The sequence below is a fragment of the Ursus arctos genome, unplaced genomic scaffold (assembly GCF_023065955.2).
Source record: "Ursus arctos isolate Adak ecotype North America unplaced genomic scaffold, UrsArc2.0 scaffold_37, whole genome shotgun sequence".
Taxonomy (NCBI): Eukaryota; Metazoa; Chordata; class Mammalia; order Carnivora; family Ursidae; genus Ursus; species Ursus arctos.
Window position 1 is genome coordinate 27,746,963 of NW_026623053.1, and position 1,153,433 is coordinate 28,900,395.

A 1,153,433-nucleotide genomic window follows, 5' to 3' on the forward strand; every position below is an offset into this window, starting at 1 on the left:
GACAGGCGCATTTACAGACACTGGTAGAATTATTATCTTCCTTCCTGACCATAGTTTTACTTCGGTAGCATCATTGAATAACAAGTGTTCTCCAGCTTTGTCTGTAGGGGGCCAAACAGTCAATATTTCCAGCAGTGTGGGCTATATGGTCTTTGTTGCAACTGCTCAACTCCGACCACTCAACCCTGTGGCTGTGGGGTGAAAGCAGCCCTAGTCAACACTTAATCGAATTAAGGTGGCTGTGTGCCAGTAAAACTTCATGAACAGGTGATGAAATTTGAATTCTTCTCGTTTCCACCAGTCTCAAAACAGCATTCTTCTTTTGATTTTTTTCAACTATTTAAAAATGTAAAACCGTCCTTAGCTTGTGGGGCGTACAAAAACAGACGGCAGACTGACCTTGGCCCCCAGGCCGTAGTTTGCTGGAAGACGTTTTAGAAAATCCCCAATGAAAAAAATATATATATTTCTATTAAATACATACAACCCCCCCCCCCCCCGCCATTCTTGTGGATAACCGTCTTTGCTGGAGGTTAAATGGAAAAGGAAACCCCCACAAAGCATCAATCAATATATTATGTCACAGCAGCATCAACACTATGGACCAGAAGTCCATTTATACAGCGAATAAGATACAGAGTTCGGTTGTACTGCCGAAACAACGCGATCCCAAGCGGAAAGAAATCAGCAGGTGGCGGGGTTCCGAAGCCGAGGCACCGCCCTCGCTGCTCAGACCGAGCATCCCTAACTGGCGACGCCAGCCGGGGCCGGGCTTCCCGGGCGGGCTGCGGGACGGCGCAGACGCACTCGGTCCGCCTTCCCACCAATCTCGACCCTCGACGCGCTCCGTTCGTGCGTGGAGGAGCCCGGCGGGAGGAGAGGCCGCTCCGCGCCCAGCGGCGGGAGTCGGCGACCGCGCGGATGGCGGACTCGCAGCCGTTCTGCGTGGCGGAGGAGCGCAGCGGCCACTGCGCCGTGGTGGACGGAAACTTCCTCTACGTGTGGGGGGGCTACGTGGTAAGGGGAAGAGGCGGGACGGGGCGGACTCGCGCCGGGAGCCCGCCCGGCCTCTCGGCCCGAGCGGACGCCGAGCGCCCGCCCACAGCCGGCCCGAGGCGGGGGCCGGTCCGCGGCCCGGGCCCGGCGCCCCCGGCGCCCCCCGCGCCCGCCCGCCCCTCCGCCGTCGGCCGCTGTCCCAGCCGCGCCAGGGCTTGACGCCGCCCCGCCGTTGCTTCCACTCTGAAAGCCTTCAGACCCGCGTGCCGGGCTCTTCCCACTCCGGCCCCCGACCCCCGCCGCTGTCCAGTAACCCCCGGTCTGACCGACACTAGGTCCGTCTCTGCGCGATTAATCCTCTCTAAATGGTTGCGCAGACTTAAAGGCACGCCGAGGACGCCTTGCTGTGTCAGTGTGTCAATATTTCCTTATTGCTGCAGCGCGATTCGGAATATTGAAATCACGGAAGCATTTGAATATTTCTAAGCGATTTCTTAGTGGCAGTCCTTTATCATTGGGTAATTACGAAGTTTTTTTCGAGTCTCAAAATAGAGGCATATGAGCAACAATATACTAAAAATTGCTTAAATGCTTATTACAGTGGAGGTTTGAACGTGTGTATTTGTTTTTTTTTTCTATAATCATAGGATTATAGAACCAAGGATTCTAAAGCCGGAAGACAGTTCAGGAATATATGCCAACCCTTTCAGTTTACAGGTTTAAAAAAAAAAAAAAAAGAGCAAGCCATCTGGAAGTTCTCTTGGAAGTAGAGCCTACATTTTCTGACTGTCTCGATACTATTATGTGACAGATGTAACATGACTGAATCACTCACTGAAATAAAGTACATACTATTTCTGTTAAATGATTCTCAGATCCAAGTCGGTTTTTGTTGTTTTGTTTGTGTGTTTATTTTTAATTTGGTGCAGTATCAGGACGGGAAAATTAGAACTAACCTTTGAGTGCCTACTATACCTGGCATGTGCTAGGAACTTTCATATCCCTAATCTTATATAATCTTTTCGATACCCTGTAAGGTAAGTAATAGCCCCATTAAAAATAAGGATGATGAGTCAATGAGAATGAATAATGGCCATTTGACCTCAAAGGCAGGAGATTCCAACCTAGGTATATTGGATTTCCAAAGGCTATTTTTTCTGTGATAAACTAACATAAATTAGAGGACCCTGCTTTCTAAATGTCTAATATTTCCACCATTTGTGCTTTATAGAAAAAGAGCCTAGATAGATGGTTTTATGCAGAAAAAAATACTTTTGTTTTTGAGCTCTGCCACTTGAAGCTGTAGAGGTGTCAAATTTCCTCTGCTATATTGATTCTTGGTGTTATAAAAGTTAAGTGAAAAAATCTCATTTAAAATAGTAATCTGCTCTATCTTGGATCTGATGACAGTGTGCATTTCTTTTGGGCCTACAAATGAAATGTCTGAATATTTTTATCTCATTTTAATCTCGAAAATCGTGTAATTGGTAAGATTGCAGGGGTCGAGGCGGCAGTCAGTGAATAGACTCTGTGTTGATCCAATGAGGAGAGTGCTGTAAGAACTGCTCTGAAAAGTGCTGCACAGCTTTAGCTAGCTCTGCTACAGGCATACCTTGGAAATTGCAGGTTTGGCTCCAGACCACTACGATAAAGGAGGTCACGTGAATTTTTTGGTTTCCCAGTGCATATAAAAGTTCCATTTACATTATACTGTAGTCTATTAAATGTGCAATGGCATGATGTCTAAAAAATGTACATACCCTAATTTAAAAATTCTTTATTGCTAAAAAAAATGCTAACCATCATCTGAGCTTTCAGCAGGTCATAATCTTTTTGCTGGTGGAGGGTCTTGCCTTGATGTTGCTGGTTGCTGACTGATCAGGGTGGTGGTTGCTGAAGGTTGAGTGGCTGTGGCAACTTCTTCAAGTAAGACAGTGATGAAGTTTCCATCATTGATTGACTCTTGCTTTCACTAATGATTTCTTTGTAGCATATGATGCTGTTTGATAGCATTTTACCAACAGTAGAACTTCTTTCAAAACTGGAGTCAATACTCAAACTGTGCTGCTGCCTTACTAAGAGTAGAAAGTATCATATTCTAAATCTTTTGTTGTCATTTCCACCATCTTCACAGTCTCTTCACCAGGAGTGGAGTCCATCTCAAGAAACCACTTTCTTTGTTCATGCATAAGAAACAACTCCTCATCCGATCAAGTTTTATCCTGAGATTGCAGCAACACAGTCACCTCTTTAGGCTCCGCTTCTAATTCTAATTCTCTTTTTATTTCTACCACATCAGCAGTTCCTTCCTCCACTGAAGTCTTGACCCTTCAGTTTGTAAAAAACACAGTATCTGTGAGGCGCAGTGAAGTGAGTGCGATAAAACAAGGTGTGCCTGTACTTTTTAAATTCCAGGGCTTATCAGCAGCTAAAACATGTCTAAGGCATGAGTGGAAGGAAAGAAAATGGGAGGCAAAAAAGAAGACACAGGATATCATGAGAAAAAGTAGAATCCTTCCGTTTTATTCAGATCCTCTGAACAGAAGATAGCTAAAAGGCCTTGGAATCTGGAGGTAATCCAGTAGTCAGTAGTTAAGAATAATGATCAAATAATTCCAGATTGTATGTTCTAATTACAGTTTTCTTCCTTATTAACAAAAAACAATGTGTGTTAAAATTCACATATACCCTAAAGCTTGAACTGCCTACAGATAACTGTCGAGATTACTCATGTTGTCAGACATAGTCTTTAGGACATTGCATCTGAAAACAACTCTGCCTCTCTCTAGAGGTAAGAGTGGAAGTGCTGAAAAAAGTAAGCGGCACATTTTAATTGGTGCCAGAATATCCTTTTGCTCCTACTTCTTCCATATCCTTTCAGTATTACTGAACTTCATGCAAACTTCAGTACTGCTGTGACGAACACTGAAAAGTTCTGAGTAGTTTTCCCAAATTTTGGAGGAAAAGCACAGGGGTTTAGCATATTTGTAGGTGGTATGCTTTCCCCTTAGGGCTTAGTAATATGAACAGTTTTATTTCCATAACACAATTGATGTTAATACTTTTTGCCCTGAACTTTTCCTTATACAAAATATCTGCATAAATATGCTTAACTACATATTTCTGTTTGAGATATGGACTTAAAGGGAAAAAGGATCAATTTAGAATGTGTTTGAAAAGAATCAAGATGGGAGGCTTACAGTGCCAGATATTAAAACATATCACAATACTATAATAGTTAAATCAGTGCTCCTGATGCAAGATGAGATAACATGATGGAATGGAAAAGAAATTACATAAACAGCCAAGCATACCAAACTACTTTATATTTAAAAGGTAACATTTTAATTCTGGAAAAACAATTACTCATTTGATAAATGGCCTGGACTAGCTAGAGGAAATGATAGTGAAGCCTGAGAATTGAAGAGTTAAATGTAGGAAAATTAGGCTATAGCATATCAGAAGAAAATATGTGACTCTTTTAAAATCTTAAGTTGGAGAAAAGAAAAATAAATTGGGTAAAACTATGAAGGAAAAGGTTGGTGGATAAAACTTCAAAAAAAGTTTAAAAATATGCTTTTAAACACCATAAAGTGAGAAAGCAAATGACAAACTGGGGAAAATATTTGCAACATATATGATAGACAAAAATAAAGATTAATATCTGTACAAATGAAAGTTAGTATCTCCATTGAAAAATGACCACGGGATATGTACAAGCAACTTACACAAGAAGAAATATAATATGAATCAAAGAAAACCAACCAAGATTTTTCTTCCTTAATTTGCAAATATTAAAAAGAATTTTTGAGAAGAGCATGGGGAAATGAATTAGTCCTGTAATGGGAGCACAAAGTTGTATAATCTTTTTTAAGGAGAAGTTCGGTGATGTGTATCAAAAGCCTTAAGTGTGTATTCTCTTTAACCTAATTGTTCTGCTTTATATATTCATAGGCGGTCACATAGGCCATCCATGTTATGTGGAAGACCTTTATTCTTTTCAGATGCCCAAAATTTGAACTTCCTTTCTCTATTGTAGTATCGACCATTAAGTGAGTCTTGTAGGGGTATTTGTTGTAGTTGTCTAACTACCTCCTACCCACCTCCACAGAATGCAAATTCTATAAAAATAGAGGTTTTGTTCCCTGTTGTATCCCCAGTATCTAGAATTGGGTAGAGATTATAGGAGGCAATCTATAAAAAGAGGCTGAGTGCTGCGTACTCATTTTCCCAGCCTCCCTTGCAGCTAGGTTGTGGGCAAGTGGCTTGGACTCGGTTAGACAAATCTAGGCTAGATTTGCACTTGGAGTAAAGATGTAAAAGTGAGGACCTGAAGAGGATTCTTACCCAGCAATACAATCTGTAGGAAGATCGAGGTCCCTGACATAAAAGGCAGCGCTACAAACCAGCATGTCGCTGCCCAGTGACAGCAGTGGTTAGCTCACCAGTCCTGTTCCTTGTTCTCCCTCATGGAGCTCAGAGGCTGGTTCTCCAGCTTCCTTGACGATTTTGAGTGACTTCATATTCACTTCTGAAAATTATATTTCCTTAATTTAAAAGTTAAAACGTATGTACGAAAAAGATATGTAAAATAAGTATCATTTAAGTTAAACAGATTTAACTTCCAGATTGAGAAATCGACTAGAACCAGTACCTTAGAAGCTTTCTGTCTTTCACTGATTACAATGCTCCTCCCACCCCACAGGGTACCAGCATCTTGATTTCTAGTTAATCACTCTTTTCTTTATAGTTTTTGCCACATGTGTGTCTATGTGTAAACAATATATTATTTGGTTTTGGAATCCTAGCATACGTTTTCTTTTGTGACTTAATTCTTTTAGTAAATGTATGTGTTTTAGAGTCACACATTGCTTGTATTCAGCTGGAGGGGCCCTTGCTGCATGGCTGTACCTGTTTTGACTTGATGTCCATTCTGATTAGTCAGTTTCTGTGCTGCCTGGTTATTAAATATTTTGAAAGTCATCCCTGGATTCACTCATCTCATTTATGTCCTGTATAATATTCTGTTGTGTGAATTTACCGCAATTTATTCCGCTATTGTTGACTATTTGAATGTTTCTATTTTTTTTTGGTAGTTAAGCAGTGCTCCACTGAGTATTCGTACAACCCGTCTCCTGTTGTACGAGTACGAGAGCATGTGCACTCTCTGAGCACATACCAAGGAACGGTCATTTGGTATTCAGGTCTCCAAATTTACTTGGAAATGTCACTGTTCCCAAAATATTTGTATCAATTTACACTCCTGTCCGCCTCCTCCTTGCTCCACAGCCTTGACAACATTTGGTCCCATCTGGCCTGAAATATTTTGCCAATCCAGTGAGTGTGACATATTTCATTGTGTTTTTGTTTGCTCTTCCATGATTACTAATAAAGTTAAGTGTTTTTTTCCTATGAACTATTATAAACTATTTTTGTTTCCTCTTCTGTAAAAGTGCCAGTTCATGTCATTTGCTCATTTGTCTATTGGGTTACTTGTTTTTTCAAAGTAACTGATTTATAGGAATTCTTTAAGTATATAGTTGTATGAATTGAATATGTCTTCTCAGTTTGTAGCTTGTCTTTGTGCTTTCTTGATGATTGTCTTTTGTTCAACAGAAGTTCTTCATTTTAATATAATTTCAGTCTTTAATGCTTTGTGCTCTCTACATCTTGAATCTTCCACAATATGGAGGTCATAAAATTTTCTATATTGTTTTCTAAACAATTTTCAGTTTTATCTTCCCTGTTTCAACGTTTTTTTAATCTGAATTTTTGCTTAATTGGTTTAAGATAGGGATCCAGTTTCATTATTTTTTCTGTATGGATAAACAGTTGTCCTTGTGTCATATATTAAATAGTCCCCCCCTTTCCCTGCTAACATGCAAACACAGTCTATCACACATCAAGTTTTCATGTATGTGTGATCTGTTTCTAGGTTCTTTATTATGTTCAGTCGGTCTCTCTATTCTTCTGACGGAACCACATTATGTAAATTACAGTAGCTTTATTAGAAGTTTAAACGTTTAAATGTTAAATTAGAAGTTTAGGGGCGCCTGGGTGGCACAGTGTTTAAAGCGTCTGCCTTTGGCTCAGGGCGTGATCCCGGCGTTGCGGGATCGAGCCCCACATCAGGCTCTTCCTCTATGAGCCTGCTTCTTCCTCTCCCACTCCCCCTGCTTGTGTTCCCTCTCTCGCTGCCTGTCTCTCTCTCTGTCAAATAAATAAATAAAATCTTCTTTGGGTATTTTGGTTTTTTAGAGCCTTTTGTGCTTTTGTAATTTTCTTTACTATTTTTATTTTGTAGTGAAATACGTAAAACTTATAATTTGCCATTTTAACCATAGTTTAGTATACAAGTCAGTGGCATTAGTTACGTTCACAATGTTGTACAATGTTACCACTGTCTAGTTCCAAAACTGTTCATTTCTCCAAACGAAAACTCTATATCCATTTTGCAATCACCCATACTCCTTTCCTCAGTCCCTGGTAACTTCTAATCTTTTCGTCTTTATGAATTTGCCTTTTTCTAGATATTCCAAATAATTGGAATAATACAGTATTTGTCTTTCTGAGTTTGGTTTATTTTACTTACCACAATGTTTTCAAGGTTCATCTGTGTTATAGTATATGTCAGAACCACATTCCTTTGTATGGCTGAATAAGATACATTGTACATCTATAGGCATTTTGCTTATCCATTCATCTGTTGACGGGATACTTGGGTTGTTGCCATCTTTTGTGTACTGTGAATAGTGCTGCTATGAAATTGGTGTACAAATATCTAAGCCCCTATTTTCAATTCTTTTGACTACCCGGGAGTTGAAATGCTGGGTCGTATGGTTATTCTACGTTTAACTCTTAGAGGAACTGTGTAATCGTTTTCCACAGTGCTTCCTCATCTGTACAAACTTTAGTGAGATTGTCAGATAAAGTACCCCATTGGGATTTTATGTTACTGTATTCAATCATTAGATCGTTTGAGGGTGACAGACATGTTATGAAATTGAGTCTTCTCCTCCAATTATATAGTCTATCTCTCTATTCAGGATTTTTTAAATGTCTTTTGATTAAGATTTACAGTGTTTTCATAAGGATCTTGTACATCTTTTGTTGTACTTATTTCTTCTTTGTATTTTTTATTTCTATTGTTAATTTTTTAAAAACTGAATTTCCTGATTGTTGCTGGTGTTTCAAAATACAGATTGACTTTGAATACTTTTGATTCCGGCAAGCTTTTTAAATTTACATTAATTCTCATACTTTATCTGTTAATTTTCTTTTTATTTTCTATGTAGATAGTCATGTAATCTACAAGTAATGACAGGTTTTTTTTTCCATTCAAATCTTCTTTCTTTTTTTTTTTTTTTTTTCAAATCTTATTTCTTTAATTTTCTTTACTGCACTGGTGGACCCAAAGTACAATGTTGAGTAGAAGCTGTTTTTTCTCTTGTTCCTAATCTCAGAAAGAGTTTTCAACTATTAACCATTAAGTTTGATGTTAGTATTTTGTTTGTTTGTAGATAACCTTTTTCAAATTGAGGAAGTTTTCTTGCATCTGATTTCTGATGAATGGCTGTTGAATTTTGGAAAGTGATTTTTCTGCATCATACTGAGATAATCATATTTTTTCTTAAATTTTTTCTTAATTTTTTCTTAATTTTTAGTCTCTTAACAGGATAATTTATAGTAATAGTATTATGCTAAATCAATATTGCATTTTCTAGATTAAATGTAAGTTAGTATATTATTTTTTTAATACATTACTGGATCCTATTTGCTAATTATTGAGAGGGTTTTTTACATCTGTGTTTATAAGTGGATTGGGTATTGTTCCTTTTATTTTCTGGGATGGTTTTTGTAAGATTGAATTAATTATCCTTTTGAATGTTTGGAAGACCTCATCTGTAAAGCCATCTGGTACTTACTTTGTAGGGGAGGTTTTAAATCTCTGATTCAATCTATTTAAGGCTATGGATTGTTCAGATTTTCCATTTTTTTCTTGAGTCAAGTTTGGTAATGTTCCCTCACCCACCAGCCCCAGGAGTCTATCCATTTCATTTAGGTTTTAAAATTTCTTGGGATAAATCTAAGTTGTTCACAGTACCCTCTGTTTAATCTCTGTAGTAGTTATAGGTATGTCTTTTTTTTCCCTTCCTAAAATCATTTAATGGCAACTTCCTTTCTTTCCTTTTTGAATAATTTTCCCAGAGGCTTATCAGCTTTCTGAAACATCAGCTTTTGGTTTACTTGATCTTCTCTGTTGTGTTTTTTTATTTCATTTATGTCTGCTTTTTATTTCCTCCTACTTTCTATGGGTTTATTATGTTGTTATTTCTTGAACTTCTGGAGTTGGATGCTTAACTCATTCTTCTTGAGACTTTTAATTTTTTTAAGTGTGTAAGGCTATACATTTTCTCCTAAATACCTCTTTAACTTCTTCCTCATTTTGATAAGCATAGTTTGTTATTTTACAATCCCAGTATTTTATACTTTCCACTATTATTTCTTACTTGACCCATATGTTGTTTGATATATTTTAAATTTCTATGTTATTTTTATAGTTAGGTGTCTGTTATTAATTCTAACTTAATTGTGTTATACTCATAACTCATATACATATACTCATATACACATAATTGTGTTATAAATGTGTGGTTTAAGTCTGTTGCCAGTCCTTTGGAATATGTTGAGGCTTGCTTTAAGGACTAGCATGTGATCAGTTTTCAAAAATATACCTTAGTTCTTTTTTTTTCTTTTAAAGATTTTATTTATTTATTAGAGAGTGTGCGTGAGCATAGAGGGGAGAGCACGCAGAGGCAGAGGGAGAAGCAGGTTCTCCGCCAAGCAGGGAGACTGATGTGGGGCTCCATCCCAGGACCCTGGGATTATGACCTGAACCGAAGGCAGATCCTTAAGTGACTGAGCCACCCAGACACCCCTTTACCTTAGTTCTTATAAAGAATATATATTCTAATGATCAGGTGAAGTGTTTTATACATGTCTATTTTATCAATCTTGCCGATTGTGTTTTTCAAACCTCCTATATCCTTTTTGATTATTTTATTTCCTGTTCTATCAATTACTGTAACAGGTATTAAAACTTCTACTCTGACTGTAGATTTGTTAGTTTCTTCCTGTGGTCCTGTCAGTTTCTACTTTAATGTATTTTAGGTACCTTTTAATGTATATATGACTTTAGAATTATTCTATCTTTCTAGGTAATTGAATATTTTATTATTTTGTAATGATCTTCTTTATCTGAAGTAATATTACTTGCCTTAAAATCTATTTTCTCGATACATCTATGCCAGTGTTCTTTTGGCTAATATTTGCATGGTGTACCTTTTTCTATGTTCTGATGGAAACTTTGTATATCTTTATATTTTAGATAACCTGAAAATAGCTGGCTCTTGTTTCTGTCTAGTCTGACACTCTGTATATTTTATCTGAAGAGTTTAGCCTATTCATACTTAATGTGATTCTGATGTACTATTTTCATCAGTTGTGGGTTTTTTGTGTTGTTTTTTGTGTGTTTTGTTTGTTTTTAGAGAGAAAGAGAGGGGGAGAGCACAAGCTGGGGTGGGGAGGGGCAGAGGGAGCGAGAATCTTAAGCAGACTCCATGCCCAGTGTGGAGCCTGACGTGGGGCTCCATCTTACCACCCTGAGATCCTGACCTTAGCTGAAATCAAGAGTCAGTCACTTAACCAAGTGAGCTACCCAGGCACCCCCATTGTGTTTTATATTTGCCTCTCTCTCTTTCTCTTCCTCCTCCTTCTTAACTTTCTCATTTCAAGGATTGTTTAAGGAGTTTTTTGTTCTCTTTCCATTTTTCTTGTCTTTGTGTAGAAATTATATGATTTATTTCTAACCATATAGTAGCTACTCTATTTCAACATGACTACTTCATAAAGCTCAAAGTTAATAGTTTTCCTTCTTCCCAGAGAATTCAAGTACTTTAGAAAGTTTAAGCTCCAAGCACCTCTTTCCCTAGGTAGTCCTATTCTGTTTATCTTTAAATATATACGTGTGTGTGTGTGTGTGTGTGTGTGTGTGTGTGTATTTTAAGATATTAATTATTTATTTCACAGAACGAGAGCATAAGCAGGGGGAGCAGCAGAGGGAGAGGGAGAAGTGGGACCCTGGAATCATGACCGAGCTGATGGCAGATGCTTAACTGACTGAGCTACCCAGACACCCCTAAAATCTTTTTTTTTTTTTTTTTTACTGGGTATAGAATTATAGGTTGACAGTTACTTTCATTAAACACATTGGCTAATACTTAGTCGTGGTTGTTGCTAATGGGAATTCAGTTATTAGTTGTCATTTGTTTGAAGATGATTTGTTTTTTATCTGGCAGTTTTTAAGAATATATATTTTTCTTTGATGTTCTCTTGTTTTACTGTGATGTGTCTTGGTATGGCTTTCTATTTATTTATGTTTGGAACTTATTAGGACTTCCTAGATCTCAAGGATTGACAATGTTCAACAGTTTTGCAAAATTCTCACCCTTTGTCTCCTCAAATAGTGCCTCTTTCTCATTCTATTATATGCTAATGAAATTCTGATTAGACTAAGTTCTAATCTTTTTCCATGTCTCTTAACTTCTTTTTTATATATATTCCCTCTCTCTGGGCCATATTTCCAGATAAATCAGTTAACTAGTTTTCTTTTTTAGGGTCATTTTGACAGAACAATTTTAGTGTAATGATGGCTCAGAAGCCAGGTTAATCTGGATTGATGAGAAAATGACAGGTGAAACAGCGGAGACATTCACTATAGTTAGTATGGAAGTTTTGTTGTGAAGGGAGCTGAGAAATAGGAAAAGGAGTTAAGAGAGGGTTTGTTTGTTTTAAAGGTGAGTGATATTAAGGCACGTTTGGATATCTCTAGTAATGATCTAGTAGAGAAGGAAGACCTGATGATGTAGAAAAGAATAATTTAGGAATGAAATTTCTCAGAAAGCAAGAAGGAAGTAAGTCCACATTTTTCAATTCTTTGATTCATTTGTGTTTTTGCACCACCCCATTTAAAGATTAGTGAAAGAGATTTTTTTTTAAATTAGGCTGAGATGAGCCTGCCCATCAATTTAGCAAGTATTTTTCACGTATCCATTCACTTAATCAACAAATATTACATTTGCCTTTTATGTGTAGGGCACTGTGCTGGGCTCTGGGAACAGAATTATAAGAAGATAAACAGGACCCATGCACTCCTGAAGCTTATGGGTTAATGGTAGTGGCTGGATGTGGTACAGATGAAGGACTTGGAAGGGGAAGTGTAGTACTGTGGGAGAGCATTTAATAGGCACCTTAATCCTTTACCCTTATTCTGGGACATAGAGAAGCAACATTTAAACTGATTTCCAAAGAATGAGTAGTTAACCAGGCAAGTTCTGGGAGAGCATGCCAAGGAGAGAGAAGAGCACAGACGAAGGCCCTGTTGCAGTGAGGAATTTGCAGAAGTTTAGGAACTGAAAGAAGACTAGAGCACAGTGGATGAAAGGCAAGATGAGCTTCAGAAGTAGAGCAGATGCCGTGTAGGACAAAATCATACGAAGTTTAGACTATCCCGGGAGCAGTGGGGAGCACTGAAGGGAGTTAAGGAGAATAGTGACAGAATCTGTTTTCATAATAGATCTGTTGTAAAGGTGTGTTCGCAAGGCTACTGGAGCCTGACACCATTAAACCTTAGAATCATACAGTTACCACACTCCTTCTTACAATTACTTCTTTACTTATCCATCTAATATGGCTTCCACAACCAGACATGAGTGGAAGTTTCCTCAGAATTAATACAATGATTTTCTGCTTTGTGTGTATGTGAGTGTATGTGTGCGAGAGAGAGAAAGAGAGAGGAAGAGAGAGAGATGGTGGTAGGGGTCAGACACGTGGTAGTCAAGATACTATTTTTTAAAATGTAACAAACCAATGAGAAAATTAACCAGCTGTATTTAGCATGTAAATAATATATGCATCATATAGTCTTAGAAATTCTTAAACTGTTATCTTTTAAAGCTAGCTATTTTTGAATTATTTTATAGACTCTAATAAATTATGGATTTATGTAAGGATTTGTTTTAATCCCTAAGTTTTTAGACTTGATATAAATAAAATTGTTTCTCTATTCTTATTTCTCTTTTCATCATAAGTGTCAGAATGTACTATTCTGTTTATGTTATCAGCTTCTTTAGAGATTATTCAGATTCTGAGTTGTCATTTTGACTAGCTAAATTTATCTTGATCCTTCCAGTCTATATGTAATGAACGCCTGACACTATGCCTTGCCCATAGTAGGCACTCAAAAACTATGCTCAGTAAATCAAGATATCTGACACAGTGCTCTTAATACACCTTATAAAAATTTCCTTCCTTGATTCCTTCCTTTCACCCAAAACATATTGCCCTTTTTTGATATTCCTTTTCTTCCTGGCTTTGTAGTCTTCAGTGTTCTGATCAGAATGTTATTATTTTGCTGTTTTCCCTTACTCAGAATCCCTTTTTTGAGTCTTTCTTGAGACTCATATACTTGCTATTTTGTATTCTAAACCTTTCTTGTCTGCCTACTTTCTCTTAGAAGATGTCTTTTTCCCCCCTTCTTTTTTGATCTATCTTAATTTAAATTGAAAAACCCATCTTGGAACCTGTTTATGATTTTATATTTTGCAGCATCTTAATCGCAGTTTTCCCATTCTGAGGAACTATTTAATTGTTATTGTGTACTTGATAAACATAATTTTGTGTATTCTGTTTTTAGTCTATTGAAGACAATGAAGTATATTTGCCTAATGATGAAATTTGGACCTATGATATTGATAGTGGGTTGTGGTAAGTAATTTTAAATTGCAGAATGTCCAATCTTAATATCTGTCTTAAATATTTTCATAGACTTCAGGGAATTTAAGACCAAACTTAGAACATACTGCAGCATTTATTGTCTCCCTTTCCTTTTCTTTAAATGCTTTATTCTCTCTGGCTTTTTCTTTCCCCTACTCCCTACCTCTCTTTGCTCTTTGTCATTTGCCATTCCTCTCAAGGCTAAGGCTGTCCCAGAAGATTGCTTTGTTCTACCAGTTAACTCCCAATTCTAGTGATAGGTGAAGATTCTGCAATTTTTTTTTTCCAATAGGTTGAAAAATCTTTACCATGGATCTTAGAGTTTTTACAGTATTGGCTACCATTGCATTTCAATTATAATTGTCAGTGACAATTTTCACTGAAAGAGTACTCATGGAGTTCAAAGGGAATTTTAATTTGCCTTTCTGGAAAGTCATGGAATTCCATGTTATTCTTGCTGCAGGACCATGCACCTCATGGAAGGAGAACTCCCTACCTCCATGTCAGGAAGTTGTGGTGCTTGCATTAATGGAAAGCTGTACGTTTTTGGAGGATATGATGACAAAGGATACAGCAATCGAGTAATACTTTCTTTCAATTTAGGAATGCAGCAAAATGTAATATTTAGTGTATCACTTAATCTCACAAGTTTACAAATATTTAAAAAAGATAAAAGCAGAAAATCTGGAGCTTACAAGGTTTTAAAACTAGAGTGAAAGTGCAGCCGTTGTCCCCTCTGTTCTTCCACGTCTTTCTGCTTCGGAGCTGGCTCCATGCTTAGTTGATGTCTATAGGGCAGAGCATGATGGGAGAAGATCCATTTCAGGATGTCTTTTGCTTCTAAAACACAGTCTCATTTTTATTAACTTTACAATGAAAAAATTTACCTTTTAAAGAGAAAAAAGTAGTATTAATGATTCTTGGATCACATATCTTTCAGACACAGACTTAATTTTTAAATGCCCTGTCTGCTAATGGTGTTCTCCTCTTTTAAAAGCTTTATTTTGTTAATTTGCGAACAAGAGATGGAACGTACATTTGGGAAAAAATCACCAGTTTTGAAGGACAGCCACCCACACCACGTGATAAACTCTCTTGCTGGGTATATAAAGACAGGTAATGCAGCAAAATCATCTCATTAACTACGCTTAGGTAAGGGTTATAGCTTGTGGCCAAAGTAGAGAAAACTTGAAAGTCTGGATTTTTTTTCAAGGTATAATTACAAACTGGTTTTGACTCTGTGTGTAATGGCAGTTCTGCATCCTGGATAAGAGCCATGTCATAAAAATAAACAGTGGAAGCAACTATTTGTTTTTTTTTAATAAATTTATTATTTGATTCAACTTTCTGAATAGTTAACACATTCATATGTTTCAAAAATTGAAACCGTATTGAAAAGTTGATAGTGAAAGGTCTGGCTCCTACTCCTAGCCCCATCCACTCTGTTCCCTCCCACCATGCAGAAATAACTATTTCTACTGATATCTTTTCTCTTCTTAGAGTAGTGGTTCCCAAACTTGTCTGCCATTGGAATCACCTGGGGAATCTTTTAAAAATTCCAAAGCCCAGGTGATACCATGCACTAATTAAATGATCATCTCTGGGGTTATGATGTTTTGAAACTCCTCAGGTGTGTCCAAGATACAGACAAGTTTGGAAACCACTGCCATCGGTGTTACGTGACGCAAATAGAAGCAAATGCATAGGAGCGTATGCGTGTACTCCTTTGCTCTCTCTCTTCCTCACACAAACAGCGGTGTAGTCTGTTCGCTCTTCTGCACCCTGCTGCTTCTGTTAGTTAACAGTATACCATGGAGATCTTTCATCTTTCTGTACCCTGAGTGAGAAAGCTGATTTATTTCCTTCCTTCCTTCCTTCCTTCCTCCCTCCCTCCCTCCCTCCCTCCCTCCCTCCCTCCCTCCTTTCCTCCCTCCCTCCCTCCCTTCCTCCCTCCTCCCTTCCTTCCTTCTCTTTCTTTTCTTTTCTTTTTTCTTTTCTTCCTTTCTTTTCATAGCTGCATAGTGTCCCCTCTGAGGATATACCATAGTTTATTTAACCTTTTCCCTGTAAATGAACTAATACTTATTTCAATTCCTTTGCTATTACAAACTATGCTTTAATGACTATCTTTGTGTGTGTGTATGTGTGCATATATACACACACATATATATGATTGCAGATCTATCCATTGGATAAAATGAGATTGCATTTATAATTTTGACAGATGTTTAGTTTGCTAAGGCTATTGTAACAAAGTACCGTAAACTGAGTGGCTTAAACAACAGAAATGTGCTTTCTCGTGTTTCTAGAAACTGGAGGTCCGAGATCAAAGTGTCAGTACGGTTGGCTCCTTCTCTAGGTTTTGAGGAAGAATCTATTCCATGCCTCTCCCCTAACTTATGTGGATTTGCTGGCAATCTTTGATGTTTTTGAGCATGTAGAGGCATCACTCTGATCTCCGCCTTCCTGTTCACATAGCATCTCTTTGTGTATGCTTGTCTGTCTCCAGATTTGTCCTTTATATAAGGACACCAGTCATACTGGTTTAGGGCCTCCCGCGATGACCTCATTTTAACTTGATTGCTTTTGTAAAGAACCTGTCTCCAAATAAGGTCACATGCTGGGATACGGAGATTAGGACTTCAGTATATGGAAGGAGAACACAATTAAACCTATAGCAGTAGATTCTGCCAATTTTTCCTCCACAGAAGTGGGGCCATTCTGCATTCTCAACAATGGAAAGCTTATGTCTCCATAGTCTTGCCAAGAGTTTGCTGGCAAACTCAGATTGATGGTTGTTTGCCAGACTGATAGATGAGAAACGTCTCGGTCTTATTTTCATTTCCACTGAAAAAAAATTGTTTTGTCGGTGTGAATATATTTTCATATGTTTAAGGGCAATTTTTATTTCTTTTTCTCTGTACTGTTTGTGTCCTTTGCTAATTATTTTCCATTTGAGTTTTGCTTTTGTAAACTTGATTTCAAGTTTACAAAAAAAAAAAAGTTTTGCTTTTGTAAACTTGATTTCAAGTTTACAAAAAACACTAATGTGTTTTTGTAACACTAAAGTGTTACAAAAAACACTAATTAGTCTTTGACTATGAAATGATATGAAAATATTTTTTCCAGTTTGTCATTTGTCTTTTGAGTTTGCTTAATAAGTTTTCTGCATGCATTAAACAGGTTTTAAAACTTATTTAGATAAATTTATCAGTAATTTCTTTTTTATCAATAATTTTTTTGGTGGCTTCCTGATCTTGAGTCTTGATTAAAAGGTTACACATTAATTTACCTGTATATTTTCCTCTAGTACTTTTTCATTTTATTTTTTGCATTTTTTAAAATTTAAATTCAGTTAATGTGTTATTTGTTTCACGGGTACAGGGCTGTGATTCTTCAGTCTTATATAATACTCGTTACATTATATAATGCGCATTACAACACATAACCTCCCTGATGTCCATCATCACCCAGTTACCCCATCCTTCCACCCCATCACCTTATTTTTTAGACTTAAATCATAGATTCATGTGGAACTTACTCTGTGAATGGTCATGAGATATGGATCCAGGTTTGTCTTTTTTTGAATGGCTACCTGTCTGTAACTCGGTTATTTCCTTTATCATGTATTCACCTCATTCTCATTGGTATTTGAATCCGAACTTTCTATTCTATTACATTGCTCTCTTAAAGTACAAATACTTCACTAGTGCAGGTATCGAAGCTCTACAGAACATTCTGAGAGGACTACTGTAAACCCCAAGTGTGTGCCTTAAGTAATTGTCACGGAAGGAACACATGTAAGCAAGTAAAGAAACAGAACATCATCAACACTCTAGAGTCCTTCGTTACGTTCACTCATAATCACATGCTCAGCCTCCTTGCTAAAGGAAACCGCTATCCTGACTGTAGCACCCTAAATTAGTTATTGTTTTATTTTTTATATTGGATATGGAATCCCACAGACTTTATCCTTTTACTGAAATCACATTTTTAAGTCATTCATGATGTGGTGTGTACCTAGGGTTTGTTTTCTTTCTTGTATATTACTCTATTAAATGAAATACTACAAAACATTTATTCATTCTACTGTTGGTAGACATTTGGGGTATCTCCCCTTTTTGACCCTTTGCAATAACACAGCTATGGACATTCCTCTGTGTTCTAGTGCATGACGGTGAACGTTGCTTTGGGTGCGTATGTCTGCGTTCTCTCATAGTGTCATCTGATTTCAGCATAGTCCAATTTACCAGTCTTTTCCTTATGATGAGTGTTTTTGTGTCCTTGACTTAATTGATCCCAACTCTACAAAGTATTTTTGGTCCTTTGAAGTTTTTCTTATTCGCATATACGAGAAACTGGAAACAGTGATTGCCCTAGACAGGGAAATTGAGTGATTGACAGTTGGAGAGAGACTTACTTTTTACTACACCTTTTTTTAAGTCATGATAAAATACATAGAACATAAAATTTGCCATTGTAATCATATTTAAGTATCTAATGCAGTGGCATTAATTACATTCACAGCTTTGTGCAACCATCACCATTATTTAGTTCCCAAATTTATCATCACTCCAGAGACTTCTATTCCCATTAAGCAATACTTCTCCATTTCCCCTTCTCCCCAGCCTCTGGTAACTTCTAATCTACTTTCTATCTCCATGAATTTGCCTATTATAGATATTCATAAAAGTGGTATCATTCATATTTGTTCTTTGGTGTCTGCCTTATTTCACTTAAAAAACATTTTCAAAATTCACTAAGTTGTAGTATGTATCAGAACTTCTTCCTTTTTAAGGCTGAATTACATCCCATTATGTGCATTGTATGCGTGTGTTTATCTGTTCCTCTGCTGGTGCACACTGGCTTTGTTTCCACTGTTTGTGGTGAATAATGCTGCTGTGAACATTGGCTTACAAGTATTGTTTGAGTACCTGTTTTCAATTCTTTTGGGTGTATACCTAAGAGTAGAATTTCTGGGTCACACGGTAATTCTATGTTTAATTTTTTGAGGAAGCACCCAACTCTTTTCCACAGTGACTGTGCCATTTGATATTTCCATTGGCAATGTACACGGGTTCTAATTTCTCCACATCCTTTTTGCTCTTTTCTGTTTCTTTCTCTCTCTCTCTTTCTTTCCCCTCCCCCCCCCGCAGCCCCCCACTGGTGGTCCTCCTCCTCCTCCTCCTTCTTCAAAAATAGTAGCTATCCTAGTAGGTGTGAAGTGGTGTTCACTGTGGTTTTGATTTGTATTTCCCCAGGGACTAATGATGTTGACTATTTTTTCATATGCTTATTGGCCATTTGTATATCTTCTTTGGAGAATGTCTATTCAAGTCCTTTCCCATTTTTAAAAATTGGGTTGTCTTTTGTTGTTGAGTTATAGGAGTTCTTATTCTGGATATTAATCTCTTATCAGACACAGGCAGGGGTTTTTTGTTCTAATGTTTTGGGTTGGCTGGTCTCATAGAATGAGTTAGGAAGTGTTGTTTTCATTTTTTTGCGGGGGGGCGGGGAAGACTTTGAGAAGGTTGGTATTAATATTCTGTAAATGTTCGGTATAATTCACCACTGAAGCCATCTGGTTCCGGGCTTGTCTTTCTTGGGAGATTTTTTGATTACTGACTGAATTATATAGGTTTATTCAGTTTTTCTGTTTCTTCATAAGCCATTTTTGATAGTGTCTTTACAGAAATTGTTCTCTTTCATCTAACTTATCCAACCTGTTGGCATAGTTTTTGTAGTATTCTCTTATAATCCTTTTAATTTCTGTAATGTTGATAGTAACGTCCCCTCTGTCATTTCCAGTGTTAGAGCTTTGAGTCTTCTCTTCTTTTTTGTCAACCTAGCCAAAGACTTGGGAATTTCATTGATCTTTTCAAAGAACCAACTTTTGGTTTGTTGTTTTTCTCTATTTTTCTATTCACTGTTTTGCTTATTTCCCTTTTTTTTCATTATTTCCTTCCTCCTGTCATATTTGGGTTTAGATTGCTCTTCTCTTTCTAGTTCCTTAATGTGTACTGTTATGTTATTGATTTGAGATGTTTTTTTTAAATTATAGGCATTTACAGCTATAAAATTTCCTCTGAGCACCACCTTCACTACATACCATAATTTTTGTTTTATTACATTTTCTTTTTGCTTGTTTTATTGTATTTTCATTTTTATTCATTTCTAGGTAATTTTTAATTTCCCTCGTGATTTTTTCTCCACACATTGGTTGAAGTTGTTTTTGTTTTTCTTTCAGTACTTTGAAAATTGTTTTACATTGCTTTTGGCCTCCATTTTTCTGGTGAGAAATTCACTCTCATTCCTGTTTTTGTTCCCTTGTATATGTCTTTATCCTCTGGCTTTTTTTTATCTGGTTTTTTGTTTTGTTTTGTTGTTTTGTTTTTGCTCCTCATTGATTTGATTAAAATATTCCTACTTGTAGTTTCCTTTGTATTTATCCTGCTTGGAGTGTGTGTGCTGAGCTTTTTGCTTTGGTGGGCTTACATCTTTCATCAATTTTAGGAAGCTCTTCGTAATTATCGAGTATTTCTTCTACACGTTATTTTGTCTCTTCTCCTTCTGGGATTCCTGTTATATGACAGTAGACCGTTTCATGTTGCTCCACAGAGCTTGGGCTCCCTGGGTTTTGCCCCCCATCTCTTTTCTTTTCTTTGTTTTAATTTGGGTACTTTTTATTAGCCTTTGACCTATTTTCAAGTTCACTGGTCTTTCCCATTGCTATGTCCAGGCTCCTGTGAAGTCTATTTAATCAATTCTTTATTTCTGACATCGTTTTTCCCATTTTTAGCATTTCTATTTAGCAGTTCTTTCTCATGGTTCCATATCTCTGCTGAAATTGCTCTGTTTTCCCTCTATGTTGTCCCCCTTTTACAAACTGGGTCTGTTAGCATCTTTATCATAGTTATTGTAGATGCCATGTCTGATAATTCCACTATCTAGGCCACTTTGGGGTTAGCTTTTATTGACCCCTCTTTTGATCATAGGTCACTTTTTTTTTTTTTTTTGCCCTTTCATGTATCTTGTAATTTTTTCACCACATTCCAGATGTTCTGTATGAAAGAATAGTAAAGATTAGAAAAAGAATGATATTTATTTCCAGAAAAGGACATGTCCTTCTGTTTTTCTCAGGCTGCTAGAGTGGTAGTTCAGTCAGTCTCATTTGTAGTTGATTTGTGTTTGGGATTGTTGCGACTGTTGGACAATTGGCTTCAAATGTTTTGAGGCAAGATCATAACTTTCCTTTGCTAGGATCCCCTGTTAGAGCACTGCAGATTGTCTAAAGATGTTCAGCTATACTTCACATGTCCCCATCCTCAGAACTGTGGAAGATCTCTCCCTGTTTTATAGCCTCATTGGGAGGTCTTTGGGAGTTCTCTTTGCTCTCCATTCCCACCTTTTGCTTTCTGTACCTTGGGAGATCTTTTTCAGCCCTGTACCTCCTCCCTTGGACTTTTGAGGGCAGCCATCCTGTGTGCTACAACGGCTTGGTATGCCCCTGAGCTATTTCCTTCAGATCTCCTGTCCTGGTCTCAAACTTTAGCGGTTTAAAGCTCATATTGCCTCAGAGATGTTTACTTAGGTCTCTTCTGCTTCCACCTGTTGGTGACTGACGGTGAGCCTTCTGAAGACTACATGAAGGACTTGTTGAGTGGATTCAAATTCCCACTGTGGCTGATTTTCTTAAGATTCTAATTTGCCATGCCAGCCTACAAGCGGCTGTTAAAGTTTTGGGTGACTTTTTTTTACAAACCCCATCTGTCCTGGATTCTTCCTCCTCTTGCAGTCATACCAGGAATGAAAGCCGCCATGCCTGGGTCTCTTCCCTCCTATCGAGAGTTCATTACTTTCTGGAATTAGTTCATATAGATTTCTTTGTTCCCTTCTCTCTTTTGATTTTTTTTTAAACTAGGTTTTTTTAGTTTATTTGGCTAGTTTAGGTTATCAGGGTGAGAGAGATGATCTCTTTCAACTTTCAATGAACAGACTGGAAATAGAATTCTAAAGTGTGTTCTTTTGTATTTGTTTTTCAGATTAATATATTTTGGTGGCTATGGGTGTAGGAGACACAATGAACTCCAAGACTGTTTTGATGTTCATGATGCATCTTGGGTAATCCCTGTTTACGTTTTCCTCTAATTTAGTATCGCTTTAAAGTCTTTAGAAATAATGAGTCCAATCTTTCTCAGTTTAACTTGCCATAATTGACACTATGAAAAAAAAATGTGTTTTCTCGTTTTTGGATTTAGATTCAGTTGGAGGAGTTTCTCTCACCTTCTCTCACCTAGTGGTTTTAGCCTTCATGGCTACTGGGAGAGTAGTTTCTTACTTTATTAATCACTTACACCTGTTTCTGTTAGACAAGTAGCGATTTTAGCACAACTTGGAAAAACTTTGTTCATAGATAACCAGAATGGCTGTTGCTGAAATACACCTCCTTTTAGGTGTATCCACAAGAACTGTTCATATCTCAGGCTGACCTCTGTATGACAGTGAGTAAGTTGATAGTGATACTACCTTTCCTACTTATTCTTACTGCATAGAGAATAAACTGTTACTAATGAAATAAGACATGATATAAAAATGAAACCTTTTAAAAGATAACTTTAAAAACCATTGATCCCAGCACCAACAAACATAATAGCTCTTCAGGTTTACCTTTTACTAGCATATAATATTATTATACATTGTAATGTAAATCTACGGGTACATCCCATGTATATCTTTTTGTATATAGGTATTTAAAAAGATCTCTGTGTTCTTACATGGTTTTTGAGTTTTTAAGATAAAATATCTTTAAAGTTTTGTTACTAATACTCTGGTTTCTCTTCAAATCGTATAAATCTTCCGCCTTTTAAAGTTTTGTTACTTACAGTATTACTGATAATTTTCAGAAATATAAATTCCCATTATTTATATCTATATATTTTTACTCATTTTTTTCTCTCCTAGTACAGTTAGGCTAAGAATCATGCTCTGAGGTTTCTGGTGTACAAGTAGATTTCATTTATATTTTAAAATAAGTAAATCGTTTAGTGTGTTTAACTTGTTTGGCAAGTTCTGATAAAAATGAATGATGTATTTCTGGCATAGAACATAAAACTGACACAGAGCTAAGCTAAAGCAGTAATAGAGGATTTCAACAATGCAGAGATGCTTAATACAGTATAATTGCTAAATGGCTGCCCTGCTGACAATTTTATCTCTTAGAAAACAAAGAAGAGAGTAAGCACAAGTTTGACCCATAAGAACAAATTGCATGATTAAGTACAAGTGATTGGAGCTTTCTGGGAAAAGGAACCATGGTCCCCCAAGGTTCCTAATTGCAAAGATTAGGAATTCTGAGCATGTACTCTAGGAACACAGAATGCAAAATATAAATGTCATTTTGTCCTCTGCAATTCTAAAAGAGACAATTCTTTGTGGGAATTGGAAGATTATCAACAAGTAAAGATGTGACTCACTGCAAGCAATGCTATGAGAAGAAAAGTTTCCAGGTGGTGGCTGCTACTGGTCTGGAGGCCACACTTTGTGAGCCACTGGCGTTTGCATTAGCTTTATGACTATGGTAACATTTGCCTCTATTTTTATAATGGTGTCTATTATTTCACCAGCAAATATGCAATGAAATTTATTACAATAGCCTAAAGATTATAAAAGCTTTGAAGTATTTTAAAAATTCCCGTTTTAGGAAGAACAGATATTCTGGGGCTGGCATAATGATGTTCATGTATTTGATACAAAGACACAGAATTGGTTTCAACCAGAAATTAAAGTAAGTATTGTAAAAAGTTACCTTTGTATTTATATATTCATTGATACTTTAAAAGAATATTTTTTGCTAAGTTATTTGGATTTTAGCAATTGAGTTTATAATCATATAACCCCTTGAGTACCATCACTAATACTCTTTTTTTTTTAATCACCTGTTTTTCTCCAGCTTAGCTAAAGTTTTCTAGAAAAATCTTCCAAAGTGGGTACCATCATCATTCTTTACCCACAAGTGTGATGTCCTGATTTAATGATGGCGCTTTTAAAATGTCCTTTTAGGGCATCTGGGTGGCTCAGTTGGTTAAGCGTCTGCCTTTGGCTCAGGTCATGATCTCGGGGTCCTGGGGTAGAGTCCCTACTCAGCAGGGAGTCTGCTTCTCCCTCTGCCCCTCCCCCCACTCGAGCTCGCTCTCTCTCTCTCAAAAATAAATAAAATCATTTTTTAAAAACATCCTTTTATAATCAAGTCCACAATTTTGAAAAGCCCATATTTCATAAACTCTTGAAATCTACATGCAATTAAACCATGACAAAAATACATTATTATTCTCTTTCATGTGCTGGTGAGCAAACCCAAATTCAAATTAGCTTAAGCCATAATGAATTTTTACGTAGAGGGAAGGTATATTTTGGCGTGGCTCACACAGTGGAAGAGCTGCGGGGACTAGGGCCTCAGGAGCTAGAGCAAGTTACTCAACAGCATCACCACATTTTCATCTTTGTCAGCTTCTCTCTGCTGCTCTTTGTATGCTAGCTTCATTCTGTCTGCTGCAGACCAGCTGGCTCATTTAGGAGGGAATATGGTCCTGGCTGGCCAAGCAGTCCTTTCTATCGGTACTGCATTCTTTCAAGGTCTACAAATTAGTCCCAGAAAAGGACTCTGGCCATATTGGGCAGGTTCCCACTCTTTACGTTAGTTCCTGTTGCCAAGGGGATGACAGGCCTCACATCTCAGTCCTACCCTCGGGGAGCAGAGGATTGTGAGTGATAAGTCACCAGAACTGTGCAGAATGGAGTGCTAAACAGGCGAAACCAAAACTGTCCACTAGTATGCACAAATGACATGCATCCACTTGAATTTTAAGATTTATGTCTTTTGTTAATGAAATAAAAGCATTTTATCTCTGTTCAGATAATTTTGTGTCAGCAAGCAGGCGCCGAGATACAGTGTTGAGGCTGGATCTACTGAAACTCATCCTAGATCTCTTTTGGGGATCTGTAGCCTCTATTTCTTTAGAGAAGAAGCAGGGGTCTGCAGCTCTTGAAGGCATATTCGTAGCATGTGCTCCTGTCAGGGCACCGGGCTGGCCCAGTCAGTGGAACGTGCGACTCTTGTTCTCGGGGTTGTGAGTTCAAGCTCCACATTGGGCTAGAGCCTACTTAAAAAAAAAAAAAAAAAAAAGGAGAATGTGCTCCTGAGGATGAGAGCTGAGGTAGCTTATAATTAGTTCTGTGGACTTCAAGTCTTTCTTGGGCCCTTTCTTTCTTCTTACCTCAGTCTGTAGCCCTCTCCAACATTCTTACATACACTTGACCCTATTTTAGTTCATATTTACCAAGACTTTCACTGTAATTTCTAAGGTGATTTCTTCAAATAAGTTCTTCTATGATTTATATTTTGTCTGAAAGTTCTTCTGGCATGGCTATAGCTGGATGTCTCTTCATTTTTTAAAGACATTCTTAAAGTACTTCATTATTCCCAAATATCAGCATCAAAAGACAAGGCAGCATGGTAGAATGTACCAGTTAATGGTGTCAAAGTTAAAAGAAATTGGATTTGCATTCTAATTACGTCCTAAAAGAGCTGTGTACTTTAGATAAGCCATTTAGTGTGTCATCTATAAAATGGAAAGGTTGAAAGTGTTTTTCCTACATGGGATTTTTTTTTTTTTTTTTTTTTTTTTTTTTTTTTTAAAGACTCCATTCACCCATTCGACAGAGAGACAGCCAGCGGGAGAGGGAACACAAGCAGGGGGAGTGGGAGAGGAAGAAGCAGGCTCACAGCAGAAGAGCCTGATGTGGGGCTCGATCCCAGATCACTGGGATCACGCCCTGAGCCGAAGGCAGACGCTTAACCGCTGTGCCACCCAGGCGCCCCCTACATGGGATTTTTACCCTTTAAAAGCAATATATTAGTAATAGGGATCTTTGGGTTTTTTTCAGTATTTCTAGCAACTTAACATTGTGCTTTATTTAGGCAGTTAGACACACAGATGCCGTTTCTTTGTTTTTGTTTGGAATTACATGAACTCAGTTTATTCAGAAGCTTTAGGAGGCTAATAAATGTGTTTGATAGAAATTTGATATTTGTTTCATAATAAATGTATACATACATTCCAAAATTTCAGATCAGGAATGAGGTAATAATAAAGGTTGTGTTTTGCTGGAAAGGCTGGGAACCACATATCAAAAGATTCTCTGTCACTTATTTAAGTGTTAAATTGGTAATATCTGAATTATCTCTTACCGTGTTAGCTTCAGGACAGTCATGCAAGTAAGCCTGAAAAGTCTAGGAAGTGCCGGTATTGGCCGTAGAGCTTAAATGTTGTGTGCACACACTCGGAGCCAAAGCCCTGAAAATGTGGACAAAGTTCTTTCAGAACTTGGAATGAAATGCATACACTAAGGCACCCACCATGATGAACACATGGAAATTACGCAGAAATTTTTTCCTTTAAGTCTCATTCATTCATCTACTCATTATATTCTCTCTTTACCCACCAATCCAAAACTCTGGAGAAAAGATCTGCTACATTTAGTCAAAGTAAAAGTATAGAAAAGTGTTATTAGTTAATGGCAAGAGTTTTAGTAAGTGATAAAGCACTGTTGGGCTTAAGGCAAGAGGGAAGCTCTCCTTGTGGAATTTGAGACACCAGGAGTTTGGGGGTCAGATGTAATGTTTTAGTCTCTGAGATCATCACTGGGAACTGCTCACTCATCATATGAACTCTGCGGGGGACTGGTGGGGGGGGGAGAGGGAAGGAGGCAGAAAGAGGGAGAGAATCTTTTTAATTTGATTTTTAAATCTTTATATTTCAAGCTGAAATTTACATGAAATTTCATTTTGCTAAATAGTGTCAGGCATTTAAGAAAAACACTTTAAAAAGTAAAGATCAGGGTGAGTACATTTCATTCTTCTTTTTTTTTTTTAAGATTTATTTATTGAGAGAAAGCGAGCGTGCACAGGAGCAAGGGGAGGGGCAGAGGGAGATGGAAATAGAGAATCTCAAGCAGACTCACCGCTGAGCGCCCACGGGAGGCAGGGTTGGATCTCATGACCCTGAGATCAGGACCTGAAGGGAAACCAGGAGTCAGACGCCCAACCGACTGGGCCACCTAGGCGCCCCTAAATTTCATTCTTGAAGAGCAGTGTTTGTCTGTAATCATTATTATTTAGAGTGAACTTTTGCATTAAGGTTCTTATTGAATTACAGGGGTAATGGTGATTTGGTGGTCAGGTGTTTCTCATACTGACCTTAGAGTTGTTTCAAGCCTTGGCACTGTGTTTTCTCATCTCTGCTTGCAGGGTGGAGTTCCACCACAGCCGCGAGCCGCGCACACATGTGCAGTTCTTGGAAATAAGGGCTATATCTTTGGCGGACGTGTTTTGGTTAGTGTTTTAAATGGAAATGGTATTTTTACATGTGATTCTTCTTACAAAAAATTATTTTCTGATTCTGGGGAACAACTGACTATTCAAATTATCTAGATATTAAAATGCTGTTCAGTAATAACTTTTATTTATTTTTCATCCCTTAAACAGTCTATCCATGAGTCATGACAGATGATTTATAAGTCATATTTTAATGAGGAGAATCCTTCACTTCAGTGCATAACCAGAAAAGTTTAATTTCTAAACATCTAAATCCTGTTAGTTTAAACCCATTTCTTCCTTTCCCCCTTGACAAATTAATTGGGTAGCTCTATATTAATTTTAGAACACTTAGCATTGTTTCCCGATTTATAAACTTCTGTTGTTAAGTAAAATGGAGATGGTCTATTTTGAATCTGAACTAATTTTAAAACCAAAATTTTAGCCCATGACAGATGTAAAACACAGATTAATTTAACACACTTCTATTTTAGCAAACTAGGATGAATGATCTGCACTGTCTGAACTTAGATACCTGGACTTGGTCTGGAAGGTAAGTTTGAGATTTAAGTATTTTTTAATTGAAAGGCGTGTGTGTGTGTGTGTGTGTGTGTGTGTGTGCGTGTGTGCGCCTTTGGGACCATAATCCAAATTTGAGTGTCTATAACTGAATTAGTATCTTTTTCCTTCAGATTATATGAAGGAAATATATATCCCTAAGCAAGGAGTATACAGATTTAAATGCAGAGTTTATTCTTTAATTAAACTAAATAAAAGGAGAATGCTAGCAGTTGAAAATTGATTATGTAAAAGTACTGGTTTTGTACTAAGTATTCTTGAGAACTGGTCAGTAGAAGAAATGAAGGAAGAGTTTATTGGGGTCATCACAAGTAAACAGATAACGAAGTAGGTAAAAGTCAGATTTTAATTGTGGTTCAAAATACGTATTTAACAATAGAATAAATCTATTTATCTATCACTTCAGCTGTTCAGGTAATGAGATGGGATCAGAGCTATATATTATTCCAAAATAGAAATACTATTAAAAATGAAACTGTGAAACTGCCAGAAAAAAATGTAGCGGATTGTCTTTAAAATCTTGGTGTGGAGAAAGTTTTTCTAAAGATGGTATAAACCCGGGGCACCTGGGAGGCTCAGTTGGTTGGGTGTCCGCCTTCCAGTTGTGATCTCGGGGTCCTGGGATCAAGCCCTGCGGTGGGCTCCCTGCTCAAAGGGGAGCCTGTTTCTCCCCCTCCTCCTCTTGTGCTCTCTCTCTCAAATAAATAAACAAAATATTTGTTTCATATGGGTTTTTTTTTAAAGATTTTATTTATTTGAGAGAGAGAGCAAAAGAGAGCGTGAACAGTGGGGAGGAGCAGAGAGAGAGGGAGAAGCAGACCCCCCACTGAACAGGGAGCCTGACATGGGGCTCGATCCCAGGACCCCGAGATCATGACCTGGGCCGAAGGCAAATGCTTAACTGACTGAGCCACCCAGTTGCCCTCAAATAAATAAATTAATTAATAAAATCTTAAAAAAGAAAAGAAAACTATATCAAAGTTAAAAGGCAAATTGGAAAATGCAAACAAAAAACAAGCTAGAAGTCATATTTGCAGTGTTTTTTAAAAGATTTTATTTATTTATTAGCGAGAAAGAGCATGAGCAGGGAGAGGGGCAGAGAGAGGAGAAGCAAGCTCCCCGCTGAGCAGGGAGCCCAATGCTTGGCTGGATCCCAGGACCCTGAGATCACCACCTGAGCTAAAAGCAGACACATAACCAACTGAGCCACCTGGGTGCCCCTGCACTATTTTTTTTATTAATTATTAAAAAAAATTTTATTATGTTCAGTTAGCCACTGTCCACAGGAACTTAGAAAATCCATAAGAAAAAGACAAATAATCCAATAGAAAAGTGGACAAAGAACATACATGAGTAACTCATTGGAGAAATACAAATGGGCAAAATTATTTTATTTTTAAAAAGATTTTATTTATTTGAGAGAGAGAGAGAGAGAGAGCATGAGTAGGGGGAGGGGCAGAGGGAGAGGGAGAGGGACAAGCAGACTCCCCACTGAGCAGGGAGCCTAACACAGGGCTTGGTCCCAGGACTCTGAGACCATGACCCAGCCAAGGGCAGACTCTTAACCAACTGAGCCAATCAGGCGCTCCCCAAAATTATTTTAAAAAGATGTTCAACCTTATATACAGTCAAAGAAATGGAACTAAAAATAATTGTTGTGGGGTTTTTTAAAAGATTTTCTTTATTTATTTGAGAGAGAGAGCATGAGCAGAGGAAGGGGGAAGGGGAGAGGCCAGATCCCCGCTGAGCAGGGAACCAGATGCAGGACTCAGTCCTAGGATCCTGGGATCACGACCTGAGCCGAAGGCAGATGCCCAACTGACTGAGCCACTCAGCACCCCTAAAAATAATAATTTTCACTTATCAGATAAAAATAATTACAAATAACCAGTGTGTGCTAGGTTATAATAACACAATTAGTGGGAGTATAAGTTGGTACAGTTTTTCTGGAAGGTAGTTTGGCAATATGTTAAAAATGTAAAATAAAATACGGATATACAAGCCAGGGGTGCCTGGTTGGGTAAGCACCTGCCGTAGGTTCAGGTCATGATGCTGGAGTGCTGGGATGGACCTGGGCGATGTTGGGCTCTCTGCTCTGCGGGGAGCCTGCTTCTCCCTCTCCCTCTGCCTGCTGCTCCCCCTGCTTGTGCTCTCTCTCTCTGTGTCAAATAAATAAATAAAATCTTTAAAAAAAGAGAATAAAACGTAAAATGGAATTTCTACTTTGATCCAGAATTTCTCCAAAGGCAATAGTTGGGCACGCGTGCATGTGCATTTGTATTACATTATTACGAAAGCAAGAACTGGAGGGCAACCCCCGTGTTCACAAGTGGGGATTGTTTAAATCATGGATACATTTGCCCAGTGGGTTACTGTGCTTCCGTTACCAAAAGAAGTTATACTTATAGAAATATTCTACAACATATTAGTTGAACGACAAGGTTACAGAACAGACTCTATGATCCCATTTATGTTTTTTAATAAATATGCTTATATGTATATTAAAACCTAGAAAGATATATACCAAATTATTATTATTTCTTATTATGGGAAGAGAGGATTATAAGAGAACTCTCCTTTTTAAAAATACTTTTGTGAAAAAAATACTTTTGTGGTTGTTGAACATTTTGTAACCAAAATGATTCTTATAGTCAACACAAACCATAAAAATATTTCCATTTTGGAAAAAATAATTATATCTTCCACAAATGGCCCATATTATTCTGGAACATTCCAGAATGTTGGAGAATGGTATCTTCTTACCTCTTAAACTTTTGTACTTACATTTTTATTTTTTTAAGAATAGAACAGTATTTCTTTGAAATCTTTAGAGGTTTATCCTGGATCTGGAATGGCTTGCATACTTTTTTTTTTTTTTTAAGATTTTATTCATTTGAGAGAGAGAGAGGGAGAAGGAGGGAGAGAAGCATCAGTGGGAGGTACAGAGGGAGAGAGAGAGAGAAGCAGACTCTGCTGAGCGGGAAGCCCCTTGCTTCTATTGATATGATCATTTGATTTTTCTGTAGCCTAGTGATATGGTGGGTTCCGTGAGCTGCTTTGTGAATGTTGAACAGCCTTGCATACTGGGGATAAGTCTTACTTTGGTCATGGTGTAATTCTTTTAATTTTTTGGATTTCATTTACTAATATTTTGGTGAGGATTTTTGCATCTATGTTCATGAGCAATATTGGTCTGTCATTTTCTTGTGATGTCTTTTTTTGTTGTTGTTGTTTTGTTTTTTAGATTTTATTTATTTGAGAGAGAGAGTAAGAGAGAGAATGAGCACAAGCCAGGGTTGGGAGGAGGGGCAGAGGGAGAAGCAGACTTCCCGCTGAGCAGGGAGCCCAATGCAGGGCTCAGTCCCAGGACCCTGGGATCATGGCCTGAGCCGAAGGCAGACACTTAACCAACTGAGCCACACAGGCCTACTTTTATTTTATTTTTATTTATTTATCTTAAAGATTTTATTCATTTATTTGACAGAGACAGAGAGAGAGTGCGAGCATGAGGGGGTGGGGAGCAGAGGGAGAGGGAGAAGCAGACTCCCCACTGAGCAGAGACCCTGACGTGGGGCTCTATCCCGGGACTCCAGGACCATGACCTGAGCCCAAGGCAGATGCTTATCACCGACTGAGCCACCCAGGCGCCCCTGCATACTTTTATTTTGAAGCTAGAGTAGCTAGCATTTTCAGGTAAAGAAGCTTTGGGAAATCGTACAGCAAGTAAACCAAAGTAAAAACAACACCCAAATCCCATGATATACTTGAGGAAATCAGTTGAAAATACAAAATTAAACATGGGCCAACAGTAAAAAGTTACAGACATGAAAATAGTTATGTTGAAAAACTGAAGAAGTTCTATGGATTAAACAACAAGAATGATGTGAAGCATGCACTGGAAGTTAACTGGGGATCGACTGTAATTTTCAGTCTGTGTTCTGTGACCAGGTGGAATAGAGGTAAATGGAAAGATTGTTTAAATTCATCTAAGCATTTAAGAATGTTTTTAAAATCTTCATCTTAATGCAGGTGGAGATAGTAAAATCAGCTTCTTTTAAAAGTAGTGAAGGCAGTTTTTCACTTTAATCTGAGATGATTGGAAACCTTTTATTCTGACTAACACCGTAACTAGATTTTTGTTTTTTTCCCCTGGCCACAGGATTCCTGTTAACGGAGAAAACCCCAAACATCGGTCGTGGCATACTTTAACACCAATAGCTGATGATAAACTTTTTCTATTTGGTGGACTAAGTGCAGACAATATTCCATTAAGTAAGTCAATTAAAGTTTAGCCTACAATTATTACCTCATTCTTTTTTCTTAACTGTATTTGATACGTAAGGTGTCTTTCTTTTTTTGTTTTTTAATTTTCTGGTACACCTTTATCCCCAACTGTATGCTTGCGTTAAGAATTAGAAGACCCCGTTGCTTTAGTACCTTTGGCTTTCCATGTTCTCCTGTTTCCTAGGTGTATAGAAAAGGAAGGGTGGTTGAACCTAGATGAATTAAAGCCCCTTTCAACTATAATATTCTGTGATTCTGTGCCTTCCTGAGTTTTGATCCAGATACTTACGCTGTAGGCTGGAATGGGGATTAGAAGAACAGTCTTCCCCAGAAGGCTCTGGAAATATAAGGTGGGAAGGCCAGTTCCCTCTCTTTTTGTTCCAGAACTATAAAGGAAAGTGCTTAGCCAGAATCTTGAAGCTCCTGTCACTGCTGATTCCAGTGGCTCTGGTTTTGTAATACGGGTTGGTTTGTTCCAGCAGTAAAATGTGGCATCAGGATAGACAGATGGCTAAGAGTATCAGCTTCTTAGTTTGGTATGTTACATGTTTTGTTTTCTGAAGAAGTTTTCCATGACTGGAAGGGCTTCCATAGGAAAGCTCATTTCAACAAGCCCGTACAGGATCTGGAAACAACCCCTTATTCTCCGACACCAGTTTACCGAGCGTCAGCTGCGCATCTGGCAGTCCGCTGGCGGCAAACAGGCTCCAGAGGCTGGTCCGAGAACAGGCCTTTCCAGTAGGGGACGTTCCTTACTGCAGATGACTATGCTCCGCCCGTTTGAAGGCTTTTAATGAAAAGAGATTTGGAGCCTCATAAAAAACTAACATCTGTTTGTTTCAGTAGGGGTTGTTCAATATCATGTCTTTTTGAGCTCTAACGTTTTTCATTCCTATTTGCTGTTTTTGGTCATTGACACGTGGGGAAATACACGTCCTACCTCTCAGTCCAGTCAGCGTCCTCCTGTACAGTCAGCTTAACTTCTGGGTATCATAGACGCCAAGAATTATTTTACTTTTGTTGACTGTGATAATGGCATTGTGGTGATAAGATAACGGCATTGTGGTTCTGTAAACAATGTATTTTTTAAAGCGATGTTTACTGAAGTAAACATGGGGAAGATGACAGGAGATCTAGGATTTGCTTTAGAGTAATTGAGCCACGAGAATAACAAAAAAAAGATAAATGGAGCACATGTGACAAAATCTTGATAGTTGTTGAATCTGGGGTATGTGAGGGTTCATTGTCATGGTTACTTTACCTTTGTATATCTCTGAAAATTTTGGGGAGAAAATATGCAAACACACGAAAGATAGTTGCATAAATGTAGCATGATAAATTTGGGGAAAAAATTTAAACGTTATCCCAAAGACCTAATCTTTAATTTCTGAACTGTCATCATTGCAGGTGATGGTTGGATTTATAATGTCATAACAAATGGTTGGAAACAACTTACGCACCTACCTAAAACAAGGCCCAGGTAAGTCTAGAAGTTAATGAATAGTAAGATAGTTAGGAATTTCTGAAGTAAGATAGTTAGGAATTTCTGAAGTATTAAAATATAGCACTGATTTTGTAGTGTTTGCCTTTAAAATTGTAAATCATCCAGAAAGATATTTCAAATAAGCTTGATGTTACCTAAGTAATTTAATTATCATTTTAGTTATGTCTAATTGTTAGAAATGGTCTATTCTGTTTTTATCCACATTTGCGTATTTGAAAACGTTACGTTTTTAGGTAAATGTGTAATCTTGCTTGGTAATATGAAAAAGTAAAGAAATTGAAAGTATCATATAATGTTAATATTTTTAATCAGACAAGAATGGGGTTGGCTTTAGTAGTTATTTGTTTTTGGAAGAGGTTTTTTGCAATTTAATGAGAAAATTACTTTTATGTTGATCAAATAGATGGCAGATTATTATTTTAATTAATGGATATATTCATTAATATGAATTTTTTGAAAAAGAAACATGTTAGTTATTTGTCGTATATTATAGAGTAAAAGTTGTAGAAACAATATATTATTAGACTACAGTTGATCCTTGAACAACACGAGTGTGAATTGCATGGATCCACTTATTACATGGATTTTTTTTTAATAAACACAGTACTATAAATGTATTTTCCATATGAGTTTCTTAATATTTTCTTTTTTAAAATGTGAGTATAGTTGACACACGTTAGCTTCAGGTGTACAACATGGGGATTCAACAACTGTATACATTAACCTCTGCTCGCCACAATTGTAGGTACCACCTGTCACCAGACAGCGCTACCGCAGTGCCATTGACTGTATTCCTGTGCTGTGCCTTTTATTCCCATGACTTACTCATTCATAACTGGAAGCCTGTATCTCCCACTCCCCTTCACCATTTTGCCCGCCCCCCCACTTCCTTTTCCTCTGTCAATCATGTTTGTTCTCTGTATTCATAGATCTGATTTTGCTTCTTATTCATTTGTTTTGTTTTTATAAACATTTTCTCTAGCTTACTTTATTGTAAGAATACAGTACGTGATACATATACAAAATATGTATTAATTGACTTCATGCTATTGGCAAGGCTTCTGGCCAACAGTAGGCTATTAGTACTTAAGTTTTGAGGAGCCAGAAATCATATGTCGATTTTCAACTCTGTGGGGTATCAGTGCCCCCACCCCCGCGTTGTTCAGGGGTCAACTGTACAAAGAAAACCACATTAGTATTGTAATTCTTTTTTTTTTCTAATTTGAGAGAGTAGTATAATAAAAATATATTCGTAGGAAATTCAGAGTCAACATGTTATAATCATTACCATTAGTAATAGATTTTACTTTTTCATACCATGTATTTCAGAATTTTTTTTTGCTATAGGTTATGTATGCAAGTATGAGGTCAACTTACTGGTATGCATTTCAGAAGTTTAATAAGTGGCAATTAAGTAACTTGCTTGAGGAAAAGGCCTGAAAAATTTTGTATATATTTCAGTGTCTATATTAATATCCATAAAACTTTTAGAGTTCATCATAATTATATATGTGATTCTTATATTTTCATGTGTAAAAATTCATTGGAATGTATTATTTTAGCAATTACAATCTTTTGAAATGCATTTTTTAATTTAAAGTGTTTTATATAAAGATCTGGGAGCCTTGCGTTCTAGTCCTTGCTCAGCTACTACTTAGCTTTTTGGCTTTTTGGGAAAGTCACTTAAACTGAGCATTAATTTATTCGTCCCATGAAATGAGGGAGTTGGACTAGGGAAGCTCTCAGTTCTCTTCCAGTTCTTTGATTGTACGAATGCATTAATTTTGGACCAAAGTGGTAGTAAGAATATGTTTAATTTTTAAATTGCTCCTATTTTGTAATTCAATCCTTAATAAGTAATTAGAACAACACAACTATTATTAATAATAATATTAGTTAGATCTGAGCTATGTAAAGAGATTTCTTTCAATTCAGCTGATGTGTCATGTAAATAATATGCTTTATTAGAATGTTTAGGTGATAAGTTTAGAGCAGCTGTGAGAGGACATAAACTATCAGTCTATAGACAAAACATCAGGTTGCAAGCTAGATGTCACCAAAATCAAGGCAGGAAAGGCTTTCCAGTGTTCTTCGATGATGAAGTCCAGGCCAGAGTTCCCCTAAGGCAGATAAGACAGAGGCAGATCTATCTTCAGGTATGAGGTGAGGAGGAGAACAGGTGGGATACAGTTTAGTGTAAGGAGAACATATGTATGTGTATGTATACTAATTTGTTATGAGTGAGAATTTACTTAACATCTAAATACATGTTGTGTAGAATGTTTCAAGTTATAAATTGAAATGTAAATGGCCCAATTCTCCTCTTGTAATCCACAGCAGGGTTTTACCACCCCAGCACTATCGACATTTTGGCCAAATTATTCTTTGTTATTAGGGGTGTCCTGTGCACTGGAGGACGTTTAGCAGTGTCTTTGGCCTTCACGCACTAGAGGCCAGTAGTACTGCCCTCCCCCCCACACCTGGAGTTGTGACAATCAAAAATATTTCAGATATTGTCAAATGTCCTCTGGGGGCAAAATCGGCTCTGGTTGAAACCACCATTTTGCAGCGTAGCGCTCTCTTCTCCAGGTCTCACCTCAGAGCAAGGCTTGGTTGAAAGGCCATCTATCTGGCCCTGTCTAATTGCTGTAGAAGTGGCTGTCAGCAAGGACCCTTTATTTAATGTGTCTGTAGAAGAAGTCCAACAAAGTGTTGACTTCAGAGCCTCAGGTACTTCCCGTTGGATCCCATGACTGTTGCCAAGGTTACACACGGCCTTCTCTCCTGGAAATGAAACACTCTTCGTATTCCATTTCCTTTATCCGATCCCCCTCCCCGAGCCCACACCATAATCTGGGTGTCGATGAAGACTTACTATCAATTTATGTCCTAACATATAAGTTGGAGAATTGGACAGAGTATTTCCTAAAAAAATCTCTTATGACTCAGTTCTGTGCTGGGTCCCGAGTGCAACTGCCATTGAATGTGTGAGTGATTGTTTGAGGAGAGTACTTTATGTGACAAATTGTGCGTGATCCTACTGTTTGCACTTGTGGGCGTTAAGTGGAAAGGGTAAATGTACTGAAAATAAGTTATGTGGTAATAAAATAAGTGAAAATGTGTAATTGGGTGTCTGTTGCTTCAGCAATTTGGGTGCTTCAGCAATAGGATGACTTTCCTATTAAGGAAAGTCATCCAAATTCCCTCAGAGTCAAAGCCAAGGACTTTGTAAAATTCTTAATTTATCTGCTAAAATTGAGAACTTTACATGTGCTTTTTTTCCCTGAGAGAGCTCCCGGAAATACTGAATTTTATCCAACATAAGATTATGTTTAGTGTGAACTTGGAGGTGACTCTGAGCTATCAGACCATTTCCAAAAGAACTTCAGGTGCTCTACTCTTATGAAATAATTTATTTAATCATTGAATAAATTATGGTGGGTTTTTTGGTATTTGCTTTTGTTAAGTAGAGTTGTTGGGCACCCACTCGATGCAGGACACCATATTTCGGCATTTTTAAGGAGAAGCATAAAATTAGATTTCCCAAGTTGCAGTGGTGGGCTGGTAAAGGGTTAACAACTGCTTTCAGGAAAAACAAAACAAAAAAGCCCTAATTTGTAGCATTTGCTGGTTCCACCATGGCCACCTTCAGGCTCCCACTGTGATGGCACTGAACGGGGGTTTGGATAGAGACAGGCAGAATGGGTTTCACCGAGCCCGTAAGCCACTTCCAGCACACCACTGACAAGTTTTGATCTAAGGACCCCACATGTGGACCTTCAGAAGATCCGCACATCAAATAATTAAAGTAGTATATAGAACAGTTTGTCTTCAAATGTAAGTCAGGAGAGGATAAAATGAGCACCTAAGTATGTTCAAAGGTGCTGACCAGGGAGGGTGACAGGGCCGTTGTGTTTGAGTCTTTGGGTACTTCCTGGGGATTTCGAACCTGTGTTTAAGGCCCTGAAAGAATGACTTATCATCTTAAGCATAAGAAATAGGGTGAGCAAAAGCCTACAGATAGATAAGCTTTTTTCTTAGGGGATGCAAATAAATGAACTTGGCTGGATAGAGGTTTCATTGCAGGGGAGCGGCCAAGAGTTAAGAATTATGGGAAAAAGAAATAACTGTTGATCACGCATATGAGGCTAAGAAAAATGGCACAGTTGCTTCCTGACCAGGACATGTCCATGGTTAAAAACATTTGAAAAATGTTACTTATCAGCTAAATGTAGCTGAGAGAGACTAGAGACAGAAAAACGAGGAACACTTCTGGTCTTCTGTGCCCAGAGTGATAAGTAGTGTGACAGCGTAAAGGTGACGGGATGGCCACGTTGGGTTTGTCAGGTGGTAGGGAACAGAGAACAGGAGAGAAAAGTCAAAAATGATGAAAACAGTACATGGCAGATAGTAATCAGAAAATTGGGAAAAGGGTCCATTTCAGCAATAAGATGATCAGTTCCTTTTTAATTAATTTTATTTCACTGATAATATCTATGAGATAAAGAGGCTAGAAGGTTGGGGGATATAAGAGAAAAGAGTTATTAGGGGTCATCCCCTTAATTAACATGACTTAATGAGAGTCTAAAGTTTTAGTGATTCTAGAGGAATCTTCAGAATCTCTTTTAGGATGTGCCAAAGGCTCAAGTTCAATCATGCCCATTTGGAAATAGATCAAATGTGAAGCGTGCAGTTTAAAATTGTTTTATATGCCACATACAGTCTCTTTCTTCATAGTATTTTACTTTGCTTATAATTTTCAATTATAGGTTATGGCATACAGCCTGTTTGGGGAAAGAAAATGAAATAATGGTATTTGGTGGGAGCAAAGATGATTTACTTTCCTTGGATACAGTAAGAAAATTTCATATCTAAATATTTCCTCTGAGTAGTTTTGTTATTCAAACTAAATGGCTATTCAACAAAATTATTGCTATTCCCGCATTGTAAAATATGGAAGAATACAAAATGTTACTCTATAGTGTGATTAATCTTCAGAACGAGTGGCTTTTGTGAAGTATTTCAGAATATTTTGAGTTTACAAATCCAAATAGCTCTATTAACCTCGTTAGTCAAATTATTAAGAAAAGCTTTTAAAGGATGACTCTTCCTTTTCTCTTTGAGTCTCACCATAGTATGAGTGTTTATGATTTTATTAAATTAAAATATTCGCAAGTTATACTTGATATTTCATAAGACTGTATACCGTGTATATGTAACTGACTAAATATAGTAATAAGTACCCATGGAATTTGCAACCTCACTTAATAACTAGAACACCAGTGCTAGCTTCTCCCATCAAGAGGAAAGCATCTCCAAATTTTTAAGTGTGTTTTCTTTTTACTTTATGTGTCTTTTGCCACTGCTTTACCCATTTTATATTTAAGATGAAAGCATTCCAGTTTTAAAATTTGATAAAACTAAGGTCAAAGAAATAAATGAATAGCATTTGGAGAGTATTGTTCTTTCACCCCTTGCACCTTGGGAAATTCAGAGCAAGGTGGCCACACTCGTCCTGTGTTGTGACGGGACGGGAGCGCCCGATGGGTTGCTCTGGTTTGTGTGGGACATCTGGGAACAGCGCGGCTCTGAGTGGCAGAGACAGGGTGCACCGGCCAGAAGCCAGCCCCGTGGGTGCCAGCTCTCTCCCGGACGTCTTTGCAGACATAGTTATCTCCAGAGCTGTGCCTGCCGAGTGGCGAACCCTGAAAGGAGCTGGCCTCTCTCCAGGGGATTCGGTTTACTTTATAGTTTTGAACCCTCCAGTTTAAACGTTACATACATTGAAAGTTTTAGAACTTTCTTTGGTGGAGAATTCAGTGCTTCAACGAAAGATTAAAACCACGACTTTGCATTTAATTAAAAAGCAAATTTTGTGGTTTGTCTTCTTTTTCCTGGCACTAGAAATTGGTAGGATACAGAGTTTCTTATTAAAACAGGAATTCTGATTAAAATCATGAGCATAAATTATGAAATTCTAAAGAATTATTTGAAAGGATTAGGGGCATTTTCTGCTGATTCTTCCACATTAACTTTTAGATAGGAGAATCATATTCAAAAAACCTTCTGGATCTGAGATTTCCAAATGAAGAATTCCCAGGGAATCCTGGCACCATTTGGAAAAGAGAGACAAGATAAAGAGATTTTAAAATAAGAGTCATTTGGAAAAGAAAAGTTCCGCTTAAAAACAAAAAAGCTTGAAAATCACTACTTTTCTCATTTTGAGCTCACTGTTCTATAAGAAAAACATGTATCTGAGTTTTAAATTTGCAATTTTATAGGTTGTGGTTAGGTAAAAACTTGGTCACTGAGAAATGGTAGCAACGTACAGAAAGCTTGTGTGGCTAGCGGGTGTGTGTATGTCTACGTATGGGGGGTGTGTGTGTGTGTGTGAATGACTAGAGGGAGAGAGATTTATTTGCTGCTGTACATAATTTCTTTTACATTTACAAAATAAAAATATTAAATTATTAATGCATTTTTATTCTTTTAAACACCTTGATAATTCTTTTTTTATGTTGATTAGGGCCACTGTAATGATTTATTGATCTTTCAAACACAGCCTTATTCACTACTCAGGTAAGTAAATTCATTATGTATATATATGCATATATTCAAAGGAAGATGAAAGAAATGATCATATCTTAATGTATATATAGCATATATAAATTATATATGCTATTAAGATATCATTTCTTTCATCTTCCTTTTTGGGAAGTGTGATAATTTTTCAAGTAGTTTATGATCTGAATTTAAGAAAATGCTTACATCTTCCTAAAAGTATAATCAAATTTGTAATAGTGAACCATACACCAATGTGATTTTTAAGAATTAAAATATACAGTACAATCATATTTTTATTTTGTGCACAAAATTGCATCTGGTTCATATGGAACATTAAACATACTGTATTTCCTTGATTCTAGGCCTGAAATGTTTCATATTTTAACTTTTCTGAAATTAGAGTGTTTCCGATAATAGACACACATATGTATGCATATAATTTAGTAGAATTTCTCTTTTTTTTTTTAAGCACCAAAGCTGTTATTAAGTTGGTGGCGTGACTTAGAGTGTCTAGCTCATACGCTCTTGCTTTAAAGGAATATATACAAGGTTTAGTGGAAGATTGTGGAAGAAATCCCTGTTTCTGCCTGTGAGGGTCAGGAGGAAGGATTTGAGTGAAGTAGGAGTTGCCCAGTGACCAAGTGTGGGGTTTTTTGTTTGTTTTTTTTTTTAGATTTTATTTATTTATTTGAGAGGGAGAGAGAGTGAAAGAGAAAGAGACAGAGAGAGAAAGCATGAGTAGGGGGAGGGAGAAGGAGAAGCAGACTCCCCGCTGAGCAGGGATCCCAATGCAGGACTTGATCCCAGCACCCTGGGATCATGACCTGAGCAGAAGGCAGACGCTTAACCAACCGAGCCCTCCAGGTGCCCCCCAAGTGTTGTTTCTTATGCAGGGGAATAACATGGGTAAAGGCATGTGCGAGAGAAGCTGACTTGCTAGATGTCGAGGAGTGGTCTGTAACTTCCAGACATTCTGCAACGTGAACCATTTGAAAACCACTGCACCAGCTCTAACTGGACCATCCTAATGTCTTTGTTAACTGCTCCTTCTGTTATTGCAATGGTTCCTTCTGTTACTGCATGTTAGAGTCTCATAGGGAACTTCAAAAAGTATTGAGGCCTGTGTTCCATGCCCACTTGTTATGATTTAATTGGTATGGGGCGTGGCCTGAACTTAAGAATTTTTGGAAAACCCCAACGTAATTCTAATGTGCAGGCAGAGTTTGGAAATTGCTGATGTCATGATTATACTGTCTTGTATTGTTACTTAACTTTTGCTGTGAACATAACTACTTTCCCTAAGTAGATTGCAAGTTCCTTATAGGCAAGGATGAAAAAATCCAGTATTTGAGTGCCTACCATGGGAAGGCACTATGCTATGAAGTGAAAAGTCATGCCCTTTCCCTTACATTGTTAGTAATATAAAGGCAGGCTTTCAAAAACTATAAAAGAAAAATAAAATTTCTTTAAGAGAAACATATACACAGTTAATGAGACTACTGGCAAAGAAGACCCTCCATCCATGTGGTTAAGATGGTGAGGCTTAGGGGAGTCTTTGCAGACCAGGAAGAGTTTGAGACAGTATGCTACAAAGAAGCAGTGCAAGGGTGTTAGTACAAGATATACGAGTATGGTATGTTCTGGAAACTGAATTCTTGAGTGTTCCTAGACATAAGCATGAGGTGGGGAGTTGGACAAGAAATCAGAAACCATATATCATCTGGAGCCTTTGTGTTTCATGCAGATGAGTTTCCATTATCTTGTGGGAGATCAAGAACCAGTGAAAAATCTGGAGCAGAGGGATGAGATGATCACATTTCAAATTAGAAAGCTCCTTTGAGAACAATGTGGATAAGAGATTGGAGGGATACGTGACTGTGTAAAGAAAGTTAATAGAGACTTGCAGTGGTCAAACACAAAGTGTGGGACTGATCTTGAAAGTGGCCATGGAGCTGGAGAAGGGATGGAGGCAGAATGGGCTTGGTAGGAGAAGAAGAGGGAAGAATTAATAATAGTCTATGAAGAAGGAAGTGAATTTGAAGGTGGGATGGCGTAGAAAGATGAATTTGGTTTGGGGCCTTTTGAGCCTGAAGTACTTACGGTATCTTTAATGGAGCTGTTCATTAACTCGTTAAATATATGGAGAGATGTCTGGACTAGACATAAAGAATCATCGGAGGATAGGGGCTTCTGGATGGCTCAGTTGGTTAAGTATCCAGGTCTTGATCTCAGCTCTGGTCTTGATCTCAGGGTTGCGAGTTCAAGCCCCATGTTGGGGCATGGAGCCTACTTAAAAAAAAAAAAATCATGGGGCACCTGGGTGGCTCAGTCAGTTAAGCATCTGCCTTTGGTTCAGGCCATGATCCCAGGGTCCTGGGATCGAGTCCCACCTTGGGCTCCCTGCTCAGATGGGAGCCAGCTTCTCCCTCTGCCTCCCGCTCTGCCTGCTTGAGCTCTCTCTCTCTCTCTGTGTCAAATAAATAAATAAAATCTTAAAACAAAATCATTGTAGTGTAAATGGGCACGTGTTAGCTCTGCCCAAGAAGAGTTTTGAGAGTGAGGATGAAGCCCACAACCAAGCACTAAGAACTCACAACATCTGAGGAGTTAGAGGAAAAGAGGCACAAGAGAATGACCAGGAAGTGAAGGGTGAACCAGGAGATAATGGGACTGCAAAATGGAGGGAGGAAAGCACTGAAGAGGGAGAGACTCCCTAGTGTAAGAGGTCACAGAACATCGGATTGAAAAGTGCCGTGGAGTTTGGCAGTAATCACAAGGGTAATCTCTCGGGAGCAGCACCAGGGCCACAGGAAGGGTGAGGATCCAGCTGACCCTTGCACAGCACCTGTCTGAAGCGCACGGTTCACTTACGCACAGGTGTTTTCTGATAAATCCACGCAGCACTGTAAATGTATTTTCTCTTCCCTAGGATTTTCTTTCTTTTGTTCTTCTTTAAGATTTTATTTATTTATTTGAGAGAGAGAATGAGCGGTGGGAACGGTCAGGGGAAGAGAGGGAGAAGCAGACTCCCCACTGAGCAGGGAGCGGATGCAGGACTCCATCCCAGGACCCTGGGGTCATGACCTGAGTGGAAGGCAGACTCTTAACCCACTGAGCCACCCAGGCGCCCCTTCTCTAGGATTTTCTTTATAACATTTCTTCTTTCCAGTTTGCTTTATTGTAAGAATACAGCATATAATATATAACATACAAAATATATATTAACTGCGTTATCCATAAGGTTTCCAGTTAGCAATAGACTACTAGTAATTAAGCTGGGGGGAGTCCAGAGTTACGTGTGGATTTTCTACTGCATGGAGCCTGGTGCCCAGCCCTTCTGCTGGTGACAGGTGACTGTATCTGTTCCTGTGCTGAGAAGCAGCAGCCAGTTGTTGGAAACGCAAGAAAATGAAGGAAGAATGGTCAGAGCAGGGTCTTAAGAAGGTGGATTTTAGTCCACAAGTACTTGAGTTAGTTGTTGAGGAGAATACTTCAGAATAATGAGGGAAGTAGGAAGTAGGACTATAAAGGTAGAGGAATTGGGGGGGGGGGGGTTGCTGAGGCCAGGGCGCCGGGAAAGTTTTCGTAGGTAGTGAGGTCGTCCGGGAAGGGAGAGGAGAGGTGAGGACAGGCCCTCAGGAGGACCGCGGCCGCAGCTGCTTCCAGAAGGTGCGGACGAGCGCCCTGCGACAGCTCAGCGCTCGGCCCGAGCCCGAGGAGCAGGGAGGCGGCCCGCGCGGGAGGGAGACGGCCGGCGGCGGGGGGGGGGGGCGGTTAGCCGGCGGGGTCGCCGAGGCCGGTGGGGCGGGGCCGCCGAGGCCGGTGGGGCGGGGGCGAGGCTGCCGGCGCGAGTGCGCATGCGGGCGGGGCGGCGTAGGGAGGGCGCTCAAGGCGGAGGGGCCCTCGTGTCCGGAGACCCGGGCAGGGCGCGGGGGGTAAGGGCTGCGCGATCCGACAGGGCTGCGGCCGGGAGGGGGTGCAGGTGCAGGGTTTCGGAGGCGGACCTGCCCTGAGGGAGGTGAGAGAGGCTGGAGCACGTTTCCCCCCGCCCCCCGAGCCCCCAGGGACGGGGGAGAAGGAGCCGGGGCACCGCGGCGACCCCTGCGGGCGGGAGCACGCAGCCCGGGAGCCGCAGGAGCGGCGGGAGCCCGGCGGGGCGGACGGCGCTGGGGGAGAGCCGGGCCGGGGAGGCCACAGCGGGGGTGCCCGGAAGCGCGGGGAGACGAGGGGCAGCGACAGCACGCGCGGAGGGGCTGGTGTTCGAGGTCGGGCCGGGGGCGGACGGCCGGCGCCTCCCCGAGTGCTCCCGCGTGCTCCCGCGTGCTCCCGCGGAGCCGGTTTCCACGCAGCGAAAGCGCAGTGTGAACCGGGCACCCGGCCGGCTCGGACCCGGGGCTGAGCTGGAGCCTCGACTAGAAAGTTAACCCTTGAAGACAGAGGCGTTTCGTGGTGTTGCTGTACGGCGCGTATGCACCACACCCCGCGGTCCACAGCGCGGCCAGAGCCGTCTTTCCTTTGTGCATTCTCATCCCCAGACGTTAGCCTGCCCGTGTGGAGGCGCCGGGGAGCAGCAAGACATGGACAGCGTGTGGGTCCTCATCGCACAGAACTCCTGTGATCTGACGCATTGGTGCGATCATGCCCCACATACATTTAGTTACACATGGTTTTAAAAAGAAGTACCTCTTTTATTTATTCTGATAAAAAATAAGAAATAGGGGCGCCTGGGTGGCTCAGTCAGTTAAGTGCCCGACTCTTGATTTTAGCTCAGGTCATGATCTCAGGATTATAAGATCAAGCCCCGCATTGGACTCTGCGCTGGGCATGTAGCCTGTTTAAGATTCTTTCTCTTCCCGGGGGCCTGGGTGGCTCAGTCGTTAAGCGTCTGCCTTCTGCTGAGGGCGTGATCCCAGAATCCTGGGATCGAGCCCCACATCAGGCTCCTCCGCTGGAAGCCTGCTTCTCCCTCTCCCACTCCCCCTGCTGTGTTCCCTCTCTCGCTGGCTGTCTCTCTCTCTGTCAAATAAATAAAATCTTAAAAAAAAAAAAATAAAATGAAATGAAAAATGTGGATTTAACCATGCTAAGAGGTCATTGGAACCTTAGCGAGAGCAGTATACATAGGGGTGTGTGTGTAAAGGGTCAGATTATGCATCCTGTTTATAATCTGCTTTTAAAACTCATATTGTGGGTATGTTTCATGTAGATATATAATCATTCAGTGATTTATAGATCTCTACTTACGTTTGTAATGGCTATACAGTATTCTATTTCATGGAAGTATACTTACTAGTCTATTAATATATATTTAGGATATCTACAGTTTGGGGCTATTAAAAAAATCATGTGTATAATATTCTTGTATATGCTTTTGGAAAACTTGCCTATCTTCTCAGGAGGAAATTCCTGGAAGGGATGTTGGTGGATCAGGGCATATGCACCTTTTATACTGTGATGAGTCAGTGGCTTCCACTGCCCTTAGACAAACTGCAGATCCCTTACCATGGTGTTGAGGGCCTCCGCCTATCTCTCTACTTCTTTTCTTGCCATGTCCCCTGTCCCCCCACACTCTGCCAGAGCTATATTTGGTTTTTTGGTATTTTTAAAAAAGACTTTATTTATTTATTTATTTATTTATTTATTTATTTATTTATTTGACAGAGATAGAGACAGCCAGCGAGAGAGGGAACACAAGCAGGGGGAATGGGAGAGGAAGAAGCAGGCTCCCAGCGGAGGAGCCTGATGTGGGGCTGGATCCCAGAACGTTGGGATCACGCCCTGAGCCAAAGGCAGATGCTCAATGACTGAGCCACCCAGGCGCCCCTGCCAGAGCTATATTTGAACCTCAATTGCAGTTTCTGTAATCTTATTTCACATTTCTAGGGCTTTGCAAGGTGGTTCGTCCATCATGGAATACTTTCATTTAATTTGTTGAGACCCTCAAGGCCTCAGCTTGGACATCCCATCTGCAAAGTTTCCCTTGCTGCAATGGTCTTGGTTGTGCTTCCTTTCTGAGTCCCCTAGAACCCTGTACCCGGCATGGAAATTTCCTGCTATCCAAGTCACAGCATTGTTTATCTTCACTAAATTGTAATCTCCTTGAAAGCTGAAATAGTGGGGGGCGCCTGGGTGGCTCAGTCAGTTAAGCATCTGCCTTGGGCTCAGGTCAGGATTCCAGGGTCCTGGGATGGAGCCTGCCCCCCCCCCCCCCGCCCAGGGCTCCCTGCTCAGCGGGAAGCCTGCTTCTCTGTCTCCGCTCCTCCCCCCTCCTCCCCCCTTCGTGCCAGCACTCTCTCTGTCTCTCAAATAAATAAAATCTTTTTTAAAAAAGTTGAAACGGGGGTTTTCTCAAAATTGGGTTTTCTCCTCCCAAGTAGTGTACACGAACAGCTATTTGTTGAATCGGTGCAGGAATAGTAACGGTGGAGTCCACCTCCTCGTCTGACTCTTCCCCTCCCCCACCGTGGAAGGGGCGCGGGAGCTACTGTGCGCAGAGAGCAGCAGAGTTAGGGTTACACCGCGTGTGGGATTCGTGTCGTTCGCTTGTACTTCTCCCGTATCTGTGTAGAACGCATTCGCTCTCCTTACTTCGAGTTTTCAGAGTAGAGAGAAAAGGCTTCATGAAAGTCGGGAAGAAGATACAGATATCTAGAGTGTGAGTCCTTATAAACTGACAACTGAGGCTGACTACAGCAGAATCAAACGAATCTATCTTCCAAACTTTTAAAAAAGATTTACTTCCCTTTTTGATTTACAGTTTATCCGTTGAAATAGATGCTTTCTTCATAGTTCTTAAGTTTCTTTTGGTTTTAAAATACAAAATCCTCTTCAAAGTAGCTTAAGATAAAAAGGGAGCCGTATTTGGAAGGACACACTCTCTGGGAGAATCGAAGGGGACAAAGTGAACTCGGGGCCCCCAGAAGGGGGGGGACCTCACGGGGGTCTCTCATGGGCTCTTTCTATATTTCTGATCCATTCATTCGTCTCTTCAGACCTGCTCTCTCTGGGTCAGTGTAAGTCAGGTGTGCCAGTGCAGTGAGCACAGCGCAGGATGGGGAGGACCGATCCATGGCATAAAAATGGATGTTAGATGCTTCATCTTGGGGTGATGGAAGAAAAAGAGAGTTCTCAGAGAAGGTTAAGTGGTTACTGGACTGGAAGGATAAATGAAAAACAATCTGCTATAGACTGACCTGCTTTGAAACTAAGTCTGAATCTTTTCTGCTTAAATAACATTATGCATGCTGTGTGGTAGGTTGTAATTTCTGTTTCCATTGGATTTTGGACAGATACGGCCTCTATACTATAAAAATATGTAATTACGTGGTGTTCTGGAAAGAACGTGTATCCTACCATGTTCCAAACAATACAGAGGAAATACATTATCATGTAAAAATTTTATGATTTTTATGAAGAATACTTACCTATAAATTATAACTTCGGGTTAAAAAACTAATAATTCTGTTATGTTTTATTTACAGGTCATGCCTTGACTGCATTGGCAAAAATGCTATAATTTTAGAAAATCAGATATCTTTATTACCTCCTAAACTTCTGCAACAAGTACTCAAAAAAATAACATTTTGGACTGCAGCTAATCACCGAGAAGAACAAAGAGCCCAAAAAGAAGAAACAGAAAATAAGTATCAGTGGACCACTAGCAAATAAATTGTTATATACCCTATATATTTAATATGTGTAAACATTTTAATCAGACTGTATATTTACCCCCCCCCAAATTGGAGGCTTTATTTAGAAGATAAAATTCGAAACAAAAATGCTACGTTAAAGTGATTACATGTCATGGAATATATGGGAATAAGATGTTAATGGAAGATTAATTTATATTTGTAAACTAATTTCCTAATAAGCTGCAGGAAGAAATATACTTTCTGGAAGTAAGTACAATTGTAAGAGATTTTTAACCTACTGTGTACTCTTTACTGGAAAGTTTATATGAATTTGAGGAGAATGAGAGATTATAACCCAAGGACTGGAGAAATCCCCCGACATAATAATAGATAGATACAAACACTATACATCAACTGTTGGAAAGAATGGATTTTCTCCCGCCACTTTAAAATTACCTACAGCTTCTCATTAAGTAACCAGTTATTTAAAAAACTTCTCCTTGAGTAACTGGTCCATCTGGACACAATGATAAACTCCGCAAACACTGGCGTGTATTCAGTACTGGCCTCTCGCCCTTCAAGCTTACGTAACACAGTCTCTCTTTCAGCATCATAACTTTTCCTCTCCTTTATTTGATTAGCAGAATAAATGTCTTCAATTGTCTTTCCGTTATCCCTAAGTTGTTAGTTTGTCCAAATTTATAGATAGAAAGACCATGTTTTAAAGTAGAGGTTTACTTGTCATCCAGACTTTGAAATACTGAGAAGCAGTAGATTTATTAACTTTTCAGACACACTCAAATATATTTTTGCCTTGGAAGAATGCTCCTAAGGTAGTTTTTGTAAGTAATGAAATGGGATGGTAACCTAGTAATTTGCCTGTATAGAACCCTGCTATTTGGCCCACACCACTCTGAGAGCTGGTCCTCGAGACCCACGATATTGGAAATATGTTCTCTTTCCACTGATCGTCAGTATTGACTGCCTCTGCAGAAACGGACACCGTATTTATCTTTATAGTCCTTAAACTGGTACTTTTGCCATAGCTAAGAAATTACTCATATTTTCAGTCATACCCTTCCAATGAATTACTAATAACAATGAATTATTAAAAAGCTCAGTATATGAAATTATTCTCCATAACACCACCATTCAAGTTATCTCTAAAATTGAAAATGTTAGACTATATTTCTATATTGAAATATATATGTAATTTATAATAATTATAGTAGCTTATAGTAGCTTATTAAATTTTACAGATATATTTTATATCTATATCTATATATACCGTATTTTGGATGTGTAAAGCTTCTATTTATGTATTGAAATACTTTGTGCTTACATTTTATTTATTATACGAACTATATAGATACACTATTTTCCTAGTTTTGTTAGTGTGAACCAGTCATTAGAGTTGATTGTGCAAACTGTTTTAGTGTAAGTTTTCTTTTCCTTCTTTCTTTCTTTCTTTCTTTCTTTCTTTCTTTCTTTCTTTCTTTCTTTCTTTCTTTCTTTTCTTTCCAGCCTGCCTTCCTTCCTTCCTTCCTTCCTTCCTTCCTTCCTTCCTTCCATTTTTAGACTGAATAACAGATTGAGAAAATGATTCTCTCAGGTAATATACATCTTAGACATAATTATTACATGAACTTCTGTTATCAGCGTTTTTAAGGGAAAACATATCAAAACCTATTGGACAGTGATAGATGACAGTGAATGGAATGAACGTCTTTTAAAATGCAGATCATGTGAATTTGAATTCTAGATTATGCAGCTGCCTTCTGTAGCCTTTTAGAGAAGCACTTCTGGTCGCAGTGGTTTACTTAGAATGTTAAAGTTGGATTAGCTCCCTCGCCGCACACTGTCATTTCGGCTTCCGCGGGAATCCATCTGCGGCTTACGAAGCTTTTGACTTAATACCCTGCGCAGCTTCAGGGGCTTGTATGTCTTGAGGTAGGAGCCCCATAGGAGGGGGGGCAGGAAATTCTCTTCTTTACCTTCAAGCTCCAAAAGTCGGCTTCAACCAGACTTGGCTTCTCTGCCGTTCGGAGATGTAGAAATGCTGGGAGCCTGCAAAGCCTGTTCTGAAGAAGCCGAGCAGGATTGATCCCTTACCTCTCACCAGCTGGCGGGTTACTACCCACTTCTGGAACTTCCGTGCCGCCGACCCCCGCAGCATGGAGGGGCCCGAGGCGCCGACAGCCTCCTGGCTTCCCCTCCGAGCTCCCCGCACAGGCTCTCTGTTTGAAACACGACTCTCCAGGGGTCGATAGTCGTTGTTTCCTCAGATGGTTCACAGAACAGGTTTCCAATGTGGTTCTCAAGGAACAGGTGTCCGGCCGTCTGTATTATGGGTTCTCAGGGTGTTCTTCCCGTTGTCAGAATTCTGTTGAGTGTTGGCGTCTTCAGGATGATGTAGTCAATAACACGTCCGAGTTAGGGTACATTTTCCCCCACTAGTATCTTTGTGCACACACCTTTAAAAAATGATGAGCCTTCGGACAGAAGCGTAAAAGTGTTCTTCAGAACTCTGTGCCTGCTGTCTAGGCACGAAGTGATGTTTTCACGAATACTTTTTTATATTGTATGTGTGCGTGTGAGAGAAATAACTAAGATATAATTTTCAGGATAGAATATACTAACAAGTTAAAATTCTTTGACTTCAGAGCATTTCAAAAGAAAAGCAATTTCAAGAAACACATAATGCTCCCTGCCCACCTTGTGCGTGTGCGCGTGCGCGTGCCTGGTTTTTCATTGTATTAATGTGATTATATTGGTATTTCCGGTTTGATGAGGTTATCACACAGTCCAGCTCGTGGAAACAACAAGAACGTTTTCTACCAGCCTGTTACTGCCTGAATGTTTGTGTTCCCCCCCAAATTCGTACATTGAAACTCTGATCCTCAATCAATGTCTTAGTATTTGGAGGTGGGGTATTCGGGAGGTAATTAGGTTTAGATGAGCTCATGGGGGTGATGACCCCATGATGGGATTATCGTCCTTCTAAGAAGAGGCAAAAAACCAGAGCTCACTCGCTCTTTCCCTGCCATGTGAGGAGCCAATGGGAAGGCAGCCATCTGCAAGCCAGGAAGGGGGCCCCCACCTAGAATCCAATCCGCCAGCACCTTGATCTTGGACTTCCCAGTCTCTAGAAGTGGGAGAAATAAACTCTGTTGTTCAAACCATCCAGTCTGTGGTAGTTTGTTACAGCAGCCAGGCTAAGACACGCCTCAAGTCCGCAGTTCACACGAGGGCTCTCTCTTGGTGGTATGCATTCTGCGGGTTTACACAGATGTGTAAAAACAGGTATCTACCATTTTAGTAGCATGTAAAATCGTTTCATTGCCCTGAAAATCCTCTGTGCTCTGTTCATTCATTTCGCCCTCCCCACGAACCCCTGGCAACCCCTGATCTTTTACTCCATAGTTTTGCCTTTTCCATAGGTCACGTAGCTGGAATCATGCAGTGCGTAGCCTTTCCAGGTTGGCATACTTCATAGCAGTAAGCAGCTAAGTTTCCTCTGTATGTCTTCATGGCTTGAAAAGATAGCTCGTTTCTTTTTAGCACTGAATAATATTCCATTGTCTGGATGTACCAGAGTAATTTTGTAAGGATTTTCTACATAGAATAATTATTAGTGAGGACAATCCAGTATGATGTTAGAAAGCAGTTGTGAGAGGAGACATCCTTTCCTTGTTCCTGATGTTAGTAGGAACGCTTTGAGTTTCTCCCCACTAAGTATGATGTGAACTGTAGGTTTTTATAGATCTTCTTTATCAAGTTGAGGAAGGTCCTCTCTATTCCTAGTTGGCTGAGAATTTTTTTTAAAAGTTTTTTTTTTATTTATTTGAGAGAGAGGAGAGCACGAGTGGGGGTGGAGTAGAGGGAGAGGGACAAGCAGACTCCACACAGAACACAGAGCCCATGACCCAAGCTGAAACCAAGAGTCCTACATCCCACCCACTGAACCATCCAGGCACCCCTTGCTGAGAGTTTTTATCCTGAACAGGTGTTAAATAATTTGTCTGCTTCTATTGATACGATCATTTGATTTTTTTCTGTAGCCTAGTGATATGGTGGATTCCATTAGCTGCTTTGTGAATGTCGAACAGCCTTGCAAACGGGGGGTAAGTCTTACTTGGTCATGGTGCATAATTCTTTTTTTAATTTTTGGATTTGATTACTAATACTTTGGTGAGGATTTTTGCATCTATGTTATGACCAACATCGGTCTGTCGTTTTCTTTTCTTGTGAGGTCTTTGGTTTTAATATTAGGGTAATGCTGGCCTCAGAATGAGTTAGGAATGTATTCTCTCTGTTTCTGTCTTATAAAAGAGATTATAGAAAATTGATCTGTTCCTTAAATGGTTGTTAGAATTTACCAGTGAACCCATGTGGGCCTGTTGTTTTCTGTTTTGGCAGGTTATTATTGATTCAATTTCTTTAATAGATTTAGGCTTATTCAGATTGTCTATTTTTTATATGAGTTTTGGCAGATTGTGTCTTTCAAGGAATTGGTCCATTTCATCTAGGTTATCAAATATAGGGGCAGAGTTGTTCATAGTATCTCTTTATTATCCTTTTAATGTTCATGGGATCTGTAGTGCTGTCCCCTGTTTCATTTCTGACATTAGTAATTTGTGTCTTCTCTCTTTTTTCCTTAGTTAGCCTGGCTTAGCGGCTTTTTGATTTTTTTGATCTTTTCAAAGAAACAGCTTTTAGTTTTCTCTGCTTATTTCTTGCTTTCAATTTCATTGATACAGCTCTAAATTTTTATTATTTTTTTTCTGCTGCTTGCATTTAATTTGCTCTTCTTTGGCTTCCTAAGTTGGAAACTTAGATGATTGATTTTAGATCTTTCTTTTCTAATGTATGCATTCAGTGTTATAAATTTCCCTCTAAGCACTGCTTTCACCCATGCTACAAATTTTGATAAATTGTAAACGTACGGGCAGTGACTAGGGAAGGAGTTTCAGGCTATGAAAACTGGAGTCAGGAAAGCCTTTGTTATTGTTCAAAGTGTCCCTTCCAAGTAGTGGTCACAGCGTGAAGACGGGGAAAAGACGGGGTAATAAGGCACACTCCTCCCACCAGACACATCCAAGTAAAGAGGCACCATTGCATGAGGGATTTCAGGTGTATTCCGGCCAACCCTATTTTACAGGTGAGGAATCAAGTTTAGATTCCAAGAATTCTTAATTTTCTTGACCTAATTGAAATGTATCATACAAAATGTAAGACAAATAGTATCCATGTAGGTGAGCAAGATTTGCCATTCTCCCTTAAGGGCTGGGTGGTGATGGCTTCTGAAATACTTCTTGGGTGCAATTTTCCAACCTGGGCGAGGGATGCCGCCCTAAGATCTCTGCTGAGCCAGGGTCGCTCTGCGAGCACCGGGCTGCGGCAGCGGGCGGGAGGGCCCGGCGCCACGCGTCGTGGCCACAGGGAAACAGGGCGTGACCTCCGTCTTGGAGAAACTGAGACCAGAACCTTAGGGAGCAACGTCGCCACCCCTTTTCGGACAGTGAACCCTTAGAGAACGTTCCTCAGTCATACGAGGAGGACTTCTCCGTATAAACATTTCGTTTGCGAGAACGTGGCTACCGTCCTCGCGGCGCCCGCAGCGAAGGGAGGCGCGGAGGTGTCCGAGCTCGGCCACACGGCGCTGCGGGGCCCGGCCGGTCGCGGGCCGGGGCGGCGGCGGGAGGACCCGGCGCTGGGGGCGCTGAGCGGCGGCCGCGCTTCCGGAGCCCGGCGGGCGGCGTCAGCGGAACGGGCGGGTCCGGCCGCGGCGTAAACAAGGGCCGGCGGCGGCGACGGGCGAGCTGGAGGCGGGGCGGCCGGCTGCGAGCGAGCCGCGGCCCCGAGTGGACCCCTGTCCGCCGTGCTCCCGGCGGGGCCCGCCGCCGCCCCGGCCCGCGACCCCGCGACCCCGCGGCGCGGCCCAGAGGCCGGAGAGGCTGTCGTCGCTGAGGAGGGCCGGGCGGGCGCGGGCGGCCAGCGAGCGGCCTGCACGCCGTCCCCTCGCCGCCGCCTTCGGCTCGCCTCTCGCCGCCGCGCGCCGCTTCCTCCTCCTTTGTCTCCTGTCCGTCGCGGGTGTGAGGCCGCTGGTGAGCGCGAGTGCGGCCTCAAGATGGCTGATGGCAACGAGGACGTGCGGGCGGACGACTTGCCGGGGCCGGCCTACGAGGGCTACGAGTCCCTGGAGCTCGCCTGCCCCGCCGAGCGCAGCGGCCACGTAGCCGTGGGCGACGGGCGCCACATGTTCGTCTGGGGCGGCTACAAGGTCAGTGCGCGGCGCGCGGCGGCTCCCCGAGTCCGGGGCGGCGGGCGGGCAGGGCGGCCGCCCGGGGCGCTCCCGCGGCGCGTCTCTGCCCGTCGGTGCATTTCCTCGCGAGCGGGGTCCTCCCCGCCGGTCCCCCGACCCGTCCCGACGCGCCTGGGCTGCTGTCACGCCCGCGCGCCGCCCCCCGCGCGCCCCCCGCTCCCCGCCCGCGGCGCCCTGGGCTCCGGGGAAGTCGGGGCGTTACGGGGAGGGCGCGGCGCGCGACCCCGAGGCGCGCTGTATTTTCAAAGGTTGGGGGTGTAAGAGGGGCGACGTGCGATGTCACTCTTGGCCGTTTCTCGGGCCCGCCGGGGAGCACCGCACCCTCGGGGGCCGGGGTCATTGGGCCCACGGCTGCCGTTGCCCGCGTGTGGGGTGACCGAGGTGCAGGAGGACTGCCCGGAATTCCCGCGGGAGTCGCCTTCTTCAGCCACCTCGCCTGTTCGGGAGCCCAGCTGCACCCGGGCTGTGGCCGTCAGCCTGTTGTTTGAGCACCGCACGGCTGCTTTCCTTTTAGTTTCAGCTGAGAAAGGGTTCACATGTTTCAGAATAAACCCCTATTAAGAAAATGAACGGAAAAGGCTCCCCCAGTAACCAAAACATCCACAGCAGCAGTTGGAACCACCAGGTCAGCTCTGTGACCCCTCATCAAAAGCAACGCGGTGAGTTGCCGCTTTAGAGCCCGCTGCGCTTCTTGCCGCCTCTGGCGGGGGATCCTACCCAGATGCCTCGTGTGCAAAGCCTGTTCCTTAGTTCTCCTGCCCTTTTGCTGTAGAGGTTCCCAGGAACACCTCACATTCTAGAATGGGCGCGCTGCATTTGCTGGGGTGGCGCTGATCCATTCCTACCAAAAATACTCTTTTTAGTCCGTTTTGGTCTTAAAATTGATCTCCCTGCCCCCATTTGCTTGAAATCTGGTCCACTACACCTGTGCCTTTGATGACTTATTTTGACTCTGGTAGTAGAGTTTGGCTTCTGGCACAGTTGACCGGATCATAGCGGAGAACTGCCAAAAAGGCAGATGGAGTAAACTGCTGTGCTGTCTTGATGAATTCATTTAGTTTAAGAAGAGATTTTTGGGTTTTTGTGTGTGTGTGTGTTTTCTTTTTTTGCCAGTCCTAATTAATCTGCAGTGTTTTCTCCTCAGGGTCCATTGAATAGGTGTTTAGAGGAGGGTACTTGGTAGGAGGAAGGGGCAGGTATGTAGAGCCATTATTAAAATGTAAATAATTCCATTGGAGAAGTTAACCCGTTAATCACACTTTGGTCTACACTACTTACTCATAATTCTGTTTGTAAAAATCAGCAGCGTTGAGGGAATGGGACTTGACTTTGGGGAATGGGGGTAGGGTTGTCAGGAAGATTTTTGATGCTGAGTTTTTAGGGCCTGGATGCCTAGGACTTAGGAGGGAGGCACAATCAGTGAAGTAAGTGGGTGATTCCAAAACAGGCTGTCCTCAGTATTTTGGCTAGAACCCCGAGAAGCCTTTGGAGATTGTTTTGAAGGCAATAAACCTTCGCTTCCTACACAGTAGTCTGTTCTCCTCTTTGGGCAAAGCTGGTCTACTCCGGGTCAGCCCGCTATCGTGATTCCAGCCTTCTCTTCCTAAGTGGTGGGATAGAAAGTGTTTATGTGGCCACCTCCTCTGTTGCTGTTTACTACTTATTATACAAGCTTATTGGATCCTGACACCCATTCTCAGTGAACTGCTATTGTTCACCATGTCAATGTTGACATTGTTCAAAAAGTGGCTGGGGAGGTTCAAAGGTTGGGGAGGTCGGGCCTCCACTGCAGTTGCAATGTCAAGGAAAGGAGGGCTGAATCCTGGTTCCACTGTTACTTGCAAGTAACTGTGGGCAGATTACTTACCTCTCTAAAAAACCTATTTTCTTGTACTAACAACTGCTTTCTAGGGTTGTTGAGAGGATTAAATAAAGTAATCCACTGAAAGAACTCAGCTAGTTCTGGCATATGGTAAGCTCATTCTGTTAAGAATTTTTACCTGAGGGGAAATGGAGCAGAACAAGGAACTTAAAATTTTGCATACGGACTTAACTGCACATTTGCAGTTCTGCCCCCTCTGTTTCTTGGTAGAGAATGGCTAGAAAATGACATCACGTGTTAGTGTGGGTCAGGCACTTACACGGTGCACCTGTGTGTAGCGTGTGAGCCATGGCACAGGTAACCTCTGCTGAAGTCCTGCAACGCAAAGTTGGAGAAGGTCTGTTCAGCGTAAAGTGGCCTGGGAGAGCCCCTGGAGACCTCTTAACTGCCTGCGTCCTAAGGGTGGGGTTGTCTAATAAGCAATACCTTGAGTATGTGGCATGGGGCAGGGAGGGCTGTCCATTTGCTAGAAGTGAACTGTAAGCCTTATTTAACTTCTCATAACTCTCATTAGTATCTCAAGATAGATATGAACAAATACACAATAGTGCCTCTTTAGAATACCAATTGTTTTTATATTTGCTATTTGTTATTCTTCTTAGAGTAATCAAGTCAGAGGACTATATGACTTTTATCTGCCTAGAGAAGAGCTCTGGATCTACAACATGGAGACTGGAAGATGGTAACTGGATATTATGAGGGAGGCTGAAAAGTTCAAATAAGATTGCAAATAAAAAGAAACTCGGGGTGTGTTTGGGTGGCTCAGTTAAGCGTCTGACTCTTGGTTTCAGCTCAGGTCAAGATGTCAAGGTCAAGATTGAGCCCCAAGTTGGACTCTGTGTTCAGCAGGGAATATGCTTGAAGATTCTCTCTCCTTTCCCCTGCTCTCTAAAATAAAATGAATCTTAAAATGGGGGGAAAACCCCCCACAACTCTGTAAAGCCCATTCTATTAGAATAAAAACATATTTTTTTTTAAAGATTTTATTTATTTATTTAACAGAGATAGAGCCAGCGAGAGAGGGAACACAGCAGGGGGAGTGGAAGAGGAAGAAGCAGGCTCATAGCGGAGGAGCCTGATGTGGGGCTCGATCCCATAACGCCAGGATCACGCCCTGAGCCGAAGGCAGACGCTTAACCGCTGTGCCACCCAGGTGCCCCAGAATAAAAATATTTTAATTGAAGATCCAAAACTATCTCTATGTCCTAAAAACCATGTTCTGCTAGTTCAGCTTGGCTGCTAAGCTTAGACATATTAGCATCTCTTCAGTAATTTGGTACTTTCATGACCTTTTTTGAAGACACTCTATTGAGGGCTCTATAAAATATCCTTGTAATGTTACAGAAGTAGAGGCTTCAGATCTTGGAATGGAAATACAGTAAAAGCTCCATATATATATTTTTAAGATGTTATATCTTCTGTTACATGGTAAATGAGAAAAGGATTTCTAGATTGTATCTCCTAGAAATAAAGGTGGTATTCTAATGAGCTCTAACATTAAAATTTCAATGCAGATTTCTTTAGTGTTTAAGAAAAAAAAACAACCAACCACTAACCTAAATTTGCCTTCCATACAACTGGGGATATTCTGAGAAGATCTTTTGCCAGTCTTGTAAAAGAGGTGCTCAAGCGAATGTTCTCGCAGAGTTAATGTGGTTCTCAAATGCCGGGTTAGCCGTGGCTGGGATTTACAAAGTAGCCTTCTCCATGGTTTGCTTGGTAAGAACTCTGTGCCCTTTACGTATTTTGCACATTCTAGATCACAGGACTAAGACAGTAGTGGTCCCACCTGATTTAAGAGTTCAACTAAAAAGTGAAGATTATTTCTGTACGTAGCAAATTAGTGTTGATCTGAGTTGTTTGCTCGATTTTTTTTTTTTAGAGAATTGGAAATTTATAATAGTATTCCTTTAATAGGGGAATTCTACAAAATTTTTTAAAACGTCCAGCCCCATAAAGGATTTGTAAAAATAAGCCTACCGAAACTTCAAGCTTAGCTAAAGTGATAAAGTGAGCAGAGGACCTTAACCATTCTATTAATATTCTGAACCGTAGATTTCTTAGGCTTTTTGATTCGGATTCGTTCTTAGGTTCAGAAGACGTGAGGCACGCAGAGCACTCAGAGCAGTGCCGGGCCTGCTAAGTACTGACCGCCTGTAATCCCACATAAGGTCTGAATCATCAGATTCGTCTGAACGGCTAGAAGGTCACTGAATAAAACACTGTTGAATTCATCTGTCAGGAGTGGGACGAAGTTTTCCTTTGGGATTCCCGGCTCACTCGACACTAAAAGCAAAATAGCCACTGGCTGTGTCAACAAAGAGCAGTGAAGCTTGAGCAGCACAGGCCGGTGCGCCCGGCTCCCAGGCCTCCTGTGGCGCTGGAAGAGACCCGGACGCTCGAGCCGGCCTGCCGACTTTGTTTTCCCTTTATTGTGGGGATAGAAGAAAAATGAATGACTTTTACATTTCTTCCCTTTTGCGAAACATTTACATTGTTTTTTTCTGCCCTCAGGAAAAAAATAAACACGGAAGGAGATGTGCCTCCCTCCATGTCCGGAAGCTGTGCTGTGTGCGTGGACCGGGTGCTCTACTTGTTCGGAGGACACCACTCAAGGGGCAACACGAATAAGGTGAGTGTTTCCAAGGGTTATGGTTTAGGGCAACTGTACACTTTCTCAGACACCTTCGGATTTCTAAGGTTAGCCCATCTTTACTCCTGTCCCAGTTTTAAGAATTCATGTACGCGATAATGGTCTGAATGTGCATTTTAGTATTTTGTCTACCAGTCTGTTTATTAGGCCTTTGGTAAAATCAACTTTGGTTGATAATGTGTGTGCAGTAATTTTCTAAGTGGTTTTGCTTTGTGTTCTCTGCAGCTACTCGGTCTTAGAACCCTGGGGTGTTAGATAAATATTAGTAAACCAGGTGAAAACAAGATACAGTCATGAGGGGCAGGGTAAAAACGAGCAGAGCACCGCTCAGCTGTGAGGCTGAATACGGACAACGCTAACATTCCTGTAATATGGCACTCTAAGATACTGTTGTTGACTCTGTCGGTGTTTTTTCCAAATAGGAAAAAGGTAACAGTTGCTCTCTCAAGCCAGTGACACACAAATGTCAGTCAGAAAGGTGCATATGATTTAGGGAGACAGCAACTTAAGCACCTTATAGGCTGAGCACTTGGTTAAACACTGGAGACACAGAGATGAATGATACAGTCCCCCCCTCATATTCTGGAAGGGACACACGTAAGTAGTAGATGATTTCAGCAGCACGTAAGGAGATACACGGAGCCTGGCTCATAGTGTAACAGCTCAGTAAATACTGTTAAATCTGAGAAACAATCCTTGACATTGTGTTTGGAAGGATGGAGGAACAGAATAAGCAAAGTCTTCACCCAAGAGGGTTGAACTGAATCATAACTGGAAGGGGGAGCCACGATACAGATATCCAGGGGCAGAGGTATAAGCAAATAGGTCTTATTCATGGGAATGCCAAGCGGTTTGCTGTGGATGGAGCATATGGCTGACATAGGTTCCAGCTGTACTCCTAGGAGCTCTGGGGCAGAGCTCCAAACAAGTAGAGCTCTGTCACGTCTTTGACAGGCCTTGGGACACCTGTGGGACGAGCATACTGGTGTTGGGCAGGCTCCAGGCCACCCCTCCTGACTCCCATTTTAACAAGCGTAGCTCCACTTCAGTTAGGCCTTTGCTGAAGATTTTGTTTGAAGAAAGGGTTCTGTGCCTGAAAGATTTTGTGAGGCACCGCTTGTAGGCTGTAGCGGAGCCATGTGTTTTTCAGGGCCAAGGCGGAGAGGGAGAACTTTGACCCAACATGAAGCAGCTTGGGAAAGAAGCTGTGGCTTTAGGGCTGGACAGAAAAATGGGAGTAGTTAGTGTACCAAATGGCTGGGGGTTGAGTATTTTAAGTTTGATCGGAAGGAAGCTTAGGAGTCTTAAGAGAAGTAAAAAGATTATATAAAAGCAGATTTATTCAAGCACCTGGATGGGAACCCTTTGAAAGACCAATACTTTATGTAGCAGCAGCTAAGGATAAATCCTAAAAGATTAAGTAGGCACTTAAGATGTGTTTGTTAATTTCAGTTTGAAGGTGAAATTGCTGAGTTGAATTTTTTTGGTAATACCATCTTCATACCCATAAATTAGATCAGTATGACTAAGAGTGCCTATGTAATCAAGGCACAGAATAAAAATCCACACACTTCTATTCCTCCATTAAAAAAAATGAGGCTATTGGGGAAAAAATGAGCTGAACAGGGTGCCTAGTGACTTAGGTAGTTTACATTCTGGCATAAATTCCTTATGTAGAGTCAGACCAGTAACAGTCTGTAGTCACACTTTAAGGAGAACTGAATTCGAGGACATTTCTATTACTGTTACATCACAATAAAATTAAATGCCAACGCTGAATTTCTTGCCCATCACCAAACCTAACTGAAATCATTGCTTCTGACAGTTCTACATGCTGGATTCAAGGTCTACTGACAGAGTATTACAGTGGGAAAGGATTGATTGCCAAGGAATTCCTCCATCATCAAAGGACAAACTTGGTGTCTGGGTATATAAAAACAAGTGAGTTAGCAGCCCCGTAGATTTGAGTTTTTATGTGCAAAGTGGTTTGCCATTCAAGTGTCCTTAGACAATAACCATTGTAACCTTAGAACATACCTTCTAGGGCCCGTATGAGGGTTAAATGAATTAATACATCAAAGTGCTTAACACAGCACCTAATTAGCCATAGTAGCCGTTATTATGTGAATGAGTATTCTATATATGGAAGGGTGCCTTCTCAGTTCGTAGCATGAAAGAAAAACTTCTCATATCTTTCTAACCTGTGGATGTTTGAATTTTTAGTGTGTTTTTTATCAAACAGGTTAATATTTTTTGGAGGTTATGGATATTTACCTGAAGATAAAGTATTGGGAACTTTTGAATTTGATGAAACATCTTTTTGGGTGAGTGAGGTTTCGTATTTGTATATGGCCTTCTTGGTATTTGAAATAATACACGTTTGCTAGTCTTGTTCATTTTGCCTTATTCATAAACCAGGCAAAGCTATATAATTTTACAAACATTTGTGAAATAACTCCGATTCTTATTTTCTGTAGAATTCAAGCCACCCGAGAGGATGGAATGATCATGTACATATTTTAGACACTGAAACATTTATCTGGAGTCAGCCTATCACTACCGTGAGTTACTGAAGAATAATGAATTATTAAAGCAAGGCTCCTTGGAGGAGAAAGGGAGTTGGAGGTGGTAAAAATGGACAGTTCATTCCTGTTTTTCTGGAGAGAGAAGGTTCATTGCTTTCATTATTCTCCAAGGAGTCCATACCTCAGAAAAGTTTAGTGAATATACAGACTAACCCAGCATCCATTATCTAATAGATGTTAAGTGGTATTGTTTGAAACTAAATAACTCCTAAGCACTAGATTGTAATTTAAGTCACTCAAATATTAGATTTCTTTTTCCTCTGACACAGGTGTCATATAATGTACTACCTTTTATTTTAAAAGATAAGAATAAGACAATCATTCTATGAACTACTGCATTAAGTAATACAGCTCACATATAAAATTACAGTGCGTGGTTTTAGTATTGCTGTTGAATAGACATCTGCACGTTAGCTTAAAAGCTCAGGTGTCTTGCATATCCTCATCCCATATCCAGAAAAGATTCTGGTATTTATTTTAAAACATTGCTTTTATGACTTTTACAGGGTAAAGCACCTTCACCTCGTGCTGCCCACGCCTGTGCAACTGTTGGAAACAAAGGCTTTGTGTTTGGAGGCAGATACCGAGTAAGTGTATGAATAGTTTCAATGATTTGCTTTTGAGTCATTCCGAATGATAATTACTTCATTATCCTTTTTCAGGATGCTAGAATGAATGATCTTCACTATCTTAATCTGGATACATGGGAGTGGAATGAATTGTATGTATCACTTTAGAGAATTATTTTTAAAACATTTAATATTTTTTTCTGTTATCAGTATATAACATACTTGCTTAAATTTTCTACAACTGAGAATTTAAATAAATGTGATGATTAGATCCTTAAAGAAATTTTTTAAAATTTCCTGTTCCCGTAACTACCTGGCACACAGCATATGCTCAGTGTTTGTTGAAAAGATCTGAAGTTGACTCTACCTTCTAAGAACGTAGTTAATTCTAAAGCATGCAGGGGCGCCTGGGTGGCACAGCAGTTAAGCGTCTGCCTTCGGCTCAGGGCATGATCCCAGCGTTCTGGGATCGTGCCCCACATCGGGCTCCTCTGCTGGGAGCCTGCTTCTTCCTCTCCCACTCCCCCTGCTTGTGTTCCCTCTCTCGCTGGCTGTCTCTATCTCTGTCAAATAAATAAATAAAATCTTTAAAAAAAAAAGCATGCAGTATTAATACCAAGAGGTTTTTAAATTTAAAGTCTTTTTTCATAATTCTATATGAACTTTAAAAGAAAACTTCTTTACTGTTTCTCTGTATTAAATAGCAGCCGCTTTCAAACACAGATACTGTAACGTAGCTGCTCTTTTCAGAATTCCACAAGGCATATGCCCAGTTGGCCGATCTTGGCACTCACTAACACCAGTTTCTTCAGATCATCTCTTTCTCTTTGGAGGATTTACCACTGATAAACAGCCACTAAGTAAGTCTTTTAAAAATAAATCATTATACATCATTCATATGTGATAATATAAAGAGATGGAAAACATCAGTCTCTCTTAAATATATCAGAGGGCTATAGGGTTGGTTGGAAGGTTTGCTATTAATTTTGATTCCATAACAAACCTGTAATTGTTTTTATACTAGGACATCCACTGATTCTGTCCAGTGCAACACTTAAAAGCCCCACTGGAGGGTTGTAACAAGCAAAGGGCTGCTTGGTTAAGTGCAGAGGGGAAAAAAAAAAGATCTATACTTCCTGTTTGTACTCACAATCTGATTTATTACCTTTCTTGCTAAAGCTGTGCCCTTTAATTATCAGTGTCCTGTTGACAACATATTTCATGGCTGTTCTTTGCTTCAATCAGGTGATGCCTGGACTTACTGCATCAGTAAAAATGAATGGATACAGTTTAATCATCCCTATACTGAAAAACCAAGGTATGAACTATTTAAAAAATAATTCTTATACTGAATAATTGAGGTCCATAAAGACGTACAAGACCGGTATGAGAGAGGAAATTGTGGCTGTGTACCTCATTCTTCTTATTAAAAATCCTAACACTCACTAAGGTTTCATGTCATACCTCTTGAAAGAAAAGAAAACCAATATTATCCTAGTATCGAATGCTTTCTTTTCTGTCCCTGTGCATAAAAAACAAAGCTGGACTTGACTTTTGCTGCTGCTTTTATCATAAAATTGATGTAGTTAAAATTTATAATCAAGCCCTTTTCTCAAGTGTTTTCAACTGATCCTAGGTTTGCCATTTAAAAGAAACGTAACTGGAAAGGAGAGAATTTCAAAACCCTGAAGAATGAATATAGGGAATCAGATTTGCAGTAGCACTAACAGATATTAAATCACATCACCCAAGAGTTCTCTTTGTTAATCTCAGAATTGTTACAAAAACTGCTAAAGGATATGCTGTAGTCACAACTGGTATTCAAAGCACATTTAAATAGGTCAGCCTGCATCTCCCCCCCCAAGCCTCTAATGTAAGTACACTTATGCACAAAGGCTTCATTTGGCACAAAAATTCTTCCCACAGGATGACCAGGCCTGACACCTAGAGTATCTCAGGCGGATGCAGCATCCTTCAGATGTTTTGTGTTAGGAGGACTGGCCCTGCCGTGAAAAGAAGATCGAGAGGGCATATAATATCCACACATCTCCCATAAGAGTTTTATTGCTAACAAAGACCTAGAGAACAGATCATTCAGTTCAAACCCCTCATTGCATAAATTAGGACTGGACCAGAGAGAAAATGATAACATCCAGATAAAACATTTTTTTCTAGCGGTTGCTTCTCAACGTGTTTCTGGTCTGTACTAAAGATCTCTAGTCTTTCTTTCAGCATTCTGTTCTGTAGCATACATCGTCAATTCGGTGTTTGGGTAACTTCAAACTCAAGCTTTTGTTTTAAATATAGATTATGGCATACAGCTTGTGCCAGCGACGAAGGAGAAGTAATCGTTTTTGGTGGGTGCGCCAATAACCTTCTTGTCCATCACAGAGCTGTAAGTATTCTACCCTAAAGGACACTTGATAATATTTCTGAAACCTGTGGAGTACTTACTTTTGAAAATGTTCAAATCTATTTTTCAGGCACACAGTAATGAAATACTTATATTTTCAGTTCAACCAAAATCTCTTGTAAGGTAAGTAACTTTTTACTAGGTACTTCATTTCAATTAATGCCCCTGAAAAACCAGGTATACGGATAACAAGGGCAATAACAAGCCTTCTGTAACTAACCAGTTCCTATGAAAATCTTTATTTTCTTGGGGGGGTTGTTTTTTAATAAGTCTTTAAATTAATGTACTTCCAAACAGTAAAGCAAAATTATTTTTCTCTTGTCCACTTTCAGGCTAAGCTTAGAAGCCGTCATTTGCTTCAAAGAAATGTTAGCCAACTCGTGGAACTGCCTTCCAAAACACTTACTTCACAGTGTTAATCAGAGGTTTGGTAGTAACAACACTTCTGGATCTTAAGGCTTCATAGATCATGCCTCTGATCACCTTGCATGGACAGCAATTCTGTAAACATCAGAGAGTGGTATCGTTTGTATAATTATATGCATTGTTGTAGTTTGCAGCTTTTTGGTTTTAATGTGCATGTGAATGGCCTAGAGAACCTATTTTTGTGTCTAAAGTTTACAATAAATGTATTTAACACCAGTAACTGTGTTCTATTAAAGCAAAAGAAAATACTTGGGCTTTTTACCCCAAGGAATGGTTATTATATTTCCTTTTTGGTAACTTCAGGATATATAGCCGTGGAAACATTACATTATTCTTACCACTATCAAAATGGTAAGGTTATTTTTTTAAATTTTTTTTTTTTAATTGCAAGAGTAATCTGTTGTATTTACAACGCTAGGCTGTATAATTACAAAGTTTTTTTTTTTTTTTACATTCAAATGGAAAAATATTCTCAATAGGACTAAGCTGGTTAAATTCTGGAAGGACCAACAGCTGTTCAGTACTTTGACCTTATTGATGCTTTGGTATAGGGGCGGGGCAAGTGGTCATACTGTCGGTAGCTATGGTCTAATCATTTAATAAGTTTTTTAGCTCATAAAAGAATGGGAATGATGTTATGACTTCTTCGTTCTGTTAGGAGATAGAAGAGGAGGAGCTGGGTCAAGAGTCTTTAGTGATAAGCCTAAAAGTGCACTTATGATATCATAGGTTAAGATACTCTGGAACATGCTGCTAATTACTAGAGGTAGAAAATAAAATGGTATAAAACAGATTACAAGGAAGAAATCAGGATGAAAAGTGAAGTTGTTTAAATGCATGGAAGTGATGAGTACCAATTTTTTTTAGGTGTTACTTCTTAGGCTGAATTATGTGTATTTTAAATCTGGTCTAATATATTTTTTGACAACTAGAAGTAAAGGCAGAAGGTTTCCAACACTTAATCCTACATGTTCAACCCCCCACCCCCACCACACCATCAGAAAACAACTGTGACCGGCCTGCAGTAGATACACTAGATGTTCTAAGGGTGGATGACCAAGTCAGCAGTCTAAGCAGCTGAGCCACTTCACCGTTCGACTTCTGTACAACATGAAATGAAAACTTCTTAGTATTAACCTCCCAAATTTCGAGAAAATGTAGGAGAAAAACTACAGATGTATACAGTTAGCATTTAACTGTCCACAAATATTTTAGGAAATCCTACCGTAGTGTGTGTTTCCTCTCTAAAAAACTGGAAGAAAAAAAAAAGTCCTTTTGGCGAATATAGCAAGGCAATGTTTAGTTCATTTTTAAATGCGGAAGTCTTGTTACATGGTGTTTTCATCTTTGAACTTCCAAAAGGCTATAAAATTGGCTCTTCTCAAATATTTTAGGATTTCATTTCAGCTATTTCCTTTTTACATTCAGAAGATTGGGTGCAGACACTTTGACTTTGCCAGGAATGTTTCTTGATAAATCCGTGTCCTAAAAAAAGAGAATTGCTGAATATCTTCACATTCTATGTGGTCGTCATGTTTATGACAGTTATGTGTCCTCTGCTGTCAAAAGACAGACATTTCCAAAATTTTCTGTGGAAATGATTTTACTTATGTTGCACTGCTTCTAGTAAGACGACAGCATTAGCTACCAAAACAACAGCTGCAGCCTGCATCTACTATGAATAAAGAACTGAAAGTAGAAACTGCTAACATTTTTAACTGTACCACCGAGCTCCAGACTTCAGGAGGAATACTTTACCTTTACACTGCGAAATAAGTCTTTTTCTCTTGCTGTTGCTTCTTTGGAATGCATGAAACTATTCAAGGCTGTTTTTGCAGCTGTAAATAGAAAATAGAAGAATCTACTTCTGTTCGGGGAAGAAACGTTCAAAATCATAATTCAAAAAAATTTTTTAAATACCTTTTCCCTTTTTCTGAACTCCAGGAGTAAGTTTCACTTTGTATCTTTAAAAAGGAATTGCGTGTGTTACTGAACAGAGATTACAAAACCATTCACAAGTCACTATGTGTCAGTGGTTTTGAGTAAACTACAGATGACTTACTTATAGTTTGTCATGGTGGTGTAAGGGGCACATATTGGAATGGCAAACAGTAATACATCTTCAGGATGCGGCTGCCCAGTCAAAGAGTCAAAGAGATTTTCCTAAAAAGGGAGAACAAAAACAATTATAAAATTCTTACCAGTCCTAAAAAAGAAAAGTCTTAATACTCAACATATTTTTATCTTTTTCTGATAGACCTATAGTCTTAAGCTCTGCTTTCTGTTTCTAGCTCCAAAGAGTTTAAGACCAATGGCGTTTATATTCTTTACTACTAAAATCTCTGTATAACATAATGAGCAATGAAAACAATGATTTTCAAAAATAATACTTGTAAATACATTTAAGGAATAAAAAACTTGTTGGATGTTATTTGTTGCAGAAAACTACTGTGGATTAAAGTGATGTATAAAAATGACCACAAATCGATTTAAATTCATTGCCTGGAAATGGGAGTGATACTTTGGCTAGACCAGCACTTCTCGACCAGGGGGATTTTCTAGCGGCACTCCCCTCTCCCACCCTGGCCCACCTGGGGCATTCTGCCTGTTCTTCAGGAAAAATCTCACAGGCTTCTTAGAGTTGCTCTTGGTGGGCTGCCTACGAGATCAGCCATATTTGTTTAGCAACACGAATAAAACCTGGACAAGATGCTTGGTGCTGAAGTAGTTTTTACTTCGTGCCATGGACTTCTCTAAACGCTTTATGGGTATTCTCCAAACACTACTCTCCTGGCAGGGACCAATCGTCCCCACTCTTCAGATGAGGAAACAGAAGCACAAAAAATAATGCTTCAAGGTCGCAGTTATACATAGCACAGTTGGGATTCAAACCCAGAATGTTGGACTCCAGAGCCTATAATCTTGTCTTAGCCTTAGAAGTTGTAATTAGTTAGAAACTGTATATCAAATATTCTGGGAACTAGACTGTAGTCAGAGTGTCACAGTAGGGACCCCAACACAAAGTCATACCTCATTACCCTGCTGGTCCAGGTCTTGTTCTTCCTGCTCCAAACAAAATTATAAAAGTCAGCTATAACTTAAGTTGAAATTCCACATGATTAAAAAACTATGAGGAGAAAAAAAACCCAATAATATAACAAGACTATCACATCTTAACTACAGGTTATGGACCCCAAGACTCTGTTCTGCGGTGTCCCAAAACGGATTTGTGCATCTATTTGAGAGAGCAGTGTCAAAGAGAAAAAGCACTGTTCTCTGAAGTTAAAAAAAAAAAAACACTTTCACATGGAGTGCATGCTAAAATAGTGAAATTAAACGTAAAATGACAATTTAAAATGACAACTAAATTTGATATGTTTGCCAAAGGAAAATGGAGAATCCTGGTGAACAGAACTTTTATTTTTTAGTCTCCGTTCAACAGTTCTAGGATAAAATTTTTCATATATTAAGGTAAGCTTACTTTTGTTTGCTCTTCTTAGATTATCTCCAAATAGGTTTTTTTATGTATAATTCACAACACCTCAATATTTATGAGTCTCTGGTTTACAGAATAAATTACAGATATGAGAACAGTGTAAAAATTTGAGGATCAAAATGAATTGTCACATTATAAAACAGTAACATTGTTCTGGAATCCCTGTAAGCATTATCCACACTGAATAGAACGGACGATTCTAGCCAAAGCTTTAACTGCTATAAATACAAATACCAGCAAAGCCAAATTTTTTCCAATTTTATAAAGTAGTCAATCCTTTGCTCAGGATTTCAAGAAGATATACTTAAAGCTGGGCTTGTTTTCAGTTGACAGAATAATTAGGCAACCATCTTAACTGGATAAATTTCACTTCTCGCTGGTTTTTCAACTAGGGCACTTACTTGGCACTTGAGCTGTACAGGCAGTGGACATTATGTAAGATAACACAGCATATATTCCTACAGAAAAATCTAGAGAAGCGCAAATTTACTTTCTGCTCATCTTCAAGACAATCCGAATTATTTGTCTTATTGTAACTGAGCTCCCACTAGAATCAGATAAAGCCTCTCCATAAAATTATTTTCTAAAGGCTTGTAAAAAACTTATATGAACACGACCATTTTTACACTTACATCCTGGAAATTTAGTCCTTTAGGTTGTATTTCTAAGAGGACTTTCATTAAGAATAAGGTTACCACTTGTCCTGGTTTTAGCACTTATGTGAACCTCGTGTCTCGGGAGCCCCGAGGTGGCTGGTGACCGTCTTGAAGCGAAAGCGCACACACGCAGGAGTGGTAGCCCTACCTTGTCGTCATGCGGGTCATTTGCAGCCAAGTCCTGTAACTCCGGACTTACAGCCTCAAGGGAGGGAGTTTCTTTCTTGATGCTGTCTGAAGCCCTTGGTCCACCTCTAGGTTTCTGGGGCTGTTTCTTCACAGGTTCATCCTTTGTTTTTCCTTTCTTCCCCTTCTTCCCCTTTTCTTCTTTGTTTGAACCTGCAGACTTTAATTCATAGAGGTAAAATAATGTCCTCTCTCTCTCTCTGACAAATAAATAATCTTTTAAAAAGGGGGTGGGGCTGGGTGGCTCAGTCAGTTAAGTGTGTGCCTTCAGCTCAGGTCATGATCCGAGGGTCCTGGGATCAAGTCCTGCATCGGGCTCCCTGCTCAGCAGGGAGCCTGCGTCTCCCTCTGCCTGCTGTTCCCCCTGCTTGTGCATGCTCCCCCCCCGAAAAAAAATCTTAAAAAAAAAATGTTGTATGTTCAATATTGTTTGTACTGAATCCCAGCATAGGATAGGCAGCGGTCTGAATGCCCCTTAAAAAGCAAAAGAAGAGGGCCACTGGGCGGCTCAGTCAGTTAAGCGTCTGCCTTCGGCTCAGATCACGATCCCAGGGTCCTAGGATCCAGCCCCGCACTGGGGTCCCTGCTCGGTGGGAAGTCTGCTTCTCCCTCTGCCTCTGCCTCTGCCTGCTGCTCCCCTGGCTTGCATGCACATTCTCTCTCTCTCAAATGAAATCTAAAAACAAAACAAAAACAAAGAAGAACATGGTTTTGGATGGTACTTACCCCCAGCAACTTCATGATGAGTTCACGTTCTTCTTCATCTTGGTCTTTGTATTTTTCTTTCATTTTTTTCATTTTACTCTACAAAATCAAAAGACTTTAGTTGGAAAAATTCAGCAGTTAAAAAAATGCCAAATGTTTGTAAAGAAAAGGTGCTCTTATTCTGTCAAAAATGCTGAGAAGATACCATTATAATAAGCAGTAGAGAGGCTAAAATGATGGATAAACCATACGCCTCACCCTCAAAGAGTTTACCATCTGGTAGAAGACGACGACACATGTCATGCAACATATTCTAAATGCAAACATTATTTCTAAGGTGATTCAGAGAAAGACTTCTTTCAGCTTTATCAAGAACTATGGGGGACAAGTAGAGTACAACTTGAATGTCTTAAAAGAAGTAAATTTTACAGGGAATACAAGAAAAGCAGGATTGTAAGATAAAGACACGACAGCGGAGTAGTAGCAAGTCCTTGCACTCGGTTGGAGACAGGATCCACAGAGAGAGGAAGAACAGGAGCCAAGGCAGCAAAAGCTAAGCTGGACAAAGGCTCTTAAGACTGAATTTTCTCAACTAAACTGGTGATTCTTTTATGTGGGCTACACATCCAAATTACCTAGTAATTTTTAAAACCATACACCTCTAGGCCTCTCCTAGATTTTTGTCCTTATTAATCTTCGCTGGGGCCCAAATAAAAAATTTATAAATTTTTGAAGATTTCTTTAAGCGGGACACAAAGAACTCCGAACTATAAAAGAAAAGGTTGATAACTGAGACTTCTAAAAGTCTATACTTCTGATTCCCCCTCTACATACAATGAGAGCGTCTATCTAGATGATCTGAAAGGGACACAGAACGGTGATCTCTACGTTCCCTAGAGCCTAACTAACTTTCAGTCAAAGGAAGCCACATAGGATTATTTTCTTTGCCTACATCTTCACTTAAACTTTAAAAAATTAAGAAGAACCAGGGCGCCTGGGTGGCTCAGTCGGTTGGGCACCTGCCTTTGGCTCAGGTCATGATCCCAGGGTCCTGGGACAGAGCCCCACATCGAGCTCCCTGCTCAGCAGGAGGCTGCTTTTCCCTCTCCTCCCAGCTTGTGCTCTCATTTGCTATCTCTGTCACTGTCTCTCTCTCTCAAATAAATAAAAGTAAAATCTTAAAAAAAAAGAACCTCACAACTTCATTTGTGAACCACAGAGTACTAACTTTAACAGTTCACCCCAAAGCTTTATTACCTTCTGTCCTCGTTTCATTGGCTGCACAGCTGGGACATTTTTGCTTGTGTTCTGATGAGTTTCAATGTGTAAAGTATTTTCTTTTTCTTTGTCCTTTACCTCTATCACTTCTAAATCCCCTGAGTCACTTGGAAGCTTTTTCTTCTTCATTTCCCTAAATAGAAATGAAATGGGAACATCTGATTCTTAGTGTCCCAAAATACAGGAAGGGGAACACGTATAATATATAAAAGATCATGGCTTCTGCTTAACTTCATAACCACCAGGCTACAGTATAAAAGTAGGGAAAATACAGCATATAGGAAAAAGCTAAAAACTTTTCTCTCATGGATTTATTCTTTCTGTCATCCAGGCCACACACTGTCACCCTTGACCTATCCTTACTCAGTAGCCTCCACACCTTGATGGCCAGGCACTAGGATTTGTAGTCTGTATCAGCATGGCCTTGGCAGATTTTAGTATTCAATAAAATATGTTGACAGGTTAGCTGAATAAATACACAGATAAAGATATACAGATTAAGGAGGAAGGAGAAACCCTTTATGACATTTTCTATGTGCAATCTCTTCTATTCCCAGTGCCACCACACTAGCCCTGGTCCTCATCACTTCCTACCGAGACCTTTTTTCAGTATTTCCCCCATAAACTGTTCTACATGAACTTCTAGATTAATCTTAAGTGTTTATCTATCTCACGTTCCCATTTAAAATCTTCCAAAATGTTCCTCATATCACTTTCGGGATGAGGTACAAAAATAGCTAGCTTATCATTCTAATCAGTTCTCCACTTTTGATCCAAGTTCACTTTGCCCATCTTATCATCTACCAGTTCACAAACATGAACTTTTTGCCCCTTTCACCTCAGTCTACTTATCAATTCCCCAAAGCACTATGCATATTGCTTCCAAATCGCTGCCCTGCTTTGTTAATGCTAATTCTCCTTGGAATCTTTGACCTTCTTATCTTCCATTTACCTATGGCCTGATATATCTTCAAGGTACACTTCTGATGGTATTCTCAAAATATCTGGACTCACAGCAGTTTCTGGCTCCTGAACTAGTGTATCCCTACCGTATGGCTCTTTTCCTGAATCCAGGACTTAAAAACGCCTTAAAGGCACAAGCTTTATTATATTTTACCTCTTTGTATACTCAGTATTAAGCATAGTGCTGTGTCCTCAGCAAGTGTGTTGAAGCTGTTTAATGATTATCTTTCTCAAACACAAGGGTTTATTATCCATTCCACTCTACAGTCTCTTCCTGGACTGCTTAACTAGCTTTATAGCCTTTTTTACCCGATAGTGATTGTCTCAGCTGTCCCTTTCCTCCTGCCTGCCTGCCTCCCGAGACCTTCTATGTTAAAAAAAAAAAAAAAAAAAAGTCTATTAAACGAAACTTTCCTATTTTCAAGTACTCTTGTTTATTCCTGTCAATATTATCCTAGAACCAGCCTATTTAATGCATATATTTACATAACAAAGGGTCTGTCTCATGTTACTTGACCTATCTCACCGACTGTAGTGACAGATTAGGGGCCTAAAACAGAAAAACCTATTAGAGCTGAATATTAAGAACTAAACAAGGTTTATGCTGAATCTTGGTAATTTTAATAAGGGAGGTCTTTAGAACCTCCAAGTCATCTGTCACAACTGAATTATCAGTAACCAAAAAATATTTACATGCTTTCCAGTTAGATAACACAAATATGTTTACCTTCTTTCCTTGGCTGACAAATGTCTCCGGCTCTGTAATTTACTGTCACTCTATTAAAATTAAAAAAAAAAACAAAAACACAAGCAAATACAAACAATAACATCACTACTATTAATTTTCCAGAAAGTAAAATTAAAAGTAGAAAATGATTCATGAGAAAGACATGATGTTCTTCACAAAACTTTGAAAATAGCTTACCGTATTAGAAGATTCCTCTTTTGAAGCCAATTTCTGGAGGGACCTATGAAAATAAACAGAAAGAGGCATCCACTAGCCTGTAAAAGGCATTCATTTACAAAGTCCACAAACATTCCCGTTATCATACCCTTAAGTACTGGCAATCTACAAATTTTCACATGCTGATAAAATTTTTAAAAATCATATTGCTCACCTCACACTTTTAAATATATTCTTAAATAGCGGATATAAATTGAACACTTACTATGTGCCAGGCACTGCTAGATGCTTTATATACGTATAATCTTCACCAAAACCCTATGAAGGGGGGGTAATATTCCATTTTCACAGAGAAAGAAACTGAAGCTCAGACACAGAGTAACTTGCCCAAGGACATACCCCAAGACTCAATTCTGGCCTGACTGCTAAGCTGTTCTTAACTATTCTAGTGATAACGCTTTTAAAACTATGATATTGTTTACGTGGTGATCAGGAAGACTTTAAAGATTAAAACGCTTAAAATTTTTTATGGAATTGCCTCTCTTACATTATTGGCATTTATACTCATATACGTGTTTCTATTTTGACCTACTTTGGCCACTTTTATGTTTACTGTATTTTTCTACCCTGGGTCCTGGAAATTTCTTTAGAGAAATCTACCCCCCAATCAAATAGTGAAAAGATAGTAAGACTACAGGACAATGGAGGGTAAAACGTCTAAAGTCAACCTTGGTATTATTTCAGAAGGATTAACTCTTCCATCATTGCTAGCTATAAAATAATAGTTTTTAATTACCTTTGGGGTTGAAGGTGGGACAAGTCAATGGTAGTATCAGGATAACTTAATATCTCTTCCCCTTCATCCTTCATTTCACCAACAGGTTCCTGGTCTTTTACTGCATCCTCAGATTCTCCTTCATCTTCAGAGCTTTCTTCCTGAACCAGCTCATCATTTAGCTCATCCCCACCACTCTGAATAGTGATATCCTCCTGGTCAGCCTGAGTCATGAGTTCCACTTCCACAGGGGTTGCATGTGATTCCTCTTTATCTCCTTCACTGCTACTGTCCCCTCCATCTGCAGAATTAGCGTAAGGAAAGTCAGAGCGATACCTACCAGAACAAAGCGAGACGATTACCTCGAAAACTTCAAAAAAGCATTCTGTTGACTCCGTTTCTCTAAAAGATCACCAAAAAAAGCCTGATTACCCCCAAAGGGCACTAAGACAAAAGGATACTTTTGTAACATGAACTGGTTGGAATAAATGCTCTCCAAGATACTTTATAAATTTCTTAGACATTGCAACCATTTCTACAATGAAAACTTGAACTTGTCTTGGTTAGGTATTTCCAAAAAGGAGGACAAGAGAAGTAATTCCATAAATTCTGCTGCTGTTACTGTAACTTGCACATGAGAAGTGAAACGAGATAATACATGTAATATAACTGGCACACAGAAGGGATTCACACTCTTGCAAGAGAAACACTGCTTAGCAGTAATAATACTTCTTAGCTGCCTCCCCTGTAAAAGGAGATGCCATCACCATCTGACAAAGACGGCTGTGAGAATTCCATTAAAAATAATGTAAACAGAGAACTTTGTACAGTGTCGGGAACATGGTGAAAATTTTTTTAAAAATCTTGTAATGCAACAGCAGTCATAAATGAAACAATGCAATACTAGTTCTAAAAAGGAATGACCCTAGGAGAATAACTGTAAAAACAATATAAAGGGTATACTTTCTCTAGTTCTTTTAGGTAGGTGCGTAAATTTATTCCAGCAACCACAGTTGCTTTCCACTTGAAGCAAGTGTATTATTAGATCAAGCCGAATTCTCATGTTTGAAATTACACTTGATATAAACTCAACTTTGTATCACCTCTAATTCTTAAATCCAGAAGTAAATGCTCATTTGTAAATATCTGAGTCTATCTCTGCTGAACATATTTACATTTGACCCATTAAACACTAAAGTTTTACTATGTATGTTTATATAGTATATTAGTTACAGAGCCAATTAAATACTTCATAATTCACTAGAGAAAGTATATTTAACACTTCCAAAAACAAAATTCAGTAAAACTCAATAGCAAGTGTTGTTCTGAAATTTCAATTATCCCAAAGTGGATACGATCCTCTAAGAATTCAGAAGATAAACTAGACGGTAGGAAACACTCTAAGCTACTTTATTAAAATCTGTAAACTACCTAGTTGATCCATTTCTTCTGATATGAGTTCACTTGTGCAACTTGCCAGTGTTTCCATGTCTTCATCCTGCACTCTGACTTTTCGTTCACCCCGATGTCTCCAAACGCAAGACTCATCTACCTATGGAAATAGTTCTTTTTCACTGACAGAACTTTAGGTAAGACTCATGAAAATCAGAAAAAAAAAGAACAAGGAAGCTGAAGAATACCTTAAAGAGGAAACTAAACCCCATCATTAGATATGAGGGAGGAAGGAAATTCTTTTTTCCTATAAAAGACAATAAACATAAATGTTAAAAATCCTTTTTTTCCATTTATGCCTGCAAATTGTCTGACACTGGTGGTGACATTTGTCTTTTTTCTGTTATGAAGGAACATTTCCCATTCACAGAATTTGGCATTCTGTATAGGAACAGGAATTAAGAAAGAAAAAATACGAATACTTGCTCTCATCTTTCAGTTAGTCAAGCCCTGAATAATCAATTTTTAGAAAAAAGGTCATGCTATACATTCTTACTCTTATAACTTAATGTGACATCACATTCTCATCAAGAAAACTACAAATGGAGATGACACGACAAATGCTAAATTTGCCATAGCAGCACAAAATATTCCTTATTTCATAACAGATTTCATATATGAAATCAGAATAGTTTCTGTTTTGAAAATATTATTAGCAATGGTCCTCAAACCTGTCTCCATAATCCACCGACAAGTCATTACCTCTGATCATGAAGCTTCCTGTTGTCAAATATTCTCCAGTTGGTGCTGTTTTAGACACCTGAGGAACACAACACCACATTATACTGCTGTCTTAAGAAATACATTTTAAAATTTTCACTCAATAAGGTCATATTCAAGTAAACAGCACTGTCTCCTAAAAAGTTTATAATTTAGTAAAATTTCTCAATGCTGAAGTGTCTCTTCGAAGACACATATACCTTTGTCAGTAACAAAGAAAAGAAATAATGAAGGATACACTACACCAATAATTTTCAAATGCCACAGATTAGAGCCAGAACTTGTCCAAATGTTTCCTCTGATTTGAGATATTAGGAGAAAAATAAGCACAGTTTAATAAGCTTACATCATAAAGCTGTATTTACTAAAACTGTATTTATTAAATAAAATCCTTTCCTGAGGTACTGTTTTTGGCGTAGTAAAATAACCTTTCATTTTAGGAAAAGATGATCGTAGATTTTTAAAAATATATTCTAATTTGGCAAAATAAGAAGAAAATTGCACAATATTTTAAAATTTTATATTATTGGGGCACCTGGTGGCTCAGTTGGTTAACTGTCTGCCTTCAGCTCTGGTCATGATCCTAGAGTCCTGGGATCGAGTCCCACATCAGGCTCCTTGCTGAGCAAAGAGCCCGCTTCTCCCTCTCCCTTTGCCCCTCCCCTTGCTCATACTTGCTCTCGCTCTCTGTCTCTGTCAAATAAATAAATAAAAATCTTTAAAAATACATAAAATAAAATTTTATATTATCTGTGAAACCCCCAAATGTAAGAGTATCTTTGTCATAGATACTGGAGGGATTAAAAGCACACTAATTTCACCCTTAAAAAAAACCAATTCAATAAAACAATTAAAACCACTTTTATAACACTACTGAGGCAGAAAATATAATCACAGAAGTAATATTAATCTCCTGAAAACACAGTATCACAGCACAGCAGAAAATAATGAATATAAACAGATGTGAAATTAAACTAAGGGAGGATAATAGTATTGAATTCTTTATCTTGCTGCATAGCTTTAGGACCTTGTAAAAGTACATCATTATCAACAGTAATTATTGAAAATGTGAAATAGTGATGTGAAGTCAAATATGGAGTGAAGTATCATCAAGTAAAAAAGCATTTAAGAAGGACAATTACTAAAACCAAGTGAATAAAAAACCACCGGATATAGCTATTTTTCAGGAAGGGCCAAAAGAGAGATCAGAAAATTCCAACAAAGATGAAGAGGAAAAAGATCTTCTAGGTCAGTATGCCAGTCATAACTGGAACATTCGTCATCTTGTGTAACTGCATGAATCATTCACTCCCTTCATTTAGGTGTCTGCTCATACCTTATGTTCCTAGAAAGGCCTTCCCTGACACTTCATGCAAAATGGTAGCCCTTCTCACTCTCTACTGCCTACTCTGCTTTAAAGAAATTTTTACACCACTTGTTACCAGATATTATGTATGTATTTTTCTCCACCATCAAAATGTCAGCTCAATCAAAATAGGCACTTTGTCTTGTTCGCTTCTATACCCTCAAAATTTGGTACACAATAGCTCTTTTTTTATTTTTTGGAAGCCCAACGCGGGGCCTGACCCCACAACCCTGAGATCAAGACCTGAGTTGAGATCAAAAGTCGCTTAACCTACTAAGCCACCCAGATGCTCCAGTGCAACAGCTCTTAAGAAATTAAGAAAAAGGACCACAGCCCTTATTACCTGATGATGGTACACCCACCAAGCACTAGTGATAACTCGTGCATCCCAAGCAGCACTGTAGCAAAGTGCCATTGTGCCTGCTTCAGTCAAGGTCCGAGGGGGAATGGGTTCTCCTGTAATAACAACACTGCAATGCTTCAGTACTCAAGTACAGACTTTCTACACAGCAAGATGTGAAAATTACATGCAGCATGACAGATCTGATCCTCCAACATCTTATATAATGATACCACATTTTAATTTCAATATTATATAAAGTTACTATTTTTTATTAACAATGTATTTACAACATCACTCACCATCAGGGAAATGCAAATCAAAACCATAATGAATTATCACCTCACACCTGTCAGAATGGCTAAAATAAAAAACACAAGAAACAACAAGTGTTGGCGAGGATGTGGAGAAAAAGGAACCCTTGTGCATTGTTGGTGGGAATGCAAACTGGGGCAGCCACTGTGGAAAACAGTATGGAGGTCCCACAAAAAACTAAAAATAGAACTACTCTATGATCCATAATCACACTACTGGTATTTACCCAAAGGATACAAAAACACTAATTCGGAAGAATATATGCACCCCATGTTTCTTGCAGCATTATTTACAATAGTAAAATTATAGGAACAGCCCAAGTTCCATCAGTAGATGAATGGGTAAAGAAGATGTCATGTATATATACACAATGGAATATTACTCAGCCATGAAAAAGAATGAAATCTTGCCATCTGCAACAACATGGATGGACCTAGAGGGTATAATGCTAAGCAAAATAAGCCAGTCAAGAGAAAGACAAATACCATATGATTTCACTCATATTGGAATTTAAGAAACAAAACAAAGGGGAAAAAAAGAAAAGAGACAAACCAAAAAACAGACTCTTAACTATAGAGAACAAACATGATTACCAGAGGGGAGTTGGGTGGAGGGATGGGTGAAATAGGTGAAGAGGATTAAGAGTACACTTATCTTAATGAACACTGAATAATACACAATTGTTGAATCACTAATTGTACACCTGAAACTTATGTAACACTGTATGTTAACTATACTGGCATTAAAGTAAGATAAACATAAACAACAACAAAAATATATTTACAAAGCAGGCTTTTAAGTGGTCTAAGTAAATCAGAGAAGAAATGCCCTCTCACTTATATTAGTAACTCTAACTTCATTCCAGATAGAATAATTTAGAAAAGTCTATTCAAAGTTTTAAGACTTCCAGAATTACTAGAGATCACCTACATCGTCAAAATGAGAAGCATATTAGTAATATATCCCTACAGCTGGATGCCAAGTATGCTTTGTGATATAGTTCACATACCATAAAATTCACCCTTCTAAAGTATATAATCCAGTGGTTTTTAGTATATTCATAAACCTATATAACCATTACCACTAATTCCACTACATTTTCATCATCCTCAAGGAAATCCTATGCCCATTAATAGTCATTCTCCACTTTCCCAGGCCCTGACAACCACAAATATACTCTGTCTCTATGGATTTGCCTATTTTGGAATTTCGTATCAATGGACTCAAACGTGTCTGCCTTCTTTAACTTACCATCATGTGTTCAAGGTTCATCCCTTTTAGAGCAATTACAAGTACCTCCTCTAAGACTGAATAATATTCCATTATATCGATATAACACATCTTCCTTACTCATCAACTGATGAACACGTGGGTTGTTTCCATTTCTTGGCTATTATAAATAATGCTGCTAAGTATATCTGCAAAGAAGTTTAGTGTGGTCATGTCTGTCTACAGAACTAGGAGTGGAACTGCTAGGTCACATGGTAAATTCTACGTTCAACTTTCTGAGGAACTGCCAAACTCTATTTCACAGTAGCTGCGTCCTTTTCAATTCCCACCAGCAGCATATAAGCGTTCCAGTCTCTACATCCTCACCAACACTTGTTTTATTTATTTTTTTCATTGTAACAATTCTACTGGGTGTTAAGTGGTATCTCATTGTGATTTTTATTTGCATTTCCATAACGATGAATGATGCTGAGGATCTTATCATGTGCCTGTTAGCCATTCTTAAATCTTTGGAAAAATAACTATTTGGCCCTTTTGTCGTTTTTAAATTGTTTTTTTTCCTTTCTATTGTTGAGACTTCAGAGTTCTTTGGATACTGGTTCCTTATTGGATAAATGATTTGCCAATATTTTCTCTCATTCTGTGGGTTATCTTTTCAGTGTCTTGATAGCAACCTTGAATTAATACTTTTAAGTCCAATTTACCTGTTTTTCTTTGTTGCTTATGCTTTTGATGTCTTATCTAAGAAATGACTTCCTGATTCATTATGAGATTTATGCCTTATTTTCTTCTAACAGTTTTATAGTCTTAGCTTATAAGTAAAGGTTAAGTATTTGAGTTAATTTTTATAAATGGTGTGAAGCAGGGGTCTTTTATTCTTCTGTACGTGGGTATTAGTAGTCCAAACACCAGTGAAAACATTATTCTACCCCACTGAATGGCTTTCATACATTTGTTCAAAGTCAACAGACTATAAATGAGGAATCTCAATTCTCTTCACTGATCTACTTGTCCATCCTCATACCAATACCTCACTGTCTTTATTACTGTTGCTTTGTAGGAGGTTTTGAAATCAGGAAGTGTCAGTCCTCCAATTTTGTTCATTTTTAAAAATGATTTGGTTGACCTGGGTCCTTTGCATTTCTGTGTGAGTTTTAGGATCAACTTATTCATCTCTGCAAAAAAAAAAAAAAAGGCAGCTGGAATTCTGAAAGGGATTATATCAAATCTACAGATTAATATGGGAAGTACTGCCATCAGAACATTAAGACTTCCAATCCTTACACTAGAAGTCTTCCCATTTATTTAAGTCTTCTTTAATTTCTTTCAATGATGTTTTAGTTTGGGGTGTTTGTCTTGCAATTCTTTTTTTTTTCTTCTTTAAAGATTTTATTCATTTATTTGACAGAGAGAGAGACAGCCAGAGAGAGAGGGAACACAAGCAGGGAGAGTGGGAGAGGAAGATGCAGGCTCCCAGCAGAGGAGCCCAATGCGGGGCTCAATCCCAGAACGCTGGGACCATGCCCTGAGCCGAAGGCAGACGCCCAACAACTAAGCCACCCAGACGCCCCTGTCTTGCATTTCTTTTTGATAAATTTATTCGTAAGTATTTTATTCTTTTTATGCTATTATAAATGAATGTTTTATTAGTTTACTTTAGTACTATTCACTGCGAATATACAGAAATACAACTGACTTGGGGGCACCTATGTGGCTCAGTTGGTTAAACATCTGATTCTTGGTTCTGGCTCAGATCATGATCTCAGATTGTGAGATGGAGCCCTGAGTCGGGCTCCATGCTCAGCAGGAAGTCTGCTTGAAGATTCTCTCATTCTGCCCTTCCCCCCACTCATGTATGCACACACTCTCTCAAATAAATAAATTTAAAAGAAAAGAAATAAAACTGATTTATATATAATGACTATGTATCTCAAACATTCTAAACTTGTTTACTAACTAACAATTTTTGGTGGATTCCTTGAGGTTTTAAATATATAAGATCATGCCATCTGCAAATGGAAATAGTTTTACTTGTTCTTTACCAATGTGGATATTTTTTATTTCTTTTTATTACCTAACGGCATACTTAGAACTTCCATACAAGGTTGAATAGAAATGACAAGAACAGACATTCTTATCTTGTTCCCAAACTTAAGGGAAAAGTTTCCAGTCTTTCACCATTAAGTCTGATGTTAGCTGTGGGTTTTTCATAAATGTTCATTACCAAGTTGAGGAAGTTCCTTCTAGTGTTAGTTTGTTGAGTGTTTCTATCACAAATGGGTGTTGGATTATTGCCAGAGGCTTTTTCTTCATCGACTGAGATGATCATGTGGTTTTTGTCCTTTACTATATTAATACACTGTACTATATTGATTAATTTTCATACATTAAACCAACCTTGCACTCCTGGGATAAATCCCGCTTTGTCATGGTATACAATGCTTTTAATATGCTGCTGGATTCGGCTAATATTTTGTTGAGGATTTTTGTGTCTATTCACAAGCAATATTGGTCTGTAGTTTTCTATTCTTGTGATATCTTTGGTTTTGTTATTAGGGTAATACTGGCCTTATAGAATGAGTTAGGAAGTTTTTCCATCTCTTCTATTTTTTGGAAGAGTTTGTGAAGGATTTGTGTTCAATCCTCTTTAAAAGTCTGGTAGAATTCACCAGTGAAGCTACCTGGGCCTAGAATTTTCTCTGTGAGCATGTTTTTTGTTTTGGGTGTTTTGTTGTTGTTGTTGTTGTTGTTTTAAGATTTATTCATTTATTTGACAGAGACAGAGAGAGCACAAGCAGGGGGAGTGGCAGGCAGAGGGAGAGGGAGAAGCAGGCTCCCCGTTGAGCAGGGAGCCTGATGTGGCGCTTGATCCCAGGCCCCGGAATAATGACCTGCACTGAATGCAGGCACTTAACCAACTGAGCAACTAGGTGCCCCTAAGAATTTTTTTTTAATTCTTTTTTTTTTTTTTTAAGATTTTTTTATTTATTCACTTGAGAGAGAGACAGACAGACAGACAGAGGGCACGAGCAGGGGGAGAGGCAGAGGGAGAGGGAGAAACAGACTCCCTTCTGAGCTGGGAGCCTGATGTGGGGCTTGATCCCAGGACCTGAAGATCATGACTTGAGCCGAAGGCAGATGCATAACCCTCTGAGCCACCCAGGTGCCCCAGGAATTTTTTTTTTTTACTACTATTTCAATCTCTTTACGTGTTATAGGTTTATTTTGATTTTCTATTTCTCCTTGAGTCAGTTTTGGTAGTCTGTGTCTTTCTAGGAATGAGCCTGTCTCATCTAGGCCATTTAATTTGTTGCTATGCAATTGTATGTAGCATGCCCTCACAATCCTTTTTCCCCTCGGCAAATGTAGCTTCCAAAGGTATTCAATAAATGCTTCAGATATAGACTATAGATGTAATTTTTATCACAGTGAAAAGTTCCTTCTTCGGTTAAAGAAGCCACTAATGAGACAACAGAGTTCTGCTATCTAACTGCACATTCAAATAAATAATAAAAAAAAATCTTTAAAAATATATATATAAAATCGTTGTATCTTATTGATGAACTGACCCTTTTATCATTATAAAGTGTCCTTTATCTCTATTAACAATTTTTGTCTTATAGTTATACTAAAAATATTTTAAAGAAAGGAATTAAAGTTCTGAATAATAAAGAGAAATACATTACCTGTTGGATTCTTAATTACACAGCTAGTAGCTCCATGAAGATCAGCATGTACATAAATGTCCCCTTAAAAACAAATGAGAAATAATACTTTAAGTCCTGTTTTTTTTTTTTTTTAAATGGGTTTAATGGGTTCAAAATCCAAAGGGTATAAGAAGGCATAAAAGGAAAAGTCCATTTCCCACACCTAGGAGAGCTCCCACAGGCTTACTTATAGGAAAGCAATGCTAATATGGTAGATTACAAAAATGGGCAGCTCCTCTCTCCCTTGCAACCCACACTTCTTTACTCTGTGACCCCGAAGCCTCTCTTCAAGAGGTGGAGTCACTTCCCCATCCCTCGTATCCGGGCCTGCCCCATGACCTGCCTTGGCAGAATGTGGCAGTTGTGACCAAGTGCCAATTCTTAGCCGAGGCCTTAATAGTCCTTGTGTGCTTCCTCTTTTTCTCTCAAACTTGCTGAATTACCATATAAGCCAATGTAGGCTAGCCTGCTGGAAGGTGAGAGATACATGGAGCAGAGACACCCTAGGAAATGTAAAGGTCCTGAGGACCATGGATGTTTGACATGTATGAAGAGCAGTCAGAAGGCCAGACTAAGGGAAGAACGGTAAGAAATGAGGCTGGAGAAACAGCTAGGAGGCTTTAAGCCACAATGAGGGCTTCAAGTTGTATTCTAAGTATGTGATACCAATGAATAACTGAATGAACAAGTGCAGAAGTGAGATCTCTCCTCTTTCAGGGACAAGGAAAGTGTATGGTTCCTAAAAGGTAAAATGAACAGTCACTGCTAGCCATGACAGTTTGTCTGGGATCTGAAACTCAAAGAAGAGAAAAACTCATACTGCTCCAAGAAAGGCTCAGCCCACAATGAACAGAGCTACAGAAGACAAGAGACCAAGCCCTGAGCACCATGTAATAACCTGATCCCAGCTGCTTCCTTTCCTGGTTTGGGATCTTCAGTGGACATCAGATTGGCTCTGACTACTGATGTCAGATACTCACAATGAGGGTTCAAACACAGTGAGATGGTGGTTATCAGCAAACAAAAATAAATGAGAAGCCTTACACCACAGGGCTTAAGTCCTGTTTCTAAATGTGAAAAAAAAGTTACAAACTTCAGCACTAAAAAATTAAGCCTTTAAATTTTGACATACAATGACTTTGGAGGACTGAAAGCTATTTTATTTTTTTTAAGATTTTATTTATTTATTTATTTGACATAGAGACAGCCAGCGAGAGAGGGAACACAAGCAGGGGGAGTGGGAGAGGAAGAAGCAGGCTCCCAGCGGAGAAGCCTGATGTGGGGCTCGATCCTACAACGCTGGGATCACGCCCTGAGCTGAAGGCAGACGCTTAACGACTGCGCTACCCAGGCGCCCCTGAAAGCTATTTTATTAATGTAGCAAAGAATCAAAAGTCCAATACTACAGATTAGCTCAGCACTACTACTTTATGACTATTCACTTAAAATAAGAATTAAGTGTCAAAGCACATATTCAACAAACCATAAGCCACCAAGATGAAACTCTTTCTACCAATTAAGCCGCTCAAGCAAAGGAGTGTAAGATGAAAATGTATATCTCATACTGAGATAACTGATCCAATTACTTAGGAGAAAATTCTTTAAAATTTTATTCTTACCTGTTGTCAAGTATCTTTTCACAATTATTTCGTTCTGTTGCTGATCTCGTCCACCTATAATTAGATAGTTCTCTGAGCTAATGAACCACAGAAATTTCTCAAACCTATCAAATTGAGAGAAAAAAAGTTAACACTCTTTTCCTTTATAGTCACCTGAATTCACATCCTTTTTGCAAACAAACATAAAACCCAATGAAGCTATCCTACCTTCATATGTTAAGACAAATTGATGGTATAATTTCTTAAAGCATCAAACTGAACTTTATTGAAATTATTGAAATCTTATAATATAAATTGCCTTAGGATATTCTTTAGAAGTAAATTGTTTATTTTTTAAAATTATTTTTATTATTTATTTGACAGCCAGAGACAGCCAGTGAGAGAGGGAACACAAGCAGGGGGAGTGGAAGAGGAAGAAGCCGGCTTCCAGCCGAGGAGCCTGATGTAGGGCTCGATCCTACAACGCTGGGATCACGCCCTGAGCCGAAGGCAGACGCTTAACGACTGAGCCACCCAGGCGCCCCAAATTCTATGTTTTAAAAAAAAGTATGTTCTCTCCTTATCTCGCTCTCATACAAATCCTTCTTAAACTCAAGGATAACACAATAATGAATTACACAAGGGAAAAGCATAAAACATCACATGGTCCCTAGGTTTAGCCTTCTTCTAATAGGGCACTGGCTAGGTTTGGGGCTACTGGTAAGAAAGAAAAGTTTTTCCATTCTGTCTTCAACTGAACGTTTACATATATGCTATTGTTTATACTTTTTTTATAGAGTAAAAATTACCTTTAGAAGTATAAAATTTTAACTTTTCTCTAGAGACAAAATAATTTGGGTTTTCATGATTAATACATACCATCATGATAAAAAGTAGAGTGTATATTTGTATGACGTTTAGAAAATGACATAAAATAGAGATGAACAGAAATATTTCCTATATTACACCTGACTACCAAGATGATAATCTTATGACTTAATCTACAAGTCATATCTACAATAGTCATACAAGTCAATCTACAAGAAGTTTAAAATAAAACTTCTCGTGAAAAATGACAGATTAAGCACAGGCATTAAACTAAACTCCTTTATATCTCCCAATTTTATTCCTGTTTTCTAATCTCATTTTTTATTAATACATATACACAATGCAGAAATTTTTAAAATTAAACAAAAAGGTACAGTGAGAGATCCTGCATCCCTTTCCAGTTCCTATTACCACGACCAAAAAGGAACCCATTGCTATTAGCTCTCTGTGTATCCCCCTCTGGAGTTTCTTTATACATACAAAAGCTAAAATAAAATGCCTATTCCAAACCTTTTCTTTTAGACACAACACAAACTATTCTGAAAATGCTTTTTTTTCCCCCCCACTTAAAAATGTCTTCTTGGGACACCTGGCTGGCTCAATTGGTGGAGCATATGACTCATGATCTCGGAGTTGTGGGTTTGAGCCCCATGTTGCGTGTAGAGATTACTTAAAAATAGTCTTTAAAAAAAAAGTCTTCTTCACTGCTGAACGAATGTACTATACTTACTTAACAGCTGCCCTATTGATGGTAAAGAGGTTTCTAAAACGACATAAACCCCCAAGGATTGAAAATGAGAAACATAAGGATGTATTTTGTAATCATCTTAGTAAAGGAGCATATAACTAAAAGGAAAAAAATTAAAAGGAGGCAAAAAGACAATAAAAAAGAGTAAAGAACAAATGGGACAAATAGAAAGCAAACAGTAAAATGGTTAGATTTCAACCCATATATATCAGAAATTGCATTAAATGTAAATGTAGTCAGTTCTCCACATAAAATGCAGACTGTCAGACTGGAAAATAATATACACACTCCTTTAAAATATAAGGATATAGAAAGGTTGAAATATAATGATGGAAACACTAACCAAAAGAAAGTTGACTTAATTTTAATATCTCACAGAGAAGGGAAAAAAAGTTACAAGTTAAAAGAACATTTGATTACAATTAATAAAAGGCTCAATTCACTGGAAAGGTAACAGCTCTATATTTTTATCACCTCATATATATATAAAGCAAAAAACTAGCAGAAAAGGAGAAACAAACAAATGCACAATTGTGTGATTCTTAACTCTCAGTAATTGAGAAAACAATCATTAAAAAAAGAATTAGTAAAGATGCCAAAGATTTGAACATGATTAATGGATGTGACCTAATTGATATATATATATTTTTAAAGATTTTATTTATTTGACAGAGATAAAGCGAGAGAGGGAACACAAGCAGGGGGAGTGGGAGAGGAAGAAGCAGGCTCCCAGCAGAGCAGGGAGCCCAATGTGGGGCTTGATCCCAGGACCCTGGGATCATGACCTGAGCCGAAGGCAGACGCTTAACGACTGAGGCACCCAGGTGCCCCCCTAACTGATATTTAGAGAAATGCACTCAACAACTATAGAACACTCTTTTCAACTACATATGAAACATTTGTAAATAAAGTAGACCACAAATATGCTGGACCATAAAGCAAGTTTCAATAACAAATGTCAGAGGGTTGAGATAATTCAGAATACCATCTCTGAACATTATGCAAATAAAGTTAGAAATCAGGGGCGCCTGGGTGGCACAGCAGTTAAGCGTCTGCCTTCGGCTCAGGGCATGATCCCGGCGTTATGGGGTCAAGCCCCACATCAGGTTCCTCCGCTATAAGCCTGCTTCTTCCTCTCCCGCTCCCCCTGCTTGTATTCCCTCTCTAGCCGCTGTCTCTATCTCTGTCAAATAAATAAATAAATAAATCTTTAAAAAAAAAAAAAAGAAAGAAAGAAATCAATGGCAAAAAGAGAACCAAAAAAGCTCCACAGGTTTGGAAATTAATAAACATAATTCTAAATAACACATGGGTGAAGAAATGACAATGTAAATTAGAACATATTTTCATGTGAAAGATAATGAAAATATAGCAAAACATTTTAGATATAAAGCCAGGCTTAGAGGGAAATTTACTGCCTGAAATACATATTAGAAAAGAAAAGAGGCTGAGAGAAAATAATAAAATAGACAGCACATATATTATAGAGATCAAGTCAAAACTGGCTTTGTTTTTGTTTTCTTTTTTTAAAAGATCTTATTTATTTAACAGAGAGAGACACAGCCAGCGAAAGAGGGAACACAAGCGGGGGGGTGGGAGCGAAAGAAGCAGGCTCCCGGCGGAGCAGGAAGCCCAATGGGGGGCTCGATCCCAGGACCTTGGGATCACGCCCTGAGCTGAAGGCAGATGCTCAACGACTGAGCCACCCAGGCGCCCCAAAACTGGTTCTTCAAAGATATTAATACAACTGAAAATCCTCTCGTCAGACTAATCAAGAAAAAGAGAAGGCACAATGACAGCTATTATAAATGAAAAGGGAAGGATATTAAAGACCACAGGGATGTTAAAAAGTTAAGTGGAATATTAAAACCTCATGCCAGTACATTCCAAACTTTAGAAATAGACAAAGTCTTAGGAAAATACTACTAACTAAAATTAGACAATCTGAGTAGTACTACAGAATTTGAATCTGTAGTGAAAAAGTTTCCCATAAAGAAAACTTCAAGACTACTCAGCTTCACAGGTGGAATTTTTGTCAAACATCCAAGGACAACTGATGAAGAAACAGTTCCCAGGGGTGCCTGGGTGGCTCAGTCAGTTAAGCATCTGCTTTCGGCTCAGGTCATGATGTCCAGGTCCTGGGATCGAGCCCCACATCCAGCTCTCTGCTCAGCAGGAAGTCTTCGTCTCTCTCTCTCTCTCTCTCTCTGCCACTCCCCACTGTTTGTTCTCTCTCTCTCTCACTCTCTCAAATAAATAAATAAAATCTTAAAAAAAATAAAGGAACACTTTCCAATCTGCTTTCTGAGGTAATGTTACCTTGAGACCAATACCTAAGAAGAACATTATGGGAAATGAAAATTACAAGTCTATCCTATTCATCAACAGAGATGTGAGGAAAAGAAAGGAGAAAGAGAGAAGAAAAATGCAACAGGATTTTGAGAAATGGAAAAATCAGTCAACAAGCGATTGGACTCAAGCTGAAATCGAGGCTGACACTGGAAAAAGCCAAGAAACAAATCATGCAGCCTCTACATTGTATAACCCATAAAAAGCTTAAAATAGCAGTATGAAGTACTGCTAGAAATAGGGTCTAAGATGGGAAACTGGCCAAAAATCTGATCAAGAAGCAGTTACTTCCCTAGATCTTTCCAGCTGTGAACGTGGTAGTAAGCTGCCCCTTCCACATCCTGACAAAAGGCCAGAAGTTAATTCTCTAAAAAGTGTACAAAGAATATCTCTGAATTTGGGGAAAAGTGGCACAGCTGTAAGCACAGATAATGTATGTAAAATAGGGCAATTAAGTAAATGTATGAATTACTGGATACTAAGCCTCCCCAATCTATTCCCACGGGGCTTCCAAAATTACGACAGCCAGGTCTTGACTTTCCAAGCAGGGGAAAAAAATCTTTCCTGAAAAATGAGACAAGCTGAAGAGTCAAAAAGCTAAAGAAATTGAGAGTTCCACACAACACGGCCCACATACATCATTTTATAAGGCCAACCACCCAGAGAGAACTTCTAATGAGCATTTTAATCCTCTACTACAAAATATGAGCAGACAATAATGTGAACAGACAATTCAGGATTACCAGCTATTAACAAAAATCTTTAACAAAAGCTGAAGACAAACCCCGAAACAAAACAAAAACCCCAAACCAAAAAACCTTAAAGAAGACCTGCAAGAAAAGAATACCTTTAAATAAAAGTAATACTATTCTTAGTATAAATAAAGTGAAGCAGGAAGTTTTAAAAAGTAAAAAAAGCCAAAAATAGATTAAAATAAAAACATGATAGGAAGGAATAAAACATTTAAAAATTCAGGGGAAGAACTGAAAGATAAATCTCTCAGAATAGAGAACAAAAAGATAAAGAGCTGAAAAACAGAAAATGCAAGAAAACTGGAGGACCATCCAAGGGGTCCCATATTTAATAAGTAAGACTTCCAGAAGGAAAGAAAAAAAGAAAGAAGACAAACCAAAAAGAAAAACACAATCCAGAGTGCTAAGAAATATTTCAAGAAAATTTCTCAGAACTGAAAGTTTCTAAATTAAAAAGACTCACAAAGTATCCAGCATAATAGATTAAAACATCTTCACCAACTTACATCACTGTGAAATTTTGAAAAACTGAGAGAAAAAAGATCTACAAGTTTACAGAAAGGCAAAAACAAATTTTCAATAAAGTATTAACTATCAAAATAACATCAGACTTTTGAAGATCAAATCTGAAAGTTAACACAATGAACAATGACTTTAAAAGTCTGAAGAAAACATTTCCAAACCAGAGTTCTTTACCCAGCCACACAATTAGGTGTAAGGGCAAAAATGATTTTTTAATATACTGAGGACCTCAAAAACTTTCTATCTTACACACCCCTTCTCATGCAGCCTCTACAGCATATTCCATCAACCAAGAAAAAGGAAGTATGAGATCCAGGACAGAGAATCCAACACAGAGAGGGGTGAAGAGAATTTCCAGGATAAGAATAAAAGAAAAAAATTAAGATGTTAAGAGTAACTGATGTAGAACACAGTAGGTCAAAAAGCTCAGGAGAGACTTCTGCAAGATGATACTGATCGAATCCCAATGTGTCTGAACACACCCGGAAGGGGAAGGTAAATGAAATGACAATTACTATCTTCAGGGAAGGCAAAAAGCTGAGCAAGGAAGGAAAAGAAACATAATGTTATATGACTCAGCTGTGACTACAATTAAAATATTAATATAATATTAATGCTGAATATCAACCGTGGCAAATTATGCTATACCTTTACTGGGAGGCTGAATGGTGTATCTGTGTGTAATGGAGCACAAGTGGAAAGAACAAAATCTTCATCTTACACAGTGGGAAGTCATTAACAGTATAAAACAGAAAAATTAAGAAGCAGCAGTTTCAGCATATTACTAAGAGAAAGGGAGGGATATACCAAAAGTAATCAGCTAAAAAAAACTAAAAATGGTTTCTATAGCAGGGCTACTGGTTTTTGCAACAAGCTTTGTTGAACTTCTTGATTTTTCTAAACAATGCGCATGTATAATTTTAATAAAAACAAAAAACTGTATTTTTAAAAGGTAGAACACTGGGGCGCCTAGGTGGCTCAGTCGTTAAGCGTCTGCCTCCGGCTCAGGGCGTGATCCCAGAGTCCTGGGATCGAGCCCCACATCAGGCTCCTCCACTGGGAGTCTGCTTCTTCCTCTCCCGCTCCCCCTGCTTGTGTTCCCTCTCTCGCTGGCTGTCTCTATCTCTGTCAAATCAACAAATCTTTAAAAAAAAAAAAAAAGGTAGAACACTTACCAATATACTTTTCTTGCTTTCTGAATAGAGGTAACTGTTTGGACTTCTTTTAAGGTTTGCTTTGTTTTCTTTTCTGCTGACTTAAATGCCTATTTATAAGAAGAGAGTTTTTAAATAATTTGTTAAGGACATATTTAAATAATAGCAAGTAAGGGGTGCCTAGGTGGCTCAGTTGGTTAAGATCTGACTCTTGATTTTGGTTTAGGTCATGATCTCAGGGTGGTGAGATCAAGCCCCGCACTGGGCTCGGCACTGAGCATGGAGCTTGCTTGATTCTCTCTCCCACTCTCTCTGTCCCTCTTCCCCCCACCCGCCATGTGCTCAGGAGCATATGTATTCTCTCTCTCTTGCAAAAATAAATAAATAAATAATAATAATAAATTAAAAATAACACCAAGTAAACGATAGAGCAAGAAATCATTTTTAAATGTCTCAAAATGACGCTATCTACACACCTCCCCATACCCACACGAAAGTAATGAAGAAAAGATTTCTGCCTTAAATATTAAAATTTAAGTCAAAGATTTGCTGCATACAAATATTTGCTCAAGACCTACAAATTACAAAAAGTATCATTTGTTTATCAGATACTGCTGAGACACACAAGCGAACAAGACAAAGTTCTCACCCCCACCCCACCAGGGGGTCTAGGAGAAGATACGAATATGAAACACATAATTATTCAAATAACCGTATGTTAAGTGCTTCTAAGGATGCCGTGAGAGTATAACAAGGGAACCTAATTTATAACTGCTGTGGTCAAAGAAGATATTTCTTAGGAAATAGGATTTGGGGTGAAGCCTGAACAGTTAATAGAATTATCAAGGCAAAAATAGGAAGAGCACTGTAAGCAAAAGAAAAGGCCAGCTTGACCAGAAAGTAGTCATCACAAGTTAAGATGTCAAGAAATGAGGTTGAAGAGGCAGATAGAGGGCCAAGTCATGAAGGCCACTCACCTAACAGATATTAATGTTACCATGTTCCAGCCAATATTCTAGGGGCTGGGACAAAGCAATGAACAAAAAAAAGATTCTACTTTCATACAATCTACATTCTAGAGGAATGAGGGAAGACAGATAAACATATGTTGGGAGGGGTGTTTTTTAAGAAGAAAAATAAAGCAAAGAGGGAGGGATTGAGGGTAGCACTATTTTCAGTAAGAGTGGTTAAGACAGGGCTGGCTCTCTGATAAAGTCTCATTTTAGTACCCATGCCAAAGCATGGAGGAATCAAACCATGGAAATGTTGAGGGAAGAACATTCTTAATAGAAAGAGCAGCAAGCACAAACGCCCTGAGAAGGAAGCATGGGTCACTGCTGCAGGAACAGCTAAGATCCCAGGGTAGCTGGAAAGAGTGTAGCAAGAGGAGTCCAGGTGATTAGACGGGAGGGGAACACATCATGTAGGGCCATACAGGGCAGGAGAAGGGCTTTGAACTATTTTGGTTTTGTTGTTGTTTTTTTAAAATTTATTAATTTGAGAGAGAGGGGAAGGGGCAGGGTGGTAGAGCAGAAGGAGAGGGAGAGAGAAACCCAAGCAGACTCCAGGCTGAGTACGGAGCCCAACACGGAGTTCAATCTCACGACCCTGATACCATGACCTGAGCCAAAACCAAGAGTCCGACACTTAACAGACCGCGCCACCCAGGCGCCTATGAAGTAAGATGGGAAGCAACCAGATTTTGAACAGAGAGAAATAACTTCTTTTTTATTTAAAAGGATCACTATGGCTGCTGTGTGAAGAACAGACTGCAGGGGAAAAGGGTAGAAGGAGACCCAGGAAGAGGCTACTGTTACAGTCCATGTGAACAGAGATGATGGGGGCCCAGACTAATGAGTGGTGGCCAGATTCGGGATACACCCTATAGGAAAAGCTACAAGGATATGCTGATGAGGGAATGGATATGGTTTACGAGCAAAGGGTCTAGGATGAGTCCAACATTTTTAACCCAAGTAAAGGGATAAAAGAAGGCACTATTTACTGAGACAGGGAAGGCTGGGAAGGAGGTTTGGGGAAGAAAATAAATACCGGAAATACACATATTTAAAGCAAAATTAAATTTGAAAGATATTTCTGAATTAGAAACCGCATTTAAACATTAGAAATAATTAAGGCCATTAAGTTAAAAACAATTCACATTCACTCTAAGAAATATTAAGTACCTTTTCAGCAGCTTCAACAGTCTTTTGTGTTTTCTTAGCAGCATACCGCTTGTGATCGTAGTATCTAGAAAAATGTATTTCTCTTAATTTTAAGTAAAATCTTTATTCTTTAGCTTTCTATTTACGTTTTATCTAATTTTAGATTCTCAAATCATACAGAACAAGTTTTGTGCGTTATGCAACTTTGTTTTATACGTTCTCTATGAAAAGAAAGTTGTATAATACACAAAATGAGGTTTAAAAGTGTTTTCACCCAAAAGCACATACATACGTATGTACATATATTATCCTTAATATCCTAACTGATTTATTGCACATAATATTTTACCTACAATTCATACTTAAATTTAACACTTACTTTTTGGCATTGGCATATGCTGACAAGCTGAGATCAACATCAACAAGTAATGGCCTATTTTTCTGAGGCTTCTGCAACTGTTTATTCTTTTGCTTTTTCTTTCTTCCTTTTGGTGCTTCGGTTTCATTTTTTTCAACACTGAGGTCACCATCAACATCGTCATCTTCCTCCTCTGATAACAAGTACGGATTTCTATTAAAAATATTCAATAGTATTTCACTAATGTCAATAACATCAGTTCTTTTTAAATTTTTTCCCTCAATGACATTATAAACTGTTTACAATATTTAAATAGGTGCTTTTGGGGGGGGCACCTGGGTGGCACAGTCGGTTAAGTGTCTATCTAACTCTTGGTTTTGGCTCGGGTCGTAATCTCAGGGTTGGGAGATAGAGCCGAGCGTGGAGGTTGCTTAGGACTCTCGCTCTCTCCTTCCCCCCACACGCACTCAGGCACACGCTTGCACACTCTTGCTCTCTAAATAAAATCTTTTTGGAAATTAAATAGCTGCGTTATCTTAATGTAAATTGTTTTTGCCTGTATCTTTGAGAATAAATTTCCAAATAAAAGGGAAAATTTTTTAAATGAAACAGCAAAATAAAAACAAGCATGAACTGCTTAGCTAAGAATCAAACTCACCTTAGTAGCATTGTAACATGATTTGTTTGTAGCTTTAATTCTTTAATTGCATTTGCAACAGGGTCTCCTTGAGCTTGGGCTTCTTTCACAATTAACCCGATTTCTGTCCAATCTATCTGGTTGGCTAAAGCACTTCGAACAACTTGAATGGCTCTGTCAACTATCTGTAGGTTCATTTCTATGAGCTCTCCTTTAAGTTTGTCTATTTCCTTAAGAAATAAACAAAAATGTTTACTATAATGCCAGTTAAAGTTACCATTTTTTTCAGTTTTTAATTCCACTTAGTTAAGACACGGTTTTATATTTAAAGTTACCATTTTTGAAACCTGAAAAAGCTAAACATATACCTGAGCCTGCTGAAGAGCTTCTAATCGGTTTTCATGATCCTTTCGGACGTTATCTAATTTCTTCAATGCTTGTTTTTCCTTTTGTAGGCAAAACAGATTTTTTTAAAAATTAGATTTCTCATGCCTCTTGCACTTTTTCTCTCTTACGTCCTGAAACACTCTCCCACCTCCACTTCAGCCCCCTCAATTGTGTCACCTTGCTAAGATTCCCATAGTCTACCTCCCAGGTCTATCCTACCCCAAAGTGTTTCATGCTCTCAAATTAACTCTCCCGACTACCTACCTCCCATTCCCTATATAGGAAGGTATTTTGATTACAGGTTACACTGTGTCTAATATATGCCCCTAATGCCCTTGCATTATTCAAGAAAGCAGAATTCAAGACACTGTCTTCCTATCAGTTTTGGGGAAATACATTCTTAAAGAACATAAATCACCAAAATAGTTTCTTTTTATTTTATTGCTTTTAGTTTTCTCACCATCATTTCTACAGGGTACTCTTTTTCCTAAAGTAACACCACAAAGACTCAGGGTAGTTAATTTACCTTCTCTATAGTGTTTTATCATACATCATTTACATTTCAAGTTACTGCTTTGGAGCAAACTTTTTCTTTTATTTTTTTTATTTCATTTTATTTGCCAGAGAGAGCACGTTTGGGGGGGGGGGGGGCAGAGGGAGAAGCAGGCTCCCTGCTGAGCAAGGAGCCCGATGTGGAACTTGATCCCAGAACCTTGGGATCATGACCTGAGCCGAAGGCAGACGCTTAGCTGACTGAGCCACCCAGACGTCCTGATTTGGGGCAAATTTTCTAACAGTAGTAATAGCATCACCACTTGATGAATGTTTGATTGCTGGATGTAATATTTTAAAAATCTGAATTGTAAGAAAGGTGACTACAGATAAAAAAAAATTTTTTTTAAAGGGGACGACTGGATGGCTCAGTCCATTAAGTATCTTCTTTCAGCTCAGGTCACGATCCCAGGGTCCTGTGATGGGAGTCCCGCTTTGGGCCCCCTGCTCAGCAGGCAGTTTGCTTCTCCTACTCCCTCTCCCTCTGCCCTCCCCCTGCTTGTGCCCTCTCACTCTCTCTCTGGTAAATAAAATCTTAAAAAAAAAAAAGAACGGTGACTATTAAAAGAGCACAGTGATCACTAAAATATCTCATGGATATTCAATGCACATAAAAACATGCCATTCAACGTTTCCATGAAATATCTGTTTACTAGTTTCTGTGCTGCCACCATGTGGCAGTCAAACTACTGAATTCATTCAACCCACCTGCTTTGAAATTGTGCTGTTAATTTTTTACATGGGGAGGAGGGTACAGGGATTCACATAATTTCAAATTTTTGCACACATATTTCAAGACTGTACCTATTAATATTTTTGAAAAATCAAACCCCTTCGAATCAAGAGTGAGTGTGGCTAATTTCTGAAGCTCTTCTGCTCAATGCTCTAAAAATATGGTCAAATATGCTGGGGAAACAGAGCATATTAAACTTTCCTGTGGAGTTGGAAAGTCCATTTAGAAAAAAACAGTTTAACGATAAACAAATATGATTATTTGTAGAGAAAGGACATTTCCCATTTTTTGGCCTACTTAAAAATCTCCTTGGAACAGTATTCCCTTAACAGCAAAGTTTGAGAAGCTTTGGGTTGCTGTAATAACACAAATTATCCTAGGGAATAAATAACAGTCCTCACCTTCCCACTGTACTTTCCATTTTGGAAAATATCTGATATAGAGATGGAACACATGAGGGAATGTTTTCAACAATGAGACCTCCCAAGGGATCAAGAAACCAAGGGATCAGGGCATTCCCATACTGCTTCTGAAAGGCTGCCCATTCCTATTATGAAAGCATCATCTACACAGCAAACCACATTAAGGCTAGTTGGCTTAATATAAATGTTTTTAGCAATACCATACCTGTTGTAAAGCTTTTAAATCTATTTTCTGACCTTCTATCTTGGAATAAAATTCATCCACAGCCTTGTTAAAAAAAAAAAAAAGATAGTAACTAGTTTAAAAAAAAACATGGTCTCTACTTCGACTTACATACATAGAATTTGAGAGTCCATTTTGTTTTAGAACACTACTCAAAGAACCTGAACAGATTCCCAGTAAAATGTATCATATAGCTAAACAGAATCAAATTAAGTTAAAATCTTTGGTCCTTCATCTTGAAATAAAATGGCAACAAAAATTTTCAATAGTTTTTATTTGTGACTGCATGGATCTTTAATGCCCAGATTCACAGTGATTGTAAACCAAAAATATTTTCAATTTATCAATCAAAGCAAGCTGGTATTAATTTAATAACTCATATTGTGCTAACTGGTCAAAAAAAAAACAACTGGAAAACCCACCTTGTCAAATGATTCAAATTCTATATAGGGACATTGTGAATGTTGAGAAAACAAGAAAGGATGAAATTCCTCATACCTGCAAAACATATTTATTATATCATTCAAGAACATTCATAAACATCCAAAGCAAACTGACTCATGCCTACATGCTTACGTGAATATGTCTTCAGTCGGTTTATCTACTTCCAAGCTTGGTTTTATTTCTCTTTTCTGAATGATGTACCCCTACAAAAATCCAATATTAAAACTCTTTTTCTTCATAGTTAACAAAGATTTACTTTCCACGACTGATACACATTTTATTAATTTAACTTATAAAATCATTCCAGTTTTAAATAATCTGCTGCATTTGTGTATTGATTGTATCAATTCTTAAATGATGTTTCTAGGCTAAGTATTATTAAATAATACTTCTTTTCATATGGACAAGAAAAAATAAGGAAGAAAATGAAAACTAGTGATTTAATAAACTGGTGGGCTTATACATGTGCACTATGTTTTTTCTTTCCATTTTTAGATGTTTTGCAACTTAAAATAACCAAAAGCACTTTACTTCCAGCAGAAAAAGTCTTAGATTCACTTTGTTGGTAGGAAATTTTAATTCATTTAAAAAACTGGGCAGGTATATTTGCACTGAATTGAGGTATAATTAATCAGAACTTTTTCTAAACTTCTGTTATGAAGTTATACTTTGAACAGGGAAGAAAAAGAAGGTATGAGATAATTCAGAGGATGTTTATCTATTAGAGAAATTTAATGGAATGGGTAGCAATCAGAGAGGGAGACAAACCAGGAGAGACTTAACTATGGAAAAGAAAAGGGTTGCGGCGGCGGGGGAGGCGGGGAATAAGGATGACAGGTTTTAAGAAGGGCACCGGGCGTGATGAGCACAGGGTGTTATACGCAACTGATGAATTACTGAACTCTACATCTGAAACTAATGATGTTCTATATGTTGGCTAATTGAATTGAAATTTAAAAATTTTTTTTAAATATAAAAAATTGATGTAAATCACCAATTTTTTAAAAAGTGCTGATAAATTAAAATATGCTTCCCTATCTAAAAATCAACCTAAGAGGGAGCGCCTGGGTGGCACAGCGGTTAAGCATCTGCCTTTGGCTCAGGGCGTGATCCCGGCGTTATGGGATCGAGCCCCACATCAGGCTCTTCCGCTATGAGCCTGCTTCTTCCTCTCCCACTCCCCCTGCTTGTGTTCCCTCTCTCGCTGGCTGTCTCTATCTCTGTCGAATAAATAAATAAAATCTTTTAAAAAATAAAAATAAAAATAAATAAATAAATAAATAAAAATTTAAAAAAATAATAAAAATAAAAATCAACCTAAGAGGATATATTTTCAATCCCTCAACTTTCCTGGTGTACCAATAATGACTTGACCCAATACTTTCTATAAAAGAAACAGAAGAAAAATTATAAACCCAACAGCAATTTAAAAAAAAACAAAAAACCCTTGAGTAAGCATATTACAGATACTGAATTTCCAAATTACAAGAAAAACTTACATGTACTGATCCTTAATGTAAATTCTGAAAATCTAAATAAATAAAACCACAACAATATACAATAAGTCTATGTGGTGCTACCTTTCCACTGAAGTTGGATGTTGTTTTCATATAGTCTTCAGCTTCCTTCAGACAAACAAGTACTTTTTCAATATCTAACAGAAGAAAAATGGAAAAAAAGGAATGCCAATCAAGTGCCAATTAACAACTATTAAACAACCACGTAGAAAACAAAAGTGCTCGTGAAATAATAAAAAATGTTCAAGAAAAGTAGATATAGTTATTTCATGTTTGTAATCAGCACATGTAATTAAGGATGTGTTTTGGCCAGCCTGTGATTCCAATACCTTTTTACTGAATCATTTTTCCCCTCATGATCTTAAAGGTATTTTGTTCAAATACTAAATTCCCATATATTTTTGGGCCTGTTTCTGAATTCTTTGTTTTGTATTTCTTCAAAAACTTAGTTAGGTTCTTAATGTATTTTAATCTATGAAACGGTTATTCTCCATCATTACTATTATTTTCCAGAGTTTTCCTGAATATTCTCACATGCTTTTATTCCACGAGAATATCAGATTTGAAACAAAACACTACAATTGCAAAAACAATACCACCTGTTGGCATTTTGATCAGGACTACATTGAATTAGTATTTTAAATACTAAATCATTCACTGAAAATTTAACTTGCATTTTTAAACATAAAAACATTTACAGCATAAAAATTACTATCCCTAAACCTTAAATTATATATGATCCCATGAGCATCTGCAGATAAATTTGTCAAAGACCAAGTCTTCCATTTCTCTTACATTTCCTCTAATTTTTATTACCCTAATCTGGCAATTTAGTTAGGTTCCCTTAAGTAATTACAAAAGCCTCATTCATCATATAGCTACATTACAGTTCTTACAAAATTAAAATGCATGAATAATGTTATTTCTTTCTTTCTTTCTTTTTTTTAAAGATTTTATTTATTTATTTGACACAGAGAGAGAGACAGCCAGCAAGAGAGGGAACACAAGCAGGGGGAGTGGGAGAGGAAGAAGCAGGCTCCCAGCAGAAGAGCCTGACGTGGGGCTCAATCCCAGAACGCCGGGATCACGCCCTGAGCCGAAGGCAGACGCTTAACGACTGAGCCACGCAGGCGCCCTGAATAATGTTATTTCTAAAAGCACTCCAACTTCCTGGCCAGAAGGTGAATAATTCAACTCCTTCAAGCCTGTACCAGAGATGATCAAGTTTGGTAACCATTTCAAATATTTAGGGCGAGGAAGAGAAAATATTCTAAAGTTGAAAGGTAACAAAGTGCCACATTAGAGGGGTGCCTGGGTGGCTCAGTCGATTGAGCATCCACCTCCAGCTCACGTCATGATCCTGGGGTCCTGGGATCAAGCCTCAGGCTCCCTGCTCAGCGGGTAGTCTGCTTCTGCCTCTGCACCCCCTGCTCCCGGCTTGTGCTCTCTCTCGCTCTGTCCCAAAAAAATAAAATCTTTAAAAAGGATAAAAGTGGGAAGCCTCGGTGGCTCAGTCAAACATCTCCTTTCGGCAGGTCATGATCCCAGGGTCCTTGGACTGAGCCCTCCATTGGGCTCCCTGCTCAGCGGGGGGCCTACTTCTCCCACTGCCCCTCCCCCGTCCGTGCTTTCTCTCTAAAATAAATAAAATCTTAAAAAGAGAAAAAAAAAAAAAAAGGTAAAAGTGCCACATTAGAGTAGGAAGCCAGGAATACCATATGGATAGAACATTCGTAGGTCAAATGTTTTTAAGTTTACAGCTACCTGCTCACTTTTATTATTTTCCCAGAATTAATTTTCATAGTTTTTAAAAAAGGAAATACATGAAAATGGACAAATCTTGTAGCATGCAGGCATACCTTTGCTTTCAAATTTTTCATCCACTTTGACATTGCCAGAGAATCCATTTTCTATAAGACAGTGTTCAATGAGAGCTGGTCCATAGGCTACAAGAGCAGAGGGTAACATTTTTAGTATTTTCTTATAAAATTTAACGTTCAAAATATAATCCAAAATTTATATCCCAATATAAATATCTCCTCAATAATAGTAGCCAGTGAAAATAACAATTTACTTGTTCTGCTTTTTAAGTTTTTTTTATTTTTTTAGTTTACTTATTTTGAAATGCTAATAGAAATAACAATTCAAGTACTTATAAAAATTTGAGACTATAATACAATTATAGAAGTCAGTGCATAAATTATAGAAATTCAATGGAATCGATCCAAGTATAAAGGACACAAATCAGGAATGAAAGATTGTTTTAATATCCAAAAACTGGTTAATGCAATACACCATGTTAACAGAGCAAATTAATAAAAAACCCAAACTTACAAATTCTATGTGTGCTACACTAACAGTTGGAAAGTTGCAGAAGTAACTTTTTAATGCCTTCTAATTTCGTAAGACAGTCCTGAAAACTTTATTTTCTTACAAACATGTCACTGCTCTATTTAGGATTACTCACGAAGTAATGGGTTCAGAACTCTCTTCAGTAGTTCACCCTTAGGTGCACTGGCTATTACTTCAGTCAATCTATGAAAACAAAGTTGACACACCTCTTACTATCTTATATTTAACAACCCTTACAGCACTATTCACATTCACAATACTTTCATATACATCGCACTGCCTGGTCATCACTGTACTCTAAAGTACAAGAGGAGTTAGTTCACTTGGCAGGTTAAGAAAATGACTGTAAAAGTAATTTATCCAAGGATAGTAGGTTCCTGAGCAGCAGACTGGGACCTGAAACCAAATTTTCTATGAAAAATCAATACTTTCTCAACTAAGTCATATTGTTTATTGTCAATGTGCTCATACATGACAGGAAAGTGATGTTTTTATGTAACAGGTAAATGTTTGTAAAACCTGGTGATATATCTTAATACCTGGAATGGCTTTACCTAATTATGCATTTAATAAGAACTCTTAATGATGCTGTGGGCCACTCTGGTCCCCAGATCAGCAGCATCAACATAACCTGAGAACTTGCTAGAAATGTAAATTCCTGGGGCACCTGGGTGGCTCAGTCGTTAAATGTCTGCCTTCAGCTCAGGTCCTGTTCCCAGGGTCCTGGGATCAAGCCCCACATCAGGCTCCCTACTCAGCAGGAAGCCTGCCTCACCCTCTCCCACTCCCCCTGCTTGTGTTCCCTCTCTCACTGTCTCTCTCTCTCTGTGTCAAATAAATAAATAAAATCTTAAAAGAAAAAGAAATGTAAATTCCTGGGGCCTATCCCAGATCCACTGAATCAGGCACTGGAAGCAGGGGCAGCAATCTATGTTTTACTAAGCCCTCCCGGTGAATGTGATGCATGCTACACTTTCAGAACCTCTGCTATAGCTATTAGCCAGCAAAACCTTTCAGCCAGAAGAGTACAATTACAATCAGCACCTTATCCCACAGTACTCCCTTTTCTTAGCTAAACCATTTCCATTTGCACTCTGCCCAAGATAGATATCGGTCTTCTCACAGAATAGCTAGTAGGTCCCCTCCCTTTACCAAGAAATCATAAACATCTGAACTAACACCAGACTTAGATTAAAAAGACATACATTTGCTACTTGCAAATGGGGCTTAATTGCTTATATGCATATTTATGTAGTTCAAGCAGTCCAAATTCAGTTATTGTATGCAAGTAAACAAAGTATTTTCTTATGTGACAGTTCACATTCTGACCTATGGCCTATTTTACCTTCTAAGACATTATGAAATGAGCTTATAAACAAAACATGTTACCTTTCCAAGGTAAGCAAAGGCTCAGCAGCTCTAGCATGATCAACTGGATAGCGCTCACGAACAGCAAATTTAACATCATCTGACTCATCAGTTCGAAATCTCAGGATATTCAAAATTAGGTACTCATAATCTGTAAGAACAATGTTCCCCTGTAATAGAAAATATAATTTACTGCTTTTCCCAAATCATTCTTGAAACTTCTTAAAAAGTGATTTAAAAAATGTAGTCTCTTAAAAACTTAATCAGGGCTACAGAAATGAAGTTACAAACAAAAAACATTTAAGTCGCATCTAAACACTGCTCTTTGCACTTGTACAGCACAGACTGTGAAACAAGATGAGCAAATAAAGGACCCCAAGTTTGAAACATAATGAAGGAATGTACATCAACTTTAAATTCATTGTCTGACGGTTCTACAGAAGTCACTAATGGAAGCAAAATAGTTATCCCCCAGTTCTCGAAACTGCTTCTTACAAAAGACCTACATTAGTACCTGTTTTCATTAACCAAAGGAAATCTGAAAAGGATTTTCACTTTTATGAAAAAAAGGCAAAACACAAAAAAAGCACCCAATGTGTTTTGCAGTGATCTGTTACAGAGTCAGCACATACCCCAAGCAGTGAAAGGTGGCACTGCCGATTCCCCAGAACTACGCTCAGCATCTCAGCATCAAGCCATCATAGCTTTGAACTGTCTGTGAGCATCTGTGCTTTATCTCTACTTATTTTGTGCACCTATTAGTAAGATATGACCTAAAGTATCAGAAAAGCCCGGGGCACCTGGGTGGCTCAGTCAGTAAGCATCTGCCTTCGGCAAAGGTCATGATCCCAGGGTCCTCAGATCAAGCCCTGCATCAGGTTCCCTGCTCACGGGGAGCCTACTTCTCCCTCTCCTCCCTGCTCATGCTCTCATTCTCTTTCAAATAAATAAGTAAAACTTTTTTTTTTAAAGTTGTCTTAAAAAAAAAGAAAGAAGAAAAAAAGAAAAGCCTAACAGAAGTTATTTTTTGGGTCTGGGAATGCTCAAAAATTTTTCCATACAAATTGATGGCAACTGCTTCTTTGCTTTACACTGTTTCAGCTTATAATAGGTTTCATGAGAATGGCTCTACTTTTGGATAGCAGGGGAAACCTGTAGTCAATTAACACCTTGCTGACCACCAGCTGAATTAACTGCTGCCCTTGCCTGCGGCAGGTCTACAAATACTGTGGCTTATTCAGAACAATTGAGAACAGATATTTCAGAGCTAAGTGAAGAGCTATTGGTCTTTTGATAGCAATAGTTACATGGAAAAATGAATAAAGATAGTTATACCCTCTACCCAAGTAATTCCACACTTGTAATGTAGACTAATGTAATAACACAATAAAACCAAAAGCTACGTGCTTAAAGATATTCACTGAAGTTTATTAGCAATAGAAAAAAATGGCAACAACCTAAAGGTAAAAATTAGAGAAATTGCTGAATTATGATATATCAACATAATGAACTATTCAAAAGCTGTTAATTTATGAAAGCTACGTCTTGAAAAAGTAGGAGAATGTTTATAATCTTAAGTAAAAAACAGTAAGACACAAATTCCGTATCCTACAAAGTGGAAAGCAAATATATGGGAAAATGAAAAATATTAAAAAGTTAAGATTAAAAAGACTTTTTATATTTTTTTTATTTTTATTTTTTAAAGATTTTATTTATTTATTCGACAGAGAGAGAGACAGCCAGCGAGAGAGGGAACCCAAGCAGGCGGAGTGGGAGAGGAAGAAGCAGGCTCACAGCGGAGGAGCCTGATGTGGGGCTCGACCCCATAACGCCGGGATCACGCCCTGAGCCGAAGGCAGACGCCCAACCGCTGTGCCACCCAGGCGCCCCAAAAAGACTTTTTAAATTTTAATAATGTTACATAATCTTTTCAATAAAAAAGAGGGGGGAGACTGTCCTGGAAGTGTTTTTTCCTTAAATCAAGGTTTCCCAAAACTCTTCTGTAAAATGGTCCCCCCTACCTTCATAAAAAAAGAATTTTGTGATTAAATTAGTTGGAAATTCTAAATAACAAATCCTTCTCTAGGGGATATACACATCACATTATTATATTAAAGGCACTGATAAGTACTAGAGTTTAACAAAAATTTACCTTACTTTATTCTCAAAGGTCCTCAAACTTTAATGGCTATGGAACCCATATTTCTAGGTACAACTATTAGCTATGGAAAGTGGTATCTAAGAAACATACTTTGGGAAATATTGTGCTTGACTCTGATATACTCAACAAACTACTTTCTGATCTTACTTTCTCCAGAGTCTTTCTTACTAGAACTTTATTATAAATTAATAAACTGACTTTCTTAAATGAATTTGAGATTCCAGACATGAAGGCTGGGAAATCAAACCCTGGTATAGAGAAAGGAAAGAACTATCTTCAAGATCTACTATAAGCATCAACCAGCCTATCTCTCTTAGATATCACAGTGACTACTGAAAACTCCCAAGCACATACTTCCATGTACAAAATCCTTATTTTCTATTTCCAACTCATCAGTAACTGGACCTCTGAAACCTAGCAGTATGCATGCCAACTGCTCAAACCCTTCAAAATATAAAGGCCCTAAATGCAATGGGGTATCCTGGATTGAATAACAGAACAGAAAAGGACATGTACTTGAAAAACTGGTGAAATCTGAAAAGAATTTGCAGTTTAATTAACAGTGATGTGTCAATGTTAATTTCTTGATTTTGACACATGGTCTGTGATTATGTTAAGATGTTAAGAGAAACTAAATGAAGGGCATACAAGAACTTTCTGTATTATCTTTGCAACTTTTCTATATATCTAAACTTATTACAAAATAAAAACGTTGTTTAGATTTTTTAAAATTATAGGAGAGATTACATAAAGTCATCATATGGAAAGAATTTTTATGTATCATCAAGGTCTAAATTAAATTGAAAAAGAAAAGGGGCGCCTGGGTGGCTCAGCTTAAGCGTCCAACTCTTGATTTCAGCTCAGGTCTTGCTCTCAGAGTCATGACACTGACCACTGTGGCTGGCTGGCTCTGGCTCAGCGGGGAGTCTACTTGGGTTTTCTGTCCCTCTGCCCCTCCCCTCCTTCAGCCCAACTCCTGCCTGCGCACGCTCTCAAATAAATAAAACTTAAAAAAACCCACAAAAAACTGAAAAAGAAAAAAAAAATGCAAAGGCCCATACCTGGTATATGATTAAACTTAGAGTGACCAAAACCTAAACATGCCTGCAATTAGTTACATTCTAGAGATTTTTCTCCCCTCCAAATGGAAAAAAAAAAAAAAGTTTTTTTCTTATGGTGGTGGGGAGAGGGAAAGAGCCCATAAATAGGACACCAAACATAACAGTGGTTACCCTGGGACGAGGAAATGATTTGGGCTAGAAGTGGTAAGACCCTCCACTTTAATTCTATGTACTTCTCTATATACCGAAAATGTATTCATGTACTACTTATATAAACATGTTTAATTTAAACGGTAGTCTAGATAATTCCAACCACTGTCCTACTGAGAAATAGAAAAACTGGACAAAATACACAAAGCTTGTCTTTTAAGAAATAAAAAATGTAAGCAAGACAGTAAACATTTACAGGACCGAATCCTAGGAGAAGAAAACTCAGAAAGGTAAGTCCCAAGCTTGGGGCTGATTTTCCCTTAGGATCATATGTCTAACTGTTAAGAAGCAGCTGATAGGCTGAGAAGCTGAGCATAAATTTTGATAGACTTACAGGACAACTAAGGGGAATAAAAACTGGAGTTCAGCGTCCAACTGAAAGATGAGTTGGTGAGGGAGGGATATCCTATAAGTCCAGCTCTGAATAGTGAGTCATAAAGGCTGCATCTCAGGGGATAAGATGAATTGGAAATATACCAGCTTTTCCAGGCCCAGCTTATAATCAATTCAATTTTTGACTGGAGTGAGGCAATCTGGGATTATTTGTGCCATTAGCCACTTGTCAAAAGCAATTATCTCCTCTAGAGGAAGATAACATCATTCCAGATCTCACAATATTAACTACTGTTTTTCCTACTCAATGCCTGGCACACAATACAATAACTAGACATGTGAGGAGATTAAGACAATGTAATTAAAATCAAAAGAAACAACAGACAATAAAAGCAGATACTCAAAGCAATTCCAAATGACTCCAAATGATTCTTGTCTGATACCAATAAAATTAGTGAACTGGAAGACAGGTGAAAGAAAATATGGCTGAACTTCCCAAAACTGATGAAAAAAATCAACTTAGTTCTAGAAGTACTATGAACCCCCAAAAGATAATTTCAAATAAAAACTCAACTAGGTACACCACAGCAAAACTGAAAACTAAACAAGAAGAGAAAAAATTTTACAGCATCCAGATAAAAAGGCCAGATTACCTTCAAAAGAGCTGACATTGATTTCACTTGGTTGACCCAAGACAATATACTATTTTTGTAACTGTAAAAAAGTTATTTAACTAATAAGAAAACCATCTAGATGGTAAAACTGGTTGTAAGAGAAATGAAATAAGTGAAATATTTAGAATGACTCAGAGAGTGACTGTGTAAGATTGCCAATTCAAGGTAGTAAGATAAGACCAACATTTGGGGATATCTTTTCTCTGGACAGATACATTTGAATCTCTACTAGATGCAATTATTTTCATTGTTATTAGGCAAGAATTATTTGTATTGCTATCAGTTTTCTACAAGTTAAAATCTACCTTTATAGAGTTGTTAAAAAAACCTTATCAATAGTAAATAGCAAATCAAAGATACACATCCTCAAAGAAAAAAAATAATCCCCAGGAGTGCCTGCTAGACAGCACTCAGGAGGATACTAAAATGACATTTTGTCCTTTTTGTCTCTTCAAATTTTGGATATCATTTTTTTTTACAGTCCCCTCTCATGATCAGAACATCTAAAATTATTGATGACAAATACACACACACATAAGCTACTCTCATTGCATCTTGGCCTGATTTATTTACGGGTACAGCAAGAAACGTTAATTAACATATATAAATCTCCTTATAGTCAGCAAATCTAGAGCCACAAAGTATGAAGCAATTACTAAAGCCATAATAATTACTGCTGCCTGGAGAATTCATAAGAAATTTGGGATTTTATTTTCAAACATTTGTTATCTCAGAGATTTAAAAATTAGTATTTGCTTCTAATTCAAAGCTATGAAGCCAAACCAAAACAAAGAAACAAAAAAAACCCCACTACTCACTGTGTCTGTGGAATACCTATAAATGTAGGTAAATTCCTCTTTAAAATTACTCAAACCTACAGATGTGACCTTCGTCACTACAAATAGGGTAGGATCTTACATGCCACAAAATAGGTACAAAACCAGTTTCTCAGGAGGGCTTTGCGGACACTGCTTCTGCATATAAAATATAACCTTTGTTCCTTAATGATGAGCTTGTCATCCTACTGAAATGAGACTTATTCTCAACTACGACACCCCAAATTTGACTTTAGTTGCACAATGAATTCGCCTAATTGTATCTTGGTAAAAGGAAGGACAAACTCTTATCAAACCTATATAAATACACACATTGCCATTAACAGTGAAAAAAATCTCAGTAAAAGACATTTGTTCCTAAATTCTAAGGGATCAATAAAAGCAAATTACTATTTAAAAAATATATCACTTCAATTTGCGAATATATCACCTCAATTTGCAGAACTATAAACTACTAAAGATCAAGAGAAAGGTAAAGGGCTTTATCATACACTACTGTAAAACACTCATCATAAAAATAATACCAACAATATTCTGAAAAAAAATTAACCACAATTAGATTCTCTCCAGTTCATTTAGTCCTATATGATTAATTCTGATCATCTTAGACCACAGGTTGGCACTCTATTCTCATACAAGCATCTGCTTCTAGATTATAAAGTAAGTCTCATAAATTCTAATTTGGTCCCCTGATACATTTTGGCATTTGTCTAAGCAATATTGGCTCAGACGATTGAGTCTATTATATAAGAGCAGGGGCCAGCAAACTTTTTCACAAAGCTAACTCTGTAAAAGGCAAGATGGTAAACATTTCAGCATTTGTGGCCACATATGGTCTCAGCTGCATCTTCTTTTCTTTCTTTCTTTTTAAGAGCCCTTTTAAAACATAAAAACCATTCTTAAGCTCACAAGCTTTATAAAAAGGAGCCACAGGCTGTAGTTTACCAACTCCTGTTTAAGAGTATCTGATATGTCCTTTCCAGCAAGTTTCTGAAACTGACTTCTTTGTTGAAGACCCAATATAATGACAAAATTATAGACAGAACAGACTGGTAGTTGTCAGGAGGTAGGGTGGTGGGAGGAAGAGGGGTGGGTGGGGATTACCATAAAGGGGTATCACCAAGAACATCTCTGTGGTAATGGAAAATTCTGTATCTTGACTGCAGTGGTGGTTACAGGAATCCACAAAGGTGGTAAAATGCACAGACCTAGATACACACATTGTACGAATAGAGATATCCTGATTTTGATACTGTACTATAATTATGTAAAATGTAACAACTGAGAGACACTGACCTATCTTTGCAACTTCCTGTGAATCAATAATCATTTCAAAACAAAAAAGTTTTTAAAAAATTTTTAAAAGAGGGTATCATACAAGTTTTAATTGACCACTACCTGAGACCACATACAAAAATCAATTTCAGATGGGCTGCAGCTGCAGTTGCCTGCAGGGGAAGAGGCAGAATGTTCCCAGCCAATGTTTTACAGTACAATAGTATTACACAAATAATTAACAATATAATGATCAATTATCCTTCATCTCATTCCCCAAATTTAACTTACCCTATCATAGAGCTCAATGATTAAGTGATAAGCAGCTTCATCACTTCCAAATTGAAAATCTACAATTCTATCCACACCAAGCTGTTTTGCACTGACCAATCGCCGACTCTTCAAATGTTTTCGACACTAGTGAAAAACAGAAGAAATTATATAAAAAAAATAAATAAACTTCATTTATATAGAAGTCAATTCCTAATCGTTTGATACTGGTTGTAAATAAGTTTCCTCTTTTCATTACCATTAAGAATAACATTTAAAAAGCAGTAAACAAAAGCTTGCAGATGATAATCAAAGGAAAAACAATTTCAGACAACTCTGACTGCTAACTCTGAAACAGTATTTTATACTTTTTTAAGAAGACAATGACAGACCTACAGAGAAATTTATTTTCTTTATACCACTGCTAAATCCCTTTTTCTTACCCTGATACCCTCACTCAAAACCAGAACCTTCTTTTTAAAGCCTCTTTCTAGTCCTGTCTTTTAAGTTTCCCCAATTTCCTTTGTGTTCAAAATTAATTAATGGTTTCCACTAATCTTCCACTTCAAATACAAATCAGAACCATGAGCTTATTGGTATTCTATGTTAGTCCTCTACCTACATCCAATTACTTTCTATTCCCACAAATTTATTAATATAACCCAGACATTTTTCTGGTACTGTCTCCAAAGGTTTTGATCAACCTAGCTCAAATCCAAATGTATTAACTCTCATTCCTTATCAAATCCCACTCTTCCTATCCCTAAGTCACAATGTTCTCTTATTAGGAATTAAAATAAAATTAACATTTTAAAACCCAAATACAAATTACTTGGTAAACACCTATTGCTTTAGATTATAAGCACCATCCTTTAGTACAAATATTTAAGTATAACATAGACGAGAAACAAGACTACTCTGCAGTGCCTAAAAATTGTTTCTAATTTTTGAATTAGAAAGACCCCTTAGTCAAGACCAGTAAGATAGAATGCTTTCAAGACTTAAATTCAAGACGAATTTTACAGAGAAGTTAATATAAAGTCACCTTAAAAAAAAAAAAGAAATACATAATCATTCTTAGAATGCCAACTCTTTGATAACCAAGACTTCTTCCCCAGACCTGATAGCTCAAATTGACTAAAATTCTCATGTACTTATATATTCAGGCAGATGTAATAAGACTTTTCAAACTTCTAACAATCTCCCCTTCCTACATTCAATAGTTCTGATTTACGAGTGGTCTATAATGATTTTTGATTTAAACACTGACCTACATATAAGGCTATTTTTAAATTCCCAGGGGAAAAATCACAATCCTTCCAGAGTCCCCCAGTATTTTTATTCAAGAAAAATAAAGTTAAAATGGAGATAAAAGGCATCCTTGAAAGGAACAGAAATCCACACCATGGAATGGAGAAAAGGGAAGATTATTTATCATGAGTATAGATGGGCATATGGTACATATGTAGTGCTTATTTCCTTTATTTCCCTATTAGCATCTTGGTGAAAACAACTGTCAGTCCCACAAAGCATTAACTGGCATCCCCAAATGTGAACATGAGGAACAATCTCTGTGATTTACCACAAACTGAACATGACTATGCCATACAACAGTAGCTATCTTTATTTTAAATTATGTATAATGTGCTTAACACTTATTGTCTGCTCCATTGGACAGTATCTCTCTATAAATTTAGATTAACATGTATACCTAACTCATAAAATTCTAACTCTTTTTAGAGTGTTCAGCTTCCTATTGGTATAGCCTGATTTGAAGATTTTTACACAATCCCAGTATCATATATCTTATCATCTGTTACATCATCTGTGAAACTAAAATAACTGTTCTTCATATCCACGGATATATTAAACAACTTAAAATATACATTATTCATTTATTTTGAAAAGTGCTATACAAATACCAAGTGTCACCACTATTAAGGACAATTCCCAAAGAACCATTTAAGGTTACTATTAAGTATATTAAACTTTTAAGAGTTTGATAATTTTGTGACAGGCCTTGTGATTTGGGAAACACTTACCTAACTTGTAATCCAAAACAGATTCTAAGTTGCTGGGGATAAGATTCTTCTCTGTAAAGCCTCTAATGAAATAACACAATGCCAAAACAAATAAATTTCTGAAGGAAAGTGAGGAGGAGAGGAAGAAGGAAATTAATACATATGGAGCCCTAATATGTGTCAGGCATTGTGTTAGGTGCTTTACAAGTTACTTCAATTAATCCTCACCAATAACCCCATGAGGGAGGTATTATCCACATTTTACATTTAAAAAAACTAAGTTTCAAGAGGTTAAGGAACTTTTCGGGGTTATAAAAATATTTAGAGGCAAAAATCATTAATTCAAAGTTAGGTATATTTGATTCTAATGTCTTTCCTCTGTGCCACATGATCTTTCAGTATATCTGTTATGTCAACAAATGGATAGGTAACATGTCCACAAATACAGAAAGTCAGTTTTAATAGAAAAAACAAAAGCAAAGAGAGAAGTAAAAAGTAAAAAGATATGATTGGTAACATACTAATGTCACTGAGTATTCCAAAATACAGATTGGTAGCTCAAAAGTAAGCTGCAGAAAACTAGGAAAGGGGGGTAGGGCATACCATAGAAAGACAAGAATAATAGGATATAGGATATGGACTCAGAAATTAGGGAATCATAAAAAGGTGAAAAACTGATGAAAATGAGGCTTTAGAAAAATTAACACTGGTCTAACACAATTGTTTTGATAGCAAGAAGCAGACCGTAATTAAAAGACTTTAAGGGAATGTTATGAAAGCTCAAACTAGAATAGTGACTGTGGGAACAGAAAGATTTGGAGCACAATGGGGTGTGAAGAGTAACAGGGAGAAGTCAATGAACAGCTACTTTATTCATCCCAGTATCTATCAACTACTCTATTTTATCTCTACTTTATTCATAATACTAAAGGAAAACCAAACATTTTAAAACTTAAATCATTAGTGACCAATCTCTGGGACTTAAAATTTAGCTTCAAGTATAACTTAAAGTTTACCTTCATGGCAAAACTAGATGGCATCATATTCTTAGGCCACTCAAATTCTGTTGTGTGAATTCGTATGCCAGATTCAAGTAAAAGTGTAGCTTTAAAGTCTGGTCTGTAGAAGAAAAAAGTTAAATTTTCTTTAGGGCATTTGTCAACGCTAACTCAGTAAGACAGACTAAAAGTGTAAGTAAAAAAAATTAATAATCTCATATTTAATTACCAAAGACAAAACAAGCCTGTAAAATGCTCTTACTTTTGAAGACGAATAAGATAGGTCTTATTATCCACATCATAAACATTGTTTACTCTCATTCCTATTAAGCTGCGGAGAGAAAGGAAACATGTAACATTTGAAATATAAAACTTCACAGAAATTAAAGCGGCAGGTGGAAGCAAAGCCTTTGAAAGAGGGGATCTTCAATTCTAAGGACATGGAGTCAACCAGCGAGCAGAGTCTGAAGGCCATCAGGCATTCAGCCCAAAACTTAATTGTAACTTTTTAAGAACAAAAGTGGTATACCAGCCCTAAGAAAACCATGCAATGCCCTGCGTCCTTGAAATGACCCAATATTTTTAAGGAAACATAGTACAATCTAATCCACTTTATTACAAAAGGGAAAAAGGGTAAACGAAACCCTGGAAAAATGACAAAACTCACAGAGCTGAATAGAAATCAGACTACAATCTGTTACTTGCAGCTAAAACGCCGATACTCCGTCTCCCACAAGTAAGGAGTGTCAAGGAAATCAGGCCTCCAGATTGGAAAACCCTGACGCAAAAGACTACTGTACTGGGGCATCCAGGCTTCCCCCTGGTGTCCCGTGCTGGCTAAACCTTTGCTGCCAGACCTGGGCAACTCAGGCCAACAAGGAGAGCGCTCGGCGAGGGCCCCGCCAATGCCTGACACAAGACCTGGTGAGATAAGCAGCCCGCGAGAGCGGGGTGTGGGGCACGCGGACACTGGGGTCCCCCAGGTGTCCCGAGTGCCACGGGAAAGATGTCACGCGCTCGCCCACCCAGGCCTAGCCAGGTCCGCAGAAGAAGAGCACTGGGGGATTAAGGGGAAACATCGGGCTGGTATTTCTTCCACTTTGGGGCACTGGCCTCTGCCTTTTGCATTCCCCGCACGAGCCTGGTCACCTATCGCTCAGTACCTGGCATTCAGCTCCGCGAGTACGGCGCGGAGGTCAATGGTGCTAAAGCGAGTCTTCATGGCGAGGTCTGAGGGTCGCTACCGCAGTTTCCTCCACTGACGGCCTGACTCAACGCCGCTACTCTTATGCGCAGGCGCAGTTGGCCGAAATCTACGGCCGCGCAGAAGACCCAATATTCCTTGAAGCGAACGTGTTTGCGTCACCTTTCTGAAGATTTGAGTTCTCAAGTCGCCGTCAGCTGGCTTTTCGTTATACCCAAACAATTCGAAATAAATCCAAACTATTCTCTTGAACCTGCATTTCTTCCTGGAAAGCTGAAGGACTAGTCGGCGACCTTTCCCCGTTGTGTTTCGGGACTCAAGCAAGCCTCCCTGGTGACCCCTGCTGGTGGTAAAAATTTATGAGGCGCGTCCTGGGAGGATTTCCCCCAGTGGGCGGTAGGGCGCGGTGTGCCAGAGCCGCGACCGCTTTCCGTTCGGTTACTTGGACGAGGGGAATTTTGAAGTGTAACGAAGCCGAACTGCTTCCCTTGTCTTACAATTACCCTCGATGATAAAGGTGAAGCCACGCTCAAAAAGGAGTTCCTATTTTGATGGGCCCCGCTCTCGGAGGAGTATTTTGCGATATACCGTGGGATTCTCATTGACCCTCGGTCTCGGCATTCCCCTGCCTCAGCGTAGTACCGGGTATACGGTAGGAACTCCATAAACGCTAGGCAACCTGAAGATTCAGGTGTTTCGCTAGATAATCAAAAAGTAAGAATAAGAGAAGATCGCCCCACCATGGGGGGATTCACAGGGTAGTAGAAATCTGTCGTGCAAGAATATGAGTATGCCGCTTTTCGTTGTGTTCGATAGACACATGAGAAGAGAGGGTACTTTAAGGTGGGAACGAACTCAAAAGAGACGGGGTCTCGCTATGTTGCCCAGGCTGGAGTGCAGTGGCTATTCACAGGCGCGATCCCACTACTGATCAGCACGGGAGTTTTGACCTGCTCCGTTTCCGACCTGGGCCGGTTCACCCCTCCTTAGGCAACCTGGTGGTCCCCCGCTCCCGGGAGGTCACCATATTGATGCCGAACTTAGTGCGGACACCCGATCGGCATAGCGCACTACAGCCCAGAACTCCTGGGCTCAAGCGATCCTCCTGCCTCAGCCTCCCGAGTAGCTGGGACTACAGGCGCGCGCCACCGCGCCCGGCGAGGATGCTGAGCTTGGGAGGACTCTCTAGTGTGCCGGCGGCATCGTCAGAATTCCCTCCAGCAGAAGGCGACTCTAAGTTGAAAGGACGCGCTTGGCATTTCAGAAGAGCGGGAATTGTAGATGCTAAGTGGGACTGCGATAGACCACAGGGCACACAGCATTCATCACTGCATGGTAGGACACAGTAAACCGTGCAGAAGAGCTCAACGTGTAAAAGAAACCTTTGGAGAGTCAGGAAAGTGCGGGAGCCAAGCTGTCTGTGGTCCAAACTGCAAAAATAAGACGTCCCGCTGTACATAAACATAATGTACAATTATGCTGGCTCTGAAGGCATTCCCAAAAGATTGCCTAAATATCTTGCATCAAAGCACCTGAGTAAAACTCCACACTGAAAGGGACAACACTCAGGTGTGTTTTTAAAAACAAAAAACTGAAGTACTCACAGCAGCACTCCCACCTTAGGGCACTGGACCAATAAGAAAGGAGAAGGAACACTTAACACAGGGTCCGTCTGCCTATCAACTAACTCATAAGTTCCTTCTGCTTTGTCTGTCAAGGAAAGTGGGCTTCAGAAAGAAAATGCAACAAAATTCCTAAGGGAAGAGGTAGATCAAGATTCAAGATAAGGGTAAAAATTACCAGAGAACTGAATCATTTACTACTGAATTCTATCATTTCTAGTTTTTGAAGTAATTTCTCTACTTTGAGAAAATTCTGAGACAGGGTTATTTGAGGACTTGTGGAAAAAAGAAGCAACAGGGGTGAGGAAATCATCTTCTGATTTTCAAAGAGAAGATAAAAGTAACTATTTGAAACCACAGACAGGTGCTATTAACATTTGGCACAACCAAAAATTTAGAGAAAATTATTAATGGGTGACTTTTGGGCATCTAGAATTATGATTCTCAAAATTTACTGTGCATTCAGTAATTACTGTAGACATAATTAAAGCAAATTCCTGGGCACCACGCCCAGAGTTATTCATTAACTTTGGCTCAAGATATCTGCATTTTTAAAAGATTTTATTTATTAACTTGACAGAGAGAGACAGCCAGCGAGAGAGGGAACACAAGCAGGGGGAGTGGGAGAGGAAGAAGCAGGCTCCCAGCGGAGGAGCCTGATGTGGGACTCAATCCCAGAACGCTGGGATCACGCCCTGAGCTGAAGGCAGACGCTTAATGACTGCGCCACCCAGGCACCCCAAGATATCTGCATTTTGAACTACCAAGATGAAAGGGGCCTCTGGCCTATACTTGAAAGTTGACTGATCTCTAGAAGATGAAGTGGTACTCACTAGGAACCAATGTAGTTTCACTCAAAATAAGATATAATTAATCTTACTTTCTATTCAATTCATGGAAATATTCTATATGTAGTCTTCGAGATTTTTTAAAAATTGAGGCAAATTCACATAACATAAAATTCATCATCTTAACCATTTTAAAATATACACTTCAGTAACTCTTAAAATATTTACAATGTTGTGCAACCATCTCCACTGTCTAGTTCCATAAAATTGGCGTGCATTTGTCATTTAAGACCAATTCACCCACCTTGGAAGTTTCCAGTGGACACACCTTTCACAGCAGCAGTGAGAAATAAATATGTGAGGGAAGCCTCAGCAACCTTAAAGGGCTCTACAGTCACATTTCTCTGTAGGGCCAGAACTTAAAGTGGGAACTGCTGCCACTGAATTGGGAAACCTAAATGCAATGAGAATAATTGGATGGTGAAGTGGCAGGGTCCAAATGGCAGCACTCCATCACCAAAGGTCATTACCATAGTGGGCAGCCGGGTCAAAACAGCAATCGAGCAGTCTGACTCCTGGAGATCTGTGATGCTGGCTCTTGATCATGGTGTTTCTGGAAGAAAAATATATGGGAAGCCTACTAAAGTCTCGCTTGATCTGTATAAGTGGAAGAGTTCTAGCTCAAGAGAACAGAACTCTAACTTAAGTCATAAAAAGAGTTAAAGCCCTTCAATCGATTTCCAGACTGGAGCCAGTTTACAGACCCGGAGGCCCTTGAATGAAAGGGAGACCAGGTCCCCTTGAGGAAGAACCCTAGTACACCTCCAAAAAGTTACACCGTTAATCTTTCTCCCAGTTTTCCCCATAGGGACCCGATGGCCTTTTACTAAGGTAACTGTGCTTTAGGGGAAAGGAAATCGTCAGTAAATCATAAAATTAAAAAAAATCCCTTTTGGGGATTGCTGGACATGGACTCTGACCTGACACTAATTCTAAGAAACCCAAAATGTCACTTTGGTGCACCAGTCAAAGTAGGGGCTTATGGAGGTCAGCTGATAAATGAAGTTTTAGCTTAGATCTGCCTCACAGTAGTCCCAAGGGAGTCTCTAAACCCATCTTTTTTTTTTTTTTTAAGATTTAATTTATTTTAGGGAGAGAGAGAGAGAGGAGGAGGAGAATCAGAGGGGGAAGGAGAGGGACAGGCAGACTCTGCATTGAGTGAGGAGCCCTATGCAGGACTCAATCCTATGACCCTGGAGACCATGACCTGAGCTGAAACCAAGAGCTGGAAGCTTAACGGACTGAGCCACCCATGTGCCCCTCCAAACACATCTTGTGGTTATTTCCCCAATACTGGAATGTATGATTGGAATAGACATACTCAGCAGCTTCAGAATCCCCACACAGATTCTCTAGCCTGTGGAGTGAGGCTATTATGGTGGGAAAGTTGAAGGTACTAAAACAGCTTCTACCTAGGGAAATAATAAATGAAACACAATACCACATTCCTGGAAGGGTTGCAAAGATTAGTGTTACCATGGAGCACCTGGGTGGCTCAGTCGGTTGGGCTACTGACTCTTGGTTTCCACTCAGGTCACGGTCTCATGGGTCATGGGATTGAGCCCTGCATTGGGCTCTGCATTGAGGGCAGAGCCTGCTTGAAGATTCTCTTCCACTGTCCTTCCCCCTGCCCTGCTCTCTCTCTAAAACAAATAAATAAATCTTTTTTAAAAATTAGTGCCACTGTCAAGGACTTGAAAGATGCAGTGGTGGTAATTCCCACCACGTTCCATTGAACTTGCCTATTTGGTCTTTGCAGAAGACAGATGGATCTTGGACAATGACAGTGGATTACTGTAAACTCAACCAAATGGTGACTTCAATTGGAGCTGTTATACCAGACAGTTTTATTGCTTGAGCAAATCAACACACCCCCTCATACCTGATATGCAGCTATTGCTCTAGCAATGTCTTTTTCCCCATCTTTGTTAATAAAGACCACCCAGAGCAGTTTGCTTTCAGCTGGAAAGGGCAGTAATACACTTTCACTGTCTTATTTCAGGGGTATCAATTCTCTAGCCCTATATCATAATTTAGTTCACACGGATTTTGATTGCCTTTCCCTTCCACAAGATATCACACTGGTTTATTACATTGAGGACATTATGCTGACTATACCTAGTAAACTAGAAGTAGAAACTACCGTAGACTTATTGGTAAGACATTCGTGTCAGAGGGAGGAAATAAATCTGACAAAAATTCAGAGACCTATCTCAGTGAAATTTCTAGGGGATCCAGTGATGCGGGATATGTCAGATATCCCTTTTATTGTGAAAAATAAGTTGTTACATACGGTCCCCCTTACAACAAAGAAGAGCCCACCATGCCTACTGGACATTTTTTGGATTTTGGAAACAGCATATTTCTCATTTACATGTGCTACTCAGGTCCATTTACCGAGGGACCCAAAAAGCTGCTAGTTTTGAGATACAATAATGATTCCATTGAACTGGAAGTTTAGACAGCTGCCTAGTCACTTTGGGTTCCTCATACCTCTGAATCAATAGGCCAGGAGGGAATAATTGTGCTTACTGGGGTGATTGGTTCTGACTACCAAGGAGAAATTCGCTACTCCACAATGGAGGTAAGGAAGAGTATGTCTGGAAGATAGTAGATCCCTTAGGGAATATTTTAGCATTACCATGCTCTGAGATTAAAGTCAATAGAGAACCACAACAACCTGATCCAGACAAGAATACTAATGGCTTAGACCCCTCAAGAAGGAAGGTTTGGGTAACTCCACCAGTCAAAGGACCATGACCACCAGCTGAGGTGGAAGAAAGTAGTTATAAATACCAGCTATGACCACAGGGGCACCTGGGTGGCTCAGTAGGTTAAGCGCCTACCTTTGGCTCAGGTCACGATCCCAGGATCCTGGGATCAAGCCCCACATCGGGCTCTCTGCTCAGTGGGAGCCTGCTTCTCCCTCTCCCTGCTGTTCTCCCTGCTTGTACTCTCTCTCTGCCAAATAAAAAAATAAATAAAATCTTAAGAAAAAAATGCCAGCTATGACCACATAACCAGTTACAGAAACAACAACTGTAATTGTCATGAACATTTCCTCCTTATTTTGTGTGTGTATTTTGACATGCATATATCAAGGAAATATCTTGTTTTCTTCCCTTTCTCATCCCTTTTTCATGTAACATAAGATGTAATGACTTTATATTATTTAAGTGTTAATTTTACATCATAGTATTCAAATTATGCGATATCGAGGAGAAGAGCAATGACTTAGCATTCTTCTGGGGGGAAGACAGTGCATTTTTGGGTGTACACAGGATAGTTATATCATGTTACACAGAATTATGACCTTGTTATTGTCTTTACTTAGAAGTTAAGTATGGTTTAAGAAGATGTGTATGAGTATCTAGTTGACAAGGGATGGACTTATGATGGTAAATTTTATGCATCAACTTGACTGGGCCACTGGGCCTGGATATTTGGTCAAACATTTGTATTATTGTAGCTGTTGTTTGTTTGTATAGTGAACTAAACACTTTTTTTCTGAACTAATTTTTTTCCCACTTTTTTTACTGTGGTAAAACACTCTCTATAGAAAATTTACCATGTTAATTATTTTTAAGGGTACTATTTAGTGGTATTAAAATACATTTGTATTAAATACATAATGTTGTAAACCATCACCACCATTCAATGCTATAGCTTTTTGTCCTGTAAATCTGAAATTCTATACTCATTAAACAATAACTCCCAATTTCCACTGTCCCCAGGCCCTAGAAACCTGCAATCTATCATCTTTCAGATTTGACTAATTTAAGTACCTTATATAACTGAAATAATATGGTATTTGTCTTTTTGTGATGGGTTTATTTCACTTAACATAGTGTTCTCAAGTTTTATCCATTCTGTAGCATGTTAGAATTTCCTTCTTTTTTAAGGCTGAATAATATTCCTCTGCATGTATAGACCACATTTTGCTTACCCATTCATCAACTATCAATGGACATTTAAGTTGCTACAACATTTTAGCTGTTGTGAATAATGTTGCTATGAACACGGGTGTGCAAATATCTCTTCAAGACCCTGTTATAAATTCTTTTGAGTATATACCCAGTATATATGCTGGATCATATGGTAGTTCCATTTTTAATTTTTTGAAGAACCACCATACTGTTTTCCACATGGTGATACTGTCTTACATTCCTACCAACAGTGTACAAGTATTCCAACTTCTCTACATTCTCACTAATGCTTCTTATTTTCTGGGTTTTTTTTTCCAATATATATTCACCATTCTAATGGGTGTAAAGTGATATCTTATTGTAGTATTCGTTTCCATCTCCCTAATGATCGATGCTGTTGAGCAGCTGTTCATGTGATTATTGGCCATTTGAATACCTTCTTTGGATAAATGTCTATTCGAGTCCTTTGAAGCAGAAGTTTCCAATTTTCCCCATATATGCAGTTGCTTTTGAATGTCCTAGTCTTGATATCTGGCTCCTAAAAGGGGAAAAAGGAAAAAAAATGAGACAGGAAAAAAAGGGTGCTGATCCTTTTAATCCTCTGGAAGTTAGCTTTGGCTTCCTACGGTGATGGGAGGTGCACCGACAATGCCACCTGCCTCTTTGTCTGCACCTCTGTGACCAGAAGCTGTAATCATCAATCAGAGCATAGATGCTCAATATTTGGAAAACAGGGTCCTTTTACCCGTTCTGGCTGCCAAAAGCTAGGTGCAAGCTGCTTTAAGAGAATGTACACAACTGCTTGCTGTGGGACTCAGAGCAGAAATTGACAAAGGCTAACCATAATTTACCATGCAAGACTTTTCCTGGAAGTTGCAGACATTTAGTAGACTCAGAGTTCCAAAACAGGTACCCCAGACAGGTTCTGCCAATTGTTGTCTGTAATTCTGCGATTATTGTCTAGGTGGAGAGACAGATTCCTGGTGCTTCCTACTCTACCATCTTTCCAGAATTCTCTCTTTCTGAATGAATTCTGTAAAGCCTTTATTCTTTGTTGTTTGTGGCCCCTGGATTCCCTATTCCATTAGAATAATGTGCCACTAATGGTTTGACAGATTTCCTTAAATGATTGAACCAACCAACCAACCAACCATTCAAAGAATTCTCTCTGATTTTGCAGAGTGCCCTATATTGGGGCACTTCAACATTTAGCAGGGCAGTTTATGACTCTGCCTTAGCCTTCATTTCCTTCTTGTTCTAGCCTGAAGGTCAGCCAGAGGTGAGAGCTTAGTCTTCTCAGTTCTCTTCTGAGCATGCATTCTGCCCCAGGCATATGTATGACCTTCTAGATTTCCTGGAATATACAGAACTTTCACAGTCTATATTCCTCCAAGCATCTCTTTCTTCAGCTTCTTTCTTCCTAGCCTTTTAAATCTATTTCTTGCCCTGACTATTATCTCTTGCCCCAGCTGGCAGGAGCTAATACATTTGCCTTTAAATGCTTTCAACAAATATGGCCCATGAAGCCTTCCCAGCCCTGGAAAATCCCCTATGTAGTCAAAACAAAGGCAAACTCTTAAACTGATCCCTTGGGGAGCCACCAGACAGGTCAAAACACACAACTACAATTTTTTGAGAATTATGTCTGTACTGCTTCTTCTGCTGTCAAGCACCTTGCACCAGAAATGTGAACAACAACAACAACAACAAAAAGTAGAGTTAAGAACAAAAAATTATTGTTTTGGAGAGATAGTGTTATTTTATTTTTATTTTTTAAAATATTTTTTAAAAATTTATTTATTTGAGAAAGAGTGAGAGAGAGCATGAGCGGGGCAGAGAGAGGGGGAGAAGCAGAGTCCCCACTGAGCAGGGAACCAGAGGACGAGGGGCTCGATCCCAGGACCCTGGGATCACAACCTGAGCCAAAGGCAAACACTTAGCTGAGTGAGCCCCAACAGTGTTACTTTAAAATCAGTGACATGTCTACGTTAAGCTATTATTATTATGACACTAATATGACTACGTACACGCTCTTGAGAGGGGTGAGACCCTTCAATGTAAACACTAAACGCAGAAACCATAAAGGAGGGCACCTGGGTGGTTCAGTCAGTTGAGTGTCTGCCTTTGGCTCAAGTCATGATCTTGGGGTCCTGGGATCAGGCCCCGCATGAGGCTCCCTGCTCAGCAGGGAGTCTGCTTCTCCCTCTCCCTCTACCCCCCACCCCGCTTGTGAGCTCTCTCACTCCCTCTCTCTCAAACAAATAAATAATCTTTTAAAAAAAGAAACCATTGGGGCGCCTGGGTGGCACAGCGGTTAAGCGTCTGCCTTCAGCTCAGGGCGTGATCCCACCGTTATGGGATCGAGCCTCACATCAGGCTCCTCCGCTATGAGCCTGCTTCTTCCTCTCCCACTCCCCCTGCTTGTGTTCCCTCTCTCGCTGGCTGTCTCTATCTCTGTCGAATAAATAAATAAAATCTTTAAAAAAAAAAAATAAAATAAAAATAAAAATAAAAAAAGAAACCATAAAGGATAAGACTAATAGTTATGAATACATAAAATTTTAAAGTAAAAAATATCACACCATTAACAAAAAGTCTTTAAAAAAAAGTATGGTCAAGTTCATGATATACTGACCTTCTTTCATGGATATTGTGGGAAACTGTAAAGTATAATCAAGTATCAGGTGGGAGGTTGAAATAGAAGTTCTCTAATGGAGGGGCGCCTGGGTGGCACAGTGGTTAAGCGTCTGCCTTCGGCTCAGGGCGTGATCCTGGCGTTCTGGGATCGAGCCCCACATCAGGCTCCTCCGCTGGGAGCCTGCTTCTTCCTCTCCCACTCCCCCTGCTTGTGTTCCCTCTCTCGCTGGCTGTCTCTATCTCTGTCAAATAAATAAATAAAATCTTTAAAAAAAAAAAAAAAAAAAAAGAAGTTCTCTAATGGTATTGAGTAAATGCCAAAGTGCATTTGTAACTGAAAACCATGCCTTAACCCGGGAGAGAGTTTTTGGTATTGGAGATTTCAGGCATGCAGGCAGGCTAATGAATTAAATATGGCTGGCAGAGCATCACGAGAACACTAAAGCACAATTACATGGCTCATTTTTAAAAGATGGTCTCTTCCTCACCCTCAACTAGACCAGAAGCTCCACAAAGGCAAAGATCTTGTTTCTGCTTCTCTACTATAAATATATGATCTGGCAAATATTCTGCACTTAAACTTTTTTTTTTAAATGAGTAGATGAATAGATGTATGAAATTTTAAAATATTATTTTAAATATATATTTTAAATAATATTTTAAATATAATACACACGAAAAATATCAACCCTAAAAGGTTGTTCAACATGAAAAGTTTTTGAAAAAAGTACAAGTATGTTAAAGAAGGCAGTTACTGGAATAATTCCTTTCTGACCTCATGAACTTTTTTCAGGTACAGACTAACCTTGATATATCTCATGTATTTTCATGTGTTTTCTATTGCTACTGTAACAAATTACCACAAATTCAGTGGTTTAAGCACCACACATCTATTATTGTACGATTCTGAAGGTCAGAAGTCCCACATGGGTCAGCAGGGCTGCATTCTTTCTGAAGGTTCTAGGCAAGAATTGGTTTCCTTGCTTTTTCCAACTTCCAGAGGCTGCCCACATTCCTTGCTTGGCGGCTTTGCATGACTCTGATCCCTGCTTTCAGGCTATATATCCTTCTCTGACTCCAACCCTCTTGCCTCCCTCCCTGTCATAAGGATTCTCGTAATTACATTGGGTTCATTGGCATATTCTCCCCATCTCAAGATCCTTAATTTACTCATATCTGTAAAATTCCTTTTACCATGTACAGTAGCAAATCATGGGTTCCACATATTAAGATGTGCACATCTTTGGGGAGGGGTCATTATTCTGCTTACCACACCTCAGTTCCAGAAAGCTGAGAAGTTCTTCTAGAAGTGGTGGAAAAGACTGAAGGGTAATAGAAACTGTAAACCCCAAAGCTAGCAGATGTGGCAACTGAAATGCAATCCTTATAGTCACAGCTAAGTCATTCTGGGCCAAATTCAGGGATCCATGCAGTGAGAAAAAAAAAAAAGAGACATGCCCGGAGTATTTTTCTCCTATTTTCTGGTTGGGGCAGGGTAAAGATTAAAAAAGTAAAAAAGTATTTCCGTATATTTCCATTTTGTGGAAATGTATTGATTGGGAGGTGACTTCTAAATTCTTGAAATGTCCTGAACAATTTGAATAGGGCTTATTCCATGTAATTGTAGAGGGCAGACCCAGAAGCATCAGAGGAAGGTATCTGTTCAATTCAAGGAGGGCTTTTCTGACAGCTATCTTTGTTCAAACAGAATGAATCACCTCAAAGAAATTGAATACAATTAGCTTTATGAAAAGCTTACTACATTGTCCCCGTTCCTTGTCTTTTTACAAGTAAAGTCTGTGTTTAGTGCTTAGTCTTGAAATTCCCAATGGATCATCAGATTAATGTTAAGATCGATGTGAATATTTGATCCACTTCTGCTGGCCCTAAAATGTCTGAATTTAAAAGGAAGTCCTCTAAGATAGTTCTTTCATGAAGGTGAAATCACGATCACAGACAACTGAGAACTTCTGATAATTGGAAACATTCTATTCATACTGTGTTCCTTCATTTCCTTGTAAAAATTAGGCAGAGGCACAAGCCTTGACTTGCTGGGTGCCGCTCGGTGCACGGCGCTGAGGTTTTGCTCTCTGCAGCACAGGGTTCAAGACTCAGCGGCTCACCGGCTGCTCTAAGTTTCCTGCGCTTCGTTCCATCCCTCACGTTGGCTGTTGGCAGCCCAAGAATCAAGGGGGAGACAGGGTGACGGCGTTCTGGCACTCTGGCCCCTCACCTCTGCTCTCACAAAGACGTGGGGGCGCCTCTGTAAGTTTCTTTTTTTTTTTTTCTTTTCCTTTTCTTGTACCTTACAAGGAGGGAGTAGCAGGCAGGGTACCCCGTCGGGCGCTCAGCCGTACGGGTAAACAGGTGGAGTGTGAGGATTTGGGTGAAAGACTGCTGATTTGCCAAATCTTTCGTGTGCAACATTTCAGAGCAAAAACCTTGAGCTAACAGTGGGGAAAGAAGGCAACAGTTCGTGGCTGGAGGTGGGGAGGAAAGGTCCGGAGAAGTCGTGGGAGCAGAGCGGAGAGCCGGACCGCCGTCCGGAGGACCTGGGCCTTCGGGCGCATTTTTCGTAGTGTTGTCCGGCGGCCATCTTCTCCCCCAGGCGGTGAGGAGACGAGCCTCCCCTGCTGGCTGCGAAGGTGATAACAGCCCTTCGCAGAGAAGTTTCGGCGATGTTCCGGTAGGGGTCAGTGATGAGGCGGCTCCGAAACCCCGACTCTCCTAAGTTCTCGGGTCAGCTTTGACCCTAAAGGGGATGCAGAACAGGAGACAAACGTAAAATAGGAGAAGGAGCCAGTAATAGAGACCAGTTACATCTCACTTATTTTCAATGTACATATTAGTAGACTCCCAAATACACACAAAATGGGGGCAAACTTCTGCCGTTTACTCATTAGGAGAAAGGACTCTCAGAAATCCGAATCCGGGGGAGTCAAAAGAGACGGGGTCTCGCTATGTTGCCCAGGCTGGAGTGCAGTGGCTATTCACAGGCGCGATCCCACTACTGATCAGCACGGGAGTTTTGACCTGCTCCGTTTCCGACCTGGGCCGGTTCACCCCTCCTTAGGCAACCTGGTGGTCCCCCGCTCCCGGGAGGTCACCATATTGATGCCGAACTTAGTGCGGACACCCGATCGGCATAGCGCACTACAGCCCAGAACTCCTGGGCTCAAGCGATCCTCCTGCCTCAGCCTCCCGAGTAGCTGGGACTACAGGCGCGCGCCACCGCGCCCGGCGCTCACAGAGCCTGCAAATGAGATACTAGAGGCTGTGCTGTGATGACGTTCCTGGGGGCGGGGCGAAGGCGGGGCTGCGGCTGTCGCGGGAATGGAAACGGCCAGTAGGAGGCGGTCCGGAGGCTGAGGCCGTGTGACGTCATCAGGAACGGCGCGCGGTCGGCTTTGCTGGCCTCCGAGCCGGTGAAGCTGCTTTCACTGTTCCGGCCTCGGCCCTGGGCGTTTTGCTCTGAACACTGTGTTCTTGTACTTAAAACAGGCTCTAGGACGTACTGCAGCTTTTGGGGGAAGTTACTTACGAGGGAACCATCTGTCCCTAAAAGTCTCACTGTCCACAACAAGGAGGTGCCCTTGCTGTACGTAGTAGTATAACACGTCGTGGCAAGGGGGTTGGGGGTCTGCAAAAATGTCGGAGGCCCACTCAGTTTGCATTATTGAAATGAATGAAGTTTGAGGGAGTGGTCTGCTTTCGTAGCCCCCGCATGTTCGTTGCCGGTTGTTGCTGGAAAAAAATTTATGGGTAAATGGGTGCAAAGATTAGGATTTGTCAGCCTGGAGTAGTTTTTGGAACAAGTTTGGGTTAGGAAGGGGTAGGAGGAAGAAGGAAAAAAGGACTTCCAACCATAGTGGATCTGTAACCACCGGACCTTTTATCTGTCCTATCGCACACTTTCCTATTCCTCTCTTCTCCTAGAAGATAGTCCAAACTTCCCCCTCCACCTCCTCCGTTGCATCACAGAACTTTACTCCCTCCTTTATAGATAAATCGAGGCCGTTGGAAAAACTCTATCAAGTCCTTGTTACCCCCTCTAAATTTGCGGTTACATCTTCAAGGAAGGACAACTCTATTGTGGCTTCCTATCTGAAACCCAGTAGGTACAAATGTCTCCATCAATCATTTCCATACCCATCCTCTCTCTTTCACTTGTTTAAAGAGATGCTGAGCTTTCTTCTTAAAGTCTCCTTTGACCTTGCCTCTTTTTCCAAATGAAATGTGTGTTGTTTTCATGGCTGCACTTTTTGAAAGCTTGTTCTACAGTCACTACATTTAGTTCCTAACATTCTGTCTTCAGTCCACAACCCCCCAACCCACTGGAACTATTCTACTAAGGCTCCCATACCTACGTTCCTAACTGGCAGATCTAGGGACCCTCTAGGACTTATGTGACATAATTTATCACCCCCCCCATGTGTATCATTTGTGACCACTGCTTCCTCCCTGAAATTTTCTTTTCCCTGGTTCTTGTTGATAGCCTCTGATAGGTCCTCCCAAGCTTTGCCAGTCTCTCTTCTGCCAATTCTATAAATATTGCTGTTCCTTGTAGTTCCCTTCTAAACCTTCTTTATTTTCTTGCCATGCTTTTCGTGAGTGATCTCATCAATTCTCAAGGCTTTCAAATCAATAGCTCCAATCTGATGCTCTTTCCAGAGCTCCAGATCCACATTTTTAGCAGCCTACTGGGTATCATCTTGAAATCATTCAAAACTTCAAATTAAACTTGTGCAAGCAAACCTAACCATCCTCTGATCCCTACCTCTTAACTTGCCCACCCAGTTTCCTATATTCTCACTTTTTACCAATACAGTTATTTAGTTGGTCACTTCAGAACTCGCTCAGTCATCCTTGACCACTGTTTTCATTCATTTACCACCAGATATTTTGTTCTTGCCTATCCAATGACAGACTCTGTGCTAGATGATAGAGATGTGGTGGTGATGAAAAGACACTGGGGGGAGACAAACAAAACACAGCAGTATATATATGCTCTGATAAGTGCCATGCAGGAAACAAAGTGCTGAGAGAAAAACAAGGATAGCAGGACTGGGAAGGGACATACTTTAGAGAAAGCAATCAGGTAAGCCTCCTTGAGAAGGTGTCATTTGACCTGGGGCCTAAAGAATGAGACATCAGTTAGGGTACTTCAGTTGCCAGCAATAAGGGCTATGTGTAAACTGAAGTGAAGGAACTCCTAAGAAAGAACTCATTGGAAGGAAGTGGGCAAATGTGGCAGAATGGTAGTTGTCCCCTCTGTTCTCACCTTTCACTACACTAATAAATTTTTTTTGAAGATTTTATTTATTTGACAGAGAGCCAGTGAGAGAGGGAACACAAGTAGGGGAGTGGGAGAGGAAGAAGCAGGCTCCCAGCGGAGGAGCCTGACGTGAGGCTCGATCCCAGAAACCTGGGATCACGCCCTGAGCTGAAGGCAGACGCTTAACGACTGAGCCACCCAGGCGCCCCACTACCCTAATGAATTTTTAGTTGGGCAGATGAAGCCCCCCACTTAGAGACAGATGTGACTTGATGTGGGGTCCAAGAGCAAATGGTAAGAAAGAATTCTCAAAACATTTTCGGTGCAAAAATGGTGGTTTTATTAAAGCACGGCGGACAGGACCCGTGGGCAGAAAGAGCTGCAGTGGGATTGTATGGAGCGACTGATGATATACTTTAGGTTGGGGGTGGGTGTAGAGACAAAGGAAGTTTCCAAAAGGATTTTCATATGTTAAAGAAGACTTACAGGATCCTGGAGGCCTAGCTATTGTCAAGCTAAGGTTGCGTTTTGCCACTAACAAAACATTAACCTTAAGATGCTTGGGAGTTCCTGGAGGAATGTCATACTCTGCCTGTCCCAAGTATTTGTCAATGGGCTGCAAGTTGTAAGGCAATTTAGTTTTATCTACATTTCCTTTTGCCCTTATTCTCCAAGTCAGAGACCAATTTCCCAGTTTCTCTAGCAACCAGGTGTGTTCAGGTTCTCACCAATGGAATATGAGTGAAAGAGATAGGTGCAACCTCTGTGTCACTGGCAGAAAAATATATCCTTTGTCCTCTACTTCTGCTCTTTTGCCCTTCCCTAGAGCTAGATGGTGCTAAGGCAAACCCACGGAAGGGCCCCGGCTCTAACTATGCAAATGAAGAAAATATCCTAAGCTACAGCGTCAAGATAAAAAAAGAAACCAGAGTCCATTCATGACTTAATGGAGCCGGCCACCCTGCCAGCCTGGGCCACTCCTATCTCTGGACTGTCACGTGAGAAGTAAGCTTCTATCTTGTTTAAATTACTGTATTGTGTGTGTGTGTGGGGGGGGTCTTTGTTATTGTAACATACTCTGTACTCTAACCTATACAGGAAATTTCACAGAGGAAAACCCTGACTAACCAGAACTCGGAGCAGAAACCAAAAGAGCTATAGGCATCTACAGCTCACCTCAATTGGATGAATCAGACTCGACCTCTTGTAAGAAGAGTCTGATTTTCTAGTTTGAGTCCTGTGTCCTGCTACAATCTCCATAGTCATATCCATTTTTGTCATTATTATGTTGTAAATAAAACTTTTACATTGTTTTTCTCGTTTGTCTCAATACTTTTAGTGGGCGTATAAGCCTCTCAATATTATGCATAGCTCATGGTGATTTAAACTGTACTAATGTCAATTACACTAACCGGCTCTTCATCATTCTTTATCATTTTTTTTCTTTATCTATTCAGCTGTTGATAGATACTTAGGTTGTTTCCATACCTACACTATTGTAAATAATTTTGTAATGAACATGGAAGTACAAATATCTCTTCCAGATAATGGTTTCCTTTCCTTTGGATATACACCCAGAAGTGGGATTGCTGAATCACATAGTACTATTTTGAATTTCTTGAGGAACCTCCATACTGTTTTCCTTAATGGCTGAACCAATTTACATTCCCACCAACAGTGCACATGGGTTCCCTTTTCTCCACATTATGGCCACCATTAATTATCTAGTTTTTTTTAACCTATATGTGCATTTTTTATTTTTTTATTTTTTAAAAAAGATTTTGTTTATTTATTCGACAGAGATTGAGACAGCCAGCGAGAGAGGGAACACAAGCAGGGGGAGTGGGAGAGGAAGAAGCAGGCTCCTAGCGGAGGAGCCTGATTTGGGGCTCGAACCCAGAACGCCGGGATCACGCCCTGAGCCGAAGGCAGACGCTTAACCGCTGTGCCACCCAGGCGCCCCGATGTGTGCATTTTTTAATAGTTTATTTTTATTTAAGTAATCCCTACACCCAAAGTGAGGCTCCAGTTCACCACTCTGAGATCAAGTCCATGCTTTTCGGATTGAGCCAGCCAGGCGCCCTTAAGACTGTTTACTTTTAACAGTTGAATAAACTAGGTCGTGTCTGGCTATATGAGGTTCTGCTTCTTGAAAAGGTAACCTGAATGGCAGTTAATTTTGAGGCGCTTAAACATTAGAATAGATAACACACTCATCCTAGATGGTTATGTCTTAAATCTGTCTGAAAAAAAAAATCCATTCGATGGAGCTCAAGACCTTTATACATTAGTCCTTCTGGAACGTCAAACGAAGGCGAGCATGGGGTCAGACGAAGAGGCTTCCTGCCCAGGTTGGGGAGGAAAGTCTTCAGGGCAAGCTGGGCCCGAGCTTACGTCCTCAGCAGCCATCAGGCAGGAGCAGCGGACAAGCCTGAGGCTGGCGGCGCCGCAGAGGCCCCAAAGGCTAGACCCAGGGAGGGCACCCACGGAGGGGGTCCCATGGGGCAGGAGGAAGGCGGCTCAGAGGTCCCAGAGAGAAAGCAGTGCACGCTGGGGACGGCTGCCTGCCCGCACCGCCCGTCCCCTCGCGCCCGCCCAACGGAGACGAACCTGGGTGGGTGCAGGCGAGGCCACCGGCGGGGGGCGCCCCCGGAAAGGCGGGGCCTGCAGGGGAGGGAGGTGCGCCGCCAGGGGGAGAGGCACCTGGGGAGGGCGACACGCCCGAGGGGGGAGAAGGCGGCGAGAGGCGTGGGGACTCGGGGATGGGAGGCGGGGCCCCTGGAAGACGCGAGCCGGGCCCGGCGAGGGGGAGGCCGGAGCGGCGCTGGGCGCGAGGCCGGCCAAGTTCTCGCCACCACCTGGGTCCGAGCTCGCCGTCCAGCCCCGGCTGCTCCCTCCCACGAAGGCCCCCGCCCCGCCCTTTGACACGCGCCCGTCCGCCGGGCTCCCCGCGGGGGGATCGCTTGTCGCCGCCGGCAGGACTTCCATCACGCTGGGTTCTTTGCATTTCAGAGACGTGCCCTGTGGGCTGACCCTGATTCTCCCACCTTTAATACACGCGCAAGGCATCAATGAGAACTAGGCTTCGACCACACCCTGCAGGGAGCAGGAGCCTTTAACACGGTCAACACGCAAGATCTCACCCACCCAGAAACTCACTTCTTGAGGCAAGTTTTAAAATATCAGAATTATTTACCGTGTCACACAGCTGGGCCTACAAATAGAAGTTAAATTTGGGGGGCTACTTTCTTTAATTTGAATACGTTTTGACTTTCATATGACAGTTCTGCGGGAATATTTTTAACGTTTTAAAACTTAGTAGAACTCCATCAGAGCATGGGTATTTATTACACCGATTCTGTTCTGACGTGGAAAAAATCACATCCCCAAACCAAAACTTCATACATTAAAATCCTGATTTTTAACACTTTACCGCAAATATTGATTCTATCTCTTTACACCAGTGTGGCTTAAAAGCTTTTTGCTGTATTTAATTTATTCCTCTTGAAAGTATTAGAATGTTTCCCTTTCTTCAGATAACGATTAAAAGAGTGCTCCCTTTGTTTGGGGACTCCGTAGACTTAAGCTAATGTCACCTCAGAGCAGCATAATTTGCAAATTGATTTACTTTTTCGTGACTTTCTATTCTCAAGGCTAATTATTTGCCCAGGTTACTATATCGAAACAGCCTGGCTTTTGGTAGCAAAACCAATACTTTAGGTCGTATACAGCTTTCACTGACTAAGGTGAGAGAGGACCAAGATAACATTCTTTGCTTAAATCACTCCCAACCAGCAAATAGTTATTGAACACCTGCTATGTGCTAGGTGTCCTGAAGTGTTAACCATTAGTTAATATTGGGGATAAAGGTTAGTTTTGAGAATAAAAGTGTAAACAGGGAAACAATGATTCTGCTTGACATGAAACAAACAGTCTAATAGATGGGTTTATGTTTATTCACCTTGGACCCTGAGGAAAGGGTATAATTTCTGAGAGGAATGACTGGAAAAGTGTCTAATCTTGCATGACTGCTGGCCCCAAGTATGACTAACATAAAAATTCTATGGTTTTCCCATGTGGAGGGGGTAAGGAGGGTAATATCTTCCCCTAGACTGCCCCATGACCCCCTTATCATGAATGGGTAGAAGAACATTGAGGCCTTCTAAGGTTCAAATGGCAACCTACTTCCACTTTTATTTTGGAAGGGGAAATTTTTAGCTTTTCTCTGTGTGGTTTAGATAACTTTTTAATATTACTTACTGAGATATTTATAATGTAATGGAGCACCTGGCATGCTTGCTAGGGGATACTTTATAAATACATTGTTATCACAATTCACATCATTGATACTTAAAAATATATTGTGTTACACTCTGGTTTCTGTATATGATGATTTACAATTAAAGTGATTCATGGTTTCCTCGGGGGTTGCTTTTAGGGCTAATGTACCCTGAAAATATCTGTTTTTTACAGAGAAAACTGAAGGCACAGGCGGCCTGTGCCTGTTCAAATGAACCCTGTCACTGTACAAAGGCAGAGCTGTAATTCATTTTATGGCATAGCTCATTTCCCAAGAAGGGCCCAGCCTGGCGTGTGGCAAGAAATAAAGAAAAGACAAAACCATTACACATTAGTTGCAATATTCTCTTAATGGAGACAATCTATAGTCCATGATGTATGGATAAACTATATTGCATATTACTAAAAGGGAATTTTGTATAAGCAAGGCAAATATATACAAATACTAAGGTATGATTTAACATTATCAAAACTAATATTAATGCTCTATGCATTAATGTAATCATAATATATACTAGAAGAGTGATTTAACCTATGATAAATTTTATTAAAAATAGTAAGTCCGGGGTCCCACTGGGTGGCTCAGTAAGCTAAGCATCTGCCTTCAGCTCAGGTCACAATCCCAGGGTCCTGGGATGGAGCCCCGCATCAGGCTCCCTGCTCAGCGGGGAGTCTGCTTCTCCCTCTCCCTCTGCCCCTCCCCCTGCTGGTGCTCTCTCTCCTGCGCTCTCTCACAAATAAATAAAGAAAGAAAATCTTCTAAAAAATATTTTAAAAAATAGTAAGTCCCTTTGTGCATTCATTCACTCATTCATGAACCCTACCTTAATTCTATATCATTACCCATTAAGGAAATGCAATCAAAGCCACAATGAGATACCACTTCATACCTACTAGGAATTGCTATAATTTAAAAAAACAAAACAAAAACAGATAATAACAAGTGTTAACAAGAATGTGGGGAAATTGGAACTCTTGTACTTTGCTGGTGGGAATATAATGGTGTGGCTGCTGTAAAAACTGGTTGGCAATTCCTCAAAAAGTTAAACATACAACCACTATATGGTTCAACAATTCCACTCCTAGGTAAATGCCCAAAAGAATAAAAAACTGGGACTCAGTTACTTATATATCAATGTTTGTCACAGTATTATTCACAATAGCCACAAGGTGGAAACAACCCAGGTGCCCATCAAATTAGAACAGGTGGAGAAAATGTGGCATGGAATATTATTCACCCATAAAAAAGGAATGAAGCTCTGACACATGCTACAACACAGATGAGCCTTAAAAACATTATGCTAGGGGCACCTGGGTGGATCAGTTGGTTAAGCATCTTGCCTTTGGCTCAGGTCATGATCTTGCGGTCCTGGGATCAAGCCCCACAACAGCCTCCCTATTCAGGGTTGAGTCTGCGTCTCTCTTTCCCTCAGTCCCTCCCCCTGCTTGTTCTCTCTCTCAAATAAATAAAACCTTTAAAAAGAACAAAAAAACCCATTATGTTAAGTGAAATGAGCCAGACACAAAAGGACAAATACTGTATAACTCCACCTATATGAAATAGCTAGAAAAAGCAAAAACAGAGAGACAGAAAGCAACTTGGGGAAGTTGATTCCTGTTTTTTTAGAGCATTAACCATAAATAGGTGCTGAATTTTGTCAAGTATCTTTTCTGCATTAATAAATGTGATTGTGTGCTTCTTCTTTAGCCTGCTAATACTGGATTACATTGATTTTTCAAGTATTAAGATGGCCTTGCCTCTCTGAAATAAACTCCACCTGGTCATGGTATATGGTACATGATTGGTGTAGGATGAAAAAAAATGTGTATATATATATATATATATATATATATATATATATATATATATAATATAGTTGAATTTTCTCTAACATGGTTTAAAAATTTCATCTTTATAAATGAGGAATATTAGTCTGCAACTTTGTCATTATTTGTACTGCTTTATTTGGTTTTCGTATCAGGGTAATACTACTATTATAAAATGAATTGGAAGTGTTCCCTCCTCTTCTGTTTACTAAAGTTCTTTAAATGTTTGGTAGCATTCTCTAGTGAAATCACCTGAGCCACTGGATTTCTTTTGTAGTTTTAAAATTACACATTCGATTTCCTTAATAATTATAGGGCTACTAAAATGATCTATTTTATATTAAATTAGTTGAGGTAGTTTGTGCTTTTTAAGAATCTGTCTTTCACGTAAGTTGTCAAATGTATGTGTGTAGAGTTGTTTGTAGCATTCCATTATTATAATTTTGTTACCTGCAGGGTCTCTAGTGACAGCTCATGTTTCATTTCTGATATTGGTAATTCGTGTCTTCCTTCTTTGTCAGTCTTGCTAGATAGAGGTGGTCACTTTTTTTTTTTTTTAAGCAGGCTCCACACTGGGCTTGAACTCACGACCCTGAGACCAAAACCTGAGCTGAGATCAAGAGTCAGATACTTAACTGACTGAGCCATCCAGGCACCCCAAGGTTGTCACTTTAATTGATCTTTCCAATGAACCAGCTTCTTTGTTTCATTGATCTTCTCTATTGTTTTTCTGTTCTCAATTTTATTAATTTCTGCTCTTTAATATTTCCTCCTTCTGTTGCTTTGGATTTGTTTTTCTTTTTTGAGCTTTTTGAGATGGTAACTTGGATTATTGATTTGTGACTTTCCCTCTTATTCTAGGGTGTGCATTTTAATGCTATAAATTTCCTTCTCAGCACTGTGTTAGCTGGTCCCCCAAATTTTCATATGTTGCATTTTCATTTTCATTCATTTCAATGTATTTTTCTTTCCCTTGAGACTTGCTCTTTGACTACGGATTACTTGGAAGTGTGTTAGTTTCCAAGCAGGTAGAGATTTTCCTGTTACCTCTCTGTTATAAATTTCCAGTTTGATTCCATTGTCGTTGGGAGAACATACTCAGTATGATTTCATTCTTTAAAAGCTGCTGAGATTTGGGATGCCTGGCTGGCTGAGTTGGAAGAGCATGTGACTCTGGATCTCAAGGGCATGAGTTCGAGCCCCAACTGGGATATAGAGATTACTGAAGTAAATGAAAAAAAAAAAAACTTGAAAAAGTTTTGCTGAATTTTTGTTCTATGGTCCAGGATATGATCTATTTTAGTGTATGCTCCATGGGTACTTCGGTAAGAATGTGTATTCTGTATTGTTAGATGAAATATTCTATAAATGTTGATTATATCCTGTTGGTTGATGCCACCATTGAGTTTTTCTATATCCTTGCTGATTTTGTCTAGTTTGTTCTATAAATTGTCAAGAGAGAGGTATTGAAATCTCCAACTATAATTGTAGATTTACCTATTTTCCCTTCCAGTTCTATCAGTTTTTGCTTCACATATTTATGTTCCTTGGTTATTCTGTTTATATTATAATTGTCTTTAATACATTTCTTCTATACACATTTAGAACCGTATCAGACAGTATTATAAATTTCTGATGCAATCACCAAATGTAACTTAAGAAACTGAAGAAGGAAAATCTATTGCACTTACCTATATTTTTCCTTACTATGTTCCTTCTTTCCTCCTGACGTTCCAAGATTCCTTTTTTTAAAAAAAATTCTTTCCTTTCTGTTTAGAGAACTTCCAACTTCTGTTGGACATTTTCTAGGCTAGGTCTGCTGGTGAGATTCTCTTAGTTCTCCTTCAGCTGAGAATGTCTTGATTTCCCAAAGGATGTTCTACTGGATATAGGATTCTGGGTTGACAGTTTTTTTCTTTCAGCACTTAAAAAATGTTCTTTCCTGTTGGCCTCTCTGTTTTCTGGTAAGAAACCCACTATTTTAAAAAAGATTTTATTAATTTATTTGAGAGAGAGAGTAGAGCAAGAGAGAGAGAGAGAGTACAAGCAGGGGTGAGGGGTTGAGGGAGAGGGAGAAGCAGACTTCTCGCTGAGCAGGGAGCCCAGTGCAGGGCCTGATTCCAGGACCCTGAGATCATGACCTGAGCTGAAGGCAGATGCTTAAGCATCTGAGCCACTCAGGAGCCCCAGAAACCCACTATTGTTTAAATTGGGTTTTTTTTTTCCCCTTGTAGGTAAGGTGTTGTTTTTCTCTGGTTGTTTTCAAGATTTTTTTGTCTTCAGTTTTTAGAAGTTTGACTATAATGTGTTTTGATGTGGGTCTTCTCAGATCAGATTTATCCTATTGGAAGTTCATTCAGCTTTTTAAATATGTAGATTTATGTTTTTTTTGCCAAATTTGGGAAGTGGTTAGCCATTACATCTTAGGGGACTTTTTCAGCCCTTCCCTCTCTCTCCTCTCCTGGGACTCCAATGATATGAACGTTAGAAGTTTTGTTACAGTCCCACAGGTCTCTGAGGCTCTTCTGTTTTTTTCACTCTATTTTCTCTCTGTTGTTCAGATTGGGCAATTTCAATTGCTCTATCTTCCAGTCCACTTTTTCCTCCATCTCTGTCATTCTGCTGTGGAGCCCATCCACTGAGTTTTTTTTTTTATTATATTTTCAGTTCTAAAATTTCCATTTTAAAAAATATCTTCTATATATTTGCTGAGACTTCTTATTTCCTTGCTGAGACTCTTATTTTTTCAGTTGTTTCAAGTGTGTTCACAATTCCTCATTGAAGCAATGTTATGATGGCTGCTGTAAAATCTTTGTCAGACAATTCTAACACCTTGGTCATAGTGGTGTTGGCACTTATTGTTTTTTCTCAGTCTGAGATCTTGGTATGATGAGTGAATTTTGGTTGAGATCTGAAGATTTTGGATATTATAAGACTTTGGATCTTATTTAACTTTCTGTGTTAGCTGGTCTCCTCTAACACCTTTCCAACAGGAAAAGTGGAGCACCACCTAATTACTACCAGGTAGGAGCAGAAGCCTAGGTTCCTTACTCAGCCTTTGTTGACACTCTAAGGGGAGGCTCCTTGTTACTGCTGGGTGGGGGTGGGAGTACTGGCTCCCCACTAGGCCTCCAGTTGGAAGGGGTAGTTATATCTCATTACTGCTCCCCACATGGTTTTCACTAACACCACACCACAAAGGGTGAAGACTGTTGGGGACACGAGGGGCCATGGTGGAAGAAGGGGTAGGCCTCTACTTACATTGAAAACACTGACTCTCCACTAAGCCTCTTCTGATACTATCCCAGCAGAGAGGGGAAGGGGTACCTCTAACTGTCCATGGAGGTGAAAGTCTAGGCTCTCATGTGTTCTCCACTGACACCAAGTGTTTGGGTAGGGCTCATTACCACTTGGTAGGGATGACAGTCCCTATTCCCTGCTCCACCTAGTGAGAGAGAATACCATTAAGAGTCCAGCAAGGGTGGAGGGACACCTGGATGGCTCAGTCAGTTAAGCAGCTGGCTCTTGATTCTGGCTCAGGTCATGATCTCAGGGTCCTGGGATCAAGCCCTGCATCAGGCTCCACACTCAGCAGGGAGTCTGCTTAAGGATTCTCTCTCTCCCTCTCCCAATGCTTGTGTGTGCTCTCTCTCTCTAAAATAAACAAATAAATCTTAAAAAAAAAAAAAAAGAGTCCCACAAGGGTGTAAATCTAAGCTACCCACCCAGCCTTTGCCCATACTGCTGGGGTAGTATCAGGTGAATGTGGGGCCACAACTTTATTTTTGTTGTTTGGCTGGAGTACAGTGGTTATTTTCTCAAAGTTTTCTGTCTTGCTAGGTTGTCCCTTTCCTAATTCTTTGGGTGAAAAGAGAGTATTCATTAGAGGGTTTTTTCTGTTTGTTTGTTGTTTTTCTTGTTGTTGTTTTGTTTTGTTTTGGCATTTCTGACTTCTTAAGCTCCAAGTCTGGGATATATGAGTCAAAGAGAAAACCCAGGGAACTCACTACCATGTCACTCCTTGGTCTCTAGTGCAGCCAGTCTGCTTTCTTCTCTCCATCTGTTAAAGTTTTCTTATTCTTGTATAATATGGAACATCCAGGGTTTTTAGTTGTAGAGAGTGGAACTGGAAAAAGTATGTCTATCCGATTTTCCCCAAAACAGGAGTGTATTGTATTAATTTTTATAATCACCTTCCGGTTAGGGCAAATGATGCTAACTGATAAACTCCTCCAGTGATTCTGTGATGTCTCTTTCTCCTCCCACATTAAGATAACTATTGCTATAATTATAAGGGAATGCATTAAATTATTCTAAGAGCTCTATAAAGCAATTCAAGGATAGGTCAAAAGACCAAGTTACAGACCTGTTTAGAGCTTTTTATATAATGAATTAGACTTATCAATAGCCCAGTCCTTCTGACTCTAATTCTAATGGTGTGGGGCGCCTGGGTAGCTCAGTCGTTAAGCGTCTGCCTTCCGCTCAGGGCGTGATCCCGGCGTTCTGGGATCGAGCCCCACATCAGGCTCCTCTGCTGAGAGCCTGCTTCTTCCTCTCCCACTCCCCCTGCTTGTGTTCCCTCTCTCGCTGGCTGTCTCTATCTCTGTCGAATAAATAAAAATAAAATCTTAAAAAAAAAAAAAGATACAAGATGTCTCATGAAACTCAAATGTTGGTATGCAGACAGACCCCAAGAAGGGCCTGGAACTGTGCAACGGAGCCTAGGAAATAATCTCTGTTTGTCTCTGCTCCTTTCTGTACATCTGTTTTTTCTTTCTTCCTGAAGACTCACTTCTGTCTGCCACACAGTACTCAAAGCAGAGTATGGCTGTGACGTAGTCACTAGTTAGTAGGATATAGATCCATTGGGAAAAGACAGACTCACATAGTCTTCCTTCAGATCTGATCTTAAATTCTCCGGACTGAGAATCTGATTAGCCAATTAGAATAACGAGTGCACCTGTGGTCCAACTGGTAAGACCAGAGATGTATGTGTGGAGGAGTCACATGGATGCCAGGAACCTGCTCCGGTGCTCCGATGGATGGCGGGGGAGGTAGCTGTTTTCAAAGACACCCTAAAAGTGTCAAATACGTTGGGCGACTTGTTCTACTGCTAAAAAAAATTTTTTAACGATTTTATTTATTTATTTTACAGAGAGAGAGAGAGCGCACACAGGCAGATGGAGTGGCAGGCAGAGGGAGAGGGAGAAGCAGGCTCCCCGCTGAGTAGAGAGCCTGATGTGGGGCTCCATCCCAGGACCCTGGGATCATGACCTGAGCCGAAGGCAGGTGCTCAACTGAGCCACCCAGGTGCCCTTAATTCTTTGACATACTGTTCAGGATGTGTCCATATCAAAATTGTTATAAAGTCCCAGGTTAACCTTTTTATATAACCAAGGCTGCTACTGGGTAAGCACATTGAATTCATGACTTACCATGTCAAAAAGATATAATAAGAAGCAGAAAGACCCATGTTTACATTTAAAAATGAAGTCCAACATCAGAAACTACTTTGAAGACTTTCCAGCAATAATCTAGTTAGTTTGGGAAGTCAGCACACAGATAGCTGATCTTCCTTCCACAGTGATGAGAGCACAGGAACTGTTGTCTTAGTTCACCAGAGAGGGTCATGGCACCATAGACTCCAGTTTATGAAACTGTAATATTACCCCTGAAGCCAGATTTTGGCTCGGCAGATTTATGTTATCTATTACTATGGACACAGAACCTAGTACGTGTCTTTCTAAGCCTATTGGAACATAAATCTTTCTTACTTGAAATGGAAACAAACCATAAATTTTGCCCAATTAAGCCATTGTTAAATTGGTTATAGTGTAACATTTACTTAGGATTTTACAACTATTTCCGCACTTATAAATCTTGGACACTGTGCTCAGAACTGTATGTTGGAGTGGGACCTACTCCAGACAATCGTATACTGATAGTCCAAAGGTATTCAACAGCAAAAACTGCTCCCTTGTTTGTTCTTGGTACACATGCTACGTGTGCATAAAACAAAATAAAAAAAGTTTGTGGAGGAGAAGATCTCACATAAATCTGCCTGGTCATGCTTTTCTAAGGACTCTTTCCTTTCCAACCCCAAGCTAGGTTTTTTTTTTTTAAAGATTTTATTTATTTATTCGACAGAGATAGAGACAGCCAGCGAGAGAGGGAACACAAGCAGGGGGAGTGGGAGAGGAAGAAGCAGGCTCACAGCAGAAGAGCCCGATGTGGGGCTCGATCCCAGATCGCCGGGATCATGCCCTGAGCTGAAGGCAGACGCTTAACCGTTGTGCCACCCAGGCGCCCCCCAAGCTAGGTTTTGAATTAGGTTAGGGTATATCAGTTTACAAGATTGCCACACTCTATTTTTCAATACAATTATCTCCTTTTCTCCTTCATTTCTTCCTTTTTTTCTTCCTTCCCATCTTGCTACTTCTTCTTTCCCACTCATTTTTAAATTTATTCATTTATTCTCTTTGAAATAGCATTGTGTGGCATTTAAAATCATTTCATTTATTTGGTTTCTAATCCATAAACAGTTTTAAATTTATTGGCTTACCATCTTTTCTTGAGATTTGGAAGATTAATTCTTTTCTCTGGGTTCTGTAACGTAGGGAGTTCTTCTACCTTGCTTTTATCACCCATTTGGCTGTTAGAAGGATCTCCTTGAGAAGCTGAATCCCCTACCAGCAAGTCAGGAAGTAAGGCAGATCAAAAGCAGAATACAATGCTAGGGGCAAAAAAAAAAAAAAAAAAAAAAAAAAAAAAAAAAAAAAAAAAAAAGTAATATAAAGAGCTAATACTGCATAATGTTTTAAATGAGTAATCTATTTGTTTAGTACCATTGTGACTCATTAATCAGAGGTCAGTATTTTGCTTTCATGCCATTTCCTTTATAGATCTCTAACCATATGAGGAGACAAAAACAAGATAAAGCAAACAACAGAACCTGTAAACTAAGAAATTTAAAGCTGGAACCACTATAAAGACAGAACGAGGTTAATTTTAGCCCTCAGCTGTTTGGTGTCCCTGAACTATCTTCCTGAAGAGCACGCTATCTGCACCAACACACAGCTATGGAGTATGTCATTGTATAATGACGACACATCTGAGGTTGTCTTACTGCTTAATTACAAAGCTTGCAGGATTCAGTTAATTAAGCAGTCTGAATGATTTAGCTTCTCTGTTCTTTAAAAACTAAACCCTTTTTCAGAATATCAATATTTCAGTCTTTGTCAGTTTAGACAGAAATACTAATCTTGTTTTAGCTTAAAAATACTTTTCTGATATCAAAAACCAAATTTCTGACATTATATGCTTCTTTTAACAGCAAATATTATGGTTATCTCCAAGACATGAAATGTTTTCCACTCCAAAAATTATAGTGATTCAAATGGTTGATATAAAAACGATACATTCATGTACTTCTGTGAGAAGGAACATAATTTTAGCAGGTTGGAAATGATTCTAGACTTCTACCTGTCTGACTCCATTTTGAATGACTGCCTAATGGGAAAATTGCTAACATAATCAGATCTTCAGTTTGCACAATGTTGGTTAAAGATTTTACTTTGCATTCTTTAAATTAAAATATGTACCATTCGGGGTCCTTATTTATAATCAAACTGACCATGGTTAACTTGAACTGAAGATAATTTCATCGGAAGTGTATTAGAAGACCCACAGAATTGTCAGGAGGGCTGTAGAGATGGGAGAAAAGGTACTGTTGGGCCTATGCCACAGAACAGTTTGCTGGTGCTTTTTCTATAACACTTGTTGCCATTGGCACTCCTGCCACTAGATATCTGCCACCATCCTGTTGGACTCAGTCACTCTGGGCACTTTTCCCAGCAATTCTGTATTTTGAATCTCTCAAAATTCAAAGCCTGTAGTTGGACATTGATTTATTAATTCGTTGAGCCCAGCTGACTTACCCAAATCCTAGCTACCAGGGAGATAGGAAAAGGAATAGGTCTATTTGCCCACCTTTATCTTTCTTTCTACCTATTTTGGGATTAAGTCAAATAGGAGAGATATTTGCATCTGGGCAGCCAAATGGCAAGTATTAACAGACAAGTTTTAATCCAGAGTTTGCGAGTTTGAGCATCTTATGGTTGCCAAGTAGTCCATCTTATTTTCTTTTCATTGAATGGCACTGACTAGTTGATAGTGGTTCTATTAATAAAAATTCAATAAATTTAGCTATAAGTATAGTATGTTTTTAAAATACCTTTTTACAAGAATCTCAGAAATTTTTACGCCTTTGTCTGACAGGTCTAATGTCTTGGTAAGTTATACCAGTGATTAAGGTATTATTGGACTCTACTATGCAAAAAATTGCATGTGGAGGTATGCATTTGAGAAAGAGGAATAATAAAATAAGTAGAGTTCAGAATTCATAGACTTTTTTATTTTAAAGATTTTATTTATTTGTCAGAGAGAAAGAGAACACAAATAGGGGGAGTGGCGGGCAGAGGGAGAAGGAGGCTTTCTGCTGAGCAAGAAGCCCAATGAGGGACTCAGTACCAGGACCCTGGGATCATGACCTGAGCTGAAGGCAGATGCTTCACCGACTGAGCCATCCTGGCATCCCCAAAATTCATAGACTTCTTAACGTAAAGGGAAGTTAGCAATTAATTCAATGGTTCTCATTTTTAGCTACACATTAGAATCACTCAGGGAGGCCTTAAAAAAAAGAGTGGTGGGTAGAACTTCTACCCTAAATATTTTGACTTACTTGATCTGGGGTGTGGCCCAAGCACTTATGTAATTTTAAAATGCCCCAGGTGATTTTAATGTGCAGCCCGGGCTAAAAGCCATTGATCTAGTCCAGCTTACTGAGTTCACACAACTATTTTGTACAATAGAGGAAAGAACACCAGACTTGAATCAAAAAAAAATCTTAATTTGAACCTCTTTTGTACTATTTTATTGATCTTAAGAAAGTAGCTTATCCTCTCAGTGGCTCGGCTCTTTCAACTGTAAAGGAAAATACTATATATTGCCCTAGTCAACTAAGAGAGATTTCTCCATTGCAGGAATAGAAAAAAATGATGATCAATGAGGATGAATAACTTACCCAAACCTAATTACGAAGTGTTGGGAGTAATTTAAGGATATCATTTGGCTTTTTCTATTCACTTGTGCCACTAGACCATGTTGCCTCAGTGTTTATTTTTATGGTCCGAAGCCCTAACTATTAAACAATTTGCTAAAATATCAACTATAATTAGTTTTTAGTTTTATCATTCCCACTTTAAAAATGAGATGAAATCTTCATACTCAGGCAATAACTGAAGTAATTATTAAGGTTTAGATTGGGATATAACTTATTTTTTATAGTTAAACAGGAAGATCTAGAAAGTGGTTCCTTAGCTGACACAGAAAGAGGCGAGGGAGTGAACTATTATTTTGGTTCCTGGTGTCCCTTTAAGTATTTTAAAATATTTGCATCCATTAAAGTTACCAAGAATTGGGGTGCCTGGGTGGCTCAGTCATTAAGCGTCTGCCTTTGGCTCAGGTCATGATCTCAGGGTCTGGGATGAGCCCTGCTTCTCCCTCTGCCTGCCACTCACCCTGCTTGTGCTCTGTCAAATAAATAAATAAAATCTTAAAAAAAAAAAGTTACCAAGAATACTTACAAATTAAAATTATTTGTTTTCATTGTCTTAATTGGATTTTTTAGTTTTATTTTTGAGAGCCTCAATCTTCACTGTATTATCATCAAAAAATGTTTGCTACTTTTACTACATACACCCTATTGTGCTAGGGACTAAGGATTCAAAAATGAAAAGGACATGAAACCTTTCTTAGAGAGCTTATAAGCTGATAGGTATAATATGAAGGGAGGGCTAATTCTCCTGCCGCAATGTTTTGGATGGAAAAACTTAGAAATTTTTCTAAAGATATACTTTATAATAGCTTCTTGTTTGCTCTTTATTTCTACTGCTACTACGTTTCCTGGGGCTCGAGGCTTTTTTAAACCAGATAGAGCTCAACGCTGGGTAAGTGGACTAAAAGCTCAAAATGAAGCCATAAGCAAGGGATGGTATCTTCCTTAAACAGGTATGTAGTCTGACCATCCCTGCTGTGTGGTCAGAATTGTCCTTAGCACTGCATGGGATAAAAAGAAATATATGGGGGCGCCTGGGTGGCACAGCGGTTAAGCGTCTGCCTTCGGCTCAGGGCGTGATCCCGGCGTTATGGGATCGAGCCCCACATCAGGCTCTTCCGCTATGAGCCTGCTTCTTCCTCTCCCACTCCCCCTGCTTGTGTTCCCTCTCTCGCTGGCTGTCTCTATCTGTCAAATAAATAAATAAAATCTTAAAAAAAAAAAAAAAGAAATATATGACACCGTCATACAGAATAAATGATTAAGAGCTTTAGGAATTCAGAAACGGGGGTAAACAGAATGGGGTGCTATTGTTAAAGACTTGTTCATTTCATTTGAAAAGCAAAAAGTTAAGCCATTTTTTAAGTAAATATTTTTCTTATCACGTGGTATTTTAGTCAGGAATATCACAAGATAATACATGCGGTTGTTCAACAGATTAGAAATTATGGTGTTTTCTAAAAGGGGAGTCTCATTTCTAAGTAAGCTGAAGAAACCTTTTCATTTATAGGCTTTAAATTAAAAAGCAGAGATTAATTTTTCTGTAGCTTTGCAGCTTTCATTTGTGTTTGAAACTTAAAACAGTGAAACAGGGTACACACGGAGAAATGTAATATTTTGTTTCATAAATGCAAATTTTAGTTTATCTGTAAAACATTTCACAGAATGGAAATATTTTTCAAATTTACTATTTTTGAATTATTAACTGTTTCAAGAAGAAATCAAGAAAATGTTTCATCAGTGCTAGGATTTAGTAGCTGCCTAAACTGTTACTTTTTACAGATATTTTGGTTTTATGAAATTCACTTACTTATTTTCTCAACTGCCATGATTATATACAAAGTTAAAATTTTCACTGTCTGTATTTATTTTCTGGCCATTATATTGTTTTATGATTATTACTTAATATAATTTATGGTAGGATGAGCTACTCTAGATATCCAATACCCTACACCCAGATAAAAATAGTATGTCCCTTTCTTCTTTCATTTGGTCTTGTGGTATAAATGGCATTTATTCATTCAAATATTGATGTAACTTCTGATCCCTGCATAATGTCACTGGGGACATTATGTTGACAAAACAAGTCTCTGCCTCTATGAAGCTTGCATTCTGGTGGAATATAAACAGAAGATGGCTTTCAAAAACAAACTTTTTAGCCCTAACACAGGGTCAGTGCCAGGTAGATGCTAGTGCTTCCAGCTGCTACTGTTTTTCATTATATTACTCCTTCCACCAAAAGATAAATCCAAGCCCAGCAGATCAATCTCTCATCTACTTGGAAAAACTGGAATCTGCTCTGAGAAAACTATCACGTTGGAATGCAAAATACCTCTATTTGCCACATATAAAAAATTCCTCCCTCAAGCATAATAAGTACTATGGCCTTTATGAAGTATTTTAAGAAATACTGTAACTAAGATTCCAAGCAACTGTGTGAGGTAGCCAGGGAGATAGCATAATTAGGGGGTTAAGAGGAGGAGCTGCAGATTTATGATTTAATCTCAGTTCTGTGACCCTCAAAAAACAACCTCTTTGTCCCTGAGTTTCCTCATATGTATAATATTAATACTCAAAATTACTTCATATGATTGCTGTGAGGATTAAAAAACATATTTAAAGTATTTAGTACAGTGTTTGCCATAACAAACAATAAATGGTGACTATTTTTTATTAGTGGTATCATTCTTCGTCTGATTTTATAGATAAGGAAAATGAAGTTTAGGAAGGTTGAGGCCAAAGGAGTCACAGCTATAAAACACGCAACACTTTGAACCCTAATCTCCAAAATCCTTCTTTCAGTTTTATGACAGTACGCATTAAGGCAGATGGAAAGTAAATTGGATCATCGTCAGAATATTAATAACTCTAGTAAGTTTATTTCAGCTGAAGCTTATAAGGTCATCACTTAACCTATCTACCACGATCAAATATTCTTATATTATGCAATAGGTATGTTATCATATACGGTTACAGCATCTTCCTTAAAAAATAACAAACCCTATTTCCTGTTTTACCTTCCCCTCGTTCATTTATTTTAAGCTTCGCCTTACTTTAAGTCTAACTTGATCTCTAACCACTTGCTACAAAGAGGTTTCCTAAAGTCTTCCACAAACATTTTGTTATTTACACTGAAACAGAGTACAGAGAGCAAGGTCGGCATTACACTCGGTTAGAACATGAGATAACAAACTTAGCAAGGTTAAATGCCTAGATCCAGGCCACAAAGGTAGTTAGTCTGATTCTAAACCGTATGCTAAGATTATTATCGTCTAGGCTTCTTCAAGGGAAGGGTGGGTGAGACGCTACTGCCCATCACACTAAAGGGAAGTAATACTTAAATACGAAACGTTATCACCTTATACAGTTGAAAACGCGGCAAGGCATGGCAACTCTGGTTAACACTGTCATTTTCAACTAACGTGGACTGGACCTGAAGAGATGTATAAAGACAGGGCTCAAACATTCAAAAGAAGGGTTTCACAGCAAACCCAAGCCTAGTAAAAGCGCCGCACTGCCTGGCAGATTGCACACAAAACACGGGCCTCCCACGTGTCTTTCAGGAAATGCAGAGAACACGAGGGGAAAAGGAGGCCAAGGAGGGGGCTGGGAGAGGTAGAAACAGCACACAGGGCTTTCCCGGGTGATCGAGGACGAGCGAGGGCTGCGGCGGGATGAAGGGCACCCGCGGAGCACCTGGCGGGCACCGACATCTGAGAACAAGTCTGGAAGCAGCATGGGGGAAGCCTTCATCGTGGGAGCGCGCTTCCCGCGGGCCCCACCCTGGGCGCTCCCCAGCGGATTTGCTCCTCGGGCTCGAGCGGGGGTGGAGGAGGCGAGCGCGCGCAAGAGGAATGCAGAAAGTACGCGAGCCGCTACTGTAGCATCAGGTGGGCGCGGGTCAGAGTCCGAGTTTCGCGAGTCTGGGGCCTGGCCGCACCCGCGAGGCCTCCGAGCCGCCGTAGCCCCGCCCCTCGCGCGTGGCGCCGATGACGCTAGGCGCGCGGGCCGCGCTCCTTACAGAGGTCGCTCTCGTCGAACGGTCGGCCTTGCTGCGCCTGCGTGATCGGGAGGGGAAGTGAGGCGGTTTCTTCGGCGCCTTTTCCGGCGGCGGCGGCGGCGGCAGCGGCAGAGCTGGGAGGAGGAGGTGGAGGCCAGAGGGAGCCCGCGCTCAGGGCGGCGGCTGGAGGTAACCTGCTGGGTTGAGCTAGAAAGGCGGGCCGCCTCGGCCTCCGCTCCGCTCTGGTACTCCGCCAGTAACTCCCTTCCTCCTCTGTGTCTCTGCAGGCGGCGCACCGAGTTCCCGCGAGGATCCATGAGCTGACGAGGCGCCGGAGCCGCGCTGAGTCTCGGTGGCCTGGGTCGGTGGTGAGCCCGGTGCTCGTGGGCCGGCGGGCGGGCCGGAGGGCCTCAGTCTCCCGCGGCGGAGCGAAGAGAAGGCGGAGGAGCGGGAGCGGCGGCGGCGCTCGCGCGGCGCTCGCGGGGGGAAGGGCAGTTCCGGGCCGGGCCGCGCCTCAGCAGGGCGGCGGCTCTCGCGGCGCAGACTCAGGGCCCGGCGGCGGCGGCGACCGGAGGGATCAAGTTGTGCGGTCGGCGATGCCCGAGTGAGTGGCGAGCCCGGGCCTCTGCCCCGAGGAGGCACCTCCCACGCAGGCCGCACGGGCGCCCTCGCGGCTGGGAGGCTCCGTTTCGGTTTCGCGGCGGCTGCGGCGTAGTTGGCTGAGGGGACGCGGGACACCTGAATGCCCCCGGCCCCGGCTCCTCCGACGCGATGGGGAAGGTGCTGTCCAAGATCTTCGGGAACAAGGAAATGCGGATCCTCATGTTGGGCCTGGACGCGGCCGGCAAGACGACAATCCTGTACAAGCTGAAGCTGGGCCAGTCGGTGACCACCATTCCCACCGTGGGTTTCAACGTGGAGACGGTGACTTACAAAAACGTCAAGTTCAACGTGTGGGACGTGGGCGGCCAGGACAAGATCCGGCCGCTCTGGCGGCATTACTACACCGGGACCCAGGGTCTGATCTTCGTAGTGGACTGCGCCGACCGCGACCGCATCGACGAGGCCCGCCAGGAGCTGCACCGCATTATCAATGACCGGGAGATGAGGGACGCCATAATCCTCATCTTCGCCAACAAACAGGACCTGCCCGATGCCATGAAACCCCACGAGATCCAGGAGAAACTGGGCCTGACCCGGATTCGGGACAGGAACTGGTATGTGCAGCCCTCCTGTGCCACCTCAGGGGATGGACTCTATGAGGGGCTCACATGGTTAACCTCTAACTACAAATCCTAATGAGCATTCTCCACCTATCCCCCCGGAAGGAGAGGAATCAAAAACCCATTCATAGGATTATCGCCACCATCACCTCTTTGAATTGCCACTTTCTCTTCTTTTGAATTTGAACTCTGGAGTTACTGTTCTACGGTTGGGGGGGCGGGGGCTAGGGGTTTCCTTTTTTTGTTTCTCTTTGTTTTTTCTTTTTTTTCCTCCCTCTTTTTGCTTTGCGTTAGGATGCTCTGATCAGACAATTGACATGAACACAAAGTGCTAAATGCTCTTATTGACTTCCAGCAAATGGGATGGGGGAAATATAGCAGTTTTTGGTAAAGTCTTTATAATAATGGTTTGATTTTTTTATTTCGAGAGAATCTTTTTTGCAATGTATGCTTTTTTCCTTTTTGCCCAGTTTCCTTATCACTTGCTGTAGATGGCTTATTTTGCATTCATGCAGACTATGTTGCAAGTCTGTTTCATCTAGTAAACTGAAAATTATTGCTTAATCAAACTGCCGTTTGTCTTTTATATTTAAGGCCTTTACCCCTCCCTTATGAGTTTTACCTTTAACTTAGTAATTTCAAATGTGACCTTTTATATCTAAGACAAGTATAGTAAACTTAGCCTACAGTGGCAAATAATGAGTAATACCATTGTAATATGTTCCAGTTGCACATCAGTATGTTAAACAGGTAATGTAAGAAGTTCTTTGAAATGTCAGCTTTTAAGTTCTGAAACATACGTCATGCATGAGTAGGGATAAAACTCAAGTTCCTTATTACATAGTTAACTTACACTGCATAAAAAGATGAAAGTGTAACCCGTCAACACAGATTTTTTTCACTGCAAAGTTAGCAACTTTGCTGTGCTTTCCCTCTTTTTTAACTTTAAAAGGAGACTCTTCCCAGAAAATGGAGCAATAATGGTGTATGCCACACACAGATGAGATATCTGTAGATATTTTAAGTGACTTTGGGGCAAAACTGGAATATATACTTTACCACATTTCAAATGTCTAAGACCAGTAGTTTAAAAATTACTAGGATGTTTACTTTGTTCATTAATAAAGCATTTAACAATACAAATTATATACATCTACCTAGTTTGAAAAATACACATTCCTGTTTTTACATTAGAGCAACTGATTAAGCGGAAGATAGAAGTCTTTTGTAGTTGAGTGATCCACATCTCCATTAATCAGAACACTGGAAAAGATGGTTTATAAAAAAGATATTTAATTCTGTTTGTAGGATTAACTCATACAAATAGTAAGTCAGATATCCTGTTGGTTCATTAATACACTATCTCCTTTAAGGAAGGAAATGTGATGAATGAATGATGTGTAGACTTGAGGAATGACAAAGGGGAAGTAGGATGAAGAAAAAGAACCTACAGATGACAATGAATGTAAACTTATTTTTCTTCAAGGGTAAGCAGTGTGCTCACTGGTGATAGCTAGATCCTAGCAAGATTACTTAGCTTGTTAGGACCGGTAACTAGATTATTGAGACCACTATGGTGATACTTTGAACCAAATGCTAATGCTTGATACAGAGTTGTGAGCAGCATCTGGTTCTCATATAGCCTTAAGGATTAATTTTAGAAATCCTCAAGGAATTAAACGTAGGGAATTTAAGAAACGTAGACTGCAAAGGCAGTATACAGGAAAAGGTGGAGTGGGTTTTGTTCATGAGGGTGTCTGAAAACTAAAATGGAGCGGGATATCATGGTACATAGTTGGACAGTATTGGTCCTTCGTGCTTTGGCCATATTGTATAATGGAGCTTTTACCAAAGATGTATGAGAAGCGTAAGGCTATAAAAAGTTAACTATTGAAAGTAAAACTCTTGACACATTTTACTTAAAGCAGATGAGAAAAGGTGCTATGTTGTAGGCTCCTGATGGTGCAGAGGGATTTTCGAATTCAAAATGCAACTAAGGTATAAAGTTCTCAGTTTTGCTTTAGAAGGATCTCTAGAAATGAAGCTGACAGACACATCCGAGAACATTTTAGTTGCTTTTAAAATTCCCAAAGCTCCACCATAAATCTAATTCTTGGTGTTTTAAATGATTGCATTTTAAGGTACATAAACATGGGTTACACAAATATTGATGCTATAGTAACATCTTTAGACAAGACAAGCACAAAGGTATAAATGCCTAAACTGGAGGAAACTTGAAACCCTCATCTTAATTCTTAAATGTAGTATTTCTAACTTGTGACAGACAGATTGATAGGCAGCCGTTTTTTTTGTGTTTTAAAATAACTGGGAGCATAGTTAAAATTTTATAATCAAGTGATTGCTATTGAATGTTGCAGGTGAGATGTGGTTATTTTTAGTTTATTTGAAATGTCTAACTGAAGGGGGGAGGAGGGAAGCAAATATTTGAAATTTGGAAAACCCTAAACTTTTTGGTAAGAAATTGTAATTTTCATTTACATTTTCTTTAAGGATATAAAAGGTTGATAATTGATGTAGTTAAATTGAACCATAACCATTGGTAATCATGGGGCAGGTAATTGGAACCTGCAGAAAAAGTTATGATCTAGGAATTTAAAAAATAAGATCCTGAAGTTGTTTAATTGCATCAATTTCTGTATTTATGTGAATTTATAAACTGCAGTAAGTTTTGAATGAGGTTAATCTTGTCTAATATAAGTAAATGAGTCTGTAGACTGTGATCTCCCCAAACTAAAAAGTACAGTACTTGGAATTGTGTTCTTAATGGTTGTAGTGTTGGTAAAGCACTAATATGCAGAAAATAAAGGAATTACACAGTGCAGTTTCTCACGTTATGTTACTCGTTTGGACTAGATTAAGTGGGACATGTGGTGTGTTGGGCCATGTTATTCTCCAGGGATATATGGTATAAAGTGACTCGATTTGGGAGTCACTTAGCTTTTATAAGAATAAAAAAGAATCAGTTTGGTTCTTATAATGCTGGGTGTACAAGAAGGTTTTTTACTGATTTAGTGCCACCAAACTTAGTCTGATTTTATGATAACTAAGAATTAAGGTTCTAAGCAGTTTGTATTCTACCATTTTTCCAAAATCACACCTTACCATTTTTAGGAGTAGAGAATTGTGTCTCTAAACAATTGGCCAACAGAGTTGTCTTAACCCTTGACAATTGACTTGTAGATTTTAAAGTTTGTCTTCCAAAAACTAGTTGCTTGTCTCATAAGAATGGCAGAATTGTAGCCATTTAGAAAGTAAAATAGTAGATGAAGAATAACTTGTTGGATAAAAGGGTTTTTTAAACAACATTTCCTTTTTTGTAAGCATTCCCCCTTGAATTAGCAATTTCTGTAACTTGATTTTAGAATGTCTTTGTGTGTTCTCTGGTATGATTTGACCCCCATATTAATGTTAATACACTTAGTACTGTGGTTTATTAATAGCTATCAAGTATCAATGTATCAGTGATAGCAGAAGATATTTTACTCTTCAGTAGGTTTTTATGTTTCCATATGTTTGGAAATATAGTAGCTACACTCTGAATGGTGGTGGAGCTTCCTAAACACCCAGTTACATCCCCAGCACCTTGCCAAGTATGTATCAGGGTGTGGCAAGGCAAATCGTGTCTCTTACAGGTAAAAGTTGTAAAACCACGTATAGCAGTTAAAAAGAACTTTTAAGACTGACTAATCACTGAGCAGAACGTATTTGGAGTAGAACATTCGATAGAATCTAGCTTCTTGTTTATATTGAATGGTAAAGACAAAGTAGGAAAGATTACAATATGAGGAAGTTTATAAAAAGGGAATGGTGGGACACGGAGCCACTGAAGAAGAGGGAAAGGAACTTTTCTCTGATTTGCTAAACTTTAAAGTTGCCAAACTAGATTAGTGAGTTTAATGGGCAGGGAATACATGCAAGTGAGATCAAAGAGGCAGAACAAGTCTGGAGAGAGGTTTACGAACGGCAAGTGAAATTTATTATTAAAGAAGCTAAAGTAATGGTAACCTTCCAGGGAATTAGTCTGTAAGAAAAACCGCTCTGTGGAATAGTAAGAAAATGCTGTAATTTGGAACATTTTTTTTTCTTTAAAATGTTTTATGACTACTTGAAATAATTTTAAAAGGAAAGTACTTGCCAGTCTTGTCCTTAAATACTTTCCCACTTGCTACGTTATATCATTTGGATATAGATCTCCTCCATGGTATTTGTTTTGTAACTGCAGGAATAGATTTATTTATTGAGAGCCTGGGTACAAGAGATCCATCAGTGGGGAAAAAAAGAAAAATCTGCCTTCATGGAATTTATGCTGGTGGGGATGGGGGTGCGGGGAATGACGAAGATGAGATAATGAATAAAGATATGGTAGGTGATGTACTGTGTATTATATAGTGTGTTCTATATATAGGGAAACAGGAACGTCTTTAGAGGACTTAAACTGACATTTGAGCAAATACTTGAAGAAAAATACCAGTGGAATTGACATGGTAACAAAAAGATAGTATGTATCGTGTAAAGCAGGGGTGGGGAAATGGCCTAGGGCAAATACGGCTGTGACCTGTTTTTATAGGAAATAAGCTAAGAATGGTTTTTATATTTTTAGAGACTATGAAAATACAAACATGACTATGTGACAAAGAATATTTAGCCTGGAAAGCCTAAAATATTTACTATCTGGCCCTTTATGAAAAAGTTTTTAAAATATTACCAAATATATAGGAAATCCAACAATCCAAAGTAAAAGACCATGGTTAATGAGTCTTATCAAAACTCAAGGAAGCAGTGGCTTTCATACTATTTACCACATGTGAACATTTAGTGATCCTTGAGACTTCTTATTGAGTAGTTTAACCTGGATTTTTTTTCCCTCCTAAATATGTTTAAATGTGTGAAATCAGTAGTTTTTCAAGTTCAACTTTAACATTCTTTAAGATCTTATGAATCATTTCATTAAAATTATTTCCCTTTTTTTATGGTAATTTTACTGGTTTTTGGATAGAAGTTAAATGTGTTTCTCTGTTGAAGTGTCCTTTCCTCCAGATAACCTAGATTAGTTTGGAATAGGTTCAGATAACATCATTGAACTGACTTTTATTCAGTTGGTATTACTGTAATCAAGTCCTGAGTCCAGCATTTTGTATTATGAAACTTATAAGAGGAAGTGTTTTGTTGACTTGGAAACTAACATGTTGCATGATATTTGGTTTCTTGTACTGTTATTCCTCCAAGCAATATAAACTAGGAAATTCACACATGAATTATTTCTTTCATGGAGAGTTGTTCTATACTATTTATATGGTAGAATGTGAGAATCTATAAATATCCTAAAAGAAACTAAACAATAATTTAACAGGAATTATGGAAGTAAGTTTTATGGAGGACATTTACTAATGGACTTTAAAAAATAGAAGTACTTGTAGTTCATAGAAAGATCTATGTGAAACTGGATATTCATGACCATAAAAACTGTTTCCCATTATAGCCAAGTAGACTGACCTGAGAAGGTCATAGCATTGTGAGAGAGGAAAAAGAAAAGAAAAGAACAACAACAACAACAAAAATTGAGAGTTATAGCAGCAGGAATTTAGATCTTCAACATTTATTCTAATTTGGCAAACCAAAGTGCTTTCTCTCCATATCTTTTTCTAAGTCAGTTTGTGAATGAGTCCTAGGTTGGAGTTATGCCTAAAGATAACCAAATTGGGAAACATTCTAAGAATAAGAGAATATAAGAGCGTATTTTGAATGTTTACCATGTGCCAGGCATTGTTTTCACCATTTCATGCATATTCTCTTTATCCTCACAAAAACTTGAGAGAAAAGGCCCCCATTTTATAGTTGAGAAAACTGAGTCTTAGAAAGGTGTATGTTAATAAGTAGCAGAGCCAGACTTCGGACTCGGGGTCATCTGTACCATACTATGAGTAGGGGTTAAGGTGAACTAGTGGTTACCCATGTACTTAATATTTTGTGTGTGTATTGCTTACAAAAAGGTCAGTTTGAGTAATATCCCATAATTTTGTTATTTGATCATCACTCGATTTTGAGACCCTGTATAATTTGAGCCTTCTGTATAGTGGAGAACATGGTATTGGACTCTGAGAATTAGTTTTTTCCGTAAAAATCACATGACTACTTGATTGTGAATTTTACAGATCATTATGAAAAAATAGGAAAAGTTAAAGTTTTCACCAAACTGATTATTTGCATGCTTATTTATAAGAAAAAGTTTTTAGAAAATTCAGTGTGTACAATTTATATTGCGTTTCTACCTGATAAAGTCATAACTACGGGCATTTCAGGTATTGTTTAATAAGTGAATTTCTTGCTTTTTAGCTCCTATTACAGCTCACTTTTTGTAAGTGAGGTTTACTTAACACTATATCCTCCCGTCAGCAAGAACCTGGAGTCTAAGGTCAGCTAGAGGGCTTTGATCATGTACTTTGGTGTTTAAGCCAGGGCTTAAGAGTAAAATTTATAATTTTAGTAAAATGCAAAATGCCTTATTTAAAAATCCTGTTTTGTCAGTAATTTCTATATGAGGCAGAAGCATAAGTCTAGGAAAGACATACACATGAAATGTTCAAAGTCAGTACTCAAGGGCTCTATCAAGTACTTGACAGTGCAAAGAAGTATTATATTGTGGGCTGCAGTGGGCTAGAGAAGCCCAGTAGGAATTGAGTTAGGCCCACAAATTCAGGGGAATTATAGTATTTATTGCGTGCTCATTGTGTGCTAGGCACTGTCCTAAGTGCATTACTTGCATCATCTCACTTAAAATCTGCGTAGAGGTGCATGGGTAGTAATCTACATACAGTATTTGCGAGGCAGAAAAAACACTTGTCTGACTAGGGTTGCCAGATTCAGCAAATAAAAATACAGGGTGCCACGGGTGAAGAAGAGTGGGACACACAGGCTTCCAGTTATGGAATGACTAAGACATGGGGATGAAAAGTGCAGTGTAGGGAATATAGTTAATGATATCATAATAGTGTTGTATGGTGACAGATGGCAGCGACACTTGTGGTGAGCATAGAATAACATACGAAGTTGTCAAATCACTATATTGTACACCTAAAACTAATATAACATTCAATAAAAAAATACACGGTGCCCAGTGAAATTTCGATTTCACAATTTTTAGTGCAAGTATATCTCAAGCAATATCCTAACACTATATATAAAAAATTATTGTTAGGGCGCCTGGGTGGTTCAGTTGATTAGGCGTCTGCCTTTGGCTCAGGTAGTGATCCTAGGGTCCTGGGATCGAGCCCACTATCACGCTCCCTGCTCAGGAGGGAGTCTGCTTCTCCCCCTCCCTCTGCTGCTCCCCCTGCTCGTGCTCTCTCTTTTTCAAAATAAATAAATAAAATCTTTAAAAAATTATTGTTTATCTGAAATTGGAATTTAACTGAGTAGCCTATATCTTATCTGCAATCTTATGTTTGACTTGAGTGTTTGGTGGAGGAGATATGGTTCAAAACAAAAATTGAAAATGAGGTTTTTCGAAGGCCTCAGGAGACAGACCGAGTAGTTTGGATATTTGTGTGTGTGTGATGGGAACCACTGAATCTTTTAAATAGTCATACAGCAGGAGAGAGTCACGATGTTCAAAAATATGAATCTAGTAGTTTTGTATAGAGTCATGGATCAGAGTCATGGATGGATAGAGGCTAGAAGTCCTTTCAAGAGACTTAATAATTCTGGTGAGAAAATGAAGACAAAGTATAGCATAGAGAAAATGAGAAACAAGTGAGATAAAATAAATTGGTGGACATACATTACTTGTGGAAGGAGAAAAAGATTTTGAGGGGTACCTGGTGGCTCAGTCAGTTGGGCTTCCAACTCTTGATTTCAGCTCAGGTCGCTTCACGCTGGGGGTGGAGCCTGCTTGGGAGTCTTTCTCCCTCTCCCTCAGCCCCCTCTCCCTATCTCTAAGAAAAAAAAAAAAAGAGTTAAAGATTTCCCATCCTTAATTCTTATGTAAAAGATAATCACATCATTGATAGAAAGAAACCAGGTTATACAGCAGATTTGAATAGAGACACTTTGATAATTGGGTAAAGTACCTCATCTGTAATCTTGAAAAGAGATTGAATCTGTTAAGCGTACTCTGTTTTGTAACTATTCCGTCTCAGAGCATTTTTATCTAATATAAATGTAATGCAAGTCACATATGTAGTTTCAAATGCTTTAGGAGTCACGTTTTTAAAAGTAAAAACAGGTAAAATCAATTTTAATAATGTTTTATTTAACCCAGTATATCAAATATATTATCTCAACCTCGCCAGTATAAAATAATTAATGATACGTTCCTTATTTCATGCAAAACCTTCAAGATCCTAGTGTACATTTTATACTCAAAGCACATCTCAATTCAGACTAGCCACATTCCAGTGCTCAATAACCATATAAGGGCTGGTGGTTATCATATTGGACAGTTCATTCTTAGAGGATGCTTATTTCTTTTTTTTTTTTTTTAAAGATTTTATTTATTTATTTGACAGAGATAGAGACAGCCAGCGAGAGAGGGAACACAAGCAGGGGGAGTGGGAGAGGAAGAAGCAGGCTCCCAGCGGAGGAGCCTGATGTGGGGCCCGATCCCATAACGCCGGGATCACGCCCTGAGCCGAAGGCAGACGCTTAACCGCTGTGCCACCCAGGTGCCCCTGAGGATGCTTATTTCTAATACCATGCCTACAGTTTCAAAAACTGCACTAGCGGGTTTTGATCTAGTTAGGATCATTGCGATACGATGAACCTTTTAGACTAGGGATGCCCAAACTATGGTCTACGAGCCAAATCTGGCCCACTGCCAGTTTTTGTAAATAAAGTTTTATTGGAACATACCATGGTCATTTATTTGTATATTGTCTATGGCTGCTTTTTCACAGCAACACCAGAGTTAAGTAGTTATAACAGAGACTATATGGCCCCAAAGCATAGAACATTTACAATCTGGCCCTTTATAGAAGTTTGCCAACACCTTTCTAGGTCCCAAACTAAAGTTTCAGGGATAAAACACATACTTTATGCATTTAAATGAGTTTTCAGAAATAGTGTTGAAATAGTTAAAAAGTAATGTATATATTGATCCATTTATTCACCAAGAATTTATTTACTGGGTTCTAGGCACTGTAGTAGGCCCCCCACACAGGAATAAATATATCTCCTAAATCTTCAAGAAGCTCACAGTCCAGTTGAAAATCGAGATGTATATACAGATAATTACAAAGATGTGCTATAACAGATAGTGCATTGAGTGCACACCCGTGAGACACCTTCCTCTGGCTGGGGAATGGGAGGTAGTCAGAGGAATGGAAGGCTTTAGAAGAAGAGCTCCATCTGAAGTGAATTTTATTTTAAGATTTATGTATTTATTTTAGAGAGAGTGCTTGAGCAAGGGGAGGGGCAAAGGGAGAGGGAGAGAATCCTTAAGCAGACTCCTGGCTGAGCGAGGAGCCTGACATCAGGCTTGATCCTAGGACTCCGAGATCATGACCTGAGCCAAAATCAAAAGTCCATCGCTCAACTGACTGAGCCACCCAAGCGCCCCTCAGGTGAATTTTAAAGGATGGATAAGAACTATTGAAGTAAGAGGTGGATGACATTTTAGACAGCAGAACAGTTAGGAGCAAAAGTCAGACGGTGTTCGCACAGCACCACCAGGAATTGACAGCTAGCTTATTACGCTTGGAGCGTAGGTGGACCGGTGTGAGATGAAGATGGAAAGATGGTCAGGGGCTGGATCATGAAGTGGCTTTGTTTTTTAAAGGAACTTTGGATTTTATAATTTGGGTACTGAGAAAACCTTGTGGGATTTTTTAAAGCCAATTTTATTATTATTTATTATTCGAGAGAGAGAGAGCAAACAGTAGCAGAAGGGGCAGAGGGAGAGGGAGAGAGCATCTCAAGCAGACTCCCTGCTGAGTGTGGAGCCCAACATGGGGCTCGATCTCACCACCCTGAGATCACAAAACCAAGAGTTGGATGCTTAAACGACTGCACCACCCAGGCACCCCAAAAACCTTGTGAGACCTTTAGGAACCTTGTGAAACTTACATTTTAGGGAGCTTACCAACTACTGTACATGGATGAATAAAGGTCCTAGGCTGGAAAGCTTTTGTAGATTAGGTAAGAGAACAATGGCCATGACATTGTGGAGTGGAGTGGAGTGGAGAACACATCTGAGAAATACTTGAATGGCATTTTACAAAGTATGTTCTGTAGAACACTGATCACCAAAGATACTCCTTAGGAAAAAGGCTTCCAGACTATTTGGGAAATTTTTCATATTATATCTACATTTGAGCCACAAGTCACCTTAGCATTGGTTTTTAGAAGTCTTGCTTTAACCCCAGCATTTTCCAAACTCATTTGATCACAGAACCCTAATACTTTTTCAAAAACTATTCTATGGAATAAGGATGCCAAGGACTAAAGTTCAGGAAACCTTATTTTAGAGGCAGAATCAGCAAGTTTTGGCCAACTGAAGGAGAGGGGACAATGGGAAAAGTCTGCATGACTGACTACTAATGAGGGTTACATTTATAAAGACATAAATTAGAGGGAAAAGAGCAAGTTTAAAGGGAGGAGGCCCAGTTTTGTCAGCAAATTTTAGGTGTCTATGGCAGGGACATCTACATGGAGATATGCAATAGAGAGGTCAGGAGACGTTTAGTCTACAGATAGAGGTTTACGAGAGAGCTTGTAAATGGTTTTTGAAACCGCAGATGGTAGTGAGATTTCCTGGGAGTGAAAAGAATAAAGGGCAGAGGACGCGACACCTCTCTGGGGAACACTAATGTTTGAGGGGTGGCTAGACCAAGAAGAAATGGGAGAGAATATTAATGATGTCATATCCTACAGGGAGATCAAGAAGGTTGAAGTTCAAAATGAATTCTTTTGAACTGACATTAGAAAGTCATCAGAACTTTCCTTAGGTAAGTTTGAGAGAAGGGGCCAGGAACTAGTTTGCAATGAAAGAGACAGGAGGCAGTAAAGAAGTTGCTAATGCAAATGGTCCAAAAAGCTGGAGATAAAGGGATGATAATAGATGTTAAAGGTGTGATCATCAGGGGGAGATGTGTGCAGACGTCTATAAAAATACTTTATTATGGGGGCGCCTGGGTAGCGCAGTCGTTAAGCGTCTGCCTTCGGCTCAGGGCGTGATCCAGGCGTTCTGGGATCGAGTCCCCACATTGGGCTCCTCCGCTGGGAGCCTGCTTCTTCCTCTCCCACTCCCCCTGCTTGTGCTCCCTCTCTCACTGGCTGTCTCTCTGTCACATAAATAAATAAAATCTTTTTTAAAAAAAAACTAATCTTTATTATAGGAGGGTCATTTAATTTACAAAACATTGTTCAGATAAGTGTGGTAGGTATTGACTGTTGAGGGTGGAGTAGGAAATGAGGAACAGGGGCTCCCTACCACCAATTTCCTAGAGGTAAAGAAAAATTGGAAAAAGAATCCATTTGAAAAATGTGCATCTTAATTCCTTAAAGCTGCTCTTTTTGCATAGTTGGGGTTCTCCTTCTGGAAATGCCTATAACGACCATGTGCAAGTAATTCTAGTTCCACAGCAATTATGGATGTAGACGGTGGCATCCCTATCTCATAAATGTAGAAGGTAAGCCATGGTGGCTATGACTTGTCCAGTAAATCATAGAAGTTAGTGATATAACTTGAGAGTCAAAATTTCTCTGTAGTTATCACTCACATAGTCAGGGAGTGAAATTTAAAAGAATTTCTAACATGGAAGCATCATGCCAATTAACCCCTATTTAACTAAAATATAGAGTTACCAATTTACAATGAAACTTCTCTTAAGATCTGCAAACTGAGGTGTAATACTTTCTGTCACCATCAGTTCTGAACTTTAGATATTTTCTTCCACAATGATTTAGGGCTTGAGGGGAAAAAAATCTACAGGATGACAAAATGAAGTATAGAATTAAACAATAGTACACATTATTAAGTGTGTCTACCAGTGTGCTACTGGCTTTAAATGTAATCCTCACAACAGACTAGCAAAACAGGTGGTTTTCACTCCCATTTTACAGATAAGAAACTTAATGCACAAAAATTTAATTTGTTTATGGTACCACAACTGTTCCATGGGCGAGCCTATATTCAAATCCAAGTCTTACTGACTCCAAAGCAATAGTCTTTAGGGAAGGAGATCCTAATAAACTGAAATAATTTTTTTTTGAACATTGAACCTGGGTCGCCTGAGTGGCTCAGTCGTTGAGGTCTGACTTGTTTTCGGCTGAGGTGCTGATCTCGGGGTTGTGGGATTGAGCCCCACGTGGGCTCTGAGATTTTCTCTCCCTCGCCCTCTGCCCCCCCTCTCACGCGCACGACCACTCTCTCTCTCAAATACATAAATCTTCAAACAAACCGTTGAATCCAGTAAGACACGCTGGCTGTGATCCGACAGACCTGTCTGCCTGGATCCAATTTATCGGGAGTCCTTGTGTGTGCTCCTGGAGACCAAGCAGGCCTTGGAGGCCCAGAGACTCCCTTGTGATGTGTGAGGAAGGTGCTTCCCCCCAGGAGGGAGAGAGTTGGAAATGTTTTGAAACGACTCCTGAACATTCTTCTTCATGCAGACACCAGAACCCGAGGGCCCGGTTGACAAGAAAGGCTGCGGGTCAGGGGTGGGGCATGGGTGTGAGGAGGGGGCGCGTTCCTCCAGCCCTGGGGTAGATGAGTGACCGCGAGGGAGTCTGAACAGACCTCCGTGTGTCCCGACTCGGGATGGTTGGCGCGCTGCCCTTTGAGGGCAGCGGCATCAGGACGCGTGACTGCGAGCCCTTGATCGCCGGCTAGACCTGGTGTTGCTTTCACTCGCAGAGGAAGAGCCAGATACTCCTTTTCTGTTGTGCATTTGGCCAGGAATCATGGGCATGTGTAGACATGCCTCGGTGTGTTTGTGTGTAATTCTCTTAATTTGTCTTTGTCGGCCTGGACTTTGTATTAGGTAAATTCATGAATTTATTCATAAAGAACTCAACCTTTGAGGCATATAAATATTTAAAGAATACATGGAAAAGCAAGGTGAAGCACAGACTTATTTTCAAAGGTTTGTTCAGGGTAGCAGAAAAATACATATTTTAATAAAATCATCTTTGTGCCAGTGACAAGTTAACTATTCATTTTTAAGAGGTGGGGAAAAAAAATCCCTGAATGTTTTCAATAACTTTTAGAAAAATCCCTGTAGCATATATACGTTTGATCCTCTGTTAATTGAATTATGTAAAAGGACTTCAATATCAAAAGTGTATAAAAGCGTATAGAAAAACAGTTTATTTAAAAGATTATGATGTGGTGGTACAGGAAAGCTAGCTTCATAGTAGCAGTGGTTTATTTCCCCCCAGTACTGAATTAAAATTTGAAGGGCGAGAGGAAGGCAAGGCGGTGTTAAAGCCAGGACGTTGAATCATCTAAGGAAATGAGTCAGTGGCTATGAACCATAACTTTCCTTTTTCTGAGGCTTTGACTTTGAGAGTTTAATGTTGAATTATTTTAAAAAATCTTCTTGCTTGCTATCATTAAATTGAAAAAAGATTTTTTTTTTGAAATTTAAAGGTAATTAGTATTTGGGATTCATTCATTCCTTCAACAAATATTTAGTAGATATACAGGGATATTAAAAGCAGTAGTTATATATTTGGCTCAAGTGAGCTAATAGTGATTTTTATTTTTTTTAAGATTTATTTATTCATGAAGCGGGGGAGGGGCAGAGAGAAAGGGAGAGAGAATCTCGAGCACACTCCCTGCTGAGCACAGAGCCCGGAGCTCCACATGGGGCTGGGGGCTCCTCACAAGGCTTGATATCAGGACCCTGAGATCATGACCTGAGCTGAAATCAAGACTCAGACGCTTAGCTGACTGAACTACCCAAGTGCCCTCAACAAACAGTATTCTTAATCAGCTTTTAAAACAAGATTTTTGAGATTAATAACTGGTAACACATTTATGGATTTAATGGGACAAACCTGGGAAGTGGGTAGATATTGACACATCATATTTCTATTTGATATACTTGAGTTTTTCCCTAAGCCATGAATTGTTTCTTAGGAACCTTGAGTGCATAACTGAAATGAACACATTGCATTATGGCTTGTTTTTGAAACCTTAAAACTCTGAACTGTAATTATCAGGTTTGAGAGTAAAGACAGATAGGTATCTCGAAGTAAGCACTAGTGCTATCAAATGGAAACGTTCAGCCTTTTGTGGTTGATTGTTTATGAGTTAAACTTTTTATATGATTGGATTGCATTTTTTATTCTTTCCAACTCATGAATAATAGTTAATTTAAGGTAGTGAATGCATTTCACGTAAGAACCTGGTATTTAGAAAATTACTTGAGGGGGCACCTGGGTGGCACAGCGGTTAAAGTGTCTGCCTTTGGCTCAGGGTGTGATCCTGGCGTTATGGGATCGAGCCCCACATCAGGCTCCTCCGCTAGGAGCCCGCTTCTTTCTCTCCCACTCCCCCTGCTTGTGTTCCCTCTCTCGCTGGCTGTCTCTATCTCTGTTAAATAAATAAATAAAATCTTTAAAAAAAAAAAAAACTACTTGAGGAATCTTAAGTCCTGTTTTTGTCATCAAGATAAACTTGAAATATAGAACAAAACACTACATTTTTATTTATTTATTTTTTTTTACTTTATAAAATAATATGCTAGTGGCATCTTGGAGAAAATATTGAAATAAATGTTAATAGGTACTCTTCTTCTATTATTTGTGGGATATGTCGTTGAATGGAGATTTTAGACTAGCATGACAAAACTTCTAAATTACATCCTGGGTAACTAATCTTCCTAATTAGTAAGTTGGCAGGGCTATTGTTTCCATATGCTTAGACATGTTGATTTTTCTCCTTTCATACCTGCAGTGATATCTAGGCTTCTCTTTTCTTTTTCTCGCTGCCCGTCCCATCCTAATAAAACCTAAAGTATGTTTCCTACTCGTACACTTCAGAGGCCATGTTGTTTTGCTGAGCATCCAAACAGTGAGTTAAGGAACCGTGTGACTTTTGGATTCTGAATTATGGTATTAGTAGTACTGGAGCCATTAGAATCTGGAAACATCCCATGTATGATGTTGTGAATGCCATTCATAACACGGAGGCAAGACTGAAGGTAGAAGAGATCTCCCTTTCCTCAAAGTATCATATAAGACTCTTCTTATCTTTTCACCACATTTTAGTTCCCTGCCTGACGGGGTTGATTTGGGGAAAGAGCCATAGTGCTTCCAGTAAGACAGACTTAGGTTTGGATCCGAGCCCTGCTACTCAATAGGTAAGTGACATTGCAAAATTTATCTCTTTATCTATTTCTTATTTATTTATTTATTTGAAAGAGAGCATGAGCACAAATGGGGGGAGGCAGAGGGAGAAGCAGACTCCCCGCTGAGCAGGGAGCTGATGTGGGGCAGACATTTAAACCAGCTGAGCCACCCCGGTGCCCCTCTCTATCTTTTTTCTTTTCTAAAAACAGGAATGGTAATGTCCACCCTGCTTTGATCACTGAAAGCGGTAATTCAGGAGAAAGTCTCTAGCATGGTAAGCACTCAATAGAAGTCAGTTCTATTCTCTTTTTCCCCTCTAGTTTAATAATTAAAAAAAAAAAGCTAAAGCAGAAATAAAATTCAAGATTTCTGCTAGTATCGATGAAACATTTAAAGATGAAATTATATGACTGGGATTTGTATTAAATAATCTGGGAGTGGGATTACAGATGAAAATCTATACAATTGCAATTGTTCAAGTCAAGTGAATAGGTACATGGGCGTTCATCATTGTATGTTTGAAATTATCCATAATAAAAAGCTGAAAAAAAAAAATCTTTAGGAGCAGTTGGGTGGCTCCATTGGTTAAGTGACCGGCTCTTGATTTCAGCTCAGGTCATGTTCTCAGGGTCCTGCTATGGAGCCCCCGGTCAGGCTCCAAGCTCAGCAGGGAGTCTGCTTGTGGATTCTCTCTCTCCTTCTCCTTCTGCCCCTCCCCCTGCTGTCTCTCTCTCCAAAACAAATAAATAAATCTTTTTTAAAAAGTTCTAAAAATTACACTGTATATAAAATAATATTCAGTGAACAAAGACTTTCTCAAGATGATGAGGAACCATCTATTTGTTGATTATACCTTTTTGAAGATGATGATTGAGAACAGGCATCCCTGATTTATGAATGGTGGTAGTTTTTTCCTCTCAACCACACAAAATGAATAGTTTTTTGACTAAGAAGAAGGAACGTCAACAGGGAAGCCTGAAAAAATCCTGAAGAGGCTTAAATGCTTTTTGTCTAATTATCTGAGTCACTCCTCAGGGTGGAGGTGCTGTGGCGTGGCTCACAGCCAACATAATTTTCAGCTGGAGAAAGAGAGCAGTTAGGTCAAGAAACACAGTAACCAAAATGACTACTGTGATGTGGGAACCAGCTTTATATACTGACATTTTCTCTGTTATCTTAGGATAATAATGGAGATGTACCAGCATTTCTTCTTCTGAACCATATTAATTTTCTAAGAATGAATGTACACTGAGTTACAAACATAACTGAATAAATTCCAGAGAGCAAACAAGTGTGGGCTACTTACTCATAGGCATGTGGCTGTTCTATACAGCACTGAGATGTAGGAGGGACAAAGCATGACTTGCTTGTGTTTAATGATTGATTAAAGGCACATTGATAACTGCAGAAAGCTAAAGATCTACTTTTTAAAAAAATCCCTGCAAGTCTTGTTGGGGTGAATTCTAGAGACTAATGCATTTGCGAAAATCATTCCTGGAAAAAAGAATTGCCATTGATACATTTAAACAATTGGCATCCATAATATAGGAATACAATTAATGTACTCAGTATTTCAATCAAACTGGATGTTCTTGATCATTAATTACTTATTTTTAAAGAACAAAATTAGAGGTCAAGTGTCAATTTAGAGAGAACAGAAACTTTTACTTTCCCGATCTGCATTTATAGAGTAATTAAAGCTTTCCCCAAGGATGTCCTTACCATAACTTGGCATAATAAATTAATATTTAAATAACTTTTCATTGAAGTCTCAATTCAGGAATTATGATCATTCAACAATGACACTCACCTGCAGAATATTATTATGAAGGAGGTATGGGCACCCAAAGGGTTGATTTAGTTCTAATAGGATTGAGGAACAGTGAGGGAAGAAGGAAGAGACCAGGAAGAAAACTAACATTTATTGAAAATTTACTACTGTGGTTACAAAATCTTTTTACATACTTTATTTGTCTTATAAGAACTGCTTGACATTACTTAAAATTAAGAGCAGTTGTTCCAGAATCAGATGGCCTAGTTTCCCATCCTGGTGTGTGAGACCTTGGGCAAAGATTGCATAGGACATAATTATTCTTTTTTTATCTGAAATTTAAATTTAACTGAGTGTCCTTTATTTTATCTGACACCCTTATCACAAGGGATTAAATTAAGGAAATCTTAGAAATTACCTAGAACAGTGCCAGTGCATGTTAAGTGCTCAGTAAATGTTAGTCTTTATTTTTGGAATTATCCCGTCCCATCAGGGATGGAAAACTCAGGTTACATAATCTGCATGTGTTTCATAGATAAAAAGTAGTTTAGATTATAAAATTCTGCAGCCACTTTAGAAAAACAGCTTGACAGTTCCTAAAAATCGTAAACATCGAGTTACCAAATGACCTGGCAACTCACCCAGCCCACGGTCTAGGGGAGCAGATCAAACACGGGAAATAGGGAGAGACCGGACACGGATGGCCGTCTTGGAGGAAGTCTCCCACGGCGTGGAATGGCCGTCCGTCCACATCAGGACAGAGGACTCGGCAGTACCCTCTTCTGAGGGTTTGCTCATCTCTTTTTAGACAGAATGCGGAAGGTTAAAATATAAAAATCTGAAAATTTAGAACTCCCTTTGCCGTTGCAATAAAGGGGAACTAAATGCTTATAGAATAACCAACATATTGCTATTGAAGAACTGAAACTCTCTCTTTAATACAAATTAAGGGTTTAATTGTTGCCTCTCCTCGAGTCTGTGACCTTCAGAGAGAGTAGCTGCTGCAAAGAGCCGTAATTGGTGGGATATATGTGTGACTCCATATCTTTGTGGGCTTTTTATTAGATACCTGTTTGAACTATCAGGTGAATGTTAATTTTTGTGCATAAAGGCTCACACAAATTTATTGGCTATTAGAATATGGTACTGTTTGAAAATATGTGTGAAAATGTGCGTGAAAAAATATATACTGTGTGAAAATATATAATGTATATCGATTTGGAATATCTTCTGCAATAGCAAACAACAAATAAACAAGATAGGCAACTGTAGTCTTGACAATTCGGGGCTTTTTTTCTCCCACAGTTTAAGTCCAGAGGTAGGTGGTCCTGGCCTGGCATAGCCTAGGGATAGAATCAAGGACCCAGGGATCTGTGTTTCACCACCTGTCACCCTTAGTGTGCTGGCTTGTTGATTGATCATCCCATGATGGCTGCTCAGCTCTAGATACCTGTGCCCATTTTAAAAAAAAAGATTTTCTTCAATTGAGAGAGAGTGTGGGAGAGTGAGTGAGCGAGAGCATGAGTGGGGGGTGGGGGACAGAGGAAGAAGCAGACTCCCTGCTGAGCAGCGAGCCCGATTCAGGGTCCATCCCAGGACCCTGGGCTCATGGCCTGAGCCGAAGGCAGAGACTTAACTGACTGAGCCACCCAGGTGCCCCACCTGTGCCCATTTTTAAGGCAGGGAGAAAAAGAAAGCAGCACCACATGACTTCTCCTGGTTCCAAAGGAGGCTCGGAAAAGGGACCCCAAACTTCTCCAACCTCTCTAGTAGCACAGGACAAGGATGAAAAGGGTCGAGAATGGGTTTGGAGTTAGCTTTATTGGAGGTAATCATGGTCAAAAAGTGGACAAATGCTGCTTTAAATGTTCAGCAGGATTTGGATACATTTAGAGGAGGAAATTAAAAATTGGGGGTATGACATGAACCAAGAACTGATTGAAACTGTGGGTTGGTTCACAGCTCACTGAGGAGCCCGGCCCTGTTAGGTGGAGCATAATGTTGAGAAGTGATAGAATTGAGTGTGGGGCTTTGATTGGCTGTAGGACACCACCAAAGGGTTTTGAGCAGGGGAATAATATATGAAGAAGGGGATGAGAACTATTCGCCAATAAGTATTACAGGAAGGTACACTGGAAGGTAAGGACGCCAGAAAATTGCTGTGATGATGCAGTTGTGAAGTGCCCGTTATTAAGACTGGATCACATGTAATCCCAATTTCAACCACTTTTGGCCTGCAACATCATTAGGGTCATTCATGTTTGAAGGGATGGTAGGCTGTCCAAATGGAGAGCTCTGGTACGTAAATGAAGATGGAGGACACGGACTTTCTGAGAGTACAGTATTAAAGAAAAATGTGAGTATCTAGTTAAAAGTAGGTACTTTCCATTCTATATTTCCTGGATGATTTCATTTCCTTTCAAGGCTGAAGCTGTCACTTGCTAATGGCTTTAACCCCCCACATTTATTTCTAGCTCCACACTCTTATATTCAACTGCTCACAGGAGCTCTGCCTTCAGATATTCCAATGGATTCTTCCAATTCATCATGTCAAAATAGGTATCATTTTTCTTCCTTCCCTTTGTTTCATCTCCTTCAAATTTGCCTCATATTTTTTTTGTTTCATTTAGTGATATCAACATCCAACTTGCTGACTATGCTAAAAACTTTGAGTTTGTCTTTGATTGGTCATTCTCTTTACCTCCTCCATCCTTTTGTTCATAGACTTATCAATTTTGCCTCTTGAATCCATCCTTCCTCTCCATCTCCTCTCCTGTCTTTCCTCCCATCTCCTCTCTGTGAAAGTCAGTGCTTATCACTGTATTGACTTTACTCAAGTGTTTTCCTCTGGCTCATGGACAGTGTGATCTTGCGGTGTCCTAGTGTCTTGTACAGCCCTGGCTCAGAGGTGATGCTTAATCCATATTTGTTCAGTGCATTGCCAGAATGTGGATAAGTTGTCCCCAGAAGAAAGACTGGTCAGGGTACCAAAACTCATCCAAGGGGATGCTCATAATTAGCAGATGGAGAAAAACACAACAGGATCAATCAACGAGGTTAGGCAAGAGTCATTCACTTGGCATGTGATGGGACACTGTGCTGGGTGTAAGGAAGCACGCTGCTGTGTTAAGCTAGTGATGTGTGTGTTTTGGCTAAGCTTTGTCTCCTGTCTCCTGGTTACATCCAGTCCAATGGTCTAAAGCGAAACTTTTCTCTGATACTTTGATTTGTAGTTTCTGAACAATCCTTACAAGCACTGTCATATTTTCTTAAAGGTACTCAACCTATAGGTTCTTTTTATTTTTTTAAGATTTTATTTATTTATTTGACAGAGAGACAGCCAGCGAGAGAGGGAACACAAGCAGGGGGAGTGGGAGAGGAAGCAGCAGGCTCCTAGCGGAGCAGGGAGCCTGATGCAGGGCTCGATCCCAGGACCCTGGGATAAGGCCCTCAGCTGAAGGCAGACGCTTAACGACTGAGCCACCCAGGCCCCCCTCAACCTATAGGTTCTTGTACCAAAGTACAAATTAATTTTAATTTGGTGAGGAGACATACAAAGGAAAAATGCCTGAATCTAAAAATCCCAGGCTGAGTTCCTGCCTAGACGCTTGCCAAGTTGACACAGTCCCTTTGTCACGTTTTGAAATTCTACACTTTCTAGGAATGTTATTGCCTATGCTCACCATTGGTTTCCTGACTATGCTCAGCTCCCAAAGAGTGAAAGTGAGTACCAAGCACAATATTCCTTCCCTTCTGTGCTCACTAACCACAGAAGTGATATTATCATATAAAATCTAATTAGAGGCAAAACTAACAACAACTATGCTCCAAATATTGATTTCCAATTATTTATAACCTAGCACTTATACTCCACTGCATACGTTTGTGGTCTGATTGCCCCAAATACCCATTCTGCAGCAACACCCACACTGCTTAGATGAGCCTTCCCTTCCCACCTGTTCTTTAGGTGGTCACTATGTTCGTATATTCCGATCTACGTTTCATTTTTTTACTTCCTATTGGCCTTGACTCCTAGGACTCTCTAAACTATTCCTCTTGGCTTTGTGCAATATTATGTTTGATTATTTCTTAATCTAATTTCCCAAGTCACAGCCTCACCAAACTGCTTCTGCTTTCAATTGCCTATCTTACTGCCGACATCCGCTCTTGATCAAGCTCCAAGCTCCTCACAAGGACCCTGACTTATTTAGCTTATCCAAAGTCACCCACTTGAATTTTTTTCTTAATTTTCTTCATTCTTTTAAAAATTTCCTTAGAATTTTACCTTCTCTCGTCTTTCACTAAGGTTTTAAAATTATGAAAGCGAGGCACGATTTGTATGAAAAATTTGGAAGATGCAAAAACAAATGGGAGGGGAGAGAAAAATAGTTTGTAATTCCATCACCCAAAGAAAACGTCTAACATAGATAATTTCTGTTCTTTTTCAATTTTCCCTTAGCATGAAAATGTATTTCCCCACATCAAAAACTCTTAAATGTAATTTGCAATGGTACCATATGTTCCACTGTCAAGATTACAATGTCATTATTTTCTGTTAGAATATTAACTTAAAAAAAAAGACCACTGACATAATACCAAATTGCTTGCAAAGAGTATTAAACCAATGTATGCCCCAAGAGTAGTATGTGAAAGCCTACCTCTCTGCATTTTGTCCAGTATTGAATGTTATTATGGCTAATTTGATAGGCATATTTTTCTTTTTAAAGAGTATCAAAAGCCCTAAGAAACAACACCAAAGAACTCATATAGCTCATAGAGTCAGATCGTAGGAGTCAAAGGAAACTGTGGAAGCCATTTAGTCCAGTTCCCAGGGGTATCAGGTATGGAGCCAGATGTGTGCCGTATACAGGTATTCGAGATTTTCCGTATCTCTATGATCTCTAAATAAACTCAGCCTTAGCGACTTTTTTAAAAGATTGAGAAAAGTTCCATTATGTTAGCTTCTAGAAGACCTGGTACATCAATAATACTGGTGTCAATACACATTTCATCAGCTAGTTGCCCTCTTTTCACTTTACTAGTTTGGAATTCAGTAGCCTAATGTGTCAAGAGTGTGGGTTGTGGGACATCTTTGCCCCAGAAAAGACCAAGTTAAAAGGTGAAAGATTTATACGATCTGAAGAGAAACCAGAGTATCAGAAAAGACCAAGTTAAGCCAGAACCATTCCAGTTTGTTTCCTTTCTCCCTTTGATTTAGCACATGCCAACCACCAAAGTCAGCAAAGAGAGAAAGATCAGTCAGTTGGGATGGCCGAGGTGCCCACTCACTGGGTCTGGGAGGATATAGACGGTGGAGAAGAGAACCCAGCTGATGATGGTTGAGTAAGGCAGACTCTTTGAGATTCTCCCTCTCCCTCCTCGCCCCTTCCTCCGTCTTCCCCTCTCCCCATGCACTCTCTCTTTCTCTAAAAAATAAATAAAATCTTTAAAAAATTAAATCAATCAAATTTAAACTCCTGTTATGTCTACTGCCAAGAAGAAGAAAAGTAGCTGGTGAAATCCTATTCTTCAAAGCAGGTAGACTTGCCAGAGAAGAACCCTTGGGTGATGGAGAGGTAATGCATAATAAAGAAATCCTTTAAACTGTAGATAGGGCATTGTCTGATTTTAAATATTAAGAAACCCTCACAAACCACAGGTATTTTATTTTCCGTAAATAGGCCTTTGTGTTGCTCACCATAGCCTATGCTCTGGGTTTCGTATCTCAGAAAGATAGTTGATCTTTCTCTCTCTCTCACCCTCCTCTATTGAGTGCTAAAGCAGGCCAAATCCTGCTTATCTAGAGTTTATAATCTAATGAAGGAAGACAGTGAATAAGGAAATGAACAAATGGATATTTTGGAAGAGTGAACCGCTCCCATTGAATGGTCACGGGAAGCCCTTCAGAGGAAAAGAGTTCCAAACATGGAGGAGGAATCAGCCTTGGGAAGATCTGGGAGCAAAGTGTTTAATGAGAACAGGGCAAGAATAAAGATCCTGATGGGTAGAAGAGCCAGTGTGTCTCCATTATACAGCTTTGGGATTGGGTGAGAGATCATTTTTGTTACATTAAGGGAGTATCCATCTACTATTTTAGTGAGAGTTTTTAATAAAAAGATACTGTATTTTTATCAAACCCTTTAATAGCATCCAAAGAGATGACTATATATAAATGTTTCTCCCTAGATCTATTATAGTGAGTTACAGTAATAGATTTCCTTTTTAAAAAAAAGATTTATCTACTTGAGAGAGAGAGCGCGCGGGAGTATGCACAAGTGGGGTAAGAGGGGGCAGAGGGAGGGAGAGAAGCAGACTCCCTGCCGAGTTGGGCTCAACTGACTGAGCCACCCAGACACCCCTCATAAAGAGATACATTTTTTAAAGATTTTACTTATTTATTTGACAGTGAGAGAGAGAGAGAGAGCACAAGCAGAGGGAGCAGCAGAGGGAGAGGGAGAAGCAGGCTCCCCGCTTAGCAGGGAGCCTGATGTGGGGCTCGATCCCAGGACCCTGGGATTATGACCTGAGCTGAAGGCAGACCCTTAACTGACTGAGCCACCTAGGCGCCCCCATAGATTTTCTAACATTAAAACAAACCAGCATTCCTAGAAAGAAACCTACTTGGTGTATTGTTATTTTAATGTGATGTTGGATTCTGTTTGCTGACAGTCAGTAGAGGATTTTTGGCATTGATCCTTAGTGCCATTGGTCTGTAGTGGTCTTTTTGGTGCTATTTATCATATTTTGGTGTCGGTGTTATAGTCATTGATATTATTACAAAATAACATTATTGTAAGTTAATTATTAGTTATGTTTAATATAAATGCTTAATTATTATTATCAATTAGCATACAAAGCAATATTGTTAATAGTAATATTACAAAGAATTTACTTTGTAAATTATTAACAATTAATAATTTCCTTTATTTTCTACACAAAGGAGCAGTTTAAATAGCATCATACATGTCTTTGACAATTTGATTTTGTAGTTCTCAACCTTGACTGTATACTGGAATCACCTGGGGAGCTTAAAAACTACCGATACCTCCCAGAGATGTTAATTTAAAAACATTTTTTTGAAGATTTTATTTATTTATTTGAGACAGAGAGAGAGATAGCAAGAGAGAGCACAGCAGGGGGAGAGGGAGAAGCAGGCTCCCTGCTCAGCAGGGATCATGACTGAGCCTGGGATCACGACCTGAGCCGACGGCAGACCCTTAACCAACTGAGCCGCCCAGGCGCCCCAAGAGACCCATTGGTTTACTAGAACCTCCCAGTGAAGCCGTCTGGGTTGTGTGCTTTTTGAGTGGAAGAGCTGTTTGACCACTTTTTGTTTCTTCTCTATAGTTGATCTGCTTAGATTTTCTGTGTCTTCTTGGGAAGTTCAGTTAAATTATACTCCCTTAGATAAGTATTTGTATCATTAAGATTTTTTACACTTCTTTGAAAGATTGAGAAAAGTCAACTTTCTGAATGTTGTAATTTCTTCTGCGTCTGTGACTAGTTTTCCTTATGTTTCATTTATTTTGCATGTTCAAGAGTTTTCTCTTTTCCCCTTGATTTTTTAGATAAGGCTTATTTGCCTTTTTTTATTTTTAAAGCACCAGCTCTTGGGATTTATTTCTATTTTCTCTCTGTTTTTTAGTTAATGTCTACTTTTATCTTTATTGCTTTATTTTGTTTTCCTTAGAGAAGAAAAAAACAAGGATAAATGAACCTAACATATTGAGTTGTCAGAGCTTAAAGTTTTCATTTTTTCTTTCCTTTTTATGTAGACATAACTATTACCTAAGGCTGTGAGACTCCCTGGGACCACAGTTTTAGCTGTACCCCTAAGATCTGATTTGGAGTGTTTCATTGCTGTTACAGTTCAGATATTTTTTGGTCTAAGTGTTGTCTGTTAAGGATGGTTGTTATGGGGCACCGGGCTGGCTTAGTCAGAAGAGCGTGTGACCCTTGATCTTGTTGGGGTCTCGAGTTTGAGCCCTGTGTTGAAGATCAAGATTACTTAAATAAACTTTATTTATTTTTTTTTTAAGATTTTATTTATTCATTTGACAGAGAGAGAGACAGCCAGTGAGAGAGGGAACACAGGCAGGGCGGGTGGGAGAGGAAGAAGCAGGCTCCCAGTGGAGGAGCCTGATGTGGGGCTCGATCCCAGGACTCTGGGATCACGCCCTGAGCTGAAGGCAGATGCTCAGTGACTGAGCCACCCAGGCGCCCCATAAATAAACTTCAGAAAGGATGGTTGATATTATTCTGAATCGTCTATTTCTTTAGCTGATGTTTATTAATTCTCTACTGGCAACAATGATGAGATTATTTTATTTCCTCTTTATCTCCCTTCCCTTTCTTTTACCACATAATTTTAGCCATATTATCTATTACCCATTTCATATTATAATAAAAAAGTTCTGTTATCTTCTTTGGTAACTGTTAATTATGCCTATATTCGCATTAATTAATTTCTCAGTTTAAAGAAAACGTTTGGTCCCAGGTTAAAAAAAAAGAGAGAGAGAGAGAGAGAAATCAGTATTCTTTAACTTCTTACCTTTTCTTCATTCCCCTCTCAACTTTCTTATTCAAATTGTTTTCACTTTGTCAGAGTTCACGGCCTTTGCACTTGCTTCTGTAACTGTAATTCCATTTTTGCTTTAGTTCAAGTGCAACAATTAAACAGATTCAATGCTCACAGGCAGCTCTCTGCTGTGGGTTTTCCATCTGTCTTGGTTGACTGAAATTTGCCCTCTGATAGTTTCCTCAGAAAGAGCTCATGGGAACAATATTCCCTGAGTGTTTGCATGTTCAAAATTGCTGATTGCCTTCAGCAGTGAATGACAGTTTGGAGTATATATTTTCTCTCTGGGAGAGATTGCTATACTCTCTAACAGTGAATGTCATCGTGGAGAAATCTGAGGCTAATCTCATTTTTCACCTTTCTAAATGACTTGATTCCTCCTCCCCCCTACCCTTCCACCTTGGCTGCCCAAAGCATCTTTATTTTAAAGTAATCTTTTATCTTCAAAGTCCAGTCCACTGTCTACAACTATAGCAAGTCAAGATTTTTGTGCGCTAGGGTATGCCCTTTCAATCTGTGGATTCAATTTGCCTTTTGTTCCAGGAAAGTTTTTTGAAGAATATCTTTAAATGTTTGTTCTCTTCCATTATTGATGCTGTTCTCTTCAGGTCCTCTTATTTTTTGCAAGCTGAAATGCCTACTCTTGCTTTTATATTTATGAATTTCTCCCTGGGCACTTTTGTCTGTATTTACATTTCGTTTTGTAGCTTTTTCTCGTTTCTGAGACCTATGTTCCATACTCTTCTTTTTTTTTTTTAAGATTTTATTTTTAAGTAGTCTCTACAGCCAATGTGGGGCTTGAACTCACATCCCCGAGATCAATGTTCCACAACTGAGCCGGCCAGGCGCCCCCGTACTGTCTTTTCACCCTTGCCCTGCGACCAGTTCTGCATACATCTCTACCACCGGTTTCTTTTTTCTTTTACTTTCACTTCTTTCCTCATCAGCTTCTGTTTCATCTCTTTTAGTCATCTCACCCCCACTTCTCTGAGTTGTTGTTTCTTTGTTTTGTGTCTTTTCTGTGGAAACAATGGCTTTGTTACATTTTTTAAACGTTTAAGACACAATGTGTGTTCAACATTTTCATCTGCTCTGAGGTAACATTTTCATGGTGACTCTTCATCTGCCTTTGTTTTTCTGTTTTTCATTTTTGTCTTTGTGCCTTTGTTGGTTCCTTTTTTATTCCTCATCTCTGAATGAGGAGAGTTTTTCCTAGATTAACTGTATTTATAGGACGTCTGTGTTGTGAAGGGGCCACGGACGCCTTCCACATCAGCAAAAACTTTTCTTTTGACCCAGGATTTTGCATGTGAGACATTTTAGCCTTTTCTTCTCCCCAGCCAACGAAGAGAAGCCGCTACAGAGCTTTTTAGTGTAGTCTCTTTTCTCTCCTCATGAACATGTGACTTTCTGTGAATATGGCTTATTTGTGGGATTCTACTCTAGTCCCACCTCCTCTACTACTCAAAATCAAATCTGGTCCAGGGACACTCATGCTCCAGCCTACCCGTCTGTATTAGAGAGCTAGGGCTGCCTGAACAAAGTACTACAGACCAGGTGACTTCAAACAGAAGTATGTTCTCTCACCATTCTGGGAGCCGGAAGTTCAAAGACAAGGTGTTGATAGGGTTGGTTCCTTCTAGAAGCCCTGAAGGAGAATCTGTCCCATGCCTCTATCCTAGCTCCCGGTGGCTGCTGGCAACCCTGGTGTTTCTTGTCTGGTAAATAAACACATCACTTCAATCTCTGTCTCCAGCTTCACATGGCTTTCTCCTCTCTACCTCCCGTGTCCAGATTTCTACCTTCTTATGAAGACGCGAGTCATTTGATCAAGGGCCACCCTGATCCAGTATGGCCTCATTGTACTCGATTCCATCTGCAAACTCTATTTCCAAACAAGGTCACATTCAGAAGTTCCAGGGGTTAAGACTTCAGCACATCTTTTGAGGGGACACAATTGAACTCATAATACTACCTCGTTCTCATTGTACAAACACAACTATTGACGTTTTTCACCTCAGTATGTGCATCTCAGGCGATAGCTAGCCTTGGGTGCCCTCCCTCAGCTCCCCTCAATGCCTTTGCTCAAACTCCACTGCTTTTGGTATTCTTTCTACCTATTTTGTGGTTAAGAGCCTCACCTGTTCTAAATTTTTTATAGAAGATGGGATTTTTATTCCTGTCCCCATTTTCTTTGTTTGTTGTTGTTGTTGTTGGGTGGTTTCTGAAAAGAGGACGGAAATGCCAATTTTATGTGACATCTTCAAACTGGAAATGCCTTGAGTGTCCCTCATTCTTTAGGAGTCAGCAACACATTGAATTGAACAAGAAAGGAATGTACACTATTTTTAGTACTCATTTCATCAAAATAGGCTTTAGTCTCAGTCTAGCATGACAAGTCTACAATGTTGCCTCATAGATAGGAATTAATAATACTTATGTCAAGACTTAAAAATATTTCATAAGGATCAGATCATATTGAGCTGATATGCAATTGTAGTTATTTTTTAGTTTATGTGACAGTGTTACACTTCTTTAATTATATGATAGCTAATTAGAAAGCTAATATTTATTTTTGTCAGTGTGTAAAAAGTCTGTGTTGTATCTTTAGAACCATATAGTATTGAAAGTTTTTTTAAGGTTTAAATTACTTTTACTCCAGTTGAACCTTTCTAAAAATAAACATTTTAAGAGATCTAAAACTCTCCTGTCGACTTAAGGAACTCGTTTCCAGGAATAGCCATTCACTTCTTATATGTAGAGTACTTTGAAGATACTTAGCTCCAAACTATTCCCGGAATCTGCTGATTTATTGAGATTCATTCTTGTAATACTTTCTACCAAGTCTACTAAATACTTGATTCCATTAAATAGTAATAACAGGCCTGACTTTCTGCGTGTCTCCAAGCTTGTCAATTTTGAATGATTGCCACTTCACACTTCGTGCGATTCTTCTGAATGGCAGAGTCAGCAGTTACGTTCTGCTAGGCGACGGAGGCACTCGACATACAGAACTGCTCAGAATTACAGAACACACAGCGGCTCATTTTAACCATTTGTCTGCTCAGGACGAGGAGAGGCATAATGTAGTCACACAAGTGACCTTTACCATTTTGGATAATAACACTCCTGGCCTACCCTTAACCCAATCACATGAGAACCGGGGTAGCACAGTGTTTAAGGATGTAGACTTGGAGCCCCACAGCCAGGGTTCAGAACTTGGCTCTAAAAGCTGTGTAAACTTGGGCAAGTTTCTTAACCTCTCTGTGCCTCAGTTTCTTCACCTGTAAAATGAAGGTTGGTGTTGGATTCCATGGGTTCACGTGAGTAAAGCACTTTGAACTGTGCCTGGCCCACCTTGAGCACTGTATGAGTGCTAGCTCTCGAGACAAGCATTGGCTATTGTCTTCATTCACTCCCTGGACCCGCGGCCGAACCAGGAGAGTAGCGGCCACTGACTAACTACACTGACAATCACCAGCCTGGTGATTAGTAGGTGTTCAGAAACCACTGTTGAAACAAGTCCCTGACGGGAGGAGTTGTGTGTGAAGGAGGGACACCAAGCTTGAGTCCTCGCCTCAGTATCTGCCAGACAGGAAGTTGCATTCAAGAAGTAAAGCCCCTCAAATCTCCAAGAACGGTGTCTGGTACATGAGTGCTCTGGAGCTGGGGGGGGGGGGGGATCTGAAGAGTTAATGACCCTGCTCAGAGCGGGAGTGTTTAAGCCCCTCATTCCAACTACAGAGAGGGAAGGGTACTGCACTGAACACCAAGGAATGAATAGTTTTGAATGGAAAGAAATCAACTCGTGACTGTAAGCATAGAAAAATTGTTAGCCCAGGAAATAAGCAACCAGATAAGATGAAAGAGATTAAGTAATAAGATTAAGTTACTCTATCCGCTCTGTTCTGTGAATATTTTAACTCTCGTGAGTAAAACCTTTCCCTTTTAGTTTCAAGAACTTATGAATTTTTAACAAAGATCCGGACAAGGTGTTTGGCTTCTGCTTCCATCTGTGTGGAGAAGGCTGAGGTATGGCGGTCAGAACTGTCCGTCTCCTCTATATCCCCAACCCCTCCCACAGACCTCACCTCATGGCTCCTCATGAGAGAGTTCAGTTTTCTTGTGGGAGGACAAAGACTTGTGAAGCTACCTTGGTGCAAGTAAGAGGAGGCCTGGGGATCAGATGGAAAATAAGGGCCCTGTTTGATAGGTCCGGTGGTGCTATGAGAAGAACAAAGGTTTCGCAGTTATAGACTGAGCGTCCAGTCCAGGCTCCAGGATTGACAAGCTGGTGATTTCGGGCAAGTTATTTAACCCTTAAAAAAATAGATTTTATTTATTTATTTATTTATTTATTTATCTATTTTTAAGTGAACTGTACACCCAGTGTGGGGCTTGAACTCAGCACCCTGAAGTCAAGGATCACATGCTCTATTGACTGATCCTGTCAGGTGCCCCTCAAGTTACTTAGCCCTTTTGAACCACATTTTCCCTTTCCGTAAAATGGGGTTAATATTATCTTCTGAGGCTATGGTAAGGGTGCAAGATAATCCCTGTAAAATGATGAGTACAAAGTAGGCCCTCAACTAATGGTGGTTTTTCTCACTATTAACTGAAGACAGAGCACCTGACTTGATCCTATATACGCCAGCTTGGTATTTCTTGTCTCCAGCACTGAGGTGAAAACTAGAAATCCTTTTTTTTAAAAAAAGTAGAGATTCTATTCACGATCTCTATGCATTATAGAATAATGGAATATCTACATTTTTAGAAAATTGTCCGTTACAGTAAATGACTATAGCAACATGGCCTCTTGCTCACAATGAAACAAATGAGTTTTGATGTTAGCCGAGTGGTGGTACAAAGTAAGATTTAGACTCTGTGGGCGGAAACTATCTTCTTCAGGATTCCCGGAAACAGCTGCTCTGGTGTGGGTACACAGGAAGTGCTGAAGAATGCTTGTTAAGTATTTTATTAAAGTGCACTTTATACATATTTATGCCCACATACATTTTTATAACTCATTTCTGTACCTTCGAAAACGAATCTTAAAAGAAAAACATGTAGCCAAGCAGAGCTTTTGCACGGATTACTAAGGCTGGGTTTGAGCATTGATTCATCCTTTCTCATCGTCAGGAACTCCTAGTGCTGAACAAAACAAGCAAGACCGGGTAGGAAAAAGACGGGAAGGAAGTGAACAGTGTGAGCTGTGGTCCTATCAGCGCCTGGATTTCAAGTAAGTTTTATCTACCGATATTTTGATTTAACGAACATATTCCTTTTACACTTTTAAACCCTGATTTTTCCCCTCTAATCACGGACATATGATCATGATGCGTCCCTCCCCCCCAGTACATATACCCCCTTTTACAGCTGCATTCTTGGCTAGGCTGAAGGTGAACTAAACATTAAACAGAACTAAGGACTGAATGCAAGTGTCCTTGCTTTCTCTCCTCTTGAGATTTAAGTACTGATGTGCCAGGTCTGAAACACTGTGCTTCTTGTATATACAAGCTGAACTTACAGCCCATCGTTTTGTCCATAATCTTAACTTTTGATGTCGGTTGAGGATTCCAGAAAATATTATCACACAGATTAGGAGTTTTAAAATCAAAGTTATGTGAGCACATCGTATAGACTTAAATCACCTTTCGTGCTGGTTATCTATTGCTGTGTAACAAATTACCCTAAAATTCAATGGCTTCAAACCACGATAAACAGTTATTATATCATTATCTGTGGGCCAAGAATTTGGGACAAGCTCAGTTCTGGTGGTTCTGGGGTCCTTCAGGGCCTCTCGCGAGGTTGTAGTCAAGGTGGTGGCCATGGCCGCAGACGTCTGGAGGCTTGTCTGGGCCTAGAGGATCTGCTTCCAAAGTGGCTCATTCTCATGGTTGGCGAGTTGGTGCTGGATGTCGGCAGGAAGGCTCAGTTCCTCCCCACGTGCACTTCTCCACAGGGCTGCTTGCGTATCTTCACGCATGACAAGTGGCCTCCTGCAGGTCAACTGAGCAGGGTGGAAGCTGCGATGTCTTTTATGATCTAGCCTCAGAAGTCACATTTCACACAATGGTCTATTGATTACACAAGTCAGACCTATTCACTGGAAGAGGACAACACCAGACAAGCGTTTTCAGAGTCACCTTGGAGGCTGGCTCCTGGAGTTCTGCAAAGTTTCATACACACACACACACACACAAACACACACACACACACAAATCTCTCACTCCTGTGAAGGAGAGGTGGGGTCGAGGGAGGGGGTATGGGGGGGGGGGGAGATTGCCTTCTCTCCTGAGATAATAATTTCCTTAAAAATATTTTTTATTTATTTTAGAGAGATAGAATACAAGGAAGCAGGGGGAGGGGCAGAGGAGGAAGGAGAGAAACCCAAGCCGATTCCACGCTGAGCTTGGAGCCCAATTCGGGGCTCCATCCCATGACCCTCAGATTATGACCTGAGCTGAAACCAAGAGTCGGGTGCTGAACCAACAGAGCCACCCAGGCACCCCTGAGATAATAATTTTTAATTTTTAGCTGATTTTTTTCTATGTGGGGTTTTTTTTCTTAAGATTTTATTTATTTGTCAGAGAGAGAGATACAGAGAGAGAGCACAAGCAGGGGGAGCAGCAAAGGCAGAAGGAGAAACAGGCTCTCCATTGAGCAAGGAGCCTAATGTGGGACTTGATCCCAGGACTCTGGGATCATGACCTGAGCCGAAGGCAGACACTTAACCAGCTGCGCCACCCAGGCATCCCTGGTATGCTTACTTTTGATGAGGATTTTCTCTCCACTTTTTTCACCACCTGCCCCACTCCGTGTACCTATTTCTAAGATGCTCTCCCTACTTTTCTCATTTACATTCTAGTCTACTTGGGTAAAAGTACGGGGTGCTGATGAAGGGACTGAGGTGCCCTTCTCTGAGTAAAACATTTAAATTTCAGGGAATGATTTCTGTGGAATGATATTTAAAACAAAACATTTGCAACTTGTACTAGTGCTTAAAATAAGGATGTACAACTCGTTCATCGCAGAAAGAAACAGAATTCATTATCTATGTAATAAAGACATGTGGGTACCAAGCACTCATGTGACACATTTGAAGTTAGATTATTAGATGTGATTCCTGGCCTCAACGCCACCGTGGACGGAAGAGCCAAGAGGACTTCAGATATTCGTAAAGACGCTTGGACGATTGCATATTCATTAGAAGAATACCTACTTAGTCCCCATGCACGCTTTTCAGTGATTAATGCGGCTCAGGCAGTATGAAGGCGGCCCCCGGGACCACCCGGGACCCGGCTGCAGGGTGAAGGGAGTCCAGGCTGGGTGGGTGAGAGCAGCAACGCCGTGAGTTAACCCAGGGCAGACTCTGAGCTGCTATTTCTGAGTTACTTGTGCAGAGGAACCGCAAAGGGAGCCTCCCTGGGGGCATTTCCAAGAAGGCAAATGCCTGGTCCCTAGGGTGTGGGTGGGGCTAAGGGGTGGTAAGAAAGGCCTCTGAACACAGTCGGTGCAGCTGCTTCGGTCTACCAGCTGTGTGACCTTGAGCGGATGATTTAACCTCTTGAAGTCTTAATACCACTTCTTTAAAATGGGAGATAAAAGTACCTGGCATGTACGGTTATTGTAAGAATAAATGAAAAACGCGTATAAAGTACTTAGCACTCTGCCTGGCATATAATAAGCTTTCAAATATTAGCATTTATTTAAAAACACCTTGGAGCCTCACTTTATTTTCCCCTGGGAGCCCATTTTTAATAGGCAGGACATTTTAAAATAAGGATCCTCTTTTTTTTTTTTTTAAAATAATTAAAACTTCTTGGCTAAAGAGCAGTGTTACAGCATGGATAGGTCTTATGGAAGAGCACATAGGATGTGATTATTGGATAGAAGGTATCCACATATGCATACATTGAAGACCCGGTCTTTGGAAGGTATGCGTTAATATAGGAAGGGTCCCTTTAAGAGTTAGGTTTCGACTTGAGTTTAAAGGGCTGGAGGGGAGAATACGGAAACTTTTTGATAAAGACCACAAGAAGAAGGAAGATAATCATCTAAAAGAGTTAGGCAGAAGCTGGGAAGGGGATGAGGTTAGGTGTTCCTCAGCAGGGAAGCTCTCAGGGAAAGAACCACGTCCTCTACAGCGTAAGCGAAAGGAGGAGTTGATGAGATTACGGAAGTGAAATCCAGGCTAATCTTGCTTGGCTCCAGGCAGGGCTGGATCCAGGGCTCCAATGGTGTGGAACCGGAGGGCCCCTACCTCCACCTGGTAGACAGATTCTCCAAGTGGTGAGCAAGACTCGCTCCTTGAGCGCAGTGACTCAGGAGAAAGCCTTTTCTGAGAACCCAGATTTCAGAGGTCTCTGGCTTGACATGGGTCACGGGTCCAACTCTCTCTCAGTGGCTGTGGTCCTAGAGTGATTGGGGTACACTGGGGAGGGTCGGCTGACTGAACCACATGCATGGGTTCACCACCACCAAGAGGAGTTTTGGTCCCAGCAGACGGGGCAAAGGATGCTGGGTAGGCAAGAGGAACACAGCCAGCCACAGCAGGTGGTGCCGGGCCTGACCTCCCACACCATCTGCCATCACCTCATGGGCCTATACACCTTCTGTTTCGGCTTGACACCAGCCCCCTGAGCCAACAGGACCCCTGAGGTGATGGTGGAGTCCTGTGATCGCATGAGTTCCTGGAGACCCCATCTCACGGCAGATAGCTGGCAAGAGGACCGAATGTAGACGGTTCCTTTGTGCCAAGGGATCTGGAGCTATGACAGGCCTCACTGCGTACAGGGTCAGCAGAGTGAAGCGTGACGGTATTCCCAGCCGGCACTGAATGAATGCCGCCACTTGGGGATCTGGCTGCAGGTCGGGGGGAGCCCGACGCCGGGTGGTCCCAGTGGACGCGCTGACCCGCCGGCGCCAAGTTACCCGGGCAGCTCTCCTTGCCGCGTCCTTCCCGTGGGCCGTGCGCGGGCTGCGGTTCCACAGAACGTTGCTCTTTCTCCCCAGAGAGCAATCTCGCGCACCCTTTCCGAGAACTGCTTATTTGCAGTAGGAACCAGCGCCCGTCCCGCGCCGCTCTGCCCGCGCCGCTCTGCCCGCCTCGAGGACTCTGGGCGAGGACGCACGGGGCTAGGGCGTGCGCCGGAGGCAAGAACGAGCAGAGCTTGCTGGAGCGCTTCAGAAAGCCCTTTCTGCTTCAGATAAGTGGCTAATTAAATTTGGGGTTGGCTGTTGGAAAAGTGCCAGTTATGGAAACGAGCATCTGTTGGTCACACTTTGCTGCAGACGTTTGGCTCCTCGCTAGGGCGCTTTGCAGAGAGAGCGGGGAGCCACTGCTGGCGCGGCGAGAGGGAAACATGGTGGGAGGAGTGATTCATCATATTTACTTTCAGGCGTTCGTCTTGTAACAAGATTAATTCAGTAGGACTCAACTTCCAGAGAAAAATGGACCGTTTATTGTTTCAGATTCAGGCTTAGGCACAGCAGGTGGATTTTCCAAATTGCCTCATCTGACATTTCCTAGAAGTATACGCTCACATTATTCCATTTTTTGGCAACTGTAAAGTTCTATTTGAACATTCTACGAGTCGGTTGGCAGGGCTGGGAATTTCGAGCACTTAACTATCACTCGAGCTTGAGCTTGGTTTTGTCAAGTGATTTTTAACCGTGAGACGGTCCTTTTTTAGATCTGGAAATCATCGCAGAAAATGTAAGTCATTCGCCAAAGGCCACTGAATAATATACAGATTAGAGCTGGGAACTGATGAATATTGATCGGAATCCGGTTCTCTTACATCTCGGAGTCACTTGCAGCAAGTGACTGTAACTCGTGATGCGTAGAACTCTGTTTAGCACATGGAGTCAGTGCAGATTTTTGAGATGCGTCTTCTCCTGGCTTTTCCCCCTGGGACTTTGAGGGCTAGCTTATTGTGATGTCTGCTCTTACCCAAAGTGAGAATGGAAAGCTGTAAATCATACACTCTTCTTCTAGAAGCAAACTTTCCTGCTGTGTTGGGCAGACCCAACAGGCAGATCCACTTTGCCAGCAGTAATACTGCAGTCCAGGTAATGATGTCTTTTGATCTCTTCAATTGCAAATGGTAGGTCTAAGCCAATTAAATCCAAGCAAGTATGATCAGCTAATGACTTCTTAATTGTTAGACATGTCTGATCTTCACCTGTAGTCTCTAAGACATCACTTCAAGTCACTATTTTAATATATTCTGCTGCTCCTTTGGGGTTGCTCTACTCAATAACCCTTTAGGTTATTCTTCATTGTGTTTGCTTGTTTGTTTTATGGCTGTCACAGATCCCCCCCCCCCATATTGCTTGGCATGTGTGTGGTTATTTATGATAACTGTAGTCTTTTCTTGCTTATAGAATTCTGGTATTTGACAATAACTCTTAGCTTGATAAGATGCAGGCGTTTGCTGGGGGTGGGGTTGGCGGTGTAAATTTGAGTTGATGAGTTTGGATTCAGACATGTTTATTTAGGTGCTTTTGGTATGCCTGGCCAGATATAACCATTATGCACTTAGAAATGGTTTGGAATTCAGAAGAGAGTTCAGGGCTAAAGATAGATCTTTGGAATAATCGACTTATAAGTAACATGTGAAACCGTGAGAATAGAAGTAAACATCCAAAAGGAAAAAAAGGCCAGTGTTAGGGGTACTCAGCTGAGGTGTGAATGATGAAGAGAGAGAGGCCAGTGCCTTCGAGGAGACTGGCAGCGAGAAGATGAGGAGGGAACGGATGGTTCTTCAGGATGAAGAGTGTTGATCATTTTCTTAGGGAGAAGAGGAATAGGGGGAAATAGCGGCAGAGGAGAAACTGAGGAGTGAAGAGAATGGGGCTTGTTGAAAGCTTGAGGTTTCAGGATGGTGGCGACAGTATCAGGAAGACCACAGCGGGCCTTGGAGGGGGGCCCGCGTTTCTGCAGCCGGAAGGCTGGAGGTGAGTGAGACTATAAGTTCGGAAGCAGAAAGTAGAGAAATAGAGAGTGATCAGTGTTGGTGCCCTTCCCCTTCTCCATGACGCAGGAGGGGCATCTGGTGAGCACAAAAGGAGCACTGGTGGAGTCTGGAGCATCTTTATAAATTAAAATATGCTATGCACCTAGATTTCTCCAAACTCCTAGATTACATTTCCACCTTGAAACCTGAGTCATTTTCACTTCTTTCTGAGAGCTAAAACATCATGATCAAGGGTCAATAACTTAGACCAGAACCATAGAAGTATGAGGGTCTCCATCGTGGCTTGTAAAACTCATCCTGGGAATTTCTGACCAGCACAAAGCTTGCCTTCAGATGCAGCCTTGTGTGATATGGCAAATCTCTGCAGCGCCATGCAGATCTGAGCTGTAACGATGGATGGCTGAGTAATTTATGCCTTCGCTCACCCGATAAATTGACTCACTCTTTGAGAATGTTAGATCTTCTTTGGAGATAGAGTAAAAACTCCTTGGGGTAGGGAGGTCCTCTGAGAAATGCTAGTGTTCTGAAGTAATAATAGGCTGGAAGGCCTTTAATTATGGGTGAGTGTGACAGCTAAGAAACAGAAAGAAATAAATGTGAGTCATACAAAAGCCTCATTCTGTGACCTTCAGCCCTTGTCAATCATATTTAGGAAAATGAGAAGAACTTCGATATTTTATATTTTGTATAATACTTATAAATGCTATATACATAAGCTTCGCCTCTGATGAAAAATGAGACAATTGTGTCATTTCACTTTCTTCCTCTGTTTTAACATTCTTGCTGCTGCGAGAGGCAGAAGTTTCTTTCTTTTTTTTTTCCCCAAGATTTTATTTATTTATTTGACAGAGATAGAGACAGCCAGTGAGAGAGGGAACACAAGCAGGGGGAGTGGGAGAGGAAGAAGCAGGCTCCCAGCGGAGGAGCCTGACGTGGGGCTCGATCCCAGAACACCGGGATCACGCCCTGAGCGGAAGGCAGACACCTAACGACTGTGCCACCCAGGTATCCCACGGCAGACGTTTCTTTAGCAGGGTGATCAGCCATGAGGGAAGGGACTGGGAGGAGACATAGTCTCCTGTGGCTTATGGGAGCCCTTAGAATTTTAAAATTTGCTCGTTTCTCTTTGGGACTTCTTCCTTTTGCCTCAGGTTTCCCATTTTGGAGCCTAACCTGGAGTCGGCCCAGAGCAGGCTCTCCCCACACATCCACAGAACTCAGCAGAAGCATGCCTGTTCTTGTCCAGGCTTACACACAGCACCTCAGGGATGGGTACAAAGTAGCTTTCCAAAACCTCAGGTATAGCCGCCAGAACCTGTTTCTTCTTGGCCAGTGGCCAACGTTGAGGCCACTGGTGCTGCAGCTCCCAAGGTCCTGCTTACTGGCACAGTCACTTACACACTGGTTGGGGACAGGACAGAGAGGCACAGCCTAGGGGGGACTTTGCTTTTCCTTTGGCCAAGCTAACAGCACAAGACCCTTGAATACGGAGTGAACAAAGTGACAAAGTTAAGGAAAATTAAAACAAGAAGCGTTGAAAAGATTTTGACTTTCATTAAAATTTCCAAACGTTTTCTTTTTTATTTTTTGAAAGACTATTTATTTATTAGAGAGAGAGAGAGAGAGTGCAAGAGCATGAGCGGGAGAAGGGGAGGGGCAGAGGGAGAGAGAGAATCTCTCCAGCATGGAGCCTAACTCAGATCTATCTCATGACCCTGAGAGCGTGGCCTGAGCCAAAACCAAGAGTCGGATGCTTAGCCAACAGAGCCACCTAGGCGCCCCCAAACTCTTCCTTTTTTTGTTAATAAGCACTTATTGCATATTGATCATTTATGGCTTATAAATACTTTCTAAGACTTTGTAACACTCATTGTGGCATAGCTGTAGGTTTGAATGTCCCCGTAGACCTCATCGAGTTTTTCCCTTTTCAGAACATTTGTCTCCTCTGTCCTAGATCCTGATGAACCTCTAGGAAAAAAAGAAGCTGCTTCTGTCAGACACAGATCCTGAGGTTGTGTCAGATGTAAGAGAGGACTCGTTTCCTGGTTCCACCTAGAACACCGGCTCTGTCTGCACACAGTGTCCCTTGCCCAAGGCTGGAGAAGCAGCGAGGAGCCTTCACAGATATGGGAGTGATATATCCCTGGCCATTGTCAGATCCCTTGGACATCCTCCTCCTGTGCACATGAGTGGATCTGGGGATAGTCTGTGAGCATCTTTCTTCCTGTTTTTATAAAGTGTTCTCTGTTTTCTACTGAATCTTCAAACACAGCTTGGGTCTTATCATTGGCTGTATCAAGGATAGTGTTTTCCTGCTTCTGAAGAGCTTAAAAAACAGGGGTGCCTGGGTGGTTCACTCGGTTAAGTGTCTGCCTTCGGCTCAGGTCATGGTCCCAGAGTCCTGGAATCGAGTCCCAATTCAGGCTCCTTGCTCAGCCGGAAGCCTGCTTCTCCCTCTTCCACTCCCCCTGCTTGTGTTCCTCTCTTGCTGTGTCTCTGTCAAATAAATAAATTCTTAAAACAACAACAACAACAACAACAAACCCCGACCATATTTCTGTTTTTCTGAGAATTTAGTTCTTCTATATGTAAGGAGATAAAAACACTTTCTAAAGTCTATAGTACTTTAGTTTATCTTCCGTCTCAGCTTCACCAGGAAGCCAACATGACCAATGTGCTTCAGGGTGGAGGTAAGAGGTGAGAGGTAAAGTAAAAAGATTGTTCTAAACTTAGGTGTCTACCAAGCATTTCAGTCCCTGAGCCTGGGGGACTGCCTCAGTAATCCAAAATCAACAGAAGAAGAAATCCAGGGCCAATGAACAGGGCAAAGTGCATGGCAGGAATCAGGGTCATGAGTTACAAATTGATCTGGGAGTGAAATTATGAGCCTACGTAAAGCTTTCACAGGGCCTGATTCCAGGAAATAAAGGGACTACATTTCTAAGGTAGTTGACTTCAGGCTGAAGCTTTCAGAACTCTGACACCCTTTCGTTTTCCCTAAGTGGTTGGGAACGTGGTGGGCTCTCACCCACATTATTTTCTGCTCTGGAGGGAGTTCCCCATTGCATGTAGTGTGGGGGAGGGGCAGGGGTCTACACTGCATCAAGGGTGATCCCTCTCTCCCTACCGCAAACACCTAGGGTATGGTGCAGGACCTAGGCTCAGACAGTCTCCTCTCTGGGATTTTGAATATCAAGGCAGTGAAGAAAAGATTCAAGGCTAGTCCGGAAGCCACTTGTGACAGTGTCATGCTGTGGACAGCAGTGGGCATGCACACTGTCCTGTGGCACGACCTTGGCTGTGGTCCTTACTGCTCATTATCTCTTGACCTCCAGCCCATTTCCTGAACCTGTTCTCCAGCCCTCCCATCCATCCTGTGAACTATTCAACATCCTTCCCCTACATTCCAGCTTAGATAAAGTTAGGCAGGGCTTACTTCTGTTGCCTGCAACCAAGTGTTAGATTGGGCCATCTTATGTTCCTGTCTTCAAAGAGATGCTCCCTCTGTTCCTATTTGGTCTCTGTCTAGAATGGTCTGGAAGTAAGCCTGCTATACCCCTTCACATAAGAGCAGCTGTATGTAGAGATTTTAAGACCTAGAGTCAAGGGTTTGGGGTATGTTCCCAGAGTGGACACAGCTAACTTAACGTAGAGAAAGATCTTCTCAAGTATGGGCTCTAAATACTCAGTGCTTGCAGGTGTGAATCCCAGGCCACAGATCTCAGAGGCAAGAGATGCTGAGTTTTTTCATGAATTTCACTGAATTTCAACTTCTCATTTTCCTAAGCAATGAGCAGCAAACGTATCCCCAGACAGAGCTGACTTTCTCTAGAGCCGTTTCACCCCAAGAGTCGTTTGGAAGCCCAGGGTCTCAGAGAGACCAGATATGGGGGGAGGCCCTCTGGTCATCAGTCACTGAACTGTATGGGTGACTGCTGACACACACATTTTCCTGGCCGGTGCAGTCCCTTCGATCGTGCTGGTTATGTTTCCTCCCCTGAGGCACTTGAAGCACGGAGACCTTTGGCAAGACTGTTGCCTAGGGTTCTGTCTCCTCAGGGGTGCCGCAAAGCTAAGCCATTGAAGATCTGGTCGCGTCCTTGGGCCCTGGTATGGCGATGGCTCTGGTCCTGGATGCTTGAGGAATGCATAGACCTCTGTCCCTCTCTCTCGTCTCCCAGATGGCTTAGTCTGATGAACATTCCACCTTCTTCATGTTTCCCTTACAGCCCCCCCCCAACCCCAATGTATTAATCAACAGCTTAAGCTTTTGAAAACAACGGCCAGAAGGGAAGCATCTCACAGGCACTGGGCTTTCTGCTCTGCCATAACCTCCTTTGAGACAAGGAAGTACAGAAACTGCTCTTCACTCAGACAGGAGAAGGGAGAGGGGTCACTACAAGGTGTAGGAGGGAAATAAAAAACTCATAGGTTAAAAAAGTCTTGTCAATAACATTTAAAATTAATAAGGGGGAAAATAAAATAGAAGTGCTAGGATGCTATCGGCGGCCAAATAGAAGGGTTAATTGGATTTGTATTTGGTGTCACTATCTTCTGTGATTTCTTAACATTTCATAAGAGATGCAATCGCATTGTGAGCTATTCTGGTATGAATAATGTCACTCCCTCCTTTCCCATTCCAACTTTTTAGCATCAGGAATGAGGAGTGTTTCTTGTCTATGTTCTGTAAACCAAGTCAGCAATTCTAGCTCTAATTAATATGGGACTTCCACTCCAGCTGGAAGCAAATATTTGTGTTACAAGTGAAATAGTGTGTAATCCATTAATCAAGTTTCTTATTGAGTCCCATGTTCCTGCTTCTTTGAGTAGAACCCACTTACTATAGGCTTTCTAATCTGGGCAGTAAGGTGGCTTCGGTGAAGTGTCTCCGCTGGTATTAGAGCCTAGTATTTCACTGATACATTTAAAATAAGCATATGCTAAACATTAATAACGGATATATCATATCCAATAATTCTACTACTGGATATTTACCCAAAGAAAATGAAAACACTAATTTGAAAAGATATGTGTGCCCTTATGTTTACCGCAGCATTATTTACAAGAGCCAAGATACGGAAGCAACCCAAGTGTCCGGCCATAGATGAACGGATAAGGAAAATGAAGATACGATGAAATAGGACACAGCCATAAAAGGGATGAGATCTTGCCATTTGCGACAACATGGACAGACCTAGAGGGTATTATGCTAAGTGAAATAAGTCAGATTGAGACAGACAAATATCATATGTGAGATCTAAAAAAAACCCCAAAACAAAATGGATAAGTGAACAGAAAGCAGAATCAGACCTACATATACAGAGAACAAACTGATGGCTGCTGGAGGGAGGCGGGTGGGAGGATGGGCAAAACGGGTAAAACGGAGAGGGAGATACAGGCTTCCAGTGATGGAATGAATACGTCATAGAAACAGAGCACAGCATGGGGAATATAGTCAACGGTACTGTGATAGCGTTGTAGGGTGACGAACCATGGCTACGCTCGTGGTGAAATAATGTAACGTATAGACAAGTTGAATCACCATGCTGTACATCTGAAAATAATGTAACATTGTATATTAGCTATACTCAAAAATCATAAAAAATAGGGGCGCCTGGGTGGCGCAGTCGTTAAGCATCTGCCTTCGGCTCAGGGCGTGATCTGGGCGTTCTGGGATTGAGCCCCACATCAGGCTCTTCTGCTATGAGCCTGCTTCTTCCTCTCCCACTCCCCCTGCTGTGTTCCCTCTCTCGCTGGCTGTCTCTCTGTCAAGTAAATAAATAAAATCTTGAAAAAAAAATCATAATAAAATAAGCATATGTTAATTAAAAATTCATTGTAGATGCTGACTCCAAGAAGCAAAGAATCCACATTTGGGGGAATTTGCAGGTTTTGTTCACTCCACACAGATGAAGGCTGGATTCTGGTAAAATTGGCAAGTCACTGGAAGAGGGAAGGTCAGATCTTCATAAACCCATAACTGCTTTCTGATGATCATTTACCCAATAACAGTATGTATCAAGTGCCTGTTAGGGGACCCGAGCTGCTATAAAGCAGGGTGTACAGTGGTGAACAAGCCGCGGAGTCCTAGCTCCCCATGGAGCACGCGTTCCTAAGAGGGCTGTAACGGACGTGAGTGAGGAGTCATCTCAGCTGGAGCTGATCTGCCCTCTCTGATCTTCTAGAACTTACACCGCCTACATGATGAAGATACAGCAATTACGAAGGCTTACCTTGAAAATTTGCTACAGGCAGGGGGTTGTTCTAACTCATTTATTCTTCACAGCACCCCTGTGAGGGGGCACTGTTTCCTCTACCCTTTCTACAAAAGAGGGAACTAAGACACAGAGAGGTCAAGAAACTCACCTGGGGTTTCAAAGCTAGTAAGTGATGACTTTGCTTCCTTGAAAGCCAGGAAAGTAAAATTTTTAACAAATTCTGTTTGGGGCAAAAATAAAATACTTAAACTTAAAATAATGTGAATTTTAATATGTCTATTTTTCAATTTTCAGTATTTTTCAACTACATTAATGTCCTGGGACAAAATTAACCGTTAAAAAATACACCGACATATGCAGATGGAGATGCACATTTTTTCTTTTGCCTTGGGCTCCAGTGTGACTTGGCATAGCATTTTTGGAGCCTGGCTGTATTTAAACTTCTGCTATTTTGTGCATCATGAATTTTTAAAATATTGCATTAAAATATTATTTATCTTGATTACAGAGTTTTTTTTGGCATCCTCTTAAATTCTGTGCCCCAGGTGAGTGCCTCACTATAAACCTGGCTTGAGTGGCGGAGCTGGGATTCAAACCAAGGCAATCTGGCTCCAGGTCTGTATTCTTGGCCATTACATTGCTCATGTCCTAGAATTGTTGAGGTGTTTTTTGTTTTTTTGTCGTTTTTTTTTTTGTTTGTTTGTTTGTTTTAAGAGAAGGAGGGTGGAGGAGCAGAGGGAGAAGAAGAGAGAGAATCTTAAGCAGGCTTCACGTCCAGCATGGAGGCTGATGTGGGGGTCGATCCCATGACCCTGAGATCATGACCTGAGCCGAAATTAAGAGTCAGATGCTTAACTGACTGAGCCACCCAGGTGCCCCTGGAATTGTTGATACTTATATCTACATCTATATATCATTGTTTTTTCCAATTAAACTAAAAAATGCCTTGAGGTTATAGGCCATTTATTATGCTGCCTTCTTGTATCCCCGAAGCATCCAGCATGATATCTGTTTGGCACATAATGGTTGGCTAAAAGGGAATCAAGAGAGACTTTTCTAGTGTGCTGAAATTTACCATCATCACCAGCTACTTCGACCACAATTTGCAGTTTTGCTTTAATTTCCCTCTTATATGTTGCATTTTAATTTTATGAAAATAATTCTGAATAACCTATCTCACATAAAGATAATGGATGAATACCTATAAATAAAAACGTTATGAAAATAAAATGCTTTCTTCAAGCCAGTGTTCTCTTTCTGGTGAAACTCTCCACATTTTTTTTGGAAACCTATGGCTTCTGGGGAGAAATCCTAGAAGTTTTAGTTTTGTAAGTGAACAGATCAGCGTGATAAAAAGCAGGTGGAATGTTCATTGACACAACGATCAGCTCTCTGGTTAGAGTCTGGAGCTTCGGAAGTACCACAGTTATGTGATTTATGTTTCCCCACGAGCTGGGAGCTTGCTCATCACCTCCCACACCCGGCTAGGAAATCCGCACCTGTGGGTGCACCCATCTCAGTTTAGTAGTGTCACGCCTGGTTGGTTGTATTTTCCCCAGCACTACTTCTGGGGATGACAGGAGGGGGGAGTATTTTCTCTCCTGCCCCTGAACTACTAGAGATGGGGCTCTTTTAGGAGATAGGATCAACGGTGAAGGCAGCGACTGCTGCACTGTATACCATCAGATACAAGAGAGCTCGCCTGGGGGTGGGAGTCGTGAAGACAAGATAAAGGAAATGAGTAGCACTGGGGAACATTTACAGCAGGTGACTTCTGGGGGGCTCCTCCTGCAGAGCAATGTCATCGTCAAAGGCTCCTAGGGCGCCTGGCTGGCTCTGTTGGTTAAGCGTCTGATTCTTAATTTTGGCTCAGGTCATGATCTCGGGGAGGTGAGACTGAGCCCCAGCCTCGGGCTTTGCTTTGGGCATGGAGCCTGCTTAAGATTCTCTCTCTCTCCTTCTCCTTCTCCTTCTGCTTCTCCCCACACTCTTAAAAAAAATAAAAAAAAATAAAAGAGGTTTCTGTGTCAAAGGTTACCTACCCTTTTCTTGCTGATCCAGTCCTGGGCTGGGCTGAAAAATATACAAATCACTTTGATTTGTTTGTCTGCATGTTAAAATCCTCTGAGCAGGTTTTAGCTCCGCTTGAGTTTTATTTTTGAATATTCTATACTTACTAGTTTATTTACTCATTTTACAAAGGAGAATAAAGCCAGGCAAACTGTCACTTGCTTGAAATTTGGGAATCATATGGACGCTCCCTTATGCTCCTGGGTTTTGCAGGGAATAAAATACTGCACTCAGTCCAACTCCAAAATCATATTATTGTAGGATGCAGTATGAAGCACGCAGCTACTAAAATTTGTGTAAGGTTTGTCTCACTATGAAGAGATGGGGTGTAAGGGACACTGGTTAGAACTGTCAGTTTGCTCAAAAGACAGCTTTGTTGAACATCACCCCATCAGATTCGTACCCTGAAAACACTGCTCCGACCCTGGTTCAAACACAACCTCATGTATTTGAGGGGATGAAGAAACACTCCTGGAGAGCATATTATTTCCTTGGTGCCGTTGTTAGCTACTCTGGGGACGCATCTGTATTCGTCACCCGGACCACTGTAGATAGTCATGGGGTGGCAAAAAGCCTCAGCTTAACCAAGACTCAACTCCACTGTAACTTCTGTTTTCAGAAGCTGAGGAGAGAAAATGGTCAGTTAGGTCCATCCGAGTGAGAGTAAGCTGGTGCGAGACAGTCTCCAAATGTATGAAGGAGAGTAACAAAGCTTAAGGAGGAAAAAACTCGCAATGGGTGAACAGGGCCAGGGCCCAGTGCCTAAGTCCTGGTACTGCCTGTCACCTCTCTGAGTTGTCAGGGAAGGCAGGAAGGGTTGGAAAATAAGGCAGCGAGAACTCCATGTGCGGTAAGCCACACGCAGACAAGGACAGGGCCGAAGTTAATAAGCGTCTACTCCTGTATCGAGGCTGGTTCTGTGTGCAGGGGCAGAGTGCTTGACCTTTAAAGACAATAGGGCTTCACGTTGACAGCTAATCTTAGATTGAGATGTCAAAAGATGAAGTAACAAGCGGGGAGGTCAGGAAGGATATGATTCAGGGCCCATGAATCGAGAGCCGGTCCTGGAGCCAGGTGCTGGCCTCGGGCTGGAGGCAGACTTGAGTAGACACACTGCTACCCTTACGGAGCCGTGATCTCTGCAGGACCGCGTGTGTCGTACCCCAGCCTACCACAGGTTTCCAAGACTGAATGGTGGGAGATAAGTGGCAAGGACACTTTCAGAACCATGTGCCAACACGCACGGAAAGGATAACAAGGAAGGTCTGCAGTCATAGGGCGCCCTTCGCTTCCCGCACTTCGGTGGGATTGCCCACGCTTCCAAACATTGTATGTTAAACATCTCCCATGCCGTGTTTCTGCAATACCTGTCTTGACTTTTCTCCTGCTTTCTGCTCTACCACACATTTGCCTCCCCAGAGAGCTAATTATAAGCCTCTATTTTAGTGCCTCCTTACCACGAAAGCTTGTGTCAAAAGCAGCACATACCTATATAGAAATTTCCAAGGGAGTCATTCCAGAACAGTGATGAAGCCATGCTCCTGGATATGTTCGCCATCCAAGTGGTGGTTTGGGGAAGTTGAAATAGGTTTGGTCAGGTCAGTGCTGGCCAAGTGGACGCCTAGTAAGTGTTTATTGAGAAGAACCATCATGATAACGATGCGACGACCCTGCTGCAAGCCTATCTGGGACGTTTTCTATTTATATGAAGGGGGAGAGGAAGCTCTGCGTTCACCAAGAGCAGAGCTTGGGCCACAGCAGCCTTGTGGGTAAGTTTACCCCTTTGCAGACCCGCAAGGGTTTTCACCAGCCCGTCTCTACCGTAAGAAATCATGTTTCTGATATAACCGTGGCTAGAATGTTTGAATGTTGGGTGTTACAATTTAGATTTTTAACCATAGCCGTTCTGGCTAATGTTACAACCATGTTTTGGTCTTTAGTCTCTGAGCCAGTGCTGAATTGCTGGGATGCTATTCTCACTTCCTCTTCTCCGTTTCAGCGGTAGGAGGTGGAAGGGATGCGGAGGTGGGGGGGTTAGACATGGGGACAGCGTAAGTGTTTATTCACCTACGTCTTGGATTTCGAAGAGGCACTCAGACCTTCCAGAGCGTCTTAGATCGTCTCTTCCAGGTCCAGCGCTCTGCAGAGACGCCCCTCCCCTTCACACAAAACACAAATTCTCTGTTCGGAGCTTGTGCGCACTTTCACGTTTGTAGATGGAAATATTCACAGGACTCACAATCTTCAAAATATCTGCCTTACTGCGGAGCCTTAGTTTCTGTGGATTATGTAAAACCTCGCGTTGCTAACACCCTGCTTCTGTCTTCCTTCCGTCGTGCAGCGGGGTTGAGCGGTATATGACATTGACAGCAGGGGAACGTTTTACCTGCTTGACTTGTTCTTCCGATCTCCTTCGGGTTTCAGCAAATGTGTGCACACTGTGCTGGGCGTGGGAGGCCGTGACTCACCCGGAGAGAGGACGTGGCTGCACGTCCAGGGTGCTGCGGGACGAGGGAGGAACTTCACATTCGGGCTTCGTGCCATTTTGTTCCTTCCCTTGCTCTCTCTCGGGTGTTTGCTTGGCTCCTTGTTCCCAAGGAGAACCAGTCAGTTGAGTATTCAAATATTAAATTAATTCCTCTTTCTGCACAAGTGGCCGAGCCAGTTTCTTACTGGAAACGGAGACCAGTGCCTGAGGAACAATGGGGGTGGGGGGGTCGTGGTGAGGGGGAGAGACTGACTTTAAAAGGCAGAGGAACCTACAGAAAATTGCTTTTCTGTCTAATTACAAGTTTTATGACACGTTTCCATTGTCCATGATCCTTGTGCACGAGGAGACTAAGAAAATGTTGCAGGGAGAGCAACCTGACAGGAATCAGCTTGTGTCAAGAAGCTTCCTTTTTCCTGTTGGCACCATCTGCTGGGCCCATTAGAGCTCCGAGAGGGACGTGACCCCGGCCGGCTGACTCCCACGAGTCACACTTGGCACACAACACCTCTGCCTTTCGCCCTCTTTCAGGCGAAGGGCTTGCCCAGCACTCCAGTGGGCACACGTTGGTGTGACTGAGGGGACTGAGGGGAGTCGCTGGCTGGGGAGAAGCCGCCGCGGTCATGAAGCTGGAAGCTGCCCCCCAGGGCACCCTGGTTCCTCCCCAGGCGGTGACCGTGCTTCCTCCCCTTCAGAGGCCCACCCAGCCCGGGGCCTGTTGCCCTCCTGAGGGCAATTCTGGAGCCCGGGAGCTTGGTGACGTTTCTCTCTTTTTAAAGCCTATTTTGTTGCTAGTTTATCAAGAGTAACACCCCGAGGTGTTCGAATGAGGTATTCTGGGTGATTGGATCCAAATGCAAGTGTATATTGTGGGGAGCGGGGGGAGGGGAGGGACGTTGGCTTAGAAACACACCTTGTAGGACCAGCGGTGCGTCCTACCAAAAATTTGAAGAATAATTAACGCGAATTCGTCTCAAATTCTTCCCAAAAATTGAAGAGGAGGGGACATTGCCTAATTAGTTCTATGGGCCCACATTACCCTCCTACCAACCCCATAAAAAGACACCACAAGGAAAGACAACTGCAGAACAAGGTCTCTTATGAATAGAGATGCAAAATCCTCAACAAAATATTAGCAAATCAAATTCAGCAACATATTGAAAGGATTATGTACAATTACCAGATGGGATTTACTCCCAGAATGCAAAGGTGGTTCAGCATATGAAGATCCATCGATATAATACATCCCACTAATAGAATGAAAGGCAAAAAAACCAGATGGTCATCTCAACTGATGCAGAAAAAGTATCGGATAAAATTCAACACTCAGTAAACTCAAGATTGAAGGAAACGTCCTCAACATAATAAAGGCCATATATATATATATATATTAAAAAAAAAACACCCACCGCGAACACCATATTCAGTAGTGAAAGACTGAAAACTTCTCTCTCAAGATCAGGAGTAAGACAAGCATGTCCACATCTATTCAGCATAACGTTGGAAATGCTAGCCAGCACAACAAGGCAATAGAAAGAAATAAAAGGCATTCAAATTGGAAAGGAAGGAGTAAAATGATCTCTGGTCACAGAGGATACACTTTTATATGTAGAAAATCCTAAGAATCGCACGCGCACAGACACAAAACAGCTCAAGCTAATAAACAAATTCAACAGTTGCAGGGTACAAAATGGCGCACCAGATCAGTCACATTTCCTGCCAGTAGCAATGAAAACTCCCGAGTAGGGGCGCCTGGCTCTCTCAGTTAGTAGAGCAGGAGACCCTTGATTTCAGGGTTGTGAGTTTGAGCCCCACTTTGGGTGTAGAGATTATTTTAAAAAATAAAATCTTAAAAAAAGAAAGAAAACTCTGAAGTGGAAATTAAGAAAATAATTCCATTTACTATGGTATCAAAAAGAATAAAGTACTTAGGAATAAATTTTTAACCCAGGAGGCTAAAGACTCATACACTGAAAATTATAAACCATTGCTGGAATGTATGAAAGAAGCCGTAAATAAATGAAAAGAGAGCCTGTGCTCATGTGTCGGAGGACTTAACGTTAAGATGAATACTACCCAAATTGCTCTACGTAATCAGTGCAATCTCTATCAAAATGCCACTTTTTTTTTTTACAGAATAGAAAAGCCCATTTTAAAATTCATATGGAATTTCGAAGGACTCTCAATAGTCAGAATGATCTTGTAAAAAAAAGAACAAAATTGGAGGTCTCATCCTTCTTGATTCCAAAGCTTACTATAAAGCTACAGTAATCAAAGTAACTCAGTATTGGCGTAAAGACAGACAGTGTAGACTAATGGGACAGAGAGCCTAGAAGCAAATCCTTGCACATAGGGTCAAATGATTTTTGACAAGGGTGCCAAGACCATTCAATGGGGAAAAGGACAATCTTTTTGACAAATGATGCTAGAAAAACTGGACGTCCACATGCAAAGGAATGAAACCGTCTATAAAAATTAACTCAAAATGGATCAAAGACTTAAGAGCTAAAGTGTAAAACTCAAAGAAGAAAACACAGAAATTCTTCATGACGTTGGATTTGATAATGATTTCTCACACATGACACTAGAAGCGCAGGAAAGAAAAGAAAAAAATAAAACAACTGCGCTTCCACAAGATTAAAACCTTTAGTGCACCGAAAAACACTATTAAGAGAGTGAGAAGACAATCCAGAGTGGGAGAAAATATTTGCAAATCATATAGTGATAAGGGATAGCCATCCAGAATACATTAAGAACTCCTCTATCTCAGCAACCAAAACCCAAAACAACCTAATTAAAAAGTAGACAAAGGACTTGAATAGACTTTTCTCCAAAGAAGATATACGTAGAGCCACTAAGCACGTGAAAAGATGCTCAACATCGTTGGTTGTTAGGGAAATGCAATTCAAAACCACAATGAGATATCACTTCACACCCCTTACGACGGCTATTCCAAAAACCAAAACCAACCAAAGAACCCCCACCCTTACCCTGCGCCAAACAGAAAATGACAAGTGTTAATGAAGATGTGAAGAAATTGGAACTCTTGTGAACTGCTGGTGGGAATGTAAAATGGTACAGCTGTTGTGGTAAACAGTTTGGTGTTACCTCAAAGATTAAATATAGAGTTACCGTATGATCTAGCAATTTCACTCCAAAGAATTGAAAGCAGGTACTGAAACTGGTATTTGTACACCAGTGTTCATGGCAGCTTATTCACAATAGCCAAAGGTAGAAAAAACCCATCTGTCCACCAACAGACGAATGGATAAACAAAATGTGGTATATACATACAATGGAATATTATTTAGCCATAAAGGGAATAAAATCCAATATGCATTGTGACATATATGAATCTTGAGAACATTATGCTAAGTGAAGTAAGCCCAACACAAAAGGGCAAATACTGGTCACTCTATTTTTATGAGGTACTTAGAAAGTAGCATAGAGGTTACCAGGAGCTGGGGGGCGGGGAGTGGGGAGTTATTGTTTAATGGGTACATACTTTCTATTTGGAACGATGAAAGAGTCCAGAAATGGATAGTGATGATGATGGCTCCACATTGTGAATGTACTTAATGTTACTGAATTGTACACTTCAAAATGGTTAAAAATCATAAGTTTTATATTATGTATCTTTTACCACAGTAAGGAAAAAATTTTTAATACATATACCAGGGCCTTACTATTAAAGGGTCTGAGAGGCTGATGTAGTAAATATGAGCTGGGAACCTGGAATCTGGATTTTTAAAAAGATTTTATTTATTTATTTGAGAGAGAGAGAATGAGTGAGGGGGAGGGAAAGGAAGAGAGAATCTGAAGCAGACTCCCCACTGAGCGCAGAGCCTGACATGGGGCTCGATCCCACAACCGGGAGATCATGACCTGAGCCAAAACCAAGACTTGGTCACCCAACCAACTGAGCCACCCAGGCGCCCCTAGATTTTTTTTTTTAATGCCTTCCTGTCTTTCACAGGCACAGCCAGGCTTAGAAATTCATGATTTAATATCTGCTTGTTCTTTCCAAGGGTACTGGTGCCAGTCTGTGAGGAGATGTTTGCCAGTCTACGTGCAGTATGTGTGTATTATTCATAAATCTAAGTGTATTAAATTTAAATTTTTTTTAAAGATTTTATTTATTTATTTGACAGAGATAGAGACAGCCAGCGAGAGGGGGAACACAAGCAGGGGGAGTGGGAGAGGAAGAAGCAGGCTCGTAGCAGAAGAGCCTGATGTGGGGCTCGATCCCAGAACGCCGGGATCACGCCCTGAGCCGAAGGCAGACGCTTAACCGCTGTGCCACCCAGGCGCCCCTAAGTGTATTAAATTTAAAGTGCTGCTTTGGAATCTGAGATTGCCATGACCACATTGTTTTGGTGTTAAGGTGTCCACTCATTTATGAAGTGATGGTGACAATAATTCAGGTTGTTTTTTAAAATGCCTGTACTCGGCAAAATAAAAATGAGAACTCCAGGGGTGCCTGGCTGGCTCAGTCAGCAGAGCATGAGACACTTGACCTCCGGGTCCTGAGTTCAAGCCCTAGGTTGGACTGATGGCTACTTAAAAAAAGAAAAGAAAAAGGAAGGGCAATCCCATGTTAGTCTTCTCAAAATTTTTGAGATTTGGATGGCTCATTAAATTCCAAAGTCTGAGAACCTTTGCAACTATTTGAAAATATTATATCAGAGACTGTTCCTGCTATTAACTTACTTGTACAATAAGAAATTGAAAGGATCTCTGCATTTTCCTATTGTTCATAGGATCCTTGAAGAAAAATGGCAGAGCTGAAACCGACAGTATGAAGCTGTTATTTCTTCCGCTGCCTGTTGCACTGCTCTTCCTCAGAGGAGGGACGAGGGAAGTAGAGCTGGGGCCAGGAGAGTACGGAATGGTGTAACTCTTCTGGAGAACATACTGTCAGAAGAAGTTGTCCTGTCCGGGGCGGTGCCTTGAAGGCCCTCCTCACCTTGCTGAGCTTGGGGACTGAGGTAGGACAGGGGCTGAGGAACTCCCATTTCTAGAGGATGCCTTTGCATTCCAGAGGAGGGCAGCTGGCAGCAGGGAGTGCCCAGTCTGTGGGAGCCACGCCTGCCCCACCCGTTAGGCGGATTAGTTAGTTATTGAAAAAGTGCTTTGGAAGCACAAAGGTCTGGAGAGACTCCATGTGCTGTTGCTCGGGCCTGTGTGGGAGCTGGCATTTCTGAGATGCTGAGGCTCTTCTAGGAGCCTGTGGGACAAGAAACAGTTCTTTCCTGTTGTGGTGCAGTCCTTTTAGGGTCTGCCTCAGGATGCAGAGACAGTTCTCGAAAATTCTTACACAGCGCATTCTCTCTCAAGGGAGAAGTTCATTTTGTGGTAGGATTTGTAAGATATCTAGATAAATGAACGACATCAGATTTTAGTTTTGTTTTCATGTTTAAATCTTTTTGTTTCTATTCATGTCATTTATACATAAACAAGATCGTTTAACATGTTCTCTTCTGTGACTTACTTTTTTTTTTTACTTAACAATGCTTGCTGGAGATCTGCGTTAGTAGGATTAGGCTTCCCCGTTTTTTTTTTTTTTAATGGCTACATTCCTTCCAGACTGTATAGCCTTACTACAGTTTCTTAACCTACAGTAGGACACGTAGGTGGTTTGCCGTTTTTCGCCATTACAAACAGTACTACAACAAACATTCTTGTACAAAAATTTGTGTGCTCATGTATAAATATTTCCGAAGGGTGTATTTCTAGAAGTGGAATTTCTGGACCAAAGGGCATGCACATTTCAGTTTTGGTAAATAATACAAAGGTTCTTCCTGAAAATTCTGTTCTAATTTATACAGCTACCATGACACTCATCAACACTGGACATAATCAGTTTTTTAAATAATTGCCCACATCACATGCAGAAAAAGCAATGTCGTTTAAAATTGCACTTCTCTGGTTTACCAGTTAGGTTATGCATCATTTCACATGCCTATTGACTATTCAGGGTTTTTTGAACTTTTTTCTTGAAGTATAAAATTACAGAAAAGGTACCCAAGTCATAAGTGTACTGCTGAATGAATTAACACAAGGTGAACTTAACATAAGCAGTATCCGCCCCCCAGGGCAAGAAATGGAATGTTATTAGACCCCTTCCCACCACCCCAAAAGTAATCACTATCCTGATGTCTAACCCCTATCAATTAGTTGTGCCTGTTCTTGGATTTCATGCAAATGGAATCATAAAACAGGCACTCTCACACCTGGCTTCCTTCATTCAACAGTATGTTTCTGAGCCATTCATGTACTTGCTTATGGCTCTAATATATTCATTTACATTACATATTATATTCCATTATATGAATATACCACAATTTGTTTATTGATGGACACTTGGGTTATTTCCAACTTCTAGCCATTCACGAATGACAATGCTATGAACATTCTTATGCATGTCTTTTAGAATACACGTGCGTACATTTCTGTTGTGTATATATCTAGGAATGAAATTCTGGGGGCACAAGTCATGTTCTTCTATTAGCCTGGCCAATTATATCTGTGAATTTCCTATGATTATTCCTTGCACATTAATTATTGTATGGTTAGTGTTTGTTTTTTTAATGATTTTATTTATTTGAGAGAGAGAGAGAGACAGTGAAAGAGGGAACACAAGCAGGGGGAGTGGGAGAGGGAGAAGCAGACTCTCCGCTCAGCGGGGAGCCCGAGGTGGGGCTCGATCCCTGCATCCCGGGATGATGACCTGAGCCGAAGGCAGACGCCCAGTGACTGAGCCTCCCAAGTGCCCTGCGTGGTTTGTGTTTTATTATTGATTTGTATGTGTTCTATTAATCCTGGATGTTAATTCTGTGTTATTCCATTATAAATATTTTCTCGTGGTTTTTATTTATATTGCTTTTTATTTTACAAAGTTTAAAATTCTTACGCAGTTGAATCTGTACATTTTAAAATGGTTTTTGAGGTTTTTTTTTTTTTAAAGATTTTTTATTTATTTATTTGACAGAGATAGAGACAGCCAGTGAGAGGGGGAACACAAGCAGGGGGAGTGGGAGAGGAAGAAGCAGGCTCATAACGGAGGAGCCTGATGTGGGACTCGATCCCAGAACGCTGGGATCATGCCCTGAGCCGAAGGCAGACACTTAACCGCTGTGCCACCCAGGCGCCCCGGTTTTTGAGTTTTAAATCTTGCTTAGAAAGTCTTTCCCTATCTCAAGATTATAAATATTCTCGTACGTTTCCTTCTAAAAATCATTTTATTTTGATTTTTACACAGGCTTTCAATTGGTCTGAAATTTATTTTTATATTACTTATTATTGTTATTCTTTAAGTAGGCTCTATGCCCAGCATAGAGATCAACACAGGGCTTGAACTCATGACCCTCAGATCAAGACCTGAGCTGAGATCAAGAGTCAACCAACTGAGCCACCGAGATGCCCCAGTCAGTCTGAAATTTTAATCAGTCTGAAATCACCCTTTGTGAGGGCGAGAGACAGAGGCTAATAATTCATCATCTAACACTCAGGGAGATGAATAAAGTTATACCATTTGCTGTCTAGATTTTTTAATAATTTTTTAAAACAGATGATAACATCAAAGAGCTAGGAAACTGTCAAAAATAAATTTATTTATTGCTTTTACTTTGGAATAGTCTCCTCTAAGTGAAGCCTGAGCTAGATTCTAAATGGAGCAAATGTTCTAAATCGATGGTTGCCACCCCAAATGCCAGGCATATACATGGTAAATGACTATTTATTCATTTACTATGTACTTATGGAACTTTAAAGTGGGTTCTCATGGGCTTATGGTCCAATGAGGAAGAAGAAAGACCCCATTCCGGCATCTTCGAGGTAGCCTGACCACACACTGGAGATAGATTCTTGGGTCAGGAAAACCATGGCTGCTTTTTTTTTTTTTTTTCCTCCTAAGGCTCCCTTCCAAATCTGAGTAGACGTCCCCAAATGGATTATGTGCTCCGAGCCCATCTCCAGTATAGACAGAAGCCCACCTCGAACTTTATTGCCACGCTCCAGGGTCAGCTTCTGGTCAGAGACATGACGTCCCCAGCCAAGCTGTCCACTTGATGGAAACAACTTTCTTGGCTGGCTGGGTGATTGGTGTGGGCTCACATCATGGGAGAAGGGTGTCTGAACTCAGCCTGTCCTCCCCACTTCGTCTGAAATGAGCACCAGCCTGTCGTGCCTGTGGGCCGGCAGCGTTCACTGCTCAGTGTGGCATTGTTTAGGCGTGGGCTGCCTCTCCAGGGGCTCGGGGTTCTGCTTGTCCCTCCTCTTTCCTTCTTCCTCGCACATTTTTGGGAAGGCCAGTCACCTGTGACTTCGTGAACATGTTGTAGGCCTGGAGCTTGAGTAGGGAAAGAGAAGCGACATCCCGCTTCGCTCGACAGGGCGCTGGGCTTTAAGCTGGGGGGCTGCACGTGCAGCTGCGAACCCTCTGAGCTGCTTGCTTGGAAATCGCTTTGCTGGCCACGCTCCAGAAATGTCATCAAAAGTGGCCTCGAATCAAGGTTTTTTGCTTGCTTCCTGAGTTTCACAATTCCAGGAGCTGGCTGGTGCCTGTCCTCAAAGCATGGAATTTCTACTGCTTGTAACACATGGTGTGTGTGTGTGTGTGTGTGCACGTGTGCAGCACACACAGGCTTGTCGGCACAGGCGTGTTTTATAGCTAAACCGTTTATGCCTACAGGCAGGGGATGATTAAAGAACACAGCGTATGGCAGAGTTTCTTTGATTTCAAGCATCACACATCTGGATTTGTAGGTTGGTGTCTTTGAAGAGATGCCACGGAGAATCTCGCACGCAAGTGCAACTGACCCACGAGGCACAGGACCTTCCGTCAGAAAGATCTGCGGGTAATTGACTGGGGACAGTTCGGTGCTGTTTTTGGAGGAACAGGTGTATTTGGCCACACACTGGGGGAAGTGAAGACCTGAGCTTTGAGGAAGTCAGGTTTGAGGCCGTCAGAGGCTGTTATTTATATCAGAACGATGTGTATTGAGAGGCGAAGACTTTCATTCCGCCACTCACGGAACTAGTTTAGAGAAGAGGAAGGGCGTGCATTTTGCCTTGTTAAATATCTATTGCACTAAGAGCTTCTGGTGTGGGTCAGAGTCCTGGTAATTCATACCCAGGCTCTGTTGTGGACACAAGGTGCGTACACACTCTCTTCCTCCAGCCTACTTTGTGGATAAAACGGCTCATTTCTGATTGGTTGCTAGAAGTGGGACTTGACTCCTGCCCCCTTTCCCAAGATGTGAGCAGCCTGGTTTGTGTGTTTGAGGGAGTGGAAGGGCCTTGAATCTCTAAGCTCAGAATGAAGACATTAGACCCTAACAGCCAACAAAAACAATACATTAGGAACTCTTGTATTTGCTATTATAATACATGAAGTCTCACATAACTAGCTTCCGTTTTTATATCTTTTGAGTTCTAAAGATTCCCCCCCACACACACACACACCACAAGGCTCTTTGGTTATGGGAAATGAGTGTGTTTGGGGATAAACATGTCAGAATTATTAGGGAGAAACTTGGCAGTGGAACAAACCATGCGATATGCTTGACAAGAATTGAGAAGCAATAACATCTCAGATTTTCTGAGACAGTCTTTAATTTTTGATTCAGAAATATGACCAAGAGGGGTGCCTGGGTGGCTCAGTCGTTAAGCGTCTGCCTTCGGCTCAGGGCGTGATCCTGGAGTTCTGGGATCGAGCCCCACGTCAGGCTCTCCCGCCGGGAGCCTGCTTCTTTCTCTCCCACTCCCCCTGCTTGTGTTCCCTCTCTCACTGGCTGTCTCTCTCTGTTAAATAAATAAATAAAATCTTAAAAAAAAGAAATATGACCAAGAAACCACAGAAAGGGAAGCATCATTGCAGCCTTATTAGGGTCATTAATAGCTAACCTTTCCTAAGGAGCCAACAGAGGATATTTCTTCACAGAAAGATCAGGCATCTACAGGGGCACCTGGGTGGCTCAGTCAGGGAAGCATCTGCCTTTGGCTCAGGTCATGATCCCAGGGTCCTGGGATCAAGTCCCGCATCAGGCTCCCTGCTTGCTGGGGAGTCTGCTTCTCCCTCTGCAGACACCCCCCCCTTCGTGCTTGCTTTCTCTCTCTTTTGCAAAAGTAAATAAAATCTTAAAAAAAAAGAAAGTAAGATCAGGTATCTGTAGAAGGAGAACTTAGTCCCGGAATGGGTGGAAATTGAAAAGAAAAAACTTGCAGGTTTTTGCTCTAAATCAGACCGGGAGACAGATGTCCAAAAAGCAGAGTGCCCAGAATGACCCCAGTAAGGAAGTGGTAGGTGGCGGGAAACAACAGCACGTTTGCATAAGGGTTGAGATTTTTCTGGGCTTGCCTAATCCCAGTCCTTTGGAGTTGGCCTTTTACGAGGGTAAACATTGTTTAATAGCGAGCAAATATTAGTTCACATAATTAAAACCTGTTGAGTGGAACAGGAAACATTCAAAGGGAATCTGCAGGTGCCTGCAAGCAAGGGTGACATTAGAAAGATCTTGGTATGTCGGCTCCTTCTCCCCCAAGGGGAGTGTCCCTGGAATGAAGCCACCAACGACAGGAGAGGAAACAGACGGCTTGTAAAAATAGGAGCAGCGTGGCAAGATTCTGAACTTATTAATAATCTGCTAGCCCTGGGGAGAGTGTAAAAGGCATCTGGAGTATTTGCATTTTTGTTTATTGAGGGGAGAAAGGCACTTCACAACGCTCTCTCCCTCCCTCTCTTTCTCTAATTCATTTAGGACAGGAAATTTCCGAGTTGACTGCCATCTTAGGGGTTGAATGTGTTTTCAGCTTCACTCTGGGTTTCACCACACATGTGAAAGAAAGAGGATTCCAGTAGGACTTAAAAAAGAAAAGCCAGCTTGACTTTCTACAATCCAGTTTTGCATCGTGGATGCGTTTTCTTCCTGGAGGGAGCCATGTGATTTCTCCCCTTCTCACCATCCTGCATTCTTTTCATTCCGAGCCCTGGTCACTTCAGGACAGAAGCCCTCATCCTCAGGCTCTGGGCGATGAATGGGAGGCGTGCCCCACTCTGGTTCTGCCTTAAGTTTCTTCCAAACAAGAGTGGAGACACACGGGTGTGTAACTGAACATAACCCGTGGCAAGATATGATCCCGACCACGAGAGAAAAATAAACAATGTGCTGATGGAGAATTAATCTTATTAGGGAAGATTTATTTGTGGTGACGTTTGAAATGAGCCTGAAAAGCTAGTAGGATTTTGACAGATGGTGAAGAGTGTCACTAGTATTATTATGGTATTGATGTCTAATCATAGCCAAATGGATCTGTGTCTGTTTAGGACATTTGGAGCTTTTGGCCTCTGCACCATGCTCTGCGGGCAGGAATACCCCAGCTCTCCTTCAGAGGGTCACCTTTCTCTCGCTCACTCTCAACCCACGTGGTTTGAATGGGCTGACCCCGCCCCCGGCTCCCCTGGGCACGTGACCCAGACTAGCCAATAAGAACCATATTCTCTCTACCACAGAGATCAGTTCCGGGGTGGGTGTGTGACCCAAGTTGGGCCGGTTCTGGAGATTTTTTTCTGGAACCATTGCCCAAGACGCATCGTCTTTCTGCTGGGATTGTCATACTGGTAGGTAAGAACTTAGGAGCTGCAAGGGACCTGTTTTGTTACCACAGAGAAGAACTCGAGAGATGGAGAGGTTCCTGAGCTCCTGGACAAGTCATGCCTGAAACTCGGCTGGTGGAGGTTTTAGTCCATCAAGCCAGTAAATTCATTCTGTAATAAGCCATTTTGTGTTTTTCCCTTGCAAACAAAAAAAGTCCTAACCACTATAGAAGTTTTAAATAATCTTAAACAAACAAACATAACCTGTGGGGTAGGAGATTTGTGGATTCAGAGAGCACGTTTCTAGCAGAAAGAAATCTTTCTGTTGCTAACATTTTCCAGGTCAGCTTCCTAGATTCCCGTAACGAAGACATTGGAAACTGTATCCTTAAACCCCCTGGTCGGAGGCTTCTCACCAATCTTGCCGACTCCTCTGTGCTGGATATTCTTCCATGAATCAGAACTGAAATATGCAGCCCTCTTGCCACAGAGGAATGAAAACAGTTCATTTGCCTTTTGTATCTCTCTCCAAGCTTTGTTTTTTCGAGGTCACACGTTGTAAGTGAAGAGTCATAATGATAATGCTGTTTGGATTTATGAACAGTTGAACAGACTATTGAGAAAAGACTCGTTAATCATCAGAAGCAAATTCACTGCGGAGGAATTGCAGACAGCGGGACAACTGCCCTGAGCCAACTAATTTTCTGCTTCTTCAGGGAAAACCGTCAGATGTTTGAGTTAAGTGCCACATCTGTGAATCCGAGAAAGAGGATGATTTTTATTGAGTGCTTACTATGTCCTTGGTACTAAGAATGGTGTTGGGCCTATATTCTCTTTTAATTTCATCCGCTGTGCCAGGTAGGTCCTATCCCTGTTTTGTAACGTAGGGGAATGAGGCAGACATTATCAGTGGTTACCCAACATCCATTCTTTCCATGTTTCCTACAGAGACAACTCCAACACGTACTGCTTCTTGTTCAAAGTTCAGCTCTCTGGGCAATTACTGCAGATATTTACCATTTTGCAAACATTTTTTTCATTTCTGCCCCACAGCTGTGGATAGCCATGTGATATGGTTCTGGCCAGTGAGAGTTGAATAGAAGTCTTCTGAGGATTTCTGTAAAAGTGTTGCTTTTCTGATTTGGGCATAGCCCCTTCCTCCTTGTTCTCTCGTTCTCCCGGCTTGGAACGTGGGTATGAGGCAGGTGGTAGAGGAGCCATATTGTGATATCAGGACAACCATGGGGAGGACAGCCTTATTCTGAGGTGGTAGAGCAGGAAGGTAGAAGGAAACTAGGATTTTTCTGACATTGCAAAACCAATGCTTCTGCCCTGGAAGGCCTACTTTCAGACTTGTTATATGAAAAAAAAAAAAAAAAAAAAAAAAAAAAAAAAGAAAGAAAGAAAAAGAAAAAAGAAAAGAAACCATTATTTGGCTAACTCAGTGAAGTTGGGTTTCTGTTACAGACAGCTGAATATATTCCCTGACACAGGGAGACCGAACTAAAGGAGTTTAAGGGACTGACTTGCATTTCCATATAAAGTGATGCCTCAAAGCTGAATAAAACGTAGAGCCCACCCTTAAATAGCTCCAGCCTAGTTTGGAAGGCAGAAACATAAAGGAACAATTGCAATGTAATGTCATTAATGCAATGATAGTGATTTGCCTAGAGTATTATGCGTGCCTAGGAAAAAAAGAAAATGAGACAAAAGTGGAATAAAAGTTAGCCAGGCAGAGGAGAAAAGTGGGAAAAGAGATTATAGCTTGAACAAAGGCATGGAAGTGAGACACAGCAGAGTAGGCACGGAGAGCCACAGGCTGGTCTGCGTTGTTGGAGCATAAAGTATAAGACAGGCAGTGGTGAGCCCTGCAGCAGGGGAGGTGTTTCATTTAGCTAGAGCCTCGACATAGGTCAGCCCCAAAACTTAGTGGCTAAAAACTATAATATTTTATCCTTTCTCATAATTCTACAATCTGAGTGGAGTTCAGCTGGGTGGTTCTTCTGTTCATGGAATATCTGTTGGGGTTGGAACATTCAAGAAAATTTCCTAACTCCCATGTTTGGTGCCTCCGCTGGGATAAATTGAATAGCTGGAACTGGCTGGGCCTCTCTCTCTCTTTCTCCTCCCTCCCTCCTTCTCTCTTCTTTTCTTTCCATTTGAGTAGCTAGGACTTCCTCATAGCATGACAATCTCAGAGTAGTTGGACCTCTTACATGGTTGATGGCTTCCAATTAAGAAGAGGAAGCTGCCGTGCCTTTAAGATCTAGGCTCAGATGTATCAGAACATCCCTTCTACTGCACTTGGTTGATCAAAGCAAGTCACAAGGCCCACCCTGAGTCAGGGGGAAGAAGTAGCTTCTACTTCTTGTCGGGAGGAGCAATAGATGCACTTGCAGGGAGACGTGAATTAACAGTGATAATCTTGGGAGACTGCCTACCCCAGAAGTAAGAAGGGTGCACATGCAGAACTTGTCTGCTTGTCAGGTAGGCTGATACAAACGCCAGACCTGGGGCATATGCCCTGCTTCACATTTGGGATCTGAAAGGAGAATGCCTCTCGGACTGACCTGACCCATCACAGTAAAACAGACCAAGAAATGCGATTAGGCAGAGAAAGTGCTGACATTTGGCTTCTCTGAACCCTCTTCAGTTTCCATGTGGCATGGACAGGACTCAGAGGTTCCCTTATGCTATGGGAGATTGTTGAGTTGAGAGAGAGTTGACTTGAGTCTGCAATGGTGAAGGACCAGGTGAGCCCATAGCAAAGGCTGGGTGGGCCGCTTAGGCCACAGGCTGGAGGGGAGACCAGCAGAGAGCCCTTGGACTCAGAATGGTAGGGAAAGCAGAGCAGGATGACTGAGCCCTGGCTAAGCTGAGAGACCAGAGGAGGAGTTCCCAGCCACCCTGTAGCAGAAACCAGGGAGGATCTGGAAGACATGTCATGGTTTTGAACACCTTGTCTTCTACCCTCTCAACCTCCCGTCATAAGGTCACAAAAGACAGCACCCGTCCCACCGACCTGGATACCACGTTGGAAAGCAACAAGGGGAAGAAAGAACCCGAGAACCTGAGAATGTGCCTGAAGAGACTCTGTATTTAAATGAGCTCTTCATAGCATTTCCTGGACCGTACCAAAATTTACCCAGCAAAAGAGGCTCACAAGGAAGAATAAGTTATAAGGAAATAAAGAAACCATATTAAGTAAACTTACAAAGAGCTAATAGGAGTAATGAGAAATGCAGACAGCAGTGACTTCTGTGGGAGAGGAGGGGGATGTGGGGTTCCACAGGAAGCTTCGGCTGTTCTGGGAAAGTCTTGTCTCTCAAGTCAGGGGATAGGGACATGTGTGCTGCTGTATTCCTTCTTCCTTTTTGTGAGCTTGAAATAGTTCATAATGGAACTTTGTAAAAAGCTGTATTTCTGAATAGAATTGTGAGCCCCTAATGCCAGGCTTAGGTCTTGAATAGGTTATATGGGAATGGGGGTCTAGAAAGAGGCTTGAAATAAGTCAGATTTGCCTGTTAGGAAAATCACCCTGGCTGGATTTGAGGAAGACAAGAGTAGAGAAAGGGAGGAGGCTGCCATGCTAATCCAGTGAGAAGTGACGGTAGCCTGAGCCCCCAGGTGGTGGTGGCTGTCACTTAGGAGTTAAGTTGGTAGGACTTGGTCATTGGCAAGATGGGGTTGGGAGGATGGGCAAGGTTACCCATTTGAGTGAGTCAGTGGATGTGGACCCCCCCCCCACATTGACTGAGATGAGAGAACCCAAATGGGGGGTGTATTTAGTTGGAATGGCAAAGGGTTCGGTCGGGACAGATTGGGTTTGAAGGGCCTGTGGGATGTCCTCGTGGAGGTGACTGGCTTTAGGGTTGGTACATGAGTCTGGGCTGCAGAGAAGAGATCTGGGAAGCCGCAGCATTGATGCAAGTTGGAGCCGTAGAAGTAGATGAGATGCCCTGAGGGAAGGTGAGTTAGGAGAGCAGAAAAGACCCAGGACAGACCAGATGCAGCCTCCCCTCAGCCACTGAAAGATAAGCTTTAGCTGTCCCCAGCTCTGTAGACACCCACTTGCCATCACCACCACTCACCACCATGCCTGCCGTGAGTCCCCCACTCTGGCTTCCCCCTGTGGTGGCCTGTCCCTCCCTGCCCCATTCTCTATTCGCTGTCCAGGTTTGCCTGCCTGCCGGGGGGCTTGCTTTCTTTTCTCTCCAGAATTATTAAAGGGACAGAGAGGAAGGCTTCCCTCCACAACCAGATGAGGTCCTTACCCAGGAAACAGAAGGCCCAGCAACCCCACAGAGCCTGGTGAGACCCCAGATATGGGAGCCTCCTCTGAAGTATGGGCCTCCGTCTCCCAGATCAGATGGCAGCTTTCTCCTAGAGGGTCAGTTCTGTGGAGAACGGCAGAAAATGGGAGGATGACGGCTGCTGATAACAGCTTGGAGACACCGAGGTGTCTTGGCTTCTGTCAGCTTCCTTGGCCACCAGGGGTGCCCAGTCTCCTGCGTGTGCCAGGCCTTTCCTTGCTGATGGTTTCCCCCCATCTCCAGACAGGCCTTTAGGAAGTCCTCTTGCACTGCCACAGAGCCTTCGATTTGAATTTCTAAACACTGGTCTCTGTGGAAACCTCACAGGCCTGAGTAGCCAACACTCGATGGGATTTCTCTCCTCTCCACCCCTTCCTCTTTCGGAGGAGGGATAGAACATCTCCTTCCCGGTGGGTTCGTTGGCAGTAACAGAACACGCAGAAGCTGGTCAGGGCAGTTCGGGTGGACAGCAAGCTTAGGGGAAGTGGGCATAGCAGGGCCTTACAGCCGGCCGGCCCCTCCGTCAGCCTCCCATCTCCCGTTAGTGTTATCATAAATGCAAGACAGTGACCGTCACTCTTTGTCTGTCCTTGTTGACAACCTGGTCATCTTCTCCTCCACCCAGACCTTGGAAATCTCTGTTTTTTTAAAAATTTGGTTTCTGACGTGGAGTTTACATTCCAGGTTGGATAGGGAACTGCTCTAAGCTCTAGAGAAAAAGTGTTTCTGCCCCAAATTGGATTAAGAGAATTTGGGAAAAGCCAAAACAGCAAAACAACAAAGTTGCCCTTCAGGAATACCAGTCTCTCACAACATTTCTCCAAAAGAGTAGATTTCAGTGTATTCGTAGGAATGTTAGAAGGTTTTGGTTTTCTAAAACCAATCCTATAGTCAAAAGTGATACGGCTACAGCATAAGTTAGTTGAGAAAGGAAAGTTTCGTATGGAAAACCTGTTAAGGAATCATTCCAAACCCTTGTGGCGCATCTACTCTGAGAGTTTAGGATTGCTTTTACCTGTACAAACTGTAACCCTCTGGTATAGAATACATGCCGAGAAGAGGAGGGATGTGCAGATTAGCAATCTCCGTTCTCAGGGTCTTCATTGTCGCCCCACCAATGGTCTTCTATTGAACTGTGCAGGGGACAGCTAAAGGCCCTTCGGCTCCTTCCTCTGCCTCCAGACGGACTAGAAGCCACCTCAGATAGCAGGGCAGCTGCTCCCTTTCAAGGACTCCTCTGGAAACCTGCCCACTGCTTTGGATTTTGGTTTCCTTATCTGGAGCATCTCATAATTTTTTTTTAAAGATTTTATTTATTTATTTGAGAGAGAGAGAGAGAGAGAGCACGAACAGGGGGTAGTGGCAGAGGCAGAGGGAGAAGCAGGCTCCTGCTGAGCAGAATGTCCTACACAGGACTCGATCCCAGGACCCCAGGATCATGACCCAAGCCGAAGGCAGATGGCCAACCCTCTGAGCCACCCAGGTGCCCTGAGCATCTGATGATTTTTGGCGTGCCTTCTAGCTCTTAGGACTTTCACTGCCACCACTCTAATTCTGGGCTTGCCCTTCTGGGATGGTAGACCTGCCCCAGACCTTCCATCTGTCCTTATTCTGGGCCAGATGTTAGCAGCCAGCTGATTGGATCAGTAACCTGGGGAAGGGGTGTGCTAGTGGGTTCGATGTGGTACTTATCCCAAGTAATATATTTTCATTTTGATAGGAGTCCCCTGGGTGGAGTTGGGGGTGGGGAGTGTTAAAGAGATTTCCAGGCTTTGGAACCAACTGGGGTCTGTGTGTGTGTGCGTGTGTGTATGTTATGGGAGGAAGAGAAAAGAGAAGGAGGAAGAGGAGGAGGAAGATAGTAGCTGCTATTTATCAATGTAGCAAAAGAACATAGAGAACACCCCTTTTCCCTCCCATCCAGAGACGACTACTGCTACTATCTTGGTATATATCCTCCCAAACACCTCGTGTCATAAACGGGAATGAATACCCTTATCTCTAGCAGTCAAATTGAGACACTTTTATGAAACTCAGAAGTTGCACACATGGTTTCTGTGTGTACCTCTTAATAACAGTCTCCTCGTTCCAGTAATCCTACTTCTAGGAATTTATCCTAAAGAAAAATCTAGAATAATAAGACTAGGGTTAGCTATGGTGTATTGAGTTTTAATTGTGTACCGAGTTTTACACACATTAGTTCCTTTAAGTCTTGCACCAAGCCTGCAAAGCAGATAACACCATCCCTTACCCGAGGCTGGAGAGGTGAAGGACTTTGTCCAGGGCTCTCTGCTAGCCAGCTGGTTTGGAGCTGGGGCTCAGTGTCAGGGAGGGTACTCCAGGAAAAGGCATCATCTCAGAGGTGAGAGTATCCTCTTGTCCCAGAGTCTACTGTCCTCCCCAAATGTTCCAAAGGCCCTGAGTGGGAGGAATGGGATCCCATGTCTTGCCCTCACCTTCACAGCTCCGCGGGGCGGGGGGGTGGGGGGGGGCAGGGGGCGGTGGTAGCAAGTGACAGCGTCCACTGTGCCTCCCACCTGTCTAGTTTCAGCTCTTTGAGAGCTGCTCTTCCACTGAAGACTTCCCTTGCTTTCTCTGACCGATCCTGTTTCTCCTTTCTCTGTTCTATGTCAGAATAGCCCAGAAGAGATTTCTACTGCTTTCCAACTCATCACAGTGGTTCTCAAAATGTGTTCCTGAGATCCCAATCCTCTGGGGAGCTGTGAAAAGTGCAGACCAATAACTCAGATTCTCGGGCGGTGGGGGGGGTGCACGGGACTCTGCATCTCACGGGCGTTTAGTGGCATTGGTAGCACGCTCCAGTGGGAGACCAACGGCACTGGCATTTACGCCCCTTCAGAGCAGGGACTCTGTCGCATGGCCCTTGTGTTCCCTGTGGCTTTAGTGCAGGGCCGTACGGCGGATGGAAGTGGTGAATTCGATGCAGCAGTGTATTTCTTAGGAAGGAAAGGAGAGTAAAGGAGGTGGAAAAGGTGGGATTAAGGCAAGGAATAAAGGAAGAGGGTGTAATGTGAGAGCTTTTGTAGAAGAGTCAAATGAGATGGGAAATCTCAGGGCTGATTTGGGAGGCCTGCTCTTGGGGTCCTTTGAGGACTACAAACAGATATTCAGTCAACATCTTTTCCTTCTTTTTTTTTTAATTCCCACAGATGCATACTTTAGTCCCAGGAATTTTTTTGAAGCCTGAACTTTCAACGCCAGCATGAGTAATTGTGTATAAAGTGGGTCACAAGGAAGTGGTAAGGAATGCAGAGACTATTCTCACTGCTGAATCAGAAATCTCTGTGCTATAGTATGAAATATGCAGGAAGGAAAATAAGCAGATGATAGGAGTGGAAGGAATCCTAAAATAATATTTTCACAAACAAATTCTGGCCCAGCATACGCCTGGAGGATGGGGGTAGGGGAGCTCTGATGATACACACCCCTGAGAATTAAAGAATTGGAATAAAATTGCAGAACTGGAAATCTTTCCAAATGACGTGGACCCCCTGAGGCACATGACCACTCAAGCTGAACAGGCTTCGGCAATGTCGGGGGCGTCTCGGTCGGCTTCATAGCGTAGGCAGACAGGGCTTGGAGAGAGCAAAGACAAACGAAACAAAACCCACAAAAATTTAAAGTCCCGTCTGTTTGCTCTTCCTAAAACAAACAAACCCTACCTTTTTTGATTTAATCTGTGTCGTCAATTTTTTTTTCATTTGGTCAAATGTACACAACATAGAAATTACCATTACGACCATGTTTAAATGTACAATTCAGTGGCATTAATTATATTCACAATGTTGTGCAACCATCACCACTACCTATTTCCAGAACTTTTTCATCATCCCAAACAGAAACTACGTACCCAGTAAACAGTAACTTCCCATTTCCCCATCCTCCAGTCCATGGCAACCATCATTCTACTTTCCGTCTCTATGAATTTGCCTGTTCTAGGTAGGACCTTGTATAAATGCAATAATACAATATCTATTTCTTTAGACAAAAGTAATGCAATAATTGTTGTATTTCACTTAGCACAATGTTTTCAAGGTTCATTCATGTTGTAGCGTGTATCTGAATTTCCTTTTTATGGCTGAATATTATTCTATCGTATGTACAACATTCGGCTTATCCCCTCCTATACTGATGGACAGTTGGCTTGTTTCCACCTTTGGCTACTGTGAATAATGCTGCTATAACCCTGGGGGTGCAGGCATCTGGTTCAGCCCTTATTTTCAATTCTTTGAGTATCTGCCTGGGAGTGGAATGGCTGAACCCTATGGTAATTCTACGTCTAACTCCTGGGGATCCACAAGCTGTTTTCCATAGCGGCTACACGATTTTCCTGTCCCATCAGCAGCACAGGACAGTTCCAGTTTCTCCCCATTCTCACTGACACTCGCTATTCTCCTTAAAAACAAACGAAACAAAAAACAGATGCTAATGGATATAAAATGGTAGCTCATTGTGGTTTTGATAGATTTTTAAACAGAAATCATACCTAAGACCTATATTATAGGTAATTTCACATAGTTTAGGTTTTAAAGGCAATCTGGGAATCATAAAATGTACCAAAAATAATGCTCAGTAATTAGAGTTTGTAATTCATCTTTTTGGGCACAGTATCTTTTTGTTTATCCTATTTTGGTAAATTTCTAAATTGCCCTCCTATATTCTCATCTTGTATATTAGTTCTTTTTTTTTTTTACTTGATACAAGTTTCAAATTTTATCCAGTCTTCCAAAAATAATTTTTGTAGATGACATTAGAGGTATTTTAATCTCTGGCAACAATTGTTACTACTTCTGGTATCTTATTGAACCAGCCTTTGAGCTTGAGTTGATTCTTTTAATTCCATTGTTACGCAGCATTTTGTAGTCATTAGGACAAAGATAAGAAGTTGTTTCTTTGAAGTTGAGCTGTGGTCTTTTCTCAAAACACTTACTCTAGTCACATGATTGATCCAATGTGTTGAAGTACTTGTTAAATCTTAATTTTCTTTGAGCCAACACATTTGACAAAGATAGCATTCGTGAACACTTGGTCAAGAAATACTTGAGACTATGGACTCTGAGAAACAAACTGAGGACTTCAGAGGGGAGGGGGGTGGGGGAATGGGATAGACCGGTGATGGGTAGTAAGAAGGGCACGTACTGCATGGTGCACTGGGTGTTATACGCAACTAATGAATCATCGAGCCTTACATCGGAAACCGGGGATGTACTGTATGGTGACTAACATAATATAATAAAAAATCATTAAAAAAAAAAAGAAATACTTGAGGGCCTACTACGAGCCAGCTGTGGTACTGGGTGCTGGATACACGCTGGTGAGGAGACAGACCTTGTGGCATGCGATAGAAGCTTGAAGAAAGAGTCCTCTTGTTTTTATTGCCTTCTTGACTAATAACCTAAGAGATAACTCATAAAAGTTTAGGGATAAATTTGGCCCAGGACCAAATTGTACTTATTGGATTGATTTGACACATGGCTTTCCCAAAAAGATTTGAGTTAGCTTATAAGAGGTATCATACAATAATGTTAATAGGCAAAGAGGTAGTATCAAGACCAAGAAGAAAGGAGGGTAGTAACATACTAGAGCCCTAAGCTGCACATGTTGGACACAATTGCCATTATGTAATTACTATGTTACTGTGTTTGACACAAGCTCTAGGGATGTGCTTGCATGGGGAAAGAAAATTAACATTGACTTGAACAAGTAGAGCTCATTTATCCCATATTAACAAAAAGCCCGAAATCATGCGACCCAGGGCTAACACGGTAACTCTGTCAGGGACCCAGTTTCTTCATCTTTCTGCTCTGCCATCTGTATGTATGTATGTATGTATGTACATATGCATGTATGTATTTAAGATTTATGAGAGAGCGCACACGAACACGAGTGGGGGGAGGGGCAGACTCCCTGCTGAGCCTGATCCAGGGCTTGATTCCAGGAGCCCGAGATCATGACCTGAGCCAAAGGCAGACGCTTAACCGATTGAGCCACCCAGGCGCCCCACCTGCTCTCCCATCTTCAGATGTACACCTTTGCATTCATGCGTCCTGACCATGATCCCAAAATGGTTTCCGCACCTCAAGACAGGAAAAAGGAGAAGGGCAAGGGGGCCAAGAGCTTTTTATCTTCATCTGGAAATCCAGACAGATCCCAGGAATGCTTGCACACACAGTGGGTTGCCTTACAGAAGAGGAACCCTGCGCTTAGGGACCCCAAAGCTTATATAATAGCAGTAGGCAGGCCTGCCCTTTGTTCTGGAGTGAAACATTATTTCTGTCTCCGCAGGTGCCAAACAAGCCTTCCTTTTGCTCTGGAGAGACAGTATGTCTATTTTCCAAGGTTATATGCCTTTCAAACATGCTTGAGAAGATAGTCTGAAACAAAAGACAGCCAGAGCGGCTGCTTGAAAGATGTACAGAAATGAGAGACCACCGAGAGCGGTCTCCCAACAATCCCTCCTTGGGGACTTCTGCCAGTATGTTACTGGCCGGGAACTGTATCATATGGCCACCTCTACCTGCAAGGGAGGCTATGAATTTGAGTATCTGGGGTTGGGCACATTGCTGCCCTAAATAAAATTGTGGTTTTGTTAGTAAGAAAAGGCAAGCGAGGGATGGAGCTTCACAAAAGCAAGCCAAAAGTTGTGCCCAGGTTTTTATCTGCATGGCCAATGTCTTTCCCCCATTGCTTAACAGATCTTATGACAGTATTTATTGATGCTGCCAGAAATGATTTATACAACGGAGACATAAGAAAACTCCCGGTCAACCACATTTTACAACTCTCAAATAAGCTACTGGTAGTTCAGTGCAGAATTTTAATGTCACAACTGTGTAATATCTAAGTGTACAAGCCCATAATTCCTTAGAATTCTTCCCATTAAAAAAAATCGGTATTAGTTATTTTGACAAGCCATTTTGTGGAGGGTGAGAGTAAAAGTTCGTTTAAGAAAATGTTTATGTCATGAAATTTCCCCCAATCTTTGAGTATCTATTGCTTAAAGAACACATTCTGCTTTGTGAACAGATAGGTGTTTGGTAAGAGGTTTATAAATATACTTTTTCTGGTTTCGTTTATTTTAAGAGGATTTTTTCACCTCATGACAGTCATTTGGGGCTGACAATGTTACCATGGTAACCATGCTCCAAAATGCTGCTTGCCAGTGAATATCGATCCTTAGCACCTCGGCACCGTTCACGACAGCGCTCACTCCCTTACTTGCTTTGCTCAGAGCACATTTCGGTCGAGGAGTCCACACCCGGTGGTGGTTCGGGACTGTCGCAGAAATCGAGGGCGGATTTTTCTCCCAGGAACCAGTCTGAGGATTCCAGTGAGACTCCAGACCCGCCCCTCTCACTGTGGTTCGTCTTTCCACTGTAACAGATGCAGGCGAAGCTTCGTTTCCTCTTCAGCTGCACTGTCTGCGTTTAGCAGCTCCGTCAACGCAACACAGGAGGCGTCGAGGGAAAATTCTGGATGCGAATGGACATGCCTTCCCCAGAGGCAAAGAAGTTTGTCAACTACTTTTCAAGCTCTACTCTATGGTTTTGAAATAAAAATGCTTCTCTCCTGAAAGGGGGGGCGATGTTTTAATCTGGGCGGGGCACTGGGGGCTTAAAGATGGGGCCAAACCAGAGTCCAGGGGTGTCGTGGAGGGGATGGGTCTCAGGGCTGCGGCAGGACAACGGCAGATGGAGTTTGCCCTTCTGCTCCATAAAGCGGCGGGGCGGGGGGGGGCTCCCTTCAGCGAGGTTTCGTGCAGGAGAAAGGGGAGGCTTCTTGGAAGGAGCAGCTTTGAAACTCAATTCTCTTTGCCAAGAACTAATGGACTGTCTTCAACGTGCATGACGATATGTTCAGCACAGTGACCAGAGAAGCCAAAAGAAGCCTCCACAGACCTAATTTGGCATCGGTTTATCTCCACGTGAGAAGATCTGGATGCGCTTATTTTACTCTCCGCTGTAACTAAGAAAAAAACCAAACAGAAACCCTGCGAAGGTTCACTGAGACAGCAGTCGGTCACGAAAAAGGAATTTGAACCAAGATAACGCTAGTTACAGTTTATCCACATGTTCCCGCGGCTGAGCACTGCCAGTTGAACAAACGCGAGTTAGCCTTCCGCCACCACATTCACACTTCACCAAACCAGCAGAGACTTTGTGCAATTCAAAGACTCCTCACACACAGACGCATGTGCACACGCAGACCTCTCTTGCTACCTCAAGGGTACTGACAGAACTAAGGGACTCCAAGGCCAGGTCAAACATTGCACCTTCTGACCATCTTTGCTCTGGGTTTGGAGAGGCCAACGCGTGTTTTATTGAAGTGGAAATCCAGGGAGAAAAAGTAATGGAAAAAATGGCTCCCCTGTTTCTCGTAGCAATAGCTAGCCTTCATGAATGTTCTTTGAGAGGATTTCGTTGACGGCTCGTTAACAGTCCTATCAGGTCAATGTGATTATAATATCCATTTTACAGTTGTGGCAGCCGAGGCACAGAGAAGTTAAGTGACATACCCAACATCACACATTACACCTCCTGTGTAAAATTATGGACACCCCCTCCCCCATCCTCTCTCCCAGCTTCATGGCTCAGGGTCCTCTAAGCAAAATGCTACAGCAGGAACAGGAGAGGAGATCAGGTAGTGGTATCCTGGAGGGGAACACAGAGGGAGGCTCTTCAAGTCAAGGCAAGCACAGTGTCTCCGAGGACAGGGCAATTTCTCCTCCGTGAAGTATTGGTCAATCTTCCCAGCCTCAGAGGCCTGCCCAGGGTTTCTCAGCTGCCAGGGTCACATTGCTCAACTGCCTGTAGGGGTGCCGCAGCCCTGGAAGGAAGCCCAGGCTGTAGGGCTGCCAGGCCCCGCTGGTCTTCTACTCAAAGACAGAGGAGAATGTCATTCCTGGGTAAATGCTCCTTCCAATGACCTTTCTGAGATAAGTCTTGTCTGTTTCAGTGTCTGCCCTCCTCAGTGTATCTGCTCTGACTCCAAAAAGACACGTCCTCTGATAGCCCACCAGGTCCCCTGATGGGCTTGGGTACAGGTGACCGTGTGCTCCTGGGGGTGGGGGTGGTGGAGTCATCCCCACTCTTGGTTTTCTGCAGTGATCCTGGCCTTACTGACAGTCTGTGACGCCCAGGACCGACTGGCTTATCAGCAAAATGCACTTCTTTTTAATTTATGCTGCCTGTTTTCCCTGAAGAGTAAAGCTCTGTCTAATCCAAATAATATATGGAAAATGTTTGTGACTGTGATGTCACTGTCTGTTGTTGGAAATTAAAAAGCAGAGAGGACATATGCCAACAGGATTTCTTTATCTGCCTCTCAATATGGTAGCAGAGCCTCTTAGATCTCAGACCGTTCACCATTATCATTGGCCGTCAAGATGGTGACACCTCTCACCCTAACGCACGCGTTCTCACGGTCATTTGGTTTTAAAACTACATGGATAGTTTCAGGAAAAGGGATGAGTAGATAAAAAAAAATCTTGTTAATTAAAGATTTATTTGAGAGAGAGAGAGAGAGAGCTAGAGCAGGGGGAGGGGCAACGGGAGAGGGAAAGAAGCAGACGCCCTGCTGAGCTTGGAGCCTGACCTAGGGCTTGGCACGGGGCTCGACGCCATGACCCTGAGATCACGACCCCCAAGATCAAGACCCGAGATGAAATCAAGAGTCAGGTACTCAACTGACTGAGCCACCCAGGCGCCCAATTAAATTTTCTGAATCCAGAGTCAAGCCTTCTTGGTTAAACCTATAATATAATAGACTTACAAGGTCTCTTAGGTTTGCTTGTTCCCCCCTCCCCCACAGGAAGATTCCTTTATAATGGTGAGTTTGGTAGCACGCAGTGCTAGACAGGCCTCAGTCACTGATCCACAGAAGGCAGGAAAGCAGCAGTGAGAAGAGCCAACACATTCCGGGACTCATGTCACACTGATCCCCACACCAGGAATGACTGCCACGTGCCTCCCTGAAGCTCCGCCCACCTGCTAGTGCGGTCAAGAACTATGTTGCTTTTGTCATGTTCACTCATTGAAGATAAAATCCACCACGGTGACACAATTTCACCACAAGTCCCTTTCCAGTCGTGCTGGATATAGATATCCCAGCTCTTGAGGAGAAACAAAAGTTCATTTGCCTTCTCTTGCAAGGACCAGAGAGAGAGAAATTTCTCTTAATGATCTGTTGAAATATTTGTATATACTTAAAAAAAAAAAAAGACAACAACTAACAGTCCATTCTCTGCTTGGTTTCCCTCGAATAGTTCTCATGATTTGGGAACCAAGAATTAACACACTTCAAAATAAGCAATAAAAGTTCTAGTGCCAGACTCAGAAGCAGATGGTGGGCTTGCCAGGGTTGGAGGGGGAGAGGACCAGGTGCTCTGCTTAGGGGCAGGGTGCGGCCTTTGGGAGCGCTGAGTGGGCACGCAGACAGAAGCATCCACAAGCAGGACACACTGCCAGGGAAGGCCTGTCTCCTTCCGTGCTCTCCCCAGGTACGGAGGCATCGCATCACCTGCACGAGGAGTTCTCGGGACTAGGACCCTATCCCTCACTCTGCATGCACTCTAGTGACCCGCACGGTACATTGGGTGGTCTCTGACTGAAAAGGGCTGAGGCCAGGAGTTGGGATCTAACCCTGGAGGACCCCAGAAGATTTCCTTCAGGCTCTTCTAAGCAGGAAGTGCCCGGGCGCTCACCTCCCCAAGTAGCTGTGAGGCGTGAAGGGGGAAGGCAAGGACTGGAGAGGCCTAGAAGGCAGATGTGAGTAGAACCACAGTGGCTCTGGACCTGGCTCAGTTTCATGGGTCAGACCTGCTGCCACTGCCCCCTTATCCTTGTGCTGGGGACAACCTATGAGAAGTCTTCAAGCCAGGAGCTTCTGCATGTGATACCCGTGTATCTATATGTTATTTTTACCTGAAACAAATGCAGCAGATTGAGGTTCATTCCCCTTTGCTAGAACCGTTCACTTCCTTGCCCTGAGGACTTCATGCCTTCCAGCCGCACCAGGCGCACCCTGGCCTGTCATCTGCCCCCTCCCCGCACCGTGGGAAAGTGGCCCCAGGAGGAGCAGAGAGAACGCACAGCACCAGAGGTGACTGGAAGGAGGGCGTACCTCGAGGAGACTTCTAGTCTAACTCTGAGAACCTGAGGAATTGTGAAGGACTCAAAGAGGGAGCTGAGGTTCAAGATCACTGGGTTTTGTTGTTGTTTTTAAAGATTTTATTTATTTGAGAGAGAGAGTGAGAGAGATCATGAAGACCGGGAAGGGCAGAGGGAGAAGCAGACTCCCTGCTGAGCAAGAGGCCCGACGTGGGGCTCGATCCCAGGACCCTGAGGTCAACGCCTGAGCCTAAGGCAGGTGCTAAACCGACTGAGCCACCCAGGTGCTCTAAGGTCACTGGGTTTTAACTGCAGTTGAATCAGACTCAGACAGGATGGTCTTAGTCTCCAGAAGGGACAGCCTGGAGGTCATGAGAGCACTCGTCACAGAAGCCCTGTCTGCAGGAAAGCTTGCCGCTGAATCCCTTCTGGCAGTTAGTTCAGCCAGGCCAGCCCGGCCGCAGCCTTCCCCAGACCTAGTGGTACATCAGTGGCTGTCACCATGGCCCCCACCGAATTCAGTACATACTCTCCCACCTTCCAAGGGTGTCCCCCTGTGCCTCAGTAACGTCTCGCTGGCTTCGTAGCAGTTGTCACACATCCCCTCAGGCACTGACCAGGTCTTGAATGAACAGAAGCCCTCTCCACGGTCCCGGCAGTGGTGGGCCCATGGCTAAGCTTAGACACCAGCTGAGCCATGAAGTTCATCCCGTCCAAGAGGCACTAGGCAGCCTGTTGCTGACCTCAGAAATCCACCAGCTGCGGGCACGCAGACACAGTCTCAGTCTGCACCCAGGTATCCCCAGGATCTGGGCTCCCCAACCAGGCTTGCTGGCTAGGACAGATGGCATCACAGTTAGGACATTCGATCACATACCCAGACCAGGCACATTTTTTGAGACCTATCCAGGGGGAGTTGGTGGAAGCAGACGTCCTGGGCCCTCGGCTGGCTTCCTTGCCTTTCTCACAGCAGGCCTGGCAGGTATAAACACGGTTGTCATGCCGGTGGGAGCACCTCAGCGGCCCTGGCTCCATAAAGTACTCCTTTTCTAGGGTTCATGCAGCCCTTACATCCAGCCCCACGGCCGAGGCCCAGGGAGGAGGCTCCAAGGTGCCGGGGAGAAGGGGTGGGGGTGCAAAGCCTGCTGAAGCGGGGAGAAGTCTGGGGGAGGGTTGCGAGTCCTCATTCCCTTGTAGTGAATGGAACCGGAGGCCTCGGAGAAGCCACCCAGCTTCCGGAACGGGTCCCAGATGAGCTTTTCTGGCACCTCGAGGGCTGATCAGAGCCCAGCAGACGCGTGTGCTCAGTGTCCTGGAAAATGACAACAGCAGCGCCTGGCGTGGACAAGGGGACATCCAGGCCACAGCGGGCAGGGTGGCCGTGAGGTCCTTGGGGAAGTACTTCAGATAAGCTGCAGAGGCGCCCCCAAGGCCCTTGAAGGGGTCATGACGCAGCCCGTCTGCACCAGTTCCAAGGACGGCGAGGTCTGAGGTGGCCAGGCCCCGCAGCAGCAGCGGTGTTGTCTGGCTGGGACTCCCTCCACACCTGCGACTTGGGCGCTGTGGCCTGGGTCGTGCCCGCCCACACTCCCACGGTGCAGGGCTCCCGGGCAGGTGAGGTGTTGAAGGCTTCCCAGACATAAAAGGTGTGGTTGAGGTGTGAGACTTTCCATCAGCAGTATTTCCAAAAATGGAAACCACCTTCCAGGGCTGCCCAGGTTTGCAGTCCAGTTTCCCAATAGTCCCCCTTTACTGGCGACTGGAATGTGTCTTCCTTTCTCTCGGCTTGGAGGAAGCCCACAACTTTCCCAGTTGTCATCCTCCTCCTGGTCTCACCCTGTTCTTCCTTCAGTATCCCCTGGACCTTAGCGACGTGGTACACAGGAAGGGGGTGTCGCCCTTTACTACCCTTCCCAGGTGACTCCTCTCTGGTGTCCCCGACACAAGTTAGTTTTACAGGTCTGGTGCCTCCCGGCACCCTCTGCCTCACACCTGGTCCTGGCGAATGCCCCTTGGGGCCCTTGCTGGGGTGGCTAAGGGGTGTGGCCGGGTTGGAGTCCTGTTGGCTCAGGGCTTCTCAGGTGCTCCTGCCACCAATGGTGCTCCTCCTCAGAGAGGAAGCACTGCACGGGGCAGCACTCACCACACCAAAGAGCTTGGTCAGCGCCCCGCCCCCACCCCGCAGGCCTAACGTTCCTGGCTCATCATCGGGCCCTTCTCTGCTGGGGGAGTCTGGGCACTCAGCCTCAGATCGGTAAGGAAACCACCCACCACAGCCATCCCTGCACTTTCCCAGGAGTGAAGACAAAGGCTTTGAGTCCGAAGGCTGCATGGAATTGCCACGGGGTTCTGGACACCTTAAAACAAAACAAGCAAAACCCTTTGTGGTCCTGTTAGAATACTCACAGATGTTCAAATTTTAAATTTTCTGCCTCCAAGACTCCTGTACCAGTAGCAATGTTTATTCAACTTGATGTTTCATCCTCCAGAAGGTAGAGGCAAATAGGGGGTCAAAATGAACTTGAAAGGGTCTTTTATGGCTTCGAGAGATCGGGTTCATGGAGGTGGGCTTATCCGCTGGGTCGCAGCCACAAGGTTTTGATAATGAAAGAGAGTGCTCAGGAGCTTTTCAATATAATCCAAGCTCAGGTCAATATTTCAGGGGGTACCACAGAGCAGCGTGGCGAGGGGGAGGTGGGGCTGGGTGACCGTGCGGCACCGGTGGGGGCAGAGGCTGTCCCTTAGGGCACCGGTGGACCCATCCTCATCCCCATCTCTGCCCCCCTCCACTTCCACTGCCTCCCGGGCTCCTCCCCCCCATTGTCAGTTGGGATCCGCTCCTGGGTTTAGTTTTAAACCAGTGATTCAAAGCACAATTTAGCTGTTCCTCTGAAGACTTCAACTTTAAAAAAAAAAAGAAAAAATCCAATGGGGGATAATTGTTCACATCTGCCTAATGATGTTTCTATGTGAAAAGACAGAATGTAAAATTTTGAGTTACAATAGCTTTCAGTTTATAATTAAAATCAAAAGGGTAAAATTCAAGTGAAAGAACAAGATACTCTTGAAAGGTATTCTTTATGTGAGGACTCAAGGCAACATGTTTTGTTAGCAATATCAGACATTGATTTTTTTTCCTGATTTTTTCTACTTTCGTGCAGGTGAGGTAGGAAGGAGCAGATGTTTTGTGTCTAGCAAGACAATAATTCACTTCATTATGACTACTTGGCCTCACCTTGTTTGTGCTGTTCATTGCGAACAGAGGCCCACAGTGTTGTCGATGGGCCTGAAGTGTACCACATGGAACCAGAGGGCTTTGGGAGAACTGAAAATCATTGCCCTGGTCTCACTCAGTCACCTGTCCCCAGGCAAAATCATACCCTGTCGTCCATGAAGATTCAGAGAGACTCAGCTTTGACTGAGGTGCTGTTGCTGACCACAGTCCTTGTTGCCCTGGGCCCACAAGGCCCTTAGCCATAGGACTGAGAACGCCAATGTTGGCAAGACATTAGAGACCAATGACTGAAGAGCAGGCTTGTGTTGGAAAGAACATAGCTCTAGGGCAGGACTGGTGACTAAAGTAGGGTAGGGGTGAGTGGGGTCTGACTGGGGCATGGTGGAGAAGTCCAAGTGTGCTGTGAGTTCAACTGAAGCCAAGATTCCAATGAAAGACCAATGTGGCCTATTGGTAGACACTAGGTGCTCAATGAATGCTTCTTAACTGGATAAACGGGAAGATGCTGGTCAGAAGGTCCTGGGTGGGGGTGGGCTAGGGAACCAGCTGGGGTTGTTAAGGGTCTGTGGAAAGAGTTATTGCAGCTTGAGCCAGAGAGCTTCCTTGGGGGAGCAGGCACCAAGCTTCAGGAGTGAACACCAAAGTCGGGCTTGTTTAAGCAAGGTGGGGCAGAAACTGCTCCTTGCCGACTCAGTTTCTACTCTCACCTTTTTCCTTAGTAACGCAATGCAGATTTTAATCCGGGTGGCGATGCGCCCAGCTGAATGATACATTCATCTGCCACATTTACAGCTGGGATGGCCATTGAGGTATAAACTTAAGCTGTTGACGGGGCTTCTGTGAAGATTCTTTAAGAGGTACTACTCTACTGACATACTCATTTTTTCCCCATTCTCCCTTTCCCTGTGCCTTCCTGGAATAGGAAGATCAGTGTGATGGCTGGTGCTCTAGCTGCCACATTGGACCATGAAGTGAATGTGAAGATGGAAACCACATGCTAAGAACGGCAGAACAAAAAGAGAGAGAGAACCTGGAACCTTGATGACGTTTGTAGCTCCCATAGCAGCCAGACTCCAGCCTTCTTTTATGTAAGAGAGAAATAAGCTTCTATCTTATTGAAACCACTGTTATTTCTTCATTCACCTGGGACGTCACAAGCCTAGCAATCTTGAGAAGCATTTGAAGAGTGAAAAATTAGGGTTTTTATTTGTTTGGGTTTTTTGGTATATTTATTTAAGTAAGCTGTAAGACAAAGGTGATTTAAAATGACAAAATATAGTCTGTCTCTCTGAACTCAGTCATAAAAAGTAACCAAGGAGTTATGTATATGTATTATTGTGTTATGTATTTATTTGGCTTAAATAAAAACAGGCTTTATTTTCTCATGTAATTGAGAAGTCCGGAGGTCAGGTAGGCTTCAGATAAGGCCCAACATCGTGGCTGGACAGATCAATGAATTCCCAGGGTCTTTGGATGTCAGCGAAGACATCAGTCTCACCTAATGACCACAAGTTTCCTGAAGCTCTTGGCAAAGTCCTCTTGTATCTGGACTGGGTCCCCAGTCCAGAGAATAAGGGCTTCATAACCCAAATAGTTCACTGGGGCTAGGAGAGCTAGGACAATGGAGCCCACTAGATGGTCCACTCAGAGACATGTAACAAGGTTCTTCCTCCCAACAGCATGGTTGGGGAAGTATGGGACCTTGCTGGGAGGGAGAAAAAAAGAAAAAAAAAAAAAGGAATGCATGTGGGGAGACCACCATGTGTCCTGTATCTTTCCTGGCCGTCCTCACCAGCTAGTCTTATTGAAGGAGTGTCATTTAAAGGAGTTTTTAAAAAGGCAAAGGTTTCCGGCTCTCCAATGCATTTCTACTAGCCTGGAAGCCAGTAAAAGGCCTATTGGTTTGAGATAATGCATAGGATTCCCAGACAACCTTTGCTACTCTTACTTTCATTGATTCAGTACTAGATATTTCTTGGGTGCTAGTTATGTGTCGCCCAGTCAGCAGGTGGTACTTGAGAGGATAGGCACATATTAAGCCATCAGGATTGGCGTCACTAGCAGATGTGGGTACCCAGACTCTCTAGGAAAGTCGGCAAGCACGAGGGCCTGGGAAATAGGATAGGTAAGTCTTTCCGGTGATAAGGGAAAAGGACTAGCACGTGGTCATAGGGTGACGCCCAGAAAGAGCCCACCTAGGTAGGGTCCTCGGCAAGGCCCCTGGGTAGGTTGGGGTTCGTGAACCTGAGAAAGGGAGAGTGGGATGGGTGTTCATCTGGGGACTTCAACCTGGTGCCCGTTTCGCGGTCTGACCAGAGCTGGCTTTGTGATTAGGGTTCTGGATCTCCCTGACTAGAAAGTCTCTGGAGGGGAGGATGGTAGAATTAGTGGTTCCGAATGTGGGCTTTGGGAGTGTTTGGGGGGTACGATGCTAGGAAGGGAACATAAATCCCCGAAACACCCAGGAAGAATTTTTCCCAATCCAGCTAGCTTGCTGCTCTCCTGACCATGAACAGCTCTGGGGTTTTCAGTTTATCATGACACAATTCTTTTTTTTTTTTTTTTTCTGCAAAAGTCAGAGAATAAGGGCTTCATAACCCAAATAGTTCACAGTATGGTATTTGTCTCTATTTAAAATCATCTCCCATGGGGTTCAATTAACAATGTACATGTCAAATTATGTCACACCCATTACTTGCTCTAGTTTGGTCGGGCTGGGTCAGGCAGTCCCTGAACTGACGGGAGGCGCGAGCCTCGCAGCCGACAGCTGGGGCGGCAGTGCCCGGGCTGTCCTTGGCCTGAGCTGCGGCAGGGGGTAACATCCCGCTGGCAACTACCAGGCAGCACGACGTGAACGGTCAAGTTCATGACGGCAGTGTTCTGTGATAAAGCCCCCTTTCTCAGAGCTTCACCCCTGGAGACTGTGGGATGTGGGTTTGAATCCCGGCTCCATCATTCAGCAACTAGGTGATCTTGGCAAGTCCTTTAACCTTTCTGAACGTCATTTTCCACACCTGTGAAATGGAAATACTCAGCACACTTCATTCATAGGGCTGTAGTTAAGGATTAAATGAGATAATGTGTGTAAAATATCTGGCAGAATGCCTGACACTTAATGAGAACTCCGTGCTAGCTCCTGGTAGTATTGGATTTTTTTTTTTTATCTTGTTCGGTCCTTCAAAATTGGGGCTCCTCCCAAGATTACCCACAGGAAATATTTCACAAGCTCTCCAGAAACCAAGAGAAGACAGGCAGCCTTTCCTGGAGGACATCCAGGGCAGCCAGAGAAGCCACAATGATATTTGACATCAGAATTATTAAAAATGTGGCAAGAGCAGCCTTGACTTTAAGAGTAGCTCTGTGTGGGTACAGAAAGCTGCTTCTTGTGCCTAGTGGGGATCACAAATGTGTGTGTGGCCATTCAACATTTCTGCAGAGTTCCAAGGAAGCAGACATAAGGGTGCCGGGTCAGTCATTCTCTCCGTTTTAAACAGAGGTAAACCGAGGCACAGAGCAGTCCACGTATACATGTACAGTTCTTTCCTCCGCCTCTCAAAGGACAAGTGAAACTGTGGTAATTATAGAGCTAGAAGCAGAAGCTCCCGCCCAAATGACTTGAGACGGAGGCATCTGGGTCATCAACCACAACGGAAGCTGATATTGTGGAAATTATTTGGGGTTACGTGCACGAAGTCTAAGCTTCTTACCCGCTTCCACATCCAAAATCTCTGGGGTAGTGTGGTGGTCCCACTGTGGGTACATCCAGGAGGTGATGTGTCATAGAAAAAGCCCTGGGTTATAGTCAAGAGACCTGTACTCTGACCCAAGTCCTCCCAAACCAGCTACACGACCTTGGAAAAGTTACTTTACCTCAGATCTTACATCAGAAACGGAAGTGAAGGGTTTGGATGACATCAGTGTTTCCCAAGCCTGACAGCTCATGACTACACACTGTGTGCGTCAGGGGAGGGGTGGTGGGTGGAGCTCTGAAGCCTGGAAATCTGTATTTTGCAAGTGTTCTCGGTGATTCTAAAGAGCAGTCACCATTGGGAAGTCTGGACAGATGCTCTCTGAAGTGCCCTCAGATCCAACATTGTCTGACTCCAAAGCCCCTTTTAGCACATTCCACGTAATTCCACACAGTTCAGGCCAGAGGTGAAAGCCCTTATTGTGAACGCCCATGAGAAAGTCAGTGTGTAGTCCCAGGGAACAGCCACCATGGCAGGGTGTCTGGGCGGGGTGGTGCGTGGGGAACGGTGACCACACACGTTGGGGCTCAAGGTTGCTGCCTGCTTCTGGGCCAGTTGGGTGTTAGAACCTCAACTCCGGCTTGCCAGGGGCCAGCAGTGCTGTGACCTTGACTGTGACCATCCTTGCCTTGCTCCCAAGGGCCTGGGGACTTCTGACCTTTGGGCTGTGGTTTTGAACACCAAATACACCTGTCCTGAGACCGAAAGACACATCAAGCATCCCAACAAGCCTGCCTTGCACCCTTGAGGCTGGCATCCTTCGTGTGAGCTCTGGAAGTCAGTCCTGTGTCTCCAGCTGCCCTACGGTTACAAAAAGTCCCTGTTTTCATGAGAAGCTACGGAATGCTGAGGCTAAAGCTGCCTTTAGCTTTCAAAAGTTTCAATTATGGGTTAATCCTGACAGGGCAGGAGGGGTATGTGTGTGTGTGTGGCGGGGAGGTGCCGAGGCAGGAATAAATCGTGGCTCTCGGGCCTGAATTTGATTCAGGAAATGTGTCTGGACAGCCTCTGGGTGGCAGAGAGTGTAGGGGAGCAGGGGTCCATGGCAGGAGCTTCACGGTGGTACTCAAGCAGGAGGGGGGCTGTCTGGGTGTGTTTGGGGGTTGGGGGAGGGATGGGGGGGAACCTTGCCAGTGGGGTTGGCCATCCCTTGCTCATGCACATTGTTCCCATTCACCAATGATAGTCCAGTGTTGCTGACACTTCTGATTCTTGAAAAGTCAGAGGTCTCCATTTTACCTGAATTCTACTAATTATAAAATACTGAAACAGTTTAGAAATTTCCTCAGACCAAGCGAATCACACCATCTAGCCACAGACTGAGACTCTGAGGAGAGAGCCTGGCCTCAGGGACGGATCTAGGTGTGCTCTAATATTCTGCTCCCAAATGAGCAGAACCCCCCCCCAAAGGAGCTTCTCAAGTGTTCAGAGCTAAATCCACCTCCTACTTGGCAATTCCGTTGTTGGAGGGAAAGAAGGCCCTGGCTTTCTGAAGTTCTAGAAATCCCCTTTCTCTGCTGCAGTAGAACACCGCCCTGGATCTGGAGTCCCCACCTGCCCCCCCCCCCCCCCCCGTCTGCCCTTGCCCAGTACGCCCCAGTAACGGAGCCCACTCCCGGGACAGTATACAGGCTGTTCCATGGTCTCCGTTCCCACGCTAGAAAACATTCAGACCCAAGGAACAGAGGAGAACCTTAGGACATGGACAACCCTGAGCCATCAACTTATTTTTTTCAGAGGTAAATCATTGGTGTACTTTGGTACTCTACCAAAAACAATTTACTCATGACAACATGTCACAGAGGCTGAGCCATGGCTCTAGAATTTCTATGTAGGAAAATCTCAGAGGTAGCATTTTGTTTGGGAGGAATAGCTGAAGGACCGTTGCTAAAGCTACAGTGTATATTAAACTCTTTTTACTTAAATGGCACATGTATTTGAAAAAACAAAACAAAAAAAGCAAAACAAAACAAAAAACAAAGAAAACCCCTAGAGGCCCTGTCACTGTGATTGGTCAGGACACTTGCAAGGGCGACAAGATAGGGAGAGACATCTCCCACTTCTACATGGGGAGGGAAATGGGCAGGATGAAGTCCCAGAACAATCCAGGGGCAACATAAGCCCCACAGCTCAAGAAAATATTCAATTTGGAGGTTGAACATTTTAAGCCTAGTTCCTGAAAGTGTCCTGGATGAAGAGGGTGCATTCTCACCACCAGGCTAAGCCATTCTGGATCAAAACAAACCTGCCCCCTTGGCAAAGGTCAGCGGTAATGTCGGAATGTCCCAGACACCTGCTCCCATGGGCTTCCTGCGCCAGGCAGCCGGCTGGCTCATGCTGACCACCACGTAGCCCTCGCGGCCTGCTGCCCTGGCTCGTTGGCACCAGATGGCCTGGGGGACAGGGACTTCACCCCATTGCTCAGACTGTATCCCAGGGGATCCTGCCCACGGTTCCCTTCGTGGGATCAGCAAACTCAAGGGACATCAGGGAAGGTTTTCCTAGCGTTTACTTGGGAGTAACTTCTTACTCTAGAAGAGTAACATAGAAGGTCATACTCCTCACTTGCCAGGAAGTGGTCGAATTCTGTCACCATAATGCCACTATTCGGTATTATTTCAAGTGATCCATGTATGACCCAGGAGGTTTCAATACTTAAGAACAAGCAAACCACGGACCCTTCACTAAATTGGTGGCTGTCATCACACTTCATAACTGCCTCACGTGCACAGCATTTCCTTCTGGAAAACCCATCATCAGCAACTGGCAAGAAATCACACTCTTCTCATTGAAAATTTCTCTGTTAATAGAAGGATCGACTTTACTTCTTTCCTTTGACTTTTTAAACAGGAGTAACTCAACACTGAAAGGAATGGGATGTTTGTAGTTTTTTCCTCCCCGGGAACAAAACTCTGGTAGGACCCACAGGGGCAGGCCTGCCTGCAGAGCGAGGCACAACTGGTATTTTTTAGTAGGAGTGCATTTGGGGGCCCAGGGGACAAGAAAGTCACCTCTGCAGCAGGGGTGGTCCGCCCGTGTTTTCCTCTGTCCTCAGCCAGCTCCCTGCAGCCCCCCGGGGGTGTGCGCCCCGCTCACCCCCACCTTGTGGCTGCCTCACTCAGGTCCCCACAGCACTTCCTCCTCGGCCAGGAAACCGGCCCAGCAGACGCTCAGCTGAGCAGCTTCAAGGCCCCTGAGGCCTGAGGCGGTGGGGACATTCAGGGCGGGACTGAGGCTTGGGGCCGCTTCACAGGATGCGCAACTTTTGTTTGTTTTAAAGATTTTCTCCATTTATCTCACAGAGAGAGAGAGAGAGAGAGAGAGAGCACAAGCAGGGAGAGAGGCAGGCAGAGGGAGAGGAAAAGCAGGGCTTCCCGCTGAGCAGGGAGCCCGAGATAGGGCTCGAACCCAGGACCCTGGCCTCCTGACCAGAGCCTAAGGCAGACTCCTGAGTGAGGCACCCAGGCGCCCCTTTTTTACTTTTCATTTTGGGTTGGAGCTCTGTCAGAGCTTGGCCTCAAATGCCTTCCTCCTCAGTCCGCAGGTCTCCTGGTCGGCCATGGGGTCGTTCCGCTAGACACAGAGGATAAGAGGACAGGTGAGACACGGGTTTTCGTAGCATCGGTTCCTGGTGACTCGAGATGTAGAGGATATGTGTGCAACTTGTCAACGTGCATGTAGCCTGTTAAAGACCCAAAATTCAACTAAGGAAATTTAAAGATCTCATTGGTTTATTCAACAATTCATGAGTCAGGCAGCATCCCATCCAACAAATAGGGGGGTGCTCTGAGGAGCCGTGCGACAGGAAAGGGGCGGGACAAAGAAGTTATAGGTGAAAGAAAAGAAAGAACTGATTCAGGCAAGGTCACTTTCCCTTAGGGTTAAGGGCAAGGGTCTTGGCAGACACCCTCACTAATGCTGATCAGGAAATCGCACACTGATTGGTTTAAAATCCACTCCTGGGAAAGGCTGGAAATGCGGTAGTGTTAGGTGCTAAGTTTTGGGTTGGGCTTAACATAAGTGATTCCATTTTTGGTCTGTGGTTTCTTTTTTTTTTTTTAAGATTTACTTATCTATTTTAGAGAGAGACAGTGCGAGTGGGGTGGGGGGGAGGAACAGAGGGAGAGGGAGAATCTCAGGCAGACTCCAGACTCCCTGCTCAGCACGCAGCCCGACACGGGGCTTGATCTCACGACCCTGAGATCATGACTGAGCAGAAATCAAGAGTCAGATGCTTAACAGACTGAGCCATCCAGGTGCCCCTGTTTTTATTTTTTTCCCCTGTTGTTTCTTCTTAATAAGCCTAAACACATACAGCCTCTTGAGAACAGAGAGTGACTATAATTTCTTTTAGATAATGATAGTAGTGCAAAAAACACAAATTGCCTAAGAACACTTACTGTTTTCCAGGCAAGACCATGAAAGTCAATGTCAGAAAGTCCCTGCCCTCAAAAGTTTTATAGTTTTATGAAAGACATTCTTACTAACAAGTACAAGTCCAGATTACTCTTGTCTCCTATTAGGGTCCTTAGAAGCAGGGGTAAGCAGTATGGAGCCATGGGCTACATGTGGTCTATACTTTCTTGGAATCAAAGGTCCTCAGACACTGGGAGGGAACATTAATGTTTTTGATTAAAATAACCACAAACCCCTACTGTGGAAGAGCTTGCAAAAATCAGATCGTCCACCCGCCCACTTACAGCCCCTCCTCCACCCGTGAATCCTAGTGGATGGGGGGCTGATCAGGAGCAGCATTGGAGGGCACAGTGGTGGAGAGGCGGGAGGGAGCAGGGCAGCCAGAGCTGGGGGGTGGGGGGAGAGGGCAGAGGCACCGGGGAGGCGCAAGCCCCCACCCAGGGGTGGTATCACAGTGGGGGTCCGAGGGCCCTAGGTTAGAGGGGAAAGCACAGAAATGCTGTTGGGGAGATGGGAAATTTCAGTAACCCTTCATGTTGCAGAAATGGGGGCGAGGCATTCACTAAGAACTTCAGACTTGGAGAAGACCGTCTTTGAAGCAACCAGAGTCCTCTCTGTGCAGGCTTGTCTGCTTTGAAGTTCTCCTCCACCCTCCTGGGGAAGTGGGGAGGCTCTCAAGTGACTGAAGCAGAGAGGTTGCATGGAAGAGAAAGAGCCGAGCAGGCGCCTTCTGTCCCCCAGCACGGCAGCCAGGCAGGAAGGTCTCCTGAGTAACCTCTGGTTTTAGTTGGAAATCTTTGGTCATGTTCCTGTCTACGCAGCAGTGTGGGGAAGTGCGGTTAGATTTCCTCCTTCCTCAGGGTGGACAGGGACGGTGGGGAGGGGGCACGAAGCAATAATGGAGAACTGATTTCATGAAGAAGGTGGAGGTCACACACACGGCTTTAAACTCACAGAAGCATTTCTACCGTGGGGAGAACGAGAGACGACGTTTGCCTACGGAACAGGCCACTGCAGATTCCAGAGGAAGGATCCACCCAGGCCTCCTGACTTGTGCCTTAATTATCCACTTAGTCATTGGTTTACTGTCATCCAAGTTTAATAAGCTAGACTGTGACCTGTGAGCAAAAAAGTTGGCCAGGCTGGGGGAAAAAAAGCGACTCTGGGGCGCCTGGCAGCTGAGGCAGGATCCACAGAGCCCAGCAGCCCTGGGGAAGCGGGGACCACTTTCCCTTTCTCTTCTTCCTTTGCAGCTGTGATCTTGAACACAGGGCCCCCAGGCACCGACCAGGCCAGTTAAACTGGAAAATGTCAAGAACCGGCAGCTTGTAGCTAACTGCTCAGAGGGAAGTCTCACTTGCACAGAGCACCCTTGGAAAGCAGAACGAGCTTCATGAGCCCGGGAGGGTGTGGTGAGGTGCTGGCAGCCTGAAGTCACTGGGCCGCTTCCCCGGGTTTTCACAGGAAGTGGCAGATCCCCCGGGCCCTGGCCCCTTGCCCTTGCCCTGGGAAGAATGAGCACATTTGGGTGGCATCCTCCTGGAAGGGGAATAAGCAGGTTTTTGTCCCCCTGACCTTGGAGCAAAGTCTGAAGCTCCGTGTGCACAGGTCACACTTCCATTTTTAGAAACCCGACCCTTTCGACCTGAATACAGAGCTCTGCGCTTGGCCTGGACGGTCCTGCTCCTAGCTGGGCTCCGCGGACGTTCTGGCTTCCAACTTCCCTCCTGAGCGCCTGGTGGCTGTGCCTCCCGCCATTCTATCTGCCCGGGCTCACGTTTCCAGCACCTCAGCAGAGCTGCCAGGCTTTCTACACAGAGGCTGCCAGGCCCCCAATCCACCCGGCAGCATTTGAATCATTTCATCCACACACACTTCTCCTCCAGCCACCGGGGCTATTTTAGTTTCCCTGAGCCACGCGAGCCCAAGGCGCCTGTCGGCCTGCTCCCTCCCAGAAGCAGGGCGCATCCCCGTGAGCGCTCCGGGAGCCCCACCACACTGGTTTCTTTGTGAGGTCATCTTCACAGTGGCTTCGGGCCCTCTGGCCCCCTTCCTGGTAGCTTCACACATTCTGGTTTGCCAGAGTTCAATTCAGTGAAAACATAAGGGCCTTCTGAGGGCTCCCCCCTCTGCTGCACGTGGCGGACGATACAAGAGTCGCCACAGGGTGCTCTGGGGGATATGGTGTAGCCGAGTTATCCAAGGCGCCCCCCCCCATGTGAGTCCCAAAGAATTCCATTGTCAGATTGGGGAATTTTGATCATTCAAAACACACATTTCTACATTAAAGGATCTGAGAAGGCCTGTCATAAAGAAATTCTGTTCCCCCTTTTCAACCTACCATTTCCCCAGCGCAGCATGATATCAACCATGAAACTCTTCATACCACAACGGCTACGTCTCAAGGAACTAGTTCATGTTTTTTGTAATAGGTTTTAGGAAATGACCCAGCAGTGGTTGTCAACCTAAAGAAGCCCGTCAATCTCAGGAGTATTTGGCTATAGGCGGTGGCATTTGGGTGGTCCCGAAGATGGGAGGTGCTATGGGCATTTGTGGCATGGGGAGCTATAGGGATGCCAACCCCCTGCAGTGCAGCCCAGCCTGTCTTCATCGGCCTAGAACTGTCCTGCCCGGAAGACCCAGAGCGCTCCCCTCCCCACTGAGAAGCAGTGGTTGGACAAGCGCTCAGCATTTTCTTGAAAACCCTCTCTGCAGGTCCAAACACGTCCTTGCTATCTTCTTGGCCTCCAGATTCCTTGCTTCCCCTTATTGGGATGCCTGCATGGTTCCTTCCCGGTCTTCAGTGAGTCTGGTCTGAGTTGGCAGGGACAGAAGCTACCAGAAGGCAGGGTTCCACAGTCCCATCTACTCTGGAGATGACAAAAGGATGTGTTCACGTGGTCCTTGGCGGGCAAAGAGGAAGGCGCGTACCTACCTGAAAGTCCTCTCATCGGGACACCTCCTGTCTCAAGCCGGAGTGAGAACCCCTGGCACTCAGCCAAGGTCAGGTGACCCGAGAAAGACCGTGAGAATGGCGGGCACAGCCCCCCACCCCAGCCTTCCGGGTGAAGCCGCGGAGATCCCGACACCCACAGCCTGCTGCCCCAAATCAAGGGCTTCGCGGCCCGGCTTCTGTCAAAGCAGAAGACGCCCATGGCAACGGGCAGGTGTTGCCTGAAACTGCGGCGTGTGTGTTTACCCCGCGGCTGGGCGGTGTTTTCTGGAGCAGTCAAAACGGTCCTCTCCCAGCCCCGAAGGTTTGCGCGGGAACTGCTTTGGTGCTGTTTCCCCTTCCTCTTTCTCTCTCAGGATTAGTATGGTAAGGGGGTGGGGGTGGGGGGCGGTGGTGGTGCAGGTTTTTATTTGGAAAAGGACTTTTAGGCCAACGTTGTGCCACATGTGAGGTCCAATAGCCCCATTTTATGGATGAGGACACTGAGGTCCAGCGAGATCAGATTTGAAGCCCCGCCGCTGGTGTGCGGCCAACCCCAGTAGAGAACCCTCCTGCCCCACCCCCTGGCCTTGGGCTGCCCCCCTGCACTATTGTTTTCCCTTCTCTAACACCCATTGAAGTACACGGCCTTCAATTTTCCTCTGTTAAGAAGGATTTTTAAAACTTGGCGGCAGGGGGAGGGGGTGAGCAAAAAGGCCTTTCGGTATCAAAGCAATGTCTTAAGCTCACCTGGGGGTCTTCTGGCTCTCTAGGGGAAGGTAACTTTGACTTAGTATTTACTATTAATTGGAGTCCAGGCATGCACAACGCTGTAAAATTAGATGACACTGCGTAGAAACGGTTAAAATGTAAATGACTTTTCTGTTCAGTAGCGATGCAAATGATTTCTATCTGGTAGCAAAAAATAACCCCGAAGGTTACGGCTTTGTGGCCCTTAGGACATTAACCAGCTTCGCATCAGACGTTGCAGCCTTCAGCATTCCTTTGTCTTCTGGGCGCACAACATCTTTATTCTCATATCCTATTTTATTTATTTATTTATCTTTTAAAGATTTTATTTATTTATTCGACAGAGATAGAGACAGCCAGCGAGAGACGGAACACAAGCAGGGGGAGTGGGAGAGGAAGAAGCAGGCTCCCAGCGGAGGAGCCTGATGTGGGGCTCGATCCCATAACGCCGGGATCACGCCCTGAGCCAAAGGCAGACGCTTAACCGCTGTGCCACCCAGGCGCCCCTCTCATATCCTATTTTAAACCAGCTTTGTCACCTTGCAGATTCTCTCCTTCATGGAGTAACTAAAATCATTGGCACATACTCTTCATCTCTTGTCACGGCTTCGTGTTCCCCCTAATCCACTCTCAGCTCGGATACATACTCAACGCCCATTGCTGATTTTCCGACCCAAATGGAGCGTGCACATGACATCAGGGGGACCTGGGGTATGTGCTCACCAACTCTGCAGAGTCAAAGAAATCTCTGATGGTCAAGCACTGGGACTCTCAGAAGTGTACGAACTCCACACACTACTCCCAGCAGTCTGTCCCCATCCTGTCTCCTGTTTTAATCACGACGTGTCTATGATCGGAGGCTGAGGGCTCCGGCCTGCAAGACACCAGCTCTGCTCTCAGCCCCACAGAAGACCTCTGCCCACGCGTGGAGCCACGCCTTGACCTCACCTCGCCGGGCTGGGCACCTGGTCCAAGTAGCAGCCCACTTACTGATTGGTCAGCCAGTGGGGGCTCAGCCCAGCGACACTCATGGAGGTCCTCGCTCTTGGCCAACTTGACAAGGGAAGCCTGGAGGGAGCACTTGGTGGTCAAGGAACCAGATAAGGCAGGCATGTGGGGTCCTGAAGCAGCAGCTTACAGCAGCAGCAATTGCAGTGGCGGAGCACGAAGGCCGAGGACGGACAGAGCCGGCTGTGTGGCTGGCCGGGGGCTGCGTGGCTGGCCGAGGGCTGCGTGGCTGGCCGGGGGCTGCGTGGCTGGCCGGGGGCTGCGTGGCTGGCCGGGGGCTGCGTGGCTGGCCGGGAGCTGCGTGGCTGGCCGGGAGCTGCAGCGCCTGGGTTTGAAAGCTGTGTCTGATCTCGAAAGACCTCTTGGTTCCTGACCTACAGCTGGGACTCGGTCAGGCTCCACACAGGTTCTGTTTCTCCTGTTCCTCCCAATAAGTGAGCCGTGTGGCTTGTCCTGGGTTGTCATTTGACCTGTCCTTTGGTCAATGGCCCTGAGCTTCTTATCTGTGTGAGGCCTTAAAGAAACCGCACAATGCTGCAGGGAACCTAGTCAGTCTCTGCTCCCTCCAGTCGGAGACCTGGACTCATCCTCTCACCTTCTCCAATAACTTCAATAATAGCCTAAGAGTCTATCACCTTTTGTTCAGCCAGCTCTGCCCAGGGACAGGACAGATTTTCTAGGAAAGAGCAAGTGTACTTGGTTAGAGCCGTCCTTCCCTTCTGCCTCCCTCCATTCATTCATGTTTGAGCATTCGTTCATTCTCTCCACAAGCACATCATTGGTTCTAAAACGAATAAGACAACAGTCCTGCTTTGAAAAAGATCACCGTTGCCAGGACGGGGTTAAGGGACCGGGGTCGGAGCAGGAGTGAAGTGAGAGGATGGGAGCTCCCTGCACCCCTGAGGTGGGGGTGAGGAGGGGCACTCCCTCGCTCCATGGCCGGCATTGGCAGGTTTTCTCTCGGCTCTCCCACGAATGCTGGCTTTCGAGCCTCTGGCCTGGAACCACATGTAACCAAAGCCATATGTTCAACTTGGATTAATTAAAAGGAGGCCTCAGCAAATTTCTGGTGCTGCTCCTCGTGCTCTTGCATTATACTATTTTCACACTTGTTGCTGTGTGTGGTTCGTTATATGTGACCCTGCGGCCCAGGCTCTGTTAGTCTGTGAAGTTTAAATGGTGAGAGACTTCTGCTCTTGAATATTAAGAACAAGGATTATTTTTGGTTTATTCCACGAGAACGCATCATGTCTGCTCCAGGCTGGACTGGAGAAGTCCACAGTCCTGATTCTTCTGGGAGAGGACCGTAATCTTCATGGATTTTAAGAAATGGTGTAAGAAAAGGCTGGACTATAAGCTCAGAGTCCTGGTCTTTAGTGCTTAGCACCGAAGTGCAGAAAAAAATTCCCAATCCAGTTTCTAACCACGGGTGTCCAAGCGCCCAAGATGGCAGGGAGACGGGAACAGGAGGCGCTCGTGCTGGGCACGGGCGCCCGAGCTTGCCCCAGCCCCGAGCAGGCCGTGGAGGCCGCAGCACCCTCTGCCCGGACTACAGAGCTTTGCAGAGGCCTCGGGGTGGCTGCTCTGGTCGTTTCCCAACACCGTGCCAGTGACGTGACGACAGATGTGGTCGTTTTTATTTGGGGAAGGGTGGTCCCAGTGATGAAGGGGCCCTGTCCCCTGTGCGAGTCCCCGAAACTGCAGGTCAAAGTCTCAGCCTCCCCCTCTGTGGTACAGGCAAGAGCGCCTGCTCCGTAAGGGGATAGTGACGGGGAATGGGAGGCGCGCCAAGAGCCCACAGAGCTCACTAGTCATATCTGTGGGGTTAATTGGGGGGAAGGGGCCAGAGATTGCCTTTCTGGCCCTCGTATCTGTAAATGGGAACTGGGGCAACTTGCAGCCACAGACAGGACACTCCTGGCTGTGAGGCCTAGTATTTTGCTTGAGATGGGTCATCTAGGCATTTCCCTAAGGCCTCCCATCCTTTTTTGGGGGGTGGGAATGAAAGCATGAGTGCCATGGGATCTACCCACACATGTTATGGGGCCGGAGCTGCGGGAGCTGGGGTTCCCCTTGGGCCTACCCGGTGCAGGCCCCTTATCCCCTCCCCTAGCTCTCTGTCACCCGGCTCTTGTGTCCAGGGAGAGTCAGCCATGATTTCAGAAGAGCTGCTTCTACGAGGTCAGTACTGAGGCCCCTGACCCACAGTACAACTAGAGGCCACTCCCTTACCACCTCCCTTCCCTTACCCTTCTAGCTTTTAGCTTGGAGAACAAGGGACTCCTATCCATACAGGCTCCATCTTTCCTTCCCTTTCTAGGTCTCTCCCATGTGTTTGTCTCTCTAACGATGAACACTGAAATTAGTAAGCCGGGTTTGCCTCCTGGGCAGGACTTATGGAAGCTGGTGCCCCTGGATGTAACAGATGTAAACGCTTTGGCTGCTCGGCACGCCCCGGTTTTTCTTGGAGCGCTGGCCCTCCCCTGTTCACGTGGAGATTCTGGTGGGGGGGCCCCAGCCAGGCTCAGGAGAGACACTAGCGGGGCCTGGCCCGGCCACATCTGTCCTCCCGCCCATCAGCAGTGCATCCAGAGACAGGCCCAGGCTCAAGTCTGTCAAAGAAGAGTCGGTGTCGGGATTTTTGCTCAGACTGTTGTGAACGAGGTTCTGGCTCTCTACAGGGCTTGCTGGGCCCGAACAAGGTGGTCCCGAGGCCCCTGGTGGCCATCTTGCTACTGCTTGGGTGGGGAGAGCAGAGAGATAAACCCAATGACCCTGTGTAGGTCCCTGAACCCCACGGCGTGTGAAGCCCCTGGACTTCCCAGCTGTATGAACTGATACACCATTTTTCCTTAAGTCCATGGATTTGGAATTTAAATTTCAATTTAAAAAGACTTGACTGCTAGCTGGCCAAAGTGTAAACTGATTTCTAGCCATCAAAGATGTGCTTCTCCAGGTAGAGAGAAAAGAGGCAGGAGGAAAAGTGACAGAGAAAGCTGGGTGGAGAGGCTGGAGTCCGGAAAATACAGCCTTACGTTTTCTTGTTACTTATTAAAGACATTCCGCTCCCTCCCTCCCTCCTAACATGTAATCGGTCTCTACTGTGCTTCTCAAAACACACCCTCAGAAAGGAGACTGAAGGACTTGCTCTGGTCACGCAGAATTTGTAGACCATGGTGAGGTTTTCTCCCCAAGGGCCTTTGAGAATCCCTCCGGAGACTATTCTGAACCCCAGCTCCCACCCCAAGCAGATCTGCATCAGCCCTGAGACCTAGATCCCCCCGCCCATGACTTGGAAAACAATTCTTGAAGTAAGTGTTTCACTTACAGAAGCCTTCAAACCGTCAGTGGGACAAGCAGCCCCATGCCTTATCCAGGTGGCAGACAATGAGATTCGGCTTTTGACAACCCCACCATCCACTGCTAAATGGTTTGAACAAGACAGAAATCTGTTTTTCATGTGAATGAAATTTGGACATAGGGTTCATGAAGTTACCCGGACCCAGGACCTCCCTATCTTGCTTCTCACCGTCCCCAGCAGGGGCATCTGCATTCGGATGCCGATTCCCCGTCAGTCCCCCATACCGCTTCCACTTCCATCATTGGGCAGGCATAGAGAGGCCACGAGCAAGGGAGGCTGGAAGGGCCCCCTATACTGTGTATGCCAGCTCAATATTGGATGGGTCCATGCCTAAGAAAGGTAAAATGGAGACTGGGGGACACTAGGAGTCTTTACCGTATGGGTCACCCCGTGACATGCCACAGTGAAACTCCTCCCAGAACAGCCCCAGTGCTGGGGGAGCCGACGAGGGCTGTTGGGGAAAGAATTTATAGTTTACTCCAGACACATCAGTACAGACACCTCCTGTTATAAAAGCCAAGAGAATGACCTGGGGCCATCTGGGGAAGCCTTCGCAATCATTATCCGTCTTTGACATTCAGGGGTCACTGCCCTCAGGGAATAAGGCTTCCAGTCCCATCTCAGTTCCTCAAGGATGGCTGGGCTAACAATGGCATTAGAGCCACAGGAAGCCAGAGAGCAGGCAAAGGAGCCCTGTCCCTACTTGACCCCGTCTCGGCCGAGATCACACAGCAGCAGCTTTCTTAGGGAAAAAACAGAAGTGGGGTGTGTTTCTTGATATATTTCACCACTTGATGTGAAGGGCCCGTTTATGAATAAGCAAACCGTGGGACTCCGTACAAGGTTGCTTGCTCCTAGAGCTCCTTTTGCAGCTCCGGAGAACTGGGGCCACATCGGCAGGACATCCGCGACCATGTGACAGACTGTCTTCAGGGAAGGACCCCAGCCTCCCCACTCACGGCTTAACGTTTGCAAAGCTCTTAGAATGCTGGTTGGCACTTGGTAGGAGCTCAGTAACTATTAGTGGATATGGGCTCGAGTATCCTGGGTGAGAAAAGCACCTATTATTTTGTGAAAGATTACACATCTACTATGTATAAGGGATTGATCTAAGGGCCGTGCAGGGTCACGGAGATGAAAAAGACACCATCCTTGCCCCCAAGGAATTTACAATTCTAACATGGTTTCGAAAGGCTGTTTATTTCATGTCAATTATCAAAACAAAGCAAAAAAATAATCCGGGGAGGTCAGCGTAGTTCACCTGGGCTGGGTCTTGGGGAGTCGCAGGCGGGATACTGGCTTTGGAAATAGCCTTCTGTTTGTTCCTGTCCCTTCCCACGTCCTAGCTGAGCCTCTGCCTCGGTTTACCCCCTCCAAGGTGATAGCAGCAGCATTTGTTTCTTCCCAGCTGCCCCTCTCCCTGGCGCTCTGAGCTGCTGGAAGCAATGATATCTGAATCACGTGGAGCTTCCCGAGAACTGGTTTTACATTAAACCTTTCCTGGGAATGGGGGGTGGGGGGAGTGAAAGAGCTGTCTTTCCAAACTGGCTGTTTTGCTTTGAATTCGTCTTTACATGAGATCCTCCCAGGAAAAATGACGGAGGAGGGGACAGAGGGAAGGATTAAATACCCAGGGGAGAGTAGAACAAGATGGCAGAAGACCTGGGAGATGATGAAAGATTGGAGGGCTGCTGTTTGATCCCTGGACATCCATGTCCTCTGGACACCCTGGGTTGGGCAGCCACTATCCCTACCCCAGGGGCCACTCTCCTCCCCACTGTATGTTTGCGATGGCCTAGATCAATGGGGGCTTCAAAATCACCCACCTTTATGTTACCTTCATTCGGTGACTCATTTTTTTTCATTGTATATTCATTCATGTCTATTGAGTCCCAATAGCAAATGGGGTAAGATTTCCAGATGGCAGCTATCAGGAAGGGTCTGTATTTGCATCAACCTTCTGTACAATTCGTTTCATTTCCCAAGAGTGGTTCTGGACTTGAAAGCAGACGTTGCTCAGAACCTTTTCTGAAAGTCGGGTCTCGAGTTCTCAGGGTGGGGCCCGCTTCTCCCAAGAAGTCTTAAACATCCTTGGCGCAGGGAGCACCCAGCTTTGTGCTCACCCTCACAGGCATTCAAGCCCAGGAGGCTCTCTGCGCAGACCCGGGCTGTCCCCAGGGTAGTCAGAGGCGCCTGGCTGTAACCAACAGCGACTCTTTGTGCAGGTGGGGCGAAGTCACCTGACAGGTCTGAAATGTAACTTCCTCCTCTGAGCCAGGGGAACTGAATCTGAAAGACTAGAAGATGGGTCAAAATGAAGATAAAACTTAAAGGAATAAAAGTTTTGTACTTTGTGATTCAAAGAAAAAAAGATTTTATAAAGGAAGAAGAAATCCCGTCTTGATGGTCTTGTACGTGAAACGGACGTAGAGATTTTCCGTTGCCTGCAAGCTCAGTGTGAACCGAGAGCTGAATTAGTGGCTGGAAACCCAAACGACTTTGCCTGTGCTGGCAGAGTCACGAGTGTCTAGAGAGGGAGGTGGGAGCCCCCTGGGCTTGTCACAGGGCAGGCCACCTCGGAGATGTTCAGGCTTAGCTCTGGGCCCACGCTTGCACGCTGTAACGTCCAGGCAGGATCCCTTGGGAGGACGGTATGAGTGCAGAAACCACACACGAAAAACCAGTGACATTCAGTCTATAAAAACAATTTATGGACGTAACAACTTTCTGCATATAGTTAATAGGTCAGAGGGCCGAGGGAGGCTGGAGAACGGAAGCTTGAGAAGGGCTACGTCATTCTCAGATGGCGGTAGACACCTTCGGACGCGGACCTGCACAGCCTCCAGCCCCTTCACATTTGATTTGCATCTTCCTCCCTCATTTCATTTCCTCCCGCCTCAGAACAGTCCCTCCTCCCTTAGGAGGTTCCCCTCATCCTCTCCTATCTTCCATCTCTAGGACACACCCCGCCAATTACCACCCTTCCAGAATCTTTAATTTTCTCTTCTCCATGGGCTTCTCCCCACAAGCCGGCAACTATGAGGCAGATAATGATTTGGGTACTTATGCGTCAGGTGCACAGAGGTTGACATGCCTTGACTAATCCTCACACCAATCCAGTGAAGCAGGCGAGGTCTTCTCTGTGTAGAGATGAGGAAACGGAGATGTCGAGTGGTGCAGTGACATCCCCAAGCTCACCCAGTCCAGGGACGTCTGTCTCTAATACTCTCAACTGCACTTGCATTCAGGCTGTAAGCACTGCCCTCCCTTTCCAGCCAAATTCCCCCAAAGGAGCCTCTTCTTGTGTCCACTGCTTCCTCTCCCACCTGCCCCTCTGCTGTGGTCTGCTCTCTGCGTTCTCCCTCTGCAGAGGCAGCTCTCCAAAGGGCATCAGTGAGCTGATGGTTTATCCAACAGCCTTTCCTCAGCGGTCACTACCTAGCCCTTCTGTAGCCCCTGGCGTTGCTGGCCACACTCCACTCCCCACCCCCCACATGTGGCGGAGCTCGCCCACTCCCACCACTCACTGCTCATCTTTTCATCCCCATCCAGATCGCTCCTTCCACGTGTCACTAGTCATCTTAAAAGACCTGAGGACTCAGCTGAAGCTGGCGACCAGGGGTCTGTGAGGGAGGACTCCCTGGTGTGCGTCGGGGTGCACAGAACCGAGTGTGCTGGAGGCACCATTCCAATGACCCAGCTGTCCTCATGCTCACACTGGGGGGAGTTATAGGGGAGAAACAAAAGGACCAGGAATGGGGATTGGTATGGTCTCAAAAAGCAGAGAAAGCTGGGAGAGCAGATGGCAGTGCTTAGGGAAGGAGATGGTGAAGTTCAAGGAGAAAGCAGGCTGAGACCCTGGGGGAGGAGGACTGTGATAAACAGCAGAGGAATGTTGCTGGAACGACCGACATCAGGGAATTGAGATTCTAGAGTGTTGGCTGGCTCATCAAATGCCCTAAAATCATGGCAGGAGATGGGTTTAACTTCCCTGACTCCTGCCCGTATCCCATGTGAAGCTGTGTCCTCCCCAGCAGGAGGCCGTATTCCCTTCAGTGTTCTAGTTTGCCGGTGTTCAGCCTTCCTGCCCCAGTTAAACAGGACCACACATCCAGCGCTGTGCTGAGCGGCATGACCCCAGGAGTGCCCCCCGCAAGAAAACCACTCCGCCAGTACGGTGCCCGGGCACCGGGGCACGGACCGAATGAACAGACGACGACTATATTCGTTCCCTGCATGTGTTCCCGCGGTTCCGTTCCGCAGTATTCTGAGCACGCACTGATGTCAGGCTGTCCATGAGGGATTGAGACGGATCAAGAGGGGAGAAGGGGGCAGGGAAACAGCCCTGCCACCCAGGTGCTATTATACTGGCTGATTCTGAATTAGGGCAAAACCTTAGAGGCTTCCAGACAAAACCTTAAGCTCCCTCTTCTGGGCTCAGCATTTGCAAATTTCCTTTAGAACCCCAGAAATGCTTCAGCTTCATAAGAGACCGTCCGAGGATATTTGGCCTGTCTCGAGTGACTAGAGTCCACATGTGTGTGCCTGGGACAGAGCTGCTGCTGGGTCCTCAAGGGAAGACCCTGCAGGCTGTCCCCAAGACAGCTCCTCTGGACTCCCTCTTCCTGTTCCCCAGGAAGTTCCCCCAGGAAGGGGGCAGTTACAGCTAATCCCCTCGGCTTCATCGCTCATCTCATTCAGAAAGGGGTCTTAGGATCTCTTCATTTTCACTTAGAAACAACCCTCATCTCCAAAACTCTTGGAGTAGTTCTCAGAGACCTAGCTCTCGGCGGTTTCCGTGTGCACCGACAAGAACTAGAGCGTACGAGAGGCTTCTCCTATTTCCCAGAAGAGTGCAGGAACAGAGCCTTCCAAGGAGAGCCCAGGTCCCTACCTCCTGCTCCCATGGGCAGGTAGCTGGTTCCCCTTGCTCCCTGAGGCACTGAGGCTTCTGTAGAACAGGGCTGGGGATTTAGCTAGAGAGAAGCATAGACTTGGCCAGCTGCCACCCTGGCTCTGCCCTTGGAGACTTCCAAAAAAGCTTCCCACTCTGTTATTTGCCTGGGCGGCCATTAATGTTCCCACTGTAGGCCCTGGAAACCCAAGCGAAACTGGAACAGCCAAGTGCTGTGGGTTCAGTCGGGGCTGCAGGCCTCTTCAGTCAGCACTCTTCCCCTCTCCCCCTCAAACACAGACACACATACAGCCTGCAGGGAAGAAACCAGAGAAAGCAGCCCAGGACACTGGTGAGGAGCGGACTGGTCACCTGGGAATCCCTCTGTGCAGAGGCCGGCTTTGACATGGGGGTGGAGTCAGGGAATCCAGAAACCCACTGTCCGAGTCCCAGGACTCTGGTTCTATTTAGACTCCTAGGGCCGTCTGCCCCAGATGCAAGCCCCGGCACCAGACCAGCTAGGGTGATAACCAGAACCCTGGGGAAACATTTATTTACACAATATGGTCAGAAATTCGATCTGAGATTTACAGATTGGAAGAGTTACAGATTTATGGCTTCTTTTGAAGGACAAAAGTCAGATACTGCTCGCCTGGACTCTCACGGCAAAACAAAGCACAGTTTAGACAGTGCGTTTCCGACAGGTCTCCGTACCCCCGCTCCCTGCGACAGCCTCACACGGGGCCAGTGCCGTTGACCTTACACTTGCACTGCTGTTCTTCTAGGACAGATTTCTCGATACACTCTTAGCCATCAAAGGTGATTTTTCCCCATTTGACTTACAGATTCCTATTGGCATTTGAATTTGCAAATGCCCTGATCCCAGGCACCTAGAAGAGCCAAGACTGTTCTGATCACAAGGGACAGAAAATAAACCCAAATAAACAAGAATGAAGAGAGGTGTTGGCCGGCTCATGCAGCTGGAAGAGTACCTGGGCAGAAGTGAGGGAGGGAGCGCGGGGCTCAGAGAAGGGCCGTGCAACCCCGCCAGGATGCTCTCTCCTGCTCTCCCATCCTCTGGTCTCGGCTTGTCTTTGCATGTTGCCCTCATTCTCTTTCAGCAGAGATGCCTTGGTCATGTGGTGAGACTCATGGCTATTAGAAGCCCCGATTTAGAAATCCCCGTAGGAAAAAGAGCTTCCTTTCTCCACTTCTGAAAAACCAATCCCAGGAAAGGATGCCAGCCTCACTTGGGTCATAGGCCTTAGAACGGCAGGAGGTCTTCTTTTTAAATCCAATATGTAAGTAGCTTGTCACTGTTCTCAGTAAGTCACAAATATTAGTCTTTTTTTTTTTTTAAAGCCTATGAGTTAGTCCAATTACTACCTACATTGCAAATGCAGAAACCGAGACACAGTAAGTGGGTTTCCCAAGGCCACAGAGCTATTACTTGGCAGAACTAGAATTGGAGCCCTGGCAGTCTGGCCCCAGAGTCCATATTTATACCCCTGTGTGACGGTTGTACCCCCACACTGCGGTTGTGCAGGTTTGCATGACATAACTCTAGGGGAGTGAACCCTGGACCGAAACAGAGCGTGACCTCACAGGGACATGGAGGACAGGGACAATCACTGGCTGTCAGGGTGGCTGGGAGACTAACGCGGGCTCCTATCTGGTAGGTGCGGGGGGTGGGTCCTGTGCCTGACAGCCCCACTGGGCCACGTTTATTGAGGGAGAAGTAGCTCCCCAGCGAAAGCAGCCCAGGCAGACGTGATACGTAGACCATCTCAGGGGCATCCAGGGCCCGCCATGCCTACAGCAGCCGCCTATTGTCCTGCTCCTTGAAGATGTCTAGACATGAAATAGCCCCTGGGAAGGCTATTCTGGCCTATGGACTTTTTTTTTTTTTTTTAAGTTAAGACAGACAGAAGTAGCTCAATGTCAACAATACAAAAAAAGGCTTAAAACTCTCATAATCACTTAACATACCGACCCTCCTGTAATTTTTTTTAAAGATTTTATTTGACAGAGACACACACAACCAGTGAGAGAGGGAACACAAGCAGGGGGAGTGGGAGAGGAAGAAGCAGGCTCCCAGCAGAGCAGGGAGCTGAGAGCCCGATGCGGGGCTTGATCCCTGGACCCTGGGATCATGACCTGAGCCAAAGGCAGACACTTAACAGCCTGAGCCGCCCAAGTGCTACTGAATCTGTTTTTTCATCTGTAAAGTGGGAGATAAGAACCTGGATAGGCCTTAGGATTTGGTGAGATAAGCAGTCTCCGCTCCTGGCACATGGAAGGCTCTAGAAAATGGTAGTCATTAAAGGGCTAATATTCACCCTGGCTCTTGTGGGCAAATTTCATTCAGAAACCTCTGCTCTCACTTGCAACCATATCTAGTGTGTCCCTCTGAGAATTATGCAGACTCTGCCACCTGTCCTAATTTAGCTTTGGTTCCTCAGGATAAAACACAAGACCCACTCCCTGTTAAGGAGCCTCGCAAAGGGCAGTGAGAGGACCGTGTGCTGGGTATGGAGTTGGGGTGAGGGAGGGGGCACTTGGCACAGGGAACTGAAGCAATACCAAGAGCTCTCACGATGAGATGTGGTGATAAATAAGAGGACACAGGAAGGGGGTGGCGGATGGGACTCTGAAAGAGGTAAAACTCTGATCACCGCATTTTGGAGTTAAAGGAAACTTAGAGGATCCAGTTGAATGGTTATTCAATCTTTAAGAAATAAAATCTTGCCCAGAATGGAAATCTGCAAAAGAGATAAAGGCAAAATGAGGGCTTGGGGAGCAGTTACTTTGGCCTCCATGCAGGGCTCCTAGGAACAAAGTTTGAAAACCAGATCTGGGTCAACCCAAGAATGCCACAAATATCCACTCGGCTTGCACTCCCCAAATGAATGACCTCTTTCATGGTCCACCCCCAAACTCAGTGTTTTAGAACAACGATTTTATTTGCCCCTGAGTCTGTGGGTCAGTCATTTGGGCCGAGCTCAGCAGGGGGTCTCCGGGGCAGCTGCAGCAGCTGCGTCCTCCGGAGGCCGGAAGGGGGCCGGACCGGCCAAGATGGCGCACACACCTGGTAGTCAGTGCCAGCTCCTGCTGGGCTGCTCTCCTAGGAGAGCTACTCTGAGACTTTATATGTAGCGCGGAGTTCTAAGAGGGCAGGAGTAGAAGCTGAAAGTTCTCTAGAGGTAGGAGGTAGGAAGTCCCCGAAGATCAGCGTTGCCACATCCTTCTGGTTAAAGCGAGGCACAGAGCAGTCGAGATTCAAATTCAAGGTGTGGAGAAACACTCTTGATGGGAAGAATGTCAAAGACGCATCGAAAAGAGTTGGACAGGAATGGGAGGCATTTTGGTTATTTTTTTTGCAAGCTACCACATCTTGTTTCCTGCAACCTCTTTTCAGTAAGCTCGGCATGTAGCTGGTATACAAAGTTGACAACTTGTAGCACATGTGGGTGAATGTGGCAAACCCTGCGATTACGTAAACCCGCTCATTCATTCTCCACTTCTTTCTTATTTACAGAACTTCAGGTTCCCCCCCACCCCCCCCAGGATGGCCATGTGCCCAGTTACAAATATTCACCTTCCCAGATTTCCTAATAGCTGGAGTGATCAAGTGACACAGTTCTGGCCAATGAATGTCACTGGAAGTCTCCAGGAGAGCTGTTTTCTTGATCAAAGGGAGTAAGCTCCCTGGCATGTGCTTTTTGCATTTTTCCCTTCTCCCTTCCAGTCCCATTCCTTCCTGGACCCCATATGCAACACTTAGGGGTGGAGTAGCCATGTTGAAACCATGAGACTGGTTGAATAGAAACACAGAAGAAGCCTGCTCTCCAATGGCATCATGGGACTTGTTCCCTGATCATGGACTCTCTACTTCTGAGCTTGTTGTCTGAAAAAAATAAAATAAACCCCACTTGGTTAAATCAGTTAGAGCTGTGGTTTCTGCTATTGAAACAGGGAGTGACAGTGAGAGGAGACTGGGAAGGAGGGCAGAAGGCTGACCGTCATGGCCATGACTGTTAGGAAGACACCACAGCTGCTATGCACACTGAAAGGAGTATCTGCCTTTTGCTATGCTCATGTGTTTGTGTTTGGTTGAGCCGGAGCCTAGATATATGTGCTTTAGGTAGAGGGATTAATCTTTGTATATAAGGAAATGCTGTAGTCTTTGCAAAATTTAAAATCAAATTGGAGTCCAGAGTTCAAAAGGCTGAAATAAGTTGAAAGTGAAAATATAAGTTCAATGGTAAGGACTATAAACTGTTGTACTTAGATTAAAAAAAAAAAAAAAGATGTCAGCATGGGAGAGCTTAGCTTCACAGCCTGAGGGTTGGAGTGGACTGCAAAGGCTTAGCATGAGCTCACAGAGCGAGCTGTGAGTGCTGAAAGCTCTGGCTCACCCTCTATGATGATTATCTAGGATCCAGAACGCAGAGAGCAGACGCCCCTCAGCGTCTCCGTGGTAGAGCACTGGGGGTGAGCGTTGTGTCCATCCTAGGACTGACAAATGGAGCCCAGCCAGAGGAAGACCAAGATGCCCTCCAGGATCTGGGAAAGCTTAGCTTGGACGAGAAGACGTGGAGGAGCCTGAAATGATAATAGGTGTAATAAGCCATCTACCACTGTATACAAGCCACACCTGAAACTAAGCAGCTGAAACCAACAGTAACCATTCATTTGCTCAGGATTCTGCAGTCTGAGCTGGAGAGATCGTCTCGGCCCCACGTGGTGCCGTGCTGTGGGCTGGGCTCACAGACACATTTGCAGCCAGCTGGCAGGTGGTCTGGGGCTGGAGGAGCCATGACGGCTTCCCCGGCACATCTGTCACCGCGGCTGGGGGGACTGGAATGGCTGCGGACTGGTTGCAACCCTCCGCTCGATGGGCCCTTCCAGCCTGCACCGCCAAGCGGCTCTCCTCAAGGAGGCTCGCCCAGGCTTCACGGCTTCTCGGGACAGTAAGACCACGAAAGTGGACGCTACAAGTCTCCAGATGGTCGAGACTAGAATTTTTGTCACGTTCTACTGGACCCAGCAAGGCACAAAACCCGCCCAGATACAATGTGGAAAGGGACCACACAAAAGTGACTTCGGGAGTGTGATTCACTGGGGGCTGTTCTGTAGCCATCTTTCAAAATAAATACCTAGTTTTCCTATTGTCTTTATGGTTTACAAAGTATATTTCCTCGCACTATCTTATTTGATCGTTCCAACTACGTTGAGATTATGGAAAGTAGTATGCTGGTAAACCAAAAGGTAAGTCAATAAAAAGCTCTGGTTTATGGCATTTGTCCGTTTCCTTGGTGTAAATACTCCCACCCCGGCTCCTTTTAAGCGAGCAACAGATCACCAAGAGCAGAGGTGAGAGGAGGGACCCTTAGCCACTGGCTCCAACACACCACTGTATACAGTGGGGGCAGTTACTACTTGCAGATGTGGTGATGGGACTCTCTAGAAATCACACACAACCAGTAGTGGCAGATCTGGGACCCAGCCCAGATCCAAACTGTAGGCTCTGGTTAGACCATCACCCTGTCTCACAGGTTTCTTCACACTCTGAAGGGCTGCCGTGGAAGAAGCAACAGTCTAGGCTGCCTCAGAAGCAAAGTAAGAGTTGATGTGAGTAAATGTCAAAGGGACAGATTTCAGTGTAAGAGGGTTGGTGTGAAAATGGATTCTGCCATCAGAGAGCCATCCAAAGATAAGGAGTTGCTCGGTGCCGTGGTGTTGCCCTTTCTAACGTGTCTTTCAGAAGCCCGACCTCTGAAGATTTCTGAACTAGGGGAGAGGTTGAAGGTTGAGCTAGAGAGCCTCTCAGACCCCGTCTAAATCTTAGATTCTGATTGTAAGAATGTTCTGAACTCCCAATCTAGAATCACTTAATATCCTATTGAGACGAGAGAGTGTGAGGGAAGAGAAAAGAGGGGAAGGGAAAGTAGGTGAGTGTTACGTCCTGGGAGGAGCTTGGCCAGAAGAGACTTGGCGGTCCTGGAGGTGGGGGTGGGGTGGGGGGAGAAGAGATATCTCCTAGAATATATTCAGGTTGGAAAATGAGTCTTCAGTAGGGTGGCCCTGGTCCAAGGGACAGAGCCATAGGACTCCTAACATGGAAGCACAGCTTTTAATTTTTTCAGGTCAACTCAAATGACAGAGACAGCCCCCAGACCTTGAGTCTGAAGTGTAAGGATGTTCCCAGGGTAGCAGAATGCAACTATTGATAGCGCCTGGCTCTGGAGATGATGCTTGCTCTCTCATTTCTTTAGTTTTTGCTGAGGATTTAGCATTTAGTTTCTGGCTCAACCAAAACCCACTGCTCCTCCCCCTGGCCCCCACCTTGGCTTGTGGGTCTGGCAGTCTTGGGCACTTCCCCCTCAGCCCTGGGGGCTTCCTGAAGCAGTTAAAGATTCTAGGTTTATAATGAGAACCACAAAACTGGAAACTTTCCCAAAGAAACAGCTCAAAACTTGAGGAACAAATCTCGCCATTTGGGAATAAACACCTGCGATGTTTCCTGGGATGACTCAGGCGTCACCAGCCATGCCAAGAAATTACATGGGTAATCATAAAGCCTGGGAGCTCCCAGGGAATGCCCAAGACCGTTACTGAAGTAGATAACTCGTCTCGGAGAGCAAGTCCTTCAGCTCCAAAACTGTACAAGTCCATGCACCTCTGATTTTGAGGAGTTGCCAGTTCCCTGGGCTAAACCCAAGGAAAGGACGGCAAGTTCAACGAGCCAGCCCGGACCTGCTCCTTCGGCTGACAGCTCCCCTAACTGGGACCAGCCCCACCAGAGACTTTCAAAAATGCTTTCACATCAAGATTCCCAGGTTCCCACTGAGTAACATGTTCCCTGAAGTGCAGTGGGTCCATCACCCATGTGTAGGAGGGTCTGGAATGGCTGGGCAGGACGTGAAATAAGCAGCAACAACCGGGGAAGGCGGGGAGCAATGGTGGTCCCCAAAGCCACTTCCCTGCAGACACTCTGAGAAACCTTTAGACAATAAGGAACCATCATCAAAGTACACACAAACCAGTACCAGCTCTAAAAATCAGGAGAACCCTCTCCCCAGGCTCAGAGTGCCCTCAGTTATTTGTTTTGCTCCTGCACAGAAATCGGTCTGTGAAACAGGGCATCAGCTATTAAATTAGAGCTCCCCATTTCCTCACTCAGCAAGCGGTGGGACTTAGGCATCCATCCTGATCATGGAACTGTGGGGCCTCTGGGCCTGGGGCCCAAAGCCAGCTCAGGGGTCAGGTATTGGGGCTGCTTGAGACCCAAGTTCCTCTCTCTGTCTACCACTTCACCTTCTCCACTCTTCCCCTCACCAGCTTCAAGTCACTACAATCACAGACCACGATGCACTTAAATAGCGCACCTGTTTGCACACCTGACTTTAAAGGAAAGAAAGGCCCAGAGAGGAGGAGCAGAGACGCGGACTTTGGAAGGACCCTCAACTAGTTAATAGAAGAGTTGCTCAGCCAGTTCATACCACTAACCTTTTCAGTACAGGACCCTGTGCCCCACGACACTCTTTCCCAGACAAGGTGTGGTAGCCAGCCTCCAAGATGGCAGTCACGCCCTCACACAGCCCTTTTCCCCACAACGGTGGTCTGTATGACCAATGGAATATAGCAGGTAGGATGGGATGTTACTCCTGAGATTAGGTGATAAAGACTGTAGCTTTTCCCTTGGGCTCTTTCTCTCCCCCTTACTCTGGGAGAAGTCAGCTGTCACAGGCAGGCAGGCTAGGACAGGCTCGCACGGTGGGGACTGAAGTCTCGGGCCAACAACCAGTGACGAGCGAAGGCCTGCTGACAACCACGTGACTGAGCTCCCCAGAACCTTCCCCAGCTGAGCCTTCAGGTGGCCGCAGCCGTGGCCAACAGCTTAACTGCATGAGGGGCCATGAATTGAAAACACGTCTGAGCCACACCTGGGTTCCTAATTCACAGAAACTGAGACAATCAGTGTCTGTTTTAAGCTGCTAGGTTGGAGTAATTGGTTACATGGAGTAGATTAAAAAACACGGGTTTTTTCTTGGCTGTTTTTTTTTTTCCCTTGGAAAGAGAGAGAGCTAGAGAGAAGGAGAGAGAGAAAGGCAAATCCCAGTTTACCGGTCAACAAGACCCTGTCCTACACTATTTTAAGAGATGAAACTGGCAAATCAGGGGGAAAAAAAAAAAAAGCTTCCCTGGAGGCCTGGGGCAAGAGCCTCATTAGTGCAGGATTGTCTTTCCAGGTGTAAGAGAAAGAATCCCCGCACCGGGCTGCTGGAAGGCCCCAGCGCCCTTTACAGGGGTCGTGAGCCTGTGGCTCGTGCAAGTGCGGACCACGTAAGATGCATAAAGTGTCAGCATCACGAAGGTTTGGAACTGGAGTTGCTCTTCGGTGGCTGTTCTGTGACTTAGGAGTATCCCTTAAGTGAAAGGTGATTTCCTGGGATTCTGGCTTCCCCTCTTGGGGCTGGGGTTGCGATGGAGTTTCTGTGGCGTTTTTAAAGGCCTCGTCCTCCCCATCCCTATTCACTCCCACCGCGGACCAGCCCAGCCCTGTCTGCCCCGGAGACACCTCAAGAAAAGCTCTTAGGACGGTGCCGGAGCATAAAGCCTCCCACAAATGCATACACGCCACAATACTGTCGCAAGTGCTCCTTCGGACAGACTTTCTCATTGGAGGGTCCAAAGCCGTAGGGTCCTTATGCAACAGTCTATCCTACGCGCTCCACCCTGTATGCGCAGAACTGAGCTCGGTCTTGTTTTCTATCCAGAAAACCTATAGCTGGAAGCATAACGGGCTTTCCTGTGCCCAGAATTTGTTTCCTAAAATACAGCTAAACTAGGTTAATGCCTTTTTTCTTTTTCCTTTTTTTGCCCTTGAAGTGTAAATTCAGAGCCTCTGGGAAACTTCCTAGCTTCTTTATTTTAAAGATAGAAGAATAGAGCTGTACCTTCCTTTCGGGAGGCAGAGCAGACAAGCCGGAGAGGTGGGCCTGCCTGCGTCTCCCGGGTCGGCCAGCGAGAGCGGGCACCCTTGCCGGGGGCCGGGGGGGGGGGGGGTCGCTGTATTTATTAACGCCAAGTGCATTTGGTGCAGCTGGGGGAGGGCTGCAGGCACTATCAGAGCTATTGTTCGTGAGCCAGCAACCTCGTCTCTCCAGCTGTTCCTTAGTCTCTTAAGAGACAGGAAGTTGAAGAAAATGAAGAAGTTGGGGGCCAGAAGTCAGTTTCGGCCGACAGGAACAATGGGTGCAATTGTGTTTCTCGCGGAGCAGGCACTGCTCTCAAGGAGGATTAAACGAAAGTAGGCGCATGCTGTTACCATCACGAGAATCTCACCATCATGGGAACTTCCGGATGTGCTTTCCCGGAATCTTAGGGTACTGGGAAGACCATTCTGGTAGAAGGGAGATTCTGTAGGAAAAGTCAGAGAGGGGCTAGTTCTTGGGTGACCTCTCCAAGCGAGAAAAAATGCAACTATGCGCTTTCTTCAAAACCAAGGCAGGGGAATGATGCTGCTGGACTAACCTCCTCTTTCTTCTGTCTAGTATCGCTTTCTCTCTTCAACCTGATGTCTGTGTTCCATTTCTCACAACCTGCTACATTTACAGATCAAAAGACACGTTTCTAAAAACTCACTGACCCAACTCCCTCGCCTCTGCTGTTGACTCTCAGGTGTCTGTCTCTAGCCCTGACCCCGTTTCCCAAGTGCCTGCTGGAAACCACTGGCTCAATTTCCCCCCTCCCTTAAGCTCCATGTTTAAAAAGGACATCCTTCTCTCGAAATGGTTCCAACTCTCAACTATGGTAAGCTATTAATAAGGCATAAATTTTATTTATTAAAAAAAATTGGGTGGAGGGACGCCTAGGTGGCTCAGTCATTTAAGCATCTGCCTTTGGCTCAGGTCCCGATCCCAGGGTTCTGGGATCGAGTCCCACCTCAGGCCCTCTGCTCCGTGGGGAGCGAGTTCTCATCAGCTCTTTACTTCCAGCATGCTCTCTCTCCCATTTATTGGATCACACATCTTCCTATCGGTCAGACCAGGGTAGGCTAGGCTGTAATAACAAGTGGCTTCAAAATCTCACACTGAACACAGTAAAGTCTGACTTCTTTACATTATATATTCCTCATGGGTCTGCTCTGGCTCTGCTCCAAGTTGTTGTCATTCTGGGGCCTAAGTGAATGGGCATTCTCTGTTTGAGACCATGTTGTTCTCAGTGCAAACGGAGGAGAGAGCATGGTGAACTGCCCTGCAATCATCAACACTTTTGCCTAGAAATGGCACAGATCCCTTTTACCTTTCATTGGCAAAAGCGTCCCATGCGCAAGTCTGATGTTATCCAGGTAGGGATGTGGAAGCCTTTCGCAGGGAAAGGAAACACGTGATTGACACGAGTCGGCCACAGGACTTGTTCCTGCATTTCAGCTTTCCCCTTCTCCCCATGACTCAAATGCCAGGTGTTGGAGCCCCAGCCATCTCACTGTCCTGCTTACTCTCTCTGGCTCAGTGTGATTCCTCTTTTCCATGACCTTTAGTTGACTTTATAATCAGTAGCCCCCATACTGGATTTGTTTCAGGTGCTTATCTGCCCATGGCCCCTTAGGTGGTCTTGTGATCCCCTCTCCTCGCTGTAGCTTCCTGGATCTTCAGGGATGGCAAGTGACCCAAGGATAGCCCAAATACAGGCTCACAGAAGCCTAGGGCCTGGACCAATCAAATATAGAAAGAACTACCAACAACTACCAAATACAGAAGGAATATACCACCGGAGGGGGGGGGCGGTTGTTAAGGCTGAAACAAGGTCTGGAGGTAGAGTCCAAGCAGGTGGAAACTCTGGTTGAGTAAGCTGAGTTTAGGAGAGAGCAGAAGCTGCAGAAACAGAGGAGGTGGCGTTAGAGACAGGAGCAGGAACACCGTGAGAGGGGACAGAGCCTTCCCTGAGAGTGGCTGGGGGGCTCACCAGTCCTCCTGCCTTCTCACTTCCAATGCCAAGCCCATGGGGCCTTAGATTAAATCCCTCTTTTCTTGAGACAATTGGAGGGGCCTCTGTTTTTATTAACAAATCCTAATTAAAACCACCTGGAGTTTAGAGAAACATCAATCGTCAACTTGCTTCACGTGAGTTTAGTTGGACCCGCCCATTTAGACCAGGCCCCAAAGCGAGGCGCACGTGCGTGTCCTCCAGGAGCCTGCCCTAATGCGGCACAGACTTCGTACACGTCCCATGGATGGCTCGCCATCCACGTCCACGTCCCCTGGCCTCATTGTCATCATCATCGTCTTCTTTGCAGCCAACTCTAGAAAATCAACCCAAAGCATTACTGCTGAACGAATGAGAAAGGAAAGACACATTTCCTTGCCCAGGAAACTGTCTCTATGCCACCTGAGCACAAATTTCTGGAACCTTCACAGTTGACATGCTGTGGACAGTGGGCACAGAGTGAACGTCTCAGAACTGTTGCAGCCCTGTCTCCAAGCCTCTCATTCAGCGCCATCCCCCAGGGGAAATTGCTGGGTCTCAGATTCTGCTTCTTGAAAATGGGGTTGACATCTGGTTATGGTGGGAGGAAAATAGTAAAAGCGGAGAACTATCAGCTGAACAAGAAACGACGCGGACGCTTACTAGCCACGGGTCCTCATTCTGCTTAACAAAATGCCCCGTGTGCTCAAATCAGCCTGATGAGAGGCGGAAAGTGAGAGATGGGGGGAGGCAGCTGCCACAGAGCCCTCAGATAATATTTGTCCCTCTTCCCCCGTCCTCTCTGCCTTCCAAGCTCCCAAATGGAAGGTGAAGTTGGGGGAACGGGGGCAGGAGAGGCCACATACAGCTTTTCCATGGGTGTGTTTGCACACACATGAGAACTGTTCAACACAGAAAGCCTTTCGTTAGGGTCTGACAAGACTCTGCCCCACGTTTCCCCCCAACTAGACATTGATTTTCTTTTTAAAATATTTTATTTATTTATTAGAGCGAGCACACAAGCAGGGACAGAGGGAGAGGGAGAAGCACGTTCCCCGCTGAGCAGGGAGCCTGATGCGGGCTCGATCCCAGAACCCTGGGATCATGACCTGAGCCGCAGGCAGATGCTTAACCGACTGGGCCACCCAGGTGCCCCTAGACATTGATTTTCTGCCAAGACAAGGAAAAACAAACAAACAAACAAATGGTAGAGAGAAAGGTGGACGATAAACAGATGATAGACTCACAGCCGGCCCTGTCCAGGTTTCATCAGCCCTTCCTCCTGGGAAGGGTCCTTGTTTCTCACGATTCCCAGCAGGTGAGCAGAAAAGGCCCTTCTTCTGAAGGATTTGGCCCCACGCAGTATGCCACTGGCTTTCTGCAGGGAGAGAGAGGACCCCCTGAGTTTCTCTGAGAGGAATGACCAAGAGAGACTCCAGCCGTGCTCAAGGTCTTCATATCCCGACGTGAGGCCGCAGGAAATCGTCTGAGACCAGTGGCTGTCCCCAAACTCCTCTGTTGGTTGGCACTGAAGGGACCTTGTATTCGTTTTCTTGGGCTGTCCTAACCAAGCACCACAGACCGGGTGGCTTAAACAACAGAAATTTATTGTCTCATGGTTCTGGAAGATACAAGTCAGATAAAGGGCTGTCGGCAGGGCTGGTTCTGGCTGAGGGCTGTGAGGGGTCATCTCTCCCTTGTCCCTCCTGTAGCTTCTGGAGCTTTGCTGGTGATCTGTGGCATCCGTGGCCTGTAGAAACATCACCCTGTCTCTGCCTTCACATTGACTTGCTGTTCTGTCTGTGTGCCTGTCTCCAAATTTCCCCTCTCTATAAGGATACAAAACATGTTGGATTAGGACTTACCTAATAACTTCTTTTTAACTTGATTCTCTCTGCAAAAACCCTATCTCCAAATAAGGCCACATTCTGAGAGAGTGAGTGGGACTTAGGACTTCAACGTGTGTGGGGGGGGAGGGGGTGTTGGGTTCACCGTTTAACTCACACCTGGTCTCACCTCATCGGGCCCAGCCTGCGAGGTCTGCACTCACCCCACCAGCCTGAGTTTTACAATCAGACACAATGACCTTCCCCCTGTGAATCTTGACCTCTTGGACTCAGCCAGAGGCTGGGGAACCGGCCTGATTAAAGCCCGCCCTGCTTGAAAAGCGCAGGGCAGGGAAGTCCCACTGAAGCGCTCTAATAATTTTTGTGGTTTTTCCAAATTGGTGCACGTGCTCAGCTTTGCCTGCTTCTCCTAACTCTTTAAACCTCTTTGGGAAGGATGGGAGGGAGCCTGGAAGGCTGGCTGCCTCCCCGGATTTTGTGTGGCTCTCTGCAGCAGGACTCCTGTCAGGCAGGCACGAAGGGAAGGTGGCTGGAGCTCAAGAAAGCACCTTTGGGCTGTGAGCTTGTCATTCATGGAGGTGGAAACACCGAGGTCAGGCCTAGCTCCGGTGTGGGAGTTAGGAAAGAGAGGGGGTACAGGCGCGAGGGGAGGACAAGGGGACCGGGGAGGGGATGAAGGGGGCCAGGAAAAGAGATTTGTTATTATTACAGGCTTTTCTATAAACTAAGTAATTTTGCGGGTTGTGCAGATAAATGTTCTCTTCATTAGGCTGAAAGGAAGTTGTGTGTAGCAGCTGGGATTATATTTGGCTTTGTGTAATAGAAAATCTGAAAATAATAGAGGCTTTATAAAGATTGACCTTTATTTCTCCCTTACAGCGAAGAAGCCTGGAGATAGGCAATCCAGGGCTGGTATGGCTGTCTTACGGTCTTCAGGGAACAAGGCTCCACTTAATATACAGTTCCCCCAATCGTAGCATGTCTCCTCATGGTCCCTGATGGCTGCTCAGCTGCCAGCCATCACATCCAGATACCAGGGAGCAGAAAAGAGCCTTCTCAGAGACCCCATCCGTTACTTCAGCCTACATCTCATTGGCCAGGTGGCCATGTAATCTTTTGTGTGGGTAGCTATGTACCTAGCAAAAGCTGGGGATTGGTTATTAGGAAAGGAAGAAAGAATGTTGAGGGGCAAACAGTGGTCTCCACCACCACCCTATATATGAGGGGTATACAGTTACTATCTAAATTCCCAAATTCATCCTCGAAAAAAGAATGTTTCTGAAGCATAAATTCTTTGTCCTGGAGGATCTCGTATCCCACTGGATGTGAACCCAGCCTCAGGCCTCAGCTTCAGCCTCCATTCCCCCGGGGAAACTTCTGCGTCCCTGAGCCTGAAGCAGCCTCCCGTGTCTTACACTCTCGTTGCACCTCGTGCTTCTCCCTCAAAGCTCGTGGCACCCACGTCATTATCGAACTACCTCAAGTTATTCGTGTAAGGACTGCTTTCCTTGCAAACTGGACAGAAAGCCTCGGGAGGGTGGGGACTCTGCCTCGCTCACCGTTATCTCCATAGTTGATGCAAGAGAGGAAACCCTGGCCTTTATTTACCCTTTTAGGTTCTTTCACTGGACCTAAGAAGTAAGCTGACATAATGGACAGAATAACAGGAGAAAAGCACACACATTTTATTTCATATTTTTACATGTATGCATGAGTTTTTAGAAGGAAAATGAGGGCCTGGAAAGCTGTTAGGCCCAAACTCACTGTGGGGAGAAGATAAAGGGGCTGGGGCTAGGGCAGTAAATTGTGGGCCAGTGACTAGGAAATGTGTGGGGGAAACCAGTAAAAGAGAAGTGTTATCTTCAGAGGTTTGTTTGTACAGGACCTTTTCGGCTTCTTCCAGCCTCTGTGAGAGACAGGTGGAGGGCACCTTTCCAGGGGAGATTATGATCTGCTTTTAGGTAAAAAAGAGAACCCTTCCTGGATCTGCTGTTTCTCAAGGGACTTCAGCTCAAAATAATCACTCAAAGTGGCATATTTGGAGGTGGCATGTTCTGAACCCCTTCATAACCTTCAGTAAAAACTCATTAGCTGACGGACTTTGAGTAATCAGAATACTAGAGAAGCCCCAGATTCAAGGCCATTTCCAGGAAGCCTTTTCTTTAACCCACTGGCCTGGCTGAGACAGGGCCGACCTGGATTCTCCGGTGCTGTACCCCCACCAGGATCTGGGCGGCCCGAGTGCCCGCACTGGTGTCTGGGAGGGATGTGGGTTGGGGGTGTCCGACCAGCCTCCTTGAGGACGACTCCCGTGATAAACCCCATTTAACAAAACCAGCTCCAGCCAGAAGCACACCCAGGAAGGCAGGGGAACAGAGAGCACCGTAGGTGAGTTTCAGATCAGAAAACGCAACCGGCCACCCCCTGTTTGGGGAAGAAAAGTAGGTCACCATCCTACGCTCAGTCCAATGGCACCTCCAGGCCCTAAAGGGGAAGGAAGGGCTGTGTGATCTCTGGCGTCACAGGCTGCGGGCAAATTTGGTCACGCTCAGCTTTTGAGAAGGACCTGCCCCACCTCCTGGTCATTCTCAAGACTCCCTAAAAAGGCAGAAAAGATCAGTCCAGGCTTTTAGGTCTTGGATACAGAGTCTTCCTGAAGCCAGCTTTTAAAGAAAGAGTTCATTTCAGCACCACCCAAACCAAAAGGCAGAACCCAGAATCCAGAATGGCTCTCAAACCCTCCATTTTAAACTTGTCCAATTAAAGAAGGAGCATTCTGTGTTCTGGCTTCGGACCACGGGGCTTTAAAGGAGAAAGCACGTCCGTGGGAGCCCTGGGAGAGAGCCCTGATGAGAAGCTCTGCGGACAGGGCTCCCTCCAATTCCCTAGCCCGCGGAGACAGGACACGAAGATTGAGAAACGAAGACTCATCTCCAGTTTGGCCAATAACGCATCATCACCCCCTGCATCCCATCCTTCCACATGCAGCCCTGCGACGTTAGTCATAGCAATCCGGTCCTACTGCAACTGCTTCTCCTGACTGAGAAGCTGGAAGTCATATCCACCCCTGGTGTGATTCGGGGATTTTCTGGGGCAGGACTGATGATGGGGTGCGGGAGTCGTCCCCTTGCGGTTTGCAAGAGCCAATTATTAAATGATCAAAAATGTTGTGAGCCTGTGGTTAAACCATTGGTGGCTGAAATCTGCAGACACTGGCAAATACTACAGATGAGGATTTTCTTTTCCTTTTCTCAGCTGCTCTGGCAGCACGCGCTGCATTGGTCACGAGGCGGGGGCACCCTCAGGGGGCTGGAGGGGGTGACAGGGGAGGACCACGGGTGAGCAGTGCTGAGACTGTTCACATCTTTGTGACGTGATCCCTCTCCACTCGTCATGCATTTCCTTGGGGTCAGTGTTTTCTCCATGGAAACTCCAAGGGTCTCTACATCTGCTTCACTGGGGAGCAGGGGGAAGTTTACGTTCCCTCACCTCTCTGCTGAAAGGCTCCAAGAGCACAGCTTCCAAGAGCAGCAGGCCCATTTTCTTGCAGAAAGAGGAGAGAAGAAAGAGTTGGGGAGGTGCCTTTTGTGGCGACAAGTCAACAGAAAAGCAGATATGGGCAGCCTGATGGTCAAAGGTGGGCTTCCTTCACATCCTCTGATAAAATCGATGAGACCAGTGTGCCCACGGAGGCCCCAGGTGGCATGCCTTGTGTAAGTGGACACTTCTGCTTCAGATGTTATTTTCAGAAGTCACGAAAGGTTGAAAAGGAAACAAATTATGTTCATGAAAAGGATAATAAATGAGAACAGGATTGCTATAGGGAAAAGTTCCTAAACTTTACTGTGCTGGCCAGCCTGGGGAAGTGGGTGGTTGCAGGAGCCGATTTCTAGGATTTTCTCTGAGAAATTTAGACTCTGGAGGTCTAGAGAAGAGACCAAGTATCAGCCACACCCCCTTTTTAAAATATTTGTTTATTTATTTGAGAGAGCGAGCACTTGAGAGCGAGCATGCATAAGCCGGGGGAGGGGAGAGGGAGAGAATCTTAAGCAGGCTCCTCGCTCAGCCCTCGCAGGGCTCAATCCCAGGACCCTGAGATCAAGACCTGAGCTGAAATCAAGAGCTTAACTGACTGAGCCACCCAGGCGTCCCCCAAAATCAGCCTTTTAAGACCTCCACTCCCATCCATTGTTCTGCTGCTGGTGGCCTGAGGACTGCACTCAGAGAAACTGGACGAGAGAGGGTCCTCAGGGGCCATATGTCAATGGTGGACTGATCCGTGGGTGGGACCCTCCTCAGGTCTCAGGCCCTGCTCTGCCTCAGGTCTTCAGGATTCATCCACTGACCCAGCACAGTGCTGGGAATTGTGGGAACAGCATAAAACACAAAAGAGCCTTCTCTTCCAGCCACTGTGCGCGGGGAATGGAATGGAGCCTGGGAAAAGTAGTTCTGAGGCTCTGAGAGGAACATCTGGGTTTCTGTGGTGAAACCAGAGACCTCTAAGACAGGTAGGAACCTCTAAGAGGAGGTTAGTCATCCTGATTTCACGGGGGAAGGATTTTCCCAGTGGAATACTGAGTACTAAGGACAAAGCACTGGATGATTTGGTCAAGTCAGTGTGCCAGGCCTCAGCCTCCAAGCCCCACCACGAGCTGCTCTCCAGCCCTGGGAGAGGCAGACAGAGGCGTGTGGGAAAGTTCTGGCTGGTGCCCTTCATCTGTAGGGAGGTCAGCCCTCCAAACTTCTCTCCCCGCCTTGGCTACCCCACCTGCAGCCACAATGCCCCAGGGCCCCGTGCAGGACAGCCTCCCCATCCGGCCCCCTTCCCGCAGATATCTAGGGATGGCAGTGAATTTTTGTATCTCGGCGTAAGTGCAAGGGGGCCCTTCCCCCATGGGCTCAGGGAACCTTCTGGGAACTATTAAAAGCTGCCAGAAGCTGGTTTTTCTTGTTGGAAGCACCTCTTGAGAGTTTACATTTATAAAGCCCAGCAAAACTCATTCCAAGAACCCAAATTCACTTGCCAAAATGAGGTGAAAGGGAGCCATGGCGTCCCACAGATGGGCTCACTCTGCAGAGAAGCAGTGGTCCCCCCTCTGCCACCCCGCGGAAGACATCCCACCCCCCGTTCAGATGGCCCAGCCCTGCTGGAGGACGTCACCAGACCGAAAAAGAGAAAAGATGCCAGTCTTCACCCTGCCTACTGCACGGCACATCATCCGAGGGGAGCCCTCCTGCAGCCCTTCCTTAACTGCGTTCTTTATACTTGTTTGTAAGCCACTTCCTGTTTCCATTTCTAGATCGTGAACCAAGCTTACAGATTCACTCAGCCAGGGTCCCAGCTAGTATCGTCCCTCAGAGACCATGGCTGTCTCTCAGGAGGAACAGAGGATACAACTTGGAAGGACAAGATATCGGTTCAGTCTTGGGAAAACATAGGAACTTTCCGAGGCTTTTTGGAATGTTTCCTGCCTAGGACCAGAAGGTGGGCATGCCTGGAAAATCTGTGGCTTGTTTGGTTTGCGTTTCTCTGCTGTGCTGATGCCCAGCTCCTTGGAGGGACTGAACAAGGGCACTTTGGGAAGACTTTTTGCAAAGACCTCCCTGGAAACCTTACTTTGCCAAGGGGCCAGGCCTGCCAGACAATCATCAGGCAACAGCTGGTAGTCCCTGAGGAAGACATGAACAAGAAGCCGTTTGAAAACATTATCTTCTAGAAACTAAATTTCAAAACAAGGAAGAAACCACAGCTCATACGTGAGCGGATGTTCAGTAACCTGGGTTCACACGAAGACCGCCAAGAATGGGTTTTGCACAACTCTACCGCCTTCCCTTTATGGTTGGTAAGCAGCTTACTCATCCTGGTTTCATCGGGAAGGATTATTTTGATGGAACATTGAGTGCCAAGGACAAGGTACTAGATGGTTTGGTCAAGGTCAATGTGCCAAGTCAGTATGGGCTGCTATTTTGGCTTCTCAAGTCCATTCTCTGAAATTTTTTTCTGTGAAAATGGATCGTAAGCTGGAACCCACCTGAGATGGCCCAGAAAATGCTGAGCTCCAATCTTTTCCCCACGCCTCTGAATGAGTCCTGCATTCAGGGATGTGTGGGGCCAGGGGCTTGAGGCAGAGTTCCTGGAAAGTTCGCCCATGTTGCAGACTCCTGCACATTACATCTTCCTCCCCAGCAGGGAAGGAAAGGGGAGAGGGAAGAACAGGCCCAGAAAGGCCCAGAAACTCACGCCGGCATAGGAGATAGGAATAAGGGCTGCCCCTGAAAGCAGTCAGGAGTACAGAGCCCTGGCTTTCCAGAGAGTACGGTCCTGAGCTCGGGGAGACATCTCCCAAGAGGGAAACAGATATTCTGAGTCTAGTCGTGCAGAGAAGCGACAATGCCACATGCAGATGTACAGAAACCAGAGCACGAGAAATATCTTCCGTTTAATTACTGAGGGTGTAGGGAAATAGGAATTCTCATACTCCGCTGGTGGGAATACAAACTGGAAAAATGTGGTTGGTTGGCAACTTAGTAATGCACGTTTGAGGCAGAGACAATGCTTTGCATTCACCAAACTCTGTGTCTGCTTCCTGGACACACAGGAGAACTGCATTTCCCACCCACGGTCTCAGTGAGGAGCAGTCATGTGACCGAGTTCCGGACAATTGGAAACTGGGCAGAAGTGATATGAGTCGATTTCAAGCCTGGCCCTAAAACCACCCGTGTAATTCTCCATTCTCTCTTTCCCTCCCTCCTCTCTCTCTCCCTTCCTTCTCCCCCTCCCTCTCTTCACCCTACCCCTCCCTCCCCTCTCAGTTTCTCCTTTCCTCTTGCCTGTCAGCTGCAATCAGAGGATCCACTGAAGAACCCCAAGTCTCTGGCCAATGGAAAGCCGTCATACGAACAAATGCTAGTTCCAGCTGACCGGGTGGGTAGAGCTCCTTCCACGGGCAACTAGATGACCTACATTGAACTGTAATATAAGAGAGAAATAAATCTTTACTGTGTTAAGCCAGTGAGCTTTGGGGGTGTCTGTTATGACATTTAGCCTATCCTGACTAGATGTAATGTCAAAACCCTTAAAAATGTCCAAAAGCTTTGACCTAGCAATTACAGGCTTTGGAACATATCCAAAGGAAATAATTAGGGGCGCCTGGATGGCTCAGTCGATTAAGCATCTGTCTTCGGCTCAGGTCATGATCCCGGGGTCCTGGGATCCAGCCCCGGTCCTGGTCCCTTCGGGCCCCCTGTCCCTTCTCCCTCTGCCCCTCCCCCCACTCTTTCTCACCCCCCCAAATAAATAAATAATTATTTCCTTTGCTTTTTTAAAGATTTTAAGAATAGTCACTACAGTATTGATTATAGTAGCAAAAAAAAGTTGTAAACAACATTCACTTCCAATAATGAGATTCATTAAATAATAATACAACTCTGCAAGGAAACGTTAAACACTTAATATCATTGAAATGTATTCATTGACATGGAAAACTTTCATGATATGTACATAAGAAAGAGCAAGCAACAAGAACAGGGCAGGCAGGCACTATAACCATTTACACACGCATATATGCATAGAAAAAGGTCCGGAAATAGACCACAATAACAGTGATTATTTTTGAAATAAGATCACACAGATGGCTTTTTAAAAAAATATTGCCTCTTTTTTGCAGTTTTATGCTCTTTCTACAATGAACATATATTTCTTGAGTTAAAAAAATATTTTTTTTAAGTCGTCTGCTGGAAATGGATAGGTCTCCTTCAAACTTGAAGGCTGGCCTTGCTCTGAGTAGAATCCAGGTTCCCTGGATACCCGACTGGTCGGGACTGAAGCCCCATCATTCATGAGGTTAAACATCCATTTCATCTCCGTCAGTGGGAGCAGCTCTCAGGCCCTTTGCACAGCACTAGGCTCCACCCAACTGAGAAAATGCCCAGGCTTTAAGGAAGGAAACACCAAGGTTTTCCCAAATTTCCTCAGAAAGGTGATGAGCCTCTGAACTCTCTTCTTTTTGGGTCCTAGTTGGGATGATTTGGGAAAACTGCGGCCACAGATCTCCCTCCCCCGAGACAAGCTGAGGGAGGCAGATTGTGCCCATGCTGTGGGGAGCAGAGCAGGAAATGACACTCTAACTATAGGTCTTTAGTCAGAACCCGGCAGCCTCACCACAAAATAAATTCAAGAGCCCTGAAGCCTTGGGGCCCTGACCTACAAGATCAAAGGGTCTCCTGCAATCTCTCCAAGTGAACTTTGAACAAACAGCAATGTGGCAGGTTTTTGTTTTGACCTTCCAACCACGGGCTCATGCCAGAATTAAGTTGTAACTCCAACTTTTTTTCTTCTGCCAAATTATTCCCTGCCCTTGTCAGCAGACCCTCGCACGGAGAGAATAAGCCACTGAGGTTTCCTGTTGAGGAAGGTTCTCTGTGTTCTGGGAGGGGATCATACGTTAACACAACCCATGCCTAAGTTTTGTGTGTAGTAAGACCAAGCTATTTTAGTTGAACTGAGTGGCTCTTTGGCAAACCACATATCCCCAGAACGCAGACATGTGAGGAAGGGAAGACTTATCTCTGACATGAGATCTTGGTGGTCTGCATCGGGAGAGGGGCTTCCCCCGGAGCAAAAGAAGAGCAAAGCCTGAGGACCTGAGAAGTCCTACAAGAAAACCTTAGCTATTCTTTTCCATCCCTCTTCATGCACAGATTCTTCCTGCCCTTCAAGGCCCAGCGGAAGAGAGACTCACAAAGGCGTCTGTGGGCAAGTTGGCCCACACCAAGGCCTTCTCTCTCTCACCTCCCTTTCTGGTGAAAAGGCTGTGTTGAGCATTACAGCCCCGGTGCTTTGGGCCCTGAGAGAACGTCCTCTGGCCCGGGCAGTCCGATTCACATCAGTGAGTTGGGATTGCTCAGGATTCCCACTTCAAAGGTCTCAGCCCCTTGAAGGCTCCTTTCCCCAGGTGTTGGGAACCCAACAGACAGAAGTAGCTGAGCACAGAGGCGCATTGGAGCTGGAGTGCTGTGTGATCTTGAGCAAGTCACTAGCTCTCTCTGAATTTGTTTCCTCTGTGCCTGATCTTTTCTTTGTAAAACACGTCAAGAGTTGTGAAAATTAGAGAATTCATGTGATGTACTTCACACTAAAAAAAACATAGTGTTTCTGTCTTTAAAAGTGGCCCCCAAATTCTTGGACACACCTCCTGACCAGAGGTCGTGCCCTAAGTCACCTCTCCTTGAATCTGGGCTCTGAAACTGCCTGACCAATAGAATACCGGTAAGGGGGCCACACCAGTTTCGGGCCCCAAGCCTTCAGAACCTGGCAACCTCCATGTCCCGCCTCCCTCTTGAAGCCCAGATACCATACTGTGAGGAGTGTGCCGTGTTCTGGCAGGAAGGCCCAGCTGAGGGATAAGCCGACAGCCAGCACGAAAGTAAAGAAGCTTTTCAGGCGACTCCAGCTGCAGCCACCATCTGACTGTAAGCATGGGAATCAGAGGGCAGGAGCCCTGAGCAAGAACCACCTTGCTAATCCCAGTCACCCCCCAGATGCACGAGCCATGAGAACAAAATGGTTGTGGTTGCTTCGAGTCGCGAAGTTTTCCAGTGAGTTGATACTCAGCGTGGGTCTCAGAAGCCTTTCCCTATTGCTTTAAGGACGACTCACATGGGTCCCAGCGATCCTGGCCCTCACTGGCTGTCCTCCTCGGCAGCTGGATGCCCTCCCTGCCGACGTGCTTGCAGGTGTCTGAAGCCAACTGTTGACCAACTCGAGTGCTCTCCCCAGAGGAAGTGTCTTAGCCCCCATATAAATCAGTGCGTTTCGATAATTGTTCAGGAGACAGTGTCTTGCCCACCTCTGTGACAAGACACTCTCTTAAAATCGTGTGCTGCTTGTTCTGGTCACAATATTTTCCATGGATGTTAGGTCTCATTTTTCCAAAAAGAACGTAAGCTCCTTAAGGGCAGGGACCCTGTTTACATTTTATTTTTTGAGCAAATTGTAATTTTTGAGAAAACAGTGATCACAGCTAATTGGAACCAGTTGAGTCTGTGAAAAGCCTAAGGCCATGATGATATTCAAAAGGGACAGACGGTCAAAAGTGTGCTGGGGAAAGGCCACACGGCCAATAGGAGTCTATAGGCGCCTAAACTCGATAAAAGAAAAAACATGTATGGGGATAAATCATTCTTTTGTTAAAACTGGGTCAAGATGTTTCATATAAATGAAAAGTCTGGGGGTTGGAGGGTTTCAGCTGTTCCAGTTGTTTTAATGTTGTCTCCTTATTGGGTCATTCAAGTAGTTACTGTAGTCTGAGGTGTAAGAACTATTTAACCTGCTCAGGTGATAACTGCAAAAATCTCGACACTTAGGTCTGGGGCTGGATTGCATGAATATTCAGGCCTGAAGGATATTCCGTGGCAGGGTTGGGGGCTTGGGGGCGATGGTTCATGCCCTCTACACAATGGCTCGTCCACAAGCCACTGTCTGGGAGGATGTGACATGATGTCTCCTGCTCCGTGGAACCATCTCCATACCTTCCCCTACTAACTGCCAACCAAGAGGCCTAACGTGCTGGGTCCCCATTCCCTTCCATTGGTCAATCACACACTTCCCCCACTGGGACACCACCACACTGGACCCACCTCCAGGCTGGGTGGTGGTACTTCCTCTGTGCCCCAGGGGCTTTCACTGCTTACTGGTATCCCAGTCATTACTCTGCTGGGCTGTGTCCGTGCGTATCCTCTCTTCGCAACAGACTACGAGCTACTCGAGGGTGTTGACAGTCATGTGTTGTTCTGTTCCTGTTCCCTGGAAGTAGCAGGACCATCCCCCCACACTTAATAAAGTTTTGTGTTTTTTTTAAAAGATTTGTTTATTTGAGGTGGGGTGGGGGAGAGAGGGGCAGAGGGAGAAGGAAAGAAGAGAAAATCCCAAGCAGACTCCCCGCTGAGCAGGGAGCCCAACGTGGGGCTCGATCCCACAACCCTGAGATCATGACCTGAGCCAAAATCAAGAGACGCTTAACCGACTGAGCGACCCAGGTGCCCCTTATAAAGTTCTAAATAAATAAGTGAATGAATGAGGTTTCCATTCTTTCCTTAAAGTTTCAACCAGCACAGACTACTTGTTTTTTCCCCCAAACGCGCCCTATGTTTCCTAGTCTCTGAGAGGCTGCGTTTACTGTGCTTCAGGAAGCTTCCCAGCACACACAACAGAGTAGAAGCAAGATCAGCTGCAACGCTCGTCAGATCCAGTGAAAAAGGAAAATGCCTTGTCACAGTCTCTGTGGAGACCCTACTTCAAAAACCATTAAGAATTTCAAACAGGTGACAGCAGAGCATGAAAGTAAGCACAGGGTCCTTCTAAGTACCAGGTCCCCCGTGGCCGCTGACCTTGCAGATCCAGAAGTGTGAGGAAACCACCTTTCCCTTTCCATGTGGCTTGGGTGGGACTGATGCCACCGCTGCTACCCCAGGGGCAGGTGATCCTGGTCTGGCCAACGAGACCATCACGTCACCCTGGTCACAACTGGCTTAGGGATGGGCATGCGACTCAAGTACAACCAATGAGAACCATACCTCTGCATTTTGCTGCAGAGAAAAGGTACCATTTGCTGGTGCTACTAAGTTGGCAGGAAGTCAGCCTAGAGCCCCTGGGAGTCACTCACCGGGGACATTCTGCCTGAGGGGAAGCTGCTGCTGAAAATCAGAGCTGAGAAGATGGAGCAGGTGGGGGAGACAGTCTTGCCAGCATCATGTAAGTTGCTGGTTGAGCCCACTCTCTGGACTTTCCATTTTTAAAAAATCTGTACAAACCAATACATTTCCTTGGCTTAAGCTACGTGGCCTTGCATTTCAGTCACTTATAATCAAAACAGACCTAAAGGGCTGGAGCTTAATAAATACCTTTCAGTTTGAATAGACCAGCAGGGCTTGAAGGAATCCATTGTTTCCTCCTATCACTTGTCCTTTGCTTGGTTCCGTTTGACTTGAGAATCAGGACAAGAAACAGAATAGTCCAGAGAGACTAACTGTGTAATTGAAATGAGAATGTAATAGTATGTTAAGGACTTACCACTTACTCGTGCTCATTGTTTTGTATGTAGAGGGAGGCAGGGACGAGGAGCATGGGTCTGAAGACTTTTTTTGCTTTGAAAGTTTTTACATTAACATGTTTTACTTTTATAACATGAAAGAATGTAGTTTATTATTTGAAGGATTTGAAAAGGGGCGCCTGGGTGGCTCAGTCGGTTGAGCATCTGCCTTCGGCTCAGGTCATGATCTTGGGGTCCTGGGATCAAGCCCCACATCGGGCTCCTTGCTCAGCGGGGAGTCTGCTTCTCCCTCTGCCCCTCTCCCTCTCCCTCTGTCTCACTCCCTGGCTTGTGCTGTCTCTCGCTCACTCTCTCTCTCAAATAAATAAATAAAATCTTCAAAAAAAATAAAGGATTTGAAAAGATGTAATTCAAGCCAGCTTACCTTTCCGCAGCCTGGTAGGGCACCAGTCCCGTACAGTTCACGCTGACTGCCCTGCCAACCTTTCTTCTAAAGCCAAGTGTGGAGCACACGAGTCCAGGCAAGTCCTGCTCTCCCTCAGCCCAGGACTCAAGCCGCCTCTTCCCCGCCTCTTCCTCCCCTCTCTGCTCAGAACAGCTGTGCCCATCCAGCAGGCCTGCTGGATCTCTACCACCTTGGGCCTAACCATGCCCCACCCGCATCCTTTCACATTTCTTTTTTCTTTTCTTTTCTTTTCTTTCTTTTCTTTTCTTTTCTTTCTTTTCTTTCTCTCTTTCTTTCTAAAAAGATTTTATTTATTTGACAGAGCGAGAGAGCACAAGCAGGGGGAACAGGGGGAACAGTAGAGGCAGAGGGAGAAGCAGTCACCCCGCCGAGCAGGAAACCCAATGAGGGGCTCAATCCCAGGACCCTGAGATCACGACCTGAGCCAAAGGCAGACGCCCAACCATCTGAGCCACCCAGGCGCCCCTCCTTTCACATTTCTTTTGGAGTCCTGAGCAAAGGTCTCAGATTGCTGACCCTCCCTCCAACTGCAAACTTGATCTATCCTTTGGATATGTTGGCAGGAAAATGAAATTTTTGTACCTCCAGGCTGGCCAAAATCTGAAGGCCAGTCGCCTTCCCTCACGATCTCATCCAAGTCAGCCTGCGCTTCTGCCCGCAGTGAGAGCCTCCTCGGTGCTCAGCTGGATTCGGAGAGGGCCCAGCATTGTTCTCTGATGCCCCTAAACTCGTCTCCCCCGACCGCAGCCTTCCGGACAACTCCTTTTCCTTCCTTTGGGTCACCCTCCTTCCTCTGTTCCACTGCAAACCGTCTCTCCATCCTACCCCTGCAGAATCCTCACTGAATCCTTTTCGCCTTGGTTGAAACTAGGTTTTTCCGAGGATGTCACCTTCCCCCGTGGGGCCCTCATAATTCTCAGGTGGAAACTTCCAGTGCCTTTTCCCACTGCTGGTCCTGTCATCATCCTGGAAAAGCTGAATTTTCTTATGGGTGTCTCAGCCAATATCCTACCTCAAGTCTGCTTACTTCCTCCATTTCAGCGATGTTTGTCCTCTACTTCAGCCATGTCCATATCCCACATGTCCTCAAAACTCAGACCTGAAATGTTAAACTCCAACATCCCTAAGCTTATTAAAACAAACAAACAAAAAGCCTCCAGTATCCCACGTTCTAACTTCCATTCCTTGGTTACCTGCATTCACAATGTCAAACATCTCACCGTCATTGCTTTATTCGGACTTCTGGTCAGTGGTCAACTGCATTATACCCAAATTCTCACATCCAACATGTATCTATAGGGTCTATGGGTGCTGCCAGCAAAACTCGAGAAACATCCTCTTCGTGGGAGAATGTTTCAGTTACCCCATGCTGCATACAAACATCCAAGACTTAGTGACTTCAAACAATAAGATTTATTATTATCACCAGCTGTGCGAGGACCCAGGCAGGAGAAAGAGCCAGCACAAAAGAAGGACCATGGGTTAGCAGTGTAGACAAGGACAGAGAGTGCAAGGGCAAACAAGGTCAGATAAGTGGGAACAGCCAGATCAAGAAGCCTGGATGGAGCCTGGCTTGTATTCTCAGAGCAGTCGGTGGAAAGCCGTTGAAGGGTTTTAGCAGAGAAGAGACATAATTCAAGCTACATTATTAAAAGGTCACTGTGGCTGCCCTGTGGGGAACAGGTTGTGAAGTACAAACAGGAACAGCAAGACCAGTGAGGGGCTCCTGCAGGAGCCCAGGGCCAGGGAGATGGTGGCTTGTGTGGCAGTTGGCTGTGGGGAGAAGAATGATGTCATGGTGTGATACTTTGTATGGGATTCCCAGTCACAGAAGACAGAGAATAAGCTAAGTTAGAGTAAGACAAGATGGAGTCACAGTGGCCCATATGAACTCCCATATTGTTTGTCAACAACCAACGTAGGACTTCAAGTGTGCCCCTGTAGATAAGCTGTGTGATGGACAGATAAGTAAAACTTGTCTGGAAACATCTGTGGCAAGACAGGTGAGACCAAGACTGTGCTGATACGGCACAGATCGTTGGGCGTAACCATTGGACCCAAGTAAGCAGACCCTTAGGAGAAGCAGCGGCTCCACGGCCGACCGACCACCCGCACTGCACACGTGGGGGCTGCTCCGGAGGGAGGCTCTGCCCGCACAGAAGGTGACCTGACTGCAGCCCAGGCCAACGCTTGTCCCCGGTCCCTCAGGCCAGACCAGGGCCTGTTTGCCTCCTCCCCAGGTCCTCTTTGGGGTGGCCCGTTAATCCTTCCAACCTTCTTGCGGGACTAACTTGTGTGATCAAGCTATGCAGTAAACCAGGTGATCTGTGAATGGCATGTCGGCGCTGTGTGAACACTTGAAACACCAGGATTCCGGACTCTGCCCGGGCCTGGCCATTCTCCCAGCTTCAGGGGACACGCCTGGGGTTGGGCCATGCACATGCAGGGCACCGGGCCTGTGCCGTCCTGCTCCAGGTCGCCCTCATGCCTGCGTGATCCCTGTCCTCACCAGGGACCCCCGCCCCGCTCTCACAGTTCCCACCCCTCCTTCAAGGCTCCCAAGAGTTTTCCAGAGCCTTCTGAATACCACATCCCTGCATCCAGCATGGCTCCTCTGGGGGGGCTCGCTCGCCGCCCCCCTCGGGCTCATTTCCAGCCCCCGTCTGTTGTATGTTGGTTTGACAGGATTTCGACTCCACTTGTTTGTGACAAAAATGAAATTGTGTTTACGCGTAAAGTAGTTTTGATTAAGAGTGAAGTCAGCTGGGACAGGATGTCATCCTCTCATCTGTTGATAACTCAGTAGCTCCCTGCCAGGCCCCCCACCCCGGGGGCTCATCCTTACAAACCCAGCGAAGCGGCTGCCGGCAAGGGGGCGTCTGACCATAAGTCCCAAGAGTTTGGGAGGACAGACAGGGCGTCCAGTCTGGGCCTGGAGGCTCCCGGCGGATGTAAACAGCTCTCTGAAGACCTTGGGGGCAATGAGCTCCTGCCGGTAAAAGGGTTCGTTTACCGGCAGTGGTAAAAACTGGTGCAGCAACCCCAGAAGGAGATCCTCTTTGAACCGTGCCCGGTTCCCTAGCAACGCGCCCTAGCAACGGGGGACTCTTACTTTGCGCTTCCGGCCGAGCAGCAACTGTATCAAAGGCACACACCTCAACTAACTTTGGACCTTATGCCGTTCCTCTCCCCTTGCTTGGGACAATAGTGTGATTAAGCTACCCTTGGTTTGGAGTATGTTATTTCTTTATTGGCTTATTAAGAGACACGATCCCATATGCTATTGGCTTGTGACATTTCTCCTGGTGAACCTGTGTGAAATAAATTGCTGGCAAAGACAACTCCATCTCTGAGCATTAATTTACATCCCGAAACAAAACACTGTTCCCCACCTGCCCTTTGCTCCAGCCGTATCTAATGATTCCGGGTTCCCTGACAACGTCCTAGTTCATGCACCCATGCCTGGCATGCGCTGTTTCTTCTTCCTAGAATGTTCCTCCTCCACCTCCATCATCCGCCAACTTCTCTTCCTCCTCCTAAGTCTAACAGGGGTCACCTCTTCCCCAAAGCCTTGCCTGAAACCCCAGTTTTATTTAGACGGGCTCAACTGACAGCACCGCAGATGTCCAACACTGTCTGTCTCTTCCAGCTGACTGTGGGTTCCTTAAGGCCTGGAACCTAGCACCGTGCTCTGTAAGGGAAGAAAGTGAGAAACTTATGATGCTATCATGTTTACTGTGATTTGCCCTTGGAGTCTGCAAATGTGCATTACAAGGTCAAATCACCAGGAACACGGGTTTGCTTGATCCCTTTATCAAGTTTCTCCCTTCTCCCAGACTGATTCTGGGCAGCTACATGCATTACTTTAAAAAGACCAAAAAGCCTCCAAGGGATAGAACTTACATTCTTTTGTGCTCAAGATTCTCCAGGAAGGGTCTCTGCACATGCAAAGTATCAACATCATTGCTAATAAGAATATTAGAGAATGAGTACGGAAATGCCTTTTCTGCCTGCAGACAGAGTCTCTGGGAAAATCTGGAAAGCCTCCTACTTGTGGACATGAAGTGCATCGTGATGTTTAATGGTAAATACAGTACAAGCGACTTTGTTTCAAATCTCTACCCAGGTCTGGTCCTTGCACTGAACTTCAGACTCTCCAAGCTGATTGCCCAATGGACTTCCCTACCCAATATCCCTCAAACTTGGTAGGTTTAAAATCGAACTCATCGTTTCTCTTGCTCGGAGTCTTCCAGAAGTTCACCAGTGAGTCACCAATGGATATTTCTTGAGTTCTGCCTCCTCTTCATTCGTATTGCCAGGATCCTGACCCAACTGCTTGGCTTCTCTGGCCTGCACAACCCCATCGGGCCCCTTCCCCCCCTTCCCCGGGGGCCCAGCTCCTAGCTTGGCCTTCCCAGTTCCCAGGGGATCTATCTGAAATGCAAATCTGATCTTGTCTCTCCCCTGTCTGAAACCCTCAAATTGCCCAACACAGGTTGTCAAACCAGTTTGTATCTGAATCACCTTGAGAGCTTCTTAACTTTGCAGATTCTCTAGCCCTTCTCCAGAACCAAAGAATCCAGGGTCTGCTGGGTGGGCCCCCCACCCCCTGCAGGATTCTGAAAGAGCTGAGATGGGCCCAACCTGAGAAACACTGCAAGCCGTGGACTGAATCCAAGCTCTCCTTCACTCACCAGGCCCTTCTCACGTGACCCTTTTCCTCTTAGGGGAGGTCCTACCACCTCTCCACCCTCATCCTCCTCCCGCCACACACCCTGCTCTCCAGGGTACTTTTCCCCTTTGACCTTCGCTTTAGCTTGCCAGGGCCAGGAATATCCTCTCCGAAGACCCCTTTCAATGGGGGTAACTCCGACTCCTTTGTAACTTTGCTACTCAGAGCACCAGCATCACCTGGGAGCTTGTTAGAAAAAGCAGAATCACAGGCCCCACCCCAGCTCTCCAGAATCAGACCCTGGCGATTCCTATACAAGTCGGAGAAGAGCAAGCACATCTTTCTATCTCAGCTCAAAAAGCACATCTTCCAGGAAACCTTCCCAGACTGACACAGACCCGTCAAGTATTCTTCCAGATTAACACTGGGCAGCACGAACACCTCACTGAAACTTTTCACAAGTTGGGACTCCGATCACATGGCCCCGGGCTTTATGCACCTGCTTTATGCAGCCCCATCCTCAAACAGCCAGCAACCAGCTCACTGCTGAACACCCAACGTGTTCTTCACAGGGTGGGAAGAGCAATGGCCTGGGAGCCAGAGGCCTGTTCCCACAAGTGGCTAGGCCACTGACTGCTAATGTCACCCTGGGCCGGCCCCTCTGCCTCTTTGAACCTCCAATTTTTGGTCTATAAAGAACAAATAATAAAGCTTGCCTAGTCTACCTCATTCCTTCCATAAGGTCTTTCGACTGAGCCACGACTATGCCTGGGTGTGATGCGTTCACACATGAACACACATGCGTGTGCGCGTGCGCACACACACACACACACACACACACTCTTAGCCACTTGCTCTCTGTGCTGTTCATCAGACCGAATAAGACAGAGCAAAGCCCGGTCTTTCCGGGCCACCATACAGCTGCTCACGAAGGTCCTGGCAGGTGCTCTCAAGAGCGCCACCGCCACCCAAAAGAGAGGCAAACACCAGGTTCTCATTAGGGCACTTTCCATAGTCATGGTGCAGCTTCTAACTGGGAGCGTGAAGCGTGGTTACATTGGCGAATTTGAAACCCTTCTTGGTCCCAGCTGGGAAAATATTTGTGAGCCTCGGAGGAGGTTAAACAAGTGTGGAGCCCCAGATCTGGTGTGCAAGTCAAAGATCTGGAAACATGGCAGGACAACCTGCTCCCGTCCCTTCGGTTTGGTTTTATTGTACTGATGATCTCAGCTGGCATGATGGATGAAAACACACGGAAGGGAAAACCCTCGGATTCTTTGTCTAGGGATGTAATACATACAAATAAAAGGTCTCGACGGATGAGAGAGATTGAGAGAGAGAGCGAGCGCACAAAGCCATGGGTCAGCTGTCTGCCAGCTGCTGCCGAGACCCAGCCAGAGCTCTGGACGAGGGAGAACTCAATCCCTTGGCATCCATGAGTGTCTAGACTGGAGAGTGTCCTGGGGCAGGCTGGGCATCCGGTACACTGGAATGCTCACTGAGGATCCTGGAGCTGTTAGCATGCACAGAGGGACACTGGCCATCCAGGGAGCCCAACCCAGCAGAACCCCGGGCTTGCCTCAGCAGAAGAGGCAGGGACTATGGGCCCTTGAGCCAGGGTGCTCGCACAAGACAGCTACGGTGTCTTTATTTTAGCTTCTACCTGCTGAGTGGAGGGCTAGAGGATGTTATAAACCGATACAGGCCAGAGAACACAGGTTTCACTTTGGGAATGGTTAGAATTCTTAGGCAGTGGGGTGCCTGGGTGGCTCAGTCGGTTAAACGTCCGACTCGATTTTGGCTCAGGTCATGATCGTGAGGTCGTGAGATCCAGCCCCCTCCCCTCTGCTCAGCACTCAATGTGGGGTCTGCTCGAGATTCTCTCTCTCCCTCTGCCCCTACCCTAACCTCTGCTTGCACGCTCTCTCTTAAAATGAAGAAATAAAATCTTAAAAAAAAAATAACTCTTAGGCAGAAATGAGATTTGAAACCGGTCTGTTTCTCTCCTCCTCCCCCGCCCCCATTTTGTTAGCGAAAATGACGTATGACTCATCAACTGTGTGCCAGGCATAGCACCAGGCACTCGAATTACACTATCTTAGTTTACACGCTCTTTTCACAAAGTTAGAAATGAGGCCCAGGAGCTCACGTGAGTTTTAGAATCTAAAACAGAACCTGGAGCTTCCAACTCCCAACTCCGTACCCCTCACTCCTTGGGTTTTCCCCAAGGGCTCTCAGGAGAGCGCCAGTCAGGAAGGAGCTTCTGCGGTCAAGCGGATTTGGGAGTGTCTGCATCTTGTGTCCCTTCCAGTTTCAGGATGCTAGTAGCTGAACACCGCAGAACGCCCTGGGCCCTGAACAACGAAGAAACAAACCCAAGAGTTAATGCAACAGTTTAACAGCATCAGGGCCTGAGATCACCTTCTCTGAGGCGTTCCTGGCCTTTTCTGCTTCTGATGTGACTGCAGCCCTCCAAGCTCACGTCTCTGCACGATAATGTCCAAAGACAGGAAGACGCAAGTACTCGTACTGTGTGTGTTCTAAAAGTGAGGGAAACCTTTCTAGAAGTGCCCAAGCCTGATTTGCCTGACATCCCACCAGCGGGGCTGCGTCTGGTGCCCACAGCTACAGCGATCCCTGCCAAGGGCAGTGGATCACACTAAGCACTGTGCCTCCCGGTGCAGGGGCGGAGCCCACGAGACGCCCAGGTCATCATAACCGAACAAAATCCAGGTTATCTGAGCAAAGAAGTGGGGCAGGGAATGGTGTTGGGGAAGAAATCCACAGGGTTTTCCGCACCCTTCTTGGAGGTTGATATTGTACATTAGTATATTAAAGGCTCTACATAGTAAAGAAACCCATTTTATGTCTTTGAACCCATTGCTTCCCAAGCTAAGTTTTCCTTGGCGCTCTTAGTAACTTCCCGCAGGTGCCCCGAGAAAAGCAAGATCCCCAAAGCCGCTTGCCCGCAGTGACATGACTGTCCTGAGAGCTCCTGAGCACCGCGCTCCGGCTCGGTGCACACACGGAACACTGAGAACAGCTCAGGAATTTGAAGGAGAGTTTTCTTTGGCTCGGTTAACAGGAAATAAAAGCAGGTTTCTTTTCTCTGCACACTCCTTTTCTCTTTGGCCATTCGAAATTAATAGGTTTTAAGACATTACTTGTCGTTGAATTTCTTTCCACTACCCTTGCCACCGGGGAGGGAGAAAATGATGGCTTTTCAGCGCGGTGAAAGAGGGCGCGACGGTAAGGTCACACCAGGACTGCGTTTCCTCCCATTCTGCGCGAGCGTCAGCATTAGCAAAGCCGGTAAGAATGCTCTCCTGACTCACTGCTTCCCGAGGCCCTTCTCCAAAGCCAACCGCTCCCCAGAAGCCTGGATGGCAGGCAGACTGCCCTCCTGAAGCTCTCAGCTCTGCAAACCCCTCCCTTTCCCTCCTCTTCCCTAACCCTCCCCACCCCGCGCCCCTCTCCCTTTTGCCTTCTCCCTTATTGTTGGACTTTTCTTACCGGTTTACAAAACGGAAAGCGGAAAGCGTGAGGTTTCTTTGACATCGCTATTTGAATGAAAATAGAATCCCAGCTGTAGTCCTCTGCTCTGGAGGACAGCCAGGCCCCTGATCCCTGCAGGTCCTCAGAACGGACTGAAAAGGGGAAAACGGAGTTGGGCAGGCAGGAAGGTCACACTTTGCATGCAAGGTGACCAGGGTTCAGGTTGATTTCACAGATACAACCATTGTTCTTTCCCCTGTTCATCCCTGGGTCCTCCAGTGGTCCCGCCTTTCTTCCCATTCTTATAGGTGTGTTTTGAGAGGCCAAGCCATGCAGGCAGGCATGTTAGGGAAGGACTGGCACCCCCAGCCTTCATAAATTGTCCTACAAGGTGACAGGCTGAGCCCTCGGGGCTAGGATCTGGAGGAAAGACTGGGTGGATAAGGTCCACCTCGCTCAGATGACAGAGAGGAGCTCAGCCCCAGGACAATGCAACCAAGTGCATTTGCAAAACTGAGCTTGCTAGAAGCTGGGTCATAGGCGGGTCTGTGATGGACCCTGCCTGGGCTCTTGCTCTTTGTCCTGTGGTCTTCTCCTCCACTCTGCTGTACGTGTCTTCCTACTCTCTCACTTCAGCCTCCGCCTGATTGAACCTTCCCACTCCCTGGGTTCTTCCTTCCTTGATCTCTTTATCCATCTTTTCTTTTACCCCATGCTCATAAAATGTCTCTCATGCATCTGTTTCTCTCCTACGGCCTCTACCACACCTTAAATCACTATCACCTCTTGCCTGCCATAGACAGCCACATTTTCACTCCTTCATGGTCCAGTCCACCCCCACACCAAAGCCAACGTGATCTAAATGTTAGTCATCTGCTTGACACCCTTTGGTGGTTTCCCACTGGAGGAAGAACAAAACGCAAAGAATAAAAGCTTTGCAGGGCCCACAGATCCCCTGGCATTACCTGGCCCACTACCCTTTCCACCACTGACTGTAATCAGTCATGATGCTGGCCTCCTCTCAGTTCTGAACAGGGTCAGTGTCACCGGCCTGAGACCAGGGAAGCCCTATTGGGCCTTACACTCAGAAGTTGGCGGGGGGTGGGTGGGTGGGTGGGTAGTGGTTGGGCTTTAATACCCTGTGGTCGCCATCTTGAATTTCTTAATAATTATCTTTGAATTTGTGTTTTGCAAGTGAAGCTTGACCAGTCAATGGAGCAGGACACTTACCCTAGGTTTGGAGCCTCGGCTCATCTGTGGCCACACCTCCTGCCACTTTCCAGCTCCCTGGGGTCCCAGGTCCCACCTGGCCTACTTTCCTTTCATTCTCCATGTCCTCTCTACAATCACGGCCACTATCAGGCACATTGGCAGGGGGAGGCCCATATTCTGCTGTCACCTTTCACCCCTGGCGACAGGCTGGGCAGGGCTGTAGGGAGGGTCCGAGTCAGGCACCTGATGGGACTCCTCAGGCAGGGCACCTGGGCTGGAGGCCTCAGAGCACAATGAGTCTCTCACCCAGTCTGGATCTAGGCATCATGCACGTCCTGGGACAGAGGTTGCAATCCTTGGGGGATCCCCCCTCTGCCGTGGGTTGAAGCAGCGAGCCCCCGGGAAGGGGAGAACAACCTTCCCACCCCTGGCTGGGGGCCTGCATTGTCCTTTGTGCTGGCTGTAGCTAATTACACAGCCGGCCCTGGTTGTGAGAGTCTCTGGGCCTCTGCCCAGTCTGCTCTGCCCGTGGTTGGTTCTTTCTCATCCTTCAGGTGTCAGCTCACAGCTCTCCTCCTCAGATCCCTCCCTCGGCCCTGCCCCTCCTGCTCGAAGTAGGTCACACCTGTTATCCCTGCTTGTTTTCTTCATATCGTTCGTCGGGACCCCTAAGAGTGTGTTTGCTCGGCTGCCTGTCGTCTGTCTGCCCAGGACACGTTAAGCTCCATGAAGGCAGGTTGCTTGTCTGTCTTGTTCACAATCACATCAGCCTCACCTAGCACCATCTTTAGTCCAATGTCTGCCAAAAACTATATGCTCAACATAGATTATTCGACATGCTGCATGGTAAAGACGGTTCCTATTTGAAGCAAACACGGCCCAAAACTGCATGGCGGGTCTACAAGTAAACGTTTGTGATTTTGTTCTCCAAACTTTCCTGTATGCTTCAAATGACAACATTTTAAGGAAGTCTTAAAAGAAAACAGAAAGTACCGGGGGGGGGGTGTTTATATACAACTCCTGTAGGTATTATTTTCAACTGGCCACTTTCCTCTCAACAACAAATCTGTGGGGCTCTTTCCACACCAGTCCGCATAGATCCATTCATCATTTTTACATTGTTAAATGCTTTTCCAGAGCGCGTAGCAATGGCCCACCTTATTTAGCTGTTTCCCTGTTCCTAGACAACAGACTATTTAAACAGCCTTTCTGCTGTGATAAGCCAGGCCTCCCTGCACGTGTGTGAGCATTTCTCTGAGCTGGAGAGCAGGACAGGGAGTTCATAGGCCTTGCACATGTTTTAATGTAATGGGTCCAGGCCCTTAAACCACTTGTCTCCTTGGCACAGAGGGACCTCCTGGAAGGCAAGGTAAGCGAGATGTGTGTGGCTCTGAGCCCACTGGCTGACAACCTTTGGTTCCCTTTCCAGCCTCATACGGTTGCTGTTGCCTCTCCCTCCCTCCCTAATCCCTCATGGTCAATATGGGGAAGGTCCTGGTGATTACTTATCTCTAGAAAAAAAATGATCCCCCCCCTCCATGTTTCTGTGCAGAGTCACTTCCTCTTCTCCGTGGGGTGGGATGGGAACAGGAAGGACTTGAAAAAAGCCCTTTGTTTAAAAATAGTAAAGAGTTGTTGCTTGGCACTTTTCCTGATTTTTATTTATTGAAAAATCTGACACTAGCTCCTCTTGAGTTCAGACTGATGATGGAGAGGCACGGAGCCATGCCAGAATCTAGTATGCATTTGCCCAACAAGTCTTCACTGAGCACCTGAGGGGCGGAGGATGGGCATTGATTCATTAGGAGGTCACTGGCCCTAAGATAGAAGGGGGGTCCTGAGAGTCAATGCCTGTGTCGTTGGTGTTACAGACTGAACCTTTGTGTTTTCCCCCAAACTCATGTGGAAGCCCTAATCCCCAGTGTGCTGGTATTGGAGATGGGGTCTCTGGGAGGTAAGTAGGGTCAGATGAAGTCATGGAGTTGGGACCTTCGCCCAGTGAGATGAGTGCCCTTAGAAGAAGAGACTCCAGAGATGTCTCTCTCTCTCTGTGAATGTGTGTGTGTGTGTGTGTTGGGGGGGGGGGTCTGTGTGCACGTACACAAGAAAGCAGCCATCTGCCTGCCAGAAAGAGAGCCCTCGCCAGGAATCTCTCCAGGAACTGAATTGGCCAGCACCTTGATATTGGAATACCAGCCTCTGGAGCTGTGAGAAAACACATTTCTGTTGTTACGGCCACCCAGTTTGTGACATTTTGTCACGGAAGCCCCAGGTAAGACTGCTGCGTCCCTAAAGCTACCATGGGAGGCACTAACCGGTCTGGAGGTATGTCAGTATTTTAGCAGCTGGTACAAGCATGCTGTGGTGTCCTGGCACCGTTCAGGAGCTTACATTCGAGGGAGAGGAGGCAGACAACACAGAAAATAAGCAAAATAGATAGTATGTCAATGGTATTATGTGCTATGGAGAAAAAAAAGGCAGAGGAGAGAATTAGAAAGGCCGTCAGGAGGGAGGTTGCTATTTTTTGTTTCAGGAAGGAGGAAAGAGAAGGAAAATGGCATGTTGTCTATCCTTTAAGGGCACTTTCCAGAAGTTGCCCACTACACTGAAAGCCTGTTCCTCAGAACTTCATCCGCAGCCACACCTTGCTGCAAGGGAAGATGGGAAATGCAGACTTAACTCTGGGGAACCGTGTGCAGCCATGGTGGGTACGCGGGGCTCCATCACCGAAGATGTAGAGAGTGGATACGGGGACCCATCGGCCACGACAGGGCCATTGCACGGTCAGGGGACTGTGTTGTCTATGATGTTCACGGACCTGCTGAGAGAGAGTTCTCCGCGGGTCTCTCACATTTGTGGATGGCCCACGAGCAGGGGACTGGCTGCCATTCTCCCGGACTATCTTTCCAAGGATGTTTCTATGGCAAGTGGTCTTGGAAGACAGACAGTGTCTCCCCATGGAGCACGGTGCAGGCGCGCTGGATGTCCAGGATAATAACGAGAATGGCTCCTTTTGCAGATCGTGTCTCCTCTGCATAAGAGGAGACTTACGGCCCATAACACAATGCTTGGGTTCCCTAAGCACAGGATTCCAAACTGAGAGATACGCTATAAAAATACTACTATCATGAAATAGAGAAAAGGAAAGAACGATATATTCTAAACAGCAAGGGACTAAACAGGACAACGAAATGCCATTTGTCACCTTGATTGGATCCTGAATTGAAAAAGGAGAAAACAACTATAATAATATTATCCAACATATGTCCGTATTCACATTTTCCTTGGAAAAATGGAATGTGGCTATGTATTAGATAATATTATGTCCTTGTTAAATTTCTTGAATGTGATCATGGCATTGTAATTATGTAGGAAAGTGTTCAAACTCTTGGGAGATTCACATCGAAATACTTAGGAGAGAAGGGTCATGATATCAACGACTTATTTTCAAATGGTTCAGGAAAGAATGTGTATGTGTGTAGAGAGCGCACCAATGGGGCTAACTGGCTAACCCTTGGTGAACTGGGGTGAAGAACATATGGGTGTTCACTCACTTATTCTGTAAATTTCTCTGTAGTTTGATCTTTTTAAAACCAACAGGTTGGAAACAATGGGACAGAGTCCTGGTGAGCCTGTGGAAGGTGGGTTGGAGGGAGGCCATGGCTGGACTCGGGGAGGCTGAACTAGGAACTCCATCCATTCCGGAATTCTCTCGCTATCAAGCATCAGCATGGCCTCCTGTCCTACTGCAGACAGACTTTTTCCAGGCAGCAGGGCACGTGGCCATGGGCTCCCACAGGCCTCCCAGCTGGTAACCAGAGAGGAAAGGGGGGGTCCAACTCCCTGCAGCCACTTGAAAAATCCTGGGGAAGGGCTCTGCTGGGCTCAGCCTGGGTCACGGACCCAGCCTGGGTCAGAAAAGGGCAGGGTGCCCAGGACTGGCACGGCTGTGAACTCCAGGCGGGGAGAGGAGACTGGGGGCCTTCATGAGGCAGCGGGGGTCGGTTACACTCGGAGAGCTGGGAGGAGGAGAGGAGAGGAGCAGAGGAAATAAAGATGGTTCGGCATCTGCTAACTACGGTGACTGGGGGAAGGTGAGGCCGTGAACTGAAAGAGAGGATATGAGAAGTTTGGAATGCTCTATTATGCACTTGAAATTGGAAGCTCTGGGGGCCTAGAAGAGCAGAAATTTCGCAGATTGTTGGAAAGACAGCTCTGTAGGTCAGCCGAGCGTTGGCAGGCCCAGCCGCGCCATGAAGGCAGGGGGTGCCAGCTCCAGTACCAGACGGTGGAAGGGGCCGCCTGTCCCGCAGCCTAGCCGCAGAGCCCTCTCCTTGTAAGGAAGCCCCTTGGCGAGAGGGACCCTGACTAATTATGAGGGAGGAGAGGCTGGAAGTCATTAAAGGCCTCTTATCACATTTCTGTTTAACGCCTCAGCATCCAATGACCCAGCAGGGCCGCTCCTGCTTCTTGTTCCAAAGCACTGGGAGTTGTTGGGCAAATATTTGAAGAGCATTTAGATCCTAAACCTGCAACGCCCTGACCCACTCCAGTTACAGAGCCTTCTGCCTCCGTGTAGACGCCCTCTAAATTCTTTGAACCCAGCTACAGCAGGGGCCATGGAGCCACTCAAAGTTCAAATCTGGCTTTCCAGAAGCAGGCCGTGCCAAGGAAGGTGTCCCTGGGGGAAAGAAGGAAAAAGCAGGATCACCTTTCTCTTATCTTTCTCTCCCAAAACAGAGGGCTCCCCTTTCTTTACTCTCATCCTTTTGCCTCCTTATTCTGTGTTTAGGGGAGGTGAGTCTGTGGTTCATCCTTGAGATCCAGCATTAGTCAGACGTGGGTTTGGATTCTAGTTTCTTTATCTACCAAGGGGACTAACAATGCATCTTCCTCATGGGGGTGAGAGGCAGGGAGACAAAGCAGCTTAGGCGCTCGCGGGTGTGAGTGGATGTTAGCCCTCCTCTCCCAGGAGTGTCTGAACAAGGCCACAGGTGGGCACCTCCATCCCTCCCAGGGACATTTCCAGCCTCCAAGCAGGGATGTGCCTCCAATCAACCGCCCCAGGAGGCTGTAGGGAGGGAGGCTGGAGGAGGGAGGCTGGGACTTCACTTGTGTGAACCGCACACCTAAAATAAGGCCAGGCAGAAGACTCTGGGGATTTCCTATAATCTTCGCTGTGAATGTCCTATTTATAAAGCTGAGTCACTGCAAGCCGCTGTTCCGCGGCCACTCAGCGTGTGGGGACAGGCTGCCGCAGGAAACGAGGAGCACACCCAGAGACACAGGCCTCTCCCAGGCTCTCGGGGGAGTCACCCTGGGGCCGGCCGGTGGGCCTGGCTCTGCAGCGCTCAGAAGCACCTTGACAGGCTCAGGGCATTTGTCAGGGCACCGGGCTTACTATCCCTCTTCCCATTGACCCTTGTTCTGGCTTCTTTGCTCCAGAATAGCTTCCTCTGTTTTGAGGTGATAGAGTTACATGGTTTGCTTACAAACAGAGCCAGGCCTGTCTCCCCACTGAGCCCCAAGGGGTCTGGCATCTGAGTGGGATTTGAAGGATCCGTCTGCTTCCCCGCGTGAAGAGACCTGCCTGGATGCCTCTGCTTCTCCCAATCTGTTAAAAGAAGCAAATTCTCCAAGGAGAGTATTCAAGCACTCAGGGCTCTGGCTCCTGGGGGTGCGGAATTCATGAAGGTCAGTAAGGGGGCAAAAGGGGGAGCACAGGTCAGCAAAGAAGAGCTGCATTTAATGTGCTCATCACTCCATCCAGGGCAAGGCCTTGAAGGGGGGGCAGGGAGGGAGTGGCCTCCCCACTTCCTGATTTTACGGCCACTCAGTCAGTGACTGAAACCAGGGTCACCAATCACGGCTGTTAACCAAGGCCCCCCATCCTGCCTCCCACAGCCCCGTCCAATACAGTGCAGGGCACAGGGCAGTCTCTCAGGTGTGCGGAGGTGTTTCCAAACCAAAGCAACCTTAGCCTTCAGCCATGGTTCCTCGTTCAACAAGGCAGACAAGCCGCCCAGTTAAAACATTCTCCACTCCTGCACTTCCCTCAGTAAACTTCTTCTCAGGACCAACCGTAGGGTCCTCAACGTGGCTGGGCCTTGTAGGTCCAGCTGTGACCTGTGGGAGCTCGGGGGATGTAGGGAGTTCAGACCCCGGGAAATTCCCAGGCCACGCGGCTGTGGGCCTTCGGTCCTAGCTGCATGGGGGCAGAGTCGTCGGCAGGGCCTCTGTCTGTTGGTCAGCATGGCTGAGCGGGGCGGGAGGGGGCAGGAGGTGCCCAGGCTTGTCTCCCGCTGCTTGACCTCCTCACCCCCACATTAGGTGACCAACACGTCCCAGGCTTTTTGGTAAAACTGCAGGATGGTGGGTCTCTGGTCCAGCTACTCTTGTGGAACCAGAGAGTCTTCTACCATCTGCAGTCCCTGATACTCCCAAGGCCCCAGATGGACCCCCGATCCTGTCAAAGTCCCTTCAGAAGAGTCCTTCCCTTTCCTCTGTCTTCTGTCTCCTTTCCAAATCCCTCTGTCTTTTGGGTGACATTCCTGCCCCTCCCCTTCCCTGTTACCAGAGAACTTTAGGCCACCTTTTCTCCCACCACAGTGGTGGGGGGCATGACTCTGGAGAGGCCAGGGTCACAGAGGCCCGGCCCTCCTGTCGCGGGGAAGGAGGAAACAGTTTCCACTCCTCCCCGGTGAGTCATCCCCTTTGAAAATCACCACCACTACCTGCCACAGAAGTTAAATGGGGGGTGTTTCTTCCCGCGGCAAAGGAGAAGCAGAGTGTCAACCGAGAAAAAACAAAAAGATTCTCAAACAAATCAGAACTCCTAAGGTTCGGTAAGTCTGCCAGGTACAAGGTCAACCTGCACAAATCGACAGCGTCTCTCCTCACCCACGAGAGCTACTAGAAAATATCCCTGAGAAGACACCATTCACAATAGCAACAAGAACTACAAAACATCTAGGTGTTAACCCAGAATACACAACTTCCATCCAGATTGTTGAAATTCTAATCAAGGAAACAGAAAACGATCTGAATAAATAGAGCACATTCCATGCTTTTGGACGGGATGACCGAATATAGGGTGACCTATCTTGGATGACTCTATAAAAACCTAATTAAATTAACGATTAACTTACAAAGTCAGTGCAATCCCACTCAGCATTCCAGTTGGACTTCTTTTTGAGGAACTTAATAAATAAGTTAATTTTTTAAAAAAGGAGAGTAAAGGGGTGCCTGGGTGGCTCAGTCAGTTTGGGTGTCTGCCTTCAGCTTGGGTCATGATCTCAGGGTCCTGGGATCGAGCCCTGTATTGGGCTCCTTGTTCGTTGGGGAGCCTGCTTCTCCCTCTTCCCCTGCCCCTCCTCCTGCTGGTGCTCTCTCACTCTCAAATAAATAAATAAAATCTTTAAAAAAAAAAAAAAGGAGTGTAAAGAAGGAAGGCTTGCCCCATCCAATCCACTACAAACCAGAGTAAGAACAGCGTGGCGCTGCTCATGAACAGCCCGCTAGACCGGTGGCACGGAACAGAAAGCTCTGTGACACGCCCATGCACTGTATGTGTACAGAAACTGTACGGAAAAACACACCCTCTCTGTGGGTTAGGCCACAAGTTAAGGTTTTGTTGAGACCTTCTGCTCCACCGCTATCACCATAACAAGCATACCCAAGGAATAACAAACTATGTATGTCGAGGTCCCTGTGACTCAAAACGAACTACCTAAAATGGGATCTGTGGCGAGAAGAGCGCTAACGCTCCGCGGCCTAAGCTTCTGGAGCTCTCTCCCGAAGTCAGCAGCCGCCGCGCATCCCTGCCGCACAAGATGTGAGAAACCAAGGCCCAGGGCACGGAGGCAGGTTGGCGCGCAAAGCCACGGGGCGCCCGGGTCCCTACCTGAAAACCGCTGTTAGCAAGTTAGCAAGTGAGAGGATGAGCTCCAACTGCCAGATGAGCCGGGGGGGGGGTGGTGAGTCCGAGGAGGTGGGTCTAGGCTGAGAGAAAAGACAAGGAGTCCACAGAGCAGTTCCGTTCTAAGCACCCGGCAATTTTTACATCTGCTAATTCACACAGATGTTCAGCTCTCCTGAATTCCTAAGAAGCATAAAACACTTGAAGAAAAACATGGCATGAAAATAAAATCTCATGAATTTCATGTCCAGGCTCTTTACCTATCTGTCAGTCAGGTAGTATTTCTACAAATATTTTATTTCTATAAAATAACACCCCTTCCCCTGTTTTTAGGTAGGATTAGTCTAGGTTGTGCTGTAGTAACAAGCTAGCCCCGAATCACAGAGGCTTATGTCTTGATAATCACTGAACCTCAGTAAGAGGTAGAGTGGGTTGGCTATCCTATTGCTTCTGCTTTCATGTGTTGGAAACTTCCATGATAAAAGTTTTTCTAGCTCTGTGGCTTAAAACAACTTGCTCCTCCTGTGTGTCCATCTGGGATCAGCCAGGTTTGTATTCCCACTTTGTCCTCGTGGAGAGAGGCCGACCCATGGGCTTCCACTACCTGAAGCATGGCTGGTGACACGGCAGGGGAAGGACCACAGGAGAGCCCTGTGATGGTTGATAAGGCTTTTGCCTGGAAGTAAAACCTACCATGCTCTTCATATTTCATTGACAGAGCAAGTCACACAGCCACACTTAAATTCAGTGGCTCAGAAAAATATAATCCTACTACACGCTCAGTTGAAGGAGAACAGAAATATTTGGTGAATAGTGCTCATGATTTCCACAGCCCCAAAGAGATGTGAATTTGGAAATTAATTAAAGGCAAAAAGATTTTCTGATATACACCCTCATTTTTCTCAGTGGATTTCACCCCCAAACAGAAAATGCTCAGCTTTTTCACTTAAGATAAAACACTCAAAATTATACCAAGATGGGGAGTTCCACAACGTCAGGGACAGTTTCTCCACCTTTACCTTTCCAATACGGAGCGCACGGTCTTGTCTTTACCAGGTGCTAAAGTAAGATTTGCTGAACTGGGGGCGCCTGGGTGGATCAGTTGGTTAAGCGTCTGACTCTTGGTCTTGGCTCAGGTCATGATCTCAGGGTCATGGAATCGAGCCCCATGTCAGGGTCTGCGCTCAGCATGGACTCTGATTCAGATTCTCTCTACTTTTCCCTCCTGCTCTCTCTCTCAAATAGATAAATAAATAAAATCTTAAAAAAAAAAACGTTTGCTGAACTGAAGAGGTACTGGAGGCAAGCAGGGTGAATTAGCAGGCGTTCTCCTAGAGAACCCATTGCTACTTTTACCAAACTCTGTCTTACGACACTCCCAGGCCGCGTGGGGAATGGGCTGGTGCTTTTCCAGAACACTGGGTTATTAAGGCTGTCCTGGGTGGCCTGTCTTCCTCCGCTGAGAGCCTGAGCTTGAACTTGCCAATGTCAGAAGCTCTAGAAGGGAGCCCCGGGATCAGCCCCAAAGCATACATCTTACGGGTGAGGACAATGAACCCAAGAGAAAGCAATGACTGCTCTCTCTCTCTGCCATATTGTACTGAGCCATGTTATAAATGTGTTCAGCAAAACTAAAATTAACAGAGAGAGAGCGAGAGAAGAGGGAGCACTCTTTAAAAAATATAGGTGATTCTGCCTGCATTTCCCTTTGATGAATGGACATGAATCTGCTATTTCCAGTAGGTCTTGGTTTCTGCCTTCTCACTGCGTAAGGAGTAGCCCGGCTTAGTGTGGCTCCGACACAGCTCCCAGACACAGGCCAGTCCTTCACGTGGGGTTCCACAGAAAGACAATATTCTGTTCCAACACTGCAGGGAAAGCTGGACCTACTGGACTTACTGAGAAATGGGATCATGATCTCCAACATGGCAACTCCTGAGAGGATTTCCAAAGGTCATGTGGACCATCCTTACTGCCTTCAGAACCTACGGCTGGGTAAGAGGAGCTTCTGCTGTCATGGCTGCCAGTGCCAGAGACAAGCTGCCAAGAAAGCACCCGCCCGGAACAGCGCCATGTGTTCAATAACCCCTTGGTGAGCTCCTGCTGGAGCACCTTACTGGCAAGGGAGCGCGCAGAGAGCGAAAACCTGAGCGAAACTGCACATCACTGGACTATAAAAATCATTAAAATATTGAGGAATTTAAAGACTTAATGACCCAGTAAAGATGGAAAATACTCTCAAACGCAGATCTCAGTCATTAAAAATGCATTTTGCATGCCACATTTACCTCTGTGAAAATGGGGGCAAAACACATTTCGGGCAAGATTGCCACAGCTCCCCAAGAGCGGGTTAGAAAAAGCGAGTGCCCAGTGAGGTGCAAGCTCTCAGGCGCTCGGCTGTCCTCCGCGGGGGGTGGCGACTCTGCGGCCGCCTCAAGCTACAGCCAGTTCACCACCCCAGAGACTTCCGAACCGTGCGTGATGCAGAAAGTGAGCGAGATCCCGTCACAGAGAAAGACGCCAAAAAGAGTCTGGCTCGGCGGGAGCAGCCAGAGGTGAGGCAGTAGGACGAACGCATATGGCAAAACACTGAGGGAGCACCTTACCACACAGACCAAATGAGTCTCTTACCAGTGCACGTTTGCGGTTTCTCCGTGCTGGACCGTAGTTTCCGTGTTAGTTTGCTAGGGCTGCTGTGGAAAGTACCAGCGACGGGGCGGGTCCAACAACAACATGCACTTTCCTCCCGGTTCTGGAAGCTAGAAGTCTGCAGTGAAGGTGCTGCCAGGCTCGGTTTCTTCTGAGGCCTCTGTCCTTGGTTACAGGCGGCCACCTTCCCTCTGTCTTCACATCACCCCCTCCCCCCGTGCCTGTCTGTGTCCAAACGTCCTCTTCTTAGGACACACCACCCACACTGGATTCGAGCCCACCCTCATGACCTCACGTGAACTTAATGACCCCTTTAAAGACCCTGGCTCCAAACTGGTCAGACTGTGAGGTGCTGGGGGGTTAGGATTTCAACATATGGATTTGGGGGGGGGACACAATTCAGCCTATAGCAGTCACTAACATGTTATAATACCCCCAAAAGGAGACTATGAGGGGTTTTGTTTTATAGAGAAAATTCGAAGTTTGTGCTGTGTGGAGTGGCTTTCTAAGGTGTCTGATTCAATGAGACTCCCAACTCACAGGCACTCGCATTGGCGTGAAAGCCAGAGAAGGAACGCCAGGGCTGTTAGCCACGGACGGTTCCCTGAACTTGACCGCGCACCGCAAGCACGGACCCGGCCCCCAGCCTCGATGTCCTCATTCGTAAAACAAAGGAATTGAGTCAGTGAGCCCCCTTCTGGGAGCTTCCCCGAGTGGCAGAGACAAGAAACCCCAACGCTACACTTCCCACATTCCTTTACAGCTAGAGTTCTGCAGAAGAATTGGGTGGCTCCAGTAAGATGCACTGGGATGAGATGGGGGGGGCAGAAAGGAAGCAGAGGCCGCCTTTCTGGGGCTGCTCCTGCCGTCCAGACCTGTCCCATCTCACGGAAAGGAAGGGAGGCGGCTGTGGTTAGCGGTCCAGGGTCTGCAGCCAGGCCCAGGTGAGGCGGCGGTGGCAGGGGGACGCCCCAGGAATCCTCCCCAAAGATACACTGGCAAAACACGAAAAACAGGTACAAGCCTGTGTGTCGCGGCTGTAGTGTGCGGGGCTGGCCACGACTCCAACATCCGTCAGAGAAGAACTCCTTAAACCAGCCGTGGTTGAGCCAAACACACACGATAGAATGTTCTGCAGCTCTATAAAGAAATAACGAATATTTCTATACAGAACTAAAGACTACTGCAGTAGAGTAATCTTCAAAAGAGATCGTTAAGTGAAAAAAGCAAAGTAGAGAAAAGGGTATGAAGTATACTACCACTTAGAGAGGGGGGGATAGGTATGTATATTTAAAAGAAATCTCGGAAGAATAAACAAACAAAGAGGTAGCCCTAAACATTTCTTTTTAGTAGTAAGAACAGTGTGACTAAGATGTCAGGTTCCAAACTCTGGGAGTGAAACCAGAAACAAAGGGACAAGTGTGCAGGCCCCGTTCTCCCCACCGGTTCAGACTAGAGAGTCAGGAGGGAACAGATGGTGGGGGAGGGGAGGAATGAGTTTTCTGAACGTCTCCCCTCTACAGCACCTGGGCCAGGTGCTTCAAGGACATCTTCTCCTTTCATCTTCCCCAGGCTGGCTTTCAGGTCGGTATTTTTACTGTCCCCATTTTGCAGATAAGGAAAGGAGAACAAAGAGGAGTTGAACAACTTGATAAATTCAAAAAGCAAGTAGTATCAGAAAATAGTGACACCCCCTTAGGACTCCAGTGTCTGTCTCCTTCCCTCACGCACCCCTAGAGTGGGGTACCAGGCCTGGCTGCAAGGGACGGGCCCCAAGCCTAGCCAGGGCATCTCCCAGCCTCCCACCCCATCCCCATCCGGCCGGGGGACAGGGGAGTGCCTCTCAGCCACTGGCTTTCAATCTGATTGCATATTAAAATCACCGAGGAGCTTTCAGAAATGCTGATGCTCAGGTCCTACCCCCAGAGATTCTGATTTAATAGGTATGGGTTGCAAACTAGACATGGGGTTTGGGGAAGCTTTCCAGGTAATCCTAATGTGTGGCAAAGTTTGAGAACCGCTGTTCTGAGCTCATGCTGTTTCACGTGTAGTCCAGGACCGTTGGCATCACCTGTGAGCATGTGAGACATGAGAACTCGTGGACCCCGCCCCAGACCTACTAAGTCAGAAACTTGTGGGGAGGGAGGAGTGAAGGGAAGGAGACAATGATCTGTATTTTCACCAGCCTTCCACGTGATTCTAACACACCCTAACGGTTCAGAACCACTGCTCTAAGCATCAAGCTAGAGATGGACCATCACACGCTGTGGTTCCCTTTACCAACTGCCACACAACTGCTGTGTTTATTACAAAGGAGGATAAGTTTGATGCCCTCAGGTAATGAGACCGTCCAGGCCACTCCCCCAAGAACAAAACTTTGGGAGACATGGGAGAATGCGTTTGAACGTCACTTGGAATCATCTGGAACCCACTGTAGCTTCGGAGAAGGGGAGTGGCATGATCAACATGTCCCAGAAGCTGCCCAAGGAAGCGTCGAGAGCCCAGGGAGAAGATGGACGGAGCGCGGTGAACCGGCAGGCTGGCAGTCTCTCGCGCCAAGGCTTCTCAGTGTGAATGGGTATTCATTTCCCAGGGCCACTGTACCAAATTACCACAGCCTTCGTGACCCAAAACAACAGAAGTCTGTTCTCTCACAGTTCTGGAGGACAAAAGCCCAGAATCAAGACATCAGGGCTGGTTCCTTCTGGAAGGCCTGAAACTCGAGAATCGGTTCCGTGCTTCTGTCCCAGCTTCTGGTGGCAGCTAACAACCCTTAGAGCCCCTTAGCGCGTGGACACATCACTCCAGATCTCGGCAGCACTTCCCTTCTGTGCCTCAAACTTCCCTCTCCTTTCTTGTAAGACAATCATTAGATGTGGGGCCTACCCTAAATCTAGGATGATCCTAGCTCAAGACCCTTCACTTCATCACGTCGGCAAAGATTCTATTTCCAGATAAGGTCACATTCACAGGCTGCGGGGCAGGGGTGGTGGTGGCGGTAGGGCCGCAGTTCAACCCACGACAGATGGGAAACCATTTCACCCTCGTACAGCTGCCCTCCCTGACGCGGATTCTGAGCAGAGGAATTTCCTGAGGTAACCCAAGGCAAACACGAGGGGCCTGCCATACAGCACTAATGATCGTCTTCACGGAGTTCTGCATCATACAAAGTGCTTTCATGTGTGCTCACTTAAGCCTTGCCACAAAGCTGGGATGTTTTTGTGCTCTTGCATAGGAGGAAACTGAGGCACGGGGAGCCTGGGTGACTTGCCTGAACTCCCAGAACCAACCAGGGGTAGTCCTCCCACTCTGAATGTGCTGCCCCCTTCTGTTGGCACCAGCCACTGTCAGGAGTCATGATTTAACCCCACTGCCTTCGAGAAAGTGGGGGGCAGGGAATCTCTTACCTGAGCCGGTGGTCTAATGGAGACTCAGCAGTGTGCCAGCCAGTTTATCACCAGCGGTTAGGGGAGGAGGTCTGGTCGCTTGTTTCTCGGTTTCCCGTGACCTTTCTCAACTCCAGTTCGACACACATAGAGAGCCTTGTTCATGCCAGGCGCTTGGCCTCTGGGAGGAGCTCAGTACGTGTGGCTGGAATGATTTGGTTTGTTCTGGCCCTCGCTCGGCAGGAAACCCGTCTGAGATACACAGCTGAAAATATTCACCTCTTCGCAGGAGTTCGTCCAGGGGACCTCAGACCCACTCTGCCGAGTAATGACGGCAGAAGCCCCGGGTTCTGACATCAGCCTCCTACTGTCGTCAACTCAGAAACGGATAAAAGCCCGTAACCGAGCAGCCAGGACCCTGGGGTGGGTGTCTAATTCTCCAAGCGGTCTGGTCAGTGATAGGATGTCGGCTTCATCTTTAGGGTCTTTGTTGCTCAGCCCCGAGCCTCGGGTTGGCCTGCTCACTTCAGCCACAGCTGCTGTTGCCCCTTCTAGGAGTCCAGGGACACGTGTGGCTTGAATGGCCTCGGCCTCCCTGCTCAGGACTCCTGCTTCCCTGCTGGTCCCAGCGCTCAGCCCTTGGGTTTCCAGCCACCAGCAGGACTGGCCCGCTATCACTTCAAACTCCAAATACAACATACCAGCCCTATGTTCCCCTTCGGAATAGTTGCCCCTCCTGAACTTCTGCATCTGCTTAGTGGCACCACCTGGAAAACAGACGTCACGGGTCAGCCCTCTGGGCCCCTTTCCTCCAAAGGCAATCCCTTCCCACCAGACGGGAGGTGGGGCACGGAGATGGAGATGGGCCAGTGAGGAGGGGAGCAAACATTTTCGAGCACTCCCCATGATGAGACAGACTGTGTGCCGTAAGCCAACTCACTGATCTCAATAATCCAGCGAAGTGGGGCCGGTATTTCTGTCCTAATTCTACAGGTGAAAACCAGAGGCTCAGGACGGTTCAGGCCACACAGCTGTAAGGCAGAGCAGAATGCAGCCTGTGCTCTCTGCACTCTGGGTCACGCTCAGCCTGATTTATCCCTCCTTTGGTGACTCCCAAGTGCGCGGCTTCTCTCCTGCCTTCGCCAGCTCGGCTCTCGGCCAGCTTTCACCCACTCCCTCCTGACTCGAGGCTCTTCTCTGCACCGACACTTTCCTGCTCTGATTGGCCTGTGTCCAACTGCTTTACCTTTCTTTCTTTCTTTCTTTCTTTTTTTTTTAGAAGGGGGACACTCCCAACTGACTGAGCTACCGAGGTGCCCTGTATTTCTTTCATATTTCCCATGGTGCCTGGTCCTGGACTGGACATGGGGTAGACACTCAGCACATTTTGTTAACAGCAAATGGGCGTGGCACAGCAGGAAATTTATTTTCTGCCATTTAAGAATGATGTTAGATGAGGCTAGCTGTCACCTACTGGTATTTGAGAGGATGTGGAAAAATCATACCAGATCCAAACTTGGTTAGTAATGTGCTTGACTTCTTACCATCCTTGGTCGTGAAGGATGAGGGTGGTATTTACACGAAGCTCACGGCTAACCTACAGCGCTACTGTGGCTGATAGCTTTCATCTCCTCGGCTGACCAGTCTGCAGCCGGTCTGGTCTCTCTACCGCTGTTACAACTTCAGGTGAGGACAGAAAGTCCCACGGCAGCATAACCTACACACAGAACCCTCCAGACTAGGTGGGAGTTTGTGGAGGGTGCACATCAAAGGAATTGCTGTTTTCTCAGGAGACGTGGATGAGCCTGACGCGGGAATGCACGCTGACAGGTACATTTCGGAGGGCAAGGTGGATTTTACAGAGCTGAGCTCCCTATGCTGATCTGATGTAATCAGTAAAGTGTACAAGTTTGAGTCACAGATATTCCCTTTACCAGCCTGGGTGGGGATCAGAAGCACCCCCCACTGGGTGGGGTTACGAGTTAGGAAGTGCCAGTGAGATATGGCAAATATCCCGCACAAGCCACCAGTTGCCAGACGTGAAAACCACACCCAATTTTTCTCCTTTGCCATGAGATTGTCACCGCCAGGGGTCGATCCAGCTGCCACCCTCCCCCTCGCCAGCTCAAAATATCTTGGCAAATGCATCCATTCCACTTCATAGATTCATCATCTGACGCACCTGTTATACTTCACGGCACAGTTGCATTTCGTAAGAGCATCTAGTCAGATAAGAAGGGTGCTGGACTCAGCGTTTATTTTTTATTTTTTTTATTTTTTTTTAAAGATTTTATTTATTTATTTGACAGAGAGAGAGACAGCCAGCGGGAGAGGGAACACAAGCAGGGGGAGTGGGAGAGGAAGAAGCAGGCTCATAGCGGAGGAGCCTGATGTGGGGCTCGATCCCATAACGCCGGGATCACGCCCTGAGCCGAAGGCAGACGCTTAACCGCTGTGCCACCCAGGCGCCCCTGGACTCAGCATTTAAAAGTCCTTCCACTGAGAGCAAGTTGGTGCAACCTCTTTGTGGGATTTGGAAATATTAAAATTTAAATACAAATATCCTCTGACCTCGCAGTTCCACTTCTAGGAAAATTTCCCCACAATAACAAAACCAAGGCAAAACAGAAATACATACATGCGTGGAAATAAAAATTTCAGCATTATCTGTAAGACAACAAGAGGAGACACAGTTACGATGTTCTTTAATATAGATGATAGTTAAATAAATTCTGATACATCCAGACAACGAAACTCTATGAAGTCCCGAGAAAGCAGGAGGTAAATGTTTACGTGATAGTTCTGAATCTAGAATGTGCTACAGGGTATGTTACATGAAAACGAAGGAGTGGAGGAATGGGCACAGTGTGTAGTACGCAGATATCCCGTACATATAAAAAGGGTATCAGAGCGGCGCCGGGGCGGTGCAGTCAGTTAGGCATCCGATTCTTGCTTTTGGCTCAGATGGTGATCTCAGGGTCGTGGGATCGAGCCCTGTGCCGGGCTCTGCGCAGAGTCTGCTTAAGACTGTCTTTCCCTCTTCTCTTTCCCCCTCCCCTGCTCTCTCTCTTTCTCTCTCTCAAACAACTAAATAAATCTTTTTTAAAAAGGGTATCAGAGCAACTATTCATTGATTTAAACTAAATTACCAGCAAGTGCCTCTTCTCCATGCATTCCTCCCTTCTACCAAGTTTACTGTAGATTTCTGAGGGCTCACTGCATAATCTAACTTGTCCTAAGAAGCAATGATACCACCATCTCTGAATCAAAATAGAAAAGAAAAAGGGGACTAAGAAACTAGGTGCCTCTCTATAACCTCAGGGAACACACCAGGCTAGGTTTTCAGGCCCTGCACCCCTTCCTGGTTCTCACTGAACCAACCTGCTCCCTTTAAGCTGATACTGGTGGGTTCTCGGGGGCGGGTTCATGGAAGTGTCTTTTTAAAAAAACTGTAACACTGAGCCTGGTGCTGGCTCCTTACAGCATTTGTGGGCTGAAGAGGAGAGCTGGGTCCTGGTTTTCATCCAGCAGCATAAAGTAAGGGGTGGATACTGGAGATTATAAAAGGTCCCACCTGTGTTTCCAGGGCATTTCCAGACCAGCAGTATGGTAGGGCAGCTGGACTAGGGCATTAGGGCCCATGAGATTCAGCCCCTGCACTTAACCTTGGAATAGTAATTGGATGAAACGGGTACGTTCGTGAGGAATGTCTCAATAGTTCCCAGTCTCGTAAGTTTGGCACGTTGGCTCTTTCAAGGTGGCAGAGCACAGTCGGTAAGGGCAAGACTCTAGCCAGATTCTAAGATTCAGTCCTGGTGATGCCATCTATTAGCTATTTGATCTTGCATAAGTTACTCTTTGGTCTTAGTTTTCTCATCTGTAAAATGGGATAATTCTGGCACCTATCTCCTAAGACTATCATGAAGATTAAACATATAAATACAAGTAAAACACATACCAAGTACTCAATGCTACATCCTTAAAAGCTAACCTGTTTCAGAGAAAGTCCTATTTCTGCCCAGTAAGCATTGAAAGCTTCAGACCCCTCACTGCCTCTCCCCCCTCCAAGCTCCCTGAGGCCATGAATTAAAAGGACAGACATGATCTTTGTCTCCTACGTTCAACAGAGCAGCTTTTCCTAAGCAACGCTGTCTAGTGAGATGCACATTAGTGTAAACTATTCGTTTTATCTCAAAATCATTTCAGAATTCCGTAGTCATTAATTTCAAACCCAGACTTGCCTTTGTGCTTAATTATTGGTTCTCGCAGGACTTGAGCGTGTAGCCCTTTCATTCGTTTACGAGGAGCTGAAGTGCCTGCAGTGGTGGCGGCGGTGGTGGCGGTGTCGGAGCAGACCCAGCAGGGCTCTGGGGTCGCTGTGTTAGCAACTCCGTCGCTGGAGGGTCTGGGCTCCGAGCCGCGGCTTCCTCCTCACGGTGCCCAGAGAGGGAGACAGCTGTGAGATGCCGAGCAAGCCGTCGCCTGTCGGCCCCCGAGTCTTGTCATCTCTAAACAGAGGGGCCGCATTAATCGGGCTAGTGGTTCTTTCCAGTCCAACAGACTCTAAGCAGGTATGAACCCTGTCTCGGCTGGGCTTTTTGCCTCCCCGCTGACCCCAGCGTCGCCAGCGCACACAGTGAAATACTGACCGCTCCCCCTTCCTGGGTGCCACGCGCCAAGTGCGTCACAGGCATCCCTGCGCTTGGTGCAGGGGCAGACCTCGGGGCAGCTGTTCGTTTTGCAGACACCCGGAGAGGCCAAGGTGAAGGCCAAAGTGGGAGCGGGGAACCCGGCCCCTCCCCGCTGCATACCACCCTCTGTGTCTGGATCCAAGGGACGCTCGCGCCCTCCGAGGCAGCCACGTGTGTGGTGAGGGTCCTGGCACCGAGCCGTGGGAGTCCCCTGAGGTTCCGGGTGGGACACGGCAGCAGCACCCTTGCGGTTTCCACTCTTCCACTTGGTTTGGTTTCAGCCGTGCCGGTGTTAGGGAGCCGCGCCCAAGGAGTTCTCCTCGAGCCCTCAAGAGCCCCACAGCAGACAGAGATTCGGCACGTTTGATCCCAAACCTTCGCCCTGTCTCACAAAACTGCACAGCCCTGCACTGTCCCCTCCTGGGGGCTCTGGCGGGCTTGCTTCAGACCCCAGGGCAGGGCCGGGCCGGAGCACCAGGGACCAGACCTCCCTTTGCGCGCCTGCTTCCAACACGGAGTCGAGCCTGAGCCTGACTACCGCCGCTGCGCACGTTGGGAGCCTTTATTTCCCACCCCTGCCTAGAGCACCTCAGTCTGCCAGCCCCTCTCTCTCCCCCACACTCACACGCACTCACACTCATTCTCATTCTCTCTTTGAAGACATTTCACAGCTGAAAATAAACACATCAAAATTAAGACTCTGCCCCATGACAAGAAAGCACATACAAAAGAATTAAAAGCCAGAGTTCTTAAGACCTCAGCCGTTAAGGACCGTCTCTGGAACCATCCTCCTGTTTCACAGGGTGGAGAGCGGCAATACATGGAACTCATCGGAGCCTCAGACATACTCAGAATAAGCAACACACACATTTACTGTGAGCAGCTGCGTTCAGCTGAGCCCCTGGAGGCGTGTGGGAGACGCCTGGCACCCATTCGCTGCTCTGGAAAAGGCTGATAACACCGCACCCAAAGGAGCAAGTGCCCGGCACTGTGGGTGGTGCCCACCAGGCAGCAGCGTCCACACAGGCGGGGCCGGCCTCTCCCTGGGGCTGGGCGCACAGGGCCTCGTCGCCCCCACCACTTGGCCACCGAGGGGCCAGCCACCAACCCTGCACCCTCCTCTCGGGCCTCCAGCCCCCCAGGCTGTGAGGGAGGGCTTCCTGAGCGGCTCCCTCAATCCCTCCGATGAGGCGGTCCATGGGGCCCCAGACTGCAGCCTGCCCGTGGGGCGGGAGAGGGGCAGGACCCAGACTGTCAGCCTGCAGCCCCCTCACCGGCTAGCCCCTCAGGGATGAAAATCCTGCCATTTGCCAAAGGAAAGCACCACTTCGTTTCCCACTGGGCCTTCACTTACGGTGGGGCCTTACCTCTGGATAGCATTGAGCCTTAGAAATACAGAATACCAGTCAGATTTGAATTTCAGATGACAAATAATGTTTCAGTATAAATACGTCCCAAATACCGCACGGGGGCAAACTTAGGCGAAAACATCTTTTGTTATTTATCTGAAATTCAAATATAAGTGTGTGTCCTGTATTTTATCTGGCAGCCATACCTCCCTAGCAGTCTCCCCTCCCTCCAGACCTTCCCAGGGAGTGTTTATTCTAGACACGTGCTCTTAAGCAAAAATTTGTTCAGTTCTGATTCTCCCCGGATTGCTGATGGAAAGCAAAGCCTTCGAGGCACATCTGCGGAATACAATCTCCACGGGTGGGTCTCAGAAATCCAGATCTTATCAAGTTGTTATTTAGGGGATTCTGATGCACGTTTGTACTAGCTACCGTTACTTCTGGCAAATCACCCTCCAGCACAAAGGCTGAAAACCACCGGCGTTTAGTAGCTCAGAGTTCATACGGGTCGAGAACAGGGATGGATTTAGCTCTGTGATTCTGGCTCAGGCTCTCTCGTGACGCTGCGGTCAGCTGCTCAGGCTGCGATCATCTCAAGACTCCACCAGAGCTGGAGAATCACTCCTAGGCCCCCTTGCGTGGCCTTCAGGAGGCTTTAGGTCTCTGCTGGCTATTTAGCTCCTCACATGGTCTCTGACTCTCCCCAGAGCTGGGGGTCTGGGCGGCAGGGAGGGGACGTCCCCAAGACAAATCCCAATGTAGACTACACTCAAAGGAAGAGAATTTCAGAAGAGCATGAAGACCAAGAGGCAGGAATCACTAGGGGCCTTCTTAGGGGCTGTCGACCCGTACGATACTCGAGTCTGAGAATCACTGCTACAGAGGAGTCCTCAGTACACTGCGACCAAGACCACACTTTAAATATGGGAGCAAATGTCTGTCTCTACCGATTTTTCTTTCCTGTTTCTGTCCTTCCTCCACATCCGCCCCTTGGGGATTTGAGGCAACAATGAAGAAGAAACGGGGAAGAAAAAGTAGTCGAAATGACAATTTTAGAATAGAGCAAAATGTTACATTTAAGACGCTTGCAAATATTCTTTGAGTAGAAGTAAATTATATGCAAATCCCATGCATATGTAACTGTCATCCTAAAATTTTACTGCTCAATGTGCTTTCTGAAGAATCTCCTATGAGGACTCTGGTAATATAATAAGTAAGGTGACCAGTTGTCTCAATTTGCCCGGGAGTCTCTCATTTCCTGGAAAATCCTTCAGTCCCAGGCAAAATGGTCTCTCTCTCTTTTTTTCCTTGAAGATTTTATCCATTTATTTGAGAGAGAAAACCAGAGAGAGACAGAGGGAGAGAGTACGAGCGTTGGGGGATGGGGAAGGGGCAGAGGGAGGGGGAGAAGCAGGCTCCCCACAGAGCAGGAAGCCAACCCTGCTGGAGCTAGAGGCGAACGCTGAACCAACGGAGCCACCCAGGCGCCCCAGCTGGTCTCCTTCTTAACAAGGAGCCAACAGGAAACCACGTCAGCCACTCCGCCCGTCTCCACAGACAGAGTGGGTCCGTCCACCTTGTGCTGAAGCAGAGAGAGCATGGGATTTGAGTTAGAATGTGTGCCCTTAGCTGTGGCCTTAAACTCTCTCATTAAGAAGACAGGGATCAGAAATCTGCTTTAGGGAAGCTTAAATATAATGACACCCGTGGGACTGTTCTGTAACCTAGAGCTGCCCTGTGGCTGCTGCTCTTTGGTGCTATTCTGAAAAGAGCCGTCCTAGTGTGAAGGATGGGACCACACCGTTAGCCCTTCACGCTGCTGCGACCAGTCTGACATGCTCTCCTGCAACGGGGCTGGGAAACGTAGCCCACACGACACACCTTAATTTTATTTTAATTTGCAGTTTAGTCCCCCAGCTGATTCACTCCGTCTCCTCTGGAAAACGCTAAGCTACCAAAAAGGACAGTCCTCTCTATTGTATCCTCAATGACAGGTTTCCCAGAAAATCTGTGCGAAGCCTTGATAGAAGAGACGTGATTCATTTTCACAGCTCTGATGGTGTGACTCCCTCCTCTGAGAGAGAAAACCTGTCACCAGCACCGCTCCTTCCTTCACCCTCCACTTCCATTCCTCAAGGTTTGGGAGATTTTTTTTTGTTGGTGAGAAAAGCAGTCATCTGTAAATTGTGTTAAAGTGCTCATCCTCTCTGTTTTTCTTCTGCCTTTACCAGTTCTGGGCAGCCCTCCCCATCTATGTGATGTGAAGTCTCTAACTCAAAATAGACGATGCGACTTTTGAACTGACTCTGTCTTCCCTCGAGGCGGGCTGACTAGCCACAATGGCCTTAATTTGCTTTTTTTGTCCAGCGCTCTCCTCCACTCACCCCTGTACCCTGGTGCCAGAGCTGTAAGTCCCAGGCACGCAACAAAGATGCTGGATCAATTGGGGTGTAAAAGAGAGACCAGGTGGGTCTCATCTGCTCCCTGCCACTTGGCAGCCATATAAAACCGAGGAGAATGAGGTCTGCGTTCCTGGGGCACGGGGCGATGAGATACAAGGGTCGAGCTCTTATCGGAGTGCTTCCTTCGGCACGCTTCGGATGTCTGGCCGGCTGAGTATTCCTGCAGTAGTGTTACTTGCGTTGTTTACTGGAGGAGAATTTCTACTCCCTGACCGTAGCAAGTTTACCTAATAATTATAATAATCTTAATACTGCCACACAACTGTTGCCTTATGATTTCTGTTTTATAGTTTTAACACTTAAAAGGCTGATTTTTGCCCCTGTACCTTAGGCCAGTTTCCAAGGTGTGTCCTTCCCCTGACGTACAAGACGGTGAGATTTCCGTTTATGCAGAAGAAAGCTTTGAGTCTCCACAAAGATTAGAGTGTTACAAAAATCTAGTTTTGAAGTCAGCAGTTCTGCCTCAATAAAACTGATTTTTTAAAAATGAACAATGCTTAAGCAAACCTTAAACAAGTACCATAATTAAGGAGAAGATTATAAACACATTTTCCCTCTGGTTCATTAAGTTGCATGCAAGCTTGTAGTTAATATATAATGAAAACATTACAACTTTATCAAAAGAAATGACAAAAGAAAAAACATGCTCACCTACACCCCCTCCAATCTGATACAATAAAATAAGTTGTTTCATCCCAGCACTTTTCTTCTGAAGGAGGAAAGATGGAGTGAGTAGGGCTCAAGCCTCAGCCCTCTGCCACAGCCCTTCCTCCCTTTCCCAGGGCTTCTGGGGCCTAGGGGTGAAGTTCAGTAACAAGCAAACGCTCTCAGAAAATTCTCGATGGAGCTGGGCAGAGACATTGATGGTGAGATGGTGAGTCTTATTTGTCAGCGTGGCTGGGCCACAGTGCCCATATATTTGGTCAACCACCATTCTGGATGTTTCTGTGAGGATGCTTTTAGGGGAGATTAACATTTAAATTGGTGGACCTTGAGTAGAGCGGATTGCCCTCCTAAACGTGGGTGGGGTTCACCAATCAGAACAAAAGACTGGAGGGCGGCAAAGGAGTCCCTCAACTTCTCACAGCCTTGCTTTCCTCATCTCAAACACGGAAAGCACTTTGAAGCACTGCTACGTAATGTCTGACGTTACACTTAGCATATTTCCTAGTTGGTAGCAACAGCTAACATTGGAGGACTTTGTACATGCCAGGCTCTGTGCTGAGCACATACGTTATTTCATTTAATCCATTCAACAACCCCATCCGGTGAGTAGTAGTATTGTTCCCATTTATAAACGAAGAAACTGAGGTATAGAGAAGTTAATCCACTTGGCACGCAGTGCAGCTGGGACTTAACCTGTCTAGACCTATCAGAACTAGGGAATGCTCTCCCTAACGATTAGCTCTGTGACCATGGCGAGTTATTTAACTGCCTTAAGTTCTGATATTCTTGTCTGTATCATGGGATCCCGATCCCCTAAGCCCATTGTGAGAATTCGGGAATCACCTTTGGGAGGGCAGCTAGCAGCGTGCCCGGTGTGCACTCGAGGAGTGCAACGAGAATTTCTGTGTACACCCCCACGTGCCACCCTGCCAGCCCCTCTGCACAGAGGACAGCCTAATCACGTGTAGAATCGGGAAAGCAGTCCCATCAGCCGTAAATCCATGACCAACCTGCCCCATTTATCAAAATCTCGTTTGAAGAAATAGTCTTCCTGAAAAGAATCAATGAATTTGAACAGATTTATGTCAAGACTTTTAAAATGGTGAATGAATATCTTCTTCTTGAATATATCTGAGATTACCCTGCTCTAAAACTCGAAAATTTTAACAAATAATTCCTTAAAATACTGATGCAATGTATCTTGTATTTTAAAATACAGCCCTAAGATGATTGTGTTGGCGTGCTGGAGCCGCCATAACCAAATACCATGGGCTGGCTGGCTCAAACCGCCGAAATGTATATTCTCACGGTTCTGGAGGCTAGAAGTCCAAGATAAAGGTGTTGGCAGGCTTGGTTTCTTCTGAGGCTCTGCCCTTGGCTTGTAGATGGCCGTCCTCTCCCTGTATCTTCACATCATCTTCCTTCTGCACCCGTCTGTGTCCTAATCTCCTCTTCGTAGAGAGACAGTGACAAGGGGTGAGGATCTACTTCAATGACCTCATTTTAACTTAATTACCTCTCTCAACGCCCCATCTCCAGTCACCTTCTGAGGTATTGGGGGTTAGGGCTTCAACATATGAACTCTGTAGGGGCACAATCCAGCCCGCAATACATATTTATTAACTATATTCACAAGAAAAATATATTCCTCTTTGTTGGACATCTTCAGAATCACTGACTATGCATGAAGCATATATTTATATTCACTGACTATATTTGCGACAAATATATGCATGAATATATTCATACATTGGGTACGCCTTGAAACAAGCGTTGGGAAACTGGTTATTTTGGTAAATTTGACAAGTTGGCCATATGGTAAATTGATACTTTGCTGAACGGTCTGAGAATTAACAATTTGGCCTATTGATCCAGAGCTGATGTAAAGTCTGTGCGGAAAAAAAAGCTACTGGGCCCTCCCCACCCCCCAAGCATATGACGCTGTCATCTGAGAGAGAAAAGCGCCCAAAGCCAGGAGCAGCTGCCGAAACCACGGCAGCACTTAGCTGGCAGGTCACCGGCAAAGGCCTTCTGAGGGAAGAGGGAGGTTGGGCCAGGCGTACTTGGGAACCTGGGGAAGGCCAGGTGGGTGGGGTGCCCCCTGGGGGCTTCAGGATCCTGGGACGTGGGCTGAGGGCAGGGGAGCGAGGGAGAGATGACCCTCGGGATAACTCTGTTTCCCAGCTTTGGTTCTCTCTAGCTTTCCCTTTTCCTGGATCTCCCCCCATCAGGCCACACGGCCATTTCTGTGTCACAGATGCCACTTCTAAGTCCCCCAGTCCATGGGTCCTTACACCATATGTCCCTTCATGTCAGGACCCGTGTCTCCTTTTTGATTCATTTAACAGTGAAAACCCAAGGACATTAGTGGTGAACCCCTTTCCCCTCCACATCCGTGTCCAAATGCAGCCCCATCTTCTTTCCTTCCACTAGTCTACTGAAGGGGTGACCCTCTTCTTTCCAGAATCAATTCGTCTGCCTGTGCTCTGGATCGCGTTCCTTCCATTTGGGACCCTCCTAATCTCACTATGTGCCCCTGGCCCCAGTCACCCCCCAACTCTCCCCTTTCCTCCTTTCCTACCTGCCTTCTCTCAACCCTAATGCTTTCCGCTCCTACCAAACTCTATGAAATATTCTCCAGTCTTGCCTCACTTTTCACTGACGTTTCCCCTCAGGCCCTAGTCACCCAGCTTAGGTGCTCAAGCAAGGGTAGTTGGAGTAATACTGTACCGGATGATGGAATCTTCCTCCAGCAATAAGTGTAAGGGTCATGCAGGATGCGAGACGCTCTTCTTGTCTTCAAGGAGGGGCCGCGGAGTTAGCAAGATACATGAGACAAGAAACGTGACAAAATGTCACCTAAACTACACTGTGAACAAACAGAACAGAATCTTTAAAATGGAGGCGTCTGGAGAGGCCTCTGGGCTAGACCAACACCCTCCTGTTTCCACCCAGCACTTATGTAAATGCGAATCAACAGTCGGAGTAAAGGGCAAGGACCGAAGGGGATCCTCAGCCACCGCGCCCCAACTGGGGGTTTACATAAAATGAAGGTGTTGAGTACTTGGGGTTCTCTCTCTTGTTGAAAAGGGTGGTGTCCTTGGAAGGAGGAAGGCGCCAGTGGACAGACGGGCTCTGAGCCGTGGTCAACGCAGAGCATGAGTCTGCACACATGGCACTTCTCCAGTGTCTGGAGACCTAACGCTGGAACCTGGAGCCAGCTGGCCCCGCTCTCCCTGGTGGCGGGCCACAGCGTCTCCAGCTGTAAAGTGTGGGGTGGTGCTCTGAAGACGGGAGTGCGCAAGGCAATCTCAGAAGGATTCTCTGCACCCTGCACAAGCCCTCCACCACCTTCGGGACCGCCCATCCAGGCAGCCGCAGAACTTCCTCTCTCTGACCAAAGCTGGCAGCTGACAGCAAACACCAGTGGGTCCCTGCAGCTGAGCCCTCCTGTGAGTTTCAGCCCTGGGGAGAGCCCTGCCCGATGAGCCAGGAGCTGAGGGGCCTCGGCACCCCTGCAAGCCCAGTGTCTAATGCCCCGGCCTCCACAGCAGAGCTTCTAATGGGCTAGGAGCTCCCACAAGCCAAAGCAGTGTTGAGAGCCTGCCTTGGACGACCTGCAACCCTAAAGCCTTCCAGGGACAATGACATAAGCCACAGTGTGGAGCTGAGGAGTCCTTTCACTTAATGGGTTGGAGAAGTCAAAGGAAACACATTTGCAAAACCAGGCCAATCCTCAATGCTCCCGTAGTAGTAGTTATAATAATAATAATAATAATAATAATAAGGAGGAGGAGGAGGAGGAGAAGAAGAAGGAAGAAGAGGAGGAGGAGAAGAAGAAGAAGGAGAAGGAAAAGAAGCAGAAGGAGAAGACGAGTAAGTATTTATAAAATGACTGGCATGTGTTGGGCTCTGTCCTACAACACTTAATTCCTTTCAGGAACTGGCTCCTCTCCGTGCCAGCCAGCAGCTCACAACTTGCTGGTATCCCCGGCACCTGCCACAAGGCCTGGCCCTCCGGACACAAATGAGGAGACATGGTGACTCTGTCTCTCCCTATCGCCCGTGAAGAGAAAAAGTGAAGGCGAAGATTGGTAAGATGTGGCCCCAAATCCACCAGGGTCTGCAGGGAAGAAAGCCCGAGAGACCAAGGGGAACGACGTTCACGCCCTGGTGCAGACCTTCAGCTAAATTCACCTGCTCATTCAGAGATGCAGCAGATCCGCAGGCGGCTGCTGTGAGCCGAGCGGAGAAATGCCCCTGTTCATCCCCAAACGGAGGAGGCCTGGCTGCGTAAGGTGGAAGAAGGAGTCCTGCCTTTTGTCAAAGGTGAGCCCCAAACACAGTAACTCACACTTGCAGTCGGCTTTCAAGTGGCCTTTGGCGCTCACAGCCATTTTCCTGTTTGAGCACCTTCAGAACTCTGTGGGGAGACATCATCCCCATCTTACAGATGCAGAAACAAACTCAGACCGAGTGACTTGCCCAAGGACTCCCAGCCTGTCAGCAGTAGGGGAAGGAGTTCAGCCTTCGCCATCCAGCCTTCATCTAGCCCAGGAAGTTTCCACTGAAAGATGCTGAGGCAAATCTTTAATCAGGAGGGGACAGGGCCACCTGAGGGGACTCTGAGTGACCAATCCCCGAATCACAGTCAGTGCTCGGCAGCAAACCCCCCTAGGACCTCGTGGGTCAGCCGGAGAGTGGCTCGAACTCTCCTGTGGCTGGAGAAACTTCTCTGAGGAGACTCGTAAGCTGGAGCCATTTCATCCTCCTCCCGAGCACGGGAGAACGAGGAGGCCAGAGTCCTGGATTCTCTCTTGACAGAATTCCACTCTCCTTGCCAGGTCCTCAAGGAAAGACAGCAAACAATGCCATTCTTTTTGCTCCAGAAAAACGGTGACATTTTCAAGGCTATCTGGCAACGTGTGCCTGTGCTCTAGAGACACTGGTAAGAAAAATGAAGCTGTAGAATTCTGCCAGTCATTTATCAATTAATTACAAACCCACTTAGAGCCTTCACCCTCCCTTATACACACACACCATCATTCTCTCTGCTCACATTACGCAGGTCCGGGCAGAGATCTTTATCTAAATGCAAAACTCTGAATTGCTAAGTGGCCATATTAGCTTGAGTCTTAGGTTAGCCCTGATCACATTAAGCAAGATCACATAAAGTAGCACTTATATCAATTCTGACAGTCCTGAGCCCATCCAGATGCAACCCACCATTTAATCTGGTTTCCCTCTGGTTGCTAATTTAATTCTCCTATAACTGCAGCCAATCATCCGTCAATCATCAAAGCTGTATTTAAAATCAACCTAGGCTCTACTGTGGGAACAGAACGTGAATGCTTGTCTTGGGTCTTTCATAAATTAACCCTTGTGAGACGCAGGGATCATTCTGGAAGCTTTTGAAATGCATGCTTTTATTTTAGATATATTTTTTAAATCGCAGTTTGGTTTTAGGATACTGTATAATCACAACAGAAAAACTTTAGCCATCCCATAAAAGAAATCACAATTTTTAAAACTACCTTAACCAATTTATTGGAATAATGATATGACTATAACTTGTCTTGACAATTGCAAATCTGGTAATATAAAAAAATTAGGCTCATTACAATCTTTTCAAATACTTTGCTCTGGCTAGTTCATCTAAAGTCCAGTGGAATGTGTACTGTATCTCTAACATCTGCACCCCCAAGAGTCAACTCAGCCTTGATGGCAGGACTCCCCTCTGGCATTTCCTGGGAACGGGGAGATTTTATCTGGCATCTCTTTGAGTGGCCCACCCAGTGTAGGGGCTTTCCCTGGTCCTTCCAGCTTTGCCCTATCTGTCCAGTAGGTTCTGCCTGGCCTTTCCAGACCGGTCCCCATGCTGCTACTCCCTTCCTGTGAACCTCCCCAGAGGATAACATGGGCAAGTATGGTTCTACACTGCCCTCTTCACTTTCTGCCACCACCCAGGTGTCACTTTCCTGAAAGCTGTGCAACTAAAGGGAATTACCATTAAAAAGATAAAAATTAAAACTCCACATGAAATGTGGGCTTTTCCTATAATCCAGGAAAAAAAAGCAGCAAAGAAGTTTAACTTTTCTTAGATGACACTTTCCATTTCTAATCTTGCTCTCTGGATCTCAGACCTCACTGCCCAATGACCTCTCCTAATGCACGTTGTAACTGTCCCTCCGCTTTTTAGGTACCCCCTAACCTTGGGGGTTAGTCCAGCCCCAGCATCTACCCTCTCTCCTAAGCAATTCATCTTCTTGACTCCTGAGTTAGTCCCTCTACATAAGAATTCCCGGATGGGGACACAGGTGGAGGCCGGGGCATTTTCTGGGTGCAAAGGTGGTGGACTTGCCTTTTTGTTAACACATGAAATCAAAGTATTGCCCGAAACTATGGGTTTTTGTCTCCTCACGTTTGCTTTCTGACTAGTTTTATGATGTTTACTTTTGTGGTTTGGTAAGTTAAGATTTCCATAGTATGATCAGTAACCAACACTATTCTAGAAAGCTTGTAAGTCAACTGCTAAGATGATTGGGCTGAAAGAACGGACAACATGAAAACTTAAAAAGCAGATCACTTCCTGAGAAAAGTGAAAAGGGTCTTAAGATAGAAGTAGGGTTTGAAGAGCAGAAAAGCTCAAACACTCTACCAGTTAGGACCTGCTTCACTACAGGGAAGAGAAACCCAATCCCAAACCAAAGGTAACTTGGATATCTAACTGCAGAGTCCAGAAAGCGCAGCTGTCTTTATGCGTGGTTGGTTCCAGAGGCTCAAAGCGAATCCCAGTTTCTCTCTTTGCTTCTAGACTCTGCTTTCCTCTGGGCTGACTTTTATTCTTGGGAACTCAAGGCTCATTTCATCATTAGTATTAGCTATCCTAGAAAAGAAGAAGTGGCTCTTATCCGGGAGGGCTCTGTGGGGTTAGCTTGGGTCATGTGACACCCACCCCTCCACTGCAGCCGAGGACATGAAGCGGTTAGGCTGGGTTTGGTTACAGGGCGGGCAGAGGGGTCAGTGCAGTGGGTTCTGAGAAATTTGGTCTTTATCAGACAGTCGGGAGAAGGTCTGATGGAGGACCTAAGTTATTGCTACAATTGCCCACTATATGAAAAGATCATGAGTAAAGACAGGAGCAGTAAAACACACTATATATCCAGAAATACCCACTTTGGCAAGAGAGCAAGAGGCAAGCGACAGGAGTGTACTGGAAAGGATACTGAACGTCCAGCAGGCTCTGGGGATGTGTCCGAGCAGGATGATGGATGGTTCGGAACTCCAGGTTAGGAAAGTGCTCTGCCGTATTTGTTTGCACAGATGTGTGTGGAGACACATGGGAGGTGGGAGACTATGACCGGAGCATAAATGAGAGGTAACGAGGCCCGAACTTGAGGTGATGGCAGTAAAAACAGAAAGGGGAGAAGGACTGTGAGTCCCTCTGATGGGGGATTCTATGACACGCTGGTTTTATGAAGAGGCAGAAGGGATTAAAGATGGTGAGAGAGGGGCGCCTGGGTGGCACAGCGGTTAAGCGTCTGCCTTCGGCTCAGGGCGTGATCCCAGTGTTCTGGGATCGAGCCCCACATCAGGCTCCTCCGCTGGGAGCCTGCTTCTTCCTCTCCCACTCCCCCTGCTGTGTTCCCTCTCTCGCTGGCTGTCTCTATCTCTGTCGAATAAATAAAAATAAAATCTTTAAAAAAAAAAAAAAGATGGTGAGAGAATGGTACCATTAGTAAGATGAGCCAGCAAGGCAGAAGAGTCTAAATGGCAGAATTTTGCTTGAAGTGGACACACTGCTGCTCGAGCAAGCAGAGGAAGATATCGGGCAGGCAGCTAAGAGGCAAGGCCAGAGCTTCAGAGAAGCGTCAAGCCAGAGGCCGAGAGAGGAAGAATCTACAATAAGCTTGTAGTTGAAATCATGAGAACTGCACCATCTATGAAGGAGGGTGAGTAGAGGTGAGCTGTTGAAGGACGGAAGTCTGGGGAATAGTGAGGCAGGCAACAGAGAAGGAACAGGATGATGACTGACAAGGAGCAGCCAGACGCCGGGCAGAAGGAGAAAGTTGAACCTACTGAAGTCAGACAGGAGGGAGTTCCATTCCCAGAGAGAAAAAGAATTAGACCTCCATGTTCAACATTAAGACTTCCAGTGTTGGTTCTTGTCCTCTTTATTTTATATTCTCCTTGTTCCTCTGAACGCACAGTCGAACTAAGTCCGGTGAACAGCCAGGCAGGCTAAAGATCTCCAGCTTTCTGAAAACCAGTATCTATTTCCACCCTGGGCTCGCCTGCATTAATGTGAGACCTAAGCTTCCTAGCATTCGGAACAACATATTCCTTTTTGGGTCTTCTCTCATTTTTATAGAATATGGACCATGTATTAAAATAATTATCCAAGCACCACTGTGCTGCAGACAACAAAACTGTTGACCGGCAAGCAGCATTACTGTGTTGATTTGGGGACAGAGTGACGAAATCTGAACCGGACCCATGAAAGGCAGGCTGGAGATCTTGGTGTCTGAAGAACACAAATAGGAGTTAAAAGACCATCAACATATTTAAATTGAGAACTGCTTGTCCCTGAAGCCAAGGGAGAAGACATTTCCAAGACTTCTCTTTTATCAGTTCCCTTCTTTCCAATTATTCCTTGAATTCTGATATTTCCCAGGATCTTACGTGGAGGTTTTTTTCTATCTATGCATTTGGAGTGATCTATAAGACCTCACCTTTCACTATCCACTCTCTCCTCTCCCTCCAAACCTATATATTTAGCTGCCTATTACGTTATATCTCACCAGGGTTGCAGTATGTGGTTGCTCAGGCTGTGTACTTCAAAAAGTGCCACTGAAAGGGGACACCATTCACATTCCAGATATTATTGTTTTGAAGTTAAGGGGAAAAAATTTAATTATAACTTGACTCCAAACTTGTACAATTTATATACATGACAATTTTCTGGGAGATGGCAGTCGAGTCTCTAGTTGTGATAAATTAATATCACACTTCTCCATAGACACTATTTTAAAGAAAAAGAATCCTATCTGATGTGCACAAGGACGCTATGTGGGTTGTGGGGGCCCTGACTCTACCAGGATGCTCCACGGGCACCTATACCATTTCTTGTTCAGTCTACGTCCATAATGGCTCTCAGATCCATCCCTTCTTGTCCATTCTCACTACTGCTGCCTGAGCTCAGACCCCTACCCCCCCCCCCCAACATCTCTTGGCTGGGCCATTGTTCATGCTTCCTTCTTGATCTCTTGGCTTTATGTTTTGTCCCAGGACTGTCAGAATGATCTTTCTAAAATGATTTGACTCAAATGATTTCCCTGTTTCATATCCTCTCATTGCCTGCAGAATTCAACTTATACTCCTGAACGTGGTATGTAAGACTCTCCATGTCCTTCCCCTGCCCTCCTGCCTACCAGTCACTTGATACACCCTATGTTCCAATGCCACCAAACTACCACATTTGATGCAGCTTGCAGGTGCCTGTCTGAAACACCTGTCAGGTTGTCCACTGCATGCCAATTCATCCTTCAAAAATCAACTCAGCGGTCCCCTCATGCAATCGTCCCTGATCAACCCAGATAGAGTTAACCAGACCCTCCTTTGCACGGCCACTGTAGCTAATTCATACCTTAATTGTTGCACTTTATGGATAAGAGATCAGCTTAAGGGTACAGACTGCATTTTATTGCTTTATTTGCCTCTAGTACCTAAGAGAGTACAAATGTGTATACTGGACACGTAGGGATACCTGTTTCTGTACCTGTTTGTTGACTTAATTGAAAGAGTGAATAAATGTGTTGGATGTTTCAGAGAAGTTATGGAGGGTGGATTTGATAATGGGAGAAGGGAAGAGAACCACTTAAATGTCTTGAGGATCCTTTACACCAGGTGTTATTCTAGACAATTTATACATGGGACCTCAGCTTCAGGTTAAATGTGGAAAAACTAAACACAACAAACCACATTTCATTTGCTGTCCCCTTTAGAGTATTTTAAGGACCCTCCAGTAACTTCTCTGCTGAATTCTGCCCTTGCTCTCTGCAGCACTGGGGTCTTCGTGGCTCCCAGGGGGCTACTTCTCTGTTTTGCTCTGATTGCATTCCCCTGGGAAGTACCAAACCAGTAATGCCTAATATCTTATTAATGCCTTCCAGATTTTTTTATTTTTGGTAAGAGCAACCTCTTACCATGACCTCTTCCTCCTTTCCTGTGATGAAGGTGGAGTCCAAAGAGGAGATGAAAAAGTCAGGTTGGGACATAAAAGTAATTGATAGGCATGCTACAAAACAGAATCCCTCCTTTTTGACAACCGAGGCTTTTGTTTGTTTTCCCCTGGACCATGTGATGTGTTGTGTACTTAGGATGACTTCTTCCACACTTCTCCAGTTTACTGCTCCCGTCTCCACGTATAACCTAGTTTAGCCATCACCACAGTGCTAGCCAGTGCACTGCATTTTCGTTTCACAGAAAGGGGCATTAACATTCAGAGAGGTCAAGTTGCCCAAGGACATACAGGTGGATTAGGTAGTAATCAAGTGAACGATCTTAAGAGAAAAACAGAATGTTCAAGCTTGGGTGCATAACGGGAAGGTGACCGGACACAGATCGGAACTGGGGCTGTCTCCTGGGGCTACCCGGGAATTCTGTTCCTCCAGGCCACACTAAGCCACTACTGTGCTCTCCTCTTCCTTAGGATCTCAGCTTAACAACCAGACAGTAACAGACTGAATGTGGGTGTCATATATATGCCTGAGAGCACAGAGTTTTGGAACAACGAAACTAAAAAAAAAAAAGAATCTTTGTGACAAGATTTAGAAAGAAGATAGCTATTTTAAAAGCACATTTTTGGGGGGTGCCTGGGTGGCTCAGTCAGTTAAGCGCCCTACTCTTGATTTCAGCTCAGGTCATGATCTCGGGGTCATGAGGTCAAGCCCCGAGTCAGGCTCCGCACTGGGCAAGAAGCCTGCTTAAGATTCTCTCCCCCTCCCTTGTCCTTCCCCACCCACCCCCTCTCATAAATAAATAAATAAATACAAAAAAATAAACGCACATTTTTGTACCTACATTCATAAATGTCACAGAAATCCAAAGACACTCTCTGGTTAAACATTTATTATTTGTGAGAATGTAAGACTTCTGTTTCCTGTTGTAAAGTTTTGAGAAACCAGGCCTATGTGAATTATATGCCATGAGATTATTCTTTATACTCATTCTGAATGCAAGTGTAAAGCTTCTCATCTAAGTCTTGGATAAAATGTGCTCTTTGTATTTGGAGCACCCAATATGCAGCTGCACTGTGCGTGCAGTAGCAAGCAGGGTTGGGTTTTTTTTTAAGATTATCTGTTTTAGAGACAGAGAGTGCGAGCACATGTGTGCCAGAGCGGGGAGGGGGAGGGGCAGAGGGAGAGAGAGAGAGAGAATTTCAAGCAGACCCTTCACTAAATGCAGAGTCCCATGGGGGGGGGGGCTCGATCCCACGATCCTGAGACCTCGACCTGAGCCAAAATCAAGAGTTAGACGCTTCACTGGCTGAACCACCCAGGTGCCCCACAAGCGTGTGCTCAGGACACATTCCTAAAGAACAAGGTCAGGTACTGCACGCAGGTACGTGGATGTCTGTGTTGTGTACTCAACCCCAGCAATGACTTATCGAGCGATGATGAGTCACCGTGTGGGCCTGCAACTCACACTGCTAATGCCTGGGTTTCAGTAAATTAACAAATTGGAATAAAAGCTAACTTTAAAAAAATTACCCGGTAGTGTTTAAAAGCACTGATCCATCAAGGGTTTAACAGACTCCAGTAGTACTTCATTAAAGCTAATAACAGGAAGGAAATCTGTTAACTACTCAAACATTAAAGTCTGTAAAATCTACCTCTAGAATAGCTCTTTCCCAAAAGCCTTCAGTTCGCTTGGCAAGGGAGAAATATCAGTTTCAACCTCGTGAATATTAAAAAGTGAGAACTTATTTTTCACCAAGATAATTTAGTGTATCATAGGTAAGGAATAAATGTTTCTAAAAATTAAAGCCAGCTCTTTAGTGTTCATGACAATCTCTTCCATCAATCGAAAATAAAAAAGGCCTTGAAAATTTAATAAATGCAGATAAATCCGTGTGCCTCTTTACACTGGCTGATGAGGAGGCAGCTACAACTCAAGGTTCTCTCGTTCTTGTCTGTTAGCATTACTACCCCCAGGTAGCCCGAGGGTTAGCTACGCTAACCCTACAACCCGTCACATGTATTCATCACGCGTAACATCTGCTTGTGTGGAAGGCGACCGCTGCACAAGTATTTTACAGTCGCCTTGGCGCTTCACAGTTACCACACCCAAACTTTGAACATAGTTGTACACATGCATCAAGTTCCCCCTGGGAAAAGTGACCGGTTGCTATACTTTCATTACCTGCTACCTAACTGGTCTCAGTTTTACAGAGGTAAGAACCACAGAAGAAAGAACTGGCTAAAGGTCCAGGGGGGTAGAATGTTAACCTTGGAGCTCCAGCCAGCAAGCCCAGGCTCCTTTTTTAGAAATGAGTCTCCTGTTTCTATTGGCCTTTGGCACTTCTAATGCCCACGGCACTTACTTTAAAACCATAAAAAGGAATAGGAAACAAATGTTTTTCTTTCACCCCATTTTCTTCCTCTTTCTAAAATTGCTTACTTGTTCAAATAACAGGGGTGTGGAACAGCGTTCTCAACCTCCTCCTACCCCAGGGGCCATTCCTACCATGCTGGGGGAGTGATGTGTACATGGGCCCTACACTCTCAAAGATGCCCAGATTTTGCACTGCAATATAGATAAAAATCAATTTACATTATACATATTTTCCTAGTCCCTACATGTAAAGTAATCCCATCTCTACTATAATCACAACATTTATTGAACACTTACTATGTGCCAGGTACCTAAGTGCATTACATATATTAAACTGATTTAATCCCCATGGCAAACTATTAGGTAGATATTATGATGACCCTCACCTTACATATAAGAAAACAGGCACACACAGTTTAAATAACTTTCTCAAGGTCACAGAGCTAGTAAATGGCAGAACTGGAATTCAAGCCCAGATAATCTGGTCTTTAGGCCTGTGCTCTGACACGTGGTTCTCAGAATGCACATGAGAACAACATTATCATGGAGACAATTTGCTGTAACACATTTTTAAGTCTATAATTTGACAATTATCTTGTTATTAACAGAGATCACATAAAATCTCTCTCACAAATGATGGACTCACTAGACCTTCAAAAAACTCCAACCAATACTTAAGAACCTAAGACAGTGTCTTAAATGATCCCAAGTATGCAACAGCTTTAACCTAACGGGTATACATGGTTTGAGAATTCACTGCCTTCTCATTCAAAATTATGTCAAGTGAAAACTTTGCTTTTCCATTACTTGACTAATTTTCAGTAAAATTTTGTTGCCACAAATGTTTTTCTGTATTAGCTTAAAGGTCTCCATGGTACAACAACTGACTATACTACTTTTACAATGTTTACTATCAACGAAGCAAAAGCTCTTCCAAATCCTGCTGTTCCTTGAGGAAAAGGAGAAAAAGTCAAATACGTGGCCTAAGCCTACAGGACTGTGGTATAACCAAAGACAGAGTTTCAGTCTTTTGACGTAAAAGCTATTTATTACTCTAGTCAGGAAGGTACACTGGTTTGAAAAACTAATCAAAATTAATTAGAAGTTTTAAGCACCTCAAACATAAAATCATGCATTATATAAAAGGTACTTTTAAGGTCAATTTAATTTTCAGAAACTGACCAACTAATTCAGCCTCTCTCAGAAATCAATAGCAGAGAAATAAATGGTCTATGAACTGAAATTTCTGTAGCTTTATGAATAATATTCCGAAATTCAAAAGGCATATCAGAATGCAATGGACAGAAAGATAAATCAAATACAATTTTATAAGAAAAAAATTCAGCTTTACCTGCACTATTGTTATGGTCTGAATGTTTGTGTGTCCTGCCCCACAACCCAGCCCCAAAATCTTATGCTGAAACCCACTCCCCCAATGTGATAGTATTTGGAGGTGGGCATTTGAGAGATGAGTAGGTCCTGAGGGTGAAGCTCTCATAAATGGGATCGATGCCCTATAAGAGACCCCAGGGAGACCCTTTGCTCTTCTGCCATGTGAGGTTACAGTGAGAAGACAGTTGCCTATGAGGAAGTTGGTGCCTCGTACTCCCCAGCCTCTAGAACTGTGAGAAATAAGTTTCTGTTATTTATAAGCCACCCAGTCTATATTTTGTCCTAGCAGCCCAAATATGCTAAGACAACCATGCTATGCTCGAAAGCAACCCGATTAGTTTGATTCTTTAAAATCTAATTTAGTTTGCCTTTAAAATGCAAGTGTGATTCCACTTCAAAATACTCTATTTTAGCAACTTCCTTTTCATAAAATGTTTAAAGACAAGTCAAGCAATGCCATCTACAGGGAAACTTTAGAACAGCAGTCCTATTCCGATAACCCACACTTTTAACAATTAGTCCAGTATTTATAGTCGAAGTTAATACTGCATTTGGCATCATTTAACAAGGAAAGTTACAAGAAAAAGGTAGCTGTGTAAAAAATTCTATTATTCTGGATTAATAATTCTTAAAATAATTAAAAATTACCTAACTTCATTCCCAAGTTCACGAAACGTAAGATTCACAGACCCTCAGTTATGCAATCTCAAAGACTTTTAGTTATAACTGGTGTCCGGGGGAGACTCAAGTCATTGGGGACTAGCCTGTAACAATTTTATTTTTCCAGCTATTGGACTCCCCTTTCCTCTTGAGTAGCATCACCTTTGCCTTCTTGACCAAGTTCTCTAAAATTTTAGGTAAACACTCAATTTCTAAAGCTCAGTCCTGTTTATTTTAAAACCTATTTCATAGATGATTCCACATTGGATTCAAAGCTCTTTCTCTCCTTATGCAGTATAGGCCCACTCTAATCATGGGTGGTTTATTTTAATATTTCTCCTCTTTGCTCTCTTCCCCTTGGGAAATAGATGCTAGGCTTCCTTAACATAGCAGTTCTCAATTTAGGCTAAATACGCAAACCACCTGGAGCCCTTTAACAAAAATCCCATGCCTCTTAATTGAACTGGGACCTGAACACGGCTTTGTTTGCTTTTAACTTTCCAGGTGATTCCATGTGCAGCCGAGTTTGAGAAACACCTCCTTAAACTGGGGCTCCCTAATCGGCTAGAACTGCATTCTGATAACCGGCCTATGGGTTTTGTGGTGCACAGTGGCAAGCCCCCATTCACCTAGAGGCCCAGACGTTCATTCCTGAGCTGTCTCCCCACCTGCCCCCAGCCCTAGCAGTCCCTGGAGATTGGAGTTGGCGGTATTCTGGTTGATCCCCAGTCCATGGCATCACACCTCACTCATCTACTGCACCTGCCTTTGTACTTCTCCATGTTGCTGCACAAGTCCTCTGGCCTCCAACTCCTGTATCAACACTGGCTGGCAGGACCCACCTTTAACACCTCTCCAATTTCATTCCCATGGTCTGAAATAAAAACACAGATGTGCTAATCTGCTGGGTAAATCCAAACAGGTGAGAAAATGCTGGGCTCCCCTTCTTAGAAGTAACCTAAATCTTGAATTTTTCCTTCATGCCTCCCTCCTGTAGTACTACTGAGTGCAGATGTACCCTCTTCCCTCCCTCATGAGAGAGCCCAAAGGACTAGATCCCAGTCCCCAATGCTGCGCTCCTCAGAGACCTCTTCCAGGCCTCCCTGGCTGTCTGTGGAATGGTGGTTCGTGATAGGGGATGTTACTTGAACTGGTAGCCCTCAGTAAGCCCCCGCAGTGCTTGCTGGTCCTAATGACCAGTGGTTCTCTGATCTTACTATGTGGAGACTTGGTACCTTTTTCTTTTTTGAGATTTGGTAACTTTTAATCTCTGCTTTGGCCTTATTCCAAAATAGAAGAAAAAAAAAATCCCATGATTTAATGTTACCATTTACTTAAATCTACAGTCAGTAACTCAGGTCAGTTCTCCAGAACAGATGGCGATAATTGTATGCGAGCGACGTACTGGGATGGTAAATTGAGTGGGAATAGGACAGGGGAGGGAAGGAAGCACACACAAGTAAAGGGTGATTCTGGCAAAGCTGTAGAGGCTGACCTCAACCCAACTCCCCCGGAGAATTTCGGATCGTAAGGTGCACCTATGTGAGGCAAAGGAGCTGGGCTTTCCTATAGGAATGCCAAGGGGCACCTCAGGCCTAAGACCCAGAGGCACTGAATAGTAGAAGTCTAGTGAAAAGAGGAGGAGGGTGAACAGGGATCTGAGAATATAAGCAGATTCCTATAGGTGGTCAATGTCAGACTTATTTTTTTAAGCTGCACGATGTTACGGAATAGGCTAGAAGGTAGTCATCTGTGCCAAGACTTCACTAATGATAACCGGTGCTATCTGTAACTAACAAAGAATCATATATTTAGTTTGCACTGTTTAGTAAACTGCTTAATGAAATGCTAAGAGCGGTATGAACAACGTATTTTGAAAAAGAACAGCAAGACAAACTTTAAAGACCGAAGGAAGCCTGAGGGAAAGAATGGTTCTTTTGACTTGGATCTTTTAACTTCTCTAAATAGGGCTGCTTTTGCTTTTTCTGGAAAGCCTGATTTAGATGTTCATTTTCTTCAAAGCTATTTCTGAAACATTGACAAAATCACAGGATCTCAAAAACAATGTTTATTTTAATACATAAAATGTGCCACCTCGCACCAATGCCTACGAGTACCGGCATTCTATCCAGCTAGTCTTACTCTTCATAACTGGTGTAACTGAAGGCCTCGATCGATCAGTCTGTGAGCAGATGATTATTGTACCATCATAAAACAGAGAATACGCAGAATCAAAATCACTTGGTCAATGTATATAGAACAACATTTGTAGTGATTTAAAGACAGTTCTCTGTTTCATGTAAACAACACTGGTGATTTTCGCCATTTTCCTGGAATATATATGCAAAGAAAAGTGCAAGAGCCACGTAAGTGCACAAGCCTGAAACTGGACTTTTATTCCTACTCCATTCTCAAATGAAAAAAAGTTTTTAAAGATACCTTTTCCCCCCTCCTGATTTCTTACTTTCATTCCTACCAACTCATTACAGTATAATTTACTATCTAACTCATATAGACATGTACGGTGGAAGAAAAGAATAAAACTTTGGCTAATAGAAGTATACAAAACAGTATTTTCAGGTTGTTTTTTTTTAAGTAAAAGAACATTTAAAATACTAAAGCTATCGTAATAATAGCAATGAAGTGGAAGATACATATGATAAAAACCACTGCATAATTACATTAAAATAAAAACCTACTTTTAGATTTACTGATCTTGAAGACAACTAAATTTTATTAGTTGCAACTTAAACAGAATTACATAGTAATAGATATCTCTCTTTAGAAATTGGATCAATTTATCTCTAGTTTCCTGACAATAATGCCAAGTCAACCAAGCCACTTCACTGTTTATTTCTGGCAGACTTTAGGCAAACTTCAACACCTATATTCATTTGAGGAGTGACTGACACACAATTTTCATTTAAGCAGAACTTGATGCTGAGCTACAGGTAAACTAAGTTGGATTTCAGGCCCACTGGCAGGCAGGCAGGCAGGCATCATTTTTCGAATTGCAGGCAGCCCCATGGTGGTTTGTCAGTTATATACTGAATCTCTGTGGACATGCTGGAAAAATCTGTGAACACAATCTTCCCATGCTGTATTCACATGCTCCATTCACATCTTTAGCTTACCCAGGTTGTTAGAGAGCTTGGGTAAGAGGACTAAAGATTTCACGATGGAGATTTCTATAAGGAAAAAAAAATGAAAGCTTTAAAGACTGATTTCTTATAAAAAATTAAGTATTTACTGGGTACTTAATACTAAGCAATATGCTTAATAATGGCTAAATGCAATTCAAATGAACAACCATGCAGAATTTTTAAGAGATGGTTTTTTGCTGATACCTAAAACAAAACAACCAAAGAAAAATCACATATACTAGACATCATCAAAATTAAAAAGCTTTGTGCTTCAAAGGACATACTCTCAAGAAAAAAAAAACAAACACAGAATGGGAGAAAGTATTTGAAAGTCATGTATCTGTTAAGGGTCTAGTATCCAGAATATATAAAGAACTATTACAACTCAACGGTAAGAGGACAACTCAATTTAAAAACAGGCTAAGTATGGGACACCTGGGTGCCTTAGTCGGTTAAGCATCTGCCTTCGGCTCAGGTCATGATCCCAGGGTCCTGGGATCGAGCCCCACATGGGGCTCCCTGCTCAGTGGGGAGTCTGCTTCTCCCTCTCCCACTCCCCCTGCTTGGGTTCCCTCTCTCACTGTCTCTCTCTGACAAATAAATAAAAATCTTAAAAACGAACAAACAAAAAACAGGCTAAGTATTTCTGTAAAGATATACAAATGGCCAGTAAATACATGAAGAGAGACACTCCACATTAGTCATTCAAGAAATGAAAATAAAAACCACAATGAGACACCACTTCACCCCTACCGAGATGACTACCATCAAAAAGATGGACAATGACAAGCGCTGGTGAAGATACGAAGGAATGAGAACCCTGCGCCACTGCTGGTGGGAATGTAAAATGGTACAGCAGCTTTGGAGTACAGTTTGGCCAATTCACTGTTAGTTAAACATGGAGTTCCCATGTGACCTAGCAGTTCTACTCTTAGGTATATACCCAAGAGATTTGAAAACGTAAGTCACAGAAAAATTCTTACATGAATATTCATTGCAGTATTCATTATTGCCAAAAAGTGAAAAACCACTGAAATGCCTAATGACTGATGAATGGATGGATAAGGTGTAGTATATCAAAGAAATATTAAAACTATATTTTACTTCTAAAACTATAAAAAGGAGCCAGATACAAGAAGCCACATAGTGTGTGATTCCACTTCTATGAAATGTTCAGAACAGGCAACTTCACAGACAGAGAACAGACTGGTGGCTGCCAAAGATCAGGGAGAGGTGGGAACAGCAAGTGACTGCTAATGGGTATGGGGTTTCTTTTTGGGGCAATAAAGAATGTTTAGAATTCAAAAGTGGTGACAATTGTGCAACTCTGTGAATATACTAAAAACCACTGAACCTTACATTTTAAAAGGGTGAATTTTATCAATTTTGTAAAAAGAAGTAATTCTTCACACACACACACAAAGCCTTTACATTTAGGAGACAAAATCTTAATGCCTCAAAAAAACCTCTACTTTTAAAACTACACAACAGCTTGAGCTAAAACCAGATTCCTTAAGGCATAAAATATTTTTAAAATTTATCTTTGGATCTCCAGCACTATGTCAAATGAAAGTTAGTAGATCTGAATTACTAATCCCACCGCCTGTCACTTCTTACAGTTCTAATACCTAGCCTTGATCCCCCAACTTACAAGCCATTTGCTTTTGGCTAGAATTCCCATAATCAGAGAACTTCATCATGAACAAATTTAATCAAAGCAAAGATAACAGGAACAAGTAGGACTTACTAAATTAGCACCCTTAATTCATAAATTAGATCATGTCCTTGCCTTATACTAGTCACATATACAAAAGGTGATACAAACAAAATGGATGAAATACAATTCTTCCCCTCTACACACAGCAAACTCTAGGCATACAGAGCAACTTCTATAAAATGTAACTGTTGTAACAGGTAAAGGAAGCAACAAAAAAGGGTAACACACATAAATTCTATTTGAGTGCATTTTTATTTACTGGGCAGATCTACCTTGTTATACTTTAGACTATTTAAAAAAATTTGAATGGTTGGAAAAAGTTCACAAAAGTCAGAACTGGCATTTTTAAATCTCTGAGAGATAAAAGAAATGTACAAATAGCTAAGATATTTGCCTGAGGTAATGCCCAATTACAAAGCTCTATTATTTACAGATGGAAAGGACCTTTATCAAAGTAGCCTGGTTTTTTGTTTTTTTTTTAGAGGAAGAATCCAAGGCCAGGTAGATTAAGTGATCTAAACACTGAGAGCGCCAGTGAGTCGTTAGAACTGTTTCCCCACATCAAAATCAGTCTACACCACACATTAGCTCAGAGACAGTGCCCAGCTAATGAGATCTCCTCAGAGGATAAAGAGGTGGGAATGTATTTACCGATTTTTTCTTTCTGATGTATAAAATATGAATATCCTCGCTTCGATATTCTTCATCATGTTTCTCCAAAGGAATTTTTTCAAAGTCAAAGTCTAGCTGGAGGAGCTATAAATTTAAAAGAGATATACTTCAAAATCAATAATACGAAATTTCCTGTGGCAACAGAAGTCAGAGTGACAGTTAACTTTGGAGGAGTACTGACTGGAAAAGGGCACATGGGAGCCTTGAGGTCCTGAAAATATTCTGCATTTTTATGTAGAGTGGTGATTGCTCGGGTGTATACACATGAAAAACTGAGCCGAGCACCTGATATATGTGTATCTTACATGTGTTTGACTCAATTTAAACTGTTTAACAATATTGAATTTTCAATTACAGTCTCAAAAGTTCATTAACATTCTTTACTTTCAAGAAAAACATGAAAATAAAAAACAATTTTAGCACCTGAGGCAGAGTCACGTATTTACATTCTTATTTAAGCACAGTAGTCCTTTCAGTAGATAAACTGCAGGGCTGTGTAGAGGTACCCTCAAGAGGAGTCACTTGTAATGTAATTGATTTTTGCCCATCAGAAGGGTTTGGAGGACCACTGGGGGAAGACAGGTGAACGATACATGGGGCTCTATGTACCACTTTTGCAACTTTCTGTAAGTCTTTAATTATTTCAAAGTAAAAAGTAAAAAACAAAACAAAACCAAAAAACATTCCAGAAAGTAGACAGGATATCTTGGTCGAAGCTTTCATAAAAATGTAGAGAAAAACACAGACGTAAAAATGTAACACGTATATTTCTGATTCCAAAAGTAATACATTACTATGTTCCCAAAAGCCAGCATCATGTTTAATAAAGAAACATGGAAAACTTTTCTAGAAAAGACAAGGGTGTTACCGTTATTATTTTAGGTTGTTCTGTAGATACTAGATCAACTTATTAGAAAAGAAAAAGAAAAAAAGGATCAGAAAAGATGAAAAAGGTGGGGGAGAAGCTTAGTAGAATGGTGGGCAATGAAGGATAGTCTCCTTGGATTCGCATGAGCAGAATGTGTTCCCCACTCAAAATTACCATAATATATTTGAACACATAGTCACATAAAGCCTCGATGAAGTCACATAAAGCACTACGAAAACAGATCTACTACTTACCTCAAAATATTTTTTCTCAATTTCTGGATTTTTTCCCATTGTTCGTTGTTCGTAACAACATATAATACAAGTCTCAAATCCACTAAGATCTTTTAGAGTTTTCAACAACGGCTCCAAAGACTGTTCAAAAAGGAATATCACTTTTACTTATGATTTTTAAAAATTTACATTTTTACTATAAAAAGGGGGTAGGAGAAGTGGAGAGTAACTATAACTCCCCTCCAATTTATCCATCTTTGAATCAATCAACAAAGTATATGTGGTTAAATTAAAGCTCTGTAGCTAATGACTGGTAAACTCCTCTTCACTAATCAACCGTTGTATTGATTTCAGTTTCCAAGACTCAAATGACTGCATTTTGGAGTTACCATGGGAAAACAAATGAAACTGACCTCACTCTTAAAAAATTAATTTTATTTAATCTATTTTAACTTGGAATTTTACCCACAAAAGTAAGTCCGACCCTAACTTGAGCATAAGGTAGTTCAATGTTTGTTATTTTACAAATGTGATGCCCACAATATTATACAAACTGATATTTTAAAAAATACCATCCTGAATCAATCTTGCCACAGAACAATGAATTCTTTACAATGCAACTTAATTCTCAAAGTCATGGTTAACTTGTTCACTGGAAAGAGCTTAAAAAAATCCGTAGCTTATCTTAACAGATCCAAATGGCAAAATCTTTAAAATATTACAGAAGCCTCTAGTCAAATGCACATAACACTTTTGTCAACATGTTTCACAGGTCTACATGTTTATCACGAGTACATGCATATAGTTCCTGGTAACCTTAATGTTCTTTACTGTGTCATCAACTATAGGACACATATCCTGCCTTCAGAGATGTTAAAAGGTGAAGAAATAAGCACTTTGGAATCCACGAATTATGATACAACTTCTGAAGACAGACACTTCACTCACTGAATACTTACCTCTTCATAGTATATGCAGTCGGCCATCAGTATGTAGTCTGGCGGAGATGGAAAGTCTTCTATTTCTTCCCCCCTTAAAAATGTCAACCAAATATTTTAACTGTTGCTTTAATAATTTAAAACATTGTTCTCTAAACAAGTTCTGGAGGGTTCTCTAAACAAGTTCTGGAAGGTCCCCTTTGTATTAACTATGCTTTTAGTGAAACGCAATTTAAAGCAAACTACAGATCGTTATCTTAAAACAAGCTGAAAGGCCATACAAACCATTTCAGTACCTTGGCTTGAACAGAACCAGTGACAAGATGCTTGTTCATATTAATATTCATCTTCAGCAAGTCTTGCAATTCCTCAAGATCTGTGACCACAACATCAGCCCTACAAAATAACGTCGATTGAGGTGTAGGCACAAGCGTCGTAAACCACGAATCCGGGTTTCCCGAACGAAGCGGCACCCCCTCCTGCCAGCTCTTACCCGAGGGTAGCAGCCATGAGCCCCACGGCCCCAGTGCCGGAGCCCAGCTCCAGCACCGACCGCCGGCTCAGAGCGTGAGCCCCATCGCCGGAAAACCCGGGCGTTTCCAGGTACTTAGAAAGGACAATGGCAGCGTCCCAAACAACGCAGCCCACGCCGCCCGAGCCATACTGCTGCAGTCGTAACACCGTGCCGTCTCGCTTTTCCAAAACTCGAACAAAGTTCCGCAGTGGGTCCTCCGCCGAGGACTCCAGAGGAGCCGCCATCGCTGCCCGGCAACAAGAAGCGGCGCGCGCAGTGACGTCACACCCACACGCACCGCCCCAGGGCCGGCCTGAAGAGGGCCCGGCGCCTCCTAGTGGCGAAGTTGGCGCCACAGCGCGTGCGCAAAGGCACAAAGCTGGGCAGGCAGCATTAGCAGGGCGCGGTCGAGCCCCGGGCCAGCGCTGCCCCGGGGTCGGTCAGCCTCACTCCTCTAAGTTACAAGCCTGGCTTAACAAACAGGTAGCTTAAACCGCTCTTCCAGACAAAGCTGGTATTGTCACCTGCTCTTAAGGCAAACCCCCAGTGTTTTTACCAGGAGACTAATTCACTCGGTAGTTATTGGCTTTAAATCCAGGCAGTTTTCAAGATTCTACCAAGCAGGCTACCCCCCTCCTTACCAAGAGTTTCCTTGCCTGCTAATTTTTCATCTGAATGCATAAAAATGGTTGCTGGAAGCTTGCTGATTGCTGTTTTAACAGTTAAGACAAAGTTATCCTTCTAAAATTTACATCAAATTCTTTGGGATTACGTAATTTAAATAGCACAAAATATTGAAAATAATGTGGGTGTATTTCCGCAGAATTCAACAATCTCTCCCCTTGTTTCTTATAATGAAAACACGTATTTAAAAGTCTTTTAAAAATTAAGACTGGGGTGATTTATTAATCTTGTTAAGAACTCTGATACAAAGCACAGTAAAAGGCCACAGACCAGTAAACAAACAACGTGGCTTTTGGCTACTTCACAACTGCTGCTACAGCACTGTCAGCAAAACGCGCGTTTTCATCACTCTGAACCCAGGAGTCCAAATGGCAAATAAAACTTTTACTCACTTCTCTGAATAAAAAGTTTAATAAAGCTTTAAGTATGTTTGCTGGTTTAAATGTTACCAATCTAAAAAAAAAATTTTTTTTTTACTTTAGTTAACATGAGATTTATAGAGAAAGTTACTAGGTTTTGAGGGCAAGGCAGTTGGTTCCTATGCCATAAGAAATTTTCCTCTGAATTTCTGAGTTAGTAAAGTAGCAGATTGTATTATAGGCCTTGAGTCACTTAAATTTATATAGGTTATTAGCATTATCTTTAAATATACAATATAAACAAAACTGTACATACATGGCATATTAATTAACTTTGTTTTCCAAAACAATAGGCAACTCATTAGCTAAAGACACCATAGTCTGCAAAAACAAAAGGCACATCTGAATGAGATACATGCCCTTTTTCCCTCTATGACTGGGTTAGGTAGTCTCTGTATCCATTTTGACAAAATAATAAACACTTACAGTGCATCCTATTATTTTCATTCTATTTTTCATTTTTGTCTTCAGCAGCAAATTCTGGCATTTAAGACATGGCATTAAAGAGTTTAAGAACAGTGGGTGTTTTTCACAATTCTCCCTAAACATAAAAACTAGAAGTAAAAACTAGAAGATGGTCAAAGAGTTTTAAAAATCAGTAATACCATAACACCCCCTATATCTGTGTAAATTCACTGCCTTAAAAAGGCATCTATTATCCAAATTTGAAAAATTCCACAAATGCACTATCCCCTTTCAGTGCAATCAATGTCACTTTAAACCATATTTTAGCAGAGTCTACAGTGCAAATATAAATTCTTTATACTGGCCTTTTGGCAGCACTGAGGATCCAAGACAAGGCAATGCTACTGATCACCTGAGGATAATGATAAAGGACTTTTGTATTTTTATTTTTCCAATTTTTAAAAGCTTATTTGATCAGTAGCATTTTTGTAAGAGCATTATTTGTAAAAAGTACTAAAATACTATGCCTTTTTTGAATAAATTAAAAAAAAAAAAAACCCTTTACAAATACCATTCCAGTGTCAATGACTACATATGGCTAAGGTCACTGAGGAGTTTCCGCATTTTCTAGCAAAGGCAGTCTGTATGATGGAGGGTGCGAAAGCTCCCGTTTGTAAGTCTTTGGTGGCAGTTTTGGTAGGTGAGGGCTTGAATTCTGCCTTGGTGGAACAGGGGGAGCTTGAGGATGAGCAAGGTTGTTGTGACTGGAACTGAGCACGTAGCATCGACGTGGTACTCTCGGAGAGGGTGTGCTAGGAGGAGTATTTGGCGAGTTTGGACAGGTACTAACATCTCTGAACCAGTCTGGATCTCTGTGAAGATGTCCTAGTGGAGGTGGCTGAAGATTAAACGGACAGTTTATAAAGTGTTCTGGAGGCCGAAGGGGAACTGGTGGAGGGGTATCAGGAAGAGGATCTCTTGGTGGCGGTGGAGGTGGACTGTGCAGAGGCCCATCAAATGCACCAGTAGGAGCAGGAACTCTGGGTTTTACCTTTGGAGGAGGAGGCTGTCTTGGTGGAATAGCAGGGGGGTCATCATCAGATTTCGTGTTTCCCTCAAAAAAAAAAAAAATTAAATTATACCTCCATTCTCCTGAAAAATCTGTTAAGCTTTAAAAGACTGAAAAATTCTTATGTGTTCAGTTAAATCCAGAAGCTCTAAATAGATTAATCTGATTTAATGATCAGATTCATGAGTAAAATACTCCCAGTTTTATTTGGGGCCTAGTTTATTATTTTTATATATGAGATGTTTTCATTGAAATCTTAGAACATAAAGCCTCAGGTTATCTTGCTTTATATACCTTTCAAATATGTATGCATTTTAACTGTAATATGCAAGTCAGTCAAAGGAATACATAGCTTTGTAGACATTAAAGGACATGATGTCAAGGGAACTCAACGTCCAGCTTCTGCTTTCTGGCCATCTACTTCTACTTTCCCCAGTGAGGCTTACCGTGCCGGTTCTCAAGTGTGATCCAGGGACCAGCAGCATCAGCACCAGTAGGGAACTTGTTAAAAAATGCAAATTCCTGGGTCCCACCCTAGACCTACTGAATTAGAAACTCAGCAATCTACTTTTAATAAGCCTCCCAGGTCATTCTGATGCAGCCTACAGTTTGAGAAGTACCGGTTTAAAGTTTGAAGAATGCTTTGAATACTAAAGTTTTCCCCCTTTCTACCAGAAGGAAAACATACTTCTGAGTATCTGTGAATCTGGCTGCCCAGCCTCTTTTTAGAAAAAAATATAAACGAGAATTAAGCAATTATTAAAAGTATTTTTCAAATAAAACAACTGAAGCATTTCAAAACTATAAAGGGTAGCCAAATTATGATTTACAGACTTTTTACAAGAACAAGAACTATCTGAAGATTCACCACTCTGAATGCGCTGGACGAGCTAAGACGGACCCCGTGCTGCCGACTACCTTGCAGTTTGAAGCATCGTCGTCAAACTTTTTTCGAGGAGGAAGTGGAGGAGGAATCAGTGGCTCTTCACTTAGTTTATGTAAACTACCACATGAACTGAAGAAAGATTCTGGGGGTAAAAAAGATTAGTTGAACCACAATTCACAGTGCAATCATAAGATAAGGCTTTATTTCAATCTGTGATCACCTCTGCTACAGCAAATGTCAGACTGTACTGAACCGTTGGTTCAGCTATACTCTCCACTAAACCGCAAGCTTTTTGAGGGCAGTGTGTGTTTACTTGTGTCCCTAAGCACTAGTACAACAGTGGTAATGCCTGGTATGTGGCAGACACTAGAGCTCCCCGAAAACATACAATTTAAATAAGATTAATAATGAGATTCTGCTTCTTGAAAAACCTTTTAAAATCTAAAATAGACAAAACAAACATGTTTGTAGAAACTGTAGTAACTTCCAGAGAAAGGTCATATATAATCAGAGACCTTGTGTTTTTGAAGCAGCTAGTATCAGATACATTTCTACACAGGTAATAAAACCCCCAACTAGGAGACAAAAAGGTAGGGTTGTATTAAATAACCTTTCTCTTTCAAGTTTCTCAGTGATAAAGGACAATGTTATGTAACCACATTAAAGAGAATTTACAAAATAATAAAGCACACAGGGGAAAATTCTATGCCAAACAGACACAGAATAAGAACTCTTTTCATTTATTTTTCTTCATATGATAAAAAGAATACCTGTAGTTATGGACCAACTCTATTTGTTGACCAACACTTGTTATAAAAGCAGTGACCATGTCTTGTTTATCATTACATTAAGACTGGGCTCATAGGAACTAGTTGAGAAAGCTGAGGAGTTTAATTTTAAACATATGGAGTGTGAACTCTTTATGTGATATCCAAGTAGAGATGTCAATATCTTTACTCCATGTAAAAAAACTGCTGTCCTGATCTTGTGACTGTGCAGTCACCTGATGGGTGCTACTAGCTCCGGGTGTCAAAAACAAAGTATGCCTATGGGGTGTCGGCAGATGGTGTGGGAGGTCAGGCAGAGCACTATCTGCTGCAGATATACTCCTTTTGCCTGATCAGCATCGTTGGCCCTGTCTTGGGAGCGAACTACTCTTGGTGATAGTGAATCTATCCCATGTGGTGTAGTCAACCAGTCTGGCCCAGTGTACCCCAACTCCAATCAGAAAAATAACAAGTGTTGGGGATGTGGAGAAAAGGGAACCCTCACGAACTGTTGCTGGGAAGACAAACTGGTGCACCCACTCTGGAAACAATAATGGAGGTTCCTCACAAAATAAAAAAAAATAGAAATACCACGTGTACACACACACACACACACACACACACACACACACACACACACACAGAGGAATATTACTCAGCCACAAAAAAGAATGAGATCTTGTCATTTGCAACAATATGGATGGACATAGAGGGTATGAGGTTAAGTAGTAATAAGTCAGAGAAAGACAAATACCATATGATTTCACTTATATGTGAATTCTGAAAAACAAAACAAAAAGAAAAAGACTCATAAATACAGAGAACAAACTGGTGGCTTCCAGAGTGGAGGAGGATAAGGGCATGGGTGAAATAGATGAAGGGGATTAAGAGGCACAAACTTCCAGTTATAAAATAAGTCAAAGAAATAAAAAGTACAGCTTAGGGAATATAGGCAATAATATTATTATAACATACAGTGACACAGAGTGACTACACTTGTTGTGAACACTGAGTAATGTAGAGAATTGTCAAATCACTATGTTGTACATCTAAAACTAATATAACATTGTATGTCAACTATACTTCAATAATAAATACTTTTTAAAAAAACCCTCTATTTTAAAGTATGCTCTATGCCCAACGTGGGGCTTGAACTCATCACCCTAACATCAAGAGTTGCATGCTCTACTCACTGAGCCAGCCAGGTGCCCCAATAATAAATACTTTTTAAAAAGTAAAAAAGAAAAAAAAGTAGTGCACATGGGACTCACTTCTCACCTTTTTTTTTTTTAAGATTTTATTTATTTATTCGACAGAGAGAGAGACAGCCAGCGAGAGAGGGAACACAAGCAGGGGGAGTGGGAGCCCGATGCAGGGCTCGATCCCAGGACCCCGGGATCACGCCCTGGGCCGAAGGCAGACGCTTAACGACTGAGCCGCCCAGGCGCCCCTCACTTCTCACCTTCTTAATGTGATCCGATTTTTATCTAACTCCCTTTCATGCATGCAGCCCTATGCTTCACTTGAGGGAAAGCTGACCTCATCCTGTAGCTCCAAAGATGGGGCCTGATTAGACCAAGTCAATCTGTGTAATCCACTCCATCAGTCAGAGTGACTGACTTAGCTGTAGGCATGTGACCTAGTTCAGACAAGTGAAATGTGAAAGATCTGGAAGCGACTACTGAAAAGAAAGTTCCTTGCCCTTCTGAAAAAGCACTCTGCCAGTCTGTCTCTGTATATCTCTTTCCTTCTTACCTGACTGAACAAAGAAGCACAAAACCATTATTACTCCTGCCACCACTCTTACGACCTTGAGGGAAAACAGCCTTAGGTAAAGCCGATAATTTGGACAAAACAATGAAGAATCGAAAAAGAACCTAGTCTTTGATAACATCATTGAGCCAGTGATTCAACAAGTCTTAAAGCAGTCTTCCTCTAGACTTCCAATTTTGTGAGTCAGAATGCTTTCTTATTGTTTAAGTCAGACTTAGGTGGGTCTTTTCTTCCTTACAGAAATACACACTCATGGAAGCAGAAAATATCTGAATGATGGTGGAAAAGCTGTGAGAGTTTTTGGGGGCGCCTGGGTGGTTCAGTCGTTAAGCATCTGCCTTTGGCTCAGGGCGTGATCCCAGCGTTCTGGGATTGAGCCCCACATCAGGCTCCTCCGCTGGAAGTCTGCTTCTTCCTCTCCCACTCCCGCTGCTTGTGTTCCCTCTCTCACTGGCTGTCTCTCTCTCTGTCGAATAAATAAATAAAATCTTAAAAAAAAAAAAGAAAGAAAGAAAGAAAAGAAAAGCTGTGCGAGTTTTTGAATATGGGTCTGACTCTACAGCAGACCACTTAACCACTATGTTATACTCTCTGTAGCAGGCACACAATAACCCTTGATGAAGTGTGAACACAATGTTATTTACTATCAAGAGCACTTCCCTATAAGATCAGGTTTTGTGAGGATTTTAAATAGTTTCAGTGTTCCAAACTAATGAATGTAGAGTAATTTACTAAGTGATTTCTATAATGTTAGTTAGCTATGTAAGTTACTTCCAATTTTTTGACATCTGTCCATCCACCTTTTTCAACAAACACTTATTGCATAACTGCTACAGTGTCAGATGCTGTTCCAGGCACTATAGCAATACAGTAGTGAGGAACAGGCAAAAACTCATGTCCCTATGGAGCTTATATTCTAGGTTGGGGAGAGAGAACAGATTTGAAAACTAAGTAAAAGAATTATGGCTATAAATTAGAAGAAGAAATATTAGGTAGGGAAGGTGGATAGAAGGAGACAGGAGGGGAGCAATTTTAGATAGCGTGGCTAGGGAAAACCTCACTCAGGTAATACTGGGCAAAAACCTGAAGGAGGCAAGGGAGCCTGCAATGAGGCCAAACAGATGAAGAGCATTCTAGGCACACGGAATGGCAAGAGCAGAAGTCCTGATGTGGGAATGTGTCTACCGTGTGCAGGAGACTGAGCAGCTGGAGCAGAATGAGTGATGGGAGAGAACAGTAGGTGATGAAGTCTGACATCAAAAGAGGCTAAAATGCATAGAACCTTCTGGGCCCTTTCAAAGAACTTTGGCTTTTACACTGAGATAGAAAGGCACTGGAGAGCTTCAAGCACAGGTGAGACAAGCCTAACTTACACTCTTTTTTCTTTTTGGTCTAACCTACATTCTAAAAGGACTTGGCTGCTATAGTGAAAACAGACTATGTGGAAGATGGGAAGTTAGGAGGCTACTATAATAAACCAGGTAAGAGATTATGGTGGCTTGGATCAAGGTGACAGCAGTAGAGATGGTGAGAAATAGATTCTGGATACATTTTGAAGGTTAACAAGACTTGCTCATGAATCACATTTGGGGTATGAGAAAAAGAGAGAAGTAAAAGATAACTCTAATATTTTTAGCCTAAGCAATTAGATGCAGTTGAGAACTGGGATAAAGAGGCAGTGGGAAGAACAACTTTGGAGGGGATGAAAACAAGCTCAGTTTTGGAGAGGTTAGGTTTGAGATTCCTATTAAGTATCTAAATGGAGATGTCGAATAGGTCACTGAGTATATGGGTCAAAAGGTCAGAGAGAGGTTCTAGGTAGAGAAAAAAATTGGGGAATTATCATTATATAGATGATATAAGACCGGATGGGCCAACCAAATGAGTGAGAAGAGGTCCAGGGACTGAACCTTGTGGCCTTCCAATTTTTAGAGGTTGAGAATATGAAGAGAAACAAGCAAGAGAAACTAGGCAGCTGAAAGTATAGTTAGAAAAACCAAGAGAGTGGGATGAACAACGTGATCTTCATGGATGTGACTTCTTCCCAAAACTGGTATTTTGAATAAATGAAGGCAGAAACTTGGGTTTTTTGTTCGCCACTGAATCTGCAGTACCTAGCACAGTAGGTGCTACGAAGTAAGTATTCAATTTCCTACTGGATAAGACCAAAGGGTGTGAACATTTTTATGGTTTGACATGTTGTTTACAGATTTCTTTCCAAAAGGGTCATGCTAATATACCAATTTAGAAGGGATAAGTAATGTATGAGAGTAACTTTTAACACAGGCTTGCTCATACTTTGATGTGAACAGTCTATTCATGTCCACTGTTAGTGGCGTCTTGCTGTTTTTCCCATTGTATGTGAGCACTTTTCATACATACTATGTTCTTTCTTTCAGGATTTGTTTTAGGAGAGTCAGAATTTTATGCAGTTATTTTCAATATTTTCCATTAAATTTCAAAATGAAATTTTCCTTATCATATGGAAAATGTATTTTACTGCCATCCAAAATAATGTCTAGAACTCCTGATTCTAAAATCGCTTGGTGTTAGGGGTTGAATTGTGTCCCCCCCCAAAATATGCTGAAGTGCCTGTCACCTGTAACACCCAGTACCTGTCAATGTGACCTTATTTAGAAATAGGGTCTTTACAGATATGTAATCAAGTTAGGACGAAAGTGGACCCCAATCCAGTACGACTGAGGTCTTTAGAAGGAGAGGAGAAGGGACAAAGAAACACGCAGGGAGAAGACGACCATCTGACAACAGCGGTAGAGACTGAGATGATGCATCCATAAACCAAAGGAGGCCAAAGACTGTCAGCAAAGGCCAGAAGTTAGAAGAGGCAAAGAAAGATTCTCTCTTACGTGTTTCAGAAAGAGCAAGGCCCTGCCAACATCTTGATTTGGGGACTTACAGCCTCCAGAACTGGGCCCTTCTAAGCCACTCAGTCTGTGGGACTTTCTTAGAGCAGCACTAAAAGAAACTAATAGACATAGTAAAAACATTTCCACCACAGAACAACACGGAAAATAAGAAACAAACTTCAGTGAAGCCAGGAAACATCTGACCCCTGCAGCTTCAATACATGAAGGTGGACTACAGTGTATATGAGGGAGACATGTGGAGGAAGATGAAACCCGAGTGTCTGCAGTTAGTGATACTGACAAACAGCCTTTAACGTGCCCCCACAGAATGAAAGGAGGGATCAGGAGTTAAAGGTACTTGGTATAATGGAAGACATGGGATGAGAACAGAAGACTTGATTAAATCTATATAAGGAGCAATTAAAGTTCTGTGGGAGACTGGGGGTTTTATTTTCTGGTGAATCTACACATCAGAGGGGGGTCATTAGCCTGTGCTAAAAACACAGATTTTCATACTAAATGTTCAGACCACCCAGGCAGAAGATTCAAAGATCTTTCTTTGGAAAAATTAAACAGTCCTAGAGAAGAGGCCTCATAGATTCTGATGTTTGGAGATTTCCTAAGTAAAGAACTTCTCATCACTCTATTACATGTCAACAAGCTCTGACCATGGATATAGCATTTCCCATCAGCTTACACTGCCTCACTCTAAAATATGGAAAGCTTAGGATACCAGACAAGAAAGGAAAGACTCCAATATGAAAGACAAGAGACTAAACTAATAGATGCAACTCAGAAAGGAAAAAAAAACCAGAAACAATTTTTTTTTTCAAAAACACTATAATATCCTATGGAAGATAAGACAGTGAATCCATGAAACCAGAATAATAGGATGATATAAAAATGGCATAAACAAAGGTAACTAGAAAGAATTTTTTGGAAATTCAAAATCAACAATTAATGAAAAAAAGAGTGGGAAGATGAAGGGAGGAAATCTTGCAGAAAACAGAACAAGAAAACAAAGAGATGGACAATAAGATAAAAGACAAGAAAACTGGAGGCTCAATCTAGGATATACAATATGGAAAAGGAACTAAAAAAGCAAGTCAGACAACATATTTGGGAGGAAATTATTAACAAAACAATATAAGGAACATTTTCTAGAAATCACATGATCTCTAAATTTAAAGGGCTTAATAAGTAGATGACAAAATGAAAGAAAATAATGGTTCATATTAAAGCAGATCATTGCGAACGTACAGATCATCAGGAATAAAGAGAATATTCTAAAACTTTCTTGCATATATTGTGGCAGAGACTTCTAACTGTCCCCCAGTGTACCTTTCCTTTTCTTCCTTTTAGTAACAGGATCCCATGTATTTTAGCAAGACAAAAGGCTGCCTAGCTACAGACAACATCTCTCAGCCTCCCTTGGAGCAAAGTTTTGACCAATGGAATGAGAGCAGGAGTAATGTGAGCAACACCCAGATGTTTCTCTTTTCTTTCCTTTTTTTTTTTTTAAGATTTTATTTATTTATTTGAAAGAGAGAGAGAAAGAGAGAGAGCAAAAGCAGGGGGAGGAGCAGAAGGAGAGGGAGAAGCAGGCTCCCTGGCGAGCAGGGAACTGGACTGAGGGCTTGATCCCAGGACCCTGAGATCATGACCTGAGTCTAAGGCAGATACCCAACCGATTGAGCCACCCAGGTGCCCCTCAGATCATGTTTTTCTAACAAAACCTGTCGACATTCACCTTCCTCCTGGCTAGAAAATGATAATAACTGAAGCAGTTGCTCAAAACTCAGAGGTGGAAGCCCCATTTTGAGATTCCTGAATTGTCCTATTAGCTTGTGGAACAGAGGTGTTTACTTGGCCATTGTGAGAAATAGAGTTCTATTTCATTTAAGGTTCTGTATTTTTGGGTCCCTTTGCTACAGCAAGTGTACTCTAGTTTTAAAAAAGGATTGAAACTAGAAGGTCATTGACAGCGGATTTCTATTTTGTTCAGTGTCACAGTTTCTTGCACTTAGAATACTGCCTGCACATATCAGGCATTTAAAAACTATGCATGAATAATTTATGAGTGAATGACACTGGACTTCTAAACAGGAAGTATGAAAGCAAGAAGACCATAAGAAAATGCCCTCAAAATTCCTAGTGAAAAGGATTTATAATTCTATACCCAAACTATTAACAAATATATTAAATACATTTTCAGAAATATAAAAACTTAAAAACTTTTTATCTTTTTAGCCTTTCTCAGGTAGCTACTAGAGGATGTACTCTACCAAAGTAAGGGAGCATTCAAGAAAGAAGACAAGGAGTCCAAAAAAACAAGGATCCAACACAGAAGAGACGTGAAGGAATTTCTAGGACGACAACAAAAGAAAGTTCTAGGATGACAGCTGGGTGAGAGGCCAAGAGAGCAACCAGTCCAAACTGGAGTAGAACTAAAGGGCACCAGGAAGGAAGTTTCCAAGTTAAACAGCAAAACGAACATTCTGACAACTGTCCTGAGTGGTCTGACCTTATGGAAAACTGTGCTGAGACGGGGTGTGAGAAGACTGAGCAATAGATATTTGGAAAACCAACCAACAAACAAAAACACCTAAGCATTAATAAGTTTATCATTAACTTCATGAAACAGAGCTGTACAAGAAAGGAAACATAATCATAGTATACACTACTTAATAGTGAATAATATTTTCCCAAAATGTGACAAGTATATTAGGCAGAATAAAGGGCAAAATTCTCATCTACTGTAATAGGAAATCAGTAAAAACTGTCTAAAACTAATGATTCAAAAGAGAGAAAAATATGAAAACACCATTTAAAAACGTGGAAGTGTTGGGGCGCCTGGGTGGCTCAGTCGTTAAGTGTCTGCCTTTGGCTCAGGGCCTGATCCTGGGGTCCTGGGATCAAGCCCCACATTGGGCTCCCTGCTCTGCTGGGAGCCTGCTTCTTCCTCTCCCACTCCCCCTGCTTGTGTTCCCTCTCTCGCTGGCTGTCTCTCTCTGTCAAATAAATAAATAAAATCTTAAAAAAAAAATGTGGAAGTGTCACTGGAGAACAAGAAAAGATGTGGGGAGACATGGGGTAGGGAAGTGCTATCAATTTCATTTTCAGTGTTTAGGAGTATTTGCCTTTTAAACTGTATGCATATATCACTTTCATAAAAATTTAAATATTAAAATGCAGAATTATAAACATTTAAAAGACTAACCTTACTTTTCTCATAAGACAGGAACTGTCTTGTTATGACCTAAATTATATACATTTTAATATGACAGAAGCAGAAGTCCTCCAGATTGGGAGAATTATTCCTGAAGCTACTCTGTACCTTTTTGGGTAGTTGTTGTTGTTGTTGTTTAAAGATTTTATTTAATTATTTGAGAGAGAGAGAGTGAGCAAGAGAGAGAGCACAAGCCGGGGTGGTGGTGGTGGAGAAGAGGCAGAGAGAGAAGCAGACTTCCTGCTGAGCAGGAAGCCTGATGCGGGGCTCAATCCCAGGACCCTGAGATCATGACCTGAGCTGAAGGCAGACGCTTCACTGACTGAGCCACCCGGGCGCCCCTGGGTTGTTTTAAACAAATGACTGTAGAAAGAAAGGTGACAGCATTTATGTCGTACATTATGAAATAACCAAGAATGGCAGAATAGCATTTTACTAAAATAACTGCCTTAATTAAATAGGACCATGTGAAGAAACAAGTGATCAAAGGCTAGTCTGGGAACCTAATAAACACTTAAGTATATAATCCATATTGGAAAATGAATTAGGATGGGAAAGAGGAGAAGCAACTGAGATGAAATCACTGTTCACTCTGTGCCAACCAATGTGCTGGGGGCTCTACATCGTGATCTCATTTGATCCTTAACAGGGTTGGAGATGCTAAGTAATTTGTTCAAGGTCACACAGCCCCTAGACCATAGATAAGTTGTAAAATGATGAAAACTATAGTAAAGTTTAAATAGTACCCAGCTGTAAGCAAATAACACAGTTTATAAGAATTTCATTCATTTTTAAAAAATTGTTTAATGTTGCTAAAACCCAAATACTCCTATACAAATTTATTTCATTAGAATCAACTCAAATTCTTACTTACTTGAATGTGGCAAGAGGACTGGAGCAAAGATGCTATTGCTGCCTATTGGAATGAGAAAAATTGATTTGAAAAGAAAGGTATTATGTATGGTTTTATTTTAAAAATATTTTTGCATAAAGTAACAAATGCAATAACACAGAGAATACAGAATTTTATCATCCTCTCTTGACATGTTAGTTTTAAAAGAAATGAACCCGGAATGTTACCTTTGTAGCTGGAATGTTTTTCCTTTCTTAGCATAAGTAGTTCCCTCTCTATCACAGTCTCTTTTTAAATTTCCTTCACAACACTTATCTGCTTGTTTTCGTACTCTCTGTTGCTCCCTTTAGAGCAGCAGTATGGGGCCCGGAAGGTACTAAACAAATCTTTAATGAATAAATTGGAAAATAAGATGCATAAACAATGTACAAATGATGCTTTAGTCCCTTGCATTAATCATTATTTTCACATTTAAATGCCACTTTCCACACTAATACAGTGTGCAAAGGACTCTACAGTTCCCTAATTAAAATGATGAGAAGAATGATATGAAACACAACATTGCTTTTTTACCAAATGGTTTACATCAAATACATACCACAGGAACTGCTGAGGTCCACATCTAAAAACACACTAAGGTCTGAAGAAGCAGATACTGGTGGAGTAGATGGTGTATTTGGAGAGGTTGGTGCTGACACAGTTGATTCAATATCAGTTTCAGCAATCCGACTAAAGCTCATTTTACATGGTTCTCTTTCTAATGGCGTTGGATGACCTCGTAAAGTGCCTGAGGTAGAGCCATGTCGGCCTGCATTAGGCCGTATTCCAGGAGATTTTAAAGAGAAAGTTGATTTCCTAGGCTGGGAAAAGCAAACATAACTACCATCACTAATTTGCATGGACTTTATTTTTATGGCTTGACACTACCTTATTCATTCTTAGCATGTAGTTAAGAGACTACAATAAACCCCAATCTGCAAGCACCCTGTAACATTCCAGTAGGACACTTCGGGATTTGGACTTGAATACAAGTAAACGTCTTTTCATACTGCAGAAATAAAATTCTTAAAAATCTGTATGACAACTTGTTCCTCCCCAAACACTTGAACCTAAACTTCTTCAAATCATTGGTATCAATTTTACATGTATTTACTGCGGACGTAATATACGCAACATATTATGTTCGGTGCATCAAGGTAAATGACGCACCTAACAGTGAATGACCAACCTCCACAATGGTACTTTCAAGTGTTTGGAGAAAACTGCTACCATTGTCTCCCACCACCATGCCCCCTTTTAAACTCTCACAGTGATAACCTAATGAAAAAACATGGAATTCAGATAACTTGAGTTAAAATCTCCAGTGTGCTGATATCTCGCTTTGCAGTCTTAAAAGAGTTATTTAACGACTTTGTGCCTCAGTTTTTGTTTGTAAAATGAGAATAAGATCTATATCCTACAACTGTTGTGGAGATGAGATAACATCTTGCTGCTTGGCTCAAAGTAGGTATAAGTGTTTTTAATTCCTCCCACATCTTGCTTTCTGTTCGACTACTTAGAATTGGTCTTCCCCCTACTTCTGTTGCCACCGCAAACACAAGAATAACTTGGAGCTGTAACAGCAAATTTTAGCATCAAGTTCATTCCAGTGGTGACCATGGATGATTTGCTCTAATGACAGGAGTCATGGTCAGGCCAGAAGAACCATGATACACTTGCTTACTCCTTTTTCCTGTTTCATTTCCTGGTCATTTACAGCTCTCACTTTTTCACAACTTTCCCCCTTATACTAGGAAGCTTAAAAGCTGACAAAGAAGTCTTACAAAGATAAAGAATAAACGAGATTTTATCAAAAGGCTAATAACATTGCCTCCTACAGTACCTATCACTTTAGAAACAGTATAGTACTACAACACAAAGGACTGAAAAATAGCTATTCAAATAAATTAGAATTTTAATGGTAATACATTATTAAACACCGAAGATAATATTGTTTTAAAAATCAGTTTTTCCAAAATTATAACGAACTTACAAATCGAGGTGGCTGTTTGCAGTTTCGGGGTTCAATTTCTAGTGACTTGTTGAACAAATAATCTGTAAACTCCTTTTCAGAAGCACTTCCCATGGGGTTAAGGTTTTCAAAGAACCTCTGGAATTAAATAAATTTCCATAAGTACATGTTTTAGATCTTATTGGAACATGTATTTCAGCAGTTTAAAATAAAAAAAATTATCAATAAATTAAGGGATCGTAATGTCTGAGAGTTCACAAGAATTGCTGATTCCAATCTCTCTACTTTCAAATAAAGCTGTACAATTTCTACGGGAGTTGTATATTTTAGTCTTCATTTTCTATTAAGAAGATGGAGAGATTTTCATTTATTACCACTTAATGGCTCGGTTAACATTTGTCCTACTCATTATAACAAGATGGTTATCACCAGTAAGCTATCAAAAGTGTTTAGAACAGAATTATAATTCACAATGAGGCTTTTTAAAAAAAAGCTTTTATTTTTAAGTCATCTCTACACCCAATGTGGGGGTCCAACTTACAACCCCGAGATCAAGAGTCACATGCTCCACCAACTGAGCAAGCCGGGTGTCCCACAATGACACCTTCGATAATCAGAAAAAAAAGAGATAAGATGGATTAAGTTCTATTCAAAAGTAATTTCAAGAACAATTACAAACTTATCCATGCTGACCTCTAGTAAAATAACCTTTCTTAGGAAAAATTTTTCTAAGCTTGTATTTAAGCTTTTAGATAGAAAATTTAGATGATTTAGCAAAGGGTAAAAAGAATATAAATAGTAATCTCACCAAGCAGAGATCTGTTAACATTTTACTCTTAGAATATTGCAATGTTTTTACCATGTGAATATATGCATATATACATATTACATATATTTGTTTTTTGGGTTTTTTTTTTATTTTGCAAAACTGGGACCATAACAGTTATTTTTAACCTTTTTTTTTTTTTAGCGTATAACTCAATATTTTTCCATGTGGTTTACTTAGTTTATAAGTACAAACTTTAGCTCTACAGTCTTTATTCATATGCATGTTTATTTCACCAGTCTCCACACACTCAGTTATCCACTGCACTGCTTTCTAATTCTTTATATTACAATAAGAATAATAATTATTAACTCCTCGTGCATAAATTTTTCTGTACATTTCTGATTATTTTCTCAGAAAAATTCCTTAGAAGCAAATTACTGGATTTAACTTTATTCAATTTCGAAGTGGTTTAAGAAGCATATATAAAACAAGTACTGGGTTTTCACTTTAACAGTAGGCAAAATGATCTTTAAAATTTCTGATATAAAATTCTCCCATTTTTCAGGCATTCTGCCAATGTCAAGAAAATTATATTACTCCTTTAACAATATTGAAACAGCTTGTTCTTATACTCAGGTTAGTCAAATTAAATCATAAGAACCAACAGCAATGTAAAGACTTCTGTAAAGTTATAATAGCAGTAATCTTGATTTTCTCATCCTTTGCTCTATTTTTTAATACTATTTACTACCTTGGTTAACTATGGCTTGAAAAGTAGATACCCCCACACTCCCACAAAGCATCATTTAATGCTTTAAATGATGGTAGGAAGTCTAGACCAGATCACAAAAACCCATTAGAAGTTACCGAGATATGAATGTTAAAAGTACTATTTCAAATATACCCAACTATAATGTAACATGATTTCTCGGGAAAATATATTATAAACACTTTAATCTGAGCTTCAAGAGTGTATTTCTTTAGACCTTTGAAGTTCAATATCACAGAGGGCTGGCCCCATAGTGAGGAAAGAGAATGAAATATGGGACCACCAGCAGCTTGTCACGATTTTCTTCAGAGCAGGTATCCGTCTACACTTTCATAATGCTGTAGTTTAGGTCATTCTTTCTTAGGACTTTAGGGTATTTTGTTTTGAACTGGGAACAAAGAATAGTTACCATTTACAATTTAGGAGGGTGGGAGTCATGGTGGGCATTTTCACTTAATATGCTGACCTGCACACTAAGCCTGAAAGTTGAGCACAATTTTTAATGGGACAGGTGAACTTATTCTGATAGCTACTATATATTCTGAATTTCAAATAAGTATAACACAATAAAATTTATTTAACATAAATATAGTATCATAATTTACTATGATTTAGAAGGTGCCCCACATCTTACAATACCACAGAATCAATGTTATAAACTATTGCTCAGAATAGAATATCAATTGATAGAATGTTAAAAAAATGATTTTTTGCTAAGCATATACATATATATATATATACACATACATATATATATACACACACACACATATAAATATATATAAAACCAACCTCTTCCCTTATTGAAACCTAGTGTTCTTATGAAGAAATTAATTAATGTTACATTGGCACATGGACAATATCTGAAATGGCTAACAACCAATGACAGTGGATTTTCTTTCACTACATGGACATCAGAGTTTCATTCCATTTTGTCATGCATTTTTTGAAAGTATTTCTTGAACCAGTTGCACAAAGAAGCAATACTCTCAAGAAAAAAGTACCTAACAATATGTATTTTTTAAGATTTTATTTTTAAGTACTCTCTACACCCAACATGGGGCTCAAACCCTGATATCAAGAGTCATATGCTCTACCAACTGAGCCATGCAGGCATCCCAGTACCTAGTAATATTCGTAACTGCAGACTGTTAGCACAGAATATCTAGTATTTACCACTTCTATCTAGTGATTAATTATTAACTTACTATATTACTTTTATAGGAAAATAAGTAGCATAATGTGTGGTTATGATATTTCTTACAGATTGCAGAGGATTTAACATGTTCTCTTTTAAAGACAAGCGAAGAAAATATTTACCCTCATTTCTGGTTCTATCCGTAAACAGTAAGGTTGATTCTGATACTGCTGAATTTCTCCAGTAATTTCAGCTACTTTCCTCCTCTTACTGAAATTGATTAAATCTTTTCCTTTCTTTTTTAAAAAATCATTATTCCCTTCTTCAGTTTTCAGGATATTTGTTAAATATATTCCTAGTAAAAAAGAGTATTTGAAGAAAAGTTATAAAATCTGTTACTTAATCAATCATTTGAAAAAACAACTGATGTAGTAAAGTTGAAAGACATCCTATAATCCAGCAATTCTACCACTAAAATGTTGATAAGTCTCTAATAGGCTTATTAGTTAAGTTTACATTAGGAATTTTTTAACATTTAAAGAATTTAAAATAAAAAGAAAATTAGGGTTTAGGAAAGGCTTGATTTATTCCTTAGACTAACAGCCTAAAATAAAAGGGAGGATTCATTCACAAAGTCTAAGTTATAAGTGTTAAATCTGTTTTAACCACTTTAATATTTGATTATAAATATTTAATGCCAATGATCTTAAATAATGATCAGTAAATTAATTTTAAGCCAATTCTGGTGATAAAACTATAGATTTATAAATTAATTATGTTTCCCCAAAGCCCATAATTTAGACAGAAAAAGAATTATTCCTCATTCTGGGACAGTAAGAAAGTTTTTAGCTCCTTTTTCATACATAATTATGGATTCATTTAAATCAGTGTCTCTCAACTGGGGGCAAGTTTGTCCCCTCGGAAATATTTGGGATTGTCTGGAGACATTTTTGGTTAGCACAACCAGTGGGTGTGTGTGTGTGTGTGTGTGTGTGTGTGTGTGTGTACACAGGCATGCATGTTTGTTCAAAATTCCTATGTTGAAATCTTAATGCCCAATGTGATAGTATTAGGAGATGGGACCTTTGGGAGGTGCTTACACCCTGAGGGTGGAGCCCTCGTGAATAGAATCAGTAGTCATATAGAAAGACCCCACAGAGCTCCTTACAACAACTCTATGAGATAATTATCATAAACCTCTATTTTAAAGATAAGGAAACAGAGACTTTAAGGTTTTATTTATCAATATAAACAGCTAATAAAAGTAGATATGCTTAGAAATAAAAATCAGGACAATCTGCCTTTAAAGGCTGGTCTCTTTGCTACAATAAACTACCTCAAAATATAAATATAAATCTATATTCAGTAACTTACCAAAAAAAGGCACACAAGGTGGATTGATTGACTTCAGTTTTACTAGGTATTTTTTAAAGTGATCTTGACTTAACTCCACAGCTTCATCCAAAATTCTCCTTTTTCTTTCCTGCAATGCCTTTAAAATATATAAATTGAGTATAATTTGTTTTTACAATTCAATCATATTTTATGAACACAGAGCTTGGAATTTTATAAAATTTTGCAAATATCTGAAAAATAATTTTTTAAATTAAAGATGAGTAGTATTCCTTTCTGCACTTGCCTGAAATGATTTATCTATAAATACAAAACTTAAAAACTTATTTTCTAATATAAATTAGAGCATTAAGCAATAAAAAATTCTTCCTCAGGATCTTATTATTTATAATTCAGACTAGCCAGAGTTTCAAATTATAGCTATAAGAGAGAAATATAATCCTAAAGCATTCAAATATTTTTCCACTGTACGGTCTTTTGAGGCTAAGGGCAAGGTTTTGGTAAGGAGGAGAAGGCTGTAGGAAGGAGAGAAAAATTGAACAAAAATTTAGTAAACCAAATAAGCAGAGTCATTTCTTTTATATTTCATTATTACATTTTTGTTACAAATAATTCTTTTTAACCTCATTAAGTATACACACACACACACACACACACTAATCCACAGCAAACATTGCACTTGATGGAAAACTGTCGATGCATTTCCTTTAATTTAAGGAAAAAGCAAAGGTGATTACATCCTAACTTTCATTCAGTACTCTACAGAAGTCCTAACTAGCATGAACAAGAAAAATAAAGAAAATGAAAGAAAAACTGTCAATATTCACAAACGATATAATTGTCTGTGAAAATACCAAATATATCTACATATGGAGTGTTAATGAAAGAATTTAGAAATGTTGCTGGATATAAAACCAATAGGCAAAAATCAACTGCATTTCGAGATATCAGCAATAAATAAAACAAGATCTTAAAAAAATATGCTAATATAAATCTAACAAAAGAGGTATGAGATCATCATTAAGAAAACCATAAAACTTTATTAAGTGAATAAATGAAGGTAAAGATATACATGTTCATGGTTTGGAAGACTCACTGTAAAATTGTCAGTTCTTTACCAACGGAAACTATGCAATTTATAGAACCAATGCAATTCCTATCAAACTTTCAATAAATGCATGGAAGCAACTGGCTAACTATATGGAACAAAACATGAAATTAGACTCCAACCTCACCCCATACTCAAAACTTATATCTAGCTGGATTAAGGACAGAACGTAAAAAACAAAACATTAAGATAATAGAGAAAGATCGGGTAAACAAGACACCAAACAGCATAAATAACAAGACTAAATAAATAAATTTGACTACATCAAGAACTCTTGTCCATCAAAAGACAGAAAAAAAAGGTGAAAAGAGAAGCTTCAATCTAGGAAGAGACATTTACAATACACATAACTGGCAAAGGATTAAAATCCAGAGAACGCACATAGATTTGTAAGAAAATTCAACAATTAAAAAGACAAAAAATTTCCATAAGAAGAAATACAAAGAACCAATAAACATTTAAAAAGAGGTTCATACTCATTAGAAATCGGGTTTATAAACCAAAACTACAAGACTGGAAAATGAAAAGAACTGACAATATCAAGTACTGGTGAGAATGTAACATAACTAGAACTCATACATTTCTGGTGGAAGTATAAACTGGTACAACTATTTGGGAAAACAATCTGGCATCATCTAGTAAAGCTAAAGCTAGCCATATGCTATTATCTAGTAATTCTACTTCTAGGTAAATAACTTAGAGAAATTTGTGCACCAGGATATATGTAGAAAATGTTCATGGTGCTATTACTGATAATAGCCCCACACTGGAAACAGTCCAAATGGCCATTAACTAGTAAATAAATAAACAAATTTTGGTAAGTTTATTCTTATAATATGGTACAGCTAAGAAAAAGAATGAACTATAGCAGTAAGAAGCAACCTGGATGAATTTTAGGAAGATAATGATAAACGTAAAAAGTCTTTGGAGAATTATATTCATATATAATTAAGAAATGTGCAAAATGAAATAATACATTGTTTAGAAATACAAGTAAGTAAAACTATAGAAAAAAGTAGAATAATAAGCACAAAATTCAGAATGGCAGCTGAAGGGGTAAGGATGGAGATGGAATTGGAGGAGTCTTTAAACTGGATACCATGTATACAGGTGTTCTTTGTATTTTTATTCTTTTTGCCTTATACATATTTCATAAATATTGTTCTGTACCCAATATTTTAAGAAACTAAAACTTAATCTCTCAAATATGCTATTTTAGAGTTTTCAAAATCAGAATTAAAATCATTAACCTATTAAATAGATTAATATTTGGCAATATTCAACTGTTAATGTCCTTCATATATAAAAAGTTCATACAAATCAATAAAATGCAAACACTTGAATAGAAAAACACATACATGAAAGCAATTTGCTCCCCACTCCCTTCTAATCATAACCCACTGAAAGAACCAATGTTATGAAAAGAGTATGTATCTTTCCACACTCTTCTCAATGCTCATGCAATTCCACTAACATGTTAAGGGTCTGTTCTGTTTTTATGTTATTTAAAAAAGAAATCATATTATATTCATTATTCTTAAGTTTTTTTATGGCTTTTCCCCTAAAATATCACAAATACTATTTTTAAGACAATACACATAGATCCTATTCACTTTTTTTCTATAGCTGAACAATATTCTACACTACAGGTGTAGAACAACATATTCAGTCATTCTATCCAAGGACACACATGTTGTTTCTGCTTTCTGTTTTCTGCTACTACAATTAATACTGCAGAAACGACATCTTCGTACATTAACTTTAAAGTCTGGCACTTTTATCTCTGGGCACAAGAGTAGGTGTATTTTAATTTTAACATATACTTTCTGTATCTTTTGAATTTTCTATAACAAACACTAAACATATGCTAGTGTATAATTAAAAATTTTCAATTTTAGAAAGACTTTCTCCATGTTACTCCTTCTTTGACTATATGGTGATTAATTTGTATATCTAAAATGTCACTTATTTGAAACGATCAGTGTGCCATTGGAAAAATCCAATTGAAACTTCATAACATTGAAGTAAACATACTAAACAGAGTCACAAGTCCCATATTCTTTGATGAGTCCTAGGCATACTAGTGTATACTGATTATTTAAGGGAATAAGATGATTTGTAAAGGATTTACTGAAAAAGATCAGTGGTAGAAGCAATTTCTTTTACCATCAATTGTATCTCCCCCCCCAAAAGATGAAATATTTAAGCCTAAAACTTACCTCAAAAGTATGGTCTAGTCTGTATACCGACACTGAATTTACTGCACTGACTATCTCCAATACACCATTGAAGTTATTCAAATCTTGAAAAACTTGCAGAATTTCTATAATTCTGCTTAGTATTGCCACCCGTTCCTCAAAATTTTCTGCTTCCACAATGCACCTAAACAAAACAAAACAAATTATGGTTTAAAAAGCAACTTCCTCACCTCACGTAGAAAAGAAGAAATGTATTTTTAATGAGAATTTAAGCTTACGGATGACTTAATATTATGATTATTAAGAAGTAATAAGACAGAATAAGTAAACACTTACTTTTCAAACCATAAGGTGAGGTTTGTGGTATGGCGAATCATTTTTAATAAATTTGGAGAATTTATTTCTTTATCTTCTTTCGTCCATACACTCCCTACTAGTTCAGAAGGTTGGACTTTCCTGTGGAATCAAAAATCATGGAACTTAACCTACAAATGATTAGTATCAAAATTATTTAAAGATCTTCTAACAGTAAGATAAAGACAACCCAAAAGATAAATGGACAAACACATGAACAGGTTTAAATCACAGAGGTCTGGACCCAAATAGTCACATTCAGGGAGAAGAACATTAAGCCACAACAAAATCCCATTTTACTCCTGCCAGACTAACAAAAGTCTAATAACACCAAATGGGTAAAGATGGGCAGGATCTCGCCAACATTGATGTGCAAGTAACAACTGAAACAACTGCTCTGTAAAGCAATTTAGCAGTATCTCATAATACTGAAGATACACATACTGGATCACCCCACAAATCTATCTAGATATGCACTCCAGAAACACCAGATTATAAGAAAACATTTATAAGAATACTCAGTGAAGCAGTCATTATTTGCAAGACTGAAAAATCACAACCTAGAGGCTGGATACACTATGGAGTATTCATATAATGGAACACACAGTAATTAAAATAAGCAAACTAGAGCTATATTGATCAACTTGAACAAATGCCAGAAACAATTTAAGTGCAAAACGTGTTGCAGAATGATACATAAGTATAAACTGTTTTAAAATCTGCAAAACAATGTTACATATTATCAATATGTGTATGCATATAAATTATAAAGGGATACATAGGAATAATAAGCACCAAATACAGGACAGGGGTTATTGGGAGAAAGAAGAACAGAACTGGTAAGAATCAGTCGAAGGATTTCAATTACATTTGTAAGGCTTTTGCTGTTCATGGGCCCTCATTATATAATTTTCTACATTTTTTTAAATACCTAAATTATTCAGTAAGAAATTAAACAGAAGAGCAGTATTGTATATAGCGAGCCAGGATTACATAATTTTAAAAATTGACCAGTGTCCTATGGACGTGGCTATTCATTTAAAAAAAAGTTTTTAATCAGTAGATTTGAATACAAATGGGTACTTGCTAACAGTTTTTAAAATAAGTTTTCTTAGGTGGTTCTATAGTTTCACCAGAAATTTAGTTTACAAACAGTGTCAGTGTTTTACCTATGTTCCTCTTCTTTTATAATACACATATCACTTAACAAAGGTATTTTCCATGTTCTGAAAGCAGGTCCACTTTGAGCTAAGTGTTTTTCTTTCTAATGTCCACTACTGTAACAGTCACTCAATGAGGAAAAACGTGATTCAGTACTATTTCCTTTTTTTCTCAAGTAGCAAGTCCCTTCATTCCTACCTTTCACAAATCCCACAATATCAACAAAAACAACCTGAACTCCAAAATACTTAAAATACAACATGACATTCTGAATTAGATGTTCACAACTGCTGACATGTGTGCTAAATTCTGAATAGCACAGCCAAGGCAAACCAGAGGCCCAATTCTAAAGAAGGGCAAGTTTTTGGGTTTTTTTTTTTATGTCTGCTGCCTTCCTACATTCTCCATTAGCACTAAACTTTGTATATTCTTGCTTTTCCCTTTAAAAAAAATTGGCCACCAATCAAGATAACTTCTTGGTATTTGTACTTTAGAAGGGGTTCCCGAATGCAGAGAAGTTTTTGATAGAATGGTAGTGGTGGCAGGTCATTTTTTGACTGGGTAGGGAGAGGGGGCTGTTACCTGCAAGGCCTGTACTCTTCATAAGAGCCTGGGTTGTAAATGAAAGAAGAAAGCTTAAATTAGGAAGGAGGAGACAGAATGGGGCTAATGCACTGGGAAAGGACAGTGGTTTAAAAAAAAGATGACAGAGGATGAAGCTGATAAAGCAAGCTGAAAGGAAGACTGCAGTTAGAAAGAAATGAGATGCTTGAATTAGTAATTTTGAAATAATGATTTGGAGTGCTAAGAAGATCTGCAATATGACCATGAGAGGTATCTGATCTGGAGTGGAGAATGACATTGCAAGTGATGAAACCATGAAACTATAAAGGTTAGGTTGTGAATGGGTGATCTGCATGGGTATAGGGTAATGGCAGGAAGTGTTTTACATGTAAAGACAGATGATGGGATACAGATAATAAAAGTAAAGAGCCAAGCACATTTCTAATGAACCTCATAAATGAAAGAAAATGGTTCAGAAGTTTTAAGTATGGTTCATCATCATACTACTTCAGAAATAACTTTTCTTTAAAGTCATCTTGACTTCAAATAGCTGAAGTAAAAAATTTAAGACTCCTTTAAAAAAATAAGAAATCTTCATTTTTCTAAGAATTTTGTTATTCATTTGCCTAGCAAACCTAACCCAGTCAAGCTCCAAATTAAATTTCTGATTATGTAGAATCTGGGGGGGAAAAAAAGAAGAAGAAAGCTTGTCTCACACAACATTCTATTTACTCAGCTGCCTTCAAGAGCCTACCATCCAGCTCTAAAACAATCTGAGAAAGTGTTAAGAGGAAGAGCTGGGTGATTGCCTCAAAAGTGGCGTTAGTGTCTACCACTCATCTTGTGAAGGACTGCCAGTACCTAAGTTAGGCCTAAATAGCAGTATAAGACTTTTACCTGTAGAACAGATTGTAGTAAAAAACTGTGCTATGAGCTTTTCCTCCAAGCCCACAAGAATAAATGAGGCACTTTGAAGCATTCATGAACAATTTGCAAAATGTTCTATGTTTAAAATTCTTGAAAACAGAGCAGCAAATAAACATTCATTATCTACCTGTAGAGATCAGATTCCAAAAGCGTCAGCTGACGTGCAATTTCTATTGGATGAAGGGTCATGAGATCAAATGTTTCAAACTGTCCTGGTCTGCTGATATGCCATTCAATTGCTGGAGGTGGACTTTCAAAGGTAATATTATGGCTTATTCCATTTGCCTGAGCTTGTTTCTTTCTCTTGATGATCTTAGCAATTGACTCTACCCACTTCTTCATAGCTTTCCCTAGAAAAGAACACAAACAAAAATACCTTTTACTTGACAGACGTAACTGCAAATCTTCATATAATCTTTAATCTTTACCCAGCTTCAACAAATACCAACTTATGGCCAATTTTTGTTTCACCTAACCCCACTCATGCCCTCCTTCCACTCCCTATGTTATTTTGAAAGAAATATAAGAGGGGTGGTTGCCTGGCTCAGTCAGAAGAGCATGCGACTCTTGATCTTGGAGTTGTGAGTTTCAGCCCTACGCTGGGTGTACAGAATACTTAAACAAATAAACTTGAAACAAATGTCATATTATTTCATTTGTATTTAAGTATGTAACTAAAAATTGAAGACTTTTTAAAATGACAATACCATTATCATATGTAAAAATGATAATAACTTCTTAAAATCATCAAATATCTAATTAGTACTCAGATTTCCCTGGTTCTCTCACAAATGTTTTCTAAGAGTTGGTCTGTTTGAGATAGGGTCTGAGAAAGTTTTACAAATTGCACTCAGTCAATGTCTCAAGTCTCCTTTAACCTATAGGCTCTCCTTTTCTCTCTTATTTTTGCTTGCAATTTACTTGTTAAAACGGAATCATTTGCCTTGTGGTATTTCCCAAATCTGAATTTTTCCAATTTTGTCCCTGGGGTGTCACTTGCATTGTTTCTCTGTCCCCCTTTTTTTCTGTAAATCAGACACATACAGACGTGATCTGATTCAGGATCAATTTTTTTACATGAACACCTGCAAGAATATTTCCAAGAGTAGGCATATAATGTCCAGTTATTTCTTTGTAATATTACTAAGGAGTTAAAAAATAGTAATATTCTACCATTCCTTCTTCATTTATTAGTTAAAATACATTTATAAAAAGAAACTTTCCCTCAGGGTGCCTGGGTGGCTCAGTCAGTTAAGCAGTCAACTCTCGATTTCCGCACAGGTCATGATCTCAGGGTCCTGGGCTTGAGACTCACATAGGGCTCTGTGCTCAGTGGGGAGTCTGATTCAGGATACTCTCTCTCTCTCTCTCTCTGCCCCTACCCCCGCCCTTGCTCACTTGCTCTCTCTCTAAAATAAATAAGTCTAAAAAAAAAAAAAAAAAAGAAACTTTCCTTCATCAACTATTTGGTTATGCTGCGGTATAACTTATTTAAGAAAGACCTTTAGACATTAACATTACCATTTACTTCCTTTATCCTAATACGTATGTATATTTAAGAAGTTTCTTAGATCATAAATAGTCTAGCATCTTCATCAAGAATATAATGTAAAAAACTAATTTGGTACCATAAACAATTTCAAGGCAAACATGATAAAAATGTATCTTAAACATCTCAAGGTTGAAGCAAATGAATCACATTCTCTATTTTAAGTAAAATTCCCCTTAAGACAAGTTGGACATGAGATAAGCTAGGCTTAAAGTATTCTTAATTAATGTCTTATACTGTCAGATAAATGCTCTTGACTCAATAATATACATTTGTTTAAATGTTCATGGCCTAGAGTTTCATTTCATGGGCTGTGCGCTAAAATTTTAGGTAGGAAACTCCCATCTTTCAGGTGGTAAAAATATACCAAAAACTTTTGCAGGAGAAGTAAATACTATTTTTAAAGATTTTATTTATTTATTTTAGAGAGACAGAGAGAGAGGGAGCCTGAGTAAGGGGAGGGGCAGAGGGAAAGGGAGAGACAGAATCTCAAGCAGACTCTGTGCTGAGCTGAGCCCCGGTCTGATGCCGGCCGGATCTTACGACCCTGAGATCATGACCTGAGCCAAAATCAAGAGTCGGATTCTTAACCGAAAGAGTCACCCAGGCGCCCTGAAGTAAATATTATATTTAAAAGCTGTTAATCATTCAAAACTAAAGAATAAGATTAAGGAGAATAAGAAAACAGATACTATTGCACCTGTATTTAATGAGTTGAAAGAATGGCAACCTTGAGATAAAATTTTAAATGTATTAAGTTTATTGAAGAAGACTTATGACTTCTTTTTAAAAAAGATTCTCCTAACAAACTTGAAGAGGCAAGGTTCTAAGACTTCACGTGGTTCTAACATATGTGAGCTCCTTAGAGTCTATAAACCATACCAAATGTTATTTTAGCTATTTAAGAATAAAAAACAGTTTAGCTTCTTAAAAGTTATGCAAATTTAAAAATAAACTCATATGCAACATAAGATTCAATCAACCTTTAAATAATATACCTCTTACACTTGAAATGAAGGATTCTAGTCTTTCAAGCAATTCCAAATCCCTTTCAAAGTCATAAAAATGGTGTTCAACCCAGTGCCGAAACACATTTAAGATCCTGAAAAAATGTAAAGAAACACATTTTAGTGAAACCTAAGCATTCAATTATACTTCTCTCACTTCTCTAATACCATGGTAACAACTTTATATACAAGGGCCAATATAACACTCAGAATCTCTAATTTGTATTTAAGTAAAACCTAAGCGCTTCAATGATGTGAAACAGGTCTTCAGATCAATTTTTTGTTAAAATTATACTTTTGGGGCGCCTGGGTGGCTCTGTCAGTTGAGCGCTGGACTCTTGATATCAGCTCAGGTCATGATCTCAGGGTCATGGGATCGAGCCAGTGTTGGGCTCCACACTCAGTGCAGAGTCTGCTTCTCTCCCTCTCCCTCTACATCTTCCCCCACATGTGTGTGCACTCTCTCTCTAAAATAAATAAATCTTAAAAAAAAAAGTTTAATCTGAGTGTGGGGGAGTACAAATGCACTGTAGCTAGTACAAAAAATTACTCCTTTATTGCTGATGAATAAATAAGATCTTTTTTTTAATTAAAAATTTTTTAAAAATATCATCTTCTTATACAAAGAATGACATGTTAAAAGTTTTGGCTGAGAGGGGCGCCTGGGTGGCACAGCGGTTGAGCGTCTGCCTTCGGCTCAGGGCGTGATCCCGGCGTTATGGGATCGAGCCCCACATCAGGCTTCTCTGCTGGGAGCCTGCTTCTTCCTCTCCCACTCCCCCTGCTTGTGTTCCCTCTCTCACTGGCTGTCTCTATCTCTGTCAAATAAATAAATAAAATCTTAAAAAAAAAAAAAAGTTTTGGCTGAGAGACATATAGCTGGGATCTATCTATCATTCCACTAAAACTGCATTTATTTGTGGCAATTATCCTGGAAAATAAATAACATGCTCAGTTCCAAAGTTGCGATTTATTAGTTAACAATAATCAAGGCACCTTCATATTTACAAAGAAAAAAATTTTTAGATCATGTACAATTAGGGACTGTAAAGAAGACTAATCAAAGGAGCCTCCAATTTTCAATGCTCCGTGGTTAAGGAAAAAAACCCACTGACTTAGGAAGTCAGACTGTCTGGATACGGGTTTGAATCCTGTCCTGCTGCTCACTCTGTATGACTATCTCGAATTACTTTATCTTGCTAAGTTTCAATTTCCTCATATACAAAGTAGTAACTGCTGTCAGGATGAAATAAAAATGATAAAACACTTAGGCATACAGTAAGTACCTAACAACTAGCAGCTGCTATTATCAAACACATTTTTAGAAATTACTGATTTTTTAGATGAATGAATAAATGTCTATATATTTTGTGAGAGAATAGTAGGGAAAGAGCTAAAAATTCCATTAATATTATAAACTATGAAAAAGCCCAGATTACTAAATGATCACAAAGGGGGAGGGAGGGGCAATGTTAAAATTTTACAATTTTTACTTAATAGGTATCCTGGTCTGTAAGCACAATATATCACATGCCAGACGGATCTGATGCAAACAACACAATATATTTTAATAATTAAATTTCTTCAGGGTATTTAAGAGTAACTTCACATAGAACTTTGGAAGTTTACTATGAAGTCTAACAATACCTCCATCTGGATTAAGAGATAAGAACTTATAAGTGCTAACTATATAATGAAAATAGAATGGAACACAAAAAAATATAACATTCAGGCCAAACCTAAGTTGTACTGGTTGGACATATTCCTTGCGAAACCTTTTAAGGTCTGCACTGATTGGCTGTTCGCCTTTCTCTACGGCCAATTTATCTGCTTCAGTAGGTTCTGGCTCTGGAATTTCAAATCTAAGAAGAAAAGAAGCAAAGTGAGAGAAATTTGTTGTTGTTCATACACAAATGAAAAGGATTTCAAATACAACAGAAAAATTATTTTAATTAAGCAACCTTCTTTCCTATCATTTATGTGAAAAGTGCAATTACTGATAAACTTCCCTTTAAAGTGTTACATACTGGGTGCCTGGTGGCTCAGGTGGTTAAGTGTCTGCCTTCAGCTCGGGTCATGCATGATCCCGGGGTCCTGCGATTGAGCCCCATGTCAGGCTCCCTGCTCAGAGGGGAGCCTGCTTCTCCCTCTCCCCCTGCTTGTGCTCTCTTTCTCAAATAAGTAAATAAAATCTTTAAAATTAATTAATTAATTAATTAAAAGTGACAGTTAAAAAGTCTCTTTTAAGGAAGTATTGTCCTATTGCACAAAAAAATCATTAAAATACATACTCAAAATTGGGTCTTTCTGATTAACACTATAAATATTGCTAAGATCTGAAGAGACCTCCATTATAAACAGAGATTTTAACGAGCACATTGTTTGAAGAGAATAGTAATACATTAATTTAATGCCAAATAAATTATGTTCAAAAGCAGGTTGAGTACATACTAGGTACTCACCACTTTGCAAGGAACAAATTGTTAACTTTGTACAAAATGTTAATGTAAGTAAAATAAATAGTTTTCTTACCGTTCAATCAGTAAGCTTAGCAATTCCTGTGGTTTACAAAATGAACGGTATGTAGTAAGAAAAGTACGAACAAAATTGGGATCTGAAAAGATAGAGTATAAAACAGGTTGTATGTTTAATTTATTCAGTTTCATTAATTCAAAGTAGCATATTTTGGAGGCCTTCCTTCCTTTTTCTTTTTTCTGGTTTCTCCCGCCATGGTCTTCCTGTCAATCACGATATTTCTTGACAAATGAGGATTGTTTTCCGATTCAAGATTCATAAAATTTTTATGAATATTTAATAATTAATGAAGTCAACAATATTATATCTTAGGGATATTTAATTAGTTATTTATTCCTTTTGATTTTGTCGAATTCTTTTTATATTTCAGAGGCAATCCATTTTTTCCATGCCTCAGGCATTTTTGAACATCCCTGAAAATCTTTAGATTCTCAGCCCTAGGTAGGTAAAAACTTGTAATGAGTTTCACATACCTGCATACATATGATATGTTAACCTTTCAATTAATTTCACTACAGTTCCTCCTTTAATAATGGGGATTCCACTTCTACTTTGCAGGTTGTCTTCAAAAACAATGTTTTCCTCAGAGTCTTTTACCACAAAACGATACACTTCAGGACTTGGTAATCTCAGTGGTTGCTCATTTTCTTCTTTCAATAACACTGAATCTAGCATTCGATCTAGTGTACTACGATAGTGAAGAGAAATAAGCGCGGACATCCAATTGTTTTTCTCTTCGGCAGACTTAGCAGCAAATATTATGCTGTTTTCATCTTTGGATACCAACTCAAAAGCATGTTTGCACTCACAAGTATCTTCTTTATCACATATTTGTATTTTCCTCATGACAAATTTCTCTTTTAATCTGTATTCTGCACTACTATAACCTGGAAGGCGTGACTGACTATGATTGGGTTTACAGCTAATCATTAAGCCATCAAAGAGAAAAATATGTCGTTCATGTTTAGCACCAATTCGTGTCAATGGGCCTTCCATAATGAATTCATTACAACACTGTCCAATATCTTTGCCTTCCCATCCGTCTATGTTTTTCTGAATTTCATTCATTTTTTTAATAGCCAGATGCTTGCTTCTTAATTGACGATTATAAAAAGGGCAAACAGGATCGCTAAAAGAAAAAAAAAATCAAGATAAATTTAGCTTTTTCAATGGCTAAGCAACCCATATTTCTTTAACTGTAAACTACCTCAAATCAAGTGATAAAAGTATTTAATAACCAAACACTAAATTTTGCACACAGCATACATGCCTCAATTTCATTATTGTGAAAAAGAAGTACTAGAGAAACTCAATTTCATTCCAAATGCCATACGAACTAAAATTACAAAGAATCCTAAATTTCTTACATAACATATAATTATTAGATTTATCTTTTAAAATTTTATTAAATCTATCTTAATATGACAATGCCAATTTTCCAAAACTAAAGACCAAAAGAAAAATGTAAAACAAAAGTACAACTTTCAATAATGCAAGTATCACTACAAATAACACTTCTTTAGAAAATGAGGCATCAGATATAAATGAAATATGCAGAAGCACTCATATTTTCAACAGTTTGGAATTACCCAGGTCGGCGTCTAGGTGAATACTGCTTGTAAATCCGGTCCATACTACCTTGGAGATTCATAAGAGCGGTAATAGCTTGGTTCAAACATTCTCTGTCTTCCTGCTCTTCACTACATGCTTTCAATTGCTAAGGAGAACACACAAAAATTAAACCTGCATTGCTCAATTCTTTCCCTTTCTTGTAGTTAGACGAAACAGCAACAACTATTATAAACTCTAAATGAATTTTAAATATACTTAATAAAATCAGTTATAATTTTATTTAATTATGTATACCTGATCTCTCAAAACCAACTCTCTTTCTACATATGTAAATATAATACAGATATAAAGCACTACTGCCATAGCAATCAGGAAAAAAAGCAACTGCAAAAACCATCTGGACAATTTCCAGATACATAAAAATAGTTTAAAATACGCAAAACATGAAGCTTACAAGTTGCTTTTGTTAATAACTATAAATGAGATTAAAAACACGAATTATTTCATATTCTCTAGTGATTAAGTTCTTAAGTTTCAGAAATGCCTAAAAGCTTGTATATCTTTGTTACACATTAAATCAAGTATGTTAACTTTAGCAACCCAATCTATCATAAACTTTTCTGCAAACAGCATCTGTGAGATTCAACTGATATTTTTTACAACATAAAATTCAACCATTGTAGTAAATATCAAGAAACCATAAAAGTTAATATTCTATCTCATTAACCCTTAGAAATAAGGCTTATAAATTATATTATTAATTCTAACAACTCTGGCTCTACTGGATTTATCCAAAAATTTCTCTTGTATCTCACTCTCAAAGTGGAAGAAAATTTACCTTATGATAATTCAGACTGGATGATGCTCCAATGTTTCAATGTGACAGAAGTCAAAGCAGAGACTTATATAGATATTATATAATAGGTTATATAGATACAAAAATACATTTATCCAAGAATAGGGAAACTTATAATCACTTCTTCTGAAAATTCTTTTCCTTCTGAAAATTGTTAAAAATGTAAATCTATTTTATGATTTTAGACTACTACTTTACTAGAAATTTTGTGATAAATTTTTCTGATATTCCAAGACAGTCTGAACACCATTCAGCAATGATCCCCTTTCCTCAGCAAGGAACTGAATAAATAAGTGCTGTTTGAGTTCTAGGTCCATTACTTTTTTTTTTTAAGTTTATTTATTTTTTAGTAATCTGTACACCCAACATGGAGCTCAATCTCACCACCCCGAGATCAAGAATTGCATGTTCTGACTGAGCCAGTCAGGCTCAGAAATTACCATGCTGAACTGCTTGCAAATAAGCCATGCTCTTTCACATCCCTATGGCTTTCTACATACCTGCTTCGGTCCCTCCTTATCCACCTGGTGAATTAGCCTCTATGACAGTTCAAACGCCTCCTCTCTAGGAAATTCTTCCCTTTTCTCCCCCCTTACATTTTTTTTTCTTTTGAAATAATAGCAAATTTATACAAAAGTTACGTAAACACAAATAATTCTTGTATACTACAAGTCACCAGCTCTAAACATTTTGCTACATACGTGCACCATTTTCTCCCCTATTTGAGAGTAGTTTGCGATGCTATCCCCCCCTTCCAGTTCCTTTGCTGAGGAAGGAGAGAACCACTGCTAAATAGTTTTGAGATTATTTTTGGAATATGAGGAAAACTCAAGTGACACACAAATTACTCTCAAATAGTATCATTCCCCTTCACTACTTTAACATGTTAGCAGTGCATCTTAGAGCAAGGATACTCTTTTATGGTATAGAGATCAACTGCAAGAGACTTAACACTGATGGAGTTCTATTACCTAGTTTTGTGCATATCCAATTTTGTCAAATGTCCCAATCGTGTCCTTTAGAGTAATTTTCCTGCCAATACAGGGTACAGTCATGTTTTCACTGGCCCTTTTTTCCAGTTTTATTAAGATGTAACTGACATACGGCACTACTAAGTTTACAGTGCACAACATAATGATCTGATTTACATATACTGTGATTTATTGTCTCTTTAATCCGCAATAGTTCCTCAGCATTTGTCTTTCATTGCTCCCAAAAGTAAATAAGATATACATATACACACACCAGAACAGCAGGATAAACCCTATATACCCAACACCCATATTAATTTTTTTCTTACTTCCCTAGATGGGGTTAGTTACTCCTGCCTCAGTGATTTCATTAGTACTACTTCTTAGACACTTACTACATTTACTCGTTGCAATTATTTAATATTCATCTTCTTCACTAAGCCATGACCTCCTTAAAGCCTGGCATCGGTTTTATTCCTTTTTAGTACAGTACCTGCATGGTAGGTACCCAAAGGTAATCAGAATGAACGACTGCTGTATAAATATTCGTAATTTTGTTAAGTGTTTAGACAATTAACAATAAACATTTATTGAGTTTTTACTCTGTATTCTTTTACGCGTTACCTTATTTAATCTTAGTTACAACTCTGTAAGACAGATACTGTTATTATACAGATTACAGATGAAGAAACCAAAGCACATAGAGGTTAGGTAATTCACCCAAGATGAACAGTGGAGTCTGTATTCAAACCCAGAAATTCTGACTTCATGGTCCATGTTTTTTTTGCCACACACTACACTGTGTCTCTACAACGACACCAGACACTACTACACAAAATACTGGTCTATGCCTAAATCTGGTGACCAGGAGTTGAAGGGGACCCCTTCAATGTTAAAACAAACTGGATAATTAAACATTTTAAGAAATAAAATGAACTTGGTGTGCTTTAGAAAAGAGGCAAAAGAGAATAAATGCCCTTTCAATAACACCTAAACTAAGCAATAAAGTGGAAGAGATATTTCATTAGGTGCCATATCTTACGAACTTGACTGAAGAATATATTCCTTGCTTACCTGATAATCAATATTCTCCTTAGGTGTCTATAAGTATATCCTGCCCAAGATTTTACACTTCTTAACTCTATGAGACTTCTTGAAATACTTAATATGCTTCTCTTGAATTCCTATAAAATGCTGTATCTACTGTGGATATCTGTGTGCCTAAAGGTAAATTATAATAAATTATAACTTTGTCTCTAATTCGTTATACTGGGAGTGTAGTCTTGATGTGAAATGATACATGTAGTCAATTCTTTTGTTGTAATAAAGTTCTCTCTACATTTTCATAAAAATAGTGTTTTAGTAATTTGTTGGGAAATTCAACTCATTAAAACTGATCACTTTTCTTTATGTGTTTTTTAAAAAATGCATTATTATTCCTTAGGACATCCTTGAATGATGTGTCAGCACTGAAAGAGTATTTATTATGTAGCAAAATATTTCTTGTACTCTTTTTCAATAGTCAGAACATTCATTTCAATAGAGATTATCTCAAGCTTTTTTTTTTTTTTTCTTTAAGATTTAGAGAGCGCAGGGGGAGAGGCAGCGGGAGAGGGAGAGAGAGAATGCCAAGCAGACTCCCCGCTGATCATGGAGCCCAACTCAAGGGCTCAATCCCATGACCCATGAGATCACAACCTGAGCTTAACCAACTCAAGCTTTTATGTTATACTCATACACAGGAACACAAAGACAGTGACAAAGCAAATGTTACATAATCTTAAATAATTAGTGAATCCAGGTGAAGGCAGCACACTATACTATTTTTGTAACTTGTCTCTGTGTTTCAAAGTAAAAGGTGAAAGTATTACCTAAAGAAACTCAATCACCTCATATTGAAATATTGGCTTATCTTTCCCAATGAACCTCATTAGAATTATTACTAATAGGTCTTCCTGTTAAGCTTTAAATTAAGAAGGATTAGGTTCTCTTGATAGGAGAATTTTTATTCCTTCCATGACTAAATTTCCAAGGAATGACCAAAGAATTAAAGAATATTACTTGAGGGGCACCTGGATGGCTTGGTTGGTTAAGCAACAGACTCTTGGTGTCAGCTCAGGGTCCTGAGATCAAGCCAGTGTCTGGCTCACGCTCAGTGGGGAGTCTGCTTGGGATTCTTTCCCTCCACCTCCCACCACACACTCTCAAATAAATAAATCAATCTAAAAAAAAAAAAAGAAAGAAAAAGAAAAGAAAAAAATAATGTTACTTGGCCCTGAATATCTCAATTCTGAATGGAGACCAGATATGTTCTTAACAACAAAAGGATACATATAGAATATGCTGGAATATAATAAGTATATTACAAAGTCACTTACAAATCAGGAAGTGAATTGTTTTTTCCTTGTTCCTCTTACATAAGGATTAAATACACCTAAGGAAAAAATCTATAATTTATCTGAGGAAAAAAACAGAAAATGAAAGTACTTTGTGATCAACCTCAGAAGGATTAAATTTGAGGGGCGCCTGGGTGGCACAGTAGGTTGAGCGCCTGACACTCGCTTCAGCTCAGGTTGTGATCTCACAGTAGTGAGATCGAGCCCCTAGTGGGGCTCTGTGCACTCAGCACAGAGTCTGCTTGAGTTTCTTTCTCCCTCTGTGCCTACCACTCCGCACTCTCTGGTTCTCTTTCTAAAATAAATAAATAAATCTTTTTAAAAAAGGATTAAATCTGAAAAAAACAAAAAAGAAATAAATTACGCATAAGATGAACTTTAAAGTATTGCTATGAATAACAACAATCCAAAAATGTACTATAAGATAACTTCAAGTAAACTATATGTAATATGCTATATTTCTCATTATGTAGTTATTTTTCTATCTTGGTTATCATAAATTCTGGTTCTGGGAAGTAAAACGTGAATAATATTTAAATGCTATGTACACAAATAAATCTTCCTTGGTATGGGACTGAAGCAAATTTCAGATTGAAACAGGCTTAAAACTGTTCCAGAATTGTGCTTTCTATTCCCTAAGGAATGTGACAGCCTTAAGTTACACTGGTCCAGCCTTCTCTTTTATGGTTCTCATCCAAAGTAAGCTTAACATGAAATGAAATTTCTTTTGGATGAGTACTTGAGTCAAAGAATACCACAAAAGGCAATCTACAGAAATGGAAGAAATTATTTGCAACTGATACATATAATAAAGTATTAATATCCAGAATATATAAAGAACTCCTATAACACAACAACAAAAACACAAATAACCTCCTCAAATAGCAAAGAACTTAAGTAGATATTTTTCCCAGGAACTTACACACATGATTAACAAGCATATGAAGAAATGCTCACCATCACTAATCATTAGAGAAATGCAAATCAAAACCACAATGGAATACCACCTCACATCCAGCAGGATGGCTACTATCAAAACCCAAAAATACAGAAAATATCAAGTGTTGATGAGGATGTAGAGAAACGGGAATGCTTGTGCACTGTTGGTGGAGATGTCAAATGGTATAGTGCTATGGAATACAGTACAGTGTTTCCTCAAAAATTGAAAATATAATTACCATCTGACTCAGCAATTACATTTCTGGGTATATATCCAAAAGAATTGAAAGCTGGCTGTTGAGGAGATATTTGTATACCCATAGCAGTATTATTTACAATAGCCAGAAAGTAGAAGTAATCCAAATGGCCAGTCACACTGGCTGCTTAACAATATACTTAACACTACTGAACAGCGTACTTAAAATGGCTAAGATGTGAAGTTTCATGTTATGTATATTTTACAATTACAAATAAATTAATGTTTTAAAAAACCAACAGTATCACAGTCAGAACAAATTTAAGAGTAGAAAGTAGTTTCTCATCCTTTTAGCTTGTATCTAGAATTAGTCCTTATTTAAGTGTTTTTCAAACTGCATATCACAATCCATTAGTGGGTCACAATCACTTTTTAAAAGAAGTGGAACAGAATAGAAACAGCAGACACTGCATGAAATGGTAAGCAGCATTTCATGAAAGTTTTTCTTTCATGTATATGTGTGTATATATCCATACACACACACAGTCAAGACATTAAATGCATTTCTTACTATGGGTTATTCCCACTGTATAAGATAAAGACTGACTCCCAAGAACAATAAATGCTAATAACTGGACCACATTCTAGAATATTTAGGTCCTTCTGATCCCACTAATTGAGCTGTATGCTTACCGAGAACCAGTAATATGTGTTTCCAAATATGCTTATGCAAGTCATGCTTATATTGTAATTATGTAATTACTCAATCATATAAGTCAAAGAGATAGGAGTATAAAAGAAGATATTTAGAGGGGCACCTGGGTGGCTCAGTCGGTTAAGCAACCGACTGGAATTCCGCTCAGGTCATGATCTCAGGGTCATGAGCTTGAGCCCTGTTGTGGACTCTGCCCTCAGTGTGGAGTTTGCTTGAGATTCTCTCTCCCCACTCCTTCTGCCTCAACCTGTTCCTGCTCTCTTTAAAATAAATAAAATCTTTTTTAAAAAAGGAAGATATTTATATGAAAACTCAATCAAGTAACTTTAACGGCAAGCTCCATTAAAAAGGTATAAGGCAGATAATGTAAAAGATTTGGAAAAATTTTAAGAACCTAGGTTTCTGCACTCAGATTGTTATACAAACATCTTCGAATTCATGTGCCATCTAAAAAGAAATGGAAAACAGAAATCACAGAATATAATTTTTGTGATGTAAGCAAGAAAGGTGCATGTTCAAAGGAAAGATTTTACCCTGTCAACATATTAGCACATAAGTACATATAAATGTCAATCTATAGGGGTTTTGTGGTTATTTAAATAAAATGTATATAATATTTTAAATGATTCTTTATTTTTTAGGACTTATGTATTTTAGGGAGGGAGGGTGTGAGCACACGTGAGGTGGGGGAGGGGCAGAAGGAGAGGTAGGGGGGAGGATTCTCAAGCGACTCCCCACCGAGTGCAGAGCCCGACATGGGGCTGGATCCCATGACCCTAAGATCATGACCTGTGCTGAAATCAAGAGTGGCTGCTTGATTTACTGACTGAGCCACCAATGCACTCTGATTCTTTATTTTAATTAGCTGACCAACTCTACAAGACCCAATTTCAATGGTTAAGAGGACATGGAATCTAGTGATTAACTGGTGGCAAAGTAGCTAAAGCCTCAGGATGAGTCAGGCCATCATGGTTAATGTCCTGATCTCAGATGCAGACACAGCAACTGTAAGATCAACCTTGAAGATTTAAAAAACCAATCATCCAGACAGAGGAAAAAAATAAGCTTCAATTATAAGGTCAAACCAGAAATTTTAAACGTTGGCAAATATTTGAAGGAAGTTATAAGACTGATGACAGAACTTCCAATTAGACACGAACATTATCCAAAAAATTTTAGAAATCCAAACATACACCTGGGGCAGCCAATGTATTATTCATATGAAGCCTGCAATCATTTTTATGAGTTCTTTATGGATCCATTAGTTTCCATAGAGATATTCAGAATCAAGTTGTTCGTCTATTTGTGCTCAAAAGCTAGCATCACGCATTACGGGTAACAAGACTTCATAAAAAAGAATTCTTGAGACAGCTATTCATTAGAAATCACCAGAAGAACTTCTTGCCCAGGTGCCCACAGGATACAGAGTTATTCTGGTTTTAATATTATTATTAATAGGTTAAATGGAAAAAGTCGGAACAGGTTGTCTAAAGCAACAACGTGGTATCCTAAAGGAGAGGTACAAAATACTCAGGCAGAAAGATGCTCAGCTTCTAAAAAGCAATTTAAAAAGTTACAGAAGAAAATTTTACTGAGCAAGATATTCTCAAATTATGGGGCATCTAGATGGCTCAGTAGGTTAAGCATCCAAATCTTGATTTTGGCTATGGTCATAATCTCGGGGTCATGGGATAGAGCCCCTCGTCACGCTCCCTGCTCAGCTTGAAGTCTGCTTGTCCCTCTCCCTCTGATCCTCCCCCCTCTTTGTGCTTGCTTACTCTCTCTCAAATAAGTAAATAAAATCTTTATTAAATAAATACATAAATAAAAAGAGTTCAAGTTTTACCATAATCTTTTGTCATATGTTGCTTGGGTCCTAGCTAAGAGAGGAAGAATACTATACTGCATGGTAAAAAAAAAAAAAAATGTCAACTTTAAAAGTGCTTTTCTTATTAAGAAAGTTAAAACAAGATGGAAATTTAGATCAACGTTATATATAAAAGTTATCAATTACTTACATAAGAGTTATATCACTGTTATCGTGTGCCTCCAAAAAGTTATGAAAAAAGTAGTCTATGTTAGTACTTTGAAATTCTATATTATAAAATGACAGATAAAGACATATTTTCCTCTATCTACCACTTGAAAATGATATGAAGACAAAAAATACAGGCTTTTCTCCATGGAAAAGAAGGTAGACATTTAAGATACTTTATTTTTATGAATAAAAAGTATTAAAAACAATATGATCAGATCAAAAACTAGTTGTTGGGGCGCCTGGGTGGCTCAGTCAGTTAACATCTGCCTTCGTCTCAGGTCATGATCCCAAGGGCCCTGGGACTGAGCCCTGCATCGGGCTCCCTGCTCAGCAAAGAGTCTGCTTGTCCCGTTCCCTCTTGCCCCTCCCCCTTGTTCATGCTCAGTTTCTCTCTCTCAAATAAATAAAATCTTAAAAATACAACAACAAAAAACAAAACTAGTTCTTAAGCCTCATAAATGCAAGTACTTTTGGCTCAGGAAGGCTTCACCTTACCTTTAATAATTCAAAATAGTGCCAACAATGATAAACAGGCACCAGCATAAGGCGTGGAAGGACATAACGAACTGCCTCTTTAAAACCATCAGCAATGGACTGCAAAGCAAAAAGACATAACTGTATATCTCTGGTCTCAAGAATATATAACAGCAATGCCTAACAGAAATAGCTTTTAAAAATACAAGACACAGACTTAAACAAAACTATAACAGAACACATGTTCTACATGGAAAATAAAGTGCTGTAAAATGAAGGGGTTTTTTTCCTCCTTTAAGTCATTAGATAGATACATACATTTCTTCATTTCTTATACAGCAATAATAACTTTCACAGTAGTCCTATACAACTTTTCTTCAAAAGTTTTGGCTTCCCCACACCCTAAAAGAATTTTGAAAGCTTGTAACCTGTTGTATATTTTTACATCATCTTTTGAAATGTTTTAAGTTTAAGTAGTTATGAAGGATGAATTTTTTGGGATACTGTATATTGTAGATGTGATCTAAATATGTTTTACCAAACGATGATTAAATAAACCTCAGATTGAGCTTATTTATTTTATGAAAAATATGTCCTATAACTACACTGACAAAAACAATCTTCAATTTCAAAATAAAGAGCTAGATCCGACAATTTCTGCAGGAAGTCTAACTTCATTCTTAAAGTCAAACATACATGTTAATGTCACAGTCTGAAGCACAGGAAGCATCTGGGAGAATCTGTAACTGCTCCTAACACCCTACCCCCAGTATGAGAACTTCACAACCCTTCCCTCTCCTTTATTCTAATGTCCAATTAATGATGAGGTACTTTTAAAAAAATTAATATTCACCGTTGTAAATGATCTCACTTCTTAATTCTTAGATATGGCAAGATATACTTAGATATGACATGACATTTTAGCTACTAAGAGTTTTTATTTTTAACACAATTACCCTACCTCCTGCTTTTAAAAACCCTTTTGCTTTGCACTCAGTGAACTCTCCTTCAAGAGCACAAGTTTTTTGTTCCCCCTGGCTGGGACCCTGCAGGTTTTTATACCTTGGATCGATGCATAATGGGAAATTCAATATGGCAAGGAGTAACGTGTAAGAGAAGATGGAAAAGAGAACACAAAAACACAAACAAGGTAGCAGCCAGGCTACAAACTGATTCCCTTAAAGCTGTCTGTGCCCGTATATCGCCTGAAAAATCTTAGTGTGTAGCTAGGGGTAGGTATCTCCCAGTTTTGAAAACTAATCGTCTGTAGAATAAATTATTTTCTAAAATTTATAAGGGATTTAAAAGTTACTTATACTGATTTTAAATGTCATTAGATTGACTTATTTAAACTGGAATTTCTCCTCCTCTGATAAATACAGACAACAGCAATGTATGTGGAAAGAATCTCACAGGATGCTTCTTGAAAGTATCCTCACAGGCAAACACTCCCATAATTCTCATAAATTGTTAACTGAAATTAAATTATAAATTGTTCAATGGACTTGTTACCATGATATGCCGAATCAACTTATTTTCCTAAAGATTAATTTCTTTCGTCATTTGATTAATGAAAGATAGTGATATGAATCACTCCAGAGATATTTTTATATATTTTATATATAATGCTGTAACTGGAACCAAGATGAAACTTTAAAATTAAGTCTACGAAGATCAGCTATATTGCTAACTGGCACTGAAATACTGCTAAAGTGTATCCTAAAGTGCTAATGCAATGTGTATTTATAGTGTAAGAACTATAAATAAAACAAGTGAATGAGTATTTTAATATATGCCAAATGTGCTTAGTGTATTCCCGTTTGATTTTCACAAAAACCGTAAGAGATAGACATTATCATCACGTCACAAATGAGCAAACTAAGTCTCAGAGGTGAAGTGACTTGCTCAGGATAACACAATCATTGACTGGCCCAAAGCCAGAAGTTCTGACTCCAAAGCTAACATTCTTTAAGTGTGCTAAAGCTTCTAAAGAAGTTTTTTGCTTTATGTTTTTTTAATGAAGCATTACCTTCTTCACCTTATAATGAATGGATCTTTTTAAAGTTAATACAGTAAAAGTGAGTTTGGTATGAAAAAGGGTTTTATTTAAGTCTTTAAATTTCACTAAATACCTGGAGCAACAGTTAAATAATTGGGTTTTAAACATTCAAATCCCACAGTAAGAATTCCTAATAAAACAGGAATGAAACAAGAAATATTGTGAGTACTCTTAATAATTATGCAAAGATCTTATAGTTACATTGTCCCATTTAAGTAATGTTTACAGTTTACATAAATATATAAGATTAAGCTTAAGAAAATTATTCCTTAATTGAAGTAAATTTTGAAAATTAGGTGTAATTTTTATTCCAAGTTGACAAGTTATTGAATGAAATAGAAGACAATAGGAATTCACAGTAAAAAAGGCAGAGAGAAGGTTGTAAGTTCAATTGTGAACACGTTATATCTGAAATGTTGTGGGATAGCCAAGTGAATTAATTCAAAAGGCAGCTGGTTATATGAATGAATATACACACACACAGTGCTCCTAAGAGTATTATGGCTTGAAAATACAAATAGGAAGTCACTAGCATATAGGCGACAGCTGAAGCAGCATGTACAGATAAAGTCACTCAAGGAGAGTACAGAGGGGCAGAAAAGCAGGGGCTGATAATTGAAACTGGAGAACATCTACAATTATGGAGACTAATAAGAAATTAAAGAACATAAAAATTAGGAGAAAGTATTATAGGAACCAAAAGGACAAGGAAGGGATGAACAAATACTACAGGCATAAATATGAAATCAAAATACCCACTGGAGTTGGCAATTAAGTTCATTTTCAAGGACAGTTTTTAGTGTTATATCCTGATCAGAATACAGATGGTAGCAGTTTGATAAAGAATGGCAAAAAGTAATATGAAGATAATTGGTTTACAAATGAAAAAAAAGAAAGGGGAGAATAGCCAGAGGGAAGAAAGCTTTGTTTATTTATTTGCTTGTTTTAGGACAATAAAGACCGTATTCATATGCTAGGGGAGAAGAGCTAGTCTAGACGCAGGATGTTTCTATAGCAGTAAATAGTCAAGGATCAATGCCAATCGTAAAAAGTGTTGAAAAGGTAAAAATGTAATTCTGTCTCTCCACTTCCTTTCATTTCATCTAACTGCATTACCGAACCAATTAACTTGCATAGTCCCCATTAATATATGTCCTCTAAATTACACGCATGGTAGAGAAGTCAATATGGGTATCACACGAGGATATTCTCCACTCTTTATGATTTCTGTTCCAGCTTCTGTAGGGAATAAGGTCCTGAAAAAGCGCGACATATTAGTATCTATATCCTGGATCTAGAATGTGCCAAATTCTTACAGTCAACCAGCATGTGTAATATTCTATAAAACATTTCTACATTAAGGACAGCCTGAAAGAACTTGAGCCACAAACCAGAAGACCATCTAAAACAAGCTTACAATGAACAGATTTTGAAGGACTGGTGAATTAGTTCCTTATGTGCTTTATGAAAGGATTCTGGAACTTACAAATATTTGAAGAATAAGATGGTGAGATATTTCTTTAGTTGCTTTATAAAACAAAAACAAAAACACAACAAAAAAAAATCAATTTAAGTTTACCTGAAAGTGTAGAGCCACCGCAGGTCTGGCCATCAACTTACTGAAATGTTCATTAAATTTTGGAGAAAGAATGTCCTGTGATAATGTTTCATAAGGATCAAATGCTTGCTCCTATTTTTTTTAAAAAGGAGAATGTGTTAGGTTTAAAAGAACATCTTTTCTACTAATATGGCAGATTATTTAATAGTAAATTTTTAATCAAGTTCTCAACTAGGTTTCAGAACTTTTTGCTCTCTACTTTTAGGGGACAAACAATAACTAGAAAAATTTTTTAAATGTATGTAATGGTCTTGAGTGATAGATGACAAGGTCTTAAAATAGATCACTGAATTTGTGGTCAGAAGTTATCAAACTATTAAAATGCTTATGCACATTTGTTCCCAGTAAATGAAGAGTATTTATTAGCAAAACAAGGCTGGATTTGAAATTTCAGTTAGGCTTACCTAGGTTAAAGTGAGTTCATACCTAAGATACTCTCCAAGGAAGCAAAACCTGTTAGCACTGTTTTATCCACTCAACACTTTTCAAAATTAGAAAAAGAAGGCAAAGACTAATACACAGTAATATAAGTTGCCCATATTTTGTACAATGTTTATATTTCAATAAATTCCTATTACTTGACAATAATCAATATCCCCAATGTTTAGTTACAACTAAGAGACTCGTTTCGTTTTTGTATTTTAAAAATACAGTATGTTTTTCAAAAAATAACAAGTATTGGTGAGGATGAGAGAAACTGAAATACTCATTCTTTGCCAGTGGGAATATAAAATGGTGTAGCCCCTGTGGAAAACAGTTTGGCAGTTCCTCAAAAAGCTTAACAAAGAATTACCCCATGGCCCAGCAATTCTACTACTGGATATATACCCAAAAGAATTGAAAATAGACTCAAACAGATACTTGTATGCCAGTGTTCATTGCAGCATTATTCACAACAGCCAAAAGATGGAAACACCATGTGTCCATCATCAAATAAACAGATAAATAAAATGTGATATATACATACGATGGAATATTATTCAGCCATAGAAAGGGATGGAGTTCTGATACATGCTATGATGGATGAACCCTGAAACCACGTTAAGTGAAATAAGCAGACACAAAAGAATATTGCTATGATTCCACTTATATCATGTATCTAGAATCAGCAAATTCATATAGACAGAAAGTAGATTAGAGGTTACCAGGGGTTAAGGGGGGAGGGAAGAATAGGGAGTTACTGCTTACTGAGTACAGAGTTTCTATTTGGGGTGATAAAAAGGTTTTGGAAAAAGATAGCAGTAATGGTTGTATAATATTGTGAATTTAATTAATGCCATTGAATTATACACTTAAAATGGTTAAAATGGCAAACCTTATATAATGTATAATGTATATTTTACCACAAAAAACAAAATAAAAATTAGAAAATAACATTGTCTTTGAACCATGATAATTTTAAGAGAACAGCAAGCAACCAGGCTACAGATTAATATGCGAAGGTATTGTAACGTAAAAACTTGCTAATAAGAATCAAGGCTGAATATTTTGCTTAGGTATCAGTAACTGAATACTTCTATCAGTTTCATTGTCTCTAAAATGGATGTAATAAAACTCATCTATATTTTCAAAAAAATATAGGCAAGGATTATAACATTGGAAAATCTTTTACATGGGACGCCTGGGAGGCTCAGTTGTTCAGCCTCTGCCTTCGGCTCAGGTCATGATCCCACAGTCCTGGAATCGAGCCCCACACTGGGCACCCTGCTCAGCAGGGGCCTGCTTCTCCCTCTGCCTGCTCTGCCTGCCGCTCCCCCTGCTTGTGCTCTGTTCCTCTCTCTCTCAGTCTCTCTGACAAATAAATTAATAAATAAATACATCTTAAAAAAAAAAAAAGGAACATCTTTTACATGAAAACTAAAGAAAGCACTTTTACAACAACCTGTTTTCCAAAAGCAATAAAAATGGCCAATGAGTATACAAAGATGTTAACATGATTAGTTTTAAAAATAAAAGCTCCCCCCCCCCATTAGACTGGCAAAAATGAACAGAGTAACACCTAGAGTTAGTGAAGGTGTGGGAAAAAGAGCAGCATATATTAGAGCTTATCTGAAAGTAAATTTGGCAAAATGCTTTAAGGTTCTAAAAATTTCCTCGTCTTTAATAATAAAATTCCACTTCATAATTTCACTTCTAGGAATACATCCTAAAAGAATTATTAGACTATGAAGACAATATAAATGTATTTCTTGCAATAACAAAAATGGAAGCAACCTACATGTTTATTAATAGTAAAGTTAAAATATGTTATGGTGTCTCCATATAACATGGTACTAATTCAGACTTCAAAAACAGTGTTGAAGGACAAGTGAGGGTGGATGGGTGAAATAGGTAAAGGGGATTAGAGGCACAAACTTCTAGTGAGTAAATCACAGGGATGAAAAGTACAGCATAGGTAATATATATTGTCAACAATATCATAATAATGTTTGTATGGTGACAGATGGTAAGAACACATATGGCAGTAAACACTGTATAATGTACAGAATTGTTGAATTTCTGAGTTACACACCTGAAACTAATATAACATTGTATGTCAACTAAACTTCAACTTATATATTAAAAAATTGTGTGGAAGTCTATTTATTAACATGGAAAATGTTCATGATACATTGAGAACAGAAGAAAATAGTAACAGTCTATTTTTGTAAATAAACAGGTTTGTATCTGTATGTAGAAAAATATTTTTAAGGATTAAATAATATATGTTGTAAGGATAAGTTATCTCTGGGTGTTGCAAAATTGAGCGATTATCACTTTATTTATATTTGCCTCTATTTTTCTGAATATTTTTACAATGAGCTACATTATTTTTATAACCATCACTTAAAAGACAAAATGATTTCCACCTTGGAAAAGAATTAAAATATAAACCTCCTTTTCAATTTTTGGAAATTAAGACCAAAATCTACAAAAGCTACATAACTATGGTCAATAAAATTTATTTTCTTTCACTTTAAATGCACGTGCCATTAAAAGAATCCTAAATGTTACTACTCAACCAACTTTCATTATAAATATTACCATAAATACACTATAAAATAAGTGTCACTAAAAATACAGACAATGTAATTTTAGTTTGGTACTAGTTCAACCTTAAGTATTATTTTATAGCAGTCAGCAATGTCCTCTAATTTTCACAGAGAATATTTTACTAAATTTTTTAATACACTATTCAGGACTGTAATGAGAATTATAAAGTAGTTTTGTAAACTTACTTCTGCCAAATCTTCAAAACAGCTGCCCGCTAACGGATGAGGACTGCTTTCATCAGTCATTTCAACTGTGTCTTCAATCAAACCTAAAAGTTTCACAGTTAATTCATGTATATCTGAAATGTTACTGAAAATCCTGTCAATATCCTGAAAAAAAGAAAAGTTAAGACATGTGAGGTTGAAATTTTGTTTAAAAATTACTAAACATAAGTAATATAAGTATTAAGGGTACATTTTCATCCAATTGCATACTAATATATTCCAAGACATATAATATATTGTATAACAAAGCAAAAGTCATCAGAAGGGGGAATGAAGCATGAGAGACTATGGACTCTGAGAAACAAACGGAGGGCTTCAGAGGGGAGGTGGGTGGGGGAATGGGATAGGTTGGTGATGGGTAGTAAGGAGGGCACGTACTGCATGGTGCACTGGGTGTTACACGCAACTAATGAATCATCGAACTTCACATCAAAAACCAGTGATGTACTGTATGGTGACTAACATAATATAATAAAAAAATATTATTAAAAAAAAGACATATTTTTCCCCTTTAGAAAAAAAATAAAAAAATAAAAATAAAAAGCTAGTTAACAATAAAAGCTGGGTTCAAAATGAAGACCTGACTTCTAATCCAAATACAATCCAGTTTCACAACTTGTGGCCTGTCTCCTGAATTTGAGGAGGAATTAGTAAGACTTCATTCAAGCTTCCACTGTTTTCCATTGAATTGTTAAGTCTTCTGGACACAAACAGACTATATGACTGATTGTGCAGGTTATGGCCAACTATCATTTACTCTTCCATTTTGAAATGGAAACACTATACGCTGTGGAACCTGACAGACCCGAGCGTGGATCTTGGTCCCACACTTGTTAGATAAATGACTCTGGATTAGGTCACTTAGTATGTTTCAGGCACTATTACAAGTACTTGACATGTAATCTCATAACAGCCTTATTAGATAGGTACTATCATCATCCTCATTTTTGCAAATGAGGAAACCAGCTCAGAGCAGTTAAGTAATTTGCTCAAGTTCACATGGCTGGCATATTAATATCTATCTACCCTCATAAGGTTCTTAGGATTAAATGAGATGATTTCTATGAACTGCTCCTGGCATATATTAGGTCCTCCACAAATGTGAGCTTTTTGAAGACAAAGGAATAGGGCCTAAAGGAGTAAATTAAGATTAGTTTTAAGTCACTCATTCCTTTATCAAATGTTTGCTGAGTACTATGCCCCAATCTCAGATGGTCTTTACCTCAAAAATTTACATCTTCTGAGACTAAAACATACAGTAGAAGAAAAAATACAGTAAATATAGTGAATCCATATCTAAATGCTAAAAGCTTAAAAAGATTCACAGATATAGAGAAAGAGAAAAAAAGGAATTCTTTTCTCTTGACCCTTCAGTATCCTAATAGAAATTTTCTATCGAATCAGCACTATCAATGAGTAGATACCCCCAAATAATTAATTCATGAGGAAAGAAAACTAATGGGACACAAAAAAGGCAAAGAAGATAAAATAAGCTACCAACACCTGTTAGGTTTTTATTCTTAGATAGAACCAATTATACTGTGGTATAAAAGAACTCAAGTTCAAGTTCAACCTCTGTAACTCACTTACCAAGTCATAATCATTTTGTGTCAATTTCCTCATCTCAGTAAGGTAAAGATGATAATACCTGTCTTATCTATCTCAGAGCAGTGTTATAAGGGTCACATAAAATAGATAGTACTTTGAAAATGACAAAACGTGATTACTTAAATCAGTATGTCCAGTGGGAGTTGCTTTAAACATTAAACTAAACATAAGTACCAAAAAAAAAAAAAAAAAAGGATAGAGGCCAACTAAAAAACCTTACATTATCACTGAAACTCATGCTTTTGGAAAAGAATCAAAGACTCTAAATCACTTCCTAATCTTAAACACTTAGCCAGCTGTGTCTGCACATTCACTCATGTAATAGTTATTTGGGGGAGGAAGTCAGGAGGTAGAAAAAAGGCTGAGTATTTAAAGTGAAGGGCAGACACATAGACATCTAAAGAAAAATAAATCATGGGATAAAGGAAGGAAAGAAAAAAAAACTTTTTAAAAAAGACAGTATTTGTCTAGCTGTATTCCTTAAGTTGACTTTAGAAGCTACAAAGGTTTAAAAAAAAAAAAAAAAAGAAAAAAAAAAAGGACCAGGCTCCCATCCTATTCCCACCACTTCTACCCCATTTTCCAACAGAGTAGCTCTGCCTTTGTTTATGTGGCACTCTGCATAAACTTGTTTCTTAAAAAGTTCCATTGTTAAAACTTTAAACCACTGCCTTAAAGTACTTACCAAAAGACATGAAAAAGTATTAAGTCTTTCTTTTCTAGACCATACATGTTTTTCACTATGTTCAAACAAATGACTATAAACCTCGAATCCTGCATAGCAGAGAGATTTCATTGCCGCGTAGTCCCCCTTTCTAGTCAGGGCAGCTGTGTGCACTTGTGTCTAACCTTCACTGTCACTGCCCTTACTGTAGAACAATTCGCATATTTTAAAAACTATCAATACTACATAATAGAATAGTTTTGTTTTATACACTCATAAAGTATAAAAAGAAAGTTCCAATTTATGATTTTAAGCTGCTATTTAACTTTTGGGGTACAAAGAATTTCAAACCAAAAAGGTACTTACAGAAGGTTTAAACAGCTTTCTGTCAGAAAGAAAGGCTTCTCGAAACACTTTAATGATCATATTTAGTTCCCGTAGATACTGCCTTTCTTCTGCAATTTCGGTTCTGACAAGGTCATAGTAGTTTAATTCACCTGAAGAACGAGGCTCGTCTTCACAGAGAGAAACCAAACCTATGTCATCCTGATCAAACATGTCCATCAAAACCTGACAGATATAAATCAATAATGTAGAAACTTATTTTCCATACTTTCATAAAATGGTCTCAAGGTACTTAGAATTAAAACATTGAACAATGACAGCTGTGTGCATTACAAGCTAATTTATATAAGAAAATTCAAATAAGAGAAATATGAAAAGTTGAAGGGAAAAAACAAATAAAATTGGATATGCAAAGATAAATATTTATGGAAATAAGATCGACCTAACAGTGAAATATATGTGTGTATTCATATATACGTGTGTATATACATACATACACACACATAAACACACATATATAATAGCAAAAAGAGCATACCTTTGAAGGACAACAATCTGAGCCAAAATCCTGGTTCAACCACTTACTCACCTGTGATTACAGACAAGTTATTTATTCTTTTGAAAGCAGATTCCTTCTATGTAAAATGTAATTGATGAAAAAATTCAATGAGGTAGTGTACATAAAATGCATACTGCTATATCTGGCATTCAAAATGGTAGTAGTTCCTTGTCCTATTGTAAGGAAAGCCATATCCACTTGGAGAAAAATAAAAGGATACTCTTGTAGAAGCACATGATAGAGAATAGTGTGATGTTTTCTAATGCATATTTACTATACCAGCAACTGTTATTAAGAATTAAAGAAGGTGCCTATCCCACTGCAGGAAGAGAGGACTGTTAGGAGATTGGTTACATACAGGATAAGAGATCAAATAAGAAAATATATTAAGAAAAATGGGAGCCAGATTTCTCACTGTCAGAGAAGGCAGTTACAAATATGAACAAGGGGGGCTAAAATGAACCCTGTGGTATTAGTTTTGGATTGATCTGTGAATTCATATAAAGACAGACAATTCTTTTTTGGTAGACATACGGTAGTTCTTGAGTTAGAAGCATAAGCCTGAAAGAATGGTAAAGCAGCAGATTTCCCAAAATTGTTCTACCCACTCAGAAATAGGTAAATAAAATACTATCTTCAAAGCAGAACTGAATTACCACCTGCCTTATAGGCCCACCCCCACCTAAATGTAGGTCGGTGCTAATAGATCACCTGTGCTGGAAAATAAACAACTTGTCCAAGTACACACCTGTATTAGTTTTCTCGGGCTGCCATAACAACAAAAACATACATAAATAAATAAAGATATGTATGTATACATATCATGTATACACACACTCACTCCCCAAATCTGGCTTCTAGAGACCAGAACATGTACACTCTAATAGCAGTGAGCTTATCTAGCACCCAGATCTTGGTTTCTAAATACCATTCTCCACTAAAAGGAACCTGGAGTTTTTAGAAAATGACTAATCCCAGGCTTGAGCAGCATGTAAAAAAAAGTTGAACCTGGAACATTTGTCAAAAGAAAGTGTTCAAAGAATGATACAGACAGAGAAGCCAACTTGAAGGAGCTCCCACTGGCCAGATCTGGGACAATTTGAATTATCAAAACAAGTAATGAGATAATGGATAGCATATTAAATAAGAATCCACAAGTCTATATTAAAATAAACAAATAAATTTCAAGTGCAATGAGGAACAAGATATTCACAATCTCAAAATATTTTACAAAATGTGTATTCATTACAAAAGGGAAAATAGTACTTCAAGGCAGAGAAGCCTGGAAAACAATCCCTTAATCAAGTGATCAAAAGGAACGTCAGCAGTAATGGGACACATCAAAATTATGTGCCATGTGAGAAATGCAATGAAAAGAGTACAGCATTACTTCTATGATATTCCTGGTCAAAGATCCATAACCTGAATCTAATACGGAGACAATATCAGAAAAAATTAAAGTAAGGGACTTTTTCTTTTTTTAAGTAGGCTCCACGCCCAGTGTAGAGCCCAATGTGGGGCTTGGACTCACGACCCTGAGATCAAGACTTTAGCCAAAATCAAGAGGCAGATGCTTAATCAACTGAGCCACCCAGGAGCCCCAGTAAGGGACATTTCAAACAATAACTAGTTGTAATCCTCAAAATTATCAAGGCCACAAAAGTTAAAGAATTATGAGGAACTATTCCAGACTGAAAGATACATGACTAATTCTGGACTGGATCATTTTGCTATAAAGGACATCACTGGGACAACTGGCAAAACTTGAACGGTGCCTGAAAATTAGATAGTATAATGTATCAAAGTTAATTTCCTGGATTTTGACTGTCATACCATGGGTATGCAGAAGAATGTTTTTGTTTGTAAATTATGTTGGCAACTTACTCTCAAGCGGTTTAGGGCACAGGAGAGTACCTTTTATTGTACCTGCAACTTTTCTAAAGTCTGAGATAGAAAAAAAAATTTTTTTTAAAGTATGTAATCGTAATTTTAGAAGTCAAAATAGAAATATCAAGGAATTTCTACTACAAAATTCAAGTGAAAAATCATTTTTGAGACCAAGGCAGACTAGAGCAGATCTCAACCATAACTGTGTATCAGAATCACCTGGATGCTTTCAAAATATACTGAGGCTTAGAGTCCTAACCCAGGCCAAGTAAATCAAAACCTCCGGGAGTCAGATGCAGGCATCAGTATTCTTTCTGGTAATTCTGATGTACAAAGTAGAGAACCACTGGCATGTGCCAAGTTCTAGGGGTCATTCAGCCTTAGTGGTCTAGTTTAGGCGTCTTCTCTATGAAGTGTTCCTGGTCTCCCCCATGACAGCGGTGACCACTTTCTCTACTGCAACTTTGGCTTATAATAGTTTTTAATCATACTGTGCTGCAATTATTATTTTTTTACAATATTTTTATTTCCCACTAAAATAAATTCCTTCTTACACAGGGACTGCTGTCTTGTTCAGTGCTGTATCATTAATGCTCAGGACAGTGACTGGCACATTGACAGATGCCCAAATATGTTGATTTAAAAAGTAAAAAAAATATATTTTTTTTAAAAAGTAAAAAGGAAAGAAAAGGAAGAGAAAGGAAAATAAAAAGATTCAGTCTCTTCCCCCAGAAGCTTACAGCCAGGAAGCAACAAGGTAACTAACAAAAAAAGTATCAGAATGAAGAAACACTGGTATTGCAGTCTTTTGGTCTCTACCTGTACCCCACTACTCTGTGAAACCAAAGTATACTTTTCAAAATTACTTATACTTAAAAGTACCTGAACACTCTGTATATATTTTCTTTCTAAAAAGATAAAATTCAAACTATTTTTCTGAAATTGGTTTGAGGCTTTGGATGTTTTTTTCTTGTAGGTAAAAGATTCTTGATGGGGGGGGGGGAGATTCCCATCCTCTCATATGCTGAAAATATCATGGTTTGTCTAAAATGCCAACATTTTTCTGTCTTCCAATACCAGGAATTATAAAAATTACTAATATAAACATGTATAAAAAAGACAGACGTAGAGGTGACATACAGTCACTACTATTCAAGTTAAGTTTAAATATCTTTTAACACTTACCTTATCTGCACACATTGACACTTTAATGTCCTGCTGAGATATTTCATAATGTCGGATATTAAAAACATAATTACCAGCCAACTTCAAAATATCAGCTGAGATATACTCTAGCACAGCCACAATATATAGGGATACATGATAGTCCACTTTGTACCCTAAAACTTCCTGTGGAAAGAATGAACAATTTAATTCCAAAAAATGGCACTGGCAAGTATCAATTAAACACTTAAAAATTTTATCCAACATTCTTGCTTACAAAGAACTTTCTATAAACCAAATGTCTAAAGTTACAGGTACCAAAGGATATAGAATGAGCCACTGGTCCCAGTATCAAGGGCTTTTTAAAGAGACATCTGATCTAACAAATCTGCGTTTAGTATCAAGGAAGAAGAGATTATTGATTTTAATATAGAAATCTTGGCCAGGACTTCACTGAAAACCTCTTAATTAATACATTACCCAAAACCCATTTGACAAGTATCTGCTATCTTCAAGGACCTATAACCAATATCCCTAAATGACAGTGGTTTGTACTGAGGGAGGATGTGTGCATATGAGTGGGGAATTAGGGGAAGTCTTGAAATTGCTACCAAGGGGGATTCAAATCTACATACATCAGGTATTTTCTATAGATGAAATAATATTCCCTAGCCTATTTTTCCAATGTATATAAAAAATATCTGTAATACAAATTAATTTAAAAACAGTTCTGAACTCACCATAGCTTTTGACTACATATATATTTTTTTTTACGATTTTATTTATTTGATAGAAAGCAGGACAACGAGTGAGAAAGCACGTGCGGGGGGAGGGGCAGAGGGAAAGGGAGAAGCAGAGCAGGGAGTCTGATGCGGCACTCAGTCCCAGGACCCTGAGATCATGACCTGAGCTGAAGGCAGACACTTAACCGACTGAGCCACCCAGGCTCAATATATAGTTGTTTTTTTTTAATTTGTTTTGTTTTAAGGTTTTTTCATTTATTCATTTGTGAGAGAGACAGAGAGAGCACAACCAGGGGGAGAGGTAGAGGGAGAGGAAGAAGCAGACTCCCTGCTGAACTGGGAGCCGACATGGGGCTCGATCCTAAGACCTGGAGATCACAACCAGAGCCAAAGGCAAATGCTCAAACATCTAAGCCTCAAGGCACCCCGGGACAATATATATTTCTTAACAAGAGGCTGAGAATCAGTCAGGGGTAGTACTCAACAGAAGATACCACAAAGATGTATTACTGCTTATTGATAACTTTTAATGTTATTTGAAAGGAAATCTGATTTTATCAGAGTATATTTATTTTTATTTGTATACACATTAAGAAATATATATATGTATATATGTACACGCACAAGTACACACACGCACACACTACCACAGACCATGCTATATAAATACTGTATGAATACTCCAATACATTATGAAGTATTATTCATGATAAGGAACTTCCCAATGTTTATTTTATTTTATTTTTTTACTACCTTCAATGAAGGATGGATTTTGTCCACAGGCAGTAAGAGAGGATTTCTTCGTTTTCGTTTTTCTATGGCAGATTGTGCATCAGCAATAGCCCATTTATCAATTGGATGAGGAAAGGTCTTTTGAACACGTTCCTGTTCAGATCACAGCAGTACTGTTGTTAATAGAAGTGTTCATAACTAGAAAATTCATACAAAACTAAATTTTATCATCTTTAATGCTAGCAGATAATAGTGACATAATATGTTCTGATTCCTGTAGTTAACTAATTTTTTTTTTAAAAAGGATCAACAGGACTCTCAAGATTTTTCCACATAATTCCCATGATTAAACAGAAAGCTTTAAGCATAAGCTTAATTAAGATGGAATGAGAACTAGGAAAAAGTAACATTAGGAGAGATTAAAACCGGCATGAAATACTCACCAGTGATTTTACAATAAAGTTCGTAGGGTTAAAAATCTTTACCTAGCAGAAGTTGCTAACTCATTAATAATTATTATGCATCACTCTCCTTTTGCTAACCCTAGAGCTTAAAATATAGAGAAGAATTTTATTTTTTTAAAAGATTTTATTTATTTGACAGAGAGAGAGACAGCCAGTGGGAGAGGGAGCACAAGCAGGGGGAGTGGGAGAGGAAGAAGCAGGCTCCCAGCGGAGGAGCCTGATGCAGGGCTCGATCCCAGAATGCCGGGGATCACGCCCTGAGCCGAAGGCAGATGCTTAACAACTGAGCCACCCAGGCGCCCCATGAATTTTAAAAAGAAGAGATGTCCTGTACCTCTTTAAAGGATCAAGTGGGTGACAAAGCTCAGATTGGCTTAAGGAAATACATCTCTTGGCAAAAACAATCTAAGCCTTTTAGGTTACTATTATGGTTCATCTAATCTAAAATTTAACCAGTGGTTGGCATGAATAATGAGAACTAATGATAAGTGAATCAAACTCCAATTTTTAGTGGGACTTCCTGATTTTTAAAATTATGCTCTCATCTTTTAGCATATTTAGCTATTGAGAAGTATGCTTTTTTAATACTTAATGTCTTAGAGCTGACAGTAGGGAAACAAATGCTTTAATTCCAAGAGTCCCTAAAAATCTTAATAGCTCAATTATTCCAAATTAAGATTTTCCTTCATACTGGAAGTTGTTGCTTTATTATACAAACAATTTTCAAAAGAAAGGTGATGTAAGCAGTATAGTACAAAAGCAATTTTTTGAAAGCTGTATCAATAGGTATTTCTAAAAACCTAAAAATACTCCCATCTAACTGAGCCAAAACAAATATTTTAGCACTAACTCACACAATTTTTTAGAGGTGTGTCTGTGTATTAATCAAACAGTAAATATCCTTAGGTTTTTACTAGTCCTTTATTGAAGCAGTATTTATATGCAGTACAATGCACAGACCTTAAGTGTACAATTCAATGTTTTGAAAAATGCTTACACCTGTGTAACCACCACTTTCATAAAGATATAGAATATTTTTATCATCTCACTCTCCACCCCTCATAGGCAGCCACCTTTCTGATTTCTATCACCATTAATTTTAGCTGTTTCTGAACTTCATATAAATGTATCATACCATATGTACTCTCTGAGGTCTGGCTTTTTTTGTTCTATAAAATGTCCATAAATTATAGCCACGTTATCACACATATCAATAGTTCATTCTTTATTTTATTACTGAGTAGTAGTCCATTTTATAAATCAACCACAATCTGTTTATTCATTTTCTTGTTGATAGAAATTTGAGTTGTTACCAATTTTTGGCTGTTATGAATACAACTGCTTGTACATTCATGCATAAGTCTCTTTGTGAACATATATTGTCATTTCTCTAGGTTAAACACTTAGGAGTAAAACTGCTGGGTCACAGGCTAGATATACTGTATATTTAACTTTATAAGAAACTGCCAAACAATTTTCCAAAGTGATTATACCATTTTACACTCCCACTAGCAATGCATAAGAGTTCTAGTTATGCTACATCGCATTTGGTGTTATTAGTCTTCAATTCTGTCCCTTGAGAAGGGTGTGAAATGGTATCTCAATATGGTTTTAATGTCTATTTCCCTGTGACTTAGAGCTTGAAGGGCACCTGGCTGTCTCAGTGAGTGGAGCACGCAACTCTTGATCTCGGGTTGTGAGTTTGAGCCCCATGCTGGGTGTAGAAATTACTTAAAAAAAAAATGAAAGAAAAAAAAAGAACTTGAGCACTTTTCATGAGCCTATTGATCAATACCATATCTTCTTTCTATGAAGTGTCTGTTTAAGACTTTTGCCCATTTGGGGGAGGAAGGGGTCTTTTTATTTTTGATTTGTAGGAGTTTCATTTTGGATACAAATCCTTTGTAAGGAATATATATCACAAACATTTTCTCCTGGTTTGTGACTTAAACCTTTTTCATTTTCTCATTAATACTGTGTTTTGAGTCCTCTGTAAAAAAAAATTTGGTTAACCCCAGGTTAAGTAGATATTCTCCTGCATTCTCATCTAAAACTTTATAGTTTCAGCTTTTATGCTTAAGACTATGAGCCATCTTGAATTAATCCTTAGGTGAAATAGGTTTCAAGGGTTTTCCTCTCATAAATTTGTTCGGTTATTTTAGCACTTTTCTTGCTGAAACACTTTCCTTTCCCCATTGACTTGCCTTGGTATCTTTGTTGAACTCAGCACATATTCCACATATGATTTCAACGGTTTTAGTTTCCATCATGATTAGAATGATATAGATTTAGATTAAAAAAATTAATTTGTACAATGGTTCAGTGACTTTTTGAAATATCAAAATAGTTTTTACCTCCACATCTTGAACAGTCCTTGGTTGAGCCATGCATAATTTATTAAGCAGCTGAAAAATCAGCTCTTCAATATAATACAGAGACTCTTCATTAGCTGAGAGATTGGGATGTACTTGCTCCTGAACCTTAAAAAAAAAAAAAAGTTCTCAGTTAAAGTACAGGCAAAAATAACTATGACAGAGCTCAGAGAATCTTATTTATAATTAACATTTTACTAGAATAGTTATTCAAATACAGACATAAGAAAAAAAGTGGAGGGAAAACCCACCTCTAATTGTTGGTCTCTGTAAACTTTTCTTAACCCACAGAGCAGAAAGTAATAGAATACTTAAATAGTCTAAGACCTACCTTTGGAAAAAAAAACCAAAAAAACAAACAAAAAACCCTACAGATTTTAATATAGAATATTTTAATTATCCAGTTCAAAATAGCTACTAATTTCCATTATGGTTTTCTCTCTGACTTTCAGAATTTAGAAGTATATTTCTTAATTTCTAAACATATGGCATTTTTTTTAAGTTCTCTTTTTTACTGATTTCTAGAATAATCTCATTGTGGTCAGAAAACATACTTTCTAGGAGTTCAATTTTTTGAAATTTTTTGAGACTTGCTTTTATAGCTCATACGGCTTCACTGACAAACTCAAACATTTAAGAAAGAAACTGGAAGAAGAACAAAATAGACTTCCCAACTTATTGTGAGACTAGCCTTGATATAAAAATTCAAAAAAAGATGAAAATTATAAGCCATTTTTACTAATCAGCCTAGAAATAAAAGCCTAAGTAAAATATCAACTAAATTCAATAATACATTTAAAAAACATGTGACCAACCAAGCGGGTTTATCCCAGGAATGTAAAGTTGATTTAATGTTGGAAAATCAAGCAAAGTAATTCACCCGGCTAACAGATGAAAAAAGAAAATTTAATATGATAATATCAATGATTTAGGGAAAAAAGGCATCTAAAAAACTCAACATTCATTCAAATAAAATCTCCTAGTGAACTTAATTTAGTAAAAGGATATCTACCAAAACAAAAAACAAACAAAAAAAAACCTATAATAAACATAATCAATGGTGAAATACTGAAAGCTTTCTTTTTGATATCAGGAAAAAGGCAAGGATACTCGTTCTATCATTTCTATTCCACATTGTACTGGAGGTCCTGGATAGTGAAGTCCAGAAAGAAAAAGAAATAAAAGCGTAAGAATTAGAAAGGAAGAGATTTACAGATGATCTGATTGCCCACTATGATAATTAATTTTATGTGTCAATTAGCCTGGGCCACAGGATGCCCAGACATTTGGTTAAACATTATTTCTGAGTGTGTCTATGAGGGTTTCTGAGTAAAATTAACATTTGAATTGGTATACTGAGTAAAGCAGACTGCCCTCCCCAGTGTGAGTGGACCCGCTGAATAAGAAAGGCTGAGTAAGAAAGAATTCTTTCTCTCTGCCAGTCTTTGAGCCAGGATTTTGGTCTTCTGCCATGAACTAGGACTTGGACTAGGGCTATATCACCAGGTCTCCTGGGTCTCCAGCTTACTGACTGCAGATTTTGGACTTCTCTACCTTTTTCAGAGAGAGACACAGAGGAAGAGAAAGAGAAAGTATGTATGTGTGTTTCTGCTTCTTTGGAGACACCAGACTCATATACCCATGAAGGAAAATCAAAATATTATACAGATAAGTTATTTTTTAAAAGATTTTATTTATTTATTTGACAGAAAGAGTGTGCATGAGCAGGGGGAAGGGCAGAGGGAGCGGAAGAGAGAGACTCTCAAGCAGACTCTGCTCTGAGCGCAGAGCCTGAGGCAGGTTTAATTCCACAACCCTGAGATCATGACCTGAACTGAAATCAAGAGTTGGCCACTTAAACCAACATGCCCAGGCACCCCAAATTATTTTAATTCATAAAAAATAAAATTTTATTTCTGTGGAACACAACAAAGATGAAAAATAAAAATCTTAAATAATATCATTTACAATGGAATAAAAAATATGTACCTCGAAACACACCTTAACAAAAGAAGTACAAGACCCTTGGGGAGAAAACTATAGACTCTGAGAGGAATTAAAGATCCAAATAAATGAAATATAATAGCATGTTCATGAATTATCAGACTTAATATTGTAAAGATATCAATTCTCAAACTGATCCACAGAGTTAAAATCACAGTCAAAACCAAAAATTGTGTTTGCTGAAACTGACAAGATAATTTCAAAACTTATATGGAGGGGTTCCTGGGTGGCTCAATCGGTTAAGTGTCTGCCTTTGGCTCAAGTCACGATCCCAGAGTCTTGGGATTGAGTCCTGCATCGGGCTCCCTGCTCAGCAGAGAGTCTGCTTCTCCCTCTCCCTCTGCTGTTCCCCCTGCTTGTGCTTGCTCTCTGTCAAACAAATAAAATCTTAAAAAAAAAAAAAAAAAAAAAAACCAAAAAACTTATATGGAAATGCAAATGGCTAAGAAAATCAGCCACTTAAAAGAAGTGAAAGTACTTGCTGTAATTGTTACTGGGATTTTATTACAAAGCTACAGTAAGAATGTGATAATGTTATAACGACAAACAGATGAATCGCAGAGAAGAGAGAATATAAACAAGCCCATAAATATACAGACCCTTGATTTACAACAAAGGTGGTACTACAGGGTATGAGGATGAGGTCATGGGAAGTCGGGGAAGCATATAAATAGTGAACAACTGGATACCCATACGGAGAAGAATGAAACTCAACTCCGATTCACACTTTACACAAACAACAATTCTAGTTGGATATTTTAGAACTATTCCATAAAGACCTAATAAATTGTGAATATAAAACAAGATAGAGTCTTCATGATCTCGGGATAGGAAAGGATTTCCTAAACAAGACCAAAAATTACTATCCATAAAAGAAAGGACTGATAAACACAACTTTAAATTAAAAATTAAAACTTACGTTCAAGACCTTTAAGGAAGTAAAAAGACAAGTTAGCACTGGAGAAGATTTATGTAACACATAAAACAAAAGGGCTCATATCCAGAACATATAAAGAACTCCTAGAAATTCAGCAGAAAAAAAAATGATAAAAATCTCAATACTAGCCACATATGGCTACTGAGCACCTAAAATGTACCTCTACTGAAATAAAATGGGCTTTAAGTGTAAAATACATGCCAGATATCAAAGATTTAGTATTTAAAAAGAATGTCAAATATCTCAATGTTTATACTGATTATATGCTAAAATGATTAGATTTAGGATAAATAAAATATATTATTAAAATAGATTTCATAAGTTTCTTCTTACTCTTTTAATGTGGCTATGAGAAAATTTAAAATTACATATGTGACTTACATTATGTATCTATCAGACAGCACTGTTCTAGAGAAATAAGCACACAGGTTTACTAAAAGACATGTACAAGAAGGCTCCTACGTAACATTATTACTTAGTGATACCTTCCAACTAAAAACTCAAGTATCTATTAAGAGTGGAATAAATTGTAGCATATTCATACAGTGTAATACAGGAAGAAAAATAAAATGTGGCTACAATTTGGAAATAATGTTGGCAGAAAGAAACCAGATAAGAATAAATACGATGGAATTCCACTTCAAGATCAGACAAAATTAAGCTGTAACGTTTAGGGACACATGTTTAAATGGTAAAACTATAAAAGAAAAAGCAAGGCAGTGATTACCATAAAAGTGGTTACCTTCTGGAGATTTCTATTGAGAAAAATGCTGAATAAGTGTTCCTTAAATTGTATATTTATGTTTTATGCATTTTTGATTACTTTACTACTTCACCACAAGTAAGTTTAAAAAGTTGGAGAATCATCTAGCAAACAGAAAATCGAAGGATAAAATTACAATAAAGTAAGTCAAAAGGGCCCTGCTAGTCCCCAGCTAATAAATGAAGTTAAAATGCAGAACCCTGGAGACAAAGAGAATACCCTACAAGCTTAGGGTGAAGGGAAGAAGTGGGTCATATACAAAGTAGACATTGGACTAGTTCCAGACTTCAACCATAACACTAGAAGCTAGAAGACAGATTTCCAACTTAGAATAAGATCCTAACAAACTATTAATAAAATGTCACGGTAAAATGAAGACATGCTTAGACATAACAGGTCAAAAATTTTTATCTCCCATGCACCCTTTCTCATTAAGCTTTTATAGTTTGTACCACAGTAAAACAAGAGTATAAATCAAGAGAAAAATATGGTATATAAGAAATGAAGGAATCGATACAGAAAAAAAGGCCAAAGGAGTACCCAGGATAAAGTGAAGGGAAATTATGAGAGATGTACAACAGCCATAAGGTCACCAGTCCAGACTAAAGATCAGAAGACTCTGGGAGAAACTGTCTCAAGAAGATGAAATTGACGGGTGCCTGACTGGCTCAGTTGAAGATCTTGCAACTTTTTTTTTTTTTTACAATTTCTCAATTTATTTTAGAGAGATAGGGAGAGCATGAGCAGGAGGGGCAGAGGAGAGGGAGAGAGAATTTCAAGCAGACTCTGCACTGAGCACAGAGCCCACAGGAGGCTTGATCTCACAACCCTGATCTCATGCGCCCCAACCACGTGACTCTTGATCTCATCAGGGTCATGAGTTCAAGCCCCACATTGGATGTAGAGACTACTAAAACAAATAAACAAAAACTTTAAAAAAGATTAAATTGATAAGAGCATCTGAAGGATCTAAAAATCTTTTTTCTTTTACTTGATAAGAATTTTTAAAATTATTTACATATAATGTATTGTTTCAGGGGTACAGGTCTGTGATTGATCAGTCTTACACATTACACAGCGCTCACCACAACACATACCCTCCCCAATGTCCATCAAGCCAGCCAGCCGCTACCTCCCACTCTCCTCCCCTCCAGCAATCCTCAGTTTGTTTCCTGAGATGAAGAGTCTCATGGTTTGTCTGGATCTAAAAATCTTAAGAGGCTATTCAGACAACTGGTAGAGAGTCTAAGCTTGAATTAGTAAGTACGTAGAAAACTACACAAACAAGAAAACAAGACAATTACTAACTCCAGTAAAAATAAAAGGTTAGGTAGGAAAGAAAAAGTGGTTTACCTATAACAGCATTTACAGTCATACTAATGTAAACTTTGAATACTGATCCAAACAAAACTAAGATATAACCAAGCGTGGGGGTTGAGGCAGGAAGTATGTATGTATGATAAGGTGTGTATGGTTGCAGGGAGGAAATATATATGTGTATTAGAGAATATTAGGGGTGCCAGGGTGGCTCAGTAAGTTAAGCACCAACTGTTGATTTCAGCTCAGGCCATATTCTCAGGGTTGTGAGATCAAGCCCCACTTGGGCTCCAGGCTCAGTGAGGCGTCTGCTTGAGATTCTCTCTCTCTCTCTGTCCCTCCCCCAGCTTGTGCACTCTCTCTAAAATACATAAAATCTTAAAAAAAAAAAAAACAAAACAGAAAAATCAAGAAATAGCAAAATTTTTCCTTAAAGATATAGAACAATGAAATGAATCACTTTGAAAAGCTAGAAGTGACTGTCTCTGGAAAGCAGAAAATTTTGTGAATGGGAAGAGGTACTGCTATTTTTCTTATAAGCCTTATAAAGTTAGTTATCTTTTTATTTGCAGGAATAATTTTGATAAAATACAAACTAACTTACAAAGAAACATAATCAGAACTGGGGAAGTGGGAAAATGGAGGATACATAAAACTAGAGATAACAAATATTACTTTTTTAAGGGCTCTGGAAAAGAAGAGTTTAAAGTAAAGCAATTAGATATTTATAAAGAACCAAAATCCAAAAAGCCAGGCTTTATAATATTTCTTTATAAATTCAAAATAGATTTTGGGAAACAAATATTTTCTCTTACATCCTGCACTTCTTTAACACGACAAGAAGAAATTTAATTACATCTTACCATATATTTCTATTAGATCAATAGAATTAAAAGACTCTTCTTTTCTAATTAAAAAAAAAAGCATTTACAATGTAAGTTTAGCAATGGCATTCATAAGGCTGTTTCTTATAACATCCTTCCATAAAAGCCAAGTGCCTTACTCAGTGAAAGTGACTGCATGAGAATTAAGATAACGTCTAACTGGAATGGATTTTTTTTCTACGATTATGATTTTGGTAAATAACCTGCAACACAACTTTAACACTGAGCATCAAAATTCCTTAAGTCAAATTTCTTAAAGTAACTGTAAATATGAAAAGTCATAAAAACAAATATATATTAAAATCCCACACATAAATACTAATAGGACATCAAGTTGACAATGAAAGATACCCATACTTTGTACCTGCACGGTATTTACTATCTCAGCACCCTAAGACACAGTAAACAAAATTACCATATCAGAACTCACCTATCATATTTTTCTGAAAGACTAGTCAGAAAAAGAGCAATTAAAATAATTTTCAGTCTTTAACAGTAGATTAACAAGTCAGACCTGTATTTTAGTTACACCATATTTTCAAATTGCCAGAAGGTATTTCCTTATACATACACTGAAAAAAGAATAGTCATGACACTATATATAGATCCATTTATAAACACATATAAAAACATTAAACTTTAAATTATTCTCTATCCAGATAAACAATAGATTTGACAAGTTTCAGAAGTGTTATTTCCTAATTTATATTTTTCAGTTCTTCGTAGTCACAATCAAAAAAAAAAAATCTTGCTAGTGCATTTGTTTAATCAATTAAGATTTGAGTTTTTGGTATAATGTAGAAATAAATCCCTCTGGCTACACAGCATGACATTTATTTATGCCAAATTGTTCATTCCATTGTCAAGATTTTTGAAAGGATGCAAATGTCTCAAACATTAATTAAGAATACCAGAAGCTTTTTAGTTGGTATAAAAGAGTTAAAATTCAATTTGAAAAGAAAAAGCAAATTTCATTCTAAAAATATACACAACGACTACAAAATATTGCTAACAGAAACTTCAAAAGACCTATGTAAATAAAAAGATAAACTTTATGAACTGGAAGACTCATCATAATAACTATATAATATAATTAAGATGTCAATTCTTCTTAAATGAACTACAGATTCACACAATCCCAATAAAAATTCCAGCAGGTTTTTGTGTATAAAATGATACCCTGATTTTAAAATTCTTACAGAAATACAAAGGTCCTAGAATAACCAAAACAACTCTGAAAAACAACAAAGTTGGAGGGCTAAAACTACCTGATTTCAAGAATTTTTATAAAGCTACAATAATCAAAATAGTATGGATATTGTTGTAAAGACAGGCAAAAGGTCAATAAAACAGAATAAAGAATCCAGAAATAAAGCCACACATAAATAGATGAATAACTTTTTTTTTTTAAGATTTTATTTTTAAGTAATCTCTACACCCAATATGGGGCTCAAACTCACAACCCCGAGATGAAAAGTCACACACTCTTCCAAGTGAGCCAGCCAGGTGCCCCTAGATGAATGATTTTTGATACAGGCACAAAGCAAAGGAGAAAACTTATTAAACTATACATTTTAAATATTTATGCCAATAAACAGTGGTGGAACAACAGATATACATATGCAAAAAACATAACATATATAAAACTATCTCAGGATGCCTGGGTGTCTCCGTCAGTTAAGCGTCTGCCTTCGGATCAGGTCGTGATCCTGGAGTCCCAGGATGGAGCCCCATGTCTGGCTCCCTGTCAGCAAGGAGTCTGCTTCTCCCTTCCCCTCTGCTCCTCCCACTATTCGTGCTCTTGCTTGCTCTCTCAAATAAATAAATAAAATTTAAATAAATAAATAAATAACTCATCATATGTAAAAATTGACTCAACTAGATCATAGATCTAAATATAAAACCTAAAACTATAAAGCTTGTAGGAGAAAAAAACAAAATTTTTATAACTCTCAGTTAACCGAAGTTTTCCTAAATATGACACTAAAAGCATAGTCTCTAAAAAAGCAAATGGATAAACTGGACTTCATAAAAACTTAAAACTTTTGCTCTTTAAAAGATAATATTAAGAAAATAACATGCAGAAGAATGAAAGTGGACCATTTCCTCATACCATACACAAAAATAGACTCAAAATGGATGAAAGACCTAAATGTGAGACAGGAATCCATCAAAATCCTAGAGGAGAACACAGGCAGCAACCTCTTCGACCTTGACCGCAACAACTTCTTGCTAGACATGTCTCCAAAGGCAAGGGAAACAAAGGCAAAAATGAACTATTGGTACTTCACCAAGATAAAAAGCTTTTGCACAGCAAAGGAAACAGTCGACAAAACCAAAAGATAACTGACAGAATGGGAGAAGATACTTGCAAATGACATAGATAAAGGGCTAGTATCCAAAATGTATAAAGAACTTACCAAACTCAACACCAAAAGAACAAATAATCCAAATCAAAACCACAATGAGATACCACCTCACACCAGTCAGAATGGCTAAAATTAATAAGTCAGGAAACAACAGATGTTGCTGAGGATCCTACACTGCTGGTGGGAATGCAAGCTGCTGCAGCCACTCTGGAAAACAGTATGGAGGTTCCTCCATAAGTTGAAAATAGAGCTACCCTACGACTCAGCAATTGCACTACTTGGGTATTTACCCCAAATATACAAATGTAGTGCTCTGAAGGGGCACCTGTACCCCAGTATTTGTAGCAGCAATATCCACAATAGCCAAACTATGGAAAGAGCCCACATGTCCATCGACAGATGAATGGATAAAGAAGAGGTGGCAAATATATACAATGGAATGTTACGCAGCCATCAAACAAATGAAATCTTGCCACTTACAACGACATGGATGGAACTAGAGGGTATTATGCTAAGCGAAATAAGTCAATCAGAGAAAGACAATTATCATATAATCTCAATGATATGTGAAACTTAAGAAACAAAACAGGATCATAGGGGAAGAGAGGAAAAAATAGGATGAAACCAGAGAGGGAGACAAACCGTAAAAGACTCTTAATCATAGGAAACAAACTGAGGGTTGCTGGAGTGGAAGGGGTAGAAGGATGGGGTAACTGGGTGATGGACACTGGGGAGGGTATGTGTTGTAATCAGCACTGGGTATTATATAAGACTGATGAATCACAAACCTGTACCTCTGAAACCAATAATACATTATATGTTAATTTAAAAAAAATGAAAAAAGAAGCTACAGACCAGAAGAAAATCTCTGTAGAGCATATATCTGATAAAGGATTTGTATTCAGACATATAAAGAGTTCTCAAAACTTAACAATTCAAAACAACTCAATAAAAATGAGCAAAAGATCTGAACACTTCACCAAAGAAAATATATGCATGGTAAATAACATGAAAGATGTTCAACATTATTAATCACTGGGGAAATGCAAATTAAATCCATAAGAATATACCAGGACACACCTATTACAATGGCTAAAATTAAATTAAATATCAAATGTAGGCAGGAAGAACTGAAACTCTCATACTTCGTGGTGAGTTAGAAAACTGTACAATGGTTTGAATGGGAAAATTTGATATTTACTTAAAAAGTTAAACATACACCTCCTATCTAATCCAGCCACTATTTGGTAATTACCCAAGAAAAAAGGAAATATATATCCATACAAAGACTTGTACACAAATATTCACAGAAGTTTTATTTGTAATAGCCAAGATCTGAAAACCAAAGGCACATTAATAAACTGTGGTATAGCCACACAATGGAATATTACTGAGCAATAAAAAGGAGTGAACTATTACTATATGAAGCAAAATGGATGAATCTCAAAATAATTATGCTGAGTTAAAGAAGCCAGGAAAAAAGAGTATATATTGTATGATTCCATTACACAAAACTCTAGAAAATGCAATCTACAGTAATGGAAAGCAGATCAGAAATTGCTTGGGTACAAGAAATGGGGAGGGAGGGAAGGACAATTAAAGAGAGTCAGAGTCAAGAGGAAATTATAGGGCTGAAAGGTATATTCAATATTTTTATTGTGATGGCTTCACCAAAATATACATACATAAAAACTTATCAAACTGTATGCTTTAAATATGTGCAGTTTATTTTGTCAATTATACTTCCAATAAAGTTTTAAAAAATAATATAAAGTATAATATTCTAAGGTAGCAATTTTTTTTAAAATATTTTTTATTTATTTATTCGACAGAGGTAGAGACAGCCAGCGAGAGAGGGAACACAAGCAGGGGGAGTGGGAAAGGAAGAAGCAGGCTCATAGTGGAGGAGCCTGATGTGGGGCTCGATCCCACAACACCGGGATCACGCCCTGAGCCCAAGGCAGACGCTTAACCGCTGTGTCACCCAGGCGCCCCCTGAGGTAGCAATTTTTTTTAAAGATTTTATTTATTTATTTGAGAGAGAGAGAGAGCACAAGCCATGGGGAGTGGCAGAGGGAGAAGCAGGCTTCCCACTGAGAAGGGAGCCTGATGTGGGACTCGATCCCAGGACCCCGGGACCATGGATGAGTGCAGACACTTAACCGACTGAGCCACCCAGGCACCCTAAGGTAGCAATTTTTTGACTAGGGTGTATAATGAAGAATTAAAAGCACAGCTGCATACTATCAACTCTTCAAGGTCAGAATCATTTCTTATGTTTTTGGTTTTCTCCCATTTCCCCACCCCTTTATTTCTAACACACGGGTAATCTAGTGCCATGCTCAGTAAATACTTGTTCAATAAATAAATTCACGGTATCAAACAGATTTCTGGGGACAGGGAAAAACTGAGAACTCCATAAAATTTGCTTTTATTTCACTGGATATGTACCAGGAGACTCCGTTATCCCATGTAACATTAAACACTAGAGGAGATTTCCACTATTCTCCTCTATTCCCACTGTCTTTTAATATTCACTTCTCACTTAGATTCAGCGCTCTTAATTAGGAACTTTCTTGAGGGGTTTTCAATGTAAGTTTATTTAAAAAGGAGGTAAGTACAGGCCAAGAATCTCACTCTATTTAGCTTAATATTAGGTGGGGGTTTACCATAAAATAATCAAAACAAGTAGAGGATACTATTAGTGGAGGCCAAAATTTTTGTCATTAAAATTGTCCTTGAATGGAATGAAATGGCACATGATCTGTAAGTACATTCCCATACAGGCTGGCCATTAGCCTGTAAAGCCAAGAAACTGCAGGCTAGGTCGATGGTTCCCAACTTGTTCCAGTGGCAAAGCATAAGGAAGTACAGTGCTCTGGGCAGAGTATGAAAATATTAAGAGACTAATATTACATCATCGAGAATAGGAGTAATAGTAGTAAAAATGACTAGAAAACTGAAAAACATAGGCACACATTTGTAAAGAAAAACAAAAAGTATCATAAACTCTTTTCCTTGTAAAGCCTATCTCTTGTTCATTTGTTTTACAATCTTCTATTACTCACTAGCAAGTAAACAGCAGCAGGCACCACACCATAGACTTAAGAAAAACTTATGAGCGGGGGCGCCTGGGTGGCACAGCGGTTAAGCGTCTGCCTTCGGCTCAGGGTGTGATCCCAGCGTTGTGGGATTGAGCCCCACATCAGGCTCCTCTGCTAGGAGCCTGCTTCTTCCTCTCCCACTCCCCCTGCTTGTGTTCCCTCTCTCGCTGGCTGTCTCTATCTCTGTCGAATAAATAAATAAAATCTTAAAAAAATAAAACACTTATGAGTGAAATATAAAATTGAAATTGAAAAAAAATTAATATTGGCTTTTCTCCCCTGTGAACTAGGAAAAGATCACTACTTTAAATATGTTTTATTCAAAGTTTAAGACTCTCTGGGCCAAATACCTACTTCCTTCAGCATACTACCAAAAGTACCATTATGTATTCTTTCTTAAAGAAGATCTGATACAGGGGTGCCTCAGTGGCTCAGTCAGTTAAGTGTCTGACTCTTGATTATTAGCTCAGATCATTTTTTCAGGGTCGTGGAACCGAGCCCACGTCAGGCTCCCCACTCAGTGGGGAGTCTGCCTGAGAGTCTCTCCCCCTCTCCCTCTGCCCCTACCACCACTCACACGCATGTGCTCTAACTCACTCGCTCTCTCAAATAAATAAAGAAATGTTTAAAAAATAAAAAAAAGGTCATCTGCCTGACAAGGTACCTGCACTCAAGGAGAAAACAGGTTCTCCTTTCCCACCTCTTCTCCCCAACTGCCCTCCTCCCACTTTGCTGAAGAAAGGCAGAAGGCAGATCTCTTACTCTGATCTCACTACGGTGTGCTGCCCTGGGGGCAATAAAAAAATAATAAATTCTTGGACACTAAACAGAGACAATTACAAATATTTTTTATTTAAGTACTTTGCTTCTTCCATCCCCTAGCCTACTATCAAAAACCACAGCCTTACTAAGGAGAAAAACTATGAAAAAAAAAAAACAAAAGAAAGCATCTTTAAGAAATACTAAAAGGCAGGTGCCTGGGTGGGTCAGTCGGTTAAGCGTCTGCCTTCAGCTCAGGCCATGATCCCAGGGTCTTGGGATGAATCCTGCTCCCTGCTCAGCGGGGAGTCTGCTTTTCCCTCTACCCCTTCCACCCTGCTTGTGATCTCACTCTCTCTCAAATAAATAAATAAAATCTTAAAAAAAAAAAATTCTAGGGGCGCCTGGGTGGCTCAGTTGTTAAGCATCTGCCTTCGGCTCAGGGCGTGATCCCAGAGTCCTGGGATCAAGCCCCGCATCAGGCTCCTCCGCTGGGAGCCTGCTTCTCCCTCTCCCACTCTCCCTGCTTGTGTTCCCTCTCTCGCTGGCTGTCTCCCTCTGTCAAATAATTAAATAAAATCTTTTAAAAAATTTAAAAAAATACTAAAAGGCAACATTACCTTATTTCACTCAAGAGAAAAAAATTCAAAGCAAGTTTTCACACCTTAATTATTTTTCTGTATTACAATTAGAATTCAGAAGTGAGATGGTTGGCATGTGACATTTATTAACACATTCATTTGAACTGAAAAATTAAGTCAGACCTTGTCTCAAATAAGATAAATATGATGAGGCTGGTTGGCTTGACAGTTAAAACTAACCTTACCAATTTGGTTATGTGGTGGATATTTTACATTAAATGAATGAGTATGGTAGGCAGAATTCTAAGGTGACCCCTAGGAATCCCACCCCTTGATATATGTGCTCTGTGTACTCCTTTTGAGTGTGGGCAGGACTTGTGAATATGATGGGATATCACTCCTATGATCAAGTTACCATATAAGGCAAAAGTGACTAAGGTCCATAATCAGTTGACTTTGAGTTAATTTAAAGATTATCGTCCTGGGTAGGCCTCACCAAAATCAGGTGAGTCCTTTAAAAGCAGATCTAGAAGTATGAGATAAGAAACAGCAGATGCAATCCTGTTGGCCTTGCAGTAGCAAACTGACATGTTATAGGGAGGGTCATGTGCCAAGGAATGACAGCAGCCTGTAGGAGCTGAGGGTCTCAGACATACAACTGCAAGCAAATGAATTCTGTCAATAACTACATGAGCTTGGAAGAAGACCCCAAGCCTCAGATGAAACTGCAGCCCCAGCCAAAACCTTGATTGGGACCCTAAGCAGAGAACCCAGCCGAACTCTGCCTTTTAATTTATAGAAACTGTGAGACAATAAATTTGTGTTGTATTAAGCCCCTAAAGCTTGTAATAATTTGTTAAGGAGCAATAGAAAATGAATACAATGAACTAGATATATAGCTCTAAGGATTCAATGAAAATATGTTTAAAGAATATGATAAGGTGAAATACATGTTATTAATAAATATCATTATAGCTAAAGTGTACTAAAGTTAATACTGTTTTCACTTTCCCAAACTTTCTTGGATATATTGGACTAAACAAAGTATCTCTAAGCAAAAAAGCAACAGTTATAATTATTAGTCTTTTGGCATGTCCTGGAAAAGCTAGAAAATGAAAAAGCGAATAGCTCTAAAGACCAGGCAACAAAAAATTCTGCAAGTCAGGTGGTTTCCAACTTTTTACTTTTTTTTTCCCCATGAATTTTATTTTTATTTTATTATTTAAGATTTTATGTATTTATTTAACAGAGAAAGAGCACAAGCAGGGGGAGCAGCAGAGGGAGAGGGAGAAGCAGGTTCCCCTACTGAGTAGGGAGCCTGATGCAGGGCTCGATCCCAGGACCCAGGGATCATGACCTGAGCCGAAGGCAGACGCTTAACCAGATGAACCACCCAGACGCCCCTCAACTTTTTACTTTAAACAAAATTGCAGGAGAACCTAAATAAGTTACTGGCTGATACATCATTAAGACTAACTTTTTGATAGATAACAATATAACTTTTGGCATATAATTTGAATAAAGTTTAAAAAATGATCTTGATTGTTGTACATTTTTCTTCTATTTATGTTAACAAGGGTTTTGGGGGCTTATATCTACAGAAATGGGAAACGGGAATAGAACTGATGCTGAACTGTGATTCACTCCTGCAAGACTCTATCTCATTCTAGCAATAACAGTCACCCATGAAACACCAACAAATTTAAAAACAATGTAAACACCTACATAGATGTCCCTGAATAATGCTTATTCAATAAAGCTTTATAATTACTAATTTTTCAAAATCCATGACATGCATGTTCTTTTGATCAACTATGTCCTACTAGCAATTCACCCTAAAAGAAAGATTTTTTTGAAGATTTTGTTTGTTTATTTATTTATTTGGGAGAGAGAAGAGAGTGAGGATGAGAGAGGGTGTCTGTGAACATGGCGGGGGGTGAGGGAGGGGCAGAGGGGGAGGGAATAATAGACTCCCTGATGAGCAGGGAGCCTGAGGTGGGACGCAATCCCAGGACCCCAGAATCACAACCTGAGCAGAAGGCAGACGCTTAACCGACTGAACCACCCAGGCACCCTAAGAACGATTTTGATGCTTCATGGTCGATTGAAGAAATTTTTTTTTTAAAGATTTTATTTATTTATTTGACAGAGAGCACAAGCCTGGGGAGCAGCAAAGGGAGAGGAGAAAGGCTCTCTGGTGAGCAGGGAGTGTGATTCGGGGCTTGATCCCAGAACCCTGGAATCATGACTTGAGCTGAAGGCAGATGCTTAACCGACTGAGCCACCCAGGCACCCTGAAGAAATTTTTTAAAATTCAATATACAGCATTTTTGTTAAGGAAAGTGTAAATATAAACGAGGGGTCAAAGACTTTTAAGCATAAACATATTATGTTAAAATATAATTATGCAGGAAGTACAATGAAAAGTTCACAGAGAAAAAAGAATAATGTAAAATTTCCAACTGTTAAAAAAGCGCTTTGTCCCATTTGCAACAAGGAGGAAGCTAGAAAGTATAATGCTAAGTAAAATAAGTCAGAGAAAGACAAATACCATAAGATTTCTCTCATATGTGGAATTTAAGAAATAAAATAAATGAGCAAAGGGGAAAAAAAAGAGAGAAACCAAGAAACAGATTCTTTTTTTTTTTTTTTTTAAGATTTTATTTATTTATTTGACAGAGAGAGCACAAGCAGCAGGAGCAGCAGGCAGAGGGAAAGGGAGAAATGGGCTCCCATGCTGAGGAGGAAGCCTGACGCGGGGCTCGATCATGGACCCCAGGATCATGACCTGAGCTGAAGGCAGATGCCTTACCCACTGAGCCACTCAGGCTCCCCAAGAAACGGATTCTTAATTATAGAGAACAAACTGATGGTTACCAGACGGGAGAAAGATTGGGGAGATGGGTGAAATAGGTGATGGGGATTAAGGAGTGCTCTTGTCATGATGAGCACCAGATGATATATGGAATTGTTGAATCACTATATTGTACACCTTAAACTAATATAACACTGTATGTTAACTGGAATTAAAATAAAAACGTTTAAAAAAACCACTTTGTCATGTATATTTTAAAAGGATCATTGGTGGATATCAACATACTATGGTATTTAGATTTCACTGGATATATTTAAAAGACTGATGGGGGCCTGGCTGGCTCAATCGGTTAAGTGTCTGCCTTTGGCTCAGGTCATGATCCCAGAGCCCCAGGATCAAGCTGGGATCAAGCTGCCAAGTCAGGTTCCCTGCTCAGCGGGGAGTCTGCTTCTCCCTCTGACCCTCCCCCTTCTCGTGCTCTCTCTCACTCTCTCTCCCTAATAAATAAATAAAATCTTAAAAAAAAAAAAAAGAGAGAGAGACTGATGGAACTTTTATTTTATAACACCAGTATTAAGAACACATATAAAATTGTATCTTCAGGAACTACTTGAACTTGAAGATGAAAATTTTTAGATGTCAACATAAAAACATGCAATTAAAAAATTCTTTTGGGTATACATAGCAAAAAAAGTAGAGAAAGGCAAACAAAAAAACCCCATCTAATTTAGGAGGAAGAATCAAGACTCAAAGTTGATGAGATTTGAACCTGATGTGAGATGGAAGGGAAGGGTGATGACCAGGTTGAAAACTGAGTATTATCATTTATACTGGAGGTTTTGAACAATGATAATAAGCTTGCACTGGGTTATGTTGTGAACATCTACACAGGTACGTCCAGGAAGCAGGGGATGTAATGGTTTTAAATAGACTCCAAGAGGAGTCCTCTTCAAGATGATGTTTGTCTGAAGACCAAAAGGTACAAGGACCAGTCATGTTTTTAATCCCCCGGAAGGTGGTTCTAGGCAGAAGAAACAGCAAGCACAAAAGCCCTGAGATTAGAATATATCTACACATTAGAATGTGTCTGTGGGTACTAGGAAGCCACTGTGGGGAAGAAGCAGAGCAATAAAGGGAGAGAAGTAAATGAAGTCAGAGACGTAAAGTCAACAGGCGTTATCAGAGTGCAGTAACCTATTGAGAGGACTTAGACTTTTATTCCAAGAAGCAATGACAGTTTTGAACAAAGGAATGACGAGATCTCACTTATCTCCGCTGTGTTGAGAAAAGACTGCATGGGGCAAGGGCAGAAGAGAGAAGACCAGTTGTAGGCTGATTTAACAGGAGATTGGTGATGGCTTGGTCCCAGGTGGCAGAAGCTGAAGAGTAAGAAGTGCTGGCAGAGTACAGCTACAGTTTTTAAAGTAGAGGGAAACGATCTGCTGCCAGATTAGACAGATTCCAAAGATAGGATTCAAGAATAACTCCAGATTTTTATTTGGAGCAACTAGAAGGAGGGAGTAGCTTACTGATACAGGAAACACTACAAAAGGAGCAGGTTTTGGGGGGAAGAGAAGGAGGTCAGTATTGGATGAGATGCTTGTCACACATGTATGTGGAAATATCAAGAAAGAAGTTGGTTACCAAAGCTCAGGAGAGAGGTCTGAGCCAGAAATAAAAATATGGAAATCATCAGATACAGATGACATGTGAAGCCATGAGGCTGGATGGGATCTACAAGTGACTATAAATAGAAACAGAAGTCCAAAAACTAAGCTGTGGGGAGGTCGGGATGATGTAGTTTGGGGAGAAGAGGAGGAATCAACAAAGGAGAGGACATAAAAGTAATAGCCAGAGGGAGAAAACATGCAGAGGCTGGTGGCCTGGAAGCCAAACCAGAAAGGATTTCAAGAAAGTTGAGGAGTTCAACTGCCAAACGTTGCTAATGGGTAGGTTAAGAAAGAATCAGAAAGTGCTATGTAAAGTAAGAGGTAATGTTTGAGTTTACAAAGTGATTTAATGAAGAAAACAGGGAGAATGAAAACTTTACTTGGAAGAGACAATACTAGGGCTCATATCTAGATCTTGATGCTATTTTCATTGTGTTGCTTTATTTCTACACATTAAAACGTGAAGTGTATAACATGTTACACCTTTCAAAGGCTTTCTACTATCATATGTTCTTACGTAAAAGAAGAAAAGTTTTACCTTGTTAATTTTTAAAGTGACTACATGAGATAATGCTAAATCCATTAGTTCCATTAAAATTCCTTCCTGATTCAAACATGCAGGCTAACAGACAATATAATCAAACTACTGTTCCCTTGAAAGAGAGACCATGGTTAATATAAAAGACATATACGTGATTTATGTCAAGTGGTAACACAGGTAATGCTTTGGACAGTCAGCAGAAAGCACTTTAATGGAATAGTATAGCTCCAAATATACCATACCAAAATTAAACTGAAAATAGAGGACAGCTACTAAATCATGGCTGACAGGGAGCTAAATGCAGCAAGTTAAAATGCATTCCTAATGCTCATTCAGTTCTGGCTGAACCCCCTGGGTCAGTTTGGGTCGTTATTAGTTTGGAATAATTCCAAATGACTCCCTGGAGTTCTACTGTTATAGTCAGTGGCTTTAGGAAATCCAGAACAGGCCTGACGTCACACACACAAAAAAATCATAGGATATCCTATTCATTTCTAGCTTTCGATTGGAGTCTTTTAAAAAAGCAATTTTGATCAAGTTAATCTAATTATTTTGTTACATAAGTAACACTACAGGGCTTCCTACTCTCAGGCAGAAACCTAAACCTGGTCTACCAACTAACCTCTTCTTTTCACTTGGTCTTAGTTCTTTAAAACAAGTCATGTTCCTACCTTTCCCTCAGCCTCAAATCCTTTTTCCGCCCTTTCTTTGTCTTGTTAATTCCTATTGATCTTTCAGATAATTATTCTTTATTGTCTGTCCTTCCCAGGTCTCCTCCACACATTCAGAACCGAAGCTTTATGAGAGCAGGGGCCTTACTACAACGTCAGTGTCAAGAGTAGTGCAGGGCAACCCATGAAGCATTCAATAAATATTTGAATATATCCTCCAAACTCAACACAAATGTTACTTCCCTAGAGAAGCCTTCCTTGACCCTCTTGTGTCAGTGACACCAATTTTATTTTCTCAAAGCGCCCTATACTTTTCCTCTGGGCCCTAGAAAGATCCAGAGCAGTCTTCCAAAATGGCTCCAAGAGACAGTACAAAGGCAGAAACACTAGAATCTTTCAGAGCTCACAAAAGCATTTCTAAACCAAAACTTCCTACCCTCTTCTTCCTTGCCATAGACTGCTATTTAATTAACTAGACGCTGTCTCATTACCTCTATATTCTAGACAGATATGTAAGAGCACACTGCAATGTTTGGGGTGGGGAGTTCATATTTAACCTGAATTAAATTAGAGTCAGGAACAATTCAACCAATTCTTTCTAACGCTCTATGACATTTTTAACTACAGATAGAAAGACAACAGACGTTTTCTTTTCCACGTTTAGCCTTGTGAAGAACACCCGACAGAAAAGGCATTTACGAGGGAAATAACCGGGACTAAAAAACGTGATATGATAATTTTAAGGCATGTTTCCCATACGTAGAGTGCTTACACTGGTTTTTTCAGCATACAATCAATAGCACGTACACAAAGTACCAAAGGCATTTCAAAGACACAGATAATAAGCTGCATTTACAAGTGTATCCCACACTCTTTTTTCCTCTCAAGTAATATGATAGCTTCAATCTTCCTGGGGAGTAGTGGTGAAGGCATTTATGTTTCTGGCTTTTTTAGGGAAGATACATAATTTAGCAGTAATGTTAACAATCCATGTATTATCCATTAGTAATGTCATTTCCCTCTGCTTTACCCTTCGTAGTTCTTTATGTATTTAAATGCTCTACCTGCACTTGTTTTAAAAGTTAAAAAAACTACAAAAAGTTAAAGAACAAAAACAAGACAAAAAGTTAAAGAACACATTTCTATTTCCAAAATTATTTTTCCATAAATCTATTTTTCAACGTGTTTCTATGTAGTGAAATAAATATTTGATGTTGGTTTAAAAAATCCAGTGTTTTCAGGATCAACAATGGCAACTTCACCATATAATCTGATTTTCATAAAAATTAGCCAACACTTGAAAATAAGCAAGAGATTACTAGGTATCCTTCAGTACAATGCTGCGCTCAAACGTTTGAATACTCTCTACTGATGGGGCTATTTTACAAATCTGTAAGATTAACATTGACATTTTTGTCTCATACAGATGCAAATAATTTCAAATCAGTGGAAAAGACAATCCAAAACTTACTGTTTATGTTCCTATAGGATATTAACTAATTTTGTATCTAACCCAACAATATTATCTTAATGTTACTTTATTAAATTGTCTATAAATACCTACCTCCTCAAATTTGCATATGAAGTAGCTTTAACATTAACTTATGAGTTCCCCTATTAGGTAATAAGTTGAATCGAAATCACTGACACATGTTCATTTATATTTGAATGAGTCATGAGTTTACCTTTCAGAAAATTATACTTTTAAGTTTTAGAGGTTCCTCCGAGATGCCCAAGCAGAATCTGATAGAGCCAATTAAACTACATTGCTCTTTTCACACAGACACACACACACACACACACACACACACACATAGATATTCCTCACATCACTCTGAGCTCCTAATTGCTAGCTAGCTATCACATTTATATAAACCAAAACCAAAAAGTTTAGAATGTTCAGTGTAGATGGTAAACACCTTTAGAGCATGGCCCCTGCTTTTATTCATCTGTGTAATCTTAGTTTCAGCATGGTGCCAAGTACCTAAAATGTGTTCAATGTTAATGTCAATGATGCTTCAATTTAAAAAGTACAGGTATAAAAATAAAGTGCAGGAAAAAAAGAAAAAAAAGTTAAATGAAGTATTCCAAGTATTCCACATGTTCAATGGAGGAAAAAGCTGGACGAGAAAAATCCTAGTAGTCCAATACTACTGCTACTACTACTAATTCTAGTAGTCTTTGTAACTATCTGTTAGCTGGAGGAAGGAAGCAAGCCAAGTTCCAAATGCTTTGAATGTAAAAACAGAGCCTCCCTCGAAATGGCAGGATATCTCATTGTATAAAGGTATGGCTGGCAGGTACATACCAGAATGTAACACATCACACAAAGGAATAGTGAACCTTGAGCTCCTTATGAGCAATAACTCTTAGCAGGCACCATAAACCTACATGTTGCAAAACCACAAATACCCAAATGCCACAAAACTGGACATAATCCAGTTATTACTAACACCAAAAGTTTTCCAAAAATACAAAAAATGTCTTCTGCACGACTATATCTCAATTCTGTAATAACAGTAAATTAATGAATTAAACAGAAATTGCTTTTTGAATTCAGTTTACCGCAAAAGACCAAATTTTCTTGTACAAGACAATACAGATCTACAAGACACCTGAGCTCCAGGTAAACAAGCACAGCATATAAATGCAGAACAACAGTCTCAAAGCAATGGACTAGGATACTTGTTCTGGCTTTGTTTCCACCCTAACTGGAAGAGGTCAATCTGTCTCCGTCCATGCAGGATTCTCAGGGTCAAAGCTACCTACTGAATAAATTATGCAACACACAGTCAAATACTACTTGCTACCAGAAAGTACCAGTAGGTAGAAGACCAGCATCACACTGCCAACAATACATGCCTGATAACTGCACTCACCCTCGGCTGAGTGCAATTCCTCACAGAAGAGTCAGTTACTTTTCAAGTCAGGCCCGAGCGCATCACTACTCAGCACACTTGCACTTCTTTCCCTCTCCCTGTAGAATCAGGCTGCCCACGGAGTAAAGTCAATTAACTTCAACACCTGGTATGCCAGTGAAATGATAACTGCCCCTGCATACCTCCACCACCAAGTTCTCTAAAAAAACATGACTTGGGCTTTGGCCCAAGGGAGGCACTATCTCCTTGAAAGAATTATGAAAATGATGGAAAATCTGTAACTCTGAATGCATGAGGAAAATGTTCTCACCTTTAAAATTTACTTTTTCATTTCATTTACGGAAATGTGTTACATGAATTTTTATTTTCCAAGTGCAGTCTTCTAAGTTAATGTTTACTTTTTTCTTTATTATTTTAAAATTTATTCTTGGTTATTTTGCACAAAATGCAGACGGTACTACCCCTTTGCATCAATGGCAATGGATGCCCATGTTGAGCAGGCACGATGTCTAATCCTGCATTCTTCATATTTGTCTTGACCTTACAAAAAGGTTCATTATAGAAATGACAGTATTATTATCTACATTCACAAACGGAGACTCACATCATCTACAGGAGATGCACCCAGCGGATACAGCCAGAATCGAAAGGTTGATTTTTATGAGCTGCACCTTCTTGGCCCACTTAAAATGCTTCCAAGTTCTAAACTGCACCCAGGGAAGAAACGCCAGATTTTCTAGGGGAAATCTCTCGAGCGAACGGGGAGGACACCTTTTGCAGGAAGTGGGAAGTACTTTAAATTTCCTCAAGAAAAGGAGCGTTAGGGCTCAGTGACATGTCACACGTGAAACACATCCGTGAAACACCAGAAAGTCCTGCCTCGTGAGCGGACACCCTTGACAAGCAAACTGCCCACGGGAACACCCCCAAAAGAACCTGATGAAGAGTAATTCCCGGGCCTGGAAATGAACTTTTGCTTTAGAAACTATGTAAACACCGGCGAGACCTCCTCTTGCCCGAACCCGGCCTGAGGACAACAAATTGGCCAACGGCGGAAGTTGCCTGACGAAACGACTGCAACACGAAATCCATTTTTATGATCATAACAAAACCCTCCTTCCGGGGCCAGGCAAAAACTTGAGAAAACGTCCTTTCGGGTGCAACAGGCAACTCTGAGCCCCCCCGCCCCCCAGCCACTGAGCAACAGCCCGGCCCGCAGGACCCGCGCGCCGCGAGGACGTGCAGCTCCCCGTTAGAAGCTCGCCGGGGCCCCGGCCGGGCAACACCCCCCGCCCCTGCCGCCCGCCGCCGGGCTCCGCCGACTCAGCCCGCGGCCGCCCCGGCACCTCCCTCGGCCCCCGCGGCCGCCCGGGCACCGGCACTGACCTTCCGCAGGGCCGGGACCAGCAGTCCCCGCCATTTCGGACTGTTTTCTTCGCTGAAGAACTCGTACGGCTGCGGCGCCTGCTGCATGGCCCCGGCGGCAGCGCCTCCGCATCAGGGGCGGCCCGCGGACCGGGCCGGGCGGGTGGCCTGACAGGCAGGGCGCGGGCCGCCTCGCCTCGCCGGCCGCCGCCGCCTCCAGCCGGGGCCGCCGGGACGGCCGAGGCCGCTCGGGGGCGGCGCCGGCGGGTGGGCGGGGGCTCCGGGGGCGGTTTCCTCGGCCGGGACGGCCTCGCCTCGCTCCGCGTCTGCGGAGGAAGCGCGGCGGCCCGAGAGCCCGACGACCCCCAGCTGCGACCGAGCCGGCGGCCTGCTTTCCCGGCGGCGCGGGCCCGCTCCTCGGGCGGCTCCTCCTCCTTTGTCTGGGTTCGCAACCCGGCGCGGGGTACGGCTGACCTCGCGCCCGCCCCAGCTCCCGCTACGGCCGGGGCTGGCGGAGAGCGGCGGCGGCGGCTCGTCGCCTCATCGCCTCCTCCCCGCCCTCCCCACAGGCAACGCCGCCCGGCCCGCCCGAGTCAGCTCCAGCGGGCTCTGGGGACCGAGCGGGCGTGCGCGGCGGGCGGGCGAGCGAGCGAGCCACACTCTGGCGCGCTCCGTGCCGGCCAGCGCCGCCGCCCCTGTCGCAGCCGCGCACAGCGGCCGAGCTCCCGGCTCCAGCAGTCGCCGCTCGGCCCGCCCCCTGGGCCCGGCGCTCATTATCCCGGGTCGCCGGAGAAGCCCCGCACGGAGCATGCGCGCCACGGCGCTGGCGGAGGCGCCGGCCGGTCGCGGGGTTGCGGCGGCGCGGGGCGGGCGGTGGGAGTCGGCCTGTGCTGGGGGCGCGTTCCAGACGGACCACCCACAGCACTGTGTTGTACACAAACGCTCCCTTCTCCCGACCTTCCCAGGACAGCCCCGACTCGGTGCCACTCTGAGCGCCAGCACTGCAGTCACGGGAAGCAGTTCGGGACGGGGAGAAAAAGGGACATTCGGGCTGGACGCGACGTTTAACGTGTGCTCTACGTGGCTATTCGCTGTCTAGGAGGTAGTTAACTATTTCATCGAGTGATGTTTTGAGGACTGAAGGAGGTGAGACGTGGAAAGCCCTCAGCACACAGTGGCTCAGAGACCCCCAGTGAGGAAGGGAAAGGAAGAGCAGAGTGAAAAAAAAGTTTGCAACACTTCAGTTCTAGGATTAGTAACTCAACAATTACCCTTTCCCAAAACGCACACCCGTTTGTCATTTGGCAAAATCAGTAAGACAGAGCTGGAAAACCCATTTTTCTAATCCAAGTATCCACGGCATCACGAATTTTTTCTAATAAAGTCACTTCCACATTCCCATGTACTTGGGATAAAAAGATAGCGAAATGCTTGTATTTCTCCAGTTACTTTTTGAATCAGTGACGGCAAAGACTTCGGCTTATATAGACCGTCTTTACTTTTCCCTCCTCTTCCGAACTCCAGCTGAACTACTAGGGTGTCAAACTACTAGACTGTGATTGTGTTATAGGAGAGTAAAGTTGTTAGTGGGAAGTTTCATTCTTGCCCAAGGATATTGGAAGCCTTCTCTGAGCCAAATCTGGCCTGAAGACACATTCTGTTTATCCAAATCTATATTTAAATTTTAAAATTGTTAACATTTTAAAATCAAGAGATTTTATATAAAAATGGATTTCCAGCTTCTCTTGACAAAAATCTAGCAACACTGGGCCCTGCTGCATTCCTGCAAAGGAATAATCAGCAGGCAGTGGGTAGTGGCTGCCCTCTTTAGAAAAGTATGCCATCCCATTTCCAGTTGGCTATACTCCCTACCTGGCACTCTCCACCCTTTTATGTAACCTGCCTAGTCTCTACAGGCATCTGAGTTCCGATCTCTGAGCTAGGCAAACAGAAATGTGATCCACGTGCATGTGGGGGATAATCCAAGAATGACACCCATAAAAATCCCAACCAGACAAATGGGTCATCCAGAATAAAATGTTGGATCCATACCCCACACTCTACCCTAGGAAAAATTGCAGAAGTGTCAAAGACTTATATGTAAAAAATTAAAACCATAAAATAATTTGTTTATAACTTCAGAATACAAAAGACCTTTCTATGATGATATAAAATCTAGAAGATTGATAAACCTATTTTTTAAAACGAATGGAAAAAAAAATCACAAGGTAAGCCAAAAGGCAGATGACAAACTGGAAAAAATATTTGCAATTCATTTTCTAAATTTTCCCTAATATCTAAGAGAGATCCTACAGGGGCACCTGGATCACTCAGACAGTTAAGCATCTGACTCTTGATCTCAGGTCAGGTCTCAATCTCAGGTCATGTGTTCAAGCCCCATGTGGGACTCCACATGGGGCCTACTTTAAATAAATAAATAAATAAATAAATAAATAAATAAATAGTTCGTACAAATTAATAAGACCAAAACTCAAGGGGAAAAAAGGATAAAGTATATGAAAAAACCGGTTCACAGGAAAGGAAATGTAAATGTCTCTTAAGTCTATTAAACATGGGGATGCCTGAGTGGCTCAGTCAATTAAGCATCTGCCTTTGGCTCAGGTCATGATCCCAGAGTCCTGGGATGGAGCTCAGCAGGCAGCCTGCTTCTCCCTCTGCCTGCCACTCCCCCTGCTTGTGCTCGTGCTCTCTCTCTTTCTGACAAATAAATTAAACCTTTTTTTTAAAAAAAAGTATATTAAACATGTTCAACTTCACTCATATTACAAAAAATTTAAATTATACTATTAATTTTTTACCTACTAGAATAGCCACCCACACAGATCAAAAAGTCTTATTATATACTATGTTGGTGAGAAAATGGGGAAGTAAATACTCTAGTATACTATTTGTGAGAGCTTAAATTGGTTCAACCTCTACCAAGGGCAACTTGACACTATCTATCAAAGTTGCAAAGACAAATACCCCTTGACCCAGCAAATTCTAAGAATGTGTCCTATCGGTATACTTGCTCATACATAAAATGATTTAACACAGTTATTCACTGCAGTACTGCTACAGCAAAAACAAAAGTAACCCAGAAATAAACGATTTAAATAATCGTCAGTAGATATAAGGGCCTGGTTCAACAAGTAACAATAAATTCACGGAATAGAAGCTATAAAATCAATCAAGAAGAACCAGGCTGTGTTCAGGCTACTTGAACATTATCAAAGAGAGTGCAAAGTGAAAAGAGCAGGGACTATAACATGGTATGCAGAGTATGCTACCACTTGTGTAAAAGAAATGGAGGCAGGCGGGGGGGGGGGGGGGGGGGGACGACAGTGGCACCTGCGTGGCTCAAGTCCTTAAGTGTCTGCCTTCGGCTCAGGTCATGATCTCAGGGTCCTGGGGTTGAGCCCAACATCAGGCTCACTGCTCTTCCCTCTCCCTCAGCAGCTCCCCCTGCTTGTGCTATCTCACACTCTCTCTGTCAAATAAAATCTTTAAAAAAAGAGGTGGGATTTTATTATATATAATATCTCTGCAAGGCTGCGCAAGAGATATTGACAATTTTTGTTATATCAGGATGAGAACTGGGTGGCTTGGAGGAGAGGAGATTCTTTTTTTTAAAGATTTTATTTGTTTGACAGAGACGGCCAGAGAGGGAACACAAGCAGGAGGAATGAGAGAGGGAGAAGCAGGCTTCCCACGGAGCAGGGAGCCTATGCAGGGCTTGATCCCAGGATCCTGGGATCATGTCCCCAGCCAAAGGCAGACACTTAACAACTGAGCCACCCAGGTGCCCTGAGGAGATTCTTTTATTGAGTACATTTTGGGGACTTCTGAATTTTCAACCATAAGAATGTTGTACTTACTCAAAATATTAATTAAAAAAATTTTTAAATAAAAAATTTCCAACCCCAGGGCGCCTGGGTGGCTCAGTTGGTTAGGTGTCTGCCTTCAGCTCAGGTCATGATTCCAGTGTCCTGGGATTGAGCCCCACATTGGGCTTCTTGCTGAGCGGGGGATCCTGCTTCTCCTTCTTTTCTGCCTTTGCCTGCTGCTCCCCTTGCTTGGGCTCTCACTCTTTCTGTCAAATAAACAAATAAAATCTTTAAAAAAAAATTCTAACCCCATTATAAACACTTGCTTCAAGTGTTAAATAATACAAGCATTAGGGGCACCTGGCTGGCTGTCAGCAGAGTCTGTGACTCTTGATCTCAGGGTTGTGAGTTTGAGCCCCATGTTGGGTGTAGAGATTACTTAAAAATAAAATCTTTTTAAAAAACATGGAAGTATTGGGGGTTCCTGGGTGGCTCAGTGTGTTAAGTGTTGGCCGCTGACTCAGGTCATATTCCCAGGGTCCTGGAATCGAGCCCTGCATCTGGCTCTCTGCTCGGCAGGGAGCCTGTTTTTCCCTTTGCCCCTCTGCCTGCTCTCTCTCTCTCTCAAATAAATAAATAAATGAAATCTTTTAAATAAAAAAATATGGAAGTATTAAACACATACAATACTCAATCATAAATTTGAGTTAAAATTAATATGCTATATTAATTATTTGATAAACAGTAATTTTGTCTTTTTAGAATTTAGAATGGCTTTTGGGAGATAACTTGAATAATCTAAACACACCTCAAATTTTAAAAGGCAGAGAAAATTGTACCACTAATATTCTCCCATTGAAAAGCATTTTCAAGAAGGACTTACTCAACATTTCTCCCATTTACTCTCTCCTACTTCCTCAATTTATTTAAAGATACAAGTGCTGCCAGTCAGAAGCAAACCAAAGCAATGCCACAGGAAACAATAAATGTCATTGTCACTCACTTTCATGGTTTGTTGCTGTAGCTAACACTGGTCCTGTTACAGTCCACCTGCTAAAAAGAAGTTGGAGCAGGCTCTCAGACAGATCATTTGCCCTATAACCCTTATGGGAGGCTTATGCCCAGAAATCCAACCCTGTAAGAGATAGCATAACCAGAATGTCTTCCTAAGAGAAACTATAATTATTTATGAAACTCCAATTTGATTTATTCATCCCCCCCCCACTTCCTGCAAAGCATGGTGTGTTTATATGTTACATATATATTCTGCTATGGAACAGAGCATGGTGCCCTGGGGTATGAAGATGACACTGAGGTCAGCCAGATACCACCACCATTACCAAATGCAAAGCCGTTTTTGTAAGCGGGGAAGTGCTATACTTTTTATCTAAAATATAAACTTCATTTTTATATTATACACGAACTAGTTTTTTCATTTTTTTAAAGATTGGCTACTATTTAAAGGTATGATAGCTCATGTTTCACACAGAAAACATTCACTTGAATCAGAGTTTTATGAAACTAAAGATTATGTTCACAACACCAAGGCTCATTAAAATATTTTAATATCAATTTACATTTTTCTTCTCTCAGAAATACACAAAACTTTCAAATATCATTATCAGTATTACACAACAAAACCTGATTGATATAAATAAATATAAAATGTTTTACAAACAGAATAACCTACACATTCGAAACACTTTTAATAATTTTTTTCACTTGCATTTTTTGGGGGTATAATGTAGACCCAAATGGAATAAGGGTTGCTTTAATTAGGATATTTTGTAATTTCAATCTTTCACAGCTTAGTATATATGCTATCTCACTGTTTATGAAATAGAGAACTGTAAAATTTTCCATCTCTTAATAGTCTTGTAATGGAACAGAAAAATATCCTGTGTGTCCCATTTCTTGGAGGAATCAGTTGATATGAAGAACCATTAGGGCTGGTCTCTTCTGTGAGTGGTTTCTGAATGCTTTCCAAATGCTCATCCCTCGTGTCAGATAACTGCCTCATCTATACCTGGGATGCGCTACTTCTTGCACATGAGCTGGCGACACAGCCTTTCAAATTAATGCCTGAGGAGCTCAAACAATGAAATCACTGAGGCTTGAAGTGAAAAGAATGAAAACAGAAGTTTTTCCTACCAGTCAAAATGCACATCCTTTGACTCATCACACAGATTTGGAGAGAGAAAAGAATGAAGAGTGGAAGATCAATCCTGAGAGAGCACATATATGAGGGAATGAATGAAAATGTCTCACCTAAATGATGGTTCTGTAATAAAAGTTTCCCCAATCAGTAGGCTGCCAAAAATTCATTTATATTTCTATTTTCCAACCTTCTGAAGTGCAAGAATCATTTCAACAGATACCACACACGTATATACAGTATACAGTACTGGCACTGGGCCACAATTAAAAATATTCATGAAGTACACATGAATGTAAGGCACTTTTGCGGTTTACAAAAGTGAATGCCTCAAAGTTAGGTATTTCCCCCAAATGAAGAAATATCCTCATAAAAGTTCATAGGATCCCTGAAAACCAAGTAGGCATGAATAATTAGTGATCTTGGCCAACGTTTGAGAAACTTGGTGTGACTGAAAAACAGAGATATAGAGGTAAATAATTTTTAAAATTACAGAGTTCTGTATATCAGTGTCAGGATTCTAAAACTGCTCTCATAAAAACCTATCAGTTCTAAATTCTAAGTTCTTTTAGTTTCTCAACCACAAAAGACTATAAAGAGTAGGCAAGAACCACTCATAGTGCACTGCTGTTTGGATTTAGTGGTAACCCCATACTAAGTCAGTTAAAAAAAAGACTGGGAATAATAAAGCCTTTATGTTTCTTTTGCAAAGTTATTTCTTACAAATATTATAGCTAAGATAGAATCTTATTCAAACTACTTAAAAATGTGAAATTTCATACATTTTCTTTAAATCAAGAATTTTAAATTCCCAAATACAAATACTGTTGCTCCAAATAATGTGAGCTTTCCTATGACCCTTCAAAATTAAAGGAGGTTTGCAACCTACAATGTACTACTTTCTTATTTAGGAGAGGAAAAAAAGCTTAGGTATCATAAAGTCAAAAATGTTAAGGGAATAATCAATTTTTTGTGCCATCGTTCCCAGAAATTCTAGAAGGGCCAATTCTCTAGATCATGGTTGGTGAGGTCAATAACAAAGTCAGGGATTCAGGACAGATACAACTGTACCTTGCTTCTTTATTCACAAAGTAAAAGAGCATGGACTTTAAAAAATTATTATTTCTATGTTAGAGCATTCTAACAGTTCAGTTGTTATCTAAATGAGATACCCAAAAATGAGATTTTCAAATCATTTTCCTTAAAGGGTGCAATTAGCATATTCTCGTTGCTGAATGTGGAAATTAAAATGCATACCTAGCTCCTTACATTATTTACAATTTAAATCTTTGCTGTACTTCATCTGCGATCATGCCAGAAATTGCAAGAGAAGAAGTAGCAGCAGGGGAAGGTGCATTTCTCACATGAAGAATGCGACTTCCAATAGCCCCAACTCCTCCATCAAATACAAAATCTTCTACCAGATTTCCATCTCTATCCAGGGCTTGGGCTCTTACTCCAGCTGGACCTCTGCAAAAGTAAGAGTGGTAGTCAACTGACTGGAAGAGATAGGACACTTTACAAATCAGTGGTTTCAAAGTATTCTTAAACCAATAAAGTCTTTATTCTTCTAAGTGCACAATTATGCAGAAACCCAATAGGTTTGCATTTAGCCAAAGGCTATCAGTTTGTAGCCTGTCAAATACACCCTTAGCCTAAAGCATAATGCCTGCCACATAACATTGTCAATAAATGCTACCAAAGAATACACAGATATTTACTTATAAATATTTGTTTTTCCCCAAAGTAGCAGATAAATCCACACTTAGAACAGATTAATTAATTTGGATTTATAAGATGAATTTATTATAAAATCAATGGGAATAAATAAGTCTCTTCTAATATAAAGTAATAAAAATAGGAGTTATGTATGTCAGTTGCATTCCTACGTAACTACAGAATTCTATTTATTTTTGCATTTTGCTTTGATTGTAAACTAAAATTGATGGAGAGCAATATTTGCAAATGGCAGCAAGTTATTTTTTGTAGTTTGTTTTTATTTTCAACAGTTTAGCCTTCACTATCAGGATAACCTTCAAATAAATAGAGATAATAAGAAAAGCAAAAAAAATGAATTAACTTGGCAGCATGTTAATATGGTAAGAGCCTTTACGACTGTAAGTTCTGCTTTACAACACTTGAGTTCACAAATTAATTTTTTTAAGATAGTTAAAATTTACAGATGAAATTTGAATAAAATATTTTTGAATCCAAAAGTATCTCCCTTATACAAGACCAAGCAAGGGTGTGTCATATATTGGACTCATGTGCAATGTGGTGGCTACAAACGCCCAGTTCCTAAGTGTGAGACAAAGGGCAAGCCTGTCCATCATGGCGTTAACCGGCTGAAGTTTGCCCGAAGCCGTCAGTCTGTTGCAGATGAGCGAGCCAGACGTCCCTGTGGGGCTCTGAGAGTCCTGAATTCTTACTGAGTTGGTGAAGATTCCATGTACCAATTCTTTGAGGTTATCCTCATTGATCCATTCCATAAGCTATCAGAAGAAATCCTGACACCCAAGGGATCACCAAACCACAAGCACAGCGAGACATGAGGACTGACATCTGCAGGCTACAAGAGCCAAGAGCTGTGGCCTTAGAAAGGGTCATAAGTTCCACCACACTATTACTGGTTCTTACTGTGCGCCATGGAGAAGACACGATGCTCTCCAGCTCCACCATTACTGCTAATAATACCTGTAAAATTCTTACCTAATACACAATTAGGACAGTCATGTCTGCTTAAAGTATTGTCTGTTAAAATTAGTTGTCTGCAGATTGTCCTTTGAATGCGTTGTCAAAATTATGAAAGTTGAAGTGTAATCATGTCTGAAGACTATTAAGTGATGGTGTATTTTGTTTTGCTTTATCTTATTAGGGAGTATACAGCTAGTGTTTAAAATGCTGCTTGGTATAATAGGTGTAAAACAAATTCTGTAGACGTGGAATGCAGGAGCTAGCCATGTCATTTGTTGGTGCATGTAATGAAACCTACACCTCGTTGGGGTGATGCAATGCTCTGCTGGTTTACTCTCAAATGGCTGTTTGTAGAGGTTTGGTAAGAACAAGCTTTTTAAATTGGATTTTGCTTGGAAATGTGAAGAACACCCTAATCTTTTATCATGATCACATGCAGAATAATAAAGCTAACTAGGGCCCACATCTTGAGGTTGAATCCAATGTTCTATTTACATAACTGCAGCTTCTAAAAGAATAGTTTAAAGGAATGCCACCATTTTCAGGAGAATTGAATAAAGCTGGTGTAAGAGGGTTCTCTTACAAACGAAAATAAATCCTGCTTAACCTAAAAAAAAAAAAAAAAAAAAAAAAAAAATTACCTCCCTTGGAACTGTTCAGAAAACCGAGTTTGAAAACAGCTGCCTTAGGGGTGCCTGGCTGGCTCGGCTGGTAAAGCAGGCAACTCTTGATCTTGAGGTTGTGAGTTCAAGCCCCATGTTGGGCATAAAGCTTACTTAAAATAATAATTAGAAAAAAAAAAGAAAACAGCTGACTCAAACACACCACGAAGACTCAAGAAATTAGGCAACAATATTAAACATTTTTAGTGATTCTGGGCCAATGAAGGTAAGTACTTGAGGAAGACAGAGAGAACACTATAATAGCACTGTCCTCTAATGATGGTAAGATAATGACTAAGTAATAACTAATAACTATTATTTACTAAGTGCTTTCTCTGTACTGGGAATTCTAATTCTCACAACTGTAAGAGGCTGATACCATTTATATTTAACAGCAAAGAAACAGAGATTAAATAACTTGCCTGAAGTTACACAGCTATAACTGTCCCTTTATAGAGAGGTAAATAAGAATTACAACAAGGGTAAAAGGTTCTATAATAAAGGCAAGTAATCTGCCCTATAGAAGCCTGCAGGGAATCTGGGGAAGGGGATTTTTGAGGTGTAAGGATTTCCAAGGAAGAATCAGATACAACCCTTAGAACACAAAAAGAACCAGACTGAAGCTAAAATTTCTTCTGGTAAGGATACAGATCAGCTGATACACCTGTTATCAGCCAGTGTGTGCTCCATGTTGTACGTGCTGTCCTTGCAGCTTAGCTCAGCTCACCAAGCAGCATTTCTCCCCTCCTTTCCTGAAGAATGCTGCTGTTGCTTTTAAGAGCATCTCTAGGAGTCTTCTTGTCCTGCTCCTTTTATCTGGCAGAAGGCCAACATGTAGGGGACACACAGTGACATAACCAGCCATGGATGTTGAGTGATCAAAATAGAACTTTCCCCTCTTACAGAGGTTTAGTTAGTACATTCCCTTGACTTCCGCTTCCAAGCAAATGTAAGTTAATACTGATTAGCTGCAATTACAAATGTCTATACTTAATTTATTTCTCTTAAGACACCAATTATCTTCTCAGTGTCCCCTCCCGCCCAAGTGTTCAAAGCGTAATCCAAAGTGTGAAAAACAATATACAATATTGTTTTTCTAAGTATCTCACTTTAGCTCAAACTAAAGTTAACTATTTAACATGAAATGTTTAAACTACAAAAGTCTTTGTGTTCCCTCTTCAGCACTTAATGCAACTTCAGGGTTTTTCTTTGCATGATTATATATAGGCATTCCCCCACAAAATACCTCATCTTGACATGAGCATTGTACCTTGAAATTTCAGGTAAGATAAATCATAAATTTCTTAAGGGCCAATATCTTACACAACACCCCTACTTCACCCCCATGTCTAGATTGGTGCCTTGTACATAGTAAGTACTCAGTAAGGCTAGAAACGTAATTTTTCTTAACTTCCAATTCTTTTTTTTTTTTAAGTAGGCACGATAACCGCGTGGAGCCCAACGTGGGTCCCAAATCCATGACCCTAAGATCAAGACCTGAGCCGAGATTAAGAGTCGGGTGCTTAACTGATTAAGCCACCCAGGTGCCCCTTAATTTCTAATTCTTTAAAATTCTATTTTAATAGCTGAAAGAACAAGCTAGCAAATTTAATATTTGTGAATTCAGCTACCTCGACCTGTTTAGTGCTATCTATAGCTGTGTATTTTGCTGTATTTATAGCTAAATTTAATGGTAATGTAAATTCTAAACCCTTACATGTCTAGAAACAAAAGGTGAATATGTAACTAATGGCATTCCTTCATCTGAAGAGTGCTATATTTACTGCTTTATTGTTCTGTGGCAGGCATTACTCTGTGAGCTGGAAAAGAGCTATGAAAGGCTACAATTGACATCTTTGACCAGTTCCAAATAGGACAATTTAGTATTTTATAAAACTCACCATGGGATCTACTGTTAATCTAAAAATAGAAGTTCACATGAGCATATTGCATGGGGAAAGTAAACTACTCCATTTTAATTTTCCAAACATGAAGGAGGAGTATTTTTGTTACTAACCTTCACCCTAAATGGATTGACAAGAGTACATGGTTTTTCTATGCCCAGTTTTTGAATTTTGTTGAGAACTTGATTTGGGGATTAGAACTTTTTTAGCCTTTGTATATATTTTCTGAGGGCTTGAATAACACAAGCATTCTGTGATGGGAGTTGTGGAGTCCTATACATATTTAGTCAAGTGTTTTAATTGTGTTATTCAAATCATCTAATATTTTATCTGCTTGATTTATCTTCTATCAACAGACAAGTCTTAAAATCACCCACAACTCTGGATTTGTTGATTTCTGCTTGCAGTTATGTCCATTTTTGTTCTCTGTATTTCATATCTCTGTTATATGCAACAAGTTTACAGTGACTTATTGCTAATAATTTTTGCCTTAGAGTATATTTTATCTAAAATGACTAGTATTCATCATTTCCTCCCCCTCCCCCTCCTTTTTTTTTTTTTTATTAAAGATTTTATTTATTGGGACACCTGGGTGGCTCAGTTGGTTAAACGTTTGCCTTGGCTCAGTTCATGATCCCAGGGTCCTGGGATCAACCCTCATTTGGCTCCTTGCTCAGCGGGGAGCCTGCTTCTCTCTCTGCCTACTGCTCCCCCTGCTTGTACTCTCTCTGACAAATAAATAAATCTTTAAAAAAAAAAGATTTTATTCATTTATTTGAGAGGGGGAGATACAGCAGGTGCAAGAGAGTATAAGTGGTGGGGATGGGCAGAGGAAGAGGGAGAGAAAGAATCCCATGACCTTGAGATCATGACCTGAGCCAAAACCAAGAGCTGAACACTCAATCAACTGAGCCACCCAGGTGCCCCTACTCATCTTTCTTCTAATAAGCAATTTGCCTAGCACATAGATGAATTTTTTTTTGATTCAACATGACAATTTCTGTCTTAACTACCAAGTATACTTACATTTATTGTAATCACTGATATGTTTGATTTCTACCATATTATTTTATGCTCTTTAACCTGATTTTTCTGGTTTTTTTTTTCACATCCTTTCTTGACTTACTGAGTTTTCTTTAATATTTTTAAAGATTCATTTATTTTAGAGAGAGAGTGAGTGTGAGTGGGGGGGAGGGGCAGAGGGAGAGCGAAGAGAGAATCCCAAGCAGACTCTGCTCTGAGCATGGGGCCAGACCAGGGCTTGATCTTACCACCCTCAGATCATGACCTGAGCTGAAGCCAAGAGTCAGACACCTAGCCAACTGGACCACCCGGGCGCCCCTTGAATGTTTACATTCTTTTTTCCTCCTGTACTAATTTGGAAGTTATATAATCTATTTCCATTCTTGTATTTTGTTTTATTTATTCAGATGGGATTCACTGTGCATCCTGTGAATTTTACGTCTTTTTGTCAATCCTAGGAAATTCTCAAATACTCTTCAAAGTATTGCCTCTTCTCAATTTCTCTGGAAATCCTATGACGTATACAGTCTGGAATCTTCTCATTTTCTTCTCCATGTCTTTTAATTTCTACATCATACACCTTTATCTTGCAATGTCACTCTCTAATTATTCAGATTTACCTTTCAACTTATTAATTTTCTCTTAAGGTAGGTCTAACCAACTGTCTTAGTCATTTGAGTTTTAAAATGTAAGAACTCTATTTTTCATTTCTAGAAATTCTAGTTAGTTGGTTTCCAAATTTGCCCAGATTTTGGGGGGGGGTGTCTTATTCTTTTTCATGTTTTCTGGATTATTTTATGATTTCTGATATTATTATTATCCATTTAAATTCACTGGGTTACTTTACAGTCTAACATTACTGTTAGCCAAAGTTATTAGAGGTCTAATTCTGGTATTTATTCTATGTGCTTATTTCTCCCTATGGTGCTTCATAACTTTTGATGGCAAGGTCCCATTCAGAACGGCAGGACTTTATCTAGCGGGAGTTCCATAGGGTTGGATTGAGGTTATGTCCCTCTACGGAGGCTTTACATTTGCTTCTATCTGGTGCTCCGTCCTCCTTTGAGGTATTACCATCCTCAAAGAACTTTTGTTTTTAATGGAAATTTTTAAACACATACAAAAGTAAAATGAATGGCACAACGAACTGCTATGTATATATCACCTAGTTCCAACAATAACCAACACACAGCTAATCTTGTTTCGTCTACATCTCTACTCACTATCCGCCTCTTTTCAACTGGATTATTTTAAACCAAATCCCACATAGCATTACCATCTCACTTCACTTCTTTTAAAAGGATTCTTAAAAATAATAATTCAAAACTAATAATTGCTTTGTATTAACAATATTCAGTCTGTGGTCAAATTACCCTGATTCTCTCTCTCTGATTTGAGAGAGAGAGAGAGAAATAGTTTGAAGAAGGATCCAAACAAGACTGGACCTACTTTTTTTTTTTTTTTTTTTTTAAGTTATCTCTACACCCAACGTGAGGTTGGAACTCATGACATGATTAAGAGTCTCGTGTTCTATGAACTGAACCAGTCAGGCACTCTGGGATCTACTTTTTAAGTTAATTTCTCAGCTTAAGGTTCCTAGATCAAGCTGGTAGTATAAATTCAAACTCCAAGCACTTGTGAAGGCAGGCCCAGGCTTCTAGATTTTTAGGAGCTTCTAGCCCCCTCCACATTCTCCCTACCCCCAAGACCAGGACAGACAAAATTTTCCTTAATACTTCCTGGTGCCAAGGGGATTTTTTTTTCCCTACACTTTTATCTTCACTGAAGGTATAGCCCTTCAAGAGCCCCTGGCTTTACATAGGGGTCTCAGTTCCAAGTTTTTGTCTTTTATAAACAGGCCTCCTTCCCAGCACTTGACCAGCAATTAAAATGTTAAGTCCCTAATGTTTTATACCTTGCTTTACGTAGTGGGTCCATGAGCTTTTACAACCACAAAATCCACTGAGCACTTAAGATCTGCATATTTTATTGTATATAAATCATATATCAATTAAAAATAAAAGCTCAGTTATATTTGCATGAAAATCAGCAAATCTACCCCCCTCCTACCCAGAATAGCATCAGCACCAATTCCTCTCAGTACATGGGTTTTCAGTTTTCTCTTTGTTTTTGCTCGTGGGATGCTCCTTACTTTCCTGCATTCACAACTATATGGATTTCAAGGGATTCTTATATTTTCTCCGGACTCTTGAGTATTTTGTAGCATGAGGGTTGCCAAATTGCCTAGACTAGTTGTTCTCAACCAAGGGAGATTTTGCCCCCTAGAGGACATTTGGCAATGTCTGGAGACATTTTTGGTTCTAACTAGTGGAGTAGTGCTGGCATTTAGTGGGTACCAGGGACACTGCTAAACATTCCATAATGAACTGGACAGTCTCCCACAGAAAAGAATTATTTGGGCCAAAATGTCAATAGTGCCAAGATTGGGAAACCTTGATCTACATCACCTTAATTGTAGGAATGTTTGGTTTTCACCTTTGCCTTTCACAATGACATAGTATAGTCTTTAGCTATCACACCATGAAAACGTCTGACCTGAAAATTTACTCTAAAATTCCCCAAATAAGACATTTTTTTAAATGAAATGTGGGAAAAAGAGGGGATCCTGGCATATGTGTCTTCATCTTTTCCACTCTTACGGGACTAACAGATAAAAACTGTTAGACTACCACGTCAAAATTAATCATAGAACAAATGAAAGGACTTCAGAGCTAAAATTAAGAACCTTAGAAATCATCATTTACCAATAAGAAATGTATATACCTAGGGGAGCCTGGGTGGCTCATTTGGTTAAATGTCCGCCTTCGGCTCAGGTCCTGGTCTCAGGGTCCTGGGATCAAGCCCTGCGTTGAGCCCCTGCTTTGTGGGGACTCTGCTTCTCCCTCTCCCTCTGCCCCTTCCCTGCTTGTTTTTTTTTCTCTCTTTCTCAAATAAATAAATAAAATTAAAATAAAGTAGAAATTCATAACTAGTACATGTATTTGACAGATTATAACTTTACATTCCAATCCAATGTTCACCAGTAAATTATGGCCCCAAATGGTCTGGCTAAGCAGTAGGAAGTCAAGCTGGATGCCCTTCAGTGGCAATTTAAGGACACTATCTTAAGCTAAATATCCCAGTGAAAGTGCAGCTTCAGTTCTCTTTGACTATCTAAAACTGCTTAATATGCTTCTGCCTCAATATTAATGATAGAGCATTTATGGTTTTACTACACTGAGCTGCAAGACAGGCAGGACTTGAGCTTCAAAATGTGGGAAAGTCTACTGATCTTATTTTATTATTATTATTTAATATTGCAGGCATATAACGAGGTACAGAGACTAACATAATAAACACCTATTTTTTTTTTTTTTCACCAAACAGCTTAAGACATAAAGCTCACAGATATATGACAGAGGCCACCTATGGAAGCCTGATCCCATCCCCTTCTCTTCCCAGAGGTAACCACTCCCCCGAATTAGGTGCTTATTACTCCCATGCTCGTTATTATTTTCACATGACATATACAATCCATAAACTATATATGGTATTGTTTAAACTGATATAAATGGTATCAAACATATTTTCTACAACTTCCTTTTTGCTACTGATAATTCCTTCTTTTAACAGCTATAGGAATCAAGGGAAGGAGTATATGGAACTGCTGAATGTGTGTCTCCAAAGGGAAACCCTCTGATTAGGTTGAATTTGTCTATAAATGTACCTGTCTACAGTGCTGTGTGCCCTTTTCTACTAATGCATCTGGAAAATGAAATTCACACCCTTACACTCAGAGACAGGAATACTCACCAAAACCCAGTTCTACCATATAAAATCCACTGGTCTAAAGAGTTTTCCCCAGGCTTCTATGAAAGGGTGGTAATAGAATACGGGAACTGAATTCACTGCAACTGTTCATATACAGAATTCACTATGTCCACCTATTGTGGGCTTGTTTTTGTTTTTTTAATTTTATTTATTTGAGAGAGAGAGAGAGATTAAGAAAATGAGTGGGGGGAGGGGCAGAGGGAGAAGCAGACTCCCTGCTGAGCAGGGAGACCAATCAGGACTCGATTCCAGGACCCTGGGATCATGACCTGAGCCGAAGGCGATGCTTAACCGACTGAGCCACCCAGGTACCCCCACCTATTGTGTTTTTTAAGGAATATTAATAGCAGTAACAGATACCAGATTTGACCAATCTATTTTCAGATATAAAACGTAAGAAATCTGCTAAAGCAGACCACTGAAAACACAGAAGCCTTTATTTATAGGTGAGTGAAAGAAAAGAAAGCCTAGATATTTTTATCCCTTCCATTTCAGGAGGTGAGTAGAAGGAGTGAGAGAGATAAGAGTAAAAATATTAGCTGGGTTTTAATAGTTCTTCTAAGGATTCAAAGAGGCTGGTCTGAGAATGATACGTTAAGAGTCAGATTTAGACCATGACGCTCAGCTCCCCTAAGGGAGACAGCTGACATGATTATCGCTCTCTTTCCAGGCGAGTTCAGCAGCTGTTACTGAGAAGACAGACACTCAGTGCCCTAGAGATTCATGAAGGGATGGGTTCACGGACAGAGAGTACTTCAAAGTACACTGCTGCTTAGGCCTAACAATAGCTTGGTCAGGGAAAATGGGGAACACCCTAAAATATCACCAAATAGAAAAAGAAAATAGGCTTGGGTGGTATTTAGGACGATGTATAGCTCAAGTCCAGAGAGCCTTTTATCCTTGAGAAAAAAGCTATCCTTCAAGTTATCCTTCCTTGGCCTCACATCCCTGGAGCACGAGGACTCAGGCTGACTGTTACCACACTACTTCCCACCTCTGGCCTGCAGTTTCAATCCCGGAGGGGAGCAGCACCCAAGAAAGAACACGAGAGGAAGAAAGGAAGATGTCATGTATAGACGTATGTCTAAAAGGTTATAAAAAGCAATCAAAATATAATGTTTTCTGTGTTTATTACCTAGTTAACATAGTGATCGATGATCTCATACAGAATTAAAATCAAAAGGCTTTGCAATGACAAGAGTAAGTGGCCAGGGAGATTACAAAATTTCAGGCAAGATGTTTTTATCATGAGTGACAGCTAGACATGAGAGCGAAGGTGGCATCACAATATAGCTACAGTGGACATTCGAGTTTGACGCTGTAAGGTGGCCTAAAGGTTATAAATGCACCTAGTTCAGGCACTAAGGGCCAGGACGCACAAGGCCTGATGCCTACACTGCAAAGGGAACTCAATAGCTTGCTGGGAAAGGGAGGACACACAAAGATTCAGTGGGCACGCGGACTCTGTAAACGTGCTCATGAATCACCACGTCAGAACCACCTCCAGGGTCACCTAGGTCATGACCGTATTTGCAATCCTCACAGCTTTTCCTTACCTCAGTATATCACTGACAGTAATTTCAGGGATAAACTTTTGAAGGTGCTTCACTGTTGCACTGAGAAAACAGGCTTTATACATTTCATTAACTCCATAGGAAAAATTCTGGAACACTAATTTAATCAAGCCACTGAAAGCAAAAAAAAAAAAAAAATCTTTATGAGAGAAAGGAATGATTACTATGAAACATCTTTACAACTACGAGATTGGGGGGGTGACATCACAGAAATATAGGCAAAATCAGAAAAAAAAACACATATGAAAAGAAAATCAACTTTGGTCAATATAAGAAGGAAAGTTCATCAAAGGAATAAACCTGCCAACTTCAATTCCCAGGGAATGCTGCTTTCAAACGCGGATGCTGTAAAGCCCGCCCACAGCAAGGTTTTCTAATGCAGACGCTACACGCTTTCAAAACCACACCTAAAAGGCATCGCAGATCTTTAAATCAGAGCCATTAAGCAAATAGAGTATCTGCTCTTCGTTAGTCAGCCAGAGGCAAGATACTCCAGACCCTCAAGCAGACTCCACGGGGTCTGTGTGTACGTATATGTTTTTAGAAGCACACATGCTAAGATTTCTGTGTCAGAATCAATGAAGGGTGAAACTCGAGTATAGCTTAACAAGCTTTCTAGTGATTCTGATGTGAAACCCTCTAGCGCGCAACGCTGTTAAAAGGACCAAACAAAATACCTCACTAAGTTACTCCTTACTATAATAAAGAATCTGCCATCTAGGTCAACATAATTTATTGTTAGTTTTCCGTGAAAGGAAACAACTTTGGTTATCAGCAATTTTTCTGGTGGTTTTCAAAATAATGGTGACTGGCTTGAAATGATCTTTTCAAAGTAAGCCATCTACTGATTTTGAAAGAAACTTTTTTTTTTCCAAACTCAACTAGAAGATTAGCCAAACAAGATTTGAATTGTCAGATATGTGTTTGGCTCTTGGTCTTGTTTTTTGACCAAGACACTACCCTGACTCAGAATTTTCTTTCTTTTTTTTTTTTTTAAAGATTTTATTTATTTATTTGACAAAGAGATAGAGGGAGCCAGAGAACACAAGCAGAGGGAATGGCAGAGGGAAAGGAAGAAGCAGGCTCCCCACTGAGCAGGGAACCAGAGGTGGGGCTCACAGGACTGGATCCCAGCCCCTGGGATCATGACCTGAGCCAAAGGCAGACGCTTAACCATCTGAGCCACCCAGGCACCCAAGAATTTTCTTGAAGTAGTTAAAACATTAGGTTTATTCCGCAAAGCTCTTAATCTGGATTAATAAAAAACAATCGATACACCAATCACAAATATGAGGATTTACCCAATAAATATAAAGATAAAATTTCCCACATTAAAAATATAAACATATAAAATCTTCTTTTTTTTTTACATAAAGTTACCTCTTGATAATTACATCCATAACATCTCTGGCACTGAAGTCAAAGGGTTTGTAGCCCTCTCGTTTAAAGGCAAGAACTGCATTAGGCCCTAGCCAAATACTGCCGTCCATCCTTGGTGTGAAGTGAACCCCTAGGAAAGGAAACCGGCTATCTGGGACCTAGGGATTTAACATAACAAAGAATTACCATTTCATATTGCATTCTATTATACATGCAAACACTCGACTGGTAATATAAAACACTTTCTTCAGATGCATTTAAGTTGCATTACTTTTTTTTTTTTTTAAAGATTTTATTTATTTGTCAGAGAGAGAGAGCACAAGCAGGGGGAGGGGCAGGCAGAGGGAGAAGCAGGCTTCCCGCTGAGCAAGGAGCCCTACGTGGGACTTAATCCCAGGACCCTGGGATCATGACCTGAGCTGAAGGCAGCCGCTTCACTGACTGAGACACCCAGGCATCCCGTTAAGTTGCATTACAGATATTCCCTTCTATATTTACACACTTCTGCCTAGAAATGCCACACAGGAAACAGTGATGCTGTTGACACCAATATACGCTGTCCCATATGTTCCTCTCTCTGGATTAAAGAAGAGAGAGAGAAAGAGAGAGAGAGAACTGTCCTAGTTCAGGTTATTCCCCACTCCCCAGCCCCTAACCCACAACTAGGAATGTATGTGGCTGGCAAGTAAAATCAGAGCTGCCAGGAAAAAACACACATTTATAGTATAGGCCTTTAGAGAGTGGAAATGCATTAGGTTGAAGCAGATGAGGTATATGTTTGGTACCATCAAAAACATTAAATAGCTGAATAGCGGCAATTTCATCTGGTTCAACCTAGCAGTTCCAGAGAGAAGAATGAATTCCTCATGTAAATGGCTCTGTCTATACCATGAAACTACAGAGTGGCCACATCTCCTTTTCTGCACTTATTGGTAGCAAACTGAGAAAGACAGCTGGGTATCTGGGCATGCTATAAGGGAAAGTTCTCTTATGAGTGCTCTTCCCACCAGAGAAGGGGAAGAACTGGGTTCTTTCTTGATAGTCCCTCCCATGGTACACTCCACTTTCTAGAGACATGCACTTGTAGGCACTTAATTACAATTTCATAACCATGATTTCAGAATAAAGATTTAGGGATTTAATGACAAGAGAAACATGTGAAATGCTTGCCCAAAAAAGCACTTCTAAATAGCTCTTAACTTCTGACCCAAGTAAAAGTTTTTGTTTCATTCCCTTTTTGCCCATAACCATCTTGAGAAGGGTAAGAAGGCAGAAGCATCATCACCTACCGGATAAATATTTCCTTTTACAAGATAGCGTTTTTCTGGCTTCAAGAGCAGGTAATCTCCCCGGAATGGTACAATCTGAGGATCAGGATTACAGCCACTCAACTCTGAAATACGGTCCGAGTAAAGTCCTGCACATGTCACAACATACTGACACTGAACTTCCTCTCCCTAGTGCAAAAGAAAATAAAGAGTAGGAAGTAGAGAGGAGAACAACAGGTCAAGGGAGGAATAGAGATGATAGAAAAGATAGTAAGGGTACAGAAATGGACTTTTTCCTTTTTATTTCTTTTAAAAGAGGAAATTAAGTACAAGTATCAGCAAAATAAGTTCTTCAGTGTTTAGGCAGCAGCTGACGTTTACGGTATTAGCACACAAGATGTCACCTTAAATTCTGTACTTTAGAGGTACAATCGTTGACCTTGTGAGGATACCTAAGTTAGACAGACACATACCCCTATTTTACTAAGATCTACCATGAAACTTAACTATTTGTCGTATTAAGAAGCAAACTTCATTTAAATGGATGGCTCCCACCAATACGGCCTCCTCTGTATTTCAGACAACTTCTCCTGTCTTATCTATGAGAAACTACCCTGTTAGTCTCAGGTTGCTTCACACTCAAAAATCTTGCTCAATTCCAACCCACCAGCCAATTTCTCCTTCCTGATCAATATTGATGCTACTTTTGAAATCCCATTCTTTCAATCCACATTTACTTTGAATACACACTATAAAGTTTGCTTTAATGACTAGGAGACTACTAATCTTAGGCTGCTATATTTTCCCATAAATTTTATTTTGAGGTCCTCTGCATATTTTTTGCTCTACCCTGCCAGCATTAGCCAATTTGTCACCCTACTTCCTAAATGATTTCATCTAACCCCAATTCCCTACCACACTCTAATTCCCATCTCTTTCATTCTTACAGAGTAAACAACTAGCAACCCCTTGCTCCAGGTAATTTCCTGTCCCTAGACTTCTTTTTCAGAAAACCTGTTTCTGAAACCTCGGTTACCTGTCTTGACATTCTTTCTTTCCAGCCCTTACTGATTCAGCCTTATTCTAACCCTTCAACCTATTTTGCATAGCTAGCTACAAAGGTAAGCCTCTTTTCAAGTTACACAACTCACAGTTCTGACAAAAGTCCGATGCAACTTCTTTGTAGTGAATTCAAATTAGCTAGGCTAAACCATGATAGTTTCAAGACCCTTGAGGTCAAAAGAGCTATGTCAACAAAAACAAAAAAAACGCCTTTTTCTAAATAGGTTAATATCTTTCCTGTTCATCTAGAGGTCTACCAGAAGTACAAGAAATATTTTCATGTGATATAAATCTAGTTCCTACTTGAAAGGTCAGCAATTCTTTTGTCCTTGGAACATAAAAAGTAAATAAGACTTCCGAGAAATACAAAGATAAGAGAATTTGTAGAATGGTACCAGCATGCAACAACTTAGAAGTTCTCTTTCAAAAACTCAAAGAACAGTTCCAAAGAAAAAAATGACTAAAAACTTTCACAGGTCCCTGAAATAATTTTATGCTATACATGGAATAATAATTAAATTCAGTAACATATTAATTTCACATCCAAAATCAAGATTTAGGTAAACACTGAATGATGTATTTGTTCAAACAAAAATTTCTTAAAAAAAAATAAACTATGCATCTCTACTGCTATTTCAGAAGTGAAAGACTTTTTCCCCATATATAACATATAAATCTTTAGTTTGCAAATCCTCTCCCCCAAAATTTATTTATTTATTTATTTTTTAAGAGAGGGAGGAGGAGGAGGGGCAGAGGGAAAGGAAGAGAAAGAATCTTTTTTTTTTTTTAAAGATTTTATTTATTTATTTGAGAGACAGAGAGACAGCCAGTGAGAGAGGCAGGGGGAGTGGAAGAGGAAGAAGCAGGCTCCCAGCGGAGGAAGCCTGATGTGGGGCTCGATCCCAGGACTCTGGGATCACGCCCTGAGCCGAAGGCAGACCTTAACAACTGAGCCACCCAGGCGCCCCAGGAAGAGAAAGAATCTTAAACAGGCTCCATGCCCAGCGCAGAGTCCAATGCGGGGCTTGATTATAACCCTGAGATCATGACCTGAGCTAAAATCAAGAGTCGGACACTTAACTGACTGAGCCATCCAGGCACCCCCCAAAATTTATTCTTAATTTCACCTCTTTTAACCTCTCATAAAAGCATAGACATTCAACTTAATAAGTTGACTCAAAATTTTTAATTATAAAAAAAATGTTTGGGCGCCTGGGTGGCTCAGTTGATTAAGTGTCTGCCTTCCGCTCAGGTCATGATCCCAGGGTCCTGGGATCTAGTCCCAAACCAGGCTCCCTGCTCAGCAGGGAGTCTGCTTCTCCCTCTGCCTGCCACTCCTCCCTGCTCATGATTTCTCTCTTTCTCACACTCTCAAATAAATAAATAAAATCTTTTAAAAAATAAATAAAAAATTTTTAAAATGCTTAATCATATTTAACTATACTAAAGGTAAATGCCCAAATAAAAGGCAACAGCTATAGCAAGTGCGGGTGAAATATATATTCCCTGGTATCCCAGAGGCCCCTGCGTATCTCCCATCACATGATGCCATACTCTAGTGAAAACGGCCCTTCGAACAGGGCAGGAGCAGAAACACACTTTTAATCCTTCTCTGAATGGAGATCCTGGATGCTCTCTCAGGCACTTGGGCCACATGACCCAGTAGATCTGATGGTAATCAGGGTGTCTGTGGCAGACAGCGATGTTTTATGGAGACTATGGTAGGTCCCTATAGGCAAATCACAACATAGCATTTTAGGATTTTGGAGGAAAGTTATACCATCCTCTGCAGATAACTGTCTTCCTTTTGAGAAAATGCTTCTGGCTTTGACTCAACACTTGACCACAGATCACTAAGTTACCATGTGAACTATCCATTATTAACTGTATGTTGTCTGACTCACCAAGCCACAAAATTGGGTGTGTACAGCAGTACTCTGTCATTAAGGGGTAGCAGAATATACAAGATCAGGAATGTACAGGTCCTGCAGCACACATAAGTTACAGAGGCAGGTGGCTCAAATTCCCATGACCCCAGTCCTGCTAAATTACTTCCTCCTTCTCAAGTTGCCCCTGTGGCCCCATGTGAAGTTCTCTATGATCAGTTGACCAAGGAAGGAAAAATACAGGCCTGGTGTAAAAATAGTTCTGCACAACATTCTGGCACTTGAAAGTGAACAGCTACAAACCAGAGGCCCACTCAGGTTTGACCCTGAAGGAGTATGGTGCAAAGAAATCTTCCCAGTGGGCAGAACTTTGAACACCATGCCTGCTGTTTATCTCACCTAGAAGGAAACATGGGTAGAAGCACAAGTCCATATGGCTTCATATGCAATAACCATTGCTATGGTTGGTCGGTTAGGAAAAGGAGCTCTGGAAAAAAAGGTATGCGAACGGACCTTGCCAAACAGGCTCAAAGAATAAAGATATTTGAGTTCCACGTGAATGCTCACCGACAGTAACCATGGCAGATGAAGATTTTGATAATCAGTAGACAAGATGACCTGCGCTATGGATGTTAATTAGCCTCTTTCCCCAGGCACCCTGTCCTTACTCAATGGCTTCATGAACTAAATGGTTATAGCCAACAAGGATGGAGGTGATGCATGCATTCAGCAACTCGGACTTACTCACCAAGGCTGATCTGCCTATTGCCACCGCTGAATGCTCAATCTGCCAACAGCAGATATCAATAGAGCCACTGATATGGTCCCTGGACCACTTCAATTAAAAAAAAAAAAAAAGCCAGCACTTAGTCCTCACTGAAATACACTTGCTCCGGGTATAGATCTGTCTTCCCTGACTACAGTGCTTCTGGGGAAACCACCATCTGTGAACCTACAGGATACCTTATTCATCATTATGGTATTTTGCTCAGAAGCATTACTTCTGATCAGTGAGCTTATTTTACAACAAATGAAGTATAACAGTAAGTTCATTCTTATGGAATTCACTGATCTGACCATTTTCTCCACCGTCCTCAAGGTGCTAGGTGACAGAAAGTAGAATGGGTTTTTAAGATTCAGAGCAGAACTAGCTGGCTGGCCACACCTTGCAGGGCTGGGCAATGTCTTCCAGGATGTTCTATATGATTAATATATGGTGTTGCTTCACCCAGACCAGGATTCACAGGTTTGGAAATCAAGAGGGAGAAATAGGAGAAATGGGAGTAGTTCCTTGCTACTACAATAATCTACTAGTGAAATTTTTGTTTTCTATCTGCATAAATTTTGGGCTCTGATGTTTAGAAGTCTTGGTTCCCAAGGGAGAAATGCTTCCGTTAGAGAATAAACAATAGTTCCGTTAACCTGCAGGCTGATACTGCCATACCTGTGTATCAGTGAATCAACAGGCAGAGAGGATTACTGTACTGAATGGGGAAACTAAAAATGAGCCTCAAGGAGAATTAGAGTTGCTACCACACAGAAAGCCTGGGGATGATAAAGAGAAATATGTCCCAAATATAGATCTCCTGGGGGTATCTCCTAGTATTTCTACATATTGATACAAAAGTTAATGGAAACTACCACAACCCAAAATAGGCAGGGCTACAAATGGCACAGACACTTCAGGAGTGGAAGTTTGAGTTATTCCACCAAACTGGAACATGACTAGCTAAGATGCGTGCGAAGGGCAAAGGAGCTGTGGAATCTGTACTGAAAGAAGGAAATTATAAATATCAGCTATAACCACGTGACCGGTGAGAGAAATGAAGAATGTACTAGTTATGAGTATTTCTTCCTGACTTTGAAATAAATATATCTGACTATATATCACCCAATTCTTTCTTTATCCTCATTGTTACGGACTGAATTGTGTCCGCCTCCCACAAGTGCATATGTTGAAGTCCCTGCTCCTAAGGTGACTGTATTTGGAGATAGAGCCTTTGGAGAGGTAATTAAGATTAAATGAGGTCACCTAATCCATCTGATAGGACTGGTGTGCTTATAAGAGTAAGAGATACTAGAGACTGCTCTCTCTGCACATGTGCATGCACAGAGAAGAGGCCATGTGAGGACACAGCAAGAAGGTGGCCATCTACAAGCCAAGAAGAGAGATCTCACCAGAAACGAAACCTGATGGCACCTTCATCTTAGACTTCTAGCCTCTGGAACTGTGATAAAATAAATTTCTGCTCTCTAAGTCACCCAGTCTGTGGTATTCTGTTATGGTAAACAAGAAGACTGATACACCCATCTCTACCATTTCTCCATTATCTAACATGGCGTTTCTCATTTCAGTGCCATGGACATTTGGGACCAGATACCTCTTTGTTGTGGGGGCCTATCCCTCACATCCAGCATCCCTGGCCTCTACCCACTAACTGACAGTAGCACTGACCCCCTCCATCAATTGTGACAACCAAAAATGTCTCCAGACATTGCTGAATATCTCCTGGGTGGCAAAATCACCTCCAGTTGAGAGCTATTGATCTATTATATTAAATAGTGGTTAACCTTACATCTTAGTATTTAAGTTAAAGGATCTCAAAGAGGGAATGTGACTCAGCTAAAAAGAAATGAACACCACCCAAAGATGGATTGAGTGGACTTTGTATCTTCTTTGGAGAGTTAGCATGTCTTCAGTTGTATAAAAGATAGTTGCATCTTGCAGATGGAATCATAATTTTACTACTGTCTGTATTTGGTAGTTAAATGTGGTTGTAAGGGGTATGAATGGATGCCAAGTTGAAAAGGGATGGACTAAGGGTTTTTAACCTTGTCAATTTGGTTAAGCTGGGAACTATAACTGATAGAATCCCTTCCCTGTAATGGTTCCAACTTAAAGTTGGCCAAAACAGGAATTGCATATGATTTGGCAGGCAGAAGTAAAGCAGCAGCTATTATTCTCTGAAGGTCGCTCTAGTTCAATGTGTGACAAAAACCCGCTGCTAAGTGACCTATAGCTCCATATCTAGCTCTGCTTCCCAACTACTGATCCTATTGCCAAGTGCTGTCCTCTCCCACTACTTGGGTGAGAGGTAAGAGCTCCCTCAGAATGCCTCATGAGCTTCCCATTTGCAGTCCCACTTTAGCAGTTGGACACACTTGGCTTTGCAAACTGGCTGGAGATGCCTCTGATCTACCAACTCCCCTTCTGAACCTGTGCTTCCCCAGATCCCTTCCCAACTGTGTAAGACCTGATTCCTATAATAAATCCTACAACTCTCATTAATGACTCTACTCCCGTGACCGAACTCTGATCATTCAGAGAATATACGGCAAATGCAATGCTTCTATGCCATGCAATGGCTTTTGTTTTAGACTACATGGAGATGAAGGAAAGCAGTTCACTTCCCTTTGAGCAATCTGCCCTCCACCAAAGTCCTCTATCTGGTAGAGAGTTAATAAGTTAATGCAGGTAAGTAGGCGGACCAGGAAAATATCTATCAGGTTTTGCCTTAAATACTCCGAGTGCTTATAACTGTATTCTGTGCTGGCACAGTCACTTTGTGAAGACATTTCCAAGTTGAACCCGAAAAAGCAAGCTTTTGAATTGCTCTCAAAGAATTTCTCTCAGAATAACTTCTACATTAGACAAAATTCATCCAAGGACATAGAAAACAGCTCTGTGATTAATTCAGCTTTTTAAGGGAGGAGAGGGGATGAAAGGAGATAAAGTAGATGCAAGTAGTGTTGTTTAAGAATCTTTACCTTTGTATTCCTTATAACGATTGGATATTTCGCCCCTGAAAAACAAGAATTAGTGAAACATTTATTTTTAGTAAAAGAAGACCTACATTTTTGAAATAGTATACCAGTAACAAATTTAAACAATTTTCTTCTGTTGTAACCATGAGTGCCTCCCACTTTTCATTCTAAAGCTTTTTATGAAGTAACAAGATTACACTAGTTCATATTTGATAACATATAAAACGTTGGCCTATTTTTAAACTTGTTTTAATTCATTTACTCTATGCTTATAGACCACTCCCCACCTCAGATCCAACATAGACAGTCCCAGCTTTTCTCTGAACTATATCCTAGAAACCAAGCTGTAAAATAGATCATCATTAATCAATTAGCAATAATCATGCCTTGGATAAACCTCATTGGCTACGATACTGCCACTGTGCAACGATGATCATCGCTAATCAGTATGTATTTTCACAAAGGACCAATGTGTGCTTTTTGTCTAAGTGTTGTAAGCTGACTTTCTGCAGATTCTAGGCTGCATAGAGAAGCAAGAGTTATCACAATACAAAAAGTTCCAATAATAAGCTATTTATAAAATTAGTTCCCAATAAGGCACATGGGATCTCGAAGTCTTAAAAAAAGCATATGTACATCAGGTAAAGAATACGATCTGCTTGGATCATAAATTTGATTTTATGCTACCTACCTATACCAATCTTAATTATTTAACAATTTTGCTCATCGTATTAGTATTTAGAAGGACACTGGGAGAATGATTCAAATGGCCCAAATCTCCTTAAACACCAGTTAAGGAAGAACTGAGCACGCTACTTTTTCTCCTTCGAATTTCCCAATAGCAAAAATGTCAAAAAAAATTCAAGGTTACAAACCAATTCATTTGGTTTAAAAAAAATATATCGACAAAACGAAGCAAAAAAACCCCCAAACTCTAAGTAGTCTACAATGGTGGGGTGCGAGGAGAGTTCAAATGGCTGTGTCATACCCTGTCTCCAGACAGTCTGATTCAGTAGGACTGGGTGATGCTAAAATGGGCATTTTTTGAAAAGATTTTATTTTTAAGTAATCTTTACACCCCACATGGGGCTGGAACCCACAACCTCAAGATGAAGAGTCGCATGCTCTTCTGTCTGAGCCAGCCAGGTGCCCTGAAATCTGCATTTTTAATAAGCAACCCTAAGGAATTCTGACTGCACTCTACAAAATAAGCAAGTGTCTGGGGCTAGTTTTCCATTAACAGCCTTGGCAGTTCAGGTTTTAGCGCCAGTCAGTAGTGTCCAATCAGTGCCAAGTTCTATCAGCGTAAGACTCATCAGAAGCCCCAGTTCTCCCACAACCAATCTCACATTCATCCCTTCTGCACCTGCATCCAGCTCTGCACCCTACTTTAGCCTAGCTCCTGATGGCCCTCCTGCCAGTACCACCCCAGCCAAAAATAGTTGGTTTAGAAGTCAATACAAGTGGGGCGCCTGGGTGGCTCAGTCGGTTGAGCGTCTGCCTTGGGCTCAGGTCATGATCCCAGGGTCCTGGGATTGAGCCCCGCATCAGGCTCCTTGCTCCGCAGGGAGCCTACTTCTCCCTCTCCCTCCGACTGTAGCACCCGCTGCTTGTGCTCTGTCTCTCTGTCAAATAAATAAACAAAATCTTAAAAAAAAAAAAAAAGTTAATACAAGTATTCAAAAGAAAAGACAAGGATGGCTTACCATCTTTACTTCCTGAAGGACTTTCTTTAGCCATTTCAATACCTTTTACTTCAAAATTGGTCAAGACGAAGCCACCTGCTTCTTGGAAATCCTGGGCAAATGACAAAGCCACCTGCCGATAGTCCACAATGCCAGTGTATGGACAATCAATAGCCATTAGACCCTGGGATAGGATTATGAAACAGTCAAGATCATACAATTAAAAATAATCGAGGATAGGTTGTTCAATAAATTTTATTTTGGGCCAAATTTTTTTTACTGTTAATTTTGATGGATAACATACATTATCATTTCTTGGCAAAAATTCAGTGCCTAAGTCTGCTGTTGAATAATATGTCTGACAAATAAAAGAAATAATATTAGCTAAATAAGAAAATCTCTGTACTCAGGAAATAATTCTCCTCTGTAGGGGAGTTAATTTTGCTGGGTTCTTCCAGCTGCTACAATGAGCTTTTCAGTTTTATTCATTCCTCACCATACATCATTCTGATTCATATCTGATTCTGAGTCAAATTCTGTTATTACCAAATGATTGTTTTAAATAAACTCTACTGAGATTTTCCCAGTAGTGTTCCCTGTGTCATGTACACTCAGTGAGGACTCAGAGCTGTTCTCGCTATTTACCCTGTTTGCAGAGTGTTGATCGATTTGCTGCAGGCTCTATCTTCAAGACTACAAATAGAATGGAGATTTTATGTGGTTAACGCCAACCTTCTCTTCAGGTAATAGAGAAATTAATAGCCTGAGGGTTTTTGTTGTTGTTGTTATGTTGTTGTTGTTGTTGTGTTGTGGGTTTTTTGTTTGTTTTGCCACTCAAGACACACTCGAGCTCTACAGACGAATGATCTACAATCACACTTATTCAAGTTTTGGGAATAAATGTTGAATGTGCATTGGCCCTTTTCTAATTCTTAAGAACAGAATTTCACACACCAAGTATTAACTAGATTTTGGTGAATCCTTGGAAATAGCATCATTTTCTGTTGCCCTACTATGTATATGAGTATATCAGTTCTCCCAGTCGGTTTTCCCTAAGAGGGTGGTAGCCTGGTTCGCAGGACAACTAATGCCCAGAAGCTGTGTGCGATTGGTAAATGCTGCCGTCCTCTCACTTGGCCAGCATGGAACTAGTATTGTTGCAGTTTTACATCGATATCTGAGAGTATTATTTTAAATATCTCATTCTTGTAGTTAGCCCCACCCCTACTCCAATATATTTACCTGATTAACCTCTAAAAGCTTTTGACTTTGTCGCCCATCCCTGATCACTAATTCCAAATGGCCAGATCACACTAGGGGTAAAGGCTCACAAAACACGCAATAGTCTCTTGTCACAAATCAAAAGCAACATTTGGTAAACTTGATTCTTGTCCAGAATATGAGATCATTTGCCAAACACAGAAATCATTCCTTCTGTCTTGATGTAGTAGATACACATTTAAGATTTTTACATTAGACTTTATATTGCCTGACCACCTCCAAATTCACAAGTCAATGGTTATAATCCAACTTCAAACTATAAATAGTATTTGGGGTGCAATAACCTTGGAAACTAACAGGATAATACCAAGAGCTTAGTCACAAAAACTTCTCACCTCACAAAAAATGACATGACAGATAAAAGAGGGATAAAAATATGCTATAGAAGTACATGAGTATATCAATAGTTTTTTTTTTTGGAATCCCAGTATCTTCCTTATACATCTTATTTTTCCTGTTACTCAGCACAATGCCTGACACACAGAAGGCACTCAAACTTTTACTGAATGAACGAACTTCTGAGGGCTATCTTCAAACACACTAGATCTCTCTCCACTCTAGGTCTTCCCTTAAAGGTCTCCCGTCTTTCTTTCTCTTTCTTTTTTTTTTTTAAAGATTTTTTAAATTTTATTTATTCATTCGACAGAGATAGAGACAGCCAGCGAGACAGGGAACACAAGCAGGGGGAGTGGGAGAGGAAGAAGCAGGCTCATAGTGGAGGAGCCTGATGTGGGGCTCGATCCCATAACACCGGGATCACGCCCTGAGCCGAAGGCAGACGCTTAACCGCTGTGCCACCCAGGCGCCCCTTTCTTTCTCTTTCTAGTCTTGGTTTTATTCCTCCTAATGAGATGCTGCTGTGCCCCACTATACATATATGCTGGGGGAAGGTGGAGTGAGTCACTGTGGCTAAGCAATTCAATGCCCTGGCCCAAGATGGGGCTGGTAGACAGGCTAGCTGACAGCCAGGAGGCTGGGCATGCATTGTACAGGTTAGCAGGTCAGAGCCTGAAATCTGAGGCTACTGCAGGTCAGGTGGCTGGAAAGAACTGGGCAAGCAAGACACAGAAAGCTGGGAGTTGGAAGTCAGTCAGGAGGCAAGAGGAACAGATGAACATGTGGCTGACCAACAGTGTTAAAGGCAAAAATATCATGAGAGCTAAGGTCAGAGTGAGCAGTCAGGATTTGCCCAGAGAGAGAACTGTCAAGAGCTATCCTCCAAAGACGAAGTTTACAAAAATTTCCAAGATGCTCCCCTTGGGGGTATTTAACCTTCTCCTTAAAGAAATCTGGTCCAAAAAGCCCTTTAGAGCTGCCCTGATAAACTTTTTCTTTCTGGAGAGGCTGGAAAAAACAGAAATGAATCCATACTATAGAAATTTTGCACCCTAATCCTGGGTAGGGTTGAAGGACCAGGAAGGAATTCACTCAAGAGACCTTTATGAAAAAACCAGACTATTTTCTACTATAGATTCCCACCATTAAATACATCTAGGCATAGACAATTATAATGTGGCATTATATAAAGTATTGGATAATGCTAATGTGGCATTATATAAAGTAGGTCAATTCTGCAGAGGCCTCAGAGAAAAGCAGGTTGTACCTCCTTTATAAGTTACACTCCTTACTCATCTTTCAAGTAAGGTTCACCTCCAGAAGGCCTTCCTAAAATCCTAGACTAAGGTAAAAGCTTTCCCTTACATTGATACAAGATAGATTATCAGCTCGATGAAAATACTTATCACTATATGAGAATTACATCTTCTGGTACACTATACCTTTCTTTACGCTGACCACCATATCTTACTCATCTTCATATCCATAGTACCTAACATAGTGGCTGGCACATAGGAAGGAAGACAATGTTGGCCGAACAGAAAAAATTCCAGTTCTGAATCAGATCTGGGGGCAGGGACTCTTAGGAGCTGTGTGGCCTTGGGAAAGTAATTGAATCACTTTCTTCAGTTATAAGACACAAAAATACAGATAGATATGTAACTTGATTATCCACGTACACACAGCTCATCTACTCATTCTGAGACCTGTGAAGATCACATGGTCAGGTACATAGAACACAATCTGGACTCAACCTTATGATGTGTGAAAAGCCGTTTTGTTTGTTTTTTAACAGTCAAGCATGATAGAAAGCATGGGCCTCCTACTTCTTCCTCTCTTTAAAGACCCTCACAAAGTTCCATGACAGACTATGATTATTGTTCCAGCTGGCTCTGGCCTCTAGTTCAAGGCTCCCCACTTCCCCATGTCCAGTCCAATTCCATCCTATGTACCAGAAACTTGATTCATTTTCCTAAATCAGCACATTTTACATGCCATTCTCCCACCCAAATCCTTCAGTGGTCCCTACTATTTAGACAAGGGGTTGGCAATCTTTTCTGTACAGGGCCAGCCACTAAATATTTTTGTTTACATGGGACTTACGATCTCTGCTGCAACTACTCAGTTTGGCTGTTTGGTACAAAAGCAGCCATAGACAATACAAAAAATACATGTATTCCTATAAATATTTTTGGACACGGAAATTTCAATTTCATATAATTTTCATGTGTCCCAAAATATGATTCGTTTAATTTTCTTCAACCATTTAAAAATGTAAAAACTATTCTTAGTTCATAGGCCATAAAAAACAGGTGGCAGGCTGGATTTGGCCCACAGACCATACTGCCAACCCTGGCTTAGACCATGTAGCATTTGGCCAAAGCCTGAAAGAAACAGACAGCTAAAATAAGATATTCAATGAATATGTCTTGTTTTTAAAAATCATTCATTCATTCACCATTTCAGAGAGAAAAAAATACCTGGAGAGAGGAATAGGGAATAGAAGGTCTAGTGTATCCCACAAGCAAAACATTTTTATTACTCTGAGACCCAAGGAAAGGAAAGGTGAGGTACGCTGGAGCTGAAGATGCTATGGCCTCTGGAGAAAAAACTCATTCAACATTATTTGGAATCCTAGGTTTTATCAGCCTCTTAGTAACTTTATACTAATTAAGAAAACCTATATTTTGGTGTGCCTGGGTGACTCAGACGGTTAAGCATCTGACTTCGGTTCAGGTCATGATCTCAGGGTCCTTGAATCGAGCCCCACATCAATCCCCATGTCGAGCCCTGAATCAGGTTCCGTGCTCAGCGGGGAGTCTGCTTCTGGCCCTCTCCCTCTGCCCACTTGCGCTCTCAAATAAAAAAAAAAAAAATCTTAAAAAAAAGTTAAAGGGGAGGCGCCTGGGTGGCTCAGTCGTTAAGCGTCAGCCTTCAGCTCAGGGCGTGATCCTGGAGTCCCGGGATCAAACCCCACATCAGGCTCCTCAGCTGGGAGTCTGCTTCTTCCTCTCCCACTCCCCCTCCTTGTGTTTCCTCTCTTGCTGGCTGTCTCTCTCTCTGTGTCAAATAAATAAATAAAATCTTAAAAAAAAAAAGTTAAAGAAAACTATACATTTTGACCCAACTTTGACTATATAACTAAAGATAACTTCAGGGGGAAAAGATCTATTTCTACTTTGTCTTTTTTGCAGAAAAGATTTGAAGCAGCTTCTAAAAACAAACAAGGAACACAAAACAATATATACTAGCACCAAACATTGAGCCAGCTAAGTATATTAATTGGAAAGGAAATAAAATAAGTTATTATTTGCAGACAACACAACTACATAGAAAAAAAAATTATAGACAAACTATTAGAATCAATATGTGAATTTAACATCCGAGATGGATGAAAGGTCAAAAATCAATTACATTTCCACATATTTGCAACATACAAGTAGAAAATGAAATTTTCTAATATTTGCAACATACAAGTAGAAATACTTGCAACATATAAGTAGAAAATGAATTTAAGTAATAATACTATTTATGAGAGTATCAAAAACCATCAACTACCTAGAAATGAATCTAGGAGATATGAAAGACCTCTACACTGAAAATTATAACACATTTTTCCAACGAATTAAGAAGATACAGATAAATGGATGGATCTACTGTGTTCATGGATTGGAAGATGCAATATTGTGAAGATATAAATTGTCTCCAATGGACCTACAAATTCAATGCAATCTCAATCACAATCACAGAAGGTTACCTTGTGGGGTTTGGCAAATTAATTCTAAAACATATACAGAAATACAAAGATCTAAGAACAGCTAAGATAATGTTGCAGAAGAACAAAATTAAAGGACTTTCTCAACCCGATATTTAAACCTACTAAAAAGCTATGGTAATTAAAACATTATGGTAGTGGTAAAAGAAGAGATGATGGAACAGAAGAGAGTCCAGACATAGAGCCCATACTTACACTCACCTGATATCACAAAGTTAACAGTGCAGTGCAGTGGGGAAATAACGGTCTTTTTGATAAATGGTGCTGGGTCAACTGGGAATCCAGATGGGAAAAAAAATGTACCTTGACCTCTACCTTCATACAATTATATGGCAATGAAACTTAAAACTACAACTATATGCAACATGTGAATGAATTTCACAAATAATACTGAATGAAATAAGTTCCGACACAAAATGAGTAACTATATGATTCCACTTAAATACAATGCGAAAACCTACGATGTAAGAAGTCAGGATAGTGCTTACCCTTAAGGGAAAGGTAGTGGTAGGAAGGGGCTTGAGCAGAATACTGGGAGGCTGGGAGCATTCTGCTGTTGATCCAGGTACTGGTCGCACTTTATAAAAATTCATTAAGCTGTACAGTTATGATTCTTGTTGTATGCTATGATTCAATTAAAAAAAGTCCAAAAAATCAAGGCAGATAGAAGATGAGAGTGGAAAGATACAATGAAGAGAGAAATTAAAACCTAAAAATAAATGCTTAAGACCCTAGATATCTGGCAGGAGTGGGGCACAAGGGTGTCTCTGAGCTTCCTTGCAGCCACAGTAAACACAACACAATCAATCAAATGATTCTGTGTTCATAAGGTAAAAACAAGTCAATTATGCTCAGAAAGAACACCATTATTCTTAGAGCTGAGGTCTGAGAAAAATCTCTCCTGAGGGTTCTCAGAGACAGATGTTGTGTAACACAGTGAACAACCTATGTGCTCAACCTCATCCTAACCTCATCCTCATCCAATGTCACAATGACTTCTCCATAGGCTGATGCCATAAAACCAAAGAATAATTCAAAGGGAGTAATTTGGGGTCAAAAAGTGGGATGGGGAGAGAAAAACACTGCAATGCAGCTGTGCCACTTGGGTGGTGTAGATGTATAGGAATAAATGGTCTACATATTCTCCAGGATATCACTCATAAATAGTATTTTTATTTCCCATAAACCAAGTTTTGATAAGCATTGCCTGGCAGTGAGTTTAAGGTCACGTTCTCTAGGACAAGTACCTGGAGTCCAGCTATTGTATGTTGTCAATAAAAAGGGGGGGGGGTGCACCCAGATGGCTCAGTCAGTTAAGCATCCAACTCTTGGTTTCAGCTCAGGTCATGATCTCAGGGTCATGAGATGAAGCCCCACATCAGGCTTCACACTGGGCATGGAACCTGCTTAAGATTCTCTCTCTCCCTCCCCCTCCTCCCCTGCCTCTCTATAAAAGAAGAAAAAAGAAAAGAAAAGAAAAGAAAAGAAGGGAAGGAGGGTGGGAGGGAGGGAGGGAGGGAGGGAGGGAGGAAGGAAGGAAGGAAGGAAGGAAGGAAGGAAGGAAGGAAGGAGGGAGTTTAGATAGTCATTAAAAGCCATTGTATTGTGGTGACTCTACATGGTATTTTTTGCTTATATTGAATTTCTGAAATTGGTACGTTAGCACATACCTCTGCCTCTTACCCCCCAAAAATGATGGTGGTGAGGAAAAGGAGATACAACCATTCTTTGGAATAGTTAGTGGAACTGGGGATAGGACTGATAGCCTCTAAAAGACTATCAAAGAAAGTCAATATGCAGAGTAAGTATTTAATTATTATTCATGTCTCTTTTATAAATAAAAGATCTGTTCTCCCCATAGCATGTTCTAAGCAAGATACTCTACAACCTACCCTTCACATGCCTGGATAACATAGCCACCCTCCTCAAAAATTTTCAGTGTATGCCTACTAACTTCAAAGTTATTAGCAGGAATATTAAGTCTTTACACAAGCCTAATCCTGCCTTTCCAGTCTCGTCTGTTATCTCTCCCTACCCACCCTGGGAATCAACCACACCTTACCACTCACTGCTTTCCCAACATGCCATACAGTCTCAGACCTCCTCTTGTCTTTGCTTATGTTCTTCAGATTTGGTATTTTCCTCACAGGGAAAGAAGAAATCAGGTGTTCAGAGTTTGTGGCAATGCCTTCTGTGGCTATCACCTCACTGTCCCAGAAGAGTGATTCTTGCTTCCTGTAAGTTCACACTCAGCCTCCATGTCACAGGCCTGAGTCCTAGATGAAAATGCCCTTGTGAGCATGTATGTGGGGTTAGTAAATCACTTACCCTACAATATGGCTCCTTCTTCTTTATATCTTCCTGTTGGATTAGCCTCAGGCCCTGAACACCATTCTGCAGGCCTCTCTCATATAGGGCTTGAAGTCTGGGAATTTCTTCTTGTTCAACAGCTACTATAAGCTTAAAAACAAAAACAAGATAAAGAATGTGTAGAATTAAAAATATGATCAGCTATAAAAAGATAAAGTCAATAAAAAAGTCATAAATTATCACATGACTCGAATTTGTTTGATTTTTGTCTACTTCTCCCTTTCTTAATGACCTCAATTTCCTCCTCCATTGAAAAAAGTTGTCTTAAGAAAACTGCATTAAAACAAATTTTCCCCCAAAGTGAGATGTAGCCTCAATTTCCATTGCTGCCATCATAGTTGCTACATGAATCTTAGCCACAGTGACTGTTATCAACATCACTCACTCAATTCTAAAGGGGAGAGTAGCACAGGGGGCATAGTCTTTATAATTAAAAAAACAAAAAAACCAAAAACAAAACCAAAACAAACAAAAAAACAGAAAGGCCTTCTTATTTCTGTAAGAGTATATAAAATACCAATATATCAGAAAGACAGTGGTATTCGGTGTAATGGTATATCACTAACAGAAAACTATTTTATTTCCTGGAATAAAGAATATTATAAACTATTTACTAATGCATTAAACTGCAGAGGAAAAAAACAGTAAATTAATCAACTTTACTCAGGATTCTTTTCTATTTATTTCTGGGCAAACTATCTGTCTGAGGTAGTTTCGTAAAAGCTACTGGCAAAGAAAAGCACAGGTGCATACTCACAGGTACACAGAATTCACAAATTGCTATTTCATAGCAAGAAGTCACCCGAATTTTATGAGATGATACTTTTAATCAAGTTGTAAAGGTTATTTAAATCAACAAATAATTAACCTTAAAAATGGAAGTGGAATCAAGGGACACTATCAAGAAAGTGAAAAGACAACCCAAGGAATGGGTAAGAATATTCACAGATCATATAGCTGATAATGTCTAATATCCAGAATATATAAAAGAACCCTTATAATTCAATATAAAAAGTGTAAATATAATTTTATATCTTACTTTTTTCACTTAACACTTTGTCAGGACCATTATTCCACATTATTTTAAAAAAATCTTCATAGCATCTTTAATAGCAACAAGAAACTTTTATTCTTAGGGCGCCTGGGTGGCTCAGTCATTAAGCGTCTGCCTTCGGCTCAGGTCATGATCCCAGGGTCCTGGGATCGAGCCCCACATCGGGCTCCCTGCTGGGCTCCCTGCTCTGCGGGAAGCCTGCTTCTCCCTCTCCCACTCTTTTGCGCTCTCTCTCTGTCAAATAAATAAAATCTTAAAAACAAAACAAAACAACTTTTATTCTTAAAAACTACATGGAGAAGACTTACAAGGAAATATTATGAATAACTGTATAGCAACAAATTAGATAATCTATATGAAATGGAAAAGTTCATAGAAAAACATAAACTTCTGAAACTGACTCAAGAAGAAAATGAAAATAACAAGAGATTGGATTAGTAACTTTAAAACTTCCCAGAAAGAAAAGCTCAGGCTCAAGAGCTTTCTTTACACATGAATGCTGCCAAATGTTTAAAGAAAAATTAGCTCCAATTCTGCATAAACTCAAAGAACAGAAGAGGGAATACTTCCTACCTAAATCTATGAGGCCAGTATTAGCCTGACATCCAAACCAAACACAGATATCAAAAGAAAATAAAACTGGAGACCAATATCCCATATGAATATTGATGCAAAAATCCTGAACACAATACTAGTAAACTAAGTGCAGGAACATAAAAAAAGATTATATGTTGTGACCAAGAGGAATTTAATGTAGGAATACAAGATCAATTTAACATCCAAAAGTCAATTAATATAATACACCATATTAATAGAATATAAAAACATGATTGCCTCAACAGAAGCAGAAAAGGCATTTGAGAAAATCTAACACCCTTTCATGATAAAAAGCACGTAACAAACTTGGGGTGCCTGGCTGGCTCAGTTGGTAGAACACATGACTCTTGATCCCAGGATTGTAGGTTCGAGCCCCACGCTGGGTGTAGAGATTACTTAAAAATAAAAATCTTGAAAAAAAAAAAAAAACTTTAACCAATCAGCAATAGAAAGGAACTTCCTCAATCTGACAAAGGGCATCTATAAAAAACCTACAGCTAGCATCATACCTAATAGTGAAAGATTGAATGCTTTCTCCCTAAGATCAGCAACAATACAAGGATGCCCATTTTCATTACTTCTATTCAACACTGTATTTGTGATTCTTCCTGGGGAAATTAGGCAAGAAAAAAAATATATAAAAGGCATCCAAACTGAAAAAGAAGTACAACAATCTTATTTGCAGTTGACATGATCCTGCATATAGAAAAATCCTAAGGCGTCGACACACACCCATAAAACTATTATAATGAATTTAGCAAGGTTGCAAGAGAAAAGAATATACAAAAATCAGTCATATTCTATATATTAGCAATGAATAATCCAAAAAGAAATTAAGAAAAAATTCCTCTCACAAAAGCATCAAAAAGAATAAAATACCAAGGAGTAAGTTTAACAAAAAATTGCAAGACCTGTACACTGACAAATACAAAACACCGTCGAAAGAAATGAAAGAAGATCTAAAAAAATGGGAAGACATTCCCATGTTCATGGTTTGCAAGATTTAATATTGTTAAGATGGCAAAACTCCCCAAATTTATCTATAGATTCAACATAATCTCTATCAAACTTTCAGTTATTTTTTTTTTGGAGAAACTGACTAACCAACCCTAAAATTCATATGGAAGCGCAAGGGACCCAGAATAGCCAAAACAATTGTGAAAAAAGGACAAAGTTGGAGGACTCTAACTTTATGATTTCAAAATATAATAAACAGCCATAGTAATCACGATACTATGGTATTGGCATAAAGATAGACAACATCAATGGAATGGTATTGCGAATCTTAAACATACCTCTTACATTTATGCTCAACTAACTTTTTTAAAAAGATTTATTTATTTATTTATTTGAGAGAGAGAGAACAGGCGAGCACGGGGTGGGGCGGGGGAGAGGAGCAGAGGGAGAGGGAGACTCAACTAGACTCCTCACTGAGCTCGGAGCCTGACGCAGGGCTTGATTTCACAACCCTGAGATCACCACCTGAACTGAAACCAAGAGTCGGATACCTAACTGCGCCACCCAGACGCCCTCGACTATTTTTTTTTTTTTAAAGATTTTTTTTTATTTATTTATTTGACAGAGACAGAGACAGCCAGCGAGAGAGGGAACACAAGCAGGGGGAGTGGGAGAGGGAGAAGCAGGCTCATAGCAGAGGAGCCTGATGTGGGGCTCGATCCTGGAACGCCAGGATCATGCCCTGAGCCGAAGGCAGACGCTTAACCGCTGTGCCACCCAGGCACCCCCCTCGACTAACTTTTAATAAAGGTGCCAAAACAATATAGAAAGAACAGTTTTTTCAATAAATGGTGTTGAGACAACTGCAGAACCACATGCAAAAGACTGAAACCGAACCCCTTCCTCACACTATATACCAAAATCAATTTAAAACTGATCATATACTGTAAGTATAGGTGCAGGGGGTGCGGTGGGGGGCTCTGCTTCCGGTGGCAGGGTCTGGGGAAGAAACAGTAGACCAGCTGTGAAGGTGGTAAGCCCCTGAAATAGCCAAAGAAGCAGGCCAAGGAAATGAACTAGGAAGATAAGGCATTTAAGCAGAAACAAATAGAGAAGAAACTCAAGGGGCTAAAAGTGAAAGCTACAGGAAAGGCTCTTCTGGTCACAGTTGCAATTAAGAAATTAGGCAAAAAGTAAGCTGCTCCTTGTGCCTGAGGCAATGGTGATCCTTAATTCCGAAATTCCTGTTTACACATCTAGATTACCTGCCATATCTGTTGCCACCTACAGCTAGAATAAAGTGTCCTCTTGGATCCTGTTGTACATGTAGGAATAAATTTTTGTAAAAAAACAAAACAAAACTGTAGCGTACAGTGGCTCATCTTCTCTTCAGTTCTTTTCACTCAGCCATTTCTACCTTACCTCTGAGTCAGAGAAAACCCAGCCTAGAATCCTGCCAAAGTCTACTCTTTGATCTTTGATCTATCCCAACTCAGTACCACCTGGAATTAAACCAACTCATTGTGGGGTGGGGGGTGGTGATAATAGATCTAAATGTTAGAACTAAGGCTATAATCAAAGCCTTAGAAGAAAAAAAATGTATGAGTAATTTTTCAGGTTAGGCAAAGATTTCTGAGATACCACACTAAAATTATAAGCAACAAAAGAAAAAAGATAACTGGACTTCATCAAAGTTAAAAGCTTCTGTGCTTCAAAATATATCATCAAGAAAGTAAAAAAGAAAATCTATAGGAGAAAATACTTAGTATTTAAAATATTACTATTATTATTATTTTATTTTACACATAAAAATATCTTAATATTTTAGTAGCGTTTTAGTAAATATCATATAGCTGATAAGCAGCTGTATCCAGAATATATAAACACATACAACTCAAGAATAGAGACAAATAATCCAATTTTTAAACGGGCAAAAGAATTGAATAGACATTTTTCCAAAGAAGACAAATGAGTGGCCAATAAGCATATGAAAAGATGCTCAACACCATTAACTGCTAGGGAAATGCAAATCAAAACCACATTGACGTACCACTTCACGTCCAGTAGGATGGCTAAAATAAGAGACAGACAATCACAGGTGTTGGCAAGGATGTAGAGATACTGGAATCCTCACTAGTTGCTGAAGACAATTTAAAATTGTGCAGAACTTTGAAAAACAGTTTAGAAGTTCCTCAAAACGTTAAAATTGGAGTTACCAAATGACCCAGGAATTTCACTCGTAGGTATGCATCTGACACAAATGAAAACATAAGCCCACACAAAAACTTGTACATAAACGTCCAGAGCCGCACGATTCATAATAGTCAAATGCAGAAACAACCCAATGTCTGTCAGCTGGTAAAGAGGTAAAGAAAATGTGGTATACCTACACAATGGACCATAAAAAGTAAGAAAGTACTGATTCATGCCACAAGAAATGAACCTTGAGAACATTATGCGAAGTAAAAGAAGCCAGTCACAAAAGACAACATATTGTAGGATTCTATTGATAGGAAATGTCCAGAACAGGCAAATCCACAGACAGAGAAAGTATATTGATGATTGTCTGGAGCTGCGGAGAGGTAGAAATAGGAAGTGAGAGGTATTGGGAATAACTGTTAATAGGCACAGGGTTTCTTTATGAGGTGATGAATATGTTCTAAAATTAGACAGTGGTGATAGTTGCACAATTTTATGAATAGACTAAAAATCAAACTGAACACTTTGATAAAAAGATGAACTGTATGGTACATAAATTATATGTCAATAAATGTGTTCTTTTTTAAATTACATGGAGTTAGTCATACCACCTTTTCCAGTTATTTCCTAATATTAGATTTTGTAAATTACATAAAGAAAGAAAAGCCATGTTTTGTTTTGTTTTTTAAACTCAACATTAAACATCACTAAGAAAATGCTAGTTATAAGTAAGTCAAGGCCCTAGTAAAATGCCTTACCTTGCCACACTGCTTGTAGGAAATTCCCTTTTGGTTACAATACTCATAGATGAGGGCTGCACCTTGTACACACAATTTAGCTTTCAGAGATTCAGGTTTATAATAAATTCCACTATGTATGACACCACTGTTATGTCCAGTCTGGTGAACAGCTACCGGACAAGAGAAACAGGGTAAGAGAAACTACACAATGCATACAAAACCTGAGGAGTGGAGGAACAAACATAACTGAAGCTATTAGAGACCACATTATTGAACATTCTGTCTGGTCTGTTCTTACAGGCAGGGCACCGTAACTTCCTCTAGTAGCCATCCCTGGTGTCCACGCCACATCCCCCAGTCCATCTTTGACTTCAGTTACAACTGGTGCACAAACCCACCTCTCACCACCAGCAAACCACTTCAAGGGCCCATTATAGCTCTGGGCATTCTGCACGCCCATTCCTAACAAGTGGAGGGGTGAGGGGAGAGAAGACTATGGCTCAATATCCCCAGGGGTAATCCTCAGCCAGTAGAAACACTAGCTGATGGATAAATGAGCACAATCTTTGGAAATGTGTATGTAGCTCCTCAGAGATCCCAGAGGAATCAAGCTCACAACAGCAACCTTGATAAGGTACCCTCCTGTGGCTTTTCCTCCTTCTGGGTTTACCCTCCACACCCACTCATTCCTGCCTCCTAAACAATCTCTCAAATAAATCACCTATGCCCAAATTCTAGTCCCAGGCTCTGCTTTATGCTCTTCAATAACCCTAACTAGGGTACTAACACTAACATTCAACATGAAAGGTGCAGGACTGAAAAAATGAGCAGGTATTCAGGTTAGGCCCAAAGAGCAACACTGATATTATACATACCTAAATCTTTCTCCTTTTCCAGAACACCAATGGAAAGTGCTGGATGTCGCAGGATGAGTGCTCTGGCAGAGGCAAGGCCCACAATTCCACCACCGATAATGATTACATCAAATGAGCTTTAAGAGAAAGTCACCTTTAAAGTAATGCATGTTTACAGTAGATCTCATAAAACTTCATGTGCATAATTTTCATCACCAGTGGACAATTGGACTATTAATTTGTAATCATGAAAATCAAGTATTCATTGGGCTTTATGCTACTGGCTTCTTAACAAAAAAAGCCTTTAAGAATTAGAGGCATTGCTGGGTCAGTAGTATAAGCAGCTACACCCAGCAGGCAGGGTAGCTAGTTGCCTAAGCTGCCTCTGTTGGGGCTGGCTGCATCTGTGATTGCTCTGTGTTAGGCATCACACTCTTCTCTACCATCTATTCATTTAAAGTCAAGTGCAGGGGCACCTGGGTGGCTCAGTCTGTTAAGCATCCGACTCTCGGTTTCTGCTCAGGTCGTGATCTCAGGGTCTTGGGATTGAGCCCTGTGCTCAGCAGGGAGTTGGCCTGAGGATTCTTTCTCCTTCTCCCTCTGCTCCTCCCCCTGCCTGTGCACGCCGGCTGTCTAATAAAATCTTTAAAAGAAAAAATTAGGAAGGGCATGTATAGTCTATCTAATGCAGCAATGAGAAGCAGAAAAGTTTACCTTTAGCACCTACCTCATGGCCAACAAATCTAGTCTTATAGGGACATGGCCAACCCTGCTTTTTCTATACTCCACCTATTTCATCTCTTCCTAAATTAAATTATTTTGATGCAAATCCTAAACATTATCTGTAAATATTTTAATATGTTATTTCTAAAAGGCCTCTTGAAAACATGTCCACAATACCAGTATTCTAATTTTTAAAAATATTTTTTTATTTTTTTGTTGTTCTTGTTTTTTAATTTTAACTGGCTCCATGCTCAAAGTGGATCTTGAACTCACAACCCTGAGATTAAGAGTCGCATGCTCTACCAACTGAGCCAGCCAGGCACCCCCAGTATACTAATTTTTAAAAATTTACAATAAACATTTTATATCATCAAATATTCACCATAAAACTTTTAGAGGAAAACAAAGGAGAAAACCTTTGGGATCTAGGGCTAAGACACCAAAAGCATGAACCATATTTAAAAATGTGATAAATTGGACTTCATCAAAATTAAAAAGTTTGTTCTGCAAAAGACCTTCTTAAGAAGACAACTAACAAATTGGGAGAAAATACTTGCAAATCACATATCTGACAAAGGACTCATACGTAGAATATGTAAAGAACTCTCATATAAACCATTTAGAAAATGGGCAAAAGATACGAACAAACATTTTATCAAAGAGGAAAGATATACAGATGGCAAACAAGCACATCAAAAGATGTTCACTACCATTAGTCATTAGGGAAGAGCAAATTAAAACTACAATGAGATATTGCTACACCCCCATTAGAATGGCTAAAATTAAAAAAAAAATGATAACACCAAATGCTGGTGAGAATGAAGAGGGACTGGATCACTCACACACTGCTGGTAGGAATGTAAAATAGCACAGCCACCCTGGAGAAAGAATACAGCAGTTTCTTTAAAAACTAAACATAAATCTTTGCCATCGTATAACACACTCCACTCAAGTCAGATAAGTGCAGTAGGCCTTGATGGTGGCACAACTTCCTTTGTTCTGTTCTCACTTGTACATAGGAAAAACAGATCTTTGGGCTTATATCTTACCCAATTTGGGCCACATCATTGGTCTCCCAATCTTCCTCAGGCCATTCTTTGGATTGTTGAAGATGTTAAAGGATATAATGGCCTCTTTTTGAGTCCCAAATACGGACTCCACTCATCTCAAGTCTTTCTGTAAGGGAAATTCTAATATTCAGAACCTGGATCCCAGGTGCATGACTTCATGTTTTACACCTTGGGAATCTCTGGTGTACTTTTCTTTTATAAATCAATACTCAATATTTCTCAATGGATACTCCTTCTATGGCCCTACATTAAAAACCATATCTACAGGGGCGCCTGATGGCTCAGTTAGTTAGGCATCTACCTTTGGCTCGGATCATGATCCCAGGGTTCTGGGATCGAGTCCCCACATTGGGCTCCCTGCTCAGCAGGCAGTTGGCTTCTCCCTCTGCGCCTCTCCCCTGCATGGGTGCAAGTGCGCACACTCTCTCTCTCACTCTCAAATAAATAAATAAAATCTTTAAAATAAAAACCATGCCTACAATGAAAAAAAATTAAGCATGTACTAACTAAACACGTTTTAGCAACTACACCCTTGGGCATTATCTCAGAAAAACATAAACCTATGTTCGTACAAAAACATGTACATAAATGTTCACAACAGCTTTATTCATAATAGCCCAAAATTATAAACAGTCCAAATATCCTTCAACTGCTGAATGGTCAAACCGTAATACACCCATACCACAGAATGCTACTCAACAATTAAAAGGAACACACTCTCATTATAGGCAACACCTTGGATGAATCTCAAAGACATCATGCTGTATGAAAAAAGCCAATGTCAAATGTGATATACGGTGTGACTCCACTTATAGAACATTCTCAAAATGACAAAATTTTAGGGCTAGAGAATAGATTAGTGGTTGCCAAGGTTTAGGAAGGGTGGAGAGATGGGATGTGAATATAAAGGGATTGGTAACACTAGAGATGTCTTTGTGGTAATGAAACATTTCTATATTTTGTGGTGGCAGTTACACAAATGAACACGATTAAATTGCATAGAAACACACAAACGAGTGCATGTAAAAACTGATGAAATCTGAACAAGGTCTGTGGATTGCGCCAATGTCAATTTCCTAGTTTTGATCTTGTACTATAGTTACGTAAGATGCCATCATTGGGGTAAACTGGCTGAAAGGTACATAAAATCTGGTTTGGGTTTTTTTTTTGTTTTTGTTTTTTTTGGAACTTCCTGTGGACCTATAATTACTTCAAAATAAAATGTATAAACAAAAACTTCACTAGCCCTCCTTTTCTTCCCTCAAGAAAACCAATCCCAAAATAATGGTCTACATACGCCCACTGACTCACAAATCCTATCCCACTCTAATCCCCCTCCAAACCACTAACACACAGCAGCCAGTAACTTTTGAAGCCTCAACATTTAATCACTCCCTCTTCTTAAAAACCCTTTAAAAGCCTCCTAATGCTCTTAGAATAAAATTCAATGTGGTTAAATCCTTGCTGTGATGTAGCCTCTCTCCAGCGTCATTCCACACCATCTCTATTCCACTAAAAACAGTCACACCCATCTTGTCCACCTTCTAGTTCTTGAAATAGCCAAGAGCTTTCTAGCTTTAAAGCCTTAGCATAAGCCATTCCCTCTACAGACAGCAGAGAAAGACGGAGGTTTCTAATGTGACCTCCAAATTTCAAATCACAGGACACTTAATTTGTGCAGGCTTTGCTTAGCAACTGAGCTGCTTCTCAAAGGGGCAACTCTACGCAGTGTTTGCCAGGAACTGATTAATTCAAGAACGGTTTCAGGTCTTCCAGGCAACACCAGGGATGCCAGCAAATAAACAGTATATTTGATTGCTTAGTGTGGTAGATCCTTTAAGCCCTAAAACGGCCACCTTCGGGAGAGACTAGGCTCCTAATTGAGCCTTTAAGCTTAAGTAACCCACCCAAGAACTGAATAGGAAGGGGTGGGATTCAAAACCAGAACTGCTCTCGACCTCTCTACCCAACACTGCCTTCCTCTTTTCACCCGGCGCACAAACAACGCATGAATCCTACAAGGTAACTCATGGGATGCGTGGTCGGAGTCGAGGCTCCGCAGGATCCTGACCTTCTCTTACGCCCGGGACGGGGAAGTAGAGCAGGGGCAGAGGTCCAGCACGAGGCACCTCAGAGACAGCAGCAGTAGCACAGGCGACGACGGCAGGCCGGCGGCCACTCACCGGGTGCTGGCTCTACGGAAACCTTGGCACAGCGGCCAGGGCCTCGCCTGCGCCGGCCGGCACGCCACGGAGAAGCCGCCGGGGAAACCCCCGCGGGCGCGGCCGCAGGCACCACTCAGGTAACGCAGCGCCGGCGCCATGGCCTGCGCCCCCTCCCCGCCGTCCCTCAGCTCCCAGAGCCGGCCACTCGGGCCGGACGCGGCGCGGCTCCGGCGCGGTCTAGCCCCGCCTCCCGCTCAGCCGCCAATGAAGAGCGCGCCTGCGCCCCACGTGGGAGCGGCGCCAGCGGCCAATGGACGCGCGCGGCGGAGGGCGAAGGGCAGGCCGGCGGCGCCGTGGACGCGGGGCGCGCTGGCTCGCTCGCTCCTTTCCTCCCGCGCTGTGAGTAGAGGAGTCAGGCCCCGAGCGGGGCGGAATTAGGGTGGTGGTTACGCTCTGCCCTTTTCCTTCTCCCACTGGTGGGCAGACTGAAGAGCTGGCCTGTCGAGTCGGACGGCCTCGGTCTTCACCGCCCAGCGTCGTCGGGGGTGACGGGGGGTGACAACTCTCCTCTGGGCGGGCCCAGCTGCCTCCCTGCCCCCGGCTCGGCCCGGCCCCCGCCCCTGGAGGCCGGTTGCTGGTCACGGGCGGTCTCCATCCCGGCCCCCGCCAGGCCGAGTGCCCACTGCGGGGCGCTGCCTGTCCAGCCCTGGCTCCGGATGGAGGCTCTTTGTCTCCTGGTCTTGTTTTTGTGGGGCTCCTGGCAGTGCCCTTTCTTGGTGCTGTAGATATCGAGCGCCCAGGAGAACCAGGCGGCTCGGTCCCTGCCACCATTTAGCAGTCTGCTTCTTTATCTTAGATGCTGGGTCGAGATACGGTTTTAAATATGCTGTGTGCGGCTGCGTGCCGCGACTCACCTGTACGGGTCTCTTCACCCGTTTCCTTATCTGTAAGGTGAGGGAAGTGGGCTGTGTAATCCCTAAACCACCATCTGACCGTAAAGTTAACGTGATTCACAGTTACCATGGCAGTTCAACACCCGTACTCTGTGCTTGGTGGCAGTGTTTAATTTTTAGGGTCAGGACAGCTGAACGGAACAAAAGTGGAATGTTAAAAACTTTATTGCTGGGCGGACTTTGTTTGAATTTGCTTCCAGCTATTAGTCTGGTGGCTTGGGGAGGTCATTTCGCCTCTTGGCCTCAGATCCTGCCCTGGGAACTAGGAGTATGAGCCGTGTCCCTCTCATAGGGCTGGTGTGTGGATGACATGAGATGAGGCTCGTGGGTGTTTAGCACAGTTGAAGTACAGTTGACCTTTGAAGAGCAAGGGTTTGAACTATTCTGGTCCACTTACGGGCAGATATTTTTTGATAAATCCAATACAGTACTGTAAATGTATTTTCCTTAGGATTTGCTTAACGTTTTCTTTTCTCTAGTTTATTATAAGAATACAATATATAGGGGCGCCTGGGTGGCTTAGTTGGTTAAGCATCTGCCTTCAGCTCAGGTCCTGATCCCAGGGGCCTGGGAAGAGCCCCACATCCGGCTCCCTGCTTGGGAGAGTTCGCTTCTCCCTTTCTTTCTCCCTCTGCCTCTTCCTCTGGCTTGTGCTAACCTCTCTCTCTCTCAAATACATAAATAAAATCTTAAAAAAAAAAAAAAAGAAAATACAGTATATAACATGCAAAATATGTGTTCACTATGTTACTAGGGTTCTAATCAAACAGGAGGCTGTTAGTTAAATTTGAGGGGTCAGATCTTACATGCATATTTCAACAGCTAGGGGGATAGTTGCTCAAGGGTTGACTGGATAAATTACTGCTTTTAGTATGTTTAAATGATTTTACTTCGTGGACAGTTGACTATTTTTGAAAACAATGTAGAATGTTACTTGCTTTTTCCTTCACAAATAGGAAAAAAAATAAGAAATCATTATTTGTTAAATTCAACTTTTTGTTTTGAGATAACTGTAGAGTCCCGTACAGCTGTAAGGAACAGTAGAGATCCTGTGTACCCTTTACCCATTCTCCCCCAATGCTAACATCTTTTTTTTTTTTTTAAGATTTTATTTATTTTTTTGACAGAGAAACAGCGAGAGAGGGAACACAAGCAGGGGGAGTGGGAGAGGGAGAAGCAGGCTTGCTGCTGAGCAGCGAGCCCGACTCTGGGCTCAATCCCAGCTCTGGGATCATGACCTGAGCCGAAGGCAGACACTTAACGACTGAGCCACCCAGGCGCCCCCCAATGCTAACATCTTGCAAAAATATAGTACAATATCATAACCAGGAAATTGACATTGATACAGCCTGTTGATCTTACTCAGATTTCCTCAGTTTTACATTTGTGTGTGTATTTGGTTCTATGTAGTTTTTTTTTTTTAAGATTTTATTTTTTTTATTTGACAGAACACAAGCAGGGGGAGTGGCAGGCAGAGGCAGAGGGAGAAGCAGGCTCCCCGCTGAGCAGGGAGCCCAATGCGATCCCAGGACGCTGGGATCATGACATGAGCCGAAGGCAGACATTTAACCGACTGAGCCACCCAGGCGCCCCGGTTCTATGTAATTTTTATCACATATGTAGGATTGTTGTGTTGCACCACAGTCAAGCTACAACACGCTTCCCCCACCACAAGGGATTCCTCCCGGTGCCCTTTTGTAACTATCCTTCACTCCTGCAGGGCACCCACTCCCCAATTTGTTCTCCTTTCTAAAATTTTGTCATTTCAAGAATGTTCTCTAAACAGAATTATAAGGTATGTAACTTTTTGGAATTAGCTTTTATAATCCCTTGAAATCCATCCAAATTGTATGTATCAAAGGCTTATTCCTTATTGCTGAGTTCATGGCATGGACGTACCACAATAGGTTTAACATTCACCCATTGAAGGACATCTCAGTTGTTCTAGTTCTTAGCTATTTGGAATAAAGCTGCTATGAACATCAGTGTACTGCTTTTTGTGTGAGCCTGTTTTTGTTCTGTGGGATAAATGCCTAAGAGTCCAGTTGCTGGATCATACATATGATAAGCACATGTTTAGTTTTGTAAAGAATTGCCAAACTGTTTTCCAAAGTGGCTGAACCTTTATACATTCCCACAAGCAATGTTTGTGATCTGGTGTCTCCTCATCACCAGCAATTGGTGGTGTCACTATTTTTTATTTTAGCCACCCTGTTAAATATGTAGTAGAGATGGTTGTTTTTTAGTTTGCACAGGATGTAGTCGATTTGCTACTAGGTTAAATACAAAATTATACATTTCTATGGTCTGTGGTCAGACCCTCATGGGACACTTGAACCCAAAGTAGTGACTTGTTTACCATGTGATTTTGCGTACATGCTTCTTAGTTTAGCAAGGTGAAGGAACTCACAATACACCTGCTCTTTGTATAAAACCTTTTTCTTCTTACCGTCTCCCCTAGGTTTGACCGTACATTAATTTGTTTCAGTTAAGTAATTTCAAATCAAGAGCTCATCGTACATTCATTCATGCGCCCCATAATGTCTTTGGTATGACATCTATATTCATGACCCCACCCTCAGTTGAGAATTTGTATTCATCTTCCATCTATGTCAGAACCTGTAAGGTGTTACTTCAATGAGCCCCATGTGATATTGACCTAGGAATGGCTTTGGGGAACTTTGCTTCCAATTCCTAATGAATTCTTCAGTTCTATTTCATTAGACTTTCCACATCTCAGGAATAAGAATTGGCATCACTGATTTGCAGTGAGGTGGGGCTGTAATTTTGGGGAAGATCTCCCCAATTCCAATATCACCCCATCCCTCCACATTTTATTTACCCTCAAGAACTAGTTCTTTAGTTCAGTCTTTTGAACACTTAGTTAGCCATCACTTTGAATAGCCCAGCTAAGTAAAAACAGAACTTCCACTTGGGAAAAAAAAAAAAAACTTACTGTTTTTTATGCAAATGGGAACTCTCAACCAAACACTCAGAAACACTTTGTGTATATCCTATTTTGAATTAAACATTAGAGATCTGGCCTTCTCTAAGTTGCAAGCATAATTGCAATTTTTAGAAACATGTGCTCTAAGCCAGGTTCTGATGGTAAGAAGGAGCTTTTTAAAATGATTTTTAATTTCTGAATTACTTATAATTTAGTAGTGGCTATTTTTTTTTTAACTTGCTGTTAACTTTTTTTTTCCCCATCATTAGAGCTAAATTCACCAAGTCACCACTAGAGGTCTCCATTTTCCTTATAGAAAACATTCCGAGAGGCAGCTGCTTGAATTCCTCTGAAATTTCTAAAATCAGTTAGCACAGGCACAGTTGAGAATGTAAAAACCTACCAATTTATTTTTTTACCTTTATTGCTAAGTAAAATTTTTATAGTCATGTTTAAATTATTTTAAATATAACATCTAATATTTTTGGAGATCATGGTGTAAATTTAGTCTTTCCTTTAAGCTGAATTACAAGGTGAACCAAAATGAATCAAGGAAAAGTACTCAATTTTCACAAACCACTCTATCTGCTTAATAACAGTCTCTCTGGTTTTGCCTTTCTCTATGGAAATATACCAACCATTGAAGATTACTAATTCGCAAATATATATTAAACTCTTGCATTAGGGGGATGGGAATGTGCTAGGTGCTAAGAAAAATGGCAATGAATAAGATGTGATCCTTGCTGTCCTCTTTGTTCTGCATACTTTTTTTCTGCCTAACTCGAAACTTTTTTTTTTTAAGATTTTTTAATTTATTTATTTGACAGAGAGAGAGAGACAACCAGCAAGAGAGGGAACACAAGCAGGGGGAGTGGGAAAGGGAGAAGCAGGCTCCCAGCGGAGCCCAATGTGGGGCTCGATCCCAGGACTATGGGATCACGCCCTGAGCCGAAGGCAGACGCTTAACGACTGAGCCACCCAGGCTCCCCTAACTCAAAACTCTTAATTATCCTTTAAGATCCATCTCAAAAGACACCTCTAGTGTGAAGCCTTCCCTTCACTCCCTCCTCTAGGCTCTCACAGGACTTGTTCATACCTCTGCTAAGACATATTGCATGTTATATATTTGTTTTTATGTTGTCTGTCTTCTTCATTAGACTATACGTTCTATGAGGACAAGAAACCTTGTCTTTCTGTGTCTTTCCTTTGTTGTTTTTGTAATCTCACCATTGTATCTCTGGCACTAAGTATAGCAGACATTCAATAAATACTTATTGAGTGGATGGATGGATGGATGGATGGATGGATGGATGGATGGAGATGGCATTTGAATGAGGTCTTGAGGTTGGGTAAGATTTCCACAGACAGGATGGGGATGTGGGGTGGGGAGGGACAGTAAATAGGACAGCCTAAGTTGAAGCTGGAAAGCCCAGATAAATGAGATTGGCAGCCAGTAGAGTTATCAAAGGTGGGCACAGGTGGAGAGAGCTTTAACAAAAAGCTAGGAAGGGCTGAGAACAAGAGAGCAATAGCAGAGGGAGGTTTACAGGAATGAAGGCAGATGGTGGTAGAAAAGAGATGAAGAGGAGCGCCTGGGTGGTTCAGTTGGTTAAACATCTGCCTTCTGCTCAAGTCACGATCCGGGGTCTTGGGATCGAGCCCCACATCAGGCTCCTTGCTCAGTGGGGAGCCTGCTTCTCCTTCTCCCTCTGCCTGCTTGTGCTCTCTCTCTCTCTCAAATAAATAAATAAATAAATAAAATCTTAAAAGAGATGGAGAGGGGAGAGGATCCCAGGTTCTGCTCTCAGACCTCATCTCTCACTGTTCTAGAACCTCAACATCTTCAGTTACTTCTTAGCTCTAAGGTTCTCACTCAGGCCTCTTTCTAGTCTTCTTATTCCCCAGTTCTAGTACCATCCAGGACTGGGGGAAAAGCCCTGGACTGGAAGGAGGAAGAACTAGGTTCAAGTTTCAGTGCTACCATCAATTAGCCCTGAAACATTGAGCAAGTCCTTTTAAATGCATGCATTTATTAATACCCCGCCTTGTTCCAGAAAGGATTTAGGGTGTCAGCAAGTTACTTAATGTCAGGGCTTCAGTTTCCTCATCTCTAAATGGTCTAGGTGGTCTAAGTTCACTCCAATTCTCCCATTTTGTGACTCTGATTCTAATGATTTGTTGGTTATCTCCACTTAGAAGTTCTGCTAACACTTCATATTTAGAATATGAAAAACTGGGGATCGAGGTGGCGGAAACCTACAGCCTGTCCTCCTGACACTTCTGTTAATGACGTCACCATCCAGCTGGTGACCTGGGACCAAAACTTAGTGTCCTCTTCAACTATTCTGGCCGTTGCGCCACCATCTCACTGAGCCATGTGGAATCCACCCTGTAATGTCATTCCCATTCTTCCCCCACTTGGTCCTTTCCCATGGCCACATGTGGTTGAAGCCCTTGTTAGCTGTCTCTCTGTTCTGTTCTATTGACCCTCATTCTTGCTGTTGTCCAGGTACTATTCTGAAGCATAGCTCTAGCAATGCCAGTGTTCTTTGCTAAAACCTCAGTGACCCGACTGCCTGCAGCAGACAGTCCAAATTCCCTTGCTGATCATGTGCCACCCTTCCTGATGTGACTGTGCAAATTATCCACCTCCTCTTCCCAGGATCCCCATGTCCTCACCAAACGGAACTACCACATGCCTTAAACATCTGCTGGCAGTCCTGTGGGCAGACTCCAATTGAGGGTTGAAAAGTGCAACTTAACATCAAGGCTGGAAGGAACCTTAGAGACCATCTGAATCCAGCCCCTCTTTTCTGCAGCAAAGAAACCAAGAAGCAGAGACAGGAGTGACTTGCTCAATAACTTTGAGTGGCAAGTGACTCAGCTTTATTGGCACAAGAGCATTGACTTTGAAATTGTGTAGTGAATTACTGGATGCATGGGACTCGGATTGCCAGCTAATCTAATATGAATTCTGTTTTGTGTGTCTAGATCACATGATGCTGTTTGGAAAAATTCCCCAGCAGTTGTGTGGCTTTAAGAAACTCCCATGGTCATGTGACTGCAGAAACTTCTGGGGCTGGTTGAATGCAGTGTTTAATAAGTAAGTTACTCTAACTGAAGTGAAGAAACATGGGGATTATTACAGCTAGATAAGTTGCCAGTAGCTAATTTGGTTATTTCTTGTATTTCAAATGCTTTTTTGTACAGTGTATGCACTAGGATCCTAGTTTTGTTTAGAAACAAATAAAACATACACACAGACATTCATTGAGTAAAGGCCAGAAAAATAGATTACAAAATATTAACTATGTTGCAGGATTTCAGATTTTTCACATCTGTCCTTTTGATGCCTTTCAAGTTTTCTAAAATGAAAATAATATTATTTTTGTAACCAGAAAAGCTCAGCAAATGTAATTTCAGAATATTCTATGGCTTCTTAAAGGATATGGTTAGCCTTCTGAATACTACCAAGGGGATTCAAGCTTTTTAAAAAGTGGGTCACATGCTTTGAAATACCATTTTGAAGCCAATGAAACTAATCTTGTTGCTTAATACAGCATTAACACGAGAGAAAAGGGCACACGTAGAAATTAGTATCACTTAATGAGACTGATTTAAACATAGATTCAAAATTATTCCCTTGTATATTTTATCATTAATAAAAACAATAATCAAGTACAGTTATGCACTCACTACGTGGTTACTACGTACCTCCTGGGGTCGAGCACGGTTCTACATATGAATCAATGAAGACACATGTGTTTTTGATAAACTCATAAAAATAATAGGCCTTGACTGAGTTCAGTTGGAAACAACAAGGGAGCAGGAAGAGCCATCGTATGTTTTTTTACCTGGCTCTTCCTAATATACGTATCTCCCTCCTCAGCCATTTGAAAGGAGAAGTTGAGGTACTGTATTTATGCTGGTGACTGGAGTTAAGCAGCTAGTGAGTATACTAAAAACGAACTGCTTTTGTTCTCTTGCCAAGAGTGGATTATGAACGCATCAAGGACGTGGGACCCGATAGGGCGGCGTCCGAGTGGCTGCTGCGCTGTGGGGCCATGGTGCGCTACCATGGCCAGGAGAAGTGGCAGAAGGACTACAACCACCTCCCAACAGGACCTCTGGACAAATACAAGATTCAGGCGATCGATGCCACTGACTCTTGTATCATGAGAATTGGATTTGATCACCTGGGTAACTACCCTGTCATTTGCTTATGGGAAATGTGGGTGATTTGCAGTGACATTTAGTTGCCTTTGACTCACTGTTATAGTCATAGGTGTGTTCCTTTTTGCCCTTTCCAGTACCATCCAGTCTTTATTCCTGTGTGTGATTCTTTAAAGTTAAATAGAGATTACAAACACCTTCTCCTTTCTCCCTTCACTAAGCTTGTCTCTACATGCCTTTATTTCGTGCTTATTGGTTTAAAATTCAAGGCCTTGCTTGTCAAACTTCCTTTGTCAAATTTCTGTCACTTGAGAAACTCAGTAACGTAAGAATGATCATACCCATGCAGTTTCTGCTTGTGTGGGCGTTTCTTCCCTTCAGTACTTGGGCATCTGATTACAGAATGGTCCTGTCCATCAACACAACCTGCATAGTGAACACCTTGTATGGTTAATAGGGTAGTTAATCAGCCAAGTCTTCCGAGGACTAAGGGGTTTCCCAGGACATAGGATTTTCACTCCTAAAACCAGAATAGTCCTGGCCAAACTAGGACAGTTGGTTAACTTAATGGTAAAGCAGATTCTTAAAATGTACCTTTTATCTCCCAGAGGGCCTACAGCATGTTGAAAAAATAAGACTATGCAAGTGTCAGTATATTGAGGATGACTGTTTGGAGAGACTTGGTAAACTTGAAAATTTACAAAAAAGCATATTGGAAATGGAAATAATTTCATGCGGGAATATCACAGACAAAGGCATCATTGCTTTATATCACTTACGGTAGGTGGTCAGTGCCCAAATGAAAACTTGATAATGAGGTTAAAATGAATAATTATAATTTAAATTAAAAAAAAAATTTTTTTAAGTAAACTCTATCCGCAATGTGGGGCTCGAACTGTCAACCCTGAGACCAAGAGTTGCACGCTCTATCAGCTGAGCCAGCCAGGTGCCCTGAATAACTAGAATCTAAAACAGTTGACAAGTGGTGCCTTTTTTTAATTTGGAAAAATACATAAAATGACTTAACTTTCATCTATAAATAATACTTTCAAACAGCTAAAATGATCAACCATAATACATTAATGCTTTATTGCATTTCTTAGGGGGCATCTTTTTTAAAAAGTATTTACTTAATAGATATTCATATTTTGGAGTGGCTGTTGCACTGGGGGACCATAGTGCACTACCATGGCCAGGAGAGGTGGCAGAAGGACTACAACCACCTTATTAATTTCAATAATTATGATTATTAATAATTAAGGCACCTAGCATGGTGGCTGCTGCAGTAAGCAATCAGCGGGCATTTGCTATAATGCTTCCTCTCCGTCTTTTAGAGCATTTTCCCCCATGTTCTGACAGTAACCTCAATATCACAGGAAGTTTGAGAAATTTTAAGTTTATTTTATTTTTAGTAATTTCTATACCCAATGTGGGGTTCAAACCCACAACCCCAAGATCAAGAGTTGCATGCTCTTCTGACTAAGCCAGCCAGGCATTTTCCTCCCCCCATTTTTTTTTATTTCTTTTTAGTAGAGAAATTTTAAACATTGGAACCAAAAGTAGTAGATTGTCTCTTACATTAGTTGAGGCTTTGAGGCTTCATCTTTTAATGAAGTTCCTTTAAGAACTTCCCCCAATTTTTTTCCCTTTCTAGATTAAGATTCATATTTTGTATTTCACATGCAAAGGAGTTCTATGCTATAATACATATATAATATTTGGAAAGATTCAGCTAGAATTATTGATGTAATTCAGAACAACTAAACTTCCCAAGGTCTGGCTTTGTTCCTAGCATGAATTTCATTTAAAGTAGCACTCTTAAAACTGCTGTTCTAAAAGTCATTTTGAAAGTATAGTATAGTATGATATAAATGCATTCTGTGTGTAATTTTTTCTAAAAGTCTTTAATGGAGTTTATGTTTAATGCTGTTAGGGTAAAGGCCAACTGAGGTAAATTTTTTTCCTTCTTTTTTTTTTTTGCAGAAACCTCAAGTATTTGTTGTTAAGTGATCTTCCTGGAGTAAGAGAAAAAGAAAACCTTATCCGAACCTTTAAGACAGCACTGCCTTCTCTGGAACTAAAATTAGACTTGAAGTAAAATAATAATATTCAATAAGTGTCTTATTTCAATATAAAGTATCATTTGAAATTATTGATCCTAAACAGCAATAAATATTATATAATCATCAACAGACCTTAAGGACGTCATATCATGACATTTCAGAAGCAGAGAGTTCATCATGTAGAAAATAAATATTCAGACATGACTCACTGAAGTTACTAAGTTGGAAGTAAAAATCTATGCACATTAAATCATTTCAAGAAAAATGGAAACCAGGTACCAGTTTAATTCTAATATATTCCTCATTTTATATAAATATCTATGTAGGTAACTCTTGAGGTAGATAATGACAGTTCTTTAAAGTGATTTAGGGGCGCCTGGGTGGCTCAGTTGGTTAAGCGTCTGCCCTCAGCTCAGGTCATGATCCCAGGGTCTTGGGATCAAGCCCAGCATCGAGCCCCACATCAGGCTCCCTGCTCAGGCGGGAGCCTGCTTCTCCCTCCTCCTCTCCCCCTGCTTGTGCTCTCTCCCTCTCTGTCAAATAAATAAAATCTTAAAAATATATATTTAAAAAAACTAAAAAAATAAAGTGGTTTAAATGTGCAACACAGATATTCTTTATTGTACTTTATCAGTAATTTATATTACTGTTACCTTTTAAAGTTATTGAAGCACGTTACTATAAATGTACAATTATGAAAAACTGAAAGCTAAATTTCAGATTCATTGGCGGACTCAATTATGAAAGGCAGACAGTGGTTGTTGAGGAGTTCATATTGCTTCCCAGGATTTGCATGCATTTCTCATGATCCTGCATTCCTGTGTTCTTTATAACATACACCTTTCTCTGGCTAATTTGTCTATTTTGTAAGCTTAGTCTAGGCTTTCATTAGAACTAGACATAAATACTTGCCTGAATTCAAATAGTTTTGCTGACTGCAATAGAACAGAGGAAATGATCATGAAGTCCAGCACAGTTATACTTATTTTTTGCTTAAATTAAAATATTGCCTTAAATAGAAAATTTTAACATGTCAATTAGAAACTAATTTTTATTCCCCCACGTATGTTGGATACTGCTTCATATGAGCTCAAGGGACATCAAAAAGAAGTGTAAGTGCAAAAAAAAAAAAAAAAAGTATAAGCACAAAATTCAGTTTATATCTAGAAAGCAGTGACAAAGAATATCATATATGGATAAAAACAGATCTTTATTTTTACCGGCTTGAAATGGCCCTGCTTCTATTACTGTTAATTATATGCCAACTTGTTTGTAGATTTCTGTATGTTTGGTTTGAACATTATGCTCGTAACTATAACCTTGACCAGAAATAATTTTAAAATAAACACTGTATGATGCAGCATTCGGGTAGAAAAATGAATTTTAGTTGTGTTTAGAAACCAGCTTATGTAACTAGCACTTGCCATGAATGATATACTATTTATAAATAAAATTGCCACTATCATTTATAAAATCAGAACACAGTCAATTAAAAAAAGACCAGGACATAGAACAGCCTCGTGTGAAACAGTGGGGATTCCATCCTGAACGAAGGGTTACGGATGTGGTTAAATCAAGCACTGGTACACGTGTCCTAGAACTTATTAGAAAAAATGACCGCTTGCATCTCAGATTTGTTTGATTATTGTGTGGCGAGGCAACCGATTCACCACGATTGAGTCTAGAACGACTTTTGTATTCTGAATGGTTTCCTACAAAACCACTGAATGAATTAGGCAGTTAGAGTGATCTGCCTCGTCAAGTGCATTGTTTTGGGTTAAAAAGGAAAACAGAAAATGTAAACAGAAGTGGGATGTCCTTCCTTGTCATTTGAATCGAAGCCACAGGAGAAGAATTGGATACTGCTGGGACTAGTATGTAACCCCGGTCAGCTCTTTGCAAGAAGCTACATACATCAGGGAGCCTTAGGATATCATTAAGCCGGCTGGAGTAGCCAAAATTATTGAACAGATGCCTGAATTTGGTGAGTTACTTAGCAGTTAGGAAATAAAGTCAAATGCTGTCATGAAGGAAGTTAACTAGAGCAGTAAACTAATTAGAGCACAGAAGAAATGCTTTGAAGAGACAGTAAAGTAGAATCTCAAAAACCATGGCTGGGAACCACCAAGGAAACAGCAGCAGCCCATCAGCCGAAACTGGCAGTGAGCCACAAGGCACAGACGTGAGCTTCATCCTGCCCCTGTGGTAGGGGACGATTCCAGAGCTTTTGGAATCCGAGCGGCAGGCCAAGTCAAAGCTAATTATACGTCATCATTTTAGGTATCATGATACAAAGCTAGGAATCCTCAGTATCATTTTGGACTATTTTCTAGTTAGTCGTTACCAGTTGTTAGCATAGTGTATGTACACACGTGCACACACACGTGTAGGTATTTATATGTGTGTATATATACACACATATGTATATGGGTGTATTTTATGTACACATACATACAGTGTCAAGAGGTATTTCAGGGACAATACCCATTTACAACCTAATGTCTTTCATGGTCCGAGTAAAAACTCACAAGCAATTTCTTCCAAAACCCAGATCATCATAGAGAGTCCTGCCTGTGGATCTGTCTCCAAGTCTGAGGCAGAGCTGGACAGAATGAAGAACTTACCACTTTCAGGCCGATAGGCTCAGCTCCCGTGCAGCCCGTAGGTCTTGTTCTCTGCCTTGATCAGCCTTGGTCAGCTGCCAGGCTTCACACCATTGTTTGCAAGGGGAATTGAGTCACCTGGAGGTGGGTGCTGTAAACCCAACTTGCCTGCAAAATGACTAAGGTGCAGCCTTTACTAAAGGTAAAGACAAAAGTGTATGTAAGAAATGTCTATTAACATCATGAAATATGTAAGCAAATAATTCTGTTACGCTAATCCATGATTTTAAGTATTTTGAATGACTCTTAAATATTCTAAAAATGTTTTAAAATATAAAAATCTAGAGATAGAGCAAGGAGGAAATGAAATAGTAAGCATTTTGATTTCAGGAACTAAACTCTTCTTAAATATGATGTTGAGACAGTCTGAAAGGCAGGGGATAGGACTCAAGGCAAAAGGGCCACAAGAAATACATATGGGTATTCTGTAATCCATTTTTCACTCGCTTCGTAGGGTACAATAGAAGTATAAATCCTTCTTCCATTGCTCATTTTGCCCGAGATAGGGGCAGTAGGTAGAGTTTATATTTCTGTCCATTAGCTCAGCTACTTAGATACAACAAAAATGCAAGTGAAAATCCAAACTAGTGTTTCCTTTCCGTTCCAGTCACCATCGTGAAGCCTGGAAGGCTGCCTCCGGAATTTCCCTTCCTGTTCTGCCAGGTGGCCTCCCCCGGTTTGTTCCTTAGGTTTTCTCCTGATGTTCTTTCAACACGGTGACTGTCTTTAAGCAAACCCTTCAGGACAAAAGCGTTTCGTTTTCTCCAAATGATTGACTGACGCCTTTTTCATTGTCCCTGTCCACGCCCCTTAGATGTTTGGGAATTGGTAGTTAGGTTTCCTCACATTCCAGTAGTACTTCTTATTCTCCAAAGCTGGAAGGAAGCTGCCGCTAGCCGGCTGACGGAGGCCCTGTAACTGCAAAGACAAAACGCACGATGAGGCTCAATGCCGTCCGCTCTTTGCATTATTGAGAACATATCACAAAAGAGGTAAATATGTCAGTTTTTCAGCACAGAGATACTTTTTCTGCATAGAATCCAGGACCCGAGGGAAGACAAAATGTTTAAATTTGTTCCCTTTTTCCTTTTGAAGATTTATTTTATATTAAAAAGCAAAACATGCACATTCAAGAAAATTTAGAGAATATGAAAAAGAAAAATTGACATGTTAACATTATTGGGGAAAAAACCCCCAGAAATTTACAGGAGGTACGAGCTTGCTGGGGCCTTAGGGTCATTTAAGCCAGTGCTTGTTTTCACAGCAAAGAACACGGACATTGGGAGCACGTAAGTGATTCAGGAACTAAATACGCCCTTAGTTCAAAAGGCAAAACTGTTCCCATCACACTCCCAGAAAGTGTGTGAATTTATTGTCAATATCAAATGAAAGTAAGGAGAACATACAAAAAATATATGTATTTTGTGCTACATGGCCTTAGGTATCTGAAAAGTGGTTGCTTTCTAATACTTCAAACAGTTGAACCCTTCAGGACATATACGCAATACATCAATTAGTGGGTTCCCCTATTCTTTCACGTAGAAATAGTCCCATTAAAGACCCTTTACTCTTGAACACAAAGGAACAGCAACCTAAGTGGTAACTCTGCGGGTGGGGGCGGTTGTCCGTCTGGCCTGTTCTGCTACCTGGGTCCTCTATGACAGAGAACAAAATAAAGCTTTCTTAATTGTGTAACTCGGGTCTATCTCAGGACCCTGCAGTTTATGCTGTACCTGTTCCTCATGGATCGTCCATCCTCTTCTCTCCTCCAAACCTCACACGCACCCCCCAGATGCCACTCAGCACACTGGGCAGGGGAGGCTGCAAAGGGAAAGACTAGGGCATAACAGTTTCTAGATTAAGGGCTCCCTAAGCAGATCCAGAAGGGACCAGGAGTAGCCAGCTCATCTCAGTCGTGGTTCCAACTGCAGTCCATTCTGAATTACTAGAGCTTTCGGCTCTACCAAGACGCTTACTGTAAGCTACTCGGCCTGCTTCATCCAGTTGTGTTCCTCACAGGCTCCCAGTGTGCAGCTGGGGTGCTAGTCTCTGACAACAGAAGCTGGTCCGCTGATACCGCCGAGAGCACGCATCACCCTATCTACCCTAGTCAACTCTGACGATCGAAGGATTCGGGGGAAAACGGTTCCATTTTTGGATCCACCTGGGATGTCAGTCAATACGGAAAGTACACATGATGACAGAGAGCTGCCTGGGATACTCTGGATTTCATTCTCCAGAGCACAAAAAGCAGGCCCCAAGACGCTCACATTCGTGTACCTGTCTACGCCCTGTGCTCTTGCACAACAACCCCCCCCCCCCCAGCTGCCCTGCGGCAGCAGGGAAGGACCTACAGGGCAAGGACCCCTGCAGGATTCAGGGAGAAGGGGCCCTCCGAGGCAGCCGCGTCTGGAGCCCTGGCTGAGAGCTCCTTCGACCTTCCTCCCGGTGCTGGAAGGAGGGTGCTGGAGCTGCAAGCCGCAACGGCCACCTCAGGTCGAGATGCAGGCTGTCTGCACCAGGTGGCAGGCGTGAGACCATTTGAAACTGCAAGCCTGGCGGCTTCCGTAAGACAGCGCCCCGTGCTTACCCCGGGCAGGTGCTTGCGGCTTGTTCTCAGGGTCTTCCTTGTTGGTCGGTCAAGCTCTTTGGCCGGAGCCCCTATTTCTCTGATGCTGTCAAAATACGGCTGCTGCAACAGCTGCTCACACGTCAGTCTCTCAGCAGGATTCATGTGGAGACAGCCCTAAAGGAACAGAAAAAGTCCCCATTCTTACTTCTCTACAATTGTGTTAACTTACTAAGATTTTTTTTCTTCTTTGACAGGTCAAACCCCTGGGTTGGGAACAGGAAGGGGGAAAAGCAGGAAAAACGCACCAAGCATGATTTTAGCTCCTTCCACAATTGTTCCTAAATGGATAACCACGTGTCAAATAAATACATAGTTTCTAGAAACAGTGACCAAAAAATTATTGTCTTCACTTAGTTCTGTTGTGGAGGTAGCTGGCGCTCTGCCCTGAGGGAGTAGGATACGATTTTTGAGTTCACCTCAGTATCCAACTGGAATAATCCACTTAACCAATTTGGTCCCTTGTATATACTTGGTAAAAATGAAGGTTTTTATTTAAAAAATAATACCTACACGTGGTAAAAATAAAATTCATACAGAATATAGCAAAGTCTCCTTACCACTCTAGTTCTTTCGTTCCCCCTTCCAGATTCAGCTTCTCCTTTTTCTCTGGTATATTCTTCCAGAAAGAGTCTATGTATTACAGCATACATATGCACCCATGGAAGGAGAGGCATAATATACATGCCTTTGTATTACATCATTCTTAACTATTTGCATTAAGTAGGCCAACCGGCTCATACTTGGATAGATTAAATCTCACAATTATATACCCCAAGGAACTGTCTCAATTTTTTTATTATAAATGCATTGGTAAATGTATTAAATGCTTTAAAACGGGTGGGGCATGGACTGTAACTTGCAAATGTTTTACTTGATAACTGATTTTACATAGGAACTATGTATTTCTGAGAATCAAATTCTTTTTTTTTTTTTTAAGATTTTATTTCTTTATTCGACAGAGATAGAGGCAGCCAGCGAGAGAGGGAACACAAGCAGGGGGAGTGGGAGAGGAAGAAGCAGGCTCATAGCGGAGGAGCCTGATGTGGGGCTCGATCCCAGAACGCCTGGATCACGCCCTGAGTGGAAGGCAGACGCTTAACCGCTGTGCCACCCAGGCGCCCCGAGAATCAACTTCTAAAATAAAAAAATCCTACTTCAAATATACTAGAGGGGGGCAACTCTTTCTGCCCACAGGTCCTATACCCATGCTTTAATAAAACCACCTTTTGCACCAAAACAAAACAAACAAAAAATATACTAGGGGGTTGGCTATTTAAATGGATCATATGGGGCAACCCCCTCACTCCTTCCTCGGGGGCTTTGTACTATCACTTTGCTATTGCTCAATAAGCCTTGCTTTGCTGTCCCCCCCCCCCAAATAAATAAAGAAAGAAAGAACTCGATCCTATGGCCCAACACTTTTTGAAGAAAAGGGTCTCTTTGTAAGACAAGTACTGTCCCTCTGAAATGGCTTTTTTCTGTAAACTTAGATTTCAAATACAAAACGTTGGGTTTATTTAAAGCGGAAAACACCTACAGATGTTTTCATTGTAACTGAATGTGAAGAAAAATTGAAAGTATTCATACTTCTCAAAGGAGAAGGAGAACTCTAAAGGGGACACTTTTCCATTCATGGACTGACATAAATCGTTCAGACTCCCCGGTGACACAGCTACTGTGTGCTTCCTGGTCTGTTAGAAGCTATGATTTTACCTTTAAGAGCCCCAGAGCAGGATCAGAGATGTTTGGAAATTTTAATTCAAGTGGTTCCTGTTTTAAAAAGAAGAAAAGAAAAGGGGGTTTTATTTACAGTATGTATCCGAAGATAAGGTGACCTCAGATCAAATGTCTTCGGAGGAGGAGAAGCACTTTCCTGGCACCCTCCTCCCCTCCTCCACCCTCTGCCCACCCACCTCCCCGCTGAAACAGCCACCTTATGCCTGTTTCACAAGCTCCTCCTTTCTCCACCTCCAAACCTCTTTTCCAGATCTTCCTCCTCACCACTCCCTTCACTTCCCGGAGAACTGACGCGGGTAGCACATTATGAGGGAACATTAATTAATGAGAGAAAAAAAACCCACTTGTGAAGCAACTGTTATTTCTTTTCTTCTGCCTCAATTTATATAACTTGCCTTTCCTCAGAATAATTTTTGGCATTTATACTGGCATTTAAAAGAGGCCCCAGTTCTTGCATTTATTGACAGTTACATAAAGGAAGCTTCAAAATAGATTTTTTTTTTTTTTTGCTACCTAGGTGAACAGATGCTTCTAGGTTTTTCTGGAATAAACACTGTTTTCTCCTCCCACAAGAGCCTGCTATTTCCCTGTTCATCCTACTGTTTAAAGAGTCTCCGGAGCAGACATTCATCAATCTCCCTTTGGCCATATAAGGCTATTTTGCTCCAGTCACATGCTGGAGACAATCGGGAATAACAAGCACTATGAAGCAGGAGGAATGCTGAATGTCAGGCGGACAGATAGGCCAGTTAAAGAGATACACCACTAATAAAGGCTAATAGAGGAGGGCAGCTGGACATATAAAAAGATGGCAGTTGTGGGCCCGAGGCGGGAGTGACCGGCCAGGCTCCTGGGTGCAGTGCACAGAGTTATTTTGCACAGGGAATCAGCCCCCAAACAACCAAATTCCCAGTGTGCACTTACTACTCACTGATAAGGTTAAGAGATAACAGCCTCAGTGTTGGAGTTCCCTCAGATCACCAAGGAAAAAAACATCCTACAGCAGATTTGTGTTAGAACTTTGAGAGCAGCCTCACCCCTCTCCACCCCCCCACCCCCCGCCCGATGTTTTCAATATTTCTCCTGCTATCTCTGCATGTTCAATCTGAGCACTGCTGAGTACTGACAGACAGGACATTGCTGACACCGAGCTCTGCTGTCTCAGCAACAAGGCCTGGGACGAGGCCGGCTGGTTGGCCGTGAGAGGAGGGCCCATCCTGCCAGGTTAGCTGGTTCCCCAGCGCCAGAAGCCCGCAGGCCTCCCTCCAGCAGGGTGACTGACCGGCAGAGGGACTCGGGCACAGATGTCCCACCTGGGAGCCCCTGCACTGAGTCTTCCTGTGTTTCTGTCAACAGGAAACCCCCTGCAGGACCGCCTCTTGGAAACCTTGGGAAGCTTTCTACATTTATGAAGCCGGCGTTGTTTCTGAGTCTTCCCTGGTAGACAAGTGAGCAGGAAATCACTAAGTGATATTTAGTGTGGAACTGGGAATGTCCAGGTCACGAGGGAGCCAGCTGGGTCACCTCCCAGATGTCAGGTGTCATTCCTGCCTCTCCGTCCCAGCATGCTCCCAGCATGACCCACTTTTCCTATTCCTAGTGGTACAGTGGCGGGAGGTGGTGCAGAAGGTGAAAGGCTCCAACTGTGGGACAAGCCAAGAGGTTGAGCTCACACGGAGCTTGACAGACTTTCCATCTGGAAACTGAGCAATCGGAGCCTTAGTTTCAATTTGAAAGCCCCTTCCGTAGACAGTAGAAACTCATGATTTCACAAACCTTAACTGCTCTGAAATGTTTTTGATTATAATGCAGGCTCATCAGAGGACATTTAAAAAATATTTTAAAAAAGCATAAAGAAATCACACTACCACCACAAAGAGATACCCACTGTTCATATTTTGGTATATATCCTTGCAACCATTTATTTCACAAATGTAAAAGGCTTTGTCTGATTTTCCAGAAGCTGTCATATTACTTTATGTTTATATATGTAAATAAATGTATACATGAATTGTGTATTTATTAAACATGTATTAAAATTTTGTCAAACTATATATACTGTTTTATAACTTTTTTTTTTCATTTAACAATACGTTATGGACTTTTTTTTTAGGTGAAGACATAGAAATCTAGTTATTTCTACCGGCTCTGTGGCTTTTCTATTGTAAGGACACACCATCACTTATCTGATGAACCCCCTACTGACAGAACACTAAAGAAAACACTTTCTAGTGAAGAATGCCCCATATTTATGTCTCTGTCTAATGGTTTCACTGCAATAAATTCTTGAAAGTGGGTTGAGTATGCACATTTCAGATTTTTTAGTTTTAAAAAAATGTGTATTTTGGCCACGTTGGCCATAGAGAACGGACACCAGAATGAGGCTGGCCAAGCAAGTTCGTCACTGCTTCTGGCCACGGTCTGGACAGTAAGAGTTCAGTCGAGTAGGGGACTTGGGCAATGCCGGATTGTCCTAGATAAGTCATTGTGTGAGCTACCTACAGCTTCCGCTGCTGACAATGATGAAGAACCGGCGAGGTTAGGGCAGGCGGCTCTGCGTCCCTGCCCAGCATGCTGGCTAGCCTCTGCTCTCAGCAGCTTCTAAATTCTCCCTGAAGGCCAGGGCCTGTTAGCCAATTTGCCCCACTTTTCTTTTTCACGTTGAGACTCACCTTCCGGTGCAGAGTGGGCCATGGGGCTCAGGCAGGCGAGTAACCACCCAAATCCAGTTAGCCTGCAACTCCCCATGTAAAGAGAATGATCACCACTTACACATCAGGGTGACCTTCGCCCTGACGTGCAGAGCTCTTTCCAAATTGGGTCACTCACCATATCTTCAGGGTCTGGGATTTTCACCCCACTGAAGTACTGATTCGTGCTGAATACTTGTTGGTGCCTAGGAATGAGATCTCCTTCGGAGAGAAGAAAAAGGCGGATAAAATGAGATCGGTTAGCAAATGCTGACCTATGATTTCTCTCCATCCGTGCTCTGTCTGTGCCTACAACCAATGAAGGCTGTAGTCTGCTCTTCCGGTCAGAGGGAGGCATCAAGGCAACCCTGCACAGCATGTCCTGAGACCGCAGGGGCCGGAGCACTGTGTCAGGTGTACAGGAGGCATGCATGGGTACTGAGGGCTACAAGGTAACTGCCCCTCAAGGACTCACAGTGTATTGGAGGAATCCAAACAGCTCAGAAGCACACACACACACACACACAAATAAAATAATGCCTTTTAAAAAGTAGCCAAAGTGCACCAAGTACAAAGCAAAATCATATTCATTGACTTCTGATGGGTCAATAGAAAAGTGTATTGTCCTAGCACTTAGAATAGTACCTGTCAATAAATATTTGAGGAAAGAAGTGGGGGTGGGGGAGAGGAAGAGGGATGAATGGAGAGAAGGAAGGAGAAGGGACAGGTGAAGGGAAGGAGGGATGGATGGAAGGCAGGAAGGAAGGAAGGCAGGAAGGGAATCCTGGAAGATCTTCTAGCTAGAGGGAATACATTTCCAAATTGGAACCACTTTTCTTGCTTCATCAAATAGCAGTCACTTGGAAATCCCGTTTTACCCACCGCGTGGAAGCACTTCTATATTCTGGAGGCTGCCCACATTTCAGCCAAATCAGTTAAAATCACCTTCATGTAAAATCCTAGGGTATTACACGTGAAGAGGAATTTTGTTCGGAGAACATCAGGAGATATGCAGCAGGGTGCCCCTGGGGCACACTCAGGCCCCCTTGCCAAAGCAGAGCGGACAACAAAAACCCCCCAACCAGGGCCCCAGAAATACTGCTACTGGACTGGACTGGAGTTCCCACTCCTGGGCATCAAACTGCCTAATTTTACTGATTTGTTTTGGAACTTTACCTTGCACTCCAATCCAAAAGCTGCTGTCCTGCCCCACTTTGCACAAGTGGCCAAACTATACTCCGTACTGCCTTGCCCCAGGTCCCAGCGCGCTTCGCCACGAGCGCACTGCTTGTACCTTAATAACTCCTCCATCAGAGCGCTGGGAGTGGGGGGGAAGAGGGTGCCCTAAAATCACTGGGGGAAACGGCAAAGGAACTCTGATTGCACCTGGAAGCACTCCCAGGCGCCTTACTGGTCACTCAAAAAACCTGTCAGCAAATACTTAGTGCCTACTGTGTGCAGACACTGGTGGAGGACAAACTGAAATATAGATGTGACCTCACCCTCAGGTAGCTGACAGTATCTTTGGGAAGATAAAGGCGCAGCACAAGACAGCGTGAGGACACGTACTGCAAAAGTTTAGAGGAGGAAGTCTGCTTTAAACTGGGGAGCAGTAGCTAAACTCCCTGACTTGTTTTTAGGCCTTTTTTTTTTTCTTATTTGAGAGAGACAGGGAGAGAGTGAGAGCTTTAGTACACACGAGCAAGGGGAGGGAGAAGGGCAGAGGAAGGGTGGGAAGGGGAAGAGAAGGGGCAGGAGCAGGGAAGGGGAAGGGGAAAGGCATGGGAAAGATGGGGAACGGCAGGGGGAGGGGCAGGGGAGAAGCAGACTCCCCGCTGAGCAGGGAGCCGGATGCGGGACTCAATCCCAGGACCCCAGGATCATGACATGATCCAAAGGCAGAGGCTTTAGCGACTGAGCCACCCAGGCGCCCTAAACTCCCTGACTTTTGAAGGGGGCAGTCACTGCTTCTACATCTTTCATCCATGCCTCTCCAAGTCTTTCTTCGCCCCCTCCTTCCCCCATCACACCCTAAGAGTAGAGAGAAGGACAAGGAGAGTGACACCAGCAGACCCAGCCGTTCTTCCTGACACACAGAAGGTTAGAATCTTCTATAGCATCTGAAGGAGCCAAGCTAGCCTGGCGGGCTGGCGTGAGGGATCTCCAAAGAGTGAACTACCATAAGAAATGAGCTACAAAGGAAAACCACAGCTGCATTCTGTAAACTGCTAAGCCTTTACAGAAATGTAAGCTTTTATATTGTTGCTATGATCCTTATTCAGAGCTTAACTTCACCCAAACTATAGTGAAGACAGAACCTTGTCTTTTTGGACACCTGGTATGTACTCACAATCATTAATTCTTTTTATTAAAATAAAGGTGGACACTTTTTTTTTTTTTTAAGTAATGTTTATGCCCAACTCGGGGCTCAAGCTCATGACCGTGAGATCAAGAGTCACATGTTCTACTGACTGAGCCAGCCAGGTGCCCCCAAATGGGGACACCTTTAATGAAATTATTTAAATAAGGTTTCTAGAGTGCCCCTCCTTCGTAACTGTAAAGGGCACTGAATGAGACTGGGAACTCGGCTCTGCCCTGTATTGACATGGGTAAAACTATTCCGTTTCCCAAAAGGCGTGACAAAAACACCACTTACCCAAGGTCTTCCTAATCAGATAGAGCTGATCCACATCTGATTTTCCTGGCCACAGAGGCACCCCTGACAGCAGCTCAGCAAAGACACAGCCAATTGCCCAAACATCTACTGGGGGGCCATACTGCGTGTCCCCCACCAAGAGTTCTGGGGAGCGGTACCACCTGGTAGCCACGTAGTCTGTGTAGTAGTCGCCCGGTCCAGCTGGCCAGTGATGGCACATGGAAAACAGAGACAACAGTGGAAGACTGGACTCCAATGTGGGAGGGGGAAGACCTAAGAAATCAAGGCTGTGAGCCATCCTGTGGGTCCTCTAATTCAGTGGTTCTCAGTACTGGCTGCGCATTCAAACCAGGGGGATATAGTACTTGTTCACTTACTAATGCTTGGGCCCCATCTCAGTCCAACGAGACCAGAAAGTCTGGGGGAGAATCTGGGGCAGTATCGCTACAGTTTTATGGTTACAGCTTATAGTTTCCCAGACGATTCTCATCTGTAGCCCAAGTTGAAAACCACTCTTCTAAAATAGTATTTCTCAGAAGTACTGTTTTAGCAAAAAAAAAAAAAAAAAAAAAAAAGGTAGAGACCAGGAGAATAACATAGTTTTTAATAACCACTTTACTGTGGTATAATTTACATATAGCACACATATTTAAAACACTGTGTGTATCTACATGTTTTCAGTAATTACAGAATTGTAATTTGGGGCAAGCTCAAGCCCAAAATATATAAAAACTAGCTTTCTATAGCATCTAGAGCCTTTCTCATATAAAGAATCTTTCTGTCTTTTACAATTACTTAAGAAAACATCAATACTCACTCAAAAGCCGAGCAAATCCAAAGTCACAGAGCTTAATCACCGAGTGTTTTGTGACGAGGATATTTTCTGGCTTCACATCTCTATGTATGCACTAGCCATAAAAGTCAAAACAAAAACAGATTATCAAGGAGAAGCTATAATATATGGGATAAATATAACTTATAATATTCAGCAAGTATTTAAGAAATCCCTAAAACCTCTTACTGGCCTTCGGATCAAAGGCTGCAAGACAGCAGCCTACAATAAACCTAGTACCATACTCATTATGGCCTGAATCACCCCAAAGTCCTAAAGGGCCCAAAAGGACCAAAAAGGAAGAAAGGAAAACTGAAAGGTAGGGTAGCCAGATAAACAACAAGTAAGTGTCTAGTGTAAGTATACCCCCCATGAAGTCTTTGGGACATACTTTACCAGTAAGTTCTGACTGTTTTTCCCAAATTCAGATTTAACTGGGTGCCTTATACATAATCTGTTTACTATCCTAGAGGAAAAGGAAAACGTTAAAAGGCGCTGGGTGAGGCCTGCATCATGGCTGCAGGGGCTGCAAGTTGAGGCATAAGCGGAATTCACAGGTCAGTTGTTTGAGAGCAGAACACAGGCCCCTGGTAAACAGGACAAGCCCTGGGTCTGCTGAGATAAGCAAGGGAAGAGAAGGGCGGGACCGGGAGCTTGCCAAGAGACCTCCCTTCCAGCTCTTGACACTCGTCCTGACAAGATAAACAAGAGTGGGCAGTGTTTAACCTCTGGGGGGAGTCGCTAGATGTCAGCTCTGTCCCACACACAAGAGTTCTTACAGCTCCATCCACCCCCACGGGACGTAGCCCCCACTCCATAATTTAGACTCAAATCACCTGTGGTTTCCAAACCACAGCTCACATTGTTCAACAGGCTAATGTTAGAAGAGAGTTTATGAATCTTCACATGATTTTCTTATTAAATAACAATTCTCTTGGTAAAGAACAAATCAACAACCTAATTAAAGATTACATAAAAACAACATTCAGGTCAAAATCCCATTCAGGGTTCCTAATAATCCTCACTTCTTCCCAGCCTTTTCCTCTCTGGAGAAGAATGTTGGACCCTGCTGCAATCTGAGAGACCCTCTTTCGCTTGCCACTGAAACCCTGGGGTACTCTTGACTTTCTAGAATTTGGAGAGAGGACAGAGGTTCTTCTTGGGCCTGGCCTGGTTCTCCCTCAAAAGGACTTTCAGGGTGAGAGATCAGTGTCAGTGTTTCCCCATGGGTTTTTATTATTCTGGAAAATTTGGGGGAGAGATAATTTCTGAATTATTCTATTACCATCCATCTAGTTCTCAGCAATTAATGGCCCCGAGATCGCCGTTCCTCTACCACTGGCCTCGCATATTACTATAAACGGGTACACCCATGAATATCATGATGACAGATGGTCAGAAGGACTTGTAGGCAAGAATGTGCTCCCATTCTGTTCTGAGAATTCTTCACAAGCTTCTACACCCTCCCCACATCAGTACGTGTGGCAGACCAGAGCTTCGGGAACTCTCTGGGGAACAGTGGTATGCGTTGTATTTGTCTTCAGTGTCTCTGATTTTCCTCTCCAGGGCCTTTACGAGGTCTCTCTTGCTCCCCCATCCCAAAACCTGCTTTCGGGAAAGTGCTAACCCTCCCACTTGCTATCATAGCAAGAGAAGGTATCCGCGCTCCCTGGAGTCCATGCATTTTGACGAGGTGTGTAGCCTTCAGCTAGGTGGAGACTCCACAGGGAGAAGGACTGGCTACCTTTATTTTCTACTTCTAGGAAGGCAGCTTCAGGAAAACCTCATTTAGAAGAGCCCGCGGCAGGGGCCTCAGCCCCCACCAGCTAAACTGACCCTGGCAGAAGATGAGATGACCGTGCAGACAAGTTGCACCGGTGGCCAAAATGAAGGTCTAATATTGGCAGCTGGCCTCTGTGGGCAGGGAGTGGGCACTGTCGTTCTGGAGGGAGCGGCCAGCTTCCCAGCACCTGTAGTGTCTCACCTCCTGGGCAGCAGCCCAGCGTGCCCCCCACCCAGCCTGGCTCTGGCCAGGAGTATCAGAAGTGTCCACGGGGCTGCTCTGCTCCAGACTTGGCCTATCTCACCAACACAGACACCAGCATTTATGCATGGCACTTGGGACTCCGCCTACTGCGACTCAACAGGCATGAGCCCCCTGGGGCTCCCCTCCCCGACTTCAGAGCATTGTCAGGGTGCCAGGCCAGGGCAGACTCCAAGCAAATGGGATTCTACTTTACATCTGAGTCGTGTCTCATCAATGTAAATCTATAACTACTTTCTTCAAATCACAAAAACACATCTTTTATGTAACTGGAAGAAGAAAGAATGGCTAGGTTGGCATGTTTAGCCTCTACGGACCCCCACCAGGCTTCAGAAGACTTGGGTGAAAAACTAATCCACAGGAGTGGGGTATAAGTCTTGTACAGAGGCTCTACCTCAGCTTAAGGGCAGCTTTCTGATTCTTCAAGGGTGATCATGGGACTTACATCGTGTTTATGGCAGAAGTTTACAGCTTGCAGAGTCTGCCAAGTTATGCTCTTCGCAAGATGTTCTGGCACCCTAATAAAAACGAAGAAGCAACACAAACACATTCTTTAGTGTAACCATGGAATTCAGCCCAAAAAAAGAAAAAGAAAAGGAAGACAGGCTTAAGCAGTGAGACATCCAGTCGTCTAAGTCACAGGGCATCTAACTCATGGAGTGTAGAGAACACAGGCTCAGCACACTGCTGGGCTCTAGGGACCGCGAGGTTAGGGCAAGACCAACATCTCCTTGCACAGGAAGGGACTGTGAAGACTCACAGGGGCTTCCGCAAGTATTTATGACCACTCACCTCAATCATCCGTGACACCTCTGGGAACCTGCCTGCTAACTTGAGCTCCATTTCCATAAGGAGCTTTTCGTTTATGGAAAGTTAGTTCATATGCGGCATAAAAGGTGTTGCTCTCCCCCCCCCCCCCCCCGAGTTGCCTCAAACTGATGCTTGAGACAGAATTCATTTTTCATGCATGGGCACATGGTTTCTCCACACTCCCCAGGTAGCATTTTTTTTAGGTAATGAAGATTTTACTGCCGATAGGGAAGAGGTTTACCTTGCACACGGTATAACAAAAGTGAATAATAATTCAAACCCCCACATAGGCATCTTGGTTCTTTCCCCACATTGCTTCTCTCTGGTAGCTGGCTGCCTCCCTCCCTCCCATCTTTCTGCCGCGTCCTCTGTCACAGTGTCTAAACATGGTCCCACTGCTCCCAGCACTTCTTCCCTGACGCTCGGCTTAGATAACCAATAGCCCCAGCAGATCCTTCACTTGAATTAGCAAAAGGCACCTCTTCTGGGAGCATTTGAAAAATATATTAGGCAATGAGTGAAATGACTACAGAGAGAGTGCGTTTATTTTTAGAGCACCGGACCCACCAGCAGGACTTACTGTTTTTATGAATCAAACATTAAACAATGGTGTTATGGTCCTCGGCCAGAACTAATTAGTAAACCAGGGAGGAAACTACTCTCGAGTAGTTGTGTTAAGGTGACCAAAACAAGTCCCTTCTAGTCTCTGGGAGGGGCCCCGAGGCCACTGTTGTCACAGACCAGATGTTCAGGAAATCCTCTCAAGAAGATCAGAGGATGGGCCAATGTGGAGGAAATGAAGAGGCCACCGCCAGGAAGAAGAGCTGGGATGTTTCTGGGCCAGAAACACGTCCCCGGGCTTGAAGTCGCTTCTCTCTAAATTCTCTCCCTTGTCCTAGCGCTGCCGAGGCACGAGGCAAGGAAAACTCACCTGCTTAGAAAGAAGGCCTAGAAAAATACAACTAAGCAGAGGACATTCTGTAGGGAAAATGCTTCCCTCTGCCTCCACTTTTTGTCCAGAAAAAAATGGAACATATTTTGATTATTTAATGACTTAAATATTAAGGTTATCAATGCCAGGCCACTTTAGTCTCTAAAAACATTTCCCAAAAGAAATTATGCAAAAGGAGCATTTAAAAGTAAACTATAATAGCATATTAGTAATGCTCCTCTAAGGCTGAGCATATTAGGACACAATCCTCAAACATCGAAACCCCCCCGTGTCATCCTGAGTTAGCTACTCACTTTTTTCTTACTCCATTCCTTCTCTGAAATGCCGGGGCCTCAGACTCTATCTCTAAGATCCTTTTTGGCTGCTGATGATAGGAGCCAAGTTTTTCATTGCCGAAGAAGGAGTACAAATATGGGAAGGGAGAAAAACAGAATCTGTTCTGTAGTGTTGGGCTGGAATTGGACATACACATACGTACGGAGGGTGCTGGCCTGGAAGGGATGCGTTCTTATGTAGGGTGCTCCGGAAGCTTCTCTGCTCGAGTCAACATCTGAAGTATGGCTATGGCAGTGAGAAGTGGCCAGGTTTGGGCTCTATTTTAAAAGGAGAGTCTCCAGGATTTTCCAAGAGATTCAATATGAGAGACAGAGAGGAAGCAAACAACGACACCAAGGTTTTTAGCTTGAGTAGCAGGTCTGTGGTGGGGCCCTTTACTGAGGAGAATGCTGAGGAAAGAGCCGGTTTTGAGGAGGGAAGGGTGGATATGTTGAGTTGCTTACTGGACACCCAAAGGATATTCTGGGTAGGCAGTTCTGAATTGACAAGGAAGGTCAGGCTGGAAGTGTAAATTTGGGAAGCATGAGCATATGAATGGCATTTGGAGCCTGGGGACTGGATGAAGCCACTTAAGGAGTGAATACAGAAAAAGAAGAGGTCAGCGTCCTGAGGCCCTACAATAGGTAGGGGTCAGAAAGCACAGAGGGATTCAGCAAGAGACTGGGGTTGAGCATAGAGGAAAGCAGGGTGACACTCAGGAAAACAGCATCACCGGAGCCAACCAAACAAAGTGTTTCAAAGAAATTCTGGATTAAGACGGTAGGTTGAACAAACAATCTAATTTCACTCCCTCTCCAAACCTGACCAGAACTAAGCCTAGAGATTTTTTTTTCAAGACAAAAACCTACATGGACAGAGAGAACAGGAGAAGAGATAATAGTAACATATTTTGGAATCTGGAAAACAGGTAGCGGAATGAAAACTGACAACAGATCCTGGAAAGCTAAAACCTAAGCCCGAAGAGGGGAAAGTGGAAGACCAACCCAAGTTATCCCAAAGAATCCTGCAAAGGTGCAGAAACTGGGAGCTAAGATCTCTACGGCAGTGGGAGGGAAGGAGGACTGTGGAAAATCTGGTTTGGAAACCATCAAATCTCTAGATCCCTTCCCCTATTCTATTCTAATAGGGAGCACTCTTCCCCCTACCTAGTAGAAAGCTGGAGTTTTGTTTTCTGGAGAGTGTAAAATAGAGGACATTTGGTACAGCTGAGATCGTGAAGACTGTTCCAAAACCAGAGGATTAAATGATTCTGTGCATACTAACTGCTGAATGCTGAGGCTCCCCAGCCTTCCTCCCTTACTGGCTGCCGACAAGACTTCACTTTCCAAGTAAAATACTGTAAGACTTTTTGGGGGGACGCTCAGGAGGAAAGATCTGAAAATTCTGACATTGGGGTTCCCCAGCAAATGGACCAGCCAGATAACCCCACAGAGAAGCCCAGAGCTTCCAACAGCACCCTACTCTTAACCATGGGCACACAATCAGAGACTATATGATGCCCAAGAACAGCATGAAATGGGAAAGGTAGCGCCCAAAGCAAACAGAAAAAAGCAACTTAAAAGGAAGAGAAACCTTAGAGAGTGAAGAGAACATTAAAAAAAGAAAAACATTAATATCTTCAGGGAGAAAAGGAAAGCTGTTGCAGCCATGAAATAAGAACAAGATACTATTAAAAAAGCAAGAGGACCACTCAGAGTCCAGAACCCAATCGAAGAACCCAGAACAAGAAAATAGAGAAACCAAAGAATAGGAAATCAGTAAGAAACCCTACTTCCTCAGATAGAAGGAGCTCACCAAGTGCCAACACTAGGGATGAAAAGTAAGGCCCATGATTTTCATAATTCAGAATTCTGTGAACAAAGAGAGGGTTTCCCAAGCTTCTGGAAATAAAGAAACAGGACTTCACAAAGGAGCAGAAAATAGAATGGCAACAGACTTCCTAACCCTGGAAGATAGAAGGCATTTTAAAAATGCCTTCAAAATTTTGAAGAGCTATTGTTTTCTACCAAAAACAAACATACAAACCTCTATCCAAACAAAATATCTGGCAAATGTGAAGAGAGAAGAACGACTTTTTAAAAATGCAAGGGCCAGGTCTCAAATCTCTCTCTCTTTTTTTAAACCTCTCATACACTGTTTCTGAGGAAGCCCCTGGAGGACACACCCCACCAAAAAGAAGTAAGCTATAAAAGAAGATCACTCGAAACAAGAACACTGGACGCCTGCCACACAAGAGGGACGCGGTGGGAATCTCCAGGAGGACGGGGAAGGGAGATGTCATTCCAGGTGCTGAACACAACCCACCCAGACCGAAACAGCGTGACGCAAGAGCAGGCATATTGAGGGCTGTCATCACCATGCCCTCTGCTGTAGACCATCTCAAATACACACGAAAATATTTAACCAACAAAAGCTTTGGAAGAGTCTGCATCCGTGTTCAAATTCTGAGTACCAGTTTATGCTTTCCCAGTAGGCAATTCCACAAACAAAGTCAAGTTATGATCAGAATGCTGTTTGGTGAGTACAGAATCTCAGGAAAGCAGGCAGTCTGACTGGTTGTTGTCATTAGCCTGAGCTAGCTTACTTCCATCCATCCCCAAATTAGGAGGGTCTTGACGTTAGATGAAACATATACAATCAGTCCAATCCGACAAGCCCGGCAGCCATTTTATTCTCTGAGGTTACTTTGCCTGACGTCAGGTTATCTCTGCACTGGTGGATTCACAAAAGAACTCCCAGAAAGCAATCTTCTGTCTCTCCTTTCCAAGATTTTGGGGGAAGGTTACACTGTGTCCCTAATATCCTAATAATAAAATTGAAATGAGAGAAACATAAACAACTACTGTATGATAATGAAGAGACCAAGTGACTTCTAAAAACATCTTCAGGTACATGAGCGATGGGAGAGATGATGAAGAGAGATTATGGATCTCCTGCTGGCATTCTCAACACTTCGGCCATCCTTCCTGCTCCTGCTCTTCTAATATTTGAGACAGTCCAAGAAGCCAAACCAACATTCATCAAAGCTTCACCTCTCCACAAGGCTACAACAAAGACAGGGAAGGAAGGACTGGCCAACCTCCTAGAGAAATATGTTCTTAGGAATTTATCCTATAGAAATATTTATGCAAGTGCTTGTTCACTGTAGCTTTGTTAGTAATAGAGAAAAACTAGAAACAATCTAAATATTTATCAGTGGGGAACTGAATAAAGAAACTGTGGTATATTTGTACAGTGGAACGCCATGCAGCCATTTTAAGAATAGTAAAGTAGGTATGTTTGAATCGGGAGACAGCTCCTGAATACACTTTTAAAAAATGCCTAACTGTATGATGTAGAATGCAATCTATTAAATACAGATATGCAAAGAAAAATAATTAGAAAACAATTTCTCAACCTGTTAATTTTATTTATTTCCCTGGTTTTGTGTTGCTTGAAATATTATTGGAACAAACAATGTATCACTTTCAATCTAAAAAAGAAATTTTTAGTGTTTTTTTAAAAAATATTTTATTTATTTATTTGTCAGAGAGAGAGAGAGAGCACAAGCAGGGGGACCAGCAGGCAGAAGGAGAAGCAGACTCTCTGCTGAACAAGAAGCCCAATGGTGGGACTCGATCCCAGGACCCTGGGATCATGACCTGAGCTGAAGGCAGATACTTAACCGACTGAGCCACCCAGGAGTCCTAGATTTTCAGAGTTTTATAAAAGTTGTGGATCATCGAACTTTACATCAAAAACCAGGGATGTACTGTATGGTGACTAACATAATATATTAAAAAAAAAAGAAAGAAAGAAAAAAAGGAAAGAAAAAAAAAACTTGTGGAATTCCACTGCCAAAAACTGAAAACCTGCAATAATAACCTTTTCCCACCAGATGTTTTTTGCACCAACTATATGAGAATCAGAGGCAGACCCAATGGTAATGGAAAAGGATCAGTGAAGTATGGTGTCTGGGTGCACTTACAGAAAGGTAGAAAAAAGAGAAGGGAGTAAGGAAACTCTGACAGAAGAGAGACCAGCAGTTGAAAGAATAATAAGTACAAAGCATATTAAGTTCTGCAGAAGATAAGGAATGGTGATACATTTGTTTTGGGGACAAATATAAACAACATGAGCACAGGACTGGGAATGGTAACGGATATGCATTCACGTCACTGTGGCGGGATACGTATCTTGTGGCACCAACTTGCTTCCTGGTAGCAACATGAATTGGAATCTTCTCCAAAAGCTTTCCAAAGGAGCCCAAGAAGTTACAAACATGATAATAAGGAGATGAATTAGAGTCCATTTCAGATTCAAAGTAGAGACAGGTCTTTGAGTCTAATTTGGCAAGAATTATTTTTATTATTTTAATGATTAAAACATTACCATAGTGATAAATGGAACATGGAGGAAATATAAAAACATAAATAAAATTAAAAATATCTATAATAATCATCAAAGCATCACTATTAAAATATTAATAATGTATTTTTTCTTTTTTCTATCTATATATAAATTCTATGAAAATGAATATTTTTATTGTAACATTTTTCTTCATTTTGTAACCATTCATGAATATTTTTCTATTTCAATGTACATTTTATCTATAAGCATGATTATTAGTGGCCCCACTGTATTCCATTGTAAAAATACACCATAATTTACTTAACCAATCCTCTATTACTGGACATTTTAGTTGTTTCCAATGTATTCACTATAAAGAAATCCTTTCATAGGGTCCTGCTGGCTCAGTCAGAAGAGCATGCAACTCTTGATCTCAGGGTCATGAGTTCAAGCCCCGTGTTGGGTGTAGAGCTTACTTAAATTTTTAAAAAAAAATTAAAAAACATAAAAAAATCTTTTAACAATTAACAGTTTTATAACTAAAACTTTATGCATGTACTCAATTATTTTCTTATAGTAAATTGTTAGAAGTAGAATTGCTTGGCCTGAGATTATGTCTCTAAAGCCTTTAATACACAATACCAAACAGCCCTCTGGACAGGTTGCTCCAGCAATGTACTGATAATTTCCTTTGAGAATATTAGGTTTTAGAATTTTTAATCAAAGTAGCTATCTTAAAACGAAAAATCATCAAAACCCTGTTATTATTACCCTTCTTCAAAACCATTTTGCAAGTATCAGTTTATTGGTTTGCTAACTTGGTCATTCCACAACAAGTATTAGGGATGTACCAAGTGCCAAGAATGAAGCTAGAAGATACTGGGGATACAGAGGGGAGGAAGGCACAGCTCTTGCCCTTGAAAGTTTTATTGTTTCCTGTGCAAATGGGGTGTGTAATAGAAACAATCCCAGAAGATGTGAGGGACTCTAGAGAAAGGAACTCCTGACTCTCCTTGGTGTCAGCTAGAATAGTTCCCACAACAGGGGGTCATATTTGAGCGGTAGCTGAAGGACGAGCAGGAGTTTGCTAGGCAGAGTAGAGAAGGAAGGGCAATGCAAACGGAGAAAACGGCATGTCCTTAGTGAAGTCCAGAATGCAAAGGACTCTGTGGGGCAGTGTCATGTTTTATGCGGCAACCTGGAGAGAAATCTGTAGTGAGACTGAAATCTTGTGTCCCTGCTAGGACCACATCCATAAGCTCTGGGGAGCGATTGTGGGATTTTATGTAGAGACCGGCAGGATCCACTTTGTATTTTAGAGATCTGTTCTTAGAAATAGAATAAAGTGAACACAGGACATTCTCAGGGCAAGCGTACCGTGCTAAGGAGGACCCCACCTGACCCCAGGCCAGGAAAACAGCGGCATTAGCACGCTCTCCTCTGTTGATATTGTTTCGCCAATCACACATGAGACTGCGGGAGAACAGCAGTCTTCTGACCTCTAGGGAATCAGATAACAAGTGACAGCATCACAGACCTGCAAGTCCCCTTCAACTCTACCTGGTCCTTAACTCTCATTGTCACAGGTGAGGACGCCTGGAAGCAATTTGCCAAAGGTCACACACAGGATGCCAACCCACTTTTACTGGGAATGTGCTTACAAAGTGTTATAGTATAAGATTTCTCAGTTGAAAAAGAAAATGTTCCTATGAATTTCAAAATCATTGGTTGATGGAGTTTAACGACATTTATTCCTTAACAACAACAAGCAAAAATTTGAAATAGCATTTAAAATAGATTGGAGTATTGTCAAATACTCAGTATAATGGAAAGTAACTTCTATTTTTTTTTTTTTAGATTTTATTTATTTATTTGAGAGAGAGTATGAGCGGGGAGAGGGGCAGAGGGAGAAGCAGACTCCCTGCTGAACAGGGAACCCTACGTGCGGCTCCATCCCAGGACCCCAGGATCATGACCTGAGCTGAAGGCAGACGCTTAACCGACTGAGCCACCCAGGCGCTCCAATAACTTCCATTTTTAAAACAAACTAACAAAATATCTTTAAACTTCAAAATAAATGAACATAATCTGGCTTAGAATAAACCTTACTTTTCAAGTTTGCTCATTTATTAGCATTCCTTAGGTCAGTCTTATATTTGACAAACCATGGCACGTCATCATTTGGAAATGCTGCTTATACTTTAACCACGTGCATATCTACTTGTCTTCCCCTTCCCTAAACCACCTCCATATTAAACCATTTTCTATTTCCTGGAACATATATAATATATTCTAGCCAGTGGAGTTTAAAAAAAAATCTGCTTTCAAAACTCTAATCACGCCTCACCCTGTGCTTTTTCCCTTCTGCGCAAACTCTATGCCAAAAACGACCTGACTCCCACCTGCTTCAGCCCCCCACTGATCCGTGTCTCCCAGTGACTCAGTCTAACATGACTGATCAAACTCCTGCAACATCTCCCTGGTACCACATAGCCAGAAATAACTCAGACTCATAGGTTTCATTGAAGCGTCAGTTGCAAGCTGTCAAAAGAGCAAATACCAACATACTAAATGTTTTCTCCCCTGAACATAATTTCTCCGTATCGATGACTTTCTGAAGGGAGGTGTCTGTTCTCTTGGCTCTGTCTGGCTGTGTAAATTAACATCAAAAGCCCGCGCCATGGTCACTTACAAACCACAAGCCACTTTAATCCCATTTGCCCGGATATCACTGCTGATCGTGAAAGTACCACAACATGGCAAAGAGCAAGCTCTCGGCCAGGGATCGAAAGTATTGTTGAAAGAGCCACAGCCTTCAGTCACCAGAGTGTGAATGTGAGCAGGAATGGGATGACATTCCACCACTCTGATATCCAACGCCACTCTTCATATTGTCCCTGGCCAAAGTGGGGCTCCCAGGAGCCCAGCAAAAGGAAAGGATGACATATCCTCTGCTGCTCACTTGTTTTAAGTCTCCTCACCATTCAACTCAAAGTCTACCTCCTCCAGGAAGTCATCTCTGATGACCCACTTTGAATTATATTCCAGGGCCTGCTAATCATTCTAGCCTCTCCATCTGGCCACAGCGATTGGCCCCAGGGATAGCTGCATCACAGGACCTGAGGCAGAATTTTCCACTGGACTTTATATACGCAGATGCTACCTTCTTCTAGGACTTTCGTCTCGAGTGGCTACATAGGTTGATAAAAGCCTGCAGCCAGGCTTCCTAGTTCAAATTTTTCCCTTCCATCACATGCCACATACACATACCCTCCCCAATTCCCCTTATAAGACTCGTCTGCAAGGCAGAATGAAGCCAGCATAAAGAAGAGTTGAGAGAGAAAAAAATCCACCATCGATGGTGTTCTGCCTTTAAAACATCCAGCGGAGGAGGAGTGGGTGGGCGCCAAAATCCAGCGTGCGCTCTGCTCACTCCGGCAAAGGGCCACCTTCGACCAGAAGAAAGGACGCACGCACCCTTTTTTTGCAGACAAGGGCTCTGTGTGCTCACCAAGCCTTCCTGTAACGCACACAAAGCAGCTGCCTGTGCTGCAAAGGGATGTGTGATAAGATCATCAGAACCTCCAGAATCTCCCCATCCTTCCCAGTCACAGCCACCGCCTCAGTCCTTTTTCACCTACGCTTGCCTCAGTGGGTTCTTGTCCCTTGTCACCAAAGAATTCCTGGCCGATACAGCAGACCAGACGCCCAGATCGCTCTGGGTGAAATGCCACGTTTGTTCTAGCCTTAAACCTCCACTTGGCCATTGTCTTTGGACACTTGCTTTCATTCTCCAAGTCCTTTCACTTCCCTAGTCAGGCGCAACTAACCAATAGCCTTTCTTTCCTTTCTCAGAGACACAGATAATGTAAGAAAGAAATCAAGGTCAACCTAATAATGCTGCTGCTTTCTTCATGAACGTGATGAGTTATGATCTCTTTCCCAACCTTTTCAGTAACTCTTCTGCTGTCGAGCCCAGCAGCAGAAAATGTCTTGCAAACACCACCTGCTCTTGCCTGGTCGGCAGAAGGGCCACTGCTCGTCTTCCCTCGAAAATTCTGGTGTGTGCTGCTGTGTTTCGTGTGTAGGGAATGATCACTCACCCTCTTTGGTGTCTGTCCAACTCATGGAGAACCGTGTGGTCACAGTACTCAAACACCAGGTGAAGTTTCCGCTTCCTTCTGAAGACTTCGATAAGGTTCACAAGGTTGGGATGTTTGAGTTGCTGAAAACACAAAAACCAAGGTTTGCTAAGCTGGGGCTGTGAAGGATAGTTTTCTCTAATTCTGATCCAAGAAAAAGAGAGTGGTTTGTCCTTGAGGAAGTTTCTTGTCTTGGGTTGAAGGAAACCACAAACAGTAGGATCTTACTTCTCTCAAGGAGCTCTTTGTTAGCAGCTTGTAAATGATTACAGCCTCACCCAGGTGGCTGGTGAAGGCAAAGAGAGAGATGAGAAGTCTGGAAAAGAAAGGAGAACGAGAAATCCGGGGTGATTTTTAGTTAATGCAAACTCATCTTTTAAGGCTCAGATCAAATGTCCCTGCCTAAAGAGGGGTCCCCGGATCTCCTCCCCAGGCTGGTGCAGTGTCTCTGTACGTCTCATAGCCCCCCTGAAATATGTCTCCTTGGCAATCGTCTGGAATTACCGAGTAATCATTCATTTGACTCTTCAATGTCCTCTGCTGTCAACAGATACAAACCACTGGAAATAAGATCATGACCTCAGGATTCTCTTGTTCCCTCAAAATGACGCGGCTGTACCCCCAGCACAGAGCCATGTGCATAACAGGCAGACAATCATTTGTGAATCAACGAGTAAATCATGTTTCCTAGGTGGATAAAACATTTTGAAACAGAAGACTGAGGAAGACTCTGTAATCTGATGTGCCTGAAGGTGTGTATCTAGAGGAAAAAGGTGGGAATCAATGTTGTGTTGCCAAGGATAAATCCTGTACTTAGCTTCCTGGACCCTTCTGTCCGTCATCCTGTCAGAAACACGACAATTAGGCAAACAGATTATTGTGAAGAGAGTCAAAATGATTAACCTTCTTCAGGGCGTGAAGGCCTTCAGACAGCCGTCTAAGAAACAAAAGAGGAAGCCAGAGGACATTACTGCTGCCTCAATTCTAGCAGTCAGAGCAAAGCACGAGACACGCCCCCCCCCCCCCCATTCTGCCCTGAAGAAGCCCAGGATGAAGGAGCGCGAGGGAAGGGAGGCCCATGTGTCCTCATGGAGCTCAGCTGCCAGCCGACCCCCACCCACATTCAGCTGCAAGAGTGAATCCAGGCAAGGCCAGCTGGAGGAACACTCCAGCAAGCCACGGAACTGTGAGAAATAAAATCTCACTCTTGTTCGGAGCTACTGAGCGTGGGAGAGGTTATGCAGCCACAGAGCGATAGATAACCTGTACTAGGTCCCACGGGGACTTCTGGAAACTACAGATGCCTACGCCCCACCCCCAGAGACCCTGAATTGGTCTTAGGTAGGGGCCAGGCATCTGGTTTTTTCCTCAAAATTCTCCAGGTGATTCAATATGTAGCCAGAGGTACTGATCACAGACAAGCAGATACTTCATAAGAGGTAAAGGGTGTTAGGAGAAAACGTGAGGATCTCGAACTGCCTGCTGTGTCACATTCGTGTGGCAGCGAGAAGAGAGGCAGCTGGCAAGGGAAACACGGAAGACAGATATTTTCTTGTTTTCTTTGTAATATCCCTCTGTGTCTTCAAGTTGTGAAATTCCTCCTCTAGACACCACACTTGATGAAGCAAATATAAAACAGCCCTGATACTCTGTGGGCCATTAGTCACATGTGGACCTTGGAACAGAGGGCACTGGAAGCCACAAAACCTCACACTTACGTAACATACCTGGAAAGTTGTAGCCTGAACTAACGTTTTCCAGAACAGTAGGACATATCTGACCCCTGTCTTAAACCAAAGAATCGCATCAGCTGAGGTGTCTCAAAGTGCGAACAACCAGTTTGAAGGGGCTCAGTGGCAGCATGAGGACAGAATTAGCAGAAAGCAGAGGTTTTCTTTTGGGCTCTGAAACAGCACTATCCATAGGTCCAGACTCCAGATCTTAGATTCTTTTCTTCTGTTTGTTTTTTTAAAGATTTTATTTATTTATTTATTTGAGAGAGAGAGAGAGAGAGCATGAGCAGGGGGAGGGGCGGAGGGAGAGGGAGAGAGAAGCAAGCTCCCCGCCGAGCAGGGAGCCCGATGAGGCGCTCGATCCCAGGACCCTGAGATCATGACTTGAGCCGAAGGCAGACGCTTCACCGACTGAGCCACCCGGCATCCCCAAGTCTTAGTTCAATTTTCTTAGCTTCTTCTCCCTGCTCCCTATGTGGCCCTCACTTATGTCTCTGGCCACCCTTTAAGCACAAGTACAAATCTATCAGTGGACCACACGGACCTTCTCCGGATGCCAAGCCTGCTGCCTCCACCCTGTCCCGTCCACATCCGCAGGGATCACTGCAGGGCACTGCGGCCTCAGGGGAAAACTCGAAGGCCCACTCAGTTTGGCTTCTGCTTCTGTCTCCAGCCTCATCGCTCATCACCTCCCACCGAATGCACCGAATTTCTCTCACTCCTTTGAAGGCTGCAGCTCCCCCTCATCTCAGGACCTGTTCACCTGTCTCTCTGAAACACTCCTGTCATCCAGATGTCACCTTCTCTGTCTGGCCTCCTCCCCCAACCCTGACACACCCAGCACGATCTACAACCGCGGTAGTACTGGAACGCAAGCATGGGTACCCATGAAAGGTGAAGGGCACTGTCACAGCAGTATCCACTGAGCCAAGTGGGACTGTAAACACACTAACCCCGTCTTTCTATTCCTGCGCACCTTTGGAAAACCTGAACCCTAGGAACTGTAAGATATTCTATTCAAATAACATGTAGTTTCTTTCCAATCTGTGGCTGTTGTAAGTCAAGTGTTGATGAACCACTTACTCGCTGGTTGACCTTAACTTTGAAGAACGTCGGGCCTCCATTTCCATCTGTGGAAGTAGGAGGACGAAGGGCTGCTTTGACCACGCCACATAGAGCGTACTCCACAGTGTCGGGCACACGGTGACCTCTCCGTGAAGAATAACTGCTAATATCATTATTGGGAGTTAGAGCTATTTTATTCAGGGTGATTTTCTTTTTTCAGTGTATTCAACAAGTATTTATTTACTTTAATGCATAAGATAAAGTCCTGAGGATATAGAGACAAATAAAGCCAGTCCTGCCCCTTCCCTCATGGAGCTCAGAACCTAAGAGGGAGAGTAGGTACTGAGCAAGTAACTACAGACGTGATAAAGGTCACAAAAGGTGTAGGGCGCCCAGTTTGAGGACGGTGGGTGGTCCAGGGAAGATCTCCTTGAGAAAGTTAGGTAGGCGCCATCTAGAAGCACAGAAATACAACTTTATGGCTCTAGAGGTGGCCAAATCACTTTGCAAAAGGATAATACATAATTACAGCTATGTCAAGAGCAGGCGAGTACTTTTAATTTCCCATGGCCAGCTCTGAGGTTCATACAGACATTTAAGGTTGGTGATATACAGCGTCAAGTTTCTTCCAGCATGAGAGAACTTAAAATCATTGAAATGGCCGATAACTTATTTCTCCACTTATCTTCAGAACAAATTTAATTTAGAAAAATTGATCACTAAGACTAAATTCTTTTTTTTTTTTAAAGATTTTATTTATTTATTTGACAGAGATAGGAACAGCCAGCGAGAGAGGGAACACAAGCAGAGGGAGTGGGAGAGGAAGAAGCAGACTCATAGCGGAAGAACCTGATGTGGGGCTCGATCCCACAACGCCGGGATCACGCCCTGAGCCGCAGGCAGACGCTTAACCGCTGTGCCACCCAGGCGCCCCACTAAGACTAAATTCTAATTAGGGCTTATAAGTATTAAATTATAAATACTTTAAAATAAATTATTAACTGTCTCTAGGTTGCAAGGATTCTGGGTGACCAGAACTCCTTCCAGAGCAGCGGATATCTGGAAGTCATTCCCTGTCCCAGCTAATGTTCATTTATGCCACAAAGATCTACAGAGCACCTGCTCTGCTTCAGGCATTGTTCTAGGCACTAGAGACGCACTGGTGAATGGGACAGAAGACTCAGGCATTAAACAAAGAAGTGGCATAAAGAGCTCTGCATATAGATTAGGCTACCTCAGAGAAACTGAGGTAGTGGCCTTGAGCTGAGTCCTAGAGGATAAGAAAGGTCTGACCACACCAAGGTCAGGAGTGGTGGTAGAGGCAGCTTTCCAGGCAGAGAAATGGCCCTGGCCGGAAGGGGGTTTAGGCCACTTAAGGAACTGAAAGACAGTGAGGCTTGAGGGTCAAGTGCATGGAACTGTGGCCAGTTTGAGAGTCAGAAGCTGAGTCCTGTGGGACCTTGAGGGCCATGCTAAGAAATTTATACTTTATCCCCAGTGTAATGGGAAGCTACTGGAAGGACTTTTAGCAAGATGTGGTGTGATAATACCATTGGGTTTTTAATTTTTTTTATTTTAAAGATTTTATTTATCTATTTGACAGAGAGAGAGCACAAGTAGGCAGAGCGGCAGGCAGAGGGAGAAGCAGGCTCCCCGCTGAGCAAGGAGCCCAAATTGGGACTGGATCCCAGAACCCTGGGATCATGACCTGAGCCAAGGGCAGACGCTTAACTGACTGAGCCACTTGGGCACCCCCCATTTGGGTTTTTTAAAGCTCTGGATACAGAATGGCTTGGAGGAGGCAATAGGTGAGAGGAGACCAGGGCAGAGCCCGCTGACAGCTGAGAGATGATGGCGGCTTGAAGCAGACAGAGGCTGGGAGATGGTGAGAAAGGCACTGTTGGGAGATGTATTTTGTTATTAGAATATTCAGGATGTGCTGATGGACTGGAGGTGACGGATGAGGGAGAGGGAGGTGTTAAGAATGACCGAAGGTTTGTATAACAGGGACAGATGGTGGTGCCATCACTGAGGGGAGGAGCAGGTTTGTGGGGGACGAAACTACTGTTTTGGGCAGGTTGGGCTGGCGGGGACTCTGCGATACCAAAGCAGAGTTGTCAGGTTGGCTGGAGTTGGAGCTGAAGATAGAGGCTGCAGAGTCGGCCTGAGTGTAAGTGAAGCCATGCGTAGGGGCGATTTCCCAGCACAACACGCGAGAAAGGAAGAGGCCCATGGAACCTCAGCACCAGATGTGTGGTGAGTGAGGAGGAAGCAGAGGAGAAAGAAGAAAGTCCCTCTAGATAAGAGAGCAGAGTATGAGGGATGGGCATATCATGGAAAAGGAAGTGGCCCTGGTGACAGAAGCTCCTGGAAGGTCAAGAGGGCAGAGGCCTAAGGGGCACCCTGTGGGCTTCTCCAGGCGTCCGTGTGACCACTTTGCACGCAGTGTCAGGGCAGGACTGAGACCAGGAGCCCAGTCCTATGGATCTAGCATCTCAACCTTCCCCATTGCTCTCTGTTGACATCCCTGTACCTCGGGGGCAGGCCCAGAGGGACATCTCTCGTCCTGAAACCAGTTTGCAATTGGTGGCCTGGAGGGTTCGACCTCGGCTCCAATATCGTGAAAGTTTGTATTCACAAGGGTTTGGATATTTCTACTTCAATACTGAATGGGCTTCTTTAGGGACACGCAGAGGAATTAGATGAGGAGTCGGCAACATGGCGCACGGACAGTCCACGACATGTTTACCACGCATACAAGTGATCTCAATGAAACAGGTTAAATGGCCACATCTACTATAACAATGTAGTTCAGGGCTATTTTAATTACAATTCCTTCCTGCTTATGAGTGGATGAAGCCAAAGCCTCAGGCCTGGTCTGATTTGTCAGCATTATGATTTGAACTGGCCCAGTCTTGAGGCTCTCGGTGGCTCCTAGCCGTCGGGCAGCCCCCAGCCTTCAGTTATTCCGGACGTAGAAGGCGGGCCGCTCAGACTCGGATCGAGTTTTACTTGGTTTCCCCCACAGAGCTGAGAACACTATGTATCCTTCCTGGTCAGCTTCCTCCATCTCGTCACAGGCCCTATGTCTTCACCCACCACCCATCTGTTGTGATAAGTACAGGCTTCTACATCCTCCAAGGTCAAAGGTTTACTTACCCACAGCACTTGGAAGAATTTCAGACCAGTTGCCAACATTTCAGATCAGGAAATGTTACCTGAAAACCCTCGTTACCAGGATCCTGTTGAAAACACCACAGATCTAGCAATATTGGGCCTGCAGGCTCTGTGGCATCAGCAAGCAATGGCCAAGACACAGCTGTTCACCGCAGATAAGGCCCGTGCGCTTCAGTTCACCTCAGTCTCCACCACTCCCTACCGCTCCCCGCCAATAAGGCCAAGTGAAAGCTGTCTTTTCTCATCACTCTTGCATGATTAATTTTCTTATATGAGAGTTAAAAGTGAGATATTTAGGGGCGCCTGGGTGGCACAGCGGTTAAGCGTCTGCCTTCGGCTCAGGGCGTGATCCCAGCGTGATGGGATCGAGCCCCACATCAGGCTCTTCTGGAAGCCTGCTTCTTTCTCTCCCACTCCCCCTGCTTGTGTTCCCTCTCTCGCTGGCTGTCTCATATCTCTGTCGAATAAATAAATAAAATCTTTAAAAAAAAAAAAAGTGAGATATTTAATGTACTCATGTTTCTATCAAAAGTAGAAAAACGTACAAGCAATAGATATGACTGCAGGGGTGCCTGCGTGGCTCAGTCAGTTAAGCATCTGCCTTTGGCTCCGGTCATGATCTCAAGGTCCTGGGATTGAGCCCCATGTTGTATCAGGCTCGCTGCTCAGCAGGGAGTCTGCTTCTCCCTCTCCCTTGCCCCTTCTCCCACCAGTGCTCTCTTTCAAAAAATTAAATGGATAAAATCTTTTAAAAAAATGACTGTTTACTTCAAGGCAAAGAAGAAAAAGTATATTTATTTGCAGAAGTGAAGCATTTCTCCCACACCTGTCTGGCCCTTGCAGGTAGTGGGTTCGTGACCTCTACCCTAGGGCGTCCTCAATGGTCACACGTTCCTGGATTAACCAGTGTACAGACCATTATATCCATGGTCTTTCCTATCCTTCAAGTGTTCAAGGATTCTTATTCTTTGCAGGGTGACTGGGGGATATTTATCCTGTCTGTGCTTCAGACAAAAGCAACAGACTATTTTCTCAATGATCATATCCTGTTTTCCTTTCAAAAGTATTATTTTCCCACAACTGTGATAAATAATAGAAGAGAGATTAAATTTTAGAACGTGGGAGCTGTCTTAGTAAGATGTTTTTACAGGCCCGTACAATTCTTGAACTTGACTCTAGATCTTAGGTACAGAGACACATTTGCAGGAATTTTTTATCAGTTAACATTCACACAGAATGGAGAAAACTGATGCCCCCTCCTTTACAATAATTAACCCTGACTACTTCCCAAGGGTTCCCAGATCCGCACATTAAGACCCCGTCAGGCACATGAGATCCAGCAAGGTTGGGAGCTTGTCCAAACTAAGAAGCAAAGAAAGAATCAAGTTCTTCATATTCCCTCTCACTCCTCCCTCCTCCTGCGATGAGTGCTCTCAAACACATCATGAAACTCAACAGCAGCAGTGTCCAATTTGCTTCTGATTCACAAACAAAGCTCTAAATTTCACCTTCATCCCATTTAAGGACTTCCAAAGTACAGGTACAGTCCTGATTAAATGATGCCACTGAAGAATTCATATCATGAAGAGGTCAGTTCAGGGGCACCCGGGTGCTCAGTCGGTTGGGCATCTGCCTTCAGCTCAGGTCGTGATCCCGGACTCCCGAGATCAAGCCCAGCGACAGGCTCTCTGCTCGGTGAGGAGTCTACTTCTCCCTCTGCTCCTCACCCTGCTCTCATACCCTCCCTCCCTCTCTCAAATACATGAATAAAATCTTTTTAAAAATTAAAAAAAGGTCAGTTCTAAAAATAACATGTAGATATAATGCAATTCTAATCAGAATCCAAAAGGATTTTTTTTTACTAGATAAGATGCCTTTTACGTTCACATAGAACTGTAACTTTGAAAACTGCCAAGGCAAAAAGCAGTTGGGGCAACTCGCTTTACCAGACGGAAAAATTTTCAATGAAGTATCTATAATCATTATCATCAGCATCATCGTGAACAGGCCAGCAGGCTACTGAGAAAGAAATGAACAAACAGAAGCAGTAGAGTCTAGAACTAGATCCATGGATTGAAGGGAAACTAACATGACCAAGGTAGTACTTCAATACAGCTGAAATCAATGTGCTTTTTTAAAAATTGATTCTGGGAAAACTGATTACCATTAGGAAAATGAGAACCATATCTTACCACCCTATATATAAGAATAATTTTCAGATATATTAAAAATTTTAGTATAAATTACTATAAATACTAGAAAAAAATTTAGGAGAAAATTTCTATGACCTTAGGATGAAAGAACGCATTCTAAAAAACAAGAGATCTAGAAGAAAAAAACCAAGATAGGCAAATTTGGCCACAGAAGAAAATAATGTTGGGAAAATGACAAAAACTCTGGAGCCGTAGGGGTGCCTGGGTGCTCACTCAGTTAAGTGGCCAGCTCTTGGTTTTGGCTCAGGTCTTGATCTCATGGGTGGTGGGATCGGGCCCCATGCTGGGCTCCACACTTAGCAGGGAGTCTGCTTGAGGATTCTCTCCCTCTGCCCCTCTCCCCATCATGTGCGTGCTCTCTCTCTAAAATAAAATAAATAAATCTTTAAAAAAAAAGTTCTGGAGATGCATGGTGGTGATGGCTGCACACCAATGTGAAAGCCCTGAATGTCACTGAACTATACACTTAAAAATAGTTAAAATGATAAAATTTATGTAATGTGTATTTTACCTTAAAAAAATAATGCTGGTTTGGTAAAAAAAAACAAAAACAAAAACACTAGAATCAATGTCAAAAGGCCAATAATTAGCAGGGTGATATTTGTTATGACAAATAGAGGGCTACAGCCCTACTCTTACAAAGACATTTTATGTACTATGAAGAAAAAGACACTGTAGTGGGAAAATGGGCAAAAGATATAAGCAGGTAATACACAGAAGAGAAAATATAAATGATCCAGAGACATGAAAACACACTCAATCTCACTAGTAGTCAGAGAAAGGCAAATCAGAGCAAGAATGTGAAGCGACTTGTTTTCCTAACATTTCACAAATTGGTATCATCCAGTGTTAGGATGGATAGGGAAACAGATCATCTCACCCTCCGCTGGTTAGACTTTTGGGGAAAGTTACTAGCAGTATTTATTAAAACAACACACCCAAAAAACATGGGCCAAAGATCTGAGCAGACACCTTACCAAAGAAGAGACAGAGATGGGAACACATGAAAAGATGATCAACGTATTTTTTTCACTAGGGAGCTGCAATTTACAGAAACAATGAGATACCGTTACATACCTATCACAATACCTAAAATCCAAAACCAGCTGACAACACCAAATGCTGCTGATGATACTGAGCAACGGGAACTCTCATTCATTGCTGGTGGGAATGCAAAATGGCGCAGCCACTGTGGAGGACAGTTTGGCAGTTTCTTACAGAGCTAATCGTAGTTGTGCCATATGATCCAGCAATCACAACCCTAAGTGTTTACCCAAATGATTCGAAAATTTATATCCACATAAAAACCTGCTCACGAATGTTTATAATGTCTTTATTGATAACTGCCAAAAATTGGAAGCAAACAAATTGTCTTCCTCCAGGCAAAAGGATAAAAGATTGTGCTCTATCCATAGAATGGGATATTAGTCAGTGATAGAAAGAAATGAGTTATCGAGCCAGGAAAAGACATGTACAAAATTTAAATGCATATTGTTAAGTGAAAGAAGCTAGTCTGAAAAAGACTACATAGTGTATGATTCCAATCAATCATATGACACTCTGGAAAAAGCAGAACTATGGAGACAGTAAAAAGGTCAGTGACTGCCAGGAGTTCAGAGGACATAGGGGAAAAATGCACATGTGAAACAGGATTTTTAGGGCAGTGAAATTATTGTGCACGATACTGTAATGGAGAATACATGATGTTATGCATTTCTTAAAACCCACAGAACATTATAGCACAGAGAGTTAACCTTAATGTAGGCAAATTTAAAAAAACATTTAGGAGGTTGGGGAAACATTTTAGGAGGTTTCTGTTAGAAAGCAGAATATGATAAAATACTTGACCAGTACTTCTCAAAACTGTCATGGCCATTAAACACACAGAAACTCTAAAATGGTCACAGGCAAGAGAAGCCAAGGGACACTGACAACAAATGTAATGTGGTATCCTAGATGGGATCCTGGCATAGAAAAAAGGATATTAGATAAAAACTAAGGAAATGTGAGTGAAGTACAGATTTTAATTAATAGTAATGTGTCATCCTGGTTCACTAGTTATAACAAATGTACCATACTAATGTAAGATGCTAATAACAGGTGGAACTGGGCACAGGGTATATGGGAACTCTGCGCAATCATCTCAATTTTTCTGTAAATCTAAAAATGTTCTGAAACATAAAGTTCACTGAAACACACACACACAGCCCCCACCTTACCCAGCACACCACTTTCAGAAATACACCCTATATAAATAAAAGCACCACTGCATAAAGATACATGGACAAGGATATTTATTACAGTATTGTTTGTAAAAGCACAAAATTAGAAACAACACAAACATCCTTTGATAAAGACGATGGCAAAATAAACTGCGGCACACCCGAAGCATGAAATACTGAATACTATGCAACTATTAAAGAGAACAAAATTAACACAGGTCTATCTATGGGCCTAATGACAGTGATGTAATGCTGAACAAAGATGGTACTAATTTTATAAAAACATATGAAAACAAGCGAATGAGTAATTTTATTAAAAATATATAAAGATAGGGTGGAGGATGGGAGAAATAGGTGAAAGGAATTAGGAGGTACAAACTTGCGGTTATAAAATAAGTAAGTCACAAAGATTAAAAGTACAGCATAGGGAATATAGTTAGTAATATTTTTTTAAAAATTTTAATTTATTTTTTATTGAGAGAGAGAGGGCAAGTGAGTTGGGGGGATGGGGGAGGGGCAGAGAGAGGGGGAAAGAATCTTAAGCAGACTCTACTGACTGCAAAGCCTGAGGCAGGGCTCGATCTCATGACCCTGAAATCATGACCTGAATCAAAATCAAGAGTCAGATGCCTCACCAACTGAGCCATCCAGGCGCCCCTAGTCAATAATATTGTGAGAACACTGTATGGTGACTACACTTACCCTGGTGAGCACTGAGTAAAGTATGGAATTGTTGAATCACACTACGTGGCACACCAGAAACTAATAGGACATTGTATGTCAACTGTACTTTGGCAATAAAAATTTTAAAAATATATATGAATGTAGAAAGTATATGAAATACTATGAAAAAGTTCTATTTTCAGAGGTTCATTTCTTTTTTTTTTTAATGATTTTTTATTATATTATGTTAGTCACCATACAGTACATCCCCGGTTTCCAATGTAAGGCTCGATGATTCATTAGTTGTGTATAACACCCAGTGCACCATGCAATATGTGCCCTCCTTACTACCCATCACCGGTCTATCCCATTCCCCCACCCCCTCCCCTCTGAGGCCCTCAGTTTGTTTCTCATAGTCCATAGTCTCTCATGCTTCATTCCCCCTTCTGATTACCCCGCCTTTCTTTATCCCTTTCTTCCCCTACCGATCATCCCAGTTCTTATGTTCCATAGATGAGAGAAATCATATGATAGTTGTCTTTCTCTGCTTGACTTATTTCACTTAGCATTATCTCCTCCAGTGCCGTCCATGTTGTAGCAAATGTTGAGAACTCATTCTTTCTGATTGCTGAGTAATATTCCATTGTATTTATGGACCACAACTTCTTAATCCAGTCATCTGTTGAAGGGCATCTCGGCTCCTTCCACGATTTAGCTATTGTGGACAATGCTGCTATGAACATTGGGGTGCATATGGCCCTTCTCTTCACTACGTCTGTATCTTTGGGGTAAACACCCAGTAGTGCAATGGCTGGATCATAGGGTAGCACAACTTTTAACTTTTTAAGGGACCTCCACACTGTTTTCCAGAGTGGCTGTACCAACTTGCATTCCCACCAACAGTGTAGGAGGGATCCCCTTTCTCCACATCGCAGAGATTCATTTCTTAATGTATTAATTCAAAGATATATGCTGAGCCCTACATTGTGCTGGACATTATTCTAAGCTCTGGGATTACAACACTTCACAGGGCTAACAGAAATCTCTGCTCTCGGGAGCTTACGTTTGAGCACGAGATAAGTCTTATGGAAGGAAATAAAGAAGGTGGGGGCACAGTAGCCTGGTAGGGGGTGCAATTTACAACAGGGTGATCAGGGAAAACCTCACAGCAAAGGTGACAAATGAGAAAAGATCTGAAGAAGGTAAGAGTCATGGAGACGGCCAGAGAAATAGCCCAGGCAGGTGTATGGGTCCCAAGGATCTCGTGTGGTATCCTGCCTGGGATGTTTGCAAGAAGCAAGGACGTCAGTGTCAGCCCATCTTTTAATCTAACTGTTGCTACAGCAAGCAGCTTCCGGGGGGATGCCCCACAGCCCCTCCTCTCAGCCACACTCTGTGTCTTTTGCCTTCTACCCCAGGGCTTCTGGGGTGCTGAGGTCCAGCGAGCTAGTGGAGGATTTGAACTTGCAGGAGTTATGGCTCCATGGGGAACCCTGGAGCAAGGGGGACAGGAAGTGCTGGGTAAATGCTCCTCTCTTCCATCCTCAGGCTCCTTCAAGAGCCCTGGCAGGTTGAGTTCCTGTTGTCCCTGACATTGCCTTTGCCTCCTTCCCTATTTCCCTCTCTCTTGTCCCTTACTCCTGCTCCTGCTCCCCGGGTATCAGTTCCCCAAATAAACTACTAGTGTGCATTCCCTTGTGTCAGACTTGACTTTAAAGGAGGTGCACAGGCTAAGCTGGTTGGTACCAGAAGTGGCCTTAGCTAGCGAATCTTTGGAATGGGATTCTGGAACCGCATCCGTCACCGGGCAGATGGCAACAAGGACCCCACTGCTGGTGGTAAGTGAGGTGAGCGGAAGACCTGGGGAGCTGCAGTGACGCGGTTAGGAAGGCTGTCACCAGTCGTGGTTTTTGAACACGGTGCGGTTGGCTCACACAATAGCAGTGGCACGTGAGTAGTACAGGAGTAGCTGGGACAACGGTAATTACAGGGGCTATTGAGCGAGCTGGCTTTTGTTAACATCTTCAGGTCGTTGAAGAAAGACAAGAGGAAATGACAGGTTTGCGTTAGCCACCCGCGAACTGTGAGAGTCAGAGGCTCTGTGGCAGTACTGAAGGAGACACCGACCTCCTGAAGACACAGGATAGACTCTGCCCAAATCAGGCTTAGGACTTAAGTGTAGCAGAGATACAAAGAGACAATGGACAGCTTCAACAGGTCTCTTATGCCAAAGTCAGTGCTCCAGTAAGAAAAGAGAGGGGCCCTGAGATCTGGCATAGAGACATTTAGGGTAATGAGCCTGAGAACCCTAAACTCTCAAATTTCCCTGAACCCTCTGGGCTGGGAGGAGCAGCTTCTGCCCTTCTGCCGTAGGCGAAACACTCCCTCCCATACACAGACCCTGGAAATACCAGAAATATCACTAGGGCAGGTGTTCTGGGGAGGAAGATGGGTGTCCTCCTTAGATCCTATCCCCACCTCCTCCCAGGGCCCAGAGACCTGCAAAACTAGGACGACGTGGCAATGTGCTCAAGCCAGGCAACGTGGCTCTTGCTGCAGGAGGCAATAACTGACAGAATTACAAGACCCGACTCATGCGCACCAGCAGGAAGCTTGAGGGTGAAATGTAAGGCTGGGGAGGGGGAAATTCATTGACATGGGAGTACTGTTCTATGACTTGGGACTGAATTCCTGACAAGGACACCTGGAGACAGTCTTTCCTTCCTCCATGAAAGCAGTAAGGAAGGCACGGGGAACGAGGTCACTGGCATCTTTGAGAAGCTCAGTGCTGGCTGGAGATGCTACCATGGAACGAGGCTCCCTGGTTCCAACTGGAGTAAGAAGATTCCAGAGTGGCTGAGACCAGGTGCTGACAGTGGTGAGGTATATGTAACTACCATCATGGGAAGTGAGGCCAAATACCGTACTTCCCAGAAATCCGTGCTGATGCACAGATAGGAAGTCACTCACCATGGAGTTCTCACAGGTGAAATAGAAGGGCAGCTTGCGGGTGTGGTACTTGTGTTATCAGAAGAATTGAGAGACGTCCAGCAGAAGGTTGATGTCACCTGTCAGAATGGAAAACTGCAGTTTCTCACCCAGTTTCTAGATCTAAGGCAGTGTGTAGACCAAAGTGCTTTCGACTGAGTCACCATGCTGAGGGATCCTGCAACGCCACCACAAGTACCCCTCAATCCTTTCCCGAAGGGATCTGTGGCTATTCACCAGAGTAACTGGGGAAAGGGAAAGTGTCAGGCCTTTCAAGGGCTGTGGCTGGCTACAAAGTCGGAGCTGGCACTGATATCTAAGGACCCAAAATGCTGTCATGGCCCCAGGTTAGAGTCATGCCTCACGGCGGGCCTACTGGGTCCCTAGATCCATTCTTGAAGTTATCTCCTCCACTCCCAAGTGCATCATAAGGATGGATACACTTAAAAGTTCACAAACCTTCACACTGGTTCCACGACCTATGGATTAGGAGCCAAATGTGGCAGAAAGGACCAAAGAGAAGTCTCTGAAACTGCACACCCCCAACACGACCCTGGCCAAAACAGCACATCAGAAGCCAAACCCCATCTCAAGAGTCAATGATGGATTCGCACCATTAAAGACGTTTAGGTGCAGGGGTGGTAGTCCACATCATATCCCACTCAGTCCACCTGGCAGACCGCTATAAGTGCAGGGCCAGGTGTGGTATCTTTCCTGGAACAGATCTATATAGTCTCTGGCACCTGACATGCAATTTGTCAGATCATGCATTCATCATTGATCTGTTGAATGTATTCTTTCCAATCCCTATCAGTAAGGAGGACCCAAAGCAGTTCACGTTTTGTGCAAAGGACAGTTCACATTCACCGTCTTGCCCAAGGCCTAGGTCAGCTCCCCTGTTCTCTGTTGCAGTATAGTCAATGGGGACCTTGGATCGTGTTGACATTCCACAGAATATCGTGCCGATCTGCTGTATTGAGGACATCAAGGTAACTGGACCTTTCAGTGAGTAGGTAATGACAAGTGTTCTGAATGCCCCATTGACACACATGTATGCCAGGGGATGGGAGAAAACCCGCCGGGGCATGTCATGGGTAATGTTCCAGGGGTCCGATGGCTTGGGGCATGCTGGGAGAACCCCTTGCACCTTGTATCACCCACCACTAAAAAAAGGCATTGACTTGGTGGGTCTCTTTAGATTCTGGAGACAGCATATCTTCCACACGTGCACCAGGAAATAGCTCCTGGGAATACTGCTCTAATTTACCAGGTGGTTTGGAAGGCTGCCAATGTTGAGTAGGACCCAAGACACAACTTTACAGCACATCAGAGCTACCCTACCCCCCAGGCCATATGATTCAGTATGTCCCATCATGCTAGTGCTGTTCAGCTCCTGCTGTCTCATGAACCCTCATAGAGACTGAGTACTGACCACGGGACATCAAGTGATTAAGTGACCAAGAGATCCACATCATAAGACTGCACAGAGGTCTCAGCAACCCACTATGTGAAAACTCTACCTTTGTGATCAGGAGCAACAGGTCTGGAGGGAACAAGCGAGATGAAAAGAGGTGGCCTATTCTCCCATGTCATTTATTTTATTGCTCTGTCACCTGTCCTTCAACTTACACATCTGGTTTAGTGGGACTTTCCAACTAATGGAGGAGAAAAACCTCAAGCCCAGCTCGCAGATGGACCAGCTCACTATGCTGGCACTAGCTGAAAATGGACGGCCACCATACGGTGGCCCCACTCAGCAGGGGCCTTGGACATCGGTAACAGGATATCCTCTCATTGAGCATAGCTTCGAGCAGTGTGCCTCATGGCTCACTTCATACAAAGGTAGAAAGGATGTGAGACATGCATGGACCCATGGGTAGTGGCAAAGAGCTCCTCTAGTTGATTCAGAGTCTGAAAGGGGCAAGACTGGAAGGTCAATTGGAGAAGAGGCATAAATTGTACTTGTGGGAGTGAGAACAGAGCTTGGGGATCTTTGGGCTTCATATTCACGCCCACCAGAGAGAGCAGCTACCACAGAGAAAGCACTGAGCACCCCGGTGGGAGATGTCTTTCCGGTGGGCGTCAGCCTGCTCTGTCTTTGGCTACCCCAGTGCCTGTGTGACTGACCCATGAACACGGTGGCCAAGGCCGCAGGAATGGTGGGTATGCATGGCCCCGGAGCAAGGCCCCTTCTCTGCAAGGCTGATCTGACTACTGAGTACAACCTGACAGGAGCAAACACTGACACTGGGGTGCTGATATGCACTGTCCCTGAAGGAGACCAGCTGCTACGTGAATGGGGTAGCAACGCGTCCTTACTGGAATTGATACTAACTTTAGATATGGATTTTGCCTTTCCTGCCTACACCACAGTCCAAGGGCTTACTGGCACGGGAGTCCACACAACGTCAGACCAAGAGGCCCATTTTACAGCAAAGGAGACGTGACAATGAGCATATGGCCATGGGATCCACTAGTTCGACTATATACCTCATCGCCTACAACCAGCCGGCCTAGTAGAATGATGGAATCTGTACCTTAGCCCTTTGGGGGCATATGCCCTGACCTATGTGGTGCTGTGCCTTCTGTGGCTAATCCATGGGTCTGGGAACCAGGAGCGGAAATAGGACTGGACTTCTCATCATCACTCCCGGTAATCTCCTTATGGAAATCACACTTCCTCATCCCAATATTCTCTCAGATTTGCACAGTTTTATGTGTACACGTTTGATCAAATGTCTATTAATAGGTGATTAGTTAAATAAACGATAGGACTTCATATTACACTCAAATGAGAAAATAGTAGGCAGCTGTTGAAAGAATCAAGTGCACCTGTGTGTGTTGGCTTGGAAAGATGTCCAAGACATAGTGTTAAGTATACAACGGGAATTACAGAATGTATATATGATATGATAGCATTTGTCTTTGTTTCTTTTTAAAAGAAGTATATGCCTTTGTGCAAGCGCAGAAATCCTCTGGAATGATACACGAGGGAGAAGGGCAAAGTCGATTTCCTCTTCACTTTATATTCTTCTACACCTTCAGGGTTTTCCTTCTTACATGAGCATATATCACTTTATCGTACAAACGGCTTCAAAAAGATTTACATGTCATCATCATATTATAAAGCCAAAATAAGTACCGTGAAGTTAGTTTCAGAGAGCTAGTTAACACATCGCCTTTGCGGGGGGGGGGGGGCTATTTTCATTATTTAAAAAGCTATTGAATTACCGCCACCCTCTTCATCTTAGAGGAAAATACTCCGCACCCCTCGGGATGTTGCTAAGGAATCATTCTTTAGCACTTTTGGTAAAGGAAAGCTGTCTTTATCTCATATTTCTTCCAAATGCCAAGAATCCCATGGTAGACACCCTGGCTAATGTTTTGTTTCGGGGACAACTACAGAAAGAAAGGGTGTGATGTATGAAGTGGGAGCACGCACGGGTGGAGAGGAGCCTGAAGTTTATTTATGGTGAGTTTCCTGTAGACAACATGGATGGAATGGAGTATGCCAGGCTGGTCCCCTGGCCACTGACCTAGGCTGAGATCTCTCCTGGATTCCTCTCAAGACCCAGCACAGACTAAGGATGTGCACAGTGGACGCTGCATTCGCTCTGTTGACTAATAAAGTATATGAAAAGTTCCAGGAGAGAAGCAATAGTACAAATGTGATCAAAATGAAAATTAACAATGGCATAGCTAAAAATTAATGCAGCAACATACTGATAGTTACAAAATAAATTATTTGTTTGGCTTACATAAGTTGATAGCTTCCACTGGTGTAGAAGTCACTTTACTTTAACAAAAAGAGGAACTGAGCTCCAAGTTTTCAACCAGGCAATTTTCTACAATAACATTTTTACTACAGTACTTTAAAGTTAATAAGTAATAAAGAAGGTTAATAATCAGCAAGAACATATGCCTGTGAAAGCAAATTTGTGCCTAAGACATCAGTCCTACCAAATAAAAAGGTGAATTAAAACAGTAAAAAAATTTAAAGGGAAATTAAATACAAGCCTGGTCCATTTAAAAATTTTTCCATTCGGTATAAAAAGTACTACCTTCCAGTACGGTTTCATTATTTTATAAAGACTATCTGTAACACAGGTTGTCTATTTATAAATTTCATTTGTTGAAAATACCAGTAATTTAAACGGCAAAAAAAGTAACAGCATAATTGTATTTTTTATCAATGTGCACTGTAAAATCACTTATTTTCTCCTCCTGCTCTGCACTATTTTATTTTCGACAGGATGTGTGTAGGAGCATTTAGGACACTGACACATACTGGTATGTGCTTAATCTCCCTACAAACTCAGTATCTCTAAGAAGGTAATGAGCCACCAGCCTGTTGATTTCTGCTTTTGTTCTTGAAGTATTTGAGTAGTAGCTTTATTACTTAGGGGTTCATTACACAGCAGAAATATAATCTTTCTGTATAAACAGGTTGTGAGCTAAGCCACAAATTCTTACAATACACAAACAAAAACAGCCCGTTACTATTTGCAGTTAGTACGTTATCTTGTAAAAATAAAATTAAACAGGTCTCCACTTGTTGAACAAATAGGGAAAGACGATGATAAGGGGGATTTGTTTGGTTTCTACCACCGTGGGCAAGGGAATGCTCTGCTTTGTCTTCCACACTATTGACAACCCGTTCCCGTAAACTCCCAACATCTATCTGTATATCAGTACTGAACATCAAGGGGCCGGATCTGCCAGTCTCTAAGGAGAACATCTGCATACAGTGAAAGCTATACAATCCAAAGGCCCAAAACTGAGTCTATGGGCCGAACATTATCTGCAGATGGGTTCTGTTTGGCCTGAATGGTGTTTGACATTTTTAAAAATTCCTTGTCAACGTTTTATTTTTTTAAGATTTTTTATTATTTATCTGACAGAGGGAGACACAGTGAGAGAGGGAACACAAGCAGGCAGGGAGTGGGAGAGGGAAAAGCAGGCTTCCCGTTCAGCAGGGAGCCCAACATGGGGCTCGATCCCAGGACCCTGGGATCATGACCCGAGCCGAAGGCAGACGCTTAACGACTGAGCCACCCAGGAGCTCCCTTGTCAACATTTTGAAGTCAGCTTTCATTCTCACTAAAAGGAACCAGGGCTCCTTGGAAAAATGGCTGACTCCAGAGCTGGGGCAGATGAGTCTGCTACATTTTGCTGTGACACACAGGAAAGTACTCAAGGAACAGTGGCGTCTGTCAGGACAAAGGAGCAGGCTCAAACGTGTGACCATGAGAATCAAAAAGAAGAATCAGTGACAGTTGTAACAAGTTGAATAAAAAAAAAATCCATAAATTCTCTGTGATACTAAAGAGCGTGTGTTTGAGGTGGGGGGGGTATGTGAAGGAATTCAACAGAAAAACCATGAGTAATGAATGTAGAAAGAATTGTTGAAAATCACCCTTTACAAGAACTCTTCTTATAATTGATTCAAGCAAAGATGACTGAGTGGAAGTTATTGGGACATAAGGTGGTCACGCAGTCTCAGCGTATCTCCCCACAGATCATGCACTAACTATAAAAGAGAAAACGTTTCTTTACAATTGGGAAATCTGGAAGACCCATCTTGATCAAGAGATCAAAGCTGAGAGCAGCGAATATGGGCCACACCGACACCGTGTACTTGCCGCTGAGAACCAGTATGGCGGACACACCTTCACGCCTGCAGTGGAAACAGCCACAGTCTATGTGGAAGCACGTTCTGAGAAACAACTGGCCTGCACGCTTCAAAAACACCATTTATACTAAATGAGACTACAGAGACATGACAATGAAATGCAATGTGTGGTCATGGATTAGAACCTGGATTTAAACACACAGTTGTAGTTACGGTTATGGATGCAGTTGTAGCTACAGAACCATTACTGCGACACTATGAGAAACTTGAGCACAGCCATGGTATGCTCGAGGATGGTACTGGGTCCCTGAGAAATCGTACTGTGGAAATCGTATTGTGGTTACACAGAAGAATTCTAGCAGATTCATGCTGCATACTTAAGGAAATGATTCAGCCGAAAAAGTATGGGTGTGTGTGTGTGTGTGTGTGTGAGATAGAGACACAGAAAGGAAATGAAGCAGAATTTTCACAACTGGGTAATGAATCTAGTGAAGGGTACAGAGGTACTTATTATATTATTCTTCCCACTTCCATATGTTTTATAAGTTTTTTTTCAAAACAAAGAGCGCTGGGAAAAAACCCAGGAGACTGTACATAAAATTCTGATTTCTGGCTGTTTAAAAAAAAGACTCTGAAAATCTAGCACCCTCTGAAAATCTAGCTTGCATCATGTGGGTGGAGCGGTGGCCACCCGGCCACCCACCCACCCTATGAGCCACCAAGTCTCCAGCCTGCCCCATGCCTACCTCGCCATCTAGCCTCACACTCAGCCCACTTCACTCCTTTAGGTCTCCACTGTGATCACACACACGCATTTGAGTTTGTGACCTCACATAAACAGAGCACGCCGAACATGGCTGAAACAATTTCTAGAAATAGGTCACAAATCCATTTGGACAAGCCAATGAAACAACTGGCTTGATCTAGAAATGTCACCTATACTAGCAACAGCAGGGCTAAATTCTTGAAGATGTCACAGAATTTCCCAGCGAGACTTTTACTGAGTTGTGAAATATTATTCAATGAATACTGGGGAAATATTTCTTCAACTCATATTAGGGGAGCAGAAGTCCCTAAAACTGATGAAACCCCTAATTAGAGTCTAACGCTAGGGAGCGTTTACATGGTGCTCTCTTAGCGTCCGGTGGGATGGGGCCCTGGCGCAGGAGCACGTGGAATCAAGCACTCGGTAAGTGCTTTGGGTAACGGGAGCCTTGGTGGTTGTACCTGCCACGGCACCTTACCGCCCTGGCTGGGACCCTGCCCGGCAGTATTTCTCGTCTGGTATTTTCCAGCGGAGAGCCTCTTGGGACAGAGGGTGTGAAGTGCTTCATGTCAGTGCCCCCCATTGGTACGAAATCCCACCCTTCTGCCTCCCCCTCCTGCACCACTGCTTTTTTTTGGACCCTCCGCTTTCCTGCCCTTGCATCCATTAGTGCTGCTTGGCTACTGTTCGCTGTTTGGCCCAGAGCGCTCTCACCCCCCTCAGCAGCAGTCCGCGCAGCTATGCCAAACAGAGATAGAAATCAAGGCGAGGACGTGGGCCAGGTTCCAAGCTGCATCAGAGCTTGCCCAAGGTCACCCAACAGCTCTGAGCCGAATCAGAAACCCAGATTCTTAACTCCTGTCCCCACGTGGTAACGAAGCCCCACTGGAAGGTTAAAGTGAGGAGGTGATAGGACAAAACGGAACGCTCTGAATATTCTGTAGGTTGTGACTGTTCATGACGGATTTAAATCAAAGCAGAGCATGTTTCTGGCACACAGAATACACTCAGTAGTTTCACCTTCCCCACCCCACGGCCTTTTCCCCCCCATATTTATCCCCAAAGGAATCTTTTTACACACTTTTCCCCCGATCATCTCCGAATGAAATTTTCATTCCACAAATACACTGTGTATGTGGTGTATGTAATCTGAGCTTCAAACAGTAGAAGCTATACTCCCTGCACCTACTCCCCAAAACCAATTGTCATCCTCTTGGGGGTGGCACTGTTCTCATTCAGAAGGTATGAGCTAGGGCGCCTAGGTGGCTCAGTCGGTTAGGCATCTGCCTTGGGCTCAGGTCATGGTCCCAGAATCCCGGGATCGAGCCCCGCATTGGGCTCCCTGCTCAGCGGGGAGCCTGCCTCTCCCTCTCCCTCTGCTTGTTCTCTCGCTCTCTGTCTCCTCTCTCACTCTCTCAAATAAATAGATACAATCTTTAAAAAAAGGCATCAGTTTTAATGTTTATATTAAAGTTGTAAATGGCCGTTTTCCCCCATGCTTATTCTCATCTTCGTTGATGGCAAACCATCACTTTCACCATTTAAAATAATCTACAGGGTTATGGAATGAGAGTTGGAAACAACTACTATTCCAGGAGGAATCTGCTCCCGAGGCGCCACGGAAACCACGAGTCCCACAGCCAAGGCGCTGCTGGAACAAGAGCAGGACAGAGCCTGAGGACGGTCACTGAGACTGCGGAGTGTGGCGTTGGCTGTAACAGGATGGTTCTGAAGTGCGGGAGCAAGGCATGGACGTGGGGACAGATGAAACTGTCTGCGTTCCAGTTTACTAACCAGGAGGCCACAGCAAATCATCAGCCATCCCGAATCCATATGTAAAATGAGATAACAATACCCACCTCCCAAGGTCGTTACCATGTGTGCATCCTCAGTAATGATACTTGGCACCTTGCCCAAGTCTACGGGGTCACCAAATGGCAATACGCGACTCCTTCTGCTTGCTTACATCTTGTTTTCTTGTCTTCTGGGGTGAGTTGTCACAGGCAATGTCCAAGCTGCCGCTCTCAGCCCTTGACTGATGTTGGTCTAATCTACTCTAAGACCCCCATACCACCTGCCACACGGCTGAAGGTCTGCCCAGGCACCTGTGCTGTCCAGTCCGTTAGCTCAACTCTTCTGGGAGCATCTACTCTTCCTACCACTGCTGTTGGAATTCTTAGCTTCCTCCTCCCAAGTGTTCTAGCATTTTCCTTTCACAAGGGAAGGGTTAGCATCATAAAGGTTGAGGACTTTGGTAATACAATTATTCTGGGGTGGTCGGCTCACATTTATTTTGAGCCACATGGCCCTTTCCTTGCTGGCCACACAGATAGTCCCCCGGAGTTGGGCTAGGTTCAGTGGAGCCACCTGCTTTATGCAGAGCTGGTACTCACTTCCTGCCACGGGCCCTGTGATGCCTCCGGCCGATCAGGCCACACTTCCTCATGTAAGGTGATTTTCTTGCAGGAATCTTGTCTCTCTGTGTAATCTAGCTTCTGTCATGCCTGCCCCACTTCCCATCCTAAATATCTTTATATGCTTGAACCCTAGTTATGGAAAGGGTTGAATTTGTTCTGTAGGGTTCATGGGCCATATGCAAATCAGGCAATGTCACACCCCCAGGTGGAAGAAGTTCTTCTACACCATAGCTTGGAGATAACTGTGGGTCCTGTTACATAAAGATTAAGGACAGTGTATATGAAGAACCTAGCAACATTCCAAATAAAATAATTCCTCAACTCCTAGCTGGTCCATGAATTGGTCTTTTTTTACACTATTACAGCTATTTTTAGCCATGGTCCCAATTGGTAACTCAAAGTCATGGCTCCTGGAATTCTCTCCTTCCAACAATATCAAGTTTTCTCTCTACTGGATACCATTAGCATACAAATATACTTATTCTCCCATATTAAAAACAACTAAAAAACTCTCTCTTGAGCCCACATTCTTCCATTTGTTTCCTTTCATAATCGAATTCCTCAAGAGTTGCCTGCATCACCATCTCCTCTTTGCTCTTCTCATCCTCTCTCGAATCCTCTCTGATGAAGCTTTCATTGCTAGCACTCCACCTAACGGCTCCTGTCCAGATCTCAAATAACCCTCACATCTTCAAAGCCAATGGCTAGTTCTAAGTCTGTACTAATCATGACCTTTGACACCGCTGACCATCCCCTCGTGTGTTTTTTTTTTTAAGTTTTTATTTGAATTCCAGGTAACATACGGTGTAATATTGGTCTCAGGTGAAATAATTTAGTGATTCAGCCCCTCCATACAACACCCAGTGCTCATCATGACAAGTGCACCCCTTAATCCCCATCACCTATTTCACCCATCTCCCCCAGCCATCTCCCCTCTGGTAACTGTCAGTTTGTTCTCTAGAGTTAAAAGTCTATTTCTTGGTTTGCCTCTCTTTCTCCCCCATGAGCTTTTGTTTTGTTTCTTAAATTCCACGTATGAGTGAAATCATATGGTATTTGTCTTCCTCTGACTTATTTTGCTTAACATTACATTCTCTAGCTCCATCCACGTTGTTGCAAATGGCAAGATTTCATTCTGACCATTCCCTCGTCCTTGAAACATTTTCTTCACTAAGCTTTTAAGAACATTGCTCCTGGGATTTTCCTACCTCAATGATCACCCCCTTTTTCTTCTCCTTGGCTGCTTCCTCCTCATCTTCCTGACCTCCAAATGCCGGAGGGCATTCAGTCTTTGGTATTTGTTTCTCCATTCCCCAGGGCACCCCAGTCTCAGGGCCTTAAATGTCATTGTTATGCTGATGTCTCCCAATTTTATTTCTCCAACCTGGACTTCCTCCCAAATGCCAGATTTGTGTACTTAAAAGCCTACATAACTGTCTCCTTAGATTTGCATCTCAAACTTGACATATTCAAAACAGAATTCTTGATTTCCTTGCCCCCAGATGTGTACCTAGGTCTCCCTAGCACAATGAGTTATCTGATCTCTTTGTTCTTGTAGTTACTCAAATCCGGAACTCTGGAGTCATTCTTGATTCCTCATCCAACCATCGGATTCCTTTGTACTTTTCTCTCAGAATAAATCTTGTATCTGACCACCTCGACCACTACCACTCTGACCCAAACCCCACCACCTCATCCCTGGATTGCTCCAATAGTCTTCTAACTGATCTTCTTGCTCACGGAGCTAGAGCAACAAGCAGCTGGAGGAATCCTTCTAGAATGTATGTCATGCCAAGGCACCCCTCTGCTCCAAATCCTCTGATGGCTCCCACTTCATTCAGAGTCAAATCCATGGTTCCTGCCAAGGCCCACAAGGCCCTGGTGTCAGACCCCTCACCCCTCTAACTTCATCTCCCATGACCCTCGCCCTTGCTTACTGTGCTGTAGACGCACTGATCTCTTTGCTTCTCCTAGAACGCACCAGAACATGCCTAATAACATCACTCAGTTCTGCCTGTGGCCTTTTTACTCATTATTCCCTCTGCCTGCAATGCCTGCATCACTCATCTCTTCCCATTTCCTTCTGGTATCTCTTCAAATGTCATTCATCAAAAAGGCTTTTCCTAACCCGGCTCTATAAAAAAAAGCAAGCCCCGTCATCACCCTTTACTCCTTTATCCTGCTTTATATTTCACCACTTGACATATAATTATTTGTCTACTGTCAGTCTCTCCTTACATGGAGGGCAGGGGCCCAGAACAGTGCCGGCTACATACAGGAGTTCTGTAAAAAGTTCTCAAACACATCCCAACTCCCTTATGCACAGGTGTCTCATCAAAAACAATGACTAAAAATACTGAATTCCTTTTTTTTTCCACATTGGAAGGTGAGTTTGAGAACGGGTAGGATAGCTGCTTTGAGCTCAGTATTGCAGTATAATTTTATTAGTGTCACGAAATGGTACTTAATTTAGATAATGTCATTAAAGTATGAACTGACTGATGGTAACTGTTGGAATTGCTTGTATTTTTAAAAGCCTAACTGTGTAACTGGGAAAAAATAAGATTCAGAATTAAACATTAAAGAGGTAATTGCAATAGGACCTTTTGGTGAACAGTGAATTATACTTAGTTTAAAAAGCAGTTTAGGGGGGCGCCTGGGTGGCTCAGTCATTAAGCGTCTGCCTTTGGCTCAGGGCGTGGTCCCAGAGTCCTGGGATCGAGCCCCACATCAGGCTCCTCCGCTGGGAGTCTGCTTCTTCCTCTCCCACTCCCCCTGCTTGTGTTCCCTCTCTCTCTCTGGCTGTCTCTCTCTGTCAAATAAATAAATAAAATCTTAAAAAAAAAAAAAAAGGCAGCTTAGCGGTGCTCCGTTGGCTCAGTCGTTAAGCGTCTGCCTTCAGCTCAGGTCATGATCCCAGGGTCCTGGCATCGAGCACCATGTCGGGCTCCCTGCTCAGCGGGAAGCCTGCTTCTCCCTCTTCCACTCCCCCTGCTTGTGTTCCTTCTCTGTCTCCCTCTCTCTAATAAAAAATTAAAGCTTAAAAAAAAAGTTTATTAGGGGGTGCTTGGGTGGTGCGGTCAGTTGAGCGTCTGACTCCTGGTTTGGGCTCGGGTGGTGATCTTGGGGTCGTGGGATGGAGCCCAGTGCCGGGCTCCGTGCTTAGTGTGGAGTCTGCTTGAGATTCTCTCCCTCTTCCTCTGTCCCCTCCTCACTCTCTCTAAAAATAAATAAGTCAATCTTTAAAAAAAAAAAAAAAAAGGCAGTTTTTTAGGACAAACACTAAGCCTGTCTCATAAAAATGTCACTTTTTTTCCCCAAATGGCACAAAATAATGTTATTTGAAAGGTTTCAAATTTTCAGAAAAAAATGTTTTCTAAAGCTATTAGCAAAATCGATTTTTTGATAATAATTATCATCCTCAAAAGCGTTTACCAGTGGACAGTTACATCCTCGTGTACGCTTCCACAGCAAGAAGGGGAAGCGCCGTAGGGATGCTGCCTTGAAAATTACGCAACTGACTGCTAGACAATTCACTCCCACGGTCTTATCTGCTCCCGAGGAAATGGCCATAATTGTTAAGAGTCCGACAGCAGCTACTGGGAGTTGCTGTAAATGGTAAAATAAAGAGTTTTGAAAACACACAAGGAATTCTCTGAGGATGGATAGAGGCCAAATTCTATTCTACAATCCGAGGCCCATCCAGTTCTGTGGTGCAAGTGTTTCGTCGTCTCAGCTACAGACCCTGCCGCAGGACAGCAGCTGATCTGGGGACCTCTTCGTTCCCAGACGCAGTGCTAACGTGCATGACGGTCAGGCTGCACAAAATAAGTGATGTCGCCGTCTTCACCCGCGGACAGTGAGATGAGAACAGTAGGGGCCATGGCACACAGACCCCCCCACACACAATCACACACACTGTCCACACACCACAGAAAGGTAGCTACGTAGATGTTACCTACAGTTATCAACCACTCTCTTGGGAACACTGTGCTTTTGGTCTAAAATTGTCTTTCCTAAAAAAATTTTTTTTTAATATTAAAATGTCCTTTCTTTTATGAAATAATGGTGACAGTAATTGGGAGTTGGTTTTTAAAAATGCTGACAATACTATCCCAATCTGTAAAAAAAAAAATTTGCTTTAATTTTATAGGTTCATGAAATCCAAAAGTCTACAGGGGGAATATATATATGTGTGTGTGCACACATGCGTGTGCCTGCGTGCGTGTGTGTGTGTGCATAATGGAATATTATTTAGCCATAAAAAGAAGAAAATCCTGCCATTTGCAAGGATGTGGATAGACTTCAAGGGCACTACGCTAAATGGAAGAAGTCAGACAGAGAAAGGCATACTGGATGTTGTCACTTAATGCATGGAATCTAAAAAAGCTGAACTCATAAGAATAGAGGGTAGAATGGTGGTTGGCAGGGACTAAGGGCGGGGGAAATGAGTACGAACTTCCAGTTACAAGAAGAATAAGTTCCAAGTGATCTAATGGACATGTGGGGACTAGAGTTAACAATACCTATTATATACCTGAAAGTTGCTAAGAGAGTCAATCTTAAGTGTTCCAACTACCAAAGAAATGGCAATTATGTGAGGTCATGCTGGTGTTAATTACCTTATTGTGGTAATCACTGCATAATACACGTATGTAACAAATAGCATACTGCATGCCTTACATTTACACGGTGTTACACGTCAGTTACATCTTAATAAATCTGGGGGGAAAAGAAAAAAATCCAAAGTCTACAAATGACAACTTTCTAATTTAAAATATCTTGGCTTGCTTCTTCCTTTTCGAGAGAAAGCCAAACTCCTTGGCCTGGCATTCAAAGCCTTCTACACCTGGTCTTAATCTACTTGTCTTGCTTTCTTTCTCGTAATAGGAGCAGCCAGGGGGTCAGCCCTTGCCAGTCCTCACCCACTCTGGCTAAGGTTGCTGAGGTAACCTTCAGCCTCAATCTTCCTAGGTCCTGATTCCTGACCTTAGCAGGGGTCATTAAAAGCACAGCTCTGCAAGAGGTGTGCAAGGAGAGTACCAGGAACTCAAACTCACTGAGCTGCAACCTTCCCTTGGGCCCACAGAGCTGTGGTTGGCTCACAGTGTAATATTCTTCTTCCCACGGCCACTGGAGCTCTCCCTTGAATTTCAGCTCAGATGGGGGCCCTAAAACATTTGCCTAGATGTCACCAGTTTCCTGTTCTTGGAGACTACAATATGCCCCCCGGAGTCAAGCTCCAAATCCCAAAGGCCACTTGTGCAAAGCTTTGTGCAAAGCACCACTTATCCCAGGCCAGACCTCCATTCCAGGAAATTCCTGTCACTGCCTTCTACTGAACCCTGGCTTCTTTTCTTTCCTTCTCTCCTTGGCCTGGTAGCACCCAGCAGGCAATCTTGGCTAAGACTTTAGGGTTATAACCCATGTTCCCTCAATATACTGCTTTCCACATGTGCACCTTTTCCTAGGAGAGACTCTCTGCCCTGAATGCCTTATTTCTCATTCCATGCATCCCTAAACCCTTCAAAGTCTAGTTCAAACATGCCTCTAAACACTTTAAAGGGTTCTTGTCCAGCATGGGGACACAAGGTGAATGACACAGACCCTGTTCATCAGGAACCCAGTTTATCAGGAGCGAGAGCCAAGGGGAAATTTATTACTTCCCTTCCATGGGTTAAGCATCTGAAACACAGAGTGTACAACCTCATATAAACATTGTTTTAGGGACACCTGGGTCCCTCAGTTGGTTGAGTGTTGGACTCTTGGTTTTGACTCAGGTCATAATCTCAGCATCGTGAGATCGAGTCCGGTGTCAGGCTCTGCACACAGCAGGTGAGTCTACTTGAGATTCCCTCTCCCTCTGTCCCTCCCGCCACTCGAGTGCACTCTCTCTAATAAAGAAATAATTTAAAAAAATAAAACATTGTTTTAGGCACAATGAGGCTCTATACATATTTACTGAATAATTAAATGAAGAAAATGTGGCTTCATTCAAGAAACTTTCAATGCACCGTTTCAGCAAATATTTAAGTACCCGTTACGTGCTGGGGGTATCACAGAACACTGAAAAGTTAGGGCTTTGAAGGACAGACTTTCTCAGTAATCTAGTCCCATCACCTCATACAGATTGGGGGAGTCTACATCTGTGCACTTGATTTTGAAGAACGGGGTGCTCTGCGCTTCAAAATCAGGCTCCTGTGCCCACAACTCTTTCCTTAGGTAGCATCATTATTCAGTTATTTAAGAACACAGCTGGCTTCCTCACTTATTGGCAACAACCACTCTCCTAAGAGCTTATTTTGTTTACACAGATTTTCAATCTACAGTAACGTATATTGGAGGCCTACTAAGTGCTCAGTAATCCATACAGAGACACAGAGGTCCCCACCCTGGAGGAACTCAATTAATTCAGGGAGCTACACTTGTAAACCCAGTATTGCTAAGGAGCACTGAAAGGGTTCGGAGACAGTCACAGGTGATCTTCGGAATCAGAAAGAGTATCTCTCCACTAGAAACAGATTTTTTTTTTTTTTTTTTTTTTTTTTTGAGTAAAAGAATCCTTTGAAATTCAATTATCACCTTCTCCTCTAGGGAGAGCCTGAGAAAGTGAAAAACACCATCAGCCCAAAAGAAAGGGTGAGAACCTCTGCCCATAGACAGGCGGTCCCCAGGCCATGGGATGGGCAAACACTGCTGGTCTCACCCCTTCCTAGGGGAGGCCCTCTCGGGGTGCAGGTGGGGGAACCTTGGAAATGTCTTCTCAGAGTAGATAAGATCCTGCTGGTAAAGAACATCCCAAACTGAGAGAGAGGTGTCCTATTATCCACCCATTTAAATTTATCCAAAGCCTGCTAATTCACATTCAGGGCCCTTATCCAGAGATAACCCCACACACTCAAGCCACGGGGAAGAGAGATGTTTAGAGAGGCCTGGAGAAAACAGAGAGGCTGGGATAAGAGAAAATCCCCTGGGTGTTCCTCTCACTTCCCACCAGGTTGTTCTTTCCTTGTCATAGAGTCCGTTATACATGTCCAAACACAGAGGCCATAACTGTTTGAAACCAAGTTAACCCCACTGTGTTCATGTCACACTCTGTTGGAATTCGGGTTTCATCCTCACCTCACAGAAGTTCAGAAAAGCAGCCTCTTTCTATTACAGGAAAAAATAATCTCAGCTTGTAATAAACAACTTTTTCCACAGCTCTGATTTCATGATCTCTTGGGGTTAACAAACATTTTAAAAGTGATCACTTCACTTAAGAATCCTTTTTCTAGAGAAAGGACATTATGATGTCCAGCAGCAGATAAATGTGAGGTGTAAAGAAAACCTGTGACCTTCCTAGCAGTTGGAAAACAGGTGAATGATTAATTCTCTTAATGGACTGAGAATGTCAACAGAATATGGCCTGGAAGCTTAAAACTCATGAATGCGAGCCAGCAGGAGTGGTGGTAAATTCCTGTACAAAGTTGACGGCTCTTCAAGAACCAGGTCTAGAGCTGACATGGGAGAGAAGTTATGGGGAAGAAAACGGAAACACCCCACAGCATCTCCAAAAGTGAATCCCCCTTTCCCTGCACAGGTGTCCCTCCCCCCCCAGTAATTGGTGACTTGTACACAGGCATCCCATTTGTGTCACTGAGGACAAAAGTTCATGCAGCAAGGAGATGTTACCATGTCTTAACACATTTATTAAACGTAGCACGACTCGCTTTAATTGTTTAGTCCCTGAAAATTCACTTTAAAGAATCCATTACCTTGAGCATGCGGATTTCTCGAAGGGCGATTTTCTTAATGACAGGATCATCTTCTGATTCCAGAAATCTCTTGATGGCTACAATCTGACCGGTGTCCCTGTTTCTGCATTTGAAAACAACTCCATAGGATCCTTCGCCAATTTTCCCAATTTTTTCATACTTCTCCATCATAGAGGAATAAATCTTAGAACGGATCTTCACATAGTTCGAAGACGTCGCTTATAAAATACGGGCACCAACAGACTGCACTGAGGCCCCCACTCAACGATGGGTCTTTGTCAAGCACCTGGAACAGAAGGGCACTTGTTCAGGAGTTAGGAATCGACCCAGGTCCCTAAACCTCGCCCCTCAGCAACGGCAACGAGATCCGGGATGACAGAGCTCGCTGCCTGCGGTAACCCAATTCTAAGCGTCCGGTATACTGCCTCCAGTTAGAGCGCAACCCGCCACCCTAAAAGGACCCGCGGTGTAAGATGATCTCTCCCGTTTAATGGTAAGAGGGCACCCGATCTAAGACACGTGAGCCGGCTGCAGGACCGGAAGGCTCGGGGCTTCCCCGGTTCTCCTTCGGGTCTCAGTTCCCTTGCGCAAGGAGACACCGGCGGGGCCCCGCGGGGGCGGCGGCGAGGCTGCGGCCCGAGCTGGGGGAGCCCGGCAACCCCCGGGCGGGGCTCGACGGGGTGCGAGGCCCCCCCGCGCCGTCCCGCCGGACCCCCGCGCCCGGCCCGCGCCGCGCAGCCTCGAGCGGCGCCACGTGGCGCCCAGGCCCCCCCGCCGTCCCGGCCCGCGCGCCCTCCCCGCCCGGCACTCACGGCCCTGGTCCCGCCTCGCCGCCCCGGCCGCAGTCCCTCTGGGAACCGGCCCGGCCCCGCTGCGCCGCTGGCGCGGGCCGCCCGCCCGGCTGTGGGGAAGGGCGCCGTGCGCGGCCCTCCGCCGGGAGACGAGGCCCGCAGCTCCCGCGGGTCGAGAGAGACGCAGCTCCGGCGGCTCCGTGCGAAGACGCCTGCGCCGGCAGCGCCCTCCCAGCCCCTGCGGTCCGAGGTTCGCGGCGCGCGGCTCCCGCGCGCTCCGGGCTCTGCCCCTCCCCCGCACGCCGCGAGCGCCGCCGCCTCCGGGCCGCGAGGGACGCACGAATGAAAGGCGGAGAGAGAGGAAGAGGGAGAGGGAGGTAGGGTGCCTGAACCTGGGGAAGCCGACGCTTCCCTCCGTTAGCCTGCGGCCGCCCGTCGCCACCGACCCAGACAGCCGGGCTTCCCGCTGTGGGCGCCAGAGATTTCCACAGCCCACCTTGGTTTAGGGTTAGGGCTTTTGTCTTTTTCCTTAAGTACGCTCCAAGCCCAACGTGGGACTCAAACTCGGGACGCCGAGGTGAAGAGTCCTGTGCTCTACCGGCTGAGCCGGTCCGGTGCCCCTGTTTGGGTTCTTACTCCATCCTGCTCCCAGCCGGCTCCCGCTCGCTCACGTCTGAGCGCAGCGGCGGGACGTCCATGCACCGCGGAAATCACGCAGTAGTTCGCTACCAGGCTGACTCCGCGGTTCGGTACCATCTAGCCCGTTCCGTACGCCCAGCGTCGACAGGGTGTTTGCCCCGGAAGTGATACCCGAGCAGAGAAACGGGTCAAGGTAGCTCTGGGTAGGGTTCAGGACGGAGCTGGAGCCGGGAGGAGAGGAGAGGAACTGGTGGCAGTTTTGACCACGGAGTAGCATATAGAGGGGTCCAGGGATGAGCCACAGGTGGTCTGTGAACCTCCTAGAAATTGTGGGCAAATGATAATCACTGATGTTTTTTCTGTCTCTATAGTTTTGCCTTTCCCAGGATGTCCTATAAATGTAACCTTTTGAGGCTAACAACACGTCTTTCACTTAACATGATGCGTTTGAGATTCGCCCGTGTAGTTGCATTTCTCAGTACTTCATTCTTTTTTATTGCTGAGTAGTATTCCATTGTATGGATAAACCAGACTTTATCTGTTTCCCGTTAAAGAACGTTTGAGTTGTTTCTAGTTTGGGTGGTTATAAATCAAGCCACTATGAACAGTCATGCATGGTCTTTTGTGTGAACATATGTTTTCCTTTCTCTTGGGAAAATAATACTTAAGAGGAGTACTGCTGGGTCACAGGATAAGTATATGTTATTGCAAGTAATGGCCAAAATGTTTTCCAAAGTGACTGCGCCATTTTACATTCCTGCCAGCAAAGTTCCAATTACTCTGCATCTTTAACAGCGCTTGGTATTCGGGTCTTTCGATTTTAGCCATTCTAATAGGTAGGTAATTGTCTCTTGTGGTTTTAATTTGCATTTCCCTAATAACTAATGTTGAGCAGTTTCTCATATGCTTATTTACCTTCTGGTGTTTTCTCACAAGTTCTAGCTTTTTATCAATTCCTTGGGGTTTTCTATGTAGACAGTCATGTCATCAGGAAGTAGGGACAGGTTAAGTTCTTCCTAACTGGTATACCTTTTCTTTCTTTTTCTTGTCATCCTGCACTTGACAGGTCCTCCTGTGTGACATCAAACAGGAACAGTGAGAGCAGACATTTCTATTACTGATCTTAGGAGGAAAGCATTGTCTTGTACCACTAGGTATGATGTCAGATTTCTTTGTAGATGCTGTGGTAGGCAGCCTCTAAAATGGCCCTTAATGAGCCCTGCCTCCTGTTATTTATGCCCTTCCCTTCAGCGTACGCTTGACCTCGTAACTTGCTTCTAAGGAATCAAATATGGCAAAAGTAATGGAGTATCACTTCCAAGATTAGCTTACAATGAGACAGATTTCCGCCTTGGGTACGCTCTTGCTCACGTCCCGGGGGGAATCCAGGTACCATGATGTAAGCTGCCCTATGGCAAGGTTCTGAGGAGACCAAGAGCCAAGAATTTAGGCCCTCAGTCCCATATCCCTTGAGGAATTGAATCTTGCCAACAACGGTGTGAATGAGCTTAGAAGTGGCTCTCCCCACTGCCACTCCTGCTCCAGTGAGCTTCCAGAAGAGACTGTAGCCCCAACTGACAACAGAAGTTCAGTCCTGTGAGAGACCTTGAGCAGAGGCACTTAGCTAGTCATATCTGGATTCCTAATCTCTAGGAACTGTGAGATAATAAGTGTTTAATATTAAATGTTGGGGACTTGTTTTGCCACAATATAGAACTAAAACAGAAGCCCTTTATTAGATTGAGAAAGTTTTCTATAATCCAATTAGCTGAGAATTTTTTTAAAAAATAGTGAATGGATGTTGAATTTGCCAAATACTTTTCGGCACCTATTGAGATGAGCATATGTTTTTTTCTTATTTAGTCTGTTGATGCAGTGAATTACATTCATAGATTTTAAAAATGTTGAAGGGCACCTGGGTGGCTCAGTTCATTAAGTGTCTGCCTTTGGCTCAGGTCATGATCCCAGGGTCCTGGGATGGAGCCCTATGTCAGGCTCTCTGCTCAGCAGGGAGCCTGCTTCTCCTTCAGCCTGCCACTCCACCTGCTTGTGCTCTCTCTCTCTCTCTGTCAAATAAATAAATAAAATCTTTAAAAATAAATGAACACAAATAAATAAAAATTTAAAAAATAGAAATGTTGAACAAAACTTCCATTCCTGGGATAAACCCAACTTGGTTCAGATGTTATATCATTTTGATATGTTGCTGGAGTCAGTCACATTTTATTGAGGATTTTTGCATTAATATATCTGAGAGATATTGATCTATAGTTTTCTTATAATGTCTTTGTCTAGTTTTGGTGTCAGGATAATACTGATCTCATAAAATGAGTGGGGGAGTGTTTCCTTCTCTTCTGTTTTCTGGAGAAGTTTACATTAAATTGGTATTATTTATTCTTTAAAAGTTTGTTAGAATTTTCCAATAAAGCCATCTGAGTATGGAGTTTTCCTTGTTGAAATGTTTAAAACTACAGGGGCACCTGGGTGGCGCAGTCGTTAAGCGTCTGCCTTCGGCTCAGGGCGTGATCCCAGCGTCATCGGGCTCCTCCGCTATGAGCCTGCTTCTTCCTCTCCCACTCCCCCTGCTTGTGTTCCCTCTCTCGCTGGCTGTCTCTATCTCTGTCGAATAAATAAATAAAATCTTTAAAAAAAATGTTTAAAACTACAAATTCTATTTCTTTAATAAAATATGGGGCAATTAGGGTATCTGTTTCTTGAGTCTTGGTAGCTTGTGTCTTCAAGAAATTTGTCTATTTTGTCTAGATATTGGAATTTATGGGTATAAAGTTGTTCATATATAATAATATTACACTATCATCCATTTAATGTTACTCATATATAATGATTTTTATATCCAGAGGTTATATAATAGTGTTCTGTATGTCATTTTTGATATTAGTAATTTGTTTTTTCCCCTTCTTTTTCTTGATCAGTTTGACTAAGTCTTATCAATGTTATTGATCTTTTAAAAGAAGCAGCTTTTGATTTAGTTGATTTTCTCTGATTTTTCTGATTTTCAATTTTGTTGATTTCATCTCTTCATTATTTTTTCTTTCTGCTTGCTTTGCTTTTAGCTGCTTTTTCTAGTTTTTTAAAGAAACCTAGACCATTGATTTTAGGTATTTCTTATTTATAATTTAAGCCTTTGATGCCATACATTTTCCTCTAAGCACTACTTTAAATGCATCCCAGAAATCTTAAGATGTTGTATTTTCATTTTCATTCAGCTCAAAGTATTTTCCAATTTATCTTGTGACTTCCTGTTTGACCCATGGGTTATTTTGAAGTGTGTTGTTTAATTTCCAACTACTTGGGGACTTTCTAGACATCTTTTTATGACTGATTTCTAGAATTAGAATTCCATTCTTTTCAGATAACTTCCTTTGTATGATTTAAATTCTTTGCAATGTATAAAGATTTGTTTTACAGCCCAGCCTATGGCCTATGTTGGTGAATGTTTCTTTTTGACAAGTTAAAAAAAATTATTTTTAAGTGATATAGGAACACCAGTGTGACTTTCTCCAGAGTTGCCTCGTCTGAAGGTCATACCAGGCTGCAGTCAGTCTGGAAAATTAACTTTATGGACTCTGCAAGGTTCAGTACCCAAGGAGCCTGGAACTGTGCCAAGTCCAGTGGCAGTTAAAGTAGGGAGCAAGGGCGCCGTTTACTCACGCCGACGTAGGCAGTGAACCGGAAAACCAGCGTGACTGGCGGCTGCACCAGTCGTTTTGTCTGGAGGAAATTGGAGCAAAATAGTAGAGGATAACTTTGAAAGGGAGACAACAGTTGATGTCACCGTGTAGTACCAAACAGAGAGGTTACTGCGGCCTCTCTACTGTCAAGCACAGGCAGCGCTTTTATCCGCAGGACTGAAATTCATTTACATATCAGAGAATTGTAATTCCTGGGAAGTAGGGTTCTTGGGAACTGAGACGCAGTCTGGAAGTGGACTCTTCTTCTCAAGCAAGAGCAAAGAACAGTGAGACACCATTATCTGTTCCTTCTTGCAGTGATCTTTTATTTGTAGTTCTGCATAATTAGAACCCTTCAGCGTCCCTGGATTACACCAACAGTACTGAGGTATTTTAGTCATTGAAGGAAGCAGTAAACATTCCGTAGGGTAACACATGGTCAAAGAGAAAGAGCCTGGGATTTGGAGTCAGAAGACTAGGATTTCTACCTTCTTACTAGTGTTTGATACTGTGCAAGATAATTACTATGGCGTAAATAACGATAACAACAACTGTTTAGTGTTTTCTTCCTGGCAGGCATTACGCTCAGAAAATTTTATACGTGAGCCTCACAAGCCCGGGAGACAGGCATCAACATTATCGTGACGTTTCATGTGAGGAAGGTGAGTTTTAGAACGGCTAAGTCCTTTGCTAAGGACACAAAGCTAGTGAGTTGCGAAGCGGGGATGGGAATGTAGGCAGTGAGTCCAGAACCTTTGGTCCTGACTGTTTTGTGAAAACTACCTAGCCTGTAGGGGTGGTTGCCAGGACATTTTTTTATATATATAAAGTGTTTTGTTTTGTTTTTTTTAATTTGAGAGAGAGAGTGAGCAAGAGAACACAAGCAAGGGGAGGGGCAGAGGCAGAGGCAGACTCCCTGCTGAGCAGGACGCCCTGACGCGGGGTTCGATCCCAGGACCCCAGGATCATGACCTGAGCAGAGGGCAGAACCTAACTGACTGGGCCGCCAAAGCGCCCCAGTTGTCAGGACTTTTGAATGAAGGTATAGGACATTGGGAGTTGACCCCAAGTACTTACAGTACAATGTGGCACCCTCCTTTTTTAAAGCTGCGGGGAAGCTGAGTCTTGTCATCACGCTTCCTTCTCACAGGAGTCCAGCGACTTCCTCTGTGTGCAGCCCCGACACTCTGGAGAACCAACGTCCCCGAGCTTGGGCAGAGTACTGATACCTCCTCTGAGTGCCGAACACAGGGCAATGCTGGAAGCTTTTTCTTTTTTTTTTTTTTTCCCAATTATATTTCCTTAAGGAAAAGGGAGTTGAGTCACCATGATCTTAAAATGACACTATATAGCTGTTTGAGGAAATACTTGAATTCACTTTCCCTGCTTTAAGTGGATTTGGAAAGGAAATCATTTCATGGACACACACAGAAAATAGTTAATAACTACCATTTAGGGACACTTACCTTTCAGGCTCAATAACCACACTATCTCTAATCTTTGTAATAATCCTACACGGTTGGATATATTAACTGGTTGGAATTTTTAAGGGCCCCATTTTATAAAAGAAGAAGCTGAGGCTGGGAGAGTTGGTCAAAGTAGACAAGCGTCCCAGCTCTCCAGGCTGGACAGGCAGGTCTCAAACGCAGCCCCGTGTATTTGCCAGGCCCGTGCTACAGGCATGGCGGCAACGAGGACCCTCTGTGAACAACCTGAAGCGACAGATGACTGCTAAACATTACAAAACCGGGCATGGAGGCAACTGTTCCCCTTGAATGGAGACTGCTGAATTAATGTAAATAGGGAAAATAAATGTAAATTAAATAAGGGCCTATCATCCTTGACTTTATATGTGAGCCTGACCAACAGTGAAATTAAGTATTTTCAGCCCAAATTAACATAACCTTAGTTATTTTGTGTGTGTTTTTCCCTTTAAATACTGGGTCAGACTCTTGATTTCAGCTCAGGTCATGATCTCAGGGTCATAAGATCGAGCCCTGTGTCTGGGTTTTGCGCTGAGCTTGGAGCCTGCTTGAGATTCTCTCTCCCCCCTCCCTCTGCCGCTCCCCACTGCACTCACACGTGCACTTGGTCTCTCTCTAAAATAAATAAATACTTACTGCATCTTACATACGGCAAGCCGTCCTTTTAAAGTACCTCCTCTTCTAAAAAGCCTTCTTTGTTTCTGAATCTTCCTTTAACAACATCAGCACCTTTTTTTGCATCTCCAGATTTTAAAGCAACCACATGTACTTTCACCCTCGAACCCAAATGCCTTAAGAGCTCAGCAATAGTAACACTAAAACCTCGGGAGAGTTCCGTGGCTGGCCCTGGGCTACCCGTAGATGAGTCACTGTGTACGATGGTCCTTCTTCAGGAAAATGAGTTTCAAAACCTCAAAGTGGACATCTCTTTGCCACCTTGACCAGCTGATTGCCCACCATACTTATCTTAAATCTTAAGGCTGTATGTATGTTTCCATATTTTACGATTTTGAATCCTTACGTGCTAGAAAAAAGGGTAAATTTCCAAAGGTAAATTTATGAGACTGAAGAAATAGGAAAACACATTAATGACTTTCTGAACTCCAGGTTAAAGCCATGACACGGAAACAGCTGTTTGGAAAGCAGGCTTTTCCTGAGAGCTGGCGCGCGGCGGCCACCACACTGGGCTCGGGTGACCAAGAAGTGACTTTCCCGAGCTCAAACACCGTGTCTGTGTACATGGCCGTTGCTCCCGCCTCTCCACTCTCAGCTGCTTCTGTTGTAAAACGGGACCTTAATAATTCCAGCCAGTTAATATATCCAACCATGTAGGATTGTCATAAAGATTAGAGATAATGTGGTTATTGAGCCTGAAACGTAAGTGTCCCTAAATGGTAGTTTTTAACTATTTTCTGTGTGTGTCCATGAAATGATTTCCTTTCCAAACCCACTTAAAGCAAGAAGGAAACTAGATAGGAGAACATGGAGGGCTTTTCAGAATACTTCCCAAGGGTCTGGGAAGACGAGAAGGTTCACCTGGCATTTGAGGAAAGAGATGCAGAAAATGTATATGAGGCATTCAGAGTCAAAAAAACAAATTTGCTCTGGGCAGCAAACGGGCCGAGAACCTGGGTCTCAATTCTGATTTGTATTCTTTCCACCTGCCATACCCCACTGCGGCTTCAAATTAGGGAACTCTAGTTATAGGGCTAAAGAAATAGAAATCTGCCTTAAGAAAACCCAGTATCAAAATAGAAATATCCATGGGTGTGACAAGGTGGGGGAGAGGACAGGCAGTGTGAATTATTTGCATTTTAAAAATACTCTTTACTTAAAGTAAGATTTCTTTTCATATCGATGGTTATAAAACTGCATTCATTTCTTGAATGGAATTAATACGTTAAGTCCTCTCAACTTTGTGATGCTTATTCACTGGTTTCTAAATACCTCTTCGTACAAACAGAAACCACTGGATCCTAGCTACATCTCCCATGTCAACCATTGACTCTGGAGGCATCTGTTGACCCAAAAGATGTAAACAGTTTCATAAGGTCATCTTTAGGCTGCAGACATGCCGAGGGGTGAGTGAAGATCATCGTTACAAAACCGCAGGAGGAAATCCTATTATTGTAAGCAGCTTGCACAGGTCATCAAGTATCAGCAGTGAGGCTTTGTGAGGCACCTAAAACGAATCCACGTGCGGGTCCTTCTAAAAATACGCATTTAAACAATATTTCCCCCAACTGGTAAGAAATCCTGCACCTTACACAGCAACATATTTATTTTTCTTCAGTGTCATCTGACCTGATTTTCCTAGTAAGAGCATGAACTCTGGAGCCAGATGGCATCTCTAGCCGGCTATGAGCCATCTGTGAGGACTCAGGCCAGTGACTCGACCTCCTTCTGCTTCCTTTGTGTCGTCTGCAACATAGATAGGAGCCACCTTCCAAGCCGCTGTGAGGGGTGAGTGCCGTACCCGTGTTAGCCTTTATTGCTACTGTCACCATGCTAGGAATCATCTGCATACTACTTTCTGTTCAGGTGGGAACTTCATGTACCTACTAAAATGTCTTCTGTACTTTCCTGAAACCACGCAAATTTATAGATTCACTCAAAGCCTACCAGTGAAAGCATATCCTTTTAGTCACTCAGAGTCCTAAGCGACGCTCGTAGGGTCCTTCTCAGGAAGCCGTGCTTCCCACTCTCTGAGCAGCCCTCTTTCCACCACAGTGTGCCGCCGCTCAGCGGACGGTCTCGGAGGAAGGGGACAGCACACGATGGAGGGCCAGCCAGACCTGGGTTCTGATCTGGATTCGACCCTTTTTTGTGAAACCAGGAAAATTACTTCTTGTCCTGGTCTGGGATTTTTTTCTCTTTTCTCTCTCTTTTTATTAACTTTTTTTTTTTTTTGAGGTAATTGCAGATTCACATGCAGTTGTAAAGATCCTGTAAACTGTCTGCCCAGTTTCCCCCATTGGTAACGTCTTGCCAAACTAGGGTACAGTATCACAACTGGATATTCACACCTATGAAGTCAACCTACAGAACCACTCTATCACCACAGATACCCCTCACGCACCCTTCCCCCCACCCCCGAGCCGTGCTTATCAATAAGTTCTTCTGCGGGCCTAGGTGGGTAAATACCTAGAGCCGGGATGGTGGGATTATACGGCAAACGTCTGTGTAACCTTCCAAGGCACCACCATATGGTTTTTCACAATGGCTGTACCATTCGCACACTCATCAGCAAACCAGGAGAGTCCCAGGTGCTCCGCATCCTTGCAAGCACTTGGTACTGTCTTTCCTTTATTTTTAAATGGTGTTAAGATGCATGTAACATACGATTTCCTATCTTCACCATTTCGAGTGGACCGCTCGGTGGTATTAAGTACTTTCATGCTGTTGTGCAGCTGCCTCCACCAGCTTACAGCTCTGTCCTTCTTGTAAAATGGAAACGCTGTACTCAGTGTACAATAACTTCCCATTCCCCCCGCCCCGGCCTCTGGCAATTGGCGTTCTGTTTTCCTACTTCATGTTTCATGTTTTAGCTATCGTGAATAATGTCGCTGTGGATATAGGTGTACAGATATCTCTTTGAGACCCTGACTTCAGTCTTGGGTACGCCAGAAGTAGGATTGCTGGATTGTAGGGTAATTCTATTTTTGATTTTGTGAGGAACTACCGTACTGTTTTCCACAGCAACTGCACCGTTTCACATTCTCACCAACAGCCCACAAGGGTTCCAATTTCTCCACATCCTCACTAACACTTGTTACTTTCTTTTTCTTTGTTTTCTTGATAATAGTCACCCTAATGGGTGTGGGGCGGTAGCTCACTGTGGTTTTGAATTGTCGACTGGGATCCTAGTTGCCAACCACAGAAGCCACTTCAGCTAGTTTCAGCAGAAGGGGATTTATTAAGGGATATTCAGTAGTTTGTAGAATCTCCAGGAGAGGCAGATGGGCGGGACTGGAGCTGCACAGCTGGAAACAACACCACACCTGCCGTGCAGGACCGCCTCGGCTGGACCCCAGCACTGCCGCCACCGCCGATGGCGGGATATGATGGCGGGATATGACGCGCAAGGCTCTCCATCATTCCCTTATAAGTAACTGTGTCATCCTGAGCAACGGGCTGCCCTCTCAGCCTTTCTCCTCGACTAGAAGGGGGCTGAGGTACCAAATCACCGTCTAGCTCTCTGGTGCCGCACGGCTGTGAGAGCAGACTCTGGAGGGCAGCTTCTGATGTGGAGCAGAAAGGAGAAAGCAGACAAGCCTGGCCCTTCAAGGACTCCTGAACTCCTGCAGGAAGAAAGGACACCAGGGGACCTCAAAATGATGGGGGTGTGTGTGTGTTCTTTCCAGTGTCACTGTGGCTGCTCTCAGGTGGTATAAGTAAATTGTGCTGTCAGTAGAAACAGCACAGTAAACAGCAGAAAAGTTAAGAGTTTGTGGAGTACCCTTTCTTCAGGCGGCCAGGATGATGGTAGGCGTTCAGACTAAGCATGCCTATCGAAAGCAGCCCACCATCTTTCAAAATAAGAAGAGGATCCTGCTTGGAGGAACTGGCAAGGAGAAGCTCCTGGGATATTACAGAAACATCGGTCTGGGCTTCATGGTGCCCCAGGAGGCCTTGAGAGCACCTATATTGGCAAGAAATGCCCCTATAATGTCTCCCTCCGAGGGCGGATTCTGTCCGGCGTGGTGACCAAGAGGAAGATGCATAGGACCACTGTCATCGTCTGAGACGTCCTCCAGTACATCTGAAAGTACAACCACAGGACCATGTCCGTGCACCTGTCACCCTGCTTCAGGGATGTCCAGATGGGTGACATCGTCACGGTGCGTGAGTGCCAGCCCTTGAGCAAGACTGTGCCCTTCAACGTGCTCAAAGTCACGAAGGCTGCTGGCACCAAGAAGCACGTCCAGAAGTTCTGAGACTAGACATCTGTGCACACCGCTGAAGAAAATAATTTTCCCAGTCAAAAAGATTTTGTGGATTACTTAAGTATCTAGAAATTCTGTCCTCCTGGATGGGATAGACGTGGACACAGACTGCTAACTGAACCATTCTATCGTCCATTCCTTTGTTACTCTTATCTTTGATCTATCGCGGGTGCCCCAGGTTCATTGTGCCCAAGTGTGACAGAAATAGTCTCTAAAAATATACTTTCTGGTACACAGTGGGTACCGTACTAAAATTTATTGAATAAATATGCCCCTTCTGGCACTAGAAACGGGCTTTCGTGCATTGTTCACTCACTGCTGTTCGTTTCCCTTAGTCTGAAGAAGAATGTTCAGAAATTATAAAAATAGGTACATTATGTGATACTAACTGGGGACCCAGGGTCTTTCAAACAAAAATCCCACAAGTTGGGTGTAAATTGATGAGAAGAAGATTCTTTTCCCTGTTTGTACTCAATGATAATGATGGAATGGTAGGAATGGAGATTAATTATTATTTATCAAGTAACTATTTCCTGTAAGCTACTGTAGATGCAAAATTGAAAAAATGTACAGTCCTTGTGCTTGGGCATTAATTCCAGACAGGAAGATAGAAATATAAATAATTAGAATATAGTATGGTAAGCCTTAATAAAAATAAGTACAAAGCGTGGTATTATATTATTTTAAATCATTTGCATTTTGGAGAGAGATATATACAAAAGTATGGAAAAGGCAACAATTAAAAAAAAGACTTCATTTTCCATAGTCTAGTGATTCCCACCATTACTGTCTTTTTTTTTTTAAGTTTTTTTCCTCTTTTTAAGATTTATTTATTTGTCAGAGAGAGAGCACTTGCACAAGCAGGGGGAGTGGGAGGGGCAGAGGCAGAGGGAGAAGCAGGCTCCCCGCGGAGCAAGGAGCCTGATGCGGGGCTTGATCTCAGGACCCTGGGATCATGACCTGAGCCGAAGGCAGACGCTCAACCGACTGAGCCACCCAGGCGCCCCTGTACCCTTACTATCTTAAGATCAAGTAGAGAGTTTGATAAAGGAGAGTGTGTGTGCATAAATCTAACACACACGGACACAGTTTTAAGTTGGGAAGACAAGATGTAGCTTTTAATATTTTAATATTTTTAAATTTTTAATATTTTAAGCTTGATAAATATTAAGACTATTCAGATGGCAATGGCGAAGCCTTCTTCAACTTGTCTCAAAAAGAAGAGTGGAGCCATCTTTAAGACACAGGTCAAAAGCCACCTTATACAAAAAGTCTTAACAGACCCTCCCGCTGGAATCCGTCTCTCCCCACCGTGCTGCCGGTCCGCCTGGGGTTAGCGCTCTTTTGCCTTTGTCGATTTCAAGTTAGACTGTGTGCTCACTGAGAGCTCGGACTTTGTTTTACTCCTGTTTGTCTCCCTCCAAGGGCACTGCCACACACAGTAGGTGTTTGATATGCATACGCTGAATTAAATTGAATGTTGGAAGCCTCCCTCCCTCTCCCTCCCTCTCTCTCTCTCTCTCTCTCTCTCTCTCGAAGGGCGTGCTATGTGCTGGAAACTGGGATCCATGTGCATTTTCAAAGGCTGAGAAGAGTTTAAGTTCACCATTTGAATTTATGGAACCACAATGAAAAAGCAGAATGAGTTACTATATTTTGGCTAATCACAATTGATGAGATGATTTTTTACTAATTTTAAGATATATGTCAAGAATATTGATTTATTGTTGCTTTACCAGATACTGAAAATTTCTAGGTTGTTCTTGCTAAAACTTAGTGGTGTAGAAGTATAGAGAATTATGTGGTAATACAAAGAGAAAGGAATCTGCAGAGAGTTCATTTAGACATGAGTTGCCAGTAACTCTTACATGAGTCTTTTTTATTAAGTCTTCCTAAAGACACTGTTTAGAGAAAGGGCCGCGGTAAAATGGTATAAAGTGATTATACCTCCTTTTGGTGCCTTTAAAATTCCAACTTTACAGATACTAGAAAATAAGTTAAGGGAAAGTGACACAAACATAATTTATTAGGTGACGCTCTTGGGATTTGCGTTGTTTTGGATAGTGTGTGGGTCCCTCTTTCGGAGATTTTATCTCAAGTGGTCCCTCCATAACAGTCTAGGCCAAATAATGGCCCTAGATATATTATTTGCCTATTTAATGTCTTTCGGTTCCAAACTAACCCTTCCTCTTTTTCCTTTTTTAAAAGATTTAATTAATTATTTTAGCTAGAGTGAGCAAGTGTGTGAGCCAGGGGCAGGGGCAGAGGGGCAGGGAGAGGGACAAGCAGACTCCCCAACACGGGGCTCCAACTCACGACCCTGAGATCACGACCTGAGCCGAAATTGAGAGTCCAACGCCCAACCCACTGAGCCACCCTGGTGCCCCCAAACCAATCCTTCTATATTCTGTTCAGTTATGCTGGGGCTGCTGTTCTGCAAACGATATTTTCAGAATCCATTCCAGTAAGGTTGGACCAACTGGAGACACGAGGAGGAGAATGGAGAGTAGAAAAGGAGAAAAACAATTTTTTTTGCATTTCTTGCTATTCCTTACCCGTGGGAGTTCTCCCTAGCTTCAGCTTCTTTTGACCCTTCCAGAAGCTGCATTCTGACACACCTCCAGAGGCACCAGGCAGCTTCTCCTCTCAAGGTGTGAGCCCCAACTTCAGGGGCCCCTCCCTCCAAGCTCCTGATGAGCTCGGGGCAGCCAGGCAGCAGCCCCTCCACGGAGGTCGGAGGTCGGAGCGCCGTCTTACCAGCTTTGCTCCTCGGAATCTCCCATCCTGTCGGGGGTAGTTGCTTCCTGCAGTCCCTGTTCTCCCTGGGTTCTCTTCAGGTCCTGTTTCTGCTCACATCTGTGCAACAAGCCGACGTATTAATTCTCTAGAAAATACCCACTTGGTTTCTTGTTTTGTTGCCTAGATTCTGACTGATATTCTTAGACTCAATAATTTTAACTGATTTACCCCCAATACTTTCCTCATTTTCAGAAAACGAAGGTATTTGCAATATGTGCATTTTATAGGAGCAAGGTCATACACGAGTATAAGGTTACTAGTTACACACGAGTGAGCTACTGCATTACTGACTCAATGTTCGTTCTATTGTCCTTTAATACAACAAATGTTACTAACTGCCTCCTACCTGTCGGGAACTGTGTGGGGCTGGGGAAGCAGATACACGTGTCCTTGTTCCTTATCCTTAGGACAGAAAGGAATTCCTACCTAGTCTATGGTAATAGGAGCTTTAATAAAGGAGGCACAAGCGGTTGTGGGACCCTGGAGAAGGAGATTTTGTACACTGGGCTTTAAGGAATTTTTTTTTAAAGATTTTATTAATTTATTTGACAGAGAGAGCAAGAGAGCACAAACAGGGGGAGCAGCAGAGGCAGAGGGAGAAGCAGGCTCCCCGCGGAGCAGGGAGTCTGATGTGGGGCTCGATCCCAGGACCCCGGGATCAGATGCTTAACCGACTGAGCCACCCAGGCGCCCCTGGGCTTTAAGGCATTTCCGTGGACACTGGTACTCACTGTGGGTTTTCAGAAACCACGAACAGAAGTATATGCTTGAAAGCTGCGTACAGTCAGTGCTTTGCATGGAGCAGTTACCTGTCGAAGGGCTGGGGCATTCTGGCAGGTGCCCACAGACTAGCATAGAGCCCTGGATTCTCTGTGTCCTGTAGTATTAACGAAGGAACAAATCCAGGAAGATTTAGATTTGACACACATGACCAGGATGAAGTCATAGACCCAAAATTAAATGTCATATTTAGCGTGTGCTAAATCTTACACTTAACCAAAATGGCGGAGGAAAGAGCTTGTGGGTGGAGATCATAATGATTTAACCAACTGTTTCACTCACACGTGGTGAGTGGTTTTGGTTTTTTTAAGCTTCAGCAAGTGACGATTTGTAACTACCCAGGACATCTGTTGCTTGTACCAGCTCAGCATCCATTTACCGTTCTGTGGAAAGCCCCACACTCCTTCCTTCTTCTGCTTTGGGTGACTGTCTCGCTGTGACTGCTGTTCAAGCCACCTTCCCCTCCGTGGGAGAGGGATGACCAACTCGAGGCTGAGCAGATTCTCTTCCCCCAGAACCCGAATCTTGCGTGAACGGGCACAAGTGGATTCCTCCTGAGGCCCCAAGGGGGGCCATGCCCTGGCTCCTGCAACTAGCTCCTCTCTGAGCCCAGTTCTGCAGCGTTTTCTTGAATCCATAACAAAGAACAGCCCAAGAACCCTGATACAAAAGCTTAACTATCAATTACGTTTATTTCAGATACAGTTTCCTCCGTCTGGGATGCTTTCCATTTCCAAGTACAGTACTTCCTTCAGAGGTGCGGACCAGTTTAATGGCTTTCATAGATATTTGAGCTATACTTGGTAGGTCTCTATTTATATGGTCGTAAAGGGACTGTCTTGATTCAGACAGATGGAGCTGGGATTCACCCCAACTTTCCGGTTAGCTTCGTGTGCGAGTGTGGCAGCTATGGGTAGGTGTCAATCAGATCTCCTTCAACAGAGTGCCTGCTGCAAGAGAGTAGTTAACCCTCAGAACTCAGCTCAGCTGTGTCCGAGCTTGCGCGTGGCTGCCCCCAGCTATGACTGAGTTCCCTTGGTTTGGAAAGCTGAGCCCATCTTTTCTCACAGGAAAATCCTCTCGTGGGCGGTCTTTGCTCTGGGGCTCCCCCACTGACTGGCCGGGACGCAGAGCTGCACGCCGTCTGAGGCTCTGGCAAGCCCTTCCTCCTCCCCTTCTCATTTCACGGGTGTCCGATCTGCGGGGGCCTCCCGCCTCACTCCTGCTCTTTCCTTCTCCACCTGGCTGGTCCCCAGCAAATCTCCTGCGCTGTAACCCCACCTTCTGTGGAACAGCCTGTGACAATGACTAACCTCTCTGGTTTTCTCACTTACAAAGTAGGAGCCCACTTCTGATATCAGTGTGTTAAGGTTGAAAATTAAGAGAACATTCTCCCCAGTACAGGTCTTGGCACAGACTCTACTGTTGTTTATCGACGTACGTGCAAAAAAAACCCACAAAAATGCATCAACCATCCAGGTAGGCTTGCTGAGAAGTGCAAAATGGAACGCTTCCAGCTCCTCAAAAGCATCCCCTCCTGCCCCATCTAACCGTGATTCCCTCCCTCCTCAAAAGTAAGCAGGCTCCTGTAGTGGTTTCTGGCACTACAGATCAGTTTGCCTGCTTTGGAACTCCATTTAAGTGAAATCATACAGTATCCTTTTAATGTTTTTGAATGTCTGGATTCTTACCTGGAACCTTGTATTTATCTGGGGGGAGAGGTGTTGAAATGCATGTTGTTGTCGGTAGTTCATTCTTTTTGCATCGCGGTGCTGGACTTGTACACGTCTCACAACTTATCCTTTCAACTGTAAATGGGCGTTTGGGTTATTTCCAGTTTTTGGAAACTATGAGTAACGCTGCTGTGAACAGTCTTGTAGGTCTTTTGGTAAACGTGTTTTTGAGGCATACACCGAGGATTGGAAATGCTGGGTTCTGAGATGTGTGCGTTGGGCTTCTTTTTCGAAGTGGTCGCACCGATTTCCATTCCTCCCAACAGGAGATGAGTTGCCGCTGTTCCGCAGCCACACCAGCACTTCGTAATGTCCTCTCTCTGCATTTTAGTCATTCTAGTGGGGTGTGTAATGGTATTGTACCGTGGTCTTATTTTGTAGCGGAATTATTGTTTCAATTTGTATTTCTCTGGTAATGAATGGATTTGAATACCTTTATAAATATTTATGGACCCCCTGGATGTTCTTTTTCTGTTTAGCTTTATTCAGGTATATTTAAAATACCATAAAATGTAGTCATTTTAAGTGTGCAGATAAATGATTTTTAATAAGTTTACAGTTGTGCAGCTATCATCACAGTCTCATTTTTTAAAAGATTTTATTTATTTGAGATAGAGAGTGAGAGAGAGTGCACGAGCAGGGGGAGGGGCAGAGGGAGAAGCAGGGTTCCCGCTGAGCGGGGAGCTGGAACCAAAGGCAGACACGTAACCGCCTGAGCCACCCAGGCGCCCCATCCTTTTTTTGTTTTTTTAAAAATTTACTTATTGGGGGGGGAGGGACAAAGGGAGAGGGAGAGAGACGCGCCAGCAGACTCCCTGCCGAGTGCAGAGCTTGAGGTGGGGCTTGATCTCGTGACCGGAGATCAGGACCTGAGCCCAAACCAAGAGTCCGACACTCAACTGACTGAGCCACCCACGGGCCCCCCAGCCACATTTTAGAACATTTCCCTTCTCAACCCCGGCCCCTAGTCTACCTTCTGTCTCCATAGAATTGCCTTTTTGGACATTTCATATAATCATCACAATACATGATCTTTTATGCCTAGTTCCTTTGACCTCACACGTTTCTCAGGTGCATCTGCACGGTGGCATTATCAGTGCGTTGCTGAAGAGTATTCCATTGCATGGAGGGGATACATGTTGTTTCTCCATTTATCAGCTGGTGGGTATTTGGGTTGCTTCTACTTGTTGGCTATTCTGGATAATGCGCCTTTGGGCATTTGCATACAAGTCTTTCTGTGGACGTGTTTTCTCTTGGGCAGATACCTAGGAGTGGAATTGCTGGGTCATACGGTAAATCGATGTTTACTATTTGTAGAAACGGCCAAACTGTCTTCCAGAGTATTGGGCCATTTTACATTCCCACTAGCAGCGTAAGCGCCCTGGCTTCCCCACAATCTCACCAGTATGTGTGTGTGTCTGTCCTATTTTAGCCATTTTGGTGGGTGTGTAAAAGTACTGCGTTGCTTTAATTTGCGTTCCTCTGATCACCAAGGAGGTGGAATACATTTCCATGTATTTTTTGACTACCTGTGTACCTTTTGTGAAGTGCTTGTTCAAAATCTTTTGCCCATTTTTCTATTGAGTTGTCTGCCTTTTTTGTTTTTAAAGATCTTATTATTTTTTTTAAGTAATCTCTACACCCAACGTGGGGCTCCAACTCCCAAACCTGAGATCAAGAGCCGTATGTTCTCCCGACTCAGCCAGCCGGTGCCCGTCTGCCTTTTCTCTTGATGATTTGTGGAAGTTCTTTGTGTCTTTTGGGTACGTGTGGACATATGTAATGCAACCCTCTTCTCCATTTTGTGGCTTGTCCTTTCCTTCTTATAAGGGTGTCCTTTGATAACAGAGTATCTTAATTTTAATTAAGGCAATTTTATCTAAACATTTTCTTTTATGGTCAAAGCCTTAATGGTCTGTTTGGGAAATCTTTGCTTACCCAAGTTTGTGAAGATACTGTTTTATTTTAAAAGCATTATTGTTTCATATACCTTGGATTCTTTACAATCTATTTGGTATTTTTGTTGTGTGAGGAAGAGTCAAGACTCCCTTGATTTTCTGTTGTTTTCAATAAATTTTCAATATAATTTATTGAAAAGGCTATTCTTTGCTTCACTCCAAGGCAGTGTGTCTGTCAAAAACTAAGGTTCAGTGTGGCTCGGTCTCGGGACTCAGGACTGAATCTCCCGGTCTCTCTTCACGCCAGTGTCGCCCTATCTTCACGCCTGCAGTGGCTTCATCATCTCTTGAAATCTGATAGCCTAAGACTCCCGGGTTTGTGTTTCTTCTTCGAGATTGTCTTCAGCATCCCTGACCCTCTGCATTTCATGTCATTTTAGAATCAATGCGTCAATTTCTTTAGAAGGATCTGCTGGGATCACACACAATCTTTACATCAACTGGCAGCTTTACAACACCAAACCTAATTCTGGGGCACCTGGGTGGCTCAGGCGGGTAAGCATCTGCCTTCGGCTCAGGTCATGATCCCGGGGTCCTGGGATCGAGTCCTTCATCGGGCTCCTTGCTCAGCAGGAAGCCTGCTTCTCCCTCTGCCTGCTGCTCCCCCTGCTTGCGCTCTGACAAATAAGCAAATAAAGGTCTTATTACAAACACCAACAAAAGCCCAAATATAGGCATGCACATAAATAACCAAATAGTCCTTAAAGTTTATCACCCAAAATACATGCCCCTCACCCACCCCTCGCCTCAAAAACTTTTCCTCTTTTAGCAGATTATTTTACTTCTGTCACTAAATAAGCTATTTCTTAATTTTTAATTTTTAGGTATTATCTATTGATTTCCTACTGTGAAAGATGACAGTCTAGGTAATTTTTCTACCTTCCCTCCACAAGGCCGCGTCCTCTGCTACTACAACTCCCCTGCAATTTTGATTAGAGTAATATTACTGTTAACGATATGATGCCATTCAACCCCCGGTCATGGTTGACTTTTGCTCTTCTATACACCATTTTGCTTTCCTGTTTTTAATTTCAGTTTTAGATAAGAAATAATACCATCACTGACTGAACCCTGGGGCCTTGAAAAACATCCCTTCCACCCACCTCCGTTCAGCCACTGAGGCAGTGGGCTCAGATTTATCTCCTACTCTTTCGGCTTTCTGCCTCAGGGCCTTGTCCGACATCTCAGGAGCCTACTTGGCGAGTGCCAGATGCAACTTGGCACTTCAGGAGATAATGCCGCAGCAGCAACTCAACCCTGAGGAGTGAGAGTCTGTAGATAAAGGCTCCAGCCACTGGTCTTCCAGGAGACAACTGTGGGAGCTATCACAACAGCGTCTCAGAAGACCTGGTAGAATCAAGCTGCCGTTGTCTACGGGGCAAGGACTTCAATAATGAACTCTTACATCAACCTTTCCCACTTCTCCATCTCAGTATTGAAAGGCCCTCCTGCCTATTTTCTGGGGTCTCTGAAGTAAAGGAACTTACCCCTGTTCTCTTCTCAGTCCGTCTTAGGAGGAACCTCTCCCTCTTGGCTAGTTGTTTAACTCTTAAGATACTGAGGTGCATCAGGTATTTTATCAGTTCAGTCTTTCTGCCCTGGTCTCTCTAGGGGCTTCTAATACGCTTCAGTTACATCCTCTGTGCCTGGTGGTGTCATCCCTGGATATCCCATCACCATCCTCCAGGGATTTCCTTCATCCCCCTCCCATTTTCTGCATCTTACGTCTTCAGGTATGCCCTGATTTTTATGAGGCCTATCCTCTAGTAGCTTCCTGAGAAAGGCTATAGGGGAGGTAAGGTTTCTTAGAGCTTGTACCACTAAAAATATCTTCATTTTACCCTTAGGTTTGATTCATAGTTTATTTGGGTCCAGAGTCTTAGGTTGGAAATTTCTGAATTTTGAAGGCAATGCTTCCGTTCTTATTCCTTTTTCTTTGGAAACATCGTAGATCTTCTCTTCGACCCCAGTGTCTCTGAAACTTCACGATGATGTGCTTTGGTATAGGTTTTTGTAATCTCCTGTTGCCTCTTCAATCTAGAATCCGCAGTTCTTTAGTACTGGAAAAACTTCTTGAAATACTCCACTGATGTCTTCTTTGTTGTTTCTTTTGAAGAGACTGGATAATGGGCCTCCTGGGTTATTAATCTTCTTTTCTCCCCAGTGTTTCCATTTCCTTTTGTTTTATTTTCTGAGAAACTTCGACTTTTTTTTAATGTTTCAAGTTTTTATTTAAATTCTAGTTAGTTAACATATAGTGTAATACTGTTTTCAGGAGTAGAATTTAGTAATTCATCACTTATATATAACAGCCAGTGCTCATCAAAGAAATTTCTTCAACTTTATATTCTAAACTTCTATTGAATTATTCAGCTATGCTATCACATTATTTTCTAAGAGTTTTTATTTTTTGAAAGCTCCTTTTTTTGTTTGTTTTGTACTCTTGATTCATAGTTGCAACATCTTTCAGAATATATTTTTTTCTTTTGACATCATCTTGGATAGTCTGTTCCCTCTAAGTGCTTTTTTCCCAGAACTGTTTTCTCCCTCTTAGGTGATAGGTTTTCCTCAGATATTTTATAATAAGTCTTGGTTGTTTTATCGTTGTTAATAGCATAGGGCTGTAAGACAAACAGCAAGCTCCGGATGCGTGGAGTGGTGGGCATGTTAACCATGATTTTCATGTCAGGACCTATTTAGGTCTTTCCACTTGAACTGGCCAGACTGCACACAGAAGACTTGGAATATTGTCAGGATGGGAAGGTCTGGCTGCCAGGATTCAGTGAGAGAAGGCGCACATTGGCCTTTGTATCTAGTATGTAAATACTTCCTTTTGAGTACGGTCCCCTGCCATCTAGTGTATCCAGTGTCCTTCAGTTCGGAGGCCCCCTTGAACATACCCAAAATAAACCACCACACACTTACTGAAATCGGATACGTGCATTTTTAAAGAAAATTTACTTTATATTTTATTTGCATAACATTTTATTGTTTGCATAGTGAAAAGAACAGAGTCACAAGACTCATGGTCTGGCTCAACCACCAACTTGCTATGTGAACGGGGTAAATCTCTTAACCTGGCTAAACCCTTATTTCCTCATCTGAAAAATGGAGATGATAATACTATTTTACAGAATTGCTAAAGACTGAATGAGATTGTTACACTGTTTTCACCTCAAGTAACTGCTGAAATAATCTATACTTTGCTATTGCTAACCCCCGTTCATCATCTCAAGGCTAACTGTTCTCAGTGAATGCATTAAGACAACAGGTACCAAATGTGACACTTTAATTTTGAATACTAACAACAGCAAAAGAGAAGCAAACTCAGTAATGGCCCTACCCTTCCTTATTTTTAGAATACTGGTTTTTATAATACTTATTTATACTATCCCATCAGGAATTCAATTTTATTTAAAGATTTTTTTTTTTCTTAAACCTACTCAAACTGAATACCTACATATGTGAAAAAACCAAGATTACACATGTAGCTGCTTTACAGTTTCCCCTCTGGTATAGTAACAGTAAAATACATGTCATGGGCAGTTAAATACATCCCCTCCTACATCAGGGATGATAATATATATGAATATTAATTTATTATGCATGATCCCTAATGTAAAAAAAAAATCACAGGTATATTATACTGCTTGTCAAGAATACATACACATGGTAGTCCCATCTAGACACACACCCCTCTAACAATATTTCAACCACTATCAATATTTTCTGTATGATCCCCTGCAACTATTATCATTGAAAACACAAACTCCCTTTTAAGGCAATTCTGGATGATCCTGTATTATAAAATACTTGTGTTAAGCAAAACTGCATGTATGTATTGAACCCAAACACACTGCCTTTAGCCCCTCAAAATACTACTCTTAAAAGGTAAACACAATTTTTATACATTATAAAAAAATTTAAGCTGCTCTGAAACCCTCCTCTGCTAAAAGTTACATATATCACACCACTCCAGCAAGAGATTAATAAATAAGGATTAAATATTCTATTTTACAAAAACATACAGAATGGCCAATGTAAAAGTGAAAGGCTTATTTGATAATTTTTTTATCAAATTATGTTCATTAAGAAGGAATAAAACATGGTATAAAATAAGAAAACTGTCACTAAATTGATCTCTCTGAAGATAATCACATGAGTTGTTATCTAAAAATATCATGGCACCCTTGTTACAAACATTATTTTTTTAAAAGACTGTGTTTCCTGGAACTAGAGGACTATTTGTCTCGTAGCTTTTATTAAGCAAACTTGATATAACCACCACACAGTGGCAAGAGATAGAACAGCTGTTTCCAGCTACAGAAAATATTGAATTCTACCTTAAAGTACAGATCATTTGAGATATAACCCAAAAAGTTAAAGTAAATCATAGTGTAGTTTGTACTGAACTTAAGATATTTTTGCTTTCAATGGAGTATAGTCATTTTCCTGTCATTTGAGATCAGTTTTTGTTGTTTAGTAACTATTTTCATGTCCAGCCAAGATGTAAAGATTGCTGTGTGCAGTAGGATTTTCTGTTGGCCTACTTTCCAAAACGACAACCCTGCAATTAAACCAAAACAAAAGGCTTATTTAAGAGCAAAAACGGAGACTGCATGCTTCATTCAAATACTAGTATCAAACCAGGAAAGAATATCATTGTTCATATTCTCATAAAGATCACAGGTGCACAGTCCAACTCAGCTTTACACTTTACACCTTAAAAACAAAACTGCATAACTGATACCTATGAATATAAAATACTGAAAACATTTCAGGATAGTCTCATTATCTTACTCCAACTAAAACCAAATCTGCTGACTCATATATGCCAAACAAGAAGTCTAATCAACTGACTCTAGAACAACATGAAAGTTAGGGGTGCTGACCCCCTGCACAGTCAAAAATCCATGTATAACTTTGTTTTTTTAAAGATTTTATTTTTATTTGACAGAGGGAGAGAGCACAAGCAGAGGGAGTGGCAGGCAGAGGAAGAGGGAGAAGCAGACTCCCCACCCAGCAAGGAGCCTGATGTGGGGTTCGATCCTAGGATCCTGGGATCATGACCTGAGCTGAAGGCAGGTGCTTAACGACTGAACCACCCAGGCGCCCCCCCATGTATAACTTTTAACTCCCTGCAAACCTAACTATTAATAGCCTACTGTTGACTGGAAGCCTTACAGATAACATAAACAGTTGATTAACACATATTCTGTATGCTTTATGCATTTAACATACTGGATTCTTACAGTTAAGTAAGCTAGAGAAAAAAAGTTATTTAAAAAACCCTAAGAGGGGCGCCTGGGTGGCACAGCGGTTAAGCGTCTGCCTTCAGCTCAGGGCGTGATCCCAGCGTTATGGGATCGAGCCCCACATCAGGCTCCTCCGCTGGGAGCCTGCTTCTTCCTCTCCCACTCCCCCTGCTTGTGTTCCCTCTCTCGCTGGCTGTCTCTGTCAAATAAGTAAATAAAATCTTAAAAAATAAAATAAAAAACCCTAAGAGAAAATACATTCACAGTACTGTACTGCATTTATTGAAAAAATCTGCATATAGGTGGACCCATGCAGTTCACCTGTGTTGTTCAAGGGCCAATGATACACACTAACAAGAAGGGGGTGAAAGAAGAGCTCAGAGAAGAACACAGGATTCCGAGACACCCATCCAAATAGTGATTCTGTGACCAGCCCGAACTGGAAGACCAGAGGTTTTTTGTCCTTGCCTCAAAACTGATGCCTACAACCGTAGCCAGTTTTGCTGCAGTAACAACTTTTGGTGGGAAAATAGGAAGGGAGGGGTATTCTCTTAGTTGTACAGGCAGACAATATAGACTCTGGAGAACAAAGCTCCTAAGCTGTTTCCTACGATGACACAGTCTGGAATTTGTCTTTCACTTTGACCACAGAGACCACATAATTCCTTCTACTTTAGACTGACTTCAAAAACGGAGTCGAATGTTTTCTGATACAAAATGATACAAAAACGTCAGGAGGTGCATATTCTTTTGGGTTTATGTAGTGATAGTTAATAGAAGATAACAAACCAGGAAGAACTGATGAAAATGAAGGGACCTGAAATATGTCATGGTACTAGGGACAGAAACACCTGTATTAACACACTTTGTCTTGGCTGACTATATCTCTAGAATCATGATCCTTGCACTGGTGAAAAGATTGCTTAATCGAATAATTAAATTCTTCCTCTCTGTCTCAATAAAGATACAAGGAAATTTCTCTAAGTTGCTGAGCCTTCTAAGAATCTTGTTTGAAAGAGTTACAGGGTAATAATATAATTAAGAACACAACTACTGAACTCCTTTGGTGATGAAATTAAAACAACCAAACTATTACCTGTCTGATCCCAACAAGCGGAAAACTCTTGTTTCATCTGAAATCTCCTGGGTAACCTATGAAAAGAAAATACCTATAGTCATACCTTTGTCCCCATATTATTTAAATCATAATTTAAAAACCACTTAGACAGAGCAATTATTAAACATATGGATAATTTTTGATAGGCTCAATTCCTCAAGTGAAATAAATTTTAGTAAGTTTTCTTTGACTGCCTTATTAGTAAGAAATAAACCAACATTTATGGAATATCTGGTATTGGTCAGGTACCTTCCTTAGGAGAACTCTTTGTGATGTATAATTCCCATATTATTGAAAGAAAAAAAAAACCATTAAGGCTCAGAGAAGTTGAGTAACTGGCTTAAGATTATATAACTGGTAGACCCAGGATTTGAATACGGATTTGCTGAACTGCAGAGCCCCCACTCTTTCCATCAGTGCAGATGCTTATGGTGGCACCCCACTGCCCACCTGAGTTCTACAGAGCTGGCTGTGTCTTACTTCAGTGCATCGATGGTTCCCACAGCTATCGAAAGTACACAAACTCACGGGCAGGTGCTACTCCGAAGTGTGGGGAGTTTATACCCTGGGACTAACCCTTAATCAAAAGAGACAGCAGTTGGTGTGTAAATGCACCAGCCTCCCCACCTTCAAATGGGTCTATGTTGAAGTGTTCTCTATATCCTTCCTCAGCGGTCCCTTTAGGGTTAAGCCCTGGAGCCCATAGTGGGAACCAGTTTACTAATATACTCTTTACTGGGGTTTTTTGCCTTTCTCCATCTTATATTCCTCACTCTATCACTTGTTTTCTGGCATCTACTCCCAATAAACTAACCGCACTTGATTCCTTGTCTTAGGCTAAGGTCAGCTTTTGGAGGAGTCCAAACTACAACAGTGTGGATCTAAATAAGTATAGAAATACTCTGTTATCAATGAATTTGCAGTGTAGCCAGGGGGACAGAATTCATAACCTTGAAGCGGGAAATTAATGAGGTGCTATACTACATGGAGCTGATTTTCAGAGTGTTAAGTTTCAGAAATGTTCCAATCATTGTGGTTGAATGGTTGAGTATTACTTTATGAATATCACAGCTGGGCCCAAATGAAGGATGAGAACACAAAAAGAAAGGTAAGCAAGATGAGTTAAAAATAGGAAATAGAACTTGTGATATAGTGAGCAACAGGTGTTTTCTATAGATTTCTAACCACAGGAGTGACACGACACACTGAGAAAAGCATCTAAGAACAATTAGTTTTATGGCAGTAAGACTGCAGGTTTCATTAAATGCAGGGACCTGGTGACATTTAGTGACATGAGCAACTAGATAAACGGACACATCCAAAGATAGCTGATTTATGCTATTTTCTCTTGGAAGCATTCTAACTCCATATTCATGTAAGAGTACAAATAATCAGTCACATATAAATAAGAGCATGGATAAAACTAAAGATAATTCAAATAGAAGACTTCCAGTTTTAAAATAAGTCCAAAAATGTGTGAGACAATGGTGTAAAGGAATTACACAGGTACACTTATGAGTAGGAAATGTCTATGTTAGTATCATCTTAACTATTAGGATTCCTCTCTCCAGGCAGGATTCCAAGTCCCTCTCCTGCATGAAATGTAGCCTTATTATCTCAATTAAAAGTGATTTTTGAAGACCCTCCCTTCAAATCTAGACTCTGCCGTTTACCTAGCCACTTAACTCTGGGCAAGATACTTAACCACTCTGTGCCTATAAAAAATAGGAATATGAATAGTACCTAACCCTACTGGATTGTTAGCTTTAAATAAGCGAATACTTGTAAAGTGCCTGGAACACAGATGGTCTAAGGGTTTGATATTATTTATAACCATACTTCATTACGCCTTACAGTGCTATAATAATAGAGTCTTGCATGTTGTTGGTACTCAATAATTATTTACTAAATGAGTTAATTTTCTTAGATTTTTCCTTAGTCCTGTGAACTAATACATATTAACTTAGAATTTTAAATATAATATTAAAAAAGAAGCTATACATTTATAGATTATGGAAGAGACTTATCAAATTTAGAGAAGTTTAGCAACCTTGGCAACCACATTTACAAATTACAAATTAGAGAACTAAATTATACAAACTCATGTTTGACAATTCCTCGTGGCCTCTGAGAATCATACAATGAATACAAAATAAAATTATCTGAAGGGAAGATACTGGCAATTCTGCTCTACTGGTTCATAGCATTAAAGGAACTACACAGAGTACCGTGGGTTCAGAAAGAAAATGCATAAAATGAATGCTGCAACATTTAAAATCTTTTGTGGGAATCATGGGAGGTAATGTGAGAAGCCTTACCTCATCTGATTTGAAGCTTTTACCCTGCATTCCATGTTTCCAGAAAGCCAACACGCTATCTTGAAGGCATACTAAAAAAGATTAGAGAGAACAGAAACTAAAATAAAGCACAGAGTAATTCATTATACATTTTCCTTCACTGTTTTAAATAAATACTAATGTAAAACTCTCCAAGTGCTTGGTGCAAAATTCCACTGTCTAGACCATCAGTTCCCAACATTTTTGTGGCTAAGGCATGCCTAAGCTCAAATAATTTATTGAGGCAGAGTCATGAAAGTTTTCAAAGATATATATAACAGGAATTCATTTAAACATGGGCTAACTTCTTCTGAGCTGGATATCAACATATTAATTTCTCTTTCCTATGCTTTTGTCTTAGATGAATAAAAAAATAAAACACACATAATTGGTATTTTGGATCAAAAACACGGTTATTTAAATACTGTCATATATTTACAAGTAGCTATTAAGGAAGCATCTTTTATGTATATTTACATTTCCCTACTACAAATTTTATTTTAAAACCTAAACCTGTCTTACAATCCAAAATGCAACCACACACTGAATATTTATGATCTGTGGGCCTATTCTTATTCAGAGGGGCTCCCAGTTATAGCACTCACTGCTGCAGCCTTCAGCACCCCCACTCCCACCCACCTCAGGCCTCTGGAGCCCTCTGGGCCTCTCTGCCCTGGACTTGAAGGCCTCACTGTCCACATGAGGGCTCACCGCCAAGCTTGCTCACCTTCCCAATGGCTCTGGATTCCGGAGTGACCATGACCCCAAAGTGTGGCCACCACATGACAGGCCACAGCCCCTCCTGCTCCCTATCCATTTCCCATGGTCCCCTGGTGTGGCCTGAAGGTCTTGGAGGGAAACCTGTTCTTGTTGTGCCTTGTCCATCTCTATCCTCTGCTTGGTTTCAAGCAACAGGCCTGGGCCCACTGAGGCACCCTTAGAAATAGAGTGGGCAGGCCACACAATTGTGGGGGAGGAGAGCAGGGCCTCTGGGCCCTTCCTGGCAGAGGGCTGCAGTCGTTAAAGTGCAGTCAGTGAGGAAGAGAGCCCATCTGATTTTGGGGGGTTAGCCACATGTCCTACACAGTAAGGTAAAGGGAGAAAGTGACTGAAGCCTTTCGTTTCTTACTAGAATACTGACTGTAAAAAGTTAGATTAAGAATGTTCTGGGAATGTAAGTTAGCTCAGTAAAAATAAAGTATTTCACAGTAACAAATCCCACATTTCACTAACTGTGACAAATAAAAAGACTCAGCTACTGGTTTTATTTTTAAAAGGTGATTTAAAGGGACTCTTTTTTTTACCCAGGAGGATCCCTGTAATTATTTCCAAGTTCATCAGCAAGAAGAGATGGTAGCTTAAGAAGAACAAACTTCTGTGTAACAATTAAAATTCCCTAAAAAATGTGAAACATATGAAAAAATTTAGGTACCAGTATGTTTCCGTTAAAATGAAAAGGAACTAAAGATCTATATGTCAGAATCCCTACTGAAAATATTAAATCTTGGAAACTGGTATGCAATAATCCAGCACATAAAGGAGTAAAAGAAGAAACTAGTTTCAAAATCCCTTTTGTCCAGCCATCTACAGAATGTTTAGGGTTCCTGCTTCAATAAATTAAATTTCCCAATTGCAAGCAAATTACTTTTATGTAAAACGTTTACATAGAGGGATGAATGTACTTCACGAAAGGGCAAAATTCCAGTTAAGAAACCATTAAAATATTTAATAGATGAAACAAACTTTCTAAATGATGAGAAACACATTTTTTAAAGAATATACATTTAATTATGAAATACATATATTTTTTATGGCCCAAATAAAAATTGCCGACTTTAACTATTTTTGACTTATAGTAGAGTCATATCATATATTGTTCAAAATGTTTCCAGTTATGGTATTTTTTTCATAAGTTCTGTCATCCCTGGGAAAATATTTACTGACATATAACCAATGAAGATACAAACAACAATAAAATATAATTTGTATCATAAAACCAATGAGTATTACACAGAGTAAAATACTCACTGACAGGAAAGCAAATTAAAATGGCATATTAGTTTCCAAGTCCTACGGGAAACCAGTTATTTATATATAAATGGACCGACACGCAATAACCATCAACACACCAACCGGAACATTACATGGCAAAGATTTAAAGCATATCTAACACCATTAATCACATCACACAAATACCTTCATGATTTGGAAAAAAACTGCGAGTACATAATTCACTTCATGCAGCAAAGGGAACAATGAACAGAAATTTAAAAAATGGTTTCAAGTTTTAAATACCCAGGAAACAACAGAAGATTTATTAAGGTCTAGAACTGCGCTGTCCAATATGATACAGCAACTGGCCACACGTGGCTATTAACATTAAAATTACATTAAAATTTAAAATTTAAAAAATTAAAATGTAGCACTAGCAATGTTTCAAGAACTTAACAGGTGTGGTTAATGAGTACTATATTTAAGAGCACACAGGACATTTCCACATCACTGAAACTTCTAGACAGTGCTGGTCTAGACAACGCTAAGTATGGAATGAACAAAAAATCAAGTATTCTAAACACATTATTAAAAAACAGAGGCTTAGGCAAAATAGGTGAAGGGGATGAAGAGGTACAAACTTCCAGTTATAAAACAAATAAGTCACAGGGATGTAATGTACAGTATAGGGAAGACAGTCACCATCACTGTAGTAACTTTGTATTTGACTGACGGTAACCACACTTACTGTGGGATCATTTCATAATACATAGAAATATCAAATGACTATGTCATACACTTTAAACAAGATATCATATGTCAATTATACTTAAAAAAAAAAGCAGACTTACCTACAGATTCAATGCGAAAATCAAAACTTAGCTCAGAGGCCAGTTTCTTACTTGATTTTAGTTTTCCTTGTAGATTTACAATTTTTACAAATTCTTTAAAAAAGAAAAAGCAAGTCAAAAGTGGAAATGCAAATCTGCTAAAATAAATATAACTTGATATGTGCATTTTATATGGATACAGAACAAATATTCTTAATAAAGTTCGACTATTACGATTCAAGTCTGCCCACTGAAAAACTGTCATTAGTATGTGTCAAACTATCTGTTTTATAAGATATAAAAGTGCCTTCTTTAGTAAATACAGCAATTCCACTGCTATTTTTTCCTTTCCTTTTTTTTTCTCTTTAGGATATGCTGAACACTTACATTCTCATTTTTTAAAAAGCATGATGTTTCAAAGTAGCAACCTTAGTGCCCAATTAGCAACTGGAGTTGATTTTTTCCCTTACAAATTATATAACACATGATAAGTAATATTTGTAGTAATTCATAACTTTAGTACATGAATAATATTGCATAGTGGTACACAGGGGCAACAAGCAGTACTTCTCAAGGGTCGTAAGTTCTTATAAGTAGACTCTGGGATGGTGAGTATACACAAATCTATTTTTCATCTATTTGTTTTAAATTTAACCTTCTTTACCTCTGACTTGGAAGACACCTTCTCTCTGCATTATCTACCTGTCTACCATGATGTGTGATTATAGGCCTATCTCTACTGCTGCTTACTAACACTGATTTATACTGTATGGTTGACAACACATTTTTATTTTTTTATTTATTTTATTTTATTTTATTTTATTTTTTTATTTTAAGATTTTTTATTTATTTATTCGACAGAGATAGAGACAGCCAGCAAGAGAGGGAACACAAGCAGGGGGAGTGGGAGAGGAAGAAGCAGGTTCATAGCGGAGGAGCCTGATGTGGGGCTTGATCCCACAACGCCGGGATCACGCCCTGAGCCGCAGGCAGACACCCAACCGCTGTGCCACCCAGGTGCCCCGACAACACATTTTTAAAGTCTTATTCTGCTCCCCTAAAAAAACCCGAAAAGCTCAAGAAAGTCATCTTTCCTTTTACCTTGAATAATTATGAAATGGAGGGCCCAGCTAATCAAACGTTTTTTTCCTAAGGCATATTTATTTATTTATTTAAATTTTATTTATTTATTCATGAGACAGAGAGAGAGAGAGAGAGAGAGAGAGAGAGAGACTGGCAGAGGCAGAGGGAGAAGCAGTTTCCCTGCGGGCTCTGCAGGGAGCCCCATGTGGGACTCAATCCCAGGACCCGAGATCATGACCTGAGTCGAAGGCAGACACGTAACTGACTGTGCCACTCAGAGCCCCTAATCAAAGGCTTTTAACATATTTTGATAAAATACATAAGTCAACAAAATGAAAACTAAGCACAATTTATTTTCCTTAGATGACTCAGAAGGTTTTTAGGGATTTCAATATTAAAGGTTCAACAATATTAATATTAAATTCTGATTATTTGCTTAATCAGTACTAAACTTCCTACTTGTTTGGATAAAAAAGAATTTATCGAATTCACTTAAAGTTTACAGAATAACACTCCAATCTTACCAGTATTCAAAGAATCAAAAGTACTTAAAAAAAAGGATGATGGGTGAATGAAACAATTTGGATTTTGGTTTACTTCTCTATAGTACTGATGATCTTTACGATTCTATAAGGCAAATCCACTAGGGAACTCTTTAGAGAATAGAAATTAGGACAAAAATACAGGCAAGTTCAGTAAGTAGAACAATTTTTAAAATTACCCCAAACACCTATGGGCAGGTCCAGTAATTTAAAAATATTGGAATGGATCAAACATAGCAATGGCTGCCAAGTTTCAAGTATAATTTTAAGTGTGGGTGAATTTCACCCTGCATGATTTACCGCATAAAAATAAGGTAGGTTTTAAGAACCAGATTTCTTTGAAAATTGAAATAATTCCTGTTGTTGAAGATTTTTCTGCTTCTCCACTGCTTATAGTACAACATACTTCTATCAGTAACACCTCTCCCTGCATCAGAAGAATCATGACTAGCAGGTGAAGGTGTCAAATCTGTTCGTACATTAGACTCTCACTTCTACATGATTCCAAAAGTTCATGTTACATGACAAAGTGGCCACACTAGTATAAAAGTGGCCATACTAGTATAATCTTCTATTTTTTCCATTAATTACAGTGCGGTAGGAAAAAAACTCTCAGTTTCATACAGAATTTTATACAGAAGTTTTATACAAAATTTTACCCCAGGGTTATGGCAAGCTGTCTTAATATGTTTCCAAGTAGGTCAAACAAAATAAAGAAAAAGTCACAGAGAATAGTATTAACAAACAGATCAATTAATTACTATAACCGTAGCCAATTTATCAATAAAAATAAGCCACTTTTAAGGAGAAAAGTGAAAATCTTGAATTATAGTTTAACAGAATTAATTCCACAAAAAGATCTGTTATATCAAGTGGTATATTCAGAATAAACTTTAAAATAGTACTTACTATCTAAACACACTAAAACAGTATCTCTCTCCAACTGTGTTACGTGAATGGAATCCAACTGTTGGCTACCTTGGAAGGGGAAAAAAAAAAAACAGGGTTACCGTTATAAGACATGCTTTAAAAACCAGAGCTTAGAAAAGAAACACAAATTCTAAAATTTTTCTGTCATTTTAAACTAGTCTTTGAAATTTAACACAGATATTGTATTTTGTATTATGTTATCTTTCAAAAAATGTATGTAGGTCAACTTAGAACAGACCTAAGTCCTAAGCATAGATAAATGAGCAGAGAAAAACTCAACTCTGCATTTAATTTATAGAACTTTGCATTTCGTTATAGAAACGTGAGTTACAAACTTAAAATGAAGCCAAGGGTAAATATGGGGAAGAGAGTAAATGCATGCTATACAACCATTAGATTTTGCTGTGTATTTTACACGAGCCAATGGGAGGATGGAAGCAAGATCAGTTAGGTGAATCACAGCATCTGAGATAAAAATAAGCCAGTAATTCAGAGAAAGCAAAAAAGATTAATGAAATTATATATGATCAGAGAGAAACTTTCCTGGTGTTGGTGTATGTGTGTGTGTGTATAAGTGGGACTTCCTTTATTAAGAGGCCACAGAGTAATATAATGGACAATACTGTCAACATCTTTGAAGGAAGCAACTTTCATAACTTTGCTGATATTCACAGGGTTGCTCTGCTAACAGATGTGATGACATTTTTGTAAAACATTTTGGTAAAACAATTCATTTTAGGCACTCAGTTTGCTTGAATGGTCTAGCAAGCACTGAGCAGGGGGAGGGGCAGAGGGAGAGGGAGAAGCAGACTCCCTGCTGAGCAGGGAGCCCAACGTGGGGCTCCATCCCAGGACCCTGAGATCACGACCTGAGCTGAAGGCAGACACCCAACCGACTGAGCACCCAGGCGCCCCTAGAACAGTCATTTTTAATTACATCTCTTTGGGAAGCCCTTCCCTTAGAAACTGCACATTTGAACATAAACACAGTTTTATATAATACTGTGGGGCTTGTGGACCTTTCAAAAAGCCCATACTAAGTGAAGCATTTAGACCTATAGAACTGATAAACCACTGGTCCCTCAGGCAACACTGCAAAATATAGTTTTTCTCAGTAAATCTATATACATTCATTTATTCAACAAATATTTACTGAGTGCTGATAATATGCTAAGCATCACCCTTGGAGATAAAGATACTGCAATAATAAATCACACTAAGACTGAAAGAGTCTTGGAATAGGAGTTCATTTTAACTGTTACAACTGTTGCCAACCGAAGGTCTGACCTCAATAATGAACACAGATGGGGGCTGGATTAACAATCATTTGCAAAAATGGAGAAGCCTAATAAGGACAACCTCTGCTTGAGGGTGATTTGAATGATTACCCTTAGGCAGAGCCCTGGCCCTCTTCAGAAAGTAATTTTGGGTCTGCCTTAATTTACCCTACACAGTGTTAAAAGTGGGTAGAACAGTACCCTCAGGCATTAAAAAACAAAGCAACGACAACAACAACAAAACCCTCAAAGCCCTCTACCACAAATTCACAAGAGGACTAACTAGATGTGTACCCTTGACCAATGCAACCTCTTAATATATCGTACAGAAGAAGCTGGTTGCAAGTACAGGGAACTGTATGAAGTGTCTTGCTCTATACTACTATTATATACTAACCAGTAAAAAAAAAAAAAATTGGGGCTATCTGCCAAAAATGATCTTGGTTTTTAAATAAACCAATCTATAACTCTTCTCTGTGGCAGTAACTACATAACAGACACACGTTTTTGTTTGGGCTGTTTATATTTCATGATAATAAAACAATGTCATTTGCATCTTTCTGTTAGTTATACAGGAGGTGGTGTTCTAACGCAACCAAAAGCGTTTAAACAATAAATTAGGAAGAAAGGTGGAGTGTACATGGGATTGGGAGGGTACAGAATACAATCTTATTTTACTGGAAATTATGACTTGTCCATAAAGAGAGTGGTCGCACAGTCCGCTGCATGCTGGAACTGGCTTGTACTGGATTGCTGAGTTCTCAGGAATTTTGTGAGCCACATGACATCAGGTTGGTACTCTGAAATATTCCCTTGGTGGGAGTATTTATACCACAGAAACTGACAGCGGCTACAAGCTAGGCTTCTCTGCACCCCAACTGCCTGTATCAGAACACCACTGGTTCGTGTCGATTCTTATTCTCAAAGTGACATCGGTGTGGTTCTACATTAATTTCAATAGCTGGGTCATATACAGAGTTCTTGTAATTTAGCCTATAAATGAGCAAAAGGTATTTAATAAGAACTATCAAACTTAATGCTTGTAACAAATTTCTTCACAAGGTACTAAACAAATAAAACAGTGGTAAGTAATGAACTAGTTCTGACTGAAGCTTGCTTGACCTCCTATGTAAAAAAAGACTTGCTATAGAGTCACAAATGATCAAATAATATACTAGCACAACAAACAGTAAAAGATCCCCTTCATCTCACTTATTACATAGATTTTTAAAAATTCTTCATTTGTTCCAATTTTAAAGTTTAAGAATACACTTCCCAACCTTTTCAGGACTTTCAATGAGACACATTTGGTAAAATCCTAGGCTAACGAACCATTCTTACAAAGCACAAGAGCTATTTCCCAGTATCTTTAAATGGTAACGCTTGGAGGTCACACACGAGAAGCTTCTAGTAAAGTCTGAAGCACTTGAACCTAATGATTCTAGGAGGTGTGTGTGTGGGGAGGAAACTGATAGGAAAGAGGTAAATTTCTTTGCCTGAGAAGCTGATAAAACTTGAAAAATATCTTTAAAAATTTAACTATTTAGGAAGTTCAAAAAGTTAACTGATAACAACTAAGACCTTCATATGTCGGGAACATTAAAATTTTTCTTGGTAAAATAATTTGTGTCGATTGCCTCAGGCAGAGAGACAGTAACAACATGCCCGCGCTCCTCTGCCTCAACCTGGGAGATGGTGTGGATCACGCTAATTGAGCTTATTCTGCTTCCTTTATATGCAAAAGCACAGTATTTGAACACAAGGTGAAAGACACTTACCTGCACCAATTTCTGTAAACCATGAAGATGCAGAGTTCAGATTGATTGTCTCAAACTGAACAACCTGATTCGATTCGGTGCCTTTGCTGATAGCTACACACACCATGGGGTATTCCTGCTCTGGTATTACCAGCATTTCAAAAACATTCAGAGGACTTGGCAAAGGAAAATCAAAGTGCTGCAAAAAATAAACAACAGAAATATAATTTAGAAACCATCTCACCATTCATAATGTTGAATAAAGCCAACACCAAGGCTTTCGTTTTCTCCTTGATTGATCTCCTTCTAAAAAAGGACTACCTCTAAAATGATCATGATAAGGTTGAGTTTTCTATAAAAATATGTTTCAGAGAATTGGCCAGATTCATCTTAATGGCTGTGCTGCTTCTGTAAGTTTATTAACATAAGTTAAAGAGGAAACCTTCACAAGAATACAAAAACCCCTAAACCAAGAAAACACCCATAAATAATTATTAATGTGTGGACCCTAGATAATAGCACTGAGATCATACTAATTTTAAACATTTAATTTTTATTTTATTTTTTAGAGAGGGAGAGAGGAGGGGGGAGATGGATGCGCAAGAGAGAGAGAGAATCTTAAGTAGGCTCTATGCTCAGCACGGAGCCCAACATGGGGCTCGATCTCATGACCCTGAGATCGTGACCTGAGCTGAAATCAAGAGCCAGATACTCAACGGACTGAGCCACCAAGGCACCCGAGATCATATAATTTTAGCTTCAGTTATACACTAGTGTTTTCTAAGGAAGAAAACTGTAAACAAAGTAATATATACCTTTATCAACATGAATTTCTGCATTGGCTCATACCACTGAAGTAAAACAATTCCAGACTGTAAAGCTCCACAGAGGTATTTATGTCCTGTGTAAGGGTTTCTGACTGGAAAGAAACAAAGCAAAACCGACACAACCAAAACAATGAATACCTTGATATGAAAACATAATTAGTTTAGTTCATTAAAGCAACATCTAAGTTATGCTCATCTAAGAGCTAACTCACTTTCCTTACAAAGGCAGTGCCGATGCATGGGAAAAACAATGAAATGTGGCTTGCCATGATACCACAATATGGACGGAAGAAGAAACTATCAGAAGTGATTATTTAGCTGATAAAGAAAAAGGATTGTTTCTGTTCACGAAGATGATAAGAGTAAGAAAAATGATGTCTTTTCTTTTGGCTTTGTTAGCCTTTCCTTTTCACTTTCTTAATTTTAAATTATATACAATTACTTCTAAACATCTTTAATAGAGTAGGTTGTTAAGCATAAGAACCTTCTACAAGGGACAGTATTTTAAGCACTAAAACACCTAAACTAGTATGCAACCTAAAGAGTGGTTTTTTAAGTAAATTGACTTAAACAGAAAGCTAGGAAGCAACTGAAATCTATGATTTCATTTTTGGTATAGTTTACTTAGGCAAGATGAAAATAACTATTTTACATTTTACTAAAGATGTAACTTTCTTGACTCAAATCTACAAAAACTCATAATTGGTCTTTCCTTCTCCCCAACTTGACTCCCATCAACAATTATGTATACTGATTATTAATAAGAGTAGTTATTTCCAAATAAGCTGTATCTTAATATATGTATGAGTTTATATCTTAGATTGTAAGCTTCTAGACCTCTCTTGAGTCATAGATCTTGGGAATCTGATAACAGATATGGACCTGATTCTCCCTAGAAAAATGTTAATGAAATTTGTTTATAACTAAGAAAGTCCTATGGAACTATGCAGCATGAACATCAAGGAATAAGCTCACTGCTTCAATAAACAGAATTAAACAGGACGTTAAGATCCCAGGATCTGAAGTCATGGACTGGGTCTGATCCCAGGTTCTGTTTCTTTCTAGCAACATAACAAATATCATGGGGTTGTTTGAGGTTTAAAAGAGGTAAAGTAATTATATAGTAAAAAGTTTAACCTTGCTCCAAAAGAAGTCTGGCCTCTGTCCCCTCTTTTGGGAGGTAATCTCTAAGCCTCAGGAATGTCACGTTTGGTAGGAGTGTCTTTGTTTGCCTGGGGCCTTGGGTCACTGAATAGTCCAGCAACAGGATTTAGAGTGGGGGCCTGCAACACTGGACATTCTTAGGGGAAGGACAGTCATGCCAAAAAGACCAACAATATGATTTGGGGCTTTGGGTCATGCAGTATCAAATGACCTTCAGAGGGACTGGATATTGAGGTCAGCCGTGGGAACAATCACGCCTCTGTGACAGAGCCCTAATAAAAACTCCTCAGTATCGAGGCTGGAGTATGGCCCCTGGATGGCAATGCTCCATGTGTATCATCACACATCACTGCCAGAAAAGTAACACTGTCCATTACTCCATGGGGAGAGGACAACAGAAGCTCTATGTTTGGTGCTACTCCTAGACTCTGCCTTATGCCCGTCTTCTCTTGGCTGATTTTAATTTTTATCCCTTCCCTGTAATAGATCGTAACTATGAGTAGAACCACTTTCAGTGAGTTCTGAGTCCTTCTAGAGAATTTTTTAACATGAGTGCGGTTTTGGAAGTCCCTCAAACTTGCAATTGGTGTCAGAAGTGAGGGTGGTCTTGCGTGGACTGTTCCCTCTAACTTCAAAGTTAGCTAACCCCCTATAATAATGTTCGTACAGCACTAAGCAGTAATGGTTACATAAATGCAAGTGGTAAATAAATGGTGAGTAATAAATGGTAATCTAGGGTATTAGCAGAGATACAGCCTCAGGGAAATACGGTTTAAAACCTCTAGGAACCCTATGCTCTGAGAAGGCATTAGGTCTATTATCTCCGCAAGCATTTTTATGCCATGTCCTGCCACACAGTCTTGTGCTTCAGTGGCCTCTTAACTACTTATTGAAAACAAATATAAAGCCCACCTTCCTTCCTATTTGATACTATACGACTCTCCATAGTGTTAAAGAATTGTACAAATGCTAAAAGCTCTAATCATCTAGGGAGAAGTAGCATTTACTCACCTATGCAACATTTGTGGCAGCCTTTTGTATCAGGAATCTTTGTTGTTAAAGCGAACTTTCTGCAACATAGGACAACATAGGACAATATAAACGTACTCTACCGCAGCGGCTCCCAGACAATGATTTGCGGACTGGCTGCACCAGAGCCAGCCAAGGAGCTTTACACAACCAATCAGAGACTCTGACCCCCAAAACTACCTGGTTCTCTAGGACTGAGACAGGGCCTGGGATTCTGTAGGTGGTTCTCCTGGACAGTCAGCTAAGGAAACACCGATCTTTTGAATTGTATATGAAGTGCACTTTAGTGTAAACTACCTTTGAGAATTAAAACAAAGGAAGTTTCTTAGTGGGCAAGGAAAACTGGCTATTTTAAAAACAGATACTAATGGCCCCTCACTCCCAACAGAATTAAAATATTTTGTACCTTGGTAGTATGCGGTCTGGAAACCTATGAGTTTGAATATGGGCAGCTAATCCTGGTTTTTTGGCTTGTTCAAACAAAGCTATCAGGTTATGAGAGTAGAGTTGAAAGGTTTTTCCTATAAAAGAGAAACATGTTACTTTTATTGGAATCTTTTACAGCAGAAAAACAAGAATTTTCAAGCAAAAGAAAACATAATTACCTTCTAAAATAAGGAATCCAGAAATGTTCAGAGTCAAGTAAAATAGAAAGACATACAAAAAAACAAAAAACAAAAACCCAGTTAATACATTTGGAAAGATAACAGAGGTTTAAGAAGGTAGATAATTCTGTTTCCTAACACATGAATTATGTATATTTTGACGAACAGCTGCTCTGGGCAGAATATATATAACCCTTAATGAAGCCAACACAGAAGGAAAAAGCTATTAAACATTGTTGTACAAGGGACTGAGTTATAATGATGTGCATGTGAATATTTTAGTGTAACACGGGAAATTCTGTAAAATTGTGTTACACTATCTCTCTGGGATAGACCTATTTATCAAGAATTTATCAAATTACCTTGGCCTAAATTGTGAATGAAGTCTTAAATATAACAACAGATTATAATACTAAGAAGAGCAAAGCAAACGGATATTAAATGCCATAATACCAGGATAACGGGGCTACAATTTCCATATAATCAAAACCACAGGTGTTACACAGGGGGAGATAAGGGAAACATCTATTGAGTCCTTAATACACGGTGTGGTACTATAACAACAAACAAGTATTCATCATTACACTATCAGAAAACATAAATATACAGCTGACCCTTGAACATGAGTTTGAAATCTGTGGGTCTATCGCTTCTCGGCCTTTTGGCTAAGATCAAGTGTGAACGCTGTGGGTCTACTCATATGTGAACCTTTTTAAAATAAGTACAGTACAGTACTGTTAATGTATTTTCTCTTCCTTATGATTTTCTTAATAACATTCTTTTCTCTAGCTTACTTTATTGTAAGAATACAGTATATAATACATATAAAATATAAAAATGTGGCAATCACCTGTTTACGGTATTGATAAGGCTTCCAGTCAACAGCAGGCTATTAGTACTTCAGTTTTTGGGAGTTGTAAATTACAGGGATTTTCAAGTGCTCCGGGGGTCAGCAATCCTAACCTCTGCATTACTCAAGTGTCAGCTGTCTATGATATAGTTTTATGATACAATATTGAGTCTTATCCTCAACAAAATTCCCTGTATCTTCTTAGAATGCAAACATTCTACCTAACACCATACCACAGCCTTCTTCTCTCCATTCCCCGGACGTTAGGGAGCCAGGCAGCTAAACACACGTGGATACGTATGTGTGCACGTCCACACTAATGCAGACCCTTAGGCAGAATAATGTTTTCTCCTGCTGAGCTCTGCTACTTAACTGCATTCAGTTTTATGGGTCATTTTAACTGGAATATGGAAATAACTAATTTATAGGCTAACTTTTCCCTGTTTTCCTAGAGGTATTTTATAAATACATGAAATGTATTCTATGTGGTTTTTAAGCTTATATCCAAAGGCAGTTATGAGCAGGGATAAAAACAGTTAAGAGAGTAAGAGGAAAGTGATTTTATATGTATGCATATCAGAATTGTTAAACAGAATTGGGTTTATTTTTATAATAGTATATATTAATATTTTGGTAAACCAAGTAAAAAAACTGGGGGAAGCATAATTAAAATCAAAGTGATTAAGTACTTTTTCAAGGACCCCAGCTTTTTAGAAGTCATTTATGCATAATCAAATAATATGTTCTTTTTGTAAACACTGTCAACAGCTCAAATATACAAATTTCTGAAGAATCTCTATTAGGCAATGGTTAGTGGAAGAGTTCAAGTTATACACACATACTTAAAATTATGAAAATGACATTTCTTAAATTAGGCCACAATTCGTAATAATCCACCTATCAGTAAGGCTGTGTATGCGCACTGATGCTTTAAAGCATAAATAGCTGAAAGGTACACTTAATGCCAAAAAGCCTGACACAGTACCATAAATAAGAGCTCGGATATAATACTCACATATAAAGAAGAGTTGAAAAAAGTTTAAGAAATACTAAAATAATTATTCCAAGTAGAGAGAGGGGTGAATGCTATTTTGATAGTGATAGCACTAGGGTTATTAAGAGACAGAAATAATGCACGCCCTTACACTCTAGTATCAGAATGAAAGTGAGCAGCAAACCTGTAGGCAGTCACTCACATCTAAAATGTAAGAAAATAGGTTTTGGTAGGTACGGATTGGGGAAAAAAAAAAAGCCCAAAATACCACCTACCCTGCCCCCCAACACCAACCAAAAAAAAAAAAAAAAAACCCCCACAAAAATCACAATTAGAAGAGGCTGCTCTGGAATACACTTGTTTATAAGAGTTTAAAACATATGTCCAAAATGGCTATAGCACCTGGTCCATAATACGAATGTTATCAGCAAACACCTGTGTAAGCTCTCACCGTGGAAGCTAAGTGCTCGCTGTCATCTCATCTAATCTTCGTGGCAGCCTCATGAGGCTGGTATTGTTACCATCATCCTCATTTTACAATTAAGGAAACTGAGGCTGAGAGAGGGTGACTTGTTCAAGATCACAGAGAAAGGAAGCAGCTGCGTCCTCTGGTACTCTCCCTTCAACTGTTAATTGTCAATGGAAGGCGAACGGTGCTAGGGTAGTCGGCAGGGGAGGGGTCTGAGCGGAAGGGGCTGGCCTCAGGTGACAATCACTGTGATATTCCTCAGGTGTTCAGCTCCTGGGCGAGTTTGGGAAGTGCTACCTTAACTAAACACAGGTCCTTTCTCAAGGTTTCTTTCCATTCTAAGTTGGTAGAAAACATCCGCAAGTCTCAAAGTTACTATACTATAGTTACCCAAAGTAACAACATTTAAAAATACTGTGTATTAAAATTACATTTCTTTTGTGTCAACTATAACTTCAACTAAAAAAACCTGTATTTCTCTGCTTGTCTATGGTTTACTTTTATTATTTTTGTTATATACATACCTGATAATGACATTAAAGTATTATTGATAACATAGAGCCAAGTACATTTCCGAGGAAATAACTATAAAGAGAAAAAGATAATTAAAATTCTCCGATTTTCATTCCCTTATGCTTTAACGTCCAAATTCCAACAGTCTGAAATAGTATAAAAATCACTGTTTTCTAACTTTTAGTAAATTACCAAAACCTTAGAGTAAAAAAAAAAAAAACTTGTAACATGAACATGTAAAAAGTACAATTTCACCTCCTTAAATATTTAAATCATAAAAATTAAAACTGAGGCCCATAAAAATTTATTTAAAATTAAAAGATTTATTTTATTCAATATACCCAAACTAATTTCTCGAGTTAAAACTCCTAAATTACCTGTTCCATCGTTGCCTCATGTAGCTCATTGAGATTCAATGTGTAAATACCATCTTCAGTTCCAAAAATAATGTACTGATCTAAAATAGTTGAAATAAATCATGAGAATTTGCTATCATTTTCTGAAATAATTCACTAAAATGGCTTTATACTTTAATGGTCTTTTTTTTTAAGATTTTATTTATTTATTTAGAGTGTGCAAGTGGGAAGAGGGGCAGAGGGAAAAGAAGAATCTCCAGCAGACTTCACACTGAGCACAGAGCCCGATGATGGGCTCGATCCCATGACCCTGAGATCATGCCCTGAGCCAAAATCAAGAGTTAGACACTTAACAGACTGAGCCACCCAGGCGCCCCTTTATAATGGTGCTGAGAATTAGATAGCCACCCGCCCAGCCAAAGAACAATTATTTTCTAAAATTCATGCCATCTTCTTTACCTCTTTCTCCAATTCCGATCTCATTTTTTTTTTATTTTTTATTTGACAGAGAGAGGGACAGCCAGCAAGAGAGGGAACACAAGCAGGGGGAGTGGGAGAGGAAGAAGCAGGCTCCCAATGCAGGGCTCAACCCCAGGCGCCCCCCATCTCATTTTTTAAAAGCAGATTTATTCTCTGTTACTCATTCACTCTGGCTTTATCTTTTTATTTTGTTATATTTTATTTATTTGTCAGAGAGAGAGAAAGAAAGAGCACAAGCAGGGGGAGTGGCCAGCAGAGGGAGAAGCAGGCTCCCTGCTGAGCAAGGAGTCCAATGCGGGACTCATCCCAGGATGCTGGGATCATGACCTGGGCCTAAAGCAGCCACTTAACCGACTGAGACACCCAGGCCTCGACTGGCTTTATCTTACTTAACTTATATAATCCTTCCTTTCAACATAATTATTATGTCTTAAGATTTTTCATCACAGCTATATATTTTTGCCTCATATCTCAAATACTCTTAGAAGAAGGAAACTATAAATTAAAATGAAATTATAAATCATGACACACCAGAAACGATGAGCACACCTAGTGTCCAGATCTTGGTTCCTAAATATTACCTTCCACTAAAAAGAACCAGGGCTGCTTGGAAAAGGCTGATTCCAATTCTGGGGCAAGGAAAGTGTAAGATGTGCCTAGAAATCTTGCTGTGCCAGAAAGTAAGGAAGTGATCAAATGTTAAATAGAACATACGAACTCCCACTGCTCAAAAATTCTGGGACAATTTAAGTGCTAAAATGAATCACAATAGTAGATCATATCTCACTGAATAAAAAAAATAATTCCTAAGTTCAAACTAATACAGGTACATAAATAAATGGGAAAGAAGGGAAACTGTCCATAGATCTCAATGGATTGTCAGTGGACTATCAATTAATGCTAAAACCAGTTGGTCAAGGTCTAACGAACAACAGGGTATTTATATAGCCTCAATGTATTCCATACTACTTATTAATCAGCTTAGGAAAGTAATTATTTAATTAATTAGAAACAGAAAAATAGTAACTTGACAGTGGAGAAAGCTAGTGAATACCACCTTAACCAGCTGGCCAATGTTAATATCACTGGTATTTGGATAAGCTCATAGAATGTGCCTTCTGATAAAACGCGCTGAGAAGAGCACAGTAACACTTCTTTCATATTGCCACCAAAAATTCATTACCTGATCTCAGCGTGAGGACTCATCAGACAAACCCAAATTAAGGGACATTCTACAAAATAAATAGCTTCAAAAATGTCAAGATCTAGAGAGAGAAAGGAAGGTTGAGCAACTGTGCCAGACTAGAGGAGACTAAAGAGATGTGGTAGCTAAATGAAACATGTGGTCTTGCATTGGATATTGTTGGACTGGGTAAAAAAGGAAGCGGGAGACAAAAAAGAATATTATTGAAACAATTTCAATATGGACTGTAATGTCAATTATAATTCAATTAAAAAAATACATAAATATGGACTGTGGACTACATCAATGATAAATTTCCTAATCTTCACAATTGTACCATGGCTTTGTGAGAGACAATTCTCATTCCTAGGAATTACAAAATGAAGCATAGGGAAGCACTCCCAAGTAATTCAGAAAAAAATGCACACATAGGTAGATAATGGAAACAACTGATGATTCTGAGTATAGAGGAGTTTCTTGCACTATTTTTCTAAGTTTTCTGTAAGTCTGAAATTATATCAAAATAAAAAGTTACAAACACAAAAAAGACCCATTTCCTTAGTGATAAAAATATTTTTTTCTTTGCATGGTGCACTGGGTGTTATACACAACTAATGAATCATCGAGCCTTACATCGAAAACCGGGGATGTACTGTATGGTGACTAACATAATATAATAAAAAATCATTATTAAAATAAAAAAAAAATATTTTTTTCTCTGTTATACTATCTAATAGTAGCATTTAAAACAGATAATTACATAACTTGTCTTTATTACCGTGTTAAAGCGGAAAGAAACATTTCCTGAACACCCTTTACCGCCTAACCTCTGTTTGCTAATTGCTGGACACTCAGGTAGGTAGGCTTCTTCTTTCCTTGCAACAAGGTGAGAATTAAGAGTACTTATGTTAGGGGCACCTGGATGGCTCAGTCAGTTAAGCGTCTGCCTTCAGCTCAAGTCATGATCTCAGGGGCCTGGGATGGAGCCCCACGTCCAGCTCCATGCTCAGCCTGCACGAAGATTCTCTCTCCTCTCCATCTGACCCTCACCCCACTCACTTTCTCTTTCTCTCTCAGATAAATAAATCTTAAAAAAAAGAGTACTTATGTTATAAACGATCACACTGAGAACCAAAGGTTTTAAGTATCTTTCCACAGTCATATAATAATGACAGAGCAGGAATTCAAACTCAGATCTGTTTGATGCCAAATTTTTACCTCTATTAGGATTTCTCACTTTAAAAATACACAGTATAAATTTTTAAAAATAAAGTTTGTTATTTTGCTATCATTTCAAATTTACAGAAAAGTTTTAAGAGTACAAAGAATTCCTGAATGTCTCCTCCTTCACACAGATTCCACCAATATTAACATTTACTACTTTTGCTTTATCCTTTTTTCACTCTCCATATACACATTTTTTTGTTTCCCGAACTATTAAAATTACAAACACAATATCGCTTTATTCCTATTTCACTGTCCATCTCTTAAAAAAAAAAAAGGTCTTACATAACCACAGTACAATGATCAAAATCAGGAAATTATTATTAATTATTTAGTTATATAATTAATTGGACATTATTAATTATTGGATTATTGGAATAATTTGAATTATTAATTAATTAACCAATTCTCCTAGTATTGTCCTTTTATAGAACAGAAAATTCCTAATTATGGTTGTAATCACTTGGGATGACTATTTGGTCTACTTTAATCAGAACATTTCCTGTATACTCTAAATTCTAATACCTTAAACCAAAACTCTTTTATTTATTTAGATTGTTACAGGTACCTGCCCTAGTCTGTGAAGTCATATTTTTAAAGTAAACAACCTCAGTTCACGGACCATAAAGATCCTCTCCATAACAAATATTTTATTAGAGATGTACATAAAAGTTCAGAAATTTTACCTTTTGTATCAGGATGTATCCAGGATGTTGCACAATTAATTTTCAAAGGGCAGCCATCAAAAACTTTGGAAAAACATGCTCCCATCTTATTTACAAAGAAAGAAATATTGACTTATTTAATTAGATAATTTTATGTAGTCTTAGAAAATAGCTAAGATTATTACAAAATGCTAAACTGACTCTTATTGCATGTTTATGGTCTCATTACAAAACAAAATTCCTATTTTGGTATCATTTAACTCCTTCTACCAAGACAGTCTCCTATTCTTCCTTTGTGTAATCTGCTATTTCAGGGCAAAAATATCAAATTCATCAAAACATCTACAATATGTCAGTGATACATTTTAGGAATTTTAAGTCACCACTTATCTTTAGGACTAACATTTAAGAATGTGAAACAATGGATGATATTTCTGCTCAATATCATAGGGACTGTAATTGCAGTGTAACTCCGTAATAGTGAAATAGACAAAAAGACTAATATTTACATTACATATTAGACTTACTGAATAAGAAGGTATAATTTATAAAGCATCCCATTCATACAATTGGCTGAACCACCTTGAAGAGCCACAGAACAAGCATTAACATAAGCTTCCCTGTTCCTTTTCATTGCGTATAGTTCAATATGAAAAAGGCTTCGGGGTAGAGAGATATTTAACTCACATTATGAAGAGAACATAGTACTATTATCACATTAAAGTTAAACTGGCCTTTGAAAGCTAATCTGAGAACCCAAATGCCATATTTACAAAAGGTGAAACTCTCCAAATTCTAACCAAGTCACTCAAGTTAGGGTACGTGATTTGATCCATGGTATATCAAAATACATTTAATGCCTTTGTATTTTGTGACTCCTTCCTTTCAATAGCTCAAGATACTTGACAGCAAATAAAAAATCTGCAGCTGCATCGAAAGAGATGGAAATTGGCAAGTGGTTTACATAGAAATATTCCTTACCAGCACTTTTGGGGTGGGTGGAAGGCCATTGATGGCTGGTTTCTGTGGGAAAAATAATTTTTAATGCCATAAGATCTCTTAAGCCTTAAAAAAACCCTATACATTTGGAATTTCAGTTATTCAAATTCTTGACTTAAACAGACTTTGCCCCCCTGCCCACCAAAACAGACACGGCACTGCCTCTTATATGATGGACGTGGTAATAGTAACAATTAATCACCAAACGCCGGTTATACCCACCGGGAAATCTCGCTTGTCCTTTTTCCGTGGTAACTGTGGTGCTTGTGCTGATCCTTCTGTATTTTCACTAATCAGTTTTGAAATACCATCACCATTTCCTAAAAAGAATCATGGTTAAAAGCCGAATGAACACACAAATAAGTACTCTCCGTGAAAACTAATTTTCCCTTTCCCCCAGTACCTGTATACCATTTGGGTGATCCTTCTCCACTGGCAGATCAGTAAAAGTGTCTTTGGTGCCCTTCCCTAGATTCTACAGAGGTAGCACTGCATAGTTAGCAGTGGTCCTAATTCATGAAAACACCAAATGTCTTTCCATATTAGGAGAAAAAGAAACGCTAAATGAATGCTATGCTGATATTCAAGGCCTTTCGTAAGTGGACTTCAGTCCACCTTTCTAGTCCTATCTCCCAGTACATGACTTTCAAAAGCTCGCACTTCTCTCAGACTAGACTACCATTACAACACGATCCAGATTTTCATGGTTCAGTACATTTGTTTATTCCTTCCTGCTCACCAGGAATGCCTGTCAGCACTGGCTCTCCCTCACGAAGGCTCAACCAAGTCCTTTAATACTCTGCAAGGGCCCACCCCTTCTATTCCCTATCCTTATCTTCCTAAAAATCTTTCCTTTTTACTACATATAATTATTGTCTGAGACACTTATACACGCTGTCTTGTCCAATGTTATGGGTATGTGGGTGTACCTTCTGCTACAAATCCGGAACCTCTGACGGGTGGGAACATCCATTCAGCATTCTTAGACCCCATCATATTTAGTAAGGGGTCAAATTAGGATTGAACTGCACTGAATCTGTGTATAGCCCATCCATGTGGAATTTAAAATAACTTCAGAAAGCTTTAAATAGTTGTAAGATTGACTGAAGACATTCTTTGAAAATATGACCATGGCTTTCTCTTCAGTTTTCACTTTGATTTATTTACCCAGATCACAGTATCTAGCTGTATGTACTCCAGGACTGCTGATACTGCTAGCCATACCAATAGAGGAAGTCTCAGCTACAGGACCACAACTTGGGCTACTCTGTCTTCTGAGAAATTGGGGAGCTCTGTTCTCTGTATCAGGGCAACGTTTTACAGTTGATGACTTTTCTTCATCCAGGAGGTTGTCTTCAGGGTAGCTGTTTATCCTTGGCTAGTGATAGTAAGACACAAAAGTGCTTTAATAAATTTAGATACAAAACAGTAACACGCCATTATCATTATGCATCAAAGACTTTAGGAGAAAGGGAATATGTCTTTTTTTTCTTTCGTCTATATAATTCAATCACTGCTCTAAGTAAGCAAAGCAAACAAGAGTTGAATTACTGTCCAACACAACTAAGAACTTGGCATGTGATTTTTTTTAATCACCCCCCAATCAAAACGGATATAATTTTAACTGATAAAATTATATAAACAATTCACAAAATATTTAATAAATAGAAACAAGCAAGGACTTAATGAAGTATGACTCCACTGAAATATCAAATTATAGTAGTGAATGAGGATTATAAATGATGAACTCTATTTCCTCTCCATGCAGTTTTCTCTCAAATGAGTAGAACTTATTTTTACCTTTTTCTTATAGCTATCCAAATATTGTATTTCTTATGATTTTTTTAATATATATTTTACGTCTTTGAAATCTCCTCTTAAAGAAAACTGCATTTATCTAAAATATATTTAAGAGAATTTTGAGCACATTCAATAAAATTACTTTTTAAATTTAATTATTGTATTACTTAAAAAAGGGTTTATTCAAAAACTTCAAGTAGCTCACCTTAGGAGGTAGGGGGGGTGGTACTGCGCGTCTGGAGGTTGATCTAGCGCAAAGAGAAACGTGCAGTTCAGACGGTGGTAAACGATAACATAAAAGAGACCCCATTAAATGTGCATTAAAATCTGTTTATATTCAGGGGATATAAAAGACAACTAGATCATGCTGAAGAGTATTTTAAAAACCTACAGGAAAACTTAAGACCTCATCGTGTCAAACTGTATCAGCAGGACTATAAAATAGATTTTCATAAAATGAATACAAAGTCTTTTTAACTTTAGGGTTTTGCTTTGCATATTCAGTATGTAATAAAAATGAATTAAACGTAGTAGTAGAACAGATTCAGAATTTTGGAGCTGGAAGTCAGTGTGAACCACAGATTTAAGTGGCTGTGTCATCAAACCCTTTGCTGCCTCAGTGAGAGCCGCACATCAGCGACATCTGCATCACCTTTACCTTCTGTGAAGGACCAGACAGTAAATGTTATAGACTTTGGTCTATACAGTGCTCACAACTACATAACACTTTTGTTATAACGTGAAAGCAGCCATAGCTTTTTTCAAGTTATAAAAGCCATATTAAAAAAAAAAGCCATATAAAAAGATAAAAGCCATAGCTTTTTTCATTTTATAACGTGAAAGCATGGTTGTGTTCCAACAAAGCTTTATGAACACTGAAATGTTCATGTAATTTTCACATGTAACAAAATATCAATCTTCTTTAAATATCAATCTTCTTTGGATTTTTTTTCAGCTACTAAAAAAATCTAAATACTATTCTAGTTTGTCGACTATACAAAAAATATGCAGTGGCTCAGATGTGGCTTACAGGCCATAGTTTGCCAACCCCAGACCTATAAGCTGAATGCGGAGGGCCCAGAAATCTCTATTTCCAAAGACCTCTCGAGGTACTGCAATGCACAAACAGGCTTGGAACACTTAGGCTGGCCTGTAATTTAGTTGTTGGGGGAAGACAGGTCTAGAATATGAAGAAACTACACTGCAGAGATGGAATTGGGGCTTTTCGACTCCTCCTATAGTATTTCTTCCCATGACATTATGTAACTCATCCTTCAGTAAATTAACACTACACATACTAAGTTCTGATTTAAAGAAGAAAACTCGAAAAACCTTAATGATTAACACATAATGCCTTCTGGTAATTAAAGTCAGAAGCTTTACATTGAGGGGCGCCTGGGTGGCACAGCAGTTAAGCGTCTGCCTTCGGCTCGGGGCGTGATCCCGGCATTCTGGGATCAAGCCCCACATCAGGCTCTTCCACTATGAGCCTGCTTCTTCCTCTCCCACTCCCCCTGTTTGTGTTCCCTCTCTCACTGGCTGTCTCTATCTCTGTCGAATAAATAAATAAAATCTTAAAAAAAAAAAAAAAAAGAAGCTTTACATTGATAAAAGGCACAGCACAATTTCCTTAAAAAATTAAAACTTATTAGAATAAACCACTCCCTCTAAATACTGTTCTCATATAATCAAGTAAAATATAGTTATTAAGTTAAAAAACAACTTACTTCCCAGTATTTGCACCATCGACAAAAGGATTCCACTGTAATACAAAGTTTGGGTCTGATGACACTCCCTGTGAAGGTGAAAAAATAATTTAAAATGTTCCCTTATAACAGGTATTAATCATCTTAAATGATTCAAGAAAATATTCAGTGTCATGATTGTTAATCATCTTGGCTTTCAATCAATTTTTTAATCCCCAGCTAGATTTGCTGTCATTTGACATATTTAGGTCAATGATTCACTATCAGTTGACTTATACTGAAGAAGTTCCCTAAACATACTAAATATACTTTCAAATGACAAGCCGTCTTTACCATTGCTATTATAGTCCAAATAAAACAGAAAAACATAACTCTGAATTATCTGCATCACTAATCCATTAGTGTGAAAACTAAACAACATATTATTAAACTATCATGAACTTCCTGTGCTATTCTTTGCCCAATGGCATGGAAATAGAGAATTCTATATACAGCAATATATACAGTAAAAAGAACAGTGCTGCCAAATGTTAAGAATGAAGAGCTCCATTAACAGAAGACAATTCCTCTAAAAATTACACTTTGCCAAAGCTGAAAAATACAGTAAATATTAAGATAACATCTAGGCAGCTCTATTATTTACTTCCTTTTAGATAAGGAAAGGTTTAACTAAACAGTACCTCAAAATAAGAGCAATGGTTAAAAAAGAAGCTATATTAACAAATAAATAGTAAAACCAGTAAGGTAATGCAAAAATATACTCTAAACCTAAAGAGTGGATAAGAAAAAAGATCCTGAGAGCGTAAAGCTGAGCATGAAATTCATATATTTAATAACTTCACGTAAACCCTTCCAAAGACTCAGAAGGATCAAACTGAATGGTTAAAATGGCATATTAACATTATACGCTAGTCAAAACATATCTAACTCTAAGCTTTTTTTCAAACTTTAATGTGTGAAATGCAGTATCAAAATTATTGCTTAGAAGAGTATATAACTTTGTTCCTTAGTCAAAGTATACCTAACTATAAGTTTTCTCAAAGTTTAATTTGTAAAGCACTTTGAAAGTAATAATTCCTACCATTTCATCCCGTGCTTCTGTTTCTTTTCTCAGAGGAGGTTCGAATTGTAATTTGTCAACTGCAAAACATGTAACAGAGATTCACAAACTCTATCTTAAAGGGTTAGTCTCAGGAATGTAACAAGAAGCCTTTGTACTGAGGAGAGGGGAAGGGAGAAAGAAGAAAAAACAAAATCTTTTCATTTTTTACTGCAAGAGTACCCCTTTTTATATTTACCAAAAGAAGGTAACAATTTGGTATCTTCTTAACAACTCTATTTAATTCTCGGTTGGAATCAGGAAATTAAATAGCACTTTTTGTGTATAAGAGATTTCAAAAAATTAATCAAAGTATCGACTTTGACTAAGAAAAAAGACTTTAAGAATCTTCCCTGTCCAGGCTGCAGACTCTGTTCTAAGGCCACAACTTTATGGCAAGGATTAACCTCCCCAAATTAGCTGTAATTATCTAAAAAGAACAAACAGTATTTAAATTAAATGTTACAGTAGTATTTGGAAATTTAATATATTTTGCTCAATGTGTATTTTACTTGGCCTGCTCAAATTTCTCTTACAGGAAATATTCTAAAACAGAGAAAAGGATGGCTTATTATCTACTCATAAAGGATGGCTTATTTTCTACTCACAGTTGTTTTGGGGGGATTTTTTTTTTTAAGTAGGATGGAGCCCAACGTGGAGCTTGAACTCATGATGCTGAGATCAAGACCTGAGCTGACATTAAGAGTCAGACACTTAACCAACTAAGCCACCCACGTGCCCCCCAAAGTACACAGAAATTTAAGATTGTAAAATTTAATGTGACTAAAAAACAAAACGAAACAAAATTCATACCTGCATCACAGAGATGCAAGATCCCCAAATACAATATTGGCAAAAAAAAAAAAAAAAATTAAAAAATCATTTTCAAAAAGGATCCAGTTGTTCTTATCCCTAAAAAAGATTTGTAAAGTAGTACAAAGTACTTACATAATTCATTAAACAAAAACAGTCATAAAAATTTTCAATAAAAGATTGAAAGACATTTCATAAAACATTGTATCTACTTTTCAAAAATAACCTAAAATAAAAAGCTCTCACTTATTAATGACTTATTTCTTAACATAATTAAAATATATCTTAACTCAAAAACCACTACTCTGATTCACTACTTCAACTCATTTGAGACAGAGTTGAACTAAATTTTTTTTTTATCACAACTAGAAACACTGGCAGGCAAGCAGGTGTAGAAAAGAAAGAGAAAATGTCATTATTAACTTTAACAATAAGAATTACAGATCAAGCAAATGTCAAGACAAGAAATTCCAAGAAAACATGAGTTTCATAAACATTTAAGATGTTTTAAAACATAAGAAAATCACTCCTTAAAAAAAATCAAATTCTTTATGACTATTCTAAAATTATTGCAGCCGTAACTTATGGCACAGAAATGCTATGGCCTCCAATATCGTTGTTTTATGTGGTAGATGGGACCTCAACTTGTTTTGTTTTAAAGAAAATACTGACAGTCCCTTTGGGTGCATCTTTGGCCTATGAAAACTCAAAGATGGGGAGGTCTTCTATTATACGTACTCATGTATGTCTGTAAGATGATGGAGGTTCTAGCCATAATGAAGTAACAGGAATTGGACTTACCTTTCTGCTTTAAACACCTACATACATGTAACACCAATGTGCGTACAAACGATAAGAAGTAATTATTTTGGGGTAGTGGATAACAGACCCCACAAGGCTGTAATCCTTAAGAGAAGGGAATCCATAGTGGTAAGATCCACATTCACTCTGGCTTTCCTTCTGGAGGCACTTTCCAAACTAGGGCACAAGAATGTGGAATCCAAAGAGAGCGTAACAGTCTTACTGGGTGCAGGAAACAAAGACTGGAGATTAGGGCTGCTTAGGTGGTGGGAAATTGAAGGGCAGGGTGCCAGAAATGAGAAAGCTACATGAAGGAGCTCTAGAAATATGGCAAGAGATCTCTTTGTCTTTGGTTGAATACTAAATTGCTCATTAAGGGGGGGAAAAAAAGCAAGACTGTACAAAGTATGTCGTGAACAGCTAAGAGAGTGCTGTGAGCTAAACGTTGATTCTGGTGATCACAGAGTGTCAGGAAAGACAGCCGAGTTTCTAACCAGAGGAAAGAGCTTGCTGAATAGTCTGATAAAGCCTGACATTAGCCTTAAAAGGATCAAGCTGATGTACCAGTCAATTAACTCTTTAAACACCCTTTAGAATAAAGAGGACACAACCAGTCCAAGATATGATAATAATTAAAAAATAACTGGAGAAGAAGCAGGAGAATAGAAACCATAACCAATTGAAAAATACAGACAGAACTTCAAATAAACGGGTTTCCAAACACAGCATTCCAAGTTTCCAAAAAAACAGACCTCTGGGTCAATTTTCACAGTATTAGACCTGATATTCACCGTATCATTTATCTCTCTCTTTTGTGTTAAGCTGTCACATTTCACTTGAACTCTACTCTTTCCAAAACACTCTAACTCTTCTTTTCCTTTGTTTAATGAGATGTTCCATGGTTCCTCTAGTGTGTGTTTTCCCTCATTGCGTGGAGCCAACAAACCTGACTTTGCTGGACTACACATTCATCCTTGGTGGTCTTAGACTTAGGCCAAGACCATAATAATTACTTATGTCCACTAAAAATAGAGTAAAAATGCTTATACTAGTTATAATAGCCAAAAACTGGCAACAGATCAAATGCCCATCAACCAAGGAATGGATAAATTGTGTTATAATCATACAATAAAATATTATATTACTGTGAAAACAATGAACTATTGCTACACATGACATGAATGACTCTCACGGACACAATGTTGAGCAGAAGAAACCAAGCAAAAACGGTGCAAATTGTATATCCCACTTATGTGAAGATCCAGATCAAGGTAAAAACCAATCTGTGGTGACAAGAGAACAGAACAATGATGAGCCTGGGCAACGGAAAGGGCAGGGGGATAGGAAGATAGAAGAGCGCTAATTGTGAAGGAGCACGAGAGAAGGGGCCTTCAGAGATTCTGATAATGCTCTATATTTTGACCTGGGTGGCAGTTTCATGAGTGTATACATTTTTAAAAATTCATTATACAGTGCACCTAAGCATTTGACTGTGTGTAAGTTACCAGTTCAAATTTAAAAAATGAAACAAAAAACTAAGAATAAAACTAACTAGGTGTATATAAAATCTATTAAACAAACACATAAAAACAAAGCTATAAAATGTTCTTCATCGACACAAAAGAAGACTTGAGAAAATGTAAAGATAAGTCACCAATAAAATGACCTTTAACTTCACCAATTTTTTTTCTGGTACTGAAGCACAAAGAGCTTACTCCATGAAGATATTAGTACCCTGGGAATTCAGGAAGAACTAAGTCTCGAACTTACCCCTGAAAAAGCCTATTTTAGTTAAGAAGACAGACTATCATAAAGGGGTCAACTCTCCCCAAGTTAATACATGAACTTTTATGAAACCTCGGTACAAATACTGAGAATTTTTTTAACTAGATAAGCTGATTCTTAAGTTTATGTGGAAAAATACAACAGCCAAATATCACAACAAAGAACAGCAACAGATATGTATGGGTGGGGAGGGAGGAGTGAGGGGAGTAGGAGGAAGATTAGTCCTAACAGATTTTAAAAGGTATTATAAAGACAAAATAATCAAATTATGTTATTGGCACATGACTAGACACACTAATGCAATGACAGAATTTCTGGAAAGAATCCAAAAATATATATGGTCATTTAGTACATCATAAAGGTGATATATCAACTCCATTGGTGAAAATATTAAGTTTTTAACAATTAGCATTTAGACAAATGGGTAGTCATTTAAAAAGAAACTGAAGGTGAATCCATACTTCATACCTCTTACCAAATAAATTAATATCTTGTATCAAAGATTTAAATATTAAAAAAGTAAAACTGTAAAAATAGAAGAAAAATAATAGAATTCTTTTGTAATCTTATAATCAGGAAGGCTTTGCTAAATATGACACAAAATTCAAGAGCTATAGAAGAAAATATAGATGTTAGACAATATTGATTGAATACTTATACACCTACAAAAAATAAAGAAGATAGCTTTATAATGGAAGAGCAACTTTGCTACTTTTCTATATGGTATTTGAAGTCCAAGGAGTTTACTTGGGATTATATAAGAAGACAGCATAAGAAATATCAGCAATCTGCGACTAACAAAGAGATAAAATCTCGAATTACCGGTTTAACTAAGAAAAGGCCTGACTGAATTGATGGGTATCGGAAGGACGTTCTAACTCTCCACTGACCTTCCAAAGCTGTATCCAGAAAGCCAGAAAAATTTGGGTTCAAGAAAACTCAGACTTCAACAAAATGTTCATCTGCAACAATTCTAATTAGCCTAAATACTTAATAAATTATCTTCATTAGTTATAATTTTTTATCTTATTTTACTGTAAACTTTTAAAAATCTCTCTTGAAACAAGGATGCATTTAAATCAATATACTCATACCTAAAATTTCTTTGCAAATCCGTTCTTCTAAATTAATTTGGCTAAAGTGACAAATATCCTTGATATAAAATATTTGTCAATGATTAATTTATTGACTAAATATAAATTTCCCCTTTTAAGTATATATTTTAGAAAAGATTCATCTCTCCTGTTAACCTGACTAAAAAACTGAAACCAACCCAATGTCCAACAGGAAATTATTCAACTATAATGTGTCACCTCAGTGAAAAACGATGCAACCTTTAATGGTTATAAAGGCTAGGCTAGTTTTTTGAAAATGCTTCCATGTTAAGTAAATTCAGTCATGGAAAAACATGAAGGCAATTTAGCAAAAATATTATCTGTGGGTTGGTACTGGGTGATGAGATTATGGGCAATGGTAATTTTCTATTTTTTTCCTCTTACAAATTTTCTACGATGAACATACATTACCTTTACAATTAGTAAATAAAAACCATTTAATTAAAAAACAAGAGAATTCCATTATAAACCAGAGAAACAAGCTGTTTTAGAGGTATTCTGATTATGTTAAAGCATGTAGCCTCAGTTAGTCTGAAATTCTATTATTCCAAAAAGACCCACAAAAACACCCAGCTCAACCCTCCAAAACCACCAATTGGAAATGTATACCAAACACATACAATTTATTTCTGAAGCTGTCCGTTCAGCTCTGGCATTCCTGTTTGTAGATCTAATGGTGTGACGAATGATTGCATGGGGCTGTGAATATAAGCATAATATACACGCTTTAAAAAATTTCAGTGATAAAGTTAAAAGGTCAAACTTTTCAACTAAATGATCATTTACTGACAAACATGACTGTAAACTATAGGACAAACATAATAAAATGAACACTAAAATACTTTAGAAGTTATTCACTTATTCCATGTTTATACTGTATAAAATACTGAAAAGATGCAAAGAAAGTCAGAAATCTCATCTTCCAGGGGTTTGTAGTTTAGGCACTTAAGACACACAAATAATATGATTACAAAATGGTCAATGCCATTCATTAAGACGATTACTATTAATGTCCTGATGAAAAAGAAATGACTTCTGCCTGAAGGGATAGAGAAGTTCTTCATGACAGAGCTGGAATCTGATCTGGGACTGAAGACAGTAGGCACTGGATGTGCAGAAGTATGGGAAGCATGCTAGACAGCAGAGAGAATGTGAACAAAGTAATGCAAGAAGAAAAAGAAATTGCAGCATTCAGGGCAACGGGGGTTGGTTACTATCTGGCTTCAGTGAAGATTCAGGGAAGAGATGACAAAGCTGGACAGACAGACGGGGGATGAGCCAGATCATGAAAGGCTCCTAATGTCAGCTGAGGACTCTCAATTTTATTTTCTCGGCAAAGACATTTTTTGGAGATTTTACAAAAAAGGAGCGGTATTTCAGAGTCAGGTTTAAGAGTAATTGGGTAAATGTGTAAGAAGGTACGGAGGGGAGAAATACTGGATGCAGAGACACTGCGTAAGACTACTATAGTAAATCAAGTGAGAAGCCTGCTAACTTTACACCCTTTTGCATAAGTTCCTGATCCTTTGAAACTATGCCTTCAGCTCAACTGTCACCTATCAAATTTCTAATGACTCACTCTCATTCACTGATGAAGGACAGTGGCTCATATGTTTTCTCCTCTACTTCAAGACCCACCATCATACCAAGGGAATTCAACAATCCATTGTTTGGGACTTAAGTTTTCTGACCTCATCTCACTCTCCCAGACTTCTATATTCAATACACTCTCAATTCCAAAATCACGCCCTGGACCTTGCCATCAGCTCTGATACTCAAACTCACGCTATGCTCCAAACTTCTCAGCCTTTCAGCTCAGTCTCATTTACTCCCATTACACTACTTCAGGTTTACATTGGAATCCCAAGTCCATCGACCCATTACCTTGTTACCCTCCATCAGCATTTCTCTTACCTTCACTCTTCTTCCTTCCAGTTTGTATCTGATGGTCTACAATTTCAAGCAATTTCTGGCCAATATCCTAAATTCCCTTTGCCCCATTGTCCTTCAGTACTCTGTCATGCCAAAATGACAACTTTGGATGAATTAAGCTAACTACCTTTGTGTTTATATTGGGCATACCAATCACTACTGGAGGAAAGTCACCCAGCCGACACACTGAAAATTCGTCTCATCTGAGGCTTCAACTTTGCCCACGAACACTCGTCTAATCATTTAACCCAACCGCTCTCCTCAATTACTATTTCACACCTTCTCTCCATACTCTCCAAACACACTCTTTTTCCCTCAGACTTTCAAGAGATGACCTTGCCATTTACTTCACAGAGAAAACTGGAATCATCAAATAGAAGATATCTTCTGGCGACAACATGAACTATCCTCCTCTCTCATGCAAGAGAAGTGTTTCATTACGTAAGATCAAGTGTCTCATAATCTAGATCCCAGCCTCTCCTCCTTTCTCAGAGACTTTGCCTATTCATTTCGTTTCTCTTAAATCTTTTTTATCTCTATCTATTGGATCCTTTTCATAAGCATTTAATCCCGTTCAAAATTACTTTCCCTCATAAACAATAACTAATTAAATAAATCCCCCACCAACTCGCTTTCCTCCAGCTACTGTTCATCCTACCTCTCCCTTTCACAACTAAATTGCGTAAATGTATTGTTATACTTGTCTTCCAAACCACTCCACTCTAGTTTCACCTCGATAATTTGAGTATTATCCTTTTAAAAAAGTAGTCAAGCACCACCACCTAAATCCAAAGATTTAACTTATCTTTTAGGCAATATTCTTGTTAAAACTTTCCCTCCTTCTTTTAATGGTCTTTATCAAACCTTTGCCATTCCTATTAGCTTGCTTGCTTCTTTTCTTTTAAGACTTATTTATTTTAGAGACTGTGAGGGAGGGAGAGAGAGCGCAAGGGGGGCAGAGGGAGAGAGAATGAGAATCTTAAGCAGACTCCGTGCTGAGTGCAGAGCCTGATACAGGGCTTGATTGAAACTAAGAGTCAGACACTTAACTGACTGTGCCACCCAGGTGCCTCCTAGCCTACTTGATTCTTAAATTTTGGGAGAAATCTCAGGATGCTGTCATAGGCCCTCTTCTTTTTTCATTCTACATGCTTCCCTTGAGTGATCACATTTACTCCTTAAGGTATTAACTACTTCTATACTTAATGACTTCCAAATACACCCCTGCAGTCCGAGCTTCTCTCCCCGAGGTACAACCACATATCTGATTCCTTACGAGACTCTCCATTTGGAAGTCGTGTGCAACATCAAAATTACTATACATAAAACCGAACTCCTCTTTCTTTCCAAACCTGATTTTACTCTAGTGTTCCTACCTCAATTACACACTTTTATACCCACCCAGGCATTCAAATCAAAATCTAGCAGTAATCCTTTGCATCGACATGGATGGAACTGGAGAGGCTTATGCTAAGTGAAGTAAGTCAAGTGGAGAAAGACAACTATCATATGTTCTCACTCCTACGTGGAACATACACAATAGTAAAATTCAAAACTTAAAAACATAAAGTAGAACATTTCCTTCAATACATAATAACAAAAAGTTTGGCTCTATAGTCTTGCCAGAGTGAAGGTAGAGATATAAAAGGAAATAAAGGCATAAAGAGAAATGAAGAGACAAATTCAGAGAAACACAGAAACAAAAAGAAATCCTAAAAGGAGAGGAAGAAACACCGGAGAAAAAGTACAGCTGTGTTTTATACAAGCTTAAGTAGGTATCTGCCAACAGACAGGAAGTCCCTCATTCCTGATTTACAAGTTTTGTTGTTAAATAGAATATATTCAAAAAGATTTTATAGTATTTTCAGAGAAGGAAAACATAAGACTAGTGCTACATGTAATAATATAAAATATAACAGTCTTCAGCAAGTATTGGAAAGGATAAAATATCTATGTGAACCTCAACTTAATTTTTAAAAATAATTTGTATTCTGTTAATAACCTGTATAATAAAGAAACTAAAAAATGACCAATTGGATTTCTAAAGAGTCTCTCTTGTGAAAAATCATATGTGCATGTGCTCTGGCTAACTCTTTATTCTCTTGGTCCAAAGCAATGTTCCTAAAATCTTTTATTTCCTTAGAAATAGATGTCCTTTCTCATTAGAGAAAGATCAGACTCTCACTACAGAATCTGAGGTCCAGGGAGAAGGGAAAGCCCTTCTGGATTTCTGGGAGGTGAAAAAGATCTGATTCTAATCTTGGCTACCTCTTAATAACTTTGGGCAAACCAACTAGGAAAATAAAATGATATAAGTAGTTTTAATTAGACTAGTAATCCTCGTTCTTTCCAGAAAAAGTGTCAACCAGTTATGTTATATATGTTACACTGCAAATTTCTTTTAAAGAATCAACTGGTAATTATATGCAGGATAAGTTTAGTTTACATTGCTAATTAATCTTTCTGGCTAAATCTGTTATAACCAAAACAGTAAACTAGGAAACAAACTCTCAGACCATATTAAACATTTATTTTCAAATATCAGACTGCAAACACTCTTTACCTCAAAGTCATCGTCATCTCCCTCAGTGTAATGTGCATGGTTGTCTGGATTATTCACTTTGTCCAACAGCTCAACTGCTAGGGCCCTAGAGAGACCTGGCTGCCCTACAAACGTATGCTAAGTCAAAACAAAACAAAACAAAATTTCATGAGTATGCTTTTACATCAATGGTTTACAGAAAATGTTATTTGTACTTTTCCTGAACTTTCAGAGACAAGCATATGGGAGCCTACCAATACAAATAAATTAGAGAATGTATTAGTAAAAAATATTAATCAGAGAAACCATAATTATATATTATCAAACTAAAGCAGCCTTGTGGAGTAAGTTTATAATATGAATAATTTTTCTAAGTGAAGTTATCTAATCTACATTAGGTTGTAAAATTACAACCTTGGCTATAACAACTAGACATTCTTGCTCCTGTCACTACAGTGATACATGTGCAAATGAACACTGAGGTACAGTCCGTATCACAGTAAGAAAAAAGCACGTGTATTCCACATTTGCATACATTTAATTCAGTAACATTATATAAATATACAAAGATACATAATTCAATTTTGACATTTAAATAAGGTTTCCTTAGGCTGCTGTAATCATTGACTTTTTCTAATATAAAAGTATTTTACAAATACATTACACACAGAGCATTCTATAAATTTACATAGGAAACCAAGAAAGATGACAGCAACATTTTTAAGAGTTTCCTCTAAGGCGGAGGTTGGCAAACTAAAGCTGATGGGCAAAATTTGGGGCACTGCCTCTTTTTGTAAATCAAGTGTTGAGTATTAAAGCCATACCCATTCGAGTATACTGTGTATGCTTATGTGCTTCAATGGCAAAATTCAGTAGTTGCAACAGGGACTGTGTGGCCCCAAAGCCTAAAACATTTACTATCTAGCTCTTCACAGAAAGTTTGCTGACCCCTGCAGTAAGAGATTACTAAATTTTCATATTAAAAATCATAAATACTTTTGTTCAAGTGATATGCCTACTTACTGCACCAACTACAGAAAATTCCCCTATAATTTAAATTGACTTACAGTCAGAAGTCTTTCAGCGGTTGGTCTTTTTTTGGGGTTTTTGGTTAGTGCTACTTTGACAAAATTATGGAATGTTGATGACCTTCAAATAAAAAGAGACATGTGCAAAAATATTTCACTAATATTAGTTTTTTGGTGTTACTAAATAAAACTAATTTATAAGCAGTTAGAAAGTCTGAAACACATGATTTTTCTCTTGGGCCTCTTAGCTCTGTATAAGCCAAAAAACAAAACCCAAAGCACAGTATGTTCCTTGAAAACAAGTGTCAGTTTCGTCTACAAGTAAAATGAAATTAGTTAACAAAACAGTAACATATAACCTTTAAAAAATACACTAAAAATAGAAATGGGCAGTTGTGTCATTTATAGGATTTATAATCTTGTGTTATAGGTGCCACTTAGGAAGCAAAATGGCCTTTTCTCATTGCTTAAATTTATATAACATATAAATGTTTTCCTATACCAGAAGAATGGCATGGAGTATGATGGGTAATGTAAAAGATTATCTAAACCCTTATAGGGTCACTGAATTTCTTAGGAATAAGGGCAACCACATAGCAGTTCTCTTGCAGAGAAAACAGACCACTGCATTATATTCGGTGACTTGTGGTGGGGACAACAAAGTCAAACAGGACCCTGAGACTGGCAAAGGTACTCCAATGGCAACGACTGCTCTGGAATCTGTGAATTTAGCCATAACGGCTAGTAGTCATTCATTCCTGAATGAATATCCAGTCATTCCTGCCACAAAGTCCTCCAGTTCCAGTTGCTTAGGAGCTTAGGGTAACAAGGATTAGGAAGAAACCCGTATCACCACAAAAGAATACAACCACAGTAGGATATAAACTTCTTTATTTCCAGTGTGATTTTCCCTTCACTTCTGGCATCATCCCCAGAATGGCCTGGCTCCTAAGTAATACTCTGTACAGACTGGCCAGTAAAACATAAAACAGTTTAGAACCTGTTTTGGGGACAGAGCTCTTAGAATCTGAAACAAGATATGGACTGTCTCCCTATGAAAATACACACAGAATTTGGGGAGTCCCTGGGCCTCCTCCCATAAAAGATCCATTAAATCTAGATGAAGAATTCCTGAATTCCTGAATAAGAACTTGGAAACTTTTATTTGCATGGTTTCTTTTATTAAATGTATGGGAAAACATTACCAGAAAAATATTTTTCAATTTTTATCATCCAATTAAAAATGTCCTAATGGAATTTAAGAAGAGGCAAACTGCCTTACTTAGTAAGAGAAAGAAGAGAGGAGGATGAAAATAAATAATAACCTTTTTGAATATTAGGTAAAGAAGGCAGAAGTCAACAGTGGTAAGTGTCATGGCACTTGGGAAAACTTTTCATATCACCTTCGATAAAAGTCAACATGTCATTAACAGAAGTAATAGAATCCAAGGCAAAGATATGAATCTCTAAAATTTTAATCTATTCATCTCCAGTGGTTTCCTGACCATACCTCTTACCCAAGCTTCTAAAAAACTAAGAAAAATGATCACAGTTTTACCAGAGCAGATTATAAAAATCTTTTGGATTGACGTGGGTTCCTTGTCACTCTAAGTTCCTAAGAAACTGGAATTGTCAAGAGAATAAACTTACATCGTTGCCATAGCTCTGCAAGTAAATCAGATATCTAACTTCAGGTAAACTGCTTAATAGCTCTGGGCTTCAGTGTCATCGTCTATAAGATAAGGGAACGGAACCTGTCTCCTTATCATCTGTAAAACTCTGTAAGTCTATATATGCATTACCTTACCATTTTGTTTTGTCCTTCAGTTTTGGAGGCTGAAAATTACTTTTTGACATTAAGAAGAGGGCCCTGGAATAAAAATTTCAGTTAAAGAGCAATACTGAAATACTTTTATTACTTCATCTAATAATCAGAATGAATATTCTGTAATGCATTTATACAAATTATTAAATATGCAGGCACTAATGAAAGCTGGTATGGAATACAGAAATTAAATTTTTTTTAAAAGATTTTTTTTTGTTGTTTATCAATAACGTGTTTTTTTACTATTTATTTATTTATTTATTTATTTATTTATTTATTTATTTATTGAAGTGCTCTCTATACCCAACATGGGGCTTGAATTTACAACCCTGAGATTAAGACTGACCTAGCCAGGCACCCCTGGAAATTAAGTTTTTTATATTTTGAATACCTTATAGAAAACTTCTCCTAGCTACAGAGGATATTTAAATTTCAAACAAGTTCTTATTCACAAGGTGAAGCTACCAAATGTTAGAAAAGGGTTTTATTACAATACTGTTAACATATAGAACTAGCGCATATATATATATATACACACACATATATATGTATATAAGTATATATATAAGTATATATATAGTAATTATATGTATCATTTTGTAACAAAGAGATGATATGTTACCCTAACATTGGGTTGTATGCTTAATGGAAGATTTGTCTCTATAATTATTTGGGGTATATGGGCAAATTATATCTACTTCCTAGTCTTTTCCCCTCTTTTGGACAACAATTTTCCACATTTTCTCATTATGAACGATGTAGAAGTCAACCTGCGAGAAGATTCTCTCTACGAATTCACCTTTGACTCATTTTCTAGGGCTGTGGGGGCAGAAGGATGGAAGATTTAAGAAGGAAGTTCTAAAATGCTCTATTTCAGTATTTCCTACAAAACCCTTTACAGGTTTCTAAGCAAACTCCTTAGTCTTTTTTTAAATACCAAAGATATTTTATCTTCTTAAAAATGAAATGATTCCTATATTTATATTCCTACTACCCTGAGACATTATTTCAAACCTTTCGCTCTTTAGTTCTTTATATAACCAATTATTATATTAGGTAATATTACATTGTTTTTTCACTAATAATCAATTTTCCATGTTGTTTTGGTTTATACATATGTAATAGCTGCCCTTAACTGCTAAAAAAATTTGCTGAACAACTCACCAACTAAAAAAAAAAAAAAAATTTTAAAAACCACACAATTCACCAGCTATTGGACGTTTAGATTTTTTTTTTCCCTTGTTAACCTGAAATGGGTAATTCTTAGCTTTTCCTTTTCTTGGATTATATCCTAAGCATAATTTTCCAAGTAGTAGAATCAATGAAACATTTGTATTGCCCGTAACAAGCAACATCAAATTATTTTCCTGAAGGTCTCTAGTTAATGGCATTCCAGCTAAAAGTAGGTATCTTTTAACTTGTGTATGTTTAGTTACTTATGAGGTCAAATAGTTTTTCACGTTTCTTTGTATCTGGTACTTGTTCATAAATAATCTTTTGCCTATAGCCTCTAAATGAATTCCTTATGTAATATACACTAATCCACAGTCTATCATGTTAGAACACTTTCCACACTCTGTTTTCTTTTCAACTTTACACTAATGAACAGTTCAAATTTTAGCTCAACTTATATTTTACTTCAAAATATTAAAAATCCTTTCAAAGGCTCTCAAATATTTTTTGAGAGATAGTATGCCCTAAAATGTAAATAATAATTATGCTAAGCATAGCTACCTCTTCATTATCCCTTGACAAAAGAAAAAGAAACAAAATCAAAAGAGAACAGAAAAAAACTCTCATCTACATCCTTTATCATTTGCTTATAATTCTGCTTAAAAGAGGAAAAGAAACAAGTTCAATTGATGGAAGAATGAATGTAAAGACTTAAAAAAACTTCCTAAATTATAACTGCTATGTCCTAGTGTGATTACTAAAGATTTGTTTTATGGAAAAGCTTCAAGTAGTACTGACGACTCACTCCATGCTGCCTTAGAAGAGCAATAAAAGAGAGCAGGTATTAGGTGCAAGTGATTACCCCTAGGTCCCTACAACACCTGGGCTATTTGGACATAATATTTCATTCTCCTCGGAGACTTTATGAATAACTGTATAATTGTAGATAGTGAGAACACCTCATTGGATGAAGATCAAACATAGGCGGCTGAAGTTCCCCAAGTTCAATCGCTGTTATTCCCACCGCCCAGATATCACAGAGCTGGTTGTAGCCACCGTTCTTTTCTACTGCTGCAACTTCTGGGGCCATCCTAGAAGGAATCAATGAATATAACATCTTTAGTTTTTAAAAATGATAGGAAATCTGCTATTTTTTGTTATATTCACTAAACTAGAGGGAGAGAGGCTGACAGATATTTACTAGGAAAGGCTTAGTAAAGACCATATACATACAGATATACTCTTTTAAAATTCATTATTTAAAAATCTTGGATCTTCTCTGAAGACTCATGCTCTGAGGAAAAACTGTGTTGTCTTACTTTAGTTTCTGTTTTGTGAATCTTGTCATATAATATGGGAAAAGAATACCTAAATCCCCATGAAGGTCAGAAATGTTCCCAAAGGAGGTGAGAATGAATCAGCAGGGAGCTATGGCAGGGCGAAGAGCCTCAACATTTTAGTCAGAGGAAACAAGTGCAAATGCAGGGAAACAGGAAGAGAGCACGGACACCTGGAAAGGTGACAGGACACTGCTACTCAACGCATGACCCGCAGCCTTACATGGGGCCGTAAACTGCTCGGTATGAGTCTATGATAAGTACAAAAACTGACAGTATTAACTCTTGTCCAAATACTCCATCATTGTTTACTAATTCATTTCTAACTTATTTTATTAAAGTATCAGTCTGTCATGAGCAGGGAATTTTAGAAAATTGGTCGTTTACCACAGGTAGTTTGAAAGAGTCTAAAAAGTATCTGCAAAATGAACCTCAGAGGTAGGAGCTAGATAATGAATGGCCTACTGATTATATAAGGAACTTTAGACTTTATTGTGAAAATAGGGTAATTCTGGGGGGTAAATTTGATCTGAAACTCATGGCAATGTGAAGGACACTATGAGAGGAGGTAAAAACAGTCGGGTGAACGAGTCAGAAGACTATTTCAAAAATACAAGGGAAAAAAGATAAAGGACTTTTCAAATGCAGTGGCAGAGGGGACTGAAAGAAAGGGGTTGACTGAAGAGATTGATTTGAGTCTAAAATGCTTGTGGATGTTGGAGTACAGCTATTATCAAACAACTGCGAATGTATCTAAGATGGAAGGTCAATTTAGTAGCTGAGTTGGCGTTACCATTTGGGATTCAGTGGTATATAATGACAGCATTTGAAGTTATAAAGTATAAATATTACTTGGGGGAAATACTCTTTTTTTAGTGTTTGCTATTTTAAAATTAATTTATATTAAATATCCACAAGGTAGAAGTTGCTTTTATTTTTTATTTTTAAAAATATTTTATTTATTTATTTGAGAAAGAGAGAGCATGAGTGGGGGATATCAAAGTTCCCTAACCCAATCAAAAGTATGATAGTAATCAAGGAGAATATAAATTTTCAGACTTTCAGTCAACTATCAATTGTATCACTAAGTATCTATGCTGATCACCAACTGTGAAGAAATGAAAATGCACAAAACCCAACCGTAATATCATCTTACCAGTAGGGAGTGCCAATGAAAGATTTTCTCTTTGCAATGGTGGCTGTTATCTTCGCAGCCACGCCAAAGTCAGCTAGAAAGGAAAAAAACTGAATAAAAATTTTAGTTCTTTCAATAAAGTTACCCACATTTCTAAATTTCACCCTTAGGCATGGCATTCTTAAGAATTCAGACAGTAATGCTAAGGAAATGCATATAAATTGAAAACCTAAATCTTCTCTTGCTTAGTTTATAACATTCATTAAAGGAAAATCACTTTTTGGCACTTTACTAGAATGAAACACACTTTATAAAGAACAAAGTTAGTAAAAAATTTATTATAAGCACATTGAAGTTAATTAGGAAAAAAAAGATAAAAAAACAAACCACCCACCTGGATTCTTTTTACTCCAATACAACTAGTGTAGTATTTTGGTGCTATTAAAGAAAGTCTTTTTTTCTCTATATAAACTTTTTTTATTGTTGTTACACATGACTGTAAAAAACTAAATATACATATAGTTCATTTTTGTCATTTAACTAACACCTCAGGGAATCTACTCCCTGTTCTCCTTAACTATTAATTTTAATGACTGAATATAACATTCCATAAGTGGACTTATTACACTTTTAACAGTTTTTTCTTTTTTTTTTTTTAAAGATTTTTTTATTTATTTATGAGCTGAAGAGAAACAGAGAGAGAGAGAGAGAGGGAGGGAGAGCCAGAGAGCACAGGGAGGAACAGAGGGAGAGGGACAAGCAGGCTCTGAACTAAGTGCGCAGCCTGATGCAGGGCTCCATCCCAGGACCCTGAGATCATGACCCGAGCCAAAACCAAGAGTCAGACGCTTAACCGACTGAGCCACCCAGTTGCCCCCAGTTTAACAGTTTTTCTACTGCTAGCCCTATGTTTGTACTTTTTTCTGGTGTAATGTATAATTAATACCTCTATGAACATAGATTTTTTCTTTAGGATTAATTTCCTTACACAGTGTCTCAGGATTATAATTACTGGATCAAAATATGAATATTATTGAGGTTCTTGTTATGAATATTAAGCTTACATAATATTAATTCTCATTTAAAATTTTATTTAATCTTTTTGGGAAAAAACTTGAGGAACTTGAAATAACATACCTAATTTTACATCACCATGATCTGTCAATAAAATATTTGCACCCTAAAACAAAAATATAAATACTATTAAATTAGCATCATAAAACTCATTCCAATAAAATTACCAATTTAAGCATATTAAAGGAACTTACTTTGATATCTCTATGCATTTTGCCTTTAGTATGCAAATAGGCAAGACCCTGAAAAAAAAAAAGTATGCATTAGCAAAACTGCAAACTTAACACCTACATTATTTTTTTTTAAGATTTACTTATTTATTTGAGAGAGAGAGAGAGAGGGGCAGAGGGAGAGAATCTTCAAGCAGACTCCCAGCTGAGCGCAGAGTCCAGTGTGGGGCTTGGTCCCACAACCCATGAGATCATGACCTGAGCCAAAACCAAGAGTAGGGTGCACATTCAACAGAGCCACCCTGGCACCCAAACACCTGTATTTTCTACTTAAATTCTCACTGAGTAAGAAAAACTAGGACGTTTTCTGGCGGGGGAACCTAGAAGAGTTTCTTTTTACTAATCGATGTTTACTATATTTTAAGATTTCAAATTCATTTTCTGGTAAAAATCAGAAATATTTACTGTAACACCATCACCACAATCAAGAAAATGAACATATCCATCTTACACACAAACACTGATCTGCTTTCTATCACTACAGATTTAAATTTTCTAGAGTTTTACATAAGCTGAGTTATACAGTATATTCTTTTTTGTCTGGTCCCTTTCGTTCACAATAATTAACTTTGTTTACATATACACCTGCTGATAGTTGGATTGTTGGATTGTTTACAGTTTTGGGCTTTTATAAATAAAGCTGCCATTAAGCTTCATACACAAGTATTAGCACGATTTTCCCCCTCAGGTAAATACCTAGCAGTGTAATGGCTGAATTATACGGTGGTAATAAATTTAAACTTTTAGGCAACTGCCAAACTGTTCTCCAAAGCAGCTGTACCACTTTATATTGAAACCAGCAGTGTATGACAATTCTAGTTCATCCATATCCTCACCAACCTACTTAAGGTCAGTCTTTTTAATTTAATTTAATTTTTACTTTTAAAGATTTTATTTATTTATTTGACAGAGAGGAAAACAGACAGCGAGAGAGGGAACACAAGCAGGGGGAGTGGGAGAGGAAGAAGCAGATCGCGGAGATCCCAGAACGCCGGGATCACGCCCTGAGCCGAAGGCAGACGCTTAAGGACTGAGCCACTCAGGCGCCCAGTCTTTTTAATTTTAGACATTCTTGGTGAAGTGTCTGTTCAAATCTTTTATCCATTTATTTACTGGGTTCTTGTATTTTTTATTACTGACTTCTGAGAGTTATTTATGTACTCTGGATACAAGTTCTTGATCAGATACACACTTCACAAATACCTTCTTCTAGTCTGCAGCTTTTCTAGTTATTCTCTTAGCAGTGTCTCTAGAAGAACGGAAGTTTTCAATTTTAATAAAGTCTAATTTACCAAGTTTTTCTTTTATGGATCATGCTTTTCGTGTTATGTCTGAAAATGCTTTGCTTAATTCAAGACTGAAAAATTTCCTCTTATTTCCTTCTAGCAGTTCTAGTTTTAGGTTTTGATATTTAGGTCTATGACTACTTTTAGGTTTTTACATATGAAGTACAGCTTAAGATTCAATTATTGGCATATGGATGTCCAATTATTCCAATACCATTTGTTGAAAAGTCTATACTTTCTTCACTGATTTGTCTTGTCAACTTTGTTAAAAATCAGCAGTCCACATATGTACAGATTTATTTCTGGTCTTTCTATCCTGTTCCAGTGAGCTACTTTTCTACTCTTATGCCAATGCCACTCTGTTTCAATTAATATATTTATAAGTTTTTAAATTGCTGTTGCCTCTCAAATTTTGTATTCCTTTTTAAAGTTTGACTATTCCAGGTTCTTTGTATATGCACAATAATTTTAGAATGAGCTTCTCAATTTCTACAGAAAAAAGTGCTCCCATGGATTTTGTTTGGGATTGCACTGACTCTGTAGGTCAACCTGGGGAGAACTGACATCTTAACTGTTATTGAGTCTCCTGATCCATGAATACAGTACAGTTCTTCATTTACTTAGGTCTTCTTTAATTTTTCTTAGCAGTTTTGTAGTTTTTAGTATGCAGGGATTTATGTATCTTTTGTCATACACATTCCCTTAAGAATGCCGTATTTTTTGTTACTGTTATTATAAAAGTTCTGATTGTCTGTTGCTAGGGTACAGAAATCCAACTTATCTTGTATATGGATCTTGAATCCTGCAAACGTTTTAGCCTCACTTATTAGTTGTAGAAGCTACTTTGTAGAGTCTATTCCATTTTTTACATATATGATTATATGGTCTGTGAATACAGTTTTACTTCTTACTTTCTAATCTGGATGCCTTTTATTTCATTTTTTTCTTATTGCACTGGCTGAAACCTCCAGTACAATGGTGAAAAGAAGTGAAGAGAGCAGACATTCTTCCGCTGTTTCACTGATCTTGGTGGGGAAGCATATAGTATTTTACCATCAAGTATGATTTAGTTGTAGGTTTTTCATAGGTGTTCTTTATCAGGTTGAACAAGTTCCTTTCTATTCCCGGTATGCTCAGAATCTTTATCAGGAATAATGCTGGACTGTGCTAAATGCTTCTTCTATGTCTACTTAAGATGACCATGTGGTCTTTTCATTTTGTTTGCTACTATGGTCAATTACTTGAAATAATTTTTGAGTGTTAAATGAAAATTGCATTCTAGGATAAACCCCACTTATTGATGATGTATTATCTTTTCAAATATGTTGTTGGATTACCCTTGCTAACCTCTATTTTCCTTTTAAAGTTTTGCATCTGTGGTTATGAAGGATATTATTGGTCTGAGTTTTGTTCTCTTGCAATATTATTTGATTTTGGTTTTGGAGAAATGCTGATCCATAAAATCATTTGAGAAGTATTCGATTCTTTACTCTTCAATTTTCTAGAAGAGTTTGTGTAGAATTGGCACTATTTCTTCCTTAAGTGTTTGGTAGAATTTATCTATCCACATCATCTGACTTGGAGTTTTCTTTGTGGGAATATACATAAAGAACTATTCAGATGATTTCTGATTGAGTGATCTTTGGTAGTTTCTGTCTCTCAAGGAACTGTTCATTTTTTCCAAGTTGTAGTCTTTACTGGCAGAAAGCTATTCATAATATCCCTTGGGTACTGAGTATCCTTGTTATTCTTTCAGTATTTGTAGGTTCTGTGGTAATATCTTTACATTCATTCCTCGTATTTGTTATTTTTTATTTTCTCTTAGAGGATTATCAATTTTATTGATCTCAAAGAATCAGATTTTGGTTTTATTGATTTTTTCATATTTTTGTGTTATTTCAATGAGTTTCACTCTGATCTTTATTATTTCCTTTCTCTGCTTACTTTGGATTTAATTTGATTTTTTTTTTTTTTTTTAGTTTCTTAAGGTGGAATTTGAAGGTATTAATTTCAGACCTTTTTTCCTAATAGAAGTGCTCAGTGCTATAAAATTCCCTCTACGTATTGCTTTAGGAATACCCCAAATCTTCATGTGTTACGTTTTCATTTCATTTGGTTCAAAATACTTTCTAGTTTCTCTTCTGATCTCTTCTTTGATCCATGGGTTACTTAACAGTGCTTTATTTAGTTTCCACATATTTGGAGATATTCCAGAAATATTTCTGTGAATTTTTAATTTAATGCAATGTGATAAGAGAATACACTTTGTATGACTTAAACCCTTTAAAATGTATTGAAACATTTTATAGTTCAAAATATGGTCTATCTTGATAAATGCTCTATGGGCCCTTGAAAAGCATATGTGTTACACTGTTGTTAGACTAAAATGTCAGGTCAGGCTGGTTGGTTGTACTGATCTTCTGCCTACTTGCTGCACAAAAGGACTGTGAGAGCGGTGTATCTGATCATAACTGTGTTTGTCCACCTTCCTTATAATTCTATCAGTTTTTGCTCTTTTATTTTGAAGCTGTGTTATCGGGTGCTTAAACATTTAAGGTTGTTACATCTTTTGACAAAGCGGCCTTCTAGAAATAGTCTTTGCTCTGAAGTCTACTTTGTCTGATATTAATACGGCCGCTTCAACTTTCTTTTCGGTGGTTAGTATGATATACCTTTTTCTTTTCTTTTACTTTTGACTCTTTGTGTTTTTATAAAAATACATTTCTTACAAGCAGCATCTAGTTGGGTCTTACATTTTTCCATTCTGACAATCTCCGCCCTTTTTATTTTTTAAAAAGATGTTATATAAAAAAATTATATGTAATAAGAGCATGATGATTTGATATACATATCCATAGTGAAGTGATTATTTGAGTCAAGCTAGTTAACATATCATCTCTTCATAGTTAATGGTTCGGTTTTTTTGGTAACAAGAGCACCTGAAATTCACTCTCTCAACATATTTCCAGTATTCAGTACAGTAGTATTAACTATAGTTGTCATGTACATTTATCAGTCAATCTACATGGCTGCCCAACATCTGACCAACATCTCTCCATTTCTCACCCCTGACCTCCAAGCTCCTGGTAACCACCATTCATTCCACTCTCTGCATCTCCAAGTTCAACTGTTTCAGATTCTACATATAAGTAACTTATGCAGTCTTTGTCTCTAGCACCTGGCTTATTTCACTTAGTATAATGTCCTACAGGTTCAAACATGTTATCACAAATGACAGATTTCCTTCTTCGTTATGATTGAGTACTATTCCACTGCATAGATACACTACACCTTCTCCATTCGTCTGTCAACAGACACCAAAGGTGGAAGTTTGTCAGCGCAACAGAATTTCAAAATTGGAACTAATCTTGGAGGGCATCCTTACCAGTGCTCATTTTATACTTGGGGAATTAGAACCATAAAATACACTGCGGTCATATACCAGGGTCAGAATGCAAGCTCAAGTTTTTGTTTCGTTTTTTTACTTCCGTTTAGTACTCTGACCATTACTTAAAGCAATGACCTCTGGAAATTAAAATTAAAAAAAAAAATCTGTTATGAGTGTCTGATTAGTTTTGTATTTTATGTGAACACAAAAATTAGATTAGATATCTATGTTATGAGAATATTACAGAAATATGTATATGACAAATTTACTTTTGTATATTTAACATTCAGATTTGACATGGTATGTCTTCTAAAGCATGAGGAAAAAACTCTTAGAAATGACTAGAGTTTTCTCTTAAGTCAATCTCCCAGTTTCTGAAATATGGAAAAATAACATATAGAACGTCAATTTCACTTCTAAACAAACTACACAATCTACGAAATGTAGGGATAGAAGCATTAATTAACAATTATCAGTTGTAAATTACCAAAATAAAAAATACAATCACTACTACTTAATTCCTCATTTAAATGCTTTAAAGGACATGAACAAAATTATTACTTGCTAGTTTTTCAAGGCACTAAAAAAATAAATAAATTGGGAGAAATGCTGCATACTCGACACCTTTATTAAAAGGTCACAATCTAGTTTAACACACAAAAAGCTTTCACAGGTTCTGAAATAAAGAAGTAAAGAAACTTCTGCTTAATACAATGTTGACCAAAACTATAAAATGAGGTTCTGCCAACAATGATACTTATTAATAATCACATTGAACTAGAAGTTCCAGATAACATTCTGGATTACGGTTTGCCAATTTATCCTCATTTGGGGAGAAACAGTAAAACACTTCATGTTTTATGCAAAAGGTTTCCTTCTATTTTAATAAAGCTTAAAGGGAAAGACAACTTGTGACGACTGAGAGTTTTGGTGATTTCACTCACAAAAACCAATTCACACCTGTGGCTTTCCTTAGCTCTGCAGCAACTGAGGGCCAAGCTTGACAAAATCGAACGCCAGACATTACTACTGTTTATACCAGCATCAGCTTAAGTGAATTCTTGTGACTCATTTAGAAATAAAGAACCAGGCTTACAGAATTACAATATGAAAGGTTAACAGAAAAATCATTTGGTTTACTCTTTTTCTTTAGGGCAGATCATCATTTTATAGTTTTCAATTGTGAAACTAGAACTACCTTTCTATCCACATAAGTAAATGTATTACCTGTAAGGTTTCTCTGCATACATAGGCTATTTGCAATTCTGATAACGGTCCAGTAACTAGGAAAAAAGAGAGACCACACTGTTACATATTTCAAAATAACAGAAAAAAAAAAAAAAGCCTTCCAATACCATGAGAATATTTGAAATCTGGGGTAGTATTTGCTGACAGTGAAACCAAATACATAACCTTCCCTTAAGAGAAATATTTTACAGCATATTTTAATCACTGGCTCTCTATAGCCACACAGGAACATAAAATTTTGATATTTAGCAACTTGATGGAATAATAATAAAACAAGGGAAGCCACTTTATTAACAGTTTAAGTACAGATATCCCTGATTACTATGATGTCTAGTATACAATATACAGGGATGGTAACTTCTTGGATTCAATTTAATTCAACAGATATCAGGTTTAATAATGGAAAGCAGAAATTTCATAAATAAGATTTGTATCTTAAAACAATTTTTTGTTTTAATTAAACTTAATTTTAAAAACTTAATTAAAAAATACAAGCTATATAGTTTAATTTATCCATATTCTTGAGTTCTCAGTCTGTAAAAGTATGTGATAAAAATTATAATTGTATAAAAACTTTTCATATAAATGATCATAATTCTTCATAAAATCATAGAAAAGAATTTTAAATTGAGTGGCATAGAGTTGTTTACCAATAATTCTTTAAAATCATCAACAGGATAAAATAAAAGAGAACATTAATTCTAGTATGATAGAATACATAAGAAAATGACTAGTGTATAAAAAATAAAACTTTTGGGGCGCCTGGGTGGCACAGCGGTTAAGCGTCTGCCTTCGGCTCAGGGCGTGATCCTGGCGATCCGGGATCGAGCCCCACATCGGGCTCTTCCGCTATGAGCCTGCTTCTTCCTCTCCCACTCCCCCTGCTTGTGTTCCCTCTCTCACTGGCTGTCTCTATCTCTGTCGAATAAATAAATAAAATAAAAAAATAAAAATAAAAAAAATAATAAAACTTTTCTTTTAAAAAATGGGATTCACTCTTGTTTTATTTTTTATTTTTTTTAAGATTTTATTTATTTGTTTGAGAGAGAGAATGTGTGTGCAAGCACAAGCAGGGGAGAGGGGCAGAGAGAGAGGGAGAGAAGCAGACTCCCCGCTGAGCGGGGAGCCCAACACGGGGCTCAATCCCAGAACTCTGGGATCATGATTTGAGCCGAAGGCAGACGCTTAAACAACTGAGCCATCCAGGTGCCCCTCACTCTTGTTTTAAAAACTCTTTGTAGGGGCGCCTGGGTGGCACAGCGGTTAAGCGTCTGTCTTCGGCTCAGGGCATGATCCCGGCGTTATGGGATCGGGCCCCACATCAGGCTCCTCCGCTAGGAGCCTGCTTCTTCCTCTCCCACTCCCCCTGCTTGTGCTCCCTCTCTCTCTGGCTGTCTCTATCTCTGTCAAATAAATAAATAAAATCTTTAAAAAAAAATAAAAAATAAATAAATAAAAACTCTTTGTAATATTTTGTATATTTGTAATATTTATGTGGTATTAAATATTATCTTAAATAAAAAGAGGCAGTGTCCAGAGTTCAGACATCAGTCACAACTATCTTTTTGTAATGGGTTATGTGACAAAATTAGATTATTATATTTATTAATTTATAATTAAATACATCAGTACAGTTTTACTATAATTCAATATTTTACTTTTGAGTCCCCCCCCTTATCCTCCCCTAGAAGTAATGACTTATCAATTTGGTACATATCCTTTCATTTTGCTGTACATTAACATTCATATCCAATGTGAATATAAAAAATTATATATATATATATTTTTTTTAAAGATTTTATTTATTTATTTGACAGAGATAGAGACAGCCAGCGAGAGAGGGAACACAAGCAGGGGGACTGGGAGAGGAAGAAGCAGGCTCATAGCAGAGGAACCTGATGTGGGGCTCGATCCCATAACGCCGGGATCACGCCCTGAGCCGAAGGCAGACGCTTAACCGCTGTGCCACCCAGGCGCCCCTAAAAAATTATATTTTTAAAAGTCTAAGTGTGATTGATTATGCTATACACATTTCTTCTTCATCCACTTTTTCCATTTAAAAAGAGGCCTTGGAGAGATATTCCAGGTCAGTACAAGTGGAGCTACTCCGCCTTTTTAAATGCTACACAGGATTCCATACTATAGGTGCAGCGTAGTTTATTTAACAATTGCTCTACTGCTACAAGCTACAGGTATTATTTAAACTTGATTAGCACTCATTTTTACATCTACTATGGTTGTATTTGTAAACTGCATGACTGAAATTTGATAAGGCTGTCAATACAAAGATTTCAGCAAAGAAATGTTTGAAAGTATTTCACATAATTCTTAATAAATGATAGAATGCAAAGTTGCAATGGGAGTTTTACTATTCTATATGCAATTAAATAAAGGAAAGAAAAATTGTTTTATAAGGATCCCTGCTTAGTCTCATAAACTCTAGAAAATCAGGAAATTGTCAATGATAAAACAAATTGGAAGCTAATTTGTACAGCCAAAACAGAGACTATTTCTAAATAGTGAAATCTGATTCAACTCAGAAAATGTCCTAACCACCTAACAGATGCTCAATATAAAGTACTTAAACTGTTTAAAAATTATACATTTTTAATACAAAAATATACCAACAATTAAACTGCTTTCTTAGGTTAAATGATTTTTAAAATAGATATACAATTTCTTTTATGTGAGAGTTAACCTCTCTATTTCAATTCTTATTTACAAGGAAGTTGAGGCAGTTTCAATTGTAGATAACATACTTTCCTAGAGGCTACAGAAGATTTCTTAGAGACTACAACTAAAAAGTAAAATTTGGATTGTACAAGAACTTTTTTTTTTTTAAGATTTTATTTATTTATTTGACAGAGACAGCCAGCGAGAGAGGGAACACAAGCAGGGGGAGTGGGAGAGGAAGAAGCAGGCTCCCAGCGGAGGAGCCTGATGTGGGGCTCAATCCCATAACGCCGGGATCACGCCCTGAGCCGAAGGCAGACGCTTAACGACTGAGCCACCCAGGCGCCCCTGTACAAGAACTCTTCTATTTCTCAGTTCAGGTTTCAGCAAATTTAACTGGATAACCAACAAAAATAAAGTTTAGATTTCTTTTACGCAATAATACTACAGGAGCAGAATGGAAGAATGCAAAACAGTGTATCTACCTACCAATATTCCTGGTTAACTACAAATCATAAAAACAACAATCATCAAAGTCAAAGTCAGTTTTAAAATGTAAAGTCAAATTAACAATACCATGGTAAATATCTTGAAGTGATCCACCACCACAGTATTCCATACAAATCCACAGTTTTTCTCGACTAATATGAAAGAGAAAGAAAATTATATTAGTTAGTAATTCTTAATCACTGAATACTCTGAAGGCTTTCCATCTTCAGTACACCAAGGTTTAGAATGGAATATAGGGTAACAGGAAATTGCCCTGGCGGTCTCTCTTCCAGATACAGAAAAGCATAGTAACTTACCGTCTTAAATGGTTTAGAATATAATCAGTTTTATAAGCTAAAACGCTTACTTGTAATCATTTGTAATATTTATTGCCAGATAAGATATAACTGCATAAATGGAGGTGTCATTAATATAGCAGGGAAGACAATAAGAATACTTGAGAAAACTTTACACAATATAACTTTAAAAATTCATATATAACAGCATTTACATGAAAAGGAGGGAGAGAGGTAGTAAAGAGAGGAGAACAGATGCTTTTTTTTTTTTTTTTACCTGAGATAGCTCCCAAAGTAGGCAACGATGTTGCAATGTTTACATTCTTTAACCATAAATATTTCTTGTTGAATCAAAGAAAAATCATCTCCTGAAAAACAAAATGATAAAACTTAGACACCAAGTTACATTTTGAGTCTTATATATGGGAAAAAGAAAGGAAAACTTTACAATAAATGTTAGAGATGAGGAATTAGATACTCTTAATACTTCAGTGGGAATATAAACTGATACATTCTTTCTAAAACTCAGAAGCCTTAAAGATATACAAAATCTTTGAACTCATAATGTCACTTAAAAATTTTTTTTCTGAAGGAGACTGCACAGAGATAAATGTTTTCTACAATGTGACTTAATGAAAGAATGATTAAATAACTTATGGTCCCTCTGCCTCTCCCCACCACTTGTACTCTCTCTCAAATAAATAAAATCTTTAAAAAAAGGGGGGTCCGCCTGGGTGGCTCAGTCAGTTAAGCGTCTGCCTTAGGCACAGATCATGATCTCAGGGTCCTGGATGGAGCCCATCATGGGGCTCCCTGCTCAGGGGAGAGTCTGCTTTTCCCTCTCCCTCTGCCTCTCCCCACCACCGGTGCACTCTCTCTCTCTCTCTCTCTCTCAAATAAATAAACAAGATCTTTAAAATATAAATAAATAAATAACTTATGGTACAGTTATACATATAATACAGTTAAAACATGTTTTGATATGAAAATATGTTCATGATATATTAAGTAAAAAAGGGATGTTTTACATATAAGTACATATGTATACAGAAAAATGTCTAAAAAACTTACACAATGTTTATGTCTGGGTGGTAAAATTAAAAGTAATTTTGCTTCTTTTTTATCTGTATTTTCCAATTTGTTTATTACAAACCTGTTAGAGTTGTTTAACTAGGAAAAGTAATATTAAAATGAAATATTGGTTAGTTATGGGAATACTACCTAAAATGGTATTGTCACCATCATACTTCATTCTGTATAGTAGTCTTTTGGGGGGGGGGGCTTTTTCCGTTTTTATTTTCATTCCAGTTAGTTAACATACGATAACTATTAGTTTATTAGTTTCAGGAATACAGCAGTATTCTTCATCATTGGCGTACTCAATCCCCCTTCACCTATCTCACCCACCGCCCTACCCACCTCCCCTCTTGTAGCCACCAGTTTGTCCTCTATAGTTTAAAGAGTCTGGTTTTTTGTTTGTTTCTTTGATCATTTGTTTTGTTTCTTAAATTCCACGTATGAGTGAAATCATATGGTATCTTCCTCTGACTCATTTTGCTTACTTTATACTCTCTAGATCCATCCATGTTGCTATAAAAGGCAAGATTTCACTCTTAAAACAATAGTTCTTCATTGTCTGTCAGTAGAAGAGGCTCAGCGGAGATAACCCAAAACAGATGATGATCTATGGTTCCCATTATCAGTTTAAGCAGAAGCAGGGAGTAGCTCCTGCAAGTTACAGTGGAAAGCCTGACTGCCTGGTGTAGAGACTTTCTCGTCCGCTCCTGAACACCAGAATAGCGGTTTCTCCTTATATCTTACTCCTCTACGTGAGCCTTTCCCATGACGGCACTGACACTGATTTATACGTGCTGATCTCCAGCAAGCGGGCTAGATTCTAGCCTAGGCTTCACTTTACCAGGAAGCTCTGAATTACAAAGGAAAAGAAGAGTAAAGAATTACCTAACTTTGTTAATTTACGGTACTCTTTGGATTTCAGCCTACTCTCACTTTTAAATGTACAAAGAAGTCGTATCCGAGCTGTGCTGAAAAATGCTCCAGTTAAGTCTGGGATTTAGAACAGATTTTCTCACAGGAGTAACTTCACAAATGATGTCTAACTTCTTAATGGTGTCTAAATTCTTAAACTGACCTTTAAAAGCCAATAATATGTCTGAATTAATACTAATAACAAACCGCTACTTCCTGGGGAAATTTAGCTGAGTTCCACCTCACAACTGTGGTTCCAGCAGAAGCTACATGAGGTTTCTGCCAGAAAAGGTGGAGTCCTGGTGAGACTGAGCAACAGTTTTCTACAGCTGTAGCTGGAAGCCAGAGTTCACAAGAACAGGTCATTAATAACTCAGATGTTTGGGGACTGTGCCTTCTTTGATATACTTAACTTTGTGAATAAACTCCAGTTTTGAATATATTCTTCATATATCTGTTTCACCACTGTCTTAAGCTTTAATCCAAACTGGGTAGAATCTTCTCTGAATTGAAACTGTACCATGGAACAGACTTACATAAAGAGAATATTTTTGTAGTCTATCCTGAAAGGCAGGTAAGCTAAATACAGTTATTCATTACAGATGGAACTATTCTTTGATGGGTTACATCAGCTTCTTCGAAATGATCTAAATTTGGGTTCACTTCATTCTTCTGATTGGGTGATGACAGACAACTGTTTCCTTTTGAGATAAAGCATTAAATCCACTAGGTTCAGATGCCTCAGGCCTACAGGTTCCAGCTCTGTTGTTCACGTAAAAATGGGTTTTGGGGAGTTTATTTCCTCAAAAAAGAGAAGTTTCATTCTTCATTCTCATGCAACGTAAGGACAAGACGAACTGACAAATACAGAACCCCGCATCTGCAGTTTTAACTAAGTTCCTGTTATTTCCAACTGGATGGCTTGCTAGCACCTTGAATTTGATATGCTCCAAGTTACCAATATCTGCTCCTAAGAACCAATTTTCTCTTTGGACTTTCTATTTGTATTAATGACACTTTTTTTTTTTCTACAGGACTAACCTCTGGCAGCCTCTCCATAGCCCTCCTAAGAGAACTGGCCTTGATGCAGCAAGAGCTAGTCTGTGTCATGTCATCTTTTACTTCCTGAAGGCACTGGGGTGGACAACTGACCTAAAAGAGTGGGATAACTAATCACATTTGGTGTCCTGAAAACGTGAGCCATGAAGACTAAGTTGTTAGTTACCAGGAGAATCACATTAAAAGTGGAATATTAGAGTAAGAGTCTATGAAGGGTTGTGGCTAAAATTACTAGAGATGTACTGCAAACCTGGCTGATGAGTATATCCCTGTATAGGAAGGGAAAGACTCACCAGACCTGGCATGTGTACCAAAGCATAGGCAGTGATAGCTGGGAACTCAGCCTGAGACCAGAAGCTTATTACCTTAGGCTCTTTTAAAGTGTGTGTGTGTGTGTGTGTGTGTGTGTGTGTGTGTGTCTGCCTGCCTGCCTGCCTGCCTCAGGGAACTCAGCCTGAGACCAGAAGCTTATTACCTTAGGCTCTTTTAAAGTGTGTGTGTGTGTGTGTGTGTGTGTGTGTGAGTGTGAGTGTGTGTGAGTGTGAGTGTGTGTGAGTGTGTGTGAGTGCCTGCCTGCCTGCCTCAGGGAACTCAGCCTGAGACTCCAAGGAAAAAAGACCGGCAGTCTTCAGCCAGAAAAGTGATCCACAGGGAGCAAGAAGGATGGTAGTTCTGTGTCTGCGATGGCTGGCATTAGAATCAGTCCTGCTTCTTAGCAATATGCTGTTGCTTATTTTATAAATCACATGAAAACAAACTCCTTAGAACAGCTGAAAGGTACTTTTTTATTAGTATCATCTAACTATCACATAAAGACTTATGTATTACACTTGCTAGTTTTATCCCATTAAAATTCTAAATTGGATGTTTTAAAGTGCTGTCTCTCATTCTTAAATAATCATAAAATCACTTATTAATTAGAGATTCCTAGGCTCACTTTATGCTTTCTGAATCAGAATCTTCAAGGGATTCCTAAGATCAGGCAAATTTCAGAAACACTGTTTTAAAGAATTCTGTTTGGATAAGTATTTTCTGAGTTATAAGCACCTGATCTTTAAACAGTTTGTAACAACAGCTATTTATATTGACATAACCATTCCACCCCAAGATTATGCACCCTCATTCTTTGTTTTGGAGAAGAAACCTCCAAGACATGTTTAACATCTGGCTACTGATATACAGAATTGTTTGATTTTTTAAAATATATATATTTCTTTTACACCCCTTCCTTTCACCCCTTTGGCTGGCAAGAAGGAAAGAGGGCAATGAACATGCATATATATATAATTTTCTATCTCACCCTGACAGGTAATTCCATATCAGGCAATCTTTCTCATAAACACATCTATCTTCCTTAATCTTCTTACTCATTGCTCTCTGTCATCAAATTCCTGTCATTTATTACTGGAAAATCTCATTCTCTATTCTCTTTGTTTTATGCACGAAGCAAAAAACAACCCTAAACATGGTTAGTAAATTTAGAAACTACTATTTTAACATCTACTCGAGAAAGGAAAGCCAAAGTCCTGAAGTTAAATTGGACTAACAAACATACAGAGAACATACCTGCTACTACGAAAGCCTTTGCAAGTGCCTAGATAGCCTCTTCAAAATGTCCTTAAGATCTTATTTTCTAGAATCTTGTGGAGAGTTTCTGCCTCTATATTTATGAGAGACACTGGTCTGCAGTTTTCTTTTTTTGTACTGTCTTTGGTTTTGGTATGAAAGTAATACTAGCACTATGAAGTGAGACAGGCAGGTCACATTTACTGGGTGCTGACCCTGCCAGGCACTGGGAATGTATTAGTGAAAAAAACAAACACTTGCTCTCTGGGTGGATGTCAGGAAGTAAAACAAAGGAATATATATATGTCAAGTACTGTAAGTGCTAAGAAGAAAAGTTATTTTAACCAGGGCTTGGGAACAGAGAATGAGGGAGTAAGGGCCATTTTACATAGACTGAAGGGTCAGAAAAGCCTTTCTGATAAGGCGATGTTTGAGCAAACAGATGAATGTAGTGAGAAAGTAGGTAAAATGGGTACCTAAGGGAATAACATTCTAGGCACAAGGAACAGCAAATATAAAGGCTTTAAAGCAGGAGTGTGTTTGGCACATCAGAAAATAGAGAGAAGCCTAGTGTTTGTAAAGTGAACCAGGACAGTGGTAGAAGACATAAGGAATTAGAAGGCCAGATCAGAAATGGCCTTTTCCAGGGTGCCTGGGTGGCTAGTCACTTGAGCCTGTGCTAATTTCAGCTGAGGTCTTAATCTCAGAGTCATGAGTTCAAGCCCTGCACTGGGTTCCACGCTGGGCATGAAGCCTACTTTAAAAAGAAGGGGGGAACGCCTGGGTGGCTCAGTCGGTTAAGTGTCGTCTTGATTTCAGATCAAGTCATGATCTCAGGGTCGTGAGATCAAAGCCTGAGTTGGGCTCCATGCTCAGCTGGGAGTTTGCTTGGGATTCCCTTCTCTCCCTCTGCCCCACCCCACCGTGCACATGACGCATGCTCTCTCTCAAAAAAATAAATAATATCTTAAAGAAAAAAAAAAAAAAGAAATGGCCTTTTCAGTCATCATCCTAAGGACCTTGGATTTTAAGCCGAGCAAGATGGCAAGACTTTGAAATTTTTGAGTAATCTCAAAATCTGAGATTGAGTATAGTATCTTAGTTTCAGAAGGACTGCTCTGGTTCCTGTGTTGAGAACTGATTCAACATAGCGTATGAGGGGATGGGGAGGGAAAAAGTTGGGGGGTGGGTGATATCTCAAGGCCTAAAGTAAAGCATTCACTAAGATAACTCATGCTAGAGTTGAAGTGGTTTAGACCAGGGGTGGCAGCAAAGAAAGTGTTGAGAAAAAGAAGTGTTGAGAAAATGAGTCTGGATATATTCTGAAGGTAGGAATGTTTATTTTTTAAAAGTTCCACAGGTGATTTTCACATACCCTCCTTTCCTCAATAAAACCACTAGTGTAATTCCTAACCTGTCTGAAGTTATGCAGTTATTAAGTGGCAGACAATGTTTTGGAACCCCAGCAATCTGTCTCCAGAGCCCCAAACCTATTCTATCTCTCAAACCCCTAAAATTCTGTTCCTTTCATGTGACAATGTTTTGGAGAGGACTATACCTTGAATAATACCAGCAAAATATTCTTTAATACATACTGAACTTTCAGAGAGTTTAGCATATTTTAATATTTCTACAAAAAGTGAAACAAGATTTTCCAGTTGTTATTTCATCAAATATCAAGCGGTTGATGCTTGTCCTATCTACTACAAGTACTTCTAGTACAAGTTTGTATTTCCTACTTTAATCCTTTTTAAACAAATATTCACAGAAAACTATGAGAAACATGTCTAGTACTATATGGGCATCAATAATGGACATTACTTTTTTAAAACTAAATAAAACCTGTTTTATTTCTTATTATTGCATCACATTAATATTTTTATCCTACAACAGTCAGCCAATGTAGAAAAACAGAAAGAACAAAATAGAAGTCACCCACAAATCCACTATCAAGAGACACTCACCATTAACATTTCTTCCACTCCTGTAAGTATGTAAGGGTTCTCCCACCACACACACAAACTGGACTCAGACTCTACAGGTTCACAACCCATTCTGTAAACATTTTCTGTGTCATTAAGAATCATTTAAAAGGCATCCAAATTGGAAAGGAAGAAATAAAATTATTTGTTTGCAGATGATATGATCTTATTTGTAGAAAACTCTAAAGATACTACAAGAAAACTTTCAGAATAAACAAATTCAGCAAAGTTTTAAGATACAAAATCAACACAAAAAATCAGTTGTGTGGGGCGCCTGGGTGGCACAGCGCTTAAGCGTCTGCCTTCAGCTCAGGGCGTGATCCCAGCGTTATGGGATCGAGCCCCACGTCAGGCTCCTCCACTATGAGCCTGCTTCTTCCTCTCCCACTCTCCCTGCTTGTGTTCCCTCTCTCGCTGGCTGTCTCTATCTCTGTCAAATAAATAAAATCTTTAAAAAAAAAATCAGTTGTGTTTCCATACACTAATAATGAATAATAAGAAAAGGAAATTAAGAAAACAATTCCATTTACAATTGCATCAAAAAGAATAATATACTTAGGAATGAACATAACAAAGGAGGCAAAAGTATACTGAAAACTACAAAACATTGCTTAAAGAAATTAAAGATGACATAAATAAACAGAAAGATATCCCATGTTCAGGAATAAGATGATTTACTATTGTTAAGATGTCAATAAAATACCCAAAGCAATCTATAGATTCAACATAATCTGTATCAAAATCCCAATAGCATCTTCTTTGGAGAAATAGAAAAAAATCATCCTATAATTCATTTGGAACCTCAAGGAACCCCAAATAATTTTGAAAAAGAACAGAGTTGGAAGACTCACACTTCCAGACTTCAAAACACCTTACAAAGCCACAGTAATCAAAACAGTATGCTACTTCTCTATAAAAGCACATAGATCAACAGCACAGAGCACAAAAATAAGCCCCCACAATCATGATCAAATGATCTTTGACAAGGGCGCCAAGACCACTCAACAAGGAAAATAGTCATTTCAACAACTAGTGACGGGAAAGCTGAATATCTTCATACAAAAGAATGGAGATGGACCCTTATCTTACACTATATATGTACAAAAATTAACTCGAAATGAACTAAAGATCTAAATAAAAGACTCAAAATTATAAAACCCTTAGAGAAAAACTTCCTAACATTGGATTTGGCAATGATTTCTTAGATATGGCACCAAAAGCACAAGCCAACAAAGGCAAAAATAGATAAATGGGACTATGTCAAACTTAAATTTTTTTTTCATCAAAGGGCACTGTCAACAGAGTGAAACAACAACCTGTGGAATGGGAGAAAATATGTGCAAACCATGTATCTGATAAGTGGTTAATATCTAAAATATATAAAGAATTCCTACAACTCAACAACAAAAAAGAAATAACCAATTAAAACATGGGCAAAAGACTTGAATAGATATATCTCCAAAGAGGATATGCAAATGGTCAAGAAGTATATAAAAAGATGCTCAACATCACTAACCATCCAAGAAATGCAAATCAAAACCACAAGATATCACCTCACCTCACACCGACTAGGAAAGCTATAATTAAAAAAAAAAAACAAACAGAATACCAAGCGTTAGTAGAGACATGGAGAAGCTGAAACCCTTCTGCACCGTTGCTGGCACTGCAGAATGGTACACTCATTATGGAAAACATTACGGCAGTTCCTCAAAAATTTAAAAATTTACTACCATATGATCTAGTAATCCTATATCTAGGTATATATCCAAAAAATTGAGAGCAGGTATCAGGGATATTTGCATGGCCATGTTCATAGCATTATTCATGATAGCTGAGAGATGGAAGCAACCCAAATGTCCATCAAATGATGGGTAAATGGATAAACCAAACATAGCGTATACATACAGTAGAATACAATGCAGCCATTAAAAGGGAAGGAAATCCTACAACATGGATGAACCTTGAGGATATTATGCTGAGTGAAATAAACCACTCATAAAAGGACAAATTATAGGAGGTATCTAAAGTAATCAAGTTTATAAATATAAAAAGTAGATGGTGGTTACCAAGGGCTGAGGGAAGGAGAGCAAGGAAACTGTTGTTTAACAGATATGGACTTTCAGGAGGGTGGGGGATTGGGATAGGCCGGTGATGGGTATTAAGGAGGGCACATATTGCATGGCGCACTGGGTATTATATGCAAGTAATGAATCATGGAACATTGCATCAAGAACTGGGGATGTACCGTATGGTGACTAATATAACAAAATAAATATTATTAAAAAAATAGATATGGACTTTCAGTTCTATAAGATGAAAAAGTTCCAGAGATCTGTTTCACAACAATGTAAATATATTTAACATCACTAAACTATAAGCTTAAAAATGGTTAAGATGATAAAGCTTAATAATAGGTACTTTTTACCGTAATAAAAATAATACAAAATTATGGAAATATAGACTAATTTATTTATCCATTTCACTATGTTTGGATATTCAAGTTTTAAAATTTACTGTTTTCAAATACATGTTTTGAAAATAAAAATCCAGTAACCTAAAAATTGTGGTATCATTTACAGTAAAATTGCAATGCAAAAAGTAGCTTTTTTAATTAATATTTGTAACACTTAGCAAAAAAAAAAAAAGCTTTTTTTTTTTTTAAACTGGGCATGGAAAAAGTTTTTTGTACTAGTAAGTACTAAATATATTTCTGAAGTTTATGAAATGAAATCAATATTAAAGACAGATATCAAAGGGAAAACCGATTTTACTATACAAATGATACATTAATAGCATCATTTCCAGAAAACCAATTAATTCAATGCTAAATATTCTGTCAGATAATTTTCAAACATCTTGTTGATTTGATTGTTTTTGTTGGTAATAAGGAAATATGAGTTTTTTTCCACTGAGCAAAACAAGCATAGAACGCAAACAGAACAGTCATTTCTAACAAAACATTTTCTTTGGAATGCCTATCTTAGATTCTGAAAACTCATCTACAGAGAAAATACCTAACAGTTTTAAATTTCACCAATTTAGAACCAGATATTGAAGCTCACCTTTTAAATTACACAGAAAACAGTAAGCACCTTCATTTAAATGTTATCTTGTGTTCAAAAAGCAAATTGGGATCTACCTGAAACTGAGTACCCTAGCATAACAAAGTGATTTTTACTTATAATATGGCAGAAAATGTCTATTTAGCACTGGGTGTTATACACAACTAATGAATCATCGAGCCTTACATCGAAAACCGGGGATGTACTGTATGGTGACTAACATAACATAATAAAAAATCATTATTAAAAAAATATATATATAAAAAAAAAAAGAAAATGTCTATTTAGCCTTTATTAGCTTTATGTATCCATTATTTAAAGCCAGTTAAAAAAAAAACAAAACACTGGTGGGCATTTGTGACCTCAACTTAACTTTTCCTCCAATTCAGACTTGAACTTTCCAAATAATCAAGACAGGATACTTATTTTACTTAAGTAATATTAACTTAATACTTTATTTCACAGATTATTTTGAAAAATAGAAATTCTTAGATTTTAAAATAGAACTTAAAAACTAAAAAAGCAAGAACATACCACTTAACCAGAATAGCTGACATTTGTCCTATTTGGCCAAAGCTCCCACTTTGGGATTTCTTTCAAGAACATTAACAAGGCAAACTAACAGTTGTTTAAATCTTTATATACATTTTGATTTTTTAAAAATTTACTTTCTCTGCTTATACTTCCAGCAAACGAGATGAAGTATTACAAAACAAAACTGAGGGGCGCCTGGGTGACTCAGTTGGTTAAGCGTCTGCCTTTGGTTCATGTCAATGATCTCCAGGTCCTGGGTTTGAGCCCCATGTATCCGTCTTGCTTCCTGCTCTGTGGGGAGTCTGCTTCCTCCTCTCCCTCTGCCCCTCCCCCTCATTCATGCTCCTGCGCTCTCAAAAAAATAAAATAACTAAGAAAAGTTTTAAACATCCAAAGATACAGATTCCTATTCATTTTGAAAACTGTCTAAATCAATGAAGTACATTTAACTTGTTATCTTACTTAAAAATGCTGAATTATTTCATGAACATTTCCAATTCCGCATTTTAAAAAACAAGCATACAAACAAAAGTATACCGTATTAATCACCGTGGATAACGATTTTATTAAATCCCCTCCTTATAAATAGCAAGGCTCACAGTCTTGTTTTGTTTTTAATTGAGGTATGACAGACATACAATATTATATTAGCTTCAGATTTATGACATAATGATTTGATATTTATATATATTGTAAAATGATCACCACAGTAAGTCTAGTTAATGTTTGTCAGTAATTACAAAATTTTTTCTTGTGATGAGATTTTAAGATTTATTTTCTTAGCAACTCCCACATATGCAATACGGTATTGTTACCTACATCACCATGCTGTGCATTACGTCCCTAGGACTTAGTTTATACCTGGAATTTTGTACCTTTCGACTCCCTTCACCCATTTCACATACCCCCACCCAACCGCCTCTGGCAACCACCAATTTGTTCTTAGTATCTGTGAGCTTGGTTTTTGTTTTTATTTAGGGTCCACATATAAGTGAAATCATATGTCATTTGTCTTTCTCTGTCTGACTTATTTAACTTAGCATTATGTCCTCTAAATCCATCCATGTTGTCACAAACGGCAGGACTGCCTTCTTTTTTCTTTTTTCTTTTTTCTTTTTTTTTACATATACACACATCTTTATCCATTCATCCATGGACAGACACTCCACATTTTTGTTGGCTATTGTGAAAACTGCTGTAACGAGCATAGGGGTGCAGAGATCTTTTTGAGTTAGTGTTTTCATTGTCTTCAGATGAATACTCAGAAGTGGAACTGCTGTATCATAGGATAGTTTCTATTTTTTAACTTTCTGAGGAACCACCACACTGTCTTCCATAGTGGCCGCACCAATTTAATTTCCACCGACTACTAGTACACAAGGATTCCCTTTTCCCCATGTCCTCACCAACACTTATTTCCTGTCTTTTTGATAAGAGCCATTCTACCAGGTGTGAGGTGATATTTTGATCTGCATTTCCCTGGTGAGTGATGCTGAGCATCTTTTCATGTGTCTATTGGCCATTTGGATGTCTTCTTTGGAAAAATGTCATTCAGCGTCTTTGCCCATTTTTTAATCAGACTGCAGTTCTTTTTGCTATTGAGTTGTTCACAGTTTTTAACAAACTATCATGTGCATAACTTTAAAATATTACCCTTTAGTTCCCCAGAAAAGAGGGGTAATAATCGTAGAAGAAAAGGTGGGGGAGGGAAAGTAGGATTCTGATGATTAGCTTTCCCAGGAATCTTACTTCTGTTCTGGCTGTGGGCTGCCACTAGCTACAGACTTGTGGAGCAAAATGAGCATCTGTAAAATGAGTTAGAGGGAAGGCTGCAATTCAGACACAGACAGGAAAACATGGTGACACGCATCAACATAATATCTGCCTGCTTTTCTAAGGCCGTCCTTAGGTCTGACCAAAGAGATGGAAAATGAAACTAAAATTCAAAAGGGTATCATTAGTATCGTTTATTTTTAATACTAATCACTAGTAAGCCAAACTTTATTTGAATGTCACCATTTGTAAGATGGTATGCATATTTAATAAGTATCTACTATAAAAATAAGATATAGAAATGATTTAATCATTCTTAAAAATAATTATTTGCCTGTGTAAATGAAGGGCAACAAAAATATAGAAACACAGGAAGGAATGCTGACATTTTCTTTTTCTTTTATTTTTGTGACTAATTAAAAAAACAATTCTCTGTGCTAATTTATTTTTATTTTTAACTGAGTTTCACTTAGAATTTTTATGAGTATTAGAGTTGCAAAAGCAATCTGTTTCAGTGAAATTTTAAATATATTATTACATAAACATAATATTATATCATAAATATAATAATCTTTAATTAAGAGTAAATTGTGAGGTAAATCTGTAATAAAATTCAGAACTGTACAATTAGTATGAGCTTCAAAAATCTATTTTTACCTAGGGTGAAAAGTATTATTAAGTTTACAGCTGGGATAACATTTACTTAAAAAAAAGTGTTGTTTATATTTTATCAGACATAAGGCTTTTTCTAAGTCATATTGGCAAATAATTACCTTTTCATGTCTAAGTATAATTCTAAACCAGCTCATCTGTTAAATCGATACAAGGAAGCACTTCTGTATTACACTGGCTTTAGCGCAATTGTTTTAAAAGCTGCTGAGTACAGTTAAGAATTCATTTCTCAAATACAGCTGTCTCCGGAATTATCTGAAGTATCTGAACTGAATGTTGGGAAAAATTCATTAGCATAACATCATATTTTTTACCTAATCATTCCCTAAGTCTGTTCCAAAAATGTGAAAGCACCATCTACTTTGGCTTTACTGAAAATGCTGAAAGAAAGAAAGAAAGAAAGAAAGAAAGAAAGAAAGAAAGAAAGAAGAAAGAAAGAAAGAAAGAAGAAAAAGAAAGAAAGAAAGAAAAGAAAAGAAAAGAAAAGAAAGAAAGAAAGAAAGAAAGGAAGAAAGAAAGAAAGAAAGAAAGAAATCTTTGGTCAACAGAAAAACATTTTTTTAAAAGAGGCAAAATACAAAAGAAAAAAATTCATGAATAAGATGTAATGAAACAACCCAAATGAATGAAATCACTGTCACAACCAGAAGATCAATTCCTCAAATTCTAAAGCACAGATGTTGAAAATAAATGAAACTATTTACTAAAATAAAAAGTATATATATTTAAAATACAAGGATAGTTGTTATTTACTAAATTTACTAAAATTACAATTACTATTAACCATGAATTGAAATCTGAAGATATAATAAATATTAAGGTCCTATGTTCTGAACATCATAGCTTATAGAAGATAAGCAGTATTACTGCCACAAATAATTAGGCAGAAACAGAAAGACCTTCAGAGCAAAAATGCCAAGACGGTCTTACAGTTTTCCCTAACACTATACACAGAGAAAATGTCTGTAGATTTTTGAGGATGGAAGAATGTGCAATACAAATAGTTCTATATTCAGTCAACTGGTCGTTCTTATTCAAAAGCAAAATAAAGACATTTTTAATATTCATTTGTACAAACACTATTTAGTGAGTGCCTACTGTGCCGTATTATACTGTTACAGATGCTGAAATGTAACAGTAAAGAGAGACTACACATTTATATATATTCATTATAAAAATACATATACATCCATAAACATATAAATTTTATTTCAGAGAACTAAATTAACAAGGGGTTGAGTGGCTACTTTAAATTAGGTAGTCAGAAATGGGTCTCTCTGAGGACATGACTTTTAAGCTAAGATGTGAATGACCAGAAGCCTTCTGTTCAAAAGATCACGAAAAATAGTACTCCAGGTAGAATGAAGGGCTAGTTTAATCTTGGGCTGTTTAAATAAAAAAAAAAAAATGAAAGCAGAGTAGAGAAGGGGAAAAGTTACATGATGAGTTCAGAGAAGCAGACAAGAGCAAATCAGGTAGGGTTTTATAAGCAACGTTAAAAGTGTGAATATTATTCTAAGTGGATTTGAAAGCTTCAGGGAGGTTCGAAGCAGGAGAGCACTGTGATCTGATTTGTTTTACAAAGATCAGTGTGGCGGCTTTGTGGCAACTAGACGGCAGCAGATGGGAGGTGTGGGAGAGGAGACGGAGACGAGGAGGACAAAGACGGCAATAAAGAGAAGAAGACAGATGCAGGATATATTTTAGAGGTACAGCTGAAGAAACCTGCTAACAGACTGACTCTGGAGTACAAATAAAAGAGAAATCCCAAGGACAACACCTAGATTTTTGGCCTGGCTAACTGCTTGTCAAAATGGGGAAAGCTGAGGGAAGAGCAGGTTTGGGGTGAACAATCCGTTTGCGGATTCAAATTCTACTATTGTTAATACATAAAGGAAAACGTATTCAAGTGATGATATGATTCATTCTATTAATAGCTGATACGAAATAGGCCAGTCAGAATGGCACAGACATGGCATGAAAAGACCAAGAGTGAGCACTGAATCCACTTAAATATAAAACTAAGTTCAAATAATTGGTATAATTCTTAAAAGATATGCAGACTGACACACACTCAAATGCCCCAGTATTCTAAAAAAATTCTCAGGCAAAAACCTCCAAATAAACTAAGCAATGTCTGAAAATTGGGAGACGAAGAGGCAGGAGGGTATAAACATGTAAAATTCAACATCTTTAAACCTAGAACTCAATGACTTTCATTGCTTAAATTAATAAACCAAAAAAACACATTTAAGAATGTTAATCAAAGTCTTGTAAGCCATCCTCTGTTAAAACTAGACTGTGTAACTTTCAAATTATCAGCAGTAAAAATAAAACAAACCTCTAGCCATAATTTTTTAAAAGCTTCAAAAAACATTTAAAAAAAACCACAACAAAGGATCAAACATTTCACTAAACAATACAGTAACAGACTCATCTATTAAAAGGAGAAAGATTCAGATTGGGTTATAAAATAAAACTCAAATATGATTAAGAAAAACACCTAAAAACCAATGACCCAGAAAGGATTAAAGTAAAACGACAGGCCCAAGTATAGCAGCTCTATCCATTTGTTAATATGCCACACAAATATAATCAAAAAGGAGAGTTGGCATGATCAATGTTTGACGAAGTGCAAAGGGCATGAAAAGCTATCTACTGAAATGCTATCTATGAAAAGCTATCTGCCAGAGAGAAAATAAGTCCAATAAATCAATGACTTACATAAATATCGACAGTAACCAACTAGAAAATGTAAGGGGGAGAAATGCCATTTGTAACAGCAAGAAATATCATAAATATGAATTATTTGGCAAGTTATAATACTTGGCTGAAGACCTGAATTTCTACTCTCAAAATGCTCTATCTTCTAAATTAATCTCACAAGCTTTTTTCTCTTCGACAAAAATGATTTGAAAGTTCTCCTGAAAAATAAAAGCAGTGAAGATTATAAAATGCAATGAAAAGCTAGAGTCATTAAAAACAGGACAGTACTGAAGAAGGAACGGGGGGAAAAACAATCACTGGAACAGAAAACAAAACCGATGGATACATGGAAATTTGGTTTACGACAATTGACAACTGAGGCATTTTGAACCTGTGAATAAAAGACAAGAGTCTGTGTAAACAGCTCTGGGAAACTATCTAGCCACTTGAAAAAGAATAAACGTAGAGTTCTCCTTCACCCCTTAGAACAAAATTGTCCCTGATGGAGTGAATATAGAAATACTGGAAGAAAGGAAAAAACTAGAAAATATTACAGTTAATTAGTTTTATAATTGTCCAGTAGAAAAGGCCTACTGAGGAAAAGAAGAACAGTGAAAGGAAAACCGATAATTTATCTAAGAAGAAATAAATCATTTCCACACAGAAAAGAAAAGGGATCACAATCAGAGTATGAAGAGAGAAGACAAACTGGGGAAAACTTGAAAAACACAGAAAGAGTCACTATTCTCAAAGTGCAAATGGCATATAAAAATCAATAATAAAAGACAACTTGGTAGACTTGGGCAAAACGTAAGTAGAGGCACATAACAATATAAAAATGATCAAATACTAAAATCACATTATCAAGCATTTATTGAACTTTCGTATTACTCTTTTTGGGGGAGAATTTAAACATTAGTCAATCTTACATATGAATGAACTCTGACATAAAGTCAACAAAGCACAAAAAAATTCCAACCTTTCAAAGTGTCTTAATTAATGGTCCAAACAATTAATCCTTGTGTATTAAATAATATCATATGATAGGTTTCTCTTTTATGACTTAATGAGAAGTCAGCATAGTAAGATTTTTAAAAATACATTCATTAATTCATTATATGAACTATAGTAAAAAGTAAGACATATCCTCAACTCAACTAAGTGAAACTATGCTAAAGCAAGCCCAGTGCACTCACCAAGGGCACAGAAGGGATAAGTATCTCTGTTTCCTCTGAGAACCCAGCCCATTCATTATCTGGACTATAACCATCCCTTGAACATAACTTGAATATTTGCTCAAGTGACTCCTCCTGAAGAGGCAAAAGCTTGCACAGTTGTGTTATATTCTCTTCTATCTGTGTTAGTGACACCACTCTATACTTCCTAAACAGAACTTACTAAGAGAACTCTGAGAGTATCGTAACAATTTCTAATACCCAGGGAAAAAAAGGATACGGTGTCTTATATGAAAGTTTATTTTTAAAGTGTTGCAGCATATGCTACCCTCAGTAATCTCTAATAAATCATATACATAATGATGAAAATATTGTATCTGAAATGCAAAAACATTTTAAATGCTCAAATTAAGAAATTGGCATAATTACAGTCACACAATTATTCTACGTGTCTAAGTTTATGAAGCAGCAGATGAACAAATCACCAAATATTCACCTACGTGGTCAAAAATTACCACTCCTTTTTCCAACAACTCTTTTTTGCAGAAATAGAAAAACTTATCCTAAAATTTACATGAAATCTCAAGGGACCTTGGATAGCCAAAACAATCTTGAAAAAGATCAGAATTGGATGATTCACACTTTCTGATTTCAAAACTTATTACAAAGCTATGGTAACTCAAAATAGTGTGATACTGGCATAAAGACAGACATATGGACCAATAGAACAGAATAGAGAATCCAGAAGTAAGCCCTTGTACATATGGTCAAAGGTTTTTCGACCTTCAACCAAAAAAATTTCTGACAAGGCTGCCAAGACTATTCAATGGGGAAAGGACCATCTTTTCAACAAATGGTGCTGGGAAAATGGATATCACAAGCAAAAAAACAAAGCCAGACCCTCACCCAACACCATATACAAAAATTAACTCAAGATGATCGCAGACTTTGTAAGACCTAAAACTATAAAACTCTTACAATAAAGCAAAGCTTATTGACACTAGATTTGGCAATGATTTCTTGAGTATGATACCAAAGTCACAGACAACAAACGAAAAAATAGGCAAGCTGGACTTCATGAAAATTTTTAAATTTTATGCACCAAAAGATAATATCAACACAGTAAAAAGCCCATGGAATGGGAGAAAATATTTGCAAATCATATATCTGATATGGGATTAATATTCAGATTATAACAAAGAACTCCAAAAACTCAACAAGGAAAGAAACAACTCAATTAAAAAATGGGCAAAGGACTTAAATAGACATTTCTCCAAAAAAGATATACAAATAAGCACATGGAAAGATGCTAAATATCACTAATCACTACAGAAATGCAAACAAAAGCTACAATGAGATACCCCTCATATCCATTAGGATGGCTGCTATAACAAAACAAAACAGAAAAACAACAAGTGTTGATGAGGATGTGGAGAAACTGGAACACTTGAACACTACTGGTAGGAACCCAAAATTATACAGCCACTGCAGAAAACAGTATGGCAGTCCCTAAAAAATTAAAAATAGAATTAGCATATGATCTAGCAATTCCACTTCTGGGTATATAAAAAGAATAAAAGCAGGTCTGGAAGAAATATTTGTATGCTCATCCTCATATAGCAGTATTATTCACAACAGCTAAAATGTGGAAGCAACCCAGGTGTCATCAACATATGAATGGATAAGTAAAATGTGATCTACTCATTCAATGGAATGTCATTTGGTCTTGAAAAGGAAGGAAATTCAGACATATGTGTCAACTGGATGAGCCTTGAGGACATTATGCAAAGTGAAATAAGCCAGCCAGTCAGAAAAAGACAAACACCATATGATTCCACTCAAATCAAGTACCCAGAGTAGTGAAAAATCAGAGACAAAAAGTAAAATGGTGGTTGCCAGGGGCAAGGAGGAAGACCAGAATGGGAAGTTACTATATAACGGGTATACAGTTTAAATTTTACAAGATGAAGAGTCCTGAAGATGGATGGTGGAGATGGTAGCACAACATTATCAATGTATTTTATACCACTGAACTGTAGACTTAAAAATGGTTTCGACGGTAAATTTTCTTTTATATGTATTTTACCAGAATAAAAAAAAATGGAGAAAAAAAGCTACTACTGCTTTCATGAGAAAGCTCTTACGTTATCGAAATAACAAAATTGTTTAAGGTTTTACACACAGTTGTTTTATTTTCAAAGCAAATTACTCAGTATGTTTTTTGGGTTTTTTGTTTGTTTTTTTTAAGTAATCTCTACACCCAACATGGGGCTCAAGCTCACAACCCCAAGATCAAGAGTTGCAGGCTCTACTAACTGAGCCAGCCAGGCGCCCCTGGCTGTTTTTAAAACAAACAGATTTCAAAAGTGTTAAAAAAAAAAAAAAAAGCATTAGGCTAAGACCGGAATTATTAAACCTAAATCAAGCAGCCAGGTTACATCTGACACATAAAATACCATTCTCCCAGATATTACCAAATATCTCACTCCATCAATGAATACTTTCCTAATTAAATTCTTGTAAAAGCTAAAACTGAAGTTCAAATATTTCACTACAACCTTAAAAGAAAATTACTTTAGCACTGTCAATGTGCCTTCCAATTTTTTGAATGTACACATTTCAAATTTTATTTAGCAACAAAATTATCACACCAAACTCATCTTTAACTAACAATCTCCAATGGAATTTAATTCTAACCATATTGGATATCCTACTGCCCTGACAACAGAGATTTATTTTTGGAAGAAGGGAAATAAGGAAAAAAATATGGAAAATGCTTGTTAAGTCCTATATCTATGAACTACACAAGAAAAATATTCAAAAATTGTCTTGAGAGTTTTAATACATACCAGGCTCCAATTTGATAATTTTTACTGCAGCCAACTCTCCTGTATGAATATTTCTAGCCTAAAACGAAAATAAAAATGTTTTTAAGTTTAATTATATAAAAATTATTTGGCACTATGTTAATTAGTTGCTTATCAACCATGCTTTTAACAAAACTAAAAAACAAAACCTTCATTTCCAATAAATGAATATTCATTCTCATTAAAGAAAAATACAGAAAAGACACACACACACACCACACACAGTTACCTTTTGTCCCACCACTCAAAACTAGCTATTGTTTACAATTTTTATTATACTTCCGCTAAGTCTTTTCTTTATACTACACTTAATATTCTTATTAATTAAAAAAAATACTCATGGTTCTTACATATTTTATAAATGTTAAGGGAAAATTTAGAAAAACAAGGTATCTGTATCTTACTACCCAGAGGGAAGAAGTTAACAAACAGAGCAGTGTTTCTTTCCCTGTGTAGACGTGCATGTGCTCACACGTGTGTCTGTGCCGTGGAAGATAATGCCATCATACACTGTCTTCTACAGTGTGATCCATAATGCTGCACAGTTTTCTACTGATGGAGGATAAACTGTATTTCGCTAATCTGATCTCACTGAACACGGAGGGTTTTAATATTATTCTGCAGTTATAAATAGAGGGATAAATATGTCTTAGCTTTATATCTATCCATAGCCTTATTTCCTTCAGATAAATTCCTAGAAAAGAAACTATTCACTACTTACCAAAAAATCATGGACTTATTTTTTAAAAAGATTTATTTATTAATTTGAGAGAGCATGAATGAGCTCCACACACACCGAAGTGAGGGGAAGGGCAGAGGGAGAGACTCTTCAAGCAGACTCCCTTGCTGAGGAGGGAGCCCAAGATGGGGCTGGAACCCATGACCCATGAGTTCATGACCTCAGCAGAAACCAAGAGTCAGACACTTAACTGACTGCACCACCCAGGTGCCCCTGGACAGACTTACTGTAATTACTGCTGCAATGATTATAACTGCAAATATTTTGGCACATATCAGAGTTTATCAGTAAGGCAACCTACAAGTATATTTGTTAGGTCAAAAGGTATGTGGATTTTAAATGGAAATATTGCCATGGTGCCCTTTAACTAACCTGTGTGAATTTTTTTTTTTTTAAAGATTTTATTTATTTATGTGACAGAGACAGCCAGCGAGAGAGGGAACACAGCAGGGGGGTGGGAGAGGAAGAAACAGGCTCCCAGCGGAGGAGCCCGATGTGGGACTCGATCCCGGAACACCGGGATCACGCCCTGAGCCGAAGGCAGACGCTTAACGACTGCGCTACCCAGGCGCCCCAACCTGTGTGAATTTATACTCTCACCAACCTTGGATGTGAAATCTATATTCGCTAAGTTCTCCTGTAGGTCCAAATTTTAATTCTGGTTTTAAAATTATGAACTTTCTCCATGCTATACATAATTTTAAATGGCTACATAACAGCCCACAAAATAACTCTCCCTTATTGTATGACATTAAGAATGCTACATAGTCTTTTCATTACTTAAGATTATTTATTTCAAATGGATTCTAGGGTTTGAAATTAACTAGGTCTAAGGGTATGAATATGAGCATTTAAGGCCATCAACACACACTACCAAAAGTCTAAAAGCACTGTACTATTACATTGTCATTGCTAATATGAGCGCTCATTTTCACTACATCCAGGGGTATACCATATGTCGAAATGCAATTTAATAATTTACAATGTCTTCCATTTACTCTATTAGATTCAAATGTAAACTTTCATACTTGGCATAAAAAATAAGGAGCATCTGATAAAACAGGAAAGTAAAATTATACAAATTTGCTGGATTAAATAAGTAATGTTACAAGAGCAAAGAGGAAAAGAGGGAAAAGAATAGAATAACCAAGAATGTAGAGAAGATAGCCTTCGAAGGAATACTTTTAGAAATGACATAGAGAAGGTGAGAAAAAGAATAGAATGGGGGAGAAGGATACAGAAATCACAAACAGGAAGAAGAAAAAAAGGATTTTCTACAAAAGTCTCAAATATGTTGTGATAAGTTCACATTTTCCTCATCTATCATGGTAAATTAGCGTAAGGAGGGATCTGGGGAAGAGAACAGACATTTTTTTTTTTTTTAAGATTTATTTATTTATTTATTTATTTGACAGAGATAGAGACAGCCAGTGAGAGAGGCAACAGAAGCAGGGGGAGTGGGAGAGGAAGAAGCAGGCTCATAGCGGAGGAGCCCGATGCTGGGCTCGATCCCATAACGCCGGGATCACGCCCTGAGCCAAAGGCAGACGCTTAACCGCTGTACCACCCAGGCGCCCCGAGAACAGACATTTTAACTGCCCCCCCCATACAGTTATCCCTCACCCAAATGCAAACACATTTAGAGACATGGAACAGGTCAGACAAAAGCCCCACACCACAATTACCCTCTCCTCTTTCTTGCCCTTGGACCGAAGAATTATGTTAGCCTTAGGTCTTGCCCCAGTTCCTAAGATCTTTCAGCATTTCAGTCCTCCCGTGGGTTATAGAAAATTATGTGCACATAGATTTAGGCTGTCCACTGCTCAACATTTCACATGCCAGTGAGATTCTGGTACAGAAAACATGGCCAGAAGTTATAAAGTAAGTAGTAGTAATTGACCTCTTGGGAATCTTGTTCAGTGGGTTATAAAATGTGTACTGGAAGACAAATTCCATGATAATGATGCAAATTATATTTGTAACTGTTTTATAGTTTGGAGGAACTCTCATATTCATTACTTAATTCTAGTTATTTAAACAGAAAGACTTAGCTCAGTCAAGTTAGGGGACTTGCCCAAGGCATTCTGCCGGCCAGGGGCAAGAGATGGAGTTAGAAACCAGAAACTATATTCTGATGTCAAGGTTTCACTGCTCCCTTCAATAGATGAGAATTCTGTTTTCCTTTTTAAAATGGAACAGGTACCAGAGGAAAGTATTAATTTCATAATATTTAATAGACTTCAGGGGTGACTTTTGTTGAAAACAGGATAATGTGCTAATCATATTTTACATTAAATTATATCCTATGATGATTTTCAATGTAAGAGATTGTGAACTCTTCCATATTTAAAGTCTTAAAATATTTGACAGTTGAATTTGATCCAAGGAAAAGTATTATTAATTATTTTAAATAATCTGGAAAAAGATACCAAATAAAAGTCAGTAGCCTTCCAAAATGTTTAAAATCCACCTTACTGGATTCGGAAAAATATCAATTGTCAAAACTCAACTAATCCTTCTTTTAAGGCTCCTGCGTTATAATCTAGCAAACACAATCCACTTTCATCTCTTCATGTCAATACATTTCCTGGTTTTTCCCTCTTTCCTCATTTCTCTAAGTGATAATTTTTAGTTTCCCTGGAATCCTATAGAAAACAGAAAAAAACATCTATGGATCTATAGTGTAAGTTTACATACTGGGAAGAAAGATTTAAGTATGAGACATAGATGGCACAAGAAAGTTATATGTACGTACACTCACAAACAGTGACAGTTGAACCATTCAATGTTCTAAAATCAGATAAAGAATGCAATGTTTAACTCATGTGACAGCGATAGATGTTGACACATCTCCAGCAACAAATATCTTCAGGGTATTCATTATTCCAGTTTTCCAAGCAAAAGAGGCATTAGGGCAATACGCCCTGCCAGTCACTAGAAACAAAAAGAAAATACGAGCCCACTCTTCCCACCTACAGATTATCAAACAAGTGCCAAGAGCATGACGAGATCTAATATGCTTCTCTGAGAGTGTGAATCAATTAATTTTGATTTTAATCAGATTAACCAGAAGCAAATGACTTGGTCTCTAGTTTGAAAACACTGTCCTCATTCTGTGTTCTCCGTCCCCTGCTCTTCTCCACTCCACGTTAGCCTAGTTAATTCACATTTCTCCTTCAGAATGCAATTTAGATCTCACCTCCTCCAGATGTCTTGCCTGATATCCCAAGCCTGGATGAAGTGTGTTCTCTTCTTAGCTCTGGGCAGAATTCTATGAAGAATTATGCCACAGGTAGATGCTCTATAAATTTGCTGAATGGACAATTATGACTGGAGTAAGGTAATTATCCTCTTTACTTAAAAAATAAGACTATTAAAATCCTCCACAACTAAAGTGCTATGAAATGATAATATACTGCTTTAAATGGTCTTCTTTTATTCATGTAACTCATTTTCAATTTTTTAAAAAAGATTTACTTATTTATTTTAGAGAGAGAGAGAAAGAGAGGGTGTAAACCAGTGGGGGGAGGGGCAGAGGGAGATAATCTTTAAGCGGACTCCCCACTGAGTGCGGAACCTGAGGCAGGGCTCAATCTCATGACCCATGAGATTAGATCTGAGCTGAAACCAAGAGTTGGACACTTTAACAGACTGGGCCACCCAGGCACCCCTCCTTTTCAATTTTTATTACTATGCATTAAATAAAGTATTTTAGAGAAAAAATTTATTTGTAAAAAAATCACTACAAAATAATATTTTGTTTTAAAAAATTCAAATATTATAAAATGACAGTCCCTCCCATCTCCCCCCATTTCATTCCCTTGAGGTAGCTACTCTAATAGTTTTTAATTAGGTTGATTCTTTCTTTTTCTCATTAAATTTATTTATTTGAGAGAGAAAGATCGAGTGGGGAGAGAGAGAGAATCCCAAGGAGATCTCACGACCCTGAGATCATGACCTGACCCAAATCCATGAGTCAGTGGCTCAATCGACTGAGCCACCCACGTGCCCCAATTCAGTTGATTCTTAAGAACACATATACTGACAGTTTGACAGTTCCTTACAAAGCTAAACATAGTCTTATCATATGATCCAGCAATCCCCACTTATGGCATTTACCCAATTAAGTTAAAAATTTACGTCTACACAAAAACTTGTAGAAAAATGTTTACAGCAGGCTTTATTCATAATCACCAAAACTGGAAATAATCAAGACGTCTTTCAATAGGTAATGATAAACAAACTGTGGTACATCCATACAGTGGAATATTATTCGGTGATTTAAAAATATGAGCCATTAAGCCATGAAAGGATATGAACCTTAAATGTATACTGCTAAGTGAAAGAAGTCAGCCTAATACCGTATGATTCCAACTACATGGCATTCTGGAAATGGTGAAATTATAGAAAGTAAAAAGAACAACAGTTGCCAGGGGTTTGGGTGGAGACTGATGAACACGTAAACCACAGGAGGTTTTTAGGGTGGCGAGACTATTCTGTATGAAACCGATATGACGGATACACACCATCAGGTATCCGTCAAAACTCATAAAACTGTACAACGCAACAAGTGAATCTTAATGTAAAGTATGGACTATAATAATAATACGTCAATACTGGTTCAATAATCATAATAAACGTAACACACTGATGCGAGATTAATAAAAGGGGAAACCATGGGTACGTGGATAGCTGGGGGGTAGACGAATGTAGCTCTACATACTATCTGCTCAATTATTCTATAAATCCAAAACTTCTAAAAATTAAGTCTATTGATTATTTTTAAAAGAATACATATAAAACTATTTTTTAAAGTATAGTATACTTTCAGACACATTTAGGAGTCAATTTTCATGATTACAATCAACACAAATATGTTGTTTCAATTTAATAGAACCAAAATAAAGACACGAGTACCAAGGACACCTTGTTGGGTTTTTTTTTAAGAGATTCTGGGGGGCTCAAAAAGAAACAGCTCATTGGAGGATATGAACAACAATTACAGAACCACATAAAATAATGATGGTATTTTAACACTCAGCTGTACCAGGCAGAAGCCAAAATATATGTAGTAACAGAAGTAAAAAGTAAAAATAATATAAGCTAAAACTCTCACTAATAGAATACTTAAATGTCAGTCTCCATTTTGAAGACATACTTTTCTGTTCTCTCCAAAGGAAGAACCGATGGGCAAATTTTCGTACTCTGTAATTTTCCAGCTGGATTTTTAAAACAGAAAGCAGTACCAGGCTCTTTTATAATAAAAGGCAAAGAGGCTTTCAGAAAAAAAGATCTAAACAGAGACTTTACAGATTCAATTTACTAAAGAGATCTTTCAGAAATTTAACTATATAATTTCACACAATAATCCAGAAGAGTCATACATAATACTGGTTTTTGAAACCCAGCTATTCCGTCCAACAAATTCAATGCGATATGCTCAAGTATTTTTGTTTTTAACACACAAGAATTTGAAAATTCTGCAAAAGGAACTAATGGAAGTACCAAAGCACCTCTACAAAAAGGATCTAAGTATATTTCCGGTTCCTACGTCTTTTAGTAGGTTATTGGTATTCACTATTCAGACTTAAAAGTATACTAAACACCCAGAACTCTAATAAAATGTTACTATAGCTTATCTCTTTTTTTTTAAAGGTTTTATTTATTTGAGAGAGAGAGAGTGCACACATGCAAGCACAAGCAGGAGGGATGGGCAGAAGGAGAGGGAGAAGACCCCCCCCCCCCCCGAGCAGGGAGCCGGGCATGGCTTGATCTCAGGACCCTAAGATCATGACCTGAGCTGAAGGCAGACACTTAACTGACTGAGCCCCGCTTATCTCTTATTTAACTCTTATTAATTAGGAATTGAAATTACTGGGTGGGGAAAGATAAACTAATAATAAATGGGATCGATGTCACAATAAAATCCATGAAAGCCTTCCCAGTTAAATTAAGTTTCTCTTCTCATTGCTAATGCATTTCCCTTTAACCTCTTAATATTTACAAGTCAATTTATTATCAGAGAAGTATTTTAACTCAAACTGTTCAGTCTTAGATTTTTTAAATTCACAGTAAAAAGTTACCCTCAGATTTCCACTTGCACAAAGGGTAATAAAGATGCTGATCTTCCTGATTAAGCCATTTCTATTTCAACAATAACATGCAGCTGTCAGTTTTTTCAGCCATGAACTTCTTCACGTGCTGTGAAATTTTTAAAGTGACTAAAAATAGAGGAAAAGTCTTGTGTCTACACATTTTACCTACAAGTTTTCAAGAAAGAATAGGAAGACTTAATAAGGAACATTACACCTCCGTTGCCATGAAGTTAGAATTTTTTAGACGAAAATTTTTAAAAATTAGGTCAAAAAATGAAACTGGTAATTAATGACAGTCATCTAAAACCTATGGCAACCAAGACAGTCACCATGAAGGTAAGTGAGCTCAGCCTGTAAACACAACTTTATTGTTCTTCATATCCTATCTCCAATTAACTTCCTTCCAGCATATTTTTAGGGTCACAAAATTTTTCTGTAAAGCCAATTAGGGGCACTAGTTTTAAATATGCCCCCTTCCTCCGAAAATATTCTTTAACATAATAGAAAATTGAGACATCTCTGTATTTAACGAGCTATCTCTAGTGGCCAGAGACTATTTCTCAGTCATGATTATGCATCCCAGATTTAAGAATATGAACTACAATACAGAAGTAGCAACACAGCATCTGTAAGGTTTGAAGAATGCAAAGTACTGGTTCATCCACAAAAAATGTAAGCAATTACATCATAGGCTATAAAACCCAAACTGCATCTTTATGGAACACTGTTTTTGACTGGTTCATTCACTGACAAATATTACTATGCACCCGATACTCTTGTTGATATTGCAGATTTAATGAAACAAAAAAGTTCCTGTCTTCCAAGACTTCTATCAGTTGGAGAGAGAGAAGCAAACAGTAAATACCATACAGTGTGACAAGTGCCCTCAAAGGTGATATAAGACAACAGAGGAGGCTTCTGACCCCATTCAAAGCTGGCTGGAGAAGCTTCCAAGAGAAAGTAAATCTAAACTGAGACCTGATGAGAGACCTTGGGGCTGCGGCAGAAGCTTGGTGGTGGTAGTGGTGGTGGGGTAAGTGATTATGGCAGAATTTCAGGCAACAGTGTAAAGAATGGAGAAAACACAGGCATCTAAAAGAAGTAAAATTACCTCATGTTAAGGGAACTTAAGACTGTAAAGAAGGGAATGATGAGACGTAAGATTCCTCTGCAGCTCAAGACAGACTGTATCACCCACTGTTCCCTTGTAGCTACCATCTACTAACTTCTTGGTCAGCCCCTCCTTATTCATTCAAGATTTTATAGCCTCTGGTTTACAGTCTTCTTCTCCACCCCTTCTCTTGCCTCTAAGGGAAGTCTTTACAGACTTCATCCTCCAGATCTATTTCCTGACTTTTCATTCCTTGACCTCCTATCTGAATCTTGATTTCAAACACTGTACTTCTTGCTGATGACCTACCCTTTCAGTTCTAGTCCTTCCATTTTTATCAAAGCATTCCCCTATGGCTACCAATTACATCTCAATTCCTCACATTCCCTTAACTTTCAGAGTTCTATGGTCCATCACTCCATGTACAGTCACTGTATTACAAACATCCTTAACTTCTTTCCCATCTTCCCCGGTATCACACTACCCTGGCAAAATCCTAATCTGATTAAACCCAATTATCCACTCATTCCATACTGGTATTGAATAGCTAACTAGCTAAATGCTGCTGGAAACAAATTAAAAAGAATGTTAACTGGTCTTACTTGAAATCATAACAAATTTCAAACTATAACTTCCCTACTAGGAGAAGCTGATTTTCTAGTCTTCATAGGGACCATTTTACTCCCCTCTCTTCAAAACTTCAATAATGCCTCAGCCTCTTTGTTACTCCCTCTTTTCTTACCTATCCTGAGTGATGATGGAATTTCAGTTTTTTCTTTATCTAACATTCTCTTATGTAGTCCTATGACTTTAACAACCATCTCCAGGACAAATCTCTCCTTACTCAGCTCCAGATTCCTAAATTCAAGGAAACCTGACAGGCATCTCAACTTAACATGTCTCACACAGAACACTCAATTATTCCTGGTCCATAAACCTATTCATTCCCATGTCTTCCCACCTAAATAAAATTAATTACATCCATTTAGTTGCTTAAATCCGAACCCAAGGTCATTCTCCATTTCTTTCCTTCACATTTTTTACATATGATGTATAAGCAAATCCTGATGGCTTAAAAATATAAATCAAATCCATTCACTTCCCTTTACCTCCTCTGTTATACTCTAGTTCAAGCTTGTCTTCATTAGAAACTGGTAAGCTATTTAATGTGAAATGCAAAGAAACAGCAAGCCTAGCATAACCCCTAGTTTCTGGACTGCACAACTGAGTGGACAGTGTAGTCCCATTCATTATGATGACAAAGAAGATGAACACATCTTATGGGGTGAGACAGGAAGGTAGTGAAGGGGCATAGATGAATGGCTCAGATTTGAACATATTTAAATTTTAGGTTCCAGTGGAAAAACAAGTAGTGACATTCTGTAAGCCACTTAATAGACAGCTCCTGAAGCTCAAGAGCTAACCTGCACTGGGGACAGATCTGGGCACCAACAACATTACTGAACCTAAGCCACGTAGATGAGATTACTTAGGAAATATGGAGAATAAGAAAAGAAAGTCAAGAAAGCATGTTAAAAAAAAAATCACCCACATTTAAGGAATACTGAAAATAGACAAAACCAAAACCACTCCAGAGATACTGTTCTATTAGAAGACCAGTTTGGCGGAAACTCTTGGAAATCATCTAATCCAACTTCGTTCTAAAAACACAATTCTCTTCTACTTTGCAGCGGTAATTTGGCCAATCTGATACACTCATTTTTAGGATAACTTTAGTTGTATAAAGGCTTTCTTATAAGCAAAATCTACTTTCCTATAATTTCTCCTCAGTGGTCCTAGTTTTGGACTGTGAGATAATATTGATTTAGCAAATTCCTCCTACTGTGACAAATTTCAGATATCTAAATGTATTAATTTATTAGGTATTTATTGAGTCCCTATGGCATTCAGGGTTCTCTAATTTTAACCCTGCTCAGATAAAAAATATAAAAGCTGGGGTGCCTGGGTCAGTTAAGCATCGGATTCTTGGTTTTGGCTCAGGTCATAATCTCAGGGTCCTGGAATGCAGCCCCGTGTCAGACTCTATGCTTGGTGCAGTCTGCTTGTCTCTCTCCCTCCCCCTCTGTCTTTTCCCCCACTTGCGTTCCCTCTCTCAAATAAATAAGATCATATATATAAAACTACAAACATCCAATCCCTTCCAAACGCCACGTACAGTTTCCAGACACTTCCCACCATTCTGGTTATTACGTACTTTGACTAAGTGCTCAAAGTTTGATGTCCAACAAAAATGATAGCAGTTATAACATTAGATTTATGGCATTAAAGGAGACTTCCTTTTTTGAATTTCTATAAAGTTATGATACTTTCAAAATTTAAAAATAAATGTTAAAAGTGTTATATTCAAAACAGAATGGAATACTTTATCCTCTGATAAGACCAAAGTAAATTGCTTCATTTTATTTCTCTTATAAATCCCTTTAGGAAAAAGAGAGGTTAAAACACTAGATATATTATACATATATAAATTGTTATATGAATTTCAAGGAAACTACTACCAGTAAGACTATCAAATTTATGGGAACAAAATATAATAAGGGTGGAGTCACTTATAGCATAACCTCCACATAAAAATTTAAAATAAATATTAGTCATTCATTATTTTAACTTTTTTTCCACTGAGCACCACTTATGCATCAGATACTTCAGATATGAGGGTAGCATTGCTGGAGAAAGAGCAAAGAACTACGAAGATGTACCTGCCCTGTCTGGGTTTCAATGGGACAGATTAGAGATAGCACCTAAGAAGGAACTCACTGCTTCTAAACATAGTATGTCTTTCTTGTTTAAATAAGTTCAATGACCACTTGTCAAGGATAGGGTTTGGGATTTTTGCACTGTGTGAGAGGTCCCTGCCTATTCACAAATTCCTTCATTTTTGTGGAGTATTTCCAAGCTGCCTTCCACACAGTTATACAGGTCTAGACAGGTGCTCCTGCTGCCATAGAAGGAGACTGCATTGCAGCATTTCCCTGCAGACATATTCCCAGGGAGACGTATTCAGAGCCTGAGGCCTTCCTGATAGGGTTACTCTAAATAAATCTGTCCAGTGACTTCTATCTCAGGACACACCAAAGCCTTAGCCTGTTAGGACACTTACTTGCCTGTGAAAAGCATTTTCCTAATCCTTTCTTAGAACTAATTGATTTTATTAAAAGGAGAGTTCCATCCAGAAAATTAAAGAGAATTATGTGGACATCCTAATGGCAAAGAAAAAGGAAGAAAGGGCTTAAGTTAAGATTAAAATAAGGAACCACTGTTGGTGGGTGCAACATATTTGAGGAATAATTAGTCGAAATTCACTAAAATTTCAAAAAGCTTAGAAAATTTAATTCTAGAGATTTACTTAAAGAAACAGTTTTCTTTATACTTGTGTTAAGAATTGGTTCAAGGACACTGATCACAGCATCACTTATAATAAGGAAATCTTGGAGACAATCTACTTGTTTAACAATAATGGATTAAAAATTGTACAATGAGGCCAAAGATCTAAGTGAAACAGATATAAGTCAAAAAAATTTTTTTAATTGTAAAATGATAGAAGGAAATATACAAATATAAAATGTATATATTTACTAACATAAAAAGTTGTTTGTGATATACTGTTAAATGAAAAAACCTGCATCATATAAATAGATAGATAGTATATACTGTATATTATATATGTGCCTATATATATATTATGAAGTATGTATAGACCCTTATTATTATCTTTTAAAAGTCTACAAAGACATAAACAGCAATGTTTATCTTTCGGTAAAGAAAATACAGGTTAATTTTTCATTTATTCCCATATCATAGTTTTCTAAAATTAACTCATATTACTTACAATGTATTTTAAAAATAAAAGGTAAGAAAGAAAGCTACTTATGCCTAGGCAAGGAAGAGAGAGGCAAAACAGGAAGGCAAGTCCTACCCACGGATCTATGCTACTGCCGAAATAATAATAGGAAATTATTCCTGGAAAAAAACTGGTAGGAAACCAAGCATCTCCATCATCTAATACCATTAGTAGCTAAAAAGTTTAAAATGTGAAAGTTGTGGGGTGCCTAGGTGGTTCAGTCGGTTGAATGGCTGACTCTTGATTTTGGCTCCGGTCATGATCTTAGGTCCTGGGATCAAGCCCCACATCAGGCTCCATCCTTAGCAGGGAGTCTGCTTGAGATTCTCTCTCCCTCCCCTGCTGCATGCAAACTCCCCACCTTCTCTCTCAAATAAATAAAGAAAAACCTTTTATTTTATTTTATTTATTTATTTGAGAGAGAGACAGAGAGCATGACCTAAGGGAGAGGCAGAAGGAGACTCCCCATTGAGCAGGGAGCCTGATGTGGGGCTCAATACCAAGACCCTGGGATCATGACCTGAGCCAGAAGCAGATGCTTAAGCAACTGAGCCATCCAGGTGCCCCCAAAATAAATAAATCTTAAAAAAAAAAAAAAAAGAGGGGAAGAAGGCACAGCTCGTCTAAAAAAGGAGGTGCATGTGTGTGAGAAGTAACACAGTGGTTCACAAGACAACGCTAGGGGCGCCTGGGTGGCTCAGTTGTTAAGCGTCTGCCTTCGGCTCAGGTCATGATCCCAGGATCCTGAGATTGAGCCCCGTATCGGGCTCCCTGCTCAGTGGGGAGTCTGCTTCTCCGTCTCCCACTCCGCCTGCTTGTGTTCCCTCTCTCGCTGTCTCTCTCTCTGTCAAATGAAGAAAATCTTTAAAAAAAAAAAAACCAAGACAATGCTAAAAGTCATGTCCTTCTCAGGCAGTCCTATTTACCTTAAATTAGACAGAAGCACACAGAAGTAACTAGTTAATGATAACTGTCTGAAATAATTAGTATTTTAATTTATAATAGCATTACACAATACAGTCTATGGGACTCAGTTAATCTAGATAACAATAACCATAAGTTTAAAGTCCAGACAAAATGAGGGCAAGAAAAGGCACAACAGGAAGAGTGTCCCAACAACCAAGAAAAAGGACGGATTCTCGTTTTAGTTATTTACATTGTAGGGTGACTATGAGCTGAGTCATCTCCATAGTAAAGGCAAATCAACCCTGGGTTCCAATTTGGAAAATATGAGGGTAAGAGTAATGACCAGAAGGGGTAACCAGGAAAAAAGTGTCTCCTAAAATTAGTGCCGCAAACTGAAGCTTATACGCACGCTCAAATCCGTCCAAAAAAAAATCCCTCATCTCTCAGCAGAGGAGTGAGGCCACCAAGTTTCATCTGACCATAATTTGTTCAGAGTTTATTATGTGGTGAGCAATGTGTTAAGGGCTGTGTGTGCCCCAATGAATTTAAAGATACAGTCCCCAGGCAGCTGAGAATAGTGGAAAGAACAGAGGTTATAGAGTCAGAAAATCTGGATTCAAATACTCATAGTGCCACTTATTCGCAGTAAGATCTAGGACAAACAGTAAGTTTTTTCTTGGGTAAATCAGAGATGATAATATACCTGTCCCTACTTCATAGGATCATTGTAAGAAACAAATAACATACTGATTATGAAAGACCTAAGCAAACGTTAGTCACCCTTAGTCATTTTAATCCGATTTCATTTTTGTAAAAAATGTTGCAAGTGGGGGCCAATATGATTCATGGGCCCAAACACCTCCAAGGATAGATCAGGCTACGTGCCTGGCTTCCCAATTCAGCTTCTCAAAATCTCAGTAGGAGATGATGACATTTAATAGAAATAAAGATACGTTTGACTAAGTTCATCTTGCCCCTCACAGAGAGTTATCTACACTAACTTAAATAGTACTTCACATACCTGGAGAGCAATCGCCTTCATTAAACACTCAAATGTGCAATTAGTCCAGTACGGCCAAGTGAAAGTACCTGCTCCAGTTAATATGAACTTGGACTAAGTTTTCAAACTGACAACAAAGCCCTGAAAACACAAGTTACTTATATACTTGTTAATGACCTTCATATTTCTCTTCCTGTATATTTGGTCTGAAACCACAATTTAAAGCTGAGAAGTGAAACTTTTATAAATTTTGAAAGCAAAAGCAGAATAAGAAATCTAAGTCACTCTGCAATCTATCCCATTTGTCTTTATCAAAAACACGAGAGATGATGGTTAAAGTGAAAATGCTGAACCTATGTAATAAAAACAACAAAAACACTAAAATGTATCATAAGCCTAAGGTGAAAGCCACAAGTTAAGTCTGGAACTAGGATTTCTACACCTGCACCAGTGATGGCACTGTTTTAGGTCTACCTTCACCAAGATGAAAGTATTTTAAAGACTTATTTATTATAGTTTTCACATTTCTATGAAGGTAGAAAAGAGTTTTTAAATTATTTGCCTTCAGTCATGGTCCAGAGCTTCATATCTACAATCAGAACCATGTTCTTTTTTTAGGCAGTAATAAAATAAGACTACTTCTGCACAGTAAGAAAAAGAATACTAAATTAAGATTTAACCAGGGGGGCGCCAGGGGGGCTCAGTCAGTTAAGTGTCTATCTTTGGCTCAGGCCCCACCTTGAGCTCCCTGCTCAGCAGGGAGCCTGCTTCTCTCCCTCTCCCTCTGTCTGCTGCTCCCCCTGCTTGTGCTCTCTCTCTCTCTGTCAAATAAATAAATAAAATCTTTAAAAAAGAAAAAGATTTAACCAGACGATTTATAAAACAGTAAACATCCATAATAGTACACTTCATCCTAATAACACACTTTATTTTCACAGTAACCTTACATAATATTTAACATAACATCTAATTAAATAACTTTGATAAGATATCCACTAGCTTAATAAAAACATGTAATTTTAAAGAAGATTTTTGAAGCGCAGTCCTTATTTTTTGCTATTAACCTATTTTTGCAAGTTATTCACTCTCTCTCACCCTAACATGAAAATCCAACAATCCCTTATGCCAGACTACCAGGGCACAGAAAGGACAGTATATTGAAACAAATGGTATTACTATCAAAAAAGAGAAAGTAGGTGATGCTTTGATATCAAATGCCAGAGAGATAATAAACAGCATATATATCCATTTTCTATCGCCTTCATATTTGGGGCCATTAGGCATGCCTACTTACGAGCTTTATTTAAAGAGCAGAGAACACCGATGGAGAGAGACATAGTAGAGGCAGCTACACATCTGTTTACAAAGTCATGCTTTTAAAAATGACATAGGAATGGGTAACACAGCCAACAGATGAACTGAATTTAATTAAAATCACGATGATCTGTACTCTTGCACCAGCCAGTGAGATGGGATGATGGCAATGACGATGTCTTAGTTCTAATTCCTGACCCTAAGCTTATAATTTAGCTGTAGTGATAGGGTCAGGTGATTCAGTAAGATAGATACTTAAGACTTCCTCTGATTACACAGATATCCACACAGCTAAGTCCCTCATTTGCTTCAAGACTTGGCTCAAATCTAACCTCAATGAGGCGTACCCCGACCATCCTCATATATTCCCCAACCTGCCCCCCATCCCACCCTGGCAATCCTGATCCCCTTAACCTGCTCAACTTTTCCTTCTTTCCCTATCTTTAATAGCCTTCTAACATACACAACTTACTATGGCGTTTATCGTCTCTCTTCCCTTACTAGAATATAAGTTCCACGAGAGCAAGAATCTTTGTTCACCTATGTATCCCAAGGCCCCAGTACAGAGTCTGGCACATAAGAGGTCCTCTCTAAATACTGGCTGAATATTAAATACCCCTTTCCACCCTGTCATCACCGTGCTCCATCCCAGCCCCCATTCATCAAGGTGCCTCATCCTAACCATACTCATAGGGAAACTACTGGGGCTGGAAATCATCAGAGGCTCTACTTTAGAGAGGAAGAGGGAGAGAAAAAAGGAGGGAGGGTAGTAAAAAAGGGAGGGAAATAAGCTTTAAAAGTATTCCCTATCTAAGTCCCTAACAATCCCATCCTAAGTTTTTGCCTTTAGTCTTTCTCAATTTTCAATTCCTCCCAAATTCTTTGTCTTGATTTCATTCCCTGTGGAATTCCTTCTCTAAATTCAGCAACACTCCTGGTCACTTGGGTAAAAAAACAATCCTGAAGAATAATAACTGAAAAGCTGTAATCAGTCTCAATGGAAGGAAAAAAACCAGAAACAGTGTAAGAAACGTCTGCGTGTCTCATTGCTTCCTCCTTTCATAGCTACACTGCTTCAAGGAGGGGTCTACGTTCCCTCTACTTCCTTACTTATCACTTACACCTCAACAATTTTGCCTTTTGAAAAATTTATTTGCAACTGATGAATCGGAACACTACATCAAAAACTAATGATGTACAATATGCTGGCTAATTGAACACAATTATAAAAAAAATTTTAGAGAATGAGACTAAGGATTAACATTTTTAAGTTACCCACTTTTACAAAAGAAGTGATTTTTCTTTTTCTATGATGCCTAAGTATTAAATCTCATAGTTTAAGAAATAAAAAATTTATTCTATTTTTAATTCAAGTATAGCTGACAGTGTTACATTAGTTTCAAGTATACAACATAGTGATTCAACAGCCCTAAATATTATGCTATGCTCACAAGTATAGCTACAGTCTGTCACCATACAACACTATTATAATACCACTGACCACACTCCCTATGCTGTACCTTTCATCCTTACGACTTGTTCATTCCATAACTGGAAGCCTGTGCCTCCCACTTTCCTTTATCCATTCTGCCCATCCCCATACCCCTTGCCCCCCTCCCTGTGGCAACCACCAGTTGTTCTCTGTACTTATGGCTCTGTTTCTGATTTTTTGGTTTGCTCATTTGTTTTGTTTTTTAGATTCCACATATAAGTGGAATCATATAGCATTTGTCTTTCTGTCTGATTTATTTCACTTAGCATACTACCCTCTAGGACCATCCATGTCATCACAAATGGCAAAATTTCATTCTTTTTTTGGGTGAGTAATATGCCATTGTATAATCTATACCACATCTTCTTTATCCATCCATCGATGGCCACTTGGGATGCTCCCATATCTTGGCTACTGTAAATAATGCTGCAATAAACACATGGAGGTATATATTTTTTTGAATTACTGTTTTTGTTTTCTTTGGGTAAATACCCAGTAATGGAATTACTGGATCATATGGCATTTCTACTTTAATTTTTTGAGGAATCTCCATATTATTTTATACAGTGGCTGCATCAATTTACATTCTCACCAACAGTGTGAGAGGGTTCCTTTTTCTCCACATCCTCATCAACACTAGTCATTTCTGGTCTTTTCGATACCAGCCATCCTGACTGGTGTAAGGTGATACTTCATTACAGTTTTGCTTTGCATTTCCCTGATGATTACTGATGTTGAATCTTTTGCTCTTAATGAACTCTTTCGGCTCCTTATTTGTATGACCACGATGTTCCTCACTCCTTCAAAACATGTCTATTGAGCACATACTATCTGGTTGGCACTATGCTAGGCTAGCTGACTGAATGTAAACACAAGGTCCCTGTTCTCATGCAGTTCGAATAGAGCAGGAAGACTGACAGCAACAATGATACGTGACGAACGATGAGTATTATGGTAAGAAATCATACAGCAAATAGCTACGACCTTATTTAAGGGACAGAAAAGGCTGCCCTGAAAATGCAATGTTTAAAAACAAATCCAGGGGCACACGGGTGACTCAGTCAGTTAAGCGGCCAACTCCTGATTTTGGCTCAAGTCATGATCTCAGGGTGGTGAGATTGAGCCCCTCTTCAGGCTCGGTGCTCAGTGGGGCATCTACCCTGAGATTCTCTCTCTCCCTCCCCTCTGCCCCCCCCCCGCTTGTGTGCTCTCTTTCTCTCAAATAAATAAACAGATCTTAAAGAAGAAAAAAAAAACCCAAAGAGTAGAAGATAGATGAGAAAAAAGAAGAGGGGCGCCTGGGTGGCTCAGTCGTTAAGCGTCTGCCTTCGGCTTGGGACGTGATCCCAGAGTCCTGGGATCAAGCCCCACGTCAGGTTCCTCCGATGGGAGCCTGCTTCTTCCTCTCCCACTCCCCCTGCCTGTGTTCCCTCTCTCACGGGCTGTCTCTCTCTGTGTCAAATAAATAAATAAAACCTTTAAAAAAAAAAAAAAGAAGAAAAGAATTCTAAGAAAAGGAAACAGTACTGCAAAAACCTGAAGGACAGAGAATACAGTGCATATAAGGAACTGAATAAAGTTCAGTACGGTGAGAACGCCAGGATAGGCGGGGCATTAAAGTGTACACTATTCTAAGGCTTTATTCCATGGACAAGGAAAATAAAGGAGGAATAACACAAAACATCAGATTTGTAATTTCTGAAGATCAATATATTTTTCCTTATTGCCGTCAGAGCAGAAGGGAAAAAGAATGGACGCAGGAGATGATAGAGTTAAGCTCTTAAAATCTTGAATTCTACAAAAAGAACTTCCTCATCCCTCTTTGTTCCTTCTTAGACACCTTCAATATATTGTTTTCTTCTGCCACCACTCAAACCCTACAGCATTTCCTCAACTCTCCTATAAACTCTCTTGGGTGACCTCACCTATACTTTCTAAGTACCACGCCATAAAGTGATGATGACTCCCAAACCTGTATCCCTGGTTCACCTCTCAAGGCCAGAGCTACATTTCCTACCATCGATTAGACATACCCACCAATGCAATGCCATATGTCCAAAACCAGACACAAGATCCAGACCCACACATTCAGTATTTTCTAGTTTTGTTGATGGCAGCAATATCATCACCCAAGTCAGAATTTTAAATGCCACTGATTACTTGTCCCCTCCCCCCATTAATCACCAGGTAATTTTGATCATCTTCTAAATATGACTCAAATTCATCCCTTCCTTTTATCTTCAGTTCCAGTGCCTAAATTTAGGCTTGCATGAACTCTTATTTGGATTATTCAATAACTGGTCTTTATACTTCCAGCAACTTTACCTAATCCATCCTCTACACCATAAGAGATTCTCTTCTTCAGTGTTTCTTCAGTTTATAGGAAGAAGTCCAATTCTTTGATATGACATATAAGGTCCATTATCTGGCCCTTTTCTGCCAGAAAATGGACTGTGTTCTCCATCTATGACATTTCTGCCATATTTGGTCACAACAAATCTGCAGATGCAGATCCGTCAAAATTCATGGTTTCTCAAGATGCCAGGTGTTTGCACCCACTATTCCCATAGCCTGAAATAATCTTTCCCATCTTGTCTACCTGAAAATATCTCTGCATTCTTTTACGATCTAGTTTATGTGCACTTCTTTGTTAATCCTCCCTGGTTCACATCGTAGTTCTTTCTCCTCTCCTCCCTTCCCCTATTCCCAGTAAAGACAGAATTGGATATTTGACTTCACTTCTACTATGGCACTTACACTACTGTAACTGTTTACATGTCTGTTTTCCTGACTAAATTATACATTCCTTGTTAATAGTGTACTTTCTCTTTCTTGTGTCTCCATCTCCATACCCTAACATCCAGTTGGCAGTCAATAAATATTTCCAGAATAAACGAATCTATACAAGGGGATCCTGAAATATGCTTCAGGATGCCTCAAGTCATTCCAGAATTGTGATTCTGGTTTAAGGGAGAGAAAAGGAGGATATATATAAAAGAGGGATTCGCCCCTGTGGACCCAGTTCATCCAGCACCCAGAAGAACCCATGGAAGCGATAAAACTACCATGACAAAGATTTCCATACAAATTACACATTATTTATAATTGCAAAAAAAATTTTCTAATTGAAAACAACAAATGTGAACCTTAGAACGATTCACTAAATGAGTGTTTGTTCAATAGATCCTTTAAAAATGGTATTTTTGAAGAATATTTAATGACCAGGGAAAATGCTAGCCATTCCAATTCAAGTAGAAAAAAGATATACATTGTGATCCTTATTTTATAAAAACCATTTTTTAGAAACGTATTGGTTTAAAAACATTAGGAAAAAAGTAAACTACATTGAATTATTAACTGTGTTATCTCCAGGTAATTTTCTATAACTAATATCATTCAACAAATACTTAGTGAGCATCTATCTCTCTGCTATTATAGTGATGAACAAGAGACATCTATTCCTTCCCTCCTGTAGTTAGACATGTCATACTTGTATATCAAGCAGAAAAAGCATGCAGGTTAGGAAAAAAAAATACATGGGTTTGCACACTCTGAATTTATAGCCCTCAAAAGGTGAAAAAAAAAGATTCCTAAACCTTCTCTGGAATAGAGGTTGGGAACAATTTTGATACAAATATTTTGATAAAGACCACATCAATAGCTTGTACTGTTAATTATAAACTGCATCATGATACTATAATTGTCTAGATCATCTGACCTGTCTAGTTCTTCTGTGGACAGAAGGTAGTGAAAACACTAAATCTCCAGACTTCCTCTTTCTGTTGGCAGATTTAAATATTCACATTAATTACAAATAAAATTTGCTCAGTTGAAATTTAATCCTTCATCCATCTTCCACCACATTCATTTTCTCTTTTCTTTCCCCTCTACCACTTCCTGCGCTTCTCTATTTATCTAAAGAATTCTTATCTTTTCAACCAGGGAATAGCCAGTTTAAGATTGAGCTCTCCCCTACTGGAGATTCTCAGCAAAGACAGGAGCTGTCTGTGTTTTGTAGAGCATATATATAATCCACAAAGAGTCTCAAAGCTGTAGTCCTTTTAAAGCTCTTGCTTCAGAAGATACTTGCTCTTCCTGGCAAGAATATAATCCTGCTCCAGATAGTTGCCGTAATTGTAATATTTATAAAGAAAAGTAGATAATACCTGACTAGAAGAGCAACTAATTTACCTCAGTTATTCTTCACTGTTATTATTTTACTAGTTTGTATCACTGACTGAAAATACTTCTAAAGCTTCCAAGGATTTTCAGCTCATCAGAAACACAGTGATAAACAGCAAAATTACTGTAACTGCTCTGAGCTTCAAAACTTCAGCACTACATTCTGAATGTTACATGTTTTTAGGTATATAAAAGGGAGTAAATACAAGCTGACACAATTCTGTAGGATTTAGAGAGCTGAATATGGGTATGCTATGAAATAGTTTTCCAGAAATATTTTCCTAGAGAACTCAATTAAATTTTGTACTAAAAATACATAGCAGGGGGCGCCTGGGTAGCACAGTCGTTAAGCGTCTGCCTTTGGCTCAGGGCGTGATCCCAATGTTCTGGGATCGAGCCCCACATCAGGCTCCTCCGCTGGGAGCCTGCTTCTTCCTCTCCTACTCTCCCTGCTTGTGTTCCCTCTCTCGCTGGCTGTCTCTATCTCAAATAAATAAATAAAAATCTTAAATAAACAAACAAACAAATAAATAAATAAAAATACATAGCAGGATACCATAATAAGCATTACAAATAAACACAGAGTATTAAGTGCTAACTTAGTGTTGTGATGTCAAAAGAATATGCCCAGACACCTAGGTGATAGAATTACTGAGAGTTATTCATTCACTCATTCATCAAATTTTTAGAAGCACTTACTCTGCACCAGGCATAATTCCAGGTACTGTAAGTGATAAGAGAAGTGAAAACAGATAAAACTCCTCTCCTCATGGTGTATGTTAGTGGACTGAAACAGATAATAAACAAGAAAAAATAAAAGATTATGTTACGTGGTGATTATGTGCAAAGAAAAAAGTAAATTAGGAAAAAAAGATGGAGGGTGTAAAAAGCAAGGAGAGAAGGGAGCAAGTCATGGCTGTCTGAGGAAAAACATACTGAGCAGAGGAAATAGCAAGAACAAAGACCCGAAGTTAGGAAGATGCTTATGTTTAAGGAAGAGCAAACATGTCAGTGTGGCTAGAACAGAATAAAGAGGGGAAAGTAATAGATGGGGGGGAAGAGATAAAGGGGAACAGCTGGAGCTTCCTGGAGGAGCCTGTGAGGAAGGTTTTCGTGGGCAGGTAAGAGTTCAACAGTTGAAAAGAGGGGGTGGGAGGTGATTCCAGGTAATTAGAACAAAGGAAAACAAAAGACAAAGAACCAGGATTCTGAGGATGTTTAGGAATTAGAGGCTGCCCAAGACTGGAATGAGTATACATGTAAGTGTGAGAGCATGAATGGGGTGAGGAAGGAGATGGGGGCGGGCGGTGAAGATGATGTATGATAAATATTCAGTCACCGATCCTCTGTTTAGGAGATCCTCTGTTTAGGAGCCGTGGAAGACAGACATGGGGCAGGGAGGCACCAGGGTCAAAGACAGACATTAGCTTTCCCTTTAATACAACCCTTTGCTTTTCCTGGCAAGAATAAAATCCTGCTCCAGAGAGTTGCTTTAGTTATTACAGTTATGAAAAAAAAAAAAAAGGTGGAGATCTTGAGATTTTTGTAGGGAAAACACTTTAAATTTTCTTGTAGTAGGGAGAAGAGAAATATGCAAGAACTGGAATTTAGACTATTTCGTTAACATGAACTGAATCTAATACATAGTGAATCCTAAGATGAAAATGATTAAAAAGTCAGACTGAGAAGGCAAAATAGGAATTTCAACTTTTTAAAGAGCATTCCGCAAAATGGCTAATCCATAGCTACACAATTAAGAGTTAATTACCTCGAATTCTACATAAAGAGGATTCTGTTATTATTACCCACTTTGAATTCAAAGGTATTCACAGGGCAAGAACTGGACTTGCCTCACAGTTAACCAGCCCTTACCTAGAACAGTGCCTACATAGAAGATTCAAATGCCCTTTTAATGAATAAAAAGCCTACCCATCACAGTCCCTTTCAGTAAAATGACACAGTGCTAGAGTTGAATCATTATTATTAATGGAATAATAAAAGCAGAAAAGGAGAAAAAAAGGATGTTTTCTTTCCATTTTACCATCTGTGCAATACAACGACCTACCCCAGAGGAGTAGACAGCAAATTACCCATATGACAGAAGGCCATTTCACAGCTATATGCAGGAGTGTTGTTTGGAATAATGGGATATATATCATGATTAAACCCAATAAACAAAGCTGTTGCAAAAATCAAAGGAAAATTCCCTTAATATAGCCATATGAGATGCATTAACGCTCCTTTTGAAATAAAAAACAAAAAGCATAAAGCAATCTGAAACAATCTCTTTCCTTTTAATCCTTCAAGAACTCAGTGGATTTAGGGAATTCAGTTTGCTTCTTTATAATTTTTCTTTAATCCCAAATTAACCGTACCTCACTCTCCCATTTGTCTCAAATAACGAGAAGGAGCACAATTAAAAAGACAACAGCTCTTATCCCCTCTTGGTCATGGAATGTTCTAACTCCCTGAAGAGAGGAACCGCTCAAGTAGGGGGAAAAGAAAAAATCGACCCAATACAAATAATGAAGCATCTGCCAGGAAAAGCAGAATTCTACACAGGATAATGTTTGTGCACCCATCATCTTGATTAGTATTACACTGCCTACAGTTAAAATTGACAGACCTGGTTTCATATAACTTTTTAAATCAAGCTCAACCATTTAAGAGTTGTTTCTTTAAATGCAAACGTCTAATGCCAAGATTCTTTCTCACCCACTGTCCTCCACGAAGCATTTTTCCATGCTAAGTCCAGCACATCCTCAAGAGCAGCTCTAGAAGCAGATTCGAACGCCCCTCAATACCGCAAACAAACGTAAACGGCCTTTATACCACACACAAAAGTACAGCAGTGGCTGCAAAGGTGCGGGGAGCTCTGCGTGCTGGTGGCGAGAGCAAGCAAGGAACCCAGGGCGCCGCACGCGGAGCAGACGGAGCCCCGGCCGCTTCGGCCCCAGATGCAACAATGAAGGCATCCTCCCCACGTCTCGCGCTCCTCCGGAAAGCGGCCTCTGCCCGGGCGCCTGCCGGCCGCAGGGAGGGAGCCAGCTCCGGGCCGCGCCCGGCCCGCCTCACCTTATAAACGTCCCCGTAGGTGCCGCTGCCGACCCTCTGGACGAGCTCGTAGTCCTGCTGCGGGTTCCGCCTCAGGATGTCGGCGGCAGGCCGCAGCGGGGCCTCCATCTTCGCTCAGGGCCCGGCCCCCGCCGGCTCTGCCCGCGGCGCCCCGGTTCCCGCTAACGAGGACGAGCGGCGCCGCTGCCCAGCATGGAGCGTCCGCCCGCAGCTCCGCCTGCACGAGGGACGAGCAGAGGCTACAACCCCGAGCGGCCCAGCCCCGTCCCTTCCGCCCGCCGGGGCCGCGACGAGCGGGCCTGGGAGGGTCCACGGCGCCCCGCAGTCCCGTCCCGGGCGCGGCCCTTCCCCCTCCGGCCGCCCGCGACAGCCCAGCCGGTCTCCCCGCCCGCCGGGGCCTGGGGCCGGCCCGGGAGCCGAGGGGGCGGCCCCGCTCTTTGTTGAGCGCCAGGCCCGGCACCTACTCCCTCGCCGGCGCCCGCGCCCCGCTTCCCCGCGCCGCCGGCCGCTCCGGGCTCGCGCCGCCGCCGTCGCCCCGCACGTCCTCTCGCAGGCGGCGGAGGCGCGTACCGTCGCCGCCGCCGCCGCACCACGTCCCCCGCCCGGGGCTGCGTCAGCGGCTGAAGCGTTCCCGGCCAGCGTGGGTCGGCGCCCAGCGGCCCGCCCGAGCGCGCCGGCCGCGGGACCAGAGTGCCGCCCCGAGGCCTGGTCGCGACACGACACTCTCCCGGCCGCAGGCCGCCGCGCCCCCCGACCGGGTGCGCGCTTTCGGGGCGCAGGCCGCGCCAGCCGCTGAGGTCGCGGACGCCCGCGGGCATTCGTGACCCGCCGGGCCCCCGCTGAGCCGCCCCCAGGTTCGTCAGGTAAACTTGCAGGCTGACGGGTAGACGGAGAAGGGTGGGCACGAGGGCGGCGTCTCCGGCGCACCACGGACAAGGTAGGCCGAGGGCACTGGGCCAGAAGTCACCTGGCCGTGGGGTGCCGGGGAGGGGGCGGGGCGTGCCGGCTAAAGCAAGCCGCGGCACACCCTGCTGCGCCTTCCTGTTGTGCAGGGCATTCCCAGGGTGCCGGCTTGAGGCTTCGCCGCACACCTGCACAACCTGTCCTCTGCGGAGTTTTTCCACGACGCTGCTGAGAGCCGGACTTCCTGGGAAGTCTCAGTGGCCTCCATCCCTGCTGGGCACACGCAATGCCTGCCGGGGGGCACTGCTTCTTGAATGAGATCAGGAGTTGTGCAGAAGTTAAAACACAAGCAGAGACCACAACCTGGTGCTGGCTCTACCGCCTCCTCAGTGTGTGACCTGGGACAAGACATCATATTTGGCAATAGCTCAGTATCGTTATCTGCAGCTTGCAGAGCATACGGTTTTGCATCTGACACCCAAGAAAGTGTCTATAAGGCATTGTACAGGATTATAAATAGGGTTATCAAACAGAAGAGGTTATAAAATACTTCACAGTGCGCAGAATATGGAGCAGGAGTTCGAGGAAGTAATTTGGCTGATATTTCACAAGCTGTTTTGCAGTTTCAGTTCCAGTCCTGTTCTGAAGGTAGAAATAAAGTTGCCAGCTTTATGTATACTGGCAAAGATATTCCTAGAGTTCAGTAGAGGTTTTGAACAGAAAAGCCAGATAGGACTCAGCCAATGCGTTTAGTAACTGAAAAAATCACAAAACAGCGAGTTGCAGATGTTGGTTTGTGGTTTTGAGCATCCAATTCAATTCTGTTGTTGGGCAGTATCCTCCTTGTTGGTGATCATTGTAATTAATTGTGTAAAGTAGAAATTAAATTTACACCTTAACAGGACAAGGAATATATGTATTTTCTTGTGCTCCATGCACAAAGGACACTTATTTAGGGAACATAAGTAAGCTCAGACTTACATGCTCTATGGACAAAGCCTATGTGTTTGCTGCATTGAAAAAAATTGTTGAAGAACAGTTCCTTCTTTCAAAGCTTCTTGGCACTTGTTTTGGTGGGCACATACTTTTGGCTTCAATGACTCAAAATCTTTTCAAATGTTCTATTGGTATCCTAGTACTTGTTTACTGTCATAGATTCTTTTTTTCTTCCTTTGACCCTATAAGCATTGATCCTTTCTTTAGTCTGAAATTTATTCTTACTTATTTATACTTGCATTTTTCCAGAGAATTTGAGGCAGCATACAGAAAATACATGCTATACTACAAGGTAAAAATAAGTAAGTGAAGACATAGGTATGCTGTTAAGATTGGATACCGGAACAATGCAGCAAACTGGCCAAAGCAGAGGGTTTCATAGTGTTTTTGAGATCACAATGAAGCAATTGATCAAGAGAGGCATATCTTGTCCTGACACGAAGACTTCAGAGAAATTTACCTCATGAGCCTTCATAAAGTGGAAATTCTGAATTCCTAGCTTGAAGCAAGGATAAATGTTTGATAATCCATCAAGCATGTTATTCTTGAAACACAACGTTTGATATGAACTGGGCAGTAAAAAGTTTGAGGTCATAGGCTTCAACAAGGCTCTGGAGTGCAGATATTTTTATGTTGCCAGCAATGGCAGATCCATATGCTTTGACCATCAACCCAGAGGTGGATAGCATGGAAAAAGTTGAAATTCTACGTGGTGGTTAAAAAATGTGTCTGTTATAATCGTTACTTGTACCACAACTGATGCAAAGAGGAAAACATTTGCTTTATTCCAACTCCAAAAGAATCTTAAGGATTTAAAAAGACTGACCGAGTTCATTTAAACAAGATCAGTGAATTCATAGCTGGTGGGTTAAATATTACGTGCTTGGTAGAGAAATTCAAGTTCAATTTCCATAAAATAAACCTATGCTACATAAATTTAATTTTACATCCTGAAAAATTAAGCACATAGTTTCAATAATAATAAAAAAAATGTGGGGCACCTGGGTGGCTCAGTCGGTTAAGTGTCTGCCTTAGGCTCAGGTGGTGATCTCAGGGTCCTGGGATTGAACCCGGAGAGGGCTCTTTGCTCAGCGGGTAGTCTGCTTCTTCCTCTCCTTCAGTGCTCTCTCAGTGCTTGCTTTCCCTCTGTGCTTGCTCTCGCTCTCTCAAACAAATAAATAAAATCTTTTTAAAAAAATCTTTAAAAATAATGTAATATAATAAAAATAATAATTAAAAAATTGTAGCTAACAGATTTACAAACTACCTAATATTATAACAAGGTATGGAATAAGAATAAATATAGCTTGATAAGCCCTTCATCCCACTCTCAATATCATATACTCTTTGTGTCTTCATAATATCTGACATGTAAATATCTTCCAAATTTTACTCTTATCTGCATAACAACCAAAAGGGTTTGCTCTGTGCTTTGTAGTGTTTTTCCATTCTATCAAGTTTCTTTAGTAAAATGCTAATTATAATCTGTGGCTTCTGATATCAATTTTAGCCAACGCTGAATTTAAAAAAAAATTGGGGACATTAAATTTTTTAACATCTACCTAGGTAAGGTTCACAACTTAATAGCCAAGACAGAAAGGCTAATTGAAACTCTTAAGTGTGACAGAACAGAGCATGAGGACAATAATTTTGTGCATGGAACACATAGGCTTAACCTATGTAATGTCCTGATCAAACTTCCAGCATAAAGTAGTTGCAAAGCGTAACACTGTTGTTGAGTTTATTGCTCCATAGATTTGTTAGATATAAATTAATTAAATTTTGGAAGACATCTGCCGCAGTTATGATTTAGATTTTCAAATAGTTCAACTATTCTATCTTTTATTAATTAGGGTCAGTTGTCTATTGAAGTCAGAACCATGTTTTCGAAGTATAGAAGGGTTCTGTTTTGCTCTGGACGGCAGTACAACATGTATCTCACTCACAATCTGTATCTGGTCATTATGACGGGAGTTTTAAAAAAGAAGAATGGGGGGTGCCTGGCTGGCTCAGTCAGTGCAGCTTGCAACTCTTGATCTCGGGGTTGTAGGTTTGAGCCCCACTTGGGTGCAGAAATTACTTAAAAATAAAATATTTTTAAAATATATGAATAAATATAATTTTAAAAAATTAGAAGAGTTGAGGAAGGCAATGTACATTCTTTTTTATCCAGCTTGAAATGATCCTCTGATATGTTAAAATGCTATTCTTATTAACCCTGATTCCCAGGGTATATTTTAGATTTTTATGAGGACTGGTAGCAGGGTTCCTGTCTTTGGTTCATAACTTGGTCTTGTCTGCGAATTCAGTAGCTAAGAAAAAATGTAAGTTATAAATAATCGTATGTTGTTCCTTGTTGATTTCCTCACAGTATCAGAAGTATAACATTCAGAAGGGATGCTTAAAGTTTGCTTGCACCTCATATAAACTAGTGTTCCAAGAAGCCCTAAGGTACAGAAGAGACTACCTTGCCTGACTGTGGCCCTATCCTACAGCTGTATCACTCTTAAAGGATTCTAACTAGCTCTCTTTTTCCTTGCCCCTTTAAGACGAGTATGATAATGGTATTCCACCGTTGCTAGTCTCACGGTGTTTCACTATCCTTTATTGGTTCCTTTAACCCTGTCCTCATTTTTATAAATAGTCCTTTCATTAGATTCTCTTTCCGTGCTGTATCTTTCTTGCCAGAACCCTGATTGATAGTTACAGGAATTGGAAGAAGCCTCAGGAAGGAAATCCTTGCTTTGTGGGATGGTATTACTCACATAATCTGATGATTACCTGTATACACTTTTTGCCATGGAAAATGAAACAATGGCATCACAATTACTGAAATAACCATCAGTAGTGGCAAGAGATGGAGTGCTGATGGAGGGTGCATCGTTGGAAGACCAATTTCTTACACTTAGCTGCTTTGATAGTGATGATTACTAAAATCACAGTGTCATTTGCTCTGATTGCCTCTGAGAGAATACATGGGAAAAAAGACAAATGGCCTGAATCCCAAACTTAAGGCATGAGTAGAAAATCAAAAAGCTTCTTTGACAGCTTTGAAGAAACATTTCTCGTGTACCTGCAGGGAAGATAATGGCTGAGAATCAAGCCCATGGCCAACAGTAAAGGCTATCGAGTTGCAACATTAATTAAATGTGAGACCTAGATCTGTTATGCTAAGGTAAGAGCCCTAGTAGAGAAGTACTGGGACCCTGCAACAGGGGATGCGGGCATTTGGGTAGATATAAATGAGGCTGAGAACTTCGAGCAAGAGTTACCTTTCAAATAGGTGATGGGCATTAAGGAGTGCACTTGAGCACCAGGTGTTGTATGGAAGTGACGAATCACTATATTGTACACCTGAAACTAATGACACTGTATGTTAACTAATTGGAATTTAAATAAAAACTTTTAAAAAGAGAGAGATTTCAGCATTGCCCTGATGGAGGAGGACAAGACCTGTTCTTGGAGGAGAAAACTTATGCACTGAAGGAATTACAGGATCTTACCAAATACTTACCTGTGACTCAGGTTGACCCGAGCAGCTGGTAGTATTTCTGAATTGGTTACTTGAAGCTGGTAGTCTATATGCTGAGAAGCCAGAACTTCTGGCATACTGTAGAGGAAGGGATCTGAAGGTTCAGGGAAATGGGTATGTTGGACTTGCCCTATTATGTGCATCCTGCTTAGTAATGCTCTATTCATACCATCCCTATACTGGCCCATAAAATTTACCTTTATCAAGGTATTGAGTAAAGGTCCACAGATATCCTTGAAAAATTCTTTGGTGGCTGTCCTAATTGGTTGGAAATGATAACGGAGATGCCACAATGAAATCGGGATCCATGATTTCAGTGGGAATATTGAGATCCTGGTAGAGGCCAAGTAGGACTTAACTGTCAAAGACATGTTCAGCACAATCACCATGATAACCCTCAGGAGGAAGTGATAATCAGGACTGCAAGGATCTTTGATGGTGCTGTATGATCATCAATGTCTAGGAATGAATGAAACAAACAGTCCACTTAAGTGCTACTTGATGTATGTAAGCAGAAAAATTCTAGGTCTGATGAGCAAAAATGTATCTCAAGTCACTGTAATGGCGATTTAATACGTATCACCCGATTCTTAAACTGTTCACAGCTAGTTCACAAGCCTGGAGCCCGTTAATTGAGGGAGAAGCCTCATAGTTGTATTTCCACATGTGGAGTTTTTACTAGAGGAAATCGACATGGCCCTTGGCACCTAGACCGTAGCTACTGACTTGAACCCTAGAATGTAGATTTCAGTTCCCTTCAAAGGAAATAATCAGAAGCAGTTTGCCTTCACGTGACTAGGATAGCACTGTCATTGTCTTACCTCAGGTCTTTGTAAACACTTCAGTGACAATACGGTATCATTCCAGAGGGACTTTGTGTTCTTGATATCCAGTAGAACATCCTGTTACTCTCTTGCCTTGATGATGTGGTGCAAACTGGATAGGTGAACAGGAAGTAGCAGCTGCCCTCTCTTACCTTGATGATGTGGTGCAAACTGGATAGGTGAACAGGAAGTGGCAGCTGCCCTAGATGCCTTAAAAAGACCTTTCTATCAGAGGATGAGAAATAAGCCCAGTTCAGAGACTGTGCAGTAGTAAAATTTCTAACAATCAGTCGAGTTATTGTGCTTCACCGTGCATTGCCCACCTTAAAGAACAATACATATTGCTTGGTTGGCCTCTTTGGATTTTGGAGCCACCAAACTGCAGGTGCTGCTCTCTGACCCATTTACCATGTAAACTATATGACTGCCAGTTTTTCATATGACTTGGAAAGACAGAACGCCCTACAGATGGTCCAGGCTATTGGTGCAAGCTGCACTGATAGGGTTTTGGAATAAGAACATGTCCTCATCTCCTGACAACTATTCTCCATTTGAAAGGTAGCTCTTGGCTTGCTACCAGGCCTTGGCAGAAACTAAACACCTGACTGTGGGATACTAAGTGACTGTGTGATGTGAATTGCTCTTTAGGAACTCGGTGTTATCTAATTTACTGAATCATAAATTAAACGTAGGCAGCAGAATTTCATTGTCAAATGGAAAGGTATATATACTGGGGTGACCTGAGCTGATATGGAAGGCATGTATAAATTACATGGACAGACTTCCTCTGTACCTGCCCCTACTTCTTTGCCACCTTTTTTTTTTTTTTTTAAATCTTTTCTATGGGCTCATGGTCATTTAGCAAAGGAAGGAAAAGCTTGGACCTGGTTTATTTATGGTCTGCATGATAGACTAACACCAACTGGAAGCAAACAGCCTCTGAATTATGGCCCTACCCATAATGAGGTTGTTTTGAAAAATAGGGATGAAGAGAAAGTCTCCCCATGGGCATAACGTCGAATAGAACATGTGGTTGTCCTCTTTGTTAGGAAGGAGAGATGGCCTGAGGTATCGATCTATCTTTATGTAAAGTGGCCAGTAAGTCGGCCAGTAACTTGGAAGGAAGTATATCCAAGACAAGGGAGTCAGTGGGAGAGGTAATACAGATAGATTCTCAAAATGGACCCAGAACGTGAAAATATCTGTGAACCACATAACTGCCCACAAGAGGGCATTCATTCCAATAATCAGGTTTACAAAATGATCTGTCCTACACGTGTCAGCTGCTACCTAGTCATTCTGGTGCTGGTTCAGTGGGCCCATGTACAAAAGGAATGGAGGCCAAATGTGGATTCAGCAGCATGGACTTCCACTTGCCAAGCATAATAGTTATTGCCACTACGGAGTGTTTAACGTGCTTATAACAGGGCCATTGCCCAGGCCCCAGTATGGTGGTATTTCCTAGACAGACCAGTCAACCACCTGGTGGCAGTTTATTATACTAGATCCCTTCTGTTATGGAGAGAAGAGGGATTCATCCTCATGGAAATAGATACATATTCCAGATACAGGTTTACGTTCCCTGCCTGGAAAGTTTTTTTTTTTTTTTAGTTTTTTTTTATTAGTACCACAATTCATGGATTTATAGAATGCTTTATTTCATCATCATGTATTATAACATTAAATTTAAGCAAGAAATTCATTTTACTTTGAGGAAAATATAACAATGAAATCATGACCATGGAATTAACTGATCTTACGTCAAACCCATCGCTTAGAAGCAACTAGTTTGAAAGAATGGAGGAAAGGCCTGCTGAAGGATCAGTTGTGATGCTGGCTGGGAGATAATCCAGTGAGGATATGAGATAGGACTTAACCCAATAGCCAATATATGTTGCCATCTACCCCACATTCCGAATGTGTGGGCCTAGGACCCAAGGGGTGGAGTGGTGGCTCTTCTATTCCTAACAACTCACTTGAAGAATTTTTGTCTGTACAACTTTGTCTTTAAAACATTGGGCTTGGTGAATCTGAAGGCCCAAGGGACAGATACTATCCCCAGATAACACAATTTCATTAAATAGGAAACTGAAACTGTCATTAAATAGGAAATTTCATTAAATAGGAAACTGAAACTGTCACATGACCCGTATGAGGCCTTCTAACCATTGGGGCAACAGTTAGAGAGGGGATCACTGTACCAATTGGGGTGATTGGTCCTCATTACCAAGGGGAATTGGTTATTGCTCCACAAAGATAACACGAATGACTATGTCTGAGATCCCAGCATGTACTAGGATACCTCTTGGTATTCACGTGTCTAATATTACTGAACAATATGAAACTGCAGCAACCCAGTAAAGATAAGGCCGCTAAGGACTTGGACCTATGGAAGTAAGTTTTGGGCCACCCCAGCAGAGGAGATACTAGTGGAGGATAAGGGGAAAATGAAAGCTGTGATTATCACCTTGGGCCTTGTGCTCAAAAAATATTTTTCTTTCCTTCTCTTTCCTTTCTAGTCTGTGTCCATCAGATGAGACTGAGACCCTCCCCAATGCTAGGGGATAAATCTCAATTGGCCTAGCCGCCTTCTTTCCTTCCTTTCTTTCTTTCTTTTTTTCTTTCTTCCTTTCTTTCTTTTCTTTTTTTTTTTTTACTAAAGGGCTAGACAATTCTAGATAATAGCACATAAGTAAAGTCTGTGGGAGTGCTTCTGGAGATTTTCCTTGCTTTTAGCAACGTACACAAGGCACAGACATGCCTTTTTTGTTTGGAGGCATGGCTAACTGCTTCTGGTGTTGGAATGGCAGGTGCTTTCTTGGCACCATGATAGGAGCCCACATTACAAAATAAGTCCACACACTAAGGACGGTAAAATGCAGCCTTGGTGCTTGTAGCCAAGTCTGCTGGTGTTCTCCAAAATCCATTTCCCTTCTTTAAAAAAAAAAAAAAAAATATATATATATATATATATATATATATATATATATATATTTATTTATTTATTTATTTATTTCAGTAATCTCTACATCCAACATGGGGCTCAGCAACCCCAAGATCAAGATCATGCTCTTCCAACTGAGCCAGCCAGGTGCTTTCCCTTCTTTCTTTAGTATGAGATCTCTTAAATTTTAGTTGGATACACATATACATAATATATTTATCAAATACATGGAGCATGTACTGGTCAGTGGTATTTGAGTAGAGTTGATATGTGCCATTTCTGAGTTGTACCCTTAGAATGGATATATGCCCTTCTTTCCTTTCTTGCCTTCTATTTGACTGGAATGAGGGTGCAAATGCCCAAGCAGCCATCTTGGATTATACCATGGAAGTCCAAGCTTAGGTTCCTTGATATTTCAAAGCCACCGTATTAGCCCTGGAGGGTTTATGTTCAGATTATATCAGGAGAGAGAAATGAATATCTGTCTTAAACCACTGTAATTTTTTACAGCAGCCAAATCTATGTCCCAGCTAATATGGTCAATGATGATATTGAGCTGGTAAATGAATCACCACAGAACCAACCCATCTTCAAAAAAATTATGTGACGGTAAATGTCCTTTTGGGTTAAGCTATTTTGAGTTACAGCCAAAAGCATTCTAACTGATCTAAATTCTTTCCCAAGATTGCTAGTTATATAGGGAAAGAACGAGTTGTAGCATCAACTATGGAGAAACTTGTGATTAAGAGAACCCTTTTCTTTCTTAAGGAGGTTACACTGTATTTTATTATTTTTTCTTTTTTTCTTTTTTTTACTGAAGTATAGTAACACATACTGTTATATTAGTTTCAGGGGTCTGGTACAATGATTCAGCAGTTCTGTGCATTTCTCAGTGCTCAACAAGTTAAGTGTGCTCTCGGTCCCCTTCATTTATTTCACCTATTCTCCACTGATCTCCCCTCGGCAACCACCAGTTGTTCTCTGTATTTGATTCTGGTCTTTGACTTTTTTGTTTGTTTAATTGTTTTTTCTTAAATTCCACATATGAGTGAAATCATATGGTATTTGTCTTTCTCTGCCAGACTTATTTCACTTAGCATTGTATGCTCTAAGTCCATCCACGTTGTTGCAAGTGAAAAGACCGAGAGACCCTTTTTCTTAGGATGGGGGGAAATGAGCATGGTGAAGGAACCAATGGGGGAAAAAAAGCATTGAGAATATAGGAGGAAGGGAAAATTTATGAAGTAACATTTCAGTGGGGTCAGGATGAGAGGAGATCTAATATTAATGTACAAATACCTTTTCTTCTTTTTTTTCTGATTTAAAATAAACTTGACCTTGACTTTTTAAAAGCAACCTATTGTTATATAATTACCATGCCACACAATTCACCAATTTAAATTGTATAATTCAGTCATTTTTAGTATATCCACAAAGTTGTACAGAATTGATTTCAAACATTTAAAAAATGTTAATCGCCCCCAAAAGAAACCTCTTTATAAATTTGCCAATTCTGTACATTTCATATAAACGGAATCATACAATGTATGGTCTTTGTGATTGGCTTCTTTCAGTTAGCATAATATTTTCAAGATCCGTGGTGTAGCATATATCAGTACTTCATTCATTTTTATGGCCAAATAATATTCCATTGCATAGATATACAGTGTTTTATTTATCCATTCATCAGTTACTTGGCATTTAGGTTATTTCCACCTTTTGGCTCCTATGAATCATGCTATTATGAACATTCCTGTACAAGTTTTCACATAACATTGGCCAAATTTAGGGCAATTTGAGGATTAGAAAGAATAATAATGGTAAATAACACACACACAATTTTTTTTTTTTTGCTTTAGATTTCATGAATCTATAGTGGTTCTCAACAAAGATGGGAGAGGGAATGTCAGCTGCTAACTGTGAAATGTAAAAGAAATGATATAATTATTTAAAAATCACCATTAAAAAATCACTAATATAAACTTGATTCAGGCAAGGGTATCAATGGATACTAAAACCATGGGGTGAAGTTCTTGGCCAAGATAGTCACAGTCTCAAGTATTATCCCACAGATTACCTATTAATTACAAAGAAAAGACCTTTTTTAAAATATATTTTTTCAGTTAATATATATTGTAAAGACCCACATATAGAAAAAAAATAATATATTGAATTATACAACTTTGTGTGTCTGTGTCTGTGTGTATATGTGGAATCTATTCTTTTTAACGAGATTCACTGAAAGGGATTATCAGGCTAGAATGTGAGCTGAGAATTATAGTTAAGATATACAAGAAAAGCAGAACACACTTCTTTTTAGTCTGTGAATTTGGTTTGTAAGTATAGAGTTGAGATAATTCCCATATTCCTATGTTGTTTCATTAGTGTGTGGGGAATGCAACTCTGTTGAAACTGTAATGTGAACTTGGTTTACAGTGTTCACAGCTCTGAGGTCACTAGAACCATTAACTGAAATATGGAAAGCATAAGATTGGGCAGTGGTGGGTGAGATAGTTTGGTTTTTGACATGTTGATTTTGAAGTGTCAGTAAAAAAAAAAGTGAAGATGACCTCAGGCAGTTATAAATTTGGTTCTAGTATGATGCTTTTCTCTCTTTAAGGGATTTTAAGACCAGAAGCCTAGATTGGGAATTATAGAGGTCTTGTCTGAAGCCATGATAGCCAATTACATTGAGTGAACATGGAATGAAGAGCTGCTTATGAAGAATAAGCAGAGACTGAAGATTTGGTAATCCAGAGGCTAGCAGCAATCTTGTAGGCAAAACTGATCTGTGAAGTGTGGGCAACAAACCGAATGCACGAAAAAACCGTGTAAGGAATGGGATCACGGTATCCTGAGGGTCAAGTTGCACCAAAGGACTGTTTCTCGAATACTAAAAATGGAGTTTGCAGGCAGAGAGGAAGAAATTAGTGGAAAGGGAGAGATTGAGAATATTTTTGTTAAATGTTTATTGCCTTTTGCTTTCTATTCAAAATTGTCTGCAACCTTTGTGGCTGCCAAGGCTCACCCAGACTATGTATTATGATTTTACTTAAAATATTTGGCAATATAATTCCAGAGTTCTTCTCTGCAAATCTAGTGGAAATTTTGCCCACTACACATTGAGTTAGTTACATATTATGATGAATCTCCAGCTTTCATTTATCTTGGTGTTGATCTAAATTTTGCTGTCCTAATTTTAAAAGTCAGGCCTGTACAGTATACAGGTACAAAAATGCATGATACCCTCTTTACCAACATGACCTTGCTTTTAAAATGGGGAGAAATGGTGCCTGGCAGATAAATGCTGATTATTTTAATTTCTTTGGCTACGTAAATGTTGCCTGCGTATCTGTACTAATGTGTAACTATTCTAGGAAACAGGTATTTGAGCTTCCAGAATAATGCAGTATATTGGTTTGTGTATTTCTGCGACGGGCTAATGCTGTTCAATTCTTCGGGAGTGTGTGTGAGGGGTGCTGTTTATTTGTATGTGTGTTTTCCATTGAAAAGGTTGCAGTACGTCGTCTGCCCCTGTCTTCATGCTCTGGGGGTGGGCTGAGGTAGGGAGGGTGTGACGCCGATATGTGTGTGAACTCGGGCTTGTGATGCTGAGCTTGGTTCATCCGCTGTCTCCTCCCTTCTCCTCCCCACTCCTCCCCACCAGCGCCACAGCAACATCCTCCGAGTCGGAGACAACTGCGCCCAGCGCGGGCACAGAGCCTCCCACCGCCAGCAACCTGCGGCCCGGGAGAAGAGCCAGCGCAGTGAGAGCGCCTCGCCGCCGCCAGTCCCCAGACCACCATGGCCAAGAACCGCAGGGACAGAAACAGTTGGGGTGAGTAGCACACGCGGACTTCTGCAGCCTGCGTGGGGACTAGCCCTCTGCTTTCTGCTTCTGGGGACGAGAGGGCCAAGGGCTGATGGGCGCCAGAGTCCGGGGCTGGGAGACCGGCCACAGCCGAGCGGCTCCCTGCAGGCGGGAGAAAGCTTGGCCGAGCGGTACCGGTGTGGCCGGAATCGCGCTGTGGGGGAGGGCTGCCGCTTCTCGCAGGCCGGAGCCCCCTGCTTCTCCCCCCGTCTCCACCCTCGGTCCTCCTCCCCGCAGCATTTGGACAGCACCCGCCGGTGGCCTCCCGGGGACTCGTTGGTTCCGCTTCAGCGATCGGTTGGCAGGAAGGCGAGGAGGGTAGGCAGGGGCTGTTGTTACCCAGCCGAGGGGGTGAGGGGCGAGGGGGTGGGCAGCCCTAACCTCCACCCCCTTCCGCCTGGCGGGGCGCGGGCTCCCGAGCGGGCGGCGTGCTGGAACAATGAGGCAGAGCGCGCCGGCCCGGTGGGAGCCTTGCGGACCTGAGCAGCCCAGGAGAAGGGGCGCTCGCTGGGGAGTCCCCCGGCACTGCAGTATGTGTTTTAATGTGGGGCTTGGGTGGGGAATTTGGGAAGAAGGGAAGCAGAGTTGTGGTTTCCAGCCGCTGCTCCACCCCAGCCTGGTACCCCGTTCAGGCCAGCCCTAAGGGTGGCATTGTTCTTTGGTTTTACCTTTTGGAGATATTGGACTCATGATTCAGCACCAGGCCGAGGGGCGGGGGGAGGAGAGGCTAGGCCCAGTGGGTTCACGCCGCGAGTGGGTGGGCGGCGCTCACGCAGGCGGAGAAGAGAGAACGCCGTGATGCAGGAGAAATCGCGGCCCCGCCCGCTCCGCTGCTCCAGACTCGGTTCAGGAAGGATAGTGTGGGCAGATGGGCGTCTTTCTCTGCCTTAGGCTCCCGTTTTCTTCCAGTCACGGTGCTAGCCCCACTACCATCTTAGGAATGAAAGGCATTTCGTTTCAGGGCATTTTATTATCTGAACCAGAGCAGATCTTAGGTCACTGTTCCTTGGTGGGTAAATATTTTGTTCATTCGCTTTAAGTTGTTACTTGGAAAGTTTACATCCACTAGGAGTTTGGAGCTCCTTGATTGTCTTCTGCGTCTCAATGAGATCTCTTATATGTCCTTCAGACCAACAGGTATAAATTTATATTTTAATTGGTTGTTTTTGGCTGACTTTTATCAAAAGACCATATTTCTCGTTGACTCTTTGGTCACAGGACCAACTTCACTCCCACTAGGAAAGGTTTACATTGGAGAGATTATCCAAGGTTTGTGGTAGGTGGGGGGAGTTGGTGCGGGGAGGTCTGTCGTTAGTTGTCTGAATTTAAAAGAAGGCGGTTCCATTTTCTGAGATTACCAAACCCCAGTTTTAGTAAGTGTGACTATTGCAGTAACACGGTTTTCTTTGCTTCTTATGAAATTATGAGTAAGCTTTCTCAGTGTCCTCCTACCACCACCCTTTTCCTTGGCCTCTAGAGTAGGAATTTCTTGAACACAGTGAAGGTATGTATGTTCAAGTCAGTTTTGGTCTTCATCTCTGTGCGTTGTTGACCCAACCCTGTTAAAAGACACGGTGTGAAAATTTATCCTAAGGATTAAAATTTCTCTCTTTAGTGAAGCTTTGGATCATTATTCTTCAGTATTTCTTTGGGTACAGATTTCTTATATAGTGGAGGTTTTTTTCTGTCTTGGGGATGTGGTTCTCAAATGGAATTTGCATAAAAATCACATTGGGAACTTATTAGAAATGCATATTCCCACATCTTCCAGCCAGGGCTTTTCTTTTCTTTCTTTTTTTAAATTATTTTTTTTATTTTTATTTTTTTAAGTTTTTATTTTAATTCCAGTTAGTTAACATACAGTGTGATATTAATTTCAGGTGTACAATATAGTGATTCAACAGTTCCATACATCACCCGGTGCTCATCATGACAAGTGCCTTCCTTCATCCCCATCACCTATTTAACCCATCCCCCCACTCCCCTCTCCTCTGGTAACCATCAGTTTGTTCTCTAGAGTTGAGTCTGTTTCTTAGTTTATCTCTCTCTCTCTTTTTTCCCTTTGCTCATTTGTTTTGTTTCTTAAATTCCACATATGAATGAAATCATATGGTATTTGTCTTTCTCTGATTTATTTCGCTTAGCATAATGCTCTCTAGCTCCATCCATGTCACTGCAAATCAGTCAGGTTTTCAATCAATAGGTCTGAAATGGGGTCTCGGAATCTGCCTTTTAATTAGCATTTTAGGTGATTGACAAGCATTGGATTATTTATATTTGATGAAACATGTCCCAGACAGTTTACCCAGAAGTCATCAAGAGTCTCAACTCAAGTGATGAATTAGGAAAAGAAATACTAAAGTCACTATGTTCCACTGTGTTCCACTAAAGTCCAGTGTTCACTGGATATTTTCACAGAAAAGAAATATTTGAATTGTGGAGTCTTGATGCTCTACGGAAATGCTTTACTACTCAGATTTTTCTTTGCTATAAAGTATGTATAACATAAATACATAAATGACTTAGAAAAAGATAGCCTATAGAGTAGGCAACAGAGGTTTTTGATGAAGATGTTAGCCATGTCTGTCCTGATTCCGTTTTATTACTAGCGCCTAGTGCAGTACCTAACACGTAGTGGGCATTTAATAATAACAATGATAGCTAATGCCATTGAGCTAATATCATATGAAGCAGGCACTATACTCCTTATTTCACATACCAAAGGTAAACGATAGAGCCAGGGTTCCAACTCTGGTGGCTTGACTTCAGATTCTCTTATCTTCACCACTGTACTGTACTGATTCTTTACTGAATTGGTAATACCTTCTGCACTGTGTACAACTACAGTTTTCAAGGCACAGTCACCTGCATTATTGCGTTTGATCTTGGGCTTCTTCAGTTGGCTGGACATAGTCTTTTGCAAGTAAAAAAACCCTGAGACTCAGGTAGGTTAAGTAACTTGGTAAAAGTCACATATTTAGTAAGAGGACTGAAATTAGAACATAGGGTTGTCTTCTAATTTATTTTCTATAACATAATACTGTAGAATTTTTTAAAAGATGCTATTTATTTGAGCGAGAGAGCATGCGTGCACAAGCAGTGGGAAGGGCAGAGGGAGAAGCAGTCTCCCCGTGGAGCAGGGAGCCTGATGTGGGGCTCGAGCCCAGAACCCTGAGATCAGGACCTGAGCCGAAGGCAGATGTTTAACTGATTGAGCCACCCAGCGCCTCAATACTGTGGAATGTTATATAAGATAATAGGGCATAGTGTAAAGGTAAAGGGAAAACAGGCTCTTGTAGAAGCTGGAGGTCTGTTATGAGAAAAAACTCAGGTAATAAGTGACAGTGAACTAACCTTGTCATCTAGCTAGATACTTTTCAGACAAGTTGGAAGGCAGTGGGTGGAGGTCAAAGGTAGACAATCCAGAATTGGAAAATATAGTGATTTCCAAGAAAAGGGCAAGAGAGATCTGCAAAATCTGTACAGGAAACCTAAAATTCAGATAAGAATTCTCTAGGACCGTATCACAGCTAATATTTTTATCTGAATAGTCAGAGACCTGTTAGGTTCTAATAAGATCGTGGAAACTACGAAGCAGAAAAGCATCTCTGCTGACACCCAGAATCGAGGGGGTGGTTGAGGGTCATACCCAGAGATACAACTGAGAAGCAGGTCTGTGAGGAGAACTAAGAATCCCAACACCTGCATGTAAATCAGCACCGAGCCAGAAGTTTATTTTTTTTAATTTTTTTACAATTTTATTTATTTATTTGAAAGAGAGAAAGTGAGTGAGAGAGATCATGAGCAGGGGGAAGGGCAGAGGGAGAAGAAGAAGAAGACTCCCCGCTGAGCAGGGAGCCTGTTGCGATGGGGGGCTCTGATCCCAGGACTCTGCGATTATGACCTGAGCCGAAGGCAGGCACTTAACCAACTGAGCCACTCAGATGCTCCTGAACCAGAAGTTTAAATAAAATTGAGCACTTAAAAGTCCATTCTTCAGAAGTAGACATTATTATTTGCATTTTAATATATAAGAAATCCGAGACTCAGCATGAGGAAATGTGCCAGAGGTCCCATAATTTATATAAGTTATAGATCAAGATTTAAATTTAGGGTTTTTTGCTTCCCCAGTCTATGTGATGAAGACAAAGAACCAAATAATATGCCCAAAAGTTCCCGCAACAAGCCTGTCTAGGTTTAAGCTAGTAAAAGAAATCAGTGCTCTATAAACTTGATCGCTTTGGACTAGAAAAGAAGGCAAAGAATGTACTAGTGTGAAAAAGAAAAGATTCAGATGACTATCAGAGGCAGTAGCCCAGAAAGCAGTCTTTCAATGTTGGGCTTAGAGTTTAAGTACTACGAGAAACAAAACCGAAATGCATCCTTTGTTTTTGTCAATTGCAATTGCTTATAATTTGGGAGTCCACATGGGAATTTGGGTTTTCTACAATGTAACAGAAACTGTCAGTGCAATGTTACTTTCGAAAAATAATATTTGTATGTCAGCTTTTTCTGCCCTTACTTAAAAAAAAAAAAAAGAACTATCTTAGCTTAAGTAAGTGTAGGGAGTGTCTATTTGTTGAAAAGGCATTGATCGAACATTAATTTTTAGGTTTCTTTTTTTTGTTGTTTTTTGAGGTAAGATTAAAAGCGATCTTGAGTATAGTATAGTTACTTCCTGCTCTTTCTTTTCCAATTGGCTGTATTCTGTTTTTCTTGAAAGGAGACCACTTGTCCCTTTTTACTTGCCTCATTCTGTATCTATCTATTCCTCCTAAAACAAAATAAAATTTCTACTGAGTCATACATACTTCCCCTACAGACTCTCCCCTCCCATCACACTAATTTAATTTGCCTTCCCTATATCTTTTTTCAAATACATTTTCTTGTGTGTATATATTTTTTTATACTTTATATCTTCTTACACCTTGTCTTGATGACTGCTGGGTTTATCTTTGTTCCGTTTCAAACTCTAGAGCCTTTGTGATCTTTAGAACCAGTGACTAGACTCTAAACAGAACCTGTGATCATCAGGAAAATGATCTGTAAGATAATTTTAGTCATAAAAATGTTGGAGTGTTTTTGAATTTAGAGGCTCTTTCTCTTTTTATAAAGTTGCATGAAATATATCTGCACAAACGAACATATAAAACATAGATGTTTACTTTTGAAGGGAATGGTAATGAGAATCTGTCTGCTCCCTCCCAACTGAAGAAATAAAACTTTATCAGTATTTGACATTGCTTATGTGTCCTTCCTTACTCTCCTCCCAAAGATAAACCCTTTCATAACTTTGGTGTTTCTCATTTCCTGATCATTTTTAACATGTATATATCAAACATACATTTTTAAGAACCTAATATAAAATGGAATCTAGAGTATGCATTTTTCCACAACGTATTTTTGTTCATTTTACATCCTCACCCATACTTGATAATAGATGTGAAAATGGTATTTCGTTGTGGTTTTTTCTATGTGCCTTTTAGCTTTTTTGTCCCTCCTTTCCTGATTACTGCCCTTATGTGTTTAGTTGACTTTTTTGTAGTGTACCATTTTAATTCTCATATCATTTATTTCTTGTGTATGGTATATGTTATGGTCTGAATATTGGTACCCTCCAAAATTCATATGTTGAAATCCTAATATCCAGTGTGATAGTCTTAGGAAGTGGGGTCATTAGAAGATGGTTTAGGTCATGAGAGGGGAGTCCTCTGAATGAGATGAATGGGATTAACCATGCTCTCTTAAAAGAGGCCACACAGAGTTCCCTCACCCCTTCCACCATGCCAGGATACAATGAGGAGTCTGTGACTTGGAAGAAGGTACTCCTGACCATGCTGGCACCCTGATCTTAGTCCTTTAACCTCCAGAATCGAGAACTAAATTTCGTTGTTTCTAAACTACCCAGTGCAGGGGCACCTGGGTGGCTCAGTCTGTTTAGCGTCTGCCTTCGGCTCAGGTCATGATCCTGGAGTCCAGGGATTGAGTTCAGCGGGGAGTCTACCTCTCCCTCTGCTCCCCTCCCCACTCATGCTCTCTCTCTCAAATAAAATCTTAAAAAAAAAAAAAAAAACCAACAACACTTATAAACTACCCAGTCTGTGGTGTTTTGTGATAGCAACCTGAATTAAGGCATTCTAGAACTATTTTCTTCGAGGTTACCATAAGAATTATATTTAATATCCTAAGGTTATATATCTCTAATTGGAAATTATATCAGTTTAACTTCAATAACATACAAAAACTCCGCTCCTTTATAGCTCCGTTTGCATCCCTTTTAGCTCCTGATGTCACACGGTTACATCTTTATATAGTATGTGGACAAAAACATAAACTAATAGCTTTTTTTAAATGCATTAGTCGCCAAAGAGGACCTACAGATGGCCACAGACACATGAAAAGATGCTCAGCATCACTAATCATTAGGAAATGCAAATCAAAACCACAATGAGATATCACCTTATACTTGTCAGAAGGGCTAGAATAAAAAAGACAAGAAGTAACAAGTGTTGGCAAAAAACGTGGAGAAAAAGGAACCCTCACACACAGTTGGTGGGAATGTAAATTGATACAGCCACTGTGGAAAACAGTATGGAGGTTCCTTAAAAAATTAAAAATAGAAATACAATATGATCCCATAATTCCACTACTTGAGTATTTACCCAAAGAAAATGAAAACACTAATTCCATATGTATGTGTGTATGTGTAATAATATTCCACACACTAGAATATTATTTAGCTATAAAAGGATGGGATCTTGCCATTTGGACAACATGAATGGACCTAGAAGGTATTATGCTAAATGAAATAAATGAGACAGAAAGACAAATACCATATAATTTCACTTATATGTGGAATCTAAAAAACAAACAAGTGGATAAACAAAGAGCTGAACCAGTCCTATAAATACAGAGAACAAACTTATAGTTGCCAGAGGGAAGGTGGGTGGGGAAGATGAACAAAATGGGTAAAGGGGAGGGGGTGATACAAGCTTCCAGTTATGGGATGAAAAGGTCATGGGGACAAAGGTACAGCATAAGAAACATAATCAATGATATTGTAGTAGGGTTGTATAGTGACTGATGGTAGCTACACGTGTGGTAAACATAGCCTAATGTATATACTTGTGGAATCATTATATTGTACACCTGAAACCAGTGTAACATTGTGTATCAACTATACTTTAATTAAAAAAATGCATTAGTCCCTTAAATTATTTAGAAAACAAAATGTGAAGCTACAAACAAAAATTATAATAACACTTGTCTTTAGACTAATATATTTTTTAAATATATTGGTCTCTTTTTTTTTTTTTTTAAGATTTTATTTATTTGACACAGAGAGAGACAGCCAGCGAGAGAGGGAACACAAGCAGGGGGAGTAGGAGAGGAAGAAGCAGGCTCCTAGCAGAGAGGCCTGATGTGGGGCTCGATCCCAGAACGCCGGCATAACGCCCTGAGCCGAAGGCAGACGCTTAACAACTGCGCCACCCAGGCGCCCCTAAATATATTGGTCTCTTAAATTGTGTAGCAAACAAAGGAGTTATAAAATGTTCTAGTAATCCTAGCTTTCATAATTGCCCATGTATTTACCTTTACTGAGATTTTTATTTCTTTGGATGGTTTTGAGTTACTGTCCAGTGTGCTTTCATTTCAACCCTACAGGACTCCCTTTAGCATTTCTTGCAGGGCAACTATGGTGGTAACAGACTTCCTCAGCTTTTGTTTATTTGAGAATTGTCTTAATGTCTCTCTCACTTTTGAAAGACAATTTTGCCAAACATAAGATTCTTTGTTGACAGGTTTTTTCTGTTTTTTTGGGGGGATTTTTTTGTTTGTTTTAAAGCACTTTGAATACATCAGCCCACTCACTGTTTTCTATTCTGGCCTCCAAAGTTTCTTACGAGAAATCGGATATTCTTGAGGATTCTTTGCACGTGATGTCAGTTGCTTTCAAACTTCTGTCTTTGCCTTTGTCTTTTGACAATTTGATTATAATGTGTCTCAGTGTGGGTCTCTTTAAGTTTATCCTGCTTGGAGTTAGTTAAGCCTTAAATGTTTATACTCATGTCTTTTATCAAGTTTGGGAGGTTTAGGACATTGTTTCTTCAAAAAATGTCTTTACCCCTTTTTCTCTCTTCTCCTTCCGCTACTCTTACAATTCGTATGTTGGTCTGCTTGATGGTGTCCCACAGGTCCCTTAGGCTCTGTTGACTTTTCTTCAAACTTTTTTCTTTCTTTTCTGCAGCCCCGAGTATTTTGATTGCCCTCTCTTCAGCTGTGGGTTCTTTCCTCTGTCTGCTCAAATATCCCTAGGAATCTCTCTTGTGAGCTTTTCAATTTGGTTACTTCACTTTTCAGCTCTAGAATTTCTTTTTGCTTTCTTTTAGGTCTCCTACTTCTTTATTGTTATTTCCATTTTGTTCAGTCATTGTTTTCTTGACTTTCTCTGCATTTTCTTTTAGTTCTTGGAACATCTTTAAGACAGTCATTTTAATAAGGTGTTTGTCTAGTAGGTTCACCATCTGGTCTTTCTCTGGAATAGTTTCTGTTGATTTATTGTTTTTCCTTTGAATGGGTCGTATCTTCCTATTTCTTTGTATGCCTTGTGGTTTTTGTTATTGAAGACTAGACATTTGAATCTAATAATGTAATAAGGAGTAAGAAAGTCAGATTATCCTCCTTCCCCAGGGTTTTCTGGGTTTGGGGTTTTTTGGTTTTGTTTTTGTTTTAATAGTTATAAGATGTCTTTATGCTGAGGATCAGCCTGAGGTGTAAGCTTAAGGTCTTCTCAGGTCTTTTTTTAGCATGGGCCTTTTCCTGGGCATGTGTGGTGAGTTTCTGATTTTCTGTGTATATGTAGTTGCTTTTGAATACCCTAATCTTTAATGTCTGACTCTCAAAAAAGGAAAAAGTGGAAACTGAAGAAGGGAAAGAAAGTACTGGCCCTTTAAATCTCCTGGAAGTCACTTCACTAGAAGGAAGGGACAGTCAGCAATAGGGGAGAATACAACTGTCCACCTCTATGTCTGCACCCTTGTGATAAGAAGCAGTAATCAGCAATAGGAACACAGATCCCCAGTTTTTGGAGGACAGAGTCCTGACTTCTGCAAGCTGTGTGTAAGCTGCTGTGGGAACATGTGCATAACTGCGTGCCACAGAGCTGAGGGGGGAGGGTCAGTAGCTGCTGCTGACCTAAGAGTTGGACTTGACTGAAATTGACTGCAGTGTTTCACCATTCAAGCCTTCCCCTGGAAGTTGTAAGACTTCAACAAATTCCAGAGTTCCAATAGTTACATCTGATAGATTCTGTCAGTGGAATTATTCTCTTGGTGCTTCCTACTCTGCTATCTTCCCAACTTCATTTTAAGCTCTAGGACCATTTGGATTTTATTTTTATGGATAGTGTGAAATAGAATCTTTTTGAATTTTTTTCCACATGGATAACCAAGAGTCCCAGGCCCATTATTGAGTAATCTACCTTTTTGCCCATTGATCTCCAAACTGTATTGTCAGATATTATTCCTGGATATGAGTGGGTCAGTTTCTGGGCTTCTTACTGTGTTACAGTGCTATTTGTCTGTCTATCCCTGTGTCAGTAACACACTATTTTATTTACTGTGGTTTCATAGTATCTTCATATATGGTACAACAGATTGTTTCATTGTGATCTTATTTAAGTATGCTTTGAACTATTCTTTATTCTTGGCTTTTTGGTTCTGCATAAAATTTTAGAATCAGGTTTTTGTGTTCTTTGGAAAGCCCAAATGGGTTTTTTTAAATTAAAATTGCATTCAGTTAAGGGACGCCTGGGTTGCTCAGTCACTTACATGCCTGACTTTGGCTCAGGTCATGATCTCAGGGTCTTGGGATCAGGCCCCGTGTTGGGCTGCACAATCAGCAGGGAGTCTGCTTGGGATTCTCTCTCCCTCTTCCTTTGCCCCTCTCCCCACTCGTGCTCTTCCTGTCTCTCTCTCAAATAAATAAAATCTTTTAAAAAAGTTGTATTTAGTTTGTTGATTAATTTGATTAGAATCAAGATTTTTACTATACTGAATATTCCTATTCATGTACATGGTATATTTCTTCATTTATTTAGATTTTTGATGTCTTTCAGTAATTTAAAAATCTTCCTTGAAGGACTGGCCTTTGTTAGATCTATTCTTATGTTCCTTATATTTTTTTGTTGCTATGATTTTTTTCCCTGTTATATTTTTTATTGGCTATTAATAGCACCTAAAAATGCAGTTGAATTTCACATATTTACCTTATATCTAGCAACCTTACAAAATTGATTCTATAGAATCAATTTGATTCTATAGAATTTTCTACATAAGGAAGCATATCACCTGCAATAATGACAGCTTTATTCATTCTTTTTTAATCTTTATCTTTTAAGTCTTTTTTTATCTTAGTTAGAATAAGAATGGTCTCCTTTTTTCCTAAATAAAAGTCTTTTTAAAAGTCATCACTGGATATGGAATTATAATGAATGTTCTTTCTGTATTTATTGAAATAATCATTTGGTTCTTATTCTTTAATTTGTTCATATGTTTAATTACATTAAAATATTTTCTGTGTTGGGGCACCTGGGTGGCTCAGTCAGTTGGGTGTCTGCCTTCAGCTCAGGTCATGATTCTGGGGTCCTGGGATTGAGCCCCGCATCAGGCTCCCTGCTAAGCGGGGAGTCTGCTTCTCTCTCTCCTCTCTGCTTGTTCTCTCTCTCTCAAATAAATAAACAAAATCTTTCAAAAAAACCAAGTAAAATAAAATATCTTCTGTGTTGAAGTAATTTTGTCTTCCTGGCAAGCCTAGGAAGGAATATATAAGATTAGACTGATCCAGTTTGGGAAAATGAGTCTTAAACTACCTGGACCTGCTGTTTTCTTTATAGTAAGTTTTTGAACCATTGATTCGACTTCAATATTGGTTTTGGGACAATTAAAGCTTTCTATTTCTTCCTGAGTCAGTTTTAGTAATTTGTATTTTTCTTGGAATCTGTCCATTTCATCAACTTGGCATAAGGTTGTTCTTAATGTTTGTTATTTTCTCTACTTAATTTTATTTGTGCTTTCCTTATTATATTTTTTATTGTTTAATCCCTCCTTCTTCCTTTCTTTTATATTTTATTTAATATTATTTCCTTTTTGTATTTTCTTTGGTTTCATTCTATATTCTCTTTTTAACTTAAAAAGTTGGATATTGAACTCATTAATTTTCAGCTTGTCTTCTTTTTCTAATATGTGAATTTAGGACTATAGGTTTTCTCTACCAGTTTTGCTGTATCCTATATATGTTGGTATGTATTAGATTATTTCTCATTTAGTTTCAAGTATTTTAAATATCTACAGTGATTTGAACCTTTATTCATGAATATATAGAAAGTACGGATTTTTAGGATGCCTGGCTCTTGATCTCAGGGTTGTGAGTTCAAACCTCACATTGGGTATAGAGATTACTTAAAACTAAAATCTTTTTTAAAAAAGTATGGCTTTTTCTAAATTTTTGCTACTGATTTCATACTTAATCTTTCTCTAGTCAATATTGTATAGCAGACCACCTTTTATGGTCATAAAAATGTTCCATATCTATACTGTCCAATATGGTAGCCACAAGCTGTATATGTCTTTTGAGCAATTGGAGTATGGTTAGTGAGGATGAGGACCAAATACTTACTTTTATTTAATTTTAATTAATTTAATTTAAAGAGCCACATACAGTTAGTTGCTACAATATTGGGTGTTTATAGAATACCCATGCTGTGCACCCATGCTGTGGGCTTTGTTGAAACTTGCTTTATGTCCTAGTACATGTTAATACAAATATTCCACAAAAGCCTGAAAAGCATTTTATGTTTTCTAATTTTTGATACAGCATGCTATATATATTTGCTGGCTCAAGCTTATTTTTTTTTTGAAGAATGATAAATGAATGGGTTTGTTTTAAAGATGCATGAATTAATATAAAGTACTTAAAGGTTATACTTACTGTCAAATCACTTTTTAAATTTTAATTCCACTATTGTTGACATATAACGTTAGTTTCAGGTGTACAATGTATAGTTCAGTAATTTTATATAGCTCAAGCTTACTAAATGCACGTTCATGCCTTCCATACTCTTGATTTCCGGACCGTTAGATCTATCAGATACTGATATCTGATAGATACTTTAAAATTCTGGTGGAGATTTTAAAAGATGACAGTGGATTTGTCAATTTCCCCTTGGTCTTCTGTCAAGCTCTTACTAACTTTTGAGCTATGTTGTTAGATGCGTACAAATGTGGGCCTGTTACATCTTCCTGATGAATTGAGCCTTTTATTTCTATGTAGTGAGCCTCTTTATCTGGAGTAATTTTTTTTGCCCCAAAGTCTATTTTGTTTGATTAACATAGGTGCGTCATATTTCTTTCTTTTTTAAAAAGATTTTTACTTATTCATTTGAGAGCAAGCGAGCACGCGAGTAAGAGCACAAGCAAGGGGGAGGGTCAGAGGGAGAGGAAGAAGCAGGCTCCCCGCTGAGCAGGGGACCCCAGGATCATCACCTATCCCGAAGGCAGACGCTTAACCGGCTAAGCCCCCCAGGCACCCCTAGATGCTTCATATTTCTTTTGCTGATTTAGTTTGTGGGCCTACTGAGAAGTGGCTGGAGTAGGAGGCTAACTGATATCCACAAAATGAGTCATCTTATCCATCTGATTTTTTTTTTTTTTAAGATTTTATTTATTTATTTGACAGAGACAGAGACAGCCAGGGAGAGAGGAACACAGGCAGGGGGAGTGGGAGAGGAAGAAGCAGGCTCCCAGCAGAGGAGCCTGATGTAGGGCTTGATCCCAGAACCCTGGGATCACGCCCTGAGCCGAAGGCAGACACTGAACGACCCAGCCACCCAGGCGCCCCTCCATCTGATTTTTTAGCACTTCCTCTGAAGTGAATGCCCTCTGGTGAATATTCAAATGGGACTGAATATACTTACACTCTGTGCCCATTCCAAAGGTCCAAACACATACTTCTTTGAGGTACCTGACCATCTGGACAAGATGGTAGCCACTGGCCATGAATTCGTAAAATTCCATACCTTTGGCATGTGCTATCTGCTCTCATATCTATCCATTCTATTAGAAGACAATAGAAGTTTCTTATTTCCTGTCTCTTCCAAAGGTCATGAGTGCCTTTCATGGACAAAATCTAAATCAGAACTCAGCTAAGAAGGGATTATAAGAACTGTAGTGCCATAGTTCTCACACTTCCATTCCCTGCAATATGGAGAAGACCTGAGCATGGCAATGTTCATGGCAGAAAGGGGAACCAACAGTTTCCAAATAGCTGACTCAAAGATGATTAAAGGACCAGACAATTGCTTAGAAACCAAGTACTTCTAAAATTGACTTTTTTTCAGTGACTATAAATGCATGTTTATTTGTTTGTTTTCCTTAATGGGAATGATATTTCCCATCTGCTTTTTTTCTTAAAATATGTCAACATATTTTCTTACATGCTTATGATTAGGTATTTTTCTATAACATGATTTCAAATGGCTTCATAGTTTAATGTAGCTGTGACATAATTTATTTACAGTATCCTACAGTTAGGTGTTTAGAGTATTTCTAGTTTGTCATTTTTATAAATAATGTTATAATGAACTCTTTTGCACATAAATACATATGCACAGTCCCAATAATTTCCTTAGGATAAATTCCTGAAAATTGAATTGTTTTATTAAAGGATATATTTATTTTCAAATGTTTTTGAATGTTTCCAACTCTAAGTATACAGTTTGCCTTTGAACAACATGGGTTTGAAATGTGCTGGTAACACATGCCGAGATTTGGGTTTTTTTTTTTTTAAGATTTATCTTAAATTAGAGAGTGTGTGCATGCACAAGTTGGGGTGGGTAGGGAGAGAGGGAGAGAATCTTAAGCAGACTTAAGCAGAGCTCAGTCCCACGACCCCGAGACCATGACCTGAGCCAAAATCAAGGTCAGATGCTTAACCGACTGAGCCACCCAGGTGCCCCAAAGTTTTTTTTTTAATAATAGTACTGTAAATGTATTTCCTCTTCCTTCTGATTTTCTTAATTACATTATCTTTTCTCTAACATTATTGTAAGAATAGAGTATATAATACCTGTGGCATAGAAAATATGTGTTAATCAACTGCTGTTATTATTGGTAAGACTTCTGGCTAATTGTAGGCTATTAATAGTTAATTTTTTGGAGAGTCAGAAGTTGTATGTGCATTTTTGAGTTTGTAGGGGGTTGGCACCCCTAACCCCCCCATGTTGTTCAAGGGTCAAGTGTATATATTTTTTAACCTTTGCAAGTTATGATAGCTAAAAAGTTTATCTCCCTTAATTAGCATTTCTCCAGTTACCAGCAAGACTGAACTTTCCCCTCTATGTCTATTAACCATTAGTATTTCTTCTCTTTATCAGTTACATATCTCTCTGTTTAGGCCTTTTCATGTATTTATGAACATATATGAAATATATATGTGTGTGTGTATGTATATACACATGGGGTTTAATTTTTGCTGTATATATACATATACACACACATACACACACACAGTGCCTTAATCATGATGGCATTGTTCTTCCAGAGGCATCCTTTGAATAGTTTATGGAAAACTTTTATATTTAATATAAATAAACAGCCTGCTAAATGACTTACTTATTCCTTCCAAGACTCTGAAATTGTAGGACCTGCATTAGTCCTTGTAATCCTCTTCCTCAAAGGTATTGCTAACAACAGAACAATCTGAGAGTCTGCATAGTAGTGTTCTGAATTCTGCTATGTGTATTCACCTCGTTGTACCTCATATCTCTGTTCTTGCTCAAACACTCTTAAGACATCCATTTTTATGAGTTAATATTTTGTTTTGTTTCCTTAACTCACTTTGTCCCTTTATATATAAACTCTCTTTTGTTGTGATGTTTGAAGTCATTCTCAGTCATTCAGACAAATGTTTTCAGTCACTCTTCAAGTTTGTTTGTTCAAAAGAAGCATAATAGTTTAATATAATCTATACTTTTAATCTCAGTTGCCAAGAAACAATTTCCTAGGTGCCGTGTCTTTTCTCTATAATGGCTCAAATGTACTCACAGTTCATCATCTTGTAAGATTTCATTTTTGCTGGAAAGATGAAGTATAAATTCTTTTCAAAGTTTACAATTAAGAAAATTAGAGATACATGCCCATAGTATTTTTAGTATGTTAAAATGATTCTCCTCCATATTTAAAATTTTTAAAGATTCCTTTTCAACATATAGAAACTCATAGCTGTGTGGCCAGCTTCCAGAGATGTAGAATACCCCATAGAAGGGAAAAGTCCGAGAAGCCCCTTTACTGAGTATAAGACCCAATATGTAAAGAGGCGAAACAATACTGTTTTTTGGTTCTCTCCGTGTGAGCCGTACATTTGTATCATCCATAGTAAAATGCTAATTCCTGTCTGGTTTGCTTCTAACCTGTTTTCTGTTTCTTCCCCTTTTAAAAATATGCATAGTGCCCAGGGAATTGGAACTAAGTTTAGTTTAGCAAAACAATATATAAGAGGGTAGAAATCTGGCGCTAAAGAAACTTGGCATGCATCGCAAGGATTTTTGGATTCTTTTATAACAAAGATAAGTTAATTGCTTAGTTGAAATATAGTTATGAACAACAAATCAAGCACATAAGATTTGTTCTTAATACCATGCATCTCGAAACTTTTTCAGTTATTTTATATTAAACTAATTGTAAGTATTTATTGGGACCTACTGTATGAGCTTCTTATAATTTTTTTCAAGAAGTACAAACTGAGTAAGACAGTCTCTGTTCTCCAGATATTTTAAATCTGTGTTTTCAATTTTGACCTTTTTATAGAAACTGAACTTTTTCTAAATAGTTTAACAGTTTTACTGAGATATAATTATGTACTATACAGTTCACCCATTTAAAGTGTACAATTCAGAGGCTTTTAGTATATTCAGAGTTGTGCATTCATCACCCAATTTTAGAAGATTTCATTAGCCCCCAAAAGAAAAGGTGCACCTCCTAGACATCACCTCCCAAACCCCTCCCACTCGCCAGTCCTAGGCAACCACTCATCTACTTTCTGTTTCTATAGATTTGCCTGTTTGGGGAGTTTCATATAAATGGAAATCCTATAGTGTGTGATCTTTTCTGACTGGCTTCTTTCACTTAACATTGTGTTTTCAACATTCATCCATGTTGTACATATATTGATCCTGCATTTCTTTTTATTGTTAAATAACATTTCATTGCATGGATATACCATATTTTGTTTATCCATTTATCAGTTGGTAGATATCTGGGTTGTAGCTCATCTAAATGCCTGTTTTCATATGTCACTGTTTATTAGCATGAATATATGTATACATTGATGGTTATGATAGGTTTCAGATAGGACGCCTTTCTTAACTTTAGATGGGATGCAAGCTAATGTCTATATATTTATAAACATTTAACAGATTCATTCTATTATTTAATAAAAAATTATTTCTGTATTTTTTAGAGATTTCTTATCAAAAAGGAATATTTAATGTTCTTTTTGCCTACATTGTAATGAGACTTCTTCCCATAAACCATTTCATTATTTTACAGTCATGATCCAGGTATTTGTTTTATTTTACAGCATATTTACACCACATTAACTATATAATTTCCCTTTTCTTATTTTTTTAAAGATTTTATTTATTTATTTGACAGAGAACGAGAGAAGGGGAGCATCAGAGGGCGAGGGAGAAGCAGGCTCCCCGCTGAGCAGGGAGCCCGATGCGGGCCTCAATCCCAGGACCCTGGGACCATGACCTGAGCTGCAGGCAGACGCTTAACTGACTGAGCCACCCAGGCGCCCCTATAATTTCACATAAAGTCCATATGTAGCTCTCCAAAGTCTTAAGGATATAAACTAAAAGTTTGGAGTTACCTGTCTCCTTCACACCGAGTACACAAAGGTAGAGTAGGAAAGGATAATCATACACAAACATCTACTGAAGTCTTTTTTCTTTCTCTCACCCCCGGTATTCACTCTGTTACAGATCCTTTCAGATCTGCGCTTGTCTTAGTCTGTTGGTCTGGCCCCTTATCACCTTCCCAACACGCTCTATCCATTACCATACTCCCTCCTGTTCCTCCAACATGCCAAATGCGTTCTCCTGCACACTGTGCCCTCAGCTATGCCATACTGTACACATTGTTTTATACCTTGAGTTACTTTTCATAATATATAGGCAATTGTTTTAAATGAGCCCCCTTATTCTTTGTAACTACCTTATTTTTACAGGTGGGTAAACCATAGTTTAATATTCAGTCTCTTGTTGGTAGGCATTTATATTATTTCTGGTGTTTTGCATGTGTATATCAGCAGGATGATTTCTTTTCTTTTCTTTTTTATTTATTTAATTTATTTATTTGTAGCAAGAATTACTGTCAAACTCCAGTCACTGGGCCAGAGACCCTCGTGGTGTTAATAAAAGACTTGCCCCTCATGTAGTATACTTGCGAGTTCATCAGGATGAATTTTTCTAAATAGCATTGCTGGGTCAGGGACTATGTTCATTTGTATTTTTGATAACTATTTGCCAAATTGTTGTCCAGAGATGTTATATTCATTTTAATTCCCACCTGCAGTGCCTGAGGATACAAATATACATCTCAACCAATGAAAGGATTTATCATATTTCTGATCTTTGTGAATCAGATATATATTAAAAAGTATTGATCTCTTTTTATTTTTAATTTACATGAGAATGAATATGTTTTTATATGTGCGAAACCATTTGATATTGTGGCTTTTGTCAGTTGCTTACTTGTATCTTTTGTCCACTTTTCCTATTTCACATTTAGGTGTAAGATTCATTTGGAATTGATTTTTATTTATCGTGAAAGGAAGGGGTAGAGGTTCCTTTTTTTTCCCCCGATATGAATATCCAATTGACTTAGCATCATTTTTGGAAAAGATTGTCTTTCTTCACTTATTACAGTGACACCTTTGCTGTAAGTCAGATGATTGTATATGTGTGGGTTTGTTTCTGAAATCTCTAGTCTTTTCTATTTGTCTACTTGTCTACTTGTCTATCCTTGTGACAAAGCACCCTGTTTGAATTACTGTAGATTTTAAATATCTTTTGGTGTCTGTTAGTTGATATCCCCCAAATTTATTCTTCTTCAAGATTGTCTTTATTATTCTTGTCTCTTTGCCTTTCCATTTGAGCTTGTAAATCTGTATAAGAAGAATTTATACAAGAAAGAAACTTGCCAATTTGTATAAGAAAGATTATGAGGATTTGTATGGTATTATAATCAATCTGTGGATCAATGGGGAACATTGACACATTTATAATACAGTCATTTAATCTGAGAACATGTATGCACCTCTTTTAGTAATGTTTTATATTTTTCTGTAGAGGTCTTAAATACCTTCCATTATATTTCAGTGAAACATTGGAGCAGCTCATAATAGCTCATGAGAGCTGATCTGATTCATCTCTTCCCAATCCCACATTCAGCGAGTCTCATTGGTAGATTGAAAGGGCCCATGATGGTAGGATTTATATCACAGAAATTGGCAAACACCACAAAGCAGAACTTTTCCCACTGTTAACAGATTATTGTTAAATATTTACCAGCACATCACTTAGATTTATTACTAGATTTATCAGGTTTTATAATGATGTGTAAATAGTATTTTTATTATTAAAATTAATGTGTAATATACACACAGTAAAATTCATGTGCTTATTTTCCATCCATGTATTTTCCTTAGTGAAGTGTTGGTTCAGATCTTTTGCACATTTTTAAATTGGGTTATTTATTTCATTATTATTATTATTATTGAAGAGGATTGGTGTTAATTCTTTAAATGTTTGGTAGAAGCTGCCTGGTCCTGGAGTTTCCTGTGATGGCAGTTTTTGGATAACTAACTTAAGCTCTTTACTTGTTGTTGGTCGTTTTTCTGTTTCTTCCTGATTGAGTCTTGGTAGGTTGTGCATTTTTGGAAATGTATCCATTTCTTTTAGGTTATGTAATTTGTTGGTATATAATTGTTCACAGTAGTTCCTTACAATTCTATATATTTCTGTGGTATCAGTTGTAATGTCTCCTTTTCATTTCTAATTTTATTTATTTGAGTTTCTTCTCTTGTTTTTCTTAGTCTAGTTAAAGGTTTGTCAATTGTATCTTTTTGAAGAACCAGCTCTTAATTTCATTGGTCTTTCTGCTGTTTTTCTGGACTGTGCTTATTTATTTCTGCTCTGATCTTTACTATTTCCTTCCTTCTGCTATTTTTGGGCTTAATTTGTTTTTCTAGTTCCTTCAGGTGTAAAGTTTTTTCTTGAGATCCTCCTAATTTCTTAATATACACATTTATTGCTATGAACTTTCCTTTCAGAACACTTTTACTGCCTCCTACAGTATTTGATATGTTGTATTTACATTTTCATTTATTATGAGATAATTTTTTATTTCCCTTTTGTTTTCTTCTTTGCCCAATGCTTCGTTTAGAAGTGCATTGTTTAGTTTCCACATATTTGTCAATCTTCTCACTTTTCCTCTTGTTGATTTCTAGTTTCATACCATGGTAGTCAGAGAAGATAGTTGACATGATTTCAGTGTTCTTAAACTTGCTAAGATTTGTTTTGTGACCTATCCTATGAGCTGTCTTGGAGAATGTACCGTGTGCATTTGATAAGAGTGTGTATTCTGCTGCTGTTGGATGAAATGTTCTATATATGTTTATTGAGTCCTTTTGCTCTAAAGTGCGTTCTATTTCAATATCTGCTCGTGTTTTTCTGTCTGGATGATCTATCCATTGCTGATAGTGAAGTATTGAAGTCCCCTACAATGATCTTATTGTTATCTATTTCTCCTTAATATCTATAACTATTTGCTTAATATATTTTGGTGAGTAGCTCTTGGGAACATACATATTTATGATCTGATATACTGGCCTTTCTATCATTATATACTGACCTTCTTTGTCTCTTGTTGTCCTTTTTGACTTGAAGTCTTTTTGTCTGATGTAAGCATGGCTATTCCCACCTTCTTTTTTTCCCTTGTGCTTGGAATAGCATCTTCCATTCTTTCACTTTGAGCTGTGGTGTGTCTTTAGAGCGGAAAGGAATCTCCTGTGGCCACCACATAGTTGGGTCTTATTTTGTTGTCCTTGTTTTTGTTTTTTAATTCATCTAGCCACTCTGTACCTTTTATTTGGTAAATTCAATTCATTTACATTATAGATATGCAGGGATTTACTATGGCTATTTTATCTTTTGCCTTCTGGTTATTTTTCTCTCCACTGTTTCAGGTTCCTTCTGTTTCTGTCTACCTTCATAAGTTGGTGGTCTTCCATGGTGCTCTGCTTAGTCGCCTGTTTTTTAAATTTCATATCACTGCTTTAGATTTTGCTATGTGCTTACCATGAAGGTTACATAAAACATTTCATAGATATGTTTTTTAGTCTTTTTAGTCTTTTCTCAGCTCATAGCAATTTATCTTCATTCACCTATAGAAGTTCCATCTTTTTACTCTTCCTCTTATTTTTGATGTCAAAAAAGCTTTTACACTATGACTTCATTATCAAGCTCTACACCCAATGTGGGACTTGAACTCATGACCCCATGATTAAGAGTCTCATTCTCTACCAACTGAGCCAGCCAGGCATCCCAACTGAGTCACTTCTAGATTCCTATCTTCTAGCTTGCTAATTCTGTCTTCCATCTGATCTCTATTTCCAATGCATTCTAACTCATTCTTCATTTCATTTACTGAGTTCACCAGTTCCAGAATTGCTGTTTGTTTGGTTTTTTTTAAGAATTTCAGTCTCTGGTAAAGTACTTCTTCTGTTCATTAATTTTTTTTCAAAGATTTTATTTATTTAATTAGAGAGAGAGGGAGAACACAGAGGAAGAGTGAGAGGGAGAAGCAGACTCCCCGCTGAGCAGAGAGCCTGATGTGGAACTCTATCCCAGGACCCTGAGATCGTGACCTGAGCCGAAGGCAGACGCTTAACTGACTGAGTCACCCAGACGCCCCTGTTCATTAATTTTATTTCTGAGATCATTATTTTACCTTTCTGAGTTTTCTTGTAGCTCACTGAATTTTTTCATAACAGCAATTTTTTTAAAGAGATTTATTTATTTTATTTGAGAGAGAGAGAACAAGCGCGAGTGGGGGAAGGGGCAGAGGGAGAGAATCTGCAAGCAGACTCCCCGCTGAGCAAGAAGCCAGATGCGTGGCTCAATTCAGGGCTTGATCTGACCCATGAAATCATTACCTGAGCTGAAACCAAGAGTTGGACACTTAACCAACTGAGCCTCCCAGGCACCTCTAATAACAGTGATTTTGGATTCTTTATCAGATCACAGTATCCATGTCTTTGCATTTGGTTGCTGGAAGATTATCATTTTCTTTATGTAATACCATATTACCATGACTTTTTCGTGCTGTTTGATGAAAACTGCCCCTGCTACCACATTTGAAGTTACAAATACCTTTCTTATTTAAGCAAGGTTTTGTTTGCTTTGATTCTAACAGTTCAACAGATTTGGTAATTAGGAGTCTTCCTTTGTTTTCCAGAAGGTGGCACTATAGCACAAGGTTTTGGTTTCCCTTGCAGCAGCTCTTTTGTATTTACATATACGTAAAGCTGGCTGGGGGTGGGGGGAGGAGGGTGGGTGGCTTTCGAGTTGGGGGACATACTTAACACCTGGGATTTGGGGTGTGCCCATAGCTGGAGGCCAGCTCAGTAGGGACTCCTTGAATGGAGGAGGTGGGGTCCCAGAGGTCCCTGGGTGGTTTTTTTGCCAGAACTCTGAGACAAGCAACAGGAGATATTTTCCTTCAGTTCCTACTTCTCTTTCCTTTCCCTCCCCCCATTCACTGCAGTCTTACCTCAGGGAGAGAAATGTCCCTCCAGCTGTGGAATGCAGAACCTGACTGGCAGACCCCTCCCCCCAACTCACTGCCTTTACCCCCACCTCTTTAAAGGCTTGTGCCTGGTCCCAGCTGCTGTACTTGATGCTGGAGGCTCTACAGCCCTAGGCTCCATGGCCTCTTCCTTCTCCCTGCAGCCTCCTCTGTGGTCCAGTCCACCCACTTCTTGGTGCACAGATGGATGGATCTCTTGGGTGTCCTAGTAAGCCTGGAAAAGGCCCTTTCTTTCTTTCCTTTTTTTGGGGGGCGGGGGTTATAGATGGCCAATTAGTTGTAAATCAAAGAGGAGAGAAAAAAGAAAGTTCTCATGTCACCATGATGCGGATGTCATTCTTCTCATATTATCTTTTAAATATCTGTAGGATCTGTAGTGATATCCCTTTTTCATATCTGAAATTGATGATATGTGACTTTTTTCTCTTATTTTGTTTGATTAGTCTTAGATTATTAAATCATTCTTGTTGATCTCTATTTCTAGTTCATTGGTTTCTGACATCTTTATTACTTCCTTCTTTTTTTTTTTTGCATTTAATATGCTATTCTTTTTCTCACTTAAGATGAATATTAGATTATGCTTTTTCAAAGTCTTTTCTACTAAATACATTTCAAGGTGTAAATTTCCTCTAAGCAAGTTTTTGTTATGTCATATTTTCACTATTTCTGTATAAATAAGATACTACACTGCAACCTACTGATTCTAATATTTATATAGAAAGAGTCAAAATAGCCATAACTGGGGCGCCTGGGTGGCACAGTCGTTAAGTGTCTGACTTCTGCTCAGGGTGTGATCCCGGCGTTATGGGATCGAGCCCCACATCAGGCTCCTCCGCTATGAGCCTGCTTCTTCCTCTCCCACTCCCCCTGCTTGTGTTCCCTCTCTCTCTCTCGCTGGCTGTCTCTATCTCTGTCAAATAAATAAATAAAATCTTAAAAAAAAATAAATAATAGCCATAATTGATAATAATTAGAAGATAGGATATAGGCTTACCCTACTATATGTAATGAATTTTCATAAAGCTATTTTGATAAAGATAGTGTATAGTGCTGCTGATGAATGGATCAGATTCATTAGATTATTTAGTTTACAACATATTCTCATTTCCCGTATGATATTTTCTTATATCCATAGGTTATTTAGAAATTTACTGCTTAATTTCAAAATATTTAGGAATTTTCTAAATATATACTTGTTATTGATTTTTAGTTTAATTTCTCTATTATCAGAGAACATTTTTTTTGCAGTATTTTAAAAATTTGAAATGTGCTGAGATCTGATATATGAACCAGTACATGGTCTATTTGGTGAATATCCCATATGAACTTTGAATATATGGTTTTGCAATTATTAGATGTCAACTTGGTCAGGTTGGCTATTGATACTGTTTAAATGTTCTACATCTTTACTGACTTTTTGTCTGAAATTTTAGACAATGGAGAAAAATTCCTAGAAAGATAAAATGTACAAAAAAATTTCTGAAAAAGAAATACAAAACTTTATTAGTACTAATGTAGCTATTGCATCATAAGTATTAATGAAATTGAGGTAATAGTTAAAAATCATCTCACAAAGAAAACAGCAGGCCCAGATGGTTTTATAGTCAAGATATATCAAAATTTCAAAGAACTGTTCACCGTAATTTTTTATTACAAACTCTTTTTGAAGATAGAAAGGGAAGCATTTGCTAATTCCTTTTATAAAGCTAATATAACTGAATATTAAACTAGCCAAAGAGGGGTGCCTGAGTGGCTCAGCTCTTAAGCGTCTGCCTTTGGCCCAGGGCCTGATCGCAGGGTCCTCGGATCAAGCCCCGCATCGGGCTCCCTGCTCTGCTGGGATCCTGCTTCTTCCTCTCCCCCTCCCCCTGCTTGTGTTCCCTCTCTCGCTGGCTGTCTCTCTCTCTGTCAAATAAATAAACAAACAAAAATAAATAAATAAAATAAAAATAAACTAGCCAAAGACAAAATGAGAAAGGAAAATGATAGACTCAATTCATTGGTGAATATAGATGAACAATTCCTAAACAAGACTTTAGCAAACTGAGTCAATAGTATATAAATAAGATATTGTACCCTGAAAATATCAGGTTTGTACAAAAATGTAAAGATGTATTACTTACGTTAACAGAGTAGAGGTGTAAACTAGGTGATCATGTCAACAGATGCAGAAAAGACATTTGATAAAATTCATTTTCCATTTATGATTTTTGAAAACTCATAGTAAACCAGTAGAGAAGTTCCTTAATAAAGTAAAGTTATCTAACAAACCAGACCAAACTATAGCAAATATGAACTCAAATATTGGAAGTAGTCCCATTAAAATGAGGAAGTTATGTTCACTAAAATCATAAGTTGTGTCTAGTATTACCTCTGCTATTCAACATTGTATTCAATGTCCAATGATACAAGAAAAGGAAAAGAAATACATAAGGATTAAAAAGATAGAAATAGAACTTCACTATTTGTAAAAATTATTTGTTTCTACATTAATGAAACCCAAAAGTATCTACTCAGAATTTATAGAGAGGAGTAGTTTAACAAATGTTTCAACATGAGGCTAATCTATTAAAGTCAGTTACATTTCTTTACCCAAGCAACAGCTATAAAACATAATTAAAAACAGCAATGAAACCAGTTATAATTAGCAATAAAATCTAATGTACCTAGGAATGAATGTAACAAACCTACTTTCTCCAGCACCCCAAATTATAAAAACTTTATTGAAGCAGATTAAAAGAGATTTCTCATGTTTATGGGTTGGAAGACAATATAATAAAATTGATCCCTTCCAAAATGATCCATAAATTTAATATAACTTAAAAAAATTCAACTAGCATATTGATTCCAATATTTGTACGGAAAGGGTCAAAATAGCCAAGACTGATAATAATTAGAGGAATATAATCATACTATATATAATGACTTTTTATAAAGCTGTTTGAGGAGCACCTGGGTGGCACAGTCGGTTAAGCATCTGATTCTTGGTTTCAGCTCAAGTTGTGATCTCAGGTGGTGATCTCAGGGTTGTGATCTCAGGGTTGTGAGATCAAGCTCCGTGTTGGGCTCCGCACTCAACACGGAGTCTGCTGGAGACTCTTCTCCCCTCTTCCTCTGTCCCTCCCTGCTCCCTGCTCTCTCTCTCTCTAAAATAAATAAATAAAATCTTACAGAAAAAAATTGTTTTGATTAAGATAGTATACTGTTGGTGCTGATGTAGATGAATTATTGAATGGATCAGAATCGAGAGATCAGAAACAAAGTCATTATATGTGTGTGTATATGTGTATAAATATATGTATGTATGTATATATATTTGTGCATAAATATGTATGCATGTGTATAACTCTTATTTATGATAAAAATCAAATGGCAGACTACTTGAGGAAAGGAGGTTTTGATAGAGTTCTGAAAACTTTGTTACTCATATAAAGTCAAATTGGATTTCGATCTCACATCTTACACAAGTAGCGACTTCTTGTGGGTTAAGAACTTAAGTATCAAAAGCAAAACTTAGAAACTAGAGGAATGTATATGAATGTATTCACATCTTGTATAAGGAATAATTTCTTAAACATGATATATTAAGTACTAATCATAAAATAAATTATTAATAAAATCTATTATATTAAAATTAAGAATGACTTTTCATTAATAAGAGCTTAAGGAAAATGAACAGGTAATCTCTAAACTAGGAGATTTTTGCCATGCATATAACTAACAAAGGACGAGCAGTCAAAATACATAAGGAACCACTGCAAATCAGTGAAAAAAAGACACACCTAGTAGAAAATGAGCAAAAGGCGTGTTTACGTCATTGGCATTTAGAGATGCATAGCAAGACCGTGATGACATATCACTTACTTATTTTACACCTGTGCAAGTGACAAAAATTAAGAAGTCAGACAAAACCAAGTGTTGGAAAGGATGTGGATCAATAGGATGTCTAAGAAATTGAGAGGAGTGGGTAGGGAGTGAAACATTGGTACAACCACTTAACAAAATTGCATCATGCTGAAATGTTGAATATTTGAAAACATTACAGTCCAGAAATTCTATTGAAAGCACCTGTTACATATATGTAGTTTGATGCAAGCAATCTTTGAGAATTATTTCAGTCTGTAGAAAGTTGTGATATAGTTTTCAGCTCTGAAGATGTTTTTCTGTCCAAAATATTGTTTAGCCTGGGTTCCTGAGTCACATCAATTGTGTAATCAGATCCTAACTACATGATAGGCAAAGAGCTTTGTCAAAGAAAATGAATATTTGCCATCTTCAACAAAAGGCCATTTGTGCTGAGGCTGAAATTAGGTTGGCGGGTAGTACTGGAATCAAATATGAATAGATAATGAATGATAGTATTAATAGAAATCATTATTAATAATAGTATTATTAGTAATACTATTAGTGTTAGGTCATTATTAAGCATGTACTAATTGTCTAGCTCTTTGGTTTTCATTTAATGAACATTACTTAAGTGTCACAAAGGCCTCTCTGATATAGGTATCATTCTTAATCTCATTTTTCAGATAGATGATAGCCATTGGGTGGTTAGATAATTTCCACAACTTCGTATATGTGTAAGGTGTGAAACTGGGATTTAAACAAAGACTCTGACTCCAGCATTGAGATAAGGCAATATGGAAGGTGTCATTCTTTGGATATAAAATCAATTTTTCTTAACTTTGCTGAGAGAACAGCTCTGATTCATGGCTACAGGCAATGGTCCTCTTGTTTCCAGATGCTTTGTACTAGGTTCAGAAAGTATCGCTGTATGTCTGTCTCCACTAGTGAAAAACTGAAATTAGATGTTAGATTTGCAGTATTTCAGTAGTACTTTCTTAAAGATGAACAGCAATATAGATAGATAATTATCAATGTGGTACAATTATATATACATATGTAAATGTAATCAGAAGTCTCTTTAAAAATTATGCCAGGAGATATGATTGCCTGTTTTTCTCTAGTTATAAAACTTCTTATTAAGTACAGGCATTCCTCATTTTGTTGCACTCTGTTTTATTGAGCTTCACAGATATTGCATTTTTAACAAATTGAAGGTTTGTGGCGACACTGCATTAAGCAAGCCTGTACACATCGTTTTTCCAACAGCATTTGCTCACTTTGTGTCTGTGTCCCATTTTAGTAATTGTTGCACTATTTAAGACTTTTGAGTTCGATGACTGTGAGGGGTTCAAGACTGCAATAGAGGAAGTAACTGCAGATGTGGTGGAAACCGCGGGAGAACTAGAATTAGAAGCGGGGCCTGAAGATAGGACTGAGTTGCAGAACCCTCAGGATAAAACTTGAATGTGTGAGGGGTCGCTTCTGATACATGAGGAGAGAAAGTGGTTTCTTAAGGTGGAATCAACCCCTGGTGAAGACGCTGTGAAGACTGCAAATGACAGCAGAGGATTTAGAATATGACATAAACTTAGTTGATAAAGCAGCAGGAGGGTTTGAGAGAACGGACTCTAATTTCGAGAGAAGTTCTATGTGGGTAAAATGCTGTCAAACAGCAAGCATGCTACAGAGAAACTCTTCACAAAAGAAAGAGTCAATCAGTGCAGCAAATTTCATTGTTGTCTTATTTTAGGAAATTGCCACAGTCACCCCAGACTTCAGCACTAGGCACCCTGATCAGTCAGCAGCCATCAGCACCAAGGCCAGACCCTCCAGTAAAAAGATGACAACTTTCCGAAAGCTCAGATGATGATTACCATTTTTTTTTTTTTAGCAATAAAGTAGTTTTAAATTAAGGTACATATTTTGGGTTTTTTAAGACACAATGCTATTGCACACTTAATAGACTACAGTGTCGTATAAATATAACTTTTATAGGCACTGGGAAACCAAAAAACTCCTATGACTTGCTTTATTGTGGTGGTCTGGAATTGAATCTGCAATATCTCCAAGGTATGCCTGCAGACATAATGGAGGATGTCTATTTAAATATATTTTCAAATATTTAAATGAAAGGTTATTTAAGAGCCCAGTTTGTTCAAAATTAATACTATTAAGGGTTGATTTGAGGCTAGGTCATATATCTGATCTGAAGAATTAATTGGTGTATGTTTTGACCTTCTGTTCTTTTGATACAAAGCAAATGAGCCCATTCATGTGGTGTCTAAGAGTTATCTGATTTCCCTAAAGAAACAGAATGTCATAGTAGAAAGGCCTGGGATGAAAGTTTAGATACTTGGGATCTAATCTCAAGTTGGCAGTTACTAACTATGTGAACTCGGATCTAACGCTTACTAGTGGGCATGCTCTTGGAAAAGTTACTTAACCCAATTCTTAATTTCCTCATGTGTCAAAAATACAGATAATAATAAATACCTTGCTGGAGTAGTAAAAGGAAATAAATAGTAACACAAGAAAGCATCCATGGTAGATTGCCTGATACAGAAAATCCAAATCCTTTTCTTGGGCAAGGTTGGTTACATCTTTGGCTTTTGTTTCCTAAATCTATAATAATACTAAAAGCATTTACAACGTACCAGCAGCTGTTCTAAGTGTGTTACTTGAATATATTAATTCACAGCAACGTTATGAGGTAGACACAGAGAGGTTAAGCAACTTGCTGAAGATTACTAAGAAATGGGGAAACCTTTATTCAAATCTCAGTAGTCTGGTTCCAGAGCCAGCGTTTTAAACCACTACACTGTACTGCCCTTTTAAAGGAAGGGTTTGTAGGCTGTACCAGTAGTTTATTGCCTGTTTTGCTGCATAATAACCACAAAACCTCAAGGGCATAGAACAATAAGCATTTATTGATCATACATGTTGAAATAGTTGTCAGGCAACTATTGGTCTTGGCTGAGCTCCCTCACATGGCTTGGGGTTGGCTTGCTGTAGGGCTTGGTTGGGACTATGCTGTTTGCCTTTGCTCCAAGTGTCTCTCATCCTGCAGCAGACTACTTTGAGAATATTGACATGGTGAATGGCAGAAGTGAAAAAGCAAAATGGAAAAACACAAGGACTTTTCTAAGAAGCCTCTGCTGTGTCATGTCTGCTAAAGCAGCTCACGTGGCTGACCCCAGAGTCAAAGCGGGAGGACATTACAAAGTTACATTACAAAGGCAGTAGATACAAGAACGGGTCCCTTGACACATTGAAGTTATTTTGTAATATACTACAAATGCCATGGTCCAGGGTTCTAAAACCCTTTTTTTTTTTTAAAGATTTTATTTATTTATTCGACAGAGATAGAGACAGCCAGCGAGAGAGGGAACACAAGCAGGGGGAGTGGGAGAGGAAGAAGCAGGCTCATAGCGGAGGAGCCTGATGTGGGGCTCGATCCCATAACGCCGGGATCACGCCCTGAGACGAAGGCAGACGCTTAACCGTTGTGCCACCCAGGCGCCCCCAGGGTTCTAAAACTCTTATATATTAAGGATTAATTCTAAAAGTTGACCTCTGTCAAAACTGACATTTCTGAAAATTAAATGGAAAACTTCTTTCCATCTTACATAAGAAGAAACTAAGCATCAGAGTTTCAAAATGACTTAACAAGAGAACAAGATTTCTTTGTCTATGTTTTTATTTTTATCTTTTGATCCTCTTCACCTATTTCTCCCACCCTCACCCCCCCAATTCTGGTAACCAGCAGCTGTTCTCTGTACCTATAAGCTTGTTTTATTTTTTGTTTTTATTTTTATTTTATTTTTTAAGATTTTATTTATTTGACAGAGAAAGAGACAGCCAGTGAGAGAGGGAACACAAGCGGGGGGAGCGGGAGAGGAAGAAGTAGGCTTCCAGTGGAGCAGTGAGCCCAATGTGGGGCTCGATCCCAGGACTCTGGGATCATGCCCTGAGCCGAAGGCAGACGCTTAATGACCAAGCGCCCAGGCGCCCCTGTTTTTGTTTTTTAAATTCCACATATAAGAGACCGTACGGTATTTGTCTTTCTCTGTCCTGCACAATGCGCTTGAGGTCCATCTATGTTATCACAAATGGCAAGATTTCATTATTTTTTATGGCTGAGTAATAGTCCATCGCATATATGTGTGTGTGTGTGTGTGTGTGTGCGCATATATGAGTGTATACACAAACACACACACACACACACACACACACAAATTTCTTTATCCCTTCATTCATCAGTGGACACCTAGGTTGTTCTTAGGTTGTTTCCATATCTTGACTATTATAAATAATGCTATAATGAACATAGGGGTGCATATATCTTTTTGAGTTACTCATTTCATTTTCTTCAGATGAATACCTAGAAGTGGAATTGCTGGATCACATAGTAATTTTATTTTTAATTTTTTCCATACTGTTTTCCACAGTGGTTTCACCAATTTATGTTTTCACCAGCAGTGCACAAGGATTCCTTTTTCTCTATGTCCTAACCAGGACTTGTTTCTTCTCTTTTTTGATAATGGCCATTCTAATAGGTATGAGGTGATATCTATTTGGTTTTGATTTGCATTTTTTGATGATTAATGATATTGAGCTCCTTTTCATGTGTCTGTTGGCCATTTGCATGTCTTCTGTAGAAAAAGGTCTATTCAGATCCTCTGCCCATTTTTAAATTGGATTGTTTGAGGGTTTTGTTTTTGTTTTTGTTTTTGTTTTGCTATTTAGTTGTATCAGTTCTTAATATATTTTGGATATTAACCATTTATCATATATATGATAATTTTTTACATACATATGTATACATACACACACACAAATTTCTGGAAAATAGGCAGAAAGTTCTTCTAGGAATACTTAGTTCAGTCTATAATCCCAAGGCAGTGATGGTGATGGTGGTGATGATAGCTAACCTTTATGAGATTACTATGTGCCAAGCACTGATCTCAGCACTTTACATATAGTAGCTCCCTTAATCTTTATAACAACCCTATTAATAGGTACTATTAGTAGTTTACATTTTACAGATGAAGAGTTGAGAGATTTAGTAATTTCCCAGGGTCACACAGCTTTTGTATAAGATCTTCACACCAAATAACTTTTTTAAAATTGAATTATATCTAGAGCTCTTTGCTATGGATTTGAAGGATGTCTGTAATCTGGCCCTATCCAATTTAATTATCTGTAAATTCCATTGCTATGAGGTATAATTTTAGACATTTAAGAACCTAGGAATTTGTAGATGGCATGCATGTAATGAAGGAAGCTGAACTAGGTGCTGTAGAAATTTATTCCAATTTCAAAAATATGTGATTCTGATTCCCTGTATTTATTTCCTCCTATGTGTGTTCAGTTTTAAAAAACTTTGCAAGGATCCTTTATGTGAATAACTAAACTTATTTTTAGGGGATGAAGAAAGTATGAACTAAAGTCATTTTATTCCTATGCTCCAAAAGTAGAACCCTTTGCTTTGATTTTCTTTCTCACTCTGCAAACAGATCTCTGCCCTGACTTGGAGCTTTCTTGAGAATAAAATTCTCTTTGATTTGGTCACATAATCAGAAAGATGAGATATGTCTTTCTGAGACATAAGTCTTTCTGAGACATTTAATGACATTAATATATGTCATTAAAACGAGCATTTCTAATTCCATTGTGCCCCTGTTTCAGATATTTGAGAATTGAGAGGTACCTGTACATTTCTTGGTATTTTGAGATGATTAGCTGAATAAATTGCTATTTTATTCAACAGGTGGGTTTTCAGAAAAGACATACGAATGGAGCTCAGAAGAGGAGGAGCCGGTGAAAAAGGCAGGACCAGTCCAAGTCCTCATCGTCAAAGATGACCATTCGTTTGAGTTAGATGAAACGGCACTGAATCGGATCCTTCTCTCAGAGGCTGTCAGGGACAAGGAGGTTGTTGCCGTATCTGTGGCTGGAGCCTTTAGAAAAGGAAAATCATTCCTGATGGACTTCATGTTGAGATACATGTACAACCAGGTGCGTAAGATTGCTTTAAAATGTTTTCTTGTTTCTGTGCTCTTGTCCCGTTGTGTTTGTATTTAGTAGTGTTCAGTATTTCCACTTGCATTATCCTATATGCTGCGGTAGAACCATTCCACCTGCAGTGCTTTGGGTACCAAACTCCATTGGCCACTTTTCTCTGAGGCCACTTTGCCACATTTCCCTTAGAATATAGCTTATTTTTTTATTCTTTTAGAAAGAGACACAGCATAGTGATATGATCATAAACTTTACATGTTAGAGTGTTTAAAATGTGTCACATAACTTTTATCATAACTTTTTTATGATAATTATTTTCTCCCCAACATTTATTATGACAAATTTCAAGCATGCAGCAAAGTTAAAAAGAATTTTACAGTGAAGACCTCAGTGTCTACCTAGATTTTACCATGAACATTAATATTCTTGCGTTATCACGTGTCTCCAGTTCTTCTTCCCTCCTTACACCCATCACCGCTTCTGATTTTTTTATCCATTTCAAAGTAAACTGCTGACATTGGCACACTTCTTCATAAATATTTTAATCTGTATCGTTATCATATATTTCAGTACTTAGTTGTTTTCTTTTGTTGTAAAATCTACATTACAGTTACATGCATAAATCTTAGGTGTACATTTGCTTATTATGATTATTTTTTGAAAATGCTTATGCCTGCATGGCCACAAGTTCTATCAAGTATATCTTGCTGTTACCCCAGAAAGTTCTCTCTTGTCTTTTCCCGCTTGATTCTCATCTTACCCCACCCCCAGAGGCAATCAACAGTGTCATAACATTTGAGACGACAATGTGGCTCAGAAATGAAACTTTAAGGGACCTAGGATAAACCAAAAGCAGAAGGATAACAGAGTCCAGGAACATAAGGTTGGGAATGGAGAGCATACCTATATATTATTTTCTACCCTTTTCCCCATAGCAATTCTCTTGCACATATGGCTGTGGAGGCAGAAGGGACACACTACCCACAGCAACTTTGTGTTGTTTACTTATACCATAATTGTTCATTTGGGATTGATCTTTTATAGTTAGGGTATTTTTGAGTAGTTTCGTGAAGTTCACTTTAATATCTTCTATCTCTAGCTTCAGTTCAAGCAAATCAAGAATAGAACTACCAAAATACTTCAGGCTTTGAAACCAAACAGAACTCTTCGACATTAGTATGCTACTTAACATGGGTGGGAAAATTAAGTGAACAAAATTAGTTTCCATTCTTTGGGATTATACAGTTTTAGGCATATTCATAGTTTAAACTGTGAAATAAACATTAAAATTAAATGCTCAATAACATTTGTCATGTTGCTTGTGTTAAATAGCACTTGCCAGATTAAAGTGTAACAGATTGCTTATGTTTTTGTTTTTCTGCAACACTATTAGGTGCCTCTCCTCTTGCTGTTCACTCCCTCCTCCCCCAATACCGAAGTGTTTGTATGTATTATTATTGTGTATATCCTGACATAATATCCTTTCTCCTATCTTTATTTCTTTGCTTCTAGAATGCCCTCCCCAAATTTGCTCTCCTGGAAAATTCCCAAACATCCTTCAAATTTTAGCACAAACACCACCCCTCCTGTTAAGTCTTACCTGACTGAGAGTTAGTTATTTCTTTTCCTGTGCTTCTATTTATGCCTAATATACATGGCAACATAAGAGTTTGTTAACATGTCTGTCTTTTTTAAAATTAGGTTGTAAGCTTTCTCTGGTCTGGAATGATATCTATGTATTCCCAGGACCTAGAATAAAATGTAGCAGATACTGTTCCTCTGTAATAATATTCTAGATAAATAAAGTAATTGTATCAATGCAGTAGATGTGACTATGTTGTTTCCTTTTGACTATAGTTGGAGAGAGCTACAAACCGGAATTGATGTGTGGAAAAAACTACACCACATATCCCGTTCCATATCACAGACTTTCTTAATTTATAGGAATCAGTCGACTGGGTTGGAGATTACAATGAACCATTGACTGGTTTTTCATGGAGAGGTGGGTCTGAAAGAGAGACCACAGGAATCCAAATATGGAGTGAAGTCTTCCTTATCAATAAACCTGATGGCAAGAAGGTATGATGCAAACTTCGTAAAGAAAACTGAGTCTCACTTGCAAGAGTTACCACTTTTCAAGATCCTCAAAATGATCTTCTGAAAACTAGGTTCGGCAATTTGACATGAAAATTAAAAGGGAAGTGGGTTGCGTGTTCCTGTTTCCCTTTCTGTTGATCAAGGTGGAAAAATCATAGGGACAATAGGACAGCAGTTCAGCAAGCTAACATCTATATTTTGTTTCAGTATCGTTTCTGTTATGTTGGAATACCAATGAAAATTAATCATTATAGTATCAGCTAATTAATATTTTTAGTTTCTGTGGCATTCATGGCATATATAAAAAATTACTTACTAAGTATTCATTGATAATTGTTTGCTTTAGTTCTTATGGTGTTAAATTTGTAGTAACCCTAATACTGCACCTGTCCTATAAAATATCAATGCTGTGCTCTACTTGCCTGTAGGTTGCAGTGCTATTGATGGATACTCAGGGAACCTTTGATAGTCAGTCAACTCTGAGAGATTCGGCCACAGTATTTGCGCTTAGCACAATGATCAGCTCAATACAGGTATGGAATAAAATGAATCCATTTTGATGGCTGTTTCTTTAAAACTTATGAATATATGTGTTCCTACATACATGTGGTAGTTAAGACAAACAACAGAAATGGTAAATATATTATTTGGCTCAATTATCATACAAGTTATTGTGATTTCTATAAAAGAATTGTTTTGGTTACTGTCATCTAATTTCTGTTCAGTTTTCAAACTCTATGGTCAGAAAAATTTGTATTGGGGCGCCTGGGTGGCACAGCGGTTAAGCGTCTGCCTTCTGCTCAGGGTGTGATCCCGGCGTTCTGGGATCGAGCCCCACATCAGGCTCCTCCGCTATGAGCCTGCTTCTTCCTCTCCCACTCCCCCTGCTTGTGTTCCCTCTCTCGCTGGCTGTCTCTATCTCTGTCAAATAAATAAATAAAATCTTTAAAAAAAAAAAGAAAAATTTGTATTATCTTATTGATAATTTTTTTCTGTTTAAAGCCTACAGTCACTCAATATTATTAAGTCTTATGACGTATGCAGATAGATACATTAAAACTACCTATTATAAGTTACATTTATGGAAACAAGATTTATAAACGAGATTTTTTTTTTTAAGATTTTATTTATTAATTTGACAGAAACAGCCAGCAAGAGAGGGAACGCAAGCAGGGGGAGTGAGAGAGGAAGAAGCAGGCTCCCAGAGGAGGAGTCTGATGTGGGGCTCGATCCCAGAACCCTGGGATCACGCCCTGAGCCGAAGGCAGACGCTCAATGACTGCGCCACCCAGCCGCCCCAAATGAGATTTTTTTTCCATAGCCAGTAGAAACATTTCTAAGTATGAAAACATATGCTTTCCCAGCTTCTTTTTTTTTTAGAAGGAGAGAGAGCACGTGTGTGATGTGGGGGGGTTGTCTCGGAGGGGAGGGACAGGGGAAGAGGGAGAGAGAATCCCAAGCAGGTTCCACATGCGGGGCTCAATCTCACAATCTGAGATCATGACCTGAGCCAGAATCAAGAGGTGGATGCTTAACTAACTGAGGCACCCAGGCGGGGTTTTTGTTTTTTGTTTTTTAAGATGCTTTCCCAACTTTTTAAAACATTTAATATACATTTAGATAAGTAAATGTCTTACAAAAATTTTTATCTTTGTGGCACCTGGGTGGCTCCATTGGTTGAGCCTCCCGCTCTTGATTTTGGCTCAGGTCATGATCTCAGGGTCCTGGGATCAAGCCCCACATTGGGCTCTATGCTTAGTGTGGGGTCTGCTTGGGATTCTCTCTCTCCCTCTTCCTCTGCCCATCCCCCTGCTTCTGTGCTCTCTAAATAAATAAATAAAATCTTTAAAATTTTTTTTGTATCTTCCCTTCCTTTTTTCTTTCTTTGTCTTTTTTCAAGTATTGTTTTTGAAGTTATTGTAGGCTTTACAAATGGTCTTGAAAGTCCTTGGAGAGTTTTACTATAGCCATAGAACATATAGCATGAGAGATTTTAAAACAGTGTTTAGATATTTTCTATTCATAAGAAAGAGCAAGAAACAGATGGTTAAAAAGAGGTGAGATAGTTTAAGAGGTAGGGAAGGCAAAGTGGTTGGGGTAAATAAGTTAAGGCTGGAATTATAAGTGAGCAGAGAAAGCGTTGTTCATAATCAGCAGTATAAACAAGCCAATTAAAACAAGATTGACTTTGCCTTTTTAATATTTTTTATTTATATTTTACCTGAAAAGATTGAATATTTTCACTGAAAAATCTAAGTCCCTAGTAATGACTTTTTATTATCTGAGAAAAAATCTGTTATTTAAATAAGAACACAAAGTATGTTGTTTGTGTCAATATATAAACATATAAACATCCTTTTTTTTGAAGTTACCCCTCAAAATAAAAGAGAATGTCATCTTAGTGCTGTGATCTGTTCATGAAGCAGTAATGCATATGTGTAGAGATATGAGCCTGATATTTGGAACCTAACTTCAATGTGGTAGAACTGTCTATAGGCTTAACTAAATTAATCAATTATGAAAAGGTGAACATAAGTTTTCAAGACAAAATTTTATGGATGGGTTATTTAGATCGGGATTGCTATTATTTTGGTATGCTTGTAAGAATGATTATTTTAGTGACTAATTGTTTAGTTAGGTTCATAAATAATTTTAATATTCTGTCTCCAGGACAAGTGGCTGTGGTATTTCTGGAACAATTTTATGATCATTGTACGTTGTCTGTTGTCTTTCAAGCCTTCTTTATTACTCTCTCAAGGTCTTATAAATACCATTATATAAGAATACACTTAAGAGAGTTTGATTTTGTGAACATTGATATTTATAAAAGTAAAAAATGACTAAGTGCTTTGGAGGATGTTAATTATTTTCTCATTTTATCTTTACTTCTTAATCAAGGTATATAACTTATCCCAGAACGTCCAGGAGGATGACCTTCAGCACCTCCAGGTAACAATGTGTATACTTTTTTTTTTTTTTTTACATATCTGGTCATCTTTTGAGGATGTATAGATTTTGTTGGGCCTTCCTCTACTTGGAAAACTTAATTCAGAAAGATTTAGAAACATAATCAAATAGAGGTTGTCCTATTTCCAGGTTTCTTGTTTCAGCCCTGTATAGTTACGTTCTTTCTAATTCAGTTTTCAAATTTCTTTGTTACTCTAAAGCTACTTGCAATTGGCCCTATATATGTGAATATATATGGCAGATGAGAGAAAAGAATCTCTGGTTTAAAAATGACCCAAAATGTGAATTTGATCCAGTCATAAAATAAATAACTCACAGAGGTGAGAAGTACACCATGGGGATACAGTCATTAACACTGTGATGTTGTGTGGTGACAGGTGGTGGGCACACTGAAGGTGAGCACACATAATGCGTAGAATTACCAAATCGCATGGTGCACACCTGAAACTATAACATCGTATGTCAGCTGTGCTTGAATAATATGTTTTGAAAACCTTTCTGTTCTATATGCTGCCCTCAGAGTATTGTTACAGCAAAAATGCAGAGAAAAAAACCTGAAGTTGAAGTCTTACGGTCAGAGATTTAATAATTATTAGTATGATATCAGTTGTATGCCAGACTTTTTTCCTATGGACTGCTTTATACCTAAAAACTATGAGGGACTACCTGATGATAATTCGTAAAATTCTCTTTTAGATCTGAAAGAGTGACACCTAATTTATCCTTCATATTTTACAGATGAGGTAAATTTGGCTGAAAGTAGTAAATGACTTGCCTAAACTCATGTGGCTAATTAGTGGTATTTCTAGTGGGACTAGAAATCTGGGTATCTCCTGGGCTCAGTGCTCCTTCCACTTTCCAAGCAGCATTTAAATCTCAAATATGTAAAAGATGAGATTAGAGGTTTCCTTAAGAAAGTTCCCATCTCTGTAACACTCTGCTATCTTTCAATGCATGTTATTTTGTTACATAGCAAAATGTATTGTTTCTCTGATAATTTCCCTCTGCATATTTTATAGAAAATTTTGCTCTAAATAGACAATCTATCTTGGCAATAAGAGCCATGTACAAATTTAACAGACAACAAAGGATAATAAAGCAGGGTAACCTGTGATGTTGGAAATAACATTTGGAGTTCACATCCGGCTTTATTCCCAAATATATTTCTAGTACCTCACACTGCATTTAGGACAAATAGGCAATACGCTGAATAATTGTTTCTTGTAATAAGTACGATTTACTTCTTCAGGCCTGTGTCATAACCTAGCCAACTGTTCTCCAAGCTAATGGTATGGCACTGTTCAATACCAGCTTAGGGATTTCTTAAGAAGGCTAATTTTGGACTTTGATATTGAGTAAGTAATCTTTTTCTGAGACCATTTAACATTTTTCCTGTAAACGACAACACCTCAGCCTCCTCAGAAAAGATTGTGACTTCCAATTATGTTAGTAGATGATTCTAATGTGAGTGTCTCACCCCTGGACCAGCTGCCTTTTAGACATGGTATTGCAGACTTTCACTGAATCACTCTAATCAGATGCTTAGTAATTACCCTTGGCTTCCTAGATCCTTCTGCAGGAGAGGCAGGGTGGTGCTGTGGGAGCTATCCTCGAGGGGCAGGGGCGGGAATCCTCTGTGTCAGTTCGTCCCAGCTCTGAGAAGCCGCACTGGCTTGTTAGTCTTGTAGAAGAAGTGGCATTACTTCCGTACAGCTGGGGAAACCCCCTGGGCTGGGCTGGATGAAACGCTCGTCAGAGGCCTAATCACAGTCCCCACCTCAGGTCTTTGTTCTCTAAAACCTTACATTTCTGTCTACACAAAAATTGATACGGTGCCTCTCAACTGGGAGCAATTAGAAACAAGAGAAGGTGGTATATCTGATTATATTTTTAAGCCAAATGCCTTTATGCCTTTGTAGTAATTCAGTCCATTGTGCCATTAAATTTCCTCAGGCAACAACTTTTGTAAATACGGCCAACATAGTTTATGGCTCTCTGGTCTGATCTGTGCGAGTTCTGCTTTGAAAGGTTATTTACCATGTTACTTTTTCCCCCATCTTCCCTACAAAAGAACTGTCCTACATTCTTGATATAAAGGTATTAGCCTGAAGTGGAAACTTTATTTTTAACATGTACTTTATGTCCTTAATTTTTTATTTAAAAATTACTGTAGTTCTGCTGGAGGGGAGGGGCTGGAGGGATGGGGTGACTGGGTCATGGACGTAACCCAGTGTGATGTAATGAGCACTGGGTTTTATATAAGACTGATGAATCACTCTGAAACCAATAATACATTACATGTCAATTAATTGAATTTAAATTTAAAAATAAATTAAAAATTACTGTAGTTCTGCTTTATCTAATTCTTAGTTCCTTAAAATGATTATTGTAACCTTAATAATACAGTATTATGTCTTAGCGAGGAAAACAAAGAATGGAAGAGAGCACAGAAGTAGAACTTTGCTGATACTGAAGTTTTCTCTGTGGTGTGTGTGATTTTCTGTCTAGCTCTTCACCGAGTATGGCAGACTGGCGATGGAGGAAATATTCCTGAAACCATTCCAGGTAAGTGGAGGGTAAAATGATGGTAAATTCTTATTAAATTTTTCTGAAGAGTATAACCAGGTATATTAATTAATTGAGAGGGTCATATTTCTTCCTTTTTATTTCTTTCAAGAAGTACTTTGATAACTTTGCTAGCGCTATTTGATGCAAGTAAGAGATTAAAATAGGGAAATAAAAATTTAACTGTTTTTTAAATGGGAAAATGAAAAGATGAATTAAGATTTTTTGGTTCCTACAAGGCTATCATCTTTTCTCCCCCAAATCCAACCCTAGAGATGTTACAAAAACTAAAAAAAAAAAAAAAAAAAAAAAAGTGATGAATTTGTTAAACATAAAAGTTAAAAACAAACAAAATTCCTGGGAAAATAGAAGGGGTTACAAGACACAATAAAAGCTAAATGAGAATCAGAGACAGGATATTGGGTGGGGGCAAGTTTTTTGGAGGTGCTTTTTCCCTTTTCTTCCTTCCTTCTTTCCTCCCTGCCTCCCTCCCCCTCCCTCTTTCTTTCTTCTTTCTTTCTTTCTCTCTTTCTTTCTTCTTTCTTTTCTTTCTTTCTTTCTTTCTTTCTTTCTTTCTTTCTTTCTTTCTTCAAGTTATGTCTAAGTAATCTCTACACCGCATGTGGGACTCAAACCCATGACCCCAAAAGAACCGCATGCCCCTCCAACTGAGCCAGCCAGGCGCCCACTTTTCTCTTTCTTACACCTTGACCTGTGTGGGCCATCACTTGCTTCGTTGCACCAGGTATCAGACTAGCAACCAGCTCAGCCTCTGCTTGGAACAGCAGGGTGATGTCAGGGCAATATCTGAGCTTGTATTGAGTGGTATAAGCAGATTATTTGGCCCATTAATGCTCCCGCTGCCCCAGCCCTCTTTATATATCAAGAGCCAGGAGATTATAATTAAGTCAAAGAGCCTTGAAAACCTGGAAGAGGTGCAGATTTAACCACCAACGACTGCTCACCTAAAGCATGCCAGCTTCAGCCTAGGCTTATCAGAGGGGCTCAAGCTAAGTCTTAGACTAAATAAAACTTAGGAAGAGAGAAACAGAGTGAGAAAGAGAAAGAGAAAGAAGAGAAAGAGAAAGAAGAGAAAAAAAGAGAGAGAGAGAGAAAGGGAAGGGAAGGAAATGAAAGGAAAGGAAAGAGAAAGAGAAAGAAAGAAAGAATCCACCTCCAAAAAACTTGCCCCCGCCCAGTATCCTGTCTCTGGTACTCATCTAGCTTTTGCCGTGTCTTATAACCATTCTGGTAAGTGATGTTGAGAATGGGGGAGGCTATGCATATGTAGGGGCAGGTGGTATATGGCAGATATCTGTACCTTCCTTTCACTTTTATGGTAAACCTAAAACTGTACTAGGAAAATAAAGTCTTAAAAACAAAACAAAACCATTCAAAAATGTTAAACTGAGTAAAGAGAAAATAGGCAAAGGACATATAGACAGTTCACAGAAAGGAAACCTGAATGGCTAATACATTTTTGAAAGGATGTCAAGTCTCATTGATAATCAGATAAAAATTAAAACAACAAGATACCATTTTACACTCATAGGCAAAAAGTTGAACATGGGGATAATACCAAATGATAGGATTTGAGTAAAGGGGAGCACTCAGGCCCTGCTGGTCAAAGTGCGTTGGAGCAGCGATTCTGTGAAGCAGGGGAAGTGTATAAGGGTACTCACTGTAGCATGGATAGAGTGGTAGTAGCAGCAGTGGAAGGCAGCATAGGTGTCCATCCCTAGAAGGACGGATACATAAATATGGTGAGAAGCACATTCTGGAATATTTTGCAACATCCAAAGGCAATGAACCTGTAGTCTATGGAGTAGCATGAATAGAGTGTTAAAATTCATACCAAATTAATTAGGAAAAAAGTTTGAGATTTATAACACAGTACTGTTTATGATTACTTAAAATGCTCTACATACACAAAAATAATACACGTTAGAGTAAGTGTGATTCGGAGTAGACAGTTGAATGGGAGTGGGGATCTGGGAAAAATATGAAGCAAGAAAGGGGCCTTTGCTTGGAGGGATGATGGTCTAGGGAAGGGGGTAGGGAGAGGAGTCCAGGTAGAATAAAACCGGTCCCTGCTTACAGTCTTCTCTTTGGATTATGATACCTATTAGATTCTGTTACCTTTGTTTATTTATTTTTGAAGGTTTTATTTATTTGACAGAGAGAGCACAAGCAAGGGGAGCAGCAGAGGGAGAGAGAGAAGCAGGCTCTCCTGAGCAGGGAGCCCGATGCAGGGCTCAGTCTCAGGACCCTGAGATCATGACCTGAGCAGAAGTCAGATGCTTAACTGACTGAGCCACCCAGCCGCCCCTAGATAGTTACCTTTAAAATATAATAATTTGTCAGGGTGATAGTTGAAGTATTATATAGTAATCGGGCTATTAGCTTTGATTTTTCTCTTCTCTGAAAGTTGTTACTCTCCAGATCCATTGGCATTGACTGGGAACTCCATTGTAAATTCTGGAAAGGATTTTTAAGTCTTACCAACAAATGTTACTGCTTCTTACACTTTGCCAGATACATTAAAATGAAGAGAGACTAACCCGTGCTCTGATTAGATAGATAGATAGATAGATAGATAGATAGATAGATAGATAGAAAGAAAGAGAGAGTGAGGGAGACACAGGGAGAGGTAGTGTTTTTGGTTAAATAATAATAATAATAATGAATAGAGACCAAACAATAGAAAAAAAACTTCAAGAAATTATCACTTGCTGGCAAACTGGTGGCATTTTGAAATGTCAGTGAAAAAAAGTTTTGACTGAATGAGTCAACAATGACTCCTAAACAAGTTGGCACTTGTAAATCAAAGTATCTGAAATTGAAATGAGAATGTCATTAAGAAGCAAAAGTGGCTTCCAAAGATATTTAATAATGTTTAAAATGTAAGCAACCAAATTCAAAACAAAAAATACTACACATCATGAAATTAAAAGGTAATATGCTAATATATTCAGATCTCAGAATGTTCAAGATATCAGCAAATAATTCACATTTTTAAAAAACATCGTTAAGTCCAATGTTAATGAGCTTACTGCCTACAAAATAATTCACATTCAATTAATTCATAGAGCTGTTTTTAGAGTTCATCACTTCTAACCTCTTCCTCTATCTCAGAGCAGCTTTATTTATTTGGATAAAAGTGTGGAGAAATTTTAAACATTGCTTGAGAGAGTAAGATGACAGGTAATGAAATTTAAAAAATAATTTGTACTCAAAACTAAATTTAACAAATTTATTTTTTTTAATATTTTATTTATTTATTTGACAGAGAGACAGCCAGAGAGAGGGAGCACAAGCAGGGGGAGTGGGAGAGGAAGAAGCAGGCTCATAGTGGAAGAGCCTGATGTGGGGCTCGATCCCAGAACGCTGGGATCACGCCCTGAGCCGAAGGCAGATGCTTAACCGCTGTGCCACCTAGGCGCCCCTAAATTTAACAAATTTAAAATAGAAGAATTCTTACCTCTGAAACAGTGACATTGTAAATAATGAACAAGATCTATTACAGGCAGGAAAAGTGAGGTGCCAATGAGGTGAATAGCTGAATTAACAGATTAATTTGATTCTTATCAAAAGCCAATTTATATCAAGCAAACAAAATATCTGTCATATTTTAAAACTGTTTTTAAGAAGAGAACTAAAAGGGAAGTGAGTTCAGTTTAAAAGCAATATTGAAATGTAAAGTTTAGCCAGTGGTGTGCTGATAAATGTTTCTAGCTGGCTGGCGAGGAAAGAGGAGGGGGTTCTCATTGAAAGCATTTGCTGATTTCTGAGGTATAAATACCTTCACCATGGCTGATTTCAGGCTGCCAATATGATGTCAACTGACTTGTGAAGTTCCTCAAACTTTATTTTTTTATAATACTTTTTTATTATATTATGTTAGTCACCATACAGTACATCCCTAGTTTTTGATGTAAAGTTCCATGATTCATTGTTTGCGTATAACACCCAGTGCACCATGCGATACGTACCCTCCTTACTACCCATCACTGGTCTATCCCATTCCCCCACCCCCTCCCCCTCTGAAGTCCTCAGTTTGTTTCTCACAGTCCATAGTCTCTCATGCTTCATTCCCCCTTCTGATTACCACCCCCCCTTCATTCTTCCCTTCCTTCTCCTACCAATCTTCCTATTTCTTATGTTCCATAAATGAGTGAAACCGTATGATAATTGTCTTTTTCTGAAATTCCTCAAACTTTAACAACTGCTCCTTGTGAGCCCCATTTTAGCACACTTAGGAAGTAGAACCCAAGAATAAAATAACATATTTCGTTAGTTAAGACTAACAGAAAAATGTTAGATGTTTTCAGTTAGCAATAGTGAGTGTATATGGTACCATCAGAGGTAAAGGTGATCCTAGTACACAGTCGGAAGGTGCCTCAAGAGTCAGACAAGGCCGGACTGCTCTGAGGCAAGAGGATAAGCCTTGGCTACTGGCTCGGGGGATGGGCCGTAAAAGACAACGAGTCACTGATGTGTGCATGTTGTGACTTAATACCTGCTCTGGCCTAATTTTTTTATATATGTAAAAAGAAAGATTTCTGTAATTTGGAAGGTAGTAATCTGGACTCTTATAGATTCTTCTCCAACTTTTCTGCTTATGTCGTTGGTGATTTTTGCACAGAGATTCTTCAGTCTCTCTTTTTTTTTTTAAGATTTTTATTTTATTTATTTGTCTGAGAGAGAAAGAGAGCACAAGCAGGGGGAGCAGCAGACTCCCTGCCAAGCAAGGAGCCCCATGCGGGACTTGATTCCAACACCCTGGGATCATGACCCAAGATGAAGGCAGATGCTTAACCAGCCGAGCCAGCCAGGCATCCCTTCAGTCTCTTTAGAGTCGTACGCACTGTAGGTATTTTTAGCCAGTAAAGGACATTGGTTCTTCAAGTGGATTTTTTGCTTGTCGTATCTATAGGTGTCGCTATGGATAGGTTCCCAATTCCTAGAAAATAGAGGATATTTTGGTCTTATTTTTATCTGGAGGGCCACAAATTTGATTTGATTTCTACTTTGTTAACTATTCAAGCCTCTCTGAAAAATCAGCTATATACTGGAGATTTTTAAATTGACGATTTTTCATTCAAGTTTTTTTCTTCTGATTCCTATATTCTATGTTTGAGCCCATTTAAAAAAGAAAAGACAAGGTTCCCTTTACTTTAGCTATTTAGATACCCAGAAGATTGTTTGAAAATTTCCTGAACTCTATTTATAACATTTCCTATGATTGATCTTTATTTTGTTTACAACTTTGAATCTTTGACCGTTTAATCTCTGAGAGAAAGTCTTCTGAAATGGACTTACCTGGTGTTTTGTCTATTTTTATTGCCCTCTAAAGTCTATTGAAATGTTTTATTTTATTATTATTATTATTATTATTATTATTATTATTATTATTATTATTTTGAAGAGCTCGGTTGTTTAAATGTTCTCCTGGTCTTTTTTTACCCTACTGCTTTTAAACATTTTTTTTCCCACCTGAGGGACTAACAATTAAGTGAACTAGTTGGAACAGGACTGATAGTTCAGGTCTGTAAGTATCTAACAAAATCCTGAATTATGCAGCAAATATCTGTCTTCTTGGGTTAAAGAAATTCCTTGAAACTCAACTCTACACCAGGGTTTGAATTCAGCTTCTGTAGAGCCATTTGGTCTAGCAATTTGGTGTTGTTTGGGGCAACATGGCTAGTCCGTTTCTGCAAAAATTCCTGCAGAAATCATTTAGGAGGTCAGGGGAAGGAGCAGAAGGGATTGAAGGGGTGAAGTGAGTGGAGAAGATAAAGCTGAAAGATGCAAGGAGGGTAAGTTTCAGAAGGTAAGAGAGTCAAATTGAGAGACGCTGTCTTGGATTCAGCATTTTGTTTTGAGGTCACTAGTTGACTAAAGAGGCTAACTAATGAGTGTTTGATATTTTATCTCTTAATTTTTATAGAGCTCCCCTTAACTGCATTAGTTATTGATATTGACATGTACAACGATCACCGTAATGACCACTGTTATTCTGAATTTTTTGAAAGTCATTCATTCTTCTAAGTGCAATAATTAGGATTATAGTGCAACACAAACAGAAAGCAGACATTTTTCCAGGAGGAGGGTCCAGCTTTGATAATATACAAGCCTGTAACAAGTTGGTCAAATGTGTGTGCTCTGAAAAGCAGCTTGGTTCCTCAAGCAAGCAGAGGTCAGGACAGTGCTGTACAATCAATAATCTGATAGTCATTGATCCTGGGTTATGGACTAAGCACAGTGACTGACAAATTGACAAGATCGAGTGTCCCCTTAAAAGTTTTGTAGGGCTCCCAAGGCTAAGTTTGATTAATTACTTTTGTGTAAATTTGTTGCCAATTTAACAGACCTCCAATCATTAGTCTTTGGGGCATCTTGATTGGTTTGGAGACTTACTAAGTTTATGCCCCTATCTGTTCCTTTTAGACCACTTCCCTATGCATTCAGTGACACAGGACAATTCAAGACAAAGCAAAATACATGAGACCAGACTTTGTATGAATTGTCAAGCAAAAGAAGGCAAAGCAAGCAGCAAAAGCATAAAGAGGTTAATAGTAAAAATATTTACTGAACGGTATACCTCCAAGCCAAAAGTTCTAATAACCTTATACAAAAATTTGGTCTAATTATTTATCATAAATGAGTACTTTCCAAAACTAAAGGTTGAACTGCCCTATACAAAGACTTAGAACTGATGACCTTATATGAAGACCTATTGGGTCTTTATAACAAAAATCCTAGGATAAATGAATCAGTGACAAGAGCTCAATGAAGCAAATCAGAACTTAAATCAGATAATTGTTGAGACACATTCACCTGGAAGTAAATTTGAAGGACAAATGGAATTTTGGAACAAGGGACAAGGAGAAGTCACCTGTTAGCCCGAGAGTCATAGAGACTGCTGCCAAGTGAGGGACTTCCAGAACTGTCAAAGGATGAGACCATCACTCAAAATCTGATACAAAAACCAGAGCTGAATTTATTGCTTTATTATATAAAAGAGAGATGCTGGTGAGGCCTAGTCTCACTGAGCAAAGCAAACTAACAATTACATTTAGGGTTTGGGAATTTGTTCTGAAGTTATGTGGTTTACAGAGGCAAGAACGGGTTGATGTCTGTTTTACAGGTTTTGTTGTCGTTGTTGAATACAACAACAGTTTTTGGTTTTTGTTGGCTATAGAGGTGAGAAAGGGTTGACATCAGCCTTAGTGAATTTTCTGGAGTGAGTCTTCCACTACTTAACTGACTTTGAAAGTATGAGGCTGTCACTGGCTGACATTCAGTGGCTGTCGATTGAAGTGAGTTTGTATTTGGATAGGGTTAAAACAAGTTCTAAACTGCGTTTTGTTGTTACCCGAAACTGAAATTAGAACTGAAATTGATTGATGAAGTGGTTAAAGACCAGTTCAGGTATTTCTGGTACAAGGCTCTAGAGCAGTTACTCTGTTCCTGGGAGTTTGGGAGTTTCTTTCACATACTTGTAATGGATGTGCTCATAAATTTAGCATTATATTGCTAATAGCGTTATTCCATGTAAGCTTTTATTCTGCCATCATCAACACATGTATTTTGTTCCATCTGTTTATAATACTAATAGCTGTTAATATGTTATCGTATCAATATGCCATAATTTGAGTAGCCATTCTCCTGTTGTCGAACATTTGGATTTTTTCTCAGTTTTTCACTATCATTCATAGTAGTGCTCCAACACTGCTTTTGAATAATTTCCTGAAGGATATAGCCCCGAAAGGGAAGTTAACGAAAGTTATGTTTTTGATGATTAAAAAAATATATGTGATCATTGGCAGGATAGGCACAGCATAGGCCCCACCATTTGCCCCGTTTGCTGACTGGAATTAATTCATTAAAAAGTATTTATGGCTCAAAATATTTTTATCTGAGCAAATTAGGATAATTTATATTTTTGATTTTTATCTCTGCCCGTATGTATGAACAAATCAAGATTCACAGTTGTGGAAAAACCGGTGACTTCGACATAAGGACTGAGATTCATAGAATTCCATACGTTTTAAATATAAAGCAGACAAATTATCTTGGGAGGGGATGGGGCCAGTGCTACAGCTGGCTTATACCAGTGCATGAGAACTAATCAGTGCATGGTCAGGAATTACATAAGTCAACCAGTAAATTGCTAGTAGCTTGAAATCGGTTCTGGGAGAGCCAGTTTAGCAGCACCCCTCTGGGTGGGCACATTCGGCAGGGAACTTGGGAATCTGACACTGTAGAGAGATGGAGAGAGAGAACATAGAATATAGATAACTGGTTTCAGAAAATAAGACTTCATATTTGATCCAGTGCTACACATGGTCCTTAGTATATCGACTTAGGAAGATGCCCAGTGAAAAAGACCAAAAAATGAAACTAAAATTCCCCAAGAAAAAAGCAAAATATAGACAAATCCACATACCTGGTTTCATTTATCCCGGTTCATGAACCTTTATTTTGCAAAAATTGCTTCCTAGCTAACCTCTGTTTAAAAAAAATATATTTTAGGTAGAAATGTTCTGAATACAAATTATTGTATTTCATTTTGACAAAAAATCTGTTAAAGACAGTGGACTGTTTAAGATAGTAGATAGGGATATTTTATTTTATTTTTTTTTAAGATTTCATTTTTAAGTAATGTCTACACCCCAAGTGGGGCTCAAACTCACAGCCCCCAAAGATCAGGAGACAGATGCTGTACCAGCTGAGCCAGCCAGGTGTCCTGGTGATACTTTTAAACTCTCCTCTCCACAAGAATCTCCTTCCCCCCCCCCCCACATACACACACAATAAATAAAAATTAAATTAAATTTAAAAATCCATAATGCAAACCAAGAAGTGTGCCTGGTTTCAGGAGAGGAAATGTGAGTCAGGGATTTTATATTCAAGAAAACTGACTTTCAAATAGAAAGTCACAACTGTTATAACAGGTCCCAAACTTATCAGCATGTAACAGTGCAAAGAATATTGTTTTTATGAGCCCTTATGAGAAAGCTACTGACGAATGGACTTCAGATAAACAAAGATGACATAGTTTCACCAAAGGACAGATGATCATACACTGTGTGCCTCCTGCTAGAAGAGCACTCAGCCGAAAAAATATGACCTGAGATCAAGGCTCTGTACCCAGCTGCCAATTTGCAGAAAATCCAGAGGACAGAAGAGCCTGTTGAACTGCCTGTGAATATGCAGTCAACAAGGTCCGGGTTATGCTCATCTTTATGGGTCAGAAGTCCTAGGTTCTTTAACAGATAAGCTGTAAGGGGAAAGAAGAAATGGAGGAAGAACCCAGAGACTAAAAGAGAATTGAGAGACATACCAACAAAGGTGCCTGGGAGGTTCAGTCAATAGGGCGTCAGACTTTGGCTCAGGTTGTGATTTCAGAGTCCTGGGTTTGAGCCCCACTCTGGGTTCCCCACTCAGTGCTGAGTCTGCTTCTTTCCCGCTGCTCTCCTGCCTTGTGCGCTCTCCCCCTCAAATAAATAAACAAAATCTTTAAAAAGATATATCAACACATTTTAATAAGGAAGACTAAAATAAAGATTCAGTTAGAAGCTCAGAAGGTATAAACTTTTAGAAAAATCCTTTAAAGATAGCTAATTTCATAAAAATTACTAATTTTTTTTCTCAATTACCTACATTTTTCCAGAAACTAAAATCGAAGTATCTCTTAATCATATAAAAGCATGCTTTTAGGGCACCTGGATGGCACAGTTGGTTAAGTGTTCAACTCTTGGTTTCAGCTCGGGTCGTGATCTCATGGTCCTGAGATGAAGCCTCACTCTTGCTCCATGCTCAGCACGGAGTCTGTGTGGGAATCTCCCTCCCTCTTCCTCTGGCCCTCCCACTCGTCTCTCTCTGTCTCTCACTCTTTCACTCTGTCTAAAATAAATAAATGTTAAAAAAAAGAAAAAGCATGCTTTGGGCAGACGTCAGACTGAACTACAGTACCTGTGTGGTCCTCCCGCTGAGGCTGTGCGGCACGGGTTTGAAGTGGCCCAGCTTAATGCTAGCTGTGCCATCTCTCTGTGCCATTGGCCGCGTCACTTAATGTCAGGTGGTGGGGCTTTTTATATTATCTCTTCTGAAAAGAATCATAAATAATAACCTATCTCTTGGCTGTTGCAGGAATGCATGAAATATCATGTGTATAATTCCTGGCATTGTGGTTGGCATATAATAAGCACTTAAAGGAAAGCTGCTATTAACTTTGGTTTCAAGAGGTCTGGGGTGGGTCCCAAGAATTCTATATGTTTTAAAGACTCCGAATGATTCTAATGATTGTTCTACTTCTGGAAGCGCAGTCCCTGATAAAATCCTTCTGGATGTGAACAAATATTCAGCTGGATGTTTATCAATGCATTTCTTAGAATAATAGAAAAACTGGAAAACGTCTAGGATAATGGCAAAATAAACTATGGTCTATCCATTTGCTAAAATATGTGCCCATTAAAATAAAAATCACATCGCTAACACAGCGCTATGTGCAGACACCCTTCCAGAGGTGCTCTATTTATGTCTCACTTAGCACTCCTGTGAGGTGGGTGCCATTAGGGTCCATATTTGACAGATGAGGAAACTAAAAATGTACATGGCATTACAAATAAGTTGTGAAATGGTAACATTTCTAAACTATCACTAATAATTTTTTATGATAAAAAATGTGGCCTTGTTAGAGGACAGACTGAATTCACTTTCTAACAAATTATTTCAAAATCATGGGGCGCCTGGGTGGCTGGGTCGTTTAGTGTCTGCCTTTGGCTCAGGGCGTGATCCAGGCATTCTGGGATCGAGCCCCGCATCGGGCTCCTCTGCTGGGAGCCTGCGTCTTCCTCTCCCACTCCCCCTGCTTGTGTTCCCTCTCTCACTGGCTGTCTCTCTTTGTCACATAAATAAATAAAATCTTTAAAAACAAAAACAAAAACAAAATCATCATATGATGAAGTGATCAAATCATTTGTAGCCAAAAACAGTAGGAAAAAAAATTATTACTAAGGTATGTTAGGTTTTTTTCTGGATTGTCTGTGTGTTTGCATATTCATCAGCTTTTTAAAAATTTGTAATTTGTTATTTTTCTCTTTCTAAGTAAATATTCACTTTCAAGCCCAATTACGTGTTCTTTTTCTCACTGAGCCCTCCCCCCAACAGATTGTATAAGCTTTGGGCCCTATAAAACCTGGATTCTTACCCATCTGCATAGCGTGTGTGTGTACGGAGAGCCCCTGAAGAAGAGAATGGGACAAATGTAATAGAGGAAAGATATATGAAGAGATGGTAAAATTTTCCTCCAATAAAACTTGAGTCTTCATAAAAGCTGTCCCCAAATTGCCAAGATGCATGCACGCCACCAAGAGATGAGAGAGGTGCCTTCAAACTGGCTGAGTGGCTCTGTGTGACTATAATCAGTTTTGGGGCAGCCTTCTGTTTTCACTTGGTGGGAACAGGAAGGATGATCTCCCAGGGAACAGATTGCTCAGCAACTTTCAAAGGTTTTATGTTTGCTTTTATAATTCCACAGTGTGGTGTAGAACACTATTCAAATGATAATAATAATGTTTAACTGGTTTCAGTATAAAGCCGAGGGAGGCCATTTAAGATCCCCTTATCAATCCTTTCTTCTTCTTGTTTCTTAGAGTCTGATATTTCTTGTTCGGGATTGGAGTTTCCCATACGAATTTTCATATGGAGCTGAAGGTGGCTCCAAATTCTTGGAAAAACGCCTCAAGGTTTGTTAGATATTTAGGTGCATGAAATTTCACCAGCAGTAAAATCGAGAATTATTTTTGTTGAACGATCTGCGGGATGGATACGTATTAGACACAGTCTTATTTGACTCTTCTCGTGTCTCTGTGAACAAAGATTGATATTTAATACAATACTTTCAGAGTTACGGTTTTAAATATTATCAATAATTATGGTACAGATTAGAATTCTTCTGTAGATATCTACAAAACAATGATTTGTTCCAAGATAAATCTTTCGATTTGAATAATTAAATCCATTCAAGGCTGACAGTACAAATATCTGGATTCATGTTTCAGTAGAGGTTTAAAAGTCAATTTAACAGAAATATCTAATTTTGAAATCCCCAAAGTCAGTCTTAGAACATTTTGCTAATAGTTCACAGAAAGTGAAATTAAAGGATTTTCCATTTTCAAAGTCAGAATAGTTCAGTATTGAATGAATTGTTTACGTTGCACAGATATCACAACAAATAACTATTGAGAAAATTTTTTAATCAAGATTAAATAAGGCTTCATGATTCTCATGATCTCTTAGCTTATCTTTTTAGGTTTATAATTACTTTAGTGTAGTTGTACTATTAACTGTCAAATACATTGGAAAAAACAGGGACAATGTAGCTTATAAATACCCAAATATTCAGATGCCTTTCTAGAATTTAAATGTGTACCTACCAGGTGACAAGAGGCTGTCTTGAGTATCTCCTGAAAAGAAGGTAGGAATATCTTATGATCTATTCACGTTTCCTGTGAGTACTTTGAATTAAAATTGGAATTTGTAAGAACTAGGTAGAATAAAACCCCACTAATTTGTACTAAAAAATGGGAAGGCCCATCTGAGTTAGCATAAGAGTAAACATTTGTTAATTCTAATAATAATGCCTTATGTATGCTATACTTAGATATGGCCATTCCCCCAAGACTATTTTTTCTTTAGTATCAGCCCTGTCATGTCATTTTTATCATTGTGGGACTAGACAGACGTAGCGAAGATACGATGTCGCAGAATTCTTTTGGAGTTCAATTTATGATGAAAGTAGTTTAAACTTTAGAATGATTTACTGCAGGTCTCAGGGAACCAGCACGAAGAACTACAGAATGTTCGAAAACACATCCATTCCTGTTTCACCAAAATTTCCTGTTTTCTGCTACCTCATCCTGGCTTAAAAGTAGCTACCAATCCAAACTTCGATGGAAAACTGAAAGGTTTGTCTTTTAATGAATATGTTTACGTTACTTATCCTGGTTATAAAATTATCATTTTGTCTACTGGGCTTACAGCTGCAAATTTAGGTTATCCAGTTATGTGAGGCTGATGATTAAAAATTGTCAAGAGGACTGGGAATCCTGGGCTGGGGCTTGAGTACCTCCTTGGTGAACTGGAGGGTTCTATGGGTACTGAATACATACAAGGAGAAAAGAGGCAAAATCCTGTGTTCACCTGGGAGGCAGTGACTCTTCCCTTTTCACCGATGCTCGCCTCTGTGCATTGAGAAATGCTCCTTAATGTCTTCCTATTAAATTTTCCTTATTTACATTAGAGAAAGATAGATGTCTATATTATTCGAATGCTATAAGTCATATAATTATTGTTGTAAGTTATATAATTAGAGATCGAAAGAAACATTGCATAATTCTGAACTCAAGCTCTTTCAAAATGCTACTGAAGAATTTAATTTATAAATTATCGAAAGCTTCACTAAAAATGAAGTCCTCTTCTGGATGAGGACCAGTTTCTGTAAAACCCAAAAGCACTGGAGTGTTTTTGAAATAATGTATACTAATTGTATAATAATAGTAGTTGCTTGTCAAACAGAGGCATTACTAACATTTTAAGATTCCAAAGCAACTCGACTTCTTAGAAAAAGGGGTGGGCTCGATGTGGTGGACATAGGGGTCTGAAGAAACAGGAGTGAGTACTTCCTAGTAAATAATCGCCAGGTCTTTAGATGTTTGCTTTGTAATTAACACAAAGTAGTGAAAAGACATTTCTGACTCTTACTTATAAGCCTGGCATTGAGTACACACGCCACTGAGCTCAGACATTTGTTTAATTTACTGTGGCCTTTCTGCGTTGTGCGGGGGTTGGAGAGACAGTGACATAACACGCTCTTCCGCACAACCCTTCTCAAAGGACTTTAAAATTCCTCTTAAAAGGGGACAACATAACATGCGTCCACTTTTACGGAACTGACAGGTTTGAAAAGCAAACCTATTTTTCCCCCTGTATCCATGGCGTTTATACTCAGATACCTTATATTTAACTATGACGGTATCATAAATAGAATCCCAAATTGCTCAATCATCAGCATTATTTCTATACATGTTTTAAATTATCTTTATGTAACAGAACAGGCAGCAGTATGTACATTTTCATGCCAGAACTGCAGGATCCTGTCATTTCACTATCACCTACGAATTCCAGCCCACCCGTGAGCACAGAGCTCTTGGGACTGTATAGCTACCTAACGCCTTCGGTGTGTTTTGAATAAATGACATAAAGAGAGGGCTCGCACAAGGCCCCTCTTTCTTCTCAGGGGTCGGGGAGTCGTAAGCAGGCAGGGGAGGGGCAGGCCTTCAACAACAGTCCTTTACTGAACAGGAGAGTACTCCAGCTCGCTCCCCTCTGCAGTGTACAGCTGCAGTTCTGAAATTAACCGATACGTTGTGCAGTGAAAGAGCTCAGGGAGAGAGTATAAGACAAACCACACAGATGCAGATCCGCCTTTTTAACAGATTTGTTTCCCTCAAATTTTACCCTCATGTCTAAACACATATTAACCCATACAGTTGCTTTAGAGGCTCAACCCCCCCCCATTATGAGTTTACCGAAGTGGCTGGCCTGAGAGAAAAAGAAAGGGAAAGCAGCTGCAGGTGCCCATCAAAGTTGCATTTCGATGAGGCTTTGTGGGGCTCCTGCTGAATCTGTGTGTGCGCCGAAGTGTTCTACTTAGCCTCAGTTTCTCCTTGGGCGGTTTTGAAAGTCCGCTATCCACATTGTTTTTCCATCCCATTCTGAATCTTCTAAGGTGATGTGGTTTCTATCCAGGATGTCTTGTCCGTTGGCTATGCTGTTTTCCAGAGGGTCGGCTTCTGAATAACTTTCTTCCTCTAGGGAAGAAATGTCTCTAGATAAACAGTTGTGCAAAGATTGTTCTTCGACGATAATCCTTACATACTCTTTCACAAACTTATAGAAATAACTTTCTAGCTCACTACCAATAGTAATCATGGTTCTTCACGTTATCGAAATAGTCTTACCATTTCCCGTATTATATGAAACATATAATGCTATGATTCAAATTAACGGCTATTAATTTAACAACATCCCACATAGGAAGTCAAAAGGATCAGGTTCACTGATGCTACAGTCAAGCAGTTCTGAGTGCCCACGGAATGCTTCTCTCAGCTCAGTGAATCTCTCAGTTAACAGGAGCTGCGTTCTTTCTGCGGCTGCTCTGTGTTCTGCTCCACGTGCACAGTGAGCAGTAGCCACTTCACGAACCGTGGAGACACATCCTTAGCAGCTTCAGGTAGACTTCAGGAAGCAGAGCCAAACACCATCGCAAGGTAGTTATTCTTCAAAAGGTGTTTCTAACGAATTGTCCGTCAGGTAATCCTGAGAAAATATCTTCCTTCATAGACTTACGCGGCAGTGCTACCCCGGTGCGTCTGCCCCACAGAGCTCTCGTACTGGGTGTTGTCATGTCCACAGTGACTGTGACAGATGACCCCTTCGGCCCAGCCCCTGAATTCCTCGCCATGTTTTACTCTTATGGCAAGAATTCCTGAAGAAATGATGGAAACAGAACATCATCCCCAATAATCATCTACCCACACATGTCTGTTTGCATTCTTGCGGTGGGCCAGAGCCCATTAGCACACCGCTGTAAATTGACCTGGTCTGCACAAGTTCCGGGTCATGTGTTTATTGTGAGGAACAAATACTGTCAGCAAGAGCTCACCACCTGGGTATGTTACGAATATGTGGTTCGTACTTTCTGAATCCAAAACTGGAATAGTCTCAATGACAACAAAGACTGTGGCTCGCGCCATCTTCAAGACACATTTTTAATCCCAATATGTGGTTATATGCTGGTTACTTAATTTAATGATAATTAACCACACTTGCTGGTGCATTAGACACACAAGTATATCTTTTTCCATTCCAATTTTATAAGGGAATGGGGGGGTGGAATTTAAATACATGTGTTAGAAGTGATTTTAAAGTCGTTTTATAATGAGAAAGGTTTTTGTTTTATACAGAAATTCAGGAAGAAATCATACGTTCTAGATATATAGTAATATTCCACAAATGCAAAAAAAAATGTCATATAGCAAAGAAAGAAAACCTGTTAGTATCAGTGAATACAGAGGCACAGCAGGCAGCAAAACCAACACAGAATGTGGTAACATAATACAAACACCAGTATTAGTAACTATTGTTAACTAGAAAGCAAACCACAGTAATAAATTGGAATAAATAAATTTGAATAAATCAAAATATAATACAAAGCAAAATTATCAGTAAAAATTGGTACAATGCAAACAGCAAAATACATTTGCATAAATTCCTATTCAAGTACTCATAAAAGATGGGCACTAAAATTTCAGAGGTGTACAAAGCATGAAGTAAAATGAGTCTGAGGGTCTCCAACATTATGCTCCTACAACTCTAGAGCAGGAAGCAAGAGAAGGGAAACGTGAATTCTTACGTGAACTGGTATTTTAGTGTATACTGGGGTTGTGATCGTAAGCAAGGGAGACGCAAACACAATACATGGTTTGAATCTTTATCCTTAAGACCTCAGAAATCACCAGTCCCAAAGCCTGAAAACTCAGTGACTCTGCTGAAATTCAGACTTTTAAAAATTATAGGCAGTTACTACATTTACTCAGATATCAAATCTCTGGACATATCTTGCTTTTTATGTAGGTCTATTTTTCTATCTTTTGAAAGAATGATTTCAGAAATTATCACTGTGTTCAAAAGATTCCTCTGAAGATGTATTTTCTGTGTTACTTTGCTAAACATGTAAGTTTAAGCTTAAACCTAATGCTGTAACGTGAGGATATGTAATCAATTGTCCTAAACATGATAGGTCAACAACTCGGACATCCTCTGATTTGCCTCCATGGCCGCCTCTTGCCATGTTAATTTGTACTGGTGAGTTCCACCACCGGCGGTGGCGTCACCATCACTATTCTTCTGAACTTGAGTTCTAGTTATCACACCTTACCCAGTTCTGTACACTTTTCATAAGGTGGGTACACTAAAAACTGCCATTTCAGCATACATTTTCTGGAGGGAATACATCTTATAAGCCACTGAGTATCTGGCCTTTTCCCCATTTATAAAACCACCAACAAACTTAAGTACATCAGAACTTAAATGGTTAAGTGGATAGAGTGTAAAATATTTAACATTTAACATCCAGAAAGCTGTTTTATGGGTGGAGGGTGAGTAAATATGTAATTGAAGTAAAGACTAGCGGTAGCAGTTCAGGCAGGAGGGTCACTGACCTGAGAAAAGTGGGCCGCAGGACTTCTTTAGATGATGGGACAGTGAGGGAAGGCTTTGTCACTGGGGAAGAAATGGAGGAAATCAAAGGATGTTTTATTGCATGGCATGGAGGACTGGATTGGATTTTTAAAGTAATGATGAATGTGCTTTTACTTGTAGAAATAGATGATGAATTCATCAAAAACTTGAAAATACTCATTCCTTGGCTACTTAGTCCTGAGAGCCTAGATATTAAAGAGATCAATGGGAGCAAAATCACCTGCCGAGGTCTGGTGGAGTACTTCAAGGTATCACTCTCATTTCTAGAGCACTGTTTTAGAATGCAGTTCCTACCTGAAACAAACAAACAAAAAATTATAGACTCTGTAATATGGGGGCAAAGTTATGCGGAATCTATAAAAATAAAAAAATCATTAGACTCCCAAGAGCAGCTTGCTTCTGAAATTAAAATTTTAAAGAAAATGCTTAGAGTTAACTTTATCTTGAGAGAAATATATTTTGAAGTGTGAATATATCTAAGAGTTGGTAAAGTCTATTTTTTTGTTGGGGGAGAAGGTGTAGCTCAAGGTCCATAACATTATGTAGTCTTCAGTCATGAGCTATACAGAATTTTACGTCCTACTGAAGATGTTCCCGAAGGGGCTGTACTTTGCCTTCCTATTGGAGGAAATTCTTCCACATTGCCTCTCTCTGCACCAAGGGCCCATCTGAAGTGGAATTATTTTAAATTTGCATGTACTTGTTTACCTTAGGTTAGCACTGAATACTAAACTTTTTTTTTTTTCTAACCAACCACAGGTGGGGGGGTTTCAGTTACCAATCTGGTTTGTGGATTGATGCTGCAAAGACTAAAATACCAATTTTTAAAATTCACATTTTTGTCATTTCAAATACTGTCCATACCTCCTGCGTGATTATTTATCTTCATCACTCTTAGCAATAAATGACATGTTATTTATGTACCTGAAATGTGAATTCTTACTGTGCCTAACACTGTGGAGGAGCTTAGAATTCAGCAGGAGATTAAGGACGCTTACAGAAATCTGTCCCATAAGGCTTATGACACCAGCAGGTACGAACGCCTGTGAGTAACTGAGAAAGAGAGGGTACTTCTGGCAGAGTGATGTGAGACAGTTTTAGAGGACGGGCAGTGAGGTAAGCCTTCAAGAAGGGTAGGGTTGGCAAGAGGAGACGTGTGAAAAGGACACTTCAGGAAAAAGGAACATAACTAAGAAAGGGGGAATTAAAATGAGAAAGAGAATTGTTCCCAAAACTGTCAAGACCTTAGACTTTAGAACACAATTTAACAGAATTGGAGAAATAGTAAATGGAATTACTTGAACATGAGTCTCTCTCTCTTTTTTTTAAGGCTTATATAAAGATCTATCAAGGTGAAGAATTACCACATCCCAAATCCATGTTACAGGTAGTTTTTTTTCACGTTACAGGTACTTACTAATCGGGAGCCATGACATTTTAAAATCCACTTGTCACTAGAGCTAAGCTGTCCTTAGCCTTATGCTGTGCTAAGCTGAAGATATGCTCCAATCTGGCCGTCAGAAATTAACTAATACAAATGTGGGGATGATTTATTGGAAGATTATTTTTCTGTTAACTACTCTCCGTGTGCTCAGATATTTTCAGATGCACACAGAGGAGCCTCACCTGTGCTGACATACACGCACTTTATAGCAAAGCTTTCATTCTCTCCGTACAGACTTGGTTTAGAAAACAGACTCCTGCTGTGGCTCAGGTTCACACGTGGCGCAAGGAGAAAAGCAGGTCCGGGTTTAAAACAAGTGATTTCTACAAGTAAACATTGAAGAAAGGAGACACCAGCTTTTTCCTTACTTACCTAAACAATTTCTTTAAGTTCTTAATGGATCCTTTTTTTTTAAATCAGTGGTACATTGTTCTATCAGTATCAGTCCTTAAACTTAAGGCATGTTTGTATGTATATTAGGACACACAGAATGTACTTTGTATTATTTCCCGTGTGTTTGGGCTTATAGCTTTCCCCCCACATTTGGTGAGAGGCTTAAAAATATTTTTTAAGAGGAAAAAAAATCTTCCAAATGAAAATTCATTTTTATAACTATGGCTTACTGAGTAAACTTGTTTTTATGTATTTTGAAATTTTAATTTTACAAATTTTTTAAAATGTAGTGGAAATACTTCAATACTTTCAAATTATTTCACGGCCTTGTGTCCTTGTACATTTCTTGCACCTGATACTCAGAAATGAGAATTGCCTGTGAAGGGTTAATAAATATGAATTCCGTTTTACATCATATTTTATACTTTGTCCAAAGGCCACAGCAGAAGCTAACAATTTAGCAGCCGTGGCAACTGCCAAGGATACATACCACAAAAAGATGGAAGAGGTAAGAATTAAGTAATATTTTAAATTATGTGGTTTTTTTTTTTTTTTAAAGATTTTATTTACTTATTTGACAGAGAGAGACAGCCAGCGAGAGAGGGAACACAAGCAGGGGGAGTGGGAGAGGAAGAAGCAGGCTCATAGCGGAGGAGCCTGACGTGGGGCTCGATCCCAGAACGCTGGGATCACGCCCTGAGCCGAAGGCAGACGCTTAACGACTGTACCACCCAGGCGCCCCTTAAATTATGTTTTAAATAAAATCGGTATTTCTTCAATGAGCTCATTCTTTTTTTTCTTCCAAGTTATACTGTCTACACATGCAAAGAAGTGGCTTTGACTTATGCTTTCTCAGCCTATGTATATCACATTTCTATTTATTATAAACCTAAAATACTTTTTAGGAAAGGAACACTATCAATGCACAATTTGAAACATATTCTAAATGTGTTCTCCCTATATTAGAGATACATTTTTTCTTTTCTCTTTGGCCACATCTTACCATTATTTATAAGCTCTAGTGACTAAACTAACATGTGCTCCCCCCTCTGCTACACCTCCCTTCGTGCAACACTTCCAGTATTTCTGTCTTAACTACAAAACCCCATTAGGGCGCCCGGTGGCTCAGTCGGTTAAGCATCCGACTCTTGGTTTTGGCTCAGGTCATGATCTCAGGGTTGTCAGATTGAGCCCCAAGTCGTGCTCCGCGCTGGGCAGGGAGCCTGCTTAAGATTCTCTCTCTCCTTCTCCCTCTGGCCCTCCACCCCCTCAGCACATGCTCTCTCTCTCTCAAAAACAAAAAGCAAAAACCAAAAAACCCATTAGGAAAAAAAGAAATTAAACTTCAAGGGCCAATATTTCTACATACTGCATTTCCCCTTTTAAACATTCTGAATTAGGATGCATCTAATAATTATTGTACATATCTACTAATATGATAGGTTTTCCCCTGCAAATGTTATATAAATTATATCCGAAATTGATGGAGTCTTAAGAGTCAAGGGAAACACAGTATATGGAATGGTGTTCACAACATAAGTAAAGGGTAACTAGAATGAGAGTATGCCTTCTATAGTGAAGTCTCAAATAACCGAAGGGAAAGGTCTGGGTAACTGGGATTTCCCTTGTAACTTTTGAAAAAATGGAAAATGTGGTCCAAGAACATTGAATATGCTTCCATTTAGTCTCTTGAATAAAATACCGTGAAAGGGCTCCATTCAAACAGAATCAGTGAAACTGCCAAAGAACGTGTTTTTCCTAATTTTACTTTCGAGTTTTATAGCATTGCTATTGTTTTAAGTTAAATCTCATTGGCCAAAAATACCTCAGTGTAGTTAGAATAAATGTCCCAGAGGGACTTGTATATAAGTAGTTTATTTGGTTTTGGGGTCCTTCTGTGATGAACTCAGCTTGCAGCTCACTTTGAATCATGCCTTTTCATCCTGAGGAACTTGGATTAAGTCTTGGATGTTCTTTCCCAGGTCAAAAGAAAATAAAAATTAAGCACGGCTTTATCTGAGTCACCTGTAAAATACTGGTCCCACTTACAGTCGTGCCTGATACGGAGTGAGCCAGGGTGTGGGCTGACAGAGCATACATGTAAATTCCAGATCGTCGTGTCCCGGGGAGTTGAGCTAGCTAAGTGTTAGACTGAGACATTGCTGATTTTATCCTGCATCGCGCACACGGCACCTCTCTATCTGATACAGGTTTGCGGAGGGGACAAACCATTCCTGGCACCCAACGACCTGCAGGCCAAACACTTGGAGCTTAAGGAAGAATCTGTGAAGCTGTTCCGAGGGGTGAAGAAGATGGGCGGGGAGGAGTTTAGCCGGCGCTACCTGCAACAGCTGGAGAGCGAGATAGACGAGCTCTACGTCCAGTACATCAAGCACAACGATAGCAAGAATATCTTCCACGCGGCTCGCACCCCGGCCACACTGTTTGTTGTCATCTTCATCTCTTACGTCATCGCGGGCGTGACCGGGTTCGTCGGTCTGGACATCATAGCTAGCCTCTGCAACATGATAATGGGACTGACCCTTATCACCTTGTGCACCTGGGCCTACATCCGGTACTCTGGAGAATACCGGGAGCTGGGCGCTGTGATCGACCAGGTGGCCGCAGCCCTGTGGGACCAGGTAAGAACCCTTGGAGCCCTCAGCTGATTGCAGCACACTGGGTACCAGGCGGTGTTGGGTGTGACAGCTAAGCAGGGGAGCCTGACCTGGGCCCCGGTCCTCAAGAGCTTTAGGACCTGTCGAGAGGGCTAGATACAAACAACGAACGTGAAGTCCTGCATTACTGGTTTCCTGGTAACATTTCAGCATTTTCAAATATCTGTGCATTAGGCAGTTTTGTTTTTTACTTTTATTTAGCCTAAAAGTTAAAGCTGTTAAAAAGAAGTGTGAGAAAGCACAGCTGAATTGTTGAGCGGATTGTGACTGGTTTGTGCATTAAGATTACTTCGTACTTACAACCTATCATTTGATTCGCGGTGGCTTTGTAAGGGGCGTATGTGAGATGGTAAGTTGTTGTATCACTATCTCTTTCAGTATAAACTCCTGAAAAGCAAGATCGGATTACTTCAGATTGTCTCTATTTGAACCAGGCATTTGTACCGGGCCACAGCATGGGCCCAGGTCAGCCTCTGGACCAGCTGCTCGTGGGTCAGCTGTCCTTTATGTTTCAGTTAACCATAGCCTAGAGCCAGGGTCACCGTGACAACTATAAACACATCTAGAACGATAATGGACTCAATCTGTCATTCTGGAAGTGTCTTCAGTTACCTCATGAAAATGTAGGGCCGTTCAGTGAAGCTAAAATTGAGATTTTTCATACACTTTTGGAGTTAAGACTTTTGAACTTATGTTCTGCAGGTAGCAAGTAATAGCTACAATTCTCCCAGCATTTATACTTAACATATACTCTTTAAAATAGAATTTTAACTAATGAATTTACCGTGTGCCTTTGAAGAATCTAGTTAAGATAACTAATGGTAGCACTGTGGGTGAAGAATGAATTAAAAACTGGACCCTCTGAGCCACTGTCTCAAATAGCTCCCCAACCTCAGAAGACTAATGAGGGGCTGAGGCAAGTCCCAAAGCCTTCCTCGAGTACGATGCTGAGCCCTCTGAGGGACACAGAATTGGGTTCTTCAAAAGGTTCAGATGAAATATGTAATCTGAACTGAAAAAATCTGTAGTATTTTTCTTAAGTGTTCAGAAATACCGTAAACAAAGTTGAATTATCATGATGCTATTAATGAAGCAAGATGTATACTTTTCTTTTTTTCCTTTTAAACTGCCTTTGCCACAGGGAAGTACAAATGAGGTAAGTTAATTTTTTTAATTGAGAGCTATATATTTATAAAAATTATATTATTTTGTAAGCCAACTAGCCATTAATGGATTCAAAAGTCTTTGGTGATGTAATGAGAGCTGGGCGTTACATACAACTGATGAGTCACTGAATTCTGCCTCTGAAACTAATAATACACTATATGTTAATTGAATTTAAATTAAAAAAAAAATCTTTGGTGACAGCTGCTCCTGTGTTCTTCTAAGATTCACAGTCTTAGCTGTGAATTTTTAACATAGTTTTAAAATTTTGTATTTATTCCAGACATTTTGTGATTTGATCTGCATTTGAAACATAAGAGTTGTCAAGAATATCCTGTTTAATGTTTTATTTCCTGAATGTGTAGAAAATCCCAAAATTCCTAAGCTTCCGCATTGTGTGTTTTGCTCTACTACATAGTGAAATAAGAATACAGTTGTGCATCCTGGGGGAGCTTAACTAGCAGAGAGCACAGAAATGGGGCTACAACCTTCAGATGTTCTTAGCCGGGCTTTTCAGTAACAGCTGCCTTTCCCGCTTTAAGCAGGTTCCAGGCCAGCATAAAGTGTAACTTTTTAAGCATTCCTGAGACCGACCTGTAAATTGGTGTTCATTTCTCCTACTGCACATGGGCAAAACTCCGAGGAAAGAGTCTGAGCTTGCAGGAAGAAATCCTTTGTTACACAAGAAAAATGATCTCTGTAGAGTTCTTCTGGTCATTATCTTTAGGAAGCAAAACTGACCTCAACCAACCACTGAGATAGCACATAATTCTTTCCTCAGTTTCTGCTGTTACATGTAACTGGAGTATGTCCTCTAATCAATGCAACATTTCATACAAGTCAATAGAGAAGTATTTTATGTAAAATTCAGTAAGACAAATTCATTAAAAAAGTAAAAATCTGAGTTGAATGTTAGGATTATGACAGACCTAGGACAGTACCACGTTACAGCGGTGTGCATTCACAGAGTGATGAGGCTATTCTTGACATTCAAGAGAACAGCCACTGCGACTGCAGACAGATAAAACTTAATGGAGTTTCCTGGGCATTCTTTTAAAAGTACTCCGACTCTACAGACTCCAGAATTACCTCAGAAAAGTTGGCTTTAGCTGAGTGTTCAATATATGAAAATCAGAAGAGAGTATGAATCCTAGACATTCACGGAGGGGGGAAAAGGACAAAAATATTTATGGACACGTATGTAAAGCAATATGTAAAAATTCCCACGATTCAAACACTGTCGACACAATGCTTCTGAAAAATGTTTTGTCAGATATGAATCAAGTAATGGAAACAAGGGAAGAGAATGTTGAAATGAAGGATCCCAGTTGGCAAGGGGGGGGGCAACACAAGTACTTATTGGCATGACCATATCAGGAAATAATGGGGGAAAATGGTCCCATTCTGAACAACCTGTAAGGCAGCGCAGAGAGCAAGTGGTCTAGCCGTGAAGAATAAACTAGCCATTGGCAGTCAGAAGTCATGAGCTCCTATAATTCCTCCAAACCTGGTAATATCATGATATGAGTTCCCAACACGCCCCTGGGGCACAATGGTTAGGGAGCCCTGCTCCAGAAGGTGCGCAAAGTCAAAGGAGGAGCCGTCCGAGAAGAAACCACTTACCACAGAGACCAACCCGCAAAAGCAAGACATACGCACACTGGAGAAGTGACATATTTTTGAGTTCTAAGATTATTAGTTATCACTTTGTATCTTAGACTAATGATACAAAGATTCCACATTTAGCATGCTAATGATTATACAGTACCATAATCTAAAGACACTGAAAAGGAAGAAGTTTCCATCTGTGTTTGTAATCTCGCCTCTTGTATTTCTAGGCTTTGTACAAGCTTTACAGTGCAGCGGCGACCCACAGACATCTGTACCATCAAGCGTTCCCTGCGCCAAAGTCAGACGCTACTGAACAATCAGAAAAGAAGAAAATTTAATCCAAATTTTTAGAAGTACAGGTGCATGACCAGTTGTCAGTTAAATATTCAGTTTTATGTCTCCATGCAAACATTCGGAGTGCTTCTGTCAGGACAGAGTAAAATATCAAGCTCCCCTGAAAACTGCAAAATGGGTTAGTTCTTTTACTTCGGTGTTTAATAAGCAGGTGTACGCATGGTTCTATCATTTTTGTTCACATGTACAGTTTCTTAATTTTGTCTTCAAATATGCTGTTATAATTTAAAGTGTTTGTCTATTTATGACAGTACATTGTGTTCTGCTTGAATTTACTAAATTCTACTACTGGGTTATAATTAAACCATGTAGTAATATTACTCCATGTTTGGACATGCTCATTTAATTTCTACAGAATTTTTAAGTTATTTCACACAGTCACCCATTTAAGCATAACAACTCAACAGGCTTGATTCAATCTATATCATCTTATATATACCATGAGCTTTTCAGTTGCTTTATCAAAAACTAAATACTGCTTCTTTTATATTATGATTTAATATAGAATATAAACTTCTTGATCAAAAATGCACAAAAAATCACTTTGTATATGTACTTAAGTTTCACTGCATTGTATATTTTTTCATTTGGTACACAAAGAAATGTATTATTCATAGGTTTATTCTTTTAACATGTGAACTATTATTAAAGTTTACTCTGGTTCCTAATATTAAAAACAAATGCTTACTGAATTGGAAATGTTTGAGAGGTACTGATGTAGAATGATAAAGGTTTATCTCTCTTTTTAAAATTAAAAATGCATTTTCTTCAGCGTTGACACCATTACAAATCTGAGTTTCCACTTTAAGAAATGTATGCTAATCCCCTTTTCGGTACCTTTCAGTTCTTTTAAACCAGTGATTCTATAATCTGGGAGTTCTAAAGTAGTAAATTTCTAACTTCCTTAGAAATGGCTTAGCCATGTTTAAATTAAACAGGAATACAAAGGAATGAGTAACAGGAAAGAATGATTAAGCTAGAAGACGATGTGAGGTTCATGAGACATATATATAAGCTTACATCTTAGAGAAGTCTGATTACATGCTCTGAAAAATAACTTTCCCAGCTGATAAAATTCTAGCTTATTTTCATTTTTCAATATCCCCTTCATTATATACTGCTTCCTTTGCTTTTGGACCTTCTGAATGGAAAATCAAATATTTATAGCACTATGTAAAAAAACACGGAATCAAACATGACACATTTCGTTTCCACAAAAATATATTTAATAAGCTTGTTATATAAAATCAAACATTTAACATTTTCAACATTTTATCAATTCAAACTCACTGATAACTAACTGGGAGTGCTCTGTATTTTGGAAGATTACCTAAACTAAAAATATATTTACATATTTACAACACATGTAAATGTAACTGAAGAGCTCCTTCAATTAATGTTGAAATTCACAGAATTCTAGAGATTTACAGGCTAACAGTGCCATAAATTTTTCTGTAATCAAATGTACTGCGCTAATTATGAGCAATGTCTTAACTATGGAAAGGAAAAAAATTGGGAGGGAAATGGTAGGTTTTAAAGTTCTGTGACAAATCCTTCGAAGATAAAAATATGTCAGATCAATTGAATGACCCGGATTTCTTCATGAATCCCCGACTGCTGGCGGCTCGAGCCAGTCTGCGGGGATAGCGGTGTGCTTCCTGCTGCTGGGAACCCTCCACTGTCTCACTAGAGCCCTGCTGCTAAACGTTTCAAGGGCCCTGGTCAAAAGGAAGGAAATGATAGCAACCTCTGAGTGCTGTGCACACCTTCCCATACAGGCTAAGACCTTATGCCTACATTTATTCCTAAAAAATTACAGGCCCTTTACCCTTTCATACCAAAAAAATATGTTCTCAACATGTTTTAAAAGGGTTATGTTTTGGGAGGGAACCCCATCCATTATATACATTTATCACCATTCAGGTCCCAAATCCCATTTTGTGTTTGGAACTGCGCAATGGTAATATTAAACCATCTGATTCCAGCTACTAGTCCACGTTAAAGCAGTACACATCTTTTTTTAAATACTGCATAGGTTTTCTGTGTTTTAAAGAAAGATACTGCTACTGTACGAGTTTACCAAGTGATCATTTCCTATTTAATATCTGGTTATAATGAGACATTTCTTGCTGCATTTGTCTCCACTGAGAATATTCAAAGCAGTTTCTAATATATAGCATTTAGAAGTGTTTGCTGTATCGGCTCTTAAAATGATAATCAATTTTTGCTCAATAAAAATATTTTTAATAACAAAATACATGTAAAATTAGAATTTTGTAATTTCCAAAAAGCTGCCTTTATTAACCAAAGTATTTGTTTGCAGTTTTTTTACCTGTGAAAATATTTTAAAGCCCTTACACAAAACTTAAATTTTATTTTAAAAAAATTAACTTAAAAATTCTTGCCATGTTGCTGGGCATACCACTGCTGTCTCTGCTTGCGGTTTTCCAACTCTGTGAGAAGAGCCTGTCTGTAGGCTTCATACATTTTAACAATCTGTTCCAGTTCTTTCATGAAAAGCAACTTTAGCATTCCCTGGTATGTATCCAGGTCAGCCAGCTGGAAGAGTTCCCACTTCAGAATGTGGTCATATCTGTTTTAAAACACAAGCACGCATATGTTCACAACACATACATAAATATGTATTTACAGCAACAAACTGATCTAGTTTTATAAAGATCAACTTTATTATATCTAAACAAACCACAAGCTTTAATTAAAAATAACTGAGTTAACTTATTTAAATATACTATTTTTTTAAGGAGAGGAGAAAACTCCTGATATTACTTCAAGTTAAAAAATACCAATTTATTAATTATTCTATTAACATTAGACAACGATGAACACATTTCCAACGACTGTGTTCTGTAATTTCAGAAGAATACATATTCTGTGCTATTCATAAGTTCACCTAAAGTTTAGTTGTCAGGAACTTAAGAATGCTTTAGACCATATTATGCCCAAAGACAATACACAAAAATGGGCAAAGTCACTTGTGTTATTAGTGTGGACAGAACTTTCTGAGAAATGTTCACTACTGCAAAATAGGAACTAAAAGAGGAACGAAGAGGAACCATCATTCGTGGGCTCCTTTCCTGAGGTTGAGTATACAACACTAAAACAACATCGGGGCGCCCGGGCGGTGCAGTCGTTGAGCGTCTGCCTTCAGCTCAGGGCGTGATCCCAGGGTCCTGGAATCGAGCCCCACATCGGGCTCCTCCGCTGGGAGCCTGCTTCTTCCTCTCCCACTCCCCCTGCTTGTGTTCCCTCTCTCGCTGGCTGTCTCTCTCTGTCAAATAAATAAATAAATAAATAAGCTTAAAACAAAACAAAATTGAGCAGAAAGGGAAGAATAATTTCTTCTCAAAATGAGAGTAAGTCGACTCTAGAAGTATGTAGAGCTTGTATTTCCATGTCTCCCAGGAGGCCTCTTAGTACTCCTTCAATGGTAAGCTGAGCGCATACTGACAGGGAAGTATGCAACAAAAAGCAGTAATTTACACTCTGGACTGAAAAACCTGAAGACATCACTCCTGTCCAATTTTCCCATCTTACAGATCAAAAAACTGAACCTAAAGAGGCTATAGATTTCTTGCAAAACTGTTTAGTGACCAAAAAATGAGAAAGGCAGAGTCATGGACCAAATTATTCAGAGTAATGGTCTTGAATGTTGAGATTAGACAAAGACCTTGAACTACAGCGGGCCATACGCCTGTATGATATTGAAGCTGCACTTCTGAAACCCTATTACAGAACAGATATAATCCGAAGCTTTGATTGTAAATTCTAGTACATTTATTTTTAATAGTCATTTATAATATTTCCTACCCAATGATTCTATGTTTGGTAATTCATTTAACACCTTATTCCAAATATATTTTTGAAGGTTTTTTAAAAAGGGAAACAGTAAACAAATAATGAGCAGTCAGGAGGAGCCACAGACTGTGCCTGGCACGCTGACTTGTACTCCCGTGTGGCTTGGGTCTAAGCAGGAGCACAATATGCAGAACCACAGATCAACATATCTTGTTGGATCCCAAATTTGCCCGCTTAATTACTTGAGTGCTGCAAATCTAATAGGTACACTTGGTAGAAAGCTTTATATTCTCTTCAGTGGGAAACTCTAACCTAAATTAGAGAGATACCATAAGAAATAATGAGCTTCCATGAAGTAACCGTTGTGTTTTCAGAGCCTCTAGTATTCATGTAGCTTAAGATCTTATTTGTTGGAAACAAATTCATAATCCCTAGCAAAAAACTTAATCCTCTAGATTCAAAATCCCATAGCTAACAGGCATTTCAGCAACGTCTACTGATTCAAGATGCTTAAATTTATGCCAGCTGAACTATAAGAACATTAAATCTCATTTATCATCTGTGTACTTTCTAGCAAGGAAAAAGGGAGAAGACTAAATTGGTAAATATCATAATTGTTTTCAGATATGAACATCATTCTGTATAAGCATTCGAGTTTAAAAAAAAAGGAAAGAGAAAAAAAGCTTCAAGCAATTTTCTGACTTCCCAATCACAGCATTTAGCATCAAAAACAGGATTAAGGGTAGAAGCAACAAAGTCAGAATAATTACAGAAAACCCTTTGGGGAGGAGAAAAGTCCTCTAGAAGAGCACCGATGAGAAAGTAGGCAAGGCTCCCACTTGCATTCCAAAATCTTGCCCCGTTTCTATGGGATTACTTCCCTTCTCATGTAATACTTCCCAATACGTTTATTTTCTTTTGTTTTGTAGGAAAAATATAAAATTCCCATTCTTTTCTTCTTAACTAGACAAATCACCTGATTCCCCAGGCTGCATTTTTAGTCACTTATGGTTTCAATATACAGGTAGGGATGCCCGGATGGCTCAGTTGCTTAAGTGTCGGCAGACTCTTGACTTGGACTCGGGTCACGATGAGGGTCCTGGGTTGAGCCCCTGCAATGGGCTCCCCATTCAGTGGGGAGTCTACTGGTCTCCCTCTCCCTCTGCTCCTCCCACCACATGCTCACTTCCTCAAATAAATAAATCTTAAAAAAAATACATACAGGTGGGGCGCCTGGGTGGCTCAGCTGGTTAAGCACCTGCCTTCATGATCTCAGGGTCCTGGGACTGAGCACTGCCTGGCTCCCTGCTCAGCAGGGAGTCTGCTTCTCCCTCTCCCCTCCCCCCCCATGTGCTCATGTGCACACTCTAATAAATAAAATCTTTACACACACACACACATGTTCACACACAAGTAAATCATTCAGAAAATGGGCTGTAAACTACTTCAGTAGCCTATGCTTATTGTAACACACCAGCGTTATTTTTTATTCTACTTATAAATAACCCATATATGCAAACAGCAATTGCTATAATCCTGCCAAAAAATGCGTTCACACTCCAGCGGATGTTGTCTTTAAGGAGCCAAAAGTGCTGCTATTTCCAGCTCCAGGGATCACAGAGCAGCCTAAGTCCCTTCCCTGTGCCTGCCCCCGTAACAGTGTGCCCGTTCTTCCTTTCTACCTTCACCCAGAGCTAGCGCAGTGGTGACACTGAAGGACTGCCAGGCCACAGGAATAAAATACAATCCATGGCTGCAGTACTGTTGGGGACCGGTGTTGGGGTATGTATGAGGAATAACAGAAAGTAAATATGTTCCTGATGGTCTTCTCCTTTCTGTGCTAACCTTATCATTTATGCTGTAGTTCAGCCTCATTACCCTTGTACGATGCATCACAGGCTTTGTGAGCAGCTTCGGAAACTTTACTTAAATTCATAAATAAAAATTCAGAATATAATCTGAGTCAAGTTCGGAAGTATACTCAAAAATTGTTTTGGTGAGTTGCTGCTAGAGATAGAATTTTAAAATTTCAGGAAGTTAGAAGATTGGCAATTATTTAGCAAAAGGAAAAAACGTGCTAGTTATCTGACTAAAACCTGTCTTTTTATTAAATAAATGATTCTTCATTATCTACTTCATAGATAACAGCTCATCCTTTTTTGACAACAATATCAACCATTTCCATCTTCTTAAGAGACAAAAATTTTGGACCAACTAAAAAGCAACAGGTTCCTAAACCTCTCATTTTAAGTTTTTAAGCAGTAAAGAAATACCTGCTCTCTTGTTTCAGTCTAGCTCATTCTGAGAGTCCTGACCTATTTGGAAAAAAAACTAAGTTGCTCATTTCCTAAAGTTTTAAAGCTAGCTCACAGAACCAGAGTTGAAAGGGCTATAATCTGTTTCTTTTCACAAGCAGCAAGGAATTCCATTTAAGTATGATCTTTTTCCCCAAAAAGGAAAGCTTTTTATGTTACTTCTCCCTAATGATGACTATAAAGTAGAAAGAATAACCCTCTTCAATCTTATCAACTCCCTGAAATAAGAAAATTTATTAGTAGGCATATATTCTTCCAGACTTAAGGAAAATATAAATACACATATTACATATGGCATAAGACCAGCGTATGAACAAAGGCTATACATATTGGTAGGTCAAGTGGTAACAAGAATGAAAGAAGAGAGGGAAAAGGGAAGAAAAGTTCATCCATCATCATTCCTTACTCCATTCCTATACTGTACGGATAGAATCAGATAAACAGACTGCAGTAAGTTAGCCCAGACGCCAAACCAAGCTAAGCGTTTATGGATAAATGTGTACATAATTTCAAATAAACTAAAATCAAACTTTTGAAAAGCATTGTTTATATTTTGCAAAATAATATCTACAATTAAAATCTTTTTAAAAATTACATTGTCAAGGCTTAAATTTGACTTAGAGGGAAAAAAAGAACCAATGCTTTAGGACTAGAACCCTGGAACATGGTTTTGTCTCCACATCAGATCATAGAGTAACAACTGTGAATTTGCAGACTGAGAAAAATGTTTATGTTGGCCAAAAATTAATAAATAATTCATAGTAAATGACCAATAACTTTATAAGAATGTTAATCTGGCCTAAATGAGCAGAATCATAATCAAATAATTATAAGACATATCCTTGAGGTAACCAACTAATCAAATTAAAAGCCCGAAAAGAAGCTAATAAAAACAATGGCTCTAAGCAGGAAAATAACTTCTAAAATCTCTAGGCTGGAGGCATACACGTATGCATGCATGAGACAGACAGACAGACACACACACGGTTGGTGAATACACAGTATGGTAAAGATGTAGATCAGAGTTGGTTTAACCCCTTGCAAATTTTATTTCAATGATCATCCTTTAAAATTATGGAAAAGAGTTATATTTCAAAAAAGTATAAATGTAAAGTTTTACATTCCTTTTATTTGAATATCAAAGAATTAATTTTTTCCCCAAATTCACTATCTAACATCTTAAACTATCTAAAACTCTTCTTTGGGCTATTTTATGCTGTTAATTTTGGTTTCTTGAAATACAAAAAAGAAATGAAGAGTAAGGCTACAAAAACCAGGAACTAAAAGTTAGCTTACAGAGTTGTTCAAAGTACATGCAATCATATATGAAATGCCTAGCAAAGTTTAACAAGAATTTAATAGCTGCTCAGTATATTTATTTAAATAAGTTATTAATGACAAAAGTTAAGAGCATGATCCTTGAAATTGGAGATAAAGGTTTGAAATCTACCACTCGATGGTTGTAGGATCTTAGCAGAGATAAAGCCTCCATTTTTTTAACCTGTAAAATGGGTTTTGGAAAGATTATGAGATAACATATGTAAAAGTTTAGCATCATAAGATACACAAGAAGCACTGGATGATCAATAACTGTTTGCTTTCCAAAACTCCCTTTCCTGGAATCACGGCACTGTGTATATATACCAGTGTTACTAACCCTTATCACACTGGGTTACTGATCTGAGTATCTACTTCTGTTTCCCAGGAGAGAGAAGCTCTTTTTTTTTTTTTTTTAAGATTTTAGTTATTTATTTGACAGAGACAGCCAGCGAGAGAGGGAACACAGCAGGGGGAGTGGGAGAGGAAGAAGCAGGCTCCCAGCAGAGCAGGGAGCCCGATACAGGGCTGGATCTCAGGACCCTGGGATCACGCCCCAAGCCGAAGGCAGACGCTTAATGACTGAGCCACCCAAGCGTCCCGAGAGAAGCTCTTTGAGGCAGATTTCATTTTTTCATGATTGTATTTCAAGAATAGTGCCTACTATGGCACCCAATAAATATCCTCAATGAGCCTGGCAAATTCACAGGCATCTTTACAAACTAGGCCACATTTGTCCTTGCTCCACTCATATGATAAGAAGCCATATCAAGTGCTTATACAAGGCAGCCACCGTGCCATGTGCTTTAAAATGCATGGTCACTTATGCCCCACTGCTCTGTGGAGGGAAAAACACTTAGATCTAAGTTCAGTGACTTGCTCAAGGTCATTCAGTATGTAGGTGATGGAGCCAGAAATCAGACTGTTCCTTCCTGAGTGATCTTGACCTCTGCCCCCAGTCAGCATCATCACCATCGCCTTTCCTAAGCTCTCTTAATGTACAAGGTATTGTGATACACGTACTTTAGATGCACTATTTTTATTGAATTCTTAATAATCTTAAGAGTAGGCACTATTCCTATCCCCAATTTACAGAAGACAAAACTAAGTTAAGCACTCTGCAGGGGGTTACACAGCTCAAAAGTATCCATGAAGTCAAATCATCTCATCCCAGAGCTTGCAGCCGCTCCTTGTATTATTTCCTCAACACCTGTGTCCTGCTCCTTCATCCTTGTACCTAGGACTTCCCTGGGTCCTTACTTTCATCACACGGTGTGTTATCACTGATTTACAAGTTAATCTCCCCTAGAAGAACGTAAGCTTCTTTTTGTACCCCTAATATAACACAGGTCTGCATACAGAGAAAGCGAAGAATCAATAAATGTTTGCAGAACTTACATTTCTAGTCAATGATTTTCAAACTTTATAAGCTGTGGTAGCCCTTCCTCAAGTAAAACATTATTTAGAAGCCCAATATGATTAAGAAAAAACATAGTGCTGTGTGGGTTAAGCAGCCCAGAGACTCCATTCTGGCTCCATTCAGCCCTCAACAAAACATGCTGTAAACTCACTTACTTCACAGGGGCTCGAGCATAAACCTGAAGCCAGTCAGGAATTTCTGCAGTATGATACGGATTTGCAGGTACCAGAAGGGACTGATTTCTTTCGGTTTGCTGTGGCTGATATGTGACAGGAGGGGGCTGGTCATACCGAGGTACGCTAAGAAAAAAGAATCGACACTCATCAGGATAAAGGTTCTAAATCTAAACAAGAAATTGTAAAGAACAAATCATATTTAAACGTTTTTAAATGTGCCTCTTGCCCAAACTGAATTCCTCCTACCACCTAAAAAAACACAGAAGTCTGACTTTTTTTTTTTTTTTTTTTACCACACCATAAGGTGAAGTAAAATCCACCTTCTCTTGGAAACTAGTAACTAGCAGGTCATTAGTGACGGATATAAACCTAAGCTAGATCTTTACATATATTTTTTTAAGGATTTTATTTATTTGAGAGACAGAGAGCACACGTGGGAGGAAGGGCAGAGGGAGAAGGATAAGCAGACTCCCTGCTGAGTAGGGAGCCAAAGGGGGCGCAATCCCAGGACCCTGGGATCACGATCTGAGCAGAAGTCAGACGCTTAACCAACTGAGCCACACAGGCGCCCAAAATCTTTACATATTTTTAAGAAGTTTCTTCTGTCTGGTATTTATTCTTTTCAAGGAACTTGAAAGGAAGCTATAAAAAATTTGGAGCTAAATTATAACCTTTATACCGAGGCTTAAAACTAAAATAATAATTTTCAGTAATAACTAGTATTAGCTATAAATTCATATTGGAAAGGTTGACAGTTTCTCTCAAAATGAGAAGGGATACCTTCTTCCTCCTTTAGGCTGAAAAGGGGATTTAGAATATGTAGTACGGGGGCGCCTGGGTAGCGCAGTCGTTAAAGCATCTGCCTTCGGCTCAGGGCGTGATCCCGGCATACCGGGATCGAGGCCCACATCAGGCTCCTCCGCTATGAGCCTGCTTCTTCCTCTCCCACTCCCCCTGCTTGTGTTCCCTCTCTCGCTGGCTGTCTCTATCTCTGTCAAATAAATAAATAAAATCTTTAAACAAAAAAAGAATATGTAGTGCGGTGGGAATGAGAACCGTGCTTGAATTACTCACATCAACGCTTTTCTGCTTTTACCAACTCACGAGAGCATGTGGGAGCTACAGTTGATTAGAACCTATTTTAAATCACAGAGACTTAAAACAAAAAGAAAAAACAGACCGTGCTTTTATTTAGTTCTAATGGCTTAACTGGGACAGAGAGAGAACAGCAAGGTGGGGAGGCAGGTGTCACGTGGGAAAATGCTAAGGAAAACGCACTGGACCACTTGAAGCCTAAAGACTGACATTTGGGAGGCCAAAACAATCTATTCCAGGATAGGAGACAAAACTGGAAGAGCCTGCTCCAAACATCAGTATTTATGTGGGTATCATAAAAGGTCACTGCAATACTAAACTAGGATTAAAATAATTGTTAGATTGTGATTAACAATTTAAAGATCAATGTCCAAACGGCAGTGCAATTTTATATGTATCTCTTCTTTCGTAAGTAGGTACGAAGTAGGTACAAAGTGAAATATCCTTTGATAGCACAACTGGGGGTGGGGAAGAACTGAGGCTCTGAAGTCAGATATGCCTGAGGGTTTTAACCTCATTGGGCCACCTCACGAGTAATATGAATGTGGGCAAAACTGCTTCACTTCTCCAAGCTTCAGCCTTATATGTAAAACTGGAATAAATTCATAAAAAGGTGATTGTGTAAATGCACTAGTAAGTCAAGTGTTCTGTATAAGGATTAGCATAACAGAGACGATAAAAAATAGTTAATACTATCTATGCAAGCTTAAGTGCTTGCTGCTAAGAGAAGCAAATCGTGAAAATGCCTTATAAACTATGACAATTCTATAATAACGTAAGGTTACTGATGATAAATAGAAAAGTCCGCTCAATATACTCTCAAATCTGGTTGTCTGGACCGCAAAGTCTTCTGCCACCTGGTGATAGCAATCTGTAATCGTGCTTCGTTCTTTTTTTTTTTTTCCTTTTTGCATTTTCCATCATTCTTCGTCAACAAACGTCTGGCTACACTCCCACTATGTGCCTGTGTGTTGGATGCTGGGACACAGTAGGGATAAGTGGGAACTCATCCTTGCCCTTGGTGGGAATCGTGATCAGGTAGGAGGGGACTCTAAATTACTCCCATGTCACAGGCCTGAAAATGGAGGCCAGGGAGGACAGCAGCTTGCCTGAAATGGTTTGGAGAGTAGGCAAAGGGGTCAGAGCCCAACACAGGCAGAGCAGTTGGTTTGGTTCTTTTGAAGTGATGACAATTTCAGTTGTTCAATAAACACTGACTGAGTGCCACTAGATGGAATCGCTGGGAAAAGAAACTCTTCCAAGTTGAGTTAATAAATCCAAATATGTAAAATGACACAGTAATGAATAAAGCTTAGTCTTCTAGGTGATAGTATTAAAGTGTATTTTCATAACAATTTTAATGGTTCTAAAAAATGCCCAAGTCTGCCATAACCAAAGATCGTATTGTGCGAGGTGATACGAAGAACACCTACAAACATGCTGATGATATTCTAGCCATTTTAAGTTGTGGCTCAGAGGTAGTTATCAGGAATTCATTTGCAATTTCATGACTAAGCTAGTACTGGGGTTAGTACTGTGGGTACTAGGGTACCAGTGTGTGTGTATTTTACAGTCACACACAGCACATCGCCATTTGGATTAATCACCTTCCCCAGCTCAGTTGCTACATAGGACAACTGGCTACAATATTCACAGGGCTAACAGTCTGGCCATAACGAGACCTGAGACCTACGGACAAGCCCAAAGGAACACTGGCTACATTTATTAAACAGATCTGGGATGTTTTGCACAGTTCCAATTTTCACTTTCTTGCCTGGCAACAGTAAGAAACAGAACACAAAAAGTAAGAATATGAATAAAACGGCAAGATGCTATAATTCAGAAGTATATTTTGACACATTAGGAGGGAGGTCTGTATTATTTATAGAAATTTAAATGGAAAGAGACTGATGTTTTAATTATTTATTTCAATTTCTGGATATCTACAATAAAAACATTCTGGCATATTAAAGCAGAGTCTGATCATATGAACACTGTGTTTTTTGAGGTTGTTTTACAAAGTTTTTTTTTTTACTTATTAAAATCATCACTAAATAGAACTCCAAAGAAAAATGTCATAAGCTTTCAAATATCAAACTTCAGATGCTTTTCTTTTTGATGAAAACAGGATCTCAAAATCTAACATTAGACAATCTCAAAACAAAAAGCTGAAAATAAAGTTGATACTGTACCTAGGAGCGCAGGGGTGCCTATATTGAGCCTTCTTATTTGTGTGATCTACATAATAGGTTCCAAATTCTGATGATTCAACTCGCTCCCATCCTGGAGGAAGTCCTTCTCGCTCAAGAGGATGGCTCCAGTGAGTTGTATTTGTGTTGTGATCTATGTAATACTTTCTCCCTCTCATTGTCCAGTCCACAGACCAACCAGGAGGAAGAGGTAAATCTTCAGAACCATGGTTAGTTAAATTTCCTAAAGACGTAGCAGCAACTCTCCCAATACCTGAAGAGGAAGAGAGAAAAAGAAGAAACAGAACAATTATTCAAAGCCAAAAAATATGACATCTGAGAGTCACAAAATTAACTATCCTAAGTATACTCTTCTGTTAAAATTCATGATTTTCTAACTGTAAATAAGAATTTTCATAAAACTAGCCAGTATTAGAAGAAGAAGGAATAAGACTCCCTCTTTGAAATTAGTTTTGGTTGATGCCTCTATCTATACTTTCCACCTTCTATAAAAATGAACTTAAGATGGATCATATATCTAAATGTAAAACATAAAAACTATAAACCTTTTAAAAGAAAAAGGAGGATAAATTTTCGTGACCTTTCATCAGGTAGAGTTCTTAACCATGATGCTGTAAGTGCAATCCATGAAACAAAAATACTGGTAAACTGGACTTCAGCATAATTAAAATAATTATAATTATAAAATAATTAAAAATGTTTGCTCTACTCTTTTAAAGAAAATCAAGCTATAGACTGGGAGAAAATATATACCAGTCACATATTAGACAAAGGGCTTTAATCTAGAATTCACAGAGAACTCTCAAAACACTAGGAAAACATTTTAAACGGGCAAAAGATTTGAAAAGGCACTTCAAAGAAGATATATAGAGGTACATGAGCAGATTAAAAAAATGCTCAAATCATATTAACCATAAGGGACATTACTAATTTAAAAAACCTTACAAATTAAAACCACAATGAGAGAACAATAGTCATCTATGAGAACAGCCAAAAAAGAAAAAAAAATCTTTCAACACACGTTGTGATGAGAATATGGAACAACTGAAACTCTCATACATTGCTGGTGGAAATGCAAAATACTTCAGCCACTCTGGAAAACACTTCAACAAGGTCTTACCAAGTTAAATATGTTTTCCATATGATGCAGCAATTCTATTCCCAAATACTTAACCTAGACAAATGAAAGTTCACATAAAAACCTGTATGGGGATGTTACAGTGTTGAAAATGGGAACAACCCACACGTCCTTCGAGAGAATGAGTAAACTAGTACAATCATACAGCGGAAGGTACTGTAAAAAGGAACTAATCATTGATACGTGCAACAACATGGATAAATCACAGAGGCATTACACTGAGTGAAAGGTGCCAGCCTCACATGGCTGTAAATTGTATGATTCCATTCATACGAAATTATTGCAAAGGCAAAACTACAAGGACAGAAAATTGTGGTTGCCAGGAAATAGGGGTGGGGTGAAAAGACTAAGCCACTGTCATAGACCAAAGACCACTCACTGCACAAAGGGGCAGCAGTGACATCATTTTCAGGGTGACTGACTGCGCTGGCATTATGTAGATCTATATATATATATATCAAAATTCATAGATTTCTGTACCTTAAAAAAAACCTTAAGTTTACTATAAGTTATTGGGGGGGGGGGAGAATAACCTGGCTGCATCGTTTTATTTGCATGTAAGAAGAGTAATTGTGTTGACTAATCACCCCAAACTCCAAAATTCATTGAGTTTATGTCCACAGGTTAATAACACAGACTGAGTTCCATGAGTTTTCCTTGTTGCTATAAAGTGTACAGGGGCCCTCTCTGCATTATTTCTTACAACTGCATATGAACGTACAATTACCTTGACAGAAACTTCAATTAAAAAAAAGGGAAGAGGTATAACCTTTAGATACATGTAAGAACTGTCAAAAGCATCTCAGACAGAGCAAGAACAGTAAAGAAGTGGAGATAAGAACAGAGCACTGTGAAAAACTAGCTGGTGCAAAACACTACCCTGGTAATTTCTCCTTGACCCTCCACAATCCTCCTCCCTCTTCAGCAATCATAGGAGGTGATTTCAAATAACTGGCAACGGAAAACTCAATTTACTTAATATGTATAATAAGAACAGCACAACATCAATCTATAAGAAAAATTAGAGACTTTTGCCAAAAAGGTATAAATCTATTAAAAAGAACATTCAGAAAAATGTCCCAAAGCAGAGAAAAAAATGCAACTAAATTCTCCCACTAACTAAAAGAGAAAAAAGGAAGCAATCAATTCTCTACAAGAAGACCACAAAGAAAAACAAGAACCCAAAAGATAAGATGGTAAGGCAACAAAGATAAAAGCTGTGCTCAGTAAAGAAATAAAGATGAAGACAAAAACTGGAAGAACAAACATGTAGTGTTTGTTACCATGGAGAAACGTGGCAAATCTTAATCAAGTATGATCGTTAATATCACCAATAATATGTCATATACGTATACGTGTATCTCCCTATATTTGACATGACGAGGATACTTCACCTCTGTGATATTCTTTCCAAAAACCAAAAGCCCAATCTAATCATGAGAAAAACCTGAGATAAAATCTAAATTAAAGGACAGTTCAAAAAATATCTGACAAGTATTCCTCAAAACTATCAAGGTCATGAAAAACAAGAAAAGACTGGGCAACTGTCATAGACAAAGGACACTAAGGAGAAATGCCAACTGCATGAAATGTGGTACTCTGATTGGATCCTGGAACTGAAAACTGATATTAATGAAAGAACTGGTGAAATCCAAATAAAGCTTGGAGTTAATAAAAAATTTGAGTTCGCAGATACTAAAAATAAAAACTCACTGTTTACCTTTGGAGGCAGCTAGGGTGCAAATTCATTATTCTAAAAACTAGTAAATAAAGGGAAAGATTTAATATTTATGCTTTCTTATATGAATAGCAACCAATCTCATCAATGAGATAGTCCTTCATTATAGAATTCCAATTAATAGAGAAGAAATGACAGAATTTGTACATTCAAACAATATTAGGTACCAAACACCAGATTTAAACCATATTAAAACATGAAATTCATATTTAGAGGAAACACAAAGCCCACTCTGTAAAAACTCTTATTTTTCAAATTTAAACCTCAACAATTTGATAAGGGAGCCAAGATGTCCTCAAAGTTCCAAACAGGCTCATCAGCTTTACCGATACCGTGTAAAACCATGATTCCTAACCTTTTCATGACACACTTCACCTGTACTTTCTGAAAGTGCCATGCGCACTAATTTTTTTCAAACTATTTGAGATAATTTTATAAAACCTATTAAGAGAAGAATGTACAGTGCAAAAAGACTAAAACTCAGATTCAAAACAAAACATTCCCAGTTATGAAACAGGTCTAGAAGACGGAAAAAACAGCTGTATCAAGCTCTAACACATGAGACCTCTGCTCCGCGTTCAGCCAAAAAGTTGAAACTTCAATAGCCAAACATGTCAAATCTGTAAAAAGTATAAAAGAGCACATAACACTCTTATAAAAGGCATGAACACTAAGAATTATGAGTGTGTCCTCTGTCCCTGACCCTTTTCGAAATGTATTATCATATTCAAAACAGCTCTACAGGTAATAGTCTCACTACCAATTTATAGATGAGGAAACAAAGATTCAAGTAAGTTACTTCCAAAGCTATAGAATTGGTATACAAATGACAAATTTATTACTAAGAAAGTAATCAACAAACAAAAGATCAACTGTAATTCTTCAAAGAAAAGTATGACTGCCACTAATAAAAGAAAAAAACAAGCTACCAATTTTGAATTCAATCAGTGGAATAATAAGAACTTGTTTCTGAGATACAAGGAAGAAAATTAGTTTTCCATTATTTCAATTAGTCCCAGAAAAGAATGAGCGGCATTCATAATCCTCAAAATAACTTCCATTTGTAGGGATTAACTGCACAAACACCTTCCGTTTATATAAAATAATACATTCATAACTAAATACATTATTTCCCAAACACAAGGATAAAGGAGTATTTTGTCTTTCCACCAAGACTTTACTAGATATGTCTCCAAAGAATTTAATCTCACAACCAGGCAGATATCTGTGAAACCTGCCCTTACAGACAAAGCTCGAAAATTCTGGTTTACTAATTTTGTAGTGGCTACAGAGAATAAAATGGAATCTGGGACTCTAATAAAGGCCCCCAAGCTTCAGGGTCATAAATGCTGAACACCACAGCCCACGTTACAATTACGATGCTGATAAAGAGAGCTACCTTTTCTCATCTCCTGCAGTATAATTACAAACAAAGCTTATCCCTAAAGACTCTTAACCCCTTCTCAAAGACGATTCTGGGTTCACCATTTGTGCATTTCCTGGAGTTAACATTACTTCAGTGTTTTTTGGTAAAGGCTGACACTTTTCAGTTTGATTTTGGTAACTTGACTTCTTTGTCTTTAAAAATAAAAGTTTTAAAAGTCTGTTACTTAAAACTATATAGAACTACATTATTTAAATGCATAACAAAGGGATTCATTCTGCCCTTAGTATTCCAACTGAAGACTTCCTGTTAGCAGCCAAATTCCTTCCTTTGGCACACAGAGTAGGTGCCTGCCCAGCACACTGGCCAAAATGTTAAAGGTCAGATTTCACAGCTAAACCTAGAACTTGACAGGCCCTGAAACCCCCTGAGACACTATACAACCTGCCAAATACAATAAAATAAAGTTAACCCTTAAGATAAGGCATTTCCTGACTACTGGCATAAGTCACTACCACACTACTCTTCCTTATCTTCTTAGGGTTTACTACCTTAGTAACAACAACCAAAATTTAACGGTCGTGAAAATAAATCCATAGCACATCTTTACCCTCCCACAAACTTACTTTCTCCTTTCCATTCACTCTAATTCCTTGAATTCTCTTCAGCATTAATCTTTAAAATATGGTAAGTTTCAAGTCTTTTCAAGATGAATTCAAGAAACTTCCAGCTATTGTTTCATATTCGGATTTTTTCCTTCAGGAAAAGACAGCTGTTAGGCTTTTCTGCTTGGTTAGTAATTGGTTATTAATCTTTCCCTGACACTTAACAGACTCCTTCAAAGAAGAACTCTTTTTTTCTAAAAGGTAAAACATTAAATCTTATTGCCCTGATATAAATGCTCTTAAGTAAAATTTCTCAAGCATATTATCACTCTAATAAATGCAAATCTTTTTTTTAAATGACTCTTTAATTTGAAAAAGTATCCAATTAACTTCTATTTTATTTATCCCTAATTCATGATTGGAAAGTTATTTTGAAGTCTGTCATTAAACTTATAAAAACTATGTCACACTGCCACTAAGAAAGGATCCGTAGAAATTTAGTTCTTGCAGTATTTCCTCAATGATACTTTGTGAATCAGAATTTTAAAACAATGTTTTAACTTGGCATTATTAATTCTTCATACCTTCACTGAGGCAGAAAAGTGTTATGAGTTATCAGTGATGTTTGCAATATAAATACACATGATAAAAGTGTGAAGAACAATCTGTATTTTTGGTAAACAAAATGTTTTAAGCTTTTATTCCTGCTACCCCTCAGCCACCAAAACTGTCTTAAGACTCCAGACTTGAAATTCTGGATTCGTTCACTTAGTCAACCATTTATGCAGCCAAATTTCTATGCTAGTCCTATCTGAATCTTCCCTTTTCCTTATCTCTCATATCGCATCGATGGCCAAGTCCCATCAATGCAGATGTGTCCCACTTCTCCCCTTTCTAAATGTTTGCAGCTAAGTCAGGTCCTCATTAATATTTAAAATAATAACCTGCAAACACGCACCAAATGGAAGATTATGAAGTCAACGAAACTACCCATAAATAGTATATAACATTAAGAAACTCATTGGAGTAAAAAGCAAGGATATAAAACTGTACAGAGTATAATCACAACAATGTAAAAAAAAGAATGCCATAGAAAAAGATGAAGGAAATAACTGAAATACGACGAATCTTGGCCTGATGGGCACTTTTCCTTAACTTTTCTGCTTTTTGCAAATTTCCTACAGTAAGTAGCTATTACTCATTTTTAAAAAATTAGTTTATTTTTAAAAACTTACTATTTTGCTTGGGTAACAAATCATTTCTGAGGTTTAAAACTACTTGATATTAGAAATAGTCAAAATAAACACCAAAGTATGCAAATGTCTAATTCTTTAACCTAGACGGTCCTTAAAAACAAAAAGGTATTGGGATGCCTGCTAGCTCAGTCGGAGGAGCATGGGACTCTTGGTCTCAGCATTGTGAACTCGCGCTGGGTTGAGATCACTTAAAAAAAAAAATCTTAAAAACAAAAAGATGTTCATCCATGCTCATTTCTATATGCCTAGAAAACCTCTCCTCTTTGATGTCCCAATGAGATTCCAATGTCAGCTTTCACAAAGTGCTTTTACCAACTATTCTCCATTATTCCTCAATTTTCAAAACTCCAGTGATTTACTTCTCCTAACCCATAATTAAGTCTCATTTTTTCCCTTAAAGGCAACACAGACTTGCCCTTTCCTCTCCAATACCACTGGTACCTGCAGTCATCTTCTTGGTAGCAATTTATCCTGAGTACAACTAGTTAACTTTAAACACAGCTTTCATAAAATGACTTGTCTTTGAAACCTGCAATGGCTTCTTTCTGACTCGTTTAAACCCTTCAGCTTGTTGTTGCCCACAAATCACCATTCTACTTCACATCTCCTTTTTCAAATTAGTAGAACTACATAGTTCCTTGGATTTACAGGTCCACTCTGTTTTCAGTGGGCTATCCCAAATTTTTCATCTAAAATTCCTTTCCTCTGCCCCATTAACCTAAAGTCCAAGCTCAAAGCACAGCTCAAGTCCTACCTCTTCCGTGAATCTTTCTTCAAGTATTCCAGCCTACCCTGATCTCTCTTCTGACTCCCTATAGCACTTACTGTCAGTCCCACAGAGTTTAGCGACTGTTCTGCGATTACTGTGCATATATTGGTTTTGTTCCCCAAATAAGATACCAGAGAGCAGTTACCAAGAAGATCAGAGAAAATGCTAGACACATAAATGATTAATACTAAATGAATAAGGGCACCTGGGTGGCTCAGTCAGTTAAGCATCTGACTCTGGATTTCAGCTCAGGTCGTGATCTCAGGGTTGTGAGATCAAGCCCTGCATCGGGACACGATGTGCATGGAGCCTGCTTAAGATTTTCTCCCTCTGGCGGGGCGCCTGGGTGGCGCAGTCCTTAAGCGTCTGCCTTTGGCTCAGGGCGTGATCCCAGTATTCTGGGATTGAGCCCCACATCAGGCTTCTCTGCTAGGAGCCTGCATCTTCCTCTCCCACTCCCCCTGCTTGTGTTCCCTCTCTCGCTCTCTCTCTCTCTCTCTCTCTCTGTCAAATAAATAAATAAATAAATAAAATCTTAAAAAAAAAAAAAAAGATTTTTCTCTTTCCCTCTCCTTCTTCCCCCCACCCCCCAAAACACTAAATGAATGTTTTCTACATTCCTGCTCCAAACTGTTTGTTTGTTGTTGCTGTTGTCTTGGGGGCGGGGGGAGAGACAGAATCTTAAGCAGGCTCCCCACCCAGCATGGAGTCCGATGCCGCTGGATCTCATGAACCTGAGATCATGACCTGCGCCGAAATCAAGAGTCAGACACTGTAACAGACTGAGCCACCCACGTGCTCCTCCACACTATTTTTAAGTTACCTTGTTTGAAGTTTCGAAGGTTAAAAAGTAAATGTCTCATGTATTTATTTTTATCCTGCCAAGATTTAAAGTCTTCAACTTACCAAGGAAAAAACAGATGAAAAAGTTTAATTTTCAGGTTGCTTCGGTTTATCTAGTGTAATACAATACTCTGGGAATGAAGTACAACTGTACATTTCTCCTATCTCTTCTGCTCCTTGTACAAGTATTCCCAAGTTAGCAAATATGGAAAACAGATTTTTAAAAATTACATGGCTAATATTTTTATTCCTTAAAGAACAACAAAAGGACAGACTTATCACACAACCATTTGACAGTAAGTCTTTTTGACCAACCTGGGAAATAATTATTGACCTAGGAAAACAGTAAGAAACACTGAGGCTGTAGCTGAGGAATGATGCAGTTGGCCAAGGTACGCTTTACCACACCCAATTCTTCCTATTCACCCTTCCTTTCTCAGGTTTAAGTCCAGGTTCTTTGAAACCCTAACTTTCCCATTCTACCAAACTTAAACCTAGATTCAATCCAACTGTAGACATTAAATTCTCTGGGTTTTCAAGGTTCATAATGCTAACAGTCTAGATAACCTTCGGGTAAGTACTAAATTTTTATAAAATGAGTTAATAAAATAAATAGACACAAAATTCTTTCACTCAGTATAGATTACTAATTATTTGCAAGCTGGCTTAACAAAACTGGCAAAATGGAAAAGTATTTTTCTGGGAGTTTCTGTTGGGTTCCCAAGAAAATCCAGAAAAGAGCATCTTTTTAATTGTTAATAAATCTAAACTAATGTAGGATTTGTAATTTTAAGTTACCTGAAGCATGTCTCCCCTGATTTTGTGGCATTCTTTGGAAGAGATCGTGGTTGTAGTCATAATATCTATAGTCTTCATGTGCACGATCTCCAAGTGGGCGCCTTCTCTGACCATCAAAATAATTATCTGAATAATAATATCGGGAACCAGAGTCTCCATTTTCAACAGCAAAATTAACTTCTGTTAAAAATGACTGGGAAGAGCCATACTCCCTAGGGACATCTGCTAGACTCCGGGCAAGATAAGAAGGTGCAGATAATCTGTTGCTTTCTCTTCTCATTATTTCATGAGGTGTTCTTTGAATTGGAGTTCTAAGGAAACTCTGGTTTCTTGAAACTATTCCATCTCCAGAAGCTGAAAAGGCATTAGGACTTGAGTCTGGCAGACAAATATCAGTTCGTCTTGGAATTGTTGGACCATGCCGAATAAATGAAGGCATGAGATCTACGATAAAATAAAACAAAGAGTAAAATGACCCCTTCAGTAAGTAATAATTACACTTTTCAAAAGTTGTTCATTTACTTCTATTACCCCCAATGCAAAATTTCAATGGACTTAAGCAAACACAATTTAAAATTCTGATTTAAGATAGTACTTGGGCATTTTAAAATTAAGGCTAATTTAATTAGTATTTTCCCACTCAAATGAATTTATAATTTGTATGAATGTGGTATGTGTAAATTCAGAATCAAATGTACTCTGCATACCACCATACATGATGAAATGTCAGTAAGCTTAATTATGGTTAATGAAATACTCATGAATAAATGTGTAAAAATAAGAAACAATCTAACAAATAGATACACAGTTACCAACATAATTTAAGATTATTGTTTTGATTTTACTTCATTTTCAAAATTCCCAAAAATCCTTTTACAAGCAAACACAATTTCAAAAATAAAACAGAATATAATGCTATTCTAGTAGAATAGAAGTGGATTCCTTTAAAAAGACTTTAAAATAATTAATCTGGTTTCCTTTCAGAATTACGTAATACTGGTACAGTAATCAAAAGCTGGAAAGTAAAAAATTTAGCTATGAAAATTAAATAAAAAGATCTCATTTCAAAGAGGCACACAAATGTTCAATCAGCTCAAAAATGCCAAGTCTGAAACCATGGCTCCCGTTAAGAACAAGCAATTATAATTCAAAACAGAAGATAACAGTAGAACAATGGCCTTCAGGATACAGTACGTCTGAATACAGAACTTGAGTGGCTTAGACATGCCAGGTTACAAAGCAAATAACTTTGTCACATGAAAAAAAACTAGATTTGGAAACTTTTATTCATTTATTAAGTAAACAATATCAAACAGCACTGATAATAATAAGCTTCAGAAGCTAACTCTATAGAGAACTTAATATCCGAATAAACTTGCTTTAAAGTATGGCTAACATGGGGTGCTTGGGTGGCTCAGTCGGTTAAGTGTGGGACTCTTGGTTTTGGCTCAGGTCCTGATCTCATTCTCATGAGTCGTGACAGCAACCTCACCGGGCTCTGCGCTCACCAGGGAGTCTGCTTGAGATTCTCTTTCCCCCACTCTGCCCCAACTCGAGCTCCCTGGCCCGCCCTCTCTCACTCTCTCTCTCAAATAAATAAATCTTTAAAAAAAAATAAAGTACGGCTAACATATTTCATGATTTCAAGTAATGTTAATAAACTTTACTTGCAGCAAACTGCAAGCTATCATAAATTTAGCTGAAAACCTAAGAGCATATGTAACTGAAAAATAAGCTGATAGAGAAAGGTTTAAAAATCAGTTTTCAGGGGCGCCTGGGTGGCTCAATCAGTTAAGCCTCCGACTCTTGATTTCAGCTCAAGTTGTGATCGCTGGGTGGTGAGATCGAGTCCCCTGTCCGTGCTCAGAGGAGTCTGCTGCTCTCCCTCTCCCTCAGCCCCCCCCACCAGGCTCGCTCTCTCTCAAATAAATACATAAATAAGTCTTTAAAATTAAAAAAAAGAAGAAAAGAAATCAATTTTCAGGGGTGCCTAAGCTGGCTCAGTGGGAAGAATGCTGCTCTTGATCTCAGAGTCCTCAGTCCGAGCCCCACACTGGGTGTAGAGATTACTTAAATAAATAAGTAAAAATCAATTTTCTGGTTATTGATGTACCCATTGATCTATTTTGTTGTTCTATAAGAAAGCATTGCAAATACAAGGATAAATCTTGAAGGCTGATGATGTGGTTATTATTTAAAATACATGCTCTCCACACCTTTCTGTGTGGTCCTGGGTAAATACCAGGAACCTCTACGAACAGCTTTCCCAATTACAGAATGATGTAATGCTTACGTCACAAGGTTAGTAGGAGCTTCCAAGAAGGGCACTAACACAAGGTGCCCACTATGAACATCAAAATACTAGTTCTTTACCTCACAAATGTTCTGAACACACAAGCAAGAATCAAAAATTCAAAAGATTCAGCTGAAAAAGCAGAATCAAATGCTTAAAGTGAAAAGTGTGGGGGGGAGGCAGAGAGAAACACAAACTATTAAAGTTAAAAAAAAAAACAAAAACAAAAACTTTTTGGCAATTTCCCCCCAAAGTACGGTAGAAATGTTGCGTACTTCGCCTTTTAGAGTCGGGGAGGGAAGGTGGTATTTGAAGTAATTCTCACTTAAATACCCATACACACACGATTTTGGCTTCTCTAAGATCTAAGATTGATGCGGCTTTGGACAGCGGCTACAAGAGCGACGGTCAGCCGTCACCTCCGAACGTCTACAACCAGAAAAAGGGCGAAGGAATTCTACCCGAGTTCGCGCAACTCCCAGCACGGACGAGTGTCACCCGAAATGTCTGCAAACACAAGGCGTATCTCGAGATCCCTAGAAGAGGAAAAAGTGCGCCCCGGTCTAATCACTTCCATCCCTTAGCATCGGGGAATCCGCAATTTACGTGTTTCCGAAAGAACCTCTTCTAGTCATCAAAACGAAACACACCGCCCTGGGGTGGGTGGGGACGGGAAAGTTTGTTATTTTTAGGGAGGCCCCCGGGGGGAGGACTCCTCTAATTTCTTACGCTTTATCGGCTTTCAAACCACGACCAGCACTTCAGGCACAATATCATTTTAGAACACAGTACTTCACAGAGACCCACAGTCACGAAAAGCGGCGGGGAGCCCGGGTGCCCCGCAGGCCCCCGCAGCCGCTCGGGCCAGGTGTGGGCGCGGGGGCCCCGCCGACACTCACTCCGCAGCAGAGGCGACGTCTCCTTCTTCACGTACTTCCCCTGCACCTCGGCGGGCTTGGACACTTCGTTTTTGGTTTTCTTTCGGGACAGCATCCTCGCCGACGAGGCCCCAGGCCGCGGCGAGCAGCCTCCTTAGGGCTCCGCGGAGGGCGCCGGCCGGCCCCGCCGCCACCTCCGCCGGCGCCGCCGCCTCCTTCCCTCCCGAGCCGCCGCCGCCGCCGCCTCTCCGCAGCCCAGGGTCGCCCGCAGGGACTGCCGCATGTTCGGGGCGCTAAGCGCGCCGGCCTCAGCTCAGTCGCTGGTCAGTTCCTTCCCGGAAATCCACTCGCTCCGCGATGCTGCCCGAGAACTCCGTGAGCGGACGCAGCAACGCCCGGCCAGGGCCATGGTCTGCAGAGGGCCCCCTGGTAACCGCCGCCGCCGCCGCCGCCGCCTACGTCCCGTAAACTTTCCCCGCGGCCGCTGGGAATTCTGGGAAGCTCGACGCAGCGCGAGCGCCGCCGCCGCCCCTCCCCCACCCAGCTCCGGGCGCGGCCAGCGCTGCGGGACGCGGGGCGGCGCTGTCCGCTAGCGGGCCGGCCCCTGTGTCCCCTCCGAGGAGAAGCGGGGCTTGCGGTCGGGAGAGGACGACGGACGAAGTCCGCCAGACCGAGCGCGGGAGACCGTCGCGCGCTCTTGCAGTGGAGCCCCTTCTCCCCACTGATGTTCCCGGGCTCGAGGGAGCGGGCGACGCCCCCCGGAGAAGCGTTCCGGTCGTCCTGAGTGAGGACATCCCTCCTGGAGGTTCTCGGGCGGGTCAGTTCAGGTCCCTGATAATAACGCAGAATGCGAAGAGAGTTGAAGGACCGCAACACCCAGGCTAGTGCGGTGGCGACAAATTCAAGATGCCTCTTTTTCTTGAACACACTAATCTGGCCAGTACTGATTAAATATTTGTAAATCAGTCATCTCCTGTATGCCAGGGTGCGTCTCTCTGATACAGGAAAAACAGAGGAAAAAAGCAAAATAGAGTGTATACTACCTCTTACTTGGATAAATTTCATGTTAGCATAATATCTCCATCACTCTCATTGTTATATTGAATAGCCACGTAGTTCCTCTTGGAATTTAATATTACAATCTTAGAATTTCTTAGGATTTTGAGCACTAAAGTCAAGACCTGAAATTTTTAATTTAAAACAGAACTTAGTTTCTTCTGTATAACTTAGAGGAGCTGTCAAATGTACACAATAACATTTGGAAAATAAGGAGATCCATTCCGAGTGAACAGATTAAGATTTTGATAATGGAAAACGCATGCCCTGAGATCAAAAACATCTTAAAAGAGATGTAAAACAATTAAAAAGCAAGGATTTTTTTTTTTTACTACATAATATTAGGGAGATGATCAAATTTTGTTTGCCATGAACGAACCGATAAGACATTTAGTGTCTGTCTCCATCTTTGTATGCCATTATGTTCGCTTGGTACGGAGTTTCTCACAATTGACTCAATAACCAACAAATACTTACTGAGCATCCACTATGCTAGGCACTGTTCTAAATGCCTTCAATATAACGTTAAACAAAATGGGACAAGAATCCCTACTCTTATGGGGAAGAGAAACGATAAAGAAGGAAAATAAGTAAGACATACTGTGTTACGTAGTAATAACTGTGGAGGTGAAAATAAAACAAGAAAAAGAGGGTCTGTGATTTTAGGCAGTGTGACAGAATGACTGGAGAAGGTTCATGAGGAGATATTGGAGTTACTCGGCAAATTGGAGGACCAGAAAGAAAGTCTATGTAGCTGGAGTAGAGGAGGAGAGTAATGGGAATTAAGTTGGGTAACAATGCCTGGAGCATAAAGGGCTCATTGCAGAGAATTTCACTTTGAACAGAAGAGTGACATGATCTAACAATGTTGTAATAAGATTGCTTTGGATTCTGTGTTGATAATAGATTGAAAAAGAAGGGTGAAAGTAGGAAGATCAGTCAGCAGCTATCACTGGCTTGGACCAGGGTAGCATCAGTAGAGAGGATGAGAAGTGCTCGTATTTTGGGCGTATCTTAGAGACAGAGCCAATAGGATTTGCTGACAGATTGAATATGAAGTGTGAGAGACAGCGAGAAATCAAGGGTCACTCCGGTAGGTATGTAAATCGTGATGACAGAACAGAATAGAGAGCTCAACAGAATAGCAAATTATACACGGAGAAGAACATGAGAGAAGCAGTAACTTGTTCCTGTTGCTCAGATAATACGGCCCAGTACTGCAGTATTGGCATGTGGATGGAGAAGAAGGAGTGAGGAAACAAATGAGGAGACAATGCCGTTTTGTTTTAGGTAGGGTATGGAGGCTGGAGATGAAGGAGGGAAGGCGGCACTCAAAGTGTCAGGTTTCCGCCCAGGGCTTACCTCAGAAGGATAAGAGAATGAAAGGATATTAGGACCTTGTTAATAAAGCCAACTCTTCAACACCTGGGGTTTCCCAAAGACTGAAATACAGGCTAGCTTTTACATACATGGGAGAAAGAATCAGAATCGTACAGTTGGAAAAGAATTCTGAGATTGGCTAGGCTAACCTTGGTTTATCGATGTGGGAACAAAAGTGGAAAAATTAAGTGTTTTGCTTCAGATTATATTCCGTGTTAGTGGCAGACTATTCTCAGAACTGGAGTTTTCTGTTCCCATGTTGTGCCGTTTTCTGCTGTGGCACAGTAAGAATCCCACTAATGTGAGTCCAGACTCTTTCTAACACAGTTGTTTTGAAAGCCGTCCATGTTCCCTACTAAGTACTCCCCTTTTTAATGCTATTTCAATTCTTTGAATTACAGCACAGAGAAAGCCTCAATTAGGTGCCCTTTTTAAGAGTTATAATTTGCCGTCTTGTCAAGGAGGGTGCGTTCCAGAATGCACAATCTGCGAACAGTCTCAGTAGTAGCAATGCATAGCGGTATGTAAATTTTGAATACAAATCCTTAAATCCAGAAGCTTTGAATTCACATGTGTTTTCTAGAGGTTCCTGGGCTTCTGGGAGCATTTATTAAAGAATCCAGACTTTGCAGCTATAATTCTTCAGACATTGCTTTTGATAAGACTAATACTGTTTTGCATAATAGAGATATTTCCCCCTTTCAGTTGCTTTCTCGTTGTAGAAAACCAATTAAGAAGTTACTCATGTCTTAACAACTATTTTTTAGTAATTTAGGATTAAAATTTCTTTTAAAGAAAGTGATAAGGTGTGATTCTGCGCTAACCTCATACTTCTGTGGGTCTTAGTTTTCTTATCTGAAAATGAAGGAATTGGACTAGTTGATTTTCTAAGTGTCTTTCAGCCCTGTAGTTTTGTGCCACATAGGCAGGAGGAAATATACAAAAATTAAAACAGTTGCCTAGTAGGACAGTGGGCATATAGGTGATTTCTCATCTTTAAAAATATCTATATTGTTGTTTTCACTAAAAAACAAAGTAAAAGTTACAGTGTCAGCATTATATAAAATCATTAGCATAAAAATAAAATTTCATGGCTGATTGCTACTTTCAAAGAAAGCCAAGGTTCTTATGCTATTTTTACTTTCTCTTGTTAGAGGTGTATAATTTGAAAGGGTGAACTATGTGATAAAAGATTGTTCAAGAAAGGACCAAATGAAAGTAAGCCTTACATATGGAGATTCGAAAAAAGGGGGAGAGGAACGTCTACTCTCTAACCCACTCTTGTTGGTCATATAACAAGATAATCTAAACCCCGAATCAGGAGGAAGTAATAACTATGTGAGGGTCTAGGGCTCTTCAAGCCTCCAGAGTTTTGTTCTTACCCTTTGAGGCAGAAGCTTTAGTTGCTCCCTATGAAGGATAAGGATGTGTGATGTTTACACAGTTCTGAAAATATAAATGCTTAATATTAACGGCTAGCTGGTTTCCCAAACTCTCAGTGTCTGATGAATCCCGCCCCCCAATAATGTAGAGGTTTAGTATAGTAAGTCTGATCAAAAAGAGTCAAACTCTGTCCCTAAGTTTAACTCTTGTTCCTATGTACTGCTATTGCCTAGTTTCAGAGGTCCTCTGAAACCTTGACAGGGAGCCAAAATGCGTCGTGCAGCTTGACAGTGGTAGGCTTCGACTTCAGCTGTATGTCCTCGTAAGCCTTTCTGTATCTTTGCCTCTCTAACCCTAGCAACTTCTTTCTTCCAAAATTGGGTCTTATATTCAGCCACTTTAAGTTTTATTTTTATTTTTTATTTTTTTAAAGATTTTATTTATTTATTCATTCGACAGAGATAGAGACAGCCAGCGAGAGAGGGAACACAAGCAGGGGGACTGGGAGAGGAAGAAGCAGGCTCATAGCGGAAGAGCCTGATGTGGGGCTCGATCCCATAACGCCAGGATCACGCCCTGAGCCGAAGGCAGACGCTTAACCACTGTGCCACCCAGGCGCCCCATCAGTTTTATTTTTTAACTCTTTTTTGTAATTAACAACTTTTACTTGGCCTACATTAAGTTTTTTTTTTTTTTTTTTTTTTGAGAACTCAAGAATTTGCCCAGGGCTTTCATTATTGGGGAGCGGGGGGGTGTGTGGCTATTGACGTATACCTAATGTGGAAACACCTGCATCCTTTCCTCACAACATGGGAGCCAAGGGATACTTAGAAGCACCATTTCTACTCCGTCTGCCTAAATAAGCCACACCACTATTTCTCTTTTGCTGTAGCTACTCCATGCTGATGTAGAGCCCTCCTATAAAGATGATGTCTAGAAGTCCCAAATGGAAATTGAGATGAAATATTCACCTGTCTTCCGTAGCTATTGGGGATTTCACTAGTCTTTTAATACTGCCGTCTCTTACTCCAGCCTGGGCCTACTCTCCCTGTTCAGAGTCTTCCTGTCTCAAAAGGCTCTACTTCATTTCATGTCTTGTGGGAATTTCAATTATAAAGGAATGAGAATCAGACTAGCATCAGATTTTTCATCATCAACAAAGACTGCTATAAAACAATGGAACAATGTCTTCAAATAAATGAAGGAAAATCAGTTTCAGTTTACAATTCCATATCCACCCGAAGTGTCACTCAAAAACAAAAGGAAAGTGAAGACATTTTTGGGCATGAAGGAACTCAGAAAGCATACTTCCCATATATCCCACCCTAGTAAGGTACCAGAAGGTGTGTCCTAACAAAATGAGAGAATAAACTCTCTCACACACACAGAACAAGCAAAACAAAAAGAGAAAAGGATTAAAGGAGTAGTGAATGTCACCCAGGAGAGTAGTGAATTTAAGTCTACATATCACAATTGGACAACTGGAACTCAATCCAGATTGGAACTGGAATTAAGAGAAATGTAGGAGGAAGTACCTAGGAAAAGACGGAATTTAAGAAATGTGTATAATTTATTTGGAACAAATTAAGATGATAAAAGCTGAATTTTCAGAAAAAAAAGAAAGGCAATGAAACATGAAAAACTTGTGGGACTACAGCAGCATGGCCCTTCTGAAAAGGACCTGCTTGAGGGTGAAATCCAACAAACCAAAAGATTTGTCAAAATTTTTAATGGGGGGTGCATGGGTGGCACAGTCAGGCATGCCACCCTTAGTTTTGGAACGGGTCATGATCTCGGGGTCATGGGATCAAGCCACATGTCGGGCTCTGTGGTCCGTGCTCAGTGCAATCTGTTTGAGATTCTCTCTCCTTCTCCGTCTAACCCTCCTGCTTGCCTTCACGCCTTTCTCTCTAAAATAAATAAATCTTTTTTAAAAATTTAAAACTGGGCTTGGAGGAGTAGTCGAAAATGAATGGGTGGTTAGCATTAAATGCATTTTAATACAGAAAAGCCTAAACAATTGTGGGAATTAAGACTTTTAAAGAAATCAGACTTTGTCTTGCGTTTTCCTATATTAATACATCTTTAATTTTTTTTTTTTTTTACTTTGAAAAGCTTAGTATCTTTAAATACTTAATCCAAATGCATTTAGTCAAGGCAGGTCTAAACAGGACATTAAATATCAGGATCCTTTGCCTTTGGCTGGTGATGCTGTTTACCTCATACTGATCAGGATTGAGAAACTAGAAATAACAATGTAAATAAAGAGCAGATTCAGTAGAGTGAGGAAATAGGAGGGCAGGAACAGGAGGTTGTAGCAAGAGGGGAATTTTATGAGTTTTGAATGACAAGTTACCGGTTGTGAAACATTAGCCAGTAGTTGGAGTAGAGTGGAAGTAATGAGAGAGTTAAGGAATGTGCAGGCGGCATGTCCGAAGACATGGAATCTGGCAAAAATAAACTATGAGCCATCGGAAAACGGTGAAGGGAATGTCTCAGAAATCAGTAGAATAGGAAGAGGAAAGTATAGTATAAATAAAGGGCATAAAAATACCAGATTTCTTCTTAATAATGTATTACAACAAGGTCTCTGAATCCCAGTAACTTCTATTGAGAAGTTCTCTTCCCGCAGTAGTAACATTCAAATACTGTATTTCTACTGATTTTTCTCATTGTTATATTCACAATGCTATTAGGCCTCTAAACAAATTGATGCTTGGAATTTCCATAATAGTCTCCTCCAAATTTAGAGCACATATAGACTTGATGCCAGGGCCTGTCTGATTATCTTATACATGATAACACTGAATGATTGTATCTGGCAGCCAGGAGAGTTTTCTTAATTATTGTGTCAACGATTTTTTCCAGCGACAAAATTGAGTATATTTCTTACTTGGGTTTACAATGGCTGAGAATGTAGGGGGATAAAGGAATTTCAAGCTACTTTCTTTATTGTCTTTGTTTCTCTTACCCCATAAACACATCCTCCTCCACATAAAAACTGCTCCTACCTAAATCCCAAACCTTATTGGATTCTAATGGTAATATTAAAAACTAATATTTGAACTCCTGGCACTACTGAGTATACTGTGAGGATCCATGGCTGGACAGTCCAAATAAAGGACAGCAGTGTAGCTTTTGTTAAGGTTCGGAGACATTGTTCCACATTAAGTCAGTGATTAGTTTCTCAGGTGAACGTCCGTATAGTTGAATCCCTGCATACATTTCTTTGGATTAAACTTTTAGAAGTAAAATCCCTGGGTCAGAGTGTAGTAGGCTAGATAATGACACCCCAAAGATGTCCACATCCTAATCCCTAGAGCCTGTGAATACATTAACATGGTAAAAGGGACTTTGCAGATGGGGTTAAGTTAAGGATCTTGAGATGGGGAAAACAGCTTGGATTTTCCAGGTGGGCCCAATGTAATCACAAGCGCCCTCCTAAGAGGAGGCAATGTAAGGATGGGAACAAGAGGGTGGTGCGGTGTAAGAGCTGTGAGCTGAGGGACGTAGGTTAGCGTCATCCGTAAACTGAAAGAGCGAAGGAAATTAACTCTCCCCTCAGAGCTTCCAGAAGGAACCAGCCGCACAGACACTTGGACTTTAGCCCAGTGAGATGGATTTGGAACTTCTAACTGTGAGTGATAAATTTATTTTGTTTTCTGCCACTAAATTTGTGGTAATTTGTCAATAGGAAACTAATGCAGACAGTTTGCAAATACTTTCAAGGTTTTGATCACTGAATTTCCTATCACATTGTGTGAGAGTGTGTCTCTTTAATCTCCACGTGTTTACATTCATGTCCTTTTTCATATAAATAGTCTGTGAACTTTTCTGGGGCACAGAATATGTTCTCTGCCTCTCTTTTCATCTCACAATGTCTCCAGAACATGATAGATCCACAAAAGTGTGTATTAACAATATTGATGAATTTCAGTAAAGAAGTTACTAAAGAAAAGTTTGGCCTGAATTTTTTTTAAAGAAATGCATGTTTTACTTTGAGCCCTCTGAAGTTAGGTAAGTATCACATTATGTGTTTTGGAGTTAAGAAAAAAAGGAAAGCAAATAGTAGGAATAAATATATCAGGAATCCCTAATATCTCACGCTAACAGGACAAACCTAGCGGAACCATTATACTATTTTGTTACCAAAATGAGAGAAGCAATGGGAAAAACTTAAAGGAAAGAAATAGAAATATCCTACTATGCAGATTAACATGCAGACACCTGGGTGTAGATCATGGTTAACACATTCGTCCTCATTGTTTTTCCACCTGTGTTCTAACACACGTTTCTATTGTTGCCCCTTTATTTTTTTTCTTAATGGCTTTGAGGTAAATTGACATACAGTAAAATGTATGTGTTTAAAGTATATCATTTGGTAAGTTTTGACACCTAAAACCTGAGAAACCATCACCATAATCAAGATAATGAAGATATCCATCACCCCAAAAAAGTTTCCTTGTCCCCTTTTGTACTCCCCCTTTCTGCTCCTCCACAACCTCCCACCTAGTCTGCTTTAAGTTACTATAGATGAGATTTCAGGTGCTTGAAGTTTGTATAAATGAAGTTATACAGTATGCGCTCTTTATTCTCTGGTTTCTTTTACTCAGAATAAATACTTTGAGATTCATCCATGTCATTGTGTGTACAATAATTTATTCCTCTTCATTGGATTAGTAGTTTATGGTTTGAACATAACCACAATTTGCTCAGTCTTTTCTCTATTGATGGACATTTGGATTGTTGTCAGTTTGGGGCCATTGTAAGTAAAGCTGCTGTGAGCATTCATGTACGTGTCTTTATGTGAACGTGTGCTTTCATTTCTCTTGGTTAAACACCTAGAAAGCAGTGTCTGGTTATTGTGAGAGATACATTTTGAACTTTGTAAGAAACTACCAAACTGTTTTCCAAAGTAGTTGTACCATTTTACAGTCTCACCGTCAGTGTTTCTGAAAGTTTTAACTACTCCATATCCTCCCGCACACTTGTTCTGTTCATTTTTTTGTTAGCCATTCTAATAGGTATGTAGTGATATCTCATAGTGATCTTAATTAGCCTTTCTCTAATAACTAATGATGTTGACATTTTTTCATGTGCCTATTTGCCATTCTTTTTTTTTTTTTTAAAGATTTTATTTATTTATTTGACAGAGATAGAGACAGCCAGCGAGAGAGGGAACACAAGCAGGGGGAGTGGGAGAGGAAGAAGCAGGCTCATAAGCAGAGGAGCCTGATGTGGGGCTTGATCCCGTAACGCCAGGATCACGCCCTGAGCTGAAGGCAGACACTTAACCGCTGTGCCACCCAGGCACCCCCTATTTGCCATTCTTATATCTTATTTGGTGCCCGTTCAAATCTTTGTCAGTTTTATTGGGTTTATTTATTGTTGAGTTTGAGAGTTTATCATATTTAGTAAAAGTCCTTTAAAAGATAGTTTACTTCATATGACTTAAATCTGTTTAAAGGTATTGAGGTTTGTTTTACAGCCCAAAACATGGTATGTTTTGTTAAATATTTCATTGGCACTTGAAAAATATGTGTATTCTGCTGCTGTTGGGAAGAATGTTCTGTGAAGGTCAGTTGAAGTTGGCTGATAGTGCTAAGTCTTCTACATCTGTGGTAGGCAGATAGAACCCCAAAGATGTCCATACCTAGTCACCAGAATTTGTGAGTGTGTCACTTTACATGGCAAAAGGGACTCTGCAGACATGATTAGGTTAAGGAGATTGAGAATGGGAGAGTATCCTGGGTCCTTCGGGTGGATCCAATTTAATCATATGGGCCCTTAACAGCAGAGGACTTTTCCCAGCTGTATTCAGAGGGATCTGCAACTATGGAAAAAGGGTCAGAGAAATTCAACATTACTTGCTTTGAAGATGACAAGGGCCATGAGTAAAAAATGTAGGTGATCTCTAGAAGCTAGAGAAGGTAAAGAAATGGATTTTCCTAGAGAATACAGAAGGGAGTACAACGCTGACACTATCTTACTGTCAGCCCAGTGGAACCTGTGTTACACTTCTGGCTTACAGAACTAAATTGTTTAAGCCCCTAAATTTGTGGTAATTTGTTACAGCAGCAAGAGAAAAATAATACACTGGCCCATGTAGTTAGAATTTCTAATACTCTTCACTTTTTGTTGCTGTTGGTGTTTAGATCCAGGTTTCCAATTGGTATCATTACTTTACCTAGGTAGAAGTTTTCCTTTAATACCTCCAGTAGTGTAGGTCTACTACTGATACAACATTACAGCTTGTTTATGTCTGAAAGGGTCCCTTGACATTTTTTGGGCATTTTTTTATTAATAATAATATTTTTTATTATGTTAGTCACCATACAGTACATCCCTAGTTTTTGGTGTAAAGTTCGATGATTCATTACTTACGTATAACACCCAGTGCACCATGCAATACGTGCCCTCCTTAATACCCATCACCAGCCTATCCCATTCCCCCCACACCAAAGCCCTCAGTTTGTTTCCCAGAGTCCACAGTCTCTCATGGTTCGTTCCCCCTTCTGTTTACCCGCCCTTTCTTCCTCCCTTTCTTCTCCTACCGATCTTCCTACTTCTTATGTTCCATAAATGAGTGAAACCATATGATAATTGTCTTCCTCTGCTTGACTTATTTCAATTAGCATTATCTCCTCCAGTCCTGTCCATGTTGCAGCAAATGTTGAGAAATCGATCTTTTTGATGGCTGAGTAATATTCCATTGTATATATGGACCACATCTTCTTAATTCAGTCATCTGTTGAAGGGCATCTCAGCTCCTTCCACGATTTAGCTATTGTGGACAATGCTGCTATGAACATTGGGGTGCCTATGGCCCTTCTCTTCACAACGTCTGTACCTTTGGGGTAAACACCCAGTAGTGCAATGGCTGGATCATAGGGTAGCTCAATTTTTAACTTTTTAAGGGACCTCCACCTGTTTTCCAGAGTGGCTGTACCAACTTGCATTCCCACCAACAATGTAGGAGGGATACCCTTTCTCCACATCCTCTCCAACATTTGTTGTTTCCTGCCTTGTCAATTTTTGCCATTCTAACTGGCATAAGGTGGTATCTCAGTGTGGTTTTGATTTGAATTTCCCTGATGGCTAATGATGTTGAACATCTTTTCATGTGTCTGTTAGCCATTTGTATGTCCTCATTGGAAAAGTGTCTGTTCGTATCTTCTGCCCATTTTTTGATTTGTTTATTTGTTTCTTGTGTATTGAGTTTGAGTTCTTTGTAGATCTTGGATACCAGTCTTTTATCTGTAGTGTCATTTACAAATATCTTCTCCCATTCCGTGGGTTGCCTCTTTGTTTTTTGACTGTTTCCTTGGCTGTGCAGAAGCTTTTTATCTTGATGAAGTCCCAAAAGTTCATTTTTGCTTTTGTTTCCCTTGCCTTTGGAGACGTGTCATGAAAGAAGTTGCTGTGGCCAATGTCGAAGAGGTTACAGCCTATGTTTTTCTCAATGATTTTGATGAATTCCTGTCTCATATTGACCTCTTTCATCCATTTAGAGTTTATCTTTGTGTTTGGTGTGAGAGAGTGGTCAAGTTTCATTCTTCTGTATATAGCTGTCCAATTTTCCCAGCACCATTTATTGAAGAGACTGTCTTTTTTCCATTGGATGTTATTTCCTGTTTTGTCAAAGATTAGTTGACCATAGAGTCGAGGGTCCATTTCTGGAATCTGTATTCTGTTCCATTGGTCTATGTGTCTGTTTTTGTGCCAGTACCATGCTCTCTTTGTGATCACAGCTTTGTAGTATAGCTTGAAATCAAGCAATGTGATGCCCCCAGCTTTGTTTTTCTTTTTCAACATTTCCTTGGCAATTCGGGGTCTTTTCTGATTCCACACAAACTTAAGGGCTGTTTGTTTCAGCACTTTGAAAAATGTCATTGGTATTTTGATCGGGATGGCATTGAAACTGTAGATTGCTCTGGGTAGCATAGACATTTTAACTATGTTTATTCTTCTGATCCATGAGCATGGAATGTTTTTCCATCCTTTTGTGTCTTCTTTAATGTCTTTCATCAGTGTTCTGTAGTTTCTAGAGTATAAATCCTTTACTTCTCTGGTTAAGTTTATTCCGAGGTATCTTATGGTTTTTGGTGCTATCGTAAATGGAATCAATTCCCTAATTTCTCTTTCTTCAGTCTCATTGTTTGTGTATAGAAATACAGCTGATTTCTATGCATTGATTTTGTATCCTGCCACATTACTGAATTGTTGTATGAGTTCTAGTAATTTGAGGGTGGAGTCTTTTGGGTTTTCCACATAAAGTATCATGTCATCTGTGAAGAGAGAGAGTTTGACCTCTTCTTTGCCAATTGGAATAGATATTATTCTTTTTTGTTGTCTGATTGCTGTTGCTAGGATTTCTAGTACTATGTTGAACAATAATGGTGAGAGTGGGCATCCTTGTCATGTTCCTGATCTTAAGGGAAAGGCTCTCAGCTTTTCCCCATTGAGAATGATATTTGCTGTAGGCTCTTCATAGATGGTTTTTATGAAATTGAGGAATGTACCTTCTATCCCTACACTCTGAAGAGTTTTAATCAGGAAAGGACACTGTATTTTGTCAAAAGCTTTTTCTGCATCAATTGAGAGGACCATACGATTCTTGTCTCTTCTCTTATTAATGTGTTCTATCACACTGATTGATTTGTGAATGTTGAACCACCCTTGCATCCCAGGATTGAATCCCACTTGGTCATGATGGATAATCCTTTTAACGTACTGTTGGATCCTATTAGCTAGGATCATGTTGAGAATTTTGGCATCCATATTCATCAGGGATATCAGTCTATAATTCTCCTTTTTGATGGGGTCTTTGCCTGGTTTTGGGATCAAGGTAATGCTGGCCTCATAGAATGAGTTTGGTAGTTTTACCTCTGTTTCTATTTTTTGAAACAGCTTCAGGAGAATAGGTATTATTTCTTCTTTGAATGTTTGGTAGAATTTCCCAGGGAATCCGTCAGGCCCTGGACTCTTGTTTTTTGGGTGGTTTTTGATCACTTCCTCAATCTCTTCACTGGTTATCAGTCTATTTAGATTGTCAATTTCTTCCTGTTTTAGTCTTGGTAGTTTATAGGTTTCCAGGAAGGCATCCATTTCTTCCAGGTTGCTTAATTTATTGGCATATAGTTGTCGATAATAGTTTCTAATGCTTGTTTCTATTTCCTGGTGTTAGTCGTGATCTCTCCCTTTTCATTCATAATTTTATTAATTTGGGTCCTTACTCTTTTCTTTTGAATAAGTCTGGCCAGTGGCTTTCCAATCTTATTAATTATTTCAAAGAACCAGCTTCTAGTTTTGTCAATCTGCTCTACTGTATTTTTGCCATTTTTTTAAAGATTTTATTTATTTATTTGACAGAGATAGAGACAGCCAGCGAGAGAGGGAACACAAGCAGGGGGAGTGGGAGAGGAAGAAGCAGGCTCATAGCGGAGGAGCCTGATGTGGGGCTCAATCCCATAACGCCGGGATCACGCCCTGAGCTGAAGGCAGATGCTTAACCACTGTGCCACCCAGGCACCCCTATTTCTGGCTTCTAATTCATTGATCTCTGCTGTAATCTTAATTAGTTGTCTTTACGTGCGTGGCTTAGGCCTGTTCTTTCATTCCATCTCCAGCTTTTTAAAGTGTGAGTATAAGGACTGCGTTTATATTTTTCTATTCTCTTGAGTGAGGCTTGGATGGCTATGTATTTCCCCCTAAGGACTGCCTTTGCAGTGTCCCATAGATTTTGGATCGATGTGTTTTCATTCTCATTGGTTTCCATAAATTGCGTAAGTTCTTCTTCAATTTCCTGGTTTACCCAAACATTCTTAAGCAGGATGGTCCTTAGTTTCCAGGTGTTTGAGTTTCTTCCAAATTTTTCCTTGTGATTGAGTTCCAGTTTCAAAGCATTGTGGTCTGAGAATATGCAGGGAATAATTTCAGTCTTTTGGTATCGATTGAGACCTGTTTTGTGACCCAGTATATGGTCTATTCTGGAGAACGTCCCATGTGTGTTCAAAAAGAATGAGTATTCTGTTGTTTTAGGGTGGAATGTTCTGTATATATCTATGAGGTCCATCTGGTCCAGTGTGTCATTCAAAGCTCTTGTTTCTTTGTTGATTTTCTGCTTAGATGATCTGTCTATTGCTGAGAATGGAGTGTTGAGGTCCCCTACTATTAACGTATTATTATCTATATGTCATTTTATTCTGATTAACAGTTGGCTTCTGTAGTTGGCTGCTCCCCTGTTAGGGGCATAGATATTTATAATTGTTAGATCCTCTTGTTGGATACACCCTTTAAGAATAATATAGTGTCCTTCTGTATCTCTAACAACAGTCTTTAGCTTAAAATCTAATTTGTCTGATATGAGAATTGCTACCCCAGCTTTCTTTTGAGGTCTGTTGGCATGAAAAATGGTTCTCCACCCCTTCACTTTCAGTCTGGATGTATCTTTAGGTTCAGAGTGAGTCTCTTGTAGACAACATATGGATGGGTCATGTCTTTTTATCCAGTCTGCAGCCCTGTGTTGTTTTACGAGAGCATTTAGGCCATTCACATTGAGAGTGATTATTGAGAGAGATGATTTTAATGTCATCATGTTGCCTGTGAAGTCCTTGTTTCTATAGATTGTCTCTGTAAATTTCTGTTCTATATCACACTTGGGGTCTTTCTACTTTTATAGAACTCCCCCTTAATATTTCTTGTAGGGCTGGCTTGGTGGTCACATATTCTTTCAGTTTCTGCCGGTCTTGGAAGCTCCTTGTCTCTCCATCAATTCTGAATGACAGCCTTGCTGGGTAAAGGATCCTTGGCTGCATGTTCTTCTCACTTAGTGCTCTGAATATGTCTTTCCAGCCCTTTCTGGCTTGCCACGTCTCTGTAGACAGGTCTGACATTATTCTGATATTCCTCCCTCTGTACATAAGGAATCTCTTCCCTCTCACCACTTTCAAGATTGTTAACTTGGATCTAAGATTTGCGAATTGTACTATTACATGTCGTGGTGTTGGTCTGTTCTCATTGATCTTGGGAGGGGTCCTCTCTGCCTCTTGGACATGAATGCTTGTTTCCTTTGCCAGATTAGTGAAGTTCTCAGCTACAATTTGTTCAAATATCTCTTCTAGACCTCTCTCTTTTTCCACCCCCCTCGGGGATCCCAATAATTCTGACTTTGGAACGTTTCATTGAGTCAGTAATCTCCCGAAGCTTTTTTTTTTTTTTCATGAAATTGGAGTTTTCCCCCTCATGTTACCTCTCTTTCCTTCTTTTCTATCATCTCATCCTCTAACTCACTAATTCGTTCTTCTGCCTCTTTTACCCTGGCAGTCAGAGCATCCAGTTTAGACTGCATTTCATTCATAGAATTCTTAATTTCTGCCAGATTCGTTCTCATTGCAGCCCTTAGAGCTTCTGTATTTTCATTAATATTTTTCTCAGGCCTATGTATCATCTTGATAATTGTTACTCTGAAATCCATTTCTATCATCTTCGTTATATCCATATCCATTAGTTCTGTGGCAGAGGCCACAGTCTCTGTTTCTTTCCTTTGTTGGAGGTTCCTCCTCTTTGTCATTCTGATGAGGTGTGGTTGCAGGGATGTACAGAGTCCAAATTATTGTCAGCACCCAAGCAAGATGCACCTGTTTTATAGGGACCTTAGGGATGTGGACTTCTTGTTCTTTCAGCCTTCCGTCTGGAGAAGGGGCCTGACGCGCTGATACTCAGGCAACCCTGTTTGGATAGAGTTTCCCTGCCCCCTGTGGGGGGGGAGGATGGGCTTAGTGAGAACCAGTTTTTGGGGGGTCTTTTGTTCTCTGGTAGCTTTCCCTGGTGGCTTTCTGTGTCTCTTCTTTTTTTTTTTTTAATTTTTTAAAAGATTTTATTTATTCGACAGAGAGAGAGACAGCCAGCGAGAGAGGGAACACAAGCAGGGGAATGGGAGAGGAAGAAGCAGGCTCATAGTGGAAGAGCCTGATGTGGGGCTCGATCCCATAACGCCGGGATCACACCTGGAGCCGAAGGCAGACGCTCAACCGCTGTGCCACCCAGGCGCCCCTTTGTGTCTCTTCTGAGAGTCAGAGCAGCAGTGACCGTATCTAAACCTTTGTCTCAGAACAGAGAGATCACCGACTGCTCTTAGCTCTCCAGGCCACAATGACTTCATTTCTGTCATGCTGCTAAAAACCCGCAGAGTCCTGGGCTGTGCACCCCACAGCTGCTCCCCTAGTCCTCAGTCCTAGGGCTGGGCACGTCTCTGCCCTTTGTGCTTCTAAAATCGCCAGCCGCCCCCGGTTTACACGCGCACTCCCAAGCTACAGGTTTCAGTCTGGTTTCCCCGCTGCTACTGGTCTGCTAGTGTGACCCACCCCCCAGCGCAGGAGGCTTCTGCCTTCCCGGTGCATGAACGCGGCGGCTCCCTCCCCCTTCCATTTATCTTCCGATATCTGCCCGCAGACTCTCGGCTCCCCCCTTCATACCTTGAGACCAAGCACCAGAGATGTTCTGATCGTAGAGATCCAGATGTATCTTCTTACATGTCAGGCTAATTTATTGGGTGTTCAGGATGGTCTGGTAGATATCCAGCCCGATTCAGGGGACCGGTTGAAATAGGGTCCCCTACTCCTCTGCCGTCTTCCCCCCCTTCAGCAGAAAGAGAAATCAAAGAATTGATCCCATTTATAGTTGCACCAAAAGCCATTAAATACCTAGGAATAAGTCTAACCAAAGAGGTAAAAGATCTCTACTCTGAAAACTGTAGAACACTTACGAAAGAAATTGAAGAAGACACAAAAAATGGAAAAATGTTCCATGCTCATGGGTTGGGAGAAGAAATATTGTTAAAATGTCTATACTACCCAAAGCAATGTACACATTTAATGCAATCCCTGTCAAAATACCACCAGTATTTTTCACAGAGCTAGAACAAACAATCCTAAAATTTGTAAGGAACCACAAAAGACCCAGAATAGCCAAAGCAATCCTGAAAAAGAAAAGCAAAGTTGGAGGCATCACAATTCCGGACTTCAAGCTGTATTACAAAGCTGTAATCATCAAGATAGTATGGTATTGGCACTAAAACAGACACATCAATCAATGGAACAGAAAAGAAAACCCAGAAATGGACCCAGAACTATATGGTCAGCTAATCTTTAACAAAGCAGGAAAGAATACCCAATGGAAAAAAGGTAGTCTCGGGGTGCCTGGTGGTTCAGTCAGTTAAGCATCTGCCGTAGACTCAGGTCATGATCCTAGGGTCTGGGATCCAGCCCCACGACGGGCTCTCTGCTCAGCGGGGAGCCTGCTTCTCCTTCTTCCTGACACTTGGCCTGCTTGTGTACTCTCTCTCTCTGTCAAACAAATTCTTTAAAAAAAAAAAAAAAGAAGAAAAAAGCTAGACTCTTCTATAAATGGTGTTGGGAAAACTGGACAGCCACAGGCAGAAGAATGAAACTGGACCACTTTCTTACACTATACACAAAAATAAGTTCAAAAGGGGTGAAAGACCTAAACGTGAGACAGGAAACCGTCAAACTCCTAAAGGAGAACACGGGCAGCAACCCCTTTGACCTCAGCTGCAGCAAATTCTTACTAGAAACATTGCCGGAGGCAAGGGAAACAAAAGCAAAAATGAACTACTGGGACTTGATCAAGTTACAAAGCTTCAGCATAGCAAGGAAACAAAACTAAAAGACAGAGAAGATATTTGCAAATGATGTATCTGATAAAGGGTTAGTATCCAAAATCTATAAAGAATTTATCAAATTCAACTCCCCCAAAACAAATAATCCAGTTAAGGAATGAGCAGAAGACATGAATCGATATTTTTCCAGAGAAGACATCCAGATGGCTAACAGACACATGAAAAGATGTTCAACATCACTCATCATCAGGGAAATACAAATCAGAACCACATGAAATACCACCACACACCTGTCAGAATTGCTAAAATGAACACGGGAAACAACAGATACTGGTGAGGATATAGAGAAAGGGGAAGCTTCTTACCCTGTTGGTGGGACTGCAAACTGGTGTGGCCACTCTGGAAAACAGTATGGAGGTTCCTCAGAAAGTTAAAAATAGAACTACCCCATGATCCAGCAATTGCACTACTGGGTATTTACCCAGAGGATACAAAAATACTGATTCAGATGGGCACATGTTTATAGCAGCATTATCAACAATAGCTAAAGTGTGGAAAGAGCTCAAATGTCCATCAACTGATAAATGGATAAAGAAGATGTAGTATATATATGATGGAATATTACTCAGCCATTAAAAAGAATGAAATCTTGCCATTTGCTGTGACGTGGTTGGAGCTAGAGTGTATTATGCTAAGCAAAATAAGACAGAGAAAGACAAATACCATATAATTTCACTCAAGTGGAATTTAAGAAACAAAACAGATGAACATGGGGAAGGGGAAAAAAAGAGCAAGAGGGAGAGAGACAGCTAAGAGACTCTTAGCCTTAGAGAACAAACTGAGAGTTGACGGAGAGAGGTGGGTGGGGGATGGGCTAAATGGGTGATGGGCATTAAGGAGGGTACTTGTTGTGATGACCACTGGGTGTGATATGCAAATGATGAATCACTAACTTCTACACCTGAAACCAATTTTTATGTGTTAACCAACTAGAATTTAAATAAAAACTTGAAATAAATATTTTAATATAGGGGCACCTAGGTGGCTCACTGGGTTAGGTGTCCAACTCTTGATTTTGGCTCAGGTCATGATCTCAGGGTTATGATATCGAGCCCTGCATCAGGCTCCATGCTGGGTGTGGAGTATGCTTAAGATTGTCTTTCTCATTCTGCCCCTCGACCCCCACGCCCTCTCTCAAAATTGTATGTATATATGTTTCTATATATTTACATCAATATATAAAAAAGCACTAAACTTTTTCTTCCCTCTCCCCCCATTTTTAGGTATATTGTGTCATACTTCACATCCTTTTGTTTTGTGAATCCCTTGACTGATTTTTATAGATAATACTTGATTTTACTGCTTTTGTGCTTCCTGCTTTTCTAACTCCTGTTTTTGGTCTTTCCATTCCATCCAGTTTTAATTTTTTGAGGAACATCTGTATTGTTTTTAAAAGTGAGTGCACCAAATTTACATTCCCACCAGCAGTTCTCTATATCCTTGCAAACCTTTACTATTGTCTTTTTGATGATAGCCACTCTAACAAGTGGGAGATGATACCTCATGGTGTTTCTGAAATTTTTTAAAATTTAATTAAAAAAAAAAAACCAAAAAAACAGAAACCATTCACTCATTTCTCTGACCCTCACCCCCTGCCTCTTGCAACCACTCTTCTGTTCTTCCCCACTAAGATTCCACATATAAGAGAAATAATACAGCATGTCTTTCTCTGTCTGACTCCCTTCACAGCACAATGCCCTCCAGGTCCACCCATGTTGTCACAGGTGGCAACATTTCATTCTTTCTTATGGCTGAATAATATTCCTGTGGGGGGTATGTATTCTAACAAGTGTGAGGTGATACTGTAATTTGACTTGCATTTCCCTTGTAATTAATGATATGAATTTCATCTTTCCTGTACCTGCTGGCTAACCAATGTCTTCTTTGGAAAAATGTCTATTAAGATCTTTTGCCACTTTTAATTTTTTAATTATTTTATTTTGAAATATCAGTTACATAATTTATTTTTTTTAATGATTTTTTATTATGTTAGTCACCATACAGTACATCCCCGGTTTCCGATGTAAGGCTCGATGATTCATTAGTTGTGTATAACACCCAGTGCACCATGCAATACGTGCCCTCCTTACTACCCATCACCGGTCTATCTCATTCCCCCACCCCCCGCCCCTCTGAAGTCCTCAGTTTGTTTCTCATAGTCCATAGTCTCTCATGTTTCATTCCCCCTTCTGATTACCCCCCTTTCTTTATCCCTTTCTTCCCCTACCGATCATCCTAGTTCTTATGTTCCATAGATGAGAGAAATCATATGATAGTTGTCTTTCTCTGCTTGACTTATTTCACTTAGCATTATCTCCTCCAGTGCCGTCCATGTTGTAGCAAATGTTGAGAATTCGTTCTTTCTGATAGCTGAGTAATATTCCATTGTATATTGAAATATCAGTTACATAATTTATTTACCTTTATTTGTTGTTTGTCACTTAAGATATTGCAGCTAATACTACTGACATTTCATTTAACCTTTGCCACATAAAATGTGGGATTTCAGTTAATTTGGGTCAACTCTCATGCAATAGAATTCCCCAAATCTTGGTCATTTGGTTGTCTTTCTAGTTTTCTCTCCTGCCATTTGGTCTCTAAAAGGAAGGAAGAAAAACAAGTTCTGGCTGTAGAAATCTTATAACATGTTCATTGAAAAAAAAATTGAAAAATCCAGAGTTCTCGTTTTTTTTAATTGGGGCTTTGGTTTTTGCTATTGAGTTGTACGAGTTCTTTATATATTTTGGATATTAGCCTCTTATCAGATAAATCATTTGCAATTATTTTTCTCTCACTTATAAGATTGACTTTTCATTTTGTTGATGATTTCCTTTGCTGTTCAGAAGCTTTTTAGCTTGATATAGTCCCACTTGTTTATTTTTGCTTTTCTTGCTTTTGCTTTTGGTGTCATACTCAAAAAATCATCACCAAGACTGATTCAAGGAGCTTACCTCCCATTTACTTCTAGGAATTTTATGATCTTATGTTCAGGTTTTCAATCCATTTTGAGTTGATTTTTGTAAGGTAGTGGTCCCTTTTCATTTTTTTGTACGTGACTCTCCAATTTTCCTAGTATCATTTATTGAAGAGACAATATTCTGGACTCCTTTGTTATGAATTAATTGACCATATATGTGTGGGTGTATTTCTGGACTCTGTTCTGTTCCACTGATCTGTATATCTTTATGCCATTACCAGTTTGTATTTATTAGCTTTGTAATATAGTTTGAAATCAGAGAGCATGATGCTTCCAGCTTTGTTGTTCTTTCTCAGGATTGCTTTGGTTATTTGGGGTCTTTTTGGTTTCATACAGATTTTGGTATTATTAGTTTTACTTCTGAGAAAAATGCCATTGGGATTTTGATAGGGATTGCATTGAATTTGTAGATTGCTTTGGGTAGTATAGAAATTTTAATAATATTCTTCCAATCCATCAGCATGGAATATCTTTTTACTCAGTTGTCTTGTATTCAATTTTTTTTTAATCAGTGTCTTCTAGTTTTCAGTGTACCGACCTTACACCTCCTTAGTTAAATTTATTTCTAGGTATTTTATTGTTTTTGATGTAATTGGGATCGTTTTCTTAATTTTTCTTTCTGAAAGTCTGTTATTAGTGTAGAGAAACCAACAAAATTTGTGTGCTAATTTTGTGTCCTGCACCTTTTCTAAGTTAATTTATTAGCTGTAAGTTTTTTTGTGTAGTACTTAGGGTATTGCATATCCTGCTGTCTGCAAATAGTTATACCTTCCTTTTCAATTTGGATGCTTTTTATTTCTTACTTGTTTCTTATTTTTGCCTAATAGCTCTGGCTAGGACTTCCAATACTATGTTGAGTGAAAGCGGCATCCCTGTCTTGTTCCTAATCTTAGAGAATGAGTTTGTGGCTTTTCACCATTGAGTATGATGGTAGCTATGAGCTTATTATCTATGGCCTTCACTATGTTGAGGTACATTCCCTCTGTACTTGTTTTATTGAGAGTTTTTGTAATAAATTGATGTTGGCATCATGTCCACTTCATTGTGGTTTTGATTTGCATTTCCCTGATGATTAAATAATGTTGAATGCCTTTTCATTTAAGTGTTAGCCATTTGAATGTTTTCTTTGGAAAAATGTCTATTCTGTGTACTTTGCCCCTTTTTTTTTAAAGATTTTATTTATTTATTGGACAGAGAGACACAGCAAAAGAGGGAACACCAGCAGGGGGAGTGGGAGAGGGAGGAGCAGGCTTCCCTCTGAGCAGGGTGCCCGATGCTGGACTCAATCCCAGGACCCCGGGATCATGACCTGAGCCAAAGGCAGATGCTTTACGACTGAGCCACCCAGGTGGCCCTACTTTGCCCATTTTTTAATCAAATTGTTGTTTTACTATTGATGCCCATCATTCTTTCAGGTAAAAATGGTGTTTCATGAGAAAAGCAGTTAGTTTCACATACTCAAAGAATCACATAAATTCTTTTCATTGAGATAACCATCATTTTTTTTGGTATGAAGTTTTTTATGGGTACTTCCTGTTTCATTGCACAGAATATTAAAAAGATGTATATGGAAGGGTCAAGCTTGGATAAAATTAAGTTTTTATTACTTCATCAAGGACTGAGGAAATCCTTAACTGGCTTTTATCCCTTCCGCATTGAGAGTATGTGGTAGCGAGAATTATAATGACTGTTGGCATAGGATAGTTTCGTGCTACTGTTTTGATTCATACTAAGATGCCATAAGTTTTAACCCACCGTTGCTTTTACACAGTCAGTGCAAATGCCACCATAGTTAAAAAGGCAAATAAAGTATTAAGAAATGCATCATTTAACTTCAGGGACCCTCTGAAATGGATCTCGGGGACTCCTTGTTTCCATGGACTACACTTTGAAAACTGCTGATACATATTTAACTTTTATTGTGCCAGGTACTATGTTAAGTATATCTGAATGTGACCTCACAAGTCTTATAAGATGAACGTCTTATTCCCATTTTACAAATGCAGTAAATCAAGGTCTGAGAGCTTAAGTATTAAGTAACTCTTTCAAATCTATACAACTAGTAGGTGACATGGTGAGAATTTAAATTCAGATTTTTCTCCATCTTAGAATTTTCTGACTTAATTCTCTAAACCACCTTGCTACAACTAATTGTACCTATATCGCTTCTTATAGTAAGAAGCTGTATGAGAGATCCCTGACTTTGTCCTTACTGTGGTGAAACTTGCTGATACTCTAGACTCCATGTTTCTCTCTCTAGTGTGCCCTTAGTTTGTGTTCCTTATAAATTCCAATCATCGAATTTATAGTAGACGTCCAATTTGTCAGATAATATGACGTCTTCTGATATATTCCAGTATTACTGTCTGGACCACCCACTTTCTATTCTCAGTACATTCAGTTTTTGTAAAGCTATCTTCTGCCAGATTGTCTCTTTCCTACAATATTAAAAAATCCCAAGGACTTTGTGTTTTGTTCATATTTCTAGCTTCTAGAATAATATATTGTACATAATATAAGATCAAGTAAGTAAAATACTACCTAAGTTACTTTATTTCTCTGAATCTCCATTTTTCATCTGAAAAAATATATAAATATGTATGTCACCATGTCCTCTGGAAATAAAAACAACGTAATGGCAGTGGTATTTAGTCCAAGTTAGATGACCAAAAGAAATGTGAACCAATGGTTAAAATAACCAAGGAGACAGAAACAACAAGTAGGGGGATTGTTACTCTGTACTAAATTCCAAGCAATAAAGAGGAATTGTTGGCAAAAGCCAGTGATGGGAACCAGGAAAACTGACTGATGTTAGAGAGAGAATTATAATAGTTATGGAGAGAAAAATTAGACATAGTCAGATGTATTGCCAAGACTGTAAAAAGTGTATTTCACAAAAGAGCAGTGTTACATGGCATGAAATCTTGGAAAGAAAGAGGAATTAAAAAGAATCTCAAACTCGCAAAATCTGAAAGTACAAATGCAAATACTTTCAAAGAAAGTAACAGAAGAACTATTTAAATCTTGAATGGTTGAAGAGGGAGATTTTCCTTGAGCTCAGGTGTTAAAAAAAACTGTGCAAAAGATGAAAAGATAAGACTATAATCAAATAAGAATATACAAATGTCACATAGGCCTGGAATAATGTATAAAGAATTTTTTTAAAGTAGACTCCATCCCCCCAGTGTGGAGCCCAATGAAGGACTTAAACTAATGACCCCAAGATCAAGACCTGAACTGAGATCAAGGGTCAGGCGGTCAACCGAATGAGCCACCCAGGAGCTCCAACAGTACCAAGAATTTTTAAAATGAGCTTGGACTTGCAAATATGCTAAAGACAATCAGAGGATTTCTTAAAAATTTATGATCTGAGAAATCGGACATCTGAAGAGGAGATGTGCAAATGATAGTGTCATGTGCCTATTTTGCTTCTGTCTTCTCTGCCAAGAAGAGAAATCTTTGTACTAGAAGAAAAAAAAGTAGAATTGTGTGGAATCCTAAAATAAATGAAGATCTAATAGCTATTCCTGGCCTGTCCAAGACAAAATAAATTTAATAGAGAAATTGTGAATGAAACTGCTCACTTTTTCCCAGGGACCTCTGAAGAATCATGGAGAAAGGGAGAGATACTTATGGGAACAACAGAGAAAAGATACTTGGGAATGTAAGAAAGAAGGAATAATTGCAGGAAAAGATCCTTGAGAAGGTGAGAAGGGACAAGATCCAGTTCACAAAGATGTTGGCCTGGGGAACAGAGACAGTTCATTAATTGTAAAAATATTGGTAGAAATGCAGGGGGCTGGGTAGAGTTGGTGGTGGGTAAATGAGGTCGTCTTCTTATGATTCTTTTTAATTTCTCAGAGAATTAAGTTTTTGTTGAGAGTAAGGAAGATGGATGGGATATTGGAGATTTGAATAGAGAGAACATGTGAAAACCATTTTCTTAGATGATAGGAAATCAAATTTCTAAAGAAATGCAATGGAATTGCTAAGCAATGCTGAAGGCTCACTTGATATTGGTGTTGGTAAATTTAAAGTGAGACCAAGTGGAGCAGCAGTTTGTTTTTGTCCAGTCACTTTCACTTGTTCTGGTATAATTGCTAGAACATAATAGGGGGAGACTTGGGTTTAACCAGGGTTTGGTTGTGCCAAATGGGTATAATGAAGGTAGATAGGTTCAAGCAAACTGTTTTCATAGGAGTGATTATGGTGATGGATCATGGAAGATAAGCTGGGTAAAAAGATAAATGAAGACATGAGGTAGGTGTAGGGATTGTGATGGTCATTGAAAGAGTGGTGGAGCCAGTGGATGGAGGAAAGGGCCTTTAAAAGTAAAGAAGAAGAAAAATATTCAAATAGTTGGATACTTGAAGTAAAAATTTAAGATATGGTGAAATTATTTGTGATGAGAAGGTAAGATGGAGGAAAAGATGAGGCCACATGACTTGGATATATCAACTATGAGATTTAAAAAGTGCTAAGAATGGTGATAGAAGGGGTAGAGAGAGGAAGACCATGGACCACATCAATAAGGGGTGGCTAGGAATTAAGTAGATGACTATAACAAGGAGTGACTAGTCTGGGTTTAATTATAGCCTCCTACTTGGGATTGGCCTCTTGGTCCATTAGTAGTGATGAGCTGAGATCTGTGGTGTCATAGCTAGGAGACAGTGTCCTAAAGAAAAACATATAGAGCATTCTTGTCTCATTTATAGATTTCGGTGGACAATCCCTCAGCCAATAAAGCAGCCCTAGGGAAGTGGGAGTTGTTGAACTGGGAGAGAGGAGTGAAACGAAAATCCACTTTTTTTTTTTTAAACCAGAAACCTGTACTTCCTACTCCTCTTTACCCCCTTTGCCCATGCCCTCACCCCTCCCCTTTGGAAACCACCAATCTGTTCTCTGTATTTATAGGTCTATTTCTGCTTTTTTTTGTTTGTTCTTGAGATTCCACATATAAGTGAAATCACATGGTATTTGTCTTTCTCTGTCTGACTTATTTCACTTAGCATAATGCCCTCAAGGTCCATCCATATGGTTGCAAATGCAAGAACTCATTCTTTTTTATGGCTGAGTACTATTCTACTGTGTATATAAATACCACATATTTATCTATTCATCTATGGATGGGCACTTGGGTTGTTTCTGTATCTTGGCTATTGTAAATAATGCTGCAGTAAACAAAGGGGTGCATATGTCTTTTTGAATTAGTGTTTTTGTTTTCTTTAGGGAAATACCTAGTAGTGGAATTACTGGATAATATGGTATTTCTATGTTTAATTTTTTGAGGAAACTCCATACTGTTTTTCATAGTAGCTATAATAATTTACATTCTCACCAACAGTGCACAAGGATTCCTTTTTCTCCACATCCTCACCATACTTGTTATTTGTTGTCTTTTTGATACTAGCCATTCTGCTGGATGTCAGGTGGTATTTCACTGTGGTTTTTTAAAAGATTTATTTATTTATTTTGAGAGAGAGAGAGAGCAAGCAGGAGGAAGGGCAGAGGGAGGGAACCTTTCAAGCAGACTCCGTGGTGAACGTGGAGCCAGATGTGGGACTGATCCCACAACCCATGAGATCATGACCTGAGCTGAAACCAAGAGTCGGACACCTAACTGACTATGCCACCCAGGCACTGCTCTCATTGTGGTTTTGGTTTGCATTTCCCTGATGATTAGTGATGTTGAGCATCTTTTCGTGTGTCTGTTTGCTGTCTGTATAACTTCTCTGGAAAAATGTCTGTTCAGGTCCTCTGCCCATTTTTAATTGGATTATTTGGGAGTTTTTATGGTGTTAAGTTCTTTACATATTTTGGGTATTAACCCTTACAGGATAAATCATTTGCAAAAACCTTCTCCCATTCAGTAGATTGCCTTTCAGTTTTGTTGAGAGTTTCCTTCACTGTGCAAAGCTTTTAATTTTGATGGAGTCCCAATAGTTTATTTTCACTTTTGTTTCCCTTACCTCAGGAGATATATCTAGAAAAATGAGAAGGCCTATATCAAAGAGATTACTGCGTATGTTTTCTTCTAGGACTTTTACAGTTTCAGGTCTTACATTTAGGTCTTTAATCCGTCTTGAGTTTATTTTTGTGTATGGTGTATGAAAGTGGTCCAGTTTCATTCTTTTGCATGTGGCTGTCCAGTTTTCTCAGCACCATTTATTGAAGAGACTGTCTTTGCCTCATTGTATATTCTTGTCTCCTTTGGCATAGATTAATTGACCATAAAATCATGGGTTTATTTCTGGACTCTCTACTCTGTTCCATTGAATTTTGCATATGTTTTTGTGCCAGTATGATATTGTTTTGCTTATTATAGCTTTTGTAGTGTATCTGGAAATCTGGGATTGTCATACTTCCAGTTTTGTTCTTTTTCAAGATTGCTTTGGCTATTGAGGGTCTTTTGTAGTTCCACACAAATTTCAGGATTATTTGTTCTAGTTCTGTGAAGAATGCTATTGGCATTTTGATAGGGATTATATTGAATCTATAGATTGCTTGGGTAGTATGGCATTTTAACAATATTTGTTCTAATCCATGAGGATGGAATATCTTTCCATTTGTCTGTGTCATCTTCAATTTCTTTCGTCAGTGTTTTATAGTCTTCAGAGTACAGGTCTTTTACCTCCTTGGTTAAGTCTGTTTCTAGGTATCTTATTATTTTTGGCACAATTGTCAGTGAAATTGTTTTCTTAACTTCTCTTTCTGCTACTTCATTATTAGTGTATAGAAATGCAACAGAATCCTGTATATTAATTTTTTATCCTGAAATTTCACTGAATTCATTTGTTACTTCTAAAGTTCTTTGGTGGAGTCTCTACCATTTTCTATATATAGTATTATGTCATCTGCAAATAGGGAAAGTTTTACTTCTTTCTCACCAATTTGGATGCCTTTTATTTCTTTTTCTTGTCTGATTGCTGTGGCTAGGACTTCCAGTAGTATATTGAATAAAAGTGGTGAGAGAAGACATCCTTGTCTTGTTCTTGACCTTGAAGGGAAAGCTCTCAATTTTTCACCATTGGTTATGAGTTTACTGCAGGTTTGTCATATATGGCCTTTATTATGTTGAGGTGTGTTCTCTTTAAACCCACTTTGTTGAGAGTTTTTTTTTTTTAATCATGAACAGATGTTGAATTTTGTCAAATGTTTTTTCTGCATCAGTTGAGTTGATCATACGTGATTTTTTTATCTTTCATTTTGTTAATGTGGTGTACCACTTTGATTGATTTGCAGATATTGAACTATATCTGTATCCCTGGAATAAACCCCATTTGATTGTGGTGAATGATCCTTTTAATGTATTGCTGGATTCTGTCTGTTAATATTTTTGAGGATTTTTGCATCTATGTTCATCATGGATATTGGCCTGTAGTTTTTTGGGGGGAGGAGATTATCTTTGTCTGATTTTGGTATCAGGGTAACACTGGCCTCGTAGAATGTATTTGGAAGTTTTCCTTCCTCTTCTATTTTTTGTAATAGTTTAAGAAGAATAGATATTGATTTTTCTTTAAATGTGTGGTAGAAGTTGCCTATAAATCCATCTGGTCCTGGATTTTTGTTTGATGGGAGTGTTTCAATTATCAATTCAGTTTCATTACTAATAATTGGTCTGTTCATATTTTCTACTTCTTCCTGATTCAGTTTTGGAAGATTGTATATTTCCAGGAATTTATCCATTTCTTCTAGGTTGTCTAATTTGTTGGCCTATAATTTTTGTAGTAGTTTCTTATCCTGTGTATTTCTGTGGTGTTTGCTGTTAGTTCTCATGTATTTCTGATTTTATTTATTAGGTCTTCCATCTTTTTCTTGAGTCTGGCTAAAGGTTTATCAATTTTATTTTTTCAAACAACCTGCACCTGGTTTCATTGATGTTTTCTATTGTTTTTATTTATTTATCCTCATTTATTTCCTCTGAGATCTTTATTATTTTCTTCTTTCTACTAACTTTGGAATTTGTTCTTTTCTAGTTCCTTTAGGTGTAAGGTTAGATTTTTTTTTTTTAAAGATTTTATTTATTTGAGAGAGAGAATGAGTGCTGGGCAGAGGCAGAGGGAGAGAGAGAGAAAGAAGCAGATTCCCTACTGAGCAGGAAGCCAGATGCAGGGCTCGATCCCAGGACCTGGAAATCATGACCTGAGCCAAAGGCAGACACTTAACTGACTGAGCCACCCAGGCGTCCCTGGTTAGACTGTTTGAGATTTTTCTTGTTTCTCTAGGGAGACCTGTATTGTAATAAATTTCCCTTTTAGAACTGCTTTTGCTGCATCCCATACTTTTTGGACTGTTGTATTCCCACTAGTTATTTTTGATAGATTTTGTATTCTTAGAAAATAAGAAAAAGCTTAAGTGATCTTTCAAAGAGAGTCTTCAGAGATGCTCTTTTAATGTATTCTACTACCTATTTGAGACTTCTCTTCATTTCAGATCCTTATTGTGAGTGACCGTTCCTATGTAGGTAAGAAAATCTGAAAAACACTGTCTTGTGTCTATATCCCATGATACTGTTATCTTTGGGCAAAGACCTTATGGCTTCTCTTCTGAGGACCCTAATTTCATGTATTCACTGGGAGCGTTAGAGCAGTAGTGCCAGAAGGCACCCCTCTAATACCATATGTGTGATTATCTAATTCTGCCTTTTGTTCAATGAGACTAAGACAATCTTATTTTAGGGTCAAAGTGCAGCCAAGTTAGTATTATTTGAAAAGTAGAATCTAGAGACTATCACATTGGATGTCCATGTAAAAATTAAACTGCTGCGCTTAATGAGATTCCAACACTGCAGCCTACTGCTTTTCTCTCTCTCAGGATTCCACTTTTGTTCTTCCCTTGTAGATGGATCACCTTAAAAAAAAAATTAACCCTGTTATCTCTAGGAAAGCTACTACTGAATTAGTCTACCCTTCTTGGTCTTCTCCATCTTCCCCAAATTGGCATGCATCTTACATCTTCTCTAGGTTCAAATTAGAAAGTCAAGACCACACCGTGCCATCCCAATATCCAACCACCTCCTGGTCTCCACTGGGATTAGGTTTGGCTGCATGTGACCGCAAAATCTTAATTAACAATGGTTTGAGGCACCTGGGTGGCACAGTGGTTAAGCATCTGCCTTCGGCTCAGGGCGTGATCCCGGCATTGTGGGATCGAGCCCTACATCAGGCTCCTCCGCTGTGAGCCTGCTTCTTCCTCTCCCACTCCCCCTGCTTGTGTTCCCTCTCTCACTGGCTGTCTCTATCTCTGTCAAATAAATAAATAAATAAAATCTTTAAAAAAAAAAAAAACAATGGTTTAAACAAATTAAAAGTTTATTCCTTCTATATAGAGATGTCCAGAGGGATTTTTTAAATAAATTTCTCAGTCTTAATTTCCAATATGTTTAATATGAATCAATATAACCCACATAAAACTTTTTTTATTGAAGTAAAATTGACATAACACCATATTAGTTTTAGGTGTACAACATAACAATTTGTTATTTGTATACATTTGAAATAATCTCCATTGTAAGTCCAGTTAATGTCCATCACCATACATAGTTACAAATTTTGCTTTTTGTGTTGAGAACTTTTAAAATCTACTCTTAGCAAATTTCAAATATGCAATGCTGTATTATCAATTATAGTCACCATGCTGTAATGACATTCCCGTGAGTTACATATTTTATCACTGGAAGTTTGTACCTTTTGACCCCCTATATCCATTTTGTCCTCCTCCCCACTCCCCGTCTCTGGAAACTACTAATCTGTTCTCTGTATCTATGAGCTTGGTTTTTTGGTTTTTCGATCCCACATATAAATGAAATCATATGGCATTTGTCTTTCTCTGTCTGACTTATTTCACTTAGCATAATGCCCTCAAGGTCAATCCATATTACCACAAATGGCAAGATTTCCTTTTTTATGGCTGAATAATATTCCATCGTAGGTGGATTCAAACCAGGCCTCACATGACAGCTACATAAATTTGTCAGAGATATCAGCCCTTTCCATCAATTTGCTCTTCCATCTGTACGATGATGCCCTCATTTTTGTGGTCCAAAATAGCTGCTAGAACTCTAGTCATCAGCTTTACTCCAGATAGTAGGAAAAAAGAAGGCACAAAGAAAGGTATATCTCATCCTTTTAAGACACCTTCTCAGACTTCTTACATATCAGTGGCCAAAACCTAGTCATATGGCCAGACCCAGCTACAGAAGAAGCTAGGATATGTAGTCTTAAATTTGGGTAATTCCATGCATGGTTTAATTTCAATATTCATCAGTTAAGGAAGAGGCAAGAATGGTTAATTGGAGGCAAATGTTTGTTCTGCCTTTTTCTCCCTACTCAATACACAGACACAGCACAGAAATAGACTGCCTTGTCCTTTGGGAAGTTGACAAAAGTTTAGCATGGCTGAATTGTGGGGCATGGGGGCCAGTGAGCAAGGGTGGGAAGTTAGGTTCTGAGCATGAAGGGCCTGTATATAAGCCGTGTTAAAGAATGGGGACTTGAGCTTGAGATCTGGGGAGACACTGAAAGACTCTAAACAAGAGTGTGATGTTTAATTCTATTTTAGTGTGGCCTACAGTTTTGTTTTAGAAGGACTACTTTTGGAGGTTATGTCAAGTACAGTTTGGAATGGGGCAACTTGAAGAGTTTCCTAGAGATCTTAGCAAGTGCAGTTTTGGTGAAATGATGGTAACAGACATCTGACAGGAAAGCAATCACAAACCTTGACCTTTCAGATCCTTCATCTCTTCATTTCTCTTGATCTTTTCCTCTCCCCACTTCATGACCCTTATGTGTGCTACCTCAGAAGTTCTTTCAACCTCCCACTCTTTGGCCATCATTTTGTACCCATCTGTATTAGCACCCTCCCTTCAACAAGTCTTTACCCCCAAACGCCGACTCTACTATTTTTCAATATATGTCAACCATTTACTCACATCCAACCCCTGTCCCCACTGCCCTCTTCACCCAGCTTACATTCTGTGCTTCTTCCCTAAACCTCTACCTTGGACATAGCTTCAAACCCCTTGCTCTTTTGTCCCTTTATCATGACCAATTTATTTGTTATTCCCTCCTTTTCTATTCTCACTTACTTGTCTGATTTCCATTAGACTCAAGTTTGATACTGAAGTATCTCCTATCTTAAAACGGGTGTTCTCTGTGGGCCGTATCTACTCCTACTCTCTCCTCCCTTTCACAGCCCAGCTTCTGAAAAGAATTGCTGCCTAAACTCTTTACCTCCCTTGGACTCTTGTCCTTTATATGGAAATTGAAGTCACCAAGAATAATGACAGGAATAGCTGTAAACAAGATAATGAGCCAGGTGTTAAATTCTGTAATAAATGGGGTAATGGAGGGTAGTAGCATAAAGGTTAGCAGATGGGATTCTTGTACAGTCTTAAAAAGGAGGACCATCCAATTATGACCAGTCACTGACAGATTGAGGAGCTTGAAGTTAGACTTATACTAGTTAAGGAAAATAATGTGACATTTGTTACATAGGTGAATTACGGAGCACACCATATATATGTGTGTGTATCTGTGTTTACACATGTATGCATATGCTGTCCTTTACATAAAATTGTGTAACTGTGAATGTGTGCATATTTGTACATACGTAAGCATAAAATTATGTCTAGAAGAGATTTTGCCAAAATATTAACAGTGGTTCCCACTGGGTGTTAGGATTTGGGTAATTTTTCTTTATAGTGTTTAAAAAATTTTTTTAAGATTTATTTATTTGAGAGAGAGAGAGCACACACACACAGAAGGAGAGGTAGACACAGACTCCTCCCCGAGCAGGGAGCCCAATGCGGCGCTCGATTCCAGGACTCTGGGATCATGACCTGAGCCAAGGCAGACACTTAACAGACTGAGCCATCTGGACGCCCCTAAAAAAATTTTTCTTGGAATATTCTTTATTTTTTAAATACAAAAAAAAATTTTTAATACATTTTTTAAATGAAGAAAGGAAATCACTTTATTATGGGAATTGAGCTAATTGACAAACTGCAGAAGAGTAAAATGGGAAGGAGACATTAATAGAAACCAAGTCGTACTGGAAACACCAAAAGGAATTGTAAATATATAGAAAAAGAGGAGACATAGTAGAGATGTAACAGTTATCATTGGGAGAAGCTACTGCTGTGTAGGAGTATAATTAGATTGATTTTTGTTTAGCTTCAAAATGTGAAATTAACCCTGGTGAATGCAGGTTATAGGGAAGCTAATTGTAAGAATGCATTCCATTAAAAAATAAAAATTCTATCTTATGTTGGAATAGTCTTTTAAAATATATCATCTTTGAATTTAAGAAGATGCAAAATTATTTTTCATTTTGGGAGAAAATTTTAATGAATTGTTCTGATGTGGTCCTGGTCCTTGTCTACCTTCATTTTAAAGTACTAATGGGCAGAAGAATAGAAATAAAGAAGTGGATAGGAAGAGACTGTCTTCTTGCATCACAGGACTGCTAGGTTCAAGCAGGTGGGTCACAGTTTATTGTAGGAAGACATTTAAATCACAACCAGGCACAAACCTTGAGGCAAAGGTTGACCCCTTTGCATGCAAGCAGAACCTGAACCAACTTTTCAGTTTTTGCTTTTACCAGAAGAATGAGAAAGCTGCAATTTGTTGAATGGCAAAGATTAAACAATTTTAACATTATGTGAGATAATTTAAGCCCAGCATCCCTATCAAAAAGAATTCACTAGAATTTTGCTTTTTTCTTTAGAAAAGGTGGTATTTAACTTGTTATACTGTCTTACAAACCATTAATCTAAGTAAATGTCACGAGCTTTTACTACTTTTTGTCAGTTATTAGATGGTGATTTATGGGCCTGGAACGGAAATGTATTCTTTTAACTGCTGGAATATAGCACTTGATTTTATTCTGCTATAAAAGATTATTTTGTCCTTAAATTACTTATTTTCTGCAACTTCTTTTTTTTTTAAGATTTTATTTATTTATTTGACACAGAGAGAGAGACAGCCAGCGAGAGAGGGAACACAGCAGGGGGAGTGGGAGAGGAAGAAGCAGGCTCCCAGCGGAGGAGCCTGATGTGGGGCTCGATCCCAGGACCCTGGGATCACACCCTGGGCCGAAGGCAGATGCTTAACGACTGAGCCACCCAGGCACCCCGCAACTTCTTATTAATATATTTTTTAAATTTTGGCCTTCTAATAAACACTAAAGACTGAGAAGAGCACCGTTAAATCATATACATAAGACAATTGGCATGCATATTCTCCTGTTAGTGCAGTGCCATTACTGATGAAAAACTCAAAAATGTATACACTTTTCCATCCAGGTAATGAATGTTAATTGGGCACCAACTTTCTCTCAGGCATTGAGTGGGGAACTGGGAATATCTTAAAAGTCTGATGGAGATGAGATAAGTCAGTAGGCAATTACACAGAGTGGTACCGGCTTCACCTGGGAATACACAGGGTGCTTACACGCAAGCACGTAGGAGGGGCTTCTACACCAGATTTTGAGAATAAGGGAAAACATCTTGAACTTCAATGGAATTTCTTTTATGGATGGTCTTAATGCAAAATTTAAATCTTCTTTAATTATTTTTTAAAAGACCTTTAACTTCCGCCTTCCCTGTCGATATTTTAAATACGTGGCTACAGGATTGCACTGCTTACGTAGGTTATGGCAGGTGGTATTTATCATACCCACTGTGACTCGGATGGACACCCTGGCGAAGTCCTGTATGTGCTATCTGGAGAAAATGCAGGAATCAGGACAAAGGCATGGAGGCAGGGCACAAGGACAAAAGAGGGAATAACATGAACAACAACTACTTTTGTCACCAGGTGGCATTTTAAAAAGGCACTTATTTTCAAATAGGCTTCCATACAAAGGTGAGTAAACAGAACAATCTGTCTTTGAAATCCTACCTTTAGAGTCATTTTTATCCACTGTCTACACATCTTAAGCCCAAATTTCCCTATCCATCCCAACCCTTAATCTATGAGAGTATTCTGTCTCGTGTGGTAGCTTCTGCAGCTTGTACTGTACCCCAAAACGCTGACCCTTGCTGTCCACAGTTGATTGACCAGGCAAGGGTCTTTCCATAATCTAACCAGATTTTTAAAGAATTTGGAATTGTGACTTGGAAGGAATTGTTGGACTCTATTTGGCACTTGAACAAGGAGAGTGATAGCAGGAAAACACGGTGGCAGGGGAGAGCACCAAAGGTCTTTGATTTGATGCCTCATGAAGTCTGTCTGTATTTTCTGCCCTTTGGTTCCATAAAACAAATATGATGTCTTATAGTAAGTTCCCTTTTACTTAAACTAGCTGGCACAAGTTTCCCTTTGAGTCCTATTCTTCCTAGGGTAGCAGGCAAGTACAAGCATTTGTAGGCAGGGATAAAGCGTGTTTTCTACCTCGGGAAACGTAACTACTTGTGTGCTAGCTAGTAAAGAGCTAGGAGAGGGTGCACGGTTTATCCTGAGCTCCTACTGACCTTTGTGTCTTGCTTTGGGACTGTCATTGTTTGTCTGGAGGGGGGATTAATTTCCTGAGCAGCTTCTCTTGTACTTTATGGACCCCCTTGTTGCTTCTTTTTGGCTTTTACCTCTTCTGCCAAATGCCTCCATCTGCCCCATGTTTTCCCATTTTCTATATTTCCTAGGAAATAGGAAAAATATCTGATTCTGCCAAACTTTACATAATAGACCGTAGGCACATGGATAGGCTGCCATACATGGTTTCTAGCCAGTTTCCCCCTCTCTGCCATTGGAATACCATCTACGCTCCAGAGTTGCTGTGAGGGTAAGGAAGTTGAAGTTAAGCGCCTACTACCACATTTAGTAAATTTTAATCTATATGTTGCAGGTAGAAACGTTTTATTTGGAAATAATTGCAAACTTAAAGAAGGTGGCGAGAATATTACAAATCCTTGCATACCCTTCCCCTGTTTTTTTTTTTTTAAAGATTTAGCCATTTATTTATTTGAAAGAGAGAGCATGAGTGAGTGTGGGGAGGAGCAAAGGGAGAGGGACAAGCAGACTCCACACTGAGTGCAGAGCCCAACATGGAGCTCAATCTCACGACCCTGAGATCACAACCTGAGCCAAAATCAAAAGTCGGATGCTCAACTAATTGAGCCACCCAGGCACCCCTCCCAATTTATGTGTATAATTTTGTGTTTCTGAATCATTTGTGAGTAAGATGCATACATTATGGTTCTTTATCCCTAAAAACTTAAGTGTATATTTCCTTAGCCTTACATAAACATACTAATTATCAACTTCAGTAAATTTAACATTGATATAATCCTATATTCTACCACACCATCCATTTCCAGCTGGCTTTTCCAATACAGAATTCCAGCCTAGGAGTAGGTATTGCATTTAGTTGTCATGTCTCTTTAGTCTCCTTTAATTTAGGACATTTCCATAGGCTTTTTTTTTTTTTTTTTTGCGTCTTCTTATAACACTGACAGTTTTTATTGTCCATAGCATTGTAATACTGGATAACATCTTAGTGCCTGGGACTGGGTTGGCGCTTATGTATTGCTTGAGATCTTGACCAAACAGGAAAGAAAAATGGTTGGTGAATGCTCATCTGGGCTGTAAGGACTGTTTAGGCTTTTACTTTAAGTGGTGAAGCATATCTCGTGCAATCATTCAGAATTAGATATTTTAACATAAGCGTATCTAGCTTGACTTTACGTGGTTGCCTCCATTTTTTGTTTTTTCTTAAGTAAACTCTATACGCAATGTGTGGCTTGAACTCATGACCCTGAGATGAAGAGTCAAATACTCTACTGACTAAGCCAGCCAGGCATCCTGGTTGCCTACTCTTTAGCTGATATTTCACTGATTCGGTTTTACAGTTCCCCTTTGTGGAATTTTAATTTTTTTTAAAGATGTTTAGTCATTTTTCCTGATTTGCAAATAAGGTAAAACCAAACAGTGAATAAAAACCACTTTCGTGACTTAAACATATTTTATCTAGATTAACATTTTAATCAATAAATTATAGATAATTTATATACCTTTGGTCAAAATTATGATCCTTTGGATAAAATCTAACCATTATTGGAAAGTTAATATCAGAGGGAAAATATGACTTTTTGAACGCAAGATGAATAAGAGACTACAAAACACACAGGTTACACTAACCTCAGTGAAGTACATACACAATTACATTTAACACAGTAGGTGAAGAACTTCCCCATTTCACATTAAAATACCTGAAGATGCTAATCTTCCTTATCCTAATGCCGTTGTACTGAATCCATCAACAAAACCATCTTCTGTATGGATTTTTTTTTCTAATTTTTTGTGCATAAATCTTTCTACTCTACCCCAACTCAATCAGAAACAAAACCAGGAATGATTTACATTTTTCTTTGTAGTATGCATGGTAGGTATTCAGCACTGATTATATGTTGTTTGACATTAGTAGAAATTGATAGAAGTGTTGCAACATATTAATACAGACAAATCAGGATCTTAAATCCTAAGTGCCTTTTTAGCTGGCTGTGTGGACTTAAGTCACAACTTTAAGTTTCAGTTTACTCATCTGTAAAATGGGGATAATTACAGCTCTTGCCTCCTAAAGGCAGTGTAAGGCTGATATAAAAGCTTTGAAAATAATTAAACAAGGCTTATGAGATGGGTCTAGTTTGGCCACCATTTCCATTCTACATTTCAGTATTCAGCGTAGTGATTTAATGTATTTTCAGGCTTTTATGTCTGTACTTGTATATATCTCATCACTTACAAACAGCTCAACCAAGAAAAGTCTGAGTCACCCATAAGGATGGCAAAGTGAAACAAAGCCACCTCCAAAGCCCCCAAAATCCCAAGTAGGACCTCACCTGAGGTGGAGTCAGGATTCTGGAGGTAAATTATGAACCACTACAGGGTACAGGGACCCCAGACTTTCTGGTGGAAAAGTCATTAATTCTGTGCCAGAAATGGAGGGCTGATGCTCTAAATCCCATACAAATCACTTGGGAATCTTCTTAAAATGCAGAAAAATAGGATTTATTAGGTCTGGGGTAGATGCAGCGATTCTGCATTTGTGTGATGTGTCTGGTGCAGTATTTTGATGCTTTTACTCTAAAGACCGATGATGAACATACACTGTATAAAATTTCAGAACATATAGAAAACAAGAGCCGTGTTTACAAAATTCTTTATTTACATTTTAAGCTGACATTAAAACCTTTAAGATAGAATGGCTGAGATGAAATATACAAAGTTGATATCAACACATTCACATTAATTTTTTTCTCAAATGAATCCTACAGATGGCTTTTGATGAACTCAGGGTTTTTTCACAAAACTAGTGTTCCTTTAAATCGTGGTGTGAAAATGTCTTCCTCTAAGAATAAAGTTAACTTGAATCATTCAAAAAAGCTGAGAAATAGAAGGTTAATTTTATTAAACAGCTAATCATATGCCATAAAATAGTTTTCTATTTTAGAGTGCTGAGATGTTCAAATAGGTCCAAATATGATACAATAAATAAGTTTTAAATATGGAATGCTTTGGTTATTAGGCTTTGACTTGGCTTTTGGCATTACTTGTATATCATTCCAATGAGCCGTTACAGGTAATCCATTCAAAACAAGACTTGCTTAATACTATTACAAAGCACTTGATAGGAAATACCTTTAAGATGCTGACAATAGCAACATTATTTCTCTTTTCCTTCACTCAGAAAAAAAAGAAAGAAATCAAAAAAATAAATTCATTCCCATATGTTAAAGTCCACCATAAGGTGGACTTTTTATTCATTCTTTTAAAAAAAAAAGTTCATAATAATACCTGACCTGGGTATTTGTACATTATTGAAACATTAGACCTGTAAGAGCTCCATCTATATCCTGAAAGCTTATGATTTTGTGATCTATTTATGTAAAATACGCTCAAGATTAAATATATATAAACAATGTATTTGAAGCTTCTGGGAAGGATTCACATTTAAAATAGTTTTAAAATCTAGTTTTTTAAAAGAGTTTTAGAAAAATAAATAAAATACTGTGATCGGTTCTACCCCTCCCCCTCTGCTTTTCTCCCTTCACAATTTGAGCTTAAGAGTTCAGGCTTCTAAAAAGCAGAAGAAAGCAAAGTAGAATAATGCAGGTTTTGTGGTCCGTGTTTTCTCTGTCCTAGTGTAACATTATCGCAAAGGCAAACCTGACTCTTTCCTTGAAATGAATGTCCCATCTTCTCAGACTAATTTAAATAACTCTTAAGAAAGCCAAAGAAAGTTTAACCAGTGCTTTTAATAAACAAGTAGCTAAATGCCTATAAAAGAATACATTACTTGTGATTTTAAAGAGTGCTATTATAAAGTCTGAGAGCAAAACCTAAGTTCAAATTTAATCTCTTCAAAAGATTTTTTAAAAGCTGTAAATGCTATTATAAATTGCCAGCTAAATTCCCACCCTAGGCTACAAAAATAAACTGCTGCACAAATGTATGAATTTAAGGTAACTATTTCTCATGTTGATCTTTTTTCCTTTTAAGTGCAGTAAAGCCAGAAATAAAGCACCTAGGTGTTGATTCAATTAACTTTCATTTGAGCAGCATTTGATTTTGGATAAAGGGATTCTAAATGTAGTCTAAAACTTTCCAGAAAGTCATATTTACATTCATTACACAGCATTTTATATACACATAAATACAGATTTATGAGAAATTAACCTACGCTTTTTGTAATGTAGAAAATAACAAAAATTACAACACATGATCACATGCTAAAGCCAGTTATTTGAGAAATCTGCTTGGTGTTCAGTTTTGATAGTAATAACCGTGAGTAACTTGAAGCATATCACATAAATACACCACAGATGCATAGTTTATTTATGACCTTAGTAGCCTAGGTCTGTCCACAGTTTTAAGTAAAAAACGTTCTCTGTTGAAGCCAATGCCATACAAGTAGCTGGGTCCACTAGTACTGTTTGCTCTGGGAAGAAAGATTAGGGAAGGCATGATATCACACATGTTTGGAAGGGTTATTATAGGGAAGGACTAAAATTAATTATTTTTCCATGGGGAAATCAGGACTTTCTGATAGTAAGAGCTGTCCAGACCTGGAAAGGTTTGCTTCATGAGTGTGGATTCCAGTCCCACCAACGGCCATGCCTTGTCAGAGCTCTGGTAATGAGGACTTCTGTGTTGCCCTAGCTCGTCAGGTGGGGCCAGTAGGTGGTTAGGCCGTGAGGAACCTGAAAGCTGCTTGATGCAAGTTACTCTGAGATTTTTAAACATTATATGACTTCTTAGGCAGTATGCTTGAATCATTGGTTCCTGCCCATAAAGCAGTGTGTGATTTTTGCTGTTTCCTGTCTTGTAAATGGATGGGCGTGGCCTTCCAGGAATACATCAGAATGAATTTTTCTTATCTAACTGCTGTTCCACAAAAACAAACAGGTGACTAGAGTGAGCTTTGTGAGTGTCCTAACCCGAAGTCCTCCACCAGCGGCTGGCTAGGTGACTAGAGTGAGCTTTGTGAGTGTCCTAACCCCAAGTCCTCCACCAGCGGCTGGCTGGCTAGGTGACTAGAGTGAGCTTTGTGAGTGTCCTAACCACAAGTCCTCCACCAGCGGCTGGCTGGCTAGGTGACTAGAGTGAGCTTTGTGAGTGTCCTAACCCCAAGTCCTCCACCAGCGGCTGGCTGGCTAGGTGACTAGAGTGAGCTTTGTGAGTGTCCTAACCACAAGTCCTCCACCAGCGGCTGGCTGGCTAGGTGACTAGAGTGAGCTTTGTGAGTGTCCTAACCACAAGTCCTCCACCAGCGGCTGGCTGGCTAGGTGACTAGAGTGAGCTTTGTGAGTGTCCTAACCCGAAGTCCTCCACCAGCTGCTGGCTGGCTGAAGGAGGCTAAGCAGCAAAGATTTGATTTGAGGGAAAATAATTACCCATCCTAAAAATGTCACCTGCTCTATAAAGCTCAGGTGTTGGGAACTGAATGGAAAATCCTCCCTGGCACTCTTTTACCTCAGATGGCATGCCAGGGCTAATCAGAGTAAGAAATTTTATGATCCGATTTGAAGTGCTGGAAGAATAGGAAGCATGGAAATTTTAACTTATGTTAAACAAGCAAGTAACTCTTCCGTAAGTTTTTAACTCTAAAATCAAGGCTTTTCAGAAGAGTAAATTCACGAAAAAGGTAGAAATAAAAATCCATGGTATAGCTCTAAATATAAGACAAATAAGGTCACATGGTTTATGCATTTCAAATTCTTGAAGAGGCCCTACAGTGTTTCAGGAAGATCATTCAAAGTATTGTTCCCTGAGTTCTTGAAGCAACCCTAAATGTAAGTTCATGAACCCCGAGTCTTGAGAGAAACCCACATGGTTTGCTTATTTCTCTTCTAAGAGTAGCTGTTTCCTCCAAAGTGATTTGTTCAGTGCTTTCCCTATAGTTCAAATGCTTTAAGAACGTGGCTTTATCCATTTTTTAGAAGATAAGCTCCCCAAATGAAACTTCTAAGAAGGAAAAAAAAATGTTTGAAGAAAGTACAGTTTTAACATTAGTTAACAGGGCAGTTGAATAAATCAGTTTTACATCTATAATACATCAAGAGTGGAAATACTGTCAAAAGTGTTAGAAGGTAGAGTACTATGGTCTCTGGCTTTTCTGACCTCTGTGGTTATTGAGCCCAGGGTCTGTCACCAAAGAACCAAAATTATTAGAAACGGAATGACTGTTCCATATTTGAATGTATAAGAAGACATACATTTGTTGTTTAAATAAAGATCAGACAATAAACTAATCAGATCTTAAACTTTAAATATCTGGAATTTACACATAGCTTTGTACATAATTTAAAAAAAAACTCATTCAGAACTGGGGATTCTTGCATTGTGTTCATATATCTACCTTTTTGGTGGCTATTAGGATATTTTTTAAAAATTCAAAATTGGGAATAATTTGGTCTCTTTAAAAAACTAATTATAATGAATGGAGACTCCAGTTCTGTTGCTGGCAGTTTTAGGTTGAGCTTAACTTTAAACCATTAAAGGTTTAAAAAAAAAAAAAAAGGTTGAGAGAACCTACTGAAATGTTCCGTCCATTTCAGTAAAGTGCACAAATCTGTGTGTCTCCTTTGGCTTGGCTATGACCTCAAGGGAGGCGTAGAAGTCAGCGGTGCTGGTGCCAGATTCCTGACTATATTACTGAGGCTGGCAATCTTCTCTTCTAGGAGGTAATTTTTCTTCTCTGCTGTTTTTTGTCGCTGTTCAGTCATTTCCAGAGCTTTCAACAACTGGGCATTTTCAACATACAAATCCTTCACCATTGCATCTGCTTTAGTATTCTTGCAGAGCTAGAAACAGAACCAGAAACATCTTGACTCCATTTCTGTAATTAAGTTTAAGGGTGTGACATTAGGACAGTTCATAAAGGCAAATGACGTCTATCAATCAGATTTTATTTTACAACACAGGTTTGACATCAGACCTGGCATCAGGGATACAAAAAGAGCAAATTCACTTATACCAAGCTGTTTCTTTGCATAATGTTTGTAGAAGCCACTAATAAAAAGAACAGATTGATATTCAAAGGCTCAAAAATCAAAGTCCCTTTCCACCTAAATAAATTAGGTATTACCACTTTTTCATTCTCTACAAAATATCAAAATATTTTTATCGCTTCGGAGGTACAGGGTATGAACTTTAACTCTGGGAAGCTTAAGCATCTGCTAAGAACATTCATGGCTGTAACCTGATTATTTTCAAATTTGGTCCACGTATTACATACAACAAAGAGGTGAGAATGGGGCAGTCACTTTTCCTTAACTCCTCCTCTTTTGCACGGTAGCGCTTGTTTAGAAGATACATTTTAATTTTTAGGGTTAGAATATATAGTCTAGGTTGGGGTGGGAAAATTTGTCAGCAGCCTTGGGATACATTTATTCTGGTTCCTATTAATGTATTCCAATCTCCCTTCCCTCATTACACCTCATTTTACACCCAGTTTTAACAGGGCATCTAAAAGTATAGAGGTTTAAGGGAATAAAGAACAACTTGTGCTTAGCTAATTTATTTCAAAAGGCAATGGTAAAGACGGTGACACTGAAGCCCAGGACCAAGATGACTGGCAGGTGCAACATACTGACCTCCTCTACTGAGCTGTCCTAGGACAACTTTTCACCCCTCCCCCTCTCCCTTCCTTCCTTCCTTTTAAAAAACACTTTGATGGCTCCTCATCACCGACAGAATGAAATTCACGCTCCGCAGCTCAGCACCTAAGGCTCTCTGCTGCCTCCTCCGTTGCTCTAGTTTCTTCTGCTTCTCTCAGGACAGTATGAACTGTTAATGCCAAAACGTCTGTAGATGTCCACACCCCACGTGTTGCCATAACTGTGTGACGTTCCCAGAGCCTACAGTGCCCTTCTCACATCTCTTCACCTGTTCAAATCTTACTCTGCATCAGTAATTGGTTTAAGAGGCCTGCAGGAAACTTGCTTTAAACCCAAGTTGGATCAAGTATTTCTTCTGTTTCCCTCTGCTGAAGTGGATCCCATTTTATTTTCAAAATTACCATCTTGCCAAATGCTTGACACGTTGTATGTGAACTACATTCCACACAGGCAGGATTTTGTTTTGTTCTCTGCTGTTCTCTGGTGCTTAGAACAAGACTTGGCACGGTAGCAGCTATGTTCTGAGTGATTAAAGGATAGAATAAATGCTTTTGTGTAAAACTTTCCTTTCTTTCTATTTTGTGATTAAGACATTGGGCAAAGGAAAGTTCCAGTCTGCCTCTGCATTGAGATCTTCTCTTGGGATTATTCTTCTTAAGTTTTATATATCTAGAAAACCAGGTAGGACAATTTCTGCCCCTGCCCCTCAGTTCTTAATTTCAGTTTCCAAAGCACTATTAACACATTCCTATCAAGTAGTCCTTTTTTGCATGTCATCAGTGGTTACACAAATACTTTCTAAACCCAGGCCACACCTGCCACCAGCAGGTGAAAAGGATCAGTCTGCATCGTGGTCCTGGAATCCAGGGTCCCTATTCTAATTCAGAGGACAGCCTTTGGGGTCTGGTTATAGCTGTAAGGTACTTTTTGAGGTCACTATAACTGTTGCAAACAGGAAAGCTGAAGTTCCATTTATTATCCCCCAATTTTTTACCAATATACATTATTTAAATAGAACGTTTCCTATCTTGGGCAAAAAATCTACAAAAATTGAATTTGAGCTGCTGAACTTTGTTAGGAATCAATTCGTTAGGTCTGCATCAGTCTCTGTTAGCAAACGTACATTTTTTAAATTGTGGACCAACTGGTCTTAAAAGAGCTTTGGGAAAATAATGTAGAATACAGAATTCATCCTTCTGGAGTGGTATGGTATGGGGGAGAGCAAATCCTAAATTCTGTACATTTGTAGTAGAATTTGCCTTTATGTGACAACAAAAGTGAACAAGTTAGTGGCGATAAAGGAATGGAAAACTGGCGTGAAACGTGGAATGTGAGGTGGGTGGGTGGAGGTGACCCGGGAGGCTCACTTGTTCTTTGAGCTGATTCACTTTCTCCTGAAGAAGCCTTTTCACCAGTTTCAATTTCTGTTCAACTTCCATCATCCGTTCCTCCATGACAGTCACCAGTTGTTCCTGGTTTCCCTGAAGCGAAGAAAAAAAAAAGGGTATTATCATTTGAAAATCATGCCATACTGAAAAGAAAACACTAGTAATTTATTTTTCCCCAGAAGATGCCTAGAGAAAGGACAGGAAATGTTTGCCTTTGTAACTGGAAGGGTGGATTTCTGGTGAAATGGGGGTTCTGCACAACGCATGGGTTGCATGTTAGAAAAGAAATCCTATCAGAGAATCAAAGATTTAAAAAAAAATCTTACCTGTGTTACCATCTTCCCCTGAGATAAAGCAATATTCTTAAAACCCATAACTTAGTACCTCTGTGCATCTCTTCTAGTAAAATAGGTATCCAAAGTAAATTAAACTATAGTTATCAACCTTCCATCTGTGATTTGGGCCTTTGCCATACGGTGGGTCTCTCAAGAATAAAACAAAATGAGTTTATTCAGCATCACCTAACAAGTCCAGTCAGCTTGCAATGTGCGTGTCCATTTCTCCTGTGTGAAATGGCCGGTTACGGTCAGAGTGTGTGTGAGTGTCCCTTTCCTCGTAACAATCAGCCTCTTCCTGCCAGTTACTGTAGTCATCTGTTTCCCAATGTGACTTGTCAGTGTGAAGCAAACATCTGCACTGAGGATGGGTTTATCATAAAAGATTTAAAATTAAGAATCCTCTCCCCACACATGATTCCTAGATAAAACAAGAGGACAGAAGACCCCTGGGTGCCCCTCCTCTCCTCACACAACAGTGATGGATTAAGGAGTTGTGTGGGGTTTGGAGAGCCCAAGGACCCACAGATTTAGAGTGCAACCAACTGCCCCTCCCGGCAGGCCACTAAAATGTCCATATAAGGAATTTCAGATTTTAAAAGGTTCTTCAAGTGTTTACGCGAAACTCAGGTGTTAATGGTTGATGGTATAACTTCTTTTAAAAGCATGCAGAATGACCAAACGTGGGTTGGAAGCCAACATTTGTTTGGATAAAATAACAGCATTTACTCAAATATAAGCAACTAAACCATGTGACTAATTTAAAGACAAAAATTATAGTAGGTAAAGTCTAATGCAGAAAGTAAACCTCGAGAAATCAGGCTGTGAGAACATCTAGCTTTAAAACATACTGTATTTTAAAAGATATAATGGCTTTTTAAAGTTCAAACGTAAGTGGGAAATGCCCGATTTCTACTTGCCTGAAAAAAACAAAACAAAAAAACCCATAACAGGTAACTCTAAGAACATGGAACAGGGCAAAAGAGGAAAAACAAAGTCAGTCATATATTTAAAATTTATTTTATTGTCAAAATTTTCCTTTTTCCTGTCAAAAGAGCATTATACATCTTAATACAAAACAGTATAAATAACCCAAATTTTCTTCAAATTCCATATATAAAAGTAGTACCTCTTGTTAAAAATAGTTACAGCATATGGAATGAGAAAATATATATAGAATACATCCTTTTAAGAATCTCAAGTCCACACTCTCTTTAAATGGTATAAATAAAACGATTCAAAACAAGCTGAAATTTTTGAATTTGATTCACAAAGTCTGTCATTTCTACAATAAATAAGAGACATAATACTGCAAAGGCTTAATAATAATAATAATAATTTAAAAGAGCACTTGATTCCAAACCATTTTTCAGCTTATGTCTCTGTGTGGGGGGGGGTGTGTGTGGGGGTGTGCATTTGAATATCTGCCATGGTAACAAATGTCATCACTAGCAGCCCAGTTTTCACAGGTGCCCAATCCTTCTGTAGGAATCTGCATGCACTGCTCGCTGCTCCGGTAGCAAGGCCTAGAGAAAGAAGGCAAGTGGTACACTTCACCCTGATGTCAAGATGATGTTTTGGGAGGAGTCTAAATTCACACACTTATAATGCAAACAGTTTTTAAAAGCACACACATTAACACCACATATGCAAGCAAAGCAACACAGAGACAGAAAAAATCACATCACTCCACACACAGAAGCAACATGCAGATATTTTGTCATCTTAAAATTAGCATCAGCTCAGTTACCAGAAATAGAGTCTGCAGTGGCATTCTAGTCACTCTGCCGTCCAGCTGGAGAATTTTTTTTTTTAAGATTTTGTCCTTAACAGTTTTTGTCTAACCTATCCTGAAGTAATTGGAGTGGAAGGATATTATTTTTAAACATCGGCAGGTGGGGTGGAAGAGCGTGCTTTGAAAACACTGTGGATGAGAAAGCAGTGGATAAAATCTTCACCTAATCCTTCGGTTTAAAATGTCTGTTAAAAATTGAAGTCAAGGTTTTATAATTGAGTTCTGTAATGAATTGCTGAAGCATCAGCTCCCCACTCCACCAGCACAATTTGGAAACTGAGGTGGAATAGAGGAAACTTCCAAAAACGTGGATTTTTAAAGCACAAAAGACAAAAAGAATTTTAAGGTTTTGCTTGAAAGACTAGGTGACAGCAGCAGATCATGACAAAGCACAGATCTATACTACTAGAAGAGGAAGACAGAACTGCCCCAGGGTCTAATTACAGTGCTAACTTGACATTGCAAAGCACTCTGAGACGCTTACAGAAAAGGGGGTGGAGAAATTCCTTATTAAAAGTCCACTGAGAGACAACAGAAGAAAAGCATCCAAACCAGAATGAATTTAGAATTATACAAACTAAGTAGTATTTTTTGTTTTAGTCCTCATCCTGAATAAACAAATAGGGCAAGCAAAAAGCATTAAGAGACTTCCGAAAAGGCTTGACTATGAAAACATGTAAGAGAACGATTTGAAAACCCGGTTGTATCAGATTGTGACTGTAGTGAGCTAGGATAATGCTAATTCAAAGGAAAGGGGAAAAGATGTTTACTTTCTTAAAAAGAGGTTTTCAAACTCGATCATTCTTAAAAATTAAACGAAATACATCAACTCAAGTCACTGACTACACTATTAGTTGTTTAAAGTCCCCACTTGTAAATTCTATGGAACTCAGCAGGCTGCACCCCTCTTTGTTAATAATGCATATCCTAGAGTTGCACTTGAATTCTGTAATATTTTTGGCATCGGACAAATGTTAAGTCAAAAAACATTAGGTCAGTTGTACACTATGCTCAAGTGATCCTGATACTTCGATTACAGATGTGCAAGGAGACCCAGAACACTTTGTTCCCCAGCTTTGAAGCTGAGAGTGCAAGAGCATCACTGCAAAAAAACCCAAAACAAAACCCCCACATAACACTGCAGTTCTGTGGATCTGTCATACAGGTAAGGTGGAGCTCTCTGACAGATTTGGGTTCTTGATCCCCACCTTTGAACTGTATCGCTTTCCCATAAACAGGTTAACCATTAGGGAAGAGCGAGCCTCATACCTGTGGTGTGTTGGTTTCGGAGGTCCTGTTTTCAAGTTCCTCCTGCAGGCACTGGTTTGTCCTCTCTGCCTGCAGCAGCTGGTGTTGAAGCTGCAAAAACTGCTCCCTGGGCACCGTCGGACAGGCTTGCTGCTGGCGCAGCTGGAGATCCCAAGCACGAGGGGATGGGCTAGGCATCACAGTGGACCTCCGGTGCTGCATCTGGAGGACAGAGGCAAAGCCCGGGTCAGCGGCAGTGCTTTCCAGCACAGAGCTACTCTTGAAAGTGTCAAGCAGAGTGAATGGAGCTGATGGATTCATTAATGACTTCTCAGACCCACTGAAAACTTGAAAACAGGACAGACAGTACATGACTTGAGTAGAAGTAATGGGGAAGCATCATTTTCCTTAGCAGATATTATAATTAGTTTCGACTTAACACACTGTGCTTCCTCACTCTTCAGTGACGGCTATATGGGCATGAGGTACAGCATACACAGGAGGTGTCTGGGCTCTACTTCATTGTCTCCTTCCCCTAGAACATTTAATTATGCCTCTTTAAACAAACCAAACACCGGCAGGGTTGGAGTAAGCAAAGGGGAGAAAGTGGTTATGCTTTCGGGTTTTGCCACTTACCATTCATAAAGATTCTTCAAAACAAATGTTCAAGGACTACATATTTTCCAGGAGAGCCATTTTTTCAAAGAATCTCCTATCTAAAATGATTTTACCCTAATTTAGTTTATCAATGTTAAACTCTTAAATAGCACTATAAGATAAGCAATTCTGGGACAAAGGTGATATCCTAGAATCCCTGGGAATTGAAGTGCATGGAACAGAAGTATCTGTACAAGACAATGAGGAAATGATATGTGTATCACATGCTAAAGCTGGGGAGAGGAAAAAGGAGAACGCACTGCATTTGGCCAGTGAGGCATGCCGCTCCACATCTGTCGACACATTCAGCAGACAGAGGACTCCACAGAAGGCATGCAATGAACATGACCAAGTACCAGACTCAAGAAGCAGCTCCTCCAGGCTTGTGAGAAGGGAAAAGGGCCTCCAAGACACAACTCTAATTACACATCACGAAACTTCAGAGCCACTATCCATTTTCTTAAATCTAAACTTCTGAGGTGGGAGATTACCCATTTCAAAATTTTCTAGTTATAGATTCAGAAACCCACCATTTTATTTGCAGGAAAAAAAATAGGGAGAATTATGATCCTATGATTTTATATCCGCAGGATGATTTTAAATATTGAGGAAAATCCTGGTGTAAATGTAAACAGACATACTCCATAGTTAAAGCAAAATGGAAATGAATATTGGCTCTTACATATTTATTAGCTGTTACAGTCAGTAGAAATGATTACGTGAACAAGGGGTCTAATGAGACATCTCCATGCTGTGAAATTCATTGAAAGAGAATGTCTACCTTCACACACTATCTCAGGCAGAGAACTGCACCCTTCTCTGCTAGTTCCAACCACAGAGTTCTAGGTACAGGTTAGCCACAGACAAAACAAAAACAAAAGAAAATTACAGGAGTCATAAAAAGAGGAAGAAAAGGATGAATTATAAAAAGAGAACCGTTAAAACAGGGTCTATTATATACCTGAACATGTGTGCCCTAGTCAGTAAGAACTTATAAGAGACCAACATTTACATTTCTCTGTATATCAATTTCACACATCTTCGAATGTCTCACAGCCTTAATCCTGCAACTGCTTCCTCCCCTACTGTGATTGGTTAGTTGGTGAACTTACCATCTTTACCCCCAACAGAATTATTTAGAACATTCCAGGTCCAGTATGGATGGATCTGATACTAAATACTTTTATCGTTTACGTTCTGCATCTCCACATCGCAATTTTGTTGCTCAAGTGTTGGAACTGTTGGCTCCGCAGACTTGAGAACTGCTGATACAGACTGTAACCCTTTTCTTGAACGTTCAAATGGAATTGTTTACAGAACATTCCCTCATGTAGTTGAAAAAGCCCTGGAGTGGGAATTAAAGATCCCAAATCACTAGAGGAGGAAAAGGAAGAATTTAATTGCCCTAGGCTATGGGTATGTATTGTATTAGCTCAGTGACTTTGTTTTTTGAAGACTTTAAGTAATCTCTACACTCACACTCAAACTCACAACCCTGATATCAAGAGTCGTACACTCCAACGACTGAGCCAAGCAGGAGCCCCTAGATCAGTGACTTTTAAACTGGCATAGAAGGATGAGGAGAAACTCCTTCCTGCAAGGAAGGACATACATCAGATTGGAATCACCTAGAAAACTTCTCTTAAAATCCTTGATCCCAAAGGTTCTGATGTAGGAACATGTCCCCACCAGCGCTCAGCTCCTTGGGCAGACCCAGTGAGAATCGCTGCCAAGTGAAATGAATGCACCTATCGCTCAGGCGAGGTGGGCACAAAGCATGGTGTGAAAACCGCTGTACGCTCCCCAAAGTGGCCCAATCCATAGATATCAGAACATAAAAATCTAATTTGTAGGGCTGGTGGGATGGGGAGAGTTATTGCTTAATGGTTAGTCTTTGGGGGTGATGCAAATGTTTTGGAAGGAGTGGTGATGGTTGTACAACACCGTGAATGTAACGAACGCCACTGAATTGTAAGACGGCAAATTGTGTTATGCGTATATTTACCACCATTTAAAAAATTAACATACCAGTCATTGCATCACACACTTCAAACAGGTGAACTATATGGTGTATGAATCACATTTTAGTAAAGCTGCTAGAGAATCCAATTTGTATAGGTCTGTACGGAGTTAACAGCTGTCTTATTGCCTAAAGAAAATTTCATTAGAATAGGGTAGAAGATGTTCTTTTCAGTGCTCCAACGGAAAAATCGTGCTTTAGTTATTCAGCTCTAGTGCCATGAACATTCGATTTACTTCATCCATTAGCAAATATTTACTACTAGGTCAAGGAGAAAAATAATGAAAGGAAATTGCTTATGATGGCTAGTCATGTAAAGTGGGGTGAGGAAGAGAGAGGGGTTTCTGAGGCCAGCTAGAGCAGGTGGGAGAACGGGCCTGTTGGCAGAACATCTGGAGAGGATCTGCCAGTGACTAAGTACACCCTGTTACTTCTCCATTTGGTACGAGACATGTGGAGCTTAGCTTCAGATATCTTATTCATCACAATATATAATTATTTCATCAGAAAGCATGTCTACATCTAAACACAGCCTGCAGCTCAAGCTTTGGAACACATTTATTATATGCTGTCAGAGAAAGAAAAAAAGGGTTTAGATTTCACTATTTCTAGTTTAATCTCCCTATTAGCGGATAAATCAGAGAACATAAAATTGGCAGAAACCTCAGTGGTCATTTAAATGTCAGTGTGACATATATGTCCATATTTCACATTTAAAAACCATCTATTTAAAGTTACCTTTGCGTGTGTCCAGCTTCATAAAAGAAAATGTCTAAATCTCTCTCATCCTGTAATTCTGGATCTAAAATATGTGTATACATAGTACTTTTTAAGAGCACAAAAAGATATTTTCTACCCATGCCTCTCTACCTTAAATAAATTTTACAGTCCACTATGTGACATTTTCATCTACCCCAAGCAAAACATCTCAGTGAAATTTCTACTTATTAAGGAGGATTTGTATGTAAGTTGTTTTAGATCCTGTAACTGTATTTAGTATTCAGAAAGCAATCTAGTACACTGGAAACTCAGTGTCCACGCGGACAAGTTTTACAACTCCACTTTTATACTGAACAGCTGTACCTCTCACAAGGCAATGCTAAGTTACAAATGAAGTAACGAACAATGACAGCACTTGAAGATTAAACTTCTAAATGCTAATGCTCCCAAATTCCTTGCATGGATTTCCAAACTAAAGAGGTCGTTAGCAATCCCATCTGTAAAACACTACACCAGGGGAGATATCTGGAAACTGTTACAACCCCAGCAGTGGCGGGGGAGCTCTGGGCCTCTTGGCCAATATCAGACAGAGCCCCTGCCCCCTGAATTTGTGGAGGTATGGGTCCTTGCATTTTAGGATAGTCCACACTATTCCTTCCTTTGGGAAGCAGTATGAATTCCTGTGACTATGTAATGAGCAAAAATGTCTATCAAACGTGGTAAGACACACCAAAGAATTCAGCCTGGCAGCATACTTTTTCTCTTTTCTTCATAACAGGAATTCAACGCTATGCTGGCCTCTCCCAACAAATGGCACATTCATGGATTAAAATATTCTTCATAGCTAAGTTCAGTTGCTTAAAAACTTACCTCCATTAGCTGTTCATCCAGTTTTACTTGTTTCTTTTTCAGGCCTTCATTTTCCAAATGAATCGTTTCTAATTCTCTTTCAAGGGAATTCATCTGACTGACCTGCTAAAAAACAGAAAATTCCCTTTAAAAAACCCCAACACTTGAGTTGCTCTACTTTTACAAATTTATGCTAGTCAGAAATCTTAACCTTTGGTAGAAAGTGGAGGTCACTCATCAACATAATTCAGTGCAGATTACATTTAAGTAGGATAGTTTTTAATCACCACTGCTTACATGGAACAGATCTCATAAGGCACCTGGCTTTCAAACCTCAGTGCCACTCCCTGTAAGAAATACATCCAGGGCACAAGCCCATGCCCATAACCAGGTATAAATACACATCACTGACAGAACGCTTCCATGAAATGAAATTTACCCTCACCATGAGCCATGTACTCTGATATTTTCTAGCATATCTTCTTAATGAAAGAGGCTGATGTTTCACTAACTTTCATGATTCTCTACTATGGATCTGCAGCGGGAAAAACACTGTCTTAAGGCATAAAGGTTTAAAACGGAGAGTACATAAAACCTGAGTTCAAGAACTCCTTTCTCAATTTTATTTTTTTTTAAAGATTTTATTTATTTATTCGACAGAGATAGAGACAGCCAGCAAGAGAGGGAACACAGCAGGGGGAGTGGGAGAGGAAGAAGCAGGCTCATAGCGGAGGAGCCTGATGTGGGGCTCGATCCCAGAACGCCGGGATCACGCCCTGAGCCGTAGGCAGATGCTTAACCAACTGAGCCACCCAGGCAACCCTCCTTTCTCAATTTTAAAGATGAAATTTGAAGATTTTGTGAGTATCCATTTTTGGAATTCTCTATTATAGGAAGAATTTAATGAGCTACATGACCCTGGAATTTAGAATATTGCTAAGTAGTAAACATATGAATATAGGACGTTGATTTTGGTTTCTATCAAATAGAGTTGAGGAGAGGAGCGAGAGTTGTTAAAGAGAAGTGTGATCGCTTCAGGTTAAAACGTATCATTAGACTTTTCCCTTAGCAGCTGGATGAAACCCTTTACCTTTCTGAAAAGTTTATTTGAATGTACCTACAATTGAATGGTATTCAGCTTTAGAGCACAAACCAAGTCTTCTTACTGCCTACGGTCATGATAACTTTCACAAACTTAAAATTTTCATACAATTTTTTTTAAAGATTTTATTTATTTGACAGAGACACAGCAAGAGAGGGAACACAAGCAGGGGGCGTGAGGAGAGAGGGAGAAGCAGGCTTCCCATTGAGCCGGCAGCCCGATGTGGGGCTCAATCCCAGGACCCTGGGATGACCTGAGCTGAAGGCAGACGCTTAACCGACTGAGCCACCCAGGTGTCCCTCACACAATTTTTCTAACAGAAGTAATTAATTGTTCATCATTCTTCCCAGATTTTTACACAAACCATAATTTTCAGAAGAGGAAGACAGCAGTGAGAACTCGGAGTTTTACTTTAGAAGAAAAAAGAAAGAAAAGTAACAAGAACTCCGAGGGTAACACTAGAACTCTTACTTCATGGAACAAAGCAAACTGAGTGCGGCTACGGAGGCTTAACCATGTGGTGGCCAGCCTCCAGGATGGTCCCTAGTGACCTCCACCTCCTGGGGCTCACACCCTTGTGTAGTTTTCCTGTACTAGGGTTAGTCTGTGTGACCGACAGGAGAAAGCACACATGATGGCCTGTCACTTCCAGGATGAGCTTAGAAAAGGCACTCCAGCTTTTGGGGTCTCTCTCCTACCACTCACTGCCACGTCCTGAGAAAAAGCCCAGGTGGTGAGCAGCTGAGGCCTGTGGTAATCAGCCAGCGAGGAACAGACGCCTCCTCCTAACAGTTACAATACTGACCTTGGAAGTGGGTCCTCTAGTACCAGTGAAGCCTTCAGATAAATGCAGGGCCACCTGGTCTGTGGACTGCAACCTCGTGAGCCCCTCAGTCAGACCAGTCCGCTAAGCTGCTTCTGAATTCCCCACCCACCGAAACTGTGAGACAACAAATGTCTGTTGCTTTAATTTGTTACACAGCAATAGGTAACTAATACCATATTAAGAGGTCTTATTAATATTCAGGATATATACATTTTAAAATAGATTTTACTAACTTAAAAGGGTTATAATACTACTGAAGATGATTAACCATCTTCATTATGAATACTTAAAGTTAACTGCTCCTTTTCAACCATCAGTGAATCAAAAAGAACTCTAATACTACTTGATAATATTACAAAAAGTATAGCTAGATGGAAGAACCAAAATATACCACTGTAATCGTTTCCTTGGAAGCATGCAGGGAGAAACATACGCATAGGGACGCATCAGAATAAGGACATAGACACCTGGTAGAAACTCTCAAAACTCACCTTCCTATTAGTAGGAGATCGCTCCTTTTGAAACTGTTCACACTCTCTCTTTAAGCTCAACTTCTCCTGCTCTGTGGGCTTCACAGTGCCTGATGGGTTTAGATGTTTTTGGTGCTTGGGGGGAAGAAGGTTGGATTCCAGCTGACGGACCTAACAAGAAGATACGAGAGAGGAAGAAATGTTAATATAGTCATCCAGCAAGAAAGAAAAAAAAAATAAGGAAAGGTTTTTTTTAGCACTTGGGTGTTGTCGTATTAAAAACACTTTTTTTTTCCAGTCAAGACTGCCAATTCTTTTTTTTTTTTTTTTTAAGATTCTATTTATTTATTTGAGAGAGTGGGAAAGAGAGAGAGAAAAAGAGGCAGACTCCCCACTGAGCAGGGAGCCCAACATGGGGCTCGATCCCAGGACCCTGAGATCATGACCTAAGCCAAAGGCAGACGCCTAACCAGCTGAGCCAAGTGCTCCAAGTCTGCCAATTATTGAAGCCTGCTTTTTTGGATTTCAAAAGATCCTTCTAGGTAAATCTATTTTTGGTCTGGCTGGGTTTCAAAATCCAAGGACTGTAAGGATCAGATTAAGGGGACCTCTGCATCTACCAAACTGCTGGGAGTCAACAGTGCGGCGTGGCTGCCCAGAAAACAGATGTAGTCCTAGGCACTTTGTCTCTGACACGAGCATAGCTTTTAGAAGTCAATGAGGTGACAGTCCCATCTACTGTGTCTTGGACGGTTCACACCTGAAACAACGCATTTATATCAACCCGGTTCCACGAGGACAGCGACCGTGTCTGTCCTGGTCGATACTGCACCTTCAGTGGGAGCAGAGTTTCTGGCACCGAGTAGGTGTTCTAAAGGACTATCTGTGGCTCTTCAGAGTTTGGTCCTCAAAGGAAGTGTTTACGCATAGGTTCAGCATAGTCAGTCAGCTACTTAGCAGAAGGATATAAACATCAGTTTAGTGGCTGGAAAAGACCCTCTTTAGAGACCATTCTCACCTTGAAAGGCTGAGTCTTTAAAAACGGGTACCTTTTCTCTTCTAAGGCATTAGCCCAACAAGATGTGAGTCTAATTTTGCCATTTTTGTATCACTCTTGGGAGCTAGTCTATTTGAATGAAGAACATGGGGTTAACGTAATTTCCATGAGGCTATTCTGGATAGGAGGATTTAAAATCATTGATTTTAATATAGAACTGATTATACAAAATGCTTTTCAAGTTACCTTCTCCCGGGAGTGCGTGAGTTCTGCTTTGGTGTTCCGCACCACGGTCTGGAGTCTCTCGTTCTCTTGCCAAAGTAGCTGCTGTTCCTCCTTTATCAGATGATCCATCTTGTCCCAAGTCAGCCTTTGCTGCTGGGTATGGAAGCCTGATGGATGGGTGGCTATTTCTGGGGCCCAGTTCTTAAGAGCAAATGACAGAGTCAAGCCTTAAAAACAAGCTGATTTCTGTTTCGAGTGTATTTACTCAAGGACAATAATTCTCAGTAAGCACCTTTCATTCTTCATGTCTTCTAATGGAGGTGTGAATCTATGTTGTATACATAGATATAAAAACAATATTTCGGGAGTTATTTTTTTAAAAAGTTTGGAAATTCTCTGTTTAGAATGAGCTTTGGCAAAATAGCCCCAGAAGCCTAATAACAAAGATGACTGAAGGGCGAGTCCTGATTCTATACAGAACCCAAGTGCACAGAGATGGGTGGCCTTAAAAATTGCTTCATCTTTGTGAACTTTACGCTTTTGCCCCAGATAACTATTCTTTTGGTTAACAGAAGACACAAAGGGAACTTCAAAATGCACTGCTAACCTGAAAGCTTTCACAAGCTAAACTCTTTTCACATTTGCAATCAGATCCTTTTTTAGAATCCAAAGCACATAAGCACATACTGTCCATGTAATTGAGGCCTGAACTCCGGAATATGCTTTTAGCTACCAAAGTGATTTTTCGGATCCTGGAAAATGCTTTAAAAAAGGTAACAAATAGGTAAGGCTTTTGCTTTTTAAGCTAAAACATGAAAAAGAAAAAGAGTTACAATCTCATTTTGAAGAAAATGTCAGCCCAGAAGTAATTTTTAAAAATGGAAAACTATTTTCCTTTAAAAAATAAAAAAATAAAAAAAGGAGGCACCTGGATGGTTCAGTTGGTAGAGCATGAGACTCTTAGTCTCAGGGTCGTGAGTTCGAGCCCCACATTGGGTGTGGAGCCTGCTTAAAAAATATATATATATAAGAAAATAAAAAGATACAAAATAACTGGATTAGAATTAACTGTCCTACTTTTAGGGTAGGACAAATCTTAACATCTCCACAAGGCTGACGTCTGTAATACCATTTTTAATTTCTATGCACACAGGTGAAGCATTTTGATATATTAAAATGAGACACCCTCTATACACCACCAAAATGTTTTAGTTTTATTACTACAGAATAACTCAGCATGCTCTTCTGTCTTGCACAATACAAAACATAACCTTGTCATTGTGGTTCCATTTATATGAAGCTGGGAAACAGGCATCCCTAACCTATGGTGGCAGAGGGCAGAGAAGTGGTTGACTTGTGAACCCCTGCTGGATATGGTCTGTATTTCGAGCTAGGAGGTGTTTACACAAATATAAACATATGCAAATACATAGGTATACAGGCCAGTATCGTATTTTCTCTTACGATTTTTTCTCTAGCTTTATTGTAAGAATAGAGTATACAATACGTATAATATACAAAATATGTGTTAATGAACTGTTTATAGTATTGGTAAGGCTTCCAGTCAAGAACAGTCTTAATGATTAGTAGTTAAGTTTTGGGGGAGTCAGCAGTTATATGTGGACTTTTGACTGTGCAGGGGGTTGGGGATCCTAACCCCTACATTGTTCATTTATGTAAACACACATACACATCTATAAAAATAAGTTACAAACTTAAAATCTGTGCACCTTACTGTATAAAGTTATACCTCAATAAAAAAGAAATTACCTTGTCACCAGCATTCTGAAGTTGCTTATATAAAGACATCACTTCTTGTTTTAAAGCCTCCTTTTCCTGCTGAGTCACTCGTAGGTCAGATTGAATCAGTGACATTTGCAGGTTTACCTTCTGCAGGGTGTCTTCTAAGCTCTGAACCTGCAGCGGGAGAGCAGTCTTACCCTGTGACACAGACCCTCACCAAAGCACGTCCAGGAGTGAATGAGCTAGGACAGGAGAATTCCTGGGTCCCTTCTCTTTCTATTTATTTATATACAGTTCTTTTCAGTAGCTTCGTAGAAACCTCAGCTATTATATTACATATTTACAGGATGTTACGTATTTAGGCCAATGATGAACTGTGTTCTGGAGCAGGGTCTTGCTGAGATAGTCATCTGGTATATTAATTACCAAGTGGTCTCTTACAGAACCAAAGAGAACCAACTGGCATACAGGAGATGGCTTTACTGAATTTTGTAGAAATTGTGTTTTAGCCAGTGGTGTTGGTTTGTAAAGGAACCCTTAGTTAAACATGAAAATATATAGTTGTCAGAACCCCACTCCATGCTAAAATCTAGTACATAGTTCAATTAAGAACAATGTAAATTTGTAAAAGCAAGGTTGATAGAGATCTTTAACAGGGCAGGAATCTGCCTTAGAAACCCTTTTTCTAAATGAGAAATAAGCAGTCCTTTCTACACTTTATTCTCGAGCTTTCGTAAGTAATCTCATAATGAGATAATCTCATAATTCTAATAATGAGCTTTGAGGGAACTGTTCAAATTATTTCATCATACTAGAAGCATGTGATAGATATTAGTCAAGTTGAGTCATTCTGAGCCCTCTTAGGCCAATTCCACCTGGAATATTCTTTCTACTGGGAGTTCTGTTGGAATAGCTAGTAACTGTGCAGAAGAAACAAGAATTGGCTACATACCTTTTCCTGTGAAGCCACGAGTTGGGACTTCAAGGTTTCACTCTGGAGTTCCCAAGACTTCTGTTCTTGCTTCATAGTTGCGATTCTGTGCTCTAAAAGACTTGATTTTGCCAGCTGTTTCAGGAAAAGAAAAGAGGGAACAGGGCATTTTTGCAAACATATCTAGCCTCAATTTCTATACCTCTACAGATGCTGAAAAGATTAAGCACCGTCTGTTTACATGGGGGAGCAGGGCAAGGTAAATGAAGCTGTTTTCCTGACTCCCTTTCTACCTTTAATTCTGAGGCATCTCTTCTTTTTGGCGATTTCCATTTTTCTCTCTCATTGCCTCATTGTGGGTGTGAAATGGTAGGCTGGAAGGCAATGAGAAATCTCAAGGGGTCCCTGGATGGCTCAGTCTTAAGTGTCTGATTCCTGATTTCAGCTCAGGTCATGATCTTGGGGTTGTGAGGTTGAGCCCCGCGTTGGACTCCAAGCTGGGCAGGGAGCCTGCTTGGGATTCTCCCTCTTCCTTTGCCCTCCCCCACAACCTACTGGCTCAATCTCAAGAGAGTACCATAATAGGAAAATACGGAATGCCTATATAGGCAGGTGGGACAAAAGCAGTGTTTTGGGATTTGCTACGGAAAATACAATAGAAAAAAAGTGTCTATGTAATAGAGCTCAGATTATTAAAAGCAACAGTATTTATATGTTAATAGTGATATATTTAATAAAAGCTCAGATTATTAAAAGCAACAGTATTTATATGTTAATAGTGATATATTTAATAATATACATTAAGGGGCGCCTGGGTGGCTCAGTTCGTTAAGGATCAGACTCTTGATTTTGGCTCAGGTCGTGATTTCAGGGTCGTGAGATTGAGCCCCCAGGTTGGGTGTGGAGCCTGCTTAAGATTCTCTCTCTCCGCCTCTCCCTCTGTCCCCCGCCTCTGCTCGTGCTCTCTCTAAATAATAAATAAATGTTTAAGTAATATACATTAAGTAGCATGGTTATATATTAAAATGAGATGCACTATATATTACTATATATAATAATATAATTATTAACCAGTGTAGACTCCTGTCAAAATCATGACCTTGGGAATTCTGAGGTCACATTAGGCGAGCTGGAATGTTGTTCTACAGGAGACCTGGGAACAATTAGGCTAAAACGGGAGGCCCACGCGCCACGGTACAGAGAAACGCTCACTATGGCACCCACTACGATACTGGCACACAGTCCCGTGTGTACTACCTCGTCCACACAGCTATTTAATTCTTCACTCAGCGCTTCCTTCTCTTTCAGCAGTTTTTCATTGTCGCTGAGAACACTAGAAAGTCTTTGCTGGACGTCGGAGAGGTCAGGACATCTGTGCAGCTGTAAGAAACGAAGAACCCCATCATGTCTCACGGCTGTATTTATAACCAGGGCGTTTTCATGGCTGCTGCTATTTCCCTATCCACACAGACATTTCAGAGGACGTAGAAACTCTAGGGGACTAAAATTAAATTTAACAAAATGTTCCCTGCTACATTCTCTCCATTCTCCAACTGACTGCCAAAATGTCTGCCCAGATAGAGTCACGTAGACAGACGCTGTTACATAATGGTCCAGCTTCCTGGTTTTTACCTCAGGGTAAAATAAGTAACTGCCATTCTGTCATCAATTAACTTGTGTACATACATAGCACAATCCAGTTTCCTCAGGCTCTTTCAACTAGGAAAAAAATCTTTTTCAGAAATCTCAGTCAAGACTACAAAATTGGCATGAACCAAGCACAGTGAATCAATACAAGGGCAAGTTTTAACCCTAAAACAATCAGTTTTTCAGTGTGTTCCATGTGCCCTCCCCTTTGGAAGAGGCCAAAACTGACTTGCTTAGTAACATGTTAAATGTGGACACACTGGCCTCCTCCTCTCTACTGGAATCAAGACAAACCAAAGACGTTTTCTGCTCCGTTACAGCATCTGCCTTACTAGGATTGACATTTGGGGCCAGATAATTTGGGGGCGCTGTCCTTCACACTGGAGGATGGCTAGCAGCATCTCTGGCTTTACCTATTAGATGCCTGTTGCACTCCTCTCCCCACACACCAGTTGTGAAAGCCAAAAATGGCCCGAGACATGGCTAAATGTCCCAGCGTGGGGGAGTCATTCCCACCTCCCCCCAGCGACTGCTCTAATGAGACCGATTGTTTCGTACATTTCTTTGCCCTTTCCCATAGTTCCTATACATTTTTAACTTCCCTGTTTCACTTGGCTTTCACATCTTCAATTCTTTATTATTCATTATGATTTTATGGCCATCCACTTCATACCTTATGTTCTTTCACATTCACTCTAGGAATAACATGACAAAATAGACTCTAAGGGTTGAATCTTGTCTTCAACTGACAACAAATCCAGCATACCTTACAAACCTAAAGTCAGAAGGACATAGAAAAGTGTATTTTAAAGTAGCTGGGCTTTGGTTTACCAAAGAACCTGTCTCCTTTGCTCCCTACCTTGCTTCCTCATCCCCAGACCCTCACAAAGCCTGGTAGCATTTTGGGTGTAGAGACTGGCATGAGACTCCTGTTGATGCTACTTGTGTTTCTTTGCTGTGCAACACAGAATTTCTCATTCACAAAGTACTTTTGCTTGTATTGGGTCCTACAGAGCAGCACACACTTCCTAGGTCCAAGCCGTATGGCAGCAACAATGGGCTGATGATACTACCCCACTGTTGTGACCCAAAAGAGTCCAGGTGCCATGAAACAACTTCTACCAAAGGCAGACAGGGCTCACCATTTTTCCACTTCACTATTTATACCAATGCCTCCGTAAAAAAATACACGATAAAAATGTGCCGAATGATGTCCTCCTCTTGCTATTTTACTCCCCAATCCAGTCCTTCTCTTCTGATCTCTAGCTTAGTGAAGTCACAAAACATGCACTTTTCATGCTATGGATCTGGAGTCCATATTAACATCTTAAAGACTGAACAACAGATTTTCAAAGGGTAAAGGAGAAAAGTATGCCCATGGTAATGAGGATGAACTTGGTGATAACAGCTTTGGAGTACTTATGCACCGACAGAAAGGCCCTATGAGTTTTAACTTCTGAAGCATTTATAATGGCAGACAGTTTCTGTTACGGCAGAAGAGAGATACTTTGCATAGCAGCATCTGACTTGAAAAGGTTCTTATAAAGCTCCTATCGGGTACCAATCACGAGGCATTACGAGGGACACAAATTCCCCAGGAGTCTTACAATCCTATTAGAAAATCAAGACTTATAGGAGTCAACTACAAATCGACACAAACAAAAAACTCAGTGGTAGAGACTCAATGTTGTAGCATTCAGAGGACACCTTTATGCTCATAGGCTGAGCAGATACAAGCGAGAGAATTTTATAATCTAAGGATCTCATAATATCAAAGTAAACCTTTGATGAAGCAAATTGAAAAAACAAAATGAAATTCTCCTATTCATAAATCAGGATTGCTCAAATCCTGTACCCACTGAAAAGTTCAGAATGAAGAATAAAACAGGACAACATTCAAGATATAACTTTAAGGTGAATCCTGTTTTATATTTAAATTAAGTCTTTCTTTGAAACATTGAAATAGGCTTCTTAAAAGGAAAATTCATGAGTGAGATTGCATCCCTGATAATGTTCTAGAATTCACTCATTAGCCCAGGATAGAAGCCTCAAGAATAAAGGGAAAGAGGGGTGAACTTCGCCTGTGTCTCACAAATGTAGATGAACAGTTCTTAAAGTTATGAGCAAGAAAGTCACTTTCTTTTTAGACGAGCTTCTATTACTTTATCACCTGCCCAGAAGAAAGCAGAACAACAAATTTCTTAAACTGAAGTGGTTGTGACTGATTTATAGCAATAGAATTGCAGTCTATAATATGTGTAAGTTACACAACTAAAACCGCATTCGGAGAATTAGCAATAGGAATCCTTGTAAGTGGACTTGTCCTTGCAAACCCCATTTTACTACGCACTAAGCTATTTGACAGGACTCTGTATAAAGGACATTTGGTGGCTAGAAAAGCCAGACCATCAGGTACCATATTGTTCTATAAGCCACCCCCTTCACGCCCACTCCAAGCAGCACAGTCTTACTTGTTTCATTTTCTCCAGTTCATCTTTGAGAAGGAGGTTTTCTTGTTCCACAATATGAGTCTGTATTTTAACTTCAGAAAGTTCGGCCTCCAGAGAAGACACTAAAGTAGAGGACTAAGAAGAAAAATCAGAAAGTCAAGTAACAGACATCTTCACGTGGCCTGGGGAAACTTACTAGGTTCACAAGAGGCAGCAGTCAGGGAACCCTCGCCCTAATTCAGTGACAGGCCTTGTAGGACCGTTATCCTCGGTGAAACGAGCCAAAACTATCTTTTGAAAGACTGTGCTCCTAAACAGTATGAACATGATTTCTCAGGTGGGTTTTTTTCCCAGTTTGCTATCAGATTTTGGTTCTAAGTCCATGGATTTTTTAAAAAATAATTTTGCATCTTTTTAAAAAAATTTTATTTGACAGAGAGAGAGAGAGCACAAAGAGAGCAGCAGGTAGGGGAGAAGGCGGAGGCAGAGAAAGAGGAAGAAGTAGCCCCCCCTGAGCAGGGAGCCTGATTCGTGGCTCGAGTCCAGGCCCTGGGGATCATGACCTGAGCTGAAGGCAGACACTGAACCAACTGAGCCGCCCAGGGGCCCCGAATCCATGGATTTTTAAGAGCTCTTTACATAGTAGGGATATTAGCCCTATTCTCTGTGGTATGTGATGTAAATATTTTTCTCCCAGTTTGTGAATTGTCTCTTGACTTTGTTTATGGTACTTTTTTTTTTTGGCCATGAAAAGATTTTCTTAATCTTTTTTTTTTTTGCCTCTGGTTTAGGAATCATAGTTGGATAGCTTTTCGCTACACGAAGGTTAAAGACAAATTCATCCATGTTTTCTTCTAGTACTTCTGTAGTTTCGTTTCTGTATTTAGACTCCTAATCCAATTAGAGTTTATCCTTATGCACTATACAAATGGATCTCATTTTATCTGTTCCCAAATGTCTATGGAGTTGTCCAGGAACCACTTATTTTAAAAAAAAAAAATCCATCTTTACCCCAGTGATTTGAGAAGGTACCTTTGTTCTATACTAAGTTTTCATCTATTTGCCCATTCACTTGCCAGTACCACACTGTTTTAATTATGAAGACCTTATCTGTAAGAAATGCAATGCCAGCATTGCTTTATTTCTTGGGATTTCGTCCCCGGAAGCTGTAGGGTGGCTCTCCTCCGCACCTGCACTCTACACTGTTCCAGTTCTTCTTTCCGATGAGGCACCTGTAGTTTGCACTGCTCACGTGCACTGCGTCCCGGCTCTTCCTCCTTCTGGGTCAGTGCCCCTGCCAGACGGTGACTCAGTTCTTGCAGTTGTTTCTCATTCTGAGAGTTCTTTTGGCTAAGTTCTGTATTTTCCAAATCCAACTCTTGGTTTTTGGTTTTTAGTTCTGAAATCTAATTCAAATTGAGATAAGTTTTAAAAACTAGTTACCCTACTTCTCCTAAAAACCAGATACAGAGGCTAACTGGTTCTTCCCTGTCTGTAGTAAGGTTTTATAGGCAGATATATGTACACACACACGTCCCTACTAATAGAACAATTACAGTACTCATTACTACAAATTCCATCAACTGGGAAGTGTACGAAGAAGTGCCAGACCCCCAGTTCAATCTAACTCCATGGGGGTAGCCGCTGTTCACAGCTGGGTCTGTGTCCCTCCAGACGGGTTTCTATGTATATAGGAAACACATATGCATGGAGAGGTGTTTCTCCCCTTCAAAACAAAAATTTGAATCATTTCAGATGTTTGGACAGCCTGCTTTTCCCACTTACAGTATCTTACAGACTTTTATCTTTCTAAGTCAGTGCATTCAGAAACCACCACTATGTGGTGTGGTTTTAGTGTCTATAGCATATTCTGTGTCAAGACATTGCATAACGTATTTATCCATTCCCACACCGGCAGACATATAGGTTTGCTATCATTCTTTTAATCATGAAGAAACAGAACAGTCTTTTTGAAAAATTCATTTCTACATGGTAGCATGTCGCATTTAGGGTCATTTTCTTAGAAGTGGGGCTGCTGGGTTAGCAGGTCTGCACATACAACACTGTTCTGATAGCTATCCCCAAAGTGTCTTCCTCACAGTGCTACCAGCTTATACTCCCACCAAAAACGTATGAGTACACATTCATTTCTTCATCCCTTTTTAAAGACGGATGGTATCTTTAATTTTTGCTAATCTGAAAGATGAAAAAAGGAACATTAATTTGCACTTCCCTAATTAGGCTATCTTTTTATATGTTGTATTTGTTTTTTCCTTTACTTGACTACTTTGAACCAATTATCTGTTTTTCAACTGGGTTTTGCCATTTATTTATAAGAGTACAGAATACATTTTGGATGTTAAGACCTTGTCTGTTTCAAGTCCTGAAAATGCTCTTTTCCCAGGATGTCCCTGTCTTTTGGCTGTTTCAGACAGATTCTTAAATGGCCTTGCCTGCACAACTGCATGCTGTGAGATTACACAAACTGGGTGCCGGATGGCACAAGCTAGCTGAATACACTGCAATTCTATGCAAAGATCTACTGATGAACCATTACTCTGTATCTGTGAAATTGTGTCCTTTCTGCTTTCAATTACGGTATTGAAAGAGGAAGGAGCTAACATTACCTGAAAGAATGTGAGGGGTAGAGCTTTTAGAGGCATCATCTCCCCATTCCCATTGATTATAAAGCTTGTACTAAGCACTCCGACTCTAGAAATAGTACATATATTATGACAGGGGCCAAAAAATAGAAACCTAGTTTACAGTCAGCATGGGGTGGGTTTCTATTCTGAAACGCAGGATTTACAACTTTACCATCATCAGCTACATGTTATTCCAGGGGAATGTCTTATGAATTTATAAATTACAAATATAGAAAATTTGAGAATCAAGAAACATTGGGAAGTACTAAGTATCTCCTTACCTGTTTCTTTAAATTTTCGACCATCTTCTGAACTGCAGCTTTTTCCTGTTTTACAGTTTCTATTTTTTGCCTAAAGGGACAGTGAAAATATAACCTAAGAGTTAGGCTTTAAAAGCCGAAGCAAAAACAGTTTTAGTCCTTGCAAAAATGCCTTAAGAAAATTTAAGTATATGTCTTACCACATTTCTTCCTGAGATCCATTTAATTTCCCTAATTTCAGGTTAGAAATGCTATCTTCTTCATTTAAAGTAGTAATTTCATTTCTCAAAATAGAATTTTCTTCTTGAAGCTTCTCAGATTCATATCTGAATTACAGAGATTAAAAAAAAATAGTTATAATAAGGCCGTCATCTGGCATCTTTGGAAAATGCTTTCTAGTAACTTCCAATAAAACAAGTATTGCATGCCAGTTAAAAAGAGAAGTCTAAATTAGTAGGCTCTTAGTAATGGAAGTCAAGCTATGACATATTGACTCATTTCTTTTGGGAAGTTACGAATTTCACAAAAAGACGTTAGGGAAGTGTGGCTAAAACACTTGAGCGTAGAGATGGGAATTGAGACTCTGCCCCCATGGTTGCTAATTTTCTCAGTGGCAAGCGTACTGCTTTGAGCAAATAACTTCCTTTATCTCAGTCTCAAGTTCTACTTGCTCCAGATAGGTGTAAGCCTATTACTAAGCTGTATTAGCTTTAGTTACAGGCCTCAGGGTTCCTACAAAGAGAATTCACTACATAAAGCAAAGGACCACACTGAAACACGTACAATCATGTTTCCTTTGTGATTTTTTTCAACTCATTATATCCTGATTTTTAGAACTAAAAATGGTCTGAGGAAGAGGAAAAACTACATCCAGAATTATTTTGTTTCATATCATTAAGATATTTCAAAAACGTAATATTTTACAAGTTTTTTTAAAAACCAAATTTGCTAGAAGACAATTGCATTCATATTATATAAAGTCAAGTGAGCAGTGGTTCAAATTGGTTTTAATTTTGTCTTTATTTCTAGCACATGTATTAGAATCTGATAGCTCTTCAATAAAATTATACGTTCTAAGATAAATTTCCATTGTTTACAGAGTATCAAGCTTCAAGCGCTGTAAGTGAAAACCTGTAAGCCACAAAGCATGACATTTTTCCTATAATAGTACAGGATAAGAGCTCTTATCTACCAAGTGCGTTAATAATAAACGGAAGGCATTCTCACAGAACATGTTCCATTTCATGAGGAAAATAACCAACATTTAGCAAAAACAAAACCAAAACAACTATCGATCCAAGTGAAACGCTAGAGAAGAGTTAGACTTGACGCACACTCACGGCACACACGCTCCATGACGACACCCCGAACGAACAACAGTTATCTCCTATCGGGGAAGGGAAGGCCTCCCAGGCCAGGTTACTCTACTTGTTAAGACAACGCAGAAGCAGAAGGAAGTCTACAGTAGTGCTCTCTTCTCGAAGACTAACAGGTTAGTTTCTCTAGGCAGAGCAAGCAGTGGGCGTTAGACGTGCTGAGGTGCTCTCGGGAGTCCGGGAAGTTCAGAAGGTGCATACGTTACCTCAGAAACTCAACTTTGCGTTGCATCTCACTGCACGTGACCTGCAAGTCATGCATCATTGCCTTCAGCTCTTCCTCGTTCTCTCCTTGACAAGGGGCATCTTTCTGCTTAACTAAAGCAGTGACTCTCTCCCTCAACCTCCTGGTCAGCTCCTGCAGCTTTTTTTTCTCCAGCTCTAACTCTGCTATCGTGGCCTGACGCGGAAGATGTCTGTCCCGAAGGCCTAGGAGAGCGGTGTCTTCTTCCTCCACCATAAGCTCGTTCTGTACTCTGGGCTTTTCTCGATGTGTCCGGATTGTTCTGTGTAGCCAGGCAATTTCACTCGCTTGTACTCTTCCCAGGAGCTGTGTATTCTCCTGCTCGAGGTACTGGTTTTCTCGATAACGTTCTTCTATGATCCGGTGTACGTTCATCACCTTTGGCACACGCTCTTCCAGCGTCTGATGCAGTTCCAGTACCTTTTCTTCGGGCGGGACTTCCAGGTTAGCTAAGCGGGCTTCCCACAAGGAGAAGCAGTCACACTGGAGTGCTGCTCTTTCCCGTAGCTTCTCCAGCTTGCCCTGAAGTCTCAAAACCAGAACATGCAGCTCCTCGTTTTCTCTTCTGACCTCATCGTAACTCTTTTCCAGGCTAAGGAACGTTTCCGTCACCTCTTCCACTTTCTTTAGCTCATCCTGCAATTTGAAAACTTCCGAAGTGAGTTCCTTGTTACTTTCTAGGGCTTCGTCATAGCGCACCTCCATCACCCGCAGCTCTTCCTGGAGACAGTCATTTTCCCTGCTGGCATCTTCATATAACAGTTTATACTTGGGGGAAGCCTCGGGGATCCTCTCAAGCATCTTCAGTTTCTTTCTCAGCACAGAAACGTCAAAAAGTAGGTCCTGTTTCTTTTCGGAAGCTCGACTGCAGTCTGCACGTAGGATCATTAGTTGTTCCTTAAGCTGACAAACCTGATTCTTCAGGTCCCAGCTCTCAGTCCTGGTCTCTTCGCTATTTTCAAGCTCGGAAAAACTCTCTATTGATGCTTCCGACACCTCCATTTTGACCCCCTGTCTCTGAGCAGAGCTCGCCCCTGAACTGCCCAGATCCTGGGCTTCGTCGTCTGGTAGGTCACTGAGGACGCACCGTGTGCTTACACCTTCTACTTGTTTCATTGGATTCTGCAGCAAAAAGGGCTCTGTTTGTTCCACAGAATTTGCAAATAATCCAGAAGCTGGCTCATCTAAACAAGACGACATTACTGACCCCGGCTCTAATTTTTGTAGCTTCTGTTGCAATCTCGAAATTTCCGTGGCCATTTTCACATTTTCCTTCACTGCTCGCTCGTGAGCTCTCTGCAGGCTTAAGAGTACATCTCCATTCTCTTCCAACAGCTGCTTTCCTTGCTGGAGCAGGGATGTGGCTCCACTTGCTTCCGCTTCCTCCCCTCCCGCTGCCTGGCAGCCACTCTCTCTCCTGGACAGACATGCCACCTGCTGCATTTCCTTAATTTTGTTCTGAAGCCTGGAGATTTCTGTGCTCATCTCAGCCCTCTCTTGGTCTGCTTTCTCACAGGTCACTTTGTGGACACTCTCCATGGCCTGAAGCTTGGACATCATCTCCTGTCTCTCCCGGTCCCGTTCCATTGCTAGCTTCTCCAGCTGCTGGCTGGCCAGCTGCTCTGAGGAGGCTGCCTGGCACGGGACCTGCTCACCATCCTTTAGCTCCCTTTCACGACTGCTCTTCAGCTCAAGGATCTGGTCGGACAGTAGGCTTTGCTGACTTTCCGACACGTTTCTTAGATCTTCCAGGTCTTTGAGTAGCTGCTCTCTTTCAACAACCATACTATTCAAATGTTCTTTGTACGTTTTCTCCAGCATCTCTCTCTCCTGGGTCAGGACCAGAGAAGTTGCTTTCTCTCTTTGGAGAGTCTCTTTCAGCTGCTCCTGGGCTTCTGCACACTCCTGGGTGAGCTCGTCCTTCTCAAACTCCCACTGGGATCTCTCCTCAAGCTGTTGTTCCAGGAGCTCCTTCAGCTCTTGGTGGTAGTGCCCCTCCAGGCTTCGCAGAGCATTTTCGCATCTTTCAGTGACTTTCTGACAATCAGCCTGAAACTGGGCTTCTATCTGAGAGGTTCTTCTATTACACTCAGTTTCCATTTTTTCCCTAAATGTAGTCAACATACAGCATTACTGAAACTGCCACCAACTCCAGAAGCAAACAAAAACATTTTCCCGTGCACACAAGAAGCCACCAAACAATTTAAATGCTTTCTAACAATGGTCTTCACTTATTCCTATGTAATTGATTTCTACAGAGACAGGATCTCATTTCTGAGAGCTAAGACTGGCAGCCATAATTAATTTAGAAGACTTACCTCTCTCTGCATTCAGAGGGAAAATTTAGAAACCAACTTCTTTGGCATACTCCTGGATGTATTTGTTTATGGAAAATGTAAACTGATATTTCACATCAAGGATCAAATGCATATTAACCTAATCCCTAGCTTGGGAAATATATAAAATTCCTTCATTTTAATTAAGTATACACTGGAGGACAGTAGTCCTATAAACCATACCTATTAACATAATCATTATGTTTTCCTTCTTATTTAATAAAGCAGCACCCAGTTAATCATAGTATGAAGCACCAAAGCCCTCAAATGTACCTGAGATTTTACGTGAGGAAGGTAAGCACAACGTGGCATTTCATACTTTGGGAGTATTTACCCAGAATTTGGCTTACAAATAGCATTTCTCAGAACACAATAATTATCCTCATCTGGAACCTGAAAGGATACTTGTTGATATAAGAAATAAGGTCTTTGAAAAACAAACAAAAAAACAGTTCCAATAACCCTAGGATAGGCTTACGTCTACACAATGGCAAAACGGGCTGAGAAACTAGAGTCTAGTCAAAGTCCCCTTAACTGACCGGAACTTCTGGTGCCCCCCCAAGGGACAGTGCCCTGGGTTTCTTGATTTTCCTCTGTTTTCTTACCTTCCCTCTTGAAGTTCCCTTTGGTGTTTTTCCAAGAGCTCTTTTCGCAACTCTTCCTTCTCAAGAGTGTGCTTCTCCTTCAGGCTCTTAAGCTGCTCCTGGTGAAACTGCTCTAGTTCCTGAGTCAAGGCTCTCACCTTCTCTTCTGTCCAGGCGCCATTTTGAATGAGTCCTTCTCTCTCTCGGTTAAAGCTTTCCTCTGCCTGCTCTAGGCTAGCCTGGAGTTCCAACTCGTGCTCCAACCTCAGCTTCTCCTGCAGGTGAGTCTTTTCCTCATCCCACTTCCTTTGCAGTTGTTTTTTCTCATCCTCGTGTCTGCAGATAGTTGTATGTTGGGCCTCCTTGAGCACCACTGCCTGGCCCTGAAGTTCTGCAATTTCATCTTTAAGGTCACTTATTTGTTTTTCCAAGACATACACTTCACTCTCATACTTTTGCTTCATGTTCTCTTGCTCCTTTTCACCGGCGACCCTGGTTTCATCTAGCTGCTTTTCATAATGGTGCACCTAAGGTCAGAAAGCAAAACCACCACAATGTTACTCAACTCAAGGCCGTGGAAAGGTGAGAGGGGCTGCAGCTACTTTTTGCCTATGAGACATTCTTCAGTTTTCCCATTTTAATGACTTGAAAACATGTTAAATAAGATATATTTGAGGCATAGTTGGCTTTTCTTTTTAACTTTGTTGAATTGTATTAGTTTCTTTTTTTTAGGATGTTATGTGAGGGGGAGAGAGAGAGAGAGAGCACACATGCACACGAGCAGGGGGAGGGGAGAGGCAGCGAGAGAGAATCTCAGGCAGACTCCACACTGAGCAGGGAGCCTGATGCAGGGCTCCATCCTACAACCCTGGGATCACGACCTGAGCTGAAATCAAGAGTCCGACGCTCAGCCAACTGAGCCACCCAGGCCCCCCAAATTTTACTAGTTTCTAAACAACTCTGATAAAAACAACTAGACTTTCTCATAGATACCATTTGTCTTCCCAGGCATCCCGTCTAACTGTACGTGTAGGGTCTTAAAATACTTAATTCAAATATTTCTTGAACACCTACCATAGGCACTCTGTGGGCCTTGTGGGGACACGAAGTTGGGTAAGATATAGTCTCACCATCCAGGAGAAACCACCCTAGACGTGGTTTTGACAAGTACAAACAAGTATACCACAAAGCAGAATGAAAAATATAGAAGGTATAGAAAACAGAGCTACAATGTAACCTGGAGATCCAAAGAGGGGGCAAAAATCACATTTGGTCAAGGGTATTCAGGAATGGGTTCAATGCAAGAGGTAGCATTTGATATAAACTCTGAAGGTAAGGAGACTTTCAAAAGATAGTAAGAAATAACATAGCATGTAATAGCACGAACAAAAGAGGACAGTCTGATGAAGAACAGCGAACTACTAGTCTGACTAGAGAAGAAGGTAAAAGAGAAGACTAAAAATATAAGTTGAAGCAACATGGTGGAGGGTTTTGGAGGCCAAGATTCAGAACTCGTACCTAATGTTAGCTGTATCAAAGGACTTTTTTGATTTTATTAAGATGTTTTAGAACCAGTTGGAAATCATGTATTCGCCTTCAAGGTCCGCGCTTACTGGTGCTGAAGAGGATACATTCTGGGGAAACTTTCTCCTAGGAGGAAAAGGCCTCATGCTCTGCCTATGAAACCATCCTGAGGAAGGGGGTTTTTGCTAGCCTCCAGACACAAGAGGAAATGCATAGAAGGTGATGCTTTATGAGTAAAAAGAATTAAGAATGTCCTACATGCAAAAACTTGTCAGAGCGCAAGGAAATGAGAGAACAGGATAAGAAGGACTTACTTTATCTTCAAGCTCCAGACTCAAGCGACATAAGTCCCTGTGATGTTGTTCTTTCATCTGTTCAATGACCAGCTCCGCCTCGATGCTCATATTCAATGGATTGCATTCTTCAGAACCAAGCCCTGAAAACACATGGGATCTGTTGACCCTGCAGCAGATTCTTTCAGTAACACAGCTAGCATCTAAGGAGGGACATCCAGTTTAACTAATGAAGGATTTTCAGCCTAAATTACCACTAATGAGATCTACTAGGAAACCACAGAAGCCCAGAGGTTTCTTGTTTCAAGCATTAAAAATGAAGGTGAACAGGCAGCACGGTAGGGTTCTTTCATCTTTTTGAAGAGTAGGTGGGTAGGGGGTAGGGGTGGAAATGGTTGTTTAAAGGTGACCTTCTAAATGCAAATGCTCTGGAATGAGGGAATTTGGTGACACCAGCCAGTCTTCTATCCATCCGACAAAGGAGCAGGAGCGGCATGTGGCAGATGATGCCAGGAGGGAGTAAGGTCACGGGTCAAGATCTCGAACCCACCACTCGATTACAGAAGACTGAGTATTAGAATATTAATTCCCTATAGTGCAAGGGGAACCCCATTTTAAATTATCAGCTAAAATTTTAAAAACAGGGTATTGCTTAGGAACCTAGATATGGGCAGTTTGGGAGACAGATTCTGAACTCATACATGTGGGCTCACTTCCACAACTGCCCGTGATGACGACTGGGAAGGACACCGACACGTGAAGCATAAATGGAGGCTGAGCGAGTACACAGACAAAATGATGACGTCTAATACTGCGTGCAAACCTCTGAAGGCAGGGGACTCAAAAAGGTTTTCCGTGTGGGGGCCCACAGGCAGACAGGAGAAAGGGCCTGTTTCGCATCTGGGATTGACGGTCTTGCCTTGGGGTTTCTGTTTATATATTCTTTTCAGTTGGCATATCCCCAACTGAGAAGTGACAATTGGGGTGCAAGCCACCCCAAGATGGCACAGCTTCACACACCTGTGAGGGGAACCCCCAACACTATGGAAAAAGTCCCAGAAGAGCTTCTGAGGTACATCATATGATCCACTGGGTTCCTTTCTCACACTGCAGTAAGGCTACCAACCGCACGCTTAGAACCACAGCAAAGGTCTTCAGCCCTCTCCCAGTCCCCTCCCCAATCCCTTATTTATTCTAGATGAACGATAAGCAGAGGAATAAACAAATCTTGTAGGAACCAGTACTTCCGGAGCAGTGGGGAAGACTATCACAGAAGAATTTATTATGAGCCCTTTCTGAAACTCAAACAGCACAGGGAGGAAAGAGGCAGAACAGCAGGAGGGAGGAGAAGAGCTAAAAATGAACGCAGCAGGGCTCCCAAACCACTGGCTCTCAACCTCGCCACTCAAAATCCTCCGCAAAGGCACAGCCAACGAACACTTAAATTTATTTGTTGTTTTATAGAGGCAATGCCAATATTTAACAGAGCCAGCATGAGAAAACCAAATCCTGGTTTCTGGTTGGCCTGTTCCCCAAAACCATCCCCACACCCGTGAGGCACTCCTTCAGAAAGGGAAGAGTCGGCAACAGTCAGGGTCTGAATTCTAATTCTCCCAAGGCCTTGGATGCCCAGACGTGGGGCCAGTTTTGTCTTTTTTTTTTTTTTTTTTTTAAGAAAGCAAATATCCTTGTGGTTTGATGTTTTCCATTCCTTTGTTGCTACACATAAAAATCAGATAGAAATATTTTCATAAAGATTTTAAAGACAAATGAAAAAACAGACCACGAGTGAAATGGCTCAAGAAAATAGTATTGCCAGGCTGTTTTGTTTTGTTTTGGATGGTTGCCAAAGTTGTGCAGTTTCACTTTCAAACGTGGCCCTAAAAGCAAAACCTGAAGGCACAGCCTCTGAAAAGATGATGTCGGAACGGCTTACCCTGGTCAGGCTCGATGCGACCCCTGCTGACATCAAGCTCTTCTGACAGCGAGTTCTTCAAGGGAAGTCTCAACACCTTGCCTTGTGCACGAAACTCTTCCAGCTCAGACTGGAGTTCATCCACTTGGTCTTGTAGTACCTTGAGTTTGAAAACCAACACTAGTCTTATATGTGACAGCAAAAGCACACGCAGCAAAAGAAAAAATAAACTGGACCTCACCAGACTAAAAACTTTTGTTTTGAAGGATATCATGAAAGTAAGAAGACAACCCACAGAGTGGCGGAAGAGTTCTTGCAAATTATGTGCTCTGATAAGGGACTTGTAACCAGGTACATAAGGAAATAATACAACTCAATAATAAAAAGACAATCCATTTAAAAATTAGGCAAAGGATTTCAATAGACCTTTCTCCGAAAGAGCTAGGCTGATAAGCACTTGAAGAGCTACTCAAAATCCTTCGTCATCAGGGAAATGCAAATAAAACACCCAGTGAGGTACCACTTCATCACCCCTAGGGATGGCTTGACTTCAAAAGACACGGCAAGAACGACTGTGGGCAAGGATGTGCAGAAACTGGAACGCTCGTATCGGTGGGAACGTAAAATGGTGCACACCCCTTGGGAAAAGTTTGGCGGTTCCTCCAAAGGTTAAACATGCAGTGATCTTATAACCCAGCAATTCCCCTCCTAGATATGTACCCAAGAGAAATGAAAACCTAGCCGCACGAAAGCTCGCACACAGATGTTCATAGCAGCATTATTCATAACAGACTACGTCCAGTGTTCATCAACAAATGAATGGATAAGAAGTGTGGTATCACCATATACGGGAATATAAAGCAGTGGTGACACGCACTACAACACAGATGAACCATGAAAACACTATGTCAGCGAAGGCGGCCAGCCGCAAAGCACCACATATCGTATTTGAGTCCATTTACGTGAAACGTAAAGAACAGGCACATCTACAGAGACGAAAAGTAGATTATTAGTTGCCTAGGGAGAGATTCCACGGCCAAGTGCAGTGGGAGTTTCTTTTTGGGGTGATGAATATGTTCTGACCTCGATTATGGTAATGATGGTACAAGTCTGTGAATGTACTAAAAGATACTGAAGTGTACCCCTTAAATGGGTGAATTGTATGGGTGAATGGTATATAAATCTACTTAAAAAAAAAACACTGAATTTGGGGAATTTGGGGAGATTGGGATGAAAAATCATAACTGTAAAGATCTATAAGGAAAACAACTCTACTTGATTAGAGCCAAGAGCCAAAACTTAATTGTAAAAGTGCCATTAATGTTTCATTTCTTTTCTCAACACGTGCGCGTGAAGGCGGGCTATGAGCAACCTCACAAGGGAGTGACTGTTTTCCTCGTTTCTGCACAAGCCCGATTTTCATCTAAATCAGTTAGAACTGTTAGATTTACCCTTGTTAAAATCAACAAGTGTTTGTGATTTAAGGGGAAAAAAATCCCAAATTCCTAAACTTACGAGAGTTACTTAAAAAAAAAAAAAATCAAAGATTCCTGTTCTTTATAAGGACGTTTTTGTCTTTTCTGGGAGGAATTTGTGATGATTTACTGGCTAAAGACTTGAGTGATTTTGCTTCATTTGCATTTTGCAAATAAAACAAGGACTGTGGTCAGAAAAAAAACCCCAAAAACCACAGAACAAAAGCAAATTACATCAGATTAGGTCTGCAGCGTTTGATTAAGAAAGGCTCATTCTGGAACAAGCCCATCAACATGAGCATGTATTTCCCCACTTGGAATAGAACTATGTTCTCCTCTAAGCACGAGCAATCTGACCTAGATAAAGCAGACTTAACTGCAGTTTCCATGATTCCCTAATACTTGGGGGATACTAAATAATAACAGCTAACGTTTGGGTTAAGTGCTTACTATGTTCGAGACTCTGTTCTAAGCGTTTTACATATACTCGCTGACTCTTCTCCACAACCTACCGAGTGGTACCCTTATGTTTGTCATCGTACAGATGAGGAACGGAGGCACCCACAGATTATTAAGCGACTTGCTTATGGTCACTAGTAAATGGTGAAGTGGGATTTGAACCCAGGCCCTCCTGCAAGTATTGGGTTCTCTTTAGTCACTCACCCTGCACTGCTGTTCATATTCATTTCTCATCTGTGTCAGCCTCTCTTCTTGCAGAAAGAATTCAGCGCTGCTGGGATCAAGGTCACCAAACTAGAAAAGGAGAAGAACATAGTTTCCACTTTCCCCAAGTGTCCCTCCCGGACCTTTAACCCACCAAAGGTCCCAGTCTGTGGAGTTCACCCAGAATATGGTCTCTTGAGTATGAAAGGAATGTGACATTTAAGCAGAACATTACCAGCTGCATGATGGGAAGAACATACTAGAGTGATGTGTTCAACTAAGGCAGGGATCCCTTCTCAGTGCTAGGCGATGTCTCCCTCGTATCCAAGCTCTGAAATTATATCCCTGCCAAACTGACGGCCTCCTTGAGCCATGTGAACGCTTCCTTAATAGAAATTTCCTTGGTGGCATTGCTTCTGTTCTTTTGAGCAAGCTACACTTTGGGCTGCATGTCAGGAGACCAAATTTAAACAGATGTACCTTTTCTGCTAACACGTTTTCCAAATTTCGCTGGAGTTTGTTTGTCAGATTCTCATACTCTGCCAACTTCTCTGCATTTTCCAGAAGCTCATTTTCTAGACGACTGTTTTCCTGAAGAAATTTGGGGAAAGTAAATGGGCACAGCATTAAAAATAAGCAAACTGTTGTACCTTTTTATAGGATGCATAAATTAGTGCTCAAGATTGAGAGAGTTTGTTCATCTTGAAAGTTTCAGTAGAGAGGACAAAAGTAAATATTAAAAAACTGGTATTTATCTTATAACCCAAAAGTCTGCCTCCTGTTTCTTTGCTCCTGCAGAACAATGCTGTCTCATAGGGTAGCGACTAGCAGTCATATGTAGTTAGTGAGCACTTGAAATATGTATATAGTACAAACTGAGATGTACTCTAGGTGTGTAAAATACTCACCAGACTTTGAGGAGTTAGTGCAAAAATGTAAAATGGCTCAATAATAATTTTTGTATATTGATTATTTGTCAATGTTTTGGAGATACTGGTTTAAATAAAATGATTCAGAATTAAATTCACCTGTTCCACTTGATGCGGCCACTTGAAAATTTGATGTTACATAAATGGCTTGCATTGTATTTCTATTGGACAACATTGCAGTATAATATTTAATGACATGAAAAACATTCTCAATATATTGTCAAAATTGGTGGCAGGAGACCCTGTTCATCTGATAGCAAAAGAGAACTCAGAAAAGTATAAAAAGAATAATGAACATCAATTTCATTTACTGATGATATAGTTTGATTTATATTTACAATTTTATTTTGGCTTAAAGATATAAAAGCTACACATAAAGGTTTTTCATTACTTGTATGTTTAAATTATTATAATAAAATAACACATCAACTGAAGTCCACAAAAGATTTTTTTTCCTATATATAATACTTGTTAGATTTCTACCCACATTTGCTTAAAAAATAAAACCCCACAGACCTGCATTTTGACATATGTTCTATTCCAGTGTTAAAGACTGATTGGAAGAACATTATTTTCAAAGTATATTTTGCCAAAAGAATATAAAGCCAGTATATTTTTAATACATTCTAGTTCACACCCTCACATAGCAATATGGAATAAAAAAAGAATGTGCTTGAAGCATTTTTTTCTTAAAAAAAAAAAAAATACCACCTTCTCCCAAACTGCCAGTTCTAAAACTATGATCTTTCAAAGTATGTCTAAATTTAGATGACAAAACAGTTAGGAGCGATCTCTGTGTATGTATCAGGCCTGTGCTGGTGCTCTGGAAGCCAATCAGGTTCTGTTACTGACCACAGGGAAAACACGATCTGGACCAGGGGTTGGGAGATGGAGATACGATTGTCTGTGATGCCTTATCTTCTAGCAAGAGAAAAACAGGCATCATGGGAATGAAAAAGTCCTGTGGTCTGCCGTGTCGGAGCAAGCAGTGAAGGAGCCTCAGAGCCCACTGAGGTCCCGAGAGCGCTGAGGGCAGGTGCGGCGGGGTCTGGGGCACGGCTGGGGGGCGGGGGCTACCGGTGGGACCTGCGGTTGGAAAAGCAGGAGGCCAGGCTCCCTTCTGGGGGCCTTCGGGGCTGCGACGCCGCACTTTTACGAAGGGTAACAGCATGTCCTTGAGTAAGGGAACTCTGCTGGCCATATGGAGGTCGGGGAGACAGAAGAAAAGGTGCACAGAGCTCAGCTGAGAAATTCCAGTGAATTCCAAACCTGTGCAGAGGCTGCGGACACAGAGAGGAAGGGGATAAATCTGCATGACCTTTCAGAGCGTCAGCACGTCTGAGACCGATGGGTGAGGACTGAGGATTTTAGCTTCTGTGACAGCACATGGTAACGATGTAGGTTGAGGAGGAAATCCCAAAAAGGAAGCAGTTTGATGGTGAGGGTGGGAGAATTCGCTCAGTTTTTGATGTGTGGCGTTGCAGGAACAATAGTTAATATTCTATGTATATTTATTACTTTCCAAACACTACGTATGTAGCATCTCTCTTAATCCGCATTTTTAAATATGCCCAATGGTGCCCATTCTGTACAGGAGGAAACAGGCTGGAATAAAGCGGTCGAGCTTTTCCAGTACGCCGTGGTATCTGGAATGGAACTAGGCAGTCTGAGTCCACACCAACCCCCCTTACCTCTAGACTACACTGCACCACATCAGAGTCCAAAAAGAGAAAGATCACTTCCTCTCCGGAGACACAGGGAAGGAGAGGACGATGTATAAGGCAAAAGAAATGTTTGGAAGCAAAGAAACGAAGCTGCTGAGCTCTGTGCGGCCGGAGACAAGGCATCTGCTCCGACCTGGGGTGAGAGACAGGGAAGAGGGAGGGCATCGACCAGGTCGTCCAACAGCCCTAAGGACTCAGTGCAGCTTAAGGTGGGGGTGGGGAGAAGAACAAGACACACTAATCAACACTATCGGCAAACCAGAAGCCTGGCTACTCCTGAAATCTGGATCCCAGCAGGGGCTCGGCCGTGTCTGGGTCATGACCCAGCAGCGCAAACTTGCGGGAATCCTGGGACGGAGCCCTGTGCGGACCCGCCCTCTTACGGAGCCCTAGTTTTGCAGGTGGTATCCCCAGCAGGGACGCGGGCCAGAGACCTAAGAGGAGGATTACCTTTAAAGAGAGGGCAAGGCGGTCCCGGACGTAGTTCTCTTCCGTTTTTGCCTTTTCGATCTCCTGCTCCAGTTCCACACGCTGCTTGCCCACCTGCTGCAGGATCTGTTCTCTCTCCTTCCGGTGCTCATTCTTCAAGGCTGCTATGCGTTCCTTGTACTCTTCATCCAGCTTCCTATGAGAAGGGAAGACCAACGAGCTGCCTCCAAATCCCTCAGAGGCCCTGTGCAGATCCGCCAAAAATGGAAACACGGAGTCACAGAGACTGGAAGCTCCTTGAGGGATCCAACATGTCCTGCTTTCCTTTAGGCTTGACCACACCTGCGTCCCTCCAGCCAGGTGTGGCCACGCAGGCGGGCGGGCTGAGCCGCACACGCAGGGGGCCCGGGGGCGGGGGGGGGGGGGACGTGGCCCTACCAGCCGCACCTGAGGTTGTACTCGTTCCGCCGCTCTATGGCCGCATGGTGGTCGTCCACCTCTGAAGCCATGAGAGACTTGAGCTTCTCGGCCTTGTCCAGATCTGACCGTAGCTTCTCTTTTTCTCTGACCACTTGATCAACTCGCTCCCTAGAATGAGAAATAGACCAAGTTCAAGGGAAACTGTCTCTAAGCAACAAGTAGACCCAAAAAAGCTCTCATCTGGCTTGCTTCAATACAAACTAAAACCAAGACAACCAAAACCCTTCCAAAACAAAAAGACACTTCCATGGCTCCCTTCCAAAGCCCAATGCAAATGCAAGCGTCACCACGTTTACACAGTGGTGAGATGCTAGGAGGTGAGCCACACCTGCCTAGAGAACGCGTCACAGGCATCTGAAGGACTGCGGCACGAGAGGGAAAGGGAATGTGGCAGGTGAACCTTCCAACTCACAGCAAATGCCGGATCTCAGCCTTAAAGCTGGCCAGAGCTGCCTGGTGAATGCCATTTCTGGTGACCAGAAGTTCATTTTCAAGAGCCAGTGTCAATTCTGTCAGGTTGACATTTCCATCAAGGCTGAAATCCAAGGCCTAGAAATCAGAACAAGTTGAAAATGACTGTAAGTTCTGTCCTCTAAAGCGGAATCAGGGAAGGGTATACAAACTCAGAGAAGTGGAATGTATAGTCAAGAAGCTGGATGATTACATTTCTTTAGTGATTGCTTAGGACAATCTTCAATCTAAGTTCTCTCTCAGGAAACGATAACATACTTCTTTGCATGTTTAAAAAAATACCATCTGGCACCATAAATAAATGCAATAGGACGACTCTAATCTTTACCAACCACAGATGAGTTAAGAGCATTGCCTAACTTGTCAATAGTTTAGGAGTTAAAAACATGGGAAGTAGTTAGCAACAGACTCCTGGTCGAATGGGGGTAAGAAAAGTTACCTCTTATTTCTGAGATCTTGTGAAAAGAATTATTAAGGAGAAATCAAATCAAATCAGTTTCCAAAGCACTGGAATTTTCAACCCTTCCCCAATTTGTCCTTCTTCTCCCATGTTAGCTGCCACACCTTCAGGATCTCCTGGCTGTTCTCAATGCCCTCTTCCTGCCAGGAGTCGAGTATTTTCTCCACTGATGCGTAGCCCATCCCATCGTCCAGGCAGGAGAAGACCCGAAAGCCAATGGTACTCGTCATCACTGATGGGGTTGTGGTGCGTCGGCCACTCTCATCGAAGGACTGGAAGAAGAAAGAGACTTGAGCCAGGTCAGACATTTCAACCAGACATTGATCCAAACTGGACGGTCCTGACCACAATGAGGAGAAGGCATGTCTCTCTAACACTACTAGAAAAACAAGTCATGCAGCCCCTTTGATCTTTCTTTCCCACGTGAGTCAAGAATGCAAAACTTATCAGAAACAGTGGATCTGGTAGTGAGTCCCTTGACATAGACGTGTCCCTACTTAACACCAGGTTTCTTCTGACTCGCAGCTAACTAAACATTAAGGGGCACAACTAGTGGCTTCCCACTCTGTAATTTATGGTCATTTTTCAACCCAACTTTTCCTTCCCAGTGGTTTAGTCTTTCTTCTTTTGCTTCTCTCTTTCTCCTTATTCTTCAGACAACAGGTTAATTCATTAAAAACTATTCAAATGGGTTTTAACTTCTAGTCACAGAGAAATCACTTCCTATTTATTTCTTACCTGCATGGAGAGGTGCCTTTTCAACTGTCTATAGGGCGTAGATGCCGATGGTGTGAGGGATTTTCCATTTTTGAACAAGCCGTAGAAAAAATCTTCTACACTCATCGTACCATCAGCATCAAGATTATGGAAGACTTCCTCAAGCATCTAGAAAAGAATAACCACTTATTTTCAGTATTTCCCTCAAAATAACACAAGGCCCAAAGTACATCTGTGGCCAACAGAAGCTGGCACCGCTGTTGACCTTAGGGCCCCAGAAATAGAACACGTACCCTTATTCTCACTTCACTGAATTTATTTTCCTTTTCTGTAATACGTCCTTCCTCTTCCATAAACTAAGTAAACGTCCGTTTTCATAATCTTATGCAATTTAGCAATCACCTATTTTTTCTTTTATTCATACTCTTAAAATGGGCAATCTTTAATGTTGCTATACATTATTCTATGGATTAAAAAATCACTTAAAAATATGAAGGTATAGCTTCCCAGTGTTGTAATAGAAATAAGTTTGGACCGGGGGCACCTGGGTGGCAGAGTCGGTTAACTGTCCGACTCTTGATTTCAGCTGAGGTCATGACCTCAGGGTCGTGAGATGCAGCCCCGTGTCCGGCTCCACGCTGGGTGTGGAGCCTGCTGAAGATTCTGTCTCTCTCTGCCCCTCCCCCACCTCTCTAAAAAAAGAAAAAGTCTGGACAGTCATTCAGCCAGTATATTGTGGTGACTCTACACGATATTTTGCTTATATTGAATTTCTGAAATTGGTATATTGTCATAGCAGAATTTGGTCTGGGACAGATTGCGATGTTCTAAGAGTTTGGGTCTGAACCCAGGACTTGGGGTTTAGAGTGGTACTTGGGACAACCCTGCATGTTTTGGGTTTTGTTTTAATGCTTTCGCACAGGAGAAATGAAGATCAGATACGATGGATTTTGTGTGTGTCCAGCAGAAGGGTCCAAGAGATGTAAAGGGAAGGGAATTCTGCCTGGCTATTTTGTACCCTCTACAATAAGCAAGTAGTCCTCATCATGTAACTGGGGAAGGAGAGACTGAGCTGTAGTCCCTTCTAGAGGCTTGCCTAGGAGATGGTGTGTCCCCTAGCTCAACAGAGAGCTCCAAAGGGATGAGTAAAGCAGCATGAGTCACCGACACCACAAAACAGGGAGGAAAGGCAATGACCTCCTTTTTCCTGGCAGCTGGATTCCTCTTTACTTTGGGGGCTGAGGTTTTTCCATACAGAAACTCCTCCGTTGTACCAATCACCGAGGATCTTGTTAAAATGCAGACTCTGATATAGGGGGTCTGATGTAAATCTGGGGGCACGGTCTGAGATTCCGCATCTCTGACAGGCTCTCAGATGACGCCCATGTTGCCGAGTGGTAAGGAAACAGATTAAGCAGCAAAGTTACTCTGAGGCATTAGAGTCTGCAACTGGGTCCGTTCTAACAAAGGCCTCTTCGTGACACACCTTCAAATTCTGAATATTCATTTCATAAGTCTGGACTATTGCTAGGGCTTGTCATCTCATAACTGTTGATTTTATTCTTCATGTAAGTGCTTGAGGCATTTATCTCAAATGTTTCTTTCCAGTTCACATCCAATAGGAAACATCTGTGTCTACTCTTTTTTTAATACGACTTCCTCTGGAGAGGACTCTGAAACAAGAAAGCATTCCTTTTTTTTTAAGAAACCATTTTAAAGAGCGGAAATCTTTGGAAGAGAACAGTCCCTAATAGAGAACTAAATGGCAAAACCAATGGAAAGGTATTTGGGGTGAGATTCTAAGGTTACTAAGATCCCTCAGTGTTTCTGTCTTGTTCTTACCGACCAAAAGACCACTTTCTTGGAGGACTAGGCTTTCAGGACCACCAAACCAGAAGTTACAGTAAATCCAGGTGTCCTGACCTGAAGTTAGCAAGCATTATTTCGGCTCTAAACTTAGCTCCACGCTGCTTGGTCTTGTGACCTCGGCCAAGTCCACGCACAGCTTCCAGACTGCCTAAAAACCCATCACCTCATCCCTTCAAAGTGGCGGAGCGAGTGAGTCCCGCCAGTAATTACGCACAGGGGAGCAGGCAAGTGGTGGAGAGAGCTGTGGATTCAGAAGGCAGAGTTGGGCTGAACAGAATGCAGGTCAAATGGGCAACGCCCCCCCCCCCCGGGCCCTGTGCAGAAGCCATATCTAGAACCCTAGAACATTCTTACTCCTCATGACACACCAGCCAGCTCTCGGATGGTTGATTTCCCAGTGTGTCAGTTAGGAACTGATGCACTAGACTAGGGTTAACAGACCCAAATGCCCAGAGAGGCCAGGAAGGTGTGATGAATAAGGCCGGTAGTCTTGAGACGTCACAGAGTGGCGCCATTTAAAGCAGGGACTGAGCACGTGAGTGCAGGCCCTGTCCCAAGGAGCTAGCCAGCCAACCCTCACTGCTAGCATAATGGACTCAAATGTTCTGGTTCTTAGAAAAATCTCCTGATTTAAAAAAAAAAAAAGTGTAGCAAAAGGTCAATTTTTAAACATTGGGCAGGCCAAAGGAAAAAAAAACCAAAAACCCCAAAACTTGGGGCCGTATTTGGCATCTAGGGCGATAGTTTGCCATCCTGCCTTACAGTTGTCCTTGCTTCTGGAAAGCAGGGTACATGAGACAGGGAATCTAGTTCCCCTTCACGGTAATGGCAACAAGCAGCAGGGACATCACTCTCTTTAACTATAAAATGAGGAGGGGGCTAAATCTAAAATTGCTTTCGGCCATGAAATCCTATGATCCCAAGTTGTAGGGTGATGAGATCATCTTGAACTTTCAGCTCCTCTGTGGCCTAGAGCCAGCAGTATGAAAAACTATAGTATTTCATGATTTTTTTTTTGGCGGGGAGAAACATTAAGTAAAAGCTATATTCAATGAGCAATGTTTTACTCATCCTCGAATCAGAGGAAAATAACTGTGTTACTTCTTTTCCTGGACTCTGGAAACTCCACCACAGAAGAAAATGCAACTCCCCACAAACGGCTACAGTTTATTCCAAGAATTGCTCTTAGATAAATAGTCCAAGGGTGTGCAATATTTCTTGGCAATACCACCCAAGTTTCTGCACACTGCCCTGGTTTATAATTTAGGAGGATGAATTTAATGTTATGACTCAACAACCAACACTGAAAAATAAATGACCACTGAACCACTGAAAAGGTAGTCAAAGGTACAGAACAGTCACATATGCTAGGGAGAAGGCAGGAAAAGGCTTTTCTGCAAAATTAGGCTACTTGGTAGCTTTTGATGATAAATGTCTTTCTGGCTTAGGAAAATAAAACCACTTATCCCCTGAGCAAGCAGAGAGTATGGTTTCAAATATCATTATAATCAAAGATTCCCCAAACTACAACTATAAGCCTTAACCTCTGAGTCCCTCCTTATTTTCGACTCTTTGAAAGACAAATCTTAGAATTATTTATATTCTGTTTCACAGCTATTCATGCACCCAGTTCTGCCAGTCCCCCTCTTTATTCTTCAGAAAAGGTAAAGCTCAAAATTTTATCAAGCAGGAGTCTTTTGGGGGCTCCTTCAAGATTCTTCTGTATATCTTCAAAACCACCAACCTACCCTTTTCCATCTCCTCATGACCAGAATATCGTGATGGCTCCTGGCTGGTCCCCTAGCAACAGGCTGTCCTGACACCAATATACCCACAAAAGAAGCTCAGACAATCCTCAGTATTGAAGTTTGTCCTATATATTACTCAGCCCACTGAAGAACCCATGGTTGATATTAAGATCTTCTCTCCAAAAGCCTAAACTCATCAGCCTGTCCTTTGAAAGAAACACTCGCCCAGCTCCAATCTTCTCAACTCCCTGCGTAATCCGTCCTCCAGGTCTTTCCCACATTTTGCTCAGTGAAAGCCACTTCTACAAATATATGTGACGTCATGGCTGCACAGAGGCAGTATTTGATAATGACACAGGGTAACATCTTAGCACGGGCTCAGTAGGTGTCAGCCATTGTCAGGGGTTGGTTTTTGTTTTCGTTTTTGTTTTCTTCCATAACACAACCTGAGCTTCGCAAAGAAAGACTCTTTGTGGCTTACTTCCTAGGGAAAAAAAAGACTGGGGTCTCTGTAACATGCTACAGGAAGCCAACATCCGGCTGTTCCGTTTTCTCGTGATTCCTATTCCTGAATAAAAACGTGCCGCAAGGCTTACCTCCCCATCAACATTCTGCAGATCGTACTGCTCACAGATGGAGACCAGTTTCTTTCGGTTCAGGTGACCATCACGGGTGATCCCCAAGTCTTCACAAACCTCCTGCAGTTTCTCTTCTATCCAGTCTTGGGGCGCAGAAGACCCACCCTGTGAGGCATTCAAGTCGTCTGGGTTCCAAAATCTTAACTGACCTGAAATAAAAACGTCTATGGTGCTGTCTGCAAAGGAATTGCAAGAAGAGAGAGCCTATCCTCACAGAAAATCATGCTTTCTGAAAGTCAATATTACAGGAAAGAGACTATGAAGGCTGATGCCGTTTTGATTTGAATCTGCAGTTCAAATGAAACGGAACCACGGGTTCTTGGGCTGCAACTAGAGCTAAGAGGCACCTTGCTCTATACCGTGCAAGAAACACCGCCCACGCAAGCATACCAACGTTCTAGGTTTGTTTTATTCCAACTGAAAGCATGCACAGGCCTTAAGGCTTTGGTGTAACTGGGAGAGAAGGCCAGTGAGAGCCCATCCAAAGAGATTTCTATGCCCTGCCCCACCTAGAGCCACCAGACGTCACTATCGCCAGTCTTTCTAGTCAAAGCACTAGAACTGTTTTTACTGAGAAGGAAATGATTTCATGATAATTATCATAACATCATCATAAAAGTCTCAGGATTAGCCTGCTTCCGAATCTTTACACCTTTAAATATTCTGCCCTACAGACAAACCCACTTGAAAGAAGATATGGCTGTAAAAGGCAAGTTACTAATCATCTAAACATTAAGGATAGGCTTCATTTGAACTCTTAACAATCAGACTTCTTATTTAAAAATCAAAACGTATTTATCCTCTATTAAAAGTTCTCACTTCAAGTTAAATTTTTCACTTACGTGTTAGAGATTTTAAGTCATTACTTAATCATGAGATAATTACTGGCACAATTTTGCATGCTTGCAAGAACCCTAGGAGGCTGAGAAGAGCATTTCGTGCTGCCCTTACTATTTATTGAAGAAATTAAGCTTATCACTGCTGTGTCTTTGCAGGTTAGAGACCTAGAGAACACACAGTAATTACACTCAAGTGCAGTTTCGCCAGGGTAGTCTGTGAAGTGGGGGAAGGTTCTGTCAGCTGAACCACAGCGCCATCTGCTGGCCCCTGACATTCAACATGTCTTGCTGCTGCTTCAATACATCTGAAACTTGGCAATGGGTGCATTTTAATAGGTCTCTGTTTAGTTTACTACGGCTCATAGATTAATTTGAAAGTTTGTATGAGAGAGTCATTGACCCATAAGTAAAATTCCACATCTTAGTTGCCATACTTTGCGTGAGGTTAAATGCTAGGATTTTAAAACTATGAACTTTCCACCAGGAATGAATTTTTTTATGGCGGTTGTTCTTAAGGTTCCTTCTTAGCTGGCCTCCAGCATGCAAGGCTGCTGGGAAGAAGGCTGAGAGATGCAGGAAGGGGGTGTGGAGCGTGCCGTGTGACCGGCAGAGCCCGACACCCACTCAGCTCCTACCTTCTGCTTCATACTCCTCACTGCGCGGTGTCTTCCAGGGCTAGAGAAAGCAAGAGAAGATGAGTGCGCTTTAGTACACATTCAGCTTTCCCAAGATCGGAGCGCTCTCTGGCTCTGAATCCATCACCTGACTCAGAACCCTCCAGGTGGGCTCTCCTGAGTCAACCAGCCAGACTCCTAAGAAACACCACAAAGCCGACTACACGATTTCACTACGGATTTGCCTTTCGGATGTGCAAATTCACTTACTCAACAGCAAAACCTATCACAGCCAATAAAACCAAGCCAAAGCAAATATTCAGAATCCATCAACCAACAAAAATTCATACCATGCATTTATGTTTTTCAATGTGTATTGAGTGCGAGGTATTATGGTACATCTTCAGAATACAACTATGAACAGAACAATCACATTTTTTTAAATTTTATTTATTTATTTGACAGAGAGAAAGAGACAGCCAGTGAGAGAGGGAACACAAGCAGGGGGAGGGGGAGAGGAAGAAGCAGGCTCCCAGCGGAGGAGCCCGATGTGGGGCTCGATCCCAGGACTCTGGGATCACACCCTGAGCCGAAGGCAGGCGCTTAATGACTGAGCCACCCAGGCGCCCCAGAACAATCACATTTCTTGCCTCGAGAAGTTCATATGCTAATAAGACACGCACACGAGAACACAGAAAGTACACTATTGTAGTATATTATGATCGGGAAGTTCAGAATGTCATGAGGGTACCTAAATGGGATCCTCCAGATTCTGGAGATCAGGGTAGACTTCCTGAAAGAAGCAACATCTAAACTGAGACCTGAAGGGTGAGCTGAAGAGCCATGTGAAAAAGAAGGAGCAGCTCCTGTTTGCCGAAGCACAGAGACAAGAATGAGCCTAGTGTGTCTGTAACACAGTGAGGAAGGAGACAGAGACGCACCCAAAACAGGTAGGCTAGAAAAGTCAAGTTAAATACGTGTTACCGGTAACTTGCATTAGAAGCCGTGAAAATGACCTGAACTGGACTGTTCTGCCCTTGCGCTGTGTTACTACTGGACCTTTTCAGTCACAGCATACACGTGCAGGGCGTGTACTGCGCAAACGCACCCAGCCAAGGGCACACGTCAGGACAACTCCAGCCCTTGCTCCACCGGCCAAGCGCAGGCAGCATAGGTCTACCTCCGGTCGGTGCGACAAGGAGGTCCGCAGTGGCCTTCAGCTGGCCAGCGAGCTGCCTCGTCAGTCCTGTTGGGAGGGTCTACAACCATCGCAGGAAACCCTGTTGAGAAAGGGGGTGTTCCCCTTTCTAGACCTGCTGGCTGTCTCAGCAGACATTCCACTTGATGGATGAAGCTGCCTTTGACACAAATACCCAGCCCTTTCTCCGTGACGGCTGAGCTACACAAGACAACCTGACTTCCGGGGATCCTAAAGACACTGCACAGGAAAACACACCTGATTAACCGCAGCCTCGGAGAGCTTGGGTCCCACATGGCGAACAGTGCGCCGCCCAAAATTCTCCGCTTGAAGGTTGACTTTCAGTATCTCATTCAAGCCGAGAGGAGTTGAGGGCACCTACTTTCTTCCTCCCCGTACTCACTTATGCTGGTCTTCTCCAGTTAACTAAAGGAACACTGTCTACCAGGGTCTCGCAGTTCCATATCGTACTTAGAAAGAGACTGAAGCCAGCGCCAGAGAGTTTCCCCGGTTCACCTACACTGGAGCTCCAAACGGACAGCATGAGAGGGATCATTCTTGCCATGAAGACATCACAAGGCCATGACTCGGTGCAGAAGTTCCCGGCAATGCCTCCAGATTACAGCTGCAAGTCGCTGATACACATGATAGTTATGGACACAGAATTAGGGGACAGCGTGATTTTTGTCTGTGATGACAATTTTAGCAGTCCCCATTCCCTCATGAAGACACACGGCTGACCGGGTGGATGTATGAGGCACGGGGGGTGGGGAAGGAGCAGTGGGGTAGGCAGCCCAGTGCACAGTTTCTTACACTGTTGTTTCTGGGCAGAGTTCAACTGTCGTCAAATGAAATGATTTAAAGCAGTAAAGCTCCATAATAAAAGCAGCCTGCCTGTCCGTCCCAGCATACTTATTTCCTCACCCACAGAGTGAAGATTTAAATTCTTATACTACTTTGGCACCCCACATTGTGACGATTCATTATTCAGCATATAAGCTGGAGGCACCCTAAAATGGAATCTCCTAAATCCACCTAAAACAAATAAGATGGGTTTCTATGATCTAAAAACCATCATTCAAAATAAAACCTACTAAACCATGAGCAGGGGACGATTTTTTTAACAGCACAAATGGACAGGAAAAGTAACAGGAGAAGATGTATCATCACTGGACCCAAAGAAGAAAGGGAACCCCCACTAGGATACACAGATGGAAAAATGCAAACACACACCTTCAAAAAACCCTTGGTAACAATCCCTAACGTAACGAGGTGCGTATAGTGACAGAAAGATTCATTTCTTACCGTTGCTCACTTCTCAATTCATTTTAAAATAGTGAGCAATTAGTTCAGAGGTGCAAGAGGCTCCAATATACTGTTTCAAATATTTCATGGGTCTGTGGGGCTGGATGCTTATATCTGATTCACTTCTCCGGACAGTATTCCCTGCTGCCCTCCTTCCCTGATTCTTCCCCCTCACAAGAGTGTGGGGACATGGGAGCCAGTCTGCCTTACCTACTGAATTTGGCCTGGAAACATTTATGAATTGCTTTTGCCTCAGTTTCTCCACCTACACAATGGGAATAAAGCAGTACATATTTCACGGAGTTGGGCAGAATGCTTAGAACTGTGCTTAACACATAATAAGCACTATAAAATCTTATTTTTATTGGCATGTGTTTATGTTGTAGCTTTTAAATTTATTTTTGCAGATTTTACTTTTATTACCATGTTTGAACTTAAGGCGTTAATTTGGGTGGCCCTGGGAAAGTATCAGTTATTCATATAAATTTGTAAGAAAAATGCCAAGTCCAGCAGATATGCAAAGAATACAGACAGACAATTCACATAAAAGACAACACAATTAAACAAATACAGGGAAAGACTCATTTTAACAGCAAAAAGAGTGAATTAAAACCAAGGAATCAGTTTGTTCCCATTAAATTAGCAGTATTTAAGATAAGAGTCCTATTACCATCAAGGTTATGATTTAAAATAGGCCCGTTTAAATGTTACTGGTAGCAACGTGGCTGGACATTACCCTTTCAGTAAAGAAAATTGCTTCATGTTTGAAAGCCATAAAAATGTTCTTACTCTCTGACCCAGCGATTTCATATGATTTCTAATGATAGTAAAACCAAAAGAAAAATGCATATGCATAGATAAGTATATTCAGCACTTTGGTAAGAGTACGGAAAACAATTTAAACCTTCAGCAACGGAGCAGAATGTAGTCATTAAAAGCATAATTATGAAACCATGTAGGAGATGGAAAAATATGTTAAATGAAAGACCATAATGAAAATGCTATCTACACTATGGCTGCCACTGGCAACAATACATACCCAATCAGACAAAGACTGGAAGGAAACAGACATAATCCAAATTGATGCATTTGGTTGAGCGAATATGGCAAACAATCATATTTCCTTTGCTCTCTAGATGTCTGTGCAATATGAACAGGTCCGACCTTGCTATTTCTTACCCACCTGCCCTCAAATTCTCACCAAATGAATTTCCTGTGTCACGGGGCTGGGGAGAAAGGGAAAGAACTCTCCCCCTGCTACACACCACTCTGTGATGTCTGCGGCGTCCTCCTGCCCCGTGGCCTGGGACAGAGGAGGCCTCGAGGGAGGCCCAGGTGCGATTCAGGAGGGTGACGCCAGTGCCTCCCCAGTTAGCAGAGTGTGGAAAGATCAGGGACGCTGGTCGGCAGCTGGAATCGGGGCCTGAGACCGTGACATCCTGGAGGCGCTTAACCCGGCGGCATGAGGTCCGGCCCCGCCTTCCGAAGCCCAGGCAGCAGGGGCGGCTCCAACAATCTCACACAAACTCTGGGCGCGTGGTGGCGGGTAAGGGAGACCTTGTGAAAACATCGCCAGGGTGACAATCACGCGCGCTTTTCTCCCGTGGCCCCGTGTAGGAAACCTAGACCCAGCTAGGACCAGCCCTCTAGAAGCAGCAAACAGGCTGAACGGCTGTAGTTCTAAGACCACTTCAGTGGGAGATGGGGTTGGCTGTCCAGAAACGTGCTGTGTTCCCCGCCCCCCCGCCACTCTCCACCAAGGGTCCGTTCCTTTAATAAGGGGGAGCTAAGCACACAGGGGCTGAATGTTTGTTATTAAATTGCAGTTTCGAGGGTTGGGGGGAGCTGGGAGGGAGATCCAGTTCATTCATAGCTCATTTTTATTTCCACTGCCTGGAGCCAGTAGTTCCAGTTAAAAAGCAGGGGGAGTTGGGGGGACGTCAGGTTGGAAGGCTGGGGGAATCAGATCATTCGCCTACTAGCACAGCACCAGTAAAAGGAGGCATCTTTCTGGAACGAGGTCTTTTCATCGCTGCTGGAGCACCCAGTGCAGTGAAAGCCTGGCAGGCGGCCTCTAGGCGCACATCAGCCACGAGCATCGGAAGCAAGATAATCTCAAAAATCTTTGGAAAAGTCTGGAGAGAAAGGAGGGACAATTGCTGGCATGTGTTCTCAAGATTAATTCATGAAAAAGGATTTTCACTTTTTGTCCTGAAATCTCATGTCATCTCTCACTGGAGAAATGGATATTAATAAATGTTTTAATTCTGTGGGACTTGAACTCCTCCTGACTCTGGAGGCAAAACAGCAGAGGGCGTGAGCACAAGGGCCGAGCGGAGAGCCGCGGTGAAGTCCGGCTCTGGCCCTCTGTGACCCTGGGCACCTGGCTTCAGCCATGAGGTGGGGGTCAGCCGCCCCGGGAGGACGTGGAGGAATACACCTGGCACTTAGGAAGTGCCGGCTGCTGTTATGAGTTCAGCCACAACAATGATGTGGAGCTGGAGTGGCTCCACCACGTACCTGCTGTCCAACCCTGGACTCCTCACCTAACTCCCCGTCTGCCTCGATTATCGCACGATGCCTGCCGACAAAGGTGTGCTAATATTTGGAATGCACTTAAAACGGTGCCTGTTACCACTTAAGAGCTAAGTGTCTGTTAAGTAAATAAATATTACCATTAGTACTCCTGTTATTTGGGTGTCCAAAACTAGGGCAAGGGCAGAGAAAAGAAACTGCGGCTAGACCAGTGTCAGCTTTAGGAACAAACCCAAAACAGATTCTGCAGAAATCAACTTTTGACTCAACTTAGGAGCAGGGCCTCCCCAGGCACTGTCCCCATGGGCGACCGTGTCCCCTGGGTGGCCCCAGCCTGCAGGGGCGGCCTGTGCTTCCATGTCACCGTGCCCAGCGTGCTGGCCCACAGCCCCACTGAGAGCGGCCAGAGGGGAGAGGGTCAAAAGGTGCCTGGACCCAAAATGGCTGCTACACAAGGCAGCCTGCAGCCCCCGCCCCCCCCCCCCCGGCAGACAAAGGGAGCCCCGCACCCACTCCGTGGGCTGTGCCTCTCCATGTCACGCTGGCCACTGTGGCGAGCGCTCTAGCTGTCCCATAGCCGGGCCCGGGTGCCCCGCACACGTGGGCTACACCAGCGAAGCTGCTTTCAGGAATGCTTTCTTTGCAGGGCCACCTGCTTTGCTGGACTGCAGAGCAGATGGCCTGAGCCTCTTGGATCCCGGGCTTCCAGCCCCGAGGCTGGACCGGCATCTGCAGCCCGCGGGCCTGACGAGGCCCCCGCCCACAATAGCCCAGTCGCAGCCCCCACCAGCCATCTGCTGCAGTGCAGACCTTGTGCCCCGCAGAACGTATGGCTAATTAAAACGATTATGGGGCACACACGGGTTACTCTTTCCCAGCACAGGTGCCTGAACGGATCTCAGCAGCCTTAAGCAGATGTGGTTTTTTTTTTTTTTTTCCTCCTCCTCCTTTTTTTGAAAGGGGAAAGCCTTGCAAGCCCAGAGAGAGGAGGAAGGAAATTCACTGGGACGACAAAGCCCCCCAAACAAATGGAGCTATAGTGTCCATTACGAGAGCAGTGCACTTAGCTAAGCACAGGAAGTCTCTGGAAAAACACACACAGAAATCAGGTTAGAAGAGTGCCTATAACCAAAACTTGAGGACTCTATGGCACATTTAACTCACAGTCCTAAGTGTCTGTAAAGCCCTTGCTCTGAGCCAGGTACTGAGAGCCCAGGACGCCCAGCAGGGATATTCCGTTTCCGCAGGGACACCCTTCCTGGGACTTCAGTTCAGCTCTGCCACGCTGCCTTTGAAGGCAAGCCGGGCAACGGAGGGCCTGACCGCCCCGCTGCCGCTCTCTCTGCTCTGAACCCAGGCGCGAGCCGCTCAGGTGCAGGTCTTGACCAGAAAGCCAATCAGTTCCTTTATCTTTGAAAGCCATTAAGAGCTACAAGTAAGTACGGGCAACAACAGGAGTCAGTGTAGGAGCTTTCACGGCACACACACTTAGAGGAGTCCTGCTACCCTGCCAAAGTGCCTTCGGGACTGCCGGCGTGAAGAAATGCTAAGTTTGAAAGAGTGTGAGCCTTACGTCTCTACGTCTCTTCTCGTACCAAGGTTGGGGAGTGTTCTCGGTTCACTGGATTCTAAAGTCCCTAAAGGAGAGGGATTTTGTAATCCATCTGCTCCCCGTATCTTATCCATCAGAGTTGCTCTGGGTGGACAGTGAATGAACACGGCTTTTCCATGTGGAAAATTCCCCTAATAGTAGAGTTGGGAAATGACGCTCTTATAATTAAAATTAACTTGTTAATTTTTTATTTGTCGTCTGTTTTATTTTCTAGTTAGGAAATAATTTGTGGAAATTGTTGACCTGGAGGACATGGGGATGGGGGCTGGACACTAAGGGAATTCCCGCTGGGATCAAGGCAGGAAGGCTCACCAGGACAACAAAGCCTCAGAGTTGGAAAGCTGCAGTGTGCCTTAGAATGGGGGATTCCTTATTAGCTTTGAAGGGACTTCTTTATAGCACTGTCAACTGGTCTACACTCGCATCTGGAATGAGCGTTTCATCTCTGGGAATAGCCAAAGGATCTAACAGACTTAAGAAAAAGAAAGGGAAATGCTGGAATACCATTAATAAAAAAAACTATCCTGATGATGTCCCATCTTTTGATGGAAATAAATGGCATCAGTCATGGGACCGCTTACTTTGTCAAAGACCAGAACAAGAAAATCTAATGGGAGGAATGGGAAAATAGGTACATTTCAACTACAAAAGTTCCTGGCAGAACTTCTCTCCGTTACTAAGAATTTTGCTCCAGGGGCGCCTGGGTGGCACAGCGGTTAAGCGTCTGCCTTCGGCTCAGGGTGTGATCCTGGCGTTGTGGGATCGAGCCCCGCATCAGGCTCCTCCGCTGTGAGCCTGCTTCTTCCTCTCCCACTCCCCCTGCTTGTGTTCCCTCTCTCGCTGGCTGTCTCTCTCTCTGTCGAATAAATAAAATCTTTAAAAAAAAAAAAAAAAAGAATTTTGCTCCAGCATCAAATATTTCCCCCAAACCATATAAATGAATAACTCATGAAGGCTAACTGCAAAGTTGTGCACATATGAGAAGGAACGTTAAGGGACCAGAAGTCAGTTTCCCGCTGCTTGGCGAAGTTTGATTTTCTGTGGGGCAGTAAAACCAGTCTGAGGGATTGGTTTGGTCATTTTTTAGTTCTTAAACCCCCACCACCCCTCCGCTTCCTCCCCCCACAGTCCCAACACAAAGCCACGATTGCTTGTCCATTGTTGACCAGACGAAGCCACTGGCTTCCACTTTTCTCTCAGGCCCTCACTTAAAGTGCCTGGTTTTGGCTTACACTGCGATTGTCTATAGTTGAAGAAATCATTGTTTCAAGCCCCCTGCTCTCGATAATCATCTTACCAGACCTGCTTTATTCCCTGTGGAGGAAAGCAGTTAACAAGGTGTCCCCTGTTTTCATCGAGGGCAGAAAGCAAAGTGGCCCTGCCCCAATTATATTCACGGAACCACCTCGCCCACCAGGTCTGAGGAACAGACTGGAACTGGGCCTTAGTTTTGTTTCTCCCCCTTCCACCTATCCCGAGAAGAAAGCCCAAAATTAAAATTCAAGGTCAGTTCAGTACCTGCTGCAGGTGTGCATAAAAAAGGGGGGACAAATGTACTCTTTGGAACCTAAAATCTCACTTCTGTTTCTTAACCAAGTAAAGCAAAAACCACCACCAAACGGTCTCATTAATCACACCTTACAGTGGAATCAAGAAGGTGCCCTTTGTTGGCCTGGATTAATTCAGAATAGAATGTCCAACTGAACTGCCTTGAGTGAAAATGATCCCACAAAAAAAAAAAAATCACCACTTTCCTTTCAATGCCACCTGAGATAAGAAGTCAGGTCCCAAGGGGATCCATTTGCTGGATAAACACACTAAATTGGAAAGTGAACGCACATTATCAGCCTGATGGTGGAAACTACTTGTCGCTTGTGAATTAGCACATTCTGCTTCAGGGTTTCCAAATGAAATTCTGAAATACACATTTTCGTGCTGAAAATTTAGGAAGATGACAGGTCTTTTCCCCTGTGTGATGGCTTTATGGCCTTGTGAACCAGACATGGTAGGGGAGGCATGCTTAATAGCTCGGTTAGAGATTCTCTGTTTCAGCAGGAAAGAATCAAATTGCTGGAATAAAGCTGGATTGAGAGGATTAAAGTGTGTACAAGTCTTATTAGTTCAACACCCATGAACTGAAACATCAAAAGCACCTCATAACGAGGCCCGTTCTCGTATATTCCATTAGAGGGTGAGGCCAAGCTGGTGGAGCATCTGGGACCCCAGAGCAGACACGTGCGTTCTCACCCAAGGCACCGCATCATGACGCTGGACCACGAGTGGTCATGAGAGGGATTCCAGGCAACGAAGGAAGCCGGAAGCGTCCCGGGGGACTTACATTAAAAATAAATCTAGTTGCTTAAAAGCAGACTTTATAATGGCGTCCCTCTCATCTGTCTGCATGTCTGTGTCTTCTCGGGCGGGCGGGAGGGCTGGAGGTATAAAGCAGCACACGTATGGAGCATTACCTGTAGTTCTGGTTGTACGTGCGGGAGAAGGCCTCCCAAATAAAGATGCAGGAAAGGTGTTGTGAGCCACTAGCCCAGGAGAGAGGCATGAACTGTCAATCCGTGGCGACTTCCCTACTAGGAATAACCCTAGGAGGAAGGGGTGGGGAGGGTTACTCTTTTATCCCTTCAGAGAGCTGTCTGCTCAGTTATCCCTATAGGAGGAGTTCCTAGAAGGAAGCAAGCCACCCTGAGGTCAGCTTTCAGCGGTGCTTGTGACACCACTCCATGTCATTGCCCATCCCTCTCCAAGTGCTCAGATGAATAAAATAATGGATTCATCCTGAGCAAGAATCGGTCTCCTGCTGGGTAGTCACAGAGGGGCTTCTACTCCATGTAACTTTGACAAGTTCAGGTCCCTTCACCTTCATCAAAAAACTCTCAAGTCACTTTAGGGAAAATCAGGCCTGTCTGAGAGCAGCAGAGGCCACAGTCTGAAGGCAAGCTAGGATTCTCACCTTTCCTGAGCCAGGACCCAGGAGTCGAAGGAAACCCACAGTCAAAACCAAGAAGGCCCATCTCCGGCTCACCATCTGACTACTCCTTGTGAATTATTCACGTCAGCAAACAGACAACCCCGCGCCCTCCTTCAATATTGCCCAGCGACACTGAGATGAAGTATGAACCACTGGTAACAAATATACCCAAGAAATAAATTTTTAGCACCCAAGTGCAGATGACAAAAGGGCCTCAGGCAACCTAAAGGGAAAAAAAGAAGCCAACGGAACAGTAAAGAACTCCTGACAGATTCTCAACTGCTTATAAGTTAAGAATAAATAAACCCCACAGGTTATTAAGAATGTTCTCTTCCCCACAGTTCCCAAGTGGGGGCCATCGTGGAATAAGGAAGATTACCAGGCACCCCAAAGAGACTGGGGTACTTCTGAGGGCAGCCTCGAGCTGCCCAGAGTGGCCCTCAATGGCTGAGCTCCTATGGAAACCAGCCCGAAAACACGAATGCTCTCTTGACACGACAGTGTGCCGTAAGACCGACATCCTGAGGAAACAACGTCACTGGACTGTGAGTATCTGTGAAGGAGTGAGTGTGACGTACGGCCGTGGCTGCGACACAAAGCCTGGAAGGGTCCTTTGGGTTGACCACAGGAACTTCAAACATGTCACATGGGCAGCTCTTGATGTTTTAAAGTGATGAATCGCTCTGAAAACTGACAGTCTCAATGCAGCTCACAAAACACTTCACTTTTACGCAAGAAAGCATCTGGGTGAGCTTTGGCTGGAGTCCACCTTCAGCAATTTTTAAAAGTGTAAAAAGGGGTTATCCAGTGCCCCTAGAGGCTTTCGGCGGTGGGCTATAACAGACTCGCAAAGTCGGGTCAGTAGGGGTCCTCAAGGAGAACAGACATCGAGAGAAAGGATGCTTCTGGGCCTCTATTTGCTGTTCTACTGAGAGGGGTCACTGAGAACTAAAGCTTCTGTGTACAGTGTCAGAAGGTCTCACCTCTGAGGTTCTAGAGGGGCGAGAAGCTGACGTACATGGGGGGGTAGAGGACGCATGTGAAATGGTTCTCCCAACATACCCTTTCACTGAGACACAGCAGCAATATTTTGCCCAAACTCAGGCCTCAATTCTTATCTTTACCTCTACATGAGCCCAAAGTCTCACTTTTAAACAGTAAATCTCACTGGAAGTCAGTAGAGTAGATAAAACGAGGATATAAGAAGTAATTTGCCAGCAACAAAATCAGCTGTGCCCAAGAACTGTCTGGGTGTCCCCAGGTAGTACCTGGAAACTATCTCATCAAAAAATAAGTAATCGTTTTATTTCTTAGCATCAAATAACAATGCCTTGGGTACTGAAAGTAGTTGGAGAAAGGAGATACTAGACTTAAAGTGTTTTCCACATAACGAAAGCTTACCCCCTGAAGTACTGAGATGTATTTTAAGCATTTTTCTCCCATAGAGAAGTGTCTCAGATACATCCCACATTACTCAGGGTTATGAAACAGACTTCATGTGATAAAATGAGACCCTTCCTGACAGCAAGGTAAATATTAGGAACACAGCAATAACTAAAGTATGCAAATTACTTGCATCTCTGAAATTAGATATGCAAAGTTTTCGTGCCTGTGAGTACATGTGTTTTACTGGGGAAAGGGCCCAATCTAAATTCTCACAGGGACCCAAGAAAGGGTCTGAAACGGACTGAACCCAAGAAGAGATAGCCTCTACTCCAGACCGATTGCCCCAGTGCTGTGACGTCCCAGGCAGTGTCCTCTTCTTTGGCCATTTCTGTCTTCAGCTGTCACCTCTCACCCACGACACTCTTAACACCATTTTGAGAGGGTTTCTATCTTCCTTCTCTGCCTGCTTTTTTTCTTCTTTCTCACTCACATGTCTGCCACTGTTCCTTCTTCACTTCCAGTGTGAGGACAAATATTCCTTTTTTTTTTCCTCTAAAGATTTTATTTATTTATTTGAGTGAGCAAGAGAGAAAGCATTAGCAGGGGCACAGACAGAGGGAGAAGCAGACTCCCCGCTGAGCAAGAACGCCGATGTGGGGCTCGATCCCAGGACCCCAAGATCATGACCTGAGCCAAAGGCAGATGCTTAACTGACTGAGCCACTCAGGTGTCGCTAGGTGTTCCTTATCTTTAAAACAATGGTGGGAGCTTCTTGGGATCAGCAGACCAGTCCTGTGTCTTCTAGACTGCAGTACTATGGCTGGTTTCATTTCTGCTCAGCACCTGTGCTCTTTTCGGTCACCTTTGGGTTCGTGGGCATTCTGCAAGGCTGAAGATGCTAGATGTCTGACTGCTGGGGACATTATTGGAGCAAGCTTCCTACGGGCTTTAATAAGCTGAACATGGGGCGCTGGACAGCAATGAACGCACGTGCGTGCCCACACACGCACACGTCCATCAATCCCCCATCGACAGACTACTTTGAGAAAGTTGAGGCACTTTGTCCCTTTCCCAGCTTATGTTAATATCTGAAATATTTGCATCCCCAGTCTAAGTTGGGATTTGCAAGAAATATTTAGAGCTTGCTCAGCACGGCATTCTCGGCCATGTTCTATAAACGGCATGCTGGTAAATGAGCCGTAGGAAAGAATAAAGAAAATGTTACTGCTTCTCCTTCGCGGGTAGATTGCGGCGACATGCACAAGGGAAAGAAGGGTGACGAGCAAAGCGGGCAAATCGGCCGGCTGGAGGGCCGGGCACGCCCGGGGGCCACACACCCCGGAAGGAGAGCCGTGGCAACTGCCAAGGCCACAAGAACCAGGTCTGAAAGCCGCTTTATGCCACCACGAGGGATGAGGCGCGGCTCTCAAGACGCCTGAGCGCACCGCTTTCCTCCGCCACCTGCCACGGACGCTGGTTCATAGACTGTGGGCGCCGGCAGGCAGGGGGGCAGCTTTTCCCACCCCTGAAAATGGCCGTGCCTCGAGGACAGACACAGTCCCGAGAAGTGCTGCACGTGGCAGACCCCAGATAACGTGACAGCAACTGAATTTTAACTATATAAACGCAAAGCTGGCCCAGAAATGTCAGCTCTCCAGAAGCGGAAACGGAGATGAAAACATTCCAACCATAGACAAATGAGCCGCGTAGTCTCAAGGCAAGTAGTAAGAGTGGCAGGTTGGGAACTGAGAGAGGCCATACCCCCTCAGTCCACCTGTCCCCACACCCCCGGGCCAGGAGGGCGCGCCTGTCGACTCCTTACCTCACTGCGCTCACCGGCTGGGGTGTGGGAGGGCCGAGCTTCTTCACCGAGGGGCTCAATCTCTGCAAACTCTTCCACGGATTCTTGAAACTCGGGTAAGGACCTTCGTCCATAACGCTTGCCGCCTTTCACATATTTGGGCTGAGCTTCTAGGGAGCAGTCTAGGCAAGGAGACAAGAGTTGAGGCCACATTACATGACAGACTCAGCCCTGAGCTGACACTCCCAGCTGTCAGACGAAGCCTCTTATACCAGCCCCAAAATAAACCACACTGTTCACCAGTTGTGCTGGAGGGGGCGGGGCTGAGGCACCAGGTCAGATGCACAGCACGCCTTCTAATTCCAGCCGACTGACGGCTCCCCGAGCACATCTCTGCATCCCGTGGGGGAGCTGCAATGCCAGCAGGGGAGGGTCTCACGGAGAGGGCCAGAGCTCAGGAGAAAGCGAGGCGTCCTATTTGTTCTTCTGTTTACGAAGCTGGTGTCTCGCAGGGAGGGGAACGGGAGAGGGGGAGATCGTACCGACAGAGACAGCATCGGAGGAAGTCTTGGGGGTGATGATAAACCAAACGCCACAGCAGCCGGGCTAGTATTCACACCCCCTCCTGTACCTCAGCGACTCCTCTGTTAACCGTCCCACCTTCTGATCCGTCAGACAAGCACAATGACAGAACAAAGAAACTGACAGAGTGGATCCTAATAAATTAATGGCAGCTCATCGCTTATATGAAACCGGGCATCAAGATCGCATTATAAAATTAAAAGCTGTAAATGCAAAACTGTATAAAGGAAAACAGTAGGTTATGTTTTTCTCTTCACGAGCTTCAGTGTTGGACAAAATAAAAAGGAAGGTGCATAAAGGGGAGAGCCATTTCTTGACCTTAAAGAAGGACCTCAGCATTCTGATGTAACATGTCTCAGGTACAACCGCCACCACCGCCACCACCGTCACCACCGTCACCACCGTCACCACGCACTAACTTTTCTCTACAATGGGTAGCTTTGAAGCAAGAGAATAAATACTTCACTCTATGCAAATGTCATCTTAGATAATAGATTTTTTTTAGCACCTTGCACAGAATTAGGAGAATAAGATATTCTATTAAAATACAAAAGATTGGCAATGCTTTGATTTCAGTTCTTACCATCCACAAAAGCACAGCGTCTCTCTAGAGAACACGATGTACGTTCTGTTTGAACAGGACAGTCTTCACAAGAGGTGTCTGAACTCAGACATGTAGATTTTCAGATGAGGTATGGACACCCATCATCAAAACGTGGGTGGCTGATTGGATAAGAACTAAAAGAGTGAAACCCTTGCTTCACCACCACAGAAACCATCTTAGGGTTTAGCCATGACTTTGTCGTTTCCTGGGAGGGCCAGGGATCCCGTCTGACTCACGCTGCCCTTCCCTGCACCCCCTGCCCTTCCTCCGGCATAAGCTCAGATTTCACAGATGCGGTCAGAAGCATTCTGAAAATGCTCAGCAAAGCTCAGAGTGAAGTATTTACGCTCGCTCTATAATTTCTAGCGATATTTATATCCAGCTTCTTAAAAGTCCCGGCCAAGTCATGTTATTTGGTCGAGCGATTCTCTTACAGGGAGACTTTAAGCATACACAATTTATATTGAAAATCACATGCACGTTTGAAGGTACCTTTCATCAGGAGAGAGTGGGTCAACCTGTGAGTATTCAGGAGCGGCCCAGACACCCGAGCTACGTGTTGCCAGCTGACACCCACAGACGCTAGTCAGATAAGAGGCAATGCAGAACCATCCTTAATATATTACACATTTAAATTTTACTGGTAGACAAGATACACCGTTAGCGACGATGGCGGCGGGGGGTTGGGGGGGTGGGTTTGGAAAAGATGAAGAGAAAAACTTACGCCATCAGAAAAGGGAACGTGACATTTCCCCGGTGTGAGAACGGTCATAGTCTGGAGATGGGAGTGACAAAGGAGCTCTTCTGCCTGCTGCACTTTTACAGAGGAAAAGACTGGTGGGACAGAGCGACCCACTTAAAGCAACTGGGAAATACTCCAAAACCCACCTGGGGGGGAAATGACTCCCCAGTTATTTACCACTAAATACCTCATGCCAGGCAAGGGAGCAGTGCTGGATTTGGGTTAGGGATAGAAGGTAATAGATTGTGAGTCATTAAGGGACCCTGCAAGGTTTGGGTTTATTTTACTGTTTTTTGCATTGCCAAGAATTTTTTTAAAATGCTTATTTCATATTTTATTATTATAAGTAATTTTGAGCAAACTTTAAGTTAGCATCTTTAACAGAATGTAATTGCATCACCAAGTCAATTTCTAGAGAAATCTATTAACCTGTATACTCTTTGGGGGATGAAAGTATTCGCACACCAAGGAAGACTGAGGTGGTAATGTGACCTCCTAGAGAATTTCCCAATAAAGAATCAGACTAATGGGACCAATCATCAACCACTACTTCTCTGACTTACATACTCACATAGCTCTCCCCTATTTAGGGTATGAGCGTCACTACACTTACGTGACAAGAAGCGAAGAAGGACGTCCAGAGAGAACATTCATGGTCAACAGTCATTAAAGTGCTGAACATTTGAAAACCATGGTTTTCTCTATCAGTCTCAACCAGGCCTTTAAAAGGCCACAACAGCAGTCCACCAAATGAATTTTAGGACACTCCTGTACCCCTAAATTAAAGAATGCTCTACCCCAGCCTTACCACGTCCAACATTCACACATCTGCAGCCTGGGGGCAAAGTTTACGTCCTTTATGAGTGCAGCCAGATGTAACTTCCACATTTCAGGGTTCCATCACGGAACAATTTTAGCTATGCCAGGTAATACAGTGTTTTTTGATTTAAGAAATGAAACTGTGTACGTCAGACAGCTTTCTTTAACGTAAGTGTAAGGGACTGCTCCAATTACGTTTTCCAACGAGGGACGTGAAACGCCAGTGAAACAAACAGTATGTAAAGGATTGCCAAACTCAGTGTTTTGTTTCCTTGAACATTTACTTATGATTCTACTCGGATTTCCAAGCTTCAGGGTCATTTTTGTTTCTTTCCGTTTTCTATTTCTCCTATTTGACAAAAGTAAAAATGGGCTTTGAAGGAAAGAGGACAAACCCAGACTGCCTAGAGGAATCCTGGACCCCATCCTTGCAGAATTTATTGTGAAATGCACCAATCCTAGTGAGGTGGCTTTGAAGCAGTCCTACGTGACTTAGTTTAGATGATCTGGGTTTTATTCCATAAACCAAACACTTGGTTGTGAGTAGGGGACAACAGAGAAATCTTGATTCACTCCCCTAAAGACTGCTGGAGAAATATGGAAGTAACTCATAGTCTCTACCGAGCAGGTGGGGGGGGGGGATCTAAATGGGGAATTTGAAAGACAAGGAAATACCATTTCTCCCAGTCTTAGGAATGAAACAGAATCTGGATACTCAGACACCGCATTCTTTACTCCATACCCCATGTGTCCCAAGGAGAGAAATTCCAGACCTGCGATAATGTCCACTTCCCAGAATCACGATGAACCACCATGCATACGTAGGACTTGTGACCTGAAGTCTTGCACTTACGATAAAAGGACAACTGAAATGCAGAGTCAGTGAGAGAGACCACTCAGGGGATACGCCAGCTGCAGGCAGGGAAAACCACGGACACTCACCCGCCCAGGCCTCTCTCGACTCCCTCCCTGCCTCAACTCACAGAGCAGCACAGAGCACAGGGTCCACGGCCTCCTCCTTGGACTGGCTGCAGCCTGGGGGATGTGGGTCTCCACTTGGAAGGCTCTGCTCTCCCAATGGCCAAAACAGTGAGGATCCAAGAGGAAGCTCATGGGCAAAGTATCGTGTTGTGCCCATTGAGGGATAAGATGGAGATTTTATCGCTTTTTGATTTAAACCTCCCTGTTCCCAAAACTGACCTGAGGATATTTCCACGATGAAGAAGGAAGCTCTGCCTTTTGGTGGGGATAGTCTTATTTTGAAACTGCTTGTGTGGACCCTTGCTTTCTCCTTCCCTTCCTGCCCCATTCGGTTAGCCTGGACAATCGTTCCCAGTGACACCAGCCCCTTCCAAAGCCAAAGGCGCTCGGCACACAGTAACGCCAATCTGAGGCCCTCCATGTTACACTTCTGCTGAGCTCATGGGGTTCCTGAAACTCATTTAAAAATAAGGAGTCAAAACCAAAGCACATGCAAACATCAGGAAGAGCAGCCCCAAGAAGCTTCCGTGGGAAAGGGCGGTCAGGCAGCAAATGAGCACCACCCAGCCCCACGGCACGTCCCCAGCTCCTCGCCTCCTGTGAACACCGTCACCCCCGCATGACACAGAGTGCAACCCCATACCCGATACTAAGTAAGAGAAAAGGGAAGAGAAGGGATTCAAGGGAGACCAAGGGGGTGGATGAAAGAGGGAGAGGCGGAGGGAGGGAGAGACAGGAGACAGACACGGACAGGCACAGGTGGTGAGAGGGGGTGGGAGGGAGAAGATGGGCAGGGACTTAGAGGCCAGTGGAGAGAGCGGGAGCAAGAGGAGCAGATAGGGGAGGGGACCAGAAGTGGGGGCAACGTGTAGTGGGGGGTCCAAGGAGGAGGGCAGAGGTGAGCTGGAGTGGTAGAAAGAAGAAAGGGGAGAGGAGGAGGATGTCCCAAGGAGGGAGGGGAGAAGAGAATCCAAGAGAGAATGAACAACGTAAAGACATCAGGGAAGTCTTCGCACATTCCTTCCGCCTCCCGGCCTGCTCTCTGCCTCCGCGGGAGGTCGCCAGCCAGCAGGGCCCTCACCCCACACCTCTGTGTGCACACGGCCCTTTCTGGGGCAGCTGCTTCCTGACCGCTAGCAGCCCGCTCCACAGCCACCCCTCTCTCCTGGAACCCCCACGCAAGATGTGGGGGTTCCTGGGGGGCTCTCAGGGAATGCGGGGACAACTTCAGGAGCGGTCGCCACAGTTTGCGCTCACCAGTCCGCGTTGATGGTTCTTGCTGGAGCACAGGTGCTTCAGGGCACAAAGTTAACAGGGGCTCTGATTAACCGTGCCTGGGAGGAAAGCTTCGAGGAGAAGGTCTGCACCTCACAGGGGTGCGCGGGCTGGCGGATGGGTGCGGCCGGCAACCCCCAGGACTGAGGGGTCTGACCAGCTGGTCTACGGAGCCCTAAAAGCCGTTGAAGCTGCACAGAAAAACGCCGTGAGCTGTTCAGGATGGTAGGACTGTTTCCCCAGCCTTCTCCTGGGGTGTCGGCCTGCTGACCCTGCTGAAGGCCGAGCATCTTGAGCCATTTCGGGGAAGAAGGCCGAGATTCACATTTCACTTAAGCGAATCCTCCCCGTTGTTCCAGGTTCAACTCAAAACATCTCTCTCCGGTAACGGCATGGCACAACTGTCACAGGACCTTTTCTTCCATGAATTTGGTGCCACCCATGCTGTTGACAGCCCCTGGTGTCATAAAGATCACGGTCCTGTTTTTCTAAAAGCATTTTACACGTTAGAATTACCAACCCAGCTGGACGGGAAGGCTTTCTAGGGCAGTAGAGCTCCTTGGAAAGAGCCTGGGCTTTGATTCAAACAGACCTGGACCGGAACCCTCAGCCCTTAGAAAGATCAGGGGTACGTAATGTCACGAAGGCTTAGCCTGCTTATCTGGAAGGGACGACGACCGGAGCTCAGTGGGACAAGGTCGCTCTTCTGTCCGGTAGCTCCTGCCCCGGGGAGCTCGAGACACCCCATGGGGTCCCCGACCCCCCCCCCCCGGGCTCCTGTGGGGCCAACAGTGGGCTGGAGCCAGGGGGCCGGGCCCGGGGAGCAAAGTCAGAGACTCCACGGCCTCCAAACCCACAACAAACTTCCTTGACCTCATTTTTCTTGGTAAACGGCAAGATTAGTGGCAAACGTGTAATGCTGTGATCCAGCCTGTCATCTCAGAAACTGGGGCCACCTCCGTGTCCGTCTTGCCTGAATTTTCTCTTCCTTACCACCTCTTTCCCCTTTACCCCTTCCCCTTGTCACTTCCCCTTTGCCCTGATACAGGAGGGACGCTAAGACTCCCTAACCCTCCTTTTCATGTCCCTGCTTTGGAAACCTTCTCAGACTCTAAAGTTGACATAAACTTACAACATTGGCACAACTCCCGAGTCAACGGTTTTGCTCACAGGAGTATTTTGGGTTTTTCGGCACAACACATGTAGGTTTTAAAATAATGCCTTCCTGCCCTTCGTAAAAATGGAGCATGTGCAAAATCATCGTGAGTATTCTCAGTAAACTCATCGAAAGCGTTCTTCCACAGCACGCTTGAACTGCTCGTTATTCTTTGGTTACAGACATCACAATATGCCTAATTGTCAAATATTTATGTTTGATATACATTTTCCCGCTATTTCCAATGACCACCCTTACACACACATCTTTGTGCGTATCCATAAATATTTCCATAGCGTAACATCTGAGAGCCGCATCCATCAGCCAAAGGCACTTTTATAGTTTCTGCTGCTCCTTCATTGCTTCATATAATTCCAGGAAGGTCCTGTCATGTTACGTGACCAGGAGTGGGCGTAAGTGTTTCCAATTCCCCCTGACCTTAGGAAGGGACTCCTCACTCCTTTCTTGATGGCAGTGGTGGTTTTATTTTGCTTTTAACTTTTGGGAAAAATGTGCTGGTCCTCACTGTTCTCGTCCATAGACAACAAGGGAACAGGGAACCACGTTCTTACTTACTTGACTCAACCAGAGAGAGCACAACAGAACACAACTCTGGGGCCATTTGTGTGTAGATCTCCTATAAACAGGGCCCTCAGCCAGACTTCGGAGCCCGGCCCAAGGCCTCTGAATACAGTGGCAAACACCCATCTTCAGCTCGATGCCCATAAGACCCACTTCACTGCAAACTTGGTGAGTGAACGAAAAGGTATCTGTTATATTTATAGCTTCTTCAAAATATAAGAAAAATCATTAAATTAGGGCAGCTCCTGGAATTAGGAATATTGTCTAAAAAAACAGCATCATCGGCACCAAAACCACACATAGTCTTACTTTCGTAATGACATGGCTCTTGCAGGTCTGAGTTCTCCCTCGCCAGGTAAACAAAAGGGCAGATTTCTACATTAACCATGTCAGGGAAAGAAGGGGCTTCCGGGATTATGCGAACATTTACTACTGAACAGAAATCGAATGCAAGATGCATCAAGCAAGGACAACATCTCTGGAGAGCAGATCCAGACAGTGTGTTCATGCCATACAGCTTAGAGCCATGCCGGCATTTCCACAAAAATCCTATAATCCAAATGCAGAGGAAATTGAATAAATAACCAATCATTAAGTTTTTGTCCCTCTCTTATTCCAGGAAAATAATTTAAAAATTAAACTGTACGTGTAGATATGAAGCAATTACATCACTGATGTTAACCAGTTAGGAATTTACAAACAATTCCCTCCGTCCCCAACCCATTCTCCTGTCCCTGTCTCAGCATCACCATGTTTCATTTTGTTGTTGTTGTTAGGGGAGAAACTCTTCTCTAAAAGCCTCAGAATCATCAATTATCAGAGTAAAACAGATGCGGAAAATCATCTAGTATGAAAAATCATCACGCTAATTTTAAAAATAAAGAAATTGTACCTCAGAGAAATTACAGATGGCAGAACCCAAGTCTATGGGAATAATAACTTAACTCCATCTCCTTTCAAATTCTTTTTTTTTCTTCTTTCTTTTCTTTTCTTTTTTTTAGAGGGAGAGAAAGAGAGAGGAGGTGGGGAGAGGGAGAGAAAAAATCTTAAGCCGGCTCCACGCCCAGCCCAGAGCCTGACATAGGGCTCGATCTCACCACCCTGAGATCATGACCTGGGCAGAAACCAAGACTCGGATACTTAACCGACTGAGCCACCCAGGCGCCCCTCCTCTCAAGTTCTAATACAGCTTTGTTTTTGTTTTATTTATATATAACTGTATTTTATCAGAGGAACATGAAAGCATGAGGTCCACCGGGCATTTGTCCTTAGCAAGCAGAACTTCGCAGTGTCAATTTCTGTCTGGTAGAATCTGACAGAAACACAAAGCTAGCCTTTGTCATGAATTTAGATATTCAAAGATGACACAACTGAATCTTGGAGCTGAGCAGATTTTAAGTATTTTCCAGTACAACCTCTTTCACATATGAGGTGACCGAAGACCACAGAGGTGGTGATGTAGGAGGCCACCCAGTTAGAGAGGCAGAGCCAGTATTTTCTAACGCCTGGCTTGAGGGCCTTTCCACCATATCAAGCTGGGCTTTCTATATTGTACTCTGGTACCGCATCTGGTACTTTTAACTGATAAAAATCCTAGGTGTTATAAAATATCCGTTTGTGACCCATTCTGTTTCAAAGGCTGTGCCCTGTGGCCCTATTTTTTCAGTCACTTTCCAGAGTCTAAGGGCAGTCTTTTTTCTCAAAGTCTAGTTGGTCCATTGATTTCAAAGGACAAGACAAAAATAGCACAGGTCTGGCCCTTACGGTACGAGATGAATTAAGTACAGAAAAGCCAAAGAACAGTGCGGACACAGGCATTCCTGTCACTAACGATCAGGTGAACTTGCTCTCCTCACTCCTTCCCGCTGACTCTGGCCAACTGTCAGAATCTTTGCGGCAGGCCGCAGTGACCGAGGACTGGGGCTGCCCCCAGCGCATCCATCTGGGGGTGAACGCTCTTCAACCCGAGCTTCCCAGAGAGGAGGAGCCCCTGGTGACGCCCTCCTTTGCCACCACCTGTGAGACTTCAGTTAAGCCACGTGTCTCTTCGGGCCTCCGCGTGCTCATCGGTAAAACAGCAGCGTTCTCTCCAGCCCCACAATTACAGGTCTGTGATTTAGGGCAGAGTCATCTTCACAAAGGGGAAGAAGGAGGTGAACGCAAGTGGACCCTTGATAGTGCATTTGAGTCCTGAACCTTCTTTCTCTGTCGCTTGCCCGCCGAGCCAGTCAGCCCGCGGGGGCTGAGTCGCATTTTCGAGTGGGTGGGAGAATGTTGCAGTGGGAAGAACTGCGTGATCCCCAGGGACAACTGGAGGGGCCAGAGTGAGATGGGCGAGAGACAGAAACAGCGGTGATGCTCGGGGACAAAGCAGGGAGTGTGGGAGGCGGGCTGACTCACTGGCTCCTAGGGGATAAACGCTCTGTGGGGCGCCGGCTCAATCCTCGATTTTACCCTGCAGGCCAGACAGCAGCGAGGGCCCATACACGCCGTGCAAGACGCTGTCGATAGGCGCTCTGCTGCTACATTCCACTGACTCGGGGCGGCTCTCTCACGAAGGTCTGCGGCAGCCTACCCAAAGGACGGAGCACACGCGACACGGTGAAGTCCCTTCTGTGTGTCGTCCCGGACGACGCGTCCAGATTATGGTCTCGACCTGCACAGCCGTGGGGCACACACGTCACTCTGAACCCACCCTCTGGAGCTCGGTTCGGAAACGGTACTTCCCGGCTCTGACCAAGCTCAGCCAGCTTTTGTCCCCCCCTCACCCGATTTAGATCCCAACACTGAGCAACTCGAGGAGGTGCTCGTCGCGTCTGTGGTCGCCATAAATCGGTACGTTTAGTATGACCGTTTTCTGGCAGGTGACAATACAGGTTTGGAAGAAAGGGCAGCGAAGAGATCGTGTGGCCTGGTGGCAGGACTGCCCATGCCAAACCCACATAAAACCACGTGATCGACACACAGAAGAGCAACAGAATGAATTCTTAGGTTACGGAGGCTCTTACTGACTAAATCAGCTCTATTCAGGGTCCCTAGATCTTGCGCTGTTGTTATCAAGACGAAAGATCACCTTGACTACATAAAAATACCAACTAAGTGTGAGCCCTCCAAGAACAGAAGCCCATGTTCCAGCAGGGGTCACCTGCAGAAATTCTATTAGCAGTCTGGAAGACCTCCAGAAGGCAATAACCGCCCCCACAGGCTCACTGCGGGCTTCCAGAGAGTGCCGGCACGCCTCAGAGTGGATGACAGCCTTCTTTGGGGTGGTGACGACAGGCAGAAAGGGGAGCCTCAATCTGGAATCCAAACACTGCTAAACGCAGCGTCCATACACGTGACGCACGTCTGAGCATTCCAGAAGGCACAGCGAACCAGATCGCCAGGGAAGAGGTGAGCTCCCGTCCGCGCTGTATCTAAATAGGTCGCATTGAAGGAGCCTTTGTAGTGACAAAATGTTAACGATCTCTCCTCAGTCTCAAAGACTGGACTATATTTTCATGTTACCTTTTTAAAAATCAGGTTTATTGAGGTATAATTCACACAGAATAAATTTCGGCCTTTTAGTGCACAACTCTATGGGTTGGAAGAACTCATAATATCTGTAACTACTACCGCAGTCAAGGCATGAAACAGTTTCATCACCCCAAAAATCCCCCATGCTCCTTTGTAGCCAACCCCTAGCCCTAGCCTGACAACCAATGATTTGATAGAACCGGACTGTATTGTCATACAAATTTCAGCCCTGTTTAGACCTTTACATAATTACCGTATTTCACTGAGCCTAAGATAGGCACACACACACACACACAGACACCCCCCCACCAACACGACCAGCTCTGAACACTCTGACATTCAGATATGTCTTACAATCGATGGCATTTTACTCTAACTGCCAAAAAAATGTTCTTTTCAGAGATACATAAAATAATGATGTCTTATAATCTATAGTGCTTTTAAATAAATTAGTGAAGTGTAATAGTAAGTCCTTTATTTTTTAACATTTGTTGAATATTTACTATGTGTGAAGCATTCTCCTCGACCCTGAAAATACAAAAATAAACAACATGGTCCTCAAGAACCATTGCTTGAGATATATATTATCAATTATAATATAACGCAATAATATCTATAGCAGAGAGTTATCCACCTACTAGGACCAAATAAGATTATCTCTAGATTGGCCACTCTTCTTTGGGGCAAAATCCACCCCACCCCCCAACTCAGATCCTTCCATATACACAGGAAGTAGGATGGAGAAAGTACCATCCGCCTTCACTCTGCTCATTCCGGGAATGAGTTACTGGCACACCATCTGACATATGGCCTAGGAACAATCCAATTACTTCTTCCCTAATACACTGCTGTGGAAGGGAAGCCTCATTTTAGTGTTCAACGGCTGCAAGGCTTTTAGGATAAAATCAAAAGACAAGTCACTGAAAATAACTGTTCAGTCTTAAAAGGCAGACGCCCAAAGCTCTCATAGACATGCTTCAAGGTCCCGAATTCTTCCCTGGACAAGTTTTAAAGGGAACGTAGAGAAGAAAAGTTAGTGAGCGCCCTTACCTGGTTCTTGAAAGTGCTCTTCATTTGACAGAGTTCTGGACAAGAGAAGTATTAATGCTTCTTTAAATTGGTCAAAATGCACCTAAAAATAAACAATGAAAAATAAATTCAAAATCGTTACCACAGCCTTAAGGAAGTAAATCCATGTTCAAGGTACCAGAACCATTTGGTAGCATCCTGACAGCCTTGAAGTGAGGCATAACTTGCTTTTTTCCCTTTTCTTCATTTCTCCAAAGCACTGAAGGGAAAGTGGGCTGATCATTTCTGACACCCCAGTGTCCTAAACACTAACTTCCATGTTTATTCAATCCTGAGCGGGGAAGCTATAGAGCAAAACCCTCCTTATAAACTCAGGAAAAGGTATGTTTTGAACTCAACTCCTTTTATTTTTCTGAACAAGACCACAAGAGAAAGAGGTTAGGTGAGATATTAGGGAAAACTTCCCAAGTAAAGGATCCATTGTAACAAGGCCCCACAGAGGCTTTCATGTCCTAAGACATTCTAGAAGAGAATGTGTGACCGTTTGAGGATGACTTGACCGTAGTCTTGTCTGAGGCAGGTATGTAATACTTATCTCCCAAGGCCCCTGTGATTCTATAAACAAAAAGAAATCAATGGCAAACACAAAGAATAAAAGAACCTTGGGAAGCATTTTCCTGAATTCTTAAACACACAATTACCTTGACAGAAGGATGAAACAACACAAGTTTTACCTAAGTAACTACTCGGAATTGGGATATTGCTTTGGTCGAAGGGGTAAAACGGTTTTCTTTATGGCCAAGCGTATTCTTCTATAACTTAAATTCATGTGACCTCACCATGAGGCAGAAGGGAAAGACGGTATTTCTTCTCCCCATAATTCCAGTTTGATAGTGTGCCACCTGTTTACCCAGAAAACCATACGTAAGTACAGAGTCCGTCAATTTGATATTTGTGCCGCCGTGGTCTCTTGGGACATCATTACGAGACACTGCCTAGACGTTTGAATATAGGTGACAGATAAAAACCACTGCCGAATTGTACTGGGAAAAGCAGCAAACCTCATCAGTTAAACAACGGAGGAAAGAAAGTGTAGGCCTTATCCACACAAGTCGATGTAAAGGAGAGGAGTCCGTGAGGTTCCTAGGTCGCAAAATCGTATGTGCTTGCAATCCGCCATGCTCTCCCCAGTGTATGTGCTCTTTCTACTGCATCCATTTCATCACTTAAAATTACTTTCTAAAATCATGTTCCTTTAGATAGTATAGACTAAAAAGCAGTTTACTCTACAAAGCCAGAGCAGAAAGCTGCCAAGGCAGGGGCGCCTGGGTGGCTCAGTGGGTTTAGTGTCCGACTCTTGGTTTTGGCTCGGTCATGATCTCAGGGTTCTGACATCGAGCCCCACGTCAGGCTCTGTGCTCAGCCGACAGTCTGCTTGGGATTCTCTTTCTCCTTCTCACTCTGCCCCTCCCCTCCTCCTCTCCCACTTAAAAAAAACAAAAAAGGGCAACCTGTCAAGGGAGGCAGGGCATCTGCTAGAGAGCCAGGGCCCAGCAATCAACAAAAAATTAAGAGGGAAGTGGTGCTGACTAGGGTTCCCAACGGACAAATCACCGAGGAGCCTGTAAGAGGGAGGACGGCCAGGTCCTGCTGCCGGCCCGAAGTATGAATGTGGGCTTCAGGCACCGTGGCATCCTGGCTCCTGTTTCCAGGGGCAAGGCCGTCTTCCCAACCAGCCAGTCCACAAACAGCACATACCCAAGGGCTCTTCCATCCAGGGACACTTGCCAGGCACTGCCTACTGCCTACGGGAATCATTCCTTCCCCACGGGGTGGGCAGTCGGAGGGTGAGGAGCCAGCTGGGTCCAGAGTCCGACCCTGCCTCAGCCGCTTCTTCCTGCGGTAGCTAGATTACTAACCCTCTCTGAGCTTTAGTTTGCTCATGTGTAAAATGGGGACCTCGAACAATTTTTATGATCGTTCAACAAATATTTATCGGGCAGCTGCTATGGGCCAGGCACTACCCTAGGCCCTGCTGATAGAGCCGTGAACGAGAGTGACAGAGATCCTGCCCACGAGTAATGTTCCAGAAACGGCACGGGGAGCACAGGCGCCTGCTGTGTGAGGTGCACTGCACGTACTTCATGTTATTTAAAATAACACCTCCCTCACAGCAGCAGTAGGAAATTAAAAGAGTTACATAAGAGGTCTAGAACTTCCAGGGACTTATCAGGTACTCAGCAAGTGGTAGTTAATACCACTTGGTGCAGTTAATTACCAATAGGTGTATGGCATGACTGCTTCCTCTGCTTTTACAGAGAAATGGCCACATTTTCAAGCAAAGCACCTGGACCTGAGAGTGACCAAGACAGCCAGGGGGAGGGGATGACAGCCGGGATCTTGCCTCCCCACCAGGATCTGGACAGTTGCCCAACATCAGAGAAACGGATCCAGTGTGCTGTGTTTAGGGACCTCAGCTCGGGGGTTCTCCTCCCGTAGGGTACTGATGGGAGTGACCTGAACGAAACCTTAGCCTCTCCTCGCCAGTTGTGAGCTGAACAGAAAGAGGCTCTTATGTCAAAAGGGAGGTACTCTCCTTGAGAACTCCAAGTCTTTTACACTTGGCTCGTGGGTCTCTGCTGGGTCTTCTAAAGGTCGAAGCTCTGACCGAGGGGATCAGAAAGAGCCCTTCTCCATCTAGTCCTGGCACAGTCCAATTCAGTGAGTATCAGCCATGGAGGTCGCCCAGGAGCCCATGTACCTCAATCTTACCCTGAAAAATGACCAAGGTACCTGTACTCTGGACGTCAATTCCATCCAACTCCCAAGACTCCGTTATACCACATCCCAGGGACATTTAGGCCTCCTACAAACACGCCGCCCTCTGAGACCGTAAACCTCATTTATACGGAGACTGCGTGTCAGACAACGCGAGAGCAGACAACTGGAAAACAACAAGCAGTGTCCAAGGCTGAGGAAGGCGTGAAAAAGCGCCCCCACTCTTTCCACAGAAAATGCCACACAAGCAGCTCGGGAGGAATTTATTTTCACTCTACCTGATTTATTATAAGCTCTGATGTCCTGCTTCCGAACCCACTACAGATTAGAAGCAGCAAATAAGAGACGGGAGCACTTGGCGGTAAGCACTCCAAGAAGTAACGACTGACATCTTGGGATTGACTAAAGACATGAACTATCTCCCCTCAAGCAAAAATAAAGTATAATTCGTATACTTAAAAAACCTGGTTTTAAAAAACTACACCAACCACTTAAAAAGACATGACCTCGGCGCCTGGGTGGTTCAGTGGGTTAAGTGTCTGCCTTCAGCTCAGGTCATGATCCCAGCGTCCTGGGATCGAGCCCCGCATCAGGCTCCCTGCTCAGCGGGGAGTCTGCTTCTCCCTCTGCCTGCCCCTCCCCCTGTTTGTGCTCTTTCTCTATCAAATGAATAAATAAAATCCTCAAAAAAAAAAAAAAAAGACATGGTCTCAAAAAACTAATAGGCTCCGTTGTTTAGTGTTGAGGCAAGGACCTCTGTGCCACTAAATAAATCGTGAGAATATTGCTCTTATAATATAGATAGACCAAGGAGATTTTAAATGATCAAGAACGACCTTATGATGTTTAATATCCTCTTTGGTAGGGTAAAACTTGAATAAAATGTTTGTAATCCCTAATGGTAACTCTTTTTTTAAGACTGTCACTAAATGGGGTATGAGATCCAGTTATTAGAAAACTGGATGAACGTGGGTCCTGGATAACACTAGATGAACCGGGTGTATTATCGCGGGTTCATTCTTTCCCAGGCATTTCGTCATTTGGATCTCGTAATCATGGGAGTCGGTCACAGCAGGCATCTCCCCCATAGGACTGAGGAGACAGAGCACGAAGAAGGCGTGTACCTTGCTGGGGGCCTCACATCTTGACATCTCGGGGTTACCTGCAGAACCCAGGACTTCTGACTGGACTCCTCAAAGCCGGGCAGCCCAGCCTGCCCCAGACATGCTTCACTGCTGGTCTGGCCTCTCAGGGACATCCCTGTGCTGCTCCGTGTCAAATCCTCACCGAGACACAAAGCCCACGTAAAGCAATACCTGGGACTCCAGGGGGTAAAAGATCCGGAAGAGAATCTTGATTGTGGGAGGGCAGTAGGGGGGAGAAGAAAGGAAAGCTGGTTAGCACCTACAAGGTCGAATCTGGTCAGTGCTTCGAGAGACACAAAAACAAGCAGGTGGGACGGTCTGCGGACATTCAGCGTCCCTAAGATAATCACGGGCAGAGCTGCACAGTTTCCAAAACAGACCTATTACATCAGCCACATTTTTGATTAATTCAGAGGTTCTTCATAATCCCACAGTGTCTATCTGATGGACCTCTTACACACACACACACACACACACACACACACACACACACATCTAAAAATCCAAAACTGAAAACATGGCAAGCCGATCAAAACAACTAGAACCGTCTTAAGTCTTAAACTGATCTTTATTTCCCTCCTGCAAGGGCACAGAGACCCTGGACCCTCCACTTTAAATAACAGTAAATTCCACATCTTCAAGAAGATCGTTCTCTAATAGAGGCAGGTGACTGCTATTTTCTGACAATGCTCATGAATACTGATGTGGTGGAAAAGCCCCTCAGGGCACATCCCAGAACCAAACCGTTAATAAATGCCCTCTATTGTGAAGAAATGTGCATCGGTGGGCTCACTGAGTTCGGTAACTGGGATTTGTAAGTACCATTTTTCTCCTCCAAGGGAGCTTTACTATTGCATTATGTTAAAATTTAGAAATCTTCACAAACATACAACGCAATTAAATCTCACACGGTAACAAGCCTCCAAGCTGTGCTTCCCCCGGTTGGTACCCCCTCATTTGAATAATAATTGCTGCCATTCATTTTACAAGCATTCCTATATCTTGTATGCCTCAAAGGGCAGTTTGCAGCAATGGGAAAATTACCTGATGGACTAAAAACACACATGACATTTAAACTAAATTAACAGGAGGACCAGTCAAGTCTGATTTTTTTGTCATGTGTCACCCCCGCCTAATAGAAATTTACCTCATCATTTTTCCTCTGCAAATTTCATTCGAATGCTTTTTTAGAAGCACAATTTGCCTTTCTGGAAAAAAGAATGTAAGCACTGCATGAGAAGCAAACGTTACTTCAAACCACACACACACACACACACACACACACAGAGAAAAAAAAAAAAACAACAACCCTGTAACAGGAAGTAGAATAAGGAACTTAACGTTGCATAAAGTCGTCTCGTGCAATCATGGAGATCAAAGACGTGCAGCTCCCACATGGGCACAGGCAGCACTTCGAACAGCCCCAGGATGACAGGCTCAAGCCAAGTGTTCAACCAAGTGATCTTATTAAACGAGACAAAGGCCCGTGGAGCTAACATCACACCGAGGAGGTTTGCATCTCCTAATACAAAGGGAAATCGAAAGAACACTCCGAACACGAAGTGCTAACTGCCATGGGGAGAGAAACTCGGGACTTCAGAAGGTCACCGCGCAGGAAAACGATGTGTACAGCATTATGCAAAAGAGAAAGGATACAGAGACATAGTTTCATAATGAAAGACACTGTTGTGAAATGTCTTTTCCTGAATAACGCACTCGGTTATTGTAGTCATTTACGGCAGGCGATGTGAAGAGAGGCAAAGCTCGTCTGAAAAGGTGAGTCCAAACCTACAACAAATGTCTGAAGTCGCAGTCCAAGAGTGATCCAAGGGGCCCTGCCTACAGATGGAAACAGATGCAAACCGCGGCCACACAAGAGAATTTCGAGCAAATCCATTCTCCGCGCCTCGCAGCTTTCTCAGGAAATCATTACTGGGAAGCCACTATTTATCAAAGACCTGCTCTGCGTATGTAAGGGAGGCAGGGAAGAGAGAAGCATACAGGCAGACCTCGAACATGGCAGTTAACTATGTGCCCCACAATCTTATTCAACTCTCATCACAATCTTGTGAGGAGGGTATTGTTTCCCATTATACAGATGAGGAAATTGAGGCTCAGACTATTATAAGGTAATAGGGCTAACCCCCATAGGGCTAAAATTGACAAGAATCAGTACTTGAATCCGGGCTGACTTCAAAGACTGCTCAGACACTACACTATCTTGATGTGCTGGTAGTGCTGATGGGGCTGGGGGTGGGGAGTGGAGAATGAGATTCTTTCTTGCTATATCTGGAGTCTGAGGAGGCTGTGAAGACATGATTCAAATTCAGGGATGAAGAAATCTGCGTCCCTATTCTGCTGCTGCTTGAAATGAGCTGCCTGACCTTGGACAGGCCAATGCACTTTTCCAAATTCTGGGTTCCAGGGTTTCTATCATACAGATGAACACTAAAGTCTAAAATCTGGGATGGACACTAAAGAACTTTCAGTCCCCTCCGTCCAAACAAGAAGCTACTCATAAGAGCATCCGTGGAGTACTGCAGAAATCAAGTCAGCATCCTAGAGCACACTTTCTCCAGAGAAAGAGGCAGTCATTACTGAAATAAAGCAGGAAGGAGAGAACAGCCTTTCCACACTCGTCGCCGCCTCTCACTGAGAGCTGCTGGTTTTCCCAACAGCCCTCCCCTCACCCCGGCTTCCCATCAGACTCAGTAGCTCTGAGAGGCTCGAGGTGCACAGCATGCAAAACCGAAGTTAATTTTGCAATGAGTTTGACAACAAAGCATTAATACAGAGTAGAAGCAAGTCCTGCAGCCTCTTAATCAGAATGTCTTCTTGTCCATAATTGGGAACCACAGACCTTAGGAGTTCAAGTCAACCCCAGTGGAGACCATTGTAAAGGAAGGGAGTGGTGGTTTACAGAGACCAAATGGGAATCCGACAATACCCTCACCATTTCAGGTTAAAGTAAGGTGGTTAAATAGTAAGATAAAGCAACTTCCAGACATTTAATAAGAGATGCAATGAGAAATGTCATCACATTTCCTCCAGTGCATTTAAAAAGCCTCAGACCAATAATACGAAGCAGGAGCACGAACCCAGGGTCATTACAAATAGACACTATTTGATGATCAAGCATAATTCTGCACACGGAGAACAAGTCCAGGTAATCACGACCAGAAGGTACTTCTGTATTTCTCATTTACTTTTCAAATGGTTAAAATATGTATAAGAGAAAGAAATCTTAAAAAGCTTTTAATGAACTAGAAACAAATAAGCAAATCACCGTATGAAATTAGTCATGATATTTATAAAAGAACCCCAAGCACTTTAAAATGAAAGGTGGGAAAAGTGACCTAAATTATATATTTGTAAAGCTATCAGATTTTAACACTAAAAATGTCAAAGTGCCTTTGATGACCAAAGTCCACACACCTGTGGGACTCTTTGGAGGCCAACTGGGGGTTCTGCTACCAGGTGGCTTGTTCCGATTCTAAAGAGTGCCAAGGACATGGAGCACGTCAGCACCCAGATTCCTACCACAGAGAGCACAGCAAGGAAACTCCTTAGATTCTCAGGGGGCTGTTACATCTCAAAGGTGTTAAATTCCTTAAGTACAGGAAAATGCATTTTTAAAACTGATATTACAGCTTCAATAAAACCACGGTAGACTATCATATTTATGTCCTGATTTCCAGTAAAAGAGAGAAGCATATGACAACATGTAATTTAAAAGACACATTAAGAAACAAAGCAGATGAACATAGGGGAAGGGAAGGAAAAATAAGATAAAAACAGAGAGAGAGGCAAACCATAAGAGACTCTTAACTATAGGGAACAAACTGAGGGCTGCAGGAGGGGAAGTGGGTGGGGGATGGGGTAACTGGGTGCCGAACATTAAGGAGGGCACTTGATGTAATGAGCACTGGGTGTTATATGCAACTGATGAATCCCAAACTCCACCCTGAAGCTAATAATACGTTATACAGTAACTAACTTGAATTTTTAAAAAATAATAAAAATGAAAAATAAAAGACAAAAAAACCAGGAAGCACCTATGACCAATATCAATTGTTTGGATGAAAACTTGGTTCAATAAAAGAGCTAATGCTGAAAGGGATAAAGAAGGGGGGGGTAATCAGAAGGGGGAATGAAACATGAGAGACTATGGACGATGAGAAACAAACTGAGGGCTTCAGAGGGGAGGTGGGTGGGAGAATGGGATAGGCTGGTGATGGGTAGTAAGGAGGGCACGTATTGCATGGTGCACTGGGTGTTATACGCAAGTAATGAATCATCGAACTCTACATCAGAAACCGGGGATGGACCGTATGGTGACTAACATAATATAATAAAAAATCATTAAAAAAAAAAAAGAGCTAATGCTGTTCTGGTTTCTTATATGTTTGTAGTATTTGCTCTCAGGACTGTTCAGCTGGGGGCGCCTGGGTGGCTCAGTCGGTTGGGCAGGTGCCTTCAGCCAGGGTTGTGATCTCAGGGGTCCTGGGACTGAGCCCCGTGTCAGGCTCCCTGCTCAGCAGGGAATCTGCTTCTCCCTCTCCCTCTGCTCTTCCCCTCCCTGGCTTGTGCTCTCCCGCTTGTGCTCTCTCTCTCAAATAAATAAATAAAATCTTAAAAAAAAAAAAAAAAAAAAAAAAAAAAGGACTGTTCAGCTGCCAGGCACATTACCCCACCAGACTAGAAGTTCTTCAGTGTCTCCCAGATTTCCTGGCCTTGGGCTTCAGCTCCCACCCACCTGACAGGTGCTTAACTGATAACAAAAATATGGATAGAGCTCTTTTGATAATGTAGCAGGAAACACCCAACAGCGATGGCCTGCTTCCTTCAAATCAGTGATCCACAATCCTCAGGCATTTCAAATACTTAAACAGTGAACACCACACACAGCGGATACAACATCAAGTTATAATGCAAGACCAGATAGACGAACTGAAATATAATTTGGGGGTAAACGGCCTAGGAGTAAAATGCATGAAAATGGCAAGTCAATTTCAGTTACTTTGCTTAACTACTGTCAAAAGAAATAGTAGGCTTAAAAAAAAAACAGGAAGTTATTACAGATGGATTTTGAAATAAACAAAATATTCATATTCTTATTGAGGAGGGCAATACTTTTTATCTTATTTCTTTTTCAAGGAAAAATGATTAATTCAGCCCAATTCCAATAAAGGTAAACTTGGGAGTTTTATTTAGAAATTATTAAAATTTAAAGATAAATTTAAGCCCTAGGCACCCAGGAAGCTGTTAGATACTACTGTACCCAGAAGCCAATTTAGTGGAAAACCTTAGTCTATGATAAACATGAATAAGTTGCCCCCATACCACAGACTAGCAGAAACCCTGACACGCAGGACCCCCTACAACACGTATTTGTTGAATTACCGAGTAGTTGCATATATTGGGATTTGTCATGCTACTATTTCTTTCTCCTTGTTTATGAAACCAAACTGCAAAGCCTTACAAGTTTTCCTATAAATACCATCTAAAGAGAAGAAAAGATGACTGGCATTGAAAACAACGTATAATTTTACAACTTACAATCCATACTCAATATATCAAGAAGGTGTTAGCAGCGCTTAGAATTCTTCCATGATTTCTAAGGCATTTTTTCCTTATAATTTAAAATTAGAGACCATATAGAGTATCTTAACAACATATGGCCAAGTTTATGTGATCATCTGAGGAGAATAATTCAGTTTCATAAAAAATGCAAATCGAACGGTAGTGCATTAATTCATGCCAACCCTGCTCTCAAGACAGTCACCAGGGACCTCCCACATGAAATCAATATGCATACATCTATTTAACTTTTATCACTGGCTCACTAAGTAAATATCAGGCTATAGACCACTTAGGTATTCATTATTCACAGGCAAATAGCAAACGTACAAAGCAGGCTGATAGTGTCAAGTCGTTAACAAATCAATCGATAACTGTTCCCCCGTTTTAGTTTGCCGCACGAGGGCAAAGATGGGCAACATCTGGAGAGCGAACCGTTAATGGGCTGCCGAGGCGCGATGCGTTAACAGCCGAGGGTTGTGTGTTTACGCCGACTCGGAGACAACCTCTCGAGGAAGCCTTAGGTTGTGTGGTCTTCTCAGGCTTTCATCAGCGCTGAAACGGACCCAGTCTTGGTACTACGCCTTATATACCAAAAGGCTGAGATTCCCCCAGGACCACAGAGGGAAACTCGACTCCTTGGGCTCCCCAAGGTGTTCGAGATTGAGAGAGAATGAAAACACACCTGAGCGCCTGACACGATGAGGACCAAATGACGTCATCCTCAAATCTCCCATTTCTGTGGCTTCTGAAGCAAGATTTTCGGCACTTTTTAGAGACCACATGTATTCACAGGCAGCTAATCCCCCCTCCCAGAGTGACCAGGAATGGTCCCAGTTTTGTAAAACATCTCACATTTGTTTTTCTGTGTGAGCCCTGTTAGACATGACATTCATAGTGCCAAGCCCCTGAGAACAGCATCCTTTGTACATTAATTTCAGGATGACTGCTACTCCCGTCTGTCTCGTGTCACAGACAGCCAGTACACAGGACTGTCTCTGAGGTCACTTACCCCAACTTGCAACTAAGAGACAGTGAAAATGAAACGAAGAAAAGAAAGTCACTGGAATAAAGCTGAATTTCACAACTCCTTCCTCAATTGGCACATGATAAAAACCATTGTCTACAAAGTGTCATCAGTGACAATAACAGAGTTCAAACAGCATTGCCCATTTTCCTCTCATCCACTCTAACAATCAACAGCAAGACTCAACTCAAAGCCGTACAAATGATGCTGTTAATTAGAATTATGAGAACTGAAGGCCATAGGAGGTTGAGATACATCGAACAGCCTTCCCACTCACAGCAGGAGTTAAAAAGGCCCCTTCTCACCCTACACTCATTCCGTGACTTGATCTGTGGGGACAATATGACTATTTGTTGTCAAATGCAGAAGTCACCACCAGCACACACGCATATCCCTGCTGGAAGCAAGTCGTGCGGGGTTTTAAATGAGTCTGCACTGTAGTTACTTACCCTCCTGTCTTATTTCCTAGGTGAAAGGCTTAATTAATACTTCACCCCAGAAGCAATCTGCAGAAGAAATAGCTTTATTGGGAGTAAAAGTCGTAACAGCAATCTGTTCGTCCTGTGAGTGGCAATTTTCTTACTGCGTTTTCCTTCTCTTCAAGGGAAATTTCAGCCCCCTCCCTCTGCCCCAATGATGAATGCAGAGTCCATAAAATGATCCACAATGAAGAAGAGTTGGAAAACATGCTCTCATTGCCTCTTCTTCTCTCTTAGTCTAAGAGGCTCCGGGCACACCTCTATTCCAGAGCACAAATTCAAGCAGGCCCTCCATGACCCGAGCAAGCCACACTGTTGGGTCCCGCCCATCACATTTTCTCTTTCTGTTTATCAGGTTAACGGCTAGGAGCACACACAGCCAGGATGTGAGAAGCAAGTCGCAACACGCGTGCTCTGCCCCCACCCCGCCCCCAGCCCCCGACAGAAGCCGCACCCACTTCCCGCGGCCCGCCTTCTTCCCCAGACCTTACCCTGCCCAAGAGGTTGTCCTGAAGCAGCGTCTCCTGGAGCACCGGGGCCACCTCCTCCAAGCTCAACATGTGGCAAAGGTCGGTGAGCTCCTCCTGTCCCAGGGACCCAGTGCCCGTGGTGTCGAAACTGTCAAACAGCTCCTTGAGTCGGGCCTCATGCTGGTCCTGCCCCGCCTCATCCATCCCATCGCCCACGGCGCTCACCTGTGTGGGACAGAGACAAGGGGGGTTGCGGCAGCCCCTGGTGCAGGCCGCCCAGGACCTCGGTGGAGGTTGGCAGGAGACAAGACTGTGGGGCTCTCCAGGAGGCAGCCAGCTCCCATGGGCACTCCCGTCAGGGCCACAAGCCACAGGTCGGGTCGTGCGGGGTATCGTTACCAGAATGAGGGAGTCTCCTCTCCTGCCTCGTCCTGGGGCGTGTGGCCAGTCTCAAACTCAAGACTGAAAGCGGTTCTCCATCAGCTCACCTGGCCCTGGACTTACAGAAGGTGAAAGGACACTTCCGACACTCGGTCCTTTCAAACTCACTGGTAGCACCCACAGGCCGTGTGGCCTGAGCTTCCACACAAGTCGGCGGGCTCCAGAGCACCTGCCCAGATGTTGCACCCCGCCCCTGTGGCCGGGCTACTCGGTTCCCCTTCGCTCAGCCTAGACGCCCCCCATCACATCAGCCCGGAGGCTTGCAGCGAGAGGCGCTGGACAGACGACCGTCTGACACCAAACCACCCCGTTTACAGGAGACACAATGCCTTTTACCCGAGTACCACACAAAGCAGCACAATTAACGTGGCTGGTGCAATTACAGGAGGTGTGCCGGGAAGACTGTGTCCCGAAGCTCGCTTTAGTCCCGGGAGTTCTAGCTCACGCCTAGTTGCCTAGAGAAAGGGGAAAACACTCCGAGCTTTCAGACTGTGAGGCTGAGAGGAGCCACAGACCATATGACTCACACAGAGTCTCAGGGAGCCTCCCTGATCCAGACCACCTGCTTCATCCATCTTCCAGCCTCCCGACCCCAGGCCTTGTTTCTCCACCTTCCATGGCATCCCTAGAACGTGGGCTCAGAATCACTTCTGCTAAAAATATACATCATGAAATTCTCGGTACCTCATATATTAAGAGTGAAATCTGGGGTGGGAGGGTTGCTTGCCCAATAATTCATCTTTAATGTGGTGGGGCTTCTGATGAAAGCCTGAAATGTGGGGCACCTGGGCGGCTCAGTCGTTAAGCGTCTGCCTTCAGCTCAGAGCGTGATCCCAGGGTCCTGGGATCGAGCCCCACATCAGGCTCATACGCTGGAAGCCTGCTTCTTCCTCTCCCACTCCCTCTCTCGCTGGCTGTCTCTCTCTGTCAAATAAATAAATAAAATCTTTAAAAAAAAAAAAAAAAAAAGAAAGAAACCCTGAAACGTGCCCGGCTGAAGCTCCCTTCACCATGATGCAATGGACGCCCAACACCACACACACCCTGGAGACGGTGACCTCAGCCACTGAAACAAGGCTCTCAGAACCAGCCCCTTAACTAATAAAAAGCTGTTTTCAAAAACACATTTATCTTGCCAATACGTTTTTTACTAAGATAAAAAAGACATAACATGAAATCTATTCCAGCAAAAATTTGCTAACACAATTTTAAGTGTGCAGGACAGTCTTCACTGTGCACTGTACAGCACATCTCCGGAAGTTTTTCATCCTGAGTGACTGAAACTATACCCACTACACAGCCACTTCCCACTGCCCCCTCCCCCAGCCTCCGGCAGTCATCGTTCTCGTTTTAAAAGCGACGCCTTTAACTAACCAGAGCCCTGAGTAAGAGATCTAATTTAGCGGTGATGATCGTAGAGCAGATGGGACACACGGGCAACACACAGTGCAGGTGTTGAATGTGACCAGAACTGAAAACGAGAGGCTCCCGTGACCCATCAGTGCTGCCCTAGGCGGTGCCGCTTTCTCCCCACAGACAAGTGTCCAAACACCACAGTTCACACAGAGCCAGGAGCACCCCAAGAGTTTCAGCAGAACGAGGTGGACTCAAGGTGGGTTCAAACAGCTCGGCCACTCCTGAGTTTTTACTGGGGTCACTCATTAAAGCAAAGTAGCACCATTTAGGTCCAGGCTCCTGGGCTGGGGGGGGGGGAGGGGGAGCGGTGGGTGGGTCTTCTCCTAATTATCAGCTTTTCTATTATTAAGGTGCTGCCGGCTCTGGCTGCCTTCCCAGGGTTGGTCTGTTGGGTTCACTAATCACCATGCAAATGTTTTCAAACTAAGCTGAGAGTGCTACATAAACATCGTAGCATCAGAAAAGAAACACCAAGGTGCTCAGCAAAGCCACAGGAGTTAGGGATTCAGACAAGTCCAACGCTGGCTCGGCTCAGGAGACTCACTGAGAGTCGGCCAGTTTGCTGTCCGCGAAGAGCTGAGAAAGCCCAGGCACTCTGGGACTTCCAGGGCTGCCACAGCTCTGCAGTCCCCCGGGCTATAATCCGACCAACTTCATAAAGGGCAAGCTATTCTGCTTTCACTTGACTTTGCATATTAAAAAAAAAAAAACTCAAAAGTGAAAGAATTCTAACATTTCCTCTTTTTTAAACTATTTTTAAGGCGTGGGGATTGGTTCATTTAGACCAATGAAAGACGGGCATATACGAACGTACTGTGAAGGCCTGATCTTACCCACGGCTGTGAATTTGATAAGCTATCAGGCCCTGCTCTTTGGGAGGTCACTGGATTTTTGCTAAATCCAATCTCCTTCATTTCACAGCAGCTTTCCTTTTTTATCTCTTTATTTCATCTCCCTCCTTCCCAAGACGCTGTGCTTCGGAAAACATTCCTTTGACTGAACGGGGAAAACAGCCCCAACTCTGAGGAACAAATGAGCATACGGAAACATCCAAATTATGTTGCATATGGTGACAAGTTGTCAGTCCTTCTTTGGCACAGAATGCATCTTTACTGGTTGATATTATCCCCCAAATGTTCATGAGCAATTTCATGTGCAAGAATTTTTTTCTCCCCGCTTGTCAGAAACTTCCTTAAGGATAAGGTCCACAACTCATTTCTTATGTATCCTCCCCCAAATGCATAGTACAGTCTGCTCCTCACACCAGAGACTCAGGAAACACCATGGACTGACTTAGTGTAGGGAGATCCCTTGAGCGGAAACCCCCTGAATGACAGTGATTTAAGGAGCACATGCAGACTCTGAAATGCCTGTTTCTTGCACAAGCACACCTCTCCTTCCCCCATCCAACCCTTTTTTCAAAGGCATTTTCAGTCTTAGATGTAACTAAGCAGAAGAAGCCAGAACCCACTCCCAAACTGCAGCATCCAGAACTGTCTGGAGTTTGACTAAGGAGTTAGTCATTAAGCCAATGAATCCATAAACTTCAGCTGCATTTGGTTTTTTTTGGGGGGGGGGGGGTGCGGCGCTGTTACAGGATGTGACTTTGGAGGAGAATCTGTACAAGAACACTTTCCCAGGTCCCCTTGTTGAGCAAATGGGAGTAACAATACCCATCTGGAAGGGCCGTCCTGGGGGTTAAAGATGGCAAACAAGTGACAGGATAATCCCAGAGAAAGCTGATACAAGAGGGGAATCGAGAAAACCACCAGTCAGGAGCGACTGACCAAGGAAGGGTAAACTGAGGAAAGGTGACTTATAAGTCAACCAGACAGAGATCTGCCTTCGAACAAGCAGAACAGGTGCTGTGGGATGCCTCACAGACAGCAAGAATGCACAGGGCGGGTGTTATATATATAAATAGTATTATGTTACTAAATGGTTAATGGCAGCAGGTAAGGCTCGGGGCTATCTCCATGTTTAAAGGCAGATTACTGACAAATTTCACATCAAACAAAAGCAGAAAGGCTGAAATATAGTTGGGAATTAAGAAACATTTTTTTTTTTTAACTTCTGAGTACCAAGTACCAGAAACCACCATGAAAACCTGATGGCCACAAACTCCTCCCAATTGGAGTGGGAGGAAGGGTGGGGTTTCTTCCTCCTACCTCTCTAATCCGTTTATTGAATAATTAGAGCCTATAAGGCACAAGAGATATACAGAATAACTACCCTCTTTTTTCCAAAGCAGCTTTGGGATTTAGGGCAAGGAAGAAATAATTTTTTTTTATATAAAAATAATCGGGAAGAGTCCTGGATCTTCAACAGTGGGCACAGTCCAGAAATTGATTATTGTTAAATTACTCCCTCAAAATACTTAAGTATGTCTAATCTGCACCATCAACGCTTTCCAGAGTTAAAGCCTAACGGACCCCCACCAGTAACAGAAATCTTACTCGGAGATGAAGAAATTTTGAGTGACAAACCCTCCTTCAAATCACAAAGAACAATTCCAGCTTTATAAAGCCTACCACAGGCAGGGCCTCTCTTCACCATCCACCATCCCAATCACATTGACAGAAGCCTTCATAATTCCTCTGGAATAGAAGGGCCAGCGTGGGCAATATTTTGGAGTTCTAACTGGGGATAGTTGACTAAGAGGCAGATGCACAGAGCCATTTATCAAAACATTTACCACCCAGTAAGCACCCATAATGAGAACTATTTGGAGCATTTTCCTTCCAAATAACTCAAAACAAGACTGCCAAAATGCGTAGACCCCGACGGGGATGTCCATTACAGACCTGGGCTACTGCGCGCCACTCGGCAGCGCCAGCTGATGAAATCAGTGCCAGCCGGGGCCGGAAAGACACAGGTGGAGGTGCAGGCGGAGTAAGAAGTCACCAACATAAGGCCAACATGAAGTGGGTACGTGAACTTCTGAACTTTCCAGCATCCGAGGTACAGAAAGGAGCTTGTAAGAATGGCACCCCAGCCAAAGGGGACGTCTGTTCTGGGCCAGAGGGAGTGAAAAAGGGACAAAGTCTGGCAAGGGAAAACCAAATAATAAATGAGCACAATGCCAGAGCCCCTCGCCCAGGCCTTTTATTTCCCTCCAGATGGTCCAGCAGCTGAACAGCTACGTGGACTGTCTGGATGCCCCTCTTGGCTCAGCCGCTTTCCCTGGGTATCATAATAGATGCTTTTAAGTTTGTGTTCAGACATAGCTGTTGGGGGTCCATAGAGCAGGCAGTGACCACCAAGTGACTATTTAGTTACTTTATAACGAAAGCGGTGAACGTGGACAAACCCCGCTTTGGGAAAGCTTTTCATTCCCGCTTTCAGCTATCACCATTTGGCAAGTCAAAGCCTCTTAATGCCACTGATCAAATTAAAATGTTTCTTTTTTCTTTCTTTCTTTCTTTTTGCAAACACTCTAATTGCAAAGATCTCCAGTCTTAACATTTTGGATTCATTTCAGTATAAAACGAAAGTGACAAGAATAAATTCAAGCTCAGTAAAAGCTTAACAGGAAAAGCGACTGTCTCTGCTTACATATCTGTAAGGGATATTTCTGCCAGAAACTACCGCTGCTCATCAAAACGGCTGCTGTCAGGTAGCCTCATCTCGGTTCAGACAGCACCTCGCCTCTAGCTACATACCACAAGCACCAGGGTATCACCAAGAATAATATCATGCCATTGAGACACAACACAAAAGTTTAAATGCCACTGCACAGAAAAAAAGTCACATTACATAAATTTGAAAGAAAATAACCTTTGTCAACTACACTATTAAACTGAATTTAACTAAGAATATCCTACTAGCATTTACTCTACAACATTGAAAAAAGTTTTAGTATTTCACTACCCTGAATGATGGGTCAAACCCAAGCTTTTGTTAAACCTAACAGTGAGGTGGGTTACCAAGCAAGTAGTTACTCAGGGCAGCTGGAGGAACGAAATCATTAGCCTAGCACATTGTAGATTCAATAACCTGTAATCAGCTACTAAGTAAAATTGTAGAAGCAGAAAACAGATACATGTTTGTTACTTTCTTAAAAGAGACTGCTTATGACAACTTTCACTTCTTGAGCCATATTTACCGGAATTAATTCAGAATGCCTGCAGCTATGAGCACAGTCCCTAAAGAGCTTCTCTTCTCACATCTATAAACAATATTTTCCCAACTTTGTTTTTTATGTGAACGTTAGGATGTAAATACTTTGTAACTGTTCCATCGAAAAGCTTGAATAAATGATTAGCTGCTGATACAAACTGCAACAAAGAAGTGTCCTAATTTCAAAAAAAGTTGCTCACTTGCATAGTCCCATCTTTTAAAAATTCTATTTCATTTGTAAATAAGATAAAAACATCTTTTTGCAAGCCTCAGTCTCTCCACAAGCTCCTGCCCAACAGATGTAAGTTCAATAGCCAGAATTCAAACCACATAATTTATTGGCTTACAGATGAATTGGCATCTATAAAAATAAACCTCCTGAAAAGGCTTTAGGCTGCTTGAATCCCACTAAAATGCTCTGGCTCAACTTGCCAACCCTTTATCAATGTAAGACTGATAAAATGTATTTTCATTATCAACATAAAATGGAAGCATCAAGATTGGTGAAATGTTAGTTTAGAAAGTCATTTGCAGTGACATTTAAAACAATTTATTTTAACAACATTTGACTTACGATAAGAATATTGCCTTATTAAATTAAGGTGGCTGCTCAGAATTCACTGGGGCCCTATTCTCCCCTCTGTGACAGTTAACATCTTTTGATGTTAAGGGTCATCACATATCTAAAATGAAAAAAGACAAGAAAGACACCAGGCCATTCTGAGCAAGTGCCTATTAAAATGGCTGATCCTTGACATTTTAATGCGAAGACTGTGCCTCTGATGGCTTCCTTTCCATTGCTCCTGTAAAGCCTTCCCCTGCCTTGGCAATATCTTTATTGATGCCCAACCCATTTGGAACATCTGTAAGTCCTTCCTTTTATCCCTACTGCAGTTCAGAACGCTTTCCCCTGCGGGAATCACCAGAAAACAGGTGAAAATAAACCTGCAAATGAACTCCCCAGGAGTTCACCTCACCTTCCTAAGAACACTGACAACAGCTGAAGAGACAGCAAACTGGCTTTTCAGCCAGCCTGTGATGTTACTTTTACACACAGTCCAGAAATCTTCACAACGCCCCCCCCCCCAACTCCAGAGCAAGATCTGCCATTATTTCAGGTCATCCACTAATATGCTAGCCACTAGAGAAGATTCAAGATAAAATTAAGCTGACACAGGAAAAATATATTTCCTTGTAAATTGTCAAGCCTCTGCAAATAAGGAGACATAAATTTTTGTCAACAGATTTAAGGGAGCCCAACTGAGAAATCTTCCATGGCCTCAGGAGCTCAGCCCATATGCATGACGGACTGTATCAGGGTTCTAACCCTAAAAAGCTACCATGTCAGTCACAAAAGACTAGGCAATCTGTTTTGATTTCATAAATTCAGGATAGAAGTTGCATGGCAAGTCCATGTCAGGAATTCCTCTGCCCCTGTTAAGTAAAGAAGGCACAGGACCTCATAATAGCGAAGTTGTCCTAGCAAGGTACACGGTAGGGCAATCTTTCCACCCGTTTTAGGTGCACCTCCGACCCCGGTTTGTCAGGGCTGAGGCTAGGAAAACGCCTCTCTCTCCCTCAACTTCACAGAAAGAGCTTTCCGCAGTAAAGTGTTCCATCAGCTTTGTCCTTTTGTCAGGGACCGGCCTGGTAGCCGCAGAAGCCCAGCCCTGGGAACCCTGGAAGCTTCTCCTGCAGCACTCCACTCTTCATTCCGCTGGTCTGGCGATCAAGACTTCCAGGCAAAAACTGCAGGTCATTTTGTCCTTTTCCCCTTAGTTCTCAGTCACTGCACCGGGAAAGTCTTTCTATATGCATTTCTCCCACGCACCTGCTACGATGCCCCCCTTTAAAGGGCCCCGAACAGCTCTCCGCCGCTCAGAGAGCCCCGGCTGAGCGCCTCCGGTTTCCCCACACCGGTTCCTCTTCAGCGGCTCAATCACAAGGCTGCCTGGGCGGCACAGGGCAACAGAACCACCACCCTTCTGCTGCCTCCGGGGCTCAAGCCCGCTCCTGGATCTACGCACAGTAGCGGCTGTCAGCGGGCGGCGGAGGAGCCCAGACCCGGCTGCGCCGCCCCGGTCCCCGGCACCCTGTGATGCGGCTGCGTCTCCGACCCGCCTGCCCTTCGCGCCCCCGGAGCCCTCAGACACCCCATTGTCAGCAGGCGGCACGCCGTCCCGGCCCCCGCCGTCCTCGCCTACCTTCCGGCGGCCTCTCCGTTGCGCCCGCACCGCCGGCCGCCGGCCTCCAGGGCTCTGCAAAGCGGAGGAGGACGCTTTGTTAGGGCTCGAGACGCGGGACAATACTTCGCAGCCGGCGCCGTGGTTCCGGCGGGCGTCCTTCAAAAGGACGCGACTGGGGACCCGCGCGAGCGTCATTTCCATATGTAAGGAGCCAGCTCGTACAAAAGCGCGGCTCTCCGGGGCTGCGGCGCGCATCCTCCCCGCCCGCCGCCATCCCCGCCCCCCCGCCCCGGCAGCGCAGCCCACGCCGCCAGGACCGGCCCCTCCTCCCGCCCGCCAAGCCGCCCCCTCCCCGCCTCGTCCCCGGGGAGCGCCCCGCGCGCGGGGACAGCTCCCGCCCCGGCCCCGAAGGGGGAGCCCCAGCCGGTCCCGGTGCGGAGTCCGCCCTGGGCGCGCAGGGCCCTGCCGACGGCGCGGGGGCGGCGCGAGGCCTCCGCGCACCCCCAGGCCGCGGGGCGGGGGTCCCCGGGAGCGGCCTCCTCGCTCACCGCGTTCCGGGGCTCAAGCGCCCGGCGCCGCCGCGGGGACCATGGCCGCGGGCGCACTCAGGGCTCGGAGGCGGCGGCAGCGGGACGGCCGCGCCCAGCGCGCTCGGCTCCCGGCTCGGCCGCGGCCACCCGGAGCTTTGGACGCCGGGGAGGAAGGGCCGGGCCCGCGCGGGGAGGAGGAGCCAGGGCGACGCCGGCCCGGGCGAGGCTCCTCCTCCGCGGCCCGCGGCGCTGGGGGCGCCCGAGGGAGGAGCGCCGCGCGGTGTCCCGGCCCTCGCGGGGTCCGGCCCCCACCTGGAGGCGGACTGCGCCCCGGCTCGCGGGGTCACGGAGGAGCCCGGTGCCGGCTCGCCTGCTGCCAGCGGTCGCTTCGGAGATTTGAACTTGGAAACGCCAGGGTTCGCGGAGTGCAGGTGGAGGAGGTCGGCGCCTCGAGGTCGTCGCCGAGCAGGGGTTAGCGCGTCCACCCCTCGACCCCGCTGCCCTCTAGCCCCTCCTTCCAAACCCGCCGGCTCACACTCGGCTGCGCCCAGGACACCCAGCCAGCCACGTCTCCGTGTGGAGGAGAGGCCTCCACCTCCAGCCAGCGGGACCTTAAGGTGGGGAGTCAGGTGCCTCTCTTGCCCCCAGGCGGTCCTGGATTTCTTGGCCCTTGAGCGCTCCTTGGCCGTCATTGGAAGAGGGCTCCAGGAGACAGAAGGGCTCTGGGCCTGACTGCACTCTGGAACGAGTGTGATCCTCCCACCAGGTCTAGACTGGCCTCCTCTCCTGCCCACCATGTCCTCAGCGGCTCCCACCCCCTATCTAGCCTCCCGCGGGTACGTCCAACCCTCTGTCACTAGCCACACCGGACGGAATATCCTTGGAACTGGTAGTTCTCCAGCCCAAGATTGTTCAGTATTTACCACCTCCTACCCCCACTCCACAGCTCCCCCAGAGTCTCTCCTTTTTCACTCCCCCAGCCCCACCTCTACAGCTCTGATCTGGATACAGACAGGATCCCAAATCCAGGCCTACAGGCAGCAGCTGTGGGCAGGTGACATCCACTGTACTCTCTTTGAACTGAAGAAGGAGCTGCCTGATTTATTATAACGCACAAGTCTGGTTATTTCAGCAAGAAACTGGAGAACATTACCTTGCTACTGAAAGAACAAGAGACAGGAAGGAAACTAGAATTTATTGACAATCCGGTGTGCTGGAAAGTTAGAAATAATCTTACCTAATCCTCACACCACCTTTAGAGACAGACATTATTATACCCATTTTGCAGATGAGGAAACTGGCCCTCAGAGAAGCTAGGGAGCTTGTTCAGGGTCACACAGCTAATATTTAGCACAGCTGAGATTCAAAAGTAGATTACATATAGGACAAAATTGCACCAAACTAAATACACAAATGAGTACATACAAAACTGGTGACATTTGAGTGAGGCCCTAGGACTGTATTAATGTCAGTTTCCTGGTGGTGATATTGTGCTAGTTATTCCAATATTATCATTGGGTCCAATGTCTATAAGGGATCTCTCTATACGATTTCTTAAAACTTAATGTGCATCTATAGTTGTCCCCAAATTAAAAGTTTGTTTTTTAAAGCATACCATACTTATTTTAGAACCAAGTTCTCTTCTTTCAACACATGCTCCTTCCCCAGCCTTTTTAATACTCTTGTGCACACACAGTCATGTACTCTATGCACGGTTGTTCCATTTGCAGTAATTATCCAACACACAGACACACTGTTAAGTGAATAGCTAACTTGTGATCAGAATACTTATAAAGGTGTCATCTTATAAATAAGAAAAGAATGTTCACTGGAGAGGAAAACAGCCAACAGTCTTAGAAAGTAAGAATGAAGAGATGTTCCCTTGTTTCACCTAATCTCTGCCATGGGAGCCTCATCCTACTGGTTCTCTCTCCAAGCATCCCTTTTACCTGCAAGAATACTTAAGGTTGGGATTGCTCATTAATTCAAAATGGTGATTCTTGGGAGCCAGGGGATGTTGGAGGTGGCATTCTCTATGGAGAAAGGACAGAATTGGTGGGGGTTGTGTGGTTTGAGAAACACAGGATACTCTTTCTTGAGAGGGGTGTGTGGGGTGGAGTTAATGCTGGGACTAGAAACTTGGAATGACTTCCAACCCCCAGCCCCGCTACAAAGGAGGGGAGAGTGTGGAGCATGGCTACTTTGCGGTGTAGCTTTGCAAGGACAGTCTTACCAAGGCAGATAATTTAATACCACGTACCTGCAATTTAGGTTGCCCGGGGTGAAAGTTTAATCTGTCCATCCTAGAGTCACTGGAAAAAAGCTGGCACTTACCTTAGAACCTACCACTTGAGCTTTTCTCTGTTAAACAAAAACGAAGATAGCAGAAATAGTAGTCAGTAGTCGTCAGGCTCCAATTCTACATTATATGCAATAGAAGGAAAAATGAAAAGAGACATAAACATTTACCCAGCCTTTTCAGACCACATTTCGCTTTTATCTATTGCAGTTTATCTGCCCCTGATATTAACTCGCACTTTACAAAGAGCCTTGTTCAGGGACTCAGGATCCCTAAAGTATTAACGTAGGTGATATTTTTGAGTGGCTTTTCGCAACATTTTTCAATACTGGATTGGCTTTCTCAGGTAGCTAAAAGCTCTAGAAAGTTAACCAAATAATAATCTAGGGAAGAGAAAGGTATTCTTTGTTTCTTCTTGAAGTAACTTTGTAATGATTAAAGTCAGGACAACAAAAGTGAATTTTTTTTTCTTTTAAAAAGCGAGAGAGAGAAAATTCGGGCTTTGTAAATTTCCTGGGATCTACAGAGTTATCTTTCTTTTCTGGGCAAGGAAAGCCTATAGTTCTAACCAAACTCAGTCTACCCTCCCCCCAAGTCACAGTCTGGTATAAGTTATTTCTTAGTCACAGTACAGTTAAAAACAAAGCAAAACAGGTGGCGCTTGGGTTGCTCAGTCGGATAAGTGTCTGCCTTCTGCCTGGGTCCTGGTCCCAGGGTCCTGGGATCGAGCCCCACATCGGGCTCTCTGCTCAGCGGGAAGCCTGCTTCTCCCTCTCTCTCTCTGTTGCTCCCCCTGCTTGTGCTCTGTCAAATATATAAATAAAACCTTAAAAAAAAAACCCACTTCTGTCACTCTATAGTAACTCTCAGCTCCTTCTACACTTCTTCAAAGTTGCCTTTCTAATTTCTCTGACCATGTGAACGGATCAGAACAATCAGGTAAGTTATAGAGCTGCGTCGGGGAGGGCTAAATGGTTAAAGCAGATAATCGTTTCTAGTCCGAGCCGGGGACTGTCTGCGTGGAAAGGTCATCATACTCTCCCCAAGAACCTAAGGAAATGGGTGGTGAGAGGAGGAAGGGGGAAATTGGGGTTCCATCCAGATGCGTAAGTCAAAGTCTCGGAGAAAGTTTCAGTGACAAAATGATGGTGGCAAGAACCCAGGAAGATGCTGGGAAGAAAGGAGATAAACACAAAAAAAAGGACAGGAAATAGAAGGCAAATTGGTTTATACTTTTGCCCCTGAAGAACCCTCATTAGGAATTAGGATTCTCCATTTTCCCTCATAAAATATATGAAAGAAGGGGACACAGGGATTTAGTACAACTTAATTCATTATTATTTTTTTAAAGTAATCATCAAGTATGTACTCTGTGCCTACTACTGTCCTGGAAATAATGAGATATTCAAAAGAAACATCAACCCTGGTTTGCCCTTGACTGTATCATTCTCCCTGGGAGAAGCAAAAAACACGCACAGGAGAGAGTAAGGGAATAACGTGGGGTACCACTGGATTTTTTTTAATTTTATTTATTTGAGAGAGAGAGAAAGAACACAAGCAGGGGGAGGGACAGAGGGAGAGGCAGACTCCCTGCTGAGTAGGGAGCGTGACAAGGAGCTCCATCTCAGGACCTTGAGATCATGACCTGAGCCAAGGGCAGATGCTTAACCAACTGAGCCACCCAGGCGCCCCTAGGTAGCGCTGCATTCTAATCGGGTCCTCCAGTTGGGGGACACCACATATAGCATGACAGGGAAGAGAGGGATGAGTCCCCTAAAACATGGCTTCCATTAGATCATTCAGCCCATCGTCTTTCATGTTAGGTCCTAGATCTCCTTCCTGATAGGCAAGGCCCTACTTGATCCCTGCAGATGAATGTTTGCTCAGTGTCCCCAGGCAACCTGCCCTCCTTCCACTCTGCTCTTACGTGCCTCTGAATCTTCCCTGTGCTGCCCAGATCGTCAGTCCTAAGGCATATTTTGATACCCTGTCTCTGTCTACTGTTCTTTATTTGACCCAGCAGTTGGCGCACAGCAGGAAGTGGTTATCGAACCTGTGCCTTCTGGAGCTCATGAATTGAGCATTTAGGTGCTTTCCAAATACGTGGCACTCACATGGAGGAGAGCTGTTGCAGACGTGTGTGTGGCAGGGGAGGGGGCTGCTCTTCACCTGGAGAAGCATCGATTTTCATGTCTCTGCAATCTGGACCTGTTCTACTGTTCTAAAAACTAAAGACTGACACTCCAGCTTCACTCAAAGTAGAAGAAAATGAAATTCTAGTTTAAGGAACATTGCTGTTCCTTCCCCTCACACTCTCTTCAACACTTAGCCAACATGACGTGACATTTTTACCTCTTTTTTAAAAAAAGACCTTTGAGTGGAAGATGATGTCGTATTTTTCCCCCAGCAAGGACTCCTTTAAGTTTTCTAGAATTTGATGTGTATCCAGAAGAAATGGGAACTCAGAAACATATTTTTAAATAGTTCAATAAATAAATAAATAAATAAATTCTAAGACCCGTTCTGTCCATAGAAATGTAATATAACCCACATGAATAAGTCCATAATTTCTAGTAGCCACAATTTAAATAGTACATTAGTAAAATTTGTGTATTTTATTTAACCCAATATACCTCACATTACCCTTTCAGCACATAATCGATACAAAATGTTTTATTGCTATAACTTACATTTACGTCTGTACGGAATCTTGGAAACCTGGTGGTTTTTGGCACTGGCCGCACATCTCAGTTCAGACTAACCATATGTGGCCAGTGGCTCCTGTAGCTTGCAGTGCAGTGTTAGTGCAAGAAGAGGATTCTGACTTCATCGAACCTCATTCCTCGTTGTTACAAGGAACCTGGGTCCGGAAGGGTTGGGTGCCTTGCTCAACACAATCTCATAGTGGCTGCGCCGGCTGCCTAGGCAGAGCCTGGCCACCCTTGCACTCCCCTTCTGTGCTGAGTTTGCATGGGTGCTGTGAACAGCTCCCTCAAAATGAAGCATGGTATTTAGAGATATTTTTTAAAAAATCACCACCCTCTAAAACCTTTGAACCTCCCAAAAGTATCTTAAAAAAAAACTGCAGAAGAAAAAAGCCCAATATATACCACTTTAATCCTTAGAAATGGCAGCCTTGGAGGCCATTTGCTAGTGCGTGCCCCACGACCTCCCTGTTTTCCACTCGGCTGTCTCTGAGTCTGCGGAGCACCCAGCAGAGAGGGAGGGGTAGAGACACAGAGGCACTGCTGGGCACTGCCTGTCCTCCAGGGTATGTGGAAACGCTGCTTCTCCGTCATCTCACCCACATCAGCTCCTGCCAGCATCCTGAGGACCAGGACGTTGCTCTCCATGATTAATCTCAAAGACTTCAAATAACTGAGTGACCCTTTGTCTTCAGTCTGCACATTTTGCAGCGCTTTATATTCTGAGCCAAGCCAAAGCTGCTTGTGGGGAAAATGACCATTTCAAAAACAGAAAATGAGACCAACAGAAAGAGAGCATTGCTTCCAATAATGAGGACATCTGGGAGTAAACCGAATAATGAGGGCATCTTTGCACCTGGATTGATGAGAAAGCAATTAGGCACATTACAAAAAACAACATAAATCTTTGATTTGTATTTTGTTTTCATTTGGGAGAAAACGGGTATGGTTCTCTGGGGATATAAATTAGAGCTCTCTACACCAAAATACTGAGGTCAAAGAGATGATAAATTTTATGGTAGTGAGTTCTGTGAGTCATATTTCAATCTACAAAAAAAAAAAAAAAGCCATCTTAGAGGCTGAGGTTCAGGGGCTACTGTTGAGATGCTCAGATACCATACTCAGACTTTAATAAAAATGTATTTTGTCCAATTCTTGATGATTGATAGTCTGTATGACGAGCAATATGATACGGCCATATCTCTGGGTCCTCTGACGTATAAATAAGCTGAAAAGAAACAAGATCAGCAGAGAGAAAATCAGTGCCTATTTATGTTTGCCTAGTCACAGGTCAAAATCAAGAACAGGACAAACTGTGAGAGAGAGAGAGAGAGAGAGAGAAAAGGTAGGAGTTATGCCGGATAGCTTGTTTGTCCCTCTGGATGCCCTCGCTGCCCTCCTCCACCTGCCCTATGCCCGAGGAGGCCAGCTTGGGTGGACTGCAGGAAGGGCTCTTTTGCACCTGGCTTCCCATTAGGTTCAGCTGATGGGGTCACTGGTAAAAGACGGGAGGATTGAAGGAGCATGAGACTGGGATATTTATTTGGCCAGCTCGCTCCCTGTAGGGTCTCTTAGGCTGGCTGCATCCCTCACGATCACAGCTTCTTTCCCACAGCCCTCTCCACGCAAGCCTGTCACCAGTTCTCTGTCTTACGGTGGAGACTCGGGCTGGTAAAGGCACCCCTGTTATCAGTTTCCAGGGAGACACTGTCCTTGCTTCTCTGCACCCAGCCCACCCCTTTATAATCAGTCCTTTTATTACCTATTCTCCAATATCTAAGTTGAGTTTATCCACTACTTCCTTCTAAATCTTGACTGATAAAGTAGGTATGCATACATTTCTTGCCCCCAGAAACAATGACTCTTCTATCAGCATGAAATGCCTTGAATTTTCCATTGTACAGAATTTTAAGTCATTTCCCCAGACGCAGACCCTGAGACGAGGATTTGTGTGCAAGAATGTTGTTAAAGAGATGCTCCTTAGTTCTGTAAGGGAGTGTGGTGGAGGAGAAGGGTGGGGAGGGAGGAACAGGATAGGGAAAGTAGAAGAGAGGAACCAGCCAACAGAACGCTTTCAGGCAAAGTCCCAACCTCAGCTGAATCTTGAATGGAGCTCTGGAGCATAAAGCACGTCCCGGAATGTGCTCTGACTGGACTCAGGGGAGCTGGGCTTTCAACCTCCTGCCCAGGAAGTCAGGGACCCAAGAGCGTCCAGGCAGAGCACCACCAGTTTATACTTCATTTATATTCCCTGCAATTTGAAAGTAGTTAGAGAGGGGAGAAAGAAAGAAAGAAAGAAAGAAAGAAAGAAAGAAAGAAAGAAAGAAAGAAAGAAGAGAAAGAAAGAAAGAAAGAAAGAAAGGAAGAAAGAAAGAAAGAAAAGAAAAAAGAAGGAAGAAAGAAAGGGATGGAGGGTGGGGAGACATGCTTGTTATTAATTGGCTTAATAATGGAATTATTAGTAGAGAGGAATGAGAACTACCTCCAGATACTAAGCAAGCTTACAGCAGATGCTAAGTGGACACATCCTTTGAAAAACACCACATGTATCAAACAGTATTTGCTTTCAATGGACTCGGTTAATACACTTTAATACTAGTAAAAATCAAATCAGGGCTTAGTCTTCTTAAAAAGTAGAGGCATCTTTGTGGGAATCTTGAGTACCAGACGCAGGTAGCAGTTCTGTGGTGTGTGCATGTGGTTGGGGGGGGGGGGCTGTATCAACACTTGCCATTTCCCTCTGAAGCTTCTAACGCTTGGAAATTTGTCATAGAAGCTTTTCTCATCTGCAGTTCAAACACTTTTTTCTGCAGGAATTTAGCTGAAGTTGAAATCACCATCTGGCATCTCATATTGAACCAGGTCCTTTGTGTGCCAAGAACTTCTTCTTTTGGCAATGACGTTGACTGTGATCTTTTGAAAATGTTTCTTAGGTTGGCAGTCTTGACTGAACAGAGCAAGCAGCCTGTCTTGGAATTTAGGAAGAGATATGCTGAGCAAATTGTTGCCCTGGGAAGAAAAGTGCAAGGTGAAAAGTTGAACCTTAGGTTTTGAAACCCCAGAAGCCCTATCTTTTATTATTGAGCTAAAACCAGCTGGGGAAAAAATCTCAGCAATATGATTAGTAGCAGCAAAATGCTGCAAAACACCTACAAGACGAATATTCTGTTTGGACCAATAAATGCTATTTAAGCACTTTCCAGGTGTGGAGTGCTATCTTCCCTGCTGTAGGGACAAGGATGACTAAGAAGACGTCTTTCCTCCCCGTACTTCACCATCTGGGGGCTGGAGGTGCTTAGGCGGAAACAAGGCCAATGAGACTGCGGAGTGTAGCTGACGCTATCTGCCTTCTCCCGAATGCCTGGGGATCCCTCTGACCACTCCTGTTCTCCATCAGCTCTGACATACTTCTGCTTCAATGGCTTGCACCTACGACTTCTTGAGTGGCTGCCCTTGAGTACTGAGCATATTCAGAGCGCAGGAAGTGCTTGGGGGCTGGGTTCCTTGCTAGTGACTGCTTTGTGTAGGGTTAGGAAGGCCCAGCCCCCTTGCCACAGAGCAGGACATAAATTAATGCCCAGGCTTTCTCTACTGAATGAGGCTGAGCCACTCCCTCTAGGACTTTGTCTGAAGCCACCCTTGCTCAGTCGCTTTCCCTTGCCTGTCTCCTTCTCTCATTCACTCACCAATCTCTTCTGGGAACATTCCTTAAGAAAACACTTCCCTGGGGTGCCTGGGTGGTCCCTTGGCTCAGGTCATGATCCCGGGGTCCTGGGTTGGAGCCCCCCATGGGGCTCCCTGCTCAGTGGGGAGTCTGCTTCTCCCTCTGCCTGCTGCTCCCCCTGCTTATGCTCACTCTCTCTGTCAAATAAAGAAATAAGATCTGAAAAGAAAGAAGAAACAAACAAACAAACAAACAAACCCTTCCCTACAAATCCTCCTCTCAGGGTCTACTTCTGGGAACCTGACCTAAGATAGGGCCATAATAAGAATAGAAACAAAATGCTATGATAACAAAGAAGGACTGACTGACTCCACTTGGATACCAAGGAGGGCATTTGAACTAGGCCTTGAAGGGTAGTTTGGATTTTGCCAGGTAGATGGAACTGAGGAATGTTACAATGAATCTGAGGCGAACACATCTACGTGCCGCACCAAGGAAGGTAATGATGGGGAGTGATAGGAAATGGGACTGCTACGGCGGGCTGCGAGTAATGGAAGAGGAGTCTTGACTGTTATCTTTTTTTAGGATTTTATTTATTTATTTGACTTATTTGTATGTAAGTTTACAGAGAGTGCAAACAGGGGAAGTAGGAGGCAGATGTGACGGCAGATGCTTAACTGAGCCGCCAGGCGCCCCCATAGGCGCCCAAGTCTTGAATGCCGTTAAAGAGTTTGGACTTTTTAAAAAATTGGCAGTAGTGAGCCATTGTAGGTTTCTGAGCAGGGAAGAAACATGATACATCCCTCCTTTAGAAAATAATGGAATGGAAATATAAAAGATGGGTTAGTGAGATAAGAGATACACAATGGAAGCCAGTTGTTGGGGGTGGGGGGTTACTGCACTTTTTTGGGTGAGGATGATAAGGAGCGGACTTAGGGCATGGGAATGAAAAGGGAGGACGGATCTAGAGGTTGAATGAATGGACTTCTCAACTAACTAGATGTAAGTGGAGAAACAAGAGCCATCAAAAGTGGCTAAATGTTGGTTTGGATCAAAGAGTGAATGGTGGTGCCATCAACCAAGAGACAGAACCTAGGAGGAAAGACAGATGGGGGAGAGAAATCAGTGGGTTCATTTTTGGATATAGTGAAATTGGATCTGAAAAACATCTAAAAAAAATCCCTAATAACTCAAAGAAATTTCAATGAACTCTGAAAATCAGCTGAGAATAAAGAACAAAGGGGAAAAAATGGGATATTGGGGAAAATTGGGATATTTAGGGACTCACAAAGTTCTAGTTCAAGGTTAGACCACAGAAACACTTTAAAATCAGCTCTCTGGGTCGGAACCAGAACAACAAAATCAACAGTAGGAACCTGGACTCCCTTTAAGAATAAGAACACTTAAAACTCACTTGCGACAACAGTGCAATGATTCCGTCTCACCAGGATTTTTCTTTGCCAATTAAAACTAGAGTGAGGGTCTATATGGTCTAAAGATAAGATCTAATGTAATAAGTTTGTATGACTGGAGCATTCTATGAAAGCAGACCCCGATGACACTGGTGCTAAAATAAAGGAGAAACATGGCTTTCTTAGTGTTCCCAACCTACTATTTGTCTGCTGAAACAAGTTGCTGGTGGGGGGACTGCTACAGTAATATTTCCATCAACTGACAGTGGCCATTTCCTTAATTATTGCTATTCATTTGTTTATGGCCTTGCATTGATTTTTTTAAAAATAAATCAATATGCCCATGCACGGTATTGACATTTCAAGCAGCACACGATTAGAAGAAAAAGCACAAGTCCAAATTCTTAAAAAATATTCCCATTTGAGGAAAAATCTACTTTATATAAGACACATTGTTTCAAAAGCCAAATGAATTACAGGTCAGAGAGAGGCCTCTCTACCCTGTAACAATGTTGCATTTAAACTCTTCTCTTTGGGAACCCTTGATACTTAGAGAAACTAACACTTCCTCCTACCTTAGGTAAGATTTGTAGATTTTAGACACCAAATTACTCATAGAAATAATACAGGAAAAGAAGCTAGAAAATACAAGAGAAAGAGAACATTAACTGTGTTTATTCATTCATTCTCTCTTCCTTTCTCCTTCCCTCTTTTCCTTCCTCCCTCGGTCCCTCCCGTCCTCCCTCCCCCACTTCCGGGAACATATGAGGACCTACTGTGTGCCAGGAAGTATCCTAGGAGATAGAGACACCATACTGCGCAAAGGAAACACACATGATCACTACCCTCAGGGAATTTAAGTCTATCATACTTGATTTCAGATTCTACATGTAAATAAAAGATAGTATCTCTTGTCCTTCACTGCTGTTCTCTCACACCTTCATACTGTATATTAAACCATACTAGGTTCACCCATTTGAGGGGCAAATGTGCCGTGCATAACCCAACCGGGCCACCTTCATCTGAAATTCAACTCTATCATGTAACAGTTGTGTACATTTGGTCAAATGACTTAACCTTTTGACCCTCCAACTCTTTATGTATTAAGCATAGATAATAGCACATGCCTCGTGGGACAGTTGTATTACAAGAATCAATTCATTTAGAACTTAGAATGGGCTCGGCTACACAGTGGGCAATCAAATAATGTTACCCATTATTATTTTTAGCATGCGCAGGGATAAACAGATGAAGCAGGCCACATGTTTCAAAGAGCTTATGGTTTTGCAGTTGGAGACAGGCACAGAGATAACGGCAATAAAGTGTGGTGGGGATGATGAAGAAAGAACAGTTAAACTACAGTCCGGGTTGCACAGAGAAGGGAGTGCTGAGTTCTTTTGGCCACAACTCTTTTGACATGGATGTAATATCAATCCAAAGTAGTTTCCTATTTCCCCGCCCCTTAGGTAAGTGATCCTTCCCTATTAGATACCTGTTTTGCTTGCTTTATTTGCCCATAGTTATTTGACTGTGAATAATTATGTAAGCATAAATGCTGGCTTTTCATAAAGGAATTGTCCCTCTTTATTTACACCCTGAATAAAGGAGCTTACCGTAGTTGGTAAAACTCAGTTACATTTTCCTGATTTCTGATGTTTGGTGACATATTTCTTATAGAAATGAGAGTTGTTTGTGCAAAGGGAAAGTAGGCCTTTTCTTATCCCAGGAAGTGGGCTTTCCTTTTGCTCATGACTGGCTGAGTCATGGCCATGTGATTTAATGCTGGCCAACAGGACCCAAGGTACGCTAGGGGTGCTGGGAAAGATTTTCTCAATGCTATGAGACTAGTGGAAGGAAACACTACTATTCTTTTTTGGGTATTACTTGTCTGCATGTGATAGCTGGCACTGCTGCAGCCATCTTGTGACCACAAAGGGAGATATTGTTGATATCCTAAGGATGGAAAAATAGAAAAATGGCAATAAAGTGGGTCCCTGAAGACACCCTTGAGCTCCTGGATTTACCATCTTGAGCCTTGATCTACCTCCAAACTTCCTGCTGTGTGAGAAAATAACCCTTAATTGTTTAAGCTGCTTTTGGAGGAGTTTTCTGTTAACTTTCAGTTAACTGCTTGTGGTAACTTGTTCCCAAGTATCTGGGGGCACTTCCCTATAGAAAAATTATAACGCTCTCCCTTTTAAGCCCAGGCATGGCCATATGACTTGCTTTGACAAAAGAAATATAAGCGATATGGTGGAAAATATAAGCAATTTCCAGGTAGAAGCTTCAAGAGCCAGCGTGTGGTTTGTCATGCTCCTTCTCCCTGCCCCTAGCATCAAGGAAGCCTGTGAGATGGGGCTGCTGACAATCTGGTTCCTCAGTAAGACCTTCCAGGGGGACTTATAGCATGAACAAGAAGTAAACCTCATCATTTTAAGCTGCTGAAATGTGTGGTGACCACAGATAAATCTGGTTTATTTTGACTGCCAAACATCCTAAAAGCCACAGCGGAACAATGAAGTGAAGGCAAGAGCTTGAGACGCAGAAGCTCAGTTCTGAGTTACTGCAAAGGACAGACTCTGCCGTCCACTCCACACGCTTCTGTTCAGTGAGATGAGCCTCGGAAGGGTAGGTAACTTAATCCGAAGAATGCTTTAAAAATGTCTTCACATCGATGCATTATTCAGAGTAAGTTAATCACAACTTCTTAAGTGTCTCTCTAGTATCTCTGAGCTCACCTCATCGCTTTGCCCCAGCAAGCTTTTCTGATATGACCCCACTGTGCTCTCTCCTAACCACGTCCACCTACGCACCTTCCGGGGGGGCTGGGTAATGGCTCCCCAATCATAGAGCTGAATTTTTGATGCACAAATTCAGAAATGAGGGTGCCGCCTTGGTGGGTGGGCCAGGAGAACGATGACGGTGATCGCTGACACTTACACAGCACTTGTCGTGTGCCAGGTGCCGCTCTAAGCACTCCATACACAGTAGCTCCTCGCCCCACCTCCTGAGGCACGTGTCATCGTGTCATCGTGTCTTCGTTAGAGAGGAGCAAACAGAGGTGCAGAGAGAGAGCTTAAGTGTCTCGTCATCCAAAGTCGGGCAACTAAAATGTGGTGACACTCAGATTCGATTTCAGGCGATCTGGCTCCAGAGGTTGTGTGTGTGTGTGTGTGTGTGTGTGTGTGTGTGTGTGTGTGTAAGATTTCACTCACTCATTCATTCATTCATTCATTCATTCAGAGAATGAGCAGCAGAGGGGGAGTGACAAGCAGACTCCCTGCTGAGCGCAGAGCCTGTCCTGGGCTCCATCCAGGACCCTGAGATCATGACCTGAACCCAAACCAGGAGTTGGATGCTCGGCCGACTGAGCCACCCTAGGCGCCCCTAGAGTTGTGTTCTAACTATGCCGCTTAACAAGTTCTTGGGGCGGCAGTTCTTGGAGAAGCAAGAGGTTAAGAGCACAGTCGAGCTTCACCTGACTGAAACCCAAGCTGGGTATTTTTCCACAATTTGCAAACATGTCTACGTCCTGGTTTTCCCAACTGTAAGATGGCACTGCATAGGGTTCTGTCCTCTGTGAAGTAACTTGAGGCTCATGAAGACCCCAGCATTGAGCTGGGACTGATGATGCTATGGGGCTGCTGTAGCTTCTAGGACAACCTCCAGAGGGGGCAGAAGTCTTGGACACATGAAAAGTCATGCACAAATATGAAATGATCGGGAATTTAGAGAAATCATGGCTATGGATGGTAAGGTGATAGGACCTAGGAAAGGCTGTCTGGAGAGTCATGTCTGGGATCTGCAGACAGAAAAGCCCCTGAAATGCACTCAGTGCACTGGAAGGAAAGCTAGATAAGCCATTTGGACCAACTGTGATTTAAGAGGGTTGGGGGAGGGGCATTTTCCTGAGGCCTGAAAGGTGTGCATATATATGCATATGAGCAGGGAGGTGAGGGCAAGGAGCTGGGACCTAAAAGTGTTGCAGAAAAGCTTTGGAAATGTAGCTCAAGAGAGAGACCTTAGTTTGGAAAAATGCAGTTAACTACCAGCAGGCCCTTTACGTTGTATCTCTAAGATACATTTTGAATTTGAACATTCCTTACAGTCTCCGCCAAGGCCCCTGCCAGCAGCCTCCATGGGGCCACGACGGTGGCTCTCCTAGACTCCTGCATCAGCCCAGCTGGTCTCCCTGTGTCCATTCTTGCTCTGTCCCATCCATTGGCCTTGCAGGAGACAGACTGAGCTTTAAATAATGCAGACAGTTCCTATGGCTTCTTCTCGCTCTTGGAATAAACTTCAAATCTTTACTACAAATTTGGCTCTAACACCTGGATCTCATCTCTCACTATTCTCCCTGCCAAGTCCAGCCCCACTGGCCACACTTCTGTTACATGAACACGTCAAGCTCCTTCCTGCATTCGCTGTTCCCTTGGCCTAGAGGGTCCCTCCTTCCCTCCCCCAACATGGGGCCCCCAGCCTGGGCATTGCTGGCTCCTTCCCCTCCAGTGTTCTAAACATCACTGCCTCTCATTTCCCAACCACCCTGTTCCCTGCGCCTCACCCTCTCTCGGCACCGTCTACACCATGAGCAGATGTCCTTTTCTTCACAGTGCTCATCCCTATCTGAAATGGTCCTGTTCATTCATGTGCTTACTTACGAGCTGTTGCCAGTTTTCCCTGTTAGCCTGACTGGGCCTCTTTCGCTTTGTTCATGGCTATATCCCCAGCACCTAGGTAAGTTCCCAGTGCACAGAGGTTCCAGAAACTAAGAAATAAGTAATTTACTTTAATTTCCATCAGTAATACATTTCAAACAATTTACTTATATGCCCCAGTGGAAAAAAGGAGGAAAAATTAATTTTATTTACATTTAATTGAATATTGATGTATTCTTTGGATGATGGCAATGGAAAAGTGATATTTGAACACAATGCTGCGAGGTTAATCTACTCCTAGAAAATCTGAAATTACATGAGGTTCAGTATAAATTAGTTTTACATAGAAAATTAAAAACCCAGGAGCCGCAATTGATAGATTCCTACATTTAAATATTATGAAAATATAAAATTTAAATACTATGAAAATGTAAAATATAAGCTACAACGTGTCTACAATAAAGAGTTTATAGTTAGTAAGCGCAAACAATACAGTGTCAAAATCGAGCTATAACCATATTCTCTTTACTGATTTCTTTGAATAATATAATAGTACTGAATGTTTATTTGGAGTCCATTGAAATATTAACATTATATCTGGGTATTGATTGCATTTGCCTGTTTCTGGATTAGATTCAATTTTTATATTTAAAGATTCTTAGTGGAGAGCTCTCTGGGATATAATCATCTCGATCCCTATATGACTAAATTTGGTCATATTTGCTGATTGTGTATAGAGCCCTTTCTGAGAAGTAAATATTAATGCTGACTGGTTTTGAAAAAAGAACCCTTGGGGCACCTCTTCTTTCCATTTTTAGACACCTCTGTTAGCTGCTTTAGCACTTGGGTAGAAGTGTTTTTAAAGGAGCCTGTGAAGATTTGGAAAAGACTTTATTTTCCCTCTCCCAGATTGCACTCCCTGCATTTGGTTGGTTTTGTTAACATGCGCTCCATCTGTCTTGGAGATACGGAAAACTCAGTAGGGGAAATGGAAAGGGCAAAATTGTTTCCCTAGCTCCATCAAAGATCTAAAAATTACTTCTCATGCAAGGTCTGGCGCGTGGATTCCTCCACTTTTAACTTCTACACCACCCAGGTGCCTGTCGAACTTTCCTCCAGAGCAGGGAGAGGAGAAATTGCTTCGTTACTCCCTGGTTAGAAAGCGTGCAGGCTTGAAAGCATTTTTTACAAAACCTCCACTATGAAAGACCTCTGTGAGACTTCTTATCATTTCAGGTGAATTTAACGAACATACAGATTGGTTCTGTTATTACAAATACCCTTAAAGTAAAATCAATCTCCTTGCCGGCTACCGTTGATCTGGGATTTCTGGTATCGGTCTTTAATGTTTCAGGCTAAGTACTAGACAGAAAAAAATCTGAAAACCAAACAAAATCCTTCTTTGCCAATCCCCAGCTGCACCTGAGAGTGAAAGAAGTTGAAATCTTACTCCTCACTGGACATTACATCCAATTTCAAGCTTCTATTTTCTTTGTTAAAAGCCACTGGTGAATACCTCGTAAAGTTTTCTGTTTCTCTGAAAATCAGCCGTTTTTATTGGTAATTGGAGCACCTCATGGACAGGGTGGCTGGGACATATAAGTGCTTTTATCCATCCTACCATTGTTTTACATTAAATTTTGCATTTATTGAGGGTCTTGTAGCCTTGGGATGTGAACTTGGGGAGACTGCAGATCTTTTATAATGTGTGTGACACCGAATAAAATACGGATTCTTCAGTACCATCTTACAAGGGGCTTAATCTGGAGCCACGAAGTAACACTTCTTTCGTGTGTGTTTGTCTGCAAATGAACAGAATTAATCCTTCAACAAGCAAAACAGGCCCGACTTTATAAACCTACTGAATTGAGATGATGTTAGTATCCTGGTTTGTTAATTTGGGGAGGATCATTGTTTTAGAATTATTATAAATAAAGTATTGTCAATCAAACGGAGAAGGTGATATTTAAGGCTGGCTTTACAGTTTACAAATCCTGGCTCAAGCTGATAAACTTATACATTAGTGCCTAACACACATAATATCAAATTTTCTCGTATCCTATGACACATCTGAGAGCTCTGCTCACTTGTCATCAATATCTCCGATCCTGTTACAAGACCTTGTCATCACCTAGAACTTCTTCCCCTCTGACATCTTAAACTTTGAAATTCCACTCTGACCTCAACCCTATACCCTTCCTCCCCTACCCCGCCATCCCTCCTGTCTTCAGTCTTTTTTTTTTTTTTTTTTAGATTTATTTTAGAGAGAGAGTGAGAAGGGAGAAGGGCAAAGGGAAAGAGAGCATCCTGAAACAGATTCCCCACTGAGCGTGGAGCCCAGCCAACATGGGGCTCAATCCCAGGACCCTGAGATCATGACCTGAGCCAAAATCAAGAGTTAGCTGCTTAACAGGTGTCCCCCATCTTCAGTCTTCCCAAGGCACCTGGCCTTGAGTCTCCCTAACTGACAGCCCCAAGCCCTCTTGGATTTAAGGACATTCGCATCATCAGAGACGATCTCTTTACTCCTTTGACTTCATGGCACAGCCAGTCAACAAATCCTCACCTTGGATCCATCCCTCTGTTTTCTTGGGCCCTTGAGTATTACTGGAGAAAATCACATAACACATAGTCATGCAGTCGGAGCTGGGACAAATTTTGAATTGCAAACCTCAACAAGGGCACTCAAGAGCATCTGAAACTCAAGATGATCTGATCGCTCCTAGTTGGTTCCTGTATCACCAACCTTATCTGAGACACATGGGACTGGATGACATGAATCACAGACACTTAGGACAGAGTTATACTGAATAAATTATATATATTCAAAATATATAATAAAGTTCATTTACTCCCCTGGATTTCATGTGAGCCAAAATTTCCCCATTTTTTGGGTATGTATTTCCTCTTATTTTCACTTTCCTTTGCACTTTTCCAAATAGATTACTCCCCCCCCCAAATAGATTACTCCTCAAAGAGTTTAGAAAAATAGGGGTGCCTGGGTGGCTCAGTCGGATACGAGCGTCTCGTCTGCCTTCAGCTCCGGTCATGATGGGGGGAGGGGTGTCCTGGAAATGAGCCCAACAGCAGGCTCCCTGCTCAGCAGGGAGTCTGCTTCTCCCTCTCCCTCTGTCCCCGCCCCCCCATGTTCTCTCTGTCTCAAATAAATAAATGAAATCTTAAAAAAGTTTAGGAGAATACTAAAGAATTTATGATAAACAGAAAATATTTACTATATACCTACTGTGGGTTAAGCACTATTCCGGGGGCAGGGAGACAGCAGTGAGCAAGACAGACAGTTCTGCCCTCCAAGAGTTTATATTTTAGTAGCAACGGACAGAAAGTAGACAAATAATAGGTAAAATATAGGTAATAATAGGTAAATAAATAAATTGGCAAATAATAGGTAAAATATATATTGTCAGAAAGTCACAGGGGGGACCGCAGAGTCCTGGGTGGCAGGGCACGTAGTGAGCTCCGCTGTGGAGAGGCTGCTGCTGCTACTGGGGACAAGGATGAGCCTGACTGCGTTCAGATCCCAGGTCTGGCCCTTACTACATGGGTGACCCAGGGCAAGTTGCCTAATGGCTCTCTGACTCAGTTTCCCTATCTGTAATATGAAGATTTTCACAGTACCAACATCACAGCACCATTAAGAGGATTAAATTACTTAACACACAAGTAACATTTCCCCTGGTAAGCACCACACAATTGTCAGCTAGTTTAAACACCTGGCTCATCGTGGCTCCCACCCTCTCCTTCACAGCCTGTGCCCTCTAGGCAGAGATGGAATCACCTCGAAGTGAAAGCTCCTTGCTTGGTGAATTCACTCACTTTCCAGGCCCTGAGAGAGGTCCTAGCAATGTGTTCATGTGGTGCTTTTATCAAGTTTGCAAAAGTAAGATATATGCATTTCTAAAGTAAGATATTTTGGGGTGCCTGGGTGGCACAGTTGGTTAAGCACCTGCCTTCAGCTCAGGTCATGGTCTCGGGGTCCTGAGATCGAGTCCTGCATCGCGCTCCCTGCTCAGCGGGGAACCTGCTTCTCCCTCTCTCTCTCTGTGCGTGCGCTCTCGCTCTCTCTCAAATAAATAAATAAATAAAATCTTTTTAAAAATACAGTAAGATATTTTAACTGCACTGGTTAAGATGCCACTGTGTTAGGTAGCATTGAGGTGGCTGTGGGCATTTGGGGATTCAGCTAATGAAGGAAAGTTGGAGACACATTTAGATTGACTTCAGCGGGGAACATCCATTTGTTTTGGTCATTTCCATATCAATTTCAGCTACTGCTGGCCATCCCAGCATGGAGGCAGCTCCCAGCCCGCCCCCCCACTGCACCGTGGGTACAGGGTGGGACATGGTGAGGGGAATGGGTCCCATACAGGCTGCCAGCAGGCGCATGAGGGTTGAGGGGAAACCAGGGTTTGAAATGTACAGAGCCAGAAACTGGTCTTCTGGAAAGCTGGAAAGTTCTTGTAATTCTCTGATGTATAAAATTATAAGTAAAGGATTTGGTTCTCAGGGCATGGTCAAAACACAGACCCTTCCCTGTCGGGAATATACTGGATAAAGCAACAGTAATAATCATGAATGCATTTTGGTGGACAGAATATCTGTGCCCCGCTTTTATATGTTGCAGCTCTAACACGCCCAGGGGGATGCTATCTGGACATGGGGCCTGCAGGAGGCAATTCGGTTTAGATGAGGTCATGAGGATGGGGTCCTTATGGTGGAGTAAGTGGCCTTATAAGAAGAGACCAGAGAGCTTGCTGTTTTTCTCTTCGCCATGGGAGCAGACAGTGAGCTGGCAGCCCTGCCAGCCAGGAGGAGGGCTCTCACCAGAACCTGACCACGCCGGCGGCCTGATCTCAGACCACCCGGCCTCCAAAGCTGGGAGAAAGAAATGTCTATCGTTTAAGCCAGCCCCTCTACAGTATTTTGTTATAGCACTCCAAGCTAAGACACACGTTATATATGTTTTTTCTTTTTTAGTGGGAATCACGTTAGAGAGAACTGTAATTCCTGCATTTGCAGACCAGAACCCCATAGCAGTGCTGCAAACAGCAAGCGTGTGTGTGAAGTTGCAAGCTTTGTGCATCGATATCAAAAAATAAATTTCAACCAAGCACATGAGAAGAAATATTGAATTCTTCTTCTACACTCTCTTTAGAAAATATCACAAACTCATTTTCATTTTAGTGATGATCAGAGTTGATAGCCATATATGTAGGGGCAAAGAAAGCATTGTAGAGGCATGCCAGTCAGTGAGCGTAAGTCATGATTTTCTGAATTTTATAGGGTTTGTGGTGTAATTCGCGTGACTTCTTTTCTCATTCTAAATAATATCCATTCTGTCCCTCATCTTGATTTTGTAAACTGTGTGTGTTTTTTCTTAAACAGGCCCTCCTCCCAAACTGCATGCATTTCAGACCCACAAGGCCTGGACCCGCTTCTACCAGGAGGAAATCGGCATGAGGGAATGCCTTCGCTTTTCCTTCTCACCTCTCCAGACTGTGCTGTGTGCTCTCTTATACTTAACATCTTCTGTCCTGGAAGAGGAACAGATGGCCCCGCTCGTTCCCTCCACCTGTGCCTCGATGGCCTCCGGCCTCTGACCCTACTCAACCACCTCTTCCAGCAGCTCCTTCCCCCTGAAGGACGGCTGTGTTCCTGCTCCTCACTGGCTCTTCCCATTCACATCGCAAGCACGCTCAAAAGTGTCATCCCCTGATTCCGCCCACCACTCCCTGCCTTCCTCTGTTTTAGAAGCTTCCTGATTCTTGCCCTCTCTCTCCGTTAAATGTTTTGGAAGAGAAGCTCCTATATATGGCCTCTGCTTCCTCATTCCTCACTGCATGGAGATCTGCTTCCTTGTAGCTTTTGGGAACTGTCCCCTAGAGTCACCACTGCCGGCCTCCGGCCTCTGATTGGTCCTCAGCCCATGGGGCCTCTCCGCTGTCTCTGCCCATGTCTTCACCACTCCCCCCTGCATCCTGGCCCCCCACAGCCAATTCTCCTGCTTTACCTTTCCCTCTGACCACTTGATCTCGGTCTCCTCTGTTGCCCCCTCTCCTTCCCAGGTTCCCTTAAGTGCCTACCAGTGTCCCCCAGGCCCCAGCTCAGAGCGCTTGTCCCCCCATCTCACACGTTCTTCCTGGATATGCCTGTCGATTCTGTCACAAGTCTCTGCTGTTGACTCTGCAGTGAGAGGCCTAGTCCCACAGTTGCTCCTGAACTTTGTAGCCATGTTTCCAGCTTTCCACTGGAAAGCTCCAGCTGCTTCTCACACCTACCATCTTCACAAATGAAGGTCTCCTCCCCATCCTCCCCAAACCTCTCCTCCCTCCGTGCTCTCCTTGGTGGAAGGTGCCACTGCCTGTCACCCAGCTACTCTTGGAGCCTCCTTGTTTTCCTCCTTCCCTCACTCCTCATCACCAACCATTAACAAGCCTGACTTCTCTTACCTTTCAGTCAGGTGGTTTTTGCTTTTTAAGATTTTATTTATTTATTTATTTGACAGAAAGAGAGAGAGCACAAGTGGGGGTTGGGGAGCAGTTGACAGAGGGAGAAGCAGACTCCCTGCTAAGCAGGGAGCCTGACTCGGGGCTCGACCCCAGGACCCCAGGGTCATGACCTGAGCCAAAGGCAGATGCTTAACCAACTGAGCCACCCAGGCGCCCCTCAGTCAAGTGTTCTTAACACTTTTTTTTTTAAAGATTTTATTTATTTATTTGACAGAGACAGAGACAGCCAGCGAGAGAGGGAACACAAGCAGGGGGAGTGGGAGAGGAAGAAGCAGGCTCCCAGTGGAGGAGCCTGATGTGGGGCTCGATCCCGCAACGCCGGGATCACACCCTGAGTGGAAGGCAGACGCTTAACCGCTGTGCCACCCAGGCGCCCCTCCTTTTTTTTTTTTTTTTTTTTTAATCATTAAAGCTTTTGGCAGTATGGTGAAGGCTTTGGATTGCTTCAAGAATAATGCTTTTTAGAGCATAAAACACAATACAAAGGATCACAAAGGAAATATTTTTTTGGAAATATGGTTTATGAAATCATAAGTTTTGATATAGTAATACATGTAAGAATGCACTACTGTAGTGTTAAGGCAGACCCAATGTCAGGTCTAATTACCACCATTTTAAAGTAGTATGAACACAAACGATCCTCGGAGATACTCGGTGAAATGTGATGTGAAAAAAATGTGCCATTTCTACTGATGACAAAGCCATAAATATCACTAATGTTGCTACAGCAGTGTTCTTATATTAATCATCAGAGAATATGATAAAGTTTAGTAAGAGAAAGGTATAAAGAAAGATATAATGTTTCTCCCCTACAAGTTTACAAACCCCTTGAGTTCTTTCCAGGTTAAGAATGCCTGCTTTAAAATGATCTCTGGCACTTGCCTCCTCTTTTCTGTTCCTCCTGCCACTGACCTAATTAGGGTCCTTCTGCCTGCATGGAATCTCCACAGGCCCCTGATTGGCTCCTCCCCTTCCTTTGAAGCCTGATCTTCTTACTGCCCAGTTCCAAGCACACCTGAGCAGAGCCCCCCCCCCCCACATCCGGTCCCCTAAACTGGTTGCTGAGTGTCAGGCCTTGCCTCCCCAGGAGAGTCCCTTCTCCCCCTGGCCTGACCGCCTCACTTGTCCAGTGGATGGCTCACAGCCACCTCGCTGCTGCCCTAGCTTCGCCTCACCAATCCTTCCGAAGCACAGATCTCTCTAAAACCCAAATCTGATAACGACATCCATTGTTTCCAATCCCCTCCCCATCTTCAGTATAAAAGTTGGGCTCCTTAGCAAGCTGTGGCTTCTGCCCACCTTTCCACCCAGCTCCTGCAACTCTGTTCCAGTCACCTCTGGCCTCTGGAGTTACCTGAACCGGAGGATAACTGGGGATTAGAGCAAGGGCTCTGGAGCCAGACCGCCTCAGTGCGAATCCTGGCTGCACCGCTCACTCCGTGTGTGACCTTGAAGAATCACCCCATCCTCCGTGCCTCAGGGACCGCCTTTAAAATGGAGCCATAAGAGCTTGCTCCACAGCGCTGTGCGAACTAGGCGTATGACACAGGCGGCGTCCAGGATGGGGCCTTGGTGGCGCCCAACCCCCATCACTTAGCTGCATCCCGCACAGAATGTGTGGTCCTCTGGGTGCGGGATGCGGCTCCCCCCTCTGTAACCCAGGAACGAGCCAGGCGCAGGGTGGGTGTTTAGACGCTGAATGGAGTAAAGAGAGAATACAAATCAAAGGACAAAGTGTTAAAATAAAGAGGAGCCAGTTCTCTCCTACTCTCCTGACAATTTGCTTTTCAAAGTGTCCTATACAGCGTGGACTCACCTGTCCGTTTTTCTGGGCGGTCCTGTCTGTAGGGAGCCCTTCCCTGGCCCATTCTCCGGCCTGATAGCATCGCGCTTCTGAAAAAGAGGAAGAACGCAGGGTGGGAGTGTTGGGGGCACAGGCCGCTGGGCGACTAGGAAGCCCTCAGCCGCGCCTCGGGGAACGGGCACCCCAGGACAGGACAGGCACTTAGCAGTCCGCCAGCCAAGGAGGCCCCGACAGTAGGAGCAAGCACTGAAGCGTCGCTGGGAGCACGGAAGGCGGGTGATGACCTTGACTGGATGACCCTGACTTGACCCAGAGCCTCGCGGCTGTCCGTGCTCCTTCCTTCTCAAACACGCCGAAATAATTCGCGTCTTGGGCAAAGGTGAACAATGCACCAGGGTGGGCCGTACAGCCGAACCACCCCAACCCGCCTGCGGGCCGTCGGCGATGTCCGCGCCGGGCAGGTTTGGAACCGCGCAGGGAGGCCGCAGCCGCGCTCCGAAAGGCAGAGCGTGGACGTCCGCCCGGATCCGTCCGGACAGACAAACGGGACCGAAACCTGCCCCTTTTGCGTTTTGTTCCGTTTAAGGGGGAGCAAGAGACGGTTTAAATACGACACGTGCCGGGAGCCTTTCCATCAGGGGCGCTGCGCGGGGGAGGCGGGGAGAGGACAGCCGGCTTCTCTCTGACCGTCGGCCGCGCGGGGCCTCGCGGCGACCCCGGGACACCAGGCGCGGGCTCGGGGCGGCCCAGGGCGGGGGCTGGGGCTCGACTTCCGACGCCGGCGGTGGGCCGGGCGGCCGGGGTCCTGCGCGCGGAGGCGGAGGCGGGGTTGGGCGCGACCCCGGCCCCGGGGACCCTCCCCAGCGCGCCCTTCGCAGCTCGCGTCCCTCCGGCCACTCGTGCGCGCAGACGAGCGCGGGAGAAGCCCCAGCCCGACGCGGGGTCCGAGCCCACGACCCGCCCGACAGACGCCTCTCGTGCGCGCTCCTCGCGGGCGCCTCTGGGGCCGCTGGGCTGAGCGCAGCCCCTCCCCGGCTGGCGCGTCCGTGCGCATGGCCCCGGGGCGCCCCGGCGAGCGCCGCCGTCCTGGGAGGGGACCCCCGCGGGATGCCCGCGCTCACGGAGGCCGGGGGGGGGGCGAGCCTGTTCGCGGGGGAGGCGGCTCCGAGGGAGGCAGCGCGCAGGTTCTGCCGGGCCGCGTGCGCACGTGCGGGGCTCGCTCTCCGTGCTCGTGGGGGCGGCACCGTGACCGCGGGGGCTCCGCCTCGGACCGGGAGGAGGGCGCGGGTCGGCGTTCAAGAGCCCCAACTCCCGAGGGGATTAGACAAGAAGATTCTCGGGGCGCCGGCTGGCTCCCTCGGTAGTGCACCAGGTAGGGCACCAGGCGAACCCTCGGGGGTGGGAGTTCGAGCCCCACGTTGGGTGTGGAGGTTAGGTTAAAAGTCTTAGAAAATCGTCAGTAGGAGAAGCAAAAACGTTTGGGAAGTAAAAAAAGGAACCACTAACGGGGAGCAGAAAACACAGGCTAGAACAGTGAATTCTTCCAATTTTAATTTTAAAATCTTTTAAATAAAGTGTTTCTGTTTGGGTTAGACGCTTTTAACCGGCCAGCCGGTTTCCCAGGGTCTCCGAACTTTCGGGCTCCGAGCTGAACCGTGGTTTTGGCTCCGCGTTGGCTCACTGCTGCCTCCCCGTGTCTGATCTGAAAATCACCACGCAGTTTCTGCAAATAAAGGGTGGAAAGCAGTCTATTAGCTCCCATGACAATAAATCACACAGAATTAACGCAGTGCTTAAGCTTGTTAGTGAGAGCTGTATAACCCAGGTGAGCTTCTAATAAGTCTTTCGTTTTAGGAGACATCATTATATCACCTTTTTTCTTTTTTCTTTTTCCAATTCACCGTGCCTTTGCTGGAAGGATACACTTAAAATTTAATCCTTAGAGTCAGGGGTTATGATTACATTATCAATGTAAGTCTTACTAATGATACCGCCTTGCAGAGAAATCACATGACTTATTCATCGATGTGTGTTATATTTTATTTGATACCATTCAATAAAAATCCTATATATTCAGGATGATTCAAAGTTTGCACAGAGTCTCTGATGTGAGATAATTTCTGAAAAATGGCTCAAACAAAAACACATCAAAGTGCAACCTCCTTGTGCTCACCTGGTACGTTTGTCTTTAGTGAGCCGATCGGAACCCCATCTTGGTGTGAACTAGCCTGCCCTTTTGGGTTTGTTTTAAGCGCCAATTCTTCCTATTTCTTGCTGATTCGTGTACTTTATTTCAGTTGCTTCTTGCTTCATACAAACTGGGAGCCACACAGAATATCATGTGGTCCTAGATGGAATTTAGAAAGTGCCTTCCAACCTAAATAGATCAAGGGGTTGCTCCCTTTTGCAGAAACATCACCTGCCTGGAGGAAATGGCCACTTGCCCCTAAAGCTCCTCCCAGATTCTTTCGATACTGCAGGGGCAGCCCTCCTGTGACTTCCCAAAGCCACCTGCTACGTGCAGCCTTCTGTGGTTCCTGAGTGCTTGTCTGTGCATCCTACCGATTTTTTGCAGCTCAATCCAAAATCAGCCCTGAGGGCAAAGACGTGGGCTTTACCTCCTCCAAAGTAATTAAACAGATCTAGTCAAATTTCGTGCCCTCATGGGATGCTGCAGCTTCCGGAACGTAGATTGTCTTACACCCAAACCCACGTCTGTCCCCGAAGGGAAGCTGTGAAGGGCATGGTGTGAACGACAGCCGGTATTACCAAACACTTCAAGTTTGTGTTCCCACCTGGGCGGCTTTGAACTTGCTCTTCCCTCTGGCTGGAACTCCATTCTCAAGCCTTGTTATTAAGATCTCAGATAAAATAGTTTCTCCGTGACCTGATTTCATTTTAATAGCCCGTATCTGAATTTGTATTATGTGCTTGTTTGTCTGATGAGTTTTGTTTTGTCTTCCCCTCTAGAACGTCAGCGTCTACGAGCAGCGGGGCTCTTTGCTTTGGTTAACATCAGATCGCGATAGCACTTACAACAGTGCTTAGCATGTATGCTCAATAAACACTTGTAGAAGTAATAACGAATAATGCAGAGTTTCCCGAAATACAATCTTAGTTCTTGACATCAGAGGCCATGTCTTATAACATCTGCTCTTCTCCACAGGGCCTGGCCCGGCCTAACATGTACAGCTGGATTTGTAAACACGCTTGTTGGGTGGGGTTGCACGGGAGAAGGGGTACGTGTCAAATCCTCAGATGGGTCAAAGGCAGAGGGGGCGGGACCCCGCCTCTCCAGAGGGCATGAGGGCCATACTAAGCTTGCGACGTGGTGCTGGGTGGGGAAAGTGAGAATTAAGGCAGTGGACCCACAATGTCCTCTAGACCTTCCAGCACTTTGGCCTGTCTGGAGTTCTGTTTTCCCATCATCGTGCAGTTCAGAATTATACAGGTGTGAATCAGAGAATGCCAGAGGGGCCTCTAGAGAATGTATGGTGGTGGGGGCGTTGGGATTTTGTGAGGCTGGACCTGCTGCCGAACAGATTCAGGTTTTCCAGTTATTCATGCATCTCGCCAAAGACTTATCGAACACCTGCTTTGTGCCAGGCGTTATGCTAGGTGCTGGGGATACCCATGCTGTTCCTGACTTGACAAGGAGTGTCAAACACAACCCGGATTCCTGATTCATATATTGCAAGACTATAGGATTGCATGCTAAACCCTATAGACTCTCTGCTTAAAAATTCCTTAGCAGGTCACCTCACAATGCTATTCAACACTCCTCTCCAGCGCTGGTGTTTGCTAAGTATTTGTGACTGCTGGGTTGGGAGGGCTCCTTTGGGAGTTGCTATCCTTTTTGACACTTAGCAGGCAGGAGAGGGAAGAGCATCCCCTGCCCCCACCCCCAGGCATTCCTTTGTCTCTCACACGGTAGGGAAGGAATAGAGTCTCCTGTGATATCAATTTTTAATTTCTTTGGTTGGTGATAAAACAGAAGAGATCGGCCCTATGGCGTCCTCTGTATCTCTGTGTATGTATTAGTATTTATTAGTCATTAAACTTCTATGTTAGTCTATAAGCCATAATGCAATTGATTGTAGTTTTAAATGAATGCATGCAAATATGCCTAGGAGCCGGACAAAGACAGTATCAAATACATTCATTAATAAATAATAGCAATACTGTGCATTTGCAGGCTGAAAATTTTTTTAACTTCAAAGAAGAGCTTTCATATCTGTGATCTCATCTCACACTACATATTATTATTTTAAAGCTCCTCTCTAAGGACAGGTTTTCCATGCATGCACAGCCAGGTGGGGTGAGGCTAATGACGTCCCGCCTCAGGCTACCCGACATCCCCACCCCACTGTGGGGCGGTCGTGCGCAGGCCCATCGGTCCCAGGGGGGTGTCTCCTGGCTGGTTTAAAAACTTTATAAAGGCAAAGATGAAAAACTACACTAATTTCAAGCGGCGCTGGGAGCGCACAGATGCTCTGGGCATGAATGGAGGGACTAGGAAATGAGGCTACTTTCAGGACCGACTTCGGAGATAGTACAGACAAGGAGGAATAGAGGACTTCAAACTCCTGTCAGGCATCCAGAAAGCCCAGAAGTGGAAATCTCTGCTCTCCTGGGATTGCAAGGCCAGATCCTGTTTACTCTGTCTACAGCTGTGACTTTTCCCGTCTTCCACAATTTCTCCAGGAGCGTGCCTTCCTTTCCAGGAAGATGACTATGTTTCCACCTAATCGTTTTGCTTTTCCTGGTAGGTTTCCTTGGGAGTGAAAACCCCATGTCACTGTTTTCCTAAGATTGGGCTGTGGTTATGGAAGTGCCCTTCTCTGAATTTGTTAGAGGGACATTTTAAAAAATGTAAAAAGTAGAAGTAAAAAAAAAAAAAAGCAACAAAAACCCTGACAGTGAGACTTTCCCCCAACGCTGTCCGTGTTGTCCTAACACCAACCCGCAGTGTTCCCACTTCACTAAAATTCAGGCCGCGTCACCTTCCCTCGAGTGGACGAGTGGACGCTGTAAAGATTGCTTCGGAACCGCCTACCTGGCTCTCTGATGGGACGACCGGGCGCCGTGGGTGGCGGAGGATTCTTCCACGCCGATGACTCACCGAGCAGAAATAACTAACCTGTGGTTAGCTATTTCAATTCTTGTATTTTCAAGGGGAAGGGGAAGGACTCGTAACCGGGTTTACAACCACCAGTGGGTCCCAGCATGTTGCCATCACAGCCCTGCTCCCTGGGCTGCTTTGATACAGGTTGGTTTCTGGCCGATACCACGTGCCCTTTGAGAATTAGCCTCTGCTGTCCCTCTGCATGCAGTAGGCACTCAATAAATACTGAATGAATGCAGCTGAACATCTATCATTTGGTCTGGGGGGGTGGGGGGGTCTTAGTTTCCTCTACATAAAATGAGAGTATCAGCAAATGATTGCTTCTATTTCTTCCAGTTTTAACATCCTCCGAGGCCGCTTGGCTAGCCATTTTAAATTACCTCCCATTACGAAAGCTGTTTCCAAGCAACAGAACAGTACTTCCCGACTCCTCGCCTGACCTCTTCAGCCCACAGAGGTGTTTCTCCCGGAGCCTGTCCCACGATGTTATCTGTAATGCATATGTATTTATTACACCGGCATAGAGCTCCAGGTTGTTATCTAGCTTTTCCTCAGAGTGGGTCCTGTCCTTGGGATTAAAGTGTAAGCTTCCCAAGAAGATACTATCTAAAATGAACTCAGTAAATATTTGTTAAATGAATGAATATTACAACAAGGAATAATCTGCATTCTATCTAGAGGGAATTCTAGGCTTAAGGGAAGCAAAAGAATCCAGGGTGAGTCCCAAATCTGTGGCTTGGGGAGGCTGGTGTGTGCTGAGCTGTTCTTCAGGGCAGGGCAGGTTTGGGGGAAGGAGGAACAGAGATGAATTCAGAGAGAAGCTGTATTCTATGCCTCCTTCTTGAGATTCTCAAAGAACGTTGGACGAGTAACGATTTTGAGACATGAGATTCTGGCCAAAGGAATATATTTTATTGTGTTGAGCCCAAAGCTTCCCAAATAGTCCCACGTGGTTTTGGAAACACTGGTGACACAAGAAGAGCAGCAGGGTCAGGAAAGAAGCCTGCAGAACAAGTCACTGTTAAGGAATGGTGGGAGGGATCTGAAGTAGGGAGGGGGAGCTTTAGCTGCTGGGCTTTAATCCTGGCTCAGTGCTTCCACGGATGCCGGGAAAGCCGGAGTCCCATCTCTTGCCACGGAGCAAGGGAGCGGTGCGCCATGTCTGGGGATGTGCAGGGCTCTTGGGAAGAGAGAAGGCACTCAAGCCCTTCACTTCCAGTTTCAGCTCTCCCATTACTCTCTCTTCTCAAAGAAATCACCGCTTTGGCTAAAAGGATCTCATATTATTAACACTCTCAAGTTCAACCCAAGAATAACTGCCCACTCTTGTAACTATAATAAATCAGTCCTTAAATTAGATCTAATATAGGCAAAGACAATACAAAGCGTTAACAGCATAGAAACATGAATGTTCCGAGTGAGTCACCTCACTCACTGTCTATCATCTGGGACTGTCTCCAATCTTCCCTTTAATGTTTTATTTCAACCTCACAAGCGTCAGTTTGTTTGTTTTTGAAATTCCCTATTTGCATATGGGAAGCTGAGGAGGGGTGAAGAAGATGAGCAAGGGGATATGTGAGGCACTCAGGATGGTGGCATTGAACCACGGAGTAGCCATTTTGGAAAAGAGTTTAGAAGTTCCTCAAAAAATTAAACACAAAATTATCATATGACCCAGCAAAGGGTATGTATGGGGTTTCCTTTCGGAGTGATGAAAACATTCTAAAATTAAATTGCGCAACTCTGTGAATAGCCTACAACCACGGCCCCGTACACTTCAAAGGGTGAATTTCATGGTATGTGAGTTATGTCTCAATAAGGCTGTAATGTTAAAAAAGAAGAAAATGCAAGGGGGACGAGTTCTCTGCTTTGAAGATAAAATTTTCTCTAAAACATATAAAATTGGTGATTTGTTGCTTGCTACTTCTTCGTTCCTCCAATGCGTTATTGCCAGTAGTTCGCCTTCACGGCTGTGTGGCGGCTGAGACACAGTCAGTGTTATTTCCCATTCCTTTTTTCCAGAATAGTTCTTTTTTCTTAAGGTTTTATTACTTTAAGTAAACTCTACACCCCACGTGGGGCTTGAACTCATGACCCTGAGATCAAGAGTTGTATGTTCTTCCGACTGAGCCAGTCAAGCCCACCTCCAGAATAATTTCTTGGTGGTAGAATTAAATTATCTCTGAGATGTTTTTTTCTACCGGAAGTACAAATAGCACCCAAATATTGGTTTCTGAAGTATTTGTACCCACAGTTTTGTCTTGACACATCTACAGCATCATGTAAGACATGTTTGTTAATATAATTTATTTGTACATTTCTTAGGTCACTTTTCCAGAAGTCAGGTATATTGAGGTATAATTTACATTCAGTCAAATTCACCCTTGAAAGGTTTCAATTCTATGAATTTTGGTGAAAGTTTATAGTCCTATAAACACTACCACATGAGATACAGACTATTTCCATTACCCTAAAATGTTCCTTTATATCCCAGTGGACTCAACCTCCTCTCCCCACATCCAGGCCCTGTGACCCCCTGACCTGATTTCTGTCCTTAGGGAACGCTTCATTTCCTATTCTGTGTTCTCGTGGTTTCTCCTGAGATAAATCTCTCCACCAGGCAGGACCCTGCGTGGCAGTCGGCACCTTAAATGTTGCTCAGTGAATAAATGCTGAGTAAATGAATGAATCATTTGTTTTGGATTCTTTCAAATCAGATCAGAGACTCTGCTCTCGCATTTCTAGGATGTGCCATTTGAAAAAGGGCTATTAATATTGGGGAAAGTTTTCTCCTAGAGTTCCTAATTTATAGAGTTTTATATTTTTTTATTATTTTTGAAAAAGGTTTTACTTATTCATTTGAGAGAGAGACAGAGAGCACACAAGCAGTGGGAGAGGCAGAAGCAGACTCCCCGCTGAGCAGGGAGCCCGCCATGGGACTCTATGTGGGGTTCGATCCTGGGACCTGGAGATCATGACCTGAACCAAAGGCAGAGGCTTAAGATCTGAGCCACCCAGGGACCCCAAGATAGAGTCTTTAAAAAAGGGGGGGCCATTGTGATTTCAAACTTCAGAGATTTTGCTGAACATTTCAAACACTTCGTTAGACTTGGGGCTCACAATATTTTGGCTTAACCAGCATGTGGATCTCTACCCTCTCAACTAAATAAACAGCTAGAAATAGAACCTGGAACCAAAGGCACCTGCTGCTTAGCCTTCCCCCACTGCTCCCCAGCTCGGATCACCCCATCTCCACATGGCATGGCCCAAGGTCTCCTCCGGAGTTTCCCTAAACAAGTTCTATGGGATTCCAGATCCTTGTGCACAACTCCAGGGGTAGGGGTGGAATCTTACACCTGCTTGAGTGGGACCTTAACCTTCCTTGTCATGCAGGGTGTGGCCCTGAGAAAACCCACCTGCTGCTGGCTCATCAGTCCGGCTTAGATCCTGCCGGTCCTTCTAGATGTGATCCCTCCTCTATCTTGATATGAATCAGAAAATTGACATCCCCAGAGCGATTACAAGAGGCAGTGAACAAGATTCACCCTTGTCTGACTAGTTATAGGACATGGCCTAGTCCTTGAAGAGAGCTGCCCTTTCTTGAAAGGTGTGGGTGCTTTTCTCCAGGCTGGTCTCCTAGCCCCAAGCAGCTGGGTCCCTAGGCTCTTTCTGTGGCTTGGCAGTCCTCCATCGTGCCTTTCGTCCCATAGCACAAGTACCACAAAAAACCACATTTCCCCCTTGGGGCAGTTACACCTTGCCTCCAAGATGAAGTCTCGGTGCTGGCATCATACTGTATCTGCTGCAGGCCTCGCTCCCTGCCGTCCTCGTCTGCCTGCGGGCCTTGTGTGGCTTCCCTGGGTGACAGTGCATTACGTGAGCCTGTATCGGGCCAGACTTTTCAAGGGGTGAGCTCCTTGATACAGGGTGGGGTTCTGTTAGGTGTTGCTCAACAAACCAAATGCCAAAAAAGGGTTAATTTTGGTGTTAATTGTGTAGTTCATAGCCCTGTGGACGGATAAATCATTACTTAATGCAGGGGAGGGGCCGGAGGGAGAGAAAGAAAGAGGGAGGGAGGGAGGGTAGGTGCTGGAGATGGGCAAGCTTCAGAAAGAGGGAAAAACAGAACGGACAAAGAGGAAACAAGAGAGAAGACGGGTCAAAGTAGAGGACAGCTTGCATCCCTCACGCAGGTCTCCCGAGGCTGTGATACCAGCTTCTGCTTTATTACCAACAGTAAGAAATCTATTTCAGGTCCATCACGCGGGGCGCGCGCACGTGTAAAATACAGTGGAAAGTAAACTCGCGCGCACCTAGCCACAAGCGTGCGCGACTGGCACCTCCAGTTGTGGGCGACTGGCTCCGACAGACGCGCGGGTGGGGTGGGGTGGGGGGCGCCGCGAGCCGCCGAACCGGCCGCAGCCCGCGCGCAGGGCCCCGCGCGGGGGAGGAGGGCGGGCCGGGCGTCCGGCGGGGCGGCTCCGGCTCCGGGCCGCGGCTACCCCGGGGCGGCTCGGCACACGGCGCGGGATGGAGACAGACGCGCGGGGCTGTGTGGCCTCCTGGTGGGACATGGTGGTGCGGAACCTGCGGTGAGTGCTCGTGGCCCGCGGCCCGGCGCGCTGTCGTCCCCACGCCCGGTGCCGAGCCCCCCGGACGGGCGGGGCGCGTCAGGCTGGGCACTTCGGAGGCCCCCACAGCTCTGCGGGCCCTTTGGACCGCGTTATCCTTACCCGAGCGCCTACCCCCGCGGCCTCTCAGATGTGATCTTTCAGGACTTGCATCCCTTTGGGGCTTCTGAAATTGAGATTTCCAGAAAGATGGCTCAGGTTCCTATGCCAAGCTCTTATCTGCCTTGACCATTTTACTAAAATTCAGGACGGATTTAAAAGACCAATAATAGTAATCTACCTTGTACTCTTTGTCAGATGGCGCCCTTTTAGGTCAAAGGCCTACTTGTGTAGGTGGAAAAGTATCCCAAGGCCAGCTCCCCCAGGGCAAACTCTTGGATGTATTTAAAGAACATCCCTCCATAATGCTAAAAATGTATAGTGCATTGAAACCATCCCTGTGCCAAGTTCTTATAGCCTTTCACTCTGAAATGTCTATATCAGAGGGTTTTAAATTTTTCTTCCTCTTTTTTTTTTTTTTAAGTAGACTCCACACCCAACCCAGGGCTTGAACTCATGACCCTGAGATTAAGACCCAAGCCAAAAATCAAGAGTGAGACACTTAACCGACTGAACCCCCAGGCACCCTTCTGGCTCCTGTTTTAAATCCTTGGCTTAAGTGGTAATGTTAAACTACCTGAATTGACCAGCAATATATTGCCAGTCTCATTTGCATTGAAGCCAGGTATTGGTTAGAGACCCTGGACCCAGAAGACTCAGGTATCTTGTTTTGTTGGGGTGGGAAGGTATTGGCACTTTTGTCCATCTTTCTTCTTTATATTCCTTTGTTTTGTTTCTTGCTAACTGTAAAATGTCCAAGAGTCCCATCCAGACACAGGAGACTTCACTTTGGAATATCTGAGTGGTGAAGACAATAACCCATCTTCTCGCTTCCATTCCTTCTGTAGCTCAGGGCAGAGACCAGAGAGCAGCTCTCCCCTGGCCCAGCAGTGTAGACCCATACCTCCACTTGGTATTGGATCTGAACACGAGTCGGAATATCCTGACTGACTGTACTTTTCGACGGCACATTCGTGGGCCTTACCGCCTTGATAGGGTTGTTCTGGGAAAGCTGGCATTTTCTGCCTTTATCTTTTGTGCTCTCTCTCGAGTTGATGGCTGATTATTTAACATTTATTTGGCAGAGAATCAAAGCTGCAGTTCATGCTTTTAGAGAACAACCCACTTTGTTGATAATGGAGGGGGACGTGGGGAGTTGGGGACCCACTCTTACTTGCCTTACCAATTACTAAAAAATAAGTCTCAAGAGATGCTTCCTGAATGAATAAAATCCAAGCACATTTCTTCATCTGAACAGAGAATTACTGCTCTAATTTAAGACACGCTGAGGCAGAAGCACAGACCGAGATCAGCATCCCGAATCCTTTGGTTTCTTGGAACCAAGTTAGCTCAGCTCCGCAAACATTCACAGAGGGCGGCCTGTGCGTCTGGGGCTGCTGGTAGCACGGGGTCTGTGGCGATGTGCTGTGTGACTCAAGGAGAGCAATTCATCAAAACAGGTTTTCGGTGATTATTTCTTAATGCCTTGGGGATCTATTTATTTATTTTGCAAAAATTTCACCAGCTGTCATTGCTACTTAAGATAGATGGGCCCAGGAGAGTCAATCTTCACTCACCACTGGTTTTGTTCGAACTAGAAACCTGGAAAATGTGCTCAGGAAAGAGGCTGGGGGAAGCCAGTGGGCGATTTCCCTCATCGTTGTTCCCCGTTCACCCCAAGTCTTTACATTTCTGGACGGAGCTAAGGAAACCCTCCGAGCAGGCTGAGGAGCCGATTCGTGCTTTCCACAGTACTGGTCAGCGCCTGCCTTCCGGGCACAAAGCCCTGCTCTTGTGGAGCTCACAACTTTCAGTGCTAATTCAAGAAAGAATAGGAAGCCCTTCCGCTCTTCCCCAAAGCTACCAATAAGCATGGCTTCCTTCTCCCTCAAGAAAGACATACACTCTTCTTTCAGTGCTCAGTCCTGTGCTGGACAGAGTGCACCGGATGCCAAGTGGTTCTGGTCAGTGGGGGTTCAGGACTAACAGTAGGGAAACCCCCAGAGGACAATTAAGGGTCAAACCGAGGCCCGAGTATAATGAGTGGGAAGATCTGTGTAGAGAGGGTTTAACAAAGAAGGAACACTTGAGTGGATGTGAAGGAGGGGGATGTAGTGGGGAGGAGAGAACGGAGGAGAACACAGGTGTCACTCAGGTGCTCGGTGGTCAATACATGTTGGCCGAATGAACGGGCACCTAGGATGGGTGTGCGGCATGTCTTACGACCTGGAATAGCTGTCTTGCCAAATGGGGTTAGAGCTGGGCCTCCCAAAGCTGGTGCCTCTGAGCATGAACATGAATGATTCGCCCTGGAGCTGCTCAGGTTCCAAGGGAAGAATGATCCAGTTAGGTTGTGTGGCCCCTGCGGGAGGCTGTGCGGGGAGAGCCACCGCTGATCAAAGGGCAGGCTAAGAACAGCAAGGCATCAAGGAGGCTGTTTGATGTGGCTGGCCGTTGGCGGGGATTGGGCTGGAATTGCATCCTCCACTCGAATAAGGTCTATTAGCCACTGGCGACTTTTGATCCCCACTGATCTCGGGGAAGTCAGACTGACAGCCCCTAGTTAAGAGAGGCTCCTGTGCATTATTGAGGGTCTGAGGGATCCAGCCGCAGAAGTGCCTTGAGCTAGTTGAGAGAAGGGTCCTGTATGAATTATTCTTTCAAAACAGAAGCATATTTCCCTCTACTGCCTCTGCTTCCCAAGCACCCTGCTACCTTCGGAAGATAACTTAGTGGGAGACTAACAGGCGGGGTAGCGTGGGTTCAGCCCGGAGAAAGCAAGCCCGAGGAGCCAGCCAACTGGAAGGAAGCATGAGAATTCAGACTGTGCTCGGTTCTGCCCTTTCGGGCTTGATCTGGGGCTCACAGTGCCTTCTCTGGGTTTTGATTTCTCAGCTCTGAATCGGAGCAACAATGCCCTCTCCTTCCTACCACCTTCACAGGCTATTTTAAACGAGTATGAAAATAATCATTTTCATTTTTTCCTGGCTAATTTTGTGTGTAGGCGGTTGCCTACGTCTGATGTACTTGGAGAGCTACCCATTACCCTTAGCCCACGTCTCTTTTGCATTCCCTGAAGAATTGCTGGAAATTCATCGGAGATTCATTATCTTCTCCCTTCAGGCCTCTTCCAAACATAGAAGCATTCTGATTTTTTTAGTTATTAACACCTGAGGGAGAATTCTTCTTAGAGGTCTCTCTTTGATGACTTTAGAGTCAGAAGACTCCTGAGAATACAGGAGCAGGAAGGAAGAAGAACATGGGAGGAAGAGGGGATTCTGAGAAGGGCCAAGGGTGCAGAAGGGGAGAAGGCGGATCCTGAAACAACTTTCTCTAAGGGCTGAATCTTGCCAGAAGCCAGTCTTGTTCCTTGGGCTCATCTGTGGCTGCATGGAGGGCCAGTTGCACTCAGCAGGATGGTGACAGCTCACTGGAGATCTTCGTAGAGCTCTGGGGTCAGACGGACCTGGGTGCACATGACTCGGCCATTCATCGGCTCTGCAGCATGGGGCGGGTCACTTAAACTTTTCAGTGTCCTCATTTGCAAAGTACGGGTGATAACAGCTATCTTCTAAAATGCTCTGGTCTAGCAGAGAAATCGGGGCAGGGGAAACAGTGCATCCAACATGCTTTCCAGTCCCCCAGACTCATGATCTGATTATACTGAGCAGTCTTCACATGGACAGCTCAAAACAGGGGAAGGGATTTATTTAATGGACAAGGTGGACAAAAACCGGAAGCAGGGAGTGGTGACACTGACTTCCTGTGTCCCTCGTTTCTCCAAGTAGGAGACATTCAGCTGTCATAAGAGAGGTGGCCAGAGACAGAAGTGCATTAGTGACCCCTCATGGACAAGTGATAACTTGTCTGCTGATGGCTCCTGGTTCGGGTGTTTTGTGTCACAGGAAAGATACAGTAGAATAAAGAAAATGTGCCTGGCCCACTGTGTCCCCTTCCCTGACAGGCCCCAGCCCCGATGTAGCCAACAGCCTCCAGGCGCCCCCCTCGCTCTCCACCCTGCCCCTCACAGTCCCTCTTAACAAGGGCATCACATCATCACATAGGAAGTGAGGGTTTTTCTTTCATTGGCTCATTTCTTCCTAAGACCCAGCCAGAAGAGTGGGGATCTGATGGCTTTTCATTCACTGCTTTAGACTAATAATAGTTAATATATACAGCACTAAATTGCGACGAGATTAAAAAGCGTGGCAACTGTTAAGTAGTCTGAATCCTGTTTCCCGATGACTCTGGGGTCCAGAGTCTTGTGTGGGGTGCACTGAGGGAACAGGCCTGACTCCGGTGCATTCATGTCCCCCCAACTCCTGTCCCTCCTGTTCTTTCTCAGCAGCTGGTTGGGGACCTGAATTATTGCTTTCCTCTCCCGGTCTCCCTTAGTGCCTAGTCCTGATCTGTACTAATGGCACACAGTTCTGTTAAGCATTTTGCTTAAATGCCAGTGTTAGTCTCTGAAATTTTATTTGGACGCTAAGAGAAAAAACAAACGACAAAACTTGGACGGATCTTGAATGCCTTGTTTGTCTCACTGTATCTTGCAGATCTTTTCCACATTCCTGTTCAACGCTCGGAAGAAAAATTGCCTCTCTGTACAACAGCTTTACTAGTAAACCATTAAAAGAACACATTTTTCCTCCTCTGATGGACATGCTAATATTTTTTCATTTTTGTAAGTATCTCTCCCGGACTTGCCTACGTCTATTTTCCCAAAGAAAGAACTTACTGCCCTTAAAGTTGCCCGTGTGACAATGAAAAAGGCATGTGGGCTATAAAATTGTGGCTAGACTTCAATGGTCTGAAACCTATTTAACAGAGGCTTTGGGGCTTAGCTCCAATCCCTACAGGCTGCTGGGGGGTTGGATAGAACAACAGGGCCTTGTGGGTGGGGTTTCAGTTCAGGAGCTCAGTCTTCGAATTAGCTGTTAATAGGGTACCTTACTGCTTGGTGTTTCTCTACTTTTTTGCTTTTTCTTTTCACCTATATCCCTTGAAAGAGAGAGAAAATGGGGATCTGGGGGTGGGGAGAGGCTGATGTGAGGAATCTGTTCTCCCACGTTTTTTCTACTGAGTAATGTTAGTCAGTGTAACACACGATCCTACCACACAGGTGATGCTCTCACTGGCTTGTCCCCAGGGATTTATAGATTCTGGCCATTTCCTGGTTTGTGGCTAGTGACTAGGTTTTTATTTAGTGGAAAAAGTAAGGCTTGACATAGGTAGCAAAATACTCATTACTTTCTTCTAGACCCCCTACCTTTTTAGGGGAGTGGTCTCCTTTGTTTTTAGCTTGAGACAAAGATAAGGAATAAAACCCTATGCTGGCCTGTCGCACTGGTGCTATGTTCAAGTCTAGCTTTAACTGGGTGCTATACGCAACTAAGGAATCATTGATCACTGCTACATCGAAAACTAACGATGTACCGTATGCTGGCGAATTGAAGTTAAATAAAAAAATAAAAAATAAAATCTAGCCTTAGGGGTTTTTGCTTTGTTGTTGTTGTTGTTTTGGCAACTTTCCTATGGGCTGGTCCTCGTTTATAAAATAAAATACTTCGGGGCGCCTGGGTGGTGCAGTCGTTAAGCATCTGCCTTCGGCTCAGGGCGTGATCCCAGGGTTCTAGGATCAAGCCCCACATCAGGCTCCTCCGCTGGGAGCCTGCTTCTTCCTCTCCCACTCCCCCTGCTTGTGTTCCCTCTCTCGCTGGCTGTCTCTATCTCTGTCAAATAAATAAATAAAATGAAAAATAAAATAAAATAAAATAAAATAAAATACTTTGTTGGGAATTTAGTGTGGTAGCTTGCAACTTAGAAACCATGTTAACCAGGAGACTAATTACTTTTTTTGGTTGTGAGTAAAAGACATGGAATTTGACTCTGGGCGTTGATAATGAATTCTACTTTCTAGTCAAAGCACCATTTCTTGTGGATTTAAAGAAACCGGAGTTGAAGATTCCTCACACGGTGAACTTGTATATCAGAGTTGAACCTGCAGTGATTCTGGGAGTCTGGTGAGTGCGCTGACGGCCACAGGGTTGCTTGATGGGAGTGGTTTTCATGTTACAAGGGCGAGGGTGAGCAGCGCCGTGCTAGCTGCCTGTGGAGAGGTGGGTGTTTCTCGGAGTCACCTTCCCTTTGTATCAGTATTTGACCTGCTTGATTTTGCTTTTCAGGAGTTTTATTGGAGTGTGGAGTCTTTTGGGTGTGGCCCTGTGCTTTGGGTCTTTCACCAGACCTCAAGGACCTGGCGCTGCCCCACTCTTCTGCTCTTTTCCCCGCCAGTCTTCCCGTACTATTGCAGAAGGGCTAGGCTCCCGGCACCCAAGCCACGCTCTCGCAGGATGTGCTCTGTCTGCAACACTCATGTCTCTGCTCCCTCCTTTCACTGAACTGCCTACTCCTCTTCAGGGTCTCGGTTTAAATGCTAATGTGGTAATTTTCGGGGAAGCCCTTCCTCATCTCCCATTTTAGGCAGAGGTGGTAACCTATGCTTGTCCTTTATGGCATTTTCCCCACTGCAGTTAAGTAAATGTGCGATTATTTAGTTAATGTTTGTCTTCTTTACAAGACTATAACTTTTGTAGGTAACTTTGTTGGTGGGTTTTCTTTTCTTTTTTTAAAGATTTTATTCATTTATTTGAAAGAAAGAGAGAGTGAGAGAGACAGCATGAGAGTGGGGAGGGGCAGAGGGAGAAGCTGAGTGGGGAGCCAGATGTGCGGCTCCATCCCAGGACCCTGAGATCATGACCTGAGCCTAAGGCAGCCAACCGAGCCACCCAGGCACGCCTTTTCTTTTTTTTTCTCCTCTTTTCTTTTTTCCCCCCTCTTTTTTCTTTCTTTCTTTCTTTCTTTTTCTTTCTTTCTTTCTTTCTTTCTTTCTTTCTTTCTTTCTTCTCTTTCTTTCTCTTTCCTTCTTTTCTTTCTTTCTTCTTTTCTTTCTTTCTTTCTTTCTCTCTTTCTTTCGTTCGTTCGTTCGTGGGCTTTCATTGCTTAGCACAGTGCATGGCACAGCACAGAAAAGACACTCAGTTGTCAAGACCATGAGCATCCTGTTGTCTGTTTTGCTATGCTGCTGTCAACATCTCTTTCCCGTTTGGTTCTACTTCTTGCTCTTGGCTGCCAATTTCCCAGTGTCCTGTTTTATATTTCCTCTCCCTGACTTTAAACATGTGAGCATAGAATGTTTAGGAACCAGTATGGGTTCACATAACTTCTTCCTAATCTGCACAGTACAGTTCAGGTAACAGTGTTGGGATTTGAAAATCTTTTTATTCTTGGCTCTTGCCCTGGCTCCTCTAGCTGGCAGGGAGGCCAGTCCCCTCAGTCCAGAGGCCCTGGGGTTTGATGTTGGACTTTCTGCCCCTACAGGGTTGAGAGGCCTAAAGATTTATTATTACGTGGCCACCTCTCCAAGTTCCCTTGTGACATGTCATATGGCAGTGTTTGTATCTTCAGGGGTCACTCACTGGTTTAACAGGTGGAGGGACTGGAGCTCGGGCAGGTGTTTGACACCACAGGGTCACTGGTTTCTTGAGTAGAATAGCTTAGTTTCGTATTTAAGTTCTTTTCTCCCATCTAAACTGGTCTCCCTTTAAATTCTTTCAACTTGTGTCCTCAGCCAAACCAAAAGCAGGTGGCAAATACCTATTGTTTTTTACTTGTTTCTACCCAATGGATTGCATTTCAGTGAACTGCACTAAGAATTGCAGTCCTGGAAGATTAGTGGATGTAGGAGTCAGAAGGACTAAAACAGTAAATGGTTAAAAGGGGTTGTTTCTGTGCATGGGGGAGGGGGGTAGAGAAGTAGTGCTTGTCCCTGTGAGATGTTTGTGGTATTATATTTTAATTTTTACCATGTGCATATATTACTCTGAAATTTATATATATATAAATACATACACATACGTATAAATATGTAATGTAGACTTACACATATTTAAACCTACAAATATATGTCTTGGACACGAGGAGGGCTTCAGACTTTGGCAGGGAAAGCGAATTCTCCGTACACGTTTGCTACAACAGTCCCTTGCTCCTCAGGCACACGGTTCCCAGCTGCCGGGGGGAAGATGCTAAGGGGAAGGACCGCGGCTGGTACGAAGCAGCCCTTCAGGACGGCAATCCAATTATCGTTTATCTTCACGGCAGCGCAGAACACAGGTCAGCGCCTTTGCTCGGATTTTTTTCTTCTTTTAAAGAGAGAGGGAGCGGTTCAGCCCGGTGGGGGAAGGGAAGGCGGAGCTCCGTCTCTGTAAGCGTGCTTCCACATACATCTTTTTTTCTTTTGTGGAAATTTGAGGGTGTTCTGGCAATAGGTTTCTCTTTAAAAAATCTATATATTCTGTATGGAGACTCATGTTGATCTTTAACTGAAAGGGAGACCAACTTCCGAAATTCGGATATTGATTTCCAAGAAGTCAGTGGCTCCTTTATTCCCAAAGAGTGTCTGAAATGAACTGAGCCCATGGACGACGGGAAAGGGAACCAGCATGAGATATGGGGAAAAGGAAGAGCAAGTTCCTTATCGACGGTCGTCTCACAGAAGTACATGGAGATTCCTTGATTTAGCATGAGTCCTATTAATCCAATGTATGGGCTCCCTATGAGAGATCCTCTGGAATTCTGACTGTCGGTACCGGGGACCATCTGACTGGTCCTAGTCTAGAAGACTGATGCCTCAGCCCACTCCCTGTTGTTCCAACCTTGCTTGGTCACAAAGAATGCCTCCCTGAAGTCCTGATCCCCTTTGATGTGCTGCCAGGGCCTCCCAGTGGGCCTGTCATTATGGTGGGTGATGATTATCAGCTGTGACTGCATCACTTCGGATTGGGGGAGGGGCAATGTGCCTCAGAGACCCACAGACCCAAGCTCTGTGTCTGGAGGGACATTGCAGACTTAGTGACAAGCTCTGGAATCTGCCCCTTGGCTCCCCTGCCTATGTCCCTTTTCCTCACTGTCTTTTTCTGTCTTGATGGCTTTCTCAAGGCTTGCCTTTGCACTAGGGGCCTTCCGAAGATGTCCATTCTAGAATGACATGTACAGAGATTTCCCATGAAACTCAACATTTTACAACATTGTTGAACATTGTTCTGATGGTGCAGACTTGTATTATGTATTTAAAGGATCGTTCGGCCCACCCATTCATGCCTGTCCCTCTGTGTGGATCTGCTCTGATTGCAGATTCACTGGCTCTGGGGTCAGCCCCAGCTTCCTCCTGTCCCCTGCCGAAAGCCTCAGCTGGCTATCAGCGGTACTGAGCCAAAGGAGCCCAAATGGGAGGTTACAGGAGCCTTGTTGAGAACAGTGGATATAGACTTGGGGCCCAGAGAAACCCCAGAGGGTCCCTCAACCTCCTCCCCAAAATCATACTCAAAATTTCAAGTATGGCTACATTTTTCTGGGAAATGTGTCCATAGTTTAATTATATGTTCGAAGGGCTCCATGACCCTCTGAAGTTTAAGACACTTGGCTCTAAGACAAAATTCAAATGGTTTTTCAAGAATCCTCTGCCTCTGCAATCATCCTTGCCTCTCCTTTATGAGCGTGGCTGATAGAGAGTAGATGATAGGGTTATTTTGGGAGAAAGCGTTTCCGGTACCTCCAGCGGTACGAGTCTCCCTCACGTCATGTTGTTCTTAATAGCAGAATGAACAGGGTACAGGCAGGTCTTGGTTTAGTGCAATGACTGCATCGTCCTTTGTTCTGAAAAGCCATTTTCTGGAACTGATGTTCCTTTAGCTTCTACAAGTATTCTCAGAAATTAGTTGTGCTGTGTAGCAGGGAGAGGACGTGGGCTATCAGTATCATCACAGGCTGCTGCGGAGAAGCACGAGCCATCTGGGCGTCCACGCTCGTGCAGAGGAACACGGCAGCAGTGGGGGGCCATCCGTCACTCCCCCTGACACATCCAGGTGGGCTAGGACACCAAAGACCCTTTCCCTTGCTCCTGGTTATTTATTTCTCTAACCTGAGTAACAAAGGCATGAGATCAGACGCCAGAAGCATGATAGTGATTTTTATTGAATTTGTCATTGTAATTCCTAATTCTTGCTCTTTTTTCTAACCTCCTCCACAGGGCAGCTCCTCACAGACTTGAGCTAGTAAAGGTATGTCTGAAGGGGCCTCACGGTACCGATTTGACGCCTCTGTTTTTTCTCTTATGGGCTACAGCCACAGATCTTCCTCAGGCTATCTCCTGGGAGCTCCCAAGGGTGGGACTCAAAGTCCCACGTGTGCATGTCTCTTCCTGCAGTGACCACAGGGGATCAAACGGAAGTGAACATCTCTGACGCCAAAAACACTTTCATAAATACATTGCCTTCATCACCAGATGGAGCTGAAGACCCTCTCTACCCGCTTTTTCTGAGAGCTGGGGGAAGGGTTGTGAGAGTATATTCGACGTGAGTGTTACTCCTGTGGGAAACAGCCTTTTTGCCGTAGGGAGGATAAACACACAGAATGTCCGCTGTTAGAGTCATTCGGGCTCTGGCTTCAGCCCATGGAAGGTTTTGCAAGTGGGATGGCGGCCACACTGCTCTTCTGGCTGGCCTGCTACACGGCTGCTGTTTGTTGGGGCGGCCCCTGCATTTCCAAGTGTGAGGGAGACGCAGCCATGGCTGACTCACACCTGGTAGGGCAGCTGTGTTTATCTTCTCCCACGCCCCAGCTGGGTAATCTCTCCCTCAGCTGACCAGGCTGCTTGTCCAATTTTTGACCAAAGGACCTGATATCTCCTCCCACATGCCAGCTCCCACCTCAGAGCCCTTCCCTGGTGTGACAGCATGAGGGGGGCCCCCCACATCCTGCCAGGCCCAGTATGGCCAGCACCTCCCTCATCCTCTTTCCCTCGTTCAGACAGGAAGCTCTTCTCCTGTCTGCTCTTCCCTTTCTTCACGGCCTTCTCGGAGCCGACTCTGGCGGGTGGTGGGCTGGATGCAGTTCTGCCTGGGATGATAACGTCTATTAATTTTTAGGTTTGCTTTCCACCCTGCACCTCACTCTCTGCACTTCCTAGTGGGATGGTGGTGAAGCTGATGTCCATGAGAACATGTGTTGTTGTTGTTGTTTCCCTCCCCCACTCGGCAAAGCTGAATTGTATAGCCCCCGTGTGCGCAGAAAGGAAAAGAGTCATAGGTGTAGGTGTGCAAAGGAGCCAGGTCATGCTTGTGGTAGTTGGGATGGGAAGGGAAGGTATGATAAGCCTTCTTCCTCCAGGCAGATTCTGGATACCTCGTGCCATAGTCATTGCCTCCCAGCCTGACCAGACCTTCTGAGCCCTTCGTTCTCCTCTTTGGAGGGGTGATTTCCTTTACAAATCAAGTCTTTGCTATAAAGTTGTCCTTCTTCCCTTTCTTCTTTCCTTTCTTCCCCCACTCCTTTTCTCTGTTTCTCTGTTCTCATTCATGTGTCTCATTCATTTCACTCATTCATCACTTAGGCATCCAGCAGAGCTGTTTTCGTTAATTTGCAACCCTACCCAGTCGTCTTTATCTCTCTGTACGAAGTTCTTATGTGACTGTGATTATATCTATATGTCATTCTATATTGCTGCTCTTCTACTTAATACTATGCTGTGTACCTACTACGTTATAAATATTCTTCCATGGTTTTCCGTAGTTATCATAGTGACCAGCTTAAAAGGTGATCCTTCTCCATTCTATTTGTAGACAATTGTTTATTTATTCCACTGTTGCTAGATACAAGTTTTTCTCCCCTAAAATCACTTAAATAATGTTGCTAGAGAAAACTTGAGGCATTTAGTTTATTCTTTTTTTGTACTTTTTCTTAGAGATAAATTCTTAGGAGTCAGATCTGTTCTCGAGTTGTTTCACCAAGCAGTTCTTCTGTCTAGAGGGCCACAAATGACACACGAACATTCTCACTTCCCGGGGTGCTTAACTGCTCTGTGTCTTGGATCACTGTTTTGGAGGCAATGTCGTTTAAATAGATATTAAAAAGTTTCCTTTATTTCCTCATTATTAGTTGAATTTGTATTGAAAGATTCCTGGTGAGACTCAGCTCCCCACATCCGTGCTGTGGCAGGGGATGCGCGCTGTTCGGACAGAAGCAGACCCCTGTGTGGGTCTCCGTTCTGCCTCTAGCATCTGGAACGAGTTACTTAAACCCTCAGGACTCAATTTCTTTATCTATAAAATGGGGATAATATCTACCTTTAGGGACTATTGTGAGAGGTAAATAAAGTTTTGAAAAAACCTGCACAGTAAATTTTTGTCTCCTTTTCTCTCTTTGTACTATCATTTTAATTCACTTCATTTAAAATGAGGTTGTCATATTCCTTCCTCATGTATCCACATGGGACGTGGCAGTGGTTTCATATAATTGAGTGATCTCTTTATTTTTGATTGATATTAACTCTTTGTCTGTTCACATTTAATATACATATCTTCCCACTATTTGACTGCCTCTGCTACAACTCTGTAGACCTTCTGTTGTCAAGGGGATTCTTAAAACGGACATTTACTTTGTACCAAGATACTTCAATACTTTCATCTCACGTCATCTTCCAACAGCCCTGAAAGTGGCTACGATTGTTGTTCACTTTTCAGAATACTGTTTACATATTCAGATGTTAGGTGGCTCAAGGTCACACAGCCAGGGGCAGAGCCAGGGTGTGGCCAGGCTCTCTGACCCGCTCTGCCGCCTGCCTCCCTTCTTCCCTTTGAGTCTGACCTTCTCACGTTTGAGGTCAAACAGCAGATTTCATCTATTCCCTGCCTGGGAAACCATCACAATGAGGATTATGGAAGTGTTGAAGAGGTTATACCATCTTTTCTGTGTACACCTTCTGATTAAAATTGATAACCCTCCTTTGTTATCTAGATGCTGAGTGATGGTGGCTTTCACGTCCTGTCTGTGGACTACAGAGGTATGTGTTAAGAACAGTGTATAAAGACTTTTCAATAACCAGGAGGGCTACTGATGGTCCTCAGTTTGGAGGTAGTTGATACTGTGCTCGCCTTTCCTTACCACCAGGGTACGGGGACTCCACGGGTGAGCCCACAGAGAAGGGGCTGACCGCAGATGCTGTTTGTGTCTATGAGTGGACCAAGGCGAGAAGTGGTAACACGCCTGTGTGTCTCTGGGGCCACTCTCTGGGTACAGGGTAAGTGGGCTCTGAAGATGGCTTCTTGTGGGGGAGGGTGTCCTCAGGGCTTTAGTGTCATCAGAGGCAGCGATGAGCAGAGGAGGGAACACTGAGCTAGGAGGTGGAGCTCTGGTTTCTCTGACCTCCCACGTGTGGTTAGAGACATTGCCATCTCAGCGTGCCTGTTTGTCATGCAAGGGAGGGTGTAGCTCTGTGGTTATCTAGGACACTGAAGCCCATTCCAGAACCCTCCTTGAGAGTATTAAAGGAAAGGATTCTTAATTTAGGGCCAGTGGAACCCCTTGAAGTCCTATGCAAAGTTGTATGTCTGTTCCTACCAGAGTCCAGAGCTCTCGTCAGATGCTCGTAACAAATGTTGCATTTTGTACTATTTGCCTGACTGTTAAGTCAGTGCTTCACATATGTACTAATTTTCATTGCTTTACAGAGTTGCAACAAATGCTGCGAAAGTACTAGAAGAGAAAGGTACAAAATGCCTTCATGTATAAGGTCTTTGCTTGGGGGCGGGGAAGTAAATATTGCCTGCGGACTGTGTGCACACTGTAAGCACAGAGAGGTCTAAAGCACCCCGACCTTAGACAGTCTCTGATCGTGTAATAAACTTTCTTTTTTTTGTTTAATATAAAACAATAGTTGCCTGTCAAGGCCATGAAATTAAAAATAAATACTCAGAAGAGTTAAAGTTACCCCTTGAAAAAGCCCTTATTGTGAAGTAAATGTTACTGTGGAGTAATTTGGATTATGGGAGAGGAAAACATCCTTTATGAAGTAACAAGCAGGACTTGCTTTCTGCAGCCCGTCTTCCACGACATTTATGTCAGTGTTTCCCAAAGTGTTCTGGGTGCTGCCTGTCTCAGATTCCCTAGAGGTGCTTGCTATAAACTCAGGTTTCCTGGATCCGAGCTGGTTTCATGAATTAGAATCTCTGTGAATAGGACAAGGTGATTTCGATTACATGAAAAGCTTGTCATCTCTTGCGTTGTATCTTAAACTCGTCAATACCGGTCAGGTTGAGTTACGTGAACATTTTAAAGCAAGTCACCTGCTAGCCACAGTCTTAATTAATTATGGAAATAAAGCAGACATTATTTCCTGCTCCTCTAAGCTCTCATAGCTCTCTGCGCACACTTCCTGCACAGTGTGGACGATGCTGTATCATCTGACCTAAATTCCCACATAAATGAATACTTCACTGCTTGGATAATGCAATGACCTTACAACACTTTAATTCCATTTACACCCTCAGCTTTGAACTCTCGCTATCATGTATTTTAATTTTCTCTATATTATATACTCCATAAAACATTATTGCTCTTATAAAGTCAATATTCATATTTACCCTTTTCTTTGCTTTATTACTTCTAGCACTTCTGTTCTTCCATTTCAGATATTTGTTCTGCCTATTTGTGGTGAAGAATTCCCTCAGTTTCGGCCTGAAAATATCTTTATTTCATCTTTGTTTTTGAAGGATATTTTCATTGGGCATAGAATTCTTGGTTGGCAGTTATTTTATTTCAACACTTTGAAGACTCTGTCCATTTTGTTCTGGCTTTCACTGTCCATTGGGAATACAGCTTCCAGTCTTCCTGCAGCTCCTTTGAAGATAATTACTTTTTCTTCTGGCTGTTTTTGAGATTTTCTTTTTGTCTTTGTTCTTCAGCATTTTTTCTGTGATTTTCCTAGGTGTGGGTTTCTTAGTACTTATCCTGTGTGGGGTTCATAGTACCATAATAACTCCGGCTTGATATTCATCCATCTTGGAAAATTGGTCATTTATCTTCAAATATTGTGCCTATCCCATTTTTCATCTTCTCTCCTCCTAGGACTATATATATATTTTTAGATCTATTCCCATGTCCTGTATGTCTCCAATGTTCTTTCCTGGGTCCTCCAGACATTTTTCTCCTTGTGCTCTAGTTTAAACATTTTCTTTCGACATATTACACAGTTCACTATGTAATATCAAATTTTATTAAATATTAAAATTTTAGGGGTGCCTGGGTGGCTCAGTCGTTAAGCATCTGCCTTCGGCTCAGGACGTGATCCCGGCATTCTGGGATCGAGCCCCACATCGGGCTTCCTGCTCAGCAGGAAGCCTGCTTCTCCCTCTCCCCCTCCCCCTGCTTGTGTTCCCTCTCTCGCTGGCTGTCTCTCTGTCAAATAAATAAAATCTTTGTAAAAATATTAAAATTTTAACAAATATTTTACTATATTACAATTGGTTATTTACAAGTTATTTTAAAGTCCATACAGGATAATGCCAATATCTAGATCCTTTGTTGGTCTATTTCCATTATCTGTTGTTGTTGTTGGGGTTTTTTTGTGTGTGTATTTTTGGCCTCTTTATTTTATTTTATTTTATTTTTATTTTGTTTTATTTTTGTATGTCTAGTTATTTTTTATTAAATGCTAGATATTGTTTACAGAAATTGTAGAGATAATTTGAGGGGCTAAGGATAATATTATCTTCTTCCAGAAAAGAGTTACTTTTCTCCTGAACATTAGTTAAAATGGGGGGGAGATCACTTTAATCCAGTCAGAAGTTGAGCTGATTTGAAGCTGGGCATTAGTCTTTATGAGGGCTGGTCTGGTTTTAGTTCACCATTACTCCCAGGATGTAGTCCCTTGAAATCACAAAAAGCCTGAGAAATTATTAGAGTCCTCCTTCTTGTCAGATTCTGAACTCTAATTTTGTCCTTTTGGTCCTGTGGGACTGCTGAAAGTTCTGTCTAGTTCTAAGCCGCTAAGAGCAGCCATCACTGTTGCTTTCAAAATTTCAACTGCTTTGAGGGGAAAAGCATCTCAAACTCTTGTGGATTTTTTTCTTTTGGTATTGGCTTTCAAAATCTCACTGATTTAGTAGCCCTCAAATGCCTTCAAACATATACATATACATATACATACAGTAGTTGTCCCTTATCCATGGGGGATATGTTCCAAGACCTACAGTGGATGCTGAAACCATGGATAATACCAAGTCCTATATATACTGTGTTTTTCCTGTATGTATCGACCTATGATAAAGTTTAATTTATCAATTAGGCATAGTAAGAGATTAATAATAACGTACTGAAATAGAACAATTATAACGATATACTATAATAAAGTTATGTGACTGGGGTTTCTCTTTCTTAAAACATCCTATTGTACTGTATTCACTGTTCTTCTTGTAATGATGTGTGATGATAAAATGCCTCCATGATGAGACGAAGTGAGATGAATGATGTAGGCATTATGATGTAGTGTTAGGCTATATTGACCTTCCAACAATATGACAGAAGCAGGATTATTTGCTTCTGGACTGCTCTTGACCGCAGGTAACTGAAACTGCGGATAAGGGGGACTATTGTGTACATATATAAATGCATATCCCCATCTGACACACGTTTTCTAATTGTTCTTAGAGGGAGTATTTGCCAAAGCAACACAGTCAGCCTCTGGTACATTCTTAACCACGGGCTGCAGAACACTCTCCCTTCCTATAGTACTTTGCCTGCTTAATTTATCCAAGTCATGAAAACCAGGCTGTGTCCTAGAAGGTAGTGATTTTCAACTACCATGTGCATAGAAATCTCTTGGGGTGGGGATGCCTGTTAAAAATGCACATTCTCACCCCCTGCCCCTCAAGATTCTGACTGATTCTAGTGTGGAGTCCAGGAATTTGCATTATTAACAAGCTTCACAAATAACTTTGGTGCAGGCAGTTCATGTAGAGAACCTTGAGGACTCCTTATTTAGGAAAGGTAGTATTTAAATATGATAGGGGAGTTATTTCTTTTTTATTATTTTCAAGGATTTCCAGTTGATGCTATTATCCTGGAGGCTCCATTTACCAACATATGGGTTGCAAGTATTAATTATCCCTTGTTAAAGGTGAGTCTCTATCTTCATAAGATGTGAAAGTGTAGGTTGTTTCCACATACTTATGCTTACTTAAGCCCAGAAATTAGCATCACTAGCCCCCCAGAAATCTCCTGTATGTCATTTCCCAATCTAATAAGCCTCACCCTAGATGTAATCTTTACATTGAGTTTAAAGGTAATCATATCCATGCTTTCCTTTATAGTGTAACTATCTAGGTGTGCATCTCTAAGCAATATAATTTTGTTTTTGAACTTTATATAATTAGAATTATATAGGATATATTCTATGTTTTTCAAACAATGTATATTTGTGGGATTTTACCCAAGAGGTATAGTTGTAGTTTGATCATTTTCATTGCTGTATAGTATTTCATTGTTATTGCCCTATTGTTTATGGACATTTGAGTTGCTTTCTGTTTGGGGTAATTAATAACACTGCTGTTATGAATGTTCATGAACATGTATCCTGCAAACATCGTACATATTTTACCAGAGTATACCCTAGGAGTGGAATCGTTGGATAGTAAGATATGCATACTTTAGCTTTACTAATTAGAGTGCCAAACAGTTTTCCAAAGTGACTTGACACTTTATTCTCCCACCTGTTGTGTATAAGAGTTCCAATTGCCTCACATCCTTACCTTCATATGGATGTTTCATTGTGGTTTTAATTTGTATTTCCCTTATGACTAATGAAGCTGGGCATTTTTTCATGTTTTTTAGTCATTTAGGTATCTCTTGTGAGATACTTGTTCATGCTCATTTTTAAATTGTCTTTTTTTATTTGTAGTTTTTCATAGGATGAGTCATCAGAAAACTATTTGTATTGCAAGTATATTCTCTTATTTTGCCTTTTTACTCCCTCAATGGTATCTTATGATGAAGAGATATTCGTAAATTTAATGTGGACCAGTTTACAAATTATTTTTTATGGTTAATATTTTTAAGAAAAGTGTCCTGTTTAATAAAGCTCTGGGTACCAAAGATTATGAAGATACCCTTCTATGGTATCTTATAGAAATTCTGTTTTACCTTTTACATTTAGAGCTATAATCTACAAGTATGGATTTTTGTATGTAGGAGGTAGAAGTCCATTTGGATATCCAGCTTTGGTCTAGTACCATTTACTAAACAAACCTTCCCTACCAATTCTGCATTGCCAGTGTTTGAATATATCAGGGCTTAATGTATATGGGTCTGTTAGTAGATTCCTATTTCTTTCCCTTAACTATCTGTCCATTCTCATATGAATACTGCATCTCCTAATTAGTGTAGTTTTTTGGTTTTTTTTTTTTTTTTTTTTTAAAGAGAGAGAGTGTGTGAATGGAGGGGGGGCAGAGAGAGAGAGAGGGAGAGAGAGATCCCAAGCAGGCTCCACACTGGGGTTCGATCACGACCTGAGCTGAAATCAAGAGTCGGATGCTCAACTGACTGAGTGAGCCACCAGGTGCCCCTAATTACTGTAGCTTTATAATATGTGTTTATATCTGTCCATGGAAGTTCTTCAGCTTTGTTCTTCTTATTCAAGATTTGTCTTGACTATTCTTGATCCTTTTTATTTTGATGTATATTTTGGTATATACTCACCACTTTCTATAAAAAACGTCCCAGGATTTTGATTGGAATTGCATTAGATCTATATATAATTTGGGGAAATTGATACCTTTTTAATAGTGAGTCTTCAAAATTTATGAACATGGTTTATAAACATTTATGTTTGTTTTGATTGATTGATTGATTGAGGTTTTCTTAATTTTAGTTTTACATCGGGTTCACCTATGAGCTGAGCCCATGGCAGGGACTTGATGTGCATGATTTATTGAGAGCGTGCTCTAAAGGCAAAACCTGCAAGGTCATTTGAATGAGGGTTGTAGGACAGGGATGGGGAGAGAGCAGAGGGATGCCTGGGTGGCACAATCGGTTAAGCATCTGCCTTTGGCTCAGGTCATGATCTCAGGGTGCTGGGATCGAGCCCCACGTTGGGCTCCCTGCTTGGCAGGGCCCCTCTGCCTGCTGCTTCCCCTGCTTGTGCTCTCTCTGTCAAATAAATAAAATCTTAAAAAGGAAAGAAAAGAAAAGAAAGAGCAGAATAAGACGTGAATTCAGGTGAAGTGTAGCTTTGGCGTGACCCACCTGGGACTCTAAGCTTTGAGTCAACTGTAGGGGAGTGCTGGTTGTTTCTGCCACCCACAGAGTTAGAGAATAGTTTGGGGGAGGGTGACATAACCATGGGAGCAATGGCTTCTGTTATCCAAGGCTAAGGAGAAGGGGGACAGCCAACATTTACAGCAAGAATTAGTTTTATTAGTCTCTTCAAAGAACCAACTCAGATTTGGTTGATTATCTATAATGAATGTTTTCTGTTTCATTAATTTCTGTTCTTACCTTTATTATTCCCTTTCTTCTATTTTCTTTAGATTCAATTTATTATTTAAAAAATTTCTAGAGGTGGTACTTGGATAATTTATTTTCAGTATTTCCTCTAATTTATGCATGAAGGCATACTCCACCGAAGCCACCCTTGACATGGATCCCACAGGTTTTCAAATGCATTTTAATTATCATTCAGTTCAAAATATTTTATGACTTCTTTGACCTATGGGTTATTTATATGTGTATTTTCTAATTTCTATACATTTGGGGATTTATGTTTGCTCTTGACTTCTAGCTTAATTCTACCATGATCTGAGATTTCTCTATGATTTCAGTTTTTGAAATTTGTTCAGACTTGCTTTATGTCTCAACATATGGTCAATTTTGGCATATGTTCCATATGCTTGGAAAGAATATGTTGTGTTTTTGGTGTAGTGTTCTATATATATCAATTAGGTAAAGATTATTAATCATGCTGTTCAATTCTTCTATGTTTGCCCTGATTTTTTGACTGGTTGTTTTATCAGTTACTCAGGAAAGGGTATTGAAATATCTTGCCATGATTGTAGAGTTTATTTCTATTCTAGTCCTGTCAATTTTTGCTTCAGCTTTTTTGAGCATACGTTATACATGTGTAAAGCACACATTGAGTAATAATATATATTTTATATCTTCCATGTGAATTGATCCTTTTTTCATTATGAAATATCCTTTTGATTTATAATGCTTCTTGACTTAGTCAGCTTTGTGTCTGATATTAATACATCTTTGTTTTTAATAGTGTTTGCCTAATATATAATTTTCTATCCTTTGACTTTAAAGTTTTCTGAGTTCTTGTATTTAATGCATACCTCTTGTCAGCAGCATAGAGCAGTGTTTTGTTTTCTTTTCCAACAAGCTTTGTCTGTTAATTGTAGTAGTCTATTTAACTTAATGAAATTATGATATATTTAGGTTTAAATCTACTTTCTTACTATGTTCTTTTCTATGTGTGCCATCTGTTTCTATTTGTGTTCTTTTGCCTCTGCTTTTTGCTTTCTCCTGACTTGCCAGCCGTGTCTCAAGGAGAAGCGTGGTGTCAAATGTCAGTTTCACCTCTCTGAGATTCCCTTTTCTCTGGGATCTAGACCACTCAAGATGCCTTGGCAGCTCTCTGACACCTTCACAGAAAGGTTTTTAAAATATTTTTTCCCACCTTTTCTGGTTGTCTTGGGCAAAAGATTTGGTTTGTAATGACTGTTCTATTATTAGAAGTGGGGAATCTTCCAATATTTTTAAGTTTGGAATTTAATTTAAAAGGTCAGGAACTCAGTTTAATAGGTACTTTTATGATTTAGAAGTAGAGGAGTTTTGTTGTATCATGCTGTTTTTAAAAACCATAGCTTTGGTGTCAGACTTCCTGGGTTTGGCTTCCAGGGCTGTCGCTTAACAGCTGTATAACCTTGGATTAATTGCTTTTAATGCTCTAATGGCCTCATCTGTAAAGTGGGGGTAATAATAATCTATTCCAGATGATTGTGATAACTATATAAATTAGAATATGGAAAACATCTGTAATAGTGCCTGGGACAAAGTGAGCACTGAATGGCCATTAACTCGTTTTATTATCAGTGGCGTGCCATAACTCTGAAGAGTCCTGTTAAATAAGAAAGTGTAGGTGGTGTGAGACATACAAACATAGTAAAAGGCATGGGTCCTTACTCTCAAGAAGCTTCCTGTCTAGTTGAGGAGATAGGAGATGAATGGTGGATATAAAGTAATGGCAGGACTTCCATAAGTCACTCTGTAATCAATTTCATTACTCAAAAGAGGAAGGCAGCATGACACAGTGGAAAAAAGCATGGGCTATGGAGCCAGACAGATTTGGTTTGAAATTTGGCTTCTGCCACTAACCAATTATGACTTTGGTAAGTTATTTCCCTTCTCTGAGTTTTCCCAATTTTAAATAATGGGGTTGATACTGCCTACTGCCTAGGGTTATTTAAAAGATTAAATTAAATAAGATAATCATTGCAAAGTACCCAGCTGCTAGTGGGGACTCAACAAATGTGTTTCCCTTTTCCCACTTTTTCTATTGCTAAGTAGACTAAGACAGGTGCTCGGGTAGGACCCAGAACGATAATTTCAGGTAGGAAGAATTCAGGGAAGAGAAAGGTCTTGTGTGCAGGTTTGGTCAAAGAAGACTTACAGAGAGATAAGACTAAGCTCGTTTCTTGAAGGTAAGGGAGAGCAGTTAGGAAACACAGAGGAGGGCAGAGTGTGAGCCAAGGCATATGGCCGGAGTGGGACCATACACATAGTTGTATGTGCTATAAAATACCCGAGAGTCATATAAGGCTTCCATGAAAGATCTGGCACACTAGTCACCCTTTTAAACCCTCATAACAACTCCCTGAGTCTGGCATCATTGCCTCCATTTAGAGCTGAGGGAAATGGCAGCTCAGAGGCTTGCCCAATTGTCACACACTGTATAAGAAGAGGAAATGGGACTCGAGCCTACATCTTCTAACTCTAGGCAGACAGATCGGAGGTGTGCAGGCTTTAGAATGAAAGACTGTGGCCAGGTGTGGATGGGCTTGCAGCCAGGATGGGAGCTTCTTGCTTTGTTTTTAAGTAGCTTGCATGGTACTACGGAGGCTTTGTGACAGTACATTTCACATAACTAGTCTTTTAAGAATATCTTTTGGTGGCATTCCAGAAGAGAGAGGAGGCAGGAAGACCAATTAGGAGCCCATTGCTGTGGTCTGGGCTGCAGGGGATGGCATGACCTCTGAGTCTCCAGGGGCACCTCTGGCTGATGAGGAATAATGGGAGTAGATTGACTTGGGCCTGCTTTCTTCCTACACCTTTGGAATTTGAGATGGATTGCTGAAGGGCTTCTCTTATTGGATTTTCCTCAGAGGAGTCCTGATTCCAGGGGTGGCAGAATCAGGAGACAAAGACAAAAGAAAACAAAACAAGAAATCTTGCCCTTAGTGATGGCTGAGAGAAGGAAAAAGGAAGAAGGGGCAGGAGAGGCAGTACTAGGGTCTCCAGATTGTACCTGAATGCAAATCATTTGCCGTGAGACCACGCAAAAAACGCAAGCCAGACAAACTCCCATGAAAATGTGGAAGTTTCCTGGAAACCACAGGCTTATGCCAAAATTGTGAAGCGGATATTTGCCTTTACTGGACCCAGCCTCCCTATTCTGTGCTAATTTCCCTACAATGACATGAACTACTTTTTAAAATCAGGAAAACAAATTTTTTAAGTTCATTATATTTAGAAAGAGACTATCCTCTGTATTACTACAGTTCATAGAAGGCTACAACAAATGACATATTCTAGCAGCTGACTCTAATTTCTCCATATCATAAAGGGGCAGTGATACGCATAACCTAATAATTGCTTCTCCAATGAATAGAATTCCTTCCTTTTTAAACTGGCCCCAGCCTACCTGTGCTATACCCAATTCCTTCCTTCGGCAACGTCCCATTTATTACATAGCACTCACCTCCTCACTCCCCTCTCAGGTGCAACAGAGGAATACATGTAATATTCTTCTGGTCTTTTCTCCTAGCAAGTCTATTCCAAGGAATAAAATCTGAATGAAATTCAAGTCACTGTAAGATGAACATGACAGATAACAGCACACAGTATGTGCCAGGGATATTGGCACAGGAGAGTCATTCTGTCTTTAGCAAATCTTCACTCAAGTGTCTGTCAGGTACTGGGAATTTCCTAGGTTCTGGGAATACCACAGAGGATAAAAAAGTTGTGGCCTGACTTCCTGTGAAGTGTATATACTTACGGGGAAGACAGGCAGAAGACAAGTACACGATAAGCTGATTTTCAGGAGTGAGACGTGCTGTGACAGGGAGTGACCGGCGGGGGGGCGGGGGGTTGGTACAGAAAGCTTCTCTAAGGAACTATCATCTGAGCTGAGACTTGCACGATAAGAGGCTCTCATGGGAAAATCTGGAGGTCTTGAGCTGAGAGAAAAGAAAGGCAAAGGGCCTGAGGTAAGTTTGAGCCTGAAGTGTCCAGAGCGGAAGGCAGCAGGGCCCAAGGGTGGACGGGAGTGGGCTTAGTGAGAGGACAGATGGGCAAGAGCCAGATTCTGTGGCGTCTCAAAGGCCAAGGTGGTGCAAAAAGGAAGAAAGAAGACACAAATCACACATAATCCCCACCATCCACAGATAATCAGTTAACATTTTGTTGTTTTTGCTTCCTATTTTTCTTTAAAATACAAATAGCACCACTAACTCTTTTTCTTTACGCTTGTAAAGGAGCAGTGATATGCATAATCTAAAAATTGCTTCTACAGTGAACATAATTAACCTGTCTAGTTACTGAAGAGAATATTCTGATTGGTCAAAAATTCTGATTCCAAACTATGGAAAGAACCCAAATGTCCATCAACTGACGAATGGATAACGAAGAGGTGGTGTATCTATACATGGACACGGCTGAGTAATATTCCACTGTGTGTATATATACACCACCTCTTCTTTCTTCCTTTTTATGTTTTCCATTTTCCCTACAATGGCATGAGTTACTTTAAATCATGAGGTTTGTTTTTAAAAAAGTTTATTATATGTAGAAAGTTGCTACTCTCTCCATTAGTATAGTTCATGTAGGAAACCATAACAAATGACACAGATATAGGCCATGTTTAATTTTTTTTTCTTCTTAAAAAATAGATTTATCGGAAACTTCCAGGATTTTTACGCACGCTTATGGATGCCCTGAGAAAAGACAAAATAGTCTTCCCTAATGATGAAAAGTAAGCTAATGATGCAGAGATGTCCATTATTACTATATCTATGGGATTCTGGAGGGTAACTATCATGTGACTTACTGAATGGGTAGGTGAGAATTCTTAGATGGGCACTAAACTTTGAGGTAATGTGTCCACAAATTTTTAGTGTTTGATATTTTCCTAATGTCTAATTTGAGGACTTCACTAATTCAATACTTTCTCCAAAGTCATAAAGGGAGCTGTAGATTTAGGATTATAGGACCTTTTAAAGGATCCTTTAAGTCAGGGGGATCCCTGACTTCTAGGCCTTATTCCCCATGTAACCAAAACCCACCCCCTATTCAGCCCATTGACCCAACAGCAAGTCCAAAGACCAGAATTTGGCAAGTTGGCCTCTCACAGCTGGAGACTTTAAGAGTGCCTCCAGGAGGTGGTTGTTGTCAGTACTTAATGTCGACACTTGAGGGATCCAACCTTCTTAGGAGTAACAGGGAGTCACCGTGATGGGGTGGATGGGTATCAGAATTTGGGAAGTATTGTTTGAGAAAGTTATTAGAATGAGGAACAAGTCTTCTTCATGCTGTAGCCTTTCTGAATTACCAAACTAGGAGGTTGACCAGGAAGCTGATAAAACCTGTTAATCGCGAGTCCCTCTGCACATTTATGGGGAAAAGTAAATACATTGCTACAAAGAGTTCTCTTCAGTCCTGTGCTAGTTCTTGTTATTTTTGAGTTTTGAGTTGTTTTGTTTCTTTTAGTCTTTTAGTTAAAATATCCCAGATATTATGAAATAAGGTAGAATAAGGAAAAAGATGAGGTTCTTTTAACTGTACAAATGCAGTGCTTTTAGTACTTTTCTTCCTCATTTAAAAAAATCATATAGAAATAAATTAATTAAATACCTAATTAAATTGTATGAGTAAACAGAAGAGAGATAATCTTGCCCGGAAGGAAAAAAAGTTACTATATGAAATTATATATGTTGAAGTTGTCATTCCTAGGAGGGAAGGGAAGAGAGATCTTGTATTTTGAGGCAAATCTCATTTTTGCTAAAGCTTGAACTTAGAAGAAGAGAAATCCCAACATATGATTCTTGAACTGAATGCTTTTCTTCCACTTGTCCCCAGTGTTAAATTCCTATCTTCTCCCCTTCTCATCTTACATGGTGAGGATGACAACACGGTGCCTTTGGAGTTTGGAAAAAAGGTAAATTAAGAGCTCAGTGCTGACTGAAACATACTATCGTTACATCACTATTTTCTCATTGAGCCAGACTTAGAGATTAGGCCTACCGGAGGGTCTCCGACATCATAAGGGATTCTCTACACCCCTAAACAGCCCTGCTGCCCGGTGTATACAATACGCTTCAGTGTGCTGTGCTGCAGAGCTGGAAGGAGTGTTTCTGACGGATCCCAGTTCCTCATCAGCAAGTGTGTGTGGCTCTACAAGTACAGAGAAGACCTCCATGTGGTCTCTCCCATAGTGGCTCCAAAAACGGGACGCAGTTTCTCTTCTTTCAGACAGACAGTTCCTGTCCCCTCGCAGGGAGGGTGTTGGCAGGAGAAGGATGAGGTTCTGTCAGCGTTCTCTGTTAGCTGTGAGCTTTTAGTTCCTCAGTTGTAGGGGTAGCCAACCCCGGGGTTGGGGGAGGTGCTGGAGAGTCCCTTAGCTCCAACTTGGTGGGCCTAACTCCCCAAGCTGGCGTTTCTGTGCCCTTTTAGGAAAATGAAACTAGAAAAACACTACCTTTGACGGTCAGCCTTTGAGTCACTGTCTTCCTGGCCCACGCAGCTCTATGAAATTGCACACAATGCGTATAGGAACAAAGAGAGGGTCCAGATGGTGATCTTTCCTCCTGGTTTCCAACACAACTTCCTCTGTAGAAGCCCCACACTACTAAACACCGTGAGGTAAGAGTTGCTTTGCGAAATGTGATTATCCTTCTCTGAAAGACAATTAGGGCTGCTCTGGCTTACTTAGACCAGGAAGTGGAGAAAGCATGTGTGTTGACGTAGGTCTTTTTTTTTTTTTTTTTTTTTTGGCAGAGATTTCCTGAGTGAGCAGTGGGCATGAGGTCTGAGAGTAATGGAAATCTGCAGTGAAGACTTGGTCCAAACACCACCCATGATGCATATTTTTTATGTAAAATTGTACTGGGCCACTTGGATGAGCTGAAGCCACTGACATTTCTACAAGTCACTTGCCATTTTAGTAGGGGAAAGCATGGGTGCTGGGCGTTACTGAAAGTTCTCCTTTAGCTTATCATAGTCTACTTTGTGGAACAAACTGAAACCTCATTGTAAAGTACCAGAATTTGATAAAATTTGGATCCCATCTAAAAATGTGTGGCTACCAAACATGCTGGGGATATCCGTGAATAAGGCGGTCTTTGGTTGGGACTTAACAGTGTAAGAAAGGTGCTCTAATGTAGTAAAGTAATTTGTTTTAGTTAATTTAAATGGTGTTAAAATGTTCCAAGTATTTTTTTAGCTTTTTGAATAGCCCTGGAGAAAGTCCTAGCATGCTACTCAATCTGACATCAAATAACAAGTTTTGGCACTCATGTAGCCCTTGTAAATTGACACTTTATTTTTAGCCCTAATACAGTCATACACTTTCCCTCCCAATTCTCAGAAATTCTTGACTAGATTACTAGCTAACAAAACAAAACAAAACAAAATCAAACAATGTTGTAGAAGTGTTTAAATCCAGTAAGAAGTCATTTTTTTTTTCTAGAGACATTTTCCAACTTACTTTCCATTGGCTTTGTTCACCCCATTGCTAGATTCATTGGATAAGGAAATCTTGAGATCTGAAGGCTCCATGTTCCAGATGTCCCTGGCATATTCCTTAATTGTTCGGTCACTAGAGAATTTCCCTGCGGCAGCTATATTTTTGAGTACCATTGTGTTCCAGGCCTTTGGATTCTGTAAATAACACATACACATATGGCCCATGGCCTGAGTGCCCATCGAACTTTATGACAAATGCTAGGCCAAGAATATCCAAGCGCATTTCATGGGGAAAAATGACAGGAGTAAGTTGTAGTGAATCATAAATACCTTTGTTTCACAGCTGAGAGCTAGATAAGGCAGATCATGCTTTCTCCTATTTAGAGAATATTTCTCTTAAGAATGAAAGAAAAGTATTTTTCATTTTAAGAGAAACCATGGATGTAAATTCCCTAATTGGTAATTGTTGCTATGATTACAATATTTTGGCATGCAAGCCACAGTTCCCATGCTTTATCTTTTATTTCACCTCCCTTTAAACTAGAGGGGAAGGAAAGGACTAACATTCATTGTCTGCTAGATGCTGGGTCAAGAGAATTGACCAGGGCTTACATCATAGTTTGAAAAACACTACTGTAGAATGTTAGCTGTTGTGCAGGGAAACAATGTAATGGGACAGTTTACTGACCTACTTCTCTTTTCTTGTTCTTCTGAGGTAGATGCCCCAGTTGATTTATTTACACTGAATCCCCAATACTCCACTGGGGTTTCAAAACAGGATCAATTTAGGCCTTATCCTTAATAAAATATATTTTATCTAAATTTTATAATTTTTATGTAAAAGAATTTAAGAAGCGATTTATTTTATACCTTCATGGTTTTGTAAAGAACTCTAAAAGTTCATTAAAAATGACCAGAACAGGGGTGCCTGGATGGCACAGTCAGTTAAGTGTCTGAGTCTTGGTTTTGGCTCAGTCATGATCTTAGGGTTCTGAGATCATGCCCCACATCTGGCTCTGCACTCAGTTCAGAGTCTGCTTGAGTTTCTCTCCCCCTCTCCCTCTGCCCCCCTAACCTCTGCTCTCTGTCACTCAAAATATTAAATAAACCTTAGAAAAAAGAAAAAGACCAGAACACTACTCAAAGCCATTAGCAGTGCATTACAAAATTAGTCTAAAATTGTTTATTCAGACTTTGAAAACTTACTAAATAGGGGGAGAATAAAAGCTTCCTTTTCTTCACTTTCTTTAACTATTTAAATGGATAATGAATAGACTTACCAACATGTTTCTAAGCCTAACAATATGATAATTGTTATGAGTGAAAACTGCAATTAGCACTAATGAACAAGAAGATTGAACCAAATGCTGGGCTTTGAGATGGGCATCTTTGGATTTGGGCCATAACATTAGCAAAAGAGATCCATTGTGCAAAACTGGCATTCACATTTGTCCTTGCCCTTGGTCATATTTTCCTCTTCCGCTCTATTTATATTTCTTTTCCTCTGTAGCCATTCTACACGCAAATACAAGTGGAGATTAAGAGGGAAGAGCTGGAGTGGACTATTTTCTTTCGTCTGTCTTTGAGTTCTTGGAGGCTGGCAGTGGGCCACTCAGCTTAACTTGAGTACTGCCCCTCCTTGCTGATGGCCATTAACTTTAATTTACTCTGGTCTGTACATTTTTGGGGGACTGGATATGATTCTACCAGTAGATAAGGTCTGAATATCCTAGATAGTTGCCTCACTTCTCTTTTTGGATTGATTAATGGGGCCTTGTGATTTAGAAGCAATAAAAAGAAACAAAAATTTTAATTAACCAGAGTAAACTGGTTTCTTTTATAGGGCTTGGCAGAGTACTCACCATGTACAGCTGGCTGACTCTTTCTTGACACTTGACATAGGCTTCGTAGTCTGCAAAGACTTTAAACCTATTTTTTGTGATTGGAAGGGAAAAACAAAACAATAAAAAGCTTCATTAAAATATGTGTGCTAAGATTCCACTTAAAAAAAAAAAGCAAAAGATAATTTTAAGATTTATTTATTTGAGAAAGAGAGAAAGAGAGAGCATGCAAACATGAGCAGGGGGAGAGGCTGAGGGGGAGGGAGACGGAATGGGAGAGAATCCCAAGCAGACTCCATGTTGAGCATGGAGCCAGATGTGAGGCTCAGTCTCATGACCCTAAGACCATGGCCTGAACCAAAACCAAGAATCGGATGCTTAACCGACTGAGCCACCAGGTGCACCCAGCTCTTAACAGGTTCTCTTTTGTGTAACGTCAGGCATGGCTGTTTTACCAAACTTACATTTCTATTCACAAGAATTTTAACCAGCCCTCAACCTTTTATGGTCCTTCCCACGTGTAAGAATGTCGGCATATGGATGTATCTGAAAGCTGGGTATACCAGTGGAAAGAGAAAAAGAATCCCAGATTTGTGGGTCTTGTTCTTAAACCTTCCTAGCATAGTTAGTAGAGAATAATTTTTCAAGTGTAGGTTAGCTTTTCAGATCACAGATCTATGCTAATTACACAGATGTGTTATAGTTGGTTTAGATGTTCTTGTCCCCTTATCATGGCCCAAATAGCACGATCTTCTTGTGGGAACTCACCTGTCATAATAAAATAGCATGTTGACTAAGTCTTTGAAGAGGTCGGGCTGCTTGGGAGAGAAGAAACCATTGTCAATTTGATCAACGGCCAGCTTTAGCTCTGGAAGTGCCTCGTAATATTCTTTTGCCTCATACCTGTGGGGTGAGAGTAGGGGTGATAAGAAAAAAGTTCTGTTAGTGTGTGTGATTAACAATACACTAGACAGGTGACTTCCAGGGAAAATGGCAGAGTAGGGGGACCCTAAGTTCCCCTCATCCCAGGGATATAGCTCGGTAACATCGACATCAGTGTAAATAACCGAGAAAACAACCTCAAGACAGAACAAACCTTCCACAGCTAAATGTGGAGAAGAAGTCACATCAAAGACGGTGGGAAGGACGGAGACATGGGAGTTAAATGGACCCAAGGGACTGTCCTCAGGAGGGAGGGAAGCCCACGTGGGGACGATGAATCCCCGTAACATTTGGCTTTGAAAACTGGAGGGGTTGAATTTTGTGAGTTCTTACAATCAGTGGGGCTTACCACCCGGGACTTTAAAAATCAGCAGGCTTGGCTCTGGGAGAGCGGGGAGAGCAACAGGAGACCGAGTCCCTGCCCTTAAAGGGACAGCACAGCAAGCAACCCCGGAGAGATACAGTATAGAAGCCGCAGTTTGAGAAACACCTGGGCTGTACTGGAGGGAGACTTGTTTACTAATCTCAGAGCATATGCTGGAGGGACAGGGATCTTTGGGAGACTTCTCCAGGAACAAAGGAACCGCTGGGCACTATTTCCCTTCCTTGTCCCCCAGCCAAGCCATGTGACCCCTGTGAGAACACGTGCTGTGCCAACACTCGCTACCTAACTTGCTAACAGTGCACCCAGCCCCCAGGCTCCTCTGCATATGCCCCACCCTCAGGCCTCTGCTCCAGGTCCCCCCTTGGCCCCCACAGCAGACCTGTGCAAACCCTGCTGGCACCGCCCACCCTGCCCCCGTGTTCTCCTGTGGTCCTGCCCCCTACAATGTGAGAGCAGCACCAAAAGGGGCCAGCACCACTCCAAAGTGACTCCTGCCCCAGGGAGAGGGAAAGATGAGCACATGCAACAATCAGACTGCAGCCCCAGCAGTGGTCGGGGGCAGACAGCTGGTCTGCCTGCAAGCACTGCCCACCAATGAAAGCTTCTCAGGAGATAACAGAGGGAGAGTACACTGCACTTTGGTGTGACTGCAGCTCTGGCAAATACCTGCTCTGACCCCACTCAAGCCCAAGGCAGCCCCAGCCTGGCTCACTAACAACACAAGGACCAAACTGTGCACACAACAGGCAAAGAGAGCCACTGCAGACAACTGGATTGAAGGAAAAAGTGGCTCAGCTACAACAGCAGGGTGTGTGTAATACGCAAAGACGACACCCCTGAAGCACGAGGTTCTGGTGAACAGGGGACACTGTACTAGGGGCACTACTGGACTGTTCTTCATGAGGCCATGACTTTCAAGAGCAGGAGATATAGCTGACTTTCCCAACCCATAGAAACATATACAGATAGTTAGGCAAAATGAGGGACAGAGGAAATGAAAGGACAGGACAAAATCACAGCAAGAGACCTAAGCAAAATGGAGATAAGTAATATTCTTTTTTTTTAAAGATTTTTTAAAAAATTTATTTATTTGAGGAAGAGAGAGAGAGAGAAAGCGAACATGAGAGGGGAGAGGGTCAGAGGGAGAAGCAGACTCCCTGCTCAGCAGGGAGCCTGATGTTGGACTCAATCCTGGGACTCCAGGATCATGACCTGAGCCAAAGGCAGTCACTTAACCAAATGAGCCACCCAGGCACCCAAGTAATATGCTTGATAGAGATTTTACAGTAATGGTCTTAAGATACTCAAGGGAGTTGGGAAAAGAGTGCAGGACCTCAATGAGATCCTTAACAAAGGGAGAGAAAACATAAAAATGAACCAGAGATGAAGAACTTAATAACTGAAATTAAAAATACACTAGATAGTATGAATAGTAGACAAGAAGCAGAAGATGAGATTAGTTACCTGGAGGACAGAGGAATGGAAAGTAATCTTGTTGAACAGGAGAGAGAAAAAAATAATAAAAATTAAAATAGATTTAGGGACTTCAGTGACACCATCAAGTGTAATAACTTTCTTATTATAGGGATCGCAGAAGGAGAAGAGTAAGAAAAGGGAGCAGACATTTTATTTGAAGAAATAATAGCTGAACACTTCCCAAATCTGGTAAAAGAAACAGAAATCCAGATCTAGGATTCACATAGAGCCCCCAACAAAAATCGATCCCAGGAAGTCCACCCCAAGACACACAGTAATTAAAATAACAAAAAGTAGTGATAAAGAGAGAATTTTAAAAGCAGCAAGAGAAAACAGTTATATACAAGGGAAACCCCATAAAGCTACGAGCTGATTTTTCAGCAAAAACTCTGCAAGCCAGAAGAGAGTGGCATCATATATTCAAAGTGCTGAAAGAAAAAAACAAGCAGCCAGGAATACTCTGTTATTCATTATAGAAGGAGAGATAAAGAGTTTTCCAGTGAAACAAAAGTTAAAGGAATTCATGACCACTAAACCAGCCCTACAAGAAATGTTAAAAAGGATTCTCAGAGTGGAAAGGAAAGATCATAAGTAGGATTAAGAAAAGTAGGAAGCGTAAAAGCAGTAAAAATAAGTATATCTATAAAAATCAGTCAGGGGGGCACCTGGATGGCTCAGCTGGTTAAGCGTTTGCCTTTGGCTCAGACCGTGATCCCGGGGCCCTGGGACTGAGCCCCATGTCAGGCTCCCTGCTCAGTGGGGAGCCTGCTTCTCCCTCTCTCTCTGCCCCCTCCCCTGCTAATGCTCTCTCTCGCTCTCAAATAAAGAAAATCTTTTTTTTTTTAAAGATTTTATTTATTTATTTGACAGAGAGAGACAGCCAGCAAGAGAGGGAACACAAGCAGGAGGAGTGGGAGAGGAAGAAGCAGGCTCCCAGCGGAGAGGCCCGATGTGGGGCTCGATCCCAGAACGCTGGGATCACGCCCTGAGCCGAAGGCAGAAGCTTAATGACTGCGCCACCCAGGTGCCCCCTCAAATAAATAAAATCTTAAAAAAAAAAATCACTCAAGGGATCCACAAAATGAAAGGATATAAAGTATGATACCATATACCTAAAATGTGAGGGGGGGGGGGAGTAAAGAACAGATTCAAACTTAAGCAACCATCAACTTAACAGAGACTGCTATATGCATAAGATGTTATATACAAACCTATTGATAACCACAAATCAAAAAACCGTAATAGATATGCAAAAATAAAGAAAAAGGAATCCAATGTATCGCTAAAGAAAGCAACAAACCATGAGAGAAGAGAAGAAAGGAACAGAGAAGAGCTATAAAAACAACCATAAAACAAGTAGCAAAACGGCAATATGTACATACCTATCAATTATTACTTTAAATGTAAATGGACTAAATGTTCAAATCAAAAGACATAGGTGATGGAATGGATAAAAAAGTAGGACTTATTTATATACTCCCTACAAAAGACATACTTCAGACATAAAGACACATGCAGATTGAAAATGAAGAGATGGAGGGGTGCCTGGGTGGTTCAGTTGGTTAGGTGTTTGCCTTGGGCTCAGATCACGATCTCAGGGTCTTTGGATCAAGCCCCATGTCCAGCTCCCTGCTCAGTGGGGAGCCTGCTTCTCTCTCTCTGCCCCCAACTCATGTTCTCTCGCTCTTGAAGAAATAAATAAAATATTTTTTAAAAAAGTCAAGAGATGGAAAAACATTTATCATGCAAATGGAAGTAAAAAGAAAGACAGGGTGGCAATACTGACATTGGACAAAATGGACTTTAAAATAAAGTCTGCAAAGAGAGACAAAGGAAGAGACTACATAATCAAGGGAACAATCCTAAGAAGACATAACAATTCTAAATATTTATTTACTCAACATGGGAGCACCTATAAGCAGCTATTAACAAACAGAAGGAAGTAATTAATAGTAATCCAATAATAGTAGGGGACTATAACCCCCTCCCCCACTTACATCAATCGATAGATCATCCACACAGAAAATCAACAAGGAAATAGTGGCTTTGAATGACACATTGCACCAGATGGATCTAACAGATACATTCAGAACATTCCTTTCTAGAACAGAATACACGTTTTGTTCAAGCGCACAGGGAACATTCTCTAGATCACATGTTAGGCCACAAAATATGCCTCAATAAATTCAAAAAGATTAAAGTCATACCATGCATGTTTTCCAACCACAATGCTTTGAAACTAGAAATCAACCACAAGAGAAAAATCTAGAAAGAGCACCAAAACATGGAGGTTCAATAACATGCTACTAACCAATGAATGGGTCAACCAAGAAATCAAAGAGAAAATAAAAAAATACATAGAGACAAAAGAAAATGAAAACAGAGTGGTCCAAAATCTTTGGGATTTAGCAAAAACTGTTCTAACAGGGAATTTTAAAGCAATACAGGCCTATTTCAAGAAGCAAGAAAAATCTCAAATAAACAACCTAACCTCCTAAAGGAGCTAGAAAAAGAAGAACAAGCAAAGCCCAAAACCAGTAGAAGGAAGGACATAAGATTAGAGCAGAAATAAAGAATACAGAAACTAAAAAACCCCATTAGAACAGATTAATGAAACCAGAAGTTGGTTCTTTGAAAGCATCAACAGAACTGATAAACCTTATTCAGACTCATTAAAAAAAAAAAAAAAGACCACTCAAATAACAAAATCAGAAATGAATAGAAAGAAGAGAAGTACCAACAGACACCACAGAAATACGAAGGATTATAAGAGAATATTATGAAAAATTACATGGCAACAAATTGGACAACCTAGAAGAAATGGATAAATTCCTAGGAGCATATAACCTCCCAAAACTGAATCAGAAAGAAATAGAAAGTTTGAATAGACCAATTACCAGTAATAAAATTGAATCAGTAATCAAAAGACTTCCAACAAACAAAAGTCCAGGACCAAATGACTTCACAGGTGAATTCTACTAAACATTTAAAGAAGAGTTAATACCTGTTCTTCCTAAACCATTCCAAAAATGGAAGAGGAAGGAAAGCCTCCAAATTAATTTTAGGAGACCAGCATTATCCTGATACCAAAACCAGATGAAGACATGGCAAAAGAAAACTACAGGCCAGTATCTGTAATGAACGTAGATGCAAAAATCCTCAACAAAATATAGCAAAATGAGTCCGAGACTACATTAAAAAACATCATTCACATGATCAAGTGGGATTTATTCCTGGGATGCAAAGGTGGCTGAATATTCATAAATCGATCAACATGATACATCACATCAACAAGAGAAAAGATAAGAACCAGAAGGTCACTTCAATAGATGCAGAAAAGCATTTGACAAAGTACACCATCCATGATAAAAACACTCAACAAAGCAGGTTTAGAGGGAACATGCCTCTACATAATGGAAGACATATATGAAAAACCAATAGCTAACATCACACTCAATGGTGAAAACCTGAGAGCTCTCCCCTAAGGTCAGGAACAAGATAAGAATGGCCACTCTCACCACTTTTATTCAACATAATACTGGAAGTCCTAGCCACAGCAATCAGACAACAACAACAAAAATAAAAGGCATCCAGATTGGTAAGGAAGAAGTAAAACTTTCACTATTTCCAGATGACATCATACTACATATAGAAAACCCTAAAGACTCCGGAAAATTACTAGAACTGACAAATCCAGCAAGATCACAGGATACAAAAATAAATATACATAAATCTTACATTTTTATACTAATAATGAAGCAGCAGAACAAGAAATTAAGAATTCCATTTACAATTGCACCAAAAACAATAAAATACCTAGGAATAAACTTAACCAAGGAGGTGAAAGACCTGTACTCCAAAAACTATAAAACACTGATGAAAGAAATCGAAGATGACACAAAGAAATGGAAAGACATTCCATGTGCATGGATCTGAAAAACAAATATTGTTAAAATGTCCATACTATCCAAAGCAATCTACACATTTAATGCAATCCTTATCAAAATATCAACAGCATTTTTCACAGAACTAGAACAATAATCCTAAAATTTGTGTGAAACCAGAAAACACTCTGAATAGCCAAAGCAATCTTGAAAAAGAAGAACAAAACTGGAGGTGTCACAATCCCAGATTTCGAGATATACTACATAGCTGCAGTAATCAAAACAGTATGGTACTGGCACAAAAAGACACATAGATCACGATTATCTGGTCAATTAATCTTAGACAAAGGATGCAAGAATGTGCAATGGGAAAAAAAACTCTTCAACAAATGGCACTGGGAAAACGGGTCAGCTACAAGCAAAACAGTGAAGCTGGACCACTTTCTTACACCATACACAAAAATAAACTCCAAATAGGTTAAAGACCTAAATGTGAGACCTGAAACCATAAAAGTCCTAGAAGAGAACACAGGCAGCAATTTCTCTAACACGTGCCATAGCAACACTCTTCTGTTTATATCTCCTAAGGGAAGGGCAACAAAAGCAAAAATCAACTTTTGGGACTACATCAAAATAAAAAGCTTCTGCAAAACAAACAATCAACAAAACTAAAATACAACCTACTGGATTGGAGAAGATATTTGCAAATGACTTACCTGAGAAAGTGTTAGTATTAAAAATACATAGAGACCTATTCAACTCGACACCAAAAAGACAAATAATCCAATTAAATATGGGAAGAGACGTTTCTCCAAAGAAGACATCCAGATGGCCGACAGACACGTGAAAAGTTGCTCAACATCACTCATCATCAGGCAAAAGCAAATTAAAACCACAATGAGATATCACCTCACACCTGTCAGAATGGCTAAAGTACAAAATGTAAGAAACAAAAGTATTGGCGAGGATGTGGAGAAAAGGAACCCTCGTGCATTGCTGGTGGGAATGCAACCTCGTGCAGCCACTATGGAAAATAGAATGGAGGTTCCTCAAAAAATTAAAAATAGAATTACCATATGATCCAATAATTCTACTACTGGGTATTTACCCAAGAATACAAAAACCCTAACTCAAAGGGATACATATACCCTTATGGTTATTGCAGCATTATTTACAATAACCAAATTATGGAAGCAGCCCAAGCATCCACTGACAGATGAATGGATAAAGAAGTGGTGTACGTATATAACGGAATATTACTCAGCCATAAAAAGAGTGAAATCTTGCCCTTTGCGACATGGATGGATCTAGAGAAAATAATGGTAAGTGAAATAAGTGGGTCAGAGAAAGACAAATACTATATGATTTCACTTATATATAAAACTTAAAACAAACGAATGAAGAAAAAAAGAGAAAAATCAAAAAAGTAGACTCAAGTACAGGGAACAAACTTATGCTTACCAGAGGGAAGATGGGTTGGGGGTAAGGGAATGGGTTAAAAAGGTGATGGGGATTAAGGAGTGCACTTGCCATGATGAGCACCAGGTGATGTACTGAATCGCTGAATTACTATATTGTACACCTGAAACTAATGTAACCAACTACACCGGCCGATAACAAATAGCAAGGACCTCACGCACCTGGGCCCAAGCTCCTTCCATGTTCACTCGCTGGGTTTAATAAGACCAAGCCGCCCAGGTGCATGGGAGATGTTCTGTGACCACGTTTCACGTGAGCCAGCCTCAGTGGGATACCTGGGCGGGCAGGCACCCTCCTGGGGGTGGGGGGCATCTGCCCAATAAGGAGGAGCTGCTCTCTTACCCTTTCTTGTCCAAAGCGGCCACATCATCTACTCTCATGCCAAAGATGAACAGGTTCTCTTCCCCAGCTTCCTCGGCCATTTCCACGTTGGCCCCATCCATGGTCCCGATGGTCAGGGCCCCATTCAGCATGAATTTCATATTGCCTGTCCCTGAGGCTTCAGTGCCTGCAGTGGAGATCTGCTCCGACAGATCTGTAGCTGGAATGACTGCAAGCAAGGTATACTAAAATCAGTGATTCTGTCTCTCCAGATCTTCTTGTATCGTATCGGAGTATTTCTCTAGCTGGCCTGTTTTGATCATTAAAGTAGTCCATGTATATCAAGATAAACATGTATATGGTATAGAAAGATGGATCTCACTCTTCCTCTGGGCTGAGGCAACTGCTCTTGTCCATTTTGGATGTGCTATAGGGTGGTGATGGCCACAGTGCTACATAATTCTGTGCTCATACTACTCTTCCTTGGTCTGTAAACTCTCCGGAGCACCCATTACTCTGCTATAAACGCTGACACTACGTTTCTCTTCTTCCCTCTCTTCCTTCCAATTTTTGTTGTGGTTTTATTTTTAGTTCTTCTGCTTGATAACTTTATACAACATATTGAAACTTCTCTTTCTTGATCTTTGAAATTCAGTCTCTCCTGACCCTTCCTTTATGATCTGGTGAAATTCGATTGCCTGCGTTTCTTCCACTTCTCACCTCCTTCCTCCCTCCCTCTTTACAGGGCTGGGAAATGTGCACCTGAGGTGTGCCTGGGGCTAGACACCAAGCCTCCGACCTTTCAGCCTAATTTACACACAAATTAGTGCTGCCAGAAGGCCCCCTTCTCCCTCTTTGACTTCAAAGGTCAGCACCAATTCTCTGTTTTACTTTGAAGGCTTATTTGTGGATTAGATATATCTTCATTTGCATCTGGAAGAACCTGGCTCTTTTCTCTTTCTGCATACAGTCTTAAACAGTAACAGCAGAGGACCCAAAAATACCTCAAAAAGAGAAAGATCTGTTTTCAATTTGAGACTTGGGTGAATGCAGTCGGCATCTGCACGTGGATGGTGCTTTGTTTTTTTTTTTTTTTTTTTTTTTTTAAGATTTTATTTATTTATTTGACAGGATAGAGACAGCCAGCGAGAGAGGGAACACAAGCAGGGGGAGTGGGAGAGGAAGAAGCAGGCTCATAGCAGAGGAGCCTGATGTGGGGCTCGATCCCACAACGCTGGGATCACGCCCTGAGCCGAAGGCAAACGCTCAACCGCTGTGCCACCCAGGCGCCCCGTGGATGGTGCTTTGTAAGCACACGATGCAAATAAGCAAAGAGCAGTAGAGAAAGGGGTGTTGGCTTTTTGTCAGCCTAACTGTCCCCACGTGGGAACTCCATGCGTGATCAGTGCCCATCTAAGCATATCTAAGCCTCATGCTTGGCAGCCTGACATCTGTCCTCATTCCCTGTTGCCACGTGAACAAATAACAGCCCTTCTTCATTCCACGAAGTGACCAGAGGAATATCGGGCGGCTGGGGAACTGGTGTTTTGTTGCAAAACTGGAGCTGGAAATGGAAGACCTTTCCTTCCCTTGCCCCTTCCTTCTCCCTTTCCCCTTCCCTTTCCAGAGCATGATCTGCACTTCGTCAAAACTTCAGGGCCACCTCCTCCAGCACCCAGCTCTGGCTGGCTAGCTGGCAGGAACATGCACTTGCAAAGGTAATCGGTGAGAGTGACCCCGGGGGCAGCAATCTCACTGTCAGTTGGATCAACTTCAAGACTCTTAGCTGAGGTCCTTATTCTGCCCAAGAGTGACACTTTCTATCCTAAGTTACTGACCCCCTGCACCCAGCTACCTCATTTTTCCATACCATGTAACGTTTCCCTAGAATTTGCCCTGGCCCTGCACGATTTGGAATGAGGATACTACCTTTTTCAGCAAGAGACACTTTGTAGTTCTCCAAGAAGATGACTTTCAACTTGCTTCCAACCACAGGGTCATTGTTCACTACATCTGCCACCGAGGTGATGAGCTTTATGATCATTTTGGCCATGTGATATCCTGGGGCGGCCTTGGGGAAGAACGTCCGACAGGCCGTCAGGTGGCAGCCACGATGAAGTGGAGAAACGGCAGGACATCAGGGCCCCCGCACCCCCGTGCATAGAATCAACTTACTTTGCCACCGATTATGACTGTTCTGGGCACGAATAACTTCCTGGGGTCTTTCTTAATGCCTGAAGAAGAGTAGAAGGGGATGGCACGGAGCGCGGGCCGGGCCGGGGGCGAGGCCTCCGTCGAGCGCGCCCTCCCGCCCCCGGGGCGCCGTGGCCGGCCGACTCACGGTTGTACATGGTGACCACGTGCAGGCAGTTGAGCAGCTGCCGCTTGTACTCGTGGATCCGCTTCACGTGCACGTCGAACATGGAGGCCGGGTTGATCTTCACTTGGTACTCCTTCTCCAGGAACTGGGAAAACTTCAGCTTGTTCTCCTGCGGGCACAGTGCGCCATGCGGAGCCCTTCCGAGGACGCAGCCTCGGTCTGCTGTGAAACCCTGGGGCGCCCCAAACCCTCAGAACTCTTGCCCGGAGGGGCCGGCCCTGCAGCCTCACCTGCTTCACGTTGGCGAGTTCTCGGAGGAAGACGTCGTCCCCCAGGAGGTTCCGCAGCTTCGCCAGCTGGCTCAGGTCCTTCACGTAGTCTTCCCCGATTTTCTTCCCGTTAAAGAAGAGGTGGTTTAGGCAGGGGTCCAGCCACAGGAGCAGTGCGTCAGTCTGTGGCGGGTGCCTGCCTGCAACGGGACCGCGGACCCGCCGCCCCGCACGCGGAACGGCTACCCTCACCGAGGGGCTGGAACCGCGGTGCGGGGACACTGCGCTGGGGTCGTGGCGGTCCGTGTTAGAACCAGGACACCTAGCCAGCAGGGCTCACGCGGAACCGGGTTCTACTGCTTATTCTTAGTCCTCTGCTCACTAAACAGGGTTACCTCTCCCACCTGGGTGCCACAGGCGTCCTGTCCGCCCCCCAGCTCCTCTGTGGACTCCTCGCTTAAGAACAAGCATTTCAGGGTGGCCGCCGCGGGGAGTCGAGCGCGGCGCGCACGGCAGGCTGGCGCCACCCCAGCTGCGGACCGCAGGCAGGGCTCCCAAGGGCACCGCGTCCGGCCGCCCTGACTTCCCGCTCACCTCCGCTATTAACTCTGCGAGCCCGGGGTTGCAGAGTAAGAGCCAGCGCCTCGGAGTGATCCCATTGGTTTTATTCTGAAATTTGTCTGGTTCTAGCTCACTGAAGTCCTTGAATCTGGAGACGGAAGAGACACATGCCTGAGTCTGTCTGAAAGAGCCCGTTCCTGCTGCGTTCAAGGGGCCAAGGGGAGCCTTGGAGAGATTGAAGCTGGAGGGAGGGGCTGGCAGCAGCTACTGCTGTCATTTTAAGCAGAGATCCATTTGCAGTTCAACACAATTAGGAGAAAAATCCCAAATCAGATCACCTCCATATGATTTCCTGGCACTGACATCTATACCAGGCTTTTTAGCAGAATAGGTTTTTTTTGTTTGTTTTTTTGGGCTTTTTTGGCTCTTAAATCTAGAATTAGGATAGTTCAGAGAGGAAGGCATTTTCTCTTTGAAGAGAAGGTCACTTTGTATAGAAGAAAATACGTTTGCACATTTTGACAGGGCCTTCCTTCATCCCCAAACGCAACCTGCATTTACCAGCATCAGCACATTAATGGAGCAATGTTTGACCCACCACCACAGGAATGAGGACTCACACTTGGGTCTTCACGATGTCAGAGTGAATTTTAGCCACACCATTCACAGCGTGGGAGCCCACAATGCAGAGATGGGCCATGTTGATCCTTTTGCCTCCTTCCTCTTCGATCAGAGACATCCTTCTCAGACGGTCAACATCTTTAGGAAACAAGGCCGCAATTCTCTAGCCAAGGGAAGAGAAAGGCCTTGCTGGCCACTCAGGTTTAAAGCAACGTTGAGATAATGTCATTCACTTCCCCAGCAAAATCTTTGATGGAGCAAATATGGAAAACTTCACTCCCACATAAAGGGGCTCGGTTAGGGTTAGGCCGCCCTGGGGAGATGCCATCCTCCATTTTAGGATTTTCAAAAAAAACGTCTTTAACAGAGCCCTTCCCAGTCTTGAATACTTTTGATGTACTATGACTGAGAGACATTTGGGCCTCTAGTTTGGTGAGAGGGAACACTGCAACCACCCTTAACATCTCAAGGCCTCATTCTCGAAAGGGGTATGAATCTTTCAAAATGACTTACATCTAAATGCTTCTGATTTATCTCATAAATGATTTCCAAATGTCGAGGAAGCAACTTTTCCACCAGCTCTACAGGCCAGCGCTCCAGGGCCTCTGGGAGCACAGTGTGGTTGGTGTATGCAAAGGTCTTCTGGGTGATCTCCCATGCCTGAGGAAAAGGGAGAGGAGTTAGCTGCTTCCCTCGGCAAGAAGGGTGCCCTGCAGGTGCACACCCCATCACACAAGACCAAACGTTCCTTCAGCTCCTGCCAGTTTGCAACAGGACAGCTCATCCACACTGTTAGACACACTCAATTCCACCAGGTTCAATCATCCAGAGACTGGGAATATGGGTTTTTTCTTTTGGGGCGGGGGAAGCAGCCATTTGTAAAGCTGTATGATAAAGCTGAAGACAACATACTGATAAGTCTTCTCTACTATCCTAACATGCCCTTTATTAAAAGCAAAATCTGAGCAATACAAACAAGTAATGTTCTGAGAAAGTACAGAGTACGTTTAAAATTCTGATTTGCAAACTGGTGGGGATACTTTCAATTAGCTGTGTTCGGGGGTTGGAGAATTTAACTTAGAATCCTTTTAGACTCAAAAATGGCAATCACAATGTAAGTCTGAGCTAATGAGCTGGGTCCCATTAGCAATGTATTTATTTATTTCTTAGTTTTCCTCCCTGTAATGCAGTAAGGACAGAGAAATGTTAGCACCGGGCAGACTTTCCCTTTAACCATTGGAAGTTAGCAACAGTAACTTATTTTGAAAAACTGTAAAAGGAGCTTTTGGCAAAATCTCTGAACCACAGATAGACAATTTAATTAAAGGAAAAGGAACCCAAACTATCCAGACCTCGGACCAGGGCAGTTTTTCAATATCCACAAAAATCCTCATCAGCTCCGGGATGGCGAGTGCGGGGTGCGTGTCGTTCAGCTGGATGGCGACCTGTTACGGGGAAGAGGCATCAGCGTGCGGGTGACGGATGGCCCGGGGTCTGGCTTATCCTCGTGCACGCTGCACGAGCACCAAACAGAATGCCCACCTCCGGTCAGCGCTTTAAGCATACCGCACCTACTCAACATTTTTAGCACAGAGAAAGAGGAGTCAGTCTGATAGGAAGTGCTGAACCCTCAATCGCCTTTGTCCACGTTCGCAGACTGAATACTTGCCTGGTCTGGAAAGGCATCGAACGCAGTTTTGGCCCTGTCGGTGGAGCCAAACTTGGAGGCTTTGAAGCGTCGGATGACATCTTGCAAGGTAGCAGCCACCACAAAGTACTCCTGCTTCAATCTCAGCTCCTTCCCTTCAAAAAACTTCAAACCGGAGAGACGGAGTGAGAGTGGTTCACACTGTGAGGCGTGGCCAAAATATGCGGGGGATCTCCTGCCCAGAGACCTTGAAGCCTAACGCTCATAGGACATCTGGCGGAGGAGGGCAGGTTGAAGGCCAAGCCTCAGACTTTGCTCTTCCCTGAAATGTAAAGGGGTCTAAAGAAGGCATACAAATACAGGATGAGGGGAATGGGAGACAAGACAACACCAACAACCTTTTCGAAGCTGAAAAATAGATGGGTGAGTGGTAATTGGGCCAGAAGACCCAGGAAAACTGAATCCCGACCTGCTAGAAGAGAAGAGCCAAAAAGCAACTAAATTGGCGCTCCAAAGCCCCTAAAGGCTCTGGACGTGGCAGCACCGGTGCCTTTGGAAGGAGGGGAGAAGATGCGGTAAAAGTTAGTCGTGAGCCCAAGCAGCGGCCGGCCTCAGACTTCATCCCCAGTTTCCCCCAACCGAGCAGTCTCCTTCCCGAGATGGTAACGCAGGGGTCTCTGGGCCGGAGGGAGGCAGGGAGAGTCGAAAGCAGGGGCACCACTCTGTACTGAAAATGGGGGAAGGGGTTTAAGTGAAAGTTTATATGCCAAATTGTGGAGACTCTCAGCCTTCTTCTCCCAACCAAATTTCAGAACCCAGGGAGCGAATATCAATTCTGCCAGGAAGGAAGCTGCAAGAGCCTTCTCTTGGAAGTGAGAAAGATGAGAGCAAACGGTCCTGCACAGTGGGAACCTCAGGCAAGATCATGGAGGATGCGTCCGAGAACTCATGACCACATCACCGAGGAACTTAGGGAGCACATCTAAGATTCTGCACTTTTCTTATGGGTGATCTGAAGACTTTAAAGAGCTTTAAGCAAGGAAAAAAATAACTAGCTGCAGAGGGACGGCAGTTGCAAGATTCCTGGAAGAGGGACTCATGGTTGGAGGAGGGCTATGGCCAAGTTGGGGAGAGTGAATGAGTTTGTTTTTGTAATTACAGTACAAAAATGATTTATCAGCTCATACTTAAAAACAGGCATGACCCTGACAGCTACCTTTTACTCAATGAATTTAGTTAACTTTGCACCCCATACTAAGTTCGTATCCCCTGTGAATTGCCGTAGATGGTTATTTCTGAGTAAAGTTAGGTTTGGTCCTTACGGAAGATAAGAGGATGAATTTCAAGCCCCTTACAATTAAATAATTCTGCAGGCTGGGTTTGGCTAGGCAGCGCTTGGAAGGATTCTTATTTTAACTGACCACGAAACAAAATGACTTTTTGCTTTTGGGTCAGAGATTTTTCTGACATTCACCGAAGTCACAATGTCTCTCTCAAAGGAGAAAACAACATATACCATTCAGTTTCTGAAAATGCTGCAGCAAACTTCATTCTCTGTAGAGACAACAGTTTGCCGCTAAGTAGACGCCTGGTTGTAAGGACCATTTACATCCTAGTCTCCCAATCCTTGCTTGGTGCCGTCTTTGCAGAGCAGAGTACTAATCTGGTTGTTTCTGAGACTTACTATTAAAAGAATAATCATTATAGCTTCAAAAGAAAATAATTTTACCCACATATAAGATAGAGCTAGGTGTACTTAAAATAACTAAGAATCCATAGTGGTCATTTGTGATGCAGTTCCATGTTAAAATTCTTTTTTTTTTTTTAATTTCAGCTAAGCTGTTTTTACTGAAAAATTAGGAATAATCACCCATGAGAAAAGATTTCAAGGGATGAATAAGTAGCGTAAGAAACAAGTGTTTGCTCCTGGGTCTGCTCTGAGGTCCAGATCCCCTACCTCGCCTGAGCATAGAAGGCTGGGAAGAGCCTGTCAGTGAGGGGAAGAGGCCAGGCAGGAAACCTCCAGGGTCTTCTGACTCCGTGGGAGAAACTTCTGTTTGGAAAGGGGAAGCAGTAATTCACTGTGCTTCACTTCATCTTTTATATTCAGGTTTGTTTTGAAATGTACAGACATAACCTCCTAATTGGCTGTGAGGTCAACTAGTCTAGGGCAAAATACCAATTCTGACTTCTGTATTATACAAATTTGTTTTCCTTACTTGGGTGGCAGGGGAAATCTACACAATTCAGGAAGAGATATGGAGATTATTGTGCACTGAAGAAAAAAAAATCAGTATCGAAGATGTGCTTTATGGGCTATGGAAAAGTGCTTCTGAAATAGGCTGCTTCTGTTTCCACTGAGAAAGCAAGCTTGACCACTCACATTATCATTGGGATAGAGGACCCGGGAGATGTTCTCGGCCAGATTTCGGTCCAGCACAGCCTGAATGTAGTCTCCAACGTTAACTGAGGGGAAGGTTAGAAAAATGAATAAATAGACAAGCCAGCCACTGTTAACGAAGCCCCTTGACCTCACCTGATGCTTGCTGCCTGCCACGTGGATGTAGGGATTCCTACAACTCCTGAAAATCCAGAAGGATTTCCACAACCCTCCATGCTGTGATTTGTACGAGAGTCCGGGAGGGCCAGACAGAAGGACCGCTTTTAAAATGTCCTCCACACGTGCTCCATAAAATGGCTCTTCACTGGAGAGTTCTGATTGGAAACTCAAGGCTTTTCTCTCAAGCTCAATTTGATACTAATTAGTGATCAGAAAGATTACATACACTGACATACACAGAAACCATTTATGTCCCTGCCCCCGGTCCTTGTTTTGTGCCCTCTTTTAGAGCTGGTGATCTGGTTGCCTCTGAGATCAGAAAGATTAAACACACATTCATACGAGCCCAGGCTGTACTCACAGTCTCTGAGGTTAAAGTCATTTGGCGCCCGCGCGGACCAGAGGCGCATGGTGTTGACGGTGTTATTCATATACCCAGGCACCGGGGTGTCATATGGCAGGGCCAGGACCACCTGTGGGATTAAATTGAAGCAGCTGCTCAGTTTCCCACGTGTGGTGATGTAGGCTGAACAGTGGGCCGGGACACAGCAAGGGATTCTGTGCCTGACTCCATCACCGACTCAGACCGTGGGAGGCCTAAACCAAGATGGAAGGTCCTAGGTCTGGGGGGAGGTGTTCTGAGGGGCCATGTGGAGCCGCATCCCACTGGCGCAATCTGGATGGCTGGAACTATCCAGACTGATGGTCCACTCTGTCTTTCCCATGTGGATTTCCCTTTGTGTCCCTTGCCCTGATCTGAATGCAGCTCGTTCATGTTTCAGTGAAGCTGTTGTTCTGAGAATAATAAAATATGACATGCGAAGTGACAAATGTGAACCTGTTGCCATTACAAAATAGTAATCAGGGTAAGTTTAGTGCAGGTAATTCAGTGATCTGATTTCAAATACCCTGAAAATTAATGGAACAGAAATATATGAAGATAGATTATAGAAGATGTTGAAAATGCTAAGCGAGATTTTTCAAAGTTGCATGAAGAAGAGTTATTTTAGCGGTCTGACAAATCAGCTGATAATTAGCTGAGATGGGTGTAAGGGGGGAGCTTTGGAAAATCTAGCTCGGTCTTTGTGACAGTCATTGAAACAAAGAACAGGAAGATAACTGTATTGCACATGAACTTAAAATTTATGTGGGAAAAGACTCACTTCGATTCGCTGCCTCATCAGTCAAGCTCGAAGGAAGGGGAATGACAGACTGGAGGGTGCTAAGACCATTTCGTGCAATCCACTCACTGTGGACATGAGAGGAATGAGGCTGAGCGAGAAGTGGTTTACCCACAGTCACAGTCAGTGGTAGGGTTGAAACCTACCCAAACCTCTCTAATGTGGTCTGCTGGATTATGAATGAATGAAGCATTAGAGCCTGTATCAGTCAATCACATATAGTCAGTCGTGCTTCCATGAATACCACGACCTCGAAGTCATAAATCACTCTTCTTTAAATACCTTTTACTAGGAAATAAAGGTCTCTGGAGATTTTTAAAGCACATTGTGATCCTTCAGGAAAAGGTGTTCACAGAGTGGGAGTGAGTCTGGGTTCAAAAAAAACTTGTCCCTTGGGGCGCCTGGGTGGCTCAGTCGTTAAGCATCTGCCTCCGGCTCAGGGCGTGATCCCCGCGTTGTGGGATTGAGCCCCACATCAGGCTCCTCCGCTGGGAGCCTGCTTCTTCCTCTCCCACTCCCCCTGCTTGTGTTCCCTCTCTCGCTGTCTCTCTCTCTGTGTCAAATAAATAAATAAAATATTAAAAAAAAAACCAAAAACACAAAACTTGTCCTTCTGACCCTTGAAGTGTAATCGAGGCGTCTGTCCCTTTAGAGAACTTCAGGCGGAACATGCCACCTGGGAGCTCGAGCCCAGCTGAGCCGAGGCTGTGCTTTCTTAGGGATGCTCCCATTGTGATGGGATCTTGAGAGCTAGGAGTAATTACACAGGAGTAATCTTGAATCTCGGGCCCCATCAGCCTGGCTGCTTGCTCTGAGTTACAGGGCCCACAGAGGCTCTTCCTGAGGCTCCTCCTTCACAGGTCCCCCCTCATACCTGTCATTCACAGGCATTGCCCCAGTATGGCACCTGCACTTCTAATTCTCTCTGGTGTCTGTTTCCCAGAGGAGCCGAGCTGACACACGAATGCAATAGATTGCTCGGTGTTTTGGAAGCTGCCCATAGCATGTGCACACCATGCCTGTCCTCATGCTCTCTGACCTCACCAGCTACAGACCTGGGGCTGACTTGGGCAATGGCTTCCAGAAATCCATAAAGTGCTGCACGGCTGGAGGCAGCTTACCTTATATTCCATCTGTTCCATAACCTTGCCTGTGTGGGCACAGAAAAATATCGTCTCTAGCTGCATTTCTGGCTGTATCATGAAAATGTTTAGAGGTGCTCTGTAAATGCAAGGAAGCCCAGCAGTGGGACCCCGTGTAAACAGAATATTTCCAGGACTGATTGTGTAAACTGCACACATTTAGATGGCTCAGAAGTCACTGGGAGTTTTAGACACCAAAACCTGTACCAAATACTCCCTAGTTTAACACCAAATACATGTATGAATTCTTTGGGCCTATTGATTGATTTGTTTGCAGCTCTCCTGACTATATTTGTAACCAACTGCAACTTAGATTGTGTTCTATTGTTTAACCAAATTTAGAAGAAGAGAAACTTATCTTGAAATTACAGTATAGTTTATTCCTTATACTATTACACGATCATGACCTATTTTAGCTTTTAATCTGCTATTTCCTATGTTGAATAAATTCATCCTCAGATAGAAAAATCATTTTTAAATAGTCTTATTTTTCTGAACTGTGAAGAGCTGTACATGGATTAGCAGAATAAATTATCAGTTAAAAAAGTCAACTATAAAATGGGTCTTGGTTCTTCTAAAATAAAATAAAGCATTTATTCATGGGGAATAATCCAAAAACCAACTGAATTTAGCATTACAGTACTGAATTTCACTCACAATTTTGCCAACTGAAAATATTAACTTGCTCTTTACCATTTTCTTTAGCTTTTAAAGAATGGCCAGTGACATATCCTTCCCAGCCTGAGATCATACTTATTAAGCAAATGTCTCAAGTGGAGCCTCCAAAGATTGGACAATGCAGTCTAGTAATTAATAGGGGTTATTTATCAGGAAGTCAGAAGACAGCAGAGCACAAAGCATCACTGGGGGTGGTGAAAAGTGAACTGGTCAGCAACAAAGTAATGCTCAAATCTAGTGATAGGATAAATACCTAGCCATGAATTCAGTCCACTTAGATTGACACAAGCATTATTTCTCTAGAAGTGATTTTGCACAAAATAACAATACACTTTGCAATATTTTCTATTATTTTTCTTGACTTTGCAATGAATGAAAATTTTGGCAATCCTTTCAATAAACACTTTAGTTTTAAAATATGTTCACCTGAGAAGTCCCAAGTAAATGTATCTATGGCAGTGAGGTAAGGAAGGACAATTAAATTTATTTAATCTTGGTATCAAAAGCTGTATATAAAACTGGAGAACTAAGCATACGATTACAGAATTGATTAATCTCTGAACAAGCCAATTGCAAATGACCCTGATAAGTCACTTGACCTTGGGGAAGTCACTTGTCTTTTGGTCTCAGCTCCCTTGTTTCCAAAGAGTGGGTTCACTAAGAGAAGGAACAGATTTATTGATAAAAACATATCCTATTATTCAGTACACAATATACCACCCCACACCATATACACATCCCCTCTATGCTACATAGTCACTGTGCTGTACTATACAAAATACTCAGCACAAGGACATCGTGAATACCTGGGTGTCGACCCATTTGGACCCAGTGTTGGTGTGCTCTACTTTTCCATAGAAGTGCACGGGCAGCATAAACTCAGGCCGGGCCTTCTCCCAGGGGTTTCCATGTCTGAGCCAATCATCTGCCTCTTCTACCTGCAAAAAGGACACGGCTAAGCATTCATTTTTCAGGAAATGTAGACCTTCCATTATCTCAAATCAAATTATATCCAATCAAAAATATCTTTGACTAAATCAATGCAAGAATACTGTTTTGGTAAGAAAGATTATTGATTCTGTCAAACTCAGTTCACCCTTGTTAGAGTATCACAACCTAAGTCAACAACAATCATACTTGTCAATACATATTACAGCATTTAATTCTCATACAATAACCCTGTAGGATAGAACTATGATTTTTCCCTTTTTAAAGATGAGGAAATTGTAACTTGCTCAAAGTCACACAGATAGTAAATGGTACAGCTGAGATTTGACCTTAAGTGTGTGGGTTCTAGGCCTGTGTCTTAACATCTGTGAATACAACTGTCCAGCTTGAGGGACAGAGAGAGGCCATCCAGGGATGTTTATAGTTGGATACCTAGGCATGAAGGCTCTTACATGATGGTTTCTGTCAAGATTCTTTTGCCTAGAATGCACAGACCAGTTAAGAAATACCACTCATAGAAAGCTGTCTCTCTTTAAGATTTTATTCATTTACTTGACAGAGAGAGAGAAAAAGAGAGAGAGAGACTGAGAGCACAAGCAGGGGGAGCGGGAGAGGGAGAAGCAGGCTCCCCACTGAGCAGGGAGCCCGACGCGGGGCTTGATCCCAGGACCCTGACTCAACTGACTGAGCCACCCAAGTGGCCCAACAGCTCTCTTAATAAAGCTTATTTCAGTATACATACAAGACACTATTACATTTTGTAGTCTTTAATCCCTTCAGTAATTTTGATCTGATAATGAACTATTAATTATGGTTCATGTTGAAAATAATATATACTAATACATAAGGAATTTATTTTATTGACAATTTCAATATTTTCCCATGTATTTATGTTAATTTATAACCACATATTTCTCATAAAAAATATTAAAACCATAATTTGTATTTAGGGTATTCCGGACATCAAATGAATTTTGGTTTGCAACAAATAAACATGCCAAAACAAAACCACAAAAAACACATTGGAGAGGGGAGATGTATTTTTAAAGTAAAGACATTATTAGTGAAAGCTTTAAAATACTACACATAAATTACAAATGCAGGGTGCCTGGGTGGCTCAGTCGTTAAGCATCTGCCTTCAGCTCAGGTCATGATGGGAGGGTCCTGGGATGGAGTCCTGCATGGGGCTCCCTGCTCAGCGGGGAGTCTGCTTCTCTCTCTGACCCTCCCCCCACTTGTGTGCTCTTGCTCTCTCTCTTGTTCACTCTTTCTCTCTAAAAAAATAAATAAAATCTTTTAAAAAATGCAGTTGTGTTTTGACAAGAAAGGAGGGGTAAGGGCTTTTAGGACAAAGTACTCTTGTCAAAGAGATTACCCCAAATCTGGTTATTTTACTTATTTGATTTCTCACCTACCCCCTCTTAGAAAACCTAGCTTTAGTTTAAGAAGATTTTGTTTATGAATTATGACACACTGCTGGATATTTCATGACTACCACCTAAATATGAATCCCATGCCTGCCCCAGGCACAGTGTGGAGACAAACACAGCTACTGTCTTTTGAGATAACAAAAGACAAAACACTGATGTCAACAGACAGACAAGGAAATCCACATGCATTTATTCAAACATTGATCATGACTTTATGCAAGAAAGCCAGTGAGCTTCCCATTAACACTAAGTCCCAGCATGGTGGTGAATGAAAAGGGGACTCATAGAAACAACATCTGTAAACTGCAGATCTGGGAGTTAGAGAGACGGGGGAGGCAGGGGGATGCTTCACAGGCAGCGTGAAGCCGAGGCAAGGCTGGAGAGGGGTGTGAGCTCATCAGCTGATCCAACCTTGTGACCATGCAGATTCTCAGGCAGTCTGGGGAGGGGTCTGAAATTCTGCATTTTTAACAAGTCCCCAGGGGCCGCACATAGTGATATGACGAAGTCAGTAACTGCAACTCAAAAGTTAGACTCCTGCTAATCTAGTCAGAAAGAGAACAACAAAAAATAAGATAAACATTTAACACGGAAACGCTGAACTTCATCAGTGGTTACGCTTTAGTGAAGCCAGAGTGCACTAGCTTGTGTTAATAACTAGGAACTCCGCACAAATAAAGGAGAACACCCACAAAGGATCCGAACGCCCTGACTTACAAAGCACTTTCCGTGCTCTTAGGCAAGGGCGGGTGGGGGTTTTCAAATACGGGTCAGCGCGGACACGGCTTGCTGTAACCGGAGGACACTCATTGCAGCACGGGGACTGTTGCAAACACACCTGCACACAGGCCGCGGGACGGGGCAGCGAGGCCGCACGGCTTCCCTCTCAAGCAGCGTGTGCACCGCAGAGCGGGCTTGCCGCCCCCTCCCACGGCCCGACAGGCTGCGTTTGCCCCGGCCAGGGCGGGCAGGGCGACAGGCACCAGCCGGCACAGTACCCGTGGTGCTGTTAACCGGCGCTCTAAGTCTCCCTGCCGCGAGATGGCCGCCTTCCGCGTGCCGGGGACGCTCCGCGGGAAGACGGAGCCCCCGCCGAGTGATGGCCGCCTTCCGCGTGCCGGGGACGCTCCGCGGGAAGACGGAACTGCCGCCGAGTGATGGCCGACGTGCCGGGGACGGTCCGCGGGAAGACGGAGCCCCCGCCGAGTGATGGCCGACGTGCCGGGGACGCTGCGCGGGAAGACGGAGCCCCCGCCGAGTGATGGCCGCCTTCCGCGTGCCGGGGACGCTGCGCGGCAAGACGGAGCCCCCGCCGAGTGATGGCCGACGTGCCCGGGACGCTGCGCGGGAAGACGGAACCGCCGCCGAGTGATGGCCGACGTGCCGGGGACGCTGCGCGGCAAGACGGAGCCCCCGCCGAGTGATGGCCGCCTTCCGCGTGCCCGGGACGCTCCGCGGGAAGACGGAACTGCCGCCGAGTGATGGCCGACGTGCCGGGGACGGTCCGCGGGAAGACGGAGCCCCCGCCGAGTGATGGCCGACGTGCCGGGGACGCTGCGCGGGAAGACGGAACTGCCGCCGAGTGATGACCGACGTGCCCGGGACGCTGCGCGGGAAGACGGAGCCCCCGCCGAGAGATGGCCGACTTCCGCGTGCAGTGGACGCTCGCTGCTCTTCAGGGGGCGTCTCCTCCCGGCCGGCAAGGCAAGGGATCGGATGGGAACTGCCCCCGTCGCCCAAAGCTGGCGTTTCAGGTCCCTGGAGAGACGTCCCATCCCCACCAGCTGGTCTGAGCAGATCAGAGGAGAAAAGAGAAGTGCCCCCCCAGAGCCACGGACGCCGTGCAAAGGCGATGAACGTCTTCTCTACGTCGCTTTCTTCCGAGGAATCCACAAGCGGGGCTGGAGATGCAGATTTCCGCAGAGCCGGGGACCCCCGACGGCACGACACGACCGTGCGCGGCCACGGGAAGGGTGGGGAGCCTGCGTGGCCCGAACACCCCATGAAAGAGAACTGACCCAAAGGGGTGGGTCGGGGAGCGAGGAGCCGGGGCCAGTCGGGCGAGGGGGCAGCCGCACCTGGCCCCTGCCCAGAGCAACCGCTCGACGGAGCCTGTCCTGCAGCCGGCGCAGGAGCAGAGGTGCGCTCGGGGGCTCCGTGAGGCCCGCAGCCTGAGAAATGCTTTCCGCCGCAGCTGTGGGTACACAGGACGTGGAGAACTCGAGAGCAAACCCGCACTGCTTTGCGATGGCACGAATGATGGCACACCGTCTCTGGGGAACCCCAGGAATTCGACAGTGGTAGTAACTAGGGGCTTGCTGGGCAGTGTGAGTTGTGCAGGCTTGGCTCGGGTTCTGAGAGAGGGAGGGTCTCTAGCAGGTACTGTTTGACTCCACGCAGACGCACATGTGACTGTCCAACTTCAGTGCGAGGCTGTTGCAACTGTCTTTCTGTCCTTCTTCCGGGGGCCAATTATTTCATAGAACACTACTGACAAAGTTTCAACAATCCCCATTCGAGTTCATTAATTTTGTTAAGTCAAGAATTTTGGCAATAAAATTATTTTACTTAGGGGGTTCACAATGAACACTTGATTATTGTAAATCTTCCTTGAAGAGAGACTTCAAAAACTACAAGTCCATCAACCTTTAAAAATCTTCGCAGCTCGGGGTGCCTGGCTGGCTCCGTTGGTGGAGTGGGCAACTCTTGTTCTTGGGGTCATGAGTTCAAGCCCCACGTTGGGTGTGGAGCCTACCTAAAAAAAAATCTTTCCAGCTTGTGCCATTTTCTTCAGCAATGATGTATCTGATGGGGGGGGGGGGGCAAGCCCTTCCCTCAAGACGCTCACTGCTTTCCTGGAAGATACTTTTTGTGTTTTATGGAAATAGTTTCTTTTTTAACAGAATGGTGTTAAAATCCTATCCCACTCAACAGTGGATATGGTAAAGAAAACGATGAGTTTTTCTGACTCAGTTTCCAGTCATAGAGTAGCGATGATGGCGAGTGAGATCAGCTTTGGAGACTAGCAAACGTCATGTAGTCTCTGTTTTATATGGACACTAAAAACATACACTTCCTGGGTCTGATGGGAGAGAAAGGGACTGTTTCCTAGAATAAAGGCCTTTGAACAGTAACAAAGTTGGCAGATATGATTTTAAAAGAGTGAACTTTCATTAAATTCTGGGGAAAAAGCACTTGAAAAAAATTTTTTAAAGAGGGATTTGCAGGGTTTCTTTTGAATTTTTCACAGAACAGGAAAGAGACAAGAAAGGAAATCGTTAAACATTCGGGGGTATAATGAGTACCACACAGGATACTTTCAAAGAGTGAGAATGGATACCATGTCTTGTTTGGTCAGAAGGTGTCAAAATGTTGGTCATTCCGGAAATGCTCACTAACCTAGGTTTCTCACAGTGAAACTCTAGGTTCCTTCATTGAGGAAGGGAACCCATTATTTTGTCTGTGTAACTTCTGTGAGTATAACATATGCATTTCTGATGGAATATGAGTCAGCGGAAGAGCAAATATAAGATAGTAAAAGGCACCTGTAATCTCATCTCCCAGAGATAATGACTGTTGAAGCTTTGATGTATTTTTTTCCTAGTGCTTTCTCTTTACCTTTTTGGCTTCTTTTGGATAGGTCATAATATGATCTCATACCTCCTTTTCTCAATGAACATAACTTCCCATTTCATTAAAATTAATAAAAATATGTTAATAACTATATCAATATCATATAATACCACTATTTATTAAATTATCCTCTTTTCTTAGGCAAAATTAAGATTTTACTGAGTGCCTGTCTGCCAGACATTTTATATATATTCATAATGGTTTCGTGCAGCTGGTATCTCCATTGTGCAGATGGGAAAACTGAGGCTCAGAGAGGTCAGGTAACCTAATCAAAGCAACACACCACACAGGGGTAATGACTTGCACTTAGGCCTCAAATTCGAAATGAGATCTCAAGTAGGGCCTACATGGTTTTTTCCACACAATGCTGCCTTCTAATTTATTTAGGGTAACCTAAGATCCATTGGTCCTCAACAAAATTTGGAAGTTTGTCTTTCAATATGTTTGTCTTTCAATATGCAGTCAGTATTCTCCTTCTGAGACTTTTTCCTTAGCCCATTCTCTCATCACATCAAACCTTCTAGTTCCTTCTTCCTGGTTCAGAGAGTGTCAAAATACTGAGGAAGGAGAAGGAGAATGGGGTTGACACTAAGCTTATTCTCATCCTTTCTCTCCCTTGGGATTAGCTCCAGCCTAGGTCCCCCCATCCAATCCGGAGCACTCTGCCTTCTCAGACTGACTCATGGAAATGTGGGAGGGGCACAGAGAATGTGGGCTTTTTAGAAATCGAATCCAGTAACTTTTTGTCAATGATGTGTGTGTGTGTGTAGGGGAAAAAGACAGGGAGAGAGAAAGTCTAAATCACACTTAGCATCAGGGAAGACGACCCACACTAGGGGTGATTGTAGACTCAAAGAATGACCAAAGAGAACAGAAACAAATACCTAAGAATCCAGGTTGGTTATATAAAAATCTGATGAGAGTCATTTGTATTGTGCAAATTTCTGTGGAACACTATGATTATACGTATTAAGTATGTGCCAGATTTATTTGACATAATCGTTGCAAGACTGCCTGCTTGCAACTTATAAAAAAATTAGAACAGTGAACTTACACGTCTTGTAAGATAAGCATATTAAGGAGGGCAAGACTCCGTAGAGACGAAACTACTGAACATGGACCTGGGAGTCTGGGGTATGGACCCATGTTTGCCAGCAGGGCCATCTGAGGTAACTTCACTTCCTAAGAGTCTTGGTTGCCCACCTATAAAACAGCAGCATGTTCCTACCATCAAGTTACAGGGGACAATCAACAGTCAAAAGATGTGCTTCCCATCGTGCGTGCTGCAGAGAACACATGTCACACATTGGAGGGCATCCACAGCCAGGGGCCAGTGGTGAGTATTCTCAGCGTGTTCTCGTGAGTCAGGCACTATGGGCGCTGCTTATGGACCTGGTGCTGAACGATCCTGGCAGGCTCTCTGCTCTTCGGGAGCTCACATCCCAAAGGGGGAAGACTGATAGTTTTCACTGATGACAGTCAAATGCCAGAGATATTAGAAAAGCTCTATGTTAAATGTCTATAAATTATAAGTCACCCAGAATACTACAAAGGAGAAGTATTTTAATAACAAAATTTTGAGAGCTGGGTCACATACCTGCCATCCATCTCGGATCTTCTGATTGAAGATTCCATATTCGTATCGGATGCCATATCCATAGGCTGCAAGCCCCAGGGTTGCCATGGAATCCAAGAAGCAGGCTAAATTAAAGAGAACACAGGCAAAAGGCAGAGTCATCAAGGTTAGTCCAAATTTTATCTTTCTTTAAAAAACATGGCAGCCACAAAACATTTTTTCTCTGAGAAACCACATTTATATTTTAAAACACAGAGACGGCTGTGCAGTGGGTATTAATTGCTTTAAAACAACATTTATATGAATATTATAGAAAAGTTAGAAAATACAACAATGAATACAGAGGAAAACAAACAGCATTTACTATCTCGCCACCTAGAAGTAACACCGCGTATATGTCGGCATTTCATTTGAGAACAGATAAGGAAGCTGGCCTGTCTTAGACATAGCCATTATTGTGTCTGTCACTCACACTGCCCTTTCTAAGGAAAGCTGTTTCTATGGCCCCCTGCTTGAAAAGATGGTCCCAGGAGAGTATAATTTACATGGGACCACCTCACCAACTAGCTGGACATCTGTGGCAGACTCTTTTTCTGGCCAGTGGAATTCTAGTGTTGTTCAGATATCAAGTGGCCATATGCTTCAGGGAGCCTGGGCCAGGAAATGAATCTTGCTTTGGTCTAAGCTTCTAAGCCAATCGTAGTAATTCTATTTCCTTCACCAGTGGTTGGTTTTGGCAAGGGCCCGCAATGACCTACGATCTATTGAGAGGTGCTAGGAAGTCTGCTAGATGCAGTGAAAGATTTCCTTGCTCCTGCCGTTTTTTCTTTTTTCCATGAGAGGAAAGCCAAAAGAACCGCAAAGACCCCGAGTTCTGACAGAGTCATGCTGTTGAATAAACTCATCTTGGAATGGCCCAAATTCTGGACTCCTGGTTTAGTCAGTGATAACACACATCCTTGTTGATTGAACCAATTTTTGTTAGATTTTCTGTTACTTATAGTCAGTAGCATTGATGACAAAGCCCCTGATCCAGAGCAGCCAATCAAAAAGCTGGGCAGGGGCACCTGGTTGGCTCAGTAGGTTAAGCATCTGCCTTCGGCTCAGGTCTGATCTCAGGGTCTTGGGATCAATCCCCACATCTCGGGCTCCCTGCTCAGCTGCTTCTCCCTCTCCCTCTGCCCCTTCTCTCTCTCTCATTCTCTCTCTCTGAAATAAACAAATAAAATCTTTTAAAAAACAAAAAAGGCTTGGCAGGATCTGTGTTGTGGCCAGGTGCAAGCTGAGGGGTTACACCAATCTGATTGTCCTTCTCAGGAATTTGAACTGAGAAATATACAGAAAATGAGGAAATGTACAATAGGATCTAAAACTGGAAAGAACATTTGGAGATCAAACAGAAATGGGATGAGTTAGGTTCACGGTGGGACTCTAAAATGGAGAATCCACAAAGGCCACAGGCCAACGCCTTCAAGTTAATGTAATCTCACCATGGTCTTCCAGTCCCTATGCTCCCGCGGCCTGCCTCTACTCCAGTCCCTGCTCTCTCAGAGCTGTGGCCATTTGTCTTTTCCTGGGTCTTGATCAAATTATTCTTAGAGCCTGACCAGAATGGGGTCTCAACCTTTCTAGTAGGTCAAAGATGAGGCCATCTAATGAGAATCACTCAGCCTTGTTCACCACTTCACTCTTTGACCTCATGAGCCAACTGAAGGAGCCAGGTCATTACTATCAGGCACAGAGTGGGGTTAACCCAGCCAACAAACAGGGCTGGGGCTTGACGTAAATGCAAGGCAGGCTGGTTGTCATTCTTCGAGGTGTGTGCCGTGGTTCCGCTGGTCTTCCCACAGCCTCGCGGAAAGCCTGCTAAACTGCCCGGTCGTTGACTTTACTAGATAGTATCTCTAATACTATAGCAATGTTAGTGCACCTGCAGCAATGCAGTAAGGGTTAAACACCATGAAACACACACAAATGGATTTCCAGTAACTTGAAAGTGTGTGTAAAATTAAGAGATACTGAAAGTATTTCTGAAAAAGAAGAAACAGATTATTTTTCATAGAGAGCAACCTGATAAAGACATGTATGGTGGTACATTTTTATTATTCAATTTAAACTTCACAAGGACACTGTATGTTAATTATACTGGAGTTAAAATAAAAAAATAAATTGCACAAGTAATACATCCTCATTGTAAAAAACATTGAAACATTACAGACAGGGTGAGCATCCCCAATTTTGCGCTCCTCTCTAGGGGAGATCAGAGGGGGCCGTTTAGTATTTCAAATTCTAGACTTTTTTCCCTATGGATCTACACACATACTTACAGAAAATATTTAATTTTTAGAAAAATAAATAGTATCACACTGGGTTGCTTTTAGTACCACTTGCTTCCCCTTCCCCCTCAGAGGTCTATCCAGACAAGCACATAGGGGTCCACTGTATTGTGTTTACTCTTTTACTGCATAGTTTTCTGCAGCACGCATGTTCCAATAGTTATTCACCTATGCTTAGATCAAGGGATGTTAGGTTATTTCTAATATTTTGCCTTAACAGACAATACTGTAATGATTTTTTCACATGCCTCCTTGTGCATGTGTTGAGTATATCTTTAAATATCAGGAAGTAGAATTGCTTGGTCACAGGGAAGCATATTTTTAATTTAATGGAGTTGGTATTATCTTTTTAATGTTTTCCTTTACATTTGTTGAAAAATCATTTCCTAGATAAAGCACTCAAATTGCATCCATACAAAAGGTATTAATGGACTAAATCATAGCAATAATATAGTAAGTGTATCATTGCCTACCAGTCGATCAGAAAGCAGACTGTCAAGGGCACAAGACAACAACACTATGGTGAAACAACTCAGGTCACACCTCACAAGGGTGTGAAGTGAGCAGCTGTGGACAAATAACAATGAAGGAAAGGGGCCACTTTGGAAACCCTGACGTGCACAGGAAGGAGCTGGTTAACTTTAGGGTTTTAAGCAACGTCTCCAAGGGTTTTAAGCAACGTCTCTTTGGTTCAAGTTCCCTTCTCTGCTCTTTGTGTAGAACTGATCAAACCATAGTGCAAACTCAAAGACAAAGACATCTGCAGCTGGGTCACACCTTGCACTCCTCCTAGAGAGCCTGTCTGGTTCTTCCATGCATGGGCACGGACAGCATCTGAGAAGCTGGCAACTGGCGAGACAACACATCACACCCTCACGATGGCACTTACCAGCAAGCCTGCCAAGACCGCCATTGCCAAGCCCGGCATCCTCCTCAATTTCTTCCAACTCCTCCATATCCAGTCCAAGCTAGAGACAAAAGGACAGCAACATTGGATGCAGACACAAATGCAGGCCGTTTCAGGAAGCACGGTCACTTCCTCCATCTCTGGGTCGGCCAGGCAGGGCCCTCTGTGGACTCAACTGTCAGCTCCCTCGGAATGTTCTGGCATCAGAGGCTGGTGGCTGCAGATGCAAACCATACGAGATGGCCCAGCAGCAGCGTGGGAAGAAGTGTGGGTTCTAAAGGTCCATTACTGGCTTTGTTACTTCTTAGCTCTCTGACTCCGGGCAACATAAATCTCCTTATGCATCTCCTCTCTCATTTAAAAAAAATGAGGATAACAGTATCTGCCTGATTTAGGGCTGTTATGAATTAAATGAGCTTATACAAACAAAGCATTTAGAATTACCCCAAACAGATATTTCTCAATAAATGTGAGCTATTACTATTTCTTAAAATTATTATTATTATTTTTTTGTGCCATAGGGGTAAAATCTCAGGGACGGTCCAGCACCACACTGACACTAATCGGGCTGAAGGATTTTGAAAACTATCAAGAAGTATGAGGTCAGACTTTCTGGGATGGACTAAAGTTCATCTTTTCATGACCACAACATATTTACTCAGTAGGGTCAATGGTTGTTAACCCAAAACCAGTTACTAAGTCACTGCCCATGAGGACTGGGACCAGATAGCAGCCCAGGAAACAGCTCTGAGGGCCAGATGGACGAGGGCGAAAATCCTCTACTTTTCTCTAAGGTGGGCAAAAGACTATGGGAGGCCAATGAACATCTGTGACCTTGGTGATGGATAGAACTGGCGGCCAGCCAGCTCCCTGCCCCCCAAGCGTTCGGCTCGCACAGCCAGAGGCCACTGGCACCAGTGTGGGCTCCTGTCAGGGCTGTGCGGTCCTGGAGATCACTTTGGGCTGTTCATCTAACAATGAGGAAACCGATGGCTAGATAAATTAAATGACCTCTCCTTTGTTGACTAGATAGTAATCTAGCCCATGCTTGGCTAACAATGGTTTGTTGTGAAAATGACTGTATTCTTATCTGAAAGTGATGCAAGCCATTAAATTAGACATCATTTAAAAATGGGAACATAATTTACACATGTACAAACATCCATGTCGATCAGAACCACGCTTGAAGTTGATGCCCCAGTTGCCAGCTACTTGGATCCCCCCCTTACACCAAAAGTGGCTTTCCCACACGAGTCCTGATAACTCAGTCGTCTGAGAGTTCAAAAATGGCTTTGCCTCCGTTTATCTTTGAAGGGGCTTTCAAATGTGCTCCCTGGTGACTAGAGTTTCCGGGGTCCTTGTGCAAGCCAACAACACAATGTCCGGGGGTCCTTGTGCAAGCCAACAACACAATGGGGAAGCAACTCAGGTAATGTCACATGACTACGTGAATCGAGGAGCTGTGAACAAGTAACAGTGAAGAAGAGGCCACTTTGGAAACCCTTCAGTGCTCATGCTAACACCCAGGGTTTCTCCAGTTCTAAACACGGAGTCTGAAGTAGGCTGCACACCTTGAGGACGTGGACCGGGGTTACTTCACCCACCTGGTTAGATGCCAGGCCAGGGAGGTGTATTACTTTCACCTGATAGCGGGGGAGGCAAAGACAAGGGAAACGGAGGGGAGCTGCAATGATTCTTTTAGAGAAAATACCTAACCGCCATGAAGGAAACCAGCCCTTCGTGACAGCAGCTGGCCACACGAGACAATCCCAGGCCCAGGAAAAGGAGCAGTTTCAATGGTCTCTCATTTAGAACGTGTCTTTGCAAATACACATGGCTCCTTGCAGTCACATGAAAAGGATTAAGAACTATTTGTTTTTTGGCCCGGAGATCCCTGAAGCTCAGGGGAGAAACAGTTAAATATGTTCTGTAAAAACAAATTAGCATATTAAGTTTAAGACCTGGAGCTCCTCATTTAAGGAGGAAGTGTATTTTACATCTCATTAAGCAGTAAAGGAAGTATGTCGATGTAATTTTAAAAACTTATTATTTATACATGTTGCCTTGATATATGAATAAGAGTCAAACTTTGATCATTTTTAAAACTAGATAGGAGGGGGGCTTGGCTGGCTCAGTTGGTGGAGTGGGTGACTCTTGATCTCGGGCTTGTGAGTTCGAGCCCCATGCTGGGTGCAGAGATTACTTAAAAATAAGTTCTTTTAACAAAAAACAAAAGTAGATGGGAGCCCAAAGGAAAACTTGTGATTCTGATAGTAGGGACTCAGGTACATTTAAAAGGCTTGTTCAGAGGCTAATTCCTAACATGTAATTTGCTAGGGAAAGCTGTCAAAAACTGATTGCAGGGGCGTCTGGGTGGCGCAGTCGTTAAGCATCTGCCTTTGGCTCAGGGCGTGATCCCAGCGTTCTGGGATCGAGGCCCACATCAGGCTCCTCCGCTGGGAGCCTGCTTCTTCCTCTCCCGCTCCCCCTGCTTGTGTTCCCTCTCTCGCTGGCTGTCTCTATCTCTGTCGAATGAATAAATAAAATCTTTAAAAAAAAACCAAAAAACTGATTGCAGAAGAAAATTCTCTTGAGGTAAAACCAGTTCTCTTAGTTTCTCTCTCTCTTTTTTTTTTTTTAATTTTATTTATTTATTCGACAGAGATAGAGACAGCCAATGAGAGAGGGAACACAAGCAGGGGGAGTGGGAGAGGAAGAAGCAGGCTCATAGCGGAGGAGCCTGATGTGGGGCTCGATCCCATAACGCCGGGATCACGCCCTGAGCCGAAGGCAGACGCTTAACCGCTGTGCCACCCAGGCGCCCCTCTAACTTAGTTTCTCTTAAACCAGAGATCTCCACTAGTTTATATTTCTAATTGTAATAGCCATTGGTAAGAAGCAATTTTTCATCCTGTTTTTTTTTTTTTTGGTGCTACATTCCCAAGGTTCCTGAATTGAACTCGAAATTTAAGGGGAGAGAATGAAAGAAATATGGAGACAACGTACCTGGTAAATGGCCTCGTCACAGGCATTCTGCAGGCCAAGGTTGATCATGGTGTTCTGTAATGTTCGGCCCATGTAAAATTCCAAAGAGAGGTAATAAACCCTCTGAAACAAAGAGAGGTCATGTCAGTGCTGTAAGGCCAACATAAAAACACAAAAGGTCACCAATGAGAAACAAACAGGAGAGACTAAGACAGGTTCAAATGAGACTCTCGAAGATGGATGAAAGGCTGAATACAAGCAATACTGACAACTGGCTTTGAGAAAAACCATTTTAATACCCATTTTTGGCAAAGTAGTTTTTAACCCCAGGGAGGAAAAAAAAGCAAACTCATCCAACTAATTAGATTCAATGTTTTTTGTGTGTGTTTCCTCCCTGTTCCTGAGCCTCATGAATTAAGCATATGTTTTGGACAAAGAGAAGTCAGACTGCCATAGCTCATCACCCATTTGTAACATATTTATATGAGTCAGGTGGGTTTGACTGTGATATCTCAACTCCTCCAGAAACGTGTAACTCCTTCAAGATACACACAGTGGCTAGAACATAGCCAGGGTGTCTGATTGCTACAAGCAATAGTATAGCTAATTATTCTAGAATAAAATCATTCTAGAAAGGCTGTGGTCTGGCAATAACAAAAGACTACCTCAGGTTTATTGGTGTTTGTTCTTGATGAAATGGGAACTTTCTCTATCAACTTAGCAACTGTTTGCCTTTGACATAAAGCCAGGTAAATACTATTTGAGATGAAAGTGAAAGGTGCCAAGGTCAGAGTTGCCCAAAACCTTTCAAAATACAAGCTAAGTTTACTAAGTAAAAAAAAAATAACGAAGATCAGTAACTTCATCAACCCCTTTCACAATACCTTACTTCCCATATCACTTCCCCTTTTCTTTTCCACCAAACATGAAACAACAAACATCTATAAATGCATCAATATAAAGTCACTTCAAATTTTAGGGATTCCTTCATTACCCAATAGGAAGAAAGCAAAAGAAAACTATTTGGTCCACCCCAAAATATAAAAAGAATATAGCTCACTATCACAAATGCATATTATAATATTTAACTCATTAGTTACACATATATATTTAAAAATATTATATGAAAACGTCAACGTAGAATTTTCACTTTTTCCCATTTTCATCTTATGAAACAACTGAATTCTAAGTGTTCCCACAGATTGTCAACAACCATATCTTAGTGGGTCATATAACATGATTTTCCAGAGCATATCCTCATTATATTTATCCAAGGTGTTTGAATATCTATAATGCTGTCATTAAGGCCCTCATCAGCTTATTAGCTGCCTCTGTCTGAGTCAGGAAAAGGTATCTTTTCTGAGGGGGAAACAGGCCAAAGAGGTGTACGACCCCACTCCCCTCCATGGATACGCCCCTGCATACGAGGCTACTGCGTCAGAGGAAAGACTATCTCCAGCCACAAGCCACGTTTACGTAACATCAGGGCAGTCTCTCCCATTCTTCTCTATGTATCCATGATCTCAATAATAAAACCACTATGCATTGCTCGTTTATGTTTTAGAGGGTTATAAAAAGCTTGTTTGTAAATACAGTATATGTTCCCAACACTTGCAGTTGTGAGTTCACACCCCCAGATGACTACATCTGTGTTAAATTTCTTTGCTTCCCTTTTTTTTTAAAAAAAGGTTTTGTTTACATATTTTAGAGAGGGAGAGAGAGCCAGCAAGGGGGAGGTTGGCAGGGGAAAGGGACAACCAGACTCCTTGCTGAGCACCGAGCCCCACATCAAGAGTCGGGGGCCTGGACCTCACAACCCTGAGATCACGACCTGAGCAGAAATCAAGAGTGGGACACTTAAACGACTGAGCCGCCCAGGTGCCCCTCTTTGCTTCCCTTTTAGTGATTCCAAATTATCATGGACTTCACACATTTTAGGACATTTCAAGATCTTCCTAAAAAATGTTCTTGCTTAAAATAAAGTAATTGAAAAAGTACCTCATTACATGATAGGCTTTACAAATGCATGAATTTAAGGTGATTTCCTATTTTCACTTAAATAATTTTTTGGGAGGGAAACCTCACCTCATATTTGGAGATATACAAGACCTTGAAAAACTGACATACTCTATCTTCTAAGTCAATGATCTCTAAACACTTAAAACATACTCCTGGTAGTAAAATATTTGAACATCTCCAACACACCTTATAAATCACGTGCCTGCACTACTATTACTGATATTTTATGTGTATTTTACATAAAGCGAACATCTTCAAAAGGCCTGTAAAGATAACGAAGACATAACAATAACCAGTATTTAAAAATAATGTTATTTTTTCAGAGGCCCCAAGTACTTCTGGGAAGACCTATGAACAGGTGACAACACAATTGTGATTTGTAGGACAGGCAAGAGTTGAGCATGGAGATACATGAAGGGGGGGAGGGCATCCCAATGACAGGTGCATTTTGAGCAGAGGCCCAGAAGTGGGGAGTACAGGACATGGACAGGAACAGCAGATTGGTTTGGTGGGAGAGCAAGGTGAGCCCAGGAGGGTAACGGGAGATAGGATAGGAGGGACAGGTTCACCTGAACTGAGAAGGGCCTTCAATGTATGCCTGTGACAAGCAGTGGGCGCCATGATATCTGAACAGAGGGCAAGATGTGTTGCTTTAGGAAGCTTAATTGGACCACAGCACACGGAAGGAGATGGGATTGCATACCCAAATGGCTTCCGGAGCCAGGCAGAGAAAATAAATGTGTAATGGGAGTCACATGAAGCAATGAGGAGTCCTGGGCCAAGTACTGGTGTGTATGTGTCCTGCTTGAGGGCACTGAAAATTTAACTGCTTAAAGGTGTCTTGCTGGCCAAATGAAACACAACAGCTAGCCCATATTCGGCTGCATGATGCCAGCATTACCGCCTGTGGGAAGCAAGGTTACCACATAGGGGTCTACTTCATACACCCGTAGCATGGGCCTCCAGCGCAGAGGAGGGAGAATGTAAGAGAGTGGGTAATTTCAAGAGAACCCACAGGAACCAACAGGATTTGGCAACTTGCTGAATGGGGAATACAGGAGGAAATCAAAGGTGAGACTCACGTTTTGTGTCCGGGTGACTGTCAGGATGGCAATGCCATTAAAATTACAAACAGAAGATAGGCCAGGATTCAGACAGGTGATGATTTGAGTTTGAGTTCACTGAGCACTCAGAGATGTAGGAATGGAGTTTGAAAAGGAATTCACGCTGGAGGTCCAGGTCTGGGATTCATCTGTACAGTTACCAGAGAACAGGGGCGATGGGAGGAAAGCTTGGACGCACTTACGGGCTCCACTCTGCGTTCTAATGAGGGCAGGGACCTTCTGCTTAGGGGAACAACTGCCACAGAGGAGATCCTTTGTTAATGTGTGGAATGAATCTTGTTCGCTGTTCTAACCCCGGCGTATCACCGTCAGAATACCTGGTTTACACCTGCACTCAGGCAGGAAAGTGCTGTCCAGTGAAAAACTAGCCAGAGGACAGGAGAACAATAAAGTACCAGATAAGCCAAGGGAGGAGAGACACACGAGGTGAGCAAATTCTATGGTGCTAGAGGCTATGGAGGGGTGTGTGTGTGGGGGGGGTGCGGGTGGGTTTTAAAATAGGGCTCATCCTCTCACTCTCCAGTTTAGAAGCTTAAAAAAATTATTTTTAATGGGAGGTGTAGTCCCTTCTATGCAAATAAAGAAGATAGAGTAAATATAAGTATACACCAAGTGTTTTCTACGATTATATTTTAGCAGTCGCCACCTTTGGGTAGAGGCTTAGGCCTCTGGGCTGCAGAAGCATTTGAAAGCTTTGTAACAGCTGTAGTTTCTTATTACAAGAACTTTCTTTTGCTCACGGGTTCTTTGGACTAGTCTTCCCCCCCCCATGTTTTTACATATTAAAATATTCCTAATAGATGTTTATATGCATTTCCCACTGCCTCCTGGATATATCTTTCACCCTTTCCAATACGGCCCCAGCCAGTTTTTCCAGTTTCTTCTTCCAATACATTCTCACACCCACGTTGCTCTCCACAACACAATACCTCTCCCTGCCGGGTCCTTTCCAGCCTCCCCCGCCCGCCCCTTCCCAGATTGGCCAGGTGGAAATCGTGTCCCTCTGTGCGCACAAAAGCTCCCTAAGGAACCTCGCACTCCAGCCCCCGAGCAGTGGATAGGGGTGGTCTGTGCACAGCCTTGCCCAGCTGCTCCTGGGGTGGGTCTTAGAGTCAGGGCATGTCCTGGCCGTCGGCCCCCACCCCGCAGGAAACAAGGAAGTGCAGGAGCGCCACACGCCACTCGCCGCAACTAGTGGGAGTGACGGGGCGGAGCTCTGACTGCGGGGCGGGACCTCTGCCCCTCCCTCCTCAGCTCGCGCAGACCGCACGAGAAGCCCGGGTCACGCACGCATCCCCCAGGCCAGCCCCTGCCAAGGATCTGGGGGCAGTGCGGCACCTTCGTTCGACTGATTCTTCTTTCCTGCCCCCCCCAAGTCCCCGCTCTCAGTACCATTTGACGGCGTCTGTTTGTCTCCCGTCCCTAAACTCTGAACTTAGCCCGAGCGCGGCTGCCGTCGGTTCTGCTCGGGGCCGAGCGGCCTAGAACTGTGCCCGGCGTGCACACCGGAGGCGCCCCGGACCCCTGCCCATGCTGACGGAGGTGCTCCCGCGTGTGTGAAATCAGCGGACAGGCGAGCGGGCCGGGCGTCCGCCCCCCAGGCGCCCCAGGAGCCCAGGGCTCGGCGGCTCGGGTGGGGCTGGGGTCGGCCCGGGGCGGCCCACCGCGCCCGACACGTGGGCCTTCGGGGACCGTCGCCCGCGGGAGCGCGGCGGGGCAAGGACGCGGTGGGGAGGGCCCCGCGGCCGGTACCTTGGGGCACTTCTCGTAGTAGTGCTGCTGCGTGCGGATCCAGCGGCCCACCAGGTGGTCGCGCACCGTGTGCGCCAGCGCGAAGAAGTAGTCGCGGGGCGTGGCCACGTTGCGGTCCTTGACCAGCGTGAAGTGCAGGTGCCGGTTGAAGCCCTTCTTCAGCTCGGCCACGTTCTCCACGCCCACGATCCCGCGGATGCTGATCTGCCGCCGCTTCTCCTGGTCCGTCAGGGGCTTGGCCATGGCGGCGGCGGGCAGCGCGGCAGCGGGACTAGCGGCCCGGGCGCCGGACGCAGGGCAGGGGCGGAGCGGGCTCCGCGCCGCCGCTTTTGAGTCGGAGGAAAGTTTGGGGTCCGCCCCTGGGCGCGGCGCCGCCCGGCTCCGGCTCGCCCGCGGTGGAGGGGCGGGGGGAGGGCCTGGCTCGCCCCGGGCTCCGGGCCGCCGAGGCGGGGGCGGGGGGCGCGCGGGGCCGAGCCCTCGGGCCGTCCGAGGTGGCGCCTGCGGCCGTCACGTGGCCGGATCTGCGAGTCCCGCCCGCGGCCGGGGAGGCCCCGAGCCCGGAGGACGGCTGCGCGGAGCCGGGCTTCTGCCGCCGGCCGTGTGGTCGCGCTTCCCCCGGGAAGGGTCCCGCCGTGCGCACCTGTCGGGAGCCGCGCGCTCGCCCTTCAGCCGTGCCGCCCTTGTCGGCCCTCGGCGCGGTCCCGCCCTGGCTCCCAGACCTCAGGAGGAGATCCGGGTGCCTCCTGCCTTCGGTTATTTTCCCGGACTCGCGTGTCCTGACTGCTCACACCGGTCCCCCGTCTGCCCTCCGGAGCGCCCGACCGCCCAGCTGGAGAGGCGACTTGGCCCGAGTCGGAAGGTCCTGAGTCGGATCTCCGATTTACAGGGAGCCGGAGGAGAGCTTTAGAGGGCCTGTTCACCGACTTGCAACTGATGAGGTGCCGGCAGGGTCGAGGTCAGGAATTACCCTTTGGAAGGAAGGTGGGGTGGAGTAGGGAGAAAAGAGAAGGGTAGGTGCGGGCAAGTGCGGGGGAAACTCACGGAGCCGGTTGCCTCGTTTACATAAAACAAAGCAGTCCGGCTTCATCTGCAGTCCGGGCTCCCTCAGCGTCGGTGGGGTGTGTGTGTGTGTGTGTGTGCGCGCGCCAAAGGCAGACACGTGGTATCTTAGGATGTGGGAGGCTTTTTCTTCTTCAATAAAGGGTAATATTAATCTATCAGACTGTTAGAAACAGCCCATGGCCGGAATTGCCAGCCCTGCCAGCAACGACTTGTGGTATTCCTGGTTCTCAAGGACCGCTCCCCGTGGGCTCTGTGATGACACGTCGCTTAGGAAGAGCTGAACAAACTGTCCAGACCTCCCAGGACAAGTCTAAGTCGCCCGTTGTCGGAAAAGAACCTTGGGAAAGTGTGTTAGTCCGGGTCTTCAGAGAAGCAGATGCTAAGACATGATTAAACGTGCAAAGATTTTTATCAGGGCAAATACCTGAGGGAGAGAAAACAGAGAAGCAGCCAAGTTAGCCTGGGAGAGCATCGCACCGTCCCAGGCTGCCCTGCCGTTCCAGGAGGAACCAGCAAGGCCACCGGGCTGTTCTGGAGCCAAAGTCAACCGTCAGAGGTGTCCCCATGGTCTCTGAGTCATCAGTGGGAGCACGCCCTGGAGGTGTGACCTCCGCACTCCTCAGCAAGGGCGTCTGGGGCCCTTGGTCACCATGCTCCCTGCAGTCCGAGGTCTCTGAGCCCTGTTCTGGTGGCCACCACAGAAAGATAAACATAGCTTAACATAGATAAACATAGGTTAACATAGGTTAAACACAGGTTAACATAGGTTAACATAGAGAAACTAGGTTAACAGGCACTGTATTTCAAGGAAGAGCTTATTGTGTTGGCGTACCATCTTTGGGTTCATCAGAACCACAATGAGCATTTCCGGAGGGCTCTGGCTAGGCGCTCGATGTGCGTTCCCTCATGTAACCCTCTCACCAGCTCTGTGGGCAAGTTGTAGTTTTCTTCCCATCTGATGGGGAGACCGAGGCTTAGAGAAGGTAAGTAGCTTGCTCAAGGTCACGTGAGGAAGGGGCTCACGAGGTTTTCAGATCTCTGCATGTTGCTGTCCCTCTTCTGAAACGGCTTGGGATCTGTTTTGTAAGCCTGAGTTCTGACTGCGCCTCAGCTGACCTATTTACCCTATCCGTTTGGTTTGTTTCGTACGGTCCCCTGGCCTTTTGACCTACTTCCAATCAGTTTTGAAATGCAGGGAAGTGTCAGCAGTCCGACGTGGCCCCACATCAGGTCACTTGCGCTCTGGAGACCAGCAGTGTGAAAGGTGAGCTGAGGTTCATGTTCAGTGAGCGTATGTAAGTACATTCCACTCCGTGTATTTAATGAACTAAGGTGACTGCCTAGGCTCTGTTGTTTTAAATATTTAGTAAGATGACTGAGAGCCCAGATTTATTATACTGCTGAATGCCCTTAGAATCTGGAGATGGCACGGCTGACCGAATTGCCATCTCTGTAATTGGCTGTGACTGTGACCATTCACGTGTTACCTGACTATATTTGGCTTATCTTGAAGCAAGTGAGTGTTTCTGGCACTTTCAGGTCCTGTCATATTTGATTTGCGCATTAATACAGTAGTTTGGCTCGTTAGGTGTGGTCCAATGGGAGTTCCCAAAAAGCCAGAAATATTTAACAACCTGTCTTTCCCCGTCCATCACATCACTGATGGTCTTAATATGCCTGGTGTGGAGTATGTTGAGACTGGAGAATCACTTAGTGCCTCAGTGTCGACTGCTGCAAAATCAGGCTGAAGCTCTCTGTCCTATTCACTCCACAAGACGGCTAAGCTCAAAGGAGGGTTGCCTGGAGAGATGCTAGGATATGTTATAAGTGCTCTTAAGATGTAAACTTTGGGTTTGGGATTATGTTTTGAAATATTAGTCAATATTTTAATGTTCTCCCTTGAGGAGCCGGTCTAGCACTTGGGCTTAGAATGTCTGAGGAAAGACAGGAGCCTTCCTGGTTTGGGACTGTTGGCCTAGGTTAACATTTGGGAGATGTATGAAAAGTAAGGGCCAAGGGGCTGAGGAGACGGGGGCAGGAGTGAGAAGATGACATGACAGGTGTGGGGGGAATAACGATGTCACTGGCCTTGCAGCGAGGAGCCTGGAGCCTGCTTTTCCGGGGAGGCAGCAGAAACCCCAGGTAGCCTGAGTCTGTGAAAGCAGCCCGAGGTTGCTCTGCTTCCTTGAAAGATCCGGGGAGGTGGTGGGACCGCGTAAGGAGGAAGTGGCTGCTTGGAGACTCCAGCAGTCAGCGCTTAGACTTGTTCACAAAGACTCCTCACCCCCAAGGAGCCATTGGCTGAAGACTGGGTGTGAAGCTGACTCAGAGAATCCCCAAGGGGAGAGATGTCAAGGCCTGAGGCTTCCATCCCCCACCCCTTCCATGGTGGCTTGGTCTCCAAATGAATGGACCGATTGACTGAGATCACATTTTCCCCCTTCTGGAGGAACGAGGGCTCAAATTAGAAATTAAGCTGATACATGAAAAATAAAGCTGCATTTTTTGCACAACTGGTTCGTATGCTGCTTTTGTTTGCTTTAGCCTCTGGTATTACTGCTAATGCAACAATGCATGTTTCAGAAAAAGCTTTAGCTTGTTATGGGAACTAATGAGAAGATGAATTCTGAGAAAATTTTGCAAAGACATATGAACAAATCTTGACAAATGAAGGGAAGTGAGAAATGTGCTAAGCACAGGGTTTCAGCAGATAATCGTGATGCAACATGCCCTAGAGACAACATCCCAGTAACCTTGTCTCAGGCCCTTGGTCATGCAGACACCTAAGTGAGCACATTTTGACTTCCCCTTTGCGTGTGATTAATTGTAAGCATTAAGCATATAAAGCATAAACCATAAAAAACAAACTGTGGTTCCCTGAAAAGCTGTGGTTCTCCTATACAAGTTTTATTGGTTTTTAGAATTTTCTTTAGGGAATAAATCTAAGGAATCACCAACACAGGTTCTCAGACGCCAAATACTTACTTTAACATTTCTGATCTGCTTAATTACCAACCTTTAAAGCTCTAATCAGTAAGGTGTTGAGATACTGAGGGCTTAAAACATATAACACAGAGGAAAATAGTTTCCTTTTCACTTAATGTTTTCAAGGATGGAGCCTGGGAGTTGGGATGATGTATTAAAAGCTATTCTCAAACACAAATGCAGGGCTCTTCTTTTGCATGTCTTGTTGTCTTAGATGGATTGTACTTCATAAAGCGTAGTTTTGCAGAGCAAAATCTATCTCTGTTTTCATTTTCAATATTTCTAATTTATTGATTTATTTGAAAAATATTTGTGCAGTGCCTACTATGTATCCAGCATTGGGCTGGGCACTTGAGATACATCAGTGAATGGAACTGACTGTAGAGTAGCCAGATACATTGTTTCCCTGGTCTTCTGTTTTCTGGGGACTACCTCCCTCTCTTTATTTTCCCCTCACCCTTTTATATTTGTCTATATACGTATTATGGGGGTGGTCATTTGATGACCTGACCTGGTTTTACAACCAAGACTACAGGATTCCCCTGTGGTCATGTCCCAGATGAAAGAAGGACCTGGAAGTATTGGCCAACTTGGAAAGTTAACAAAGTAATCATCGAATGAGTACCCCCTGTATACAAGGTATGGTGTTCACTGCTAATAGTATAAAAAAAATAATGGTCACGGGTCTCTGCCTTACCAAAAACTTTTAAACTATGTTAAGGTACCACAGTCAAATGAAAATACAATGTAGGGACTGCCTGGGTAGCTCAGTTGGTTAAGCATCTGACTCTTGATGTCTGCTCGGGTCATGATCTTAGGGTGGTGAGATTGAGCCCCGGGTGGGGCTCCATGCTGGGCAAGGAGGCTGCCTAAGATTCTCTCTGTCCCTTTCCCTCTTCCCCTCTCCTCACTCTCTCCTTAAAAGAGAGAGAGAAAGACAGAAAGGGAGAGAAAGAGAAAGAAAGAGAGAGAGAGAAAGAGAGAGAAAAAGAAAGAGAGAAAGAGAGAGAGAGAGAGAAAGAAGGAAAGAAAGAAAAGAAAAGAACATACAAGGCAGAACATACTAAAGGAAAAAAATAATTAGCCCAGATCTTAAGTGCTATCTAAGTTCACAGGAAGGAAAGAGCAACTTGTCTTTGTCTTGAAGTCAAATGACAACAGCTGATTCTCCTGTTTCTCTTACTTCCTGGAAGTTCTATGTCCTCCTCCACCCTCTTGAATGATAGTATCTTAGTCATGGAATCATAATACACTTCCAGTTTAAGATGAAAACACGAAGCTTCACTTCACTCATAATTTTCATTACGAGTCATCTTCTATGTTTTTGAGGATAAGCTTTAGTGTGAGAACTGCAGAGACACGCTCATACCAGCAGGTGGAGGAATTTGCCATTTGAACTTGACATCTCAGGTTATCCAGTGTTTAGGCAAGGTGGTGATTGCAATTTTAATTACTGCTTTATTTCTCTTTCTTTGTTCCAGATATTTACGCACCAAAACACCCTGAAAAAGATACCCATAATCCGAGGAAGATAAATCGAAATTGATTATTTTTATCACTCCAGCCAGAGCATAGATGGCACTTTCTCCCTTTCAGAATCTTAGATGTAAAATACTGAAATGTAAAGAAATAATTTATTCTGAGACAGAATATTGGAGAAGTCTTAAAATTAAAAAAAAAAGCACGGGATCTTAACTTTTTTTTTTTTTAGATTTTATTTATTTGTTTGTTTGTTTATTTGACAGAGAGAGAGCACAAGCAGGGGGAGAGCGGCGGAGGGAGAGGGACAAGCAGACTCCCTGCTGAGCAGGGAGACTCATTCCCTGGACCCTGAGATCATGACCTGAGCTGAACGCAGACATTTAACTGACTGAGCCGCCCAGGTGCCCTTGGGATCTTAACATTCTTATGCTAGGTTTAGAACACGCTCAGAGTTGGGTGTGCCAGTGGGCTTCCCAGCCAAGCATGAGTTTATAGGCTTAGAATAGCAGAGTAGCGGGGTCTCCACTGCTCACTCACAGGTTTCCGAGCCCATCTGGGCATGTCCGAACCGGTGAAACAGGCCTGAGTGAAGCCAATGTGCCCAGGGGAGGTTGAAGTCACCTGGGAGGAAGTCAAGTCATGCCCATTGTGGGGTTTAGGTGTACATGAGCCTGTCTAGCAAGCTGTGGGTGGCTGGTGAGGTCTGAGGAGCTTCCTGGGTGATGACTCAGCCTGAGGCCAGAAGGAGTCTGCTGATAAGCTTGAGCCCGGAGGAAGCCTTCGCTCTCGGAGGGGAGCGGTGGGTCTGACGGGGCATCGTTGCCCCTTCTTGATTGTGCTCTCTAGTCTAGCCGCTTAGAAGCATGTGCTTCGGGGGGACATCGAGGGCTGTCAGTAAAAACGGAATGAGTTTTCACACTAAGTTTTACAAAAAAGTACTCAGATCCCAGGAGCTCTGTTTCCCCTTCCAACACAAACAGGAGAGTCATTCTCTTGCACTTCACTCCTGCACAGCTTGGAGGGTCTGGAAGAGCTGGTAGCTCCAGGGGCAGAGGGGTTGCCGGCAGAATTGGGAGCAGGTGGAGACACCTTCTGGAGACTCCCAGAAATACAGGACTTGTTATGCAGGGGTTGGAGGTTTGTTAGCAAGAACCACTGACATTGTGTTGGACTTAATGGGATGTCCTCTGACTCAGAGGCTTGTAAGAACTGTAGAAATAGGCATTATGGATATACTATTAACCAGGTTCTCAGAATTATAAAGCACTTACTAAAAGAATCTTCATAACCATGTCTCTGTTTTGATGTGTAAGCTCTTTTGCAAAACTCCGTTTCTTGGGTAATATTTTTATAGCAGTAAAACATATGCTGGTGAATAAATCTGAGGTGTGTATCACAATGAATTTTATAAATGAATAACTCACGCGACCTCACCTAGATTGATCTGCAGAACATCATGAACAGCCTAGAAGCCTCTCTTGGGCTACTTGCATTCTCCCTCTCTAGGGTAATCACCATGCCGATTTCCAATATGACAAATTACTCTTGCCTTTTTGAACCTTGAATAAATGGAATTATACAGCACATCTATATTCTGTCTGACTTGCTTTACTCAATATTATGCCTGCAAGGTTCATTTGTGTTCTTGCCAAATCTCATGTTTTCATTGCTGTATAGTATTCCATTATATGAATGTAGCACAGTTGGTGGTATTTTCATAGGGATTGCATTAAATATATAGATTGCTCTAAGTAGTATAGATATTTTAGCAATGTTTGCTCTTCCAACCCATGAGCATGGAACATTTTTTCCATTTCTTTGTGTCCTCTTCAATTTCTTTCATAAGTGTTGTATAGTTTTCAGAGTATAGATTTTCTACCTGTTTGGTTAGGCTTATTCGTAGATATCTTATGGGTTTTGGTGCACTTGTAAATGGGATCGATTTCTTGATTTCTTTTTCTGTTGCTTCCTTATTGGCATATGGAAATACAATAGATTTCTGTACATTGATTTTATATCTCAGGACTTTGTTGAATTCATGTATTAGTTCTAGCAATTTTTTTGTGGAGTCTTTCAGGTTTTCTATATAGAGTATCATGCCATCTGCAAATAGTGAAAGTTTGACTTCTTCCTTGCCAATTTGGATGCCTTTTATTCTTTTTGTAGTCTGGTTGCTGAGGCTAAGACTTCTAGTACTATGTTAAACAGTAATGGTGAGAGTGAACATGCCTGTCTTGTTCCTGACCATAGAGAAAAATCTCTCAATTTTTCCCCATTGAAGATATTAACTGTGGGTCTTTCATATACAGCTTTTATGACATTGAAAGCTCAAACATCTTAAATTGAAAAAGACATTAAGCAACAAAATAAGACATCCCAAACACCAAAGGAAAAAACTGAAGGTAAATGGCAACCTGATAGCACAAATGCCTCCAGAAAGTGATGTTATTATTAATCTCCAGGAGAGAAACTTTCAAGACTTCATGGTTCAGATTCCAAAAGTTTTTGGGTAAAGTGACCCAAGACTGATTCTTGAGTGTAGTGTAATTCTGATTCAGATATCTGGGCATGCCCTTTAAATGACATTATGAGATGAGTAAACAGAAAATGTTGTCTCCTTCCTGCCTTTCAACACACCAAGAGCAAACCATATTCATGGACATAGGACTCTTTCTAGTAACGCAGAAGGCAAAGGAACCGACTGCTGTACAAGGAGGTGTGGTACTTCTATTTCCTTTACATATGCTTTGGCTCAAGGCAAAAAGTCTACAATTAATGAAATAAACGATTCCTCATGTTACGTGCTGGAGGCCATTTACTATGAATAGTGAATCTACAAATGTGACTTTCAAAGCTTAGAGTTATCTGTTAGCAGTGCACATTATCAAGAGGCTTTATAAAATATTTAAAATGCTAACCACAACTTAGACATAAATGATATGTGTTAAGTCCAGAATATTGATAAAAATCAACCAGCATGTCGCTCACTTCAGTTCCAGTTTTATTTTATATTTTTAGAGAGAGAGAGAGAGTGAGCACAGGCAGGGGGAGGGGCAGAGGAAGAGGGCGAGAGAATCCTAGGCAGGCTCCATGCTCAGTGTGTAGCCTAACTTGGGGCTTGAGCTCACGACTGTGAGGTCGTGACCTGAGCCGATATCAAGAGTTGGATGCTTAACCCAGGTGCCCCCAGGTGCCCCCACCTCTCATGTTAAATAGGACTGTGAAATGCTGCTGGACAGTACTGAGGAGCATATACTGAAATTAATGTTCTTTAACGGGTTCCTGCACTACATTAATTCCCTTTAGTTAAATCAGCACACGCAATAGTCAGAAAAAAAAATCTTATCAGTCTGTAAAAGGAGTTAGTGTTTAGAAATGACAATGAAGTACTTGTATCTTCATTTTTCAAAACTTCACAAAGGAGCAAACAATGTACCTCTTTTCAGGTTCACATGGGCAGGTCAGCACTATTATGTCTGGTCTTCCTAAATCAGCCAGCTATCTCCCGTAGTGCTTTCTGCAAATCTGACGGAGTAGCAGCTCTCTCGATTTCTATCACTGCATACAGCTCTGTGTGCCTTCCAAGTCAACCTGTATGTCACTGAGCCGCCTGTTTCTCAAGTTGGGCGTCTGATATCAAAGTTAAGGACTGTCAGTGTACAGTCCCAATGCCTTGAATATTCTACTCTGTGGCACTTGCTGGCACTGGTACATTCTCTGTATTTACATAGTTATGCACTGCCTCTAGATTATTATGGTGGCCATTTAACGATGGGCTCTTTGGTCCTAAATTGTCATCTTCATCCCTACTTAGCCTGTGGGTTTCCCAAACGGGAGGCAAAGATGGTGAATCTCCATAGTTTAATAGTGCAGTTCTCTGTGTTGAGTTGTTGATATCCTGGGTGTCTGAGGTGCTGCTGGGTGTCAGATGAACTCTCCTGACCCCCGAGGCTGTAGCGATAGGTATTTCCACACACCAGTTGGTTAACGGAGGGCACATCTCTTTGCTCATCACTGTCACATCCAGTGTCCCGTTCTGTGCTACTGGCACTTACTCTGGCTTGGTCTCTTCCAAGTTGCTCCAGTTTCTCTTTGTCCATTAACTGCTTTTGAACAAAGTTTGGTCCTAAGACAAATTTGCTCCTTCGGTTCAAGAAGAATCTGAGGGTCTCTGTCTTCGATACAACTTGGTTCTTCTTTAGCTGTGCTTCTTTCAGTGTTAGAGATCCTCACCTCCGGGGGCACCTGGGTGGGTCAGTCATTAAGTGTCTGCCTTCAGCTCAGGTCATGATCTCAGGGTCCTGGGATCAAGGCCCCCATCAGGCTCCCTGCTCAGCGGGGAGTCTGCTTCTCCCTCCCCCTCTGTCGCTCTCCCTGCTCATTCTCTCTTTCACTCTCTCTTGAATAAATAAACAAATGAAATCTTAAAAAGAGAAAAGAAAAGACACCCTTACCTTTGATGGGACACGCACACTTGTGCGGTTTCCTGCTGTCTGAACTCCTGTAGTGTCCAGAGAGGCGTGCACTTGCTCCTCAGATCTTTAAAAAATCTTTCATCAGCTATGTAGGTCTTTATACCATGAGAAAAAAATTCCCAGTTCAGTTTTGAATACCTTAGAGGCAGTGATATCTTGTGTTCATTTCTTGGGAAAGATGTATTAGGTAAAATTGGCTCTGGCCCCAGTTTCTACTGAGTTGGGGCGGCTCTGGTGTTTTTCGAGCTACATCAGTTGTGAGCATCTAGTATTTCTGAGACGTAACGTCAATACTGAAGAGAATTTCCCCCTTCACTGTGTATTCTCTGCAGAGATTGAAATTCAGCCTCCTGGCTTCCCGCTATTTCCAAAATATTTGCTTTTGTAAAAAAAGAACACATCCCAGTAATGGAAGGCACAGACTTTAACAGCCTTCATTCCCTCAAATCACCGCATCGTTACAACTGTCACTGTCCTTTGCTCATTTTTCTGCCGCGCCCATCCCCACTTTTCTGGAAACAGCACTGGGATTGGATGCAGTGGTTTGGGTTCTAAGTCATGATGTCCTGCCATCTATCAGCTAAGAGTCAGACACAGGACCCAAACAAAAATCACACTGTCCTTTTGGAATCCAAATGGGAAAGAGCGGGAGCACTTGAGCAGACTTTCTGGGCCCAGAGAAGGCCAACTGCTCGTCAGTTCCTGCTCCTTGATGCCCACAGCTGCTCTGGTTCCCAGCTTTCTGAGCCACCATTCTAATACCTTCTGTCTGTGCCTTTAGGTCAGCCAGAGTCAAGTCCCATTTTTTGGGAACCAGACTCCTCCATGGTGCCCCTGGCCTGCGGGAGCCTCCGCGGTTGGCCCCGCCCACCTCCTGACGTCACCGGCGCTGCCCTCCCTCTCACCGCAGGTCAGCTGCAGGGCTCGCTCTCCAGCTGCTTGGACGCGCGGAGCTTGTTCCCAGCTCAAGGCCCTCTGCCATCGCCCATGGCTCTGCTGCGCAAACGCCGCCTTCGCAGGCAATTGCAGACACCCCAAAACTTGGTCTCATGAGCCCGTTCAATTTCTGGTATTAGTATTTAAAATTGTCTCGAGTTTCATTTACTTACTTACTTATTATTTGCATTTCCAGATTAGAGTACCAGGTCTAAGAAGGTGGAGACCTTGTCTATTTTGTTCACTGGTATCTCTAGTGTTTAACAGTATTTAGCACTTAATAGACGCTCCTTGAATACGTATCGAGTGAGGGAGTGTGTTGTACGCGGCGCCCTATAGCCACGTGGTTAACGAGGGGCGTGGGCTCCGGATTGAGGCTGGATTCAAACCTTCTCTCTAATACTTGCCTGCTGTGGGACCTTCGGCAAGTCACTCAAGCTCTTTGGGCTTCAATTTTCTCATTTCTAAGATGCAATAATAAACACTTGTAAGTAAGATGAAGATTAAGCCTTTTGTACACGCCTGGACAGCAGTGAGGTTCAATGTATCATTACCAATATTATTAGAATATTTCCAGCTCTAAGAAAATTCGTCAAAGATTGTAAAATGTGCCTCTAACTTCCTATTAGCACTTGTGGGAAAAAGCAAAACCAAATGCAACATTACATGCGCACAACCCTAAAACACCCGATTTACAACCTCGTTCGGATTTCTTTACAAGTACATTCTGTTTCCTTTTTTCGGAATGAATCACACCCGGGGTCGAAACTGCCTCTCGAGTACGTAGGGCCGTTGGCTGTTATGTGTAAGGTCTTGGTAACCCCGCCAACGATCTGGACCTTGTCAGCGTCTTTGCGATGCTGCAGAATCATGTAAACACATCTCAAAGAATATTGCGGGTTGCGGGGTTTTGTTAGTGTGTTTGCGTTTCCCGTTTGGCTACATTGTCTTGTTGCTGCTAATTGAATTATAAGTAACTATAAGTAAAGAGCTTTTCTGGGAAGAAGCTGGAAGCTTTTGACAGATTTGGACATCTGAATAATAGTTTTTTTTTTTAAAGATTTTATTTATTTATTCGACAGAGATAGAGACAGCCAGCGAGAGAGGGAACACAAGCAGGGGGAGTGGGAGAGGAAGAAGCAGGCTCCCAGCGGAAGAGCCTGATGTGGGGCTCGATCCCAGGACTCCGGGATCACGCCCTGAGCCAAAGGCAGACGCTTAACCGCTGTGCCACCCAGGCACCCCTGAATAATAGTTTTTGGTACATCAGTTGGTCCCAACAATTGAAAATCTTATAATCTGTTCTCAAATTTTGGCAATTTTTACTGCTTTCAATCACAGCATACAGCGTATGGTTATTAATTTTGTACATACACCAAATATTTTTCTATGTTGCATTCTAGTGTAATCTTTTAAAAGACCTCTTAACTGATCACTGTGATGTGAATTTAAGTTCACCAGCTGCTTGTATACCTGAAACTAATATAACACTATGTTAGCTATACTGGAATTGAAATTTAAAAATAATAAAAATAAATAAATTTACCACCTACCAGCACAAATAACTTCCCAGAAGTAACAGGCCTATGAACTGATCCACCCCCACATCTTATTAATTTCTCAAATGCACTGGCAGTGCAAACTGTGAATATATGCCATCCACACATTCTCTTCCTCTGCCTCCTCAAGCCCAGCTGCACATTAGAATCATCTGGGCAACTTAAAAAACCCCACGTTCTCAGGCCGAATCCCAAGCCAATTAACTGAGTAGTTTGGTCTCACTATTTCTAAGGCTGTTTGGATGATTTCACGGCAGTGGAGGCTGAAAAGCACCTGCTGTACCAGCCGCTGGTGAGTTTCTTTTGATGCAGGTGAGATGTGTCTTCATTGCAGAGATGTTAAGGTTTGAAAACACACACACACACACACACACACACACACACACACACCCCAAAAAACCTTTGCATCGGAGAAAGAAGAAAATAACGTATTATTTTGTTATTATTAGCCCCACCCCAGGAAGCTTCAGACCACGAAAAATATCATATTGGGTCAGACCCATTTTGTGGAATAATGGATGGTCCTTTGTTGTCCTTAAGAGCACCTTTGATAGTTCCTACTAGGAAGGTGTCCCAGTGATTGTGTTTCCTGTAGTTACTGCCAAAGACCTGACAAGAGGCTTAAGGATGAAGCTTGACACGTGAGACCTCTGAAGAAAAGAAAGCACGTGGGGAATGCATCTGATGCTCGTTGTCAATGAGCCTGCACCTGTAGCCTGTTCTCTCTTGTCCCCTTGGAGCTCCTGATCTGGCATCCCAAATGCTCCAGGACTGGCCTTTGGGGCTTCATCTGATCCAGTGGGATCCTCTCTATCCATTCCCAAGGCATAGAGAACAGATTTCAGATTCTCTTAACATCGATTGAGGAAGAGTCCCTTCCACTTGGATGATAGACAAGCAGCTTACACGCAGTGTGTGTATTGCAGGTGGTAACTGCTCTACGTTTCAATACCTGATCTTGGTTGAAATCTTGAAGACATGGAATTTAATAGTGGCATGGAGTTTTGTCTGACCCTCGCAAGTTTCTAAGATTGATTTCTTTCTGATAGCTATGTGTGATTTTTTTCCTGCAGGTCTATCAGGTCTGAGCAAGCCTATCACTATACCTAGATATTAAAGTTTGCATATTTGCAAAACCTGTTATATTGCCAACCATGAAACCAACCTCACAAGAAGCTGCAATTATCATTTTCAGCCTGCCAACCGATAAGACTGGAGACTTATTTCTTCACATCTGACAGCCACACTGCCCACCAGGCAGTTAGGAAAATATATATTGAGTGGAGTGTTCTTTTCACAGATCCTACGTGGAAATCAGCATTAAAGAAGGAAGCATTAGGACCCTCATTTACCAGAGACAACTTGCTCATTATAAACTCATTAACTACTAGTTTGAAAATATAGTCCAGAAACAGAGTGCAGAGTAGTTCATTTTTAATACCTTAATCTTTCCTTAAAAGTCATTTTTTAAATGATGGCATAACAATAAATCAATACAGCCAATAAATCTATAGTATTAGAAGTAGGGTTATGCAGGATAAAGATGGGCCCAGTTAATTAAAGAAGGAAACAGATGGGCATGACACAGAGGCAGAGATAACAAAGGAGGGAACTAAATGTAAAATATAAGTTGGAGAGGAGTTTTAGAAAATCGATAAGCCTATTGCATAAAGTAATTTATAGTGGTTTAAGCCTCCCTGAGAAAGATCAGATGAATATTTGTAATCTCTTCTGGTTTATTAAAGTTTTAAATATTTTATGTTACCACCTTAGTATCTGCAACATAGAGATGATTACGAATATAGTTTTGCTTTCCAAATAGCCAGTTTTCAAATATTTTTCAACATTTTTGAATAATTTTCATTTCCTCCTTTGTGATTCTCTGTTCAATATCTATTGAAATCTCTGAGTTGTGGTTGATTTAGTAATAGTATGCCATTTTGATTATGTGTCCTACGAATCCAGTTACTGCTTTTGCTCAGAATGTCCTTGCCTACAATCTTCCATTAACAAAAGAATTTCACATTTTGTCAAGTTCCACTAATAGGCATTGTCTCCTGAGAAGATGATTATATGAATCATTATTGACCCTCTGTTGGGATCTTGGTAATAAAAAAGGGAGGGGATGGAATGGAGGCATCATGAACAGACTGCACATGAATGAATAATGCCTAAGACTTCATCGCCCTCATCATGGGCCAGGTTCTGTTCAGAGCACTTTACACATATTATTTGATCTAACCCTCAAATCCATTCTATTGTTACCTCTACTTTAGAGTGTGGAAAATGTGGGTGCTCCAGGGCACACAGCTGGCACAACCTGGAGCCAGGACCAGAATTCAGACAGTCACCGCCAGATGCTGCTCTCAGGCACTATACTTTAGTCCTCTCAGGGTTGTCTGATAAAGCAGAGTATAGAGGTTACTTAATAATTAATACTCACATTTAATGTGCCTTTCATCTCTATTGCACAAAGCACTTTTACATGCATGATCTCGGTTGTGCCCCTTTCTTTGTGCAGAACATATAGAAATGCATGGTTGAACATACTGTCCTTGCTAGAGAATTTTAGCCAGGGTGGAAAACCTCTGGTTTATACCTTCATGAAGTTTCTTTAATCACGGTGGTTTCTTTAGCTTTATGGTTTCCTTTATTATATATGTTACAAACTGTGGCTATACTTCAAAAGATGGTTTGTAAGTTGTTAACAGGTAACTAATATTTAATGTTCAGTCATCCTCATTAGTGGAATTATAATTTATTATGTTCATTATTAGGGAATTTTAGAAAAAAAATATTGGGGGGGAAGGGCAAGACCAACCAACCAAAATATTAACTCTTTTACATTTCATGGTGAACATTTATTTTTCCCTGGTGGGAGAAGGAAGAAAGAGGTGAGTAAGATTCATAACCACTGGAGGGTATAAGAGCGATTTTTAATTGCTTCCTTAATGGGAGCAAGGTTTTCTACTCTCTCCACCATTTTGAACTTCAGCAAAGGGACAAGTTAAAGTCCATGTTAGAGAGGCTCAGAACAAAATGGAGAGGCAATCTTCAGCAGAAGAGGAAGCAAATTAAAGCCCTTTCACCAACCAAAGGCATATGGGAAGATAAGGAAAACGTAGGGTCAGGAGATCTGCTCCTAGGTCCCTGACACCCCTCTCTCTGCCTTGGGCTTTATCTCAGAGGATAGCTTTGGGGAAATAGGAACAGACTTGGGTGTCATTGGAAGGAAGCTGTAAGGAGAGTCCTGGTCACGTGCAACATGGTTCCTCACCCTTTCAAAGTGTATGACTCAGTGATTTTTAGTACAACCACAAGGTTATGCAACCATCACTACTAATTCTGTGATATCTAGTTCTGTACCTGAAGCCTGTCTTAGCACAGTTGTGGCAGAGTGCTGCAGATAATACATCTCCAAACTAGACTGATCTTTCTGTGCATTTAATTAGGTGCCTCCACTGTTCAGTCTTTTTCAATACCTCAAATTCTGGGTGTATCCAAAATGCTGGTTCTTTGGCTAAAGACAAGATGTAGGAAGTCTCAGTTACCTGTGATGTATTATATCAGCCTTAGGTTTCTCTAAACGCCAGTATCAGTGGAAGTAGCTGGCACATATATTTGAATATATATGCAGGCGTCTTTGGCATGTTCATATAAATTATAAGGTAGTGTGATCTGAGAACTTCTTTAATTACCATCGTTCCTTTGATTCGTGATCAAAAATCCTGATTCAACAGAAAGTCCTCCTTTTTTATCAGTGAGTTGGAGAGATAAGCAAAAGATGAATGCACACATTAGAGTTAGAAGAAAAGGATCTATCTCACTTCCAGAAAATAGGATGATATCTTGCAAATCACTTTATCATTCCTATGAGGCAATGCCAGGAATCAGAAGTTCCGTTAACCTCAGTGCCATGGGAAGAGTAGAAAGCAGCTAATGTATTCCCTTAGGTGGAGAACAGAAGGAAGAAAACCACCAGAGTGAGTGGACCCATGGAGGAAGAAGAAGGAAGTATCAGGGTAGCAGGTGAGGAAACAGGAATGTGGGGAAGCCTGGTGGACACAGAGCCTGGGCAGCTGCCAGCTCCAGAGTGTGCTGCTCTGAGGTCATAACCTGGATCAGGTGCTTGCAGGGGATGTTTTCCTTAAAACACACACACACACACAGAGAAAACCCCCAGTTAAAAGGGTAATGACAAGGGTGACTGGGTAGCTCAGTCAGCTGAGCATTGGACTCTCAGTTTTGGCTCAGGTCATGATCTTGGGGTTGTGAGATTGAGCCCCAAGTTGGGCTCCACGCTCAGCAGGGAGTCTGCTTGAGGACCCTCTCTCCCTCCCTCCCTGCCCCTCTCCCCACTTGCGCATGTGCTCTCTCTCTCTAAAATAAATAAACAAATCTTAAAAAAAAAAAAAGGGTAATGGGCTCTCTCCCTAGGAGTCCAAGATGGTGGAGGAATAGGAGACCTTAGTTTTGTCTGGTCCCAGGAATTCAGTTAGATAGCTATTAAATCATTCTGAACACCTGCGAACTCAGCCAGAGATCTAAGAAAAGAATAGCTGCAACTCTACAAATAGAAAAACTACGACTTTCTGCAAGGTAGGAGGTGCGGAGAAGTGAATCTGGGACAATATGGGAAGCTAAACTGAGGAGGGAAGGAGCCTCCATCAGCCCGCTACCAGAAAGTGATAGAACAGTGGAGTGCAAAATTGGAACTTTTAGAAGTCTGCTCCAGTGGGGGATGTCCCCACCTGAAAGACGTTCAGGTGGTGAAGTGGGGCAGAACCCTAGCTGGGACAGTGTGGTCTCAGGATCCTTGAGGTCACAGGAAGACGGGGGTGCCTGAGTGTGGCAGAGCTCCCAGGCACTGGAGTGCGGAAACCGGATACAAACAGTGAGTGCAGGAGTGGGCTCTCAACTCCAGGTTGCTATAAACCATGAACCACAGCTCAGTTGGGTGACTGCTGTCAGAGCAGGGGCCCAGCAAGGGCAGAACTGCAGCGAGACTCCCCTCCACACCCCGGGAGGAGTGGCCCCAGTGCACGCCAAAGGAGTTTGCAGGGTTTGAAGACTTGAAAGGTGGCTGCACGCCTGAAATAGAAACTCTTGGTCACAGGCCAGGTGAGCACAGAGTGTGGATGGAGACCAGGAAGACAGGAGTGTTTCCTTTTCTCTGAGGTCACACTGAGGAGTGGGGCTCTCAGCTTTCGGCTCCGGGGCTGGAGACTGGGAGGCCTCCATTTTCATTCTCATCCTCTAAAGCTGCATGGGAAGGCTTCAGGGAACAAAACCTACATAGAGCAAACCAGAGCAGATAACTTACCCTGGCCTCCTGGCAAGGGGGGTGCAATTCCCACAGGGGCAAAGACACTTGAGAATCAGTGCAACTGGCTCCTCACCCAGAAGATCAGCAAGAACATCCAAGACCAAGTTTACCCATTATAGAGAACTGTAAAACCCCAGCACTCGGGGAAAACAGTATGTAGAATTCATGGTTTTCCCCCAGGATTCTTTAGTCTTCCGATTTTAATTTTTTTCTCTTTCCTTTTTCAACCAATTTTATCAACTTTTTTTTAAAAGTCTTTTTTAATTTTCATTTTTACAGTTACATTCTATCCTTTCATTGTATTTAATTTTATTTTTGTACATATATCAGTCTTTCTTTACAATTTTGGGATCTAGTTTTCTAACAGACCAAAATACACACAGGATCCAGTATATTGCTCTGTTCCATTCACCTGTCTGATTATATTCTCTCTCTCTCTATTTTTTAATTTTTGGGTTTTTTGTTTGTTTGTTTTGTTTTGTTTTTTGGTTTCATATCTCTTCTAATTTGTTAGTGTATATCTCTCTGGAGTTGTTGTTGCCATTTTAGTATTTTGTCTTCTCATTCATCTATCCTGCTTTGGAAAGAATGACAAAACTGAAAAACTCACCTCAAAAAAGAGAACAAGAGGCAGTACTGACTGCCAGGGACCTAATCAGTATGGATATAAATGAGATGTTGTTCAGAAAAACAATTATAAAGATATTAGCTGGGCTTGAGAAAAGCATAGAAGACACTAAAGAACCCCTTTCTGGAGAAATAAGAGAACTAAAATCTAATCAAGTCAAAATCAGAAAGGCTATTAATGAGATGCAATAAAAAACGGAGGCTCTAACTGCTAGGATAAATGAGGCAGAAGAGAGAATTAGTGATATAGAAGACAAACTGATGGAGAAGAAAGAAGCTGAGAAAAAGAGAGTAAAGAACTACTGGATCATGAGAGGAGAATTAGAGAAATAAGTGGTACCATAAAGCAAAACAATATTAGAATAATTGGGATCCCAGAAGAAGAGGAAAGGGGGGCAGAAGGTATATCAGAGCAAATTATAGTGGAGAACTTCCCTAATCTGGGGAAGGAAACAGGCAATCAAATCCAGGAGGCACAGAGAACACCCCTCAAAATCAATAAAAATAGGTCAACACCTCAACATATAATAGTGAAACTTGCAAATCTCAGAGACAAAGAGAAAATCCTGAAAGCAGCTCAGGACAAGAGGTCTGTAACCTACAAAGGCAGAAATATTAGACAGGCAGCATACCTATCCACAGAGACCTGGCAGGCCAGAAAGGACTGGCATGATATACTCAGGGTGCTAAATGAGAAAAATATGCAGCCAAGAATACTCTATCCAACAAGGATGACATTCAAAACAGAAGGAGAGATAAAAAGCTTCCTGGACAAACAGAAACTAAAAGAATTTGTAATCACTAAACCAGCCCTGAAAGAAATATTAAAGGGGATCCTTTAAGTGAAGAGAGAACCCAAAAGTGACATAGACCAGAAAGGAACAGAGACAATATACAGAAACAGTGACTTTACAGGTAATATAATGGCACTAAATTGATATCTTTCAATAGTTACTCTGAATGTAAATGGGCAAAATGCCCCAATCAAAAGACACAGGGTATCAGATTGGATAAAAAAGAAAGACCCATTGATATGCTGTCAGGAAGAGACTCATTTTAGACCCACAGACACCTCCAGATTGAAAGTGAAGGGGTGGAAAACCATTTATCATGCTAATGGACATCAAAAGAAAGCTGGAGTGGCAATCCTTCCATCAGACAAATTAGATTTTAAACCAGAGACTGCAATAAAAGATGAGGAAGGACACTATATCATAATTAAAGGGTCTGTCCAACAAGAAGATCTAACAATTGTAAATATTTATGCCCTAACTTGAGAGCTGCCAATTATGTAAACCAATTAATAACAAAATTAAAGAAACACATTGATAATAATAGAATAATAGTAGGGGACTTTAACACCCCACTCACTACAATGGACAGATCATCTAAGCATAAGATCATTAAGGAAATAAGGGCTTTGAATGAAACACTGGACCAGAAGGACTTCACAGATATATTCAGAGCATTCTATCATAAAGCGACAGAAAACACATTTTTTTTGAGTGTACATGGAACATTCTCCAGAATAGATCACACCCTGGGTCACAAATCAGGTCTCAACCAGTACAAAAGACTGGATCATTCCCTGAATATTTTCAGACCACAATGCTTTGAAACTGAAACTCAATCACAGGAGGAAATTTGGAAAGAACTCAAATACATGGAGGCTAAATAGCATCCTATTAAAGGATGAATGGGTCAACCAGGAAATTAAAGAAGAATTTTAAAAAATCATGGAAACAAACGAAAATGAAAACACAACTATTCAAAACCTTTGGGATGCAGCAAAGGCAGTCCTAAGAGGGAAATATATAGCAATACAAGCCTTTCTCAAAAAAAAAAGAAAGGTCTCAAATATACAACCTAACCTAACACATAAAGGAGCTGGAGAAAGAATAGCAAATAAAGCAAATAAACCCAGGAGGAGAAGAGAATGAATAAAAATTAGAGCAGAAATCATTGAAATAGAAACTAAAAGAACAGTAGAACAGATCAGAGAAACTAAGAGCTGGTTCTTTGAAAGAATTAATAAGATTGATAAACCGCTGGCCAGACTTATCAAAAAGAAAAGAGAAAGGACCCAAATACATAAAATCATGAATGAAAGAGGAGAGATCATGACCAACGCCAAAGAAATACAAACAATTATAAGAACATATTATGAGCAACTATATGCCAACAATCAGACAATCTGGAAGAAATGGATGCATTCCTAGAAACATATAAACTACCAAAACTGAACCAGGAAGAAATAAAAAACCTGAACAGACCCATAACCAGAAAGGAAATTGAAGCAGTAATCAAAAATCTCCCAACCAGAGTCCAGGGCCGGATGGCTTCTCAGGGGAATTCTACCAAACATTTAAAGAAGTACTAATACCTATTTTTCTGAAGCTGTTTCAAAAAATAGAAATGGAAGGGAAACTTCCAAATTCTTTCTAGGAGGCCAGCATTACCTTGATCCCCAAACCAGACAAAGACCCCACCAAAAAGGAGAATTATAGACCAATATCCCTGATGAACATGGATGCCAAAATTCTCATGAAGATACTAGCAAATAGGATCCAACAGTACATTAAAAGGGTTATTCACCATGACCAAGTGGGATTTATTCCTGGGCTGCAAGTGTGGTTCAATATCCGCATATCAATCAGTGTGATAAACTATATTAATAAAAGAAAGGACAAGAACCATATGATCCTTTCAATAGATGCAGAAAAATCATTTGACAAAGTACAGCATCCTTTCTTGATTAAAACTCTTTACAGCATAGGGATAGAGGGAACATACCTCAATATCATAAAAGCCATATATGAAAAGCCTACAGTGAATATCATTCTCACTGGGGAAAAACTGAGAGCTTTCCCCCTAAGGTCAAGAACACGGTAGGGATGTCCATTACCACTACTGCTGTTCAACATAGTACTAGAAGTCCTAGACTCAGCAGTCAGACAATGATAAGAAATAAAAGGTATCCGAATGGGCAAGGAAGAAGTGAAACTTTCACTCTTTTTAGATGACATGATACTCCATGTGGAAAACCCAAAAGACTCCACCCCAAAATTGCTAGAACTCATACAGGAATTCAGCAAAGTGGCAGGATGTAAAAGCAATGCACAGAAATCAGTTGCGTTTCTATACACTAACAATGAGACAGAAGAAAGAGAAATTAAGGAGTCGATCCCATTTACAATTGCGCCAAAACCCATAACATACCTAGGAATAGACCTAACCAAAGAGGCAAATGATCTGTTCTCAGAAAATTATAGGACACTCATGAAAGAAATTGAGGAAGATACAAAGAAATGGAAAAATGTTCCATGCCTCACGGATTGGAAGAACAAATATTGTTAAAATGCCTATGCTACCCAGAGCAACCTAAGCAGCATCCCTATCAAGATACCATCAACTTTTTTCACAGAGCTGGAACAAAGAATCCTAAAATTTGTATGGAACCAGAAAAGACCCTGAATGGTCAAAAGAATGTTGAAAAAGAAAACCAAAGCTGGTGGCATCACAAACATGGACTTCAAGCTCTATTACAAAGCTGTAATCATCAAGACTGTATGGTACTGACACAAAAACAGATACATAGGGGCGCCTGGGTGGCTCAGTTGTTAAGCATCTGCCTTTGGTTCAGGGCGTGATCCCAGCGTTCTGGGATCGAGCCCCACATCAGGCTCCTCCGCTGGGAGCCTGCTTCTTCCTCTCCCACTCCCCCTGCTTGTGTTCCCTCTCTCGCTGGCTGTCTCTCTCTCTGTCAAATAAATAAATAAAATCTCAAAAAAAAAAAACCAAAACCCAAAACAGATACGTAGATCAATGGAACAGAATAGAGAACCCAGAAATGGACCCTCAACAAAGCAAGAAAGAATATCCAATATCAAAAAAACCAGTCTCTTCAACAAATGGTGTTGGGAAAATTGGACAGTCACATACAGAAGAATGAAGCTGGACCGTTTTCTTTTACCATACACAAAAATAGATTCAAAATGGATGAAAGACCTAAATGTGAGATAGGAATCCATCAAAATCCTAGAGGAGAGCACAGGCAGCAACCTCTCTGACCTTGGCTGCAACAACTTCTTGCTGGACACGTCTCCAAAGGCAAGGGAAGCAAAGGCAAAACTGAACTATTGGGGCTTCATCAAGATAAAAAGCTTCTGCACAGCAAAGGAAACACTTGACAAAACCAAAAGATAACTGACAGAATGGGAGAAGATATTTGCAAATGTCTTACCATATAAAGGGCTAGTATCCAAAATCTATAAAGAACTTATCAAACTCAGCACCCAAAGAACAAATAATCCAATCAAGAAATGGGCAGAAGACATGAACAGACATTTCTCCAAAGAAGACTTACAAATGGCCAACAGACACATGAAAAATACTCAACATCATTCAGCATCAAAGAAATACAAGTTAAAACCACAAGGAGATGTCACCTCATCAGTCAGAATGGCTAAAATTAGCAAGTCAGGAAACGACAGAGGTCGGTGAGGATGTGGAGAAAGGGAAACCCTCTCACACTGCTGGTGGGAATGCAAGCTGGTGCAGCCTCTCTGGAAAACAGTATGGAGCTTCCTCCAAAAGTTGAAAATAGAGCTACCCTATGACCCAGCAGTTACACTACTAGGTATTTATCCAAACTATACAAATATAGTGATTCAAAGGGGCAACTGCACCCCAATGTTTATAGCAGCAATGTCCACAATAGCCAAACTATGGGAGAGACTCCATTGACAGATGAATGGATAAAGAAGATGTGGTAAATATATACAATGGAATATTACTCAGCCATCAAAAAATGGAATCTTGCCATTTGCAATGATGTGGACAGAACTAGAGGGTATTATGCTAAGTGAAATAAGTCAATCAGAGAGAGACATTTATCATATGATCTCACTCATATGAGGAATTTAAGAAACAAAGCAAAGGATCATACAGGAAAAAATCAGAGAGGGAGACAAACCATAAGAGACTCTTAATCATAGGAAATAAACTGAGGGTTGCTGGGGGTGGGGGGTGGGGGGATGGGATAATGGGGTGATGGGCATTAAGAAGGACATGTGATGTAATGAGCACTGGGTGTTATATAAGACTGATGAATCATTGACCTCTATCTCTTAAACCAATAATACATTACATGGTAATTAATTGAATTTAAAAAAATAAGATAAAAATCTACAGTCATAAATAAATAAATGTCAGCAGAAAAAAATTTGAAAGGGGTAGTGATAATATAAAGGTGATCAGTACTGTTGTGATTATTTACTTATTTATTTTTTAGAGATTTTATTTATTTATGAGAGAGAGAGAGAGAGAGAGAGTACACAAGGGGAGGGGCAGAGGGAAAAGCAGACTCCCTGCTGAGCAGGGAGCAGGGTCCTAGGACCCTGGGATCATGACCTGAGCCAAAGAAAGACAGATGCTCGACTGACTGAGCCACCCAGGCGTCCCCGGTGTGATTATTTAAAAACCATTATATTGTTCAGCCATTCAAAGAAATGTTGAAGGAACCAGGTTTGAAAAGGCAGTGACACTATACTTTGCAGTACAAGATTATGGCCTTTCTCAGGAGCAGGTTTGTGAAAGTAAGTTCCTGAGATTTGGAGACAGACCTAAACAGCATCCAAACTATAGATGCTTCACACTAAGTTAAGCTTCAGGAGGTAGGTACCACCAGGAGACCGTGTCAATGCTCCCAAGGAAATCAGGTGAGGACCCAGTACTTTCAAGAACTCTGGGGGACTTTCCAATCACACTTGGCGGAAGACAGATTGCTCTGACAAAGGTGAATTGTCATCCTCAATAGGAAAATCTAAGAAATTCTAAAGAAACATATGATATTCTCTCATAAAAATCTTTTATTGGCACACCAGAAATATCCATTTTTCTAGTACAGCAGCTGTATGCATCTGCAATGGCAATTCTGTGTAAACTATGTGTTACAAGTCACTAGAAATTTACTTAGCAGGATGAATTTAATAAAGAACAAGAGTAACTATGAGTCTACAGCGGCCCAGCCATCGAGTCTCATCGGAGAGTGAGTCAAATATCAAACTAGTGTTGCCCTGCAACAGAGTTTTTCTGTAGCCAAGAAACCAAGGTGGACATAAACAGGATAGCACCCATTCAATAAATTAGGAGCACGTGACTAGAGAAACACTGACTGATAGAGTGAGCTACATAGAGCACACAGGGATCATTAGCTATTTACAGAGATTACTTTTTGCCACAACTAGTTTGTGAGCTTTCCCACCCTACCACTTCTCTTTTATCTGGTACTCTTGTTTCCTCATGCGGAATTTCTTGGCTCACTGGCAAATATTGAGACAACTAATCAGACCTCTTTCCGTGTTCTACATTTTCTAAAACTTCATGTCAAACTAAAGAATCTGAAGGGTAACTGTGTAAGTCTATCTCTATAGAGAAGTAATAAGAATTATCCTCTGCTATCAGTCATAGCAATGGCATACAATTTCATTTTCTTCCAAACATTTGAGCTACTCCAGAAAGCTAGGTTGTGAATGGCAGCAGAGTGATGGATCTGTTGTCTGTAACAGGCACAGATATACATGGAGACAAGTGAGTTGATCCTGAGAATGGGGATGCCGTGGACTGCAAATGAAGATCCCCCATTACTGAAAATGGGTTCTCTCTCTGGTCGCTTTTTTTTTTTTTTCACATTCATTTTTAAGGCTTAGTGTCGTTGCAGCATTAACAAATAAGAATGCTGACATCATTTCTGCCAAAGAAGGCTCTGTGATGAATGACAGCAGGTACCATAATTAAAATAGCGTAGCTGAAAAGGCATTGAGTTGGTATGTTTCTGGTGCCGTGGCCAGAATGGGTAGATTTTTAGCATCATTCTTGGGGAACTGAGAGATCTTGCCAATGAGCCTCTTTGCCCCTTATTTATTTCCTTTCTAGTATGTATAATAACTTGTAATTGTCTTATTTTTGGTTTGCTCTCCTAGGAGAATGTAAGCTCCAATAGGGGAGTAACCACACCTGTGTGTTCACCACTGTGTCTCCAGTGTCTAGAACAGTGCCTGGTCCATAGTAGGTTCTCAGTTAAAAACTTGTATTAAATAAATGAACCAGATCGTAAATCCCCTGATCTGCCTCTGTCTAGAGACTCTCTAGTTTGATTCAATGACCAGGGTTTCTGGCCTGTCCCAATGACCCAGCTATCCTAATGATCCTGCCGGCTGTGACCCTTTGTGTAGCCATATGGCTAATATTTTTGTGCTTCAATGGATAGTAAAACTTCCCAATGCTGCATTCACTCTGCCCACCTCTCAAAGATTAGCTATGCAGGGCTAGCACTGCACGAGACGTAACGGCAAGAACCTTCTAGGAGGTAAACTGCAAGCTCCAAATTCAACCAATTCTTCCCCACCTCTCTCTACGACGACCTCTTTGTCAGAAAGCTTAAGAAAAAGGTTATCAGGAGAATATTCTCTTGGCAGTAACAGTTCAGTAAGTCACCAATAACATGATCAGAAAAGAAACAAAATATAACTCACCTACATAAAAAAATTGTGTAAAATAAAAGCAAAAGCTGGGAGTGGAAACTAAGTGACATGGTGGGCGGTCTAGGTCCTTTGTTGGTTAGAGTTGCTGGGCGCAGAAGTGGATGCAGGCATTAGAGCAGGAGAGGTTGGAAAGGAAAGGGCGGAGCAGAGCTGTGGGGTGTGAAGACGCAGGGACCAGCTTTTCTCTCCTCCTCCCCCTCTGCTTCCAGCTCTCCGGCATCCCACCATGTGCTGGCTGAGCTCCTGCTGCTGCTCTCTCAGGCGGAGGTAAGGACGGAGGTAAGGCCGGGCAGCTGGCGCCTCCACAGCCCATCCTTAGGCTATCGATGCTCTGCTGGAGTAGAGGTCAGGGACTGGGAGCCCGGTGTGAAGCGTGACCTGGGGGATGAGACTGTGAGTCCTGGAGGCACGGCAGGAACCCTCCCTGCGTCTGCCCCTCCCCGGGGCACAGTGGCTCTCTTCCTAATTCAACAGGGGACCTGCTCCCTTTCTTCAACATCTATTCTAGTGGACGTTAAAGAGAATTCTAGTAGGATTCTGCCTGTGCTAAGAGCCTGGCCACCGTGGGGGGTTCCCAAATCTTGGAGACACTTGATAATATGTTTCTTATCCACCTGCCTCTTTTAAGGATCCTGGGAAGGCTGTGTTCCTTCTGACTGACAACGCGACATCCATGGATAGAGAACTGGTGAGCGGAGAACCCTTCTCTTCTCACGCGTCCACTACTTACTCCGATTAGGATGAGCCTTTCGTTTGGGGAATGAATAGATGATTGCCAGGTACAAGAAACCTGGGCAGGGGTGCTGTTTCGGTTCCTGCGCAGCCTCGCACCTCGGTGGACAGCTGCATGGTTGAGGCCGGAGGTGTCTCATGCCCTCCTTCCCCTTCTCGTCCCTGTGTCCCCAGCCCCAGAGTCTTTCTCTAAGGGTACTCAGAACATCCTGGAAAACACTGAATAGCACCGAGTACAATATTCTTGGGAAGGGGAAGCAACTGAAAATGTGGAAAACTTTGAAGGAGGTTTTTCTAAGACTCACGTCTAGGGCAATTTATGGTTTCCTTTCTTCCAATGTAGAGGCTGAACTCTGAGAGATTAGATTTCAGCCTCCCAGAAAACCCCATCTAGTCGCAGGAAGAGAGAAGGGCAGAGGTCACTGGGTTGCAATCACTTTTACTGCACATACTGATAAACAACAATGGTTTTCTTTTTTTTCTTTCTTTCTTTTTTTTTTTTAATAGCTCCCAAGACTATGGTTCCGAACACAACGAAAATCACCTGCAGTGTTTTGATCCCACGGCCTATCCATCTTACAGCGGCAGCTGCCTGCCGAATGGTACACAGCTGAACATGAGAGCTCCCGCTGAGAATGGCAGGGAAAGCCCAGCCTAGCAGTGCCAGCAAGGCACCCCCCCCCCCCCCGGCTCTGATCTTCACCCCAGCCGTGGCCCCTCGACCCTGCCTTGCTCCCGTGAGGCTCCTCGTGCCTTAGACACCTTGTGCTGGTTGTTCCCTCTGCCTGGAAAGCTCCACACAGCTCACTCCCTCCAGGGCCCAGCTCACTTGGCACGGTAACGAGGCCCACCCACACCCAGCGCCCTGGCTGAGACCGCAGCTGCCCTCCCCACCCCAGCACCCTCAGCCCCCCTCGCCCTGCCCTTGACTCCGTCTCCCTTGCACTTACTGCCTTCTAACACGGATATCATTCACACAGTCACTGTGCTTATGATTTATTCTATTTCCCATAACTTGAATGGGAGCTCTATGAGGGCACGGTTTTTATGTTTTGTTTCACTGATAAACAGCAATACTTACAATAATTATAATAATAGTGCCTGACATAGTAAAGGCACTCGGTAGTTATTTGTTGAATGAATGCATGAGAAGAACCTGTTTGCCATTTGCCGTGAATCGTAAGTAAGTAGCCCGTAGGCGGGGACTGTTTTCCGTCCCCACGGCCCCTAACAGAACGGAGGAAGAGTGCAGAGAAGATGCTCGGGATTTCTGATAATGCTGCTAAAACTCCAGTCTCACACCTTCACCTCTCGGGCGCTCATGGAGCTTTGCATAAGTCATTCCATCTGTTTTCAAGCCAGCTGGTTCACGTGTTTCATTCCTACCAGGAATGAAACTAGGCCTCAGGGCCGGTCAATAGCAAACCATGAACTGAGTTCCAATCTCCCACTTGCTGAGAATGAGACTGTGTCCAAGCTTAAGGAAGGGGCTGGTGCTGATCTGGAATCGTCTCAGTTGTCAGCGTTGCTCCCTCTCCCCTGTCCTTTCCTCCGGGGCTCGGTCTGGGCCTTACACGGTTGGCTTCCCTCTCTCAGGGACTAACGTACCACCCGCGGGCCGCCTTTGAAGCCGAGCGGGCAGAAGCTGCTCTGACGCGTGGGGGCACGGCGCTTACCTGCACGTTCCTGTTCAGGCTGACCGCCGGGAAGAACAGACCTTCCACGTTCTCGAAGGCTATGGGACCCTGCTGTTCGTCGTTGATAAAAAATGTCAAAGTTTTCCTGTTCAGGTCGAGGAGGACCCCGATTGTGGCCCCCTTGGCGATCCCTCCCTCCGTTCTGGGGGAAAAGAAAGCAACCGGGTTTCACTTGTCATCATTCTAGAAGCTCCCCTCTTTGTACTAAATGTACAAACGCTTTTGTACTAACCAGTGTTTAAAAGTATCGTTCTCCACACCCCAGCTTCCGTAGTCAGCCCTCCTCCCATATCATCTTAGTACCACAGATACACTGGGTATCTGTTTACGTGTTGTGTGTACACCTGTGCTTTGTAAATAAAAAGAGTAAAGATTCTTTGCTTATCCCCCCACACCAACTTCCAGTCGGTCCCTTGGGGGACATACCGCTCCCTGTTGAGAATACAGGTTCAACTCTGCTGCTCTGCTGTCCCTGAGAGTGAACTCCTTCCCGGAGGGTCTCTACCTCTGAGCCACAGCAGAAGACAAATCTTTCAAGCCCAAGAACAAGAAGTCAGCTTTGGGCTATCAGAGCTCTGTCTGCAGCCGTGTCGTGCACTTGGCACAAGTGGTGTGAATTAAACATCGACTCCAAAATGACTTAATTTGAAAGTCAAAATAAAGAAGCACTTAGGCTGAATCGAAAGCATATGCACGAAAAATTGAATGTGGGGCCTTATGCTACCGATTTAATAGAAAAAACTCATTCCAGAAAGATGTTAATTTTGGGCATGTTGAGTTTAAATTGAGAAGGCTCTCTAAAAAATGACAACATCGGAGAGGATTCTCCCCTGCTAAGTGAAACAATTATATTGTAGAAGATGGAGGAGTGATTTTAAGGAACCTGTGTTGAAATGTCATTTTAAAGCAAATTATGTCTCATGCTTCAATTGATGGTTTCACAAAAGCCATTAATGTGGATGCTCAGATCTGCTGTACCCCCACTCTTTGAGGTCTAGCAATAATGAACTTCATCCTCATCTCAGCAGAGCACAGAAACTGGTTAAGTGTTGTTCTTCCCCTCCGGCATGCAGAATACAGACTGTACGTAGTCGTTAAAGGACAGGTTCAGAAATCACATCTTGTTAGTTCACAGTGTCAACAATGACAGCACAGTTTGCACGCAAGCAGACATGCTCAGCTTTAAGAATGTGTTTCTTTGCACAGTGTGACACTTGTGTTATTATTTACGCCTTCACTCCAAAATGAAGAAGCTAGAAGAGAAAAGTAAGTGGGTACATAGGAGAATGGCATTAGGAATCTAGTGATTGAGGGCTCCCCCAAATGTAAATCACCAAAGATGACCACTTATCTACTTCTGGTAGGGTTTGATGTCAGGCTGAAATGGTATGTGTGTTCACTTTAAGTTATAATGAATAATACGCACCTGGATGGGCGTTTATAGAAAATGTCCGAGGGAATAGGGAGCGGAGGTCCTAAGAATCCTACCGACTAGAGAAGGAGCAGTGATGACCTTCCAGAAAAAGCTAAGACAGTGGAGTCCACCAGCCCACCACTGCCAGACTCGTTTCCTTTTGAGCTGACTGAACAGAGCTGATTTGTTTTTCTCAAAACACCAAAGAGAGTGTATCTTAGAGAAATCTTTGAGAATAAGGTGCATGAGGGTCCATGCAAGACACGTCTCTACTTATGGAAACCAAATCTAGGGGACAAAAATAGTTTGGGTTAAAGGATAATTGCCTATATTTTGGTGTTAGAGACAAATCTGAGGAGATTACTATGTTCTCCTTCCCCAGCAAACTGGGTGTTCTGAATTTATACGATAATAAGAGAGTCCTACAAATTCTAAAGCTACCCAAACTGGCATCGAATCTGAGCAGCGGTATTGATGATAACCCAAACAAGAAGAACAATGGCTTCTGTGCTCAGCTGCCTCCCATGTACGACATTTTCACATATCTCATTTAATCTGGAGAACACTCCATCTGGAAAAATATTATTATCCTAATTTGATGGATTTGGAGAAGAAGTTTCAGAAAAACTAAACAGCTCTCCTAGTAAGTTGTCAGTCTGGATTTTAGAATCCTGGGATGTTTTCCTGGAATGAATATGCATGGGGATTCTTAGTTTCTAGCCCCAGTGAAGGGCCTAGGCAAGTGCTCACATCTCTGGCATTACGCAAAAAAAAAAAAAAAAAAAAATCAATCAGTCCATCAATTCACCACGGAGAAGGACTCAGGTAGGCATAGCAGAACTCCTGTGCCACTTACTGAAGACCACCTGCCTGGCCACCTCTATGTTGTCTCTTTGATAGGACTTTGAACCTGGGCTCTCACTGTTACCGGAAGCCAACGTGAAGAAGGCTCGGTCTGGGGGCTGCGGGTACCTGCTGGTGTGCGAGTTGTCGTGCATGAACCAGCTCCGGTTATTGTCCACATACATCGCCCAAGCCTTGTCGTCCTTCCCTAACATCACATCCTTCATCACGTCGACGCGAGCCACGCCGAAGGCAGGGTCAGGGTGGTTGTCGTAGCGATCCACGGTGAGCTCCCAGTAGTGGACGCCCTTGGAGAAGCCGGTCTTCCCCAGCACCACCCGGTCATCGTAGCTGCTGCAGGTCACGGTCAGGTTGTCATTGGAGAAGATGATGTCAGCGTGTGCCGAGCCAGGGTCGAAAGCAAACCAGGCCACTGGGAACAAGAGAAGGGAGCGGGGTTACCGAGGCAGACGCGGAGACCTCCGTGAAGCCACACACTCCTGCACGGGGAGGAGTGTCGTGTCCCGTTTTCATGCTGCCATGCAGGAAGGAGGTGTCCGGGGCCACCGGGGGCTGTGAGTGAGCAGACAAGGGGCCACGTCCTGGGAGGTGGTAGTCTCTGCACCCAGAAGCAGACGGAGGACACGAGACCGATTCAGCAGGGGTTACCTGACTCAGACTGCACTCCCAACCAGGTGATCCGGGAGTGAAGTGGCATCGATTTTGGAAGGTGCAGGTCCCTGCACCCGGTGACTGGGACAACAGTACACCAGAGACATAAAGGGAGAGGGTAGGCTAAGGTGCCTGTGTAACCCTGAGGCGGGGAGGCTAGGGCCTACGGTCCTGGATGGAGGAGGGATAAAACACACTGAGCGAGACCAGGAAATACCCCTGCGGCACAAGTGCGGACATCTAGTCGTTTTGAAAACTTCCTCAGCTCTAGAGGAAGCTCAGAGGCTGCAAGGCTATCGGCAACATGAACTAATTTTCATGAGTGGCTGTGACTTTGGACGTGAGACAGGTCGCTTCCTTCATACCTTAAAAATGACAGTTAGCAGGTTACTCCTAGCGCTAACATGTTAAATTATTTCCTGGAGCAGTAGGCGTTTTGGACGTTAAGCGAAGAGAATGACATCTTTGCACACGTCGTCGTGACCCGAGTTCTACACGCCGCCTACCAGTACCACACTCCGGAGAGGTGCCATTGCTGACTTATTGAACCTGTGAGCCGCCTCACATGCACTTTGGTCTTTGCTATTTGTAACAAAGTAAGGTTAGTCCATACCTGCCAACAGCTTTTTAATGTCAACTGTTGTCATTCCAAGTGAAAGCCATGGGAGAGAAACAGGAAGCAAAAGTGACATTGATAAGAAAACATGTCTCTTTTGATAGACTAATACCAAAAAAGGGCTCAATTTCACACACTACAAACACTACGACCGCTGGTCTGACTTGTACCCTAACCCGCGTCAGCGCTCATAAAGAGTGCTCTGCATCGACGTATAAGAAAACGGGGGGAAATGTAATCTTCTGTTAGCTACAAAGTTCAAAAATACGCTTTTTCTAAGTATTTGAGAAAGTGGTATAATGGGGTTTTCATGACAATTAGACAATTTTGTTGACGTACAATAAGCCGCCACTGTTTACTTGGTGGAGGAAATTGAGCATGCCAATCACACGAGAAAAAGATGACAACCACGGTACAGGTGTACTTGCCTAACTGAGAGTAAGGCGCGGACTGCGGCTCAAAGCTGCACCCTGGAAAGAGATACTACCCATCAAAGCTGTGAAGCAGCAACCAGGTGGACACAGTAACGGTAGACACTGAAAAAGCACCAGCTGAAAAGAGTCACCAGAGGCCTGATTCATGAAAAACCAAAGCCCTTTTTATATTAGTTAACTTTGCTGCGTAAAAATGGTTTCTCTTCATATTTTTTTCCCCATTTAATAAATCCTCCTCCAATTGATTCTAAACTATGCAGCTTAAATTTCTATCAGCCCCCAAGCTCAATCTTTTCCACCATATTAAAGAGATGGTTTACTGTTAAAAAATGTGAAAAATTCGGGGCTGGAGGGAAGCAAAATAAATTAATTAATTAAATAAAAAATAAAAATAAGAAAAATTCACCCAGTTGAGAAGGAGAAAACACTGGATCTTGATAAAAACTCTGTTCTGTATCACTGTTCCATGCACTTCTAACTCTGGGGGTAGCCAGAAGGTGTTTGTCATGACTTGGGTCCAAGTTAATGATACATACATGAGTGAATGAACCTAGACTGTAACCTGTATGTCAATAAAAACGTGATAATTTTTAATAATGACACGAATTAAATGTAGTGAAACAAATGACTTCATCTCCTTCTTAGATCATTTTACTACAGCCGTTTTTCTCACCTAAGGGAGGGGAGGGGGCGCTGGTGGAGGCAGGACGGTCTCTGGGAGATATTAGAATCACCTGTGGAAACTTCCACCCCTCCTTCCTCAAGAGTTGGATACCCCCTACCTACCCCATGAGAAGGTGGTTTGGGTGGAGGAAGCAGTGTGGTCTTAAAATGTTCAAAGGTGTATGAACTACAGTTTGAAGTGGTGTTGGGGAATGATGTGGAAAATGTAATTTTGATGAGCCCTAGGGTATCCCCTAGAAGGGACCATTTAATTTTTTTTAATTCAGTAAGGCCTTTATACACTAATTTGCAAAACAACTGAAGGATAATACACTGAGTTTAAAGAATTTTAGAATTAATACAGCAACTTCCTATTTAAAAAAGACGAATGATTGAGTCAAAAAGCAAAACTGAAAGGTATGTCCTTACTTTTGGTTATTTTACTCTGGGATGAATTCACATACAAAAGGATCATTTTCTTCCAAATCATGGCTAATTTTTATGTTTAGCTTCTACCAATTATCATTTTAAAATTCCTACTAACAGGTTAGAGTGTAGTGAGGACTGAACACAGAGTTTTAAAGCTGAATCTCATATCCTGCTTTGGAAATGAATTTACAGAATCTGAATAGGGCTTTTAAAAATTTTAAATGAATCATGCCTTCTGCAAGACTTTTCCAAAACAAGTGTTCTGAAATCTTTTTACACTATTGAAAACATACCACCATACATTTAAGAGTCAACGATTCAACTAGAACAATGCTGTTAAATACAGCCATCACATCTCCCCGGACCCACATTTCATTTTATTCTTGAGACAATATACATTACAAAGACTATAACAGTATTTCAGTACATTGGACACAAGTGAGAACAGTTCCATAACAAAGCATGTTTGAAAGCCAGTAGTGCACAGAAAAACAATAAGAAACATAAAAGCACACACACAAAAAAGTCATTTTAAAGAGAGCTTGAAGTCCCTGCATCCTTTTTGCACTGTCATGCTGTGGCCCTCTTCATTCCAGGATGTGGGATGAGCAAAAAGAACAAAATAAAAAACAAAAGAAACCTTTGGAAATGTGAAATGTGCATCACGTGTATCCACGATTACAATATAGTCCTGAAGAGATCAAACAGGTCTGCATCTTAGATGTTTTAGGATTCTGTTGGCTAGACAGTGTCGATTGCACAGTAACACATGTCTAGCATCCCTGAATTCAACCTAAAGCCCTGTCACAACCTGCTTGGCTGTGGGAAACTTGGGGGAAGCCAGCCTTTGCCATGACTTGGATCTTTGGCCCTTAGGCCAGTTAAGGGTTTCTAATTTGGCTAGTGATGGTCCCTCCCAGTTGCTAGGAAAAATTCACTATAAGCGGGACTGACCAGTGAGCACAGGCTTTTGCAGAAAATACTTTCACTTTCTGCTCTCTGCTTTGCCTGCTTTGTAGGATGCATTCTGCTGTTGGTGTGTTTTTACTTTATTTTTTCAATAAAGATCTCTTGAGTCTATGTTTAATCAGACCACTCCGGGCTGGATGCACTGATCCAGTCTCCCAGACACAGCTGGTTTCCTGGATACAGCAGGGTTGCAACCCTCCAGACTAAGGCCACAGCCTCCACTCAGCCGTGCTATGCCGTGCTATGCCACTGCGTGTGATGACAGAGCAGGTCATCCATGGCCGTACCAGCTGGTGCAAAAAGAACCACTTCACTCGTCACTTTCCAATGCCATCATACATTGACCACAGCTCGATGGTTGGGCCTTACACCACACAAACAAGAACACCACAAAGCTCCAGCACCCAAGTGCTCCCCATACCGGAAGCAGGCACACATAGAGACTAGCTCATTGCCCTCTCCATGCACATGAATGGCAGGAACAAAACAGGTATTTCGGAGATGCCATCAAGGCACAGAGAGATCAAGGGGAAGGTCAGACGAGCTCGCTCACCCGGTGCATTGAGAGACTGCAAAGAGGAATGCAAGCTCAGCTGATGGGGTGAGGACCGGAAATCAAAGTAGGATCTCCCGGGAAAGCTGGGTTGTAGATTAAGGGTGGAGGAGAAAGGACTCATTCTACGGAGCGGCAATCTTTCCGAAGGTACTGGAAAAGGGAGTGTCTGTTCTTCTGAATCTGTGTCTAGATGTAAGATCAATGCAAACTAGAGATCAGAAATCTGCTACCTGCCCGAGCGCGGTTCCCCAAGACCTGCCTTACCAATGCGTTTGCACAAAGCCTCATCCACCCCGCAGGTGCCACAAGGCATTTACAAAACCAAAGTGGCTTGGGGCCAGGAGGGCATTGTCAGCAGGTCAGGACTCAAGACCAGAGGACACCTCAAACATCACAGACAATTGCTCTCATTTCCCCCAATTTTTAGTGGTAGAGAAAGTATTTTGGAAGGTTTCCTTTTCATTAAATTTTTTAGAATTGAATTTAGAAACTTTAGAGGTAGATTTTACCCATTGATGACCAAGAGTGAGTCTTTTACCCCCTTTAGCTACTTTGGAAGTTATTATCTGTACAACAGTGGCTTCTTAAAGGGTTTCTATTTAGGAGATGATGATTTCTTTTCTTTCTTTTCTTTTTCTTTTTCTTTCTTTCTTTCTTTCTTTCTTTTTTTTTTTTTACCAATTCTTTGCTTTTCCATATTTTCCCTTTTTTCTCTTATATATATTTTCCATTTCTGAATGGATGAGATGATTTTTCTATCCTAACACACTCAACACTTGCTCTTTGAATAGGAGAGGAAGAGAGGGCTGAACAAGTAATCAGGGAAGGAGCCTTACCTTTGTTTCTGAATTAAGATCAGACCCCAGGGATGCCACATGGACAGCTCTGGTTTTCTAATAATAAACAGTCGGTGGGGCCATGGTGAGGTGGATGGGTGGCAAAATGTCTTTATTTTCAGATACTTGGGTCTGGCGTGAAGATGACTAAATTACTAAAATCGCTCCTTTCTCTTTTGTCAAGCAACAGCTGGTTCTAGGGAGTAGGGTGGTCGGAGATAGACGTTTTACCAATCAGGACCTCCTTAGAACACAGCGTGACAGTAATCATTGAAGAAGGAGAGATGGCATGATGGTAATATTCTATGTCCAAAACCAAGGAATTATCTTTTCATTGAAAAACATAATTTTGTTTTGGTGGCCACAGGGTGCTGCTGGGAATATTTTCCTGGTTTGAGTCTGTCAGCATGCTTCTCCGTGTTGAGCATATGCTTGTCCTATGAAAATGCTATCGTGGGCGTGTTCGAGCCAAATAACTGCAGTGTGTGTATGTAACATGATCCTATTTGAAAAGCTCAGAACAAGGCCATTGGCTAGTTTTAACTGAACACTGCTGAGAGTCAGCCCCATTTTAGTTTCCGCATTTACAATATTAAAGTTAGCTTTTCAGGCTTTACTCTTATCCTTGGGGAATTTTTTAAAAAGGAAATTATAAAAAGATCCGAGAGAAAAGGAACTGTGACTTAAGGAGTTAAGGTGTGGTATTCCCAATAATAATATATTCAAAGTTTCTTCTACCTAAACTTCATATAATTTGGATGACATGACATATGTGGTCATTTCTTTGTTCAAAAATGGTAAATCAGAAGTGTTTCTTATTATAATTGTTTCAAGGGGGAATTAGTCTTTTAGTTTAATGGGAAATTTGAAATACAATCCACTACCACAAACTGACATGGGCTTCATTTAGGGAGAGAAGGCCATATATATGTCAGTAAAAGATTTTTTATTAACAAGAATTTGCTTGAAAATGTGTTTTTCATCAGGTGGTAGCAATCAATTCATTATATTGAAAATACTTGTTGCTTTAAAAATTAAGGGAAAGGACATACATAGTGAATTCTAGAGTATATTGAATCTTCGAGTCATCATCTGAAAACCAATGAATCGCGACCCTGGGGAGCATATCTGAGCCATCATGAAATGTACTCACCTTTCCTATTCTGAGTACCGAGTTGGTGATGGCACCACTCTGTGGGGCGGGGGCTGAGAGTAGCTGTGGTTATTCATGGGATTAATAACTTGACACTAAAAGAGTTATTGTTTTTCTAGCCTTTTATGTGGATCCATTATGACCCAATTTCCTTGACTCTTTTCACTTTTGAACTATGCCATTTTCAGGCAAGTTTATTTAATACTCACATTATCCAGCCATTCTATCTCTGTCCTTTTTCCCCACCTATGGCTTCCCACACCCTTCAGCTGGGCTCTTACCCCATTTTCTCTAAGGAGCTCCTAAAAAAACCTTCTTACCTCATCATGAACACTTTTCCATGAATTACGAGAGGGAGAGTGTTTTCCACCTGATCCAGCCAGACTAAACAAGCAGCGCCCCTTTATGCCCTTCCCCATGGGCACGCAGTACAAATGTTTGGTCAGTTGCCTCTAAGTCATCTATGTTACTTATGTTATCTTACATTACAGGAGTCTCAGAGGAAACGCTTGGTAACATCTGAGGAGCAATCATTCAACTTCCCCTTGAAATGTCTTGGGTTGAGCACCTCATTGCCTCTGGGCACTCCCCTCCAGTTTGTGGCGATGGCTTATATTCATCTGGATATACCTTTTTGAGAGCTCCACTCATCAACTGTAGCACTACTATCTGGGGCCAAGATCACTAGCTCTTCAAGTATTTGATGGCAGTCACCAATCCCCTTTAAATCTGCCCTTTGCTGGGCTAAAAAAATCTATTTCCAGCCATTTTTCTATCCTACGAATTTAAAATCTTAACTCTCCTTGTCTTGCCCCACTGGACATATTCAAAAACATGAACCAAAGACACTAATACAATATTGGGTATAGTACTGCCACTCCCTGGTTTAGTCAAGTCAACAACTCACAATGAACATACACACAGCTACCCAAGGGTATATTTTATGTCACACCTGTGGGATGCAGAGAGGATAACATCCTACTTCTTCATTTCCCCTTGAAGTACAACTACTGAGATCTGGAGAAGACTTCTCAGCCATTAATGTTCTATTAGCCAAGACAAATAGGAATGGGGTTTATCTTCCTCCCTCCACCAAAATACATGATATGAAAGCTATGTTTCAGGTCATAGCTAATATCCAGGATCAATATTAATTTTTAACAATAGATGGCTAGAGAAAGACAGGTAGCACCTTAAAAGATTCTAAACATCTTGTCATGTTTCATGACATGCGGTGATCCTGTCTGCTGAACGGTTTTGCTGAGAAAAAGCAGCTGATCAAGGAAGACCAATGGAAAGAGTGGTAGGATGCCAGCCATGGTGATTCTAGGCACAGTTGTAACTCTGGGGTGGGGACTGTGCTCATAATGGGAATGTGTCAAGACACACTCTCCATCAACTCTGTCAATGACCACCATTTTCCTTTTGCCCTGGCCTAGACCGCTTTTCCTTCCCACCTGGGACTGGCTGGATTCTGGAGTTGAGGCCTATGCTTAAAAGAAGCCATCAAGAATTATCAAAGCAGGGGCGCCTGGGTGGCGTAGTTGTTAAGCGTCTGCCTTCAGCTCAGGGCGTGATCCCAGCGTTCTGGGATGGAGCCCCTCATCAGGCTCCTCTGCTGGGAGCCTGCTTCTTCCTCTCCCACTCCCCCTCCTTGTGTTCCCTCTCTCGCTGGCTGTCTCTCTCTCTCTCTGTCAAATAAATAAATAAAATCTTAAAAAAAAAAAGAATTATCAAAGCAAAGATCAGCTGGGGAACACACTTATTATTTACTGACTTTTGGGTTCAAGGTGAAAAATACTGTTTAGGCGGTGTACTCCTGCTTGGCTTACGGTCCCTACTTCTTTCACTTGCTCATTAGTTAACATTTATTGAACACCTACCATATGCCAGACATTGTATTAGAACCGAGCAGCTGGGAAACACGAACTTGGAGGGAGTGCTGACCATAAGAAAAAGAATAATTCAGAGAAAATCTTCTAGGGGGAGAATTTCTCGGCTGACTCCAACATGTACCGAGTACAAAAGATTTCTGTAGTGTGGTAGAATATTTTGGAAATATCCCTCACCAGTCTGTGAAGTGCTATTTTTGGAATTCAAAGAGGAAAAGCAAGCCCGCAGGACTTCCTTCTGACAGTGCACACTAAGGCAGCTCTCTTTGTGACTGGGAGAATTCTTGGTTAACTTTTTGTCTGGTCACGAACAGCTTCCTGACTCAGGCAGGCCTTGGGTGCTGGTCCAGTTGTATTTCAAAGCCCAGTAAGACAAGATATGTCAGTAAGAACTGCACAAGCAGCATTAAAGATGAGTTTCAGTTCAATTATAAACCAGCTGTAAAATAATCTGCTTTTGTTGGGAAGATTTTAAAGAGACAAACGAACGAAGGAGGCCGAGTCTCCTGAAATGATCTAACAAGCATCCAAGGGCGCAGTTACGTCCGACTGGTACCTAAGTTACAGTGAGAGGGGGTATTTGAAGCTCTCTTACGTGTGGCATTCACAGCAGTTGAGAAGCGAGAAACAAATCTGTTTTGAAAAAAATCCCTTTTAAGAGAAGAAAGAGTCTCTTAAACACCCCTGGGACAGCTGCATACTCTGTCACCAAACCCTCCACTCCAACTTAGAATACCACGGCATTATTTATAAGTAACTACCATCAGAAGAACTAAAAATTCCTGCATTTCAAATAGTTACACAGATTCCAAAGGACTCATCTGCTCCCCAGAGTATCAGCTGCAAAGCATATTCCCCAGAACCAAAGATAGGGTCAGGATCCAGTTCAGTTCTATGGAAAAATTCAGGAAATTCCCTGGGATGACATGCATGTTGTCATAATTAAAATCTCTCTTTACTGGGCTCTGAAAACTACAATGCCTCTCACTTTGGATTTTGTAAAATCTACCCAAATTTGTTCAGGTATGATTTACCTACCTTGAGGATGTTGTCTTGGAAATGCACAATCTTCTAACTAAATAATGTTTTGGGAGCTCTGATGCTCTGAATCAGGAAAAATAAAGCAGAGGCATAGGAAAAAATAATCTCTGGTGGACAATATACCCTTACTTATATTATCCTTTATCAACTATTTTCTATTAGTGCTGAATTCTCCGTATCATCGGCAGATCTTTAAGACCTATTAAGACCCTTGCAGGAGGCAGGAGGCATCTATGCCTGTTCATAGCATTTTCTGAAATAGTTAACAGATTTCAGCAGTAATTTTGAAGAGAGAAACCATATAAGAAAGCCAGGGGAACAAAGTGAAAAGAACTTGGACATTATCTGCTCTAAGTCCATAGTTTTAGAGACCAAAACAAAACAAACCCCCCTCCAAACAAAGAAACCCCTCTCTACACTCCCCCCAAACACAACAACAAAAGAAAAACTCCTGAAATCCGGAGAGGTTGAGGGACACACCCCAGTCACACTGCCTCTCTGGTAGGACAGGATAATGACCCAGGCAGGATCGATTCCAGGGGGATAAAATTTTGGGAGGGACAGGCCATTACTTCTCTTTTGTGCCTTGGAAATGTATAAAAGGTAAAGTTTATGCCACGGGCCATGGGGACTTTCCAGTGGTCTCAAGGGTGACCAAAGTTTGTGCAGATAAACCTAGTATCATTCTTTGCATCCTGCACGATATTGAGTGAGAGTGAATATTTCTTCTCTCAATGGATCAGTTCTATGGACTGGAGTGGTTAGGGATTGAAAGGCAGCCCATCAACCTCCACTTTGGAATCCTGGTCATGTGGAGTGGTGAGCAGAGGAGTTCCCTGCTCTTCTTCTTCTTCTTTTTTTTAAAGATTTTTTATTTTATTTATTTGACAGAGATAGCCAGCAAGAGAGGGAACACAGCAGGGGAGTGGGAGAGGAAGAAGCAGGCTCCCAGTGGAGGAGCCTGATGTGGGGCTCGATCCCAGAACTCCGGGATCACGCCCTGAGCTGAAGGCAGACGCTTAACGACTACGCCACCCAGGCGTCCCTGTTCTTCTGAGATGAGGTTCTTCCCCCCCCCCACTCCCCCCAGAAGGTTACAACTTCTCTGGTAGCAGGGGGTGTTAGTACCGAAGGGTTTAAGAGTGCAGTACTTATGTTGTTCCAAAATCACTATAAAATATCTGCAAAGAGATTTTTGACAGATGCATCTGGGGCTATTCTGGGGCCATATTCTGCTTATACCATGGAATATTCTTTGGGTTATTTCTTTCAATGTCTGGGAGAAGGAGCTTTCACATTGGAAGGGGTAGTGTGACCCTAATAGTCTAATAGGAGAAAATAGGCATTTTAATTTTATGAATAACATCTTCTATGCCCCCTTTTAGAAAGCATTTTCTAAGAGGTAATTTCAAGATTCCTAACCCTTTTATTGTCGTTAGAGAAGACAACCCTGGAAAGTGTTGGGGAGATGATTCCTGTGGACATTCAACTAAGAATATGCTTGAGAGCATCTTGTCTAAAGGCCGATTCTCCATTTATCACTGTTTACCTTCTCTCCAGTCTCCTCACAGTTGAGATATGGAGGGCTGAGGGCGTTTGCCAATAAATGGCTCTGTGGCTTCAACCAGAGCAAAGCTCCAAGTCCCAGACCTCATTTGGTAGGGTCTTCTAAGGACCTTGCAGATCTGGCTCTGATATTCCTTTTCTTTCCCAAGCAGCCACCTGTCCCTGCCAGCAAGGAGAATGTTCTGATCCCAGCAGGGGAGAAGGGCCTCTCTAGGTGAACGCTTACGCTGGGGAGGGAGGGTGGGTGGGTGAGAAAGTGGAGATGCAGAGGCAGAAGAAAAGGACGGGACCTGAGTAGGAGCTTGGATCTGATGCTGGAAAGGACAGCCTCTTCACACCTCCTTCTTAAAGGAAGAATGTTATTTTTTTCACCAGAATTCTAACGTGACTCTTTGAAAGTGTTAGAGTCCACTTCTTGCTGGGGTTTCTGGATGAACACATGAGGCAGCTACACAGTGCTGCTTCATTCTGACAAGATGTTTTCACACACTAAGCACACAGACTTAGGATAGATTTCCCTATTTCTTCCTTTTAGTTGAGTGCAAACAGCACTGTTCTAATGTCAGCACCGAAGTGCACCGTCTGGGTAGCACAGGCTGGTAGGCTGGGGTCTGACAGGTCACTTAACCTCTCAAAGGCTCAATTATCCCATATGGAGGATGAGATAATAATTACAATACTTTCTTCTAGAGTGTGGTAGGTGGAATAATGGCTTGCCCAAAAATGTCCGTGGCATATAACCCTTGGAATCTGCTACCTTACTTGGCAAAAGGAACTTTGCAGATGTAATACGGTAAGGATTTTGAGATGGAGAGATTATCCAGACGGGCTCAAGGTAATCACGAGGGTCCTTCTAAAAAGGAAACAGGAGGTGCAGAGTCAGAAAGAGATTGGAAGACACTACACTGCTAGCTTTGCAGATGGAGGAAGGGGCCATGAGCCAAGGAATACAGGTGGCTTCTAGAAGCTGGAAAAAGAAAGAGAACAGATTCTCCTCTAGAACTATCTGAAGGCATGCAGCCCTGCTGACACCTCACTGTTGGCCTCGTGAAATCCATTTAGGGTTCTGACCTCCAGAACTGTAAGGTAATAAATTTTTTTAAGCTACTGAGTTTGTAGTAATCTGTTATAATGGCAATAGAAAATTAATGCACGGGGTAAATCTGCAATATTGCAGCAACAGCACAGGAGAGGGGTTTGCATTAGCAGTGGGCATGGGGGTATAAAGTCTTTATAGCTGTTTTAGGGTGAACAGAAAAATTCCTAGTTTTTCCTTAGGACCTTATAGTGAAACATAGAATGGATGGTTTTTATACAGTTCTACTACTGGATTTCAGTATCTTTAAAAATACTTGCTGGCCGTCATTTTTCATGGAATCTTTTAGTGGATAATGCAGAAAGTTCTTAGAAACCTGACACAAAATGAGATAGAGTTTATTGCAATAGTTTTCTCACTGTATTTTGTATTGGGATTCCATAAAGACTTCTGAGATATACCTAATACCCATTACCAAGGGTCCCAGATAATATACTGACTTTTAAATGTTAGATGGAAATATTTTTACAATTCATTATATACTTTCTAACTTTCTTAATCAGAACACAAGCCACAGAATGCTGTCTTTTGACATTTTTTTGGAGGGGGGGCAGTCTGTTCTCAGTTTTTCCAATTCCCTTCCCTGCTCACCAATCCCTCTTTTCTCTTCTAATGTGATGTTCCTAGTCTACTGTGGTCTTCCCAAGTGGGTCACGAGCTCAGTGAACTCGTGCGAAGTCAGAGTAAGTGAGAACTGAAGGGGACGAAGGGCCCTGCTGTAAGGACAACACAGGAGTGTCTACACTTGAACTTTTTGTTTTTGCCCATCAGAGGTCATTGTCACTTCTTGACTGTAAGATGACGGTCTAGATTGCAGGGTGGGCGTCTTAGTTCTAGAGAGGTGAGAGACCATAGCTCTTAGTCCTCCGGGTCAGGTGCCATGGAGTTCGGGAAGGAGGAGAAGCGGAGCCCATAAGCTCTAGGGCAGGTGCCATGCCTCGTGCATCTTTGAGATCCGGGGCCCAGCACAGTGCCTGACACAACTGAGGTGCTCGATTAATGTTTCTGAATGAACGAGGTTTCGTTATCATAGTCAGGTCAAGGCAGGTTTTGAAGTTTTTGCCTTGCATAGAGTTATTGCTTGTGTTTGGATTTCTGTCTGTCTGTCTCTCTATACTCTGGGAAGTCTTCCATCCTTTTTGGATTATATTCATTTTCCCTGCAATATGTTGTAACTTATTTCATGTAGCTACTAGATGTAAAACAATCAGAATATTATTTCTATGAAAATATAAATTTAAAAAGCCCTGTTTTAGGTACCCTTTTACTTTTAGGGGGCTGCTTGTTAGTCAAAATTAAACTCTAAATAGCAGAATTAAGGTAATTTAAAAAATGGAATGGTTCATACATTTCTGGTGTAAAATCTACCTGGAAAACAACTGAGAAACACATATCAAGGGCCTTAAAAGTGTTCATGCTCCTTGGTCTGATAATTCCAACTCTAAGAATTTGTTCAAGGAAGATAACAAAGATTTGTGTGGGAGAGTATTGATAGACTCAAGCGTGCCACCCTTCATGTTCTCACTCCTTTGAAGGACTCCCACCTCTGTGAAGACTGTGTGAAGCCATTCCCTGGCAATTCTCTCTCCTGAGAGGGAAGTCAGAGACAGACCGTCTCTTTTCAGCCAGCTAATGGTCTCAGTGAGTTATCTGAGCCCCAGGAATGTTACCTTTGTTCTATTTCATTTCTCTCCCAATTAAAGAAAAAGAAAAAGAAAAAGGTAAGTCTGTTTAGATAGGTAGAGGGAAAATAGGGAAAAATAAACAGGAAAGTTTCCTATTCTGTTCTCAGCCTCCTCTAAAAAGAAAAAATATATATATCTTTCAGGACTAGAGTCTCCCAGACAGAATTAGCCCCAGAACTACGTGGGAAGAAGGCCTTGTTACATAACAGAGACTCTTTTGCAGATGGTTTCGAAGACTGTGACAGAGCCATGATGGCTATTAGACGGATTACTTTAAGAATATACACAACTGGGGTTGTGGGCCTCATTTTAAAATTTCATGAAGGCTCTTAAATTGCTTACAGTTATATTTCTTCTTAAGTCTGGGTAATTTGGTTGAGATTTGCAACTGGCTTTACGTTCATGGCTGTCTTAGGTACATTCCCAAGAACTCTGCTTTTGTGGAACTAATCACACTCGAACTCATCTAATAATGCATTTTCTTTTCCTTTTCCCTTTTAAAAACACATTCTTCATAATTTCCACTGAATTAAATTATTTTTCATTGTTTTCCTGACTGATCCTGGATACGAACTATGTCTTCCTGCTAGTCCCCTTTGCTTCCTTCCCAGTGGTAATAATAACTTGAAAGTATGTAACTAGTTGTGTATCTTTTAAGGCTTGTCTCTCTTCCTAGACTGTGAGCTCATAAAAGCAGGAGTGACATCTGCTCACCCCTCTATACCCACAGGGCAGCACACAGTGAGCCTTTACCAAGCACTGCTCAATAAATAGATAAACAGAAAGAACTGCTTCTGGAAAAAACGCTCAGCATTTATAACAACATGGACATCTGATCTCCCCTGCATAATGTTACCTGTAAATCAGCAGATGGTTTTATAATCATTCGAAGAGTGTGACAAGTGGCTCAAACCTCGGACTAAATGCATGTACATACAAGTGAGACTTGCTATCACATATGAATTGGACCCTTCTATAATACAGACTTCTGTTTTGAACTTCGGGAAAGGGTTAGTTGTTGCTAAGAAGACCGCAAAACATCTTGTTACAGCAGAAAGCCGAAACAAACCGCCACGCCATCCCCAAGAGCAGCAAAGAAAGCAAACTTCCAAAGCAAACCTTTCCAGGAACTGTAGGAAGGAAGATTAATAGAGTATAATATAAGTTAATGTATTGAACCCTGTCAATGGCATTTTTTCTCACTGATTTCTAAAAAAAACCCAATATATATATATATATATATATATATATATATATATATAATTCTTTAATTCTATAGGCTTTCTGTATTGTTACCAGGTTGATCAAATCTTTATTCTTAAAATTAGCTATTCATTGTATATTTTTTCTTGCTTTCTAAACCTTGTCTCACCATTTGAATGAGTTAGAAGGAGGGAGAAACAAATAGAACAAACCAAAGTTATGGAGAAAGTATGTGTGTGAACTTTATTTCATCATGAGAAAATCACTTCTGTGCAGTAACAGAGAATACTGATATATCTACACGATGATAAGGTTTTCTTTGTATTTAGATACATACCTTATATTTGTACACAATATATAAAATTCATGGAGGAAATTAATTTCTACAGTACAGTTTCTTTGTTGGAAGAGGACTTGTTCCGTTAGTTTCGTTTAGAAAATGACCCCCAGTGCTGTGACTGTGGTACCAGGGATCGCAGTTCCAATCCTGTAATTTATTAGACACCATAATCTTATGAACAATAAGAGAAACTGAGAAACTACATCCTCCTGCAGGATGAAAAGAGAAACATGAATGCTCAAGCTGCTATGCTAGTAACTGATTTTAGCGGAAGAATATGATTTCCATGATGTATTATGAATAGCAATAGGTCTCAAGATACATATTAGCAACATGGCTGCAAACTGTCTCCCTGCTCTGACGGCATGCACTTCACTCTTCAAGCAAACCGCCTTGGACGTGGGAAACGAGGCCATCATCACGAAGGGCCTTCTGCGTTGCATGTAGGCAACCCTCGGAGTGCTTTAGCATTTAGCATGGTACTTGGGAAAAGAGGCAACTGCTCCCAGGCAGAGGGGTCATCCCAGAGAGCAGTTGCTACACCGGTCATTCGGGAGGGCCGTAGCTACCACATCCCTATAACCCGATGGGAATAGGTCGGGTGGGCGTGTTTCCTTCAGCGAATCCTTCTCTTTGACTAGCATCCCTCACAGACTTACCGCTGCTCCCCAAGCACGGTTTTTACGGCTAGGGGCTTGTCAACCTTGCTGTGGGATTTGAAGTTGTGCTTGTTTTTAACCATGTGAACCATTTTAAGGGTGATTGGCGCATGCCAAGGTTTGTGGGAAGTGGGAAAAAAAACACCACCACAATTCTTTGAGCTAACATCTTAAATTTGAACAAAATCAACACAATTAATTCTGCAGAGGGAAGTTATGGGGAATGCCAGGGGGGTGACTTCTATGATTAAGATGACACCCAGAAAGTCTGAAAATGCTTTGGCACCAACCACAAATACCTCTTCATAGGGTTAATTTCATGTGCTGTGATTGCTTTTAAAATGAAAATGCTCAAAGCCTCAGAGGTTATACCTGGTCATCAAATGCAAGCCCCTCTTCCAAGAGGAATGGCTTGACTCTGATGACCAAAATATTTACAGTATGGCCAAGAAGCGCAAATTCTCTGGGGCTTGACCTTGTACGGTGGCCCTTGGTGGCCTAACCCAGCCTAGAGGGACGGGCAAAGGTGAAAAGGGCGAGGTAATGCGGAGTTGCTGGTCATTTCCTGTTTGGTGCCCACAGGAAGCCTCAGTCCTGGTGCCGCCGGCCTCGGCTTTGGGTGTGAGATGGAAGCGGTCCGCGCTGGGTAAGCCAGGAGTGGCCGACAGGCCCTCTCTGAACAGCTCTAGCACCCCAAACCCACTGGAGACATGTTCAGTCACACAAATCCACAGCTGGAAAGAACCTCGGCCCCACCCTCAGAAACAGGCAAGCACTACAAAGCAATTTAGAATCATCTGGGTAAAACTGGCAAGTGATGTGTATCATGGAGAATGGGAGCCTGCCCTAGAGCCTAGATACATCTGTTTCACACACCGGGGGACATTCAGGCCTTCATTTGTTCAGCTTCTTCAACTGCAGCTTATTTAGAGTGTTATCAAAGGAAGCCGACGCCCCGGGCCATTTGAACTGCCGCTGTGGACTCTTTGGTTTGATCACATCCACATACCATGGGCTCTCTAACGGCAGGAGAGGAACAGCGGCTTTGTGCCAGAATGCAGAGCAAGTCATGGAAACACTTCAGAATGTGGGCAGTGGTGGGGTTACCTCCGGGCTTGCCAGCCACTTTAGATGCCTTGCAGTTCTCGCTCTGAGGGATACTGCTGAAGGGCCTTACCCTCAGACGTTTGGAGGACCAGGGTCTTGCTGTACTGGCTGACTCCCGTTTTGTTGAAGGCCTTGATGCGAGCGTTGTATGTGCTGTTGAAGTGAAGACCGTCCACGGTGCACATCGTCTCCTTTCCAACATACACCTCCTGAGGGTCAACAAATAACAGGCCACCATTTAACGCCAACCCCCATGAGGGGTGAGGGAGGCAGTGTTCCTCAGTGGTCAGGAGCAAGCATTTTGGTGGCAGCCTGGTCTGTATTCAAATTCTATGAGATACTAAGCCATTTAATTGACCTTTTTTATTTTTATTTTTTTTAAAGATTTATTTACTTATTATTTGAGAGAGAGAGAGAGAGAGAGAGCAAGCAAGCATGGGGAGGGGAGGTGCAGAAGCAGAAGGAGAGAAGGAGAGAGAATCTCAAGAAAACTCCCCGCTGAGCATGGGGCCTGATGTGGGGCTCAATCTCACGACCCGTGCGATCATGACCTGAGCCAAAACCAGGAGTTGGACACTCAACCAACGGAGCCACCCAGGTGACCCTAATTGACCTTTTTAAGTCTCAGTTTCCTCATCTGTAAAATGGGGACAATACCCAGTTTATGAGGTTGTTAGGGTGATCACATAAGGAGGTCATGTGTGCAAACTGACGAACATAGTGCCTTATATTTAACATGGGCCTGCACCTTAATGAATGGTTAGGGCTTAAAAAATTAAATTAAAATTGGGTGCTTATAGTTGCATTATGCTTATTATTAACTTGACGTTTACATATATATTATACCTACCGAGCTCTTTATCCATCAGTGTGATTTGTAAAAACTGGTTTGGAAACATGAGGGTGGTCTCTATGCTGTGTCTATAACTCCGCTAGTAGCTTCAGGAACTGTCACAAAGATTACACTCAAAGTCACAGGAGTATAGGTTTTATCGCAGTGCAGCGGGAAGGGGGAGGAAACAGGGGCGGGAGGAAGAATGACATTTCAAAGGCTTAAAATAAATTGTAGCATAATGCATCTTTAGCATAGGTTAGGCATGTGCCTCCCTCTCTAGCTGTAGGCTTCTGCAACATTATGCTGATGTAATGAGTAAAAATAATTTGTATTCAAAGTGCAGCCTTAAAATGATAACTCTGGTGGGATACTAAACAGATTGGGGTCTGGGATCCTGGCATGCTAAGAATTTTATATGGATTATCTGACTCTTAACAACAAGGCGTGAGGGACGTGTTACTATTATCACTCTATTTTACAAATGAGGTCCTGAAGGCTCAAAGAAGTGAGAAATGGGCACAGACAGCTAAGTGGTGGAGTCCAGATCTGAGTGCAAGCAGTTGGACTTCAGAGCTTGTGGCCTGCATGGGCTTTCTCTTCCTAAGGGGAGGTCAGTTTCCATTCAGAGACTCCTTTGTCCATCTTCGACGGTTCAAGGAGAATGCAGGCCTTAGTTGAAGGGCAGGCAGACCCTGCCAGGATGGTCTGGCCTCAGAAGAGGTGGGGAAGCTTGGCCTGAGACCTCACAACGGGGCTTCTGAGGCGGTCCCTGGCTTTGGTTAACAAGCAGCAGATTCTCTCCTTACCCGGAACTGACCACCGTTGCCGTCGTCCAGCTCCAGAATGTAGCCTTCAGCAGGCACCGTGGACAGAGGTGGCTGTTTCCAGGACAACGTGGCGCTGTTGTTGTGGGTACAACATTCCTCCAGCTGCAGGATGGGGGTTGCTGGGACTGGAGAGGAAGCTAAACAGAAATTAGTGTAACCCTGGCTTCTGTTGAGTTGCAAACACTTCAGGATCTTGGAACGAGAAACATCCCCCTGATCAACATGTGGCTCGACTAGGTAGCCAGTCCAGGGGGGACCCAAACTGGATCCCTTCCAGAGTCTCTAGGAATGGGACTGGGTCCTGAGCCACTATGCTGCCTTTTCCCAAGCTCGTGGTGTCACTTCTTACCTTAACAGAGACAATTGCTCTGTTCTCACCCCCTTGAGCACTGAAGACATCATCTGTAAGGGAACTGTTTTATTTGGGGGAGGGTTTTCAGCCCAGTGCACTAAAGCCCATGTAACCATAACATGGTTGAAAAAATGTATCATAAAATTGGTTCTGAGTCTTGATGCCCTGTGTATAAACTTGGAACCACCTATTCTGAGCAGTTTGTTTGTTTTACCAGTGATTCTACTCAAGGTCTTGTGCACATAAGTAGCCGCAACAGTGGATTTTTGAAAATTTAGTACTAAGTAACATAAAAACAGTGATTTCTCCATTTTGAAACTTCTGAGGAACTTGACCTCATTCTTTCAAGGTAGCTCTGCTAGCTCAGGTCCATTCTCCGCAGGTGCAGAACAGCCAACTGTGAGCCCGGAGAGTAGTATGGGAGCAGAAGGGGCCCGGCAGGGGAGGGTCAAGGTGTCCTTGTGACTTTGTGAGAATCTGTCACAGTACTACTAGTCACAACATGCCCCTGGCCCCATTTTGTGCTGGGAGCCTTTTCTATTACTTTAAACTGCAGAGCAGCTGAGCCTCCAGACACACACACATAGAACTGTTAGGTAACAAACGATCCCAGTTCCTAACATATGAACTCAATGTATGTATTTGGGAGCAATGTTTTTACCAACTGCTTAAAAATTTTTTTTAGCACCAAACCATTAATTTATTTTTGTAGCCCTTTAACAATAGGAGAGAACAGTTTGGACCGCATCCAGAGACATTTAAATGAACAAATGTTAATTACAGAACACCTGGTATGCTGTACCAAAATTGGACTCTGTGTCATGCATCAAATTATCTGCTCCCTGCCATCACCTCAACCACAAAGATGGTTTATTTAGCAGCAGTTTAGGAAATAGGTTCTATGGTGAGTAATCTAGAAAACAATAGCAGTGATCATAACACAAGAGATGCGAAGGTGAGGCAGGTCAACTAGACTTAAGAAAAGACTTTGATGCAAGAAAACCATGCCTGAGTTACTAGATCAAACACAACGACATCAAAATTATGAGCAGGTAATTGGAGGGGTGAGTTTAGGAGGGAAATCATGTTTCAGTGGCATAGAGTCCAGCTGGTCTTATGAGAGAAGAGTGGCTTCTATAGCCTCAGAGGTCCCCGAACATCTGGAACTGGAGGGAAGGAGATAGATTCATTGCCTTGTTCAAGAAAGAGGCTAAAGGACCGGATGGGAAGGTGGGGAGAGAGAAGACATAACTCCTAATAATTATCTACCCACGAGCAGGCATCACCTAAGAGTTGTAATTGGAGGGTTAACATTAGGTCATCATGTATTAGGAGACTACTTGGTCATTAAAAATTTTCCCTTACAAAAATAATAAATTTTAACATATTAACCGTGGAGTAAATGATGATAAGTTTAAGCAAACTGTTCTTCAAAGGGCTTCTAGAGACCTGGAATGATTTTCCCCAGGGGGATATTTGCTCTGAGCTGTCCTTATGAATCAGAGCGTACCATAAAACAACCTACCCCTTGGACCCTCTTTATTTCATTAGCTCTTATCAATCTTCATTTTCCTTTGTTCGTGTTTCAGGCAAGTCTACATTTCATCAATTTTAAAATTAAAGAATAAGATCACAAGATGGTTTCAACTTGAATCCTGCAAATGCTTGCAATCTCCAATAAGAAACTCAAATTTCCTCGTATAGACATAGGTATAATTAACAGATTAATTGAAATACATGGTGTCATGTGTAATTAAAACATGGAAACTTCATTTGTAAGTCCTCAGTGGATACAATTTAAAAGACCAAAAAGATAATGAAAAGTCTAATCACTCATTAATCTTCAGGTTTTAATATTGTCCAGAATTTAAACAAATTAAGCAAACAAAAAAGTGAAATGAGGGAGGGGGGAGAGAGAGAGAGGGAGGGAAAAAGAGAGAGAGAGAAAAAACAAAAATGAAGAAACAGAGACATTTGCGTCTCTAAATCTATTTCTTGATGTGCTCAGAATTATTTTTTCTGTTTCCTTATTTACCCCGAAGTGATGTTCCATATAAAAGGCAAATGTAACAAAATTACAGCCTCATTAACAAAGACTAAGGCTGACATTTTAGAAAAACGGATTTTACAGCGGGTGTTAACATTACCCTATTTCACTTTATTAGGTATAAAATAAATGGTCTATAAGAATCCAAAGTGTTTTCAAATTAGCTTATTATTTGTGGTTTGGAAATGGATAGCATCACAGTTCCTGGACTGAACTCTAAGAAATTTTTATTTTATTAAAACTTCTGTCATTGGGCTGCTGTAGCTGTCTTAATTGTAATACTTTCACCATCATTCTTGGATGTCTTTGTTTTTCCTAAAGAACCAGTTTCTCCTGACCTTATCAGAAGTCTATTGCTTAGCATTCTTTTAGCCCATAAAATCAAACTTCAGGCTAAAAATTCTCTTCTTAGTTGCAAAGGGCAACTGTTCTTATTGACTTCCTTGAAGGGGACTAGTGGAACCTCGGCTTAAAATTAAATTCTGCAACAGTGTCTTCTTAACGTTTTCAAATGTCTTTAACTTTTTAAGGCCATTCTTGTTCTAAGTATAGCTTACATTTTTCATATTCATTTAATATTTTTTTTCAAATCCTGCCGATTGTGAACACTCACCACGATGCAGGATTCCTCTGTGAAAAGTCACAGGAGCGTGGTGAGGACATGTAAGGACGCACAGCCTCCGCGCCCCGGGACGTGGAAACTAATGGTGGGTGATGGTTTTTGAGCACTTCCTGAATGCCTGGCAGTGTGGTGAGAGGTTTTACATGTAGTCACTCATGTGATTTTCACAGCAACCCCACAAGAACAGGTGCTGTTATTATCTCTTGTTGGTAGATGAGGAAACTGAAACAATTTTCATGGCTGCTAAGTGGCAGAGCCGGGCTCTGATGCACAGCAGGCTGGCCCCAAGGGGTTGTGTGCTTAATTGCACTACGCTGCCTCTCCAGTCTGGTGTGTAGTAATAGTGTCCTAGAGAGAAGTCCCTGCGCCTGATTCCAAGAGGAAGGTTTCCTTTTGCTTCCTGTAATGTGAGTAATAAATTTCCCTGAGACTTGTTGGTACAGATTAACGAAATATTTCACCATACATAGCATAATGTATCAATTTATCGAATCACTGTGTTGTCCACCTGTGGTTGGGTGGCAACCATACTTAAAAAATTGCAAAATAAAAGAAAGAAATATTTCACCATAAGAGCCACGGTGGTTGGAAATGCAGTGCTACTGAGTCATCTAGTCTGAACGTTCCTTGGTGGACTGCCGCTCCTTTTTATGGTGGCTGGACAACACAAGTGCGTCTCAGGAAAGTTTATACTTTAGAGGAGCAATCAGCTGTTTCTGCAAAGCTCTCATTTGTACACTGCTACTGAGAAATGTGAACGTGGGCATTGCAGGCCTGCAAATCACGAACGGATCACATGCGTGAACAGACAATATGCGAGTCAGCACGTGTGCTCGTCCCTACCCCTGCCAAACCTCTGCATACTCTTTCTCCATGATTTATAAGAGGGTCTGTTCACATCATGCCGACCTTGCCCACGACCTTGGTGCATACTCAGGGCTCTTACATTTGACGTGAGTTCATAAAGATAAATGTGTTCTTAGGTGAGGAGAGGCACTTACGGGATTAACAGCCATTGGTCTACGTGCTAAAAAGGCTTGGGGGAGCATTAGGTCACTCTTTCGTATGCTGGCATTTCTTTTCAGCACTGACTCACGAATCTCGGGGCACTTTCTATACTTAAAACAATTCTGGGACAATATTTTTCTGGGGCTGTTTGAACAAAGAAGCTACTGGCCTTCTCCACTTAGATTTCAGTTGCTTGAGGGTGATACAGAATCAGAAAGAGCAGATCAGTTAAATCCTTAGCTCATAAGAGAACAATTTTCTGGCTGAATAGTAGCTGGCCCAACTGGAAACGTTTAAAAAACAGCAACAGACCTATCTTCTTTGATAACAAGAAAAAAAAAGCATCTGAGATGAAATTCCAAAACCAGAGAGATGCTAGAATTTCCAGTCAAGAAATGAACAGATATTTTTGTTGTTAGTTTGAGTCAGAACTTTAAATGCAAATTTTAAGTAGTTTTGAAAATATTTTAACTTCCCACTGTAATCTGCTTAGCATAATTAGAAGGCATATACTGAAGTACACGTATTGTATTACTGGTCAGATTACTTTAGCTCTGTTCCCAATGCTATTTAAATTTTGGCCATTCTTACATGGATTTGGGGGGCACAGTTTCTTGAGATATTTTTACTGACAAGCTGTGAAAGTGCAGTGTATTGAACTGACCAAGCATAGCCTAAGGAAAAACATCGTCTAACACCACACCCCGCACAGTTGTGTATGCTAGCAGCTATCAAAGAGGCCAGCAGGAGTCTTAAGTACAGCCAGTCAAGTTCTATTGCGTCATGACCTCTTGGCTTTTGCTTTCCACTGAAAACACATAAAAATTATTTAGAGCCTGAAGAGGACCTGGCTCTCACTGAATTAATTAAACTTAACGAGCACAAAGCAAAGCATATAAATTAACTCTGCAGAAGGATACTAATCAGCAGTAAATTAAATTAATATGAAGTGTTAAAAAGAAAAGGACGAAAATGGAATAATCCAGACTCCTCCCAAATGGCCTGTTAGATGAACTTCGTAAATAACTGTTGGATCATTTTGTGTTCGGGTAAATTTTTGCTCTGTGTTCTGCGTTTTGTCTGTGAGAGTGCGTGGCCTCCTCGGCCGCGTGTACAGACTTTGGTGGAGTGGACACACAGCCACGTTCACACATATGTCTGTGGGAGCCTTAGACGGCCAAGGGACACTGCTTTAGGGACGGGGTCTGTGAGGCACAGCACTTGAGGCTGCAGTTCCCACACCAGATGAAGGGCCTGTTCATTCCAACACAATTGTCCTCTCCCGCCAGTTGGCCTGGGCTCCACTCTGGGCAGATGGACATGATTCAGAAGGACAGCAAATGGGGGAGGAGAGGGATCCCTCAGCCGCTGAAAGCAGTTCAAAGCCCTGAGGCTTTTCCCCTCTACCTGCTCCATCACTAAGGCTAACTGGGTTGGCTTGTTTTTTTTCCCTTCCACCAAAAGCCCTTCCATTGCCCTTTTGCGACATATTTTCTCCTCTGAGCTATTTGTGACATAACCTTTCAATGATTTTACCTCACTGGGAGAACTGGATCAGAGAGAGGCTGATTTAGGGGAATTTACCTGGGGTTCCATATATTACTCGGACGGCTGTATTTCACAGACCACCATGGGGTATTAAGGAAAACATTTTAAGCAGCCAAAAAGACGTGCTGCAACAGAAAGTTAAATGTCTTAAGTTTAAGAGAGGGGTTCAGTTATTCCGTGAAGATCCAGTTCATAAGGCACTAACGTTATAGCACAAACTGGAAGCTGCAGGTGCAGGGTCTGGAACGTTGCTCCCTGGCTTTGAACCCCTGCCCTGACATTCACTAGCTGTGTGAATTCAGGCAAGGTGTCCAGACTTCCTGTGCCTCAGTTTCCTCAGACGCCGACTAGGGCTGTGAGAATAAATTGCATTAATCCACGTGAAGCACTTAGGAGAGTATCTGGTTGGGTGAACAGTCAGGAAATGCTAAATATTTTTGTTAGGGCAACAAAATACCTTTATTAACAATCTATATACTCTTTACTCTAAAAATCAATTAAGGCATCATCCCAAAGCAATACATAATAAACGGAAAATGGGAAAACTGAAAATGAAAGAGCAAAATCCATGAAAGGGATGAGAGAGATACCTGCACAAGGTACACGGAGGAGTTTAGCTGTGATGTGAGTCGTAAGTGCAGAGCCCTAAAACTTGCTGGCTTAGGTGCTTTTCTCTGTCTGATAAAAGGAAGTACGTAGATTTTACTTAAAAACAAAAATTTTAAAGCACTAAATTCTAAGTCCTTTATTAGGTGCCTGCTTAAATTGGGAGAAGCAAAGAGCAAATCAATTTCTTCAGTTTTAAAAAAGATTAGAAAGTGACAAAATTACAGAGATGAAGAAGAGATAGGTAGTTGCCAGGGATTGGCAATGGCGGAGGGAAGGGGTGTAGGTATGACTATATGGCCATAATGGGGTAGCATGAGGGAGGTCTCTATGGTGGTATCTTGATTGCAGCAATGGTTAGATGACTCTACACACCTGACAAAATGGCACAGAGTGATACATATACACTGTACCAATGTTAATTCCTGTTTTGTTTTTTTTTAAGTGGGTTCCATGGTGGGTGTAGAGCCCAATGTGGGGCTTGAACTCACAACCCTGAGATCAAGACCTGAGCTGAGATCAAGAGTCAGATGCTTAACCAACTGAACCACCCAGGCGCCCCTCGTTTCCTGGTTTTGATATATGATGATAGTTATGCAAGATGGAACCATTGATGGAAACTGGGCTACAGGTACACAGGACCTCTCCTTACTATTTTTGCAACTTCCTGTGAATGTATAAATATTTCAACATGAAAGTTAAAAAAAGAATATTCTTCCAATGGATATTACTTACACTGCCATAAAAATATCATTGCATGGTTGGCTTTTTATTTTTCTTTGAAAGAGTTATTTTCCTTAAGATAATTTTAGGTACTTGCACTTCCCCCAGCCACCCAAAAAATCTCGGAGACCTTGCATATCCCTTAATCACATAAATCACATTTAACTTTAAAAAGTTAAAATTTATTTCAAACCTTCATTACCCTTCGGTAACCAGGCTTGCATTTTCCTGACCAGTGTTGGCAGGTCAACACTGACCCTCTCAAATTCCCACTAATTCGGGCTCAACCATTCGCTCACCACCTATCCATGATAGTAGTCATTTCAATTCTGGACTGGTTTGATTTATATCAATATTGCTGGGTTATTTTCTGTAACGAGATTTTATTTATGTACACTGATGTGGTCTCTATCTCCATATCTTTTTTTTTTTAATGTCAGCTATTCCCTGATGCTGGGCTTCTGACATGTCTTAAGATTCTTAAAGAGGCAAGCATTGAGTTTACCTGAATTTATCTGGCTTTCTGAGAGGTAGGTCACCTGGCTACATGATAAGCTAGGAGCCACTCCAGACTTTTGTACTATTGTGTGTGTTTACTTCCCTACCTCTTAGGTGATTTAGAAACCTGCCAGCTGCCTTTTGTTTGCTGCAGTCTAGCACAAAGCCTCGATCCCGCTTCAGGCACCAGCACCCGCTCGGGATGTTGCTCTATTTGGGGGACGCAGACACGCACCTTTCATCTGCACGAAGTCGAGCTGGTGAATGGATTGCAGCAGAGGACTGTTGTCCAGACTCAGGTCAAAGTCCGTGGTCATCCTGGGAGTGAGCGTGCCTTTCCCCCACTGGTCCTCAGTCAGGTGCACTCTCCTTATGAGGGCGTCGGAGATCTAATCACATCAAAGGCCACAGCCTAAGAAATATACCACCACCCTGGACGCAGAGCACCGCCCCTCCACTCTCCGGGGGCATCACCAAGCCACTTGGGACTCATACCTCTCCTGTCTCCATGTGGGCAGTGAGAAGCCTATTAAGACAAGGGTCACCCATGCAAACCTGGGTGGTTTCGTGAGTCAGAGGGAGCCACTATAAATAGTTAGCAGCTGTAAACTGCTCTAATGGAAACCTGGATATATGCTAATGCTCTTTATGACTAATCAGCTAAAAGCCAACAACATTAAATAATATGTTGGTGGTCAGTTAATTTTAGTAGAACTAAAAGCCCTAAGTTTCTAAGAGGAGGTGTGGGTATTCTGTCAATGCTTGGAATGAGTTTTATAAAATAGTTTAGAGAGGCTGCATATGGTAATCTGTAAAGTGGAATTTCTTACACTTTAAGCCCATCATCTTCTGTATCACTTTATTCTTTGATAGAGAACTCTTTCATTTCTTTTATTTAATCTCCTTTGTCACTCTTGGCCAGTTTGATAAAATGCAAATTGGAAGGAATCTATGTATTCTTTAATAAAAGCTCCCTTAATCATTGAGATCAAAACTTAAGTAAAATTCAGCTGACATCATCACATCTCATTAAAACAATCAACACTGAAAAAATCATGAGAAATCCAAGGAATGAAAACATTTCACTTTATTTGGGAAATCACTGATTAATTGGCTGGTAGAAACTGTCAAGAAGGTGAAAGCCTTGCATATTTAGACATTTCTAGCTGACAACGCTGTCCAAGATATTAGTGGAAAGGGACCCAGTTCTTAGGCAAGGCAGTAACTCTGCTTTGGAGGAACTTACAGGGAATTACATTTTCATGATTAAACATGAACAAAAACAAATTTTCAGAAGCCCATATGCTTCTCAATCTTGTAGCACATGGTGGCAGAGACTTTCAGGAAGTCAGTGGAGTTTTGCTGGTGCCCACATGTGCATGGCAGTGTGAAGGTGGGTTCCATTGTGGAGGGATCCATGCTCAGCAAGGGCTGCGGGGAGTCTGGCTGTGGCGCTGTAGACTGAGTTTCATGGGACACTGAGAATCTGAAGTAGAAACTAGTTGGCACTTACCTGCAAAAAGCCACTAGGATCATTTTCCTTAATGACCTCCAGGCAGTACTCCATGAGACCTGTGGTCTGGCGCAATTTTACTGTGCAGTGAGAGATCTGATCTCGAACCACCTAGGATTGATGAGAGAACAGAATGGTCCAAAGTGGCACAGGATGAAAAAGCAGCAAACTGTGGTGCCTGAAGGGACGTCTTCCTCAGGCTTCCCTTGCTCCCCATCTTCCCGGAAGCTGGTACTGTGAGCTGTTCTAAGTGGGAGGTCCTGGAGAGTCTACGAGGAGCTGAGTAACCCGAGGTGTGGCTGCAGCTTCTGTTCTGTGAACAATCACCCACCCGCTCCCACCCTGTGCCTCTCTTCTAAAGAGCAAACGTCCCCATCTGACCCCAATTCTTTCTCATTCTGATTCTTCTCCCTGAGTGGATGGTGGGATGGGGAAAGACAATGAGCTAATGACAGCAAGGAAGCCAAAGATGGACGCAGAGTTAAGTTTTGAGTATAACTCACTTAGAAGCAGTCACTGCCTCATTTGGGAGAGCAGTTTTTTGTTTTGTTTTTTTTTTAAAGATTTTTATTTATTTATTTAGACAATGAGAGAGCGAGAGAGAATGAGCAGGGGGAGCAGCAGAGGGAGAGGGAGAAGTAGACTCCCTGCTGATCAGCGAGCGATGCGGGGCTGGATCCCAGGACCCTGGGATCATGACCTGAGCTGAAGGCAAACGCTTAACTGACTGAGCCGCCCAGGCGCCCGTGGGAGAGCAGTTTGAAAGGCTCTCTACCGTGCTGCGAGTCTGCTTTACCCTAGAAAGGCATCTCTCTGAATGTGTAGTTTCTGCCTCTGGGAAGCTGTCTTTGCCCAGTGTCAAACACGACAGTCCTTGGAAAGTTTCTTTCTTCGAATATGCTCATTTTCCATGTCCTCTGCTCAGTAACCCAAATCCTGAAGTGGTTTCTTTTTTTTTTTTTTAAGATTTTATTTATTTATTCGACAGAGATAGAGACAGCCAGCGAGAGAGGGAACACAAGCAGGGGGAGTGGGAGAGGAAGAAGCAGGCTCATAGCAGAAGAGCCTGATGTGGGGCTCGATCCCATAACGCCGGGATCACGCCCTGAGCCGAAGGCAGACGCTTAACCGCTGTGCCACCCAGGCGCCCCCCTGAAGTGGTTTCTGAGGCTAGAGTGGAACAAGTTTTCTAGGAACGTCAATTACTTACATCCTTGATATTTATACTACTTTGCAAAAGCCTCAAAAGTATCCAGCCTTCTGGATTTTATAAATAATAACTAAAAGGAGTTTTAATAATAATTATTGAAAAAAAGCTTTTTCTTTGTTCCTTTTCAGTTTTGATTTTACATTTTCCATTAAAGATTATTACATCTACTTTCAAAAAACAGTTGGAAAATAGACAAAAAAAGCAGTCATCTCACCATTCTAATGCAAATTTTTAAAGCATTTTGATATTTCCTTTTAGGTTTCATCCTTGAGCTAGATATATTTATAGTTGCAATCATAATATGTGACAATTTTACCTCCTTCCCACTTAACACTATACCATAGGCATTTTACATGTTGCCACCATCAATAGATGTTACTGGCTCCATAAATATCGCACTGAGTGGGTTATCATAACTAATTAATCATTCCTGTTCCTCTATTTTTGTACATTTAAATTCCTCCTAATTTTTTTTGACAATTCATCCATTTATTATTGCTGGTGTGTGTTTCTCATTTTTTTTTTATTGTGATAAAATATACATAACATAAAATTTACAATTTTAGCTCTTTTTTAAAAAATATTTTATTTATTTATTTGAGAGAGAGATAGTGACAGTGAGAGAGAGAGAGAGAACGAGCAGGGAGGAGAGGGAGAAGCAGGCTCCCCACTTAGCAGGGAGGCTGACATGGGACTCAATCCAGGACCCCGGGACCACGACCTGAGCCAAAGGCAGATGCTTAACTGACTGAGCCACTCACGTGTCCCAACCTTAGCTATTTTTAATTAGATAATTCTGTGGCATTAAATACATTCATATTGTTGTGCAACTGTCATCACCATCCATTTCCAGAATTGTTTTTATCTTTCCAAACTAAAACTTTGTACCCATTAAACAATAACTCTCTATTCTTCCCTCCCCACTGGCCCCTGGCAACAACACCATTCTACTTTCTGTCTCTATGGATTTGACTACTCCAGGACTCCATGTAAGTGGAATCATACAGTATTTGTTCTTTTGTGACTAGCGAATTTCATTTAGCATGATGTCTTCAAAGTTTATACATGTTGTAGCTGATGTCAAAATTTCCTTCCTTTTTTTTAAAGATTTATTTGTTTTAGGGAGAGAGAGACCATGAGCAAGAGGGGCAAAGGGAGAGGGAGAGAGAAACGCAAGCAGTCTTCATGCTCAGCACAGAGCCCAATGCAGGGCCTGTGATCGCAACCTGAGCAGAAACCAAGAGTCAGAAGCTTAACTGACTGTGCCACCCAGGCACTCGTGAATTTCCTTCCTTTTAAGACCGAATAATATTCCATTGTAAGTACATACCACATATTGTTTATCCATTCATCCATTGATGGACACTTGGGTTGCTTCTACCTTTGGCTATTGTGGATAAAGCTGTTATGAATGTGGGTATACAAGTATCTGTGAAAGTGTTTCACTTCTTTTGGGTATATACCCTGAAGTGGAATTGCTGGATTATATGGTAATTCTACTTTAGTTTTTTGAGAAATCATCATACTGTTTTCTGTAGCAGCTGCACCATTTTATATTCTCATTAGCAATGCACAAGGGTTCCAATTTCTCCACATCCTCACCAACACTTATTACTATCTTTTTTTAAAAAAATAATAATAGCCATTCTAATGGGTGTGAAGTGGCATCTCATTGTGGTTTTGATTTGCATTTCCCTAATGACTAGTGATGCTGAGCGTCTTTTCATATGCTTATTGGCCATTTGTATATCTCCTGTGGATAAATGTCTATTCAAGTCCATTGCCTGTTTTTTAATTGGGTTGTTTGTTTTTTTGCTTTTGATGCACAAAATTTATAAATTTTCATGAAGTCCAATTTGTCTACCTTTTCCTTTGTCCCTTGTGCCTTTGGTGCAATATCCAAGAAATTACTGCCAAATCCAGTGTCGTGAAGCATTTGCCCTGTGTTTTCATCTAAGAGTTCTATACTTTCAGTTCTTAAGTTTAGGTCTTTGGTCCATTTTGAGTTAATTTTTGTATATGGTGTTAGGTAATGGTCCAACTTCATTCTTTGGCATGTGGATAGCCAGTTTTTCTGGTGTCATTTGTTGTAAAACTGCCCTTTCCCCACTGAATGGTCTTGGCACCCTTGTCAAAAATCATACTGTTTTCATTATTGTAGCGTGGCTGTTAAGTTATGTAATCAGGAAGCGTGAGAACTCCAGTTCTGTCCTTTTACACGATTGTTTTGGCTCTATGGAGTCTCCTAATTTTTTGACAGATGATTTATTACCACTTTTTCACTTTTAATAAAATTAAAAATTTTAAAAAAGTGTAGGATTTAAAATCTCCATATCAGAATTGGTGAAAGAAACCAACTTTAATGTGAAGATTGTTTTGTGATTTTTGGAGGGGAGAGGGGAGATCAAATTTAAAATTCAGTGATTGACTTATTTTCTTCTGACATCTAGTATTCTGTCAAACCACCACCCCTATCTGTTGGTCTGGGCTTGTGGAATGCAAATTATTTTATTTTTTTTTAATAAAAAGTAAACAGGAAGGTTAAGTTTCTGCTTCTTAGGGGGGAAAACCACCAAACACCCAAAATATATTAAAAAACCCAGGACAGGTGACCTACAGCTAATATGCTACTCTCTGCTATCTTAGGTATAACTAAATTGTTCCCAGAAAATGTTCTGATATTTTGGTAGCCAGTGCATCAATGCTTCTAGATAGCAGAAGCCTCAGCAGTCGGCAATCACTATCCAAATGGCATCTGTCCTAGGACTGAGCATGCATAACTGACTGGTGTTCAAGTGTGAATAACAAGCACAGACTAGATCTGGGCATTGTAACCCAAAGTGAGTCTGCTGCTGAGGCAAAATAGACTTGAACTGTCGTTTTTATTTCCCAGAGCATTCAGATCAATGATAATTTTATGACCTAAATGTACTGAAATAAATATGTAATTAAGCCTCATAAAATTCCATGTCTGCTTCTATAAACTTCCTTCTTAAGCAAGATTCATTTGATGCCAAAGGAGTGTCTGAATGTTGGGGCTCTCCAACGACTTGTAAGAAGCTTCACTGTAGTAAAGAGTTGGTGACTTTCAGAGGGGCTTTGCCATTGGCTCCTGTATTCCATCGTTCAAGCTTCTTGGAAGGACTCAATATCCCTAAGTTCCTGGCTCTCAACTCTCACTGTTGCAACAATGGATTTTGGCCCATCTTTTTACATTTTAATCAACCATTTCACAATGATCCCAAAAGCCTGTGATAAAAATCACTGCTAAAAATTAAACTACAGGGTTCCCAGAAGCAGCACTTTTGGGTGTGTTGTAATTGACATCTAGTTTCTGAATTAATTTGGCAAGATTTTCCATCCTATGGAAATCAGCCAAATAATTAGATCTTCTAAGAGTATAAATATTTTTTCTCTAGTTGAGTGTTTTTATCAGCTCTCTTACTTGTTACCTTCTTCACTCTGTGTTATTTCTACTACTATTATTATTCATCTCTTGTTTTATTTTTTGGGAAAACAATTCCTGGGAAGCCAGGCCACGTCACTTTTTCTTTGAGTTCCACATTTCTGCGCAGTTGCTCTGAGGCTCCAGAGAAACCATTCGCACCATGTTTGCAGCTGGCTGGAGTTAACAGTTCCTTTTCTTAGGAAGGAAATGTGCAAGTTGCAAGAATGACACAAACAGGGACTGGGAAACAATCTTCCCGCTTTCATCTGCATTATGGCCTAAACCAGCTCTCTGGGGACAATGAAGTAATCTTTAGTTCATAGTTTCAGGGAAGGCTTTCACAATTTTATTAGCGGTCCCCATCTGTTCAGGATGGCAAGTCCTATTGATCACTTGAACGTTTTTATTTTGTTAAGTGGCAAATTTATTAAGGTCATTCCTTGGGTCAAGATATGTCACTGACACCTACTCAGAAAAGGTGAGTTTGAGAACGGACTGCTGTGTCCTTCTGAATGCTCAAATATTTTCACTAGCATAGAGTAATCCGTGATAGCTTATACAAGTGTAAAATTCTGTTCTGCCTATCCACAACTACATTTCCCATCCCGTCTCTAGTAGACCAATCTCTTCCCTCCACTCAGCTCATGTAACACAGCCAGCAGCAAGAACTGAAGTTAATTAAAGTGAATTTCCTTATCTTACCCAATTTGACCTTGACACCTTCCTCTACCTCCATTCACCTCTCCATCTTATGTGCGTGTGGCTCTTTAAAATTTTTATTTATTCTTCTTAATAAATACTTTCACTCATACTGTTTTCTCTCATCATGGGGTCTGCAGGGATACCACTAATGAATTTTTAGTCTAAGTAAACACTAACATTCTCTCTCTTATTTCAAGAAATTCTTTCTTAAATATTATTTATACTTTCCCATCACAGCTTAAAACAGTTTCCCTAAGTATATAAGGTAATCCTTTTTTTTTTTCTATGTAAGGTACAAGTACTCTCAAGATGCAAGGTTGAAGAATTTATTCTTCACAGGTCCTTTCGGTCAGTGAGAGGAGTTTCTACATGTACCATCATTCCTAAAGCAAGATGACCAACAAATGCTTGGAATGGATTCACTTGTGAGTTATAGGTGAAGAGATGGCCATGAGATTCATCTAGTAAAATAACAAATTCTCTTGTGTTTTTTTTTCCTAGAGTAGAATATTATCCCCTATATTATCATTATATTCACTAAAACTTAGAGGCATTTAAATTAAGGAAGAGCATTTTTAATATTTCACATGCCACCATTCTCCCACATGATTATAGGCAACTATTCCCCCGCCTTCTCTTGATACCACTCTCTGTACTAATGTTATTAATTTACCCACATGGCAACAAATCATTTCAAGGACCAGTCTTGAGGCTTTGCATTTTTAATCAAGAAAAGGATTGTTTAGCTCTATTAAATAAAACATGTATCTGTTTTAGAAGGCTTGAGATTTTAACAGCAAAACTGAAATTTCCATTCCAAAAGTGTGAATGCCACCAATAGCCTCATCAATAAACATTGAGTGGAGTATGCAAAGTACACACTTAGTGTGTGGAATACGACATCCCCGTACAGAGAAGTTAATGAAGAAATACAAGTCCTTTGGAGAGATACGGGTTTTGGTGTGGTCCCACCCACTCAGGAGAACATTTACCATTTATCGTGGGCCACAGTAAAAGTGATGCATACAACATGGTATTTTGCAGGCTGCGAGGTGCAGGGAGACACACATTACTCTCACCTTCAAAGTATGTGTTTACTGCCCTCTGGAGGTAAGGGATGTCACTCAGTCTGAGATCAGGCAAAGGGTGTTAAAGAAGGTCTGTGGCTGTCCTCCATTGACATTGCCAAAGTGGGTAAAGAGTGTTCAGAAGAGTGTCCCCTAACTGTGGTGAGCTCCAGCTGTGTGTGGTGGCATCCTGGTGATTCCATGCGCACCAGGGCACTCTGTCCTGTACCGTCCCTCTGTGACTTTTGTTCCTACATGTAGGAAGCAGAGGATCGCAGCATTTGCCAAATGAATTTCCCATTAATGATAGCCTTATAATCCATAATAATTGTGGTTAAAATTTTAGAGTTGGCCCCCGAAGGGCAGTCAAAGGTTTCAAGTGTTCCAGTGTGCCTAATTTTTCCAAATGTCTTCATTGTAATGGACTTATAGAACCTTATTGCCAGTAGTTTTACTGGGTTTGAGCTGATTATTGGCTTAAATTTGTTGCTTTTTCTTTCTAGTAATGGCTCTAGCCAGTCAAATCCTATCTAATTATTTAAAAAAAAATCTGTAAGCTTGGATAGGTTTGTCTTCCACCCTTCCTCCTTCTCTCCCTCTTTCTCTCTTTCTTTCTTTCCCATCCCCCCGCCCAATCTAAATCAAAAGATTACTAGCCTGTTTTGAGGCAACGGCAAAATAGCTTAAGTAAGCAATTTGACAAGACAATAATGTCCCTAGTGTAAATCTGTACTCTGCATTATATGACCATATAATTAATTTTTAAAATAAACATAATGGGAGCATGACAGGCAATACATGGTAAATAATAATAAAGACAATGATGACAATAATGATATGACTCTAACAAAGTCCAACAGTACACTTGGTTTCAAAGTCAAACATTCTGTATATAGTTACAATTGGGATGTGGAGGTCTGCTGTAAAAATGAAAAGCTGTGAAAAACAGCAAACTTTATCATTATCTTTTAGCATTCTCGCTGCGTAATTTTGTTGGTACGTTCATTTACCAACCACACATGGAAATTAAAGATTAGACTTTTTCAGAATATTTTCTAATAACTATAACTTTATTTTCTTCCAGACAATCTTAGAATTGAAAGGTAACCAAGAAGACACCTGTCACCTTGTACTATTCATATGAATTTACTCTAAAATATATTGGAGCAAATATACATTTAAGACGATTGTAGAATTATTTCAAATTCTGAGTGTTACATAAATAAAAACCATTCTCAGATATTTCTTTGAGGTTACTAAAAGAGAAATGACATTTGTAAGTTTCCTGAGAAAACCATGGATCTCATTTAATGGCACATTTAAACGTAGTCACAAATTCCCTGTGCGGATCACAGACAGTAAGGATATTTTAAGGCCTTACTCAGGTCAGGAAGGCCCAGGAAGAATGGTAACAAAACACCTAGTTCAAACAAGACAGCTGGGGGATCCGGTTTATGGTGCTTATTGTGGGGATTTTGCCCAAGTTGTCCCAACCACGAATCAGTAGTATTTCTTGAAAGCTCAAAAGCATTTTTTCCCCTTCAGTAGCTTTCTGACATTTGATTCATTCACCACATCCTGAAAATAGAAATCTGTCTCCCAGTGTTTTTTTTTTCAAACCACAGAATAGTATTAACCATAATTTATATCTCAAATATTCTTAAAATATGGTCACAGCTGCATACATATGTCTCAAAGCCTTTTTTTACTAACTTTAAAAATAGCTCACCAAACTTTGTGAACTATTTTATAGGGTGATCAATTAAAAACTCAAGCCACTTTCTTAGGCTCAGAGGCAATCGCACCTGTGTATAGACTAATTCTACACCACATACTCTGGTATTAAGGGAAAGTAAGTCCCTAGGAGCACTTCAGTGTGCTTGATGCCACTACATTTCCAGGCATTCTCTCTCAATGCTAACAACATTAAGGGCTAACATTTCCTGAGGACTGTGCTAAGTGCTTGGCAATGCTCTGTGAGGTGACCACCCCTTCTGGCCTGATTTTACCCACAGGTGATAGTAACTGAGCCAGAGACTTGCCCACAGTTAGAGACCTAGTAAGTGATAAAGTGTGTCCTCACACCCCGTGTTCTATGACACAGAAGCTGGGCTCTTCACCTCTCAGCTCGGGCTTGTCTCAGAACCAGAACCATCCAATCTGCTCAAGCAATCAGTGCTTTCAGAGAGGGGCATGAGGAGATGATAAAGACTGGCTTTGTACACACTCCCTTTCCAGCATCCCCAGCCTTTTGGATTGCTCAAGAAGAGAAAGTTGCCAGAAAAATACACACACAACTCTCCTCTTTGTCAGCGAAAAGCAGGCCCCTAGAGAACTCTGCCAAAGGGGAGCGGAAGACCATAAGATTATCCCTGCCCGACTGTGAGTGATGGGTCAGCCAACAAAGACAGAAAGAAGTACTGTGCTTGGCAAGGGATGTCTATAAAAGGCCAGTCTTTTCTCACAAATCTGAGTAGCAACAGAAATGACAAGAAAGGGGAAAGGCAGGAGGAGAAAAGCAGAGGGAGGGAGACTTGGAGGCTGGCGTCCGCAGTCCCAGGGTTGTCGGCGCTGCTGGCGGTTTTTAGTAGGGACATACAATCCGCTGAAAACAGCAGAGAAACAAATCGCTCACAACAGAAGACAGAACAGCTTTGCTGCCGTGAGGGACAACCAGCCACCTGCCTCTTGTTTCCGGGGCTCTTGGGGATCTGGGGCAGGGCACTCCACGCTGGGCAGGGTGGAATGAGAGCAGGCAGCTGCCTCTGCTCCGTGGCCCCGGGAGCATCAGTGTGCCCCGCTGGAGCAGGTCACCAGTACAGACTGTCCCCGGACGTGGTCTCAGCAACGAGTAGCAGCCGTTCCTGTGAGGTCTCTATCTGTGCTCCCCCCCCCCCCGCCCCCGCACAGCCCATCCCGCAGGGACAGCACTATGCAGGGGCTCCTAGGGGCTCTCATGCCCCTCTGCTGCTGTTAATATGGATAAATGATGCTTTCTCAATCTGCAATTCCCTTTTCTGTCCAGATCGCTGCCCTCATGGCTCTGCCATGTAGAAAACCTGCAGTGGCCGCCATAGGCCGTGTATGATTTATCACAAATGGTTCACCGTGTTCTGTTTAAAGATACCAAGAAGGTGTCTGCAATGTCTTAAAAAAGAGATTTCCACTGAGAAAAAGTTAACATTTGGTGACTACATACCAAAATGGTTGGTCTACCATGTAGAGGGAAAACCCAGCCATTCAGCTCATTTCCTAAACACAGCTACGGTTTTACTTTAAAGAACTCCAAGCGATTCCAGTGATATTTGAGTTCCACTGTACAATAAAAGTTCTAGGTGTCTGAAGGGTGTGCGATGAAGGGCTATAGTGACTCTCTGTTCGTAATGTTAGAGCAGGTATGGAAACAGGTTTGAGTTCGTTCTAGGATGAACCTAACAGGGTCTTCCAGTTAAACCCACCACTAAGAAACAGTAATGGCGTCTCTGGAAGGAGTGTTATCATTGCCAGCCTTGGTTTCCTGTCCAAACCAACAGGAAGAGAGAGCTGAGGCTCTCTGAATGTTAGAGCCCTGTGCACTTTTCTTTCCCAACTCCTGCTTCAGATTTAACTTCAAGCCATGCAATTTTCTTTATCAAGGAATCTTCTGTGCCTCTCCTTGATAAAACTGTACGGCCACGGTCTCATCAGGAATGTTCAGAGAGATATGGCCCTGACCGAGCACCAGAGGGGGTCAGGCCAGCAAACTTCCTCATGGGGCTTAGCCCTCAGGAGCTCTTTCAGGCTTGGGCCTTGTTATCCCAGCTCTACCTCCTGCCTGGTGCAGTTCTAGAGGCCCTCTCAGAGTGACACCTGAGGCGGGGAGAAAGGTTTATATTCCAGCCACATTATATAACACTGACTGTTTGGAAGGAAAAAGCAGGTGTGTGGCTCTGTGTTTTGCAGCAGGTGGGCCGTGGAAGAGGGAGCCTCTTAGAGGAGGAAGCTAGATTGGGGTTTTCTTACTTTTGGAGAAAACTAAGCTTCCCTGGGGAGCGCCTATTCTGTATCAGGCTGCCTGGCCCCCTGCCTTCTGGCCGCGCCCCCTGGGGCTCGGGGTCCCGGTGTGTGGCTGAGGCACAGAGTAAAGTTGGAAGGTTGGTGATTCTGCTGCTCAGGGCTCAGCATTGCCAGTCTTACCACGGATCTTGCCACGGACTCATGCCCTAGTTAGCAACTAGTTTATTGCCTGGTAACCATAAGATGGGTACTGGCCTGGCTTGAAGCTTCCCTGCCACTAAGCTTGAGCCCCAAATCTTGTAAGCAGTGTTCTCTTATTTCATTTTGAAACTCTTCCTTGGTTCTCCTACTGGAATCCCATTTGTTTAGAAATGGGGCCTTCCCCTATTCTTTGGAGACTACAGCCTGTTCCAAACCATCTAGGTGTATCTGATGCTTACGGGGCTTTTCATGAGCTCCCTTGAGGTCGTATCCATTCTCTGCTGCCCACTATTGAAGCTCCCTGATGTTGACTGCCTAACCCCACCAGAGAACCTGTAGTTCGACCTCACCTCTCCCTCTGCCCTAAGCAGGCTGGCACTGCATACCCCTTACCCTCCACCCTCTGGTAGCTACCCTGGGGCTTATTGGCAATGCATGTGGACCTCTGCTGACTGCCTACTTCTGAGCTCTCTCCTGCTGGGTCCTTCCCATCTCTCCAGCCTGCTCCCACATCTTGTTGCCCTGCTCCAATGGATGGGGTATCAGATGTCTTCAGGAAGAGCAATCTTTTTGCCAATGGGGCCCCAAACTCATAATCAATTGATTCCACAGTATGATGATAAAAGTCTGTGCAGCTATCCAGTTGCACAGTTCACTTCAGAAGTGAAGACAAATCTTGTTTTTTTTCTACAAAGTACGGTTTCCATTCCTATTTCAAAAGGACCTTTGCCTCTGTATGGTCACTCTGGCCACCCAGTCTATAATTTCAACCCCCTTCCCCAGTACTTCACATTCCCTAGTCCTTATTATTTTTCTTAGTGCTTTTTACTAAATACTGCATATTTTACTTACTTATCTTGCTTATTGTTTATCCCCTCTGGTGGAATATAAGCCTCATGAGGGCAGTAATTTTTATTTACCTAATTGTGCCTGTACCCAGAGTAATTCTTGACCCAGGGGAGTCACTCAACAAATACCAGTGAGATAAATGGGGGCGTGCATGGTGAATGAAGGGATGCTGGCTCCTTGCCCTCCAGGCCACTGGCCACCCAAGACTGTGGGCATCTGGCCTACCCATCTAGCCTGTCCATCCTGGCCCTGGGAGCCTGGCTCCTTGGCTTTCCGCTCTCCCCATGGCACAGCACTCACCTTCAGCTTGTGCTCATGTTCCTTGTTGACACGTGCAAGCAGCTGGGCTTTCCTTCTGTTGAGGGCATCAATGAGAGCATCACATTGGGCCACAAGGCAAGCTTCAAACTCCACACTGTTCTCCTGCACAAGAGAGCACATGTCTTAGCCCCAAAGCCTCTGGGCTCCTTGGGCTGCCAGAAAAAACAGAGCTCCCCTGCCCATTTGTGGGGTGGAAATCCCTGCTGAAGGAGATGAAAAGGAAGTCCACAATGCACATTTAGCATTTTTAAAGTAACTGGATAAATTTCACTCTACAGTGGTAGTGTTCCCTTGAATTTTACAATGAAAAAGATAAATATTACTTAATAAATTTGTTTTTATCAAAAGGAAATCATCTCCACAGTTCACATTATATTGTGTAAAATAAAGCTCAGTTTGTAGAGTTGAACACGAATCCTTCTGAGAGACGGTGTTATGTCCACTTATATATGGTGGAAGGTGGCATTCAGAGAGGCTGGCTGCCTGAATGGGTTGTGTGTGGTGGAGGAAGGAGAATTAAAGAATCTTTAAATTCAAGAAGAAAGAGAAGAAAGAGGATGGCAGTGGTCTTCAATTTAAAATAATAACCCAGTGACAACAGAAGTTTATAAGAATAATCATGGGCAAAAGTACTTGCTCCTTTCATTAAGGAAAGCAAACAATGTGCATAGGTGGTCAAGAACAATTAGTATATTTAGCAGGCATCCACCAACCGTACAGGTTATGAACCAGCCACTTGTGGAGAGAAAGCTAACCACGTTCTAAATGAATTATAGCTTCTCCATGATTTTAAATCGAATGCCAGACCTAACTCTTTACTTGATTTAAATCTATACATGATGTAGACATTTCTTTCAAGCAATTCTCTCCTAAATCATAAGCATTCATGAACAGTCATCCTTTCAATATGTAATTTTGAGTGTCAAACCATAATCTGCAAAACAATTGTAATTCATAGCAAATGAAAGATGAATACTCAATATACACGAATAGCACTGAAAAAAATAGCATCCGACTGAGTCAACCGTAAGCTTTTACGGGCTGGCAAAAAAGAACAGCTTAGCCGATCGAATTTTAATTTACTCCCAAAGTCATAAAGAACTGCGTCTCTTCATACAAGGACATACCGATAGGTATCTGATAACTTCTCAAATGCCAGATCTTCTTCGTTTAAGGTGTGCATTAGTAACTGCTAGAGCAACGACTTCTACGTGTGAAGTTTTGGCTTTCATGACAACTGCTTGTGAGTACTCAGCAGTCCTATAGAAAACATCGTTTAAGAGCTCTTTATTTCCCATGCAGGGCAATATTGGGAGGATGAGGGCAGCTTTCTTACAGGTTCTGAGGCAGAGCAGAAAGAAAGCTTTGCTCTGATGAAGAGGTGGGGTGCAGAGACAAAAGCAAAGAAGGGACTGACTGATAACCTCTGTTGCTCTGGAAAACAGAGGGAAGTGTACAACTGTTAGGTTGTTAGGGAATCAAAAGTTTTAACATGAGCATATATGCAAAAAAGGGTGAGGAAATCAGTGTGAGATGTTTGAAAGTCTGGCTTACATTTAAAAAGATATTTCTACCTTGACATGGGTTAAATATTAACTCAGAAAGCAATTTACTGGAGGCCAGAGTGGAGGTTATCTCTGTGAGGCAACCTCAGAACATAAGAACAGTAAACAGTGCAGAACGTCATTATTTAAGCATCTCGTGCAGTTTATGGGTTCTTCCCTTTAGCAACAGTGGAGAATTCACAAGCTCTCAAATGTGGGCCGATCTGTGGGTCATTGCATCCAAATAAAGCAATCTGAAATTATACTACCAGGGGGGATCTTGGTTGGAAAATATTTAAGTGTCTAAGTAGAGAAGAAGAATTACTATGGGCAGGAAGGAAGGAAAGAGGGAAGGAGGAAGGAAGGGAGGGAGGGAGGGAGAAAAGGGAAAATGTGACCTGTTTGTTATTATCAGATAAGATATAATTATTACAAGGTGTTTTGGGAACCTGTGGAGATTAAAAAACTCAACAATTATGACTCTGAATTCAGAAAGAGGCCTCTTTCTGAATCCACAGTAGTAGAGAATTAGGACTCAGTGCTGAAGACAGGAGCTATTTGGAAAACCATGTTGTATTGCTGGCTTGTGGGCAAAATAGAACCACCTCGAGAAGGGGGCATATTTGAAGTTGATCTGCACGTGTGTTTGTATTAGAAGAGAGCAGGAAAAAATAATTGGAATTTCCCCACAACACAGAAAAGTAGAAGAAACAAATTTCCCCACGATGCAGCTACATTGAACCCATGGCGGGGTGGGGGGGTGGGGGCGGGTGTTGCATTCTGTCTCAGGTGCTGCCAATACCTGGATCTGCTGGACCATGTTGCGGAGCTGCACCAGAAACTCCTTGGCTTCTTTGGCCCTGTCTGACAGTCCATTCAGGGCCTGGGAGAGCTGGCTCTGCAAAGATAAAGAAGGAAACCGTGGAGCTATAATCTCAGGAAGTAGCAACAAGGTCGTACAGAGTTGTTTAATCCAAGACCCAGGAGTTTTCAACCTCCTCAGATTCTTCTTGTCAGAGCTTGGGACATTTAGCCAACATTTGTACATGAGGATTCTGGCAATAATGGCATCCAGGAACCTTCCACAGGCTCCTGAGAACTTTGTCCTCTGAAGCAGGGGAAACTACTGGCCATTTCGGAGGCCCTTGCCCCCGGATATCTGTCTGGAATTTCCTCATCTCATTAATTCATTTAATTAATTCAGCAATAATTTATTTAATTTGAAATTAAAAGAAAACAGTGAGTCAGATGATGTGATAATTGTCAAAATGATTTAGGCCAAAGTGCTATTGGTCTGGGTCTGGGGCAGGAAGAATATTGATGCAAAGTCTTCTCCTAGCAGCCTAGGCATATCCTCCCATCTCTCCTGTAAATTACAGAGACAAACTCCATTCCCACAACATCTTCTTTGAAAACTAAAGCCCACTCCCCTCCTTGCCAACATAATACTTCAACCACTCTTCCCTTTCAAGTGAAAGGGCAGAATCTTAAAATTATATCTCTTGGTCTAATGAATGTTTCTGTGTCTTTTAAAAAATTTTTAAATCCAGTGTAGTTAACATACAGTGTTATCTTAGTTTCAGGTGTACAAGAGAGTGATTCAAAAATTCTCTACATTACTCAGTGCTCATCAAATTAAGGCTACATTTAATCCCCTTCATCTTACCAAATGATCCAGTAATTCCACTACTGGGTATTCACCCAAAGAATACAAAAACACTAATTTGAAAAGATACACACATGCCTATGTTTATTGCAGCATTATTTACAATAGGCAGACTATGGAAGCAGCCCAAGTGTCCATCAAGAGATGAATGGATAAAGAAGATGTGGTATATATATACAAGGGAATATTACTCAGCCATAGAAAAGAATGAAATCTTACCATTTGCAACCACATGGATAGAGCTAGAGAGTATAAGGCTAAGTGAAAGTTCTTCTCTTATATTTGCCTTATTAAATACAAAGTTGGGCACTGGATCTCTTTAAAAATATGCATGCCAAATGCTTGATAGAAGCAATGTGGGGAGGTAGAAAGAACACAGGCCTTGGAAGGGTTCCAATTCTGCTGCTGTCCTTTACTAAATGTGACCTTGAGAAAGTTACCTGTGCCTGAGTTACTCCAATGTAAAAAATGGGAAGCATAATAATGTTTTGTAGTTGGGTTATCATGAGGGTTTAGTGCCTTCACCAATGCAAAAGTTCCTGCTAGCTATGCGTAATGGTTAAGGGAACTACTCTGAATTCATAAATGCTACCAGTTACTGGCTGTTCAAACTTTTTTTTTTTAAAGATTTTATTTATTTATTTATTTGACAGAGAGAGAGAGAGAGAGAGAGGGAACACAAGCAGGGGGAGTGGGAGAGGAAGAAGCAGGCTCCCAGCGGGGCATGGAGCCTGATGAGGGGTTCAATCCTAGGATCCTGGGATCATGCCCTGAGCTGAAGGCAGACGCTTAACGACCGAGCCACCCAGGCGCCCGTGTTCAAACTTTTATACATAGTTCTACCTCCTCCATAAAATTAGAAGACTATTACTATTCTTAGGTGTTATGGGCCTTGCATGAAATAATTTAAAACTCAGAACCCCTCTGGTGCATGGTACATGCTTAATAAATGTTGGTTCTTATTAACTTTTTTTTTTAAGATTTTATTTATTTATTTGAGAGGGAGACACAGAGGGTAAGCATGAGGTGGGGGTGTTTGGGGTAGAGGAGCAGAGGGAGATGGAGAAGCAGACTCCCCGCTGAGCAGGGAGCCTGAGGCAAGGCTCGATCCTGGGACTCCAGGATCATGACCTGAGCCACCCAGGCCACGTGGTTATTAACTCCTATTTGCCTTCTTCCTTCCTGCTCACAAACACCTGCAGATTGACTGAGGAGATTTGCAGAGCAGATTCATCCCTGGAACAGGATCTGTTGGAGAATATCCTTCATCACTTGTACTTGGATCTATGTACTCAGACTCAGGGAGGCTAGACCAACACAGCTGAGTAAGAAAAGGCACAAAGTGAGCCTACGATGCTTCAAGGGCTACTCAATTATTTATTACCAGGTCCCAGCTGCACCTATTATTTGGGGTAAAAGTTTTCTCAAGAACTTTTTCCAAGAGCCCAGGGGACGAAGGAGGGTAGGAGGGTCTCATTTAGAGGGGCAGGCAACACAATGAGAGACATATTCCAAAGGAGACATTCTCATTGTTACTTCTGAACGAGCAAAAGTTTGCTGGTTACCACAGTTTTCTTCCCCCTTTTATTATAACCTCTGCCTTAGTAACCACATTTGGATGTTGGAATATAGAAGCCACGTTCATTCAGCTACCCAGAACTGAAGCCACCTCATTTCTTGTATCCCCGCCTGGTACTTAATTGTGCAATGTAAGTTAGACCTGACACCCATGAAGAATTGTTGACCAGGTACTGCTATCTACTTAGAAAAAAAATGACTCCGTAGTATACAAGAAGTACTGGCCTCATCCGCTCCCAGGTTTTTCTATGGCAAAGCAGTAAGTGAACTGAAAAAATCAATTCATTTGCAGATTACCTCCCTTTGTGCCTCTTTTCAAGCGCAGGAATGCCTTCTTCCTGGCTAATGGTTCCGGTATTTGATAAACAACTGCATTGTAAGATAAATATCTAAAAACCTTTCTCTGAAGCTTTGCCAACTTGTAGAAACTGAGCAGGAGACAATGAAAAATCTTGGAAGCTATTTATCACTAGAAAATGCTCTTATTATAAGGATTTATGTGTGCATTGCTTTTATAGGATAGGCTTTTGATCACATTTATAAGCTATAGCTGATGTAAAAGAACATTATTATTGATTGATTTTGTTTCCCAGAAGCATTTAAGTTCCTGCTGTGGGATAACAGAAATGTGTTCAGCACTGCAGAGCAGCCCTGTGAATTTATACCAGAACACCAAAGATGCAAATACGTAGTGTGTTTTCCTTACAGCACCTTTGGCTGTACCAGTAGCCATTAGAAGCGGTTTATAATGCCTAAGCAATGCCATTCTGATTTCCTGGATAGCTGTCTTCCACTCTTCTGAAAAGGTGTCATGATCAGAAAGTGAATGAGAGTGGGGAAATAATGCAGCCGAGGAGGCAAGAGCTCAGAGCATGCTCTGAATCACCAAGATCTCCCAGAAAGAGGGCAAGTTGCTCAGAGCTTGAAGGAGGGAAACAAAGCACTTCCCCTCCTCCTTCCTTCCTGTGCTGCTTTTCTCCTCCAATTCTGCCCAGATTCCCCTCACCTTCCAAAGGAGTGAAGGTTATAAGGGATCAGAAGCTCAACCTGGAAGCCCTGGGGGAGGACGGTTTGCAACCCACTATTACTGAGGCTCGGCAGACAGGGATGGGATTCAGTCCTGACCAACACCTTCCTTGCTGAGCATCTGTCCAGCTGCGGAGGATGGTGTCTCCTTTCCTCGCTCTGCCGTGAACATCATTCATATGTTATTTCCTCCCTCAGTTTACTACGAAGATTAGATGGCGACAATCTAGACAAATGAAGGAAAGCTTCCTGGCTGTCTGTGAGCTGAAGTTACAGGTATGGGACAGGTCAAAAAGGGTCAACCCTAAAGAATTAGTGCAACATAGGTGAGACCACACACAAGCAACAGTCTGTGACTCTGTCACAGTGCACTCCGCTCAGGGGCTGTGGCCCAGGCCACCTCCTTCCCAGGTACCAGGGTCAACACAAAACACAGGAGCAAAGTGACAATTGATGCAATGTGATTCTGAAGTGAGGCCTCTAGAAGAACAATTTTTTCTGGAAGGAATGCTGATTTTTAAGTCTTACTACATTACTGACATTCTATACTTAAAAAGTAAAGGCAACAAATTCGAACAGTTACAAAATATTGGTCATTTCTTATTAGCAAGGAACTGCTGGGTGCTTTCAATGGGCATCCTATTTAATCCCAATCACCACCCTGCCATTTTGCAGAGGCTCAGAAAGGATATACCTGAGTTTAGGTTTCACGACTCACATATAAAAGCAGGAGCACAAACCCTAGTCTGACTCCAAAGTTGTGCTCTTTGCTTCCGCCGTCCAAAGAGAAGTCTTCTCTCACTCATGCAGGAAGAAATAAAAACCACCCATGGTGAGAGCATGTAAAACCAAGGAAGGTGAGTTGGTGAGGGGATGAGGATTGATTATGAGGAAACCTGATTATGTTTAAAAGGTAGATTATAGTGTAAACCATGGCATAGCTAGTTAACCTAGTTTTTTTCCTGCATAAAGTTCTTTGGTGAATTTGAAAAGGACCTGTCAATGAGATCCATGGGTCTCCTGTGAGACCCATGGATAGTAGCCAAAAGCTTTGGACTGAGGTCCAGCACTGACTTTACCACGCACTGACCTGAGACCTTGGGAGGCACTGGGCTGAGGGTGGACTCAGGTAAAGGAATGAGAAGTCACTGAGTGACTAGAATTTGGGGAACCTTTGAGCTGAACTCCAGGGGGACTGATTTTCCCGGCTAAAACTTCCACTTCCGCCTGTACCTTTCCTTCCCCGCACAAAGGGATCTCTCCTCTGGTTTCTCTGATGATAGAAGACCTTGGGTATACCCCAGCCCCAGCTCACTAATTAGGTGGCAAGAAGCTCCACAGGCTGGCCTGTCTGGAGATGAGGGCCAGCCGCAGGGCAGGGGCAGTGAACAGACTGTGATCGTAAACAGGTAGCCTAGGTGTGTGTGTGTGCGCTAATGAGAAAGAAAGTGAATGTGTATGTGTGAGCAAGCATGAGCACAGAGTGTGTGAGAGTATAACCATGTGTGCGAGAGTACATGTGTATATGAGTCATCAGTGGAGTGTTGGAAAGCTCTTGGCTTTGGATAAGGCTGGTATCAGAGGGGCCTAGTGGGCAGCTGACCTGGGTCCACTAAACTGCTGCTTATTGCTAATTGGTTGTGACCAAGACCCTCCCTGTGGCCAAACTGTAGCCAGGTTCCTCTGAACCCTCTCCTCAACTTTGGCCCATAAAGACTTGAACAAAACACTAACAAAGTTTTTAATGGCTTATGGCCACATCCCTAGCACAACCCTAGACCCCTTAAAGTGTCAGTCTTCTGCCAAAAGAATTTACTGGTTGTTTCAGCCAACACCTGAAGATAGGGCTCCTGTCTCCTAGTCTCTGTAAGAGGATAGGGGCCTAAACTCCATAAGCACCAGTTAGCAAACCCAGTTGGGTTTCACATGGGCCAGCACCCGTTCCCACTTTCTATAATTTCTCACTTCCCTGACTCTCCCGAGCCCTAGCTCATCACCTCCCTATTCCTTCATTCTCCCTTTAAAATGCCCAGTCACTTCTGTACAAATTGAAGTTGAGTTCAGTTCATGCTGGACTCCTTTCCCTATTGCAATAGTATATAACTGATTGAAATCTGTCCTTACCACTTTAACTGGTGTCCGCTTTGTTTATCTCTGACAGTGGCTAACCCTGGCTCCGACCTAGGGGAAGCTGGGGCAATCTTGGGCAATGAGCTGACCCTTCAGCAGGCCCAGGTTAACTTTAAGGGTAGGGAAGGAAGCATGTCCACTGCCTGAGCTGGCACATCTCTGATATATTAAACCAATGATACCATTTTTACTGTGAATGTGAGAGATAAGCTGTGTACAAGAAGAAAGGAAGAAGACATGATGCACCTAACACACTGCTCCTTATAATCCCCTTTCCCATTCCTCAGGGCTAGTGCTGCACACACAAGTACACAAACATCCACACCAAAAGCTAATGCATAATACCACTGACCTTTTTAATAACAATTCAAATTCAAACATTCTGTTTCAGTCATTCTGGAAACCATAAACATGGACCAGAAATGCTATTTTTTTCACCAGATGGTAGCAACTGACTGAGATAGACAGGGCAATGGGCACTAATCTGCACTGGGGTTAAGAGGACAGACGTTAAAGTCAGATGGACCGGGGTTTAAATCCTAGCCTTTTACTTGCTGTGGGACCATGGGCATATTACCTAAGGTAGTGAATACTGTGGTGCTCTGCCCAGATTCCCTGTTGCAGGCTGTTGCACCCTTCTTCCAGCTGCTGGGAATATCACTGTTGATAGATTACTCTGTGAGTCTTTCTTGTCTGTGGAGAACCGCATTGCTCCGGGCTGTGCCCCCTTCCACGGTGTCCCATGAGTGATTTGCTGGGGCCTCCTGGCCATGACTTGAGAACAACCCTGAAGGACTATCCCAGCTCCAGAACTCCCTGCAGGTTCACCCTCTGCTCACTCCTGGCCTTCTCACTTCCTTACAGCTGGGTCTACTGCGAGCACTCAGCACTAACCATCCCTTCAGAACTCTGAGTCTGTGTCCAGGAGCCCCAATCTAAAACACTGAACTTCCTGGGTTCCAGTTTCCTCATCTGCAACATGGGGATAACAACAGTACCTGCATCAGAGGGCTGTAGTGAGGATTATATGAAATCATACATATAAAGTTCCTCTATGCAACACCTGGCATATTGTAAGCATTTGTAAATAACAGTATTTTTATAGTAAGAATTATGTTAAAATAGACATACACAAATCATTAAAACATTTTGTCATACCACATGTCCCAATTTGGGGTTTGATCACTTACGATTATCCAGACAGAGCACTAGGTTGTTATTGTTCACAACTACTTGCTCCTTTCCCATCCTTGCCGTATGACTTGTGGTGCCTCCTGTAGATGGAGCATGTGTCCCCACCCCGTTGTCATTCTTGGCCATGTGATTTGCTTTAGCCTAAAGAAACTGTGGTTTTTCTGCCAGCTCATTGGCTTTTTGAATCCAGTGGTGTGCCGATAAATTGGCTCTCAAAAAACAAAAGCAAAAAACCCAAATTCTGATTTGTAGTATTTGCCAATTTCAAAGGTGTAAATACATAGTTGGTTTCAGGCTACCAACATGACATCACTGAATGTGGAGTTAGAAGAGGTGTGTACTGTCAGCTCTTGAGCAGTGAGCAGGCACGAGCTGGCCAGCATACCTGCATACCACTGTGTACATCCCACACAGCGGCTGTGGGCTTTTGGAAAGAAGACGTGTGGAACAGGACAAAACATGAGCAAGGAATAAACCTTTGCCTCTGAGCTTTTAGGGGCTGTTTGTTACTGTAGCAAAACTGACTAATACAGATAGCAATTGTAATCTTTTCCTTCCTGATTTAATTTAATCACTACTCACAGAGTTTTATCATGGACCAGGCACAGTGATTCATGCTAGGAAAACAATGATAAAGAAAGTAAACACATTCCCTTCCCTCAAGGAACCATCACTGGTCTGAAACCACCACCATTCTGGGCTTAATAATTTCCATTTAAAAGTTCTCTCTTGGGGCGCCTGGGTGGCACAGCAGTTGAGCGTCTGCCTTCGGCTCAGGGCGTGATCCCGGCATTACGGGATCGAGCCCCACATCAAGCTCCTCTGCTATGAGCCTGCTTCTTCCTCTCCCACTCCCCCTGCTTGTGTTCCCTCTCTCGCTGGCTGTCTCTATCTCTGTCAAATGAATAAATAAAATCTTTAAAAAAAAAAATAAAAGTTCTCTCTTATGGGCTCTCTAATGAAGCAGAAGACTAGACTATTCTAACAACTAACAACAGAAATGTAGCTTGTCCACCTCTCAGGGCAAATGAGAAGTATCTGCTTTCCTCACCAGACATAGTTCTGGCTGGAGTTTGAATTCCAGCTATACTCTGCATGGCCTTTATCAACCAAACTTAAAATATTTCTCTGCCTTAGACAGGATACTCTCAAGCTGAGATGCAAATCAACATGGAGGGTTTTTTCAGCAAGATAGAAGAGTCACTCTTTGCCTCAAGGCACAGCAAAAAAAACAAAACAAAAAATAAGAAAAAGAAAAAAAACCCACAACAAACTGTTGCCTCACCCAATGCTCACAGTTTCTTGGGGGGTTCAATTAGCCGCATCTCTATGGCTTTTGCAGAGTGCTGGAAGCTGTGAAAGAATTCATGCAGCAATTGTTGCGATGGAAGGCATGAAACTTTAATAAAGCAGCGAGCATAGAGGCTTCAAGGTCAACACCACTCTGCCCAAGGCTCTGTCAGAGAGCATGCCTTTCTGTGGATATTCAAAACCATGATAGGTGTGTTGTTAGGCAGTTACTAAGTATTTACAGCTGAGGATCAAAAATATGCCTTCCTTGAGCTAAGCCTTTGTGTAAATATTGGATTTTACATCCCAGAGATGTACTATAGGCTAGATCTCCTTTGTGTGTATGCTGCCTTTTCACTTTGGAGAATTCTAAGGCCCTAGTCAGCAGACTCTGAGTCCTTTCCCAAAAAGCTGTTTTCTCTGTGGATCCCTTTGGCTGCCTTCATGTCCACAGTGGTCCGCCATGTCCTTCCAGGTGGTATTGCACATTGTCTGACACTACCAGGGCACAGTTTTAAGGGAAGCAGAACAGATTTGAGATCAAGAAATTTTCAGTTCTCTATAGTATTTAAGTGTCCCAGATAGAAACTTTCAGTCTTCAAACGAGAGCTTTTCTCCAATTAAAAACATGCTCTTAGAAATACATATGATGAAGTGAAAAATCACTGAACTATTTTTCATACAGAAATGCAGTTTTTACTGTGCTCTTTCAGAGGCTCAAGTGTTAAGTGCTAAAGCTAGAATGACTATTATTTGTTCCTCAAGCCTCTAGTGATTAGAATGAAATAACTAGTGGGAGGAAGACGTTTTTGTTTTAAGAAATAACTTTCCCCCCATATTTCAAAAACAGAACATGCTCCTTTCAGAAAAATCAGAAAATAAAAAACTTAATAGAAGAAAAAAATTAAATAATCTCACCAGATATATCAATAGCCTTGATAACAGACCCTTGATGTTTATCCTTGAAATCTTGTATACAGTAATACTGCCTATCAATCGGCAGATATGTACGTCTCTGTATAATATGTATCAGCTAAATTGGGATGATGTCATATATCTTTTGCTGTCTTGAAATCTGCTCTTTTCACTTAATATGCTATAAATATTTTCCCATCTGACTAAAAATATGCTACTTCCCCCTTTGTAATAGCTATATAACACTTTGATAATATTTACTATGTGGCAAGCACTGCCTGTAATGCCTTATACATATTAACACATCTTTTTTTCATACAACAACCCAGCAAAGGTGGGTACTATTATTATTCAAAATTTTTGTAAGTGATAGAATTAAGCAAGGGAGGTTATATGGTCCAAAGTCCCAAAACTGTTAAGCAGAGCAGAATCCAAACCCACGAAGTATGTGGCCAGAATCTATTCTGCTAAGCACTAAGCTGAAGGGTAACCCACTACGTAGATGCACCATAATTTATTTAATCTCCTGTTTTAGAACATTTCGTTTGCTTCCATTTTTTTTGCAAAGAGCTGGCATGAATTTCATGAAGTAAACCTTGCAACACATTCTTGATTATTCTCATTTTCAGAAATCAAATTTCACATACTCACATTAAATGTTATCATGTTATCAAAATGTCCCTGAGTGTCATTTAATGTATACTCCTGATAAAGATGATGTAAGTAATACTTGCCAATATAACACACTGCAAATATTATAATTTGTATTGATTTTTAAGATCAGATAGGCAAAGAATGGAATCTCATTTCTAAAATTTGCATTTGTAAAATTACCAAGTTGAGGGGAGGGAGATTTTATTTAAAAACTTCTTATTGATCTTTTCCTAGTTAAAGTGGAAATTCCCACTGGTATAATTTGTAAAGCACTTAGGAGAGGTCCTAGTCTACAGACTGCTACTAGTACTACATAAGTGTTTGTCAAGGAAACTAGTTTCTTCCCATTGTTGATGACTATCTGTGAATAAGGCTGGCCTCAGGACACTTGTTTGCTTACCAAGAAAGGCTTAGGGAACAAAAACTGAAAAACAACCTGGAAAATTTAGGTGGTCTGCCAGAGAAGTGAAAAGTCATGGCTTAATAGTTTTAGTAGAATTTGGTCAGAACGTCTGGTTCACAAAATCTCTACACTTTAAAGCTTATAATCATTATTTTGTGGACACATACATGTACACAAGAGCCTCTGGTAAACATTCAATGGGCAAAAGAGAAGAATATATTTCAGGAGAGAATATATATATATATATATATAATATAAAGATACTATGCATAATGTAAACTTTTGTAGCACATTTGTAAACATAATTAAACCTGTTAACTGGGTTGTACAGATACCCTACATTCTTGCTTATTATTTGTCTCTTTGGCCTACAATATTCTAAAATAAACAGGTGATTAAATTTCTCACAAAGATTATGCTTTGATCATGTTCTTTATTTCTACAAATTTTTGTCTTCCATAATCTGTGGTTTTGCTGTTTGTTCTATCTTCTTTGTGCATTCATTATACCTTTTAACACCAGTTCATACCCTGCTAGGTTTCATTTAGTTCTTTTGGCCTTCAGCTTCATTTTGTCTGATACTATTATATATACCCTCCTCTCTTTCTCTTTCTTATATAACTTTGCCCATCTTTTTTTTTTTTTTTTTTTAGATTTATTTATGTGAGAGAGAGAGAAAGAGTAGGGAGAGGTGCAGAGAGAGAAATTTTAAGCAGACTCCCCACTGAGCATGGAACCCAATGCAGGGCTCGATCACATGACCCATGAGATTGTGAACTAAGCTGAAACCAAGAGTCAGATGGTTAACTGACTGAGCCACCCATGCACCCACTTTCTTCATCTTTTTTTTTTTTTAGATTTTATTTATTTATTTGACAGAGAGACAGCCATCGAGAGAGGGAACACAAGCAGGGGGAATGGGAGAGGAAGAAGCAGGCTACCAGCCAAGGAGCCTGATGCGGGGCTCGAACCCAGAACGCTGGGATCACGGCCTGAGCCATAGGCAGACGCCTAACGACTGCGCCACCCAGGAACCCCTCTTCATCTTTTATTTTAAAGCTACAGTTGTTTTAACTCAATCTGATTTTTTTTACCTTATCATAGGGAAATTTGGGCTATTTACATTTATTGTATTTGATATTGTTGGCTTCATTCCATCTTTAGCATATATATTTCTACTATAATCCATTTTCCTTTAAAAATTTTTGTGGCATTATCACATTTCTTTTAATATCTTTCTTTTACTCACCAACTAATTTGGATATTTTGCTGTTTTTCTATTTTGCAAGCTGTTAACGTCCCATTTTTCATCTCATGTAAACCTACATTTGTCTATTACTATGTGAAAATTAACTAGTAATTTTGATCTTTCTATCCCACTAAATTCCCCCAAATGCTTTACTTAATGTTTACTAATCTCTTGCAAATTAAGAAACACCATTTTAAATAACTCCTGGATCAAACAGGAAATTAAAATTGCATTTACAAATTTTTCTATATATTAATAAAGAGAATCAGTTTATGAAAATATATTGCTTTTTTTAATATTCTCTTGGGCTAGGTAAGCAACTCAAACGCTATAACACTGTTCCCTCTAGTAATACTGTTCTTAGATAGCACATAATAGTAATGAATCAGGGGTGTCTGGGTGGCTCAGCTGGTTAAGCATCTGACTCTCGATTTCTGCTCAGGTCGTGAACTCAGGATTTTGAGATCGTGTCTTGGGTAGGGCTTATGCTGGGTATGGAACCTGCTTAAGATTCTCCCTCTCTCTGTCCCTTCCCCCATCAAAAAAAAAAAAAAAAAAAAAGAGATGGATCATAAAAGAGGTGGCTTTTTTGCACTTAAGTGCTTATATCCAGGATGGCTCTGACACAATGTTCTTAAGCTCTAAGCATTCAATAATTTCAGAATATTTTTTAATGAAATCTCAGCTTACTTGAACTTAGAAAAGCTGCATTTTTCAAAAGCATGGGGGTCATTAGCAGGCTGGGAAACATTAATCACAATATCTGAATTTTAATTCTGACCTCAAGACCCCACTACACTATCAATGCAGACATTAGCACAGATTTTTTCTTTTTCTTTTTTTTTTTTTAAGGTTTTAAAATTTATTTAAGTAAACTTCACACTCAGTGTGGGGCTCAAACTCACGACTCAGAGATCAAGCACTGGAGTTGCATGTTCTATTGACTGAGCCAGCCAAGCGCCCCCACAGATTCTTTAAAAACAAGGGGCACAAAGGACAGACCACTACTCACCCACCAGACTCACAACACTGAGTGCTGGTGAGGATGCGGAGCCTTACACAATGATAGCAGGAGTTCAAATGGTAAAACCACTCGGGAAAACTGGCTCTTTCTAATAAAGTTAAATGTATACCTACCCTACATGACAGTGTATGTCCCAAAAGACTTAATAAAATGTTCATAGCAGATTTATTTATAATAGTCCCAAAGCTGGAAACAGTGCAAATGACTATCGATGGTAATATGAATAAATTGTGTATATTCATACAATGGAACACTGTTTAGCAATAAAAAAATGCAAGCTAATGATATACACAAAACAAAAATGAAATTTAAAAAATTATATTAAGTAAAAGAAGTCAGACACCAGAAAGTACATATTGTTTTTATGTAAATTTAAAGAATAGGCTATTTTAAGAACTAATCTATAATGATAAAGTCAGGAAAATGGGGATATTGACTGGAAAGTATCGTAAAGAAATTCTCTGAGGTAGGGATATGTTCTATATCTTAATTTGGGTGGTAGTGTGTATGTGTATGTGTATGTATATGCATGTGTGTAAATATACACACATACATATATATGTTAAAGTTTATTGAGCTGTAAATTTAAAATTTGTATATTTTACTGTAGATAATTTATGTTTTTTAAAAGTGGATATTTTTGATCCTGAATAGCCAAAGCAATCTTAAGAATAAAGAACAAATTTGGAGGCATCATATGCCCTGATTTCAAGCTATATTACAAAGCTATTATAATCAAAACAGTATGGTATTAACATAAAAACAGACACATAAATTAATGGAACATAATAGAGAGCCCAGAAATAAACCTACACATATATGGTCAATTAATTTATGACAAAGGAGCCAAGAATATACAATGGGGAAAGGACAGTCTCTTCAATAAATGGTGTTGAGAAAACTGGGCCACTATCTTACACCATGTGCAAAAATTAACTCAAAATAGATTAAAGACTTGAATATAAGACCTGAAACCATAAAACTCCTAGAAGAAAACATAGTGGGTAAGCTCCTTGACATCAATCTTGGTGATGTTTTTTTGGATTTGATGCTAAAAACAAAGGCAACAAAAAGCAAAAAAAACCAAATGGGACTACATCAAACTAAAAAGCTTCTGCACAGCAAAGAAAACCATCAGAAAAATGAAAAGGCAACCTGCTGAATGGGAGAAAATATCTGCAAATCATATATCTGATAAGGGGTTAATATCCAAAATGTATAAAAAACACATACAACTCAATAGCAAAATAACAAATAATCACATTAAAAATGGGCATAGGATCTGAATAGACATTTTTTTCCAAAGAAGATACAGAAGGCCAACAAGTACATGAGGATATCACTAATAATCAGGAAAATGCAAATCAAAATCACAATGAAATATTAGCTCATACCTGTTAGAATAGCTTTTTTTTTTTTTTTTTTTAAAGAGAGAGAGAGGCACAAGTAGAGGGAGCAGGAGAGGGAGAAGCAGGCTCCCCACTGAGCAGGGGGCCCAATGTGGGACTAGATCCTAGGACCCTGGGATCATGACCTGAGCCGCAGGCAGACACTTAACCGACTGAGCCACCCAGGTGCCCCCTGTTAGAATAGCTTTATCAGAAATACAAGAAATAACAAGTGTTGGTAGGGATATGAAGAAAATGGAACCCTTGTGCACTGTTGCTGGGAATATAAATTGGTGCGGCCAATGGAAAACTATAGGGCAGCTGGTCAAAAAATTAAAAACAGTACTACCATATGATCCAGTAATCCCACTTCTGGGTATTTGTCCAAAGAAAATGAAAACACCAACTTGAAAAGATATACACACCCTCATGTTCACTGCAGCATTAATCATAATAGCCAAGATATGGAAACAATGTGTCTGTTAGTAGATGAATGGATAAAAAAGATGTGATATAACACACACACACACACACACACACACACACTGGAATATTTTTCAGCCACAAAAATGAAATCTTACCATTTGTGACAAGACTGTAGAACTTGAGGGCATTATGCTAAGTAAAATAAGTCAGAAAGACAAATATCATATGACTTCACTTACATGTGAAATCTAAAACAAAACAAGACAAAAAGACCCACAACTCATAGATACAGAGAACAGATTGGTGGTTGCCAGAGGCTGGGGATCGGGGGTGGATGGGAATGATGGGTGAAATGGGTGAAGGGGGTCAAAAGGTACAAACTTACAGTTCTAAAATAAACGAGTCACGGGGATGTAATGTACAGCATGGCAACTATAGTTAATGACACTGTATTGCATATTTGAAAGTTGCTAAAAGAGTAAATATTAAAAGCTCTCATCACACAAAAAAATTTTTTTGTAACTATGTGTTGTGATGGATGTTAACTAGACTGGATGTGGTGATCCTTTCACAATGTATTCCTTATCATTAATATCTCATTAATGATATATTCCTTATCATATGTCATCACACACCTGAAACTAATACAATGTTGTGTATTAGTTATACCTCAGTAATCAATAAATAAGTTAACATAATGGACGTTTTTTCCCCCAAAGATAAATACTCATTATATAATTAATCTCTGTTTACTAAGACCCCACATATTGTAGAAAAAAAATGTCTGATTTCAGATGGTCTTGTTTTTCAATTTAATCTCCGAATTTAAATAGATATTCACAAAACCGTCAAGCGTCTTATAATGGACCAATAGAAATGTTTCAATTTTGTTTAATGCTTGATCCTGGGAGCCCTCCACTCACAGGCTATGTTGCCTTGGATGACCTCATGCCCTTCCCCTGGTCATGTTGGCACTTTTCCTCTGTTGCAGACACCCAGCAGCACCTGGAATCCAGTTACCTGGCCACTGCTAACTGGTCTGTGTGCCCTCTCACAATGATGTGATTTTAATTTTAAAGATGTGTCCGGTAAAGGTCATTTAGGAGGAAACCTACGCCCAATTTCAAGTAGCAATTTTTTCTGAGGGAGCAGGAATGATTGGTGCCATGAAGTAAGAAACAGGATGACACACATCACTTCTGCTGGTATCTTCGCCCGCCCTCAGAAACGTCCTATCCTTTGGGAAGGCACAAATGCTGTAAGGCTCATAATGCTGTTTTGGTCGACTTATGATGCCGTAAGTTATAGGAAGAAGAACTCGAGTGTGGATGTTCTTGGTTCCTTTACTTTGACTTATAAGTTTGAGTGGCATGCAATCCTTGCATTTTGCTGATAAATCCACGTATTCCCTCTCTTGCAGTCCTAGCATTTAATTTATAAAGCCCAAATATAAGAAAATGAAATCATCCTTAATATTACTCTCCTTTTCACTACCAATGCTTCCGTTACTCTGAGAACAAAGTGAAACACAATCTTTTTCTAATAAATGATCCTCTTTGGCAAAAGAGAAACTCTTTGGGATATCTTAAATAGCTTCTAAACCATATTTTGGTTTTTCTCCCCCCGGTATTGAAAGATATGTTACGATCCAGTGCTTATCTGTCAATTTCCATCCAACATAAAATTAATAGTGGTCATCAATATCGTTCAGGAAAATGGATTTAAGCCATGTCTGATTTCTTTTCACCCTTTCCCTCTGCGTCTCTGTCAATCCATCTCCATGCAAGTCAATTGCAGTGCCAGCCTAGTGAAAAGGGAATGGTTTCCATGACAACAGATTTTCGCTCTGCTAGTTAGAATCTAAGATTTGACTCCCATAGAAAGAAATCTCACCATGGGAATTGGTTGATTTTGTAAACGACTAAATAACTGTGCAATCATTTCCAAAGAAAAGCCTGTTAAAAGCTTGCATGAGCAAGGGTAGGTTATGCGAGGTGACTGCTGAATCTGCTGCTAACATCCCACAGACAGAGCTGCGTGCAGGGAAATGCCTGGCTGGAGCAGCAGCCTGCTCCGTTCTGCACCCTCCAAATGTGGGCTGCATAGCCTGGCCCTCTTGTGAATTTCAATGACGTTTTAATTCCAGGTGGAGGGAATGGATTTTAGAGCATCTCGTAGCAAACGATAAGTGTTCATCCCCAAAAGTCTTTCCTCTTATTTCTAGAAACTATTAGCTCCTTGAAAGGACACGATTCCCAGACCTGTGTTTAAGGCATCCGGCATGGTATGAATTTAATTGCTTATTGTCTATTTCTCTGTTTCCCTTCTGTCTCTTCACTATCATTTCCCCTTTTTTAGTAATCTGTCTTATTTATTAATTAAGAAGATATGGAAACACTTGCAGAGTTTTAATTTTCATTTTAAAACCTAACACGATGCTAAGTGTTCCACATAATGGTTTATAAACATATTTTCCTAATAACATTTATACAAATTATAATGGTTAATTCTGATCTGTAAGAAGATAATTGCTCTCAATTGAGTGGCATATAAATAAGGTGAATTCCATTAATTCCATTCCTGGATCCAGTAAGCCAGGTTTCCTTCTGAACGGTGGGACTCACTGCTGAAGCAGGAGCTTCTGCTGCGGTGAGGTGGTATCCTCAGCAGAGATGTGAAGACGGAATGAATGTGCAGCTTTGAATAAGATGCAAATATTCAGGACTGTGATGAGGACGCTGTGCAAAGTGCAAACTCAGTAGCTAAATCAATTCCCTCCCACCCCAGCACGTTGATGCATTACGCTCAGTGAGCTGGTTTTAAAAAGCCATTTCAAGTATGCGACAGAAATCCCTTAATACCCAGCCTGTCGCTGCCCCCACTCAGCAGAAGATAATTATGGCTAAGTCTGGTAAAATCTGCATCTCCATGTTGTATACCTTCCTTGTCTCCTCAGGCTGTCCTCTGATGCTAACTCTCCTTTCCCTTCTTCCTCTCAAAGCCTAGGAAGGATTTAATACCACTTACTTAAGAATGATGGGCCAAGTAGCCCATTAGCCTTTCATTGAAATTCATGCATATTAAATTTTTATCTAAACCAAAGATTTCCCTTTTACATTTTTCATTTCTAGTTGTCAAATAAAAGACCTTGTGGTTAAGGAAATTTTCAGTAATGTTTAGAAAAGTGGGAACAATTTTGCTTGGGAAAGGGGACCTTGAAATTATGTTAATTTTACCATACTGGCCACAAAGGCAAACCTGATATCATCTTTTTAGAATGAAGTCTCTCTCCTCCCATACCTCCCATTGGGCATCTTCTCCTTAGGGGAAGGAAGGGCAAGCTCTGAGTCACTGGAGCCCTAGTCCTATCAGCAGGTAAGAGTGGAGGAACTGATCCCTTCTTTACAAGCTTTTCCCAGGAGCCAAGACTAATCGGGTACAAACATGCCCGCAGTTCCTCTTTTTGCAGACCTGTCCTCAAACTTCCCTGGGTGAACAACAGGCTGGCCTCCTTCTCTGCCTCCTCTGCTACAGGACTTGGCATAAAACATGATCTAAGCTGATAGTTAATAATGGCAATGGCATAACTTACTTATATGAGGTCCTAAAATGCATACATTTTATCTCCTATTGTGTTTCTACCTCTGAATTTCTGACAAAGAATGTTGTTACTGGGGGCGCCTGGGTGGCGCAGTCCTTAAGCGACTGCCTTCGGCTCAGGGCGTGATCCCGGCGTTCAGGGATCGAGCCCCACATCGGGCTCCTCCGCTCGGAGCCTGTTTCTTCCTCTCCCACTCCCCCTGCTTGTGTTCCCTCTTTCGCTGGCTGTCTCTATCTCTGTCAAATAAATAAATAAAATCTTTAAAAAAAAAAAAAGAATGTTGTTACTGGAGTGCATCAATTTTATGGCATTTTGTAGACTGCATCTTCCTGAATGTCTTATATATAGAATATCACCTTTTGCCTATTTCTAGTTATATATTTAAAATGACAGAATACAGGTATGTAAATGGCTAATCAATGAGAGTTAGGTGTGGTGAGAGGTGAAGTATTGGGGAAAGTAGAAATGAGAGTGTGTAGAATATGTGGTGTCATGAGCAGAGTACAACTGAGACATCAAGCTGGGGGAAGGAATAATATCCAAAGGAAGGAGACAGAGAATGGTAAGAACAATGGAAAGAGGAGAAAGGTAAAGAGATAGAGGGAAGATGGGAGACAAGTTAGAATGAAATATCAGACCATCCGGGATGACAGGGAAATGACTGTGGTCTCCGGAGCACTCTTGATCAATTCCATGAATGGGCCGGAAAGCTAGGCCAAGAGGCATCAACTGGGTCTAACCCTGAGGGGCCAGCAATGCCACAGAGGTTATATGAAATCTGGACAGAAAACCAAATATTAGCACTTACAACTTAGAGATTCTTTTTTCTCCCACCGTATATCTTAGAGATTCTTCATCTGTTTCTATATGATGTGCAACCAGAGTTAGCAGAAGTAGGCAGCTCACTAATTATATGCATGCTTTTCAGCTCATGGTCGTACCATGAAACCAGAAGAGGCGGTAGCTGCCTACTGTGTCAAGGGAGGTGGAAGTACATCCCCCAGAATTCCTTTCCTGCGTGTATAGTTAGGGGGGCCACGGGAGAGATTCCTGTAGGAGATTTGGAGGGGTATGTATAGTTAGGGGGGCCACGGGAGAGATTCCTGTAGGAGATTTGGAGGGGTATGTATAGTTAGGGGGGCCACGGGAGAGATTCCTGTAGGAGATTTGGAGGGGTATGTATAGTTAGGGGGGCCACGGGAGAGATTCCTGTAGGAGATTTGGAGGGGTATGTATAGTTAGGGGGGCCACGGGAGAGATTCCTGTAGGAGATTTGGAGGGGTATGTATAGTTAGGGGGGCCACGGGAGAGATTCCTGTAGGAGATTTGGAGGGGTATGTATAGTTAGGGGGGCCACGGGAGAGATTCCTGTAGGAGACTTGGAGGGGTATGTATAGTTAGGGGGGCCACGGGAGAGATTCCTGTAGGAGACTTGGAGGGGTATGTATAGTTAGGGGGGCCACGGGAGAGATTCCTGTAGGAGATTTGGAGGGGTATGTATAGTTAGGGGGGCCACGGGAGAGATTCCTGTAGGAGATTTGGAGGGGTATGTATAGTTAGGGGGGCCACGGGAGAGATTCCTGTAGGAGATTTGGAGGGGTATGTATAGTTAGGGGGGCCACGGGAGAGATTCCTGTAGGAGATTTGGAGGGGTATGTATAGTTAGGGGGGCCACGGGAGAGATTCCTGTAGGAGATTTGGAGGGGTATGTATAGTTAGGGGGGCCACGGGAGAGATTCCTGTAGGAGACTTGGAGGGGTATGTATAGTTAGGGGGGCCACGGGAGAGATTCCTGTAGGAGACTTGGAGGGGTATGTATAGTTAGGGGGGCCACGGGAGAGATTCCTGTAGGAGATTTGGAGGGGTATGTATAGTTAGGGGGGCCACGGGAGAGATTCCTGTAGGAGACTTGGAGGGGTATGTATAGTTAGGGGGGCCACGGGAGAGATTCCTGTAGGAGATTTGGAGGGGTATGTATAGTTAGGGGGGCCACGGGAGAGATTCCTGTAGGAGATTTGGAGGGGTATGTATAGTTAGGGGGGCCACGGGAGAGATTCCTGTAGGAGATTTGGAGGGGTATGTATAGTTAGGGGGGCCACGGGAGAGATTCCTGTAGGAGACTTGGAGGGGTATGTATAGTTAGGGGGGCCACGGGAGAGATTCCTGTAGGAGATTTGGAGGGGTATGTATAGTTAGGGGGGCCACGGGAGAGATTCCTGTAGGAGATTTGGAGGGGTATGTATAGTTAGGGGGGCCACGGGAGAGATTCCTGTAGGAGATTTGGAGGGGTATGTATAGTTAGGGGGGCCACGGGAGAGATTCCTGTAGGAGACTTGGAGGGGTATGTATAGTTAGGGGGGCCACGGGAGAGATTCCTGTAGGAGATTTGGAGGGGTATGTATAGTTAGGGGGGCCACGGGAGAGATTCCTGTAGGAGATTTGGAGGGGTATGTATAGTTAGGGGGGCCACGGGAGAGATTCCTGTAGGAGACTTGGAGGGGTATGTATAGTTAGGGGGGCCACGGGAGAGATTCCTGTAGGAGATTTGGAGGGGTATGTATAGTTAGGGGGGCCACGGGAGAGATTCCTGTAGGAGACTTGGAGGGGTATGTATAGTTAGGGGGGCCACGGGAGAGATTCCTGTAGGAGATTTGGAGGGGTATGTATAGTTAGGGGGGCCACGGGAGAGATTCCTGTAGGAGACTTGGAGGGGTATGTATAGTTAGGGGGGCCACGGGAGAGATTCCTGTAGGAGATTTGGAGGGGTATGTATAGTTAGGGGGGCCACGGGAGAGATTCCTGTAGGAGATTTGGAGGGGTATGTATAGTTAGGGGGGCCACGGGAGAGATTCCTGTAGGAGATTTGGAGGGGTATGTATAGTTAGGGGGGCCACGGGAGAGATTCCTGTAGGAGACTTGGAGGGGTATGTATAGTTAGGGGGGCCACGGGAGAGATTCCTGTAGGAGATTTGGAGGGGTATGTATAGTTAGGGGGGCCACGGGAGAGATTCCTGTAGGAGATTTGGAGGGGTATGTATAGTTAGGGGGGCCACGGGAGAGATTCCTGTAGGAGACTTGGAGGGGTATGTATAGTTAGGGGGGCCACGGGAGAGATTCCTGTAGGAGATTTGGAGGGGTATGTATAGTTAGGGGGGCCACGGGAGAGATTCCTGTAGGAGACTTGGAGGGGTATGTATAGTTAGGGGGGCCACGGGAGAGATTCCTGTAGGAGATTTGGAGGGGTATGTATAGTTAGGGGGGCCACGGGAGAGATTCCTGTAGGAGATTTGGAGGGGTATGTATAGTTAGGGGGGCCACGGGAGAGATTCCTGTAGGAGATTTGGAGGGGTATGTATAGTTAGGGGGGCCACGGGAGAGATTCCTGTAGGAGACTTGGAGGGGTATGTATAGTTAGGGGGGCCACGGGAGAGATTCCTGTAGGAGACTTGGAGGGGTATGTATAGTTAGGGGGGCCACGGGAGAGATTCCTGTAGGAGATTTGGAGGGGTATGTATAGTTAGGGGGGCCACGGGAGAGATTCCTGTAGGAGACTTGGAGGGGTATGTATAGTTAGGGGGGCCACGGGAGAGATTCCTGTAGGAGATTTGGAGGGGTATGTATAGTTAGGGGGGCCACGGGAGAGATTCCTGTAGGAGATTTGGAGGGGTATGTATAGTTAGGGGGGCCACGGGAGAGATTCCTGTAGGAGATTTGGAGGGGTATGTATAGTTAGGGGGGCCACGGGAGAGATTCCTGTAGGAGACTTGGAGGGGTATGTATAGTTAGGGGGGCCACGGGAGAGATTCCTGTAGGAGATTTGGAGGGGTATGTATAGTTAGGGGGGCCACGGGAGAGATTCCTGTAGGAGATTTGGAGGGGTATGTATAGTTAGGGGGGCCACGGGAGAGATTCCTGTAGGAGATTTGGAGGGGTATGTATAGTTAGGGGGGCCACGGGAGAGATTCCTGTAGGAGACTTGGAGGGGTATGTATAGTTAGGGGGGCCACGGGAGAGATTCCTGTAGGAGATTTGGAGGGGTATGTATAGTTAGGGGGGCCACGGGAGAGATTCCTGTAGGAGATTTGGAGGGGTATGTATAGTTAGGGGGGCCACGGGAGAGATTCCTGTAGGAGACTTGGAGGGGTATGTATAGTTAGGGGGGCCACGGGAGAGATTCCTGTAGGAGATTTGGAGGGGTATGTATAGTTAGGGGGGCCACGGGAGAGATTCCTGTAGGAGACTTGGAGGGGTATGTATAGTTAGGGGGGCCACGGGAGAGATTCCTGTAGGAGATTTGGAGGGGTATGTATAGTTAGGGGGGCCACGGGAGAGATTCCTGTAGGAGACTTGGAGGGGTATGTATAGTTAGGGGGGCCACGGGAGAGATTCCTGTAGGAGATTTGGAGGGGTATGTATAGTTAGGGGGGCCACGGGAGAGATTCCTGTAGGAGATTTGGAGGGGTATGTATAGTTAGGGGGGCCACGGGAGAGATTCCTGTAGGAGATTTGGAGGGGTATGTATAGTTAGGGGGGCCACGGGAGAGATTCCTGTAGGAGACTTGGAGGGGTATGTATAGTTAGGGGGGCCACGGGAGAGATTCCTGTAGGAGATTTGGAGGGGTATGTATAGTTAGGGGGGCCACGGGAGAGATTCCTGTAGGAGATTTGGAGGGGTATGTATAGTTAGGGGGGCCACGGGAGAGATTCCTGTAGGAGACTTGGAGGGGTATGTATAGTTAGGGGGGCCACGGGAGAGATTCCTGTAGGAGATTTGGAGGGGTATGTATAGTTAGGGGGGCCACGGGAGAGATTCCTGTAGGAGACTTGGAGGGGTATGTATAGTTAGGGGGGCCACGGGAGAGATTCCTGTAGGAGATTTGGAGGGGTATGTATAGTTAGGGGGGCCACGGGAGAGATTCCTGTAGGAGACTTGGAGGGGTATGTATAGTTAGGGGGGCCACGGGAGAGATTCCTGTAGGAGATTTGGAGGGGTATGTATAGTTAGGGGGGGCCACGGGAGAGATTCCTGTAGGAGACTTGGAGGGGTATGTATAGTTAGGGGGGCCACGGGAGAGATTCCTGTAGGAGATTTGGAGGGGTATGTATAGTTAGGGGGGCCACGGGAGAGATTCCTGTAGGAGATTTGGAGGGGTATGTATAGTTAGGGGGGCCACGGGAGAGATTCCTGTAGGAGATTTGGAGGGGTATGTATAGTTAGGGGGGCCACGGGAGAGATTCCTGTAGGAGATTTGGAGGGGTATGTATAGTTAGGGGGGGCCACGGGAGAGATTCCTGTAGGAGATTTGGAGGGGTATGTATAGTTAGGGGGGGCCACGGGAGAGATTCCTGTAGGAGATTTGGAGGGGTATGTATAGTTAGGGGGGCCACGGGAGAGATTCCTGTAGGAGACTTGGAGGGGTATGTATAGTTAGGGGGGCCACGGGAGAGATTCCTGTAGGAGATTTGGAGGGGTATGTATAGTTAGGGGGGCCACGGGAGAGATTCCTGTAGGAGATTTGGAGGGGTATGTATAGTTAGGGGGGCCACGGGAGAGATTCCTGTAGGAGATTTGGAGGGGTATGTATAGTTAGGGGGGCCACGGGAGAGATTCCTGTAGGAGACTTGGAGGGGTATGTATAGTTAGGGGGGCCACGGGAGAGATTCCTGTAGGAGATTTGGAGGGGTATGTATAGTTAGGGGGGCCACGGGAGAGATTCCTGTAGGAGATTTGGAGGGGTATGTATAGTTAGGGGGGGCCACGGGAGAGATTCCTGTAGGAGACTTGGAGGGGTATGTATAGTTAGGGGGGCCACGGGAGAGATTCCTGTAGGAGATTTGGAGGGGTATGTATAGTTAGGGGGGCCACGGGAGAGATTCCTGTAGGAGATTTGGAGGGGTATGTATAGTTAGGGGGGCCACGGGAGAGATTCCTGTAGGAGACTTGGAGGGGTATGTATAGTTAGGGGGGCCACGGGAGAGATTCCTGTAGGAGATTTGGAGGGGTATGTATAGTTAGGGGGGCCACGGGAGAGATTCCTGTAGGAGATTTGGAGGGGTATGTATAGTTAGGGGGGGCCACGGGAGAGATTCCTGTAGGAGATTTGGAGGGGTATGTATAGTTAGGGGGGCCACGGGAGAGATTCCTGTAGGAGATTTGGAGGGGTATGTATAGTTAGGGGGGCCACGGGAGAGATTCCTGTAGGAGATTTGGAGGGGTATGTATAGTTAGGGGGGCCACGGGAGAGATTCCTGTAGGAGATTTGGAGGGGTATGTATAGTTAGGGGGGCCACGGGAGAGATTCCTGTAGGAGATTTGGAGGGGTATGTATAGTTAGGGGGGCCACGGGAGAGATTCCTGTAGGAGATTTGGAGGGGTATGTATAGTTAGGGGGGCCACGGGAGAGATTCCTGTAGGAGATTTGGAGGGGTATGTATAGTTAGGGGGGCCACGGGAGAGATTCCTGTAGGAGATTTGGAGGGGTATGTATAGTTAGGGGGGCCACGGGAGAGATTCCTGTAGGAGATTTGGAGGGGTATGTATAGTTAGGGGGGCCACGGGAGAGATTCCTGTAGGAGATTTGGAGGGGTATGTATAGTTAGGGGGGCCACGGGAGAGATTCCTGTAGGAGATTTGGAGGGGTATGTATAGTTAGGGGGGCCACGGGAGAGATTCCTGTAGGAGATTTGGAGGGGTATGTATAGTTAGGGGGGCCACGGGAGAGATTCCTGTAGGAGATTTGGAGGGGTATGTATAGTTAGGGGGGCCACGGGAGAGATTCCTGTAGGAGATTTGGAGGGGTATGTATAGTTAGGGGGGCCACGGGAGAGATTCCTGTAGGAGACTTGGAGGGGTATGTATAGTTAGGGGGGCCACGGGAGAGATTCCTGTAGGAGATTTGGAGGGGTATGTATAGTTAGGGGGGCCACGGGAGAGATTCCTGTAGGAGATTTGGAGGGGTATGTATAGTTAGGGGGGCCACGGGAGAGATTCCTGTAGGAGATTTGGAGGGGTATGTATAGTTAGGGGGGCCACGGGAGAGATTCCTGTAGGAGACTTGGAGGGGTATGTATAGTTAGGGGGGCCACGGGAGAGATTCCTGTAGGAGATTTGGAGGGGTATGTATAGTTAGGGGGGCCACGGGAGAGATTCCTGTAGGAGATTTGGAGGGGTATGTATAGTTAGGGGGGCCACGGGAGAGATTCCTGTAGGAGATTTGGAGGGGTATGTATAGTTAGGGGGGCCACGGGAGAGATTCCTGTAGGAGATTTGGAGGGGTATGTATAGTTAGGGGGGCCACGGGAGAGATTCCTGTAGGAGACTTGGAGGGGTATGTATAGTTAGGGGGGCCACGGGAGAGATTCCTGTAGGAGATTTGGAGGGGTATGTATAGTTAGGGGGGCCACGGGAGAGATTCCTGTAGGAGATTTGGAGGGGTATGTATAGTTAGGGGGGCCACGGGAGAGATTCCTGTAGGAGATTTGGAGGGGTATGTATAGTTAGGGGGGCCACGGGAGAGATTCCTGTAGGAGATTTGGAGGGGTATGTATAGTTAGGGGGGCCACGGGAGAGATTCCTGTAGGAGATTTGGAGGGGTATGTATAGTTAGGGGGGCCACGGGAGAGATTCCTGTAGGAGATTTGGAGGGGTATGTATAGTTAGGGGGGCCACGGGAGAGATTCCTGTAGGAGATTTGGAGGGGTATGTATAGTTAGGGGGGCCACGGGAGAGATTCCTGTAGGAGACTTGGAGGGGTATGTATAGTTAGGGGGGCCACGGGAGAGATTCCTGTAGGAGATTTGGAGGGGTATGTATAGTTAGGGGGGCCACGGGAGAGATTCCTGTAGGAGATTTGGAGGGGTATGTATAGTTAGGGGGGCCACGGGAGAGATTCCTGTAGGAGATTTGGAGGGGTATGTATAGTTAGGGGGGGCCACGGGAGAGATTCCTGTAGGAGATTTGGAGGGGTATGTATAGTTAGGGGGGGCCACGGGAGAGATTCCTGTAGGAGATTTGGAGGGGTATGTATAGTTAGGGGGGGCCACGGGAGAGATTCCTGTAGGAGATTTGGAGGGGTATGTATAGTTAGGGGGGCCACGGGAGAGATTCCTGTAGGAGATTTGGAGGGGTATGTATAGTTAGGGGGGCCACGGGAGAGATTCCTGTAGGAGACTTGGAGGGGTATGTATAGTTAGGGGGGCCACGGGAGAGATTCCTGTAGGAGATTTGGAGGGGTATGTATAGTTAGGGGGGCCACGGGAGAGATTCCTGTAGGAGATTTGGAGGGGTATGTATAGTTAGGGGGGCCACGGGAGAGATTCCTGTAGGAGATTTGGAGGGGTATGTATAGTTAGGGGGGCCACGGGAGAGATTCCTGTAGGAGACTTGGAGGGGTATGTATAGTTAGGGGGGCCACGGGAGAGATTCCTGTAGGAGATTTGGAGGGGTATGTATAGTTAGGGGGGCCACGGGAGAGATTCCTGTAGGAGATTTGGAGGGGTATGTATAGTTAGGGGGGCCACGGGAGAGATTCCTGTAGGAGATTTGGAGGGGTATGTATAGTTAGGGGGGCCACGGGAGAGATTCCTGTAGGAGACTTGGAGGGGTATGTATAGTTAGGGGGGCCACGGGAGAGATTCCTGTAGGAGATTTGGAGGGGTATGTATAGTTAGGGGGGCCACGGGAGAGATTCCTGTAGGAGATTTGGAGGGGTATGTATAGTTAGGGGGGCCACGGGAGAGATTCCTGTAGGAGATTTGGAGGGGTATGTATAGTTAGGGGGGCCACGGGAGAGATTCCTGTAGGAGATTTGGAGGGGTATGTATAGTTAGGGGGGCCACGGGAGAGATTCCTGTAGGAGACTTGGAGGGGTATGTATAGTTAGGGGGGCCACGGGAGAGATTCCTGTAGGAGATTTGGAGGGGTATGTATAGTTAGGGGGGCCACGGGAGAGATTCCTGTAGGAGATTTGGAGGGGTATGTATAGTTAGGGGGGCCACGGGAGAGATTCCTGTAGGAGATTTGGAGGGGTATGTATAGTTAGGGGGGCCACGGGAGAGATTCCTGTAGGAGATTTGGAGGGGTATGTATAGTTAGGGGGGCCACGGGAGAGATTCCTGTAGGAGATTTGGAGGGGTATGTATAGTTAGGGGGGCCACGGGAGAGATTCCTGTAGGAGATTTGGAGGGGTATGTATAGTTAGGGGGGCCACGGGAGAGATTCCTGTAGGAGATTTGGAGGGGTATGTATAGTTAGGGGGGCCACGGGAGAGATTCCTGTAGGAGACTTGGAGGGGTATGTATAGTTAGGGGGGCCACGGGAGAGATTCCTGTAGGAGATTTGGAGGGGTATGTATAGTTAGGGGGGCCACGGGAGAGATTCCTGTAGGAGATTTGGAGGGGTATGTATAGTTAGGGGGGCCACGGGAGAGATTCCTGTAGGAGATTTGGAGGGGTATGTATAGTTAGGGGGGGCCACGGGAGAGATTCCTGTAGGAGATTTGGAGGGGTATGTATAGTTAGGGGGGGCCACGGGAGAGATTCCTGTAGGAGATTTGGAGGGGTATGTATAGTTAGGGGGGGCCACGGGAGAGATTCCTGTAGGAGATTTGGAGGGGTATGTATAGTTAGGGGGGCCACGGGAGAGATTCCTGTAGGAGATTTGGAGGGGTATGTATAGTTAGGGGGGCCACGGGAGAGATTCCTGTAGGAGACTTGGAGGGGTATGTATAGTTAGGGGGGCCACGGGAGAGATTCCTGTAGGAGATTTGGAGGGGTATGTATAGTTAGGGGGGCCACGGGAGAGATTCCTGTAGGAGATTTGGAGGGGTATGTATAGTTAGGGGGGCCACGGGAGAGATTCCTGTAGGAGATTTGGAGGGGTATGTATAGTTAGGGGGGCCACGGGAGAGATTCCTGTAGGAGACTTGGAGGGGTATGTATAGTTAGGGGGGCCACGGGAGAGATTCCTGTAGGAGATTTGGAGGGGTATGTATAGTTAGGGGGGCCACGGGAGAGATTCCTGTAGGAGATTTGGAGGGGTATGTATAGTTAGGGGGGCCACGGGAGAGATTCCTGTAGGAGATTTGGAGGGGTATGTATAGTTAGGGGGGCCACGGGAGAGATTCCTGTAGGAGACTTGGAGGGGTATGTATAGTTAGGGGGGCCACGGGAGAGATTCCTGTAGGAGATTTGGAGGGGTATGTATAGTTAGGGGGGCCACGGGAGAGATTCCTGTAGGAGATTTGGAGGGGTATGTATAGTTAGGGGGGCCACGGGAGAGATTCCTGTAGGAGATTTGGAGGGGTATGTATAGTTAGGGGGGCCACGGGAGAGATTCCTGTAGGAGATTTGGAGGGGTATGTATAGTTAGGGGGGCCACGGGAGAGATTCCTGTAGGAGACTTGGAGGGGTATGTATAGTTAGGGGGGCCACGGGAGAGATTCCTGTAGGAGATTTGGAGGGGTATGTATAGTTAGGGGGGCCACGGGAGAGATTCCTGTAGGAGATTTGGAGGGGTATGTATAGTTAGGGGGGCCACGGGAGAGATTCCTGTAGGAGATTTGGAGGGGTATGTATAGTTAGGGGGGCCACGGGAGAGATTCCTGTAGGAGATTTGGAGGGGTATGTATAGTTAGGGGGGCCACGGGAGAGATTCCTGTAGGAGATTTGGAGGGGTATGTATAGTTAGGGGGGCCACGGGAGAGATTCCTGTAGGAGATTTGGAGGGGTATGTATAGTTAGGGGGGCCACGGGAGAGATTCCTGTAGGAGATTTGGAGGGGTATGTATAGTTAGGGGGGCCACGGGAGAGATTCCTGTAGGAGATTTGGAGGGGTATGTATAGTTAGGGGGGCCACGGGACAGATTCCTGTAGGAGATTTGGAGGGGTATGTATAGTTAGGGGGGCCACGGGAGAGATTCCTGTAGGAGATTTGGAGGGGTATGTATAGTTAGGGGGGGCCACGGGAGAGATTCCTGTAGGAGATTTGGAGGGGTATGTATAGTTAGGGGGGGCCACGGGACAGATTCCTGTAGGAGATTTGGAGGGGTATGTATAGTTAGGGGGGCCACGGGAGAGATTCCTGTAGGAGATTTGGAGGGGTATGTATAGTTAGGGGGGCCACGGGAGAGATTCCTGTAGGAGATTTGGAGGGGTATGTATAGTTAGGGGGGCCACGGGAGAGATTCCTGTAGGAGATTTGGAGGGGTATGTATAGTTAGGGGGGGCCACGGGAGAGATTCCTGTAGGAGATTTGGAGGGGTATGTATAGTTAGGGGGGGCCACGGGACAGATTCCTGTAGGAGATTTGGAGGGGTATGTATAGTTAGGGGGGCCACGGGAGAGATTCCTGTAGGAGATTTGGAGGGGTATGTATAGTTAGGGGGGGCCACGGGAGAGATTCCTGTAGGAGATTTGGAGGGGTATGTATAGTTAGGGGGGCCACGGGAGAGATTCCTGTAGGAGACTTGGAGGGGTATGTATAGTTAGGGGGGCCACGGGAGAGATTCCTGTAGGAGATTTGGAGGGGTATGTATAGTTAGGGGGGGCCACGGGAGAGATTCCTGTAGGAGATTTGGAGGGGTATGTATAGTTAGGGGGGCCACGGGAGAGATTCCTGTAGGAGATTTGGAGGGGTATGTATAGTTAGGGGGGCCACGGGAGAGATTCCTGTAGGAGACTTGGAGGGGTATGTATAGTTAGGGGGGCCACGGGAGAGATTCCTGTAGGAGATTTGGAGGGGTATGTATAGTTAGGGGGGGCCACGGGACAGATTCCTGTAGGAGATTTGGAGGGGTATGTATAGTTAGGGGGGGCCACGGGACAGATTCCTGTAGGAGATTTGGAGGGGTATGTATAGTTAGGGGGGCCACGGGAGAGATTCCTGTAGGAGATTTGGAGGGGTATGTATAGTTAGGGGGGGCCACGGGACAGATTCCTGTAGGAGATTTGGAGGGGTATGTATAGTTAGGGGGGGCCACGGGACAGATTCCTGTAGGAGATTTGGAGGGGTATGTATAGTTAGGGGGGCCACGGGAGAGATTCCTGTAGGAGATTTGGAGGGGTATGTATAGTTAGGGGGGGCCACGGGAGAGATTCCTGTAGGAGATTTGGAGGGGTATGTATAGTTAGGGGGGCCACGGGAGAGATTCCTGTAGGAGACTTGGAGGGGTATGTATAGTTAGGGGGGCCACGGGAGAGATTCCTGTAGGAGATTTGGAGGGGTATGTATAGTTAGGGGGGGCCACGGGAGAGATTCCTGTAGGAGATTTGGAGGGGTATGTATAGTTAGGGGGGCCACGGGAGAGATTCCTGTAGGAGATTTGGAGGGGTATGTATAGTTAGGGGGGCCACGGGAGAGATTCCTGTAGGAGACTTGGAGGGGTATGTATAGTTAGGGGGGCCACGGGAGAGATTCCTGTAGGAGATTTGGAGGGGTATGTATAGTTAGGGGGGGCCACGGGACAGATTCCTGTAGGAGATTTGGAGGGGTATGTATAGTTAGGGGGGGCCACGGGAGAGATTCCTGTAGGAGATTTGGAGGGGTATGTATAGTTAGGGGGGCCACGGGAGAGATTCCTGTAGGAGACTTGGAGGGGTATGTATAGTTAGGGGGGCCACGGGAGAGATTCCTGTAGGAGACTTGGAGGGGTATGTATAGTTAGGGGGGCCACGGGAGAGATTCCTGTAGGAGACTTGGAGGGGTATGTATAGTTAGGGGGGCCACGGGAGAGATTCCTGTAGGAGATTTGGAGGGGTATGTATAGTTAGGGGGGGCCACGGGACAGATTCCTGTAGGAGATTTGGAGGGGGAAGTGAATTATCAGTCATTTTGTAGCTCACACACTTTGTCACATCTGCCGTCTCAGCTAGTTGGCATGAGGCAGCAGCTGAGCCAGCAACCGCTCCACCTTCTCTGGGGTCTTCCTTAGGCTTCTCTAATTCTTGGGCCACGTGTGTGTGTGTTTAGTTCAATGACAAAAGGCCCCAGATTCTACAGGACACCTGCATCACATCACCAAGGTCAGAAGCAAGAACCGATGTGGGTTTCAGTCCGACCTCATGGACTCCAGCTTGTGCTTGTACATTTCAACCTTCTCTGGTGCTGCCCTGTGAACTTCAGGCTCCGGGAGCAGATGTGAAGACAACAGCCTTACAGAGACTGCTTAATCAGTTCCTCCCACAATTGTGCAAACTCAATCCTCGTAACAAACCACCTAACTAACTAACTAACTAACTAACTAACTAACTAAGCTATATTGCCTAGTGGTACTGCTTCTTTGATTGGACCCTGACTGATACAGAAAGGTAAGAAGGGTTCTGAAGACATTTAATTCTAGAATAAGCAAATTAAGTCTTCTTTAATGACCAAGAACACCGTGCATATAAAAATCAAACCAGGGGCACCTGGGTGACTCAGTCAATTAAGCATCTAACTTTGGCTAAGGTCATGATCTCAGGGTCCTGGGATGGAGCCCTGAGTCAGGCTCCATGCTCAGTGGGGAGTCTGCTTGTCCCTCTCCCTCTCCCCCTGCCCCTCCCCCCATTCGTGCTCACTCACGCACACGCTCACTCTCTCTCAAATAAATAAATAAAATCTTGAAAAATAAGTTAAACCAAAATGTGAGTTGAAACCCATTGATTCACACCCACTAGTATGAGGATAATAAAAATGACAATAATAAGTGTTGGAGGATGTGTAGAGATTAGAACCACACTGTTGGTTGGCATGTAAATTGGTGCAGCTACTTTGGAAAACAACTTCCTCAAAAGGTTAAACATAGAGTTACCAAAAGACCCAGAAATTCCACTTCAATTCCAAGAGAACCGAAAACATAGGTCTACACAAGAATTTGTACAGAAATATTCATAGCAGTGTTATTCATAAAAGTCCAGAAGTGGAAACAATCCAAATGTCTATCAACCAATGAATGTATAAATGAGATGTGGCATATCCATACAATGGAATACTGCTCAGCTATGAAAAGAACTAAAGTACTGATATATGCTATAACATGGATGCTGTAGTAATTTGGATGTTCATTAGATAGAGGACAGCGGTCCTGATAAGAGGATGGTGAGCATGACTATAGCAGTTAGGTCCATCGTCGGTAATAAATTTTTCTCATTCATCTTTCTTTGGTCTTCAAAGGCAGACCCCAATTCAAGTGTAAAGAAGCAACATTATGCACAAGGAGATATGTTCATGAATTGTTTGTAATGGTGGGAAAAAACCTTGAACCAATGTCAATGTCCATCAACAGAAGAAAAGATAAATAAGTCAGGAATACCTACATAGCATTTATAATGAACAGAGTGACACACATCAACATAATGTATCATTTTAAAAATACAATTTTCATTGGAAAAGAAGCAAATTGCAATATAATGGATGGGTTAAAAATTCAGGCTTTGCAATAATAACATTTTAGAAATGGAGGACAGTTTAGTGGTTGTCAGGGGTTAGGATGGGATTGGGGGAAGGGGTTGGAGCAGGTTGAGGGGGTGAAAGAGAAGGTATGGTTTTAAAAGGGCAATACAAGGAGTCCTTGTGGGATTGGACCTATTGATCATTTTGACTGTGGTGATGTCTATATAAACTTATACAAGTGCTAAAGTTGTATAAAACTTAATGTACACACACAATTGAGTAAAAGTAAAATTGGGAAATCTGAATAAAATTGTTGGTTGTACCAATGTCAATACCCAGTGATATCGCGATATTGTACCTTAGTTTTATACAATATTACCACTGAGGTAAACTGGGAAAAGTATAGAAGGAATTTCTCTATATTATTTCCTACAATTGCATATTAATCCACAGTTTTCTCAATTTAAAAAGGAAGAGAGAAACATTGCTTCAAATGTGAAAAACCCAGAAAATATTTTTGGTCTCCTGTTCTATGATAGAAATTTTTATTTATAATTTTTTAAAAGATTTTATTTATTTATTTATCAGAGAGAGAAAGCATAAGCAGGGAGAGTGGAAGGCAAAGGGAGAAGCAGGCTCCCCGCCGAGCAAGGAACCCGATGCAGGACTTGATCCCAAGCCTCTAGGCTCATGACCTGAGCCAAAGGCAGATGCTTTCTGGGCTACCCAGGTGTCCCCTTTTTAAAAATTTTATCTATTTATTTTAAAGATTTTATTTACTATGATAGAAATTTTAAAAAATTCACCTTCACAGAAAACCAGGGTGATTCTCTCTAATAAAATTACTTTTAAAGCCAAGGGGGAAAACAAACCTCAGGCTTTGGAACCATATTGCTCTCCCACTTATCATTTGTGAAATGATGGACCAATTAAAATCTGAACCTTCGTTTCTTTCTTAGTAAAATGGATAACAATAGTACCCACATCACTGAGTTATTGTGAGAATGAACGGGCTTGGTATACGTACAATGTTCACAACGGTGCTTGGTACATCTTAAGTGCCAGTAAGTTGTTGGTTCTTATTATACGAACACTATGATAAGACTGATATAAAGTTTGAAAATAGGTGATAGTAGAATAGGAATCCATATGTGTCCAGTGAGACTATAAAGAAACACATGGAGGTGATAAATACAAATTCGGGACAGAAACACCTCTGGTAATGAGGAGGGGGTGCCCTGGGGAGGGATACACAGGGTATCACCACTTGTCTGAATAGACTGTTATTTCTCAAGTCCTGTAGCTCACACACCTCCGATGAGATGCCGTCCTTGACTGCCCTGCCCCAGGTGAGACCATCAGTCAGCACTCGGACAGCACCTTCACACCCACCTCTGCTGCAGCACTCATTCTTCCAGGGCTGTGTGTTCCACTGGAGCTCCTCGACATAGAGCAGGTGCACTGTGCAGTGGCTGACTACCGAGAAATGAACAGAATGCTTAGAAAACCATTCTGTAGGATAACGAAATCATGGGACTGATTTATCATCAGAGGTGTTGCAAAGTTAGGAAGCAAGACAGGACAAGTTATTTGATGGGTAATTAATTAAAATATTTATGATGCACCGAACATGTGCAAGGCACTGGTCTAGGCCCTGCTGTACAAAGACAAATAGGATAAGGCACATACTCAAGGGATGTATGGTCTCGTATAAGAAAGGCTTGCACATACGATCTGTGTCTGGTAAGGAAAATGGCCAAATAAGGGTATCAACCAAATGCTATGGTGAATCTCAGAGAGTCTTTTTTTTTTTTCCAAGTGAGACTAACACAACACATCTTAGAGAACAAGAACACTATTTTAATGGAAATATATAGCTTTTAACAATATTTTATATAAAAAATATTTTCAATGGAAATATATAGTCTTTAACAAAAAGTTATATTTTATTCTAATTAAAAACCCCCACCATAAAGAACACTCTTTTTTGAGTATATATATTCTTATGTAATTTATTATTTTAAAAAATCCCCTTAGCAAATGTTATAACCATGCAGTATATGCCTTCATTCGGGCACCAAAGGTAACATTTTCCTTCCTGATTCACAGTGGTTCCAAGATGCTATTTCCTAAATTTTACTCCCACAAGATGCTGTTGTTAAGACTAGAACAATGAGTGTCTAGCTATACCAAATTTAATTTCCCAATTGTTGTGCAGTGCCGAGGTTTTCAGAATTAAAATGGTTGTTGGCAGCTTACGGAAGAATCACTGCATGGGCAATCTTTGCCTTGTGAATGCTCAGCTGTGTGTGATTTAGAGGCCGTGCTGAATACCACGCAGCTGTGGCCTGAAGGCCAGGCCTGAGAATTCTCATCTCACAGATCTTCTAGACAGGAGCTGTACTCATTAAGACACTCTAGGGAGAGAGCCACCAACACTTTTCTCCAGGGAGGAGGACATCAGGATGAGTAAGTCTTCTCTCATACTTTCAATACCCTTCCTCGAGCACTGTTAAGAAAGTTCATACATTTGTCTGTCTGCCTATCTACCTAGCAAATCTTCCTGTTGAATGTATCCTATGCAAAAATCATTGGCTTCTTGGTGGAGATACAATAAGACCAATAAGACCCAGACCCTGCCTTTGAGATCCTAGTGATCCAGGAAAGGGCAGGCATGCAAAACATTAAATGTAAAAAAGTGGTACAGTTCTGTGAGAAGTGTGCTGACAGGGTTCCATGGAGTCTAGAGAAGGAAGTATCTGGTTCTACTTTGAAGTGGGTATGGATTAAGAGAGGCTTCAGAGAGGAGGTAATCATTAGTTGTTTGTAGCATTCCTCAAACAGGGAACACAGTGAGCAAAGACATGAGGTGTTAGATGGCCAGGCTTGGCCAGGAATGGTGAGCAGCTCAGCATGGCTGTAGCAGGACAGTGAGGACACATGGTCCAGAGATGCCTTGATGCTTTCTCTGCTTCCTATAGCAAGCGCAGCCATCCCTGATCAAGTTGTTGCTAAATTTCTTAAATTAGCAAGCATGGGCATTCATCTTGATTTTATGCTGCTGACCTATCATCTCATTAGCAGTACAATTTACCTTGTACCCAGTGATATGCAAGGCAGGCCTGCCTTTAAAATCTATTATAGAATCCTATTTACCCTGAAATTTTAATTCTTTGATACAGCATCATTAAGATAGCACTCAAGTATTTCAAAGACTGTTGATTTTGGCATGAATGATGAACAAATTCAAAACAAATTGCTGGGTTAGATTCTGAATCCGCAGATTAAAAGTCATCCCATCTCAGTCTTGTCATTTACATGAACATAGTGTGTGTGAGCACCATTATGGACCTTTCTTATTCATTCACCAAGACTGAAAAGATGATACCGGGTCTCACTCTGACTTGCGGTAATGTGAATGTTCCTTGGCAGCTAGAATCTGTGCATGCATTGAAGTCCTGCCCTGCTTAATCCTCCCAGACACATTCACTGCGGTGCTGCCACCACTGGTCAGAGCCACCTGGGAATGGCCTTCAGAAAGAGTTACCATCAGTTTGTTTTTTATTCACTCATTCAACATACATACATTGAGCACTTACTCTGGGGTGGACAGTGAACCTGCACGGGACAACATGAGTTCCTTCCATTAGTGATAGGTGCCTTGAAGAAAAATAAAGCAGGGTAAGGGGAAAGGGAGGGAGAGAGAAAGAGAGACAGTGCGCGTGAACACTCTAGCTAGTGTGGGAACACTGGGAAAGCTTTTCTCAAAAGGCACCTTTTAATCAGAGACCAGAACGAAGCAAGAAAACAAATCATGTGAATATCTGGGAGAAAAACTAATCCAGGCAGATGGAATGAGCTTGGAATGTGTGAGAAGTGGTGAAAAGAGAGTGGTTGGAAAGGGCTAGGGGTGTGGTAGGAAAGGGTTCAGAGTGAAGAGCTAGGTCATGTAAGCCTTCGTAGGTAAAAAATTTTGGAAGCAATTGATATGAAGCCATTGGAGAGATTGATGTGATCTGATTTACCATATAGTTACAACCACTTAACCATAGGAAATCCTCCCCTTGGAAGACTATATTTTCCAAAGTTGGCCATATCTATGTATTTATCTCTTCCTAGATGTACTTCTAACAATATAATCCTCTGAGAGAAGGAATCCACGGAGTCTGGAAAGCTCTTGGAGTATGACAGAGGTGATCTTATGTACCTTCAAAGGCTAGGTCATACAAAGGATGGAACTTCTTCCTGGCTTCCAATCTCAATCTCTCTCCCTCTTGTTCTCCCTGTCCCTCTCCATCTCCCTCCTCACGCCTTCTCCCCTCTTTCCCTCTCTCTTTTCCCCTTTCCTTCCCTCTTTCTTTCCATGGATGCTCACCAATGGAACTAAGGTGCCAGCCTGTAAGGGAGCCTGGGCTGCCTGGAGAGACCTATGTAGAGAAGAACAGAAGCTTCCTGCAACCAGTCAGCACTCACTTGCTAGCCATATACGTGAGTCTCCTTGCAAATGGATTCTCCAACCCTACTCAAATCTTAACGATGCTTTTGGCAGCAGATAAACAACTGACTGCAATCTCAGAAGAGACTCTCAGCCAGGATTAACAGCCACTCCTGATTCCTGACCCACAGAAACCGTGAGAGATAATGAATTGTTTTTAGTTACAAAGTGGTGCCTAAGAGCTAGATCATGTAAGGCTTTGTAGATTATGGTAAGGATATTGGATTTAATTCTAAGTTTGATGGAAAGTCATTGGAGTATTTTTAGTAAGGAATTGATATGCTCTGATAACCAGTTCCCAAAAAAGTGATCATAACCAGACAACAAAGGAAACCCTCTTTGTCCCTAAAAATTTTATATATTTCTTCTCTTTCCTCCTATTTCTTTATTTCATCTCTTCTGTCCTTGCTCTCTCTAGCTCTGTCTCTTCCCTCACTCCTCTTGGCTCCTTGCCCTTCTCTCAGTTATTCTTATCTCAACCCACACTTCAGTGTCCTGCCCAAGGTCACTCAGAGGAACATGATTATCTTAGCCAAACCACCCCTGTGGAGAAAAGATCAAAGGGGAATTTGGGTTGGGTGGGGTGGGGGCAAGCAACTCTTACCTGGCTGGCCTCTGTTGCACATTGGGATTGGGAGATCAGAGATTTTTACACAAAGCACCCAGGAAGAGATGCGTTCACATAACTTGCTAGTGTGGGTGTACTTGGCAGAGCAGTATAATGCAAATAGCTAAATCGCCCTAAACTTGGATTGTTAGTGAGGTATAAATGTGGGCTCCCTGAAGAAAAAGATGGCCGTCAGGCAATCCATACCTCAAGTCTTTTTTGTAACACTCACAATGATCCAGCCACTGAATTCTATTAATATCCTTATCTGGCTTGGCATTAAATTAATTCTTTCAACATATATTTTTCCAAAATCATTAATATGGTGAAAAAAAAAAGGCCTATAAATGCTGTAAAGGAAACTGTCAACTCCCTAACAGTTGAAGAGACCCTTGAAAAATCACAAAAGCGCCAAGGTCTGTAAACAAGATTAGAAATTACTTTTTTAGTTAATAAAAATGACTCCTCAAAAACCTTTTTACCCCCTATTGTGTGTCTGCTGGAATTCCTTTTCTCCTGGGAATTAACTGTGCTCATCAACAGCCTCATCCCTTGTGTTTTGGCTACTGTTGCTATTAGCAACATTTAATTTGTATTTAATCCCTATGAATTGCATTCTGAATGGGAAGGAGACAATGATTCGGATTGCCTGAAGCACACCATTGAACTGACATATCATCACTCTTCAAAGATATCAGTCCTTGATTTCAAAGTAGGAGTTTTGATGTAGGCAGAGAGGTTGCCAAGATTATGACACTCAGTTTAGCTGCTGCCAGTATGCACTCTGACTCGATTACATAAGCAGATTTCTTCAGCCCTCATTCTAGACTCCAGATACAGACATTATTGTCTATAAACTCTACGTATGGAGGGTTAGGGTAGAGCCAGTCACACCACTTGACTGGTGCACAGGATCAGCCCCATACCTCATTCCTGACACTGACAGAGGGAACACGTCATTTTAGTATCTTTAAAGCAGAAAAAGAAAACAAAACTCAGAATCAAAAAGAATCTTGAAAAATGCCTTGCACAAAGCAGTGCTACTTCATATTTATGAAATGTTTTAGTAATGGGTTAAGATAAGCTTATTTTAGGTACTCTCTTAGTATTTATCAGACTCTAAATAAGAGTCCCAGGATGAGTCAAGTTAATAAATACTCATCTACTCTCAAGGTCCTGAGGGTAATCCTCTGCTTCTCTCAGTACTTTCTTTTAAAGAGTTGAGTCTTTGTGGAGGGGTGTATGTGTGTGTGTGTGTGTCTGATGATGGGGAAGTGCACATTGACAACAGGGGATGCTTCATTCAAATGTGGAGAAGTTTATTCAACACTCAGTTTGTAGAGCACACTTCATGCTCTTTGGCAGTGCCTCGGACACACAAGCCCAACTGTAGAATTGATCAGAACAGGTATTCTTATGGATGGGAGGGGTGACAAATTATCATCCAAAGATAAAGACCATAAAATGTAAAAGAAATATTTACGGGCAAAGAGGAGCCTATAAGGTTCGGCTATCTTATAATCTTTAAAAAAGGAAATTGTCAGTTTAATCAGCTACCATCTCTAAAGATAGATGAATGGCCAACCTGAATTTTAAAAATTCATTATTTCAAAATTTGGTAGTTGAAATCCAGAGACAATCACGGAATTTATTAATCTTTCTCTAGAAATGATTTTGACATCACTCTGAGGGTATGATTTATGACTCACACAGAAGAGAAAGAATTGAATCTTACTTATACTCATTTGGTTTGTTACTGTGAAGCCACAGTAAGTTATTTCATTAAGTTTAAATGCCATCAATTGTAAGAAGCACCATTATTTTATGTTCTGATAAGAAAGAAAAGAATTGCCAATTAAACTAAGTAACAATATTTTCTTATCACATTGCTTGTAAAATGTATTCTCTTTGTAGAGATGATAAAAGGTGAAAAATAAGATATGGTAGGCAGAATAATGGCCCCCAAACATGTCCACATCTGGATCCCTAGAATGCATGAATATGTTAGGTTACGTGGCAAAAGGAAATTAAGGCTGCAGATGGACTTAGGTTGCTAATCAGCAGATGGGGAGTTTATCCTGGATCACAATCACAATGTAATCACAAGGGTCCTTAAAACGGAAGATGGGCAGAAATGTCAGAGGGAGCTGTGATTACAGAAGAATGGTTAGAAAGAAGCAATGTTGGGGCGCCTGGGTGGCACAGCGGTTGAGCGTCTGCCTTCGGCTCAGGGCGTGATCCCGGCGTTGTGGGATCGAGCCCCACATCAGGCTCCTCCGCTATGAGCCTGTTTCTTCCTCTCCCACTCCCCCTGCTTGTGTTCCCTCTCTCGCTGGCTGTCTCTCTCTCTGTCAAATAAATAAATAAAATCTTTAAAAATAAAAAATAAATAAAAAAATAAAAAAAAAAAGAAGCAATGTTGGTAGCTTTGAAGATGGAGGAAGGGGCTATGAGTCAAGAAATGTGCGTGGCCTTTAGAAACTAGCAAAGGCAAGGAAATGGATTTTCCCCTATAGCCTTCAGAAAGGAATGCAGCCTTGCTGCCGCCTCGATTTCAGCCCAGAGAGACCTGTAAACAGACTTCTAACCTAGAGAACTATAAAAGATAACACCTTTGTGTTGGTTCAAGCTACTAAGTTTGTATAATTTGTTATGGCAGGGCTAGAAATACAATGTACATGTTAGAATCAATGAATACAATACAACTTGTACAAATTTGAAATTGTAATATTTAACTTTTACTAGATACACAAATTCTTGAGAATTCAACTATTATTCATAAATAAATGGTTTTAGACAATCCTGAAGAGCTTAATTATGGCACTCCTCTGCCTTAGGGGATAACTTTCATGAGTATGCATAAATTATACATTAGAATGTATAAATTTAAATTGTATGTCCAAAATCCACCTCACTACTCGATAGTCCTTTCATGTCTGTGATGTTTTGTTCACTTCTATTTATCGCACAAATGGAAAAGCAAATCTTTACAATGGGACAAAAATTATGCTTATTAGTCCTTCTTCCAGCTAAGAGGTTAGAAGATTCCAGAAGTATTAAAACCTCTCTAATCAGATATTAGTTTTATAGTTAGTGAATCTTTATCATGAAATGGACTGAAAAACATCAATTGGCATTTTTTAGGTTTTAATATTTTAAAAATATCAAATTCTTTGTTAGCCTTCGGTCCAGCATGAAATACATTACTTCTATACAAGGGCATAGTTTGCAACCATACTACCCAAATCCAAGGCTGAAACTCTAATAACAAAACAATAAACAAACTCACCATGAAATAATTCCCAACACCAGACATGCCACACTCTCGATGCCAGGTCTCATAATCTCACACATAAAACTTTGACATTAAACAAACGAGTCCACCATTTTTCAGGCAGTTTGGAAATGTCACCTCACATGTGCGCAGCAAGCTATCCATCAGAGAGCAAAGCACTCTGAATACAAAACAGGTGACCCAGGCAGTTTGTTTAGATCAACAGCTCAGCAAACCACCAAAAAAGGCTATTGCAGTATTTTGCTTTTTTATGCCATTATCTTTCTTTCCAGGTTGGCAATTCCAGGATCTTAATTGCAACTGGTCCAAGATCTTGATTTTTCTGGCAACCAGTTATTTTCTCTTCCTGTCTTTGTTTCCTCTATCATTGCCGTCTTGTCATATGGAATACAATTTGCCCAAGCTTTTCCCTTACCTCCTTCAAACCAAAGGTCAGTGTGTCTAACTTCTGGAATCAAGAAGCAAATATTTATGAAGGTGGAATAGAGATTCAAGGCAATATCTCGTACCTGTTAATATTCATCTGGCATGGCATGGCTTAGCTTCTGCCTATCAGATAGGAGAATGAATAATGAACCCGTCTCCCATTCATTAACACGACCATTCTGGAGCCTTTTACTTTCTGGAGCATTTGGGTAGCCAGCATAAGGTCTCAGGCATATTCTATCTGCATCACCACTGATGCCATACTCTAAAAACCCATCACCCTTTGGTAGAAATTGCTGCTCACACTTTCAGTGGGAAGCAAATTACTTGGGTGGCCATGACAGCAATTACTTAGCTAATGAATTGTCCTAATACTGCCTAATTATCAGGAGTGCTGCTCTTTTTACAGAATTAAAATGTTTCTGTCTTCTAAAATAACCCAAAGAAATTTACAAATGTTTACAAATTAAATATTCCTTTAGTTATCTTCAATGATGATGATTATAATGAAAGTCATATTATTTCCTCTTATGGATGAAAGGATTTGTTTTCTGGAAGTCATCACAATTAATATTATTAAAAAGAGCTCCCTTCTATAGTAACACTGGATCTGCTATAATAAAACACTCAATTTAAAAGACCGCTTTGTTATTTTTGAGATTTTTTTCTTAGATTCTTTTTTCACCTTTAAAACCTGCTTACTTACTGTTTGACACACTAAAAATGTAACATCCATAAGCAGAGTAGCATTGCACATCGGCAGTTTTCAGAAGGTACAAAAATCATGCTTTATTTTTGTTATAAAATCAAAATCATGATCTTTTAATCTGATTTATTCATCTTTCTTCTAATAGTGTACTCTATTGACTTAAAAAATAGGCCACGCTTACAAAATTTCTAAGTTAAAAAATTCTTTTGAGACTAAAACATTTGTATAAGAGTAAAAATTCTCTCTGGAATTCAAGTGAGGAAGAAGAGGTGAGTAGAAATGATGCCTGAGGAGCCAACTGATACCCACGTTCATTTACTAAAGATCAATTAAAGATAACTTACTCAAAGGAGAGAACTTTGGGCTCTGATGCCAAACTGATTTACTATGATTTTAAATTAAATTTTAACAACCTTGATTATTTACTTTCTAAGTCTACAACTTATTGAAGGTAACACTTTTATAAAAAGATTACAGAAGAGACAGCAGCTGAGAGTCTGTCAGTAAAGAGACTGAAAAACAAGTGAAAAAAAAAAAAAAACCCCAAAACAGTCTCCTGGTAATCCGGGGGCCTTGGCTAGCACAGTAGCCTGAGTATGTCCCAGCATTACAGCACAACACAGTCATGCACTGGAGCACAGAGCTCAGACCAGAATCTAGCCTGGACATAACTTCTTAATACCTGAGTGCCCCTAAGTGAATATGCAGGGGCTGGGAGCCTGGCACCCACGGAAGGGAAAGAGTTATTTCTGCCTTGCCTACTCCTTCAATATAAGGAAGAATTCTCAGGTGATCATTTGCATTTTTCTTCAGAAACTGTAGGAATAAACAAGGATTCAGGAACCCTTGGGCTGACTACACAATTCTCCACATTCTCTAGGGCAGGTCAGAATATATCGGTAAAAGAGGAACTGATGAAGTGGAGGCTTAGTCGACCAGGCCTAGGACCAGCCCAGTATCAGCACAAATCCCCACCTCCGCCCCATGGTGGTTCTTGGGAAATCAACTCTTTCCTCCAAGGAGAAAAACAGCAGAGCATAGAAGATCAGAGAGCAGAGGAAGGGCAGGGATTTTTCATTTTCCCTAAACACCACTTCTACAACTTTGCCTCATGTTACCATGGTTACCACAGGACTTTTGAATTAATTTCTACAGAAACAGCAATTGCGGCATAGCACAGCATAGCAGTTACCCAGGTGCCCTCCTTATTAATAGAAAATACAGGCTATCTGTTAAAAATACACATGATGTATTTTTTTTAAGATTTATTTATTTATCCCAGAGAGAGAGAAAGAGAAAGAGAGACAGACAGAGCATGAGTGGGGGGAGGGGAAGAGGAAAAGAATCTTCAAGCAGACTCCCTGCTGAGCACAGAGCCAGTGGGCTGAGATCCTGACCCATGAGATCATGACCTGAGCAAAAACCAAGAGTCAGACACTTAACCGACTGAGCCACCCAGGCACCCCACACGATGTATTTTTCAACATTTACTTCTAATTTTGTTCACCAATATTCAAATTGGAAGCATAGAATCGGGGGTACAATGAACAGAATGGGAAAAAAATACAGCCCTGTTCCTTTACTATGGCTTTCAACATCTAAACCCCCAATGTAGCGTCTGCAGAATAGCAGTTACTAGCAAGGCCATAAAACCAGGTTCCAAATAACATATTAAGCAGAAAACATGAAATAAATTTTGTAAAATAAATGTTTTATCATAACTTGAAGATTTTTATGGACCTTTCATTAAAACATAATTCCATCAAAGCAGAATAGACAGAAGAATCACTTCCTCCTGCCTAGAACACAACAGAATTTGTGATGGGTTTTCTACCTTTCTGTTTCTTCCTCCTGTAAGTCAAACTGCACTTGGCTATGAAGATAATATTTCAGAAACAGTTTCATCATATTATTTATCTATCAAGAATCTAAATATTATTATTTTGTTTGGTCACTTCTCACTCCCTTAGACTACTCTTTGAAGTCCTATATTGGCCCATCTTCCTGTTAATATGTAGTTGACCTCTTTACCCCTCAGTACTCTGAGGTCAACATCATAGCATTCTCTGCCTATATCGTACTTTTCCTATTTTTATAGAACCATACAGTATGTGTTCTTTTGTGTCAACTGCTTTTACTCAACATAAAGTTTTTAATTCATTCATATGAATCATGAGTTCATTCCTTTGTATTCCTGAGTAGCATTCCATTATATAGATTTTCCAAAACTTGTCTATCCATGGTCCCATTTATAGACATTTGGGTTGTTTACAGTCTTAAGCTATTATGAGTACAACTGCCATGAACATTCTTGTACAAGACTTTTGTGGACATGTTTCTCTCGGGTAAGTATCTAAGAGTAGTACTATTGATTTATAGCACAGATAAATGTTTAACTTAACAAGAAATCACCAGTTTTCCAAAAGTCATTGTATTCCTTCACCAGCAATATATTCAAATTCTAGTTGCTTCATATTGTTGCTAATATTTGGTAATGTCAGTCTTTTTAATTAAATAAAAAATTATGTAAATGTGATAAAAAATTTAATGTATAATATAAAATGGTATCTTATTGTGGTTTTAATTCACATTTGCTTGATGTTTAATGATGTTGAATACCTTCCATGTGCTTAATTGCCATTCCTATTTCTTTTGTAAAGTGTCTGCTCAAATATTATCATTTTTATTTGACTATAGTTGACACACAATGTTAGTTTCAGGTGTACAACTTAGTGATTTAACAAGTTTGTACATTATGCTGTGTTCACCACAAGTGTACCTACCATCTATCCCGTTACAATGCCATTACAATGTCATTGGCTGTATTTGTTATGCCATGATTTTGTTACTGTGAATTTTTCCTTCCATAACTGGAAATCTATATCTCCCTCAAGCCTTGTCATTTTTAAATTAGATTGTTTGTTTTTTATTACAGTAATATATATGCCAGATTCAAGTTCTTTGACACATATTTTATTTTTTCCTAGTCTGTGTCTTGGTGTCTTTTGATTTGTAAGAATTTCAAAATTTTGATGGAGTTAATTTATATAGTTTTTCCCTTATGGTTAACAATTGTTGTGTCCTCTCTAAGAAATTTTGCTCTTTCCAAACTGAATATACATTCTCCTATGTCATCTTGCAGCTTTATGATTCTAATGTATACTCTCAGGCCTATGATTCAATTCAAAATATTGTTCTTATATAGATTGATATAAGACTTGAGGTTTGCATTTTTTTTTAAAGATTTTATTTATTTATTTGACAGAGACAGTGAGAGAGGGAACACAAGCAAGGGGAGTGTGAGAGGGAGAAGCAGGGCTCCAACCGAGCAGGGAGCCTAATGTGGGGCTCGATCTCAGGCCCCAAAATCATGACCTGAGCCGAAGGCAGACACTTAACGTCTGAGCCACCCATGCACCCCTGCATTATTTTCATCTATCTATCTATCTATCTATCTATCTATCTATCTATCTATCTATTATCTATCTATCTATCTATCTATCTATCTATTTATCTATCTATCTATCTTTGCATACAGTAGCCAGGTGCTTTAGCATCATTTACCCTACTTAGGTTTCTGTTAGTCTTTTCGGATCCATGCATTGAAATGACTCTTCGAATTTGGGAAATTCACAGGCATCATCTCTCCAAATATTTCTTCTGTCCCATTCCCCTTCTCCACTATTCTATTATATGTTAGGCCATGTAATATTATCCCACAAATTTTGCACCCTCTGTTTTGGATGTTTGTTTGTTTGTTTGCTTTCCCTTATTTTTCCTTTTAGTGTTTTAGTTCAGATGATTACTTCTTCAAGTTCACTGATTCCTTCTTCTGCTATGTCCAGTCTGTTATTAAGCCCAATTGATAAATCCTTCATGTATGATAACAGTGTTTTCCATTTCCAATATTTATATATTTTTTATGGTTTCCCTCTCTCTGATGAAAATACTCATCTGTTTGTGTATCTTATCCAACTTTTCTACTAAATCTTGTAATATGCTTGTCATACTTATTTTTAAATCCCTGATGTGTTAGTATCTGTGCCATCTTTGTGTCTGCTATGTTAACTGCTTCCTGTCTTGACCATGGTCATGTTTTCTTGATTCTTCATATGTCTCACCATTTTTGTTTGTATGCCAGAGATTACATTAAAAAAAACAATAGAAGTGCCAGCTTTGCTAATGGTGGAATAGCTTTTGTTGAAATAACCCTTGTACAAGTATCAGTTATAAACCATAGGAAAAATATGTATTTAAAAAGTATTTGAGGGGCGCCTGGGTAGCTCAGTCGGTTGAGCATCCAACTCTGGATTTCGGCTCAGGTCATGATCTCAGGATCCTGAGATTGAGCCCCTCATCAGGCTCCATGCTCACCATGGAGGTTGCTTGAGATTCTCCTTCTCCCTCTGCCCCTTCCCCTGCTCATGCACACACACACTCTCTCTCTAAATAAATAAAATTTAAAGAAAAGAAAAGAAAAGAAAGTATTTGAAGGCATTGGAGAGCAACCAAAACCAGGCACAAACCATTCCTTATTCACTATCTCCTTTCAATTGCTCTCTATCTCATTTTACTATTTTATTTTATTCTTAACACTTGCCCTTATTTGAAAACATATTATTTATTTGAGTTTGTGTTATGTCTCTTTCTTCCAACAGAATATAAGCCTCATGACAGCAGAGATATTCTTGTTTATTGCTGTGTCTCCAATTCCTAAAAGTTACTGACAATGGTAGGTGTTCAATACTTGCTGAATAAATAAATTAAAGTTTGAGTGGTAATCAAAATTCATTGTATATCAAAATCACCTAGAGGGCTTGTTAAAACACAGATTGCTGGGCCCCACTCCCAGAATTTCTGAAGCATAAGTCTGCAGTGACACCCAAGAATTTGCATTTTTAACAAGTTTCCAGCAGATGGTCTAAAGACGATACCTTGAGAGCTGGACTAGTATTTACTGAGTGTCACCTAATTTTTTAACATTATGCTAGGATCATGAGGATTAAGGAGAAGTAAACGCAGGGTTCTGGCCCCCCAAAAACACAATTCTAGTTTTAAAAAATAGAGTTTTAAGGTGTCTGGGTGGATCAGTCAGTTAAGCATCCAACTCTTGATCTCAGCTCAGATCTTGATCTTAAGTGCTGAGTTCAAGCCCTGCATTGGGTTCCACACTGGATGTGGAGCCTACTTAGACAAATAAAAAAAAATAAAGAGAGTTTATGTGTATTTGTGTGTGTGCACATGCAAGCATGCATGCGCACATGTACATAGAATAAAGTCAATCAATCTATGTGAGATGTCAAATAGGCAGCATAAGTGGTAAGATCAATAAAATCTCACAAGAGGAAGGTACAATAAGAATAAATACCATGTAATATTTATTAAGAGCTTCCTGTGTGCCTATAATGGGCCTAGTATTTTACATGAAAATATTAGTTAAGTCTCATAACAACCTTATATGTATTATGATTAATCCCCATTTTACAGATGACAAAAATGAGGTTCAGAAAAGTTAAGGAACTTCTTGAGAATTTTAACCTTAGTTTGCATATCTTGAAACCTAAGCAGTTAGCCAGTCACTGTTTTACCACCATGGGTGGGCTGTGAGTTGAGAAGAAAAGGAAGGATGGGAAGTTGGGTAGAATTAGAAGAGGAGGAATTATAAGAAGCTAGCCTGTGATGGAGCCAAGGCTTAGTCCAGGGTTCCTGGCATTCTACAACACCTGTTTATTCTACTGCCATGCTTCCATACCTCTTCTGATAAGCTCTTACAGGAGTTGTTGGGTGCTTAGCAATGATTTTGTTAAAAGAAGCACTGTTTAACATTTTTGAGTGAGGGCTGGGATGGTATGAAGTTAACAACATGATAAATTAAAAAAACAGTGTCTTGGAATCTTAATTCAGATTCACACTAAACTAGTGTGTGGTGCCCCATTAGCAGACGATTTCAGTAGTCTAGATGGGAGGATGTAGGGGGCTGAGGTAAAGATTTTAGTAATAAAGGAAGAGTTGAATGTAAGAACTGATAGGTTTAAAAATGGAATCCATATGAGAAAGGGAAATATCCAAGTATTTGGAGGATTTAGGCCTGGATAATCAGGAAAGTGTCAGTCTTAGGAACAGAGAAAGGTTGAGTCAGAAATGCCTTTACAGCGTTCATCTGTCTCAGTCTAGACCAATGGTTCTCAACTGGGGGTGATTTTTGGCTCCCACAGGCCCATTTGGCAATACCTGGAGGCATTTTTGGTTGTCACAGCTTGGGGATAGGTGGTGAGACAGATACACTATTGGCATCTAGACAATGGAGGTCAGGAATGCTGTCAACGTCCTACAGTGCAAAGGACATACACCTCCCAACAAAGGATCACCTAGCCCAAAATGTCAATAGTGCTGAGACTGAGAAACTCTGCTCTAGACTACAGGGACACATTGTAAACCTGAGGCCCTGAGGCAAGTCAGACAAGGTAAGGAGATGTGTTTAGTTTGTTCTACCGTGCTGTTGTTTTTAATTTAAATCAGCGTCTATAACCAGGAGAGTTCACATTAAAATGATCCAGATGGCAGGCTTCTCTTGGAAGATCTGCCAACTCTGGTTCCAAATTTCTCCTGGGTGACATCTGACTGTAACTGAGTGCGCCTTCCTCGGTTTGCCAGCCTCGTGACTCCCATGTTCTCTCTTATCATTGAGATCACACGCAGACACCATTTGTCTTTGTGTTTGTGCTCTTCTTTTCCTCATGGTGCAACGATAGAATCGATCCTTATTACTTGCAGATTCCACATTGGTAAATTTTCCTACTTCCTAAAATTTATTTGTAACTTGAAAATCAATATTCACAGTACTTTCCTGGTCATTCATGGACAGAGCAGTGAAAAAATCTGAGTTGTCCAATGCACACATCCTAGCTGAGGAAGATGCTCTGCCTTCTTCTGTTAACTCTCATACTACAAACAACTGTCCTTTTCATGTACATTTAGTGCTGTTTTTTGCATTTCTGTGCTTTGTTGGTGATCTTGCTATTTAAAATGACCCCCAAGTGTTGTGTTTAAATCCTGTCTGATGCTCCTAAGTAAAAGAAGGCTGTGGTGTGCCTTATGGAGAAAATGCATGTGTTAGATAAGCTTTGTTCAGGTATGAGTTATAGTGCTGTTGGCCATGAATTCAATGATAATCAATTAACAATATGTATTAAACAAGGAATCTATACATAGAAAAGCACATAAGACAAGGTTACATATTGATCAGCTGCCAAAAATGTGACTAGAACTCATAGGAACCTAACCCTAAATTTCCAGAGCAGCAATGGTTCAATATTCACTAATTCAATGTTCTTGGTGACTTTATACAACATAAATACCTTGACTAATGAGAATAAACTGTATGCCTTTTTCAAAAGTGGACAAACCAAAGGTAGACTAAAGGTCACATGTTACTTGAAAAATGGGACAGTATTTTTCTTTCTGAAAGTGAAGGCTATCACTGTCCTGAACTAAATATGAAAACTTTGCCTGTATCATCGGGTCCCTGTAGGCATGTGACTCATAATCCTAGGTGCTTTTTTTTTTTTTTTTTTGAGATGAAAGATATCTAGAAACAGGATAGAAAATGATGAGTTAGAGATTCAGACAATAAGAACCATCATATAAGGTAATGTAAATAATCTTAGGAAAAATAATACATTTACACTTTGGGGCTGATGCAGGAGATGGAATAAGAGTCACATTGCTTAAGAAAGTGATGGCAAGTAGATATCATCTTTTAAAAAATTTTTTTAAAGATTTTACTTATTTATTTGAGAGAGAGTGTGTGCTCATGCAAGTGGGAGAAGAGCAAAGGGACAGGGAGAGAATCTCAAGCAGATGCCGCACTCAGCGCAGAGCCCCACACAGGTCTCAATCTCATGACCCTGAGATTAGGACCTGAGCCAAAACCAAGAGTTTGTTGCCTAACTGGCTGAGCCACCTAGGTGCCCCAAGTAGATACCATCCTAAATGTCAATTCTGATCGGTTGGTATTTGTCTTTCAGTGTGTTGTGTTAAGAATTCTGAGCTGCATTTGGGTCACACTTGGACTCACTGGGAAAAGTGCCATGACTGATGATGGTTGCCATGGGCCCAGAATAGAGAAGTGGCAAGGTGCTGTGTATTTGCCAAGCCTGGTCTCAGCAATGTGAAGAAGCACCATGAAGGAGCGGCATAGGGACAAGAGAAGCAGAATGCACAGAAGGGAAATTTTCCCTTCTTCCCAGTTTTGCTCTGGGATGCCCATGCTATGGGCAGTGAAAAAGCACACATGGCAGGACCAGTCAGGCCTAGCCTTTAAGGCAATATGCCTGGGCCTTCAGGTGGTTCTGAAAATATTCTCAATTCTTTCTAGAACATCTCAGGAAATTTCTTTCCCCTTCTTCATAGGGAGACTTAACTCTCCTGAAATAGTAGTCTTAATACTTTATTCTATTTTGTTATATGAGAAAGAAAAATGAAGGAGGTAAAACAATTAGGCTTCTATGAAGTATGGTATGGTATGTTTGACCCACATTCAGTCTTCCAAGGAAAGTTCCTTAATTTCTGAAATAAAGGAACTATTCTTTAACATTTTCTATATTCTTGCCATAGAATCAGTTTTGGATGAATAGATTGTATTCCCATATCTAAATAAGGATTTAAAAAAATAAGACAGCTGCCACAAAACATAGGAGGAATTCAATTTTTAGTGAACATGCTTTTTTCAAAAAGGACTTATAAATAAGCAACGAGGTTTTTCCATTGAGATAATAGAAAGGAAAATGAAGCCTTACCTCTGGAAACTTTTAAAAATTCATATTTAATATGAAATCAGAATTACTTTTTTGAGGTAACTGAAGCTTCAATTTATTTTTTTTCTTACAGACTATTTGAATAGCTCTTACTTTCATTTAAGAAAGAATTGTTCACTTTTGAAAATGCATTTGCATTAACACTGTTTGTTCTTAAAAAAAAAAACAACCCTCCTCCCCAAATTGCTTTACAATATTTCTCAGTGAAGTTATGAAACAAGCACAAAATCTGATAAGAGACTTGATAAAGAGCAATGCACAGTGCAGGAGAAACTCTACATTGAGGAAAAATTACACAAAAAAAACAGAGGGGGCAAATCTTTTCTAATTAGTACTTTTGGCCCACAGGGAATAGCAGTTTATTTTATTTAGGATTAAGGCTTTTTTTTTTTTTTTTTTTTTTTAGTATTTGTGAATTTAAAAAAAAGAGATCTAAAACATAAGAAAAAGGCAGACAACTCAATGAAAAAGTGGGCAAATTACTTAGACTCCACATGAAAGAGGATATTCAAAGGACCAGAAAACAGGAAAGTGAGCACACGACCACTGGTTACCCCACTCTGTGGCACGGCCATATACCCACCAGGATAGCTAACATGAAAACAATTCAGAGTGAATGCTGTGACCCTGAGGGTTCCTACGGGGGATGTATTACGACACCACCGTTTGGTAACACCGTGTGGCGGCATGTACTAGGCTGAGCTGGTACACACTCCGGGACCCAGCAGTCTCCCTCCCAGAGGACAGCCCCCAAAACTGCTTACGCTGGTGCGCCAAAGACATGCTCTACAATGTGTACAGCTGCCCCACTCGTCCAAAACCTGGAAACTGCCCAAATGCCCGCCAATGGTGGAATGGATACATTGTGGAGTATCCCATAAATAAAATACTATAAAACAATGAGAAGGAATGATCTAAAACTACATACAACAGTGCGAATGAATCCAACAAACGTACAGATGAGCAAAAGACACCATGCTGTGGTGCATGCTGTCTCCGTACCTTCATGGAAAACACAAACCTAGACACAATTAACATGCTGTTTACTGGATACCCTGGGCAGGAATGGGTGGGGCTGTTGGATGACAGGGAGCATGGAGAGGGTCTGGGGGGGGGCTGATAATATTGTTTCTTGATTTTTGCTAATTACACAGGTGTGAGCAGTTTGTGAAAATTCACTGAGTTGTATATTAATAATTTCTACACTAAAAATTTCTGTAACATCTTTTTTCTTTTTTTCTTTTTTTTTTGCAGCTGCAGGCTTAAATAATTTTAGAAAACTTGCAATCTGGCACTTCCTCCAGTCTGACATAAAGCAAAAGAACTAACAGTAAGTGGTGGGTGTGTCGGAGCTGGCTTGTTCTGACTCTTCTCAACTTCAAGGTCAGTGCCCTCGTGTCAGGGTAGCTGGAAGTCAGCCATGGCAAATGCTGCAGATCAAGGGTTTGCATATTTACCAACACACCACTGAATCACAGCAATGATAATGATGACAAGAAACCAACTGTCTACTTCTTCTGCATAAATAATAATCACTTGAAATAGAAGGAATTCGGAACATACCTTACTCCCTCTAGAAGTCTGGCACCAAACTGGCTCTTCCCCTGAGACAAGGAACTCTAGGCCAGGTTCATATCCACACTTAATCTTCAAAATCCCCATGATAGGGGCATGAGAAGGCGAAAGCGTAGTTACCCATTTTGTTTCCATCTTTGACCTCTCTCAATTAAATCTTATTTCTCATTTCAGGAAGTAAATAGTCAAAAACAGCTTGTTCATTCCTTCTTGACCACCCTCCTCCACCCCATGCTTTTCTGCCTCTGCAAGGAAGTGACAGTGAGTATCATCTGTAGACAGGGGTCATTACAGGTCCGCCAGTGGGCTGTGCCACCTGGGATGGAGAAGCAGAAGCCAGAGCTGGGCAGCATGTGTTTGCCGCTCCGTACTCAGCTGCCCCTGCCTGTTCCACCTGCGCTGTCAGCCCCTTCCTCGTGGCTCTGGAGCCCCGGTGCACCAAGGCCAGGGTAAAATGAGGGGGATGGAAGATGCTGCTGCTATCTGGTCCATCTTCCTTTGATTTCCAAATGTTGAAACCCCGACTGAGAAACTTGAAACAGGAGGAAAATTAAAGTGTCTCTTCACAAAGGCACAAACAGCAGGTAGCAGACAGTTTTATTCAAGAAACTCTTCTCAGGAACTGAGCCAGAGAAACATCAATAAATGTAGATCCCAATTAAATTTGCCCCTGACAGGGACCCTAGCTCTCATCTAATTCTACACCCTTATCCTATACACAAGAAGCTGGAGGTCCAGGGAGTCAAGTGGGTTGCCCAAAAGGTAGATACAGGATCAAAACAGAGGTCCCTAGCTCCGTGTCTCCTGTTTTTTCTATTCTATGGGGCCACCAGCATTCTCAATTTCTTGATGGACTCCTACCCCACTCTTCATATTAATGTTTCTGAAATTAGGATGTACCTTACAATTCTTTTTAAAATTCTTTTTTTTTTTTTTTTCAAGAAAACAATTTAAGAGGCTGTTACTAACTTGTTGGTGTCCTGGAATCTAGTCATCGTGGCTTTACCATAGATACTTGGTTTGAAAAATATAGACCAGATTTCTTTATATTGAAAATGTCTTAGTGCATTTAAAATACAGTTTGACTTACATGAAGTTTTTAGGAACACATGCCCATTTGGGGCTGCATTTCAGAAGAAACTTGTTGCCTATCAATCTTTTTTTTTTTCCATTTTTTCTGCCTTCCTGCAAGTCACTGCCCAAATTCCTTGCAAATATCCAGAGGTAAGTGAAAGTCAAGAAGCCTCCGAGTAGGCCCTGGGCAAAAGACCAAATGGCAAATGTGGAAGGCTGACCTGCCTTAACTCTCAAGACTTTGCTGGGAGGAATCTGGTCTGTCTCAGTTTCTCATTGCTCTTGGCCAACTTCTGACTAAACTAATGGGGCAGTTAATTTTATGCATTGACTTGATTGGGCCACGGGTTGCCCAGGTATTTGGCTACATATTATTTTTGAGTGTCTGTGAAGATGTTTCTGGATGAGACTAGCATTTGAATTGGCAGACTGAGTAAAGCCGATTGCCCTTCCCAGTGTGCCTGGCATCATCCAGTGTATTATGGGCCTGAAAAGAACAAAAAGTGGAAGAAGGGAGAATTTGTTCTCTATAACTGACTGTTGACCCGGGACATTGGTCTTTTGCTGCCCTTGAGTTGGAAATTCCACCATCAGCTCCCCTGGTTCTCAGTCCTTCAGACTCAGGCTGAACTACACCACTAACGTGCCTCTGTCTCTAATTTGCAGATGAAAGACCATGGGACTTTTCAGCCTCCAACTTCATGAACCAATTCCTTATAATAAATCATATATATAAGTAACATGTTATATTTTATAATTATAAATTATAATATAAACTGTATCTATATCTATAATTTCAAGTCTCATTTCATAGGTAACAATAGCTCACATTAATCATGCACTTGTTCTGCCTGGTGTGTTCCAACGGCTTTGTATCTACCATACCTGTCATCCTCACAATGACCGGCTCGATTTAAAAAAAAAACAAACTTTTTTTAATTCCAGTATAATTAACATACAGTGTTACATTAGTTTCAGGTATAAACTAATGATTCAACAACTCTATATGGTCTGATTATTATCTCTACTTTACAGATGAGAAAACTGAGGCACAAAGAGGTGAAGTAACTTACCCAAGTTCACACAGCTAAGCAGTGGAAAAGCCAGGGGTTAAACATAGGCAGTCTGTTTTAAGGCCTGTGTTCTCAGCCCTTCGTTGTGTGGTCTGGATAATAGTGGACCCAGGAACAGACCCCAACTCCTTGGGCCCCCATACCAGTGAGCTGCACAATACCATGCAAGCAGTCTACACGCAATACAGCTTTATCACAAAAAGCCCTCTTCAGCCGGGCTCCAGTCCTTTGGCCCTCATTCTCATTTTAGCACTTGCTACAAAATGGCTTAACCAGAGACTAGTTTTTGCATTTCTGTCATGCACGTTCTATTTCCTGTTTCTCTTGACTATTTTATTATTTGTACAAGAATTCTTGCTGTGCGTCTTCAAATCTCCTAGCTTACACACAGAGTCAAAATGCATGTCATCAGTGGCCCTCAGCCAGCCAGGCACTGTTGTGGCTACCTCACATTGGCAGGCACAATTGACTACTTTTAGGAGCAGGGAGGAAGGAGTCCCATGTCTCCTACAGTAAGACAGGTATTTTAAGCTTGGAGGTAAGCTGTTCAGGGTCTGTCAGACTTAAGTTTTGGCCCTCGGTCTCAGCTGCAATATGCATAAAGCCCTCCTGACACGGTTCTAATGATCTTTGCTATTAAATCAAAGAAATAGTTCATGGTGGAAAAGACGCTGATATGAAATCACATCTCAAAGCACGGTTCACACAGCAAATCCTGTTCTAGCACCAGCTGTTCCATGACCTTGGTTTTAACACATTATGAGAACAAGTTCTTCTTAGAGGTGCTTGAGAATTGACAAGGTCACACGCCATTATCTGTGTAACCATTATCCAGTCCTCTTTCTGGGCACATAAAAGTGCTTTGTCTATGTGGTCAAACTGGAAATCTCCCTGTGTGAATTTCCCCAGTTGAGCAGCTGAATAAACTTGGAGCTCAGGGCCAGCTAAACACGTGGTCTATGCTACACCACCAGTATCCTGAACTTGAATCAGTAACAGGAAGGGCCTCACTCAGCCCACATTGTGCCTTATGGCAGTTACGTGGGGAAGGAGCTCTGAACACAGATCACCTAAACCCCTGAACATGACTGGGAAGATTAAAGAACAATGGACAGGAAGGAATGTAATGGGTTTAGTGTACCACTGATAAATATGATTTAATCCCTGAAGAAAATCATGAGATAGGAACAAATACTAAATGAAGTTAATTTTCAAATCTAATTTTTATGTAATTTTTATCCCAATTTCTTCAGATATATATACTAATTAAAGAATTTCTCTAAAAACACTGGGTTAATTTTTGAGGGCTCTATCTCACAATAATAACCTTTTGTATATATAATTTTAGAACACTTAATAATTGACCATTACCTAAAAGCCATCATAACATGCAAGTTAAATAATATGTAAATGGTAAATTGATGACACTGTTTTCATGTAAGTAAATAGAAGACCTATGGAGGTAAGACTACAATGTAATTGAACCATTTGCTCCACTCAAAAGACAGTAATTGACCAGTCTCTGGCTAGCCTCCAAACTCGGTAATAATCTTCTACTAATTCATTCCTTCCCTGTTTTGCAGATGAAATTTGTAAATTATTTTTTACTTTCTGCCTTCAACGTAAGTGGAACTTCCAGGTCCAACTAAATATCTGTCATATTTCATTTTGCTGGTGGATATATGTCAATGGATTCTCTGTTCGTATTTAGCTAAATCATTTTATGGCATGTTTCAAATGAAAAGAGTTATGTGAGTGCATTTTTATACAACCCAGATGTAAATATTATAATCTTATTTTAACATTATAGGTGATGGGCCAAGTACATTACAGTAATCTATTTTTGGGGTCAGTGCCAGCTCTGAAGCTGCTAACCATGAGGTATGATTTGAGGAGCTGTCAGCACTGGGTCCTTCACTGGGAAGGAATCCAGCATGGGGAAAGCCAGCGTCAGGCTGCAGGCAGAGGGTGCACAAGCCAGATGGGCTGGGCAGACAGACTTTCCAGGAGTTGCTGGTCAAGGGTCTGGGGCTGGATGAACAGACTGGACACACAGTGGTCAAAGGAAGGCATAGAGATGACCAAACAAAGGCACATACAACAGAACCAAAGCTGGGCTTGCAGACAGGTAGGCAGAAACCAGAAGATTCAGAGGAGACCACTCTGGGAAGGGAGGGGAGGAGTAAAAGTGCCGGTGGTCTGTCAAGTTGCCAACAGAGTTGGTAAGTAGTGTGTCAGAAGGGGGAGAGGAGCAACTGGAGACTCTCTTTTGCTTCATCCTATAAACTTCTTTGGTGCTTTTGGCTAGGGCAGGAGCCAATCAGACAACCAATCCAAGGGGACAGTCATGCTGCAATGCAGCAGTTCTCCCTGTATGAGAGACAAAGCAAAGCCTATTTTCTACAAATTCTTCCCTTTACAGCTTTTATGCTGAAACTCCCACATGAGATTGATCCTTTGAGCAAAGGCACTGTCTATTGAGGGCCAATGTTAAAAAAATAATATTTATAATGAAGGAGCGTTAATTCAATAGTATAGACATATATAATTTCCCCGTAAAGAGAGAACAAGGTTAAAGTAAACTTTGATAGCTGTGGTCATGGAGTATAGAAAAAAAACTGTCATTATGGTTGTCTGGGGGCACGGAAGAGCCTCCAAAAGAGAATAGGTGTTTTAATTGAGCCTCACTGAACACACACACACACACACACACACACACACACACACAAGCAAATGAAAATGGGTCCTTGGATGTTCAGAGTTCTTAATTTAGTTCTAAGAAATCAATGTGTTTTTTGGAGATCCACGCTGTATGATTTGGGTAATTTACTAAAGTATTCTGGGATTTATTCCTTTGATTTTGGAGGGGGTTGGCAAGTGATCTCAAACATCCAGTGTCTCAATTCTATTGATTTATAACTCTCAAATATAGGGGAAGAGTCCACCATTTTGACACCCGGAAGTGATTTTTTAAAAATACTGCAATGGTAACCTGTAACAGAAACCATAGCACCACTGGAAATTTCTTACACTGAAATGAACCCTATCACCAAAATTGGCAGAAGTGTAACTCAAGTTATGGAGGAGGCACAGCCACCACATCCAGGTACCCTGATAACCAGATTATTTCCTCCTCCTACTTTTGGACTTTCCCATGTTTCTTATTCATCAGGAGCCACTTCTAGTAGAGCTTATCTGAGCTCTGCCTCAGAATTGGCTGATAGAGGTTATTGGGCAAGCAATTAGCAGTAGTCATGGTGGGCAACCTTGACAATTTTTCCTCACACTCAGCTATGTGTCTGCTTTTAATTTTCTGTGTTTCCAAGAGAAGAGAGGTTTACATCTCTGTCCCTTCCATTTTAAATGAGTGAATAAGTGTCCAGAATATATAAAAGATCTCTTACAACTCAACAATAAAGGAGAAATAACCCAACTAAAAATGGCAAAGATTTGAATAGACATTTCTCTAAAAAAGGTACAAAAATAGCCACTACGCACATGAAAAGATGTTTAATATAACTAATCATGAGAGAACTGCAAATCAAAACCATATGAGACATCCCTTTGCAACCATTAGGATGGCTCTAGACAAAAAGACAGACAATAACAAGTGGTGAAAATATGGAGGAATTGGAACCTTCATATATTGCTGGTAGGAATGTAAGATGGTGCAGCCTCTTCGGAAATCAAAAATCAAGGATGCTAACAATGCCAGCAGCATGAATTTTCTCTTTGGTTTGATGGTTTTTAAAATTAATGTAAAATATTTATGTGTTGATTTGCCAATTAACACCAATATTTACCATTATGTTTTATACGTACATAACAGGACCTTACTATCAATTCAAACTTTCCCACAATGCTTTTATCTGCAGTGACCGGAGCAATCAGAAATCCATGTCCTAGGTCTAGGTGTAAAGGTGCCATTTTTGAACACTAACAGAATGGTAGTTACACTCGGTACCCTTGCTTATCATGCTTGTTGAAGCCGCCCTGGAAATTTAGTGCTTATCCAAATTTCTGTATTTCCATATTTCTTATTTCTCCAAGTAGAAAGTAGAGAAAATTTTATTTAATACTGAACAATATTTTAGTTCTAATGGCAGATTTGCTTCCATAATGGCAGAACGTAGCCAGATAACATGAGTTGAATGTAAACAGCAAAGCTTCTTCACACTGTATTGATTGTGTGCTGAAAGCTCTTTATCATATTTCCTTGTTAAGTCTGGGCCAGATGATCAGTGGTCAATGAAATCAATAACAACTGATTGTTAAAAGCACCACAGATTTATCTGCACCATGTGAGATGTATCAGATTGGATGGGAGTCCGGTTTTACATTTGACTTTATGGGACTCATCTCTTGGGATCCCATTTCACAATGTAGGAGTGGGGATGGCTCAGCAGAGGCAACACCATTTTATCACGTGATCCCTTTTATCATGAATTGGTGTGTCTGGTGATGGCATAAACAGCAGCAGCAGTACTCTGTAATGTACTACACATATCTATAGTAAAATCAGCTGTTGGCTGTTTGTAGTGATGACAAGAAGTTACAGTACAGACAATAAAAAACGGTAGATTATATTATAGAGTTATTTCCCTTTGGCTTCGGGTGAATTGTAATTACAGTTGAGCCTGTATATATAGGACCTTGCAAGCATTTGCTCCCTACAAAATCAAAACGCCTCTGAAGAAGAGCTGCCTTAGGTAGAAACTGTTGGACCTCCCATATTCACAGTTACTTCCCTCTGCAACCTGCTTTGTCAGAGATCCGATAATGTCTTAGACTGATGTACAGCATGGGTCAGAGCAACGGCCCTCTCCCCGGCTTTTCCTGGCACATGGGAGAGAGGCATAAGTATTTGGTGTCAAACAGTTGCTTCTTAAAATGCAAGCTGCAAGCAAAGTAAGAGTAAAGAGAGGATGAACAAAAATCTCAATAAAGCGGACTGGGTGCTATCTGGCTGAAAAGTCGGCTTCACATGAATAAATCAGCAGTAGATGAGAATTAACGATCTATGTGTACTGGCTAATGACAGAAGGTGGCTATTCCCACACCAAAGAACAACGTTTAGCATTCTACTTCCAAAGCCAATTCTTTAAGGAACAGTTTCTTCTTTGAGCAGAGCTCTGAGTATAAGACACACAGTTCTGGTTCTATGCAAGGCTTATGAAAAACAAGTTTTATTTGGCAGTGCTTAAACCCATTCTTAAACAATAGGCTTTTCTAATTCATATATTCCTTTTTGTATTTATGGAAAAGGCAGGCCAGGCATATATTCTTGAAAAGGAATGTATGTATTCTCTTTTAAACACCTCAGGAAAAGGTCCAAGAAAAAATGGAAAGTAAACAGAACATAAACTTGCTTACGGGTTTCAACATATTTTTGTGTTTTCCAAGATAGACTTATAAATGTTTTAGATCTACAGAAATAAAGATGCTGAAAATGCCAGAAAACCTCAACCTAATCTTTTATGTCATTTGTGTCTGTAAATTTTAAGATGATGATTTTGTTACAAGAGGACAATGCATCAATGGCTGAGCTGATAGAACCCCACTGCCTATCTGCTGCTTGACTGGTTCTGACAAGGAGGCAGGACTGACCCGTCGCAAGGGAATCTGGCCTACCCAGTATGCCTCCAAGGATCTGGTCTATGGAATACTCAACATACTTGTCTTTCTCTTCCCTCTGCTCCTTATTTTCCTCTTTTAAATCTATTTTATCACAAGGAAACTCAGGGGACAAATGACTTAATTTTTTAGTAATTTTCATGCATGAGAACTAATGGAACTCCGTTTATTTGTTATGTCATTATAATTTATAGGACCATAAGACGGTGTTTTCTAGGTCATGCATTTCCTGTGATTATCAGATGGTAGGAGAGAATGGCAGTTCAATACATGAGCTCTGGAGTCAGACAGCCTGGATTCAAACCCTGACTCTGCCACTTATGCCTGGTATGACTGTACGATCTTTCTGTGCCCCAGTTTTCTCATAGGATTTTGTGTGAATTCTGAAGATTAAATGAGAAAGTACCTGGAAACAGCTTGGAACAGTTCCTGGCATGTAGTAAGCACTCAGTAAGTTTTTAATAAAAGTATAAAACAGAAGGCTTTCAAATTTCACTATTATTATCAGGCTAATATGAAAAACTTAAAATACTGGAATATTTGCTAATCATTAATCTAACTTTTCTTCATTAAACCTTTTTCAAACATCTAAGAGCATTAATGGAGGAAACAAAGGCATATAAGAAATAATCTATGGCTTTGAGTTAGTAGGGTTCAGTGGAAAATTCTAACATGCACAATTATCATACAGTGGGGGATGCTCAGTGTTGGAACTCAGAGAGGGGAGCTAAGGAGGCGGGTGGACAGAAGATAGAAGAGAGTTTGGGAACACATTGTGAAAGGGAATGGGACTGAGAAGACCGGATCTTTTTCAGACATTCCGGCGCAAGTAGTAGTTGAGACCATGAGTAAGTGAGTTTTTAGGGACAGGCATGTTGAAGAAGAGAAAAAAGTCAGTGATGCTTATTTATTCACGACTAGAAACTCAAGACAAGTGTTCTTGCTTTGTCAGCGTAAACTGAGGAGTCAAAATGAAGAAAACTCTCTTTCTACAGTTAAGAAAAAAATGTGTCTCTAATTCAGCCCAGCTGGGGTGGGGGTGCCGTTGGTACAGGAGTGACTCTGGGGGAACAGGGAGCAGCACTCAGCTTCCTGCTGGCAGGCTGGTCTGCTTCGAGGCTGGTGACGCTGGCTCAGTTGATCTGAAGGTCTAGTTTAAGAAAATGCTGGAGGGCAGGGCTGGTGGGCAGGGAGAGGGCTCTGTGGGGGAAGCTGGAAGGCTACACAGGTCAAGAAGGAAGAGGTAACTTATACAGGCAGATGGGACTATGGCTGGATCCGTGGCCAAAATGCTGCACTGTAAGCCATACAAGTTAAAAAGACGGCAAAGCCAGGGCTAAACCAAAATGAAATGAGATTGTGATGATTTCCATGACGATGTGTGAAGTGTCTTCTGGGCATTCTGCTTGGGTTTTTCTGAACACTCTCACTCTGAGATAGTTCTCAGTTTCAGACAAAGGTCCGGTTTAGGGTTGGGATGAAACTGCTTGCGAGAACACCCCGGGGAAGTGTGTTTGGGTTTGACATGTCTTTTGGGATAAATTAGACATGCTGCTGACAAAACCTAGATCATCTCTAATAATCTAGGTACACTGCTGGGGGCCATTTTATAGCTAACTCTTCTTCCAAGGTTACAAACTGACTCCAGATGTCATTTTGAAAATATTAGCAAAGCCTGGAAGGTAACAGGCAAAGCACTGCTCTTTTAACTTTCATAAGTTGTTGTGATATGCTGTCACAGGGGCACCTTTAGGGTTTTTAACCTTTCAGCTAAATCATCTTTTTTGCTTTAATAAGTACTTTAAATACAATCTATTTCTATCTACCACAATTTAATGACAAACTCAATCAAATTAGTCATTTAGCATCATGTACACAATGCCTAAATCAAAGCAGTTAATGCTAATTATATTATATTAGTATTACTGATCCCTAAACTAATTTTTTCAGTTATTTACAATATGAAGGGAAGCAAAATATATTGAATATATATATATATATATACACTACAAAATTCACATTCATTGTTTTTCCTCTATCTTTGACTTTAATATTAAAAGAATAACATAAATTTAACTTTTAATACTTGTTTTAAGGACTCACATAAGATTTAAGGTAGTTTTATTTGGGACATTTATCCTTAGGCTGGAGTTTTAGAGTACTCTACTCTGCATACACCAGAAATTAAGAATGCTTATTTTCTTACTGACTTATTAGCTCATTATTGGCTAGAATAGTGTTTCCCAAACTCATTTAGCACTAAAAAAGAGTTTCTACAACTTAAGTGCCCATCAACAGATGAACGGATAAAGAAAATGTGGTACACACGTGTACACACACACACACACACACACACACACACAGAGGAATATTATTCAGCCATACATTTTAAAGAATTTAACTGCCTTTTGCAACATCATGGATGGACCTGGAGGGCATTATGCTAAGTGAAATAAGTCAAAGAAAGACTAATACTGTATGTTCTCATTTACATGTGGAATCTAAAAAAGCTGAAGCCAAAGAAATAGAGAATAGAATGGTGGTTGTCAGGGGCTGGGGACTGGAGAAATGGAAGATGTTGGTCAAAGGGTAAAAATTTCCAGCTGTAAGATGAATAAGTTCTAGAGATCTAATATACAGCATGGTAACTATAATTTACAAAACAGCACTATATACTTGAACGTTAAGAGTGTAATTCTTAAAAGTTATCTCCACACACACACAAAAAAGGTAATTATGTGAGGGAATGGAGGTGCTAACAAACCTTATTGTGGCAATCATTTCACAATCTATACAGGTATCAAATCATCACTTTGTACACCTTTAACTTACATGTGTTATATGTCAATAGTATCTCAATAAAGCTGGAAAAAATTAAGACTTATTCAAAGTCGAATAAGTTTAGAAAACTCTAGATTAAATCAAGCAGGTTTCTTTGCTGCAGAATGGATCAATACATTGATATAATAATGTACAATGTGAGCCAGGAGGAGCATGTTTAGAGTGGAGAGTCTCAAAATTATTTAAGTATGGAAACTTCGTGGGACCACAGATTGAGAAATTCTGACCCAGAGAACAGGTCAAAGCAAGTTGTATGTCTTCAGAGGTTTTCTGCCTTTGAAAACAAATAAAACTGATTATTGGCAGAAGTTTGATTTCGGAACCTCCCTGTCCAGTCTATTGCCCAATAAGCTAGTACAGGCTATACAGTCAGTGAATGAGTAAACAGTATTAGATTAAATATCCTAGGATTTCTGCTTCATTGAATCAAAACTGCTTTTCATTTTTGGGGGGGCCATCAGAATGCAGCCTTCCAAGTATAGTATTCTAGAGATAATATCTAGAATGAATAAGAATATCTTCAAATACAAATGTTCACATGTGTTAATTCATATGCTTTTATAAGTGAGGATTTCTCAGTTGAAAGTGGCTGACACAAACTAGCTAAAGCAAAAAAGTGGGGAGGTTTATTGACTCAGGCAACTCAAAAGGCAGGAGGGGGTAGCTGGCCTTACTCATGATGGGTTCCAGAGGCTCAAATACTGTTCTCAGAATTCTCTCTCCATTTCTCAGCTCTGTATTTCTGTGGGTTGCCTTATATTCTTCTACTGATGTAGTGGTAGTAGGAAGAGGCATGGACATTGGAAGCTCTTGGCTTTTAGTAAGACTCCTCTGTCCCTGACTCAGTGTATATAAACCCCAGAAAAGGACACTGATTGGACTGGCTCAAGTTACATGCTAATCTTTTAAATTAATCACTTTGGCCAGAGGGATAGGGTGTGGCCATTGGCCCGGCCTGTGTCCCATGCCCTCCCACTTGGCCGGGTAAGGCAGGGTACTGGATTGGTAGCCCACCAGAATCGCAGGGACTGGGCAGAGGCAGGAATATGGTGGTGAGCGAAGCATTAACTAGAGCAAGAAGAGCACTGCTGTTATGAGGCCAAAAGACAAAAAACACAAAACAGTGAACTCCATGGTTACTAACGCTCTTCCTTCCTTCTAATAAACACATGAAATTACCGACATGAAACTATGTGGTTTTATTTTTCTCCCACTCCCAGCCCAACCCCATACTTTAAAAGAGGTACCCATAGTGAGTACAAAACCATGTTATGGCACCTTCTGTCCTCCTTCCTCCACTCAAAAATAAGCGAAGTGAGGGACTGCTTTGCTCTGATGTGGCCAAGTTCACGAGAGTACACGACAGTGACAACAACACAAACCACTTGGTGGTGGATAGTTGGGGAGAGAAAGCACTGAGCTCTAGCTCTCAGTGTTCTCTATACTTTCCTGTCCTTTTTTTCCATCATCATCAACTCTACTGCTTCACCATCAAAGCAGCTCAAGAAACTAGTGCTGTAGCTAAAATGCGGAAGATCCAAATAGAGCCAAAGAGCTTTCGTCTGCACCCAGCATGGCTTCCTCTGAGTGCTGCTCAGTGCCTCCCTGCCCCCGCCGCTCTCCAAGGCATTCTGCCTGGAGCTCCTCTCTGGCTGAACAGTCAAACTGGGAGCCAGGTGTTGTATCATGTGACTCTGTCCATCAGGGCTGGGGCTGGGGGGAGGGGAGTGAGGCATTCTCCTCAGATGTGGAATTTAAGGGAGTACCAAAATCCTCAGGAATCAACATCAATACTATTTTAATGTAGTATTTCTTAAAAACAAAAATTAATGCAAAGATTCTATGAGGAACAAAGGTCAAAATTTTAAACAAAGATGGGACCGATATTATTGATTTTTCCTTTTGACTCAGGGTCGATTATGGCTCAGCATGGCACTGTTACTGATCTCGCCTTCATTTAAAATGTTGACATTTTGTTGATCATGGATTTTTTGCATTCATTTTTTTTTTTAAGATATTGCATTACAATTTTTTTTTTACTCTTGATTACTGAGTTTCAGTGCCCCGTCAAGTTTTGCCGCTGAGGTGAGTGCCTCACTTGTCCCAGCCTAGGCTTCTACATCCACCTCACCAAGGGGGTGGGATCATGGCCCAGACAGTCATCAGTCGTTACCTGACATAAGCTGGGCCTATCAGATTCTTTCTCTAAAGCTGAAAATGTGAAGAGACACTCTTGTTAGATGACAGTGGACACTTGCACTGAAATGTCACGCTACATTGGGTCCTGTCAGGGCTTGTGCAAGCCAAAGAGGCCCATTGCAAAAGACAGAAGCAGAGATGAGAGAGTTAAACATGTGACAGATTGTATTATTTGTTCAAAATATTCTCCAGCCCCCACTACAGGGTCCTTTTCTGGTGCCTCTCTCTGTGGGAAGAGTGTATTTCCTGCAGCACAGACATCAGGCAGGGCCACATGACTTGCTTTAGCCAATCAACACAAGCAGAAGTGACACGCCACATCTGAGTAGAAACCTGAAGTACTATTGAGTGGTTCTGCATTGTTCTCCCCCCTCTACCCTACGGTTGGCATGCTCCAAACATGCTCTTTCAGCTTTCAAGAATAAGAAGATGTGGAGAACGGCCGAAGGCGATTCTCAGTGAGCATTGAGGGGAGTGACAAATTATATACTGTTGCTGTAATTCCCTGAGATTAGGAAATTGTTACTGTAGCATAATTTAATCCAACCTCACTGATACAGAAAATAAACTTAGTTTCCTAGCTTTCCAGTTCTGCTTTCCTTGAGAGTTGATTTGTTTCATTCCCCATGAAATCCTCTGAGATCACTTAAGTGGGTTTTCTGTGCCTTATAACCAAGAGTCCCTGATAAAATTGATAACAATGATATTTAAAACTATTTTGTTCTTAATTTCTACCATATAATGTGTTCTCTCCTCCTCTGTGCCAGGGTTGAGATATATGGATACACACACTTTGAGAAATACTTAGATGACAGCATTTACTGTACTGAAAGTAACGATAATTTTTGACTGTGCATTATTATTAGTCAATAACAGGTAGCTATGATAATTTCCTCTTTAAGCAAACTGTGACATGACCTGAAATTTCAATTAATAGTATTGTTTTATGGTATACATGGGAAGAACAATTTCTGCTACTTCAGAGTGATAACACTGTCTTCCTTGGAGAATCTGACAAAACTGAGTGATATCAACTACTATTTTATTTTATTTATTTTTTTAAAGATTTTATTTATTTATTTGATAGAGAGAGAGACAGCCAGCAAGAGAGGGAACACAAGCAGGGGGAGTGGGAGAGGAAGAAGCGGGCTCCCAGCGGAGGAGCCAGATGCGGGGCTCGATTCCAGGACCCTGGGATCACGCCCTGAGCCGAAGGCAGATGCTTAACAACTGAGCCACCCAGGCGCCCCTATCAACTACCATTTTAGCATCGTTATTGAAAAACGAAATGCCTTTGCTTAATATATAAATAAATCTTTGTGTAGTGTTTTTATCTCTTGAGCTTACTTCAACAGATAATTCTCTGGACCCATGAGGGTGTGGCTCACCCTTTTCGCACACCTTCAAGAGTAACCTTTTACTGCATCCTGTGCTCTGAAAAGAGCGAGCAAAGTATTCCAAGTTGGGGGAGGTTTTTATGAAATAGTTGTTGACTAGGGAGACAACAACTTCTGTTTTACACAAAACATCCTCTTGTGCCAAACTGAAATGAGTAAGTTATAAACATTTAAATTATCTTTTTAAAATATTTCCACAAATATAGACTTGTGTGTAGGATGCATGGAAGTTATGAGACTTGCTTCAAGTTATTAGCAAGTAAGTGGCAGCATCAGGTCTGGAATGGGATCCCCTGTCATCTAGCTCTTTCTATTATGCCTCAGTACAAAGAGGAACAACTGACTTCTCTGATACATTCTCCTTAATATTTGTACCACTGAGCACAGAATGTTCTGATTTTACTAGACGTAAATTTTAAAAATATAAAAAAACATGAATATCTACTACCTGCTATCTGTATCATAAGAACATTTAGATTATATTGTGCTTACTGCTGATAGTTAACTGAATACCATTTTAGTTACATTAAAGAACACACTTTGCTACACGAATATTTGATGAGATGCCAACATACTATAAAATAGATATTTTTTCCAGAATACTTTGAAAATTGAAACATAACTGATAGTTTATTTTAAAATGTTGCTGGGGCACCGGGTGGCTCAGTTGATTGAGCATCTGAATCTTGGTTTAGGCTCAGGTCATGATCTCAGGGTTGTGGGTTCTGCACTCAGGGTGGGAGTCTATTTGTCCCTCTCCCTCCTCCTCTGCTTCCCCCTCTTCTCCCCACACACTGGCTCTTTCTCTAAAATAAATAAAATCTTTAAAAAATAAAATGTTGCTTAAATTGCAAATCTTCATTTAAAAAAAAGGTAGGAGAAAAATAACATTTGAGACAAGATTCAGAGTGGTTAGTACAGAAAGGAAAAGAAAATTCTTGCTCAATAGCACAAATACAACAGAATGATTTCATGTGTACTGATTCAATGATTGAAAAAACACACCAAGAATTTAAGGATAATGTTAGACTTAGAAATGTGAATTGCTAAAATTACAAAGTAGTAATAATGGTTCCAATTGCCTATTTGAAAGCACCTACAAAATGATTTTTTTTGTGTAGCAATTCTTTATACCAACCTAAGATGCATAAAGAAATATAGCAAGTGCTGGTGCTAAATGAAAACTGTTAGTAGGTATTTGTCTTAGACGGCTACTTCATGCAGTATTACTTTTCATGGATTTTGAAGGTCATAATATATGTGCAAGAAGTACTTTAATTTGGTCAATTGACAACTATGAATTTCAAACATTTGGTTTTAAAACCTCTTTAAAAACAAATTCCAGCCATTTTGCCTTGAATGTATAAGATGATGACGTGGTGCTCGAGGGAAATAGTTATTCACAGAATTTTTTTATCCCTAGAAATGACTAATTAATATGGCAAAACATTAATGAAAACTTTCATGTCTGGTAATAACGTATGTTGAAAACTAACTGCCCAACTTTGGGGAAACTACTTAATGTAATTCTTTGCTCTCCTGTGTTTTGAAAGGCATAGAAATTCTGGCCCATGAGTTTTTGTGGAAACAGAACATGAGTAGACTACATGAGAAAATCTGGCGTTAGCCTATTAACTACCTTAAGAAGATAAGATGGGGGAGAAATGCTTGTTGTTCACCTAAGACGGTAAGCAAATGTTAAAATCTGTCATCTTTCTTTTTTTTTTTTTTTTTTGGCAGTTTGATAATTCTGATATTGACTAGACAAAAATTATACCTATTCATGATTTTGGAAAAGGTGTGCAAAAGATTAGGAAGAAATGATCTTTTTTTTTTTTTTTTCCAATGAACCAACCTTCCTTTTCTAGCTTACTTATGTCATGTCTCAAGGACTTTGACATTATTGTTTTTTTAACGGACATCCAAATTTCAACCCAGTCCTCACCAGTGTCCACTCACAATTCCCATCATCCATAAAACAAAAGGGTATTCAAATCTATACAGGGCTTGACAAAGATTAAAAGGTGGCATTTGTTTTTAATGGATAAAGTATAGACTTCACAGAAAACTAATGCCGTGGTTTGACCGCCCTAATTAGTGTGTGACTCAAGTTCTTTTTTCAGACAGGGTGATTAATTTCTTAGTTCCAAAGATAGTTTTGAAAGGCAACTTAACATAGGCTATAGTTAGCAGTTTAAGAGTGCAATCATAACATGAAGAAAAAAATTGGCCGTGAACTCGTTTTGAAAACTTTCAAAATTAAATATCATTTTTAAAAAGTTAAATTGAAATGTTTTAAAAATAGATGCATATGTCTAGTAGGGCTCAAATTTGTGCTGACTTAAATTTCCTTCAGTACGAATGAGATTTAATAGGTTATTTGTGAGAACACAAATAACTGTAAACATGGATCACATTCAATTAATACTGAATTGAGAAAACCTCCCTGATTACTGAAAATGATGATATCTTATTTCTTTTCTTGCTGTAAATAAAATATTAGTGTTTCAGCCTAACCCCATGGTCTCTCTCAGAGGCTAGCCTTTCTAGTCTCCAAGAAATGCTAGGAAACCCTGAGTGGGGCATAGCTGAGGCCTGAACACCATCTTTACTGTCCTGTCTGATCCTTGGGCTTGAAACTCAATGATGTGAAGAAAATCTCCCTACAATAATCCTGGATCCCTGCCCTACCCTTTGCATCCCAACCAAGCAAATTACTTAAAAATTAAAAGTGAAATTTCCACACAACTCAAGTGTGGTTCCCTTTCTTCTAAGCAGGGTGGGCATAACATTATAAAGATCTTTTTCCTCACGAAGCTTATGTTCTAGGATGTGCAGAGGGGAGCAATACATAAATACAAAAATAACATGATAATTAAAATATATAGCATGCCTGTTAGGGGTGTCTGAGACTAGTGGCAGCAATTGTGTTCAGAAGGGTCTCACTGCAAAGTTGACATCTGAGCAACAATCTGAAGGAGGCAAGAGAGTGAGCCGTTCGAATACAGGGTATTGGGTAAGATTGTCCCAAGCGGAAGGAACATCGAATGCAAAGACCCAGAGGCGGGAAGGTGTCTGACATTAGGTGAGGGACAGTGTTGCTGGAGCAAAGGGAATGAGTGGGAGGAAATGAGGTCGATGAGGCCAAATGTGAACAGGTCAAGCAGGTCCTACTGGACCATTCTAGAGACCGTCTAAGAAATGTGGGGGACAATTGGAGAATTCTGAGCAGAAGAGTGGCTTAGCTAAACGTTGTTAAAGGCACTCTTCTTGAAGCTGGCTTTGGTGGAGGCGCCATCAAAAGAGACCAGAAAGATAAATCTGTTGGTAACAGGTGCCTCAAAGCTTTCAAAGACAACTGCTGAAAGAGGAAAAGGGTTGAATCCTGGGCAAATGCGTGTGTGGTGATTGGGAGGATGCGGTTACCCTGGAAGACGCATCTGCCTACCTTTCAGGCCTAGACCACTCAGAAACCTCTCGTCCTGCTACTTCAGCCCCAGGTCCCTAGCCCCAGGGAGGGTCAGGACCCGCCGCCCTCAGGGCTTGTTGCCATGGCGACCACAGGATTTCCCCCCCCCCCTTTTATTCTCCCTCCGGCACTACACTCCCCACTCCTCCGCCTCCGGGGGCAAACCACCCGGTCCCGCATCCGCTCCAGCGCGGACTCCGGGTCTGGGCCAACGCGGACTCATCAGTATTCCACCCGCGAAGTTCTCCCCGCCCCCGCCGCGAATCACAGCGCCCGCCTATCCCGCAGCTCCAGCCTTCAGCGTTTCGCGCCGCCCCACCGCCCCCACTTCGTCCCTGGGGACCGCGGCCGGATCTACCCTGGAGCGTTTCTGGCAGCCCCGAGCGCCGGCGTGCCTCTGCCCAGTTACGCAGCGCTTTCCAGTACGCTGGCGGCGACCGCAGGCTGCGCCTCCGCGATGGAGAGGGGACCCCCAGTGCTAGGCAGCTCTCCCCGGGAGACCCGTTGTAAGGCATCCCCGCAACAACTCTGTGGGGATATTCAACTCCCCTGCTCTCGGTTTAAGGTCCCCCTGCGCTTCTGCAGTGCACCAGACGGGGGAAGCAGATATAGGAGAACCTGCATTGCGCCCCCACCGGGATGCACAGTACGCAAAAGGGAGACCGTGTGCTGCAAAACCGGAGGATCGGAGGCGAGGGGAGTTAGGGGTGGGTTTTCTTAGGACTCACCTTGTGCAGTTTCCACATGGCCCCCAGAGCTTTGACTTCATGGCTGGAGTGTTTGCCCTCCTCCAAGCACTGGTAGCACACAGGCATCTTGCACTGCACGCAGTACATGCTGTGGTTCTCCAGCTCGTGGTCTGTGCAGGTGGAGACCTTGCGCGGGCTCAGCCGCCGGCTCACGCGGCCCTGGGCCGGGGGCACCAGGCGGTGCTTGGCTAGGGGCCCTCGGGGCGGGTGGCAGCGCAGGCGGCACGGATCGCAGTAGAAGACGTCGCACTGTTCGCACATGACGGTGGCCTCCTTAGGCGCCTTCTCGCAGAGCTGGCACTTGAGGGCTGCGGCTTTGCTCTGCTGGTAGCGGTCAATTACCCCTTCCAGGACGCGGTTCTTGGGGAAGCCGCGGAGCCCCCGGTCGTCCAGTATGAGGCTGCGGTGGCACTGGGGGCAGGTGATACAGGAGTTTCGGGGCACCGGGGCCAAGGCCGGGGACAGGTGGGTGGCCGGTGGCGGCATAGCCGGGGGGAATACGCGGACGCCATTGGGAGACTTCTGGCACGGGGTAGTGGGGGCACTGGCGAAACCCCCGTAGGAGCCATAGCCGCTGTCCGCTTCGCTGTACAGGCTCATCTTGTCCAGGTCCAGATAGTCATAGTCGGAAACCCCGGAGCCCGAGGCCCGACGGCTCTGGGGGGACTCAGACTCCGGGGTCTGTACCAGGATGTTGCGGGCGCACGCTTGGCATAAATTGTGAGAGCAGGGCAGGATGATGGGCTCCCGATAGAAGGAGCCGCACACAGGGCATTTTAACTCTTCTTCCATCTCTTCCATGAGGACCGGGCGGGGAGCGAGGCAGCGGCAGCCGCAACGGGTGCCTGAGCTGGCGAAGTGGCCGACTGGCCTGTCGTCTCCAGCACCTTGGCCAGCGGCGGTGACAGTGGCGCCTTCCCGCGTCGCTCAGGCGCCGACTCCCCGTGAGGCGCTCTCTCTCGGAGCCGCTCGCTCTCCCTGTGAGCCGCGGGACGGCGACGCCGCGCGCCAGCCCCAGACCGCCCCCTCCTAGTCCCGCCCCACCCGTAAACAGCGGCCCATTGGCCGGCGGCGAGAGAGAGCGAAGCTCTCATTGGCCACACGCCCCGTCCTTCCCCTCGCTTCCGCAGGCCACTGGGGGTTTGGTAGCGGACTCTGAGGAGGAGCGAGTCTTCGCTCCCGGCTGCTGGATCTCGGGAGGGGGCTGGCGTGCGGAGGCGAGGGACTGGGAAGGAGGCATGCGGCGGGATGACTCATCCCTCGCCCCGCTTCCTTCCGACCTCCGGTGCAGTCACCCGGGAGCAGGGGGCGTGAGAAACCCCTCCCCGCGGCGAGTAGGCCGGGAGGGGGCTGGCGCTTCTCGCCAACCGTCTGCGTTCGGCTTCCAGCTCCGGTCTCCGCGCCGACCTGCGACCGGCGAGGGCCGCGCGCCCGTGAGACGCCCCTGCTCCTTGCTCGGCTGGCGGCTTGGGCTGGCGCCTCACCCAGGCCTCGGTTTTCGTACCGCAGCCGGGCTCTCCGCCCCTCCGGCCACGCGGTGCGGCCCGGCCCGGGCGCTCCCCCAGCCTGGGAGTCGCCCAGGAAGAGCCTCTCCGCTTCCCGCGCCCTCAGCCCCGGGGTCTACGAGGGGTTAATAATACCGACTCCTTGGTGCTGCCGTGAGATCGAAGCTGGAGGCCGATGCCAGAGGCTTCGGCTGTTAGTTAAAATCTCTGCCCCTTCATTTCCCGCTTTTAATTCCGGCTCGGCCCAGAGGCTTCTCCCCGCGCGGTGCGAGCGCCTCTCCCGGCTTCACTCTCCCCGCCTCCCAAGGCTGCGCGGCCACCCCGCTCTCGGCGCCGCTTGAGCTGCCGCGAGGCCCGCAGTGCCTTCGGCTCAATTTGAGGCGGGGACGGGTTGCCTGTCTCAGTGCCCACAGTTGAGGAACTAGCTGCACGTGAATCACCGTGTCACTGCGGAGTCTCACGTTTGAATCCCAACAGCATTATTCAGTGTCACGTGGCCTGCGCAGTAACCACAGCTTCAGAACGGTGGGTTTTTTCTGTCTGCTCCAGCAAGGTGGGTGGGGGGATGGGGCGAGATCTGGTGTTAGTCCTCATATATTAAGCATCCTTCTCCCTGTCTCCAAATACTGATGAAGATACAGAGTCTTGTCCGTTGCCCACAGAATTGTGGATTTGTTGTTGGAGGAGGAGGAGGGACTCCCCCCGCCCCCCAAAAAAGAAAAAAGAGAGAAAGAAAGAAAAATCTTTGAGTCAAGTGACAGTGACATTCTGAGATAGCAGCTTATTTGAAATAGTACATGGCTGCCTTTTGCTGAGTGATTCATAAATAAATGACAAACTCCTTCCAAGGTCTAAGAAATACTCCGTTTTTCTCTTCCAAAAAAGAGATAACTTGGTTATATGCAGCAATATTTACAATTTTATTTGTAAATGTACAAGCATTTTATTGCCCAGTTTAAAAAAAATGGCCCATAATCCTGCCCTTGGAGAAATAGTCCAATAAACTAGATTATCTTTCCAAAACCTTCCTCAGCTGCAATGAAAACAGCTCCTGATTATTGGGGGGGGGGGGTAGTTTTTGTTGTCATTTAGAATTATGCCAATCACGATGCTATATGATTTCTTTTTAATCTGGTTTTTAACTAGCCAAGTCCAGGGCATCCAGAAGCATATGCACTCTGTTTACAGCCATACAGTTTCTTCATGTGGCCTTGGAATGTTATTGGTATCTCCCGGCTGTATCTAATTTATGGGTCCCAAGAGACTTCCCTAATAACAAATAGTTAATTGTTGAGAAACTGTTAGAAAGGAGTGTCAGTACCACGCATGATTTAATATATAAAAATGCATAAAAACCTTTCCAGGATTTTTATATGCATTTGGCTGAAAGTCACAGTAGCCTTGGGCCAGGGCTATGGACATTTCAAAGTGAGCAGCAAATATTTTCTTTATGAGTTTGAACTTTGCTTATCATAGTATACCATCTGCTATAAATTAAATGTGTCTCCCCAAAATTCATATCTTGAAATCCTATCCCCCAAGGTGCTGGCATTAGGAGGCGGGGCCTTTGGGAGGTGTTTGGGCCATGAGGGCTGAACCTTATGAATAGGGTTAGTGCACTTAGAAAAGTGGCCCAGGAAGGCTCCTTTGCCCCCTTCTGCCCCCCCCCCTTTTTTTTTTAAAGACCGGCCCTGCCTTTATTTTTATTTATTTATTTATTTATTTTTAAATATTTTATTTATTTATTCGACAGAGATAGAGACAGCCAGCGAGAGAGGGAACACAAGCAGGGGGAGTGGGAGAGGAAGAAGCAGGCTCATAGCGGAGGAGCCTGATGTGGGGCTCGATCCCATAACGCTGGGATCACACCCTGAGCCGAAGGCAGACGCTTAACCGCTGTGCCACCCAGGTGCCCCCCCCTTCTGCCCTTTGAAGTTACCACGAGAAGACCACAGTCTATGATGAAGCAGACCCTCAGCACATGGAAAACCTGTGGACACCTTGATCTTGTAACCCCAGCCTCTAGAATGTGAGAAATAAATCTCTATCGTTTATAGGTTTTACCCAGTCTGTGATATTTTGTTTTAGCGCCCAGACACCATCTAAGAGGTCTGCTTCTTAGCAGAAAACGTACCTAAGTTAAAAAGGACAATTTTAAAGAATGTCTGTGTAATACACTGTTGGTTTCACAGACACTCAATAGAATACAGATTTATAATATAATCAATGCACGAAGAATTAACCTATTCTGAAATATATTGAGGTGATTTAATTGTTAGATCTATTTGGTCAGGAATTAGCTAAATCAATCCCAGGAGAGCTCTTAAAATGACTGTCATTTGTTAAGTGTTCATTCTGCTTTAGGCAGTGGGTTTATTTATTTACATGGATTACCTAGTTCAATCCCTGTGATAACAAAAAGAGGTGGGCATAATTATCCTCATTTTAAAGATGAGTAATCTGAGGATAAACAAAGTACTCCAGGTTAAATACTGGTGAGGCTGGGATTTGAATCCAGGCAGATGTAATTTTGCTTCCTTGTTTGTTCGTTTGTTCATTCATTCATTCGACAAATGCCAAGTTTTCTTTCTGTCAAGCTATGTGTATAAGAAATAATCAAAATGATCTTTGTTAACTTCTGTGTTATTCTGCTTACCTTCCCTGAGAGTTTATGGTTTTTCTTGAATTCATTTCTCTAAAAATTTTTGTACTTTTGAAGATTTCCCCTCATGTTGCACTATGTGTCCATAACGTACATTAAAGTTCTCCAATGAGTTGTGTTTAAAAGGAAATAAAAATCTGCATGTAACTGATGGTTTTATAGAAACACTGTTGAGAATATCTTCCTTCCTCCAGCTGGCGATCAGCCCATGCCCAGAAGCAGGAAGCATTGATATCCCTGTAATTTTATCATGCCTGGGGTGATTGCAGATGTTCTCATTCGTGTCAAGTGCCTTATTATCCTCTAAAACTTACTCAACTATGCACCCAAATGATGTTTTTCTAAAAAAGATTTTATTTATTTATTTTAGAGAGTGGGCACACACAAACTGGGGGAGGGATAGAGGAAGAGGGAGAAGCAGACTCCCTGCTGAGCAGGGAACCCTACACACCCCACCCCAGGACACATCCTTTTCTTTTTCACACAATAGTAAATAAATATGTGCATTTTGGGACTTGCGAAAAGAAATATAACTATGGATCTAATGGAAAGCACGATCACAATTAACAAACACCAGGAAAATTCCATGTGAAATGCCATGACAACAAAACTTAAAGCCTAAAGGAAATGAATATGTTTTCAGTCAAAAATATATTAACTTAATTAATCCTTCAAATCTAGCATCAATAATACAGCTTTAGCTTTCTTCACTGGTATCCGACTAGGTATTCTCAGAATGGGATACCTTTAATATTTTTATGGAAATTGAATTTTTGGCTCTTTGTCAGTATGTCAAGGTAGATTTTTTCCCTCATACGGAGCACTGAATAGTCAAGAGTATTAAATTGAGCTCTTAAATTAATGGATTCCATGTAACCTATACAGTCTTAATTTTGTTTGTAAATAACACTATGTAGGCTCTCTATCTTTAATACTCCAAGAAATAAGACAGCACAGGTGTTGAAAAAGAACATTTTTAAACAATCAGTTAATTCACTGCATAAAATTGCTGTAAAGTATAACGTATACAGATTTTTTATTCAAATACGTTATTGTAAGCTTTTTTTTTAAAAGACTTTATTTATTTATTTGACAGAGACAGCCAGCGAGAGAGGGAACACAAGCAGGTGGAGTGGAGAGGAAGAAGCAGGCTCCCAGCAGAGGAGACTGATGCGGGGCTCGATCCCGTAACGCTGGGATCACGCCCTGAGCCAAAGGCAGATGCTTAAGGACTGAGCCACCCAGGCGCCCCTGTTATTGTAAACTTTTAAGACTGTTATGTGTTTATTGCATTTGTATGGAACGACATTGCAAAAATAAAATGGACCTTCAAAAAAAGATGTTCAAATGCTCTCAAAGTAGAAAGCTCAGGTAGACCAACTTCCAGAAAAAAAAAATTGAAAGGTAATTTAGATTAATCATTGTAAAGGATAGGATGGTTGCAAGGATGAGTTCTAGTTAACTTTTAAAAAACAAGTAATTTTAGGGGCACCTGGGAGGCTCAGTCAGTTAAGTGTCTGCCTTCAGCTGTGGTCATGATTCCTGAGTCCCTGGATGGAGCCCCATGGCCCTGAGTCAGGCTCCCTGTGTTGGGGAAAGTCTGCTTCTCCCTCCACCATCCCCTCCACCAGGCTCTCTCTTGTTCCCTCACCCTCTCTCTCAAATAAATAAATAAATAAATAAAATCTTAAAAAAAAGTAATTTTAATGTTATTGAAATAATCTAAATTAAAGAAAAATATAGAATGTTCCCCAGTCTGCTTTATAAAGCCATAATAACTTTTTTAAAGTAGTCTCCACACCCAGCATGGAGCCCAGTGTGGGGCTTGAACTCATGACCCTGAGATTTAGACTCGAGCTGAGATCAAGAGCTGGAGGCCTAACTGACTGAGCCTCCCAGGTGAACCAACAAAATGTGATAATATAGTTAACAGAAAATGTGATAAATAAAAAAACTATAGGCCAAAATCACCTAAGTAATAGAGGCAAAAGTGCTCAATAGGATATTAGCAAACAGATTTCAGTGTTGTATCAAAAGATTAATAAACTATGACCAAGTAGGGATTTTCTCAGGAATATAATGTCAGTAAAACTATCAGCACCAATTACTACATGAAAAATCAAAAGGGCACAATTCCCTCTTTGGGCCATATGGGAATAATCCTCCTTCCACAAAAACCAGGATTAGCTATAGGAAACAACTGGGTAATAGGCAGCGTAGCACTGTCATTCCTGAGAGGAGGCAAAGAGGTGAGTCCTACCTTCAGCCAGGCTTTCTACCAGATGGTAATTTCTAGGCTGCGGTACAGGGAAGAGGAACCCAAACAAAACCCACCAATCTCTCTGAGTTGAGGAGACAGATGGGATTTGAAGGTCAGGGAAGCTAGAATTTGCAAAGAGGAAAGAGCAAGACAGAAAGAGAGTTTCAGCATAGGGATTTGCTTGGGTCTGAATGAATACAATGTGGGCACGTATGGGGTGAACCTCCACCACCAGGTTGGCAACAACAACTTCCAAGGAAAGAGCGATTACTGGAATTGTAATACAAACAATTTTCAGAGCACACACAGGACCAGGAGTCATTCATTCTGTCAGCCAGAATGAAGAGAACTCATTGGATATACAAAAATCAATTGTATCTATAAATACTAGCAGTGCATGATTAGCAATTGATATTAAAAACTGAACCATTTACAACATCATCAAAAAAACATGAAATTGAATTAACAAAATATGTGCAAGATCTATACATTGAGAACTAAAGCATTCCAGAGAGAAGTTAAAGGCAACTTTAACAAATGGTGAGCTAAGCCAGGTTCATGGATTGGCAGACTTAATATTGTGTGAAGACAGTAATTTCCCTCAAACTGATCTATACATTCAACGCAGTTCCAATTAAAATTTTCAGAAGACTTTTTTTGGGGGGAGGAGTAGAAATTGACAAGCTGATTTTAAAATCTACTCGAAGATGCAAAGAAGCTAGAATAGCCAAAAGTATTTTGAAAGATTTATACTGTTTGAAGACTTACCATGAAACTACAGTAATCAATATGTTGTGTCTGTGGCTTAAGAACAAACATAAATCAGGGGCGCCTGGGTGGCACAGCAGTTAAGCGTCTGCCTTCGGCTCAGGGCGTGATCCCGGCGTTATGGGATCGAGCCCCACATCAGGCTCCTCCGCTATGAGCCCGTTTCTTCCTCTCCCACTCCCCTGCTTGTGTTCCCTCTCTCGCTGGCTGTCTCTATCTCTGTCAAATAAATAAATAAAATCTTAAAAAAAAAAAGAACAGACGTAAATCAAGGACACAGAAAGAATCTAGAAATAGACTCGCGTACCCATGGCTAATTAATTGTAGGTAAAGCTTCTATAGATGCTGTATGGGAACATGTATTAAAGTCAAAAGAACCGTTTAAAAATTTGAAAAGTTCAACTCACCAATTCCATTACTAGGAAGCTATGTTATAAAAAGGATCAGTATGTAAGAGTATGTGTAGAAAGACTGCAATGGGGAAGACTTAGTACACTTGACCTCATGGTGCTTCTGCCCCTACTGCTGTGACCTATAGGTCAGAAACTTCTGTTTAGCCTTGCATATATGCATGTTAATCATTGAAGGAATTCTGCTTACAGTTTTGCAAAAACTGCTCTTTACCTGAAACCTATCTCCCCAAGGAGATAAGGAAGTATGTACAAAAATAACAATGCTATGTTTACGATTTACAGTAAGGACATGACCAGATTGCTGTATGCAAAGATCAACTGACCAAGAACAAAGAAGTTACATGACTTTCCTTGGACTCTTGCAGGCACCTGAATGCCTATAGATGTCAGTTACTTTTGACTCCAACCGCCTGCCACTTCCTCCTCTTCCCGACACAAAAAAGCTTGAATTTCACGCTGAGTTAAGGTGGTACTTTAGAACAATAGTCTGCAATCTCCTTGGTTTGCTGGATTTGCACATAAAGTTGCTTTTTGTACCCCAACATCTTGCCTCTTGACTTACTGGACTGTCATGCAGTGAATGGAACAAGTTTGGACTCAGTTATAAGGTGTTCGTATTGTCCCCAAAGTAGGAAAAAACTTTCACTGATAGTGTAATGTTGAATAAATTATATTGCAGCCATACTGTGGAATATAAAGACATTAAAAACTAATTGAACTGGTTAGAATTTGATTTACAAGGATTTCCATTGAATATTGCTGCTTCAGAAAAGGGAGATACATTGGAATGTACACCAGATGATTTTGTTTTTGGTAGGCTGACAACGACCCCTGCTCAAAATACCTAGGTAAATATGTTTGCAATGATTATATAAACACGTAGAAACTTATTAAATCATGTACACCAACTGTAAACCATGGTTACCTGGGGGGTTCAGGGGATGGATTGTAGGTGGAGATGTAGGGAGAGTATGGAAGCCATTCAAAATGTACCAATTCTATTTCCCCAGCACACAGGATATCCCCTTACACAGACTAAGTTTATGAGCGTCTTATGTATTTTACATGCACACATGTACATTCTTAAAGAAAAATTACCTAGATGTATAGATACTGACATATATGATTATCTCAATATCCTGTCAAATGAAAAAGAGCAAATTGTAGGGGCGCCTGGCTGGCGCAGTCCTTAAGCGTCTGCCTTCGGCTCAGGGTGTGATCCCGGCGATCTGGGATCGAGCCCCACATCAGGCTGCTCCGCTATGAGCCTGCTTCTTCCTCTCCCACTCCCCCTGCTTGTGTTCCCTCTCTCGCTGGCTGTCTCTATCTCTGTCGAATAAATAAATAAAATCTTAAAAAAAAAAAAAAGCAAATTGTAGGCTGATGTGCACATTATGATTCTCTTTTGTTAAAAACCAACCAACCAGACAACCCACACACACACCACTAGGTATAAATGTATTCACTTGAACGTATATGTATGAACAAGAAAGGGTCAGAATACCATATCTTCAGCACTGCTTCTGAGTTGGGGCTGGCCAAGAAGCAAAGAGAGAGATGATTGGCTTAGACTTTATACATCTATGTACTAGGTTATTTAAATTTTTATAACAAGTGTATGTTACAAATGTGTTATAGTTTGAAAAACATCTAATAAATAATTTTTAGAAGAATTTTGAATGAATTTCTGAAGGAGTGTGAGCCCTTCTCCTGGGATTCCCTTTCTCCTATTTAATCTTCATTGTCACATATCAGAATTTGGAAAGCAACTCTTACGTTCCTGATATTGTATTTTGGAATTCTACTTTCCATATGCTATTATGGGTTAGCCCGACTTTCCACCAATTATACGTCTCTGTTAGAAATCACTCCTACTTTCCCCTTAAATTTCAGTGCCATTGTTTTTTATAATGTTCTCTGGGGCTGTCTTCCTGGTGAATTTCTCTACATTCTGTACGTTTTGAAATATTTTTTCCCTGCCTTTAAGAAAAAGATAGCTGCTAGAAAAATAAAGTCGCTGGCAAAATCCTTTATCTTTAGGTGTTCAGTGAACAGTGCCCTAGGCTCAAGAAGATGTTTAAGTCTCAGACGTAGAGGTCATTCGACCACAATTTCTTTTTTTTTTTTTCAAAGAAGAAATCAAAAGAAATTTTATTTTATTTAAAGAAATTTTTAAATTAGTTTCAGAGGTAGAATTTAGTGATCCATCAGTTGCAGATAACAGACAGGGCTCATTACATCAAGTGCCTTCCTTAGTGCCTATCACCCAAATACCCCACCCCCCACCCACCTCCCCTCTAGCAATCCTCAGTTTGTTTCCTAAAGTTCGTGTCTTATGGTTTGCCTCCCTTTCAATTTTCATCTTATTTTATTTTTCCTTCCCTTCCCCATGTTCATTTGTTTTGTTTCTTAAATTCCACATATGAGTGAAATCATATGGTATTTATCTTTCTCTGACTGACTTATATCGCTTAGCATAACACCCTCTAGTTCCATCCGTGTCATTGCAAATGGCAAGATTTCATTCTTTGTGATGGCTGCGAATATTCCATTGTATATAGACCACATCTTCTTTATCCATTCATCTATCAGTGGACATATGGGCTCTCTCCACAGTTTGGCTGTTGTGGACATGCTGCTATAAACATTGGGGTGCAGCTGCCCCTTTGGATCACTATGTTTCTATCCTTTGGATAAATACCCAGTAGTGCAATTGCTGGGTTGTAGAGTAGCTCCACTTTTAACTTTTTGAGGAACTTTCATACTGTTTTCCAGAGTGGCTATACCAGTTTGCATTCCCACCACGATTTCTTTTAAATTTGGCTGTTCCTACTTTTGGTCATGCTAGAAGACACTGAGTATAGGAATTCTTCTCTTCATGGTTTTGTAATTTGAAAATGGAAATACTGAGTACATTAGTTGGCGGAGGGTGGTGAAGCATAAAGGTGAGAAGTGTACTAGAGGCCAAATTAGCCAATACGGTTGTACAGAAGCTAAAGTTTCGAGGAACGTGTCTGGTGTGGTAGATATTGCCAGTGCCATGGGAGACTATGCATCCCAACCCTCTGTTGTTAGGAAGACTTTGTGACCAGTTCTGGCCAAAGAGATGTGTACAGACGTGATGTGTGTTACTTCCAGACGGAGTCAGTGAAAAGCTCCTGCAGAATGTTATGGAAAATGTGTTGAGATTCTGCTGAAGCATAAGATCAAAGCTGCCCAGATTCCTGAACTACCACGTGGGAAAACAGCTCTCAGAATTGTTGATTCACTGCCTGGAGAACAATGGAGGAGAAATTAACTTTTGTCACGTTAAGCCAGAGGTGTGAGCGTGGTGTGTTACTGTAACATAGCATGGCCTAACCTGACTGACACAGCATAGTAAAGGGAGATAAGTGGAAGACACAGGCAGACGGGTCACGAGAACGGCCCTTGAAAGAGACAAAGCAGCTACCTTGCTTATTTCATTACAGTTCCCATTAGGCCTGGCCTTATTTTGGTTTCTTTATTACTTTGTGTGCTCACAAACCTAATAGTATCTTTATAATATATTTAACTTTTCTTGGGTAGCTAAAGGGTGCCTTTTTCCCTGGCATTCAAAAGATCAAAATTAAATTATTCAGTTAGTCACATTTAATTACTTACGTATTCAGATCCTCACTGTGGCAGATGCTGCCGGTACTCTTAGCGTGTACCTCTTTGTGCTGAGGCTGCTCTGCATACCGTCTGGAGTGTCTGAAGGCTTCTTCTAGCTGAGGGAGCATGCTCAGTCAAGACACAGGGCAAGCCAGGGGTACTGGAGAATCAGTGCCCCTGGAAGCAGCCACAACAAATGATGCTGCGTAGGGGAAGGTTCTGGAGTTTGAATACCTAGGGTCCTGACATCTCTTGGTTGGGGTGATTTTGAAGCACGTTCCAGCATGTCTCCGAGTCCCCAGGGGGATCAGCTCAAGATGCCCAAGACGGCTTGATAAGTTCTTGTCTTTCATTACTCGCTTCCTTGATAGTGCTCCCTGGGATCATCCCCCAAATAAGGTACTTACACTGAAATTCACGTCTCTGGGTATGTTCCCCAGAGGAATCCAAACCAAGACAACTATTTTGTATGCATAATGAAGGGAAGCTTCATCTCATGAAATTGTCATTTATTCCTCCATTTTTAGTGATGCTCTGCCCATTCTGCCTTTTATGCCGCCTAATAGCAGCTCCAGAATTTTCACTGAGTTCTCTCCAGTTTCTATCTCTTTGTGTCTATTTTCATTTTGTTCATGCATCACTTTCGTTTGTTTGTTTCAGTTAGTTATCTGCGGTTCAAGCACAGTGAACTTCTGTAAGACACTTACTTTGGCGGGTGGCTCAGTCGGTTAAGTGTCCAACTCTTCATCTCAGCTCAGGTTTTGATCCCAGGGTCAGGAGTTCAAGCCCCACATTGGGCTTCACACTGGGCATGGAGCCTACTTAAAAAAAAAAGGCACCTATTTTGAATTTTCTCTGTCAAGTAATTCACAGATCTGTTTCTTTATGGTCAATTTCTGGAGCTTTCTCTCATTGGGCCATGTTTCCCTGAAAACAGCCACCTCTTCAAGTCTTTACTGGAAGTTCCATACAGAGGAAGACCTTCCCCAGTCAGACTGGCCAGAGATTCTGGGGACCGCTGAAACTTCTCCTGGGGATGTGTCTTTTCTGTTGCGCACATAATTTCTCAATTAGAAAGGTTCGCTAGTTTATTTTTTAGGAGCATATAATCTCTTGCTCCTTCTGGTGTCTGTTTGTGGTACTGCAGGTTCTCTGGGGCTGCAGCAAGCCCCAGAACTCTCCCTTGTTCTCTGGCCCCCCACATCCAAAGTTTGCTGGTTCCATCATCACTCCAAACCAGAAGACAGAAACCTGTCTCTTGGGCAGCTGGAATGTTTCATGCACATTCGGCTCTTCTGTCTATTCTAAGGTAGAAGCCGTCAGTTGGGCTTTTTCTCCCCTAGGCTGTGCCACCTGATAGAATGCTGGAGGGGAAGGGGTGGGGGATGCAGTAACTGGGTGATGGACAGTAAGGAGGGCATATGATGTAATGGGCACTGGGTGTTATATAAGACAGATGAATCACTGACCTCTACCTCTGAAACTAATAATACATTATATGTTAATTAATTAAATTTAAATAAAAAAAGAATTCAATGGCTTTCCTAGACTCTTAACTATAGAGAACAAACTGATGGTTGCTGGAGGGGAGGTGGGCGGAGGGATGGGTTAAACAGGTGGTGGGTATTAACGAGGGCACTTGCTGTGATGAGCACCGGGTGTTGTATTGAAGTGATGGATTACTAAATTCTACACCTGAAACTAATATTACACTGTATGTTAACTAGCTGGAATTTAAATAAAAACCTGGGAAAAAGCCTTAAATCTACTGAAACAACATGTTACTTGAAAGAAGGTTTAGATACAGTGTAGTTTCAATGAGTGAAGCATGCAGCCATTCCTAAATGATTCTACACACACCTTTACTAAGACTTGTATCTTATTGAAAGAAGAAGTTAGCTCAAGGATGCATTACGTGCAGTGTAGTTGCAATGAGTTCAGCACACATTCTCATATGCTTCTACACGTATATTTAGAAACACTTATATCCTAATGAGAGAAGATGTTAGGTGAAGGATGCATTGTACACAGTGCAGTTTCAGTGAATTAAGCATACAGCTATTTCCATTGATACTACATATATGTTTACAAATATATGTATCTTTTTCAGATTTTATTTATTTGAGAGAGAGGGTGCCACAAGTGTGGGGGGAGGGGCAGAGGGAGGAGCAGACTCCCGCTGAGCAGGGAGCCTGATTCTGGGCTCAATCCCAGGACCCTGAGATCATGACCTGAGCCTAAGGCAAATGCTTAACCAACTGAGCCAGCCAGGAGCCCCCAAATACATGTATCTTAGTGAAATAGGATGTTAGTTGAAGGATGCGTTACAGATAGCGTAGTTTCAATGGGATAATCATACGACTATTCCAATACGCATCTACACTTCAGTTTAGAAACACATTTTAAAGAGAGCTGTTAGTTGAAGGATGCATAATACACAGTGTACGTTCAGTGAGTTAAGCCCATTGGCTATTCCTTTATGCTTCTACATGTAACTTTCAAACACTGGTAGCATGATGAAAGAAGATGGTAATTGAAAGATGCATTATATAGAAAGACGCATTGTGTCAGTGAAGTAAGCGTGTGGTTATCTGCTCCGCGCCCCCCCACCCCCCGCCCCAAGGAATGCAATGGCTTTTCTTACCCGTTTTAATGCATCTGTCTGTTCTTGGCTTTGCCCTCGCCTGGGGTATCAGGACTTAACCAGCTTCCGGAGTTCTCATAAAGGCATTTTGGTCCATATATTGTTGTTAAGTCAGTGTCTCTGTGTGGGAACTAGGGCTGGAGCTTCCAACTCTGTTATCTTTCTGACATTATTCTTATCTTCTATTTTTAAATGGAATTTAGTTTTATTTGTGTTTCCAACCCATATAATGTAATTTTCTCTTTTAATCTTTAAAAACCTTTCAGGAGATCACAGAATATATAACAAAAGTGCCTGTGTTCATTCAGAACTATCTAACTTACAGAAAATATTCACATTTATTATCTTATTTGTTAAAACTCTGCAAAATAATTAAGCCAGTCATCTTAGTTTTACAGGTACAGAAACTGGGACTTAAAGAAATCTAGTGACTTCTCAAGGTCACCAAGTAATGATCAGAGCCAGGTTTTTAAGCCAGAATTTCTGATGTTTAGACAATTCTCTTTTCTCTACATTGAGCTAGCAGAAAAGCAAAAATTAAGTCATTATTTATGTTTTCTTAATATTGGCAAGGTAAGAGAATTTGTAAAGATCATGGACTTGAATATGAATACTTGAATGGACTGATTCTTTCCTGATTCTGCTTGAAGATGGAAAGCACAGGTTCCAGTTCTTAAGCTAGATTTCTAAAGACTGTATGAGCTATGCGATCTTGAGGAGGTCCTGTTCAGTTCCTCTACCATGTGGTAGAATTTCCAAGTCTTAAGAATGCCTAGATGGTTCCTTGGACCCTTTGAAGCTCTAGAAAATTCTGGCTTTAATATCCACACTATATTTCTGGGAAGGAGGAGGAAAAAGAGAAGGGGGTGAAGAAGGAATAGGAGAAGAATGAGGAAGAAGAAAATCTGATCTGTAGTCTCCAAGGAAAAAAGTTACAGATGATTTTCCCCTAGCCTGGTGAGAATGAGGATAGTACTTAAAGCATCCTGTACAAGTTCTTGTAATAAGTGAAAGGTCAAAACCACTTGCTACATGATCTAAATAGGATAAATTAGAGCCCAAACTCGTTTGGGAGAGGAAAACTTCTCCGGGACGGCTGCAGTACTACTGTAGTACTACTAGTCATTTTATTACTTTTTTTTTTTTAAAGATTTTATTTATTTATTCGACAGCGATAGAGACAGCCAGCGAGAGAGGGAACACAAGCAGGGGGAGTGGGAGAGGAAGAAGCAGGCTCATAGCGGAGGAGCCCGATGTGGGGCTCCATCCCATAACGCCGGGATCACGCCCTGAGCCGAAGGCAGACGCCTAACTGCTGTGCCACCCAGGCGCCCCTAGTCATTTTATTACTAATTCCTATTCTTTGATATGGATTTTTATTTATTAATTTTTTTTAAAGATTTTATTTATTTATTTGACAGAGAGAGAGACAGCCAGCGAGAGAGGGGACACAAGCAGGGGGAGTGGGAGAGGAAGAAGCAGGCTCATCGTGGAGGAGCCTGATGTGGGGCTCGATCCCATAACGCCGGGATCACGCCCTGAGCCGAAGGCAGACGCTTAACCGCTGTGCCACCCAGGCGCCCCTATTTATTAATTTTTTAAAAAAGATTTTATTTATTTATTTGTTAGATAGAAATAGAGCACACAAGCAGGGGGAGTGGCAGGCAGAGGGAGAAGCAGGCTCCCCTATGAGCAAGGAGCCCCATGTGGGACTCGATCCCAGGACCCTGGGATCATGACCTGAGCCGAAGGCAGATGCTTAACCGACTGAGCTCCTAGGAGCCCCTGGATTTTTATTTAATTTCTCAAGCAGTAATTATCTATTTATGCCTGTAAGTAAAAGTTCAATGTGACAAACATATTAGTTTAATATTTAAGCAGATCAGAAACCTAATAATATCTTTGGTATGGTACCTGATTTTTCACTTTCATGTATTTGATGTCGTTAGGTCCTCGTGACCCTGGTGAGTGACTTTATCTTTAAAAAAAAAAAAAAAAAGCAGAAGCTCTGAAAGGTTAAATAGAGTCCCCTTGGTCAAGCAGATGTCATTGGAGTAGAACTCAGGTCACACCTATGGGTAGTCAAACCAGTTCGTAAGAGAACTTTTGTCATAATTTTTAGAAGTAGCATTCTACTATGCAATGTTTTCTCAGTTTCAATATTTATATGGTAGTTACATAGAAAAATGAGATACCAATTTTTATGAAATGGCTAATACTTATTGCTCCATATTTCTCTTCCATGATGTTACCAATGGATACTATATTAGAACGTCTTTATGCAGATTTTGGAATAATTTCTTTTATTTCTGGTTTTTGAGCCCTAGCTTTTTCAATTTTACTGAACTACTTCTGATAAGAGCCTGAATGAGCAGATCATTTTTCTTGCCCCAAATCCATGATTCAAATCTCTTTAGCTATTAAATTATTTTATAACACTTCACAAATTTGGGTGTACATTTGGCTCTTCAGTGTAACCTCCAGTTCTCCTGGAATAATTCCTTATGCAGTGTAAATGACAAATAATTATTTATGAATGGAATGAAAAAATTCTCCTTTATATTCTTACAGATTCAAATTAACTGTAACGTGGGGCTTTTATTTGAGTGGCAAGTTTCTTTGTGGTTTTGAAAATAGCTGGTTCTCTAAAATGGCAGTTAAAAAATCTGAGTAGAGATAATTATGGGCTTAATTATAAAGAATAACGCAATCAATTAAAAGTATTTATTGCTCATTTGTTGATTATGAGAGACTTGAGAAAAACATCCCTGCCCTCTCAGAGTTAATCTTTTGTTAGAGAACAACACAAGAGTCGCTCATGATTACAGTATAAGGCCACAGATGCCAGCAAAGTGTTCCAGAGTTTCATGGGGTGTTGGGGGAGGGAGGCAGCATGTGTGGGTGAGGTTATAAAGCCTCCATGGGCAGGATTTCAAAAGAAAGATCTGGGGTAGGGAAGAACATTTAGTGGGGTACATAGTAAGCAGAGAAGTTGGAGTGGGGATTTTTGAAGACATAATCTGTAGTGAAGGGGAATCAGTCTTGAGCTATTATTTTACTGTACAGGACACAACAACATATGGATGGAGGAAGCAGCTGGACTTTCTCCAAAAGGGCAGAAACATGTCTATGAATCTTAGCACCCTCTGAAAAACTCAGAATAATTCCTTCTAGTGAAAATCTGATATTCTCCAGAGTCTAGACAGTAAAAGGGAATTTAACAATATATTTTTTAGTGAAAAAAAATATGTTCATTGTTTTAAAAAGTAAACAATTTAGAACCAATGAGGACCTTGTTTTGCTCACTGCTATATAAGCCCAGCATCTAGAACAGTGCCTGGAATATAGTGAGTGCTTTATAAATATTTGTTGAGGGGCGCCTGGGTGGCTCAGTCGGTTGAGCATTTGCCTTCAGCTCGGGTCATGATCTCAGGGTCCTGGGATCGAGCCCCACATCGGGCTCCCTGCTCAACGGGAAGCCTGCTTTTCCCTCTCCCTCTGTCTGCCGCTCCCCCTGCTTGTGCTCTCTCTCTCTGTCAAATAAATAAATAAACTATTTTTAAAAAATAAGTATTTGTTGAGTGAATTAATGACCCTTTTTGAACCTCAATTTCCTCATTAATAAAGTGGAAAATGTAATACCTAAATCAAAGAGTTGTATTGAGAAATTACACAAGAAAATGCTAAGGATAAAAACCATTGAATTGTATACTTTAAATTGCAAATTTTATATGTAAGTTATATCTAAATTAAACTCTGTTAAAAATATTTCATAGTTTAAAATTTAAAAGTTACTGTTATGAGAATTTATTGATAGTAAGTGTAGAAAGAGAAGATAATTTATGAAGCTAGTGCAACAGTTCACGTCAATTATTAAAATCAATTAAGATAACAATGTAGTAGGAAAAATTATATAAAACCCAGATTGGGTGGGGCCTCCGTTAGGAAGCAAAACTCTTTTATTGTTGTGAAATGTTGATGATGAAATAGTAAGAACAGTTTGGGAGTATGTCACAAAAGTCCGAAAATAGAAATGTTTGACCAAAGAGAACCAATTATATAAATTGTATACTTAAAAAAAAGTGCTAAGGAAAGTAACACAGTACCTTTCACATGCCAGGTGTCTAAAACCATGACATTTTTTACATTCTCAGATCATGGTGCACCTAACTTTATCTTTCATTAATTAATTCCTTGTTTATTTGTATGACTATATAAGTGGTTTTTAAGAATATGTGGCTTAATTTCAGTAGGTCCAAGAACACCACGAAAACGTGACTTCTTGTGGATTGGGAAACAAACCATTTATTGGCTTTGATGCTTGTTGCTGGCCCAGCCAAGCGACTATAGTGAGAGAAACGGAGACGATGCTCGGAATGACAGTGGGATGAATCAGTGATTCTCTCCCCTATGCCTGTGGGAATACCAGTCGGTTCATCTGTTTTCAATGACAGGATCAACAGTTTAGTCTAACAAAAATGAAAGCAGGCTAGTTGAACCAGCCTTTTTCCACGGGTGCAACTCAAGTTAGAAATAGGTCGCTTAAGGGCTTGCTGCCTTTATTCAATACAGATAAGAAAATTCAATCCAATAAAATGTGTGCCAAGAGCTATGCTAGATGCTAGGGATACAAAAATGAATAAAAAAACATAATTCTACATTTAGATTCAGAAAAAGATTTGCAACTGACAAAGACAATACAGTGAAGCTTTGCCTTGTGAATATCACTTGACTTTTGAGAATAGTTTAGTTATGCCATCAAAAGTGGCTACTCTCAGGCCTTTGAGTCGTGGAGATTGGCTCAACCTCAAAGATTAAAATCTCCAACCACCACCATACCCTAGATGGCCAGTCCAACCTCTGGTCCAAGAGAAAGGAAAAGTTCTTTTCTCATCCTCATTTGCAAGACCCACCTGGATTCCCGTTTAAAGATGACTGGCAGTGGATTGTCCCTTTCTGTCCCCAGAGTGTGACAGGAGTAAATCCATATCAGGCACAGCTTCCGGTCCCAGGTCTAGACAGTCCAAATAGTTGATGGTACCTTTCCTAAAATTTGGCCTATTCAGTTTTGAAAAGTACTGGAATAAATAATACTTTTCAAAGACAGTAGAGTCTAGGGCTAAACTTAGGTAAGCATTTTCTTCTACAAAGGCAAAAGTAGAGTCAACACATTATTAAACAGAAGACTAAACATCTCAACTGGAAGTATGTGCATTCTAGTTAATGTCGACAAGGCAAGACTTTCTGTCACACAATAGGTACACACGTGCTTCATGTGGGGATCTTAAGACAGAACGAAGTTCCGTTGATGTCACCACTGCGAAAGATAAAAGAAGCTTTCCCCTTTTAAAAAAAGATTTATTTATTTATTTGAGAGAGAGAGAGAGAGAGCTCTCGCATGCGCACATGGTTGAGGGGAGGGGCAGAGGGAGACAGAAAGAGTCTTAAGCAGACTCTATGCTGAGCCTGACACAGGGCTTGATCTCAAGACCCTGAGATCATGACCTGAGATGAAAACCAAGTATGATGCTTAACCGACTGTGCCACCCAGGCGCCCTGAAAAGCTTTCCCTTTTAAGTGACACTTGCCTCGTTCAAGTTCTCCCCATACCGGTGGCAGGGGACGGTGAAGCCTCACGTCCTGAGTATCTGCAGCTTGTTAGTGACTGTATTTTCTGAAGGTGGACACCCAAGTCGCATTTTGGTATCTTCTTTGTCTCTTAGTCTGTTAATGACTATTTACTACATGCTTACGGGGAGCACTGCATTATATTTGCTGCTTTTAATTTCATTTTTTACCTCTACTTTTATTCCTTTAGTTACTGTTCCAGGGAATTCTGTGATTGAGCTAATTGCATGCTCCAGCGGGTTCTTTCCCATGTACAATATAATAGATCTGCCTGTGAAAGCATGAGAAGATCTTACCAGGTCCTGCAACGGACGCCATGGATGTTCACGGAAGCTGTCACATCCAGCAGTATCAATCCAAATTCCTCCATGAATCAGTAAAAAAAAAAATTCAGAGGATTGCAACATTATCAGCTTCTGTCTTCTCTCATCAGTATAGCCTAAAAGAATTTTAAAAATAAAACACACTGACTGATCGATAAAATTGATTGACAAATTACGATGTGATGAAAAGAGAGACAGCCAGTAGAGTCAGGTCAGATACCAAATCGGTGATATGGGGAATTGCTGAATCAAAGACTACGGGTGTGCACTTGCAAACCAAGTTTACCCATGAATAGCGAAGCTACCCTACGGAGTGAGGTCACCTGAACCGGCAGAAAAGCTTCTGGGAGATGGAAGGATACAATACAAAGGAAATGAAGTGTGGCCCTGTCTTCCACCTCCATGATTTACCACGAGCTGTGAACATAGAGAGGCTAAGCTGAATAAATCTATTGATTTATCATTACTTAAGAAAAGCAGAAAACAATTTAGTTTTCTGCTGGGTCTAGCAATTTAGTGAGCAAAAATACATATGCAATGAAGTTTCCGGTATACCGTGTATAATAACCACAAAGGAGTCTTTCTTGTCTCCTCTGCTGGACAACGGGGAGGCGTCACCCTAACAGACGCTAAGACAACACATCCCTGTGGTAATTTCTGTGCTGATGGAGATGTTGAGAAACGGTTTTCTGCAAGTCTTGTGTACATAACTGTTCACAACGGAGAATTTCACTTCAATTCAAAGGAAGTTATCTTGCTCTTATTCTTCTTGAAGAGGAAATCAACTGTAAAAGAAGTCTAAAAAAATCACGGGGCGCGTGGGTGACTGAGTTGGTTAAGTGTCCGACTCCTGATTTTTGGCTCAGGCCATGATCTCAGGGTTGTGAGATCAAGCCCTGTGTTGGGCTCCACACTGAGCATGGAGCCTGCTTAAGATTCTCTCTCCCTCTCCCTCCGTTCCTCCCTCCCCACACCATGCACACACTCTCTCTAAAAAAATAGAAATAAAAATAAATAAATAAATAAATAAATGAATATTTAAAAAGAAGTCCAAAAAAATCAAACTTTTGTCTATTTTTCTCTTGTTAGGCTACTTCTCCAAAGATTTTTATGTGTCTTTATTTGGGTCAATTCTAGATGTTGAGGTTTTGATTGACAACCTAATGATATACTCTTAACAGCTGTGCTGCAGGACCTCCCCAGAGGTCTGATATGAGAGTGGGACCCAGGTCCCGCCTCCTCTCAGCCTCTCTGCTCAGGATTTCTTGAGTCTGTTGCACAGTGTGATCAGCTGTATTGCACAGGGAAATAGGTAAGAGATAGATAATTGAGAAGAGGAAGGTGTAGTGGGCTTTGGGCACCAGAGAGTGGAGGAGAGGGCCTAGCAAGAGGAAAAAAAGGGACAGAATAGAAAATACAGCCACAGGGCAGGTAACATTATGGACTTAAGATAAATGAATGGAGAAATTTCCTGCCACAGTTGGGGTAGAGAGACAGAGTGGGGACAGCTCACTGCTGCTGCCAAGGAATGGCCTGGGATCGAGTGCGTACGTTGGGAACAAAACTCAGAAGGAAGGCTGTATCAGTTTTATATTTCGGAGCTCTGTACCTGGCTGGTTTGATTATAAACTTTTTGTGAAACTGTACTGTAGGGTATCTTATAATATTAATTTTAGTGAGGGCTTCCCTTCCCTTATCATAAGTTTCGATTGCTAGAGAAGCCATATATATTAAAAATAATTTAAGTGTCAAAATTCAGAATGGTTTTTTGAAATTTAACGTGTCTGGGGGCACTTGGGTGGCTCAGTCAGTTGAGCATCTGACTCTTGATTTTGCCTCAGGTCATGATCTCAGGGTCCTGGGATCATCCCCATGTCGGGCTCCATGCTCACTGGGGAGTCTGCTTCTCTCTCTCCCTCTCCCTCTGCCCCTCCACCTTGCTCATTTTCTCTCTCTCTCTCTCAAATAAATAAATACATATTTAAAAAAAAAAGAAATTTAATGTGTCTGACCTGAAACAATAATTATCACATAACTGTTCTATAAGTCAAGACATTTATCTGAGAACCTATATTTAAGAGGCTTTCTCAGAATATTAATTAGAAACAAGCTGCTTCCTTATTAGTATTAATCATCTAGTAAACTATTTGAAAGTTTATGATTAAACCATAATCACTAATAGTTCTGTAATTTTAAAATTTATTTCATTTTGGTGCAGACTCTTCTCACCTCCTTTATTGCAGGATGGACTTTGTTTATGTTTTTCCACAATTCTTACCTACATTTTGAAGATCAAGGCCACCTGTAGCTTGCAATGCCATCTGCATGAGAATTAAGGGCCCCTTAGGGGTGAGAAGCCACCAGGGCAGTGTGATCCAGGGAAAAATATTTTGTGAGTATTTGCAGTAGTGTAAAGACAAGTGATGGTATAAAAGTACTGATCTCATCCATCTGTATCCAGTTAAAATTCCAGCATAAAAGTAGTAGTCGTGGTAATAATAATAATAATACCTGATGAAGTACTAAGGGCCAGGTACCATGAAGGTACTATGCTAACCAGTATTTTGTCTCATTTCATCCTTACAAGCACCATGAGGGAGGCATTGTCATCTCCATTTACAGTTGAGAAAACTGAAGCTCAGAGAGTTATCTGCCTGAGATTTCACAGTTACTAAATGGAAGAATTGAGATTCTAACGTAAGTTTGACTGATTTCAAATCTACCTATGTTGGTCTGCTAGGGCCGCCATAACAAAATACACAGACGAGCGGCTTAAACAACAAGCATGTGTTTCCTCACAGTTCTAGAGGCTAGAAGTTCAGGATCAAAGTGTCAGTTAGGGCTGGCTTCCTCCTTGGCTGGTAGATGGCCATCTTCTCCCTCCATCTTCAAGTGGTCTTCCCTCTGTGCCTGTCTGTGTCCTAATCTCCTCTTCTTATAAGAACATGAGTCATACTGGTTAAGGCCCACTCCAATAACTTCATTTAATTACTTCTTTAGAGATCCTATCTCCCAAAACAGTCACATTCTGAATTACTGGGGGTTAGGACTCCAACACATGAATTTGGTGGGGACACAATTCAGCCCATAAGTCTTTAAGCCATGAAGACTGTGTATTGTCTATAAGAGGGAATATTAAGCCATTAGACATTTCCACTCTGGTATGAATTAGCTTTTCTCCAACTAATTTCCTGGGGGAAAATTTGATGATGAAACTGACGGAGAAAGTTGGGGTACTGGGTCTTTCAGGAAATAAAGAAAACCCACCAAAAGTGGGAAAAAGAAACGGGACCTGGGGATGTGGGAAAGTTGGCATCTCCTAATATGTTTTTGGGGAGGGCTAGACTTAACAGAAGTAAATTAAACACAAGCCTCACTTTCTATTTTTACTTCTATAGTTCATCATTTTAGCTTCTTCACACTTTTGTTCAGAGAGTATTATTGCTATCCATCCAAGCCAGCAGGCTCCTCAGCTATTGGAAAAGCTCCTTAATAATTTCATTGACACTTCTAAAATGGTACCAAAAAAGTATTAATCTGCTGGACTCTCTATCATTTAAAAATAAGTTATTGAAAATTATAGTCCTCTGTTGATATTGATTGGAATCCAGAAATTGTTAGGAGGTGTTTTGAATATTTAATGAGAATTCAAAGGGAGCCAATCCTGAGGGATGATTTTTTTCAATTTCCATCAGAGCTATTACATCTAAAGGAATATACCAGAGAGAAAATCAGAGCACTGCTCACAATTTGCCTTCTGATAGTCCTGATTTTATAACCTCTTGGGAGCCAGACCAAATGGGAGGAAGCAGGACCTCCCTCTCCACTCTCAATTATCAAGAACAGGTTCTCCCATTACTATTCTTTCTCCCACGTTAATGGGTTTGTTCATGGATGTGTATTGCTGAATATACCACTTGTCCAGAAGCAAAATTAACTACCAATCTCCTTTTGGACATCAACTCAATGTTTATAATCCTGTCTGACAGCCTATTAAGAGTCTCCTGAATCAGAAAGGGCTAACAGGCTTCCGTTTGCACACCAACACTGAATGATTGAGCGTTAGTGACCCTCTAGGAGAGGGCGGTGCTACATGAAGGTTGTGAAGCCATTTTTTTTTAAGAGAAGGAATGGTATAATCAATTAGTGGGGTCCACCATGGAGAGGGACTAGTGGCACAAGTACAAATTATCTTCTATCATGAATAAATTCAGAGCCACAATTTATTGAGAGCTTACTTTGTGGCAGGCCCTGGGCACAGCCAGGTACATTCATTATCTCAGTGAATTTTCACAACTCTGCAGGAGAGGGGCTTTATATCCCCTTTGCTAGGATAAAGAAATTCAGGCCTAGTGGGATTACATCGTTAGCCCAAGATCACCCGGCTGCTAAGAGCTGGCACAGGAATTTGTACGCTGGCAGTCATGACATAGACTCCCTGAAACAGTGCCCCAAGTGCGTGGATTAGGATTTGAGCTGAGGCCGCGCCACAGGCAGAGCCACAGAGCCCCAATCGAGATGAGACTACAGGGCTCCGCCAAGGGCCAGGGAGCGCCACTCCTGTGGATGTACCCTCAGTACAGCCTTTCTGGCATGGGGATGGGGGTGGGGGTGGGAGTGAGGTCTGCGGGGAGGAGGACCTGTCTCCCCATAGTTAAGTCCACACGTGCTTATTAAGCACCTGCAGTATGCCAAGCATCTGGGGATGTGGCAGCGTTGCCTGCCCTCCAGGAGCTTATGCCCAAGTGGAGGGAGACAGGTAATAGATGCATAAGCAACTAAGATATCTTCAGGCCCAGCTTTAACAGGCTTACTGGTTTGGCCTCGCCAGGGGAATACTTAAGCCAGGGATGAAGGCCTCTTGAGAAAGAACCTGAAAGATGGAGAAGAAGGAGCTATGGGGGAAGCTGGGGACACGCACCACAGACAGAAGAAGCAACAAAATGTGAAGACCCTGACATATAAGGAAGTTGTCACGTTTAAAGGGAAAAGGCTCAGTTATTTGCCACTACCCTGCTCCAGACTAAAGACATGGGCGTGCCACAGGACTGTCTGGGGCTCCTCTGCACAAAACCACTTGGTGGGGAAGACAGAGGCCAGAGATCTGTCCTCTCTTTTCTCTCTTCCCTCCTCTACCCTCTGAATTACATCACAGTTCATATACATCAGTGAGGTCACACATGCCAAAGCCTTCAGCTTTGAGAAAGACTGAATTAATTTGCTTGGAGAAGAATGTGGATTACAGCATGTCTTAGAGCAAGTGTGTATTGATAATATAATGGTCACACATTATAGTAGAGAGAATACCTTAATTAACACAATTTAGAGAGTTTATCTGTGTAGTGTAGAGAATAGGTTAGAAAATTCAAGGAAAGGGAGGTCCTTTTCACTAGTCCTGCTACATAAAACACATATTTCCCACAAAATGGACCCTCTTTCTTCTAACTACGTGATCCTTTGGAAGAGCCGTGGCGGGACAGACACCTCAAATGAAGGAATTTAGTGGAATGATGGCGCTTTTTTTTTTTTTTGAGTTTTTTCCCACCTTGATTTGATTACATTAGTTTATGTATTGTTTTAAAGTAAAAGAACGTATATGTATTTCACAATTATTATAAATAGGACACCATTGGCTAAAGGCCTGAAATAGCCTTTGCAAGACGGGTTAACCAACCCTCCTCTAAAACAAAACCTCTGGCATTGCTGTCCCGCATGATTATGCTTATTTAAGAACATTTATCAGGCTCTAACTATGCACCCAACCATATACCCAAATTCTACGGGAGATAAAATTGCAGAGAAGTCATTGTTTCCACCCTTGAGAAACTTGCATGTAGCTGGGGTTAGGTAAGTATTTGGAAGAGCTAAGGGTCAAATCTAGAGCAATTCAGAAAAAATGATAGTATCCAGAATTGTCCCGTACATTACAGTTTGTAGATCATCTTCACGTACCTTTGTTTCAGCCTCACATTCGTCTTTTGAGATAGTTACTAATATTATGCCCATTTCACAGATAAGGAAAGTGAAGCTTAGAGAAGTCAAATACTCCAGACAGCAAGTATGGGGCAGAGGCAGGACATTGCAGTAGTTAAGACCTCTGGGGTCAGAGAGATTGAGCTAATCATTTTGGCTTCAACTCTCATTAGTTTTGTAAACTTGGGCAAATTCTTTACCCTCCCAAGGCTGTGTCCCCATTTGTAAGGAGAACCATAGTACTCACTTCCTACAGGTGTTGTATGAAGTGAGAAATATATTGAAGGTGTTTAGCACCCATACTGTGGCTGGGACCACAGTATGCGCTCCGAGAAGGAAGCCCTCGCTATGAGGAAGTGATGGAGGGAAGGCTGAATCCCAGCATCTCTGCCTCTCAGCGCAAGGTCCTGCATATGGTGTGGACTCCAGCGTCTTGCTGCTTAGGTTCAAAACATGGCCCTGCCACTTATTTACAAGGCTGACCACGGGCAAGATACTTAACTGCTCTGTGTCTCTGTTTCCTCGTTTGTGACATGGGGTAAACACAGGGGCTGCCTCATAGGCTGATGTGAAGATAAAAGTGATTAGTTACATATACTTTGAACAATACTTGGCACACGGTAAGCTCCCTAAAGGAATTCACCATAAAGGTTGAGAGATGGACGTGGTGAGAGTTTGGCTAGGAAGGCTTCTTCCAAACAGCACTGGTCACTTACATCCTGCTGATCACCCGTGTGGCGCACCTGGGGGACGCATTGAGGCATGGCGGCTAGATCTGCAAACCCACCTCCACCGTCTCTCTTGGACCTGTCAAAACTACAGGGGCGGCTGAGCGACACATGAAAAACCTAATTTGCAATAAAGTAATTTTTTTTCCAAATACATCTGTCCACACCTGAAGGCGGCAAAAGACACTTGAGAATTCGCAATCCCGCACAGAGGGTATGAACTTGTCAGCTTGTTCTGTCAACAGGCTTGATGTCTGAACATTGTTGTCGTCACAGAGCTGCTTGTTACCTGCCAAGCTTGATTGCTTCCCTCTCAAGTGGGAATTGGAAGGTTCTTTAATGGAGAGGAAAGCTTTACCAAGCTCTGCATAGAATTAAAAGCCACTGCCCTTGACTTTGTAAAGTGGAAGGTTTGGTCTCTGCACTCCCAGCTGCATTCGGCTACGTGACCCTGAGGCCCTTCCCCTTGGTGTCACTCCCCAACATTTGTTCCTTTCTCGTTCCAAGGCTATCTAATGGGGAGCAGGAATCAGGGCAGTTTTGTTGGCCACTCAGTAAGTATTTGCCAGATGAAGTTACTGTTTGTTGTGCAGTTATCAGGTGCTTACATACAGGACCTTGTTTAGTCCTTAACAACCCCCTGATGACTTGACTATCAGCCTGCCGGATGATGCTATTTAAACTCTGATGCCGGCAAATAGCTTGCCTGTCTTGCCTGGAATTCATGGAAGCTTTGGGTTGTGCAATAGGGGACTGCTGTTTAATTGTGTTACATTCTGGTCACCTAAAAGGGGTCAAATGTAAGCAGGTTGTAGGTTACATAAAAAAGAGGAGAAAACAATCCTAGATCCAGAACTTAAATCAGATGAATCTCGCTGGGTTCTCCTAAATGTCATTCAAATAGGTTATATTAAAATCTGACTGGGTAATAAGAAGGAACAGATCACTGGCCTTGGGGCCAGACCCACGTGGTTTCAAACACTGACTCCATATGTGGCCTTGGGCACGTTCTCTCATCCATTAGAGAACCTTAATCTCCTCAACTACAAATGAGAGATGATAATAGCTACATTACAAAGTGGTTAGAAGGATTAAATAAACTAATGTATGTAAACCACCTGGCTCAGGTTACCATGGCCTAGTTTATATTTCCCTCTCTTTGAGCCACACCTCTCTCTTTTTAAAAGATTTTATTTTTAGGGGTGTCTGGGTGGTTCAGTCATTAAGCATCTGCCTTCAGCTCAGGTCATGATCCCAAGGTCCTGGGATCGAGCCCCGCATCGCTCACTGCTCAGCAGGAAGCCTGCTTCTCCCTCTCCCGCTCCCCCTGCTTGTGTTCCCTCTCTTGCTGTGTCTCTCTCTCTGTCAAATAAATAAATAAATAAAATCTTTAAAAAAAGATTTTATTTTTAAGTAATCTCTACAACCCACGTGGGGCTCAAACCCACAACCCAGAGATCAAGCATCACATGCTTCATGGACTGAGCCGGCCAGGTGCCCCTGAATCACACTTCTCTTTAGTGGATATAGAAGGGGACCTTTTCCAACAACTTGAAGAACCACAACATGAATGATTTTATTATTAAAAAACAACACTCTTTTTCCATGACATACCCAGATGGGTAAAACACAAACAAATAAAACTACTTAAAAAATGAAAACAAAGAAGACTAGTGAGGCCAAAGAAATATGTACTTTTAATGGTGGTATTCCATCATTGAGTAAGAGTGATGTGGGGCTGAAATTACAAGTGTTCTCAATTAATTCTTTGGGAAACCATTGCCAAATAGCGAAAAGAGATTAAGGTCAATTAATAGAGTTTTCAAGTTTCATCCATTAGGTAAATGTGATTTATCCTTTAGTTTTTTAAACCAAATGGCTTGGTGGTTTCCACAGAGGGAGATGTTTTGCTTGTGTTAAATGTCTAATGGTAAAATTTGTTTTACATTACCAAAAAAGGAGAGTAATTGACTTGAGAGCTTGTTTGCAAAGGATTTTTGAAGAAGCATTTCATCTTCTGAGAATGGGGCACCTTAAGCATGAACGAAGGTCCTAATCAATCCTTCTCTGTTTTGAAAAATTGAAGATTGTTTAAGGAAAAGAAAAAAAAAATGGAATGCAAGGAAAAGACAGATTTTAGAAAAGGTGCTGAGCGGGGAAAAAAAAACTGATGGATTTAAAAGTCTGTTTTCCATAGGCTTTTAAAAGTAGAAAAGTGGGTTAAATCAATTTGTGTTATGCAGCATTGTAAAAAATGCTTAAAGTTTTTTTTAAAACAAGATCAAAATAAAAGCACATTCATCTCTATCTGACAGGCTCCTGCTTTTTAAAAATCTTCTCTTACCATGGGTGATTGGTTGTGGGTACACCTCATTCTCCTGTATTTGAAACCAGTTCTGTGTCAACTGAGGTCCTAAGCTACTGATGAAACTGGGATAGAATGGGAGAAAAAGAAAACCCTAAACTCGTGACTTTAGGGACTCCTCTCCAAAGGTTTTTCTCTTTACTTGGTACATAATCATTATCTTCTTGATGGCCATACTATTGAAAATAATGTAGTTTGGTCTAAAAAAGACTAATGGAGGGCTCAGTCCTGGTTGGCTCAGTCGTTGCAGCATGCAACGTTTGATCACATGATTGTGAGTTTGAGCCCTACATTAGGCTTAGAGCCTACTTAAAAAAATTTTTAAAAAGGAAAAAAGAAATTTAAAAGACTGATGGAAGTTGATTTAAGAAGACTGAAATAGGGGCGCCTGGGTGGCTCAGTCATTCAGCGTCTGTCTTCGGCTCAGGACGTGATCCCAGCGTTCTGGGATCAAGCCCCACATCAGGCTCCTCTGCTAGGAGCCTGCTTCTTCCTCTCCCACTCCCCCTGCTTGTGTTCCCTCTCTCGCTGGCTGTCTCTGTTAAATAAATAAATAAAATCTTAAAAAAAAAAAAAAGAAGACTGAAATAAACAGCTAAATTCTAAAAGAAAAAAATCCAGGTTTGTAAAAGATATAATAATTAAACCACCATAAGGATAGCAAGAGTATCCTGAACTTAATGGTAGATTATATTTTTAGAATATTTTTTAAGATAGTGAAAGCTCATTAAGAAGCACGAGTAGCTTGGGAAAATCTACATATTTTTGAAAAAGTAAACTGGCAGGTATATCAGTTAGCTATTGCTGTATAACAAACAGCTCCAAATTGTAGTAGTTTACAGCAACAATCACTTACTATTTCTCATGAATCTACATGTTAATTGGGTGGTTCTGCTGATCGCCACTGGTTTAGCTGGTGCTTTGATTTTAGCTGGGGCTTACTCACTGGCCTGACAATTAAGTGGCAATTCGCTGGCCTATGATGGCTTCAGCTGGGATGACTGGACTCCACCCCACATAACTTATTCTCAGCATAGCTGAGGCATATTTTTTGGCAATCACGGTGGTCCACCAGAAATGTGTAAACAGAGGAAGCAGAAATGTGCAAACTCTTGTTTCAAGTCTGCGTGTGTACATGTCTCAGATTTGCTTTTTTCCCATTGCCCTAAACAGGTCACATGGCCAAGTCCATATTTAAATCGGCCAGAACCACAGAGTTATAAGGCAGAGAGCACACATATAGAGTGGCCACTGACTGGGATGTTAATATCATTGATACAATCAAACTACCACTTGAGGGTAGTAAAAGTGAGTGCAAATTGATATCATGGATAATACCCTAGCAGCTACTAAAGAAACCATCACTAAAATATGGAATAACCTGAGGTTTCCTGAAGGAGGAGAAGGAAGGGAAGGAAGCCCATTTCTGGTGGGAGAAAGCTATATTGTGGGAATAAATAATATTTAATGGAGATATAATAATTTATATGTTACCATTTCCCAATTGGTAGACATGGAAGTTGTTCTACCTTTTCTCTATTTTAATTAATGGCGATCTAGCTAGGATCTATGTATCAATCTATCTTTATAACATATAAAGATAAATGGTGCATTCACACACACACCCTGCATGCAAGTATATATATCCTTACATATATCCTTAAAAATGGATTTATTAATCCAAGTAGCTTTATAAGTTATTATGGATATTGTCAAATTGTCATTTAAACAGGCCATAGAAATTTATATTCCTACCCACGGTGTATGAGACTGACTGTTTTCCTCAAGTTTACACTAGATATTATCAAACTTCTAAATCTTTCTATCTAATAGCTGAGAAATAGTATCTCGTGATTCTTTTTAAATGTTTTGGTTGAATGGAGATGAAGCTATACTATTTTCACAGATACAGGCCATCTGTATTGCCTGTAAATTATCAGTTCGTCTCTTTGTGACTTTTTTTTTTTAAAGAATTAAGCCTAACTTTTGTGATGCTTTGTTTCAACTTCTAATTTTCAATGTGATTTCTTTGAACTTTTGACCTTTATTTACTTTCATACTTTGCACTCTTTCCATACTACTATTTTTTTTCTTTACTCCTAAAAAATAGCTTGTTTTTTTTTCTTTTTCTGTGAGTCTTTGTTTTGCTCCTTTTAATTTTTAACTCTCTTGTTTTATAACTAACTACTTGGTTTTAACCTCTCCTTAACCTGCTACTAAACTTTCCTTCTCTGAGTCACAGCACCACAGAGCAGAATGAAAGCCACTCTGCCACTGCCCTGCGGTACCCTGACCCCCTTAATAACCTCTCACCCCTTCGTCTCCACCTTGGGTACCTCAAAAAACCAAAGAGCTAAACTTGCCCAGTACAACTCCTATTTTCTCTTGGATCGATGGTGCTCTTGTTTTACTGAAATGGCGATAGTCTCGATAACTTGCACTATCCAGAAACTATTTCCAAAAATTACTTCTGAGGAGTAGTAGTACTGGAAAGTTTGGGAAGGGGAAGGAGGATCTCTTCTGCAGAGATCCTGTTTGGGATGTTTCCAAAACCATGTAATACTTACATAAAATACACAAATGAAAAACGAATACCCCTTGTGTTCCTCTGTATTTATAGGCAATGGCTATAGGCACTGGCACACTAAAGATGACATGGGAAGTCAATACTCTGACATTGGGGAGAAACCTGTTGACAGATACACCTTGGGATGTAGCACTACAGAATGTCTGTACCCAGGTGGTGGACAGACCCTAAAGTGACCCACAATGGTACCTATTCATGCCCTATAAATACCCCCGCTCCCCGGCTTCAAGTGTGATTGAGACCTAGGACCTACTAATAATCAACAGAAAATGGCAAAGGTGATGGGATGTCACTCCCATGATTATGTTACATTAGATAAGACCCCATGTTGCTAATTCTTCTCTTGCTCTCCTGCTGGCTTTATAAAAGCAAGTAAACCTTTCCTTTTCCTTTGCTGTCCATTGTGTATCCCTGTCCCTGAACCACACAGCTTACAGATTCAGGTTGCTGTTCTGGCTGCCAGTGACCCCTTTTCTGACACAGGAGATGTGCCTATGTTGTGTATGTGTTGATTTGGCTTTGCGTTTATAAGAATTTTTATTGTATTTGATAAGCCTTTTCTAGGAGTTACAGTGGGTTTTTTTTTTTTTTCAGGTTTCTTAGTCTACTATATTGCTAAAATTGGATCAATCAGAAGTAGATTTTTCTAAAGATCTAAGTGAGATCTTTTCCTATCGTTAGGTGCCTTAAACTCATGTTTGGTAACAACTACTTAAGTGCCTCAAGGAGTCAGAAAGCACCCAGCAGTCACCTTTCTAACTCAGCATCTCTATGCTCCTACGTTTGACCACAGATCATAAGACCAGATGCTGCCTGATGAAGTCCCACTGCTTCCTACCCTCAGACACAAGTCCATATGGGAGCACATGCCTCCACATACACACATCTTCCTCTCCTATCCAGAGTTTCTGCGGGGACACCAACATGCCAGAAACCAGGGAGTAACCTGCAGCCAGAAGGAACTACACTTCATTCCCTGAGAATGCCATGTTCTCATGTTCTCTTGGATCTTCTTTGAACTTACTATTTCCTATTTGGGCTAGTCTCTTTCCTCTCACCTGGCAAAATCCTGTTCATCCCTCAAAACCCAGTTCAATGATCCTTTCTGCAAACTTTCTCCTGCCCTTTAACTGCCTTGCACATCTTTCTATTACTGCATTCATCACACTACACTTTTGAACATACATGTCTATCGTCCTCACTAAGCTATGAGCTCTTTGTATCTCTAATGCTTGGTACATTGCCTGGTTCATAGCAGGCAAGCAACAAGGGTTTTCTGGCTTTAAATTATCAGGGCTTCAGCATGACATGAAGGAAACGTATTGACCGTTGACTCACAGGGTTGGCTCTACTGGCAACCTTCCCCCTGCACTTTGAAATTTGAGAAAGTAACACAGAGGTTATATCTTCCCAAAATCATTCAAAGGAGACACTTGGAGGGAATGTAAAATGGTACATCCAATGTCGTGCCAATGCGCATTGCCCCAATGTGCAAACTGTGGGGAACAAAGTTAAACATAATTACCATTTTCCACTTCTGGGTATACACCCCAAAGAACTGAAAGCAGGGACTCAAACAGATACTTGGCACCGATGTAACAGCATTATTCACAACAGCCAAAAGGTAGAAACAAACCAAATGTCCATTGACAGAGGAAGAGATAAACAAAATACACATAAAATGTGTTTATGTCGTCCATACATACAATGGAATATCATTCAGCCTTTAAAAGGAGGGTTCTGACACATGCAACAACACGGAAGAATCTTGAAAACATTATACTAACTGAAAGCCAGCCATAGAAAGGCAAATATTGCATGACCTCACTTACATAGGTACCTAGAATAAGCAAATTCATTGAGACAGAAAGTAGAATAGCGGTTGCGAGGGGCTGAGGAGAGGGACTAATGGGGAATTATTTAGAGAGAGAGAGAGAGCACGCGTGTGTGTGTGCACCTAAGCAGGAAGTAGGGGCAAGGGGAGAGGAAGAGAGAAAATCCTCGAGCAGACTCTCCGCTGAGTCCAGAGCCTGACTCGAGGCTCGACCTCATGGCCCTGAGATCATGACCTGAGCCGAAATCGAGAGCCAGCCGCCAAACCTACTGAGCCACACAGATGCCCCTGGCAGGTTATTTTTTAATGGGTACAGAGTTTCTGTTTGGGATGTTGAAAAAGTTCTGGAAATGGATAGTGCCGATGGTTGGTCACACAACACTGTGTGTGTGTGCACAGTGGTTGCTACTGAATTGTACCCTTAAAATGGTGAAAACGGTCAATTTTAAGTTATGTATACTTCACCACAATAAAAAAAGTAACTTCATCTCCCCTGGGGTGTGGGAAGGGTAAAATTTATCTAGAGAATGGACCCACATCTCAGCATCTGGCCTCTTGTCCCAGGGAAAGAGTTGACATCTGCAATGAGAGCCTATTTTCCTCTGCAAATTACTTAAAGGAATAAAGAGAAAAAGAAATATCCTCTTGTTGCTTTTTCTGAAATGAATTCAGATTCAATGCCCCTGCACTACCTGGAATAGTTCTTAATATTTCCAAATAATAGTATACGGTGACCAAATCAGATTTTCGTTTTGCTTTGTTTTGACGTAGGCTCCACGCCCAACGTGGGGCTGGAACTCACGACTGTGCAATCGAGAGTCACGCTTTACGGACCGAGCCAGCCAGGCGCCCGCTGACCAAATCAGTTTTACTATTGGATCAATCATTCTGCAGGTGGAGCCTGGTAAAAGTTATAGTGTAGCTGGAGATTTCAGCCGACCAGGCTAAACCTGCCTCAGTGATTGGCTTCTTTTTTTTTTTTTTTTTTATTTAAGATTTTATTTATTTATTTAACAGAGAGACAGCCAACGAGAGAGGGAACACAGTAGGGGGAGTGGGAGAGGAAGAAGCAGGCTCCCAGCCGAGGAGCCTGATGTGGGGCTCGATCCCATCACACCGGGATCACGCCCTGAGCCGAAGGCAGACGCTTAACCGCTGTGCCACCCAGGCGCCCCCAGTGATTGGTTTCTGCTACATTTCCTGCTCAAGCCGGGAAGGGCCCGACCCTTCTTTACTGCAGACTAACTTGAAGACCCAGGGCAGACGGCTCATCAAACTTGCCCCTCCAGAATTTCACCAGGTTATCTTACTGCGAAATGACTGAGGGAGATGGAAAACAGACTTGTCTCTGTCTTCATTCCGAGGTGGTAAACACAGACAGCATGGGATTGCATCACACACTTTCGAGACAGACCTGCATCTGGAAACCTCCAGTCCTGTCGCCGCTGCCATGGCAACTGCTAGAGCTTTTGCCTCTGCCTTGGCCCTTCCTCTAGCTCTTGACCGCTGAAGCGTGACTTCTGTTTAGTGCTCTGGAAAGCCCAGTTTCATAGACTATACTGCACTCTCTGAATATTATAAGCGGAATTGTGCCTTCTTTTTGCTGCTCACAGCAAAGTTGTTATTTGGGGTCTGACGTCCTCTCTCTGTGGGTGCCGCTCAGAGGGTCTGAGCTGCTCCCTTTGGGCTGGGTGCTTATGTCACCTGGAGGTGGGATGGGGTCTACTTCTTTCATTGTATGACCCCTACAGTGGAGAGAGAACTATAGTCATGGTGGTAAGCAGCAACAAGGTCAACTACTTGCTGCTCTGGTGTCATAGGCCAGACGGGCTTGTTTGGGGGCTGGATCTCAAGGGCTGGTGCCATTATAATCTTTTAGGACAGAAGCAACAACCAACACTGAGAAATATCGAGCAACAATTTTGAAAATGTTGCTTTCAACCTCCAATTACATTAACATGACTTTCTAGGTCAGTGGATTAAATAGAATATATAATCTTAACAAATCGATTAAAAAATCTTTTTAGGGAACACCTGGGTGGCTCAGTCAGTTAAGTGTCTGCCTTTGGCTCAGGTCATGATCCCAGGGTCCTGAGATCGAGTCCCGTGTTGGGCTCCTGGCTCAGCGGAGAGCCTGCTTCTCCCTTTCTCTCTGCCCCCTTGCTTGTGCATGGGCACGTGCGCTCTCTCTCAAATAAATAAAATCTTTTAAAAAAAATCTTTTTAGGCTTCGTTTTAATATAAGACATTTACAGGTCATTGTGATATGTGACTTTCACAATTTTCAATCCTGGAGGACTACTGTTCACTAATATTTTGTATAAAGGGAAAGGATTTTGTGAAAAACTAGGAATAAATCTTTATACTTAAAATAACTCTTTTCTGGATAGACCTAGAGGGTATTATGCTAAGTAAAGTAAGTCAGACAGAATGCCATGTGATTTCACTTATATGTGGAATCTAAAAAACAAACGAACAAAATGGAAATAGACTCATAAACACAGAAAACAAACTGGTGGCTGCCAGAGGGGAGGGGTTAGGGGTGGGAGAAATAGGCGAAGAAATGAAGAGGTACAAAGTTCCAGTTATAAAAAAAATAAGTCGTGGGATGAAAGTACAGCATAGGGAATAGAGTCAATAATGTGGTAATAACTTTGTATGGTGATAGATGGTAACTATACCTCACGAGCATTTTGTAATGGGTATCAACGTCAAATCACTGGTATACATGAAACTAACATAATACTGTATGTCAACTAGTCAACTGTACTTTGACTAAACATATATAATATTTTAAAAATGACTTCTTTCTTCAGATTTTAATTATTTACTGAATTAAAATTCATAGATGTACTCAAAAGGCACTGCATCTGGGGATGGTCAGATCTTAATGCACTAAGAAGAAATGAGTTTTCTGCATAAGGGTTTAGGAATTTATAATTCATGGCCTTTATCACTTTGCTATGCTTCATAATTTCTCATTGCTTACCACAGTGTATTAACGAATATTCATTAAATCCCTCTGAACAAAATCCAGTGAGTTTAAAGACTGATATCATCACTGTCTTACCTACCTTGTCAGAGGAGAGGAATGAAGATGGATTGAGTTTACT

The 1,153,433-nt window shown here is 41.6% G+C and overlaps 16 protein-coding genes, 5 long non-coding RNA genes and 4 pseudogenes across 49 annotated transcripts; 12 read left to right on the forward strand and 13 right to left on the reverse strand.

The window, feature by feature from the left end:
* Nucleotides 1–752: 752 nt before the first annotated feature.
* KLHDC1 (kelch domain containing 1) lies at nt 753–50,604 on the forward strand. 2 transcript variants are annotated; one of them, XM_044389481.3, is made up of 14 exons: nt 753–1,017; nt 13,751–13,821; nt 14,294–14,411; nt 14,828–14,946; nt 21,873–21,951; nt 22,284–22,331; nt 23,531–23,614; nt 27,137–27,220; nt 27,697–27,755; nt 31,941–32,053; nt 33,473–33,545; nt 38,339–38,423; nt 40,096–40,148; nt 47,615–50,604. In XM_044389481.3, the coding sequence occupies exons 1-14, from the start codon at nt 922–924 to the stop codon at nt 47,799–47,801; spliced, it is 1,269 nt and encodes a 422-aa protein (XP_044245416.1). In that variant the 5' UTR covers nt 753–921; the 3' UTR covers nt 47,802–50,604. The 2 variants fall into 2 exon arrangements, with proteins under 2 accessions (XP_044245416.1, XP_026369453.1); XM_026513668.4 differs by lacking the exon at nt 22,284–22,331 and having other exon boundaries at nt 758–1,017.
* Nucleotides 50,605–53,615: 3,011 nt separating this feature from the next.
* KLHDC2 (kelch domain containing 2) lies at nt 53,616–67,094 on the forward strand. The gene is made up of 13 exons (XM_026513681.4): nt 53,616–54,047; nt 56,574–56,653; nt 58,486–58,603; nt 60,450–60,565; nt 60,867–60,948; nt 61,102–61,185; nt 61,716–61,796; nt 61,872–61,930; nt 62,529–62,638; nt 63,024–63,096; nt 64,086–64,173; nt 64,262–64,314; nt 64,524–67,094. Exons 1-13 carry the CDS (start codon nt 53,895–53,897, stop codon nt 64,645–64,647), a joined length of 1,221 nt encoding a protein of 406 aa, XP_026369466.1. The 5' UTR covers nt 53,616–53,894; the 3' UTR covers nt 64,648–67,094.
* Nucleotides 63,812–113,181, reverse strand: NEMF (nuclear export mediator factor). The gene is made up of 33 exons (XM_026513680.4): nt 112,819–113,181; nt 111,918–111,986; nt 111,674–111,776; nt 108,658–108,783; nt 101,838–101,986; nt 100,564–100,631; nt 99,956–100,042; nt 98,160–98,233; nt 96,712–96,782; nt 96,558–96,633; nt 96,118–96,180; nt 94,187–94,264; nt 93,840–94,048; nt 93,203–93,394; nt 92,845–92,908; nt 90,683–90,771; nt 84,330–84,433; nt 82,690–82,752; nt 77,462–77,574; nt 75,735–75,792; nt 75,221–75,279; nt 75,012–75,132; nt 73,602–73,881; nt 72,827–72,869; nt 72,629–72,678; nt 70,918–71,071; nt 69,682–69,759; nt 68,918–69,115; nt 67,648–67,680; nt 66,680–66,780; nt 66,538–66,581; nt 66,376–66,455; nt 63,812–66,102 (listed from the first exon to the last, which is right to left on the reverse strand). Exons 1-33 carry the CDS (start codon nt 112,875–112,877, stop codon nt 66,025–66,027), a joined length of 3,234 nt encoding a protein of 1,077 aa, XP_026369465.1. The 5' UTR covers nt 112,878–113,181; the 3' UTR covers nt 63,812–66,024.
* A 10,777-nt stretch (nt 113,182–123,958) lies between these two features.
* Nucleotides 123,959–128,452, forward strand: LOC130542558 (uncharacterized). Its single transcript, XR_008957211.1, has 3 exons — nt 123,959–124,157; nt 127,994–128,172; nt 128,266–128,452. It is a non-coding gene; the product is annotated as an uncharacterized LOC130542558 (long non-coding RNA).
* An 18,059-nt stretch (nt 128,453–146,511) lies between these two features.
* On the forward strand, nt 146,512–150,471 carry ARF6 (ADP ribosylation factor 6). The gene is made up of 2 exons (XM_026513683.4): nt 146,512–146,597; nt 146,696–150,471. The coding sequence occupies exon 2, from the start codon at nt 147,180–147,182 to the stop codon at nt 147,705–147,707; it is 528 nt and encodes a 175-aa protein (XP_026369468.1). The 5' UTR covers nt 146,512–146,597; nt 146,696–147,179; the 3' UTR covers nt 147,708–150,471.
* A 27,767-nt stretch (nt 150,472–178,238) lies between these two features.
* On the forward strand, nt 178,239–190,717 carry LOC130542559 (uncharacterized). The gene is made up of 3 exons (XR_008957212.1): nt 178,239–178,531; nt 186,229–186,482; nt 189,328–190,717. It is a non-coding gene; the product is annotated as an uncharacterized LOC130542559 (long non-coding RNA).
* Nucleotides 190,718–205,611: 14,894 nt separating this feature from the next.
* On the forward strand, nt 205,612–218,545 carry LOC113266203 (uncharacterized). Of its 3 annotated transcripts, none has more exons than XR_006411151.3 (3): nt 206,571–207,504; nt 214,130–214,219; nt 218,364–218,545. It is a non-coding gene; the product is annotated as an uncharacterized LOC113266203 (long non-coding RNA). The 3 variants fall into 3 exon arrangements; XR_007189769.2 differs by lacking the exon at nt 218,364–218,545 and having other exon boundaries at nt 206,571–206,670; nt 206,989–207,504; nt 214,130–216,240; XR_008957213.1 differs by lacking the exon at nt 218,364–218,545 and having other exon boundaries at nt 205,612–207,504; nt 214,130–216,240.
* A 4,158-nt stretch (nt 218,546–222,703) lies between these two features.
* On the reverse strand, nt 222,704–238,283 carry LOC113266075 (zinc finger FYVE domain-containing protein 1-like; annotated as a pseudogene).
* An 82,707-nt stretch (nt 238,284–320,990) lies between these two features.
* VCPKMT (valosin containing protein lysine methyltransferase) lies at nt 320,991–327,799 on the reverse strand. Of its 2 annotated transcripts, XM_026513688.3 has the most exons (7): nt 327,002–327,799; nt 326,794–326,904; nt 326,530–326,602; nt 325,592–325,711; nt 324,449–324,553; nt 322,072–322,125; nt 320,991–321,267 (listed from the first exon to the last, which is right to left on the reverse strand). In XM_026513688.3, the coding sequence occupies exons 1-6, from the start codon at nt 327,265–327,267 to the stop codon at nt 322,111–322,113; spliced, it is 690 nt and encodes a 229-aa protein (XP_026369473.1). In that variant the 5' UTR covers nt 327,268–327,799; the 3' UTR covers nt 320,991–321,267; nt 322,072–322,110. The 2 variants fall into 2 exon arrangements, with proteins under 2 accessions (XP_026369473.1, XP_026369472.1); XM_026513687.4 differs by having other exon boundaries at nt 320,991–322,125.
* Nucleotides 327,800–327,899: 100 nt separating this feature from the next.
* Nucleotides 327,900–407,916, reverse strand: SOS2 (SOS Ras/Rho guanine nucleotide exchange factor 2). Of its 3 annotated transcripts, XM_057306425.1 has the most exons (24): nt 407,727–407,916; nt 385,029–385,154; nt 382,232–382,363; nt 380,757–380,921; nt 377,147–377,350; nt 374,470–374,613; nt 371,213–371,323; nt 367,596–367,694; nt 359,007–359,134; nt 357,891–358,546; nt 357,415–357,496; nt 356,622–356,744; nt 354,874–354,977; nt 352,454–352,676; nt 349,657–349,776; nt 349,342–349,504; nt 346,036–346,153; nt 344,844–345,016; nt 342,007–342,123; nt 340,573–340,834; nt 339,996–340,037; nt 330,518–330,627; nt 329,582–329,644; nt 327,900–329,428 (listed from the first exon to the last, which is right to left on the reverse strand). In XM_057306425.1, exons 1-24 carry the CDS (start codon nt 407,811–407,813, stop codon nt 329,135–329,137), a joined length of 3,846 nt encoding a protein of 1,281 aa, XP_057162408.1. In that variant the 5' UTR covers nt 407,814–407,916; the 3' UTR covers nt 327,900–329,134. The 3 variants fall into 3 exon arrangements, with proteins under 3 accessions (XP_057162408.1, XP_026369469.1, XP_048073973.1); XM_026513684.4 differs by having other exon boundaries at nt 327,900–329,644; XM_048218016.2 differs by lacking the exon at nt 407,727–407,916 and having other exon boundaries at nt 327,900–329,644; nt 382,232–382,408; nt 385,029–385,108.
* Nucleotides 407,917–413,079: 5,163 nt separating this feature from the next.
* On the reverse strand, nt 413,080–454,781 carry L2HGDH (L-2-hydroxyglutarate dehydrogenase). Of its 2 annotated transcripts, XM_026513689.4 has the most exons (10): nt 454,561–454,781; nt 450,606–450,721; nt 449,749–449,900; nt 444,142–444,273; nt 436,443–436,605; nt 434,740–434,774; nt 428,045–428,212; nt 426,756–426,913; nt 425,358–425,489; nt 413,080–415,157 (listed from the first exon to the last, which is right to left on the reverse strand). In XM_026513689.4, exons 1-10 carry the CDS (start codon nt 454,698–454,700, stop codon nt 414,962–414,964), a joined length of 1,392 nt encoding a protein of 463 aa, XP_026369474.1. In that variant the 5' UTR covers nt 454,701–454,781; the 3' UTR covers nt 413,080–414,961. The 2 variants fall into 2 exon arrangements, with proteins under 2 accessions (XP_026369474.1, XP_057162435.1); XM_057306452.1 differs by lacking the exon at nt 428,045–428,212 and having other exon boundaries at nt 454,561–454,770.
* Nucleotides 435,102–435,167, reverse strand: LOC113266250 (U4 spliceosomal RNA; annotated as a pseudogene).
* A 64-nt stretch (nt 454,782–454,845) lies between the features above and the next one.
* Nucleotides 454,846–466,152, forward strand: DMAC2L (distal membrane arm assembly component 2 like). Of its 4 annotated transcripts, none has more exons than XM_026513533.4 (5): nt 454,846–454,941; nt 461,434–461,545; nt 462,434–462,642; nt 463,224–463,395; nt 464,599–466,152. In XM_026513533.4, exons 2-5 carry the CDS (start codon nt 461,439–461,441, stop codon nt 464,711–464,713), a joined length of 603 nt encoding a protein of 200 aa, XP_026369318.3. In that variant the 5' UTR covers nt 454,846–454,941; nt 461,434–461,438; the 3' UTR covers nt 464,714–466,152. The 4 variants fall into 4 exon arrangements, with proteins under 4 accessions (XP_026369318.3, XP_044245420.2, XP_044245418.2 ...); XM_044389483.3 differs by lacking the exon at nt 454,846–454,941 and adding an exon at nt 455,011–455,493; XM_048217869.2 differs by lacking the exon at nt 454,846–454,941 and adding an exon at nt 460,978–461,313.
* Nucleotides 465,870–522,737, reverse strand: CDKL1 (cyclin dependent kinase like 1). Of its 5 annotated transcripts, XM_026513703.4 has the most exons (11): nt 522,422–522,730; nt 521,135–521,420; nt 490,463–490,584; nt 480,378–480,450; nt 477,874–477,964; nt 477,057–477,257; nt 474,540–474,622; nt 471,687–471,743; nt 469,932–470,087; nt 469,075–469,162; nt 468,173–468,259 (listed from the first exon to the last, which is right to left on the reverse strand). In XM_026513703.4, the coding sequence occupies exons 2-10, from the start codon at nt 521,303–521,305 to the stop codon at nt 469,082–469,084; spliced, it is 1,035 nt and encodes a 344-aa protein (XP_026369488.2). In that variant the 5' UTR covers nt 521,306–521,420; nt 522,422–522,730; the 3' UTR covers nt 468,173–468,259; nt 469,075–469,081. The 5 variants fall into 5 exon arrangements, with proteins under 5 accessions (XP_026369486.1, XP_026369482.2, XP_026369484.2 ...); XM_026513701.4 differs by lacking the exon at nt 469,075–469,162 and having other exon boundaries at nt 465,870–468,259; nt 522,422–522,737; XM_026513697.4 differs by lacking the exons at nt 469,075–469,162; nt 522,422–522,730 and adding an exon at nt 522,318–522,391 and having other exon boundaries at nt 465,870–468,259.
* Nucleotides 522,182–532,977, forward strand: LOC113266211 (40S ribosomal protein S11-like; annotated as a pseudogene).
* Nucleotides 532,978–542,899: 9,922 nt separating this feature from the next.
* On the reverse strand, nt 542,900–642,928 carry MAP4K5 (mitogen-activated protein kinase kinase kinase kinase 5). 5 transcript variants are annotated; one of them, XM_057306456.1, is made up of 32 exons: nt 642,834–642,928; nt 642,370–642,586; nt 618,576–618,633; nt 599,486–599,576; nt 599,000–599,064; nt 595,730–595,785; nt 589,793–589,840; nt 589,662–589,704; nt 588,546–588,618; nt 587,012–587,143; nt 584,862–584,924; nt 583,094–583,175; nt 582,048–582,164; nt 578,173–578,251; nt 573,021–573,079; nt 571,961–572,028; nt 570,439–570,481; nt 569,658–569,811; nt 568,656–568,753; nt 568,416–568,457; nt 567,456–567,540; nt 563,904–563,983; nt 563,538–563,598; nt 560,502–560,616; nt 560,078–560,136; nt 557,891–557,994; nt 557,097–557,274; nt 554,021–554,089; nt 551,508–551,600; nt 548,647–548,717; nt 546,308–546,363; nt 542,900–544,523 (listed from the first exon to the last, which is right to left on the reverse strand). In XM_057306456.1, the coding sequence occupies exons 2-32, from the start codon at nt 642,475–642,477 to the stop codon at nt 544,436–544,438; spliced, it is 2,538 nt and encodes an 845-aa protein (XP_057162439.1). In that variant the 5' UTR covers nt 642,478–642,586; nt 642,834–642,928; the 3' UTR covers nt 542,900–544,435. The 5 variants fall into 5 exon arrangements, with proteins under 5 accessions (XP_057162439.1, XP_057162436.1, XP_057162437.1 ...); XM_057306453.1 differs by having other exon boundaries at nt 569,601–569,811; XM_057306454.1 differs by lacking the exon at nt 642,834–642,928 and having other exon boundaries at nt 569,601–569,811; nt 642,370–642,809.
* Nucleotides 642,929–643,109: 181 nt separating this feature from the next.
* Nucleotides 643,110–722,097, forward strand: ATL1 (atlastin GTPase 1). Its single transcript, XM_026513707.4, has 14 exons — nt 643,110–643,223; nt 655,236–655,406; nt 686,985–687,232; nt 689,180–689,314; nt 689,761–689,865; nt 692,231–692,281; nt 694,808–694,864; nt 706,528–706,620; nt 707,703–707,841; nt 712,319–712,446; nt 713,529–713,585; nt 714,472–714,543; nt 716,246–716,677; nt 719,716–722,097. Exons 2-14 carry the CDS (start codon nt 655,373–655,375, stop codon nt 719,824–719,826), a joined length of 1,662 nt encoding a protein of 553 aa, XP_026369492.1. The 5' UTR covers nt 643,110–643,223; nt 655,236–655,372; the 3' UTR covers nt 719,827–722,097.
* Nucleotides 721,051–744,365, reverse strand: SAV1 (salvador family WW domain containing protein 1). Its single transcript, XM_026513708.4, has 5 exons — nt 743,915–744,365; nt 740,723–741,166; nt 732,174–732,444; nt 728,866–729,009; nt 721,051–722,435 (listed from the first exon to the last, which is right to left on the reverse strand). Exons 1-5 carry the CDS (start codon nt 744,006–744,008, stop codon nt 722,234–722,236), a joined length of 1,155 nt encoding a protein of 384 aa, XP_026369493.1. The 5' UTR covers nt 744,009–744,365; the 3' UTR covers nt 721,051–722,233.
* Nucleotides 744,366–744,435: 70 nt separating this feature from the next.
* LOC130542561 (uncharacterized) lies at nt 744,436–867,293 on the forward strand. Its single transcript, XR_008957215.1, has 4 exons — nt 744,436–744,710; nt 751,278–751,349; nt 852,164–853,095; nt 865,612–867,293. It is a non-coding gene; the product is annotated as an uncharacterized LOC130542561 (long non-coding RNA).
* On the reverse strand, nt 781,530–874,584 carry NIN (ninein). Of its 6 annotated transcripts, none has more exons than XM_026513714.4 (31): nt 874,437–874,584; nt 873,907–873,960; nt 865,748–865,951; nt 854,269–854,350; nt 842,983–843,143; nt 830,163–830,202; nt 828,647–828,837; nt 824,455–824,601; nt 823,821–823,988; nt 823,198–823,334; nt 822,753–822,893; nt 822,327–822,501; nt 819,704–819,814; nt 819,224–819,313; nt 817,107–817,245; nt 815,192–815,313; nt 813,375–813,880; nt 810,396–812,540; nt 809,014–809,139; nt 808,835–808,904; nt 807,099–807,314; nt 805,930–806,043; nt 803,069–803,191; nt 801,833–801,946; nt 800,908–801,054; nt 799,159–799,338; nt 797,937–798,086; nt 795,539–795,640; nt 791,293–791,493; nt 787,873–787,986; nt 781,530–785,689 (listed from the first exon to the last, which is right to left on the reverse strand). In XM_026513714.4, exons 3-31 carry the CDS (start codon nt 865,928–865,930, stop codon nt 785,480–785,482), a joined length of 6,405 nt encoding a protein of 2,134 aa, XP_026369499.3. In that variant the 5' UTR covers nt 865,931–865,951; nt 873,907–873,960; nt 874,437–874,584; the 3' UTR covers nt 781,530–785,479. The 6 variants fall into 6 exon arrangements, with proteins under 6 accessions (XP_026369499.3, XP_026369498.3, XP_048071614.2 ...); XM_026513713.4 differs by having other exon boundaries at nt 795,539–795,643; XM_048215657.2 differs by lacking the exon at nt 873,907–873,960 and having other exon boundaries at nt 795,539–795,643.
* Nucleotides 874,585–907,132: 32,548 nt separating this feature from the next.
* Nucleotides 907,133–934,034, forward strand: ABHD12B (abhydrolase domain containing 12B). The gene is made up of 13 exons (XM_057306427.1): nt 907,133–907,204; nt 911,899–912,026; nt 913,263–913,365; nt 915,395–915,514; nt 917,430–917,460; nt 920,195–920,240; nt 920,348–920,477; nt 920,908–920,945; nt 924,274–924,353; nt 931,402–931,484; nt 932,588–932,666; nt 933,252–933,370; nt 933,506–934,034. The coding sequence occupies exons 1-13, from the start codon at nt 907,143–907,145 to the stop codon at nt 933,531–933,533; spliced, it is 1,047 nt and encodes a 348-aa protein (XP_057162410.1). The 5' UTR covers nt 907,133–907,142; the 3' UTR covers nt 933,534–934,034.
* PYGL (glycogen phosphorylase L) lies at nt 934,028–974,608 on the reverse strand. The gene is made up of 20 exons (XM_026513718.4): nt 974,211–974,608; nt 969,337–969,438; nt 966,313–966,391; nt 963,109–963,212; nt 956,307–956,438; nt 952,861–952,972; nt 952,323–952,405; nt 949,961–950,104; nt 949,644–949,736; nt 948,805–948,951; nt 948,291–948,454; nt 947,704–947,818; nt 947,131–947,232; nt 946,862–947,009; nt 946,696–946,754; nt 946,450–946,591; nt 944,542–944,749; nt 936,802–936,936; nt 936,055–936,121; nt 934,028–934,387 (listed from the first exon to the last, which is right to left on the reverse strand). Exons 1-20 carry the CDS (start codon nt 974,451–974,453, stop codon nt 934,211–934,213), a joined length of 2,556 nt encoding a protein of 851 aa, XP_026369503.1. The 5' UTR covers nt 974,454–974,608; the 3' UTR covers nt 934,028–934,210.
* An 8,579-nt stretch (nt 974,609–983,187) lies between these two features.
* LOC113266078 (fibroblast growth factor receptor substrate 2-like) lies at nt 983,188–986,022 on the reverse strand (annotated as a pseudogene).
* Nucleotides 986,023–998,514: 12,492 nt separating this feature from the next.
* TRIM9 (tripartite motif containing 9) lies at nt 998,515–1,117,991 on the reverse strand. Of its 6 annotated transcripts, XM_057306412.1 has the most exons (14): nt 1,116,977–1,117,981; nt 1,046,529–1,046,624; nt 1,044,162–1,044,284; nt 1,032,389–1,032,499; nt 1,031,111–1,031,264; nt 1,023,451–1,023,608; nt 1,021,880–1,022,018; nt 1,021,005–1,021,035; nt 1,009,229–1,009,419; nt 1,006,609–1,006,650; nt 1,006,178–1,006,201; nt 1,005,022–1,005,325; nt 1,002,615–1,002,777; nt 998,515–1,000,584 (listed from the first exon to the last, which is right to left on the reverse strand). In XM_057306412.1, exons 1-14 carry the CDS (start codon nt 1,117,796–1,117,798, stop codon nt 1,000,522–1,000,524), a joined length of 2,421 nt encoding a protein of 806 aa, XP_057162395.1. In that variant the 5' UTR covers nt 1,117,799–1,117,981; the 3' UTR covers nt 998,515–1,000,521. The 6 variants fall into 6 exon arrangements, with proteins under 6 accessions (XP_057162395.1, XP_057162396.1, XP_057162393.1 ...); XM_057306413.1 differs by lacking the exons at nt 1,006,178–1,006,201; nt 1,006,609–1,006,650; nt 1,021,005–1,021,035 and having other exon boundaries at nt 1,009,229–1,009,417; nt 1,023,451–1,023,596; XM_057306410.1 differs by lacking the exons at nt 1,006,178–1,006,201; nt 1,006,609–1,006,650; nt 1,009,229–1,009,419; nt 1,021,005–1,021,035 and having other exon boundaries at nt 1,116,977–1,117,991.
* Nucleotides 1,117,992–1,118,130: 139 nt separating this feature from the next.
* LOC130542547 (uncharacterized) lies at nt 1,118,131–1,121,306 on the forward strand. The gene is made up of 2 exons (XR_008957185.1): nt 1,118,131–1,119,027; nt 1,120,256–1,121,306. It is a non-coding gene; the product is annotated as an uncharacterized LOC130542547 (long non-coding RNA).
* The last annotated feature ends 32,127 nt before the right edge of the window (nt 1,121,307–1,153,433 follow it).

Excerpts from the sequence above, each read along its gene's own strand:
- KLHDC1 (XM_044389481.3), top strand. The coding sequence starts at position 922 with ATGGCGGACTCGCAGCCGTTCTGCGTGGCGGAGGAGCGCAGCGGCCAC. Across the intron at positions 14,412-14,827 it reads ACAAAGGATACAGCAATCGA|CTTTATTTTGTTAATTTGCG; the intron begins GTAATACTTTCT and ends CTCTTTTAAAAG. Across the intron at positions 40,149-47,614 it reads CAGCCTTATTCACTACTCAG|GTCATGCCTTGACTGCATTG; the intron begins GTAAGTAAATTC and ends TTTTATTTACAG.
- KLHDC2 (XM_026513681.4), top strand. The coding sequence starts at position 53,895 with ATGGCTGATGGCAACGAGGACGTGCGGGCGGACGACTTGCCGGGGCCG. Across the intron at positions 54,048-56,573 it reads TCGTCTGGGGCGGCTACAAG|AGTAATCAAGTCAGAGGACT; the intron begins GTCAGTGCGCGG and ends TATTCTTCTTAG. Across the intron at positions 60,566-60,866 it reads GTCTGGGTATATAAAAACAA|GTTAATATTTTTTGGAGGTT; the intron begins GTGAGTTAGCAG and ends TTTATCAAACAG.
- NEMF (XM_026513680.4), bottom strand. The coding sequence starts at position 112,877 with ATGAAGACTCGCTTTAGCACCATTGACCTCCGCGCCGTACTCGCGGAG. Across the intron at positions 100,632-101,837 it reads CCTTTGCTTACCTTGGAAAG|ATTGACTGAAGTAATAGCCA; the intron begins GTAACATGTTTT and ends TTGTTTTCATAG. Across the intron at positions 75,280-75,734 it reads AGGAAGCTTCATGATCAGAG|GAAAAAAGAATTTCCTTCCT; the intron begins GTAATGACTTGT and ends TGTCTTTTATAG.
- ARF6 (XM_026513683.4), top strand. The coding sequence starts at position 147,180 with ATGGGGAAGGTGCTGTCCAAGATCTTCGGGAACAAGGAAATGCGGATC.
- VCPKMT (XM_026513688.3), bottom strand. The coding sequence starts at position 327,267 with ATGGCGGCTCCTCTGGAGTCCTCGGCGGAGGACCCACTGCGGAACTTT. Across the intron at positions 326,603-326,793 it reads CAAGCCAAGGTACTGAAATG|GGGGGAAGAAATAGAAGACT; the intron begins GTTTGTATGGCC and ends GACATTTTTAAG. Across the intron at positions 325,712-326,529 it reads ACTGCATATACTATGAAGAG|TCTTTGGAGCCGTTGTTGAA; the intron begins GTAAGTATTCAG and ends CTTTTTGAACAG.
- SOS2 (XM_026513684.4), bottom strand. The coding sequence starts at position 407,813 with ATGCAGCAGGCGCCGCAGCCGTACGAGTTCTTCAGCGAAGAAAACAGT. Across the intron at positions 377,351-380,756 it reads TGTCAATGTGTGCAGATAAG|GTTTTGATGGACATGTTTGA; the intron begins GTAAGTGTTAAA and ends TATATCTGTCAG. Across the intron at positions 352,677-354,873 it reads CTTCATTTCAAGTGTAAGAG|GGAAAGCTATGAAGAAGTGG; the intron begins GTATATTATTTA and ends GTTCTTTTCTAG.
- L2HGDH (XM_026513689.4), bottom strand. The coding sequence starts at position 454,700 with ATGGCGCCGGCGCTGCGTTACCTGAGTGGTGCCTGCGGCCGCGCCCGC. Across the intron at positions 436,606-444,141 it reads AGAAGGAGCCATATTGTAGG|GGTCTAATGGCTATTGATTG; the intron begins GTAAGTGATTTA and ends ATCCTATCCCAG. Across the intron at positions 415,158-425,357 it reads ACTGTCAGTGATATACTGAG|AGGTCCAGCTGGAGTAAGAG; the intron begins GTAAGGAAAAGC and ends TTACTTTTGCAG.
- DMAC2L (XM_026513533.4), top strand. The coding sequence starts at position 461,439 with ATGATGCTGTTTGGAAAAATTCCCCAGCAGTTGTGTGGCTTTAAGAAA. Across the intron at positions 462,643-463,223 it reads AATTGGATTTGATCACCTGG|AGGGCCTACAGCATGTTGAA; the intron begins GTAACTACCCTG and ends TTTATCTCCCAG. Across the intron at positions 463,396-464,598 it reads ATTGCTTTATATCACTTACG|AAACCTCAAGTATTTGTTGT; the intron begins GTAGGTGGTCAG and ends TTTTTTTTGCAG.
- CDKL1 (XM_026513701.4), bottom strand. The coding sequence starts at position 521,305 with ATGATGGAGAAGTATGAAAAAATTGGGAAAATTGGCGAAGGATCCTAT. Across the intron at positions 477,965-480,377 it reads ACTTCTGCCATAAACACGAT|TGCATACATAGAGATGTGAA; the intron begins GTAAGTCCCATG and ends TTTTATGGCTAG. Across the intron at positions 468,260-469,931 it reads GCCGCAAGCACCTGCCCGGG|TTACAGGGCCTCCGTCAGCC; the intron begins GTAAGCACGGGG and ends TTGTCTTTGCAG.
- MAP4K5 (XM_057306453.1), bottom strand. The coding sequence starts at position 642,477 with ATGGAGGCCCCGCTGCGGCCTGCCGCCGACATCCTGAGGCGGAACCCG. Across the intron at positions 589,705-589,792 it reads AAATGCATAGAGATATCAAA|GGTGCAAATATTTTATTGAC; the intron begins GTAAGTTCCTTT and ends TTTTTGTTTTAG. Across the intron at positions 560,617-563,537 it reads TACTTTAATGTCATTATCAG|GAAAAACCTTTCAACTCTAC; the intron begins GTATGTATATAA and ends TCTCTTTTATAG.
- ATL1 (XM_026513707.4), top strand. The coding sequence starts at position 655,373 with ATGGCCAAGAACCGCAGGGACAGAAACAGTTGGG. Across the intron at positions 694,865-706,527 it reads TATTCCTGAAACCATTCCAG|AGTCTGATATTTCTTGTTCG; the intron begins GTAAGTGGAGGG and ends CTTGTTTCTTAG. Across the intron at positions 714,544-716,245 it reads ACCACAAAAAGATGGAAGAG|GTTTGCGGAGGGGACAAACC; the intron begins GTAAGAATTAAG and ends TATCTGATACAG.
- SAV1 (XM_026513708.4), bottom strand. The coding sequence starts at position 744,008 with ATGCTGTCCCGAAAGAAAACCAAAAACGAAGTGTCCAAGCCCGCCGAG. Across the intron at positions 732,445-740,722 it reads TCAGGGGAGACATGCTTCAG|GTATTGGGAGAGTTGCTGCT; the intron begins GTAACTTAAAAT and ends CTTCCTCTTCAG. Across the intron at positions 729,010-732,173 it reads AGGCACCCCTGCGCTCCTAG|CGTACCTCGGTATGACCAGC; the intron begins GTACAGTATCAA and ends CTTTTTTCTTAG.
- NIN (XM_048215657.2), bottom strand. The coding sequence starts at position 865,930 with ATGGATGAGGCGGGGCAGGACCAGCATGAGGCCCGACTCAAGGAGCTG. Across the intron at positions 823,335-823,820 it reads ACAGCCAGGAGATCCTGAAG|GCCTTGGATTTCAGCCTTGA; the intron begins GTGTGGCAGCTA and ends TCTGATTTCTAG. Across the intron at positions 808,905-809,013 it reads GGATCTCAGGAAGAAATGTG|GCAAAAAATAGAAACTGTAA; the intron begins GTAAGACATATA and ends CTGTCCCTTTAG.
- ABHD12B (XM_057306427.1), top strand. The coding sequence starts at position 907,143 with ATGGAGACAGACGCGCGGGGCTGTGTGGCCTCCTGGTGGGACATGGTG. Across the intron at positions 912,027-913,262 it reads GCTAATATTTTTTCATTTTT|TCAAAGCACCATTTCTTGTG; the intron begins GTAAGTATCTCT and ends TCTACTTTCTAG. Across the intron at positions 920,478-920,907 it reads GGCCACTCTCTGGGTACAGG|AGTTGCAACAAATGCTGCGA; the intron begins GTAAGTGGGCTC and ends ATTGCTTTACAG.
- PYGL (XM_026513718.4), bottom strand. The coding sequence starts at position 974,453 with ATGGCCAAGCCCCTGACGGACCAGGAGAAGCGGCGGCAGATCAGCATC. Across the intron at positions 956,439-963,108 it reads AGATCCGAGATGGATGGCAG|GTAGAAGAGGCAGATGATTG; the intron begins GTATGTGACCCA and ends TCCTTTTTGCAG. Across the intron at positions 936,122-936,801 it reads ATGCTATTTTATTATGACAG|GTTTAAAGTCTTTGCAGACT; the intron begins GTGAGTTCCCAC and ends CACAAAAAATAG.
- TRIM9 (XM_057306412.1), bottom strand. The coding sequence starts at position 1,117,798 with ATGGAAGAGATGGAAGAAGAGTTAAAATGCCCTGTGTGCGGCTCCTTC. Across the intron at positions 1,032,500-1,044,161 it reads AACATGAGCACAAGCTGAAG|GTGGTTCGAGATCAGATCTC; the intron begins GTGAGTGCTGTG and ends CATCAATCCTAG. Across the intron at positions 1,031,265-1,032,388 it reads ATCCTAGTGGCTTTTTGCAG|ATCTCCGACGCCCTCATAAG; the intron begins GTAAGTGCCAAC and ends TGATGTGATTAG.